Source organism: Neopsephotus bourkii, unplaced genomic scaffold, assembly GCF_033783945.1.
Source record: "Neopsephotus bourkii isolate Nb327-2 ecotype Australia unplaced genomic scaffold, CSIRO-AGI_Nbou_v1 NB_1765, whole genome shotgun sequence".
Taxonomy (NCBI): Eukaryota; Metazoa; Chordata; class Aves; order Psittaciformes; family Psittacidae; genus Neopsephotus; species Neopsephotus bourkii.
The window spans coordinates 1,198,234-2,351,666 of NW_026902239.1; the positions used below are offsets into that span (position 1 = coordinate 1,198,234).

At 40.9% G+C, this 1,153,433-nt stretch overlaps 20 protein-coding genes and 1 long non-coding RNA gene across 49 annotated transcripts; 9 read left to right on the top strand and 12 right to left on the bottom strand.

Annotated features, from left to right (window-relative positions):
* Positions 1–11,537: 11,537 nt before the first annotated feature.
* TMEM181 (transmembrane protein 181) lies at positions 11,538–45,957 on the top strand. Of its 3 annotated transcripts, none has more exons than XM_061378244.1 (17): positions 11,538–11,757; positions 24,589–24,692; positions 29,542–29,597; positions 30,466–30,556; positions 31,137–31,255; positions 32,337–32,453; positions 34,423–34,503; positions 35,461–35,560; positions 36,345–36,475; positions 37,063–37,154; positions 38,217–38,274; positions 38,948–39,050; positions 39,148–39,199; positions 39,824–39,906; positions 40,896–40,985; positions 42,575–42,641; positions 43,572–45,957. In XM_061378244.1, the coding sequence occupies exons 1-17, from the start codon at positions 11,627–11,629 to the stop codon at positions 43,648–43,650; spliced, it is 1,554 nt and encodes a 517-aa protein (XP_061234228.1). In that variant the 5' UTR covers positions 11,538–11,626; the 3' UTR covers positions 43,651–45,957. The 3 variants fall into 3 exon arrangements, with proteins under 3 accessions (XP_061234228.1, XP_061234229.1, XP_061234230.1); XM_061378245.1 differs by lacking the exon at positions 11,538–11,757 and adding an exon at positions 19,684–19,862; XM_061378246.1 differs by lacking the exon at positions 11,538–11,757 and adding an exon at positions 20,708–20,847.
* On the bottom strand, positions 27,519–291,695 carry ZC2HC1B (zinc finger C2HC-type containing 1B; the record flags this gene model as incomplete). The annotated part of the gene is given in 7 exon segments (XM_061378453.1): positions 27,519–27,534; positions 284,526–284,604; positions 285,431–285,580; positions 286,299–286,420; positions 288,291–288,429; positions 289,398–289,517; positions 291,564–291,695. Coding segments are annotated over 6 exon segments (681 nt in total), but the record flags the coding sequence as incomplete, so codon positions are not given.
* Positions 49,251–54,294, bottom strand: DYNLT1 (dynein light chain Tctex-type 1). Its single transcript, XM_061378176.1, has 5 exons — positions 54,137–54,294; positions 51,346–51,387; positions 50,219–50,342; positions 49,950–50,027; positions 49,251–49,671 (listed from the first exon to the last, which is right to left on the bottom strand). Exons 1-5 carry the CDS (start codon positions 54,161–54,163, stop codon positions 49,601–49,603), a joined length of 342 nt encoding a protein of 113 aa, XP_061234160.1. The 5' UTR covers positions 54,164–54,294; the 3' UTR covers positions 49,251–49,600.
* On the top strand, positions 56,619–90,210 carry SYTL3 (synaptotagmin like 3). 4 transcript variants are annotated; one of them, XM_061378238.1, is made up of 16 exons: positions 56,619–56,765; positions 60,583–60,739; positions 62,178–62,393; positions 63,999–64,063; positions 67,089–67,140; positions 68,466–68,532; positions 69,522–69,594; positions 72,972–73,093; positions 76,992–77,135; positions 79,870–80,039; positions 81,607–81,709; positions 85,229–85,399; positions 85,610–85,709; positions 86,870–86,978; positions 87,889–88,094; positions 89,234–90,210. In XM_061378238.1, the coding sequence occupies exons 2-16, from the start codon at positions 60,630–60,632 to the stop codon at positions 89,359–89,361; spliced, it is 1,836 nt and encodes a 611-aa protein (XP_061234222.1). In that variant the 5' UTR covers positions 56,619–56,765; positions 60,583–60,629; the 3' UTR covers positions 89,362–90,210. The 4 variants fall into 4 exon arrangements, with proteins under 4 accessions (XP_061234222.1, XP_061234221.1, XP_061234223.1 ...); XM_061378237.1 differs by lacking the exon at positions 56,619–56,765 and having other exon boundaries at positions 60,563–60,739; XM_061378240.1 differs by lacking the exon at positions 56,619–56,765 and having other exon boundaries at positions 60,679–60,739; positions 62,178–62,296.
* EZR (ezrin) lies at positions 90,191–125,865 on the bottom strand. 2 transcript variants are annotated; one of them, XM_061378241.1, is made up of 13 exons: positions 125,698–125,865; positions 108,103–108,186; positions 103,585–103,680; positions 102,485–102,759; positions 101,612–101,695; positions 100,841–100,987; positions 98,453–98,549; positions 95,312–95,475; positions 94,354–94,484; positions 93,521–93,681; positions 93,134–93,226; positions 91,966–92,217; positions 90,191–91,626 (listed from the first exon to the last, which is right to left on the bottom strand). In XM_061378241.1, exons 1-13 carry the CDS (start codon positions 125,707–125,709, stop codon positions 91,462–91,464), a joined length of 1,761 nt encoding a protein of 586 aa, XP_061234225.1. In that variant the 5' UTR covers positions 125,710–125,865; the 3' UTR covers positions 90,191–91,461. The 2 variants fall into 2 exon arrangements, with proteins under 2 accessions (XP_061234225.1, XP_061234227.1); XM_061378243.1 differs by lacking the exon at positions 108,103–108,186.
* TAGAP (T cell activation RhoGTPase activating protein) lies at positions 162,947–207,322 on the top strand. The gene is made up of 12 exons (XM_061378117.1): positions 162,947–163,039; positions 169,721–169,809; positions 199,598–199,639; positions 200,064–200,148; positions 200,253–200,306; positions 200,925–200,991; positions 202,423–202,595; positions 203,325–203,486; positions 203,955–204,064; positions 204,776–204,971; positions 205,489–205,603; positions 205,805–207,322. The coding sequence occupies exons 1-12, from the start codon at positions 162,962–162,964 to the stop codon at positions 206,974–206,976; spliced, it is 2,343 nt and encodes a 780-aa protein (XP_061234101.1). The 5' UTR covers positions 162,947–162,961; the 3' UTR covers positions 206,977–207,322.
* On the top strand, positions 217,594–227,744 carry RSPH3 (radial spoke head 3). Its single transcript, XM_061378247.1, has 8 exons — positions 217,594–217,753; positions 218,033–218,120; positions 219,279–219,420; positions 220,003–220,145; positions 220,697–220,900; positions 221,923–222,085; positions 223,139–223,225; positions 225,430–227,744. Exons 1-8 carry the CDS (start codon positions 217,611–217,613, stop codon positions 225,693–225,695), a joined length of 1,236 nt encoding a protein of 411 aa, XP_061234231.1. The 5' UTR covers positions 217,594–217,610; the 3' UTR covers positions 225,696–227,744.
* PLAGL1 (PLAG1 like zinc finger 1) lies at positions 231,265–278,104 on the top strand. Of its 6 annotated transcripts, none has more exons than XM_061378444.1 (8): positions 231,268–231,364; positions 250,604–250,646; positions 266,905–267,060; positions 268,149–268,261; positions 270,539–270,688; positions 274,149–274,268; positions 275,776–276,266; positions 276,648–278,104. In XM_061378444.1, exons 2-8 carry the CDS (start codon positions 250,628–250,630, stop codon positions 277,912–277,914), a joined length of 2,316 nt encoding a protein of 771 aa, XP_061234428.1. In that variant the 5' UTR covers positions 231,268–231,364; positions 250,604–250,627; the 3' UTR covers positions 277,915–278,104. The 6 variants fall into 6 exon arrangements, with proteins under 6 accessions (XP_061234433.1, XP_061234428.1, XP_061234427.1 ...); XM_061378443.1 differs by having other exon boundaries at positions 231,277–231,392; XM_061378445.1 differs by lacking the exon at positions 268,149–268,261 and adding an exon at positions 253,600–253,775 and having other exon boundaries at positions 231,278–231,392.
* A 2,458-nt stretch (positions 291,696–294,153) lies between the features above and the next one.
* LTV1 (LTV1 ribosome biogenesis factor) lies at positions 294,154–303,122 on the bottom strand. The gene is made up of 11 exons (XM_061378108.1): positions 302,994–303,122; positions 301,659–301,790; positions 300,988–301,176; positions 299,861–299,948; positions 298,810–298,930; positions 298,064–298,307; positions 297,431–297,558; positions 296,388–296,527; positions 296,136–296,188; positions 295,222–295,422; positions 294,154–294,652 (listed from the first exon to the last, which is right to left on the bottom strand). Exons 1-11 carry the CDS (start codon positions 302,994–302,996, stop codon positions 294,539–294,541), a joined length of 1,413 nt encoding a protein of 470 aa, XP_061234092.1. The 5' UTR covers positions 302,997–303,122; the 3' UTR covers positions 294,154–294,538.
* A 4,288-nt stretch (positions 303,123–307,410) lies between these two features.
* On the bottom strand, positions 307,411–444,811 carry PHACTR2 (phosphatase and actin regulator 2). 5 transcript variants are annotated; one of them, XM_061378318.1, is made up of 12 exons: positions 444,522–444,811; positions 359,104–359,271; positions 350,216–350,296; positions 346,803–346,961; positions 336,691–336,927; positions 332,455–332,992; positions 330,991–331,184; positions 329,053–329,209; positions 326,325–326,380; positions 320,067–320,128; positions 316,589–319,045; positions 307,411–313,443 (listed from the first exon to the last, which is right to left on the bottom strand). In XM_061378318.1, exons 1-11 carry the CDS (start codon positions 444,664–444,666, stop codon positions 318,800–318,802), a joined length of 2,043 nt encoding a protein of 680 aa, XP_061234302.1. In that variant the 5' UTR covers positions 444,667–444,811; the 3' UTR covers positions 307,411–313,443; positions 316,589–318,799. The 5 variants fall into 5 exon arrangements, with proteins under 5 accessions (XP_061234302.1, XP_061234305.1, XP_061234304.1 ...); XM_061378321.1 differs by lacking the exon at positions 444,522–444,811 and adding an exon at positions 415,335–415,959; XM_061378320.1 differs by lacking the exon at positions 444,522–444,811 and adding an exon at positions 386,959–387,167.
* A 136-nt stretch (positions 444,812–444,947) lies between these two features.
* Positions 444,948–677,822, top strand: FUCA2 (alpha-L-fucosidase 2). Of its 4 annotated transcripts, none has more exons than XM_061378326.1 (7): positions 444,948–445,069; positions 451,204–451,391; positions 452,980–453,319; positions 453,919–454,129; positions 455,480–455,670; positions 456,639–456,747; positions 458,177–460,156. In XM_061378326.1, the coding sequence occupies exons 2-7, from the start codon at positions 451,247–451,249 to the stop codon at positions 458,315–458,317; spliced, it is 1,137 nt and encodes a 378-aa protein (XP_061234310.1). In that variant the 5' UTR covers positions 444,948–445,069; positions 451,204–451,246; the 3' UTR covers positions 458,318–460,156. The 4 variants fall into 4 exon arrangements, with proteins under 4 accessions (XP_061234310.1, XP_061234309.1, XP_061234307.1 ...); XM_061378323.1 differs by lacking the exon at positions 444,948–445,069 and adding an exon at positions 447,976–448,381; XM_061378324.1 differs by lacking the exon at positions 444,948–445,069 and adding an exon at positions 448,491–448,730.
* PEX3 (peroxisomal biogenesis factor 3) lies at positions 460,013–480,601 on the bottom strand. The gene is made up of 12 exons (XM_061378328.1): positions 480,471–480,601; positions 472,267–472,398; positions 470,219–470,300; positions 467,226–467,269; positions 465,931–466,055; positions 464,432–464,498; positions 464,277–464,331; positions 463,859–464,015; positions 462,667–462,737; positions 461,766–461,888; positions 460,530–460,626; positions 460,013–460,153 (listed from the first exon to the last, which is right to left on the bottom strand). The coding sequence occupies exons 1-12, from the start codon at positions 480,541–480,543 to the stop codon at positions 460,070–460,072; spliced, it is 1,110 nt and encodes a 369-aa protein (XP_061234312.1). The 5' UTR covers positions 480,544–480,601; the 3' UTR covers positions 460,013–460,069.
* ADAT2 (adenosine deaminase tRNA specific 2) lies at positions 480,527–490,439 on the top strand. Its single transcript, XM_061378330.1, has 6 exons — positions 480,527–480,731; positions 480,910–481,014; positions 487,198–487,348; positions 487,908–488,014; positions 489,617–489,689; positions 489,818–490,439. Exons 1-6 carry the CDS (start codon positions 480,672–480,674, stop codon positions 489,856–489,858), a joined length of 537 nt encoding a protein of 178 aa, XP_061234314.1. The 5' UTR covers positions 480,527–480,671; the 3' UTR covers positions 489,859–490,439.
* On the bottom strand, positions 518,896–645,381 carry AIG1 (androgen induced 1). Its single transcript, XM_061378329.1, has 6 exons — positions 645,088–645,381; positions 607,396–607,551; positions 597,469–597,570; positions 532,393–532,508; positions 522,691–522,854; positions 518,896–519,564 (listed from the first exon to the last, which is right to left on the bottom strand). The coding sequence occupies exons 1-6, from the start codon at positions 645,226–645,228 to the stop codon at positions 519,527–519,529; spliced, it is 717 nt and encodes a 238-aa protein (XP_061234313.1). The 5' UTR covers positions 645,229–645,381; the 3' UTR covers positions 518,896–519,526.
* Positions 670,841–718,229, bottom strand: LOC133225726 (basic proline-rich protein-like). The gene is made up of 6 exons (XM_061378454.1): positions 718,124–718,229; positions 673,560–673,760; positions 672,775–673,453; positions 672,192–672,699; positions 671,652–671,942; positions 670,841–671,578 (listed from the first exon to the last, which is right to left on the bottom strand). The coding sequence occupies exons 1-6, from the start codon at positions 718,227–718,229 to the stop codon at positions 670,841–670,843; spliced, it is 2,523 nt and encodes an 840-aa protein (XP_061234438.1).
* Positions 707,766–812,710, top strand: HIVEP2 (HIVEP zinc finger 2). 5 transcript variants are annotated; one of them, XM_061378314.1, is made up of 11 exons: positions 707,766–707,872; positions 735,457–735,522; positions 759,996–760,093; positions 765,279–765,347; positions 787,068–787,112; positions 788,420–794,032; positions 794,781–794,935; positions 799,294–799,469; positions 802,024–802,125; positions 802,663–803,573; positions 810,209–812,710. In XM_061378314.1, exons 6-11 carry the CDS (start codon positions 788,630–788,632, stop codon positions 811,025–811,027), a joined length of 7,566 nt encoding a protein of 2,521 aa, XP_061234298.1. In that variant the 5' UTR covers positions 707,766–707,872; positions 735,457–735,522; positions 759,996–760,093; positions 765,279–765,347; positions 787,068–787,112; positions 788,420–788,629; the 3' UTR covers positions 811,028–812,710. The 5 variants fall into 5 exon arrangements, with proteins under 5 accessions (XP_061234298.1, XP_061234296.1, XP_061234297.1 ...); XM_061378312.1 differs by lacking the exon at positions 765,279–765,347; XM_061378313.1 differs by lacking the exons at positions 707,766–707,872; positions 765,279–765,347 and having other exon boundaries at positions 735,494–735,518.
* An 87,619-nt stretch (positions 812,711–900,329) lies between these two features.
* Positions 900,330–1,008,554, bottom strand: ADGRG6 (adhesion G protein-coupled receptor G6). The gene is made up of 25 exons (XM_061378406.1): positions 1,008,399–1,008,554; positions 1,002,402–1,002,502; positions 967,209–967,550; positions 961,617–962,237; positions 955,670–955,738; positions 952,526–952,609; positions 946,066–946,151; positions 944,744–944,796; positions 944,609–944,662; positions 934,995–935,137; positions 934,180–934,294; positions 932,103–932,164; positions 929,866–930,073; positions 929,222–929,387; positions 925,793–925,933; positions 921,958–922,074; positions 920,922–920,967; positions 919,064–919,170; positions 916,184–916,311; positions 914,879–915,147; positions 913,280–913,391; positions 912,301–912,584; positions 908,528–908,629; positions 906,726–906,878; positions 900,330–903,258 (listed from the first exon to the last, which is right to left on the bottom strand). Coding segments are annotated over exons 1-25 (3,744 nt in total). The 5' UTR covers positions 1,008,401–1,008,554; the 3' UTR covers positions 900,330–903,079.
* A 1,861-nt stretch (positions 1,008,555–1,010,415) lies between these two features.
* Positions 1,010,416–1,016,097, bottom strand: LOC133225702 (uncharacterized). The gene is made up of 3 exons (XR_009729243.1): positions 1,014,965–1,016,097; positions 1,013,060–1,013,195; positions 1,010,416–1,010,674 (listed from the first exon to the last, which is right to left on the bottom strand). It is a non-coding gene; the product is annotated as an uncharacterized LOC133225702 (long non-coding RNA).
* A 29,384-nt stretch (positions 1,016,098–1,045,481) lies between these two features.
* Positions 1,045,482–1,082,260, bottom strand: VTA1 (vesicle trafficking 1). 6 transcript variants are annotated; one of them, XM_061378300.1, is made up of 9 exons: positions 1,082,036–1,082,260; positions 1,068,454–1,068,548; positions 1,065,203–1,065,330; positions 1,064,578–1,064,653; positions 1,062,057–1,062,168; positions 1,055,273–1,055,449; positions 1,053,114–1,053,194; positions 1,046,361–1,046,436; positions 1,045,946–1,046,081 (listed from the first exon to the last, which is right to left on the bottom strand). In XM_061378300.1, the coding sequence occupies exons 1-8, from the start codon at positions 1,082,142–1,082,144 to the stop codon at positions 1,046,402–1,046,404; spliced, it is 813 nt and encodes a 270-aa protein (XP_061234284.1). In that variant the 5' UTR covers positions 1,082,145–1,082,260; the 3' UTR covers positions 1,045,946–1,046,081; positions 1,046,361–1,046,401. The 6 variants fall into 6 exon arrangements, with proteins under 6 accessions (XP_061234280.1, XP_061234279.1, XP_061234282.1 ...); XM_061378296.1 differs by lacking the exon at positions 1,046,361–1,046,436 and having other exon boundaries at positions 1,045,482–1,046,081; positions 1,055,273–1,055,446; positions 1,082,036–1,082,258; XM_061378295.1 differs by lacking the exon at positions 1,046,361–1,046,436 and having other exon boundaries at positions 1,045,482–1,046,081; positions 1,082,036–1,082,258.
* A 4,022-nt stretch (positions 1,082,261–1,086,282) lies between these two features.
* On the bottom strand, positions 1,086,283–1,088,592 carry GJE1 (gap junction protein epsilon 1). Its single transcript, XM_061378456.1, is given in 5 exon segments — positions 1,086,283–1,086,875; positions 1,086,878–1,087,063; positions 1,087,439–1,087,490; positions 1,087,492–1,087,619; positions 1,088,443–1,088,592. Coding segments are annotated over 5 exon segments (744 nt in total). The 3' UTR covers positions 1,086,283–1,086,647.
* Positions 1,088,593–1,095,187: 6,595 nt separating this feature from the next.
* Positions 1,095,188–1,110,633, top strand: NMBR (neuromedin B receptor). 2 transcript variants are annotated; one of them, XM_061378484.1, is made up of 3 exons: positions 1,095,188–1,095,932; positions 1,106,731–1,107,079; positions 1,109,477–1,110,633. In XM_061378484.1, the coding sequence occupies exons 1-3, from the start codon at positions 1,095,517–1,095,519 to the stop codon at positions 1,109,876–1,109,878; spliced, it is 1,167 nt and encodes a 388-aa protein (XP_061234468.1). In that variant the 5' UTR covers positions 1,095,188–1,095,516; the 3' UTR covers positions 1,109,879–1,110,633. The 2 variants fall into 2 exon arrangements, with proteins under 2 accessions (XP_061234468.1, XP_061234469.1); XM_061378485.1 differs by lacking the exon at positions 1,095,188–1,095,932 and adding an exon at positions 1,101,450–1,101,504.
* The last annotated feature ends 42,800 nt before the right edge of the window (positions 1,110,634–1,153,433 follow it).

The window sequence follows — 1,153,433 nt, forward strand, 5'->3', positions numbered from 1 at the left end:
CATTTGATCAAAGGGAAACTTATTCATCTGGGGGAATGTTTTGCTTTGTTACATCTCCTGGTATTTTTATCCTTTCCAGCTGTTCCATATTGTCTTCCATTTCTCACTTCCCCATGGATCAGGAGGAAAGTTAGATTTGGACTGAAGTGAGTAACATTTCTTTGTTCTCCTCCTCTCTCATTGTACTATGTGGTGATTGTCCTCTCTTAAAACAAGAGTATCTTTGTTCCCTTTGTTGCACAGTTTTGGTGAGATTAATTTATTCCTTTTCCCTTCATAGCCCTTTAGAACTTTTGTACTTTTTTGTAATCTGAAAGGATGTTTATTTTAGAGAAGAGGCTATATGGGGTGGTTATAGCAAAGGGAAGATACTAAAGATGATTTAAACATCAGTGTCTTCTAATTGCCTCATGTGGAGGCAACCAAATGCAGTCTCATCTTCAGAAGTCACATAACTGATCTGACTTCTAAGTGACTTCTCTCTCTCATTTTATGATACTTTCTAGTGAGGGAAGCAACCTTGTTTTGATCTGATCTATGAACATACCTGAAGATTAGCTAGTATAGTCTGAGGTAGCAAACATTAATTTTCACAAGCTTTATTTGTATAAACCAGGATTCCAGTATTGTGCATAAATCCACTGCTAGTATTCCTATTTATATGATACTAATCATATTATCTGCAGTTCAGATATTACACGGGCTTTTGCAGATCTGTATTGTGTCTGATCAACAGAACATATCAGAGAGTGTGAAACAAAGAGTGGACATCTTCCCAAAAATGTATAATCTGCACTGGAAGTTCTGCACTGGAACTTCAGAAATTCCAGATGCTGATGAAGTGTCCCCTCAGGCCATAAATTTAGAGAGCATCACTGGGAGAGCTGCCAGAATCCACAATTAGGTTCCACTTCTGGAGATCATGGAAAACTCCAGTAGAGAGTAAAATGCCACAGACTGGGTATCATCGGAAGTACTGCAGAATGTGCATGATGGAAAAGCTTTCCAAAGAGCAAGGCAGTAGCAATCAAGAAAGGGGAAGCATCTGAGAAGTCAGTGAAGCTGCTGGGGGTTTTGTGGGGGGGTTCTGAGGGGCAGGGGGGAGGATCAGCAGCATAGGAGACAGAATGTACCCTGCTTCAGAAGAAGTAAGGACAAAAAACCTTACGAGCTGGTGCATAAGTCACTTGCATTCAGATATATCAATGGAAAATCTACAGTGATGGTCATCATTGCCGTCACTGCTTCAAAGATAGTGGTCTTTTTTTTTTTTTATTTGGTGGAAATGTTTACTATATGAATATTAAATGTGAAGAGAATCAAAATAAAATGGTAGATGGTGAGAATGATGACCTAACTTTTAAACATTCTGACATGGAAAATGTTGCATACTAATAGCAATTTACATCCTCAGAGCAATTCACATGCATTAGGAAAACATCTTTATTTATCCAAAAGCAAACAACCTCATAGCAAGATTGCTTGCATCTCTGAAGTTATAAGCATGCCAATGAAGAAAAGATCCAAAATGTGTCCTAAGGTGGAGGCCGAGTCAGAAAGATCAAAACATGGAATTCATGAAATTAAAGCAATATTTATCATGTTCTCAAAGTTCATTGTTGTTGCATTAATCTGCTATGTGTAGATTACTGACTGCAAGAGACAAAGTTCAGAACAATTTCATCAAAACAACAGATGTTCAAATGGGTTTGAGTAGAGTTTTACAGGCAACTGATGACGTCATGTGCCTTTAAATTGGATCGTTATGTTCTGTTGGAAGAATCGTAGTGTAGCAGGCAATTGAGAAGTAATCAGCTGAAGAGATTGAAAGAACAGGATGTACAATTATATTTGTTCTCAAAATAGTCATTAGAGTGTAATTATATGAATGAGTTGGTAATCCTGCAAAACTACTGACAGCCCTGATTTAAGTGATTAATTTCAAGGTAACTCGTGAAGACCTGTAAGTACCTATGGCTTTAAAATGTCTGGTGGCTGATGAAGCTTGCTTTGAAAGTTTGAGGGCATGAGATAAATGCAGTCAGTGCTAACAAGGCAGCTGCTGGCTGGCTGTTAACTGCTTGGCCAGTTTCCTCTCTGATGATGTGGATAACCTACTGACGTATGTAGAGTTAGGTAAGAAGCATATAATGATATCAGGAGAAATTGTTTTAGACGTGATTCACCTTCATAGAAACATTATGACTAGATGTCCAAGTAGAAACATAAAATATTTTCAAGTACCAGCAGAAAGAATGGAGTTGGTAAATGCTTAGGAAAGAATGTTGAAGGAATTTCTTGGGAAAAACATTAGCTGTTGTGCCACACAGACAAAGGAGTTCCTGTGTATTACCCAGGCACTGGTGGCATTGGATGCGTTACAAGTGTGACTCCTGCTGAGATCGTCATTGTCTCTGTTACCACAGAATGAATTTAATCCAAAGAATGAACAGTGTTAATTAGCACTGTCATCACCAGGTCATTTGCACTATCCAAATGATTCAGAAGCTAACAAGATGTATGTAATGTTGGATATTTCTAAAAGATGGCAAAAAAGGCATTGAGGGATGCAACAGAGGATGCACAGTACGTATTCATTTCAAGAACAGTACTGTGTAGCAACAGGGAAGGGGGTTTTTTGTCCCATCAGCAGCTCAGGCCTCATCAGATTTGTGGCAGAAGAGAGTAAATTTATGTGATAAATTCTCCACGTCATGAATGAGTCCCTGGGCTAATCAGTGACTTGAAAAAAACTCAGACTTCCTAAATTCTCTTACGAAAAGCTGATGGACTTGCTTGCATGCAGTCTGTGTCTCTAGTGATGGGTACAAATCAGCCACAATTGCCCCTGAAGACCTGACTATCCTTGTGTTTAGTCCTGGCTGCAGCAATTTTGTATCAGATGATTGGAACGCAAGCCTGGAGAAGATTTACAGGCATCCATGAAGTCAAATGCTTCCATAAGGCTGATGTTAATGGAGCTGAAACAAACCTGTGTGTCTTTTGTGATGTTACCACTGGTAGGTAAGGGAAAGTTGGGAGATAGAAAACTCATGCAGGTGTAGCTCCAAGTACTGGTGATTTCATCAGATGTCACATCAGTGACATGAAATCCTGTGATGGGCAATACTCAGTGTCAGGAAGTTTCTTCTATTAGCCTTTCTTCCAGAATGAATGAAGAAAGTCCCAGCTGTCTGGGCAGGTGCTGTGTTGGTTTGCGCTGTGGACAGTTAGGCTGGAATTTGCAGTGCAAACATCTTTTGCTCGGTCCTGCAAGCTGTGGCTGAATAATTGACACCCAGAAGAATCTTTGACACCACGTGGACATTTGAATCATCACAACTACAGCTGCCTTTCGCATTTATTATCAGGTGTTTCCTCCACAGTCATTGCACATGTCCAAATCAGTAATGCTTTTGCTTGAACAAAGAGCTGGAAACTGCAACTCTCTACCTACCAAAAATTAAAGATGAAGAGAAATACTGGGTAAAATCATTTCACTGAAGATTTGTAAGACATGGAGGTGAATTATTTTGTTTGGAATAAAATCTTACAGGTGTTTTATAGTAGATGAGCGTGTTAAGGGACAATATTTTGTGCTTTTAAACAATGAATGTGTATTTTTTTGTATTAATAATCAAATTTTGACTGATAAAATATGTAGAGCTTAAATGTTACAGTGCAAAAATATGTCACCAACAGGCAGGGCACCGCTTTTAGAAGCTTAATCATCACTTCGAAGCTACTAAAGGCTTTAGGATCTGAACAAAGTCCAGCAACACTAGTGTCATCAAAAAAGCATTATTAAGCTTTGCTTCTTCAAATGACACCAGCAGCTGAATTTTCTGACCTTGGTTCATTGATTCCATGAACGGAGTGCTACTCCCAGGAGCTTTACACACAGCAAGCTCACCAAGTTAACTGGATTTTCCTCCCAGGAGGTTCCCGACAAAAGACTTTTCTAACACAGTGACAGAGATGCTCTATAACAAATTATCTGTGCCTGACTCAGAGCGATTGAATAAGGTACTGTTTCAGCTCCTCAGTGTTGCATTCTAATAGCTTCCCTTTTATCACACTGTTCTTTACTTCCCTTGATGTATTCATCAAGCCAATTAAAAGGGAAAAAAACCCAACAAAGCCCCAACTTGAACACAACACTACACACACAGCACAGCACACCAGCAAGCCTCAAAGGGTATTGCTCAGTGATGATAACAGTGTGGTGGGGTTGCAAGGGCTTTTCATAACACTGCATCAAAAATGAAGAGGGAGCATCCACAAAGCAAACATCAGTTTCTGAGGTGCACCTGCAGTAGGAAGAGGAAAGCAGGACAGCTCACCCTATTTCATCATGTCTGCAGGAATTCACTGAGAGGGGGACATTCCTATGCAGCAGGTGATGAATGAACATACAGGCTGCAGCTGTAGGGACCAAATATGATATTTGGAAAACCAAAGGAGATCAGGGAACTTCAAACTGCAGCAGCATCTTTTGGTATATCACAAAAATAAAGGAAATGTGAAACACAGATTCTTGCTGCAACAGAAACCACCCAGGATTGCAAAGCATTTGAGCAGACTAGCAGGAGGAATATTCACTGTAGTTCCCCGAGGAATCAGACAGCACACCCACAGGCAGCTAGGAGAGGTATCTTGAATCATCGAAGAACTGAAGTCTTGAGAGCAATGCAGAGATGTGAGAAAGCAAGCTGTGTTCTGTCCAATTCCTCATAGTACAGATGCAATGAATGGTACCCAGGAGGTGGATTTAGTTTAATCTGACTGATCCCAAGAGCTGTAACTTTAATAATTCTTAGCTCTCTGTTGTGGACAGCAATAACTGGATGGAACCCTATTATAGCTTGAAACTTACTGTACAGCCCGAAAATAAAATGCTTCTAAAGAAATTCATTTCTCCCACAAGAAGGCAACAGGTAGAGAGAGGCATTAGGCACTGTGTCGAGATGCCAAGCTCCAGAGCCAGTTCTGCAATTTTAGCTGCAAAGAAAAACATCTCTCTTCAAAGTACATGAGCTACAAAGTACATGAACTAACTTTAAGAAGAAATGTGGGAGTCTACTAGCTGTACTTTGCCACCTTGAGCAATGCAAGATGGTATCACATACTACTTACTGCTGGAGAACATATTGCTGGAGTTGAGCACACTCAACACCTTCCTTCCTTTTCTGCTAAAATAGATGGGTGAATCAAAGTGCAAAATTAAATGTGCTGCCAAACTTGTTCCTCAGACAGTGCAGTTGATGCCTTACAGTAATAACCAGAATTGACCTGTGCCAGTTCACCTTGTTTCACTCTTTTTTCTAAAGGCTGAGGCTTGGCTAGTTTGTCACCAGAGTGGCATAGAGCAGGCTGAAGGGAACGCCAGCCAACTGCTGTGTGTTTCTATGGAGTTTTATAGAGCCTGAGAAATTTCAGGAGCCTCAGAAAATGCTTAGCTAACAATACTGGAAGAAAAAGAGGAGGTAGCAGGCCAGCCATGCTGACCCCAGCAGCAGGCAAAGTGATAAAAAGGATGATATAGGGGTCAGTTAAAAACTAATATAAGGATGTAAACCATGAGAAAGTTTTTATGAAGAAGAAAAAAGAACTCTTACCCCACTGTGTCTTTTGATACCATTATTTGACATTATTACCTCAATTTGTGGACAAAAATCCATTCACAGGGCATTTGATATTTTGATATATTTGATTTTGATATATATTTGATTTGATATATGTTTGATTTTGGTGTATTTTGATATTTGACATTTTGATATATTGATATTTGAAATACTGCCTGGCTTCCAATAAAGAAATTAGCAATAAGTAGTGTGAATGAGGATCGCTTCAAATAGATTATGAATGAACCTAAGATCTCACAAAGTAGCCTGCAGTATGGATTTGTCACTGAGTGGAGTGTTTCTAAGAGGATTTTGCAGAGAGGGGTACTAGATCTGACAGTAAATGGGACTCTAAAGCAAAGGCACGACTGTGGTTGATCAAATCTGGATATGGCACAAAGCTGCCAGAAAAGCAAATAGCAGTAAGGACAAGGCAGTGACACACAGCAAGACAGTTGCAGACAAAATGCATTTTTAATACAGGCAAATGCAAAGTTACACATTTAGGAGCAAGGAATGTGGACAGAACCTTCAAAATCTGTAATCTGGCTCTGAAAACTGCAGGTCTGATTTGGAGGCACAGGTCGGAGCAGATAAGCAACTCAATGTGCTGTGTTAGAGATCTTCTTGCAAAAAGAGCTAGTACAATCGTCAGATTGGTAAGTAGCACAGTGGAAGTAAGTGATTTCACTTGATAAAATACCGGGTCTGCCTCTGCTGTCCAAACTTGTAAACTATCTTGGAAGAAGGGACAGTGTTGAAGTTCAAAACCTGAAGAAAATGCCCCACAGCAAGAGATTTGTCTGTTTAGCTTATTTCAGAAAGCAGCATAATTAAGTAATTCTCACTATGTTAAATTTAACTGAACTAAAAATTCTGGTATCAAAAGGTACTTTAATTTAGCAGGAAAAGACACAACAAGCAGTAATGACGGGGGGCTGAAGAAAATTACTAAAAGAAGCAGGACACATGTAATGATGAAAATTATTAACACTGGAACAAGCTCAAAGAAGTGGATTCTCCATCTTGTGAAGAGCTTCAATCAAGACTGCTTTAGTTAAATGCATCTGGATAGATGAAGAGGTAAATGTGTGAAACATGCAATGACCAAGGGCAAATTTGCTCTGGAGGTCAGTATTTGCCAAGGTCTTGGTTCATGATTTAGCCAGACATATGCTCAGGCTCACAAGCTTAGAAATACGCCCAAATCCTGCAAATCAGCTGTAGTCCTAAACGGCTAGAGCAGGAGACACACTTGTTGGTTTGTGCAAGCAAGAGCTAATTCACTCTAGTGGGCTGCAAACACATGCTGCAAAACCTGTACAATTTATGTTTTTCTATTACTTTGGAAAAAAATGTCACAAGCTGTTTGTAACTGAGTAGTCAGCTTTGTGGTTCAGACCAGAAATGACAGGCTGGAGAAAGGAGATTCCCAAGCATAGAATAAGTCCCTGCTTATACTGCATGTTTCTAGTTAGACCTAGCAGTACCCAAAAGTTCATACTATTAATTTATGTGTGTCTGTGCATGCAGGCAATAAACTGCTTCTAAAAGGAGAGGTTTTCCAAAATGTCTGGTGCTTTTTACTATTTCCATGTTAGTCTTAATTGCTTCCCTTTCTGTACATCTGTATAGAAAACAGTTTAGAAACAGAAGTATTATAAATGATGGGAAGGTATAAGGAAGTCTTCTACCTGAATAATGACATGCTGTCTGGGATGCAGAATAATGGCACAGCATATGACGGGGTGCAGTGCCTCCTGTGCAGGGATGAGGGTTTCCTCTTTGCTACCCTTGAAACCACCTCACAAGAGATTCTTCTTAAATTTTGCTCAAAAGAGTTTATAAATCTGATTTTATTTTCTTGTCCTCACATCTCTTCAAAGCAGGATCAATTCCAGGAAGATTCATCTCCAAGAATACAAAGAGAGAGCACTGAGGCTTTCTCGCTGTTGCTGTGAGGGTCAGGACTGCATCTGCAGCCAGCTGTGTCGAGCTTTATTCCTCCCAGTGATGACAAGAGCAGCTGTGGCTCCAAAGCCCCTGTCAGCTCAGAGATGGTTTGTTATGGATGATCTGTCAGGAGATGTCCCAGCTGATGTCCCTGTGTCACCACTTCAAATAAATGAGAAGCCTTGCTTTACAGTGAGTGCCATGCTCCCGCTGAGCTTCCCCATCTTTCCAGCCCCATCATGCTGCTGTGGTCCCCTGCATGCACAGGAACCGCTATGTGGCAACAGTTGTCATCACGTAACTGGTTGGTTGTGACAAAACAGCTTTCTGACAGGAGGAGACAGTCAAGCTATGCTGGCTTGGGGTAAGGCAAGGGTTCCTATCTTCCAAAATCAAGGCAGCAGTGATGTGAAGAGGACAGGGTGGACTAGAGGCCTGAGGTTCCTGTGGGGCTCAGCACAGTTTCTATTCATGAGATTCAGAAGTAATCAGTGACAGCTCCTGCATATGGTGAGACTCAGAAGCATATTTGCAGCTGTATAACAGCAGCACAGACTCTCTTGTCTTGTGAGAGTCGGTCTGGATATGTGCTGGTTTATGTGCCATCTGATAGGCCAGGCTCTAACTCCATCCAGAAGGGGAAAAAAAGGCAATTGCTCTTTCCAGGCAGCAGCTGCCACTACTGTCTTTCTCCAGCTCAAAACAGGTTTGAAGAAGAAAGCATTTGTCAAGCAGCTGGACTTCTGCTTGTTTGTGTGTTTGTTCCTTTGATGAAAAAAGGGGGACTTGAGTTGGCAGCATTTATTCTCTTAACTTCTCAGCACCAGCTACGGTTGCATAGAGTGATAATCCTGGTGCTTTTAAGTGGATTGCCAAGCTTTGTATTTAGCTATGATCCCAATTTACTATGTGTGGCTGACGCTGCAAAAGGCTAACTATACACAGGGGGAGGGGGAAGAATCAGGAAGAATTACATAGGGGACTTCTGTTAGGCATCACACTCAAACTCTGTCCTTGTGATGTGATACGAGTGCATTGAACAGATGTTGAGTTTGATTGTGTCTTAGTTTTAGACTCCTGGGGCTTTTCTCCCCCTTGTGAAGTCCAGAAACACTTGGGAGAATTCACTGGGGGATAAACTGAGTTCCAGATGCTTAAATGCTAACTGAGGTTTATGGGCCTGTCGATATTAGATTGGTTTGTTCATCAATGTAGTCAGATGCTGTCTCTCTTTTACTGAGTTGTGGAAAACAGGAAAACAAGGTTGACACAGAAGGTGCTGGGCTTTGATAGGTGAGTGAAGGTGCCCTGGAATTAATGAGGCAAGTCGTACGCTAGTGCAGAGTCCCACTGCAGGTGAGTTGCTGGTTACACTTGCACCTTGTTTGCAAAGCTGTCTACGAAGCCTTGTCTTCCCTTTGCTTTTACTAAAGCTGTGCTTCCTGCAGAACCAAATGCTTTTCTGTGCCAGCCCAATCTGTGCTGTGACTGCTCTGGACAGGAAAGAAGGACAGCCAGTAAAAGTGGAAGTGTGATCTGTTGGCATCTGCAGGGCTGTGGGTGAGTGAACACCTAATTGAAACTTTCCATTCTTTGGGTTTTGACAAGAGAAAATAGATCGTCAGTTTTAACAGGAATGCCTATTTAACATTAGAAGTCTATTTTACTATTTTTCTCATTTAATAAAAAAAAAATAAATCCTGAAAATTCTTTAAAGAAAGTGTTTGGATGGAAGCTAAGTGTTTTTAACTTTTAAAATGTTACCTAGAATTAGTACTATGTACCAAGGACAGCACTTCTAACAACAGCAAAAAAAGCAGCAGGCCAGACTTGTAACTACAGTGTCATTTTCTCAAAGTCATTTCTGGTGGCTGGGCTTCACAGACCACCAATATCTTTAGTCCTTGGGTGTTTCCTTGGCTGCAGGAGGCATGGCCAGGGCAGCTCTGCATGCTTTCAGTGCCTAATCATTGCCCAGGCAGAGGAGGCTGTGCACTGAAAATGTCTGATTTGCATGCTGGTACATGCATACAGCTCTCTGTGTTGCTTGTTTTAGCAACATGTTAGAGTGTTTTGGAGACTCAAAATGAATTCTTGACCTCAGAGTATCTGAGTGTTTAATCTGTACCACAGCGGAAATATGCAATCAGCTTGCTTCTTCACACAAACTTCACTATTCACAACCCTTGTAATTTTAATCCTGTAATGTCTGGTAATTGTTAGTTGAAACAGTGTCTATTTTGCTGAGGTTTTTTAAAAGCTGAAGTTGGTGGGTTAATATATGGCCAGAGCTAACACCTTCTCTGTGCGAGTAATCTGCAGGCCTGATTATCAGCCTTCCATAGTGAGTGTGATTTCCTCCCATGGCACTCAGGGTGTGGGGGACAGGCAGTCTGAAGCTGGTCTGGATAATGTTCAGCACAACATGGGGGAAACCAGACTGCATCTCTGGAATGGTGATGCTTTGGGCCCTCAAGCAAACCCTGTTTTGGTTTTGCGGTTTGGTTGCTTAGTTGGTTTAGGGTTTTTTGTTGCTGTTGTTGTTTGGTTGATTTAATAGATGCAGTAGAGGTCACTTAGTTGTAATTAAATGGTAGTAAGTTTTTAATCACTGAGCCTATTTTTTATTCTTTTGCTGTATAACTGCGTAACTCCCAGCAGTGAATGCTTTTTTACTCATCTCAAGTCTCAGCTGTTTTATTTTCTCCTTTTGGTAAATATTTAAAGATCCGATTTATAATTCCTGCCTCTGAGCCTGAGAGCTGGAAGCAGCATATTCATCACACATAACAAAGAATTTTAATTCTTGCTTTGAGGGAGCCATGGGTAAGTCTCAGTCACAAATGAAACATTTACCATGAAATAAACACTTCCAGGAAGACCCTCCATGACTGCATGAGCCACAGGTACTGTGGCAAGTAGGGTCATAGCTGATGAGTTGTACAGTACAGTCACAGAAGTGTGAGAGGCCGAGCCTGTCCCCAGGTTTCAAAGCATCTGCTCAGAAGCTGCTTGAGCTCTGCCCTGATGTTGGCTGAGCCCTTTTCTTCTCTTTGGAGGCTGCCCTGAACAACAGTCCCGTGGTTGGTAGGAACCTTCTCTTATCCAGCCTAAATGTGCATGTGGCTTTTATCCTGCTGCTGCCTCTTCCCAGGCTTGGAAATATTCAGAATTAGGGAAGAGAAAGTCTCAGTCAGAGGTGTCCCTTCTTCTGTCTCTGCCCCACCAGGATCAGCCTCTTGTCACCACCTATTGGTGCCATACTGAAGGTGCCATACTGAAGTGAAAGTGCATGTTCCAGCCTTGGTATGTGATAAAATTCAGACTAGGTGGCAAGGCTGGGGAGTAACCCAGCCAACTTCCTGGACACCAGTGGGGAAGATATTTACATGGGAGGGGCAGAATAGGAGACTTCTATGTTTATGTTCTCTAGAAACAATTATGACATCTCAATAGTAAAATATTCTCATATTTTATACAGGCACTATCATTTCCATTAATTCATGGGAATTACTAAGGTTTGAATTGACAGAATAATTTAAAACAGGGTTTCAATGTGAATTTGTTCATGAAGAAGAGCTTAACACACAACTGAAGCTGGCATGACACTGTGCAAATCGGCTGGAGCTCAGCAGGAGCCAGTCTGAAAATCCAGACAGCTTTATTCCTGACGTGGGAGCACTTACGGCGTTATGACCACAAGAAGCAGATTGAGCGCAGGATGCCTTTTACGCATATGTGAGGCCTTCCTTGGCAGTGCACGCCGGCCCCATTTGGTTGGGTAAAACAGACTGTAACAACCGGGACGCCGGTATTAAGCACTGCTGGAACGTTCAGCCCACCCCCGCTCCCCGCCCGCGGTGGGTGGGGTGGCGGCACTTCCGCCCCTGTCCGTGGTGCTGAAGCGGCTCCCGCCGCCCCGGCCAGGGCCCGCCCCTAGCTGCCGCCGCGGTTCGTGTGCCGCCCCCGTCCCGCGGCCGCGCAGCGCCGGTGGGCTGCGGCGGGGCGCCATGGCAGCGCGGGGGCCCTGAGGCGGCGGCAGGGCCGGCATGGAGGCGGATTTCGCCGCCTTCGGGAGCCCGCTGTGCGGCGAGGTCAAGCGCTTCTGCCGGCGGGTGCGGGAGACCTACCGCGAGATCAAGGAGGACCTCACCCCCTACAAAGATGACCGTTACTACCGGTACGGGCGCGGTTCTCCGCCGGGGGCCCGGGGCCCTGTCCGCCCGCCGGGGCTCCAACCGGCTTCGTGCGGGGTGGGCTCAGCGGCGCTCGGCTGGGCCTCCGGACAGGAGCGGGGCCGCCTCGGGGGGAAGGCGGGGACCAGCACAGGGAGATCTGTGGCCGGGCTTCATGCGAGGACCCCCGCCGTGCACTCGGGAGCAGCCGCCTCGGCCCAGGGGCCCTCCCCAGGCAGGCGGCGCAGCGGGCGACCGGGCCCCGCAGTATCGGGCGGGCGGCAGCGGGCGCGGCGCCGCTGGTGGCGCGCTCTGCTCGGCTCGGCTCTGGGGGGAACGTGGTCCGGCAGGGCCCTGGGCAGAAAGCCTCACACCTTTGGGCTGCACCTACCCTCACGTACTGATATCCGTGTGTAGGTGATAAAAGCAGTTCTAGTCTGCATCCACCCGTGCTGCGCCTTTTCCGCCGTCATATCAAGCGAGGGGAATGTGGTCTAGGGTGGCCTTGAAGCAATTCTGGAATAGGTACAAAACTGGCTGGGGAATCAGAGCAGCTGGCAAAGGTTGAGGTCCAAATGGACAAATGCACTGGGCAGGCTTCACCCATCTTTCCTCCACGCCTGGCCCTGTCCTGTGTTTCCATGAATGACCAGTGATGGCTGAGGAGTATTAATGTGAGATGACTCAAGGCTAGGAGAGACTCCAAAGGCGTTGGAGGACTGGGATGTAAATTAAAAGAATTTTTGGATTGGAGGAAGGGTCTGAAAAAGGAGAATGAAAATCACGAGAAACAATGCCATGAACTGCACAGAGAATGAAAGCTGTTCAGCCACACATGGGTGTGTGTAAGAAAGGTGGTAGGAATTATAGTGCTTTATATACACATACATACACCTATACGTATACATAACTCTTTTAGGAGAGCCACAAGGATGATCATAAGCCTGGAGCTCCTCTCCTATGAAGACAGATTGAAAGAGTTGAGCTGGTTCAGCTGGGAGAAGAGGAAGCTCCGGGAAGACCTTATAGGAGCCTTCCAGTCCCTAAAAGAGGGCCTACAAGAAAGCTGGAGAGGGACATTTTACAAGGACATATAGTGACTGACAGAACAAGAGATGATGGGTTTAAGCTGACAGAAAGAAATTTAGAGTAGATACAAGGAAGAAATTCTTTGTCATGAGGGTGGTGAGGCACTGGAATAGGTTGCCCAGAGAAACATGGATGAAGTTGTAGCTGCCCCATCCGTGGCAGTGTTCAAGGCTAGGGTGGATGGGGCTTGGAGCAACCTCGTCTAATGGAAGGTGTCCAGAACTTCCTTGGGCAACCTGTTCCAGTGCCTCACTACCTTCACTGTGAAGAATTTCTTCCTAATATCTAATCTAAATTGTCTCACTGTTCACAATAGCAAAGACCATAGAGTGTTTGTGTTTGGAGACACTGCCTGCCAGCTGGTCAAAGTTGAACACAACCACGGCCCTTCCTATCAAGACAGTGGCTCCTTGTCACTGAGCCTTAGAGGTGTGAGAAGCCATGGGAGGTGATAAGGAGTGATGGCAATGTACCTGTGTGCATCTGGCAGCGTGATAGTGAATACTGCACTAGAACATTCAGGAGGGGAGACATAAGCCTTGAATTAACAAATCAGATGTCCCAGGAGAGGCATTTCTTCAGCTTTATTTCCAGACGAAACTTGAGCTCTCCAAGGGAAATTGTTATTAACTCAGTTTTATGACTTAAAGTGTGTACAGAGGGACTTTCTGTATTGAAAAGAGAAGATGCTACTCCACCGAATCAAATGAGCTTGTAGAGTAGTGCTAAATTGCCCTCTCTTCAGTGAGAGTATCCTCAAGAGAGATCAGCTGCAGAATGAAACAGAGTGATATTTGGCTTTTGGCAAGAAGATGAGACTCTGTGACTTAGAAGTCATGCTGGTATTTCTCTGCATTGCAAAGATCTTGACCCAAGTGACCTGGCTTAAAGTAAGTTTACTGTTAACTGTCACTGCATACCTGCTGTTCTGGTGTTTCTCATCAGTGTTATGGATGGATGTAGCAATGGCACTTGCTTTTTAGATTCCTGGTAAGAAGGAGGGTTTCTCGATCCTACCGTGTATTCTTCTCACAGCCAACTCTCACTGGTGGGCAGCATAATTAAATACTTCATCCTCTTCTCTCTCTATTTTATTCAGTATGTTTGCTCAACTTATAGATGAGCACATTTATGGATGTAATGGAGATTTTTACTGGAATTTTGGAACTTTGACCAAGGAAATGCTGTGTGGCTTGTCTTTACTTCAAGGAGGTTCTCTAAAATAATCAGGTTACTAAAAACAAAGAGTATCTTATATCAGACTAACAAAATAAAGAGATGGTAAAACCATATAAAAAGTGTGTGAGGCCATCAGCCACTCCAGTCTCCCCTCCTGCTGTCTGAGCAAAGCCATTGGGCCACCAGCTGGTGGTTGCCAATACCTCTTTGGAAATGGAGCAGTCTAGTCCATTAAGTGGTAGAGAAGGAGAGGGCTGGGGTGAGAGCTTACAAGTAATCAATATTTTCTAGAAAAAAATCAAAATTGGCTGCTGCAGCCTCACTCCTGATTCCTGTATGGACATCCTTCTCTTGAGTGCCAACAGGGAAGCTCAAAACTGGAAAGCCATGGAGCACAGCTGATAACAGAAATGGAAAACCTATAAGCAGTCCCCTTTGTGACTGGCAGGGAAACCTTTTCTTGACTGGGGGTGCTCGTTGTAGGCTCTGTGGGTATGTGGTCATCCTCAGCAACAGGATTTGGTGCAAGAGGATGACCTATCTCAGAGATGGCTGATGAAGCTGTTGCCCAAGTAACTGTCCTGTTGCTGCAGGGATGGCTGAGTCGTTTCTGATTCAGCTCAGAGGCTGTCCCAGTTTACTGACATCTTTTGGCGATGTTTTCCTTTAAAGCACGGTGCTCTTGAACATGTGGTTCAGCTGCTGTCTATGAGCAGCCCATTCTTCGGGCAGGGGCAACAATTGATGGTGGCAGGTTCTTCAGCCACCCCAGGCTACACTGTCCTCACTCCACACAACCCCAGGGCACTCATCCACACTAAAGAAATGAAGGGATGTCCATGTCAGTGAGTTTGTTCTGCCCAACAGCCCAGAACAGTCTCTATATTGTGCCTCTTGGGGTATTTCTCCAAGAGCAAGTGCTTATTTACCCAGCCATCTAGGAGAGATGTGAGAGCAGAGTTAGCCATGGCTCAGCACAGTGATCAATGCCATCTGTCTGGGTTAATAGTTCCCTTAGGGGGACATGGCACCTCATGGTAAACTTGTAACAGAGACTGTGTATTTACAGACTGATGAGTGCAGTATTAATAACCTCACTGGTAACCACAATACAAGATTGGTCTGGACTTAGCACACCTAATATTAGTCTGTGGTACATGACGAGATGTTTGGTGCAGTAGATAAGCTCAGAGAAGAAGGGAAAAGTGTTACACTCTCCCATCAGGGCTATCACAAAGTGTATCATATTTATTACAGCACCTTCAGTATTGCTCCAAGTAAGCCACTTGAATGAGCAGTTTGTTGGCTGGTATCTCTCCCTCTCACTCTAATGTATTCCTTTCCCCACTAGCATGCCTCCTGGCCAAGAGGGCAGGGCAGGGAATGCTGATGGAGATCTCCGTTACTGCACTGGGCAATTTGAAGTAAACTATTGGTATGAAAAGAGTTTAATATCGATGTTTCTAAAATAGATACATTTTTATCTATTCTGTGTGTTGTCAGTGAGGTATACAAAGCTTACCAGAACACACCAGGCCTCCCAGTCAGAGTTTCATAACCCTATCCGCTAGCTAACATCAAAGAGTTCAGCATGCTGAAAGCATTTCTGTAGGAAAGCAAGCAATTAAACCTGATAGAGAGGAGGGAACAGGAGGTTGGCCAAACAACGGGTTGTGGCCTGACAACAGGGTTGTGTAACTGTAAGTAACAACCTGGTATTCTTGAAAAATCAGTTTCTAGGTTAATGAACACATCCCACTGGCCAATCAGCTTATATAGGGAAGCACAGTGTTGATGCTGAATTTAGTAATAATGCCCAGAGATTAAGATAAAAGAGCTACAATCCGCCCTGCTTTAAATAAGGGATACATTTTAAACTCCTATCACACAACAATATGACATTTTGTACATCAAAAAGAAAAGACTATATACTGGATATCATGAAACATGTTAATTTAACTCACAGTTCTAATTAATGCTTGATGTTCCTTATATGGATAACAGAAGAGATAAGTATGGGTGATACCAATGTTCTTATTTCCTCAGCATCTTCTATTAGTGTTTCCAGTTCATTAAGACACAGCTACTTTTCAAAACATTTGGGAAAAGTTCATTCACAGTGGTTTTGCTCCTTTGGCAAGAAGAGAATAGCAGATCATTTGACTCAGCAGTAAAGAGAAGCCGTTTGTTTTTCCTTAGAGAAACTAGTGTTCACATGCTTCAGAGAAGAACACTTGAAGCTTGCAGAGAGGACTGCTGTGATAAGGACACGCTTTGTCCCACCTTCTTAAAATCTTTCCCAGGTGCTCAAAGTGCAAGTCTGTGAGAAGCCAAGGGGTCAGCACGACCTTGCTGGAGAACTGCAGTCAAATTTCCTGAAGGCTCATGCCACTTCCAGCCTGGACCCAGGTGGGATCTTCAGTGGCTGCCTCATGCCACATCTAGTATCCTTCCCTTGTTTTCCCAGGGCTCCCCGATGGGTCTGGCAACTGGGGGAGGAACCTAAATGACTCCAGTGTGAAGTACACAATGAGGGTGAGAGGGTGTGAAGCAGCAGGTGGAGGAGACGAACACCTCAGCTCCATGACTGCTATAAGTTGGCTCTGCAGCTAGAAGAATTCATCCCAACCTTCTTTCCCTAGCCATACATTTTTTGCTTGCTTGTCTGCCCACAAATATTTCTGTAGCTGCACAGGGACGGAGCAACCAATCCAGCAGAATGCCTTTTTTTTTTTCTCCTGAGTGACTTTTAACTCGGGTAATTTCCATTATTTAGTTCACCATTCTACTGCACAAATATTCATGCTGGCAAAACCCAAAGAGCTGCCAAGTGGCTGCATTTCACCTTTTGTCACTAAAGCTGTAGGTATGAGCCAAAAAATGTATAAACTGGTCATGAAAGTATAGCGTTGATGCTAAGGTGACTAGTGTAAATAGAATCCCAGCTGAGCTAGCATTCAGCCTGCTTTTTCACAGATCAGTCTGCTTCTTCTTGCAGGCCTCCTTCTCTATACACTGTTTGGGTTTCTACACTGGATGAGGCAGTATTTCACCCCTGTGCCACTTCTTGCAAATAGGAAGGCAGAGTGAGACTCTGATTGACTCTGTGTTTGTGGAAGGAGTGGGGTTTCACAGTACCTTCCTTCAGAGTATTTAGTTTGCAAACTCAATGGCACTCTTTTCACAAAACGTGGAGGGTGCAGAATCTGTGTTTACAATGTATTCACAAGCCTTTGAAAGTTGGTAGAAGGCAAAGAGAGACGCGTTCCCATCTGTGTCGCTAATTGAAGTGAGCTGGATTTCAGGCTTTTTCAAGCACGTTTACAGGCTGGAGAGGGTCCAGAGAAGGGCCACAAGATGATCCAGGGACTGGGAAACCTGCTGTATGAGGAGAGGCTGAGAGAACTAGGTTTGCTCAGCCTTCAGAAGAGAATGCTCAGGGGAGACTTTATTTCCAGGGAAGACCTTATCACCATATTCCAGTACTTAGAGGGTGGGTACAAAGAAGATGGAGACTCCCTTTTTTACAAGGAGTCATATGGAAAATGCAAGGGGTAATGGGCACGAGTTACTCCTGGGGAGATTCCTACTGGACAAAAGACGAATTTTTTTCACAATGAGAACAGTTAGCCATTGGAATAATCTCCCCAGGGAAGTGGTGGATTCCCCAACACTGAACACTTGTAAGATTCAGCTGGACAGGGTGCTTTTGACAAGACTAGGTCTCTCTGTGCTTCAATTTCCTACCTATGCAATGAGAATGTATTTTTGTTTTGAGGAGAATAATGTCATTCACCTTAGTGGGACACCTGAATGCCAGAGCCATCATCCAGATAGCTCAGACGTGTGCACAGAAATGGCAGCAGCATGCAGCTGTACTTCGTAGAACACTGGAAATGGTCACAGATACTGTAAGCACCATTCTGTTGTTTTCTGGCGAGGGAGAACTTGTTGGAGAAGCCTGAAGTGTGCTGAAAGCTACACAATGCATATCATAGTCACCTGTGACTTAATGACCTCAACTTGTGAATTGCAGTGCTGTCTTGTTCTGAGCAAATGCAGTTTGTTGTGTTGCTCTGACTACTGAAAGCTTTATTTTCTGCCCTACAGCAGTGATTCTTGTTGATTTAAAATTTGTAAATTACTTTCTTACATCACTTCATATTATGCTTTTCTCAAGACAACCTTTTTATGAGATTACTAAGTAATCATCAGTGCTATAAATCACAGATCTAACTGATGGGATAAACACCATTATCAATGACTGAATTAATTCCCAGCATGTTTCTTTTAGCTTCAGGGGTGTTACACAAGAGACATACTTCATCCCACCGATCACCAGGGATTATATGAATTACCCGTAGGGCAACTGAATGAAATGAGTAATATTATTAATGTGAAGTACCTTTTAAAAGTAATTGCACTAAAACTGCCTTACCATCTAAGTAAGCTTTTAATGGAAGTATTCGATTGTTGAAGAGCTGAATTTTCAAATTACATGTTGACTGATCTATCTAAATATTTCTGAGGTCACACTGAGATGGCTCCACCTTACGTATACGACAAACACCAAAGCCAGGAGGTCACTCCGGATTTTATCCTCAACTAGGCACCAGGTATCCCCACACGTTTAAATAACTAAAATGCTGACTTTCTATAAGAGCTATCAAAAATTAATACAAAATGTAACTGTGCAAGCCCCTAGAACTGCCTGGTTTTCACCATCGCTCCCCAGTGGATAGGTTGACAATCTTTGCTGCTCAGTCTCGGGATGTTTAATAGGAAAGCAGGACAAACTTCATCTCAGCATTTGTGCAACAGTGAAGTGGTGTGAGGTATGATCTGGGGATGTTTATTAAATAGCGTGTTTGAAGTAATAGCTTACTCCTAGCATTTCATGTCCAGTGCTTGTGAGCTGGCCGGGTTCTCTGTGAGCATGATGCATTAGTTGCCTCTTGAATACCACTAAGCTGCATGCAGGTGACTGCAGTGATGGCATTTTCAGCCCATGTAAAGTCATTGCCTTTTCCCATCAGGCTGGGGGAAAAAAATGAACCGTTTACAAGCCAGGCAGCTGTCTCCAATGGGCACTGAACACGCATGTTGGGTGTGGGTAAGTCACATCGGTCCTTATGCCTGAAAGGGATTGAATTTTATAACCCTTTCCCCCCCCCCCCCCCTCCTTTTTTGTTTAAATGAATTCAACAGCTCTTCTCTGTCTTACGTATTTTCTAAGCGTAAATGTCCCTTTGACGAATGTGGTTGCTGCTACTACAATACAAGCTGGGAAAAGGCCCTGGTATGTGTAAATCACAGCTGTCCCCCCAACATAACGAGGTGTTCAGCGGCCAAGGACGAGCCACACTTTCGCACCCCAGGCCTGGTCACTGAGGTGGCGCTTCAAAGCACCGAAGCTCAGCGCCGGGGCCAGCTGCTTCCAGAAGCAGCTCGCTCTCCCTCCGGCGGCAGCTGGGGGCTGCCTGGGCGGGCCGGGGGCCCGCGACCGCGCCCCTTGCCCGCCCCGGCTGTGGGAACGCGGCGGTTTGCCGCTCAGGCCGCAGGCCAGGCCCTGGCCACCGGGGCGCGACCCGCAGAACGCGGCCCGTGTCCCCTCCGGCTCGCCGTAGCGCCGCCGCCAACAGTGTCGCCCTTCGGCCTCGCGGCGAAGGAGTGGCGGGTGTTATCGTGACGTCTCCCGGGTCGCGTGGCGGGCGGGTGACGCACGCGGAAGCCGCCGCGAGGCACCGCTCACGATCGTGCCACGGCAGCGGCGGCAGGTCCCGGGCGAGGGCGGGGGGCGGAGGTGCCGCCCCCTCCGCGCATGCGGCGCCGGGATGGAGCCGTGAGTGGCGGGGAGGAGGAGAAGGAGGAGCGGGAGCGGGGTGGTCGCGTGTGCCGGGCCGGGAGGGGGTTCGCGCTCCCCCCTCGCGCTGGCGGCCGGAGTAGCCGTTGAACGGCCGGCGGGGCGCGTGCCCACGCCTGAGCGGGGCTGCCGGCGGTCCGCGGTGTTGGGGGGGGGGGGGCGCCCACACCGAGCCGAGGCTGCCGGGACGGGATGTGCTGCTTGGCTTGGGTCCGCGTCCGCGGCGGGAAGAAGAAATGCCTTGCGCTGTCTGGGCGCAGTGATTTAAGCTTCTCTATGAAGAGGTGAATCCCGTCCTTCAGTTTATACACGTTAATTCCTATTGAGGAAATAAGGTCACCGGGGGTTAAATCAGTGTGTCTGAGGCTGCGGTTCGGCAGTCAGAAAACCCGAGAGGGACTGTCCACTTCACTTAGGATAACGCTGTGCTTTTTTTCTCTTCTGCGGTGCATAGCCCGGTCTCTTATCTCCACTCTCATATTAGATCTGTTAAGGAAAAGCAAAACTTGTTTTCCCGGATATGTCTTCGCTTGGACAGAGCCACAGTCATGACTAATTCAGTCTTCAATGAGTACAACAAACAGGACATGTAAAAAAGAAAAGCCAAACCCACCCCATGCACACAAGCTGTTTAGCATAGTCACGGTTAGCTGTCAGTCATCCTATAAAAGTGCTATGTAGTATGTTAATTGTATGCATCCTTTTATAGAGTCATGTGCCTCCTCATTAGTTATTAACCACTGTGGACTGCATCTGCACAAAATTCAAGGTCTCCTGAGGGACAACAAAGCAAGCAGTGTCTTTAAGAAGGTGTGATGTGTACAGACAGACCCAGTACTGTGGTTGTAGGTAACATCTGTAATAATTCAAATCAGACTGGTTTTGATGGTTTTATTTGGGAGCGAGCCTAAAATAGAAAAGAGTGTTTGGAGGCAGTATGACAGAGAAGCTGCTCTGTGTAAAAGTAAGTTATTTCTGATTTTAGTATGAACTCTGTGCTACCTACTGTTTAATCCCAATTTTGTCACAGCTTTCCCATCTGTAAAGTGGGAGTCTGAAGTGAAAACTGCCGTATAAGAGACTGTTTTTCTTGATGGTCTTTACTCTGGTTAAGGCTGTGTTGTGCAGGCATGAGAGGCTATTTGAAATGAGGAATAGCCTAAGAAATATTTTGCTTACCCATTTGAGCCAAAGCTTTACTCATAGAGCAAGAGTTAACTTACCTCTCCATTTCGTGTGTGAACGGCTACTGGAAGACTGCAGTTGTTATGACAGTGCATTTCCATAGTTCATTCTAGCACAGGTTGCGTTAGTGCGGTTGAGCCTTTACTGACTACTATTTGAGATGTCTAAGTATAATGTTTTTCTGTTTGTAGCTCAGTGCTTTCTGCTCCTTTGCAGTTAGTTTCAAACATATCCAGTTTAATTATAGACTGTTTAATTCGTGTCTGAGCTACGATAAAACTCAGTGCAGGTGGAGGAAGCTGCCTGAAAATTCTGTAGGCGCTTGGATGACCACTCCTGAGCTTTGGACTGCCTTGGCCAGGCCAAATAAAGCATCTTCTGTTGATGAAGCAAAGCACAGTTCTTTACTCATTTGAGCAGGTGCTTCCAGAGTGAGTAGCCTTCTTCATTTTTCCTGTAAATGCCTTTCAAACATTATATTCTTTGTTAGGCCTCTCAGGTGTCAGAAAGCTGTTAGTGGGGATCATCAACTTGCACTTACATAGATTAATAAACTTTATATAGTCTCTTTCCAAAAGGCAGGTGTTCGACAATAGAATGTACAGGAAGATAATGTAATCTGCTTGCTTTGTCAGCTGGTGATAGGTTGATAAGAGACACTTAAACCACACAAAAAAATTCTGTTACTGTAGCAAGGAGCAATCACCCGATGGGAATGCTGTTGTTTGTTGTCATGATAAATGCAGTTAAGATTTGGCTGAGTTCTTACATTTGCTTTTACAAAAAGTGTCCATGTTGTCTTACTGACCTGTAAAGTAGCACAAACCATCAGTGGCTTAAATGAGGCTGCAGGAGTTTCTCTTCAGAAAAAGGGAAAACACAATGTTTTCTGGTCTCTTGTCTTTGTTAAGTGCCAGTATGACTGTTCTTAGGTGGGTGTGCACCTACCCAATTTGACTTTTAGGTGTTGCACTGCCTGGAGAGGAGTTGGAATAAAGAATGAGGCAACCTCTGGAATGTGTTTCTTGGAAAGCTTGCGAGCACATCTGTGCTCTGGCATATGAGTAATGGAAGGTGATAATTACCAAAGGCTGTAAAACTGTGAGTGTTGGCTGGGTGGCAAACTCTGGTAACTTTTCTGTAAGGACTTTGGAGGTGAAGCTGCTTTTCATGTTCACATTACGCATTTTGAAATATCTGTAAAAATTTGGAATTAGGAATCTTATCAAAAGAACTAGGAGTATGTGTAGGAAGTCAGAAGTGTCCTGCATCAGGCTGTAGCTGCCCTGATGTAAGGTGTTACAAACAGCACAAGCATATGTGATACTTTTCTGCATGTATCTGATACTCTTCAAGTCCTCAGCAGTTCTCAACCCATGGACTTTCCCATCCAGACCTGGTTCTGTATATTGAAAGTGATTCTCAGTGCTGTCTCACAAAGCATTTGGTATGCACTTGGACCCTTACAGTTAATTTAGGCATACCGGCATTTATGTACCATTTTTGTATATGAAGGATTTTCTTGTTAAGATTAGTGTTTTGGTCTCTCAAGATACATCTTGATGCATAATATCAATAGGCAGACAGGGAATACCAGATCCTCCGGGTAACTGAAAGAGCCCTTGGAACAAACACGAAAATGTACCTTAGTTAGTTTAGTACTAGTACAGATGTAATAGCTTTAAAGAAGTTTAAATGCATGAAGGCTGAGATTTTAAGATGTTGATTTAAGGAAAATACTGTAGTTATATCCCTGGTAATATATATCCCTGTCAAATATGTATCCCTGGTAAAATATATCCCTGTACAGACAAGTTCTGGTTTGAAATGCCTCTATTAATTGGCATTTTTCAAAATCAACTTTAAATAGTGTATTTAGTGTCTGTGAGAATTCTGTGTGATGGTCTCTGTGACAGAGATCTGATCTGTCCCTGTTTATGACTGTGTTAATTTAATGTACAATTTACCTTTTTTTTGCCTACATAATCAACTGTTAGGACTTCATAGGCTGCTGTGTTTTTGCTGTGCCTAACAGCATGTGGCAAAGCAAGTTACACTCTGCAGGTGCTATGGCTGGAATCCTGTACAGCCAGTTTGTTCAAACTTGTAACATTTACAGTTACTTGCTTGTAGTTCTCATTACTTCTGTTGAGGTTTCCTCCCTTCCTGGTCTCCTTCAGGACCTAAATTAAGCTTTATGTCTTTCAATCTTTATAGTAAAGGAATAATGTAATTATTTTTGTAGTGCTTCCTTTGGAGAGAATGCAGTGGTTCTTAGAAAACAAAAGGTATTAATAAATCTTTTTTACTGGTTTAAAGTGAATGGTTTGCCTTGCTTTTAAGGGCTGCCAGACATGCACGCTTGCGGTACCTGGTCCCAGAATTCAGGCTGGGCTTATGGAAAGGATTCCACCACCTTTTCTGCATTTCTTCGTAGTGTGGTTCATCAGGAAGAGCACTATTCAGCTAGTGAAAATAAATTTTATTCCAAGCTGAAAGGGAGCACTGTCATTAAAGTCTTACGCTTTCATTTCTTTCCATGATGGTGCTCATACAACTTTATCAGAAGACAGCCCCACCTCCAATCCTATAGCTTTCCCATATAAACTGTACAGCTTTCTGTGATCATGCCTACCGGAACAGCAGCACAAATTGGCTCTACAGTGGCTCAGTTACACAGTGTAACTAAAAAAGAAATGTTGGCTGTATTTTGAAACATGGGGGTTTGTCATTTTTCGAACTACGCATTTAAGAAAAAGGGAGATAGAGGAGGGATACATTATGTAGGATCACGTCTTTGATCAACTTTCCTTTAAGCTAACAGAACAGAACAATGCAGTTGGTCCTTTCCATACTTTGTTTGTCTTTAACTTAAGGATAACCACCAAACAGCTGTGGAAGAGATGTCATTGCTTTTATGTATATTTGTATTTAAGTGTCTAATAATGAACTTAAGTTCAGGTTTCTATTTTCCAAGCTTTGGTAGCCTTCAGGCAGGAATGCAGGATCTGAGCATCTAGCAGATTTACTGTGTGTTAGGGGTGACCCTTCAGGGAGGAAGTGTAGCTCTAGATATAGGGTGCAGAAAGCTCATCAAGACCCTGTGCAGGTAACTGAGTTGTTAAGTGATGTCAGTCCCCTTAGGTTAAGCTGTCATTGCAGGAGACATAGTATTTGAGATGTTTAACTTACTAATGTATGAACTAAAACCACTTTTTCTTGCTCTAGAAATGCTTTTTCAAGCTCAAGTCCTAGGACAGTAGAAAATCTTGGCATAAAAAGAGTGGGCAAAATTCATACATTTTGGGGCATGACGCCCATGCATGTGTATACATATGTCTGATAATTCCTAGCAGTTACCCTTGCTCTATAAAACAGCCTTACTTTTTTTTTTCCCCCCTCAGTGTTACCTCAGAGTTTGGTTTAATTTTCTGTGTGAGGAATGGATGGGGCCAGTTCTCTCCCTCCTTTTAAAAGTATGACTGACAACTAATACATTGCTTTCTTTTGCTTCCTGTAGGCTGGCACCTATGCGATTATATACACTGTCCAAACGGCACTTTGTTCTGGTCTTTGTAGTATTCTTTGTTTGTTTTGGTCTGACAGTCTTCATAGGAATAGCAGGTAAGGATGTTGTATTTTTGTAAGATTACAGTTCTTGTATGCTTTGTCTAAACCTGTTAGTATTTACAGATGTATTTAAATGCTAATGAGCTTACTGCCCCTGGGGTGTCTGAGGGAGCATTATTTTTCACAGGGAGGGGGAAGTGTTTCTTCCATCTCATTTTCTCATAGGAGTACTACCTACACAGATTTGGTGTTTGCAGCTGCCTTGCAGGGAAGAGTCAGTAAAGTAAAACAAAACCAGCCTTATTGTAATGTATTTTTTCAACAGAAGTTTCTTCTGTGTATTTCAGTCTGCAAAATGGTGGTGCTAATAGCTAGTTCCCCCCCCCCGTGGAGGAAATTGATAACTGTTTGTAAAGCCTTCCAAATGCTTGGGTGGTAAATGCCACAGAAATACAAAACACTTTAGTAATGTAAAAAATACGTATTTCTGTTGTCAAACCAGAGCTTCGGTCTCTAGTTACAGAGACCTTTGTGGGAGTCATGAGGCAATCTGTAGGCTAAGCACTTAGTGCCTGGATACTTGTCCTGGGAGATCAGAGATCATTCAGTGCAAGTCTGGTCGATAGAGACGCAGAGTGTCATTAAACAGATGGAAAGCGTGGGAGCCCTCTGTATTTCATGCCAGAGAGCTTCTCCAGGTCTAAAATGTACTTGCAGAAGAAGTCAGCATGCTGTCCATGCTATATTAGTAAGCTAATACTCTGCTGTCAGGGGAGCTTTTTTCAGCACAGAAGTTAGGGAGAGGGGGAGGATTTGTACTCAATAAGCAACCTGCCCCCATATAAGAATTATAAGGATGTTACCACCTCCCCCCGCTTTACTGCTATTTTCACGTCACCCAGCAGGTTCTCCTGTGCCACTGTCTGATACCTCTTGACCTGCCTGTAAGGTTGTCTCTACCACTGCCCTGTTCTTCACCTCCTTCTGAATGAGGCAGGCTGCCCAGGGACTCATCTGTTTCTGCCTGCCTTGGAAAGGGGGGTTAATTGGAGGCAGCTGTTTGGGCTTTTTGTGCCCATCTGTGCCTTATAGGCAGTACATTCTTCATAATAGCATTAAATAATGAAATTTGTTTATGTTTGATTTATTGTAGCAAACTAAGTTCCAAACAGACTTCCAGTTCATAAAGGTTAAACTGAAATATTCCTGTGATTTTCCTAAGGATACTTGCTGAAGGGCGTTATTTGGCCACTAAAATCCCATATAAACACATTTGCAAAGATTCATTTTATATGAATGATAAAGGGAAAAAAAATCCCTGGAATAACTTGATTTAGTGTCATTTTGCTATTTGGCTTAAAAAGTGAACCATATTTGTACTTGTGTATTTATACTGCTCAGTTGCAAGAAATGAAAGCAAGTTGTTTTGCGTAAGACTAGGCAAAAAGCAGTGCTCCTGGAAGAGAAAACTAAACATTTAATTCTTAATCGGTAGGAGAACCTGAAAGAGAGCTATGTTAGTGTGTTGCATTGTGTCTGCGTGCAGCTTGATCTGATGATGTGGTTACCCTTTGGTTCAGGGGACTTGACTGCTGTAAGCAGCTCATATATACCCTGCTGCTAGGGTGCCAGGATTCACCTACAGTCCCCTTTCAGGAATGGATTTAGGATTTTTGTCCTTGTAAGACTGGTTTGCTGGATAGTTTTGTTGACAGAGCATGAACACAGTTCATTATTATAGCTTAATTATTTTTAAAGTAATGCTCTTTACCTTGGGAGAAGACTCACTGAATACTTACAGTGATGTTTTTTGAGGCTTTCATTGACAGGTCCTTGTTGCCTGTGAACAGAGGGGCACTAACAACAGAGTCCTCCCTCATTAAAGTGTGCAGTCTGAGCAAAACTCACCAAACCCCCTTACATAAGTGAAAATGTGGGAGATGCATCCATATTTACTGTGCCACTTGACTATGCAATTGCCCATACTCAACATCTCTTATCTGCAGTTTCATAAGCCGAGCAGAAGTCTTGGTTTTCATCTGAGAAGACAATTTAAGGTAGCTGTTGTTTTTCAGTTCTTGTAACACAAGGCAGATGCAGACTTGTTGTTTTCCTTTTTTTTTCCTCCAAGTTACACTTTTCTTTCCCTTTTCCCAATAGGTCTGTGTCAGTTTTGGGGTAAGACAAGTGCAAGGAAAATCCAAGGTGCAGAGCTCATTTTCTGTACCTGTGTAGTTCTTCTGTTCACCACCTCAGTGTGGTTCTTTGCTTTCAGATGTCATTCTGTTAACTGAGCAAGACTAAAAGAAAAACAATAACAGTATAATTAAATCACCATATTTTAATAATATGACCACAGCATTGTTTTGATGTGTTGGTTGCTAGAAGAGTAGAACCTCATAATTTATTTTGTTATGGTTGCTGCTCTTAAAAACTGGGACTGTGATCTCTTTCCCCCAGTACTGGCTCATGCCTTCTGGTAAAACCCCCCAACTTCTAAAAAGGGCTCATTCTGTTGGGTTTGTTAAGGCTTAATTACTGAAATACAATGAGTCATCAACTATGAGCACTTACTGGATTTCAGCTGTACTGTTCAAAACAAAAATGCCATCCAAAAATTTGCCCTCTTTATATGTACTCGAGAACTGAAAAGTTCAGTGATGTGAAGCTGACTTTGTAGTGAGTGGCTGTTAGTGAAGCTGAACTGTAATTCTAATACAACATTTTGAGTGTGATGGGTGAAATTCTTCAGTTTTCCATTTATAGTTTGTAAGGTTGTTAATACTGTAGTCAAGTGGTTGTAGAAGCCCAACCAATGCTGCATGTTTAGAGCTGTCATGACAGCTAACCTGAAATACTTCTTGCACAGAATGATCCCATGTTGCTCGTTTGTAAACTTCCTTCTTTTCCACAGTTTCTCTGTAGAAACTTTGAAGTTCACATTTTTTGTGAAAAATTGCTTTTCTTTATATTATTTTTTAATACTTAAGTTTGTGGCTGAAACAGCCTGTTTTGAGAATTAATAAATTACATTAAATTGCCAGACCAAATATGTAAGGGGAGAGACCATTTAGGCAGAGAAATTGTACTGTGGCTGGGAAGCCTCTAGAGTGACCCAAATGCACACGCATACATCCTGCCTGTGTCTCTACATGCTATACATCTCTTCCCTGTCTGTTCACACCCCGGTATATAGATGCAGACCTTTTCCTACTCTTCCATTTAATTTTTCTGGTTTAGACCTTTCATATATATATACACAGGCATGCATGAATACTCTTGTGTATGTACATACACACATGCATTCCTCTTCTCCCCAGTATCTTGTGTTCTTGCATACCTAGGGCAGCTAAGGGGAAACCATACTGCTGTCTGCAACAACCTTATCATAGGGTACTCAGAAGATATGGCTAGGCTGTTCTCAGTGGTGCATGATAATAGGGTGAGAGGCAACAGACAAGCTGGAGCACAAGAAATTCCAGCAAGATATTAGGAATTTTTTTTCTACCATAAAAGTGGTTAAATCCTTCTTTACTGTGAGAGTGGTGAGGTACTGGAATGGGTTGCCCAAGCAAGTTGTGAATGCTCCATCCCTGGCAGTGTTCAAGGCCAGATTGGGCCGAGCCTTTGCTGACATGGTTTAGTGTGAGGTGTCCCTGCCCATGGCAGGGGGTTTGAAACTAGGTGATCTTAATGTCGTTTGCAACCCTAACTGTTCTATGATTCTATACTGGAACAGGTTACCCAGGGAGGCTGTGGGAGTCTCTGTCCTTGCAGATGTTCAAGATTTGATAGCAGCCTGATCAATATGGTCTAATTAGGCAAAATGGTGGACTAGATAGCCTCTGAAGGTCTCTTCTAACATAAATTATTGTTTTATTGCTTCCCATTTATTGCATACAGAACTAGAGGTAGGGTGTGAGTGGATGGATGCTGTTGATGAGTACTTGTGTGTTGTCTGTATGCAAAATGATTGAAGGAATGGTTGCATAAAAAGTCTGGCAGCAAGCTGAACCATCTACTATAATTGGACATGAAACTCTATTGAGTAAACAGATTGTCTGTTTTAGCAGGAATTGTTTATAGAACTTTTCTGCAATTCTGTTTATTTATGCAACTATATACATTATATATTACAGCCTCAGATTTCTATAGGAAAGGGGGGGGCCAGTCTGAGTAGACTGAGAACTGTTCCCAACCAAACACATGGGTATATTGGCTTGTACAGACTAATGCAATGAAAACCAAACACTAGGCAGGAAGTACTGTTACTGTGATTGGACACATAATTGTGGTACTCATACATAAATTCACCCAAATGCTGTGAGAAGCGTTTGCCATGGTACCCAAGCCTTGAGTGCAATGCATTATGGATACAATGCTCTATGTAGATCAGGTAACAGCAGTAGTTTAGCTGTAGAAACTTTATAGTGCAGTTAAATATGCTGGTTTCTCAGGTGGGTTTTGCAGCCCTTGTTGAGCTTCAAGGTGCTGTAACAACAGTGTTAGCTAGCTTAGCTAACTTAGCTACCTTTTTCTGTAACTGAATACTTTCATAACTGCAGTATACAGCTTAGCTTGGCAAAATTACTGTGTGGGTTGTTGTAGCAGTTTAGAGTACACATGCCGGGCTTCTGACATGGAGCTCTTGATTTATAATTTACTTCCTATTTAAACATGATTAGAAATCCTATGGCAGAGAAGCTTAAAGAAACATTCAGGCCAATTTTATTAATGATACTGAAATGTCTTAAGTGATTTATTTCTCCATCAGCTTAAATACCTGAAAAGTGGGATACTATTTACCTGCTTTGCATGGAGATGTTTTTGAAGTCATGTATTTACGTCAGTAATATGAATACTTCAGTATTGTTTTCTGTCTTCTTTCTTATGTGTTGTGTAGGCCCTAATGTAATCGAAACTTCTGTAGCAAGAACTGATTTAAATAACAGCCTAAAGGTAAGAGTTAATAAATAACGTTGGATTACAGGAATGGCTTTATTTGATGTCAGTAATGTTGAACATTTCCCCCATCCCCCAATTATTGTAAGTATTTAATTTTTTACTGGGAAACCTTCACATTTGTTTTCTTGAAAGCTCTCGTAGTTGGGTTCTCACTTCTTGCATTTTTATTTCTGTCTAGCTCTGTACTGTCAACCTAGTATCTGAAGGAATTTTGGTGAAAGTGCTAAGAAGGTTTTGTTGCTTTGTTTTGAGGGATTTTAAAGTAATTTTTCTTTAGATACACTGGAACATTATTTTTTTGTTGTCTATGAGCCACCTGTATGTGCTTGGCTTGATATCACATTATGGGTGGATTTTCTTTTAAGTGCATTTTTATATCAAATAAGAGAAGTCATTCCTGCTTGTGGGTTTGATCTGGTAATGATATCTTCTGTGCTTTTGAAATTCATATGCGATTTTTAGAAAATGTAGTGGAAAACACCTGTTGTTTTTCACAATTATAACAGGCCTAAAACTGAGGGGTCACAAATCTGACTTTTGACGGAAAATGCTAGAAATGACTTTTTATTTTCAGGCTAAGTCTCAGGATTTTGTTTTTCATATCTGAACTTTTTTTGCCTATTGCTGCTGCTTGTATGTGCTTTCCTTACACGTATGATGTGCAAAATACATGTGCTATTTAAGCTACTTCTCTGTAAGACTTTTATTTGAGCTGCTTATTGGACTGTCCACAGAACAGCACATATTATATCTATTCCCAAATACAGTGTCACAAACATAATGAACATGTCTTTGCTCATTGTGACTACAGATATATAACAGAATAATGGATGGTGCTAACCAGGTGGGTTTTTTTTTACAGCTGAAGCCATTTAATTTAAGTTCACCACCACTGTCTACTTACAACCAGCAGCTGTGGCTAACCTGCATAGTTGAGTTGGATCAGCCTGATGGTGAGAATCTTACCAATTCTCAGAAAACTGCTATAGTAACCCTGTATATTGTATCTTCAATTTCATCTGTCACATAAGTGATCCTGTTGCTTTCTGGTATGGTTGGTGGGTTTTTCCTCTGATACATTTTCTTCCCCCTGCCCCAGTAAAGACATGGACAGCACTGATCTTGGGAACTGGAAGCAACAGGTATATGGGATAAGTTGTTTGTTATTTATGTGAAAGCAATAGTATCTAGAAAATCTGTGTCTCTCTTCTTTAATTTTGGAGGGAATTAGATGTGTAGATTGTAATGATACTAATTTTTTCTATAAAGGTTCCCTGTAAATATGTGAGAAATACTGTATTAGTCATTGTTAGTCTGTCAAGATTCAGTACAGAGCATTTGTGGCATACTGTCTAAGTATATAAAGAAAAAAGTTTTGTGGGTTTTTATTAATATACTGGATCTCTAGTAAAGTATAACTTAATAACTTTGAGTAATCTTTGGATATCAATATGTGTTTTAAACTGTATTTGGAACTCTGAATTTTCATTTCTGCATGTAGCAATAGCTTAATGTTTTCTCTTTTAATTACAGTATCCCTCAAAAAGAATGTTACTATGACAGTCAAAGTACTTGGAGTGGTGAAGGATGGAAGCACACCCTATGTTAATAATCAGGTTCACAATCGGACAAGATTACTCAGTTGTTCGCAAGTATGTGCCTTTTTAAACAAAGCCTATGCAGTACATTTTCTTTAAATCTGTTTGTGTGCATGTTACATTACATTGCAAATGAGAAAAATACATCTGTTAAGCTTGTCTCAGGAACGACTCTAGAGTATGTTCCTATTTATAATTGCAACCTAGCTAGTAATTCTGACCAAGATACCTACCCATCCATCTTCTTATGTTTACTTCTATGACTCGTGTCTGTTACCCCTTGAAGATGCCTCTTATTAAAGTAGCTCCCTAAGCAGTGAGCCCTGCTTAGTCACTTAAGCAGATTTAGCAGTGCTGAAGAAAGGGATATTGTAGAAAATTGGATAAAGGGCTCCAGAGGAAAGAAAAATTCTCCTCTAATACCTAGCATAGAGTCTGGTTTAAATCAGCTGGTGTCCGCGTTCTAAAAAAGCTAGATTTCTTGCCACCTGTGAAGAAATGTTTAAGGTTTTGAGTTTCTAGTTTCATTTTCACTGAAATTTTTAAGCTCAGACATCCAAAATGGCTTCTCCTGGTGCAAGTCCTTTAAGGAGGAGCATAGCTGAATTTTTTTGTGATAAGCATATAGAGTAAATAAAATATTTTGTTTTTATATGTGTATACACATATATGCAAAAGCTGCAGAAACTGATGAATAGAGTTCCTTTAGATTTAATTACACACAGCCAAGAGAGAAATATGCTTGAGTTTTCTCCTTCCTCGTGATAACTTCTAGAAATGAGTTACTACAAGATAGCCTCATTTCACAATCCAGTGACTTAGAGCTTGACTGACAGTTATCCTTCCCAGTACTGCAAGCAGCTGCTGTCACCAGCTTAAGTGAAAAGCTAGCCTTGTTTATCAGTTCAACCTTTGATCCTGCTGACTGACTATATCAGTTCGTTCTGCTTTGGTACCTTTCAAGAAGTTTGCTATTGTGTGTCTAGTTTGAGTCTTCTGATGAAGATTGTCAAGGCATGTAATAAATATTATCGATATCTGACTGTTTAGAAACAAATTCTCAACCTATACTTATAGTGCATATTCTGGAATAAATTGAATTTTTTTACATACTATTCTATGTATGCATTCACAGAAATGCAGTGAAATCATTGTTGCTCACCTTGGCTACCTGAACTACACTCAGTACAACATATTTGTTAGCTTTGAAGATCTAAACAAGTTAACGTACATCCAGAATATTACTTTCACAGTAAGTATAAAGCTTTATATTAGCAGAAGAAAACTCTTTAATTACTAATGCCATGGAAGTCTGCTTTAATTAAAGGCCCTCAGTGATACGGTTTAGTGGAGGACTTGGCAGTCCTGGGGTAATGGTTGGACTTGATAATCTTAAAGGTCTTTTCCATCCTAGTTGATTCTATGATTCTATAACAAAAAGTTATCTCATTTTTCAAGATAAACATAAAGATCCATCACAATTAATATTCAATGGCTGAACTGTTACAGTGTTTGCAGTTAATAAGGGTCTAGACCAATTTTTTTATAAGGAAAGATTTTTCTTCCAGAACTGTTAATGCTGTTTTCTGGAGGAGATAAATTTAGTCTGATTCCTGGGGGATATTTTTAACATTAGGCAAGCTAGACTAGAACATCCAGTTTTCTGCATTTGCTTATAAGGATGTTGGCTCTCTAAATCACAGTATCTTTTTCAGCCTCTCCTGGAGGTGCATTTGAATTAGCAACATTTTCCAGCCTTTACAAAAGTGTGGGCTAGAAATATTTAACAAACCCAAAGATACATGAAGAGTTATCTGGGTTTTTTTTTGGCTGTGCTTATGAGGAAGAGAAAAATGTTTATGTAGCTAAAATAAGCAGGCTATTAAAATAATTCACTAAAATAATCCCTAGTGAAATAACTGGTTCAGTAGCGCTGAAGATTGCTTTTAAAACAGTTACCTCATCCGTGTGTGCTGGCTAGCTTCAGAAAGAAGTTTAGAAACATTTATATTGGGAGACAGTGGAATTAAACACAATTTATAATGCAGGTTATTATGGTATAATCTACCTGTATGCAACATTTGGTATGTCAGAGCAAAGCAAAGTGTTTTTCATATACTAAATGAACTTCCTGAATAATAGTATCTGTAATATTTCCAGCACATAAAGCACATTATTAAAAATAAGCTCTAAGGAGAAACGAACCAAACTCACAAACCCTTTGCTTAATTGCAGATTTCAAACAGGACAAAGTGTACGGTTTATTACCTTGCTTTGCAGGCCGTCTCTAAGGCAGACTTGTGCACAACCCCCAAAAAACAAACCCAAAGCTCTGCTTTCCTGCAGCAACTAAAATTGTCAGTTTATTTCATTCTTATAATGGTTCATGGTGAGCTCAGTTGAAACCATAGTTCGCCTTCTGCATAATGGATTCTGTACCTGTAATTTTCAGTCTACATCTGTGATTTAAAAAGACAGAGATTGACAGATATAATACATTGAAAGGCAGAGCTTATTGTTTAGATGGGCAGAGCCTATGTTGTACCCAGTTTACATTTCAAAAATGGCTTCAAAAGAGAAGTGTGCCTGGTATGAGATAAATTATCAACAGAGCAGAGTTTATGCAAACTGACATGTTATAATTAGTGTTTGTGCCCTTCCAATGATTAGAGGAGAAGGAGCTTTTCCTCTTTAGCCTATGAAAAAAGTTTATTTCTGGTTGGGTCATTTATTCTTCCATTACTTGATTTTCTTTTTTCCCTTTCTGAATTAAGAGAATAATCTTTAAGAAAACAAGCCTATTACAGAAAGTGTGCCTGTACCTTATCAACCTCTTCATCATCCATTTATGCATCTGACCTTGGTAATAAGGAAGAACGTACTGGATTTACTCAATTATTGGCATTCAGACTTCTAATGGAAGCGTAATTGAAATCAATGAACAATACCCTTTTTGTCCTGAAAAGTACTTTAACGTGTGACAGCACACTTTGTTATGAAGTGGTAGGGTAAAAGAGAAGCAAGGATATTAGCTGCTTAGTTATCTTTTCATCAGGTGGTCCTGTGGTATGAATTTGTCTTCCTATGGTGATATGGTGGAACTTGGTTATACCTGTCAATTTTGAAAAGCCAGGAACTTTTCAGTATCTGCAGAATGCTAATTATTGATGTTGTATGTACTGTCAAAACAGTGTTCATTGGGCTGTTCTGTTTTCTTGTAGTGGAAGACCTACAATCCAACTTTTTCACAAGTGGAAATATGGTTCCGATTTGTCTTTGTAGTTCTTACTTTCATGGTCACGGTAAGATTCTATTTCAGTTTTTCTGGAGTATATTATGTAGGCAGCTGATAACACTGCTTTGTAGTACTGTGTTTAGTAACTTAACCCCAGGCAGCAGACTTGAGATACCACTGAATGGGTGTAAAAATGTTTCTTCAATATGTACATAGTTGCTGCTTTATGTTTTTACAAGTGGTATTGAACGGACGTTAAGAAAATAGGATAAATGGGAAAACTTGTTTTTTCTAAACTCTGATTTTGAATTTAACAGAATTTTGCTTAAACAAAGGAAACTGTGATTAGATGCTAAAAAAAAATACTGTTTTGCAGTGCAGGCAGGCCCAGAGCTTGGGCTTTCTGTCTCTGAAAATGAGGAAAACTCAGCTGAATATAACCTTGTTCCAACTTTAAAGTTGTAACTGCCTTGAGTGTGAGGATAGGCCACATTACCTCCAGAGGTCCCTTGCAACCTAGATTATGCTATGATTTAGATTATCTCTCCCCTTCAACCTGGCTTGGCACTGGAAAAGAAGCATTTGTGGAAAAAAAACTACAAACCCATAACGTCTAAAGTGCAGAATTTTTGGAGTAGGGACACTGAAGCAATGAAAACTTACATCACATTTTCCTCACATAGATGTCCCTCAGCAGGTAATTGTGGATGTGATGTGGAATCTTTTTCTTTTAAAAAGTGAGTAAGTGGAAATTGTTGGTACTGTGTGACCAGTAATCAGGCAACTTTTTTTCACACACTGTTGCTTTGCACAGTACTAGCTGATTTCCTTCTCAGTTTGCTTGAAAGATTGAGTAATTTGCATTGGGTAAGCCACCAAACTTGAAGCAGAAGAGATGTAGTTTCTGGTTTACAGTGTTGTCAGTGGCAAAGTGAAGTAGCTTTTGCAATGTGCTGTGTTCTCTCTTTACTCTCATTAAACCACTAAGGCTGTATTCCTTCCTTACACATTTGTTGTTTTATAGTGTCTGTTTGCACATTCCCTGCGGAAATTCTCCATGAGAGACTGGGGTATTGAACAGAAATGGATGTCCATCCTCCTTCCCCTCCTGCTACTTTACAATGGTACTTGTAGCCTGGATTTTTTTAGAAAAGCTCCTTTTTTTTTAACAAAGGAAAATAAAAATAAAAAAAGAGTGCATGAGAGAGAGGGGGAAGATAAAATGAAAATTGGCCTTGAACTTACAAGCGGGTCTTTATAATGCTTCAGAAAACTAATTAAAAACCAACCAACCAACCAAAACCCTAAGCTTTAAGTATATCAAATTCAAGGGCATAATGAGTAGGTGGATTTCATTCTTTTCAGTTATGTGAGTGTCAGCTTTACCTGTGTAAAGCTCCAGCTGAAGTAGGTGGCTGCAACCATTCTGAACCTTTCATACAGCAACATGTAAATGCAGTTTCTGTGTTTGCTAAGTCTTACTTCTTCATTTTTCAGATACTTGCACTATAGTTAAAAATGGAGGCTACTTTTAGTCCAGTAACTACATCAAACTCTGGCATTCTCTTGCAGTACCAAAATAACATTTGCCTCTCAGTCTTTCTGTGATAATTTTTTAGCTCATCACCAAAAGTAATTTAGTAGAAAGTCTAATAAAACCTGAAATCTTCTAGATATGTTGGGACCATTTCAGGTTATTTCTACAGCACAGAGGATTGCTGCTGGAGGCACCATTTTCTGTGTCAATTTCTTCAAGACACAGCAAATTTCAGTTTAATTTACTGGTATAATTTGAAAGATCTAGGGGGTTTTGTTCCTCTGAAGTACATTCTGCTTTACTTTTCATAATGGAAAGACTGTGCTTTTTCCCCTCGTTTAACTTTCTGTTTTGCCCTTATTTTGTTACAGATCCATTTTTCCCCCTTTCTTTTCTGGTGAACAGCTGGTTTCCCGGGATGCTGGATGATCTATTCCAGTCACTGTTTCTGTGTGCATTGTTACTGTTCTGGCTTTGCGTCTATCATGGTATAAGAGTACAGGTAAGAGACTTATTGAGAAGACAGTACTTGTTTTATCAGTTCTCTCAAAAGGTGATAAAAATGAAACCAGATTTTTAGAAAGGAGACATTTATTTGATTCTTAAAGTACACTGTGACACATGAGGCTTTGGAGTTAAAAGGATTTGTGGTGAAGTCAGCTTGTGGGGCTACCATGTCTAAATGAGATAGATAGTATAGTCTACTGTTGCAAGACAGTCTTCAGAATTATGATGCCATTATGCTTTGTTCTTGCTGGAAGGGTTTTATTGTTGTATGTGATGGTTGATTGTTTAGTTTAAACCACTTTACTGCATAAGATAAATATGAATTTTGGAGCATATTCCCATATTGCAGTTTCAGTGCAATACATGGGACCTTATAAACAGGATGCTCCAAATTTGCAGCATCTTATTTTCACAAATGATGACAATTTTATGTCTTCTGTAATCACCTGTGCAGGTGAAACAAGTCTCTTAAACTAGTTTGTGTTGAATGAAACAAAGATGATAGTTACTTTATCCTGTCAAGAATGAACGTAATCTCAAATGTGGGTTCACTCCCTCACCAGAGTGCTGTTTTCTCAACAGGGGGAAAGGAAGTGCTTAACTTTCTATCTGCCCAAATTCTTTATTGTTGGACTACTGTGGCTGGCCTCTGTTACATTGGGAATATGGCAAACGTAAGTAATTTAAACTTTAGTGCAAAAGGAATGAGCTGAAAGTGTTCAAGAATGAGAAGATTGTTTGGAATTAGTATCTGTTCCTTAATGCTACAATTGTGATGTAGGAATGGTGTCCAAATTCTTACATCTTTATTTTGCAAATTGTGACTGGTTTGAAAACAGTATTTCCCATTGACAATCTAGTAGTACCTAATTTTATACATCAGTGTGAGATCTAGAAATTGCTACTTTGACGTTATGTTATGACCCCCCTACAGTACTGCCTCTAGTGCTATGTCTGAATTAGCTTTTAGTGTTTGAAGGAACAGTTTCTCTGTAGTTAACATACACAGTTTGACCAAACTTACTCAACCACTAAACCTGCACAATTGCTATTGAGGCTGCTTAGTCAGGCTATGCTACTGCTCCTCAAAACTCAGTTCTTGTGTTTGGTTTAGTGTTTCTTGTTACCCAATTTGTTAACAATATGTTAACGTACAGGTATTATTATTCCCCAGCCAGAAAACTTTCTCAGTTTTGGTACATTTGTAAGTTCTAAACCTCTTTAGTCTCCAGTGTTTGCCTCTTGTGTCTCAGAGGAAAGATACCTTCTAACGTTTTCCATGCAGCTGTACGTTATTGAAAACAGTGCAGTTGTAGCAATGCTCGTGCTAGTGACCTATCATTAGAATTGCTGTAAGGGAAGGGCTTATACCACAGTTATTTCTTAAGTATAATTCATATCACCAGGCTAAAAATTAAACACTAAATCCTGAAGACTTGTAGGAATTTGCAAGGTTATACATTGTCTAAAAAGTAAGTGGGGAGATTAGACATGCTTACACCTGAAATCTTCCATATTCCTTCAAAACTGGGCGTGGGAAGGAGGATGTTATTGTCATGACTCTATTGGAATCAGTGGCATTGCACCCATTTCTACAGTCAAACCCCTTAGTTATAAACTCTGTATAGTAACTTTAACCCTTTCCTTTGTTAGTGGGTTTCTTGGTCAGTATAACTTTTTGACCTTGTCTTTTGTTAATAGTGTAAGTATCACTTTCTCATTTTGAATCTCTCTAGTGTTAATGAAGTACATGATCCTACATATCAATACAGAGTTGACACAGGTAATTTCCAGGTAAGTCAGAAATGTTTTGTTCCTATTAACTTGTCAGGTGGAGTTAAGCAGTGTAAAGAGGTATGGTTTGTCCTTCTATTAAAATCTGTAACACAGTTGAGAAAATAGCAAATGATGGTCAGATGGTGTTATACTGACTAGGATACTTCCAGTTTTGCTTTAGATAGTGCTTAGGCCATATGGAGCTCCATCCCAGTGAAAAGAGTAAATTGTCTTGCAAATCTGGAGACTCAACACCACAAGTTTAGTGCAGGCTCATGACTGTTGTGATTTAAAGACATTTTTTAAGCCTCTTATTAAGTCCATTTTGTACATCTTTGCTCCTGCCAAGATCCTCTCTCCTAGTAAATTTCAGACTTTTGTGTTGTAAAGGAAGATCTGATTTATATGGGTCGTTGTACTGTTCTCAGGAGCTGTGCTTTTAGAAACTCATTGAGATTCAGCTCACTGTGAACTCCGTGAACAAAGTGATGACTTCTATTAAACATCCTTTCTTTACATTCCCCGAAAACCTGCCTCAGTGTATAGCTATCCTTATTTTAATTTGTAAGCCTACTTCCCCTGAATAAACAGACCATTGTAAGTTGTGCTTTGGTAAATAATGATTACTGTTGGGGGAAGAAGGAATAGGTCATGTCTTGTTAAATAACAAAAACTAGCACTCTTCTTACAGGGAATGAAAATCTTCTTCCTTGTCGTGGCAACCACATACGTTCTCTACCTTCTGTTCCTGATAGTGAGGGCATGCTCAGAACTTCGTAACATGCCTTATGTTGGTAAGGAGTGTTTCTTTTGATCCTTCCCCAGACAGACTTGTTTGTCTTGGGTGGAGGTGTAAATTCACTAATAACAACTTTTCTCAATCTTTTTCAGATCTCAGGTTAAAATTCTTGACTGCATTAACCTTTGTAGTGCTTGTCATTAGGTAAGGCTTTTCAGAGTATATTTCTCAGTACGGTAACCTTTATTACCCCTTTTTTTTAGGGCTTTGAATGCATTTTCTTGATAAAATTGTCAGTGAAACTGGGGAATGTCTTTTGATCTGATTGTTACGGCAAGCATTTCTCAGTTTTTTAATGCTTCTTGACCCTTTTAGAGCTAACTTTACATTATCTCTATTACCACTGCAAGATTTAGAGGTTCACTTAGCAGAGATGTTTTCTGTACTGCTGAGTGGTCTGCAGTGCACCCTTCATCTCTTTTGGAGCTCTCCTGAGTTTCACTTAGTCAAAGCAGGAGTTTAGAATTGGTTACTTAGATTATTGTTAAGCAGTTTGTTCAAATTTCTGTTGATTCTTGGATTGTCTGTAGCAGATGAAATCTGAGGGAAATAGACCATGGGGATTTTTTTCTCCACTTTACTCAATTAACTGCTGACTTCTAATCACAAAAGAATCATTCTTAATTTCGAACTATGAAAGCAAATGTGTCTTAAAATAAACAGCATATTAACATAATTATTTTCTCATATACTCTTCCATCAAGCTACTATTTCAGCTTTGCAGTTTAAAGGCACAATACAGCTGTATGCTTTAACTTTTTTCCACAGCATTGTTATACTGTACCTGCGCTTTGGAGCACAAGTTCTACAGGACAACTTTGTTGCTGAGCTGTCAACTCATTACCAGAATTATATCCTTGTGTTGTGATACTGCTCAAGTAGGAATATTAATCTCTTTTCATGTAGAATGTACTTTAAAATGATGTACCTAAGGACAGAGATCTTTGACTTTTAGATGAGCTTTTGAAGTTCAGTTCATTTTGATCAAGGTTTCATGTCAGCATTTTGTAATGGCTCTTTGTAAAGATTATGAGTTGAGACAGTTTCAGTCTAATTTGTTTATATCACATAAATCAGAACTGCATTTAATACTCTTGAAAGGAATGCAAGCCTAGATATGCAAGCATTCAAATAATTTTAACAAGTTATTGCAACGCATTTGGCTGTATTTGCTGTATGAATTTAGCTTGCTCTACACCTGTCAGTTGGCATGGGGCGTACCAAAGTATTTGAGAAATTAACAGTTTAGAAGTCATTGAAAATGCATTTGTGTATTGGTCCCAGTCTACCTATGGAAGAGGTCATGGCAGAGAACTGTGACTTGAGAGAGACTGTTTCTGATGTCTGTTGGCAGGAGGATTACAAATTGTATTTCTGGACCTGAACCATGAGGTGCCGGTTCATTCCACTCTAAAATTGCCTGTGTAACTGCAAGTGCCCTTACTGATAAGCATAGATATGTGATGGGAGCTAGTATAAAACAGTATGTAAAACCTTTAGCATTTTCCCAAAACTGAAGGAAAGAAGCCTTCTTGCTCAGCTTTCATAAGGCACCTAAGGCAGAATTATATGCTGCACCTCTCAAGAGTAGACCTCACCTCAGCAAAAGTTGCTTGTGTTAAAGCTTTCTTTTCAAGTGGGAGCTTTACCTTGAAATGGCTTGCATGCATTAGTGGTCATTGAATTTAAAATATGCAGGTTTGTTTAGCCATTCTTGTGCTCAAACTTTATTAAGGTAAACTTCCTTTCCATTGAGCCAGCTTATGTACGTTTTGGGTCTTGTTTCTAAAGTTAGTATGTATATGGAGCTATATTGAGCAATATCCTTGACACTTAATACCAGCAGAATTCTTATCTTTTTATGGTTTATTGAATTTTTATCTCTACACATTAGCCTTCGTGTATTCCCCCTCAAAGAATGCACTGTATGGTAAGTGTAAGCAATTGTCTGGCGAGCTTAGATGATGAGCTGGCATATTAGCAGATACTGTGTAACGCCTTCATATTTTGGTTGTCGTGTTACTATTTGAATTTGCAAAGTTTGAATACTGTTTGAATTTGAAAAGTTAACTGAAGCAGAAATTAATTTGCTCAGGAGCAGTGCAGCATTGGAAATATGACGGAACACATAAAATGCATGCAACTGATTAGCTAACCTTGAATTCTTATGCACTTAGATCAAGCTCATAGTCAATATGATGTTTGCATGTGATGCACCAGCTTCTGCACGGACTCACAGACAATCTTTAAGGAGTAACAATAATTCATTTATACTTTGTTCTAAGAAAGGTTAACATATGGGCATGCTGACAAACTGGATTCTGAAACAGGTAACATGATGTTGGAAAAGGAGGGGTGAAGCTGATCTCCAACATGGGAGGAATTTTGGGGAACACAGTTGGGCTGCACAGGGCCCACCAAATTAGTGGCACTTTTATTATTATTCCTATGTAGAGGATGTAATCTGCCTCACATGGTGCTTATAAAACACCATCCGTTTCTAACTGAGAAAGATATATACGGTAAATACTTGTACCGAGTCACTCTTCACTTTAAACATTGAGTTTAAAATACATGACCATAGAGCAACCCAGGTTGGAAGGGACCTGGAGAGATCATCTGGTGCAAACTTTCGTGGGAAAGGCAGCCTAGATGAGATTATCACCCTGCCCAAGAACATCCTGTGTGCTGACAGGTATGCAGGGGGAAGGCTGCAGTGGAGCTGGTCCTTTCTCTGAACATTTTAGAGTTGATATAGGTAGAACTGTTATGGAAATGCTGATTTCACATTAAGAAGACGAGAAATGTCTGGGTGAGAATAAAGTCAAACTTGCTGTTGGATCACAAGAAAGACTAGTTTATAGACGGCAGAAGGTAGTTCCAGGAAAAAGATGTTTATGGCAAGTTGCTGGATTGAATTTTATTTGCATATAATTATGCACGGCAGCTAAACAGCACAGATTATGCAAGAAATAAAGGCCTTAGAGGGAATTGTCATAAATAACCGATGGAAAGTTACGTGTTTCCTTTCATCTCACCATAAAGGTACAAGTCCTTCTTTTACCTATTACAAGGGTGAAGAATAACTAGCTAATCATTGACTTGCATACAAGGGCTTACAGCCTTGGTCTACTGTATTTGTAGCTTAGAAATAACCAAGAAGTCAAAGAAGTCTGTGCTTTTCAATAATGATTAATAATAATTAAATCTGACTTAATTACTCTTATCAGCAGGTTGAAACAGTATGACATAGGAACCTGCACAAGTGAGGAAATCCACTTGTACCACATGGAGAATATCTATCTAAAAATGAGATTGTTACATTATCTCTTAAGAATACCATGATGTTGTGGATGAAGGGTGAAGGATTTAACGGAGAGAATTCCTGTTTGGGTATAGTTTTATTGAATTGTAGTCATGACTGCCTTGGGAATTGTCAAATCTGTTGCTACAGCACTGAGTTAGAAGTACAGCCACATTTATGTATTTAATTTATTAACTCTTATTTATATTTTCCAGAATCACAGTTGAAAGACAATCCCGCTTTTTCTATGCTGAATGATTCAGATGATGATGTGATTTATGGGTAAGATTATAAAATACCTATGGAGAGTTACTTTAGGTGTGTTATTTTTGTAATGTTCTTTTCCATGTTCATTAAATAGGTGAAGAATTTGTAGGTTGTTAGTGAAAGTATTCTGAACAGAGTCAGTCTTATTCTGAAATAGAAATGCAACGAGAGTGCATGTTGTCTTGTCTTTTTTCGGTTTCTAAAAGGGATTGCTGTGACACTGATACAAACAGGTAAGAAAGCACCTGTAGGCTGCTGGTAGGTCATGGGGTGAAAGCACCAAGAGCTGTGAAAGGAAAAGGCTTCCTCTGAAACCAGGAAGGAAGTCGGGTGGATCTGACACAGGGGCAGCTCCTGTATAAATATTTCATGGAAGGAGAAGGGCTCTTCTGAAGTCCATCACTGACTGCAGTAATAATAATCAAATCTAACAAAAAAGTCCCAGACTTGTGTGAGTTTCTGTAATAGGAGAATTATAGTAGTACTTAAAACCCATCCCTGTCAGGTGTGTCTGTGTTGGACACTGAACAAATGCGTTAGCTGCCCTTGATACTTTCACCTTTTACTAAAGACACTGACTGAAGTGGCCAGAACAGTGAGGATGGGATTAACACTGGGAACTGAGCAAATTTGTGCTAGACTAGCTATATGTTTGTCTGAGCTAGCTTGCTTTTGTTTAGATTGATGAGTAGTGGTAGTATCAGCTTGATTCTGTGTGGATCCTTATGAAAAGTGGCTTGTAGTTGCTGGAATAACTTCTATTATGCATCATCCTCTAAGGAAAAGTCATATATATTGTTCATACTTCCAGCAGGGAAGGAAGATACCAGATTCTTACCCTAATAACAATTTAATGCTTCAGTGTGGTTTATAATTTTCCTGTTTACTTTGGACTTCCCATCTAAACACTGTGTTCAGAAGTTTTCACAAGTATCTCTTTCACAGGAGTGACTATGAAGAAATGCCGCTTCAGAACGGCCAAGCTATTAGAGCCAAGTATAAAGAGGAGTCGGACAGTGATTGATTCTGAGGTAGACAGACTTGTTCAGCTGAAATTAAACTAATTTTGAAGTTTTCCTAGATGGACGACTTCTTAGCTTCCTTGCAGTCTGCTGTCAATGTGAACAGTGACTCCCAGGAAGAACATCCTGCTTCTGTTTCTGTTTACAAAGTTTAAACTGAAGAAAAGAATGCTTGAAAGGGTTGTGGTGAAAACTTCAGAAATCAAGAGTTTTACCTGTCTTACAAAATGCCTCATAGCAGGATGCCTGTGGACTAGTCTTTAAGTCTATTTCCATTCAGAAGTATCACTGATTATATCCTGATTTTAAAATTGCTTCCTTGCTGCTTAGTTTTTTGGGTTGGTTTGGTTTGAGGGTTATGTACAGCATACTGTCATTGCTCTGCTGCATTTGTGTTGGCTCCTTTGTGTATTGTCCATGTTATGTGACTCGTTTTGCTTCCGATTGCCTACCTTAGTTTTTTGAGCTGGAGGCGGGGAATGAAGTGTCTTAGGGCTTTCTCTCTTTTGTTGTTTTTGTTGTTGTTGTTTGATGCAAGAAAACACAAGCTTTCCATTCTTCAAAGTGATACAGACTTAAGACCATTTTTGTAATTCATTGAAATGAGTTTACCAGACTTATAAGTGCTAGGTATGTGCAAATAGTCAAGTTCGAGTGAGCCAAATAGCCTCAGTGATGCAAAACTATTTGCCTAATGTATGTTTTATATCATGTTTTACTGCCACAACAGAAGTGTCTGGTTTGGGTTTTGTTTTGCTTTTCTAACCAGCCTGTTCAAATGGAGCTACTTAGACAGCAACAAATCCCAGAAGGAAGCCAGTACTCCTCTTTCTGGTATTTTTGTATGCTGGGGGTGATTGTTACAGAGAATACAGTATGAAAGCTTCATAGCGAATTTACAAATTCTAAACATTTCATTTTTAGAGGCTTTTTCTACATCAGGATTTTTCCTTAAGATGTATTAGTAGATAGTTAACCTACATCCCAGGAACAGTCGTGGTTGCTTATGTATTGAATGTGCATCAGAGTTGGCTTTTGAGCACGTTCTGTGTAGTTCAACTTCTCTGTCATGCAACAGTCACCACCTATACTGGCCAGAACTTTTACTAGCATGTTTTGAGATTATCTGTATTGCAGTCTGTCCTGGAACAAAGTTAGATGGGAATTAAGTATTCCTAGTACAATGCTGCTTCTGTTTGAAAGTTGGTTTTCTCCTACACCATTGTTCGGTTCATTAAGTGGATGCTGTTTGTCTCTCAATACTTTTGTTTTCAGGTACTTGAGTACAGGTATCTTTCTTTTCCATGAATTTGTAACTGTGATTTACTCTTGTAAAATTTCTCCACCCCGCTGCTGTAGAAGACTCTAAAGCACCGTAAGGTGTTCAACAAAAAATGGTGCTGGCTTACACTAGGAAATTGTGCTCCTCACTGAAGTAGTTAAACAGGAGATTGAAGTCCTATTAGACTTTCTGGATTAGACTGGGGAAAAATAAGGTTTGTTCTGCTTTGATGCAACAACTGTTGTAGACCATTCCTACTGCAGGAACCTCCTGGCAGCTGTTCAGGATCGTGAAGGGGAGACTTCACAGGACAGTTCCAAGCAGTTTGCTTAGAAAGGACCAAAGGACCTGCCTCATATGGTTGCACCCTTGCTGTCATAGAATAGTTCACATTAAATTGGTGCTCTGCTAAAGGTAATTGTAGTAAGATACTGCGTGTGTGTGAGAGAGAACTCTAAAATAGAGCTGTGAAATATTTTGAGGGTATTTGAAATTTAAGACCAGGGATCACTTAAGTGTTAGAAGCCAAAGTACTATTGTACGGTTAAAGCAAGGAAACTGCTGGGGAGGAAGGGAAGGGTTTTCCCTTTGATTTCTTAATGGTGTCAGTTTAGTAGAAGAATGTATAGGAAAACACTAAAGAAGTGTTTGAGTTAGTGGTGTTTTGTTTCTCCAGTGATCATAGGAAGCTGTACCCTCAGTGCTTCCTCTTAGGCTTGTTTTTTAACAAGTATGGGAGATGATCTTTGTATCCTAAAATCAGAGGGCCCATTCTTACTTACTGTTCCCCAGCCACCTCTCCTGAGACTCACCGCTGTTTAGATGTGCAGAGTCAGACTTGGAAGCCACCTCAGCATCCCACATATACCCTAAGTCCTTTTGACTTCCGTTTGGAGTGAGTACAGGAAGTGGGTCTTCAAACACTGATATTTACATGATCCTTACATATTCCATCTGTTTGGCTCAGATATTTCTTAATTCTGTTCTAAATTGTTCTGAACAGATAAAACATTTGATTTGACCAATGTGCAAGTGTATTCCTGTTTCTTATCGCAGTCTGCACTGATGGTTACAGTTAACCCTGAAATACAGTGTCAAGCGCTGGGATTTCATTCACTAAAGAAGCTATTTTTAATCTAACTTTTGAGATGATGATTTTTTCCTAAGATGTTCTCCATTTCACTTGCTGTGTTGTTTGCATTAACTTTTCTGCATCACTACATTCGAAGTGGAAATGAAAAAGTTGAGAATGGGAAATGATAAGAATCTCACTATGAAAATAGTGAGAAAATCGTTTCCTTGTTAGTTTTTAGAGATTATATTTAAGCAATGTTTGCCATGCAAAATATCCTTGGGAAATTGCTAGCGTGTAGCTGTAAGCTTGGTTGAATGAAGTACTGTCACAGCAAATTCAATATACAGTAAAGGCAAAAGTTGTGAAGCAAGCGAGGAAATAGTTTTGCCAGTAAGAAATCTCAGTTTCACCCTTCTTATTTTCACAACTAGAAAGCAGAGACAGCATTTGAGGAATATTACAACAGGGACTGTAAACAGCTTGGGAATAGATGGCATAAATTCACCTCTAAGTATTGTAACTTAAGGGTGAAACAAAAGACATCTGGCTAAGAAACTAGCCTGGTTGTCCTTTCATTACTGTTGAAGTAATTATTTCCATCAGTAGTGGGGCTGTATAAAATGAGACAGCACATGGTGTTCATCCTCTGAAGGAGGTGCTGTCTCTTAAGTAACTGCAAGCCTTCCATGAACACAGTGGCAAGAAGGATGTTTCAGACACCAGTAACCATTGAGTGCAAGCCATTTGTGGCATACATTTTCAGTAGCATTTGCTTTAAAAATTGCTGGTGTTGGGTGGTAAACTTCCCCAGACCTGGCAAAGAGGTGTAACCCCAGTGAGAAGCAGGGACTGCAGCAGGGCCCATGGCACTCATGCTGGGGAGGCCCAGCTACGGAAAGCTTCTGTCTGTTGTCTTTCTCCCAGCCAAAGACAACTTGGTATCTACATCCACCCAGCTCTTCCCTGGTTCCTTTTGCTAATGCCAGTAATAACAACCTTTGCATTACTGTAAGACTTTTGAGAAGTTTGTAAATATGTAAAATGAAAATATGGAAAAATTGTGTACCAAAATGGTATCAAAATGTGTAAGATAAATGCTCTGTTTAATGAGAAGCTGTAATTAAATGCTGCTTTGAGACAGTGTGCATGAGGACACGTGTTGAATATCCTGTGTATCTAGAAGATGTGTTAATGACAGCAAATTATCCATTTATGTTGGAATACTTCATGCTAATACGGAATATGAAGGAAAAAATAATACTTTAAGCAAAAGTTGGATATTGAGTTTCTTGGACAACTTCATGTGCATAATCATTGTTAAATATGTTCATAATAAAGTTTTATATCTTTATATTGTAGCTTAGTTCTATTTTCCTTCTAGCACCATTTTCATAACTTACATCTATCTAGTATTTGCAGTTTACATGTATCTTCTTATGCGTATTTAAACTTGGTTAATTGCATAAGGATGAGATTCAGGAGGCTGTGGCAGTACAGATTAACCAGTATCTACCTCTGGAGTAAAACTTAATGTTACTGGGTTTTTTCCTCCCATGCAGCTCTTACACTGATAAGCATCACAAACATTTTTGTCTGTGCTTTAGCACCTTCATAAACCAACAAACAAACAGCACAAATTAAAAAAAATAAAAAATGTCAAGGGCTTTGCTATTATTGGAATGAGCAAAGGACAAGGAATGTCTGAATAGCTTGGCCAAGAAGTGAAGTGTTTCTAGAAGTAAATAGTGACTCAAAGTGCACAAAACTATTTCTTCTAAATGTAAACAAGCAGCTAAGGAGGTGCTTCACTACCAGCCGCCTTCTGGAATGCTGATGGAAAGGAGATAACCATCCAGATCAAATACAAATGTCCTTAGCAATTCAGAGATTAAAGATCTATTCTTTTTATAACAAGTTTCTCTCTCACCCTGATGACTAGTTTCAGGCACTTTATTCAATCTTTGTTTTAGTATTTTCTTTTTACAGGTGTTGTATCATTTCTGACACTGAATGCTCAGCATTAAGTTTCTTGTCAAACTAGCTCTAAAGCTCTCTAAGACAGAAATGCAGTATATATACACTCTATAGCTCCATCACACTCCTTAGGACATATGCTGGAATAAAGTGACCTGTCATAAATGAGACACATCCACAGGTTTGTTTTGAAACTTGTACACTAACAGAAACATGTCAGCCTTTAAACTGTATTCAGAGTCTTGACGGTACAAAGTCCAAACCTGCTGACAGCAGAAATGGGTAGGAAGAGTCAAAGCCTTGCCCAGCATGGAGTGGGGGCAGTTCTGCAGTCTGTTTGGTTACACTGAGCAGTCAGCAGAGAGAAACCCCTGCAGCCAGCACAAAAGCAAACCCTCTGCTGGCGCTGGAGTTTCCAGCATTGCATCTTTCCAGATCATGGAAACACACTGCATCAGCAGTGATCTCATTGCAAATGGCATCAGCCAAGAACCAGATTCTGAAAATGTGTGTCAGGGCTTCCTAAACATAAGCAAATGCAGGTCACTCACACTGCCTCCAGCCTGGAATCCTCTTCCCCTGCTGGCTTTGTGAGTAATTCTTTCAACTTCACCAGCACCGAGCTACTGCTCCCAGCAGCAGCACAGCAGTTCATAGGGGTAGTCTGAAATTTACAGCATGCTCCCATTTCTTCAATTAGCTGACAAAAACTTACCCAAGCATACGCAGAAAACAAGTCTTACATGTTCCTCCTCTACAGCTTTACTCTAGAAGGCAGGAGACTTTACTCACATGTTATTTAGTCATGTCCCCCTGAGGCTGGTTTTTCCCTTTTTGGAAAGGTTCATGCTTTACCAGCTATCAGAGCTCATCACACACCATCACCAAAACCAACACAGAGGATAACAGGGAAGTTAAAGACCTACTCAACACACATAACTGGTTGTGGGAGTGAATGGTTACCCATGTACAGCTTGCTGAGCACTCCTAGAATGTGAAAACCTTAGCTGCCCTTTTTTGCTGAAGATAGTTATTTCTGTTATCATTCCATGCCTTCAAAACCATACAATCAGATTAAAGAGGTACCAGAAATGCAGACAAGTTACTTTCTAATAAACATCATCTGATTTTCTTGCAATTTTGCAGTGACTTGGGCACAACTATGGAAGTGCTTTGCATTCTGGTATGTACCTCAGCTACTTTAATGAGAATGAGAAGATTTGGAACTTTTTAAATATCAAGGGTTAAGTGTAAATGAATCACACCAATGGTTATGAATTTCAATAATTTAATGCTAACCAAAAGTACAAAGTATGAAAATCAGTGTCTCATTTAGATTGGTCTTAAAAAAGAAATCTAGAGAAAGTGTGCACCGCAGCAGATTTCAGTATTAGCACCTTGAAGAGAAGTTCTTGAAGTGTTAAGACAGTGTGGCAACACTGCTACAATACTAAGAACAAACATAAACCATGTAACAGCATGTTTTCACGCTTCTACGTTTGAAAAAAAGTTACTAAAAAAGTACATTAAAACCAGAAGTTGTTCAGTGTATTCACAGTTTGAGTAGAAGTGGACTTAGGTGCTGAAGTAGAAAAGAGAAGGGTGAATGATTCCAAGGCAATCAGATTGCAAGTCCAAAGGCACTGACAATACAGTACACAGTCTTATTCTCCCATCTCACAGTGCAGGTCCCTACAAATACAAAAAAGGGTTTCAGAGACAGAAGAGTGTAACAGCGATTACATGCACACCCTTATGTGCAGGTTTGTAATTTACATCTAGAACCTTAAGCATGAAGCTTTCACAACAGCTAAACAGTTCATATGTAGCCAAGCTGGCACCACAACCACACAGAAAACACACCAATGTATTTGCTATTACTCCAGAACTGCAGCACTTGGGAAAACACAAAAGTATATTGCCTAGGCTTAAGGGGATGAGCTGAAAAGTCCAACAGCTGTGTTTCTTACCATCACTGGAGTTGTCCCAGAAGCAAGAGCTTGCTGTATGTAGCCCAGCACCATTCTTTTGCATAATCACACAGGTCACTGTTAGTAGAGAAGCTTTTATTAATCTATCACTGACATCAATTAACAGTTCATTTTTGCTTAGCACAGCACATACACACATGCTTATGAGTAGTTTACAGACACGGTACTTGCCAATATCTTCCCCCACCCCCACCCATCAGTGCACTTGTCTATACCAGCTTTAACAACAAAGAGAAAACTGAGCTCACCAATATACTTGAAAGGCTTCCCCAGCTTAGTGAGTTGGCTCAGCGTTTGCTCCACCACACTGGTTGTCCACTGGTTCACCTTGCTGTGCTGGTAGGTATTGCCACCTATTGCACTTTCTATGGCCTATTGGCAACAAGTACGCACAATAAGCTTCACAAGGCACCCATCAGCCTGCTCCCCATAGCCACAGAAAAATTCCTAAATCCTGCTTGTCCATACTGATCATTGGAAGTGTTTTCAATTATTACAGAAATTTAACCCCAGCTCATTCGTACATATTCCTCTATGAAAATGATATTCAGATTTGTCAGCAGAACCACTTTTGGGAAACAAAACCCCAAATTGAAACAAAAGACCCATGTGATTGCTGGTTACTAAGAGAGCAGTAGCCTTCAGCCAAATAGACCATTTTGCTTACGAGGACAGTTTCCCCTTTAAGATACAGGTAAGAACATTAAAGCTGCATGGTTTCACTGACATATTTTTTCCTCACATAAATTGTTTTAAAAAAAAATAGCCACAAAATCATTTCAGAATCAGAAGAGACACAAGCATGCACTGAAGCATGTGCATTCAATTTACAGAGTGACCAAAACGGCTGTTTTGCAATGAGAGAAAGACTGCACTAGTTCAGTCTACAAGAGGAATTCTGGACATAAGAACCCCACCCCAAATCCCTCTGGAAATTTGCTAGACAGGAAATTCATGTTTCTTAGAAACGAGAACAGTTTAACATCCCAAACAGACAAGAACTCATTCTGGAGTAAAAGCAACTCAAACACACAGTTACATGCACATACAGACAGCCTAGAAAAAGCCCTGGATGTTACTGAAACATAAAATCTATTTCTATGGGGTTTAACCTACAAAATTCTAATAAGGATACACTGCAATGGGAGAAAAGCATATGAAATTAATTATCTTCTGGATTTACAATGTATATCACAACTAAAGTCAGGTATCCCACTTAACATATGTACACTGGTTAAATCAGCAATTATACTTTGAGAGCAACCTAGCTAGAAATCTATCACATCTCAGTTATCACATTTTCTTGAATACCTTTTAGCACACAGCATATGATATACTCTACTTTCACACCAACAAAATTAAAGTGTTAATTTACCTCTTTAATGATGGCACTGACTTCATCGACAACAAAGGAAGTCTACAAAAAAAAAAAAGGATTTTAAATAATCAGTGGATGCATTTCTCTGATCTGAGAGTTCAAGCTTTGTTACAAATATGCACAAGAAGCTTTACTTATGCTTGTCAATTTCTTGCAAGTCAGGAGATTGGAATCTTCCTTTATTTGCCCACATGTCCCTTGGCCCCCTGAACCCAGGCAACATTCTTAGCGAACTAATGAAAAGTAACAGATGAACTAGTATTAGCTGGCCCTTAGAGGCAAAGTTCTCAAACTTTCACTTGGTAATATTTTGGAACAACATATACAGTACTTCTGTAAATGTATATCTGCATATTACAACAAGCATTAATGTTCACAGTTTGCAGCAGGGTTGCAGAAGTAAGCTCAGTGTGCAGGCACAGCTTAAACTAAACCAAGATCTCCAGGGCACCGATGCAGACAAAACATTAATTGACAACTTAAGGAGAAACTCCCATGACAATCTCAGCTGGGGATACAAAGAAAAGTTCCTTGGAAACAAAAGGGGAAATCCAGTTTGATGCCCTTCCCACCACCTCAGCCTTCTCCCAGACTCTGGGGAGCAGAGATTAAGCACAGAGAAGGCCCCAACATTTTACTAATCTTAAAACTACACTTGTATGGTTAGTATGTTTTCCTGGTTGAGTGCCTCAGCTATTGCTGCCTCCCATGTAAGGCAGTTAAAACAAGCGGGACCCCACACGGCATGGCAGCAAGCCATGCACGTTGGTTTTACTGCTGGTACCTCACCTCATAAACTAGAAGAAATGAATCAGACAAAAGAAATGCACATAACAAATTAATTAACTTCAGAAGACTGAATAAGGATTTCAAAATGAACTTCATGGAGTATATATTGTCTGAGTTTTCACTGGCAGGCCTGTCAGCTTTTCCAGCTGGCAAATACAAGTAACAGCGTAACTCAGGTGAGCAGGCAGGATGTAGTTACACCTGCTCAGAATGTCAAGATCCTATTGATAAACCTTTGGCCAAAAGGTTTCAGAACAGTCTGGCTGGCTTCAGTGACATCTACAAAGATGTGAATAGCTGAGTGCTCTCTGAGAGACGAAACAGCGGGATACACGCAAACAATGCCTTTTCTCTACTTGGAGGCACCAACCTGCCCGCACACATCAACATCTGTAAAAGCTTTTATGTGCTATGGCAAACTGGCTTTTATTTTCATCTTCTTGACTTTGATTTCATTTTAATATGCCTCATTTGTTTTCATGGTACTAAATTTTACAGGTGCTTACGTTTTAAAGAGCATGAATATATTTAAACAAAAAAGAGCACCAATTATCAAAATACTCCTTCTCTAGAGCATAAATTAAGAATATGGATGCCAAACATGCTGGCAGACATGCAACATGCTGTCAGGCAAGATGATAAACTACATATAGCTTTTTTCTTTGTTAAGTCAAGAACTCTGCTCAGAAACGCCTTTGAGTGAGCACAAACAAGGTTCACCAAAGCAAACTGAATTAAATTCAACCCAGTTTCAAATTCTCAAAGGTATTTTGAGGACTAATTTGTACTGAAACAAGTGGGAAAGAGCCATACAGAGATTTAAGAATTTGGTTCTAGAGTTGCTGTTACTTCTTGACCGTCTTTCTTTTTGGGGATCACAGTGAATATAGGTTTAGATGCATGACAAAATAGAACACAAAGTTCTGATATCCAACTTTGTGATTTATGTGCTATAACTGAGCTGATATAAGCACTTTCTGTATTAAATCAGCAGCTTATTCTTTACCTGCTTACCCATCTGGCACAAGGAGATTAGATGTGATGTTTCCAGTACCTTGTTTAATCAGGGCGTTCCCAGGCAACAAATGCAAATGGCAAAGCAGCCTTGGTTTATAATCACCCTGAAGATATTTTTGGAAACAGCTCTAAGAATGATGTTCAATGTGTTAAAGAAAAAAAAAAACCCAAACCTGTAACTGTATAACACAGGCCAGACCCAGCAACGACAACAAGGCTTTCAGAACAGCACAAGTCTGATCCACCTTCACACTGCTTTGCTATTGTCTAACCAAGTCACAGCGCAGCTGTTTAAGAACAATGCAGCAAATTGTCACAGCTCACAAAAAACTGTCCCTCTGCAAAAGCACCACTTGCTGGGCAGTCACTTATTGCGATACAGACCCTTGATTTACCCGACTCTTCATCTTCGTTAATGGGGTACAATGTCTCATTAGTGAACCTGTAACATACGGCCTACCTGGCTGAACTCTTCTTTCCTCACAAAATTAGCTTATTCGAGTCTTTCACTGATGTAACCCGTAAACCTTCTACCACAGCATACTGCCTCACCCCGCTGGGGGGGGCCAGAGGCCATGACACCCCCCGACCGTTTTCTCTAAGCGATTTGCAGCGGCAGCTTTCAGGGGAGAGGCAGGCGTGGGGAGAGGCCAGCGGAGTCAGCCAACTCCCGAAACACAGGCAACGGGCTGACCCATCGGTTACCGGACGTACTCCCGGGAGGAGGAACAAAGACTGGGCCTGTCGCAAGCCGCTACGCGGGATGCGCTGCGCACAGACTCCGCCAGCGCCACACCGGCAGAGGGCAACAAGGGACCGGGGCGATGAGCGGTAGAAGAGGCGGGCGGGTTCCCAGCGGCCCCGGGTTCACCCAAGGGGTGTGGTTCGGGCAGACAGGTACCACCTGAGACCCTCCGCCAGCACTGAAAGGAGAAGCCGGGGCAGCCCCAAGCTGCCCTCCCGCTGCCCCCAGCCCCGTTACCTCCTCCCCCGGCTGGAACTCGTCCATCTTCCCGGTGAAGCCCCTCACGCCGCAACCGACACCACCCCCTCACCGCTGCACTCCACGCGCCAGCCGCTACTCGCACAGCGCCTGCGCCTCCCACCGGCTCCGCCGCACCGGGGCGCTTGTGCAGTGCGCCTGCGCGCACTCTTCCCCCCACCCCGACTCGCAGCCGCTCCTTTACGTCTCGGGCGCGTAGCAGCGGGAGGCTCCGTAGGCTCTGCCTGTCCAGCCCCCGCCAAGATGGCGCGGGTTGCATAGCGACAGCGCGGCGGTGTCAGACGGCTCAAAGCCTGAGAAGGGGAGAAGCTGTTTGTCACGGATAGATAGCTTTGCATACAGATAGACAGCTCGCCGTTTGTGTTCTGCAGGCGTGCCTGCGAAGAGAGAGATCCAAGAGGTCCTTCCCTGGAAAGGAGGATCTGCATCTTGTTTCTGGAAACAGAGCTTGAAAAGAAGACCTGAGTATGTCATGTGTGCACAGGAACAATTAAAAAACTAAAACCAAACAAAACAACCCTAAACAAAACAAAACCCCACAAACAAACAAACAAACACATGGAAAGACACGAATACCTGAATTCTTACACCTGGATGTTAATGAAATTAAAGGGCACACTTTTCACAGTTTTTTCACAGGTTTTGTGTTACGCAGTGTTAACAGGTTGTCTCAGTGTCTGATGACACCGACCTCAGAGAGCTGCTCTAGGCAGTGGGAGATGCTGTTCAGGCTCGGAGTACCATAGATGAACTGGAAATATAGCCTGGATGAAGGGAAAAATAACAGGGAGCAAGTGCAAGGTGTGTACTGAGGCAGGCATAACCAGCTCTATAAATGCAGACAGGGCAGGACTGGCTCATTCAGTAGCTGTTCCATAGACCAGGGAGTAAGGGGGTGCGAGAGGTACAATTTACCTAAGTTCATCCTATGATGTGGTTAAAAAAGTGAAGATGCCACACTGTGACGTGTAAATGGATGTATAGCTTACAGGACATGGGAAGCAGCATTTCCATTGGACTCTCTGTAGCAAGGCCTTGCAAGGAATGCTGTGTGCAGAATTAGTCTGAGGGGGTTAAAGCCTCAGGGCCTGAGTGCCGACAGGCGTGAGCTGCCCTGACCAGCTCCAGCTGTGGTCTCCACCCATGGGCCCTCCGCTTCAGGCCTGTCTCTTCAGCGAACCTCTGCTATACGTTTTGCGCTTGTCTCCACTCCTGCGTCAGACCCTGCTTTTCCTGAAGCAGAAGAGCCAGTCCCGTTGCCTTGGGAATGTGTAGGGGCACCCTGCGGGCAGCACCCACTGCTGGATGTGGTGGGATTGTGGCTGGCTGCTCAGCCTACCCTCAACTCATCTCTGAGCCTGTGCTTGCTGCTCCTGCCAGCCTGAACGCAGAGACGGAAGGTGAGGCTATGGGAAGGCTGAACAAGTGGAGCTTGTTTAGGGATGTTCTTAGCAGTTTTCCATGCCTAGGGATGAGAAGGAAAAGCACAATGAGGTGGAAGTGTGGTGATTAAGGCTGTGGTTAAATACTGGGGGAAAGCTGGTGGTAAGGCTGATGTCTTTCAAACTGGATATGTGATACTACGCATCTGTTGCTGCGGGTAGTTACAGTTCTCAGGTTATTTCTGAGCTTTCATTTAATTAAAGTTTTACCTGAAATGAAGGCCCAAATCATCCAAATATTCTTTGTTGAACGTAACTGTGCTCTACTAACAGTTACTTTGGCAATACAGCTGTAGAAGGTAATTAGACTTGACATACACAGGTGGAAATGTCTGAACCTATTTAACTAAGAAGGGCTGCTGTATTGTACATACAGTTTATCTGGTAGAGCCAGGAGTGAGACAGGAGATTGACTTCCAAGAAGAGCAGATTTTGAAATAACTTGGATGTAATTTTGAACTTTATCACTCCCATTTGGTTCTGTAATAGATTGAACTGGGATAACTAATTCAAATAATATTATCATTTTTAATCATTATCTGAGATCAGATTTCTAGTTATGAGGTTTGGTTTTGGTTTTTTTTTTTTCACAGATGCATTAAAAAAATTCTTTTAAACTTTTTCAAATTAATTGCTTTGTCATTCAAACCTGAAAACCATTTTGTTTCCAGGAAAAGACTGTTCATGATACAAGCAGAGTTTTTTGTGTGAGTCCTGGGGCCAATGAGATTAGTAAGATTTTCACATGCATAGTGCCAGAGAAAGAAATGATGTAGAACTCAAAGCCACTTCTCTTCCTGTGTGTGGCTTGAAGGCTGAGCATAGTTAGATGGTATCAATCAGCTTTTGTAGTCTTTTGTGCTCACTCTCTTTTTAATGTTAGAAAAAGGAGTAACTTTTCCTGATTGCTTCTTGCTGGTAACAAAACCAGACACCTGGGGAAAACTGCTGCAATATTAGAGATCTTTGTTGAGTGTATTTGCTTTTAGCTATTCTGAGGGTGCTCCTCTCTACATGAGTCAGTCTAATTTTGGTGTCCAAAGGAAGGAAAGGGGGTGGAGAACAGCCACCATTTTATTTTTTCTTCTTTAAGGAAAGATAAGTAGAGTGCTACTCATCTCTTAAAAGCAGTTTACTTCCACCTGTCTTTGATGGCTGCTGAAAAGGTAAGGGCATTGGTTTAATCTATTCTACATGACATTGCACAGGGGAATGCATTTTTACTTACTGGGATGTTGGTTTTTTTTAAACTGCAAAGAGTTCATGGGAAGACCATGACTGGAGCTTAAGTGTTTGTGTTGGGTTTGGGTTTTGTTTTTTTTTTTTTTTTGTGTGTTTGTTTGTTTGTTACTTTAAGTGCTGGCATGGGATGTTATTAAAATCACAAGACATAACTTTGGTAAAATATTATCAAAGAACTTTCAAGTAATTTGCATGTGTGCATGCAAGGATGTGAAAATTAAACTGCTGCAGCCAGGTAGTGCAAAGTAGCGCTTGTAATTTTCTTAACTAAGAATAAATGTATGTGATTGGCCTCTACAGAACAGAAAATAGACACAAATTACAGTAGGTTTTGTGATCATTTTTATCTATATCCTTAATCTGTGTCCTAGCTACCGATGTGCTGATACCTCCATCTTCTGGGTTAATGGATGTAAGTAGTCCAGTTATCTCAAGTCAATGAAGGCCATGAACTTAGAAGATCATCTTATTTATACTTATTTAATTGTAATTATTTTGCTAATGCTTAAGTATCTGAATGGAGATCAATAATACATTACATGCAAAATTACTTTGAGAAAAAGCTTGCTAAGTCGGGCATTTCTAAGTTCAAAAACTTAAACTACCCTTTGCAAACTTAAACTTGTCTAAGGCAGACCTTTTGATTGATGTTCAGTTATATAGCTGCATACTGTTTTAGCCTAATAGAAAAAAACATGTCCTTCTGCGGTTGCACTGTGTGTGTGCATCTCTCTCTCTCTTAAGGTGTCACCACACTGGTTGTCCCGTCTCCTTTACAATGGCTTTCAGACTTTGCATGATATTTTTAAAAAGCTACTGATCCATCTGCAAGGTGCCTGGCGCTGTTTTACTTTAAATACGTAACTTAAAATAACGTTTGAATAAAATATTTCATCTGAGCTTTGTGGGAGAAGTGTCATTGTATTTACTACAGAGGTTGCTGCTGCTTTTGGTTTCATGGTTTCAGCTTTGAGGTTAGCTGACTATGTAAAACAGCTTAGCTAGCTGGGTTCAGTGCGTAGATGTGAAGGGAGGGCATCTGTGAGGGTTTTTAATATTATTTTTTCCTGCCAAGGAGGATCATTGCTGAAAACACTTGTAGCAAGTGACCAACTGGTTTTAATGATGGTGCTTGCAGTACTACTGATGGGCTGCAGTAGAATGCCCTTCTGAAGAATTGTGCCCTGGCTAGGGCAGAAGCTGTATCTCCAGGGGGGAGTAGCTGTGTGCAGGGCAGAGTGGAAACAAGGGGGAGGCTCCAAGCTGTTCCTTTCCTCACACCATTTAAATTTGAGCAAGCTTGAATAGCTGAAAGAATAATAATATAAAAAATGTGCATCTCTAAATAAGATTCTATATGCCCTCAATATTTTTTATACAGTAAGATGTTATCTGAAACCCACTTCCCAAAATAGCCATGAAATGTGGAAAACTTTGTATTCTTTTATGAAGAAGAGACATGGTCCTCTTATAAAGCATTTGAAGGAGATATAAGAAGTATTCTGTGCTTACTTAACTGCAGAAGTTGCTCTTAGTAACTGTTTTACTGTGGCACGTTCTTAGTAACTTTGCAAAACATACATATATTTTCTTCAAAATCATTAGAGGGCTTTTATGGGAGCCACCTAATAATGACTATCACAAATTTGCTAGCTTGTACTGATGCTTCCGCAGGGTGTTTTGATGATGGTGTAGATATTCTAGCCTTTGGAAATTGTAGGAGTTCATAGAAAATGTATCTTGCCCTGTAATAAGTGTTTTGGTATCCTTCGTGCGGAGGTCACTGAGTTTGTGCTGACTGCTCTTTTAGGTTGTATTGACCTAGATTGAATGGAAGGCTCAAAACATGCTCATCAATCCTGGGAGGTATTTTTGAGATAAAAGATGAAAGCAGGTAAAGGACACAGGGGCCTTTGAAAATTACACATACTGCTTTAAGAAGTTGCTCAGGATTTTTAGCTTTCAACTGAGTAATTTCCTGTTAAACTGCAGTTAGTAAGGAAATAAAATATGATTCTGCCTATCTCTGTCTCTTTTGCTTGCACAGGAAGACAATCTTTTTTTTTTTTTCTTTGTTGACACTGCGTCTGTGAAACGCGTCGTTCTTTATAAATAGAAATTGTCACCTGCTTTTTTTTTCTTTTCTATTTTGTGGGAAATTAAATAGCTTGATTGGGGTAAGCTGTAAAGTAATTCCCAGCACTGACACAAACACATTGTCACTATATATCTGAAGTTTTGGTGCAGGCTGGGGGTTTTCCTTTGGTTTTTTGTTTGTTTGTTTGTTTGTGGTTTTTTAACTTAAAACTCGCAGTATTTTAACATAATGATCCAGGAATGCAGATAGTTGGTCAGATTCTCAGCTAAGGTCCATCACTGAAGCATCAGTAACTGCTTTGGGAAAGTGTTTCCCTTGCTTTCCTAGTCCGTAGACCTTCTGCCTAGAGCTTGACTGCATGTATTTCATACAGATTAAGTTTGAAACACCCAGTTTTTATGTATAAATCTTTAATATTTGCTGTACCGTGTTTTTGAATGCTCTTCCATGTCTTGTTATAGACACCGGACAGTAGTATTACAACTGAATAGGGGTGTGTAAGCTGAATTAGACTGAGTAATCATTTTCTTGCCCTACTTTGCTGTAAAATACATTAAAATTATTTCCTATTCTTTTGGAAGTTTTATGAAAGTGAAGATCACAGTATATATCCAAAATACAGTTGTGATTCTGTTTTAATTTTATACTTCTCGTTTATCTGTGCATCAACATCATCAGTTTGGAGCCAGAATTGTTAGTGTACTGAGCTGGAAATAGTATATATCTGAAGTCTTCAGTGTTTGTGTGTATTAAGAAAGATAAACATTTTTGGGTATTAAACTGTTTATTTAGACTTAACAGACTGAGGTTACTGGTAGGAGAGACCCTTAAAGGGTTTCTTTTGCTTTTTCCTATTAAACTTGATGTTTTATCTTTTCAGTAAGATGAGATTAGAAAGGGGCGTTTTGTCTCAACCAGCATGGCTTTTCCAGTTACGCAACCTGTAAACCTGTGTTCAAAACTAATTTAAGCTTCTTTATTGGTTGTTTTATATTTACTGAATAAAAAATGTGAAGGCTTATGTCTGAGTGTAAAGGGACAAATACAGTAAGACTGTCTGCAGAACAGGACTGTCTCAAAGCCTCTCCTGTATCAGAGTTAAGTGCGTAAAAGGTCTAAGTATAGCGAAGTGTGGTCTTCACATACTACCTAAAATGTCCTGAAGAGGTGAAAAGAGTGATAGCATGTTTGGGTTCTTTTGGTTTGTTTGTTTGTTTGTAGTTTTTTTTTCCTCCTGTAGGTCTGGAAATGCCAAACCTGCAAGACCAAATAAAAAAATCCTTCCATTCCTTTACACCATCTCTTGGTGAATTGTCCCTCCTTCTGGTGACATTTAAAGCCCAATCCTGAGCCTTGCTGCAAGCTCTCATCTCTTTTGGAACCACTCTCAGCCACAAAAGAGAAAAAGAAAACAAGAACTTACTTTGTGTGAAACAGACAAGCTGCTGTGACCTTGCTAATTGTTTACGTTCCCTGGGTAGCAGAAACACTTAAATGATGACTTGTGTGAAGACAGACATGGTTGTTTTTCTCTTCAGGGGTATGATACAGTGAACCATATCACCGAAAATGTTAACAGTGCAGGCACTTATAAACACTCAGACCACTCTGACTACTCTATAAAGTAGTATCCATCCTTCCAGGTGCTGTAGAACCATAGGACAGGAGTCTACAAAAGGAGTTGGGGAAAATGGCCTGTGAATTCAATCTAAACTTCCTTAAGCAACAGGAACGAGAAGCTGTTCTAGAAGTCCTGTACCGTGATCAGATGGTGAGAGAAACAGAGGAGAAAAGAATAAGGTATCTGATGTTCCCTTATTCCTGGATTTCTAGTTTTTGTTGGGTTTTTTTGGCTTGAGGGTTTTTTTTGTTTTGTTTTTGTTTTTTTTTCCTAAAAGGCACTCCTCTGCTGTCATCCCAAATGTATTCCTTTGTATGACTTGCTAGCTAATGCGTTTTTATTCTTTGGGAATACTAAGGGTTATTCCGAGCCTCTTACATTTACCATAATATACACTATTCTTCAGTAAAGATGAACAAATACTGTTCAGTGAATAATCTACTTAGAGAACTTATAGCCTTCAGAGAAAAACTAAAGGCAGCAACTGAACTTTCTATGAAAGCTAGCAGTGAAAATTTGTAAGTAGGTTATGGCTTTATGGCATTCTCATCATGTTCCTGTGCGTGCCTATATAGTCCTGATAACACAGAACATCTTCAGCTCTTTGGCTGCTTTATTTAACTGACATTGTGCCAAGACTGGAATTAAGAATCACTGGATACCTGCTCATTTTGCTGAATCCATCACTGCACTACGCTGTCTTGGAGATTGCTACTAGTGTCAATAGGTGTCATTGGTTAGGAAAAGGATGCTATTTGGTTATTTTGCACTGTGCAGATATCTTGGTTGTGAAGGCTAAGGGATAAATCCTCCAGCATTTAATTTGCTTTACTTGAGGGCTACAGCAAGGATTTCCTTGCAGCTTGTCTACTTTCTCACACTGCATCCTTGTGTAAAACAGGGTATTTGTGTTGCAAAGAGATTTTTAGTCTCTTAAGTGTAGAATCTTAAACTTTGCTTATAGCAAATGTTGATGTAAGTATTAGTGGACATTTGAAATGATTATGAAAAGTAAGTAAAGGGTTATAAAGAAAGTTGGAATTGGTCAGAAAATATCTTTCACCTGGTGATGATTTGTTAACTCTTTGCTAACAGTTAAGAATTTAGATCTTGGTTACTGGTATATGTAATGAAAGCAAAGTCAATGAAAGGGAGAGGCTTTGATACTTTGGTCTGATGTGGTTTTTAGTTAACTTTTAGATAGTGTATTTGTTATGAATATTTTTACTTGATAGAAGATTTTATTCTTGGATAACAATGGTAAAAAGAATCATCTAATGACAGGGAGCACTGTTCAGTCTCAGTTTTTGTATGTGAATACATAATCAGTTGCATACACAATTTCAATACCCTGCCCTGAGCATGCACAACTGACCTGAACAAAATCCCATTTGCACTAGACTATTACTTTATGCACAGTTGTGGTTGCATACAAAGTCACAATGTAGAATGCTGTGTGTAGATGCCTTCAGTAAGTGCTCAATTGAAGTCTTGGAGGCATATCTCCCACTGGTAATGATATTGCACAACCAGGCTATTAGATTGCAATTTACATGGGGGTTTTGGTCTATTTAATTTTGTAATCTTTTTGTTTGCCTTTCTTACCTGGGGGATTAGGAAACTGAAACTACAGTTGCAACAGCTTCGGTGGAAAGGGGCAAGAAATGCCAGCCATGAATACCAGGAGAGGTCTTGTGCTCGATGTCAGAAATTGCTTGGATTACTGACGAACAGAGGTGCAGTATGCAATGGGTGCAGTCATCGAGTGTGCTCTGAATGCCGTGTCTGCCTGAATCCCTGCCTTTGGAAATGCACTGTTTGTTATGCTCATGGGTAAGAAGTATTATTGGTTTGGATAAGTGCTGGTTTACACTGTTTACCTAGTGGATACATGGCTGGTTTATGTTTCTGTTGCTTTAAATAATTAATGAAACCAAGCCTCTGGTGGAATGAAAATGTTGGATGGAATCCTGGTAGCAGTGAAGTTGATGGGAATTTTGTGTTATACTTCATATAGTCAGGATTTTGCAAATGTTCTTGTATTTTGCAAAAAATGAATCCTCGGGGTAGGCCAGAAGTAGTACGACAAAGATGGTAACAGCAAAGCACAGGAACAGTTGTTAGCTTCTGAACAGCAGATAGATCTCCTTCCCCGACTCAATACTGAGCCAGTAGATCATAGCAAGTTGCTGAAGGGGTAACTAGTACGGTATACACAGGTAGTGATTTTTATTTTTTTTAATTTAATATTCCGCATTACTACTTACAAAGGTATATTTTAAATGCCTAAAATGCTTTAAAATCAAGCCACTGAAAGAGCAAACACCATCCTACCTGTAGTTTGTCTATCTTAACATAGAGTAAGGTTAGGTATAAAGTGGCAGACCCAGGGATTTTGTGACTGGATTTTGGATATTGCTGTAGCTCTCATGTTTAGAGGTTTTGCTTTCTTAAGGAGGCAAGCCCTGTGTAAATCTGTCTGCATGTTGTTGCCAATTTGAAGCAATTTTGTCAGGGAATGGTAATAAAGATGTGATTTTCATAGAAAAAATGAACTACTGGGTAGAGAAAAAGTTTAGTGGTACCTTCACTGATGAAATTTTTGCAGTGGGACTTCATCCTATAATAAGTGTCAGAAAATCCACAAGGAACAGAGACACTATATATGCCCTAAAAATTAGTAAGACATTTAGATGAGAATTTTGACCCTGAAAACTCCAGAGAATCCTTTCTTCAGTTAAAATTCTTTTTGTCTCTTTAATAATGGATTAATTCAGATTGCAGACTTCATCTAAGTCTGTTGGAGACGAAATGCAAGAGTCAAATCTGCTGCAGATTGGCTTTTGACAGAGCTATTTGGTCTGATATCATTTTATACTTGTTAATCATAGCTTTCCTGGTCCTCATGTCTGTGTATGACATTGGCAGCATTGATGTCGGTTTCCACAAAATGGAGAAAGATAGACCAGGAAGCCGTCGCACCATCAGGGTTGTGGAGCTTAATGCGCCTTGGTAGCCATCCAAAGTTCTGCTTGAGAGCACATCCTCCATTGTTGACTTTCCCTGCTCTTCAGACTAGACTGCAACTGTAAGCAGTCAGCACACCAGGCAGCGCAAGAACCTGGGCTCTGTTGTAACTTGCTTGTATAGACTAGAGTGGATCCAAGACTCCTGGCTTCAAAGTAACGCCTAGAGCAGTATGCATTGCTTTCCATGGGCAGTCCTACATAGGAAAAAGTGGGAGGAGGGGAAGGAGAGGAGGAACCCTTTGTTGGCGGACCCACAGCAAAATTGATCAACGGAGTGAGCAGTCATAAAATCTTAGCTTTGTGGTAGGATTAAAAAAGAAAAATTGTTGGATTGTTAAATAGCTACCAAACATATGAATAAATGCACTTTGGAAGATGTTGATTCAAATGCCTTTTGTTTGCTTTTCAGAGATGTGAAAGTAAAGGCTGGCGAATGGTTTTTTGAGGAACGAGCAAAGAAATATCCAGGTGAAGGTAATCACTGACCATGTCATGTGTAGTCCTCATCTTGATGAAACATTGAATGTAGTTTGCCACTGTATTTAATGTTTCTTCCACTTGGTGAGAGATTTGTCAGAAATTACCATGCAGTGCGTCTGTCTATGCACTAGATAAAGCACAAATACAAATTAGCAGAATGCATTTAAAAGTATCATTTATTTGGTATGACTAATAGGAATAAGAAAATTGTTGGCCATATCAATTTAAGTTAATGAGCGTCTAAGACTTCTGAGAAATACAATGACATGAAAAAAATACAGAAATGTTAAAATACGTGTGCAGGAAGGAAATGATCTTGCATCCATTGTTTGTCACAGTTAAAACTCCAGTTGTTTTCACTGAGACAGTTGTAAAGCTTGAAGTGGTGACAGAATGGAATAAAGAAAAACATGCATAGCTATAAATCATAGAATCGTAGAATAGTTAGGGTGGGAAAGGACCTTAAGATCAGGTAGTTCCAAACCCCCTGCCATGGGCAGGGACACCTCACACTAAACCATGCCACCCAAGGCTCTGTCCAACCTGGCCTTGAACACTGCTAGGGATGGACCTTTCACAACTTCCTTGGGCAACCCGTTCCAGTGCCTCATCACCCTTACAGTAAAGAACTTCTTTATATCCAATCTAAACTTCCCCTGTTTTCATTTTAACCCATTACCCTTATGCTATTACTACAGTGCCTGATGAAGAGTCCTTCCCCAGCATCCTTAGAGGCCCCCTTCAGATACTGGAAGGCTGCTATGAGGTCTCCATGCAGCCTTCTCTTCTCCAGGCTGAACAGCCCCAACTTTCTCAGGCTATCTTCATACGGGAGGTGCTCCAGTCCCCTGATCATTCTCGTGGCCCTCCTCTGGACTTGTTCCAACAGATCCATGTCCTTTTTATGTTGAGAACAGCAGAACTGTACACACTACTCCAAGTGAGGTCTCACAACTGTTCCTTTACTTTCAGCCAGCTGTGCCACTGCCTTGTGTTCAGTCTTTTCGGTGCAATTACAAATACAAAGCTCTAAAAGAAATTACAGAGGATGTGGATGGGTTGCTCTATGGGGAATGTGTTTTGCCAGCCAGTGGGTTGTTGGTCTTCGGTTTCACCTACAATGACTAGTGAGGTGGAGAGGATTTCCTTCCTTCTTCCCCTCAGATAGGCACCTATTTCACTTTGTGCTAGACTGTAGCTAAGTGTTGAAGTTTTACTTCCAGTATCTGCATATAGATACCTATATATAAATATATCTATATTTTGTCCAGTATCTGCACATATAGATTAAAGAGTGGCTGGTAGATAGGAAGGCACTGAAACGTCTCTTGGAAAACTTGAATAGGAAGAAGTTTATAAATGGAGGAATGTAGTCAGGAAAATTTTGGGTAGTAGGTATTCACAAAAGACAATAGGTAGCATATTAAGAAACTGAACTACAGTTCCTTCAACAATTCATTTAAAATTTGAAAGATTTCATGGAATTCAATACTAGTTAACATGATTTCTGATTTTTAAAATGTTAGTTTTAACAGTCTCTTATTGGAAAATGCTGAGTTGCTCTCAGAAACAGAACCTGATACTGCAAGGTACTGACTGTCCCTCTTTCCAGTAAAATGAGTGAGTTATCACCTTGCATTATCAAAACTTTGTGGGTGCTTGAAGCATTTTGCTTAGTTAGTTGAATAGTAATACTGTTGAAGTCACAAAAATCTAAGGACATGCGGAAGATAAGCTTCCAGGGAGAAATATGTTTTGTTTAGTTCCTTTGATTAGACCAACTAATATAATTAAAGGTATTAAAACCATCAAACTTTGAAACAGCAGCCGTTGTAATTATGTGTCCTTCAAGCCTGGAGAGACAGTGCCCTCTTTCGGTTTGAAAATATAACACAAGTGGAATAGTCACTGGAAAAGAAGTTTAACTGAAAAAATACATGTTACGGTAAAGTTTTTCTCATGTAAAAAATTATATCAGTATACTTTTTATTAATTTTGTGTAGCTTCTACCTAAAGAATAAAAATACTTTCATCAAAGTGATTGCCTTTCCTGAATAATGAATTAAAAATCCAAGAAATCTAACTTAATTCTGCAATAAATCATGATATCAAATATTACTTATTAATAACAGAGCATTAAGTCTGGAGCTCTGATTGAAGTTTGGAACATCAATAAGTTGATGTAAGTTGAAGTAAGCAATATGTTATGATTAATGTCTTCACCAATGCACGGATCGCATGTTGTTTTCTATTGTATTAAGAATGAATAGCGATTAAAGCCACCCCAGATATTTTCAGTTGGCCATTTGTTGCACGCATTTAGCTCTTCTTCCGGTTTTGCAGTCACTCAGGAGCTACATTTATATGAGTCTTCATTGTTTCTGCCTGATGGAGTGCTTGCTCCCTTTGTGTTCACCTGAGGAATGTGACATGGTTGCTATTTCCCCACAGGGGTTGGCCTTCACAAAGAGTTGTGAGCTAGTCATGTGTTTTCATGATTGTTCAAGGTCTCTGTTGGGGAAAGTGAAAATAATTTTTTGTAGAGATGCAGGAGATTACCATGTGCCTACTCTTGTACACGTTTTCAAGCTTTCCATAGTGTTTGAGTGTTATGGTTGAAGTGTCTTTTGGTGCAGTAGGCACTACCTGCCTCCTGGACCTCAGGAGGCTGAGAGCACTCTAACGTGTAGGAATGGGCCTGTTAGCACCTGTACGTCAGCTGAGGCTGTCCTCAGCATTTGTGAAGAGCTGGTCTGAACATGTCGCCTGTGAAAGGTGAGGGTGAAATTGTGATGCCGTTTGTGATACAGGAGAAACTTGCATGTTGCTTGGCATGTATGCTGGTATGTCAGGCGAGGCGTAATTTTTTACTCCTGACTTGCATGTGCATGAGCTCCTGTAGATACATGCCAGCTCCTGAAAGGCACTGATTTTAAAAAAGTATCATATAGATGTAGTAACTTCTGCTGTTGCTAAGTGACCTCTGTGTGGGTTTTTAGTCTGTTTTTCTCCTTTGCAGGCAGACACGAAACAGTTGGTGCGAAGCTCTTGAAATCTTATCAGAAACTGAGGTAAGACTCATAAAAGGACAAATGGTCCTAGGACACTGAGAATTTGTATAGGTGATATATTGTATGTTACAAACTAACCAACAGTTTGTTTTTATCATGAAAAACAGATTTCAATACTTTTGGCATACAAATAAAAATCATAGAAAAATGATACTTTTATCTGTCAGCAATACGTAAGAAGGGAGTAAGTATGTTTAGAGTAATATGTATCTTATTTAGTTGAAGGGACATGTTGTTTTTGTCATATCTGCTTAAATTTTTACATAGCTGCTTACACCATTAGCATTCAAATTTACACACTATGAGCAGAGATTAAAATTATTTATGAGGTATAATAGCAACAGCATCATTTTTTACTCAATGGGAGATACTGATAACTTTAGAATAAATAGTAGACAAGTAGCTCTCTGTTCAGTAAAATGCATCTTACTGAACAAAGTTTAAAACAAGTAACAAATCCAGTTTACACTGAATAAATACTTTGACTAGAGGCCTAAGCATAACCATATGTAAGTTATTACTAGTGATATATAATGAAATAAGTCTACTTAAACAATATTGCATAAAAGAAACCCTCTTCCTTAAAAAGAAGTTAAATAAGATACAAAGAGATGGCCTCAGTTTTATGGTAATTAACCGGTGAGGCATAGCTGCATGAGACAGAATCTTGTAGGTAGCTAGATGTGATCCTAACTAGGACTGCATAGGACTTGCTTTTATCTAGGTGTGGTGAAAGGCAAACGGCAAACAAGAAAGAAGTTCACTAGCTGCCTTTAGGGTCTGTGATTGTGCTGTGGTAGCAGAATCAGTAAGATGACAGTCAGTTTTTTCACTGGCTGAAGCTATTTACAGCAATTGAAATGTCTGGAATGCTGTAAAAGGGGCTTTAATAGCTTTGGGCCCAGGCAAGGAGGCATCCTTTTAGTATGCTAAATAAAGATGACTGTTTTCTGAAAACATCTCTGAAACAGGGATGGGGCGTGTTACACAGAAATTGTGTTTTAACACTCAGGACACAGATTGTGATAACGTCAACCATGTAGAAGTCTAGAAAGCCTGTCCTAAATCAGGTCTTCCTGATTGTTTTAACTCAGTAATTCTGCCTAGAGCAGCCCAAGATTAAAAAGTCAGAAAGGTAGTCATAATTGTTACAAACAAGCAGTCATCAACCTGTGATGCAACTGTTAAAGACACAGGATCTCAACTCAGATCTTTAAATTGCAGGAAAGGCAGATAGTAAAGATACTGTGCATGAATATGATTAATTTATCCATCTATTAGTATAATGTATTAATTGTTGCACTGTTTATTTCTTAAATTTCTAGTAAAATTTCTGTTATACCTCCAACTCCACCTCCTTTCACCGAATCCACAGCAGGAAGTAACGTGATGGTAAATGTATGTATCTGCAAAATATACATATATATCCACCTGTCAAGGTGCCATTCATGTGAACAGGCCAGCCACAGAAATGCAGGAAATAGCAAATACTGCAGCATGATATTGCAATATAAATGCTGCCTGATGTTCCTTTGTAAGATTTGTTTATTTTTTTTTTTACATGCTGTATTGGTAGTAGGAGAGAGAGGTCAGAGGCTGTCATGAGGGAAGTTTTCAGTGAGTTTTCAGTTTTGAGGGAAGTGATTAACCACATTACTTGGCACTGGGATACTGCGCCTGGTTTTTGGTGCCTCATTGCAGGAAGGCTGTAGCTCCTGAGCTTACCTCTATCCTGAAGAATCTCATGATCCTATGGTGATATTCAGTAGTTATTTATAAAGCTATCATTCCATGTGTTACTTTCATTACTGGTGAAACACAGTAAATTTAATGGTTGCCTTTGCATTACAATTTCTAATGGACAAACTAGTAGGACATGGCTCAGAACTCATAGAAATCACACTGAATTACTATTTCAGTTAATTTTGGACTGGGTCCTCAGGCCCTGGTTTGAAGCCCATTGCAAATCTGTAAACATTCTAATATGTGCTTACCTGGAGCTTGATGAAAGTTCTGATTCAGAGGCACAGGAACATCTGTAATAGATAGGACTTTCCTACTTAGTATTAAATACATTACAACAAACTGGTGATGTAAATAGTTGTATGTAAGAAATTGCTGTGTAATCTGCCTACAGAGGAGTTCCACTTCTACATCAGAGTATGGAACTGAAAAGATTATTTTCCATCTTCATACGTTAGAATGACAGTCTTCAACCATGTTAACATATGTCCTCAGATGTATTTGTCTACAGAAGTGAGCAAAGGGCTGCAGCCTTACCATCTGGTTGGTATATGGTCTGTAGATAAGTGATCATGGAAATTTTAAAACATCAAATATTTTGTGGTTTCTCACTTTTGGCATCCATCTCCCATTTGTAGGAACTCGGTCAGTCTAAAAGTTTTAACAAATCTGTGGAAAACTTGTTTCTGTCTCTCACAACACATATAAAAAGTAAGTAACTTCCATTGCTTTATTGTTCTAGGGTAACATAGTGAAATGTTTTTTGGTCCAAACTGTTGCCAAAAAAAATAGTTATTAAAAAAGGGTATTGAGAAGTGGCTGAAATGACTAATGCCAAGACTGAGCCAACCTGTAAAATAATACAGCAAGTATAGCTCTCCTTTAGTGTTTTGCTAATTGTTTAACAAGCTGATGATACTAACCCAGAATGCCTTATGCAGATGTGAAAAGACTGTATAATGTCATTTTTCAGTTTACTGGGTGTTCAGATGCAGCATTTTTAATTCACATTAGTACAGTGTAATAACCACTTTCTATTATAGTTATATTCATATTGTATCTTTGACTTGAACCCCAACTGACCCTGTCAAAGAATCTATCATGTAATGGAAGTAGAGTTTAATATTTTCATTCATTGGCAGTTTTCAAGAGGGCTTCATTCCTCTTTCTCAGTCTGTCTAGTTGTGTGCTTTTGTCCAGTTCATACTTTTAAGACCCAGCCAGTCCTAACAACTCTTCTTTCATTCTAATACTTCTCATTCCTTCCATTCACTTATGCTACCTGCTATTCTTGAGGGTACAGACCGGGTATGCACCTCTGAGGCTAACTACAGCCAGCCTCTGTGAAGAACAAAGGCATCAGTGACCAAAGGAAAACAACTTCTGAGCCTTATGAAGATTACAGGGGCTTGCAGATTTGCATATATTTGAACAAACCTTACTGTTTTCTTACAAACTTAATCTTACACAACCCCAAATGTGGGATTAGACCTGAATAAATTTGGCTTTAGCACCTTTCAGCCTTTGCCTCTAACTCTTGTCCTAGCTTTTGGTTGGTCTTTCCTCTGACTTTTTCCACCCATCCTAAAGGCCTGGTCTTTAACTAAACAAATTCAATGTTGTCCATGTGAACACATATTAAAGCTATGCAGAGACTCAAGGGCTGCCTCTTCTGAACAGAAGCGTAGTGTAGGGTGGCATAGGATGTTTCACTGCTGGAAGCAGATAGCTGAGGTAGCACAGAATTGGATAAAAAGTAATTAATTCTGAATTCTGTTAGTCTAAAGCCAAGTCATTCCCCACAGTTACTGGTGAAGACTGTCAGGACTGCAGCAAGCTAATTTAATAGTTCACTGCTGCCAAAAGAAAGGTCCTGCTTCCCCTGCCCCCCTATCTAGCTTCCCTGCTTCTGGTTGTATGCAGCCATCACTTAAATTAGCATCAGTGTTTCTGGACCCTTCTGGAAACTGATTTAGTTAATTAAAACAGGAGAACATTAGCCCAGACAAAGCATGTAGGTGCTTTTCTGCTGGTTTATTGAGTTGAATAGGTTCAGGGTAGGTTATATATGTTGGAGCTTGCTGGGCTACATGGCCAGGGGCTGAGTATGGAAGAGCAGTGGTTGCAGAGGTAAAAATGGCAGCAAGTTGTTAGCTCAGTTCAGCTGTATGTGGAACCCCACCCAGGTGCTATCATCCTCTTAAGGTAGAACCTTTTAATTTGTAAGGAAATAACTGGCTGTTGCAATCACTGAAGTCAATAATTAAATCTATAGAAAGTTTTACAGAGGGAAAGGCTAGGGGCTTCTTGGCTTAAGAAAACAGCTCTTTCGGACAGTGTGGCCTCTTAATGCAACCTGGTAATGTGCTGAGAAACACTTTTGGTCACAAGTGTATGAAGTTAGTACTCTACCTTATCTAGATAAAAAATGTCGTAGTTTGAAGAGGTATTTAATACATCCAGCTCTTGTGTATTCCAGTAAATAAACCTGGAGACCTTCATTATGCCTCTGATTCTGGAGGCTAAGTATGTGCACGTCTGAGAGCAGCATGAACAAAGGACTATCACGTGCAGCACAATGCTGCCTTGTACAGTCTGCTCTCTATGCTGTTACCTCCTGTTCCAGGATGGTTTGGCAGCAACAGGAGGTTATAATCCAGTGGCTGCCATTTGGAGAATATAAAACGAGGTGCTGGTTCTAGTTTTATTTGCAGTGCAAAATCACCCTTGGCACTAGAGATGGTGTCCGTGTTACTGATATTTGGGTAGAGAAGCTGAAGTAGGAATAGATATGAAAGCTGAACAATCTTTTTTTTCTTTGTTTTTTTTTCCACAGTAACCTGTTCTTCAACCTCCTCATTCTAGCAGAGTGTGAGGCAAGCTTGTGTTTCTGCTTCTCCTGCTGGTCAAGCTACTCAGATTGTATCTACTCCATTAGATCTCTCACTCCAGTTCTTTTTATGATCTCTGATTTCAGTGTGTATTTTAAAAACCTGGTTTCGTTTACAGTCAGAAATGACTTAATTGAGCCTGCCTGTATATGTCATGTGATGCCTTAATAGGGTGCATAGAGTACAGTAAACAGCTGAGGACTGATTGCTGCTAAGAACAAAACTAATTCAAAGTGGCTTTAAGAATCACACTTAAGAGTGCATTTTTATTTTTTTTTTTTAATACTGTAATGACCTGTTGTCTATTGTCTGAGGCTCCTCCACAGAGGCTCATGTTGTGAGAGAAATATTTATTTCTTCGCTATGAATTAAACATATGATAGCTATTTAATGTACATCTTGTAAGTTATTAATTCATCATGAGGGACTGTCTGAGGCTTGCAATACAAAGTGTCTGCTGCTAAGCCTGCTAGTTTTCAACTTCAGATGCAGCTGAGTGCTGCTCTCCTCTTTATGTGAAGTTCTGACTGTACCCTGAGGAGTACGAAGCAAAACGTACTGCACTAAATGTCTAACTGTCCTTTAGATTTATTTGACAATAAACTAGATGTTACTGAAGTGCTTATTCAATAAGCTAAGTATGGACATAAACTTATCCATATGAGTAATGTTATTGAAGTCATTGAGGGCTACTCATGTTCTTAAAATTATATGTGATTTGGTACCTGAGTGTGTAATGGCTCTCCTTTCATCTGTATTTCTGATACATTTTTAAATACTTTCCAATATGCTCTGCTTTCTAATTTCCATTGTCATGTTGCTTTATGTTGGTAGTGATCTTGCTTTTACTCTGAACCAAACCAAACTGCTTTGCAAATGAAACCATATGAAGAGACTGTAGTAGCTACTTCTGCATGGAAACTGTATTTGATAGCATACAACAATTCCTTGCAGTAGCTACAATTATAGGAAGCAAGGAGTATAATCTCCAGTTGAAACAGCAGGAAAGATTTAGGTGGAAAAAATATCATTATACAAAATGGGACAAGCACTTGCTTTCCCATCTGTTTTTTACTCTTAGGAGATCAATACTAAAACTGCAGGATGAAAGTTTGAAAGCTACAGAATTAGCCTATAAATCTACAGGGTTGGTTGCAATGTTTGTTATAGTGACTCCCCTTTTCATTTTCACTTCAGAAATCTCGAAGTCCCAGAATGATATGGCTGACAGATGTCTCCTAACCACAGATCATGGGCAGAGTTTAAGAAGGAATCAAAGAAGGAGCCAGTCTGACACTGCCATCAACATTACAAGCAGGGTACCTGTTATTATTACACAGTCTCTAACTGTAAGGGCTGTTTCAGGAATGGAATATATTTGTAAGAATAATGACTTACACATTGGAATTTTACATTCATTATACGAGCAGGGCTCAGCTGTTGTTCACTGACCATGGCCAGAACTCTGATTCTTCACAAGGTTTTTGACTAAGTCTGAGCACTTGATCTCAGCCCACAACTGAAAGGTCAGACTGAGATTTTTACAAAGACTCTCACACAGGGAGAGAGTGGGTCATTTCACTCCCAGTTGCTCACAGTCTCTCCTGAAGCTGATGGGTGTCTGCTCTGTGTGATTGTTGGACTGCTGGGAGGTGCTCTGTCTTTTGTCCTCTTCCTGCCCCTCTTTGCTGCTGCCAAGCTATGACCATCCAAAACCCATCCTGACAATTCCTGAGCCCTTTTTAATTTGGCAAGGAGAAAATGTTGCCTGCTGTTAGTTGTTGGGCAATTCTCCTTTTCCTTTTGCTTTGGTTACAGTCTCTAGCTGTCAGTGTTTTCTTGAGAAGTTTGAGAAAAGTCCAGTCATCTGTTTTTCCACAAATCGTGCAGGGCTGAAGATGGTGTCACATATCTGCTTTAAAGTTACACTGAAGATTTTGTGTTGTGCACTTCTACCTCTCAGGTGACCAAATTTTGGCCATACTCAATTATCTACATAGTGGGTACTTGCTGAATTGCCTTTTCATCTGAATGAGGTAAATGTGGTCTACTAAGTGCCTGGATTAGATGCTGAGAAAAGCTTTTGCTTTGGGCCAGACCTCGTGGTAAATACTCCTCACAGCTCCCTTCATGCACACTTTTCATTTTCCTCTGAGGTGTTAGGTGTTGATAAATGGAAGAGACAGGATGCCGGACCGCATGGACTGGTGGTTTGAATTGGCCCAACAAAGGTCTGTGAACTCTCTGAAATTAGTTCTGGTATTTTTGTATGCAATTATATTGTAAACAAAACTGGCAACAGTTGTTAAGTACTGGAGTGCTGCTTTCATTGTGGCAAACCACATTTCATTGTGGCTTTATTCCGCTGGCAGAGCACCATTTTTTTTTTAATGCAGCAAGAAACATTGCAGTTGGAAATAATATGGACTTAAACTATGTTGCATTGCATGCTGATCACACGCAGCCTGTCATGTTGATGAATATGGATTCTTCGTCATGAATTGGATTCATGACACGTCATGAACTGGATTTGTCATGAATTGGATTCAATATGAATTCTCTGTCATGAAGATGAATATGGATTCTTTGGCTTGATAAATGTACTAGTAGGAAATTACAGATTATTTGTGTGGCTTTTTTAATTGCTTAAAGACTTGGTACTCAATTTATGTCCACCTTTGTGTTACAGAATTTGAAAGATAGATTTCAATGGGCTTTGTGTGTCAGAGCACTATTTCTCTGAGTCATGGAGCTTTTGTCTCATTCAAACCAGTTAGACTATATTTATGCTAGAGTTTTAGTTTTACTAGAATTAATGTTGATCTTTTTTTCTTGTAAATGCCATCTTTTTCATTTAGAGATTTGGGTTTTTTAATATTAAGGAAATTTTACTCAGCTCTCCCTGCACTTATCTGATGGCTTTTTTATCTTTACTGTGATTTTAAAAATGAGTTTTAATTTCTGTCAATGGCAGTATTGCATTATTCTTCCATTTATTTTTTTCTTTTCCATCTTTGCTCCCCTTCAGTAAGGGTAGCTGTTTACACCGTTACTAAAACCATGACTTCAGTTCAGAGACAGGACCTGGTTTAAATTACACTTGCAAAACAACTACCCACATTTATAACAAAATACAATGTATAAATCTTACTTGCAATGATTTCCACAGCAGAAAGAATTCTCATTTTTAGCGAATGTATCAAAACAGCGGGGTGGTTTTGCCTAGAAAGTGTTTTTCTCCAGGAATGGCTGGGAAGTAATAGCTGTAACTCTGCTATTTTGAACGTGCAGAGTATAAGACTGGGGCCACTTCAATCTCAAAAGCATTACCTGTTTCTTAAAGAAGTTTCCCAAACATATTATCTGTTCAGAGCTTGATTCTTTCATTAAACTTGAAAGAGGTTATATTTAACTTCAGTAATAGTGAAGAAACAATCCCACAGCAAGAACTAGCAGCCAGTGTAAAATCTGGATTTAGGAAGTTAACTGAATAGTGTTTTCTAAGCCTCTCTCCTCCAGAATCTCCAAGCTCACTAAAGGAACAGCCTCACTGGGGAAACAAGCAGATGTCTGGAAGCTTTGGAAGCTGTGTTGTGTCAGTAGCTGTGGGTTACCTCTCCTGTGACAGTGGATGCATGCTGCTTCAGATGTTAGAGCTGGGCTAGGGGAGAGTCTTGCTTGTGTGACCTGCTAGTTTAGTGTTGTTATGTTGCCTTGTCAATTACTTGTGTTCTGTTTAACACAATAGAGAAGTCTTTTCTGATCTAAGTAGAAGCTAAAATTAGGTGTGTAGTAGGTTGTTTTGGTTAGCAAGTGAGATTCGTGGTGTTTCAGGTTTTATAAAGCAGAAGAGAATTTCTCTACTGAGAAATATGATGGTTTGGAGGTATTTGGGGATTTATGAGACTCTATTCTGAATGTGGTTTCTGTTCGTTTCCTTTTCACAAGAGAATTTAATGAATTCTTACATGTATTCTTAAAGTAGAGCAGTTACTACCCATAACAATTTCTGTATATAATAACAGACTAGTGGTTTGGATTTAGCACATCCTGTGGTTTAGGGTTGTTGTGTTTTTTTTGGGGGTGGGGTGGGTGTTGTGTTGTTTTGTTTGGTTGGTTTTTTTTCCCCAGAAGTAATGTCAATATATCATCTCCTGTTATCCTCATTCTTTAGTGCTTTCTGCTGATTGCATGGGACTGATTCCCAGGTTTCTTAAATATATGTAGTTTCTTCTATGCAGATACGTTGCAGTCCTTTTTGTTGATTCAATTACACCATGTTTTTTCTAGTCTTTCAGGTAATCCCTGTTATACATTATTTTTAAGAAATTATTTTATTAGCTCCTAACCATGTAAAGCTTCTTACCTCACTCTTTTCCTACCCATTGAGCTATGAATGTACTTTTCATAGTTTGTTTTATCCAGGGGTGGTGGTGTCCCAGAATGAGCTAAAATGTATTTTCAGCTTATTTCTAGCCTTATGTATTAGTCTTTCAGCACTTCATTATAGTAACTGTTGTTACTTGTAACAGAGGTGGCTGAAGTTAAATCTCAAGGAGTTTAGCTACTATATATGTTAATTTTTCACAAATTGTCAGGGTATTATTCATGGAAAAATTGGAAAAGTGGATGGACTTGGTCAAAGCAAAGTCAAGAACACCTCAGAAATGTAAACTTCATCTATAATCAAAGTTAAATAAGAACTTGGGAATCTGTTTCTGTTTCCAAGTCTCTTTCATTCTTGCATAGGCAGACATGGGCCTGTCATGCATATTGCAAAATACTATTTTGAGTTTCCTGGAGGCAAGGTTTTGTTGGTTTGGTTGTTTTTTTTTCTTTCACAAAATTACTGGTTTGTTAAAGGCCTTTTATTACTATGTTGCTACTTCTGGTCTGTTATTAGTAGACTGTTAGTAATTGCTGCAGTACTGATCCTTAGATTAGGTTGTGTTATGTTTGGAAAATTATGAATATACTGCTAGCTGGGATGGGGAGAGTTGCAAATCAAACTAATAATTCAGTGGAGTTACTAAATTGTCTTTGAAACCGTGCCAGCTGTGTGACATTGATCAGAGTGAATTGCAGCAAGTTACTGAATTTTCTTCTGATAAGGTAGCATTCCTGAAGTAATCAGGGCATTTTTCTTAAAACAAACAAACAAAACTACCACACACCCCCTCCTTCTCCCCTCCCAATTACTTGCTGGATTTCTTACAGATTAAAAGTACACCCAGTCTTCAGCAGCTCATTACTGGGGCCCAAAATGACACTGAAATTCTGACCAAAAGGAATTGCAAGGAGGAAGAAGGCATAATAACCAGTCCTACAAGTGATGCAGTTTTCTGTGATGGCAAAAAACATGTAAGTTAACAGGTGGAAGCACAGAAGCCCAACAGAACAGGTGTCTAATGGGAACAGATATAAAAGCAAAGATCTTGTGCAAAATGTTGGTGTATTTTGGGTTACATTACAAAATGAAGGAAGACTTTTACTTGAGTTTGTGTCTGATGAAAGACTAACTGCCTTTGGCACAGTCTCCAGAGTAACACTGAACTTTCTGAAGCATAAGTCCAATCAAATTCATAATGGATAACTGATGGATATATCCATTAATAATGAATAATTGGTAGATCGGCTTCCTCTGACTTTGCAAATGCAACTAACATTCTTCCCATTTTACAGGGTTGGAATTGTGAACACTATTCTTTCTAGCTGAATAATAGGTTTTCTCTTAAAACTTTATTTAGTCGAAGGGGCTTGTTATTCTGTAAGAGCTGTGGTAAAGGAAATGTCAGTGGAAATTCAAAAGTCAGAATGTCAATGAATGAAGAGGAAACTGACACTGATGGAAGCCAGGGGAGCAGTTCATAGGTTTAGGGGATGGCAGTGAATCATCCTCTGATAGATGGCATTCTGAATACTGCAAATGAGAGAGAAGGAAGCCAGTTATAAATGAGTTCAGCATATGCTTTAAACTCTCTGTAATTGACTGTGGAAAGTAATTTCTATGTATTAATGATGAGGTTAAGCAGGGTGAAGTCTCCAAAGAGTCCATGACTGATGTAAAGAAGGAAATGAAAATGACTTTTAGGGAATCAAAATTAAAGTAGCCTACTTACTCTATGCTCACACTTGTGAGTATAAACACTCACAAGGGCCTTGGTGCATGCTCATAGTTTACTGCACTGTGGAGTCAAGTTGTTAAGGTGACAAATGGGTAAGTTTTGAATGACAGTTGTGATTCTAATGACAACCATTTGAGCTGGGCTATAGAGAGCCCAGGCTTAAAACCAAAATACTTTCTACTATCTTATAAGGGGAAAGGTCAAGTTCCATTAAACTTCCCTTTATGGGTGTTGGATATTGATGACTACTCCATGAAAATGTATCTTCCAAAACATCAGATGAAATTGCTTTCAGTCATGCCAGCAGAAGTGCAATACATGAAGTAATTTAATCCCTCTTTACTGAACCAAAAGGATGAATGATTTCTGCATTGAATGTATGTGACTCCTGATCAGATGGAGACATATATAGTGATATTCGGTCCAAACATCATTAATCAGAACACACATCCAGCCTTTCTAAATAAATAAGAGATTCTGTGGAATAAATATTGGGGACTTTGCAAAACTTTTTTTTAGGACATATAAACTAAGACAAAAATCTGTTTGCATTCCTTTATCATGAAGGATTTTGGTGGAAAGTAAGCATTTTCTCTTCAGATGAATAAAAAAGTGAGTGAAAAAACAGAGCTGAGCAAAGCTGTAAGGGAGATTGATTACACTGATGTGCATCTCGTGGAGGGAGCAAGATTACATACAAGAAGCATCAGGTCCAAACAGTCTGAACACTTGTGACTTCCTCAATAAGCACTGAGTGCTCTGACCCTTCTTTTGTCAAGTTTATATGTTACTTAGATCTTATAAGATAGATAAGCTATCTAGATAGGTAGCTGCTTTAAACTGATTAGGCTGTTGGTGTAAATTTTACAAAGAATATTTGGCAAGCTGCACGAAGGAGGAAGAGCTTCTGCATGGGAGAGAGATACGATCTTCTAAACACTACTCTGCGCTTTTAGCTGCTGGGTTGTGCAATGTAGGGCTTGTTGGTTAACCAGTCCTGTGCGGGCTGGTGTTTATTTTCAGAGGGAGGAGTGATCTAACACGTATCTTGGAAATCTAGGGCAGTGTTGCTCTGAGATTAATCACAACAACAATTATGTCCTTGTGACATATGCTATGCAAAAGGTTTCTAGGGCTAACTTTAAAGAATATAATTATAAATGAATAGAGACCAAACAATTTTGATAAATTTGATAATATGTTATGTTGAAATCTAGATAGCATCATGAAGTTACATGTCTGTGCTGGGCCACGGAAAGGATTAGTCTCTTCCTTCCACAGATGCAAATGCTGTTTATGGATGGACAGCATCCAAACCTTTGCCCCATAGGTGAAAGTAGGTAAAAGGAGAGCAGAGTGGCTGAGGTGAGATAGGGAATAACTTCTTTATGCAGCAACATACAAAAACTGGATATCTCTGTATTTTAATTTTTCCTGAACTGTCTGCTGCAGTATGGAGTATGTCACTTTTATATGGAATTGGGGCATATTATAGAAAATTTACTGGATTTGCAAGGCCACTTTTGTTTCCTTTAATACATGATAGAACCTAACATCTCAGCAGTGTATCTTACTATGAGTTACGTATTAAAAGCAGTCTAGTTCAATGTTTTGTATGTTCTTGTATTTCAGAGGCTTTTTTTTTTTCCCCACTCTCTTCCTTTCAGACACTTATCCCATTTTTCTCCTGGTAAGCCACATAGCAGTTTTATTTGGAGACAATTTCTAGATCTAGATATTATCTAAGAAAGCATTTTCTTAGCCTGGGGAGCTTACAGAGGGGAAAAGGCAATAATAATTTTCAGGGTTGTTGTGGAAGCAATAGGATATCTTCTACAGATTACCTTAAATCTTCTTAATTTGTAGTAGCTCTACAGTCATGTCTGTAAAGATACTGACCTTTGAGGAAAATGCATGTCTTGTCCTGTTTGATCTGAAGCTATTTTCTCCAAACATTTGTCTTTTCTTAGGGGAGTTTGTATAGTCTTAACAGCACTTGCACTGAGTCTGGAAATTTTGGCAAAGCTAATGTCATGGGAGAAATAGAGTTTGCCATGAGATATATCTTCAAAGCTTGCATCTTAGAAATTTGTATCAAGAGATGCAAGAACTTGGCTTATGGAGAAGAGAAGTGTAACCCGTAAGTATTTCGTAGAGAAGCAGAAAAAAACCAGGAAAATATTCTGGGTTTAAGATATTTCTGCCTGTTGTGACTGATATAGCATGGTATGCTATATTTATACTTTCAGAACATTCAACATATATACCAGTCCATTTTACATATACATACTGGAAGTCACCTTCACCCAGAAGGCACATGGTTTTTGTGCACCTTACAGAAGGTGTTGATAAAGACGAGCTTGGTGATTAAAGGAGTCTTTCTGGAACAGCAGCTCGTGACATGGCAATTTGGGAGCACATCAGAAGTGGCTCAAGGTTCTTTGAGTCCTCTGGTAACTAAGCCAGGAAGTCTGAAAGGCAGTGTGGGAAGTGCTATGTAATGAACATTACGCTCTCTGTTGGTATGTATTTATATACTTCTGTTGGTTTCCAAGCCAACCAGAAAAGTACAGTCAGTGTATTTGCTTAAGACACTTGCCAGAAAGCAGACTTTTAGCTGATTTTTAAAACCTACTGAATTATTTAGCTTGTTGACTGGACTGGCTACCTTTTAATTACATTGGTCTGGGGTGGTAGAGCAAGGGGCTAAAACTTCTAGTATCTGGGTATTTTAAGAAGTTATTGCCTATGGATAAGTTTGGAAGAAATAGGAAAGATGCGTAAGCTCTGCACTGACAAAATGAGGTACAGCTGATCTTACTTTTGAATAAGTTAATCAAGAGGCTGTTTAAAAATTGGTTTTAATCATAATATCTGAAAAGTATACAAGCATAGTTAAAAAATACTTGGTATTATGTCAACAATCGCTCCTTTCCTGCCAAACTGTGAGCAGGCGCTCTCTGTTGCTAATACTCTTTAGTTTTGAAGCACTAACACAACTCAAGCCCACTAAACTCTCATTAAGGCGAATATTTACTGTTCACATGACCTACACATAAGAAAATTCGGATAGGAATCATTGGACGCTTGATTCAACTTCCAGACATTTTTTACTGGGTTTCCTTGAATCAATGTTAAGGCAATTTTCAGCACTCTAAGACAATCTCCCACTTTCACTATAGTGGCTATTTTAACAGGTAGCATTTGTAAAAGCTATAAATTATTATGTATTATTTGTATGATTATACCTTTGTTTTTTGCTGCATGGTACTTGATGTTGTAAAAATGAGATGTTTTCTTCACGAGCAAGCAGCAATGATCCTAAAGTTAATTGTGCTAATGTTTTTTTCTTGAGCACATAATATGCTGTTTATTTTCATCACAAAACCATCACTACAGCTGACAAGGTGACTACCTTTGTGGCTATTTTATGAGAGGCCAAGAGTATGAAAGCAGAAGATTCCTATTCAGATATTGATTCTTTCACAATTAGAATTGAAACATATTCGCTGAATGGTATACAGGCATCTTTATAGTCTCTGTTTTTACTGAGAAAGGATATAGATCACAGTTTGCCATTTTATTGCTTGGAAAACCATAGTCAGGAAATTTGTTCAAGAATTAAGGAAAATACGATTTTTCTCCTTTGTTTGCTTCTCACCAACCCTTTTCTCTGGTTACCTTCCATATGTCCTTCTCCCTACAAGGTATGTTAAGGTTTATTTACTTCCTGATAAATCTCCTCGGAGTAAGCGGAAGACAACTGTCAAAAAGAGAACAGTGGATCCAGAATTTGATGAGACTTTGAAGGTACTGTTTGCAATTTTGTGCTGCTAAGTGTGCTTTCCCAGGGTAATGTTTATTTTTGTAATGTACAGTCCTGCAAGTTCAGAATTGTCCTAATGGGGTGAATCTAAAAGTCACTGGCAACGGTAATTGAAAAAAATTATGGTTTTCAGTCCAAAGACAAGAAAATGCTTTTGGAGTTACAATAGTAAATTGCAAATCGTGAGAAGAGTCTGCCTTTGTCCATGAAAGCGTTACTAATGAATTCCATGTTGTTCTGAGTTACCTTGTGGGAAAGCAAAGTGTCTTCCATAGATGCTTTCTTTTCTTTTTGTACATTTGGGAACTGGGTGCATTGCAGAGCAGCATGCATTTTACATGAGTATCCCTTTCAATCAATACCCTTTGTCAGTGCCACTGGGAGTGTGTCTCTGCAGTTAGCTGAATGCTAACTGAATTCCACCAGCTCTAAAACAGTGTCTGATTCCTTCTCCCTTTGCAACCGATGCCAAGCCATCTCTTTGTAGTTCTAATTGCAAACATTAAGAATCCCACCAGATAACGGTAGTTGTGCTTATAATACTTTAATGCCTTGCAGTATTACTTCTTGTGTCCTTGTGTGTAGAAAATAGAAGCCATTATTTTTGCTTTATAGACACTTAATGAAATGTGAAGCTGAAGCTGAGTACTGCCACCTGGAAGAAGTTCATAGAATCATAGAATAGTTAGGGTTGGAAAGGACCTTACGATCATCAAGTTTCAAACCCCCTGCCATGGGCAGGGACACCTCACACTAAACCATCTCACCCAAGGCTCAGTGTTCATCCCTGGCCTTGAACACTGCCAGGGATGGAGCATTCACAACTTCCCTGGGCAACCCATTGCAGAGCCTTACCACTGTTACAGTAGAGAACTTCTTCTTTATATCCAATCTAAACTTCCCCTGTTTACATTTTAACCCATTACCCCTTGTCCTATCACTACAGTCCCTAGTAAAGAGTCCATCCCCAGCATCCTTGTAGGCCCCCTTCAGACACTGGAAGGCTGCCATGAGGTCTCCACGCAGCCTTCTCTTCTCCAGGCTGAACAGCCCCAACTTTCTCAGCCTATCTTCATACAAGAGGTGCTCCAGTCCCCTGATCATCCTTGCAGTCCTCCTCTGGACTTGTTCAAACAGTTCCATGTCCTTTTTATGTTAAGGACACCAGAACTGCACACAATACTCCAAGTGAGGTCTCACAAGAACAGAGTAGAGGGGCAGGAGCACCTCCTTCGACCTGCTGGTCACACTGCTCTTGATGCCGCCCAGGATGCAGTTGGCTTTCTGGGCTGCAAGCGCACACTGCCGGCTCATGTTCATTTTCTCATCGACCAGCACCCCCAAGTCCTTCTCCACAGGGCTGCTCTGAATCTCTCCTCTGCCCAGCCTGTAGCTGTGCCTGGGATTCCTCTGACCCAGGTGTAGGACCTTGCACTTGGCATGGTTAAACTTCATGAGGTTGGCATCAGCCCACCTCACAAGCGTGTCAAGGTCCCTCTGGATGGCATTCCTTCCCTCCAGCGTATCAACTGAACCACACAGCTTGGTGTCATTGCCAAACTTGCTGAGGGCGCACTCAATCCCACTGTCCATGTCACCAACAAAGATGTTGAACAAGACCGGTCCCAGCACACATCCCTGAGGGACACCACTCATTACTGGTCTCCAGCCGGACATTGAGCCATTGACCACAACTCTTTGTGTGCGGCCATCCAGCCAGTTCTTTATCCACTGAGTGGTCCATCCATCAAATTGATGTCTCTCCAATTTAGAGACAAGGATGTCGTGTGGGACAGTGTCGAACGCTTTACACAAGTCCAGGTAGATGACATCAACTGCTCTACCCCTGTCCATCAGTTCTGTAGCCCCATCATAGAAGGCCACCAAATTGGTCAGACAGTATTTCCCTTAGTGAAGCCATGCTGGCTGTCACCAAGCACCTTGTTGTTTTTCATGTGCCTTAGCATGCCTTCCAGGAGAATCTGCTCCAAGATTTTGCCAGGCACAGAGGTGAGACTGACTGGTCTGTAATTCCCTGGGTCATCCATTTTCCCCTTCTTGAAAATGGGGGTTATATTTCCCTTTTTCCAGTCATCAGGAGCTTCACCTGACTGCCATGATTTTTCAAATATGATGGACAGTTGGATTAGTTTTGTTGTTCCCAGTTCCAGTTTTGTACTCAGATCACTACAAACCATTTTTTTTGTGTGTGTTAATGAGCTGCAGTAGTACGTAAGATGATGACTTCTTCAGTAATGTGTTGTCTTGGAAAAGACAAGAAACAAAGTTAATGGAGAGAAAAACTTGTATTGTTGGTCCTTGAACTACACAAAAGCTTCGGTGTTACTTCCATCTTTTGAGGTTTATGAGCAAGAATTTTTAGTGAGTAAAACAGGCAATATGTTTGAAAAGACCATTGTAAAATTCTGTAGGAACAACAAAAAATTTAAGTAATGTACATAACTCTTATATAACCTGAAGTCTGTATATACAGTTTAAGCTGGGAGAAAAAAGATCCTGAAGTTGGAATAACTGGTCCTAATTTTATAGTCCCTTTTCTATGCCAGATCATGAAGAACTGAAAAGGGGAAAGTGAGAGCCATGCCTGAACTGACTCTAAGAACACTAAACATAGTTTTGTTAGAAATCTTTTGAATTAGTTTAATTATTAATTTATCCAGAGTAGTGGAATGGTCAGAAGACCACAGTGCTAGTGCAGGTAAACTACATTATGACACCAAGATCCAACTTGGTGAGATTCAGCTGCAAATTAAGGTGCCTACGTCTGGGTAGCTTCATGTGTGAAAGGTGTGTAAGTACTCTTGAGGATCACTGGAGCCCAGGGTGATTAGCTCCACAGCTTACACCCAGCCTGTGATTCAGCAGCCTAAGTGCGGGTAGTGATGTCCTTGCCTCCAGCTTCCAGCCCAGGTGGATGTAGGTTCCTTCTAGGCTGGGTGTCACCTTTGCCAGTCTTATGTAGGTATGTTAGATACCCAACAGTCTCAACAGGCTCTAACTATGTTTTGGGAGCAGATCAGGGCTGTAATTAGTGATCAGCTGAATTACTTCTTTCTTCTTACTGACTGCATTGAGTAGATGTCCACTCATCAGAATGGAAGTTGAGCACCCTTGTTAGGCGTCTTAGTTTTGAACTGGCCTCCAGAGTAGCCTAATTTTGCTTGGAGTGTATAACAGAGAGAGGGAGAGAAGGGAAAAAAAACAAACCAAAAACCCCACCAGCAAAAATGGGCAAGAATTATTTCAAGTTCTGAATTAATAACCCGAATCTTTAGCAAGGCAGGTCAAGTTATTCCTGGAATGTTATTTCATATTTGGATGAGTGTTATTTAGCATTTAAATAGTGGAGTAATATGCAGATTGCAAAGCGCATTCAGACAGCATGGTTCTGTCTGTATCCAGGTACCTTCAGCCATGCTGTGGCTGGCCTAGTTATGGGCATGGGCATGCATTCACCCTCTAAATAATATTTATCTTTCCAGTACAAGATTGAATACTCCCAGCTGGGAAGTCGGCAGCTTCAGATCTCTGTGTGGCATGCAGGAGCACTCAAATACAGGGTGTTTTTGGGGGAAGTGGTGATTCCACTGGCAGCATGGGATTTTCAAGAGGACTCAATGCAGTTGTTCAGCTGGTACCAGCTCAAGCCAAAGGTGATTCTTAGTTTTTGTGCTTAGTTATATCTTAAAACCAAGATGTACTGAAAGTTATGAAAAATATCACCCTTCTGAGATCATTGGAGGGAAAAATGCTGTCAGTCCAGCCCCTTAAGAAGTACATGTTGCAAACATAAACAAACTGTAAGAAGGATGCGGAATAGAATGGTTGCAGTAATGCAAATTTCTGTGTGTTCCTTTCTTCAGCTTGAAAAGCCTGAACATGGTTTTACCGAGTACAGTGGTGAACTCCTTGTGTCTGCAAGACTGTCAGCACCAGCTCAGTATAAAAATTTCCAGTTTGAAGGTATAAAATATTTCAGCATACATCACTATGTATGCTGAATCCCTTGGCTAGAAAAGAATTGATATCAATGAGGAACTAGCAATGTGTCCATGTAATCTGCCTGTATGGGGTTTAGAACAGCTGCTGCAAATAGTGGTTTGTGGTGTATTATAGTTCAAATTAATTAAGATCCAAACATTTGCCAACTTCATCTTTTTTTGTTCTTTTTAATGCCAACAAAAGCTGCACATTATAGTGGTAGCAGCATGATGCAGCCAGCTGTTTGGGAAGCTTGTGCCAGTCATAGTTGCTGATAGGCCTTGTTCTGGAGGTGGTGCAGTTTTAATGCCCAAGGTGGAGACTGCCAATTTGGGGAAAAGGTGGAAAAGAAATGGTTGCAAGGGTACCAACCGTCACCCTTAGCTTCCTCCAGTGGTTTCATTTAAGAGAGATTGTTTCACTTAGAAGGTGTTAGGTTCAAAATGTACAGTCAGGATTCAGTTTTTGGAAATGAAAGACTTGTAAGATACATTCAGTATTGCTGGTGGAGTAAAAGAAACACCTTGGGAGAACGGATAGGACAACCTCATTGGAAAATTGCCTCCCTAGATCATAGTGAGATATACAGAGGTTCAGAGCTCTACTAACTCTCAAGTGTCAGGACCGCAGCATAAGGTAGAGGCCACTATGAAGATCTGATTAGCTGTTAGGCTACTTTTGTTTCCTTTTCTTTTCCAAATGACCTAAAAGTTACCAACTTTCTTTCATTTTTCTTCCCTGTGCATTCCTGTGTATTGGGTCTCTATAGCTAGAGCTGTCACAGAGGAGCGGAATCAAACTGTACTTGGCTGTTTCTCCTGCTTCTGGCTTTGTTTCAGAGAAACACTCCTGTAGGTACTGCCCTGTATTTACTTTATACAAATACATCAGAAAGCTCGGTATTTGGAACAGGAATCACAAAGCAACCTGCTACTCTTTGCTTGCCTTTTTGGGGAGTGTGTGACTCGTACCCTGTACAAACAGGTTAAAGTCTTTCAAATGATCCAAATGATCCTGTATTAGCACTGTGAGTCCTTATCTCAGTAGTACCACTTAGGCATTTTCCTACTTACTGATAGAAACATCTTAAGCTTTCAGCTGAACTAACTGGTTATTTCATGTGATAAATGCTCTTGTTGCAGGAAGAAAAGACCAAGGCGTTCCCAGCTGCCAGCTTCAGGTTGTGATAACTGAGGCCAAGAACTTGCCTGTGCTGAGAGCTTCTGGAATGCTGAACCCATTTGTTATAGGGTATGTATGAGACCTAACACTTCAAACAGAAAATGTCATACACGTTCTGTGTGAATGTATGTGTTAACATGTTTTCAGTAGGAGACTGCCCCCTGAAAGTGGCATTGCCCACATTCTTAGACAGTCCTTGTAATGGTGGCAGGGGTACCTGCACAACAGCAGCATTCAGCAGTGCAGTGATGGGTCCCACTGGCTCTTTGGATCCTGAATGGAACTTCAGCAGTGACTTGTCATTAAAATTCAAAGGTCGCTAGTTTAAGTACCTGGTTTTAGGTATTGGGGCGGGGGGGGGGGGGTTTGGGAGGTTGGGGTAGCACCAGTCAGAGGATATTTTAATTCTTGTTTTTCATGTGTGCCTTTGCAGAATTAAATATATCTTTGGGTACATTTAAAAGGAAACCTTTATCCTCTTCATTTTAAACATTTTAAAAGAAGAGGGACTGAATTTTTCTTCAGTGTGCTGAGTAACTTGTACGTGGGGTCATTTTACTTTCTTACTGTCCAGCACCAGATGCCATTGGAAATATGACACTGGGGTACATTTCCACCATCACGTAAAGCCATTTCATTGTTTGTGGCACAGATCTTCAGTGAAATGGGCTAGAAATTTATCTATTGAAAAGCAGGTTTGGGGCAGAATTGGGTAACAGAACAGGCAGTAAAGATTTCTTCAGCAGTCAGTGACAGCAAAAGACAGACTAGAAGAGCCTACTTGCACTCACACTGAAGGCAGACAGGAAAAGGAACAAGTCCCAGAATAAACACATTGGGACCATGTTCTACCTTGTACTTAGGCTGAACTTATGTGCTATTTAAAGCAAACCAAAGGGCCCTGGTTGATCATTGCAAATGTTCTGTTTTCTGGTTGAGAAATCAGTAACCTTGCTAAACTCTCATTGTTCTGGGGAAGTTGTCTTATCCTTCCAGACCAACCAGAGGTAAAGCAGAAGTCTCCTGTCCGGAGGAAAGAAGCCTGTCCCCAGTGGAATCACTTGTTTGTCTTTGATGGTGTGACCCCAGCTCAGCTGCAACAGTCATGTCTACACTTGACTGTCTGGGACCAGTCAACTTCCAGCTCAAGCGATCAATTCCTAGGAGGAGCTATAATTGGTGCAAGTAGGTTCTTTATCATGAAAAATTGAAGGCAGTTTGGGAAAAGTTCATTTACTTTACATTCTAAATAATACTTACACTGTGCTATTTATCACCCACTGCTGTGTGCCTTGGGCTTTGATCCTGTAAGAAACACTGCATGTGCTTTAGTTCAGGTCTTTGCAAAAGTTCAAGGTTGTCAGTGGGAATTTTCAGGAAAGCCATTTGTTAACATGGGAAGTTACAGGACTGAAGCCTGGCTATGCTAAGGCAGGCATTGAAAAGCTGGGTGGAGTTGACTCATCTAGAGCTCCATTAATTTTTGAAGACCGGTTCTTTGAGCTGTTTCCTATGCATTGGTTAATTTTCAATACTATTTAATAAAAAAGAAGCACAAGAACTAATGACCTACTAGACTCCAACCTTCCCTATGTGTGTGCTTATTAGTTTACATCCACAAAACTATCCAGCCACTCAGAGATACAGACAGTGAAACTTGCTCAGAAGGGGCTATTGCACATCTGAGTTTTGGGCTCTGTTCTAGTGTATGTGCAAGTGAGAAAGCCTGCTCTCAAGGCTGAGAAATTTTGGAGAAGCCCTCTGCTCACTGAATAGGCCCCATTTCACTTTTAATTGAAGGCTGCCACTTGAAGGCTGCCCCATGGAGTCTGTCTTCCCAGAGAGTTCTGAGATGAAAGGTTCAAAAAGATTGCTCAGACACTGTGTTATGGTATGAACACACACTTTAGGGGAGTATTATCACTAATAACTCAGTGCTGTGCAAGCTGCCTTGTGAGCTTGATTGTCCTACCCAGCATCTTTCTGCCAGAGCAGGAGCTACCTGCTCCTGAGTGAGGATGACTATTCAAGCTTAGTAATGCATTAAAGTGACTGGAAATGAACAGCAGCATGCAACCTAGTGCCATGCTGCCATTATTAATACACATGCTTGCTCCTTTGCTTTTAGTCATATCACTAGAAACTTTTTCTAGTAAGTGATTCTGGTTTAACAGGATTTAAGTAATGTTTCAAAATATAACTACAATTTATTGCAATTAATGCCTTAGGAGCTATAGAACAGCTAAACAGGTTCATTGTTGTCCAGTCAGTTGGGTAAGACCAAGTGAAAAGTAACTGTGTCCTTCCCTTTTGCTTTGTTGCAGTGGAATGGTTTGGCTCTACAGCCCTTTCTCAGTCAGTGCTCCAATGGCAGGAAGTACTGTGCAGACCAAACACGTGGATGGACTTTACACTTGTACTGCATTCAAACAAGGAAAACTTTAAATCATAAGAGAACTACACAACAGCTTTCCCCATGTTGTGAAGCTTTCAATTCAAGTAGCATGTACCTTTCAGGTCTGGGGAAAGGTACACTGCAAACATACCTAGTCCAGCATTTGTGGAACATAGAGTTATACATTTGAAAGTGTGTGAGGCTTTATTGCTCCAAAGGTTAAGGCTTTGTTATCTATGTGTCTATCTGAAGTATAAGGTTTCTCTGGGAGTGACAAACTCAGAAATGCATTGTGGTGACAAGGCAACAGTAGCCAGATGAGATGCAGCTTTCTAGTTCTGGGCCTAGAACTGTCATTCTTTAATCACAGATAGGAATACATCTTAGAGAAAAATAACTGTTACCTTAAAGTTACCTGCCTTCACTCTCATCTTGATGTTTTATATGTTGAAGGAATTGTCCTGCACTCCTCAGCAGGAGTGAGGGACAACAGTTACTAGAATAGTGTGGTTAAACTAAGTTCCTTGTTCTTATCACCTGTAAGACAGTATTAACAAGATCCATATGGCACACAGAACAGGAGTTTAGCTAGGGTTATAATTTATTCATGTAAGCTTAAGGCCCAGCTGCTGTGTAAGTTCACTGTGCCTGTGAACTGTAGTGTTAACAGTCAGCAGAAACTTTATGTATACAACTGTAACAAGTGCTGCTGTTACATACCTCAGGCCATTACACATAGTACTCTCCTTTCTTCCTGCCCAGGTAATGTGGCTTTTAAGGAGTTAAGAATTAAAGACACAAGGAGTTGTATGCTAAGCTCAGGAACTAGATGAAAATGCATGCCTGATACAAAATATGCCCCACACAAGAACCACTTGACTCCGAGTCCTTTGTTACTTTGCAGATCTTTTATTTAATGTTTGCTGCTGCAAATAAAAAACCACACACAATTTAACTCAAGTATAAAGCAGCAGAGATGGTGTAAATGGAAGAGAAGAGCTGACAACATACTGTATCTCACTTTCTAACAGATTTTCAAGGAAAGGGGGAACCTAGGAGGGGAAGGAATGGTCACAGAAATGCTCTCTACTAGAGAGAATACAACTGTGATATAAACAAGCAGTCCCTTCATCTTTGGAGTCTGAAACTTTAAATCAAACATTTAAAAAAAATTAGAAAATTTGTTAGAAAAATAGGTGCAGTAAAATTGTATCTGTTGGATCATGAGTACATAGTAAGTTTTCATTAAGTAAAAAAGTGATCTTTACAAATAATGCTTTGTAGCAAATAATCAGTTAATGCACTGTATTAGACTAAGCATTGTTTAGGCATTTTTACAGATGCAAGTCTTATTTAATCTGAAAAGTAACAAAATATACAGAGCAAAACTATTTCCCTTTAAGCTACTGCAATCCACATATTGCATGGTTTTAATATATATATATAAATACTACACTATGACTGATCAGTAATGAAGCTGGAATGCAAACACAGGAGTGTATTAGATTCCAACAGCATATTTGCCTAGGTGTTACACAAGGAGGGTATCAGTGTCCCTGTGCCATCACTGCAGAGTTTCTCCAGTTGAGAGCAGCAACCAGAAGAAGCCTAATTTCTACACAGAGAGGTTCTGAGGTGGTGTCAGTTCTTCTGTGTGCATGGGGTAGGGAACAGGCTGTGGGCATCAAGACCAAGGATAAAAAACTAGGGTATATAAACACACATGCACACATACATACAGGGCTTGCAAATTCTGAGTTCTACAACCTGTCTTTGCAACTGTTGGACTTTACACTGTAACTAATAATACAGAAACATATGGCACAAAATTTGCCCACAGTCACTTAGTTTTAGACCAACCTGAATCCAGCACCTGCTTGCTTAAAGAAAGATGTGACCTAAGGCCTTTTGGCACTAAGCAAAGGCGTGAGCAAGTTACCAGGATCAGTGGTACCATGAGTTTTTAACTATACCAAATTTAATAGGAGGTACAAAATAAAAGTGAGATTCAAACACCCTGGGGTTTTTAAAGAACACTTGTTACATCTCATACAGTGACCCCTCCTCAGGGGAAAAAAAAACAACAAACCCCCAAAACAAGAATACAGCATTAAGATCTGCCTTCCCCACAGTCCTTCCTTCTTGTTACAAACATCATTACATTGCTTCAAACTCATCAATTCTCTGCTTGGTGTTGCCTTGCCGGATCTGTCGCAGTGTCTTGTACTTGTCACGTCCCTGTCGCATGTTCTCTGAGTGGATAATATCATTGTGGGTCCTCTTGTTTTCATCTCTAGCCTGGGCCAGCTCATCTGTCAGCGCCTGCAATATCAAGGACAACAGATACAGATTATACATGTGAAGCTTTCAGCTGGTGACAGCAGTGCTCTTTGGTGAGAGTTGACAGTTGTTAGATGACTAGACAGAGTGATCTAACAATGATGGAGATACAACGCATGCTTTCCATAAACGCTATGGATAATGTGAATAAGTAATCTCAAAGCCTGAGCAATGACAGTAACCGTTGTAGATCTTGCATTTAATTCCAGCTGCCTACAGGAACTGTAAATGAAGAGAAACTATTGTGCTTTGTGTGCTTAACCAAGCAGTTAAGTGGTCTATTTTCCAGGAACAATTGTTTCAATTACTCCACTGCCTTACCCTCAGCTGCCTCTGCACACGCTCATTCTTCTCTGCTTCAGTAATGCGCTTCTCCTCGTTGCGGTCATTCCGGATCCCCTCACTGGAGAACTCCGCACTGAAGGCAGAGTACTCAGATCCCTCATCTTGCAAGTTATCATGGACATGGTAGTTAACAGGCTCGTAGACAGGTGGTGGGGGTGGAGGTGGAGCAGTCATCACCAGCTGTAGCTCCTCCTTTGTCTTTACCAGATCCTCCTGAGCTTCCTTGGCCTTTGGGCAGAGAGTGAAAAATAGTTTTAAATGCATTTGTTGCTTTACACCAGCTTAATGAACACTTTAACACTTGTCTCCCCTCTTTTTTCAAGCTACTATGAAAAGCAAGAAGAGGAAGTTAAATCTCTGCAGTTGACACACTGTTGTGTTAAGCAAAACATTTTTGCTAGTGGTACTATCATCCACTGTGTAATTGTGTAATGTACAGGGGATCTGAACAAAGGATCTTCCAACACAACACACTGTAGGAAAAACAATTCTGCAGGCATCTACAGTTATCTTTATCCTGCACTCCATTTGAAGAGCTGCAGGCTGTAGATATGGGTTTCACAGAGCAAGAACTCTGGTTCCATGGTTGGCATTTTAATGCAGTTGCATACTGGGCAGTCAGATTCCATGCCGCTTCAGAGGTTCTGCACTCCTGTGCAGTCTGCAGCACCTGCCAAAGGGCACTGGGAGAACCAGGCATGCTGAGCCTGGCATGGGTTGGGGTTGGTGCATCCAATTATTAAACTCTCCCAACCCAGGTGCAGGAAGCCACTGCCAACAGCACACAGTCCTCGGGACCAGTACCTGCAGTGTGGCATCTTCTCTTGATTGATGTGATATTTTCAGACATTGCATCATGGATTAAATACCTCATTAATACAATGTACCACTTCCCCCCCCCATGTCTCCAAGACTATAATTCACTTTTAGATTTCATACAGGCTTCAATTCTGAATTTTGACTGAGGGCTTGTTGAAAGAAAGGTGTTTTACAGACATATTGCACATTCCTCATAAGTCTGCCCTTTGCTGTTGGCCTACAGATGTTTGTCTACGCGTTTAGAGAAGTCCTATCAGGCTAAGCACTGTGGTATGCTCTGCTCAAGTGCAGAGCTCCAGAGCAATTTCGTAAAGCTGATACTCACTCTGATTTGCCACTCTTCAACCTCGCTCTCTTTACGTCTCCTTGCCTCCTCAAGAAGTGCAATCCTGGCTGTATACTCTGCAAGCTCTGTAGCCTGTTGAATAATAAAACTGGAATTACAAGGACTCTTCAAAAAAACAGAACACAGAGCAAACAAACACTATTGACTGAGAAAAGATCCAAGTGTGACACTCCAGTGTAATAAAGACTGAATAAGAATTTAAGACTTAAAAAGCAGACTGCTCATAACAGAAACCAATGCCACAATGATGTTATCACAGGGTCTACTACTTCACCATGGTTTTTCTCTGGAAAGAAAGGCTTTACCTTACTCAAAGGGCATATTAACACACCTGTATCTCTTATCCTCAAAATGACTGGGTCTTACCAGCTGTTCCTGGCTCTTTATCTGGTCCATATTCTGTCTCTCCAGCTCTTCTTTGGCCTGCAGAGCAGCCAGACGGTCAGCTTCCAGACGTTCTGCTTCTGCCTGTGCGCGTCTCCTTTCCTCCTCCAGCTGAATGGCTCTTTGGATCTGATCTGAGAGCTCTGGAACAAGATGAATCAATGTGGTTACTGCATAAGCCTGGTCAAAGTGAAGGGACTACAAGCAGTCTCCTAGGTAACTGCAGAAGTCACGACAAGCACTTCACTCCTGCTTGCAGTACCCCTTCACTGTGCACCTCAAAGTAATTATTTGTGTAACACATTAAGTAACTGAACTCTGAAGTAGTCAGCTGCACACGATTCAATTTTCTGCAAGATATCTGCACTGAAGCCTGCAGCACCGACATGATTCTGGTGTCCTTAATTGCAAGGACCAGATGTTGCTGTCTCGAACTGAACTGAAACAGAAGCTTCCTTTTCATGGGAAAGGCTTCTTTCCAAAAGTACTTTTTCTGTTAGGAGTTAAGTAAAAAGTACTTGAGAGCTGAACGCTCACTGCCTGCTGGAAGACGCCAAACTACTTAAACTCTCTTGGCAACAGGGGGAAATAAAGTTAGTGCCCTTCAGTTCCCAAATACAATTGGCAGATTTTATGCTACTTTCATACTTTGGCTGGTATCAGTATGTGAATGTATGTATTTATCCCCATAGACAGGTATCAGTAAGCCTTGCCAAGAGATCCCAGTGTCACCAAGGTTTAGGCTAGGTGTAGGCAGTGACCCATATAACCCTCCTATGGAGCACAATACATATGGTCTGGTACAAGTACTTTACCTTTCTCTGCTTTCTGAGTCTTCACCTCATATTCTTGTAGCCTCACCAGGAGCTCCTCCTTTTCTCTCAACATTTGCTCTTTCTCCCTCTCAATTGTCTCCCTTTTCTTCTTTTCGTTTTCTAGTTGTTGCCTGTTAGAAAGAGATTTCATGCTTGAAACTCACTTTCAGACCTAAGGTACAGCCAGACAAGAATGCAGGCTGGGCATTTCTCCAGGCAGCTCAGTGGGAAGCAACTGCCACAAAACGAGAGCCAGAAGGCAGAAATAGATATAGCTTGTTCCTTCATCACTTCAGAATTTTTGCTCAGTTCTGGATACTCCACTTCATAAAAACATTTCTATTTTAGTTGCCTGCCACAGAAATTTAGAACACCAAATAGCTACTACATGCAGAGAGAGAAAATCTGGACTTGGCACTGCAAGTCTGGACTGGGTACTGCAAATCTACTTGGTACAGCAGAGATTTAACTTTGTTACTTCTGGTGTAAGGGAAGCCAAGAAGGCATAAGAACAAGAGCATTGAGGGAATGATACCAAATAAGCCATAAATACAGGAGAAAAGCATCATGATTTCTTGAACCCTAAGCAACCTGCAGCAAGTAGTGGTAGTCCAACAGAATCGCTAATCCTTTTTCTGTGCTTGTAACAGGTCCCTCAGTGCCCTCTTTCCTATTCACAGCGTACCTGCATGCACCCTTGAAGACTTCTTCCTTACTCCCAACCATCCCTTGGTCCAACACATAAATCAGATCCTAACACTCAGGAGGATCCAGAAGGAGCTCTCTCTGAGTGTGCACCACCACACAAGAGCCCACTGTGCCTTTACTTGTGTGTTTCCTTGCAAAAGCCATGCTGCTGCTAGCTGCCCTGCAGGTACAGCTGCCTGCCAACCCCTGCTGTGGCACCGGTGGCATTCATCCCTGCCACCCCATTTCTGCTGATTGTATTTAAGCTCACCTTTCCAATTGTTTCTGGTGCTTCTCCTCCCGGGCCTGGGCTTTCATCTGTTGCACCTCAATGGTGTCGGGCTTTCTGCGCCGCATATACAGTTCATGGTTGCCCATGCAAAGCTGCAGGATCCTCTTGTTAATTCTCAGACGAGGGGCATAGAACACAAAGTCCTAGAAAAGAGACCTGACAGTCAGTTTTCCAAGCGTGCTTTCTCCCAGCATCTTGCCACTAACTTCACTGTAATCAAGACACATACGCAAGCCACTTAAATATAGCAGTAGAGACTGACAGTCTCATCTGAAGTTAAAACAACTGTTATTTAGATTCTTCAGTTAAAGTCTACATAGAATTGACAAGTTACCATTCTAAAAAAGGTATCTGTTACAGAAAATTAACAATTTCCATTTAAAGGAGTTGTTGTGGAGATTGTCACAGAAGATTCTGGGTTGGCAGGTAACCATCTGGGCAACTACTCATACATCTCTAGTACTGAGTAATTAGTTTTTCAGTTTGCAAGGTTTTGTGACCAGAAGATAAAACATCAAACTAAAAATGCATTACAGACTGTTAAAGTAACTGTAGAATTTCCTGATCTGTTTAAAGCAATATTCAAGGCACCATCTGTGGGGTTTTGGGTGTCTTTTTCAGAGAAAGAGAAGAAACACCTTCCAGTGTCATTCCTTCCTCTCCAAGGCATTTCCTAGTTAAGCAGACCTATGCTGTTACTGGAACATCAAATGGCAGCTATTTTCTTGGAACCAGCAAACATAAGGATTATTTTGAATACTGGGTTACAGGCAGTGACAACACACAAGATATTCCAAAATTTCTGGTTGGTTCAGCAAAAAGAAACAGCCCAAATTCGTTATCTGTGTTCTAACCAGGCTTTTATAAAAACTACACACCAGACGATCTCCTGGGAGTCAATCTGAGAAAGGCATGCAGAGGGCCAAGGTCATCACCTGCCTGATGGTTTTTCCCGAGTCCACAGCCACACATTTACAACACAGTCTCAACTTACACAGTGAATAAACTCTGCACCTTTGTGCTTGTTCTCAAGTACTGTGAGGACGGCGATATGGGCAGTAGGCAAGCTGCCACATTACCACCAGCACCCATTCCTCAGAATCACTCTCCCATGGATTGCCTTGCTGCTAGCAAGAGGTGGAAATGAGAAGAGGCATAGCAGGGTGTCAATTCTGCGTGGCAGCAGCGATCATGTTTTAAAATGCCTGAGCTCAGAAGCACAAGTTGTGGCTGTGTTTTCTCCTTGCCCATGGCAGGCAAATTGGAACTAGATGATCTTTAAGGTCCCTTCCAATAAAACTGTAGAATCCTAGAACAGTTTTATCTCTGGAAAAACTAGAAGTTATATGAGAAGCAATGAAAAGCTCTTCACGTACTATTAAGATGACCATGAATATGCTGACAATGACTTGTTTCCTTTAATGCGTTTTTCCAGTTCACACACTGATGCAGAAGAGGCAGTCAGCACAGTGTGTTGTGTCCCACCCCCCAAAAATCCTGCCAGAACCATTCTGAGCTGTACCAGTCTGACACTGCTGTACCTGTAAGCTATTCATTCAACCTCCTGACAAGTCATTTTGAAAACAGTTTGTGTACCTTGTGATGAGCCTGTGTAACCTTATCTAGGTGTTCCTGCTCCGCCAGGGGGATCGGACTAGATGATCTTTTGAGGTCCCTTCCAATCTCTAACATACTGTGATACTGTGAACACATTCTACCCTGAGGCAAGGTTCACTTCTGTGGAGGTAAATGCTGAGGGCACAGGCAGTGGCTGCGTTTATCATTTAAGGCCATAACCAAGGGACAAAACATTGATATAACACAGAAGAATCCCCACCTCCTTTCCTCATCCCCAGTCTCCCGCAGTCGCACATAACTTAGCTTGATATTGTAATGATAACGTGCTGAAGATGTTGAAGCGTGTGGGCAGGCAGGCCTAAAAATTCAAAAGTTTATTCTAGGCAAGATGCCACAGGACTCTACCCATTACATTAGAGTCCATTTAAACACCGACATGTGGAATCCTCCAAGTTAAAGGGAGCTTCCAACCCACACCTTGGGTGGACTGAGCATTTTGTTGTAGTTACACTACTTGCATTTCTCAAAGGAGACACAAGCATATGAAAAGACCCACACAACTTCCCGAGTACTCAGAATTACTGTCCAGAAAAATTCTTCTTTCAGGCATAGCTTTAACTCAGCTTCAGAGGGAAATGGGCAATTGAGGCAGAGGCAGGAAACAGAATGGAGGTTTTCAATGTTAACACCTTTCTGTATCAGCTTCTTGCAAGTCTCTAATTTTAAACTGAGTCAGATTTACTGTTGGGGAGTGGATGCAAAGCTGTGATCCATAAACAGGAGGTGAATACTTTATAATGTGTACAACACACCCAAGAGGCTCTTCTATTGAGGAAGGCATGCCTGACAGACCAGCTTCTTATCTCTCTGGAGTTCTGTTGGCTTTCACTAGCAGTGTCACAGAAAGAAGCTCCTCTCCTTCAAATGCCAGGTTATCTGCAGGAAAGCCCTGCAGCACACTGTGCATGAGTACCCTTTAAACTACTGGGAGGACCTTTTTCTGTTAAACAAATTCATAAGCCATCACCTTTTGACAAAGCCAAACAGCTTATTACTTCTCAGGGGTGTACTCACCCACCAAGGCCAAGTACTGCGGTGGGGGAAGAGAAGAGGAGGCCTTTCTCAACTATTCCAAGTGTTTCACAAGACTGACAGAATGAGATCCACCTATACCAGTTATTCCACTTTATGTTCCTAACAGGTCAAAGTAAGTCCTAATTCTTTACTACAGCAACTCTCAAACACATCAGTAAGTACTGAAAAGCAACATTCACAGGGAGCTACATTTCAGTTCTTCCACAGAAAGCATATACTGCCATTTACCCTACTGTTCAGGGTCAGTGATCACCATGGTCCTCAACTGGCTTTTACTCTTTCAGTAGTGTGAAAGTGAGCAATGATCAGACAGCTCCAAGTACTAACACTCATTTTGCACCTACAATATCTGCAGCTTTATCCTCTCCAAAGACTACTTTATTTTGAGATGAAACAGCATTAGCTGCTCGTATGCAGTATCCAGGAATCCAGTCTAGATATACTTACTGGTGCTTTCTTGTCAATAGGCTTTATAACAAACTTCTTGTCATTGAAAGAGATGTTTCTGATTTCACTCCAAGGGAACCCAATCTTTGGAGTCAGTCTGGAAAGAAAATAAATATTTTTAAAGGATGCTGCAAGGAACTCTGGCATATGAAAAAGTATTAAGCTACTTGCGAGGTCAGATGTTCCTAAGCCACTCCAGTACTGCACCCTTATGTATCCGCCCAGCTCTGCAGCAAGTTCTAATATTACAAAGACTTGCATCTTTGACTGTAACCAATTCCTTTAATTCCCCCCAACAAAATATTTCCATGTTTAATATCACATTATTCTTTTATTCTTCTTTTATCAAGGGAAGAAATATTCTCTAAAGACAGCAGTTAACAATTAAGAATTGTGTCTCACACAAATGGTAATACCAACCCCTCCAATCTAATAATATCTAATGGTAACATCTAACCCCTCCAATATACATGTCAGACACACTTAAGTGCTGACATTTATTTCACATAAATGAAGACACAAGTATTTAATGTTTAGCACTTGGGGAAACATCTGTCACCACAGAGAGCCACTCAAACCCTGTAAGAAACCTTCCTATGGAGCTCATTGGTACAGGGAAACATGACAGTTTTGGGGGAATCTGACTCACTGTCACAGAGATGGAAGGCTACTACATAGCAGGATTTCCCTGGAGCCAAGCATTTTTGTTTAAATTGGACATCAAGAATAAAATACACCCTCTTCAGAATTTACCATTACTCAGCCTTTAACTCAACTGCGAGATTACACAACTCTGTGTGTGTGTGTGTGTATAACATTAAGAACTGCAAAGAAAATGATTTGATAGACTTAAGATTAATTACTCCAGTCTCTGTCATATTAGCTTAAGGGTTTCGACCCTAGATAATACAGCATGATGGACAACTAAAATGATTCACTTCTATTAATGTAAGTTTTATTGCAGGTTCTCCTCTTTAATGCAGAAAAAGTTTGAAGATGCCTAGAAGCAGGGCACTGACATACCCTGCAGTACAGAGGCTCATACACATATAGCATGGTCTCATGGTTGAGCTTCAACAATGAAATCTTTGTGTTTTCACCTTTGCCCCAGTCCCCAAGTTTTGCATGTATAAACCAGAGGCGAAGTACACATTGCTATTTTTCTAGTCCCCATATCTGCCCAAAAGACTTAATTACATAGCAGCAAGAGTTATAGCAGAAACAAGCAGTTTATTCCAGGATGGTATTTGTTTTGCAAACACTCTTGATAGCTCTTTGCAGTCAATGGCTACACTCTGTCTGCTTCTGCAGCTCGAAAAACCTGTTTGTGTGACCGTGGTTACATAGCAAGACTAGTCATTCAAGACTGAAGCATTACATGAGCGAAACTACTTTTCTTTCAAGTGACACTCCTTGTTTTCTGGGTGACAGCACGTATTAGCATTGCAGAAAAGATTGCATTTCTCTCTGCAGTCTTTAACAAAAGTTCCAGAGAGTTCCAATTAATATTTGGGTTGGATTCAAAGCTTTTTGGAAGCAAAGATATAGAATGGGTGAAATCCCTTCTGTATTACAATGATAGTCTGTTACAGCTTAGTGACATGAAACTAAGACCTGGAACATATGGGGCAGGGGGAAGCCACCTAGACAGCAATGCTTTGTCTAAAAACAGCCTAATTTTTACACCCTTTCAATCCTTCAGTTCTGGAGTATTAGAAGAGACTAACAGGCTTAGACACAGCTATTCTCACCTTCCTTTTATGTTTATTTATAGATGTGCTCTATCATTTCCTACCTACTACCCAATTAGCAATGGCTCTGCCTTTACCAGAAGGACTGATTAAAACTACCCATGCCTCAGCAAGACCTCATTTCATTCCTTGTTCACAGTAACTATAGGTTAACTCCTCCCTGGGCCCTGGGTGTTATCCAGCTTTGGTTTCATGTTCACCCCATAATCTTTTTCAAAACCAGGCAGTTGTACACACATCTGTTATTAACTTCAGTGTAGGAATGGCCTTGGATGTCCAAACACTCTGCAGATATGTTAGCCTATCTGGGTTCTCGTACCCAGTGCTGGCATGCCTGGTAACCTGACTCAAGGAAACACTTGGTAACCTCCTTGGTTCAGGGTTCAGCGTTCAGCTCTACAACTGTGCGTGATTTGCCAGATGGCACTGTACAGCTAATGTCTCTGTAGCAAGTCAGGCAAGTCATGAAAACAGAAATGATGTGAAAGCTCATTTCCTAGCACAGCTTCACCTCCTGATCCAAAATTGGAACATGAGCAAGTTCTAGACCTTGCCTTGATGCTGTAAATCAGAAATGTCCCTGGGCTCCCACACCAACCCTTGCTCCGGAAGATCAGAAATGAAACAAAAGCCTCACTTGTCATCCTTTTCATAGATGTTGAGACCCAAGGCATCAACTCCCAGCCAAAGCTCAGTTCCTTTTTTATTCTTTATTTCAAAGTAGTTGATTCCATACATCTCAAGGTCTTGAGCAATCTTGAGGTATTCCAGCATGGCATTCTCTCTGGTTGAGATAGGAAGGAGGGCACATGTTAGCTTCTCATTTAGCTGACTATCTCAAAAACCACAAAGCTGTCAGAAGAAGCTTTTCTTAAACCCACACATCAAACACAGGGGTTAAAACTAACATTCACCATTTGGGATTCCCTTCAGAAATTAATGCTATTACACCTATGAACACAAACAGTGCTCCATCTACCAAGCCATAGTATTTCCAGGCAGGAAATTCACAACACCCATCTCTCTCAGCATTCATCCTTGCCTCAAGGTACAGTCAGTGGGAAAGGTACAGAATCTTAACCTTCCCCATCTGCCAAAGCAAAAGCTTCAGTGAACATTAAGTTAGACTTACACCTTTTCTTATTTTCCAACTCAAAGTCATCAGTGATACACTGTACCTAGGTTCAGGATCTTCATGAAGCCATCCAAGACACTGTTCTCAGCACCAGTGCAAATATCCTACTGAGTTTCACCATGTGGTTCAATGCTGGACTAGAAGATATACACCAAGAGTTCCCAGACAGGCAACTCCTACAGTCTATTTCAAAAGCTGGGTGTAGAACTGCAAGCTTAAGGTAACCAACCAGCAACAAAGAGACCAGTCTAAGGACCAATACAAAACACTTACTTGAGCATGCCACCATGTTCAGCATGCCACACCTGGATCCGTTCTTCCCACTGCTCTCTGGAGAGCTTATGCTGGTCCATCACCCTAAACAAGCAAATAGATATTGGGAATATTACACTTTATGTTCTGCAGTATCCATTAATGCTGATCTTTGCTACAGACTTACTGAAAAATCAGTCCCACCCATGAAGCCTTCCTGAAACCAAGAGGAAGACACTACTCAGCCCAAAGATGTACTCTGTGAAGCAGAGCAATTCAGAATGAACAAAACCCCTTCACAAAACCTTTCTGGTCACTGACAAGAGACGCAAGCAGAATGCTGCCAAAAGAATAACATATACACTGTAGACACCAGAGGGTTAAAGCAAAGCAAAAGTTGGTGTTGTTCCTAGAATTAGACACTGCTGCATCAGGAAGTGCAAACAGGAGTCTTTTGTCTGGTAGCATACATTTATCCTTGTGGGGATGGACTACATAGCCCTAAGACATACTTCCCAGGTACAAGATTTTTAGGACTGTGCATCAGAATTAAGTCCATGCAACTCAGCCTTCTCCAGAAATGACCGGTTCTTGACTGAACGCTTCTCTTATTGAAGAGAACAAATTCATACTGTCAGTTACCAGCATGGCAGCAATGTTTAGGAAAGAAAAGCTGAATTTGAAAGTAATACTTCCTCTGCCTAAGCAACCCAAGGAGAAACCACAAAAGCCACACTCTAGTATGACACAGAAATAAAAGAAGGTAACCCCCCAAATGCATACAGTTCAATAAAAATGGCATGCTTTCAATGGAACTCTCTATTTAACTAGAGTGCAAATTATTGACTTCAAAAATACAGAAGAAAGGGAGACTGCATCAACCAACTCCTTCACCTCTGGGGTATGAGACGCTCTGAATTGAGGTATCCAGGCTTGTGTACATCTTTGTTGTAATCTCCAAATTTGGCCTGCACAGCATATGAGCCAAGAAGAACTGCTGTTTCAGGAGGACAGTAGATCTCATCGCTGAGGATCCCTTCCTTCACCTGCAGGAAGAAGAGCTTCTGTGTGATGTCTTGGATCAGCTCTTCAGACACATCCTCTGGGAAGAACTTGGCACGGAATTTGAACTGGAGGGGATTCTCCTTTCTGATTTCTTGAGCAGAAACCTGAGGACAGAGGTGACACCACAACTGAGCAGGGTTGCAAACAATAGAGTACATTCCTTTTACACAGAAAAAAGCATTCGGGGCATTTTCCTAAGAGGAGAGGGACTGGCAACTCATTACTTCAATTCCTTAATTCTGGCTGTTTACTGGTATGAGAGTACAGGGGAGATGCATTATGTTTTCCAGCTAAGCCAGTAAAATTCCATTTGCACAGCAAACCTTAGTGACTAGAGAATGAGTTACCATGCTATGTCAGATGGGCAAACCCATCCAGTATTGTATGCATTTGACAGAGAACAGCTCCCTGTCATTGAACAGGAACTCCAGTGACTGCCCAGTTAAGAACAATAGTTCATACCCTGAGAAGAAATGCAAGCCTACAAACAAGAGCACATCAGAGGCACCAGTGCTCTGTTACAACTGCTCAGCTTTGGAGTGACCTCTCTTTCACCATAACAACTGATCCTGCATAAGCAGAGACCGAAACCATTCACCAGCCCAGGTGTTCCTCCAGTCACAGCAAGAATAGCTGCTTCAATCAACCAAAGTATAATATCAAGCTGCTGCTGTGTATCTGACAAGTGCAGAAACTATAAAAAGTTTCTGCAATTCACACAGAGAAAAAGGGTAAACTTCCACCATGTCACACCTCACCCAAACAGTTCCCATGGAGGTCACACCACAACCTCTAAAAGCAATCCTGGAGTTATGAGAATTAAGGAACAATTGACAACAGGTACAAGGTTTATAAAGTTGCAGCCAATAACACATCAGGAATCATAAAAGTGTTAACCTTTGTTCAGCAATTAGCCCAAGGTCTGTTACCTTTTTATCAAGCTTCAGCCAAGTCTGGAATCCTTTGTTGTCCACATACTGAAGACCAAAGTACCACACTTCTCTCAAGCCTATGGTTTTAACCACCTGCAACACAAGGGAAAGAAAAAAGGAAAAAATCAATTATTGTAGGCAACAGAGCACCCAAGCTGCAGGTATGCTCAACTCTTGCACAGCCTGCGGGTGCAGACAACAGCCTAATCCTACTCATCTGGCATCTCATCTCTTAATTTCATCTCATTGACAATGACACACAGCTGCAGTAGATGACAGTAATGGCACAGGCCAAGCTACTTGTCCCACACAGTTCCTAGGAGAAGATGATTCTGGGGAAACTGGGAGAAATGAATGGGACAAGTGACAGGCCACCAACTGCTAGACTGGTACACCAGCAGCATCTGAAGCTTCTGCCCCAGAAGATCTACTGTTATCTTCTCAAAACTGTATTTGGTGAAGCAGACAAGTTAGTTCTTTCACCAAAGCTTATGGTGAGATAGCCTGTAACGATGTTAGTAGTAACTACAACTAGGTAGCAGTACTCAACTGATCTTGTCTTGCCAGTCACCAAAGACTATTTGGCTGTAGGAAGCAACTACGGGATGGTTCACACAGCTCCTGCAGTGAGCTCCCTGTGCAGGTCTGAGAATTAAAACAAGCTGCAAGTAGTCACAGCCAAGGGAATTCTTTTTTAAAATTCACACAACTGGTTTTTGAGGACACAAACATAGGAATGGCTCAACACCAGGCCAGATTTAGTTTCACACAGTGTTAGTCCTAACCAGATGAAATCCCTGGGTACACCATCCGTTGACTGGATGGCACACTTACTAGTGAAAACAGTCCTGTTTTGGAGACATTCCTTTTTTTTAGTGGAGATGGCCTAACAAGTTCCTGACTTCCTCCTGCTCTTGGACTGCTTGTTCTTACAGCCCAGGAGTTTGCTGTCAGCTCTGCCTCACTGTCCCCATGTACAGTATTGCTGGGCACTCCATCTGGAGAGCAGACTTGAGAGAAAAGATGATTTCAGGACACTTCATTACGTTTCCCCTATATTTTCCAGAAGTCTGTATCTGGAAGCCAGAAGCTTCCTGTGATTGATAAAAGAGATGGGGAGAAAGGCACCATTCTGATTAGCACTGAGACTTACTGTTTGTATGACATTGTCCGATAACAGGCAATCTATGAAGTTTAGCGACAGGAGCAGACCAAGAAGATCACACAGTAGTATGAAAAATGTCACTAAGCAAATACAATGTTTTAAGGATACAGAAACCAGTGCCTAGTTGAGGAAACAGGACAGCTTCATAGCAACACACTGTGGGCTCTATTTAGTAGGGTACAGTTCACACATTCTACTTCAGCAGGGCCAGACATATCTAACTAGAGTTTATGTTAAGAAAATGAAAATCAAGCAAACCCTACAGCCACCCAAACAAAAGCTCCCAAGCCCCTCAAAGATCTAGGGTCTGAAAAGCACTTCAGCCCTTACTGGACTAGAATTCCCCTCCCCTCTTCCCCCCAAGCAGCTCGTTTCCCCACAGAACAGGCAAGTTTATGACAGCTACATGTATTTTTAGAAGGGTCAGAGCTGGGCTTTACTGAACCCAGCAGAAGAGCAGGGGTACTTCCTGTTGCACAAAAAAGTGCAGCAACTTTGTTAAAATAGAGCTGCATAAATCAAGCAGTTATCAGGCCATTCCCTCTGAATGTCTCTTACAACAGAAAAAGTACACTTCTTCTACAAATCAAGTTAGAAAACTTGCAGAAGTTGTAGGCCCTCAAGTTCTTCCCAAACCCGAAAGACAAGGAAGGAGAATGTATTAAGCTGAACATCAGTATCTGGCCATTTTGAGTTCCAATGCAAAGAACAATGTCATGAACATTTTCACCTATATTCTAGGAAGCGGTCTGGAAACCTCCTCTGCAGCAAACCAAGGACGAACTAAGAACCAAGGCACAGTCAAGATGGGAGTCAACTTTATCCCCCCAGCCCCAAAATGCACAAAGCAGCAAATCTTATGCCTTCCCATTCCAGCCAGGAATGTATTCACTCCCAGACACCACCAGTGGCACACTCTCCTCCACTGGAGCATCTTTCCCTCTTGGCCAGCTGCAGAGCCCACAGCTGTGTAGGGTCTCAGGACACCTCAGATCATTGCAGCATAAACTCCACACAGGTCTGGCTTGAGCAGAGGTGAACTCTGTAGTTACAGCTTTCCACTCTTTCTCCCCTTCCATAAAAGTGAGCTATAACTCACCTTACGTGCAGGATACACCTATATGACAGCAAAGCCTAAAGCTCAAGGGCACTGCCAGAGCAGCCTTGCTGGCTGACAGCTCGAGCCAAGAAATCATCTTGTGGTTTTTAAAAATAGCCTGCTTCTTCAACGCCCTTTTCCTCTCAGGGTGGGTCAAGCTGGGCCACTCCCCATACCTGTGAAAACCTGTTGCCTCCACAGGCTTTATCTCAGTGTAAACTCCATCCAAGATAAGGGCCTAGTAAAAGGCTTGCACAGCAGAAGTGAAGAGGGGATGTCAGAACAGTTGCAGCTAAACATACAGTCTTGACCTTCCCCTGTTTTGCTCTGCACTTCTACCTCAGTCTTCTCTTGATATGCAGAAGTACACCATAACAAGGTATGGACTATGGATAAGAACTTTCAATCAGAGGCTTTAAACCCAATCTATGGGATGCAAGGAGCAGATCTTCATGAGGTGACAATCTATCCCAATAGCAGTAATAAATGCTGCAACAAGCAGACCCCAGAAATACAGAACTATCTAGACAGCAAGCTGCAAGTATCTTGGAACCAAAGCATCCCCACCTTTTTCCACGTTCTCAAGATCTTGTGCTTCATCTTTGGAGGTCAAGAAAGAAGTCTCTCTTCTGCCAGAGAGATGACCCAACTCTTAATAGCTGTAAACATTAGTGACTATATGGGAGGGGGGAAGTCATTGTCATAAAGGACATAGGATGCAATTACACTGTCTGATCTAAGGTATTGCTTTTAAAAACCTGGCTTTTAGTAATTTGGATTTTTGCACTCTCAGAGATAAAACCACAGTTGCCTGGTTTGGGTTAACATGGAAGGGGCTGGCAGAGGAAGTTACCCTGATACAAGGGTGATCAGCAGTGAATGGAAAGTCAAACACAAAGGCTGGTTCCATGCAAATGCACATTTCATATGCACTTCACCAAATTTCCAATGAATACTTTATCCCATATCATTAATAATCCAAAGAAATAAAAGTTAGATTTAATGCCAGACACAGTCTGTAGTACTTTATTTTGTACTGTGAAGTTCTGCAGCAATTATAGATTTCCTCCTTTCACTCCCTCCAAGGACCCACTAAATGTTTTTCCTTTGTTTGTTGGGGGTTTGGGCTTTTGTGTTTGGTTTCTGTTTCTTTGTTTGTTGTCTGTTTTTGACAAGCACTTCTCAGTGCAGAGTTATCATAAAGCATGGCAAGTTGTAGGTAGCTCACTGAAAGAAGAAACAGTACCAACAAAAACTCAGAAGGAACGGACGTTTTTAGCCAGTTCTGCCTACCTGAGTTAAAGCTCAGCAATCCCTTGCTACCAAGGCTAGCAGGAGATGAGAGGAGAAGCACAAACGAACTGCTGCAACATTTCATAACCAGCTCAATATGTGTAACTGAAGTCTGCATAGATCTGTTCTTGGTTTGGTTTTCAGGGTTCCAGCAGTAATAGCTAGAAGCAAACTTTTTATTTTTTAAATTCCAGAACAGTAAATTTTTCTACTGAAATCTCAGCCTTGCTTCGGTTTAAGAGCAAGCTATCCAAGAAAAGAGTAACAGTTTTACAGAGTACTCTGTTTATTTTAGTTGTCTTTATTTGACCTTTGTAGGTCCATCTCCAAACAGAACTGTATATTGTTAATACAGCAGCAGGAAGAATAGCAGTATGGGAGGAGAGTCTTGGCTAGCCCTCCACTTCCTTGCGAACCCCTGGGAGCAGGCTGGACAAGTCTTTGCTCAATCCTGCTGCACAGAGGCTTTTTACAAGGCATGCTGCTATAGCTGCTGCACAGTGATCACAAACTCTACTGGTTTTCTAGTATTCTGGCAAACACCTGTGGCATGTGGCTACCTCCAACCCAGCTTCTGATGGGTCTGTCAGCCCTCTGAAGACCTGATTCTGGGACAACATTTCAACTTCAGAATTCAGTTAAGTTCCAAGCTGTATTTCACAGCAAGAGGCGACCTTTTACATGCTACCTGTGCTGCATAGACATTTTAGATCCCTTACGACACTTTACCATCTAACACTGCTAGGGAGATAGGTTTCACTGGAACATAACATACCTGCAAGGATTTTTGCTTTTTTTCTTTTATTGTGATGAAATTTAGAGCTCTTAGCTCAGACCAGGGCCCTTGGATTAGGAGACAGAAGAAAGAAAGGTAGGTTTGGAATCCAGTCTTAAGAAAACACTATAGTCTGAAATGTACTCCAAGCTTAAACAAGAGCCCATACCAAACCTCACTGACCTGGTCAAACAGCTGCTTTCCTGTAGTGTTTGGCTGGATGGCAAACTCCAGCTCTGCATCCATAGTAACAACTCGAACATTGATCTAAGGAGAAAAACAAAAAGCATTGTTTAAGACTTACTGAAAGCTATTTCTTGGTGTTAACAAAGTACTTTGTGTACAGTACAGTCTCCATGCTTCGATGCACTACCGTAACCTCTTTAGTATACACACTTAAGCCCCAATTAGATTTGTGTTACCACACCTGCACACTTATTTGGGGGACTGACTCTGCTGTGTTATCCAGATTGCTCTGCAGGTTTTCCCACTCAAAACAGAATTTGATTGAGCTTCTAGTTAAATGAGAGGGAATTTCTGACTTGACCATTTCCAGGCCTAAACCCCCTTGGAATAATGGCTCCTGCAAGCACACAACAGTTGCCTACAGGCAATCCCCTTGGCTTACAAAAGGCCCTAATGACTAAATTAAATTTAAGACTTATAATTTAACTTCCATTTGTATTAGAGCTGGCATTAATCTGAGGTTTTAAGGGCAAAAGGCTTCAGATTTTTCTTAGGAAGCAATCAGCATTAACCTGATACATGTTGATTCTTTCCCCTCATAAAAAAAGTCTACACATCACATAAAACCAGCAGTTACAGGTACTGAATGACGCTACAGGGCAAGAGTTCATAAAGCTATTGCTGTTAGTGAAGCAACAACACAACCAGATTTACTGCAATGGCAGAAGTAGACTGCAAGACAGAGATTACTAGTGTATGCAGAAGGCATGAGTGTTTAATGACTAGAAAAAGTCCATTAGCAGTTAATCAGGAGGCAGGAGCAGCAACTAAGCTTGCACGGAACAGCATAAAGACCAGAAAAATGGCAAATCGGGGCAGGATTACCTCCAACTGTTCTTGACTACAGGAGACTATACTGCTTGCAATGTATCTCAAAAAAACAACCCCAAAACAAACACAAAACCCCACTCTAGGACAATCGTGTAATAGAGTTTACTAGCAAGTCAGATTGGTGGCTTGGTATTTTGAAGGAAAGAGAAGAAAAAGCGGGCATGTAAACATAATGCCAGATAACAGGAAAGCCAATTTCTCAACATTTTAGAAATGCAATGTTACAGAACAGCCCAGGAGAGCCTGCTACAGCTGCAGCACTGATGCCCAGTGCGGGGCATCATTTGAAGAAATGAGAGGAACAGGTAGAAGAGAAACAGAATCATTCATTACAAAGCCCTGACACTGCAGCAGTTTCCAGCCACTTAAGTATATTTAAACTCTAGGATAAATGTCAGGTTAAATCAATGTTACATTTAACACAGAACTGCGAACAAAACAAGTTGCCTCTGCTAGTTTTAGTCAAACAGAAAATTTTGCATCTGTTTTCAGTGAGACATGAAGGCATCAAGTGTCTTTCAGCCTTTACTGAATTGTTTCTTTCTCCTGCTCTCTCCCAGATGATGCTCCTATAGAAAGATGACAGAAGGCAGTTTCCAAGACATGGAACCCCAGAACTGAACCAGAGAAGACAGCTACGTGGGTGCCTTGTCACTTTCAATCTGTATTTATAAAGCAGTGTCCTTTAAATTAGCATTAAAAAAAAAAAAAATCCTCTAAAAGCAGGAAGAAAGAACAAGCAATAAAGGTTTTCTAAGAACTCCTTTTCCCAACTGTAGCATTTAAGATCCATGCTTCATTATTCCTCTGCCTTAAGAACCAAAGGTTTCCCAAACAGTGTTTGCAGTGTAGGAAGGGAGGAGAAGTTCAGATACCAAATTCTCAGGAACAGCAAGGCTGCAATTTGAAAATGTGACCTTAAAAAACTCCTGTTGCTTAATCCCTCTCAAAAACAAATCCCTAATCATATTCTAATCCCTTTCTACCCCCTTTGAGAAAACATGCTTGTAATCTACAGTTTTGTTTTGTACAAGTTATTTGTACTCTGCACTGAAACTCCACAGTGGATATAAAATAAGTATCACTTTACAAACCGAACAACTTGAGGGGATGTGCTTCCCATTCCTTACCAGAAAGCCTGCAGGATGTTGGCCAAGCACAGAATTCCAGCTGATGAACCTTTTACTCTGTGTCTCCTTAGCAGATATTTATTAGTAAGAAAAGGTAAACTCCCTAGTCTAGGGGAATACCTTGCACTACTCTAACCCCAAAAGACCCTTCTGGATGCACTCTCCTTCTTAAAGGATAGGCTAGTTAGTGAGCTATTTAGTGCTAAAGCCATCTACCTCCTACATCTTTTAAGAATTATTTTAGCATTAAGACCAAAAATTGAAGTAATCAGCTTTCCACTTCAATCATTTAAAGCCATAAACATGCAGGAACATGACTACTTGGTTATCCAAAAAGCTTTCAAGGACACTTGGGGCATGTGGTATAGGTTAATTTCTGTGTTCTCAAAGGGCTGAACAACCAGCAGGATCAAGAGGAATTCCCTGGTGTGCCCTTACAGAAGCTGGTAGCCACATGACAGTCAGAGCAAGGAGAGACAGGGCCTCAAGCAGTTGTCACTTCAATGGGTTGATGACTGCCTGGGAAAATCCTTTGAGTCTCCTTCCTGACATATTAAGTCCTCTTGCTTCTCATCTCCAAACCTTTGCCTTGATTTACAGAAGAACAGCTTTAACAGTGTTTCTGAACAGATGTCCTACAACCACTCCACATAAGCTTTTAACAAGAGAAGCTGGTAATGAAGCAGACAACCAGAGCTTAAGCCACCTCAAACCCTGATTTAGACAGTCTGGAGAAACCCTCATATGTCTGTTAGGCTGACACACAACCAGTTTGGCATTCAGCTCAGACCACATAAAACTCTCCATGGAGCCAGGATAATTAAATCAAAACCCAAGGTGCTAACCAATTCAAGATACTGTTGTGGCGGAAAACAAGGAACTCTTATTTCTGTCAGCAACAAAAAGAACAAGACACAGTTAAGATGACTTTCACAAGTGAAGCCCTGCTTACCCTGCGCAGTAGGCAGGGCAGGTCGTAGCAGTACCCCAGGACAAAACTGAAGTCATAACCAAAAAGAAATCAGTTTTTTATTGTTTCAGAGCACAGGTGCGTGGAAAGGGAGCAAAGCACATGGCTGTTTTACATGAAATAAGGAATTTCAAATGCACATAGCATGCTAGAAATCCTAGACAATAAGACGTAACTTCCTTCTCAATAAGTAAATCTCATGACACGTTCATTATACTTTCATGTCCAAGACTAACATACTTGAAATGAATGACAAATAGGGCCTTAGAAGGTTATTAAGGAAACATTACAGAACACAAGTTTTTCCTCTTTCCCTGTCCTAGGTTGCATAAATTTGCTAACAAATTTGATCCAGAGGGGAACAACCACTCCACTGAAAAGGCAACGCCATTTGCATTTAAAGGAAAAAAGCTTCATGAATCATAAAAGACAACAGAAACACTAGAACTTACTATAACAATTCCACACTTCAAACTGTTCAGGGTGGACTGTAACACGTTACATACATTTCCCACTAGGACAAGAGAGTGGAAGTAAGATGAAAGTTGAAACTGCAGTGAACTTCAGAATACAGTTTAAGTAATTGTAACACTATGGAATGTTCTTGTATTAGAAGTTATAGTAGTTAGAATGGGATCTTCCTTGCCTTAGCAATGTCCTTGAGTCACGCATTTGTTCTTACTTTCTGGTTGGTTTTTTTTTTATCATTGTTAAAAATCACATCTGTTTTAATGTTAAGTCAGTAGACCAACCTGTGGGGCACTGCAACCTTTCAGAAACCATACACCATACAGTACCTAACTTAGAAATTTCAAATTGGAAAAACATTCAGAAGAACATTCTCTCTTAAGGAAGGAACACACTGCCAACTAGCCGAGTGGCAACATCTTCCCTGTGTAAGATCCAGCACCTAGGTAGGAGCCCAAGATGACACTGCCTCTTCAACCCCTTCCTCTCATACATGCCCAGTTTCCAGGTGCGTTGGGCACTATGCATGCACAGGTAGACTCTTTCTTCCCCCCTTAAGTTTGATTCCTGAGCCATATTCTGTTGGTCCAGAATTTGCCTCTAGCTGCAGGCAACACGGTATCTTTGAAGTTATCTTGATACTACATCTCCACTGCAAACACTCCATCTTACACTGTAGGGGAAAAGGAAGGCAGAACAGAAAAAAAAAAACAACCCATAGCCCTCACACATAGTAAGCCATCATGGATATTCTTTACCCTGATACATGAAATTCAATGCTTCTTAAGTTCACTTAATTCACTATAATAAAATGGTTCAGTGAAACCATGAAGTTGTGCAAGTCATTTAAAATACCACACAATTTATTTCCAGTGAATGTGTAAGATAAAGGGCAGTAAATACCAACTTTTACCCATACACACAAGATAAACCAGTATTTAATGTGTTGCATATCATCATATTATGCAGCTCTAAATGCCTCAGACAATGCTCAGGAATGTTTTCTTCCTCTTTTCAAGGAAGGATAAAGACCAGAGCCTCTTTAATAGCAGGTTTACAAGTGCAAATATTAGAGAAGTGTCTTTCTAAGTGGTAGCAATTAGCAGTATCATGGTGGAGAAACCTAGACAGGAATGCCTTCTTTCTTCAGTCACTGGACCTCTGGAAATACCAGGCAAATAGCTAGTACACATAAGCAAATCAACTGCATTTTGAAGTGCTGCACCTGCACAGCATGTACTGCGAAAACCAGCATGCAGGCCTGTTAAGGCTTCTTGCACATACGTGAACTGACCATATAGGGGACCATATAGAACATGGACATGCTTGTGCTGGAGGACTATGGCGGTCTTAATAACAAATACAAGAAAGTGGTGCTATTAATATTCTTAAGAAAACAGTAGGATTAAGCTTGTACTTGTAACAAACAACAGACAAGCTTTTTGCCCCGATTTGCAATGTACCTACATGGACAAAATAATTTCATTTCAGTCTTAGCAACCAGACCTGTTCATAGATGTGTGCACTGAGTCTGGTAATAGGAAAAGTGATTTCATGTAGCAGCATCAGAAGGACCCTGAAAATGCTCTTTATTCTTCCACCTTCCATACATTAATGCTCTTGGGTTCCAGACCCAACAATAAAGGAAGATATTGTGCTAACTGATGGAGTACCTGTAATCACAGCTCCTGCAAACTCTTCTGGGAAAACTTTCAACTTCAATTAGGAAAAAAAAAAAAAAGAAAAGAAAAGAAAAAAAAAAACACTACAAAACCCCAAAAACCTCTAGGGGCTCCAGAGCTCAGAGGTGACCTGCTCACAGCTTCAGTGTCTGCATTTCTCTATCCTCCACAAGTTATTTCAGTCAACAGCTAATAGTCAGACTGCATAGAGGGCAATTCTGGGAGGGTCAGCAGAGCGAATAACCCAAACAATTGGAGAGGTATTAGTTCAATGTATTATGTTATTCTTTAGCACTTATCAATGTGTCAAGAACATATCACTTTGAGCCAATTCTCTTTCTTCTCCAACAGAATAACCTGCCTGATGTATTGAACTTCACCTGTTAACGTATTTGATGGGATCCCATATGACAGACTAGGCATACAACAAATCTGAGCCATGTGAAATGACAACTGAATGACAAGTTGCACAACTAAATTATCCATAGCTTCTGTCAAAGCAAGAGACAGTGTCATGAATATCAAGCAAATGATTTACTGCTGCAGGACTGCCAAAGCATGATTTCCTTCCCAATTAAGCTCAGCACTGTCACCTTGCTGAAACTACTGCAGGGACATGTATTCTGACCTTTCCATGGCAGACCAGGTTCTTGAAAGGGGGATGGATGAGAGTGTGCTGGGGTGGAGGGAGTAAGAAAATGCAGTTAAGTGTTGTCACAAGTCCCTGGAAGATGGAGTGCATTTACAGGTTCACAAACAGCACCTAGTCAAGAACAAAACAGAAACTTCAGGACAGGGATGGACCTCAAAGGTCTTGGTACAGTTGCAGGTGTTATAGTTGGAGTTGTGAGAATGGACAAGAGGCAGACAAAGAACAAACTACGGGCTTGCAAACAATGGGCTACACACAGCAGGACTGTAGACAAGCATATAGTCTATTATAATGCCCAGAAAAGCACCACATTTCCTGGTGTGATGATATTGCATAGAAGAAAAAATTACATTCTTGAGTGTATTTGTCACCGGATGCAGGTCAGAAGGCAACTATTCTGTCTTGTTTGCCTGAAGACTCACCAGTTGGAATGCTGTCACCCAAATTTGAATGTTTCTTTTGGAAGGGAGCAAGTTAATCAAGGGGAGTTTGCAATTATCTGCAGGTCAGGTGGGTTTGGGTTGGTTAAGCATTTCAGGGCTTTTTTGGCTGGTGCTTTGTTTTGGTTTTGAGTGTTCTTCCTTCTCTTCAGGCAGAGGGGCTGGTTCACTAGCATAGTGCTGATGTTTTCCAAACAGGAGAGGAGTTGTCTGTAACATGGTGTACTTATAGAGAAGACAGAACTTTTAAACCCAGAATGAGGGGAAAAAAAAACCCAAAACCAAACAACCCCACCCAAAAACCCTCTTATTTTGCAGGCTAGGTAACAGGAAAAGAATCAGTAATTGCTGCAGTGGTAAGATACTGGGATACTATATAGGCATTACATTTTTCCAATTTAAAGGATCTCCAAGAATCTAAAATGAAAAGGCAAATGGCAAACCTCCAAATTCCAATTACTCTTCTGTGAGGAGAACATGATTCCTAAGGGAGCCTGAAAGAGACGCACAACACCTCACCAAAGCAAGCCTTTAACACATTCCTCTCCTGCTCCCATGCCAGGATACTTTCTGAACTACCTGCCCAACACCTAGCATTTCAGAGGGCAATGACAGGACAGCGAAAGAGTCCCAAGCGTTCCCTTCCACACTACAGAGCACACAGTTTGCTAACAAGGATGAAAGCAGCTTCATCAGCTCACAAAACACAAATAGGGACATTGGCATCCACTTGACTGACAAGGCAAGCTCATTTCTCCCATTTAACTGACCCAGTTTCTCAGCATACCATGTTAAATCAAGAAGACCTGACTGAGAATCAAAGGACACGCTCCATTTCAAATCTCATTGTGTTAAACATTGCTTCCTCTTTGCAAATAAATGGGAGCATTAAGTCACGTTCCACTGGAATTCCTGCAAGTCTATGAAGTAGAGTTAGGTACTGCTGTATCTGCAGCAGGTACAACTGGAGCTAAGTAGGCTGGTCTTTGTTTCTTAGAACCTTGCTCACCTTCCTGGAGAGGAGGAAATACCACTGAGGGTAAATATCATTTATACAATAATCTAGAAGCTAGTGGTTAGTTTAATATTGCCCAGCACAGTTGTTAGTCTTAACTGCTAGTCAGTAAGTACAATGTTAGTAATGCTAATACTGACTACTAGTGCTTAAACGCTAATACAAGCAACAGCTTGTACAACTGTATTTTTAATAGTAATCCTCAGTATTTATGGAGCAGTAACTATATCAGCTATACTTACCTGAAATTTCTTAAGCTTACTAAAGGCAGTAAGAACCCAAATATTTGCTGCTCTCATGTAAAGTGAAAGCACCTTGCAACAAATTACATAAAATAAGTTCTTCTACAGAGAAAAAGTACTTTGAGTAGAAGCCAAAACCAATTTTGAAGTGAAATCTGAAAGCTACACTCTTTTGGATGAATGAAAGGGGGCAGGACAGGCAGCAGGGCTCACATGGGCAGGAAAACCCTGAACACCCAGATACAGGGAGTCATCCAGAAATTCCAGTTTTAGCAGGTTGAATCTTTAGGACAAACCTCCCTCTCCCTGCCAGCATACACGAACAGATCACAAGAAAGCCAGCCTACTGAATTTGGTTTTGCAGCCAGGTCACTTGACTCTTCTTCGTGAGACAACATGAAGTCTGCCTTATAATTAAACATGAAGATAATCCTAGACTGTAAATTCAAGCCTTTTTAGTTTAGATAGGCATGTAATTTAGATGGCATCTTCTGCACATCTCAGTTTCCTTAACTGAAGCCTGGTATATCTTCTGTCAGCATATAATAAATGCATAGCAGGCATCTGCATGTAAAACTGAGAAGCACCCATGGCTGTAATTCAGTTCTTTATCTTCGGTCAAGCAATAATGTTCTGCATGCCAGAAGATCATGAAGATTTCATGCAGGTGTGGCAAGCACACGTGATGCTGCACCTCTGACAGCCCTGGTTCCCAAATGCCTCAGTCTCAGTCAGACTTCCAAGATCCTCCACCCCTGGTCAGCTCTGTACAGTTAACATGAGTTGCTCAGTAAAACCTAGGAAGTATACTTCCCAGAGAAAAATATTTCTCCCCCCACCAAAGTTCCCCCCCAGCTCTCTCCTAAGAAGCCAACTGCATCAGTCTGTTTCAAGTTAGAAATAACTGGGCGGAGAGGGAGAGACAGAGGTCTTTCCAAAATTTTAAAATTCACATCTTTTTAACATATAAAGTTACCTTGGGACAGGCCTATGTTCTGGCAAGACATAAACCAATGCAGTTTAAGACTGAAAGGCCCCAGGATACTGCCCTTAAACAAAGCTCAGTACACTCAGGGAGTTCAGATGTTTCTCATGCAAAACATCTGCCCTCACTTTCCAAGAGGGACTTAGGAATAGTTTACTCTGAACACAGACAACGTCAGGAAGCAGCAGGAGGGTGTGTGGTGTTCTGTTGAAGTACATTAACATTGACTTTAAAGACTCTCTGATGCTGTATAATACTCTATTAGCATTGAGGGAATATCTGTATACAAGCAGCAGTAAGTTCTTTAAAGAAGGAACACGGCACACAGTAGAAGCCAGTGACAGCAGGCTCAGCACAATACTGCTGCTTAGGTGAGCCATTTGTCTTCAACAGATGGATGTTAGGATACATTTAGGAACACAGACTGCAGAAACGAAGGTCTTTTGCAGCTGCAGGATAAACACAGAGGGAAGGTATGGGCTACTGGATCAAAGTCCTTCACATGTAGACTTTTATCATGACAGCTGCTGCATCTAATTGAGCATAATGAAGTTGTGAAACTAAGGCTTTACACATGAACTTTAAAGAACCCACAACTAGTTCTCAAATAAGCTTTATCTCAAGAAGTCACCAGAGCGCAGAACAAATTAGATAATCTTTTGGGGTCTTCCATCAGAAACATCAGCATGGGGCCAAGTGTAGATAATAAAGAAGTTTAATATCTCAACTTTTATTATAATTTCAGAGTCTTCTCAATAATTTAACATCTCCAATATTTATGCAAGTCAGCTAAATATGAGCCTTCTGCAATCCTCACAAGGGAAAAGAAAAAATTAGCATCTTATAGGCTTTATCCAGAACACAAACACCATTTCATACCTCTGCTTGGCTTTCTCATTTGGAAACAGACACACACCAATTCACATAAAGGGCAGGGCCTGAAGGCATGAATAACCTAAATAAAAGCTGTAACAGCCTCAGAGCTTCCCCTGAATCCAAGTACCAATGCTGCTGCCTTTTATTCCAATGCTTATGCAGAGGAACAGGTTGTGGAGACCAATGTGCATGGAAAACCCAGAGGCATTTCAAAGAGTCAAAAGGCTAACAAATGCTCGCCTAGAGACCAGGCAACAACACAGCCTGTCAGTACACAGCTCTTCACACTTTCAATAGACCCTGCATGAACAGCACTCGTGCAAGGTACAATGACTGTTGCTCTGAGGTGGAAGAAAACCACATTATACTGGAGCAGGGTGAGCTGTCTGAACACAAGGAGAGTCTATGATTTACTCTTTCATAGGACTATGCCCAGAGGATTTAAGGGGACCAGGAACTACTGTTGGAGAAATGTTCTCAACAACTCTGCTCCTCCCAGATGGAGACATTACAGAATACAAAGCAGTATTTTCATAGATGTGAACAGGAAAGAGCTCAAGGATGTTAAAGAAAATGGAATAATTTCCATTCAAGGATCAAGTTCCTAAGCTAGTTAAGAACTTCTCAGTTTGGAAGAAAATTAACTGAGGCTAGGACATAAGAGCATACAGATTCATCAGTTACATGAATAGGGTGGAAAAGGGGACACATGCTCATTGCTCTACCAACAGAGTAACTACAGGGCATCACCACTGAACAAGAAAAAAAGGTTTTCAAGTAGTGCTCTAGCAAGGAGTTTTGTAGATAACTTTACAAACAACCTGAAGGTTATCTAGGACAGCCTTTCTTAAAGCATACTGTGGACATTAAGAGTTCACATGGTTTCAAGGGGAAACTGGACAAGTTCTCAGAAATCCACTTAGTAACTCATTATATAGGAACTTCCAATACCTCAGCAGCTCAGAGGAAAGCAATGGTGCGTATCTCTGAAATACTCTTCGACAGGCCAACACCAGAGGTGTACTATTAGGCTACAAGGGCTTTCCACCTGACCTACAAGGACAGACATGTTCTTGTAGAAAGAAGTCAAAATGCAGAAGGAACATGAACTCCATTTACTTAAGGATAAATGGCCTTGTGTAACTTGTTACACTACTCAGTAATGATGTATGTTCATTCTGCATTCGAGATATGAATCCATTTGTCAGAGGGATTTACTGATTCAATATCCCACCCTTGTGTTTTACATGTCCATAATCAGTCTCTTTCATTTTACCTCACGGACTTTGGTGAAATGTATCACATGGCATTTGTGAACTTTATAAGTGTGATGATATGGTGTGATCACCTCTGATAGCTTAATAACCCATTCTACGTCCAATACACTACAGTGCTTACACTTCCCAGTAAGGTACTTCAAATGGTATGCAACAAGCACTATTTGCTCCCAGATAAAGGTAGGTAGGTCAGTGCAAGTCCTGGAATGTCACCTAAGCACAAAGATATTGTTCTTGAGAAGTTATAGATTGTACAGGAAAAGCGATTGGAAGGATCAGCAAAATATTCCTTCCTGACCCCTAAAATAGCTTGAGGGCTTCCGAGACTAAACTTTTCATAGGCTCTTCACTATGAATGCCTGATGGCAACCAAATATGCACCAGTGGCTCCCAAAGCATACCCAGAGCACCGTGGGGGCAGAAAACATGCCAATTTTTAACATGGAAAGCTACCCTCTCTCACACTGACATCACTGAGTATCAATTATGCAAATCCACCCACCAATTCACACCACATACTTTGTGCACCTGGAGCTTTCTGTAACCACTTACCTCTACAAAAAGTGAAGCAAGCTAAACTTTCACAACTGAAGTGAATTCAGCTTAGATGTTAAAGAATTACTTTAGCTCCCACAAAGAACTCTGAAGTCCAGATCCTATAGCATAGACTCTGAAGTCCTCTACTGGGCTACACAGGCTAAATTCAGGCACACCAGTACAAATGTGAGATTCTTAAATCTCTACTTCTTCAGGTAGCAGGCAGTCCATGAATCTCCTCTGTGCATCTGCAGAATGGTGATCTGGAAGAACCAAGCAGCTCTAGACCCATTTCACAAGCCTACTCAAGATTCATCAACTGGGTTTCCATGCATTTTCAAACTCAGAGGAGCCTTTCTCACCCTTATCTCACACTGGGTCTAGAACAACCACAGCAAACAGTGATGTCTTCATGCAAAATCAAGAGATGATAACAGGGATGTCTCTGAGTTTTACACAATAGCTACAGCACTTGCTCCTGAAAGTGGGATGGAGAAGTAAGTGCACAATAACCCTCTCCCAAAAAGGGCAATTCCATACTCCCTTCTCAAAGCTGCAGGCAGCCACAGACCATATGCAGGAGTACAAGCACCTCTTACACTGAGCCTATATAGCAGGTAGCCAAATACAAGTCCTTAGTCATCAAGCAACAGTTTCTGTTGCTTACTCAATTAGAAGATGAGAGTCCCACATGTTAATTCTTAGACTAAGGATTTTTACTTTGACAGCTGATAGTATCAGGTGCTCATCAGTCACAGCTGAGCATGTGGCTGCTACTCATGCTCTCTCAAAGGTGACAGCAGATGCAGAGAAGGCAGGTGACTTTTTCCCCACTATGAAATAGGAACTAGAAAAAGAAACAAAATCTGGATTTGAATGGATGAACAATATGGAGCTATTCAATATACGGTTAGCTGTTACACTGAGCTATGCCTTGTTTCTAGCCTCACATAGTAATAATTTTCTCCCTTTCCTAAGGGAAAGGATCCCAATTCACTGCTTAGTAAAACCACAGATTTCAGTTGCTTCTGCAAAAAGCTGTACTTCTCAGCTCACAGGCTAAATGCTATCTAATTCTGAAAACAGGCTTCAGAGCAGTCACACAAGACAGCTAAAATACATTACTTAACACAATATGCAGTGTGGTCCAGTGATCTTAGGCAGCACTGCCTTCCTTCAAGGTCAACTGAGTGATTATGGGATTTACAGTGCACATAAAGCTCTTTGGACACAGAGTGCCAAGCAAGAACACCACCAATGCCTGAATCTTCAGTGGTCATCAAGAAGTCTTACTCTCAAAAAAGTCCTGACGTACCACAGCTTTTTTCATGCCAGAGGAAGACGTGGGCAGAGAGAGGGGGAGGAACAGGAAGGCTTATCTCCCCCCTTAAGAAGGCTAAGAAATTCTTTAAGTAGTGACTAACATAACAGTTAACACCCTTGACTTCTCTGCAGCAGCTAACATCCCAGAACAAATAGCCCTCAGAAACGCTTACTCAGCTCGTGTAGTAAATCAGGATTTTGCAAAATTGTGAGCTCAGTCTCTTATAACTTCAGTCATCTGTGAAATACTCTTTACACTTATTAATAGAATCCTCCACCTTCCTTTTGCAGCTGTGTGGGAGTTATCACATTTGGCAAATGAAGCTTCCTGACAGTCCCATTTTGCACCAGAGTATATTCCTCCTGGTATCAAGTACACTGCATTGGGTACTTACTTACAAGGAAAGGGTAAGATTTTATTCCTGACTAAATCTATAGCTACCCATAAGCTAAGAGTATTTTAATTAATTATGAGCACTTAAGGATAAAAAAAAAGATACTAAAAAAAGATATTTCAGTTCACTTACAGCAATCTGCTATGAAGAACTTGGGAATAAAACTGCTATGTGTAGTTAGAAGATACACAGTCACAAATAAATTAGGAAGATCTGGGCACAATTATTAGTATTATTTTTTTGTATCTAGAATAAATTCCTACCACAACACTTGCATCTCTGGCCTGGCTTATGAGAAATTTGCCAAATTTTAATGATAGAATCTGTTCACAGACAGCTAAAAGTCTGGCTGAAGACTTGCATGCTGTCTCCAACTGTTTGTTTTTTTTTCCAGCGTTCATGTATATTCAACATCAAACAGGTATGGAGGACTTGTCTAACCATGCAATGCCTAGCACACACCCCACAGGGCGGGGAAAAACCTTTTGAGTCATCAGTTCTAGTTCCCCACTCCTACAAGCAGGAGCATTAAATTGTGTCCTTGTCAAACTTTATCTTAAGGGATGATAACTCTTGGAACAGCTCAATAAAAAAGCCACAAGAACAGGGATAAAAAAAATAATTTAAAATTGCCTACCCATAAAAAAACTTGCCACACACACTTAACTGCTCTAATGTTTAGAATTCTCTTAAGCCACAAGTTCTGCTTAAAGCAGCTCTTCCTCTTCTTTGGCATTTAAACTCCTCATATTTTATACAGGTGAAGGAAGAGCTAGCTTGTTTAATTCTACCAGGCTGAACTTGCCAAGCACTCTTATCATGAGGTGGCTTTCTGCCTCTAGTCATCCAAAAACCCATCTCTAGGGTCTGCTTTGACTTTCTCTCTCCTGGACACAGATGATAAGTATGCAAAGCAAGATCTCAATAGCACCTTCTGTTAATGCTTTCCATTCAAGAAACCCTATGCATTGCAGATAACATGGACAAGAGAGTCATACTACCACCATCCATATCCTCCTATCATATATAGTGAGGGACCTTCTTTCCCCTACCCCTCTAAGTTTAACTACTACAATGGGACCTTATTACCATCAATCCTCCAATCCCTTTATATGGTGGCCCTCCATATCAATAATACCCCCCCAATCAACAGCATGGCATTAGCAGATTTCATGAGCATGCTTTGCGTCCCGACCACAAGCCATTAATAAAAGTATTAAAAAAATAATAAATGGTGCTTCTGGATATTATCCACGTGTATGTTCTCTTTCGCACCAGACTGCATTTACTGCTGTCCTCTCTACAGAGTTTTACACACATGCACCTAAGTACTAGAAGTTCTTGTGTGACACTACACCACTCTACTGAAAAGCTGACTTCATTTATCATGAAACTTTAAGATTTTTCTTCTAGAGAAAACAAAAAAAACAACCCCAAACCTCAACCAAAAAAACCCCCACCTTCACTAATGTAGCAGAATGCAGCTAGGTGAGATCAAATGAACAGGCCTATAGACTAGAGATCATGTTTCCTTCTCTTTCAGTAAGTACTGTTCATTAGCCCACAGCCATGCTGTTGTAGACACAATTTATAAGATTGGCTTGTTTTGCAGAAGGATATAATTCTGCTGGAACACCATCCATTCAATGAGTCAAACAGAAATAAGCTAGTAACATGCATCTATGAAAATTGCAGACAACACAGACACTCCAGTAATGAAGAGATGCCAGGCTAAGTTTATTCACTGTTTCACTTCTTCCCAGGTAACGCAGCAAGATTTGGACAAGATGACATCTCTTGCATTTCCTTATGTAGCAATTCACCAGCTGTAAAGCCCAAGGAACCTCTGTACAGACTAGATAGAAATTATGTATCTGAACTGTTGGTGAGCTCCCTCCCAGCCACAACCCCTCCACAAACTGGGTACCAGTTACATACTTGTATCTTACTTCAGAGACATCTCATTATTTTGTAACTGTTACATGTGGTAGAATGCCTGCATGAAATTATAGATTAACACTTGTCTATATTAACAAATGTATTTATTTCACGATTATTTTCTGGACTGTTATTAAAATTCGAGCATTGTAAACATGCATCAGATCCAACTAATTGTGATTAAATGCTGCCACAGAATCTGCAATACTGCTGACTTCCTATACTTCACTTTGGTATACAATTAGAACAAAATCACTAACTTTCCAGTGCTAATACACTTACTACCTGTTTACTGTGAAAGAACGAATTACAAACATTATCTATAAGCTTTGTGCACTCATGCACAGTTTTTGTTAAAAGTTTCATATAAAGGTTTAACTTAGTAGTTTGGGGGCTGGGGGAGAGCTGCCAAAATACTGCTGTCATCTTAATCTTCACTTGTAAAGAACGGATGACCGATGTGTCAAACTTAACCCACAGCAGCATGAAGACTGCCAAGGAACATCATATTTACTTATGCCATGCAGACAAGACACATGCAAACAAGCATAGGCAATAAATATTTAGTACCCATGTCAAATACTCATCAGAAGCTAAAACTGCTTCACTGAGTTCATGCCATCATTCCTCACACATGCCAAAGGCTGTTGTTTTATTTGTCCTGAGCACAGTTCTGCCTCTGGAGCAACAGCTTTACATCCTCTCCCCCTGCTCTCTACAAACTGACAGGAATCCTATTTAGCTGTATTAAGACCAAATGAGCTGGGCTGGGAAGGATCCAAATCCAGTCTCAGTCGGATGCAGTGTGCTTTATTAAAATAACCTGTGCAAAACTCCTTTCTGTATAAAGTGAGGTAGCAACTAGCCCTATGCAACAGTAAATTTAAAAAAAAAAAAAAAAAAGATGCTTATATTGTACAAACTATTGACACAGTCTGGTCCATGAATCCCAGCTAGTAGGTCATGTCTCACAAACCATTATCAAGTACACCTGTCCTTCCCCAACAGAAGGTGGTTTACACCACCAACCTTGGCTATTCATCCAAGAAATAAACAAAAATCACCATCTAAGAGAGAATATGAACATAGCCATGTCAGGTAAAAGGATGAACACAGCCGTTTGTTTTCCACAAGGTGAAAGAGCTTCTCCATACCTATCCATGGCTTCCAGTGAGACTTACGCCTAAACCAGGATTTCAGATTATTCTGACCAGGGTATTTCAACAAAGCACTCCACAATTAGCAAATGGATAATAAGGCAGAGAAAGACTATTCACACACAACCTTTTATATCCATGCTTTGTAAACCATTTGCTCCTCCAGCTGCAGAAGGGTCCCTTCTCTATGTATTTTTATATGCAGTAATAAATCACCTCCTACTAATGAAATGCACCTTAAGACTGAACAGTTCTTAAAATGATTGAGCATTCTTTTTTTTTTTTCCTTATATTTGCAGTAGGCTTACAGAAACTGCAATGTTAACCCAAGCACTCCTTCTGCGAGGGGGGGGTGTGGGAGGGGGGTGTAAGTTAACTATAATGTTATGGTGGTAAAACATCAATTGCTTATTACCCTTCAGATAAGCTTGTTAACTCTTATTTCACAAGGTGTAGCTAATACTTACTCAAGTCCTTAACTGCACTGCATTTTAAGAAATATTGACTCTATCGAAAATAGATGGCAACAACAACCTGTTCTGATTACGCTCTTCGGAGTTCAAAAGTGGGTCTGCTCCAATGACGGCTCAGAGCTTTGTATCAGGCAGTTGGTTGCCCAAGGGAATTATCGTTTCTAACCGACAGAGGAGCATCAGACTTTAAAACAAAACAAGTAAAAAGCCTCACTAGATGATCGGGAAGGGGGGGGGGGGGGGAAGAAGGGAGTGGTGTGTGTCAAGAAAAAGGAGGGAAGGACAGCCGAGTTTTTAAATTAGAAAAAAAAAAAAGAAACAACCAAAACCCCAACCAAAACACCCCCATACACAAACAGAAGAAACGGGGTTTTGATAACAGCTGGTAAAGAGCACTGGGGAGAACTGCATTAACAGTCCCTATATTTAGCTTTTAGATCACAAAGCAAGGAGGGGGAAAAAAAGTTTCTCCTGCGTTTACAGACACATAAATGTTTCCTGTACATAAATACACGGTCCATGCAAATAGTAAATGGAAGTCAGATTAGTTTTGCCATCTCTCCCATAAGTGGGAGTGTGTTAGAAGCAATTCTTTCAGGAGTTGCTCGGGAGGTGTGTATGCTCCCATCATGGAGTACTTCAGAAGCCGGAGCCATCCACCGCTCCCCCTCTCCAGCACTGCTCCCCACGTTCCTTCCCGCTCTCCCCGCGGGGCGCTGGGACGGGAAGGGAAGGGGAGGCGCGGCGCGCCAGCCCACCCGAGGCGCCGCTGTCCCGCCAGCAGCCTGGCGCCCGCCCGTTACAGCTCGGCGCCTTAAGCGAGCCGCTCCAACTGCTCCTCCCGCCCAAAGCTTGGCTGGGTCTGGAGCGACCGGGTAAGGCGCGGGGGGTGCTCGCAGCTCCCTCCTCGTACCGCGGAGAACTTCTGCGAGCCTAAAAGCCCCGTCCCAGTACCGGGAGCTCGGGGACTTAGACTCAGTCCGTCTCAGTGGAAGCGGCAGGACCCCGGCGAAAGCGCGATGCCGCAGCCCCAGATGACAGCTCCGCCAGGCGCCCAGGCTCGGGCAGCCCCTAAACGGCCCCGCAGAGTGCGTGCGTGCCTGCTTGCCTCCCTCCCTTCCTTCGCCCGTGCCCCGCTTACCGGCTTCGGCATTTTGAAGGCTGCTGGTGCTTCTACTCCTGAGCCAAAAGTTCATGCAGCGGCTGCCTCGCCGCAGCCGAGTGCCCCGTGAGGAGGAGAGGAGTGAGGAAGGAGCCGCTCTGGGCCACAGCGGCAGCACAACCCACGAGTGCGGCGCCAGCCGCCCGGCGGCGGTTAAGTACGCAGGTGGGGCCGTGGCGGTGACTCAACGCCGCCGGCCATTACCCGCCGCTCCCCCTGGCGCTTTCCGAGCGCGGCACCGGCCTCGCCCAGCCAGCAGACACCCCCCGGCGGCCTCGCCTCGATGTCCCCAAGGCGCAGGGGGAACCCGCATTCCGGAGTGCTCAGTCTCTGCAGAGCGAGAGGCGGGCGCCCGCGGACTGTAGGCAACAGGTGTCGGAGGGCGGCGCCGGGCCGGTAACCTCCAGGCACAGCTGAGCGGCGGCGGAGCTGTCCGTCTTCCGTCGTCTCCTCCCTGCGCCCTCCACAGCACGACCCTCACCCGTAGTGCTAAGCCCCGCCACCTGCACACCGCAACATGGCCGCCTAAGCGGGAGTCGCCGCCACGCCCGCACCTGCCGCAGCTGGGGCCCAGAGGGCCGGCCCGCCTGGGCGCGGTGGAGTCGGCGTTTTCCAGTCCTGCAGAGGGCACGGGGACGAGAGGGGTATGAGGGAGGGCTGCGATGTGCGGGCTCACCGGCGGCCCTGCCTCCAAGAACGGGGCACGAGTTACTGCTTCATGCGATGGTGGGCATTGGCGCTTCTTGGGTTTTATTGCTAGTCTGTAACAGTCGCTGTCTCCTGAGGTGCAAAGTCGGGAGATAGGGCTACTTAGCAAAAAGCAGGATTGTGCTGTATATTAAAGCACGTTTTCAGCCATTGGAGCAAGAGAAAAATGTTTGAAATTCTGTGAAAAGAGTATACTTCAGTTGACCCTGATCCTTCATCAAGACAAAAAAAGGTCACTCAGACTAACAATTTATAGGCACACAGAGATGACAAAGTCTCTGTCTCTGCCCCTTGTTCCTTCTTCCTCCTCCTCCATGAATGCACTCCCGCAGATGAAGTGCCTGCCAGCTCTGCAGGAGCTGCTGGCCTCCCACATCTCCTCGCCTGGCTGGTCGCAAGAGCACATTGTATTTACATAGTCATGGGCAACGGCCCGTAGGGGACGGCTCTTCTGCTGTGCCGGCAATGGCATCCAGTCGAGCTGTGAAATTAAGTAAATCACACAGCCTGGACCCGAGCTGCTGCCTGCGACATCCCCACTTGAAGCGGCGTCTGGCTGTTTGGTCAGAAAAGGCAGAGGATGAGTTTAGAGAGGCACAGGACAAAGCAGTTAACAACCCACTCAATGGAAAATATATAGGGCAGGAGAGAGCCTGGGAATGTTCGAGTAATGGTCACAAAAAGGACATTCCTAACAAATATAGGTCCTGTATTGGAGGAGATCCAAATGGTGTCTTCCCTCACAGCGTCTACTTGGCAGCCATTGGTAGTGCCCCATTGAAATAAAAGAATCATTACTGTGTCAGGTCTGTGAGACAAAGAGGAGGGCGGCAGTGACAGGGGCTCAGAGAATTCACAGTTGTATTCCTTTCCTGTTGCATGATCCTCAGGGATTAGGGGAGGCTTTACTATCAAAACAGAGGCATGGGGGTGGCAGCTTGCAACAGCAGGTGAGACGAAATAGTCTGAGCTGAACAGCTTCCAAGAAAAGGGCTGTGGGATCAAACATCTTTGGGAAACAGATTTGGCCTCCATTTTCAGATGAAACAATTCCACTAAGATTTACTTGGGCCCAGTTAATTTAACAAAATATGATTCGTGAAAAGACTTTCCATGCTCTTCTCTTAAGCAAGAAGTTTATGCTGGGATTCATGCCTTGTCCAGTAGGATGGTGCTGGAGGCAGACCAGACCGAACTATTGTGGTGTTTTCAGTAGGCTGCCAAGCACAAACAACAACTGTTCCAGGTAAGGAGTGCTGTAAGAACCCAGCTTTTGCAGCTCTCACTCAGAACCCTAGTTTGTAGGGTGGGGTTTTTTTGTTTGGTTTTTTTTTTTTGGGGGGGGGGGTGTCGGGGGGTGTGGAAAAGGATAGAGAGATTTTCATTCTTAGTCTTAAAATCCAGATTTTGGCTGTGATTAGGGGAAAAAAAACCAACACACCAAAAACCAGCCAGAACAAGTATGTGTGTCTGCATAACCTAGAAACAGGGTATTGTGCAGATTGAATAGGAAGACCATTTCCATCCTGGGAGATTTCTGTTCCCCAAATCCTTTCCTGTCCATAGCTCGACATGGGCTCAGAGACCATCACCCTGGGGATCCATGCTGGAGCAATTCCATGCCAAAGCGATACCTCAATCATAATTTCTTCAGTGTCTTGGATCAGTCAGGTGGTTTTTTCCATGTTATTTATATATTTAAGCTTAAACCCCTGATTTTGTTTTATTTTTTTACACTTACCATTTGCTGCTTCCTAACTATACAGACCTAGAGCCAAAAGGAATTTAGATGACTAATAATTAAGTGTGGCAACATACAATCTTTAGGTTCCTGTTTGCCACGGCACATAGCCTTGGTGTGCCATGCTCCCACAATCACCTGCAATGCATGGGGAAAGGTAGATACCTCAGTGGTATCCATAACTTTCAGCTTACTCAGCACCGCTCCACCCAAACCCAACCACCATGAACATACTCAGCTTACACAGGAAGAATTGTCTTCTGTGGAAGGAACCAGAACAACTGCCAGCTTGGAGTACACATTAGAGAGCCTTTGCCTCCTGGTTGGGATTTTGCCTTCTGCTAGGGGTGTTTCCAAACCCTCTTGCCTGCAGAGCATGGTGCCTTACTAAACTCTCAGCTAGGTGGGGTAGCAAGGTGTCTTTTTGACAGTACCAAACTCTCTTCTATAGCTGGATCTCTGAGCTCCTTCCTTTATATTTCTCTCCTCACCTCCCCCCAAAGGATGGGAAGGTATATGTCAGCCGTTTCTTCCCTTTTATGCAGAAGCTTACTCACACTTTGCAGATGCCAACCAATCTGGCTCCCCTTTCCTCCAGAGGTGGGGTGAAACCCCTTAGTTCTCTGGTTTTCCTGGGAGTGTCCTGACAGTCAGCATATTGAATTTTTGGAGCCTGGGCACCATGTAAAATACCGATGAGCATCGCCTGAGAATGTTTACAAACTTAATCCCTTTTAGAGTCTGGGTGAGGAAATATTGGAGGAAGCATGACATGGATGCAAAGCCCTCATCAAGACAGCCTGGGGCAGAAATACAAATATGAAAAAAGCAGATGCAAATGTAGAAGGTGGGGAAATTGAAAGACCTATGGAACTTGGTAACTTTAGGCATTACTGAAGCAAGAGAGCTTTTATAGCCACCCTAACTACAGTATCTTCAGTCAGACCTCACAATTAAGCATAAGACCTAAATCAAAATGAAGCCTTTAAGTTACAGGATTAAGATCTGCTCTGATCCAGCACTCATTCTTAATTTGCTTTATTAAGAGGATAACATTACTAACAATTTACAGGAATTACTAAGGCAGAGGAGGTGATGAAAGGATCTCAATTGCTCAGCAGGTCAGTAGCAGAACCCAGTTTCTGTTTTCTTCTCTCTAACAGTTCCTGTACCTTACTGACCCCTGACCAAACTGTTTCATCCTCCTCAAGCCTGCCTTTCCTGTTTCAGAGAGAAGACCCATTTAATTTTCCTGTTCTACTTTAATAACATTGCAACTTTATGTAAAACATTTATGAATTCCAAGTCCTATAGTTATAAAGTGTTTTTTGCTTAACAGGCTTGGTGTCAGCCAATTTTTAGTTAACAGAAAACTTCCTAAGACAGACTATCCTGGAACTGGGAAACATGGAATCTTGTGCCATAAAAACGTCATGTAAAATCAATAGTCTCAACTAGAGACAGACCTGAACTCCCTGTTTCTCCATATAGAAAGCTTCATCCAGGTTTGACAAGACATAGCTGGAAGAGTTTTGCAGCATCTTTGCTGGTTTGTTTGCAGTTTTACTCTGGGGCTACTTTCCAGTTTACTAAGTGGGAAGTAGTAGCCAACTCTGTCTTCTCAATAACTGACAGACTCTGCATTTGATATAGCAACTAAAAGAAAGGACTTTCAGTATAGTAGTTAAAAGATGCCATGTTCTTAGCTGTGCTGTATAGATTTAATGAGATTTGCCCTCATCTAGGACAGTCAAGAGGGGGATTTTCTTTGTCAATTGGAAGAGCTGTAGGAGGAAAAACAACCATATGGTGTATTGACAATAGCTTCTTTTTCATTGTGCATGACTAAATAGGCAGCTTGTTCCCCATTACAGTTTCTGAAATTTTGGCATTATAATTCCTGAAATGTCAGACTCCAGGAAGCGTGGCCAAGGACCTGAGCAGTTCTAGTTCTGTCTGCACTGAGAACTGCTTCCCCACTGCCCACACTGAGCTTATTGAAAACCCAATGAATTCAGGTCACAGTGGACCAGCATCTATTGACAAAGCACTGTTGACATTCTCTGGGTTTCTTTTGAAGGGAATATATGAGGTAAAAGAGTGCAAAGCTTGTGCCTCATTTTTGGTTGTTCCTAAATGAGAAGCTGCTGCCAAGTTCAGTTAATGTTTTTTTTCCAGTAAGCGTGAGTTCCCACAAGTTGGTTAGGTTTTTTTGTGTAACAGATTGTTAGGTGGGTTCAGGCCTGGAAATAAACCTCATTAAATGATCCAATGGCTACATGCTAGACAACCTTTATCTTTGCATTCATTTTATTTTCCAGCTGCACCCCCAAGTATTTGTTGAGATTACCTGACCCTCCGATTGATCATCATGGAGACCTATAGGGACATACTAGGTTATGAAGAAATTTATATATATAATGAAGTTTATGAAGGATTATTTTTAAATGTGGTAAGAAGTGAAAAGATGCAGACAAGAGTCCAGGCTTTTATCTGGTTTGTTCTTACTTTCCATCAAAGGGGAGAAAAAAATAAGCAGATTATGAACATCTTCTCCTCAGCAAAGATTCTGAACAGTCCCAAGGCCAGTTTGCTTTCAGTTCCCATGACAGCTGTCTTAGTAACAACTCCAATAACACATTCTTCACTCCTCTTCCACAGGAGACTTCCACAGGAAGTAATGCAAAGTGTGCAATAAAAATCTTCTGAAACAAAACGTAACTTGGTATTTACATTTTGAGTACACTGAGACTGAGAAATTATTCACAATAGATGGGGAGGACAAGACATAGCAATAGGCAAAATACAGATAAATACTACTTAAAGTAAAGGCAGGTTTAAACATGCATGTAATCGGGAAAGGAAAATGTATGGTAATCATCTCTGTAACTGAAATCCACAATGAATTATTGATCTTACCAACAAAAATAAACAAATAGAAAAAGCATGGAGTTTTCTGAATCTACTGAATGAGAACAATCATGTTACAAAGCACTGCTTAAAAATGCATAAAACAACAAATGCAGTTTGTGACATACTGAATTTGTGGAGATAATACCACGTGTAAATCCAGCCATGTTTGTCCAAGACACAAAGCAAATGGAAAGTACGGGCAACGCAGCTTTTACATCTCAAAATGAAATACTGATTTTAACGTGTATGAAAGGAAGGGTGTTCCCCTGGTTAAGTAATCTCTATTCCACCTTGATATCTTCCTTTGTGCTTTTTTATTTGGAATCTGATTAAAAGCAGAGCTGAGTGCCATGTACTACAAATACCCCCTGCACATCTGAACTCTTTCTATGGGGACCGGCTCTTTCAGTTTTGTTTTTGTTTGTTGGTTTGTTGTTTTTTTTTTTAACATCAAACTAGAGATGTAAAGAGACATTTTTGACAGAAACAGCAGGTCAGATAATGTTAGCTAACTTACCTTGTGCTAAATCAAGCCCAGATGTGTATTTAGAGCAGGTGTGAGTAGTAAGGAAGGTGGTGGCAAAATAAATGCTCACTGGTTGATAGAGAGAAAAATAATTCATCCGTCTATGTACAGGAGGTTTTTTACTCCAAGTTGTTTTATAATTATATATACTGCTGACATGTGTATTGTTCTCACTGTGGCTGTAAGAGTTCAAAAATATAAATAATTAGCCATTTCAACTAAGAATGCCAAAATTCAGAATTTCAGGGATAAGAGTGCAGAGTTCAATGCACAATTAATGGAGATACAGTACACTTTCTTTTCCTGTGATATGATGCTGACTCACACCTTTTAAGATCAGAAGGACCATGTTGTTTGACTTTCAGCACAAACTAAGCTGCTGAGTTTCACCTGGCAATTCTCAAATCAAGCCTGTAACTTTAGAAAAGCCTTATACCCCGGTCTCAAGACTGAATGACAGTGATTCTACCTCCTGCCCAGTTCTCTCCACAGCCAAGTGTTCTTTCAGTACAAGCTGTGTCACTTGCGTTGACTGGCAGTTGTATCTCTCATTTTAAAGGTCTTTTCCAACCTAGTTAATTCTGTGATTCAGTTTCAGAAGATGCATTATCTGTAATGCAATTTGCAGTTACATAGTCATGATAAAACATGGCTCTTGCCTTGGCTAGGTCAGTAATATAAGCTGTGCAGTTTGGAGCTAGTTATCAAATGGCCATTTTCTCCTATTTTTCCGTAATTGACACAGGAAGAATTTCTGGATGCAGAGGTTACCAGGTAAAGTTCAGAAGGTCCAAATACCCCTTTAGCCTATTTTTATGCTCAGGACTGTTTCTTTCAGATTATCTTCCCATATTTAGCCTAGCTTCATTTAAGTGCTTTATGCAACAAGGTCTCTCCCCCTTTGAACATTAGAAATCAGATTTATTTTGTAGTGTAAGGCTAGTTATCCTTAAAAACAGCATTCAATAGCAAGAGAATCAGAACATATGTAATATTGGTGGCTGCTGTTTATTACTGGTCTGTATATGAGCTTTCCTGCTCTGCATCACTTTCTTCTGCTGTAGACAAGAACATTTCCAATCACCATTAGGAGCTGAAGTTATTTCTGCCCTGCTCAGGCTCCAGCTGCCCAACAGCAGTGCACACTGCATAGGAAACTCCCAGTGCTAGATTAGGAAAGAATATACAATGGAGACTTCTCTTACAGATAAGTGAGGGTAATTTTGACCTTAGTATGTCATGAGTAAGACACTGAGCTGGAGTCTGAAGTACAAGAATCCACCTATCTCTTGGGAAATCCTCTGTTTGCCCTGTGATAACACAATTATGCTGAAAACAGGCGGGAACTGATAAAGACGTAAGACCAAGTACAAGGCAGGTATAAGCAGGGTGACATTGCTAAACAAAGCAGAACACTGCCCACTTTCACCAGACCTGAATTTTAACTCTGATATTTTGCAAGGGCTTACATGGAACTGTACCTCTATTAAAGATTCATTCATGAGAAAAGCTATTTGGGTTTCATAGCAAACAGCTCGTACACAATTTACAAATGGCTACATATATCCTTAATTAGTTTTCAACAACCCTGCTAAACACTGAGAGCAAACTAAATCCATTTTATGTCAAGGCTGCAAATACACAGTCACTTTATCTAATCAGCCCCAGCAGCCTTAAAGCCAGTAACTCAGAAACAAAGAGGCTACCAAACCAAGTAAGTTCTGTGAGGCCTCCCTGGAGAAGAAGGGGATCAAGTTGATTACTGCTCACCTGTCACACTGAGGCATGCAGGCAACTTGAAACAAAGGGAGTTTTCAGTGCTTCCCAGTGACACACCTAGTTTGTGAAGTAATTACCTCTGACGCATGACACAAAAGATAAACACCAAGTTTTGTAGCATGTTGGCTAGCAACTCCTCAAAACACTCTGGAAAATATCATTATGCTAGCATTAAAATTGCAGGTGAATTTCACCTGTTTGCAGCAGGTAACTCATGACCTAGGTACTAATTGAGCACCACTTCAGCCTTCAAAATAGAGCTGAAGTACTGCCTCACATATAACCAGGATTTCAAACAGATTTGATTTGCTCCTAGGCAAAACAGGGCTCAGCTCACTGCTTTACTTACTTATCTTTTGAAGATAGCATGATGAATTATTTGGTCTCTTTTAATAAAAGACAAATGTAAGATGAGGAGAAAAAATCTATAACATGTAACCTTATGATCACTCTGTGCCATAGGTTCATCTGCATGACCTCTCAATGATTGTTAGCAATGCCTTTGGAGCTGGGTTTCTTAGTCCACTGATCTGGTTTGACCTTCAAGTGCTTACAGTGTGGGAGGAGAAGGGTGAGGTGCTGCTGGACTCCAGAAGCAGGGTGTTGTGTCCCTTCACCTGGTATCAGTTGAGGGTGAGGATCTGTGTGACTCCAGAGCTAGTGGTTCATGAGCTAATTGCTCAGTATGTTTAATTATCCTGGAGTGGTAAAAAGCATTGTTGTTGCAGCAACCAGACATGAAGTAGTTTCTGTATCCAAGAAGACTGTTTTCCCCAACTACATCATTTGGCCTTGAGAACTTCGCTTTGGTTTAGCACAAATATATATCCATTAGAGACTTTCATAGGCTTGCCTTGGATTATCTCCAAAGCCAGACCCAGCTCAATCCTAGATCTGAGAGAGACCAGGAGCAGGAGGGTGGGAAATACCTTGTAGACATGAGTGAAGGATATTGTCACTAAGATGTGCTACACTGTTATGTGTGGCATTTTGCTATAAGAAAGTGGGTTTCCTGTGTTGTTCTCGCTGGCTGTGGTCTGCCTGACAGGGCAGATGTAGAATGAGGTGCCAGGATGTCAGGTACGGCCTTATTTTGCAGAGTTCAGTTTCAGGTGAAGTGCTGTAAGCACTTGGCATGTTGTTACAATAAGGGCTTCATAGTAGGCCATACCAGGTAACATGGCCTGTTTTTGACTCAGCTTGCTGAAGCGAGCCACCCCAGGAATGGCCTCACTTCAGAGTATCCCAGTGCTCTGAGCCTAGGACCATGAGTGGCTTCTTGCTGACCGTCTGTGGAGAAACTGGTCATTAAGGGTGGTTTGCAAAAGCCTGCAAGAAGGGCTCAGACCACTCCAGGCCAAGCCTGTGGGGCAGTTCCCTGTCCTGCCATCCATGGCTGCTCTTCCAGGCAGGACAGCAACGCCAAGTGGGAAAACAGTCCTGGCCACTGGCCTAGCTTCCCTTCACCTGCCTGACACCATGAGGCAGGAAAATGCCAGAAGGGCCTTGGAGACGACAACAAAATAGGGTGTGCATATGCAGCTGATTCACGGGGTGGAGTAACAGCTGGACATTGTAAAGAAAGCCACTGGTCTCACAGGTGAGGACCACCAACAGAGCAGACGTGCCTGTAAGGGTTCAGGGGCATCCTGGAGAGTTGCACCTAAGGTGCTCCCAGAAAGCAATGTGGACAGCACTAATGAAAGCCCTTCAACTGCACTATTTATCTTTGGATCTGAGAGAAACCAGGAGCACAAGGCCTGGAAACAATGGGCGCAACTGTTTCTAGCAACACAAAATTTTTTCCAGTTGTGTTCAAAGCAGTGGGAACTCTAGTGATCCCTTTAGGAGGCTGTCCCATAAGTGAGCAGTGTCACAGCAAGGAACAGTTTTCTAATGTATTATCTCCCCTAAGATCTAAATGTGCTCCTTCCCTGCATTGCTGTCAATACCCTCCACCCCTGTCACCTGAAATAACTGCTCACTCATCACCTTAGTGGGTTTAGTCCTGCTGTACAAATCAGGGAGATAAGAAACAATATTCTTTAGATAACAGCACAATCTTGCATAAAGTTCTTTCTTGTCTCAGAGTTCAGTCTGCACCCTTATTTTTTAAAAAAGGGGTGTAAAAAAACCCCCTCTTTACAGGAATTACATTAAAATGCAGCATGCAGTATCATTAGTGCACAGTGCTAAGGACTTTTGAAATACTGGTGTTGTTGCAAGTAAGATCATGGCCACCATTTTCCCCAAAGTTGCCAATGTGTAGTATTTGAAATGATCTCTTTTTCCTGTGTTTCAAGCAGCAATTAAGTATTGTGTTTCAAATGCCACCACACAGCAATAGTGAGTAAATAATGGCTTAAATAAGAAGTAAGAAAAAGATTTGTTTGCTTTTGCAGGTGTTAAATTTCAGCAGGACAATCTAACTCAAACAAAGCCCTAAACAAAAGTTTCTGGAATTCCTGACAACCTGAGTTTCATGTTAGACAAGCAGATAATCAAAATGATCTCTCCTGGCTCTAAAATCTCTAACCACTGATTTTTACCGTGGCTGTAAAATTCTGAGATTGCGTTTTTTAACTTGAGGATGTAACACTTTTGTTTAAATTTTTAGTGCATGGGGAAAACAATTGCAACAACTACACATGGTTAAATGCTTATTTTGGAAATTAGTATCCTTAAAAAAAGAAAACTCAATCCAAACCCAAAAAAACGACCCAGTCAAATGCACTGACAAGAGCACTGCAGGATTGAAATGTGAATTTAAGTTATTTTCTTGTTCTTCCCATAACCTGGTTATGCTTCCCTTTAGAAGAAATGCAGTGATATGTACCCAGATGGATTCAAACTCACATTCCGTAAGCAAACTCAGGACATTAGCAGAAAGGTAATTGAATAATTTTTGGACTCGGTAATTAATTGTGGAACACATTTACAGGAAACTGAGCTGCAGTGGAACCCTACTTGGAGAGAAGAGAAAGCAAGCTACAAATTTCAATGTGAATGAGTGATGCTTGTGAGTCCATTCCCACAGGACTCAAGCTTGCGATCCTAACCCAGTGTCAAAGCCCTTCAGAGTCAAGACCAGGTCTGTAACCGAGAGATTTAGTGGAGAAAATTCCATAAATTCACTAGGACAGGCTCCCATTGTAATTCTTAATTGGTTACTTTAGATTACTCTCTCAGCCAACCCCTGTTAATGTGAAATGATAACCTTGAACTGTGTTCATGGTTTAAGTATTATCGAAAGACTGCACATAATGTACAGGGACAAAGTCAGAAATTCTTGCACCTGTGTGAGGTCAGAATCAGGCTGATTCTGTCAGCTTGATCACAGAATCACAGTAATCTAGCTGTTTATGGGCCTTATCAAACATGAGATTGTTTGTGTGTGCTAGTCTGGGAATAGAGTTTTCCAGCCTGATTCTGCTACTTTTAGCCATGGTGCTATTACCTGATTTCTTATGCAATCTTATTTAAACACCAGTAAAGGTGGAAGAGGTGAGTTCTGTGTTCTCTAGGAAACTTAAAATGACATGAATGGTGCAAATCAGTGGTTCAGCAATTATAAACATTTGAGGTAATTCAGGGAAGTTGAACCAGTCTTGGTCAGTACAGTTGCCATTAATTTTCCACTCAAGCAAGTGCCTATGCGTGTTCTTTGTCCGGGAAAGAAAGAGATGAGAAATTATTTAAAATAACAAATTCCTTTTAATGTGATTTTTAACGTAATGCCTTTCAGCTTTCTGGGGTTTTTGTGTTTTTTTTTTCCTCCAATATATTTTGTAATATTATACACATTCTATATATATATATACGTGTGTTCTGTGTACACATTAATTACATCTGGCTTTGATATGCACAGCTTCCTCTCCTTTGAGAAGATTAGTGGTGCTACTGTTTGGTGGCACTGCTCAAGTGAGGAAGGTCAGCCAGATTTGGTTCACATCACACAAGGATAGAGAGGGTAAACATGAACCTGCTCCTTGAATTATTGAAGTATCTCCTTTACTTCTCCTTCTAGGATTATTATCTATACAGGATTTCCAATTTAGATCTATGCTCCTCTGCACCCTGTGCTGCTTCCTAGAGCTCACTCATCAATTCCTTTTGCATCTTCCAACCTAAAGCTGCTTTTTCAATAGTTGTTTACCCAATGCCTGCTCTGTTTCCTTTCACAGCCTGTCATTGGTGCCCTTCAAGCCACTGCATGGTTTAGCTCCTCTCAACTCTCCCCATTCCTCCTCACCCCCCCCCCCCCTCATTCCTCCCCCCAGCCTGGAGCTGGGGAGGCAGCTGCACCAAAGGTCTTGGTTGTCCCACAGGCAAAGAAGGAGAGGAGAGCACAATGGAGTGAGGAGTCGAGTGATCCCTGTTGTTCAAAGTATGGAAGTAAGGTGTGGCTCATCCTGAATTTGCCTGAAGCCCTCTCTCATCAAAGGACAGCTGTCAACTATGAAGGAAGTTTGTCAGGTAAGGGTTACTTGGAATTGCTCATCCAAGTCCTACAAAAAAGGCCAGGCTTCATGGGATTAAGAGTTTTGTTCTGTGCAATATGGTTAATAAAAAACCTGCCCGTAGGCAGGGTGAGCTGGCTCCTGGTGTTCTGGGCTGGGAACAGACTGCTGTGGGACGCACCAGGACCTTCACTGGAGCACATGTACAGGGCAGTACATGTAGGACAGAGAGGGCCTGCTACAGCAGCCAGTAAACATTAGACTATCCTAACAGCATAACAAATGAGTTTTACTATTGACACTATTTTATTATGACACTCCATGTAATTTTTTCGTTAGTTATTAATATTCAGTTAATAGGGCAGTGAGCAGAATGTACCCACAGGTCTATCCACAAAGGAAGTAATTTACTGCCTGACTTACAACAGTGCTGTGTAAATACTTGGGTTGCATTAAATACTGCATTTCTATGGGAGTAGTGGCACATTCGGGTGAGCAAACACAACACTGTGGGGAAAACCAAGCACTTTGGGTCCAGCCCCAGGCCACACTGCTACCAGCCCATGACAGTGTAAAAGTAAATCAATGCTCTTAAAGAAATAAATGAGGAACTAAAAATGATCCCAACATACTCTTTAAAATTCAATGTTTCTGCTATTTCCACAGGACTTCTGATTCATGCAGCTTGAATGCAGCACTGGAGAGGCCCTGGCCTTACTCCAAAACTCTGATGGATTTCAGCAGGTCAGCCCACGATGGGCGCCTGAAACCAAAAGGGTAAGAAAGAAAGCCCAGGAGATGTCATTACTTTCCATCATCATAGCGATTTCTTATAAATGCCTTACAATACTCTCCAAAAACTACATGTATATGTGTTTAATTCTACAACCCTTGTATTGTCCTGCTTAAACTGCTTCTGTATGAGAGGCAGATTTTCCTCTATTCTTGTTCCCCAAATCACAGAGCAGGTTTCAAATGGCATTATTCAGCTGTTTCTCACAGTGCAGTTTCACTGCAGAACAGCAAACGAACTGACCCAGAGGGGCACAGGATCTGCAAGTCCCTCCTCAGATTTGCAGCGTTTCCTTGCCTTAAAGTATGTATTGGAACTCTTTGTTGGGACCCATATATCTCACTGTGAGGCTACTGACTTGGAACCAGCATCCTCCAGAATTTAGTAATATTATGATACTTATTTAACCCTGTGCATATACTTTGGTCTTGCTGAACTGGTGCCTGGAATAAAGCCTGGGTCCAGCAGGCATTCCTGCATACATTCAAGGATAATAGGTGACTAATCAGTTTGAGGAGCGCTGATGCCCAACTTCTAGTGACTGTGATCTTCAGTAAAACTTTCACTAGTAACATTTCTAGAATCATTTCAGTGTGGTGTATGTACACTGTAAGTCACTGGCATACATACTGCCCTGTTTTCTCGCAGACACAGGAGCTTCGAATTTTTACTCTCCACCCTCCCACATTCCGGTGCAATTCCTTTCCTTAATGAGCATGCACACAAAGTGACTTCTGTGTTCCCTTCTGCAGAATTGTGCACTGTTTCCCTGAACTCTGGAGCTCACATTTTCATGCTAAGAGGTGCAATTATTTTTCTGTGCAGCAACATCTGCAAGAAGACTGGCTTTGCAAACATTTTCAGCCTCTCAGTAGGTTGACAAGAATTTGGTCAGACTGGTGAGAAATCTTTTGCATGTAGAAAATTCACTTTACTTAAGCCACCCTTTACATTACTTTTTTAAGAGCAAAGGCAGACCCTAGTGCTCCATCTGCATTACAAATTATTAATAAAGCAGATAGAACCTGATTTTATGCAATTGATCAAGAATAAATCTTAACAACTGCAACCTAAAATTAGCACCTTTCATGACTGTAACATCATTCCCAATCTTCCCTCAATTACATGCTGTTCCTTAATGGTTACAGTTCATTCTTTGTCAATCTGGTGGCTCAGAAAACTGAGCCATGCATTACACTGGAGACCAAGGCACTGGCAAGGCAGAAAGTGGATCTATGTTAATTCTTGAACACTACTCACAGATCAATTTTCCCCCACAATACATGAAATTCAGTGAGTGCAAAACTTCACCGACACTCTTTGATGACGCCTTTGATTTGTGGTGGTGGCAAAACTGCTCATCCCAGTAACCTACAATTATGACATTTAAGTGATAAAACCCACACAACTCAACATCTCCGCTAACAATGGAGTTTCACTATTTTAAAGTTGGGAAATTACTTGCCTTTTACTTGTACACTGGTTCTGATTTAGTTCCCAGTTAAGTCCAGTGACAGCCTGGCGAATCTTTCGGTTTGCTTCAGTGATATGGGATAAGCCCAGCAGTCAAGGATTATTCTCCAAATATTAGCAGAAGTGCTCCACTTATCAGGCAGTTGATATTGTTAGCTCAAAGACAGTAAAATCTTCGCATCCAAATATCAGCTTTTGTGAGATCTTAGTTGACAGATGGATTTATAAATCAATACTACAATATTTAATTTCTTCTTAAACTTTAATTAATGGAAGCATTTGGGAAAGTGTGGGTCTTTCCAAAACAACTCCTTGAGAAACCATACTGAAATTATGTTGCCTGTTCATGAACTTTAATGTCAGTGAACCTTGACTTTCCAATCATTATAAACTGTCTTAAATTAAGACTATTATAAAACTATTATAAGACTATTATAAAATCTATATTTGGATAAATCAACCCAAGACATACAACACGGAGCTAACAGAGTTAACCACGTCTGAGGCGACCAACACTAGAATTGGAAACTTTACTTTCGGCTTTCTCCTAAACTTCTTCCCCAGTGAAGACAATTTAGCAGTGGGCTTTATAAAAAAATTATGCAATGAAGGCATGCCCCAAATACACTGAAATTCTTCAAACGACTCTCATAGGCTTCAGTGGATTCATAATCATGCTCTGAATGTAAGAGTCAGATTTCCCAATTTTGTTTTCTAGATAGAACCAACTGTGATGGAAGTGCCTAGCTCTGAGAAACATGTAAAGTTTTATAGTATGCTGTTGTAAATGGCTGATAGTGGTACAGGTGTGACAGACTGGGAACCCTCATAGGATAGAATATGGTAATTCCCCAGTGAACTGCCTTCTGGAAGATTTTCTTTTAATGAATTAACAGGCAGCAAGTGCTTGGAGGATTGTATTTGTCTTTCAACACTGCTTCATATGTAAATACAAATAAGGCAAGATAAACCTCTAAATATATGTATAAAAGATGGATTGCTCTTTAGAGATTACAAAGCATTGCAGCATAATCTTTAAACAATTTGATACTTTTAAGAATAATTTTTAAGCCATAACACAAATAGGTTCTGAAGTCCTACAACAGAAGTTGAATAGGAACAGCTTCTGCAAAGTTTATTTATTGTAGTCCACTTGCCAAAAACATGGTCTAAACCAGGAAATGGTGTGAACTAAACCAGCCAAAGTCCAACTACTTAATATTTTACTATAGCTGTTAGCAGTCGAGACTGTAAAAAGTCCCTCTTCCCCATCTGTGTGCTTAGCATGTGATAGGCCTACCACCTGGCAGACACTGTCCAGGATTCTTTTGGCTCTGGCTCCAGATTAGCACAGATCTTGCCTGCGCTTGCAAATTCCTGTGGGAGACAAAGGGCTTACACAGAAGAGCATTCCAGGGCCACACTGATATGCTGTTGCATTTCCAACCTGTCTGACTGCACTGGATGCAGAACACTGGGGATTTTCCAGAATATCCATCTCCATGTGGCTTGACTTCTGCATCCTCCCAAATGCTACATCCAAGAACTCCAGGGATGATGATTCCTGCAACACTTAAGGGAGGCAATTAGCACTGCTTTTTCAGTCTCATGCTACATTTGCCAAGTTAATACTTGCACTTTTCTTGAAGTGCTGTCTTAGTTGAACAGTTTGATGAACTGAAGAAACTTCCACACCCAGGTAAGAATGCCAGGTAACTGTATCTTGACACCACTTACTGTTGAGCTCTTTGACTACATGAAATGGCAATCTAGTCTTTCACCTTTACGAGTAGAACTTTCTGACCTTAACCTCACGTGCACACAGATATACCAGCAGACCTAGTGGAGACATGAGGGACTGCAGCTGCTAAAAGCATACAAACCAAGCATGATCACAAACTTCCTCTAAATAGAGCACGAAGTCACACATGGCTTGTATGGGCCAGGTGTTCTGGAGGCTGGTTTTGAGTGGCACTAAATCCTGATAACGTATTTAGCCCATTTATTGAGCATTCACAGAGTGCTTGTGCTATATACAAAAAATAAATCTGCAGTGACCTGATCCATCATTAGCCATCCTGTCATGGAGGGGTGGGGACGTGAGGATGCTCCTATGTAGAGCCCGAAATCAGCAAAGCTGAATTGTCTGTACATCTAGAGATGGATACAACCTGGCTGCCTCCTGCAGCCTCATTTGACCAGTATCAGGGGTATGCAAAGGTAACATTGCACCTATTCATGGCTGGACTAACATCTAACCCTAAGGCAGCAGTGGCTACACCCCTTCTCTCACGTTTGTGCCTAAGCCCAGCTGTCCCTGTGGGTCCTTCATCCCTTTGCTTCTGCAAGGACACTGGAAACACCATTCCAGGATGTTCTTGCCCTCTGCAAGCAGGTCTAAGGATGAAACCCCAGACCCCTCACAATTCCACCCCGGACTCTGCTGCCCTCTCCAGCCTGCCCTAGGAGTCTTCGGCCTGTCTCCGGGGGGGAGCCCGTCGCCATTTTGAGCAAGGAGCTGAACACCCCAGAAGTGGCAGGGGGCCTCGGAACAGTGACGACCCACGTCTCCCCCACCTCTAGTAGGGGCGGGAGCCACAGACTTCCTCCCCAACCTGGTGAGGCTGCGATTGAGAGATCCCCACCGCCTAGAATTGCTCCACAAGCAGCCCCGTCGCGGTACCCCGCCATGCTGACAGCACTACCTCCCCCGACGGCGCCGCGCCCTCAGCCGCCACCCAGCGCAGAGGAGAGCGGTGGGACTTTGCCCTGGGAGAGCCGATGTCGTCACACGGCCACGGCCAACGAGCGAGCGCGATTAAAATAGCGCACTATAAATAGCAGCCCGCGGGCTGGGGTTGGTGCCACCTGGCGCAGGTGCGGTGGAGGAGCAGCAGCAGCAGGCAGTGTCCCCCCCCACCCCCCTTGGGCTCCCTGCTACCGCTGCCATCCCGCGCACCATCCCGGTTGGGGCGGCAACCCGCGCTCCGCGGAGCCGGCTGGGCGCCACCGGGGCGGCCGGTGGTGGACGTGGGGCGCGTCCCCCTCCCGCGTGTGAAGCCCCAGGACAAGGGTGCGACGCCCTCGGGGCCTGGTCTCGTTGCTTCATCTCCCCTCAAGGACTTGGTGACTCTTTCTGCTGGTTTCAGTGCATTCTTCCTTTAAGGGTGCTCTCCTCCTCTCCCCAAGGTAGTTGAGGGTAGCCAGTGCTATGCCATCATGAAAAAAAACACCATTCCTGGCAGTAATGTCTTGTACATGCTTTTAAAATAGCATCTGTTTAAGGTCTGAGACTGCTGCCAGTGACGGAAGTGGAGTGATAAAGCTTGTCATGTTGGCTTATTTCTATTTCTCCTTCATTGCTCTGAACCATGCTGCAAAAGAAATTTGTTTCAGAGGTATTCTAGAGCCAGACCCTTTGTGGATAGATCCTGTTGGAAAGATACAGCCCTGCCCTGATGGAGCTTACAGCTCAGGCCTCCTGATCCTACACAGATGTGCACAGTGAATACAAGCTCATACCCACAAATGGAGAAGCATAAGGTGAGGTTTTCTTTTTGTCCACTTTCCCTCTGGAAAAGATGGGGACGCATTTTATGGCGGTGAGTTGAGGAGAACTGTGTTAAAACAAACTTGACTCATAATGAAAGCAAATAGCCTTCTATTTGAAGATTTTTGCTGTATTTTTCAATGTACGGTCAGGAAAATGTTAAAAATAAGCAGACTCCCTGACTATACTCAAGACTGCAAGTGCTAGGAGTGCAGTAGGTCACTTAGAAGATGCGTTCCTACTTGCTTCACCTCTTCTGGGTTTGTGGAAATGCTTGTAGCACACCTGGTGTCAGTCTGCACTGTGCAGTTGTGTTACACATGTTCTAACCTTACTGATTGCATTGTACTGCATTGCTGCTCTCATATCAGATAAGGTATCTGCTGTAAGATCACCAGGGTTTGTTTGGTTGTTTTTGCTGGGTTGGTTTTTATTTGTTAGTTTTTGTTGGGTGGTTTGGTTTTGCCCTCCCCTTTTTTTGTGAAACATTGGCAAGATAATAAAGAATACACATTTGCTATTTGGGAAGATATCATGCAGTGTATTTTACATAATTATGTGTATATACTTTCATCCAGATGAATAAATATGAAGTTTTTTATTTAGTTTTTTACAAAGTTGCCACTGGAATGCTTAACATAGCAGCTGAGGGGAAGAGGGATCATCAAATGGAATTAAGAGGTGGTAGGTTCAAAAGAAGGTACCTCAACATGGAACAATTAAATCTTGGAAGTCATTGCATTGTTGAAGATGCCAGAAGTTCAAAAAGCAATTAGGCACCATCATGGAGGAAAAATCTGTGCAGAGATGTTCAACACAAACACCTCTGATATAGGAACTCTTTGAGGTGCAAATCCGCATCCTGTGGAAGCCTTTTGGACAGCAGCCTCCCTTCTCTTCACACTATCATTAGGTGGTTCCTGTTGGCTGCTCCAGGAGATACAGTTCTGGACTAGACAAGAAATGCTGCCATTCTGACACACTATGGTAATCCTGTGTTTATCATTTCATTCAATGTGTTTGGATTTTGTCTCCTAATCTTTAATAAATCATAAACAGCAATTCTTGCAATGAACTTTTGTGACACATAAATTATATTTCCTTATCTTGTGTACATCTCTGCTCTTTCTTGCCTGTTACTTTGGCTGAGGGATGAGAGGTTGCTTTGCTATGTGTTTGTATAATGCCACATTACCAAGCTGAGTACTGGGTTGTGCATGTATTTCCTACATAATTATTTGTTATAAATACATATTAATAACCTGTATTTCTGAAGATGGTCACAGGCCAAAAGGTTTGCTGCTCATATAAGTACCCTAAGTAAGGATCCGTGGGGCTCCAGTCCTCATTTGCTGGCAGAGTTAACCAGATGGGCCATTTGAGAAAGTAATTAAAATACCAGCAATACCTGCCTAAAGAGTTACAAATTCCACGCTCCTCCAAGGGCTGGTATTTATTATCTAGGAGCACAGGACCAGACCTTGTGAACCTGCTGACGCTGAAGGGTGAGACCAAGGGTGAGACATCAGCAGAGCACAACAGGCATAGGCCCCACCTCTGCTGTCACTGCCTGTGGACCCATAGTGAGTCCATGCGCACCAGCGGTGTTCTCCAGCCTTAGTCCGTGTGTGGCAGTGCCTGCAGCAGGGAGGATGGGGTGTTTCCAAAGAGGCATAGAGGGCCTTGTGAGGGACTGAGCAGGCACCCACTGAGGTCTGTGTGCTTACAGCAGGCTCGGATGTTGGAAATGGGGTCAGCTGGGCTTGGTCTTTGGATTTTTCCTTGCTAGCAGGGAAATAGAGTTGGCTTGCATGACACAGGTAGCTCCTGTTCCAGCCTTGCTGCCGGAAGGGAACGGATTGATGCATACCTTTTCCATTCAAGTCAGTTGTCCATATTCATGTTTTCTTTCCAAAGATAAGCCTAATTGTAGTGCTCAGGAATGGAAGTGATGCAAGATCATAGGGGAACAGGAGTGTGATCATCCGATTTTATTGAACAATATTCAGCACAGGTCTTCAGAAAAAGCCCTAATTCCTTTCCTGCCAAGGCTGCAGAACCACTATATACTCTAATGCTCATTTTAAACTTAATGGAAACACAATGTATAAGTCTTAGGGCAATACCGTTTTCTTACGGGGAAGTGAAAAGAGAAAGGGCATGGGATTCTCATGAGGAGTATCCATGCCACATGGATAGGATTTTATCAGTGTACAGCTCTTGGCTTGGATGCACACCCTCCCATGTATACAAGGATCCAGATCAGGATGGATGTGGGTAACCCAGCAAAAGCCAAATGGTAAACCTGTTGTTCTTCCTGTTTATCTCACCTGTGTACCTGTGTTGCTATGCTAATTTTGGAGAAGATCAGTGAGAGATTGTAATAGACACAGGCTGAGAGACAGCACATTCTTACAGAGATTGATGATGGAAGCCAGTCTTGTATGCCATTGCCATTTGTGTTGCCAATAACCATGCAGCTTATGGCTTTAGCAGCTCCTCAGAGGTAACAGTTTCACAGGGACCAGTAGTTCTTCAACAGCTCCTTAAAAAGGCAACTGCACCTCACTCTTGGATGCTTTGCGTAGTGCTTTTCTCCACCAGTGGGTTAGCATATAGTGTAAATAGACAATAAAACTGAATTTATTCTTTAGTCATAGGGCATAGTCCTGGAGGGAATGGGGTAGGTCACTGAGCTTAGTCCCACAGGACTGGCAGTGGGGATCAGGCTTCAGTCTAGAAAGGGCTGCAGAACAGGTATTCTACCCACCCCACATTCAACCTGTTTATATCACGTTGGCTACACGTTGCATAGCTGCCTTCTGTTCTTCCTGTTACTTGTAACAAACCTCAGACTTAGTAGATGTCCAAAAGTCACAGGTATGAGGTCCCACAGGAACAGAGGAGAGGGCAGGGCGGCTGGCACTGTGACCCTGCTGTTGAAGTGGTTTTCAGTCTCAAGTCCCCCAGTGCTGTGACACTCAGCTCATGCAGAGGCCATAGAGGAACAAGGAAAATCTCTCCCAACTACTCCGAGTTTAAGCTCATGAACAAGGCCTGATGTGGGTACCCCTTTAGTTTTCCTTCATCCCATCCCATCTGTTCCCACAGGTGCTGCTGCAGCCCTGTGCCTCTTGTCTGTGTGGCTGGGCAGCTCCTGCAGGCAAGATGTAGGGTGGAGGTGTGTTCCCATGGAGCAGTTCATCAGCTCAACTTCTGTGGGAATCCCAGGTCATCAGTGGCTGGGAATGGACAGGAGATCTCGTGGCTCAATGGCATTTGGAGGGCAGTAATGTATTTTTGGCGTGGAGCAGTACCTGGGAGTCTTTGGAAGAGGAGAACTTTTGTAAATTGCTTTTTATTTGGTGTGTCAAGACACTGTTGGAGGGAAATTGCAATTTATTTCAAAATTCCGAAAACCACAATTTTTAAGTAGTTTGTTGGAAATAGTTTGGGTGTGCCTACCAAAATAATATACTGAGTCAATGTTTATTGTACATAGTCAAAATTACTGGGTTTTGTACTAGTGTAGATTCCAGTATTTGTGAACTGATAGTTAGCGATAAGATTTTTTAAATGAGTAGATTTTTGTACCTGCCTGGAGCAGAAAAACACATTTCTCAGTTATTTCAGTCATGATCACTCAGCATCACACCTAATCTCAGTGGAAGAGACAAGCTTTGGGGAAACCCACAGCTAATGTCACTGCCAGCCTGCTGTATCTCTGCCTGCAACCCTCTGCCACAAACCCACCACTGTCCCCAGCAACCCCATGTAGTGATGTGGTCCCCGGTGGCTCCCATGGCAAGTCCATCCTTGGTGCTGCATGAAGCAGGGACCCATGAGATTTTCCATAAACACCTGTGCAGTGTCCAGTGGGCGTGAGGGCTGCTCTGGCAAATCCTAAGGATTGTGGGATTGGCTTTGGCACATTGGTAAAATGCCCTTCAGAAGCAGTGTGTGCATCAGGAAGGTCTGAGTCATTGAGGAGTACCCATCAGGGGTGACCAGCAGCGAATCCTTCATCAGGGCAAGCGTGGTTCCCAAGCTGGAGCATTCTCACAGTAAGCAGTGCATTGTGCAGGCACAGATGCTGCCAGGCAACTGCCGGCACTGTCTCTGTGAAGAAGTACATTGGCAGAGATGGCTATCCAGCTCCATAGAGAGCATGGGCCCATGGGGAGTGGGTAAACCCATGCTGGAGCTCTCTTCCCTGCTTTTGGCCATATGAGGATTTTGGCAGGCAGTTTACACGAGCATGAAGGTTGTTTGCCCTGAAGTAACCTCACTTCTCCAGCCCCAAGACATTCACTTGCTACACAGCAAAGACCCAGAGACCAGCTGTAACTCTGTCAGGTACACAACTCTTCCACCACTCGTTACCAAACAGCTCCCTCTCTGTACATCACTTTGTCTCTCCTGCACGTTTCTAGTGCTGCTTTGTGCCAATAGGAGGAAATGCAGCAGAACCTGCCCAACAACAGGTCTGTCTAATAGCAAGATGCCCTCTCTGGGTCAGTGCAGTGCAGTTTTTATTGGCATAGGAGCAAGACAGGCTTCTAAGTAATTTCTGTTGCTATTCATATCTTTAAGCTAGAGTGAATTTAAACAATTCCTATTCAGCCAAAAGAATGTGACTGCGAGGCTGACTGCAGAGGCCATGCACAGTGATGTTCTTCCACCATCAAAGGCGCATTATAATATTTTTCTTTTAAACTTGAGTACACCTTATCCATGTGAAATATTTTTTGTCAAATAAGCATTCCTGGAGCCTATACTGATGTTATTATTAAATACTGTATTTAGGTGGCATGGAAGCAAGTTTATTGTTTCTTTTACCAAACTCAACCATTAGCTATTGATAAAAGAACACAGCGGCATATTTTAGAGCAAAAAGAATTTGTTACCCTATTCTAATACATTTTGCAAATTTATTGTAGGATAATTTTTACAGTGTAGTATTATTTTCATGCCACATTTGTTTTCTGAAATGCAGACTACTAAGTAGGATTTTATTTATAAATTCTAATGAAGTAAAATGGCACTCTTATATGAATGATGCTGCAGTAGTAATGTCTAAACCTAAGTTCTCGCATAACTTTCCATCAGTACCCTCTACCCAAATTATAGCAGGTGGAGGGTGAAATCCCAAGCAGCATTAGCTAAAACACCTTAGGCTGACCTTGTAGTCTCTTGACTAAACAAACAAACTCTTCACATTCTACTTAAGAAAAAAACAAAACCAAACCCAACCCCCAAAGTTGTTACAGAGTCAGGACAAAGATAAGACCAGAAGATATTTGGTCATATCTTTGTAGATATGACCAAACCTGCTTTCTTTTCCATAGTTGTGCATTGTTCACATCACTTCAGGTAAGTGTCAGGATGGGGACTTTCTGAACAGTACTTTTAATGTTATGTGAAAAGCAGACCTTATCTGTGAGTTTTGGAATTTCTCTGTAACATATTCTTCACCTTTCAGAACCCAATATTCCTGAATTATTGCAATGGATGCAATTAGTTATTTTTTTTTTTCTGACAGCAATTTAAGAATAAAAATAATGTGACTGTTTAAATACAGCAATTCAAGACTCTGTAACTAAATTTTCCAGCTAATAAAGCACAGAGCAGAAATGGCAGAGATGAAAATCTTCCAATTGACCACTTTCCCCTTGGATAATTTCCAAAACAAATATTCAAATCAGCATTTGGTTCCTTGAGTCTTTTCACAAATATCCACAGCAATCCTCTTAGTGATGCTAAATCTCTTGTAAAGATATGACAGGACATACAGTAATGAGTAATCCCTAAAACTGACATATAATATTCCACTAAAGCAGCTAAAACATTTACAGTTCTCACAAGCCACACCTTAAGGTCCTTTTTATTTATTGTAATCCAGATAAAGTAAGCCATAATAAGACTCATTTATGTTAAGTCATGATAGGAGTCTCCATCCCTGTGGAAACAAAACCATTGTGAAATCTTAGTCCCATTGACTTCAATACCTAAACCAAATTTTCACTGCCAACCTTTGACTCCCGTCTTGTATGTCACCAGAAGGAACCGAGCAGTTGTTCTCAAATACAGCCAGGTGTGGTGAGCATGGATAATTTTCATTTTGGACAGACAACATGTATTTGATACTTTCAGGAGTGAATGATAATGAAAAAATAGCACAGTATATTGAATTACTGTGACTTAAAAAACAGAGTTGACAGAGGAATATTCCATCCTTAGAAAATGTCCATGGTCATAGCCTAGTTTTGACCTGAAACCATCTGACTACAGATGCTCAGTTTAACCCATTCAAATCTGCTGATCCTCAAACCCCTGTGTGGATTTGTTGGTGGTTACATCTCATTACTTCTGGATTTCAGCTGCCTACAGAGAGATGTCAATATCTGACACCTTCCAAGGGAGCTTTTCCATATAAGCAATAGCTGCCCTTGTTATCAGTGGATATCCTAATCTAGGATGAAAGGAAGGCAGGGTCTGCCTTTGAAGCCACTCATACAACTGGTACAGTAAAAAGTGTAGACGTCCCCTTACAGAGGATGAAATGTGAAGCAGGTCCTTGTCTCTTCAGGACTGGGACTGGGATCTGGCTTGCTGGGTTAGCACTTGTGGCAGATAATGTTCTCAACTGCAAGAGCTTCAGCAGCAGCAGCCTTTGCTCCATTGCTTGCTGAGATGCCCCTGTCAAACTCTGTCAGGGAAGAAGAGGCAAATGGGATGATAGCTTTCCTGTTAGTCATTTCCCAGCACCCTGCCGCCCTACAGGCCTACTCTGGCTGGGTCTGTCCCCTCTACCTGCCCTAGGCAAGGGGATGAGAGTGGATGCTGGTATCCCCTCTGCATCAGCCACATCAAGGCCCATAGTTGTCTCTAAAGGATGAGCCTAATCCTCTCTTTCCCACTGCAACCATTTTGATATAAGTCAGAAGATAGACTTTTATCCCCATTTCAGTTTTTGGGTTTTTGATTTTTTGACCTGAAGCTATGGAGAGCATGTTTTTTGTTACCTTGCCAGGTTGTATCAATAGGCCTTACACTGGTGTACCATCTGGTCCCTAAACCTATCTCAATCCAACCTAGGGAGATCCTGGCCAGAATATTACACAACTCAAAATGCATGATAAGCAGGAACAATGCTAGGAAGGGCTTTACACTGAATAAGCTCCGCATGACAAATGCTAAATTAATGCCTGCAACGTCAATCACCCATGGCCACGGTGCAAACAGTGGACAATAGGTGGGTGTGCAAGCCTGCCTTTGAGGGAAAACTAAAGCACAGGTGAATGCGCTCTGCTTTAGTGTTATCAGTGACATCTGGTGGTAATAGGCAGTAAAGTCAGTTTAAATCTTTTTAAAGGCTATGTATCAGTTTTAAATGGCTAATCCAAATGGAAGTATTTTGCAAAGCTGTATTTCCCAAAACGTATTTCTTTCTAACAAAACTAGATAAAGAACATGCGCCATGTCAGGAGCAAGAGCTAACCAGGAGACTGCCTGTACACTGCATGGTATTTTTGGATGGTGGAAAATGCTGGAACCAAGAAAGCCCCCAAAGTATATAGTGTGCCTGAAAAGCAGCTGATAAACACCTGTCCTTTATTAGTCTTAGCTACATATAGACTTTGTAAGTTTTCCAAACCTGATAGACCTTCTAAGTAAATTATCATGGCAATAATTCATCTCCCGGTTTGAAATACTTGCTTCACAGCTTGTCTTTCAGTACTGGAAGTGAGTTTCTCTCTTCAGACAGGCCTGTTCTGCTCTTCAGAAGTCCTACCTTCTCCTCTCTGTGTCGCCTGTCCTGCTTTTCCAGGCGCTGTACTTCAGCAAGCTCTGCATTGCGCAGCTCTGCATAGGCACGCTGATGTGCCCACAGCTGGGCCAGCTCTTCCTCCTCTATGACTTCCAGCAAAGCTTGCTCAACCTTTTTCCCAATCAGCACTTCCAGGATTGGCTTGACTTCAACGTCAAAGTCAAACAGCTGAGAATGGGAGTCAGGGAAACAGAGAGAAATGTCCCTTGATCACAATCACTCTTAACAACTTTGCAAGGAGAAAAGGAGGATGAACAAAGCCCCTGTGCTGAAGGCAGAGCTGAGAAATGGTGGTGGGGGGGGGGGGGGGGGGGGGTGTGTGCAGTATCAGGTAAGGCAAGAAACATGAATGCAGCTGGGGGCTAAGTGGGCTGGAGTGAGACACCACACACCCTACCACAGCCTCTGTGGGGCTGCAGGGAGAAACAGAGCACTTGCCTGGACCCTATCTCTGCTCACCTCTGTGTTCCCAACCCCTTCTCAGGCTGGACACTATTTCTATAGGGGAAAGCATTTCTTACTGGAAAGCAGCAGAACCAGTGCACATGGAGAAACACCTTCCTTAATTTTGCACTTAACCTGACAGCATGCAGTGGTGACAGTTGTGTTTTAATACCTTCTGTGAAAAAAGCTCCTTTCTGGTTTCACTCCAGTTTTGCATCAGAAACTTGTCTCATACAGAAGACATGTTTTGACAGTGCTTGGGGACTGTACAACTCCTTTTCCTACTTGCACAGCCACATGTCCTCCTCTTTTTTCTTAGGTGAAGAGCAGAGAGAGATGTTGGTCCAGAAAAGCATCTTCCTGACTGTATGTGCACCTCTTCTGAATGCAGCTCTAGAGAGCAGGGCTTCATTGTGTTTTTTAAGCCTGACAGTTCAGTAAGGCAACTGTTATCCAGCAAATGAACAGTAAAACAACTTTAGTGAAGCCAGAAACAAAACTCAGACCCCAGCTTCAGACTGTGCATGCTCTGATGCTATGTTCTCTGTAATGTCTGCTGCTCTTCTTGGAAACGTTTCCTGAAATGACATTTCAGTAAACAGACTGCTGAAGCCAGCATCTAGACCTTTAAGTTTCAGCTCACCTTGAAGAACAAACAGTTCTTGGAGGAGTTAGCTTTGATAAGGCAAGTTCAAAAAAGGACACAGATAGCATATCAGCTGTGCTGAAAATGTCTTTGTTTTCTTAGCCTGTTCCTCCTGAAAAGCAGTGGCAAAACAGAGACTTCTGAATCTGTTAGGTTAGGGGGAAGATGCTCTGTTTTGAGCCCTGCCAGAAAGATCCTCGAGGTATCAGCACACCTGTAACAGAATGTGCTTGGGCAGATGTTTAGCATCAGGATTTAATTTTGCTTTGTGAATACTGTCATTTTGAACTGGAAAGTGTTTCTGTAGAAAAGCACTGCAACAACCTATTGAACTGTCTGTGGCTCTGTGTTCCCACAGATGTATTCCCATATCAAATTAAAGACTCTGGCTCAGCAGCCGCAGTTTGTGACATCCCCCATCCATTCTCATACCTATGTGCTCCAGTGACTCAAGTGAGGCACACACAGGCAAGGCAGTGTCCTCCCCAAATATTTCTGAGCAGTTGTTTGTGAGGAACTCTACCAGCACTGTCACCTGCACACCGATGGAACAACTGATCTGCCCCAGTACAAACAAAACACCATCAGCCACAGCTTTGGCCTCTCTATCCAGAGGGCCCATGGGTATCAATGCCCACTGGTGCCCCTTTGCCCTCTGTGTGCAAAGAATGCAGGAGCTGCACTATGATGTAGGGAGCTGTGGAGAGAGTGCTTCTATTGCTCAGGGAGGTGAAACGAGGGGCTGCCTTGCCCATCACATTGCAGGCACCTGAGGTAAGGGCACTCCCAGTATGCAGGGGTGCTCTTTTGTTCAGCTTTTGCAGCGGCAGTGGGATCCCTCTGGATGATCTGAGCTGCGTGGAAGGGGGTGGCTGGGTGGTGAGTCAACACACCTTGTCATTCATCTCCTTCTGCACTTCCAGGGGGATCGCATTGTCTGTCTCTGGGCTCAGCATATTTGGGCCCACGCAAATGGCCAGATTGCTGGAGTCCATCCTGCTGGTCTCAGCGTTTTGGCTGATGTGGTGGAGCAGAGAGAGCAAGTGCTTGAGCAAGGCCAGGTTTGGCCTCGGAAGCTTTTCAGCCACCCTGCATGGACAGAAATAAAACGTGACGTTAATTCATGGTGCAGCGGCCACTGCTTCTTCATTTGAGCAAGTTTCAATTAAACTGAGACAGATGACACTTCCTCCAGGAAGAGGCATGTGTGTGCTTTTGTCACTGCTTAGCAGAAGTATCATCCAGAAATCCCCAGCAGCAGCTGAGCGTGTGGTTGAATTACAAGGTCTTGATGGAAAGGCAAGCACTACAGCAGTCCATGTCCTTGAGTAGATGGGATGACATCAGGAGATGTCACTGCAGGCTTCCCAAAGGCATGTGAAAGCCTGCGGTTGTGCTGTGCAGCTTTCAAAGCATTCCCAGCCGGCCCCCACATCTGCTCCTTCTGAAGAGCAAAACGTGGTGGCAGTCTGCATGTGCCTGACCTCAGCCCCAGCAGATGTGCAGGCTCCCTGTCACAGCCTGTCCCACAGCACTGTGACTGTGTTAGTGGCACACTGCAGCCTCTCTCCTCTTCCTACACCAGCCATTTCATAGAGCATGCACCATCAGGGTCTACCCTGGACACAATGGAGTGTGAGGAGGAAGGCAGGAAAAGAGGTTCCCTGGGAGAGTAACAAAGGACTTGCAATCATGACTAAAGCAAGGCTGTTGGAGCTAGTGCCAGGTGATCCCAGAAAACAGGAATATACAGTGGGATGAAGATTTCCTCTCTGAAAGGGATGCCACCTCTAAGCCCAATTGCAGAAGTGATTCAGGCTCTGCAGATGCTTTACAAAAAGAGACTGTGATTATTTGAACCATCATCCCCAGAGCTGAGGAGACAAAGAAATGAAATGGGTGGTTGGGTGTGGGTCTGGGCATCTGGAGGGGCTGCTGCTTCCCAGGGCACTTGGGCTGGCATGTTACAGCCATCGGCACACAGGTGTGCAGAGCCAGGGCTTGGGTGCTGCTGGATGCCTGGCTGCTGCAGAAGTGTCAACAGTTGGGGGTTTTGAGTGGTTGAAGGAAAATGCAGCCCTGGATGTGTCACCTGGGAGGAAGCAGTTTTGACTTAGTGTTTGATAAGAAGCCATCCACACATGTGGGTTTGATAAGAAACCTTCCAGCTCTCCACAGGGCTTCTGCTGGTGACCTCCCCCACAGTTTGGCTCTGCACCCACCGGGGCACAGGGGAGTTTCCGGGGGTGGCCCCATCTCAGAGCCACAACAGCATCTCCTGATTGCGTGTGGATGCAAGGGGGAGCGCAGAGGAGACAGAGGGAGACCCTAGAGGGTGGGACAGCCCATAGCAATGTGGCTGCACAAGCGCATAGAGACGCTCATCAGCTATTGCACACCGACAGCTATAGCGACACCCAGCTGGACTGCCCCCTCTGCTAAACCACAGAGGTGTCACCCTTTTGAAAAATCTACTCACGTTTGTGGGACGAGGAGCCAACACTCAGGGTCACCTGCACTGTCTGTACTAAGACTACAGACCCAGAATGGGTTGAGTTGGAAGGGACCCTTAAAGATCACCTAGTACAATGCCCCTGACATGTCCCCACTAAGATCCTGGTGTCTGGTCTTTCTAACTGCAGTTGCTGAGTATTTCTACGCCATCTATCAGCCCTGGGCCAAACTCTTATCAAAAAGTTCAGCAGAGGTGTTTCAGCCTGTCCTTTGAGCGAGATTTGAGGAAAAATATGTCCCTGCCTATAACCAACCACCTCTGCAGATACCCCAGTACTAACCCTAGCCACCTCCTTGCCAGAAGTTGGTGGTTTAGCTTTGCAGCACCACCATGAGATGCCTCAGCTAGGAGGTGGGAGAAATTGTTCAGCACAGCTCCAGCACACTTTGTGAGAGGGAAGCAAAGGCTTTAGCACACTGACAGGCAGGATGCTGGACTTGTGCTCTGTGTTTTGTGGTTCTCATGAAAATCTTCCTGCAGTTTTCAGGGGTTAAAAGGAAGTGGCAGAATCAAACTGCTGAAAACAGAAGTTATTCTCTGGAGCAGATCTTCCAAAAAGTCTGTATCCCATGCGGGCTCCGAAAAAACTGGAGAAATTTTCAGAAGAGCTTAAGTTTCTGGCTGCTTTGAAAAGATGTCCAGGGACATTGTCCATGTGGAAAACTCCAGTCCCATATCTCATGGAAATGACAGGAAGCCCCCTTTTTGTTACTGCTTCCCATCTGAAAGTGAATGCACGGAAACCCAAATGGCAAGTAGAGCAGGGTGTATGAAACCAAATTAAATGCTCAACAGTCACCTGGAGAATGCATGCGCTGCTTCGAAAATCGCGGATTACTGTGGGCTCATTAGCAAACCCTGTGTAGGGAGCAGCCTTTTCTGCTTGCACACTGCATTACACTCATTTAGTCTGCGGTCCCAGAGCTGCTGCTGGTGATTCATCTCCTCCAGCACCTCTGGCTGCTTTCCCAGGAGCAGAGCTCCCGGCACAGACCCCGACACCGCTCCTATCTCAGTCCATGCTAAGTAGCTCCTGCATAAGGCACTAACATATTCTCCTCATGGAGACCTGGAGGGAGTGCTCAGCAAGCATTCAGCTATGCATTATGCTATGTACTTGTAGCAATGTTTCCAGAAGGAATGCATTCCTGCTCTCTCACTGCTTGGGATCTACCAGCAATTCTTCTGGTGCTCTTTGGCCTACAGGGACAAATACTGCCTCATCCCATGTCACCTGATGCCTGTTTCCCTCCAGACCATGGGCTCTTTTGCAAGCAGGTCTTGCCAGTTAGGGCTTGGGACAAGAAAAGAGTGCAGACTTGCCTCTTTTCCAAAGTATACCCTTCAGTATTCGGCTTCTGATCAGTTGTGACACATCCTGGCATATGCAGATTCACAGCATTTGCAGTGCCTGACTACACCCAGCATCTCAGGGTATGATCCATAACATACCCCCATCTTGTTAGCTGACAGGAACAGAAATGTCCATCTGGGGATGACGTGAGCTCCAGGCTTGGAAATAAACCCCAGGAGAGTCCCTCAGGAACAAGCAGTGGCTGAGCAAACCAACCCGGGCTCAGATTTCCTCACCCATACTGCACTCTGCTGGCCACCAGCACTGCAGGCAGCATCTCTCCAGGGTGCAAGGCGTTCATGTGGCCCAATACAGTCAGCTGCTCTCTGTTGCTGAATCTCTTCCCAGGTGGAAACCCACTGGGCTGCACAGGCACACCCTGACACACATACACATGGATTAAGGACACTTCTTCACTGTGGGGTCCCTGCCAAGGACTCAGCGGATCATACTTCCCAGACCACTGATCTGACCATGGAGCTTCACACACCAAACAGCATATGAACGAGAGCCTGCACATCTCTTTGATGAAAGCTCAGGGGAAGTAGGATTATGGTGTTTTTCTTCCCAAGACACCATTACGCATGCTGAGGTCCTACTTCCCACAGAGTGGCTGGACATCTGCCTGCTGATGGGAAGCAGGGAATTAATTCCTCTTTTTTCTCTGCTTGCATCACAGCTTTTGTTTTTCTTATTAAACTGTTGCTATATGGACCTATGAGGGCTTTTTTTTCATCTTATTTTCTCCCTCTGTCCTGCTGAGGAAGGGGAGTGAGAAAGCATCTGGGTGGGAGTCTTGTAGCTGTCCAGGGTTAGCCCACCAGTCCTTTTTATTGCTGCCCAATGTGGGACACGAGATAACAACAGTTTTGATCTGGGCATACTATAGCTGTGGTAGCTGATAATTGGCAGGCTTCTGTGTGGGTCACAGGGCTCGCTTGATTTACGGTGTGACAGACCCTAGGGCTCATCAGTGCCTGCTTTCAGCTCCTGTCTTTGCTGCATCACTTATCTCTGTGTTTAGCTGTGCCTGGGAATGCTCTGATAAAAGCAGCAGCCATGCACTTGGCCCTGGCATGGGCACCGATCCTCTGCCGGGAGGGCTCTCCTGAGGAAAGGTGAGGGATTGCACCTCCCTCTTTCCCCCTGGGACTAATGTTGCCACCTTTATTGCACAGGCTTCAGAGGTCCTCACACATCCTAATCTAAGCTGCTTGATTCATGTCATCATTTCTTTGTCATGTGCATAGAAACTGGTTTTGGTCTGGTGTTAAGAAGAAACTGTTGGTGATATGACAAGGGAAGGGGTGAGAAGCAGAAATCCTCTTGGCACCACAACTACATGTGCAGTGCTGGGTGTTCAAAGGAAGCACCTCTACACATTGAACAACATTCATTATGTACAGAAAGTGCGTAGCACTGATCACGCAACAGGTTTGCATGGGGAACTCAAACCACCTTGGAATCCTGGAAGAGACAATGGACTGGCCAGAAGGCAGATATTGTGGAGCATTGCCCAAAGGGGTGACTCCTGCCCAAGAAGCACCACCGTATGAGTTATCAGAAAGTGAAAGGCAATGTGCTTTGTTTACCAACGAATCCCTTGTGTCACAAGAAACCGTTGGAAGTGGAAAGCTGCTTTGTGGAGTCCTACAGGACAAGCTCTTGAAGCTGTTTCAAGAGAAGGCAAGTCAAGTCTGTTTGCAGAAGTGAAAGCTATCCAGCTGGTCCTTGAGACTGCTGACAGAGAAAAGTGGCCAGTACTCTGTCTCTATACTGGCTCTTGAGTGGTGGCAAATACCCTGTGGGGCTAGTTACAGCAACAGGAGACTCAACTGGCAACACAGATGTAAACCTATACCGATTGCTGCATTGTGGCAACATTCCTGCCACTGTTATGAAGGTATGTCATGTAGAGGCTCACAAACCCAAGAACTGTGCACTGAAGAACATCAAAACAATGAGCAGGTAGACAGGTTGCCAGAATTGAAGTGTCTCATGCGGGCCTGGACTGGGAGCATATGAGTGAGCTACTTATATCTCAATGGGCTCATGAACACTAGGACATCTGGGGAGAGATGCAGCATACAGGTAGGCTTGTGATCAAAGGGTGGACCTGAATATTAAAGCCGTCAAACAGGTCACCCATGAATGTGAAACATGCTGTAATCAAGACAGCCATATAAATAAAGTATCCTTGGAACAGGGGAAGGTAGCTGGGTTGTTGCTAGAGTGAGGCCTGGCAGATACAGCTACTATTCCTTCTAGATAGGACCACCTGCTGAGGCAAGTGCTGTGACATGCTCACCACTACCAGACAGTTGGAAATACACCATGTAACCCATATCACTGCCTGAAACAGCATTTGGGCCATCAAAGGCAAGCTCTGTGGTGACATGGTATCCCAGAAAGAATTGAGTCAGTGAACGTGGCTTATTTCCAATATAAGACTCACAGACTCTTGGGTCAAGAAACATGGCATTGATGGGGTGTATCAAATTCCCTATCACCTACAAGCCTGTGGAAAGGCTGCTGAGAAAATTGAGTGCTGGGGCATGAAAACACTGGGATATAAATTTAGCAGAGGATTTACTGACTTGGGCATTGCTGCCCAAGCACTGCCGCTGCATACTGTGGGAGGAGATAAGGGAAGTGGCTAGGAAGGGCCGTTGTGGGTTGCTCTTCCCTTGGGAAAAAGGCAAACCCACTCAAAGAATTGTCTTCTCTCAAGGATCCAGGTGTATTTGGTGGGTAATGTGGAAGGATGGGGAGATAGCTAGTGTGTATTTCAAGGGGATTTAATCTTGGGAGGAAAATAATCTGTGAATTGAATTGTATGTAAGTGATGTAGCAGGAACCACCTGAGCTGATGGAGTAGACTGGACTGCCTACTTCACCAAGAACCACGTGAGTGCAGTGATGACCCAACACAAACTGATCTCGGCACCCCAAAATTCCACATGCTGCTTCTCCTGTCCTGTGTAATGGTCTTGACACATGGGGCCTGAGTCCTTCACTGTTCTTATGGATTTTTGGCGGGGGGGTATGGAATGGGAGAATAATGCCTCTCTATATGTCAAGGAACAGGGTATAGTGGTTAATGTTGAATGTAAAGACGGTTCGAGTATGTAGTAGAAGTGCTGGTAAGAGGAGAGTTCAGGAATAACAAGCAAATAGAATGGGGTGGTCAGAGGATACCTAGAGGTCGTAGATAACCTGGGACCTGAGTGTGACACAAATGACATAGAATTAGAGATGAAGATTGGGCTGGGTCTGGCTGGGTTGAAGTTACAAAGTTAACTTTCTCCATCACAGCCTGTATGGTGCTGAGCTCTGCATCTGGGGCTAGAACAGTGTTGATCACACACCATGGCTGAACACTGCCTGCACGGGGTCAAGACTTTCTTTCTCTCTTCCCTGCACTCCCCAGACCAAATAAGCTGGGAATGGGCAAGAGGTTGTGTGGGGACATGGCCAGGCCAGCTGATCCCAACTGGCTGAAGGGATATTCCATACCACATGACATTGTGCTCAACATACAAAGCTCAGGGAAAGAAGGAGGAAGGGAGGCACATTTGTGCTTGTGGCGTTTGTCTTCCCATGCAGATATTCTGCACGCTGAGGCCCTGCTTCTCACAGAGTGGCTGGACATCTGCCTGTGGATGGGAAGTAAGGAGTGAATTCCTCTTTTCTCTTTTGTTTGCACACACAGCTTTTGTTTTTTTAATTGAGCTGTCTTTAACTTGACCCATGACAGGTTTTTTATCTCATTTGCAACCTCTGCCCTGCTGAGGAGAGGGAGTGAAAAAGCATCTGGGTGGGTGTCTGTCAGCTGGACAAGGTTAACCCATCACACTCATGTGCACATACATACTTACAGGCTCTGTGTGTATGCTGATATACCTGAACATACATATGCTCTTCTCTGAGCTAATTCACTTAGTAGCAGCAGGCAAAGAAGACCGACTCAGCTTTTCAGATAGTGAAAATATATTTGAAATAAACTTCAGATTGGAGAATTGCTATCAATTCCTTGAACTAAATATTTATTATTAAAATTAATAAGAATTCCTTGAACTTAACTCTTATTCCTATCCTTCTTATTCTTATTATCCTTATTCCTACTATCCTTATTCAATTATTATGGTATTGCATAGGGCTTCTGGAGGATGGGCAGGGGAAGAGTGAGCAGCACTGACTGGATGTCAGTGAGATGCTGTCCCTGCCCCAAGGAAAATCCAGGTGCCAGTGCAGGTCCTGCACTGTTCAGGTGGTCCAAGCAGTGCCATTAGGGACACATGAGGTGCAACTGTCAACAGAAGTGATGGTAGCAGAGCCTGGATCTCAGTATGTACAAGACGTGGCAGATGGAGTGCAAAAGCAAACGGGCTGGCTACCAGCAGGCACTTCAGCAATGAAGTATCACAGGAGCTCGCGGCTCCTCTCTGATTTGACTGGGCGATGTTCCAGAGTGTGTCTTCACCTTTTTTTTTGCCCCTTAAGTATCTGCAAATGAACGCCTGCTAAGCTCTTGGATAAGATAAGTGTCTCTTTAACTTCTCAGTCTTTTACGAATTTCAAATTGCAACTTTTATTATCCTAATTGGTGACTGCCTGTTTTAATTAGGCATCACAGTTAATCTGACACTGCTGACACATATTGAGGCTCTGTGCAGAGCAAAATATGGGTTTTTTTTTAGCATAAGCACCAAAAGAAATATGAATTGTAAGAAATAAGACGACCACGTTTGTCATTCTGATTTTCATCTTCTTTCTTTCACTGTAATCCTCAGTTACAGCCTTCCAAAATCCTCCAATATTGTACACGCAGGTAGGTCCTGGCCAGGATATTGTGTGAGCTGAGGAAAAAATTCTTCCCTTTGCAGTGATTTCTGATTTATACAACAAAAGGCAGAGAGCAGCGGTCTGTCTCGCTTCTCTGAAGGTCTCACGCCATCATTTTATCTGCCCAACTTGAGCCAATATCAAATAACAAACAAATTCCTAAACGTAGAAATCAATCACTCCCGATGATGCTGCCTGGGAACATGCGATTTCCAGAAAAGCTGGCCCCCGTTCATGTCCTGGAGGGCTTAACTGAGCTTTCACAACAGTTGCACTGATGATGCCAAACCTCGTGTAAGTTCCCTGTTGATTTTTGCAGGCTGCCAGAGGGTGTCACGGGGGGAACCCAGCCCCTTGGAAAGAAGTTTCATTAATATTTTACACAGAGAAGTGCTCAGCAGTAAAGCTGAAAAAAACACAAGAGGAAATAAACCCAAACAAACCAAACCCTCCCCGAACTCCCTCTGGATCCCACAGAGCTGGGAAAAGGAGGGTGATACTGGCAGGCCTGAAGTCTTATTTGCAGCTGTACACAAGCAAGGGCAGAGCTGCTGCGACCAGATGCAACTTCTGCAGGAGTCTGTATCTACCTGCTCTGTCAAACGGTCTAAGTGGACTTGAAAGGTGCAGTATTATGCTGGGGTTTGTTTCCTAAGGAGTGAATAGTGAACAGTCAGAGAATGATAACTCATTCCTCCCCCTCCTCAAGGACAAACTGGAGCTCTTATTAACCAGCCCACATTTGACAAGACACTTGCTGTTCTCATGGGAAACAGCAGTTCCTATGCTTTTTCCTAGCAAAAATGCCATGATCTGGACTGCAAGAGGTAATGTCTCAACTGAACGCAATTCATCATTACATGGAACAAATCCTTCAACTTTATCTCTAACTGCCAAGCAGCACAGCTCAGTGAAAGCAGGTCACTTGTAAATACAGTAGTTAAGTGCAGGCAAGTCTGTAGAAGAATGAACCTGCTTCAGACTGATGAAACTCCCCTGCACTTGGGTCACTTTGGTATCAATAAGAACATTGAGTGTGATGGGTATTAAGACAATCCCAGTTGGTTAAGAGCCCTGTGTAATTCTTACAGGAGTTAAAGAGGTGATTCCCCAAACCTGTGCTCAGGAGGATGCTGAGGATGTGTTTTTCAGAACTGGACATTTGCAGGGGTGATGAATGCATTATAGAGTCATTACCTCTGGGGCAGTGGTGTCACAAACCCCTGTCCCTAATGTCCCTTGGCCTCATCCCCCTCATTCCTGATGACATCCCCCATCCCTGATGGACTCAAATTTGGGCTGTAACTTCTCCATCACCAGTGCTCGTTATTTCTGACACCCTGTGGTGTCACATCCATACCTGCCACAGTAATAATCCTGGGGAGGGTTGAGGGAGGGGGATAGGCTGCGCCACCAATAAGTAAGAAGCCGTGAAGGGGTTTCTCTTTGTAAGTCACTCTTCATTTCTCCCTACCCTATCGATCAGTGCCTCCCCTTCCGCGGCGGCTCTGCCAGCGGATAGCTCGGCATCCCGGTCCCCCCCCCGGGTTTTGGTGCCAGGAGGGGGAAAGACTCCTCCCTCCCTCGGCGGGGAGGAGGGGGAATTGCAGCGGGGTCTCCCTCCGCTCAGTCGCTCCGGCTCCGCGCCCGAGGAGGACCCGCGCGATGCCGGGGCCGCGGGCAGGCTGCCCGGCGCGGCGGGGCAGCGGTGGCGGCAGCGGGGGGATCCCCGCGGCCGAGGAGGTGAGTGCAGAGCGGCGGAGCGAGAGAGGGGCGCGGGGGTGAAGGGTGATGCTGGCGGGTGCTGGGGGGTCTGAGTCGTTGAGCCTGGGCTTAGATTTGGTCCAAAGCAAAGCCCAAGGCTTCTCTTGCCTAAGTCTGTGCATCCTCTTCCCCGGGACACTGGATCTGTCCCCTTCTCCTGGGGTCGGCCGGTTCCCGCTCCGAGCGGCGGACCGTAGGGCACTAGTTATCCTGAGGAAGGGGCCACGGGAATCGGGGGCTACCAGGGCCGGATTGTCAGGGGTCAGGCAAACGCGCAGCCCCCGCCTCTTGCCAGAGACAGTATTTGAAGATGCTGCTTCACGATAGCACTGCGGGGTCAAACTGCTCAGGCGCCGCTTTAGGGCAGCAGAGTCCTGGGAAACAGAGCAAACAGAACTCAACCCTCAGCCACGAGTAAGTGGGTATTGGTTGAAATGAAACCGGAGCGATTTTTTGGCTGTATCTGTCTGAGGGAAAGAGTTAAAGAGGGCTTTTTGTTGTCCTCGTTGTTCTCGTTATGGAGAGGTTTACCATCATTGCAAGGGACATGTTTCCCATTAGTGCAGGCTGTGAACTCTGTCCCGCAGCACCTGGTTAGTCTGGTGTGAACCCAGGACCAAAGCTTGGTCCCGGGGGGAGTCTCAGCTGCAGCGATCGCTCCTGTCAGCAGGGAGAGGAGCCCCGGCCACCAGCCCATCGACTGCGGGGCCAGAAGGGACCGTTACATCATTCAGTCTGACCTCAGACAGCAGCGAGGTGCTGGCTGCGGAACAAAAAGATAATTGCTGGGACTGAATCTCTGCACCGAAACGCGGCATTTCCTTAGCTCTTCAGCTCTGACAGACTGCCTTCCACAGAACATGAGATTATTGGCAGGTTCTCACTGCGTTAATCACTTACACAGAGATGCATGGATTTACACATAGCAGCTTCAGAGCTTCCAAATATAAAGCCTAGAAGTGTATTTTACATACCAACTGATCTGGTTTTCCATTGTTCCTCCTGCTGTTTAGAACTAGGACTGATAGCAGAAACTGAGTCTCTTTTCCAGTCAGAAAGAGCATACGGGGGTGTGTGTGTGTAAGAAATAGTTAAGAGGAAAAAATCCTCAAGTAACAGTTACATTCTGTTCGAAGTTGTTAAAATAATCAAAATTACAGATAAGCATTTTTTTCCTCTCCATCCCATTTCTTTCTTTTTAACTTCTCTTTGTTTCTCTATTTCTGGTGAGAAAGCAGGAAGAAACACAAAGGAAAGAGTAGGTGACTATTTTTCAGGAAAGTCGGGATGCTGCCTGCCCAGAGAGCAATTTTCACTTAACTTTTTTCAAAGGTAACCCCTCAGTATACATTGAAACAATGCTATTTTCTTTGGACACAGCACAGCCCCAGCACTCGCTCCCATAGCATGAGGCTGGATCTTTCCTTCTGCACTTTGGTGTTCAGTCTTGTCTTCTCTTCTAGTTTCATGGAACTGGCCCCCACTGTTTTACTTATTCCCAGTATGTTTTCAGACTAGCAGTGGTCTCCAAAACCAGAAGACAGTACTGACTAAAGCTCCTTAACTTACATCCTGCTTTCTCTTATATTAACTGTGCATAAATCCAGTGCAATGGCACGGGAATGGAGTATCACAGGAGCGCAGTGATATACTGGGACATGATCCCAAGAGACATCCCCAGCCCCATGCATCATCCATCAGTCCAGTGCACCATCTGCTACAAACCAGTGGGTCCTCCTGGGAGCTTGAGAAATCCATGTTTACTGTGAATAGTCATGGATATCCAGCTTGTACGGTGTGGGAAGAAAAGGGATGACAGTGTTTGTGGTTAATGAAGTCCAGTGCAAAGCTGCGTGCCACAGTAATTTATTACCTTGGAGAGCAGGAGCACGGTGCCAGACAAATAACCGGCCCCAGGGGAGGGCAGGACATCGGGAAGGCAGGACCAGGAGGGGAAGAGGAGGAACCTCCCAGTGCCATCGCTGCTGGGGACAGCAGCAGTGCCCAGCAGAGTTTGGGGGGGGGATTTGTCACAGCTGGCTCTTAGAGAGCCTGCAGCAGGGCCCCTGCGGGGGCTCTTAATCACACTGATTGCACAATCAATAAGGACAATCTCACCAGTCCCCATAACCAGGCTGTTGGCTTTTAAACCTCTTCAGATAAACATCTGTTTCTTGCTGCGCTGTTAGAAGTTCAGAGCAACTGTGCTATCTCCAGCGTTGCCAGTAGAACAAAGGAGCTTTGGGAAAGGTTTTAATATAGACCAGCTCAAGGCAAATTCCAGTCTGGCTTATTCCATATAGTCCTGGAGCCACTCCTTGGACTGGCTAGCTTAAATTAAGACTGCTGCTCCTTATTTCTGAGGAACTGCTCTCTGCCCACACTGATTCAAGCAAAAGCAGACACCTTCCTCTTCCATGTATTTGTAAGTTCTTTCCCAGCCCACCTGACTGACCCAAACCAACCCCTCACCCTTGGGAAGTACCTACAGGGCAGCTCTTGTGGGTACTGCTGGGGGCAGCAGAGCAGCAGGGCACAGGGCAGGTCCCAGCGGGTACAAAGGTGCCCTGGTCTATGGGGGACAAAGGGGTGAGGCAAAGGTCATTTAAAGGACTCATTTCCCCCTCAGGAACCCTTTTTCCTCCTGTTTTTGGTGGTCTGATGTGCCAGGCTGGTCACAACTGCCCCTTCCTGACCTCCTCTGCAGGTGCAGATGCATGATGTGGCCAGGGAAAGTCCCAGGGAATTTTGGTGTGTCCCCTGGGAAAATCTGGTCAAAGGAAGGCAGCTTTACCTGCCAGCGCTCCTCCTGGAAACCCCGTGGGCTCCCTTTTCTGCTTCTGCTTCTGGTGTCTCATGGGATTTGGTTTAAGAGATCACTTAATGTGAGCCATGTGAAATTTCTGTGCTCCTACGAGTGATGGATTCTTTAAGGAGGAGAAGGAAGGACATGGGTTTGCCATTTCCACAGTGGTTGGCTCCCAGTGTCATGGGGGGGGGGGGGGGGGGGGGCCGGGGGTGTGTGAAAAGGCTCTTAGTTCATCTTTCAGGATCGTAGGAGTAGGTTTGGTAGATGTGGGAGCATTTCTGAAAGTCCCAAAGAAACAAAAGTCTAAGGCTTTAGAAATGGGTTTAATTTTCAGCTAGTGCTGCTCCTTGCATGCTGAAGAATCTGGCCACCCAAAAGTCTCTCCAGATAGCAAATCACATCCCTTCATTTCTGAAGGAGGTGACACTTTGAAAGGCTTTCCAAATGAGCAAACCCAAGAGACATGTTTGCACCTATAAACCAGCAGCATGTGGTTAGCCTCTCTGAGGAAGAATGACTGAGCTCTGGATTTTCAGGTTTTTGGTGGAATGCTTTGAGTTAATAAAGGAGTTTTGACTTCTCTGCCAGTTTCACAAAGCAAATCATTTGGTGCCGGGGTTGTTCAGCACTCTCGGTACCCTCTATCCCACCACAACGTGCGGAGAAGGACAGTTTTTAGGCTCTCTCTTGTTTTCCTGGGTAAGGTTGAGTCTTCAGGTAGTTCTCCTTGTGGGTGCCTGGGATGGAGCCTTTATGTGGTGCATGCCAACGGTTTCATTAAGCAAGTGGATCTGAGTAAAGACACCTGAAATCCTGCCATCTGCAGATGCCTTCCTTGTGTTGTCTGCTGCGTGTCTTGGAATGAGAGCAGGTTACAGGCTAGAGTAAGAAGGGCTAGAGTTTAACTTGTGGCAGATACTGCAATATATATAGATAATAGATAATGCGATGAAAAAAGAAAAGATTTCTGTTAAATGGAGGAAACCCCCTGAAGAGAGAAAGTATGATGTAATTGGTAGTCGATACATAAATAACATAAATGGGTTCAAGTTCTCCAGCTCTTGGAGCACAGAGCAAAGTTAATTTGGCTTCTCTGTACCTGCTGCAGTCTTTCAGCAAAAATCATATGTAGTTTTTTCCACCAAAGTACCAGCAACACTTGGGAATAAAGGTTTTCTTCATGATAACACGTTTGGTTCAATACATCAAAAGAAAATGACCGTCCTCCCCATGTCAGTTAAAGCCCAAACACAAAATCTGAGAGGTCTAAGTCTGTCCAGGTCCAGGTTTTGCACAATCAACCTGATATTGGCTTTGTCCACCTGTCCTGGCTCTTTACGGGATTTCCAAAGAGGACAGGGAGGTTTTACAGGGTGGGGAGGGGATGGTGTTTCCAGTAAAGATGCCCAGTATCCGTGAAGAAGCACAAAGGCTTCCCAGATGTCTTAGCAGTCCCAGAGGGCCAGTGGGGTCAGCCCATGGAGCTCTTGCTCTGATAAGGACTCAGGCCAGAGGGAAAAAAAAATACAGACTTTGTGGGAACTTTTGTGCAAACTCTTCTAACAAGGCATTAATTTAACTTCTAAAGCCATAAAAACTGACTGTGCTTTCCATGTGGAAATAGCCAGTTCCAAGACCCTGGACTCTGGTCAAGAAATTTATTGCTTTTACCTGAAACACGTTGCATGCGCCAGATTCATTCTCCACAACCCAGTACCTCCCGCTTCCCAGATTCAGTCCTTTGCTACTGAATCTTGATAGGCAACCTCCCACCCCATCCAGACAGAATTTGTTTTCAATTCACCATGAGGAGGATCACCTAGAAGCCTAAGGAAGGGAATAATTTGGAAGGACTTCTCACCAGTCTCAGCTGGCAGCCAGCACGCTCCTACAGGTGACAAGCACCAGAGCTGGGTGAATCGAGGAAGATCTGCACCCCATCTCCACTGCTTGGCCTGGGGCCCTGCTTCCACTTTGCAAGGAGGCAGAGAACTACCACTGACTGTCCCTCACCAGAGCTGGGTCTGCTAGAGCACATAGCCCTGCTGCAAAGCATGGCGGGTCCTGCAGAACCCATCACAGATTCCCACCCCACAGGGGTGACACTTGGGTTTGTGCCTCAGCCTCTCAGGAGACCCCCCCAGCGTCACAGCCCAGAGCGGGTCTTACCCTCCCTCGCATTTGGAGCGAGAGGGAGAACATCAGGTCTGATATTTTCACTGGTCCCAAAATGTGTACTTTTGTACATACATAACTTGAAAAACATTGCTCATTTAAACTTTGCTGTATATAGTTGAAATTTTGGCAGCTCTAGAATAACAGGAATAACAGTAACAGAAATAATTTGCTTTACACTGGTTCAGAGGAACAAACCTGTCCTTCCCCACAGTGCAGTGCTTTTTCTTTGCCCTCCTGGTGACACACTGATCCAGACACCCTGAGCATCGTGCTGCCACCAGCCGTAACCCACATCCCCACCCCTGGCGGCAGTCAGAAGGATGCTTTTCCCTGAGCATCCCCCATCTCCCCTGCGTACAGCATGCCTCTGGCTGGCTCTAGGTGGTTCAGAAGTGGTTCCTGGCTGACCTCTCCTTGCCGCTTGCTGGCAGACGTTGTGCCAGATTAGGAAAGTGGTGTCTGCCCTCCCACGTGCAGCTTGTTTGGGAGTCTGCTCTGAACAGTGGGTTTAAATGGAGGCGGAATGACAGACAACGCTGACAGCTCTATAAGGTGATACAGCAGAGCTCATGATATGAGGAAGTAAGCTGGGGAGAAAGCAGACCTGTGCCTGGGTCAGGATTCATCCTCACTTTCCCTGCAGTGTGCAGCTGTCACTCTATCACCAGTCTGGTGATTTACCCTGGTACTGCAAACCAGCAATGGGCACACCATGCCCTGGAACATACCATACTTTAAATTGGAGCTGGAGGGCAACCCCCAAGCTGGAGTCCTGGTGGGTTCAAGCATGAGGACAGCACCCTGCAGCATCTGAGGAGAATCATCTTTCCCAAAAACACTTTTAACTCCCCGTGCTCTGCAGTTCTGCCAGGACAGCAACATGGGCTTTGTCATGTACTGACCTTTGTTGAGCAGCTGGCTTCAGAAGAGCTTCTGGTAATAAGAGTCAATGTTTATCAAAGAAAAGTCCTGCTGCCTGATATCAGACACATGTGCATAATAAGCAATGTCAGTGTTAATTTCTCTGGCTTCCAGTTGTGTATTTTAAGGTATTTGTCAAAGCCAGCAAAAAGGGCCATAGTAGTGCAAGCTTGGGGATAACCATTGTATTCACAAACCAGCTCCTCTGCAGGTATGAAGCAGCATCACCTACTCCTGCCATGCAAGCTCTCAAATGCAGAGGCCACAGGAGTAAAAATATACCAGTGTTGAACTGGCAAAAACCACTTACAAACCATCATCAAATATCCCAGTGTCACCTGTTTCACTGTTCCTGGCAGAAAGGGGGTTTCTAGTATCTCCCCGCAGTGCTGCTGCAGCTGACCATGTGTACCAGCACCTTTCCCTGCAGTGAGAGTGAGGTGGCTTCTGCTGCCGCTTTACTTTTCTCTGCTGATGACAACCAGAAGCATTGCCCATCTCCTCTGGCAAACTGCATTTGCTTTGGGTTGCACAGAGTGGGGCACCATAGGGATGGTCTCATCCAGCTCAACTACCCATCACCCTTCACAGGGTTGATCCTGCTACCCTCCACCACTTTCTTGGGCAATGCCTGATCACCTTCTCTGTGGAGATTTTTTTCCTAATATCCAAACTAAACCTCCCCCAGAGGGAGCTTTGTGGGAACTTTGCTGGATGATGGAAACTGATAACAAACTCATTCTCATTTTCAGCCCCTCAAGACTGTTCCTTCCCGGCGGTGTTCAGCACCATCACTCTTATTCAGCAAAGGTTTGAGCAAGCCGTGGCTGCCTTCCCCCAGGTAGGTACCTCGTGCTCCACATGCAGAGTGTATGCACAGATGTTTAACGCCCAGGAGCAAGGTGATATACCTTAGCTTGCCTATGCATATATCCTGCGGTGCTGCCCTCCCACCAGGTCTGTGTGAGCCTGCAGGAGCTCAGCCTCTTCCTCCCATCTCTCCCACAACATGACAAGGGCTGCCAGTGCTGGCTCCTTGTTCAATGTTAGTTTCTGCCTATGCTGTTGAGAAGCCTCCACTGGCAGTTTTCCCTGCAGAGCATTCTGATTCTTTGCTTTCCAGCTGCTTTTCTTTCTTCTGGGTAGCAAAGCCTTTAAAACAGGCAGAAGCTGGCTGTGATAGCATTTATTGCCTTATTTTGCTATAGGTCACAGCTTGCCTAGCCAAACCAATGGTAAATTTCTGATGATGTTAGTGTCAGTGCTTCCTTCCTTCATTAAACTGATTTCCAATAAGCAGAGGAATGCTATCATTTGAACTGCAGCTACTTCACTGCTGACTCCCCTTCTACTCTCTCATAAACTCAGTCAAATGGCACTGCCGACAGAGCATGGTGGTGTTACAAATAGGCTGCTTATGTGTTAAAAAAAGCTTGCAGAATTAAGACAGGAAGGGCAGCAGTATCTTGGGTCTTCAGGTAGAAAAGTCTGAATCCTTGACCATTCCTTGCTTCAGGAATGGGGAAAGTTGTGCTGTACAAGCACTTGCAGTTAATTATTCTTCGTTCCATGTTTCTTCAGAGGGAGCACATATTTTGCATTCATTTCTTGACATGAACATCAGGAGCTGTCAGACTGTGAGAAAGGCTGAGTTTAACACTTTTCCTTTCGCTGGAAACATTCCTGATTGAAGTCTGTGTAGCAGCTCTGTGTGACACCTCCTGGCTTGCCATACGGCTTCATCTCAGAGCCCAGAATCATCCTGCAGCCTTTGAGGGGGAAGGGTGTGTGGCTGGTGGAACTCAAATACTGAACCAGTGCCAGGACTCACCGCTCTGTTTTCCTTGATGCCACAATCTACTGGGTGTTACAAGCCCTACAAACTCCAGGAGCCTGCAGGGAAAAGGAGCTGTTGATGACTCTATAGGAAGGAGACAGCAGCATCCCTGTGTTGGCTGGTGATGGGTGATCAGCTGAAGGGGCAGTTGTGCCCCCTTTAACCTTGCGTCCCTGCCTCCTCCAGCCTCTTGCTTTGGCTTTTAGTTCTCTGTCTGTGAGAGCAGACCCAGCTGGGCAGGAAAGTGGTCCCAGTGCCTCAGCCCCTCTTCATGCACAATATGGGCCCTCCCTCTTGTTTCTGCAGGAGTCAGCATTTACCAAGAGCACAGAGCTGTGATCCACACTGTTGCTGGTGCCATCAGCTAATTTGCAGGTGGTGCCAACAGTTAATTTGCCTGTGGCCTGTGTGTATAGAGGATGGAGGTGTGCTCTGGCAGTCTCCCCTATTTCCTACCCATCCAGGCAAGGCCAGTTTAGTATCTGAGCAGGGCAAGCAAATGTCAGGTGCGAGCACTGGGCTGCCCCTGGAAAGGGAGGGAGAGGGCAAGCAGCAGCACCAGGAGAAATAGCCCCTGGGCCCTGGGTTTGTCTGTGCTCCAGGAGTGGAGCTCCTGGGGCAGGCCAGTGCAGGAGCTGCCACTCCTCCAAGCAGCGGTCCAGGTGTATCTGCTGCCTCCCTTTGCCCCAGACCTTGCCTCATGGCTGTCCAAGCAGCATCGCTCTCCAGGCAGTGTGGGCAGGAGAGCTGTGATGGTTTTCACTCTCCCAGCAGCTCACCCCTGTGTGACTGCCTGCTTTGCCTATCCCTTGAGCTGGTGCTAATCCTGCTGAATAGCCTGGGCAGAGCCTCAGCTGCTCCATCAGCACCTGCCTCACCGCACTAATGGCCACAAAGGCCTTGAGTCAGCCCATCTCCCAAAAGGAAGTATCATTTCCACTGAATACATTAGAGTCAATGAACACACAACAGCTCTGAGGTACAAAAGAGGTTCATGTGAAAGTCAGGTTAAACTCAGCTTCCTTTGTGCTGCAAACACAGCTCATCCCCAGGACCTCCCAGCCCTTTGCCCAAGCCACTGGTGGCTTCACTGTGATATAAAGCAATAGAGAAGGCCCACAAATCCCTACAGGAAAAGCCTTTTTCTTGTCTGTGATCAGCATAGGTTAATCAGCCTTTAAATGAAAAATGTATTCATTATTCTGGAAACCACTGACATCTTGTGCAGTGCTCCAGACTTGCTGCCTGCAGACACGGCTGGAGCATCTGAACCTGCAGAAGCATAGAATCTACTACATAGAATCACAGAAATGTTAGGGTTGGAAGGGACTTTTGGAGATCATCCAGTCCAACCCCCATGCCAAGGCAGGGCCACCTACAGCAGGTTACACAGGAACATGTCCAGGTGGGTTTTGAATGTCTCCAGAGAGGGGAACTCCACAACCCCCCTGGGCAGCCTGTTCCAGTGGCCTGCACCCTCAAAGTAAAGAAGTTCTTCCTTATGTTGAGGTGAAATTTCTTGTGTTCTAGTTTATGGCCATTCCTCCTCATCCTGCCACTGGGCACTACTGAAAAGAGTCTGGCACCATCCTTTTGATACCTGCCTTTGAGATATTTATATGCATTAATGAGATCCCCTCTCAGTCTTTTCTAGACTAAACAGGCCCAGCTCCAGCAATCTTTCCTCAAAAGATGCTCCAAACCCCTAATCATCCTTGTGGATCTCACTTAATAGCAGAAAAATTGTCATAAGTTGGAATTGTCACAAGGAACTCACCTTCATAAAGCTGTCACCTTTCAGGATTCAGAACAGTCACAGATATAATATACCCTGAATTTTTCTGTGCTGATAATAAGCCATACAAATACCACAGAGCATTTACTAGAGCATTATCTTTCATAGTCACCGTACAGTGAGGATGGATTTCAACTGGAGGTGAAAGCCTTTGTGGTCTGATTGCCAAACCCATGAACCATGTAGTCCTGATTCTTCTCGGTGTAAACGGTGATTTTCCTTTTTCCCTAGAGAGGTTACAAACTACCTGACTGTGCTGATGTAGGTGATTGTAGTAACTGAAGTCATCTCCAGAAAACTGATGAGTTCATTCATCTTGCAGATTCAGCTACCTAGAAACTAATTTCCTCCAGCTCTCAAACCAATTCCTGGTTGCAGTGGTGTGCAGGACACGCTTAATCAACTAGTTCAGATCCAGACTTTGACTGCAGAGTTAGCTTGTGAGATGAAGTCACTATAGCGTCTTGTTTCTGGATCTACTGAGCAATTATCAGTAGCATTAGGAAAAGGTAACGTAAGCAGACTCCTATGCTTACTTTGTGGTTATGAACCAACGCACCAATCAGAAATCCTTTGGGTTTGTTGGAAAACTAGCAATGACAAACTTCAAGACATAAATAGGACAAACCTTTTGGTTTAAAACATGTCCTCCATAGCAAACCAAGATCCTGAAGAAACATATTACTTGGGATGTTGTCTAGACATCCTGACAACTGATGCTTATTTTTGTACCAGGTGTCTTCTTTGTATCTTTTGTACCTCTGAGACTGAGTTTGCATGTTGCTCATTGGGTGCTAACTCCATTGGCCACTCATGGCAGGGAAGACATTAAACAATATGCATCCTCTTCAAACATTGATGGAGACAGGATTCCTACCCCAAAGGTTTTCCACTCGGTTTTCCAGTGAGGTCATTTTGGAGAGCTCAGTGGACCCAGACCACTTGCCACGACAGCAGATGCAATTGCAGAAGATGAGCAGAGCAGTGTACTGAAGATGACACTCAACTGGGCTCACGAGAGTGAGGCAAATCTAATCTGCAGCTTTTATCGTGACATGGGGAAAGTAATTTAATTAACCACTGTCTTGATTTCCAGCCTGATAGTGAAGCTAGCACTGCATTTCCTTACAGAATCACTGGTTCTGGGGGCTTCTTCACACTGATAGAACAAGGAGTGGGGGAGCTTGGGCTCTGTGTTCTTTTCTGTGTTGTCCTGGCTCCTTCCCCTGCCCATGCAGCCAGGTCCAAGCAGGGAGGCACAGTATGTACCGAACTCTCCTACAGAGATGCTGGATCCCATCCAAACACTGAAGATCTGATTCCTGTCATCATGCAACCACATTCAGTTGCCTTCTTTTTCCTCCAGTGGCGTGACAGACCTGCCTTGCCAAGCTGAGAAAGCTCAGGGAAATGTCTGCAGAGATGCAGAGGGGGTGAATCATGCAGAGTCTGGGGGCTGACAGCAGAGACCCACTTGTGGAAGGCTGTGGTTAAAGGAGGTAGGAGGGTGTCTCGCTGGCCACAGCACTGAATTGGGCAGGTGTAGATGAGTCAAGTGAAGCTTGCGGCAAAACAACCTCTCTGAGGGTGAAATCAGTGAAGTTGTGGGTAACGTTAAGGAGTTTTATGGGTCAGCTTAAAGCTTCGATTTCCTTTCTGTACCCTCCTACTACTTCTTGACATTCATGCTGCTCCTGCCCTTCACTTTTCTTTCACTTCTGTTCTTCCATTTTTCATCCTTTGTGTGCTCATGTTAGTTGAATGCTTTAGCTCCCTTGTTTAACCAGCTGATGATAGCACTGTGAGTTTCCTCTGACAGACTGACTGATGAGAAAATAATGAGTAAAAATATAACATTATCATAGCACCAGCTGTGTGGAAGCAGAGTGGGCAGGGTACTGCTCTTCAGGGGAAGAGCGAGCATCCACCCCCTGCTCTGGGGTGATGACCTGGATCATCTCCAGCATGACACTCAGCCTCTCTGCACCACAAGTCCCCATCTGTAACATGAGGTTAATAATGCTGCCTTTCCTCGTGGGGATGTGGCGAGGAAAGGAATAGTTAACAACTCAGCACAGTAATGGGGCTGATCCATTTGGAGGTAGATATAAGGCAATCAGGAACTGCAGAGACCTGGGGCAAACCCAAAAGATGAGTTTTTTTAGGGTAGGACTTGTCGCTTTATTAACTGTTAACATAACAGGACTCTGATCCATGCAGGACCTCTCTTTTTTTTTATAATACAAGTAACAAGTGAAAGTACTTCATATTCATTGAGAACACTTGAGAAAGAGTTCTGTGAAAACAGGCTATTTATAAGCACACAAGTAACATATTCAGCTTTGCATGCAGATTAGTGCAAAACTGGTCATAGAAACTGTTCTGATGAGAAACTCAAGAGTTTGGCTGATATTATAGAAGGTGCCTGTTTTCTTTGTAGTTGTTAGGTTTTTCTTGAAGAAAAACCCAAAACTAAAAATATCACCCAAACTAAAGAGCTTCTCAGTGGGAAAACCTTGTCACAGTTGTTGATAGAGACCTTAAAGCTTTCATTCTACCTGTTTCATAGCTTTCATGTGAGCTCTAGAAGCTTGGGCTGCATGACTCCCCTTCTTACTTTTAATAAATTACAGGCCCATAGAAGTTGCAATCCAACTTTATTCAATGAACACCAAACCCAGGGTTTTCACATCAGGAAAGCTAAGCATGATTTGAAACAATATCGCCCTCCCAATGACTGATGTTAACACACATGCGTGGCTCCAAGACCAGTCTCTGGGGTCTGTGATTGCATTAATTTGATGGAGTGAAATGGGAGCTAAGGCATCTCCTGTATAAAGGTCAGCCCACAGCAGGCTGGCCTCCAGAGCCACACTGCTGGCATGGCAAGAAGTGTCCAGACTGCAGTGGACTAGCCCATCAAGGTATACATGCAGCTTTGAGATGACTGGAGGGACTTCAGGTGTTATTGCCTTGTTCCTCCTTATTGCTGTTCCCTGTCTGGAAGTTACAGCCAGCAGAAAAGGCTAGTGGGTTGAATCTCACAGCTCGGGTACCAACTCTGCTACTTCTGTATTACGGTGCTGAGTGGTGGGGTTTGAAGTAAGCTGGAAATATCCCCGCGGAGAAAATATGGGAGCACTTGCTTGCTCTGTTTTACTTGCAGATCAGTGGGAGCAGGATGCTCATCAGTTGGCCAGTGACAAGCAGCATCCAGCAGCAGCTGCTGCCCTCCCAGAAACTGAACTGTACAGTTTCTTCATACAGGGCAGAGTTTGTGCTTCCACCAACACACCTTGCTTAAAGCAGTAAAACTTACGTTTTCAAGCCATTCAGTTATACCAGCTAAACAGCTGACAATTTCATTTCTAAATGAAACTCCTAGGCAAGTCAGAAAAGGTTTTTGTTGACCTTTCTGCATACACACAGTTATTCCCACCTATGTGATGCAAGAAATGTGCGGGGGCAAGTGCAATGTTGCTACTGGACTCATCTAGGACTTAGCTGAGTCCAGCAGTACTGCAGACATCTGGACAAAATTTATCCAGAAACAGCCAGCATTCCTTGGCACTCACAGGATGCTTTCAGGATACAGGGTTCTGCATGCTATGGAAAAATGTACCTAGAAAGGAGAGCTTATAGAAGGCCTTAGAGGGATGGGGCCTTCAGCACTGTGTCCCTGTCAAAAGACAGGTCTGAGAAGAGACAGCCTCGAACTGAGAGATGCACTGACGAAAATCGGGAGCATTGCACTGCCGGGTCTCTCTGAAGGCTAATTAACACCCATGACAGATTACATCCTGTCTGCTGGTGGAAAGGAAACACGCTGTGGGCGTCCCACGGCTGACATTCATGCCTGGCATTTTCCCCATGCTGCCACAGCGAGGTGGGCAGCACAGCCGGCAGTGTGCTGGCGCATAAACTACTGACACCCGACTGGGATGGGGGGTAAGGAGAAGCAGCTTTGCTGTGATGGGGGTTACAGGCTGACTGGGGGTACTCGCTGCTACCTACTTGATGCCTACCCCTAGTTAACTGCTGTCCCTTCTGCCTCAGCAGTTTTGTGCATGGCATTTGCTGCTGCACTTGGCAATCTTGGAAAGGCACATACACATACAGGCCATTAATGCACAGGAGAACCTGTGCTCCTGAGCCTGCCAGGAGCTCTGGTAACCCTGGCCATTGCTGGTGATGCCTCCAGAGCCTCCAGTCAGGACTTCCCCATGTGCAGCAGCATGAGGCAACTTACAGAGCTCTCCTGCCACTAGAGCAGGACTTGCTGGGGCATCAGCTCTGCTGGCAAATGGAGTGCTTTTGCAGACTTTCCTCATCACTAGCACAGGATCAAGCTTCTCAGAAGGTGTTCAGGTGTTCCCAGCTCAGTTCTGCCCAGGGCCAACCAGCCCTTGCCAGCAGCTCCTCGGCACTATCTGGAAGAGGGCATAAGCTGGCTGTCCCCAGCAGGTGGCTTGGACAAGGTCTCCTTGCTTGGCAGGGTGATAGCCTTGAACAATACAGACATGGGCTGCCCTGCACTAGGTCATGCCAGAGCCAAGCCATGCAATGTGCCAGCGTTGTCGCAGCCTGTGCTTGATGTCTCCCCAGTCATTGCACGAGGAAGGACCATTCTCTGCTGTAGGTCAAGGGCATGGGCAGGACCTGGCCACACTGCCAGTGCATCCATAGTCTCTTTAACTGCCTTCCCCACACAGCAACCCTACCTTCCCCCAATTTGTTTCATAGGTCACACCTGGGTGCAAGATTCCCTGGTGCTATCAGAGCATTTCGGAACAGCACTGCTTACCTCCTCTAGCTGGGGTGCCCTGTGCAGCATCTCAGCCCTTGAGAGGGTTTCACAGGATGCACAGGACAACCCCGGCTTCACCATGGATGCTGAACACTCGCCTTGGCTGCCGACAGTGCTCTCCCCAGTGATGATAAATTGCAGGGCTGAGCTAAGCCAAGCAACACGCACCCTCTCCCAACTCAGGTGCGACTGAAGCAGTGTCTGTTCCCTGGGAAAGAGCCTTTGGTGCTCACTGAAGCTGGGAATGCTGGGCAGGGTGAGATGGCTCCGGGTTTGTTTGGAAATCAGCTTCAACCCATGCCATGGTGTCAGCCTGTATGGGCTGTTTCAGCCACTGTCATGAATGGAGCCAGAGGGTTTCCACTCACCTGCTGCCTGTGCTCTCACATTTGCCAGGCTTTTAAGCCTAGACACACAGTTATCCAGTGCCTCTTCTCCCAGGCAATCTGCCAGCCAGGCCCAGGAGTAATTAGCAGCCAGGTTCAGCAGAGAAATGGTGCCTGCACCACATGGCTGTGAGTGACCCAGAAGGGCTCTGTCCTTAAGAAAACCAAGACTGAAATGTGTAAATACACTCAGCTCTTACTGCTTCAGACTCCTACTGCTTCTACTCTGCCTTCCATCCACACATCACCTCCCACAAATGGCACGTTCTACATCAGTCTCCACAAAACCAGTTAATACTAGTTAAATGTCAACCAAAGCAGCAGAGCTTTTGAATTCTGCAGCAGCCTGGAGCTCCCTGGTACCCTGCAGCCAGCACAGCACGCAGGGGCTCTGGAGGAAGCAGCGCATACCGTACGTGTGGGTGCGCTCCTTTTGCTGCACAGGAAGAGGGCATTACTGGAGTATCACTCCTGCTTCTCATTCCACACGTGATGCTGTCAGCTGCTTTGCGGAGGAAAAGGCATGAGCCAAGTCGTGAGTGACTGGGAACAAGCAGATGACGTAGGAGAACCTTCATTCACTTTGAAGGTGTGCTTCACACCGTATTGCTCTGACTCTGCTCGCTTTGAGGTCCCTGAAGACTTGAGCGTCATGGGAATCAGCTGTAAATGTGGTACAAAATCCATCTGCACTTCATTCCCCTCCATGAGAGAGGGCAGACTGGAAGGCACAAAATCTCAGCCCAGTTCACTGGAGCCATGGACAGACCTTCAGTTTCCAGAAACAAATGTCCTTACTGCCCTTCTAGGGCAAGTGCAAGCATGTATAGGCCGCCCAAGCCAATGGAGGAGCCTGGTGTACTGCAAAGAGGCCTGCATATTTGGGTTTTATATGGAAACACAACTTCCCAGCTGCTGGACCTGTTGCATCCTCAAACACCAACCTCGTCTCCTTTCTTGTCCCAGGCAGCAGTCACATCCCACTGTCCATTGCCAGGAAGCTAAGTAGATAGCCCAGATAGATTACTAAAAGGAAGATTAGGATATGACTCATTTTATGTGTGTGGATTCATTCATGGAGGGGAAACAGCTGCCACAGGGGGCTCTTGAAAGTAGGAGAAATAAGCATTAGGAGAAGTTATATCTGTACAAGCTGGGAAAAATCAGATGCGCAAATAACCACACTGTTAATAAGCCATTGTGAAAGTTAGAGCTGCACTGAAAAAAACATCAAGTTAACTAGTGGTCACTCTGCTGAGATCTTCAGGAGAAAGGAAGAGCCTTCTGAGAGGATGTGTGCATTAACTAAAGCAGAAGTATTCTAGTCAGACACACATTGCTGGCTGGGCTCACTCCGAGACTAACCAGACAAAATTCCAGTGTGGACATGCAGCCAGACTAGATGATTCTGTGGACTCATGTCCACATGACTAGCCATGACACCGGTTTTCCTAAGGAAAAAAAGAGAAACACCTCTCTTCTGCTTGACATTCCCTCATCCTGCAGTCCTCACCTGAGCACAGTTTCCATCAGCCTCTTCAAAGTGCTGTTCACACAATCCTGCAAAGCCAAGGCCAGATCCCACTCTTGGCCCTTCTCCTAGCTCAGACCATGACTCTGACGTGCCACCATGTCCTTGCAAAAATAAGGGCCTAATTGCAAGATGGCAAAAGAATAAGCATCTAAAGAGATCAAACACATCCAGAGGCATCTAAAGAGACAAGTCCTTGCTTTCTTGGGCAAGCAGCAATATTTAACTATAGCCAGCCACACTTTGCTCTCCCCTGCAGTTGTAAGGTTGACCCTGCGGTGGGCCTGGATTGCAGAGTCCCAGCAATAAGCATCCATCTCCCTTTGGCTAACAGCAACAACCCTACTTCTACACAAGAAAATGTGCACACTCGTTATTTCTCATAAATATCAAGTTAAGTGGATTTTCTTCTAATACTTCTATTATTTTTCATATAATATCTCTAAAAATAATGCCTGAAACCCCCTACCTGAAGCGGCTCTTGAAAAATAACAAAAACCCCCAAGAAACTCTCCAGTCAGTTATAAACAGATGACGGGAAAATCCTGCACTTGACTAACTGTAGCACTGTGGCCAGGCCTTGTCTTGGGGATTTCTCAAAGTTCAACTTCTGCATGAGTGAGTGAAGGGCCAAACCAAAAGTGAAAATCAGGCTCTGCATGGAGCCCTGCTGAGCCAACCACAGGTGAGATGGGTAAATCTGCAACTCCCCTTTTCCTTCCAAACCAAACAAACCAAACAGGTCGTTTTGGTTCTGGCTTGAAGAAGAAATTTGAAAGGAGCTCGATTTCTTAAGAACAGCTGCACAAAACCCTATTTTTAGCAGGCTGCTGGGGACTTTCTTGCTGAAAGTCAAAGAAATACAAGTTGGCTCGCATTTTAAATAGTGGGTTTTCAGCTGAGGTAACTGCTGTTTTCAGTGAAAGCATTTTATATTCAATTAAACTTTTCATGATGTGGAAGAAATTTCCAAAACAGTTTCAATCTTCCCTTAATTTTGCAAAGAGACAAATCTAACCTGGTTTTCCTCAGTACATGTGGCTCATCATGGACCAGTCAATCGAGTGCAGCTGCCCCATCAGCACCTGCTCGCTAATTCAGACCTGCAAATGGGCATGTCCCTGTCCCCATCCTCACCGCAGGGAAATCCACCTGTATCCTACACTCAGAGAGCCTCCTCACGGCATACCTCTGCAGGCTGTTATGCTTAGGTTATAGCAATATTTCCCAGGAAAGTGACAGCAGGTTCTTAGTTTGAAAAGGATTACCAGATCCCTTCAGACTGGTAACCACCTTATTGCACAGACCCCAGGTACCTGCTGTGGTACAGGCTGTGACCTGCTTAGGCAGAAACCTGGTCCCTGTTTCAGTTGTGGTGCCCTGATTTGGTTGAGCTCTAGTCACTACACTGTAATAAGATTAGTAATAATGATGCTAATGGCTAGATCAACAACTTCAGAATCAATCAAGCGTGCCCACCCTCAGACCCCAAACACAGCCTCTGTCTATGTAACATACTGACACAGTAATCTTTCCTTATCAGAACAGCTGACTGACTGTTTATCTAGCATTTAAGCATTTATCACTGGTTTTCAAATCAACCATCTGACATTTCCTGATTTATACATGCAAGGCGCAAGCTTTCACTTCAGGAGAGTGACTTACAGCCTACTCTCACATGGAGGGTCACTGGCATCCACTGCTTTTCCACGCTGGCATTCAGCCACTGGCAGCTCCTCCTCCAGCTCCCACTTTCCTAGTTGAACTCTCCATTTGGACCCTGGTAACACAGTCTGTGGTTCAGATGCTATCTAATGAGCAGGTCCTTCAAAACAAATGGGGGTGAGAGAGCAAGCAGCTCTGTTTGTTTTAAAGAAACTTTGAAATGTAATAACTCAGGAGGATACTGATGGCAGAAAGGGAATTTCCCTGGACAGGCTCGGTCTGAGGGGTGCTCCTGGCAGAGCTAATGGGGAAGGGAACTCCATGGCACAGACAAAGTTAGGTCCAACCTTTAAATACATTTCATCTACTCCATAGATCAAAAATGTTTCTGTAGACTCTTTGCTGGGCGAAGTGTTCATTTCAGAGTCCCAGGTATTGCTTTTCGTAAGCTTCACAGCTAGAGGAAAATGAAGGAGGCTATGTACCCTGACGGGAGCGATGCTTTTTGAGTCCTTTATCCTCACAAAATTGCATCAGGAATCTTGCACACTGTATAGGCCATTATTCAGAAAACGCTGCCACTCTGAACATGTGCCAGCTGGATGCGTTGCAATTCATCCTGTGATAAGAGCCTGGGTAGCGACTTGCAGCAGTGCTTTTGCCCAGGGGACCAGGACAGCTCTATTGTAGCAACAGAAGGAAAGGTTTTCTGAACCCTAGCAGACACAAAGTGGGTTCTAAAGTATGATGTTGCCCAGCATCTGATGTGTTTGGTTTTCAGTTGGGTTTCGGGATTGTTTTTTTCCCCTGCAACTGTCCTGCATGCATGCACCTAAACTCTGTGTGGCTCATACATGTAGTAAGAATGTCTGCATCCTTCTCCTGCATCCTGTCCAGGTTAACTGTGCCATGTACTTGGAAATGCACCCCAAATCAGACTAATTTTCCTTTTCCTGGCGGCACTGGAGGAAGGGACTTTGATTGTGCTCCAGGGCCTTAAGGCTTTGATTTTTTTTCTTAGGAAGATCTTCTCCTCAGGTAAAATTATCAGCCTAAACTCTAAATCCTTGAGGGGCAAAAAAAATACCAGCTTTTCTGAAAGAGTCTCTGCCATAGTCTTAAACTGCAGACACCCCTGGACAGCCGTTCTCTTCACACAAGCAAAGTATTCAGCCTGCACACTGGTCAGCCAGCGCACTGCACTTTGTTGGCTTTTCACAATCCTCCTACATTCAGACAAGTTGGTGCTTCTTCATAAACCCCTTACTTCTTATATTACTCAGGGGGGAACTTAATTTATCGGTCTGAAGGTCTGGGAAACAACAGAGGCTACACCTCCTGATTCAGCCTCAACTGCAATATTTGTTTTAACAATGGACGAAGTGCATCTTGTGTTTCCCATCAATGCTACTCATTTCTGCTGAGAAGTGACTGATCAGAGAGAGCTGACTGAAAAAGAACACAAAGATCTGCATGCATTCCTATCTAATTTCTTCTCACAGTCAGCTCAGATGTAGTTTTTAATTTCCATTGTTTGGGGTAATGAAAAAAGTTTCAGTTATTGAATTAGATCAGAAAATCCCCTCTATGATACCCATGGCAGAATTCTTAGAACCAATTTGCAAGGTCACTTTTGCGATACTGTGATACAGGCTTAGGCTTTTATTTCTGCTGAGAAACACCAGGAAGAACAACAGTCTTTCCCGGTTCTTTGGGGTTCTTCATTTGCTTTGGGGTTTCTTTTCCTGGTAGGCCTACTGGCAGTTGTAAATTTTTTCCTTGATTTTTTTGGCCTGTTCTTGGGTGACAGAGGAAGGAGAATGGAACTCAGCTGATACATAAAGAGAAGAAAGGCTGAGTCTTTAATGGGAATGTTTTCATCTACTTCCTTTAGCAGACAACATTAAAAAGTATAATTTTCAGGAGCCTTCAAGGAAAAAATAAAGAGTAATTAAACCCAGAATTTTGAATGTAAGCTCATTCAAGCATTTTTCACCCTGCCCATGTTGCGTGAAAAGATTAAGGCAATAATGGAATGCATTAATTCACTTTGTTAGTCATTCTTTAACATGGCTCTGTGCTGATAAAGGTCTCTTTGGGTATGACTGAGAACAGAGTGATGCAAAAAGAATAGGCTCTGGCAGAGAGGAAGGCTCTTCTCTATTCAAGGACAGGAAGCTCATCCTGCTGCCAGGACTCAATGCAAAAGGGCACCATATGTGTCACAGCTTGCATGGATTAGAGAGACATTTGCTATTGATTCTATTTTGGAGGGTAGAAGATGCCCCAGAATAATGCTGCTGGTCCTTACCAGTAATGTCTCCTTTGAACACTGTGCTCTTCTGCCCATGGGGACACAGGCTGATGTACTGTTAAAATTGAAATGTTGCCGGTGTATTATCATTCCTGCTTTTGTTTTGGCAAACAGTTTCTAATGAAACAGAACCTAAATCAGCCTTCTCCTATACTCTTTTGTCAAGAATAAGTACAATTAATAAACCAGGGACTTGGAAGAAAAAGCTCCTTATAAAGGTATGAGAATTGCACCTGATTCTGAAGCAAGTAACATAATTGGCCACCAGAGATAGAAACCTGAATTAAGTGGCTTTTGAGCCTGGTTCAGCCTGCCAATTCCTACATTCCTATGTTTTATGTATAATGGTTGTCCACAGTGATATGGCTTAAGATGAAAATTCAGCTGTGTTCATACTTCCGTGGGCTGCTGAGTATTTGGATACGGAGGTTAGCTGTGGTCACCTATAGGGGCTTCCCACCACCATGCGTCTTCACAGAAATCAGTTTCAATTGCAACTATAAGCAGAAGCGTCCAAGTAGTGTAAGAAAGAACGTTCCCCAGATTGTTTCTAAAATTGGGAAGTAAAAGAAAGCTGGCAAGACCTCTAGAACTAATACAAACGGTAGACTCATTCACAAGGTACGCCACTCTTGTGGAGTGCTTCTGCCACCCAGATGTTTGGGCTTCCCCATCCTTGAGTATATTTTGAATATAATGTAAAGGGACTACGCTTGGCTGTTCAGAGAACCACAAACCCCCAGGATCACCCCACACACCACAAAAGCCTTCAGGGTATTTAATCATGTTACTTGGTGATCTGCTCTGTAGACACCTCAACGCAATCATCATAGAGAAAAAAAGGCAGGGTAGTCCTCTTAAATGGATACTATCTGGCTCAGAACTATTATGGACATGAATTACAAATGCAAATCTGTCCTGCATTTCCGTATTCTTTTTTTTTTCTAACTAAAAATGACAGAACTAAAAATGACAGAATATTGTAGGCACACAAATATTGCCTGTCTGTGTAGATGGATGTCACTACATGTAGCTATGCATTTAGTGGGATGGATCCTGTTGGCTTTCCTTTTACACAATGCATTTTCTTATGGAGACAAAAAATAATGATGCTCAGATAGCTCAGAGACTCTGCTAAGACTCCACAATATTCGAGTTTTCTTGTTCATATTAGAATAAAAATAGCATGTGGTCACCCACTCCAAAAGCAGAATCCTGCTTTATCACCATCAGCTCAGAGCAGCGGCATGGAGGTCGTCTGTTGTAGTTTCTCGGGGACCCAAGAGAAGAGATTTTGCCTCAGTTTGGGCTGGCTGCATGTTAGTTGATGAGGCATGAATGTGACCACTGTAGGCTTTTCTCTGTGCTACCAGATAATCTGAATACCCACCTCTGGCTTTTTCAGATATGCTGTGGTTTGTAATCAGTAAGTAGTCAGTCAGCTGCTGTGAGGATGACACAAGCAATGGTCAGCTCAGCACTGGGAGAAGACTCAGTAGGGCAATAATGACCAACATTGTAAATGGAGCACTCTGGTCATGGGAATGAGCAACTCATCAAATTTTTCACACAGCAAAAGGCACGTAGTTGCTTTCAAAAGAGTAACACAAGCCAAGCTAAATCACTTGAGTGGCAGCAAGATGAAGAGCTCATTTAAAGGGAACCAAGCGTATCTGAGGTGCAAAAAACTTTCACAATTGCACAACAGGCCACTAGACACCGAGACAAGACACAAAGCAGATGCCACAGATCATATGATGCTGTTGGTCACATGAACCAGGTTGCAAAGAAAATCTCTGATGTGCCTTTTAGACAGTTACTCAGCAGATCAGCCGGTATGGACCTTGCGGAAGGTTATCTATCTTCCCCATTTTGTAGTGGTAAGCCCTTGTTCTCAAGAGCCCTTGGCACTGTTAAAGAAAGAGATGGGCAAAGGCCCTCAGTCTCTGTGAGGTAACAGTGGGAAAACTTTTACCTTTCCATACTGTAGCGTAGATTGTTTCAAGTCTAAAAATGATTCTACTTGGTCAGAATCCTTTAAGGGGACAGATTAGAGGGACTGGCTTTTGCCTCCTCGGTTGCTTAGTTCAGCACAAGGAAGCAGACCCCACTTCTGGTTTATCAGCCTCCCACATGCTAACAAAACCTGACAGTTTCTGAGGAGGAGGGTGTGAAGAAATGTCACCAGCAATTGCTTTCTGAATGCACTGGTGGGCTGGAATGTCCTCTTACTGGCACCAATATTATACATCTTTCACAGCAGCCTCTTGCTGACGTGCAATCATGGCTGCAGATCTGCCTCTGCTCTCATTTGGTTTTTGCCTTTCTCTTTCTGCTTGGTCAAACTGGAAGCATAAACCCATCTGCTCTCTGGGCCTGGGAACAGTTTGTACTCACCGTGCCCTGAGCAAAGCAGGGGAGAACCCAGCTTAAAGCATCCTCAGTGGCATGAAGGAAGCCTAAAGCAGATATTACGGAACCCTCAGGAAAAATCAGACGTGGGAATCCCAGGCTTCTTTTGCATGAGGGTAGTACAGGCCCATGTTGCTGAAGGGAACCTAGGTGAGTATATGAGAGAGACCTCACAGCATAAAAGAGCAGAGAACAGTCTAAGAGCAGAGTGCTACTACTGTTAAGTGAGCAGTATAGTTGGAAGGAAAATGGTGGTTGTTTCCTAAGAGCTGCACAAGGAGAATGTCTGTCTTTATCAGGAACTGAAAGCACATTTCTATAAATAAGAGCAAGAAGTATTTATTCCATCTTAGTTTAATACTTCATCAGGGAAATAGTCTCCCACCAGTTTTCCTCCTTGAAGGAAGCATGCTACTTACTATTCAGGTCTCAGCTTTTGACTGCATCGTCTTTGGGTGAAAGCTGCTATTTTGTGCTGTTTGAAAAGTACCTTGAGCAATAAGTGTTCGTTCTGTGCTCCGTCAGTGAACCCTTAGTGTTGCACACACAAAACTAATTATAACCATCATCCCAAAAAATGAAGGTATGTTTGTCTCATGTTCCTGTGGTGTCAGTGTTGGGATACCAACGCTAGTGTAAATGGCAGGATGGAGGGTAAAACCAGAAAGATGCTATAGGTGAGAAACCATGGCAGTGCCAGTCAGCATGTCTTCACAGCAGTGAGTGTTGGTGGTTTCTGCCCTACTCTGGGCCTCCATTCCCAAGGCTCTGCCCCAGTGAAATGACTTTCCCAGAGATGGTTCCCGTGGTTGCCCTAAGACAAACTAGAAGTGAGTCCCTGCCTCTGCTGCCTGCAGGTGGGGCACACCTTCCTCCTGAACCACAGGCTGGGTCTTGGTGAGCTGTGGGTTGTGTGGAGCAAGAAGGCAGCATTCAGGTGTGAAGAAGAGCAGGAGGTGTTCATCTTCAGATGCAGTAGCTGTCTTATCCCTGCCTGGACCACCAGCTTCTCTGTTGCCACTTTCTGGTGAATTGGTGACATTTCACACCGCTGTGCTGGGTTGTGTGGCATAACATTCATCCACCATCCTATCTGGGATACCTCAGGCTTGTGTGAGAGAGTGGGAAGTGAAGGCACCACTTTGTTTTTAGACTGTGACCACATTACTTTGAATTGATCTTCTCCCCCTTGAAAACAGGGAATGCAGTAAGTGTGCAGCACCACAACAGTGAGGCTGGTTTGCAGGAGGGATACGGGACGAGCTGGGTGAGAAACTCTTCACCCATCCCATGAAAAGTTTCTGAGTCTTACAATTTTTCAGAATAAAATTCTATTCAGACTGCACAAAACTCCCATTTCCAAGGGTATTTTTCTAAGAAACAGAAAGGGAAGATGAAAAGGCTGCACTGAATAAACAGAAGTGGAAAAGTCAGGCTAGACACACTTGTGCCAGACACAGACTTACCCATACTGAGCCACTTTCCTGTCATTGGTTGAAAAACAGTAAAATGAAAGTTAAATTCAGTGGGTGAATTTTAATTGCAACATCATTCTCTGTGATGAATATGTTTATGAATATGTTGAGCCTTTAAGAAATACATCTCCATAAACCGCAGAAGTAACTTCCCTTCCACCCCTCTTGCAAAACATATTCCAGGAAATCATGAGGGAAATAATAAGTCTAGTGAGGAATCCATTTCCAGGAAGAAAACCTCAGGCTGGATGGGCCAAAGATAAGAAAAACTGAAGATTGTGGAGGTGAAATATAATCACAGAAAGGTGTGTGGTAGCCGCATATATCAACGCAGAAATAAAAATGTATTGAAAAACATGGGTTATGATGAGATGTATTAAAAAAAACTGAAATAAGGAAGGTAAGAATATTATTTACATTAATCTGAAGTCAAATCCTTATGCATTCCTTTCAAATCCAGAATGAGACAAGGATCTTATTAAAAACATCTACATAGTTATACGACCAGAGGCATTATGAGAGCACATAGAGTGAAGGCAGCTAACACAGATTTGCCCATCAAGTGGACACTTCTCAGTCACTTCACAGTTTGACTCAGCAACCAAGATCACTTTCTTTCTTCAACATAATTTCCAAGAGAGAAACCAGAGTCGCCTTTATTGCTTTGTTGTGCAGGCACATGCATCCTTTCACTTCAAACTTTGTGGTCTATGAGCCTGAGTTTGAAAGTTGGTGCTTCCAAGCTCCTGGCAAGTAGAATCAACTATGTTTATAAATCTGAGTGGAAGAAAACTGACAACGCAGCTTAAGCCAAGTCCAGCGAGATGAACATAACTGGACATCATTCCCACTAACATGATGGATTCGTGTTCCACTTCTGTTTGGGATAAAAGTGTCCACAAAGAGGAGGAAACAAGGAACAGTAAGAGTTAATAAAGACAGCCTACAGACATGGTTCAGGAGACCCTTTTTTTTCCTGTCCTTCTTGTTCAGAGCAAGAATGATGCACAGCTTCTTCAGGCGGCTCTACAGAAATCCTGCAGATCCATTCCAGCCTGTCTGCCCTCTTGACAGTCTCTACTGTGACTTTGATCTCCCTCCCAGAAGAAGAGCAAATGGAACACCAGATGTAAACAGCTGAGCAGTTGTAGGACAGGTTCTTTCTGCTTGTCACTTTTCCTGGGGTTTCTGACCTCAATGCTACCATGGCTCTCAAGTATGGACACTGCCCTAACTGGGGGTGATCAGAGCTGCTTGCTCCTCACTGAACACTTTCTTTCATCTACCCAACTTCTGTATATCATTATGTGTAACTTCCAGTAGTATCTGCTTTTCTTACTCTACCCCACCATCAGATCATGGTCTGAAAAGAGAAAATGAGAGAAAAGAGAATAATACCATATCTGCACAAGAATTAAATAATTCTTTCTCTCTGCTAATGATTACTGGGTATGTATCTTGAAGTCCTTTCCAAACCTCACCATTCTATGTTTCTATGATTCTATGATTCTGTGTTTGTCTCCTTGAAGATGTCAGCCAAATGTCCTTGCCATAAGCCCTCCCACTTGAACACTTTGTCATTGTAAGGGTTGAATCAAAAAACAATGTGGTGGCTTGCACCAAGTGAGTGCTGCTATCTCAAAGCTCACGATGCATGTTTGCATCTGAGGAGTCAGTCAGCTCCTCACCTAGCATCTCAGTCAACTGCTGCCTCCCTGTCTTGTGGGAGCAGAAGGAGTATGTGCCAGTACAGATGGAAGCTGTTCAACTGACTAAACCATCTCTCTCCTCCCTGAACTGTTGCAGTTGATTTGACAGCTGTCAGATGTTCTCAGCACGGTGGCTGCTGTTGTTGCTGGATTTGTACTGATGGGAAATTTCCCTTAAATGTTCCTGTATCTACTTGTCATTCAGACAAGCCAACAAAGTGTTCCCAAGGCAATCCAAGGCAACCTTGGGAAGGTCTTTGACTATGTTTGGTACTTTCTACATCCCCAAAAGGCGAGTGGGGTTTAAGAAAATAATGTGAAGATATTTGTATCACTCTGTAGCTTTCCATATGCTGAACAGCAAAGACAGTGTGGTTTGTTGGTCTCTCAAATTAAAGGTTTTCAGGTACATAGATGAAGGCTCACAATCAATTCCCCCTTAAACATCTTTAGTCCCCTTCTTCAGAGAGCTACAGTCATCATGCACATTGAAGATCTGTTACTTGATGTTAGGTTGAAACACAACCAGTCCTGGAGGTGTTGAGAGAAGTGTGACTGTACATGCATTGTCCTGTAGGACAACGGGTTAGTAGGGTCATGTTAGCCCAGTGACAACAGGGGAGTCTGTAGAATTAATCAGCTATGACATGTGCAAGTGCTGTTGTCCATAACCAGCCAATACAGTAGGATGGTGTCTTAGTTTTCTCTACACTTTCATTATCGTTTAATACTTTATGGGCAGATTCAAGCACCTTCTGAATTCCTGCAAGACCTTAGCAGGATTCGTATTTGACATTTTGCATTATAACACTACTTATTAAAAGAAATGGTACTTTCCTTGTTTTCTTGTGGTCATGCATATCACTTTTAATGCATCGAGTTTGCGGAGAAGGAACAGCTTCTGTCCATGCACATGATTATTAACCTGTCAGAGGTTATACAGTTAGTCCTGTTAAAAGTTTATACAGTGTGACAGCATGGTGGAGATGTGTTAAAGGATCTCAGTGATCCAGGGCCCACTTACAGTAGAGAAAATTACACTAAAGGAAACATCTGTCTTGCTTTGGCCCCATAAATTAGTCCAAGGCAGAGCTCATTCAGAGCAGAGTTTCACTAGGGACACAATGAAAACTCTTCCTTTGTAAGATTTTGACTGGTAGTAGATCTTTGACTTGTACCCATTTTTTTCAGAGATGAGTCATTGACTGAAATTTGATTTAAGCACCATTTGGAGCAACTTATCCCTGAATCCCAGTTTTGCAGCATTCCGATATTTCTGTGACAACTCAAAAATCTAGATGCTGATCCCATCCTTTTTCTCTCTATGTCCCAAGACATGGTATTCCAGGCAACCCCCATGACATTAAATCCACCCTCTCTAATTAAAAATCAGATGCAGTCATGTTTTTACCTTCTGTTTTCTGTAAAAGCAATTTTGGGAATGCTAAATAGAGTCTATAACCTTTATACCTCCTTTCAGTGGTACTGAAAATAAAAGGGACCACAATGAAAAGCACTGCCCCAGGTTAGTTTTACTTCAGCCATGCTCCGTGCACAGCTAGCATGAAGAAGAGCAAACTGAAGGGAGTTACATCTCACACTGCAAAAGCCTGTCTGCCCTCTCCCTGATACTGCTGTCACCTAAAATTTGACAAGGCAGTTATGTTCCCAACTCCTGTTTAAAATGGGGGTGTGTAGATGATTAAAAAGGAAATAGGTCCCTAAGTATCTTTCAGTATCTGATCCTTGACTCCAGTTCCTCACCAGAGCCCTCAGTGGTAAGTCCCCAGCACCACATTGCCCACAGCCTCCAATGCCAGCTCCAACCTCCTAACACAGAGACAGTGCAGAAGTCACGGCAAAGGAGATAAAACCCCACAAGTGGGCAAATGTTGTTTCCATTCCCTCTTCTAAGGAACAGAGGCCAGAGTGGTACCTTGACTGTGTAAAGTGGAGCTGTCATACATGTGTATCATTGTGAAAGAACCTGTGGTTTCTAATGGAAATCCTTCATTTTAAGGACAGAAACTTTTTACTAAAAGTGATAGAGTATTTAATGTCAGCAGGCTTTTAGAGGTATTCTCTCATAAAGGCACGATCTTACACCAAAAGCCTGGGATTTGTTCCAAGTTTTGTTGTCACTTATCCCTGTTTAATTTCAAACACCACCTAAGTCAGAATGGTGGTGTTTTACACATGGGCCCGAGGTGCACGGAGAGCCAGGCTGCAGGGCCTTTTCAGTTATACCTGCACGGATACAGAAACCACCACACAAACCACTGTGAGGGAAGGCATTTTTGGTGGGAAAATTCATTCTCCAAAACAAATGCTAACTTACACATCAAGAAAAGAGAACCAACAGAAACTGCATCTTGAGGAAGTAAAATTGTGATCTGTTAAGCAATAATAAAGAAGAAAAAAAAGAGAAGGAAGAGAAAAAAACAACCACAGTGACTGACCATGATTTCCTTTTAGAGGATTACCTCTGTGTAAGCAATTCAGCAACTACTTTCAAGTTGGGGAAAGTTTGGTTGGTTTGTTGCTTTTTTGTTTTGTTTTATTGTTTTTTTTTTTTTAATCAGTACAACATAATTCATCATTAAGAAATGAAACTGCAAAATACAGGTGTCTTTTTTTTCCCCTTAGTTTTATTAAAATCACTTTATCTACATAGAATACTGGCCAAACCCCGACCAAAATTCTCCAAGCTAAGCAAGGCAAAAATCAGTGGTTGGCCAAAGAAAGGATGCTGTTCCTATTTGTTACTGGATGCTTCCCGCACTGTTAACTTCACACTCCAGAGCAGCAGCTAAGGACTTGTCTATGCTCTCTGCTGAAAAGTGATAAACTGAATCAAGTGCTTTGGTTCACTGGACATCTCAGTGTTCACACAGACGGTGTTGCACTGGTGCAAAGGGATGCTGTCTGGCTTGTTGTTAGGATATAGAACAAGAACCACTAATTTCCCAAATGCCTCTAGGAAATTCACTGGTTTGGGGAACAGTTGCTTGCTTGCCTGTTGTGACTGAAGACTGAAATTAATGTTGAGACTAGAAGTTAGTGGGGGCAATAGAAAAGTAAAAAACACCTTGGGAGGGGGGAGGAGAAATGCAATTACATAAGCCTTGCCTGTGAGACTAGGAGCCCAAGATTAAAAGCATACAAAAGATAAAATCCAGTTAAACCTGGTAAAGATTCTGCATGGTTAAAGAATCTGGCAAAGGACAGCAAAAATTAGAGGTCAATGAATATTGTGTGTGAGAAGTTAGACACCAGTGCCTTAGAGGGGGTAACTGTGGGTTAGGGGTTTCTGAGGAGCCACCACTGAGGGCCCTCACCCCTCTAGAGAATTAGAACCTTTTTGTTAAGGGGTCTTTCAAACTTTCTTGCTAAGGAGGCTAAGAACCTTCTTAGGATCTTGAAGGTACACTGCAGGTGCAGTGACTGCACTGCCATGTGACCCTTCCCAAGCTCACGCTGAAAGAAGTAGTTATCCCACTTTCTGTCTGATGTTTAAAGCATAACATCTGCTGTGACTGTGCTGGAGTCCCCATATTAGATCCCTTTTTTGAGGTCAGGCAAAGGGAGGGGGATTCATGGTCAGAAACAGTTTTATTACAGAATCTAGATAAAATAGATAGCTCAGTTACCATATTGAATGGCTATTTCATTGTGATATTGTCATATTTCCTCCTGGCAATAACTTACATGCTTAAAATAAGTGAGAAATTGATCTGGCCAGAAAGTGACTGTTGCATTTCTATATGGTAAGTAGAACTGCAAAGACCTCGAGGGACACAAGTAATGCCCAGAAAACAACATATTAGCCTCACAGATGATGCACTTAAAACATATTTATTTGTCAAAGACTTACTACGAAGATTAAAATTAAGGTCTTCTTTTTGTTATATGGCACAGGAGACAATAGAGGCTACGAACTCTTTACGGGGTTCTCCTGTATGTACCACTTTTTACCAAAAGAGATCATAGCATCTTGTGCAGTGACCTTTTATTTTTGGCATTTTATTCATGACAAACTGAGGCAGAAAGAAGGCAAGCTACCTTTCAGGTGTGGCATGGAAAATCAAAGAGCAAAACAAAGTATACCCTGGAGTTCACACACAAACCCCTGACACAAAGACGAAAATTCCCTAATAGGAGATTACAGTGTGCTGTAGGTTTGATGAGTAAGCCTGTTCAATTGTTAAAGTAACAACTTTTTCCATGATTATGATGTTCATTAGGATTTTTCCTTTAAGGTCAGTACGTGAATATTATCTGCATTGTTTATTCATGTCAGTCTCACAGTTGTGACAGGTTTACGTTGCAGCACACTCGTCCAAAGAAAACTGCGGGAATGCTTAGTTCTGGAACTAAACAGAAATGGTGCGGGGCGGAGGGACAATCACTGTGACAGAACACAGGCCTCTCAAACTCCTCTTCTAGCACATCTGGCTCTCCTAAAATAGCACAGAAAGGAGTCAATTACAGTAATACATTGTATTTCAGTGCCTGAGCTTAGCAAATGTTTTTGCTGAGTATAGCACAGGAGGTGATTAACTTAGAGCTATAATAATTCCAGCGGGTTATGTTTGAAAGATACACTCTGGGGATCTGTGTATAATGCAGTAAGAACAAGCACTTTGCCTTGTTACTTACCAAATGGAAGTAGTACCAGCATCTTACGTTTGGCATAACTTACTTACAGGATAACTAGTGTTCACTTCTACTCCCTTAATACTAAATTCAATTAAGTTACACAAGGACAGGATCAGTTCACAGTGTTGCACAAGCAATACTAAGACTCTTTGTAGTAATATGGTCTTTGTTTTACACAACTGTTACAGCAGTTCCTGTACATCTTTTTGCTTAGCAATTTTATATTTTACAGTGCCTTAGACCACACACAGTGACTGCTTTCAGAGAGGAAAATCCCAAAGGAACACACTCACCCGATAAATGGGAGAAAAGGTGTAGCTCAAACAAAGCACAAGTAAAGCTTTAAGAGGAAGGGGGAAGAGAAAACAAAATCTTCTTTCCAGGCTTCAGCCACCACTGAGCGGGGAAACGGACATGGTAGCATGCAGGTACCTTCTCTGCGTACTCCTTACTGTCCTCTCTGTGCAATGACTGCAGATCTGAAAGCAAAGGCAGGGTTCAGAGCAGGCACACACAAGTGGAATAAGCAAATGCAGCCAGAACAGAACCTGGTCTGCTTGGCAGCACCAGTAATTAATGGCCAACTTCACAGGAACACAGGCCGGAACAGAACAGCCTGGCCTTCAAGCCGAGCTGTCTCCAACAATTAGCTGATATAGCTGAACTCAATCTCAAAACCATTATTTCTTCTCCCCAACCCACTCTCGCTAGCAAGTGATCCCAGCTCCTGTTTGCTCTGGAGAGTGGGAATTCACCTTTTATTCCTGGCCTGGAAAAGTCACTGTGCTTTTGGAAACGTGGAGGCAAGGACCTGGCTGTCCTGGTTCCAGGGGGGGGATAGCTGTCAGGGCACCCTAGTTATGCCAGTCAGTGTTGGTGCCCGAGGCCAGCTTGTCCTGCTCCACAGCAACACTATCCACATGTCCCCACAGCAGCAGCAACAACAGTCATGCTTGCCCAGAAACCTCATGGTTCCCTGAGGCAGGAGGCAGAACTCATGCCATAAGAAGCATTTGCTTTCTCAACTCCTCATACGGTAGTCACGCTTTAAAACAGGACAGCAATACAAACGTGTTTATATAAAACACTAACACAGCAGCTGTTGCTAGTAGCAACAATATGGCAATCACTGGCTAATATGGAGATGTTTGTTTCAAATTTATCATCTTGATTTTGATGGGTTGCCAGAACTTCAGAGAAGAACATTTTATTTTGCTGTGTTTGGATGTGCATGCACAAGGACAGGGCATGACAGCAAATAACTCTCCCAAAAGTACAGGGTCAGATTTGCGCAGGGGATTTTAATTGCAGCCAGCAGAGTTGTGCTTGGAAGTATCTGCTTTGACTGACACTCCTTTTGCCTTGAGGATGGAGTAGAGGTGTGTGGTCATAAATGGTCCAATTCATGGTTAATTTAGTGGTGATGAGGATCTGGTTATGGGTTCTATTTATTACGAAGCAGGTACAACACAGGAGTGACAAACTCACAAGGGCATCACTATGATGAAGAGTTTTAGGATATTCCCATCATGGCACTGGGGCTTGGAGGAGGCCAACTGGAAGTGAACAATGGGGAAATTCCAGCTACTCCTGGCTGTTCCTCCTGGGCGTCTGTGGTGACAGCTGTGTTCAAAGCCATGGACACTTTCTATGCCTGGAGCAGCTCCTGTTCTACCAGGGAAATCATATGGTCTTGCCACTCCTGATCCTGGCTTTCTTTTCTAGTTTTTGTATCAATGGGGAACATACAAAACAAACCCCAAAATTACGCTTGGCCTAAGTTTTCTTGGTATTATTTCAGACTGGCTCCTAAGCCATAGGCAGTCTGCAGATCACCTTTTGTGTGAAAGTGAGATGACTTACGCCTGAAAAAGTAAATTAGGATTCAGTGAATCCAGGTTATCTCTGGTTTCCACTGATTCTCACTTTGAGATCTGAGATCATTCTGAACCTGAGATTCAAAGCAAAACAGAAGGTGCAAAACGAGAAGAAATACAAGCCTACATCAACCAAAAGCAGAAAGGAAGCATTAATCCTGAAAAACAAAGTCAGGATTCACACCTTCGTAGATTCAGTAAGACTTTTAGTAAAAAATGCATTCTGTCCCTGAGAACTTGGCAGAAAAGCACCATCTCAGTTCCTGATTTGTGAATGGAGAACATAAAGAAGCAAAATAAGTGACAAACCTGCTAGAGTAACAAAAAAAGTGAGTAGCATCTCACTTTTCAATATTATTTGAGTACCTCCAACCAGAAATCTTGCAAAGAATAGAATTCAGACTTAATTATACACATTCTCTATTATCTTGCTGTTTATTGTAAGCAAGCAAAGATTTAAATCTGCATCAGTTGGAAATGATGGGCAACTTCAATTCCCCAGTGGCCACATCAGAGAACCCAAGGAAGGAGTGATTCCCAAGCACCACCAACCTGAAACATCAACCTGAATTCAAACCAGCACAGACCCTTTGGGAAAATGGCCTATATGCACCTGCCCTCCACAGCTAAATAACTACCCGTTAGAACCAATCACTGGATGATGGGTAAAGAATTTCAGAGCTGCCAACTGAGCGTTGGGGGGGCACCCATGAAAGAATAAAGAAACCGTCCTGCACATGCAACCCAAAGGCTGTTATGGAAAGGGCAGAGATTACACTTTGGGCTGTACTTATGGTATTATTTTTTATTTGTAGCTTTTTCCCTATGTAACCCAGCATGTAGAAAGTCGGTGCAGTTTAACTGGCACTGCAATCTAACCTGGATATCTATTTAAGGATAGAAATTGGCTGAACAGAGCTGTGAAAAACTGCTTGGATTTTGCTTTCCAAAGGCAGGGTTAGCACGACCTGATTAAAACTGCAGGAGTTCAGCCCCAGCTGGGTTGATGGATCTCGCTCTAAACTGTTACAAGTAGGAGGTACGGAGTGGCTTGATGAAAATTCAGGCAACCCTCTTTTCGGTGACCATACCCTGAACTGTGCCTATGCAATCCACACCACCTCTGGAGAGTAGTAAAAAATCAGAGCCACCTTCAGTAGCCATGTAGAAATGTAATCTGTCCCCAGCAACCACCCTGTTCTTTGAATCCATGGGCAGATTGTGCAGAGCTCTCCTTTCCAGAAAGACCCCCACAACCCACCCAAACAACACAACAACTCTCTGACTTTGGCAGAACTGCTGTCCTTATTTTCATAAACACCCCTATTGTCCCCCAGGGAGAATGCAGTTGTGCCAGTGAAGACAAAACTGGAACACAGCCTCTTTTCCACACAGAGAGGTACTGATAAAGGCTCCTCCTGTACTATATAAGCTCAAGAGTCCCAGCTCCAGGCATGTCCTGCTGTCCCCTCCTCACAGCTACACTCCTGCTGTGTCCTTGCTGGTACTACAACAGGGTGAAGGACGGTTTCAGGATTCATTCACAAGCTCACTCATTTCTAAGAGCTATCATGTCAAACACTTGTAGTAGAAATAAAAAGTGAGCTGTGGCTGGGATTTTCCCATTTGTGGTTTGGTAAGGAGAGAAGAAAACAGATGCTTTCCAGCCACAGCAGATTTGTTCATTTGTTCTTCTGCTTACTATCAGCTCCCAGTTCCTTTCTCCTCCCAAGTCATGCTGCCCCTTCATTGGTAAGGTCTGGAGTCCTTCACTGAGCCACAGCATAAGAGGAGAGAGGAGAAAAATAGGAGAAACTGCCTAGCTTACTGTCAGTCACACAAAGGGGGAAATAACCATCTGGTCTGTGTTGGCAGCAAGCACTGTACAAGCCCTCATTCCAAAAACTGGCTGGGTAAACCACTTGGGATTGGACATGAAAGCAGCCATGGACTCAGAGGCTATGGCTCTTGGACTTCCCTGCTCCTGCCTTCCCTCCAGTGAATCACTTCAGCAGAACTGAGGGAAACAACCTGATGTACGGGAGGCGAAGAGCTCAAGTTGTTTTCCATATGGGCAGACAGGCATATAACATACCTTCCACACACAGTGACCATTGTATTTCCAGAACTGTTAATGGATGGGAACTAATTAAATAGAGATACAGCGGTGTGAGTGCCAACAGATAGCCTGGTGATGTGCTATCAATACACCACCCATTACTGTATCTTTTCCTCCAGGGAAATTGAAAGCATTATGCCCTGTGTACAGCTGTGCCCTATCTGTAATCTAAGCTTCTGGCCTGGCTAATCACCACCCATTAAACTCCCATTTTCTCCATGAGTCACACATTTTCCATATCAAACCCCATGTCTTAATCATGAAACATACTGAGCTCAGAAATATGTCCGTGTATGTTGCTGGAAGTGAAGGCAAGGCAGAACTGAGCTGCATAGGTCTCTGAGATACTCTCTGAGATATGTTTAGATACACATTTGACAGACCTACTGAACAGTATGCCACTTTGTCCCAGGAATCCTGCTGGAACTATCAGCAGGGGTGCTGCAGCTGCCAGGGAGCCTCAGAACAAATTCTCAGGAGAATTGTGCATCTGCCCATGGAATTTACTAAAGGAATTACAGATATCATGGGACTGCTAACTAACAAAAAAACAGATACAGCAGTGAGCAGAAGATCAGTAGTAAATATACAGGGCTGCAGAGCAATTACAAGTTTCAGCCCCAAACAAGTCTATAGACTTCAGAAGCATAGAAATGATAGGTCTCAAGAAGACTTCAAAGGTCTTCTACAGCATCTCTGCCCCAGCAAAGCAGGGCAGCTCTCCTTTTGCCCTTCTGGACAAAAGTGAATTCAGCACCTTGGATTTCTGCCAGAGTCAAGCTGAGACCACCCATCAGTTTCGCATGACAACCCAGGGCCAATACTACATGAGCCAGGTCTGATGTGGTTAAGCAAAAAAATGACTTTCAGGATGAATTCAGCAGCGGATGTAGACGTAATGTACATCTACAAAGAGCTGTGCTATGACACAGCCATGTCTCCTGCACCTGTGAAATGGAGGATCCACTGTGGGAAGCACCAGACAGACCACAGTTTTACAAGTCTGTTTTCCACCTAAATCCACCACTGAAGTATTCCAAACCTTTGATGCTCAGCCTTAGCTCCTTTTTTTCACTGAAGACTGGTACTCAGAATACTGGGTTGTGATTTGCTTCTGTCAGTGAATCAGTAGAACTAATATCATGCATTTAACATCAAACATTGATGAATTTTTGTAATGGACTGCTGGAGTACTGTTGCCCTTATGCTCCTGATGTGCCCAGGTTGGGGGGAAGTCAGCAACAGACCCTGAAGAGGTACAGGGAGACCAGAGATAGAGTTTTCCTGATTTTTTGATCTCTTCAGTAAAACTAAATTTTATTACTTGGACACATAATTTTTACTAAGAAATATTTTAAGCAAGACTTTTATTACATATTGTCATGCATTACTAAATAATTACATATTACTTCTATAGAAGTTCAATGCTTAAGATTTGCAAGAACTAGTTGGCAATGGCAAAGTGTGTGTCTGCATCTGCTTGCAGACAGTAAACTGTTCCCATTAGCTTTAAAAAAAAAAATAAGTACAGAAACATTTCCCTGAAATCTGGCTATTGCACTCCCCCATGTTTTTAACTATTCCTAGTGTAACTTCATCTTGTGATGCATCTTTAAACTGCAAAGCCTAAGATCTCTGAGCAGGCAAAGGACAGGCTGTACCCACTGCCCTTTAATGGTAAGAAGCTGCCCACACTGCAGCCCCCTCTACAAGTCCCACCTCATGCTGATGATGCTAGATGGAACCTTTACCTGGCAAGTGTCTCATCTTTTCCATCCATAACAGCTAGGAGGGTGCTTTTTTAATTATTTTTATTCTTTTAGGAAAAAAAAACACCCAACTCCCCTAAAAGGAAAGAGGAAGCCAGAAATTTCGTAGCTCCTCAGTCCTGCCCCATGATGCTTCTTCCTGTCTGTGAATTTCCACCTACCCCCTTCTGCATATATAAGACAGCACACGTGGGGTAGAACTGTTTAGTTGCCTGCCTCCGTGCAAAGGATTAGTAGCAGTGGGGAGTGATGCTGTTTCTCCTTTCCTCTGCAGCTCACGGGAGGTGAAGGAGCTCTGGCTGGACTCGCTCCTTGGGTAAGTAGTGCCTGGGATGAAATCTGCGGTGTTGCAGTTAAAGTCAGTGGGGTGCTCCAGACACAGCTGTACAGAGATGTACAAAAATACAGAGGGGAGAGGTGCGCCCACTGCTAAGTGCAGCTCGTGGGCAGTGCTGACTGACTCGCTGAGCCTTGTGTTTGCAGATTAACAACCACGTGTAGCTGTCAGCACTTGCTCATTTTTTGTATGGATCAGAAAAGGAAAGCTGCTTCTTTTCTGTTTTAATCAAGAGCCAGATAGGGCAGCTGGGCTGACTGCACTCCACAGAAGGGCTTTGTGACTGACTTGTGTGGGGTATCTTGCTGGTTCAGGATCTAAATACTAGACTGCAGGGAAGAAAGACAAGATGGGTGCAGTTTTACAAAGCTCTTTCTCTGTCTGTTCCCTGTTCAATAAACAGGCAAACAAAAGGACCAAAGGAAAGCAGAGTGTCCAGAGCTCCCCCGTTCAAACTCCTAATGAAAGTGTTAAGCAGCTGTAATACTGTGAGTGTCTTTATTGTTCAGCTCTGTCAACACAATGATTTTGAAAAGCTCTGATTTCTAAACTGTAGCAATTACTCACCTGGTGGCTTTTCTTTCTTGCCTAGTCAAAGACACTAAATACTGGGAACATGGAGAATCTGATTGAGCACCAGTCAGAGGTAAGCAGCCGCTACATTTCCCCCTCCCTGCTCCTTCTTGGGTACACATGTGGAATATCTTAGCAAAGTGGCGGTGTCCCCTGTAGGAGCTGCTGCCTGCCTACCATTATCCACGAGTGGGCAGAGCCCTACAAAGGCAAACCATGCAACACTACAAAAGGAGCTGGGAATGGCTGTGAGGAGCCAGCTCATTCCCTGGGGTCCCAAGGAGCTTTGCTGAGGAATCTGGCAGGCTCCAAAGCCATTAGGGCTCCCTGGAGGAGTTCAGGAGGTATTCTCCAGTGCCAGGGGAGTACATGGAAGAGCAGGCTGTGCCCTGCTGTGGCTTCTCTGGAACTAAAGAACACCTGAAAGAGCTTGAGGTTGTGACCTGCCAGGAAGGTCTAGGATGGCTGGCTGAAAGGTTTACCACAAACCCCTCTCTTGGGCAGTGAGGCAGTGTCACTCCTGGACCAGGGTACCTCTTCAGCCTCGGGGTGTACATGCCCTTTACCTCAGGGTGTTGGGCATGATCTGGTTAGTCCTGGAGCCTCCCACAGGTTTCTGAGGAGCTGCAGCAGCTCACAGGTGGCTTTCATTGCTGGTGGCAGCTCTGTAACCACAACTTGATTATTGCAGGCTGATACCAAGAAATGCCCCCCACTGGTCCCAGCAGATACTGAAGATGGACTTTGCCACTCAGCTGGTAAGTTTTAAAGACAAACTGAGAAGCTTCTACAAGCTTCTACCTACAAGCTTCTTCAAAACAACCCAAACCTGCCCACTTCACCTCCCTGAGAGCAATCCACAGCCCTCAGCGCCATACAGCACCTTTAGCCCTGGAGTGCCAACTCACTTGCAAATGGCTTCTTTCCCATATGCTCAGTGGTAGAGGTGACAGTGCTGAGTGCCGGAGGTCTTGTATCCCTATTCCCTGGTCCTCAGAACCCTGTTTCTTTATGTTCTCTGGCATCGGTGGGAAGTAAACATGCTCCTTTCTCACTTGAGCATCGCCACTGAGGTGTGGCTCTTAAGGAAGTACCAAGTACTGCTATCAGTGGTTGTACACCAGAGCAAATAAATCCCCTTGGCAGGAGCAACAGCACTTGATTTTTCTTGCCCACCGATAAACAACCCAGAGGAGAACATTGGCAGAGCAGGGTCAGATTTGGAGTAGACCCATCATATCAGATTGTTTTTCAGGAGTATCAAAAGCAAACATTTTACATGACACTATAATATTAGATGACATTCTCATAGCTTTTAACCCCTCCCTACCAAGGACTTTGCTAAGCCACAAATATTTGTCCTGAGAACTTATCTGCATAAAAGACAACTTCACTTTGGAGTAGAAAGGCAAGTCCTTTATAGGAAATTTGCAGAAATTTCCTTTAAGCTTCCTAGAAAGCTTTAGAAAGCTTTCTAGCAAAAGAAGCCTCCTTTTCTCAGTGTTTCTGAAAGGAGAAAAAAGGCACATCCCATCTCAATGCAACTGTCATCTCCAGATTCCTAGGATGCCCTCCTCTTTAAGATGCAGATGCTAAACTGATGCTAAGAGATTTCTTCCATTGTCTGATTGACAGGGAACAAGCACTAGCAGGACCATTATCATCAGAGCTGGCAAAGCTGGAGCCATGTGTTTTTATTTGAGCCTGTAAAAGAGGCTGAAAAGCAGGAGCCCTTAGTTCCACTCTTGACCTAAGGCTGAGGCACAATCAGACTGTGTAGTGAGATATGTCCTTGTGAGCTGCCCAAGTGACATATCTGCCTTAGATATTTATCACAGAAACCACTGCAATATCAGAAATCTCTGTAAATGCTGTATTTCTGTGCCTTGTATGTTCCCACTCTCTAAGAAGAAATGGTGACTAGAATGTAAAAGAAAACACCCCAAACAGGAAAGGTGGTGTCCTTAGAGGGATGGTCACAGTTTCACAGTTTAGGCAGTTGTTTCCTTAGTAACCACTTAGTTGTCTTTCAGTTTCTCCCAGTTCAGTTTGAGTTGTTTTAACATACATCTCTCCACTGCACACAGATGAAATAACATACACATGAAATAACATACACAACCACATAGTGCTCTCTGTTTTGTTTAGGGTTTTTTAAATTTATTTTTTTGCTTTCTTTTTGCTTGCAGCAGATGGAACAAAGAAAAGAAAGAAGGTGATACCACAATCATTTACTCTGAAGCGAAGCTCTGCCAATGGGAATTCCCTAGGGCAGTTAGACTCAGATGCCAAAATTGCTCTGTTTGGCCAGCCTCTGGCAATTATCTGTGGGGAAGACGACACACTGCCCCAGCCCATCCAGGTAAGCAACAGTGGTGATACAGTCATGATACCCTGGCTAACAGTGTGAGGCAGGTCCCTGGTACTTGCACAGCAGCACCCAGGAGACGAGTGATTTTGGTGTTTCCCCTCCATACACACTTCTGATAAATTCAGGGCCCATCCCAGATGTAGAAAGGGTCAGGTGTGTAGGTTTTGTCCAGCTCACCCAACTTCCACAGGAAGTAACTTTGAGTGGGAACAACCCAGGACCAGGAATACGAGTTCTGTTCCTTAGTATAAACATCTGTGATCCTACAGAAGTCATTTCAGCACCACAAACTTCCAAGGATTTCAGTATTTCCCTTAAAAAAGTGTTCAGCTGTGAATACCTAAACATATATTCTGGATAAAAACACTCTTGTGATTTTACTCCCACAGATTTGGCTTTTCCAATAGATAGGCTTATGTCTCTTCTAAGCAATATTTTCTTGGCTTTGGAGGGAAAGGATTTGAAGTAATACTTAAGACATCCCTTATTTGCTTCTGGAAAGAAGTAGGGATGCCTCCAATGAAATTAGTGGAATTCATCAGTCAAAAACCAGGGTGGGTTGGGGGAAAATCAGGTTATTACTCATGTAATCTACTTGGAAAAAGAACTAGATAATGACCAAATCAGAGCACAGTGTATTTCTGTTTCTAAGGAAATGTTCAGATACTAAAGGACCTTTTCTCAGTAAGTGTTCTTCCATTCCTGTCTTTTTCCCTGCAGGACCTCTTTGCTATATTGTATAGGAAAGGACCTTCCACTGAAGGGATATTCAGGAAAGCTGCCAATGAGAAAGCACGAAAGGAGCTAAAGGAGGACCTAAACAAAGGCATGAATGTTGATTTGAAAAGCAGATCTGTGCACCTGCTGGCAGTAGTCTTGAAGGTGAGCTCCTCTGACATTGGGAAGACATTGTTAATCTTCACAGGCCCACTGCAGTGCCAGACCTGACCTATGTGGGACTCCAAGCTAAAGCCAGAGCAAAGGCAGACTAAGTGTTTCAGGGCTGAAAAAGTTTGGCATTTGCTTTTTCCACCTGATTTTTCAGTCCCATTTGTTGTGCTGTGGATTCCCATGACCACAGGAAACTCACTTTGTCCTCCTCAGCATCCTCCCAGGGAGGAATACTGAGATTATGTATGGGTGAACAAAAAGAAGCTAAGACCTGGGTCCTTTTGTTACCCCAAGGTGCAAGTGCACCTGGCATGTATTTGTGTATTGCACTGCACTGCCAGTGATGATGGTCTGATAGCTGAAGCCAGCCTGCCTCCTAGTGAGCTCACATCGCAGTGATGCTCCCTCTGTGCTCAGGGGTAGTGTCCACAGCCTCAGCTAAATCTCTTGCCCTTGCAGGACTTCCTCCGAAATATTCCCTCCAAACTGCTGTCAGCCAACCTCTACGAGAAGTGGATGCAAGCTCTGGAGAAGCCAAGCAAGCAGGAAAAAATTGAAGAATTGAAAGAGTAAGTTCTGCAACCAGGAAGTTTTGCAACAAGTCCCAGTGTGATGGAGAGGCTGATAGGGGCCAATGATATCTCTCAAAAATGAGAGTCTCATTTAAAAGCATGTTATTTATATCATCTTGCTATTGCTCCACAGGGTTTGGTTTAGAGGGTTATAGCAACAGCACTCCTGAAGTTATTTGAGGTTGTCCTGTGAAAACACTACTTTAGGAAGAGGAGAGAGGCTGCAGTGTGCCACTAACACAGTCACAGTGCTGTGGGACAGGCTGTGACAGGGAGCCTGCACATCTGCTGGGGCTGAGGTCAGGCACATGCAGACCGCCACCACGTTTTGCCCTTCAGAAGGAGCAGATGTGGAGGCTGGCTGGGAATGCTTTGAAAGCTGCACAGCACAACCGCAGGCTTTCACATGCCTTTGGGAAGCCTGCAGTGACATCTCCTGATGTCATCCCATCTACTCAAGGACATGGACTGCTGTAGTGTTTGCCTTTCCATCAACACCTTGTAATTCAAGGTCTTATAATTAACCACACGCTCAGCTGCTGCTGGGGATTTCTGGATGATACTTCTGCTAAGCAGTGACAAAAGCACACACATGCCTCTTCCTGGAGGAAGTGTCATCTGTCTCAGTTTAATTGAAACTTGCTCAAATGAAGAAGCAGTGGCCGCTGCACCATGAATTAACGTCACGTTTTATTTCTGTCCATGCAGGGTGGCTGAAAAGCTTCCGAGGCCAAACCTGGCCTTGCTCAAGCACTTGCTCTCTCTGCTCCACCACATCAGCCAAAACGCTGAGACCAGCAGGATGGACTCCAGCAATCTGGCCATTTGCGTGGGCCCAAATATGCTGAGCCCAGAGACAGACAATACGATCCCCCTGGAAGTGCAGAAGGAGATGAATGACAAGGTGTGTTGACTCACCACCCAGCCACCCCCTTCCAGGCAGCTCAGATCATCCAGAGGGATCCCACTGCCACTGCAAAAGCTGAACAAAAGAGCACCCCTGCATACTGGGAGTGCCCTTACCTCAGGTGCCTGCAATGTGATGGGCAAGGCAGCCCCTTGTTTCACCTCCCTGAGCAAAATAAGCACTTTCTCCACAGCTCCCTACATCATAGTGCAGCTCCTGCATTCTTTGCACAGAGAGGGTAAAGGGGCACCAGTGGGCATTGATACCCATGGGCCCCCTGGAAGCCAGGCCAAAGCTGTGGCTGATGGTGTTTTGTCTGTATTGGGGCAGATCAGTTTGTCTGCAGCATCAGACCTTGTCTTCCTGACAAGAACTCTCTGACTTTAAGCTAGAATTTTGGCAGAAGCCACCGTGCTCTGTGCTTCCCTTCGTACATGCAGGCAGGGGCAGGAAAGACTGTTCAATATGTTTTCCGCCCTTCTGACTGAAATAAACTGTTTTTTTTTGTATGCAGGTGACAGCATTGGTGGAGTTCCTCATAAATAACTGCTCAGAAATATTTGGGAAGGACATTACCTTGCCTGTGTGTTCCTCAATTGAGTCACTGGAGCACACAGACAGCTCCACAGGTATGAGAATGGATGGGGGATGTCACAGACTGGGACTGCTGGGCTAAGTTCTTTAATTTGATATGGGAATACATCTGTGGAAACACAATTGTAGAGGGCTTAAGACATTGTTCCAGTGCTCTTCTACAGGAACTCTTTCCATATAATTCCCTTTCATCCTCACATGATCAGTGGAAACTAACAGGTCCTCTTTCCCTACAGAATACCTTTGTGCTGCTCATCAGAATGACTCTGCCTATGATAGCCCAGATCCAGAAGCTGAATGCAGCCCTAGTACCTCTCAGGTGGAGCATCCCAAAGGGAGGAGCACTAGTGTGAGCAGAAGATGCCCAACCTCTGGCTCTTCACTGACTAATTTCAGAGATGACATCAGCATGATGGACAGGAGGTACTCGGAGCCAGACCTGTCCTTCCAGAACCGCCTTGAAGGCAGGATAAGGAATCGGAAGCTAAACAAAAGTGAGGACAATTTTCCAGTTCGGCAGAAACAGCTAGGTTTGGAGGCACTGGAGAAACGGCTTGCAATCTTACCTTCACAATTATCAACTGACTCTCTACCTAAAACATCCTCCAGTTGCTCCCTGGAGAGCTCTGATGGCTCAGTCTTCACCAGCTCCCCCGTAGTTTCACCCTCTAGTCCCAAAAAAAACTTTTTAAATAGGCCCCAGTCCTTTTCCACAAAGGCCACTGAAGACTGCAGTGTGCCTAGCAGAGAGATCAAAAAGCACTCCATGTCATTCTCTTTTGCAAACCGCAGGAAAACACTCATCAAAACCCAGAGCTGGGGGCCTGGAAAAAACATGTTTTTTCAGAGAGACAGTTTCACAAAGAAAGAAGAACAGTTCTCCTGCAGGGTTGTCCAGGAGAACATCCCTGATGATAACAAACCATTGCCTGTGGAGCATCATCCAAGGCCCCGTTTCAAGTCAGTTGATGAAGTGTTCAGAGAGGTAGACCAGAGGAATCCTGGAAGACCACCCTCTTATGAAGAAGCTATTAAAAACTGCCTGGACACTAAGGTTGCCTCTCACAGTCTTACAGTTCAAACTATGAGATTAAAAATGTCAAACCAGGACACTTTGCTGCCTCATCCAAGCAGCAGCTGTGCACAAGACGCAACATGTATGGCTTTAAGGGATCTACCTATTGGCAGAGTTTCTGCAGTGAAGAATTCTGATGTGGAAACCGAAACCCTCAGTGTCACTGTTGGAATAAACTCCCGTGTGAGTTTACCTGTGACCCCGGGAGTCTACCGATTGAGAGCCATGTCTGAATCCTATCAAAAGAACAAACTGGAGTATGTGGCTCGGAGGTGCAGCCAGCCAGCTTTTGAGGTAGAACAGATCCAGTATGCTAAGGAATCCTATGTTTAAAAAGCCTATCCCTTCTCTTTGTACTGTACAAAGTAAATACTGTTAAAATTGACATTCTTTTTAAAGTTTACTTTCAAGAGACCAAGCATAAGTGAGCTCTGCATGAACTTTTTTTTTCCTTGAGGCTCTCTTGAAGTGTCTGTCAGCTTGACATTCTTCCACCACAAGAGGTGGTGGTGGGGAAGACCTGTGTATTATGTAAAAATGTAAGTGAATATGTTGTACATAACCTGTTGTGTGGAAAAGCTAGTTATTTGTTGATAAAGTGTTGTATTTGTATCCCTGAAAGGACAATTAAAAGGTTGGCAGGTCCAAAACCTGCCCCACGATCCTTTTCTTTTTTGTATGGTCACAGACTCCATGCCATTTGTCATGTATGTGTCAGGCTGATGCAATCCTTTGCTGGTTACCTGCTCAGGAAGTGGGCTTCTGCATTAAAAAGTGGGCTTCTGCATGAAGAACTGGGGAAGAGCTGCTCTACCATTAAGGTCACTTCAGCACTCTTCCGTAAATCCCCTGTACTTGCTGCAATCCCCAATTCCTGCTTGCTGGTGATGAGAATGGTCTGATCACTAAGCAGCATTAGCATTGTATACCAAGCCTGGGTTTAGAGGGTCATTATGAGGATGTATCAAGTAAGCCTCATGTGGCCTGAGATGTGTTTAGTCTATGTAAACTGGACAGGCTAAGCTGGAAGAAAGAAGGAGTACCTTCAGGGTTGGTTTTATAAGGGGCAAATTCCCCAAACAACAAAAACTCCTGTAAAGAAACATTCTGAATTCCAGCTTTAAATAGTTAAAGCTACAGCTTAGAAAAAAAAATAAAATAAATTGGTAGTGTCCTTATAACCTTGTAAAATTGACTGGAAGTGCAATGTGTTTTTACATGTAGGAACTTGTTTTGGCTAGCACTTAGCTGTCCTTTTATGGCTCAGCATAGCCTTGAACCAGGAGCAGGGAGACTTTTGTTTTTCTCCTATGTAACATCACTACAATAAAACGTTTCTATGCATGAATGCTAAAATGTCCATTGTCTGTCTTTAACACATCCAGGCCTTACATGTACTGTACCTGCTTTTATAGTATTCTGCAGGTACTGCAGGTCTGCTTGAATGACATGGCATATGTAAGTAGCAGGAAGGAGAGTAATTGGTCAGCACCTGGCCTGACAGGAGAAATTATGTGAGAAGGACCATACTGATAAGCTGCAACTAGAGAAAATGCCACCTCACTCATGTCCTTAAGCAGTGGCATTCTGCTTCCAAGCATGCTGAATGAGTGGGCACTGCTGCTAGGTGCAAAAGGAATTTTTCATTTTCTAGAATCTGAAGCTCCTGAGTCACAGAATCACAGAGTAGGCAATGCTTGAGATCCTCCCATCCTACCCCCCTGCTCAAGCAGGTTGCCCAGCATCATACCTAGATGGCTTTTGAGTATTTCAACAGATGGAGACTCTGCAACATCTCTGGGCAGGCAGTTCCCATATTTGACCACGTGCACAGTAAAAAAGTGTCTCCTTGCATTCAGATGGAATTCCATGTGTTTTAATTTGTGTCCGTTACCTCTTGTCCTGTGTTGAGTGGGAATGATAGCTTTCGTTTATAAAGAACACAAGCATCTTGCCCTGATGGGAGAACAAGTGCGAAGAGAATCCACATGCAGAAGCCACAGATAAACATGAACTTCACAGATAAACACAGATAAACATGAACTTCAGAATGTACTCAAACAATAACACAGCTATTTCTTTGGTAAGTGACTCATTCTTTTTTGAGTGTGACAAGGCTATGGATCCCAAGAGGAGAAACTGTTTGTTTCCTGTCCTGTAACTACAACAGAAAACCTAGGCAGAATAAGCATGGTCACTTCATCAGAGACGAGGAAAGCCTCTAAGTCTAAGGTGTCCTAAGGTAGAAATAACAGTAATACTCATAAAGCTTACCTGTACTCTAAATATTCAATATAGATGAGCCTAAATCTTCCCACTCTGTATAAGAAAGCCTATTTGGAACTTCTTGTAAGGCATTTCAACAGATGGAGAAAAAGGAAGAGAGATGATCTCTACACATTTTTGAGAAACAAGGGGTGAGGTAAAGGAGTGAACAAAAGAGTGGCCAGTCTCACTAACCTTGCTCTTGCATTTCTTTAAGTCAGGGAAACACCAAGATTAACCAAAATCTGAAGGTAAATGGACCCCAAAAGAGATTTACTCCCTCATTGAGAGATGAATGTTGTTCTTCTCTATCTTGCCTGTTTAGTCATCATTATTTTCATGTCATGTTCCTCCACAGAAGTGATTTTTTTTCTATATAAGCTCTTGCAAGATCCCAAAAGACCAGAATAACACAGAAAGCAGAGAACTTTCCGTTAGCACTTACTTATCTGCCTTCAGCCCAGGAAACAGTTTTATCATGTTACTAGCCCACCCTAATACACTGAAAGATCTAGCCCAGCTCTCCTGACACCTCTTCTTTACTGCTGTATCTAAAAACTGAATTATCTGAGTGCCTTTGTCAAAGCTGCCTTTGACTCCTTAGCCAGAAGGATCAAATACCTGTTTACTGCTGTGTCAGTTGGAGACTGATTTTGACACAAGAGTTGAATGATGACAGTAAGCCTCCCATTCTCCACAGGTTACTCCATCATCAGTACTGCATTGCTTGCTTCACACATCCAATTTTCTAAATAGATTTGATGAACACACTCCAAACACATAAGGCATATAGGACTGGAAGAGGGAAACAGAAGTATTAAAGCAGAAAATCTGAGTCATTGCCTTGTGAGGCAATGCTGGAATTCAAGGTATTGGTGCAGCCTGAACTCAGTTCCTTGTGCTTACATCCTGCTGTTGTTTTCAATCACATGATGCACTCTGTTCTTCCCCACAGGATGCACCTGTTCTGTGGAAGAACCAAGGTTGTGCAGCAAAGGAGAAAATTTTAAGTCTGGCATTCCCCAGCATGCTTGGCTAGCAGAGCACCCAGGGTTGGACATATGTCTGTGACTGGTTTTCTGGGATTTGAAAGAGCCGACAGATGAACAAAGGAGTTCTTCATGAAGCAACACGCTCCTCTCTTTCCTTCCCCATGTTGTGCACCAGGGATTTGCAAACTCTTGTTCTCTGCTACTTGAATTATGACAGTAACTTACGGCAAGAGTACACTGTCATGAACTCTATGGTCAAATATTAGTGAAGGCTGAGAGAAACACCATACCTCCATGTTTCACAGACATTCAATCTGGAGCCCAGGTGCAGACTGCAGACAGAGTTAGTTATCTATAGGTTTAGTTATTTCTATCTATATATAGATATAGATATTTAAATCTCAGATTTAGTTATGTATATGCAAGCATTTATGCAAGCCTGTGTCTCATTTTGTGCACAGTCTGCACTTGAATATCTCTCTGGACTCTTGGGACTAAGTTGAGCACAGGTGGAACACAGTTGTCTGAAAGTAGGTGTCTGCAGTCATTTGGGCACCTTAGAGTACCTTCAGGAATTTTCTATGACATCAAAAGTGGATGCAGATCCAGATACTTAGGCAACTGAATCCTTCCTTAAAATCTTCTCTGACTGTGATGGGAACTTAGTGTTTCACCTCACAGGTGAAATAAACTAAACAGATGCTACATTTAGATACCATGAATATAGGGCTCTGTAACCTAGGGCTGACACTTCTCCTGACAGTAAGACTTGGGATTTTAGGCTCCACCTAAGCCTTCAAGGGGAGCATTCTTCAGCAGGTATAGGCCCTCCTGCTTGCCTCCCTTCAGAGCTTGGGGCCTTATGCTCCACCCCACCACAGAAATCTCTGACTCAGACCTCCCTCTTCTTTACTCCTGACTCCTCATCTCTGCCTCATTTTTACTGCCTCCCCATTCCCAGCTGCATTCCTCACCTCATCCAGTTATTTACCTTTCAATTGAACAAAGCCCAGTCTATCCCAGTGGATTTGTTGTCAAAGTACCAATTTAATTTCTGTCCTCTCTATCCTTAGACACACTTTTCTCAGACAGTTTGTTTTCCAGTTTTTCTACATTTTCCCCTTGTATCTGCATTGGTTGTTATTCCAATAAGCCCCACCAATATCCATCTAGTTTCAGTCCCCAAAACATACCTCCCTTGTTTTAGTCTCTGCACATGCAGAGAATCAGAGAGTGACACATCTTGGCAAGCTAGAAGAGAAAATGTGTAATTCATAAAGTCCAGTGTTGACCTCAATTCACAGCTGTAACCATGGAAAGCCTCTAGGATGAAAATTCCACGGACAGAGGTCCTTGACTTCATGGGATTTCAGCAAGGAGTCTGAATATCTCTTGTGTGGAATTATGGGCTGTCGGTTACATTGAAAGGATTTTGATACGGAGCTAGGATAAATAACAAGTCAAAATAAGCCATTTTTTCCTCGTGCCTCACCAAAGCAATTCACCAGCTGTGATGTTAGGGATATTCTTGGTAAATCGCTCACCTTCTCTGGGAAAAGGCATCGTCAAGTACACAGGGCTTTTTCTGCCTCTACAAGCAAGCTCTTGGGGAAGCAGCTTTCTCACCTGTCTGACCTCCTCTCCAAGCTGTTATCTGAAGGGTGGCTCTTTCTAAGAACTGTGAAAATTAAAGAGATTGTGAATCCTCCATGCCTGAGGAAGAACAACTGCTGACCACTTAACAATGACGCACAAGAGAACTGTTACTACCATGGTCACTTTCTGTAACATCTGCTGCAACAGCCCAGCAAAGCTCCTCGTTGGACATAGTCACAGAACAGAAATGCTTCTCTATGTAAAATTTTTCTTCTGTATTTTCCTCCCATGATTGTTACCTGTACACCCCAGACACAAGGTGCAACACTGAGATCACTGATACAAACCTGTGGCAAAAATATTAATGGAAGGAATACCATAATATACCACAGTATAAAGGAAACTTTATACTAACTAGTAGGGTGGAGTGTTTGTTACTGCCCACACTTTGTACTTGGCATTTATTCTCTACAACACTGACACTTGGCTTTCTTTCAAGTGCACTTGGCTCTTCAGAGTTTCTTTTACTTCATTTAGTTTGATGAAAGAGGATTTGCAATCTCCTTTGGACATTATGTAAATGCAGGACAAGACTGCATGCCCTGCATTGACAAACATCACTTGGGGTTCAACAGAATCCTGCAATCCTACATTCCTGTTCAATGTAAATCATGCCTGCGATAATGGGTGCATAAGCCATTCCACCTGCCTACTAAGACATGTTCAAGACAGCAGGCCTCCTACTCCACTGCTCTGTGGGCTCAGGGGGCACTGAGAGCTGTGTGAAGCAGGCATGCTCTCTGCATGGTAAATATGCCCTGTCTCAGATGGAAAGCAGCATAGAATCTTAGTCATCACATTAAGTCTGAAACTAAGGCATAAAGCTAACCAAGTTCACTTTGAAGCTGGTTTGATTAGCTGTCCAATACAGAAAGCATTTCATGTCCATAACTGGTCACAACCAGCTGCAAAATTCAGGTGATTAAAACATGCTGCTACCCTGCTAGCATTAGCCAGATAACAGTTACTGTGGCTATTGTGTGTCTCCACAAGGACAATTTCTGATTACAGGAAAAGGAAATTCACCTCGGTTAGGCACTCTGGTTACATTTTTCTCTGAATTTTGTGAGCAGTCAGTCCTTATCACTTGTGTCATCAGAACAGAGTGAAAACTTCAGAGGAACTTCTGAAGGCTAAAAATTCAGAAGAGGAATTAACTTTTAAAGTATAAAGTCTGACAATAATAGAGAGACAAATCCATGGGAAAAGGGCAGCCACTGTTGGAAATGATACAAACCTCATACAGACAGCTGACTCTCATATATATAGCCAACAGGAAGTTGCTGTGGATGTTGGATGAACAACTGTTTTTTCTGCCTCTCTGTTACTCAGAAATTCTAATTCATTTTTGTTAATAGAACATACAACTTTTATTGTTTTAAATTAGTCTTTTCTATTTGCTGTGATAAATATACCAATTTAAAACTCCATTCTGAGTAAACCACTTCCAGATTCTTAGTCATCTTCTGCAAGGGGAGAGTGCATAAGTCGGAACAAGTAGTTCACAAATCTCAAAAATGGTTGACTCCATTGAGCTCTGCTTCCTCCCTGGGTAATAATACGAAAAGGTTTCTATGACGGTTTTCACACTTTCTAAACAGAACATGCTCTTTAGCCAACCAGCTATTTACAGAACTGATCCAACGGCTGCTTTAAACCCTTCCTTCCTACAACCCACAAACCTCACACCAACTTCCTTAACAGATTCTACAGTCCACATTCAAACCCTGCACCTTCAGTATTACATAGGCCAAAACTATAAAACTGTATTTTTAAAAGATCTTAAGGCCAAACCCAAACAGATTCCCAGGCAGATGATCAGAGAAGATGCTCTTATGGAAAAGAGTAGAGATTTGTCTGCTTTTCCATATACTTACTGTGCACTCTTGGGCTATGCAGTTCAACCTCATAATATGTAGGGCATAGCCCCCCTGTTTCCTCCATGCACTAAGGAAAAGGTTTCCTTATTCACCTCTTCTCCCTAGGTGTGAATTCTGTCTCTCCATCACTTTGCACAGCTTTGCTTACAACTCACCAACCAGTTTTCTTTAGCACAACTGGTCATGAGGTGAGAAAGTAACAAGTGTCATTCAAGAACTTCCACAGACTGCTGTACTCCAAGGAGCACACAATGTTACATGATATGATGTGCAGATGCACACCCATCCCATGAGCTACAGACACCAAAAGACACGGTATTTGAGAAGTCTTTCGGTATGTGAAAGAGCAGAGCAGTCACTAGTTCTCTCCATAGCTGATCAGGGAGGATGGTCTGGAGGTAGAGACTGGAGACTTGTAGTTAGGTTATTCAGTATCCGGGTCTGCTTTTTCGCCCAGTGCAGTTCTTGGACTGTGCAGTTTAATTCCAGTAAAACACAGATACTGCTCTGCCTACCGGAGAAGTGATAAGAAGCAATTTACTTCAGGACAGACAAACACTGAAGCTGCAGTGACGGGGCAACAGAAGCAGATGAGTCTTCTTCCTTACTCTGCAAGTTTCGTGCAGTTGCACAACTGCCGTCAACACAAGGGAGAGCTTCTTGGTGCAAAAGGAAGGCACTCGGAGAGTCCTGTTCAAGGAAGGGAGAGGTAAGAAGGGGCTGGAGAAGGATTAGCAGCACACAGTCTGTGCTTAAATAAGAAGGTCACCAAACAACTGATTTTCCAGTTAACAGTTAAATTAATGATAGTTTAAGTGTGCACTGCGCCACCCTCTAAGGTGCTTTCTCATCTGTCCATTCTTTCCAGACCCTGGCTAGGGCAAGCCCTGAGAGGCAGCTTGTCATACTGAAAAACAGAGCTTGTGAGGGACACGGAGGGAAGAGAACATAGGGAAAACGGTGCTAGGAGTCAGAGGTGAAGTGAAAGAGGGAAGCAAGATTGTTAATTTTGGCTGGAAAACGTCAAAAATCAGATTTTATTATTCACTAGTGTTGGACAAGTGAAGGCCCTCAGAACTGGACTTTCCTAGTCCTGCCCAACCCCACAAGCTCAGGATGGGCGTCAAGAGGAAGCTGTGCTGCTACAGAGAAAAGGAAGATTAATAATATTGGTTTGCAGACATAGAATCATATAATAGTTAGGGTTGGAAAGGACCTTATGATCATCAAGTTCCAACCCCCCTGCCATGGGCAGGGACGCCTCACTCTAAACCATATTACCCAAGGCCTCGTCCAACCTGGCCTTGAACACTGCCAGGGATGGAGCATTCACAACCTCCTTGGGCAACCTATTCCAGTGCCTCACCACCCTAACAGGAAAGTCTCCACGCAGCCTTCTCTTCTCCAGGCTGAACAGTCCCAACTTTCTCAGCCGATCTTCATATGGGAGGTGCTCCAGTCCCCTGATCATTCTTGTGGCCCTCCTCTGGACTTGTTCCAACAGATCCATGTCCTTTTTATGTTGAGCACACCAGAACTGCACACAGTACTCCAAGTGAGGTCTCACAAGAGCAGAATAAAGGGGCAGGATCACCTCCTTTGACCTGCTGGTCACACTCCTTTTGATGCAGCCCAGGACATGGTTGGCTTTCTGGGTGATAGGATCTGCTTTTTTTTTTTTTTCACAATTATATATCAAGATTAACAACCCTTCTTAAAAAAAAATATTTATGCCACTATAGGGACTCAAGTTTAGCTCAGGTATTTATTTTTCTTCTATGCCTCTCATATGTCAAAACTCCCAGACTGACACCTATCTTTTAAAATCAAGGCATTGATGAAGAGTACCATGATGCCTTCTGGGATTTTCAAGGCTATCCCAACCATCTCCATCCCTGGGGATTTTCAAAACCTGGCAGGAGGAGGCCCTGACCAATATGGTCTATATTTGAATTTGTCCCTGCTTAGGCAAGGGGGTTGCACTATAGACCTCCCAAGACCCTTTCAGCCTAGATTGCTCTATGATTCTGTGTGTCTGCTTGAAGGCAAAGGCATTCTGGCCTCAGGCAGAGTTACTGCCAAGACTGGGAACTCCATCCCTTTATCTGCAGGCCCAGAGGGAAAAGAACAGCAGCTTAAAGTTCTCAGGACCATGGAGAACCAACTTTAACTCAAATTTTAGGTAACGACACAGTATTAAATTAGGGAAGCATTCCTTTAAATTTAAAAGCAGCCGTAGTCCTCTCCAGACAGAAGGCAATCCTCTGGGAAGGCAATATGCTCCTTCATGTCCTTACTTGATAATTAAGCAGTCTGCCTCCAAAGGAGGCTCTGTCAACCTCCTTCCTTACTTAATTACGCAATACTGCAGAAAGTTAAGAGAGTGGAAACTGGACATAGCTAGCCTGCTCAGCATCACATTATGCAATGCACTGTGGTACAAGGTCTCCCATGCTAGCAACGTCAAAGTTAGAGCCCCAGGAATACACAGTCTCAGCATTGTAGAAACCTTTATATTGTATTTCAAGGTGTCATGCAGTAGTTACAGAATGCATCCCAAGCAGCAAGCCATAAGGCATGGTGCAATGCCAGAAGATTCTCATGAAAACAAAACAAAAAAATAGTCAGTTTGTGGCCCCAAGGCACAAACAGATCTACAGCAAACCTGGAAGGAGACAAAGCCCTTGCTCTGCAGCTTTCAAGTCAGCTGAAGGCAGTCCAGGCCTTTCTTAGCTGCCATAGGGGAGATGGGCTGATTCATTCCTCACTTCCCAGTACATACTGTGCATCTGGGTGGGATGGGGAGGAGAATCAAAAGAATACAAACCCCACAGGTTGAGACAATAACAGTCCAATAACTAAAGTATAACATAAAACTACTACTACTGCTAATGATAAGGGAAATAACAACAGGACAGAATATGAAACTGAAAGGGGGAAAAGGAAAAGAAAACAATAAACACAAGTGATGCACAATGCAATTGCTCACCACCTGCCAACTGATACCCAGCCCGACCTGAGCAGTGATCTTGGCCTTCTGGACTCCCCCCAGTTTATATCCTGGGCATGACATGCTGTGATATGGAATATCCCTTTGGCTAGTTTGGGTCAGATGTCCCGTTACTGCTTCCTCCCGGCTTCCTATGGCCCTCCTCACTGACAAAGCATGAGACTGAAAAGTCCTTGATCAGGGTAAGCGCTACTGAGCAGCAACTAAAACATCAGTGTGTTATCAGCATTGTTCTAAGACTAAAGGCAAAACACAGCTCTGCACCAGCTACTAGGAAGCAGAAAAATAACTGCTACAGCTGAAACCAGAACACCTGGGAATTATGTTTGAACCAAAGATTTCACAAGGGGCATGGGTTATTCTATGTATTTGGTCTTGCCAAAGTAATCAAGGCATATCACTACCTACATAGGTTAAAAAAAGAGCTGTCACTGTATTAGTAACCCTTATTTACTTTCATGTTTCTCTTAACAGAACTTTTCCACAGAATCTGAAAACGCATTCTCATGATTTGTCACGACAGGGAGTGCAGCTCACGATGGAGGGGATGGTGTACTTGAGAGCCCACCTCACACTCCTACCTCCCATCGTATGACACCTTTACAGCATCCAAAGCTGCTGCTTGGATGGAAAACCAGAATTAGGAGCGCACTTGTTGGCGCTGCTTTTCTGGACACCGGCACTTACACCACTGCACGCCATCCAAAAGGTTTTTGCGGTGCTCCAGCCAATTTTTGATCGCCAGTGGCCGTACAGATCGGGTTAAGGCACTGTCAGTTTAAACGGGAGCCTTCCAGTCCCTGGGTAGCCCGCGCAGGGGCGGAAGAAGGACACTGACACCTCGCGGTTATACTCCTTCATTACCTCAACGCAGGAGGAGCCCCCAGCACAACCAAGCGGAAGCCCCTTAGCAGCTAAAGCGCTTGTTTTCCGCTAAGCAGCCCGGTGCCTCTGGAGCAGTCATGTCCTCCTGGAGCCTCCCTCACCTTCAGCGTTCCCCTGGCAGGAAAACCTGCCTGAACAACAGCACCAACGGTCGCCAGCCACTGCCACAGAAGCCTTGCGCATGCGCAGAGCCCTAGCCCCGCCCGCCCTCACGTTGCCGTGGAGACGTGTGCCGCGGTGCGAGCGGCTGTTGCGGGTGTGAGCAGCCAAGCGCCCTGGATGCCCCGGCCGACCCCCGCCATGCCGCGCCCCCGGGACCCGGAGGTGGCGGCGGTCCCTGCCGTCCTCTACAGCTGCTGCAGCCTCCCGCGCACCCTGCCCGCCCGCCCCAAGTACCGACCGCCGCTGGACGCCGCTGAGTCGTGAGTGTCTGGCGGGTTGAGCCGTTCAGCCCCGCCGCCTCCGCTCCCCGAACGGGTTCCGCTGCACCCTCCTGCCCTCCACGCCCTTACCCCAGTGCCTTCGCCGCCCTTCCCGGGGGAACGGAGTCCCCGCCGCCCTGCCTACAGGTCCTACTTCCCGTAACTTTGAAGAGGACTTGCACGGGTCTGGCCTTTCAGAGTCCTCCCGGCACCTTGTGTGAGGTATTAGCGTATCTGTTACAGCTCTGTAAGTACGACTGCCTGTGCTTTATGTTGCAGACGAAAGGAGCCTGTTCGTTACACCAACCTCATGTACGACCCGAGAGTGGTGCGCGGCAACACTTACGCCCTTGAAGTCATACCTGTGGTAGGTGTTTTTTGACGGGTCATGTTACAGCTTTGTTGAAAAGTAATAGGTAGGGCAGGAGAGCTCTTTCTCATTAGTAATTTTAACTACTGAGCTCGTGATTTTACTTAAAATACTTCACACAGCCACAGGCTCTCCAGTTAATCTAGTATGTGACTGCTTTCAGCTTTTCTTAAAGCACTTAGTTTCACATTAACTTCTGTAGTTCTGATTTTTTTCCCCACATTAAGTACCTGATTATTTCCTTCCCTCCCCCTTCCCCCCCCCCCCCGCCCCCCCCCTTAGTATAATGATCCTAGGCACAGGTCAGTGCTGTATATTCTGTTATCATATGTAAGGTGTCATCAATGATAATAGCAGCTCTTGGGAAATTAAGTCTTGGGGTAGTGTTTGGCTTATTCTACTATAGAAGCAAATGGTCCAGCTGTATGCAAAAGCTGCTTGTATGGATGTAAAAGTATTTTATTTCTCTTGATTCTGTAGCAAATGTTTTAGTGATACTTTCTTTTTGGAGGATATTTCTACATAGTTGATTGTATAAGAATTGCAGTCTGCATTTTTAAAGGCTACTTTGTGGAAATAACTGTGGTTTTCAATAGCTGTTTCTTAGAGTGAATTTCACATATAGTCTGATACGAAGTTTGAAACTGATGTTCATTTCAATTCATAAATGGACTACAGAATTGGAAGTTAGTATGGTTTTCTCTTACTTCATCAGCAATGAAGAACCTGTAATTTTTGTCTAGCAAACAGAACTGTTTATAATATGATAACTGAAGTCCGTTTGACTTTCTTAAAGCTTTACCTAGAAACTCTCACTTGTCAGAAAGAACATGATATTTTAATATACTTTATCCCACAAACCAAAGTTGTGTGTGTAATATCCATTTCCAAATAACAACTAATTGATCTTAGTGTAAGATGCTATCAGCATGTGTTTAGGCAGCTAGCATAACTTCTTAGTTTCATGCCCTACAGTCTTCAAGGTAACTAAAAATTCAGGGTCAAGACCCAGAAAAGTCAATCTGAAATGCTAGATTTGTAGCATTAAAATCAAACAACCACTTTATTTTTTGTGTAGAGAGAAATTAGTATCATTTTAGAGAACAAAGTGTATTCTATTTTGTGAGGTTTTTTATCTTCTTCATCCCTGCTCAGATTACCCCACCCACTCCCTTTGAGATTCAAAGGCGGAAAGAAGCATGGAAAAGAGCACTGGCTAGAAAGCGTGCAAAAGAGGAAATGCGACCAAAAACACCTGAGCCTGTGGAAGGTAGAGAGCATGTTCAGGTGCAAACAGGTAAAAGGCTGACTTTATTTCTTTTTTCTAATTAATCTGAAAACAAAAACTTGCTGTTCTATATTCACTTACTAAATTCATGATACAGTTGGTAGAATCACAGAGGGTTAAGGTTAGAATTGTAGAATAATAGAATTGGAGTTTCTCTACTAATTTCTACTATAGCCCCTTATAACACCCTTATTTGACTGATCTATGTTTTCATAGAATCACTAGTGATGCCAGTGAGGTCATGGCCCTTCAGGTGTGTGAATGCCTCTAACTCTTCTTGCATGGCATAGAGACACTTCAGTTGTGCCCCTGATGAAGGTGGCTTATTAGCTGAAGTGACTGGAAATACTTTGGGCTGCTCTTCAGGTGCTACCTTACTGACCTGTGACCCTAAGCTCTGGGTATCTCCTACTGTCAAGAGTTTAAGTTGAGGTGTCTTTTTGTCTTCTTCTTTTTTTTTTTTTTTAACTTCATAAGAGTCATTTTATTGCACTGTTTGGATATAAGTCACACTGTAGAGTCATCAAAAATAGTTGAGAGTTAAAATAAAAGGAATCCAACTTTCAGCGTTCATTGTACTTTTGTTTCTAGAACTGTATTTGGAAGAGATTAGTGACCGGGTAATAGAGGTTGATGTAGAGTGTCAAACAGATGCATTTTTGGACAGACCACCCAGTCCATTCTTCATACCAGCCAAAACAGGAAAAGATGTGGCCACGCAATTATCAGGAGAGGTATGGAGCAAAGTCAGGTCTGTAAGTACTGTCAAAACACATCTTCCATACAAAACATACTTCTGCTGCAAATTAGGGCAGAAACAGAAAGGAACTTATCCTCACAGATCATGCCAAAACCCAACAAACCTCTCCAAAGTCTGCTATGAGGTTAAGTGCAAAATTAAGGAAGATATTTCTCCATGTGCACTGTTTCTGCTGCTTTCAGATAAGAGCTAGAGTTGAGAAATACTCTCCCCTATAGAACGTGTCCAGCCCAAGAAAGGCTTAACACAGGAAACAGCTCCAGGCAAGTGCTCTGCTTCTCCTTGCAGCCCCACAGAGGCTGTGGTAGGGTGTGTGGTGTCTCACTCCAGCCCACTTAGCCCCCAGCTGCATTCATGCTTCTTGCCTTACCTGACACTGCACACCCCCCACACACCCCCCCGCCATTTTTCAGCCCTGCCTTCAGCACAGGGGCTTTGTTCATCCTCCTTTTCTCCTTGCAAAGTTGTTAAGAGTGATTGTGATCAAGGGACATTTATCTCTGTTTCCCTGACTCCCATCCTCAGCTGTTTGACTTTGACGTTGAAGTCAAGCCAATCCTGGAAGTGCTGATTGGGAAAACGGTTGAGCAAGCTTTGCTGGAAGTCATGGAGGAGGAAGAGCTGGCCCAGCTATGGGCACATCAGCGTGCCTATGCAGAGCTGCGCAATGCAGAGCTTGCTGAAGTACAGCGCCTGGAAGAGCAGGACAGGCGATACAGAGAGGAGAAGGTAGGACTTCTGAAGAGCAGAACAGGCCTGTCTGAATGCTTGTCAGAAGAGAGAAACCCACTTTCAGTACTGAAAGACAAGCTGTGAAGTAAGCTGGTTGTGCCCCAAAGGGTACTGTCAAGTCTGATATTCCTCAAAGCATTCTGGTGCCATACCTGCACTCTGCCATTTGCTCTCATGCACCAGCACCATGCTATTGTGTTTATTTGGAGCAGCCATGCTCCAGTGACTCAGGCCTCTGATTGAGAGGCCAAATCCAACAGCATTTTTCTCTGTACCTGGTGCAGCTGTTACTCACATCTTTTCATTATAATAACTGCTAAATGTCAGAGTGCTTGAAAGTAAGAGAGACGCCTTCTAATCCTTCACACCCAACACATGCACTACTAAATGTGAGCACATACCTGTCAAGATCTCGAAGTGTTAAGCTGTATTAGTATTATCCAGTAAGTAGGAATTCAGGAATAATAATAAATAATAAGAAACACAAAAGGCAAGTCTTCCTTACTATTCATTAGCCTTGTATAATTGCTTTTTTTAATGCTTTCCTGGACCAATTTGAGTTTAATCTTGTATCAAATAGGTTATAATATTGGAAGATGAAAAGTTAAGGAAATCTTGACCCAATTTCATCTCCTTTCAAGGCCAACGATCAGTTTGATCTGCAATAGTAAAGCAAAGAGTCATGAGTTTAATGGATACTACGATATCGGAGAAGGGCTTAATTTCTCCAGCTGCAAGGCCCTTATTTTACAAACTTCTCAAAATCAGAAAAGATACACCAAAGGAACATGTTTCCCTCTAGTCCCTGTGGATTATAGTACTCCAGAAATTAAGTATAAGTTTGCTTTCAAGCACTCTTTCATATGAGGCCTCAAATACCAGGTAGCGACCATAAGTATCTGTATTTTTGATTATCTTTGTTATTTATGACTCTCACACAGTGATCATTCTTCAGTGTCTAGATCAAAGGAGTAACAGCTAAAGGCCTGAAAATTTTACACACAATATTGCCTTGACAGGAACGTCGCAGACGCCAGCACATGCAAATGCTGAAGAAACAGAAAGAGACTGCAGAGAAAATTGCAGCTCAGGCATTCGCTAAGCATTACTTGGCTGATCTTATTCCCTCGGTCTTCAACAGTCTTCGTGAGGGTGGATTTTTTTATGACCCTGTAGAAAGGGGTTTGTATATTTTATTTTATTTTTCACATGTGAACTAAGTAACGTAAGGGTCAAAACCACCATGAAACATAGCTTATTGTCCTATATTTAGAATAATGTCATAAGACTTTATTTACATTTGTGGTTGAATGGATAGTTTCCAAATTCATATTTTTTAACACAAACATTATTGGTCTTCTGTACAATAGTGAAGAATAAGCAGGAGCTGACAGTGTGATAATGAATGGGACTGCTGTTGAACTGGAGACAAATAGTGGGTGGTTAGGATTGGTAGAGCAGAGAGATCCAAACTGAACTGAAAGTGTTTTGATAGGACAGGCAAAGCAAGCTGCATGTCACTGAATCTTTTTTTAATAATTATCAGGGCAAGGGAGAAGTTAGTTAGAATTAGGCCCTGAAAATAATTTTGGAATTGTAAATCAGTGACTCCCAAGCTTTTAGAATCAGCAGTATTTCTTGTGGGTTACCTTGCTGCACTTCACTTCCACAGGCCCTGCAGAGACCACAGCTTGGTAATGGTTACACTCCCTCCAGTGAGTCATGGGGTAAACACAGAAACCAAGTGTATTTTGCAAACAGGGCAGGCTTAGGGACCATGGTGTACAAAGAGCATGATTTGAGAAATACATGGGTAAACAAGAGCTCCTTAAGTCAGAGGGAACAAATGCTTTCAGCAGATCAGAAGCCAGACGTCTTTGGATAGAAAGGCAGGAAATGTTATTCTCCTGACTTGTTCAGGGTAGTTATTTTCATCTCACTAGAGCATTACTGTGTATCTCATCTGTGCTTGCCCTTCAAGGGTGCCAGACCTCTTTAAAAATCACTATAGCTCAGAGGACTCTGCTCTGGGTGCATAACAACGTGTAAGAGAGGCAGGAAATAAGAAACCAAACACCACCTGAGAGATTTCTTCTAGCTCTTGCAAAGCAAGTGTCTTTTGGCAAGGATGTTAATCCCTTGGTCATAGCAAATGAAAAACAGTCCCAAGATCATGTTGCTCATCTTTGATTACAAGACTTTTTTTTTTTCTTTCTTCCTGCTAAATTCTTGTAGATATTGAGACAGAATTCCTTCCATGGCTGATGACAGAAGTAGAAGCAGAACTGGAGGGGAAAGTTCTGGCAAGGATAATGCTTGACTGTAAGTTACTAAATCCTGGAATGCAATCTAGGCTACTTAACTTTCTTGATTGTTCTGACTGGGGAAAAACAAATATTATGTTTACAAGGTCATGGTTGGTTAATGTAGGAGGTGTCATTTTAGCAAGTACCCATGGCTTTTTATGTCGTGGTTGGTTGTTGGGTTTTTGATGTTGGAAACCTACTACTACATACATCTATCCAAATCTTTGTTCGTGAAGTCAAGCCATGATGATGATGATGACATACATCTAAGTAATTGATTCTCAGATTAAATAATAGAAGTGTCAGTCATTCTGCAGTCCTCTCTACTGTCTTTACACTGTTTGAGATATGTTGATACTGGAAGATGCAGTACATTTGGAGGGAGCAGAATGGTTAGAGAACACCAATTCTTCACTATAGAATTGTTATCTCTCATATGTTACTGCTATCCTGTTCTTTGTAGCATGTCAGATTGTGCCAGTGAGAACAGAAAAGCCCATCTTGTCTACAGCCATGTATATACCATGAAAGTCTCTTAACTTGTTTGTGTAAGCTCCCTGGGCTGTAGAGTAATATGTTCATCCTGTGTGAAAGGAGGATAATTGTAGGCTATGGTTGAAAGAAGTCAGGGGACCAGCACTTTTCATCAAAACAAGGGCTTATTTCCTCAACAGTCAATAATGATGTCCTTGCTTTTGACATAGATTAAAATATCATCCATCTTTCGGACTTGCTCAAGCTTAGTATTCAGATTCTTTTATTAGTCGGTCTTCAGAGGCTGCAGCTGAAACACCTGAATAATCTAAACTCTGCCTTATGCATCATTATGATGAACACGTGTTCACCATGGTGGTCCTAAATCAAACCACTTTTGATACTTGAATTGAATCATCATCCCGATAGTTTTCTTCAATCTGTGATTTTGGTGTTTTTTTTTCCTTTGGGTCATTTTCTGTTGTTACGGTATAATTTGGATTAGTACAGCTGGTCTGTTAGGTATTTTATCCTATGATGTAAATGCTGGTATGTACCCTTAAGGATCACTTCTTTATGTAGCTTTTCAGTGGAAAGGGAATTTTCTCTTGTTTTAAGTAGAAGTATTGTACGTAATTACCAAATAAACATCCCAAGAAGAATGTTGCTGCAGGATGCACTAATCTATCATACCCCTGTTAAATCTTTCTCTTTAATTTTTAACCAGATATCATGGTCCTGCACCAGTTCTAAGATACAAAGCACCTGGAGCAGGCTAATAAGTAATATCAGCCATCCCTGTTCTGCTATTTATCCTCTGTATTTCCTGGCTTATAGCCATTGTTGAGTAAACATCACCTCTGCAAAAGGAATCGTAAATTGCATTCTTCAAGTTCATAAAGGGAGACACAACCCCAGCTGAGAGAGTTAATGGCTTATTTGCCCCTTACGCAGAAGCATAGGAAAAGTCTCTAAGGATCCATTTTTAACCCAATTGAATGAAGAAACGACTTTGCTACTTAAAGGATTTATTTTGTCACTGTTCAGTAAAAGAGCTATGAACTACAAAGGAAGCACCCTCAGTGGAAGGCAGCTATGTTGTTTGTCATCTTAGAGGTGACTATTCCTCCTTTTACTTGTCAAAGTCAACCCATGATTCAACAGTGAAGCTCTTTAATTATTTGTCCTATTTTCTGTGTTAAACCTCTCTTCTTTCACTGTTTGCCTCTATATTTTTATAGTCAAAATTATAGATATCAAAGTAAGTGCTGATTTTGTTTTGTTGTTGTACCCATTGAGAGAGGTATGATGTTTAGAGAAATTTACAAAGCCTTGGCAACAAAACCAATAAAGAATAGGTGGTTTACAGCTGCTTTTCAGAAAATCTTTCAATGACTCGCATAGTTCCAGTAATTCCCACTGCCAAAAGCATCATGCTGTGTACAACCTGGCCAGTCCTTGTTCCTGGCAGTCTGACATGTTTGGAAGAGAGGAACAACTATGAGGAAATGAACAAAACAATCCAGGTGAACCCTTTGAAATCACCACTCTCAGTGTAAACCACTCATTTGGCTGCAACTAGGCTACAGTAGCAGGGATGGTTGTTCTAATTCAAGTGTTCTTTCATTTTTAGTGTTATTTCATTTTTTCCCCTGTTTAAGAAGTTATAGGTCAGTAATATATAAAATAATCTCAAATTAAGTTTCCCCCCCCCTCCATGTTTGTTGGTGTCTTTTTCTGTTTCAGCCTTGGTTCGTACAGTTGTTGAAAACCGCTTAGAAGCATTTAGCCATAAACCTCCATCTGATCAGCCCCAAGCACCTGCTGAAGATCCTCAGCCACCAAAAGAGCCTCAGCCACCAGAAGAGCCCAAGCCAACATATGCAGAACCCCAGATACCTGGTGAGACAAATGCTACTGACCAATCAGTCACAGAGAAAGAGGAGACTGACCAACCTGTTACTGGGCAACAGTCTTACCAACATACGTCTTTCCAGTTAGAATTGGAATAAGTAAGCACAGAGGATTTGGAAACTGAGTAACAAGCAGTCAAGTCATCAACTAAAAGGAGATTAATATCTTAAAAGAAATGAATTCTTATTGATTTACAGGTATTGTGCCTTAGCCATGCTCAAGGATGAACCTAAGCAACAGTAGAGGATTAAAGTAAGTTTACCGTAGGCTGATACTGCTGATTTCAGACTGTGAGAATCAACAGAGAGATTCCTATGCAATAAATGTCAGTGACATTCTATCCCGTTCTACACAATGCAATCCATAAAAAAACTGGGACATTTACAGTTGAAAAGTAATGCTGTCCCACACCCTGTGCCAGAAGATCATGAGAAGGACATAGAAAGCATCCTAGTTACCTTTGCAAATGCTTTGATAACATTGTCAGAACACAGTTTCCATACTTACCCTGTTTTGAAAAGTAGTTACTACAGCACTTTAGTTTCTTTTCACTCACGTTAGTATCTCTTTTCCTGACAAACTTGGATGGGAATCTCAGCAGCCAATAGAGCAAAAGCTGCTGTTCCTGAAGCTCTTTAGGTTCAGAGTTGTCTACCACTAGGAGTTTCTGCCAGTGCAAAATCCTCCTGTTTCCTGACTCCCAGAGCATTCATGAGGGGCTGGAGCCACACACGCAGTTTTCTTTGTAATCATTATTTCCTGCTGGTTTAGTGCAATGATATCATACATGACTGACAGAACGCACCTGCACTGCCATGTGTACCTGTCTGTTCATAAGCCAGCTCCTCAAGTGGGGCATTTTCTCTCATAAAAGTACAGCTATGCTTCACTGCAGCAACACCGTTTCCTTGATAGCTGTGGCTGTGGTGAAAGTCCTCCCTTGCCCAGACTGCTTTGTGCTACCTCCTCTCTGCAGGTTAGAGATGTGTGCTAACCCAGCAGGCCACATTCCAGCCTGAGAGTGGAATGTCAGGCATGACACCTGGAGAGGATGTAAACCTGCTCCACATCTCACACTCTCAAAAGGGATGCCTAGACTTTTCACTGGATCACTTATACATGTGGTTTCAACGGCAGACCCTGCTTTCCCTCCATCCTGGGCTAGAACATCCACTGATAACAAGGGCAGCTATTGCTTATGTGAAAAGGTTCCACCGGAAGGTGTCAGGTATTGACCTCTCTCTGTAGGCAGCTGAAAAATAGAAGTAATGAAATGTAAGCATGAACAAATACTCAGGGGTTTGATGTGATATGAATATGTTAAAACTAAACGTCTGGAGTTGCACAGTACAGGTTGTAGATTGACGCACCCAAGGATGCTTTTCAAAATTGGAATATTCCTGTGTAAACTCTTCCTCTGTTTGCCAAGTTGATAGTATTTCAACAGTTTTTTTTCCATTTATGATTGATTCCTCAAAGCATCCAGCAAAATGTATTATGTGTATGGCATTAAGGTAGCTGGTGCTCACTACATCTATCTGTAAGTTTCTAAGAATTTATTTTTATGCACATGACTAGAGCTGAAGGCTTGAAATGAAACTGGTTTAGGCATTGCAGTCAGTGGGAAGTTTACCTCAGTTTAAGTGGGACACAAATTTTGCATTGCTTTTTTTCCCCATGATGATGGAGCCTCCTGTCATGACTTCATATAAATTAGGTAATTGACATCAGGCTAATTTTATCTAAAGAATCTCATGGCATGATTATGACAGTTGTAAATGTTATGGCTCATTTTTGGAACACTGTATGGCAGGTTTAAGGATTCCTCATTGCTGAATGATTTTTTGGTCATGTATTAACAGGAGATTAACCTAGAGGACTGCTGTGGATCATTCCTGAAAAGATAGAAACAAATGCCTACTTGAGTATTTGGGTTTGGAATGTTCCAAGAGGAACCTGGAATATTTTCATTTTTGTCACTCCTGCTTTGTGCTTTATTGCTGGAAAATTTACTTTAAGTGTTGAATTATTTTATTTAAACAGGTTGTGACACTAACATGTATTCATAAATTATCATAGAAAATAATTAATTGTATGCCCTGCATTTTTACTTCAATAGAATGAATACATACAACTCGAGCATTGGGTATTGTGGTAGAGCTGCTGTAACAAGTTTTGTTTTTATGCGGCCATATGGCTATGAAGCTGCACTAGCAGTTTTCCATCAATGGACCTGTACTTGAAGTCAGCCCTCCATGAAGGCAGGTTAGCAGGGAAGGGGACCCCTCGCATCCTGCCAGTCACTGGAGAAGTGGAAAACCTTGAGCAACAGTAAGGAGGGGAAGAGATATTTGGGGTAATGGTGTAGCTGTTCGCTGTTTGGAGTGATGCCAGCAGACAGGCAGGGTGTGCGGCACAGGGCAGGGTGGCTGGGGGACCCACCCCAGTGAACTCTAGTGTGAGCACCACATCTGTCACACCACTCCCCCACAGGGACCCTTCCCGACGCCTTCCTCTCCTTCCTACCCGTTCTCTGGTCAGTGTCCCCGGCAGCAGGTGAGGTGGACAGCTCTGCACCCACGGTTGCCCGGCGGGTCCTGCCGGTGCGTGCAACGCGAAGCGCAGAGGCGGCCGAGGGAGACGGCACTGCAGGCACTAGAGGGCAGGACAGCCCACTGCAGAAACGTAGAAAGACGCTGAAGTCACCTATTGCACATTGCACGCCCTGCACTAGTGACACTCGCCTGGACTGCCCTCCTCTGCTAAGCCACAAAGCCTTTCGCACAGACTAGTCGTACTTTTAACATGAGGAGCCAACACTTAGGGTCACCCAACACTGTGCACAGTAAGATCTAGAATCGCAGAATGATTTGGGTTGGAATGGACCATGAAGATCACGTAGTTCCAACCACCCTGACATGGGCAGGGGCAGTTTCCATGCTCAAAGCTCCATTCTGCCTGGCCTTGAACACTTCCAGGGATGGGACATACACAACCTCTCTAAGCATTGTGGGTTTCAGCTCTTTCTAACTGCAGTTGCTGAGCTTTTCACTCCCTGTCTCATCCCTGGGCAAAACCACTTCAAAAAGTTCAGTAGAGGTGTTTCAGCCTGTCCTTTGAATGAGACTGGAGGAAAAATGCATTTCCCTGCTATATTCAACTGTCTTTGCAGATGATAACCAACTTGTAACACAGCTGTGTGCTGGACCTAGCATGTAGGCTTCTGGGTGCTTTCTCCCAGACCCATCAGAAAGCAGACACAAAGTTCATTTTGCCATTGAACTGTGTCGGAAGGACCACCTGTAGCAGGGATGAGTGGAGCCTGTATATTCTAGTCAGGCCAGGCTGGGTACCTGTCAGCAAAGGCCTCAAACTGCAGCAGGTGTGCACAGTGAGGCTTCTTATCTTTGTGTGCTTTATCCAAAGCAGCTGGTTATAACAAGACTATAGATCTCTATCGATTTCTCTGCAAAAAGCCAGAGCATTACTCCAACAAAGCTCAGCAGCTTAGCTCCATATTTACTTCAATACCCACTTGAGAAATGGGAAAGACACTGGGACTTACTGCCTGGCCTGATTTAGCTTGGGAATCCTTTTGATATTGGTGCACCAGACTAAACTCTCTGCATTTCTCCATTGCACACTGTCAGAGTGGGAGCATTCTGGTGAGTGTAAAATTCATGGCTGGTTTCCTGCTGTCAGAAATCATGGGTTTTGAAGAGCTGCAGAGAGAATGAATAAAAAGAATACACCTATGAAAGTGCTTCCTTGTATGCACATGTTAAAAATCAACCTCACCTTACCCATCTTTAATGGCTAAGGCCTTGGGGGCCCACAGATGCTGTATTTAACAGCAGCAGTGTACAGCAACAGTCCCATGGTGTTCATGAAGGCATGGAGATTCCTGTCCTGCCTTCCTGCAGGAGACATCTTTAGAGCAGTGTGATGGTATCTATCCTAGCAAAATACAGGAAATATTTCTATGTGTTTTCTCACTGCCATGGTGTCCTTACTGGTACAAACCAGAAGCTGGATGTGACATAGGGTGCATTTCAGCAGCATAGCAGTATCACTGTAGTTATAAACTGCCTTTGGTTGCCTCAATCCTCCTCAGCCCCACCACGGATATTTGGTGCTCTCAAATTGCCCAAGCCTTAGCTCATAACATACAATAACGTTAGCATGCGCATACTGCCACTGGCAGTTTAGGTTAATAAATTTGACAGTGAACTGTATCAGCCGCAGCAGTGGCATATCCCATGCTGCTGACTGCTGTGGGGTTCATGATTTCTGGCAAAAAGTCTGGCAGAGAGATGGCTGGTGCCATAGGGCTTGAAACTGCCCCAGAAAGGTTACTCTTACCTGCCAGAATCCTAGCTGGATCTGGTGGCCACTGCTGAGACCACATGTACTGCTAAAAGAGACCTAACGGTGGAGCTTGACTTAATGGGTAGGTGATTTAATCATGCTTGGGCAATTTAAATTATACCTACTTTAAACAGAGCTTTTGTATTTTTTTTTTAAGATGATCATGTTGAAAAGTTCTCACAGGCATGTTGCAGAGTACATCTAGATTATTTCAGGCCAACCATCACCATTTCAATTAATGGTAATTAATCGATCAAACACATTTGTTTCAAACAGAGTCGACATAACACTCAACTTACAGACAGTTCCCAAAGCCACCCCACACTGTGATCACTGGAAGGTCTAAGTAGGATGGAAGAGGTCCCTAGATCCCTGGTCATCTGGTCCAACCTTCTCTAAAAGCAGGGCCCTATATTAGGTGGGTCTTTGACTGGCTTCGGTGTAGTGCTGCTGAAAAAGGAGCAGGGGGCTGGTGTCCCGCCAGCTGAACAGACACGTCCCTTGCAGCTGTGAAGGCAAACTGTGCCCCAGGCTGTGTCAGCAGGAGCAGAACCAACAGATCACAGGAGGCCATAATGCCACCCTGCCACTTGCTGGTCCACCTGAAGGATGGAGCCCAGCTGTGGTCTTTCTGAGTTCAGAAGAGGCACTGGAAAATTTGAGAGGTCCCATGGAGGTCCTTGGAAATGGTTAACTGAGGAGAAAATGCCACAGGGAGCAAGACTGGACTAGCTGGGTGCATTCAACCTGGGAAAAGGAGGCTCAGCTGGATCTCATCGTGGTTTTCCAGCACTGAACTGGCGGTCACGGGGAGCATCTCCACAAGGATGACATGTGTCAGGACAAGAGCCACATGCTGACACATCAGCTGGGCTGCTCTCCCTTCCTGCACCCCTTGCCCTGCCAGAGTGCAAGTCTGCAGTAAAGACCCACAGTCAGGAAGTAAAATCAGTGTGTGTAAAGGAAATGCTTAATGCCGTGAGATGCCTTCTTGGAAGTAATTTACTACCACCAGTGCAGGTGAGGGAGCTGTGCAGATCCTTGCGAGTACGACGACGTACGGCCACAGCAGCAGCGGCGGCGGCGGTCGGAAAGCCGCAGGCCGGGGTGCTCACACTTCTCTTGTAACAAGTTTCCCGATAGCGCCGTTACCGAGCAAACCCTCGGGCTCCGGTGGCACGGCCTCCGGGCTCCTCCCGGCACAGCTCGCCTCTCCGCGGGGCGGGAAGCAGACACCGCCCTGCCACCAGCCGGCCCCGCGGCCCGGCCCTCCTCAGCTCCGCCCGCTGCCGCCCCGGGGCTGGGCACCGCCGCGGGGACGGGAGGAGCTGCCGCCGCCGTTGCGCTCCCCGGCCCGGCGCTGGGGGAGCGGGCGGTGCCTGAGGAGCTGGGCCATGAGGTGAGCGGGGCCGCGCCGGGGGCGGCAGGTGAGCGGGGCAGGCGGCCGGGGCTGGGCCGGGTCTTTTCGCCTCCCCACAGCCGTGTCGGGCCGCCCCGGGCCGGTCGGCCGTTGCGGCGGGGCGCTGAGGGGCGGAGGCTGGGGAGGGGGGGGGCGCCCGCTGTCGCAGGGAAGCGAATTGCGCCACATGTGTCCGCCTTCAGGAGGAGACTTGTGTTTGTTTATTTATTACTTTACACTTGTACCTAACAACTTTTCCCGAGCCCCAGCAGCTGCGCGGGCTCTCCGTTGTCCGGCCGCTGAGCCTCGCACCACAGCCCGGGACGGGCTGACGGCCTCGGGCCCGGCCCAGCCCCTCTTGCCTCCGGGAGCAAAAGGGCCTCAGGAGTGGGAACATCTCGGTTCGTGCCTCTCTGCAGCCTTTCGGCACTCACGGGCTGTGGCAGCTGCCCGTGCCCTGGTGCCCATTACGTGGTAGCACTCCGGGTCATGCCCCTCGGGGTTTCGTCCCACTGTGTACCGCCGCTCATGGACGGGTCTCGATGCCTGCCTCAAAATTCATCCAACAGAGGCAGTCGCAGCACCCTGTAAATCAGTTGTTCATCCTTCAGCAGGGTGACAGCTTATTGCTGTCAAGCCTGGAGTTGTCGCTGACTTCTGCAGGAGACGTCTTTTTTTTTTTTTTTTGGTGGGGCAGAGGGATTTACCATATTATATAATTTATTGTTTCTTAGTAGATAATGTTAAATTTAAACTTAGAGGTGTTGTGTCCCCTCACCCCCTTAAAATTCTGTGTCTCATGGCCAAATGACAGTTTGTTTTTCTAGAATGGTGAATTCAGGACAGCCAGACTTCTCTGAGGGTTGTTCCTTTCCCTGTGTGACTTGAGCATAACAAGTATGTGCCTCCTTGCAAAGGAGGGCCAATAAGGATAACTACTTTTGTAGAACATTTAAAGTAGTTGATGAAGGTCACAAAGTAGCAGCTGTCTTTAAAATGTGATTTGAATGTAACCTTCCCACCTCAGCTGATATTTTTAATTTATAAAGGCTTATATAGGATGGAATCCAAGCTATGGTTGTGCATACGTGATGTATCTACATACATATTCGTGATGAAGGTCACCTTGATGAGGAGGGTCTGCATGAAAAAAATATAAATAATGTATGAATAAATATAAATACACATTCCTCTTCCAAGAAGTGGTAGGAGAGGATGTGCTTGACATTATTGCCAGAAGATTAGCAAATCCAGCTCTGACAGAATGAGGAAGGAAGAGATTCCCAGTCTGAGCATTCACATCTCTCGGTATTGCAGTTAAATTAACATCAACACTGCAACCTGATCCTTGGTTGTCCCAGTGCTTAGCAGAAAATCTGTCTGTTTAAGTCAGAGATGTAATCTCATGCAGCAGCATAAAGTGTCAAGCAGTCCCATCCTGACTTGGCAACTTCTGCAAGATGAGAGTCTCTGCGGTACTCCACTGACCCCTCCTGCATAGCAACTTTGTTGTGCTCTCACCATTTTCTGAGGGGAAGCAAAGATGCTGTCATTGGGAATTTCACTTCACTGTTCCTTCCCATCCCAGTTGTTGTTTTGGAGAAGCAGCACATGGAGCACTGCTCCACTTCTGCGCAAGGAGAGCAGTCGTACTGTGCAACACAAAGGGGGGTTGTGTTGGGCAGGTGACCCTGAGTGGATCATGGGTAGTTCCGCTGAACAGAAGTATGGCTACAGTGACAGGATCAGTGACAAATTGCATGATTATTGCTTGATACTGTGTGTGTTTGCTGCTGTGGTGCCATTGGATGTGTACTATGTTTTCCACTATTAGTATGCACTTACTTGCCCTGGATTGTCAGTCAAAGCAGTCAAAATCTCGTTTGCAAGCCTAATGGTAGCTGCTATAGATCCTGGACCGGTATAACTGCTTAATAGGCTGATCGCCACGTGTTGAATTGTTGAGTGCTCTCAAGGTGACATTTAAACAGGACCTGATCGTTCTGATCATGCAGGTGCTGCAAATCGATAATAGGATTATTTGTGTAAGAGGCAAAAGATGGGATGAGTGGGCTAAAAATAAGATCAGAAAGATTGTACCAGTTTCTTTGGTCCTGCGCATCAGACTGAGAACTGTAGTGGGAGAGTTCAATGCAAGAAAGCATGGAAACACAAGAAAGTAAATAATTATTTCTTAAAGGTAGAAGGGCCTATTGAATCATGTGATTAGCCCTCCAGGTTTAACTAGGTTGAAGCCTCAGATTGGCATCTTCAAGTTGATTTAAAATTGCTTAGCATTTAAGATAAAAATGAAAAGTTAAACAATTTTGAGCGCATTGCTTGTAGGTAGACTTTCTTTTAACCTGGACACTTGTTTTGCAGTCGTTTTGCAGACATGTAAACTAGCAGGTCACAGATTAACGCTGTCTAACTAAAGACAATGACTTCTATTTCCTTTCAATTCCATAATCTGCTCTGCAACAAGAATGTCCTTGTTGTGAAGCTCTGTGAGCACACACATGTCTGCTCTCCCTGCCTGCCTTTCTGCCAGGAATCAGTGGAAAGAAAACAGCGTAAGGTAATTATCCCCATGACTTCTGAGACACATTTATTCTACAATGTGTTGCATGGGCTAGGACCTGAACCGCTGTCCCTTTTCCCTCAAACCTCTTCTTGGTTGATGATTAAAACCCCAAAACATCAATCCTCATCCTGCCCATAAGTGAATATACACACACTGTACTTAAGACAGTCTATGCTGGTGTTTGATGTAAGTTTAATATGTGGATACAAGTTTTAATTTTTTTGAGCACTTGACATTACACCCACCTTTACAAACCTAAATAGCCCTCTTCAATCTGAGCAATGTGGCTTACAAGCTGTTTGCAGACCAGAGCGTATTTAAAGTACACATTGCCAACTACTTCCCTACTGGCTCCACTGAGTTTTTATTTTAAGATGTTCCTGCTTTCAAAGATAAGCATGAAGCAAATGAGACTGCTCCAAACACCAAGGGAACAGCAGTCACACACTTCTACTTAAGCACGTGCCACCATACACCCAGCCACTTCATTTAATTGTTATTAAACCCAGAAGAACCTGTTTGTTCTTTCCTTGCGTGTATGGAAAGAAGTAGGAAATCTCTTTAAATGATGCCAAGGATACTGCTATTTTATGATAACTAGCAGGAAATAACAAGAGTTAGGACAGAAAGAAGGTCAGTCTGCTTGAATTCTGTATGGGAAAATCTTGAAAGTGGCTCATACGATTTATGAGCAGTCCAGACACTGTCCTGAGGATAGTCAAATAAGTATTTTTTTCCCTAGCTTTGCTTTTTTAATGTCTTACCTCTTTCTTCCATGCGTTCTTCTGAATATGGGCTGTTTGGAATTTGCTGTGAAAGAGTGTTTTGGGTTCCAGATGTCTCTGACGTGATGATCTAAAAGTGTCAATTCTTTCCAGTGGTCTTTGTCAGTATGATTTTCATATTTTTTATTATTTTTTTTTTTACTGACTTTCCTGCCTGCACCGATTGAGCTTCTGTAAGATGGTGAGTTGCAGTGCTAAATAAGGATCAAGAATGCCTTTGTAAACTAATTCTGTCTTGGAGGACAGAGTAGATCTGCTTTTATCTCTCTCCTTCCTGCACCTAGGACACTATTTTACGAGAAGCTGTTTCACAAGCAACTTGAAATAGCAAATTTTAAACTTTCCAAATAGCATTAACTATTCATAATTCCAAGTTAAAATGAGGAAACAACAGAGGCTGTGTTATAAGGCATTGATTCATAGTTCTTATGAGTTGGAGAGACAATCACACTGATCACCTTCCAGTGTTTGCTCGCATTTTGCTTTCATGATTTTTCAAATGACATCCCTGAACACATTGACACCGTGTGTCTGCTTGCTTAAACCCCTGAAAAAACTGCAGTGGAAATAAAATGCAAAAAAAAATTATGGTGAGTTGTAAAAGGGTTTACAGTTAGCTCTGTCATGCTGGTTTGGTAACTCAATATCCTTGTCATTTTTTCCTATGGAGCGCCTCAAGTTTCAAGTATGGAAAGATTTGGCTTTTTGAGTTGCTAATAAATCCTTCAAGACACTAGCCAAATATAAATGGACACTCTACTTCTTGTCTGTATCAGGGAAGAGCCTGAAAAAATAGCTGTGCAGAAGAACTGCGTGCATTTCATCTTAACTTAGGTGCTGTTCTGGTAGCTTGAGCAGACAAAAACAGGGCGCGGCACTTGGTGAAAGTCTTGTACCATGGCACAAGTTACAAAGTTGGTGTAGATGTGCTTTACTCTTCTTCAGGGCATGTAACAGAATTGCGCAAAGGAAAATAATAGAGTATAGCTATTTAACCTGTGCTAGCATGCATGATAGAATGCAAATGTAGTGCAGTGAGCAATGTTACGCTTTGCTCCTCCACTTGGTCTCTTGTTTCCAGGTTCCTGTTGCTATGAATGTTGTTGAGGGACTCTTGAGGATAAGCAGGAATATCTTCTGCAAGAGTGACGTGTATCTGTCAGAGAGAACCGCAGCAGCAAAAGTCCCACTTGCTCTTTTGGCCATAAACTATCACAGCATTTTTGTTGGTTTACTTCAGCTAGAATATTATTTCAATCACTACAGCTGTATAATGTGATCAACAACATTGATTTGTCCTGTTAAGAGAAATAAGTAACATTAGAATCAGTACGGCTTTGTTGAGATGACAATTAAAAGTGCTGCAAGGCTGAGCAATAAACAAATGTTTTATAACGCATTGAAGTTCTGTTTTGCCAGTGCCTTGACAAGATTGATTCCCAAAGAAGATACCCAGTAGCTATTCATTACATTGTCCGGCAATAATAAACAGTGGAAGGACCAGTAAAGCACATGTTAAATACAGAGCTGAGCTAATTCAAAGTTTGTTTTATCCCTAAAGAGCTGGATGCACCTTCTTTGTCAGGTGTAATTATTTCCTGTCATACACACAGATGCGGTGTGCAGAGAACCAAGGGGAGTATTAATGGAAGGGAAGGAGCAATGCTGAACAATGATCTGGAAAGAGGTGGTAAGTGAAAGGCAAAAGAAAGATACTGGCATACCAGAAAGTATTAGATAAAGGAATGAATTTATTAGAAATATAACTGAAGTTGGACTAAGGAAATTGAAGAAAAGAGAAAGTCTTAGATAGACGAACAGTACAAAAACTCCAGATATTTGTTTTTGTCAACAAAAGAAGTTCTATTTTAATTCAGTTTTCATTTTGTCTTAGCAACCAGCTCAGCCTTCTGTGCAGAGAGGCAACCTTTCTGATGCTTTAGACAGCGAAGAGCCTCTACATGTGTGGTGTGATTTCTGGCTTCTGATTTTTTTCTCGTATCTTGGTGAGAGTCATTGCTCACCTGCATCACTGAGTAAGTAAAGGCATTAAACTCTTTTCAAGTGTTTAAGACAAGCTAAGAAAAAAGTAACATAATCCTTCTCTGCTTCAACTGCATGTAGATATCTCAGCAGTCACCCATTTTAATTAAACAAGTGACTTAATGCCACTCACAGTGAAACAGCAGCAGGTGATTTCCCTGCTGAAATTGGGTGATTTACCTGTTGAAACACTACCTTTTTGTATTCTCAGGGCTCATCCAAGAAAAGACAGGGACTGCTGGCCAGAATTAATCCAAATGCACTGTGATAAATCTACTCCTCTCTCTTTCAGTGGAAAAGAAACTAGCCCATGAGGTATCCCCAGGTGGATGCATTATTTGCTTCTTGTAAACCTGGCAGCCAAATAGCCCTCCTTCATTCTGATGGTGCCAGACACTGGAATGAGATTGCTCAGTTCTTGGTCCTCGGTGGTAGTGGCAACAAAAATAAGAAAAATTGTGTTGGGTGAGAATTTCCACAGCTGAGGGGCAAGCTGTTACATCCCAAATGAAGGGGGATGAAGCCATCGATTTCAGTGAAGTACAGAACAGCCTGTAGCACTGATTCATTGCAAATCCAGTGAAACTGATCCGTTTTCTGCAGAATGATCTGGTTTCAGTTAACTCAGTGTATTTAGACAAAAATAAGTTTACTAGAAATACTTTGACTTGTTCATGACTCACGTGTTTTTACAAACCTAACACTCCTTTCCCCCCCAAACAAGTAAATAAGCAGACAAAGCGAGCACATGTTTACTCTAAAATCTGTGATCTTGAAATTCTGTAATTCTGAAAAGTATTCTTGGCTTTCCCTTCTGCAAACCTATTGGGGGCTGTCTGTGGAAAGTTTCTTATTGCTGTGAAGACACTTACAGTGTCCTGGTTTGGAAACCTGTTGCTTTGGATTTTTACTTTTGCTTAGAACAAAAGATTGCAGAGGCATTTTAGGTCTTTTGGAGGTTGCAGATGGATCATAATGATATTCTTATCACTGGTCATGCCCAGCAAGGCTTCTGGACCTTATTACTTCTCGCATAACAGCTGCCACTGACAAGAATAATTTTCACGCTTGGAAATCATCTTTACTTGACCTGTGCACATTTACATGCTGTTCTTCTCTCTAAAATACTCTTAGTGTGAGTGATAGATGGAATCGTGTCCCTTTTTAATGCATGAAGTTGCCATACAGATTTTTCACTGAATCCGGTATGTGGAGGTTTTTTGCTAATAAAAATGCATCCTAGTTTTCAGGCATTTACTGAATAAAAGGAAGAGAGGTTGCTCTGATCAAAACAGAGATTGACAAAGAAGAAAACAAGACAAGGATAAATGGGAGAGTAAATTGGTTTTCCCTCTGTTTCTTATTCTAAAAGAAAAGACTAAGTGATTTTTTTTCCCTGTAAGTCATTCGTATAGTTCCAGTGATTTGTCAACATTGAAGCCATAATCTCTGAACATTTCAGTCTCAGCACCCATATAGGCAAATACTTAACGAATGTCTGTTCCCCTAGCAAAGATGAAATGCTGAGTTAAGAGTGTATAAGGGGATGTTAGAAGTCCTCAAAAGGAGTTAGTTGAGAATGAGTTGTGGGTCTCAGTCCTGTAAAAAAAAATTGTCGCATTATTGCTATGTTTTTCATACCACTTTTATCAGTATTAAAAATAACAGTATTTTAATTTTAAAATAAGATATTGCAAAAATTAGTATAGACTTATTAAACTAATGGAAACTAGAGTATAAAGATAAGGTTATTTTAAATATTTTGTACGAAATCAGTAAAATGGTTCACAAAACACTTGAAGACAATGTAGAATTAATTACTTTCAATCTGTAAAAATATTATCAGGATTTACTACTTTAAAATGTGTTTTTTTCCTTGTGAACTTCACTACTTTTTTAGACTATGAAAGTCTCCGAATTGTCTTTACAGTCAGTGATTTGCACTGATTACTTTATTAATAATCTAATTTAGAAAAACCCATAGGTTATAATTTTAAAAATTAAATTCCAGACTGGTAGCAAAAATTAGCACACAGCTACTTAGGTGCTACGGTTGCTGTCATGCTTATAATATATTTGGGTCCCAGAATCTTAAATTGTGATTTTAATTTCATTTCTTCTGACAAGATGTTCTTCAGAAATTGAAGCTTACAGGACGACTTAAAGCAGGAGAATATGACCTTTGCTTTCAGTTTGTCCCAGCAGAGCTCTGGCTCTTGAACCATACTGATTCTCCCAGTGTGAACCTGGTTAGCAAGTCATCAGTGATCATTTATTAGAAATCTGTTGGATTTCTTTATTGTTGTAGTAGATGTTGGAGGCTAGAATGTCATGGTGCAAAAAGTAAAATACACTTCAGCAGTTTGTTGACTGAAACCATCCAAGTATTGGATAGTGGACACTTCTAGATAACCTTAAGTTCTTCTACTTGAAGACCTCACATCCCACATAAACATCAAAGCATATGTTTGTGTTGGTTTTATTAATTACTAAAATGACCTTCTGGTAACTTGGGATGCAAATGTCAAATATCTGAGTTGTTTGGGGTTATTTTTCATTAACTCACTGAATGGATGTTTCAGATGTCAAAGTTGAAGAGGTCATGCAACTGGATAAAGGAATAAGGACAAATGACCTCCTGGTGAACTTTTAATAAAAGGTTAGAGATCACAGGATTTTTTTCTACATTATTGTAAGAAGCTTTTCTATATCAGGATAACTTTTAAATGAAGAATTTGTGTCTTTGCCTCTGTTACTAGAGCCCTTGAAGAGGTTAGAGAGATTCCAAGGCTGTCTCTGAAAAATAGCATACATGGCATACAGAAAACTGTCTGTAACAAAAATGCTAAATCGCTGAAATACAAAGTATATTTTATATCTGCCTGCACTTCGCATTCATTAAGCCATGGTGTGCCAGATTGCAAGTTCCTAATTTAATTTAATGGGAGTTAGTGGTCACTTATTTTTAAGTAGGTTTTTTCATTTTGTCGTTTTTCTTTTAGTGTGGCTGAACTCTTCCTTTACTGTTTTCTATAGGGCTCTTCAGCACTGGCCTTGTTATTCCAGCTTCATAATTACTTTCATATTCCCCTACACTGAAAAAACAAGCTTATGTAGAGAATAGCCAGTCTCCTTTAATTTATTCAAGTTTCCATTTTGCTGGGGAAAAGGTTAGAACTGCATTACTGTGATGGATGAAAATTTAAACAAGCACAAACACTCTGCGTGTATTGCCATGTTTTTTAGTGTCTTTACTGAGTAACATGCAAGAAATGACACAGGATCCCAGGAGTGTTTGTATATCATACAATTACGGAGAAGGCTTCCAATCCAGACCTCAGAAAGGCAGGATTCCAGGTACGACTATTGTGTTAGAAGTCAGTGTGGGAGAACAAGAGGTTCAACTGCGCTCTAGTTGACAGTGGGGAGCAACTTTTTCTCTCTCCTTTATCTGAGAAACAGGTTACTGTGCTGAATATGAATGGTGATTCATTGTGTTGATTCTTTGTTATATCTACATTTATTCAAAAATAACCTGTGAGTCACAACTTACAGATTTTTGGAATCATCATATGGCTTCATAATCAACTAAGGAAACAGCTAAGTAATATTGGGGAACATATGTAGCTTTCATTAATCAAGCCTATATTCAGTATTTGGGGGATTTGCATATTTTTAGAGTTGTGCACCCATAGGCGTTCCAAGCACTACTATGAAAATATAACCCCTGAAAATAACATATCCTTTAAGAGAAGGCAGTAAGAAGTTACTCCTCAAGTTACAGTTTAATTCCAACAGAATTTGTTCCTGAAGATTCAATGTGATGGCTCTGGTTTTGTAAATTAGCTTTAATAACTGCCCCTTTCATCTCTGCCATATGAAGTGATAGATTGTGTTTTTTCAGTCCAGCCAGTCACACTCCCATGTGTGAACTGGAGTGAAAGGGCATGGGTGGTTTTGCTGCTGAATGTGCTGTTGGCAAATCCAGCTGCTGTTGGCAGAAAAACTGAGTGTGCAGGTTGCAGCAAACAGATTGAGGGATGTGACAGGCAGCTGTTACCCAGTACAAGGCTTGTGGAGTTCAATTGAACAAATCGGGTACTGTTGTCTCTCTGCCTCAAGTATTAAGTTCCTAGTGAAATCTCTTTGCTTATGCTTTAGTTGAGTTTTGAGGATGTATTAGTATTATCATTGCCTTCATATGGCTCAAGCAATTCTCTGAGGCCTTTAGGAGTGGACAGAGGAGATAAGCATGTTTACTAGCCATGACGCTGTTACCAAACAGTGGGGCATATTATGGAAGAGCATTAATTATGCTTTGATGCATCATTTATGTACAGAGACATCCAGCTTTTATGAAGCACTTGAAGAGACAAAGCTGCTAAACCTGTTGAAATTGCCATTCAGATCACATGTTTCTTGTAAAATGCCTGTAAAAATACCAGTATTCTCAACCTGAAAGTCTTACAGGTAAAACTTTCTCAGTTTTACAAGTTTCTGAATGGTCATTTCACAGCATTGAAATTTAAAGCTGCTAAAGAGCCAGAGCAAGGCTCTGGAAGTGAAATTTGAATAATTTGAATATTAATGTTTACATAATCTAGCAGCAACATTACAGACTGCGTTACATTATTGCAATAGTGCCATAGGACACATCTGGATGATGTTGTAGGTAAGTGCAAAGCTTGTGATATCTGAGGTTGGGAAGTTTAGATTACCGTAAGCTAAGCAAGATGTGTAAGGTAAGGTGTTGGCTTCCAGATGACAAGTCTGTTTTTATGATTTCCTGAAATTCACTGACACTGCTGAAGTACTGGCTAAATATATAACCCCCCTCTCTGCTCTCAGGAGCAGCTGTTGCACCGTGTGGGAACTCGTCAGTCTGTCTGTCTCTGCTGTGGGTTTCACTCACTGTGTTTGGAAAGCTGGCTGCTGCTAATGCATTTTATTTGCAGCAAGCTTATGAGAGAGTTTTCAAGCCAAGGTTTTCGTAAAACCTTTTGTGAAGCTGCAGGAGACTTGTTGACTCTTTGGGGAAGGCTGCCTGAGGAGGGTGCAAGGAAGGGAGAGGAAATCTCCCTGCCAGAGAGGACCAGCAGTGCCCTTCCTGAAATGAGTGTTGGGATGCAGTCATGAAGTGATGAAAAGAGTTTAGCCAAGGTATTGAGGGAGAACAGAAAAAGTACTTTTTCACGTGACCTTGTACAAGTGGGTTCCGTGTTTGTTTTGTGCTGCGGTTCAGTCCTGCGTTGCTGCAAGTAGACCAGAGTCCTCTTCACAGGCTCATTGAAATGGAAATGGTTTTGCCTCCTGCTGTGGAATGCAAATTATTTTAGGAATGTTCCTGGGTCTTGAGGCTTTTTAAAACTCACACTTTCAAGGCCCTTTTTTTTTTTTTTTTTTTTTGTTAGCTTATTTTAAATAATTCTCATAATAAAACAAGGATCCAGAAAGAGGATTGGTGCCTTGATCCTGACCCAGCAAAATATGAAGTGTAGGTTTGCCTTCATTTGTACAAATAGCTCCCTGCAAGTCGGTGATGGAAAGACATGGGAAATGTAAAAATGCTTTGTTGGATCACAGTCAAATGCTGAGTGCTTTGCAGAGCCGAACAACAAGAGCAGCCCTCAGTTAGGCAGGCTGGCATGAGATGCTATTTGGTATCATTCCCTTGGCATTTGTCTCTCTTTTGTTACTACCTCTTTTTAAAAATACTATTTAATGGCATCTCATCTGTTACCAGGGCATTGACACAGGCAGAGTTGTACTTGATGCCTTGTCTGCTGTGGGTCTTTTTCTGACTGAAGTAGATCAACTGATAACAAGGCTAAGAAAATTATGATGAGAGACTGACATATTTCAGAACAAGAAAAACTAGCTTAGAAACAAGGAGTGGGATTTGTTGGTCTTTGTGTTTCAGTTATCAGGACATGGGATATAAAATACTTACTTTTAATGACTAATGGGGTTTTGCTTTAAACTGAAAATAGACTTGGATAGATTAGGTGCATATGTGGGCCATATTTATGATGGTACATGTTGAGGTGATTGTAACCAGGTTAGAATATTGATCTTTTGATTCAGGGAATGGTAAGGCAGAACTTCTTTATGTAGTCAGATTTAACACTCAGTATAGCTTTGGCAAAATGATAGCAAATTGATACAAAAATTATCAAAATCAATATGATATCTTATTACCTGACCTCTTGGAAGTCACTGGAAACTGACAGTGCTCTTGGTTGCTTGTGTAATCTCTAGAGTTGTGTATATAGTTATAAAGTTTCCTTCAGGGACAGGACTAGATTATACATTTGTATAATATTTTTGTGTGTGTATACACACACACTAGCATGAAGGTATACAAAATATTCTTAGTAAACACATTACAGAAAACAATCTTGAGTGCATGACTTTTATCCACCCACAGTCTGCCTTATGATTCTATGCACTGTTCTTTTACATCTGCATAGTCCTTCGTAAAAGAGATGTTGCATATATAACTTTGGAGTTTCATTATCTTTCACATTGACTAGTAGGACTTACATTTGAAGAACTTCTGCAATATCAGTGAGCCAGGGACTGGATCAGGAATACAAGTGGTTGTATTGTTCTGCTCAAGTTGTTGTACTGCTTAATGAAGGGAAACCTGCAGAATCCTGTACATGCAGAAAAACATGATGGCAAAACAGTTATTCTGCTGTTTAATTCTAAACTAATTCCATTATTTGAAAAAAATATGTAATTTTGTAAAACTACAAGTATATTCTGTTTTCACTGATAAATTATAAAGTGATTTATAATTTCATGTGTTCTCCAGTGAGGGATTCTACATGTGGTAGATAGAAAATGCATGGAATTTTGCTGTTGGACATGTTTGATGACTTGTACTTAGCATGTACCAAATCCTGGTTGTGAATGTACATTTGGGACTAACACAAACTTCATTAAAATCTTTATAGATTTCCCTGAATGGAGATTTTGGCACTGTAAGTTCATTTTTCCCTGTTTGTACTCTGTTAATCATAGAATTGTTTCTGTATCATTATGGTTTTCCTTCCTGTTCATGAATTCAGGAGAAGAGAAACTATGTCAGCAGAAATGCCGTTAGCCCAGCATGAGCACTAGCAGAAGCTAAAAGAGAACAAGGAAGGACACTAGTACAATGCTAATGCCATGTGATAGATATGTTGTCTCCTGAAGGTATGTTTTCTTCTGATAGGTGCAACCTGAGGCATAAGGTATACTGAAAGTTAAACCTCAGAAACCGATTTCTATAATGGGTGAAGAGAGTCCTTGCTGATTTAATCTCAGTGTAAGTAGGTTAAGTGTGGTTTTCCTGTCACATCTTTATTTGTGTATTTTAAAGACATCTGCAAGCATATTACTTACCATGGATATCTTGAAAAATTGGTTTTGTTTGCATTTTATCTTTACTTTAAAATGTGATAAAAGGTACTTGGATAACAATATCATCCCCGTGGGCCTGTTGTGAATCTATAAATGTGTTGTTCTGGATGTTTTCCTGAGTATCTGAAGTATAGCAGCATCCCCTTGTCAGCTGCACGAGTAAGGTGGACAGATGACTTCACAGCATCAGGAGAATAATCTTTCAATAACTGGGTAACTGATGCATCTCTTTGCATGCAGCATGAAACTGCACTGTGTAATGTCAGATGATTAGAAAGAGTATGTCTGTGCTGAGTTATCATTGGGTTTTGACATTGTTTTTGTGAGGAAAGCGGTGTAAGGAATTTTTTAGTAACCTCTGAGTGGTTGGAGAGGGGCAGGTGCTGGCTGGTTCAGAACAGTTGTGTTTCCACTCACAGTGGATACATAATGTAGAAGCTATGACCCAGGTCTTTATCTCTGTATAGCACAGGTCTCTTGCGGACAGCATGTTCTCTTGTCAGATCCAGATGGCACCATGATGCGAGGATAAGGTTATCACCCACAGTGTTAGTGTGGCAGTAGGAAAGCTTTTCCTGGTGCTGCCACTAATGCCACGTCAGTGTCTGCTTTTCCCTTGGCTTTCTGGGGCATGAATGCCAGGGAAGGGTAACATACTTCTCTGGAAGAGAGTCAGGTCAGTGGAAGTACTGTGTCACATGAGCCCATGTGAGAATGCTGGGGTGTTAATGCAGGAGGGCTGTCTTGAACAGCTAGTTGTAGTCTTAAGTTGCAAACGTTGCAAAGTTCTCTCACAGAACAGTTTCCTGACCTCTCTTGGCATGAAGTTTGTCATCTCTGGTGAAGACCAGCTTTGGGGCCGGTGAAGCAAGTGCTGATTGCTAAAACCATTATTCTCCTGGACATCTGTGGTGACCTGCAGTAGATACAGGACTTTGGGTGAGAACTGCATTCAGAAACCTTAGGCAGGTGTCATCTATTTTCCAGATAAGGAAGAATAGAAAACTGAGCCTTTGCTGCCCCTCTTGCTGCCTCTCAATGTGAACCACTGGTAAACAAGGTAGCTATGAAGGCTGTTGTTAGCATCCATGCTGGATGTCTCATGTGCACCATGAACAGCTGCAGTGGCCCCATGTGCTCTGATTTCCCTTGCTATGCATTTCCTTATGAAGTCACCTTTCCCCAGGCGCAGCAGTGACCCCAGTCCTCATGTAGGTCCTCCTTATGGACCATGCCTGGAAACTATCTGGTTTCATTACCCCCATGTCCTCTGCATCAGAACAGAAGGGGTAACAGGCATTGCCTTTTCCATCCCAGGGCAATCTCACCACCATAATGTGTACCTATCCCAAGTCTTATGTGCCCAAAGTTTGCCCACCACAGCCACTTCTAAAATACAGAATGCATAGTCTGTGAATTTGCAGCAGTGGTGGAACAGCTGAGAAAAACAAAACCTAAAATCCTGGCTCCTACACAAATGTACTCTGCAACATGTCCTTCTCGACAGGCAGTGCAGAAGCCATCCTCACTTCCTCTAACCAGCACATAACCACTTTTCACCATCACAAGACATTAAATTTTTCATCATCCAGTGTGCTTGTAATCACTGCTTTGCTATCTAGCCTGTTAACTATCTGTTACACTTGACCTGTCAAGTCCTTTTCAACCTAAATGCATAAGCTAATTTCCTGATACCTGAAAGCCTGTAAAGAACCTCATGTTTTCAGGGCTGCAATTTTCATGTATGGAAAACATTCTCTGCTGTGCTCCTTGTCTTTTTCTGGCCACTCATTGATGAGAAAGGACAGTATTTAAGAGCAGCCACAAACAACCTCTTTTGGTTGAGTGGCAGTACAGCAAATTTGTCCAATATACCTGCAACACTTCATATAAAGGTCAATGTGGTACATCAGTGTGGTTTACAAGGAGCAAAACCACAGAAGGCTGACCACTGGGACTGTTAAACTGAGGCCAGCACGGCCACTGGCTAACCACCTAAGTTTAGATTGAGAAGTGACTGATGTGGTCAGAAAGCACCAGGCACTATGCCTGGCCAGCACAGTATAAGTGTCTGCCATGACTCTGCTTGTGTTGGAGCCCCCTTGGTTGGGGGGCAGTACACTGCAGGAGGTGCCCTCATGTACCAGAGGGCTGACCTTGAAGCAGGAGAGAGGTTTATAGTGGTGGTTTTCTGCAGCAAGGAGGACAGGCAGTTCTTGGACCGTGTTGAGGGCAACAACAGGGCAAAACTGGTACAGCTTATGAGGGACCATATAGTTCTGCATACACTCCCTTGCCTCTCAAATACACCTCACTGTGCTTATCCCTACACTGTCAGAGATAGAATCCTGACTGGCTGCTAGCAGAGGAGCAGTTGCTTGTGTTGGTGTACGTGCTGCTCTGCTTTCTGCGAGTGACTTGTGTTGCAATGACTGGGATGCACTTGCAGAGGTGTTCCCTCTTAGCCTGTAAACTCTATGGCCTCCACAAGGGCTGGACTTGGGCACTATAGGGTTGCTGCTGCTAATGCTGCTTCCTCAGAGGCCTGTGGAGAAAAACTTTGGTGATTTATGATCATTCTTTTCATAGTGCCCAGATTCTCTGGCCAAATCTTCAACAGTCTTGTACCTTTGACCACGTCCTAGGGTGACTGTTAGGAGTAAAGGTCTGTACAAGGTGACCTACCAGTACTGGTAAATGCCTTTAATACTGTGAGGGGCAGCAGGTAGATGGCAATGTCACAGTCCTATTCTTCCTGGCTCCAGACCATGGGAGGAGGCAGCCCTGTCAATATGGACAAAAGGGATGGGAGGAAAGCCAACCTGTGCACTTTTCTGCTGTGTTTCTTATAGCTGTTTCTAAGTGATAAAGGAATGGATAACCTCCTTATGCTTCTGATTAGTCTTTTGATTGCAGTGGAGGGTTCTCATAGGTTTTTGTGTTGCTCTGGAACATGCTGCCCTTCATCTGAGTCCCTCTAATGTCATTCTGACCTGTCACAGTCTCTGTCAAGAGGAATGGTCTTCTACCCCAGCTAGCAAATGTGCTCTTTCTTCTCTACCACCAACATGACACCACAGAACAATTCAGCCAGACCTTAACTGGGGTGTTCACTGACCACAGCATCACTGCAATATGGCTGGGTGGCAGATGTGTGGGGGACAGAGAGAGGGTGGCCTGAGGTTGGACCTTCTCATGACAGGAGACTCGTGCAGACCATATGTGTGAGGATGAAGGTGTACTGCTGACTCAGACAATATGGAAGGGGAGAGCTTCTTCTGTTGTAGTGTTTTACCAGGTAATTTCCCTGCAGATCAAATGCCAGCACGATTAAATAATTTTGCCTAGTAATTCAGTGGGGGGATGAAATCTTTATTAGCTGATGGCACAGCTTTGACAGTGACAATGTGTAGCCTGCTGTATCTGAGGATGACAAAGGTTGGCATGTGTACAGTCACATATGGATGCCATTAAAGTTCAGTTCCCTCTGCAAGGCCTGAATTCTTAGAAATCAACACCACAGACAAGTGCCTCACTCTCAGCCAGAATGGAGTGAAACTGCAGTGTGGTTTTTTGCAGGAAGAATTTTCTGGCTGATGGAAATCAGGCTGAGACACTTGTTTAGAAAGCATGCTGTCGTTATGGCTGCTTTCACCTGGAAAGAGGACTCACTGATGTCCTTTTAGCGTGTGGGCCCCTTTACTGCTTTCTTACATCTACACACAGTCCAAGTCAGAGAAAAAAAGCCAGTTTATAAGCTCTACATTCACTGGAGGCAGCTGTTTTGGCAAAGGACAGAGGTTACAGAAGAGAAGTTGGTATGCTGGCACTTGTATTTTGTGCTTCATCTTCAGTCCTCTTGATCTCAGACAAAAATGATGTACCAGCAGCCTGCCTATTCTATGCTTGTAAGAACAGACAAATTGCAGTACTGTAGGGCTTGATTAATTTGCTGAAACAAAAGTGTTGAGTGCTGTTTGAGATGCCCTGGGTAGCCCTGCCTGGCTTCTAGCTCCTAGTACAGGAGGGACTCTTTTTTCCTGTGTAACCAATATTGCAGCTATCAATCTCAAGTGAGTGCTTCAAATGTGCTAGGGCACCTCAAAAGACACAGGATGCTTGTGCATGGATAATTGACACATCTTTCTTTGTAGTGTCTTCCCTACTGAAGGTCGCTGATGAGCTGCTCCCAATCAGTTTTATCCTTCTGATGTTAGAGAATGTGTGCAGCCCAAAGGTGGGAGGAATCTTTATGGTTTTCTGTTGAAAATCTCTGCAATGAAGTCTACAGTATACCTGTCAACTACCCCTCACCACCCACCACTGCAAATCACTCTTTGAAATGCAAAGCTTGTACTTGTCTTCTGTTTGGTGAAGGCAGCATAGGCTTGAAAGACATTTTTAAGCGTGTGAGAAGGAAAGATCAGGCAGCTGTTTATATTTTGACATCAGAACTCTTCCAAATTCCAGAGTGCAGAGCATCTGTAACGTATATTTTCTTTGCATATTGTCTTTTATGCTAGGATTGACAATTTAAATCCTTGGGGATTTGATCATGTTGTGATGAGACAGATGGTAAGATAGAAAGTCAGATGTCTTGGGTTTGGAATTGGGTCTGTGAGTACTTAAATGAGGATATGGAAGATTATAAATTGTTAACTTGCTAATGTAATCAGCCTGCTTGTTATGTTGCCCAGTAATGATGATCTATATGTACATCTTTGTTGAGTAAATGCTGAGGGGAATGCTCAGCATGGCTGCTTTTGTATGCAGAGACAAACTCAAGCTAAAATGGCAACCTAAGAGGTGCTTACGATGGATCACTAGAAGTTTTTATCTTGGTCTTCTCAAACTTGAAAATGGCACTACAGTGTGCTTTTAGATTTCAGCAGATAGCTGGATCTCAGCTTTCTCATCCTGCATATGGACAACCTGCCAGAGTCACAGATTCTATGTGTCCATTCCCCCCCCACCCTGAGACAGTAGACGGTGGAGTCAGTTCAGTCTCACACACCTGAAGGTCTTGCAGTGAGGGACCCAGAACTGAACACAGTACTTGATGTGTGGCCTCACCAGTGCTGAGTACAGGGAATGATCACTGCCCTGGCCCTTCTGGCCACACTATTGCTGATACAGGGCAGGATGCTGTTGGCCTTCTTGGCTGCCTGGACACAAGCTGACTCATGTTCAGCAGTGGTCAGCCGGCACCCTTAGGTCCTTTTCCATGAGGAGCTTTCCAGTCACTCTTCCCCAAGCCTGTGGCATTGTATGGGATTGTTGTGGCCCAAAGGCAGGACCTGGCACTGAGCATTGTTGAGCCTCATACAACTCACCCTGTATCATATATATATACACCTTCAAACACAGCACAATGTTTTCAGGATTTGTACAAGACATAACAAAATGACATAGAATCATAGGAATCATAGGATAGTTAGGGTTGGAAAGGACCTTAAGATCATCAAGTTCCAACCCCCCTGCCATGGGCAGGGACACCTCACACTAAACCAGGTCACTCAAGGCTCTGGCCAGCCTGGCCTTGAACACCACCAGGGTTGGAGCATTCACAACTTCCCTGGGCAACTCATTCCAGTGCCTCACCACCCTAACAGTAAAGAACTTCTTCCTTATATCCAATCTAAACTTCCCCTGTTTAAGTTTTAACCCATTACCCCTTGTCCTGTCACTACAGTCCTTAATGAAGAGTCCCTCCCCAGCATCCCTATAGCCCCCCTTGATTCATACTGTTATTTGCATGCCCCCTTGTTACTTTGTGCCTTATTATTTCTATTGCTCCAAGTAGCCTTATCCCCACGCATCAGGATCCAACTGTGTTGGAGACTGCTCAAACAGCTACAGAAAACTCACTCTGCTACCTTGTGCTTATGGTAAAATTCCAGTCAAAAACCAGCAGATGAATGGGAAGGCAAGAAGATGAACAGCGTTCAGCAGAAAGCTAGAAGTCATCACAAGTCTTTTCAAGACAGCAAATAAAATGTCTTGTCCTATACCTAGTTAATATTCTCTTTGACTTTGCAAGGGTGAGGACTCTTAAGTTGAATACCAGAAACAGCAGGCATAAACACAGAATAGCATGCAATAGGGTAAAATAGATGTCACCTGAAAATTGTTTTAATAATTAATGAAGATGTGGGATACAGTGAACTGCTCTTAATTAAAATGCATTCATTAAAATTGTCAGTTCACATGGTTTGTGGAATCATTAGGAATACTAAAAATAGATGGATTTACTCTTTCCCTCTACAAACAGAAATTTTTCCTTCTTAGATTTGCCTAGATATGTTCCGCTCATTTCCTAAAGAACCAAGAAACTATGCATATGATAACTAGCATGAGGTTTAAGCATGAATAGTGCTAGTTCAGACCACTGATCATTCTTTTTTCATTTATTTTATGTAGGTTTCCTTTGCCTGATCTGTAAACATGTCCACAGACCTGCTATGTAAGTACATTTCCGTTATCCCACAGTGATTTTTTTGTACCATATGTTTTTATCAGATCCCCAGATGTGCTCATGATTGATGTCTTTTAAGTATAAAGTCTGCATTTTTTCTGAGACATCTGTGGAACAATATTGCCATTATAATCAACGGGATTATTCTTGGAGTAAACCATGACTTAATATGAGTAAAATTGTAAAAATCTGGCCTATGTATAAGAACAGACTGGTTCATTGAGACTTAAAATTACAATTCTATCTAAAATGTTTTATCTATCTTTGGCACAAATACCATCCCAGATTACTACTGCGTGATGTGCTTGGGTTTTTTTAATCACTTTATGAATTTAACTCTGATGTTTCCAATGCATCTTTATCCGAGTCACATCCAAATCTCATGCCTCATCGCTATTATTCATCCTTCTTTTTCTACAATAAAGAATATACAAGTGGCATATCCTGATGCTTTCCTGTCATAACTACCACAAAACTCTGCTGCTCAGGTCTCCCCAATACTTGTACTCTCTTGCTCCAGCTTAAGTGATCTGCAGCATTAAGCACATTTTCTATGCTTATTGATCTGATCTACACGCTTTCTTTTGGAGGCCCTCCAGTGCGTCAGCTGCCATTTTTTATCATGGCCTCTGAGGGTGGCCCAGCATGCACACTGCAGTGTAAGACAGGGAAATTTCAGAAACCCACTTTATCAATCTCCAGTATTTCCTCAGAGGAACAAAGAAAACATTTTTTTTGGCTCAATAACTGTAATCATTTAATAAATATAAAACCATCAGTGGCTTGCTTGGCAGATAGCAGCTGTCTGTGAAGGTAATATTTTCAAGATCGAGTTATTTGCAAAAGTGCAATTTTTTTGAGCTTTATCTGCTAACTGGCAATTTTGAGGCATGCTTGAGTACCATTTAGATGCAGGAAGAACTCTAAAATGAGGATTGTAATATACCTGACTGTATCATATACCACAGGCAAAACTGCTATCAGGAGTGAAATGTTAAAGGAGAGAGGGCAGGGTGACTGCACAGTAGTCAGGGTCGAAATCACTTAAGACTCCTTAACTTTACTCAGATGTGTAAGCTGGTTTACTGTTTAAGCTGTTTTATGCCCTGGCAGTTTCATTTTTCTCTTCTCAGCTCAGCCTCAGCACCTCTCTCATTTTCCTAATGACCAGTGGGTTAGAGACGTTGTCACCTGAGTAGAGGTTGAAGGAGATTTGTGTGTTCAGCCTGGGGAAGAGGAGGTTTAAGGGGTCTTCCCATACAGAAATAATAGTTTATAATAGAAATAATATGGGGATGGAGGTAGAAGTACTTTTCCCAGTCATGCCCATCGCAGGACAAGGGGTGATGTCAACAGGTTCCTTCACGGGAGATGCTGCTGGCTGTAAGGGGCATTTTCACTGTGGGATTGAATAAACATTGGAATAGGCTGCCCAGAGAAGTGGTGGAATTTCACACTGTAGAAATATTTGAGAGATGGCTTGGCAGGGCCCTGGGTAACACTAATCTAAGGGCCAGCTCTCAACGAGAGGCTGGTGTAGATGATCTCCACAGGTCTCTTGTAGCGTGGATAATTTTGTGGTTCTGTGTTCCCTTGTGTCCTCAGCTATCTTCTGTGCAGTGACCTGTCATTCCTGCCACCTGTCCTTGGTCATCTTGGTATTGTACTGCTTGTGCTGCAACAGGTCCTGTGATACTCGGTCATACTAGAGGGGTAGACATTTGTCTTCTCACTTGGAGATGTGCAAATAACATCGAGGCTGTAGCAGTGCTGGTGGAACCTTCTGGGTTCCAGCTGGTGGGAGAACACTAAAGAATAACATGGCAGATCTGTACACATGTGAAATGATTCTAGATCTTTATGTCTGTTTTTATATAAATAAATAGCACAGAGCCAGCCCATGAGCTCAGTACTGGCCTATGCAAACAAGCAACACCAGGGTGTGTTTTGGGGATAACATCTACCAGACTCTGTTCCAGGTAAGGAATTTGAATGTAACCAGACTGTTTGTGGGGGGAAAGGGAAGAAGATGAGTGTTTAGACACATGGAGGTGATGCCAAATGGTCTCAGCATCAGGGAACAGTTTCGGGCTCTTACTGTTTAGAAGTAGACATGTAGCCTAACCATGCAGTCCCTAAGGCTGACCACAGCGTCATCTTTCACTAATGCTTGGTTCAATACAATGTCAAATTCTAGGATTAAAAATCTTGTTCCAGGTCACATTAATGAAGACTAGATATATAATTAAAAAGAAAAAAATCTAATCAAACCAGAACAAACCCTTTTAGATTCCTAGGAAAAGAACACTGCAGTCTGGGGCAAACTGCACAAAGAAAATGTCATGGCTTCACAATACAAGGGCTGCTGCAATTAGGCCTTAAACTCCAGCATCTAAGTCTTCAAGCCTGTGGAAACAAAACGAAAAAGCCAACATCCCGGTGAAGTTTCAGCACAATGAATTTGAGGTAGCGAGTGTTTCTCTGTTTTAGATGGAGAAGCTAAGTAGGGAGAGAAGTTTATAAAATATTTGGCAGCTACTGAGGCTCGGCTGGTCGGGGAAGCAGTGGACTTCCCTTGGAGCTTGTTTTTCTCTTTATCCTTGGATGAACTAGCGTGCAGTATATTATGCTGCCTGAATGTAGGGGTTTGTCACGGTTAGCGCCGGGGGCTGTCCCGGGAATGTAGGAAGGCGACGAGCATGAATGGAGCACGCGGTGGTCGGTGGGGTTTGAGCCCGCTTTTCGGGAAACCTGTTGCTGCTCCTCTTGGCCTGGCCTGCCAAAGCCATGCAGGAAAGGAGGTGGGTCTTTGATCTCTTTGTTGTAGCTGCTCCCTGGGAATTTGCTGAAATCAATGCCCTGTTTTCCTGAAGAAATGAATGGCTATGCCTAACTAGCTTTGTGAAGCGCTGGGGAATTCACCGCTTCTGTTTATTGACAGCTGAAAAGGAGCACATGGTGCTGAATGGGTCCGCCTGGGGAAACAAAACAGAGTGGAGTTAGACTTAGTTGAACATAGGGGCATTTGGAAAAGTCTGCTGAAGGAGGATGGCACGTCTCCTGCCACCTTGCGCTAGCAGAGCCTGAGTTTTTACTGAAAATGCCATTTTGAATAAGGTAAGGATTGTTTCAATTTCCCATATGTAGTGTGATTGTGAAATGTTTGCATTTCTGTTCTTGAGTGCAAAACCAAGATGTTTGAATGTATTCTGTCATGGGAAACACCTAAGTGACTATTGTGCAGTTTCCAGGCTCAGTCTGTGTTGATTAGTACTTTATCTAATGGTGATTAATCAATCTGAAAATTAATAATTTGGTATTTGGGTCTTGCATTAAGGTTTTGAACATCAGTCATTTGTGTAGGCTGTTATATTAAATTTTTTGTCTTTGAGAATCAGCCAAATTGCATCAGATGATTTCCTGACTGATACAAATTGCTGTGTTAGGACTTACACACAAGGCAGTGACTAACAAGCGGGCCTGTCCGGCAGAAAATCAGGAATCTAAAATCCCTTGAAATGTAAGGATGTATTTCCAAACCTCTGTTTCTATAGACAGATGCGAGGCAAGAGATAGACTTGCTGTTATGCTTGCTGATTTAAGATGTACAGACTTTTGTAAAGACAGCAAAGAATAGCAAGAGGAGGATGATAATGAAGAAACAGTGTTTTCTGCGTGTGAGTTCAGAACAGTTTATCAGCCCAAAGGAATTTGGTATGTAATTCATATGTAAATTTTCTACTGAAAACAGGAGAACAAATCACCAGAGTTTCTATATTAGTTTCTCTGGTGACTGAAGAAAAATATTTCTGAGCTCACACAGCTATTTTCAGGTGTGGTCCACTTATGACTGCAGGAAAAAAGTTAAGTAATGTCATTCCTTCCTACGTCAGTTTAAGGGCAAGCTCTGAACACAGTAATTTCCATTGTGCTGCCTTATTCTTACACGGCAGCAGGAACTTCTGAGCTTGTGTTGCAAACCTGATGGAAAGTGTCTGTGCATGCATACAGTTGTTTGAAAACTACTGAGTAGTCCTCTAATTTCAGGGCAAGGGCTTGGGAAGTTTCATGTTTTATCAGAGTAGTTTGTGTTCCTCAGTCTGGCATTTTTTCTTTGAGTGACTTTGAGCTAGTAATTGTACTAGTTTTGTTTCATTCTGTGCTTCTCTGCAGCAGATAGCTTATCTGTTTTTCTTGGAAGTATTTGGGCTCTATATGCAAACATGTTTTGTGTGATCCTAAAAATGAAAGTATATTGCTTAACTGTAGAGAGTCAATATTTTTGCTTCTGCCTTCTGCCTTTAAGTTTCCAAGATTTTCAGAAGGAAAAGCAGAAAAACCAAATGCATTTATGGTTTTGACAAAGACATAAAAACACTGAACTCAAGCAGGCTGCTATTGGTGTTTGTGGGCTCTGTTGCAATTATTGTTATCCAAATGTGTTAGGAGTAGGTTTTGACCTCACTTAAATGTATTTATATGTGACAGACATTGGAAGGTGCTAAAATTTAAAACTAATATACAGTTAACATCTAAGTTAGAAAGGAGATACATTTGTAGGTCATTAGAGCATTAATTTAGATGTCTTACGAAAATGTTGACGGGTAAGGGCTATTGAGTAGTCAAAATGGCATAAATAGAAAAGAATTGCAGTTGTGGAAAACTCAGTTGATCAGAGTGTTTTTAGTTAGTATAATGGAGAAGAAAGTAGATGATTCATGTGTGACACAGAAGGTGGCATTTGTTCTCCCTTACTTGGGCGATAAGGCAGGACAGAGGGTGTTATATTTAACTCCTGTGGAAGGAAGTACATGGGGGTGTTTTGGCAGGACAGTTTTCTCTTTGCCTTTTCTAAAATGAAGGATCTTTATAAAACATGAATATCAGTGTGACCTATTGGCATTGTTGAAGTGGGTGGAGATTATAATTGATTTCCAATCAGTGGAGTAAGATATACCAAAGTGGGATGCGTGATCATACACAGCTCTAAGTAAATATGCATATTAAGTGACCAGGGTTATACAAATACATAACTGAGGAATGGTACATTTCTTCTGAGGTGATGCATTTGCCATCTGTTGATCTCATTTTTCGAGCTAGAGAAATATGAAAATGGGAAGAAATTCTTTTCAATTTTGCTTTGCAAAGTTGCTTCTTAGATTCTAATGACAGAGACCACTGTTGATTTTATTTTTGTGACTTTTAGAAACAGTTTAAAGAAACTACAAGTTAATCAGAAACATAAAAGAAGTGTCTTTGGACACTTAATCTCAAACTGAGATTCTCAATAGGAAAATAAATAGGGCTTTATGGGCATACATTATAATCTGTGTTTAGAGTGCTTAATCTGCAGAAAAGAGCTGCATTTTTTTTCTAAACCCACAGATTTTTCTAACTTTCAGATGTAATTTTCCAATAACAGTCTATAATCACATATTTTGTCATTCTCTGTTTTAGAGAACTAGACTCAAGGCTGTCCTTACACCTCAGAAGAATGGTTATTGTAAGGGAAATGTAGTATACTGCTGCCTAATTTATACTGCCAGTTTTATTGCCCTTTTTTAATCAGTCTGTTAAAGAAGCTCAGGTGGACATAATTTGTTTTGTACAGTATCAGTCAAGACAGATAATTGTCTTATAGTTCCCATTTAAAGTCTTTAGAGTGGGAAAAAGTGCATGTTAGATCACAGGAAAAAGAGGAGTAAATGGAAATACAGATGAAGGTTGCATGTATGAGTGTATTTTTCACAAAGACAAACTTCTGCGTCTGTTTAGCAGCAGAGCTTTCCAATGCCTGTGGTTTTGATTTTAAAAAAGAAACCAGTTTATGCCCTAAAAGAGGAGAATAATTTAACAGGATCATAAAGGTTAGGATGGGAGTCTCCTACCCATTTTGTTTCCAGAGAAGCTGGGAATTAAGCATCCTTTTCATGTTGGAAATCAGGAAAGTAATAACAGAAGCTGTTGGCTGTGTCCTCTGTTATGAAGGTGATGCATATTAAGAACTAAAGCTGTTCTGCTAAGCTGTTAATGACCCTTCATTTACAAAAATTCAATGCTTTTAAAAGAAGACTCCTACATTTCAGTATTTTTAATATGTGCTTTAGGTTTCATTAGTCAAAAAAAAAAAACCCTACACCAAAACCCAACTTTTTTTTTCCTCTTGGGTTAACTGGAATACCCGTAGGAGGTTTGGATGGTTCACTGAGAAAGCTAACTGATTTTCCAGTTTTATTCAGATTTAGTTTCCACTGAATGTAATATGAATGTTCTTTCAGGGTAGGCCCTCCAAAATCTCAGCCCCTGCCAGTCCTAATTTCCATAATACTCACTTCTCCACACAGATTTATTTCTTTCATAATATGGCTACTTACACATAAGTAGAGCTGAGTATATGGACTTCTTCCTGCAGAAGCAAGTCCCACGTTTTTTACACTGTCCTTTTATTCCCAGTAGCTGTAGCTTGCTTAATTTAGTTACAGCTGCCTCTAAGTACCTCAAGTTCTTCAGCCACAGGATGAGTACAACATCTCTTCGCTCTTGTTGTGCCAGACTTCCTCATTGCCATATCTGACAGTAAACTAGTATTTCCTTCTCCAGAGTTTGTCTACCTGCCTGGTTCTTTCTACCAGTAAGCAGCTGGAAATATATTCCAGCCACTAGCATCTTTGCTGGGAAGGTTCTTGCACATCCATGTTGGAAGTTGTGTCCCAAGTGGAAGAGCATGTAACTAAGGAGAGAGGTGGCTTTGTCACTGAACCTTCCACCAGTCTTCTCCACATGACATCTGGGCTTGGTGGCCAGTAACAACCAAGTTCACTGAAAGAGAGACCCAGTCTAAGGTTCCCTTTTAAGGGAAGGTTGCAAGAGTTGGAAATATTTCAATTAATACGAAGTGTTAGTCATTGCAATTGCTGCACTATCAGAATTGAAACTGTGGTGTTGACCTGTCATGAATAAAATTGTCGACTTTATTAATGCACTTGATATGGTGTGTGTGGCTGCGTGCGTGTGTATTTATAAATACATACATTTAGCAAGTCATATGTGCTTGGTTTTTTTCTGCTAGAACAAAGATGGAAGATTCTGGTGTCTGTTAAATCGCAACAGTAACTTTAAGATATCCACTAAACAAATCAACTGGCCTGCCAGAAACCTCACAAAAAAGTGCACGAAGACCAGTTAAAGCTACTTTTGCTGTGGGAGGTAAAACGTGCAGTGGGAGATGTAGATTAGGAGGTGCGACATGTGGCCCAGAATCCACAGCGTGCTTATGAACAGTTTGAATATGACTCTGTTGATGGCTGTCTGTATTTCTGTGGACAGGGGGATTTTAGTTTTGCTGTCCGCAGAATGAAAACAAGGTAGTTTGAACAGTGCTAGTGAAGACCTAAAGTAAGAAGGTGTCACAGGCAAGGAGCTACAGCCTTGCACCAGGACCAGCTGCTGGGGGAAATGAGCAGTGTAACAGAAAGGCTTGGCTCTCAGTAAGCTTTTTGCTGGGCATTTTGTAGGACCAGGCTATGCTGACTGAGGATGTTTCTCCTAAAAAATAGTAGTTGTTTCTGTGAATTTGCTGTTAACCTCCTTTGCGGTTTCTGGATTTTATTTTGTATGACTTCATGCCAAGCCAGTTGAGGGAGAGAAGGAATTAAAAAAATGCTGAAAAATCAAACTGCATTTTTCAATTTGATTGCTTGAAATGTATTCAGCTTTCATCAATGAGAGAAGTTGCTTTCTTCACACTGATTAGAAGCTGTTACATGTAAACTGTGGGAAGTGACTTCACATAAACTATGTTCATTTTGCGTATGGCTTCTGATAGCAACCAAATCCCATGTGGTGTACCAGAAACGTGACATGTACATTTTAGTCCCAAGAATAACCAGAAAAAGATTATTCTTGAAATTAGCTTTCAATTAAGCAGTCCGTGCTTTGATCTCAATTAATTTCTAATGAATGAACCTACCAAGAATAAACACCTATGTACTTTCCTTGCTGTTTGGTTTGTTGTTTGGTTTTGTTTTATTTTTATTTCTTTTAGTTTGCAGGAAAATCTCAGAAGTTCCTGCCTTTTCAAGTATTCAAACAGTGAAGGTAACTTTGTTTTTCCTCCTAGCTGTGAAATTTGTTAAGATAACATCAGTGTATCACAGGTATCCTGCTGCACAGGCCTGTGGGAGCCTGCTGAAGCTGCTGTGTGCAGTCACACTGCTGGATTTCACAGCCTGGCCGTGCTCCTTGAGGCTTGTCTAACTGTTCTGCTCCCAAGATTTGCTAGACACTAAGGAGCACATTAGAAAGCCTCATTGGGATTGGTGGGAGGGTGGCTTTTTATGGGAAGCTGGTTAAATTCCTTCTGGCTATGCTTGTGCTATTATTTCATAGTCCAGGCAAAAAACTTACCGTTCACAGATGCGCCTTACTGTCATCAACTTCTCCCTGTTAGGAACTAGTAATGAATCCTAATTGTTGCTATCGTATATATGTTTGTATAACAAATAGAGTTCTGAAGATTGTACATACTGGAACTGGGGTCTGCCAAGAAAATACATACGTGCTTTGCATTAGATTTCTTTACAGTTAGGTAACTGCTGAGCCTCCCTTCCAGAGGCATCCTTCCATAAGAGCAGACCCTGTGCTAAACAGGATCATACTGCTATGTGGCAGGAGCAGGTACCTTGACTGTGTACCTTGACCTTGAGCAGTTCTCCCACTGCTGAAGACCCAAGGATGTACCCTCCCTCTAAATCTTCTTTCCTCTTGGGAACAAAGGCAGGGGCGCATGAAGGCGAGGTGAAGGAAGGTGTCACTGCAGAGCAGCATCTGAGTCAAGGTACGTAAGGGCTGTGCTTGCCTGCAGTGCTGGGTCCCAGTTTTAGGGAATTAGATTGACCTGCTGGTCTGACTGAACGTACAGGGTGGTAGTAAGGCATGTTTGATGTTTTATTTATCTGTTTTTGTCTCCAAATACAGTAACTTAATTTTTAAAGTTTTACATTTCAGTAGAGTGAGATCATGTTCATGAATATGTTAAGAATGATTGCTGGAATGTTTGCAAACCACCTACTGTTCTTCTCCCTGGGGAGTGTGGGCCCCAAACAAGGCATAGGTGATTACTCACAGGGTGCTGCGCACCCCTACGCATGACCAGGACTCCTCTTCCCTCTGTTAGGGACTCTGGTCCACTTGCCTGCAAGCCAAAGGATGGCAGTTGGCAGCACAAGGCTGCAGCACGGTGTCCCACAGTGCTGGTGACACCAGGCAGAGACTGAGAGGCTTCAGGATCTCTGTGTGTCAAAGATGTGGGAACTCGCCACTTAAATGTGTCGAAAGTTTCCCTCTCAATTGCTTAAGAATAAATCTGGTTTCCATTCCCCTCCCCCCCTTTTTTTTTTCAAACCCTTTTTGGTTTGGGGGTGTGTGTGTTATTTTGGGTGTGGAAGATATAATACATGCTTCCCAAATAATATGCTATGTGGTACATGAAAGTGCAAGTTTCCATTCATTGCTCATGTGAGCAGTTAATGACTGCAAAGTCAGCCTTGAGTGTGGTTTCCTGATCCTGAGCAGTTGTAACTCTGCTAATACAAGGTTTTGTTATATGAGATAGGAGAGACATGAAAAGAAGATGTTCATCTATTTTTGTATTGGACCAGGGATCATTGATTACAGTTAAAAAGTGAAGATCAGTTAGTAGAAAATTGAGCATGACAAAATATCAGAAGTTAATGAGATTTGAATACAATTACTCGGAAGTCTGCTAATTATAACAAGTTCTGGTTTGCTATAATATGAATAGGATGAATTATTAATCAGTCAAGAGCTTCAGCCTCTTTGTAAATGCACTTTGCACATCAAACTTGGGACACGTAAGGCTTTTAATAAACATTTTTTACAGAGGAAATGTGGCAGTGGCCCACAATAATGGGAAAATAACTTGGGATTAAGTGTTTGCTAATTGAGTACTTCGAATTTTTTGCCAAATAAATTATATTGTCGAACAAGGTTTTCAAGCAGAAGTGCTACAGAGCAAATCACAGGGCAGGGAAACCTCATGTATCTTTGTGTAAGAAGAACAGAGGCTGGTGTAGTGCACATGCAGTATGTTTTAGATAGAAAATATCCACAAGGTATTTTTGCAGCATTCCTCTAAATGAAAGTTGAACAAAGCTAACGGAACAGTACAGTTTTACTCTGGGATAAATAACTCTTGTTTTCTATGCAAATCTTATGATTGTAATTAGGGTAGGATTTGAACTGCTGTGTACACCAATCTTTGTTCTCACTGTGCATGGGATCTAATTCCAGTGCTTCAAAACAGCACAGCAAATGTTGAGTGCTGCTCAGCCAACAGTCATTTCTTGTGGGGCATCTTTCCTTGAAGTGGATGTTTTAAAAGGAATGATTTAACTCTGCCTTCACAGGGCACATAAACTGTACTGTAAGCATGTTGTTGGCCACTGAAGTGTTCAGGTGTTGTAAGTCTTGCTTGAAAGTAGTGGTTGGGGAAAAAGCAGGACTACCTGACAGGCATCTAATTTTTAGCACTGGGTTTTAAAAAGTGGTGTTCTGCCACGGATTGGTTGAGGAGCTGGTGGTATGTTCGAGCTATCATGACAGTGATTGCAGTTCCTAGTATGGCTATGTATAGCTCCTGTTATCTCTGCAGCTGGACTTTGTTTAACCGCAGCCTATGGCTCCTTGCCCACACAAACGAGCTGTCCTCAGCGCTAGGCTTGTGCCTGTGGGGTGGCACTGTACTCCAACCGTGCTGCTGTTTTGGAAACGTGACTTTGCTAGCTGTACTCAAGTCCAGCCTGCCCAAGCTGCTGCACAAGCTTGGCTAATGCTGGCCACGGGAGCTTGTCCCCATGCAGTGTGGCTGGCTCCAGAGCCAGCTGGAGGAGGCGGCAAGCTGTAGTCTGCAGCAAAGGAGAGCTGTCACCGAGACCTAGACCTGGACTGGGGGGAAGTGCCAGCATAGTGAGAACGGTACAGGTGAGCCACACTCACAGCTCATTCTTGTCCCTGGGAATGCTGATGACTGTTTTGGTCAGCCCATGTGGTGGGAGTGCATCCTGCAGGCAGCAGGGTGTAATTTTTCCGGTGACCCAAACTGCAGGGGAAAAGTACGACTGCCAGCCATGCCTCCCTTGTGGCTGGGCAGAAGTAGGAGCAGATGCATTCAGGTGCAGGGGTACCAGGCTGGGGATATACAGGACATGAGGACATGCAGGGCATGAGAAGGGGTAACAAGCTGGGACATACAGGAGGTGTACCCTTCTGTTAGTCTGTTTGCAGGGCATGAGCACCTTGTCCATGCAATAACGTGGTGGTTGCACACCTGCAACCTGGTCAGAGTCTGGACCTGCACCTGTGCTGGGCTCTTCTGTATGTGTGCCTCCCCAGTGCTGTGGTGGAATTTGGCAATTTAAGAATCTTACCAGCTACAAGATCTGCTAACTTGTGTAGTTTTATCTGCAGATAGATAAAAAAGCATTATTTAGAACTTTTTCAGAATCACTGCAAAGACGGAGAAGGTACAAAGAAATACCCTCTAGGGGACAATATAGCACTGCTGCTTTAAAGATATAGTAAATGACACAATCTGTTTTTTAAGTTTGTAACTCCTGTGAATCTCATTTATTTCTTTTTGTTGCCTGCTTACACAGCAAAGCAGAGGAATAAGGGCAGTTTTAGTTTTTCTTTCATGCTTGCACATTATCAAGTATTCCTGTAAACATGATACTGGATCCATTAATTTTGCTTGTGTAAATGCAATTTAGGGAAGCAAGGAATCTGTAAAAGCATCCACAAAAGGAGAAAAAAACCTTCTTCACAGGTGATTTTTCTAACCAAGTGTATTTAATTCCTAGTGCTAATACAACCGAGTATGTGTTGTTTCCATAGCTGGATGCTCCATATGCCAAAACAGGTTAGAGTGTGCTCTGAGGCTGTTGTTGAAAAAATGACATTTTGCTTAAGCAGCCAAGTTAAAAGGGGACATAAAATCTGTGTGAGCTTTGCAAACCAGTGCCATGGTGCAGCTATGATAATGCATACTTCCTTCACCAATGACATCTGTAGTTTAGCATTCAAATACAAAGGATCGTGTCTTGGTCTGTAATTGCCTCTGAGGAAGAATGTGAACTTGACAGTTTTCTGTTAGTTCAGGGGGAAGAAAATACAAAGACCCCCACTCCCCAGGGTAGTCCCTGAAGTTATCCTTTAGGATAACTGTCTTGTGCTTCTGTTACACCTGGCAATTTTTAGTGTGCAGTAAATTCAGAGTCAGGGATATTAACATGCTGGTGTGGGGATAGAAATGCTGTGTAGTGACTGTAATTCTGGTGTGCCTGTTAAATAGCTAAATCATTTAGTTATCTTCACATCACATGTAATGGAATATAGAAAATCCCAGAACAAGCCTTCAGCAGCTCTGGATAGTTCAAGGTGCCACACAGTGATGCAGATCAGAATCCCAAGCTGGACTAGCAAATTGTTTAAAAAAACACTTCCAGCATTTTTCCTTCAGTGCTAGTTGATGGCTTCCTGAGGCCGGTTAAGTGTGCCATCTGGAGAGTCATCTCTGTAGCCACTAAGCTCAGTGGCATGCTCAGCACCATTTAGACGTAAAGCAATCCCTAATTAATGGAGGAGCTCCTCCCAAGCATCTAAACCTCACGAATCGTTTCAGACCTTACGTCTTGGCTCCGGAGGTACAAGGTGGGTTAGCTGGTGGGGCATGAGTGCCTAATTTGGAGGCCAGTTCAAGGGAGACCCTTTTCTCCTGCTTTCCCTTTCCAGCCTTTCAGTGAGCTTCCCACCCCAGGGTGGCTGGGAGGTTTGCTCAGGAGCTCAGTAATGATGAATCACAGAGGCATGGCATGGATTGATAAGGTCGTGTACTTTCCGATTAGATACATCCTCTCTCGAACAGCGGTTCTTTGTCTCCGTTTTACTTTTGGTAATGTTTTTCAGCAGTTTGCATACAACAACTCTCCAAGCAGGAGCTGTTTGATTTGAGACAAAGTTGCTATTATTCTAGGTAAGCTCAGGAAGCCTTCATAATTTTGTTGCCATCAAAAGACATAGATTGATGAGAATTTATTTAAAAGTCAGTTAAGTTAGAGCACCAATAAAGTTTTTTTCTTTTCTTGCAGTCTCACTGTAAAGGACTTTCAGGTACATAAACCAGTGTATAACAAGGAAAATTTGCCTTGCAGCTGTATCATTTATTTTTTGTGCATTGTAAGTGATGGCTGTAGAGTGCTATGTTCTTTATCTATAGCACCAGCAAAACCCCATGCACTGCAGCTGTTCATAGTGCAGGTGTGCAGTCTGGGAGCCATGGCAAAAGAAAACTATTACATGGTTCCCAAATTGGAAACTGTGGACTGCTGCAGTGCCTGCAGCCAGCCCAACATGCAAGTCTTCCTGCTCATTTAGAGTTGATGGAGAGCCCAGAGCATTCAGTATGAACACTTCAGGTTTACCGGGGGAGATTCTGGACGAGGCTCTTGAGGCATGTAATTTAGTCAAGTGCCTATTTGTGTTTACAAACTGAAGCCTTTTTGAGGTACCCTGAATACGGCATTTGTGGTGCAACTGTCCTTTCTCAAAGACCATCTCCAGTGTCTCTCTAGTCAGTATCGCATGAGCCCTTATGCTTCTCTTGACCTCTCTTTAGCTACAAGCTACAAGCTAAAGAGAAGGCTCACCTCTCCTGCTGCAGTCTCTGCTAGTGTACCATGGCTCCCTTGGACTCTCTTGGGCTGTTCTGGCTTCCCTCCTCTGCAGTTTATTGTTGCTTACTGAATAGGCTTGCTCAGCAGAGTTTTTAGAAGTAAAACAAAATGAGGTAGTCATGGATGACCAATATCAGCTGTTCCTTTTAATTCAGTTCTGAAGTGTTGTTGGCTCGCTGGCTTGGTTTCTACTGTCTATAAAAAGGTTTTGTGCAAGAAGTCCCCTTTTTCCCATCGCCCTGTGTGACACTAGTGCCAGGATGACCTTCTGCTGGAGAGTCTCATTGCTCAGTTGTGTTGCTGCTCTGTATGAGTTTCCCTGGCAACCACTTTGAGCTACGCTGAACCAAAAATACCTCACTGTGCTGGGGCAAAGTCACTTTGCAGACATGTATTTCTCATTAATGACTTCTCTGGATGGTTTGTGTGTTCAGCCTGCAGATGTCATTATTGCAAATCAATGACTGGGAGATGCGGCATGCCCCTTCTGCTTACTTCCACAGGCAGCATAGTCTATGAGAAGACTGCCCTTGCGTGATTGTCAACTGAGTTGTCACTGTAACACTCATCATACTCATTTTTCATAGTACAATGAGGTTCTTGTCTTCTATTGAGTATGGTATGTGAAGGCTCACAAAGTTACAGTGGTCTTTCTTGGACTCCTTGTATCTCTGTAAATTACCTTGGTTATTACTTGCAACTTTACCCTTCTCATTTCTGTATAAATGTATGCACCTCGATTTATAGGTGTGTGTGCTGCAAGCTCCAGCTTTGCTGCCATTCTGGTCTACAAAAGCATGGCTTGCCACACTTCCAAATAAATGTGTATAAATCTTTGAAGGTCAGAGGACTGGAGGAAAGCAAATGTCACTCCTGTCTTCAAAAAGGGCAAGAAGGAGGACCCGGGTAACTATAGACCGGTTAGCCTCACCTCCGTTCCTGGGAAAGTGATGGAACACCTTGTCCTTGGTGCCATCTTAAGGCATATCAAGGATAAGAGGGTTATGAGGGGCAGTCAACATGGCTTCAACATGGGGAAGTCGTGCTTGACCAATCTCGTAGCCTTTTATGAGGAAATAACACGGTGGATGGATGATGGTAGAGCGGTGGATGTGGTCTACCTTGACTTCAGCAAAGCGTTTGACACGGTCTCCCACAGCATCCTCGCAGCCAAATTAAGGAAGTGTGGTCTGGATGATCGGGTAGCGAGGTGGACTGTGAACTGGCTGAAGGAGAGAAGCCAGAGAGATGTAGTCTATGGGGCGGAGTCTAGTTGGAGGCCTGTATCTAGTGGAGTGCCTCAAGGGTCGGTACTGGGACCAGTATTATTTAATATATTCATCAACGATTTAGATGAGGGAATTGAGTGTACTATCAGCAAGTTTGCTGATGACACTAAGCTGGGGTGGCGGCGCCAGAAGGCTGTGCTGCCATCCAGAGAGACCTGGACAGGCTGGAGAGTTGGGCGGGGAATAACTTGATGAAATATAACAAGGGAAAGTGTAGAGTCCTGCATCTGGGCAGGAACAACCCCAGGTTCCAGTATAGGCTGGGGAACGACCTGTTAGAGAGCAGTGTAGGGGAGAGGGACCTGGGGGTCCTGGTGGACGACAGGGTGACCATGAGCCGACACTGTGCCCTTGTGGCCAAGAAGGCCAATGGCATCCTGGGTTGTATTAGAAGGGGGGTGGTTAGTAGGTCGAGAGAGGTCCTCCTTCCCCTCTACTCTGCCCTGGTGAGACCTCATCTGGAATATTGTGTCCAGTTCTGGGCCCCTCAGTTTAAAAAGGACAGGGACCTGCTGGAGAGAGTCCAGCGCAGGGCAACTAAGATGATTAAGGGAGTGGAGCATCTCCCTTATGAGGAAAGACTGAGGGAGCTGGGTCTCTATAGTTTGGAGAAGAGGAGATTGAGGGGTGACCTTATTAGTGTATATAAATATATAAAGGGGGAGTGTCACGAGGATGGAGCCAGGCTCTTCTCAGTGGCAAACAATGAAAGGACAAGGGGTAATGGATACAAATTGGAGCACAAGAGGTTCCACTTAAACCTGAGAAGAAACTTCTTCTCAGTGAGGGTGACGGAACACTGGAATAGGCTGCCCAGGGAGGTTGTGGAATCTCCTTCTTTGGAGACATTCAAAACCCGCCTGGACACTTCCTGTGTAACCTTATCTAGGTGTTCCTGCTCCGGCAGGGGGATTGGACTAGATGATCTTTTGAGGTCCCTTCCAATCTCTAACATACTGTGATACTGTGATACTGTGACCCACCAATTTGCACAGAAGAGAATGCACAAACTGGAGGTGTTATTTCAAAGTGTCCTTGTTCAGTTTTGGATTGCAGATAGTCTTTTCACTACCTAAGGTAGAACACTGGTGTGAAGAAAAGCTTTGGTAATACCAGATTTGTTCTCAAGCTGACAGAATTAGAAAAGGCTATATTGGAGAGCAGTATGTCATTTTTATTAACAGGCTAACTTTTCTGGATTTATAGGGTGTGAGGATTGTGGTAAAAGCCTTATAGGAGAATGCAAACTCCACGGACCACTCATCAAGGCTAAAGACAGGGTTATTCCTAGCCGAGCCCGTCTCACCCTACCTCATTACCTCACTTTGCGAGTGTTGGAGCTGCGAGCTGGAAACCAGCAGAGTAAGTATTTTAGCTCTTTTTCCCACATTTGAGAAAGAGGAGGCAAAAGAACTAACACTGGCTTTTTTCATTAGTAACTCAAGTCATAATCACTGGGTATTAACATTATGAAGACTACTTTATTTTCAGCTGAGGAAAGCTAAAGCTCACATTCAGCTACTGTTTGTTTTTTTATGACTGACTTCTAGTAACTTCAGTGCACTGATGAAGACTGATGGTAGGACATTAGCCAGACCTGGTGTGACATTTAGCTGTGAGCAGTTATCTCTGTCAGTCAATACAAGTTTAATGAATGTTGAATTTGTGTCTAATAATAGCATGTACTATTACATTATCTTTTTTTTTTCTTTTCCCTAAGCATGCAAAACAGGAAAGAGTATTCGATAAGATGTCAGAAACAAAATGGTAAATAGCATCCCTCATCCACCCCCTGCAAACTCAAAACAACACAGGAGGTTAATTTACCTTTTGCACCATCTTCAGTTCATATTCTAGAACGACTGTTGTTTCCTTCAGAGGGCAGGGCAATTTGAATGCCCACACTTGAAGATGGGAACAACATCTTTAGTGTGCAAATTTTCCAAAGCTATTTTATGTAAAATTAGCCCTTCCTAGATTGCGTTTCAGAAAGAGAGTAACAAGATGTGTACTGTGTCACACCATTGGTATTAGGCAGCAGAATAACTGGAATGATTAACACAACTAACGTGTTTTATAAATTCTCTTCACTCACAGTGGGAGAGAACAACCTCAAATTATGTCAACAAACAGAGTACTATGATAACATCAGCTTTTAGATTGAAAAGTATCAACACATTCATGTTGCATACTCAATTTAATATCCTGCCATGATTTTAGGTGCTTTTGTATTCAGTGTAATGCCCATTTTAAAAAAGCTTTGTGCATATTTAAATCCTTTTTTATATTCTTTCCATTAGAATTACTTACCTGGGTTATTTGTCTAGAAGAAGAACCCATGTGTTCTGCACTATTGTGTTTTATCTCCATTTTCACAACTGTCAATATACAAGAAATAATTTGTTATCTATATGTTAACATTAGACTTATTTTTTTTTTTTCATTCATAGTCCTTGGAGTATTTGCAAAGAAAGTAATACAGAAGAGAACACAGTTTGGTCCTTATGTTGGTCAACTGTCTACAAAACTGACCTGCTATGATGACAGCAGGCTAGTCCTGCAGGTAAAAACCCAGTGACTTACTATAAAGTATGTTTCTTTAACAATTCATATTCATGTATTTTAACCATTTCATATTCATGTCATTTAACCATTCAATTTGCTGTCTGATTTAGCGAATGAATTTTACTCCTGATCTGTATGTATGAATGCAAATCATGTTGTTGGACAGCACAGCATAATCTGAAGTATCAAAATGTTATTTTATATTGTGTTTTCTAGAAGTTTGCATTCCTGCTTTCTAGTTTTGCCACTTTCAGAGTGATTTATCTCTCAGTCTGACAGCTCTTGATAATTCACAGAGCATGGCTACTGAAAGTATCCAAGGATAGTACTGTCTACCCAGATAAAAAAACAGGATTTACGCTTAACACCATACCACTGGGAGAGATAACCTTATTCGCTGAGTTAGCAATAGTGACACAAATATGTGCTAAGACACCTGTTTAATAGGGAGGAACAGTGCAGAGATGGGGAACACTTTTTAATGATGTGATTATATATAAACACCGTGCACTAACTCTGTTTACTTAGGTTGTTATTTGGGCTGGTATCACCCCTTGTGGCATGTGCAGATACTGATCATCTCATCTGGACTGTGGCACTGTTGTTTGTGCTTTATCCAGCACAAACCATGGTCTCTCAGGATCAATCTAGCTTAGACACATCTACATGCACATGCTTTCCCACATGAATTCCTTGGGAGTGATACTTGATTGTAATCCTCTAGACCCATCTTTGCGTTTTGCTGCATGGGATCATGCCTGGGCACACCTCTCTGTCATACAGCAAATCTGTGGTCAAGCCACAGCTCCCATCAGGACTGCATTTTGAATCAGGCCTTCTCACCCCTCAGGAGATGGGGACAAGCAGCGTCTGTCCTGTGACATGCTTTATGCCTTCATTTGAGCTGTCTCCAGAGGCTTGGGACTGGAAAACACTGTGTTGTGGAGGAAGGCATAGATACAGATACTTCCGTAGCTGCATTTGAGAGCAGAAGTAATTAGCTTCAGTAATTGCTGTAAACTTCATTTGCTTATGGAAGTGACATGAATGGTCTTCCAGGAAAGTAACACTATCCTTCTGTGGAATTTTCATGGCTTGTTGACGCCAGAGAAGATTTGTTCTTCTCCATAAATAAATCTCTTCTTTTTATGAGACACTTTAATTCTTATGTGGAATTAAACGTACTTCTGTAACAAGCAGAAACTAGTGCTTCTCTTTCTGCAGCAAACGTACTTCTCTAACCAGCTTGCAAGCATGGATGAGCTAAGCACCCAGTTCCTTCCTCTTCACCAAGCCATTGTAAGCCACACCCTATTCTCTATCAGTCAGCTGCATTTGCTTAAAAGCATACAGTGATAAGCGTAGTTCTGGCTGATGAATGGACTGTTTCTTCAGAAGAGTCCAGTTTTCCTATATGACATCAGTGGCTGCCTTGATTCTCCCTAGCAGCATTTTGAGTATGTGACCAGACTTGTCCAACAGCAGATGTCTTCATCAGACACATGATGAAATTTGATAAAATAGTTCCCAGAAGCAGTGGAAATACAGCAGGGTTTTTTGCAATTAATTCTCAGTTACATGATTGGTAGAAAGATAAGTGCTGTGCTGACATCTATTGTGCAGCTTCAGCTGTCCATGTTTAAGACTATATTGCAGAAAAGCAATTGCCTTGTATGAGGTTGGGAGCATTTGTCTTGGAGATGCAATGTCTTGGAAAGGAGTCTCAAAGAATGAAGTAAAGGAAAAAGATCTTTCTGACACAATTGTTCATTTGTATTTACTTTTACATTGTTAAGGGGAAAAAGAGAAGACTGTTAAAATCCCATTATATTGTATGTTACCTCTTTGGACTTACTACACAAGTTATATAATTGTTCCACTCAAAATGTAGCATGAATACAGCATTGAAGTTTGAGATTATCAAGTACTCAGGAAGTACATTAGGGCATAAAGCTTATCTTTCTACCTGCCTGCACTTAGTTCTTATAATATTATCTTTATATAACACAAAAATGATGAAATATAAACTGGAAATACAAAAGCGTACAGTTACTTTAGTAGTTGGGTGCTCAGCAGGTATTCATTCTTCACTTTCCTTTGCACTCGGTATTCTTTAAGAGTGATCTACTTCAAAACAACCACAATTTCAAAGGACGTATGACCAAGACAGAGTAAATAACTGATAACCGTGATTCTGATTTAAAGAAAGCTATGTGCCTCTGTACAGGGCTTTGTTTTATCATGTTCCTTCTCCTGTCCTCTTCCTTTGTTTCAGGTATTGAAAGATGGAGGGAAGTATTTTCTGGACACTCCCAATGAAGACTGTGGAAACTGGATGATGTTTGTCCGGCTAGCCCGGAACCAAGAAGAACAGACCCTTGTGGCTTATCAGCACTGTGGAGAAGTCTACTTCACAACTGTTAAGGTAATTAAACCCACATTGTTTCATCCGTCACCCAAATGGAAATTTATAAGCAAAGTTTCTGAAAGACTAACACTTTTACAGATGAAAGATTGATTGTGTTCTGCTAAATAGATCTTTATTATATACCACCTTTTACATCACTTAATCTGTAAGAAAGCAAGCAGCATATGGCATTTTCCAGTAAAAGGTGGTGTGTACTTGCTGTTGTGGGTAGTGAATAAAGCAAGCAGAGGGAAACAGAAATATCATTTGTGATGGCAGTGTTTAAACATGAATGTTGGAACTTCTTCAGTTCCAGATATGTACATAGTGAGATTATTTAGCATTGTTACATTCAACAGTGCTTCATCCTGGAAAGAACAAACACATTCCTTTCCTTTATTACATTTTTGGATACAAATTCCAAGCACATTACCAGGTGCTCAGGCACCGGTGCTGAGTAGAATCTGTAGGTGCTGTTTTCTGTGCTGATTAAAGCTCTGAAAACTTAACTGCAGAACTTACTGCAGTGTTGCTGGGAAATGATCAGTTTGTGATAGAGATTCTGAACTGTGCCTTTGAGGATACAGAACAAAGTACTCTATATTTTTAAAAGACAGTGGAACATTAAGTCTTGTGTTTTGTTTTGGCCACTTTCTCAGGCAGGGTTTGTTTTAATCAGAACTTACTGTTTCATACCCTTAGGAAAATGAAGTCTGTATGTTGAACATTTGTTTTCCTTTTTAATTTTTAAGTTAATTCTTGTACATCACTGTGAGCAACATTAAAAAAAATGGTCAAAAGGAGTTATAAATCCACCATTTCAATTTAATTTCCAAGATTGACATGTATTTCTGTGACTGTCCCACAGAAATGTATTTACTTTTGTTCCTCTGTTTTTGTTTTCCACCTGCATGGTGAGAAAAATATTTACCACACAGTGATGATGTGAAAATAAGTTAATAGTGATAACATTTCATGCCTTCGAAGTCCTTTATAACAGTATGAAGTATAGTTGCTTTTGGAGTCATATTAAAATAATTACTGTTTTAAAAGAAAATCAACGTAAACCAGTATATGCTAATCTGAAACATTGTTTAGGCTGCGCAGTCCATACCATTCACGATTTCAATTTGATTTTAAATGTATGCTATACTTGTAGAACTGACAGGATTAATAATACTGTATTTGGAAAGCATGAACAAATGTTTTTCTAAGCAGTTGTAGTTACGAACTGGTAACGTACAGTTTCCAGTATAATTTAAATACTATTGATCCAGCTCTCTGCTGACTTAAGCAGAACTCCGCTCATTGGCATTAATGGAGAGTTGCTTCCTGACATGAAGAGTATCTTAGGATGAAGAATATGTCTTGGAACCTTTACTATGCTGTGTATCATAGGGAATGACTTGTGGTTTATTTCTGCTAAGTCTCAGTGTCCTTCAGGCATCATGCAGATTTTGTCCTGGTCAGTGAAAGTGACAGCCTTTTGTTACACGTAGGCACACCCTGCTGGTCATAGCATGAGCCTGCCTTAGGGTTGGTTATGAAGGTGTTTTCTCAAAATACTTTGAATAAAGTCTGTTAAATTGGCAGCAAAAGGATTGGCTCCTCTCCCCACTGTTCTACAAAGAGATGGGATTTCGGTGATGTGAAACTGCAGCTACAAAAGCATGCATGCAAGTGGCATGCTAACAGCACCATTACCATACTTGCTGAAATAATGACTGCAGTCCCTAGAAATAAGTACTTCTTTAAAGTAAAGAAGTAAAAATAATCTGCAGTTCTTGGTCTAATCACAGGAAGGTTTCACGTGGGCACTGCCATCACTTTCTCTTACTGTCACAGGTGACAGGGTAAATGACAACTTGTTGTGGATTCAGATACTGGTATTTAATCTCAGTTTTACTGAGATCAGAGCTTTTAGCTTATGCTGATGCACTTGCTCTCCCTCCAGGCCACATTGACTGTGTCTCAGCTTCTCACAGGGGAGTTCACTGCTTGTCCAGGAGTGTCAGGTCATGACAGTATCATGCTGTACAGCTGTTTGCGGGTACCAGTCTCAGGGGTCACCGGCCAAGGTCCTGGGGCACCTCCAGGCGCATTTGACTCTATGGAGCTCCCCCAGGCTTGGTTTCCTCCATCTGAACAGACTATATGCAGGAGTGGAATGGATGATCAGCCTCCTAGTTGGCGGTGGCCCTGCCTCTTGTCTTTTATTGAGTAGAAAATTCAGCACATACCATTTCTGTTTAGGCCAGGTATTAATCAAAACAACACAACCAACCCATACTGGTTGTAGTTGGCAAGCAGGCTTGTGCTTGGGAGTTCAAAGTTCAGTTTTTGATATTATACACACAATTACCTGTCATTTGTCAGCATTCACAATCTAAGTTGTCTTTCACCTACCACACTTATCCAACACCAGTGGTATAAAATAAGTGCATTTTAAGATGTCCTATTTGGCATGTGGAGTAAGACTCAGCTGCTCTCCTTCCATGTTAGTTTGTTCTTTTCAGTGGCACAAGTTTAGCTTAGTTAAAATAAAACTAGAAGTACAGTGCAGATTGGCTCTACCTCTGTTGCAATGTTGGGTTTTATTATAGATTGAGAAAATAGGGTACAGAGCCGGGGTGTCATATAAATCATGACCCCAAAGTTCGTTCTCTCTTTTGCTTTTAAATAACTAATAGATCTTTAGTCAGTGAGTGCAATCATCCCTCTCTTTTTCTATTTGCTGTATTATTGACTGAAAGTATTTGTCAGAGGAGGTCATAGTCCAGTCCAAGGAAAGATTTGGGCAGGCATAACTGAATGAGACTGCAGATTATGGGCTCCCATAGTCCTGTGTGTGAAGGCTTTAGTGAAAAGAGGGCAGAGGTACAGTAAAGCACATGCATACTGAGCCTGACACATTAGAGCTAGTGCATGGATACATGCAAATTTCACTTGGAGGTCACATATTGATCAGCACTGCATCCGTGCTCAGTGAGTGCAACATAACCCAAAGGCATCCAAGCTGTTGTGCATTCATGATGCATTTTTTCCTTTGCCTGTACCTGTAGTTAAGCGTTATGTCCAGTAGGCCTTGAGATAACAAGGAATAGGCATAGGATATCGTTTGGAAAGGTTGCTGGATGGGTGGACATCACAGACAAATACATTTCCAACCTAGTTGATTCTGTGATCTCACTGAGCAAAGGTCATGAGGGCTGAGGCACCGCTCCTGCTACTCTCCCTCACAGTCTGTACATACACATTTCCGCTTTTAGAAACTGTGAAAGTGACAAGCCCTAGGGGATAGTAATGCTCAAAAAGTGCTTAAATCTTGAAACTAAGTTACCAAAAATTTAAAGAGATTCAAAGAATGAAACTTGGGTAAGGACAAAAATTCCCACACTCCCACCCCTCCAATCTTGTGTATTATTTGATGTAGGAAAACAGACACAAGTAAACATGTGCCATTTTCTTCCATTCTCAGGCAATTGAACCACACACGGAATTGAAAGTATGGTATGCTGCCGATTATGCCAAATTTATGGAAGCTTCTGCAGTCTTCATTAAAGAAGAATCTGATGTCTGTCCTTTGCCTCCAGTAGCAGTAAGTACCCATAATCTGCATATAAACCATCACCAGACATAGTAAATTATGATTTATTTACATGCTGTCTCTGTTTATGTAACTCATGTAATGCTAAGGTAGACCACAAAGCCAAGAGCAATTTTAACCAAACAGCTACTCAGAGAAAGGCTACCCTTCCTGTGTTTGTTATCCAATGGAGCCATTAGATATAGCCACAAGTAAGTGGGATGTGTTGGAAAGACTAATTTGTAGATAACCAAGCTGTCCAGCCTCAGACTTTTTTCATCAGGTCGCCTTTGTTATGCTTTGTCCAGATGGTCAGCTGATGCACTGATTATTTCAGTCTTTCCTGTGCCTTAACTTTTCTAATCCTAATACCTTCCCCTCCTATGACAATAGGAATCCTTAAACTGATACGAAAAAATTGTTATGTGTTGAAAATGTGGCCATGAAGATGGACACCTAAGCTAGAAGGAAACGTTAAACAGGAAGTACAAATGAGCCAGGAATTCAGAGGTGCCACAGGAAGGGAAGTAATCCCATTGCTGCTTTCATGTATGAGGCCCAGAAAGAAGGTGTAGGAGGGCCACAGCATCAGACATGGGTAAGGGAGGCAGGCTCAATCTGTAATTATAGGCAGAGTGGACATAGACTCACCATGCTCTCCAGAGCAAGATAGCTCAAAAGCAAGGGAAAATAAATATGGGTTATGAGAAGGTTATGTAAAACATAGAGACAGCTAAGAAAGTACATGGTCATGTATTAACTTGAAGTATATTTCGTTGGTGACTGGGTGTTTTTTTGTAATTGTTTTTCTGTGGAATTTTTAGAATGTCAATATTTAAAGTGAATTTAGCTGAATCCAGTGTAACTTATTTTCCACGGAAATAGGACTTTCAAATAATGCACTGTTTTGCAAAAAAAAAATAACGCCTCTAAGTCAGGATAGGCTTGAGATGCACAAACCAAAGGTGTTTCTTGTTGAATTTAAGGAGGTCTGATGCCAAATGTGAGGAAGTCTGGCCTGGCGACATTGCCCGTTGCTGTCTAGTAAACCATGGAGTCAGCCCAAAACATAGGGAAATCCTGTATGGCTAAACTACATTTGTGTGGAGAACCCCACCTAATTCACATATGGTCACAATAGCAGATAAATTGAGTCAGTCTAAGCATAAAGTACAATTTGCAACTGCTTTTATGAATAATTCTGTAAAAGAAACAAATGTAGGGACTCTGAAATTCAGTAGGCACAGAAAAACAAAGGTCAAGGACTCAGAATTGTTACAGTAAACACTAAACAAAAACATGGAAATCCTTATTTAGCCAACCACATTTTTTTTCCTTTGAGTTTGTAGACTCCTAGAGAGAATCCATTTCCAGTCGAAAAACTGTGTGGTAGTATATTGAAGTAAGTATCGCCAAGGACAACAACAAGTCTTGGCAAAGCCCAGAAGAAGATGGGAAGTGAGAATGACCTTTCCTTAGAATGGCTAATAAGAAAGATCTGTTTCTGTTCTCATTGCAGAAAGAGCCCGCAGACCCTTGGATATGTTCCAGCTGTGGAGGCACTTTCGCAACTTTTGCTTTGTTGGAATCTCACCAGTGCATCCATAAAGACCGAGTCCTTACCACCAGGATCAGACCACCAAATAAACTGGGACCCATAAAAGCAAAAAGCAAACTCAAAGGGAAACTAAGAGGAGCTGCATTAGGCAAAAGCATTGCTCAGTGCTTTGGGACCATTTCCTCTGCTGCGAAGCTTAGCTGTGCCAGCTCAGGAAGCCCTTGTGATGCCCTTGTGAGGCTTATACCTAAATGGAGAAATGGCCGGTCTTCACTCTTGAAGGGAAGAGAAGTGAAGCAGCCAGCCAGTTACCCTTGCCGACTCTGTGGGAAGATATTCGATTCCATTAACAAGCGCAGAGTCCACACTTACGTGCACAAAGCAGAGCGCCCCTACAAGTGTTCGCAGTACGGATGCACAAAAGCCTTCATTTCCAGATATAAACTGCTCAGGTATAGCTCTAAAGGCACTCCATTTCTGGTGGGGGTGTGAGGAAAAAAACCAAGGACATCTCTTTAATTTGGGGTGTCCTAGTGAGAGTTAATCCCTGAGTTCCAGTTTTTATTATTCCTGGTTTGGTAGAATTAGAGAAAACTGAGTAGCAATTGCAGCGGCTACTCAGTAAGATTACGTTGAGCAGTTTTAACCTGCTCTGCTTTAATGCCTTCCTTCTCACCCCAAAAATGTTAGGCTATTACTAATAATCTGAGAACTTGTGAAAATGCCTTTCTTCAGGAGTGACAAGTTTTTCAAGTCTTATAGCTGCCAGAGTAAAGGTACTGGAGTAAATGTAAATGCAGATAACTTTTGGTTTCTATTTTTTTTTGTCTTAGGCACTCAGCCATTCATTCTCCACAGAAGTCTCACCAGTGTGGCTACTGTGAAAAGACCTTTCACAGGAAAGACCATCTAAAGAATCACCTTCAGACTCATGACCCTAACAAGATGGCCTTCAAGTGTGAAGAGTGTGGCAAGAAGTACAACACCAAGCTAGGCTATAAGAGACACTTGGCTCTTCATGCAGCCACCAGTGGGGACCTTACCTGTAGAGTATGTGCCCAGGAGTTTGGTGGTACTGAAGTTTTGCTGGAACACCTTAAAAGCCATGCAGGGAGACCAACCGGCAATACAAAAGAGAAGAAACATAAGTGTGACCACTGTGAGCGTCACTTCTATACCCGTAAAGATGTGCGGCGTCACATGGTAGTTCATACAGGCTGCAAAGACTTTCTGTGCCAGTTTTGTGCCCAGAGGTTTGGGCGGAAAGACCACTTGACTCGCCATACTAGGAAGACCCATCCACAAGAGCTGCTGAAGAGCAGGTTGCAGAATGGAGACTCAGTGGGTCTCCTTGACCAGCTTTTTCCACTAAGACTGAAACAAGATGCCAGCATACTATCCCCTTTTCCTGAAAATGTCTCTGTGCAAAATGGGCTTTTGAATAGTTCACAGTCAGAGGAATACATTCTTCATTCCCAGCCAAGCTTACCAACTGCCCTTCCTCTTGACCCTTCTCCTCACTTGCAAAGGATGGGCTGTGCAGACAGCCTTCCAGCTGTCCATACCACACCATGCTCAACAGCCATTCCTACCAACCTGAACCTGCATCAGCCTAATAAATACGACCTTAGTTCTACCTCATTTGCAGCAGGATCCCTCAAAAATCTACCGATAAAAGTGGATGTTAAAGGTTATAATGTGCATCTTCCTGAGGACCTGCCATTAACAGAACCTCAGTCTCTCCACAAAATCATTCTGGAAGAAGCTTCCTCAGGGCCTGTAGGGGATACTAACAAGTACCCAGTGCACAAGGAGACAGAGGCAGCAGCTGAAACTATGAGCCTGCCTTTCATGGATCTCACTCATGTGATGGGTTTCTGGCAGCTCCCACCAGGTGACAACCAGAACACCACTGGGGACATCACAATGGCATTTGGTCCAGAGGAGCCGTTACACAGGCTGAATGGCCTTGGCCAACAGCAAGGTCTTCAGCTAGCAACTGGCGGGATGGCCATAAACCAGCTGCATCATCTTCCCCGCTCCTTTCCATCCACTACAAATTCTGTAACATTGCCTCATTTTCATCATGCCTTCAAATAACTATCACCATGGTTTGAAGGGGTTTTTTTCCTTCTTTTTTTTAAGACTCTGCTTCTTACTTAAGGCTGTTAGGATGGGGTGGTTCTGGTTTTGTTTTGAACAAAAACTTACCCAAAATGTTTTCAAAGCGTATTATGAACATGGCTGGTAGTCAAATTCAGGATGTTAATAAACAAGAAGTTCTATTTTTCATACTACTATTAGTTTTTTAGCGTATTATGATAGTAGTAGAGCTAACCTATTTCCCTCAACACCCTCTATATTTTTGTTTCTTACCTTTTACACAAACAGCTGAATAAATATCTTCAATGATAGCAAGGCATTGTAACAGGCACAATAAACCTATGGCTGCTGCGGTAGGATAAGTAGGGTTAGGGTGAATGGGAAGAAGGGGGAAATCACAGAAAAATAATGAGCCATAAATCACAGCATATTTATACACATGGCAAATGGAACAACCGATTTATCAGCATCTCATAGATTTCTGTTAAGCATTTAATTATTGAACTTGATGAATCTTTAATTCAAATCAGAATCGTCCCAAGAATAAATCTTACCCTCTTGTTCCCCTTTTTTTAAAATGAAGGAGATCACTTTTGTGATTATGCTTGACTAGGTTTTGTTTTCTGAAGTGCACTTCAGCTGTGTGCATCATCTGTATTTTTTCCTAGGGTTGGAAATAACTACCACTTCTGCATGACTGGGTAGCAGCCAATGTTTTATGTGCAGTTGTCAGAATCGGAAGAGAATTTTCTCAAAAGTTAGAGCAAAACATTAATTTTCACTAAGAGCAGAACCTGGCAAGATATCAGATACTGTTCTTTCTCTCTCTTGTAAATCACTGAAGCATATGCTTAAATTGAAGCATCTGTTATCCCACTGGGTCAACAGTTTGATTTAACGCTCAATAATAAATAATGCTTCCTACCTAAGGGGCCTGTATTCACCTTTTGTTGATAAAAATGGCCTTTTTTAGTCCAGGAAGTGACTATTAATCATAGCCATCTGAAATGTGGATTTCTTCATGGGGGGGAGCCTGTGCCCAAGCAGGATCTCTGTGGGGCCAGGGGCAGGTCCACACAGAAGGGTTGTGGTGGTGAGCTGACACTGGGTCCTGTTTGAAACCAGGTTATGAACCTGCCTCACAAGTGTCGCCTGAAATTAGTAAGCATAATAATAGTTGAGGCCAGTTTAATCACAGGGAGTTTGCTCAGTAACACTGGGACAGCCAGAGTTGGGCTTCCAGCCTTTGTTTCTTCCAGCTTTGTTTCCTGGGGTGAATTGTCCATGTAGATTTCCAGTTTACAGTGTGTTGGTGTGACAGTCCTATCACCTGATGCATGAACTAGCAAAAGCTGCAAAAGCCATATCTGGCAGTAGATGACATTAAAAACAAACAACAACAAAACCAACACAACTCCACAACCCAACCACATTCTTCTCGGTCGCCTTTCTTGCTTAACCCATTATTATAAATAATATAAAATTAATCCTGGTTTTAGTGGATAATGCAGTTACTAAATGGATTCTGTTGCAACTAAAACAGACAGACTGTCTGAATCGGAGTAAATTCTCAAACCCCAAGAGCTACTCCTCCATTAAATAAAGAAAGAGTTAATAGTACCTAATGGCCATCACAAATACAGCCGCAAAGCATGTTCTCTTCTCCCCCATTAATCACAAGAATATTTCCAGACAGCTTCAAATCAAAAATGCTTCTTAAAGAATTGCTGTTAATGAACTACAGTGGCATTGTATGTGAACTACAATGATCTGAATATTGTTAAAATGTTATCAGTACTTGGATTAAGGAAATGTTGTATTACTGCAGTTCATGTGAGAGTGTGTTCTTCGGAGATGCTGCTGAGCGGTACTTTCTGTTATGAAAACTCCTGGCATAAGGCAAGCCAAAAGGAATTGTAAAAATCATTCGTGTAATGACAACAGCAGGAGGCAGAGCAGGTGCTGCACAGTCATGCCCAGTTAGCAGTGATTTAAATTACAAATTCCAGAATAGAGGGAAAAGGTTGCAAATGAAGTTAAATGCACAGTCTACAGCCAGGCTTGTATTTTCATCAGGACTTGGAAAGTTGTGTGTATATTCCTTTAATTCATTGTTTTCCTTGTTCGTGCAAATTGAATTCACTTGGCTTCATCTAAGCTTATGTACTTGTAAAAAAACCCACCAGATAACAAACACAACAAAAAACCCCACAAGTTCTGTAGCACTGCTTGATCATATACTGTTAATAGACATTCTGTCATTTTGGTTTGCACTTCTGTAAGAGGTGTAACTAATTACAGAAATATTTGTCGTTGAATTGAAACATGATGTTAAAATGAAAACGTTATGCAAATACTGAGCTAGACTGGAGCCCACATTCTTTCAACTGCTTGACTGCAGCCGGGTGCCTGAGCTCTGAGCTGCTAAGGGAGGTACTGCTGCCTGGTGTGTTGGTGAGAGATGCTTATCGTATGTAACTACAGGTTAACAAGTCCCATTCAAATAAGAAGAAAATAACCACTTCGATATTAAAATGCTTAAGAAGCACCTGATGGTGCCTATAGCTACACAGATCCAAACCTTAAATGTGTAACAGTACGGCTTTATCCCTTCAGTCCATTCAAATCTCTTTTTCCAGTTCTTGACATCATAAATGCAGATGAAGCTGATGATGTCTCATCACAAAGGAAGGGAAGTTATTTCAAAAGTTATGTTTGCAGGAAAATGGTTTTGTTTCAAAATTCTCACAACTCGGGAGATCCCCCAAGTCATCTAATACTTCAAAGTAGGGCTGGACTTCCCTGTAGCTTTTGTCAGGGGGACTTCTGTGAGCATTTCTGGGAGGCCAGCAGTAGCTGAGGCTCAAGAATGCTTTTTTTTTCCTAAGCAAACCAATACTTTGGGCTCAGGAGACCTTCCTGTTGTGCACCTGAATATCTCACTGGTCAAAGAACAAGTTTGCTTTTGGTGGCGGTAGGATCATAGGCCTGCCTGTGCTAAAGGAGAGGTGAGGAGACAGCAGCAAGTCTCCCTGGACTCACCTGAGGTGTCCAAGAGGGTGCGATGGTGGCAGGCAGGAATGCCTTCAGGCAGTGACAGTGGAGAAGGTAGCAAGAGCTGCAGGACATCTGTCTGGTGGCACTGCCTTTGGCTCACGCAGGGCTGCAACAGCACCAGTGAGGTGAGAGGCAGCCAGAGGCGTGGTGGAGGAAGAAGGCAGCGCAACCAGTGGCCGGTCCTCCCTCCTCTCTGGCACATCCCTCCTCTGAGTGGGAGAGGAGGATGCAAGGGCAGAGAGAAGCATGGGGAACATAGGATGGACCATAGATTAGCAGCTAAGAGACAGAACAGAAAGATCTGACTCAGACCTTGACAGAGATAAAAATACTCTTGTATCTGAACTCTGCTTGAAAAATCTGTAGAAGTGGAGCAACCTGTGCTGGTTAACAAATTACTATAATTAAATGATACCATAAAAGAGCAAAACTAATAAACATTTGTTCTCATACAAAAAAAACCTAATCTTTTTGTATATATAAAAGAAAAAGGAGCCATGTAAACTTGCAGAAATAAGGAGCTAAAATTATAGTACATAGAACAAAAGACTCTGCAGCCTCTATGTAAACAGAAGTATTGCTAGTGTTCAGTTCCCACCCCCTATCAGAAGCAACGCTCCTTTCTCTTTCCTTCAGTTTTATTTACCAACTATTGCTGTTGGGAGTCTCCCTTTTCTTAACCAGTGACTTGCTGTTAGTTCCAGAGTTTTTCACAGACAGTCTGACATAGGAGGGCATGTTCTTTGTATTAATGATCGGTTCATTTCCTCCTAACTGAATTTTTAAAGTACTGTCTTTCAACACCCCATTTCTGCCTCTATATTTTCTGTCAGATACTGGAAAATGAGCTGTGAAGTCCAACACTAATAGACACAGACAGAAAATAATGGGAGAACAACAAGAACTACAGTAAAACTTGCTCTAACTTTTCAGGATTAATTTAATTGGTCGTAAAAGACAGCGATTATGGTAACATTGCCCAGGAGAGTTTGTTGGGTTTTTTCTTCTTCTTCCTGTTTTGAATAAAAGGCTAAGCACTGCTTTAATGTATTTGGGCTACTTTAGTGCCTGCTGTTTCTAACAAGTCTAGCTCTAGGAGTTAAACTTGCTTGTCATCCTTTATCTGATCACTATTTGCTAGAGTCTGAGTAGAGTTTAATGAAACTCTGTAAAGTCTGATATTTATTATTGCTGTGTCCAACTACTTCTCATCTTCATTTACTTTGTAAACATTTAATAGGCAAGAAAATTCCTTATGCATTTTAATTGAAAGCCTTATTGGAAATTGTTGGGCTAAAAGAAACCCAACCTGTTGGAACACTGAGAGTTTATCAAGGTGATCCAAGACTGTTACGGGATCAGGTGGCCAAAAAATAAGAAGGGATCTGCCTCCACAACATTTCTGCCTTATCAATCAAGTTCTGAAAGTAATTAAAGTTTTTAATGCAAAACCGAGATTTGGTTTTAGTGTGAACTTGACGTGCTTTGAAGCTGATGCACAGCATACATGGCCATTTATCACTTACCAATCACTATCATTGATTGTTTACTGGAAGATTCTATTAAATACATTCATGAAATTAAAAAACATTCATTTGTTTTGTTCAATATATCAAAGTAAAGCATTTGGGGGAAAAAATTAATCACATGATACCGGATCTCCCTACATTTTCTTAAAACCATTGGAGACGCCACTGGCAATATCCCTCCCCTTTGTAGGCAATCAGTTAATTACACTTCAGCAACTGATACAGATAATCTCACGACTTTAAAAAGGACAGCATAAGAAGCTTTGTGCCTGGGGGGGAAGAGGGAGAGAAGACAGTGAACTTCAGTTTGCTGATTTTATTTAACGTGGTAGCTGTAGCACTTCAGGTGGAAGAGGTGCTGGAAGACTTAGGTGCTTAAGGTCTTCTATAATGCATCAGAGGAAAACTTTAACACAGCCTTGCTGATCAGCCACTCTATCTTCTGTTGTGCATTTGCAGTCTGAAAGCAGCAACAAGCCATATACTTGTTACTTGTATAGAAACTGCTGGTATAATTTACTCCACATTATCTAAGAAGATCAAACCGTAATCCTTGGGAAGGTTTATGGATGGAGCAGCTCATCCTGGAAACTACTTCCAGGCACATTAAGAATGAGAACATTTATTTGCACCACTTGAAGCCAGTTTCTCTCACTTGCTTTCTCAGCTGAAAAGCACTCTTGGGTAGCACTAGAACTGATCTCTCACTTGCCCAGAGTGCTCTGTAAAAGCACCTGGCAACACTCAAGTTTTACAGAAGATGCAGTTGCCAACAGCTCAGCACCTACAAGCCCACACAGGCCAGTTACTTCCACAGTTCCCAGGGACATAAAGAACTCTGTCCTGTGTTTTGGATGCTAGTGTGGGGTGTCTCTGCTGGGGACCTGCTGGAAGCACTGGCTGTCCTAAGCCTCTAAACTGGCTGCAAAAACAATTCCAGCAATTCCTGGACTCACCAGTGTCCATAGGGAAAGAGGTGTCTCCTCTCCAAGCCTGTCAAGCCCCCAGTTTCAGAGTTCAGTGGCTAAATCTTGAGAGCAGTGATGGCATCAATAAATCCCTATTGGTCTGCAAGACTTCACATGATAACCATAAAAGTTACTACACTGTTAACACAGTCACAAGTAATCAGGGGAGTGGGGAACACCAGATGAGAGCACTGGGTACTGTCAATAGTTTTTGCTGTAGCTGGCAAAGTCAGGGAGGTCAGTAGTGTCAACGGTGGACTGTGGACTTAACGCTCCCATGCCCATTGCAATCCTCCCAACAGCCACTGAGCATCTGCAATCAAGGCAGAAAAACTCCACATAAAAGGACCCTGCAAAGACTATGAGTCTCTGCAGCAGACTGTTTGTACATGTTAGTATTCATCTCACCATCTAAGTAAGCACTTTTATAAGCTCATCTCTCCTGCTCAAGATGTGTTGCCAGCTACAGGGAACACCTTGGCTATGTTCCCTCCCAGTATCTCATATTCTGCAGTCATATGCATCTCACAGGGGTGCAAGATGCTGATCATCTGAGCCACCCCCTTGCACAAAAGCACCACAATCCCCTTATGCAAGGGCTGGAAGCTTTTTTTTGCTGCTCGGACATGGCTCTGCATGGCCCAAGACGGGAAAAACACTTGAACTGCATGGTCTGAAGAGCAGAAGCACCAAACACCATAGTCTGGGAAAGTAAACGTTACAGAGAAGAAAGAACCTCCACACCATCATCCTGACATACTGAAATGGATGCTGGCATCTTCCTCACTTGGAAGCACATGGTGAGAGCATGAGATGGGCTACCGAGGTTTGCATTACCAATATTCTCAGCAGCCTATACTGGGGACATGAGGAGCTCTGCAAGTTTTCAGTGCAGTTGATTGATTCAGTTAATGCAAAGAAGTTCATACTGCAAACACAAGTATATCAACAAGCATATCAAGTATGATATCAACAAGATATTGTACATACACAGAAGCACACAAGGTCCTTTTATGTTATAAAGTTGAAATAATAAAAATAAATAATTTCTTACCCAAATGCTCCTGAAGACTTTTGTCCAGTTGATGCACCCAAAGATTTTCTGGGTTTCTGTACTATTCCTGAAGAGGTCTCTGCAGATCATTGTTAAAACAAAACATCATAACCCACATAAATTCAACATGAAACCCAGAAATGTAGGGATCAAAGATACTGATACAAAGAGCAGTATGTGTTATCATTTGTAGATTATACTGCAAATAACCATTAAAATAACATTGTAAAACATCTTCTAAACATAGACTGAGTACAGGTCATGATTACCAGTAGCAATGGGTGCTAACAAACACATTATATAGTATTCTGCTTAGAGGGAACTGTTTTAGGGATGTAGCAATGTTAATTTTAAGGCTGAATCAACAAGGGGAAATTCATATAGAACAAACAATATAAAAGTTTGATGCTTCATCTAAATAGACTTAAGATACAGAAGACTGAATGAATCTTAAAATTGAAGATTAAGGGTTATGAAGTCCTTTATGGGACAGAAGAAACCTCACACCCAGACTGCATATTTTAGTTCCATATAGACAATTCTGTTTGAGGAGCTATAACTGAAAAGGCTAAGAAGTGCCTCCTGAGTACCTGCATGCAAACCTCTGTTGTTTGCACTCAGCAGAATAGATGAGGATGATGACTGGTCAAGCCATTTAACATCAACAACATCAACTTGGAAATTTTTGACCTTTCTCATTTCTGACAAGTGTTGTACAGAAATGAGGTTACGATTTCATATCCTGGGCTTGAGAAAAAGAAACAAAAACCAACCAAACAAACCCCAAACCAACCAAAATAAAGAAATACATACATAAAAAATAGATCAATTTTTTTATTCTATCAGAGAACTGGATTCCAAAGCCCAGGATATGCTCTAAAAATGCCAACCCCTAACTCCAATACATCAGAGTTTCTTATGAGAAAAACATAGACATAGCTAAATGAACTCCTACCTGGCCTAGGTTTGTCTGTACTGGCACCTTCTTGTGCTCTCTTCTGAAGCGGTAATGCAGCAGCTGCTGGGGGTTTGCTCTGAGTCACCGGTTGCTTGCCCTGGGGAAAGAAGATCCACAGTCCACACTGAACTCCCGCAAGAGCCTGGTGAAAACTCCAAACTGCTGCTGAAGCAGTGCCAGGAAGAAACGGGGAAAAAGGTGCACCCCCTCTCACTTGGAAGCTTTTTTCCTGCCCAACATATGTAAAAGAGTAGTAAGATTTTCAAGCACATTAAAGAGAATCAGTACCCTCCTAAAGGAACTGCTTACATTAGTTTGAGGGTTTTTGTATAAATTAGGTGCTCACTTCAAGAGACTGCTGATGAGCTCCACTTTGCTGATCCCCAAAGGGGCTTAGCCCTTTGGCCTTGTGTCTAGCCACCAGGGAATAAAGCATCTATACATCTGCAGGGAACAGCAAACCTGCCAACAGCAGGGAGCCCTAATGAGCAGGAAGAGCTTTCTCTATGTATTGCAAAAGCTGACAGGTTCCTGCTTCCCTACAGCTGTTTCCCTGGAATCCATTCATGGAACAGTCTGAAGAAACTGGTGACCAACTTTCTTGTACTACCATAGTCTATCATTTTTTGTATAACTGGAGAGAAGAGACTTCAGTTTGGGGAAACCCTAGGCTGATATTCACCATGTACCTTGTCTTAAGAGTTTACCAACTTCCCTGGAGCCTGAACTTTTATAATATAGGTCTTTACTCACCCTAAGCTACAGTTTAGCAAATTTGCCTCCAGGACAAGGCAAGTGTGACTGTGTTTGCTTACCACTGGTCTAGTGGTCTTTGCAGCAAAGGCACGGCGGATGGCTTGTTCTTCGCAGAACTCCATGTGCCTCTCTGCTGCAGCTTCATTAAATCTTCGTCAGCAGTGTGGACACTGAATATAATCTGGCCATAAGAAAGGAACAACTTGAGTCAGTTTATACACTACAGGAGAAGGACTGCCTTGCTTTACTGGAGCACTCAAGATGCAGTTCAGAACCTTGCACCATCAGCAGATGACTGTGGTGAGCTCCCATCAGCTCCCAAAGTACAAACTTAGGAGAACTACAAAAACCTCCTCTTGAAAAGCACTTGGGATCCTAAAATACATGCTTACGGTATTGAACCAGCAAACAGTATTTGCTTTCAAAAATAAATCCCTGGGGACTGATACAAGCAGATTTTATTATCTTTGTCCTATTCCCACCCCCAATGTCACAATTAACAAGTCTGCAGAAAAAGCATTATTCAGAAGTTCCTGGAGCAGTCAAACCCAATGATTTTAAGACTTTTGGAGACTGGTCATCAAGATTTCTCTTTTGCAAAGCACTGCTGAAGAAGTTGTGCCCCACCAGCAGAGCCACACCCAAGAGCCAGGTTCCTGGGTGTGAAGCAGCACTGTGAAGAGCACACAGCAGTGCTTTTTACAGAGTCAGGTTTGAGTGTTACAGTTCTGATTCTAGTAAAAGCTATTCAGTGACATTTATCGCTGGTGCAGTCCTACCTGTTTCAATGAACAGTCAATGTTCAGGGTCAAGACAGTCACATTCAGCCCTTTCACCCCCCTCTCCATTCTCAGATCTCTCCCCCCTGACCAATACTGACCAGTACAGAACAGCCCAAGTGTCATTATCCTAATATTACAGATACAGTATCTTTACCAATTGCTTCTCTCAGTAAGATCCCAGAAAAGGTGGCCCAAGCAGCCACTGAAAGCCAGCTCCAGACCAGCAGCATGGGCAAAATGGTTCTGAATGCAGGGGAGAAGATGAGACAGAGCAGATGCTTTCTGGGTCTGTCAGGGGGACCTGGCACTTTAGGGGAGATCAGGGAGCTTTAGGCTCTATCAGGAGGAGGAGTAGAAGGAAGGGGAATACCTCTCTCTCCTCCCCATTATCCATGGGTCCTGTAGTACAGGGTGTAGTACAGGATATACAGGATATACATCCTCACTAGGCCCCTCAGCAACATGTCTTTCCTAAAAAGCAGTTCTCCAGTTCCTTTCTCCACAGCCACCACTGTTCTTGCACAGCTCAGTTTCCTCCAAGAGGGAGAAGGAAAGGGAGGAGTTAGACAAGAAATGACAGGAGTCATTAAGGAGTTCACCAGTGGAAGTTCAGAGAGGAGCTTGACCCCAATCAAGGAAGGAAGAGGTGTCCAGCTGCTTATACTGCATTGCTGCCATGTACTAGTGGAGAAAGGCTGGAATCACAGCAGCTGGTTTTGCTATCAGTCAATAATTCCTGCTCTGGAAGTAAGCTCAGAGAGCCCCCCCTTCCTTTCCTGCCCTCCACCTTCCTAATGCAGGCAGGACTCCACTAGGACCCTTTCCAAGACTGCTCCCACATTTCATAAATCACATCTCATGAGAAGTATTGGCTGTATGTGCTTCTTTTTGGATCCGTAACTTCTACCATGGTGAGCTCTGTGCCGAGACCACACCTGATATTAGTAGTAAACCAGACCCGTCTTTTTCTAAATGACTTCCCTTGTCTGCACAGCTGGGTGGGGAAGGGGATGGTAGAAAAACCACCACATGGGAGTGGGGAAGCCTGTGGGCACTACAGTTGTTCTGGATGGTGAGGGGTGAGCTTTCTCCTCCTCCCCATCACCTCTGCATTGCATTCCTACTCAATTTAAGCCAAGAAATGAAACTAACGTTCACATTGTGTTGTGCCAGGGGGTGCCAAGTGAAGCCCAGCAGTGGATAATAAGAGATCACCGCTTTACCAACTATCAGTACAGGAATGGCAATAAGATAAAGTAGACCACAAACCTGGGTTGATGCTTGGTGGGGGAGGAGGTGGAAGAGGGCTGCCCTCCTTCAGAGCTTTTGTGACCTGCTTGGCTGATCGAATAGCATTAATAAAATCCTCATGGTGCTGCCTCCAATTAGATTTCTTCTCTGGCTGTTTCTGTAATGGGAATAAAGGAAGGCACAAACTATATTTCCCCATTGCAAGGGACAAAGAAATATCTTAGGGTGAGGGTTTTTCCTTTCTGAGGGAAAGGAAAATATTACAGAAAAAGAAATTTACATTTTAAAAGCCGAATTAACCCTTTGCTGTCTACTGACAGCACCTGAAGATGGGTAAAAGAACAATGCACTCAAACAAAACACCGAGGTTGCAGCAGACCAAAAGGTGCTTAAGAGGGACCAGAATTGACACTATCACCCACACCTTCCCTTCTCCTCTGCTTGACAGATTCTTCTTCTTGCTTTAAACCTCTGTGCACTTCTGTTTCTTTCCATAACTGATTTTAAAGGACATTTGATGTCAGCCTGCATGGATACCAAATCGGCAGCAATTTGACATCTCTGGGTAAAATCACACGCATGCATATCCATATGTATTTCCCTCCTCCCCAGCAATGCATGAAAAGAACCTTGTTCCAGTAACAGCTTAAGCTTTTTGCCCTCCAGTTTTGTAAATAAGTTAAATTTAAATACATTTTTAAACCCTTGAGTTCAATAGCAATGAATCTCCATAGCTCCATCTGCAGATCCGGGCTACTGGCAGCTCTCAGGTACAGCCTGGGGCATTAATGCACCAACCACACTGGATCACTCTATTTCAGATTTAAGAGCAAGCTGACAGAGACTCACATAGTCTTTAAAATACGTGCACAAGCATTTCCTGGTCGAGCAGAGACACTTAACGTGCCCAGAGTAGTCACAACACCTACTGGTTTGGCTTCTGAAGGGGGAAATATCCTCAAACACTAGCGGCACAGGGAGGGGGAGGAAAGAATTTGGCACCAAGTCAAGCACATATGTGAGACTCATCCACAACATCCAGGCTTTGTCCTCAGAGGAAACAATAGCATTACTGATGAAAGACTTCATCTGAAGATAACACACAAGCTTCAATTTCAATTATACCTTTTGTGGGTGCTGCTTCCTAATGGTCATGATTTCTGTTCCCTGCAGTCTCTGCTTCATAGAGCTGAAGGGCTTGCGCTTCTTGTTGAAGACTTTCCTGCATATTGGATCATGTCTCAGCTGCGATGCAAAGCAAGAAAGTCATTTATAGGTTGAAGTCACTCTTTGTTAGCAATGCTTCCTTACTCAGGCTTTAAAATCACTGCTCTTCAGCAGCAGGAGCTGAAGCAGTATTTATTTCAGGTTCAGTTTAACTCCTAAAGGATTTCAGCAAAACTTTGAAGAGCTGTCCAAGTACAGCTGCAGTTCCACACAAATAAGGAATAGAAGCCATTTCCAGTTCTGCTCAGGGACATGCTGGAGGCCAGCACAAATAATGACTTGCAGAGAAGAATAGACTGGGGCTGTGAACAGGAACAGTCCTGTTGGGCTCCCCCTGCTCCCCAACACACTTGGTTTTCTTTCCTTCTTGGTTAAAGGGAAAACAGGCTGATCCTGCTCAAGAGGCCTATATTTACATTATTAGTTCTTTGAATTTATGAAAGTATTCTAGACCAGGGAAAAACAGCAGCACTGTTCATTCTGTTACCTCCACTGAAACAGTGACAGCCCCAGGGTGCAGGGAAGCAGCTGCTTACCAGCACACATAAGGCAACAGCTCAGGAGAACTAGGGTAACACCTGCAGCTGCGAGCACAGGGGAAGGTTAGGTAGGTAGATACTGGGTGCTCAATCTGTGGAAGAGCCACACCTCATGGCAAAGAGGTTTTAAGGTTCAGAAGTGTCTCAGATTTTAGCATCAACCTCACTCTTTTGCAGCAGGACGGGCAACCCCCTTTGTGAGGAACACAGTGAAAGCAAGGACCAATCTACCTCTTTCTCTTTTGTACTGTGGATCACACCTACTTGAGACCACCTGCAGCTGCTAAATTAAAGACTCCTTTCTTATCTTCCTTTGCTTACTCCCTTTTCCAGTTCTCAGTTACTCTACTCAATCTTTTCATTAATTTCTCTATGCCATCCACTCTTCCTCTAAGAGGTAAGCAGCTGCTTGCATTTTGGTTACAGCTCAGCTGGGCCAAACCCACCTCATTTCACTACAGCACACACTTCTAAATTCCCATTTCCCTTCGAATCTTTCTACTCATGTGCTTTGGGTCCTTATCTTCTGATTCTAGATATTTTTGATGGCAAGCCTGAGGATTCCTCTGCAGGACCAAGAGGGCAGCAGACACCTGCCAAGCAGGTACTGAGGACCACGTCAGTCCTGCATCACCAAGGCACAGAGAGGCATTACAGGATTTGTATCATGCTAGTCACAGTAACAAGACACTTCCTGTCTCCCTCAAAACATAGACAGCTGTCTGCTCAAATGGTTTTGTTAGAGCAAACCAGCATGTTCTTCATGTATCTGATCACAGATACCAAACACGGAACTACTAACACAGGGTATCTCCCCCTTCATCTCAGCACTCATAATCACTCAGCTTCCACCGTACTTTTCTTGTCTGTTTTTTGGTTTTTCACTGAATCGGACTTTAGTTCTGTCGTGGGGCTGATCTGATCTACCACAGAGCCACAGGATCAGTAATGCAAACTGAGGAGGGGAGGGGTGCATGCAGAGCCCACCCCTTGCAGAAAAACCCTGCTGTTGGGTTGTGCCAGGCAAACTGTGCAGCCACCCATTTAGTTCGTAATCCAGGGATCAGGGAGGTCAGGGGGAATCTTTTCATTCACTTCAGAAGGCTTTGGAACAGAGCCTGGTGCCCGCATTATGCTCTCAAAAGGACTACTTATCAGATGGTTTATTAGTCTGTTTTTCCCAGGAAGCCTGAAATAACAAGTTCTGCCTAGAAACCTGGAGACCAAAGGAAGCTTCAGGTTAGGAATTTATGTCTCACCAAGAGATAATGTAATTTTAAACACAATCTGTAGTAATCACCTGGTTTTGGGCAGGCAGGTAAATGAAGATTTGTGCGCGCTCAGTAATTCTCTAATCAAGCTCACTTAATTCATTTAATCATTTATCAGATCATTTGCTCTTTCAACATGCGTTTAACCCATTTCTCTACTAGCCGCCACCTCCTCCTTGCCCAGTGCTCACCACCCTTCAGCTGAACTCATCAACATTCCTCATTAACAGTCCCATTAAAAAAAATTAAATTACCAGAACATCTTGTGCAAAATGTCTTCCACAGATTCTGCAAGGAGCCAGATCTTGACTTCGGGCAAATGCGTGAAACGCAAACCATGCAAGAGTCTCAGTTACATAGTACAAGATTGCTTGACTACAGCGGAGTCAGCATTTGCCCTGAGCCCTTGCTGCAACAGTATTTCACTGTCAGAAAGGAACATGCCCGGTCATCTGCCAGGGCTCCCTTTCACAGTGTTACCTGATTTACCTTGTTCCTACGATGCACAAGCTCACCTTCACTACAATGGACAGCTTTTTGTTTTCCACATGACTGCTCAGTTATGTCCTTTCACAATGACATCATGATTGGATAAGATGATGGAAGAGTAGTTCATTGCTGCATGAATTCAGGGGGGGGCAGGCTGCTGGAAAGCTAAAGCAGGCGACTTGCACCTCTATTTATCCCAGTTCATCAGGAGCCAGCAATACCCAGCAATGGCTTGGGGTAAACTGTCGCTATTCCAGAAAGCTGTAGTTGTCACATTAAATGTGATGCACTCCTCATTCTTAAGACAGAAGTTTCCATAACATGCCAGCCAGCCAGCATTCCAAGATTATCTTACTTTGTAGATGTCAAATTTGTGGGGATTTTTTTTTTAATCAGTCTTTTTTTTTTTGGAAAAAAAGAATTAAAAGGTTTTTAAGTTACACAGAAAGTAGATTCAAAGCCTTTCTGACTCCAATGGCAGTCACATATTCTCATTTCAGAGCAAGGACATGACTTGTATTAAAACAAAACCAGCTTTCAGGAAAACTTCAATAACTAAGATCCCTTTTCACAAGGTGTGCAACCTACAGAGAGAAAAACTTCAAATACAAGTGTTCCTTACCTGCTCTTGCTGAGACAAAAGAAACCTTGTCTTACTGATCAGATGTGTGACTGCTTTTGTTTCTTTTTCCTTCAGATTTTACTATATTCCAAGGCACAGAGTTAAGGTTACTATACTGTTTCATTGATGACAAGCTGTCCTGGGTTCAGCAGTAGCAGTCATTTTTCTCCTTGGCAGCTGGTGCAGTGCTATATTTTGACTTTCGGGCTGGGAACAGAGCTGGTAACACCGATGTTTTGGTTTGGCCAAGGACTTTCTGAGTCTCATGCTCTGCCAGGGAGGAGGGAAGCCGGGAGGAAGCAGAGACAGGACACCTGACCCAAACTGACCAAAGAGGTATTCCATACCACCGCACGTCATGCCCAGGATATAACTGGAGTTACCTGGAAGGGCTAGCTCACTGCGGGGTTGGAGGAGGTATCAGCCAGTGCTTGGTCGGGCTGGTGGAGAAGAGTTATCGGTCACCTGGTGATGAGGTGTTGTATTCTCTTCCCTTGTTATTTCCTTTATCATTACTATTGTTGGTGGTAGCAGTAGTGATTTGTGTTATACCTTAGTTACTAAACTGTTCTTATCTCAACCCGTGGGAGCTGCATTCTTTTGATTCTCCTCTCCATCCCTCCAGGAGTAGGGGAGGGCAAGAAGCTGGGGAGTGAACGAGCTGTCTGGCTGGGTTTAGACCACGACACAAGCATAGAGAAACAAAGCAATTCTATAAACTTTTTGACGCTTACTCTCTTTAAATGTCTTCCCACTTTTGTTCCCTAGCAACATATTTCTGTGTCTGTGCTTAGTCTGGAATATCATCTTCAAGTGTCTTCCTCTGCCTCCCCCAGCCTTTATTCTGTTCTCATCCCCTCAAGGATTTGGCTGATACAGCTTGTTTTATTTTTTTTTTAAAAAGGGAATTTAGGCATGAGCACAGTTATCAGGGAATAAGCAATGAGAAGTCAGGGAAAAGGATAATTCACCACAGATTAGTTACTTTAGACATGTAGCAGAGCAGATGAGTTAAGGACTGGTAAAGAACATGTGCACTGTCTTTAATTTAAAGGCTCTCCCTTTCTGTAAGTCACAGAATCACATGCCACCCAAAACACTAAGCAGCATCTGATACTCACTTGCTCCATTTCCATTTAACTACTTACCTGGTATTTGACTCATCTCAATAGAATGGTTTCTCAGGTGTCCTCTTCTGTGTTGCTGTCAGGAGCCATGAGTACTAGCTGGTGTCTTCCTTACTCAAGAGCTTGCTATTCTAAGTTAACACACATCAGCATTACGTAATTAACAATTATGACACAGGCAGACCCTCTTTAAACCTGTGAAGCACATGAAAACTAGTGCAGGTACTGGCTAAATGAAAACTTGTTCTAATCTTACAGGTGATTCTTACTGATTTGGTTAACAGTCTCTTTGACAACTTTAGAAAATGCTTAATCTAGATGTGAAAACTCCACTGACACTTCAATTTCCTGAGCAGTGATCAAGAGATTTTTAAATAGAATCACAGAATCATAGAATAGTTAGGGTTGGAAAGGGCCTTAAGATCATCTAGTTCCAACTCCCCTGCCATGTCTGTTTATTCCCTTCACTAAAATCATGTTACTTTATCAGTATATTATAAAAGCCTTCTTCCAATAAAAACAAGTACTTTGAACTGTTTCTGTACATTAAAAGGCCTCATCAGTCCTTCTGCTGCATTTAAGTATAAGGGAGAGAAGAAACACAGATGCTTTGTAAACTGAGATAATTTAATAGAAGAATTTAACCAGATAGATCAGTAAGATTCTGATTTGTTGAATACATATACAAATATGTATATAAAACTTTGTCCAGTGATAGTGTGTAAAAATATACACTTTTTATAATTTTAATATCTTTCTATTGTAATGAAACTGCAAAAGTTGCCAGGTCACTCACGACAGAATAGACATCACTAATAGATGGTTTTATGCGTAACTGCATTTCAGAAAGAATAACAAGTTACTGGTTCTTGTTACAGTAGGATGTGAATAAACCCCTTGGAGCATGACTGGCAAAGCTACGAGTTAGCAGCTCCCTTCTCAATACAAATGAAAAGTTGAGGTTGTTTCCAAAGCAAGTTCCTCAGTTTCATCAAGATAGCTTCAGTCCTTGAACGTTCTGTTTCAGATTGAGCAACTCTTTCTCTTGCCTCGTTTTCTCCAATTTGAAGGCTAGCTTGTTGGCTTTCTTTTCCATCCTGCGTTCCTGTGCGTATCAATAATTACAGATTTAGAAAACAGCCATGACATGCAAGAGGAAACCATTCTAATTAACAGTTCCAGATCATGAAAACAGCAGCAATCTGGACAATAATATTATTTATGGCACTAATTATTAGCAGTGAAATCGTGTACCACGAAGATTACCATCTTTAATCAGCTGAAGCTTCTGATATGCTGGCAATTTCTGTTCCTAAATAAAACAACTAGTATCTCACTGCGGCAAATTAAGATTTCCCACATTTCTTTCAGAGCTTTTTTTACATCACAACTGTTTCCTTTGCCTCCCTAGAAAATTAAACGTAAGGGCTCCTTCCAGTGCTATAGTGGCCACAATTACATATGTAACAGTCCCAAAATTAGGATGACAAAATTATGATGTTAACTTTCTTTCCAGTGGATTTTTTAAAGAAGCAGTAACCAGTCTCTTGAGACCAGCAAGTCTTTCCCATTGATTTCCAGACACAAGAACAAGTGAGCTTTAAAAAAGTTTGTGAGACAGAATTCAGATAATGTAACACGTTTTTGCAGGTTCTTATTTAAAACAAAGCATACCTTTCGCTCCTCTTTTATTGCCTGTTTTCTAGCTCTGCGATCCTCTTTGCTCTCGTCTTTGGAACGGGGCTGTGTTGATGCTCTTGGCAGGTCGCTGCCATTAATCATTTGCATGCGTTCCATCTGCTTAGCAGTAAGACTTTTCTGAGGCAAAATGTGTAGAGGAATTCCAGTCTTCTGAGAAATTTTTATGGGTTTGGGCTAAAATAGAGAGCAGATTACGTATGAATGGCCCCCAGCTCCGTCTGCAAGGAGTGCACACCACACTGCCTTATCAGTATAAAAACATTAGATTCAGATTTAACGTAATAAACATGGAAGTTTCCTCACACAATTTTCTTCCCTCAGAAAAACACACATTAATCCCTAAGAAAGAAATCAACCTGTGAAGAGAATTTGGCCTCCCAGAATAAGCAAAAAAATATAATCTTCCTTTTATTTAAATATTACTAAAAGGCACTTAACATTCCTTTAGAAACTTCCACAGAAAAGGTTTCCTTTCACAATTTCGAATATCAAGCTATGTTCCAATGATAGGAAATGTCTAGAAGACCAAAAGAACTAGAAGAAATTGTTTCAAAGTGTATTTTCAAGAAAAAAAACCCAAGCAATGTGTGCTTGTGAGACACAGATCACACAAGGGCATATCACAGATAACAAGAAGGTAAATTCCGCACTCTGCATTTCTGTCCTGCTATTACAGAAACTTTGAACTTAAGCTACTTTCCTTTTACTAACAGAAAAAATGTACCCAAACTCTTCTTCAGTACAGAAGTACTATCAAAGTTAGCACCCTCCCAACCCTCTTTTCTACTCCTTCTTTTAAAAACAGATATCCATTGAGAAAACAATCATTTTGGTCTCAAGTTTTTCCATGCCAGGGTATTACTCAAGAATAAGTTTGATGATCTTACCTTTGATGGCTCCTTAATAAGTGTTGGGTGATTATATAAGTTTGAGTATGTACCTAGGTCACAAAAAGAAATAGTAGTGAAGGCTTGCAAACAGACTTTAGGTAGATTTATTATTAATTGTATTACTACTTAGTCCTTGAAAATTCACAAGCATTAACTATTTTACCTAAAGCACTGTCAGAAAAGTTCTGAGATCACGTATCGTTTACTTTGAAATCCTAGGAAGACACAAGAGAACACCAAAATACTTACTCAAAATGGATTCGCAATCCCATTTTTCTTTTGGTTCCTCAACAACTACAGTTACTATTTCTTCCTTTTCTTCTTCACTTTCCTCATTCATAGGAGAGTCTAAATCTTCACAAGGTTCAAGAGTATCCAATTTCACGCAACTTTAAAGTCCAAAGAACAAAAAAACTAAGGTTTATCTTTTATTGAAAATGTGTAATTATGTAAACCTAGTGTCCACTCAGTAAAACCCCAAACTAAAGAAAGATATTCCCAATGGAACTTGCAGCAATGTTAAGTTCCCTTAACTAAGCATCCACAAAATACACTAAAACATTAGTTCAAGAGATAAGAGTCAAGAAAAGTATTATGGGATTTTGTACGTAACAGAAAATATTTGTGACTGGAGGACAGGAAGAGAAGAGGATATACTTTTTAGTCTGTAAGCAAGGCAGCTCTGTAGAAGAATATGTACTCTGCTACTAACCAGTCATCTTTCACTACAAGGGACACACTACTGTATCTTTCAATCAGGAAACGCAAAACTAACGTGAGAACACTTAGTCATTTAACTTTGGGATATTATCACCTGCTTTAAGACAAAGTGAATATACTATGGAAATGTAGTCTTACATGGTCACAGGGCTGCTTTATAAGCACTAATTTCTGCAGTGCTACAACAGCAATAATAGTCACTTGCGAGTTCATTATCATGAAACTAGGTATACAATGGAATCAGCTGCACACCAGCAGGACAGAATATACTTTGCTAGAACAGCAAAAACAAAGGTAAAGGTGTAGGGAGAAAGGTAAGTTACACTAAAAAGGGAAAGGAAGAAAGTCTCTAAGTATTACTTGCACTAACCTCAATGCACTTATACAATCATCTCACAAGTTAAGACTGACATTCAGTGACAAAAAAACCTGAATAATATTTATACATAGCTGCTTTTACTGTGGGATGTAATCTTTGAGTACAAGAAACAGTATACCCAAAGTTTCAATACAAACACAGGATAACTTAAATGAAACTACTTATATGAAGCAGTACTTCTGGGGACACATACTTTTTTGCTTTCTCTTTGTAGTAATCATTCAGGACTTCCTGCAACCGAGCATTGTCTGTGTTAATATAGCCTTCTAACTCCACATTATCCAAGGCTCCAATTTCATCTTCATCAAATTGTTCAAAAAACTAAAATAAAGAAGTGGGTATCTGTAATTAGATCACATTTGTTATGCAACTTCTTGATAGCCTAAAGAAGATCTATACATTTCTTTCTACTGGCCCCTTTTTCGCCTCCCCTCTCATTTGCTGAACAACTGCCAAACACACCTGCAGTAGGATTTCTTCCTTACTGTCAGTATTCTTCTGGCACAGGAGTCACAAAGTTATCCTTTACAGTATATAGATCACCTTCTAGAAAATGTTTCTTATTCTGATGCATTATTTCAATCTGCACGCTAAAAAACCTGTCACTGCTCATGACAAAAGGTACATCATATTTCCAATGACATCATTTCATGAAGCTATAATTGACATGGAGAAGAGAAAGGGTGAAAGAACTGAGTCTTTCCCAGGCATTTGCACAGGCATACAGGACACCACCTTGTGTGCATTTTGACTGAGATGAATCAAAAGACTAAAGAAGCATTTTAGCACCCTTATGTTTAACAATTACTTTCCTGAGCTGCCTCACCTTCTCAAATCTGTCATCCAGCAGGGTTAACTGCTCATTCCTTCTCATTACTGAAGATGTCATAGAATAATCTGTGAAACGACTCCTGGTTTCTTCTTGCATAAAAAGAAATTCTTTCATCCGTCCATTAACCCCATCATCTGACAAAGGCTCTTCTGAATCACGGTCATTACTGCAAGTATCCTTTTCATCACTATCATCCTCCACATCTTCCCACTCATCTTCATGCTCAGCATCTGATTCCCTGAACAGAAGTTTAAAACAGTTTTAGAGTAATACATGGATGTTTCCATAGCTCTGACCAACACTGGGTTATCTGAAACAATTGAGCAATAATAAATTTAAATCTTGAAAGGGAAAGATAAAACTACCTTCAAGCCAGTAAAAGAAAAACGAGTTTAGCATAACTATGTTGCCAAAGCCAGCATACTAATTTTGTCTGAAAGCTAAAACATTTCCAATGACTTCAATTCAAGAATCCTACTACTCCATACATTGCATCTGGAAACAAATACATATAAACCATACGCACAAAGTAACAAATGAAATCTTATCTTGGATAACACATGAAAATTTGATTTTTTAAGCTACCACCTACATAAGACAAGGTAATACCTTTCCCTTTAACATACGTAAGCATTCAATTTGAAACCTTAAACCATTCTTGCTTCCTACAAGAACATAAAATAACAAATAGCATCATTCTTATTTACATATGACAAACAGTTCTACAAAGCTGTATCTACCCCTTCTGTGGGTCATTTGCTTGTAGAACAAAATCATCTTCCAGGATATTTTCTGGATTTTCAAAGTCAAAATCATCATCAAGAGCTGCAACAATATCAGGGTCAAAATCTAGCCGTGGTCCTAGAAAGTTAAAAAACAAACAAACCACCACTTAAATATGTAAGTTTCTCTGACAATACGAAGCTATTTTCCTGGATAATAATCAATCCAGCTAGACTTTTAATTTCCACTAAGGAAAGATTCAACTTAAGTATCACAAGATTCCTCAATAACATTTGTAGACCTGATACAAGCCAGGGCAAGTCACCAGCCTCTTGTCAATTTTCTTCATCCAGAAATGAAAATTCTCCAGAGGTCTTGCACTTCCATAAATGGACTCTAATACATTTTACTTAGAATACTGTAGAAGCAAAACTATCTAAGTTAAAGTACTGTACAATCAACTGCCAAGCCTAGCTCCCAGCCCTTTAAATTCCCTACATTACAAAAGGTCAGAAAGTTTCTCTACTGCAATTAACAGCAGTGTCTTTAGCATTCTTCTGTTAGGACAGAAACCCACCACAATTACCTTCTGTTATGAAGAATTAAGATAGCTGTACAACAAATGTTCAGTGCAAACACGGATACGTAGCAAAAGTGTACTTAAAGCCTGTAACACTGAAACAATACTAATGAAGGAAAGAAAACACCACTCAGCCTATGAAAAGAAGGGAATTTTTGAGAATGAAAATCCAGTTCAGCCTTTGATTCAAACAGATGCATTAACAAATCAAGTCTGAGCTACAGCTCTCCCGTTATTATTTTGTATTTACTACACAAGAGCTCAAGGATTCTGCACCCCCTGACATCCCCAGCAAAGCTAAAAATCTATTATTAGTGAATCACAGACAGAAGTCTCAAACTGAAACACAGGTCTCTTACAGATCATTATTTATGTCTGCTATCAAGCCTGTTCTAAACCAAAACTAATATGACACTGTAATTGAAGCTATCATTCCATCTAGTACCTAGATGGCAACCCAAGTTACTGAAAGGTAAAAGATTTGATACCTGAAACAGGAGCAGCTTTATTTAACAAGCCCACATCTTCTTCAAACTCTGTGGCAAATACTGAGGAAGGTAACTTAATAGATGGTGCCTTAGAAAAAGAAACAAACCCCAATATTACAATATACTTGTTCTCAGTTTCTCATTTGAGTTCACATTCATGAAAACATGCAGATAATCACATGACCAAAAGAAACTCTGTGAGCATTTCTTCAGTGTTAAGACAAGCCCTACTTTATTGGTGGCAAGTTTTCAAAGTTATGCAATGAAAGCCAGGTAAACTGTTGGCAACATTCATTCTCATGTCAATATTCTCCAGGTAAAGATACAGTATTTTTGCATTTCTCAAGCTTTTTAGAGAATGGCTCTACAGCACAATTAAATCTGTAAAACTTTTTGGTTTGGAGAACACTTAACACATATTTGAAATTACCCTTTTATTGAAAGTCTTCATAGAATGGTTTGGGTTGGAAAAGACCTTAAGTTCCAAACCCCCTGCCATAGGCAGAGACGCCTCACACTAGACCGTATCGCCCAAGGCTCTTTCAGTCTGGCCTTGAACACTGCCAGGAATGGAGCACTTACCACTTCTCTGGGCAACTCATTACCCCACCAATCTCACAGAAAAGAACTTCATTATATCTAACCTGTACTTCCCCTCTTCAGGTTTAAACCCATTGTCCCTTGTCCTATCACTACAGTCCCTGATGAAGAGTCACCAAGGAACTGAAGTTTGTTTTTACTCCCTCAGGGTTCTGTCACATTCACTTTAAAAACACAGTGCACTGGTAACAGAATCTGGTTTATTTGTAACTCCCAGTGCATTCAAGATTTCTAAAAATCATAAAAACAAATGCCAACCCCAGGAAAATGCATGACTTGTTCAAACAAATAAGCCATCTCTTTCAAGGAAAGCTTGGAATGGGTACATGGTGTTTTAACACTGTGCTAGCAAAAACTGTGGCTCATCAACTTTTATTTTCACTTGTAGGAAAATCTTACTGTAGGTCAAAAGGGTCCTTATATATAAATAGTGATCACAGTCACTATATGAATATGGTTAATGTGTCTACAGAATGCTAAACTCCAACAAACAGGCTAAAATTATTATCAGCAAAAATACTGCTTACTGGAACTCGCTGAATTTCATCTTCTATGCGCCCCTCACTTGTGACAACAATTCTGCTTTGCTGCCCACGAACAGAAGGGACAAGCTCAGAGGGACCAGAGGCTTCTTTTAGATGCTGAAGATAGTCATAGTCATCATCGAAGAAGACTCCATACTTCCGTTGCTCTTCCCTCCTCCGCTCATCATGCCCCTTGGGATTGTAGAAAGAAATACATGGAGTTACTCAAGTCCATTTAAAACTCACTAGCAAAAACAAAAGCAATTCATCTATTGAGAATAACTGAATTATAGAGTCCTGTAGTCCTCTCTCCACTCATTACCCTAACTCACAGCGTACTTGAACATTGTAACCTATCTGTTCAGTGTTCAGGTGCTGTGTGAACATAGCCTTAAACTTTTTCCATAAGCAGCATAACAGACCCTGCCTCTTCAGGGCAGGTGAGGCAATTTTTGTTGTTTTTTTTAATACATTTCTAATGCCAGTTGAGGTAAGCCAGCAGGTCATAACTCACAACTATCATATTCCCCACAACATCCTCTTCCTTTTAATAAGCTGGACTAAAAACTACCTTCTCTCAGACTACGTTCTGAATTGTGCAATTTCATACCCACTTTTCCCTCCTGCAGCACTTCTTATCTGAATCAACCTCCATATTAAAAGTGAGTATTTACTTTCTGTGTAGGCAGTAGAACTCTCTGGGGTGCAGTATCATCAGCAGCAAGTGGATCCCTCTGACTTCTGTGCACTAAATGAAATGTTACCGCTTTCTTCTTCTCTATGAAGGGTTTCTTCTTCTTGTGAGGCTGAAAAAGGACATTTGATGAATCATTACAAAAAAATGAAATTAAACGCACCTAAAAAAGAATTTTATTCTGCCTGGAGCATGCTACTCAATTCGTTTTAAGGAAATATCAGCATATTTAGAGGCAAAAAGCAAAAAAAGACTAGCAGTAGGCTTAAGTCTTCTCACCACCTTCACAACAGCCATTTCATATACTCTAATACTATATTCAGCTGCAAAATAGCAATACATTGGTACAATAAATATTTGGTTGTAGCATATACACCTTAACATATAACACTAGAAAGGAATTTTTAAATAAGTACTTTCTGAACACTGGGTCAAATCTGAAACAAACTTCACCCAAGCAAGGTAGGAAACTGAGCTTAGGAAATTCATCTGGACACACCTAGCTTTCTGAAATTTAGACATCTGTTCCTACACCAGTAATTCACTACCAATCATGAAAGCTGCACCACTACACACACAAACATAGCTCTAATAACAAAAACGTATCTACATTATGGACAAACACAAATCTTGAGCCTTCTAACTGGGTGAAAGCCTCTTCTGCAAGTCAGCACATCTGACCTGGGGAAACACTTTAATCGAAGTGTCCAGCTTTACTTACATACCAAAACATGTTAACAGATACACGCACCTGGCAAACTCCTTTATGGATCTAGCCTATCTTCTTTACCTGGCAACATTAAGTATAAAACACGACACACTATGTCATATCAAAGCTAAGAGTATCTGAACTGCAGACATACGTTTGGAGTTAAAACCCCCAAACTGCACTTCAAGACGTTATGCTCTCAGCAGCCAAAAAGGAAACATAGTACTTTTCTGGAAGCAGGGCACTTGCTACCCTCACAAACCTGCCGGTGGCTGATGGCACAACAAAAAGTGCTTGAGACACAGGGAACCTAACCCCACTCACGGCCCCTAACATGCCCACCACCTGGGCTGCTCTCAGGGAAGCAGGCTGCCCCTTCTCTTCCCCGCCGCAGGCCCGGAGTTACCGGAGCGGATGCCGGAGCCCGAGGAGGCTCCTGGAGAGCTCAGCAAGCAAAGCGGCCAACGGACCGTTTACCCCTTCACACCGCGCTACGGGAACGGCCGAGTTCAACCCAAACGCTGGGAGAGAACGGATGGGGACGACAGTCAGCGAGGCGCTCGCGGCCGCCCAGTTGCCTGTCCCCACCCTCCTTCTCCTCCTCACCATGGCGCCAGAGCAGGCCGGGCAGCCAACGCTGCCCACTGGCAAGAAGAACCGCTAGCGCCCAGCACCCTGATCCTTCTCGCTCTCACGCGGGCCAGCCGTCACCACCGCCGAGTTGCGGTCTCCATCTTGGGATAAACCAGTGACCAACGGGAAGGGGGGGAAATGGTGATAGGCTGCCAGGTCGAGCAGGGCCTTTTGTTACCCAGTAATAAAACAATGAGGATTTCCTCAAATTGAAGTAGTACTTTAATAAAAAAGAAGCTCCGTGAACTCAATCACGGTAATTTCTCCAACCCTCTAGAGGCATATTTTCTCACTCCCCCAAAAAACTGGTGGAGAATGGTACCGCCCTCAGTGGGCCTTATAGGCAGCACGCTTTGCAGTGGACCGAAGGGCTATGCGCGTGCGCAGAGGCAGAGCTGTCACTCGCGGGGCTGGAGGCGGGGTTTAGGGATTGGCGTCACCTCAGCTGCGCCGCGCAGTGCGCGGAGGTGCGGCTGCTGCTGCTGCGGCAGGAGGGCGCGCTGCGCTCTGAGGCGGTGCGGAGCGGAGCGGTTCCATAGGCTCCACAGGAACGGGAAGTTCCCAGCTGGACCTAGAGGAGCAGGGGCTTGTAGCGGCGCGGTTGCCTTGCGGTGCAAGCGAAGGAGGCGAGAGAAGGTTATGTGACAGACGTTAGTCACGTCACTCCACCAAGCGCTCAGGCGCGGCTATAAAACACAATAAAGTTCTATAGAGAAACCGTGTGAGACAGGAGGCGCAGCACAGCAGTGCTGGCCTCTTCAACTAGCTGGGCCACAGGGCACACACACCTTCGCCGTTTGGCTATGCACAAGCTCACATCCAAGCCGAGTTTGAAAGCTTACGTGTAAATAATACGTATTCACATCAACCGTGTTTTGCCATATGTAAGTTCTTAATTCTTGTGCTGTGACACTGTAGCTGTATAAATTACACATATGCCATGCAAGCATGCATAGTCACAAACACACAGGTGCATACATACAAGCTCCCTGCTAAGGAAAGCAGGCTTAGTATTTTAGGAGTAGGACGTGAAACTGTTTTGTTGCATTTCAAAAAGCAAGTGTAAAACACAGAGGGAGCAGCTTCTTCCGTGTGCATTTAGGCAATTAAATCTGTGACAACTATGGAAAGGCTGTTCCTGAAAATTAAGATAGAATTATCCACATTTGATGTGTGTATACGTAAACAGCTATATGTATATGTATACCATAAAATACTAGCTTTAATCATGTTTGCGTGGATTTCATTGTTTTTCAGTAGATGTCACTAAAGCTCCAAAAAAGCCTAGATTTTCAGTCTTCTGTGTGAAATCTCACATCTTTACAATCCAGTTTCATCACATCACTTATGGAAATGACTTCTGTACTCAGAGTAATTAAACCACCTCTGCATAGATTTGTATAAAGGTTAGACCTTCCTTTCCTCTTGCTTCCTGACAGTACAAGGTGAGGTCCTTGTCATCCTGTCACGCACCTTGAAGGTTGTAGTGGTACTGGAAGGTTAGCAACCCTTTGACTGCATGCTGTGAATGGGGTTTTCAGGACTGCCCCTGACAGGAGCAGCAGGGACAGGTAGAATAGGAGATCTAGCTTTTCATAAAGTAGCTGAGAGCAGAATTGCCCAACTGTTAAAGATACATTTATCTGTAGGGAAACCGATTAGATTACTACTCACTGCTTCCAGGTTCCTGAGGTAGCTCTGACACCCATAAAAGTGCCAAGTACTTGTATGTAGATGTGGTAACAGGATTATAACTGGCAATCGCCTAAACGTGATCACCCCCTAACAGTGGCAGTACTGTCATTCCTTGTACACCAAATCTGGTCTAGGAGCATCATACCTGTCTGGAAGTGGGAAAAAGATTGTTTACTCTCAGCTCTGTTGTTAATTGTCTGTTTCATATGTGTAAGCTGAATTTGCTTCTTCAGTTTTTTAAGTCTCAAGGTTTTCTGTCTTGCTTTAATTCATACTCTGCACCTTGTATTTCCTGTTTAGATTCTAAGTGTTTAGCAAGAAGGATCTATACTATATGTTCACACTGTGATTAAAACAACAGGCTCCCTTGTCACAGAAGACTGATAGTGTATGCCAACAGTAATACACCTGGAGATTAGTTTTAAAATAGAGGGATTAACGATAATAAGCATCATATTAATGGTTGAACCCAATGATCTTAAAGGTCTTTTCGAACCAATGACTCTATTGCCTCCTTTGTTAACAGCTAAGGGATGTCATCATCTTTTTCCAACTCATTTACAACATATAAAAATATTGAAATTTAGTATCACATGTATGTGAAATGTGTATGAGAGAATGTCTCAGATGGAGAATTCACTTAAGCTTTTGTTTTCATCTAAGCCTTACAAGGCCATCCATCCCACTGTACTCTTTCATTGTGTTCTCTGCTGAGACACTCTTCAGTTTAAACTCAGTGAAGAGCATCTACAGAGACTGAGGGGAAAAGTGTTCGGGTTGCTAACCCCTTTAGTGCTTATGGTCAATAATGAAGAAGAATGGTCAATATTGGAATGGTCTCAGTGTCGAGGCAGCCACTTGAAAAATAATATTCTTGGAAGCATGCTGTTGCCTTAATGTAATCAACAGCTTGCCTTCCATGTGAGGAAATTTATGCTAATAATTTTCTCTTAGTTCTTGCAAAGCAGAAGTTATTGCAAAGTAATTAAAAAGCAAAAGTTATCGTCAGTCACTTTGCAATATGAAAAGGCTGGCAGACATACAGCAGACTAGGTTGAACACTCAGCCGTGAAACATCAGTTTTGTCCGTGTGCAGTAAGTGTAATTCTTGTGCAAATCTGCTGTCGATGAAACCTAAAGTAGTGAAAACCACTTCTTGCTAATAAAAAATAAAATTAGGAACTGGGAGCATGAATTAGGTCTCTGAAGCACTGAGCAGGAATACTATATTTTTAAAATAACTATCACCTCATTGAACATACCTCTGCATGAATATACCACCCACAAGAGAGCTACCAGATGTACTTTAAGGACTCTCAAAATTGAAAGAAGTTTCAGGAGACTTCCTTCATCTCATTTCCATGCAGAGAGACTTGTAATTTGGTCTCTGGAGGCCTTTTTCCAGTAAGTAACAGCTGTCTGAAGTTAACTCTGTTGTACACACCCATGTTTTTGCTAGAGATTCGAGAACAAAATGTTTTCTGTAAAGGTTTTCTGAACGATTTTATTGAGGTAACTTTCTTCATTTTATATGTATATCCATTCATATAGACCTATAATTCAAAGAGCCAAACGCTTGTCTAAGGCACTTGTACCTGTGCACAGCAGAGTATCCTACAGTACTGTACAACTCGGCAACAAACATCTTGTTAAACTAAACCACCATAAACCAAGCATAATACGTGTACTGTATAAAAAAGATAATACATATTCTATTTTTCAGATTACAATATTGGAATATATTTGAGTCTGTATATATATATATAATTATACGCTACAGTACAGATAAAACATCAAGAAGCAGCTATAATTGATTTGTAAGAACTCCAGTTACTTATATTCACAGATATCAATACACCTGTGTAAAATGCAGTATCAGATCAGCCACTTCTGTATAGTCACCGTATTCAATCACACTAAGTCAAGCTGCCAAAATACAATTAAACGCATTCACTTTATAATTGTTACAGAAAATACACACTGCATAAGCCTCTCCACAGACTCACATCTCCACAGCCTCAGATGTTTTGAAAGTCATTAAACACGTGGAAAGTACATTTTAAAATGTCAGTATTTCTAAGCTGATAATGTTTCAGACACATTTTTATAGTTACCAGTAACTATACAGTATGATGGACAAGTGGGGAACCAAGTCTGGAATTTTGTTTGCCTCATTTTACTTGTAAATAGGAACATGTAGTGAAATTCAAGCAAGTTACATTCAGCATAATTTGTTTCTCTTTTCTAGCAAATTAGTAGAAACAATGAAGTCTAAGAACTGTCCCAGTGCCTATTTATAAGTGACACTGTCCATTATGTGCTGCAAAACTTTAATTGCAGGAAATTCAAGTGAAAATTTAATTTCAGGGGACTGTGGCCTGCTTATAGTATATTCAGCACCTAAGAACCTTTTGGCTTTATTGGGCCCTAGAAAGACCCTGCTGGAGCCTAACCACCTGCACTGGTGTGGGTGGGTTATCAGTCCTTCCTGGAGTCATCTCTCAGTGGTGTCCTTGCAGACTTGATTGAAAGAGGCACATGTGCAAGGATTGCTACTACTGAGTACTACCTTCCCCGGTGTATTGCAGCTCTGCCAGAGACATACACGTTCTTGAATGCCCAGTGTTTAAGGTACACTTGGGTCTACAATGTGTGACATACTAATACTACTGTAATTTACTGTTTGAGCAATTCCTCTGTAAAATGCTGGGAAGGGATGCAAACTTACTAGCTCTTGAGTGTACAGCAATATAGTCTGCAATGTTCTTGCACCTATCCTAGATTTTCATTTAGGTGCAAATAGAATTCAATTTCTCTTTCAGGGAGGGATTAAAAAAAAAATAAATTTTGATGAGCTATTTGAACATTTAAATGCAATTTTTTATTAGGAAGAAATTCTTTACTGTGTGCAAGGCCAGGTTAGATGGGGCTTTGGGCAACCTGGTCTAGCGGAAGGTGTTCCTGCTGATAGCAGGAGGGTTGGAACAAGCTGATCTTTAAGATCACTTTCATCCCAAACCATTATGTGATTCTATGAATCAGCATGTGCCATCTCCACACCCTTCCCACCCCTGCTCATACAATTTGATGCCCATTCAAACAAGCCCTTAATATCTTTCTGTTCCAAATCACACCAGCTAAAATAATTGTCCAAAACACAGTATTTGTTTAATTCCAAAATTTATACAAGTTTACAAATCAATATACCACCACACAAAGTAGTGAAAGGAAAATATGTTCAGCAACATTTTACTATATTATAACAAGGTTCAAATATGGTTAAATTTGACATAGTATTGCAAGACTTTATATTTTTAATATAAAGATTTAATGATTGAACAAGGAGATACAGAGAATACCATTACTTTCTTTGTTCTTACCCAATGCAATATTTAGCTGCTAGAAAATAATGAAATAGTGGTGAAATGCTGTATCTAGTTCATATGAGCTCTATTTTCATTAAAATCCTTAAACAAAATGGGAACACTGACAAAGTGTAACAAGATCTTATTAATCATTAAAGTTAATAAATAGAAACCTGTCAAAATGTAACAGTGAAATATGTTATTTTTATTCAATTTCTCCCTTTCTCTATATAGATACACTTTCATAATTTTTTTCCAGGTGTCTTAAAAAGAAGCTTTAAGCTACTCTGGGGAATTTACTTTTCTTTGATTCTCAAAATGTTTTAACATCAACCTAATACAAACCTTCAGAATTGCTTTTTTGTTCATCAAAACCTAGGTCCCAGCAGTGATCATTGCTCCGAGAGCGCAATTCATTGTACAGTAAGAATTAAGATAGTAACAATAATGGAGCTAAATGTGGAGCTCCTAAAGGCAGGAAGTAAGTTTATTCTGTGCTTCACCCTCAGTATGTCTTTATTTTAGTTTATAGCAGTGGCACAGGTCTTAACTCCTAGAGATATGAATAAAAATAGATGACATGAAAGCATTGAAAGACACAGTTCTGGCATACCTAACAATTTCGTGCAAATGTAGTCTTTTAGCATAGTTTCCTTTATCATTAAAGCATTAACAGCATTAAGATACAGGCTCATATTCTAGTCCCTACTTAGGATGCCAGCAGTGCTCAGACAGACCTGTCCTAATGATGCAGTTTGCCAGGTACCCAGATAACAGTGTGGCTCTCACCACCCTGGCTCCAACCTACTGCTAGCTGCAGCTGATGAGGGGGTTTCAGTTGATTCCCAGGCCGCCAGACTAGATAAGACATTTTTAGCCCTTGCTGGCTGGATCTTCCTCCCATTTTATGATATAAAATTGTGGCTCAGACTGTATTTATACTCAGGTTAGTGGCAGCTATTTTGAAACAATTTCTCTGATGTCTGTGTCACAGACATGGATTGAAGCATCTCCACTGGAAACAATGTGCTAATCTCACCTGGAAGGAGGGGACAAATTTCTGTAATTTCAGAGATATTTTCATCCCTTCCTTTCACAATTTTCATTTGGTTTTCTATGAAAAAAGAAGAAAAGTGTTCATCTGATACAGTTTTTACATGTCAGCACCGAGGTTGTGGTGCTTCTCGAAGCACTAGCTGTCCAGTGTGGACAAAGCAGTAGCTGGTGCTGCCCTGGGCCACACCACATCAGAAATCGGTAAAGTCCACCACAGCAAGGGGCATGCACAATGTAGGCAAATGTTAAACCCTACAAGCAAATATACTCTTGTAGACCTACAAATGTCTGTGAATACTTTCAGTGATTTTGAAGAGACACTGCTGCTGGTCCTACCTTTATCCAAATCACCAGCTGAAATGCTATTTAGCTTAAATAATCATTAGCATTTAAATAATTTTTTTTTGTACTTGTTGAATCAACACATATATTACAATTGGAAGGAATTCTGATAGATTATTTTTCATTTTAAACAACTAAATTCAGTTATAAGAACTGATTTATATTGCCTGAAAGAAGAGAGAGATGAGAGACGTTCTAGAACCATTTCAATTTATTATGTGAAGAAGAAATGAGGATTTGTAAGCATCCACTTTTCTGCACTCACAGCAACATGTTGTCATGTGTGATCCTACCAACAAAAATCTCATGTGTGAGGTCATTTCAGCACCACTACTTCAAGCTAGTAATTTTCTCTTTGTGTGGATGTAGACATCTGAGCTCATTATCTGACTCTGTGGAACACAGGTATGCGTGTAAGGTTTGTCGTATGTTGTGGATGACATTTAAATGATTTGTCCAACTTGATAAAAATTGACACAGTGATCCCTTTAGACAACTGGGCTGTACTACACATTGCATGGAAATTGTTATTTTTTAATTTGCCTTTTTAACATCTCTTTATTTTTATCCTCAAGGATTACTTACTCAGGAGTTTCTCAGGACTTGTCCTGATTTTTCCCTTCTAACAGGCATGCAGCACCACAGACAGGTACATGGCATTATTTCCAACAGGCTGTTGTAGCAGCTTCAAGACATTCAAAATCATGAATACAGAGGACTGGGAGATACAGCAGAAACCGACTTTAGGCAGCTCAGTAAGGTAAAGCAAACTCGCTTTACTGCACATAGTAACGTACCAAAATCTTGTTATTTTTTATTGCATGGATTACTTTCTACAGCTGTTGTTTTTCTGACAGTTGATACTTAGAATATAAAAATAGTATATACAATTCTATGTCTGTGTGTGGGTACAGTACACAATAGATATCATTCTAATTCTGCAAGTATACTACGTTTTTACATAAGTTCCAATGCAGAAAACTTTTTGTCCAGTTACTTAAATTTGGCGAAGTAGTTTGCTGACTTGTGGGCCAAATAATGCATCTGATTATTTGTCATCAAAATAATAAGAGATTACATTAGAAACTAAAGATTAGAAACTAAACCAGCATCTCTAGCCAGGCTAGTATTCTGCCTCTAGCAATGGCTTGTAGTGAATACTTTAATAAAAACCCAGACCCTGAAGGAAGATAGGGAAAGCCTTAGTAATAGCTCACCTATGTATATCTTCATGTCTTATGGCAAAACACAGCTTGAGGAAGTCTGAGCCAGAAGCTGTATTCTCATCTTTGCGGTTTAACTGTTAAAACACAGAGAAGGTGGCATGTCTTTCCCATCCATGCTCCAGGCCTACAATAGAGGAATGTCTTCTTGCAAAGTCAATTCATTCACTCCATTCTAAGAATTTAGCAAGTTTTGGTTTGCTTGTGTAACCTGTATGTACTCTGGCATGTCAGTGGAGCTACTGTATAAAGTTTATATAGTCTGACCTTACTTGTCCAAGTTATTCTGCCTGTGCAACAGCTATCCTTCTGCCTTTAGCATCGTGGCTGCTTTCAAATGCTTCAAAGTGATTAAGGCAACACTGAGGTCTATTTAATTCCTCCACTTGTTTCCTTTGAAGTGAAATGCCGTGGTTTATACTTCAAAGTCAACACAATAGACCTTTATAGGATTTTGGACACACATTTCTAAATTTGGCAACAACAACAACAAAGTTTAAGCAGGAGAAATGTTTATTCTGTGCTAGTGTTGAGTTTTTAAGTTTACTCTTCAAATCCTAAAACTAAAAATTAGGATTCTACCAGAATTGCTGACAAACCTTCACTCTAGTGGCCTGATCATTCCTGTATGATTTAGTGCCAAAGAATACATTTCACTGCTTCCTTGATGTCAAAGTGGTGTTTCTATATTTATAAAATTATGGGATCCACAGAAACTAAACTGTTTTCTGCAAATGGAATCCTAATGGCTTTTATTGATTCCTTTAAAAAAGGGAAAGTGGTGCTTCCTTTTCTTTGCTACAAGCACGTATATGTTTATTTTATTTGGTTATTGATATTTTGGGGTCTGAACATCACCAGATTTTTACTCAAATGTATGCAATCCTAAGAGTCATATAAATCCAGCTTTTTAAAAAAGAAAAGTTTGTCAATCTCTAAAAATAATAGAGTGACAGCTATTGGAAAGTACTATCCTGTTACTATAAGTGCTCTTTACTAAAACAATCCACCCCATTTATACAAACCTGGTCGTTTTGTAATATCAGTAAAGGGGGAGATCTAATTTTAGCCACCAACTTCCATTCCTGCCTTTAAGCTGACATCTGAAACAACCATCTTCAACTTTATAAACTGAAAACATTCCACAAGAATCTACTGCAGGTTCTGAGGTAAAAATCACATCTACACAGACCTTTTATTGCCTGAAAAAGAAATACATACACTTCATAATTAAAAACTAAAAGGGCACATAAAAGACAAAAATAATTTGTAATATGTACACACATTAGAAAGGATAAATAGGAAATATATTGTAATACTGCATTAAATGTATGCATAAGTGAATTCCAGACCCCCCCCAAAATGTTGTGTACATTAATTCAAAGGATAAATAAGTGCTGATATAAGACAGAGAATTTCTTAGTGTAAACAATGCCACAGGCTTTTTAATAGGCCTTTGGGCCAACTTAGAGAAACCATGTATTGCCTTTCACACTTCATACCACTTCATTTTAATAGTACTGTATTCACATGTACAATTTCAAGACAGTATAAAAAATTATGACTCTAAGAAGCATTCTTCACACTCAACAAAACAGGCTGCAGACACTCTAAGGATTTTCCATTCACTTTTACAGGACCACTGGCTGAAGACATATTTATTCATCTGGGAGTTCTTCCTCAAAGCAGTGCAAGAGTCCTTGAATGTAAAAAGTCCCATTAGTCATCACTGCTCAAGCCTACTAGTAAAAACTTTTGTGCCTAATTTAAATCCTGATTTTGAATTCACTCTAGCATGATGTCAAAGTTGTCTCTACTGCCTGCCATGGGTGAGAAAGATGATGATCCCTCTGGTTTGAATAGCAAGTGACAGACAGTAAGGAGTGTTTCTAAACATGAAGCATTTCATTGCATTCATAGTGTCATGTTATTTGTCCTTCAAATCCTGTTTATGTATTTCTGAGGATCAGGAGTATGTCAACATTAAAACCCCCAAAATATATAACTTGTTCTGTATGAATGTTCAGTGTATTTTCTTGAAGCATGCTCATTGGGATTTTAAAAAAGACAGCTGTGTTCTACTAGGACTAATTTCTGGCAACTGCATTTACTGGCACCAGAGAAGATTACAGTTCTTCACTAAAGTACTGCTGACGTGAGGACTTGTGGCTTGCTGTCTTCCTAAGACAGGCTGCGGCCACTAGAAAAAATACATGCACAGTTGCTCACACTCTCAGTTTCTTTTAAAAAATAGTTTCTCCCACTGGCCAAGTGCGTTGTTGAGCAGTCCCATCTGTTCCACTCTTGTCTGTGGACCAACAAGTGAAGTCTCTCTTCTCCCACGCTCTCAGTCCTTTTCACACTCAGTTACCCTCATTCACAACCCTATGAAGTCTAATGAGTTCCTGGTGACAGGCTCTCAAGCGATTGTCTTCAGCACTTCCTGACTTGTGGAGCTCCGATGAAGAAGTCCACCGACTCATCTGTGTGAGATAGCCACAGAACCATGGTCTGTCTTAACACTGACAAACACTTCATGTGGGTTCTCCTCCTAGACAAAGCATTTGTCCATTGATAAAGATGAGGGCCACATCCTTCATTAACCTCAGGGTAAGCTGTAGCACACACTCATACTCGGTCAAATTCCAGTGCAATCTCAGGTCTTCAGGACTTAATGATTTCCCCAAAGAAAATTGTTGCATGAAACAGAGGATGTGGTCAAACAGTTATGGACGATGAAACCTGAAACGATAAATCATTAAGAAACTTAGAATTACATTACAATGACAGTGATCCTCATCCTGCTCTGACAGCTGTTTACTTTCGTTGCCTGAATAGAATTATTCCTGATTTTCCTGGTCTGTGTGGGATCAGTCAGCCCTATTATCCCCCACTGTCTCTACTAGAAAACCAAGCAGGGCTACACTGTATCTCAAGCACGGGTGTCCATCTATTTGTCCATACCCTTAACCTGCTACTGTGGTCCCTGGCACAGTTTTGCTTGCATCAGCCAGTACTCTTCAGATACCGCTTGGGCATGGCTGATATTAGCAGACAGACTGTGTATAGAGGGGCATTGCCCTGTTTTGGCGTGGGAGGAAGAGGTTAACTATATGAATTTAAGCTCTGCCAAGCCTGCTGGCCTCAGAGCAAGAGAACAGCTTCCTGGCTGTTTTGTTTGCCAGTACAGATTTAGCTGCAATCGCACCAACTATTTGGACACTGTCGGTAAATTTAAGCCACAAAGCTTAAATTTCTTGGTTTTAATCCTTCTGCAAAATGAGGCTAAAAAAAAATCTGGATTTTTTTAAGCAAGCAGCAGATTTTTCAGCACTGCAGATGCTTTCGTCCTATTAACAGCAGCCAACTGTGACACAAGAAGGCCCAAAGACTGTTTTTTATACTTTTAGGTAGGGCATGTACATCACTCCAGATTGTCTGTATGATGGATAGAGAGGTGGGTTGCTCCAAAGGGTGATACCAACCTTTTCTATAATAAGTTAGCAACCTACAGTAATAGAAACTCTAACTCTGCATAAATGTCATGAATCCAGGCAAAAAGGTAAGAAGGACACCAATATCACATGCTCAACATGTCTATCACCAGATTTCTAAATGCCTGTTTAAAAGGCTTAAAAAAAATCTATGTATCTATCTATCTATCTATCTATCTATCTATCTATCTATCCATCCATGAAGTAGTAAAAGATGCAGCAGCTTTAAAAAAAAGCATAGGTAATAATGCACCTAATACAGTAGATTTATTTAAGTTTTTGTTTGACACGTTTTCTCTTCAGTTCCAGAGAAGAGAAAGGCAAACAAGTCACACATTCACCCTGTAATGTGGCACAGTACAATACACGGATGTCTTTCTCAAATAAAGGAGGTGTACACAAGAGCTGACATTCACAAAGATGCAGCTCATCTACTAAGTGAGGGCACAGTGCACTGCAAAAAGGACACCAGGTTTTTGGATTTGTGTAGAACAATGATATATTGGACTATATATAGCATTTCCATTAGAAGCACTTTACAGACATCTGCTAATATCCTCTTCCCAAACATTTATTTATTTCTCTATTTTTAGGAACTCAGTTTCTTGGATCCTGTTATTAAATAACAGAAAGAATTAGTCCAAATTACTAGGTAGAAAAACAGTTCAACTGACAGTCATTACAATAAGTGATGAAAAATGAAAACCAGGGTTTTTCCTTTCCCAAGCTTAATAGCAAATTTTAACAATACAAAGATATTGTAAATACTGACTATAATATTAAAAACCTTGCACTGAACATGTGATAAGAAACTATATGCTATAAGCTATTTTTGTTTAATATGTTGCTTCCTTGTTGTCTCATTCTGTCGCAGAACTACACAAATAAGAGTTTGTTAACCAGCCAGTTAACCAGCTGCCAACACAAGTGCCTTTTGGTTTGTATTCTCTCAGTGATCTCCTGAAAAAATTAAAAGATGAACAATTCATTCTCTAGCTTGAAGCTTTTGTCTATGGGTTTCTTAAAACGAATCAGTTTTGTTGTATCAATGCAAATGCAGTGGTGAACTACATTAATTTTTAATGAGAAGTCCCAGAGGAAATGGGATCTCTTTTTATTTTCAAAAGTGCAATTGAGTTTAAACATCTGCATCTAATTCTGCCCTTAAGTGGCTTTTCTGGTGCTGTTCTGCTGACTTCTGTGCAGTGGCTCCACAACATGACCACTGAAAATCCAAGAAAAAAGGAGCGTGGAGAGGGAGCAGAGAGAGCCCGATTTCCCTCAGGTCCCTATAGAATTATTGCCTGTATTTATCACAATTTGGCTATTTTTTATTCCATTTTCCAAGACCCTCCTCAAAACAAATCATTAACTTCTTAATTGGTTTTTTCCCTTCACTGGACCCCTGAGATTTTTGGTTCACCTTTAAGAGTCAAATTGTAACCAGTCTCAACTGTTTTCAGTTCTCCTGAAGAAATACCCAGTTCTTTTTGTATGACTCATGCCTATCTGTACTTATGCTTCTGTGTTGCAGTGCAACTCAAAAAATGTAACAACATAAGCAGGAGGTCACGCTCCATCTCTCTCAGCGCACGGCCAGGTTTCTGTTCCTGCTCATTTTCCTTCTCTCCCTCAGGACAAGCATTTTTTTAAAGTGACATTTTTACATATTCTAAAGAAGATATACTACGTACTGGCTGAAGAGGAAAAGATATCAGAAGCCAAATGAAGATATACATATCCATGTCTGAAGACATTTCCTAATGGTCAGAATGCAACACTGGATTGAAACCATGCCTCCCAGTTCATCTCCTGGCTTAGGGTTGCTGTTTGTGAAACTGGTTTGATTTTTTGAAAATTAATTTTCCTGTGTTATATCTACACTTGAGAGACTTTACAGTAGTATTAAAAACAAAAATAATCATGTTTGGTGAGAAAAAACCCAGTGAAGTTATGAAATCAAGCAATGAACTACGCGATGGCAGAAATCACCAAACACATCTCCCACTGTGAATTTTCCTTGTGACACTCTTTCACTTTCATGAGCAAGGGAGTACTACCAGAGAAGAACAGCCCTTACTTCATGCTTGAGGACTGTTAACTGAAGAAATGCTGAGTCCTCTCAAAGGATTGTTTTTTAGATTTCCCAAATGATCTTTTTCAACGAAGTAACTCATCCGTTGCAGTCACCTTCACTGCTGTATCAGTTTAGATTCTGAGATGGCACCAGCAACAACGGGAATCCCAATAGAACCAGTGATGGGATTCAGGTGGGATTCAAGGGGACTAAGGTAGGAATCTACACAAGTCATGACACAACTGCAAAGGACTTGCAGAAAGGCAGAGGGTCACTGTCATCTCCCCAGTTTATGCAAGAAGAGGGATTTACCTACCTGGTAAATTGCCGACTTTCCTCATGTACTTCCATTTCTGTGCTTTTAAATTCATTCAGTTCTTTCCGTATGGCTGCCTAATAAGCAATAATGATACATGCAACCGTAAGAAATATGAATCTTAAGGAAAGTAAAGCTTCTAAAAGGAACCTGTCCCTAGTCTTGCAGGTTCCCTTACAGTTCTCATTTTCCTGTCCCCCTTACTGTAACCAGCATGTTTCTGATCCTCAACATGAATGACTTTTTTCAATTACAGTTATATGGAGCAGTAATACACTATAAATAAACTCAATGTCAACAAAGAAACACCAAGTCTACCGCAATGGGTGAATCAACCTCCTGCTGAAATGTGGCACTTGCTACAGACAAAAGTGGGCACAGGACTGGATTACCTGGACAACCAACCGCTGAGTATGCAGCCAGATGGGATCCAGGCACAGCCACTGGTGAGTCTCACTGCCTGCACAGGCACTGTACACACAGCAGGGGCCTCCTATCTCCCCGCTGAAGAAAGGACTTCAGGAATGCAAGATGAGCAGCATTTCTTTAAGTGAAATTAGTCACTTGTCTTGATTAGCTTTATGCAAAATTATGTGAAATATTTGGACATTTCAGGCTTGCATTTTCAGTTGGCAGATTTTAATGAAGTAGAAATCCAGCACACTTTATAAATGCCTTGTTTTTTATGTTAACAAAGTGATAAGCAGCTTACTTCATCAAGAGTTGAATATAATTTCTCAAATACTCTAATATATACTACAAGGGCTTCTGTTTCTATGCCGTAAGTTTTCTTACCTTCACTGTGGAATGAAACACAGTTTATCTTTACTCACTCTTTTCTTTCACCATTTTAAAGAAAAGCAGTATCATTTCATTAATCCCTAAAGAAATCTCATCTGGTGTGCATGCCTTTCAGCGCAGAACAGGCAAGCAGCATGATAAAATTACAGCATCACCAGACTGCGGTCTCATAAATGAGAAACTTCATTTTGAGGAAGGGATGGTTCTGTTTAGCCACAACAGGATGCTTATATGAGACTGCTGTAATAGCTAGGAAAGAAACAGTTATTTCTGAGCACCAAGTGAGCAGCAAAGACACCAGAGCTCCAGCTCCCTAACATAGTTACAGTACAGTTTTCTGCTCCCACTGGAATTAGAAAAATGACTTCCCTGGGAAAAAGGGCAAGGGACTTTCCTGGCAACCTGAGGTCCACATTTCCGCTCAGGCCAACAAACATGGAGCTCACAGAACCAGCCTTGGGCACTTGCTCATTACAAAATGAATTAAGATTAAAAGCTCTTACCCTGAAGTAGGTAGGAAACACCACTGTTTCTTCTAGTGCAGTTGACCCTGATTAAACCTAGGTAAACCTGAGTGCTCCAACCTCCCACAGAGACTTCACAAGGACTTGAGAGTGCTCAGCACCTCCCAGAGCCCGCATCTACAAACAATTCTGGGTACATTTTTAAGGTCTCCACCTTGACTTCATATGAGATTCTCCTTTGATTGTCAGACGAGCTGGCATTAATACTAAAATACAAGCCGAAATAAAATCACTGCTTCACAGTGTATAGCTAAAAGATAGTGGGTTCTTGCACTTATCAGTTCTCATGCCAAGCACATCTCTTAAGATTTCTGTAAAAGCTGGTTCAGACCCAATGCTAAAAGATCCAGCATTTTTTGATACATATATCCTAGACCTTTCCTTTTATGAAGTGGTATAGGAGGGAAATGGAAGAGTATTTTATGATACTCTTTGACTGATCTGGTTTTTGAAAGAGAATCACAGAATCATTTGTCTCATCCTTTGTAGTTAGGCAGAGGAACTATTAACTGCAACATGTTGAAGGCAGATTTCCCAAGGTATGCTGCATGCACATGGTGAGTTCCCATACTTCTAGTTGTGGCCAAGAACTCTTAGGAGGATGGAGCAGCTTCTTCCTTTTTTCACTTCAATGAGTTGCAAAAATAACTCTCAGTGGCAGTGACACAGGCTTCTGCCTTCCGAAACCTTGCCTGAATCCCACAGGTAGTGTTCATCTTTGCTAACAGTGTGTACCTGTCTTAGCAAGGCTTTAAAAATACAGGAAATACTGGCCTGAACTGCCATAATGGAGTTGGCAAATACACTCTTAATAAGCACCTGAGCGGGTTTTCTTAGGTGCAAGCAATAGATGCACAGTAGTACCATGACAATCTCACTGCTTCTATCACATGTCACTCATGATGCCAGCATTGAGAGGATGTAAACCACAGGAAAGCCCCCCAGAAGTGACATATGCAAGAGTTTTCTTATAATCTAAGAGTTTGTCCCTTGCCTTGTCTGCGGGAGTTAACCTAGCCCAAGGCTTGTCAGCACGACGGTCGTAATCCGGAGAATCCGTGACCTCCACATACTCATTAAATCGAAGGATTCTTCTTGCTTGAAGTTCAGCCACTGTAGGCCTCAGGCTGAGCTGTAAGCAGGAGGCAGAAAATAGTACTTTTAATAAGAAGAAATAAAACAAAAGAAGAGGGTATGATGTAATCTCAAGAGAATTTTAGTGGTATTTCTAAATAGGGTCACTTTCAGGTAGCTATAAAAAGGCATCACCCTGGGAGCACTACATGGGAATGGGGAAGCAGCACAACCTAATTTCTTCCATTATAAAAATAGTCTTTGTTGGGCAGGTCACAAAGAATCATGACAGTTATCCCTGGAATATTAATTGTGACTTTGCAACTGTCACACCATTTACCCCAACAGGCAGTAGTCCGTTTGCATTAATGATTACACAGTCTGCCATGTTCAACTATAATACTGAAAATAAGCAGGATTTGGAGGTGCCTGCCTAACTAAAAAAAATTGGTTTCAGTATCTGGGGTCATTTATGATGCCAAATTGTTGCAGTCACCTCAAAACAATATTCACTTTAATTAACTAAAGATGATATTATTAAAGAAACTGTATTTTTTCAGAGAAGAGCAGACTAGGAATACAAATGAAAACTCCCCCATCCTGTCCCAGAACAAACTCGAAGTCAGGGGCAGCAGATCCATCCCTAACTGCTTTGTTTCCAGGACAGAGAGTGCAATCCCACCTGCAGTGGTCAAGGCAGTTAGAAGAATGGTGAAGGAATTTCTTAGGGCACACATTGCTTTGCTGCCTTCTCTGCTGCTTGAGGGAAGAGTGGATCTACAGGTACACCTGGCCTCTAACATGACAGCAGTGGCCATGCTCACCGAGCAAATATGTGTAATTTCTCTCCCCTGCTGACACAGACAAATATTAAGCATGGCCAGACTCCATATGCTTTTCCAGCAGTTATGGGAAACTGGCCAGGATGGAGTTTTCCCCACGGTGGACTGGGCTTGTACTGATTTTTAAACAGATTTCTAGACTGGGGGCATAAACTGATGGACATTTGCAGCAATGTATATACATCAATTCTTAGAATAATTGTACACAAATATACAATACAAAAAACACATCATCACCTTTCTACTGAGTTTACGTTTTATTTCTCTTTTGGCTTCCTGCTCCTCTTCTTCATTTTTCTCTGTTTTCAGAAGAGATAAGAAGGAGTGAATATTTAAGTATTAGAACTGCACATACTGTGTTTTTCTTGGTTGAAAGCTTCATGACTTAAATCCTAGCCCATGTTTCCTCATATTTCTGGGTGATCCTGCCTGCATTGTCTGCTTTTTAGGTTTTGTGTGCTCTCATTTCTTTTCCCTATCCTCATTTCCCCTGATTCTTTAGACATCTCAAGTCACCACTGTGGGTCAGGAACACAGCAGAGGAAGCGTCTGTCATTTTCTATGTAACAGCAAAGTAGGACCCTGAAAGAGCTGCCTAATGTTTCAATTACTTGTCCTAACATTAAAATCACTGTTGTTTTTACTTCTGACATGCCTCCTTTAGACTTTAGAGTCTAATTACTCATAAGGCTCAAGAAAAAAGTTTGTTCTGAGTAGCTGAATCAGCTGAGTGTCCTCTACTGCTACAGGATGCAACGAGTCAGTGACAATTGGTTTCACCATCATTTGTTAGTGCAAATTGGTTTTGTTACTTTAAGTTTTTTTTCTGGTTTTATAATGTGGGGGTGTGATTCAGCACTCAAGCCCTCTTGATTAGGGGCCACTAGCTAGACCAAATGAACAAGCACAGCAGGAAATGGTATATGCATTTTTTAATGTATTTGGGCATGAGACTGAAATATGCTTTCAACAGATTTCTGTGCTAACCGAACTTGATGTCTTGAGTGAAAAGCACACTTACAAAGGCATGCTCATATGGACTCAGCGTTTTTAATGTACATTTTGAAGAATATTATTTGCCCTTTCAGCCCACCTCTGAGAGTTATATGCAATGTTAACTTTGTTGTGGCTGAAATATCCTATCTAGAGATACCTGTAAAATTCTGATCCGGTTTTATTCACGGTTGGGGGTTACGGATTTCACATTATAGTTCAAGGCTAACTATAAATGTAAAGGAATTAATTTGTCTGTTGTATAGATAAAAAGGCAGTTTTAAATCCTGTAGTCCCATCTGCCCTGTCTGCTATGGCAAGCCTGCTGTGTTAGTATGGACAACCTGGCCACAGAGGAGTTTCTGTATCATGACTGACACACTGGAAGCAACACTACGACAGGACACCTCATGGTATTTGAAGATTTCCTTTGCTAACTCAAAGGCTCTCATGCAGGAAGAATGCAAAGGAAAGGGGAAGAGAAAAAAATGACAGAAAAAGAAAACGAAGAAAGTTGCAGCAGGAAAAAGGTGATGGCAGCCAAAAGACCTGCTCTGTGAGGAGTGTCCAACACTATACTATCCCCAGGTTTCCAACAGCAAGATGCAATTGCGCAGGCTTGCTGCCAGGATTGGGTTGGATTTCATGCTGATGGTGATTTTACTGAGATACTGAAATGTGGATGTAGTTTATGGTTTGTTAATAGCTTTTCTCATAAATGGTGAAGATAAGGATGGTCTGTTTCCACGCAGGAGCTGTAAACTGACAGAAAATGAAGAATGAAGAGTTAAAGATTAATCTACATTTTAATCTTTTTTAATTAATATACTTATCAATAAAAAAGTTGGGTGTATTTAAGGATTTATAACTTTAAATAAGAAATCTTTTTATAGCAACTTTGCCTAACAAAATCAAAAGCTCTCTAGCTATTTTAGGTCAGGTAAACCGTCTGTAGGCTTCTGTTTAAACCTACTGTGTTTGCAATCAATAGACATAGTAACTGAGGTAATTAAATAAAATCTATTAATCTGGGGTCCCATTTACCTAAGAATCATTTGGCATAAAAAATTTTGTCCCCTTATGAACTGAATAGCTTAGGTCCTACCTCACAAATTCTCCAGTAGCAGACACAGCAGAAAAAAAATGCAGCTGGATGTACACATCACTGTACTGCCTTTTCTTAATTTAGTTTGTAAAATACATTCTGCATTATTCACATCTTGACATTTCATTGCTATCTAAACTACCGTGTCTCCTAAGATACAGTAATAAGACAGTGTAAGAAATAGTGGCTCACACTGCTTAATTCATACCTTAAGGAAAAACTGCCAACAGCACAGCCACCTGAAATTGTTGGGGGAGGATAAAATAACTCAAAAAATTTGATGTGGACATTTAGGAAGGTTGAAGGTTAGCTGCCTATCTCAAGCTGTAAAGCTACCTCACAGTGGGTAGCAGATGACTGCATGAAAGGATGGCTGGACACAAGGAACCACCTAGAAATGGGTGATGAGCAAGGCCATCATCTTAGCTGCTGGGCAGAGGAGCCAGGCAGGTCCTGGAGAAGGCTGTCGGGAGAGCTGGAAGCCCACCTTTTGGAGGGCAACTCCAACAGGGGGCACCAAGAGCTTCCTTCACTCCCAGGTGAAGCAGGAGGCAATCAAACGTGGGGAACAGTCCTCTGTATGAGAGGTCAGGAAGCAGGAAGGGCACTACACACCCAAGTTGCTTCACTTCTAGGAATAAACTCAAGAGCTAAAGGAAAAAGACTGACGTCTGGTGGCTGCTGCTAATATAATGAATCTGCTGGTCAGCGAGTGGCCCTCCATCTGTGGCACTGACTCATACTAAAGCACCTCCTTCCCATCTCCAGCCTGCTGGGCAGTGTTGCTGCTTTAAGCTTGGTGCTATGAAAACATTGTTCATAGGATATAAATTCCTATCAACAGTAAAACCTATAGTGTATTTTTCTTCTCTTAAGATAGAAGTTTTGAAAGTTACCATAGTGAGTTAAGAAGATGTGTGGTGCAAAAAAGGACGGGTCTAGTGCTCCTGCTTCCTTCAGGTGTTGTGGAAAATTCCAGCTGGAGGGCCAAGTTTTGGGTGCAGGTACAAACTGACTCACTTGCCCAAACAGGAACACATTAATGCATAGGAACACACTCTGGCTGCTTTCCACCTTAAAACAGATCTAATCTGTGCGATATGGGGTAAGAAAATATAAACACAATGTTCCCAGCTGCAAGTCCCCTCCTCAGATGTCCTGCTGCTGCTGTACTGGCAAAAGACCAGCACAGCAAGCGCCCGTGCTTGCAGGAGTCCACAGTTAGATCCCAGCAAAACTATGGTTTTCCTCCTTCCCTGCCTGCAGCTCCTAGGAGGTCAAACTGGGATTGAACTCCTAACTGAAGCAATTCTGTTTAGCATCACTTAGCAAGCCAAACAAGCAGCTTCCCTGACATCTATACATTAGAGCTCCTGCAATTTTTGCCATATTAAATCTGGCCACCACCTGTTCTGTGGGATATTTGTTTTGTAACAGAAGGGGAAAAGAGAAGAGAGAATTGTTCTGCCTGAGGACTGCTCCATTCTTGACCACAAAGTACTCCCGCAGCGTAAAACCGAACTTTCCACTGTGTTCCTATGGGATTAGCTATGTTTAGACTTCTCTGTAGGCTTGCAGGGAAAGGGAAAAAGACAAACAAAGTGCTTGCCTCTTGCAGCAGTCTGGAACACACAAAGTGGTTTCTCTTTCCTCATTTTACAAGCAAAGATAACCATTAATATTCCTTAATGAGCTAACCCCTGTTTTCTACAAAGCCAGTACTGGCAGGCATGCAGGTGCACAGCACAAGAAGCTCACTGTCCCTTACAAATACAGGAAAAAATACAGTTATCTTAATCCAAAATTCCTGGAAGAATAAAAAGGTTCTTTGCCATAATGGAACACTATAAATACTACTGGCTCAAAGCCAGTACACAAGAAACTTGTCTTTATTAAAAACACAGGGCTTTATCTATTCCTTCAAGTTCACTCCTGAGTTACCGGAACTTTGTTTTAGTGTGGGAAGACTCAGAAGTCTGAGTAGTTTTATCCAAATTGTTTTTATAGATATCTGCCTGCATGTCGTATGATCGTACTCAGTCACAGGATTTTCAGTAACTGGTTTATCTGGAAACATTGTCTAAACAAAACTTCTCTCAAGACAGATTTTCTCACTAACTGGAAATACGGAAAAAGAAAAAAAATACTGACATCTGAACTTCTTAAAAGATTTGGGTTGGACTTAATCTTGAAGTAAACCTTTGCACCTTTACCATTGAATGTAATCTTAAAGTCTGAGAAATATTACTCAAAATACTACTTTCAAATATTACTTTTCCTCGGCTGCAGTTTACATACGCGCAATAATATAACCCTTTCTCCCCATCTACTGCTTAAAAATAGGAGGAAGGAAGCTTTATGAAAGAAATTCCAACATGTTCACCAAAGCTGCCTGCAACAAAGACATTTAAGAGATGTAAACATTTTCAAATGATCCACAGGAAGGGAATGTAATAATTTTGATAAATAATACAACTGCCCTGGAGCTGAGAGAGAACTTGCACCCTTAAGGGGCTCTGAGTCAGACTCACCACGAACCCAGGCTTGCTTTAGTTTCCTTTGCTTTTACAGATCACTATCAACTCAGAATATTTTATATCTCTGTGATGAACAAAAGGCAGTTCTGGACTCTCTATGTGCTTGCCAATGACTGTGACTGCTTGTGATTTATAACCTTTATTGTTTGCTCTCCCTTGCCTCTTTAAGACAGCCCCCTGGCAGCAGCAGGGGAGGATGGTGGGAGGCATTGAGTGCAAAGCCTGGTATGCTGCCAAAAACTTAAAGTAAACAAGCTGAAACAGGAGAAGAAATCCATTAACTGCTTTCAGGTCTTAAGCTACTTATTGCAAAAGCAATGGATGGAATAAACAGTGGCAAAAATGATTAAACACATCGCAGGTTCACTGCTAGATCAGTTATCCTGAGATGAGCAAAATAGAGAGGGGAGTAAGGAAGCCCAGCTGGTGCTCCCAGCTCAGTGTCCATATCCTGGCTCACCAAACATGTTTTGGAATTACTTTTCTCACACAGTCCAGCACAAGTGGATATAAAAAAAAAAAAAAGGTTTATATTTTATCTTTATTTATCTATACAATCTATAGGTTCAGAAATTATAGTCTTAAAGTCTATTCACATTATGTGATGGACAGGAGTCCCCTGACCCCACTCCTGTGCACCACAATGCATGAGCTGTAGCTTCCCTTTTCAGTAAGATGTGGTACTATTTGGCTTTTGAGAGCTTGGACAACAGCACTAGGATTTTATGAGCATGGATGGCTGTCTAAAAGCCAATAACTGCTATGTCTCTTTGATTTGCTGGCCTAAGCTGGTAACAGAGTGATCAGTCCATGGATTTTGTTAGGTTAACAGCCCATTTTCTTTCCTTCCATTAGCAATGCTGTGCACCAGGGTTGCACGGATGAGCTCTCAACTTTTCTGAATAATTGTTGGAAATAACGGCATTATATCTGCTCTTTCATCAAGTGTGGGAAGTTCTTATACCTTTAGAAGAGGTTTTTGATTTCTTGCTATGTGTGAAAGACTTGCATGTGCATTTTCTTCATTCATTTCTTCTACTTAGACATAAAGTGCTAAGCTACCCTTGCAGAACAAACACAAGGCTAGATGGAGCTGAGCACGGCAACTGTGCATAAAGGAAGACAAAAAAACCCCTCCTGTTCCGAAATGTCTGTCAGGCTAAGAACAAAACCAACATAAGTAAATGGAGAATAAGTATAGGGGGTAAACATCCATCGCACTTCACCCCTCTGCCCCTGACTGTTTGAATTGTTCAATCCTTCACCAGAGATATTATGGAAGTATTTAATCAACGGGCAGGTATTACAGAATCACAGGATCAACCAGGTTGGAAAAGACCTTTAAGATTCAGTGAGAATATCTCATGCAGGTTTCAGTACAGAAGACATTTATGTCAGAAGTGGATATGAAGGCTAGCATGCTGATGTAGTTGTCATATACCTATTCAGTTTCCGCTGAACACTTCGCCTTTCCTCTTTCTACTCCTCCTTCCAACCTCTGCCCTTATTTCCCACCTCCCACCTCCTACTGATATTCCCTACTCCTCCTCATAAAAAGTAGGCAGAAGTTTAACCAGCCTAGAACTACTTCTAGAGGGTATCTAAGTCATTCCTGGTGTTTGGAGCAGCTTCAAGAAGTGGGATTGTGAGAAGCAAAATCTGGCATACTGAGTACACAGTTTTCACAGCTACCATTACAGGCTAGTATATAAATCTAGTATTGACACATTATTTTCTAGAACATAATTTCTCTCCAGTTATGGATCTAAGACTGGAGCAACAATGACAGGCTTCCATCTGAATCCAACATATGCTCACTTTGTAAGTAAATACTAGATGAAACCTGAATAAAATACTTACGCTTCAGGATATTCCTTTGCTCAAGCTCTTCAGTTGTAGGCCTCTGGCTAAGTCTCCTGTGAGAACAAAGTAAATGACTGATTTAAAACCAGATCCAAATAATACATGATGATTTGTAATACAGCTTAAAAGGTGTTTCTCATACAGCCAGGCTATTCTTTGCCAGCAGAGGCGTTCAACAAATCAGGTAATTTCCAGATGGTTAAAATAACTGTGCATGTAACCACAGTACTGCATGGCCATTTGGTTTAATATATGTACTGCTACCACTCAAACACTGAAATAACTGATGCCTGCATAATATTAAAGAAATTGTATCAGCAGATTTAACTTCCTCATTTACAATTTTATGAAAGAAATTCATAAACCTTTTTTGTTCCCAGGCACCCTCATTATAAGATATGCAATTAATTGCTAGGTTATTCTCAGATATCTTGAACTAAAATCCTATTCATTAAAAAACCCCACAAAAGCTGTGCATTACTCACTCTTTTCTACGTACAAGTGGGAGCTTTAATCGAACCTTAACTTTATTCAGTTACCTACAAATAACAACTGCCATTAAAAAAAAGTACTAATTTTCTGGTTTAAACAGTGGAGAACACGTTTGCTGCTGTGTCTGTGTTGCCTACCAGACAAGTTCACTCGGTTCACTTGAGAAAAGCAGCAGGAAAATACTCAGCAGTAAAATCTGTTAAAATATTACTATGTTAAAGATAGCTGCCTCTCTGTTCAGCAAACCTCACACAGTTCACTATGAATCATCTTCAGCTTCAAACCATGCTTGGACTTTCAGGTTTGGTGGGGAAGACTGGCAGGTTTACCATGGGTGACCAGCCCCTGCTGTAGTAAGCCCCAGGCAGGACCTGACCTGACTCTACCCAGCTGTGGGAATCAGTTTTCCATCAGACCTCAATGTTGCCATATGCTGACTGCCACTGCAGGAATTTTTAAGGAACTGGCATCAGACTTGGTTGTGATTTCAGGCATGGACATCATCTCCTGCCACCTCAGCTTCCTGGCAGAACCACCAGTGTCCCTGCACAAGAAGTTCAGGGCAGGAATCAGCAGTTCAAGCCTCTGAGCGACACTGACAAGCAGGATGTGATCATCAGAGCTGGGATTCAGTCAGGAAAGCAGAGATAACAACCACACCACTTTATTAGCAGAAGAAAAATGACCCTTGGGCTCTACACAATAGATGTGTCACTGTCATGGCTAAGGGATGAAAGAAACGACACAGCCCATCATCATAGAGCAACTCAGCTCATCTTCTAAGCGCTGATGCAAGGCTGCGGTACTCCGTACCAGAGCAGTACTGGCTGGACCACCCGGTATCTGGAAATCTCCAATAAACACAGGACATCCTGCAAATCTATCTGGACATTTCTGAGCACATGAGAAACAAGGACAGGTCTGGGAAAATCCAGACATTTTGTAGTCTATTTTCAGAGATCATGAAAGCCAAAATTAACATTTCTAAGGATTAAAAAAAAAAAAAAAGCTTGTAAAAATGCAAGTGAAAATTAATCTCTTTTAATGCAATGTTCTCAAGTCCAGAAAGAGAAAATTAAACAGCATGAGAAAGACATTCCTCAGAGGTGGGCACATGTCCTGGGTTTAGCAGTAGCAGTCATTTTTCTCTTTCTTGGTAGCTGGTGCAGTGCTGTGTTTTGACTTTCAGCTGGGAACAGAGCTGAAAACAATGATGTTTTGGTTTGGCCAAGGACTTTGTGAGCCTCATGCTCTGACAGGGAGCAGGGAAGCTGGGAGGAAGCAGAGACAGGACACCTGACCCAAACTGACCAAAGAGGTATTCCATACCACAGCACATCATGCCCAGGAGGTAACTGAGAGTTACCCGGAAGGGCTGGCTCACTGCGGGGTTGGAGGAGGTATCGGTTGGTGCTTGGTCGGGCTGGGGGGGTGAGTTATTGGTCGGCTGGTGCTGAGGTGTTGTATTCTCTTCCCTTGTTATTTCCTTTATCATTACTATTATTGGTGGCAGCAGTAGTGATTTGTGTTATACCTTAGTTACTAAACTGTTCTTATCTCAACCCGTGGGAGTTGCATTCTTTCTGATTCTCCTCTCCGTCCCTCCAGGAGTAGGGGGAGGGCAAGAAGGGGGGGGGGGAGGGGGTGAACAAGCTGTCTTGGCTGAGGTTAAACCACAACAGCGCAGTAAACAAAGTCTGCCTCCTTCCATTTCTTTTGCTGGAACCAGCACATGAATAATGAGAGAGTTAGAGAATAGGAGGAGGATGGGGAGGGCATGAATGAACATGCACAGGCATGCTCTGTGTGTCAGGAACTACTGCTCTGACCAAGACAGGTATATATAATCTCTAACATACTGTGATATAAGTCCAAGTCTTTGCTAACCTATTTGAGAAAAAAGTTGAGCTGTGGCACTGACTGCTATGGAGTCACTCTTATTCTCTTCCTCTTTATTTTTTTATTTTTAAACCAAACAACCCAACCTCCCCTAACCCTAACCCTAACTCCAACCCCAAGCCCCCCTAAAGCTTTCAGATTTGTTTCCTGCAGGACAAAAATGCATTACTGACATTTTAAAGTTTTGTGAGAAATAAAACTGCTGTTTTCCAGACAGTTGTACCACAAAGATCCTGCACTGCATATTGGGCTGCATTTAAACTTGAACCCAGGGTTTTCGATTCTCTTCCCCCATCTCGGCCCAATGAAATCGCATTTACCCTGCAACTGATACCTCACTAGCTTCGTTCCAATCTGATGTCTGATTTCCTGCCTCTCCTCTTCAGATGTCCTCTGCAAGATGTTTTTGTCTTCTAATTCTTTCTTAGATGGTCTGTTGCCAAGTTTGATAGCAAGAGTATCCCTTCGACGAATTTTACTTGCCAAAGAGCCTGAGGAAAGGAGGAGAAGGGTAGATTCAGTTCATTCATACTTAGGTTACAGACACAAACTCTGAGTAAGAACTTGAATACCTTCCCAAAGCAGCCATGTTCCCACATGCAGAAGAATTTTAATTAACATCAAAAGAGAAGTAGTTTTAGCTCAGTTCACAACAATAAAAAGCTGAAGGGCCTGGATGAAAGAGCTACCAGCCACATTGATAGGGGAGTTTCACAAACATCACTTGTCATCTGTGAGTGACAGGATAAAAATGACAAATTTATACTTAAGTGCCATTGAAATATGATACATTACAGGTTGGTTTATTTATCCACTTAGTATATTTAGCAAGCTGCTGCTCTTTTTCTTCAGCCTTAGTGGTTTAGCCTCGTTCTTTCATAATTTCCCTCATTCTCTCCATTTTTTTTTCAATCTAATGCCACTTATTTCTTCCATAGTGCTTTCAGACTTTAACTGATTTGTAAATTAAAACAAAAATACAGTTTAGAAAAGTGCTCTGAGTGCTTGTACAGTGACCTAGACAGGAACCCCCAGGCACTGAAGCAATCTGTTTGTCCATTAAACAGATATAGTAGAGACAAGGGTCATGCAATTTTGTTAGCCATAGCCACAGCCAGATGTGGAAGGAAGAGTATTTTTCGTGGCCTTTAGTCCTTCCCTTGTATCTTGGTATTTTGACTGAGGGGGCTACCTACGCCCTAGGCTGGCAGATATTCACCTCATCATAACACAGTTTGGTAACACCACAAACTCCCAGCTCACTTCTCGTAAGACATGTGCTGCTGTCTGAATACATGATTTTTTGGTTGCTACCACTTTGGATGGTATTCAAACCAAATGCAGAACTGCAGAAACTTCATCCTCTTGATCTATCTGGCACATCAGCTTCTGCTGCACCAGTGGCCAAGGAAAAAACACAAACGTTCATTTTCCCTCATCCCCCTTTGGTACACAGCACTTCAGCTTCAGGCAAAGGTGCAGCCATCGGGTGAGCAGGATCAGGGAACTGATCCTATTGAAAATCAGCTCAACGACAGCCACCACTGCAAAAAATAAACATTTTTGCTGGCCTAAGGGAAGAATGAACAGCTGGGAGCAGGGATTAGGCAGAAGGTAGGCAGGACAACCCCCTTCAGCAGCAGCAAGGACATCTGTCAAATTAGGGTGATAATATAGTCATGACTCCAGATGAAATTTCAAAGCTGTAAAATTAGATGTAATCCACTGCGATCTCCTCTGCCTGTTAAGGTGCTCCAATGCTTAAAACATCCTGATCAAAGAGGAACAAATTACTTTGAGACAGTGAAGCTGCTGACTCATGGGCTTCCTCTACTGTCTACCAAAGACTGTTACTCCCACAAGACACTCTGGGATATCTATTGCAGTGCTCGTGTCACTAGCTGAAGGTCACACTGGTTGTTTTAAGGGCAGAGGTTCATGACATGGGCAAGACAAATCAGTGGCTTTCTGATGTCCTAAAGCGTGGGCCTTTTTTCACCCTCATGTTCTTCTGAGCCTGTTCCTCCTATCTCTACTTCTATCCTTGCAATGCTTGATCTGCTCTCATCATTGCATAGGTCCCAGGTGGTTTCTGATCACAGCTGTTAGGCAGAAGTGGGACACCCATTTCTCCATAGTGGCAAAAGAATGAATCATCTAAACCCACCCCATGCAGCCATACCTCTCTTTACTTCACACTAAAATGGGTCAGGCATGCTCACGTAATGCAATGGGGAAAAGGTAACCTGCAACTTCTTGGTGGGATGCTTACTTTCAGCACTTGCATTATCATCATCATCATCATCATCTGTGTACAGTATTGGCCCATCAGAGTCTGAGTCGCTGCTGTGGCTCTCTCTGCTGCTTTCACTCTCAGGAGGAGCAGCAGTGTCAGAAGCCTCCTCCACCAGTTCAGAGTGTGCCTGGTCAGGTGCCTCCCCTTCCTGGTCTTCCTTGGGAGCTAAGCTGTCAATTCATAAGCAGACACGGTGTCACATTAACGCAAGCAGCACAGAACACAAATGGGAGACAGACTGTATAAGCAAGTACGAACATAAAAGTTCTGTTATTCAGATTAACTTCCCTCTTTCTAAAAAAGTTACATATATAAAACATATATAAAGAATGCAGATATATACATGTATGCGTATGTATGTATGTATGTATGTTACAAAAAAAGTTGCAAATGATCTGGAATGTTGTGCTGCAAAGCCTGTACAAAATAAAATCCTAATTCTATTTTATTGCTTGTATGATGTGACCAACAGTGTATAAAGTTTACTAAGAAGATAAAAACAGCGCATGAAGCTGGGGGTGAGAGAAGCAAGCCATAGAGCAGATGGGAATGTAAAGCTTCCTGTTCTGGAAGTGTATCTCTATTTATTTTAAATGCAGTTTTACTGCTGTTGAGTCCAAAATATTCATGCCCGTCACTGATGAACATTGAAAACAGCAGCAGAGCACCATTTGCCTTAGAAAAACCTTCATGTAAAGGAAGAGCAGAGTAAGGGGAGAAGCAGTGCAGTATCATAATGCTGACACAGATGTACTAGCAGGAATTTAAAGGAGTCTCTAGGCCACTGACATCTAGACTAAACCCTCTTGGGTTGTTATGAAAGTTCCTGTGGCAGGGAAATGACAGATTAATAAGCCAGTTTAATTTGCTGCCAACTATTTCTTTTAAAAAATGTAATTATGACCTTTCTCTTGACTAGATTTTATAGTATCTGAGACCCAGACAAGCTACTAGGCAGTGACAGACCAAACACCTACTAAGCAAGGCCTGAAACTGTCATTTTCAAGTGTGCAAGTAAATTCAGCTATTGAATTGAGAGCTTTAGCAGTGAGATACTTAACAATATCCACAAAAAAAAACCAAACCAAAACAAAAAAACCCTTGTAACTCAGCAGTATTTCTTGTTTGCCTTTATGAGAGAGAAATAAAAGTGTTATCAGCTACTGGCTGAACTGCTGAACACAGCGGTCTCATTAAGCCACACGATGTAGGAGGCAGGTTATGAGCAATGACCTTCTTGGGAAAAATGAGGTACAGCAGGTGACTGGCTCAAAGGCACTCTCAAGGAACAAAATGTGCTGGAATGCAACACCAACCATTACCAGTCAGCAGAAGAAACAGAAGAGATCCCCATGTGCCTGCAGCATCCCTTACTTGAAGGGATGTGGCTTCCTTGGCTGTGGGTCTTACCATTCACCCATGACAGCCATACCACCTTACCTCTTCGTGTCTCCTCCACCAGCATCTGGACCACTGTCTAGGGCTTGGCTCTCGTCTGTGCCATGCTCAATTTGGAGAGGAGGCTTAGCATCTGATCCAGGGACAGCTGGCCCTGCTGCACAGCCATCTGACACATCTTGGGCATCTGAAGAGACAGTGAGCTGACCTGATCCAGCAGGAAAAGGAGGTGGAAGCGGAGGTGGAGGAGGGGCAGAGGTGGGAGGAGGGGGCACAACAAGCTTGCTCTCTTGGTTTGCATCCTCTGTTTCTGAAATCCGCATGGAAGGTTGCTCAGGTTCAAGTTTTTTTGCCTTTACTTCCAAACTGTTGGCTGTGGCACCTGAGGGGGAAGAAGCAGCTCCATCTGGCGCTGTTCGTGGGGCTGAATGTTTCCCAGTTTTTTTCTTGCCCCTGGGAGTCCCTGATGTGCTTGATTTGCTGGAAGTCTCCTTAGAGGCCTTGGGATGAGATGATGTGGATGGAGATGGTGATGAAGAGGACTTGGAGACTAGCGTTTTTTTCACATGAGAGGAACCAGCTAAAAGAAGAAAAGAAAAACCCTTTTACACTCTCATAACTACTTGAATTTTGCTCCATTCCTTCTGCATGTATTGACATACTGGTATTTAAAAAATGAAAAATATTACACTTGATACTTCTACAATCCAATTATATGCTTGAGACAAGTAAATGCTGCTGTTCAGGTTTCACCTTTAAGATGGGAAAAACTGAAACCATGCTAGAATCAAAGTCTCAGGCAAGAACAGTGGAAAGGTTCAACCTTACAAATGGGTGATTCTAGCATTCTGCATTGGCCCATTAAAACTTGCCTGGGTAAAAAGAATCCACTGTTTATTCCCAATGTGTTTAGTGCCCTATTTAAGAAGAAAAACCCTGCTACTAGAGGTTAGATTAAATTGTGTGACCTTTCCTATTATGTGAATTTTCATCTGAGCACTAGGAGAACACCATGATTTTCCTTATGCTTTTTAGTGAACACCTCAGGACCATTACAGATATAAATTACTTTTCACAGTAAGTGAAAGTGGTGTACTCCTAGTTAATGGCAAGCAGCATAGGGACAGCAAACCAAGATGTACTTTCAAGTCCAGCTGGGCCTGTTCATAAAACAAGAGGCAGAAACAACTGATCTCACTCAGCAGAAATGCTCTCCAGAAGGGAGAAGGCACTGAAGGCCTCTTGCATATACTAGGAGTTTTAATCTTACCAGTGACCAACGGAGGTAGCCTTGAAAACGTAGCGAAACAAGGTTTTGACACTAGCTGTACAAGCTAGTCCTGAGATGCTGCTGTTTAATCCTATGACACTTACCATATTGAAGCGTTTATGCACAATGCCTAAGTTTGAAAGATATTTCATGTAGCCTGCATGCCCATATGCATTCCAGCCACATTTCTGATTGCTGTGTTGATGCACCCATCATCTGGACTGAGAGCTTCAAACTTCTGACTTTCATTTAAAAAGCAATAAAAATGACAACCATCTTATGATCCAGTCCTTTTCATCAAAATGCATCCAACTCAAACACGTCTGCTGTAGTAAAAATGCATTATCCTCCAGAGAACGAATGAAAGCATTATAAAGCTACACAGCAGCCTTGCGGCTAAGCTTATTGAGTCAAACAGAAAGCTGTAACAAAAATCTCCTGAAAGGCCTACTTCACTTATAAGCATTTAAATGAAAACAAAACCCCAGCAGATTAGGACAGGCCCAAAATACAGATACTGGCCATAATAAGCTCACGATATAAAAATAGCTTTCACAGTGAGAGTGTTCTCAGTCTCAAAGATGGAAAACAATTCAAAAGACACATTATACTGTCCTCTTCTGTGGCTGAGTGTTATGATTTATAAACAGAGTGCTGTGAGGCTTTCAGTACATCTGGAAAAATCCACAGAAACTTCAGGCAAATCACTGGCCCTCTTTGTGCTGCAAGGTCATTGTAAAGGGCACTGTACCGAATCCACTGATACTGCACTAAGCATCCACATCAAGTACAAATCACTGACTTAATTTACCAGCAAAACAAAAGGAAGCAAAGAAATGGTATAGGCAGCAGTTCCTAACTGCAGTGGAAATAGAGAGTGGCTCCAATCTGCATATTATTTAGCAGAAACCTCACTGAGTAAGTGTATGGTAGTAAGAAAGGGCTCTGGTTCTCATCCAGCAAAGCACTTCAACACAGGTTGGAAGTTCAGCAGAACCAGTTACATGCTTATACTTAAGAAGTCCAGCATAATACAGATATACAGCCACATTATAATTATTGCTGGGAAAATGTCAAAAGATGTTTCCATTGAAAAAAAAAAAAAGCCTTAAATTATTCTCAGAACCTTTCTGGACCTCCAATCAAGATACAGAAATTGGAATAATTTCTCCCAAGAAAAATCCTCCTGCATTTTTTTGCAGGTCAAAAGTGCTATTGCTAATGTTGCTTTTGACTGGGCTGGCTGACAATTTTCTGTCATGCCTCTTTGTTGGGGGAAGATTTGAATTTTGATTAAATGAAAAATTTCACGGCTGTTATTTGCCTTTTGGCACATGTCCACGCTTGTGTTTAAGTCCCCTTCTCCCAGTTCCACTACTTCAGTTTGAAAACCTGCTTTGGTACCCTCAGGAGAGCTACGGCTCAGTTGTTACTTGTATTCCTTTTCTCCTTCACAGGATGGATCACTGGCTGCATCATGCATTCACTTTCACAGGAAACCAACAAACCTCTTGTACTAATGGTGCTCCCAGTCAGCTGTACTTACAAAGTATTGCCTCAATTCAGATGATCACAATGTACTTTTAATGTTGGAAGAAATTACCATAAGAACAGGTACCTTTTTTTTTAGGGATACATGGATGTATTTTACACCACTGTGGTCTCAAGCACTGCATGATGTTTCACAGCAAGACTACTGGAAGACAAATCTGGAATATTAATGTATTTGAACTTAAGAACTTGGATACCTGAGTTTGTTACCAGCCACTGGTCTGAACATTTCTTAATGCAACTGGCTGTTTTATTTCTGCTGCTATAAGGTTCTTTTACCTAAGAAAAACTGAATTTTCAGCTGCATGTGAAATACACACAGCAAATTCTGGGTTTTCAAAATGTTTATGCTTCTGGTCATCTGATGCAGTAGGGACAGTTAATACCAAGTTAATGGACACTTTATGGCAGAGTTATTATTGTAACTCTAGCAGTCTTGCAATGTTTTCAAACAGTCCTCTTCTGTATGCTTCGAATACAAAATGTGCCAAAATGTACAAGCTACAAAAGGGTATACTTGGGAAGAAAACTGGAGGGACTGAAGAGCTTTCAAAGACTTACCGAGGATTGAAATTGCAAGGCTTATATAAGTTTATCAGTGCATACATACAGCCCATTCATCACAATACAGCTTGTGTTCAAATTACATTTGGAGGTTTTAATTCTGGTCATTATCTAAATTATGGCTATTCAAACTCAAAATCAGTACCTTAAAAACAGCTACTTACAATCTTTAATCTAGTATCACTGCTGAATTTTGGTTTAAAAATATAGGGATAAACACATCTGCTATGTGCCTGATGATTGACATCTTCCATTTCCAGGGCACATTTAGAATCACACCAAGGCAGCAACCATCTCAGGGAAGCCTGGCTATTTCTAATGGTTACAATTCTTTTAATTGTTTTGCTTGTTTTTGTTTGGTTTGGTGTTGTTGCTTTGTTTTGTTGGGGTTTTTTTTCAAGTAAAACAGCTGGTCCTCAACAGTCTTCAAAGATGTCTTCACAGTTCTATCTTTTACCTCTCTGAGATCTTATAATCTTGTCAAATTAACTGCAATAGTAGGTATCTCCAGCAGAAAGTTACAGCAATGCCATAGCAATTTTACTTTGGGACACCTCATATGTTTCGTTTCAGAAGTCACCTTTTTTCCTGCTGATTCTTCAGCAGTTCTTTGGGTTATTTTGTTGCCAGCATTCACACACAAACTGGGAATTCAATATTGTCTCTGGTGTGCTTGGTGTTGTGCACACATTCTTTAAACAGCAAAGTGATCTGTCCGGGGTGTTTGCAGACAGCAGAACCAGAGCTCGACAGGAAGCTGAGCAGGAAAAACATCCATGGCATGCTCTTTACTAACGCTGCTATGTACAAAGGCAGAGTTTATTGTCAGACCAAGCCAAGCACCCCCATGCACATGCACCCACCAGAACTGGCACTGCCTGTGCAGTACTCACCAGTGTCTCGATTTGCACCGTGACTTGTTGGCTTGGGTGGTGGGAGAGGAGGCTGCTTAGCAGGAGCCTTTCCCTTTTTTTTAGCATGAGGTGCTTCGTTACTCTTATGGCTGGTGGTGGTGGAAGCAGCAATAGTGTTTTTTGGTGGTAGCGGAGCTTTTTTGGATTTAGGCTTAGGCTTGGGTAGTGGTGGAGCATGGGATGCCGGTATTTCTGGGCAGTGATCAGTAGTGCTCTCTATGGATAAGAAAGTGAACAGAAGCCAACACATATAACGCCACATACATTCAACAACAAGCCTGACAATGATGACTACTTTTTGCTGCTTGAGCTCTTGGGAATCAGGAGAGACTTCATCTTCAGCCTCTTACTGAAGTATTATCCCAGAAAAAATTACCATCCATCTCAGTTGAAGTCCTCCTCATGGAAGATTTTTGCCTGGCACTTCTCTCAGTCTCATCTACTCTAGACCTGCAAGGATCATTCCTAGTGTTCAGTATGCCCAACTAGACTACTGGCTGAAAACTAAACAAGGGAAATGACATTTCCTCTTCTAACGAATTCCCTCAGCTTCTTTCCAGCCCTCTGAGAACAAAAGGCTATAAAACTCAGATTCACATGAACCTGAATGTGAACAGGACCATTCTCTCAGCCATGGGTTCAAATATGGCTATGCAGCTGAAACTTTCCTCTGAAGCAACCCACACTCCTAAGCTGCAAGCTGCTTACTCACTGCAACTTTATTTTGGGTATCTTCCCCAGGGTATTTCTACCCTTCACAAAGAGATGAAGCTAAATCAAATAGCATATCATTTGCCATGGGAACGCTCTCCTATCCTGCAAGCTCTTTGTGTACTGTTACAAGACTGCACTTTCAACAGTCATTTCCTTAGTCAATAGGAATTTGGACTGTATATATAGTGTCATGCAATAGAAATGGCTCTGTAGAGTGAAAGAGGCAGCACTGAGGACCCAATGTCCACAGTGTGCATTTCAGGAGACGGCTTTGGACTAGCTTCAGGCTAGTGCTCTAGATTGCATGCCCAGTAGTGTTGGGAACACAAGTTCCTGAACACAAGTTTTGGCTTAGTTTCATCCAAAAGAAACCTGGCTTGTGTGTTCTGCACACCAAAGAAGGGTAAGTGGGAAAGTGCCATGGAAATTAACTTCAAAACTGCAAGCCTAATGCCAACTGTACTGTTAATGTAGGTGAGCCATTTATAGTCAACATAAAATTTTGCAACATAATCACTATGGTTGTAAGACTAGCTGTTCCTAGATAGGAACAGCTGAAGTTCCCAGATGGGAATCTTTATCTATTCACCTACACCAACTTTGCCCTTTTGGCCTCAAGATAGCCTTCCCAAACCTTCCAGAAAAAGAGTATCATAAAAGCAAGAGCATACCACCAGAATCATATTGGCTTTATTTTCATGTTACTATAAACTACAGGGGTTGGGGAAGAAAGGAGGCAAGCAAACATTGCAAGGACTTCTATCAGTCGCTTATCACTCAAGAGAAAACCAATTCATTCCTTGCAGTATATTCTTACTACAGCCTCACAGTTCCACATATTAAATGTCCATTCCTCATGCTCCTCCTTCCCATGTAAAAGATTCCCAAGAGATAAGCAGCACCTTTTCATTCTAAGATTAGTAGATGAAAAACAAATAACGTGTTTGACAACAGAGACATTCTTCATCTCAGAAACAAAGCCTTTTCAGCCTCTGGCTTAAGGCTTGTTAACATGGACCTAATGTGTTACCTGCAGTTATTAAAAGCAGCATGCACGCATTATATCTCTTAATGAACTGAAGGAATTAACACCAGCAGTCCAGTGGCTTCGTCCTTCAATTCCAGCCCATTACAGACTAATAAGGTTTCGCTATTATTTTGCAAAAAACAATGCATAGCAACGTTTTACAGCTTTCAAACAGATTCTTTTGAGCAGATTCTTGTACTGCCTTTTTATTTTACAGAGAAAGAACTCCAAACCAGATACAGACTTTGGAAAAGAAAGAAACATACATATTTGTTACATGTTGCTCCCCTCTTTTATAGCAAAATGCACCTCTTTGTGAATTTCTACCTACCTTCATTCAAAGTTGAAAAACTGATGTAATTCTGAAAAAGCAGGACATTTAAAAATTTTAACTCCATTTATAACACACATGTCAAAATAAGATTTTATATTTTAAAGATCTTGAAGGCCACAATGATCAGAAAGAATTTCAAGTCTAAAAGATTTTTTTATGTACCTTATAGGTCCAACAGGCTAAAATTTTATTTACTAAAAAGAAAAAAAAATTAAAACTTGTGTACTACCATTACAGTGTTTTGTTTTCAGTCACATTAGCAGAGAAAATACTAAAAAAGAGAATGATAACCTAGTAAAAAGAAATACATCAATCACCGTATTCTAAAGTAAAACAGTGCAATTATTTAGAATCTCAATCAATCTACATTAAAGTACATAACTGATTAAATAATGTATATTAGAATTTATCTTCTGATTCAGGAAAAAAGTACAAAATATAGGGCTAAAGCTTCACTTGGTTGCAAATAAATATATCTTAGTGAAAATCAACTAATAATTTTTACATTTTCTTTAGAGAAAGAACAAAAAACTATAAATGAAAACAAAAAATTAAATGGTTCATTCACATCAAAACTCTTGCTTGTAGACTTCAGTTATGATTAAAACTGGCAATTTATATAACATTGATTTTAAATGAAATACTATGCCATCACTGTGATCATTTTTCTCTAGGATCACTCTTTCCAAGCTGTTATGTACATCACACTGTACTGGCAGACCCTTTGTGCTCAGCAGCATCCTATCTGCTCAGACACTTACAGCACTCACTGAGTCTTGACTGCCCCTTCATTATGTACATGCCCTTTCCTTGGCCTTGACCAATGAATCCGCTTTTTGCACACAGCCATGAGGAAGGCTATAGTGAAGATGATTACCTTTGACCACATCATCCCTCTTGTCATCCTGTTAGCTTTGTTGTTTTTATCTTTGTTAGCTTCCTCTTTTTTATCTGATCAGATACAAACTTGACTGCTCCCAGTGTTTGTCTGATCTTGCTCAAACTATTGTTTTTTATTTACTCTTGGGATATGCATTTCCAGTTCTTACCTGAACATTATACCAAAGAAGCAAGGTTTTGAAGCAGATGTTTTTCATTACTATTCTTCTGCTGCCTCTCAGGCTTTGTGAACAGTCACTATCCTCCCTCAAGTTCCCCTTTGCTGTTATGCTAAAGCTGTCCATTTTTAGGCTGCTGGCATTGTGCTTGTTATCCTGGTCTGGGTTCCCTCTTCTTTTTCAGTGCCTAGCCACAGTATCCTCTCTTTCAGTGCAAGTACGTTGAAGCTTTTTGAGGGTTTTCTGCATTTTTGTAAGATGTTACAATAAATCCCTGGTATATACAAAAGTACTGTAGCAATACAAACAACCAATAATGGCAACGGTGGCTTGATCTTGAACAGGACAGGGATGGTCTGATGTCTGTAAATGGCTCCAGATAGAATTATGTTGTAATTGTACCTCCCTAACATGATTCTGCTTGAATATGGACCCTTGGTCTTCATGCCTGTTCTTTCTTTTGCATTTTTTGCCAAAACAAGGAGGCATCTGAGTCAGTTCAGACCCATCTGTTTGCTCAAGCCAATCTCCCAGGTAACCTCAGCACCAGCTGCAATGTATTCATATTACTGCTGTTTTTCCTAATGTAGACATCTGTTCATCACAATCTGACCTTCTAACTAAAGGTCTCAAAAGACCACCAGATAGGAGTATTTTTTGTTCACTGCTGCCCTGATCAAGACATTTGCTGTAAAAACAATCTGTCTATAAATTACTCTTTAAATAGAAAAGCAAAGCAAATATTAATATCTCATTAAGCATTTGATTCAATATGTTTATGTTTAGAATATATTTTCCAAAGGTCAGATTTTCAAGAAAGCTCATTTTGAGATGATATTTTCTTGTTTCCAGAAACTGTGACTGGGGCCAGACTCAAAGCCATGTTCTCATGTAAACACCTAAATGATGGTCAGGGTTACAAAGTACTCAGTATACAACAGCTCTCGTGGGGATTCGTGAAGCCTCAAAGACTTTCGGCAAGATGCCAATGTGCCATATGCACTGGAAAATCAGATTACTTATTTTGGATGCTAAATGTGGGACTTTTTACAAACTCTGGACCAAATGGACCTATGAAAATCCCGGCCATTGTTGCAGAAGCCATACATGACTGGGTTGTATAATGCAATTTTTTTTTCTTCACCTTTGTAAACTTCTAAGGAACCAAAGGTCAAAGCTTTTCCACCCCAGGACTTTGTCATACAGTGCTGATATTTTTGTTTCTACAGCTAGAGCAGTGACATGAAGCTAGCTCATGGAAAACCAGTAATGCTGTAGCACAAGCATATAATCTACATCAAATGCAAAGCATCCTTCTCCTGGAAGAGGAGCACAATTGAGTGGAGTAACACTGTGCAAAATGGAAGTTGCAAATAATGTATGATTTGTTGTCTTTTGCAGGATAACTTCCTGCAAAATAAAACTCACTGAGAGTTTTCAGAATCATGAGTTTCCTTTCTGGCGTGCAGAGAGAGCTGTGTTTAGATTAATCAAAACCCAGGAAGCTGCCATTCAGGAATATGGGACACAGGGCAACACAAGGTGTCTTTTGTCTCTTTTTTGGACTCACTGACTGTGCTGATGCAGGTGGTCAACTCATACAAATCCTTTCATAAACTTAGATTCAGCCAGCTCCATTTTTGTTCCTGCTATGCTACTAAAATTCTGTTCAAGAAAAGACCCATTCTAATTGTTAGAAAGCTTCCTTTAATTTCTAGTCTAAATGTATTTCAAGGCACTGTTTATTCCTTTCTACTTGTGCCAGCATTGTCCTTCAACCATGTTCTCTCCTGGCTATATACCAACTGTTACATTCATCAAACACACTCAGGCTCTCTCAGGCTCCGTTTTGCTAGGCTGAACAAGAACAGCTGTCTCATGATGCTTTTTGCAGCTCTTTTCAGTTTTGAATTAATCTTTCTTAGAGATGGATGAGCAGATCTGTATGTCTGCAGACTTCCAGATCTTACTCTGTGATTTCAGCAGCACCATGTCCAAGAGGCTATGTAACAGAGACAGCATAGAAAACAGGAGAGAGGAGCAAAGGACAGGTGTAACATCTGACCTAAAGCAACCACGTTCAGATATTTTGCATTGGTTCCAAGATAAAAAAGGAAAGAAAAACAACCAACAAACCAAACATTGACTGTAATTTTATATTAGTAACTGTCCAACTTTTGTGTAAAAATAAGCTGTTAAATTAAGACAGAATACTAAAACATCTTTACTGTCAGCTGCACACTTTCACCATCTTTTGGCCTATGTAAGACTTGAAAAGTCAAAGGCATGTAGGCTTCTACGTTCCCTTACACTTTCTGTATAGATATGCTCAAACAATTAAATGGTTAGTTCATTAAAATCATGTCTACCGCCTTCTTTCTGGAGCCACATTAAGGATATCTTTCCTATAAAAAAGAAATAAAGTAGTAGCAGTTTTACAAATCAGTGGCTTTCCTCTGGCACTCAACTTCTGTGGGTGAAAGCCCGTGCCTCTCATGTCACCCTACTGGCATGAGCCAGCCTGGCTGACTTAGTGGACAGGCTCTGCCCAACTACATTTATCTAGCATAGCTTTCCTTTTAAGAAGATTTGGATTCAGCCTCATTTACATAGTTCAGGTGATGAATTGAAGATATACTATTCTTAGAAGAATCGGTTCTAGCCAGCAAATAACTCAGCTGGTGTGAGAGATTCTTTGGGAGTCAGGCAAAAAAAAGAACAACATAACCAAAAAACCTTTTATGTATGGTGCTCATATCAATAATCTACAGAGCTCAGGAGTGTAGGAGGCCAGCTAGGCATGCAAGAGGGAAGAAAGTCTGCCTTGTCTCTCACAGTGAGTGGTCCGCAGCATTAGTTTTCTGAGGGAAAGCAGGCCCTTGGCTGAGATCCTGGAAGATGAGGGTTACTATCTTAAATTCATCAGGTTTTGTTCCACTTTGGGGGAATAAAGTGAAGATTTCTGAGAAAATGAACCTAGAAAAATTGACTTTGGAGAACGTTCCTTGGTAGACAAACTAAAGCGCTGGTCAGCAACAATGCATGCTTGTAAGCCCAGAGCTTGTCTTTTTTTGACACCCACGAGAAAAAGAAAAGATTAAAGCTAATGTCAGACTTAAGGGAGAGCAAACCAAGAGGAAAGAACCCAATGAACTAAGACCTAGAAATTTTGCCAGCTCTGATATTAGATTTATCTTGTGGGGAAAAAAAATTATGCAGATTTGTCCCATGAATTCATTTGTAAACAGGTCTACAAACTGTTTCCTTCACAGAAGGACAAAAGAAAAGCTGAGAGGATCAGTCTGCTATCAGTGCCATGGGAATATTTCAGAAGCTTAGGCTTTGTATCACCCAAAACACCCACAACAGAGCTCTGGCTTCCTGCATTGCAATTGTTTATCAAACACACCTGACTGATAGCATGCAAAAAGAAACTTCTTGCTGCTTTTTTCCGGCAGTCTCATGCTAACGGTTACTGAGCCTTTCACTTCCTCAAGCCCAAGCTAACAACGAAATGTGAAAGTGTCTACCAGTATCATGAAAACATTTACCTTGCTATGATATAAATGAGCAAGACCTAAGTTTACAAACATAACTCAGATACAACCTCATGGTTCTGTGTTACGTCTCTGTGCCAGAGACATTCTGGGAGGATGAAAGCAGAAAAGCAGCCCTGACACAGCACTGGGAGGTTTTACAATGTGCAGCATGCCTGCCATATGAGTATGCTCTGCCCCTATACCTAGGGAGGCAAACAGTGACAATTTTGACACCTATTCCACTGATGTGGCTTTTAGTCTTCCTCAACAGTGCTGAATGGGGCAGAAAGCAGAGGCTCCCTGGATCCCCTTTGCAATGCTCATACCACTCCTGGAACCTGAAGCATTGGTTAGGCTTAGGCTTCTGCAAGCATTGGTTAGGCTTAGGCTTCTGCAGGCAAGTGCCAGAGGTCAAGAGCCCTGGCATGATGGTAAAGTTCAGGCTGCTGCCCAGGCAACCAGGGTGTACTTTGACATGTTGCCTGTCTACCTCCTGCTCTGTATCCCTTCCAGGGTGCTCACAGAGAATGGGTACAGTTCAGCTGTTTATTTTCTGCAAAAGATGCTAGGGACTTTCCTTAGTCAAAACAAAAGAATTCAGAATTCAACTCAGTACAAACATAACGTGAATAAATGGGCCAGGAAAAGTATTTCTCTGAGTCCGTATCTGCAAAGCTTTATCCCATCTATTACCTGGTTTATGTAAAACTGTCACCAGCTTCTTATTATCCTGCCATAAAGGAGATCTCTCTTTAAACACCCTGCCTGGATGACTGACATCATTACTGCAAACAGTAACAGTTCCACTATTAAATTGGCAAAAGGCATTTTTTTTTTCACCAAGCACAAAAGGCACCTGTGAACTGAACAGGCAGCAGATGGGGGTACACAGTTTATGGAGCTGCCTGGCAGCACAGGGAACAGATTTCAGGGGTCGTCTTCTTTGCCCACTTCTGCTTAACTCACTTTTACATTGTGTGGCTGAGCCCTCTCTCTGCCCTGTTGATACTGTATTTCCATGGCTTATCCTTAAACAACTTTTTTCATGTAAATTCTTCTAAGTCCCAACACATTATGCACTCTACCACGCATTGTGCTCCCATATGATCACAATGTGCCTATATCACTTGTTCTTTTTAAGTTTCCAGCTCCAGTAGGCATCACCATATTCATATGAGAAGGCCGTTTTCAAGACCTGCTGAACAAGGGAGCAAGTAAATACCACCATCATTGCAGAAAAGCAGTTTATAATAACTTCAGAACTTTCAGGAGCTGAGATGCATTTTTTGGAATATTTTGATTCAGCCAGAGTTGGAACTCTGTGCTACTACATGGCAGGAATTAATCCTATGTGACAAACATGGAAAGTGTATGTAACTTCCTTCAAGATTTACCCATAAGAATTCATGACTCTAAAAAGCCTAACATCAACCTTCCTGAAGATGAACTCCTTGCATCCATTACTCCTGGGATACTGTCCAGCTAGTATTCACTGCACCTATCTCAGTTCTCACGACAGAGGGCTGTGATCTGAAGCACCAGCATGTTTCATCGTCTGAGCAGAAGACAGTGTTTTCAGAATAGTTTCAGAAACATTCAGAATGACTGAAGTGTATTCACAGTGACTATCCAGTCAGTTGTACTGGATTTGCACTGTGTAACATTGCTGCTGATGTGTGGAACTGATCCTTAACACCTTTTTTGGGGCAAATATTCCTCTGCAATAAATCTGTTTTCCTTTTCAGGGCAATTCAAGATTTTTACATGTAGAAGAACTTCATGTTTAGATATAAAAAGAAAGTATACTTAAAGTACTTTGCATTTCTATATGGTCAGATTGGCATTATATGAAGCCTAGAACACCAAGTTTACTCTTTTTTGTTCTCCTTCCTCCATATATACTTAATTTTCTGAGAAGGACTGGAGTGATAGCTGCATATTCTTCTGTACTGGGTCTACTCCTGAACAGAAATCTTCTCTAATTTCTCCCTGTAAGGTCAACCCAACATACAGGAAGTGCAGGGTGCAATAATGTGTTTGAAATAGATATTGAGCCTTTCCTGCTTCAGTGGAGTTCTACATTCTGCAAAGTCAGCCAGAGGGGATTTCAACAGAGTTAGAAATGTGTATTTCTAAAAAAAAATCTGTACCTTAGGAAAACTTCCAAGACTTGACAGTTCCAAAGGCTGTATTTAGGGATGCATAAAATAATAAGTGGTCTGATCTAACACCAAAGTTAACCTGAACCATTTTAAAGGTGTTTTCCATGGCTTTTATAATTCTTTTCCCCTGACCCAAGACACATCTGGTTCTAGTTGGCACCAAAAGATAGACATATTTAAATGTCATGAAAAAAGGCTAATCTTGTATTATTGTCTTGCTGAGAGACAGGAAGTACTAGAAATCTCACTAAAAAGGCTGCTCTCCTTGGAAATCCAGCTACTTTTTACATGGTCAAGTGATTTACATAGCTCAGAGAAGAATTCAAATTTTTGTGTTAGCTGAACTGACCTTCTCAACCTCCAGAGGCTCATTCATCACTAGGTAGAGGTTACTAGAAGGCATTGGAAAGGCTGCTCAGTCTTACAGCCAGCCATGGAGTTCTTGATCGCTTGTGTCCTTGCTCTTTTGGAAAATCCAATAAATGGAATAGTATTTAAGAAAACTTTTTGACAGGGAAAAGAAGCAGTGCATTACTTAAGATGCTACAGAAAGAAAACTGGTCCAAATCTTGCCATTCTGCGTTAATCTTTACTTTTACCTTATTCAGTCAAACTCTTGTTTCCAAGGTAGATTTGAGTAGAGGTAATTACATTAATATGAACTCTGGGACTGCTGAATATTTAGCAGTATTACTGCAATTCATCTACAGAAAACCCTATAATCATAAGGCATATTTTCCATAAATGTGGTAGTGATATTGCCCTTTTCATATTTCTGCAGACTGGATAGCAAGTGCTTAAGATCTAATGAAAACCAATAGCAATGAGTTGCTGCAGCTACTTTTAAAATGATACATGGTTTTTAAGCGGCTTTAACACTTGAACATTCAACCCATGAGCCACTTCTACAATGATACTACAAGGTGATGCATATGCACTTAGTGTCTCCTTTCACAAAAGGAAAACCTGAAAACAAAGCTTGCCATGGCCACAAGGAAAGGCTCACATTGAATTTAGAAATCAAACATCATTGCACACATTTTCATGCTCTGACCGTGCTTCTCTTTATGTCCTTACTACATCCACAGTAAAAGGCATGCCTACCAGTGAAGAAATAGTGATGTTTCACAAGTCTTACCTTTTCAGTAGGTTCTGCTGGCTTCTTTATGGCAGAACAGAACTCAAAGCATGTATTAGAAGACTGTGTTAATACTTTAAGTATGTAAAAAATACTTTGTGAAGAATGTGTTTGCTTACCTTTTTGATCCTCTTTTTTCCCTTCCAATGCCGATGCTTTCTCTGATGAAATACCATTATCTCCACTGGCTTTTAGCACATTTTCTTCCTGTATGGTTTCTTCACCAATGGCTATGGTGTGTCCATTTGAAGTTTCAAAATTTACTGTTACATCACCATCTGAAATGAGGATTAAAAAGCTGTTGCCTAGTTTAACTGCTTCCTTAGCACCTATTAACAACCCACAGCATCCCTGTGCTTTCAAGTTTCCATGGAAGCAAAGCAGAAAGACTTACTCAGATGTGAAACATCCAGGCGGCAGATCTGATCTGAAAAGTAACTCTGTAAAGGAACTCTATAGGCTTCCACATCCTCTAGGTGCATACCTCTGCAGTAGTGGGCCTGGAAGTGCATGTAGGTTTTCAGGTCCAGCTTTGCATCTGTACACATTAATGTCCCGTTCTCTTCCTCCCTGCACCTTGATTTACCCAGCAAAGAAATGTGTGCATGGACCACAATGGAGCTGCAATGTGTTCCAATATGCCCCAAATACAGACAATTAGGGGGCAGAATTGCATGACTACTGTGGTGCATCCCAGCAGGTAAATCAGTCAGGAATTCAGACAGAAGTTCTCAGAATACATGTGCTCAGTTAATGAATTCAAGAATCAAGGTGAAGTCTTCCTGCATCCCATATCACACACCATTATTACATTCTGCATTAAATTCTTTCCCAGCTCTGATGACATTTTACTCACCCAGACTACCTCAAATACAAAGTTCTTTTTAAAATCTGAAAAAAACCTTCTTTCCCTTTTTATTTTTCTCTATATTTCTGAAAAATGCCACAGACTGTTGCCGGTTCACAGCTTGGTTTTGTCCCATATTTAATGCTTCCTGTTCTCTTTGCTGTGATTTTCTTCTCTGGTCATTTCTAAGGCTTGCTATCCTTGGTTGCTCTCGCCCCACCTGCAGTTAACCCAGATGACTGCTTTACTTCTGCAGAATTCTATTGCTGACCATGCAAAAATTATGCAAATTGACTGGGCATCTCTTCTGGTTCCTCCCACTGGTTCTGCATTAATTGTGGTAAATCCACTCTCTTCTTCTTCTCCTCTTCCTTGCTGTGTGCTATCAGACCTGGATGTTTGGCATTTCTCTGGTTTCAATACAACTACACAGCCTCTCTTTTACCACCTCAGGTGCTCCATGGGTTAAACTGATGGCTTCATTCTCACCCATACACTGACTTCAACTTGAATTGTAGAAACTAAGTTCTGCCTTCTTAACTTTGTCTCTTTCACTCTAAGCTGACAGTTGCACAAAGCTTCCTTCTTACCTTACCATAACATTCAATTTCTTTAGCTTCTCTCTTCCAAATGTTCATAAATCCATTATTTCCTTTCTGCTTCTGCCTATGGCACTTATTTCTGTCATGGTTCTGCAAACACCTCCTGCTACCAAAGTGGCACTTGCCATTTTCCACTTGATTGTTCTTCATCAGCATGAAACACTGTCACTTCTTCTTATTTCTCACATTTCAAAACTCCATGTAATTTCTTCATTTAGCTTTTCTCTCCAGTCATTCCTTCTAACTGCCTTCGCACTGCTCAACAACCATCTTTCTGTATCTCCAGTTTTAGCATCTTCAAACCAATTCTATATTCTTTCAAAATGAGCCTTAAAAAAATTGTAATTTTCATGAGACATAGAGTACAGCATGATGAAGGCAACACCGACTGGATCGAAGGCCTTCTTAAGATGGGAGGAAGGAGAGAAAATTGTTCATCTTTATGTCCTTTTCTCACTTTGTTCAACCTCCATAAGGGACCAAATTCCATTTTAAGAATGGAATAGAGGGTCAAGGACACTGATGACCAAAGCATACATACTTTTAGCACAAATTGTATTATTTATGTTCAGATTGTAACCATCCTGAAGTGTTAGCGCATTTCATTAATTATCCCAGCAGTCCAAACACAATTTACAACCCCCAATGGAAAAAGTGAGGCAGCTCCCCAGTAAAGCAGACAGTAAAACATAACAAATTCACAGATGGGCAAACTGAAGTATGGAGAAACTACACATCTTGTTTTAAGACAAAGACAGTGGCAGAGACAAATTTAGAAGCCAGTTATGCTGAATGTCATAGTCTGGTAATTAGCAAAACACTGCAAAGACAAGCGATGTCACGTGTCAACAAACAAGCCCTTTACTTCTAAATATCAATGTGTATGATATGAAGCATACACACTGATTCTTTCAGGATTCTTCTGCTCAGGAAGAGTAACACAATTTCTAGGAGAAAAATAATTCTGGGGATCATGGAATTCTTATACTCTTTCATAAAATGATAAATGGCTTAATTTCAAGCTACAGAAAGTTATTTTACTCACTTTTTAATTTGATCTTACAGAAGATCATAGAATCACAGAATGGTTTGGGCTGGAAAGGACCTTAAGATCATCTAGTTCCAACCCCCCTGCCATAAGCAGGGACGCTTCACACTAGACTCTGTCTCTCAAGGCTCTGTCCAGCCTGGCCTTGAACACTGCCGGGGATGAAGCATTCACAGCTACTTTGGGCAACCCATTCCAGTGCCTAACCACCCTTACAGTAAAGAACTTCTTCCTTATATCTAACCTAAACTTCCCCTGTTTAAGTTTGAATCCATTACCCCTTGTCCTATTGCTGTAGTCCCTGATGAAAAGTCCTTTGCTGGCATCCTTGTAGACCCCCTTCAGATATTGGAAGGCTGCTATGAGGTCTCCACACAAGATCAAGAATATTAGAAAGAATACCATTAGAAATATAAACAGACGTAGCACAGAGGTATTAACTATGGCTTACTCGTGTTTTTCAAAACACAAATTCTGGTTAATATCAGTTATTCAACCTTACAGCATTTTGAAACAAATGACATCTTCCCCACAGTTTTATGTCTGTGCCATTTGTGAATGTGGTCTGTGTGATAGTGGTAGGTTCTATATGACCCCAGCACTGGTACTTTTTGATATCTGAAACGGATGCTATTGATTTGCTTGGGGTCCCAAAGCCTCTAATTTTTCAGCTAATATTTTTGACATTATACTTGAGTTGCTTTAGGCAGCAGACCTTGACTCAAAAAACATGTTAATCACTACCTCCAAAATATTCTGTTAAACAGTAAGTAGAAACCACAAAGGTCACATTATTTACAGGGAGCACCAAAATAGTTAAGGGCATGACCAGAAGTCATGTGATATACCTATGGCAGGAGTTACAGAACACAGATCTCAACTCCAACTTCAGTTCTTTGTCAACTGGCCCAAATATCCTCTCACACTCATCTTTGTCTCTGCATACCTATTTACACTACATTGAAACAATGCAATAGTGGTTTTATTATCCATGTTTAGCACTTAGTAGCTAAATTCTAGTTAACATGTTATCACCTTGCTCTGGCATTTCCTTCAGCACTCCCCTTCTTATCAGCTCCTCTCTGCTTTGTCTTGTCGAAATCTTCCTTTCCAACACTAAAGAAAAAGCACAGTTAAGAATAGATTTATTCTCATACTGCCAATGCCTGTGAAATAGGTACAAAAATACTTTTATTGTATGGTAACCTTGAGAAATCTCATTCCCTGTGATTCTGTAGAAGTAGTCTGGCTTTTCATGAATGCTCTTTGAAAGTATTGTTCCACACGTTCAGGCACAGAAGGTGAGGATTTATATGATCCAGTATCTTCAGCTGAGCAAGACTCTGTGAGGGTTCTTTTCCAGTCAATGGAAAAAGGTACTTCCTAGAATGAAACTGAACTCACCCTAGTGCAGGAATTTAACATGTAAAAGCATCTCTTTCCCATGGACTGGATTGACTAGCTTAGCTGGAGATACCTCCTTCTGCTTTGTAGATGTTTTGAGTTGGGAGAAAGACAAATCCTGATCAGAGGAAGCAACTCACGGAGTAGCCTTTGTGCAGCAAACTGTTTTAAAGGGAAAAAACCCCCAAACCAACCAAACCTGAAACAGAGGCTAGAAAGCTGTGTTCTAAAAGGAAATAACATCCAGGCTGGTTGGCTTTCATGGAAAAAAATACAGCATCCTGGTTTTAGTTTAAAAAAAACCTCAACATACATCAGAAAATTAAAAAAAAAAAAAAAAAAGGACAAAAAAAGATTCTGTCATGAAGCATTTTAATTATTACGGTTATTTCCCATGGAAAAATGCTCAATAGTTTTATAAGAAAAAGCGTTTACAGATGGCAAAACGTAATATGAACCCACTGCACCCCACCCCTAAACCAACACCAATTTGCTCAGTGATCTGGGAAGCTACCGTAATGATCCGTGAAACAATGGTGCATGGACCATAAAATGTGAGCATCATTGACTGTTAGGAAAGATTGACCTCTCACCCTGGTTTTGTTTACACACAGTCATCAAAACCCGAGTGATGTTTGGAGCATACGGCAAAGCTTCAGCTGGCTATACTTCACCCTACTAATTCTATGGGATAGGATTATTTATGTCATCAGATAATTCAAACAGTCTCTAGAGCCAGTCTAACTGTTGCATGCAGATTAAATACTGCAACAACTACTGTCAATCTCACTTGTACCAGCCCAGTTGGAAGGAACACCCATACAGTGAAGTGGTGGCTCCTGTGAAGTCACAGAGAGAGGCAGTTTGGCTCTTTTGAGAAAGTTACTCTCCATGCGCAGCAAAACATCTTTCCCTGCAGCAACTCAAAACCAGGCTGGCTGACCTCAGATGCTTGATGACAGCACTGCTCATGGCTTTTTACTTCCCCTCTCCACAATGGAAGGGGACAGTTGATCAGAGAATGAAGCAGATTCTGTGCACCTCAAATTTACAGCACTGAATTTATGTCTCACACTGCAAAGTGAGGGGATTCAGCAACTGCATCAATAGGATGCATTTCCCTGCCAAAATAGCACCTGCTCCAGGCAGCAGAACTGAGGGCAGCAACCATCTTGACTGGTCCAGATCAAACTACCTGTGCCTAAGAGATCAAGAGCTCATGAATGAAAACAGTACTGGCTCAAGAACATGTAAGTTGGCATTGGTCAGTGTTTGTATACTCAAGTACTTTGTGGGATCTGTCTGTTAAAGATCAAACCTTCACGCCCTTCAAATCACATCTGACAATATAAAGGAGCCCATGAGTGTGGCTGCAGACTCTCAGTACAAGCCAGACACCTTGGGGAGGAGTGTGGTAGCCTAAACACAGATCAGGTTAGACTGGGTCCCAATCTTAAATGATTCAGGAGTTCTTCCAGTTTTTCTCCATTGTTTTTTAAGGTATATGCTTTGTAACTGTGTGTCACACATTGCCATGACAAATAAAACACAAGAGCATGCCCTGTTCTTGCAAAGGGTTTTAAATATAGATGAACATTCAGTCCAACAAAGACTGCTTTAAAAGAGATGAGGGGCCATGAAGTCAGAGGACTATGTGGGCAGGCACAGATGGAGGGTCTTAATCTTTCTGGAAAGGTGTATTTTCCAGCAGAGTGAAATCTCTTCTGACATAGACCCCAGCGATGAACTCTTTGTGCACATACTTTATATCCCTTTTGTTGTTTGAAATACAAGTATTATTTCAGGTTTACAAATATTATTTACTTCCTACTATTCTTCCTTCCTCTTCCTTTCCCCATCTCTTTTCCTGGGGACAGTGAACTGAGATGGTCTCTCATATATTTATTTGTAGGACTTACTCCAATACCACTTGAAAATGACGATGACCTTTACATGAAGTTCAAGAACACTGAATGAGACCCCACATCAGTGTCTCTCTAGTTTTCAGGATGATATATTTTTTCAGTTCTACAATACTGAATGAATTATCATAGAAAATGTCAACTGGCATTAAAAGACATTAACTCCTTACATTTTTATTGGAAGAACCTTAAAGTATTTTATCAACATTGCATAGGTTTTGTAATATCCCTTAGACATAACTATTGCCATTTCACAGATTAGAAATTTATGACCAGATAAGAAGCTTAAGACCAAATCCTTCATCATCCAAAATGCTAGCCATGAGTGGAGTTTTATTTAAACTGATTAAGCTCAGTTAATTCAGCTTGAAAAGATAAGTTATTTAAATTACTATTTGGCCCATGGAAAGAACATTAGAAATCATGCTAGTATCACTATGAGTGCCTTCATAATTTTATTTCCTACAAAGAAAAAGGAAGAATTTTAATTTAAATCAAAGTGTCCATAAGTATGTCTCCTTGAATAGAATGAGTAGCCTGTCTACTTATGAACCTACACTGCGTGCTATTTAGCCAGGGTGGACTCATCATTATAATTTATTGCTTATTACAGACTTTAGACTATACAAGACATTTAAACAGACAAGTATGTTGATTATCACAGCCCAATTGCACTGAGCTCCAGAAGACTCAAAAAGTCCCATGTAAAAATCCTTCCCCTACTGCAGTCAAAAGCAGGTGTAACTGTCAGAAATCAGGTGCATCTGTAACACTGTATGCAGCCCTCATTTACTTGCATAAATCTTACTCACCCAAAGGATCCCACAAACATTTGCATTTTTAGCCCAATACAAATAACAGTTACACTAATCATAAGTCACCTCAAAAAGCCATTTCCATCCCTCTCTCCCTACCCCCATAAACATTAAGCAGTCTTAAAACTCATTCCCTGATTCAAAGAATGCTCTGCGATTCTGGACATTCTCCAGTCTTTAGTTTTGCTCTTCCAAAAGAAGCTTGAGAAATTGGATTTTTAATTTTTCTCTGACCTAGGAAGAGCTAAAATTGCCTTCTGCTCCCTGTCTGTATATACTCTTGCTGTAGAGCTTTGAAGTTGCAACCACTTCGTGCCAAGACACAAACTGCTGCTTTCTTTTCCTTCACAGGAAAACATTGCAGAGGGGATAAACCCTTGAGATGATGCCATTTACTGTTTGTTTTTACTTAATTTTGAAAGCCCTCTAGGCAGAAAGTATACAACCATGCCCACAGAACAGATTTTCTGAGATACAGCATGGAAAATATGTTGCTAAAGGAAAAAATTCCAACCATCATTCCCACATTGGGAACAGATACTTCCACATTTAGTCCCCCATATTTTTTTTGATGTCTGTGATAGTTGCTGTTTCTGAATGTCTTTCAGTTGCTACCATAAGGGACTCACGTGAGATCTTGTGAAAGCACTGCATGGTACATACCCTGGCAAGGCTGGAGCAAGAAGCTATTTCAAAAAGCCTACTGAAAACTCAGAGAAAGCAGTAAAGAGTTCTTTCCAATAGCCTGCATTCTGTGTTAGAATAAACTTTTTCTTCAGCTGAACACAGATTTATCAAGTTGTAGCCCTGTTAAGGGAATAGGCAATAAATACGCTGATCATTCTACTGTCTCCCATGGTCTCAGCCCTGGAAATGGGCTTCCTGCATGTAAGATGCACGCACGCACACATACATACACACAGACCTCCCATTCTGTAATGTAAATAAATCTCTGATCGTGCAGTCTGAGGAGGAGGATTTTCTGTAGGATTTTTATTTTCTATGGACTTTTTCCCATTTCTTTCTCAAGTTAGATAAGCAAGTTTCTTCTTCTGTGTCAATTATCACTCAACAAGGGTCAACTTGAGAAGTAAATGCACCCTCTCAGTGTCTGTTGGGTCCTGAGTCTGTTTCTTCAAGAAATATAGGGATAACTATTGTTTTTAATTCCCCTCCCCAAAACTACTATCTGAGGCAGGATGAATGCAACTGAAACTACTTTTCATTTCAAATTCCAGCCTCACATGAAGCACATATACAAACGTAAGTAATTCTATACCTTACATACGTAGAGCTTAAAAGCAAGTAAGTATCTCATTACAGCTCTAGGCCTTCCTGACAGTAAAATAGTCCTCAACCATTTAAAGATATACTTTCACTGCAAGCTAACCTGATTTGTGCTGAAAACTTACAGCTCATTCATGGTGCAGCTGAGGCCAGCACCCTGTCTGTTTCTGGGATTTCTGGAAACACAACCCTTACCTTAATGCTGTAGAACAGTACAATTTATAACTATTATCCTCTATAAGGAAATATGTGGGGAATTAATCTGCATTTCTAGCCAAGACAGAGGAGAAACTACAGGAGGGCACTTGAGGTCAACACAAACTACTCTGGATCACTCTTATGAGCACTACCAGTACTTACACTGGGTAACTACCTTCAATGAAAGTTTTGTAAAGGCCACAGCAGGCTGCTGGCAGAGGTTGGAAAGTACAACCAGGCTTGGGAGAAAATGTGTCTTGTATGTAGATAGGAAGGTAAATATCAGTAACACTTAAGCAAGACTATAAACTATATGTGCCTTAAAGAGATACTCCAAATCCTCACTCTGTGGAGATAAGTTAATACTTGCATACATTCTTCTTTGTCAACATAAAAGCTCTGGAAACTGGTCTTGTGCCACTTTCACATTTCCAACTGCCTGAATGTGCAGGTCACAACTTAGAGAGTCAGAAGGGGCAAAACTCTCACATGAAATTAAAACTAATATGATACGATAATAATTTGGGAACCTTTCATTTATTTTTAGAACTCATCCTGTCCAGATTTACTTTCTTTTCGTCTCCCCAGCTTAGAAAGCCAGTCTTGCTGTTTCTGAGGTTAAAGTCAAGATTTGCAGGTATTACAAAAATCCTAGTTTCAATTTAAGAAAAGAAGCACTGAAAATTGCAATGGTCAATGGTTGACAAAATGCATGTAAACTGGGACATACAAATACAAGCTGATATGCTGAACGCACAAGATGATACCAAAGTTTTGAAAATCTGAAATGAATTCCCTGCATTGTTATGTTTTTATAATACCACCTAAATAAATAAGATTTTACAGTGTAGCAGGATAGATAAGCAGGACATTATTAAAACCAGAGGAGATGTAGTCCTTTAGAGAAAGAAAAAAAAATTAATCTACTGAATAATGGGAAAATATCAGAAGTCCCCAAATCTCCTATAAAATATCTTAAGGTCTGTTCACCAAGACATGCACTAAATTTTGCATAGTTAGTCGTCACAAATCATTCAGGCACTGAAAGACTGTAGTTTATATAAGAGTTGTTTTGTGTTTTATTAGCTATTTTGTATTATGTTATTAAATATAATTGCAGTCCTTAATGTATAAAAGCTCGATATGTACTACATTGATGGCTATCTAGCAGGATGCTAGCTAAACAATGAAGTAAAAAATTAAAGGTTTTTCAGGATAATTTAAGTCTATATAGATGGTAGTTTTAGATACACAAGATACATGAAGCAATTAGGGAATCAATTACATTAGTTGCTTTTTTGCCACAAAGGACTATTAAATATACAGTCTTGTGACTGGACTTAGAGCAGAGATTTCAGTTAGTCATCTAAGTGTTACATCCTCCTACATTGAACTTTTGCCCTTAGCTTTAGCATTTACAGAGGTATTTCATTGTGCAGATAATTAACTTCCACTTTTCAATACATAATTATAAATAAACATATATTCAATTGACCAAAAGAGCTCCCACTTATATGATCTATGGACTCTTAACTATCTTTCAGCATTGACTCTGTTCTTCTGCTAATTTGCAGTGGAAATTCTCCTCACTTACATGTATTTCTGTTTGCACACTGTCGCTCCCCATTTTCAAGAAAACACTGATCACAGAACTAAAGCTTTGACTTTGAAAAACAGACAAGGAGGTCTATATTACTCTTTTAGTTCCCAGACTTGGAATGCACTGCTGCAAAACCACAGCTGAAATGAAAAAAAAAAAACCCAGGTTGTCTAAATTTTAAGAAGTCATCCAAAAGAGTGGGTCTGTTTTTCCTCTCTGCTTCAGCATGCTTTATTTATAGTAATCACATTTGATAGTAATTACCAAGCGGTAACCTTCACAGGACAGTTAAAACTACTTCTTCAGTTTTGCTGGATTTGTTTTTAGCTGGATCAGGTGTGTGATCTGTTCATCTGTTCACTGGTGCCAGTCCAGAGGCAGTGGAGGCAGACAGATAGAGCTGAGAGAACTGGGAAGACAAATTACCACTTGAAAACTAGTTTTGAGGTAGGGAAGATGGATGCTGATTCCCAGTAATGACCTCTTTCTTAAGAGTAATAAATACACTGGGAGCACACAGGGCAAAATCAGATTCAAAACGTAAAACATTACACATACTCTGCTGTAATGTGATTAGCACCTTAGTGCTGATGGTCTAGGCATATGAATGCGGCAAGGTTCAGGGAGAGAACAACCTTCACTACTAACTAGTGTGGCTGTAGAGCATCTGAAAAAGATACTTTGTGAGTCAAAGTTTGTTTATTTGTATCTATAGCATAGTTTTAAAGCTGAATTTTAATTACAATTCTGAGATTAGTTTCTGTTTTCTGTCCATTACAGCTACTGCTGGGCACTTCCGTTTTTCAGGTGCTCACCTTGAAATAATTTCAACTGTCCTGAGTAAGTCAGTGCAATGGGAACCATGGGTTCTCCACACCCCTGAAAGGACTTGAGGGACCACACCATCATAAACAAGAGAATCAAATTAAGTACACACAAGTAGCTAAAGAGGCACTTTTGGAAACGTTGCCCTCATTTTCTTTGTTTCGTAAAAGAAATACAAACACATGATTTGCTTTGGTATTACAAGAACTGATGTGTCATGCTTGTAAGACTAGATTGAGTCCCTCTAAAGCCAGTACCGTGTAAGAAATACTGTACTTAATATGAATTTACCAGACATTCACTTGTAAAACAACTCTGCCAAATGACACATGCATTATTATTTAATAGCATAACAATTTAACATATGCTAATATGTTGTGACAGTTTGAGGAATCTCTCCATACACAGCATATGAATGGTGATTATTCTGAAGGATTTGGTGCCTATAAAATCACATACCTGTCCAACAGCAGCTGCAGAACATCCAGGAGTCATTAACTAGAAATAACTTTGCTCTAGCGATATGATAAAAGTACTGGGGAAGCTGAAGGAAACTGAAAGCAACGAAGGAAATGTCAGACTCAGGGAATTTCTTTGATTGCAGCAGTGGAAGAAGTTGTGGGGGTTTTCTTGCAGGGTATGTGGGAAAATTTTAAAAACAAGAAAGAAGAGACAGACAGGAGGATCTGAAGACCCCAGAAAGGCTGTCCAAGACTTCAGCTGGTATCTGGAGTGATGAAGACACCAGAGAAGATGTTTTCTTTTTGCTTTTTTGTGTAAAGAAAATATAGTTTAGAAGTTAACTTGTAAAACCAGAATGTTCCTTGCAGTAATTGCCAGAGGCTGGTACGGTGTTAAAATGGCAAGCAGTGTACTCCTAACAGTTCAGGAGACACTGCTGATGAGACCTTAGGAGACTAGTATTGGTTTTATTGCCTAGAGCCATGGAAGACAGCGGACAGAGGGCTTGCACCGTGGTAATGAATCTGAAGAGCTCATAGATGCTCACTGGACTCTGAGTTGACTCAAGTTTACAACAGCACAGCATCAAGTGTCTGAATCCCAAAACAGAAATTTGAGATTTTTTTGAGAAAGCTTGGACAGAGCTGTGACACACAAAGACACACACACATATATGCAGGGTAGTGTTCAGTTTCCTAAACTTGGGTGTCTACAGCCACTTGAGATGCCCCACAGTTTTGGAAATGTCTGTACAGAAATGGCAAATATGACACAGAGCCTTCTGGGGAGCAGCCCAGAGCACCTCAGGTGGCACCTGGCAATTGTGTTCAGCTAACTGAATCCCAGCCCTCACATATTCCTCTTTTTCAGAAGGAATGTAATTCAATCACAGCATTTTATTTCAGACCATTCTTCAAGCCTTGCCAGGTGGGGGCAGAACAGCTTGTATGAAGGCAGTGGTGACAAAGCTGATCCTCGTTCTTCTGCTGGGCACGGCTACGTCTGCTTCTCTACCTCCAAGACAGACCAAACTTCTGTCCCCATGAAGGCAAGGTTTGTTTCATAATGCAAGCCATTGACTATTAGGGGGACATTTCCAACATATCTGAGAATATGTAATATACAGCCTAGTGTGTTTCTTGGTTAAAAAACAAAGTACTATCAACATCGAAAGAATATCACATATAATGTAGAGCAAACAAACTGCATATTTTTGGTGATAAGCTCAGAAAAGAAGCTGAACAAAATTAAGTTTTTAACTTGCTAAGGATCAGACTGTTTTTCTCTATGTCAAATACTGTGCCTAAACGATCCCTGCCATCTAAAAAGCACCAAGAGCTTTTCAAATATTACTCTGTAAAGCCATCACCATGTTTCCTATTCTTTTCCACCAGAAGGCCACAGACATACCTGCTGAAGTTTCTCTGAATTTGTCACTAGTCTTCTTCTTCCGCCATTTCCAAGGTTTAAAGATTTTGCCAATGGTGGAGAGTTTGCCCTTCCTCTTGAAAGGGGGAGTTTGGGATCCTGGGGCCGGTCCACCCGAGTTAGCGATTGAAGCTTTATCCAAACCATCAACTGTATAAACAAGAAAAGTAAAGGTAACTGGAGGATGGAAAACAAAATGGTACCTGACAGCTAAACTCTTCCACTATCAGATTGCAGCAGGCTGTGTTTGGATCCATGTGATTTCTGTTCCAGTTGGCAGCCAAGGGCCATTTGATTGCAGCATATGGTCAGAAGCCAGCCTGCACCCCAGCTAGCCCTGGCCTCCACTGCTGCTCAGCACCTCAACTGCAGCAAGCCAGAATTTGCTTCTCATAATGTATATCTGGCAAGTCTGCATAGCACTGTGGTTTTCCACTGCTACTGGAGAATTTCTTTGAACATATATTTGGGTGACTTTTTCCCTGCCTTTGACAAAACTGAATAGCTGTCACCTTATAGAAAACAAAACTCTTGCAGTGTAAAAAATAAATGATTTCTTTTGAATGAAACAAATCCTTTCTTGAATGAACTCTAAAGATAGTTGTTCTGGAAGTGGAATGGAAATAGGTCTCTTTGATATCCCTGGTAATCAGTCATTCACAGCATAGCCTGCCGTGAGTCAGGTTTCTTATTAACAAAACATATCTAACAATAAGCTTTTGAGCTATAGCCAAAATTTAACGGAGGATTACTTTTCTGCAAAAACATACTGGGTGATATGAAAGACAATATTTATCATTAATGGCTGTAACAATTGAGTTTTGTGAACCAAATTAAGACTCATTCCACAACATGCTGCAGCATACAGTTAGTTTCGTGGACATTTCCCTGAGAAGTCCACTACTATTTATTTCTATTTTAGAACAGGTTTCTTAGAGCCTTCCATTCATGGACCTGCAAACACTTCAAATACTCTTATTTTTATTCACGTGAGCAGCTTCACTGCAGTAACTGCTGTTAACTTACGTACATAAAATTAATCACAGGCTTAAATGTTTGCGGCATACGGACTCTGTAATTGCTTTCATTCATCTAAACATTCTAATTATAACCAATTCAGAACAGAGTTGATGCCACTCTGAACAGTAATAACGATAATCATAGATCATTAAATCAAAAAGTGCTATTCAAAGGAAACATCACTGTCCCCATTTTACAGATGGAAGATATGAGGCACAGAATTGTTAAGTGCTTAATTTCATGTTTGCCAAATGGCTTCCTGAATCCTGGTCCTGTGTCCTAGTTGCTAAAAAGATACATATTCAGGCACATAACATCATTGTACAATCTTACTATTCTGTTTCTTGTACAAATGGCATTTAATGAGTCCTATATTTGTCCTAGACTTTAGATTGATACAGGATGCTAAGAAAAAAATATCTTTCCTGTGAGAAAGCTGATGTAATGCAAACTGAGTCCAAGAAACTTTGCTTCCAATGTTTTGAAATAAAGTACTGGGGAAAAAGATCCATTGTATACCTTTATTCAAGTCTGTGGAGTTAAAATCAGAGATAAATTTGTATGAAAATGATAGCATTTAAATCAATAAATCTCAGTTATACCATAAAATGTAACAAATTCTGCACTGTCAGACAGAAGGACCAGAGATATGGAAAACTTCCCCATGACAAATTACTGTTGTTCAGATGGATTGAAATTTAAAGCATTTATTTGAGTGATTGCCTTGGGTATTTTCTGATCTGTAACATGAAGATGGAAGAAAGTCATGTAAAAGGATTTGAAATGTAAAATCCAAGATTATCGCAAGGGCTCAGGTATGTCTAACCCTTAAGAGAGTACTAAACCCCGTCTTCCTCACTTGTGCACCCTAGAGAACAAGGCACTCTTCAGGGAGGTATACTCTGAGACTCCCTTAAAACCAGCTGCCATCCTACACACCCTGAGAAGCCAGGTGAGAGGTGGGGATGAGAAGACCACCAAAGGCAGCAAGCAACTCCACAGAAAGAGAGGGGTATGGGACAGCAGAAGGACCCTGGCAGGGGTGCCTTGCCTGGAATTAGGGACTGCGCTTTTGTTTAGGCTTACAGACACTGCTTATGGAGGGCAATTCCCTATGGAATACAGATGCCTCTGCTGAAAATAATGTATCTAAGGAAGTACATTTACTTGAAGAGTAGTTACAAAGGAAGAGAACTAAACTTCTCTTGGCAATTCCAACTTACATAAGAAGGGACAAGGGCCACAACTTATGGCTGGAAAATGTCCACTGAGTTGTAAGGAAAACGCTTCCAGGAGATGGGTGGTGCAGCAGTGGAGGTCTTGGGAGGTTTTGGAGGCTCAGTCAGGCAAGCCAGGGCTGACCTCACCTAATGCTGGTAATAGCCCTACTCTGAGTGAGGGACTGGACCAAGTGACCCCCCAAGGTCTCAATCAAGATTTCCATGGTCCTAAGGGATGTGGAAAGACACAGTTGCTCTGTGAAATCAGCGTTAGTAAACCCAAGGAATCAGAAGTGAAGTGCTGAAGAAAGGACATGAGGATCTGTTGGCTGAAGAGTTTTGTCCTGGGACAGGAGCCAAGCATTATCTCACTGGCAGAGGCAGTCCATCAGCTCATTAGAGCGAAAGGCTACCCGCCCTTTGGAGGCAGCGGGACAAAACCCATGTTCTTGTCTCCAAACAGTTTAGAAAGGCTGGGTTATTGATGTGAAGAGCCTGCACCCTGGTGATAGACAGCATGATCTTTATGACTACTAGAACATAGATCTTTTCAAATCCGCCCGGGGTCATGGAGTCCAGCCTCTTGCAGGCAACCACTTCCACAAAAGCCGCATCTATATTTTTTCCTCCTGTGCCTACCAGCAGGAATGGAGGATTATAGCTCCAATAGCTCCCCACAGAGAAACAGGGAGTTGCATCAGTCCGTGCTCTGCCCTCTGCTGAAAATATTTAACTCTGAAATAATGACATTCATCCTAGCTAAAGAAATCTGACTGCTTCAGATGAGCTAATATATGAAAAAGGACCCATTTAGTGATGAACAATTCTGTTCAGGAAGACTGCCACTTCTGAAAACAGGATTCAATAATAACTCCTTCCAACAGTAAAAGATGAGGAATTGATTTACCAAATGAGTTCAATAAGTCCTCATAATTGAAAATTTACTAATCCACTGGCCTTATACCAGTTCCTTCATTTGAAAAAAGGACTCAAATATTGATCTGGAAAGGAGCAATAAGCACAGCCAAACATCACAGACTTTAGAAATAATCTAAGATAGAATAACATTTCTAGGAAAAAAAGACTTATTTATATTCAAAAGCAATCATAAGATAACACATTTTACCAATTAATAAACTGCCTAGAAAAAACAAAAACAAAAAACAAAACCCCAAAACCAAACCAAATACAAGTTCAGCAATGACGTTCCTGAGCATTTATGGAAAGATCTTTTCCAAAGCTATTACCCCTCATCTCTGAAACACTCAGCAGCAAATTGATTATTTGCTTTATAGGTCAAGTATTACCTAAAAATAAAGCAGTATATTTTTCACCTCAGAGAGCTTGTGTACCTTCTATTAATCATTATGAACATTATACATACTCACTGAAATTAAAAGAAACATCTTAGATTTCCAAGATTAGAGGAGCTTGGTCATTTGTGTTACTCTTTTCTTTGTTACAATGTCATGAAGTCCTGCCTTCTTCTGACCATCTTCAAAAGCCAGTGAATCACTTAACTGCCTTCAATAAACATCAGATTTGACATTAAGACTTTAAACTACACTACCTGCATAGTTTATGATAATACATTCCAGTCCTTTGCGCTAGGTGTAGATTTTACATCTGAAGGATATAAGATGTACAAGGATAAAAAGTATATGAGCCGTGCATGTTGATGTCACACAAAGAGGAGATTTTGTTGTAGACCAACAGCAACTCTGAGACACCGCGAAGCCAAATCGTGTTGGCACAGGCCATGAACTAGATGAAGGATACAAAAAGGACAGCCGCTCTTTAAGCCTATGGGCAGCCAATAACTTTGCAAAAGCAAATTACAACAAAACAACTTACCTAAAGTCCCATATAAATTCCTCTGAATTAAACAGCTGTGATTCTCTGGTTCTAGACCTTTTGTTATAAAATGCAGTAAGACTATTTTTAAAAGTTCAGACTTAGAGAAAGTTCATGATCAGAAAAAGACAGCTGCCCTAAGTTGTTCTGTTTTTTACTTGTGTATCTTTTTACTCTTGGCAGTGAAACTGGAAAGCCAGTAGAAGAACCTAACCTCATGAGTGAATGCTAGGAGTAATACAAGATATATGGGAAAAAAAAAAAACCTAACCAAACACTACACCATGATGTCCTTATGCTATTCTTCTTCTAGTAAAACTACATTTTAATAGTTGATAGATTAAAATTCCTGGTTTGCAGTTTACTACAAGTAATTTGAGTCACTGACGAAATAATAAAGGTCAAACCTGAGTAATTAAGTAGCTAGCTACAGTAGGAGTAAATTAAAAACATATTTTTGGTAGAAGAATCCTTTACTGCATCTGAATACTTTTAAACTTCCTCATCACAACAGTCCACATGTACATTTAGTCCCAGTGAGAAAGATTTTATTGGATAGACTTTGTTGTAATCTAGTACGGAATGTCTTATAAAATTGCTGTTTAGTAATTGTTATCTAAAGGGTATTTTAAGTAGACTTTTGTGCTGTGTGGCCAACAGTAACACATGATATGAACAACATGAATCACTTTAATTTAATCTTACAGACACTCCACACTAATAACAAATACACCGGGATCAATACTAATAAGCAAAGTTTAATTACTTTATTCTTGTCACAAATAATCTTCAGATCCTGGAGTAAAAAGCACTTAGGGCTACATCCAATAAAAGAAATAAAGCAGAATTTAGGTGTGTTTGTCAAAAGTTGTGCTATTGGGAGCCTGAAAAACTCTGATTAAATGCTCCTTGGCTTTGAAAGTAGAGATGCTATAACCCACAGCATCAATACCGTCTGAAATCTCTTCATCTCTGTATGTAAAGCAGCATTCATACTGGAATTTCACAGCAGAATAACTTTGGTGATGAAGGCAACCTTGGAAATTTCTTCTCCTCACTTGCATCTGCTCATTCCTGACCCACAAAAAATATGCCATTCCTTCAGCTGCAAAAATACAACTGTTCATTGCGCTTCATCGTAAGTAGATCCCTTAATTGTCCAGACCAAAAATGCCCTCCACCCTCTTTCCTTTCTAAAAGGTTATTTTTAATCTTGGACATTTCAGTGAATTAGTCTTCAGCACGATCCTACAAACACTTGAAGTGTCAAAGCTGGGTGAGGAGTGGGCTGTGGCACAGGGCAGGAGCCAGTGTCTGGGCTGGGCAGGAACCTAAATCAGCTTCACAGCTACAACCAGGATACCAGGACACTCCAGCTATGAACCTGACAGCTCAACATAGTCTGGCACATACCATGTGCCTGAACCTCGATGAGTCTACCAAATAGACATGCTTTTGCCTACAGCATTCAAAGGGTAGGTGGAAGTCTTGGGTTCCTTTCCCCTCCTGAATACAGTGTTGAAGCATGTTATCCTTCACTTCCTGAAAAAACCCATCCCAATTAGGAGCAGGAGTCAATGTCCTCTGCAGAAAGCAGTTCTGGGGCCATTCAGCCATGAGCAAGAGAGAACAGCAGGGGAAATGTGAAGTTGTACTGGGGTAGCTAAGTTTGCACATTCACAAAGATATGGGAATTCATACACATCATGGGTGATGTAATGAGTATGGGTCTTCTGCAAGAAAAAGTCACTGTACTTCAGATGAGAATGTACAATATCACTTGAATCTTTCTGATACAAAAAAAAAGCATTACAGGATTGCAATGCTATTAGGCCTTCTGAATGAGAAGTTGGAAGTGATTTTTTCTTTACTCTGTCTATTCACCTCCCCAGCACTGTTCTGCACAACTGTTCTAATCTTGCTGGAGATCTGGAATGTTAAGGGATTCTTTCTCACATCAGAGCTGTTAAGAACAAGATGGTACCGGCAAAGTGGCAAATTCTCTTCTTTCCCCACCCCTCTGGGTGCTGAATCTTGCATGTTGCAATTCCTTCTCCCACCCACTTCCCTAGAGGACTAGCCACCTGCAGGTCTGCTCTGGATCCTGGTTATATAGCAAGGCACAGAGTAGCCAGGTGAAGGAAAGGTTTGTCTCCTTCCTCTCCTCCTCTGGGCAACATGATCAAGAGGGGAAAAGGCACAGACCCAAGCACTCCACCAATATCCAGGTAGTAAGGTACTACTGACACCTAATGCTGTTACTAGTATTAGATATCTTGCCATATTACCATGTTATCACTACATCACCCTTAAACTGTGTGAGGATAACCTTTTTATTGGAATACAGGTGAGCCAGGGTCTCATCTAACCATGAATGAATTTAGAAATGCAACAGAAGACGCAATGGCCTCATTGTCACAAATGGGGATAAAAGCTACCTCATGCGTGGATTTGGGTCTGAACGATTTCTGTGCTTATTAACTACTGGTTAGCCAGCACAGATATTTTTTTCCCCTTCTCACTGCAACCAGCAGCCCTGCAAGGATGTGCTGTAAAAGTAATCTTGGTTTATTGAGACCTCAGAACCTCTTCTGACAATGTTATGATTTTCTGTACAGTCTAGCCAAAGGTCACAGAGCTGGGAGCCATGGTTTTTATGCCAGCAAAATCAACATGTTTATGCAGCTGCATATTATCCCCATTTAGTGACAGGAACAATAAGTCATTGACTTGCTGCAGAGTATGGTAAGCTGCTTATTCCTGGGGCTTACGGAAAAATTCAAGACGCTGCATGGTAAAATGTTTGACAAGGCCATTAAAAATCAGAAGTCATTCTGACACTATCAGTGTCATTTTCAATACATATCTCAAATTCTGTAATGCTATATCTATTTTTCCTGACCAGAACCAGATGGAAAGATGGGTAATTTTTCTTTCTCCCTTTTTATTTTCTGCTTGGAAGGGGGAAAAAAGTAATTAATCCCTAGCGGATAAATGGACAAACAGGAGAGCTATAATCTACCTTTGAGCTGCACAATGAATTGGCATCTGAATGCCTTTGCCTTGCCATACATCTGGAGTTTAACTCTGGGGAAACTCTGTGAAGACCTAATTGACTTGATTGTGTTTTAATTAAATGAAAGGAAAAAGCTGAAGTTCAAATGTAGGCGGCTGAATGGTAGTTTCCATATGGAACACCCAATACTGCAAAATGTTAATTGGACCTCCTGCTGGCGAGGAGCTAAACAAGATGGGTAGCGGCTACTTCAGAGGGATGCTGGCTGCTGCCCTGAAACAGCCGGAGGGGATCCTCCGGGGATAACCACGGCAGGAATGGATACAACTGCCTGAATGCCTCCAGGTTTCTACAAGGATATATGCACAAATGCCTTTTCAGTTGCTGGAGTCAAGCTCACATGCATTTATTTCACATGCCTCCCACATTCCAGTTCTCACTCTCTTACCTGTACACCTGGGATTAATTTGCTCACAGCCCGGAAGAGTTGCTCAGCTACCTGCCTCTTAGGTAGGAAGCTGTGCAAGACGCTGGTCCCCAGAAAGCAAGGGGACCTTACCCTGGCTTCTTACTTGCTACCTTACACAGGGTGCAGTAAACAGAAGTGTTAACTTTAGGGGCTGAGACATGCTTGCTGCTTCACTGGGGTAAAGCACAAAGGACCTCTTTGCTTTAGTTACCTTAAGTGTTGTTCTGTGTTTTTTTTCTGGCCACTATAACCACACCAACTTAAGTGCTCTTGGTTGCTTTGTCAAGTTACAGGTTATAACATTATCATATTAGTTACTGCAAAATGTCTCTTGCTAATGCAACCCAAATGCCAGATGACGCACTTGTAATGTGCAGCTTCAGAGTTACTTCACAGTATGGTTTTCACTCCCATTGGGTTAATTCTAAGAAAAAAAAAAAAAAAAAAAGAGAAAAGCACAAAGTTTTAGGGCACTCTGTAGAGAGACTAGAAATACCACAAGCAATATAGATAGACAGGGCTACCCAGGCTAACTACATTAAACTTCTCACACAGGAACCTTGTGCAGACAAGCAGAGCTCTTGTCTGCTACATCTACCCTGGCGTGTGAGCTGGGGGGATTGTGCAGTGCATTAAACACTGCAGTTACACCTCTGCAATCACACCACCTCTCTTCTGATCTGTTTCTGTATTAAAACATACAAAAGATGTTCTTCAGGTCTGAATAAAAATAAGGACCTGGCCTTATGCTTGCAATATGCCCACAAGCCTGTGTTTGCAAATTAATTATTTACATTTTGGCATCAAGCAGTCCTTATTAAAACACCTGCATGATTTCTTCCTCCTCTTCAGTTAAATGTTTACTTCCATTCTTTTGGCTTCCTACAAAACGAGTAAGTGAACACTTAGCAAGCCGCATTGAAAGTGATCTGGGCGAAACTCTTCTTGCTACCTCCTCTCTGACCTGAACACAGCTGGCTCTGACCAGAAGGACGCAGGTTGCTTGCTCTTTTTTCTCAATTCCAATACTTTAGCAGAAAGCAGCAAATGGAAAACTTCCAGAGAGTTACATTTTCCAGATACATGAAACATCAGGTCAAAGGTCAAATTCTGGATCCAAGCAACTTCTCCACAAAAACTAGGGAAAAAAATAATCCAGACATTGTAACAGAGATGTAGGAGGATAGAAAACCCAACAACTAAAAGTGCTGTATATAAAAGAGAAAATGAACCACTCTGAAGAGCTGAGAATTGAAAATTCATGATTCTTGTGTCAGAATATTGAGGAATAAATCTCCTTGGAATACAATGGTATAGATTTCTATTTATAGTTAAAAACCTTTCTGGATAATTTTGTAATTCCACCTAGAAGTAAGCTGCATGTACTCATCTTGTTAAACTCTCTACTGATATTTTTAAAAAGTCACATTCTGAAAACCAGAACCGCAGGACAGGAAATCTGTCCTTACTGACTGCTCTTGGCTTAGCCTTAATAGAGGGAAGGAAAAATAAATACAATAAGTTTACAACAAATATTTTTTGCTACAGGCAAGTGGCAAAACTTCCCAGCAGATACTGGCTAAAACTGTGAAAATTAACTGAAGTGAGCACATGGATCCTCTCCTGTATTGTAATGAACATGAATTAAAAGAAAACGTTTCTGTCATAACTAATAGGTATTAATACTGATGTCGAGATGAAACTGAATGAGGTGTATTAACAGGGAAGGCTAACCAGCAAAGTAACTCTCCATCTGCCCCAAATGGGCTAGGAACCCTGGGATGTCCTGTCCTAGCAGCAGCAGCAAGCACCCACTGAGGCACAGATAGGTGAGGGACGGTCCCCAGCCTTGGCTCATCCCAACAGGAGAGCCAGGGTGATATGTCCCAACCCATGCAGTCCCAGAAACTTGACAGGATAAGAAACACAGTCCACAGAAATTTGGGGAAAACTGAAGGACACAAGGTGAACGCAAACCTTGTCATTTTAGGAGCCCATTTGCCTTCAGAGAGGGAACTAGCACACCCTCAGATGGCCACCTACTTGCTATCTGAGTCAAAAACCTAGCTAAACAGCCAAAGTTACTATGGGCTCTATCTAGCTACTCTCCTCTCCATACTGTGCCACGACCATTTGTGAGGCTGCACTTGATCACTGCAGTGAGCCAGAAGAAAAACAACATTTTGTCTAGGCTTTTAAAACTGAGGTAGTTCCTACCACTGATGCAGGAGATTCAGGCTCCTATGTCAGTGGTTTTGCTGACCAGGCTGAGCTGGGTGGCATGCCATGGAGTTGAGGCAGGAAAAGAAAAAGAGGGGATGGAAGAGAAAATTGGGAAGATACAGAGAATTTCTGCCATGAAGTCAGCGCCTGAGCTTGCTGCCAGTAGATGTGAGAGCTGAACCTCACAGCAGCATGTCCCAAGCCCCTCACTTCAACCCCATTCACCACGCTAGCAGCATGGGAGCTAGCTAACACCACTAGCTATTTTCCTCTACCACACAATGAGCAACCTGGTCTAGTGGGAGATGTCAATGACAGCAGCAGGGGGGATGGAATTAGATGATCCTAAAGGTCTCTTCCGACCCAAATCATTGTATGATTCTATGACAGAAATGAGGAAGGACACATCTCTCCACATCCTACCCCATCCTATCCCCATTCCATCCCACCACAACTCATTCCAGACCACACAGCACACTTGCTAAATACAATTCTGTATGAACATTACACATACGCTTTTCCCTGTAGTATTACTATCTTTCACAATTGAAGTGTTTATACATCTAAGAGCAGGTTTAGTTTTGAGGGCTTCCATCCCAACGCTTACTTGTACTTAAGTACTATAACAAGGAGCTCTTGATCTACAAGTATCAGAACATTTACACAAAAGAACCTTTAGGAGCAATTTGATCAGTCGTGTAATTAAATCCCCTGTTACAGGACAGTCTGGAGCTTGTGCTGCCTTTTAAAAGTGACATTTTACTTTATACTGGCACCACTTCAACACCTTTTTTCTAATACAGGAAACAGCATATTGCACTGGATCAAATGTGTGTAAGTCAAACCTGAAGCAAACAGTTTCTGTTTGCAGCCCTGCTGGCCTCAGAACCCCACTGGGGAGGTCAAAGACACTTTTAAATCCAACCAGCAAATTTCTGAGTGTTGCTGTCATCGCGAATGTTTGTACAAGCCATTAGATCTTCAGTTTTTGTAGAGAAAACCACATGGATTTTTAAGTTCAGTTTTTAGCTGCCTTTAAAATGTTTGTCTTTGTTGCTAGATACCGGCTTGGATAAACAATAATAATAAAACTCCAACATGCTCAGAAGAAACTATTAATGACTGAACACAGCTCCTCCTCTCAGTCAAAATGCCAACTTCAAAACCACAGCTTGTAAAAATTGTTCATATCACTCTGTACCTACAATATCACAACTCTGAATGCCGCCTAACTCATCTTCTCTGCTATGAGGAAATGGGAGTTGCCAAGCTGCAGCTGACTTTTATTCCGCATCATGTTTCATTACTCGCTCCATCCCCAGCCGCACGGCCAACAGTTGTTTTATTCCCTGTATCTTGCTCTTTATTAAGGCCAGGGTGGGGAAAATCAGGCACAAGCTGACATATTTGTCAGCCCAGCTGCTCTTTCTTTGCCAATTTAAACTTGGATACTTAGAGGCATGTTTGTGTAAAAGAACAGGTCTGTGGGCAATTTGTGATGGGATTCAGGTATACTCTAAAAACCAGTGTGTTCCCTTTCTTACACAATGAAGAAATAGTAATTCCATCAGGCAAGCTGGTGGCAATGTAAATCACTACAGCAAACCCCAGTGGAATTACAGGACTATCTTCACGCAGATTTGAAGGCTGTATTCACACACATTTTAGATCACATTTTTTCTGTAGAATCAGTGTTTACAGAAGTGAGGCACAGATAGTCAAAAAGCTTTGGTTGGAACAAATTGCAAACAAGAAAGCTGCTCCCCTTTGTCTCATTGCACTGGGATGACATGCTGGGAGACTGCTCTGTTTGCAACATGGAGGTGGGGCTGGAAACCAAGATCCTACTTCCCTGTGGAAGAACCAGCAGAGCTCTCCTTTTAGGGCCAGCCACTAGCCCAGGACTAACCAAAACATGAAGACCTCCTCAGAGAGAAAAGGGGTAAAGAAAAGGGTGAGGAGACATCTCCTTGTAAGAGAAGACACTGAGAATACATTCTTCTTCTCTTAGGGGAAAACAACTGCTCTGCAAGAGCATCATCAACATGGCAGATACATAATTGATACCCTCCTTTCCACTTGCTTGTTTCATGCTGTAGTTGAGGTCCCCACTTCTCCTCTGTTCACTGTTAATAATGGATGACTGTATTATTGCAGTGCTTAAGTGGGCTGGTCATAGATCAGGACAAGATCTTTGTGACAAGAGCTGTACAAACAAAAACCATAAAGACTGTTCTTGCTCCAGCTCTAAGTATAAAACGAAAGAGAACAGTTTGAACAACAAATTTCTTATTTTTCATTGCCACCTGCTCAGCTGTTGCATTTTTAAGACTTCTTTTTAGTACCCCAAAGTCCGTATGATTTTGTTTGTAGCATACCCTTTTCTCACACCTCTCATTCAGACATCCCATCATAAAATATATTCTTGTCACCTGCAGGCTAAAAGAAAATGCCAACTTGAACTTCTATGTGCCACTTGAAACTGAATTGTTTCAGCTGGAGCTGGATGTGCATTCCTTGAACTGGAAAGCAACTACCCACAGAAGAAATACCACACCCCATCTTCTACATTCCCAATGCATTTTAATGCAATACTATCACAGAGCCTAACAACATTCATTCAGTACTTAGCTTCAACACACATTGTTAATTACAGTTTCAAATTGTGCCAGAGGTGATGCCTGATTGCCTGATGAGGAGATCTGAGCCCAGCCAGCTACGTCAGGAGGCACTACTGCAGTATGGTGTCTGGGAACACATTTCCTTTCCTTTTCCTACTGATCCAGGTGCAGTTGGGAGTTAGCAGTCCTTGTAGCCTAATGAGAAATTTTAAGTCTTCCAACCACCACTAAGATGTACTAAAGCTTCTCCTGCATCAGATAGTATACTGATTTACTTTGTACAAAACCCAATAGAGATAGCAAGAATAATTTAGCTTTCTTTACCCAGACTGATGCTGACAGAGGCCACTCCTGCTGTATGGAATGACACACTTCACTGTATTTTGTATTTTCATAAAGACTGTCTTTTAAGCCAACCAGTTTTCAGTAAGACTTTTTTTTTTTTATTATCCCTTATGGGTGCAGGGGTAAACCAGGTTACACGGCCCTTGAGTAACCAACAGCCAGAATACAAATGAAAACATGAAAACTGTTCACTTTAAAAATCGAACGAAATTGAAGTCATTCTTGCAACTATAAGGATTTCATTCATGCTATATTTACTTGGATTCTGTGGTATTTTTGTGAGTGCCATGACCATGCTCATACAGATGAGCTGAACACAAAAGCTTTCGGAATTAGCCCTATGCTTAGAAGTGCCATAGTAAAACCTTGATGAAAAAAGGTGGTGTAAAAAGCCTCAATATAACTGGTAAGCCCTGCGACTATTGCTAGCAACTCCAAGCAGCATTGGAAATTCAAAATCCTCCAAGTAAGTATGTACAACACCAGGGTTCACCAAATTCATCTTTAGCTTTATTTAAGCTGAGTAAAGTTTTCTTTTTTAAACCACTACCAAATGTTTTCCTAGAGAGGGAACATTATGTGATGGAGCACTTGCCTGTTCCCAGCGGTTCCTGAGAAAGTGAGCCATCCCTTAGGAAAGCCCACAGGAATACTTCAGAAACTCCTGCTGGTGTTTTCTGCCTGTCCCGACATTTCTCCTGCTCTCACCCTGGGCTTACTGTAAATCACTCAGCAGCTGATGTACCCAACAAGGGAGAGTAAAGGCTAATCATCTGCTCATTTAATAATAAATTGATACATGGATAGAGTCTCCCACAAAGGAGTGAGCAAACACTGTTTCCACTGACTGTGTTCCCATAAGGGTTTTCTCTGAACCTTTGCCCAGAAGCAGCCCATCCCAGCAGCCAGGGCTCACTTAGGTCCCTGCTTTTCCCACTCAGCGGCCTCCAAAACAACATCATTGCAGGGACCAAACGAGGTAAAGGAAAGCAGAGAGCCCATGAATGGATGTTCATGTCCCCATTCTGGTGTGTTCAGGTGGAACGCTGTAACCCTGGGCTGGCAACCAGGAGTTGAACCTAGCCTCCAAGCACACCTACAAGGCACAACATCGTCCCAGCCAGCCCCCAGTGCCCCTCCAACTGCGTGATTTGAAGCCCCTTCAACTCCAACCTTGACTGAAGGAGCAGAGTGCTCTCCTGTGATCCACAGCAATTTACCTCCCTCAGAAAACACCTCCTGAAAAATTCTCTTTGCCATGCTGAGCAAAGCTGCTGCGCAATTCCCTCTCCAGGGAAACACACTTTGTGTGTAAGAGCAAGTTTTGAAACAGAAAGAGGTTAACAATTATTCATTAAAAGAGTGCTTTCAAGCAGCTTACAAACAAATGACAGCAGCTTTCCTGAGCTTAGGGGAGGGGTTGTGACATTTTGGAAATTAAAAGAAGTGATAAAGGGCTCAGTCACTTCCTTGCCTCAAAAAGGGTTTATAATTTCCCCTAAACTTCCCTCCCATTCCTGACAGCATTCAAGTACTCAGCACACATATTCAACGTTTTAAACCCTATGCTCCCTTTTTCTCCTAGCTGAATCCTGAGCTCTGGGAGGGAGTGCCAATTTTCACCGCAGAAGGGACCCAAAAAGGTATCACAACATCACATCACACAGCTCCCGTCCTGGGCAAGCATTGCCCACACGTGGCAGCCGCTGAACTGATGGCAGCCCTATGTAGTGGACCTGTTATTTCCATTACACACAGAAGGTGCATAAGAACATCACCAGCTAGTCATACTGGACCCATCACATGCAGTGCTCACACAAGGTTTTTCAGAGAAAAACCTGAAACCATGATAAAAACATGTAGAAGCCACATAATTAAAATTGAACATTTCTGTATTTGGTAGGAGGCTTTCTGTATATCAATACAAATGTATAATACAAGGAATGTACACAAGTACAACAGCACAGCCTGACTCCAGTTAGAAAAATTTACTAGGAAAGCATCATGAACTAGAAAAGCATCACTGAATATTTTCTTGTTCCAGAAGGAATAAAATTAAGTTAAAATCAATCATTAACTGGCTTTTTTATTGTTTAATTCCCCTATAAGATCAAGAATAATATACGAAACTTGAACAGCAGAGGTACGCATGATGTAACTAACTCAAAGGTCTTTTGGCAAACCTTATGACATTTCGTGCATTTATGAACAGTGGTGAATGGGAACCAGGACTATAAGAATTTTCACTTAAACCAAAACTCAGAAGCTTCAGGTTTGTCAACTGACATATGCCCATAACACCAGGGCCCGTAGGAACAGGGACATTTTAAAGGCTACCCTATAGGATTCGGACAGGCATAAGCATGAGGAGGAGAAGCCCAGTTGAGCACCCAGCCAATGATCCACTGTAAGACAGCCCCCACCAGAGTGGCTCAGTGACACCGGAGCAGCCTGTTGGAGGGTAGAGTGCATGGATTTTTGTCAGGTCGCAGGGAAAATACTATCCTATTTCAGGTAACACCACCTCTGAAGAGGATGAGGAACCTTCATATGTCATGTCAAAGCTTCCAATCCAAACAGCCTCCTTCCTACCAAGCCCCATCACCAACACTGCCTTCCCACTCCAGTCATCCCCAATGTTAACTTTAAACTTCTGTTTTCTGATCCATTTAGGAATCAAAGGTTTGAGTGGAAAAGAATAATGCATTACTACAGTACATACATTTTCTTTATTTAAATGTACAGTGGCAGAATACTGTCCTTGCTGTGCTTTAGTCAAGCTGTTGAAGAGAATGCAGTCAATTTTATATGGTCAAAGTACTTCTTTGGGGTGTACCTGGATGTTGTTTTTATAAGTACAAAACTACTATGCCAGTAGGAATAGGTGAGTAATCAGTGACAACAGTGGAAGGACAGTAACTAAAATCATTACTGTAGGTTTTTATGCAAGGAAAAGACTGAATTGTAAAGAAATACACAGAGCAAGACAAAATAAATCCTTTAGATTTGCAAGTTTTCCCCACATTGGCATGCAAGTGAGCGCCTAAACCAGAAAGAATGGGCTCCCTGCTGGTATGTTTTTTTTATGAGATGAAACTGCCTGGTATTTATTTGTTTTTAAGAAATGGCTAATTTAATCAGCAGTGCTGCATCTGTTCTTCCTCCCTTCTCCCCTCACTCTTACATGGAATTTACATCATAGAGTAAAAAATTAAACTGAAAGAAAGAAACCTCTATCCCCATATATACAGAGGGAGTACCAATACTGGGGGTGGGGTGTGGTATAAAAAACAACTGGTCTGTGCCACCAGACACCTCCGTGCTCACTGGTGCTCAGTTCTGCCCCAAAACATACCCTCAAAGAAAAAACAGGTTGCCAAATGTGCTAAAGAGTAGCATTCCTATCCAGGAACTGTCAGGATGCAATGATGTTATCTGCTAAACCACAGGCACTTGTCTCCTCACAAAGCTAAAGGATGAGTTAGGTGCAGCAGCGGGTTAGCTCACTGTCTCCAGCTCTATTCCTCCACCATGGTGAGCTTGCTTAATGAAGGACTCACTTTTTATATATAGATATATTTTTTTTGTTCATCTCCTCTTCTGGGGATGTTTCTTGCTGTGTTTTTCTTCTGTGGTTGAGAAAACCCTGAATGCACTGTAGGCTGAGCAACACGGACAGATGTTTTCTCTACAAACATCCCGTAAGAACAGCTGGTTGAAAGGTACAAATACAAAAGTCCATGGCCTGACGCTGTTCATTTGTGCTCACTTATTTCCTTGGTCTGTGGCTTTCAGGTCTGCAGCAAGGTGAGGGGGTCATAATACTAAATTATCACACAAGACTGCTCTCAGGACTGACCAGTGCTCACGGAATTGCTCAGAGCTGGGAGACATGAACTCCTCCTGATCATGTCAGGGTGATAAGCCTTTAGTTTTACACGCTGACAGATTTTGCACTGAAGCAGCTGAGAAAGGCTTGCATGTTAGCAGGGCTGAGCTGCAGGAAAGGGGTAACTTCTGCCTAAGGGCAGGAAGACATCAGTGTATGCATCTTCAGTCACTACACCCCTTTCCAAACTGATGATCGATCTATGCATTATACATAGTATGCAGTGCTATACACCAAATTTTGTGTCCAGCTTCTGCTAACTATAGAAACCTGCAAAGTCACAAACCCTTGCTTAATGGTTTAAAAATGTATTGAAAATAATGCTTAGCTTTTGGATACTTTGTAATGGCCTAGCTCTGTATTCTCAAGGGTTTTTTCATCTATCATAGATGACAGCTAGAAAGGTACATTCTTTTTTCCTCTTCTCCTTTCAAAAAGACACGCTCCTAGAGATACAACACTGACATTAAATACTTTTCTCTTCAACACGTCTTTTATTCTGCATTTCAAACTAAGCTAGAGAGCATCCAGGTGCGCTACATGCTTTAGAAGCAAACTGTTTGTCTTACTGGGTCTGGCTGAAATATGCTCTCCCCCTCTTCTCCCCTGCCTCCAGTAGTGATGGGAAAATCAAACCAGCAGGAGGAACAGTGCTGAGGGAAGTCAAGAGAGAGGTGTTGCTGCATGTGTCCAAGATACTTGTATTTTTCAGGTCCCTGTGAATTCCCCATAACTTTCCAACAAAAACTTTCTTCCTCTCTTCAGAACTATGTTCTCTCTTTAACGCAACACAGTTACATGATGGTATTATCCAACAAAAGGGTCTAAAAGCCGAGCATCATAGTCACGTAGCTTCTGCAATGCTTTATAGTTAACATCTCTCTCCATTTCCTGCTGGATCATGTTCTGCTACTCTCTGACTTAGTCTTCCAACTACAGACCATTTTTCATTTCTGTTTGGTCCTGGTCCAGCTCCTGACAAGCTGGCTTTATCCACAGTCTTAGTTGTCCATTTTATTGTTCACTCCCTTGCACATACAGGCTCTTTCATGTCCCACCGTGAGGCCTTATGTATTTCTTCCATGCTCCAGTTCCACGAGTCAAAAGCAGCAATATTCAAGTAAGAAACAACAGCAGCATTTTCTTCCCAAGAAATCAAATCTGATGTCTTCTTTTAAGAGTCACTAGCTTTCTAAAGCTTTTCATTTCAAGAATTCAAGCACAGGAACCACTCTGCAGTTAGTGCAATTGTTTTGAACCATGTACAGATTTTTAATATGAATTACTTTTTCTTCTTTTTATCAATCAGTTGAACAATGCATCAAAAGAGGTGAACCACACATGGGGGTATAATGTGTACAGAAAACCACTACACCCTTCTCTGTATCAACATAAAAGAGGCCAGATTAGCAGTGCACTAGAACACTGCTTCACATTTCCAGAACAAGAGTATTCCTAGCACCCATGCCAAAACCAACACTTCCTTCCCCTCAGAAATGCAATAAATCTATAAAACTCCAAGAACAAACCAGTAATCTTCAGACACATTGAATGAATTTACAGAAAAGGAAATGCGCAGCCAGTTCTGAATTATTATCAATGAAATAAATTATCACACATTATATATGTATAATTTAAACACGTCCAATTTCTTGGCAATGAACTGTTTGGGGTTTTTTTTCCTCCTCGTAACACAGCTAGTATCTAAAAATCACTTCCAACTAGCTTACAACAACTTTAAGTGGTAGCGTGACTAAGACTACTTGACTGTATCCCACTGAGTCTGTGTTTCATAAGAACGCAATGGAAGTGTCATTTCTTTGTTAATTCATCCAGGATCAAGGAGGGGAGGGCTGGGAGAAGAGGGGGAAAAAAAGCCCAAGTTTTCAGTCTGGGTGACTTTATAATGCTTGTTATGGCATAAATGCTGCAAGTAAGTGGATCTCTGCTGGTTATAAGCAAGGAAAGCAACTGTGAGAAACCAGTCTGTCTCTCACTATGCGTGGTCACACCAGGTTTTTAACTGAAGATGCTGCTGCTTTGAACTTCACTGGTTTGGTGCCTGAGCATTACAAATCTCTGTGCATCCCTCAGATAGTAGATCTCCAAGCCACGCTGAGGCTTATCAGGGCCTCATGGGCAAACGCTTATTAGGAGTATCTCCAGCATGTCACTCTCAACACTACCAGCAGAAACTGATGAGGGGCATGGACAGACATAACCTGTCACATAACAGCATTGTGACTCTTCCATCAACTGCTGTGCCTTTTGGCATTCGTGCAACAACACACACTGACTCAGACTGCATCACCAGGGGTTGCAATCTGCTGAGGATACAGGCACCAACACTAGCGCACAGTGCTGGTTCCCAGCTCCTGGTTTGAGAGGGAGAATCACTGGTCCACCGTATTGCAGCAGACTGAGCTGAAGTGCAAGCCCAGCTTCCATTGCTGTGTTTTGTCTCTTCAACATGCCATCCTACTCAGTGCCAGGCTGCCCTTCTCTCAAGTTTCCTGGGTATTGCAGCCCAATTTCACTCATGACAAGTGCTATTTTACTTAGTTCAGTTGGCTATCAAACAGAAGCTGGGATCCAAATTGTTTTCTGTTGCCTACCATACAGCCATTCAAGCAGAAGGCAAGGAGAAGAGTCCTGCCATCTTCAGCAGAAAAGGTCAAGCAAAATGACAGTAATTTTAGTGTGCAAAGCTCTGTGTTGCAAACCTCAGAAATACAGTCAGGAGTGGCAAATTCCCAGTCTGCCTCTAAATCTTGTCAGCAGTAATTTAAGCTGAAAACACAGATTATACGATTGCAGTGAAAACATCAAGTTTCATGGCCTAGCACAGCTATTGTGTAAATTACCTAATTAGCTTAAATAAATAAACATTAGAGATTGTCCATACTTTTCATTAATTATTTCTAGACTGTAAACTATGTGACTTGTTCAAACACAGCAGTGATAGCCCAGGCTTAAAAGCTCAACTAGCAGCTAAGGTCTCTTTTACTGGGCTTTTTTAAGGCTTTTACTGGGCAACACATTAAAACATTCAGATCCAGAAAACACAAAAAGGCTTAAATAATACTGAAAGGAGGATGGTCCACCCACATGACCAGGCTTTGCTGATGGTTTGGGCAGCTGGTCAGAGTGAAGATGTCTTGCAACACTAATATGAAAACCCCCTACATTCTGAGGGGTGAGGGATGCAGGCTCATCTTTGGGAACAGAACTGGTTTTACTCACACACTCAAACGTTAGGACAGCTGTATCACAGTCTAACTCTGCTCAGCAAACACCACTCTAATTCATAAGAAACCAAGGCAGGAATCAGAGAAGAAGGCAACATACCCCTTGCTGTTTACATCTTATTATACAAAACTTCATTTTCACAAAACTATCATTGACACGGGATTCCGTATTAATACTCATATTTGCCAAGTAACAAAGTGTTACCACAGTTCTACAGTATTATATAGAAAAGTGTTAATCAATGTATACTTAGTCAAACCTTTGTCAATACAAAACTGTCAGCAAGTCATTATCTTCCCATTTTTTTCTCAGTTTACTTGCATGCAACCTGACAGCATACCCAAACATACAATGATGGAGCAACCTAGATACTCATTTCTTCCTAGCTTTTTCGCACCCCCCCACCCCCCTTAACACTGATCATCACAGCTGTTCAATGCAGTGAGGTAACATAAAGGTAAATAAGACTTTAACTTTTGACAGAGACCTTATTTCCAAGAGCCTGAAAACCAAGTCAGGAAGAGAAAAAAATCATTCCTATGCAGTGATCTTGATAAAACCTGCAAGAAACTCAAGTCTTAAATCAAATTTCCTAATAATGAGTCTCCACATAATGAGCAAAAGTAATTGCTTTGTCTGTGCAGATTGTTAGTGCAAACCACTCTGTGGACTGCAAATAGGCAAGGTTAAATTGATCCACATATTGTAATAATTAAATCCAGAGCAAAAAAGGGAAAAAAACAAAAAGACCCCAAACAAACAAAACCAAAGCCAGAAGAGAGGACATCCCCACAATTCTGGTCGGAAACAGTGAGAAAACAGTCCATTTTCACTCCCTACATCACCTCTATGTTCACAGTGACCTTCCTACCTAGGTCCTACTGAACCATTTCTATCTTACAGCACTGCAGAAAACAGCAGACTCTGGAGCCCCACCATAATTTTACATTTGCCAAAAAAATACACTTGACAGCCTAGGGGTTGTAGAGTTCACATAAGGGAGGATATAAATTACTCAGATTCGTTCTTTGCCTTCGATTTTGTTTTGGGAACATAAAATCCTAGAAGAACCCTCACTGTCTGCCTACCTCCCCTGCTGATGGTTTGTACTCGTATTTCCTTTCTCTTCCTTCTTCAGTTTTGCACATATTTTTAACTTCAAAATCTTTGTGTGGCTTGAAACCAGACCTGACCGAGGGCCTCTCAGCAGCATGGGCAAAACTGAATTCCGTCTACCCAGGGACACAGACTATACTGAACGGCCTCCTTCCTTGACGACATATGCCTATGCCCTGGCTGCTGTCTCCAGAAGCTGGCCTCGCTCTCTGGGATCTGCTGCATGCAAAACAGACCAGAGCCTCCACTGCCTGTTAGTAGAGACATTTTACGGTTACCAGCAAACTACCTCCTCTCTTTTTCCCTATGCCTCTGCCCTGCCCAGACCTACTTGAATGAAAATCCTTTCCTATCAGAAAAAGAACAGGATCAGGAATCCTCTTATGTCAACTAGAGAACGCAATGAATGAACACTTCTTAAAGTTCTCCATATGGAACTGAACAGCAGCTGGTTGGGGTATTTCTGTGGGTCAGAAACATTTTCCTAGCCATTGTTAAAATTTAAATACAATGGGCACAAATAAATTCTCTAAGCAGACTGTTTGCTGAAGTATTTTTTAAAAACCCACCAGTGACAGACCCCAGGCATTAAGTGCACTCTAGCTTTTTTATTCATCATCATTATTATGATGAAAACTTTGCCCAGGGAAGCTGTGAATGCTCCATCCCTGGTATTGTTCAAGGCCAGGTTGGACAGAGCCTTGGGTGACATGGTTTAGTGTGAGGTGTCCCTGCCCATGGCAGGGGGGTTGGAACTGGATGATGTTAAGGTCCTTTCCAACCCTAACTATTCTATGAGTCTATGATTATATTTTAAGACAATAAACCAAGGTGAAAAATAAATCCAAACACAGCACTGATTCAAAAGCATTTTTAAGCAATGTTATTGTTTCATTTTTTTAAATCTCAAAAAGCATCAGTGTCCAAAATGAATTAAGAGGCAACTTTAAGTAGGTAAAAATACATGAAGAATGATAGAAATGTCCAAGTCTCTTCTGCTTTTAAAAAGCAGGACTGTGATACAGCTCACTTATGTGGACTTGGGAGCTCTTTGGTTTCCTCCTTTGTCTTAGGTGCTGTCCTACCTCCTTGCACTCAGTTTTCCCAGTTAAATTAAGAAATACTATTAAAAAAATGAAAATTGTTTTGAAATCTGTATCAGAAAACACCACCTAAGGACAAGGCAGTATTACCCAGGAGCAATAAGAAAGCCAAAGAAGAGGATCTAGGAAGGAAGGACAGCTGATCCAAGAGGTGGCTGAGATCCAATGGAGAGGAATCAGTTGTCAGTGGGGCTTAGCATAGGGGGCTCAGGAAGAAACAAGGTCTCCTGTCAGCCTTTAATCTGGGGGAAGTATTGGGGTGGTCATCTGAGAAGATAACCCTACACAAACCCAGCCAGCCCATGGGGCTCTGCACCCTGCCCACACTGACCTCCTGAGAGCCAGCTCTCCTCCTCCTCATGGCAGATGAGGAAGCTGATGATTAACACTGCAAACAGGTGATTAGTGACACCAAACATCAGTGTGCAAGGGCATCTCAGCCAGCAGGTCTGACATGAAAGGTCACATACCCTGGCAGCTAAATTAGGGGAATCCCTGCTCACTCTTGAAGCAGCCTCAGCCCTAGAAGAGGTGAGATACTGAACCAAGACCTGTTGAGCCTTTATTGTCACACACAAATGTTCCTGTGGTTCACATGCGGTTCCTGTGGTGTGGCTGGTCCTCCATATCCTCACAAGATCACTGCTATCAGCCACCATCCTTAGCCAAGGCTCAGACTGCAACCTCCTCTGTAGTGAGTTACTGCTGCAGCTGAGGAGCTCAGTCTCGACCAACCAACAGCAACCGTTATGGCAGCAGGGGCACAGTTTTACTCTGGCAGATCACAAACGACACAGCAGCACCCATGGACAATGTAAGCATGTTATATTTAAAAGTGTGTACTACTTTTCCTCTGTAAATAGTGATTCATCCCATATGCCCACACTTGGACCCCCACCAACAGCTGTCTGGATCACTGTTTTGGGTGTCAAGATCTACACTTTCAGTGCTATTAGTTTTGATATCTCAGCTCAAGATAAATAAGGACCAAGTTTTTAAAGAGCTCTTGTATTTCCCACTAGTAGCAGGTAAATTTGTGACTACCCATTCTATCTGAAAACATGGGCTTTTTATGCCTTTGACTAGGTTTCCAAAATATCCACCCAATCAGCCAAAAGTCTGAAGCAAGTTGCCTACTTAACCAAATGATGGAGCTGTCACAATTGTAGCCCCATCTCACAACACTGGTAGGATGAGGAAAGAGTTTCCCATGTCAAAAATTCACAAAACGTGAAAAGTTTTGGATGTAAATTTAGCAGCAACTGAAACAGAACTCCCTTTGCATTGTACTTACAACTCTTCCATAACATACAAAAGCATAAGGGGGGGGGGGGGGGGGGGAGAGAAATAAGATTCTCAATGCAGTATCACAAGGGTTCAACCTCAAAGGCCCTAACCAATTTAACCCTTGGGAAAAAATCAGAAAGATTAAGGTTTCTGCCCAGAATGTCCTTTGTGGCTGTGGACAAGTCATTCAGCATTTCACATCAAATGGGACTTGACATTTCAACTCAGTATCCTTGCTCTCCACTCTTTCAAGTGCACCAATAAGCTGAAATGACCAGCTAACAGGTGTGTTGTGAGTAGCTTACACCTATAAATGCTTTGAGATGACCTTCTGTAAAGTGCAATGATGTCAAAGTTCTTCCACTTTTGAAAGGAAGAAAAGCTGGAGGAGAAAAATCAAATTCATTTTTAAACTCATTAAGAATTATAACTGTAAGGGCTTGTCTGCACATTCAGATTTGTAGCGCACTGAGTCAGGAAAAGAATTTAAGTCTGTGGTTGAGTATCTCCACATCCAGCTCTTCAGAACAGAAGTGCTTGCTCCAGAAGGCTCACATGTAGCTACTACGAAAGAGCACTACCGGAATAACTTCTCTTCCTAGACACTCCTGAAACTGTTGTACTGACAAACAATTAGTTTGTCTGACAACACCTGGAGCTGCTCCAAACAAATACAGTTTTTCTTTTAATTTCAGGATTACTCAAGTTGCCCAAGGTTGCTCAGTTAGGGCAATCACAACTCCTTTGCACAGACACAGGTGACGCTGCTGTTCCCTTGTCAATGAACAGGAAATCCCATAGAGCCGAGAGAGATGAAAAAGAGCAGTCTGAGAAACATACTCACTTCTGACCTATGAGAATCATTTCACCAAGTGCCAAGGTCAACAAACAACAGGATCCTACCAGCGACTGCTTTCATCTCATGGGGGGAGCTTGGTGGGAAATGGTTTTCCTGTGCTGTCCAAGTACATTTTCACATCCTTAAAAAACTCTGGGTCTGTAATAGGATGAAACACAAGCCTGACAATTTGTGCTCTGTGTTTCTGTAAAATGTATATGACATGAGGAACTCCCCCTACCCCACCCCAGTGAAAACAGGCCCCTGGAGTATGTACTTGGCACTGCAGGTCAGCACAGGGCTCTGACTCCAGGCTTCAACTGCTGAGCGCTCTGACCATCGGGGCAAGAGGTTCCTGAGAGACTTCCCCTTTGCAGCTTGTCCTTCCCTACCAGATACCCTCTGCTGCACTCCACAGACTCCATGCTGAACTGCCTGACCTCTTCCTAGGAACATTGGTCAGTCTGTTTTTACTGCAAGTTTCATTCCTGACAAGGCATTGCTATTCAAGAAACAACAAGAATCTTTTTCCACCTAACTTTTAAAAGTTATCTTTCCAATACACTGATCATGCTTCCACTTGAGGACTCGGCTTTCCCAGTACTGTGGCTGGTACTGAACTACCCAAGAACAAATCCAAAAGGACTGAAAAAAGTGCACAACTCTGCTGCCCTTTGATAAGCAATATATCAGAAAGCAGAAGTGATAGCCTTTGCACACAATGGCTGATAACCCCCCAAAAGCACTGAACTCCAGTCAATGAATGAGAGAGCATGTTAATCAAGTCTTGCCAGGCATGGGAAAATCACAGAAGAGGAAGGAAGATGAATAAGGGCAGCATGAACTCCTCCTTTTCCACATATCTATACTCTCTATACTGTTTTCCCAAGCTTCTCTCATGATCACTGTTCACATTTGCTAACCATGACAAATAACAAGCAGCTTTAGAAAATTAGCTAAGTGACTGAAAAGCTGGAAGAGAAAAGAAGCAAAGTATTGCCTGGTGGGTGTCCACAGCAACTAAGATGTGCTTTGCCCCTTATGTATGGCTCATGGTTATGGGAGATGATTAAAGCTCTGATCCTCCTGTCCAAAATACTTCAACACCCCCTCACCCGCAGCTGATGGCAAACTCTAATGCAACAGCATTGCTACTAAAGAAAGTTCCAATGGGGCATGAAAATCCAATTCTTTCTCTCTTTATAGGCACTCTAATCCACCTGGTATGTGTACATTTGTCCAGTGGAGAAGGACTTGGAGTTTTTATGGTTAGACCTCAGTCTTGCACTTAACCCAATGGGGAAGTGTCATTAGGGCCTTGGTCCGTTTCAGTACTCCGGTACATACTTCCCTTCGCAAGAGTAAAATTTCTTGAAGTCTTAAAGCCAGCAGGACATTGGCTGGGGTTCATACTGAGTATTGTATTATCCCTTATTTCAGGTTCCTGCATCAAACAGTGCTCACCTTATCAGCCCACCCAAAGGCCCTGTGATTTACTACGTGATGCTATCCCCATGCACAGCCAACAGTCTGTAGCAGCACAGCAAGGATCAGAGGGCAGGATCTGAGCCCGCACAGGCTGGCATGGCTGGGGGAAAACCAAGGGATCAAACAGGCAACTAACTTCTCACAGCTGCTTTTGTGTGGCTCACTGGGGATCTGAATGCACTATTGATTCCTTAGCACTAAAACAGATTTGTAGCCCCTGCATGTGCAAGACAGGGATCTCCTTCAACTCTAATCTCTAGCAGCTGTCAAAGACTTAAATGGCTTGTAGTTGGCTGGCATGCCAAAATCAATGAAGATTTTAGGCCTACTTGCCTAAGGGGAAACCCATCTGAACTGTAACTAATGGAAGTCATTCTCCTGCCCTGATAAGAGCTAGACCCTAACCCCAAACTTTATAGTGTATTAAGCCTTCAGACCATACCGGCACAGCAGACTAGAGAAAGCAAATTACTGCCCCCCCAAGAATCCATACCACCCAGAAACCTACCTGCCCTGTCGCTTCTTGTTAAGGATACGCTCCCTCAACAATTTCAACAGGGCTGTATGTGTAGTGGGACTGTTCTTCTGTGAAGCCTCCTGGAGGCACTACCAGTGTCTCATCACAAGTACAGTGCTCCTACAATGGTGATAACTACAATTACTTTGCAATATTGAGGCAACATCACCATAACTTACGTTTTCAGATAAAAGTCCCTTATTGCTCCTGATTAAGAACATTGATTTCAGTTGGGAAAGAATTCAAGGGTGACTTTTTTCTTTCAGGTGAAACTAGAAATCCTGTGCAATAATTGTCCATTAGCATTCTAACAAGGGAACACAGACACCACAGCTATGGTTAGTCAAGATATGTGTGTATCCCCCCCCGCCTTCCCCCTTCCCAGGCAAATCTCCTCACAATGGAGTTTGCACATAAGAGTTTGGATACATTTTTGTACAGGAAGTTTAACAAAGACTTTTAACCAGTCCATCTGTTTCCCTACATCTGTTTCCCGACGCCTACCTTGACATAATTCCAATGCTGGTTGAAACCTTCAACAGGATGGTGAAATTTACTGGGAATGGTCAAATTTCTCTTATGCGATGTTTGGCAGGAGAAGAAATCATGCAAGATTTTGACTGGGGTGGATGACTGGGAAGTTGCTCTGCTGGCAACATAATGGAGCTTCTCTGAAAATATTGTTACTAAAACTATTCTTTGAAACACCAGTGAAAAAAAAAAAGAGGGGAAACCAAAAGTTGGTTGTGCTGTCTCCTATTTGACAAAACATTTTCCCATTAACAGCAACAACAAGCCAATTAACAACGTTCAGCCTTCAGAATTAAAATCTACAACAGGATTTGCTTATTTTTTTAATGGGTGCAAAGGAAACAGGCAGTGAGGAAAAACATGCATGCAGTGACATTTTCACAGGAAACTTCAAACCTCGCTGGAGTTAATTTAGATTCTACATCCTATCATTGTGGGAAGAGACCCGCTCTGTTTTTCAGTAACTAAAACACACCGGGTTACCCTAACATGCCTCCAAACTGCATTCCAAGTAGTTCATACTATCTTCAAAACGCTGTAAACAGCTCGGGATGCTTTACTGGGGGGGAAGTTCCACTCACACGCTATTTATTTATTTTCAATAGTGTGCTTACACACAGAACGTCCTGGAGCCAAAAGCAACCAGATGGGCGGGTTACTAGCCGCGCTGCCGGGCGAGGTGCCAGAGCTCCTTTCCTTCCCCCTCTTTTTACCCTCGATCAGTACTTACTTATTTATTAAAGGGGAAAAGAAGCCCCAGGCCCCCCGGCGAGCTGGGGGCACCGCGGAGCCCCTCGAGCTGCCGAGCCGGGAGGGCAGCGCAGGAACCGGCCGCGTCTCCCCCGGCACCGTCCCCACGGCGGCCCGAGGGAGGGAACAGGCGGGCGGCGACCGCAGCGCGCCTGGGAGCCCAGGCACAATAACCCGGCCCGGGGCTGCGAGCTGCCCCTACGGCTGCCCCACCGCCACCGGATGCCCCCCGTCCTCGCCTTCCCGAGCCCCGGAGGAGCCCAGCTGCGCTGTCCCGCCCTCCGGAGCCCCCGGTACTCACCGCCGGCCGGCTCGGGCAGCGTGGAGACCGAGGTCTGGCCCATGGCTTAGCCGGGGGGCGCTCACACCGCCCGCCGGGCGCGCAGCCTCCGCCGTGGCTGTCCCCGAGGGGCCATGGCACTTTCCGCTGGGGCCACACTCCCGGCCGCGCAGCCCGCCGGCTGGCGGGGGCCGGGCACGGGCCGGCGGCTGCCTGTCATACCGCCGCGCTGCCGGGCCGCCGCTCCGAGTGGGGCCACGGCACCAAAGCCGCGCCCCTCATGCCGCCTTCTCGCCCCGCCCCGCCCCGCCCTGCCCTGCCCTGACCCGCCCTGACCCGCCCGGCAGCAGGGGTCTGTGCTGTGCTGCTCTCCTCTCCTCTCCTCCCCACATTGTGTCCTGCCCGGGTTTCTGCTGCGGGACGGGCCGTGCAAGTCCTTAATGAGCAAGAAAATAAAAACTAACAAGAAAACCCTCTCTTAACTATACGGAAATTGGAAAAGTCGGTGCTTAACCTGCAAGTCCCCGCTTAACCCTGCCCTTCTCCGAAGCCCAAAACGTTAGTCCAGGTATCACATTCTTTCCAGCCCTTCTCATCCCCTTGGAAGGTAGAGGAAAAACCTGTGGCAGCTGTAGGCAATGATCCCATCGAAGGCTCTTCTCTGGGAGCAGTTTTCAGGGCTTTGCTACTGTCGCAACTGGAAAGGGAACGCCCGGGCCAGGCAGCCCGAGGGGCCAGTACCAGCCCTTCTTCGCTGTGATAGAGGTCTGAGGAAGAGTCCGACCCTCGCCTTCCTCACAGGTGCATGCTCTTGTTTCTTTTGAAAGAAAGAAGATAACCTAAGACAGTAGAACCCAGGCAGCACTCTGCCATAACAAGTGACAAGAAGGGACATAATAAATTGGATAATCTGATGGTGGAGATAAGGCGAAATAGAGATTATGCATAGCACAAGTGCAAAAGGAACAAAGATTTAATTTTTTTTTTGCTGGGGTTTTTAAATGCATAACTGAGATCTAAGGACTGATACAGACTTAATGTTGGAGCAGATAACAGTGGTGAAAAAAAAACCCACCCCAAACCCCACAAATAACCAACAAAAGCTCAAGTGTCAAATAGCTATCACCGTGTGGTATCTAGAAACAAGCTGAGAGATGCATATGCATCACAGGAAGACACTGAAGGCTCATCTAAAGAACATGATGCCCATCCCTGGAAGTGTTTAAGGCCAGGTTGATTGGGGCTTTGGGCAACCTGGTCTAGTAGAAGATGTCTCTGCAGGGGGTTGGAACTATGTGATCATTAAGGTCCCTTCAAACACACACCTTTCTATGATCCTATGATTTGTTAGCAAGGCATATGGTGAAGTAACTATGGTTTTGACTAGTGTGTAAATCCTAGAGGGGTTAGCTGAAGAGATTTCTGACCCACTGATCCTTGTATGTGTTGGTCCTGTGGTGACATCTGAAGAGATGGATAATTGTATTAGTGTGAGGCGGACACTCAGGAAGCAAAAAGGAGTGCCACAAGTGCAGTCTAGGTGGCCTGGCATCCATTACAGACAGAAGAGATGTAGTCAACAACTAATAGATGGTGAATAGAGAGCACCATAACTAATGCTAATCTTCATGGGTTTTATATAAAACAGGTCTTTGTAAACAGGCCTTTTTTTCCCTTGTTTTATATGATCACACATCAAATTGCCAGAGGTACAGGCTTGAGCATAACAGACTTATGGTAGGTATTTGATTTAGTAAGAGAGCAAAAGTGAGGACAACACAAAGTTAAAAAAGCACAAGCAGATGAAGATCTAAATGAAAAGCAGACCAACTGTCCAAGTAGCACTAACATTTAATGAGGGCGTTTCTGTTGAGGAGCTGCAGGGAGGCTCTTCAGTGTTTTCATCAGCAATCTAGAGCAGTATTATTTCAAACAGCTTTAAAAGACTAAATAAATCACCACCAGCAGCAATTTTAGATGGAGTAAATATTACCAGAGTAATAATGAGGACAAGGCAGCCGCAGAGTTATATGGATTATTTAATGAACTCAGCTCTTTTAAACAAGTAAGTTTAATAGGGTCAAAAGAACTGAAAAAAAAAGCACAGACAAGTGAGCGGGGTGAATAACAGAAGCACCAGGGGGAGCTGAGGCAAAGGTAGATGGTCTACCCAAGAAAAGGCTTTCAGACAGGTGGCATGTTGGACAACTGATTTCTGTCACTTATTTCGCAGGAGAGCTTTTTTGCATCCATTCCCCACATTCATTTTTCTTAGCTTGAAAATTATTTTTGAAAGGTTTGTTTTGAGCAACTCAAGTCACCACTTCGGAATCCCTTGTAAACAGGAACATAAAAGTGTTCCTGTCTGCCTCCAGTGAATCTCATTAATTTTATCAAAGGAATTTGTGTTCCCTTGCTACATAAAAGCCAAGTTTACAACACAAGAGTACATATCTGTCTGCAATGATTCCTGTGAAGTTATAAACCCCTCAAGGTCGATTTGTAAGCTGATAAAATGGGCATAGCTATCACATCCTCCAGTGTAGTTGAATGAGTTGCCAATTTCTTTTGGTTTGGTTGCTGTGTTTGTTTGGGGTTTTTAATTCCTAAGTTAACTGACTTAGTGGTGACTCCCTTTCATGTTTTCTCTGCAGCCACCTCATTTTTAAGGGTCCTGTCTTCATACCGCAGCAATGCTTAGTGGTATGTTGCAGAGTTAATTAGATATGGTTTCTGCTGTAGAAAGCAGGGAACGGCAGTTTTAGTAGGGAGCATAAATGTCAATTTATAGCACTAACAGATTACAGGCATTGTGCTGTATAGAATAAGAAAATGAAGTTTCTGCTTCTAAAAGTTTACCCGAAAGAGCAGCTTGTAAACAAGTTATAATTTATTTGAATTAGAAAATTTAAAGGTCTTATTAAGGGGATTTTTATTAATGACAGACAAGATACTGGGAGCGCCCAACACTATCATAATAGATTCTTTATTCAGTTTTGTAAAATGGGCAAAAATGAGAATTCCCTGAAGAGAGAATATGAATTGAATACGTAAAATAGTATTGGTCAATACAACAGTTATGTCTCTTCCAGCTTTATTTCTGGCCTTAAGATGCAAAGGGTCAATGTACACATCTCAGACTACTCACAGTCACTAATGATCCTTAAATTAGAAAAATAAAAAAGCACTTTTCTGCTTAGATCCTGCTATTTAAGCCATCTGATTAAAGAATTCAGCTTATGAATCACCAGTGAAATGTAATGAACCCTGAATCCTCAACAGGGTACAAGAAGGCATCTACCAAAATGTGACCTATGAGAGAAACTGGACTGTGGAAAGCAAACACATATTACATTTCTTGTATGTAGAGCTATATTTATGTAACTGCCTTCACACAGGAGGGATTCTAGCATCCTACTGACATTCCAATACAAGCACTCACACAAAATACAGTTAGTATTTGGTTATGACATGAGCAAACACAAGCAAGAACCTAAGTAATTTTTTTAGTCATGGGTCACGCTAAGGTTTGTATTTGTACAATGTACATTGAATTTGTACCTTCCTGTAGAGAACTTGCATTTACATAGAGGAAGACTTTGGGGAGGGTGACAACAAAATCAGTTTGTTTGCTTAAGACCAGAACATCAGCTGTGGTTGCCCTAATTCTGTGTTCTGGGAAATGCAGTTCTTAAACAGGCGTTGTCTAAATAAAATCACAGGCTGTATTAATGAAGTATACTGGCATTGTATTGGGAATGTAGGCCATTTCGTTTTAATAACCAGGGACTACTATAATAACCCTAGATTATTCTCTCATTTGAAATACTTAAAAACATTTTTATGCATCCTTTTTTACTTTTAATGTCTTAGTGATGCCAAGTTCTCGCCAGTGTCCTCTCCCATTTCCAATGCACTAGTACCAAAAAAAGAGTTTGAAATCTTCAAAAAAGAGCTGCTACCTTTGCAAGTGATCATCACAAGTCTTTCTCCCTCAAAAAACCCCACTGTACATACTGTCTACACAGTAGAATGAAAGGGATTCTATGCAGAATAACTGAGAAGAGCTTCTGTAGTTCAGTCTCTGAATTTGGAAGCTAGGGGTTTAAAGCTTTGGGCTAGAGGAGTTAGCATACATATAAGGGCTATTATGATTAAAACATATAACAGACATTTCTTGGATGAGTTTTGCTTCTTCAGATGAAGACTGCACTGGGAGACAGGTAGTGGTGTCCCTACCAATAGAAAGTCTAAGGGCCTCAGGTGATCTCAATTTCTGTTTCAATGTCTGTTCTTATTTATTCTTACCAGCTCTTTGCCATCGTAGGTAGGAAAGGAGAAGAGCTGGGCAAGTTTATTTCTGGTGATTTGGCACAAACAGGGTTTCTTTCTGCTCACAAACTATCTGCAAATAGCTTGTGCACTTGAAAAACTTGTTTGCTGCTCTAAATTATTCACCACAACGGTTTGTAAGCGAATTTCGCTTGGACAATGGGAAGCCGGTAAACAATTCCTGGCAACAGCAGTTCAGGCTGGCTAATATGAGTGTGTTATGAGCCCTCAGCCACAGGCCTCTATTTGTGCTCTCTGACTCAGGAGTGCTATCTGTACCTAGAGGAAACTTTCACAATAGCTGCATCAATATGATTTTAAATAGTTAGCAATGAATGCTTATAGGTTACACTAATGTAGTTTTATTACCTGATCTGTGACTTTTGTTGTATCTTTCAACTCAACAGTACTCTTGCCTGTACTAAATAACTGCTTGGCGAGCTGTTCTACAGACTCGAACATTGCAAGCATGTTGAAAAATCTCCATTTCATTTTAATAACAGTTTGCAGTTTCTTGTGGTACTGCATGCCCTGAGCTTTTAAAGTAATTTAGATAATGTGTGTGGTTGAAAGGCAGAAAATAGAAGGAAAACAGTCACAACACAAACATTTCGGGAGTCATGAAGAGCGGATCCACGCGTCTCCTGCACGCACTCCTCAGATTCAAAAACTGCCCTGCTCCCCTACTGCAATTTCTTCTTATATTTCAATTTCTACATGCTTCAACTCCACCCCAGCTCTGTTCCACAATATCTTTTGAGTATTTTATTTCCCTAATCTCCCTTAAAGGCAAATTCTAAAGCTTTCTATCCGTCTGAGTTCCTTGACTTTTCTCCATCCTCTGGTTGTTGCTCATGTTTGTTTACATCACTTGCAAAGATCTGGAGTCAGTTCCCTTGCTTTTCTTTAGCAAGCCTGGCCTATGCAGGAGCCTTCTTTTTCTCACAGATTGAGTATTTCACTAATTATTTGGGGTATTATTTTCATATCTGCTTTTTAAAAGTTATTGGCTGCCTGAAGACTTCTGATGTAATCCAGGTCTTGGAGAACTTGTTGTGCAAGGTTATGAAAGGTGAGCAGAAAGACTCAGACACTGAATAATCAGACCCTTCTGACACTAACAGTGTTGGGCTTTTTTAATTTGACTTTTACTGAAAATTTACATGCTGTAAGAAATGTGTGTTCTTCAGGGCAAGGATCTTCTTTAAAGAAGTGCTAAGCACTGTGCAGTTAATGCTGGAAAAAGCTATCTTCTGTCCTTGTTTAAAGCACCAATGAGAACTGACATATTGGATCACTTTGTGTCCCTGAACCCTAGACCAGATATCCCTGAAAAAAGCTGAAGAAGCCCCAGTAAATGGCATGACATATTACCAGAAGTCCTCACCCTAATACTTAAGTTTAAATGCAACAGCCCTGGTTTATATTTTAAACTTCACATTTTCAGAAACTCTCTATATGTTTATGATTGTTAATAACAAGAACTCTTGATATTAATGTTGTTCATATATGATCATTTCCTTTGTGCTTCATAGTGATTCCTTGAACCCAGAACCTCCTTTTGCGTTGTTTCCCCATGCAGCGGCAGCGCTGTGACAATACAGGTCAGCATTTCCTTTCCAGTCAGAAAACAACCATAAGAAGTTTTTGAACCAAGAGTGTGTTTGTCACCAGATATCACTCTTGTCCAGGGTTCCAGATTTATGATGAAAGACAAAAAGGACTACATTAAAAATTATAAATAGCATTCTGCCTGTCCTAGTTCAAGCCACTGGGGAAGAAGAAAGCAATGACGTAAAAAAGAGTGTAGAGTTCCTCAAGAGTCGAGTTTCTGCCAGGTTTTCAAAGGCTTTAGTCACTGCAAGTTCCTATCAGTAGTTACAACAGAGCAGATAGGCCCCTTTACTAATACAAGTTGGCATGTCCCCAGCAGAGAAAATGAGGCAATGCAGCTGAAGGCAGCTGGAAGATACCACCTTGCCTCCTCCACATCTTCTCTCAAGGCTTGTTGCACCTTTCATTGCATTCAGCATAGCAGTGGTCACACAACCAGAGCTCCCTAATTCATTGTTTCAAGGAAAGGCTAATACCAGCTGGACCAGCTCCCCTTAGGCTTTTTTTCTGTCTCCTGTCTGGGCTTAATGGCAGCCTCTGGGTGCCTCCAGGCTGCTGCTGCTGCAATAAAGCCCAATTATCCAGGAGAACTCTGTGCTCTCCAGCCTGTCCAGCAGTGCCTTCTCACTTCAGAGAAGTCAGCCATGACACTAGTCCAGCTGCACTAACCATTTTCCTTAGGAAAACACAGCTTTCTGCTCCTCAGGGCTGTGTGGTGGTTGCTGGCTGTGGCTTTCCCTCTACGGCTCCAAGCTCCTTAATGAATCACTGCTTTTTGGCAGCAAAGCAAAATAAACACATCATTTTGGTTGCCTTTGCCAAATGTACGTATACTTGGAGCAGGTTTTGAATGATAGAAAGCAAAAGGTTTAATGAAATGTGCAGGCTGTGTAGCTAAAAGTTGCAAAAAAGCCAGAAAATGTGAATCTGGAGGCCACAACAATACTGTTACCCAACAGTCATTCACATCTTTTATATTTTCTAGAACACATGGAGGGGAACAACCAGTAGGGTATCAGCTACAGCTCTCACCAGGAAAAAGCAGTAATGGGAAGCAGCATAGGGCTGCAGGATCACTTGTCAGCATGATGGTTAGATGTCTACTTCTTTCTTTCCTCTTCTGTTTAATTGATTCAGTGTAGCTACACATAGCACAGCAGAGTTTTACACTGATGCTTCCTAGCCTCTGCAAAGGTGAAAAAAAAAGACATCAAAATATTTGGCAGGCGTACTAAATGAAGTTTCTCAACTGCTCGAGCCAGTCTTGTGTGTGCATACCCTGTCGTGCACTTTAGCCCTTTCAAAGTGCCCGAGCCTGTCTGTGGCTTCAGTACATCCATTTGCTCTTGCTTACTTGAGTGAGAATTGAGAAAAAGTTTTGAGAGTGTTTGGCACAACTGTTTGTCTCATTCCTCTCCATTCAATCAGATTTTAGAATGAATTTAAATGTATTGCTGGGCTATAATTAACTCTGAAGGGCAGAAGACCACAGGGGACTGCCTCATTCCTCTTTCAATGGGTAGTTGAAAAGACATTTCCTTAAACAATATCCTGGATGTCGGCAAAGCTTGAAACCTCGACCTGTGCCTGATTAACTGCCAAAAATCAGAATAATCTCCGCCTCTGGCAAATCAAAGTCATTCCCTATAAAGCTGGTTTACTACAGAAATCTCTAGATCATAATACAAGTTTCAGCCTTCAGTTTCGTTTCCCCCTATGTTTCTACTACTATGAAAATGTGGACCTTTTTTTTTTTTTTCCCTACTGGGAAAATGCATTTTTTCCACTCTCCCATGACTCAAAAACATCTGAAAGACTGTTCCCCCAAGCTTATGAAAAAGGGTGAGGGGCTAAGTTCACCTTTTGGCAAAGACACGGGATGGAAATTTTTGACTCAAAAGAGGATTTTCAAAATAAAACCAAACATAAGAAGCATTTGAAAACAAGGGGTTATAATGGAAACTATTTTCATAGCCAGCTCTAAAGTAAGCACTGCTGTTCCAGAGACACATGGTACTGATGCAAACATTGGTTTGAGGCCAAAACCCCTAGCATGCTAGTGGAATCCGGAAGCACTGCAATATTAAATACACCTCAAAATATATGTCAGACATCTCCCTGTGTCTGTTCCACTTACTCTGCACAGCACGACACTATACACTATTCATCAGTGTCTGCAGAGTAATGGAATAAGGGGTCAGCATCAGATACGCTCTCTTTTCTTTTGGTTGGGCTCTTTCCTGTACCATGTTCCATGAATGGTCTTCTGCAAGAAGCTTATTATTCCCATTTTGCAAATACTGAGCTAATAACCACTTTCCGTCTGCAGCACTTATACAGCATCTATTATTACAGCATGTGAGCACCCCTCAGTGGTTCTAGGGAAGTGCTATTATCCCCAAGGCAGGACTTCCACATTTCACCTGGGAGGGTAGGTGCTACAAAAGGCACGAGGGCATGCTGCTCAGCTGCACTCTTCGTTGGCAGACTTTTCCTGCTATCTTCAGTCTGCTTCTTCCAGCTGCTCCAAGGCAGGCAGTTTTCTATCATGGAAATTTTTTTGGTATTTTTAACACCTACCATAAGGAGAGCTATGCCTGTGATCATGGACTGCATCTTTGCCAGCTCATTAGGAAAGCCCACAGCCAGTTAAGTGTCCTAATCAAGGGCATAAAACGCATATCCTGCTTTTTGTACAGCTTGGCTTTTCTGTAGATTTGTAGCTTTTGCTTGCTGTTCTTACCTGCAAAAAAATGCAAACACCAGCTGAAAATATCCCCACAAATGGCACTGGTGTATCATCCCCCTCTGCCACCTGAATTCTCCAGGGGTTTAATGGGGGAGCAATGTCACCTCCCTGCCGACTCTGTCAGGGTCTGTCTGTCTGCATATATGCATGAACACTAGCAGAACTCTGACTTAGGATGCTTCTCCTCTGCCAAGCCTGATGCCAGCTCCCTGCAGGGCTCAGGAACTGCAGGTAGAAACTACCATACTTGAGCATTACCACACAAGCCCATTTCTCTCCGGAGAGCAGACTGGAACCTATAGCTTGGTGCTTCCAAGATCGTGTGTGGCTACACCTACCTGCTGACCCTGGAAAGGACCTGGGCTCAGTCAGGAATGAGGGAGGTTTTGAAGCTTTTGAATGAGCCACCATCTTTCATTCTCACTGTAACTTTTTTCTTAATAGATCTTACATACCATTCTTTTATAAAGGCATCCTTGATGTTGGGAAACATAACATCCCTGTTTAACTCCCATATAACTGAGCGCATTGCTGTGAATGAGGAGGGTTATAAAGGGTCAGGTTCTGCACCCTCGCCAGCATGCCGTAGGGGAATTCTGATCTAGTAACCTGCTAACGTGTCCCCAGAGAAGGCTGCTTTTAATGAGGGAGAAAGCCCGACGAGCTTTGAGTTCCTACCATGCACCCGGCATTTGGTTTCTACATGGCAATTGTTTCAATTAAGTGTCAACCTGTGGGTCTCATTCTGCTATTTAAATCCTCATGCATCACTTGTTCCCTTGCTGGTGGCCAGGGGAACCAGCATCCTTTACCTGGGGGGCTTTTGGTGCTGATCCGTATCATGTTTAGCTCAGGTTCATTCAGTTGCAAAACCCACTTAAGGAAACTAAAGCAATGATATGAACTAAAGCTGGAATGCCATATGGTTCTTGTGAAGACTTTTACCAAGACTAAACATCAATATTACACTTTTTTCTAACTACCTGCTTAATACAGCAGATCATTAATGCAGTACATTTAGTTAGTTAAAACGAGCACATTTTATTCAATTAAAATTCAGCAACATTAAATCCAGATGTGCTACAGGGAGAAAAAATGCAGAGACTTTTAAAGCTAATGTAAATGTAATATTATTGTTTTCAGCTACAATCCAATTAAATTGGGCTGACAGCTTTCACAGAAAAGCCCAGGAAAATAACTCATTGCAAAGAAAATCCATTTAAAAGAAAAGTACTTCAGATATTTTCATGGTTCTGTGACTCACTGAATTACATTCCTGTATAGAAGCCACAAAGCTGATGTGGGAGAGCCAGTAACAAGACCTTTACTGGTACATTACTTACTGGGAGACAAAGGACTTGACTTAATTTTACAGTGGGTTTTGGTAGTATTTGAGTACAGAAAAAAATAAGCAACCCAAGATGACCATTGCCGATGGAAAGGTATACACACTTCCAAAAACATGGCCTGCCCAGGGAGCCCTGACTGTCTCCTCACAGTCCTTGGCATCACCAGGAGCCAGGATGAAATGCCCCTGGGTCAGTGCAAAGCATAGCACTGGGCCATGCAGGAGTGCCTTCATGGCACTCCAAATAGCATCTGCTGGTGTCTTTGGCTGCAAGGCAGATTCCTTTCATTATGGGGTATGATTCACAAAATCCAGCTTGGCATTATGCTTTAGTATTTTCTGTAAGGTCACTTAGAATAGTGCTATTGTATGTCTACTCTTTTATATGGGTCTGAATCATGGGTCATCTACCATCATCACCTGCGACTCCTGGAACGCTTTCATCAGCGCTGCCTCGTACAATTCTAAACATCCATTGGACTGACTATGTGTCTAATGTCACTGTCCTCGAACAGGCAGGGGTCACCAGCATCGAGGCCACATTGCTGAAACTGCACTGCGCTGGGCAGGGCACGCTCTAGGATGAAGGATCACCGCCTCCCCAAGATCGGTTTTACGGTGAACTTGCCACGGTAGCCGCAAGAGAGGTGCCCCAAAGAAGAGATACAAGGACTCCCTGAAACAATACCTTAGCCTTGGCCATATTGACTACCATCAGTGGTCCACCTTGGCCTCCAATTGGGAGACTTGGAGGCACACCATACATAATGCCGCTGACTCCTTTGAGAGTCACGAAGAACTAGTCTCGAGGAGAAAAGACAACGCAGGAAGAATCGTGTCCCACCTGTTCCACCCAAGGAGACCTCTGCTGTGCTTTTTGTAGCCGGATTTGCCTATCCCACATTGGCCTTCTTAGTCACAGCGCGCTTGTAGTAAGCGTGGGTAAATGCCCTTCCCAAATCTTCGTTCGCGAAGTCAAGCCATGATATCTGGTATAGGACTTTCCTATCACTGGACTGCAAATACAAATACTGTCTGCCTTTGCTGGTAGTTCTTAGTGATGCTCAGAAGAGAAAAAAAAGATACCCTACATAAATCTACACCCACTCCATTTCTCTTTTTAAACAGTTAACCCTTTCCTGAGGGGAAAGCTCAGGAGAGCTGAGACAGTTCCTTAAATGTTAGCTGTGTACCACAGTAAATAGTTGTTTTCTTCCAAAACAGTAAGCAAAAGTCTATATAAAGTCTCGCCTACATACATGATGTACCAGGAGGGGGGGGTGGTCCTAAGCATTCTCAAGCACAGATCCCACTCACTTCAACTCCTAAAATACAACACAAGATGTCAGAGTCTTCATTTTCCCATGAACTGCACAGTAAATATGAACTGCAACCTTGAGTCACATATGGTGATGAAACCCAGTGCCTGTAAATTTATGAATGTAGCTGGCAGTCGTCAGTACATTATGTGGAGGTCAGGTTGCCGGTCCCTGCTTTGTTTATTCCTCTCACTTAATGATCCATTGCTGGAGACATACTGAAAACTTTCAGAATGTTTTACAATGTATTTATGCAACTGAGAAGTGTGTCCTGGGCTTTCCATTCCCATTATCCTGACACACTGAACATAAATCAGAGGTCGCTATGCAGATTTAGCATTTGGGGAAAGAACAGAGCATCTTTTTTTTTTCCTAATGGATATAGATGGAATAATTGTTCCTTTCTAAAGTGCCCCTGAAGAGAGATCACCTTTTGGCTAAGGGACAAAACAGGGCCACCTTCATTTTGCACAGTTGAATTCCACAGCAGCCAAATGTCTCAGCATGGAATATTGCACCCAGATCTAGGAAGACTTCCATGTGATTCAAGAAAAAGTGTGGCTAAAATCATGTTATGTTGCCAGGGTCAGATCCCTGCAGTTCAATTTTTTCGAAGGTAAGGAGACCTTACCCTTGCTCAGAACTCTACCAAGTCCTGGCCTCACAAGGGAGGTCATGTCTATGGAAAAGGGCTGGATCAGTTTAAATAAAACCATTTATAAATTGAATGCATTTAGACTCATGCGTATTCTTTATGTTGTAAAAAGGTACAAGATTTCTTGTGTGGCCAGCAACACTGAAAACTTTCTTGGTGCACAGATGTTTGTGTTAAAACATCCTGTTGATCCTAACGAAATTTTTAGAAGTCTGAATGGAAGTTCCAGCAGAGACCTCTCATGCAGTTCAAATCCATGGACTGGAAGAGGTACAGAAAGCAGGACACACTGAAGAGATCTATTTACCAGTCTAATAGAAAGAAAATGAAATACCTTAATCTTAAGGTATTCCGCTATTAAGCTAGTAGGTGAAAAATTATGGGGCAGGCAGCCTGTACAAACTTGGCATTTCCTTAACATATGATAAATATTAGGTGATTTTATAAATAATTTTCCCTATCAGGTTGACTAAGCTAATTAAGATAAGTGGATCCACAATTCATGCAAGGCATATTTTGTTTCTGTAAATTGTCTAGTAAGACTGGTTAACTAACGGACCATAACACCTTTAAGGATTCATACCCTTTCTGATGTAATTTTAGGCTTGTCTATCTGTTAATTTTTACACGGAATATAATTTGTCTGACTGGAAGGGCCTTTCTGACTGCAAACCCTTCCAAGTGCCATGACATTATGTACGTTCCAGGTTAATGCTCACTAAAAGCTGAGCAGGTCTAAAGGACAGAAGAAAACCCAGAATATGAGAAAGAAGTGTGACATTCTCCACAGACAGAACATTTATGTGCACACGTCATTAGTCTGCTGCTAATAGCCTGGTACTGAACTGACAGAATGAGTTGTCATTCAGCTCCTCTCTGGTGCTGTTCCACTGAAGTCACTAAAAAGTATTTCACTGACAACCAATTTTATGCATAATATATTTGGACCTGCTGGTGCAGTAAAAAACCATAATACTTCAGCATGTATGCAGGTATGTGGCCATTGCAGGAGCTCCAGGTCTCCCTGTTCTTCCTGGCAAGGTACTTCATCAGCATTTGTATTGGCTCACATACCACACAAGGCCTCCGGCTGTGTACGTTTCACATACACAAAAAATCCTATCACTGCTATAATTGCAATCAAGCCTTTATGAAAGTTCTACCACTAACATCAGACTGTACCTTTTAAAAAAGAAGCTTATAACTGCAAAACCAAAAAAAATATCAGAAAAGTAAGCATCATGTGTCTGCAGGTATAAAATCCATTTCTTCCAGGAAGTTGCCGAGTCTTGAGGATGACAGCAAAATTCATGTCAAAATTCAAAGACGTGCACTTGGTCTTACTCAATTCACCACCTTCTATGTTTTTGACTGGCCCTTGAAAAGCTGGCACATTTCATTACATTAGAATTCAATCTAAAATACCTGAAAATGTGTTCATGGCTCACTGGTTATTAGGATAACCTGCAGGAAACAACATCACACTAGGGCATTGTTTGTGAATGTGAGGAAAAGGTTACAATAATAGCCTGAGCTCAGACCTGACTTCTTGACTTCCATTCCCTTTGCTATGAAGAAAGCACATGTTTTGTGTGGTAGCTATTTCCTTTATGGTCAAAGTCTTTTCTGCCATTTGTTGCAGCCCAGGAAAGAACAAGGTGTAGGAAGAGAACATTTATCCTGAAAACACTGAGTAGCTGGAACAGTATGCTTGATAGGAAGTGACCAGATATGGTGTAAAGCAGATCTCAGGTTCTTTATCACTGGAACATTTGGGTACCTCACATTACCCAGCAAACAGATCTGCTACAGGCATAATCTGGGAGGTAACAGGATAACTGTGTGAAAAATTATTCCTTTTTACAGAAACGTGATTGGATCCACAAATGTTGAGTTCCACAGTCCTCAGCCTACTCCTCCATTGCTGCCTAACAACACAGGCCCCAGAATTACCCATGCATTGAAGCTTTCATCCTTGGTAACTAAACACCTACCCAGGGGTACCACCACAGCTGTCTGCATCATAGCAATGTCCTGCTAGCCCTTACACTTGGATAAATGGTGTCCAGTCCCTTTTAAAGACTCCTGGAGAGCAGCCTGAAGACTGACTTTTTGAAGAGTCTGTGCTTTTTGAAGTGATACTGGGCTGTCAGAAGAATGCATGTTTGGGGATAAAAGCTTCCTTTTTCTCCCCAGGGTCTCCATTTTCAAGAGATGACCTTTGACAGCACTGTGCTGGGTAGTAAGGTACCCTGACATTTGTGTTACAGGGGCTGTCGTTCCAGACCAGATCTCACACAAAACTGGCATTGAGATGGGGGGGAACCCTTTCTGTCTCCATGCAGTAGCTTGGGTAGGAGGCAGAACAGTTTGGGGGGTCTTGACTCAATCCCCTTTTCTGCCTGAAGGGATTAATTCTCCCTTCTCTGACCTTCCAATGGCCAAAACCACCATATCTGTTTGCTGGTATAGTAGAAGTGTTTGGGGACTTTTGTCCTTGCCAGCTGGGGCAAACTCTGGTGATGCTTTTGCACGAAGTATAAAGCAGGGTCAGCACCTCTCTATAGCACAGTGGCATGGGGCTGAGCTCTTGTTTTTAGTCTTCCTTCCAAAAAAAAAAAGTGCTTCAGCATTAGTAAATTCTGAGTAGGAGAGGTGAGTGCCCTAATCAGTAGGCTGCATTATCCTACACTTACTCTATTTAAGGCCTAATGAACTGCTTATTATTTTAGGCACTGTGGAGCTTGCAGACCCTGGCTGTGTGCTCAGGAAACAACATTAACTCTCACCACGACCCATTCTCCTTGCCTCCAGCTCTTTTGTCCCAGAGAGCCTCTCCTGGCAGTGGATGCCCTGTGGTGTTGAATTCTTAGGTGCCACCCAAAGAAAGACATCATAAACTGAAGAAGGACAGGGCTTAAAGGTTCTTCTTGAGGGCTTTTGTTTTTGTTGTTTTTTGGGGGTTTTTTTATTTGGGGATTTGTTTGTTTTTTTTTAATTAAATTTAAGAAAACTATCTCTCACTGGAGAGCAGAAGAGAAAACCACATTGCCTGCCTAAAGCAATGGCAATAAGTGTTGCCTTGCAGCACGAAGAGCAGCACCAGTAATTTTTCTCCCAAAAAGCTGTATTCAGCCCATGAACCCTTGCAGGTTTTCTAACCACCATCTTCACTGCAGCCCTGTGTGGGGCAGTTCCAGGTTCCACTGCACCATCAGGCTGACAGTGACCTGGAGGAATGAGGATGGTGCCTGCTTTCAGAGACGACACTAAAATGGAAGTGGAGATAAATGACTTAATTGGTTCTGGCTCACCCCCACCAGCCTTGCTTGCTAGTACTTGCCACATAAAAGAAACATGAGATAATGCATTGTACAGGAGCCCTGGCCAGCGCTGACTCTGTGAGGATGAGAAAGAACTGAGCATCTTTCATTTATCTACATGTGCAGTGAATGCACAGTGTAACATGCATTATTTCAACGAGCCTTTCTCCTGCTGAGAAGGCAGGGTAGCCAAGGCTTGCATGTGTCACCATTGCCATACCATAGTGTTTGACAGGCAGCAATTAAGGCAGATGCAGCCAGCTCCAGTGGAAACAGAGGCTTTATTAAAACTGGAAGGAGGAATTCTGAGTGTTGATTAGTAAACATCCTGCTGGAGGCTAACACCTGGGGCCCCTCATTTCCAGCCTTTCTAGAAATCCTTCTGCTTTAAGTTGTGCAATATTGTTTTTCCCTGGTGGTAGCCAATAGTTACCTTCATTTTTGTAATCTGAAATATATTCAGAATTACCCATTACCAATATCTTAATGTAATATATATACACACACACATAAAATATGCATACATTACAGTTCCCAACAATGTGTCTCTACAGATAGATCTTGGTGATATTGAGTCGTAAGTGGGAAAGAAGAGGTCCAAACTAGTATTTTCCAGTAAGAAACATTGAGACAGCCTTCTTTGTGGGATTATCATAGTCAGAAAGCTGCCAGGGGATTTTGGAGTGAGGTGCAAAGGAGGTTCAGAATATTAAGAAATGTGCTTTCATTAGTCTTTCGCAGTGACTCGGATTGCTTAGCTACAAGGCTTTCCTGAATCCTCTCCAGATTTTCATGATTCAAGGAAGACGAAGGACACCAATGATTACCTCACATCCCAGGAGCAGTCACTCTAGTGCTCAAACCAGAGTAAAACAACATCATTCAGTGCTGCAAATGCATTTAAAGAGCGCATTAGCTCTCTGCGACTGAACTCAACAGCTGAACATGTGCTTCCAGCATAATGCTATTAGTATGCAAGTATCTTTCAAAATCACTGCTTCTCAACACTAAACCTCCTAATCTGTAACTATGACCTAATTAATTTTTCCCCTGATTATATGGCTTTTCAGTTTTCCATACTGAACACATTGGTTTCCTGTCTAAAAATAGTTTTGTATTTTCTTGCTAGTCAGTGCTGGTAGCACCATGCAGTCTGCAGCGAAGAGCCAGTTCTTGCTGGGTACCTCCTGAATCACACCTGGTGGGTGACAATAACTCCCAGAATACACTTGTATTTTGAAGCCTGGCATTTAGGCGTGGAATAACCCATTTAATACATAACATATTGGGTTTGCATCAGTTTAGGTTCTACACCACAGAACCAAGCCAAACATCTTCTAATGCAGCAAGACATATGTACGAAACAATTCCCTCAAACCTGTTTTTCCTCCAACCCATGTTAATTGGAATTATTTGTATTCAATCTCTCTATTCTTTCTCGCTCAGTCCCTATATCATCTGTTCCCTATTTTTGCCTGGGACTGATGTCAGATTCACCAGCTAATCATTACCAGCCTACCTCATTTGCTCCCTTTAAAAACTGTTACAACACAGAGTAATAATAATTTCTTACAAAGCATGCAGTTCCATCACAAGGGAGACCAAGAGAGGACATGGTGTGCCCTACCAGGCTATTCTCAGAAGAAGAATTGAATCTGAGCCTGCATAGCTCACTGCCTTCCCAGCCCACAAACAGAAGGCCAGAAAGCTCTGTCCACAACGTCTCTGAGATACAAACCAAATGACAGCTCTGTGCCTTTGTGTGGCCAACTGCCTGCAGCTCTTTCATAGCACTCTCCTGGCCACTATTATACAGTGACACATCTTGCAACAGGCTGGGACCTCCCTAACTCCATATCCTACTTACATCCCTCTTATACATACAGGAAAGGTCCACGTAGCCCAGCACTCGATCTCCAACAGTGTCTCTAAGCACTGCAGACTTCCCACAGGCTTTGTGCTGTGGCTGAATATCACCCGCACAGGTCAATCCCCCGTGTGCCAGAGACTGCATTGTTTCGCTTGGGAAACATTTTTGTTCCCATGTGATTGTAATGTCTCCTGAACTGCACAAAGAATGTGATGCAGCCATCCATAAATATTATGAGAAGACAGCTTGTTCTATAAATGAACACATAACAGAATTTGATCTAATGTAACGTTCACTGAAACGGGAAGAAAAAATTGGGAGCAAAGTGGAAGTGTTGTTATGCTTTCTAAGGATGGTAAAAATCTCGGACTAGTCAACTTTGACACAGGAAAATCTGAAATAACTCATGTTATTTCATCTGTGGGAAGTCCTTTTATGCCAGTTGTAAAGAATGTCCAGTTTCCAACATTCAGGTCTAGCCATCAGGACCAGGATTGGCAAGGAGGGAAATCATGAGGCACATGAAAACCTCATTTACTTTTTCTCTCAGCTGAGAAGCAGCCCAGTTTGACACAGGTAACTCTTCTCTTACCATTCTGTTTGTGTTTCTAGAAACCAAAATGCTGTTAAGATTTCACCCACTTCTCCTTCCAAACGTACCGAGGCAGCCAAGGGAGGACCCATGGTGGAAGAAGCTTAAACCAACAACGCATATGCTGTCTTACCAGTGCTAAAACTGAACTCAGAAGTCTCAGTCAAACACTGTATTTGAGAACAGCAACCTACTATCATGGCATCACTTGCAGAACTGGAGCTCTGGTGCACAGTACAGAGCACAACTAGGGGAAGTGCAGAAAATAAGTACTCCAAATTCCTCTGCAAAGGAAAGCTTTATGGTTGCCAAGCTACTAATGTCAAAACACTTGTTTTCCTTTTTCATTCTGCCCATAATACACTGGCTGTGAGAATGGGCAGAAGGTAAAAAAAAAAAAAACAAAAAGAAAACCCAAAAAAACAACAGAAAAAAAACCCACATATCAAAACACGTATCAGCTGTCTTTCAAAATGGTGGCAACGCACTTCTCCTTTAGCAGGCTGATCTATTACTTGAGGTGGCACTTACTGGTCTGGGTAAAAGCCTTAATGGCAGAGCAGTGGAAAAGAAGATCACAGGCAAGGGCAGCAGTGTCACAAAAGTGTGGCTAAATGCCGATCATAGGAATAATGTTAACTTCTGCCTTGACCTTGTTCACCTCGAGGATAGTCCTCTGAAATCTCCCCTTATGAGGAAAGACTGAGGGAGCTGGGTCTCTATAGTTTGGAGAAGAGGAGATTAAGGGGTGACCTTATTAGTGTATATAAATATATAAAGGGGGAGTGTCACGAGATGGAGCCAGGCTCTTCTCAGTGGCAAACAATGAAAGGACAAAATGGTACAAATGGAGCACAGATTCCACTTAAACCTGAGAAGAAACTTCTTCCAGTGAGGGTGACGGAACACTGGAACAGGCTGCCCAGGAGGTTGTGGAATCTCCTTCTTGAGATTCAAAACCGCTGGACACGTTCCTGTGTAACCTTATCTGTGTTCCTGCTCCGGCAGGGGATTGAATATCTTGAGGTCCCTTCCAATCTCTAACATACTGTGATACTGTGATACTGTGAAATGGCTGCACAACCTATCTGCATCTGGAAGAGGTGCATAAACTGTAACACTTGGGAGCCATCTGCTCTATAAGACAAAAAAAGGAGGCATTTGCCCTCAAGTTTCAGATTTGTATAAAAAAACAAATCTAGTTGTGATTGCAACCTTGTGATTGAGTCTTTGGTGTCCCAGAATTAGCAAGCCATTGCATCAGGTAGACAACAGTTAACAGCATGCTGCTCTGTCATAATGGGCAATGGGACTGCAGGGGAAGCAGACTTTGCTGATGCATGCACAGCTTACTAATGTGGTAGAAACTACACTCAGAAAAGTGCTCTTAAGCAGTAACCATACAAACTACTCCCTCACTCAAGCAGTATATTATTAGATTCTTCACCTGCAATGCAGAAGAAAGAGTGAGGCAGGCTACCACCTGAGAGAGGAAGGGGACACCACCACCACCATTATTCTTATTCCTCCTAAGAGAAGGGAACACTTCTGGGTGGGAATATAGAAATAAAACTGGCTGTTCTTCCTCCCTCAGCATTTCAAAATAAGACTCTAAAGGGTGCTGAGCAGTAAGTCTACTTTGCCAATATTACACCTTCTCACTCTACTTTGCAGACAAGTTTCCTGAACTACAGTATTAGAGAATATACACAACACTTAGGGAACTTACGAGTTTGCAAAGGTTACAGAAACTTGTGTGAAAATGAAGAGCTATGTGTACAGCTACTCCATCTCCTCTAGTACTGAGGTTGAGGAATCAACATCCAGATCTAAAATAATGAGCATTAATAGATGTTACATTAGTTTGAACTGTAGGAAAATAAAATAATACAATGTAATGATCATCACCTCTAGATGTTGCTGATGTTGAGAAGTAAATTGTTAACTGAGGGTTCTCAAAATCTTGCTCAAGACTTCATCACAGTTAATTTGGCCACAGAACTTCCCACATGTAGGTAAGAAAGTATTTTCCCCTACTACGTAGACTATGTAACCTTGGAAATTGCCAGTATACCCTCACATGGCACTATGCAACCTTCTTCTGCTTCTAAAAAGACAGGCAATTCATCAGCATGGATGGCACCTCCAAAACCATGGGCATGGTTGAGCTTTGAGGCCTGTTTGCGTCAATTAACACTACAGTGTTTGAAGATCTTCCAGCTAGAACTACAAAAGTTGTGTCCTGAGCTGGATGCCCTGCCAACTTAGGACACTGCATCACATCTACCTTGAGCAGCTAACCAGTCTGGATGCAGCCACCAGTACATATTTGACTATGCTGTTTACTGGTTGAGATTAATATCTGCTGGGCGAAAGGTACCGCACCACACAAATATACTCAGAGCTAGCTCAAGGACCTCTGCACAACGCTGGTTAGATGGAGCTGACGTGGCCTTTGTGGGATGCTGAAAGACAAAAACAAACAAAAAAATCCATAGCTAAGTTTTGTAGGAAAAGTGGGGAAGGTGGACTCTACCATTGCTTCCTGTTCCCTTTTTTAACCCCAACGTCACCATTGCTCCTAACTCACTAATTCATATGATGCTTTTATGCCTCCTGAACCCACACATGCCAAAGTAAACAGCCACTATGACCTCACGTGGGCACCACTCAAAGCCTTAAGTAAGCTGTGGTGTAGGAAATGCATGTTTATGCCTTACAGAAGACATATATTACAATCACAGTGCTAAGGGATACAAACTAGGGAATTTAAGAGTTACATTTGGCAGCCTGCCTTTACTGTGCTCTAGTTACTTCTTAATATCCCAATTTAAGGGCAGTCTATTGGCCCCAATTTTAAATTGTCTGGCATTTATAAGTTTGTGTCACAGAAGTAGTGTTAAACAGTTTTCAAATTCTTTAATGAAAACTGCTGATTGTGTATTGCCTGACAAAGCAGGATGTCTCCATTAGAATAATAATTTATTGTAAATACAGTAGTATTAAGGCTGGCTATTCTGGGTATTAAAAATGCATGGAAAAAATCCATTAAAAAGTGTTATGAGAGCTGTCACAATTTGTCAGTTTAATATCTTTGTCATTTGCATTTCTTTTCAAAATGCCAAGAGCGATTAAACCTTATCCCACCACTAGAAGTTGCCAAATTTCACTTGAAATTAAAACACAATAATGCGTCATGTTAGTTATTTTAACAATATTAAATAACAAAAAAAGAAACAGAAGAGAGAAAAAAAAGGAGGCTTACATAACAACAGCAGCTACAAACTAAGCAGCTAAAATACATAGGCTGTTTCTGTGATGCTTGCACACACACGAATTCCATAGGCTTTGTACATTAACAAACCATTTCCCTGTCAGTAAGGACATAGCAAAGCATTGCTGGACTATGATCCAATGTCAATAAGCAGCTCCCAGCAACATGCATTTTCTGCTGGTTTGAGATCACCATATTTTCAGTTCATCTCTCCACATGGTTTCCATGCAAGCTTCCATCATGAAATACTCCTTGATTTTTGGACCAGTGCAAGTCCCAGTGAGAAAGACAGAAGGGACTTGTGAGTCAGCAGGAGCAGGAGCTAGGATGAATCGATCACAACTTTGTTTCCTGTGGAAATACCAGCTGCTGTCATACTTGTGCTTGAATTGCACTGTGCAAGCCTCTCCCAGCAACGGTCAAGCCATGGATGAAAAATTGTTTCTGGGATTGTCTCCTACTGTGCCTGCCACTCTATAGACACAGGATTGCCTGATTGTCATGAAATATCCTGTAGCCATTCAGAAATGTATTTAATAGGATTTTAACATAGAATGAGTTGTGAAAGAAGTAGACACAGTAATTTTTGATAGCTACATTGCAAGAAAGGTGGTGATGAGCAAACTAAGATTAAGCAAATATTTATCCCTGGCCACTTTAGCTTCTCCTGGGCCTTTTGTTTTATTTGAAAACTGAATGTTACTGGGGACCAAATTCTGCACTCACATTTGTTATTTGAGCTGTATGTTCCCGGCAACTCAATATCCCACTGCTGACAAATCTGGGTCCAGTTGCCCCTGGGAGGAAAACAGCGAACCATAGGCATCCCTACTTCTGTTCCTTGCAAGAAGTCCTATTGCTAGTACACTGCCCCCACGAGGTGCTAGGAAAGGATGCTTTTGCACCAGTACCAGAAGAAGCCACGTTATCTTCTGTCCCTCAGTATCTCCAGAAATAGTGGCAGTTTTATTCAAACAAATGTAGCTACTATTTCATTCTGGCATCTCCAGCAGCAAATGGAATACCCCTTCTAGTGCTGAGCAGTGCCCAGGGCCAAGCAGACATGGCTCCTTGGGTGTGGGATAACAAATCTGGATGACCCATCTCCTCCAATACCTGTCTCTCCACACAGCACTTGGGGAGCTTGCTTTGGCCCTGGGTCCCCCATGCTCACCTGAGGGCTGGGGCTCATGTGAAAGAAGGAGCAATTAGAGAGCAACTCAGCTGCTTTATCCAGGATTTACTTCTGTCTTCTGGGAGAAGGTTGCTAGGTGTTCTTATAGTCCTAAATTACTTATATTTTCCAATTATACTGTAGGAAGAATTCTCATAAACATTTTATGTGAAATTATGAAAAATGATTTAACAGTGAAACATAGAGGGAAAGAAAAAAAAAAGAAAAAAAAAAAAGGAGCATTTGGTAAAATTCCATCCAGTCTACTTTTAGAGCCCAAAGCAATACCCACGCAAGTCACCCCATAATTAAGCAACAAATCTCCTAAAAGACCCACAGTTAAGAGACAATGAACTATGATTAAAGAACAGCAGACTGGATCCTTATTATCAGCCACCTGCTCTTTGATCATATGATCTTGGTTTCCCCCTTGCAGCTCACTTCCAGCCCCCTCAGTTTGGGGTGTCTGAAGCCCCCAGAGCACAGCCTGCTTTTCTCAGAGTAATTTGTGCTGGTGTCTCTCTTAACACAACTTTTCCTCCTCCAGACTGCTCCCTCATGCTGTCAACATCATTATCTCTGGCAGCTATGGTCTGGCCCTTGCTAGAAGAGTACAGGGAAGTGATACCTATCAAATTTGGACTACTGCTTCCGCACACAGCTCTTGCTTCTTCACCATAGGTGGCAGTGATGATTCAGAGCACAGAACAGGGGTCAGAGGGCAGTTTGCCAAAAAAAACCCACAACCTGCAGACGTAAACATAAGACACGTACTCAGCACCTGATGGTCAGCTGCTTGCTAGAAAACAGAACCACAGCTTATCAGAAAATAAGGTCTGTATTATACTGTCTCGCCAAACTAGCTGGAATTCATGGTGCTTCTTTATAAGAAGTACTATAGGAACTGGAATTGTTGCTTAAAATATCATGTGTATGTCAATGCAGTGCAAACACAGCGTTTCTAGCTAAAGAGAGTCATTTGAAGTCAGGTGAGTGGGCCATCTCTACATTAGAAGATGCTCAATCAATTTAGTCCTACAGTATATTTGGTTACTTCTAGTGCAAGCTCCTGTAGAGATATTCTGGGCTATGTGTATAGAGACTTGAAAATAACATTGGAAGCAGCAGCTTTGCATGGAAGTTTACTCCTCACAGAAATTTTTTCCAAGATCATGGCTTTATAAGCACACTGTTCCAGCTTCTGGGTAAAGGGGCATAAGCCATGAGTATTATTCTAAAATTACAACAAGAAGAAATTCAATTTTCTAGCAGTGACCTGTGATACACTAGAGCATCTGCTTCAACTGAGTCCACAAATGCAAATAGGAGACAAATAAAGATACACAATGTAGTATAAAAATACAAAGCAATAATCAACTCTTTATCACCAATGTGCAAAGTGTTTTGCTGTCTTTAGAACAGGACACATGAACCCAATAAAAGTCGATGTGGCACTGATAGCCCCATTTTCTGAGGACAAGGGGTGAACACATACATAAGAGTGGGATGGAGTGAAAGGAGATGCTGTTATTCTTTCCAAAAGCATCTTCACACTGTTGGGGAGAACATGGGCTAAATACCATCAAATTTCAAAACAGAAGCAGCCAGCAGGACATGCCTGATTTTGCTGCTGGAGCTTGCAGTTGTCATTGCATCTCAAGGACTGACAAACCCACAGTTACACTGTCACTGTTTCCATTGCAAGAGGTTTTGCTTCAATAGGTTTCCAAATTGATAGGGACAATTCAGCCAAGCTTAAGCCTTACATGGCCAAAGGATTTCACAGCTCTTTATGAGCAACAAGTGAACCTTACAACACACCCAGTTTTTTATCCAGCCTAAACCCGCACACAGATCTGCTGGGCCACACTGGATATTTGGGAACACAGTGAGCTGATGAGAAAACCAGGACCATAATCTGAAGCCCACCTCCCAGCTTGCTCTTCTACATACCTGAATGTTTTTTTCCCGTACATTATGAAACAAAGAACCCTCTTTGCCTTAAACTCAGGTAAGAGACTACAAAGTATCTGTAAGGTCAAATCCTTAACCAGCATTTAATCCCAACAGTCTCATATTTAAAGGATGCTAAATAAGTCCTACTGACTTAATGAAAGACAAAAATGACCAGTTACTTCAAAAGCAAGGGAATTACCATAAACAAACAGTTTCCTGTGTCTCTTACCCTTCCTGCGACACATGATATCACACAGAAGAAGGCTAAATTGACACTTGCTGTTCACCCTGTCCCACAGCATTTCAGGCCTCAAGTTAAATAGTCTTATTTCAATGGAAAGTTCTACGTTTCACTGCTGTTCAAATACGAAGTTTGATGTGCTACTGGATATTCCTCAGAGATAGGATATTCAATACGTGAGACGTCCAGCTGCTTTAAAACAGATTATTTACTGGAAGGCATAGCCTGCAGCCACAGCTGTAGAGCGTACACAATTCAGGGTAACAATTAACCACAGCTAGCTTCATTACTGCTAAACTAATATTCCAAGTGCAAAGAAGTCATATAAATCCCCAAGAAACATGAAACAAGGCCTCACATTTTTGTTCAGCACTAGTACAGCATGCATTATGCAGCACATCATTATGGTGCCATTCACCCTGATGAGATCCTTTCCCCCAGCTTTTGGCACCTTGTGTTAGCATGAATGAATGTGTGAGACATGCCCACTTTAAGGTGAGATGCATGTCCAGACAGGATATGGCTGACTATCAGATCTGGGGGAAGTGATGATACTGACCTCACTCCTTCTTACAGGAAATCCCACCCCTAAAAAGCATCACTTGGGATCACGTCCGTTTCCGCAGCTTCTATCTTCTTGCTACCGCAACTTTCTTGCTACTTTTATATTCACCTTTTTTTCCCCATGAGTTATTTCCAGCCCTTGGTTTTTTTTAAATGAGTTTTATTACCTCATTGCTATCACCAGGCTTGATGTCTCTGGCCCAGAGCAGACATGTGCATCAAAGCTAGAGCCCAGGACCTGCCAGTGGGTGCAGGCAGGGGGCTGCTGGCTGCCCTCCCCTGCCCATGGCGGCAGGCAGTCTTGCAGCTGAATACCTGCAGCCAACCAGTCACAAACAGCTGATGCCAAAATAGGCAGAAAAAAATACAACTAGAACTGTCCTGATGTGCCATACACAGATGGATTAATATTTCATTGTTATTCCAGGAAAGGCTTTTAAAAGAACACACAAGACAATGATTATCTGGAGCTGTCTCAGTACACTGATTAAAAATATAAGCAATCTGACATTGAAAGGAAAGGGCTTTTTAATGAGAACATTGTTTCTTAAAACCACAAAATAGCACAGACCAAAAGAGCTAAAAGGTGCACATAGGTGACCTATTAGCCACACTGATCTCTTTAATAACAGTTTTGGCCAGTAAAGGATTTTAATGATGGCACAGAAGATGGGTGATGAATTACAGAGATATTTCTGTTATGCAGAACAGAAGATGGAGTTTTGCCCAACACTTATCCATGGTCTGACTTTGAAAATCTCTTTGGCAGCTTGATGGATTTAATAACAAAGGCCTGATTCACTGACATTGATAACTAAATTTGTTATTTCTAACACTCAGTGACTGGAACTCACAGCTTTGCATTCTGCAGTTCTGTAGTGCCAGAAATAACATCTCTTTAGGAAGAATTCAGGCAGGTATCCAGTTTATATGCATTAGCATGTTTGCATTTCAATTGGTGAACTGCTGAAGAACAAATGAATTAGGCAGTTTGTTTCATGGTTGCTAATATCCTGCTCCTGTCTGTTTGATCTTGTAAGTGCCCAGGTCACACCAGGTGGGTTTTCAAAGGTGCATTTGCATCCCTGTAGAAGTCAGAGGGCACAGGCCAGATCTATAGAGGTATTCAGCTGCAGAGTCCCCATGTTGGCACCTGACTCCATTTGGTTGCAATTAGGGATCAAGAGCCCTAAAAATACCTCTGGAGACTCAGCTGTGTTTACCCAGCTCCCTGTAGGCTCTTTGGAAACGGATGTATTCCCTATGCTGCTCAAAGCGTGGAAGTGGCTGAACTCTTAGAAGAGCTGCTGGGAGCAGGGAGCGTGTCCATGCCATGTGTGGGGCTCAAGCTTGCTGGGGGTTTGGAGTAAGCTGGCCACAGGTTGCAAGAAGCTCACTGGTAATCACAGAAAAAGCTGGAGACTGGTCTTACCCTCTGCCATGATGTCCTCACTAAGGCTTAATTCCATCTGTTGTGGAGTTGGTTGTTTTTCTTACAACTAGATTTTAATTCTCCTGCCAAAAAGGATTATTTTAACTAATTCTAACTGTATAAGATTGTTTTCTAAAAAATACAAAGTATCAGTCACTGTTTTGCATTAAAAAATAACTAAATACCTGAAGTTATTCAGCTAAACAGTGTTAGAAGAGGCTTGAGAGTAGTTGGTGAAGTTGTGCAGAGAGCAAAGCCTTACTTATTTTAACTTCCAAATTTTGCATATAGCAACTAAACTGAATCTTCCTAAGGAAAAGAAAAAATTATATATATATATATACACACACATAGGAAGGTCTGTTTCTATGGTTTTCAGATACTAGCTTATACCCCTTCACACACCATACCCCCCCTGCCCCAAAACTGGCCTTTAAGATAAATGTGACTCATTCCAGAACAGATTCTTTTAGGTGGATTAAAGTGATAGCTCTGTCAAGACTTCAATGGTATTAGTTGTTGATGCTGAGAAGTGTAAAAACCTGGACGAATTAGCAGTTCTGCCTGCCAGGGTGTATCTTGCCCACAGACATTCTGTGCTGGAGAACAGGAATCCTTCCCCTTCGATCAGAAAATTCTGCCTCGTCATGGAATATTGAACACAAGTCATTATCATTTATTATATTAAGGCTTCTTAAAAGCTAGCCAAAGCACCAAATGCAAAGAGTATTCCTAATCTTATTTCTTTCACAAAAAAATAGCCTTCTACTAGGACCATATCAGTTTTGAAGTCCTTAGGTTCTGGCAGTGTAATTTTCCATGATGCAAACATTTTAATTTCTGGAAAAACTTTTCTTGTTTCTTTGTCTTGGACTTTACAGAAATAAAAGCAACAAGATCTTTAATCTGTCTGTCACAGAAGTCAACAGCTATACTCTTAGGGTGAAACACACCTGGATAACTTAGCAGACACAAGCAAGAGTTTTGCTATTATTATTATTAAAACAAAACAAAACACCCACAACTCCCCTCCTGCCCAAATAAGCCACATATACAGTATCATTGCTGAAATCTACTGCAAAACAGAATGTTTAACACATGGTAGAGGTGATCATCACTTTTAAGGTCAATGTTAGACAAATCAGATGATCTGAACAGGTTTCAAAGGGCACTGAATCTATTGCAGATTCTGTGTCCGAATATGTATTGCACTAGTACCAATAAATCAGTGAGACACTGACGTGTTCAAGTTTTATAGCTGTCAAAGCAACATGCAAAATATCCATCCCAAAAACCTCTCTTTTTGCTCTGCTCAGTGATACAAGGTAATGCAAAAGCGAAATGTAAATAATACATTTCACCACCGATGCACCTCCTTAGAAACCATGAAGTGCATTATTTGGCATGAAAATGCATGATCTAAAGTTGGAACATCAAAGCAAATAATAAAAAGTGCAAATATATTCAATGTTTTATGTACTAAATATAAAAGAGAGCAAGGCATTATATGGAGAAAATAGAAACAGCTTTAAATAAGGGAGGTGAGATATGAATTACCTACTTTTTGTTAGCTTTATTAGTTACCTATCCACACCTATTGCAATCCTTGAAGATATTTTCCTACCAAAGTACACTCATTTTCCCTTCCTATCACATTTCCTGCATAAAGCTTCTGAAATAACACTGAAAACCTTAAAAAGCCAGAACCTGCATTACGGTTTAGGTTCACATTTCCAGTAAACACACTTAAACAAGAAAAAAAACCCAGCAGACTGCTAATGGGTTAACAACATAAGCGTGCCACATTTTACACATAGAAATTTGCTTTAATAAAGGACATTGAAAAGGAAGAAGCCACAAAGGCTAAAGAAACACATCTCCTGCAGCAAGTGAGACAGAATACAAACGAACCCGTAGCTCCACTAAGAATGAAGATCTGTTTTATTTCACTTACCAGCATTATCCATTTTCCCCCCTCGGTATTCAAAAAAAGCAGAGCTCCCCAGAAAAGCAGCCGGTACAGTCACAGTCTGTGTCTCAGTCTCACTCTCACTAATGAAGCTGGCTGCCCTTCTCCTGGTTATTAGACCTTGCTGGCAGCCAGAGCATACTTCATGCACTGACTGCAGTAGACATCACCAGCAAATTTATATCTCCAAGGATGACAAACAGCCATTAGCTCCATTATAGGCTGATTAAGGTTGTGCAAGCCTATCAAGTAGATATTTAAATCCCCCAGGGTTTTACGTCTTTGGGGGAAAACAAAAGAACTCCAAGCTTAGAATATTGAATATACGTTTCTGAAAAGTAAAAGTAGTGCTGATAAGAAAAGCTTTAATGGGTAGGAAGGCAAAACTTTAAATAAAAAAGGGATCTATTACAGAGCGAAGGACTGTGATTTATCAGTGACACAACAGCAGAAGTTTGAAGGAGAAAATAAAAAGGGAGGAATCTATGGCTGAGAAAGTGTTAGGTTAGACTGCAATTTGCAACCATTAGTTCTGGCTGTGCTTTAAATCCTACAAGTTCTGCACCTGATGTTCCCTATGGTTTGTGAGAAACGAAGTAGATGTGCTTATCTACAAATGCATGACAATATATTAATTGCCTGGAGACATTCATTATTATACCATTCACAGCTGAATGTAAGAAATGGGTGAAAAGTAACTACAGGGCTTAACTTCTTTTAAAGGCAAAGTTAAAACATGGCTGCTGGAGGGATTAGACTCTACAAAATCTGAATGACATGCTGAAATGAGCAGGTATTACACCTGCATTTTCCATACCACCTGAGTCTGTGATGCACAGGCTTTTCTGCCATAGAAATATACAAACAAACCCAGTATAGGCTCCTATACTGTATAGTATAGGCTTTCCTACAGTTTCTCTTGACAAATGAATAAAATGAAATAAAATATGTTATTTTCAAATAAGAAAATCTCTCCCCTCGCAGCAATAGGTGAACAGCAGCAGAACATGGAGTACACCAGGAAATTTGGGTTCCATCCCCCGTTTTGGCACTGGTTTGATCTGCAACCCTAAACCAGGCATGTTGTGCCATAATGTTTGCCCAGTGGTGAAAGGGAGACCATTACACATACTCCATTTGGTGAAAGCAATGTCACAAAGTATGACACTACATAAATGCCACATAGTATCTTCAAGTATTTTTCCCTGTTTTTAAATATTCATTCAGCTACTCCAATCTTCTTCATTGCAATGGAAAAAATACAGATTTTTCTGTCTGTATTATATTGACATGAACACCCCCCAGCCTCAGAGCATCGTGTTAGCAACAAATTACATTTTCTATTTAATACCCCTTCACTACCCCCTATCATCTTATTTGCCCTTCTAAAATATTAAATAAAAAAGGCAGTTGCAGCACTGATCTATTTACACTGATTAAGAAGTGAGAATCAATGGCTGAGAGCTAAAGTCATCAGCAAGAATGGAGAATATCTAGGGCATACTGGATGTATCCTGTATTTCGAGAAAGGAAGCGCTTGGAGGGCTAAGGAAAGACTAAAGACTAGAAATCTGTCACACTTCGTATTAAGCTTCTATTTATAAGTGGCTTATAAAGAGCTTAAAAAAATAGAAGTTATGAGCATGTTGCATCAGTACATGTTACAGATATAGTGCATGTTACAGATAGCTACAGCTACACCAATACAATGGGTTAAAAAAGACCAGTAAGTTTATTCACCTGCTAGGTTCTGTATCAGTTAATGACAATTGATTAATGTGCCAATTTAGGTAATTGGGTAACGTGCACCAGATGAAATATAGTTGCATAGGAGCACTAAACTGGGGACCATGACCTGGCTACCTGATAGATGTGACCAGCTTAACTCCTCTGTGGAGGTAGCTGCCTGGAGAGTGCCGGGCTTCTGGAGAAAAGGAGAGAAATTGATGACTCTTGGTGGGTCTTCAAAGTCCAACAGGGCCTGAAGAGAGCTAGGGGGATGTACTGCAGCACCAGCAGTCTGCCTGGGAGAGAAGAGCAGAGGGCTGTGCCTTTGTGCCAGGATACTATTACTTAACTATGGAGTCAATCAGGGGAAAAGCAAGCTGCCATCATAAAAGGAAGTTATTCCCTGGTTTGGTAATGGGGCTCTGCAGAGCTGCAAAATGTATATGCATCTGACTGAACCCAAACAGCCTTAAGGTATGGTGACAAAACCCCTGCAGGGCAGAAGGGCACATGCATATCTTAAATTCTAGCAAGTATGCAAATGTGTTGTGCTGGTTAATGCTAAGGCAGATTGGTTTTAAATCCAATTTGGTTTGAGTTTCATGAGGGAAGCTATGCACTTGAGCAGCCTCCAGGCAACAGTGCAGCTATAGGAAAGCAGTACTAACCTTTGTGGCTGGCGATACAGGTGGACAGCCTGTGCCAAGGAACTCAAGTGAAAATACAAAGCCGCACCTATTTAGACCTCCAGAAAAAAAACACTCCAGAGGGTGTCTATTTCTGTGTGGCAGACAGGTCTTAGTGTGTGCACCATGGCTGAACATCAACTGCAGGCATATGGGCTTCCTGGTAGACTTCAAGGTGCTGGTTCCCCAACCATGCGGATGAGAAGACCTATGTCAGAATATCACAGCTCCCTTCCTGCCCACATGTACAAGTTTCCTTCCAAAGAAGCCCTGGAAGATGGTAATGTGTACCCAGGTCGCATCCTGACATGCAATTCTGATACAGTCACAGCCTCAAGTCAGCTGAGGATCAGAATTGTAAGCTGGTAACTAGAGGATGGGAAATCCCAATCACGACAACATGATATGCATTGAGTTTGATGTTTCATCAGGGCTGTGTGACAGAGAACTGTTTATTAATGCCTGAAAGCTACCTATAAATGGAAACTTCATATGATGTATGACCTAAATTTCTTCTGTTTGAACAGAAATTATCTCACCAGGAATCTTCAAAAAAAAAGAAAACTTTAAAAATATGTGATTTCTTTTTCTCATGGGTAATTAGATTATTGCATAAAAGTTAACAAATGTGTATGATCAGTGCCATTATTACATGATTAAAGCAATGTCTCCCTGCACAGGCACATGGGCAAAAGAAAGATACAGATATTAGATGGGGTTGACAACAGTTATTTGAAAGTTAAATATACGTATGTTCCAGGCACAAACCTATTTAATTTGTCAGTAATGAGAAACGCCATCACAATCCATAGTTAGAATCATAGAATAGTTAGGGTTGGAAAGAACCTTAAGATCATCAAGTTCCACCCTCCCTGCCATGGGCAGGGACACCTCACACTAAACCATATCACCCAAGGCCTCGTCCAACCTGGCCTTGAATGCTGCCAGGGATGGAGCATTCACAACCTCCCTGGGCAACCTATTCCAGTGCCTCACCACCCCAACAAGAAAGAATTTCCTCCTTATATCCAATCTAAATCTAGTTGCATGACAACATAATGCCTCAGTCTGTTTAAGGACAATTATGTGTAAGAACTGAGAAGACTGGTCTTCACAGATCCAAAACTGTCTTTTCCCTTTCCGAAAATCTCATACTCCATGAACCTGCATCCCAGTTTTCTTCAGCTGTCATGTGGTACTGGCTCACAGTTCATTTCGGTCATAGGCACTTAAGACCTGGGTTCAATTCCTTGTTCATTAAGACTTCCTGAACAATTTTGTGCAAGCTCCTCCAACATCTGATCTCCTATGGGAACTGCTTGTACCATGCTCACTCCCCACACCTCAGCTGTGTGAGGATAAACACACTGAAGGTTGCGCGAGACCCCAGTGTTAGAGTGTAAGGACCTGATGAAGCAGCTAACTCAGACAATCAGTGCCATCTCCTAGAAAAGCTAGCATTATCAGGTACTTTAGAAGCACTGCTAATGACACAGAACCCTAATGATCCTGTTCTTCAATGTACCAGATGCACACAGCCAGTAATGACTTATCACTCTGGGAAAACTGATGAGTATTCACAGAGGCACAGCAATTTGCCCAGGTAAGAAGCAAATGGAGAAAAAAGGTAAACAGAGACCTCCTCACCCAACCATCGAAAATACTTTGAGTTGACAAACCCCCAGAATCGATGTGCAGCTTCAGCTGTGGTGTTTCCAATCATGACAAAGACGCTTAAGAACTCATTTAGAAAATGTGAAAACTGGCTCAGCTCAGTGCAGATTTGTCACTGCAAGGATCTGACTCCATAAGATGCCATTTTGGGCAAAATGTTTCACTTCCCTTTCACTGTGTCTGTTTCTTCCCACACAAAATCCATCATGCAGGTGTCTCTGGGAGAAGCTGTACTTGTTTTTAGATGCTGTGGGTTTGTATAGCCAACGCCAACACTCTAAATACACAGCTTCATGCAATTCTTCTAAGTATCCACCATGGCAAAGACTGTGTTGAGTACATGAGATCTGTGGCCTTCCAAAAGATTTTCCTTCTGTGAAGAACACTTCTCTCCACCAGTGGTGGGAAGTTTACAGGGAGGGAGGAAAGACACTCTGAAAACATGGGAATGGTGGCAGAATATCTGGGCTCTGTTACTGACAAATCCCCATTTTCCCGTTTATTAACAAGGAGTGCCACTTTCTGTAAAAGGATGCTTTATAAACCACACCAAAATGGTGAGATGTGATTAGTCACATCTCTATAAATACAAAGTTGCCAGATGCACATTCTTCAGGGTTTACGCATATGAAAACCATCTCTTCTCTGGCACATGCTTGAAAATTGTTAGGCAAAGGGAAAGCCTCTTGAGGAAGTGCTGAACTGTATGCATGGAATAGGTTTCCCTGTGTTAGAGCTGAGGGTTTGGCATATGGCAGGATCGACCTCCAGCAGAAGCCTTCCCTAAACCTCAGCAACAACTCCAAGCATCATCAGGAGAAGGTTTTGCCAAATGTCTTTTCCCTGCCTCACAGAGGCAGAAGAATTTGAAAGCAGGACAGTAACAAGGATGCTCTTTTCCTGGGAAAAAGCTACACTTCAACCTCGAAATATTGTTAATACACTGCTGTTAGTGCTGAGGATGCTTTATTTTGCAATAGGAGGCTTTTGTTCCCCAGGAAGAATTTATCCTTGAACAGCCTGGCCAGATGCAGTGGTTCTGACTCTTTCCACCTTGCAAGGAGTGAAGCAACACCACTGAAGTCAGCGGATTTGAGCTGATACAAAACAAGAAGAGAGTGGGATCTAGACAGCAACTTGTGGTTGCTGTAGGTGGGGAGTTTCACAGCACAGATGGATTTTCAGAGGGAGCAGGAAGGGGCTGAGCATGTGTTGAGTACAGTGCAGAGAGAGTGGCAGGGCTGAGGGAGAGGAGGCACAGAGGCAGTGGGAGAGGAAAGCAGGGACGTGGGGAGAGGTCAAGAAAGAAGTTTCAGCGTACCATGAAGAGGGGCACTCAGCAGGAGATAAAAGCATGGACAAGAAAAAAACCTCTAAAAGCTTGATTGTTGAAATAAACTCTAACTTGTTTCTGAATCCCGGCTTTCAGTGAACTCCTACCTGGAAAGAGGCATGTTATGTGTTCAGTTTGAAACATCTGGAAAAATAAACACAAGTTTTTCCCCTTTAGTTTTTCCCTCTGATCCCACTGTGGAGTCAGGCAGCTTTGTCCATGCCTGACTGCCCACCTAGCCCTGGAAATGTTTAAAGGATTTCTTGGGGTTGGATGTGCTTGAATGATTTATACCCTGCCCTGAGATGACCAAAATTAAATATGTATTAAATATCTGCTAGTGTCACCATATGCACAACTGCACAGCTGGCAATGGGATCCTCAGAAACAAGACGTCTAATGGCTTTAAGCATTTTTACTGCTATTTATACCAGCTCAGAACTATTGACAGGCTGGCTGCCTTCAGAGTACAATTAAATCTACTCAGAGTCAGGTCTAATTGACATGTTGGTAAAAACACTGCAAGTCTCAGACTCATCTGTGGTCTCTCCTCCCTCTTCGACAGCCATTGTTTCTTTATCACTCCCCCTTCTTCCCTTGTCCTCCCTTCTCAGGGGCAAACATACACATACAAACTGGGCTGTGGTTAGTCCTCTGTATTCTTCTCTTACTGGAAGCCAGACTCTCAGAGCTCATCGTGTGCCAGCTTGCTCAGACCCAAGTGGGGCTGCAACAGAGGGGAGGTTTATAGATCTGAAACTGTTAGTCTTCCACTGCACTGTCAAGTATTTACTCTCAGAAACAAAATGTGCCCTTCTGTTTGTTTTTTACAGGCTCCCAAAATTGGAAATTTAAAAAAAAACCCAACCAAAAAACCCCCAAACAATAACAAAGAAAAAAAACCAAAAGAAAATGCCTACTAAATGGATTAAGGCTATGATTTGGGAAAGTGCAGAAGAGACGTTTTCCTCTTTGTCACAGATAACTGGCTAAATGTTCTTTTGTGAGAAAGGCTACAAGACCTGGACAGCCATTTACAATCCCTGGTGTGGGTGTTCATGCATTAATAGAACATATTGCTCACATAAGTGAATCCTGTCAAGCAAACTGAAATAAACTCTTTCCTTTTCTCTTCAAATATCACAAACAAGTGCATTGAAATGAGTTGCTATTCCTATGGAAACAGAGATGAGCTCCAACCAAAACCTTACCTCAGAGCATGGCCTTTGTTATCCAGAGTGTGAGGCTAAATCAGGCATAGAAAATAAGGCAAATCAGTTAAAAATAAGACTTTGAGTGTAATTGTAAGGTAGCACAGTAATTTGATATTATACAGTAATAAAAAAGGAATAGAAAATTTGTATCTATATATACATTGTGAAATAAAATCCTAGATTTAAACCCCATTTTATGGGCTGCACACATCCCACACCTGAGCTAGACAATTGTAAAGCCTGTTTATAAAATGTTCTGGCTTTGAAAATCTATGAACATCTTTGAATGTTCTGAAACCATCATGATATTTGGCTAGATGCAGTATTTGTATTTGGACAGATTTCCTATAAAGAGGCCAAACTGAAGCTCTGGGTACAAGGACAGCCAGTTTTGTCTCTGGATCAGGCATACTGTGGCTGGTGCAGCTACACCTCACTCTCAGTATTTGACTCATTGAGAACGGCTAATATGAACAAAGATGATTCAGCCTTCTGTTGCAATGTAAAAAGTGAACACACATTTTAAGTCATAAAGGACACGGCACCACGAAAAACAAAAGGCCTTTTTGTCTATCAGAGAAAGTTACAAAAAGAAACAATGGTTGAAAACGAAGAATAGGCATTTTCAAGCAAAAGCCAAGTACCTATTGCCACAGCAAGTGTGATTAAGCTACCAAGGCTATCAGTGGATTTTCTGTCTCTGGAGGTCATCACATCAGGACTGGATGTCTTTCTGGATGACAGCAATCAAACGTAAGTTACTGAGCTCAACAAAAGGGTGAATGAGCGTAATTTAAGAGCTTGCATTGCACAAATCAGACCTAATATCTCCTCTGGCATTAGTGTTATGAAACTATGTAAAAAGACCAGTCTTCATTGTCCTTGATGAAGTGAAGTACTAGGCTTTTATCATGCCTTAATGACTGCATATAATAGATTGACCAAAGGTTTTGCCTTGCTTCTTATCTTGGGACCTTATTTTTACCTTCTGCCCACCACTTTTCCTCTTGTGTGATCTGCAGCTTTCTTGTAATCTTATGTGCAGTGAATAGAGAGGGAATTTAACTTCACTGAGAGGCATAAATGTAGTTCTTTTTCTGTTTTCCCTTAACATCTGCAAACAGATAATTCAGTGAAGGAAAACATGGAGAAACAATCTCAGTCTGAGAATCTGAGGTGATACGCCATTCACGGGGAAGCTAAGAGCAAAAATTCCACCTCAGTGGGGCCAGGACTTCATATCTGGACATAAAATGTGGTCAGACCTGTGTTAAGGATAGAAGGGTTTCTGGGTACATCAGCTCATTTAAAGTAGGATGAATAAAAATACACAAAGAAAGACTTAAGCAATGTAATAAAATAGTGTATTCAAGATATTTGTCAGCATCAAACCTCTTAATTCACCTGCAGAGGTATGGCAACCCTGAAGGGTAATTTGTAACCTGAACAGCCATGACCATGCAAAAGAATGGGAATGAAGAAAAGTCCATATGAAAGTCCTCCCACCATCCATTGGAGCAGTGTTCAAGGCCAGGCTGGACGAAGCCTCGGGTGAGATGGTTTAGTGTGAGGTGTCCCTGCCCATGGCAGGGGGGGTGGAACTTGATGATCTGAAGGTCCTTTCCAACCCTAACTATTCTATGATTCAGCTTAACCCTCTCTTCCAGTTAAAGTAAAATTCAGGCAAGTGAGAGCTGGATAATTATCACTTAAATGTCAAATGCCACCCTTAAGAAAATGATCAAATAAATACTGAGAAAGAAAAAGAAGTCTTTGCAATTCTGAAAGCTGATAAACCGATGCTAGTGTGAAGTCATGTGCTGCACATGATGCTCTGTACATTTAACCAGACAAACTTGACTGCCTCTTTAGAAGTTAGTGTTTTGTAACTTGATTCATGAGACAGAAATCTGGGCAGACTTACATTAGAACCAACCAGAGGAGACACTTGACAAGATCCACTGAACAGATGCATAATTTCAGCTTGTTACTTTACTGTCTCTTCTCCTAAGGTCATTCTACTTATCACATAGATCTCACTGCTAACCTGTGTACTGCATGGTACACATAAAAAAAGTAATTTACATCAGCCAGAAGAGGCCATTGATTAAAGAAGCACAGTTAGGTGCTGCCAGATATTTCATAATATTTGAAAAGGGGAATGCTTGAGAACCTAACTAAAGTAAAGAATACTGCTTCAGTGTGTTCTCCCAAGCAAGTTTTAAAAATATCTATCTATCTATCTATCTATCTATCTATCTATCTATCTATCTATCTTTTATACATAAATTTATTCTCTATATTACTGTACTGATACTGCATTCTCATTTAATTGCAACTTCTATTCCACATAGAAGGGATTTATTTTACCCACATATAGTCCAAGTTGTAGTACCCGTATGAGCTATTGGTATTTGTATGAGGTCTGATGGAATTGTGTCTCATCTCTTTAAGCTCAGGGTTACTATTACTTCAGCCCCTGAGTTTCCGTGGAGTTGCAAGGATTACTTTCCTCCTTCATGGGCAGGAGCACTAGCTGAATAGGCTGTGTAACAAGGAAGCATAGCCAGCATGCCTAAATAGAATCCATCTATGTTGTGCCAGCAAAGACCCCTAAACTAAAACATTCATTTTTTTCCCTGTGTCTACTTCACCTGCTGTTTCCTGACTCAAAGTGAGACATTTATGAATGATAACTTCCTCTGTGTGATCAACCTGCTCAAGAGATCCAGCTAGACTAGAATCATAGCTCCAGGTGCTGCTAGTACAAGGCGCTTTATACTTGCACCTTGCACAGAGGATATTCCCTTTTAATGACTAATAGTCAAAGATTGACTTTACTTCTCAAGGGCAGAAAAGTATGGTGAATTGATCATCTGTTGGTGCATGCATAATGTAACTCAGTACCGCTGTCAGTTACATGGCTATGTGTTCACTTTGACTTCTTAACTCTTGTCCTTAAGTGCTTTAGGTACTACACACAGGATCACTTTATTCGGTAAAGCCTTATGATTTTTCAAACCCAGCAACAAAACAGGTGCTCAGATGCACCTCAAAGGTAATTAAAGGACAGGTATATGTCAATTCTTTTAAAAATACATATTTGCCCTGGGAGACGGTGGTTAACAGCACTGGGTATTTTTATTGTGATGTGATAGTGAATATGTTTGCCGGAACTTACTGCAAAATATGTGTGAAAAACAGAGCTAAACTGATACCAGCAAAGCATATCAGATAAACTGGCAAGCAGGGATGTGTCATAGGCAGGTGCTGGGAAAATATACATTAGAGAGAGGGGTTTTTTTTGCTGAATGAACAGACAAGGTAAATATTTTCCAGCTCAGGATGCACCTGTATCACCATAGGCTGTACTTTCATTAGACCACAGCTGGCCAGTAGAGCAGAAAGAAAATGAACCCCCAGAGTCATTTCAGGTAAGAATGCTGATAATTCAGTAGCCCACACTTTTTATTCTGAGCCAAATTCCAACATGCTCCACTCCAGCATGGAACCAGAGGGTAAACTACTGCTAAGACAACACAAGAGGGTGTATTGCACTGCTGAGGGGTGTATTATGGTGAACTCATGAGTAACATGTTCCAATTGCTTGGATCCTTTGCCCAGAAGCATGTATGCCTGGGGAAGAAGGGCAGAAAAACCAGAGAATTTGACTGAGAAGACAACAGTGAAGCCACAGAAACTCTGGAAAAACACACCAAGAAAAACCTAAGGACCAAATGCCAGCTGAAAAAGACTGAGCTGCAAGCAATGAAATAATGCCCTCTTGTTTGACTCCTGCTCTCTTCAGATAAACAGAACTTGGTGTGCAAACAGATGAAAAAATCAAAGACATTCCTGTTTCTATTATCAGTTTCTCCTCCTTAGTGAAACAGCATATAAAACTGTGTAAAAGTTCAAAAGGGGGCCAAATACATGACAAGTTGGTTTGTGTTATTTCTTTCCTTCCTTAGCTATTATCCAAAATACCCTGCTTATTGTAATATGCCTTTCACCTGGGTATCCATTCTCAGGGTGTCATGCAAGGCAGTTTAGTCCCTTTTGTGGCAAACAAGTCAGCACTGTTTTCCTGGGGCGGTAATCAGACGTAAGAAGAACTCCAAAGCCACATTTGTACGACATTGTTCCTTTTCTTTTCCCTTTACAATAGCACCCACTTGCAGTTGCAGTGCCATTTTGGTGTGCAATCTAGGATGCTGTAATTAGCTTCTGAACACAGGTCTTTATATTAAAGCATCAACAAAGGTGTAGGAGGGGAAATGATGTATCCTGCTTCATTTATTTCTAAAAATAACGAAATTTCATCAGGAACATGCTGCTTGAATATGCCCAGAAAGCATATTTAAAAAGGTAGGGAAAGCTGCCCTCTTCAGAGCAGAGAAAAAACTCATTAAAGCTGCTACAAAAGGCAGCTAGGTATTTTAGGGCTATGTTGCCTTTTTCTTTCTATTGCAGGGTGGTGACAAGTATAAGCTCCTTTGCTTCAGTGAGGAACAGAATATTCTAGAAGGACCTCAACAAAAATATATTTGAAATATTCTTTTTAGCTGCTTTATTAATAGTGTTTGAATTATTAAAATGTAAAGAATTTGAAATATCTATTTTACTGCCGAGCTTTTTCTCTTGTCACTGTAGTCAGCCTGGACAATGGTATCACAATGAAGATTTTTTTCCTCTTTGATTTCCCATTTTCCATCTTGGTATCGAAGCACAGGCATACTGTCCTTTGATAACTCCCTTTCTCTAATTTGCCTTCAGTTTAGCAATGTGGGTAAATGATACAGTCATTCACAGCCTTTACTTTCCAAACCTTCTGCTTTCTACTTGCCCTCTCACGCTGCAGCCTCCAAATCTGACAATCCCCCAAACCCCCATCATTTTGGTGAAAACATTAAATGCTAAGTTTCTCTGTGGTAACTTCAGTGTTTCTCCAAAGCATTTTTTCAAACATCTTCATTTTAAATTCTGACAAAACCTAAGCATTGGGCATAAACTACTTGACAGTGATTAACTTCTTAAGTGCCTTGGAATGTTACCTGAATTTCCATAGTGCTTTCTTTATGTGCCACAGTTATATGAAAACCAGACCAAACGAGGAGTATGCCAATTGACAGAAAATGTATCACCTCTTTGCTTGAATCTGTGAAGACTTTTGAGTCCCAGTGCTGTCCTCTCAAGCACTCACAACCTTTCTGGCTTTGTAATAGTTGCAGATTTTGCAAGAGTATTCTGTAATCACACATTCAAATCAAAACTGAAGTATTGAGTAGAACTGGGCCAAGGACTGCCCCCTGCAAGATCCTGCTTGTGATGCCCTTTTAAGCTACAGAAAACTACTGATAAATATTTTTGAGAGCGATTTATCAAACTGTTGTACGCCCACTTCATGGAGATTACATCTAGGCTGTATTTCCTCAGCTTAGGTCTAAAACACAGTCCCAAGGAACAGTCTTAAAACATTTTTGATGTCAAGATACATAAAATCAAGATACACCTAGTATTTTATTTCACTCGGCAGCCCTCCAAAAGTAGAAAATCAAATGGATTTGCCACACATTTTCTCTCATTTAGTTATTGACTGAGTTGTTTACTTACCAAGTATTCAACCTAACTCAGTCTGAACCTTCCTGGGATGAATTTTAGTGTAGCTGGTCTCCACCTTTTGTTATAAAACACCACGCTGAGACCAGGACACTGTCAAGCAACAGCGATTTGCAAAACACCCTCCCAAAGGTTATCTACCAGTGTAGGTATCCCGGGCCCAGGCAGCAAGCTCAGCCCCTCTGCCATGCAGCGGGATGCTCTGCTGCAGCATGGCCATGGCTTGCTCTGGGAAGCCTGACATGGAAACAATAACACAGACCCAGGTAATTAACCTTCCTGTTTGGCTTTCAGGCGTGGAGGCCCCTGAAAGAGGAGAGGAGACAGCACAGTAGACCCACTCATCAACTCTGGCCGAGCCACCTCCACTCCTGCCAGCTGATCCTGGGAAAAGGACCTCCAAACAAAGAGTTGTGCTGCTATACCCAAAGGAAAACGCTTCTTCCAAACGTGGCATGGACAATCCAGGCCAGGGCAGCTGCTTAGCTGAGTGAAGGCTGTCAGGGATGGTGGAACCCTACAAACTAAGCACAAGTACCCATAGGGTGGGCCCAGCAAATACAGGGGAAGAAAACAACACAAGTGAAATGGTTATTATAAACACAAATGAAAATCAGTTAAGGAGGTATATGATCTCAAGCTGCTGTTATGTGGTTTACAAGATAACACGGCAGAGCTGAAGTTGATCTACAAAGAAGATTGTGCTGGCCCCACAAGTTTCAAGGGGCCCGTATAAAACAAAGGAACAATCCTATCCATGTCTATCCATGTGAGAAACTGCAGCCCAGTTGTTCTCTGCAGTTATACAAGTTCCTATAACATTTTAGTAACTTAACAGTTTTAGTGTCTTTATATTAATTTTGCCATGCTTCTTGTGGAAAAACAGGTAATGTTTAAAGATAAGCAAAATCACATCAATTTTTTAACTAGACCAGTCCACAAAGAGACTCTTCTACTACAGATTTAACAAGCACAGTATTTATTTTACAGAAGTGCAATAGGCAAACTTAATGTGCTTCATCAGAACTTTCATATTCTCTGCTATACATCTCCCACAGGTGTTTATGTCCAAATCAAAGACTAAATCACTGTGGAAGCATGCTGAACAGTCAGCCTAAAAAGAAACCTTCAGATACTATGTTGTCCTAAGACTGCAACAAGCAGGGAAATAGGCCACCTTACTGATTGCATCTTTAGGTCAACGTTGTATCTGAACCCCAAATTAACCAGAGCATAATTTTCAAATTGGTAAAAGAAACCCAAACCAAAACAAGAACAGCTATGCTTTTCATCCTGACGTAAGGACATTACCAACTACGTATCTCAAGACCTGGATGGAACTGCACCATGCCTCCTCTCCCAGAGTCCAGGATGCAAAGATTTTTATCACCCAGCTCCAGCAACACAGCCTGCCCCAAAGCTTTCAGAAAGCCCTCAGCAGTCCACTGGTGCTGGAACACACCAAGCGTTCCTTGTGGAGTATGGGGCTTGGGCCCCTTATTCCTGCAGATGCTGCAATGGCTGCTTGGGTCCGCTGGATGAGTATGATTGCTAGAGGCTTGTAGTCAGCTGGGACCTATTTAATAAGTGCCCTTTTCTTTCCTTTTTTAGTTTTTTTCACCTCCCTCACCTGTTAACTTCATCTGCACGTATATGTAGAAGGTGGCCAGAAGTTAGAGATGTAACTTTCTGGACTTCTGATTTTGTTCATAGTACTTTAATGCTATAGTTTAATAAGACATGGAATACATTCTATAAAACAACACAGTCATTTTTTCACTGAGTCACTTTTTATGATTGTTTCAGGCAGTATTGAATAAATAATTGAGAAATGTTTTGATGATTTAGCAAGAGTGTTCTTTTCATGCTTAATTTGGAGGATATGTCATCGGAAAATCATTTTAGCTTACTTTTAGTCATATATCCAGGGTCTATACTTGTATTAATTTATATAGAAAAAAATTCTGTTGCACACATACTAGCATACAAGAACACTTTGATGCTATCTTTGATACTTATCAATTGTATACAAACCACTTAACACTACTGGAGTGTTTTTCATGAAATACAGTCTGAAGGCAAAAATCCAACCTGGTTCTAATTAACGGTAACTTCTCTATAATGAATCAATGTTCAGGTGTGCAACAGGCTGCCAACAAGGAATAAGGGCTTCCATTAGTTGCCAAACAACACTGACAACAGATCTTGCTCAGCTGCTCCTCAGCAATTTGTTTGACAGATCAATGGAAAACCTGCAAGCCCTGACCGAAGTACAGCAGAATCAATATTACAAGGAGATTCAATTTCACCAGCATAACCGATAATGCCAAGCTCGCAGCATCACCTTGGCTGAGGGAAGAGCAATGGCTGATAGTAATATTTTGTGTTGTTTAAATATGAATTTTAAGGATTAAAAAAAGGGGGGGGAGGGGCTTCAACAAATTTAATACCCTGTCATTCCATCCCATCCCACTCCAGCTTTGTGCTTTTAAAGACAGCTGAGTTAGCATTTAAAGACACCAGAAGTAACATAACCATGCTGTGACCTGATCTGGGAAGAAGCAGAAATCAAGTGAAAGCAGCTGAGGACAATCTACCAATTCTGCTGCAGGAGGGCTGCTTACTCCTTATAAACAAGCCTACATTTCAAATCCTCTTGTCTGCGGGGTGTGATTCAGGTAGAAATCTGGTGTCAGAGACGGTGTTTGCTGATCAGCATAACAATCGCCCCATCTAGTGTATCAGTCTCACACGGCAGCGTCTTCCTGAGACAACCTCTCACCCAACAACTTTTTGCAATGGCAGCCAGCTGGGGCAGTGAAGCATCAAAACAAAGCCATAGCGGTGATAGGTAACGGGAGGTAAACCAACTCGGTCAGAAGACCAAGGGGACAGGGGGAACATATGGTATAAAGTGTATAAGGCGTACAGCTCGGTTCAGCTAAAGCTGGTTTAGTGGTGACAATGCCAGATGCTGCAGGAACTGTAAGGATGCTCATAGCTTTGAAGTCCTACCAAAAGTAACTAAAGTAAGTGGTAACAAAACAGGAGCTACAAGGATGTTAACCCTACTTTATGCTTGGGCAAAATATCCCATTTTGACTGTATACTGATAAACCTAAGAGTGTTCACGAAAGCCGAACAGCCTAACTTTTCCAGCTTTTTGCCATTTCCCTCCTCCTGCGGCAGGAAGGCTACCAAAGCTGTTGGGCAGGAAATATCAGAGACTCATAGAATAGTTAGGGTTGGAAAGGACCTTAAGATCATCAAGTTCCAACACCCCTGCCATGGGCAGGGACACCTCACACTAAACCATGTCATCCAAGGTTCTGTCCAACCTGGCCTTGAACACCGCCAGGGATGGAGCATTCACAACTTCCCTGGGCAACCCATTCCAGTGCCTCACCACCCTGACAGTAAAGAAATAAAACAATACAAGCCCCATTATACTCACGGCATTCAAGTTCTGGGCCAGCCAGAAAATGGTGAAAAGTCTTAATATGCCTTGAAAAATCCCATAAAATTCTGCAAAACGTGAAATCCACAAGACATAGGACACAGATGCATGCATTCAATTTAAATGACTCTCAGGAAGACAATGCTAATACTTCCCAGGCTTATAAATACACTTTCATTAGTTAGATTGCATGAGGGTTGATAAAAGTGATCTAATTTTCTCCTTAAAGAAACTTCAAGTTTCTTCAAGAAACATGAACTTCTGATTTTAACATCCACTGGAAAGCTTCTAAAGGTTTGAGGGACAGATGAGTGTGAGTGATTTAGTGTCACACACAATGAGTCTGTAACCTCTGTGACTCTAAAAGAAAAGCAAGAAAAACAATTTTTCCCTGAGTGACATCTTCTAAAATACAGAAGGGCAAAACAAAGTTCCATTACCTTATACATTCATCATGAGGGAGACTTTCTTCAAGAAATTACCATAATGGAAATAAATGGTTTAAAGCCACAAACCTACTAATCTGCCATTTTCTGTTGTGAAATCTGTGGTTTTAGGCTCCTTCACAGACCTGCTAGAAAATCCCAACAATTGTTCTCATCTCTATGCCAGGGCAGAACTGGAAATGGTAATGGTCCAGTGTGTCAGTTCTGCTGGCCACCAGAGGCAGATGGGCTCCTACAGTAAATGATGCTAGACAGAGACCATCCTTACTTTTCCCACTCTTGGTGAGCACTGCAGTGCACAGATCTGGAGAATAAAGATTTTCCACTGAACAGGAGTCAGGGAGCTGAGCCAGAAGGTAGTTTGCTGGAGATAAAGTGCAAGAGGCTGAGCAGAATCAGCACATTTCCTAGCTAAAAGAATCATCTGCTCTGTTTGTGGACATAATGATGGGACTAACAAAAAGACTAAATAACAAGCAGCCCAGGCAGAGGTCTCATCTCATGAGGAGACCCCCTCCTATGGGGCTAGGAGCTAGGCTGCCTGGAGACCCCCATGACATCAAGTACACCTTATAGGTCTTTCACAGGAAAAAGTACAAAATTGCTGTAGATTCTTTCTACTTGATCCTTGTTTAATTTCCTTTGAAAAACATATCACATTTATTTTGATCATTGTTGAGCCTGGGCAATCACAAAACATGTTAATTCACCTCATGCCTGCTTACACCAGGATTTTCTTAAGAGGCTAGAACTCAAAAAACCCCTCAAGCCTGATCCCAAAGAGACCAGACTTGGCCTTCCAAAGTAGCGTGATACTGAACTTTAGGTCCCCTCATGTTTGTGAAGTGTTGTGAAGAGGCCTTTATGGGATAAAAACTGCAGTCATGTATTTCAGCCTGAAACAAAGCCCTTTGAATTCAGTAGCACCACTGCCAGTCACAACTGAACCAACGTCATGAATGAAGCCTCCAGAAACATGAGGATGACACAGAAAGCATTTTATAACTTCATTTTCAATTAAAAAAAACCAAAAACAAACAAACAAACAAACAAAAAACCCAAGCCAATAAACCAGTAGATTTTTCTGTCTCTTTCTCCTAATTTCTGAATGCCTGGGCATGGCAGGATGGTGTTTTCAGTAGTTTTTAACACCAAAGAAGCCCAGCAGCTGTTGGAAAAATAACCATATATATATATATATATTTTATATATATATACACAGCATCACACCCAAGAACAGTGAATCAACAAGAATCAATGCCTATGGACAGGGCATACCTGACATGCTTTTATTCCTTACATATCATGAATTCTCAACAGAACAGCCCATATTGCAATTCTACATATAAAAATATGCACCCCTGCTAAAAACTGCCTGCAGTTCTGTGGCAGAATATTTTGATTCCCACTATCCACATGACCCAGCTGATATTCAGTGCTGTTACAGAAATTCCCAGGCTCAGAACTATCCACTTACGGACACACATCCCTTAGAGCAGCACAGAGGGACCACATTCCATTAGAAGACAAGCAAGGAATTTTGGCTCCCTGAACCAGATCAGCAGGAATCTTCAGCATCGGAGTGAAACCCACAGACATCTGGCATCTAAGAAATGCCACTGAACCTGGCTTCTGAATTTTCCTCATAACTATTACACTGGCTGAATCAGTTTCACAGTCATCCCAAATTGCCTCAAAACATGAATGCCACTCTTATAACAACTGTTTCTAAAAGATTATGCTCCCATTAACAAACGGAGATTAGGACTAATGAAAAGTGCACATATTTTGATTGCTTTTATTGACATGTAAAAGGATTAGAAGCAGAAATCATTTTCATTCTAAATCCCTGGTCCTCCTTCAAAATGTGAACAATTTGAAGCATCTAATCCTGAGCCTGAGATGAATATTGATATTTACAGAGCTCGTTCTGTATTTTTCCCCTCTATCCCATTATTATGATAATCAATGTTTGTATAGAAAGATTTTGGATCAAATCCCATTTACTTCATACATGATATTCATGAAGTTTAATTTTCTGGGATTTGTTTCCTCTATGGAGTATATATAACTGAGACAAATTTACTGGGGTAGAAGTATGGAGTTCTAAAAAGTATTAGGATTCACTTCACTAATTAGTGCCTTAATTAAAATCCCTTTGATAGCATTTCTTAAAAAATAGCAATTGGCTTTGGAGGCAGACAAAACTTGTTTATAAGATGCACTTCTCACTGTCAAGACCCCATAGCCTATAATTCATTAAGTATCCTAAACACTCACCTAAGCTCATCTAAATATATATTTATCTTAATCCTAGGGTAAAAGTGCATGTAACACAACTCTTCTTCAAAATACCAAGGGAGAATTTCCTTCAGTTTTACCCTTTCGTTTCATTATTATCATCAGTTATTTCTTTGCTGCTTAGGAGAATTCCTTCCCATCTCTTTCCATTCCCCCTGCTTTTAAAAGAGGTGGAGAGTACATCCTGCCGCAGATGGGGGGACATAGATGTGGCTCTTCTGTCCAGACAGAAAACAAGATCCATCTTCATCTCCTTAGCCCAGCGTGTCTGGGGCACTTGGATGGCTTGTTTGCTCAGTCCTATGTCCCCCACTGTCATTCCTGATTCGGCCTAAACACAGAGCAATAAAAACATCACTGCAAAAGACCCTACTCATTGCCACTGCAAATGAGTTTCTTTTCACATACTTTTTAGTGAGTTTCCAGTTCTGGTTTTAAGTGTTTCCAGCAGGGTAGCTTTCACTGCTCCTCCTGGGAGACTATTCCTCAGCCCAATAAATCTCACTCCCAAGAAACCTCTTTCACTCATGCCCCTTCCTATGCTCACAGCACTTTTTCAATCTTGGCCTAAAATGAGTGGAACAAATATCTTTTTCCCCACAGAGTTTACACAATAATGCAATAAAGTTGCAAAAGCTGCTTGCTTCCATCAAGTTACTTTCACTCACCAGGAATTTATGTGCCACCAACTTGTGTGTTGCTTGCAATAAATAATTTCTAATTTTAAGTAATTACAACAATTCCACTGAAATGCGAAACCATTTAAAACAGACAATATTATTACAAACTTCATAGAAGACGTAAGAAAAGTATAGAAAATCTTTACTTAGCCTGCTGACAAAAAGGCTAAATCTGATGGGCCTTTCTCCACCTGAATTAAGCAAACCAGTTACAGCACTCACTATCAGTCAGTGATGTTTCCTTTCTCTTTTTACAAGACTGGCAACTGCATTATTTTAGACATTGTAAAATCAGTGCTTTTGCTTGCATTTTACTTAACCCAGCTTTAATGAAGTGTCATTTCAAAGCAACGCCTGACTTACTATTGTTTAATAATTACTTGGCAATTCTGAGATAGTGTGCCACCTTCCCTCATCCAACAATGGTCAAACCCGTGACCAATGCAGGCACTGAATGAAAGGCTTTGTTTGAACCCATGAAAGCTGCAAGAAACTTTCTTCCAGGATGTGGTGACGATCAGGAATGCTCTTTGACACAGCCAAAAAGAGGGCAGCAAGCACGCTGCAAAGCTCCCAGCTCTCTTCAAAGTCTTTCACCCATGTAGCTGAAAGAAAGCCATTCATTTTGCTGTTTCCCTCCAGGTCTGACAGGCCCTGCACTGCAAGGGTGTAGCTTTCAGGTGTTGTTTCTGATAGACCACGAAATGCACAAGCTGTAGTACAATGTGCTTCTGCACCATGTGCCCAGTGATAAATGGCTGTACCACAGAATGAAGTGGGTGCTGTTGGCTTGAGACCCAAATCACTTTTTTTTTGTGCTTGTGAGAATAAATTCATTTATACATTTGCTGTTTCGCCATATGATGATCCCTTTAGACAAATCCCAAGTTGACTACATAAATAAGAGAAAGCTCTGCAAATCACTGCATCAATCTTTTGGAAACCTTTCCCCCAAAATGATTTTTGCTACTTTCAGATCAAAAGCCATTGTTTATCTCAGCTTCCAAAGAATAAGGAAAAATTCATAGCAGATGTGTCTCCAAAGACTTAAATAGCTGTATAGTAGCATATTTTTTGGATTTGCTATTCACAAAAATAAACATGGTGTGAAACATTGCCATTCAGCTTTGTTTGCAGCAAGGCATAACAGGAAGACAGCAGTATCTTAAATGTTTAGGGCTCAAAAATCAAATCGCTGGAAGAAAGATGCTGTGCTCCTGAGGAGCTGTAACCCTCCCTCTCAGCCCCCTCCTAAGAACACAGAGTCGAGAGTGTGCTCATTAAAACACAGACAGACGTGCCTATAGGCTACATAACAAAACCAGCGTGCCATGCTTCATCCTTGGGTCTAGAGCAGTTCACATCATGACTTGGGGTGTCCGCTGATCCCTCATGGATTACACTTGTTCTGGCTGTGTAAGTAAAACAATCTATTTCAAATCCAAACCTTCTGAGCTTGCCAAAACAGTTTTCAATCAGGAAAAAAAAATAAAATCTAATCAGAACTATGTCTTGTAGACTCCACCTTTCCATCCTGTGCTTTGGTACTACTCTTTTTTTTTTCAAATGAAAAGTTAACAGTTTCGTTGGTGGTTTATAAACTGCTAACATTAACTGTCAGCCCTGGCACTGAGCAGAAGAGGAACTGAAGAAAACAGTAGCAAGGGGATGACTGCTAATTATCCTTTCACTCATGAAGTTTAAATATAGCTGCCTGTGTTTGAACACAAAGAAGGCCTGCAATTAGGACACATTCAACTGCAAATGCATCACAACCCCTTCTTTACTTGTGCTTGTGAATGATACAAAACAATACCTCAACAACAGTTCTACTTAATGCCTGTAATTTTCTAGAGTACTGTGTATATTAGTCACAGATATATCCTAAAAGTTGCCATTCTCCCCTCAAAACCAGAAAAAGCAAACATACATGCTCTGGAGGCATGGCGCTCTTTAGAGTCTGGTTCTATGAACTACTGAACATTCTTATTATTTCAAGAAGGCATTAGAGCCTTTAAAGAATTTGATACCTCATGACTTAGCCTTACAAAGTCAAGTATCAGTGGTTACACTTGCCCTGCATAGGTGGATGGGTTCCCTTTTCTGTGCCAAGTTGATTCTCACACTTCGCTGCCTTCACTCCTGTTTCTGCTCCTTAAACTAGAAGGAAAAAAACCCTCCTATATCAAATTTTCATGTGATGAAAAACTGTTAAACCTTCAGACTAATTTTCTGAAGTGACAGATTACCACTTTCAAATTTTGTCATATTTCTCCTAAAAATGCAGAAATGTGCCTGAAAATGTTTTTTTTCTACAAAAATGTTGATTTTCACAAAACTTTATTTCATCAGGATACATTTGTATTCAAAGAGACCTCAGCTAACTTAACTTTAAATAACGTAAGGATCATGCCAGAGTTCAGCCCTTTCCTGATCCTTACCACCATGCCAAGCTTTATCTTAGAAAGGCTCTGAAGCATTTCTCCATTTATAATAGTCAGCAACCCTTTCATTGTTTCTGGGGTTGTTGATTTTTTTTTTTTAGAGTTTTTAGGAGATTTCTTTTCCCTTCCCAATGAAGTCCTAAAACTGAATGAACCTCTGCTCAGCCTGCGCAAGTTCTGACCTTTATCTCCCCGTGACAATCAGAAAAGTCAGGAAAAAACCTTAATGTTTCCAGGTTCATAGTCCATTCACACCTTAGTGCATCAGACTTGAGAGAGCATGATGGAACCAAACACACACACAGCCAGACCTAAAGAGAGGATCATCACAAGTCATATGTAGGCTATGAAAACAATATAAATTAGATTTGTTGAAAGCTGTGGAGAATACAAAAAAGAAGCTAGTAAGGAAGAGAGGACTGAAAGGGTGGGAGAAGGTGAAAGTGGGAAAAGATGAGTGCCTTATATTTCCAGTATAGTTTGGATAGGAACAACTCAGTAAAGGTGCCAAAACTGAGCTCCTGACTGATGCATGCAGCTAACAGATACAGTATGTGGTACTGGGCAACGGGGCAAATTAGCCAAGTGGGAGCCAACAATCTGTGTGTGAGACTGAAGTCTTGTCTGAACTTGAAGGCAAAGAAGAAGTAGCTGCTCCACTGTCCACTCTCCCCAGATAAGTTTTTCTTCTGGATACTGCTAATTGTGAAAATGTTAAAAAACGTAGGTGGAGCTATAAATTACCAACTTAATTAAAAATAACTATTAAACGATACATTTTCTGGAAAAAAAATTAAACATCTAATAAAAAATATGATCATTATTTCAAAGAAGCTATTTACACACAGTATTTTAGCATGTGAAGAGTCACCATGTTGCTCTCTCCAGTGGAACACTTCCTCTTCCACATTTCCCTCCTGGCCCCCCAGGCCCTGCATTTCTCTGGATAGGGTCAAGTGGTATTAACAACAACATGAGAAATGGGAAGGGCAATGAAGAAATATAAAAGAAGCATGAGAGACAAGAGAGTGTAGAAGAGTGTCTTACCAGTACAGCATGCAGTAGTTTAAGCTGCAGTTTAGCTCCACTTTGTTATGGAATCCTCTGCCTAAGGGCTGTGGTAAGTGTAGTGGCTTTGAGGCTTCAGGCTGTATTAAAGTAGTGCCAATGCTTCTGAGCCCACAGTACTAAATACTTTATACTGATGAAATTTACTAATATTTCACTGCTTCAGCCTTTCAAGTATCAAAAATCCTAACAATGCCAAAGGCATTTGTAGGATTTATAAAACACAATACCTTAAAAGGCAGATTTTGCATCAAAACTGCATGATGGTGAACAAGTTTTCTCAGCTCACCACCAAGGGAAGTGTTGACTGCCTGTGAATTCTGCTAGTATTTAAAGGAAGATGCAGGGCTTTCCACATGAATGAAAAGCAACAGCATCCCTTGTTGTGGTGGGTTTTAAGACTGACAGTTTCAAAGATAAATGAAAAGTGATTGAACTCAGAACACTAAAGACAGGATTTTCTTATAGATATTTGTCCTTTTTACCATTTGGTTACTTATGCTAAAGTGTATTAAATCAGAAATACTGAAAACTCAGCAGCAAGATTAATACTGGTATTCCTGAAAAGTGGAATCCTACAGGATTTCTGGCACTGGAAAGATTCTGACTTCAGAAAGCAAAGTAAAAAAAAAAAGTTAATTTTTCACCAATCTTTAAAAAAACTTGTCAGCTATCTCCAGCCCTTTGACCTTAACTAGCACCTACTTTGGCAAGAAATAACAGTAAAAAGAGCAGGAGGATGGGCAGGAGGAGAAAGATAAATGATTTATGCTAACAAAGGATTTGACTGATGAAACATTTGAGTTTGAAAACCAAACCAAATGCTTCTTTGGAACAAGTATTTGCATTTAGTTAGAGAAAGAGTAAACTCTTCTTCAGCTACTCTTTAGATCACTTCTTCAGGACTCTTATTTGGCACATGGTCTGATGGCTACTTGCTAGAAGCTACACACCTGCAGGAAGTACTAAATGCCAAAGGGCCTTGAGAAACTAAAACACACACACAAGCAAAATGTTGGATAGATCCCACAGTCAGCTACTGATTGGTTCCTGCAAAATAGGCATTAAATCCTACACTGCAAATGTTTGCAGTCCCATTTCTGCTTAGCCAACCATGAAGATTATTACCACATTCAGAAAACACTTTTTTTTTTTCTTTAAGCCTGAGCCCAAGTCTGAATATCTGATTGTAAAGTTGGTGTCCCAGAAACTGGGTCATGTGCAACTGACATATAGCATGCATGGTTTGTATTTTTAACTCATAGTGTTCCCAGCATTCCCCCTTAAGCAGCTAATACCAAGAACCTACCCCAGTTATTCCGTGAAGATTTGGTGTAAAATAGTATCTTTTAGACAAGTATAAACAGCAGATTCATACTGTGCATGCAGGGTGGTATAAGCTAATACTAGAAATGGCTTGCTGTATTCTGACACACATTTCTTCCCTGCACATTTAACCTTATAAACTAATCCAATTTTCAGGACTTAAACTTTCTCAATGTATGCAGTACAAAATGTTACAAGATACCTAGATTTTCCCTTGGCATCCTTCTGAAAAATAGAAATTACATATAAAGATGAACAGAATGGGATTTAACATTGTTGGACAATGGTCCAGATTACTACAAAGAAGTGGATACTTCAGCTCTATGAGAATATTTCAAATTGCATATGATTATACTTGCTGCCCTTTCCTGATAGTTGAAATGTTAAAATTGATGGGAAAAAAATTTAATGTGCACCTAGTGACAGGATGCACTCTCACTTAGAAATGACAGAATCACGTTGAGTCTGGTTTCTAAATCCCCGAAGAATCATTATTTAACTCTGACTGTAGTTTTCTACCCCAACTTATCTGCCCTGGGCTTCTTGCAAAATTCTGTCCTTCAATTTATGTTGTAAACAAGTCTTGCTTCACACAGTGGAGAATGATGTTTTCCCATAGCTCCCATATTTTCTTATTATGTACCAAACCCAGGTACTTTAGTTACGAGTGTTCCTTTATATCATGAGGTTGTTCCCTCCTCACCCCATCTAATGAGTGAAAACATCACCTTCCTAACTGTCCTCCCAAAACACATCTGATGTCTTCTTCACAAACACTGGACTCGACTCCCATAGACCTTGGTAGGAGTCTTGCTTGGTGTATATGGAAATTAGATACAAGAAGTTGGAATACAGCCATTTTGGGAAATATAACTACAAGTGCAGAGGGAAATACAGGTAAACCTTAACAGCTACCTGCCCACGCACACAAAATTTACCTTTTTCCCTATATTCCATGCCCCTAGATAATCATCAATATCTAAAGTAAGAGTATTCTGGGTTTCGCTCTTCCTAGATTCTCAGATACCTTTAGCTGTCAAAAACATTTCCATTGCATCTACCATAAAATTTGTTCATTAAGAAGAGAATCTGATATTTGATAAGTTTTCAAAGTGGAATATTCTAATATTGAAAAGCTCAAATAAGTCCAAAAATCATAAATTTTCTTTCCATCCAGTGTCAGCCACCCTGATGCTCTGATCACTACATGAAAACTTCCCCAATTCTTCACTTAACTGGAGGATATTAAGTGATCTTTTCACCCACTCTATTCTGGAGTCAGCAGCAGATGGCATTATAGCTGTAACTCATGATCATTTTGAATAAATGAATCTGCAAAGGACCAGTCTGCTAGCCCAAAATTCCTAAATAATCCTGAGATGTACAAGTTTTGAGGCAGGACTGTAGCTTACACTCCACCTTTCATTCTCTGCCTGCAACACAGCATCTGAGTTATAGCCTGAGGTATCTATGCACTGCTGCCAGAATTCTCAGGTAGTTTTTTGTTGGTGGGTAGTTGTTTGTTTTTTTTCATCTGTCATTAGAAAGACACCAAAAAAAGTATGAAAGGAATGGAACCCTCTCTACCTACAAGGTGCACTTCCCAGCAGTGGAATGAATCTGAAACTTCTTGCTAAAGAGCAAGATTTCAAGAGGAACTGCAACAGTATGACAGTGTCAGTCTCAAAGTGGAGAAATGGGTGGGTTTTTGACTTCTGCTGTGAGCAGTGAAGTTCCCATTTCATCAAGATGTAGCTCACCACAAACCTCATCACCTTCGGAACAAAATGCAAGTCTGCATAACAAAAACCACAACACTAAAAGGAGAGCAAATTGCACACTATGTGGACAGGCACATAAAGAGCAGGCAGCACAGTAGCTGAGGTTGCTACCTGAGGGCTATCGTGAAGAGAACTGCCATCATCACTTCACAACCAGAGCATGAAGGTGGTTGATATGAAAGAGCAACTGCTTTTACCCTGCACTCCAGGGCTCACTGCTCACACAGAGAGCTGCCCTTAGCCCCATAGCCACCAAATCTACATTTTGGAGAAGTTCTGGGAAAGCATTTGAACAAGGTCTATGTTTCAAATGTAGTTTGGTCCCCATCTATGCTGGGCAAGTCAAGAAACTTGGCTAACTTGATCCACATTTATGGTGAGTTTAAGTGTAATCACTAAGCATGGAAGGCTACTTAAATGTATGGAATTCAATAAGCTTTCTTCAAGTGTTGCTCTGAAATTTTAGGAGACTATGCTTTTCTTCACCAGTCTCCTTGAGATGCTCTGTCAAACTAGCCAGTTGTTAGGTGGGGCATACCATGATGCTGAAGTGATGCACAGGCTATGCTGACACAGATGCTCTGAACTTCACTGACATTACACTTTTTCGGGGTCTAAATCAAATGTCTAGACTATGCTACTCTTATTCATGGTGAGGATCACTTTATCCATCACAGGGTCTTACCAGAAGTAAAAAAGAGTTGGAAGGTAAAGGCCTGATACAGGTGACAGGTGAGGTGAAAGCCCAGAGGGGGAAATTAAGTAATCTCCCACCACCAACCCTAAAAGAAAAGGCCAGCTTTAAGAAGAAGAAAATTATTATATTTCCCTCATAAACTGGACCACAGCTGATGAAGTGAGATCCTGTGAAGTGATACCAGGAAGCTCCTTCTTTCAGCATATGATAATAGCAGAGGAAGGAGTGGGGGTAAGAAAGCAGCATAAACATGGGAACTACACAACCAGCTTCACTATACTATCAAAATACGTACAATACCAATCTAGAATAATAAACAGATGCATTTTATGAGCCACTGCCAAAGCTGCTTTTAGGAAAGCAATTGTATTTCCCTTAGCTAGAAGGGCCTCTACAGATATCTCCTCTTAACAGATCCTGCATTGACAGTGGTGGATCAGGAGGTGGTAAAATAAATGACAGGGCTAGATGTCTATAGGGGTACCAACCCATCACTGATGGAGTGAGAGGAGACATTATTGTCTTCTCAGCACAACTGGCAAAAGGATCTAAAAGATGAAGACAAATTTGCAACAGAAACTGCAACTTGAGACTTCAACAGTTGTAAGTTGAATCACTCAAGGAAGAGGCAGCAAGCAAACATTTTGCAGGTCATTTAAAATGCAAATTGTTCTCTTCTAAATGGAGCAGCTGGAGCACAGGTAACATCTGATGTAAATGAGTGACCTACTTTAATCAAATGGTACAGCTAGAGAAAGAGGTAGAAGCAACAAAAACCAATAAGGTTCATATTCTCTAAGAGCTTCACATTTCTGTCCCTATTATAGTTGTTATTCAGGTTAGTAGGGGAATGGAAAGCAGGTTGTTTTAATGGCATCTCAGTATAAAAACAACTACCACATTAAAAATTAAACAGCTTTGCATCTTTAATGCATATTTTCCTTTTTAAAGAGGGAATCAACAGCTGTGTGGCAGCATATAAGTTTTTTTGTTGTCCCCAGTGAGCAGCTGGAAAAAAATACAGGAAGTAGCAATAGAGAAAATACAGAATGAAAAAAAAAGATGTTGAAAAAATAAAAACCAGAGAAAGCAATTCTTGTCACTTGCTGGCAGGAAGCACATCCTCAAAATTAAAAGAAAAAATCAAGTAGGGCAACCTGGGGGACTAAACTTTGTGTGTAAGGAGCTACAAACAACACATCTTTGAAAACATTATCATTTTACCTCCACTGGATTTGCCAGTCTCTTGTAATAAACCCACCTCATTGTTAGCAGTCTTCATAGTTAAGCCAACAACATAGTTAAGCCAACAACAAACAGTCTAACATGCACATAGTCTCTTGTCAGCTTCTGTGGTGATCCCTGTGCATCCTGGTTAAGGCATCCTGTGTACAAATCAAGGCGTAGGGCATTGTTCATGCAGCACTCTTCCAGATAGTACTGGAATACACCTTACACCTAAAAGTAGTCCTTTCTGATTTGGGCAAACCACTGTAACCTCCTCCCTCCTCCCTGTCCCAAATGTTCTTCAACATAACTTTTAAGTAGAGACAGTGAAAGATAGAGGAGAAAATTATGTAGAAAATCACACGCAGAGTTGTTTTTACTTGCAGCCTCTGGCCCCAGAAGTTGAATTTATTTCCTCCTACGGGAACTGAGCAAGTTTTCACTCCCGCTCTCCTCTGCCCTCATTGGGCAGTCAGCTGTGTATTTGAGCTTCCCCAAGCAAATGGTCTGCTTCATCTTAACACTCCCTGAGGAACAAGCAAGAGGACATCATGATCCATTATATACCTGACTGCACACTGGGCTGTCCTACTTCTGCTGGCACAGGGGAGGTCCTTCAGTGCACATTGGAGCTTCCCTGATGCTGTTTTGGGTCATGGGTATCTCTGCATAGTAGAGTGTATGAGTGCATTCAAAATATTTGCATTGCCAGGATGTTTGCTTTAGTCAATAGAATAAAGTTTATTTGCAACTGGGCAAGCACTCATTTTCAAAATGTGCTCAGGAGTATGAAGACCAGAATTTCATTTTCTTAATACCCAAACTCAGGAAACACCCTGAGTGGCCCAACTGGGTGTGTATCTATTTGACTTTGACGACTTTCAAATATCTGCACTGTAAACTAGGACCCTCATTTCCTCTCACGTTACACAGCAAAGCTATTCTGAATGCTGCAGAAAGCATACACTGCTCTAAAGAATAGGCTTCCACCCCCAAATCACCCCATGTTCATTTGCAGTGGTTACCTCCTGATGGAGGATGGTGAGATACTGACTCACATTTTTTTGCCTCACCCTAAGGAGCTGTAAGTGCATGAAGTGAAATTCTAACACACAACTGAAGTGTAATGTGTGAAGCAGCAGGACAAGGGGTTTTGATGTCCCCACAATATACCCTGATGCGTTCCTGCGGTGTTCTGCCCTTGCATTCAGAGATGCTTTGGGGAAAGGGTGGGTACCCACCACTGCACTGGAGTTCTTTTGAAACTGAGAACACAGGTATGAAAACCAGGAATTTCATGAATATCATCTCGAGGGGTATATCAAACACCATGTAAACCAGGGATCGACATTTTGGTCACCGAGAGAGCCAGTCCTACGTCTGGGAGGGGAGAGGGAAGAGTGTGGAGGAGGATGTCTTTTCCCAAATTCCCCGGTTCAGCTCGGCTCCGGGGGGCTCGGACACAAGGACCCTCTGTTCCCTCCCCCTTACCTGAGCCACCCACGTTGGACCGCAGCTGGCGGGTTCTCCGGGAGGAGGAGAAGGAGGAGATGTCGCTTTGGGAGCGGCCGCGGGGACCAGGCAAGGACCAGACGGGCAGCGGTGCTCCCCCGGTGCTCCCCGGCCTCTCAGCCATCGCCGTCGGGGAGCCGAGAGGGGCAGGGAAGAGAAAAGAGGAGGGAAATAAGCGGCGAGGGAGGGGAAAGGAAAAGTTTGAAGAGGAAGAGCCGCCCCTCGTCTCCGACCGCCCCGCCGGAGCGGGGCCGCCCCGCCGGGACCATAACGGGGGTTTGGGGTCTGTAGGAGCTTAAATGTTGTGTTTGTACAGGGACAAAGCAAAGGTGTCTTCATGCTTCCCTCTCCACTCATTTCCAACTCTCGGAAAACAAAAGCATCAGTTAATAAAAGAGCCGAGCAACTGACACCACCACTTCTGGTTTGTGTAACAGGGTGCCCTCCCTCCTCCTTCCCCGGCCAGTCCCCTCCAAACCGGGAGGTTGCACAAGGCAGCGCTCCCCTGCAGCGGAGCAGGGAGGAAAGTGAGTCAAATCTCCTGACTCCCCCTCCCTTTCGTCTTTGTAGGTTTGGGGTGCAGGCAAGAGGCTGTTCACAATCAGGTTTACGACCGTGTGACTCAAGGTTTTGGGAGGGAAGTATATCTCCTGGCTTTCAGATCAGAAGCAGGAGTCACACCAACTTCAGCAAAAGCAAAGTCAAGAGCTGTAGTTTCATTTTCTGGTGTTGCATTACAGATACACTTTTACAACACGATTCGTTTTGACTGCAAAATATTTTATATTTTGCCTTGAATAAAATCCTTCCTGTCCTGAAGCCACTGGCACCATGGCATAGACAGACAACTCTTCATCCTGTATTGTAATGCCTCCAGTGCCACATTATACAGCTATCAAATATGAAGGTCGTATTCAGGCTGTATCAAAACATTTTAGCAACTACCACTCTTCAGCTCTGAATCAAATCCTATCGAGTTTGAAACTTGTCCATGTGAAATGCAGCTTCTGATCTCTGCTTCCACCCAAGCAGCTGAGCACCCGCCTTTCATTTCCAAGCCTTGTGCAGCTCCCCAGGCACAGTGGTTTTCCAGTCTTTCCAGGAGTGATACAGCTCCATCACCCTATGCCTTTGCCCAAGCAACTGATCTAGTATACGAGTCTCATATGTCAGCCATTAGTCAGGGCAAAAGATCTTTTCTGCTTAGCATCTCCCATGGAATTGCCTTCATTATTTCCATCTCCAGCCTGCTCCTTCTCCAGCTGCAGTTTTCCCAGTGGGGCTGTGCAGGGAGAGTGAGAGGCAGGGGCTTTTTGTGATGCACAGCAGTGTGCTCCATGCTTACTGCCTTTTTGGCTAGGGTCTGGTGGCTCCAGCATCATGCAGGTGGGCAGCGCATCCAGGTTTCCTGCAGTCGCAGACACTGGTCTTGTGTTATTCACAAAATCCTACAGTGGTACTATTTTTATTGTTTACCCTTTGCAGCTCACATCATTACAGATGTGGCTGTGCACTGAGGAACTTTTCCCTTGCTGAAGATTTCAGTAGCTGTGCCTGTGTGGGCTGGTGACATTTTCTGAACCTGCTTATGCCTTAACCAGGAGTGTCACTCATGACTGCTACTTACTGAGGTGGTTTCTACTTCTTTTCTTCTTATTATTAATTTATTAATAATTATCTATATTTCATTAATAATTAATCACAATCCATTATAATTTAGATATTATTGATTTATTAATATAATTTATGAATATTTAATATTTTTAATTTAAAATATGTGATCAAGCTCATTATTGAAATACACAGCTCCTGCTCTAAATCTCACCAAGGTCGATGGCAGGTCACTGATATGAGGGGTAAGACCCAAAGCCCACTGACTTTCTTTTACATCATTCTTCATTCAAAGCATTTTGAGCCACAGAGCCAAAGTTGTAACTTTGGTGTGCTGTACAGAATGAGCTTCAGAGTCTACTTCAAAACTCCCACACAAAGGTGCAGCTTCAGAGTCTGCTATCCTTTGGCACGATCAAAAAGAGAAGGAGAACATGAAGAAATCCAAAGATAAACTAGAAAAGATACCATAGTGAGAGGTCAAAAACGTTTAAGGATCCCTTTTGTGAAGCAAAGTGACATGTAAAGGGGAGAAGGTAAAAGAAGACAGAAAGAAAGTAGGTCACCACTAAATGTAAAAGACATTTGAAGAGGCTCCTATTGTGATATCAAAGTGCTTTTGTAAATCAGTCATGTGAACAGTCAGTCAGAAAGAATGATATCCTGGAAGTCACAATGGTCTTTATCAGCCTCTAACTTAATACAGTCATCAATGAATATAAATGAAAACATTTAAAAGATATGTAGTGCCTCTTCTCAGAGCCCTTCAATATTTTTGGATGAAATGTAGCAACTGTGGTTAATGGCTCTGGAAACTGGAGTTCTGTTTCCACAGAACAGCAGTAAAGTGTACACTTTCCCAGGTGGGCAGAGATTAGTTCAGTTGCCTGCTCATTCATTTTTAACAGTTCTGATGAGTTTGCCAAAGAAATTTCCATTTGTGGTGATGTTTTTGGAAAGTTAGTATTTGCTGATTAAGTCAAATTATTTCACATAGGCCATGCCATGACTGCATCCAGGATCTGATGCAAAAATATACAATTTGGGCATCAGGAAAGAGTGGAGAAGCATCAGCCTGGGGAAAAAAAAAATGTTGGAAGATGCATCTTTTAAAATATGTGCCTGCCACCCATGATCACAGCACAGATGTCAAGTGCCATCTACTGAATGGAGGCAGCTTCCACTCTGGCTTCCTTGGCAAGCTTTGGGGCACCTCTCTGCCCTGGAAGCCACTACGTACAAGTGATCTGGAAGGAGCTACAGAGCAAGGAGTGTCACACTGTCCTTCCCGGGAAAGGGAAGTGGAAAGGGAAGGGAAGCTGAGCCTGTGGTTGGAAGCAGGAAGAAAGAGCAAACGGAGCAGGCCACCTAGGCCATCTCTGGAGCAGGCCCTGGCTGCAGATGAGACTCAGGCTCTGGATGGGGCAGCAGATCCAGCAGACCCTGGCAGGCAGCCCTGAAGGAGACAGCCAGTGCTCCCGGGACAAGCAGAACAGAAACAGGCCATGCCGGGCTGAGCCTGCAGCCATGGGCCGGAGGAGGCTGGAGAAGCACTGTGGGGTGCTGGCTAAGGCAGAACTCAGTTACTTTGTTTCCTTAAAATCCCTAAAATCCAGGTGACAACTTGTGATCGAGCACAGAGATAACACGGCACCGACAGGGATGCGGTCTCCAAAGGCTGGCGCGCTTGCCCATGCAGAGGAGGCGAAGGCCGCGGCGCTGCTGTCTTAGCTGGGGAAGGCGGGGATGAGCCTTAGCGCGGCCAGGGCCGGAGCCGGAGCTCTTCACCTGAGGGTCCTATGGACAGGCTACGTTTTGGCCGGAGGGCGGCGGGCTCCGGCGGAACGGGCGGTGGGGCGGGGAGAGCTAGAGCCCGCCCCACGCCCCGGCCCGCCTTATGCCCTAGCCCGCGAGTACCGGTCTACAGTGCGTGGTCGAGCAGCTGCGGGATCTCTGCTCTAAGGAGCTGCTTCCTCTTAACCCGCCGCCGCCATGCCGGGCTCACCCGGCCGCGCTTCGCCGCCGTTGCTGCTGCTGGGGTTGCTGCTGGGCCTGCCCGGGCTGCTGCCGGCGCAGCCGCCGGATGGTGACGGGCGGCCTCGCTATGAGCCCACCTGGGGCTCGCTGGACACCCGGGCATTGCCCGCCTGGTTTGACGAGGCGAAGTTTGGCGTCTTCATCCACTGGGGCGTGTTCTCGGTGCCCAGCTTCGGCAGCGAGTGGTTCTGGTGAGCTCCCCGGCCCCTGGCTTGCCCAGCCCGTGGGCCTCCCCTGCGGTGGCACCCACAGGCCCCGGCGTCCTTGGCGCTGCCGCCGAGGGGCGGCTGGGAGGGTCGCACGGAGGTACAGCTAGTGTGCCTGGGTCTTGCTAGCGATCTGAGGAGTCTGCTTGGAAAACTGCTCTTTGGACAGGCAGGGTTTGACTTTGTGTCCCCCCCTTAAAGCGATGGTTAGGTTTAAGGCCCCTCTGCAAGCTGGCCCTGGAGCTGAGGTGTGTGGGAAGAGGTTTATTTCCACCTGAGGCCACGGACTTTTATGGCGCCGTTTAGGAAGGAAGCAGAGTTTGATGTGCTTCTGGTGTGTCTCACCGTGCCTGCCCTGTCCTGAAACTCTTGAATACGTTGGCTTGCAGAGCTGAAAAATGTGTTTTCCACAGCGTTGTGAAAGAGGCGGTTGGTTGAGCGGCAGGAGGCCTCTCCAGGGCTGTGGTGAAGGGGCTCTCCCCAGGCGCTGTGGGGTCAGGCACTGGGGAACTCCAGCCCTGGAGAAGCCTTGCACAGCTCCTGCTGGATCGCTGGGGCACTGCACTGTCTGGGAAGCGCAGCAGTGCATCGCTCCCCCCGTCGCTGCCTTTGCTTGGCTAACTGCCTGCAGTTTTCTTGTGCACATTCTCTGCTCTTGGTGGGTTTCTCCTGTTCTGTTATTAAAGGGTACTTTCCACTTAAAAGAGCCTAAAGCGCTGATCCTTCAAATAATGTAGATTCAAAGGCTGAATGAAACCTTTGGTTTGTGTGTGTTCACTGGTTCAGGCCCCTTGGCTGTCAGCATTCTTTTTGCTGCCTTCTTTTCACGCTCTACCAAATACTTCCTGTATGACTTCAAGTGAGTCACATTACTATTTACAATATGAAGGTAACAGCAGCTATGTGGCAGAGCTGTAGTAAACCTTAAATACAATATTTGTAAACAAGCTAACATCAGTATAAACAAAATGCTGTTCTCTGACAATGTTTGCTCTGCTCTTCTCAGAGTTATGTTCAAGAGTTTCAGTGGTTTTTTAACGTGGACTCCACTTTCTAATACATTACTTTCCCAGTGGGGATGGGGAGAAGCTAACTTTGGGCTCAAGCAGCATGTGCAGTCAGATGATGAGGTCCTGTGTTAGCAGCTTTGGACGGTAACACTTAACATCACCCAGCCCATCACCCTTCCCTTGTGGCTGTTCAGCCTTGGTCAGGGTGTTTCTAGAATCTTAGCGTGTCAAAGTGGAAGTGCCCATGTTAGCCAACAGTGTGACAAAGGGAAAGAAGCGAGGATGTTACCTGTTTCTTTATGCAATTACATGCTTCAAAATCAGAGTGGGGTGGGGTTTTTATCCAGATTCTTTCAATGAAGAAGGCTGTCTCAGCTCTTTCTTCTAGATATTTTTTTTCCCCCCTTTTGCCTATCAGAAGTTGTGCTTGTTTATGCTGAATTCTGTTTGAGAAGGTTACTGCAATAGCCATTAAGTTAGTGTCGTCTTGCAGAACTGAGGTCAGAGTCCACCTCTGGACTCCAGGACAGGACAAGGAAACATGCTTCAAATATTGAGATTCTGGCCTGGTTTATTGATTTGCTTTCAATTTGTTTTCATTTATGTCTAAATTTGCCAACAGGATTTTTGCTGTTGACTTCATTCATAGAAAGGTGAATGCTTTCAGACCCTTTTCTACATAAGCATTAGAAGTCACAGCATATGGTGATGTTAAAAGGCCTCCAGCAATAAGGCTGATTATGCAGTAAGGACTGTTGTGTGCTGTTTCTGGAGTTCTCTTTCATTGCTAGGTAGTGGATGATGGTGCAGGTTGAAAATAAATAGTGCTCTGTTGGTAACTTGTGATATCTGCACATGAGGAGGGTGAGAGGCCACTCTCGGACCACAGCGCCAAGCTCCAAGCCTTGCTGTGGACTAGACCAGTGGGAATAGTGACAACACTGATCACTGCCACAGGGAAGTACAGGATAGAAACTGTCTCTGTCTTTGCTTGGTGGAATGCAAAAATGCATCATAAGCTTATTTTTCCTTGTAGTTCCTAAATCTGTGTGCACTGGTAGGCAGGTAGGTGTGTGCTTGCATGTTAAAGCCTGTGACAGATGCGCCCTTGTAAGTGTGTGTGGTTATTGCAAAGGCAGGTTGCTGTGGGAAGACATGCTTTCTTGTATGGTGTCTTTGCTTCAGCCTCATGTGTGCAGCAGCTGCAGCACACTGCAGGCACAGCTCTCTTGCTCTGGGACTGTGGGTAGCTGCTCACACAACAGGTCACTCCGCTGCATTTGGTGTAGAGAACTGTGGACTGGCAAAGAGGTTAAGCTGCTGGCCTGCATGTTTGTGGGCTGCAGTGTGTGGGGCAGAGCAGAGATGCCTGGTGTGAGACTTGAGGAGGGTGAGAGGTGTTAGTCCAGAAAAAGTGCATTCTTTGTGCCACCTGAGCTGCTTACATGGACTGTCAACCTGTGCCCTCTGGTATGGTTTTGGGATTTGGGTACTGAGCCATTTTGCCAAAGTGTAGCTGCTGTGTTGCATTGCCCAAAATGAAATTCTGGGACTTTTGTAAAGTGGAGTGCTTGAAAGATGTACAGCATGGCCAGAGAGGACAGAGAAAAGGAAATCTTTGCTAATTACTACTGTTCTGAAGCAGTTTTGTCTTACTGACGCTGTCATATACTGACACTGTCGTATACTGCCATTGCATGTGCCTCTAAGTGTGAACTCAAATAGGAGCTGATGATTTTAGTTATTTTCTTTGTTTAAAAATATACCAGCAGACATGTGTTGCTCTATGTTTTGTAGGTGGTACTGGAAGAAGGAAAAGAGAGCGCCCTATGTGAAATTTATGGAGGCAAATTACCCACCTGGGTTCAGTTATGAAGATTTTGGGCCACTGTTTACAGCAGAATTCTTTGATCCCCACCAGTGGGCAGATATTTTGAAGGCTTCAGGTGCAAAATATGTTGTCTTAACTTCAAAACATCATGAAGGTAAGTGGAAGGTCTGTGAATGGTGCATTTCTGTCAACAGTGGAAAAATCCAGGTGACTTTCCTACTAAGAGAGATAAAGCTTACCTGCCCCAACCCAGCCAAGGAGGAAATGAACCACCCAAGAAATGTGCTTGTGTTTTCCTGGCTCTTTCTTACACAAAAGCTATGGCCATGAAGCTTGCATAGGAGGCAAAATAGGTTGTGCCATTGTTCTCTAGCCATAGGTAAGACAGCCTGAAGCAGTGGGGGCAGCTGAGCTTCCTGCAGTAGTTTATTTTTTTTATTGTGAAATTTATTGCTTGAGGAACAAAATAAGTGAATTCTGCACCTTTAACATATGGAGAGCCACTCTGTGCAGGCAGTTAATGAGCTCCATAGGTTTCTCCAAGGAATTTAGGAGTATATTCCAGGGGTCAGCTTCAGAGTTAGAAGGGAATAGCTCTTCCAGATGCAGTGCATAGAAGCCAAAGCTTTGAACTAGGTCTGTAACTTTACAGGTGTGCTTGATTTTTATTTTTTTCCCCCCTTTTTTTTTTGGCACTGCAATTGTAAGATGCTTTGCAGGGTGAAGAAAAAGAAAGTGGTTGTAAGGAAATATGGTAGCAAGGAAAGTACAAAATACGAAGATGCAGTACGAAAGTACATGGAGTGAATGTTGTTGGTCTTTGGGGAGATGTGGGTTCAGGACTGGTAACTTGGCAATTTTCATCTCTGCTGACACACATAAAATCTGGATGATTCCCATGGTGTAATTGCCAGTGACTTCAAAATAACTGTGTTTCATTTAGTCTGTTCTGTAGGCTGGGACATGAATTTTGAGCTTGTTTTGTCTCGTAGATACATGTATCCAGTTCACAAAAATAGTACAAGATTTATTAGACAATGAGTATAAGGCAGTTTGAAGGTGAGAGTGGAGCTCCTCTGCCAGTGGTTGAAGTCTGCAGTGCAGGAGTACTTGCACTTGTGTTGGATTGCTGGATGTCTGAAATGTAAGATCCCTGCTGATACTTTAAAACCAGTTTCAGGAGTTTATTTACATGCACTGAGGAGCTGATTGAGCTGTTGTAAGTGTCCAGACAAATAAGAAGTGAACATTCGCATAAGATGTAAACAGAAGGGAGGACGATAGTCTTTGAATCCAAATGGTAGCTTGTGCCTTCTGCAGCTGAGAAAGCCTTTTATATTTCAGTTGTTGAATGTGTGTTCACAGTTTGTATTAGTACATTCAGTGAAAATGTAGATGCCTTGAAAATTGCTGTATTTTTTGCTAATTTAATCAGAATATATGAATGGAGTGAATAATTAAGGAGAAGGAATAATTAACCTAAGTAGTACAGAACTGGAAAATATAAATATACATGTATGCATAATAAAAAAAAGCATAAACATATTTGGCATGGTGTTCTGGCTACTATCGCCATGCATAAACAGATTGTAGGCATACTTTATAGCATGATAACAATATTATATATGATTTTAATTGTATTTATTTTTTGCAACACGCTTGTAAACTATGTTTCAGGAAGAGGAACTGTAACTTCCCCTCTTCTGCTTCCCTTTCTTATCCTTCAATTTTTCTGTTTTCAGGCTTTACTTTATGGGGGTCCAAATATTCTTGGAACTGGAATGCTGTTGATGTGGGACCAAAACGAGATCTTGTGGCTGAACTAGCAACATCTGTTAGAAACAGGACTGACTTGCATTTTGGGTTATACCATTCCCTGTTCGAATGGTTTAATCCTCTCTTCCTTGAGGATGCTGCCAATGCCTTTATGACAAGAAGGTTTCCAACTAGTAAATCATTACCAGAACTCTATGAAATTGTGACAAAGTACCAACCAGAAATAATTTGGTCTGATGGGAATGGAAATGCACCAGATACTTATTGGAACAGTACTGGTTTCTTGGCCTGGCTGTATAATGACAGGTACATAATGATGCTGGCTTAGCTCTTCATCTCAAATTCTGTTCTGTGTGTTGTCTCATTTTTTTCTGTATATTTTGTGGAACCTGTTACCTCTACTTGCAAGGCTTAACTAAATACTAATTTTCCTGAAATACAGAATCCCAGTCTTCCCTAGAGCTGTCAAAGCTTGCTTTAGAAGACAACTTTTTCATATTCGGCAAATCAATCAGTTAAGATGGTGTTGGCTATTCTACCTAATCATGTTCTTCCCTAAGTCTGCTGCACAGACAAACAGGAGAGCAAGTTAATTTGAGAAAATGGGTACCTTGTTGTCATCGCAGACTGAACATCTGGTAGTGGATGTGAAGTGCACGCTGGTTTCTGGCAGACCTTTGTGAAAGTCTGGAGCATATTTCCCTAGGAAATGCCGGTCTGGACCTTTTACTAGCAAAGGATGAGAATAGGATTCCTGAAATAGCACTTACTCTGACTGTAGTAAATTAATCAGTACAGAAGTAATCCTAAATGTTAGTTTCTGTGAGGGGTGTGAGTGGAAATGGACTATACTGGCTGTGACTACATTTTATAGTATAAAAATCATAACATTTTTCTGTTTCCAGTCCAGTTCGGGACACAGTTGTGACCAATGACCGCTGGGGGGTTGGCAGCATCTGTACACATGGTGGCTTCTACACTTGCAGTGACCGGTATAACCCTGGCCACCTCCTGCCTCACAAGTGGGAGAACTGCATGACCATTGACAGCAAGTCATGGGGGTACAGGAGGAACGCACAGCTTGGAGATTACCTCGCAATTGAGGACTTGGTGAAGGTACAGTAAGACAAAGATGTTGCCTGCAACTTCTGATTCTGCCACCTGATTATTATGTTATTCTATATAGCATCTCTGTTATATCTATTTTATTAAAATATTATTTTAATTGAATAATGAATCAATGAAATAATAAACAATTCTGTTCTTTTCCAGCCTAGCACTGGCAGGATGGAATATCCATGTAATTCTTATTAATTTCATAGAAATGACCAAGAGAAACATGAGTTAGTAAAAATTCAGTAAGTTTCTTAGAAGCTGTTTCCCTCATGAGTAAGGACTGATCAGGATAGTTTCATAATTACCTTTTCTACCAGGTTTTTCCTGTAACTGCACTTCCAAGTTGATAAGAAGCAAACAGTTACAGCTTCACAGCCACTATTTAAGAACTCCTGATTGAAGGTTACATCTTTTTCCGCCTTCTAGCTAGAAACAGTTTTTGACTTTTAATAGCCTTTTTACCTCATGGCAAGAAACTTTCCATTCATCCCACTTCATTTAAAGGAAAAAAAAACCCAATGCTTTTGTTACAGATACAGAGGTAGACATTAACAGATGCAGAGAACTGGTGTTAATGGAACATTGATTCCCTTTGCTAATCTAAAGAATTAAAAAAAGATTTGAAGCTTAGGAGAACCGAGTGACAGGAAGACTGATCAATTTTTCAGATAAATGCATTTAATTGCAAAGTTCAGGTGGCAAGGGGAAGGTTGTTATTGTTGCTTAATATAAATCTCTTACTAGTACTGTTGCAAAAGATAATTTCAAATAGAAGTAACCTCTTCTCAGAGGCAGGAGGTATAAATTCATTCAGTAGCTTATCTCCAGCTGTCTGTGCATCTCAGTCCGTGATCTCTGGAGGGCAGTGTGGATGTGAACACAAATACTTACAGACTTTAGAAGGCCTCCTCATGTTTTACAGATGTCTCTGTAAAACAGGAAGAGCATCAGAGGAATAAAAAGGAAGTTGCTCCGCTTAGCTTCAGTAAAACTGAAGTGGCATCTATTAGTTTTATTCTTCTCTCATGTAGAGAAATCATCTGTCCCTTCTATCGGTAAAACCCTAGAAGTTGAAATGATTCTAATGTAGATTCAGATGGACATACTGGTGCAAAAATGTATTTTGGTCTGTTTTCTGCCATAAAAATTGCCAGCAGAGCTTTGTTTCATAGGAGCTTAAATTTTGTATTGGCTGTTGGGATGACCCCAAAAGTCTAAACACACAATAGTAACATAACTCATTCAGTTCATCATTCTGAAGCAGTATGGCAGACTTTGGCAAGTACTTCAGATGTATGATTTTATTAACTATGGCCATATGCTCTGTGTATGTGCTTAAAAACATTTCAGCAACTTGTAGAAACAGTGTCTTGTGGAGGTAACCTCCTGATGAATATTGGGCCCACTCATGATGGTCGCATCGCTGTTGTATTTGAGGAGCGCCTGAGGCAGATGGGTGCCTGGCTGAAAGTCAATGGAGAAGCCATCTATGGAACAAAACCATGGAGAGCACAGAATGACACATCCACCCCAGGAGTGTGGTAAGGTGACTGAATCAAAATCAGCTCCTCCATTGACAGTGTATGTGACCCTTTGAAATTCTTAACGATGACGTGGTTCTACAGAAATCACCACCATATGTGTGTGTGAAGAAATTAACCCTTTTGTCGGTTTAAGTGACTGCACATAAAAGTGTGTATAGAATTGTAGGTGGGCAATGGGTGTCAGAGACCGTAGGTTTAGGATGATGCTGAGGCTGAGGGGAAGGTTGCAGATGTTTCCTTTAGTGCTCTTGGGGTTCTTAGTGTAGCTGGCAATGGAATAAAAAAAAATCTGGAAATATAAAACTGCTATGAAGTCTTTATCTGCACAAAGGTGATGTCACTCTTTAGAGAGAAAGAAACTAGAAACCAGTCTAGCATATCCTGCATTACTTTTTAAGGTAAAAATGCATGGAAAGAGAACTGCAGTTGTTTGGTCACTAAATTCAGCCAGTGTCTGGACTCTCCTCTGCCTTTGTGCCTCACAACTGCTGCATGTAATACCTTAACAATCCATCAGGGTTTTGGTCTGACTCTCTTCTCCACTTCAGTGGATCTTTTTACTGCAGTTACTAGTAAGATTTGGATATCTGGCTTTAGCCTCCAAGAGCAATAAAACATTGTTAACTAAAGGAAGGAAAGAGGGAGTACCTCCCTCCTCTATGGCCGAGCAGCAGTGAGATATTATGTGCTTCAGTTACAGACGTTTACCTCTTAACTCATTTAATAGTCTCTATTACGTCTAGTTTGTTGGAACATGCTTTCAAGGATCAGTACTCTATCAAAGGCTATAAATTGCCTGAAAAGACAGGTAGGGGTGTGTGTGTGTGTGGGTGTGTATGTGTAAAAATGTAATTAACACTAAATCTTCAAATCCATTTTTCCATTCCTGAAAGCACTCTATGCATCACTTCAGAAAATTTACAAGGCAAAACTGACGTGCACTTCTATTCCCCATTTCCAACCAGGTACACTTTCAGCCCTAAAGAGGGGAAAGTCAATGCCATTTTCCTTGACTGGCCGGTCTCTGGGAGTCTGGTACTTGGTGAGCCACAAGCCAAGCTCGGAGAAACACAGGTAAAAGACAACACACCTCACTCTTCCCCTTTAGAACAGCAAGGCTTTTAACACTGCAAGAAATGAACATGCTGTGAAGGAAAACACCTCTAGGATTTGTTGTGTTCCATCGTGTTTCTTTTAGTTTCTGGCCTCTTTGGAAATGCATAGCTCAGGACAGTGTACATTGGAAGGGACGCAGCAAATGTTTGTTTTCATTCTGGGACCTCTTTGTCATAGTCCTCCCAGTGGGATGTTTTTTCTTCCAACAAACTGAATTGTTGGTGAGGTATGTTTTACCTTTCTAAGGAGCCAAGTACTAGGGGAAAACAAGTGTGCTGCCCCTTCTGTTTCCTGTAGCCTCTATCTCAGCATGACCTTTCTTTATAAATAGTCATCCTCTTGATTTTGGTGAGACACTAAGTGCTGTAATCGTGCAAGTCAAAGCCTTGCACAAAAGGAAAGTGCACAAAGATTTTCAATGCCCAGGGAGGCTAAACAGTAGAGCAGCGCAACCCTAGATGTGTGTCTTACAGCAAGCAGTGGTCAGAAGTTGAGGACATGATGCCACATCTACATTATCAGCAGTGTAACCCAGTGGAAGCAAATTTATAGAGCAAAACGGTGCTCAGGGCTTACTATCAACACTGTGCATCTAAGGTATGGATTATCTTTGGCTTAGCTCTGTTTTCATGCATTGGATGTCCACTAGCTGCTGAAATTAATGCATTACAGGTGTTTCTGGACTGCCTCTAGTTAAGCCAAGACAACTCTGTGCCAGGGAAGACAGAGTAATTTCAGAAGTGTTGTAGATGAATCTTGAATAGGCATCAAGAGTGTATGTGCACAGGAGGGTAAGGATGTTCCTCAGCAATAGACTGGTCTTCAGCTACTCCACTGTTTTCAGCATGTCAGCAGCTGGTGTGTCTCACCCTGTTTGTGTGGTTGCTGTAGAGGGGTTCTCCAGGTCTGCTTTGTTTGTGACACTTGGCTGCACTCTGTAAGGAACTGGTGCTCATTCAAGACTACAAGTTCCACTATGGAAAATAGGTGATCGAAAGGTGTGTACTGTGGCACCTAGATCCCCGCTTAGACCAAAATCCCATCCCAGACTTCTGAAAAGTGTTTATGTACCTTCTTTACAGCCCCAAGTATGTCTCGAGACCCACCAGCAATACCTTTATTGCTTGTAGTAAATTATTGATTGTAATTACTTTGCAACTAATTTTCAGTTACCTTTAATAATTATCATTCATTTGGTTGGTAAGTGGCACTTAAGGATAGTGGCTAGTAAGGTAGCTATGGAGCAGCACTGCACCAGCTACTAAGGAGAAAAATGCCTGCTACTGCTGAACCCAGGACAACCAACATTTGTCAATACTGCAATGATTTGAGAATCACATGCATTGAGAAGGCACTGTTCTAATCACAGTGTATATTTCTGTCTCAGGTGAAGCTGGTTGGCTATGAGGAACTGCTGAAATGGATTGCCCTGGGAGAAAAAGGAATCATTGTAGCTCTACCTCAGTTAACTCCCAAGCAATTGCCATGTCAGTGGGGCTGGACGTTACAGCTGACTGCCATAAGCTGAGCTATATGCTGCTGGAGTTTTGGGCAGCAGGGAATGATGTTTTGCTCATTTTCTCGTAATTGGTTTCTCTTGATTGACTGCAACAGTCCAATGATTTCACTTCTTCATGAAAAGTGGCCTGTTGTTAAAGGATGGAATGAACCTCTTGAAATCTAGAGCTAGGTTGAAGCTCTACCTACAATTTGTTTCTTTGAACTTGTGTGAAAACCAAGGATTGACCTTGACCTCTCCACTTGATTTCTTGCCAAGTTATGGGAAAGGGGGAAGGAAATAAGGGAAACCAGGCACTGGCTTTTTAAAGCCATGAGAAAGAGCAAAGCTAGTTCAAGCTAACATTCAAATCTCAGTTGCTCAGTCATCTACCTTTTTCAGTGCAAGAAGTCTTAACTTCCACAAAACCATACAGTAAACACTGTTTTAGAGAAAAGAATAAACTTTTTCCAGTTGTGTACAACCAGTGGTAGTTGCAGTGGTGCAGGGTGGTGCATCTGCATTACTCTGAAGTAATTCTATCCATTACTGAGATACAAGCAAAGCAGGAGGGGGTTTGGCTGTTTTATACAATATTACATGGTTAAAGCTGACTGTTTACACTAATTGTTTTTAACCAGTTACCAGAGTGGCTCCTGTGGACAATAAGCCAAAACATGTACTCCAATGACAAGCTTTTTTATACATGAGAAATAATCAGGAGTTGCCAGGGAGCCTCAGTGTTGTCCAGAGACATCATTTTAAGCAGAGGGTAAATAGCATCTGACTTACAAAATCCCAAGCTCATCGTGGGTCAGGATTTGCAGGGACAGAGCTGCAGCATGCAGTTTGCAAAGAGGGGGAGGTACAGGACAACAAAAAGCATGAATTGTTTCAGTATAGATAGTCAAGGTTTATTTTTCCTGAGTAATGTTAATAAGTGCAAAATGATTACTGTATAATTTATGCTCATTTTTACAGGATTTTAAGTGAAGGGCCAGTGGAGGCTATTGCCCTTCCTCCTGGTAATGTGAATACACACACAAATTTTACATTAAAATATTTTATTACAATACAGACAATTAGGCTCAAAATTAATAATACAAATTAAGATAAAATATTTACAAGTTAATGTGTACAGTGTAGCTGTTTAAACAGCATAAACAAGAGGACTTCTAGAAATCCACATTCCTTTAGTATTAAGTAACAGCGAGAGCAGTTTGCTCCTTGCCACCACCACCCCCGCCCCCCAAGCTTGTTCAAGAAGAATATGCATCAGTTGGCAAAGGCTTTCTGCAGAATGACTCTTTGGAATAATGTTTGTAAAGTTAAGCAAAGAAAGTTTTCCTTTATGAAAATAAATATGTGGGAGAAGAAGAAAGCAGACTGACTTCATTTTGCTACTCTGTGCTACTCACAGGTCATTATCATTAGTTTTCTCCAGGACATAGGCACCTCACACAACAAAATGGGGTCGTTAAAAAGTGACTTGTAACACTGCCACCTGATGCCCTTCAGAGGCAATAATCAATTATGGAAGAGTTTGAGCACTTCAAAAATAGAAAAGTCTTTACATGTAACAATTCCTTCAACAAGAGTATTTTTAATGGGTGATTGAAACTGACACTATTAGAGCAAACAGGGGCTTACTCCCACTTTTTTCAGCATGTTCTTTCTCCTGGTCTGCCACTCCTACACTGTTACAAAATTAACCCGAGTCTCATCAGTAGTCACAAGGGATTTATTATATATACATACAATCTCTCCCTATGAATGTGCAGTTCATTTCTCTAGCTGCTGTGGGGTACTAAAAGCTTCATAAACATTAGCAGCAAAATCTTTCACTTGTTCCATCATCAACAGGTCCTGGAAGAAAGTTAAAGAATAAATCTTCTTAAACACATCCAGCACTATTCTGGTTTTGCTGCAGTACATAATCCATTATGAGAAAAGCACCTGGCACTCCCACATAGGCCTAACTCAAATTTCTTACTTCAGCAAGGTTTATGAGCAAAACTACAAGCAGAAGCAAGAGACCTTTTTGTGCTCCTGCACAGGTTAGCAGAGGGAAGAGGTTCCAGAAAAATACCGTATTTTTGGAAGATACAAATTTGCAAAAGGTTACGCCAATTGTTTCTACTTTATTTTAAAGCCACTGAAACAATATGAAGCATGCTGTGAAAAAGAAATACACAGTGTTCAGTTCCTGACTTTTACTTGAGATTTTAAATAAGGTTCTTACCTGAACAAAGTGACTGGGTGTTTCACTGCATACTGAATGGATCTGTCCATTGATTATTGGAATTATCTTGGCTAAAGGAAGACTGACACTGGAAAGACTAGACAAGAACAAAAATATTGACCTAGATCTGCTCTGACGTTAGTAAAGCCACTAAAATAGGATCATTATAATCCTAATTACTACTTCAAAAGTAACAGCTGAAAAGCTGCAAAGTAAACCGTACAGATGAAGGTTTCCTTCTCTTATTAAGCCATTCATTTAATACAGAGAAATACCAGAACGAATTTCAGTTGGTGTTCCTGTTACACATAGTTTCACACATGCTTCTCATGCAACAGAAGCATGGGTTAGCCAGAGTCTTTACATGTTTATGTATGTAAACAGATGTGCTGATCTACAATCTCATGCTGTTTCAAGCTCTAAACCAGGCTTAGGATAGACAACTAAAGCCTTTGGAATACTTTAAGTGATGTAAATAGTAGATGTTAAAATAAAACCATTACTCTGAGAGCCATCAGTTATTACAATAAACATAAAACTAATTATTATTCAAGGTTCTAACATTTTAGAAACCAAATTTCAATGATTTGAACTCCGCTTTTGGATTCTGAACACTTACTGCACTGTAACTTATATTCAGAATAAAAGCTCTTTTTAAGCAGTCTTCTAGTAAGGAGGCACAAGATCCTGAATGTTAACATCTTTCTTCCAGCACACCAGTGAATAACCTAAAGCTCCACAGATGCATTAGGCTACAAGTATTTGGAGAGTCATGGTAATAGCACTGTCCTTGAGAACTGCAGAACTAGCAGCCAGAGACTGGGGCATAGAGCTTCTCTGCTCCAGGCAGGGGAACATCACCTTCCTCAGTGCCTCAGAGGAGAGGTACTGCAGTACAGCTTTGAGCAGTCACCATCAGTGAGGTAAATCCTCCTTAGCTACAAAGGCAGTTTGCCTGCACAGTGCTCAGGAGAAAAGGGAAAGGTAGAGATCTTCTGTTTCCTACTTTTAGATCTGCAGGTAATGGTGGGAAAGACACCTTACATAAATTCTAGGAAGAAATACCCCTAGCTGTCTACTTGACCAAAGTGAGGAGACTGCATTTATTCTTGATGAGCATAGAATCAGAATTGTTTCTAACATGGGAACTTCAAGTAGGCAGGAAAATCACTGAGCCTTTTTTGGAACTCACCGTGAACCCAAAGCAAGTGAACCACACCAAAAGAAAACACTTACCTATTTACAGAGCTGCTCTGAGAGAGGTCCTGTTCAGTAGGTCTAAAAAACTCTGCCATATTGTCCATCAATCGACTGAATCCTCTGTTTAAACACGTGCTCAAAACTGTACTGAAGTCTGGACTGGAAAGAAAATAATAAAAAATAAAAAGTCTGATTCCTGGGATTTTTTTTTTTTTAACTAAAAACCCTGGTAGTGTTCAGTGCTACAGACATCCCTGTCCCTCCCACATGGGAAGATGCACGACCCAGACAGAAGGCCACCAGCACAGCCACCTCAAGACAGACCAGCTCCCCAGCAGACCAATCAACAACCAAAGCTCCACCGTAAGATTGTTAAGCCCTAGATAAATCTAAAGCATTTCTCTCTCTTACTGAGTGACAGCATAAGAAGGACTTACCGCATCCTTACATGCCCCAGACCTCTAGCAGCTAAATTGTAAGTTTGGCATTTGACTCAATTCCCTCCTATTCCATGTTCCTTACACAAGCCTCACTTCAGCAGCACTCCAGTGAAAGGATGCACACACTCACTTAGAGCCATGCATCAAACAAATTCTGTTAAGCCCGAACTGATGTTAATTTTATCAAAGCAGTAAATCCAATAAAATGACCCTCAATTCACGCTGCTTTAGTAGAAGAGAAGTACTGCTCTGTTCCTGCATGACTACAGGAAAGGCAAGGAAGAGGTAAGGGGGGAGAACATCCTGGTCATCCCGTTAAGGCGGGATTATTTCTAATAAATTTGGAAAATCCCAGCCTACAATTAGTGAATACAAAAACAATGCAGCAAAGTGGTCACATTTCACAAGTGAGAGTTGACAGGTTCTCATATGAAAGTAATCTTACATAAACAATAGCGAGGAGGAGTTTAATATGAATACAGGATATTGCTCTATACCTTTCTAGCATATCTCTAGTTTCATTAAGCAATTTAATTGTAGCAATGTCTCTTTCTGTGAGTCCACAGGCCTAAAAAAAGCAAAGACAGACACTGTTTAGTAAGACATCCATTGGTAACTGTAAGAATAAGAGTAGAAGCAGAAGAGTTTTGTACTGGGGAATTAAGTCAAGATGTGCAAGTCAAATCTATTGAAAAGATTTACTGTCATGAATCAGTTTATGATTTATGTTCTGATTTTCATTTTACGTGGTCACTGCAGGGTTTTTCACCTTAAAAATAGTATTAGCAGGAAATACCAGACTAATTGAGCAAAGTATTTTTTCTACTTCTGACCTCCAAAACTGAAATAAACCCTGCATATCAGCTTCAGTTAAAGGTATCAAAAGTTAAAGCATGGTGAGGCACTGGAATAGGTTGCCCAAGGAAGTTGTGAATGCTCCATCCCTGGCAGTGTTCAAGGCCAGGTTGGACAGAACCTTGGGTGACATGGTCTAGTGTGAGATGTCCCTGCCCATGGCAGGGGGGTTGGAACTAAATGATCTTAAGGTCCTTTCCAATCCTAACTATGATTCTATGATAAGTGCATGTATTCACAAGAAGCCTAAGTTTCTTCTTTGTATTAGCGTAATACCATGTTAAGAATGAGTTTTTCCAACTTGTGGTGTGGATAGAGACAAACACCTTCAGAAAAATTAGCAAATCACTTTAACCTTACCACTGCAATTAGATACACCTTTCTCTTGACTCCTGCTCATTTTCCAGCCCAAAGCACTAAAGTATTCCAGCACACCATCACCTCCCTGTACACTGGCCAAGATGCTACAGCTGTCCCTCATCTTTGCTGGTATGTAAGTGCCAGCTAAAGCAATTTAGCTTAGGGCTGAGTTAAGCTGCACTGTGTTACAGAGCACATCCCAGGCTAAATGAAGTAACTGGGCTGAGTTTCTGAGCTCAAAGATGACATTGCAACGTTGACACTTGTTTTCAATCACATCTGAGAAAAGTACAACTTTGCCTCACTTAAAGAGATAATGACACTTGATTTATGCAGGAAGAAGCATCGCATGCCAGTTATTGAAGATACAGGTGCTGTGGTACAACTGGAGGGCCATTATGCACCCTTCCTCCTCAGAACAAACAAGCAATGCAGACGGAAAAAAACGTAGCTGAAAGAAACTGAAACAGGTACCTGTGTAGCCAAGGGGTTTTCTTCATCTGGCATCAGATAATGACATAAGGGAGAGTAAGGTGCAGTCTGATCTGAATCTTTATGTTCTACTATATTCCTGATATCTTTAAGTTTCTGTTCCAGCTCCAAAAGAGATAGGGTGTGCTTAAGAGAAACACTGGAAAGGAAGAAGATGACTTTAACTGCAAAATTAATAATGATGCTTTTCCTCCTCCTGACAACGTGCTCACAATTAACAGGATCCCAGTCTGCTATATTGGTTTGCCCCAGCAGATGTAGCCTGCTGTAATAAAAACATTGTTTTGGAAACAGTCAATAAACCTTCCTTGTTTTAAAATTCTAATAAAACTTGTTGTTTTGGTAACAGTCATTCACAATAAAACTTACAAGCTAACCAGAGAGAAATACAAACTCTTACCTTCCAAAAACTTTGTGCACAGCTTGCTTAACAATAGTTATCAACTCAGTCAGTCCTAAAAGGAGGACAGTGTCAGAATTATTCTAATGATCTGCTCAAGTCCAGAAAAGCAGTGGAATTTTTTAAGTGTAGCTAGCTTATAATAAGCACCATACCATCTCCTAAAAGGTGCTGAATACTTGATAAATATTGCTGCTGAACTTCAGGGGGAGCCAGCGGTGTCTGTGGAGGGGAAAAAAACAAGTCTGTGACATGTCAACAGAAGAAAGCAATGCAAAAATAACTTCAAACTGGTTATAACCAAATTCCTCCCTCTTTACAGTCCCTTGCAGCAGGTGGATTCCCCCATTCTCAAGCAACTCTCTAGCATCTGCCTCTCTTCCTGCCATCAACCCATGAATCTTTTAAGTCCTTTGGCAATCTCTTCAGTACTATATGGATCTTCCATCTTCAGTGGCACAGAAAAATCTTTCACTTTTAGTTCATACATAGGAGAGTCTCTTTAAAAACTGCATTACAGGTGAAATTAGACCCTTAATCACGCCAAAAATTAAACCTAGCGGAACTGGATATTTATGTCTAGCCCTAACAAAGGCTTTTCTGATGTAAGTTTTCCGGAACTGAGACAGGATGATGCCAGTTTGCTCCAGAGGAATGCCTCAAGGGTTGGCCACATCAACCCATTTATCTATTGGAAAAATAACTGAAAGAAAACATGTTTCTAGTCCAAACTCATCTTGCCCTTTCAGCAAGGGCATTTTCAGGTTTTGCAAAGGGAAGCACAACCTCCATCAACCCTGACGAAAGCTTTTCTCAGACCTGCCTTGCCAAGGGAAGCACAACCTCCATCAACCCTGACGAAAGCTTTTCTCAGACCTGCCTTGCCATGCTGTTCTTTGACTCTCAGAAGGAGCTATCATAGGAGGGCAGATGCAAATTAATCAAAGTTTGTATCCACTATTTTTAGACAGGCTGTCCAACGATTTGAAGATCTTACTCTCTATAAGGGGTATTTGCTTACTGTGGGATTCACCTACTTTTATTGAGCAGTGAGAGTTACAGAACATAAACAAAGCCCAAGTCTTCTACCTTGCTTGGCCCCACCAACAGACGTTGGGATGGCCTTTGGGAGTTACAAAACAGACATAGATGGCCTTTGGGAGTTACAAACAAAATGCCAAAATGTCAAAGACAACCTTTTTCTTCTACAGGAAGATCTGACTTGGGGAATTAATGTATGTGCTAGGAAGACCTAAGCACTTGGATACATTAGCATGAGTGATCCATGCATATATACTTACATACATGCACATGGATCATTCACACACTATGACTGTTTCACACAAAAATAAAGCAAAGAAGTTATTTTATATTGGTGTTTAGGTACGAACTGACCTTCTTTTTTTAAGCAATACAAATGCAGACAAAAGTACTCTTCAATATTGCTAGCATTTTGTTAAGCAGTAGTATCACCAAATCATCCAAATCTAGAGGCGATTAAAATCAGTATAGCTTACTTTCAGTAATACTTCCACATCTCCCACTCCTACAAGAACTCTTGGTTTCATTCTAATACTCCTGAGCTACGCTCTTTTTAATCTTTCACTTCTAAGAAAGTAGATGTTCTACTTTTGAAACAAAACAAGAAACTTACTGTGCCATTTTTGCAGAGTGCAGCATTATCTAGGTAGATGTAACCGCCAATAATATTTAACTGGACTCTCAAAAGAACTACAAGCATACAGGTACTATATACAGCTACAATGCTTCTTGTGAAACCTGGAAAAGAGCCAACAAAACAACTTGAGTCAAAGAATGAACGGTAAGCCAAGGAGGGAGAACACTCTCCGAGTCTCAAGTAGTGCTGGTGACTTTTAAGTACAGTCACATCACATTTCACTCACTGATTGTCACAACACATCTTTTTACAACACACACCCAAGATGACCATGAGTTTAACACTTGCTGGAGCTACATCTAAAGTGTCCCATTTAAAGTCCTGTATTAACATCATTTTTCACATTTCAAGGTGCTCCAGAAGGAAAATGGATATGCTGTGAAATCATCTTTCTTCATTAGGCCAGTAAGTACACGCCATATGTTAGCCCTCATCATAGAACTGAGACACAGAAGGAATAACAGCAGCTTGGGAAGAAAGCTACCTAAGGCAGGAGCAGCTAGTATCTATAGAGAGAAAATTAAAATGAACATCAGCTACCACACACTAGGCAACAGATGACGTGTGGAAAAAGTGACATGAATAAATATGGATGAGTGCTGAAGAGCACAGAAAGACAGGAGACGGATTAAAAGTAGGATCTGTAAAAGTGGTGTGAAAAGGGGAAACAAAACAAAGCAGACAAAACCAGGGCGGTGGCAGGGATAACAAATGGTACCAAGGAATCAAAACCAGTAAAAAAAGGTCAGTAGTATTTCACTGCAAAATTATATGACCTCGCTATTTTTCATTCCCTTCCACTGCTATTTCTTCTTCCCTTCCAAGATGAACTAAGGTGTCCATAACCATTGTGATGGTGGTTCTCTTCAACAGGCCTGAAAAGGAAGCTGCTGGCCATGTAAAGGCTGGCCAACATTCTGATCAATGCTTTCTGTTAGGTTCAACAGAGAACTTTCTGAAAAGCCAGGTTGATTTTTCTGTGATGGCACAGAAAGATCTCACAAAGTTGCCTTGATTAAGGTAACACGAAGGCCAATAAAACTCTTCACCTTCATCTCTGGGCTTCTAAGTCCCCTCAGGACTATGGAAAATTCCTTCATGAGGAGGTTGTTTTTTTTTTGGAGGGGGAAGGTTTGCCAGGTAGTATGTTACACTATCTTCGTATCTATTGAAACAACAACCCAGTGTAAAGTCTGCTTTTTAAAGGGTGTGAAAGACATTGTAAATTTATGCTAAATATTATGAACATAGAATCTTTCATTTCCACTTACTTATTATCTTTAAATCCTCCCATATTTCTAACTTGTTTGCTGGCCTGTAGGAAAAATAAATGGGAATATTAAACATTTAAAAGTATATTTTCCTGGAAAATAAATAAGTATGTTAAATGAAATAGCAGTGCTTTAAGGCAAGCTCATTTAGCTACCGCAGTTATTCAGATCAGATTCATGTCTACACTGATTTGCCTCATTCAAGAAAGCAGTATATAAACCATACAATATGAAGTCACAGGAAAGAGATACAAATTTTAATCAATAAATGTAGTATTTAGTCAAGTCATTTATACACTTACATTATCAATTTTGAGTTAAACTATGCTAAGTGGTCACAAAAAGCCCACTGACAGTACACAGTGGTCCTTTCTGAGGCTTTCATCCCCCTGTACGTTTAGACCTCAGTTCAGCAGGGCTTCCTGTATCTACCTGTGCACAAGTGCACGGTCAGAATTTCTATTTCCTACCTTCTTGCAAGATTTATCATTGCCTGATGCAGTTTTAAAGTTCAGATTTGATCAAACCAAAGTGATCATGATCATCTGTGGAAAAGAAGTCTTGTGCCATCCACACAAGCACAAGTTGATCTTCTCATGTTGAGGCAGGTTTACTTCTTTTATCTGACCGATTCTGACAATTTTATACATTCTGCAGTCAAAAGAGCAGGACTGTAGATTGCACAGATACACCTGAACTGCCTAAGGTACACTGCAGATCTAGAACTACAATCCAGAGGTAAGGTTAGCAATATAGCTGCACTAGCAGAGATAAGACTAACCATGCAAAAGGCTTCATCAGACATTCTTGCCTGTTAAGCACTGTCAGAAAAGAACAGCTACTCTACATTTGCCATGGAAGAAACATTGTGAAAGTCAGAGAAACATTTGGTAATGTCTTAGGATCAGAATTAACACTTAAACATTTAGGGCAGGTAGTTCAGAAACCCACACTTTATAGTAACCTAGTTTATAAAAAAATAATATCCTTCTCACGAGGAATAGTTTCTTTAAAGGCACAACTTGTGCTCTTTGGCAATAGTTTGACCATTGTATCACTTACATAAACAGTGACATTTTAAGCTCACTGCTATCAAGTAATGCAATTGAACTGATATGATGAACTATTAAGTCTGCAACTTCAAAAAGCAGAGAGACAGATTAATGGAAAGATAGCTGGAAGAGATACATGGATCCATGGCACATACAAAAACAGTTCACACTTCTCTTTTTGCAAGCTAAATCAACAGTTTTAAAAGCTATTCTAAAGCAAAACAAAGACTGTTAAAAAATATAGTAATATGTCTATAAATAAAGCACGTAACAGGACTCAACAGGACTCAAACATTTATTACGAGTGGCAAGTTTTCCACACCAACTGAAGAGAGAAAGAAAAGCCAGTACATCAGCATCAGCCAACTACATTTGCACCTATCATGTCAAAACTTCTAGAGCTCATGCTCATGGTTTCTCCTCACAGCTTAAAGCATCATCCAGGTAAGACTCTGCAAGTATTACCAGTGGGAACAGCTTTTTCCAATATTCATATTCTGCAATTTACTAAGACTCAGCTACTCAACTTTAATTTCACAATTGTTAATTTGGAAAACCATTACCAGCTATGGTAGCAAAAAGCAATGCAAACAAAAACCCAGAGGTTTAGAATATGCTGAATTAGGTGCAAGGCCTCAGCAGGAGATACTTCACCTCATCTCATTCAATCACACTGCTTTGAAAAGAGGAGGACAGGCAGAGCCAGGACATCTATGCCCTTGTGTGCCACTCCTGCTTCCAGAGTTTCCCTGGAAGACTGAAGACTTCAGCCTGCTTACACCCCTACCCTATCATCAGCCGCCCCAGATTACTGAAACAACATAAAATGTTTTAAAATGTAAGGAAGCAAAGAAACTTTAAGTTAGCTTACCTAAGCCATAACACAACCTGTAACACAGATCCATAATATGCTAAGGCATAATATAGATAATTTTAGAAAGAGGAATCTTCAGGGACATTGAGAAAGGTAAATCTCCACATCTACTATTTTGTGGATTCAACAGCAAGGGCTCTAAAAGGTCTTTTGTTTGGAGTAAATACTATTCAATTACAGTTGCAAATTCTCAGATAATCTATTATAAAAGCATCTTTCTGGCTGTAATTCCCACTTTAATCAACACATTCTATTGCCTTGTTGTGAGGTTTTTTTTACTGAAACAAGACAATGCCTATATAGGTAATCTATTAAATGCTGGACAGCTGAAGTTACAGCTATGTAAGCAAGCTAGTGGGAAGCAAACCAGAGGCAGTCTACACTGAGTCAGAAACCTTATGTTAACTGCCTACATAACACTTTTATTCTGTGACAAATGCCAAGTGGCTTACTCTACTTTTAAGGTATACTATGATGCACTTCATGATTTTAAAAATATGCTATTTATTTCTGCAGCCACAAGGAAACCAGAGGTGTTTTCTGACCAGGAAGCACTCTGCTTAATGTCTGACATGTCCCTGTTTGTTCTACTTCAAAAAAAAGGAAAAAAATACATTACTTCTCATAGCTTATATGCATTTGCAATTTCACCCTGGATACTTTCCATTACTACTCATGTCTGACCTTGATGAGATTACATAAACATTTTTACAAACACAGCATCAACACCTTAGTCAAGATACTCTGGCCTGCTTAAGAGAGAGCTACATACTTTTACCTGCCTATCTTATAAGCACTTCAACAAAACCCGTGGCTCTTAATGCAGCATCTTAAAGTAAGCATTATTTCTTGTCATGTCTCGAAGATGCCAGCCGTGTCTATCAAAATACATTCAATATGACAAAATATTTATGCAGTGATTTCAAAATACTTCAAGACCAGTGAGTCAATGGGACACAGAACCAAAATCTTGCAAGCTCCCTACATTATAAATAACTTGAGAAAACCCAAAAATATCTTGTGCTCAAAACAAGTGATCTTTAACAGAATTAACAAAACAGTCTTACCTATTTTTAAGAAGAGATGTGAGACTCTCAGAATTTAATTGATGCATTAAGGCATCCCTCAGTGTCGGAAGCATTGACAGCACTGTTATTAAAAAAAAACAAAAAAACAAACAACACAAAACAAAACTGTCAACATCAAAATAATCATCATAAACCTATCCCCAGCTCTCATTCAATAGACGCTCTAATGTAAACGCCATTGCTCAACAGGCAAAGCTTGGAGGACAAGCAAAATATGAAACCCTGGGAATCCTCTGAAGTGCAGTTACCTGTGTGCCTCTGATGAGCTGGGGCACAATGCTGCCCTTACGCTGCTATATGTCTTTGTTGGCTCTAGCTCAGATATGAGTTCACATCCTGCATATACAAGCCTTCAACACCCCTCAAGAAAATCTGGTGAAAATCTATACTGTCGCATTTCTCCAGATGAGAAGATCTGAGGTTTGAGTTTTTTCCAACAAGAGAAGCACAGAAAGGTATGTATTAAACAGAAGAAAGCTGGTAGAAAATAAATCCTTACTTTCAGAATATTCAATGTCCGACCTGCTGTTAAATGATGGGAATAGGAAATGAAAAACAAGCATGCACAGAACAAAATAAACACTAAGAGCAAAGTATGAAAAATCTTGACAAGAACGCATGGTCCCAGACAGAAGGTACTTCGTACAAAAAAGAGCAAACAAAAACTTAGCTCTTGCAGTAAAATTAAAAATGGAAAAGATTAACCTGAAACACCAATCGGTCAGGGTAAACAAGGTGCACAGAAAGCATTTGCAGCCACCCAAGAAGCCATTACAAATTTCAACAGGAAAAGAAAATGCTGCCCAGATTGTATTATGGAAATAGTTTTGAATGGCGTATACTTAAAAAAATGACAAGGATTTTGTTAAACTCTGCTCCACCATCTCCTCTGCAAAAAATCCGAAGACCACTAATAGGTAATATAAATACTGTCATATTGTAACATATGTATTGTTGTAATATAAATACTGCCACTTTTTGCTCCCCAGCTAGTCAGATAACTTTTAACTGTTAAAATGTAGGGAACTAATGGGCTGACATGCTTCCTATTTGTAAATCAAAACATACCCACCAAGCTCTCTGTGTGTAGCTTATTAACAACATGCTATAATGAATAAAATAAACCTGCTGTAAATTCAGTACTGTTTGAATCTGGGTGCTGTGTCACACCTCAATAGCACACACACTTTAGGGAAATACACAAAGGTCCTGAACTGACGAAAAGTTGTAACCTGCATGTATAGCTGTATGCATTATAGATGACTCCTAGGGTTCAGTATGGCCCCTACAAATCCCTTCAATCCTCTGTTCAGGTTGTTTGCATTATGCAAAACTGCTCTATCTATGCACTTGTTGCGGTTTAAGCCCAGCTGGTAACTCAGAACCACGCAGCTGCTCAATCACTCCCCGCTCCTTCCTCCCCCTGCTCCCAGAAGGACGGGGAGTAGAATCGAAAGAATGTAACTCCCACGGGTTGAGATAAGAACAGCCCAGTAACTAAGGTATAACACAAATCACTGCTGCTACCACCAATAATAGTAATGGTAAGGGAAATAATAAGGGAAGAGAATACAACTATTCACCACCTGCTGACCGATACACAGCCCAATATGAGCAGTGCTGGGCAGTTACCTTCCGAGTAACTGCCCCCAGTTTATATAGCGGGCATGATGTACCTGGTATGGAATATCTCTTTGGCTAGTTTGGGTCAGGTGTCCTGTCTCTGCTTCCTCCCGGCTTCCCTCCTCCCTGGCAGAGTGTGAGACTCACAAAGTCCTTAGACAGAGTAAACATTCTGACCAGCAACTAAAAACATCAGTGTTATCAGTGCTGTTCCCAGGCTGAAAATCAAAACCACAGTGCTGCTCTAGCTACTAAGAGAGAGAAAAATGACTGCTACTGCTGAACCCAGGTCAGCACTAGTATTTGAGATTTTGAATTCACCTACAATTCTTATTCTTCTTCCATCCTGTCATTATGTACTACAAATCCCCAAATCAAGAACAGCAGCTATTTCCTTATCTTACCTGTCATATTGCACGTCCTCTGATTACTTTCAAAATGGTACTGCCTTCGTGCTTGGGCAATGTATTCAGCTGCCTCCCGCTCCTGGATTTCTCTGATTTTCTTCTGCCCATATTTTCCCAGTAAATAGACGCCTGCAGAGAGATTTTCATATAATAAACTGCTTTAAAACTGTCAGGAAGGCCCCGTCAGCCCCTTTGTTTCATTTCAAACAATAAGGGTGCATAGCGTTTTTTGGGGGATATGTGGTCTCCGAGTATTTTAGTACCAATTGCCACAGTAATATTCAGAAATAATGTTTTCAAAATTAATTGCCAAAGGTAATGACTTGAATCAGTATAAGAAACTCTGCTGAGAAGAAATATCTTGCCTTTCAAAGTAGGCACTCTTTGTACTCCTGCAACATGAACAAGTACTGAAGCAAATATTGGGAAAAGTGTAGGATAACAGAGAACAGAGAAATAAACTGTAATGGCTAGAGATCTGGAGAGGGGTGAAAATTTTACATTTTTCTTTTTAGATATCTTTCTAAAATTAGCAGAAGTTGAGATAAAACTCAAGTCTTAAAAAAAAAAAAAAATCACAAAAGAAAAATGCTAGAGACCAACACTTTCTTCATTTGGCCTTGAATCTTCTGTAGGAAGAACCTTGGTTTCAGTGTCCCTCTTACTTCTTACGATGCCTGGTGCCTACTCTCCAACTCCACTATCCTACCCTTACTCCCTCACCACCCTTACTATGAATCTCCATTTCCAGAAAGACCCATGAAAAGGTTCTGCTCTGTATTTCCTCCTCTCAACATGCTTCCCTTTGAAGTTTCCAACTGCTCTTCCCACACCACCACAGGTTCGAGAACTCTCCAGGCTGCCCACAGCCCTTTCCTCGTCTCTGTCCTGCTTGCTTAGCCATTGCTCTAGATACCATTATATATTCTAGACCTACCCTCAGTATTTTTGCCCACGGCCAGCAGCTTTACATTAATTTCTCCTCTTCCACCTGGGGCTTCTTATGACACCTCCTGCATATCAACTTCATTTGCTGCCTCCTGTAGACACTGGTAGCAGCAGTTTCCTATTTAGGTGCAAAACAAGCTCTTTCCTTGTTCTCTCATGAAAGAATTCTGGTGGGTGGGGGTCGATGAGGAGTTAGAAGGAACACCCAAGCAGAAAATGCTATTGTACAAATTGACCATCTTATAGAATCATAGAATAGTTAGGGTTGTAAAGGACCTTAAGATCATCAAGTTCCAACCCCCCTGCCATGGGCAGGGACACCTCACTCTAAACCATATTACCCAAGGCCTCGTCCAACCTGGCCTTGAACACTGCCAGGGATGGAGCATTCACAACCTCCCTGGGCAACCTATTCCAGTGCCTCACCACCCTAACAGGAAAGAATTTCCTCCTTATATCCAATCTAAACTTCCCCTGTTTAAGTTTTAACCCATTACCCCTTGTCCTACCACTACAGTCCCTAATGAAGAGTCCATCCCCAGCATCCTTACAGGCCCCCTTCAGATACTGGAAGGCTGCCATGAGGTCTCTGTGCAGCCTTCTCTTCTCCAGGCCGAACAGCCCCAACTTTCTCAGCCGATCTTCATATGGGAGGTGCCCCAGTCCCCTGATCATTCTCGTGGCCCTCCTCTGGACTTGTTCTAACAGGTCCATGTCCTTTTTCTGCCTACTGGGGAGCAATCTCCTAAGGAGTGAAACTCCTGCACAGAGCGAAAGCTCTGACGCTGTCAATAATGGGGCACCAAAGAAATCTGGGTATCAAAGTAAGTATTTTTTTCCACCAAACACTTTCAAAAGTTGTAAACACAGAGGCACAAAGTTTTCTTCAAAGCTCAATTTTTGCATTTCAAAGTTAATATCCAAGTGAGGCATTGAAGAGTTGCTGAATGCTGGAAGTTTTAAAACTGATTTTAAAAGCCCAAATCACCAAAACAGTAACAACAACAAAACCCCAAACCAAACTCCCCAATATTTTTAACTCACTTACATTGTTAGGTCATTACAACCTTTCAGTATATTTTCCAAAACTATCATCGAGATTTCAAAAGGCTTGTCAATTTTGTGCAATATTTATTGCAAAAAAAGAACCAACCTCCAGCTATTCACACCACCATTATGTTTCCTAATAGGCAACTGCAAACCAGATCAGTCTGGAACAACCACAGGCACTTACATTTATTTCCCAAAAGTCCTGTAAACGCCTTCAGGCTAACCATTTGCCATGTGGAAGACTCATCTCGTTAGATACAGACTTTATTATCAGGGCTCCATATACAAAAAATGAAATTCAATTACTAAATTATTAACCAGAATGAGACTTAATAGGTAACAGTTAGATCACTTTTACCTAAAAAATTATCAATTCCTGCCAAGAATATCTATTTAGAAAACAACTGCCAAGTTGCTGATTTTTTTTCCCCAACAACATTTTTAGTACTAGCAAATCGTTTTGAACACAAGATTTTCCCAATCATTTTATCCCACCACATTTTTCACATTACATTTACACATAGTCACTTCTCCAAATTACTATTTTTGCTTATTCCTCCTCCAAACCACCCCCCTCCCCCCCACCCCTCAGTAAATAATTCCTTTAACTCCAGTTTTGTGGCAGAAAGGCCATGAATATACACAGGACGTAGGCAGACATGCAAACAATTCAAGAAGAATCATGTGCATGCCCTTGAGTGATATGCTGGAGCAGCAGCTTTAAGACTGAGACAGCTAATTGCTTAATACTTGATTCTTAATGCTGTGCAACTGCTCTGTACCAAAACCTGCTGTGTCTTGTGAGGGTCCAAAGTAATAGTCATCCAGAAAAATCACTTGTCTAAAATGATGCAATACCAGCCACCAGTAGTATTATTTCTCCCCCCCGAAACAAACCATAACTTTGGCCCATCACTAATAGATGTTATGTATTTCAGTATCATCCTCATCTTTGGGAATGCAATACATTAGAAGTTAACCAAGGTCAAAGTTACATCATCCACACTGCTTCAGCAAAACCAGTGACTGGATGTCAGGAGCAGATCTCTGCTACTGAGTGGGTTGTGCGTGCCTCTGAGCTGCCTGGAGGATACAGCACCTCACTTGGGAAATTCAAGTCTCACTTGGGATAATGAACTTCTGCCCACTACCACTCCTGCCTGAATGCAGCAGCAGAGACTCTTCAAGTCTGTCTTATGGGTATTTCAAGGAGCTGCCCGCTCAGAAGTTGATCTGCATGTGTGTTCACATTTTACTTTAGAGCAACCATGTGTATCAATATAGATACATGTGGCATTTATTCACAAGACCTGAATATAACAGAGACACTTTAATGAGTCCAGGCTGAATGTATCACATGAAAACACCACCACTTGGAAGTAGGACCAGAGAAAAATCACATTTCAAGAACTGCCATAATGTCAAGTCAGATAATGTAGCCATAAGAACCTAATGTGACACTTTGAAAGACTGTTGTTACAAACAAGAAAAGCAGACACCACCATTTTACAACAGCTAATATAACCCAATTTTACCTCTCAGTATAGAATAGGAGGTCTGCAAAACGTGGCAGCAGCATTTTATTCCTATCTACTTAAGTAAACTATTGTTTAGATGGAACTTCATACTGTACCTTGCATATGTTCCACACAAAACCAGGAATTAAGAAAATTCAGCAATAATGAAACTTCCCCAAAGATAATTTCTATGTAAACTTTTTTCTGCCTTCATCAAAATGTGAACTACGCAAACAGCTATAGCACCAGCACTTCTGATTCAGAGGGTTCAGAAACAGATGAGTGGTACGAACTAGGATTATATCACTTGAGGCCATCTACCTGATGCCTCAGGTAGAGGAACCTCAGTAAGGATCTCAAACTACAATTCATACTGCTTTAAAACTGATCTACAGAGTGAAAGTATTTACATTTGCACTGGCTGGCTGTGGCTAAATAGTACCTAGTACAGGGCTACATTGTGGATCTGTGCTGGAAACAGTGTGGATAACACAAGGATATTTTCATCAAGGCCTTTTCTGATTTATTTTATTTTTTAATTATTAAACTGTTTTTATCTCAACCCCTGAGTTTTCTCACTTTTACCCTCCCAATTCTCTCCCCCCATCCCACTGGGGGGAGTGCAAGTGAGCAACTGTCTCGTGCTTCAGTACTGGCTGGGCTTAATCCACAGCACTGTCCTATACCACCAAGATCTCCTGGGGTCTACAACACCTATATTCTGTGGAAGACACGCTGACTCACCTGTTAACAGTGAACTGAGTTAAGTAGGTTCTAATTTGTCTCAGTAGGACTCTTTGCCTGTAGCATTGTATAGTCTCTTCCCATCATAAGAAGGACATGTACGTGTTGGAATGTGTCCAGAGGAGGCCACAAAGATGCTCCAATGGCTGGAGCACTTCTCTGGAGACAGGCTGAGGGAGTTGTGCTTGCTCAGCCTGGAGAAGAAAAGGCTCAGGGGAGGCCTTATACCAGCCTTCCCATACCTAAAGGGGCTTACAAGAAACCACAGACAGACTTCTTACAAGGGCATCTTTGAGGTTCCTACCAACCCAAACCCTTCTATGATTCTATGATCTAAATGTAAGCAATGGAAGTAGCTCAGAAAACCTGCAAGCTCTTACACATTCATGCCAGTGGCCTCAAACAGGTACGGTATTTCTCACATAATTTATGGCTTAAGCTTTCCTCAACCCTTGTCTTTCTTCACAGGTGGAATGGAGAGATGAGCAGAAGGGTGGGACAGGTAACTAGGAGGCATCAAGTTTCCAGGAAAGCTCTTTACAACCCCATGTGACCTTCACCCTCACTGTCATACTTCCCTCACAAAATTAAGGGAAAAAAACAGCTTTAAGAACCTTATTATGCTGAAATTGCACTGACACACAGAAGCCTACATCCTTACAGAACATCAACAACTCCCTAAATTGTGTTTTCTCCTTATGCACAAGAAGCAAGCTGTGCGTCAAGTGGCATACAACTGTCCCATTAAGAAGGCACTGCAGCCTTAATCTCTTGGCACCACTGAGTCCCACCAAAACCTATGTAACATCCCTGCACTCACTCACAAACCAATACAACTTTTTCTGCTAAGCAGTCAGACTTCTGAACTGAAACATTCTTTATGCAAGCCAAAGGTTGCAAGAGGTAACATTGAGCAATCATTAATACACCTCTGGTATCAGAGCCATACACTGCAGACACACCCTGAACTTGCTCTTCTACTGCAGCAAGAGAATTTCAATAGTGAATAATTTTGTAATGTCCACTGAAATCCACCTTGAACATGAGACAGAAACCACTTTATAGTAAACTTACGAACCCAACAAGAACAAGTGAACATAACACGTCATGCAAGCTCGCTCTCTCTGCTTCAAATACTTCTAGTGGGTTTGATCCCAGAACACTAGATTTTGCTTGCTTGAAGAGATTTAAGTCTTTAAAGTATGCAATTTACTTCATATTGCTAAAAGAACAGACTTCTGAAGAAAGGGCTTGTCAGGGTCTCTTCTAAGTGGAACTCTTCTCAACTCCACTCCTTGGTTAAGGGAAAATTATAACTATTTCAGTTGATTTTCCCTCAATTTGAGCTCTTATTTTATGAGGTTTGTATTTGCATAAACAGAAAAACCTGTTGCAGTGCTGGGATTAACAGAAATTACACTGAGAGCCACTGCTAATGCACAAGGAATCCATCTTAGTAAACAGAGGAAAGGCTACCAACCAACTCAGTTTGGTACAACAACTCTTCAGTGGCACAACACTGTATCAGTAAGAATGTAGAGACTCCTCTGTAGCAATGCATCATTAAATATTCACATTAATCTCTGACCATGTGCCAGTTAAAGACTTAAAATCATTAAACTCTGATGTCCCATTTTCCTTGTTACATCCTCCTTCCCAGAAAATGCAGCTACAGCTCTTAAAAAAAAACAAAACCAAAAAACAACCAACCAAACAACAAACCACCAAATACCAGAGAGATGTAGGTTCCAGTCTCTGGCATTAAACCAACAGATTAGGATGCTTTTCTTAAATCATTCAGACACTTCCAATTATTCTACCTTCATATGAAAGCAACAATGTGCAGTTGCATTTTACCTTTCAACGTTAGGCAGGGTTTTTGGAGGAGTTCTGATTTATCGGTGGTGGCATTACAATAGCTCCTGGAGTTATTTTAAGGTCCAGCCCATAACTTATACGTAGATGGCCAAAGCAGTCATGATTCAGCTGCTGAACAACTGTAATGCAATGCTCTGCAACAAATCCCTCCATCTCCCAGGGCGCCTTAAAATACCATGGTGCAAGTCTCAGCTGGGGGCAGCTAATGGTGTTCCCCTGATTTACTACAGACTCTCAACTACAAAAAAGCAATTCTCTACCGAGTCCTTAAATACCACATGGCTCAAGGAAACACATACTTGATCCATGATGCAAGCAGCAGCAGTAGAGTTCAGTATTTTCAGCCAGAAGCTGAAATGCTTGTTAGGTGGGGAGCATCTTGGGGTTTTTCTTTGGATGGGTCATATTTTAAATGACTTATCTTATTTCCCGATTACTTTTAAGTGTACTTCATCCACTCAGTAGCATTTTAGTGACAGTGACACTGAACTGTACATAAATACCTCCAATTATAAGGTAAAAGCTGCAAATTCAGTTGTATCAGGCTGGCAGCAGGCTGTTTATACACGATGAATTTAGGATTTGAGTGTAGGACTATGAAGAGCCACAAGCTCCCCTAAATCTGTCTTCTCACCTGGATACTGATCCATGTTTACTAGGTGAAACTGGGACAGCTGATGTTTCTGCTACTCCCATTTGTCCTCCTCGTAGCTGAAGGGATGGGGGAACAGCCTGCAGGTCAGAGCTTGGTATATTAAGTAAATCTGTTTACTTAAATGGTGGGCTGTAAGTGTGGTGGCTTAAAAACTGGTAATCATTAAATTCTGATGTACCTGCAGTCTCAGAAAACCCGCAAGTGATGGGGGATGAATTGGAGAAGCAGACTGACAAGTGTTTCAGCAATCATCACCCAACATGTTATTGTGCATTAACTGGCCCTCTTTGGAGAAATGCAGAAGGAATTAATGCTGAAAGGATGCAGAGGACACCGCCACCAAGGCAAGTCAGAAATATACACCATCACAGAGGCCTCACCTGAATAAGAGACAAAATATACTGCGAAACCCTTGTAGCTCTCGGAACATTTAACTACTCAGGCAAGCTGCAGCAGGTATAAACAAATGCAAACTTTCCTTAGCAACTCTAATGTTTAATTCTGTGTCATTTGCATAAGATGTAAGTACACCTGATGATTGAGCTTGCAAAGACATGGCTGTACCTTCTGGGGAGTATCTGATATCCAGCTGCAGATATGCTCTTATTATTAAACACAGAGATAGACCCGAGATGTTCCTTTAAATCCAATTCCAACTAAAAATAACCCTAAAATAACTCCAGGGAAAGGAGAAGCTTACCAGACTACAACCACCCTACAGATTAGACAAGAGTCATAAGGGAGAAAGTACAACGTGAATAATTAATGTAAATCCTCTCCAGTAAAGTTTAGTGTCTGCGGTTGGTTTACACCTGACAATTCACCTCAATGCACAAGCAACTTTATGAAAGTACAGGCTTTTAGCCACCACCCTAGAAATAATAACACAAGCGGCACCCACGCTTTGTGCAGTCAAACGCTGCTTCAACCCAACACAAACACCCGCGGCAGAAAGACGCAGCCGGCTCGAATCCCTGTGGTTTAGGGCTTAAGGTTCGACCTACCGATTTTCGCCCCTGCCCGTGAGTAAAACCCCTCCAGCCCCTGGGCTTCCCCAGAGCCGGTCGGTGGGCGGCTCGGTGTCACCAGCGAGGCGAGGGCCGCTCCACCCCGCGGCGGAGCTCCCTGCGCAACACCCCGCAGGGCCGGACACACGGGGACGAGGCCGGTCGGACCCGCTGCACCGCCGGTTCGGTCACGCCTACGGCCGGCACCAGACCCCTCCCGGGGCAGACCGGCTTCCTAACAGAAGGGCTCGGCGGCCGACCACCGCCTCCGAGGCGGCCTCCCCAGCGGGAACTGGGAGCGGCTCAGCCACAAGCGGAGAGGCCCCGCGGCACCAAGGCCGGTTCCGCTCCGGCCCCTACCATGGCCCCCGCCGCCCCTCGGCTCGGCTGCCGAGCACTCACCGCCAAGGAAGGTGCCGAGGACGAGACATTTTTTCTTGTGCCGCTTGAGGAAACTCCAGAGGGACCTGAGCATCCTTCGTGCCCGGCCCGGCCGCCCCTCGCCTCCCCACGTCGACGGAAGGGGCGGTGACAGCGGCCCCGCCCGAGGTGCCTCGCCGCCCGGCCCCCCGGAAACACCGCCCGCGACCAGCCGGTGCCGGCATGGCGGCTGCGGAGGACGAGGCGGTGATTTTGGCCTGGATGGACCAGGCCCTCGATGTGGTCAGTGCGGCCGTGAGGGGTGCGGGGGGAGGTGTCGGAGGAGGCCTGGCGGGAGCCCCGGTACGGCCGGGCCGAGCGGTCCCTTACGGCAGCGCGTAGGGGGCGGGAGGACAGGGGCTTGCTCGTTAGAGCTTGGTACGGTGACGCTGTTGCTTGTGTCTCTGTGTGTGTCCCGCAGGCTAAAGAGGCGCTGGAGAAGGGGGAGGTTCCCGTCGGGTGCCTCGTGGTTCACCACGGCGAGGTCGTGGGGAGGGGCAGGAACGAGGTCAACGAGACCAAGAACGTGAGTTGGCGCGAGAGGGGTTCCCGGCACCTGAGCCGTACCCCGAGGGCACCGCGGCTTTGCGGCTTCCCCGCCTTGCGGTCTGCACCCCGGTACGGGGACAGCGGGGGGGGCGGTGTGTGTGTGCGTGTGTGTGTGTGTTGTCGGGGAGCTGTCATCCCCGTGACCAGGGGGTGCCGGCGGTAATGGGGCAGAGAGCGATTTAAAGCCCACCTCATATTGCAGGACTTGTCCTGAACATCGTTCCTTAGATGGCTAGAAAATACCTAATTCCCAGTTTTGAACTTGTTATTTGTCCATTTATGTCTCCTTAGATCAGCATCACCCGTTATTTCACATAGCTTGGATGTATTTAAATTTTGAGCACATACTCCCTTTTGGCTTTTATTTTTCCGTATTTTCCCCAAGCTGCCTGTTTAATCTCCTCCCAGAAGAAAGGTTTTCCTTCTTTGTTCCTGCTAATAATTATTGTATACATCCATTCCAGCTTTGATTCATGTTTCTTGAATTCACTTAACCAGAACTGTATACTTTATTCCAGATGGACTTTCTCTTGTGCCTTGTTTGATAATGTTTTCCATTCTTCCTGGAAGTAAGTTCACACATCTTTTCTGGAGCTTCCTTAGTCTTTTATGCTGGCTTGTTATTCTTCATTTGTTGTTTTAATTTATTTTTTATTTTAGTTTATTTTTAGTTTATTTTAATTTTATCCCATGTATAAGGCCATCCAGCTCTTGAGTGCCAGTCTCACCCTGTCTCTTGTGATATCTTTCATTAGATGAAAGACACGACATTGTTGGCTGTTTTCTGTGGGTGTTTCTCCAGTTAATGCCAATGTCACAAGTGAAGAGATTTGAACAAAGTGATCTTTGAGCATCTTTGCTAGTTAGTTCCCTCTGGACAAGTGTTTCCCCTTTCCATGCAACTTACTTTCTTTATTTTCCCACCCTGCATGTCTCATGCTATGCTGTTTTCCCCAGACTGACACTAATTTCTTGTGTTGGCTGCGCCAGATATGTTGTAAAAGTCCAGAGAGGTGAGACTGACAAATGTTTTTTCTAGGCAAGAGAAACACCAAGGAAAGTTACGAGGTTAATTTAGTGTCAACTGTTTTATGCAAATCCACATTAATTTTCCTTTTATAGACTAGACCTTATAACACTACCTCCAAAATTTGTCATGTTGCCTGTTTCATTGTTGAGACTGTTCTGGATCTGTAGATGCCAGGGTTGTACGTCCTTCCTGTTCTCATTATGGTGACTCTACATGCTCTGCCAGGTTTCAGTCATGTGACACTCTCCCTTGATGTATTAAAAGCATTGCTGTGAGACTGGCACCCTCATGCAGGAGTTCTTCAGTATTTTTCTGATGGAGATGATCTATAAACTTGGGGTTTTGCAGCTCATCCCTCTTCTGTGCCCTATACAATTTCATAAAGTCCTAGTTCTGTATCTCATATGCTGTATTTTGTGCTTTCATGCTCTTATTTTGTCTTTTGAGCACAATCTCCATGTCATTTTTATTGAAAAGGGAAAATATTCATTTTGTTTTGGAGTAGTATTTGTATTTGAGCCTCATCTCAAGGTCACTGTAGTAGTTCTAACTCCTTTTTTCAAGTTACATCTCAAGTTATTTTTACTTTATGTGTAATTTGTTTTGCAAGGATGATGTTTGGTTCCTTTAGCCTTTGCAAGCCTGAAAAAATTAGCTTTATGATATACTGGCTTTTCTCACTCCTTGAAAACTTTTTCCCCACTTTTAAAAAATGATCATATATCCATTTAGATCTGCAGTCCTTCCCTACAGTCCTGCTTTTGCTTGGGAATCAACTTGCCAGTAAGGCTTTGTGTCAGATACATTCCTCCTTCTCATTAAGTAAGTCCCTGCACCTTCTAACTGACTGGAGTTAAGAGCAGGTAGTGTCTTTATGTGCTCTTTCATTCTATTCCTAAACTGCTTTTTTTGGCAAAAAGATTTAGTTGCTTTTTTTTAAGTCTGTCTCTGGTCACCCTGCATACCTGGTTTCTGCCCTGCATGTCCATAGCAGAACACATTAATGCCAGAGATACCGCCTCTTACTCTGGAATTCATTTGCAAAATTATTGATCATCATCACGTTCTTACAGAAAAACATTGCTGTTGGAAGGAGGGAAGCATGGCTGTGTCATCAGCAATTCAAAATAGGCATGCCATTACTTGTATTTATTGGGCAACAGTGCAGTAAATGTCTGTGTAAGACATTGGTTTTCAAAGGCCTGGCAGTACATTCACAAGCTTGTGCCAAAACTGTATTCCCGCTGGCAGCTCGCACATTCACTTGTTCACAGTCTTTCCTTGGACCAACCTAATCATTTTCTTCCTTAAAACACGTGACCCTTTGCAACTAGAACCCTTTTTCTGGGTTTATTCCCATGTGTGATACAGTCACTCACTTCCCACTAAAATGGTATCTGTCTTAGGTCCTTTGTTGATACATGCGGACCTCTCCTTTGTTATCTCATGTTGGGTCATTATATAACATGGCTTTGTCCAGGTCATCTTGCAAGTACAGAACATAAAAATAAAAAATGAAGTATTGTTTGCATTCATAAATTGCCAATGAAGAATAATACAGAACTTCGAGCTTTGGCCCCTGTTACTCTTACATGTTAAATCTGGTCTGAGTTAGAAGGTAAGCTGTTCAGGGCATTGATAACACCTTTATTTTTCTCCAAAACATTTGCCACAGTTTGGGGCACTATTTCAAGTCTTTGTTAAGGCTTTTTCCCCACTGACATCAGCTTCAGAGGATTTTTCCTTGGACCACCATTTGCCACGCTCTCATAATTCTCTTTTCCCTTGCTAATCTTACCTTTTGTGTTTTCTTGGCTTTAAAATGGTGTACAAGATTGGCAAAGTAAAAAAAAAAAAACCAGCAGGGGTTTATAGAAGCTTATGAATCGAGTCAGTGACTCAAAATGAAAATCATCTTTTTTTTTATATATGTTATTTTACACACAGCATGTTGATACAAATACTATCTAGTGATAGTTCTACGCAAAATAAAATCTTAAGACAGACCTAGAAGGTCAGGTTTTCCCCATATCTTGCCTTTAAGAGGGACCTTTAGCAGATGCTTAAGGAAGGACCTCAAGAAATGAGAGCAGAGGGTATCTTCCCCTTGTGTATCCTTTCCACCTGTGAAAGTGAATAGGTTAGAGACTTTCAGAGCCCAAGAGTGTATCTGGATGTTTGCTTCTGATAGCTGTCTGTGCACATATCCTCCATGAGTTTGTCTAAACCTTTTCTGAACTCATTTATGGTTTTGGCTTCCATAGCATCCTGTGGCAATGAGTTCCACAATTTAATTATGTGCTTTGTGAAAGAGTACTTCCTTTTGTTTGTTTTAAATCTGCTGCCTGATAATTTCATTGGGTGCCCACTTGTTATGAGAAATAATAAATCACAATTTACTCTTTGCTTTTCCACGTCTTTCTTGCTTTTTATAACTCTCTACTATAGTCATCGTAACTTGGAAAATTAATAACTGTATCTGGTGAGTTAAGAGGCATAGTCTAGCTAGTGTTTGTACAGAGACTGTTCTGTAACTTGGATAATCCTTTCTCACACTGTGGTGAGTTTGTCCTGGTTTTCCCATGTCTTCGTGAGGTGAGATGACCAAACTGGTATGTATTACTTAAGATGTGGACGCACTGGGATCTAGTAATACTCTGTATTAGCGTAGTCTCTTTTCGCATAGCTGTCTTCTATTGCCACAGAAGCCGGTATGACTTCGAGCAGCTGCCTGGCTTTTCTCAACTTGTACTCCTAGGATCAGCAGAGGCCTAAAAGCTGCTCAGTGTACTAGCTAAAAGCAGTGCCATAGGTTAGAGACATGTTTTACTCTGGTAATGAAGGCTTATTGTATATATGCTTTCAATCCATGCTCAGGAGTCGAAAAGCCAGTATGGTATTCATGTCTCTTCTGATCTGAGGGGCACAAAAATAGAGTAGCCACAACATACACTTTTGAGTTACAGTAGCTGTAGTGATTCTGAGGCATCTTTCTGCTGGAGCATGCACTGTGACTTCAGCTGGTGTGATCTCATTTATTCAACTAGGCAACCTTCATGGCAAGATTGCACTGGTAGGTCTGGAGGAATCATGCCTGCATTCTGATTCAGATCCACGTTGTTATTCTGAGTAGGTTCATTACTATATTAATTCAGATCACAAGTGCACTCATGGAATAAATGTCTGCTTAGCATGCCTTTTTTTCATGCCTCAGAGTTGGCAAACTGTCTTCCTTTCAGATGAACCTATACTGAAAAGATGCACTCCAGCTTCTGCTGGGAATATACCGTCCATGAGACTACAGCGGAGCCTAGGCAGTGTGAGCACCCCTGATTTGATGTTGAGTCCTCAGCACTGTTTTGGTTTACAGATACACTCCCCTTGTACCACACTATCTGCTAATGTAGGCATAGGCAACATAGATCTCTGTAGGAGTTTAGAAACATTATAAACAGTATTAAACTTACCACAAAGTCACTTAGATGAGTCCTTTGCCATATATTGTGGAGCATCTCACAGTTATCACCACAGATCTTCAAAGTGCTGAAACATTAACCCAAGGTCAGGTATTGAGATGAAGTTAGCCTAAGGTCACATAAAGACATATGTAGCAGAGATACAAGCATAATTTGGATTGATTCTTAGTCTAATGCCTGTGTCAAAAACTTTTTTTTTTTTCTAGAACAGATTAAAAAGAAGGAAAATACTAACAACCTGAATTCACATAACCATCAGGCTTCGTAACTGGAGAGTTCTTAGCACTTTGTGGTACTTTTGCTATGACATTTGATTAGTAAAACATGCTGCTGCAAACATTTCAGAGTGATACGGAGACGTTACTGGTTTTGTCTCTCTGCAATTAAAGTCAACACTTCCTGCTCCCTCTCTTTCTCCTTCCAGTACCTAAAGGGGGGCTACATCAAAGCTGGGGCGGGACTTTTTACAAGGACGTGTAGTAATAGGACAAGGGGCAGTGGCTTTAAACTGAAAGAGGGTAAATCTACATTAGATATTAGGATATTAGATATACATTAGATATTAGGAAGAAATTATTTACTATGAGGGTGGTGAGACACTGGAACAGGTTGCCCAGTGAAGCTGTGCATGTCCCATACCTGGAAGTCTTGAAGGCCAGGTTGGATGGGGCTTTGAGCAACCTGGTCTACTGGACTTGTGGCAGGTGGGTTGGAACTAGATGATCTTTAATGTCCCTTCCAAACCAAACCATTCTATAATTCTATATTTCTGTTCAGATTTTTGTGCCATGCCTATTCCTGTGACCTCTGAGATACTTAAAATTCAGTTGTCTTGGATTAAAAAAAGATAAATCAATATTCTTATGTCTTTTTGCAACCAGGCATATGCTGCAATCCCTGCCTATTACTTGATGGACCTATTGCATATGTATGTGTTCCCAGGCAGGATTAAACCTGATGCAAACTGAAAATGCTGTGTCTACACAGTAGGCCAAGCAGTTCCAGAAACATACGGACATTATTGCATATTCACAGTGTGTTCATTCCCTGCAGGCACAGCAGCACTGTCAGAGGCAAGAAAAAGTACCAGCTAGGAGCAGTTTCTTAATATTTCCAGAGAATGTATCTAGCCTGTGTTCTTGCTTTTGGAAGCACAGTGGATTGGATCGGTTGTTCTAGCAGGCTTTATGTGTCCCTTAAGCCTCAAATAGAGCTTTCATGTCTTGTCTTGCTACGCTGGCGTGACAGAGAGAGGAGAACTTCTGAGCAGACTCCTCTGTGTAGGAATAGGTAGAAATAAAAACTGGTTTGCACTTGTTCATCTTGTGTGTGCTGCATGTGAGATTGAGGTTTAATATGTTCTTTCTTGGGCTGAATATTTCTTTTGCAGTTTGGGCCGGATGAAATCTCTTCAGTAACTTGAGCCAGCAAAGAGGTGTACTAAAAAGAGACTTCTCAAGAAAGCATGACATTATTTTCACTTAAGTGAAAATAATTGCATTATTAATAGATTAGGTGTTGGGCCATTGTGCCTTTGACTTGAAAGAATAATTTTATGACACTGCATTTTTTGTTATTTGTATTTCTACAAGCGAGAAGCTTAAAGCTCTCAATCAAAGCACGCCTTAAGAAAATGTTTATTTTTATATCCTAGGCTACTCGACATGCAGAATTGGTGGCAATTGATCAGGTCCTGGACTGGTGCAAGCAACAAAACAGAGATTATACAGAAGTGTTTGCAAACTCGGTAATGTACGTAACAGTAGAGCCTTGTATCATGTGCGCAGCTGCCCTGCGCTTGATGAGTATCCTTTCATGTTTATTCATGCTGGCAAACTGTGTGTCAAAATGTCACTGTTTTGGTCATGTGCCCACAGAGAAGGGCTTGACACTGTAAGGCAAAGCCAACAGGGATACCATCTTACTGCTTCTGAGTCTGCACCCACCTCCATTTACTGCATGGCAAATAGTGAGAGACCCAAGGATGAAAGAGGAATGGTGCAATTATGGTGAACAACGGTTTCTCTTAGGGATGTAAAAATCAACTTTAGAGATACCTGTTATTCCGTAAAACGAGTTAACCTCGTTCAGTATTCAGCTTTAACACTCAGTAAATCGTGTCTTATGCTTCTGCTGTGGCATTCATGCTTCTCCTTTCTGAGAAAAGCTGGATGTACATCTTCAGCAATACATCTTACATTATTCAGATGTAGTCTCTGATTTTATGAGGGAGGAATTGTAGTGCAAACTAATTTAGTTTGAAAAGTACAAGCACATGTTAGTGGAATTTAATGACTACTTAAATGAGGCTACTGTACTTCCTGCTTGCTTTTCCTTTAACTTAATACCTTAACTCATTCACATAAATTCCACGGGTCATATATGGCTGTCGAAATGAGCGATTTGGAGGCTGTGGCTCAGTTTTGAGCATCTCGTCTGATGATATGGTGGACTCAGGAGAACCATTTGAAGTAAGCTCTAAAATGTTTTTGTTTTTCTGCTAGTGTATTGTGCCTAGCTTTGTCACCATGCTTTGAGATGTTATGCAGCAGTTTAAGAGGACTCAGATCAAAGTCAAGTAAACTTGACTTAACAAGAAAAAAACATAAACAAGCTTAAGTCCTTAAAGAAAAGACTGCCTGACGACAGTCTTAAAATATTTGAAAGGGTGCATCAAAGAGGAAAAGGAAGAATTATACTTGTGGAAAAAGGTAAGGAATAAATATATCTAAAAGATGTGTAAAACAGTGAGTGTATGCATCAGGAAGAGATGAGGGAAAAATTAAACTGCAGTAACAGCACCTTACTAGGTTACTGGGTTTTAGCTGAACCACTGAAAATTATTGTATCTTTGCTCCCTGTCTGTCTATGTATGAGGTTAAACTTACTTCATATAATTCAAATCCCCAAATAAATACAGACTGCAGAAGTAGCAGAAGTGATTTAGTTTAGGTGTTGGGAATTTCCTGAACAGTAAGGATACTGACGGGCTGGAACAGAGTGTCTGGGGAGAATGAGGCATCTCTGTCATTCAGGAAACGCTGGACAAGCATTTAGTGGAAGTATAGTGTATGTAAATCTACATGCATGACAGCATTATACTAGTATACCTATACATATAGAGTATTTATAGCATTACATTGATTACATTACATACCACAGTAGATGATCCTGCCTTGTACAAGGACACTGATTAGGGTTATTAGGGTTCTTTTCCACACTTAAGCTTTCTGATTTAATGAATGTGAAAAAGAGGTAATATATTTCATCACTCTAAATAAGCACTGAAGTCTGAAGGCTCAGAAGGAATTTTAGTCAGGAAGATGATACTGTTTGGCAGCCCTGTGTAAACATATTAAGCATCTTTCAGGATGTTTGTGAGAGCAGCATCTGAATTAATTTGTACAGTCAGTACTGGAAGAGTGTTCATGTGCTAACATTGGCATGTGGTATTTAGGTTTTTTATATGTTCAGACGAAAGAAATTAGAAGATTCTTGCTATTACAAATCCTTCCTTTGTTTCGTTAGGCAGCTGCAGTGGGATATATAGGGGTAATTAATTGTTTTCTAGTGTGGGTGGAGATTCATTTAGTGTTAGTGACATTTAAATGCTTTGTCATTAATGTTCATGGTCTGGAAAAATATCTTGGAAGGACTAAAAACGTCTGAGAGGTGACTGTTAGGAATAAAGAATAGGTGTGTGGACCAATGTTTTCTGATTCCTACCTACAATACCCGCTTGTATGTCTTACATTTCCAAGTGCTTGAAGAGTATATGAAGTATGCTGAAAATACCATTTTAATAAGAAAGAAGTTTAAGATTGCATAAAATTTTTATGTAAGTTACTAAGAAAGTTTGCTTTGCTTACCTTTAAGTTATTAGGGAAATAATTTACTAAGCCTCAACATAGTATTTTTCATAGGTATTAGGTGTTCAACCTGAAGAAGAGATTTTCTGACCCCTAAATAGACAGTACAGTTGTTTACAATTATTCTGTACTTAAGGCATTACGGTGAAGCATGGAATGTGTTATTCCCAGATGTGCTCATGAACATCATTCTAATTTGAACAGTGCGTTTCTGGCTATCGTGCCAAAGAAGCAGTGGAATTGTTACAAGCTTTCTACAGGCAAGAAAATCCCAATGGTAGGTTTCACATTAATGGACCCATCCTGATCCCAACTTAATTCAAAAGAATGCTAGCACTGGTATTACTATAATTCACTTCTGATGTTCCCCCCCCCCCACCCCCTCTTTCTGTTTCTTCTTGGCAGCACCAAAATCCAAAGTACGGAAGAAGAACAGTCGTAATTAGCCCTACACCGGTGTGAGACAGAAACTTACCAAAAAATGATATGTGGAGGTTTCTTCAGTGTCCTTCTCTTTTAAAACATACAATTAAATTATGTATAATGTTCTGTACAGAGTTTTTACTAATAGGGTATTTACTACCTGTTTCTGCAATTCTACATATGTGGTTTCTTTTATTGTGACCAAACAGATGAATAAGTGGCTGTTTCTAGACAGAGGAAAATTTATTGTTTAAGTTCACTTGTTTACAGCCGGATGTATTTTTTCATAGCACTGGTTGGCTCTGTCATTTCCATGCACTTTGCTTGGCCATGCAGTAATTTATAATCCAGAAGAGGGCCTTACAGTTCCACTAATGAATTAAGAATACAAGCTCAGTTCAATCTTGATTGCATACCTCTTAGTGGATACTTCTCTTAAGCAACAAACTGTTAGTAGTTTTTTTGGCTGATTTCAGACATTTGAGAAGTGCCCTAACTTTTTTTAAATGTGAAAAAGAGTGGTTCAAATTTTATGACTATAACAACTGAATACAATGAAACCTTTTAAATATTTAAATAAATACTTTCAAAAGTGTTTTAAGAAGAGCATTAAAAGCAATATTTTGTTACCATTACTCCTAATAGCTTAGAATTTGTATTTTGTGTATTTATTTATTGTTTACAAGGTGACATGGGAAAGAAGCATTTTTACCATAATAGCTATTTTCAGAGTTTAGAAGTTGTATTTATTAAGCCATTTAGCTGACGTTTGTGACCTGTCCTATTCTCCTGACCGTTACTTATAGTGCTCTTTGAGTCTTTTCCATAAGCGAAAGAAGTTACGACTTCTTGTGGGCTATTTGTAGATTTCATCAGCTTTGGAGCTACCAGGGCTCATGAACCAAACAATTGATCTGGAAAAGCTGTTGAGGAAAAGACTATTTAATGACTGTGATGGCTTTATCGGAATGAAGTGGTCAAACCACATTAGGGTATTTGGCTCATGATACAAGACAGCTATTTATCTATACAGATACATACATTCAGTCCTCAACTGGACCATAATTTTCTTATACCTTGAAGAAATCAGTGAAGTCCAAATCAAAGGAAGATGTCAGACTTCTGGTTTGTTACTGACATCAGTGGCAGTAAGAGTTGGAGCCTACATACTGTTTTGGACCAGGACCTAAATCTCTCAGCATTTGTTCTTCTGCAGGTGGGTTAAGAACACTTTCCTTCCCCAGTGCCTTCTTTGAAAGAAAAATGTTAGCATTTAGATAGTGTGGCAGTAGGAGCCAAGTAAGTAAGAATCCAATTCTGCAACCCTCAGACGTGGAACAGGAGTCAGCAGTAACCTGTCAGTTAAAAACATCCAATTCCCTTTCAAAGGCAAAAGAAACTGAAGAGGGTGACAAAAATAAAAATTGCTCTTAAGAGTGATCAAGGGAAGACGTGCATCTTAGAGAAAGAGCATGAAAGAGGAATAACATAGCAAGCTAAAAACTATGGTACTACAGAAAAGTTATAAAAGATGTTTCTTTTTGCTATTCAGTGCAATGTGTGAGAAAAAAAAACCTAGTCTACGATTAAGAGGCACATTTGGACGTGCGCACGGTTTAGGTTTGGGGGTTGTTTTCCCTGGAATTTAATATTTAGCTCTGGGAACAAACTGCTAAAAGATTACACTGAAAGCAAAAATGTAGCCCGTTCTTAAAATCCTATTACTTAGGTGAGTAAGAACCCATGCAGACACACAGGTATTCTTTTAAAAGAAATTAACTTATATTTGAAGATGGGCCGCTCATTGGAGCCATGGCATAGCGTGACATCTGGACGACTCTTGATCCAGCCTCCTCCTCTCCCCACCTACCCAGCAGTGCTATCCTCCCTCCCTGCAAACAGCCAGGCTCCCATCACAGCAGCAGCAGCTCTGGCAGCAGGAGCCTGCCTTCACCACTGCCCTCAGAGGCGTGCCTGGGACAGTTGTCCCTGCCAGATGTGCTGCAGCTCTTCCTAACCATGAGTTTGCCAGGGTCATTTAGAGTTGAATTCACCAAGTTGAGCTCTTACCAAGAAATTACAGATACCCTGGACAGAAGGCTCTAGGTTCAGGTACAGAGAAACATCTTCATAGCTAAGCTCAACACAAGGACTGGAAGAAAGCAGGAGCCAGGTCTCAGGCTTTGGCTCTAGCCCTGAAAAAGCATCAGGAAAAACTATTTTAATTGTTACTGCTACCTGGAAAACTCAGAGCAGCAGCTTATAAATGATGCTATTCATTTTCACAGTGCTTTTACTTATTTTTATCTATTTGTGTCTAGGTTACTAGCAGGCCTCGAGAGCAGCAGTAAATACATTCAGCTGGTTAAACCAGCTTAAGTGCTTCACACCACCATTTTCCCCTTGCTGCTTGATAAATAAATACATAGGCTTCAGTGTTACATTTACCTTGGAGTGTATTTTTGCCAGTTCATCACAGGTAAACATGATTTTTATTTCAGCCTTTCGTTTGCTTGTCAATGATCCTGACATCAGAATATATTGAACCAGCTAGGAGGGCGGGGAAGCAAAACAACACAGCTTTGTCTCTGCTAAACCAATTACAATTGACAATTCAAGGCTATAATAAATATGTCTTGTGACTTGCACACTAGAGGAGAGTCTGAATTTAAATTATAGCTTTGCGTTTTGAAATGCTCACTGATCCATTCCATTCCCATTAAGAGCAGCTTCCGCTCTGCAAAATTAAGTGATATCTTTACGTGACAGTGTAATTAATTTATTTTTCGATATGCACATTTATGGCGTTTCTCCATTAAGCTTTTGAAATGTCTGTAGGTCCTATGCATTAATGTAAATGCGCCATGGCCCCTAATTACCTTTGGCAGGCTTAGGGCACTGATAAAAAGATTATACTTTTAAAAACTGAAGTCTTGAAACTTCCCCAGTGCTTGGCAGGAAATCTGTTTCTGTGTTTTATTTGGAGCAGGGCTCGGGAGCCTGCAGCCAGCAGCTCCGGTGTAGGCTGGGACTGCTACATTTTAGCAGAAAATACATTTGACGCTAAACGAGCGAAGGGGAGAGGGAGACAATTAGTGCGAGAGTACTAGAAGCAGGTTTTTGTTTGTTTTGCCTTGTGGCTGCCAGTATATTCTCTTATCATTAAAGTGCATCTAGAAATGGGGTATTTTCTATGAAATCATTTTGCAAAGCATGGATCTTTGTCTTTTTAAGGGGCTGCCCCGAAGTGAGTTTATCTTCCTTTTTCACAATAGCTCTGCACTAGCCAAGAATGCCGGATTCTCCCCTTGCCTCCTCCGCCTCCTTCCTTTCTAAAAATGAATTTTCAGGGAAATGTGGAATTCAGAGAAGTTTGAAGGAGAGCAGATGGCCAACAATGATCCAATAGGATGTAAAACTTCAGTTAGGTAGTCACTTGGCAGGCAAGTACAAGTGAGCCCATGATGTTTCCATAGCGATGTTTTCACACAGTGCCTTCCTTTTGTCTTCAAAAAATAAAGTGATCACAAAAAAAAAGAAGGGGTGGAAGGGAGGAAAACTGGGGGGAATGGAGTATAAAATGAAGGGATCTCTAGACCTGAACATTTAGTGTGGTGTAATTAACTTTGCCCTTCCCGGGACAGAAACTTGGGCTTATTGCTGCTTTCTGGCTGAAGAGCAATGCACTGACCTCAGGTACAGTCCTGCCTACCAGCTTCAGCTTCTGTGATCCTTGTGGGAGCTACTGGATAAAGCAGGGACAGCTTCTGAAATGAAGACATGACTTGGATGGTAGCGCTCTTGGAGGGGCAATTGCTCCGGCACCGATTTTCATGGTGTCAGGATTTCACATTTCCATCTAGGAGGTTTGCCATGGCGCTTCTCTGACCTTCAGAGCTTTACATGCACGGAGACAGCATGTTAAAATTGACACTTCCCATGACTTCAATTCCTACTTTCTCTTTAGAAGTCAGAGTTAGCCATTACAGTCATGTTAATTTGTGAGGCTATACACAACTGATACTATTATCTGTACAGCCGCAACATACAAGAGAAAAGATTTGTAGGGAGAGGCCATGTTTTTTATTAAGACAAAAGTTGGTTGGGTTAAAAACAGGCAAGTTTTTTAAAAAAACAGCCATAGGGACACTGAGTTCAAAAGCTTACCAGCTTTTTCCACACCTAAGGAAAGCAAAACAACAATAAACACTTGTTTGTATATGTCATCTCCCTGCAACCCTTGCTTTTGTTAAAACAGATCTGGACAAATTTGACTGTTAGCTGGTCTGGGCAGGAAAAGAGGTTGTGGGAGGCTGGACTTTGTGGTTAACTCTACTCCTAACTCCCCAGCAGACCCTTCCACTGCCTCTGCACAGAGATCTATGAGGACCCAATGCAATTTTCCCTTCCCAAAAGCCTCCCAGCAAGGTGCCGAATGCACCAGCTCCTTTACTGAGCCCTTCACCCTTGAGCAGGGAGACTCTCCCAAGGAAAGGCAGCTCCCAAGCGGGGATGCTGTGGGATAGAGGGGAAGAGTAGTTCATATTACCTGTGGCTTATGAATCCCAGCATGAACTCCCCTGAACGCCATGGTACAAGCAAATGAAGTCAGTTTAGCCTGGGAACAAAGTTTTCTAATTGCCCTTCTGTGCTCTGGCCTCACTTGTACCCTCAGAGCTCCCCAGCAAGGAAACCCGCTGCTTGTGTAGTGGCCAGCCTGTTGTTGCCAAGTCTCCTGGTGCTGGAGACAGCAAATGCTTTCTTTTTTTAATAAATACATCTCTTCTTACCCTCTGCAACTTTCCCAGTCATGCTGTGCAGCACTTGTACTGAAAGAATAATTCAAAACCATACCTGTCTAGCACACTTTTCACTATTTAAATGTGTTTATCCCATCAGGGAGCTCCACTGGAATGCTCGAGCTGCCAGTGACAGTGGGGAGGGCTGAAAGCTTTCAGCCATGGTTGCAACAAAACCTTACTTACAACACAAGACACTTCATAGCATTTCCATCACAGGGATCATCTGGCAACATCACTGTGCGCAGCTGCAGCTCAGGGAGGTTTAACCTGTGGATTTACGTACAGATTTACAGAGTCCTTGCAGTGCTGCTGTGCTGCAGAGGGCAGTGAGGGAACAGCACTGAAGTGGGTTGAAGCTGGGCAAAGTGGAGTGGCTCAGACTCTTTCCCATCTTTACCTTAACCCTGTGCCTTTGTTGTTTCCCCAGTGCTCACTCACTTCAAGGTGGTGTCTGAAATCTTACTCAGTTTGTTCCTGCAAAGCACGGGAGAATCAAGGCAGGGGAGTCTTTATACTCTGCAGCAGAGCTACAGAGCACTCCCATTTAGAGTCACATGCCTGCGCATTTTGGATTTCAGACCAGCATCAGGCAGCGCTATTCAGCAGCCATCAGCACTTGCCTGTGTGCTGAAGCTGTAGTTACAAACCTAACCCCAAAGCGTTTCTGTGTCTGGTCCAGTGCTGATCTTGACATGGCCGTGCTGAGGAACATGCCTCCCTATTGATCTCACCCAGCTTTTTTTCATGTTGCACCCTCTTCTATCTACTACTGCCCCCCAAAACCAGCCAGCTGTGCTGTGTAGCCAAGGCGCTGCAGTGGAGGGGAGCTTCTGCCCTCCTACCTTTCTGCTGCTCCAGCTAGAATAGCACCAGCTACCAAGAAGGAATAACCCACAAGGAGTCTAATGAAACAGCAATCTGGCATTACGATGTGTATATAGTTGCCATTTGTTAAACTGACAGATGACATTTGGAACATGAAGCCCCTATTCATTTTTTAAAGCTAAATACTCTCTTGGAATAAAGTCTTTGCCATTAGTGTTAAAGCTGATTTCCAGCCCAGACAAGGCCAGCTGTGCCTTTACACATTTCTGGGCACAAGGTCAGATTCTTAGAAGCTGTAAGATTTATTTTGGTGGGTTGTTTTTTTTTTTTTTGCAATGAACTGGACAATTCATGAACAATAAACAGTCACTTGCCTCCCAGCTTACCTTGGACTCTATGTATTTTTCCCTGCTACTTTTCCGTGTAAAATGCTTTATACAAGAGAAAACCAGAGAGTTTTAATAATCAGGTTTTAATCAATTTGAATTTCATCATTTGCTACCTAGTCCCAGCTGTCTACATTTTATCTACAATAAAAAGGTGCTAAAGGGAAGCTCCAAACACCTTCAACAATAGTTTAAAATGTGTTCATGAGCAACAAAGACTCACTTTCCTAGAAACAAGTACTTCAGACGCTGTATTTTAGGAACTGTTAAGTGTGTGAAGGGACTCGACTCATCCAACTCAAAAGCACAGAAATCATGGTAAAGACACGATATTCCTTTACACCTTCAAATTGCTGTCAACACTTTCAATAGCATACTTATGATAACTTCCATTTCCAGCTCCAGAAATACTCAGAAGAAATAGGTGCCCAAACATTATCAAAGTTATGCTCTTAGACAAGTACTTGGCTGTTACCTCATATGCTTCTTTATCAGTTTTATTGATAAAGGTTCAGAGAACTCATCTGACTGCTGTTTATTGAATGTCTTTTCAAAGTAACTCCATTTTAACACTAGGATGTCATTCCACCACTGCTATGCTGCCACTTCAGCATATTTTTGCACATAAAAGAACAAAAATTAAGCCTTCCAATATGCAGAAAAGTTGATAATAGATGGCTACTATTGACTGAAGGGAGGGAAGCACCTTCCTTGAGTGTATGCCAGGCACAAGTGTGTAAAAGCATACTTTTCTCTCACATCCTAAACCAAGGTTGGCAAAAGGTAAAGTCTCTTGACAGATGCTTTCATCAGTAGCTAAGGCGAGAGATGCTGAGAGCATGGCCAGCAACAACCTTGTCACTCTACATCAGATGTGCCAGGAGTCACAGCCACACAGGAGCCACAGGAGGAACAAGAGCCTACAGAATCTTTGAGTCACAGCACAGGGACGCTTGCCTTCTTTAAGTAAAAAGAATCTTAAATGATTTACATATGAATTGCTTCTAATGAGGACACACATCTCAGTTTTCCAGCAGACTTTCAACAAGGCCAAAATTAAGGATACAATTACATAGCAGAATACTAGACTGAGATCTTCATGGCTTTTGTGTCAACAGTGAAGTCAGCCACTGCTGGTGGGTGGGAAGCAGCTCTTTAGGGATGTTGAGCTGGTTGATTTTCTGATTACTTCAGAGAATTTTAAAAATAGCAAATGATAATAACAGGCCTAAAGACTCTGTAACAGCTTTCTGATTAATGTGAGCCTCAAGATATAGCCGAGTTCTCGTCCATAAGGTAAGCTGTTCAGACTTTTTCTCAATGCTATTTTAACCTGTCTTCTGAGTCACATTAGTCAAAAGAATTGGCCTGTAATTTAATTATTGCAAATGGTGCATCAGTGAGTTATTTCCTAGGAAAGAGAGTTAAGAAAACCCAACAGTGCAATTAATGCTGAAATGGAACCCTTTCGCTCTGGCCTTTTGAAGATTTTTCCATATGACAGGAGCCAAGTGAGACTGAAAGAGTTCAGAAAATTCTATTAGAAAGCCATCTTCACCCAGAGCTTTCCCAGAGACCAGAGGTTTTATTACTCCTTTTTATTTCTTCCTCTGCTTTTGGACTACCCAACTGTTCCCTAATTTCCTGCAGAACTGTAGGTATTTCCAATTTACTGTAGAGACCTTGAGCCTGTTCAGCTGTGCAAATGGCTCAGATTAGTTAAAACATTTTAGAATGCAAAAGAGATGTCCTTAAGGGCCACAGGGTTTCTAGCTTGTACAACATATGACCATGCACAGGAATCACATAACAACTCTGTGCTTGCTTTTTTTCCTGAGCTGCACTGCCAGCAGTTCCCAGACATTTCCTCATAGCTCCCAGTTTCTGGTTTTCCACCAGTTTGCAAGCAAAGGATTCTCCACTTTTGTTGCCCATAGAAAATGTAAGTATGATGCACTTCTGCATCTGAGTCCCATTAAACAAGACACCCTCGCTATATTGCTTCTTCATAACCACACAGCTTGATCATTTAGAACAGTAACATTTAGGACCTGAGCAGATTAATCAACACACTCAGCAGCATAAAGAGTTCTTGTTGGAATTCATGGACACTCCCAAACTGAGGCAAGAAGCCTGGGAAGGTTTTTAAGCCCTGTTATGTCTGAAAGCACTATGCTCTTCACCTTATGGTAAGTTCTGTGATCCACCCCTCCAGCCTTCCCTCTATACTGTCATCTTTCAACTCCACTGAATGTCTTGGGGGCACTTTGGGGCACCCGCCCTCTACAGATGAAAAGCAGCCCCTGCTGCACCTGCTAATGGGCTGAAATAGTCTGCCCATGCCTGACTCATCCAAAACGTTTTTGACACACATTAAGATGGTGAATGTGACTGGACTTTTCCCTTCAGAGTTCTCATGAACATAGCTTGTGGCCATTCAAGGTGGGTGTCATCAGCTGTACAGACAGCACACAAAGTTTGAATTTGTGAATGAAGAGCCCTTTTACAGGCATTGAGCTATACTGTGTGCAAGGACTCTGCCACTTAGCAACTCAGCTGAACTAGGCTACCATTGCCTTGTCACTTTCTAAGCAGTGCCTTCTAGGGATAGTATTTTGTAAAATATCCAAGTGCTATTTTAATTTGGTCCTTCAGTGTGCTTATCTTCTGCTGACAAAGAGATCAGAAATAGAGGGGAACAGGAAAAAAAGGGCACAGAAAGAAAAAAAATCCAAATAAACATGAAAGATCTGGCAAGTCAGAGCAACGCAAATGAAAAATGCTAATACACAACAACATTAAAGGCCTGATCCTATGAAATGTGTAGGGCACATACAGGAGTCCATTTTACTTACAAGGAAAGAAAACAGTCCTATTTCCCATACATTTATCTTCTAACTTCCTTTTGCTAAAAACATGTTTGTTAAATTAATTTCGTTGGGAAAAGGAAAGAGAAATGGGTGTGGTGGAGCTGGAGGAAAAAGAAATAATTAAAAAAGACCTATGCACCCACAGAACATAGTGGAGACCAATTTTCTGCTTTTCAGCTGTTTCTGGAGGCTGAAGGAGAACGAATGGACTGAACTGGGTTCTATCCTCCGTAGCAGGTTGCACCAGAACATCTGCACCCTTTGTCCTTCAAGGTAGACAGCAAGACTCAAGGGGATGTACTTATAAACGAGCCACACAGTCTACATATGTCAGGATGTTTTACTTGATTTTTAATACACGTGGTATCTGGGGAGACTCCAAATCTGGCATGCCAAAGCCTGGGATTGGACTGGATGCAATCTTTCTGCTGTGGGAGAGCTATTTCTACTAGACTCTGCTCTCCACCACTTCTAGAAACCATGAACCGATGCTTGTGCTGGCAAGTGGCTTCACTACTCCAGGTAGACTCATAGTGTGACACCCCACCAGCTATAAAAATTCTGTCTACCCTTCCCTCATTCCCTAGAATTCCTGCTGGCTCAATGTACCTATATCCCACTGGATTCAGACTGTATTTATGTGGCTGCACATCGCTGCTCCCTGCAGTGAGTGTACAGCAACCAAGCTGGGCTTTGATGATTTCACTGTGCTTGTTCTGCCCAGTGCACACAAGCTCACAGCCTCAAAGGCTGTGTCCATCACAGGATCCGTATGTTAGTACATCACACATGTGTTTAGTTTTAAGAGCAATTCAGACATGTGCTTGACTGATAGAGAAAACACACCTTTTGTTCCCAGGGTATGTATTTTCAGTGTGTCCTAACTGGGCACAGTTTTCAGATCCTGTGTCTGTTCCTGAGATGCAGCATAACAAGCGAAGGCAGATGATCCGGTTCTCAGCATCTTTGCCTAGAGAGACATAAATCACATCATAGGTATTATTTCTTCACATGTTGTGTCATTTGCCAAACAATTAAGTGTGTGCTGCTGAAGGATTTATAAGTGAACCAAGGCTACAGAACATAATGCAACTTCACAGCAAGAGATGACAATGCAGTTCTTTAACACTGTAATATTACATTTCATGTAAAACCAGCTGATGCAAAATCAATTCCATATTAAATTGTGTTTTCCCTTTCAGTCCTTTTAAACTTAGAAAAAAGTGGAAAAGGTACCAACAGCCCATAAATAATCTCTAAATAATGTGTTACAGATGGATGACAAGTGGCATTCTCACAACCCCATATTTATATTAAAAAATCTCACATGTGTACATTATAGAGACTATCAATTACAACAGCTGAAAGTAGAACAAATGTGATGAATGCACATCTACTTTACTATCCATTACATCTCTTCTTTGTGAGAAAATGATATTTATTCCAAGCTATATATCTTATAAAGTTAATACAAACAATATGCTTTAGCTACATCAACACCTAAATACCTACATCCTAGACATGCTCAATTACATACAAGTATTATAAATGATTCACAAATAATAAATCACTAGTTTTAGGCATTTGTGGAGTTCTATTTATCATACTTTGGCAGATAAATTGATTCATCCTTGCAAAACTGCACTTGTTTCAACAAATGCGATTCTGGGGTGTGATTTTGGACAGTATCTTCCTAATCCAGGACAGCTTGACATTAAGACTGCTGGAACCCAGAGCAGGTCAAAAAGCAGCCAGCTAGTTCAAAGGTTTTCACTTGTGGCTCTTTCTCTGATAATTACTTGAGGGGCAGAGGATGCTGGTCCCCTCCTGCAGCGGTATCATGAAAAGCCTGTCTCTGAGGCCAGCACTGGCTCCAGCAGCCATTGCTTGAGAGGACCAAACAAACCACCCTTCCCTCCTGGCAGAGCATGTTGCTCCCCTGGTCTATGGAAAATGCTTGGCTGTTGCTAGCATGGCAATTACACTGCAGGAAAATCTGCTTCCAAATAATTTAGTCTTTATTTACTCAGAAAAAAACCCAACAAACCATTAAATAAGCTTAAATGTGAAGGCTAATGAGATACTGGCATGGGAGTTGTTTTACAGTAATAAAATACTTCACATGTTTCTAAGGACACAACATCATGCACAGGTCCACAGAGAGTCCTTCAGAGTGAGATTCCCCGAGGACCTTGCACCCATACACATAATTTGGTAGCAGGAAAGCTGCAGCTACATCAGCCTGTTTCAACAGGCTAAGAAGGCAGGGTACAGACTAGTTGAAAGGGCTTGGCATACCGGGAGCAAGCAAGCAGAGAAACAACCAAGTGCCTTTTCTTTCTACGTTAACTTTACATGCAAAGTTTTTATAATGGTTTTTAAACCTCAAGTTGAAACCACTCCATTGTCCAGCTCTACATGAACTAGATAAGTAGTAGGACCAAGCTGCCTTCTTATATTTATGCAATGTTTCTCATTTGGTTGCTTTTTAAATTAATATATTCATATATAAATAAGATAAATTAGGATATGCCTTACTGTACAACTGGGGAACAGATCAGACTCCTGGTAACACAGAGACTTTTCCTATTCATCATTATAACACCTAGGAAAGGAACAATGCAATACAGAGCTCAAGGTTTCACATCTTGCCTCTGCCACTAACCCACACAGACAGGGTGAAAGCTGCTCAATACCTCCATTTGTTCCTCTAAATGACAGTGTGCTTGGCAATACATCAGCTGGAGGGGTTGAGGCTAACTCTTATAAACCAGTTTTGATTCCTTCCATCATGTCTCTCATTAAGTGTAAATTGCCTCCAGGGAAAGGCAGCTGATTAAACAGATTCCTCTGCGACATAATGAATTTACACAACCCCTCTAGTTTTGCTGGGTATGTTCGGGGAAAAATATCTTCAGCCACTGAGGGCAAAGTCCACTGAGAGGAAGAATCACTCTATTTCCTATGCCTCGGGGCCTGACAAACCTTCCCCACCCATCTCAGGGGCCTGAAAAGAGATCCCTGCTGCGTGCTGGGGAGGGAAGAGAAGGACAGGGACACAGCTATCCATCCATCCACCCATGGCACCAACACATCAGCCCACTGCGCCCATGCCAAAGCGTGCAGGTCACAGCCTCCTTGCTTTCCTTGGCAGTGCAGTCTAGTCCAGCCAGCTTCCCCACAGCAAAGCTCTCCAAGGCAAATTGTGCACAGAGAAGTACTGCCTCTCGGCACAGGAAAGATGTAGGAGGCTTTTTCCAGCGTTCAGTCCCTGTTTTTAATGTGACTCAGCTCTGCAGAGTCCATAAGGATGACACGGGTTGTGCTTTATTAGCAGTTAGGTTAATGTTTGGAAATAAAAAGACTGATGGTTTTATCTGTTTCATCATTTGGTGCTGCCAAGAGCGACCATAAGCACAGCCCAATGGTGCATGAAGAGAGTACAGCCAGACATTCGTTTCCCACCACTAAAATCCAAACATTAGCATACAAGTAGTGTAGCAGGCTGGCAGGGGCAGGCAGCCAGGATTGCAACTATTGGAGTGACTCAACAATCATAATTTTCTTCATGGAGATTTTCAACCTCCCTGCAATGGAAGGAAGTAGGGTGGATGAGATGGGCTAATTTCAAAGTCTGGCAGTTCATTTGTGTTTGCCCAGCTTTCCTATGCCCTCAGCTGAACTGGGACAGAGTTAAGGACTAAAAGACTAATTTTTCCTCTATATTATTTCATTTGTTTGTGTGAGTCCCCCCTCTCTTTTTTCTTAAACCTCCTCTTCTCAGGTACATTCTTCAAGCAAAGAGTAGCTGCAATGCAGATTCACCACATGTAACCAGGTGATACTCATGACCTGCCATACGCAGCCAGCAGCAGCTATAGCAATTTATCACTGAAAAGCAATCGGATGGCTGGATCACACGGTCAGCTGGCACCCAGACAAGACTGGATGTGGCAGATGCCATCAGCGCAAAGAGCAGAGTAAGAGACAACAGGAGCCAACAGATACAAGGGCATTGTCTTAACAGACCATAGCTATCTCAGGTAGTGCTTATCACCATTTATCACTGAGTAAATGCAGCCATTGGATTCACTGGTCCTTTGAAACATATGTAGAGCAGAGTCTGGCCAATTTTGGCTGAGTTACACAAACCACTTGTCCTTTAGTACACAAAGTCAAAGGGGAGAGAAGCCACTGAAACAATCACAGTGGAGTTGCACTCCAAGCAAAGCTTCCTTGGACATGCAAACACACACCCTACCCACTTCTGGGAAGGTGCATGCCTGGGTATGTAACAGTCCAGCTGGCCCAACAATTCCAAAGTGTAAGCATTGCACTGTCGTAAGACCACTGCAGAGCTTACAACCAGTCACATAAAGTGCATTGTGCAAAAGCTTCTTAGCAGTCACACAAGTGGGCTATCATGTAGGGGCCTGGCTAGTCACATCTAATTCATAAAATCATAGAATGGTTAGGGTTGGAAAGGACCTTAAGATCACCCAGTTCCAACGGCTTGCCATGGATAGGGATGCCTCACACTAGACCATGTTGCCCAAGAATCTGTCCAACCTGGCCTTGAATACTGCCAGGGACAGAGCATTTACCACTTCCTTGGGCAACCCATTCCAGTGCCTCACTGCCCTAGGTTTTTTCTAAGGAAGAAGGAAATAACCTTTTTCTTGTACCTAACCTGAACTTTGCCTACTTAAGTTTAAACCCACTGCCTTTCTTCTATTTGTATTCTTTTGATATATGCTCTTTCCAATTAAAAGGACACCAGCAGCAGCCCATGTTCTCAATCACCTTCTCATGTCTGTGGTATTTCAGAAAGAAGATGATGTAAGGAGCTACCTATGGCTTTAACATGTCAGCTCAACACTTTAAACCCTTTTTCCTCTGCCAGAGCTATGCTGTTTGCTAGCACAAAAATAAGCTGAGCCTGAGCTCTACCTACTCTCCCTGCCTTTCCTCATATATTTAGGAAAATAGCTAGAGCACAACTCCCACACACTGTACAAGATCCAGACTCACGCAGCCCTAAAAGAGCCTTTTTCCTGCCCCAAGTCTATGCTAGAACTAGTCAAAATTAAACACTTGCAAGATTATAACCTCTCTGGGGGGCAGGAAATGGAGTGGGGGGAGGAAATACAAAACAAACCTGAACACACCTAACACACATTGCCACTTCCATAGCTAACAACACCCCACAATGCAAAGCTAAAAGATAAAATTGAAAAAATCTTACCACCATCTCTTTAACCCCCGGCTCAAGGCCACCTCTACTTCACAACTACGTAGTTCCCCTCCAGCTTCACATTTGCAGCTTTGCCATCCTAATGAGAAACCTTTGCCAGCTGGATCTAGCTCTGAAAGCAATCTCTGTAATGAGGACAGGCACCTGGGGACCTACCTGCCTGGCTCAGGAGGAGAATTTCGTTTGTTTTTCCAATCCCCCGTACTGCATACCCTCCTTTGAGGCTGTGATAAGGGAATGCCAGACCACCTGGCAACAAGAGCAGATGAAGAGGGAGGGGACTGATGAAGAGCTGAGATGTGGGTGGCAGCCAGGGTGGGAGGAAAGGGTTAGAATCATAGAATTGTTTAAAAGGCTGGAAAAGATCTTTAAGATCATCAGGTCCAACCATTGACTTAATATGATCAACTCCACTACTGAACCATGTCCTGAAGTGCCACACCTACATGGCTTTTAGATGCCTTTGGGGATGGTGACTCCACCACTTCCCTGAGCAGCCTGTTTCAGTTCTGGTGAAGAATTTTTTCCTAATATCCAGTCTAAACCTCCCCTGGTGCAGCTTGAGGCCATTTCCTCTTGTCCCATCGCTTGTTACTTGGGAGATGAGAGTGACCCCTAGCTCACTACAACCTCCTCTCAGGCAGTTGTAGAGAACAGTAAGGTCCCCCCTGAGCCTCCTTTTCTCCAGGCTAAATGACTCCAGTTTCCTCAGCTGCTCCTCACAGGGCTTGTGCTCTAGGCCCTTCAGCAGCTTTGCTCCTTCCTTGCCTGTCCCTTCTGATCAGAGCTCTTGGGTATGAGCTCCCACCTTTGATACCAGGCCTGAGAAGAAGGTGTAGGGTGCTGGTGTCTGGCAAAACTGTCTTTTTGTTTTATAGCTTTGTTTCTTTATTATACTTCCCCCCCCCCCCCCCTTATTTCATCTGCTGTGTTTCAGTCACAGCTAGCTAGGAAGGGGAGGCTTCACTTTCTCATGAAGTTACTGTTCAGTCAGAGCCCAACTTTAAAAATACATTTGCTAAATATGCACTATTCACTCTTGTCCTCAGCAGTTTGATTGGCAGAAATAAGAGCCGCAAAAGCGGATCTTGTCAGTCATTCTCAAGCCTTCCTTTATATGGAAACAATCACCTGCTATTTCAACCATATTTTTAAAGGGGCACAGTGCACTTAATAGGATGCACACACCTGCAATCGCAACCTCTTCATTTTCTAGTGAAATATTATTTGTGGGGATTGCAGATGTGCACAGGCAGGATAACAGATCCTTCCAGGTGGCACTTGAAACCCATCCTGGCTATTTCCTAACATTTTTTGTAAATACACTGCATATATGTGTACATCTGCATCTACTTTCCATCACGCAGACACCCACTAGTGCAGCTCTGAGCATGTGTCTCACAAAATCCAAAGGATGAGCATATGCTCATATGCTCACATGCAGGAGATGCACTGCACTGTAATGCATCTTGTGGCTGTGGGAAGCGGAAGGCAAGGGTGTTTGCTCTGGAACAGGTCACACTGGCTCTCTTGCACAAGGTGGGCCCAGTATGGAGGAGATTCTGCTATTTTGTATTTTTAGATTCAGCTTTTTCTTTTAGGGTCACAGCAGAGGACTGCTATGACACATGGCCATCACTTGCATGTTGTGGGCACAGACTGTATGTCATGCATACCCACTAATTGCAGATGTATCTTTCAAAAGCAGTGAGTGCCCATGGCACTGGCTGTACCCTAAGAGACATGGAGACACTCAGCAAACTTAAAAGAAGCCTGATCACAAATTATGGTCACAAATTATGTTTGGGGAATGGTTCCACAACAAGTGAAACATTTAGTTTTCATTAAGAGCCCTCCTAAGAATTGAACAGGAATTATTCTGTGGTAAATTTTGCTACAGCATTTCTGGGACAGGATGTCCAGAGAACAAGCGTTCTTCATCTTATCACCAGAACGTCTCAAATCTGACCTAAAATACAAATTTGGTGCCAGGTGTAGTACTGTGTTTGTGGTCTGTTGCAAATGTCAGCCAGTAAGGGAATGTGTTGGGTTACGGCACACAAGTAAGAAGCACAGAGCTAAGTTCAGCTGCATTTGCCTTTGCTGGGAAAGGAAATAATTATCCTATTTGTTTTTCTTTCAAGATGGGAATAGCAAATGTTTTCTCACCTCGCTGAGGGGAAAAAAATCACACCCAATATGGTTAAGGTGCATCCCTTTTTACTGAGCAGCATGACAACCTTGCAATTTGAACAGGGCTGGGTTTTTTTCTGGCTCTTACCTTCTGGGTTTTTTGCTGCCTTTTCTTTTTTTCTCCTTTAAAGTGGTGTATCCTTGAGAGGTGCCTCATGCATGAACATCTTGGGTTGTTTCCTACAAAATGGCAGAGCTCATAAACAAAAGGAACGAGTAGAGCAGAAGTGAAGCTCATTTTCAAACATGCCTTTAGAGGAGCTGATTTTACTGCAATCTGGAGACAAATACTGGACCATAGAGAAGAAAAACTCAACCCAAATCTTAAAACAAGCCCTGCTGTTCTGTCACCAGTAGCAGGCATATTGGTCCTTCCTAGGGGCCTGATGTGCTATCACCAAGGGTGCTGCTTTTATGGGAAACATGCTGCAGCTGAGATCCCCTTTTCCAAAGCTCAGATACACCTTCTGGAAAGCCAGAGGCCAGATGAGCATTTCGATGTTTGTGTGCCACAACCAAAGGCAGGGCTTTGGTAGAAGCACAGGAGCAAAGCAGATGTGTGGATTTGGAATGCCCCCAGCACTGCTGCTTTTTGATCCACTGCACCTTTTTGGGGACCCTCCTTCATTTTTCAGCCACTGGATGCTATGGCACAGATTTCTTGACATGCAGTGTGGCTCGCTCTGACCAAAGGCCTTGTGAGAGGGAAGCCTTTGGGCACAGCTCATCCATGAGTTCCCCCACCTCCCTCAGCTCCAGTGACAGCAACCTGTGTCCCTGCATTACTCCTTGGATTCAGTTCCCTTGCATAAGGTGATCCTCAAAGTGAACATTAGAAAGCGTTTTCTGGGCCAAGGTTTTTTCCCCAGCAGGCTTCAGAAAGGCCTGTTTGCTTCTCTCAGGGCTGGTGTTGCCTCCATTCAGCCTCTGCAGCTGAGCGCTGTCCGCAGCATAAGCCACCAGTCACTGCCCTGGCTGCATTGCACTCTGACTGTGGTACTTTGATCAATCAAAGCAAATCAAGGGCAGGTCAAATTGAGGCACCATGTGGATTTCCTTGTCCAGCTCATGTCTTACCCCTAATCACACACAGGACAAACTCCTCCTCAGCCTGCAGTTACTTTCTTAGCAGTTTTTGCTCTGCCCACGGTGATGCTGGTGACAGGGGAGGAAATCCAGCTCTGTATGAAGAGATGCACAGAAAAGATCTGCATTGCACTTAAGTCCCAAACCTTGTGGTACAGCTGTGCTTTCTCCCTGGAGGTTGGGAGGGGAGCATGGCTTAGCTGGAGGCAGTAGGGGCTGCAGCCTGCAGGTTCAATGTACTGCCCAAGCTGCTGTACCAGGCACGCAGTAGGTGAGTTAAGGACATACTTGCAGCCTTAATTCTTGGTTTCCTAGGTTTTGTCAGTTTAAGCCAGATTCCTAATGTTATTTTAATGCAGTTGTTTTGTGTGTGAATAATATGCTTTCTATGCCAAACCACAAGCTCTGGAACTAGTATCTCATAAAAATGCCTAGAGTCCAAAGCTAATAGCTGTTACTCAGCTGGTCGAGTAATGCCTAAAAAGTTACAGATTAACGCTATTCCCCAGGGGAAGGTAAAATTAAACTCGACTTCTGGTGGGGCTGGGTGTTATTTCTCGCAGTGTCTGAGCCTGGGCTGGGGGACACAGCTCACTGCACATCTTTGGTGCTCTGTGGCAAGGCTTAGCATTGTGAATACATGCAGAGTGCTGCGTGGGCTCTACATGGCATCCCAGCAGGCAGATGTTGGGGGGTGTGAGAGATTTCCATCAGTTTTCCCCTAAAAAAGCCCCTGCCCTCCCAGCAACACTCCATCCAACAATCCTAGGGTCATAGAATAGTCTGGGTTGGAAGGGACCTTCAAAGGTCATCAAGTCTAACCCTGCTACGATGAGCAGGGGCTCCTTCAGCTATATCGGGTTGCTCAGAAACTAATCCAGCCTAGCCTTGAATGTCTCCAGGGACTCATCCTCACCCAGCCCTGCTGCTATGGGCAGTGATGCAGGGGATGCTGAAAAGGCTGGGGGGTCATGGACAGGACAGGCAGTTACTTGCTCCTCAGGCCATCAGTGTTTGTGAGTGGCATCTGGGGTGAGATCAGGTGCTGTGTCCACCAGCCTGGCATGGTGAGCAGGAGCCAGTGCTGGAACCAGCAACAAGGCAGATGCCCCTTCCCCTCCCAGAGGGTTTGGATGGGACATCAGTGAGCTGCAGGGAGCAGAGATGGGAGCAGAGGGGACTGGCAACAGGGGTGAAGCTGTCACTTGGTGCTTGAAATTGAGCCACAGGATGTCAGTGCAGCCTGTGTGAATGCCATGCTTGCTGAAAGAAATTACTGTCTCCTCTCAAGAGCACACAGGAAGATCTCTTTCCCAGAACACCTTCTTATTTAGGAAACTCACATCACAGCAACAAGGCAGAATGCTTATTTGGGAATAAGAAAATGAGATGTGGCCCTGAGTCAAGGTTTGCATGTAGGCACCATGGCAGAAAGTTTGACAACGCAGCAGAGGCAGCTGCTGGCTCAGTAATGAACACAGAGCTGGATGGGCTGGAGGCTCAGACAGCTGGTGTTTGCTGCGTGCATCCTCCGATACTGGCTGTGGAGTTGTAAGGTATCTGTTATTTTCCTCTTACAACACAAAGGGATTAGCTAGATCATCTTCTGCAGAGGTGAGAAAGAAATGTGTCATGAAGACTGTTTATTTTGTCCTAATTGGATTCACACCCTCTTTCTGAATAAACCTCATTTTACTCTAGCTCTTGTGGTTTTTCACAGCCGTGAATGCTGAGCTCTTCCAGGGATGGGCAAGTGAGTCTCAGCTTCTGTGGGGAAAGTGAAGGGGTTGCGCTGCAGTTACTCGGGGCAGATAGCCTGCAAGCAGTGTGACCCAGGAAGCTCTCATGGTCATGTCCCAGATGATGCTCCATGGTCACAGACGGTTTTTGGCAGCACGAGGTAAAAGCCACTCTTTGATCAGGGAAATCTAGGCTTTTCAGTCTTTCTGGACATGACATCCACACCTGCTTTGAGTAAGCTGCAGCACAACATTGAGACCCAAAGGCATGGCGATGCTGCCCATCAGAAAGCAGCGTATGCCAGTCCCCCTTCAGCAGGATGAGCTCTGCGGTATGCTAAAATTGTCAGCAAATTTTCTGCTGCAGTTCCATCATCTTTTCTAGCTGGTGTGGAACACTGTATGAAAGTTATATTTGTCTGCTGTTTTTCTTGGATCACTCACTCAGAAACATGGAAAGTACCTGCAGCAGGGGTGGCCTCTTGAGTTGTCCTTTACATCTCTGAAAACAAAAGGAGCTCAGGTGGAAAAGAAAGAAGAGCAAGCGTGGTTCAAGAATCCTAGGTCTGGGTGTTTGCAAAGTGATAAATATCCTCTCTGTGTTAATCCTACTAAACAAGTAAATGCTTTTCACTCCCATGTCCTTTGTACTGTGAAAACTTTTGATGTCTCTGTACTGGCCACTGTGATTTGAAGCTCTGCCTCCTGAGTTAGATGGGTATCAAACACCTCAGACCAGCTGGACTGAGCAATGCTTTCTTGATGAGCACAGCGGAAACCAGACACCAAATAAATGAGATTTTGGGGGAGTCTAAATTATGCCTGCATATGCATTACAGAGTTAAGCCCTAAATTTGAAATTCTTCCCTTTATTTCTTGTTCCTACAAAGAACAAATGAATGGTACAACAGGAGAGCACATTTCTCCAGAGATCACTTGCTAATGCAGTTTCCAAAGATCTCCTGTATTTGGGGATGACTCTTCACCTACACCAACCTGTCACTTGCCTGAGAGAGTTGTGTAGGTCTCACTGAAATTTGTGCACACACATTAAACTTGACATAAAATTTCTCTTTTATTGCTCTTTTGGTCACGTTTCTCCCCACGACAGATTGTTATATTTCCTGTTGGCTTTGTTATGACTGGACACTGAAGCATCAAATAAATCCATACGCTGTGTACATTCTCTGTTTGAAGTGGGTATTGGAGGGATTTGGTACATAGATTGCCATAATTTTCAATGCTATCTTTCCCCTTGCTCATTTCATTTTGCAGAACTCATTTGCTTTAGTTCTGTTAAAGCTCATGGTAGGTGCTAAATAAACATTTCAAACTATAAAAAAAGTTACTGGCCAACTGTGAAGTGGTAAAATCACACATGTGAGCAGAACATCCAGTTCTGCAGGGCAACCTTCAGATTCCCCTCTTTCTCTTCCTGCGTTGTCTCATTTGCAGCACATCAGATGAGGTTTTGACATTCCCCTCCCTGCACAGTTCCACAGAGCAGTATCCATCCTAACCTCCCAAAAACAGCCAGAAAAAGAAAAGCCCAAAATAACAACTGTGTGATCAAACTAATTTGAAGGAACTTTTTCTCATTTAGACAATAGTTTATTTTTCCTTATCCTAATTTCTGGAGTGCCAGAGCCATCTTAGAAAATTTCCCCTCAGTATTTATCCTGAATCAAATGTAGGATTTTCCTAGCAGGGAATATTCCAGTCTACAAAATGAAAGTAAAAGGAAAATAATTGAAATCAGACCCTGCTACTAGAAAATATGACACAACCTGGACAACAGAAAACACCATAATACAGGAATCACTGCATCTACTGAAGATTGCTACCTCTGCAATGGAGCTGCCAGTTGCTCTGGTTCCACAAAGCAGTGCTAATACAGATTTTTAAAGCAGGAAGCAAACAGAATATTATTTCTGAGGGAAATCAATGCAATGGTACAATTAGGAGAGTTGGCATTAAAAGCATCACTTTGCCATCACAGTACCCGTGCAGCACACTGAGAAAGGCTTGATAGTACAAGCAAGGACAGGACAGGCTCTAAAGGGTTACCCAGTGGGTGGGGAGAACCAACAGGCTTCCAGTCCCTTTTTTGCTGTCCTTCCAGAGGGAAATGTAAGTAAAGGGAACAGGCTCCTCCTCTGCAGATTGACAGCAAAGATTTATGGATTGCTTGATTCAGAACTTTATAACTTTTGGAAATGCAGAATGACCCATCTGTCTTTTGCCTTTTTAGCAAGCTGGAAATTGAAGGACACTGCATAAACTGAGGGAAAACCTCAGCAGTCTTCAGCACAAAATTCAGTTAAATCTCTGCCTTCAGCAGCTTCCAAATCACAGAAACCTTGGGAATACAGGAGGACTAGGGCACGAGGCCTTAAGAAGCCAGAGCAGAAATCAATGTTGTTTCCTTTCAAGAGAAACTATAAATAGTATTTATCATCTCCAAGGAGGCAAGTTCATAAGTGAGCCTGCCTGACTGTGGACTGGCTTCTTTGTCAACTTAGTATTCAGGAGAGGGAAGAATTGCCATAGCAACATTCCCAACTTCTGACATGTATCATGCAGATCATGTAGTCAAGGCAGCGCAGCACCCTCACACATGTGCTCTGTGAACTTTTGCATTCCTGACAATATTAAAGACAGAACTATGTCTCATGATTGACACACTTGCCTGTGTGTCTTTATGATGCCTTAAAAAAAAATATGGAAATGCTTCCCTTCCCCCATCCTCCTCCTTTGAACTGTTTTCTCTTCTCCATCCCACTGAAATGATGAGAACAGCTCATGCCCCAGATCTGCAGATATATGTTCCTGACAGTAGTCCTACGCTATGCAAATGTGTAAATTGCAAAATGTAGAGGGTTTAAAAAAATTAAGTCTATCCAGCAGAGCCCATATTCCGAGTTAAAGCACTCAAAGGAACCAGAAATCTGCCAGGTACATGCATAATTAATGTTCTATTAAACAAAGCCTTACATCTTTTTGTCTATTGTTATTGCCTTTTTTTTTTTTTTTTGCTTTGGGTGAGTCTGAAATCTCCAGACACACACACACACACCAGCCAGACCTATGGCATATGCCAATATATGTATTGCCCTGTGAGGGAGCTTAGTTCACAAGCAAAGCAGAATACACGTTTGCAGCCAAAGCCTGCCTAACCCCTGGGATGGTTTGGGCTATGTGAACTTCCTGGTGAAGGACAAGCACCACACGTTACACAGGGCTAAGCTGTGGGCCAGTACAAACAGGATGCTGCAACAGTGTGCAGTAAAATCTCCTCTGTAACCCTGACAGCAGTGGCAGCCAGGTACTTGACTTTACAAGTGCTCTCAATTTAATCACAGGTCACTCAGTAGGCCTCCTTCTAAGCTTACTGTCTATCCAATATTGTGGCTCCCTTCCAAAACCCTCTAACACCAGAAACAGTTGGAATATAATTATACAACTCTCTATATATGCCTCTAACTATGCCTATCCTACTAGTGGTTCTGACATTAGAGGCATCACAATATACTGTCTCATGCCTACATTTTTTTTCCTCAGACCTGGGATTTTATGTGATGCCCTTGGCAGGATGCTGATGACAGCATGTCTACATAAAGCTTGGCCTCAGAAGCTTTCTCCAAGGAATGGGCTGAAAATTCTGTGTAACTCTATGGCCTCAGCAGAGGGAGACCAAAACCCACTTTGACTGAGCGCTTCTCTCTGGACTGGAGATGCACTTAGCTGTGGGCTACACCTAAGCGGGGTGGTTCTTGTAACGAGGTTTGTTTTTTTCCCATGGTCTTCTTTCTTACACAGCTCCCCAGAGCTGCCTCAGGATCACTCACTGCAAAGCGTTCCTGTTGGATGGCAGAAACTCCCACTGTCTGTGCCAAAGGAGCTCCTTTGTATAATGGTCTACTGGAAGCAAGTCACCTTCAGATGGTGCCAGCTTTTCATCTTTCCCCCTCACTCCCCATTCCTCTCCATACTGCCCAATTATGCTTCAGTCAGCATTGCTTAATGGTTCAGCTGGGATTACTTCTCCAACGAGCTCCTGAGTTTCACCCAGATTTGAGAGCCCTTCCTGCTCATTCCAAGAAATATACATTCAAGAAATTCCTTCTTTTTAACTTGTCCCATGGAGACTCTTGTCCAGACTACATTCAGGTAGTTGAGGTCCTCCATTACCATAAATTTTGCTGCCTAAGTATTCTGTGCTTAATTGCCTCTTCCTACTCTATGACTAGTAACACCCCTGTTCTGTTAAGGCACCTCTAGAGAAAATGGTTTGCAGCTTAATACCAGCAAATGAGGAAGAGGGATGACCTCCCCCTCTTTTATCCCATTACATCTGTCAGGTGTAAACTTAAGAAGCCAAATTGGGAGCCATTATTACATAAGAATAATTTATTTTATTTTACATAGTACCTAAGCTAAAATGATTCTACATATAAAGCTATCCAGGCACTCTTCTGTTTGTAAAATCAGACATCCAGGAATGCAGTACTACAGAGCACTGCAGCCACAGATCATCCCTATTGCTATAGGCAGGATGGCCAGCAACTGACCAGCCTTACTCCCAGGAGAAAAGTGGGAGCATAAGGAGATGCCACAGTGTTTGGAGTTACAGTGGAATTACATATCAAGAATGATGCCTTTCACAGTGCCTGGTTTCTTTCCATGTTAGGCAAATAACTGCCATTTAACATCTGGCTGTTGTTACTTGTTTCTACAGGAGATCATATGTGTATGTAGATCTGTGTGCATGCGTGTCTTTAACTTTCATGTACACAATATTCATACAGTGTGGACTATCTGCATATTAAAAAAAGCATAGAGATATTATGACCTAGTACTGACTGTACCATAGCAATCTATATTTAGAATGCACACTGTGGAGATACTTCTCCAGCCTAATGGTAGATGTTTACTTTTTAATACACAAGCTATATATAAAATGCTGAACTTGGACACCATGAGTAGCTACAATACAAATTACATGAAAAATGCTATTTTACTTCTGTCTTGTTTTACACAGCTCTAAGGAGCAGCAGTACCTCCTCTGGTGGGCCACGAAGTCTGTGGCCTGCCTTTCAAACTTCCGTACTGGCATTTATTGTTCTGAGGTTCAAATCCCTTTACAGCTGTGGTCTGAACAAGTAAAGGGCACTTAAGGGATTAAGACTACAACTTGCTCTTCTGGGTTACATTAAAATCCATTGATTTCCATCTGCTACTTGAACAAAACAGAGTGCATTTTTGATAAAAATAAAATTGCTTATTTTGGAGAAAATACATTAAATGTATTTTATGGTCTGTAAATTGGACAGTTCTGTTTTTCTTAGACTTACTTAATAATACAAGTACAAGGAAGACACTATGCTCAAAAGACCTATTTTCACCCTAAGCACAAAAAGCTCTTTCATTTTGTCATCAGAAGAACTACAGAAAGCATCCCACTTGCAAGTGCACTTGCCCCTCATTCAGCAAAGCCCCTGCCCTGAAAAGCATGTATGCCTGTGCTTGGAGCTCTGCATATGCTCAAGCAGTGCTCTTAAACAGATAATCTCTTTACTTTCCAGGCTAAATAGGATGGTCCAAATGTATAAGAAAACTCCCCATTTTCTTTCCTTCCCTGCAACACCTGTGACCCCACCTTAAGTGGCTGGCTACAGCAGCACATGGAGCTCTGAACCACATGAGCAGAGCAGAGCTGCTGGAATATGCTAGGAGAAATGACCTCTTTGACTACCATGCACTATGGTTCAATTAAGAGCTTTCTTTTTCTGCTGCAAATGGAAAATACCTGTCACCAGCATTTGCCCCTCTTCACATGAAACACAGGAGCATTAAAAGACAGGATTAGTAGCATAACTTCTCCAAGGATGCATTCAGAGGCGACCTCACCTACACATCTACTGCTTGCTCCATTACTTCCAGGGCAGGAACACCAGACCTACCTCAGTGATGCTAACCTCAGGTTGATGGTCTCTTCAGAACTCTTCAGAACTGTACTTTAACTCAAGTTTTAGATTATAAATCCTTTCCATGTTCAGTCCAATGGCATCCGAGTCTTCAAAGGCTACCAAAGGGTGTTTCAGAGCAGACTGACTAATCTTTACAGAAAAACTGAAGAACAAATTGTGGTTAGGATTTGGAATACACTTTGAATAGCAAATTCAGTAGGAAAAATGAACTAAGAAATGTATGCCTTATATACTGTCATTACAAACTGCCACGAGAACCTGCAGAATGGTTACCCATTTTTCAGTCTACTCACAGTGTCCAAGCAGCTTTGATATGAACTGGTGGTAATTTAGCTAATATTACTCATGCAGGCAGAGAAGCAAAGAATCAGCTTAAAATTGGGGAAAATATTTGTAATTTTTCCTTTAAAATAAGGCAACTGTTGCTACAGAGAGACAGCAAACTATGGTTTTCTCACACACAAACTGAATCACAGACTAAATTAATTTTGTTTTGAAATTGTGGCAAAATTTTGCAGATTATGGCAATGTTTTTATAACACAGTATTATGGGAACTGTGCATATATGTTCTAGGGTAGCTAAATGCATAAAGCCAGGATAAGCTTTTTACAGCCAAACGGGATACAGTTCTACTGAAATTTATGGCAACTCTGTGGCTAGACTTTCTAACTAGCCTTAAAAAAAAGCCCAAACTTTTTTGTGTTCTACAATAAGTCAAGATTACAAAGCCAGGCATTCAAGACTGAGGTAATGTCAGAATTAAGGCTGTCTGTTCAACCTTAATCTGGCCCCTTGTAAGCATGAATTATGATATTGCCTTTAATTAGATGATCACACATTTTTTCCTATGCCTCACTCATAACTCATGATGGATGCTGCTCACTGAATGATGAAACTGTATTTTGTTTTTTCCTTGTGGTTCAAGGTGTGGCAGCCTGCCTTATTTACTGCATGCTATATTCTTCTCCAACAACCAAACTAATGGTTCCTTCACAGAGTTTTCTACGTGGTTTATTGTTACAGCTACAACATACTCAAACAAACATTACTGATTCCATTTCATTGCAGTCCTCAAGGGAAAGGCTAGAGTTTTTTCATTTAGTTTATCCACCGACAACCAATCTTCATTGCTCAGTTTCACCAAAGCTTTGCTTCCTTCATCTTTGGTTTAGGCAGCTTTATCTGCAGCAGCTTTGTGGGGGTATTGACAAAACATGGAAACCAAAGACGGGATCCCTATTCTGGTGTGTGTGTTGGGTAGTCAGGACTGGAGGTGGTCAACAGATTAGGGATGGGCCACCAGACGGATTATTCCCAAAGTTGATAAACAATTTTGAGAATTATCTGTGCACTCAGGGAAGTGAAGGCATATTTTTCCTAAAATTTGGACAAAATCCAAGAGATTTTCCCCATAAATTCAGAAGTGTTGCTATCTTGCATCAATGCGATCCTTCTTTCAAAGACCCATCTCCACAGCAAGAGAAAGTAAAGTTTTCCAGACATGACTTTTTTTCCATAGACTTGCACTTGAAAATAGATGACTTGTTTTGTCAAAAAGTTTTCCACCAAAAAAAATAGTTTCCCCAAGAGAAATACCTTTCAGGGACAATTTCAGCCATGGTGGTTGAAATTTGGCAAGCTTACAAGTGACTTTTACTTTAGTCATCATTCATCCATCATCTTTCTTAAGACTGATGGATTGTGTAATTCTAAAGGGAATGAACACAGTCTAGAAGAGCACACTCTGGGTAACAGGCCCCTAAGTTATTTATATCATAGTTCATACATCATAGGCTGAATTTAATGCTCTAAAATGTTTTTTTACTTCAAGTATGATGATTCAAAGCTCATAGGAGGTGGAGAGCTTTCTGAGATATGAGAAGACAAATTGAGTTCAAATCATCTTGGAATACTATAAATTTCCTCAGACCAATGAAACCCACCACATTTTGTGTCACATATATTGCCTTTGGCTAACACTGCCAACCTCAAGGGCTTAATGAAGATCTAAGCTTGGCAGTCCATTATCTTTGAGGTGCTTAATATTCACAGGTTCACAGATATCAGAGCGCCCCTATGGTGTACTTCTGAAAGGAAGTCTTCTTTCACTTGGACACCTACCTAAGGATTCAGCCATGCAATTTTGATCACTCACACTCCTGTTCTCTTTATATTCTTACTACATTTCCAAAATCACCTAAAATTACATTGTATTAGAAGAAAAACTTATCTTGAGCAGGTGCAAAACTTGCTGAGAAAGAGGAATCTTTCCATCAACAGCCAGTTTTTGAGGCCTCAGACATCCAGTGGTGCAATAAATACAGCAGAGATGTTCAGAGTGTGCTCTAGCAGAATGTGTACAGCTGTGCAGCATTCTGGCATTTCTTACTTTTATTTAACACATTCTTTCCATCAGAATGAATTCCTGAATTCAGTGAAGGAAACAATCCCTGTGAAATAAAAAAAAAATTGCAAAAATGTCCTAGACTTTACAGCAGAGCATGAGTTATGTAAGTTCTTCATATGACAAGCAAGTCAACAAGGTCTGTGCTTTGGGTTTCTCACCCTAAGCTGCAGTTGATAATCTGCCACAATGGAATGTCTGCCATTGCTGATGATGATGTTGGGAAGTACAAACAGATTCTTTTACACATTCATTGTCCACCAGTACTTTCATGTGCTACCACAGCTTTCAGAAGCAGTGACTTTAAGCAGTTCCTAGGTCACTAAACGTAACTGATTCCACTTTTTCTTTCCTTACTGAGTTTTGAAAGCCTGTTGCAAATAAAAGATGTGTTACCACCTCCAGTATCAACCAACTATCACAATGAAGCCCTAGTTATCTGTGGCTAAAACAACCATGTTTCAGAATTACTGTGCATATGTGACACACAGCTCAGGTCCAGCAGAAAGTAATATCCCTAACACAAAGCCCCATGGCTACAGCTAATTTGCTTCCAAATTCTGCTACTCTCGTGCGTCCTCTGCTCTCCCTCTGTGGGATGATCAGAGGACCTCCTTCTTCTCTGTCCGGCTTAAGGTTATTTCCATTAACTCTGTAGCAACTTGCCTAGCTTTGAAATCTTTGCAACTCTTGATCAACAGGTTAAAAGTTACAGAGAGGACATACAATCATAAAGGCAGTATCATTTCAGAAGACTTATTTTTTAAAGAAATCAATCAAAAAGAACATCGTTGTATCCTGTGATAGCGTACACATAAATACATTTAACAAATTACTGTGGAGGCATGTCATGAGTTGTGTAAGACTAGTTTCCTCAAGAACTGCTCTGGAGCAGAAACATGCTGCTGGAGCAAACCGGCAGAATCTGGTTAAGTCATTAAAACTCTGCAGAAATCCCTTTAATAAAAATCACACACTAACATTAACCACCTTTGAAGTGCACGTGTTAAAATAAATACACCTAGATACACTAATGAATGAATGTGATGAGAATACCAAGACATTTGGATCTTAAAGTTACTTTTTTAAAAATAATTTCTGGATGAAAATTATTCCATTCACTTGATTTTAACTCTAGACAATCTTTCTGCCTACTAGAGTTCCTTCTTGATTGCTGGATAGTTAAACAGAATTATGTCAACTATTAAACTATGGCTATTGTTTTGCACCTGAATTCCTCAAATAGGCATATGTTTAAACATTTGCTTACACACCTTCCTGAAGCAAGGCTTAAATGCTGCCTCTGGTACAACACTAATGGCTCAGCCCATCTACTGTGAATTTACAGCTTGAAAACACAGGATCAGGTCTTGAACTGGGAAAATAAGAAAAAAAACCCCTCATGTAGAAATACTATCATCTATAGTGGACACTGGAAAACCTGAAAATATATCATTCAAATGACACCAATCTATCCAGAATTTCAAGAATCAGCATGAAGAAACAGAAATGCTGGGATAATCTGATCTTTATTTAGGCCTATTTAAGAAAAGCTACATCATATTCAGATAGTCTAACACTGCAAATAAGATTTTAATGGACTCAAAAAATTAACATCACTGATTTAAGGCAGCTGTTACATAGTGTTACATTAATATTTCTATCAGATTGAACTCTTCTTTGGATACATTCATGCAATTAATTTCTACCGTATTTTTACATTGTATTTTGAAATACATATTGTTTTGTTTCCCCACATTAGAACTATCTGGTTAAGCTTTTCTCAAGAAATACAGACAGATTCATTGTTCTTCTTGCTTGAACTGAAAAGATTTAATGATTTCATGATTTAATGACTTATTTGATGCAAGGAATGCACATGAGTGCTATGGAGATAAATATACATCTTATATGTGCATGTCACATGCAAGAATGGAGAAATAGGAATGATGTTGAAACATTATTATTGTTCTTAGCTAAAATCATTTTCTCTCCATATAAAACCCCCAAATATCCTTGTACTGAGCAGACTGCCTATTAAACTTCCTCCTTTCCAAAAGACTCCTCTCCATGCCAACCTCTGTTGGTGATGAGAAATCTTCTGTGAAGCCATAAACAATGCTCCATGTTGCCTCTATTTTTCAGTCCAACTTTGGCTTTTCTTTTCCTTCTTCAACACCTGAAAACATACGGAGAACAGCTTTTAAAAACTCTCAATTAATAAAAAAGAAGAGTTTACTTGCAGAGGTTCTTCTAATGCATTAACCTTTCTTCTGCCTTTATTGCACTTGTTTCTCGCCTACTTGCTCACATGTGTTACCACACCTGCTGTGAACAAAAAGAGCATCTGCACACCTGATGGCAGTGGTTGTCCAGTAATGAACTGCTCAATCCTCCCTCCTGCCAGACCATTTTCAAATCACCCTAACCCCCTGATGCAGGCTCAGACTTTGACCGTTGCAGGGGCTGGGAATAGTTAGTTCCCTCACCTTCCCTGCTTACTTACAAGCAAACTAGATACATTATCTGAAGCGGAGTGGCTGACTTTCTTTGAGAGCAAGTTTTTAAAACTGTGTTTCAAAATTCAGCAGCTTTAAGACCCCTCCATTTCAACACTGGATATTTAAATATTTGCAAGTACATCTCCCTTTTTGGAGAGTACAGGAATAAAGAATCGATTACTTGGTAAGAGTTCCTCTCTTCCTGCAATAGCCATGTAGAATTAGGAGGGCTGAGTTGAGTGTACAGCTCCTTAATGAGCATATCTTTGCTGCAGGACTTGCCTCTTTCCTATGCTGAGCTAAGTCTGGGCTGGGCAGCAGATGGTGTTTTTTCTGGCAACGAAAAGATTCAGCTATTTCACATGCCTGTTCCTGGACAATAAATTACTACTGGTATCTGACAGAAGTATTGTTCTTCTCACTAAGCCCTCTCTGCCAGACATCTCAAATACAAACATTTCTTTTGGAGGTTTTCAGGCCTGATGCATGCTAGAAAAGAAAGAGTTATGGGTACTGAAGGCAGAAGAGCAGCTACATTTGAGAATGAGGAAAATCCAGCAACAACTAAGATCACCTGCTAATGCAATATATCCATAGATGCCAGATACACCAAAAGTCACTTTTAAACCAGTTATTAATTCCCATATGGGAAACAATAAGACCCATCTGCAGCTAGAAACCACAACTGCAGAGCTGCCTTGCTGAAAGAAGAAACATGGAAACAAATGGGTCTGACACTGCCAGCAGTCCAAGTACAATGGTCCTGGGTATTGCTGGCAAACCAGTGTAATGGATGAGCCACAGCTGAAGGTTTAACAACCAAAACAAGAGGCTGGGTCTAAAAGATTACAGTGGGTTTACAAGGCTGCTCCAGAGCCAATCTTGAGCCTTCTGCTTTCTGCTGGAAGGAACTTTTCCAATAGGTTTCAATGAGCCACTTTATCTGCCTTTTAAAAGCAGCCTCTTTCCTTTCTTCTGAAGCACTCTACTGCAGATGCATCAAATAGATGAGCAGGAAAGCAGATACCCTCAAAACTGTAGACAGACACTGGCTTGTACAAAGGGCAAATTTTTCTTTTCCTGCCATGTTTGTGGTTTAACTTGGAAAAACTAACTGCAAATCATTTTGTCAGTAGTGAGGTTTTATTTAATGCATCTCCAGAGGAAAAGGAAAAAACTCCAAACCCCAAACAACTCACTCTCGCCCCAGAAATCTCATGGCAGGCTGCTTTGATTTGCAAGCTTACTGCTCAAAAGCCCCTTTTAAATGTATGATTTTCAAATAATATTTTCCCAAGTCTTGCATAGCGACAGTCTGGCATTATTTTACATCTCTGCTGCTTGTGGTGTGCCTGCTGCATGCTTCGGGTTAGGTTTACACAAAGCGTTTCAAGCACAGCAAAGCAGCAGGTGACTCCTGGCATTTTCTGGTTTGCAAGTGCTTGAGCTATGGAGGACTTTGGATCAATATACTTCAACAAAATCAAGGAAATCATGGAGAAGATGATAAGGTGGCCATGGTGAATCTTGGGAGAGCTTGGAAGAATGACCTGATGGACAACAGCTTCTCTTGGGTGGAGCGCCACAAGAACCAGGGATTTCATTATGCATGGAGATCTCCCAACATTTCTTATTCGTGGACTTGGTAAGAACATGTGACTCCTTCCCACATTATTGTTCTTCATACAGGACTTACGTCAAGTGAAATCAGTATTCCTTGTGGCTGCCATTTTTTAGAAACTTCTTTCCTGAATTAACTGAAGTATGTTAAATGGATGTGAATGTGACATCAAACTAAGGACTGGAACCATGCTTGAATGCTGCGCCAATGGCTGCTGGTTCTAGAGCGAAAATTAAGATACTTCACAAGTCTTTACGTAAAACAACATACTTAAAGTAAACACTCAACCACCATCTAACGTTAAGTTCTACCTGGTACTGGAGGACTTCTTAAAAAAGTTACCTGCACAATAAACTACCATATGAATTTATGGTGTATTAATCAGTGCACACTAAGTTTTCCAAAAGGGGATACAGGCTGTTCATATGGTCCCAACATGTTACAGGCCAAACAATGTAGTGACAGAATTCCTACAGAGCACAGATTTCACTCCAGTTGTGATCTATGACTGTGACAATGCTGAATGTTGTTTGCTTATTTTAGGCAATTTGATAAATGAAAAACATCTTTCATAGATTAAAGAAACCTCCTTCTAATCCTGTGTTTGTCTTATTTTCCCTTTTCCTCTTCTCAGCAATGGGTTGCCTAAGCAGGGTAGATAATATAGTCTGCACAGTTATGTTTACCCTGCACAAAGGTGATCATTCGTTCTTATTCTACTGACATGAACCTATTCATTTTACTTCAGTAAATTCATAAGCAGAATACACCTTATACCTGAAAATACTAAACCAATGTATTTTTATTTCAAAGTTTAAGCTTACTGTTAACAGCATTCCCACAGAATACCACTTTATTCTAGCTGCACCTAATGGGTTCATCATCTAATAAGTGGGTTGTAAACCAGGTGGGTTCCAAACCTCTCAGATAACTGCCATCAGCTCTTTAATTAGTATTGGAAGTTAAATAAAAGAATACATATTCATAGCTCACCAGGCTTCCCAGCAGCTATTCCATTCATCCATCTGCTTTTAAGAGCAAGCAAGCAAGCAAGATGTTTCAGTGCAACTTCTGCCATTCCCCTTTGTTTTAGCCAGCTTAAAACCTTCTCGACTTCCAGGGGAGCATCCAGCAAGCCCCGATGGTGTATTTCATGAGTTAGTATTTCTAATACAATACTCACATTTTTGGGTATCCCAGATGTAGTTGTTCAAGACCTCTCCCACCAGGTAGAACATGTTAATTATTACAGTAACGGCTGCAAAAAATACTACTTTGACACCTGGACTGAGGTGTTCAAGAAGCGGGTACACCCACACTCCTGTGACGTGGTGAATCCAGCACACCCTGAAACAAAATGAAAATAACAAGTACTGACTCTTACAGACCTGTTTTTCAGAACTAGCTTGGGCTATAGGCTTGGCTAGTGCAACCTGAAAAGCAATTATCTGAAAGAACTGCAAGTCTGAACTGAACTGGAGCACCTGGATGACATCCACCAGGAACAGACATCACGAACTATGAAACCATGACTGATTTCCCACATTCTTACTGCTTTCTTTTAAATTTTGCACGAGCACATGGTCAACTTTCATATTCTGATGCAGGCAGGTATTTCCTTGGTGCATTTGTATTTATGAGGAACACACACCCCTGTTTCCTGGGGCAGTATGGAAACTGCAGCACCCTCTGTTCCAAGCAGGTTCTTTATCCAAAGAGCATTCAGTGCACTCTAGGCTCTCCCACACAACCCAACTCTGCTTTCTGCAGCATTCTTCTTTCATTTTGTACACATTTGTGTTTCTGTGTCTTCTCCTTGCTACACCTGGCAAGTGCATCAGAGTTTTGGGGTTTGCCAGAAACATGGTTCAGCTTCTCTTTCAGAGAATGCCTCCAGCACCTGTGTTTTAGGTTGCTTCTCCTTTTCTTTCAGTTATCTGGTATCATTTGGGATCTAATAATTTTTTCTCTAGGTATGATAAACATAAAAAAAAAACAAACAAAAAAGAAATCACCTCATCAGTGAAAAAATGCTGCTCAGCTCCACACTCACTACACAGTAAAGGCAAAGCAATGATAGTGGTTTCCTGATGGCATAGAGATTTTCAGCAATCAGCTACAGGGCAGACTGCTGGTACACTAACCAAAGAGACGGTGTCAGCTTTACTGCAGTGCAGCCTGAAGAAGAGCTCTGGGTATGTGGTTTCTCTGCGTATGACTGCAGTGGACACCTGTACCCTTTGAAGGGATGGCTTTCGTGTTGAGACCTTTTTGTGTTTGATATGTGGCGAGTGGTTGTGAAGTAAGAGGGAGCAGGGAGAGTCCATACGTTCCAGTAGGTGGAAGCTAAGAAAGGCAAATGCTGCCAAACAACTGAGCAAACATCACGGAGGATAACCGGGAAAAGTGCTTAGTGGAGACAGCTGGGCCCATGAGCTGCTGGGCTCTCTTCAGGAATGTAAATCTCTTCCTTTCTGACCTGGCAGTTTGAGAGAGAAGCTCACAGTGAAGCACAGGTAGAGAAGACTTAGCAGCTGCACAGATTATTACTGATAGGGATTTCCATGTCCATAAGATTTGCTTCACTTGATAACAGTTCTATTTGTTTAAGGAAGACTTTTCATCATTAGATCAACAGTCACAGGCTCCTGAGGGCAGAGACACAGAATTCCACCCAAATTGTTACCATAAATACCTGTCACACAGAGAAAATAGAATCCCTGTTTAACAATTCTCCATTGCTCTGGAAATGTACATGGTTGTCATAGCTTCCCTCCTCCTTAGGAAAGCTTTTATTGCAGCCAGTGTCCAAAGTTGGACACTTCATGTAGGAATCTACATGTGTCAGTAAATTAATCTACATGATCTAAATACAGATTAAAACACTTCCTCCAAATGAGTTCACATATGGAAAATAATCTCTGTATTTTACAGTTATTTTCCACATTCTTCTATGCCAGAATTAACCTGACAAGATAAAAGTATCTGAAAAAATAAAGGGTTTTTGCATAACCCATGCTAATGGGATATCACATTCCTCTTGATCAAAGAAAAAGGTGGGACAGCTAGGTAGAAGGCAACGGGATGTCCTCTACTCCCAGGCTGGCTTAGCAAGGAGCACCTATTATTGCCTAATGTTTTTCAGTTTTGTTTCATGATCATTCTGTGAAAAGCAAGCTCCAAGAAAAAAGCTTGAAGAAAAAACAGGTCTTCTTTTTCACTTATTTTCCCTGGTGTGATGAAAAGTGTCCAGCCCTATAAAACACCTTTACAGAGGGACTTTTTTTAAGGAACCTTCTAAACTGCACCTATATAGCCACCTTCATGAACCAAGCAGGAGTTGCATTTACTAGAATGCATTTACGCTGGAAAAAGGAAATATTTTCTAAATCCACCCAATGAGTCACTGATGAGCTTGAATGTCAGTCATCTCTGGTTAGTTCAGAGTCTTTGATCTGCTCTCTGTTGCCCACCCAGCACAGGAGCTCATTCATTGCTGGGTGATATTGCTCAAGCGGTCACTGTAGCTGTTGTACGCCTGTCCCTGGTGCTGCCACACCATAGGAACTCATGCTTTGAGAACAAGAGGTACTGAGTGCCACTCAGGAGACAACAGTCACAAACTCACCTGATCAGCCACCCTGATCTTTCTTAAAATGGGCTTTACCACATCGCTCGCTACATTGGGATGGAGTAATATTACCCTTTCTTTTCCACTGAGCAGTGACACACTGACTATTCCTGTATTGTCTTTACCACAAATGGGAGCAGCTAAGGGATGACTGCTGCCATGGAAACCTCACCTGATGGCCTTTCTTAGTGGGCTTGTTCCTGCTTCAATACAAGCTATCATCTTGAGGCTGCACAATAGAGGGCTGATCAACCGTAGGCATAAAGCTTCCTCACAATATTGCCAATTACTGATGTTAATGAATGCCTTCAACACTGCAATTCTAGTAGTCATTATTTCTGTCCAACCTCATTATTAAATAAGCACAAGAGAGCATGAATTAAGATTTACTTAGGAGTGCTAATCTAGATCCAATTTAAGATCCTGTTATTGAACAGGTATAAAAAATGGGTCGCTCAGATAAAAATAAATGGAGGAGGAAAACTTTAAGCTAAAACTGGACCGTCTACTTTTGAGAAGGTAAAATTAATTCGAACCTCCCTGTGGTTTGGTACCATGGCAGCCCATGTAGATGATATAGCCATGTGTTTTCAAAGATGAATGTGTTAGAGGTCACTGAGCTCATTTAGCCATTTGTTAGAACTGATAAAAAAAGTAGGAACGAAAATATTCACACATTGTATTCAGATTAAAATGTGTGTGAAAAGAAGTGGTGATTTCAGAAGTTTTCAACCAGTTGGTGTAGAAATCAGAAAAAGCTATTTGAAAACACACAATATTGCTTCTTTTTAACAAGTCTGTCAAAAATTTGGCTTTGTAAAGTTTGACTTTGTTTTTCACTTCTAGAATACAGTAGATGTTGTGTATCTCTCCTATAAAAGTAATCAGGAGGAAGTGAAAACTATGCAGAGAAGATACAAGTACATTTATTCTTTGGCTATACATCTGTTGATGAAGAAAAGTAACTACAGAAAGTTACTGGAACCCTGTGGTTTATGTGTGCTCTACCTTTCACTTTGAGTAATGAAGCTGTTACAACAGCATGTGTACAACTTAGTCCTCGTAGAAGCAAGCTCAATATGTGCGCATAATGGTGGATAACCATGACACCCAAAAGATTTTGCAACAGGAGATGCTGCAGAAAATGGCTGCTCCTTCATGATGGCTGCTCCCAACTGCAAGACTGAATATACTTGCACAGGCATCACAGCATTGATGTTGCGGTCTGAACTCTGAGAGTCTCCCCCCATTTCCTGCTCAAGTTGAGTCCTTCAACGAAGTCCACAGCCGAACAGCAATCAGTAGTATGTGTTCTGGAAACAAACTATAAAATGAGGGCTGTGTAACTTTTCAAGAGCAGTGAATGAGAGGACACAGAATAATAGCGTATGTCATAAAATGTGAAGAGCTCCCAGTGCTCGTCCTTATAACAGAAGAGCACTTCAACAGAACTCAAACAAAAAATACATATCTGATAATGGAAATACCTTTCTGAATGATACCTAATCAACCTCTGGAATGCTGTATCCTATCTTTCAGCAATACATCTCTGAAATCAGGATAGTCAAAAAAGTTTTCAAGTATACAAGTTTGGAAGTCTACTTAGTCCACTACTCTGTGCCATATAATGTAACTCTAGCACGCTTCTGAAGTCAGGAGACTGTACAAGCATGTGTACAAGAATGCGTACAGTCATGCTTAAGTGCAAAGAGTACAGGATATATAAACAATCAAGACTGAAGGATCCAAACATCTACTTTTTGACATAGGTTTTGACGAAAATTTCCCTTGCAGGCTGGTTATTCCAAAATGGCCTGCTAAATCTTCTGAAGAATTTGACATTAGCTGTAGTTAGAGCCTGGATATGACTACTCTATGGATATGACCTCTATGACAGTTCCTTTCCGGTTACTTCTTGCAGCAGCAAATCCTTTCCCACATTTTCTGTGCTGTTTCCAGTAACTAGTAGAAGGCCAACCCCTCAGTCACAAACAAATCCTAAGCCATTTCACACTGTGTGGCTACTCCTTAGCAAACAACAGAACATGGGCATTTTCTATGCATTTACAAGATCTTTCCTAGCATCTCTTCCTTTTCTGCAGAAAGTGAGAACTTTACCCAGAACTATTCAACTGTGGAATGTCTCCCAGAGGAGGTGACTGGCTTACAATAGCTGAGTCATTCAAAACTTCGATGAACAAATCATTTGTGTTCACAGAGCAGGGATCAACCCTGTGCCTTCAGAGGCAGGAGCACAATGACCCGTACTAAATCTGTTCTACTTTTGGTTTCTTACACTGACTGATGTGAGGCACATTTTCATAAATCCTTCTGATTTTCTTTTTCCTTCCCACCTCCCCAGAAACCCCAGGGGACAGCTTGTTCTGCAGCCAATCAGAATTATTAAGATCTCAGCCTCATTAAGATGCTGGGCTTTTTATTATATCAGCCAACCAGGCCTAAATCACCTACACCAGGAATGTGCATCATTTAGAAATTTTAAAAAGATTAGTTCAATAAATAGTCATCAGTTAGGAAATAACAGCAATCATCGCTTCTTGTTCCAGTTTCTTATGCCGGATGCTTCACTGATCTGTGTGGTCCTGAACAATACATGGGTTGTAGAACTGTGCTCCTAGCATGGAGTGGCTTATGCAGTCAGACTAAGATGACTCCTGGAAAACTGCAGCTGCAAACAATGTCACATGCAAAACATACTCAGCATGATATGGTGCTGGCATCCTCTGGGATGAACAAAGCTTAGCGAAATCTGTGTTTATATGCAGGTAGCCAGAATGACAGAAACTCGGAAGATTTGCTGCAAGGTGTTGTCATCCTTGGAATTCATCTATTCTGATAAACAGTACTTCATTTTAAATATAGTAATGGTTGCTATGCCTTCTTGAGCTATATTTTAAGCAGCTGCACAAGTAAGTGAGAATATATTATACATGCATGTCATCTGTGATTGTACTGTTGCTTTGACTCAAACATTTGTGGATGTGGAGGTGGAGGGGAGCCAGAATGTATCAGTCCATAATGCCTATGTCAGACCTAACAGGCTGAGGATCCATGCAGCCTTCTCTTGCCGAAAGCACTTCTGTGCTCACATCCTCCTTCTGGGTCAGGTACAGGGGATGCTAATCCTCTTCTGGCCTATTTCTGCTGCTTCTACTTCTTCCTACTCTTTCCTGTTCTCAGTAGCTCTGGCTCTGGCTCCTTCCTCCTCCTCTGCATTGTCTCATCTGTCACTCACATCTCCCATCAGCCTGTCTGTCTCTTTCCTCCCAGCTTTTCCCACTTGCATGATGTCAGCTTTCAAGCTGCACATTTCCTTACCCATTTCTCTTTTAATCCATGGTTCTATTTAACCTCTTTTGCCTGCCCCAAGGACTTCTCACTTGTTTTTTCCCCAGCCACCAATCCCTGTGATCTTTATTGAACGTCTGTTCCCAATGCTTGCTTCCAAAAGCTTCATGACTTCCTCCCCATGCACATACAGACCCTCAGCACACGCAGGCACAGCCTCAATGTGTCTCTCCTGCTCCATCGGCACCAGCAACCTCAGAAATCCTTCTGGTTTCTCAGTCCTGCCCCTCTTTATTGATAAGTCTGTCAATTCCCACCAAGCTTCACACTGTAACTCTTCTCAGTGTCGAGGTTTGTCCTAGCAGTCTGCACCCTTATCCCTTTGCCAGTGCTTGCTCTTTCTGATCTTCCTCTCCTTCTATGGAGAATCACTAGTGGAAATCTACAGCAAGGCCGACAGCATCGATCTCAAGTTAATTCCAAATTCTCAGTGTACATTCCTTTCTTAAACTTGTGCAAGAAGAATTCAGCGAATTACCCCATCTAGATGCTCTCCCTTGGCTAATCTACAGAACTCTCCTGAAGTCGTTTCAGGAGAAACTTATTTTCAAATGAAAGTTTAAAGGTACCTGAGCTCTTTAAATAGATTTATTGAAGAAGGAAAGAATGAATCAAGTCCAAGCTTGGCACATGTGAAGGCAGCTCCTTGTGGATTTGAGATAGCAACAAGAGAGCAGATCAAGTCTTTTGCTCCCAAACACGTAGCCCAGCTATGTGTTTGGGAGAAAAACATGATTAGCACAGTGGAGTCAGGTTCTTAGGGTCTGTTTTTTTGGCATCCTCAAGCACTCAAAAGCAGAGGGAACAAGAAAACCAGTTTAAATAAACGTATTTGTCTCAGTTTATTTTAGGGACATATTAGGCTTTGATATTAGTTACCATGAGGTCATTCTTATTACAAGGAGCAATGCATTTCTGGTTCTTTTCTGTTCCTTGACAACGAACCCCATACACCCATTGGCAGTATTTTCTGGTAGTACTGGCAAGCTCTTGGGTTTTCTTAGCACTGCCTAGATGTAAAAATTCAATACAAATTGTGACCTTTTCAAGCCATGCTAAATAAAGCCAATTGGCCATTCCTGTCTTATCCCATGGCCTGGATCCTGAAAGTCCATGTATGGTGTGCAACAGGCAATGCAAGTTTGGGAATGCTCCACTGGGCACAGTTCCTTAAATGCAAGGGAGAGCTCCCCCCTATAGGGAGCGCATGAGCTAAGTGTGCCTACTCAGATGAGGATGTTTCTCAGATAGTATGCCTCTGAAAAATACTCAGGGGATATGAAGTTATTTAGCTACATTCTTCCAACTTCAGTGATTCTGTTCAGAACTGTTTGCCTCTTTTTTCATTTATCTAATATATATAATACAAGCTTGCTATTCCACCATCTCTTTCATACATGAAAGGTTCAGGCACATATGAAATAAAACAGAAAGTCCCCTCTGCTTGGAACTGAAAAAAATGTATTAAAAGAAGCAAACTTAACAGTATGTTCCTGTGCGCTCCTTTACAGTACAAAGTGCGGCATGATACACAAATCATATAGCATGGTAACAAGGTTTCAGCTGAGGGTGGGGAGAGAGTTCAAAATTCAAGGGCAAAATAGAGAATATATGATTAGCAGCTGCTTACAGTTTATACTGAGAGAGTTGCAGTGAAAGCACTTATGCTGAGGGAAAAAAATGACGTAGGGAGAATGACAAATCTCAAGTGGCAGATCTGTAACTTCTAGGTAAAAAAAACATAACCCAAGAACTAAGCCCCAGCAGGGGACCCATGGACAACCAAAAGTACAAAGGGAGGAAGTTCCGTCAGGCTGCATGTAATTAGGTCATTTGCAGGTGTAGTCTCATTTTAATGCAACGTGCATGGAGGGTCTAAAGGCTACACGAACAAGGGCAGCAAATCTGAACTAAGTAAAAGGTCTCTACCTCCATGTTGTCACTTAGCAGTAGGAAGATAGTGAACCTGAGCTGTGAAAAGTAGGGGATGAAAGATCTCTCACTTTTCATACTTTCTGGTAGATTTTCCTAATCTGTGAATGTGAGATACATTGTATTGTTACCATTGAGCCAAGATTTGGCTTGCAGCCTCAAACAAATCATGGATAGAGGCTTCAATAACACCTGCTGGCCGAAGACATGCACATCTTACAGATGATGGCACAGCATAGCTTGTGTCTGCCTCTAGTCTTCCCCAGACACCTTCTTTCATAAGAGTAGAAGGAGAAATGAGCTGCAAGTGCAGAATGTAGCGAGATGACCTTTAGGCTGAGTAAGCAGTTGTCTCAAACCAGTTTCAGAGAAATCACAACTTGGAAGGCGAGTCACTTGAGTGTAGCCTTATCCATTTTGGAAATCATGTATGTGTAGCCAAAAGCAATAAACAGCAAAAGCAAACGGAGATGATCATAGGCTGTTAACTGACTATTTGCTTAGTAGTTTTCTTAATGCAGAATCTTCTTCCCCTGCTTTACTTGTCCTACAATTTCCTTTTACCTTGTAGCTGTGGGATGTTGGGATGTAGATGCACTGTAGTAGGCAGGATCAAGTCATATGAATGTCACACTGATACTGTAACAGATTCTTGAAAGATTTTAAGACACTTCAGTTTTATTTCACTTCCAGAATTGGATCATTTCCATTTTCTATTCCTACTGAGTACTACTGCATGTGTTTACTCACATAATTCTGAGAAAACAGGAGCTGCCATAGGAGGTCAGATCACAGGTATAGTAACTCTGCCAACCCGTCTCTAAGCACCCTTCAGAGGAAGGCTGGGAAATAGTTAGGCATTATTATGTATGGGTTAAAAAAAACATAACAAATTTCTCCTAAAGGAATCACTAAGTGCCTTTTTGCATGAGGTTGTCCTTATCCTACAATTACAAATATTTCTGTTATTTAAGAAGCATGTGTATGTTTATAAAAGCAAATGGCAGAGTGTGACTGTTGTCCTGGGAGACAATATCCTACTGCAGCTGTGTTACTAGCATTTTATGATCACTCAGTATGTAAGGATGCGTGTGAAGAATGGCCTCTCTTTCGGGGGACCACTGAAACAGTATGACAGTACTGCCTTGAGCCTGTGTTCCTCTCTCTAGTTTCATCTCACTTGAGAGGTGGAAAAGCAAGTATTATCCTCGATTTTGGAAAATATCCTCTTAGCTGAGGGAAGGGAAGAGAGGGTCATAAAATGTTTGCAGGAAGGGTAAAGGATAGATGGTATGAAAGGAGTATTGTAAATAAAACAGAAGTTTAGTGAAAAATACAATGCTAGAATGACCAAAGTAAATTAACGCTGTCATGCAAATCAGGTGCTTAAATAAGAACTGCCCAAAGACTTAATTTAATGTTGTGTAAGAAAGGTTATTTCTGTTTTAGTTTAATTTTTCGCAAACATTTGCATTTTTTAAAACAAACTTCAGAGTGTTTGGATTACTGGCTTATTCTGTAATTAATTTTACAGAAAGAATTTATGAACTAGTAAAGAAAAAAGATGGTGTTCTACCTTTTCTGTTGCCACTTAAATACTGATGCAGGAAATCATTTGACTATTCTCAATTTTATTTGATAGAACAAAAATCCTAAGCAATAAAACTAAGGTCCAAGAAAAACATTTAGCTTGAAAAAAAGGTTGAAAAATGTACCCTTGGAAAGACTACTGCTTACATGGGATTGTTCAACAAATTCCTGTTGTGTGAGGTTTGGCATATACTTTCTAAAAATATAAGCATCTGGGGAAACCAGACAAAGCCGAGGTCTTGGACCAAACCAGGCATGCAGCGTGAATCTGTTAGAGATTATATCCATAATGAAATATGTGCCCAAATTTAGCAGTATAAACCCCCCAATACAATATGAAAACACAGCATGTACAGCCCTTACCATAAAATATAGCCAACAGCAAAGGTGCACACTGCCGCCAGTCCACAGCTCCTGCTGGGATACTGATGATGTGTTGTTCTCATCTCGATTAATACAAAGGGCAAAACTGTTGTATGCTGAAAAACACAAAACAACGGGGGAAAAGCAGGTGATACAAATGATTCTCACTGCATTTCCATGCTAGTTCTACAATAAGAAACTTAATCACAAAAACCTGAAGTCAATTTCTTGATGGTTAAAAAACCAAGGTAAAATGACTCCACAAAGTCGATCAATAACCCAAACAATATTGTCCCTATAATGTCCAATTGTTCAAAACAGCAGCAGAAATCAGTGAGCAGAATGTGCTTTTTCTTTTGTCCAGGAATCCAAGGCAGACAGTGAGTAAAAAGGGGATACGGCATGAGGGGACATAGGGGTGCCAGTCAGCCTTGCAGTCTGCAGATCCTTGTCACATCACCTCAGTTATTTTGACCATTCAAGAATGTGTCGCATCTGATTTTCAGAGACTCTAAGCACAAACAATACCAAATGAATGAATATAAATGGAGGTATATAATGTTTCTGAGAATGAGGTTTAAATGTATCTCAGTCTGGGGACTTGAAAACAGGGGATGCGTTTTCAAATGATAGCCTCAATACCTCTGTTCCTCCATCTGTAAGACAGGAGCAATTATCTTCCTCAGAAAGGTGCTGTGAATCTTAATTTGTTAGTTGTTGTGTAAAATGGTTTTAGATTCCCAAATGAAACATATGAAAGCCAAAGCTGTAAAAACCATTTTCAGCCACTTGTCTTTATTTAGCTGTGAAACTCCTTATTTTGTCATTTTCCCATACACATTTCGTATACTGCCCCTTCTGAGAAGGTCTGTTCATCCAATTAATGTCAGCAGCATGAAAAATTGCATCTAGCCTGCCCCCAACACTCCATGTCTAGATTTCAGAGTGCTGGCAGGCATGAAAATATACATAGGGAAGAACAAATGTGCCAGGAAATAAACCCCACCATTTCTGAATACACAGCTCATCTAGGACCAACATTATTGGTGACTGAAGAAACATACGATGCCTTGCAACCACAGGGCCAAATTACTGCTGATGTCCGAAGGGAATTACTTCAGTTGAAAGCTTGGTTCTGGGGCTCGGTATGCCGGTGACTGAACTCTCCTGCCCAGTCCACAGGGATGTCTGCAGGTATACTACCACAGGGGCAGCCTAAGCACTAAACCAGGTTCAATCCTTCCCCAAGCACTTGATTACCAAATGGAAAAGAAGCGTTATGGATTATGCTGGCCATGTTCTGCCATCAGGTGTGCACATGTAGTTCTGGGGGGAGCTGGAGGGCTGGATTTGTAAGTTTGTAATAATTAATGCTGTAAATCACACTGATTTTCATCAACACAAAGGCAGAACAGGCATGGAGTAGAAATATTCTTGCGTGGATTATCAGGTTCAAATGAGAGGAAACAGAGTGGGGTCGCAGCCTTTAACAACTGCAGAGAAGGAAGAAGTGCTTGAATGGGAAATGATAAGATAATGGAAATGCCCTGTCTCAGAGATGTAACATAATTTGAATTGGGTAACTGCTCTGATTTTCAAGGCATTAGTAATTAATGACTAGCATTTGGCAAATGTCAGGTGGATAATACAGCAGTTAGGGGAGCTTTCAATTTCTTCATCTTTTAACAACTTGTTCCGCCCCATTCCTTTAAACAGTATAAATCAGCATCAAGGGAATGCAAAGATGTTTTACATGTGGTCTGTGATAGAGCTGCCCACTATTAGATGAGAGGTCTATAAACTGTGTAAGACTTTCAGAGTCCATTAACAGGGCCTGACAGCAAAGCAAGCCCTGGAGATTCACATGTACGACTTGCATCTGTATGGAAAAGGTCTTCAGACAGAGATCAGTACCCCACTCTGCGCAGTCCCCAAAACAGGGTAGCTGGAGGCTGTGCAAATATCTTCTGCCCTGCCTCCATAACCTCTTCAGAGAAAAAGACAGAAGGCAACAAAGCCTATTAACTCCAACCCTTACCCTTGATATTCCTTGCATGACACATTCTTGTGATTCACTTAGTCTTAACAGGGCACTATATGGATAACGGTTACAGAGCTTGTGAGCTGTTTCTCAATTGAAATCTTTACTGCTTTAGATACTGGTTGTTGATGCACTCTACATTGATGATAACAACAGCTTGCCAATTAAGAAGTAGTTAAAATAATTTCATCAATCAGACCTTAATCTAGGTGCTTTTCTACTTTCCCTCCTTCCAGTTCCTGTGGTTATATAATAAAATAGGTCATTATTTCCCTAAATTCTCACTTCTACTCTTTTCTAAAGGTAAAGGGGGGGAAGAGAGGATAATGAGATGTATCACTAAACAGTTTGTGTACAAAATCTTGTTAAAAGCGCAGTGCAGTTAAAAGTGCAGGGAGAAAATCAGAGATCTTAGATCTTTAATCTAAGTCTGTTATAGCAAATGTCCTATGTAATGTACCTTCAAACACTGCAATTTTACATATCCAGAGTATGAACTTTGGTTTAAAATGCTGTAGTGAAACTGCCACTCTAAAAAGCTGTTTCAGTGCTCTACCCAAACTACAACCAAGATAAAATTTGCCTTTCCTACATTTCAGCCCCTCCAAGCCCTGTAATTTAAAAAACATGAAATTCTGTATGCAAGGATACCTTCCGTCAAACAGTGCCGATTAAAACTCTGGAGCTATAAATACTAAATTGGATCAGACTGGCACCTGGACTGAAGCCTAGTTAAGGTGAGCAGGGGTCAAACGTGAGTGGGATCCATCAGTGCTAGGAAAGCTGCAGGAGGCCAGAAATTTCACTCACGTTTTTGCTACCTGATTTCCGAATAAACTTGGGCCAAAGCAAATCTTAAGCTTAGAGAGAAAATACCACTGATGCTTCCTTGACTTGTTTGTTGAAGATCACGCTGTGCCAATCAAAGATGCCTGACTGGTATCGCTGGGACTGATCCCTTCTACTTACTGAAGGGCTAAAGGACAGCACATTTCTCACCTTGTTTGTCAAAGCACTTGGCAGTGCTTCCCACGGTCCCACAACCCACAATTGGGGAAGAAATATGGCTTGCCAAATTTCAGCTGCTGCTAACAATGCATTAAAACAGAAACCAGATCAACATAAAGAGCCCGGATGGATTTGCAGAAAGGTTATCATATGGAGAATTTGATCCAGGAAACACTACAGAGACTGACTTCAAAGCAGCAACCTCTGAGTGAAGCTGAATTAGCACACACTGCAAAAAGCCACCCTAAGAGCTGCAGGTGGATTAATTCCTATAACAATTGCCACTGCTTCCTGAGAGAAACTCTGCTCCTTACTCACTCTTTAAAAGGATGGTATTAAAATGCATACCCCTATGGTATATATGTGTCTAATGATATTTGGGACTGGTAAATCACATTACAAATAGGCAGCACATCTGTAGTGCTGGCTTGAGAAACTGAGCTTTGATGGAGGACTTTGCTACCCCATTTTAGGTGTGTGCTACAACAGTTAGTTGGAAAAAAAGATTTTATGCAAATCAGGTACAGTAAGTTCTGTAATAATCTTTAGGCAAATTAAGTGCTCATTCTTGAAAGACTGATTATATATTTTATCTTCCAACAAGTAAGTGCTGCTTTTTTTAACACTGTTTTCATTAATACCTCACTTCCCCTTTTCTCCTCCTTAGTTTTAAAGGGAATGTTAAAGCATTTCAAAAGGTGCTAAATTGACAGCTTTGTGTATTGCTATTTTCTGTCCTTAGCACAAACACAGCAGTGCTATCTTCCCAAGCCACCCAGTCTTGATCTGCAAATACTGTCCAGAACTACCTTTACAACAAGGAGTTCAGTCCAAAAAAGCATTTGCTTTCTCTGATGCCTGGTCAGCCAGCAGAAGTACTACATGGATCGTGAAACCATGTGGGGATCATGTAAATTGTAATTATAATTCACTCCAATGAACAGAAGACTGCGACTTGGTACTCAATTTGATCAGACTAAAAACTACAAGGTAGAGGACATTTTAGTTCAATATAAACACCAAGGACCTCTATTGAGAAGGCTTCAGTGTGCCGTTCAGCCCACGCTCTTCAGAGTCATTGAAAGCCCATTGACAAGAAAGGAAAACTTGCAGCTTTCATGTCACCAGCATTTTAGCCGGTGGACTGGAAGCCTCCTGGAAGTGCTGCCATTCTCTGCAACAAGGAGGCTGCAGATGGATTTTCATCCACAGAACCTGTGCAGCCAGGGAGCTGGAGGCCTCATCCCTTACTCAAAGCAGTGTCCACACCAGAGCCTCTGCTCTGGCATGAGCAGCTGCCCCACCATCTGCTGGGGAAACTGCCCTGCAGCACACTGCCACTGTGCCTTAGACGTACACTGATATGAATCTGATGGAGGTGCCTTCTTTGCACCCTGCTGCATGAACTGTTGTGCAAACTGCTGCATGTGCTGGCTGCCTCTGCTTTCCTTCTAACATTCCTCTACAGAATCTAATTCACATCAGAAGGATGTTACCCTTCACTGTTTTTTTCTGAACTCACGACCAGGGTACATGTTGTTAAACAGTTGCTGCATGTCAGAATGAGCAAAGCAATCTGTCTGCATCTCCTTTTACATTTCAGGTAAGAAGCACCTTGAGATTAAAGGCTTTACGGAACAACCAGCAAAATGACCATTCCTTTTAATTTAGAAGTACTACCAGTGTATTCACCTTGGAAACTAACACTACTAATAGGCCTAAAAATCCCTACAGCTGTAGGCAGGGCCATTTGTAGAGTAAAAGCAGTAATACAGCTGCATTTTCTGCATGTTCCTAGAAAAACACAGAGAACGAGATCAGAAACTAGTAAACCAAGGAGCACCATTATAATTTACTCGTTGAGGAACTTCTGGGAAAGGAACAGCTGGCAAGAGAGTGTTTATGTGTCATCTGAAGGATGATACCTTCCACCAAGGCAGCCTAATCCATAAAGAGAGCAGCAGGATATCAGAGCTGGGTGCATAATAAATTGGAATCCTTGAGTGAGTCTGAGCCCTTCTGAGACTCAAAGTGCTGGTAGCACTTTTCCTCTTACAAATGAGAAATTATGACTATTAACTGAGACATGCTGCTGCACAGGATGCACTCCAAGGCAGCCACAGACGGCTCATTAATTGTTACTGTAGGTTGGAAGGAGGAAGAAGTATTGTATGAGCTAAACAAAGACCAATACCCTGTAACACCACAAAATACACAAGAGCCAGAGATAACCATTTTCAATCAATAGAAGACTGCAATGTTCTCTGAAAAGAAAATTAACACTTCTTCTTTAATGTCACCCCTCTTTTCTGTAGATAAATACAGTGGACATGGCATATCTGACTTAAAAGGAACTCTATCACTTTCTCCACACATACCTAATTGTTGACGAATTTGTTCTCGTTGTTTCTGATGCATGAAGTACATACTACATATCGAAATAGCAGTGTCAATCTGCTCTCACCCCTGTGACTGTACTAATGTCAGGGAGGTTATATATAGGTGTTTATCTATAGAATTTCCACAGTGCCAATCACTGAAGCACTTCAGCACCTCAGGAGCATTGCTAAACATACCCTCACAGCAGCCCTGATCTGTAGTGGCAGGATATCCTATCCACATTTTAGAGGAGGGCAAGATGGAGATGGAATGCCTCACTTGAGGTCACATAGGGTACCGCTATGGAGGAATGGAGAATCACATTGTATTCCTCAGTTTCATTTCTGGGTGTCAGCCTGAGATGAGCAAGCACCAAATTCGTAGTAATAACAAAATTCTGGTATGAAATCCTACCTCCTCATTCAAGTTTATAGCTCTGAGACATCTTGGCCCTTTCAACAGCATTCAGCTTTTACCTTGACTGACCCTCTGTCCTGATTCCCCTCTGCTTTGGGAGGCTTCTTCACTTGCCTCCCTCTGAGCTGTCTCTCTCCCATCTGAGTTCCTGCTGCTTCAAGCTGCTTCCTTGTAACTCCCATCCTACCAGCCCAAGTGATGGCTCTGTGCTCTCCTGGCCCTGATTCAGCAGCTCCCAGGGTGACATATCCCTGCTTCCGTGTTGGCCTCTTTCAATCACCACAGGTCTTCCCCTCACATCCATCAGGACATTTGGCAGGCACAGACAATGCCTTAACTTGACACATCAAAATCTTGGTCACTCAGACTTGAAACAAGACCATAGCAGGGATGGGCCCAGCCGGGATGGGACATATCTGGAATATCGGAATTGTGCAAAACCAGGGTTGCATTGCAAGTGGAACAGTATTGCTACATGTTTAATTTTCTTTAACTTTCAATTTTTTCTTAACTTCAATATAAATGCTTTTACTGCATGCCATATATCCAGATATCATTAAATACATGCCAAGTCCAATGTCACATAAGTCACCTCTCTTCTTTTGCTGGGATCCCTTAACTAGGCTTTCTCTTCTTTCCATGCTGTGCCCAAAGTCCCCAGTCAGCTCCTGACAATGTGCACTGCACTATTGTTAGGAGGCTTTGAAAATACAAGAGACTCCAACAAAGCTCAGGTTCTGTGTACTCAGCACAGCTGACCAAACCCTGTGGACCCCAATTTTACTTTCAACCTCAAGCCCTTATTTTTGCCACAAAATCCTTAGAAAAAACTCACTGCTAACAATGTGAAACACAGATGCATGTACACCCTGTCCAAGGATCATTCATTAATCACTATGTTACACTTTTTCTACATTTTTCATTCAGCTATTTGCTTCTTACCAGTTAGAAACCACTTGCCCTAGAATTTCTTAATTTGCAGAAAGGTTTATCTAGGCAAAGAAATACGTTCTTGGATCTTATAATTATCCTTAAAATCAATGTTTATACACACGCACCTACATGTATCACCAAGATTTCATTTGCACAAATGAATGCTAATGGTTTATGCAGGTCATGCTGAAAAAGTGCTAATAAAGTCATTGAGCCTCACGGATTCCTAGCACAAAATATCTCTAAAGAAAGCTTGCAGATGTATTTTAGCAATGTTTTAGAACAATTTTACTCATATGGAAAATAGTATTCCTCTCCTTGAAAAGTCATCTCCTTCCATATCGTTAATCCATATCTCAAAAGGAGAAAAAAATTTACACCAATATGTTTTCTAAATCTCTTTAACTGACTTGAAAAATTTATCTGTACATAATGTGTGCCATGTTAAATTCTAGTATCTGGCAATTTCCCAGGGCTAGCACTAAGGCTTTTGCAGAAGGATATTTTTGGATTCATGATAGCCAAAGTATCCTCTTTCTAACCCGAAGACATTGGATTCTGAATCTGTCACTGGTCCAGGACTGAATATTGCTTGTCCTGGCCTTTGCGCCAGTATAATTTGGGGAAAGAAATTCCACATTTGGGAAAATAAAAAACCCACTATTTGGCAGTTTCCTTTTCAAATGGTGGCTCTTTGATGCTATTTGGAAATTTAAAATCTTGGAAGTGGTTACTGAGGAGATGGATTTATTGGGTGTTGTGCAGGTGAAGTAGCCAAAGGTCAAACTTTAATCTATCACATGATGACTGCAACTATCTGCAACTTGATACAAACAATTTATCTCACAGATGTTGTAATTATCATTATTTATTTATTTACGTTATACAAGCAAACTCCTTTAATAAATAAGTCTAGAGGATGTAACTCTTAAGCTTTTTTGTTCTCATATTACAGAAAGCAGTAGCAGACTAACATGAGCACAGTTGCCTTACTGCACCCAGTGATCTGCCTGTAACCAGTTTTGCCTGAGGTACATTGCCTTGTGCCTTCTAAACAGTAGGCACTTCACTGCAAGGCAGAGGTGTATGAGGGAAGAACTTCTCAAGCAACAGTGCACATGCCCCTGGTCAAAGCAGAGTCTAGAGGCACCACAGTATTAGTAAGACCAGCAGTGACGTGCTTTCAGTGGGACCTGTTTGTGAAGGGGCAGACAGGGCAGCAGGTACGGCTGGAAAACTTGTTGAGGGGTAAAATCAGTTTGCTCAGGAAGGCAGGAGAAGAAAGACAAAGCAGCCTTGCTTGTGTGTCTCCTAAAGCTGCTTCTACTCTGCAAAGAAGGCATGTAAGCAAACAAGCCTGGGGAACATCCTGAACTGAGGTCTTCTGTCATGAAAACACAGACATTCCCTACTTGCTTTCCCCACTGTATGACACACTTTATTTAGGAGAATCATTCTGCTTCAAATACAATTAGTTCTAAATGCTCTTGTTCATGTTAAAACAATTGGTATTTTGATTGATAGTAAATGCCTACACACCATAGTAAAGGCAGCAATGTCGGACACAAACACATTACAAAATCTATAACCTGACCCTTTAAAGTCTGACTTGAACCATCAGATTTGACTTAAGAGGCTAGTTACAATAGTGCTTCATGCAAAAAGCATTAGGTTAATGCTGGATTAGGCAAAGTTGCCAAACACACCCCATCATAATTAATCAAGAATATTTCAAAACCAGATCACCTCCAAGAGGTTATTGATTTCCTGTCACGACACGTTTTCCTCATGAGGTGCTACAACGCTATGTATCTGAGATGTGCTGGCGTGTATTTTTCAGTGACTAAGCCCTGATCTATCTTCCTGGATTCCTGCCACTGGTGCACGGACATCTGCAACTACTCATGTTTGACAGTCTCATGCATGAGCTATGTGGCTTCCAACTTGGATGGGATTAGTAAAGGAGACTTTCTGAATACTTCAAATGTAATTGAAAGCAGATAAATACAAGGGTCTCAAGAGGGTGGCATACTTTTTACAAATGGAATCACATTAAATCACGCATATATATGCTTAAACTGAGAAAGATCTCAGTGTTAACCAGTACAGTATGCAAGAAAGTGTTTGCCCTTGTTCTTAAATATGTATGAATCCTGATAACGTTACCTCTTCCTAAAATCTAAATATACTGCATGGCTAAAGTGTGGTTTAGACAAGTGTGGAAAGGTACACATTTGGAGAGTAGAGCTGGGGAAAAGGAAGATATTCAGAGACTGTCAGGTGTTTTGCCTTTCACCCATGCTTGAACTATGACATTCATGTCTTCTGTGAACCATCTCTGCCAAGTGATGAGAGCTGAAGACAAAATATACATCATGTAACTCTAGATTATGCTGTTACAGTGTCAAATGTCAAAAAATAAGAAATTGTGTTTTCTTTTAGAGCAAAATTCAATGACATCCCTTACATAGAACACATTTCTATTTACCCGTTTTTCTTGGTAAATGTGGACATTGATCACTGACATCGTAATCCATAAATGTATTTCTGTACATATTTACTGAATACTGTAAAAGAGAGGATGTCAATAAAACTGACATTAACACTGCTTGCAGTGCTGTACATTTCCTTACTTTTTTTAAGACTATGAACTCTGCAAACATATGTAATCTTGCTTTAATGCAGATAACGCAGAGCTTGATAAATTTTTTAATGGGAAATGGCCTGCTATTTCCTGCTGTCAAATACCTGTTTGAGAATTGCAGTGATTGATAGGCAATATATGAGCAACACAAGAGGACTGCGATACTGAACATATGTGGTAGCAAAGGGCTTCAAGAAGATCAGATTGCAGTGGAGCTGTGATACCCATACTATCAAAGCTATGGGCTTCTCTGGTTTGTCTTGCAGAGCCTGGCCTGATTTTTCATGTTCAGCTTAACTTTGATTTGCCTGTCACTACTTCTCTCACTAACAGCCAGGCTGATTTCAGTGAACTACCAGTGACCTACACGGTTCTTCTATTTTGGACGTGAAACAGGAAGAAGAGCTGTAGATGAGATACGATTCTTCACACCACATGGTAGCATTTTTCATAGCAAGAAGGGGAGCAGAACTGTCACATGTGTAAGGTCAGTGGTTCCTGGCAGAGCAGTAGGTGAGTGGGAGGGTTGCAGTGGGATGAGGTCTGATGTCTCCTACTCTGGAGAACCCTGGAGGAAGGAGGGCTTCTTACTCTGCCTGGTTTCACAGTTTATCTCATGGAATAAAGTCCTTGAGGACTTCTGCTCCAGCCTCACAGCAACAGAAATCAGCTGAGATCTTAAGTATTTAATGTGAAGTACCCCTTGGTCTCCTTCTCAGGACCCTGATAAATGTGGTCTGAGAAGTTAATCAGTTTGGTGATACTCGTGTCATAATACATTTTCCTGGTACTAGAAAATACCTGTATTCCCCTATTGTCACAGGGATTCAAGACAGAACTTTCTTTGCAGCATCTGCTCACAAAGTTGTACAATCAGTCATCTGTAAAGTTTTGCCAGCTGGTCTGATAACTTCTGTGCTGGGGGTGGATGTCAGCATTGAGACTGAGGTCACCTACACATTCAAGTGGTTCATGACACCTTCTTGAAACACAAGAAACATCTTTTTTAACTGTGAGGGTGATTGAACACTGAAAGTAGTTGCCCAGAAAGGCTGTGGGGTCTCCAGCCTTGGTGATATTCAAAATCTGACTGGACGCTGTCCTAGGCCACTGGCTCTAGCTGACCCTGCTTGAACAGGGGAATTGGACAAGACAATCTCCACAGTTGCCTTCTCACCTCAGCAACTCTATGATTCAATGACCCTATGTCCCTAATATCCTGGCTGTTATGGTCATTGGCCTTTACATACAATCTTGTCAGCCCTCAGTAACACTTCTTCCATCTCCCTGCCCTGGCCAAACCTGGTTCTGTAAAAAGTTGCTGCATTTTGTACTTGGTCTTTAATACTATCCCCTTGGTTCTCTGGGGTGAAAGCAGAAAACGAAAACTGAACCACCCTGACCTACATTATTCCCACACTGTGCACTTCAGAAGTCTCTCTTGATCTCTGAGTATTTTCTAATTAGTCCTGTAACTGTCACCATTTGTAGCTGAGGGACAGATAGATGACAGGAAGGCCCCAGTTCTACATGTGGTTTCCTCAATGTTAATGATCACATTGTGTGTGAACATGTGTTTGAGGTGGAAGATTATGGGAATGCCTTTCAGATGAGAATGGATCGGCCAGTCACTATTTTGCACATTTCCTAATGTTAGATGTAACATTGTTCTGTTGCAGCTAAAACACTTGGAGTCACTACAAGTGCAAGAATTGCAGAGTAAACCTTTACAAACAAGCAAGATCACAATGTATGTATCACTGAAGAGGAGTAACAGTGATCCTGAGCTGCCTGAGACTATCTGATTGACAGAGGCCTTATACTGCAGAATGGCAGCTGTTGGAAAGGGGAAAATGCACATTTAATTAAGAGCAGTCCAACTCCACAGTAGTGGTATTTTCCCCTGGGAGGGAGCAGTAAGGATAACCTCACTGCTAAGGGAAAGACCAGAGAATCATCCCAAGCACACACAGCTGGAGTGCAGGTGTGGAAGCCAGCATGGTGGGCACAGGAAGCTAGGCAAGAGAAGGAAATCTCTTGAGCAGAGATTTTAGATTTGGGTCTGCACCAAGTCAGGACAATGATATGGTGGAGAAAAGCAAGGACAGCCTGGTAGAGGACTGAGTTAAGAGCATTGCAAAGGCATGCCAGAAAGAAAAGGGACTTGTGTAATACTGCTGGTTTATTCATCGCAGGCTTCCCAGGGTAATTTTTTTTTCCCACCAATAGGGTTGTCTTTCCTGCAAGCCCCCAGAACCACCACTAGGCAAGCAGTTAGGCACTGCTGCTTAGGGGCACTCACGTATAATTCACTTCTGCAAATTTCTACGTGGGATCTTGTGCCACTGTTATTTTCAGCAAGAACAGCTAAGTGACTGAACCCAGCCCACTTGATTGGCAGCAGTGCTGGGCAGAAAGGGTACATAACGCACATCCACACCAGGCTCTGTGCTTAGCACTTTTGTTTCTCCTCTGCTGCTGCTGCTGCTGTGGTACATCTTTAGTGGTTTGCTAAACCTTGCATTGGCATTTCTGCAGAATGTACCTATCAGTACACTGGTATTAGTGTTTTAACACTTGACCTATTAGCCCACCTTGTTGAGCAGTCTTCTTTAGTTCTATAATCAACTTCTTAATGCTCCCTACTATAGAGCAAAATCAAAACATAAAGAAAAGCCTGTTGCACTGATGAAATGTCCAAGAGCCCTGGAAATACTATAAAAAGACTTGACACTATACTATGGTCCTTAGACAAATCCTAAACTTTAAGCAGCTCTCCATTCTCCAGTGCATGATACTGCCTTCTCATCTCAGGAATATCACTTACCATTTTGCCATTTCACTAAAAAAAAAAAACAAAAAAAAAAACCACAAAAAAACAAACCACCCCCCCCCCCCCCCCCAAAACGGCAGCAAAACAAACCAAAACCCCAGACTTCTTAGCAAACTGGGACAAAGAGTACATGAAGAGATGCTTGGTAACCCAGAGCCACTACGGGATGAGCAGGAATTGCCCCAATGTAAGTCCTTGATGGTGGTATGAACATTAGCCTTATTAATAATTAAAATAACTTCCTATTGTCAGTATGCTTTATGAACACTTCAGTTAACCCCTATAAAATTTCTGTGAGACAGTGGAGAAAAAAATAAAGCATTTTGTCAGCAAAGAAAGAAACAGCATCTTGTCTAACCCAAGGCGATAGGCAGTCACTGATGGATTTTGCATTGGAATGTGGGTGTTGGTGATGCTTTTGGTGCGCAGCCTACATCACCACACCGGTCCCCTGTCAGGAGGTCAAAGTCAGAACAGTTCTGGTAGAAAGTCCACGGCTACTTATGGGCTTAAATGTACTGACCTCATACATTCATGGCAGCAAGAGAAGAAAATTATGTGGATAAAATCCAACAGTTTAGGCTCCCAATCAAAGCAGATTATTTCAAACCTTTATATTAAATGTGAAGCCACCTCCCTCTCTAAATGTCAATGTAGACATGCTAGAGAGAACGCAAAAAGGCCAGAGGAATACTTGGACTGTTGCCTGTGAACTTTATTCTTGTTCTGACCCCTCTCTGCTGGTGAAAGCAGAGAACAACTGGGAGCTTAAAACTAATGGACTTCAGCTTCACAGCAACTTTAGACAGGGTTCATGAATTTGAGCTCAGGCTTAGCAACATGCATCCCAGTGACTCATACAGTTGATATGCAAGGGGCATGCCTTTGGCTAGGCATATATTGAGAAACAGAAAGGATGCAGGAGTAGCTTTGGGAGCCAGGAACATCACAATGGTATTTGGGAAGGAGACTCTCTACAGTTTCCAATCTCCTCTTCCCAGGAAATGTTGACAATACCTTTAGGAAAACATACAAGCCTGAAGAAGCTAACAGAAACTGCATTTTGGTGTCCTCCTCCAGTATGCCTTCGGATGGGATCAAGGGGCTGAAATGACTCTAGCCACATTAGTGGATGACCTCACGGTGGCTATGTACATACTACAAACCTCCATGCCACAACTGCTGTCTAAACAAATACTCCATCTCTCCCACACAACAGCTGGGAACCTAGCAAACACCAACCAGCCTCTAGCACTCCTGTAAGGCAGGAAAGCACTGCCAGTGTTTTAAAAAGAGAACTGAGCTATCAAAACTGTAAATCTGCACACAGTACATAAGCAGCAGCATTTAGAACTGCACCTGGATCCTTCAGGAAACCTGCTCTACTGATCCTTCTCTTCTGGTAGCTGAGACACAAGCTTCTTCCCCGAGGCAGAAGGTTCTTCCTCCGTGCCAGGAGGAAAGGGCATGAGGGCACCCACCTGAGCTCTACTTCACAGCCTGGTGATGGTGACTGGGAGGCATAATGCTGCAACCACTCCCTTCACCTGAGAGGGACTGAAGGACCTCTCCGACGTACTTGGCGAGTATACTTTACAGATGATGGACTGTTTTAGCCAAGAATTGGAGAGGCATTCTCACTGTGCTTCTGGGATAGGTCAACAGCTCCTCTACACAGTAAATCCTTGTCTGAGAGTTGAGAATTGCAGACATTGCATTAAATCAATTATTTACTGCTGCTTTTGTGGGGAGAGGATAAATACAAAAATCTTTTTTTTTTTTTTTGAGAAATTAAAGTAATATGGATTTATTTAGGCTTTCTTTTTTAATCTTTAAAGAAACCCACACTTCTAGTGTTTCCCCTTAAAATAAAAACTAATTGAAGTATTTATTTGATTCCACCCGAAAAGCCATTTTTCTTTAAAAAGTAGTCCGAATCTAGTATGTGGCAAGCTCTGGTGGTAACGTTATTGACCAGTGATGTTGAAAACATGTCCTAATGACTACCAGTATTCCTTTGTGGAGAAGAGATGCACCTAGTGAGACTGATATATATGTGAAACAGGAGAAAATACTTGGAAGATCTTGCTAAAACTGATTTTTCATCAAGGATATTAGCACTCTATTTGTCAAAGCATTTAGAAAGCTCCTTAATTCTACTGGACTCATTGCTAATGTGCTGCCTATACTGGGGCAGTAATAATTTCCCATTTAATAGGAAGCCACATTCTTTCATTTTGTGTGAGGATCTGCAAATGGCAGTCCATTCATTTATCAGTTCCAGATGTATTTAATAGTCTTTCAAACTGAAAGTGGGAAAACAAAAATCAGATTAATTGTAATACAGCAACAGTCTTCAGCACATTATGCCATGATTTAAACCCTCTAAGGACTCCTAAATCACTTCAACTACCATTTTGGCGCCTTGTTTGTATGGAGAGCAGGGAAACCTCCAGTCCTGACTTTATTCAGGATAAGCCACCACCACCTGAAGGGCTCCTTTTCTTATTTTTCATCTGCCTTTTCTCTACAAAATCTCTCTTTTCCTTTCTGCTTCCAGCCTCACATTGCCTGGATGCTACTCTGCTTCTCTATTTGGGCTGCACAGACTGAAGATGGATGTTAACAAGGGCTTAATCAGTGCATGTCCTGTCTGGCTTTTGGTAGGGAAGAAATTCCCTGTCCTGTTCTGTCTTCCTTCTTCATGCTCTGTTCCAGTACCAGACACAAGAGGAGCTACCACTTCATTCATTACCATAGGAAAAATTGGGCTTCCCAGAGACAGTGCAGCTGTGAAGCCCTCCAAGGTGGACAGATCATGAAAGCTGGAGAAAAAGCATTCTTGGTTAAGGATACTCAAGTTTAAAATGTGGAGTGGCAGAAAAGTAAATGAAGCACATCATCTGTGTTTTTAACACTATGAAAGGCAGTATTTTCTCAGTCTTCCAAGGACAGGATAAAAAGAAAAAGGAAGCAGTGGCAGAAACCAAACCAACCAACCACTCAGGGAACATAAAGGGCAAGGCAAAGAGCAGAAACCACTTAGAGACAATGCACTGCACATCACAAATGCAGTGCATTGCAGTTAATATGGCAGAAATATGCAGTTAATATGGCATTGCAGTTAATACAGCAGCTCTTGCAATTAATATGGCAGAAACTATTTTTGCTCCCTGCTAGCTTCTCAGTGAGAGATGGGCACCTTACCTTGTATCTCAAGCGGGTGTATGTGAGGCAAAAGCATATAGACAGACATAACAGAACAGATGGAGAACATATGAGTCAAAATGAGCTCTGTAAACAGACGTTACAGAAGAGGATAGGTGGAAGAAGATTTTTTTATTAAGTGCCCTTAGCATTTCCTTAGGAGCCTATTCCTTTAGCATAAGAAAACAGTACTTCTTGTAAAGAACTGAAAAATATTTGTTATACTGATTGCTTTGGGAGAGATGTTAAGTTTTGGGAACCTGATAAGATGAAAGCTCTCCACTGCTAATGATATTTGCGTAGGATGTAACTTATCCTGAAGGCTGACACAGGCTGACTACGTAACACACAAGCTGTATATTTCAAAGAAAAGATATACAGCTTTCCAGCATTTTCTCATGTCTGTTTCAACTCTTCGTTCTTTTTAATCTCTTTTTAAGAAAGAATGAAAGATGAGGAAAGTCTGTGGATCACAGAATCATAGAATAGTTAGGGTTGGAAAGGACCTTAAGATCATCGAGTTCGAACCCCCTGCCATGGGCAGGGACACCTCACACTAAACCTTTTTTTCTTTTTTTTTTTTTAATTTGCAGAAATGAAAAGGAGAAATCATGGGCAGAAGGATAAAATGGGAGGAAAAGACCCCACAATTGTAAAAATCCAAACCACTGAAGTTTATGTTTTGATGAAAAAAACAGATTTAGACAGCAATTATGAAAATGAAGGTTCTAGGTAAAGACAGCAGCTCATTTTCTGTTGGAATAGCTTTTAATTATTCTATTCAGCTTTTGGTACTTTCCACCTATAAAGTGCCTGTCAGTACAAAATTTTAAAACTCATCATGTTACATAATGCACTTTAATGATGCACCTTAGAAATGGACTTTAATAACTTCCATACAGAAATACATTAGTGTATCTTGCACACATAAAACTCCTACCATTTTAAACCTAAGATAGCAGCAATCTTAAAACGTCATGCACCTCCAAAATAGCAGATGTTGTTGATTTCACTGTAAGCATGTATTTAAGAGAGCTACACGGATCTTCTTAAGATCCTGATGATGTAGATTGGTTTCTTGAGGTGCAACATCTCTTTGTAACATTTTTAGAAATAAAAGAGCTGTTAAGTTTTTGTTAAAGCCTATGTTCAAGCACACAGTAAATACACGTGCTTCCTGGAAGGTCGATTATTCTCAAGGTCTTCACTCAAAGATGAGGTTCTCTAAGATTTACTCACCTTTCCCTCCTTTCTCTTCATCATGTGTGAATTCTGACATTTTTTTGCTCAAATGATTAGTTAACTCGAAGGCAGTGTTGCTATATTTTACCTACCTAAGGAATGGCCAGCAAGGAAAGCTTTATTTCCCTCAAAGCCATGTTGCTGCAATATTGTATTGCATTTGATACAGTCAAATAACTCTTACAGTCCACATACAAATGGAAATGATGCTGTCTCTTCTCAAATAATCTTTTTCACAATGGCTGGATTATCTAAACCCACTTAGATAACCTTGGTACAGTTTAGATATACAACAGAATTCAGCACAGTAAGTGTTTTTTGCCAAATGTTATTTTTTAACACTTCCTCCTATGAATCCTAAACCAATTTTTGTTATTCATCTCACTAACCATTCATGGATGAATGGCAATTGCTGAATGTCTTAGAAACAACACCTTGAAAATGTCATTCAAATCAATTTTTCAACAGCATGAGAGGCTAGGAGGTAATTCACACTTCTTTTATAATAATATTCTATAAGAGGTACTGTAGTCATCTGCTTTCCCGCCAACCCCTCCAAAAGCAGAAGATTATAAATTCACTCTGATTTAGCACAGCCAAATGTACCAGGCGGAGAAAAACACTGCAGACAGAATACGCTACCAAGACTGGTAAATTATGAGAAAAGCCACCTCCATTGTTGCCCCCAAACTAACCTGTGCCTCACAGCTCAGCAAAAGCATGGGAGAAGAATTCTGCAAGCCAAATCCAGAAAATGTCTTTCCTTCTGTAAAGGGCCAGCAGCGTCCAAGCCCAGCATCTTCAACACTTCTTTTTAATATGAGGAGCTCAGAACACTGCTTTGGCCTCCTAAGTATTAGCTACTGATTAATACCAGTATAGTCTTCCTGAAGGGGTGTACATACCTTAAGGATTTGCTGAAACTCTCCTGATCCTCAGATGTCAAGACAGCATTATTCCAGCATTTTCTCATTTTCAACTCTGCTATGATTCTAAAAGTAGCAGCAACTCAAGCCCCATGGCTGAGACAAGGAACTAGAGACCCTATGGCTAAAAGGCTGTTTCATCTTTTCAAGCAGCAAACGGTGAATAAGGAGGTACCAGATAAGAGGTTCATACCACAAGATCCGTCCTGCATCTGACACTTTAGATCAGTTGCTGCCTGACACCTTGTCCCCAGAGCACCCTAAAACAAAGCAACAGCAGATTTGAACCATGGCTGAGGAATGTTCGAAGCAACAAAACTCAAAACTAAATCTTTTCAAAGACTGCCTGTGTAACTGAAACTGTATGTAAAAAAGCACCAGCACTGCTATTGCTAAGCTAATATCTATGGAGTGTTCTACATACACAGGCTAAGACAGGCCAAAGAAATAAAAAAAAGAGGGGGAAATATTGCCTCTTTTCTCTAATCAGACATGCAGACCAGGCATCTTCCTGTAAGTCAGCTCCTTTCAGGCAAAACCTCTGATAAATCTTACAGCTAAGGGCAAATTCACTTTTTAGCATAACATTTGAACCTGAGCTCATTGCTTCTGGTGACTTCACATGAAGGATGCTGGCACCACACAGTCAAGGACACTGTAGCTCAAACTCCTCTCAAGGTGGATGCTGCATAATCTCTCTCATTTGATGTAGAGAACTGAAGGCACTTGCTGTAAGCCTCAGCCTGACAGGGCTGCTGGAAAGGGTGCAAACTGCTGTACACAGGGCCTTCTCCAACTTTCCTGGTCAGAACAGTTTAACACTGTCAGCCTGATCAGCGCCTCATGTAGGCAAAGATTTATCTTCCCTTCCATCACACCTGGGAGGAACAAAGATGACTTGAAGGCCAAAAAAAAAAAACCCAACCTTTTTCAATCTTTCTGGTTTTCAGCATGTTCTAGACAATTCACACGGTCTTCATCATGCGGCTGAGGAGCTCATCTCATGCTCACCTGAAGATACCCTATTCCCCATAGCTCATGTGTGAGCACTCTGTGCTCACATGTTCTCCCATGTGCTGGAAGACATACCCAGAGAGAGAAGAGGAGCTTCTATGGTGCCTAGTTTCTGGGCTGCGGCAGGGCCACACAGGTCCTTCTGGTAAACCAGGGGAGCTTCAGAGACTGCCCAGCTGGACAGTAAAGTCATGATATCTCAAGAGTACTTTTTAAAGTGAATTGCTCATGTTGTTTATAGGTTTGGACCTCACCATTTTTAAAGCAGTTGAAGATTTAACCTCCCCATGGTGCTCCCTAGCAGCATTGCAGCAGCTATTGAGCTGCTTGCATGTTGTCTGCCTGTCCCATTGGAGAGTATTTCCTGTTAAAAGAACTTTTGGCACGGCTGCTTCATTTTGCACAGGGAGCAGAAAGTCGATGCACAGATTAGCAATCAATTTTCTAAGAAGTACCCCACAAATCAGGCCTCCTCTCTCGGCTTGCCTTCACATTTCTGCTGGAGCCTCTATAATTAATTTAAACACATACAAGCACTTCTCCTCCTCTCCTTTTTGATGCGAGCTGTTCCAACAGTCTGTGCAGCGAAGCTGCAGCAATTTCAAAGGCTTCCGCTCCCTGTGCAGAAGGGAGCAGCTGCAGGAATAGCTCTTTGAAGAGGAAATGGCACCCAATGGGACTGGCAGGCGGCTCTGAGCTGAGCTCAAACAGCCCCCAGAGTCCTTGGGAGCATCTGAGGACATCAAAAGAGGAAAGATCGAGGCTCGGAGAAGCCTGAGGAATTAATTTAAAAGACTTCCCCCTCCCCCCTGAAGCTTTCTCCTATGCAAGCAGCAGGGTCTGAGAGGAAGAGTCTTCCTCACGTTTGGCTCAGATGATCCTACTCACACTGAAAGGCTGGAAGTAAGGGCTGAACATGAGGGTGGCTGCATTCCTGGTTTATTTATTAAACTGTAAGTGTATAAATATGTATACAAACACAAACATATCTATAAAAATTTTGTATTCCTGTGCATTATTAAAAAGCTACTATATGCCTATTAATATAAATAACCATACTACCATATTTCAAAGTGACTATAAACCACTCATCAGGCTTCATGCATGTTTAACTGGTTAACTGATGGACTCACTGATGTGATTCATCTCAATGAAACGGTCCTCTTTTATGATGATTGCAAATATATTCCTGTTAGTGCAGGGCATGCTTTCCTACTATTCTATTTAAGTGATTTATAGCAAATCCAATAGACTAAATAAATAAATAAACAAATGTTTATTTCATCTATATGAAATCGTGCACTGGTACCTATGGACCCTTTCTGTCCCCAAAGTGCGTAACACCACTGACTTAGAGCTGAACTTTGTCACTGATGGAAATTTCTAGTGCTGATTTAACAGGCTTCAGACCTAATGGGAATATATCCAGTGAAGCCCGTGCTGCTCTTGCAGGACTACCCCAGCTGAGGGGCAGTTCAAACAGCAGTCAGTTTTCAGTAGCAGGACCACAACAACAGCATGAGACTAAATGCATGTTCTTTTCTGCATGCTTCCCTAATTACTTACATATAAATAGATGCCATTTTACTACACTCTGCTACCATGTGTAACCAACATGTTGTCTAGAAAAAGAACTGACAACACATCCTGCAAATGCTGCTTCTTTGTCACATTGCACTTATTTATATACCCCTGGCATCAAACTTCTCTATCTTTGTCCTCTTAACTGGTGAATTCTGCCTTTCCCCATCAACTTTGTATCACTCTTCTCACTTTTAAATGTTGCTTTTGGACAAATTTAAGTTCATAGCCATACAAGCCTGGGTTAAACTGTGCACAGACCTACTGTGCGTACCTATTTATGCCTCACTTCTGCACATCCACGGGCAGAGATGTGGAGAGCCCCTTTTTTTTGAGGCCATGCTGAGTCTGGCAGCACAACCCTGCACCCTGGCAGGAACTGCCCTCAAACAATTTTGCTCTATTAACGGTTTTGCTCTGCTATTAACATTATGACTCATTGCTCTGATATCACCCAAGAAATTATGATAAAGCACTGCATTGTGGCTATTTTCTTATATATTGCAATGAACTGAATAATGAACTTTATTAAAAACACTTCACCTTTCCTAAGCATATAGGCTACTTAACTGAGTTACCACACAATGTGGAAAATAATATAGGGAGCTAAGATGAGATCAGGTGAATAATTCTCATTTGCATTTTTCTTTAGAGCAAGGTTTGCTGATACTGCTTGACACCTCACATCTTAATTGCATTTTTGAGTTCTGATAGGGTTACTTGTTAAGAGACAAAAACTCCACAGCCAGTTGTTTATACTTCTGACAGCAAAATTAAAATGCAGAGCGGGAAATAAACTGAAATGGTCTCTACTTGAATAGAATATAAACATTCTGCTTAATTAGGTCACTAAGCATATGCTTGTTTACTTGGATATTTTCTCTCTGGCAGTTCATTTCTGGGTAACACAACCACCTCACTGAGATAGTGGAATTCCCATGGCAGATAACATGAAGTTGGTAATTCTGGGGTCGTGATTATTAGCACTATTTCAAGTACCTCAGAATGAAGAAAGCTAGAGTGCGAGAGCAGTACATGACTTGCATGTCAGGTTGGTATCTACCAAAAGACAGAGCCATTACATACAAGGAGCTCTTACAGCATTCTGAATTTCTGCCTGTCCCTGATTTACCTTAGTTGATTGCAATGCAGAGGAGGGTGTAGAAACTAGTGAGGCCTATTCCATACATATGGAAAATCTTCCCATGTTGCAAACCAAGAGGCACAAGCAATATTGCCGCCTACATTCACCTCAATCACTGTATAATCTTTTTTTGAAGGGCTGGGGGAGAGAAGCTTGAAAGTCTTGAGTTGTTCCCCGAAAGCTGAGTGAATTCGAAAATAATTATAGCTTTTAAAGAATTCAGTGCAGTTGATCTGAAAAGAAATGGCACCAGCAGCTTGGAGTGCCGGTCTATGTTCAGTGACCCCTTCCCTAAAGCTGCCTAGAAGCAAACTGAGTTCCTGGTTTTATTTCAGCTGACTACTATCAGTCCACTGTGCCCGGAAGGCATGAAAGCCACCTCTCAGTTTCTCACTCTTGGCACATGGGGCCTAGAAATCTCTGTATCAGTAGTGCACATGCTATCTAAAGCACAGCCTTTATTCTAAGAGCTGAAGAAGGCTGGTTACTAGGAAAAGATGAAAAGGCACACTTTTCTGCTGTGATTCACAGATATTTGCAAATGCTGAGGCTGAGGAAGGAAATGCTGAATCCTGGGATTTACAGGAATACCCACAGTCCTAGATACCCTGGAAAACCTAAGCCTGACCCCCCTTCTGCCTTTCACCATGTTGTCAAGTCTGTCCACAGGCTTCAATCCTCACCTCCTTTTTGGCTCTCTGTCAGAGACTCCCCTCTCTGTTGCCTTTTCTTCCTTGCATGTTCCCAGATCCCCTGATCAGCCTTTTCCTGCCCCAACAACTCACAGGGGACTCTAGATCTATCCCTTAACAATCTCTATGCTGCATCCTTATCCACTCACTTCCATGCAGTTGTTCCTTTCTTCTCCCCCACACTCACTGGATACCATCAAGAAAAGGTTAAGAGCACAGAACCAGGTTTGTAACAACTCAAAAGCAATAGATTGTCATGTGTCCACCTCTAAAAGTTTTAGATTTTGGATCCTATGCTTAAGTTTGGCTTTCCCAAGGAACATGGGACCAACACTCTGGCATGTCTCAGTGCCACAAAGGCATGAAATGACTTGAGTCCTGCCTGGGAAGAGATGCCTCTTGCACAAGGTTCACAAGGAAATCATCCATATGTTGGTATTCCACTTGTCATAGGCAACAAAGCTGATTGCCTGCTTACACATCACATCAGTTTAACCTGCTGATTGTTGCAATAAAGTTGAAAATAACTTTTTAGAAAAGTATGCTGTTTTAAAATTCTGTAGATGCATTTGATTTCTGCTACTCTGAGATGCTACAAGAAAAAATGTGAAGGTAAAAAGGGAGAGCAAATGGACCATTAACTCAAGAATAGCATTGGTCACCTTGCAAAGAACACAAAACCATGTTGCTTAATACAAGATCTTGAGCTAAATCACTGAAAGGCATACTTGCACAGACACATACGCTACTTGCAGTTCCTGTACAAGAACAGAAATCCCCAGCAATCTGGAGAGCAATATCACCAAAAGCCACAGCTGCCTTTCCTTCTCAGTCCTTTTGAGGACTGGGTGCAATTCAGTCCTCACTGAGGCTGGGCTGGGGTGCCATTACCTCTACAGGACCAATGGAACCAGTTGCCCACTTCTAACAAGCCTGCACAGAGTCTGGGGCAACTAAAGACTTCAGAAGCTTGCAGGTTAGCCAAACCTCTATAGCTTGAAAATAAAAGACACAACCCTATACAACACTATCTCTTTGCCCAAATTCAGCCTCTTGGTCTAAGGATAAAGGTGTTGGAATGCTTCTGATGTCAGAAGATATGGTTTCTGATGATCCGGTCTTTATACATGGCTGATGTATGGTTCCAAAGTTACCTCCTGAAAAATTCAGATAGGAAGGTTAACTCCTCACATGGAAAAATGCAGGCTACAGTTTTTATCATGATTAAGTTAGAAGTAATGGAAATTGTTTGGCAAACTTAACTACAAGTGTTTTTCCACACAAAGTCTATCTTTATAAAAAAACAAACTGCATTTTTCTTGCTTTGATTTTGCCCTTATCTCATTTTCTTCTACATCCATCTATGCTCTTTTTTTTGGTTTGTTTCAAGAGCACAGGCTGCTTGGAACACATATCTGGCCTTTTTTTGCCTTCAGAGGTCCAAGCACACTTCTGGTGGTGCATAAAAGAATTCAACGGTTTCCATTTCTATTCGCATTATAGGGCCAAGCTGCAACTGAGACTTAAAAAAGACCTTCTGAGATGGCCACAGCACAGACAAGTCAGCACAGGCACTGTGGAGACAGCAGATTGCTACTGTAGACCCTCCTTTTATGGGCCTCTGTGGAAAGCAGAATGGGGCTTTCAGAAAACTATCTCCGGTGTTCTCCCTGCTCCCAGTTCCAGGACACGGAGCTTTAAGGACAGGCGTGTTTTTCACAAATAGCCAGTGTATGACTCCGCTATCAGTCTCACATCATCTCCTGGGATGAGTTCTTCTGATTTCTCAATAGAGATTACTTGCACCTGGATGGGAATGATAGCGTGTTGGCAGAGACACAGAGCAGACAGAGGAGAGGGGAGAAACCTTGCCAGCCTTTGTATGTGCAACTGCTGAGTCAGTTCAACAGCCTCAGATATCCCCACCCCCATAAACACAGGTGCAGATGGCCATATAAAAGTAATCTTAATTTGGCTGTTGCCCAAATTCCACATTCTTCTTGGCTCCACTGGACCCGTTTTCCCACATTACCTCATCCCCCATGCCCTCACGGCGGACAGCCAGGCAGGCAACATGCAGCTGATTCCCCAAACATCCAGGAGTTGTTGTGGAAGTGGGAAGGAGATGGGAGTTGGATATGGGAGAAAGGAAGAGAGAACTGACACGCCTGGGTCTGGGCCTCTGACCCCAGACTTCCCCCACAACCACTGAAGTCCGGGAGCCAGATCCTCAGAGCTACCAGGCTGCTTTTGTGTCATTCTGCTCTTGCAGTAATGCTCAGGCTGCAGGAGATCCCTCCATGTGAAGGATTCTGCTGATGTAAAGCTGCTTTGCAGAACCCAACAGTCCCCCCTCTGTCCCCATCTAGGACAGGATTAGAGGATACTTGGTGGTATCAGGATGCCCTTGTGGGAGGCTCAAGTTGCTGCAAGCCAGCCTCAGCTGCTGATGGAACCAGCCAGTCCCCTGTCCCTCTCCATACTTGGCTCCAGTAGCTGACGACTGAGATGCAGTGACGTCAACAACTTCCGTGCCAGCTTGAGGACTTAGGGCTAATTCCCGCACCCATGTTACAGTCAATTAATACTGAGTATAGCTACAGCAAATGAAGCTCACAGACATACTGAAACACAATCACTGAAGATTAAGTAAGAGAAGTTTAACCTATGCAACCCTTAAAAATACTCTTGACCACTGTGCAAAGTTTTCCTACAGTGACTGTTTCACTCTAAGAAGAGTAAATCATAGATTCATAAAATGGTTTGGGTTGGAACAAACCTTGAAAGATCATCTACTTCCAGCCCCCCACCATGGGGCAAGGACACCTTCCACTAGACCAGGTTGTTAACTTCAACGAATCAATCAGCAAGTGCACACATTGACCATTTGCCAGGGAGACTAATGAAGACAAAGCCAGTGGCAATGAAACATGGAAATGACGCCTGACCAAAGGTTGCTTCCATGCCGTGTTTCAGTTTCTAAAATGAAGCCACTCTGCATGCACAGCTGACAAACTCTGTAACTTGCCTGATTTGCTTTTGAGAGACTCTCACTTTTTTCCCTCATCAGTGATTTTTCAAAGGAAAGCGGGAAAAAGAAAACTGGTTGGTTTTGATTACCAGAGACAAAGCCTGGAGTACTTCAGATAGGAGAAGTTTCAGGAGTACACAAGCAGTTTGAAAGAGGAAAGCAGACTAGAAACCATGATACTTCACTGGAGGGACCACTGCTTCAGCTGCTATGCTTCGTAAAGGAAAATCAAAATCTGTATGTGTATCATATTTCATGACGCATATCTAAGAACCACCCATTCTCTCATGTTTAGCATATCCCATGTGTTAGGGCAAAAAATAAAAGCCTGAGCAGTAGGCACAAGAATGACAACACCATCGGGAGCCTCCTGCTGTTAGAGGCTATATCGAGGGGAACTTTGACTGTCAGCTTGGCTGAGCTTCAAATTTGCCCTAAATATGGTGCAACTGGCTGAGAAGAGCTGGGACAACAGGGTGGGAAAGCTTGCCGCTGGAGAACTGTCAACATAAGTGGGTGACTACCTTCCTCTTTGCTGGGCTTTCACACAGCCTGATTACAAAGGGAACATTAATAAATACTACCAAGTGTACAGCGTATGCCAAGCTCAAGCAAGGTTGCTAATGCAGGGCAGAGGCTGCAGCCCCGCAGACTGGGGTAGAGGCATGGAGGAGCACAGATGTATCTGCACAGGCACTGTGCAACTTCTGGTGTAAAGGAAGACATGAACTTCAGGAGGAATCCCGTTTTTAACAAGTTGCTAAGAGGCACTCTGTGCCTATTTAAATCTGAATTGTGTAAGCAGTGGAATCAAAGGGAAGAGTGAGGAAGGTTAGGACTGCCCATTACATTTCCTGGATTGGCTGGGAAAGAATCTTATTTTGCATCTGAATACACTGCAGGAAGCATTCTTGATGCTGTGCCTACACTTCAGCCTCCTTCAGGGCTATGACCATATGTCAGAGAACTTCTTCCCATGGTAGCCATGAAGTTGCCTCACAATCTTTGCTGGATCCTAGGGAGAAGTACTGAATGGGAAGCTTTATTCTTTTTGTCAAGTTGGATCATGGTCACTGCAACTTGCCATGATTGCAAACTGCATCCAGACATCCTACTGAGGTCCTCTTGCACATGAGCTCTGGGCTAGGCTTTAGGTTGAAATCATGCTGTGAACCTGGGAGAAGGGAGGTGTGTGGGAAGGAAGAAATGAGAACAGTAGGGGAGGACACTGCAAGTGGCAACAGCAGGATGGAGAAATGGAGATTCACAAGAAACTTGTCCTCACCAGAAACGCAGAACAGAAAATCACTGGCATGATACCCTATACAAAATAGAGCTACACAAAATACTGCTAGCAGATTTGGAGGTGTGCATGATCAGAGTACTGAGGAAAAAGAAACATCCTGAATCTGAATCACTATCTGTTCCTGAAACAGCTAATTAATTTTTGGTTGTAAAAGTTGGAAGAGATCGCTGATATTTGAACATGTTTCAGCAGGATTGGAAACAAGTAAGGAAAAACTCAGCTTACACGTATGAGAAAGCCATGTTTGGGACGATTTGTTTTTATCAGAATTTTTTTAGATTGAGCATTTCTAAAAATCCAAATACAGATTTGTGGCTCCATATGCACAGTAAGTAGAACATTTGGTTGCACTGTGGTCATCTCAGTGGTATTAACCTGCAGCCTCATGATTCATTATTTATAACATCACTCTCTTTGTGAAGTAGTAGGTCATAATCATCATAAACCCCAGATTTTATGTCAGTACTAAAATGTTGATAAGTCTATAAGAATGAAAAAGCAGGTGAAATTAAGTCACCCAAATAGACAGTATAATTAGATTCCTTGGGAATACACAACAGGACAAGCAGATCATGTCAACAAGAATTTCGGCTCTAGTACGCTGAAGTATGAACAGATGCTCGTGCCATGCAACAGCTTGGCCACGTAAACAATTACCGTAACCTTTGGTGGACCTGTAAACAGCAAAGTAATTCAAGAAGTGAACAGCACTACTGATCTCAGCTAGCAAAATTCAGCCCTGCTCCCACTTCTACAAATTGCAGCAGTCCAAACTTTCATTAGACTGCAAGACTGTGGGGCAAGGATCATCCTCTACCGTGTGCTTTATACAGTGCCAAGCATGAGTGGGTGGAAGACTCTAGCTGCCACACAATATAAATAATTGCAATTCATCTTTCTGATGCCTCACTATCAGTTTGATTACCTGGGTCTGTAATGGCTTCCATGGGCTGTCAGCAACCTTACTTCCTCAAGCTGTTCATATTGGTGAAATAAAACCCAAAACCAACAACACATGTGCCTCACAAGAGGACGGGTTTGAGGCAGAACACCAAACAGCCTTTCCTCTTTGTGCCAGTGAATGCAAGTTTGCCTGAGCTGCTCTTCAGGTGATGAGGAAGCGTGGGAATCCAGACTCTGTATCTGCAGCCAAAAGCAGCTTATCTGTAGTTCAGGTGAGAGTTACGTTTGGGGGGAAACATATGCCCCCAAAGTTGGCTACCTCATTCTCATCTCTGCAAGGTGCCCTTGCTCCACTCTAAACCAAGTCCTTGGCTCACTTGCTAGTGCAGCAATTTTGGGGAAGCAGATATTTGTTTCATCCTGTCCACATTCTCATCAAGATCCAGACTCTTACTGTCTGGGACCCTAACTGCCTGGGACATTTGGAATAAACAACAACAGTGCTCTGTGACTCCAGCCATACTCATCTATCATGTTTTTATAATGACCCACACTACCTTTTGTTTCTCTGTAAGCCCTTGTCACAACTTGATCAACCCCACTACCTATTTATATCTGTCCTCTCTTTATCTAGGTTTAGGCATCGTGCTGCACCAGACTAGAATTCAGCAATTTTCAGCTTGTTCAGGGCCATGGTCTTTTCAGATTTTATTTTTTTTAGGCTAGAGTTTAGCCATGTGGTTTTTCAGCATGTCCCCTGGCAGCTGTTATTCCCAAGAGCTGATGATTGCGCTGACAGCAGCATCCTTAATCTAAGAATACTGTTCTTTTCAGTGCAAAGAACAAATTGGTGAGGAAAAAGTAAAAATACCAAAAAGTAAGATTTTTCAAAGAGTCTCCATGCCTGCCTGTTCTCCCCAGGTGCTAGCAAACTACCTACCTATCTCTGCAAGTCTAAGTTTTGAAACAGTTTCTTTCAATAACTCATCTGATTTCACTGACCAAGTCCTCCACACAAAAACAAGAGTTCCTTCTAATTCCTATATCCTTTCAGTGCATGCTTTTCTCTTCATCCCTTCCTGGCATTGTTCTTTAAACATGCTTATGAAAAGTATTTGTGGAAATACCACACCTCTCTTCGGCCTTCACCATTTCCATTCTCATCCCCTCAAGACCCATGACCAAGCCCCTCATGATGATTGAGGCAACTTCTAAAGTGTACAAATAACCAAAGAAAAAGACACCTTTTCAAGTACACTACAGAATTAAATCTTGTAACCCACAGCAGTTAGAAGAACAGTACTGAACTAATTATACAGTTATGATCTGTTTCAAATGTCTTCTTCCAATGCAAGTAATCTCTCACTGGTGAAGTTCAGCCAGTCACAGTACAAACCGCATCTCCAAACACCTGCTAAATATTGACAACGTGAGGTAGACAGGTTATATCATGCACTCATGGAGAGTAAACACCATAAATCTCCTTCGTGTAGCCAGTGAGAAGCAATTCCCTGTCAGCAGACACAAAAGAGCAGATATGGAGGAGCAGGTATGAACCTGCTAAGATACAAAAGAATGAACTGTTAGCAAATTTTAAAGGTTAAGTTCCCATACGCTTATTTGATCAATTGTATACTAGTTGCTGTATGCGGCAAGAATATGTATCAAAGCATAATATACTAAGCCATTGTACACGTATCCAAATATAATACAGCAAGCTATTGAATATGTATCTAATTATACTACAGCAACTATTGTAGAGGTATCCAAATATTATACAGCGAGCTATTGTATATGTAGCTGTAGTTGCTGTGTGCTACAAGAATATGTATTCAATTATAATACAGCAAGTTATTGTAAGCAGATGCAGAGAACAGGATAAAAAGGACAGATGCTTTGTAATAAACGGCTTTTGTCTTATCACATTGATCTTTGACCGAGTCCGTAATTTTTCTGCGGCATGAAAATGAACCTTTCTCTATCTGTGTCGCAGTAGCCTCTGAAGGCTGTAAATATCTCCAGAATGGCCATTACAATGTTGGTCATGCATGTTGTGCTTGAAGAACAGTGACATTTCATCATCTGCCTACTAGAGATGCTGAATCAATGGAGAAGATTTCTACAGTTTTCCAAGGGCACACAAGGCCAGCAATGCATGTTGCTACAACATCTGCTAAAGCTTTTCCACTGACCACTCAATTATTAGTAATTTTCCCATATGCTTATAATGGACTTTTCCTGACACCTCTGTCAGATGTACCTCTGCAAGCCACCTAGATATGCTGCAGAACCTCTGTTCAAATAACTTTAGGTTAGCAAACACACACATTGGCTTTTTGCTTTCCTAGGTTTGCAACAATGTTGATACCACTTTTATGCTTCTCCCTGTCAGAAAAGAGAAAAAAAGCCAAATGACAGCATTTTAGGTCATATGCAGCCAAGCAAAGGTCACCTTGAATCAGACCTGATCATAGCTGCCACTTTGCTCTACTGTCTCCTGAAAGATCCATTTTCTAAGTTAGTAAGCATAGGACAGACTTTTACAAAGCACTCAGAGTTCACCTACCACTTCCACGTTAGGGAAATCCTTACGAGCCTAAGATTCACCCATGTTTTAAAAGGTGACTTTGAAATCAGAGGATCACACATGTGGGAAGGGACTTCTGAAGATCATCTAGTCCAAACTTGCTGGTCAGACAAGGTTTAACTAGAGCAGGTTGCACAGGGTTGCACAAACTCCAGCTGCACTTTGAATATCAGTAAGGATGGAGACTCTCCAGGTAGCTTGATCCGGGTGACTGTTCAGTCACCTTTTCAGTCAAAAAGGTTTTTTCTTATGTAACCTTAGCTCAGTATGCCATTGGAATATTTTTTACTCTCCTCTTTGAGGAATCTGAGAAGTTGCCTACATGTTTGGGCAAACTTCCTGCAGGGAGGGTGGGCTCCCTGCCATCCATCCATCAAACTTAAGTTTTTAAGATACGAATTTACAGTGTAAGTTGTTAGCATTGAAAAGGGATGCTTATTGTTGCATCTACTAGCGCAAAGACAGCAGAAATTACACAGACATCATGGAGTCAACCTTAAAGAGAGTCCATCTGAGAGCAGTCACAATTTTTTCCCTGTTTGCCAGTTTCCTGTTTCCACTGCTGATGAAGTTTGAGGGTGGAAGAAGATTTATATAAGATACTGATGATGCCATCTGTCTCTGAGGTTCATGAGCAGGATGAAAACAATGCTGTTAACTTTATTCTTGGTACCTAATGTTTGGTCTATGCTCTGCACATCAGAAGAGGAAACAGGTCTTTCAAATGGGAATTATCCACCAGAGTCAGCCAGCAATGTCACTGGGATTTTTCACCAGCCTGTCCATCACATCTCCACCCTCCTTCTCTAAGGTTATTTTTTCAGCATGCTTACTAATAGCAGGCTTGGACAAGTAATCTTCCACATCGTAGCTGGCATTTTCTTCATCAACTATGTTAACTTCAGGGACTTGTTGCTCCATTTTACAATAGGTAGCAATGCATTATTGGTCCCAGTTATGTTTCAAGTTAAAAGCAACCCAAACACAAAAGCTGGGAAAGAAATTCTCTGAAGTTTGAAAGCAAAACTCCCAGGTACATATAGGATCATTGCTAAAGAACCAGCCAACGTGATCTATACACCGGTAGGGTTGTTCGGTTGAAGTTGTATCACTTGTGCTCCTGTACCCTAAAAAATACCTAATTATGAAACAACCATAGAAAATGATGGGCTGGCATGACCATAACTAACTTCCAAGCAGTAATTAAGGTAATGCTACAAGATAGGCCATGGCCAGGGAGGGAATGATGGGGTTTACTCTGGAAAATTGAGAAGTGGATGTGCTAGATCAGCTATCCAGCACAGCAAAAATAAGACGGCTTCCAAAGTTAGTACAAAGTGTAATGGATATAATAGGTTATGGGCTGCAAAGGTTGGAAACATCTGGGCTAAGACAGAATTCTCTTCTCTGAAATTCTATATTAAAATAAGAAAAAAACGTCAGCTGAAGTCAGCCTTGTCTGTACCACAAAATTATTGTCTATTAATATGTATAAAATAACTTGATGTGAAAAGATTAGGGCAGACAAAACCTACATTTAAAGGACCTTGATGCTAACTAGAACAACTGATGATGATATGAAGTTAAGGATGACAGTGCTACTTGCCATGTCAAATTTAGCTCATGTAAGCTAACATGATAGTTAAAGGATGTTCAAGTATAGCTTCCAGATGGAAAAGGGAAAGAAGTCAGAAAAAATCTTGCTTAAGATGATTTCTGGTAACTTTCTTACTGGAGGGACATAATCAGCCAGTCAAGGCTTTGGCAAAAAGGGAACGTAGTCTCTTCCAGGAATTTTATCCCACCAAAGCAATCTATTTCTACATGTATGAACAGAACAGATGACAGATACTGTGACAGAATAAATATAAATACAGAAAGATACCCCACATTTCTACCACTTTTAAAAAATTCTGAAAAACTCAACTGATAAATGGGCATTACTGAACTAAAGCACAACTCGCCAGTTTCGCAGTCCAAGCAGCAGGAGTTCCTGACTTTATGTGCTCTTTCATTGTTCACTCTTGCTTTTTTGCTAAGATTATGTTCCATACTGCTTTTCAAGTACAGATTCCAGAAAATTTCTAACTGCAAAAGATACATTTATAATGTGTCTCAGTAAAGCCAAAATACTGTATATGAAAACAATTAGCACAAAGATATTAATGTCTGAGGTACAAAACTTCAGAATTAAAACTAGTTGATCAAAAGATAAATGCTTTCATTATGAACAATTATATTTGTCTTGAGTCTTTAGGTGGAATTTATTAGATTACTCCAGCAATTGACATATGATAGTATGATTGTCAAACATATTATAAGTTAAAATATGCATACCAGAAACAGTCTCACTTCCATAAAAGACAGAACTCACTCTATGAGCAGGACAAAGTGGTTTTTAAGCACTTCAAGCACTAGAAATGGGTATTAGGTAATTTCTGTATTTGAGTATGGGTATTAATTTCTTTCAGATCACAGTTTTCCACTGATAAATGCCACTACTGTACCACCACCCTCATTACAAAGTAGGATTATAAGGGGAGGACAAGACTTTTGAAGGAGAGGAAAATAGAAATACTGTATTGAAACATTATGATGCCCGATCTTCTCTCATCAGGCTGAGAGACGTGTTTCAAGGCTGCCCATGTCATGGCCAAGTAGCTATAGAGAAGGTGAGAGTAAGGCTGCTGTACTGAGTTTGAAGGTGATAGTAAGGGCTCAGTTCTCACTCAACCACTAGTCAGCATAACACAGAGCAAAAGCTGGTGTGCAAACATACAAACCCTTCCCTTTGGCAACACCTGGTCATAACTAGAGCCGCTAGTGTTGGCCTCCCAAAATGGAACGTAGACTAAGAGATGTAGCTACACAGATACTCTACTAAACCCTCTGCATAGATGGTTTATGTTGGCAGAAGGTTCCTTGACCAAAATACCCTGCAATGACAAAAATACTTTTGTAGTATAACCACATCCGCTTCAGAATAGAAAGGAAGTGACATCGGGCAACCTAAACCAACACTGCCACAGCAGCAAAAGTTTCAGAGAGAAAGCTTTCACGTATGTCAGCTACCACAGATTCTGTCACATTTCTTCTAAATCAGTCTCAGACATAAACTGATGCTAGGGGCTGGCAAATGGTGGCTGTAGTGGAGAAAAGGTCTTTGTTATCATCTGCCATAAGATACTTCCTTGCTATGCAAGAACTGCTCCAACAGCTTTGTCCACCTTCAGCTTCTCCCAGTATTTGGCCACTACAGCTGAAAACATGAGATCAAGCTAGAGAATGCACAATCTCTTCTCTCTTTTTTCTCAACAAGTATTAGCTGGGGGCAGTGGCGAAAGAACAAAGGAACTATAAAAAAACACAGTAGTAACAGTAGCATTTTCTTAAAACCCTTCAGGAAAAAAGGCAAAGAGCAGTGATTTTACACCCTTTTTCCAGTTCCTTTTCCACACATCCCATCCCCAAATGCAGTATACAGCAAAACAATGAAACTTGTGAGCTACGGTTTCCCTCCCCTTGCCACACAGCCCACCTGGAAGTCCTGCACCTTGTTGAAGTGCACTGGGCCCAGGGAGGCAAAGTCAAGTCCTTAACCATCACTAGTGGTGTTGGGACATTATGAAGGCAATTGCTTGAGAGCACTGCATAGGCATGTAAGCAATTTTATTTTTTCTTTCAGAAGATACAGAACCGGCATATTATGATCTTCCCCTGTAGAACACTAAAACCCATTTTTTGTCTTTCCTAGATTCTTACGCATTTTCAAGATCCACTAATGCAGTTTGCTTCAGGAAACACTGAAAATGTGACCTTTATATCAATTACCAAGAGAAACTGACAGTAACATAAAGGTTTTTTGTTCTTGTTGGGTTTTGGTAATTCCTCTGGATGTTTTTGTTTTCACACACAATAGGAAGGAAATAACGTGTTTCCATAACTGGCCAGTTTCTATCACATCAGCATACATTTTTGAAGCCTGGATAAAAAGAGAGTGACCAAATGTTTAAATAACTTTCCTGCTTCTCTTTGGAAAAATTCCAGGTATTTTTCTGGGACATCCCCTTCTCACCTCACATTCCCACCTATCCCCCTGATTTGCTGTTATTTGTAAAGAGTTGGCAGAGGCTTGGCCACAGATCTTCCATTAATATTATGAAACAAGCAGATGTGGGCAAACTTTTTTGTGCAGTTCTCTGAATATCTTAAGCTTTGATAAATCAGAATGTCAAAACAAAAGCAGTAATAATGTGGTTGACACAACTGGAATGGTTCAGTTGTTTAAGCTTTATCTGATTCCATGCTTCCTGAATATGGATAGTTTGGTTTCTGGGATAATAGCAATTTGGATAGTTATTTCATTATTTCATCTCAACTGGGTTTTTGAGGAAATGTTAGTTGATTTGTGGGTATGCTGTTCCTATTTACCAATGAAATACTATATTCAGAGCAGTTCAGACTTTTCCCCATTTGTTTCATATAAAAAATAATATTGATTCAGCTTCATCTCTGGAGGACTTACAATTGACAAAATCCTTCCTAGAGTTGCTTTATTTTCCTTTTTTTGTTCATGCTTCCAGTTTGTCAGCAACTGAATCAATAATTAACTGGGACTCTCATGTTTTCTGTAACGTAAATAGAACACTTAAAATAACAACCCTGAAAAGCCCTATTTTCCTTAGGTTACACAGCATCTCAAAAAAAGGAGGCAGCTGAAAACTACTATACAATTGATTTCAGTGTTGTGAGTTCCAAGAGTCAGCTGCAGGACATCCGCATCTGTTTTTCAGAGGCCCAAGAATCAGCAATTTTCACAGGTTTTCTAAACAAGTGTATGACAGTCCTCTAGCTTTTGCACTGCCTAGGAAAATTGCAGGTTACCCCTAGCCTTAGAAATACCTCTGATCTGGATTGGTGAGGACCAATCAAAGAATCTGCTTTCTTAGGGACTCACAAAAGATGACGACAGGAACACCGACAAGTCAATCCAGAATGCAAATTCATGTGGACTGCTTTAGCAAAGACAAAGGTATAATCTATTAATTAAACAAAAATCCTCACTCATGTCCCCTCCCTCTAAGCCTTTGTAGCTATTATAGCTACGTTGAAAACAAAGAATCTGACAGAAATACTGGCCGCAGCATGCTGCACTCAAGTATGTGGCGAGGTGTGATCTTGTTTTTCGAGATACGCTGTGCTATTTGGTCAAAACCCAGAGAGGTACCACTGTCAAAAAGACAACGAAATAGAATACTGAGACGGCTCTTTTGCAAAGTATCACAGGAAGACAACATAAAAGCAGAAAAAAATTTATTATTAGGCTTTCAGTTTTGTCCCTATTTGCTTTTCTGTGCTGAAGACAATTCACTACATTTTTCCCCCCATCAAAAAAAGAGGGGTGAAATACTGCTAAACCCATGTTTTCTAGATTAAGAGATGAACAGCACAGCATACCACACTTCACCAACTCCAGTGTGGTTCTAACAGTTTAATAATCCTTTCCCCAGGGGAAACTAACACAGAAAAAGTACCAAAATGGAAACAACGCTCTGATCCAGCTTGGGTTACTGATTTTACTGCTCATTTCGAACAGAGGACATCAGTTTAGGGAAACCACCTCTTTATGAAGTAGCTGTTTAATAACTGGAAAAACACGTTCCCTGCTGGAACTGCCTGTACAAATATACACTTAATACTTTAGTATCTGCAATATGATGTCCTCACTACTGGGGACCTGGCTGCCCTCTCCCCTCCCATCTCGAAAGAAGCAGCTTTGCAGCCCAGCAATTTGATGAAGCTCTTTCTCATGACATTCTGGAAAATGATTCAACTAATGGCTTGGTGGGCAGGTCCAATTTTTTGCCTCATTGTCTGTGTTCTGACTCCAACTCTGTATAATATTTTGGAGAAAGTTTGCCTTTTCTGCACTATGCCGAGTAAATATTTTGTCAGTTGTTAAGGATGAGCTACAGAGTAAGACCCAGCAACGTATCCAAATTCAGCAGCACGACTTGGAACTGTGTTAGAACTTTTTCCAGACTGTGATTTGTAATGCAGTTCAGAAGCCAGCAGAAAACCAGCCACTTGAGCTAGTACATAAAGGCTGAATGAACCCTTTTCAGAGCAGCAAAAATGTTTTTCCCCACAGCTGAAAAAAAAAATATTAAAAAATCATTAAGACCAGCAGAAAGGGCTAGGTTACAAAGGGAAAAGTTTACATCCTGCTCCATGGTGTGGCGTGTTCCCCAGTGAAGAGCAGTTATCTGTGCTGCACCAGAGACAAGAACCTCACCTGGATGAGGCAAAAGGGCCAATGCTAACGCAAGGCTGTGACACCAAACTGCCCATGTCAGAGACACATCCACATGACCTGCTGAGGAGGGGCGAGCAAAGAAAATGCAGAAGCTACCCTCCATCCTGTCTCCACAGTGAAGCTGTAGAGAAGGAGGCACAAATGAAGACTAAATAAAGAGTTGTTTCAAGAACATAATTATTTGATCTCTGCTGCAGCCACGCAATTACTAGAAGTGACGATCACTAAAACTGAATTCCAATACTTAAGCTAGAAAAGCATTGAGCCTATAAATTACTAAATAAAGAGAATGAAAAGAGAACCCAACTATGTGGTTAAACATAGGTGTACAGCAACATAATGGTAACCACTTTTCTGTACTTTTTATGTTATGTCTAACATAAAATCTCTACTGTAATAACCTGTGGAAAAAAGAAATGGACAGACCCATATACCTAGTGCTTTTGTTTGGGCCACTAAAGAAATAAAAAAAAAGCACCTTCCTTTCCAATAAAAAGTCCTCCATATAATTTTGCTTGAAGTTGTATTAAAATAATTGGCATCTTGGGGCAGTATGGCAGAAAGATTCTGTCTCCTTTTTAACTATTATGATTGGGGCTGAAAAATGTTTTTTACAGTCTGCACGGCAAGGTACAGACCCCGTGAATTGCTGAAAAGAATGCAAAGGATGAAAATGGCCACAGGGAAAGCAGAAACAGAGCAGGAAGACAGAAACTAAAAATTATATTGGTGTCCTTAGTGGAAGGTATTCCTGAGGAAATTTCTGTCACTATCCCAGCTACACAATAGTAATGAAAATGACAAGCAGTAATAAAACTGGCAAAAGTTTAATCCTACTCACTTCCTTTTCCTTCCATTTCCTTCTCCATCTCTTTTTCTCCTTTTTCTCTTTCCCTCCTGTCCTTCCCCTACTTCTCCTTTTTTGATGCCTTTTTTTGAGGTACAGAATCTACATGGGAGATAAAAGTAGGTTTTTCTAGCAGAGAAGAGAGTACTACTTTTTCAACAAGCAAAACTTTGTGGCCAGCCTTTACAATCAAGCCTGGCTAATGGTTCTAGTCCCTGACTGACCTCTGCTACTCCTGGCATGCTCAAAGCAAAGAAAGTCCTTGAAGGAAGGCCATACCAAAAAGATAGAAGGCCAGAAGGATTCAATTTTTGTTGCAGCTACACCTTGCTATTTGCAGCATCATCCAAAATGTCTCTCTGAATCATCAGGCAACGAACTGAGGAATAAACTGATAAAATGTACAAATTTCAATTTGTAAGAAGAGCAATTCTTGACAAAATCTACAATTTGCGCTATGAAAACCACTTTCAGTTTTTTTTATTTTGCACATTCATAAGCTTACCATCTTGCTCTCCCTTTCAGCTTCAAGGACATCATGTCAGACAAACATAAGCACAGGCTTCTTCTGTACACCAATGTGTCATATGTACTGGTTTATCCCAGAAGTCCTTTATGTGCCACCCTACCATCCCATATGATTTCAGGACCTTCCTGACACACTCTTAGGCCAATGCCTTACTCCATAAGACTACTTAACTTCTCCCCATCTGCAGGGTTGGACACATGCCCTCTGCTCAGCTCTTCCCTTTGACAGCCGGAGCTCTGGCTGCCCTATCCCTGCTATTTCACAGCCCTCTCCTCCTCCTTCCCCTTGGCTGTGTCTTCCTATGCTCTTCTCCTCTACTCTTGTTTCTTTCCCTCTGGAGAACTGCTCATCTATCAGTCTTTTCTCATTCATCAGAAGTGAAGCAGAAGTGACACAACCAGCTGAAGAAGCCACAGGCAACATGTATGTTTATGTCCTGACTTTCTCCTGTACCCAGTGTATCAGCACGTGCCTATGACTGGGGATCTCCAGCATGGCTAAAGGGCAGCCTGCTGAGCAGAACACTTCAAAGACTGGTCAGGCATGGAGATGCATGACGTGCAGGTCTGCAAGCACTGGTCAAAAGAACTGCTGGAGGAATACAAAATTTCTGAGGCAAGTCTACAGAAGAACATTTGGGTGCCTCATGACACATGCTGGTTTCTGAATGGCCTTTTAGTCACCTTTCAGAAGCATTTGAAATAACAGATAAAAAGAAAACTAGTAAGATTCTGACCAGACATTCCTTTTTTTTTCTCTCAATATTCTTTTCTGGCTCTGCTTTGCATTCTGCTGCTACTAACCAGAGACTAGAAAGTCAATACAGACTGAAAGATCCACCCAAGCCCCACGGTGCTTCAGCTTGGGACACTTTCTGAATCCCACTGGATTCCTGGATAGGGACACATCTTGGAAAATGCTAACTCAATTAATTCCTGCATGATGAAAAAAAAATAAATGAGGTGGAACAAAGATCTCAGGCTGCTCTTTTAAGGACTGCTGAAGCAGGTGTGAAAAGAAGCTCTTTTAAGATGATGATTTCCTCATGTAAGCAAACACAACAGAGATGGGGCAAGGCATTAAACCTGCAGATTCCTTTCAAGATCTGGTTCTATTTTCAACCTATATTTACATCTACTGTCAATGTAACTTTGCCCACTTAGGGAGGTCCACTCCCTGCCATGAGGCCATTTACCTTCTCTCAGCTGGTGGAATTCAGGACCGTCACGCAATGGCACATATTATTTTAAATACATAATTGACCAAATCCAGGTGGCCTTTATCAGATGCTATTTTCATTCACTGCCTTCTCATGCAAATGCCAATGTTGCTTCCTGGATGTAAAGACAGTTTGCCTGAGGAAAAAATGGAAAAGGATCTCATTTCCACCAACGTTGTACTCACTGGAAAACTCTACTGGTGCCTCAAATGACCACAAGAGGTGTGGCAATTTTGCAAATACTTCTTAAATTTTAATTATTTGTTAGTCTTGAGGAACCATATTAACTCATATACCATCACAGAGGAAGGGACGTAACACAAAAAACTGCCATTGCCTCTTCTTGTTATGCAGACAATAGCTTGGTGAGATTACAGGTGCATATCTTTCAGCATTTCAACATCCAAAGTCCTTTCCTTTTGTGTCAAAATTGTCACATCAAGAAGAAACATCACTGAGCCCCTAAGCCATTTATGCACGTGTTTCTAATTATTTTCTTTCAGTCTGTTATCCCAAATTAGAAATACATTAGTATAAGAACACAAGTTTTCTCTGTCATGGTTTAGATTTTTATCTTTCTGCTGGATCAAGAAATGAAGTCATAAGAACGTACTTATATATGTTAAAAATTATAGCCCTTACATGTTTTAGGGTTTTTTTCAGATAAAGCTAGTACTTATGCTTAAAAACTAAGTACAGTCCAAATAAGTCATTGTTTCAACAAAAAATAGAAGGTGTTGCTTTCCTTAGTAGTCTGTCTCCATAAGGTGTTCCGTATGCTTACCAACTGTAAAACTTGACTGAGGTTAAGTGAATGAAGGGATAGAATCAGCGACTAAGTGAGGAGCTAGCAGTTAACAGAATCAGGAAATGAGGTACAAGCCAACACAGGATTAACTACACAGACCCAATCCTTCCATCTACTCTTTTGGCACCTGGCCTAGAGGAATGTACAGTGCCTGTATACTCCCTGCCTACATCCCGTTTCAACTGTGTGCATGCACTGCTTATCCTTTGCTTCTGCCACATTTCTGAAAACACATCATAGACATCAATTTTTTCAGTGTTGTGGTTTAGCCCAGCTGGTAACTCAGAACGCAGCTGCTCAATCAATCCCCCCTGCCTTCCTCTCCCTGCTCCAGGAAGGATGGGGAGGAGAATCGAAAGAATGTAAGGGTTGAGATAAGAACAGTCCAGTAACTAAGGTATAACACAAACCACTGCTGCTACCACCAATAATAGTAATGATAAGGGAAATAACAAGGGAAAAGAATACAACTGCTCACCACCCGCTGACTGACACCCGGTCGCAGTGATCTAACCCTTCCAGGTAGCTGCCCCCAGTTTACATACTGGGCATGACGTGCTGTGGTATGGAATATCTCTTAGGTTAGTTTGGGTCAGGTGTCCTGTCTCTGCTTCCTCCCGGCTTCCCCTTCTCCCTGGCAGAGCATGAGACTCAAGAAAGTCCTTGATTGGAATAATCATTACTTAGCAACAATTAAAACCATCCATGTTATCAGTGCTGCTCCCAGGCTGAAAGTCAAAAACACAGCACTGGACCAGCTACTAAGGAGAAAAATGACTGCTACTGCTGAACCCAGGACATTCAGCATGTGCCATGTTCAAGTCACTTGCTTAGAATAAATACATCATTCTGGCTGCATTTTGAAATTCAGACTGCAGTACTTACTTTTTTTAAGCCCAGTGACTGAAAGCAAATTTCTGCAATTTTGTTTACTGCCACAAAGAAATTCACACCGCATCTTGACAGCACAGAAGATGACATATGATGAGAAAAGAGCTTAATAAGGCAGGCAAATATCAAAGAGCAATTCAATGCAACTTGAGAAAAACATTTTAAAATTTTGCTTAGAAAAGTTTAATTACATGTATTTTTAAATCTGTGAAAGTTCTTCTCAAAAAACAAACCACTGGATAATTCCTCACTGCACTGAAAGGAATGGCCTAACTTGATGTCAAAGGGGTAAGATTTCATTGCATGTACCAAAAAAAGAAGCTACATCAGATAATAAAATTGTAATATGTTGCCCAGGGAGGTTGTGAATGCTCCATCCTTGGCGGTGCTCAAGGCCAGGTTGGACAAAGCCTTGGGTGACATGGTTTAGTGTGAGGTGTCCCTACCCATGGCAGGGGCGTTGGAACTTGATGATCTTAAGGTCCTTTCCAACCCTAACTATTCTATGATTCTACGATTCTATGTTTTGCAGGGTTGGCAGCGTTCACATGCATGAGAAGCATAAAGACACAATATTAATTCAGTACCTTTCAGAGACAAGAACCAAATTTGTGCACCTTTCCAAGCTTTTCCTTGTTATGTCCATTATCTGGCATTTTGAAGGACATATACTTGGCCCTGCTTAGGAAGAGATCTAACTTGACCTTTATTTCCAGAACAATGCAAGAGAGCTAATGAGGCTTTCCTAATTTCACACAAAAGGAAGACAATACAGAAGATGTCTTTATTTAATTTTTTGCGCATTTATACTATGTGAAAAGAAGTTAAGCAGTAAAAAAGGGATGCTAGAAGCAACTGGAGAAAAGATTCCTCTAGGACAGCTCCATGAAGACGGCTGTATGACTATTCTGAACATAATGTGCTCCGAAATAGAGGTGCATCTCACAGCACAACTGGAACTTCCCATCATGCTAAGCCCAGTATGTAGCCCGTGTAAATCACTAATTCAGGGAACAGAAATCACAAGTTTTTTCAGCATATGGTATGGAAAAGATGCAGGAGAGCCTCAGGAAGCACCATTTGTCTGCATGCCCCCAGATTTAGAGAAGACTGAAGTTATCAATGACTTCTTTGCCTCACTCTTCCCTGGCAAATGCTCTGACCGCACTACCCAAGTCTTGGAAGGCAGACACAGGGACTGTGAGAATGAAGACTTTGGGCCCACTGTAGGAGAGGATCAGGGTCGAGATCATCTTAAGAACCTGAACGTGCACAAGTCCATGGGTCCTGATGAAATCCATCTGTGGGTCCTGAAGGAGCTGGCAAATGAAGCTGCTAAGCCGCTGGCCATCGTATCTGAGAAATCATGGCAGTCAGGTGAAGTTCCTGACGACTGGAAAAAGGGAAATATAACCCCCATTTTCAAGAAGGGGAAAATGGATGACCCGGGCAATTACAGACCAGTCAGCCTCACCTCTGTGCCTGGCAAAATCTTGGAGCAGATTCTCCTGGAGGGCATGCTACGGCACATGAAAAACAACAAGGTGCTTGGTGACAGCCAGCATGGCTTCACTAAAGGGAAATCCTGCCTGACCAATTTGGTGGCCTTCTATGATGGGGCTACAGAACTGCTGGATAGGGGCAAAGCAGCTGATGTCATCTACCTGGACTTGGGCAAAGCATGACACTGTCCCACAAGACATCCTTGTCTCTGAATTGGAGAGACATCAATTTGATGGATGGACCACTCTGTGGATAAAGAACTGGCTGGATGGCCGCACACAAAGAGTTGTGGTCAATGGCTCAATGTCCAGCTGGAGACCAGTAACGAGCGGTGTCCTCAGGGATCGGTGTTGGGACTGGTCTTGTTCAACAACTTTGTCGCTGACATGGACAGTGGGATTGAGTGCGCCCTCAGCAAGTTTGTCGATGACACCAAGCTGTGTGGTTTGGTTGATACGCTGGAGGGAAGGAATGGCATCCAGAGGGACCTTGACACACTTGTGAGGTGGGCTGATGCCAACCTCATGAAGTTTAACCATGACAAGTGCAAGGTCCTACACCTGGGTCAGAGCAATCCCAGACACAGCTACAGGCTGGGCAGAGAAGAGATTCAGAGCAGCCCTGTGGAGAAGGACTTGGGGGTGCTGGTCGATAAGAAAATGAACATGAGCCGGCTTCAGTGTGTGCTCTCAGCCCAGAAAGCCTTTTTCCTTTTAGAGTATAATTCATTATTGTTTCCAAAATTATCTTCCACAGACTACTGCAACAACAATCACAAGTCCATGCTGATCAGAATAGCGTCTCAATGGTTGATCTAATCTCACTGAGACAAAGGGAGGCTCATAAAAAGTTTAAAATCTAAACAGTACAACCAGTGCCAAGTTTCGCTTGACTCACACTGTATGGAACCTGAGGCCCAAGGAGCCTGTGTTCTTGTCTGCCAGAGGCCCATGCTCTCAAGTTCAAACACATTTTATATTTGCCAGCAATATTTCCAGTAATCACCAAGTTTTCCTAACGAAGACATTTAGTAACTTATATGACATCATATACTACATTTAACTTTCTCTTTAAAAATATATCAAGAAATATATTGTAAAATATAAGTTCTTTATAAACAAAATGTAATCAGTATGCTTGTGTGCACCCAGATGTCTATGCTTGTGAAAGATTCTGAAAACTAAAGGCTCTAATTCATGTTTTCTGAAAGGCACTAGATTCTACAAGGTCAGACCAGGAACTTTCAAATAAAGAAACAGCCATGAATGCACAGAAGGAACACACATCTGTTATGCTGCAGTTCATACTGCAATCCAAAAGCAACACAAGGAAAGGCATGCAAACAACAATTTTGGTGGTTCTGGCAGGATTTTAGATAATCAGGAAATTTTTGGTTAAGAGCAAACTAGAAAAAAAGACCTGTGAGAACTCAGCATATTCCAGCTCTATCCCCTCTGGCTGCACTGCTCTGAAAAGGATGCTAAAGAAAAAGGCAGAAACCTCTGACATCTCCAATTCTCCTTCTACAGGGAAGCAGAGAATCTGTTATTCTTCCTGTTCCAGTTCAGAGACTGTGCCAGTGTACACCGGTGTTCTAAGACAGAATAGGGTCGTACCAGAGGCCAGAAAATCCCTTTCCATAGGTTGTCCTATGGAAAGCAGAACTGTGGGCTGAAGGCAAGAGGAAGTGGTCTCGGGTGGCAGCTTGTGGTTTGGGATGGAATCCAGGCTGCTGAGTGTCTGCAGTGCCCCAGAGCAAAGACCACAGTATGGGCAGGGCATGGCTTCACTCAATCTCATCTAGAAGGAATCCTGGAAAACATAATCCCAGGATCTGCTGAGATTTGCACATCTCCATAGAAAGGCATAGCTGGAAGGTGTGCAAGATAGAAGCAGCCTCCTTTCTAATAGCTGAGGAAAGTCTGAAAGAAACTAGAGATGATGCTAATTTCTCCTATAAGCAGGAAAAAACCCTTCATGTTTGACTTTCAATGTCAAAGCAGAGGAGGCAGCCAGCAACTTAACCACAGCAACACCTGGGATAGTTTTAAACTCCGTGAACTGGGTTTTGTTTTAAACTTACTAGAAGTGTTTTTAGTTGCTTGTTTGTTTAGACTTCACCACTAGAGCTCTGGGGAGAAAACTCTCTTCAGAGAGAAGCTGTATTGTTTGTTTGTAAAATTACTTGATAGGCAAAGCCTGCAGGGAAGAAAGGAAGATTGGACTGTATTGTGCCGGAAAAGCAAACAAGTGGTAATGGATACAAAGGTTAATGCAAAGTCAGTGAGGAAACTAATCAGGTTATTGAACACCCTCAGCTACCCACTCACCCCTTCATCCAACTATAATGGCATAGCTGCACCTTAGCTCAGAGTACATCCTCAAAAGGGATGGGAATCACATACAGCAAACCAGCGTGAGATACTACATATGGGAACACATGCAAACTCTGTGTAACCCTGGACATGTGTACCTATTCATGTTAATGCTAGCCTGCAACACTCATACACTGCAGATCAACTGACTTCAGGACAGGAGAGTCCCTGCCATTTGACATACATTGAGCAGGCCACAGAATTTTACTCTGCAATTGAAGGAAACCATACTTTTCAAACATGTGTGCGTCACTGAGCCCAATGTGGTAAGGTTGCTCTGCAGAGCATTGTGCAGGTAGAAAACTTAGCCATTTTCCAACGTGTCTTTATAGATGAATTTTTTCATGCTAGCTCCTGAAAAACTTATAAGCAGCTAAATTAACTTCTCAGTGCGGCTTAAATTTAGGCAATATTTCAGACTCCTTCATTTCTGAAAGTGACTCCCCAGCCTTCTTTTCCCCAGTCTTGGATTTAACGAACTCTATCCTAAATTCCAGGTCACACCTGGTAAACAAATTTACTGTGACTGGCTTATAGAACATCAGCCCTTCTGTACTTCCTTGTTATCTTCAGGAATTACTTTGAAACTGCAAGATGCTGTAAGAAGTGTTTATGTAAATAAAACAGTAAAAGGCTGCCAAGAAATTCTACAGTATGCTACCAAAATAAAACCTTGAGATACTTCATATAACCCACACAACCCCAAAGCTGAGGCTGAGAAAGTATCACAGTTAAAATTGTCACAATTCTTTCAGAATTAATTTCTGACAGAAAACAGTTTGGGTACAATTGAAATTTTGTCATTTTTGATTTGGCAAAAATTTTCCATGCTCATAAACAATCTAGAAGGTCCATCAGGCTACTTTACCACAGTTGCACTGGGGGTGTTCTGCCTTGTTCCAGCAGCTCTCCAGAACAATGTAGCCTTGGGGGAATTTTAGTTCTCAAGCACCAGATGGACCAGTTCACAGCTGGTGCCTGAGCTTCTGGCTAGACCACACCTCTCATAACACATTTTTTTCCTCCTTTCAAACTGACCACTCTGGAGAAACACAAGTGAAGCACCTGATTCAGAGAAAACCACAGGAAGATGCAGTTCAGGTTTGAACTAACTCAGAATTAATTATTTTGTGACTTCCAGATTTTAAATGTTTGAAATACATGTAACAGTAAGATATATTGCTATAAAATAATGACACCCTACTCCCCCCCCCCAAAAAAAAAACAAACAACCCAAGCCCAAACTGAAACACCCTAACCCTGCCCCGGAAACATTACTCCTTTTTTTTTTGTTTGTTTCTGTTAATGATATAGAGATTAAATACAATCTATGGATATACTAAAAAATGGTGAATAATGGCTATGCAGATTGCTGCATGTTTATATAGTGGTGAGTTTGGGTCTGTCAGATGTGAGACCTTGGAAAGCCCTACCTGTGCTGCATTTCTGAGTATATCCAATAAATCTTTGGTAAGCTCTATCATTCAATCCAAGTAAGAGAGAAACAGCAACTGGCCTATTTGAGGGTGAACAGGAAAAAAGGGATAATAACTAATGCAAACTTCCAGTCAGGTAAACTAAGCTGCAGAATTTGCTGCCCTTCTGGGGGGACACCTTTTTTGAATGCAAGAAAAATAAGGGACTGAGAGCACTCTGAAATGAGTTTAAGGCCAGGGAACTATATGCAGACATAAAGTGGCATTAACAAGTGACAAACTGACATCTGTCTCTAACAGCACCTTAAGTGGTTGAAGCGTTACAGCTAGTCAGCTAGGTCAACTGTGTGTGAACAGGATAAAATATATGGCATATTTTCTCTGTCAGGCTTTGCTGCTAAAATAAACAGCACTCTACTCCATGATGGGTAGGTAGTGACCATCTCACCTTGTGTGCTTGATGATTTGCTAGGGATGATCAAAAAGACCTTTGAGGGCACGCTGGACCCATGGATCTGCATAGTTCACAGCATGATGACAGCCCAGGTACCCCCATTAAAACAATACTGGAACAGGGGCAAGAAGAGCCACTACTGCTACTGAGAGACTGCAGAGGATCTCCTGAGATGAGACTTTCAGGGGTCTTAACCTCATCGGTTTATCTAAAAGGGGACGCTCACAAGATCTCTGCTCATGTAGTAAGCAGTGATAAAAAGCAAGCAATAAGGGGCTCTTTAACATAGTGGAAAGCATAACAAGCTGAGGTTATTCAATTAAGAAATTTGGAAAGGAATTAGCAGTTACAATGCATGATGACAGGAGCAAGCTGCTAAAGAAAACAGAAGATGTTTATCTCTTCAGATCATGACCAAATGCCTCTTTGGAAGATAAACTTCAGCAAAACAAAAACTACTGGGCTCAGTACAGGTGCAAGCAAAATGTTATGGCCTTTGTTATGCAGGAGGTCAGATAAAATGATCTAATATTCTTTTCAGACGTTAAATGCCATCTGGGTTTGCCTGCATAGTGTTTTGCCAGTAGGTGAGAACTCACCCTGTTTCTGAGTCTAGATGAATCCATGCCAGCAGTGAACCAGGAGCTGTGTAGCTGTGGTTAGGACAGTGCACAGTCCAACCCAATAACCTGCTCCTGGCTTGGAGCTGGCTGATGCCTGGCCAGCTCGTAACACAGAATAAAGTTGCATCTGTCTGCAAAATACCTTACAGACACACCTACCCCTACCCAGAAAGCCAGCCACCCTAGCACATTTTTGAAGATAAGGACACAGGAGGCATGTCTGTGCCACGTCCTGGAACACAGTGCAGGGATTTCCGACAGCACCCACAGTGCTCACGGTGGAGGCAGCGACAGCACAGCCACCTCAAAAGAGCCTGGCCGAGGGGTAAGGCCTGTCCCTGGGGACCCAGTGCTGGCTAACTCAGCCATACTGCCTTCAGGACCTTCAAGTTAGCATCTTGATGCAAGAGCTGTTACCACACAGTGCCAAGTGGTACTGTGTGCCAGGACTCAGCTGGGCATGGCAACTACCGCTCCAGCATGGCAGATGGGGATAAGGTCCTCTTGCTGTATGTGGTACTTTGAGGCAAACTGTATTACGGATTCTTGACTTCTGTATCAAGAATAAGGGCTCATGATGTGCTCACTGGTCATGGCTGAAGCCTAAATGCTCCAGAAGGACAACCTGCATTCCCTTCCATCAAACCCTCAACAGCTGCTTGGGAATCTGCCTCTTTTTCTCAGCATAAACTGAACCAAAGGAATTCCAACTGCAAAAGGAGAGATGTGGTCGCACTGTTTTTTGTACTTGACATCTAAGAGTAGAATAATGAACAAGGCGATAAGAATGTGCACTGGTCATGCAAAGAAGGACAAATAAAGTGCATGGCTTGCCTTTATAGAAAGCAGAGTGAGTAATGCACTAAACCCCTTAATTTCCCAACACAGAGCTCTACACTGACAAGAAAAGTACAGCTTTAGCAATGAAGACACAATGTGGTCCTGAAGGATATTCTCCAAAAGGACTCATTCCACAGGACTGAATTAATGCTCTGAAGAAGTACTGACGTAAAAGCACAAACCAAAAGTGAAATTCAAATGTTTACTCCACTTGTGACAATCTGACCCAAAATGGTAGGTGCTGGGGAGGAATTAATGTGGGAGAAAGGATTACCACTTCTCCAGGAACACAAATATAAAAGAACACTTCTGAAAGTATCTTTGGATTCCTAAGAAGCAGAAGAAAGTTTACAATACACACAGAACTCAATAAAAATAAGAAAGACCAAGATCTAAACAATAAGTATAAGCTAACCATTCAAGCAAAAAATCTTTTATAGAAGGCTGCACTTACTGAGACCCAGTGTCTTCCAAGAATGGCTGACAATTTCCCTTCCCCCCATTTTTACGGCATCAGATCCTCAGTTACAGGGCTAGTTGATAATCTCATCTTTTATCCAATAAAAAAGGATTTCCTTTAAGATCCAAGACCTTAAAACTGAGGCCCTAAGGATTAAAGTTCCAAGACAAAATTTCAAAACATATTTCTGAGCCTCTGCTCTTTTTAATCCTGACCATTCATATGTTAATGCTTGTAGGCTTACCCAGCGACACTTGGTGAAGAGCTCAAAAATACTGACACCAATGAAGGATGCTCAGGGTTTATCTATATATTTCAAGGAGATTATGTAAAGAAACAATAAGAAGGGCTGGTGCATGAGTAGTACTAGCACACATGACTTATTCCACAGGATAGCTCTGAAAGCATCCTGTGTCATTAGCTTCTGTGGGTGGACAGTTCCTTGAAAGAAGAATGCCTGGCTGAATGAGCAGAATTAGGAAAGAGGCACTTGGGGTGGGATTTAAGCCACGTTGCAGCACTGCACGTAAACTATACAACATGGTAAACATTTAAAAAAGGCATGTTAGTTGCAAACCAGAAACGTTTAGGATGATAACAATGCCCTTAAGTTGTTCTGTAATCACAGGACCTTGGAAGTTGAAAGCTCTCCTTCTCTCTCTATTGTGCATCATTAAGATTCTCACAAGCACACCACTTCAGTTGCTGTGCTAGGAACGAAAACAGGATGGATATTAGACATTGGAAACTCTCCATTTGACTTTACCACAAGGGTATTTTTCTTTTTTTCCCATGGATCATAAGAAGGGCAGACGGGCATTCCCTTGAGGCAAACAGAGATGTTTTCAGAACATCATGCAACAGGAATACTCCCTGACAACATGTCTATAATAATATGTTCTAAGTACAACTTTCTGTACTGCACCTTAGGCTATTTGGTGGTGGACATATTTTGATGCCCATTCATTTTCCCTGAACTTCTGCAGGGCTGAGCACAACTAAAACCCAGCCTTTTGAAAGCAGGACATCCCATTTAGCCACACAGATGTTCCCAACAAGTAAACAGGTCCGTAAATTTTATGAAAAAGGATCTCTGTATCATCATTACCCAGTTTCTCAATCAGCAAGGTGGAAAAGGTTATGATGAAAGAAATGCACTTAGTCACAGAGTATCTGGCGAGCAGACAGATTCCAACCCACTCCTTGCCCCAGCATCCAGTTTCCTTACAGAGACTCTATGTGGCCAGAGCTTGATAAAGATGTGAAAAATGAGACAGGCCAAATGTCATCCAAGGTCCCCCTGTGGGTACACTTGCAAAAGAAAGGAAAGAAGATTCCAAGTTTGCTTCACTCAACACACAGCTAATGTATATGTCACCCTAGGTTGCATATCCCCAAGCACCAACAACAGGTAAACATTGATCCTTGTCTCCAGGTGTGTGCTAGGCAGCTCAGCTTGGCTCTCCCTGGGTACCTCCCCAGCTCCTTCCCTGCATGTTTAGAACATCAGGTTTCGCAAATGCCCTGCCATGAACATAGGAAGAGGAAGATTGTTGACTCTCTCATGCCCTCAGAGCAGCAGCCTTCTTGCATCTCCATCAATCCCAGCTGCACTAGCTCTCCTCACTGAGAAAAGTAGTTTTTCTGTGCTGCTGATGGCCCTTTCTATTTCACATCTGGAGACTGTTAACCGTTCCCCACGTGGTCCTAGTTTTAGCAGCAAAACACTCCAACAAATTCTAGTAAAACTGATTTATTTGTATTAACTGGACACTGGATACCCAGATAATACTGCAAGGGGACTTCATTCTCCCTTCCTCTTCCCATTGACATTTCACCTCGACCTATCCTCTGAAATAAATACTAGGGAAACCTCATGTTTTAGTGGTTGGCAGTTCAGAACTGAAAAGGTCAAAAGCTGAAAATTATTTAAGCATGTCATCTCTTCTGTTTAGGACAGCTTAAGTACATATGAGCTGCACAAGTCCTAGCTAAAACTTGAACTTGGTGCTGTGAGGCTGCAACTTCCCCTCGGATACCAACAGCTTATGGCAACCTCTGTTTTTGCAAACTCGTAATTTGCTGCTAGGGAAAGAATTGTATTAGCAGAAACTGAAACACATTGCTTCAAATCTTTGAGGGACAAAACACTGCAGGAGGGAAAAGGATACATATATGTATATATATTTTTGCAACTGCATAAAAGAAGAAACCGAAGGGGAGTGCTGAGTAGAGCTGGCAAAATTGTTTTAAGTTGCTAACATGGAGGAAAAATCACTCAAGTCTTGGATAGTAAAATTTACTAACTTCCCAGAAGGCGGCCAGTTATGAATTTACTAAAGCTTTATTTGGTGCAAAACCACTTCTGTGGAAATATCTTTGTTTAACATTCAAACTACTCCTTAGGTGAAAGCAAGACAGGTAAGTGCTCCTCAAAGGAAAACTAGAAGTAACTAAAGAAACCAACATATTAATTAAAAAATCACCACTAGCAGGGATTAATAATGGCAAAATGCTTTCCACTCTATTCAAGCAGGAAAAACCTTCTCCCATGAGATCACAAAGGTGCTTAAGTCCTGTGGCAAAGAAATAATCTTTTGCACTGAGTGTGAGAATGAGAGATGATGGTTTATATCAGTCAAATACTTGTACTGTTATTTTACTTTCTAGTTTCATATAGTTTTGGGCCCATCACTGCAAATTTACCAGCTACCAGAACTTTTTGCTACATCACTGTGTTGCATGGGATGGCAGAAGTTATAAAGAACACCAAAGCTGCAGCCTGAGTCTTGCTGCTACTGGTTACTATGTCAGAGGAGTGTGCTCTCACTCAGACTCTGCCGGGGAGTGTATTTCATTTCTGGATTTATGTTGTGGATAGAGGTGGTGTAGTGCAGGACACAGAAAGGCTGGCTTGTATCTAATTTATGGATGGGTGTACGTAGGCATGAAGTGTTAAGAGAATGGTGCAGAACACACGAGGCTCCAGCCGTGCTGTGGTGCAGTGAACTTAAACATTATTTCTGCCCCAAGCAAGGCCTGGCTCTTGGGGAAAGGGTTTACTGCCCAGCATTCATCATCAGGAAAATGAAAGAGAACAGGTTTTATTTTCTGCTATAAATCATGCACAGCACCAAAACACTCTGCTGCAGCCAGAAGGAAACTAAGTTTGCTGCGACCTCTGACAAAGAAGGACCTTTTTTTTGAACTGAGACAAGTTGTAGCTTTGAGATAATGGAATCAAATACTATTTTTAAAGAGCTTTGTATACTATCCCCACTTAAGAAAAGGATGGAAAGATGTGAAAATCAAGAGATATGGATAGAGTCTTGTAGGGTAAGAAATATTTTTGAAGATCTTGCAAACATTGCAACTGAGCCTTCCAGCTTGTAGGCCGATGTAGGAAAGTTGATGCAAGAGCTCTGGCAGGGAGAGACCACCTGCCAAAATCCTACTAACTGGTAGTAAAGGCAGCCTAAGAAACTTGCCTCTGAAAGGAAAAATAAGCTTGAGACCTCAGAGTGACTTCTTCAGGAACACAACTTCTTCTGAAGAGAGTAGCAGATCTGTGTGTATGGATAGATATAGGCTAATGCCTATAAGTAGCTCCAAGTTGTCACTGCTACAGCAGTAACAGAAGCCAGACTGTGGTAACAGCCGGCTTCGCTATAGAAATTTTTATCTTAATACCATATTCCTTCTTGCTGTGGAAGACACACTGAAAACAGGTTTGGATAGTATACTAAAACTCTACCATGCATTCAGCTAGGTTTCATGAGGTTACATGAGTACTTTTAAAATTTCACTTTAGAAATTTGGTTCAATCTCTATGCAGTACCTATAAAATTCATAGATTTCAATGTTTACATAAACATGCCCAAGAACATGATCTTTAAATATGATTTTTATATTTAGTCCAGTCAGTTTTCTCTATAACAACAACAGCAGTAAGGGACCTTATACTAAGAGTTCAGATAAATTTGCCAGAGTAAAGAAGCAAATATCGTTTATTCCTTTTGCTGCTGTAATTTAAATGGAGATAAGTGATTTTATTCCTACAGAATGAATGCCACATCTCTCAATTACAAAAAGAATACTTAATGACGAGAACACTAGATTCCCAAGTATATCATATCTGCATTGAGGGCACCGAGTTAGACAAAAGTACAGGGAAAGGAGTAAACTCTTAGCACTTTTCTACCCTTCTGATACCATTGGATTGCTGAGCCTTGCATTTCCTGCAAGAGTAAATGAGAATAATTTGCTGTTCTAACATGTACTGACAGGAACTGCCTGGTCTGTGTCACCTGTGAGGAGACCAAGCATGGGCTAGTTCTATTTAAATCTTGTGTAGCTATAACACTGTCAGGGGCTTTTTAATGCCAAGGAATTTTACATATTCCTATTTAGATTTTTAAACTGCAGTCACAAGAGTGTTCAGACTCACCCAGCAATGTATGGGTGGGATTTCCCATGTACAAACCAATTCGATAGAACAGGCTTTCAGGTTTACCGCAAAATGTTCTTCCTCACACGGTAAAACCTACCAAGAGGCTGTACAGTATTATATTACAGGGTAATGATATTTCCAGGAAAAAAAAAAAGGAATTACACATGAAACAGGCAATGAAAGTATGCAGGTATCCATGGCTACTGTTGTGAACTAAATAACATTTTTTATACAGCTGTGAATATTTGTGTTATTGCCAGTTAAGCTCCAGAGTTCAGATTTGAGACAGAGCTGGTAAACACTGAATTCTTGCCTGAAGAAAGGTACTTCCCAAAGTGTATGCAGGCCTCTACATCGTGCCACTGCACATTCTGGTGTAATTTTTTGTCTAGTAAACACACAGTCAAAATAAACAAAGTATAACTCCTCATGGTCACTACTTTACTTTCAGCAACGCACTTTTGCATGAGCTGTTTTCTCTCTTAAGGGTATTTTTATTTCCTCTTGTCATATACCTGCAATTGTAACTTTTGACATAGCTTTTGAAATCACTTTGGCTCCATGAAAGAGAATTTTTAAAGTTCTTTAAAAAATTTGCACGCAAAACTCTCAGCTTCCCTTGACTCTCATTAGTGGTAACATCCCCCTCTTAGGTCCCAACAGCATTCCTGGTCAACAAAATTAAGAACAATTCCAAATGAGAGGGACCTTTTCTCCTTTGACATCTTTTCAATTTCCAAGTTCATACCTCTTAGATCATCCTTCTGTTTACATGTCAGAGTCTCTGTTCTCAAATCAATCATCATCAGAGAAGGATTGGAAACCTAAGGGATTTTCCTCCTTACGGAGAAAAGGTACGCCCAAAAACAAATTATTTGGAGTAAGTTGACAGTAGTTGCTATACTAAAGGAAAACATAAACACAAAAGCAGTTAGTGAGATGAACCTATGCTTCCAGCAACATAAACAAAATGAAAATAATGAAACGCCTATTGTAACTAAGTGAAGCAGGACTTAGAGCAACATCTCTCTATTAAAAAATTGAGCAGAGCATGAGTTTGAAACTCAAGTGAGTGCCTGTTCATTCACTGTGGATTTGTCTTCTTTCCTGGTTTGGAGAGAGAGGATCGTTTCTTAATAAGAGCACCAGCTAATGAAGCAAACACAGATTCATTTTGCTGTTCAATCTTTAACAAACTGCCTGTAGCTTCAGGCAAACCACAAATTCCATGTTTTAGTTTCTACTCTGTAACACAGGGAAAATAACAACTCTCTTCTGCCAGTCTTTACCTGTGCAATTCGTATAGGCTAAAAAGAAATTGGAGGACTAAATGCTTTGCATCCGTATCAACAGTGCTTGGCTTAAGTAAAATTATAGGAGATGGTCTTTAAAACAGTACTGGTACCAATATCATTATTAACATATAAATAGTAGCATATATTTTTATACCTTACTCTCTATATATGTATTTTTGCATACACTACACATAATACAAAGTATTATATATATGCATACACTATACGTATTACAAAATCTGTAATATGTATGCTAATCCCACCAAACTGCTGTCATGGAGAATAAAACTGTGGGACTCACAGGAACATAGTGCTCAGGCAGACAGCTGTGAGGTCTAAAGATCCAGAAATGCTGGGGATATTAGAGGCAATGAGTGTACAAAGCAGTGCATTCTTCTGACTTCTGCATAGACAAAAACATTGGAAAATCAGTCTGCAAAGAGTGATGTTGCACAGTGGTCACAAGAAACCAAGTGAAGACAAATTCCTACATGTTGGTCTAGAATAAATGAAGGGTCCCGTTTTCAATATACACCGTGTGCTTCAAACTTCCCTTTTCAAGCTTTTTCTCAGTGATGTACGGTACACACAATTATCACCTCCATGTTCTATAGCACTCTCCAGCTGACTACTATTATCACCTCTTTATTTCAGTATTTTGTTTCCTCTACTTTGCTCAGTCTTCTCCTCCTTAACAACCTCTAAGGCTATCCCTTTTTCTCTTAGCTTCTGACACATTCATTTCTTTCTCCTTCAAATTCCTTCTTCTTTTTCATCTTTCATTCCACTGCTTCAGGAGCAAAGATCAAAATGCCATACACCTTAAGTCTCAGATCTAAGAATACATATATTCACCTCTTAAAATGACTTGCAGATACATGCATTTTTAAGCAACTTGCAGCCAACACAATTTTGTTTCTTAATGGAAACATCATTAAATCTCTGTATTGGTAAAAAGACATTTTTGATGGATGTTTTCTTTATAGCAAATGATACCATTTCCCATTTCTGCACTTTTAAAAGTGCCTTAAAATACGAAGTTCAGTAAACTGATGTACATATTTCATTTCCCCCATAAATAGTTCATAAAACAATTTCTACATTACATACTGTATTTGCAAAAGAAGCCACAAAAATGTGCATGGCAATGACTCAGCAAGCTGGAACCCTACATATAGGGTTTAGAGAAAGCTGGTAAAGCTTGAAGTAACAGAACAAAAAGCTAAACATCCCATGATGCAAATAAAATTGCTTCCTGTTGGAAACAAACCTAAGGATGTAATTTGAATATTATTGCCATTTTTTATAGAGAAGAATTTCCTTTTTAAGTATACTTGAACTTTCTATAGCATGCACCATGTCTGCCTAGAGTATTTTATGAGATACTAGGAGCACTACATTTGGTATATAACCATAAGTAATGTTATTATATTTGAGGCAGAGGTCACTTCTGCAGAAAAATGGACAGCAACATCAACTCTGTTACTGCATTTGCATCCATGAACCTCAAAGTAATTTGCAAAATGCAATTCACCTCTTCATTTCAACTGAAGGAATGGGAACTGAGGCACATGAAAGGGAAATGCCTCTCAGCAGGAGGGAAGGACCCAGCACGGAGAAAAGCAGAGTGTCGGCACATGCAGTCTGGTTTGGCACGGTAGCTGCCCTGCGTGTGACACTTCATAACCAGAATCTGGCACAGTGCTATGAACCCAGTAACAGCGAGCACTGTGTTTCTAACTATCATTCCAAAGCCCCACAAAATGCAGACATTAGCTAATTAAGACTTATAAAAAATTATTTCAAACACTTCATAATTTCTTTCAAGACTAGGAATAAAATGGAAATTTAAAAACAGAGTTTAAACAGCACTTCAAATCCGCAGTGTTACTTGTTCTGAAGAGAAAGCTTTCTGCGAAGAGTTAAAGGGTACCAGATAATACTGCAACAAAGACGCAAGAGCATACACTGGCCACTGGTCTGCCTTTTGCTGTTTTGAGACACCTTCATGCCCTGTGCTATTTCTCCATAGTTGGAGATTTTTCCTGTTCAGGTAACTGTGGTGCCAGAGGGAGGAAAAGTGTCACCTTAGTCGTTCTTATGGTCTCTGAGAGAAAGAGACATCCCTGAAAGGTGATGGCTTTTCCTGAGTAGGGCACCAGCCTGGGCCTTTGGTGTTTCTGGTAAATGTCCAAAGGTAAAAGGGCTGATTGTAGACCTGCATGACTAATGGCAGTGGCTTACACATCTGTCAAAAACATCATTCATGCTGCATCTTGAATTTGAGTCTCTTGTGTTTAAGGAGTTGCTAAAAATGTACACTGGTTTTACTTATTTTTATCTATGTGGGAAAATAAAAATATGGGGATTGAACTGAATGGCAGGGCTGACATCAGGTTATGTTTAAGCTCACAGTCCACCTTGAGCAAAAGTAATTCCCAAGGTTGTCCCCAGATCCTTGATTTCCATCAATCAGCATGTATAAAGCATTAGTGTTGTGGCACTACTTCAACATATTAATCATCTGAATATGAAATGATTTCTGCAGAAATTATATTTGTTTCCAAATGCAAAAGACATGTAAGAAGACACCAACTGACACAGAAAAAAGTTACTTTTAAAAAGTGGTAATTCGTTACAAAAACAATGTCAAAATATTTCCCTGTATTAGTGTTCCTGTAGCAATAACGATCTCAGGATACAGGGAGAACTAATATTTTTTATGCCATCAACTTCAAGGGCTGGAAAAAGCATATAAGCTTTTGGGCTCAGACTCCCTTCACCAGGTCTGCTGATTCTTCTGGTATTGTGTCCATGTGAAATAACCCACTTTCCAACAATGATAAATAGGTAAAAATCTGGTCACTGAGTTAGTGCATATGCCTTCAATTGAAGGAAAAGCTGTCTGCCAAGCTTCAACCAAGTAGATCATAGGTCTGTGAAAAAAAGAATCTAAAAGGATGGAATCCAGTTGCTATAGCAGCAAATTAAACAAATAAATGAGATACCATGGAATGCTACAAAATATTTGTGGTCTGATTAAGTCATATTTGCCACATGTGTGAATACTAACAGCACAGTTTAGTAAAGTGGGTACAATATAGTACAATCCCACTTTTATTGTATGTACAGTCTAATTTTATCTGAGTGCTAATGAGTGGTAACCAGCGTGCCCAAAGGTACATAACACTGCATTTTACTGTAATCATAGGGCATAGTCTCTTCAATAGATAAAGATAGAAAATAAATGCTGTAACTTCAAAGACATCTTTTCATCATTCCCTGTCTTTGCATGGCCTGCTAAAGAGACAAAGGATTTTGTAGTGATCACCTCTAGGATGACTTGCATATGGGGTGCTTTAAAGTACACATCCTGTAGCTGGCACCTGACATATTAAACCTTCTTCAATATAAGCAATCCTCTCCCTTGTACATGATTTTTTTTCCAGTGAAATGTTCTTTTTTCTTCATAAAAGACACCGTTTTAATATACTCATCATTAATCATAATGATATATCACTTACTGATTGATTCTACTATCTGCCTGTGTGCTCTAGAAAAAAAAAAAGATCAGGAAAAATCGCAAGACTGTTATGTCAAAGGATAAAACAAATGTCTAATTTAACTGACAGATGAGGAGGCCACATAGATTTTTATCAAAAATGTGTTATTAGCAATTATTAATGTTGTTTGCACTGGTTTTAAAGTGGAACATTCATTTACATTTATAAGCTGCAAACCATGTATCTGATAAATCGTGCAGTAGCACCACAGAAATGTACCAGCTTAAGTAGTACAAAAGAAATGTGCATGACCCCAGCAGTGACTACAGTGAGCAGTATAAGCTGCACAGAAAGTTAATGTTAAAACAGGCATTCCTAATACTTTCAGAAATATGGGAATGAACCAAGTATGTTTCCATCCCATACTGCTGCTGGTTTAACAGACGTAGCAATCCAGGGCCAAACACTGCTTCTAGGAAAACACAGCTCAGTATGTATTATGCACCCAGAGAAAGGCAGATATTCTAAAGGCCCCCCTTGTATGTCCCTTTGGAGGTTTCCTTTGACCATTTGTTTCGCGCCCACCATAATCACTTTACCAGACATTTGTACTTCAGCTGAAAATCTGACTTTGAGCTTTTTTTTATCAGTATTACTACTACTACCATAATTATTACTTCCTAAGTTACACTTAACTTTGCCTGTTAAAGCAGGGTGGTTTGAAATACAGACAGTGCACCTCCTTAACTCTGGTGCTTCAAATACGTAATCTTCCAGCACCCTTACCAAGCAGCACATCCATTCGAATATACAATGCAACTCACACTTCAAAGCTGATATGAAAAAATAAGGTATACTCTGAACAGGCTTGTTTTAAACTGAAGGACTGGCTTTGAGGGTCAGTCAGTCAAGATAATGTACAGCATTGTCAGCTAAAAATAATGAGATGCAAAGACACCAATGTCATTCCACAGATACGACATAGACACAATTTGCATGAACACAGGCCTCATACTGTTGCATGGTTGCAGGTGATTTTAATCCTAAGCATTTTACAAGGATTTTAAGCTCCTGGCATGACATTGTGCAAATTTTACTTTATGTACCCTGTAAACCTACATCCAACATCAAGAGAAGCGATTTTCCTCCTCTCACAGCAGCATCAGTAAGCCATCTCCTTGCCCTCAAACCTGCTAATTAATGGATTTCAGAGACATCTTCCCAAGGAACCGATGGAATATATGGTAAGAAAACGTACTCTTCACTTCCTCTTTCTCACTTTTCCTTACCGCATTACTTCCCCTTTCCTCATCCTTCTCCTCCTCCAGGTCCTCTTTAGCATTTTGAGTCTTTTCCAGCTTGTCTACATTATTCTGTGGTGCTTTTTTTCATTCACTTCATCTGTTTTGCTTTGGTTTGCTTTGTTTTTTTCATTTCTTTTTTTTTTGGTAGGAGTTGGACCAGCATCAACTGACTTTTCGGTTCCTCCCTTTCCTCTTGGCCGTCTTTTCCTCTCATCCAACTATCTTTCCCTAACCCTCCTTTTAGTGCTCTCTGACTCTTTCCCATTCTCCCCTCCTTTGGTGGTTACTCCCGCAGTTTGGTGTTGACAGTACACGCTCTCATCCTCTGTGCTAACGGACTGAGTTACGTGACCCTGTCAACAGAAGAAGGCAAAACGTCATAACAAGATCTCATCTGGGGATTTCAGTTCTTGGAATTTTCACTTGCAATGCTCACATTTAGAATAGGGCTTGCCTGTTTAGCTGTTACTAAGTACTCAAAGATATTTTAGAAAAGGTCCCTCATTACTAGACATTGGGATCGCCTGTACCACGAGAAGCTTGAGTGTGTTTTTTCTCCACATTACTGGAAATAGCAAACAATCAGGAACATTCAGACCTGTATTAAGTTAGAAAGCTGTCTTCACCTTACCTCTGGCAGATGTGTAACATGGTTAAGGCAAGCTTCCTACTACACAAAAATTGCAGTAGTAACTGCGCTGTTACTGTATTAGGCAAAGGAGTCTTCCTAATGCTCCCAAAGGATGCCACTCAGGTAATTTGGTCTTCTTTGTCTAGCAGCCTCTCTCAATTTTCAGTGCTACGCTATCACAGGTTTTGACACACTACCGATTTCCAAGCCCTTCACATAAGTAACAGAAAATCTTCTAAGCTGCTGCTGTTTTTCTCCCCAGAGTGGAGGCATAATTGTTACTACTGTATTCACGCTCCCATGATGGAACGGGCAGATAATGAGGAGAGGTACCAGACGGAGCCATGTAACTGCAGCATGCACATGCAATAAGTGTACAAATACAAGAACAATATTTTCATAGGTTTTGTAAATATTCTAAGCCCCCAGGCAGCCAGCTTCAATTGCCATTCTCTCCATCAAACAGATGTTTAAATAATAGCCATCTAGGAGTGGATATTCTGTACAAAGTTAAATTACAAATTTTCCCTGATTTTTATCAGAAAACTTTTCAAGTTATGTGACAAGTGGGAACTCCTTCCTGCAGCACTGAAGATTTTATTTACCCTTAGCATACAAAAATATTATAGATAAATTAAGAAGAGCCCATTAGCTGGAATATCCTTGAAAACCTTAAATTTGATTTAGAAACAAATCACAGAGAAGGCTATGTAGTTCTAGACATAAGCACGAAGAATTACCAAGGTACAGTACATTGTACAAAAATAGCCCATACATAGGATGTTGCTGTATTAGGAAAGTATCCACAAGAAATATAATGCACTGTTTCAAATGAGTCACTTCTGTAAAGGATTTTAGGGCAACATGCTAGATGGAAACACTTTGCTGAAAGAAGGGATATCTCCTTGTTTGTACATCAGAGCGAGTACTGTGCAGCAACTGACCCAACTAATGATGGAGAGACAGGTTGGTCAAAAAACTCACCATTTTTGGACCATCCAATCTTTATATGTCAGGTTACTAGGAATTTTGATCTTTACAGGGATTTTCTATTTTTCTGTTTGTTGAATCATCAAGGAAAAATGCTTTCCACCAGAAAAACAAAGAAATAAACAAGCCAAGGCCACTGGACCCAAGACAAGCCTGCCCCGAAGAACAAAAATTGGAGAGATGACCAGAGGGACTCCATACCACTCTCGGGTGAGCCGAGCTTTTCAACTGACACGCCAGCAGTAAGAAAAGCAAGTAAACTTATGAAGTACATAGAGATGTATCACTTGGGCAGGCTCCTTCCTCTCCGTAACTTGTCTTCGCCTCCTATTTGTCCCAGTTTTTATGCATTCTCTTGAATACAAGGACAGAGTGTATGTCTTTCTAGGAATGATCTTGTTTCCCAAAAGCAGCATAAAAAGAATAAAGTACAAAACTGGAAGTGTTCATATAGATTGTAGCGGCACAGAACCCTTACAATGACTGATTTTCCAACTCTACATAGGCAGAGAGTATTCCCCTTCCTCCTTTTCTGGCCTCTCCTCTGCAGTTTTCATATGAAGACAATGCCTTGTTTCTGACCTCCAAAGCCATTACACTCCTCAGAAAGTAATTTCTATCTCTGTATTTTACTTTCCTTGCCACAAACAAAAGATGATTAACGTTTTTAAAACAAATTTGGGACAGCATCTGTGAAAAACAAAGGAGGACTCTTAATGAAATGGTATGCTAACTTAGACAGATACTGCATGCAGTCTTGCTATGTAACCTGACTCAAAATAGCAATGCTCAATCTTAAATTAATTCAGTCTACAGATCTGTTTATGTGGGCATCAGTTAGAGTAGGGACAACCTCTAGTTTTATAGTCTGTGTTAATATTGAAGAGAATATAACTTCTGGAAACACATGTAATCAATGCATTATCCTGTCCAGTCCCAACACAGAAAGGTACATTGAATGATCTGATAAAAATCCTGTTACTATGACACACTAGTTTTAAACACTAAAGTGTAGCCTTTAATTAAAAAATCCTAATACTGATAGAGATCAGAAAGACAGCCATCAGAATATGGGGAAGAGTATTTTCCATGTATAATATGCCTGTGGAATGAAAAGTTGATATGGATCCAAAGTGCAGGCCAGTATGAAGAATATAAACAACATCTCTGATAGAAGAGTTCAGTAATTTGGCAATTAAAATTGTAGCCAGCAAAGATTAATTCATCTGCACAACTAATAAATACAGGAAGTGCACTTGACACTTCAGAAACAGACCAAGGCTGAGACACATTTCTATTCTTCAACAGCCCTCTTTAGACAGGTAGTTATTTCTACTGACAGAAGCTTAACCTCAACTACTCAGATGTGCACCTTCATACAATATACAGAGATGAAATCCTTGCCCTACTGAAACTGAGAGCAACCCTGCCATTGATTTCCCCAAATCATCTCTCAAGCCATAGTGATACTACTGGTTATGAATGAATCAACTGACTGAGATGATGAAATATGTCAATTTTATGGCACAGTACAACTTTATTAGTGATGCCTTTCACAGGTGTATGAATCTGTATGTAAGAGGTACCACCTGGTACCACAAGGCACCACATAGTACACAGATTTTTCTGTAGACAGAAATTGTATCTTCAACTATAATGAGGGGTGGGTGTGTGTGTATATGTAAATAAAAATACATTTCTTGACACTATATGCAATTTTATGCAAATAGTTTGTAGCTTTTATCTTTGTGCACAATTAGGAGCCGCTCTGTTTCTACAAAACTTCATAAGCCATATTAAAACTGAATCAGTAATGGGATTGCACAGCTCTGAGGTTTATTTCTCTTACATTTTCCATTTGTAGAGGGGATTTTTTTTTTTTATAACTAGGAATTTTTAGGTGTTGAAAAAGTGTTGCTGGGAAAGAATGGTATCTCTGCGTATTGACAACACATTACTATGCATTCAAGAAACAGGGTTTTTTAACTATAGACGACATCATAACTGCAGAAAAGGTACGGAAAAGGGTGAGAAGAAAATGGGGAATGAGAACTGATTATTATAAGCTAACAAAGCAGCAGACACTGCTGTCCAAACCACTTCTGCTTGGGCTAAGGCACTGAACTGCACCAGCCCTTCAAACAACTTCTTCATATGGCGTTCAAGACAGTCATCTTGAAGTGCTTCTGAAGTATGAATATTCTCAAATATTTTGACACATGCCCATATTACTGATGGAAATACGATTGGTATTATTACAACTATATTTCATGAGTTTACATTCCTTTTCTACATGTGGATTTTGCAGGCTGATGTTGACAGTTGAGCAAGTTGTTACAGCTGGTCATAATACATCTGTCAGGAACTTTTTAAAATATGACTTTTTAGTTAAAGGAGGGAATCTTTTTACTGTGGAAAATGTACAGTTTAAGTTTTTCACTTTTCTGTGGTTATTTTGGTGATAAATACATTTTTAGGGAAACTGTTGTGAAAACAACCAGACAAAGAGCTCCCAGGTGAAGTAACACTTGAGCTCATACCTCTAGGAGCTGAACCAGGCACCGCAGGGGAAGCTCACAGAGAAGAGGGATTCATCAGCAGTGCTGTAGTAGCAAAAGGACCCATCTCTCTCTGACAGATTTCACTCTGACAAAGGTAATGAATCTCTTGTGTGAGTTTTATTTTACCAGGTTAGGCTCCAGCACAGCCACCCTTGCATTCTGAGAAATTATCACTGAATGGGCACAGCTGCTGTCAAAATGTGCAAGGAAAATGGGAATAAATGCTTATTTCAGTAGAAAACAGTAATTAGAGCTCCGGTCCTTTCTAGAACTGTATTCCCAGTGGTCCCACCCTTTCACCAAGGGGGCCTCTATCATATTCTCTAAGATCTGCCAAATCAAAATTGCAACTCAGATGCTAGCATTCTCAGGGTAGTTTAAGAACCCCTTCATATTATGATAGGTAATGCATCAGAATTAATAAGCATGAAAACTGGTAAGGACAAAGCGATAGCTAAAACATCAGAAAGAATTAGACTGAAAGGTGCTGAAAAGCCCAACAGCCATAAACTTCCTCTGTGTGACTGAGGTAAAAGAACACTTGGATAAATGAAGACTGACACAGCAAACAGTTCCTTTACAAAAGACTTTAAAAAATGCCTCCTACAATATTTCAAGTTGAAAAAAAAGGTCTAAGATGCTTGCACACAATTCATTTCAGCAAACTCTATTATGTCAAAAAAATCTCAAACAAAAGCCCTCTTCAGATATTTCAGTAAGTATGCATTTCTACAGAGCAACCTGAGCTTGAATTGCCTTTCAGTTACGGCACAGAGGAGACTTCCCAGACACACAGGGCTGTTTGTTGTCAACTGCATCACAGTGTACGTTCCTGAAAGATGTTCGAGGTTAAGCACTTTCAGTATGTGGAATGTCACCTGAAGAAATGTCATCAGAGCTGGCACTGATGTGGTGTGGGGTAAAAATCAATGTATGCATGGCTTGGCAGTGTTTGCAAGTGTTCAGTTTGTAACTTCAAAACTCAAGGGAGGACAGTCTGAACAAACACAGCAGGAGTCGTCAGGCCTTTTCCTCAGCTCCACACACACATAATATCATGCTGCTCCTTTCAAAACATTGTAAACCAGTACAGTATCTAGCAGAAGCTGATACTCCTCTTGTCAGTAGTAACCCTCATTCTGCTGCTTTAACACACAGTTTAGGGGATAAACAAATAGTAATGCCATCTGCCCCACCCCACAGAAGACCAATTTACCGAGCCCAGCAGCAGTGGACAAATCTTGATCTGCTGTGGTACTCACACCCTGAAGGATGAGCCCTGCTGTCATCTACTGATGAACAGCAGTGTCAAATGGTTCACCTTGCCTTGATGTGGAAAACAAAGTAATAATGAAACATTCTTCACATATGCAACTACAGAAGCAAATATGATGCTTTTCAGCTCCAAATGCTACATAACAACAGTAAAGTGCTTGATGGCAAAGTGTGGCCTTCCTTCCCTTAATATCTAAACATATAGTTGAAGAGGAAGAATGTTCGACTTGCCATACCAGAGAGGGATAAAAAGGTCAGATTTCTTCTCAAGAAACTACTTTTACGATTACCAACTCAGCAATTTTGAAACTTTGTGTTGATGCACATAGTACCGTATTATTAACAATACTCAGATACAGGTTCTGCTACACAAGTTTGGTGTGCTTGAGAAATGAGTAATTTAATTGTTCTTCTAAAAACATACAAGTCCAAAAAGCATAGTGAGATTTTCTGAATAAGCATTTTAACCAAAATGTTTTCATTACAAATTCCACTTCAGTAGAATGTTAAAGAAAGAACCATTCAATTAAGTATTTCTGCCATTTTAGAACAAGATTTGTCAAAGTAGGGATTTCTGTTCTGTGGAAGAGTCTCTTTTGATTAAATTTCTTCAGGACCAGGGTGACATTGCTCTGAAAAAAAGTACTTTATCACAGAAATCAGCCGATCCCCACAGCCTGAGATGTAGGATACACCTGCTCCTAACAGGGATTCACATATGACTCAAGGAGTCAAGGAAGAAAAGTTATTACTTGCAAACAGTGTTCCTTAATCACTTCTGAGGGGATCAGCTGTAACTGTAAGCAGGGTCATGCACTGGGAAATCAGTGTCTTACACTTTTGTTAATGCAAGGAAGCGTTTGTATTACTTTACTCACCATTCCATGATTTAGCCATGCTGGTATAAAATTATCGAGCAGCTTTGGGTAAACCAGTTCCCTGTCATAGATATAGATGCTCCAAAACATCGTCACAACGAACTAAGAAGAAAAAACAAGACAAAGACATTTTAAAATACATGCTTCTGAACAACTAGCATACGTTTTAATAATATTTTAACAAAATTTTAGATAGCAAAATGGGGAATTTATCAAATGAGTGGTTGGACGAAGCCTTGGGTGACATGGTTTAGTGTGAGATGTCCCTGCCCATGGCCGGGGGGGGTTGGAACTAGATGATCTTAAGGTCTTTTCCAACCCTAACTATTCTATGATTCTATGATCTATGGACAGACACAAACATTATAGTTCTTTGACTAAATCCTGCTTTAATCAACAGTGTGAATCTGGATTATTCTTTGCATTGACTGGAGATTTAGTTTTTCTTCTTTTTTTCCTTTTTTTTTTTTTTTTGGTCTTTCAGCCTGGAAAAAAAATCTCATTTTTGGACTTACAAGCCTATGGCCAAATTACAACTGAATACTATACTTTAGTAGCAGATGTGGCACATATATAATACTTCACCACTAACAGGACAAAAACCAAATGGAAAATCAGGTAGAATATCACTTGGAATTCACAGAACATATAAATATGAAACATTAATCTCTGAAGCCTATAAACTCATCTTTGTACTTTTTCATGTGAGACATCAAAACAGCACTGCTTAAAACCAAAAGCTTTAACCCTTTAACTACTCTGCACATGAGTCACAGACTGGGATCCACAGAAAAGAGGTCTAGCATCCTGCTCATTTGTCAGTATGAAATTTGGCTTGGTTCTTGTCAGAGACTATTTACCAGGAGTCCAGAGAAAGATCATTATTTCTTCTAGACTGAGGACAGGACAGACGACCCAGATAAAGTTTGCACTAGGCTAAATTTTTGCCAAAGAGTGCACAAATTCTTTAGAGACCATGATATCTGAAAAGCAAAGGCAACATATAACCCCCCAAATTTACAGAAATAACAGTTTTAGCTTACTTTAGCTGGGGAAAGAACAAAGTAAGCAATCTTCTAATTAAAACACAATTGCTTTTTTACCTTGAGTTTGAGTCACAGTTTTCTAGTAATAAAAGGCTTATTATTTAGAGCAGTAATACCCAATATCTGGGCCAGAAGCTTTTCAATGACCATTTTCAGGGGATTTTTACACAGCAGCGACAGGTCCAAGATTAAAGATTGAGACACAACAGATAGAACTTTCACTGAGATCAGCAGGGAAGTATTCAGTTACACCCAAACTGATGTGACCCATGATTTTATGGCTAATTTGGGGGGTCAGTAAAAGAAAGTGCAAGAAATACAGTGTGCACATAGCAAGGTTAGCAAATTACTACTGTGTGTGATAGTGTAGGCATAAGTTGTTTCATATGCTTCTGATTGGAAAGTTAAAACTGAGGTTGCAGTTTATCAATGGCACCTTGTTCTAACCACAGACATGCAAGCTTTGGCCAGCCAGTTATGTGAATGACCTGAACTAGTACACTGTTCCCTCAGTGTGCATATTGTACATAGTTTCTTGGTTTCCAACACACTTGTCCATCTGCTGTCATAGCTACTGATGCCCGCTCAGAATAAGCTTGGACTATTTGACTAGAGCACAGAGGCCAGGAGGAAGAAACAAATGAGTTATGATGGACAGCCTGAAAAACATTGCAAGTGTGAAGTACCCTACAAGAAGTCTTGCTGCTGGGCCAGTCTTGGCAATGGCACAGCACAGCTCTTTATGCACCTGCTGACACATAAGTGCCAAGATATGAATAGCTGAACAGCAGGGAAAATGGAAGCAAAGTATCCTCTTCTCTATAGGCTTCCTAGAAGTCATGTATTATCACAGTGGGTCTCTGAGAACCTGCTAAGACCAACTGGGACATAAAAACATTCTCAGGTGCACAAAGAGCAAGGCTAATAGTGCTTTATTCCAAGGAAGTCTTACAGCAAGAAAAATCACCCAGGATTAGGTTGAACCTTATCACACTGAATACAACAGACCTGGCATGTTTTGATCTTTGATTTTTGTGTGAAGCAGAATAAAACAATAGACTTCGCCAAGAAGGTAAAGATAAGAAAAGAGGAGATGTGCCATCTGTCCCTTAACCAAAGTCAGCCAATGGATGGAACAGGATCAGCCTAGCTGGTTGCAACCATCTGGAGCTACAGACGGCAAATGCTGCTTAGCAAAGCACTATCACAAGGCAGACATAAGGTAAAGGAAGTGCGCAAAACCCAAGGTGTTACAGAACTAACCTATCCCAGAGGACAGCCGACATGAGACTGACGCAACACCCTGGGGAAGATTCCTTCACATGTCTGAATGGTTTACCTTAACTTCCCTTTCAATTAGTTCATTTACATAAAATGAACTAGAAAGATTAACTATTGCACTATGAACTAAAACAAACTATGAAAATGAGCTATCTAGATAAAAAGGAACTATTACAAGGACTTGCTGCTTAGCTACCTTGGCTGCTTCCAAATTTGTTTAGATTGATTAATGAGCAACTGTTGTTCTGGTACTTTTAAATCACCTCTGCTATGCTTACATTTGGTACAGGTAGACTTGCATTTGGGCTGGGCTTTGCCAAGACTATACATGGTCATGAAGTACAAGACCATGATACAACTGAGCTGCTTCTTTACACTGCCTCTGTAAGGCTTAGTCAGAATTTCAGCTCTTATGCTCATGCTGCCTTCCTTGTGGCATAATTCATCACTATTGTGGAGACAGTCATGGTACTACCATCACATACCAGGCTGAATAGGCTGTTCATATGCAGCAGACATATTTCTCTGAGAGCCACTTTTATTTTCATTTGTTCCCAAGGCAAAATGGCACAAACGTCACCCTTCCTCCTTAGACAAACTTGATACCTGGAATTCAAGGAATTAAATAGGCACCTGCAATTGATTTCACAGGAGCCTCCTAAGAGTTCCAGCTTTCCAAAGACAGTGATTACTTAGTTAAGGATAAGGTTAAGCAACATATGAAAGAACAGACATGTCCCTCACTTGCTACTTATCCTATCTATGGTCATTGCAGACCAAAGGGAACCTCAAATTTGCAAGCAGAACTTGGAAACTGCTTGTAAATACAGAGCAACCCACTCGTCACAGGCCTCTAAAGTATAGCTAAACAACTATATAGCAGTAGGGAAAAAAATAAGGCTGAAAACTCCCTTGTTTTCCCAGTAAAGGAGATATTCCTTGAAGTTTTGTCCTCTGTCTCTGAAGCTTCAGAGGATATGAGAAAAGCATATGGTGTTGCAAAGGGAAAAAATTTAAAGGACAAGGTGGAAAATGGTTGGTGATTTGAAAGGGAAAACAAGTGACTTTATTGAAACACCACAAATGGAAGCAAAGAGAAACTGAGGAAGGCCAGTGAAAAGAATGCATACTTTGCTGTTTCACATAAGCCCAACCAAGAAATGTTACGCAAATGAAGAATGAACCCAGTGGAACTTTATTTTCCTGCATTATGTGTTTTTGGTTTTGGCTGAGCTGCACAGTTCAGTTCACTTATTTCCTGGATGGCCTCATGACAAAGGGAAAAAACCCCAAACAACCCACTGACCTTGACAAAATTACTTCTATGTACAGTTAAAGGTAGGCTTTCTGGCTAGCTCCCAAGACATTTAAGGTTAACCGCAAGTATAAATATATTGTTTGTGAGCATCTTTGAGGGTTGAAGGCATTACATATAGAAGCAAACTGTTATTAAAGGCAGACCACAGTAGGCACAACTGGCACGGTTCTGGCTTTAGGTGGGATCTAATGCTAGCATTGCATCACACCAAATGAATTTGAATAGGGCCAATGAAGGAAATCACAAAGGGTAAGAACTGAAAATCAGGGCAACTCCCCTTGGAGAACAGAACTCAGGAGGCAATTGCACCACTGCTCAACAGCCACCACAGCACCACAGATGTGTGCAAAATCTAGAACAGTGATTTTGACATCATTGAATCAGTTATGGAAATAACCCCTTTCCTCTCTCTTCCTGATATTGGCTTTTCTCTGTATAGCTCTGGAAATTTTCTATACAGTGCCTTCCATATACCCTGATATGGTCCAGGAGCACTTTTCGAGCGAGATATTGTAGAATCATAGAATAGTTAGGGTTGGAAAGGACCTTAAGATCATCAAGTTCCAACCCCTCTGCCATGGGCAGGGACACCTCACACTAAACCATGTCACCCAAGGCTCTGTCCAACCTGGCCTTGAACACCGCCAGGGATGAAGCATTCACAACTTCCCTGCCAACCCATTCCAGTGCCTCACCACCCTCACAGTAAAGAATTTCTTCCTTATATCTAATCTAAACTTCCCCTGTTTAAGTTTGAGCCTGTCACCCCTTGTCCTACCACTACAGTCCCTAATGAAGAGTCCCTCTCCAGCATCCTTGTAGGCCCCCTTCAGATACCGGAAGGCTGATCATTACTATCCATTAGTAATTATAAAGAAGAAGGTACACCTATTTGGAGGCCTTGCCTGAGCAGAACAAAGTGAACTTGAAAATATGCTTTTAAACTGCCAGAGGGGAGATTCAGATTGGACATTAGGAAAAAAATCTTCTCTGAGGTTGGTGAGGCCCTGGCACGGTTTGCCCAGAGAAGTTGTGGCTGCTCCATCCCTGGCAGTGTTCAAGGCCAGGCTGGATGGGGCTTGGAGCAATCTCGTCTAGTGGAAGGTGTTCCTGCCTGTGGCAGGGGACACTGGATGATCTTTAAGGTCGCTTCCAACCCAAACTGTTCTATGATTCTACAATTCTATAAAAGTATTTTGTAGTCTGGTCGAATAATGAGGAATGTAGGAGATTGCAGCAAATGCCTATGCCTATTTTCTTTGGAATGAGATCCTCCAACAGCATTATTGATGATCTGCAGAAGAGGGGTGTCGTGGTTTAAACCCAGCCAGACAGCTCATTCACTCACTCCCCCCCCCCAGGAGCTCACTCACTCCTCCGCACTGGGAGCTCAGTGGTGGTGAGGGATAGAGACAGGCCCTGTGGGGACCCTGGATGGTCCTGCTGCTGGGAACATGGCGTTCTTCATGCTGAGACTCTTAATCTCAGGGTCATGGCTTTGAGCTCGCACGTTGGGCAAAACCTCCCAAAGTATAAAGGTGGTGACCACACTGGGAATGTAAGCCAGATCAGTTTCATGATCAATGATTCTATTGTATTACAAGTCATTACCATAAAGTACAATGAGACAAGAACTTTAGCCCAAGTCCCACACTTGAAAAACACTAACACAGCAAATACTGGCTCTAAGTAAGGCATGATATACGGAAACTGTGAGATCAAGAGGAACAAATTTGAGAGCCAATAAATCAGCACTGTGACGAGTGACTATTAATCCAGACAGATCTGTCGGTATCTCAACCCTTCGTGCCCCACGTTGGGCGCCAAAAAGAACTGTCGTGGTTTAAACCCAGCCAGACAGCTTGTTCACTCACTCCCCCACCTTTTCCTCCCTCTTTCTTTCCTTCCCCCCCCCCCCTTTCCCCGCTCCCGGACGGATGTGGCGAAGAATCGAAAGAATGCAACTCCCATGGGTTGAGACAAGAACAGTCCAGCAACCAATGTACAACACAAATCACCACCACTACTGACAGCAATGATAAGAGAAAATAACAAGGGAAGAGAATATGATACCACCCGCCAAAAAACGAGTCCGACTCAGAAGACCTCGTGTCCTTCCGGGTAACTCCCAGTCACCTCCCAGGCATGACGTGCTGTGGTATGGAATACCTCTTTGGCTAGCTTGGGTCAGGTGTCCTGTCTCTGCTTCCTCCCAGCTTCCCCTCCTCCCTGGCAGAGCATGAGACTCACAAAGTCCTTGGTCAGGGTAAACATTACTTAGCAACAACTAAAAATGTCAGTGTTATCAGCACTGTTCCCAGGCTAAAAGTCAAAACACAATGCTGCACCAGCTACCAAGAAGGAGAAAAATTGACTGCTACTGCTGAACTCAGGACAAGGGTGATCAACTTTTCTTTTGATTGTACCAGTACAAAGAAATGGGAGATAAGAAAACATGCCTGGCTTTCTCTCTCTTGTATCATGGGTTTTTAAAAAGATAAAAGTATAATATAAAGAATATGAGATAATTCTAGCCCATTCAGACTCAGACCCCAACAGGGCTATTAGAGCTATATGCTATAAAATACCAGCAGCAGAGTTTGTGATTTTCTATGCAGCAATCCCTCTCCTAATATGTAACAATATAAATTTTCTTTCTTCTTCCCATTTCTATTAAACACAGTCTTAAACAACTAGAAATGCCTGTTTTATCTCTTCTTCCTCTTGTTTGGTACAAATTACAAGAAACATATTGCTAAAACCATACACAGTTTACACAAAACACTAATTAACCACAGAAACTTGGCAACTTCATCATCTATGTCAAACAAAGAAAAAAGCAGGCATAGTCTAAACCGCTGGTGTAGTCTCTGACTTTTAAGTGTCTCACATTTCTCTAGCAATGTAAATTATTCCCAGTGTGAAACTCCTTTACACTGATAAATGGGAAAAGTGCAGCCCCAGTATAGATGGGAACTGGCAATGAATTTCTAAAATGTCTGTGCAAGCATTTTTCTTCAGTGGATGATTCCTGATCTCTCAGGCATTTGAACAGCACTACAGGCCTTATAATAATCCAAAAAGAAAAACAAGGGGTTGGAAGTGTTGCCCACATTCTTTCCGTGGAATAACACTTTACTGCACAGAAAATTGTTCTATTGATTTCTAATTTCATTCTCTTAAGAGTCATATTAAAAAAAGCAACAATAGGTAAACAGTAGTCAATATGTCCTTCAAAGAGGTTCATGTTTATTTCTTTATGCCCCTGAACAGTGTGGAAAGTTGGCAATTTGGCTTTATCTGAGCACCCTAAAGATACAGAACACTGACGAGATGTGAGTTGCTGCAAAGATTTTGCAAGATGTGATTTGTTGCAAAGCCACCCAAGGAGACTGTTTGCACTTGGGCTGGTTCTTTACCCTCCTTTAGAAGGTGGGAAGAGGTTGGTGGTCAGACTTCCCAGGTGGCTTATATGTAGTATTTTTTTAGGAAGTGCTAAAAATGAAATACTTTATTTTGTTACCTGTTTTTTTTTTTTCACACATCATTGTTTGACTTGGGTGTGGAAACCCCTTTTCTCATCTGTTTTTCAGAACAAATCATCTCAAGGGCTTCAGTAAGCAGGAAATACAGAAAAAATTGTGTTGACTTGCTCCTGAGAAACTACTGTTAGTGGGCTTTAAAACGTTCCCCTAGTATTTTCATTATTCCCTAAACATGCCCTGTGTAAAACACTGAGCACTAAAAATAATTTAGACGTTAAGGTAACTGACAGGCACTTAAGCATGGCCACTGCTATTACATTAGAATCCCAACAAGGATTTTATTCACATCTGTCTACTTTTTTGGTGTGAAGGTTCCCTTGTGTCGCTACTGGGAACCACTGAAAAGCTCCATGGAGAGCTAGGTGAGTGAGTCTCAGAAAGAAAGTCTGCATTTGAACTTCTTTTGTTCTTTCTTTTTTTTTTTTTGGAGCAAGGAAGCTGTTGACAGAATATGGGAAATGAAGGAACTTTAACTTTGTCTGCAGACACTCCGGTGTTTAATAACTTCCTTCTAACAAGCACCTCCGGCATACAAAAATTTCACTGGGTATTTTCTTACACGTAAACAGCTCTTTAGAGAATAAAGCCAGCCTTAGACATACTACTTTCGGGCCACGAACTGGACAAGGCTCTGGCAAGTGGCAGCTGTGGTGAAGTGGGCGCTGCTGGAGAGGATCAGCTTTCAGGAAGGAGCTGAGACCAGTGTTAAGTTACAATGTGGTGCTGTTTGTCACCCAGTAGCCAGGAGAAGAAACAGTGAAAACAACCTTTTCAGGCTTTCTTTGTCAGAAGTGAAGCAATACGTAGCAATCAATTGCTCCCCCTCACCACCACTTGAAAGGTTAACTTTGGAAATTGAAAGCATCTGTCCAATGACTATGGCCACTTTTTGGTTTGCCTGGGGCTTTTTTGTTTAAGGCAGAAACGTTTCTGTATGAAACCCTTAGGAAAGTAGCTAGCTCCAGGTATGTAACATGTGTCTTGGGAACTGCTAACTTGTAGAAGCTGCAACAGTACATCTAGCGCAGGCAATGGGTATCTGGGATCGCTTGCTTACTGGTAGCAAGGGACACAGCACCTCAAAGAAATGCCTAGAGTTGCCAAGACAAAGTGAAGCCAAAATTCTCCAAGATCTTGAAAAGTTTTAAGGCTGGGAACACTGCAGGGATGGAGGAGCACAGAGCCAACAGTATGAAGCTGTAATAGTGGTAGGAGAGAATCCCTGAATCCTGAGTGGCATGAAAGAGCCAAGGAGGATGTGCTCTGATGTATGTGAACACTTACATTTCTAAATTAAAAAAAGCACTTAAAATCTTTAAATAAAGACTAATAACGTGACGTTGTTCTTCTTTACTTCTCCTATTAACACAGTAGGAAAAGTGTCTGCTGCCAATCACAACTATTTTTAATTCCCAATCTTCCTTAAAATACAAATGTAACATACAAATCTCTGGACCCATAAAATACTTACCTGCAAGCCTGTTTATGCACAGGTATTTTAAAAACTATCAGTTGATCCAGTTTCTTCTATCACAGCTGGAGAACTGCAGTCTGTTACCACAACATGAACTGTGGCAACTCCAAAGAGGCCAGGCCAGCTAGTATAGCTAGGGAAGGCCACCAGCTGGGGTTTTATGAAAGAAATACCTTCACATACGCTTTGCATTTTCTAACTGTGCAAAAACATTCTGCATTTCTTCACATATTATGAAATCCCATGTAAATGGCAAAATCGCATTTTAATGAAGCATCTCTGAATATATCAAATTATAAATGGTAGATCAATGTGTTAACTGCTGTTAATTGACAGTAAGTAATTAGCTTTTGTGAAACAGTTCAACTTCAGAGACCTCACAGATTCCCAGGATTTTTTTTTTTTAATGAAAAAAAAAAAACCCTGCTTCTAGTGAATTTATTTTGAGCTACAATTTCCGGAATTGAAGGCTGATCCTGAATTACAATAAAAGCAATACTTTAATGAAAGGTTCACACTTTTTCTAATGTAACCTAAACTCAGAACTAGACTGACACAGATCACACTTTCATGTAAAAATCCATGAAATTCTGGATTTTCAGCTGCTTTCAGAGTGTGGTATGAGACACGTAAAGACACTCAGCACCTTTTGCTATTGAAAGCAATGTGCAGTGTCCCAGTAGAGCAGGATCTGATCCAAAGAACAGTTTCCTTTTGAAACAGACATGTAAAAATTTCTATACCTCTGTGTGATCTTTTATATGACTGACAAACCTCTTTTTTTTTTTCCTACTCCATTTCTTCTGTCAGCACTGAATGCCACATGGGATTCAGAAGGCGCAACCTGGACTTTTGCTTCCCTTCTTGCCCATGAAAAAATGGCTTACAGCCCGAACTCTGATAGGTCATTAAGATATGAAACATGCCACAGTTAGCACACTATTCCCAATGACAAACACATGGTGCGGAAGAAGTCAAATTCATATTCAAGATGCTGCTGATACAATCTACATTTGAAATTACTCATACAATCAAGTTCCTACTGCAAAGTACATTTCTTTTAATGAACCAAAAATTATTTCAGCAATACCAGTGCTCCCTTTCACCTGTGAAAAACGAGAGTAGTAAAATCACCTCTACCATTTTTCTCTATCTGCACAGCCTTTTGCGTAGAGGTCAAAAAGCCTTTCACCCAGAAAACAGTCAGTAAATAACACTACTCACCCAGTTTGTAAAGACATGTCAGATTAATACCCTACTTACCACTCCAACAGGGAAAGCTAGAACAGCCATCATCCAGTCACGGAGAGAAATGAGCTTTTTCAGCTGCCTCTCTTGTTCCTGACTGTCATTTCCTTTAGTCAGAAGACTGGACAGGTCTGTCAAGACGCATATCCCAAAGAAGACTGCCTGGATAACCTGCAAGGAAGGGGAACACACTCTTGAGCACACAGACCAGTCCCTCGGCAGAGAGCAGACTGAACACAGGCAGGTGTAAAGCGTACTTGCCACAGAATTGACGTGGGAATGGATAAACATCAGTCCCTTAAATATGAGTAGAGTTTGTTCACATAAAAGACAGTTGTGCTTCTAGACTGAAAGCCCTGCATACATCTTGTTCCTGATTTATGGGGAGAATAAACAGAAGTTCCAGAGGTGGGACTTCCAGACATGTGCCACCCACCCGCTGGGGACTGAACTTCAGCGGTCCCTTCCTCCTTCACTCCACACAAGTCAGCCCCAAAGCCACAGCATTTGCCTCTGAGGCAGAAAAAAATGATGAATGCTCCCTGTAAAAAGAAAGGAGATTAAAAAGACGAGCAGTTCTTTCCCTCCCACCAGGAGGTCTTCCCTGGAGACCTTGCCTGCCCCAAACACTCTATGTCCTTCATCAGGTGATGAAGGTGCCTGAAACTTCCTGAGTGATGCCCTGGGCTTTGCAAATCTGTCACTACTTCATCTCAGGTAGCAAACGACAGAACGAGCAAGCTGCAGGAGTTATTTTTGTGATGGCAGGTTGGCATTTACCTACCTTTTCCTTTTTTTTGCACTTATTTGTGCAGTATTGTAAGATTACCTGTTACATTAAGATGGTAGTTTAATCACCTGAACCCACTGATTTGGTGCCAACTTGACTTGATCTTGGTTTGATCACTGCATTTTCCTCCCTTAATTAGCTTAGTAAAATTGCAGCACATTAGCTCAGGAATGCTCTTGCCTGCGGACCTGCACATCCTTTCTAGTACAGTTCAGAGGAAGTGCATGCAGCTTGTTTACTCCCCAAGCTGGAAGCTCAGGTCACAAACCCACACACATCAGGTAAACTCAGGTAAAAACAAAACATGGGCTTGGCTCCCAAACTGCACAGTGATTCATCAAAAACCATAAACATATGCTTAAAATATATACTACTTGTTCCTCAGAGTAAGCATGGACTACTAGCTTAGAAGCCTTATTTGTACATCTAAGTATTGCTCTGACTAGGAGTCTCTGACTAATCAGCAGACCACCCATAAGAAGCCAGATTTTGCAAAATGCATTTTACTATGTGCACACACCTTTGCACAATTTAGACTATAACAAGCCATGTAAAGAAAACCCCGCTTTAGGCTAGGGGACACTGGTTGGGAGGAAGGGAGAGGCAGGAGAAAAGGAAGGCAGGCAGGAAATAAGGAAAAATCAAGCAGATGTTGGCTACTGGAAAGAAATGCAGAGATGTGTAATGGCTGGATGGATTAAACCACATTGCCTTCCTCAACAATCCTTACATGACCCAAATTTTTGTAAATTCTGGCTGTAAAACTGTGAACAACAGGCATTCAAATGGCCCCTGGATCTGCTTGCAATTCTGCTGCCATTGCTCTCCCCTCTCCAGACTGTAGCTACATATCCTTTGCTTGATAAATAGATGAAGCAACATTATAAAACATTCCCTGAAGCCATGAAATGTGGCATACTAGTGCTAGAGCTGTATATTGTGCTAGAAAAGGATATTAGAAAAAGTGCTTCAAATGACTGCCTGAAAAATTTACCATCTTCTGCAAAATTTCTGAAAAACTTATATGGAAGTTTTATAGAGCTACATAATCATAAGAACTCTTAATGCACTTTGTCATATGCGTTTGAAATAAGCACTTAGTAGAAAAAAATGGTCCCATACTCAGCCTTGTTTTCCACCAAACTGATGGCCTATTTGGAGAGAAGGAATAGGGAAACTAATCATGCATTAGCTTGACTTGAGAGGAGATACGATACCATCTACTATTCACTCAAGAATGTGAATGCCAAAGAAGGAAAATATTTAAGACAGGACTGGAAAAAAAGTATACCTAAAAGTAATGAGATCAATCTGGGTGTCAAAAAGTTTAGGCAGAGTACCAGGAAATATTTCCTAACAGTGAGCTCTGTCAGACCATAAAATAGTTTCTCAGAGGAAGTGGTGGAAGCCTCATGGCTTGAGTCACTCAAACCAATATTGGATAAAACACTCAATAATGTACTGCAGGGAACAGTATTACGCTGTCAGGGCTTGGACAAGTGACTAATGGATTGTTTGCAGCTCTAACTACGATTCCCTGAAATGGTCCCTCTCCAAAGAAACACAGATTCAAACAATTACACACCCACTTTCTAAGGGAATTGAGATGGTACATCCACTAATCAATCACAAACCTAACAGCTTCTCTCCTGATTATCCTGTTATGAACACACCATTTCAAGGGAAAATACAATGGTATCATTGGCAATAGCTGAAAACTCCTAAAGGGAAAGAAAGTACTCAAAGATTTCAGAGAGTAGGTATAAAGTAAAGTATTCTACAAACAGATTAACAAATAAAAATCCATATAGGAATATTACACATTTATTGAGAACATTCAGAGCCAATGAAAAAATATCATACAGTGTTCAGGGGGGGAACATCTCCAGCTTATTCATGCAAATAATGTACATACATTAGTTCTAACACTTCCTTTTCTTCCTAGTGCAAGAAAACTCTTCTGACAGCAGCATTTAGGATTAGACTGAGGACCTCCAGAGCTGCATGAGTCTCTAGCATAAACTTAAGAGCCAGAGTCATAATGATTTATGTCCTTTGTGGGTCTGGCATAGGAAAAGTGCAGCATGCAGCTACTGGTGGTTTATGGTATGAAATTAATTTCTGAAGTCCATGCTTCTCAGGGTGAATGCTGCCTAACAGATGCGAAAAGTTCACAGCAAGGGAGTAGAAACTCCCTCTAAACAATATTCTCCAAAGTGCCCTGGTGTTACCTCAGATTAGAATCACATTTTTAAAACAAGGACCTTCTTTTGAAAATCTGCAGGTGGTTAATCTGTAAGTGAAACATCCCTGAGATGTTAAACAGTTAACTTAAAACAGTTTTCCCCTTGGAAATGTAAGCAATAACAGCACTTCAGAGGAAATGCCTTCTAATTTTGCCTCTAACTACGGTTTGAAGGAAAACAGTGATTTAGAAGATGACAAATACAGATTTCACAGAAAACAGCCATACCTTCCTTACAGATATAGCAGCGATAGAGTACGCAAAACCAAGAAAATACTGGAAACAGGTATAAAATACTAACTTACTGCTGACCCCCTTTTCTCCATGGAAGCCTAGAGAGGCTGCTGCTACTATAGTTGATACTACAGTACCCATCAGCTGTGATAACGTAATGGCAAGTAATGAAAATGGCTATCCACAGGTACTTTTGTAACACAAAATTCTGAGCAGAAAAAATACTTAAGTTGCTGCAGGAGAAAACAGCTATGAACAGAAGACGAATCCAAACAGCCCAGAAACCTTCTCAAATGATGAGATCTATTGAGATTACATGTCAGAAAAGATTGCTCCTTATGAGCAAACAGAATAAAGTAAACTAATTGCACATACCTGTCCCCTACAAGAAAATAAAGACTTGCTTCAGTAGAACAGGTTTTCCACAAGGTGCAGGATAGCAGCTAATGACCTCTTGTACTCCCCATTTAATTTCTTAGAGAGAAAATATATTTCCTTGTAAACCTTTCTTCAGGGCACAGAGACTCCCTTCTCCCCATGCCATGGGGCTCCACAATGCACACAAAATCTCTGAACAACTGAAGTCAAAGAAAATTCTGCCACTGTTCTTACCAAGGCAGAAAATTCCCACTAAATTCACTGAATCTAACATTCACCTGCTTGTGGACTCCTCTTTCAAGCTTCCTCTCCTAATCTTAAGTATTCCTCAAAGCTCAGGGCAGAACTGGAAAAGTCTGTGCAAGCACTAGTATTATTCAGGGGTATTTTTTTCCTCTATAAACCTTTGAAAATGAAGAACTGACTGTCCTCAAGTGATCATTTTCAAGATTAAGAGCACTCACAGATTGTTTCAAGTACCCCTCTGTGAAATAAGGCATCTGAGGAGCCTGGCAAGTAGACAGCACTGCCAGGATAAAACAAGGAAGTAACACTCATGAAATTAACAAGAAATAACAAAGAACATGGAAAATTAAGTAACTTCTACACATTCCAAAATGCCATGTTTGCACATGAAGTGCTTTCGCGTGGCTGTGTGTGTGCAGGCACACATGTATTAGGTACCTGTACCTCACCAGGTAAACTTCCACTGTGTAAAGGCAAGACTGCACTTAAGCGAGAGACATGGGAGTCTCTTAGGAAGACTAATTCGCAGTAGGGTGTCAGGAAGTCCTGTCTGACTCCTGGGGACTGGGAAGCAGCAGGGGGCAGCCAGGGCCCATCCCACCCCAGCCAGAAGCAGGGCAGCCAGGGGAACTGGGGCACCAGCCCACAGGTGAAGGCCAGACATAACTTGACTCATCAAAGCAACAATCATGGCTAAGATAACCCATGGCTTTCCATAGGAAGATGGAAACTGAGCTCCCCTAGCATGCAAAATCAAACTGCTGAGAGTTGCAATTTCTCATGTATTTCAGGTTTTACAGTCTACCATGTACAGAATGTGGTCTGATTTTCCTTTTCAAACAACAGGAATATGATTTACAACCTCAGAGTATCTGTTACTACTCCTTGCACCTTGTGTGACTTTAGCTTTCATTCCTCCAGCCTCTAGACATTATTATTTGACACAGAAACATACTATGCTTCAGCAATAAAGATGACTGTATTTTAAAAAACTGAGGTAATTTAAGTAGGATTTTTACCTCTTTACCCACTGTAAACACAACTTTGGACTGTTTTGGGACCATGTCTGGTTTGGGTTGCAGTGTAGCAAGCTGTATGCAAGCACATGTGGGCAGCCTGCATCATGTAACAACAGCTCAGTTATCTATAGTTGCAATATACAGAGCAAGTCCAAGGTTAAGTGGAGAATAAAAGGTATTTTTGATAGAAAATGCACTGTGTTTACAGAATGAAGCCATGGGCTGCAGCTATTTATTAAATGTTACTTTTCTTGACTGCATGGAGCTACTGATTCTTCTTGCATTACTCACAGGTACACTGCTTTATTCTTGTTGCTTCTCCCCTCACTGTATCTTAGTTATAATAGCAAGCGCAAGCTGGACAACATGCAGTCAACTGCTAAATCTTTGTATCAGAGAAGCCACTGAATTCAGAGAAGCTACTGACTTCAGATAAAGAAAAGGCAAATAAATATTTGTGTCTACAGACAAATGACAGACATAAGGAAACAGAAGCAAGAAGCATTAAGTACTGAAGTACAAGCTGGTGTAACATGTCTAATCACCAAATCTACAATTAACTGTAAGTGCAAACACCATGAAACAATACAGTCTGCTACACAGAACTGTTACTTCTCTGCAAGGAATAGAGAAGACTTGTATTTTAAAGCCCAGAGGTAAAAGAGCAGTATCATGCCAGCAGATTCATTGACAGACGTTCAGTTGGGCTTGCAGTCAGACCTCGTATCACATATTCTTCCACACAGGCTGCAGTGCCATGTCTGGTTTACTTTTTGTTTGCTGAAGCAGGATTTAACAACATCATAGGCCACTTCAACACGGAAAAGGAACACAGCCTCTGCCCATCAAAAGCTAGTAGCCTGAGAAACCAAGTATCATAGAATCATAGAATGGTTAGGGTTGGAAAGGACCTTAAGATCATCAAGTTCCAACCCCCCTGCCATGGGCTGGGACACCTCGCTCTAAACCATATCACCCAAGGCCTCGTCCAACCTGGACTTGAACACTACCAGGGATGAAGCATTCACAACCTCCTTAGGCAACCTATTCCAGTGCCTCACCACCCTAACAGGAAAGAATTTCCTCCTTATATCCAATCTAAACTTCCCCTGTTTAAGTTTTAACCCATTACCCCTTGTCCTATCACTACAGTCCTAATGAAGTACAGAACATACAGTAGGAAAGTAAGGGACAAAGGAATGAAAACAGAATAAACCAAAGGAACACTTAATGGAAATGACATCTATTTTACTTTGAGTGTTTTTTGGTTAGCAATCTTGAAATATATATTTAGCCTATTCCTCCTATCTCTTTCACTTAAACAAATTAGAACTTAAACTCCACTAGTAAAACATGACACTTATTTCTGTCAGAAGAGCCATTAGAAATGCAGTAAGCGCATAGATGGCCAGTATGCGCTGTAAGTGCATACGGCCACCTTATAAATATCTAGCACTGCCCTCATCCAAAACAATGACTCATGTCTCCCTTTACATCCTTCAGTGGGGAGAAGACTCCTCTAACCAGGATGTTGCACATGAAGACTAGTCCTTATGAGGAAATCTAACTTCATTTTCATGGTTTAGTCATATGACATGAATCAGCTTATAAAACATGCTTAATCCCTTACCATATGATCTAAGTTCAGGGACTCCTTTAAATACCACAGAATCACAGAACTGTTAGGGTTGGAAGGGACCTCTGGAGATCATCTAGTCCTTTCAGCATCTATTACAATTCACAATTTTCAGCACATGAAATAATAATACCCCCTCCGATAAATAATACAACCATACTGGTTGTACCTTGTCCTTTCTTTATCCATCTTTCCTCCACTTAACCCAGGAAAAACCCTACTGTTTTACACTTAATGGAGAGGTTAAGCCTCAGCACATGCTGTCTTAACGTGATTCTTGACTGTCTGGTAATGGCTTTTAAAAATGTGCAGCACAGTTCTTGGAAAGGCAATGTGGCTGCGCTAACATAGTTTTAAATGCAGTTTTCTTAATATTTTTAGTACTTCCATAACAACAAATATTTCTTACTACAGCAAGCTAAGCTGAAATTTAGAAAGCTTATCAACAGTGTTGTAATATTTAAAAGCAAAAAAAGGGCATATTTGGTTCTTTTAACATGGGTGAATACCAACAAAAATACTGCTGTAGTGGACAACAATTCAAAAATTCATTTTAAAGTGCTACCGTATCTCAGCTGCGCTGCATGGATAGTATTTCCAACATGATCTCAGCACGACAGAGTGCATGCCATCTGGCTCAGAAGTGCTAAAAGTGTGGAAGCCACTACCACGTATTAAATGAAGAGATGGAGTGGACAAACGCAGAATATATAAAGCAATATGGACCAAAATTTGGCCAGATGCTGAGAAAGTAAAATTTTCTCAAATCTTTCATGTTCTTTTTAGCTGTGTCTCCAACACCATGTCAATCCAGTCTTCCTTCTTCCTCTAAAAGCTACAGATATTTTCTGGATACTTTTGAGCTATAGATGAACGGATACCTTAATTTGATCTCAGCTAATACACTCAAAGAAGCACTAAGCTCATTGTTGCAGTATTTAAGAAATTATTATTCTATTTTCATCTTTTGGATTTGAAATTGCTTTGATTAAACTCATTTTCTAATAATCCCATCTTCTTCCTTACTCTCTTGCATTGTGTATAAAAAAGCTACCACTTTCTGCTTCCTGCTTATAAGACAATGTAATTTCATTAAATTTATATAATCCATTCAGCAAACATGTATAATATAGTGTATTCAGAATAGATTATGATTTTATTAGGTTATACCTTTTATGTTTTTCTTTGCTGATGCTTAATCTTATTAGGATTATACACTCTGCAGAAGGTTATGTCATTATTTGGATTAAACGCTAATTTTACACATTTTACCATGATTGGTATGCTCCATAGGGCAGTGGCCTTGCAGTCAACCAGGCAGGAATGGCAGCTCTCTAGACAATGTTTGAGATAGCTAGCTAAGAAGTTAAGACTTGTTCTGCAGCTGTCTGTGCTAAACTGAGCTTTAGGATAGGGTTTCCAACGTTGGAAAAGTCCCTAGCACTTTGGAAGTTAATTAGCTCCAAATGAGACTACATTTTATTAAGTACAGAACTTTCTCCAAAAAAAGGCTTCCTTCAAACTTCAGAAACTTCCGCATTGCACCTTTTTCATTTTTAGAAATACAGTCTGAAAACCACTAGAGGGAAGCAATTCTGCCATCACATTTGAAAACAAAACTACATACAATTTTTTCAAAGTCAGAGTGCCTGGTTTTGCTTTTTGTTTCTTTCCTTTTCAATGAATAAGGTAATAGCTGTTCTCTAAACTCATGAATTTAGAAAAGGCCATGACAGATGTCTCTCAGCAATATGGTGACAGAGCTGGAAATTCAAAGAAGAAAGGCACTACAATCTTCTGAGACACACAGCAGCCTCAGTGCTGCCCTACCATGGCTGTGCAAAATAAAATGTTTTAATCCATTTCCCAAGCACAGTGAAAGCAGTAATGAATGACTCCTCACACCAGTCCAGCAAGACAGGCTATTAAGTGATATTATTGCTCTCTACAACTACCTGAAAGAAGGACGGAGGAAGGAGGTGGTTGGTCTCTTCTCTCAAGTAACATGATAGGACAAGAGGTAATGGCCTCAAGCTGCACCAGGGGAGGATTAATTGGCTATTAAGAAAAAAAATTTCACTGAAAGAGTGGTCAGGCATTGGAATAGGCTGCCCATGACAGTGGTGGAATCACTGTCCCCGGAAGTGCTCAAAAACTGTGTAGATGAGGCCCCCAGTGACATGGTTTAGTGGTGATCTTGGCAGTCCTGGGGTAAAGATTGGACTTCATGATCTTAAAGATCTTTTCTCACTCAGTTGATTCTATGATTCTGTAATTGTCTCAGTTGGGCAATTCTCCCTCTCCCCAGGGAAGGTAAGAGAAGAAAACAGTGAGAGCTTTATCCCATCTCTTCAGCTATCCAACCTACCAAAAACACACAAAGCAAGTAATCTGCAAACCCACACAGTGAAAATTAGCTCAAGTCTCCAATCAGGCTTATCTTCAGCTTTTGCTTAAAACAACTTTTCTTCCTCAGCTCACTGCGGCAGCAGCTGGAGGATAATTTATGAGGGCCAGGTAAAGTATTCTCGTAATTACTAAGATAAGGATGTTCTGTAATTAGACCACAGCAAAGGATGCTGCTATTCAAGCTTGAAAAAAAAGAGAGGGCATAATTTTGTACATTAATTATAAAGCACGTGGTTCAATGAAAGCTGATCTAACATGTTGTACTGTCCTCAAAACAAGATTAGTCTTTACACAACATTTCAAGCAAGGCACTGTGTGTTACACTTGCAGTCATGAGGGAAAGGAAAAAAAAAAGTTCTCATTATCTTACATCTCTAAAGAAAACATGGGAAAAACTCTGATAGAAGCTAACTGCATTTAAATTACATAATACAAGGGTGACTGAGAATTCACTAGGTGTGTGGTATTTCAACCCCAGATGATAACACTTCCCTGCTTTCACTGTCTTCCTCATGAATAAACCTAAAAGGAAATGAAGGATTTGTATCCCGACTGTAGCTGGTTAAAGCAAGGCATGGAGAAACAAGCTGTCTGAGGTTGGAAAGCAAGGCAGCGAGGGACAAACTCAAATGCCCTGAGCTGTAGACATTCTCTAGGCATAAGATCTGGTTGTTTCCCACACACATCTGCACTCACTCTAACCATGACAGCCATTTCTATTGCTTACTAGCACTCCCAGCTTTTTCAAAGAAATAGCACAGATCTTTCCATTCCCTCCAGATGCAGCTATACTACTAGTAGCATAAATCCAAAGGCTTTTCCTCTTATACAGCTCATACTGATCATAGTTGCCACAGACCTTATTTGTTTTACTGTGTCTAAGTTTTCTAATGGTTGGATACTGTCACTCTGACTAGCTGATCTATTCGTGCCAATCAACTTCAGTTACCATGGTCTCAAATATGGTAGCTTTGGAGAGCTTGTCTATTATGCCATTTACAACTTCACTTAGTGAAGTTACACCTTAGTTCGTAACAGCAAATACTGATTTTGATCAACACTAGCATTGAATAAATATTTTTAGTTTTCCATCTCTTTTTTTGCCTTGTATAAGTTCAATGAGCTGCAATTTCACTGTGCCACACACTTGGCTTCCCAGCATCCCTGTAGGACAGAGCGCTGGGTGGACCAAGCACAGTCGTACCATCTGCTGCCTGGAGACTGTCTTTGGAGAGAGAGGCTTGAAAAAGAAATGGCATGGAGCCCTGTCTTGCATTATGTGCTCATGAAGGCAAACAAAGCTCAAACCTCTCTCACTCTTTCTTACTCTAACCAACATTTAACCTTTTGTTAAGTTTCCAAACTAATCTTTCAGACATTTCTGTTTACTGTATTTCTGTTTTGTTCACTACTTTTCATTTCACTTGCAAAAGGAAGAAAGAGATTAACTGTAACAAAGGTTAAATTTACATCCTCTTACATATTATGGGAAGCCACTTTACGACATCTACGTGGCATCACACCAGGTTCCAAACCCATCAGATTTAGATGCTTTCCATTAGGCCATTGCACACTGGCTGGCAAACAGTAAATATATTTATTTCACCAGTAAACACCACAAGTTCAATAATAACCTGTCCTTTCTTCTCAAGAGACAAGAGGCTTGAACAAAATCTGTTGTAGAAGTTAACAAAGTAGCGGATGACACCTGAAAAGAGACCTTTGCCAAAGAGTGGTACCAGTGACCAGTACTGATGATGGTGAGCATGCTGGTTTGGATTCTCCATGGCAGGAAAAGCATTCTGCAAGAGTAGCTTGTAGATGTGGCAGCCCAACCACCCCTTCCTAAAATAAAAGCATCTGTGCCTATCAAGGGACATAGCCTACTGGTCAGCTGGGCAGATCATACCAGGAGATGCCCAAGTATCAACTGTCCTCTGCTAAACATGTGGACAGGCTGGAGAGGCTCCAAAGAAGGGCCACAAAGATGATTAAAGGACTGGGAAACCTGGAATATGAGGAAAGGCTGAGAGAAACAGGTTTGTTTGGCCTAGAGAAAAGAAGGCTCAGGAGACCATGTTCCAGCATTTAAAGGGAGACAGACTCCCTTTTTACACAGTGTCACATGGAAAAGACAAGGCAAGGGTACACAGAAAAGACAAAGAGGCAATGGGTACATGTTATTCCTGAGAAGATTCCAACTAGACAAAAAAAAAAATTACAAAATCGCAATGAGATCATTCAGCCATTGGAATACTCTCCCCAGGGAAGTGCTGAGTTCCCCAACATTGGACACTGTTAAGATTCAGCTGGACAGGGTGATGGGATATTGAGTGTAGGTCATGCTTGCCTAGAACGGTTGGACCAAATGATTGCTGAGGTCCCTTCCAACCTGGTGTTCTGTGATTCTATGAAACCTTAGTGCTCCAACCCTACTGCCTCCGTGCACCGGGCGGGTGTGCACACGTGCACTCTGAACTAGCCCTGTGGCTGTACTGGTAAGGCAGCTGGGGACAAGGGCTGTGCCCCTGCACATACTCTGCATGCTGAGTCACCCCAGGAACTCCCAGGGCAGTCCCGGGAACTCCCCAGTCAGTTTCTGTGGAGATAATTTACTGATAGCTACGGGAACCCGCCCCAGGCAGTACCAGCTCTGCCAGAGCAGTCCCAGGGATCGATGGAAAAACTCCCCAGGCAGTCCCAGTCCCTGTTAACAGTAATAATCGACTGTGCTACCAGGACTGGGGATGCGGAGAGCTCCCAGCGGTCCTGGGAGCAACCCAAGCGTGTCCTGCTTTGCATGCATGAAATGCGAACTGATAGACACTATTTGGATATGTTCATCATAGGATATGTTAATTTTCTGCACATTCAGTTGAGACAATTTTAACTAGAAGCTTGTGCACACACTGAGTGTTGACGTGGGACTGCAGTTCAGCTGGATGTTAAGAATTCACCAAACCACAGTTGGGGAAGTCTCATCCAAACCAGCTGAAAATGCTGTTACAAGGACATTTGCAACGGAGACTCCTATCACCACTTGGGCAGAGACTGGCCATACTGACAGAACAGTGACAACAGTAACAGAGAACTGTTAACCTCATGCAGAACATCCAAATACATCTGTTTCTTTAGCTAACACTTGAGCCAGTGTGTGTATAACATGGACAGATCAGTCTCTTAAGAAAACTGAGAACCTACCACCATGTAAGTTGGGACAATGAAATCATATACAGATTTAAAACATAAGCCCAGAGTATAAGGGCACTGGTTCAAATAAATGTGTCTTGACACCACCGTCAGATTTTATGTAAGGTACTCCTAATTCTGACTCACAGAATATGTACTCTTTTCCCAAAATACTTAACAAATAAATTGATTTCGGTATTCTGCCCTGTTCCTCTCAACACAAAGATGCTGGCTACACAGATACTGTTCATAAATGTTGATGGTATCTGGGCCATGCCCACTTACTTATGATCTAGCTGTAATCCACTGCAGCTCTAGGCACAGACACCACTGCAACAGAACAAGGACCTTTCCTGTCCAGGTTATCTGTAACCATGCAACATGAACTCTCACACCAGAGTCCCAGAGCAGAGCTGATGAACAGCTTTGTCAGCCTGCCTGTACTGAGACATTCAGTTCTGACTAACAGTGAGACCAGGTCATGTTCAGCCTCTAGGGTTGTATCAGCCAGGAATCCCGTCTCAGAAACCTGTTAACAAATTTTATGTGACACAGCCTGAGCAGGGATCTGGACCCCTCCACCCCCTTATCATGAGAGCAAGGCCTAGTACTGGATGTAGAGCTGAGATGAGTCCCACCTGGATGCTGCTCTATATTACTGGCCATGCCAAAGTGTAGGACGTCCACCTGTTAAGTTGAGCTAGCATAGGGGAGAGCCCACAGATGTCTTTGGAGGCTTACATCAAGGTTCCAATCTTTTGCTTAGATTTCACAGGCAAAACTATCTGCTAAAATACTTTATCTGGAGCAAGAAATAGGAACCAGAAGCCAGGACTACCTCCCACTGTCCCATCCTTCTCCATACAACATGCAAGCTGGACAGCTGCTCTTCTAAGTACAGGTCTTTGTGGACGCTGTCTTCCATTCTGCTTTTAAAATAATTCTTTTTCTTGGCAGAAAACCAATATATTTTTCAGGTATCACTGCAGAGCTCAGATATATCACATTTCTTCATGTATTACTGCAACTTCAAGAAAGGCACATGACAGAGGTGTTTTCAGGTTCCACTTGAATCAATCAGTTTACCTTGTTCTACCCAGTCCACTGAAGGGAGGAAGCACGTGTGAGCTCTAGGCATAGCCAAAGCTCTGTATTATGCTGTTGTCAAGACCTGACCATTTGACTCCTTCATTTCTATTTATAGACACAGTTAGGTATTACAAGAGTCAGACTATTTAACCATGAAGACTGTCAAGTAGGTAATGTATTGTGTCTCACTGAATTACAAACTGCCTGAGTGCTTAGCCTTTAGACTGAAAGGTCCACTCCATCACAGCTCCAGCAACATCTTCAATGTACTTCAAAATTTTCGAAAACCAGACAACTGTGAAATGTCTATATGGACCATACAAATTATATTTGCTAAATTTTCTATTGGTTAACTGTACGTAGTTAATAGATCTGATGCCAATTTAGGAAGAGTAATGCTTTACTGGAAAATGTAACCGATATTCATTTTAACTGCTCAGCAATGATCTCTCATGGTATCCACATGGATGTATGCTCAGAGTGGTATCAACTTACTCTACTGGAAGTAGTTCTCTTGTAAATTGTTCTCCTTATGTATTGCTGTGGTTTAAGCCCAGCTGGTAACTCAGAACCACACAGCCGCTCACTCACCCCCCTCCTTCCCCTCTCCTCCAGGCAGGAGGGGGAGGAGAATCAAAAGAATTCGTAAACCCAGGACATGTATTCAGGGTGCACATGTGCATCCACAGGATGATCAAAATTAGTACTGCATTTCAAAAAACCGAGTATGTAGTGTAGTAGCAGCTATAGCACAGTTACTCTTTTCATAAGGACCACGACACTTTATTTCACTCAGTGAAGGCAATGCTCATATCTGCTTCCAAAATATCTGAGTTAGAAAACTAATAGCATTTAAATGCACTAATACTGGTTAATAAACTGATTAAAAAAACTGTAATAAAACCTATACCAAGTATGGCAAATCTAATATGGGTACAAAAACATCCTCTTTTGAGAGGAGAACACTGAAACAAAACAATAACCTAGAAAATGAACATTGACTCCAAGTTAAAATACCACAGCGTGCTTTCCTATGAAATTGTATTAGCTAATCATTTGGAGGAAAATACAAATTAAATACTGCTTTCATTTCAAAATGCTTGGCATTCAATCATTAACCTGCACACATGCACTAAGTAAAAGCACATTCTGTTTCCCTAGGAAGAGATTTCTTTTAAAGAGTCAGGGTTTATCCAGCTGTGGGTGTGGTCAAAACATATGCTTCATTTAAAAGCAAAATATATTATCTCAATACAACAGTACTATCAGTAATATAAAATTACAACTTCAGGAATTTCATGTCTGTAGCGAAAACATTTGTGTCAATGCCACGATAAGGACAGCACATCACTGCATAGTCAATTTGAAAAGTAAATGCAAAAAACTGACAGCAGAAATGGTCATATTTTAATCAAGCATTTACCAACCTTGTATACTAGAAGGTAAACCATCATATCCCTTCTGTATTGTCTTTAGCTTAGGAAAATTAATCAATCTGCATATGGCACTATTACTACATCATTATAACAGCATCTCTACGGACATTTTCCTACCCTTATTTTGGTTTTTGCCGTTCCTACTTCCTAAGTTTTCAGACAGAAGATGGAGAGAGTATTAGAGGGCCTCTTGCCTCCCTAAGCAATTACTCAAGAAATCAGAGAACAGATCTGAAAGGATCTCACATACTTCATTCTGGGTTTGCCTTCACTTTAAAGCACCTAGACAGTTTGCATTTATTTTGTTGCTAGATGCAAAGACAGCCAGCTTCAGATAGGGACTTCTTCTTTGGCATTAGCAGATCTTTACCAACTTTTGGAGAAATATAAAACTAGTAAGGGATCACAGAGATGATCTTTCTTATCCATCTCTTGTTTTTATGATTCTAAATATCACACAGAAAGGGTAGTCTACATGGAACTGTCATAAGTCAAAACTTGGCAATATAAATTGATTGTATACAGTAATACTTATATCAAGCTGTAATTCTTTTTAAGCAAACAGAAAATCATAAAGCAGAGACCAACTGACTGCTGGCTGTATTTAATAAAATCCAGCTCTGTCTGTCCTAAAGACAATACAGTGTGCTACACAGTTTATAATGTCTTTATTCTTCTTAATAAGAATGTTTTGTCAATCACTAATAAAATAGATTTTCCTTACAACACAGTTATTCGGATCAAAGAGAGGAATAGGATTCACAACTGAGATGTTCCCTATCAGTGGCTATTTCATAAGAAGGCAGAGAGGTACATCTGTTAACTTCAGTGTCACATAATAGTACAGGAAGAGCAACCAAGAGCAAAGCAGGCAAATCCACATCAATTTGCTTCTTTGTAATTCAAACCAGGCTTTAAATTCAGCTTGAAAAAAATGCAGGAAATGCTACTGTAGTTGGACAAAACAAAAAGAAAAGTAAATTTTTTGTGGCCAGGTACACTGTAATCAGACTGCTACATTCTGCAAGACTTCCCATTTTCAGATGAAGCCCCTGCTGAAGAAAACTGTAGAGAAATAAGGCCTAAGGCATTGGTGCTATGTGAGCATCACAAAAGCATCACACTGAATGCATCACAGCTAGTCAACTACAGGCAGAAAAAAGGACGCGGTTGTATTCTGGAATGTAAGCAGGCTTGTAAGGCCCAAAACCAAGCAACAAAATGGCAAACATTTCCTCTAAAGAAATAAAATCACGTATTTTTTACTATACTTCTTACGTTTTATTACATTAGAAAATAGTGAATAAAATGGCACATTATTTTATTTCATTTCTGATAATTATCATGACTGGTGACAGGCTGAAATATGCTAAAATTTCTCCAAGCAGAATTTTTAACAGTTTTATCTAAAAAAGATTTAGCGTTTCTTTTCACCATGCCCTACAAATTTTTAGAGATAGTACATATTATTCTCCCACACCTCATTGTTATTCGTAGGTGGGGAGGAGGAGAACCAGCTTTCCCACTTTTCAACTCACAGTTGGCTTCTCTGTGAATTGATTTCTCTTCATTCTGTGTGAATGAAATAGTTATTGAACTAAACTAATGAATAACAGGAAGAAATACTTTCTCTGCATATGCAGGGACTAGTGTTGTCCAAAATCACCAATTAATACCAAAGCAAACTCAGACTCTGCAGCTTAACCATTCCCTTTGGTAAGTCTGTGCTGCGGCTCTTCTTAAAAACTTCGCAACACTCCAGCTAAATGTAACAAGAATTACTGAAAAACCTGCATGTGTAGTCCATGCTGATAAAAGAAGCCAAAATTGGGATACCTAAACTGGGATACATGACAAAATATGATATCGGGATACATGACAGATAATGACTGTGTTGTATTATCACAGATTCAGCAAATAGGATTACCACCAGTGAGATCTTTTAGAGACAGTGTGATTGAGCAGTTCCACAATACAACAGAGATGAATGCGTAATTGTCTAGAGTATTAACATGCCAAAGAGGTTTTAAACCTATTAGTCAGGACTCAGGTGGACAAAGTCCCAGGAAACCTGGACCAGTGTTGAGCATGATGTGGGAAAGGGGCTGGACTAGATGACCTCCTGGCTTACTTTACAACTTGAGTGATTACACCAAGTTTGGGGCTTCCCATAATGGAAAATGTTTAGTCTTGTCAAGGACTGTGACATCTCTTGTCTGCAAAATACAGGTATCTCTGGAACGACTCCAGCTGATCACAAAATCTTAAACACTTCTGAAGTGTTCTTACAATTTACTGAAGGACTTTTCTTATATGTTTAAGCTTCACATGAGGGTACTAGTGCACAGACACTCCAGCAATAGTACTTGCTCTTGTACGAGTGCCTTCCTGCTGCTAAGACTTCAAACATGTTACTCAATTTCTGGGGAAAAAAAGGAGTCAGGGGACAGAAGTCCCTGATTTGAAGAATTTTTTAACTTAAATTTGCATAATAGACTAATATGTACTCTGTAGCAACTGGTTGCTATTTCATTTGTTCATATAGAAACAACCCTCTACCCAAATTTTCTCATCCACCTAAAACTGGAGATCATTCTGCGATAGCAGCATCTGCAAAGATTAGCTAGGCAAGGCCCCCCAGTTAGAATAAAGATAAGCTATTTGTGCACATTTAGGCATGTACCTGTTACTGACAGGAAGAGTGAAGAAAAAGTAGCTGGCTATTTCATTGCCATTTGCTGCCTAAACATGTCAGGAAGTTCTTACATACACACTTACACACCAGTACAGCCTTTTAAAGCTGCTGTTTAATTTTTCAAATGTAATCACAGATTGATCCCCCACCTCAAAATCTATATCCATGAAACCAGAAGACACTGAAACCACATGTAATTTTACAGATCACTGTTTCCCAATCATATAAAGAAATCTGACTCATATCCTGTGTCCAATTTTCAGTTCACATTAAAGTGATACTATGCATTCTTTGGTGAGGTCCTCATCATGGTATTTTTTTCCTGGATCTTTCCAAGTCTTGGTGTCAAGCAAACAAACCAATTCAGCTTTTAACCAAGATGCACAATGTTGATAAAAAAATGTCACTTAACTATCTGTAAGGCGAGCTGCATGTGAAATGAAGCACTAATGTATTTTGTTGAAAAGGCTTATTAAAGTTTTGTAGGTAGCATTTCCTGTGGCTAATGGTACATCATTGATGAGCTTAACAACTGCAGGAATGTTTTAAGGACCTGAATTTCCATAGGCTGTTGTTGACATCTCTGTGCTATGTTCACATGACAGTAACAAACTAGGATGATAACAGTTTATTTTCACTTTGTGAAGTCTTTGGTCAAAATGTAAGAGCAAGATGCTGATACAGTTGCACAGTTATTTTCTCTGTTTCTGTAAAGGCTGGAAGCAAAGCTTCAGTTTTTCTTGGAATATTGGAGTCTTCCACGTTAACACATTCAAAAATTGGATAGCCTCAAAAGCACTCTACTGTTCCTCACCATCGCTTCTTTATACTAGAAAAAGAACCCTGTATCTTAATGCCTGTTTATGGTACCATAATCCTATCTATTGTGGTCTGCAGAGATACATTCAGCTAGGAGAGGACAAGGAGGCTATGTTAGGAGGGATTGTTGCTACCTACCCCCTTACAATAAATACTGCCATACATATCTTACACATACTCCATAAAAAAGATTCAGCCATTCTCATTGCATGCCATTATTTTTCCTCCTTTGTTTTGCTCCGTGTTATCATCTTGGTGGGATCTCACAAATATGCAATGTTCTTTGAGCTTTCTACTTGTGCTGGTTTTGGCTGAGGTAGAGTTAATTTTCTTCAAGGCAGCTAGTAAAAGATTTGTGCTAAGAACAGTGTTGATAATACAGGGATGTTTTAGTTATTGCTGGGCAGTGCTTGCACGGAGTGAAGGCCCTTTCTGCTTCTCACCCCACCCAACCAGCGAGGAGGCTGGGGAAGCTGAGAGACGATGCAGCTGGGACAACTGACCCCAACTGATCAAAGGGGCATTCCACATCATACAATGTCATGCTCTGTATATACAGCTGGGGGAAGAAGAAAAGGGGACACTTGGCATGATGGTGTCTGTCTTCCCATGTAACTGTCACCCTTTTGGAACACTGCTTTCCTTGGGATGGCTGAACACCTGCCTGCCAGTGCAAAGTAGTCAATGAGTTCCTTACTTGTTTGCACGTGCAGCTTTTTACCTGTTAAACTGTCTTAACCTCAAGCCAAGCATTTTCTCTTTTATCGTTTTAATTCTCTCTCCCATCCCATCAGGGGAGAAGTGAGCAAGTGGCTGCCTGGTGCTTAATTGCCAGCTGGGGTTAAAGCACACCACCACTCCACCAATGCTGAGAGCTACCTAACTATACCCACAGCAAAGATTTGGAAAGAATCTCACTTCTTCTAATCATATGTGGCATGAAATGAATATGTAAAGCCTATATGAACTAATTCCAGGTAAGTCACCCTGAAGATCCATAACCAAGTCTTATATCCACTGTCAGGTAAAATTTGTCTGCTGTTTTGTTTTCTTTTGTTTTACTTTTTCCTTGATGTTCAGAACATTTGATAAATACATGGATGTTAGCTTTGTATCCTACATTTAAATGAAAAATATCCTCTAGTGCAAGTAATCAAAATTGTATTACCAGTTCATCTGAAGAAACAGAAGAAAAATTCCAGCTAGTAAGTATTACAGATAAGTCTGTACAACCTTTTAACATTTACAGCAAGGACTTCAAAATAAACTGAAAAGGAAATCTGCTAGAATTTATAGCACAAGTTACAAAGCACTGGAAAATCGTATTTTATTATACCTCATGACATCATTGAACGAAGCAATAACAGCTGATTTTATTGTCACATTTTATAGATAAACTGAAGCCCACAGAGTTTACTGACTCTCCTGTGATGACATGTTAAAGCTCGGGACATTCTGGAACAGGAAGGCAATCCAAACTTTTCTGAACAAGACTCACTAAATAATCCTTTCACCCTTGATAGAAGACAGTTGGCAGAAATTCTTCAAGATTTGAATTCCTTCCTCCATTACAGAGATCTTTGAAAGGTCACACTTATATATAGAAGTACACATTTTGAAATAAACACAACTTGCATCTTCCTCTTGCTAATAAAGCCATGCCCATATGATAACTTGCAGATCCTGGCAACGAGCGGAAAAGTTGCACTACAAATTTAAAAGTCATCTCCATGCTTCTGCTTGTCTAACAGATTAAACGTGCATTTCTAATTGGCATCCGTCCTCATGAAGAAAGCTTTCATTCAGCCTTAGTCTAATTTTCTATGAGTTGAACCTTCAATCTCAACTACATCTACATACAAAATGAAGATGCTAGCAATATAAAATGATAATGACGTGCATCCATATTACTAAGATGCAAACGGCAACACAGGAGGCAAGCTAGAGGCCTTAAAACTGGATGAAGAATGCACAGAAGCTTAAGCACTATCAAAGCTAAATCCTCATTTCGAAGAGTAGGACAACAATAAAACTAGCATAATTTTCAAAGTAAAACTGTCAAAAGCAAATTTGGACTATGATTAATCAAGAATACAAACACCTAAAATTCTTTTGCTGCCATGATTGTTTACTACTAATTAAGCAGAAAATTTTTTTCACACTCCATTTGCAGCAACATTTTCTGTTTGAAGTGTTGTAAAGCTGCTGTGTTTGTCCTACACAGAAACAAACACTTGTAAATTTCCCTTTTTGATGGTTCTACACTTTGATCAATTCAATTCCTTTTATGACTTTGAGAAAACCGGCATTTAGAGATACATTCAATTTCCTGAGAACTGGCCACATGAAACATTTGATGACCACTAACTTTGGCTCTTTGCATTTTGTTGTCCTGTGTCACAGTTGAGGCAAGATAAAAATAAACCTGCAGAGAAGACAGATTAAGGATGAGTATCATATTGCTTCCTTTTGTTGCTGTGGCTCTTTATAAAGTATTTGGACATACTTGGTGAATGGAAAAGGTCTGAAGCATGGTTTGTGCATAGACCTGCCAGAAAACAAAAGAGGGAAGGATGTTTATAATGGAAGTAGATCGGACTGCTGTAAGCTTAAAGCTCAAATCAGAAATCACTCAGGATGTAGATTTTCAAATGATAAAAAAGTTGGAAGTCATTGCCATAAAATTACAGATGAAAATGGCAGCTACTCTCAAAATTAGGTGTGTCTGGAAGCTATCTACTACATTTAACTGGCATTCTGCGGAAGCAGATACACAACCTTATCTGAGTGTAAAGAGGAAAGGTAGCCTTCTACTGCTGGGTCCGATGCAGGATGAACTAAGCAGCAGCACAGAGTCAAACAGCAGACACCAAAACTGACTCCCTGACTCTACAAGTTTGTTATTAAGGTTCACTCATGCCTTTTTGCTATTCTTCTAAAAAATGACTGTATCTTCAGAGCTTCTCTTTAGACCAGTTTTCTTTAATTAAGTCAAAGACCTTTTTAGACTCGATTGATACTAGGAAATTACTCAGAAAAGATTAATGTCATGCTCTTGGATGGGAATGTGAAAAACGTGCTCATAACAAAACATGTTTGGAAAACATTCTTGTAAGAAAAAGAGTAAGCCATAAACCCTTATTGTCCCCAAAGAAAAGTGTTAATTAATGAGATTACTGAAAACCATAAATATAAATCTAAAGAAATATAAAACCCCAAAGAGGTCCTGAATTAATCAGACACAAGTTCCACTTTACCACATGAATACAATACTTTTTGTTCATTAGGGACTGTAGTGACAGGACAAGGGGTAATGGGTTAAAACTTAAACAGAGGAAGTTTAGATACGATATAAGGAAGAAATTCTTTCCTGTTAGGGTGGTGAGACACTGGAATGGGTTGCCCAGGGAGGCTGTAAATGCTCCATCCCTGGCAGTGTTCAAGACCAGGTTGGACGAAGCCTTGGGTGGCATGGTTTAGTGTGAGGTGTCCCTGCCTATGGCAAAGGGGTTGGAACTAGATGATCTTAAGGTCCTTTCCAACCCTAACTATTCTATGATTCTGTATCCCATGTTGTTCTTACCTTTATATTTAGTCATAAGTACATATACATACTCTCTCATGCACCTCACTGGGCTGGAGTTGGCACTGACCTTTTTTCCTGAAGGAAGGTGATGCACCCTGCAGCTATGATTGCTGGATATCCTCATAGACTGCCCTGGCTCAGGGACTACAGCCTGCCTTTACGAGGGAGAGAAAGACTCACAGCCCAACCCCTGCGCAAAGGCCGGTGCCCAGAAACCCATAGGCAGAGTTTGGCTGGGAGGCCTCACTGATCTGCCCATTACTGGCCCCATCTCCCCTGGAAAGAAGAAGGTAAGCTGCAAAAGCACCTCAGGCCAAGATGTGTCTGTGGGCCATCCCTCAAACATTGCTGCCCAACAGCAACAACAGAAGCAACAAAACAGGGACCCAAGAGACTTCAGGAAGGCTGCCTGAACAACGAGCTCCTCTCCAAAGCATGCACACAGCCGCTTCAGCCCAGCTTTCAAGAAGGATCCTTCAAGCAGAAGAGTTCAGCTTAGGAAAACAGGGCCTTGATCTATGAAGGTCCAGGACTGTCGAAGCATACTTCCTTGCAATCTCCTTCATAGCAACTCACTGATTCTTTATGAACTTTCAAACAAATAATGAGTACTGGAGAAAAAGCTGTCCAGCAGAGTGAAGCAATAATACACAGACACAAAACGCATTCCTCATTTCTCTCCCCATTCAACTCCGCAGCTACATGAAGAGTGTAGCACAGTAAACAAGCCTCCTCCTCCTCAACACACTTCAAGTCATTCTTCCCACACACAGCTGCCACTATCATGCATATTTCAAAGCCTCCATCTGGGCTTGACAACTGTACCTTCCTTTTTTCCAGCCAACAGAAATACACTTCCTACTCAAACAGGCACGGATGATACCGCACTGTTTATTTCAGAAAAAAAGCTGTTCCACAAGTAGGTCATGTGGGTGGAAGGCCCCATGCTAACCTACATGTTCACTGTGGAGGTTAGAGCTACCCTACATTCCTTTTTCTCTTTCCATCTAGAATGAGGATTCATGGTGCTTGCCCAGACTGCTGAATGCCCCATACTGATGAATGCCTCATACTTCTGGATAAACACCTACTCCTCACACAGGGATTAACTTCACAGTATACATCCAGCAGGTTCAACATTTCCCAGATTCTTCACTTATGCTACATGTGCTACACAGTGCAGGTACACCTCCTTCTGTTCAGAAATATGGCAATAACCCCCACAGCTGTTGAAAACTGAGGTTATCCTGAACTCAGCATACACAGGGGCCAGTCTGAGGCCTCCTCATTTTCTTCTGAAGGTCAACTCTCCCTGTTGCAGCTATCCCTCTTGATGCTCTGCTGCAGTAACCACCCATTCTGCACCCACAACAGCAGCCTACATTCTACCATTTAAATAGCTCTGTCTCTTCCTTCCTCCCTCCCTCATCAGCAGCCTGGACTCAATTCACTCTTCCTGTATCATCAAATACACCATCCTACACCCATCATGCTAACAAGCACTGTCTCCCCCCATCTCTTGCTCTACAGCAGCTTGACAGGCACAGGCTGAGGACAGCATCTGCTGCAACACTGGGAAGAGCTGAGGCCAAGCTAGGCTTAGGGCTCTTATCTTGGAGAGCAGTAGAAGGTGGGGCCAAAACAGGAGCCAATTGCTCCTGCTTCAGCAAGGGGGGTAGAATGTGCCTTCATTCACACCCAACAGCAATGTCCACACAATTCCCATCACTTTGCAGATAGCAGTCACAGCAGGTGAGTCACTGGGTGAGATGAGACAGACTGGAAGTGATGTTTGATTATCTGGACAATGCTGCTTCAATAGCCAGTCTCAACTCCTGCCCCATGCCACACTGCAAAAAACTCCCAAAAGCTGAATTAGAGTAATGTATGGGCAGCCTCCGTCTCACAAACCATCTCCTGGATCACCAGAGATTAACAATGTTTTAACATACAGGTTACACAACTAAGAGAATTCCTTTAAGACTTTAGTGATTATATATGTCCAGCCAGCTTCAGTGTCTTGCATGCTGGGCTGGCATTTGGTTTGAATCACGCCCCTCTGCAGAGATGTTGTGAGGCTTAGTTAGTTAATATTTCCTAAGTCCTTTGAAATCTTGTAATAAAAGATCTCAAAATGCAATGGTACCACAAAGCAATTTTACTCTTAGTATGATACTTGCTATCAGGATTTATTAATTTTGTCCTAAAGGGAAATCGGAAGATCTCCACCTACATGTTCATTGATTCTTTCTTGGAAGATGGGAAACGAAGGAGATGTTACAGAAATAAGTATCCACAAAGAGAACGGGCAAGAATGGCTATTTATAATAGGCAGTCTTCAGCTGTTTATTCTATTTACCTATGCCTTCTTTTGGGAAGACCACCAAGGAAGAAACCTCCAAACTCCAGTCTAAAGATCTTTCTGCCTACTCATTCATTTTAGGTTATATGGACAGAGATGTGGCCTAGATCTTCCACCACTTTGCAGCTACTACCTGTCTTCCTACTTTAACAGCATTTCCAACAAACTGAGATATGGCCTCAATTTTCCTTAAGCTGATCATACAGGTTTTAATTTTTTTCTCTGATATTTGTCATAGTGCTTTGGAGGTCACCCAGGCATTTTATGCAGACCCCTGGTACACTTAAATCATTTCAGTGGCTTCCTGAAGTAAATCAGGAGACATTATATTAATAAAAGATGCACTGCTCCATGTCTGATTCATAATGCTGAATCCCCGTCTACCTGGTTTTAAAAGAGTCCTTTAAAAAGGTCAGTTTACTCTATGGAATTCTAAGTATCAAGAATATGTCTTCTCTGACACAAGATATATACATTTGAGACTAGCACCCTGAAAGGTACAAAAGACACTGAAGTGATTCAGAATGGGAACTCACAGCTGTCTGCACCACAATCTAGCCAAAGAGACCTTGTCTGAAAACACACCACTGAGACACAGGCACACCACACAAATAAGCATCTCAGGCTTACCTCCATCACTGCACTTCTTTGTCTGGCAAACACTGTTTAGTAACATTCATTGAGCACAAGACCAATGGCAGGCGAAATACCATAACTAAGAGGAAAAGACTGGCCAAAAATAGACTTTGCTTGTACCATATTATTAATATTTGGTTAGTTCTTCAAAATACTTATTAATTCCTGCCATCAGCATGTATGTAATAAAAATAAATAAATAAAAGATATATTAACCACTTGTTTTCTGGATCTGACATGACATCGCCTCCTGGCTTTCACTTTTGTATTTCAAATTCAAGTTTGTTTTCACTATCTCACACAGCACAGCTACGATTCCCATGAAATAAGTATGAGTAAGTCACAACTTTCAGTATTATGTTGCTCTTGTGACACTGCTCTTGCCCTTGCTAAAGGAAAATAAAACAAGCTTTCAATTAATACAGCTGGCAAAATATTTCTGAATAGCAATTTCTCACCGCAACAGCTGATTACTTTGTAATGTAATTTTGCCAAGTATCTTAATGAAGACAATCAAATGTTTTGTTTTCACTCGGTCAGTCCAACTGCACTGAAACCACGAATTTGAAATGCTTTCTCTAAATTTTTTATTTTTTTTCCCCCACAAGCAACTCTGAGATTGATTTTTTCATCCCATCTGCAACAAGTTCGTAATTTCTAAATATACAGTAACAGCAGAAGATGCATTGAAAAAAAAAAAGCCCACAACCTCCCCCCCCCCAAAAAAAACCCCACAAACAACCAAACAACAAAAAAACAAATAAACCCTTCAATACTTTAGGGTCTTATTTTGCAGGGTGCTGAAAACTTTCATAATTCTACATTTCCACATTCTACTTCACATGTAGTATGTTGTGGATGCTGTGTGTCACCCAGAAAAGGAAGTCTGACCTCAACTCCTGTGCAAACTAAGCAGAATGAATATGGATAACACCCAGCCAATACCTTCCCATTAGCTGCCAGATATTAATGCCGAAATACCTCTGTGGGTCAAGACCTTTGCAAGAGCCACAGGCCTTATGTGACATTTTATCACAAGGCAGTTGTGAGCATTGGTTCCAACAACATGCCACACAGATCAAACCCCTGTAGAAAGTGGCATTGAGACTAAAGCACTGCCATCAGAACACTGCACCTAGCCTGCTGCCCTCCCCTATGCTGGGGGAAGGCTAACAAGGGGAAGGCTATAGACCCTAGATGGGTTGTACGTTGAGCATTCCTTGTTCCAGTCACCACTTGATTATTTGGCTGACCTATCTTAAAAGACATTCTTGAATGTAATCAACCTCGTCGAGTCACAATTTTATTTGTAGTGACTTACATTTTAGCAACCTGATTTTACAATTCTGTTTCTGTGTGTGTGTACTGGGCATATGTCCAGCCCTAATACTAGCTGGACATGGGCGAACAGAGCCATGGCAGGCTCATCTCTCTGACAACCCCTAGCAAGAATGAACATGGTTCCATGTAGTTCTGAGGAGAAAGTTAACACTGTGAAATGCAGATCTCTCTCTTCCCCTACTTCTATATTGCAACCGGTGTATCTGTATGCACTCCCAATCCATGCACACAAATACGCAGTACTTATGTACGTTCACATGAAAAAAAAACCAACCAGAAAGGTGCTCCTATTAATCATGGTAACAGCCAATAAGTTCAGCAGTGTTTATTTTTGTTCATCTCACTGAATGCAGTAGATTTCAAACCTCACGATGACTGCTATGAGAGATGGTTTTTAACTCAGAAATACAAAATACAACTTTCAGCATCTCATTTAAAATACATAAAATATAAAACCAACAAAAGATTTGAAATGTCTGAATAAATGCTGATTAATAATTCCATATATTATTTTGATTTTTCAACTTCAACATCAATTTCTATCACGGAACTGCTTCCGGGTTGGAAAAATTTATCATAAAAATTTGAATGGCAGACTACCAACAGGTGACAAGATTTTAAGACCATAATAAACATCAGGATCATGATCCATTACGCTTAACACTTATGGGAGGTTTCTTTCATGTAATCAGGATGCTTAAAAACTTGTTGTAAAACAGAAAGGAAATCTAAGAGTCTTATGTAACAACATTATTTCATGGTGGCTTATTTAAGGCAATCACCACACCAGAATCAATCTCTTCTGACGGAAGATGACTGATTCTTCATTGTTCTGGGTCTACACAAGGTGCTTTAGAAAGAGAACGACACTAAGTAGGCCTGGTATTTGGGAAGGACAGGGTGAGGAAGACAATATAGGACAATGACTGCACTGGGAAAAAAGACAATATGAGTGAATAGTGGGAAAAGAGTATAAGGAGTAATGTAGGGGCAAGAAAAGCAGCACTAGACAGGAAAACAGGCTTCTGGAAGAGGACTGGGTGTGCAACTGGGATACAGAGCTCCAAGATCAAGGAGACTATGCTGGGTAAGAAGGGATTAGAAGGAAGAGGTATCACACATGTGGGCTCCTGTAGGGGAAAAAGAGTAGAAAATGTAGTTGATAGCTAACAGCAACCTGTAACTGAGGAGCCTGAGTGGGTACGCAAATGGATCAGGACAAAGCAGGAACACTTTCATGCCCAAAGCCAGTAGCAGATGCACAGAATCATCCCTTGCACACCCTCAAATACATTAGCATTTCGCTTACATTATGCTGCAGGTTAAAGAAGTTCAGACCTTACTGGCTCAAATCCCCAAAGTAACAAGAGGTCACTCCACCCTCTTCTAAAAAACATCTCATAATTTTAACACAGCCTCATAATTAATAGGGAAAAAAACAGCCTTGAATTAATTTGGCAATATTATTTTAGTAGCTTCTGCCCCAAAGGATGACAGAATGAAAACAAAACAGCCTGAAATGCCATATGACTTCATAGTATAGAATATAATCTCTGGAAATTCAGAGGTGGTTAGCTTCTGAAATTATACTGACATTAAGTCAAGGAAGTTTGATTCTAATTTTCTGAATCATATGTTAGAATTAGAAGCATCACTAGCTTCTTAATAAATACAGGAATATCCCTGTCTAGCCAGTGTAGGTCATGAGACAGCTGACCCAAAAGCTGTCTACTCTCTCTTGTTAGCTTTGACACTCAAAAACTTAACAGTGTCTGGTACCTCAAACCACTGTAATATTCTATCTATCTATAGTTCATTAATTGGTCACTTCAATTAACTTCGGTAGTAAAAGGCCAATTTACTCTTAAATGTGCACAGCGTTCGGAGACTATAGAACAGCGTAGCTTTTATGAACAGTTTGGTATTTTCAAATTATACACAGCATAATAAATAACTGTCACTGTCAAGCATGAACACAAAGATGCATGCTTGGAGGTGCACCTCCAAACACCCCAAATCCCTTTCAGCCTCCTGAGCATCCAGTTTAACTGTGCAATGCTGTGCAACAGGCCCACAGCAGATGCTTCCTTCATGACTCATGCATTCTCAGGACTCACTTCCTAGGACCTACAGGAATGCACATAATTGTGTGTAATGCACATAGAGATTCACAGTTCTTGGAACACAGCTATAACAAGTAAACTCGGGTCAAGGAAGTTGTCACAGCATGAAGTTTCAATTTGTTTGCAAGCTTAAGTGAACAGCAAATGAGGACCTCTGCATCTGTCAGTGCATATGGCTTCTAACTAAGGACAAAGTTTTGTAAGCACTCTCCAATGACAAACGTGGTAAGCCAAACAAGTTCTGTGCAGGGAAGTGGTGCCATGCCACAAGTGTTTAGCGGTTCTGTGTGGGGAAACTGAGTGGGTGGAAGAATGAGGGAGAGCACAGGGAAGGGGAGGAAGTCTGAGGGAGCTAACACATGCTAGTTTAGCCCAGAAACACCAGCCACTTTGTATCTCCACCCTTGTGTTCCCTCACTGTGACCTCATTACCCAGCATTCAAATATCTTAATACCAGTTTGTCACAACAAAAGGCTGATGAGCATGGTGCACTCTCTCACCTACTCACCCCATGTACAAAGTGATGTCATCTATTGGATCTTCCTTTTCCACGTTCTCTACTTGCTTGCTTTACAAAGCTAAGCCTGTGTAAGCACTGGCCGTGAACAACCTGCATCTTCTCTAGGGTCAGGCATACTGCTGCAGTGCCTCAGGAGCACAGAGATGCTACTCTGAACATCAGCTGTATGAAATGCTTCCACCATTAAGCCACAAGCCTGCGAAGCATCTCAGAGAAAACATCCCTTTTGCATTCATGCATTTTATTAATTTATATAGCAGCATTTAAAGTCAGCAGTTTCTTTTTCTTCCTTTTGCATCTGATCAAGAACATTAGGAACATATGCCACCTGTGCTCTGCATGTTGAACTCCCACTCCTACTGAATTCTAATAATATTAGCAATAATAATAAATAACAATTTGTTATTTATGTGCTGCGAGAAGCAGAAGGCTTAAAGATAAAATATATGCAAATAGAGGAATAATAAAATAATAATAAAAAAATAATAACCCTCGGGTACACAAAGACCCAGGCTTAAAAAAATGAAAATACAGACAGCACATCCCAAAACAAAAAATGAGCCAATCAATTCCTAACAGTAAAACTGAAATTCTCTAAGTCACTGCACAACCAACCTAAACAGACTGAAGTGTCTAGCAGCATTTGTAGAGGTAAGATTCACCTTCTGAAACTGTTTTGCTTAATTCATTGCAAAAAACCCACCACCCTCTGTGCAATTATTAGCAAAGGATTTGACATTCTGCTTCTCTGCACATTCTATTGTGATTTACCTTTCCCAGGACACCTAATATTCCTCTAGTAAAAACCCAGTGGAATTAGCTTTGCTTTAAGCTATACTGTAGGGAATCCTCAAGCACTTTATAAAAAATAACCCTAGAGACAACCGTGGCAAAAATACCTGACCCATGTCAGTTGTACAGAGAACCCAGTGAAAATTAATATACAACTGCACCCTTTGGCAAGTATTTGTTTGGAAATTGTACTGTAAACAGGATGCCTGTACGGGCAGTGGCAAGACAAGGTGTTCAGGGAATGAAACTAGAGGCATTCAAATCTTGATTTCAAGACTGAGGGAAAAATCGCATGGACTTAATTAAGCTGCCAGAAAGAGCCTTCATACAAATAAAATCAGGCTCTGATTTTCTCCCAGCATTGCACACAACATACTACAAAATATCCCAACAAGCAACACCAACAATATGTCATGAGAGTATAAAATATCCTGAGATAACTGGCAAAATGCTGATGAAAAGCCTCTAAATGCTTAATCACAGTTCTAACTAGGGATGGACTTGTTTTTAAGTCTTACTAAAACATGCTTATAAATTTACTTTAGTTTCTTCCTCTCTGAAAAGGCTAGAAGTTTTATTTCAGCTTCCAACTGATTCTGGTTTTCCTCCACACTTTAGTTAACTTTTGCATCCACTAAAGTTAAACACAGTTTTTTCAGTGGTAGCAAACGTAATGATGTTGAGTTAAAAACATCTTGCATCATACACAGTAAGTGCAATAGAAAAAATGCCATAAGGCTTTCCACACTAATAACAAATTCAGAGCTTTGGAAAATATGCTATGGGGAAAATGTAGTTATTCAAATAAATTCAGGCAGGTAAGGCAAAATTTGAAAAAGCTTTAATTAGAAGGAAACAAGCTTCTTATTCACCCATTCAAAGAGTTAACAAGGGGCTTTTCTACCACTTTGGTCTTCAAAATAAGCCAAGGCATTGCCAATTTTGTTTCTGCCTCATATGTTATATATATATAGGGGCCTACAAGGATGCTAGGGAGGGACTCTTCATTACAGTGATAGGACAAGGGCCAATGGGTTCAAACTTAAACAGAGGAAGTTAAGACTGGATATAAGGAAGAAGCTCTTTACTGTGAGGGTGGTGAGGCACTGGAATGGGTTGCCAAGGAAGCTGTGAATGCTCCATCCCTGGCAGTGTTCAAGGCCAAATTGGACAGAGTCTTGGGTGACACAGTCTAGTGTGAGGTGTCCCTGCCCATGGCAGGGGGTTGGAACTTGATGATCTAAAGGTCCTTTCCAGTCCTAGCTATTCTATGATTCTATATAACCTGAACATGCAAGGTCAGAAGAGCAGGCCTTAGATTTAGATACTTAAAAGAAAAAAACCTACACTGAGAGGAAACTGATGTTTATCTAAAATGTGTATTGTGAGCAATAACATCACTTTTGTTTCAAATACAGAAATGTCCAATGTGAACTTATTATACACCAGTATTTGTTTCACTGTTGAATTATGCAGAAAACATCCAAACCTGCCGCTGGTGTTGGTCTTTTTAACATTTACTGACAAGAGCTGCATTAGCAATTATGCTAATGCCAAGGAATTCCCCACCCATGCTGAGCTCCTCCCAACATCAGTCTGTATTAAAGTAGCACGATTAGAAAAAAGTGTTCTAAATACTGCATCAGGATAGGCAGGCTCTGACAATTCCAATTGTTAGATATGGAAAGTTGCAGCACAGAAAAAATTGCATGTAATGGAAAGAATCAGATTTTTTTTTCCCCTATTGTTTTGTTCAGGTAAATACACACTTGGCATAATTCCTAGTGATGAATCTACACTATAGCATGTTTAAGACACTGCAGAATTGCCTATTTTTTCAACTTTATTAAATTTTATTGTGGTTTTACTTTGTTCAAATCTGCAAACTGACTTCTGTGGAATGTCAGGGTTTTTCATAAAGGGTTTTATTTTTATTTACAGCTTTAAACAACTTCATATTTTGCTGTACAGTAGCATACTGGCATATTTGACATTTCCATCACACCGATAATAAAATATTTTTATCACGTGAATGTTTTCCCATTTTCAGATAGGAATGTTCAAGTTCCTCAGGGGTCAGGGGGTTCAGCCTAAGGACAAAACAAGCATCTACCCACATGGATTTCTACCCTACAAGTCTTTGTACATCCTCGGTTTAATGTAACTGCAAAGATTCAAGTGAAATTTTATTTGTATTAAAATTTAATTTAAAACACTAAGTTTGTAATTTTCTGTATTATTTAAGAATACCATTTGATAAGTTGTATATATCTTTATGACAACTTAAAATGGTCGATCTTGCAAGATTAATTTCTTACATAAGCTTACATGGCCTCATTAAGATAATACAACTCTACTTATATGGTCAAAAATACATTGATTTGTTATATACTTATATTCATAACAAATCAGGCAGCGTAGAACCCCAACTTTTGAATTCATCATAGAACTACATGTGTTGTCCTTGTTTAAACTAATGGTTTAAAATAATTAACCATTTTGTCATATAGAGGCATGTAAGTTTACCTGAGTTATCCTTACCATTACAATAAAATCGTGAAGAAAATAATTCAACTATAATACAACATAAACGGGATTTTTTCTCAAAGGGGAACAGAAAGACTACTAAACCAACTTGTTGAAGTGGCCATCATCTGAAACTGTTAGCAAAACTCTACTAACTTTACACTGGCTTAAAACACAGCACTGTTACCTATTACTTACATACTCCAAGTTATAAAATAATATTACCAACATCAGTTAAATCTATCATCATAGTAAGTGATCCCCATTTGTCCTCTCTTCCACTCTCCTTCTTTCCCTTGCCAACCCTACTGCCAACACAAATATTTCAAGACAGCTATAACTTTCCTGAGAATTCCCCAATTAAATGTTCAGCATATTCAAGTCCAATTGTAAAATAAAGAATGCTAATGCAATGTGAAAATGGAACCCTTCAATGTAGTGCTCAAATTCCACTGAATTTGTAAGAGTGCTACCAAAAGCAAATGGAAAACATTGGGTCTATGAAAAAGAAACAGTGATACTATTACATTTTTAGTACTACATTGATGGCACTATACAATTGTTTCTCTGACTTGTTTACAGCCTAAGAGGCAAAAAGAAAGCTCTATAACACACACTTATTAAAAGGCTCCCTTACATACAATGTCGCTTTTTCTCTCAAATACATTAAGCACCATTAAGAAACCTCACCTTGTTATTCCTCAAAGAGAAGTCCCTTTCCTTCTCTGTAAACTGATAAACAGTCAATTGACTGTATTCGCTGTTATAGTACAAACACTGAGATATTTAGACATGGTGATGAATTACTACTGGAAATAATACATAATATTTTACAATTCTATAATCTTTCACCCAGAAGTCATAAAACACTTGAATGCCAGGCAACTTTACAGGTGATGAAAGACAACAGCAGAAGGTGAAATTCATTTTTCTAAATGAAATCCTGGAAAAGAGTCATAGTTATATTCAGCACGGCATGGAACATGTTTTCACTTTTGTACTGTGTTGGTAAGTTTAACGTATGCAGTACTGGCCAATGGCAGTTTATCCTTAATTTTGAATCTCCTAGTGTCTGACATTTTTTGGTCATTTTATTTCCCATCAGCATGACTAAATCCAAACTGGGCACAAATCACCTACAATCTTCAGCCATGTTTTGCTAAGATGCTATCCTTTTCTGTTGTCTAGTAACCGTATCTCACATAATAACTGATTAAATACTCTAAATATGTAAATGACAAATTAGCAATTCTAGTTTCCAAGTCCTATTGTCAACATGCCCCTCTGAAATTTTCCAAAGACAAGATATAAACTAAGTTCTGATGACTCATTTAAACCTAATGAAACTAAATCTAAAAGCATTTTCTGCTAAACAAATACAACATGTACTGGCAAAAAATGTGCTGGGAACAGCGTTTATACCTGCTTTTTGTAGAACTCAATCTGCCAGACAACATATAAAAGTACACACACAGACATCACTTTCAAGAGAATAATAAAAGTGTAAGGCCAGAGAGATTTATACATGAGCAAAATCAACTCCTCTCTAAATTTGGCTGCCCTGAGTCAAGTCATATTAATACCCACAATCACATTTTGTTATTCAAAATAGGACCATTAAACATAATCATAAAACATTACACTCGAGACTGCCTCCAAACATCTATCCTTGTTTTCTGTCTTTGTAACTACCCTGTTCAGCCTACCAGAGAGACTTTAAGACTAAACAAACAAACAAACAAACAGTGTTTTGTTAATGGATGTGTATGTATGTGCAATAGCATCTCGGCTTACTCTAGCTTCTTTGAGGAGTCAGGTTTTCACAGAAACTGCACAATGAAAACTAGAAGCTATTTAGACCAGCACACCCCTTATTAATGAAATACTTATTTTAACTTCAAGATGCTTTTCTGTCAATTATCACAACCAACCAACCACAGAAAGCAGAACCAGTCTTCTTAGGACACCCACTCTCTGCTATATTCCAGAATGCAAATTCTACGTATTTTTGCCTCTTCTCAAAACAACAGAGAGCCAAAAGAAACTGAGGAACAAAACTTAACCCCTGTAACAGAAAAAAACGTGCCATTTTAGACAAGTTGGTGCAACAGATCCCTCAGCACAGGTGTATTTATCTATAAAGGCAGGTGTGTGATTGCAGTGATATGCAGGATGACCTTGTTATCTTTAATTCAAGTACCAGCATCTTTAATTCAGCTACTTCTAGTACTTACAGAACTGAACAAAGAGTGGTACAAGTAGGGAAAAAATTTGAGAGACTTACATAGCTGACAAACTTGTTGCAAAGAATCAATTTGTACTGGCACCATTTTCACCCTAATTTGACTTTCAACTCTGAGGCTCAACAATGAATTTATGGGGTGTGGTGCAGGAAAGTGCAGTCTTGCAGCAGCCCACTACTAAAGCGGGAAATAGTGAATATGAGTCTACCAAAGGCAGCTATACACAAAATTTTAGGTACATCTCTCAAAATATCCCATCTGAATCCATGCCTTTGCCATTTTCACAACAGCTTACCTTTGGGGCTTGGTTTGTGTTGTGAGGATAAAGGAAATAAACACGTCATAGTTTTGAACTAGCCTGAATGTTCAGTACGATGATTTGATCTGCTGGGCTCACTGACTGACCCTGGCAGCAACTCTTCACCTCTTTTCCCCTCAAGTTCCCCACTCTATAAATGATCAAAAGGATACTGCCCTCTTTTCTGGTGTTCTGGAATCCACAGGTACTAGGCAGATATTTTTACCATGTTTCAAGTAACTTTGGAAAGTATCTACCACTTCTGCATACCAGGCAGAAAGTCTGAAATGGAGAAATGACTCTTAGTAGCAACAATAAGGAGCATTACCAGTGTAATGGCAAAACATACTGCCAGTACCTTACTTCATAAACCGGAAGAATCTTCCACTGACATGGGTATTTTAGGGAATGTTGTAATACATTCACAACTGGAAAAAAAAAGTCAGTCATCGTAGTGACTGCAGTTAAAAGAAGTCATCAGTTGTGCTTGTATTCTTTCTTAATTCAAGGACAGGAGAGATTAAGCATGAATACTGACATCCAAGAAAGCCTTACTTAGGTATGAACATTCAAAATATTATGGATGGACAGGGCTGTTACAGTCTGTAGATCAGTATTACACAACTTCCTCACCATACTCAACTTTCTATAAACAGTGTGAGGGATGCGAATCTAATGTTCAGATTAATGCATACCTTTAGAATACTTTACTGTCTTATGTTTTAGAGTCCAAACAACTGGTTTTTCATAATTCAATTCAACATTGTATCACCTGCAGGTAAATCATCTCACACAGCACCTCTGCAAAGCCAGCTACCTGTGATACTGAAAAGCAATGTCCCTTCAAAATGGACAGAAGAAAAAAAAAAATCCAAGTAAGTTTTCAGATTCATAAACTCACTTTTCTCAAGAACTGGGATCAGGCTTTGGAAATAGAATTTCTACGTGCTTTTGTGATGTCAAAGATGAAAATTCTGCTTATGGAGGTACAATCTGTAGCAAGAACACCCGTCTGCCAAGACTCTGGCATTGACAATATTTTGTCTAGACAGCTTTTGAATGTGACTGACACAGGAGCACGGCACATGGCTGAGGAAACTGAAACTTATGGAAGAGCTTTTGAAGACTTTGTCAACAAAGAGTATTTCAGAAATGTGCCTATCACCCTTCAACCATGCCTCCTGGTATCACCCTCAGGAGCCTAACAGCTTTTGGTTCTCCAAGTCTCCCATTTGTCCCAGGAGGCAGAAAGACAGACTTGCTTAGATAAGATGCTACAAGCGCCATTTGGGCGTAAGTAAATATTGTCAACAAGCTGAGAGGTCTATGTGCTGACCAGTCACTGAGACAGTAAGGAACTGCTAACCTTTTCTCAACTACTGGACTTGACTATGAGAAACATGTGACAACTATTAGCTAAAGGACAGAAACGACTAGCTGCAGTCGATAACTCTTCCAGACATTTCAGAAAGCACTACGTATTCACCCTGACCTTTTGGACCATGATAGAGGTAGCCTGAACCATGTGTATGCTTTGCTGGGAAAGTCCACATGAACTTGCCACAGACAGCAAGCTGTAAATTTTTGGAAATGATAAATATCATGTACTGTCAAATGTTATTTTCACTGTATGACAGCCATAGTTCAGTTAATCCTCAAGCAACTGTCAGGGCTAGGATAACAGAGAAAAAAAGTGAAGGGAACTCAAAGACAAGATCATTGACTTTTAGCTGTATTTGGTTCACTTCCAATTCAACTGCCACTAAAGTCAACAGCTTCCCCTGAACTGACTGGGACTTGACACTAACTTCTTTCAATTAATGTTACTAACAGTACTGCTCAGCAGCCCAATTTAGATTCTAGTTTGCCTCCCACAAAGACATCAGGCCATAAGATGCCCTTTCACAAACTGCATTAAAAACACTAGTTATGGCTGTGGAACATCAGAGATCCAGCAATTTTTTGGCACCCAACACAAAAATCATACCAGCTAAATGCAGAATATGGTAAGTTCTCCTCAAATAAAATACGGACCTCAGTGAACCTTAGCTTAACCCCGATACAGAAATTTGCATGCTTGACCTGCCAGGTTAATAGTGACTGGGTTTCATCTCCAAACTCAACCTATTGACTGGATATTAAGTCCGCAAGCAACAGCAGCAAAACTTATGAATCTGCAATGAGGTTCTGAGAGAGGTTTTATCACTGAGAAGTGCTGAAATGCTGTCATTTTGGGACTTCTTCTGTAACCCTATAGGAACTGAAAGATTTCTCACCTATTTACACTGTCGACTAAAAGAAAACCTGGTTTGATCAAGGTACAAGGTCAAAGTTGGCTATCATATTGCTGAATCAGAAACCAAGTTTCTCCTCCCATCTCCTGTCTTCCTCCCGCCCCCTCTCGTCCCACCTGCACTACGGGATCACTGTTGTGTAGGCAGCAAAGCCAAGAAGCTGCAGGCAAAACCAGGCCCTGGCCAGCGCCTGGTGTTTTCCAATAGGCCAGCATGCTCCTGATTGTTCCAGATCTAGATCCTTATGAAAAGTGAAATGAAACATGTTTTGTTTCGAAGCTCAGTTATGGATCTGCAACCTAAACTAGCTGGGGCCGGCATGCTGAGCTGCCCAACACTTTTTGTCTCACACACTTGCACCTGCCACGGATGGATTCCTTAGAAGGGCTGATGGGAGCGAGGCATGTTTGCTATTTTGACGGCACACGGGAGCCAAATGCTACGACCAGCAGGTCCTGGTGTTTACTGTCAGCCACTGAAAAAGGCATGAGCACTGAGGTGACGGCGTTTGGCTCACCTTACCCACGGCCGCTCACAGGCAGCAGCCGCCCCTCGGCTTTGTCCGTGTCTTTCTCCGTTCAAACCACCCGGCTCCGCTGCCGCGGCGTCACGGCCGGCCCTGGAGTCACAACATGTCGCCGTCCCCGCTTTAAGGTCACCTCATGGCGCTGCCGTCGAGCAGGGCCGCGGCTGGGGCCCGCGATACGCCCGGCCCGCTCCCGCGCGGCGCCGCGGTCTCTCAACGGGCAGCCTGAGTGAGGGGGCAGGGCCACGGGCGCCGGGACCGGGGGGACACTTACCAGGTCTATGAAGGTCAGAAATTTCCAGCTGCCTCCATAGGTCTGATGCGCGGGCATGTCAATGGCCTTGTAATTGCACAGGATGGAGCAATAGGACAGGAGGATGGCGGCGCGCAGCACCTGGCAGGGGACCAGCGCCATGTTGCACGCTGCGGCGGGGCGGCCTCAGCGCCTGGCTGCGAGCCAGAGTGGGGTGCACTTCGGCGTGTGTGCGCCTGTGAGCGCCGGTGTGTGCGCGACCGCGCGGGCGGGACTCCGGGCACCCCCGCGCCGCGTTTGGCCCCGGACGGGGCGGGGCGGACGGGCCGCGCCGTGCGGCGGCGGGTGGCAGCGGCGCGGGGCAGGCGGGGTTGGCTGCGCGGCGGGCGGCGGCGGTGCCGGCGGCAGCGTGACTGGCGGGCTCGGCGCGCTCCCAAGCCGCAGGTCCGCGGCCGGGTTAGACGGGAGGAGGCCGTGTCGTTCCCCAGGGAGCGGAGGGGCATGCTTCGCAGCTCCCATCGCCCTCAGCTCCTGCGGCCGTAGTGCCCCGCGGGCTAGCAGGTGCGGGACCGGGGACTGCGGCTGTGCCTGAGGGTCCCGCGTCCCTCAGACGCGCTGTCTCCGGGAAACACGAGGGTGAGCGCGGGCAGTAGGTTACTCGCAGAACCTTGTTCCCTTCGTTTTCACGCAAAAAACCACAACGCACCAGCAGTGACGGGTTTCAGCCGGTGTATGGTGGAAGCCTGTGAACCGGCCTCCGCTACGGCCCCTCTGTAGAGCCAGCCCGCCAGCCCGTCCTACTGGGGGTAACGCGGGAGTAGATGACGGGTGAGGTACAGGGCACTCAGCTCCCCACGCCACCAGCTGACCGCGCCAGAGCCAATGAGCTGCGCACTGGCTGCGAGCGGCGGCTGTTGGAGCAGGTGTCACTACCCCGCGGGGTCGTGTGGGGCGGCCGAGGCGAACCGAGGCCATGGCCGTACCCTTAACTGCGCGCTGTCCGTACGGCTACCCCACTGCGGAGAGAGCGTTTGTCCTTTCACCTATTTCTGAGGTACAGTCACGTCCTCGGTGTTCCCTTTCGTCATAGGATTGCTAGAAGTGCGCTTTGCAATACCTGCAACCTCTGTAAGAAGGGGGCCACGTTATCCTTGGATTAAAGTGTTGGGTGGAGTATCAACACTGTGAGGAATGACCATTTCAGTCAGCAGGGGGTTGGTCACCAAAAGGATCTTAAGGCTAGGAGCAACTGGGGTGGGGGTTCGTGCTTGGACTTCCACACCCTGAAAAGGAAAGGGTCTCAAAGTGCTCGGCTGCAGGGTAAATATTAAGTTGCTCCATCATCTGGAAAAGTTAGTTTAAAGGGAAAAGAAAAATTAAACACAAGCAGTGATGTCTGGGCTGGGACAGACAAACCACTTCTATAAACACCATCTCCCATACGTCTGCCTTTTGACATAAATATTTGAACTATAAGGTGCTTCATCATAGTTAAGCTACTGGAAGCCAAAAAGAATCTGACTGCAACACATGCCCTGCTTTAATTCCATCACATGGAGTCAAAACCTCTTCACCTGGTATCTACTGTGCTCAAGTTCTGCAAAAATAAAGGGCTTTTAAGAGAACATGTACTAGCAGCTATCCTAGATGAAATTAGCATGGCATAAGTTACCTGCTTATGAAGAGGAATAGTATGTGAGGCATGGACAAAGAACCCTCTAGAAGCATGAATTTCCTACTGGATCCTTCAGGTTATTTTACCTGTCAGTTCACAGCCCCAGCAAGCACATGGGGCAATCAGACCCCTGTGTTGTTTGTGGCACATTTAAATTAATACTTATGTTATCTATGTGTCTATCTATTTACATTAGATAATTACGAAGAAATTCTTCATGTGAGGATGGCGAGGCACTGGAACAGGTTGCTCAGAGTTGTGTATCCCTAGCAGTGTTCAAGGCCAGGCTGGATGGGGCTTCGAGCAACCTAGTCTTGTGGAAGGTGTCCCTCTGCCCGTGGCAGGTGGGTTGAAACTAAGTGATCATTAAGGTTCTCTCCAACCCAAACCATTCTGTGATTCTAAGTCTTACAGGTTAAAAGGGTTTGATCTCATTGAAGTCTTAAGGTGCAGTGTAAGAGATATGTGAGTGAAACGCAATGGCCTGCAATACAGTGAGAGACCAGCCTAACAACATTAACAGTATGACCAAATGCAAGTGGATCTGTAAAGCAGTACAGTTGCTGCTGAGAACCTGATGAGTGTATGGCATGTATTGCAGGAGATTTCAAATTGGAATAGTTCTTCGCTGTACTTATGGATTGAATATTCATTAGTAACTGGTGTGCCACTAATGAATATGACATCTTCTGGCACTTCTTCTGTTTTGGTTTTATTCAAAAGGAGTGCAGCTTGCTTTCTGAAAGTGTGTCAAATTATAAACCAGAGCACAGTATCAGTCCAGATGATCAGGAGGTTTACTTCCAAAATACACTTGTCGTCTGCACCTTAGTGCTACTGTAGAGGCAGCCTTAGTGTGCAAGTCTTGCTGGACTTGAGCTTTGTAAGCTCCCAAAGGCAAGTTACTCTGTGCAGAGCTCATCAGCACAACAGACTACATACCCATGCATGCCTTTGTATCTTGTGATCAGCCTCTGACAGAAAGAATTTGGGGCTAAGCCTTAGGGAGTGTTGCCTACTTTTTTAACTGCACCTCCTCCTATGATGTACAGGAGCTCGCTCCTTGGGTCACCTCTATGTCAGTAATAAGGCACTACAGACATTAACACTGAATATAACGATAACCACCATTCTGTTTGCCTTTTAGTCACATGTATTTAAACATCTTTCAGGGTTACGGTATCCTCAAAACTTTCAAAAAAGTGAAACACTACCCAGGCTTTTTGGAGATCCATTTGAACTTTTCATTTCTACTCTCAACTCCTCCATAGAAATCTCAGCAAAGCTCACAGAAAATCTTAAGCTCGTACAAAAGAAATACTTTCACTCAGCCTTGTAAGCCAAGGTGAAATCTAAATGAAGCAGAATGTATAAACAGTCTTGTTCCCTGTTCTTTTTCCTTTCAGTCAAGACAATCTCAAGGCAGGCTAACTAACATGCCAGGCTCAGCCAAGCTGCTTCTTGGTCAAAGACTCTTCTTTGTTACACATTTCTAGACCTTTGAAAGGAAACGTAACTCCTTTGTGGGTGGGTACTTTGTGTCCTTTCTAAAGAAGTATCTGTTGAATCTCTGCACAGTATTATAATAAGGGCTAATTAGATTGTAGGCTGCCATTAGCCTTTATATGCTACTGTGGACTTTGTACTCCCTGTCTATTGAGAGACAAGCAGCAAAGTCTTTTGTGACTGGTTGAAATGGGTTTGCAGAGGATTTTATTTTCCTTTGAATTGTTCTTTTTTTTTAATAAAGTAAAAATGAGATTTACAAATCTGTCCTTTATAATGCTATATGAATGCGATTCTGGTAGTTAAGAATGTTTTTTGGTGCTTAGTAAAATGTTTACATTTTGGGGTTTTGATTGAATGCATAAATCATAGTAAGGTAGACAATAAACATGTAAAACATGTAAAACCAGATCCTGATTTTTAAATATTTGTATGTACATTGTAAAAAACCTCAACTCAATTTCCATTAGTTGCATACTGTAAATCTGTTTGATAGTGAGAGTTTGACACAGGTCATACTTGTCATTCAGTAGAGATGAGCAATGGCTTTAGACAGAAGAGTCCAAAGCACTGGTATGTCTGGGATGGGAGACATTAATAAGTGCTACTGGAGCTAGGGGAAAGCAAGATTCCTAAAAGCCTGTGAGAGAACCAAGTGGAAAAAAAGGAAGTAAAATGTGGCCTTTCCATTCGTTTTTTGATATAAAACGAGTTGCGTGATGTTTTTGCTACTTGGCATCTTAGCAGAATAGAGTGTAACATCTTGGAGTCTGAGTTTTAGTCGTTTCTATGCAGGCTAACAGACGAGAATACTTAAGAGTTTTGTGACGTTGTTTTTAACTTTTGGTTTGTTTTTCTTTTTTCTTTTTTAAAGGAATAACATTTGAATTTCTTAACAGCATTGTATCTTGTGAATATCAAAGATATTGGTGAATACTGGTGAGTGATCTTTGAGAGATGTTTTGAGACTTGTGAGGTGCCTTTTCTTAAGCAATTGCTTTAAATGCAGATGAATTCTTTACAAGGAATTATGTCACAGGCAGTTGCCTCCAAAGCAATAATAATAAGCATAATAATGCATGCTTGAACTCATAGGAAATGGTAATACTGCCTCATCACAATGCATTCATGGTGGTGCAACTGATACTTCAATTTCTAGTATCTGAGGCAAAGTGTACATACTGTGCCAAGGTAAATGTACTTGGATATGTGGGAGTGCGATTCCCACATAAGCAGACATGGAAAATTAAGCTTTCTTGCAATGAACGTAAGTGAAATTATTGAAACATTGCAAGTTAAAAATCAACAGGAAGTTACTGAAGAAAAGCTAGCCTGTGCCTAAGAAGAGTTTTTAGAAATGTTCTCAGTTAATATGTATTTACTTAATATACAGCTCTTCAGTTGGATGAACTATCACTAGGGTAGTAAATGGCCACACGTATCAGAAGAGGATTCAACTCAAAATCTTTGGCAAAGACTTAGCTGCTTAACTGGACCCATTGTTAATACTACTAGTAAAGTTTAGGCAAGATTTTATTTCTCCATTTACATTGACAACATACAAATGATAAAAATTGAAGGATTGAGAAAAATAAGGTAATAATTTACAACGAGGATTTTATATCTTAATTTCATATGCTTTCTGCTGATTACATTGGTCAGTGTTAGGCCAAGAAGGGAAGGTAGTTAACAGGACTCTGAGGTGCAGAAGAGCAGTACTGACTGGGAGTATTCTAGCTATTCACAGATGATGTGGCCCTCTGTAAGCCAGAACAAGCATTCTTCTGCTGTAGCATGAAGTCTCTCAGAGGGGTATAGCCTTTGGGAAAGGGTTTAGGTATGTGCAGTGCACAATTATTCATTACTTGCTGCCCCGTTTTAAGAGCTTACCCCTTACACTGCATCTACCTATTATAAAATTCTTGAGCAGGCTGGATATGCAGTATTGTTTAGGATTATCAGTGAGCAGTAAAAAAGCAGAACTGCTTGCCATGGGGAAATCTGAGTCAGCTTCTTATTCATTAAAAATGTGCAAAAGAAGACAAACAAAATTTTCACAAATGATTGTAAAGCCGGACAATTTAACCTTGTATCTAAGTGTGTACTGAGTGTCTGAGGGTCTCTTAGACCCTCTTGATAGATGACAGTCCTGACATAACAGTTGTAACCATGTGTCTTCAAAACACATGAAGTTCCATCTAAACAAAAGAGAACACTGTTTGCTGCCAGGATGGTTAAACATGGGAACAAGTTGCCCAGACAGTCTGTGGACTCTGCATCTGTGGAGATATTCAAACCACATCTAGCCACAGCCCTGGGCAGCCTGCTATAGCCAACCCCACTTGAGCAGGGGAATTCAGTTAGGTGATCTCAAGAGGTCCCTTCCAGCCTCAACAATTCTATGATGCTGTAGTGTAAAGGGAGGTTCATACCTGACTAATGTATAACTGGCCAAGTCTGCCTCAGCTTTCTAGGTTACCTTGTTAAAATCAGCTCTCTGGTGGATTAAATCTTCTAAATGCATCACCATGCTACCTCCTCTGAACACCTGGGCAAAAGGGTTACAGGTGGGATGAGAAACACGGAATAGGAATGATGTAGGTGCTCCAAACCACTTTCATAGCATTGCTTGCATAAAAGAGTTATGTAATCGCTAATTGGTGTTGGAGACTTAATATGTGCATTTTATGAACTGAACTTGAACAAATCTCTACCCCTAAATCACCAATCAGAAGTAGCATTATTTGTCTGCACCCTATCTCTGCCAAATTCTCATCCATAAAACTGGGCTAGTATAACTTCCTGTCTTGTTTCCTGATTGAAAGTTCATCTCAGCAAGTACTATTTCTTTACTTATTTTAAAACTGTAAGTATGTAATTATATTTCACCCAGTTACATCATGGACTTCTGAGGAAAACTGAAATACTAAAAAATATTTTCTTAAACAACAGATTCTTTTCTGTGACAACTAACTCTAATAGACAGCCCTGGAAAACACAGTAAACATGAAGTATCTTCTGTTGTGAATGGGTGAATAATTTTCTGGTTCTGCTGTCGTAAGTTTTAACTATTCAAGGGTGAGCAGTAATATGCATCTAGTACAACAGCGAGAATACAGAGTGTGTTTCATTCAGCAGCAGAGAGACAGCATTGGCTATCAAGGACAATAGTAACTAAATACCCATCTCAAAGATTTGGCATAGCCGGGTTTTTTTAACTAGTTTGGCTTTGATGACTTTGCAGAAGCTTATATTGTGTTTGGGCTGCCAAGCAAACCTGGAGGTGCCTACCGTCATCTGCTAGCCCCCTGCAGGAGATGCTTATCATTGCCAACTCCTCCTCTCTTGGTAGGAGTGACTCTCAGCAGAACGCCACGCTTCTGACTTTTTACTATCTGCCAGACAATACAGCAGTAACCAGGCTCTCTGTCACCAGCTGGAAGCTGTTGTTCTATCTAATTTTTCATTCTAGTGCTCATCCTCCAAATGTCTTTTACATCACTTGTAGAAACTGCCATTTTCAGTATGTGTCTTTCCCTTTGATACAATTTCTCTGGGCTAACAATGGCAGGGGGTCTCTTCCGTGCTGTGATGATATTGCAGTACAGATGGATGCATAGAATGGCTTTCCTGGATACTGATGCCTTCTGTATCTTTTTTTTTTCTTTTTTTTTATTTATTTTGATTTTGGTTTTGTTTTGTTTGTTTCTTTTGTTTTTTCCTTCACCTATCAAAAATATTTGGTCAAAGATGATTCATGTTCTGGAAAAGTAGTACATCGACAAGAAATCTTCGGAGTATCCTTTTCTTCCTTGCCTTCTCCCTTTTTAGTTCAGTACATGGCTATGCTCATGAATTAAATCGCTTCTTCACTCATTTACACTCTACCTGCCTCCTTTGAAATCTTGTTCTTAGACACACAAAGCCACTGTGGATGTAGTAGATAGAAAACTATTCCTGTAATTTCGTCACTCATTAATCTGCCGTACGTCTGTATTTCCATGTCTAAAAGCCTCTTTTAAAATAATCTTGGAAAAAGAAAAATCCACAATAAGAACCTGAAAATGTAAGTGAAATGGGAGACAAACACACATATTGATGTGGTACAAAAACTGTATTGCAGATTTGGATTAGGGAAACAACCATGAATAACTGTCTCTATTGTTTGTTCAGCTTTGTATATTTTTATAGGCTGATGATCATTCAAGATTAATTACAGAGAATAGAATGATGACATGCTTTAAAGGAGAAAAGTAAGGGGGAAGCAGGAGATCCAGATCAACCTTCAGAAAGAAACCAGCTGTACAGTATTGCATATTTTAGCTCTTAGATAAATCAGCCCAAATGCATATGTGAATAAATGAAGACACTGAAATTACTTTGGAATTTCTCACAAGCACCTTTTTTTTTGTATTAGGATTATTGCTACCCACTTTCAAAAACAAAAATTAATGTCAAAATATTTTGAGATAGCTACATCATGGGAATTTCTCTACAAGTGACTGAAATAGCCATAATCCTCGCTTTCCTGAATGACAGCACTGTTGCACAATATACATAACCACGGCAGATCACACACTGGAATAATCGGTGTTTGCAAAGTAAAACTTGCACTTAACATCCTTAGGACAAGTTTGGCTGCCACGGTTCCTGCCCCTGGATCTCAAATTAACTGCATGGACTAAGAGCAAGCCACCTTGCTACTGCTTCCTTTATAGAAGGACACAGCTGTATACACTTCAGAGATACATCGTGAAGAGACAGCACTTTAAGTAGATGTGAAGCAGGATTAGAACAATTCTTAGCAGTATGATTACTAGCTAATAAAGTGCAACTCAATAAACCAGAAGACGAGGTTGAATTCGGATGATTTTGCTGGAAGTAAATCTCAGAGACTGTCAATGTGATAATCAGGATACCTTTGAAAGCCTTTTGGTGCCTTTTTGGGGTGTATTAGCTGGTGAATATGACTATTGCTAGGGATAATTGAAAATGCACAAGGCTTCAATTTTTTTTTGCCAAAATGTGCATGTGAACGGGGGTGGAAGAAATCCTGTTGATGAACATTTTGCAGAAAATAGAGCCTATTTTCAAGCATCTTCAAGTCTTGCATGTACTTATGCATCCACTGACCTAGCAGGTTTATCATTTATGAGCAGCCCGGATGGCACACTGGGATTCAGAACCTGATCTACATCCTTGGAAGATTCCATTTAATTTTGGCTGGGTTAGATTAATCGCAAAACTGACCTCTCTCTTTAAGTTTTCTGAACCTAAGCAGTCCGAGGTTTAAGAGGTTTATTTTGGTGTTACTTGTTCGTTGTTGGCGTCCTAATATAATAGATGTCCAGAGTAAATGGTATCATGAATGTTTCCAGCATTCCACTGGAGAAAGGAATTTTTTAAATTTCAGGCATTCCTGATGTAAGACGAGGAAATTTGGTTTCCCCCACCCCCCCGTCACTGAAAATGAATCCAAGTGTGTATTATCCTGGTAAGGGATTCACTTTGGGACAACAACTTGATGATGATAGAACTGAAGAGATATAATGGGTTTAGGTGGAAGAAGCCCACAGATCTCTTTCAGGGCCAACTTGCCTAGTTAAAACCTTACCAGTTGCAATATAATGACGTGTCTCTTGGAAATTACTGGTCTGCAGTGAGGATAGGGTGAATGAAGTTGCAGGCGAATGCAAACTACTAACATTAAGGATTGGTATAAATTTTAAATGGTTACCTAAGTCTCTATAAACTGAATGATCTTAATATAGAAGTCAGCTTTTAAAAATATTTAATACACTGGGAACATTTAAGTATTACCTCATTTCCACTTATTTGAAATAGCTTTTCTATCCCTCACAAATAAAGTAGCATGCCTAAATAACCCTGTGCTACTTTTATTAGAATTAGTCTATAAACCATTCCCTGATTCAACTAACCCATCTAAATTTGTGTCCAGTTTTAACTGAGACCCTTCAGTGGGTCTCAAGTGACAATTTGACCCTTCTTCTGAATTTAATGATGCAGCTGCCACTGATAATGATACATGATCAAGCCTGTGCTCGTGTAACTTATTTATTCAAGGCCAGTGTTCTGGCATCATTAAAACATTAAAAACAATGCATAGCACATAGTTTCTGTGCCACCAGTGGAACACAATACATTTTGAGTAACATCATTCTTCTCTCAGTGCGAGCAGATATTCATGGTTTTCATTAATGTGCCAGTAAGTTGAAAAGGAAAAGAAATAAATGAGCCGATTATTAAAGGAAAACAAAAGCAGCTCAGAATGAAAGTGTGCATGCAAATGAAAGTATGTGATAGTGGCAGGAAGTGATTGCATCCTAAGTCCTCTGCCTTTTTTCCAGGTTTTGCATTATGCTCTGAAGTCTAAAATTATAGCGATGGATCAAATGATTTTCATAAAACCAAAACAAACCCCAGTGTTATTAGGTTGAGCAAATGTGCCATGTGGAGTTGGTTACCATTTGCTAATTTTCAATTCATTTATTAAGATCAGCTCTCATTTTTTAATTTTCAGTAATCAGTGTTACTCTGTTATGAAAGCACCTCTGCAGTCTAGACAGTACATACTCATTTATGTGATAAATAATGGATAAACACTGAGTGTGCCATTAGCCGTTAATGCAGTAGATTGATTCCCTGAAGCACATACTCTCCATCCTTGTTTTAGCACTTATGCCACCTGTCTCTTGCACTTACTGTAGGGTGCTTCAATAATGAGAATGGGGTTCCCTGATCATTCTTAATTTAGCTCATTTTTATCATCTCCTAAGTAGGTTGGCATTGCTATGACAGATGTGCAAATCAAAAGGTGCCTCACTACTACCTTTTTATGATTGCTTTCACTACTCTATCCAATGGTTTTAGCACAATACAGATTGTGGATAATCAGACAGAGTATGTAGACCTATCTTCTTCCTACAGATTCCCATTTTAACATAACACCACTGCTTTGGCCAAGTGGCTGGGACAAAGACAAGTTATTTCAAGTCTCTGTTCCCATTTCCTTCAGCTGGAGGAACAGGGATTCAAATTGAGCTAAATGAAACAGACAAATTAGATATCAGTAAGTACCCAGGGCAGGCTGGCATTCCACCAAAATTTTGAAGGAACTCAAATGTGGAATTGCAGAACTGCTGGCCAAGTTGTCTCACAAATCTATAGGAACAGGCACTATGCCAGACTGCCAGTGAAACTTCCACCTACAGAAAGGGTTCTGAAAGAGACTTGGGTAACTACAGGACAATAAATTACTCCGTTCCTGATTAGAAAGTAGAGTATATCTAAGATACCTGATCCTACGGATAAACATTACCTGTTTGGAAGAAGTCAGCATGGCTTCTGAAAAAGGCCATCTCAATAACCTGCTGAAGTGCTTTCAGGGCAGGCAATAAGCACATAGATAAAGGACATACAGGCGACTTAATGGTTTTTATTTTCAAAAGATCATTGGCGTTATTCCCCACAACTGGTTATTACTAAAGGTAATTTTCCATGGGGATGGAGGAGATGTTCTTTTGTGGACTGGAAGCTGGTGAAAGGTTTGGACAAGTGAAAGAGATTGATATTCACTACTAAGAGTGAGCTCAGTTACCAGGGTTAAGCATTTTAAACAGTTTTATTCAGCACCTTCATCAGTGACATGGAGTAGGATGTATGAAGTAAATTCTCCAAGATTTCTCTTGGGGCAATGAAATACAAAGCTTATAATAAGGAACACCAGAAACAACATCCAAAGTTGTTTTGAGCAGGCAAGCAGGTGCTGTGCTAGCTTCAGTGCACATTCAATGGAAAAATAATTATGAATATGTTTACTGCATAACACAGTACTGTGTCTCAGTGTTGTCAATGCACAGTGGTTGACTTATGTGAGTATTGTTATTCTAGATGCTTTGTGTGTTTCTGACCCGTGGCAATGTGTTAGATATGGCACAGTGATTGATCAGGGCAAGAATATCCATGACAGATGCATAATTACTCATATATATGTAGAAATTAGTGATTTTAATGCAGTTCATTATGTACTGATTGATGGTATTTACATGCAAATTTGTTATAAGAACATGTATATGGTTTAGTGAAATAAAATTCTTCCATTGTGGATTCTAGCAGCCTAACTGGGTGATGTTCTTAAGATGCTTCTTACTTGTGATAGCCCATTGCATTTCATCTACTTTTGGGTATTACAATACTCAAGTCCTGCTGTCCTCTTTTGCACGGTTCCCCCAGTTCCTAGTGTTTAAAGTGAGAGGTCTATGGCTGAAAGAGAATGATGAATTACCATCTAACTGTTATACTGTATGGAAATATGCTAAAAACTTAAACCGGTAAAACCTTTCTATTTGATCTGAAATGTTATAGTGTAGGAAAGATGGGTAGAGAGGAAGTAGAGGAAAGGATGCAAGCAACTAAATGATGTACTCTTTTCCTCATAAATAATCCCAGGGTTAAAGCAATCACAAAGTCTATGAGAAAGTTTGGTTTAGTTTTTCCCAGTAGCGGAACAGACTAGAATCGGCAATTCATGCTTCTTTCTCTCTCCAACATGATAGAGGATATGTTTGGGTGGGCAAAGACTCTTTTAATTATTTTTGGTGACTGTATGTTTTGTATAAGTAATAAATTACTGTTTATTTTGATTAGTGTTCAGCTTTCATCTCTGAAGCAGGACTGAGGGCTTACTGTGGCTGCAGCAGAAAATTCAACTACCATATAGTTTAGCCATTAAGGCTAAGCTGAATCTTTTCTCCGTTTCATTTATGTATACCTAGGACTTTTTAGCCTTGTAGTTAGGCTGCTCTCCCAGGCAAAGGTCTGAACTTGCTTGTATCTTGGGTAAACATTTTAACCCTTATCAACTAAAAAAAGGGGAAAGAATGTAGGGAAAACCTCCATTATTCCAGTTCTGTGAATACAATCCTCCCTACTTCCCCAAAGCACCTTGCATTCAAAAGTATTCCAAGCATTTGAAAAAATGTTTTCAAATAATTTAAAAATCATTAAAAACACATTTTCCTGAATTCAGTATTCTTTTTTTACTTGCTTAATTCTACACAGGCACAGCTTGCTCATTTTTCCCGTGGAAGGGCACATGTGATTTTCCTGATTATAGCAGAGAAAACAGCCTTTAAAAAATAGCTCTACTGAGAACACAGTACAAACTCACTTGTGTCTTAGTATGAAACCAGGGCAGTACAGCAGAGCCAAGAACAATGCAGATTGTTCAGGAAATCTCCAGCACTTATAGCTGTAGTCAAAAGGAGCTAAGCTTTTGAACCAATTAGGTTAGTGTAAATATATAAGTGAAATACAGGGAACCAGTCTGAAACATCTCGAGTTCAATATACCCTAAGACAGTTCTTCCAGATACAGTTCCTCACAGGGAAAATTGCTACTAGAAGGTATTAATTCAGGAAGAATTACTGCTGCTTCTTCCAAGCCCATTTGTATTTTCTATGGACACAACTGGAAATTATGCTTTGTGAAGGGCTTTTAGTCAGAAACTGACTCTTCTTCTTCACTTCTCCTCTCCCCCACCCCCTAGCATTTGCATTTTGCAGAACTATCAGTGTAAGAATATTAGATTTTAAAACTGGAATTTATGAGGAAGATTTCAAAGTGGCAGCCCTGGAACGAAACCAAACACTGGGATGAATGTTGTTACTGAAAATTAGACTACTATTGCTGGCCAGAAGAACATAATTAACCAGTAGTACCAGTACGTTCCCAGTGTGTATGGTTAAAGCTTGACTGGCAGTGCTTAAACAAAAGTTCAGAAAGTAATTTAAAACTTTGCTAAAGCCGTGTAGATACAAGGAAACTACCTTTATCTGCTGACATGTCACATTACTTTTTTATGCAAAATAAAGGCTGCCTGGGTTGAAGATGTAGGTCACGTTAGTCACATTGGTCACTTGCATTAAACCATGCAAGCAAAGATTTGGGTTCCCATTAATAATGTTTTCCTTGGTTAAAAGGAGTCCCTCACACGTCTGGTGGGACTGATACTTGACACTATCTCCTCCCTTGGTTACATAAACGTCCCTGTTCAGAGGAGGTTTCCCTTCCTGTGAAAATATAGACTGAACTAATCGGATAATATGCTCCGTGAGGTCATCAAGAGCAAAATCTCTGCCTGTTCAGATGAGCCAGAAGGTTTCTGCTCTGGTTACAGCAGTTCTCCTGCAAGAGATGTTTTCCCTCCAGCAGGTCAGGCCCAAAACCAGATGGGTTGGTCTGCCCCAGCTTACGCTCCTATTGCTTGGCAGTGGTCCTGCATGGCTGAGTCTGCAAGCATGGCTGGAACCAGCCCTTACAGCACGTGGTGCTCTGCCTGCCAGGGGATAACAAATGGACATAGATCATAAAGCATATTTTTAATAATTTAATTCAGTTGATCACTGAATGTGCTTTTTGCTTTAAAAGAGGATTAAAATGTAAAGTACTAAATGAAGTAGGCATGTCTGTGTCTCTGTAGATGCACAAACTGATTTGACTGTAGTAAAAGCATAGCCAAAAAAATGGGAATGTAAGTCCATTCAGTTTAACCAACAAAACTATTTCCTCGAAGAACTGTCAGAAAAGGATTCACTTTTATTTAATCTACTCATTTTGTGGGAGAAAGCTACCCCTCTTATCCTCAAAGTAGATTTATTTACCCATGCATAAGGGGAAAAAGTGAGCCTGAGAGATGACCTGAGATGTGAAATTCGGTAGCTTTTGGTTCCGTTAGACTTCTTCCTTCTTGAATTTCAAAGACTTTTAAGCAACTGAGTCATGCTACATAGGAAAATTACACAAAACAATCTGATTTTCAGAAGAACAATTGTTACGGCTGAACCTTGGAAAAAGTGTTGAGAAGCCAGCTTAAAGTGCTAGGCGTATCTTGTTGTTAGACTTGTAACACTGAGCTAAGTTCAGCTGTGATAGTCTATTTTTCTTGGCAGGTTTTCAGCAGAGCAAAGTTATTTCAGGCTGAACAACAGCAACAACTATTCATGTCCTTCAAACAACACATCCCATGTATCTTTACTGTCAACTAATCCAATTCATGTATATAAGTTATTGCCCTGTCAGTTTATTGGAAAAGACACGGTCAAATATCCTCCTACTTCAGGGGAAAATCACAACAGCCCTAAGCAAAAAACTTGTGCTGAGTACCAAGATGTGGCTGATACCAGAAAAATGAGAGCACTTGGCAAATGAAAGTGGCACAGTCCCTTCCTCCCTATGCCAGCCCATTGGTGCTGCAACTTAGTTTATCCCAGTGGACTCCTGATATCCTGGGGCCTTGGGTATTTGTTCTGGTTCCTTGTCTCTAATGAAGTAAGATACTGGACTGAGACTGGGGTCCAGTTAAACTTGATTCTTTACTTAAAAGTGAGTCTAACACTAATGCCCTAGGAAGATCACTGGAAAATAATTACATGTATCTACATCTATGTGTGAGGCAATTGCTGGCAATAACAACAATTTTTTGACATCTAAGTTATAATAAATAGAATCAAGTTCTTGATTCCATTTGCTGTCCTACATATAAACCCCATCAAAACATTTGTGGTGGAAATACACCAAAAAGGTAGACACAGCATACACTCTGTAAGAAAGGTCACAGAAAGCACCAGGGAGGCCTGCTCCTCCTCATTTTCTTACCTGTCAGCACAAAGTGAAGTAATAACCTTTTAGCTTCAGCTTCCCATCTGTAGAAAAGGCCTGTTTTCTTGCTTACATGGAAGGCTTGGGAAAATAATCATTTTAGGGGCTATCACGCTACAGTGACAGTAGCCACAGAAAAGAAGTCCTAGAGTTTACTTTTAACTGAATCCCACATTTTACCATACATTGCATATATGTATATATGCACACACAATATTTGGCATATATAGCATTTAGAAGAAGTAGCAGGCTTTTTAAATAGTCAGTTAACTGATAAAAAAAAAATCTGTGTCCTTAGAAAGATAAAAATGCATGTCTCTGTTAAATAGGTAATAAAACTACTTTTCTTCTTAAAATTCTCCTTAGTATATCCCTGACTTCATTCTGCCCCTTCTGAATTTCTAAAGTCTGTTTTGAGGAACAGTCTGAATCTGAGTCTGTCATAACACACTATGGGCACTGTGACTAGCACACCCATGTTCAGTCAGCGCTAGCAGGGTTCTGACTTTGTGGTAACAACGACAACATGATAATTTTGTCATATGGAATATCCATTTAGCATCCTATATTTTTTCAGTTATTTTGTGTTTGGTCTTAATTGCTGTTTCCTTTAACCTAAGTCCTGTAAAATCTGAAGGCAAAAATATGAGATGGTTTAGTGGTGGTCTTGGCAGTCCTTGAGGTAATGGTTGGACTTGTTGATCTTAAAGATCTTTTCCAGCCTAGTTGATTTGATGATTCTATGTAGTTAAGTTTCACAGCGATCAAGAATTATCTGACTGATGGAACTGTGATACATTAGAAACTATCTTGTAGCCCCTAAAGAGAAAAGAAACATTGACCTCAGAAACTATGAAAACATTCTGTTCTCCCATTAAACGTTTAGCTGTTTTGTACACTATAAAAGTCAGTTTATCAGAGTTGTAATTAACAGTATAGCACATGAAAAGTCAGATTAATGTATAGCAATACCAAATGTGTTCCATCAAGAAGTTCAGTCATTCATGTATACAGTTTTAGTCGGTTTATTACTAATGTGATTGGATACTCAATATAGTTATAATGGATTTAATTTGGTAATAATAAAGTATTGCTTATACTAATGGGGCTGTCCAGATTAATAGCTTTTAAATGGTTAGTGCTGTTTTGTTGTCTCTTCCTGACTAATGAGCTAGTCCTTATATGCACTGTATATTGAGTGATGTAGACCAACAACTTAAGCAGCATCATTCCAGTGGTATCACTATGAAACATCTGAATGGTTTTTTTTCTTTCTATGTTAAAAAGTGAAGTTGATGTTTAAGAAGTGCTCTCAGTGTTTAGCGTGTGCAACAGAAACTGCTAAATAGCTGCAAGAACACTAGGAAATTTATACTGTTTGAGTGCCTCACCACTCCTCACTCAAACCATCTGTCAGGCGCTTCTTCAGGAAACAACAAAAATCCACAATTTTTAGAAATGTTTGCTCTGAAAATGCAAATTAATATTTTTTTTTTAATTTATTTCCAGTCACGTAGATGGATCTGTTTCTTACACCATGTCTGTGTGCAGATATGGTGCTTATTTAACTACTTCAGAAGAAGTTTGGGAAGGTTTAGGCAGCCCGTCCAAGATAAGTTTGAAGGAGAAGGACTGGAGTGGCTGAGGACACACAGAGTGTCGTTTGACAACTGTCTTCAGCTTGCGTCCAGCTCAGTTGCAGGTGCTGAAAAAGCAAGTTTTGCCCTTGCCTCTCCTGCTCACTCATGTCCTCCAGCCCCCATTGCAGTTCATTGCTGGTGCCGCTGACAGTGCAGCTTGCACAAGTACAAGTAATGCCAGCAGAGGAGAGGTGGTGGAACAACAGGGCTAGGGACATGGGGAAGGAGAAGCTTCTCTCTCTCAGTGACTTATATAACTTTAAGCAGCTTGTGAAACTTCACTGCAAAGCCCCAGCTTAGCAACCTGCTCAAATACATTCCTAACTTGAAGCACAGAAACTGGTGGTAAGAAAATACTGAAGCATATGTTTTTAACTTAAAAGATATTATTAAGTGCTTCCTGAATTGACATTACTTCCTTAGTATTTCTTCTCTTCCCATCCAGCATAAATTTATTTTTTCACTCCCTACCAATATGTACTTCACTTCCCTCATGGATATTGCCAGCTGTCCCTTGACTTTCTGATTGTACATTTTTCATACCCGTAGGCTTCCCCTGTCTTAATGTGCAATACAGGTACAGATCATGGTTTTAGCCCTTTGCTTGTTAGCCTGTTGTTTGGCAGTGAACATGTTTTCTGGCAGGGTTTTGACTTGTGCCAAACAGCAGTCTGTCAGATGAACCTGGGCACGGCCTGGGGAATAGCATGGGCTCAGGGCTGTTCCTGCCAGGTAGTGTGTGTGCATGCTGCTGCTCTGCTTTGGGAGGGCAGTAAAGATGCAAGACATTAAAGATGTAAGTCCTCAAGAACAGAGAACGGGCTGTAGCCAGCTTCATTGACTAGCATAGGTATAGCTTTGTTATCTGCCATGTTGTATGAATCTGGTTGAAATGTAGTAAGAGCCAAATTAAAAAGTCCAAATATCTTGGATTCAGACTTCCATACACCAGCCTATTCTGGCATCAGAAACTATGGTGTGAAGGAAAAATCTGCTTCTGTACCATTTCTAGTTGCTGCACTGTCTCCTGTGGACTTGGAGAGGCAGTAGTGTCCAGCCACATGAAAAAAAACACTAATTCTCGAAAAGAAAACTGTGGACATGCTTAATAATAATCACTGGAGATGGGCAAGTGTTTTATTAGTGTACTGATTTGGACCAAATCATGCTTCTCCTCCTAGAGTTGTGTAAGAAATGTCGCTGTCTATGAGAAATGATACAGGGCACAGGCCTGTAATGTCTGTGATGCTTAAGCATTTGTTTAAGCCCAAGAGAACATCACTGAAATCACTAGGTTTATTCCTGCACTTAACTGTAAGTATACCTTTACATGCCAGCTTGACCTTCAGACTTGACTGTACTATACTGACTCTATGCAATTTTATCCAGCTCCCACTGAAGTAAGAATCATTGTGCAGTAATTAGTGGGTCTTAAGTGATATTAAATATTCCATTAGAGCAATGCTGTTACCATTACAGTTTACAATTTTAACATTTAAAGGCTATCATTAAAATATGTAGCTTTATAACATACTTTTTTCATTTATGTAGCAGATTGTTGCTTTCTGGCAACTGGTCATGTATTAATTTTTCAGATATATGTTTCCAGGTTATGACTAATGACTGACATACCTTTCTTATCTCTTTATTACAGACAAATGGTATATGGATTCTTCAATGCAAAACATATGCTTACCACCAGATTGGGCTGACAATGGTTCAAAAATATTAGAAGTTCAAAAAATCAGTTAATACAAAGATTGCTGTCTGGGCATTCACATTTATAAACCTGTGGTATTCAGAAAATAGAGTTTATATTGATCTTTTAGCTATTAGAATTGGTTACATCATGACAAATCAGTATCCTGATGGAGATCTTTTAATGCATTTCTGTTTTCAAAGCAGAAAATATAACAGGCTCTGCAGTGTCTCCTTCATTATGTTTTTCAGAATGTTTTTCTTTATTATGAAGAAGAAAAACAGTTCAAGGATGAACCAAAATTTTCATTACATGATATTTCATATAATCTTTGAAACTGAAAATCATGAAAAAGCCCAAAAGTAGTCACACATTTGTAGAAAGAAAGGCTAATTGTGATTTAAAAACATAAATTGGTAGGAAGATAAGAGCTGCCACTACTGCAGCCAGATGAAAGCTCCATGTAATTTATTGTCCTCACACGGTGGCCAGTTACATCACTTAGGGAAAGAATTTTCCCTTTTTGCCTCCTATATTTTTCCATGATACACCCACCTCTGCCAGTCAGTGAGTGGTTTAGGGACTGACCCCCTGATCATCTGCATGCATATGGGCTGTTGTTTTAATAGCCAATAATGGACTATCTCACAGCTAATGAGGTGAATCTTATTTTGAAGACGTTTATACTCTGACATCCCATTCCTCAGTGGCAGGTTCATGCATTAACCATGTGCTGTGTCAAGAATTGGTTCTTTTCGCTTGTTTTAAATCTGATAAAACTGGTAGTTTTCTTGGAATAAGGGAGGGAAAGAGGGACAGCACCTTCTTGTTTTTTAGATTTTAAGACCATCAAAGTGAGTGTTCACTTCTGGCTCACCCTCTCATCATGACTACTACTTTAATAGATACTACCAAAGGGTGGCCACCTTCCATAATCCACAAAATCCTTCCTGCACCTCAGAGCCATGGCAGCTGGAATGTGTGCCTTGGGAGCTGCAGAGCAGGGAGACTGAGGAGCTGTTCGCAGCTAGGCAAAGCCTGCTCCAAAAGGGCTGCCACTGTGGCAGCTATTGCCGGCTTGTGCTCTGCCTGCCTGAGGATTTAGCCAGTTGAGTGGTTTGGTATTGCCTGTTTATCCCTTTCATTTGTGAATAACTCCCAATAATTTCTCTGTTGTCTCAAACACTGCTGAACACTGAGCTGATAGTTTTGCAGAACTACCCTCAATGACTTCCAGACCTGCTCGTGCATGGTGATAGCCAGTATAGAGCCCATGACTGTGATGGTGAGTCTAGAGCTCTCTCCCTGTTTTGTGCTTGCTGTCTCCCGCATACGTGAAACCTTGAATTGTACAGTTTCAGATATTACAGGGATTTTATTGTACTGAATGACCGTATGACTGCAACAAAACTGGCAGAAGCAGTTAAAATTTGTATTATACACATTTTCAAAACGTAAATACATCAAGATTGGGTTTTTTTTAAACCATATTATTTTATTTCTTTATTTTCCAGCTGAAGTTTTGCTGAAATTCTTCATGAGAAGTTTTAAGAACAATATTTCTTGGGAAAAAAAAACCAAGTCCAATACAGAAGACTTATATCATCCGCTAATTTCAGTGAATCACAATTTTAGATGTTTTGATTATCTACTGTAATGTATGAGCATGTACATGAGCATTAATTTAAATCACTGGCTCCAAAGTGAAAGGCTCTGCTAAGCCTCAAAACACAAAGTTTTTCGGTTACCCAGGCTTGTTAAAACATTTATTTATGACCCACTGTTACAACAGTTGAAACAACATTGAAATCTGTTTCAACTTTTTTGATAGCAAAAATGTTGCATTACTACACATGAATAACTCAGTGGCATGAGATACAGGTAACTAAAGGACACTCTCTAGGTGTGTCAAACAAGTTAAGACAACAACCGCATAAAGTTTCCTTTGAGCTCATTCAGCCAAATGATTAACTGAACAAAGTGCACTGTCAAAGGTAACCACTGTCTGGCAGTAAAGGAAGTTGTTCACTCATTTGGTGGCAAACCTTAGCTAATACATAAACTGCAAACACTGTCTGTGTCAGTATTGCCACCACATCCATGTGATCTGCTGATTACCCCCAAATCTAGTCTTTTTTTACAGTTAGAGAAATAAATGTTGATATTTGTCCCACTTTTGGCAAAAGGGGTGATTAGGGTAAGTTACAGTCACCCCTACATTACCCTACCTTTGATAATGTAGGGGTGGCACTTGCTTTCAGAAAGAGGATTTATTTTTATCTCAAATGACACTGCATTTGCTCATGTCTGTCTTCATGACCTTCCAATTGCTGCATTTATGAACTTTCATAAATCAAGACTGATTTATAATTCAAATCAGTAGCTTGAACACCTGGAAAGTTCAGGAATCGGAAAGAACTTAGGAAGTCTAAGATGTATAGAAAATGGCTGAGGGCCTTCAATAGGTGGCACACTTCCCTCTGAATCGGCTGTGAAGGAAGGTAGTTTGCAGGATGCTCCGGGTGCTGGACTATGGGAAGATTCCCAAGATGCAAAACCAGGAGGGCAAGCAATGTGGTTAGGAAGGTTCCCATGACATGTGACAAAAGGGTGAAGGAGATAGGATAACATGCTCAAATTCTAGCTAGCTGTAACTTAGTTAATGTCATTTTTTCCTTATCCAAAGTGTCCTGTGCCATTTTGAGATGCCAGGACATTCTCCTTTACTCTGTTTGCAAGTGGTCACTACTCACTATTCACTTCTAGGAGTGGTCTGCCCGTCTATCTCTCCCCAGCCCATACATGAAATTCTCTGGACATGAAGTACTCGAAGTTTCTTTGAATTAGAAGATGATGCAAAATTGAAAGTTGTCTGTTTGAGAAGAATGCTAAATGAAAGGCTATCAGGTCTAACGAGAATATAAATAGGTAAGCTTATAGAAAATTGAGTTGCTTAATTGTTCAGGTTATATATAACTCAGAAGTTGCTAAATCACGCCATGTCTTTGGCAGGCTCTTACTTCAGCTGTTCCTAGAAAAATTGGGGCAAGGTGGGGGAGAGAACCAAGTATGGTATATAAAAATACAGATGAGCTATTACTTTTTATTTGAAGAGAAATAACCAGTGTCTGATAACATGGCACACTTGTTAGCAAAGCAAAACAGTTTTAAAAAATGCCCCAAAGTAAGGGTCTTTCAAAAACTTAATAGGGTTGAGATAGTAAAAAGAATGATCAAAGAGAACCTGGCTATAGCACTTACAGGGTTCATTAATCTCACATGAGAAGTGCACAGGATCACTTGGCTGAGCTTCTGGTCAGCATTGTAGATTTTCCTATTTAGGTGGCTAACTAGCTGTGAAAAAAAACACTGGAAATGAGTAAAAATAGTACAATTTTATTTAAAAATATTTTCCCAGAATTCATGGGCTTTCAAAAATGTTCCCATGAAAGGGCATAATTTCAGAAAATTCTGCCTTTTCCATTTTTCTACCCCTTCCAAGGTCAAGTGATGACATGTTATTATCAAGCTGTTGATACACACAGCATGTTAGTTCTGGTTAGTTCTGTGTCTGGAAATACTTTATGTGGAGAAAATCACTTTTTTTAATTCCCCCCCCGGAAAAGCTCAATATAGCAGAAAAAACATTTTTCCTTCAGGAAATAGAGCCATTTGTTCCTTACCAGGCAAACAGTACTCCCCTTCCTTTGGGCCCTCTGCCAGAGTTATTTACACACAGGCTTGCTCAAGCTAACCACCTTGGCTTCAGGCTCCTTTGCACCACTTGATATTGTATGAGCTTGAATCTGTTGTGGATAAAGAAGTGCTTCACTGTGACTTCTTTGTGTTCTGTGAGGGACTCATGAGCACACTCCCCTATGAGGAAAGACTGCCTTTGTTTACGTAGAAGAGTAGACAAACAAGATACAGCAGCCTGGATACAAGGAACGCATAGGGAGAGGTGTTGGGAGGCTGAACCGGCAATGTCTTTTTTCTCATAAGGTAAGACAGCACTTGAGCAGAATGAAGGCAATGTGTACAAATGGGAAAGTGGGATGCTGTGGCTGCAAATGCATTTTATGGTATTAAATGATAAATTATATGGGAAACTCATAGCTGCTAGTTATCTTTGAGAAGACGAGCTTGGGATTGTCAGTAGAAGGTATCTCTCAAAATAAAAATCCCCTCAGTTACCCAAATTAATACTGCTCTACAAACTAATTTTGTACTGTGTTTGGCATCCAAAGCAAAGCGGAAGACAAATGCAGCCATTCTGGGGCTTTCACCAAGTTTTCTGATCTAGCTTGGTCTCCCTCCTCACCCTTCTTCCCAGCCCCAGAGCTGCTGGGGGTGCCCCTCAGGCTCTCTGGGAGTCCTTGAGAAGGGGCTGGTGTCAGGGACCCTTACCCTTGCTGGCTGTTTGTTGCCACAGAATCCAGCTAAAGGCCCTTCTCTCACTCATGTGGAGAGAAAGAACAGGTCCTCCAAAGGGGAGGAGGACAGAGGAGGAAGTATACCCTTCCTTCAGCACTGGAAACCACCTTTGAGTGTCTTGCAGCTTTACTAGTAAGTGCAAGGAGCACTGAGTGTAACTGGGGAGTTAGAAAAAGCAGTGGTGGGGACAGAAGGTGCAAGGGCAGCAAGAGACATTTACGGTCCAGGCAGCTGGAAAAAGAAGTGAAGGAAAGTGGAAGGAAGCTCCTACACAAATTAGCACAATGTGTTTTAAACAACATTGATAGGAAACTATTAATATTTGTTTATTTATGAGGAAAGCCATTCTCAGATTGTTTGCTGTAGATTTTCTTACTTAACTAAACCTTAAGGAAGAGGATACTAAACAGCAAAATAACACTGCTGATTTTGATCTGCACTGCTGCCCTCTGCTCTGATACTTTGAGAAAATTGGATACATTTAGTCTATTTTGCCTTACACTACTCACACTGAAAGTAAAAGATCGTATCAATCCCTTTATACGAAAGAACTTTTTCTTTTGGTGCAGCTCTATCTGCAACAACTTTGTGAAGAAATAGTAAAGAGCTGATGGGTACAGGTTTAGGGACGAAGTAAATCTTCACAAGAAAGAAAAGGTGAATTCTTTAAATTTTTTTTTTATGAATAGTTATTTGACTATTTTTATGTTTAACTCTTTTATGAATAGTTATTTAACATTTCAACTCAACTGTACTATTATAGAAAAACTATGTAATGCTTTCTGTTATCTACTTTGGGGAGCGGCACAGCTTACAAAACCAATGGATTCTGTATGTTCTAAGATCAAGTTTTCAGAATAATTTATAGTGTTTAATAAACTGTGAACATAATTGAATATTATCATTCTGCGCTGTGCTTGCTACTAGTGGCAGCTGTGATGGCTAAGGTGCTTTCCAAGCAGCAAGAATGACTTCTTTTCCAATGAATCTGCAAAATCTGTACTTAAATAACAGCTGTAAATATTGCATCTGAGATTTAAATCTTAGTTTAGTTAGAGTGATAAATTTATTAAACTCTGGATGTAAATGAGTCACAGAATGGTTTAGGTTGGAAGGGACCTTAAAAAAATCCCAGCTGCATCCCCTCTGCAGGACAGTCCTCCCACCTCATGCTCCCCATGGGAAGGAAAGGAGGATTGGCTGGGGATGAAGATAAGTCTGCACTCAGTTACACCCATTCTCCACAGCAGTGCACAAAGCAGGACGAGACTGAAGGAACCACGCAAAGACCTCCTGGCCTCTTTGGCTGGGGGGGGCTACTCCAAGCTAAGGACACTTGTGGCTTCAAGTTGTGTCTGTGCCAAAGCCTGCCCTGGGGTTTTAGCCAAACAAATTACATACAACAGTGAGGGTCCCTGAGCACGTGTGTAGCTTCAGTCTCTGCCCTGGGAATATGAAGGTGCACAAGAGCTGTAACTCTAGTATGTACCTTGTGGAGCCACAGTGCAGGAAATGGCTGTGGCTCAGATGCTGCAATACTAAGATAATGTGGGAAAGGACACAAAGTAAAACTTTCCGAGATAACCGACATAATTGAAAAAAAAAAACCAACCAACCCAAACCAACCCTTATTTTGAGAAGCATTATGGAAAAAACACTTTTTACTTTGCTTTGAGAATAAATGTCAGTAAATATTTTCTTTAAAATTATTTAGAATATTGAACCTTCTTGCAGTAGCTTTTGTCAGCTGGTCTCTGTGACAATAAAAATGAACTTCTTAAGTCCTGTGAAAGGCAGGAGAGAAGAAGAACATGCAGCAAGGAGTCAAAGGTGCTGAGCAGAATCCTGCAGCTTCCCAGAGGGAAGGTACTGACAGCCATCATTTGGGGCAGAGGTAAACACAGTTGCTGTGGAATGTGGCAGGATGGGAAATCCTCAGTTCAAAACAAATCCTAAGCACTCCTGTCTCCCACTGACTTACTCTGACATAACATCAAATAAAGATCACAAGCCTAAGGTCAATATGTTTACTCAAACAGAATAATTCCAGTCAAACAATACTCAATGTCAGCAATGACAGTATCACTTGCGCTGAAAATCAGGAAAACAAAGACAGGCATGCTTACAAACTTAACAAGGAGGAACCAACTGTCAGCTGTGGTTCAGTCCTCTTAGTATTGAACAAGCTAGCAGGAGCAAGCCTTTCATGTGACAGGAATTACATTGTCCTAAAATTGCAATCATGCCAGATGCTTGTGCCTGCATCACTTGAGGCACGTCCCAAGAATCCCTGAGACTCCTGCACTGCCTGGGCTGAGCGCAGTGGAGCCTGTGAGCCTGAGGCAGGGGCCACCAAAGCCAGCAGGGGCCATGGGCCACGCTAGGACGACAGGCTATTTATCCATAGATTCTATGTCCTGTATTACGGACCTCAAGCACAGAATTGTTACTAGTCCCTAACAGCTGCAAGAGTTCTCAGCCACTAAAATTATGAAATACTGCTTTTATTTGCCATGGCATCTGCTGTAAGAACTACAGCTTTCAGGATTTATGCGTACACTCTTTCCCTTTCATCCATGAGGCTATTTTATTTTCACGATGTGAACCAAATAATCTCAGGTGCTGGTATGACTTCCGATGTCACAGTGAGAGTTGGCATCACATCGAATCAACTCACGGTAGCCCTCGAGTGCGATTGAGTGGCTTTCTCAAAAGACTATTCTGCTCTGGAAATTAAAGGCAGACCCGCTTTCGCAAACGCAGCACTCCCCTGTGCCCAGCGAGACCGGAGCCCGGGCACGTACCCCTGCGCTGCCCGGGCTTCCCCGCTGCGGAAACACAGCAGCTGTTCCCCGCGGCTTTACGCAACTCGCAGCCGCTGCCAGCGGGGCGTGCGGGGCCGCGGGACTTGCCCCGACTCCGGGTTCAGCCGCGGTCGGTCAGCCGGTTGCCGGGCTGCCAGCCGCGAGGGAGCTGTGGGACGCTCCCAGGAAGCGCACGCCCCGCCCCGCCCCGCCAGGAGGGTATTCCCCCTGCGGCGCCCCGGCCCTGCCCCGCCCCGCCCCGGGGCCTGCGGGGGGTGGTGGCTGCTGCGGGAGACCGGCCCCGCCACCGGCCCCGGCCCCGCCCCGTCGCCTCACGTTACGGGCGCTCATTGGCTGCAGGCGGCCCCGTGAGCGGCGGCGGCGAGGGGAAGCGGGGCCGCGGGCCCCGGGCCGGCGTGAAGCCGCCGTGAGGTGGTAGTGGTGGCTGCCGCGGCGGCGGCCGCGGTGGCGGCAGCGGTGGTGGCAGCGGTGGTAGCAGTCCGTATCCCCGCCGGCACTGTCGTGTCGCTGTCACGGGCCGCGCTGGCATTGAGAGGCTGTTAAAATAAATGCGTGTGTGTGCGGCAGAGTCCGGCGCGGGCGGGCACGGCTCTCTGCCCTCTGCGGACCAGTTGCATGGGCCGTGTCCTAAGGGGTGAGGGAGGGTCGGGTGCCCGCCTGCGCAGCGGGCAGAATTTTGCCCAGTTTCGGGGGCGCCGGCGGCAGGCGGGTCGTGAAGCCAGCACCGGGACTCCCGATGCGGTATTGTTCTCCCTGACAGATAGCGCGATCCCGGGCAGGCGGGAGCGGGGCGCGGAGGAACGAGGAAGCGCAAGGGAGGGGAGCGGGCAGGAGGATCCCGCGTCCTCCTCCTCCTCGCAGGAGGGGGGAGGAAATTCTCCGGCCGGGAGGACGCGCGGCAAGTCGGGACCGGCTCTCCTGGGAGTTCCCTCGGCGGGGAGGGGGAGGGGGAGCGGCGATCTCCGCCGGCGGGGAGAGGCCGCGGCTTCGCCCTCCGAAGCCCTGCCTCCTTCCTCCCCTCCCCGGCTGCACGGCTCACCTCGCCCCTCGCCGCCTCACACACACACACACACACGCACACACGCACACACACACACACACACGCACACACACGCGCACACACGCACACACACGCGGGCGGGCGCTGCCGGTCGCGCCCCGCTCGCTGGCTCGCTCCCCCGCCGGCGCGCGGGGGGACCCGGTGACGTCACGGGCGGCGCGCTCCCCGCGCTCGCTGCGCGCTCGCCTCCCCGTAAGTTGTGTTCTGGGAAGTGGTGCCAGGAATAGCCCGGCAAGATCTGCCCGCAGCGCCAGCGCTCCCCCCGCCCCGGGCAGGGCGGGCTGCGGCTCCCGGGCCGCCGCCTCTCCCCCGAGTGCAACACCAGCCCTCCGCCGCTGCCAGGGCGATGGTGGTGATCCTGCCCAAAGAGAGGGAGCGGAATGACCTGCCTGCAGACAAATGCGTGAAGCGGACGTCCCTCGGCCGCTGGAATATCACTGTCTGTCCTTACATATAAAGAAGCACCGCGAGCCACCTCACTCCTCCAGGCAAGCCCTTAGCAAAGGAGCGACGGGAGCGCCCGGCGGGATCTGCAGCGGCAGCAAGGGCACCGGGAGGGCTTCCCTCCTTCCCCGCGGTGACTCTCCAGGTGAGCAGCAGCGGCTACTGCGGGCAACCCGCTCCTCCCCGCCTGCCGCTCGTCCCCTGTCACTGGCACCAGCTGACAGCCGCGCCGAGCCGCCTGCGGGTGCACGCCGACGGCGGGCCTGGGTGCGGGGAGCCGCGGGGTCGGCGTTCGGGCCGCGGCAGAGAGGGCGGTTGCCAAGCCGGGGGGGTCCGACGCCGGCGCTCCGAGTGCCACTCGAGCAGCGACCGGGAGCAGCTGCCGCCGGGCTCCCCCGGCCGCGGGGCTGAGGGGGTAAATGGAGGGCAGGCGGCGGGAGGCGCGGGGGAGGGCGCCGGCAGAGGAAGCCGGCGGGGCTGTAAAACCGCCGGACCGGTAAGTCACCTCTGTGGCGGCGGCTTGGGGCGCTGGCAGCCACCGGCACCGGCCCCGGGGCACCACGGCCGGCGGCCCTTCTCCCGGCCCGGCGCCCCGCTGAGCTGGCGCGGGAGGGGGCCGAGGTCCGGCCTTTGTCGGTGTCACGCCGTTAGGAAATGCGGGGAATACCCAGCTTGTGAGCGTATGCAGATGAGGAGCAGGCTGCCTTGCGTAATCCCCTCCTGTGGCGGGGAACAGGCTTGGTCACCACCGGGGACAAGCGCCCGCTTGGGGGGCCAGCCCGGCGGGGCTCTCTCCGCGGCCTCCGGCGCCCTCCGGGGATGCTGAGGGGGTGCCCTGCAGGGGGGAGCCCGGGGCCACCCGGCGCGGCGGCAGGCAGCGCGCCGGGGGCAGCGGGGTACGCGGTGGGGTGGCTCCGGCTGCCATCACGTCGCCGGGAGGTGCGGCGAGAGGCCGGCGGGCACAGGGGGTGTGCGTCTGTGCTGGGAGCCCCACCGCCGCGCCGGGGTGCGCGTGAGTGTGTGTGTGTGCGCGCTGCGCCGCGGTGACTGTTCCCTGAAGTGGGTGGGACGTTGGCCCGTTCCGGGAATGTTCCATGACGTATAAACGCCACAGGAAGGGGGTTAACGAGGGGCTCGGCCGGGGCAGCCGCCGGGGCCGGGGCCCCCCCCCTGCTTCCCTACCTCCTTCCCCCGGCCCGCCCGCCGGCGGGGCTGTCGCGGGGGCAGCGGCGGGTGGGGGCCGGCGGCGCGGGGGCTGCCGGGCGCACGGTCCCTTATGTAACGCGGGGTACGTGTGCGGCCGGCGGTGATTATGTAAGCGGCACGTCCGCGCCTGTCGCATAGGATACCTCACGCCGGCACCGCGGCGGGAGGCGCGCAGGGACGGGGCTGCGTCGCGTTGTCCCCGCCGCTGGGGGCAAGCGGCTAGGCGAGGGGAGGGGAAATGAAATGAAAGGAAAGGAAAGCCCCGGGTGATGCCCCGCAGTTCGCGCCGGCCTCCCTCCCTCCCTGCCGGGCGGTACGGCATTACCCGCTGTGTAAGGGAGGGCATGTCTGCGCGCCAGGTGCTGCCCCGGGAGCCCCGACCCGCGAGGGGAGGGGCAGGCAGCGGGAGGCCCCGCCGCCTCAGTACGGCTGGCCCGGAGTCTCGTCCGGCCGCCGGCTAGCACGGCTTGTCTCTGTGGGCAGGCGGCCGGGGCTCGCCCCGGGACAACGATAAAAGTCCTTCGAGCTTAATTTCCCAGAAAAAAAGGTTATCTCTTTTTCTTATTAGTTGGCAGTGGTGGTCAAATGTTGTTTATTTTCAGGTTTGGGTTTTTCTGTTTTTTTCCCTTCACCTTTATATGGTAATTGCAGAAATTAAACTTTTCATCAAATATTAAAAGGTTTTTTAATGACACGAATTAATAAATGCCCTTTTAAATTAAGCTAATAGAAGTACTAATGAGTTTCAGCATAAATACTCAGCCAAACAATTTCCCTTCTCTCATTTTAAGATGAAGTCAACATCAGTGTAAAACCTGCCTGGTTTTGTATATTATGAAATACTATAGAAACCATTTTATGCCTACTTAGTCAAGGGTGTTACTTTGGTTTTTTTTTGTTCCTTTTTTTTGTTCTTCTAATTAATCTGTACTGTCAATTACTACCGAAGAAGTAGATGAGGTGGTCAGGGTGGCAAAAGCAACCCATTAATGGATGGGTTTGTGTTACTGTGCCATGGAGCTGTGCGTACAGCCGATGCCTTCTGTTCTGTGTCTGTGCAGCTCCCAGCACAAGGGGGCTCCGGTCATCGATAGGAGTTCTGGGGACACCGGGTAATTGCGGTAATTACCAAATTAAAAGAAATACTGGTGTAACGGTACAAATTCAGTGGGCCCAGTTTTTAAATCCTGTTGTTGTGAATTACCACAGACCACGAGAGGAGTTTGATCCTCAGGTTATGAGGACGTGGTGCGGAATCCTCAGTATTTTGATAGTGAAAATGATATACAGACGTGCTAAAGAAGTGCATCTGTTTTTAAAGATAGGAGGATCTCTGCCTGTTAGGTTTGCAGCATGTGGACATACTTAGATAAATGCAAAATAACCTCTGGGTTATTTTTATTTACAGTTAAGTGTTAAATCTTTCCTTAGGCTTCCCATCAGGAGATACTTCTGAAACTTCAGGTATGGATTATCTGAAACTTTCTTCATTACTTTTTTGCTTTGCCTCATTAAAAAAAATAGTAAAATGTCAGTGTTGCAGCTGAAGCTGTGCGGGTTTTTTCTGGGTGATTTTAATGAAATCGCTACTGTCATCTGTAAATGCATTTAAGGTTATTCTGGCTTTCAGCTGTGCAGGCAGTAGTGGTATGGTAAGGGTGTCATTATTTCTGTTGATAGAACAATCCAATTTTTTTCTGCTTTATAGGCTATTGTGTTGGCATTATTTTCCAGTGGCTGTTGGGCATAGGAGTTACATACATCCTGACATGGCATGATGAAACATCACTACTACGGATAGCAATAAAATTGAGCAGCACTTGTTCCAAAAAAGCACAGAGGACTTTTAATTGTGTATCTAAGTCCAATTGTGCGGCAACAGTGCAGAATGCTTCTTTACAAAGGCAGATTTTTAGATTCTCAAGTGACTAGATTGCCTCATATGTGTGATCTGTTTTGTTTACAAACCTTCTTGTTACTATGAAGACAAAACAGAGAGCCATATGAATTCATGTGGTCCTTGCTGAATAATGGTACATGTGTCTGCTTGAGTGTTTGGCAGTATATCTTTTGTTTAGTTTATGTGGTGGCACCCTACAAGGCCATTCTTTTTTGACTTTTAACTATTTCTAATACCCTTGGCTGGACTTGGTTATATGAGTAAACTTATGACGGTGGTCCACATGTTTGTAACCAAAGCTGGAAATTTTTAAAGCAGGATATTAATTGTTGAGCCTTTTGCCAAACTTCTTTGCTTATTCATTTGTTTAGGCTCTTTTTAGAAGAATTAAGGTGAGTTGTGTTTAAATGAAAGTGAAAGTAGTGAGTACCATTTTGCATGTTCCTCATAATTTTGGAATCATCAGCAGGGAAAGTTACTGCTACTACTTTTGAGATTTAACTGTATTGGGTAAGGTAATGGGAATACAGGAGCTGTGTAGCTGGCAGAAATAATTGACAGTTTATGAGTGAAATAATGCAATATTTACCCGTCACAGAAAAGAAAAAATGCTTGCTATTGAACAGTATTACTGTAGATTATATAAGTCACATAACCGTGACTTGTATTATGAAATATGGCAAGCTGTCTCTCAAATTGGAGTATGGTGGGGCTTTGTAAAAAACTGTGGTCAGTTATACTAATAGTTGTTCATCCAGCTCTGTAAGTAAAGCTCAGCAAGTGTTGCTTCCATGTAGTTCTCACTTGATTCTGTGAAAGAATTCCAGGTAAATTGCCAGACCTAACTACTAACTTTCCCTGCCTTCTTAGGTCCTAACATAAATCAGGCCCAGCAAAAGTTGGTTGTTCATGTCAATGGACTTCATGCAGGGTGAAGAGAGGAAGATATTTACCCATCTTACCTCAGTCATTGAGAAGTAGTGAACCTGAGAGTGCGCGATTTTAAATTATTGGTCCTCCTAGCAGGAGGAATACATAATTATCATTAGATCTGATGGGGAAAGTCGTCAGCAAGTGTTAAATTACTAATACTCTTGGGAGCTCCACAGAAGTGTTAAAGCAGAGGCTGCATACCTTTGCTATTTGAAAAAGGTCTGATAAGTTATGAGGAAACTGGTTTAAAAATTCTTTTATTTAAAGACGCAGGTTATATTTTTCTTTACAGATTTCTTAAACAGCGTCTCTGCAATAGTATGTTACAGATTAAAATAAGTGTTTTGGTAGTTACTTGGTTTTCTTCTCTGATTAAACTGTGCTTTTTTGTTCCTTCAGTAGAAGGAACTATTTAGCAGTTCCTGAAGAAGTGAAGAAACAGCAAGGGGAAGCATAAGCTAGATGGAAAAGGATAACAGTATTTTTCACAGGTTTCAATCAGTAATTTTGGATGCTAAGTAACACAGAATTACCACAGAAGAATGAACATTTCAAGCCGGCTGTGCCATTTTAATGGGAAATAACTGCTTTGTACAGTTTTGTTTCTCTTTTTGGGGCTTAAACATTTTTTCATCAGACTTTGCAACAACTGTTGTGTTTCAGCAGGAAATACTAAAAAGGAATTCATCGGGGCATATTTTTCATTCTCAAGTAAAATTAGGACTTCAAAAGGGGCTTTTCTGTGATAGCCTGAGAGAAAAATTCATTGTAAATAGAAGTATTAAAAGTTTTTCCATGATAACCGATCAGTGAGCACCTACATGGATCTTAAATCATCAGTGAATTTAAAAAATACATTAATCCCTGGAAACGTCAGGTATTTTTTTTTTCTTTAACTGAAATAGCAAGTGGCAGGCACCAGTATTTTAGCATTTTGAACATCTGTTCATAAATTAAACAACTGGCTTTACCCTAGCCACTCATTTTTAATAGGTTATCCCCAGTAAGATTTGTCCCCAGAAGTCTCTCCCCCAAAGCTATGAGCATGGAAAAGGTGTGAGAGGGTATGAGTAGAGGAAACAATCTGATGCAGTGTTTCCAAATCCCCAGTGTGAAACAATCAGAAGAAATACATGTATCATATGCAATTTTGTCTGTCAGATTAAAAGTCTCTTGACCTTTATTAATAAAACTTTTTTGTGATTGATTTCTTGCTGTCATTAATGTAGTCTAAACAGAAGTGTTTCTCCTTGCTCTGAAGAAGTTTTGTGGATTCTGGGTACTTGTTTTAATTTTACAGTGCATTTTGTGCATCTGCAGAATGGTCACTCAGAATCGTATGTCAGGGTAATAGCAGTGGAGTGTGGACCACAGCTGTTCATGGTCACAACATTGCTTGTATTTCTGTATTTCCTTGGTCTGCCCTGGGCATGCCTCTTTTACTGTTTCTTGAAACTGAGTATTGCTTTTTACTTTTTCATAGATTTATATATGAGTAAGCAAAAACATAGATGTGGGGTTTTTTTTTCTGCTTTCTCTGGTTAGGCATCTCAGGGTGCACCTGCCAAAAATATGCCACTTTGGTGGTAGTATTCTTAAAGTAATACAGTGTACTGATGTGAATGTAATTATCTGATGTAAATCCCCCTGGTACATGGTTCTGCTGATAGGACAATTTTGTGTAGTGGTTATATGATTTTTTTTTTTTTTTCTGAGTTTCTGTGTGGAAATTCTACTTCTGTCAGTGTACACTTGGTCTCAATAAAAAGTTCTTTCTAAAAATGACACAAACTGTAAGTGATGTAATAATGTAGTTGGCAATGGGTTTATGGCCGCTTCGTGCGCGCATGGGTTTGTTTTGTTACACCTCAGTTTGTGTTTAGCAGTAAATCATTTCATTGTGGTTTTTTTTTCTTGTGATTGACAGTTCTGTCAGAGTCTGAAAAATGCAACTCTAATGTACAAGGAAATTCATCCTGCACAAAAACCATTGTAAAGAATCTCTGTTCTTAAGAATGGAAGTTGACTTAATTGCATCACTTGTAATAAACTGCTACAGCTAAAATCTCTGATTTATGTAAGCTGCTAAGGGGTGGGGGAAGGATGTACAGCATTTTTGGAAAGGTATGCTTTAATTGCTGTTGTGCCATACAGGGGGAACTCAAGGTGTGATTGCTACAGAAAGTTTCAGTTTTAGACAGCCATTTATTGGAAATTCCATACAAAGGAAAGCAGTTAGATAATTTCCATTTATAGTTCAGTTTAATAGGAAAGTGAAAACTGGAGGAGCCAAAGGAAAAGGAAATTATGGTGTCAGGTGGCTTAAAAGTAATGCAGTAAAGTAGGGTTTGACGCTCTTCATAAGAAAATGCTAATTAAAAAATAAAGGATCATACTCTCCCACCCTCCCAATTGTTTTCTATAATGTATAGTGAAGTTTAGACTTTTTTGGCTCTGAAGGCTAGTATTGCTGCTGGCCTGACCACCTTAACTTAATCTTCCCCGCCTTCCCAAACCCTAAGAGCGTGCCTGGAGTTTTCCTCCACTGGGCTTTGTGGTGGACTGCTGGTGCTTGGTTGCACCCCTTACCAAGTGATTTATGAGTATAGAATAATACTGGATGTTTTCTAATATGCAATTTAAAAAGCTGAGAGAAATTTCTAATTATGCATTGTAGAAAGTGATATTATCTCAGAGAATTTAGTAGAGCAAATGCTTAATTTTGTTGAAATAGTATTATTTAATGAACATTTTCCCCATAGAGTAATATCTGTGCTTAGGCTGAACGGAGCTTTATGTTTAAGAAAGTCTAACAGGGCAGGATCAAGCTTATCAGAATTGGTTTTATTAGTCAGTGGGGTTTTCTTTCATGTTGGGGTTTCTTTTGGTTTGTTTAAATAAGACATAGACCAATCCATTTATGTATTTTGTATTTGTGGTTTGCATTAAACCAAAACACGTGTAGGGTGTCAAGAATGATAATAACTGGGTTACCCTTCATTGACAACAAGATGTGATGCTATTTAGTTAGAGCAAAACCCATTTAATTTAAACCAAAGTCAGTATTCAACAGGGGCTAAGTTGCTGGCATCTATTAACAGCCTTTATTGCTCAGTATAGTTCATTCTGAGCATAGACTGTTCGCAAAAGTCCTAAAAGTATGTGGTATTTCATGTCCCTTGGCTTTCAAAGGCAGCTAAAATAAATAGTTCACTTAGCTTGAAAATATGTCTCTATTTGCTCTAACTGCTGTCAATTTATGTGGGTTTTGAAAGTGTTTTTTTATTTCTGTACAAGTGTAAGCAATGAAAGAGATGCTCTAGAGACTATTATAGGCTTCTGGTTAACTGACATCTGTGTGTGCTGACAGTCCTATAACACCTGTGAATACTGATTCATATTGAGAGTCAAATTTATAAAACTATTTTGCTAATGTTGTAGAAATCAAGTACAGTTCATGGTTTTCTGTAGCAATATAGGTAGACTAGTTTTTACTTTTTCCCATTTAAAACCAGTTACGGTTATGAACGTAGTTTCTGAAGCTGCTTACGAAAGTTTTTCTTCCCTTGCGTTTGTCTGAGATAAAATGGTTCTTTAGTGGAAAAGGTATTTATTTTTGGCTAGACTTTCATAGGCTCATACAATGAAATTCCCTATCCTATTTAGGTCAGTAAAACTTTCTACACTTTGGTAAAGGTAGAATTTAACTGTGAACTTTGAGACCATGAAGTTGGACCTCTTGATGCCGTGTAACATGATAGTCTGCTCTGGTCACCAGGAGAGATCGTGATCCTAGGTTCTTAAAGAGAGTTGGCTTTAAAATCTCTGCAAAGCTAAGTGAATTATAATTTCTTCCAACATTCTTAGTAAAATTGTGTCAAACAGAACTTGCAGCCTGTTCCATTATTTTGTTTGGTCCTACAACAGTAGCAAAATTCCTCCAAAAGTTAGTGCATATTTTCACATTGCAGCTTTGCTAGAATCCTTGTTTTCTTAAGACTTAAATAATGGATAAGCTACATGTATCTAATTTTGTAAGCTACAGTTGAATTTCAATACAGAATTAGCAAAATGTTACTAATACACCTGAAGAAATCTGTGGTAAGTGTAAGAGTAGGAGTCATTTATATAATATGCTTGAGTAGGAAACAGTGTTAGTGATGTTAGCAGGATCACAAACTCACAGAAAGGTGTTTGTTACAGAGCTACAGTAATGCCAAGTACAATGTTGCTACCTCTGCAGTAGGTTGGTATGGTGGCAAAATGTTGGGATGGAGAGAGCAATACAGTTGGTCTAGTTAAACTATCTGTCATGTTTAATGTATGACAGTCATATCTTTTTCAGTTTTTAATCTCTTGATTTACTTAATTACTAATTAAAAAATACACAAATCTTACTCATCTTTCACCTTATTTATCATAGAGGTAATGTCAAGTATTTGTGAAAAACTTTGGAATCAACCATGGATTAGTAAAACTGCCACATAATTTGGAGTAATTAGTGGGGCATTTTTGAATCATCTGTGTTTTTGTAAAGAAGTAAGGCTGTAAGTTATATCTGGATCTACTATGTAGATCAGTTCCAGTACGATTCAGTTCCAGAACCTAGTATGAAGGTTCCCCTAGCACCTTTATTTGTTCTGATTTGTTATTGACAGGATGGCAGGTCTGTGAAGTGTTGGGAGACAAAAGGATGAGATACAGTTCCTTCATTTTCTCTGCTTTGTTTTTAGCTCAGCTTACTATTAGTTTTAAACTGTTATCACGTAGCTGTGCAATGATTCCATTAAATTAGTGATCTCTTTGTGGACAAAAATTCATCACTCTATATGTTGCTTTTATGAACAGGTGTAGCAGAGAGGAGAAAGTTATAGACAAGGAGATGGAAACATATCAGATCCCCCAAACCTTCTTTTTTTTGGGGCAAGGACAAGGCACATGTATACAGCACTTTGGAAATGCTTGTTTTGCTTCATGGTTGTACAGGTGCACAGTTGATAAACCTGAAACTTTCGTGATGTCAGATTGGCCCAGACACATTCAGTTGTAAAACATAAGTGTACAGGAAGAAGATCCTCTGCCTTAGTTTTGGTCTGTGTCCTCTGTATGATGCTTTATAGCAGTGTGTCTGGGGTCTTGCTTGTTCTTCTGTAGTAATGGCAAAGTAGCTTTCAGTAGATACACTGTGACATTCCTTTCCTTGCTCCCCGGATCACTCCCTACATGGCAGGAAAGACACATGGGATGATGGAGTTCCTTTATGCATGCCTCTCCAAGGCTTCAGTGCAGTGTATTTTTCACAAATTGATTGATTATGAGAGAAACCTCGTAAGTTTCTTTCTCTCTCACAGCCCTAGTAATGAAAGAAGAAAATGAAGATGCTAAGCACACGTTTTTGGATGTGTGCTGATTGAGAATGAGGCCCAGAGAGGAAGATAAGTAGGCTGGGGAGGGAGGGTTCTAATTAAACTGTCAGTGGATCGTAGTTGCCTATAAGCAGTTATTTTTTATCAGAGCAAGTTTCCTTTTAACAATAAGAACTCAACCTAAAGAATTTTAGTACTTATTTAGCCTTTCAAATCCCTGTTCACTCGCAAGTTGTACAAGCGCATCTTGAGTAACTAAGATCCTAGAGAAGGCAACATCTTGGATACACTAGCATCCTCTAACTTCCATTGTTTGATATCTCCACTGCTCATTTACACACAGGTTACAGTGCCGCCTTATCTTGCTCACTGCTTGCAGGTATTTCTCTTTACGTTTTGCTTATGCACTGTTTTGATTTAATTTAGTTGCTGTGTCATTTGATCCTGGTCAATAGATCAACCCACTTAACTACGAAGCAGAGGAATAAGTGAAACCAATTTTAACTAACTCATTCTCAGTCAAGTGGGTTGTCTGGCAAGCCAAGAGTGTAATAAATAGATTTTGTGGCTATTTACAGACTCAAACACTAGAAAATAGCTGTATTTCCCAGTGTCATTACATAATTCAGTGTTGCATCCAGATGATGAGATTATACCTGTGTTTTTATTTTAGCCAAAAATGTCTTTTTTTGCCCCTGCTATGAGGTTTCCCATAAAAATAAACATTACACCAGAAATCTGAGAGTTGCTACACTGAATGAAGAAAAACTTCAGTATGCATGTATATGTATATGCATATATGCTATACATTTATGTGATCATAGTTTCTGCATCCAGTCATGTTCTGTCTCATTCACAGTACCATATACCTGGAATAACTTAATAAGAGGTCATGGTTGCAGGTTTGTCACTTGTTTGTCACTGAGAGGAAGGTTTGTCCTAGATTCAGTGTAGGTATAACTTGTTACTTATGTTAAATAAATAAGTTCATTTGCATTAGTTATGTGTGAGTATTGGCATTTATTTCACAAGTGTGTATATAGGTATCTATGACCACGTGGTCTTTCTAAAGCATTATTCACTGTTCCTGGTACATCGCTGATGCATTGATGCTAACAGTCAGTAATTGAGCATGGCCAATTTTATTGCCTGTGACTGATGGAGCTAAGGTCATATCTTGTTGGACTCTGAAGATGTTTGTCCTCTTAAGTTGAAGCACTTTGACTTCCTTTTGTATCCTTTTGTTCCTGAAGGGCATAATCGTATCACTCTTGCTTTAGTCAGTAAGCTAGAGGATTGTTTCTGAGGCCCTGTCATTGGTGGTGCATGATAGTCAGCTTGTACGTGGTGCTCATGACCCCTCACTCCTCTGTTAGGACACCCATTTCAGCACCATGGCTGAACTAGTGGTGCCAGGTCTCATAGCTGTGGGAACATGACCAAAGTCAATCCATGAACAGATTACCTGTGTAAATAGATTATGTAAAGAAAAGATAGCATAAAAAAACCCCACTTGCATCATGCCAACACTTGTTATCTTGTTGCTTGACCTTCACTTTCTCTGGTGGCAAGCCCAAAACCATCTTGCCCTCATCTCACAGTTTTCTAATCAGTGCCCCACAGCTGAGATGACACAAAACTGTGCTCGGCATAGCTTGTGTTACTGTGTGAACTGCCTTGTCTCTTGTGAATAAAATGAAAACTCTGTCATTTTGGATCAAATCCTGACTTCAATAAAAGTGCAGAACAGGAAGTTGTTACTGATTTTATTATTTTCTTTTCCTTGAGGCCAGGATTTTGCCATCAGCTGTAGGTAGGACTTGTACTGCTGAAATAGTGTTCCTTGTGACTGTCTCAGCCTATAAATGGAAACCTTCAGTCTGCTCTGAATGTCTGCTCTTCTGTTGGATATAGTAACACTAGGTGAGAATATTGGAAGAACTGTCTACATGGAAACAGCCTCTGGATACTTCAGGCAGAGGAGACATAAAACAAACGGCACTTTCAACAGAAATGATAGTTACATTGCCAGATGGTAGAAGGTAATTTGGAAAGAAAAGATGTATTATCTACCCCCAAGGTGCTTTCATTGTGATTTGAATATAAAATGTGTGAAGTCTTACGTACAACTGTTGGAACTGACAGTGGCTTAGAGCTGTGGTTTTAGCTTATATTTTTTTTGTAGTTATAACCCATTTGAGAAAGAAACTTGCTGGGTTCCTGAGGGCATCATAGTTCTAGCAGAATTTGTGAGCTTGGAGCCTTGACTGTACTTTATCTGTCCTGTATGCTTGTTTCCCAGTGAAATTCCATTGTCTGGGTTTAGAACTGCTTATTAAGATGTGAGAAACTTCCATGCCATTTCAGCTTGTGCACCATGTAATTTATATGTATTTATATTTTCATACATACAGTTTTAGTGAGGTCTGATACCTTCTTGTTTAAGGGGGCATAATTTCAGTCCAGTATAAAAAGATACAAGAGAACAGTATTTACGATAGGTCTTCAAGGTTCTAGTATGGTGCTTCATTTTGATGTAACCTCCCTCTCCTGTGTGTGTAGTCCTTCGTCTGAAGACCAGTTGCAATGAACTGAATTAGCTTATCACTCATAGCTGGGTTTCTCTTTGCACTTCCCCATTTCTAGATGTAACTTTGATAGAATCTTGCACCTGATGGGTTGATTAGAGGGGAGATGAGCTAATTTCTTTTCTTTAATGCTACAAACAAAATAAAGGAAGATGAAAAACCCAGATCAACCAAAGCTTATGATATAATTTTAGAATGTGTAACCTTGGGCAAAAAGGGCCATTTGTTGGAGTAATTCTTGAGTAACCTAATCATTTGATAAGGATCCTTGCCTGTTTAAGTTGTTGTTGGTTGTTGGAAACATTCCATTTCTAAATTTGTGCCTTACTGCATACCCTGAGGTATGTGTACAACCCGCTGTAATTTCACAGTTTATTATTTTATTAATGAGAGCTATGATAATGTGTTGGCTCATGAATTCCCTCCAGTCCAGGTATGGTCTCCTAATTGCCTAGGGTTCTGCAATTCCAACATTTGTTCTGGGGATGGTGACCTGGAGCGAAAGCAAAGCCTTTACAAGCAGGGTTGAAAGAACTTAGACCTTGCCCCAACACCTGTAGTTCGTGTGATACTGCAACCAAAGGCTGGAAGTGTAGGGTATCTTTTTAACACACAGCTAATGAATAATAATGGAAGCAGCAGAAGTAAATTCTTACTACTTAATCCTGAGACTTTGCCAGCTGGAAGGAGAGGGACATGCACCTTAATTGGCCTTCCTAACCGTAACAGAGCACCCCTTAGTACTTCTTTGATCTGGGTCTCTCCTGCTTGTCTCTTTGCCTGAGTGGCTGGAAGGCTTGCACTTCATCTGCTGGAAGGCACACAACAGTGAGCAAGCATCTGGCATGCAACAGCAGCTCCTATTTTTAATGAGCCTCAGGGGCAGCAGGCATACTAGGGTGCCTGTTCCCATGTTCCAGAAACTATTTCTGTGTGCAGATACCAGATGCGTAGTACAAGAACAGGGAGCAGCATCAGGAGGTGTGGTCTGTGGAGGAGTTGGGGAAATCCAGTTTATTGCGTCTGTAACTCTGGAGACAAAAGTTTCCTGTAAAAAACAATGTGAAAACACCACAACCTCAGACAGCTAGCACTTGTATCTCAGCGCTTCCCAGCATTACTGGTACATGTAAACCTCTGTCCCTGGGTTTGCAAGGTCCGGGGAACTCTCTGAGGACTTTGTGGGCAGCCTGGGTGCCCCTAGCCCATGGGACATGAGATGGTGAGTTCCCACTGAGCACATTGGGGGCTGCCTCCTTACTGTGGTGGCTGGTGTGGTTTTCCACGGCTGCTGAAACTGCTCATTACAGCATTTGGCTCCTCTACAAGGCCTTTTCATAGCTGTAGCCCCTGTGGCTTGCTGCAGCATGATTTTCTGGTGGAACAGATGGGATATTACGTAGAAAGTTACTGTATTTTTGTATCACTGGTTTTTATTTATTTATTTCACTGTCTTTTTTAAGTGGGTTTAGAGCATAAGTACAAAACTTGGAATTGGTATTAGATTTGCCTTTGATATATTAAACTTTGTGCACTTGTGCAGTATTTTACACTGATTAGTGTGCGCTTTCTGAAGTTCTAGTGAACAGGTTTTCATCATTTGGATTGAATTTAGTTCAAAACACTGTAAGGGAAAGAAAGCCTATGAAAGTTATCTGAAAGAAAAAGTAAATGTCTTCTTAAACAATTTTGTACTCACTGAATTGCAGTTTTGTTTTCAAGTCAGTAGAAGTGTTTTCTGTATTTTAATCTTTGCTTTTTTTTAATTGATATCATCTGGTTAATTTGAGTGAAAATGCTATTCCCATTAGAAAAATATTTACTCTAAATATTATTGTTGCCTAGGATCGTGTTGAATTCATAAGATACAGAAGCAGTCAAGTTGATTTAATATTTTTAACATTTTTATAGTGTTTTCTCATTGTTTCCATGAAAGCAATTTCAATAAATATTTTAGCAGTTGCTTTTGGTTTCTTGAAATTAGGTTACCTATTGTTGAAAACTGCAGGTTCTTAAGAATGGTTTTCAGATCTGGTTTGTCTTGATTAGACATTTGAAATAAAGTATAAATACTCAAGCAAGCCCCAAAATAAGGGTTTGCTTTTTCTTCCACTTGGCTTCCAGGACTTTATATGTTTTCTCTAAAGAACCTCTCTTAAGTCGTTGCTTACAAGAGATAGTTATAGGGTTTTGGTACCACTTAGCCAGATGACTTTCATATGTTAACTTTCATTTTTATGTGTATGTGCATTTTATAATATATGCATACATATATATTATTTTATATATATAAGCTTGCGTATAAGAATGTATGTATGTACATGTGTACACACATATACACTCTTCACATTGTACCCTTATGGACACTCACACACACCTGCAGTGTATGGGATGATCCTATTTGAAATTTAACATTTACGTTTTTCTCCTAAATCCAATCCTTACGACATAATCACAGTAGTGTTTTTCTCTTTGCAACACAGTGTTTTTTCAGCAGCTTCTGAATGGGAAGTTGTGCATCCCTATGTCTGGAGAGCCCCTGAGGTACGTGAGGGGAAGGACCAGTGCTGGTGGCAGGGTCCTTCTGGGGCAGGAGAGCACGGCATGGGGCACACAAGTGCAGTAGATAAGAAGACAGATGATGTGGGGTACTTCAGGAATTTCTGATTGCTGCCACTTCACTGGTGGTTGGGTTATGTCCTTTCCAGTGATGGGCACATACTGCCATATTTAGGCTGGGTGCCAGGTTCCCAGTGAAAACCAAGCCCCCCACTTCTGTTTTCTGCCATGTATACTCTGAAGATAAACAATTACCTGCTATCTCATTGTTCGGCAGCTTGGACCTTGTCATCTTCAGTTGCCTTGTTTTCCTCAGAACAGTGTCACAGGATGTTTTAATTATCTGTTTATAGGATTGCTTGAGGGAATTCCTTTAGTGATGAGACAGTTCAAGAAAAAAAATCAGGATAATGGGTTTTCCACTTGCACTTCTCAAACATCTCTTCAAATGGAAGTGAAAGAATTGTAAAAACGTGGTACATAGTTTAAATTGCCAAGTGATATGATATAGTGGCTTTGTGCTAAGTATAACGCAGATGGGTTGTAAAGGGTGAAAAGCTTAACTTGTTTTGTGGGAATCTGTAAAGGTGCTAAATATTTTGTAGGTAGCCAGCTTTAAGAGTTCTTTTCCATATGTATTTAGGATAGCCAACTTCTGTTCTGGAGCGAAAAAGTACGTGTCTTCATCAGCAGACCAACAGTACTGACAGGCCAGTTTACAATTTGCATCTGTCCCTTTGCTTTAAATTTCAAACTTTAAATGAATAAAGATCCAGCTCTTAAAAATATTAGGGTCATATTTGGATACAAAGTATACTGCAGGGAATGCGTGGCACCTTCTCACCTCAAACTGTGGTAGAGATGGTTTAATATTATTCTTCAACTAACGGAACAGTAAGACAACGAGTCTCAGGACATAGATGGTTGAGTGAAAACACTGTTGTTCCATATTATATTCTCTGTTTTTTAACAGACACTATATTGCAGCAGGCAGCAATATATGTACGAAAAATGCCTATTGTGATACCATGTGCCAGTGCTGAGTGGTTACACAGTGTGGCCACGCGCTGCGGTTGTGCCGTGCGACAATTGTCTCAGCACAGTCAAAAGTACAAATTGTGGGTGCATTTTTTTCATTGTCAGATATTGGACTAAAAATAGTTCACCATGCTTACCCTGAGTGAGTGTAGTGCTTTATGGTCAGATTTCAGGAAATTGAATGGCTGTCGTACATGTTGTTGAGGATGCTGTGCACAGTGGAAGCATGCTTAAAGTACTTTGAATGTTTTGTCCCCTTTCTCGTTCTCTCAGGAGAACATCACTGCTTCCACCTGTTGCTGTATATGGTTTGGACTGGATTTTGATTTAAAAATGCACCTGCATTTTTAAGGGTGAGATTCTGATATTGAACTAATTCAGACTGTCTTTGCTAAAGTTAATGCTTCTTTGATCTGATGCAGAATTAAAATCAGAGTTTCTTCCTAAGACTGTGTGTTGTGTACTATAAGTCATTTCCATCACCAAAGACTCATTTGTCTGCTTTTTTATATTGAGAAAAGTCCCAATGACTAGTGCTAGGCTGACAACCTTCAGGATTAAGTCTTCACGCTGATGTCAGAACAAGCACCATTAGAGGTTTATTCATGCTTAACTGGGCAGTGGATCTTCAAGATAAGCTGTCTTTGAAAAATTTAAGGAAAGGGTAGAAAATAACCAAACCAGCTCATATCCTTGTAGAAGAATATGTTTTGAAAAATATCCAGAATCTATTTATAAACAATTAAAAATACTATATTTGCTTTGTGTTTTTTTTTTAATATAGTAAAATGAACAGTTTTGGTAAGCCAGTAGCATTGCATATCTCCCACAAAAGATATGATTTATTATGACTCCATGAGGCAGACTGGTGGTTCCCTAGTTTCAGCTCTAATACTCAAAATTACCAGGGCTGAAAGGCTGGCTTCAGTTCTTGGTGTGACCACAGGGTGGTTATTGCAGAAACACAATAACGATGCTCTTCTTCAGCTAGTGATGGTAGAATCAGAATCCAGAAGAGCATTTTCCACTCATTTTCACTGAGGTTCATTAAATTAAGTGCCTCTATTGGAAAATCATCTTCTATCAAGTGGAGCAGTGCTCCCTAATCTATCTTGTTCAGCCTACAGAGGAAAAGTCTAGAGTCCTGGACGCTAGAGGTTGTCGTGGGACATGCTTATTGTGGAATAACTGTATTTATCACTGTATTTCGCAATGTTGTTCAGCAACTAACAAAAATGGGTCTAGAACGTGTCTCATGATGAGTGGGAGTGTTCTATAAGCCTCTGCCCCAGGGGAGGATCTGCTATAACCAAATGGTTTCCTATGGGTGGTTATTTGGACAGCTCTTTAAAGCTTCTAGTGGTGGAGACTCTGAAACCTCCCAGGTGGTCCCATTTGGATTCTTAACGATGCTTTCCATAAAAAAAGTCTGTCTAATGTTTAACTTAGGCAGGTAGTAATGGTGGGTAGGACTGCAATCCAGGTTCTTCCTATGCTTTCCAGGTAAGTATACCAAAGGTTTACTTAGGGTCAGATGGACAGTCTGTAAGACTATCAGTTACCAGATGCTGAACTCCCGCGCATGCCACTAACCAATTCCTGTGCTTTCATCCCTTTGCTTAAGTTTGTAGCCCTTATCTGCTTCAGAAAGACAGAGGTGAAATTGAAAAGAAGCATCTGTATTTGCTTCGCTGGGTTGTCAGCCATATCTGACAAGGGAATCCTGTAGTTTTACACTGTAGTTGTGCCCCAGATGCATTCACAAAACATGGGATCAAAAAATATGTAAGGCTTGATTTCCAGATGTTTGCAGAAGTATGGGCTGTAGTGAGAGCTTAGTGCATTTCTGTATTGTAGTAATACTCTTATACAAGCTGAACGAGAAAAACAAGAGCAGCACAGCTCCAGAGCAAATATTGTTTCTAGTCACATACAATACTTTGCAGCTGAGCCTGGTAACACGCTGCTTAGCTGTTTTGCTATGCAAGTGCAGAGAATGCTGTTAGCAATAAAGCCACTGCTGGTTTCTCCTCCAGAACCTCCCTCCTTGCAGTGCATTGGAAATGACTGAACTTTGGCCCTCAATCTGCTGACACCCTGAGGGAGTGTAAATGTAATGACGTCTTTGCTTGTTTCAGCTGCACAACAGGAAACGCTCATGGCCTCCCCTTCTTCCTGCTCTGAGAAAGTGCTGCCTTTTTTTTTCCTCTTCCCCTCCCTTCCCCTGCAGTCAAGCGGGCTGAGACCTAGTTTCAGGTCTGGGCTCGGCAGGCAGCTGGTGCTCGCTCAAGGCCCCCACTGCTGCTGCTCCTTGCCGGGGCAGCCAATCGCCTCCCTATTGCTCTGCTGTGGTGGTGATGCCAGAAATACGAGCAGTTTAGTTATATGTTTTATTTTTCCCTTTCCCCCTGGAGAAGTGCCTGAGAAGAGAATACAGTTATGTGGCAATGGCTTGCTCCACGGAGCATGTCACTGGATACTGGCTCAGCTCCAAAGACCAGGATGGTCAGGTGATGATTTGCCTTGGGGAGACCACATCACTTGCATAATATAGAGGACATGCTGTCAGGTGGGCCTTCAGGGATGCCGGCATGTGGTCCCGATAGTGCTGAATAATGCTGGATATACAGGGCCTGAACAGATTTCCTTGCTGGAATACAGAGGCGTGCTTCTGTTTAACCCTCTCCGGCTGCTGCTTTTACACTTCATAACCAAAACAGGGACATGAGTAAGAATGGTTGCTTGAGAAACACAAGCATTTTGCAGCTAACTCTGGGAGGAGGATTTTGTCTCATCAAAGTCACCCAAAACAGTAAAGCAGCACAGTGTTCTTGTGAGTGAAATGAATTAATTCAAGCTTCAACTGTTAATTCTCTAATGGTTGGGGGGTGGGTTGCTCTTTAAAAACATCAAGCTCATATGCACAAGGGAGTTTGCATATTGTGGCGTGAGAAGAAGCATGCAGTAGTCTAGAGTACAGGAGCCTGAATTTGGAAGATTTAATTAATTTTGAACGTAAACAGTGCTGGTGCGGTGCTTATTCATTTGTTTAATGTTGCATGGGCGTATTATTTGATGAGCAGCTTTTGTCTGCGTCGGCAATAAGCAAATTCTGGATTTAGCTCATTGATCTATCACACTACCTAGCTAAATAAGTGTTGTTTTTAACAAGCTGGAGTTAGTTGCGTAACACGAATCATGCCTGGTGAGATGCTTGCAATCAGGGAGAGGCAAGGTAGGCAAAGAAATAACAGCACCCAGGCTTTTGGGGAATAGGATATGACTGGGTTTTGAAATTAAATACTGCATGATGGTACTCTCAGCTGTACAGACAAGGTCCAGGTATTCATCATGAAGATGTGGTTTGAAACAGCCTTGGGATGGGAATGTTTAGCAGACAGAAGGGAGAATTTGCTCAGGCATGTGCAGTCCTTGGAAGGTTTTATATATGTGCATGCCAAATGCACCTCCCACCACCTCCCCACCATTGTTTTTCCTCTGAAAAACCACTATAGAGTAATAAATGGGGAAAGTCTCTTAATTTGAACTGCTTTCACATGTAAAAGAAAATAATCTGATGGGCTGTGATTGCCCCTATAAAATGTTGTATAAATCTCTTTTCTGCTTTTTAATACGCCCCCATAGGGTCACTAGCAATATATACAACACAACAGTCCTCTGTCTCAAGAGATTTTATAACCAGTTTATGGAAAGGGGAAGTGAATGATTGTATGAATGCATTAGAATAAAAGCAATTGATTTTAAGTTAAATCTTCCTATAATAATCTTTCCTTGACAATTTTCTCTGCTGTTATTCAGTTTTGATCTTCAAAGTCATGCTGAGCTGCTAAGCCTGGGATGACTTTTTGCTTCAGTAGCATGGATACAAATATTAAACAATAATGTTAGGAAAAGAAGTCATGAAAATAACATGTCTTTAGGAAAGGTGTGGGAATAATGACCTTTTAGGAAAGGAATAATTTAGTGCTCCTGAATTCCCCTTCAAACTGTCCTGCTCCCTCAGATTTTCACCAAAAAAGAATCTGTATTTTTTCTTCCTTTCATCCAGAAATGAAATAGCTGTAAACTGTGGCATAGGGTTGTTGACTACTGTATTCTGAGATTTTATTGTTGCTAAAAACAAATACTCAAAACCGAGTCCTGATATTTGTGGTCTTATCTTGTAGACTGCCATATGTGCATACGTACACAGTGGCTGATTATGCTTTGGGACAGATAGCAGCTGAGATGCTATAATGAGAAACAGTTACATCTGTAAACCACTTCTGTAGCTAGCACTCTTGTTGATAATCTCAGCACAGAGAGGAGGAGATGAACAAGCACAGATGGAAACGTGTCCTTTCTCACACAGGAAAGTATTTTCTCACATATTCAGGTCATGGCCAAGGGATGTCTAAAAGGCACTATAAGGAAGTGGACCGTGTTGCTCTCATTACATCCTTATTTTCCAAACAAATGCAGGATTTCTCGTGCACTGTCAGTACAACATCCGTGAGAAGGAACTTACAAGAAATTTTATGAAAACTTACAAGAAATGTTAGTCTTCAGGAGAATTTTCATTTATTGTGCTGAATTGACTTAGTTTTGTGTAGTCATATGTTAGTGTTGCAGCAGCAGAAGCGTAGAGCTGGGGATCTGAGTAGTGGCACATAAGGACACCAAGATGTTGTAGGTGAAGAAAGACCTTTTCCTGAATCTGCCTGATGATAACCAAATATAAAGTTCATCAAATGCTTTCTGTTTGTACCGACTCCAGTATTCTTTACTTTTGCCCCTGTAGTGGGTTTTGGCTAACTGACAGTTAAGTCCTTTCTGCAACTCCATGATTTTCTTAATGCAGGCAAATACTATGTAAGGGCATCACTGAAATTTCTGTGCATGCTATCAGTAGTAGCATGGGCACAATTTTCCTATGTGATTAATTAGGATGCTTTGAGTGTCCTTCACTTGAATTGCCCTTACTCTTTTGGCTGAGAGGTCCTCATAGTTCTGTTAAGCTCCAAGTCTTCTAAGGCCAGGAGGCTATCAGGGAGCACCATGGGGCCTGTGAAAGTTTTCAGCGCACATTTTGGTGGAGGATGGCTGCAGGGGCTGTTGTGGTGGCTGGGTCATATTGTCTGGTGAGAGCCTGTGCCTGAGGCCTTGGCTGAGGGGGGAACAGGGGTGAGCTGAGGGCTGCCGGGCTGTGAGCTGTGGCTGTGTGGGTACAAGGCAGGAGCAAGAGCAGATGGGTGCTGCTGGGCTCAGCACCCATAATGAGTGAGGGCTGTTCACCATCTGCCATGGGAGGTGTGGGCTGGCCTTGATTTCGGGTGGAATTTCTGTTGAAATCAGTGTGATTGGAGAGAGCAGTGTAGGGTGAGGATGTGGCTGCCAGGTGAAAGTAAGTGCTGCAAGTGGCACTGATGCATGTGCAGCGAGGGGGTGTACAGTGTGTGTGCAGGCAGTGGCTCGCTCAGGGATAAACTCTCACATCCTAAGGTCCTTATATAGATCTTCAGAGGTTAATAGTCCCAGTCACAAGGCTCTGCAGAGAGGGTTTTCTTGCCCTGCAAGTTGTTCTACGTACTTGTTCCATTTTTCTTGCTTTTGTTAAAAGGCCAAGTATCTTGTCCATTCGAACCCTTAAGTGTCTTCCCATATTGCAGCAAAACTTGAAGCAGTTACTAACGCACGTTCACCACCTTTTCCTGTTGAAAAAGGTGAAATTTAATTTACACCAATTAACAACGTGAGACGCTCAGCATGAAAGTGCCTAGGTGCAAATGGCAATTAAATAAGTAAAGGAAAGAAAAAATGTGCTGCACATCACATTTTTCATATTCAACGTTCTGTTTGTATTTCATTACCAGTCCATCTGCAAGAGCACTGTCGTAGCAGACTGAAGCATTTTTTCAAGAACACCCCCAAATGTACAGTTAGATTGATAAAAACAAAAGTTTTAGTCTGAATAGATTAAGACAGGAGAGTTTTAATGAAATGTCCTCATTACTGGAGGCTTACTTTCTCTTAACTCTGATTATACTCCGTGCTTTGGTATGATTTCTGAATGTGCAAAGGCCATGCTTTCTTCAGGCTGCATTGCTCAAACACACACATTTTGTAGCTTCCCCAAAGCTGTGTGTGGAATCAGCCCCTAGGAACTACTGAAATCTGCATAACGTAGCCTGAGTGGGTACGTGCCTTTAGCTCCTTGTCACACAAATGGATTTGAGGACGTTGCATGGTTCCTGTAGTTGTGCTTGTTGCAGTCCTGCTACCCCACAGCCTGTCCCATGTGAACATGCTGCTGCTTAGGGAGAGACAGAACACCGGTCACGATGGCTCTGCTGTATGTGGGGATGAGAAGCAAAAGTTTTTATGCAGTCGTAGACAAGGCTGGCTATGGGGGTGTGTTGAATGCACCATCAATCTTACCAAGGTGAGTTGAAGACCATGGTGGTGTTGCCACAGTGCATGTTTTTTTGGGAGCATCAATACAAAACACTTCCATATTGTGGAGAGCTCGTATCACCAACCAGAAATCAGTGTGCTGTCTTTACCTCAGCTGAACCTTTCCACACATGTGAGATGTTTGTAGCGAAACCTTGCTTTGTGCATGGAATTTGTTTTTCGAAGTGCAGCATGAAAGATTTGGTTTATCTGCATAGAGCATGCTTGTTTGAGCAGTTGCTTTCCACAGTGCAGTGCTTGTAGATTAAAATCCTTTCTGTTGTGGTTGTGCCAGTTCAGTTCCTTCAGCAGTGAGGCTGTTCTGCTGGTGTATTGCAGTAAGGTGCCTGGGTGCATTAATGAGAGAAAAGTTTTTTTCATTCTGCTGATGTGTCATTTTTGTAGATTTGAAATGGAATGATGACTTTTTATAACCGCTTTTTAAAGATACCCTGAAGACTAGAATGACAGTCCCTGCTTCAGTGTATGTTTTATTTCACCTGTAAAACCGCTTTTAATGCTTGAGTTTACACTTGGAAATCAAATGCTTTGCAATGAAACTAGAAATGACAGTGTTGTATGCATGGAATATCCCTTCTATGGTGGTATGTTTTACTGTCTGTGACGTGCGATCACACAAGCTCAAGGGTACACAGCTGACTGGATGTATTTACTGTAACGTTCTACCTAAGGAAATACGGTCTAGTGACGAGCAGGCTAGGCGAGGACTTAAAACCCATAGGTTCAGTTCCTGGTTCTGCTACACAGTTCCTGAGTTTGGGGTATAAATCACAATACCTTACGCTGAATGTTTTTCATATTATTCATTAATAACAACTCCAATTATTCATTAGTATGAGTTAGGCACAAAAATGCCATTGTTGTGCTGTGTTCTGTTTATGTCAATTCCACTTCCTTATGTTATGGAGATGTACTGTAGACAGATGCTGTATTCTGCTATCGATCCATAGGGAGACAGTAGATGTTTCGTGCTAAAACTGACCACAGGATTTGAACCTTGTCTTTTGTTTGTTTGTGTGTCTGTTTTTAAGTGACCATTCTCAGAGCAATCAATAGTTGCGCTACTTATTATGAGCACCTTTGCTCATAGTATTTATGCTATTAAAGGTCATACAAATCATCACAGAGGTCAGGCTACATGCTGCTTTGGACTACAGTTCTGTCTACTTAAGAGAGGAAATAGCCCAACTAAGATACAGTCAGCAGCTAAGGCATTAGAGAAGAGCAGCATGCACAGACTTGCATCCAGATGTTAAATGCTGTGCTTAGAAGAAAGGGTCTTTTTTTCCTCCCAAACAAATTGGTAAAGTTCAAGGTGGAAATTTGTGATTTAAGACATTTTGTTGTGGTGGGTGTTAGAGTGACTAGCACTTGCTCTAACTCCACTTCTGCAGAGTGGAGAGAAGAGATGCTTCTATTGAGTGGGTGCAATGCAGAACCAGCCAGTTTTACTCTGGCTTCGTTAAACTTTGTCAAGTTTGCATTTGAAGTATCTGGAAAATTCGAAGGGTAACTGCCTGAGCAAAATCTTGCTTAAGATAGCTATTGGGAAGACTACAAAATGTTTTGGGGTCTACGGGACACACCAGTGCTTCCTAAAACAGCATAGTGCCATCAGGGACACCCTCAGACTCATCTGCACTAAACCTTTGGGAGGCATGAATCGGCTTGGTTCCATGGGCAGCTTGGATATGTTCAAGTCCCCTGATTTATGCCAGGTGGTGTCTGTCCCTCTGCATCTGGTGACAGCACAGTTGCTCTGGTTTCCCTTTTAATACAGGATATTGCGACTGAGCTCTGTAAATGTCTGGAAGAAGGGGAGGCAGTGGGGGGACTTTTGAGGAGACCTGCAAATGGGGCTGGTCTTACACTGTACCCATAACCTTCACCATGTCCACTTGTTAGCAAAACACTCTTGTCATTAGTGGACGTTTCGTAGGAACTGTTAGTCTTTGTTGCGATGGGCACAGAGCTCATAGTCTTTCAAAACCATACTGTGGTTCCCAGATCACGATGGTCAAGGCTTGGGCCTCACCAGCAACAGCAGGCAAACCAGGAGTGGCCTTGGCTTCTCTCTCGCACAGGTTTTTTTTTCCTCAGTTTGGTAGTTTAAGATTTAAACAGGAAGAATTTAAGTAATTAAAGGGATTAAACTTACGCTTTTGATACTGCTTGTATTGTTTTCCTTTGTGTTGTCAGTGATGCTTCTGGTGTACTTGGGAGGATGTCCTGTGTGTTCACAGTCCTTTCTGCTTCTCTTGTCCTTTGTTGCTTGGAAGCCTCCTACACGCAGCTAGGCTCATCTTGGGCAGTTTGGTGAGTGCATTGCTGAGCATGTGAAGAAAATGCTACGTCAGGTGGAAAACTTAATGCACAGTGAGAAGCGAAGCCCATGAATATCTGCCTCGTGTATCTGGTGCTTGATTAGCAAAACCACCAAGTAAAACTTTATCTTCAGGCAGATTGCAAAGACATAGTGACATCACTGGGTCCTACACATGCTCCTGAAGTAACATATATGCTTATGTTGGGGGATTGGAACTAGGTGATCTTGAGGTCCTTTCCAACCCTAATCATTTTATGTTTCTATATACTTTGTGAATAGAAATGGCTTATTGAGCTAGTGTGGTGAATTTTGGGACTCCTGCTGTTCTACTTACAGTATTTTTGCAGGAGAGTTTAAGGCTGTAGAATGATACCAACTGGATCCACAGAACAGTCTGCTCCTGTTCCCATGAACTCCAAATTATTTTCCTTCTCACATGCAAAGTTGTACCAAGAGCTGTGTTTAAAACCCATCTGTTGTCCATATTATATCAATTGGAAGGAAAATTTTAGACTTCTAAAATATTCTGGTTACGTGTTCTATCCTGCTGTCATCTGTCTTTCAACTACAGGCCATTTCTTGTAGTTGCACTTACTTCTAGCTGTTCAAATCTTTTCCCTCCCACCAGCAGATGAAACTCTGAGTTTCCTAAATTGCAAAAGTGGAAGCAGAATGCTATGAACTGGTAGGGAAAAGAAATGACCACTTTTGATAATATAAAATAAATAAATTGATATAGTAGTTTTTTCATACCAGGTGTGGGGAAAAAGTAGTAAATCACTTTCAAAGTTGTTTAGTTGTATTTTTCATTACACAGTATGTTTGAAGTGTCATTAGTATCTGCATGTTTTTAATATAATTTGTGACACAAGTATGTGATGTGTAACAAAATACAGCAATTAAAAAATATTTTTACAGCAAAATAAGATTATTATTCCAGTGCTGCTGGTTATAACTCACCTGATAATGATCACACTCTTCTGTGTTGCAGTGGCAGCAGCATGAGCATATTTCTTGGCGGATGCACTGCTTTTCCACAGGGCAGTACTGAAGTTCATCTCTCTTGTTTGTTTTAGTTTTGTTACATTTTAGTAAAGCAGCCAGTTGTGAAGAACCAGAGACAATACTGTATCATTTCAGGTTTACACGGTTTTCGTTGCAATTGCAATGAGTACTCGAGGGGGGTGTATATTTATGTCTGTTACAGGTTTGTGGCTTTTCTCCCACTGTTTTCAAAGCAGCAGCTTCTCATTGAGGGCTTCAGGATTTCTGAAACACTGCACTGGAAAACTCCGTGGGAGACTCAGGTGATGGGAGCTTTGTAACATTCTCCCGGTGAGATACAGATCACAAACTCAAACTGTCCATCTCATGATGTTAGGTAGCCAGGCCAAAGACCTCTGTTCATGAGCAACTCAGTGCTGACACCTGTTTCTGTTCCTCGTGAAACTCCAATAAGGATCCTTGCTCAGTATAAGAGCAGCATCTGTCAGCAGTTGGCCAGTCTTGTTCAGTTGTTCCCCAGTATGAAGATCACAAAAACCTTCACCATGTGTGGTGCTAAATAGCTCATTTCACCAGGACTTCTGTTTCCACTACCTACACCCTAGACTTTTATCCCAGTTTCTCTTCCAACAATTTAGTATTTCCAAAGTTTCATTAAAATCTTGGAAACGGAAGGTCCTTGGTGTGGGAGCATTTGGCAGGAGCCATTCCTTAACAGATTAGTGTGTGGCTCAGGAGAATCCCGTTGATGTCCATTCGAATTCCCAGTCTTACAGGGATCTCTGACATGGAAGGTTTCTCCCCATAGAAAGATCTTGAGGACAAGATTTGGGCTAGGGATAATCCCACAGAGGACGACTGACAAATTTCATACTTCAGCGAGGGAATAACTAGCTCCTGAATTTAAATGCTTGGGTCAGAGGGCAGCACTGGTTTTTTCTATTTGTCAGGATGTTAAATAAGAGTAGTTCCATTTTAGACGAGGTGGTAAGACCCTTTTTGTGTTGCAGGAATGTTGCAGGAAGGTCTCTGGTTAAAGCATTGGTGGAACCAGTGGATAAAAATGACTTAAGGCAGACCACTTAAAGGAAGATATAATTAATTAACACATCTGTGGAGTTCTGGTACAATACTATGTTGTCCAGTATTTACCTGGTACTTTAAAAGAAGCATAGAGATGTCACAGACTTTTCTCTTGCAGATTTCAGTCTTGAACATTTGTGTGTGGAGAACTGTAAATCAGTTAACATCTCCACAACTCTTTCTTGGTGATACATATTTCTATTAAACGAGCTGTATGTGCTGCTTATTAATTTGTCCACTGAAAGTGAAGGAAGTCCCCTCTGGAAGTATGCACAGGTTACTGGTTTTAGATGTATAATGAGTGCTGGGTCTAGGATGAGTAGGCAACAAACCGATGTCTGCAGTAGTAGATTTTTGTGGCAGTCATATGAGACTGAGAAGAAACTGCATAGTGTACGTCCAGTATGGGGACATGGAAGCAGGCAGGGGCGGGCCATGGGGAGGGCTGGGCACTTGTTCTGAAGCAGCTGTATGCTGAGCAGCAAATCTCAGCTCCAGAAACAGCTTTAGCAGGGTTGTCTCACAGTCAGTGCTTTTGTATATCTGGACTTACTGTCATTCAAATTCTGGTCAAATATGGAAGAGTGGTGGGACAGGAGGTTCAAGAGGCATTGCTGTGAGGCAGTGGTACATGTGTGTATTTGGGAACTTTCCCACTTCCCTGGTTTTCTGCTCCTTCAGTGCTGCACCCAACAGAAGCACTGGAAAATGCCTCCAAGTTTTCAACACTCAGTAAAATCATGGACCCCAGCTTCCTGTAAAGTGCCTGTCTTTTGGATGTAGTCCCTGGCTATGTTTGTGCTGTTGGGTAACAGGAGGCAAAGATCTGGCCCCTGAACTGATGGCCAGGTCACACTGGCCAGGTCATATCTGTGCTGCTGAGATAGCCCTCTTGACAGCAGGCTTGTCTGTCAAGACAAGGTGTCTGGAGTGGGTCAAGAACATGCAGAAGACAAGCTAATTGAGCAGTGTGCTGTGGTGCTGAAACTTGCTTCCTTTTCCACTTTTATTTAGGATCTGGGTTCACCTGTAGTTGTGAATTTCAGCTTTCAGCAGTTTTGCTTCTCTGTACATCTGTTTCACCTGCAGATTCTGTGCTGTCTTAGGAATCAGCATGGAAGGTTTTTCTCTTAATGTGGACACTGACCATCTCTAGTCTGTTTCAGCACAAGTTGAAATTGGAATGAACTTCTGGCAACTGAGTGCTTTTGAGATTGCTACCTCTTTGTTAAATGTCTTGAGAGAAATTATTAGGGGAAGACAGACAGACAGAGGCGTGACATTTCACACACTGGGGACTGCAGGTTTTTTTACATAGGAAACAAGGATACAAAAGAGGTCTTGGGAGGAAGACAGAATGTGCTCCTTTGAGAATGCTTTCCAGATAGGAAGCTGTGTGAAAATAGTAAAATGATGGTACTGTGTGACATAAGTCATTTTTTTTTTATTGTTTTGGTGACTATTATTTTCCCAGTAGTAATGTCTGAAGGCTTTGGTGAAGATGCAGGCTTCTCTATGTGTTCAGACACGTTGAATTTACAAGGTATGTATCTCATAGATGAGGAGAGGAAAGAAACATTATCATGAGGATCAGGGACAAAGACAGATTGTGAGATGCCCTCCATGGTGCAGTATGAAATCTGTGTCAGCTAAAAGCTCAGTCTGTTTCTCAAGTCCTGTGAGTCGGTAGCACCATACACTGCTAGCAGCACAGAGGTCAATCTAGCAATGCTGTGTGAGCCTTAACTCCATGATAAACTTTCAGCGAACCTTTTTCCAGTGAAGCTTTTGACATATTTAAAGTTTATTGCATGTACCTTTGTGTTGCAGTTCAGGCCTAAATTTGTTTTATTCTGAAGTTTTAAGATCCCATCTGACAAAAAGCACATTGATCTTTGGAAAGTTATGGAATAATGTCAGATGCTGCTATTTAAAAAAAAAATGTTGCTGCCTTGCAAAAGTGAATTTCTTGTTTCTTTGTCTAGTAACGTATTCAGAGCACTTGAAAGGAAGTTTTGGAATAAGGAGATTTCTGCCCTGGGGGAGTAGTATCCTGTGCTTTCGTTAGGTCATGTCAGGCCATTGTTTTGCTTTTCTTATCATGAAGATCTTGTGTCTTTATTCGTGCTCAGCTGTGGACTTGAGTTTCCTGGAGGAGAGTAAAATAATTAAGAATTAATACTACAAAATCATATGTTCTCTGTTTGTAGCTATGTTTGTTTAGTTGAAGGCCATTCTTATCTGTAGTTCCATATAGTAATAGGTGGTGTAGATACACACCAGTAGTAAGTAGCATCTTGCACCTCTGGTTCTCAGTATAGCTGAAAAGAAGTATGATTATTCTTTGTAAGTAGGAAAAAACAGACTGAGAGATTCAAGGTCACTCATCAAATGGCTGGTAAAACTCGGGTCTTGATCGCTGCTGCTTTTCATCCCTAACTGCTAGCTGATGTTCTCAATGGCTTTGTCTCAATGGCTAGTGTATGGGAAATTGGCAGGGTATGGGAAAGGGCATGTTTAATTTACAGTTCTAAATACCTCTACTGAGGAAGACAGTGAGGTGCAGAGGGTGGTTTATCAGTAGAAGTTGTCATTAAAGTAGGGTGATTAATGTGGTGCCAGAGAAGGGCATGTGGTGCGTTCGTGCTCTTAAAATCTGTGAACTGCTTCAAAATGTCATGCAGCCTAAATGCAGTCTTGGTGAGGGGAGTCATGGGAGGAAGAGTGGCATTGCTAACCGAGATTGAGAGTTTATATGGCTATGTGGTTGTGTCATGTGATGGAGGAACACCTCCCTAATGACTAGGTAAATGATGGCTAAAGCATCTCTGTCTTGACTGGTAAATCTAGCTTGTTTCTGGTGTGGCAGAGCTGAGATGTTTGTTAATATAAATGATGTGATCAGTAGCTTTCCTAGTCACAGCCTGGGATGCATGTGCCTGCTTTGCAAATGAGAGAATTTGTGTCTGGCAGTGATGGTGAGATGCCTCTCCTGAGAACTAAATTTGCTAAATAGAAGGAGGCATGAGAAGGTGAGGCTTGTTAAGTCTCGTATGCATGGGACTTGCACTTTGAAAGGGGTTACTCCATTTCCTCCAAGTCTTCCTCAGGGAAACAATTTGGATTTCCTAAGCCTGTTACCATTGATTCTTCAGTTGTCACTATCTGCCTCTAGATTGTGACTGTAGTTTCTATCTACCTTATTTCCTGTCAGCTACTGCCACTCTGCTTGCAGGGTGCTCTGTGATGCATGCCATGTAGAGAAGGCAGCAGAAGTCTTGGTAGGTGCTGGTAGCAAAGGAGGGGTGTCATGGGTGAGCCTATGAAATGTGCAATGTTTACAGCCCACCAGCTTAGCACAGAAACTGCTTCCTGTACAGAACTTGTTTCTCCAACTAAGGACCAGCATGCTCCCTTACAAACAAAGATAAATAGATTTCACCTAGAGTATTTCAGTTTTTCCAGGAGACAGATCTGACTGAGAGAAACTGGATAAAAACTCCTGGCAGAGGTTATGGTGAGGCTCTCTTCTTCACAAACCAGAAAGTGATGAAGCTGCACAGCCAATGAATAAATGTGCAGAATCTGAAACTCACACTTCTGGCTCATCTATCACATACCATCCTTTTATAGTGCGAGATGAAATCATAGTCATAGAATCGTAGAATGGTTTGAGTTGAAAGGGACCTTAAGATCATCTTAAGAGCAGCCTTCTCTTCTCCAGGCTGAACAGCCCCAACTCTCTCAGCCTGTCTTCATACAGGAGGTGCTCCAGTCCCCTGATCATCCTCGTGGCCCTCCTCTGGACTTGTTCCAACAGATTCATGTCCTTTTTATGTTGAGGACACCAGAACTGCACACAATGCTCCAAGTGAGGTCTCACGAGAGCAGAATAAAGGGCCAGGATCGCCTCCTTCGACCTGCTGGTCACGCTCCTTTTGATGCAGCCCAGGATACGGTTGGCTTTCTGGGCTGCAAGCTCACACTGCAGCCGGCTCATGTTCATTTTCTCATCGACCAGCACCCCCAAGTCCTTCCCCGCAGGGCTGCTCTGAATCTCTTCTCTACCCAACCTGTAGCCGTGCCTGGGACAGGTGTAGGACCTTGCACCTGGCATGGTTGAACTTCATGAGGTTGGCATTGGCCCACCTTACAAGCATATCCAGGTCCCTCTGAATGTCCAGCACCAACTTTAAGCTGCCCTCGTCAGATGTGCCGTTGCTGTGTGTCTCAGTGCATAGACGTAATCTCATCCTGAAAAACAGGATTTCACCTTCCACTTACCCTTCTGGAGACAGCTTGTGAGAGCAACATGGTACCACAGACTAATCCTGCTTAATGTCATCTGATTGAATTCATTTTTGAATATAGTACTAAGCCAATTTAATTCTGTCTCTCAGAGCCTGCAGGGACAGTTGTGACTCTTGGATGGGTTTCTGTCTGATTAGTGATCAAATCTCTCTGTGCTTTTTTAGACCTACTCTCCAGCTTTCTTTTTTGCTTGTCTCTCACCTGTACTTGGGATGTTAGGGAGCAGAATTTTTTATTTGCATGCTTTCATAGCCGCAGTGTCTATTCTTACGTATGACAACATATGCCGTTTAGTGCCTTTTGTTCTCTGAAATGAAAGTTTCATTCCTGCATCAGAAATAGCAGTCCATGTTACTGTGAAATACTCTTGGGTTTAGAACTTGATTTTGGAGGTTGTTTCTCAAAAGTGTTAATCTTCAGAGGGACAGGTATGTGAGTGACCTAGCTTTGAGCTCAAACACCCGCCTCTGGATGATCATTCACATCACAGTCCAAGTGCAACAGCCTCCAGTAATGTTTACTGTCTGTCACTCTCACTGTATTTTGTGATCACTAAATCCATGAAAATGAAGGGCAGAATTAAAAAAGGGATAAAATTAGTCAGGAAAAAGAGAAAGGTCAAAGCAGGTTGTGGTGTGGAAAAGAACAATGCACTTGATTAACTAGTACTGGTGGGGTGTGTCATGTCAGAGAGAATCCAGTGAGTAGTTTTTGGTTTGAGATGCCCTCTGTGCAGGTTATCAAAGACAATCAAAGAAAAAAATACTGTTTTCCTGGGGATTTTAGTGCTTTATTTTCCCTACAGCTCTGGCACGTTCCTCAGTCCTGTGCGGCTTTGTGCCAGGGAGTGCCTGTGCTCTGCTGTTTCTAAATTCCCTGTTGCTGTCAGACGGGAGATCGGTGTGCATCGCTGTGGAACTCCCTACTGCAGCTTGCTCCCTGTTTGCAGTTGTGGGTTTTTTTCTCTCGTTCTCTTCCCGCTTCCCCTCCCACTTGTTGATGGCTTATCTGTGTTCAGACATAAGAAGAACGGAATTGCTGTTATCAGCAATGTAATTCCTGGTTACTGAGAAACTACTGCTGGTGTTCCTTCCAGAGTATTGCTGGAGTGCATGGGGAGAAGTGGTTAGAGAAGAAACTTGTCATTGTGCTTGTTTTGTATTTTTCCTTAATTCCTTAAATTTATTGAGAGCAAAGGAGAGGAAAGTTTTTCTTGATCATTAATCACATTTTTTCTTTCAATTAAAATATATTTTTCTGAGAGTTTATTCACAGCTATATTTTTTTTTAATTAGAAGCTGTAGTTTGTTTTGTAATTCATAATAAAATATGTATCTAGGGAGTTTTTGAGGCTTAATACTTAGCCCTGATTTTAGTAAACAATTCAGTGCCAGTATACAATCAATCTGAGTACTTGGTTTAGATACTTTGTCCATTTTGTAAGTCCTTATTAATTTTTCAAATGAGAAAATAGTGTTTATTGAAGAATTGCCAAAATCCTGGTAAGTCCTAGAGCACAGCAGTGGTTTTATAGGCACATGTTTGCAAGGCCTCTTCAGCCCTGTTGTGACTATGCTGTGTACATTAATATGGATATTTATAATGCAGAATATTGCATATTTGCCTATTCAGTGTTGTACTTTGTTGTCAGAAAGGACTTCTTTGGGGTATGAGAGTAACTTATCTGTAGATTAGTATGTATAAATGCAGTTTTAAGGTTGTCTTAAGACCAGTAGGCACATTTTTGAGAAGTGATAGCACACCTACATGTAAGCAAGCTGGCAGCAAAAATTACGTTTCTGCTTCCATTATTTTTTCTAACTGTGCCTAATTTTTGCATTTCCTTATAATATGGCTTGTGAAAATGAAGGTCTTAATCGATGGCACTGGAGATTACCACTAACCACAGACAATAAACAGTTTTGAAAAGAGCTGTGTGTCTGTTCTTGCAGTTCTCTCTTTCTGTAGCGACTACATTGATTTGTATGGTTTAGTTCCCAGTCTTTCTCCCACCAAGATTTTAAGTGCTGGATCCCTAGTGTATTCCTGTCAACACTAGCTATTTCCGTAATTGCCAGAATCATGTATGTAAATACCTCCGATACTGTTTCCATTTTCAGATTTCACCACACCTTCCATGCTTCTGCTTCACCTTGAAAGACTTTGCCTTTGCCTTAAAGAGGCTCTTCTAGAACTTGCAATTTCTAAGTGTATTTTGGAGGCTTTGGTGTTTCCTTCTCACCGAAGGAAAGGCTCTAGGAAGTCTCTGCCAGAAAGATATCTGTGACAGAGCTTGAAAACTGTCAGGCTCACATGTAGTGCAGTCGACTCTTAATAGCTGCCTCTTAGTCCCTCCTGCTCCATCAGAAGTGTTTTCTTTTGAGCAGTTTTGGCTTTCTCCCACATGGGCTCCGAGATCCCTCCATCTCAACTGTGAGCATGACTTGTGGCCTTGAAAATCTCCTTTGGACCAGTCAAGAAAGACTCAGTGAAGGAATATGAGCAAAAGGGATCAAATGGAGAATTAAAACTCATTTCCAACAGGGTACAGAGCAGCAGGAAGCCAGCGGTAGCTGGTGATGGCTACCAAACTGAATTAGGTTTGAACTGATTCACAAGAAATGGAGGGCTGTTTCACTTGGTTCCATGTGTCCCGATATATTTCAGTTCACAATGTAGCTACTTTGTGATCATTCTTTTTGATTTAGGACTTCTGGCATAGAGAGTTTATTTTCCAAGAGTACTGTTAAGAGGGAGCAAGAAAAATGTGAAGGAAAAATGTTTAAATAAATTATTCACCTGAAAAGTTCCGGTAGTTTTTTAGGAAGTAAATGAACCGATGCAAGGTAAATGATTAGATGTACTCATTAGGGACACATTGAATAAATAACTCCAAAGAAATCTGCAACCAGAAAAAGAATGAGTTGCACGTCTTGCTGTATTTTCCTGTTGAAGACAGCTGGATATATTTAGCAGCATCCTTTTTTAGGGAGTTTGCTGCAAATTATTTTTCTGTGAGGGAAGATTCTCTTTAAGCCTTCAACAGGTTGAGAAAGAATTGTAGGTAAAGCAGAGTTATTAGGAAGCAAATTTAAGCAGTTCAATAGAATGGATCTAGCTAACACTCAGAAAAATGTCTGTTTTAGGGAAATGACTTTATAACATTAAGCCTGGATGCGAAAAATTAGGGATATATGTTCTTTAAAAATTCTAAGTGTATTTTGCAAGTTAAAGCTGTCCGCCAAATCCAGGTAACACTGTCTCATTCTTTCATCCTGTGCATCTGGGAATGCAGGTACCTGCTCATCTTTTGGCATTTCGGAAAGCGAGGGCCTGGTGAGCCCTCTTCATGTGCTTTCTGGCAAAACTCCCCAGGCGGGTTTGTGCTTTGAAGCCCTTGTCAGGTCAAAAGTGCTTCCAGTTTGGTGGTGGTTCAGCCACCCTGCAAGCTCCCACAGCCAGTCAGTTCAGCTCGTGCTGGGTCCCCTGCCTGTCCAGGGCTGCAGCCCTGCCAGCGTGCATTTGTTTGGTCCTCCTGATGTCATCCAACGTGTGCACCTAGTTACTGGTAGCCCCAGGCTGGATTTACATGCATCAGATCTCCGTGAGTTTCCCACTGAGCCTTTCATAGCTTGAGCAGTCAGAGGGCACTGTGAGTGGAGAGGAAAGAGCCACTGCTGGGGTTACAGAGTGGAGGCAGGTGAGTGAATGAGATGGTGCCTCAGCCTCAGCCAGTCTGTTGCAGCTGGGAAGCATGGGAATCTCCCCAGCCCCAGCACAGAGCTAGAGGAGCTGCCTGCCTGCCTGCCTGCTGGGAAGAATGGCACTCTCCCCAGTGAAGGGGAGTGATGCTGAAATCCTGCTGATAGATCGGTGCCTTCATGCGCTATTAGCAGTCACTGCTTCACCGTCTTGCTTACTGTTGCTGGATGCTGTGGCCCAGCAACTGACCTCAGCCTGCCATTTAAGTATGTGCATACTGAAATACATATGTCCACTACTCTGCTGACTGTGTTTGCCAGCTTGTATTTATACTGTTTCAGAGCAGGCAAACATCAGGTATTACATATTAGCATCATGCTTACGGGAAGTGCACCCTTTACTCGTAATTTTTGGGTTTTTTGTTTTTTGTTTTTTTGATCAGGGAGTATGTTCTTTACATACTTAATATAAATCTTTACATGGTTTTACACTTGTTGAAGACCAAGTAGAGAGCACAGACTTTATCTGATGGCAACTTCTCATCGCCATGGGTGTGTCTGTACGTGTGTGTCTGGGTATATTTATGAGTATCCTGTAAGTCATATTATTTACATTTTCAAAATAAAGAGAACCCAATTAATCTGCCTTTTGTATCAATAACTGCATGTTGTTGCTTTATCCACACCCTCATGCATCACTGATGAGTCAATACAATTAACAAGTGAGAGTTTCTTAATTCTTGTTTCAAACACTTATTTACAGGGATATGTCATTCAAATGGGTTTTCTTTGTTTAATGCTGTAGACTTTTAGGTTGCTTGAACCTGTGTTTGTTCCAATCAGTTGTGATTTTACTACTTGTTTTAGTAAGAAAAATCTTCTTCAGCTCTTAAATTGGAAAGTTTGCTTGTTTGCTACCATGTGTCTTGCCATTGGAGACAATGCTGCCAGTACAAGCTCATTTTTCGTATCTGCACTGGCTGCCTACGGCATATATCAAAACTAGCTGTCATTGCTTTGATAGCATGCCTGAAATTTGGTCTGGGGCAGTGGGCCTTTTGTTTAGCTATAGCAGGATGTTTTTTACTTGCCATCATGAACAGCAAAACGTTTTCTGTAAGCCTGAGAAAGGCAGAGACCTGTTAATGCAGAGAAGGAATATGTGAAAACACACAAATATATTAACAGAGCTTGATGTAAACCTCTGAACATGATGAACTTACTATCTGGATTTGTTATGCTTGCAGGTGGGCCCCTCTTCTGATATGTGATCTACAGCGAGCTAACTCTGAATCGTACGATGACAATGTTATCACTGCCACATCTCTGGGAACCAGTTATTCATAAGTATACGGTATGTGAATGTCTGCATCTTACATTAACCATTGCTTGTTGGAACAACGCAGAAACAATAATGTGAAGGTGCTAAAAATCATTGAAGTAAATGTTAAGCCACATGTACAATCAGTTACACCGAGCTGTTCCAGCAGATGCTTATCTATTAGGCCTGGTCTGTATGCAGAATAGTGAGCTGTTTTAACTTGAAAATGTATTTATTCACAGACACTGGTAGAAACATTCTGCCAATATCTCCTTTGGATGAAGTTATTCTGGTACAGTGGTGATATGTAGATATTCAGACTGTTATTCTTTTCCTCAAGCAGGAGGGGGTGGTAACAGTAGCATGAAGGTTCTGTACTTTGACTGTATTGCTGCACATAAAGCAGTACTATTTTTGCATTTAGAAAAGGTCTTTAATTGCTTTTCTCCTTCATTCCATTTTCAGTTTCTGGTCAATCTAAATTAGATTAATTTCACACACCAGTGAATCCCTAAAGAAGTGTAAATTAACTCCATTTTACCAAACTCAGCCAGATGATGGCAGTTATTTCCTTGATGCTTAGCTTTACATCACCCACCATCTTTGACCAAGATTTCAATAGGAATTAAATCCATATATTGAGTCTTTTTTCTTCATCCTGAATAAGGAATTGGAGACTGAAACCTAGATGTAGTGAAGGGAGGTTATTTAATTTCTGGGCTACGAGGCCAGAAATGTACGATCACTGTAGTTGGCATGTTTTTCTCTTCTACTGTTCTGACTTGAAACTGTTAGCACACGTAGGTCCTGTAAAACCATGAGCAAACTGGTTTTATGAGAGTGGTTACATCATTGTTTTATGTTCTGAAGCAGTCCACAGCATACCACATAACTGTTAGCATGGAGCATCTTCATCTTATTTGTAGCCCCATTGCAGCTCCCACTGAAGCTGATGGAAAAATGTTTCTTCTTGCTGATGGCAGTTGAATTGCACTGCATGTAACACCTGAGACTTATGTTTAAGTAGGGTTCGCTGCATGGAATTTTTTCTTACTGATCAACCACTTTGTAGACAGTAAGTGTTGCAGATACAAGTGTAAAACAGAATTACAAGGAAATGGATTACTCAGATAAGCTAGAAGAGGATTCAATTATTGAAAATGCTTGTCTAGCTTCAGAAGTTATAAAGTGATGAGGAGACATGAGTGTTTACTCCAAACATATGTATCTGTTTAATGTGCTGTATTTATATATGTATTTGGAAGACAATATTTGTTGTAAATGATTTGCTCCTACATCAGTGTTGTGAGAGTTGGGAAAGGAAGATGAAAGTCTTACAGTGAGCAGAAAGGGAAAGGTCGCGCTTCAGTGATCAATTCAGTGTGTTTTGGGAGGGTAGTTCCCAACTCAGGTAACTTGTGTGCTAAATGGTGAGGAGTTTTCCAAATCTGGCTCTTGTCTGGATCAGTACGAAGAGAAGCTCCTGCAGGCTATATCTCCCACTGAAGTGAGCAAGCATTCATCCTGCTTTGCTGGACTGGCCTGTGCAGCCACCCTCAGTAACTGCTGCTGGCCAAATACCATTAACATTACCTTTTGCAGACTTCTCTGCATTTGTTCCAATGTCTCCTCTATCTGTGTCTAAGCACCTTTTCATGAAGGCTGTACAAATAATAATAACCTCTGTTGCTCGTGTTCTTCTGAGTGGATGAATTTTTGAACATTCAGAATTGGTTTTGATATACGTTTTTGTAAGTAAGTTGGTTTGGTGTGTGTGAGCACTGGTAATGGAAAGCTGGTTTGAAGAGAATGAGTTTTGTGTTCAGCAGGGGCAGAGGTCTGGAAAGGACCCAGCAGGCCAGCTGGTCTGCCTTCCTGCCACCGCAGCTATCTCGTCACAAAAAGCATGACTGCGTCTTGGTTGACATTTTTGCTTTTTGATGGAATGTGGCTTTTCACCGGTGGAGGGGACCTGTCAGAGAGCCAAGCGCAGGTGGCAGGGAGAGGCGGTTGGTTGAGTGGTGACCCCTTGCAGCTCTCTGTGTTCCCTGGGCACAAAGAGCAACCTGCCATCTCGCTGCCGTGCTTTTAATGAGCTGTAGAGCAAGGGATAGTGTGTCTCACACTTTGTGAGGCTTCTTCTGATACACATTAATAACCTTCATGGATTTGCCATCTACCCAAATCAAAATGAAATTTCCTTTGACTCCTGAACGTAGGAGTGAGAGGAAAGCAAAGGTTTTTGTGTTTGTTTTTCCTTTTGGGTGTTATTTTAGTTTTCCTCTTTTGCCAGTTCTCATACAGCATTACAAACATTTCAGGAAACTAATCTGCAGGAGCACAGCTCATAAAGGCTCATCCTGCCGGAGGACGAGGCTCTATTTATTACCAAAAAGCTTCAGAGGCAGTCGCAGCTGAAAAGATTATACACTTGCACAGGAAATTAAATTTGATGTAATAAGGTGAAAGAATGACAAAATGGAAAGGGCATATATAATATATTTGTGATTATTAAGTGGTAGAAAAGTGAAAACTTGAGAGCCAATAAAGTGCTTGTACTTTGGATATGGATACAAAATTCCCAACAGTTAAAAATTTGGCTGTCCACTTTCCTCTGCCCTCTCTCGGTGCTGTTATCTCAGTGGGGAAAATCATTAACATCTTGTAAAATCATGTGAACTTTTGAGCATGTGAGATTATAAAATGTTTAAAACAAGTTTCAGAGCAGTCCTATGGAGTCCAGTTAGGTTGCATTCTTCAGCAGAAGGTGCATACGTGACACCAGACTGGGAATGAGAAGCAAGAGCTTCCTTCTTTGCTTTATCCTTCCACATGGGTGTGCAGTGCTGACAGAGGAGGAGGCCTTCCTACCCCATCTGCCTGCACTCCTCTCCGAAACACAGTGTGGTGCTTGCACTGGACGTGGTGGATGAAGTGCCATCCCTGCCCTAGCCACCAGCCTCTGGTGGCAGGTGCGGTCAGGCTGGGGACACACTGGGGGCCAGTGAGGTGACACACATTCTGAAGAGATCTCTTTTGTTCCGAGGTCCTTGCAGCTTGTCTGAGGTGCAAGGAGATGATGTGTCCTCTCTTCTTTTCCAACTCAGGGTCAGCATAGGCACTGTGATGAGCCGGGCTTTCTCCCAGCCAGGTGCTTCATGGCAAAATGTAGGTTTTCTTTCAAAGAGGACAGTAATAACTTGCAGCGTTTTAATAATTTTTCCTATAAAATATTGTTACCTGCAGTTGGAAAGAATAAGCAGGACTCTGGCAGATTTAACTTTATTAACCATCATAAATCCTTTCCCTTTTGACTGTAATCAGTCCCTGGAGTCCTTTTAATGCTCTTGACATTGCACTAGCTTTTCATCACAGCACAATATACATTTTCCTGTAACTAGAAAACTGATGGTGGGAGCCTTACGTAAACCTGAGGTAATGGATGCAGCAATGGGGATGTGCAACTGTCAGAGGGAGGAGGAGAGGGAGCTGATTCTGCCAGCACAGCTTTTCCTTCTGTGGAGGGCAGGGGAGGGGACTTGAAGGCGCAGGCGGCTGTAGGGTCTAGCATGCACCCGCTAGTGCCTGGGGACAGGGACCAGCTGTTTTGCTTTGGTCCAGACAGAGAGACAGCAGTGCTTTTCTGTCTTCTGCTGGTGAGTGGGGGGATGCCGGGGGGCAAGCCCTGTCTCAGAAAGCCCGTCTGTGAGCAGCCCTCAATCCATGTCCCCAGGACAGTGAGCTGCCAGACCTCACTGGCAACCAACAGGCTGACCCAGCCATTGGGAGCTGCTGGCCAGGAGGAGGTTGCCTGTGGCTTAGGGACCAGGCAGACCTGCTCGGATGGAGGTGCTGGGTGAATGGATCTTTTCTGTGACAGGAACAGCGCTAAAAGGAAGGAGTGTTACCAGGTGGTCGAGGGGCAGGCACCTAAGCAACAAATGCCGCCTTCATAAAGTAACTACCTCGGTTATTGCTTTTCTGTCCAGCCTGCACACAAAATCCTCCGGAAAGCGAGAGGGGAATTCCCTGGTTGGTAGTCTGTCTGTCTCTCTGCTGTCCAGGAATTCATGGGATGGAAAAGGCATCCCAAGAATCTGCCCCCATGTGCAGGGAAGCTAAATTCCCTCTTGTTTTTCCGTATACACAAGTCAGCAAGTTTCTTCAGCAAATGCTTTAATTTTAAGCTTAATACTATGCAAATATTTAACTTTGGACAAAAAGCCTCAAGCTGGCTTCAGACCACAGACTGGCTTCCAGCTGTTCCTGCAGGTACAGATCCAATGTTTACATACACGAATGAGTATTTGTTTATTTATTATGGTAATCTTTTTATAATGAACCTGGATATTTGTGTACCCTGGTATTGCTTTGAACATAAAAATCTCTGTATTTGCAATGTGTGTACAGCCATTTTCAGAAGCTTTGGCAAAAAACTCAGACCTGCTGGAAATAATCACCGTGGGCTGCATTTTTAGGTGACGGAGTTCTACTGACTAATTTTCTCTGTAACTGAAGTGTCCGGAGCTGTGCTCACCATCGAAAGCCCATCAGCCTAGGTTATGTAAAAGAGGTATGGAAAGATCCGGTGCCTGCTACAGGAGCTTTACACTGTAATTTGTTTGTTTGGATGAATGGGTATAAAATCATATTCAGAAGGAGTGTCAAGAGCGTTAGTGATAAAGATTGTAACTAGGTTTCAAAAATCAGCTGAAGTGCTATCTTGATATATAATACTTTGCTGTATCACCATATATTTCATATATGTGTGTGTTCTCCAGCCCTCATCTCAGCTGCTGCATGCCTGCAAGCAGCCACTTTTTAAAAAGGGAAAGTCCATAGTCTCTTGGACCTTCTATAGTGTCTTCAGTATGTGAGCTATTGACTTCATGAAGACGAGAATAGCTATGTCAAATGTGTTCCATTTGCATGTGGCAAGATGGAAAAAGCGAACTCTGTGTGAAGATGAGCAGACAAGAAAGACACCAAATGCCTTAAAATACTAAAGGAGTTAATGCTATGCAGTGATTTTGCTTCTGTTATAGGAAGTGTAAGAACAGTATGCTTCCTGGCGTACATCTCCATCTAAACTGCAAAGGTTTCAATTCCATGGCAACACGAAGAGCCCAATTGTGCTGAAGGTGTATGTATTAATGCATTCAGAGTGAGGGGTTGGGAGTGAGCTGGGAAAAGATATAACATGCCAAACGTTTCCCATTTATGTATTTATATACAAAGTAAAGCCTTTGTTCATAGAAAATCAGAACCGATGTGAATACACCTCTGCACCCCCCTAATTCTTCCTGACTCTTTTTTACATGGGTTTTTCTCAGGCAAAAAGCAAATGAAGAGGTTGGGTTTGGATGGTTTTTTATTTTTTATTCTATTTTATAGGACTGTGAGTGCAGCAGCACTTGAATGTTGCAAGAGGAATGCTGTTAATTCCTGAGACTGTTGTATATATCCCTGGAGAGAATGACTGGAGGGGGAGTATTTTTTCCGAGATGTACTGCTTAACAGAGCAGAGAGAAGCAGAGTTTGAGGGGTTTGATTATTATTGTTTTCCTTGATCTTTTTGATCTGCCTTCTTTCTGCCTTTCTCAAAATCCACCTCAAGTTTCCCCCACCTCTCATGGCTGAGGAGCAGGAAACAAGACTGAGCTCTGTTTCCTGACATCCAAAGAAATATAAAAGTACAAGGAAACAGTGTATTTTGTTTTGCCAGCCGACTCGGATTCTCAGACCTGCACTGGGAAGGCACCTGCTCCCAGGCAGGTCAGGAGTCACCCCCTAGGCAATTGGCCAGGGAATAACCAAGAGCTGATCATTATATGAATTTTTTGGCTGTGTGAATGCAGGATGGGAGATGGTGACAAATGTATTTTGCTCTGGGTGAAGAACTGCCTAAGGTGAAGTTCAGTGTCAATGCTGGTTCTGCCAGCTGTGCTGATGGGGAGATGAATTGGAGGTTTCCAAAGTTTAAAGTCAGACTGGGCAGTGGGTGAACCTCCAGATGTTGGTATTTCTGAGGCTAACAGCAGTGCTAATCTGGTATGGTAAAGCTGACAGAAGCTGGCAAGTTGAGCTGGATTTACAGCTGCTCTGCATTGCTGGAACAGGCAAAGGAGCCAGAGCATATCAGTGGATCTGGCCTATAGATTTCAGCAAGGTTTCTCTGTTTAACTGGGAGAGAATATAGCTCTGCAGTTGGAAGTTGGTCAACTGCTCTCTTGCTGTGCCAGAAGGAATAAAATCCGTCTCTCTCTCTTATCTGCATCCTTTTTTTCTTTTTTTGACTAGCAACAGGATTTTTTTTTTTTTTTCCCCTTGAAAACAGGACTTGCTTTCATTGAAGTGGGAATCCTAACTTTGAGATTCTAGTTGGGGGAGATTTGTCCTTGTTCAGGAGACCAGTGCAACATGGGTAAATCTTTTCTAAGGAAATAAATGGAATTGAAATGATTAAATGACCCTGTCTTGGTATTATACAAAGGGGTGGGTTTCACCCTCAGGGCAGCAGAACTGCAAAGAAAAAAGGTGTCATTTTTAATCAGCCACTTTCTGAGGGTGAGCAGCACTGGTAAGCCTGAGCCACTTGCTAATGCTGCATTTGATGCTCTCCCAAATTTGTTGTCATTGTGGCTTCTAGTTTCTGCACCTCCCCCAGAACAAAAAAACAGACATAGCTCATTAAATACTAGCATATGCTTCCCAAATCATGTGGCACCTTCATTTTCCTGACTTTTGACAAAGGGACTGTGCATACAACCCTGAATGAAGTGTAGTACGGGGAGATGAAGGATTCCTCTGTAGGTGTTCCGACCTGGCATAACCCTCCAAACAGGAGAGCTGCTCTTTGCCAGCACCTTCCCAGTGGAGCACCTCATTCAGCTTGGCAGGAAGGATGAAGAGAAAGCACAAAGAGGAGCATCAAAGAAAGGAGGAGGAGAGAAATCAAGGACAGGAAGAGTGAGGAAACAGAGCAAAGGCAGAAGGGCGAGCAGAGAAACAACAGGGGGCTGGGAAGAGCACAACACAGGAAAGAGATGATGCTCTGGTCCCTGTGAGGGAAAAGTTGTTTTTAGATTAGTGTAGACCAAAAAAAAAAAAAAAGGAAGGCCAGAGAATTAAAATACATGAAGTGGGAAAGGAGGGTATCACAGTGATGGGGGGGGGGGGGGCAGGGGGGGATGCTATTGACATGAACAGAAAAATACAGAAAGCGCACAGATTAATTTCATACACTGGTCCATATGATTTTGAATAGTAGCTGCCAAGTTTATAGCATCAAAAGCTTGTGACTTTCTCCATGTGGAGATTTTGAGGGCCAGTGGGGAGCAGTTGGGGTGCATTGTGCGGCTGCTGCAGGTACCAGAGTGGGTGGTTGGAGGCAGAGATTTTCTGTGTGCTTTGACTGGAAGCCTAAAGCCGGTATGAATATACCTGAGGAAAACTGCTCATCCTGCATTTGAAGACTGGCAGTCAGGAAGATGTGTCTGGCTCTCTCCAAGGGTATCTGAGGAAGGCCTGTTGCAATTCCAGTGGGAATAAGGGCTCCCTCTAGATCGCTCTTCTTCCGCTTGTTCAAGCTATCTAGGCTACCAGAAATAAACAGCTGAATGGAGTTCTGGCTGTGAAAAGAAGCTTTTGAATGAATGGTACATCAAATAATGAAAGTCTTCTTTCCGCCTCCTCTCCACCTACCTTGTTCCTAAACATTAACATTGCATGTCACTTGAGCTAAGTTCAGTGTCAGACTCACCAGATACTGCTGAAAAATACACCCCTCTTTTGTGGCAAGCTGGAGATGATGAGAGGCTTGTGGTGTTTTTCCTTTTCAATCTCTGCTTTGCTGGGAGCAGCTGCTAAGGCTGCGTGAAGCTGCCTCCTTCCCACTCTCCTAAACTTCACTCCTAAAAATGCTTCTTCCTCAATGGCTTTGCCACTTCTCTGAAGGTGGCATGGCTTGGCCTACTTCGGTCAGTCATTTGTGAGGGAATGTTTTCTCAGACTGTGGTGACTTCATCATGACAGGAGGCTGAAGAAGATTGCTGTGGAACAAGTCGTGGGCACTGCTAGCTGATGCCATTTGTGCCATTTGGAAATCATTACTTAAGCATGAAAGAGAAGAAAAGGATCAGGAACGATGAGATTTAAGCCCTGCCCGAAGCCCCAAACCTCCAAATGATTTCTGGCATTTCTGCTTCTTGTTTTCGAAACATTTGAGCTGTACTTGTGGTAGATTTTTAAACTTTATTCCAAAATTGTATGGGTGAGAAATACCCTTTCTCTAAAATAGGTTGCTTTGTGGGAAGTGGCACCAGCATGTGTTCTCCCTGGACTTCTCACCCACCTCCTTCATGTCACTGCCAGCACTCCCTAGGTTGCCGTGCAACACCTGAGGGCTGAGTGTGGGACATTGCTCTGGCTTTCCTCCTCAGAGCCAGCTACCAGTTTTCTCTAGATTTGTGACAATGTAATCAAGGAAATATAGTGAAATTTGTTGTCTAAGAGGGAAGATACAAATGTGTGCAGAGGTGGAGAAATGTGCATTCCAATAGTGGAGAAGAAGAATGGTTCTCATGGTCATGTCTGTGGTATGTGGTAGTGGTATATGCAGTATGTGGTAGTATTTATGATAAAGGTGAATGCTTTTATGGTAAAAACATGGGGATCTGAGCTTACCTAATAATAATTTTTCCTCCTATAAAGAAAACAAGCGGCGAAGTGGCACAAGAAGGAAATGGCGAAAACAAACCTTTTGACAGTGAGCAGAGTCTCACTGCCATTGGTGGAGTAAGTAGGGACGCTCATTTATTGCACTAATGTTATGCAGAGATGTGCTGATACTTGCTTATTTTGATTAGCACTGAGAAACAGAAGCAAAAAATTGAACGTGGCTTTGGGATGCTGTAGTACAAGGCTGAATCACCTGAAATTGAAGCCCATTCGAGGTCGAAATATGATGCGTGATGTTTGTCTAACCCCAGATTTCTCAACCTGTATCTGAATTTCTCAGCTGTTAGAAAAAAATCACCCTTTTCACAGAGGTTTTTTTCTCTTCCCTTGCCTTGGTGTCCAGTCCAGCAATGAGGAATCAGATTTAACCCTCAGTGTTTGTTTCAGGCCCTGTGAGTTCTTTTGCGGCAGTAAAACAATTATATTTGATAGACGCACTAGTTGTTTGCTAATTTGTTTGTAATCAGTTTTCCAAGAGGTTGCTTTGATGTGGGAGGAACTGAATTCTTTGGGTGCAAATGCTTGTTGCTGACTCTCTTCTTAGTCATTAAGAGGTGTTTTTCACATTAAGGTGCCTTTACTTTAAAGGGAAAATGTCAAGCATCTTCTGATACCAGACGTACGAAATGTGTGGTTGCCAAAACAGAAACTGTTTGCTAAGGAGCAGCATGTGAGGGAAGGAACAGCTAAGACCAGCCCAAGCCTTTGCTGGCCTACCAGGGAGAGGCCAAACAGCCCCCTGTCTCCTCTGGCTGCACTGCTGCTTGCAGCCCGGAGGACCTGAGACCCCATGGGTGCTGGTTGCTGCTACTGACCTACATCCCTGCTGATATGCCTCTATGCTGAAGATGTCACCATTCTTTTTAAAAGAAAACAGAAGAAAAGTAGAAAAGAAGTGTCTTCTTTTTTTTTTTTTTGAATTCCCTTGCCATCTTTTTATATTTTCCCACTGCAGCTCTTTTAAGGCTTTGTATAGATTAGTTTTGGAAACTGGGGAACCAGGAGGAGGGATGAAATTTGGGGGAGTTAACTGCAGTAGAAGTAGAAAGCTCTTTCCCTCAGTGTGCTCTTTCATCCCTCTCCTTTCTTCTCATGACCTCCGTGGTCTGATCCCCATTTCATTGCTTGTTCCAGGGCAAACCATAGGCATTGCTCTTTGTGCCCAGTGGGTGATCTCTTCCCGCACGGAAGCATGCCAGTTTTGCAGGCTGTACTCACTGCTTCTTCCCTACAGTGGACATAGTTTCTCTTCTGCTTTTCTGGGTCAGCCACTTGGCCAAGAAGTGGTAGGTGGTCAAGCAGAGTTTTGAGAGCTGTGACATACTGGTAGCACTTCAGAGGTTAAGTGCCTTACGGTAAGTTGTATGCAGAGAAGAATGCATTTCCTCTTATTTTCTCAGTGGGGCAGCCCCATCAAGGTAGTTGGCTCTTTCTTGAAACGTTGGCATGGTTTTGCATCAGAAAATGTTGCATGCAAAGTTACCAAACTTTGCAAAAAAACACGATTTTTTTTAGAAGACTGGAAGACAATGGCTGAAGACTGACCTAGCGGTGAGACTTGGAGCTCATCTTTTGACTCTGGGACATAGGGTAGGTCTTGGTGAGCCTGGATCCTCAAACCGTCTGAGCTCTTCTGCACGGAGATGGTCATTTTGCATCATGCATTTTGAATGCAAAAATATAAGGAGAAATTTTCTGTGAAGGAGCACCCAAAAAGCTGTTTTTTTTTCTGTGTAGGTTTTCTAAAATCACCAGTGCATAGAAAGACATTGACCATGCAGTAGGTCAGGCTGCCCTTTTGATAACTGAGGCAGTGTTCGGATAATTGAGATTCCTGTCATTGCCTGTGAAAATTTGCTGATGTTTACACTTCTGTCAAGCACTGAAGTCACACCATCATATTTATTGTGGGATCTTGCAATGGATTTTAAAATAGATCAATATCAGAGCACACAGTGAGAATTTTCCTCATTTTTTCTATGGCTATGAAAATGCCTAAATTGCAGTATAGTGCAGTAAATGTTAAACATTAAAAGCTGGTTTTGTGTGTACTGATAAGAGTAGATTGGTAGAGCACGAAGTAACTTGATTTTGGTTGGTAAAGGTGATAGGAGTATGGTGGAAGTCAAAGCAGAGGAGGATTATAGACTCAAAGCATCTTTGAATGGGTTTGGGTCAGCAACATAACAAGAAGCAATAAACCTAACTTAAAAAAAACCCCATGAGGCAGATGATTCTGTACAAGAAGCTCCACAACTGATGGAAGAAGTCAGCCAAATATAGAGGGAATGAAATCAAGAGAACATGAAGTACTGTCTTGAAACTACCATGCTATGGCAGAGATCAATTAAAATGTGCAGAGTGGTTATGCAAAATGTTCACTGTAGGGAAGTCGCTGTTTCCCATAGATTCTAGGAAGGAGTGCTGGCACACTGCCGGCAGGGATTTATTTTCACCCGGCCCTGGTGCTTGTGGCTGGCACTCAATGAAATCTTCCAGGGTAAATTATTTATTTAATTAAGAATGGCCACAGTTGCACCGAGAGACTGGCAGCACAGCAGCAGGAAATCTGTTAGGGATTAAGTCTCACTTCTTGCAGATAGCCTGCTTATGTATACTATAAATAACCAAAATCATAGACAAGTGTATGTTGGCATTTTTTTTAATCTTATCAACAGCAGTTCATAATACTGAATGCAGTGTATGTATTGGTGTGTGGTGTAGTCCTTTTACTTTCTTAATTAACTAGCCCATAGGCTTGTGCAGCAAGCTAAGACATCAGATTGTTGCTATCTGAACTTCCGAACTTTTCAGTTCAGAGAAGGAAAGAAAAGTTCAGTTCAGGAAAGGAGATGTCAGTAAGAGAAGAGTCAAATTTACAAGTGCGTAAGCATGAACAACCCAAAAACTTTCATTTCAGTAGGCATTCCATAAAAGTGAAGAGAGAAATCCCCCTCTTCTGCCAACTAGGCAACATAATGCTTTCTTCTTAGTTTAACATATTCCAGAGATAACAGTTATAGCTGTTGGTTTGAGGGAGTCCCAGGAAGATAGGAATTTGAGTATAACTAATGAATCTGTCATTCCAGGAGAAATCCCTGGAGTGTCTCTACCACATTCCATGTTGTTCTAAGTATTGCTTTTTTTTCTTTCTTTTTTTTTTTTTTTAAGGTGAGGCAGTGTGATTTAGTAATTGTGCTTTTATCAATAAATCAGATTTTGAAAAATTCAGTCTGAGCTTGACCCTTGCTTTCTTTCCGTGATTGTTAAGTATTAAGAAAAAGTCTTGCAAGAGGAAAAGGAAAGCACTTGGGGATTTATGCTGTGTAGTTTGGCGTTAAGGAAGAACATTGGCAAAGGTTTTGAAATATACCAGAAATGTGCAGCTTTTAAACATTGGACTTTCGGGTTTTTGAACTGCTGAATAAGCAAATCATCACAGAGCTAAATTCACCTGCCGGGGGCAAGTTCCCCTTTCGGTGGGGGCCAGCAGGCAGGCTGCCAGCAGCTAAGGTGGGGCTCTCTCCTTTGCATGGGGTGGTTTTGACCTTCCGTGCTCCTCCACCTGCATTTCCTCTTCAGTCCTGCTGGCTGTCTGATGGTCCTTGCTGAAGCTGTTGGCAGCAATGTCTGAAACACCCCTCCACTTTGACAGGTTGGCTTTTCTGCCTCCAGTGCTGCCAAAACTTGGAATGAATGGACGGCTGGGGTTTGAGGAAGGGTTTCCCACTCTCCTGGCTCTGGCTTCATGTGCTGGAGGGGCTGCTCTTGCTACCTGTCCTCTGCAGCCATCTGCCTGAGCCCATGCTAGGCTTGTTTGGCAGCTTGCTTGGGCTGGCTGAGGGTTTCTGATGGGTTAGCACCTTAGACTGGTTCCTCATGGACACAAACTCTAGAGCTGGCTCCTAAGTGTGGTACACCACACCTGAGCTTGGAGGACGTGGTCCTTGAATACTGATAAGCTTTCTTGGGCACCTCTTCCCTCCAGGTCTTTATCCCATGGTACTCTACAAAGCACATCCCTGAAGAGGCCCAAGTCTGCTCTCCTGAAGTCCAGGGTAGCGAGTTTGCTGTGTGCACTCCTCACTGCCTTAAGGACCTTGAACTCCACCATTTCATGGTCACTGCAGCCAAGGCTGCCCTCAAGCATTACATTCTCCACCAGCCCCTCCCTGTTGGTGAAGACAGGGTCCAGCATAGCCCCTCTCCTCATTGGTTCCTCTATTGCTTGGAGAAGGAAGTTACCATCAGTGCATTCCAGGAACCTCCTAGATTTCTTGTGCCTTGCTGTGTTGTCTCTCCAACAGATACTGGGGGGTGGTTGAAGTTTCCTATGAGGCTACACCTATCTGTATATAGAGGGCCTCATCCACTAGGTCTTCTTGGTTCAGTGGCCTGTAGCAGACCACTATAATGTCGCCTGTCTCTGCCCTTTTTTTAATCCTGACTCATAGGCTCTCAGTCAAATCCTCATCCAACCCCACGCAGAGCTCTGCACATGCCAGCTGATAGCTGACATAGTGATACCCCCTCCTTGTCTCCCCTGCCTGTCCTTCCTGAAGGGCCTATATACTTTGATTCCAGCACTCCATTCACAGGAGCTGTCCCACCATGTCTCCATGTTGCCAATAAGACATAGCCATGCAGGTGTGCACACATCTCTAATTTCTCTTTTTTATTCCACATGCTAAGTGTGTTTGCATAGAGGCATTTCAGTTGGGTCCTTGATGAAGCTGGATTACTTAGGAAAGATGTTGAACAGTATCAGTCCCGATATGGACCTCTGGGGGGTGGGGGGGGGTCACTTGATAATGATCTGCATTTGGACATGAGCTGTTGACTGCAACTCTCTTGATATGGCCATCCAGCCAATTCCTTATCTATTGAATAGTCCATCTCTCAAATCCCTATCTCTGCAATGTAGAGAGACAGTGATGTCATGTGAGGTTGTGTTAAAGACCTTATAGAAATCAAGGTAGATGACATCATTTTTCCTTGTCCACCAATGCAGTAAGTGTAGAATAATACATGTAATAAACCTGTCATGTTTTGATAGTTAACTTTATTTGATCCCTTCAAGTCAAGTGGCATACACAGGATGTAAACAGACTGCTGAGATTACTATTATTCTAAAAATACTTTTAAAAAATTTTGGTAAAAAGCATATATCAAAAGTATTTTTGATTAATATATTGGAATAGGAATGTATGTTTTCCTCAATTTACACTTACTCAGCTGTAAGTGAGCTAGTTATTTAACAGACTCAAACTGGTAAAGTGAAACGAAGAACTCTCAGATCCTTTTGCTGCAGCTGTGGAAGAGGCTATTGCTATCAAATGCTAATCTCTTATTTCAGGAAGTTGTTTTTTACATTAAATAACTAAAACACAAGCATAACTCCCACCACTAGCACCCTTTGTTACTCATCTTAGATTCTTTCAGGGGTGTTTGCATGCAAAAGGAAGTAGCAGGTTCCTGCTTCCAAACAGAAAAAAATCATCATGTAGTCTTAGAAGCCTCTTCTAATATTTTAATTTTACTTTTCAGTTATAATCAATATTACCTGTTTTGCCATTGCTGGCACTGGGAGAAAAGCCCTAAGAGGTTGATGTGCAGGCAGAATGAGAATAGCATGACTATTTTTATGTTTCTGACATCAGTGTCCTGGTTTATCTAACGTTGTATGACACAGCGACTAAATGTTCCATACTATTCCATCCTCAGCGAGCCACATACCTTTTTCTAATATTGCCCCTTGTTTCCAAAGTTGTAGAAACTTTAAAAATATAATTTGCTAATTTGGGGTGTTCTCTTACTGTCTGGAAAACCAATAGTCTCTTTACTTTCCATAAACAATATTCCTACACTACAGTAGTGTATATTCCTGACTAGATATCTTGAGTCAGTAAGAGATAATTTATCAACTTCCTACTTCAAATATGGCATTTTAAAAACTATCATGAAGCTTTGTTATGACAGGACATATCTGCACTCTTTTATACTTATTTAGATGGGTATATTTAGTTACCGTCAAGATTCCTGTTCTGTCCTGTTTTCATTATATTTACCGTTTTCAGTCTATTTTCTGTTTTGAAAAGCAATACATTTGCACTGGGAACAGTAGAGGCTGCTCCTCCTAGCAGATCCTCATTTTTCCACATCTCTTTTTACTCAGTATTTTGCCATCTTCATGGCCCATCTGTCACATTCCCACATCTGTACCTATTCTGTACAAGGGTTTGCTGGGTTCCTTTATGTTTCAAGAAAACAGGCTTTGGAAAAGTCTGTTTCCTTCCAGAAGCAGTTGCCCAAACCAGCCTTGTGCTAGGGCTCTTGTATGAGAACTGACAGAACTGACAGCTGCTTGGAAGGAAAAAAAAAGAAAAAGAAAGAGGAAAAGTGAACTATGCCAAAAATTTCACTTTCCACATGGAGTAAAATGCCTGTTTTACGTGAACTATTCCTTTTGACTATTCCTTGTTCAACCAGCCCCTTGGTCTTTTAATAATGTAGAGATTTGGACTGCATCCCCTTAATGAGTACTGACTAAGCCTGTTGTGTCCTTTCCCAGGCAGCATGTGTGAAGGTAGAGTTAGCTAAATGTTCTAGTAAGGTGCTAGAGAAAGGGAGCCCCAGGTCCCTTCCAAATGCCTGGTCACTGTGATTAACCCTTTCTCTGTTTCAACAGGCAACTGGTATATGGGAATTTAACTTCCCAAGTGTTTGAGGAGTTACTGCTTTGCAACTGCTGTTCAGACACAGAAATAAGAGAGTGTATTCTGCAGCTTTCCTTTTCCCAGTCAAGGTAAAAACAGACCTTTTGAGAATTACAAATGCAGCCCTCAAATTTAGTCAGTGTCACAGTGTTTACGTTGAGCTTCAGATCATGGTCTCCCTTATATGTTTACTTTGATTAATGGTTGATAGTGTGCTATGGACCTCTCTGTGGCTTTGACTAAATGCACAGAGACATCCAGCTCCAGCCAGCCTGTGCTTCCTGCAGCTGGGCAAGGAGGAAGAGAACAGAGCTTTAACCCTGCTTTCCACACGTTCTCCCCACCTCTCATGTCCTTGGAGTGGCCAGCGCCCACCGGTGTGACTCAGAGCAGGCGCACCTGCTGGTGGAGTTGCCAAAGAGCTGTCCTGGCAACTTCATGTTGCTCCTCCCTTGGTGCTGGGGTCACCAGAGGCACAGTGTCTCCTGGGGTGGCTCTTCATCAGCAGGGATTTCCCTGTAGACGGGGGGATCTTCTGCTTGAACACCAATTCATTGGCCTCACCTCTCACACTAGAGGCAGTGTTCAGGGTATGCGTTAGCATCTCTGACTCATGGCTTTTACACATTTGAAGATGCAGCAGTGGTCCAGGCATGTCCCTGGTGTGGTGATGGGGCTGTGTGTCTCAGTCATTCCCAATACAGCCTTTGTGGAGAGGGGCTGCAGGGAGAGGGGACAGGAGCACAGTGGGTGGAGTAGGAATGTCAGAGTGAAAGAAGCAAGCTCATTCCACTCAGGCTTCCGTGATGGCAAAAGGGCGGTCCCAGGCTGCAAGTTGTGAAACTGTCTGATCCATCACTGACTAATGTTACATGAATTTCAGAATGTGTGGCAAAACATAATATATGGCTTATAAGCGGTTTAAAGGTGGTTGCAAGGCGTCCCTGCCCATGGCAGGGGGGTTGGAACTTGATGATCTTAAGGTCCTTTGCAACCCTAACTATTCTATGATTCTGTGGGGTGAGGGGGATTATGATACTTCTGAATAGGTGAGGGGCTTTGTGTATTGCATGTATTTTCCCATGGAATTTGCAAACTTGCTACAAAGTATATTTAGGCACTTCCCAGGTTCTTGGTGATGTGGTATTGCCCACATTTACACCTCTCCTGTTTTTCATGGCACTTGTGTTATTCTAAGAGGTCCTACAGTTGAGAGCACATGGGGATTGGAATGTTTTGACTCCCACATCTTCTGTAGGAAGCAAATTGTTTTATTCCAGGGCGTTGCGTTGAGTAGGCACCAGTGAAAGATCCAGGAATGGAGGAAGAAGAAAAGAGAGGCTAGTGCCAGGTGTCTGCAGCAAATTGGTTGGGATAATCAGCTAGAGGGCACCAATGAATGTTTCTTCTTCAGGCTGTTAAATTAGGCCATGTGGACTGCCAGCATATGTAGATGCATGAGAGAAATGTGAGGGCTTTGCAAAAGCAGTTCTTCTAAAAATAATTTTGGTGTTATTTTTGATAATGTTATCACAGATGAAGAAAATGAGGTAGATATTTGTAGTCTGGGACATTTCTTTCTCCTGCTTTACAGGGTAAACACTATAAATCCTTGAGTGTTTGTTTGGCTAGGTAATGCTTTCCAAAAGTATGTCAATGAAGTAGGCATCGGAATCACAAAATACTTTCCTATATTTAGATTTTAAATATGCACTAGAAAGTCATTAACTTTTAGACTCCTAAGCACCAAAATTGCTTCAGAAAAGGGGATTGGAGGTTAAACTCAGTTAATTAAAAAACCCTAAGATTTTAGTATTACCAAAGATGCACAGTCAGTGTTTCGCCGTCAGCAGTTTTAGTTGTCGCACTTACAGCCTACTAAGTCTGGTTGCTGGGAGGGCATGCAAAGGCTCCTGAAACTGTTGAAGGGGGCAGTGTAGTGAGTTTACTGGCTCACTGGTTAATTTAGGGGATTTTGGTTTAAGCTTCATATGAATGCCAAAAAAAAACCAATCCAGTTGCACAGAATCATGGAGCAGTTTAGGCTAGAAAGTGTTTCCGTGGGTCATCTTTCTAGCCTCTGCTTGAAGCAGGTATATGGTACATAGTTTTGCATGTCATTGATAACTTGCTTTTACATAGTTTTGATTTATGTGAGAAAGATTAACTATTCAGGTCTTTTTTTTAGTAGTGAAGAGGCAATTGCCAAAGAGGGGTAAAAATGAAGCCAGAATTATTTTGCAAAGAAGTTTATCCAGACAGCGTTGAAGCATCACTGAAATATCCCGCACCGTTTCACATACATTTATAAGTTTTTTTAAGAGCATACATTTCTCTTGGGTGGCACAAAGGACTCAGTTTAAACATTTGTGAATCAATTTTAAATTGTTCCTTTCATTGCTGGCTAATAATCAGAAGGAATTGGTAAATAGTAAAAGCAAAGGCTATACAGCGTTTTATATAGCCAGTGGTTCTGTTTAGACTTAATCCCTATAATGCAGTATTAAAATTTACAAAACAGCTTGTAATTGCAGTAGCTTATTTAAACCAGCTATTTGTGGTTATGTCTGCTGAGGAACTTAAACTTCAACGTTCCCTAGCCATCTAATAGCAGCAAATTGACTGCGGGTCTCTTGTAAGAATATCTAAATGTAGGCTGTTGAATAATCCCTTTGGGGGCCCTGTAACTATTTTTGTGCCTGGATATGCGTCATCAGTGGGTATTTTCTCTGGTGACTAGCTTACATCAGTAGGTCTCCTACCATACACTCTATCAGTGAGTGACTTATGATTGATGGGAGTCACGGCTGCTGTTTAGCTTTTATCTGTGACCTCAAATAATGGACAACAGGAATTTCCAGGCTGTTAAATTCCTTGAATGACTGAAGGCACGGGATGTTTCTGCTGATAAATGCAGGTAGTACAGAGATACTCAGTGTTCATCGGGGGCTGAGGCGGGGAGGAAGGAGAGGGGGGTTCCTCGGCTGCAAGGCGGTGAATCCGGCTCCGACGTGTAGCCGTGCGGCACGCTTCCCAGCGTCTGGAGAAGCAGCTGCGCCGGAGCAATGCCGAGCGACCGTGATGCTCTGATGAACTCTCCCGAGCTCTCCAGCCATACGTGTCTGCCGGTGGCAGTGGCATTTCAGTGTGTTCAAGTGGCTGATCTGTAAGGTAGTTTGTCAGTCTGCGTTGTCCCAGGGAGGCGCAGTTTGCAGCTCCGTGGAGGGAAGTGCTGTGGCATTTTCAGCTGCAGCCTGGTTGGTTTTTTAACCCTTTTTGTTACTGCCGATAGGCAGTGAGCGGATCTGATGGGGTGCTTAACCCAGGTGCTATCTGGACTAAATCTGAAAGTGCAGTAGGTTGCGCGGTTTTAAGGTTAAGTCGGCCTGCCACAGTGACCCACTGAGCATGTGGTCATAGTTCATTGCCTGGTGTTCAGTACTTTGTAGTATGAAAATAAGTACTGCAGATACTAAGGTATCCCCTCTTTCTCCTTTAACTGTGTCTTTCTCTCAGAAGCTGGCATGCAAAATGGGGCTGCAAGACAGCTACAATATTTTTGTGAGTGCAACCTGTGATGAGCCCTGCAGTGAGGCACTTTGTCATTTCTTGGTCTTTCCCCCCTATTCTTTCTATCTCTCCTGGGCTCAGTTGCTTTGATACATCTGTGATAGGAAACAGGTCAGCTCTCTCGTGAACTCAAGCTTAAAAAGTCTCTTAAGCCCTTCTGGCAATGAGGGAGTGAAAATGACATGGATGCTCTCAGTGTGATTGATGATCAAAAAAAGTCCTTAATGCTGTTTATTGTGCGGCATTGTTTGGCTGAGGGAGGATAGCAGCTGGATCCAAATTCCTCCTCACCACTTCTTCCTGTTGGCAGGTGGCCCTCCGCATGGGCTGGGCTTGCAAACTCTCAAGCGGGTCTTACTTACATGAGTGCCTGCTATTGTTTTTCACTCAGGTGACAGCAGACTGGGTTTTGTGCAAGATTTTGAGACTTGAAAACTTTCAGAGGGAGAACAGGAGCTTCGTTTTAACTTGCCCGTGTTTCTCCTCCTCCGCACGTACTAGCCCAGAGGTTGTAGTTAATGAATGAAACCAGGCTTCCTGCAGGAGGCAGTTAACCCATCTCTGTGCGTTTGTTGACACAGTGCTTACATAAAGCTGCCTTCAGTAGCAATGCATGTGCTGTCATCGTGCGGATGCTCTCGCTCTGAGCAATACAGGTTATGTATACCTTTACAATCCTTGCAGACAGGTGCCTGGTACAACATGTGCGCTGGGTCTGAAGCAAGTTTCCACATCTGCTGGCTAGTTGAGTGCTGGTTAAGGATTGCGTTCAATAGAAATAGTCGGAAGAGAAGTGGCAATTAAAAATAGGCTTGGAATATCAAGGGAGAGGAGGGAATGAAAAGGTTTTTGTTGAGCTGTGGTTTACAAGTATACTCTGGCTTTGCCTCTATATTTTTTAGTTTTCAGTCACTTCAGTAAGACTTTGCAATTCATGACAAACTGGTTATATAATACAAAATCTATAAAAAGGTAAGCACAAAAAGCTTTATGAATCTAGAATAATCTGCATTAAAATTCGGTGAGTTTTTCAGGCTACCGTGCTTACAAAATGTTAAACGTGCTGACTGGCTAATGGTGCTGTATGTATTACTTGCCATAGGTGTCTAGGAATCATTATGCCCATTTTGGCTAACATTGACCTCATTTGCCCCCCATTTTAAGGGGATTGTATTTCAGAGTAGTGATAGTATTTTAGGGTAGCTTTCATTTACTGTTTTTGTGTGAGAGCACAGCATCACCAGCCTTCCAGAAAGACTATGTCAGGCTTTCAGAACATTTCAGAAAGGGTTGTCATTTGCTAGGAAAAAGTGTTGGCAAGTTGTCTGCTATTTCCTGATGCTTGGCACTGGGGCTGTCTGTGAGGGCGAGGGATAAAGTCCAAACTGACATGTGGCAGTGTGTGTAGGTACCTCCCTGTGTGCTGTGACAGAGGTGTCATGCTGGGGACAAACTAATTTAGATGCTGACCCGGCAGTGAAGTCACGCCAGGTGGATGCCTGGGTCCATGTGCCTGTGCTCTATTCACTTCAGTGTCTGAGTGCAGGCACCAAGTTCTGCTTGCACAGTTTGCATTGAGGAATGATGACCGCTGTGGCTAAAGCCTTGTTTTTCCGGAAGAGCCTTCGCCTGTTTGGTGGCCAACTTTAAAATCTTGTCTGTCGCCCTGGACAACAGCTAACCAGGTATTTCATCTTGAAAGTTAAAATAATAAGATGCCGTGAGCAAGAGATGCTGCACATTCCCTGTAAGTCAAAGCATCTGCTGATGCATCTTGTAATAACTACACCAGCAAACCTCTCCCTCCTCCAGCGAAGTGTGTTGGTGTTTCAGTGTGCTACTAGTTCCCAGTGGGCATAGGACTGTAATTACCATGCTTGGGAGGCGGAAACGGAGACTGAATCTGACATGGGAATATCAGGGGCTTCATTCTGAAATTTTTTTAAAGATTAAGTACAGTTTATTTCTCTCCTGCCTGTTACAGCTATTAGTGTGTGCTCTGTACGGCTGCTGTAGCATCAGGTATTTGTTGAGGGTCACAACAATGTTATTGGTATTTAATAGTTTTGTATCATTTTGTCAAAGTACTCTCAGTGCTTAAATACTCTTGAAAAGAAAGAGGTGGCCTGGGATGGGAAGAGCAGCAAAGGTAATGCATAGCTCACCCTGCTCATGGACATCCCTTCTGAGAGCACCATTTTGTTTGAAGAGTGACTGTATGGAGCAGCCAGTGCTGCTCAGCCATTAACAAAATCGTTAATGCAACTAGAGATATATTGCTACTGGGATCTGTCTAAAAGTTGTAAAAGTATTCTGAAATGTGAGGCAAAGGAGTGATTTCAGTACTTCAGGCCATATGGTATCTTTTCATTGTGTTAGTTCAAAATCATCGTATTATAGTCCTAAATAGCTGACCCATAAGATCCCATTGAAAATATTGTGCCAGTTCCTAGATACTAAGAAACTCCAATTTTGGTCAGATTGAGTGAGGAACGGCTTGGATAGTTTCATTGGTTTGTTTTGTGTTTTGTTTCTCCAGGTATTTTGAAGGAAATATGGGTTAGCCATTGACTCATTTAAACATTATTTTGCTGCAAGGAAGAATAAGGAGTTACTCCTAAGTGTTGTTGATGTTTGTGAGTGGAGGAATCAAAAGCAAAGAGGAAGAACAGCAATGCACTGAAATGGCAATTAGGGATATGGTTTACTGGTGTGCTTGGCAGTTTTAGGTTAACAGTTGGACGCAATGATCTTTAAGGTCCTTTCCGACTTGATTGATTTTATGGCTCTATGATTCTATGAAATAGTAGGAGGAAAGTACAGCATGAAAGAAGTTGGAAAAGTGAAAAAAAAGATACTGGTATTTCATTTTTGTTGTATTTAATTTTTTAAAATCCAATTGATAAGATAAATGTAGAGCCTTCTACCCTTTTGATGCTAGTGTGTGCAATAATGTGCATGAATGGGGTCAGATAACACTTCAGCTCATCCTGCACACTCTGGGCCTGATGACCTTGGTCCTGAAACCTTTGCTCATCAGCTCAGCCATTCCTGTAAACAGCCGGTGACTTTCATGAGGCTGTTGGGGGTCCAGGACCAGGCTGTCAGTAAGTGAATAGATTTGTAAATGTTACCCTGGCATGGAGCTAGTTTGAAAGGAGTCCACCCATTTGTTTGCACATGGGGAAGAAGAGAGAAGGAGTATATTGCAGGTAGAGCCGCTGTACTTTGGCAGATAGGAAGGAACCTCCTTTATGTCAGGAGCCTGGCACCAGCTCCTGTGCACTGTGGCAAAGTCTTTTCTTTGTCTCCTGTTTTGTTTCCAGTGTATACACAGTGAGGTAATTCCTGTAGGGATTTTTGCTCTTGGCAGTTTTTCTCTTCAGTGCCACAAAGTGAGCATTTTTCCTGCAGGACCTCAAACAGCTCAACAAGTGGTGTGCTGCCAGTGACTCAGTGCAGACTCCCTGTCCATCTGCTTGCAGCCACGAGCGCTCCCTACCAGCCTCCTATTTTCAGATACAAAGCTGTATGTGAATCCTGATAGGAGAGGGTAAGGGACAGGGTTATCCTGGGTAAGGATTCCATGAAAGAGGTCTTGTACCCCAAGGAGATAGTGAGGGAAGAAGCTGACTTCCAACTGAGGTTAAAACTTTCCGGAGTCAAGATTCTGGCCCTTCACAGGGTGTTCGGGTTGACTCGGAAACTTTGTGTAAAGGAGGTTAGAAAGAAATGCCACAGGCTGGTATCCCCGGGAGCCTCGATAATGTCAGGACACCTGACAGTATAGCAGTACTTTAAAAATATCACTGCCATGAAGGATTTACATGATAGTGCAATAGCTAATAACATGAGTGCAGTACAAGGCACCAACTCAAGATTGCTGAGTTTGCCAAGCGTCTGTAGTTTCATGTCGTGACTTTGTCCCTCTTCAGGCAGGCCTTTCGCGTTGAAGAGTTTTTCCAGGAACTCATCCAGCCTTTCTTTTTCCCAAGCAGAATTGCCAGTTGCTACCCTGCTGGTTAGAAATAATAGCAACTAAGTTGAAAAATTTGATTTCTTACCAGGTAGTCATTTTGATTTCACAAACTTATTCCAACATTCTCGAGGATGGACTCTGCCACTTTCCTTCTTACACACTTTTTTATACTTGGAGGCAGTGAAGTGAATGTACTTTTGGGGATTGCTTTGCATGCTGCCTATGATTGTTTTTATTCAGGGATAGAGGAGATATAAAGTCATTCTGTGAGGTTCTGACATCTGCTGTCCCTTGCATGAGAGCTAGCATGTCAATCTGCAGTGTGAAACTCCTTCCCTCCCCCTCCAGGGAATTGCATTTACATATAAAAGGGCCAGCAGAAATCCTAATCTGAAAGTCTGTAATTTGGGAATGAGAAAGAAATGGGGTTATGACAACTAGGAGACACAAAACTCTTTAAACCCCCTTTCCCTAATTGGCAGGGAGAGGTAATAGTAACCGAATTTTCTTAATGTAACCAAATCATTGAGCATCACATTGAATAAAGAGAAGAGAAACCTTTGAGATTGCTTTGCGAATACATCTCCATCCTCCATAAGGCTCAGGGCCATTTGCTGATGAAATACAGCATGTCATTAAATGTGAATGGTGGTGATTTTTCACCCTTTGACTCTTGACCAGGAGCTCAGGTCTCATTCCACCATAAAGCTGCTGCTTACAAAGGAAGCAAGGTTGCAAGTCAGAAGGTCAGTTGCTCTTTTTAGTTTAGCATTTTCTGCCTTGTTTGCTATTAAATTAGATATCATGGTGTTGAAAGCATCAAAGCCAAGATCACTGAGAAGGGAATAGCAGTCTCAAAGAGGTGTAAAGGAGTAAAACAGTGCAAATGAGCAAAAGGACTATGAGGTTAACTGCCAGGAAGAAAAAGCCCTGTTACAGTGGAGGTCTGTTCTCCTGATGGAAACCAGAAGAGCTGATGAGTTTGAATGACTCAAGAGTGACCTGGGAAAAACACTGTAGAATACACTACATAGATTTTTCTTATTTGGGTATGAGATGATCTAATAGACTTTGGCCATTTCCTTTTTAATCTAATTTCTGGGATTCTATGATCACTTTTTTAAAAGGTCATTTTTTTGCCTGAAATCTTCCTGAAAGTTTTCGGCGCAATTTAGCATAAAGGGAGGCATTTTGCAGAAATCCAACCTGGTGGTATTTTGAGGACACTAAACATATTTTTCATGGCTATATCTTGCCCTTACCCCATTGTAAAATCCCCAGAATACTTGAGAGTTTTGCATTAAAATTGTATGTTATTTATATCCAGGTACTCTCCAGAGGCCCAAGTCGTGTCAGAGTAGCCAGAGAAGCCAGCTCTTCAAAGCTACAGTTTGGCTTCACAGGAAATAATAATCAAGCCTACCATACTGTAACTAAAATATTCAGACACATGAATCTTTTTCTTGACTTCCTATAAAAATGTCATTTGTAGCTTTATTTTGTTTGTTCTGGTTTGACTATAATATAAACAAGAGTTTATTAAAGCATTAGCTCTAAGTTGCAGTTCTTTCTTGAGAATGCAAAGGCTTACAAAAAATATTATTGAGACTGCAGGGCAAAACCATGTATTAAAAGAAAAATGAATAATGGGTGTGTTTTCATATGGATTTTTTAAAAAGTACAGCTTGTAGTTGAACTAAGTGTACTATTTCTTCCACTGCAGCCAGGAAGCCCTCATAGACTTTTGACAGTGCCGCCAAAAAATTAATGCTTCAGTTGTTTAAAAGATACCAAAAGCTTGTTTGACAATTGTAATCTCTTCCAGGAATTCCCTTTCCCATTTTCCCTCCCTATAAAAACTGATAACAAGATGCTTATATGGCAGAAACAGAAAGTCAGAGGTATGTTACAAAGCATTGTGCATTCCTTCCAGCCTCACGAGATGAGGCACGACATCTCCACAGCAGGCTAGGAAATGTGAGCACTTCACTGTGTAAGCAGCGTTTGCTTCAAGGATTAGCTGTGTGCCAAGACAGTGCAGATTTAAATGTTTCCTGAGCCAGTTATGAGTTTTTACATAACATGGCAGCCAACAGGAGAGCTGTTGGAGATGGCTGGGTAGGAATTTGAAGCAGTGACCAAGGAAAGAAAAAAAGAAAGAAAGTAGAGAAATACGCTGCATATGCCAACATCAGTTGACACAGCAGAACTGAAGGCAGGGATAAGCAGGACCAGCCAGGCTTCTCTTGAATTTCTCTCCTCACTTTTACATGCAACAAGATGTCACGAACTGAAGTGAGGCGCAGCTTGAACTTTTGTTCTGAAGTGTATCAAAAAGGCACTACTGAAACGTGAACTTAAAGGTCAGAGTAGTTCCCTTTTCTGTAACAAATTCTCAGGACAGTTGTTAATACTACTCTGTCTTGTAAGACTGGTCTTTAATAGTATTCACTGATAAGTAATACGAAATATATAGTAGTACTGTGGCTGTGGTGATGAGCGGTTTGTTCTTCTCTAATGATAGAAAGGAGATCTTATGTTAGGAAGAGTGAGATAATTACAGAGGTTGCCAGTAAAAAAGCCACTGTGGTTGCAGAGGGTGCCCTTGTGTTCAGCAAATGCCAATTAGAGAAATGTCACTTTATGTGTACGATGGGGACAAACAGTTGTACAATTATGTGCTGTGTCAGAGGGGCAAGTTACTTTTGCCTCATAGCCATTATTTTAAAGCAAAAACAACTATTAGGCACACAAATATCAGGCATTGCAGAAGGTGAAAAGTAAAATAATGACTTTGAAAATGCAGGCTAAAGAGAAAAAAAAAACAGTCAATGTGACAAGCCTTGGTGTTCCAGGATGTAATTTTTACCCTGTCTGCACTATATGGTTTAGAGACATCATCTTTATATAATGGAGAAGTGAACACTTCCTTCTGCCACTAAAATAAAGTTAATATACTGTTATGTTGTTCTGATGCTTGGAAATGGGAAGGGAAGAAACATTTCTTTCAGTTACCTTTTTTGATACTCAAGTGTTTTTAATCCATGAGCCTCTGTAAATGAGTTTGTGTACTTCCTTCCGTTGTACTAGCAAGATCTGGTACCACCAGTACACCCTGCTCTCAGTTCTTACGTGGCTCTGACTTTAGTACATAGATTAAAGGGAAGTTCTGCAAGTGACTTGGTGCAGGACATGGCCTTGGGTGTTTATTACTTGCACCTGTTTGTAGGTGTTCTACTTGGTATTTTATTTTGCATGTTTTGCCTGAAACTTTGTTAGACTCAAGTCTAAAGAGGCAGAAGGCTCTGTAGATGCTGTGGCCATCTCGGATATGTACAGGATAGGTGTGCTATATGTGGATTTGTGAGTTTTGCCCTGAGGCTGTCAGGTTTGCCTTCCTTTATGATGTGGTTGCCATCTGTGCTTTTGCTGGCTTTGTTCCGGGTCATAAGAAAGAGCACACTTCAGCAGAGCTTATGTTACCGTCAGTGGCCTGAACCTTTGTGCTCACTTGACCTCATACCTCTAGGAAGCTCAGCTGGCAAATGTAGCACAGACCTTTGTGGCAACACGCTCTGGGGTGCGTGGGTTGCCGGGTAGGTTGGCCTGCTTCCATATATGCCGAGGTATTTTCACTGACATGCTCTTTTCACAGGTTTGAAATGGCTGCGGCTTTAAAGTACCAGCTTTCCCTAAAGAGGAAGCACTGCGCTCGCCCAGGGACCTGCGCGAACCCGGTGTCTGCTGGGGCAGGACGGGGTGGCAGAAGTTAAATGTAGAGCGTTAGTTTGAAAAATCTTGTGAGGTCACCATCCTTTTAAATTGGTTTACACAGATGGCTGTCTGGTTTGTTGCTTTGTCCTTGCTTAATAGTAACTGTTTATGGAAAAACGAATTGCTGTGCAGAAGGAGGTCCAAAAGCTCATGCTGTTGTTTCCCTTGCTGAAGATCTTCATGTTATTATGGGCATGCAAAGATTTGGCCTGAAACCGAGATTAATTATGAAGCACACAGTGAATAATTAACTGTTTGACTTGTTCCTAAGCTGTGTAGTCACCGGGTTAGAAATGATTTCCCAAACTGCAGGAGATAAGAGAAGGCTATTCCTGGTTTCACAATGTCTGTATTGTTGGGGCTTTGTGCTGTGTGTACTCTGACATCAGCTGATACCTATGCAAGCCAGGTCCAGCTTCTCATCCAAACCACTTCCTGGGGTTTTCTTGGGTAATGGCAGTGATTCAGAAAACACCGCAGTGTCTCAGGAAGCTGTTTCTTATGTGTTGCGCCCAGACTGTGTGACCGGAAAGAGATGAGATTGTTAAGAAAGTTTTGATCTTAAAAATACCCACTTTTTTTTGTTTGTTCTGCATTCACATATTTAGATGTGCATTGCTTGGCTTGTGTCCTACTGACCTGTTCATAGGCTCGATGTATGTATTGTGTAAGATACAGGAACACGATGTGAGGCCCGAGCCTGAGGCCAGCCTCCAGGTAGAGATGCTGATTTTGCATCCACAATTGTTCCTACATGACAAAAAAAAAACCCCAAGAAATAGATTTTTATTTTTTTTAAGGAAATAAAATCTAAATCATGGTACTCTGCACTTTTGCAGGACTGTCTACTTAAGAAGCTGAGAGTGAGGTAGAAACTTTGATGAAGCCTCTGTTCTGTGAGGTGGGTATGCGTTTTTATTACTATTTTGAAAAAGCATAGAAAATCAAAACCATTTGCCCCGTGTCCAGATTCAGAGCTACTTAAGAGCCATGAATCGTGTCCAGAAGTTTTCTGCCACAGCACGTGTTCTGATCAATATGTACAAATACCCTCCTCAGGAAGGAAGTGATGAGTTTTTGCATTCTGTTAGCATTTGAAGTGGGTCTTTTAATTTTTGATTTCTGATGACTGGAGTAAGTAAATCTGAGATACTTTTCCTCCACTGTCCTGCTCTTGTTGCATTGTAGGGAGAGATAAAAATCCGTGATAGAGAGTCAGTGGAACTCCAACGTGTCCGCCAAAACGTGTCCAGGCCAAACATGATCTGGGGTTCAGAAGGGTTCAGTGTGTTTCTTGTGAGACCCCGCTTGGAGTACTGTGTGCAGTTCTAGTGTCCTCAACATAAGAAGGACCAGAGGAGGGCCATGAGGATGATCAGGGGATTGAAGCACTTCCCGTATGAAGACAGGATGAGAAAGTTGGGGCTGTTCAGCCTGGAGAAGAGAAGGCTGCGTGGAGACCTCATAGCAGCCTTCCAGTATCTGAAGAGGGGCTACAGGGATGCCGGGGATGGACTCTTCATTAGGGACTGTAGTGATAGGACAAGGGGTAATGGGTTAAAACTTCAACAGGGGAAGTTCGGGTTAGATATAAGGAAGAAGTTCTTTACTGTGATGAAGGAAAGGTGATGATGGTGGTGAAGCACTGGAGCAGGTTGCCCAAAGGAGTGGTAAAAGCTTCATCCCTGGCAATGTTCAAGGTCAGGTTGGATGCTGCTTTGAGCAACCTGGTCTAGTGGAAGATGTTCTCCTCATGGTAGGGGTGTTGAAACTAGATGATCTTAAGGTCCTTTTCAATCCAAACCATTCTATGATTCTGTGATTCTATTACTTATTTATTTTAGCATTTTGTCATGGTCAGATGCACCAGAAGTCTTTTAATAAATCCCCTTCCACGCTGAGACTTGCAGCTCAGGTCTGCAGACCCGTGAGGGCTGGATAATTTGAATAAGTCTGAGAAGTGAAACTGAACATTCATAGGTGCAGTGACTACAGGCAGCAAAACTAGTGAATCCTTCTCATTTTGATAGCTTTTGTCATTATGAGATCTTGTCAGCTGCACTTGCCCTCTGCATGAGCAACTCAGATGTGGACCCTCAGAGCTTCTGTGCACTGGGCTGGTCACCCACCACTGCTTCTGGGGCACTTGTTTTGTCAGTGGCCTGGAGAAACTCACTCCTGGGTTCTTGGTTATTTGCACCAGTTTCCCTTTTAGCTTTGGGAGGTAAACTCTGTGAGTGAGCTTCTGCCTCCTGCTTCATGACGTCAGGATCGTGGACTTGCTGTGGCAAGGAGTAAGTCAGGGTTGGAAGGTGTCTCTTTAAGGATTTGGGCTTTTCTTTAAACTGGTGTTTGCCTTTAAAAGCCTTTTTTGAATAAGTTACTCTTGACAGTAAGTACCAGAATAGATATTGATAAAATATGAATTTATGCATGCCAGCATTTATCTCTTTTGTGTCTATTCACAAATACATTCTGAAAACTGACTCTAGCTCCATATGGCTCCCAATCTCTTCCCTCCCCCGGCTGTCAGCTTCTCCTTACCTGGATGAATAAAAGGGAGCAGAATGCTGGCCCAGGTGGGTGTACCAGAAAAGTTATATTCCAAATGTTTTTCTCTGGGACATTGCTGTGGCTCTCAAGTGCCTCTCCTTTCACGTGGAAAACACATTAGGGATACAATGCATTTTGGTGTCAATCTTAACTTCACACTGTGAAAAAGGAATGAAAATACTCAGAGGGTGAGTGCAGATTGCACCTATGTGCAGATTTACTTTCTGGCTGACAGGCTGTGCAAAAGTTTTTGTTGCTTTAGCAGCTTTTCAGTACACACTATAGCTATTCATTAAAATAACTTACTTTGATTTTTTTAATGTCAAGCACTGGAACAGGATGCCCAGGAAAGTGGTTGAGTCACCACCCCTGGCGGTATTCGAAAGAAGTGTAGATATGGCACTTAGGGGCATGGTTAGTGATGGATTTTGAAGTGCTGGGTTAATGGTTGGACTTTATGACCTTAAGGGTCTTTTCCAACCTAAAAGATTCTATGATTAATCTGAAATTCAGACTTCGTTGAATTAGACACAACAGGCCTGCTTGGAATTGGGCTGTTAGAAAGTTGAGATACCTTCACCCCAAAACCTTCCATTTTCTGAACAAGAACACCATTTGTTTTGCTCAGTTCTGAAGCATTTAAGTTCAAAGCCTATGGTGAGATTGGTAATACATCATTTGATTGAAATCATGCACATCCATTGCTGTAGAGTAAAACACGGTAAGATCTTTGGGAGGAAATCACACATTTTTTCTGCCTTAATACACCCAGAGGAAGGTGCAGGTTTCCCATGTCGCTGCAAGGTGCGTGGTGGGGCGGCACAGCTTTGCTGCCTCACTCCCTGCACTGCACTGCTGGTAAACCCACCCCCATCACTTCAGCGCTCTGATGTGAACAGATTTCTCAGAGTCTCCAAATTGGGAAAGTTAATGAGCCAGTATTAGGTTGTTGCCATAAATCAATGATTCCATTATTACACCATCACCTCTGATTGTGGGGCCATGTGGGTGGGCAGCTGTGTGGTTATCTTCTGTTGCTGATGCTCTAGTCAGCTGGTAAGGGAGCTGAAATGGTAACAGATGATTTGGAGGTTTCTTTAAGGAAACCTTTGATTCCTTTCTGCTGTTGGCTTGAGAATCATAGAACGGTTAGAGTTGGAAAGGACCTTAAGATCTCTAGTTCTAACCCCCCTGCCATGGGCAAGGACACCTTCCACTAGACAGGTTGATCAAGGCCCTGTCCACCCTGCCCTTGAACACTGTCAGGGATGTAACTTTCACAGCTTTCCAGGAATGGGCAGCCTGTGCCAGTGTCTCATCACTCTCACAGTAAACAATTTATTCCTTATATCTAGCCTAAATCTCCCCTGTTGAAGTTTGAACTCATTGCCTCTTGTTCTATCACTACAGTCCCTGAAGAAGAGTCCCTCTCCAGCATCCTCGTAGGCCCCCTTCATATAGTGGAAGGCTGCTATGAGAAACCAAACATGAGGCCACAGCTTTATGCTTAATGCTGAAGCATTAAGATCTATTGTGAAATTCAGAGCAGTTAGGTCAAGTTTTAAAGATACCTAAGGAGCTAAACAGAGAGAGAAACAGCTAAGGAGGAATAGAAGACCAAACTGGTCAGAAGAACATGTAAGTGGCAGAAGGTTCTGAAATACTTTACCTTTACAAGGGACAAAGCCTTGACAACTGTTATACAGTAACATGTCTTACTTCAGAACATTTGAAATGTTACTTCAGTTTTATTTTGTATAAAGATACTTTGATGGCATGAAGGCATTTCAACTCATCATCTAGCAAGACATATGTCTTGTTAAATGATAATTTGCTGGGTAGCACAACAATACTGTTAAGCTGTTAGTATTAACATAGCTTGCTATACCACAGGGCCTATGACTTTTATTAAACTTCTTTTAAACCAGGGACAATATTCCTGTGGTTTTTTTTATGGCACTTATCACTTCTATCAAGTCTATATGGTTTTCTTTCAGGAAATTCTTTCAGTATGAAAAGTTGGGACGAGTTACACATTTTTACATTTTTCACCAATTCTTAGTATGCAGTTTCATTTTTCAGAATGGTGACATGTTCCTTCTTTTATTGTCTATGAACCCCATAAATCCCTATAATTGCATATTTATGACTGCATAGGATTTCAGCACAGATAGGCTGACTTTTCATTTTTGTGAGAATGTTTACAATTGAACAGTCTCAGGAATAAAACTGCAGCTTTTTTACATGTATGTTTTGCGAATATAGAAGTTGCACACACTCCGAGCCGTGAACCAAAAGCTTCAGATTTAGCCAGCAGAGAGGAAGGAATTTGTCTGCTCTACAGCAAAAGGAAGTATTTGCTGTGTTATTGTAGTACATGGCCTTTTGCCATCGTTGATAAAGTATTTAAGGGTTGTGCACCCAAAGTCTGCTGCCCTCTTGACCCATCATCCATCACCGGCTCTAGATGAGGTAGATGAGACGCAGCTCCATAGGACAGCCATTGTTTCAGCCCTGCACAGCTCCTCTGAGAACGGAAGCTGCAGACAAAGCAGCTCCCTGTGATTCACAGTGCTGCTCAGTGTCCTGGTGTTTTCCCTTTTACCTATACCTTTTCTGGCCCAGCTCTGTGCTGGCTGAGGTGGAGAGATGCTTGAGGAAGCAGAGGAATTGATTCGTTCATCTGTGAATGAGACGAGCATCTGGGATTTTTTTTTACTGTGTTAAAAAGGAAAATCAGAGACGGTTACCACAGCACTGTGCCTTGGCAGTATATTTAAATTTATTTCCCTTTTGAGTATTCAACACTTGATAGATGATGCTTAAAACACTGAATTGCCCTTCGTTTTTCTAGTGCACTGTGAATTGCCCAGTCTTTTTCCCCTTTCTGAAAGCAGTTGTGGTTACAGAGATGCCAGCATCCCCAGTAAGTATGCTAAGAATGTACAGTTATACTTTATACTGCTAAATTAACAGACAGGAATAGTCACACCAAAACAGATTCAGCTCCCAGATGGGAAAGTGTCTTCTCTAGCCCAAATTTTAATGACTTCTTTACACGAGAAAGTTTCACCAATATAGCATACAGTGTGATTTAAAACAAATGCTGTCTTCTGTCTTAAGTTGGTGACAGGTAACTTGTAGAAAATAGTAGTGGTTTCTTTGTTTTTAATAAACAGCTATGGTTTTGGAAATGTCTGGGCATGGAGGTAGGTTAAGTCTCCTCTTAGTATCTTCAACTCTTTAAATTTAAATAGATTATTTAATTTATCAATTGTACTTCTCTGAGCACTGGTTTTAAGTGAAAACCAGGGTCTGATTCTTACTTGGTTTATTATATATGCTGTTCTCTTAGCTGTGTGAATTTAGTTATAATTTAAATTCCTGTAAGTGACAGCGGAGTAAGTCCTAGATGCCTTAACAAGAATATGAGAAGAGCTAACTTCGCTTGTTGCAGTATGTGGTGCTGATGGCATGAAGTATTCTTTGACAGTCATTTCTGTCTCCCAACTAGGAAGGGTCTGCTCACGAAATGATGAAATCCATGGCCTTTGATGACTTGCCTGTGCCAGCTGGAATACCGTGGGAGGTTTCAGCCCCCTGCAGATTTTAACAATGGCGGTGTTATGATGCAATGAGGCAGTTTTACAATCTGTTTAAAAGAAGGGAAATGGTCTTGCACTTTTTGTGAGCACTTTACCTAAGAGATGCTGAAGTCTGGCTTCTCCTCAGAACCTCTTTAGGTCTCTGTTTTGAAGCCGAGTGAGATACGCAAGTGCTATAAGGAACATTCATATAGAAGTACACAGTTCTCTGTAGTTGTACCAGACACTGTAAATACCCTATGTCCCAGTCGTTGCAGGTGCTCAGACACTGCAGAGATACTTTAGATGGGATTATTTTGTGCTGTTGTCCAGTTCACAGTATTTCTAGTTTTCAGTGCACTGTACTACTCTATTCCTGTTTATAAATCTTTTAAGTGTGCACATTAAAAAAGTAATTAAGTTGTCATTATAATTTATAGCATGCCTGAAGTCAATCACCTAATTAAACGGAAAAAGCAGAGAGCTAGTAGGTTCGTAAGCATTTATTAAGTACTACAGTATTAATTATGCAGGACTTTTGAACCAAGCAAAAGAAGAAAGAATGGAAACACCAATCTAAAAAGACTTTCCATTGCTGCCCTTCTCAATTTAATAATGTGACACACCCCGCCCCTAGTTGCCAGGACAGTACTAATACTTTCTTTTTGTTAATTTTTAATGAAATTATGATGAAGGTTTTTTAATGACAATCACTTGCAACATTTTCCTGTAATGTTTTTGAAAGAATAGTATGTCTCCATGCATGGGTCTATAAATACATGAGTAGAATTGGAAGATCCATTTCGTTACGGTTTGAGGTGGATTGTGTAGAAACAGACTCCTGGTCATCACTCCTCAGGGTCTCAGGCAGGGAGCAGAGCCTATGCTGGTCCTAGAAAAAGGGCCCGGGGGGGGGGGGGCAGTGGAAGGCGGCGCTGTGCCAAAAAGAGTAGGCTCTGATCGGCAGTGGAAGGGTGGTGGGGATGGGTAGGGACACACCGTGGTCCTGAAGTTTGCTCTTTCTTTGCAACCTTTTCCCCACCTCTAGTCTCTTGCAAAAGGTGGAGGGTGCGAGCTGCTAGCTGTCTCTGCAGGGACCACGATCAGGAGGAGGCTCTGCAAGGTGGCAGGTTGTGGTTTGGAGACTAAGAAATGGAAATACATTGATATTAGTGAGCTTGTGAAACAAGGCGCTCTTACTGTGTTTCGCTTATATTTTGCTGCATCAGATGAACTGCCTCAATACAAAAAGGTGATGAAGATGGAGCAGAAGTCTTAAATTTAGCATTTTTTTTTCTTAGATCTTAAAATATGTAAAACAGTGGTAACACACTGAAATAGACTTACCTGCATTGTGTCTTGTTTTGGGGGTTTTCATCTCAGGCTCAGTGGAGTTTACATGTGGATGTTAGACACTGACACATCTCTTTTTGATAGCAGAGGAGTCTGATCCTACAGTCCAGGCTTCAAGCTCTGGTTATACTGCAGTAGCCGAAGGGCTTTAGGGAAGAGGGCAAGTCAGTAGGCAGTCAGCTGCCAGGAGCATCTCAGATGTCTCTGGTCTTGCACTGATCCATCAGCCTGTAGCAAGCAGGGCCTTTTGGTGCTTGGGGGATGCAAACACAGCCAGTAAGCAAACAGCTGTAATAAAGCAGGTTGAAGACCAGTAAGGGTTTTGAACAGAATACAGGTTATACTTTGCAACTCAGTTAGATGTTGATGGTAAGGGCTAAATTGAAATCCTGGGAAATGAATGCCTTTGCTTTTTTGCTACAAGAACTTGCAGCAACAAAAGCCTCTCCCCCAGTTCACCAGAGGGGAGGCCTTTAAAAGACCTTTAGAACAGAGGCCTTAAAAAACCAAAAGATGGCCAAAAAACCTTTTGTATGAATGGACAGGAAGATGTTAGAGACTTACCTGCTTGTACTATCATTATCAAATTGATGTGTCATGTTTGGAATCTTACTGCACAAGTATCAGTTTATCTTGCAGTATACCAAATAGGAATTCATTTGGCAATACGTAATTGCAACACAAGGGCAGCATCTGAAAATCAGACCTGACTTATCTGAAAACTGGAGAACCAGTTCGATAGCTCTTTTTCTGTAAGAAATTGAGATTGTGTGATTGGAATATAAATCCCTGCTGAAGGCCATTTCTTTCACGGCCTTTAATAGGCTGCTCTGAATTGACAGCAAAAGCAACAAAAAGGAAAAGCTAGAGCGAGCAATGAAGAGAAATTACGGTGTATACATTTTTCATTTATACAGCAACCATGTATTCTATTTGGCCATGAGCACTGCAGTGTTATGTACCATCTTCTTTCATTGAAGGATGCAGAGGATTGTACGCTAAGGCCTGATCCAGCATTTCAGATTGCAGCAGCCTTTCTCCTTGTCCCATGCACCCGCTGAGACATGAGCTCGCATGCCTTGCTGCAGGGAGACCTGCGGTTACCATGCTTAATCTGTTTATTACTGTAATTACTGTTTCAAAAAGATATAATTGGGATCCCCTTTACAACAAAGACAGTGTTTTACCTTATATGGAGCAAATCACATTATTGACAGCTCTTCATCCCAGAACTCATAATAAGCCTATAATGAGCACAGTCATTATGCTTCAGGTTAGCACTGCAGCAGCATTATATAAGGAATGTAACTTGACAGTTGTCTGGGGGAAAAAATAACATGATATATGCATATATAAAAAAGGTGGTGGCCTCACCAAGGTCTCAGATGACATAATACTGGTTGGGTTATACAATCATTTTATGGTCAATAAGGCTGTCTTCTGAGCTGCATATTGGAGAATGTAATGCTTGTCTGTTTGTATCGGACTTTACTGCTATCTCTTTAATGTAAAAAGTGCTTGTGCCATGCTATTGTTGGCCATGTTTTCAGCTTCTCAAACTGGCCATAGGCAGAGACAGTCCCGTCAGCAGTTTTCTCTCTTTGTTCAAACAGCGAAAAACTAGAAAACCCAAACCTTCCTTGTCTTGATTCTGAAAACAAGTTGGATGAGTACTATATTGCAGCTATTTGAAGCAACTGTGGAGCAAGCTGTTTGGATACTCCCTGCTAATTTTTTTGTCAAAAAAGAGAAAAATACATCTCCTCTTCATGTGTGAGACCCTTTTATTTACCAGTTTCTTTAGGCGTGTATTTTCATTGGGAAATTGACTTGTTTTATGTTACAGGAAAATAATTGATTCAAAGTCCCAGATTCTACTTCAGGCAAATAATTGATTTCAAGTCTCAGATTCTACTTCAGTGCATATGCATTATGGTACAATGGTACATCAGGTGAATATTGTACTTTAAATCCATGACTGTGTAAATATTTGTGAGTCCTCAGGTATTGAAACTGGTGCAGGTGTTCTGTCATGGATGGGGAGCTTGACCACCCAAGTCTGCCCTTCTGGGTTGCTCAGAAATCACTCAGAGGGGTCTGCGTTAGGCACTGGTAGAGTTTGCATGGGTGGGTGTTTGGCAGAACATGCCCTGCATGCTTAGTGTGTGACTCCAGGCAGCTCAGCCAAAGACTTTATAAGCGTGAACGGGCCACCAGCTTCTCCTGTGCTCCTGGACCTCCTCTGTGTTGGGAGCACAGAGGTGTCACATTGATAAGTATCAGGTGAAGGGTAATCAGAATATATGGTGCCCTTGCCATGACTGCCGCCCAACCAGACTATCAGAAGCAGCTTTTAAGTTCCTACTACTAGAACTTAGTGTAGCCTTGGCAGCCTTCAGGTGCTTTATGTAAATGCTCAGGTAATCTTGGAGCTGATGTGGCTTTGCTCCTAGCAGTACCTAATGGAGGTGGCATACTTTTATATGAGGAGGTAACACTCCTTGTTCAAGTTCAGGAAGAAGCTCCCTGGAATTACAGAGCACATCCTGAAGAAAAGCAGTATTAAATTACAGTTATCTCACTAATGGGCATATTGATCTTGTATGTGTGATTTCTCAAGGTGTTTCTTGGGATACCAGTGTTAAATTTGAAAGAACAAATGCCACTATAAGGAAGAGAGATGCACGATGACTATTTATAACTTCAGGCCTCATAAAATAGATTCCTAACTAGCCTTGCTGCAAATATGTCAAATCCTCCTCAGCCCACAGAATCAAAGAGCCAAAAGGTAACCTCAATTCACAGGACTCTTCAGGAAGATGGAAAAACCCAAAGTCAAGATAAAAGATTCGAGACAAGAAATCTAGATACACTGAGTCTGGAGAAAGTGAGAGCTTTAGCTTCACATATATGCAAAACGGCTTTAAAGAACAGGGAAAGGTATTTTCACATCTTACTAAAGAGCAAAGGGGTAAAAATACTGTGGCTAAGCTGCAGCAGGGAATACTTTGCTGTACCGTTCAGTGTTGGAAAGGAGTTACTACTGTGCAACATTTAGGTCAGTAGAGCAAACTGCCATGGGAGGGTGCGGTGTCAGTTATGGCTAGGCGAGGTAAGTGTCAATTAAAGATGATCTAGGATGACCCATTTAGAGGTGCCTTCCAATCCAAATGTTCCTGTGATTTTTGTTCTTTTCAGGTACAAAACTTGTCAGACTGACTTGTTCTTCCAGTTAGTATGTGAATTATTACAGCCCCAATGACAAAAAGTCCTCTGTGCTAAGAACAGCATGTAAGCTAGAAATATTACTGATATTGTTTTGCATATTATAGCAGATGTAAAATGCCAAATAATTATTACATAAACTCAAGAGTGTGCATTTATGAATAATCTCTTGAAATCTATGTTAAAATAAAAATATCTTACTTAAACTAGGATTAAAACATTTTTTCTTCCTTAGAATAAAAGTTGGTGCTTTTTTTCCATAGAAATGTCTCTGTATTTTCAAGATGGGAAATGCATTACATTTTAGAGAATAATATTACACAATAGGTGAGATACACTGTGGTGTCCCCATGACCACATGAACTACATCTCTCCTCCTACAGATGTTCATTAGAGTGCTAGTTCCAAGGGAAGGGTTTAGAGGTCCTACAGATCAGTAGGCCCATGTGTGTATGTACGTCTGTGCATACTTTTAGGTAATGGTGTGATAGTCTTACTCAGTAGTTACTATAGTCAGCAGAATTTTTAATTGTTCCCAGGGCACAGAAGATGTGTTTTCTCTATTTCAGGTTATGATTTTTTTTCTTGGCACTGTATCGTTCAAAAGTATACCCTATTGTTAAGTAATTAAAATCAGTGCTTGGGGAAAGACTCACTTTTAGTAACAGAAGAAGCATAATGTATAGCTGTAGTCATAGCTATGTATAGTCACTTTCCCATAGCAGGGAAAATCATTTCTCTTTGGGCTGAATCCAAGTTCCATTGTCTTTTACGATACTTGGATCAAACTTTCTAATCGTATTGCTGTGATGATCTGCAAACACACTGGGGACTTTATTGCTTATTGCCAGGACTGGTCGTAATGAAATGATACAAAAACCACTGGAATGTAGGCGCTGAAACAGAGATCTGCAGTTCAAGTTAAGGATTTCTTTGACTTGTCAGAATGAAAGAAAAGGAGTAGCCCCAGCAAAAATAATTCTGACTCTGTTTACTTATGCTGTTTAAATCCCATTTGAAACTACTGTAGGATCGGTGTATTAGTAAGCAGTCCTTAGAGAAGGGGTGAGAAGTGCTTTACCATGTCCTAAGGGTAGATCAGGTATAGTGAGCCCACCTGGAGCCTGTTCCTGGAGTCTCCTACTTCTGTTTGTCTCCTGAAAAGTAGTCTGATAGAAAAATAGCTTGTCTTCTTTGAGTGCTTGCTCTTTTATCATTTAAGTGGTTTCTGGTGATTACAAAGGTTCTGGAACAATGTGATAACACTTTGGAATATAATTGACTGAATTTTAATACATCAGTTGTAAGTTCCTGAATCTGAATCAGTGGTATTCATCTCTGGGAACACTCAAGTGGGAATTTGAACAACTCTTTGGAGATGCAGAATTCAGTAGAGGTCTTTTTTTGTCCTTTTTTTTCTCTAACTTATCACTTAGTCTTTAATTGTGTCTGATTTTCTGAATGATCACTGTTGTTTGCTGTGCTTTTTATTCATCACAAGAAGCCGTTAACTTGATTTCTTACGTTTCTTAGCAGTGGCATTATGTTTTCCTGGCAGAAACATTTTTGCTACCTAGCATGTTGACTGTGTTAACTGAAAGTGGTTTTAGGTCCCATGCACTTTTTTGGCTCCTTTCCTAGGGCAGTTTTTCCTCAGTTGGACTTTCTACATTCAGTGTGGCCTCTCACCATTTTCCTGTTTTTATTAATTTTGAGCAGAAGCCCTAACCCAGTATCAAACCTTGAGGTTTTAAGGGGACAAGTCTTGGGACCTTGCAGTCCTTAGTCTTTTTCTTGCAGCTGTATTAAATCTCTGGCTGAATGTAGCTGGAAGCATGGGCGGGTTGAACCAAGTCTTTCTGTTTGTCTGGTTCCTGAGGCAACCGGGCCCTGAGCATACACCACTTTAATAAGAAGCACCCTCAGGAGCCAGGTTTAGCTAACCCCTGCCAGTCTCTTTAAGTCAGCCATAAGTCCTCTTTCTGTCATTTAGTGATAGGGTATCCATCTGAGCTGGCACCTGATTTTTGGACACAGGCATGAATAAATTCAGTGGAGGCTCTGCTCACCTTCATTGCCATTTGTGTTTGAAAGGTCAGTAATTTTATTCTTTAAAAATATATTGCTTTTAGTGACCTTTCTGGGGATAGTAAATAAAGGTAATTTAGAGAGGGATCACTTTAGTACACTGTAATGGAATCTGTTTTATTCTGAGTCTGTTTTCTTGACCATCACAAAAGGGTATCAGGGTGGTACTTGGCCCACAACAACATTCACAAGTCCTGAAAATTTAGGATAAAACCTGTATATCTGCCCCAAAGTAACGAGTTTACTGTCAAGTAGTGCATCATGGATAATTGTTACTTAAGGCCTTTAAGTTCAGTGGGGTTGCTGGTTAGCTTATTTCTTCAGCTAGTACTGTAGTGCTACAGAAATTTAAGCTTCTAATTTTGCCTTTTCAATAACCATTTATGCTGCAAGAGCTCAGTTACTGGATAGGTGCTGATTTTGCAAGGGGCTGCAAAGTTGAAGATAACACTTTGCCGATGGGTCACTGTTGCTTGCTAGCTAGAAATGGCTACTCCATCATTCTACCTGTGAAAGAGCTGTGGAAGTGCTCTGTTTCTTAATCTGGGTAAAGCCATCTGGGTTGGCTTTGGTTGAAGGTCAGTGGTGGGGTCACATTGACTGAGGTAGGAAACACAAGCCTCCAGCCAGCAGGAGCACCTTCAGCTTCCAGAGCTAGAGGAGGAAGAGAGCTCTGTCACATGGCGTAGCCAGCAGCAGTTTTCTTTTAACTGAGGCACGCTGAAGTAGATCGAATATCTACAAGTTTCTGTATCGTGTATTTTCCCCACATGATGCTGTGAAGAACTGGTTGAAATGCATATGCAAAAGTCTATCAGAACCTGGTTTTTAACTGTATTCACAGGAGCTTTCCACTGTCCTCCAAAACCTACCCTTTTATCTGAGATTATTCTCCAGGCTGTTGATTACATTTTTCAGAGCTGCAGTGTTCTCGGTGGTGATTACGTCAGGACTATCAGTTGTTATTTCCAGGTCCTCAATTTTCTTTTCAGCCTCCTGCCGTTTTAATCCCAAACCTTCAAGCTTCCTGTCCATGGAAACCTGGAGTAGGTCCAACCTTCTAGAAGTATGTACTACATGCCTTGTAAAGAAGTTAGATAATGCTGGGTGGCCAAGTACCACAGCTCTAGATGCTGCCAATCCAAAGGCAGGTAAGCCCTATTAACAGGCTGGAAGCCATATATGAATATTCTGCCAGATCCCTCACTGATCTTAATTTCCTCAAGGGCATGTTAAAGTCACTACCTGTTATCTTATGAAAATCACAGACAACAGTGTTAAAATTTTAGATCATTTAGGTGATTGTGACCAGTAGGTCATACCATATAGTGCACCTGGGAAACATCTTTTCATATAGCTCCTGAAAGCTCATCCACAAATTCCTTTTAAAATGCATCTTAAATAAGCTGTGGTTTTCATCATCTTAGTGAATTTGGTTGTTTTCTTAAAGCTGCCCACCTAGTCCCAGGCACTTGATTTGGCATTATTTTTCCCATGTCACTGCACATCATGGATCTCTCTGCACCAGGCCCATTGTCTGTTTCCTCCTTCCCACAGCCCTTGGAAGGGCACCGAGCCTGGGCTGAGTCTCATTGCTGTGGGCAGGGCCGGGTGGCTGAGCTTCCTCCCCCAGAACAGTGGTGGAGTAGCAACTGGAGTCAGTGGTAGGCATGCTGAGGACTTATTTTGCTTGTGGAAATACCGTAACCTGTCCACTCAGGGCACGTGTAGTGTGATTTTTTTATCTCTGCATTTCTGCAGAAGTGAATGAGAAGGTAAGATGCCCATGTGTGGCAGAAGCCAGTATTGAAATCTGTGCAAAGGACTTCTCACTTGAGTCAAAGGAAGAAAATGCCTATTTTACAGATTTTTGCTGTTATATCTGTCTTGGCCAAAGGCGTAAAAAGGCTTGATCCTTGACCTGATCCCAGACTGACACAAAAGCTCTCATGGTAAATATACTTAGGACAAACCTTTGCTTTTACTGAGACACTTTTTGCTTGCTTTGCTTGCTGGAAGAGACACTTAAGGAAAAATCTGTGCCAGCATATAGCACGATTTTGCTGGTATGAATGAAGGCTGTGCTGGGAACACACTGTCAGTACAGTTTGCTAGGACAGCTGCACCAGCAGAGCTATCGTATTCTGGATATAGCCTTGTCTTCTGTTCCAGTTTGTCATGCATGATTTATCTTTCTGTCACCTCTTTCGGTCCCTAGGTACCTCTCAATGTAAAAAGAAATTAAAGCACAATACAGATGAGTCTGCTCTGTATTGGAGTCTTGACCTTTAATATATCAGCTTTTCATACTGCAACTTTCCCAGCAAGTGGGCTGTCCTACAAGAACTGAGGTTGCTTTAGTTTACAAAAGCGGTCCCACCTCAGCCGTGCTTCAGTTTTATTTGCTTCCACCTACAAACTCTCAAGCTGCCTGAAATGCCTTTGAGAGGAGATAAGGTTTTCAGATTGCCTGGGAGATCACAGCCATGAACTCCAGCCATCCAATGAGGAAAAAAATTATCATCAAAAATCAGAGGAAACAGCCTGGCAACCCAAGTGTCAAAGGAATTGCTTAATGTTTTGTCCTGTTGTACCAGTTTACTTTTTATCAGACTTTAGGGTTTGGGTTTTTCCCCTTGGTGCTCTCATTGCATTTTCCTTCCTTTATTAAAGAAAGCATTTGCATCTTGCTCTGTGCTTTTGTGCAGCATTCCCCCTAAGCAGACCGGTGTGTCGCTCCAATGGCAGGTTTGCAGTCAGACTCCTTAGATCAATAAACCATCTTAGCTGTTGTGTATACCAGATTAGAATTTTAAAAATACGCAGTCGCACTTAAAATGCCACAGAAGCCAAAACCTGATGTAAATTTCGAGAGGCATCCGAGGAATTGCTCTATGTTTCAGTCATACAGCTTTGCCAGCATTACCTCTCGAACAGGTCACCATTTGATCGGGTTTCATGTCATGTTTTTCGTGGGTTTTTTCTGCAACAATTGAAGGTGTGTTGGGTTGTGGTTTTTTTTCCCAAGAGGCAGACAACTGTGTCCTTAAAGAAACAAAACAACTGTGTCAACAGATGGGAGAGAAAAGGCTGTGTCTGAAACAGTGCTAGGAATAAACTGTGTTAAAAATAGGTAGTCTTGCCACAACTGTTTCTTTGGCCAATGTGGAAATCTTTCTTTCCCATACTAGCGTGTTATACTAAAGCCCTGGTAGAAAATTGCCAATTTATTCTGTAAAAGCATTGCTAGAACAGTAACTACCCTTTTCCTGCCTAGTTGTAGCAGTCATGCTAATAAAGGAGAAAGGCTAAGGAACCCGTGCTGCTATGGGAGAGTTCTGAACAATTCCTGCCACTGACCCTGGCTAGCAGCAACTAAAACACAGCTTTCTTACACCTGTGGATATAGATTCTAGTGGTGTGACTCCCCTCTTCACCCTCAACAGTACTAGGACAGCTAGGACATCAGAGGGTGTCAGAGTTTTGCCCTTTCTTACAAGTGTTGTTTTACTCCCAGATATGGAGAGAAATAATTCCCCTGTCCCACAAACCTGTCTGGGGAGACCCGAACCCACAGCAGTTTGGATTGCAAATTGGGTTTTTTTGAAAGGAAATTCTTGCCCTTTCCAGAATAGGAAAGCAGACCAAACTGTGCTTAAACGTGCTTGTTACTAGCAGAATTACAGCTGCAGTTTAGACATTGCATTTCTGCTTTCCATCTGTTGTCTCACTTATTTTTGCTGTCTGTCTCCTTGCTTTCAATTGTCTCTTCTGTGTCTCAGTTTATCCAATTTTCAGGGCTGGCCAGCCATTTCAGCATTATCACTGTCCTAATGGCAGTAAGGAGAGCAGAGAAGCTCTTTGCTAAATGACTTTTATTTTCCCCAACAAAGCTTCTGTGCTTTGTTTGGTTGGTTTCTGTTTGTGCTTGGTGCTCCATGTTGTGTCATCTGGGAAGAGAGGAGATGTTTGCATAATGTGTATTTTGCTAGAGTTGTTTAATTTCTACAAACATTTATACTCTTACAGCTCGCAGTGCCTTTGGGGCAGGGACAGATTGTTATCTCAAACTGAGAACAAATCAGGGGGTTGACCCCACTCTGGCCATCTCAGCAGTCTGGAAGAGCTGGAGAACAGGTAGAGTCTGGCCCCCAGCGCTCTCCTCCCCACGTGCCCCCCTCAGCCTTCAGCCTGGGGGGACCCATTTGGGAGGAAGCAGCCTCAGGCAGCTGAGCATAATTTAGGGCAGCCCCGTGGGGTTTGTAATTGATTCCTGATCTCTGAGATGAAATGCAAAGGTAGATAAGGCTCCTTCACCTGGGGAGAAAGGCAGAGGTAGGTGAGTGGTGCAACCTTTTGCTCAGCATAATTCCCAGTGGCTGGTTACAGCCCTGCTGTTTGCAGTGAGCTTTACTTTTCCCACTTGTCTGCAGTCAAGGAATGCTCTGGGGATTCGTGCTTGCCTGGCAGTTGTCTCTTGCTTGGTAAAAGACTAAAGAAAGTTTAAAGGAAAATAAAAAGATTCAGGTGACTTTAGAGGCTGCCCGGTTACTTCAGCGCATCAAGGAAAGAGCAACATTCCTTAGCAAAGCAGTGTGTTCATTATCCCTACTCTTTCCTCATGCCCACAGGAAGGAAATGGAAACAGAGGAGTCGAAATACCCATAATTTCCCACTCTTTCCAGGGGTCGAGAAATCTCCCAGTTCTGTGGAAAGGCTCAGAGAGACTCATCAGCAGTTTTGGGTGTATGGGATTTCCTATCAGAGCTCCTTACCTCATGTTTTCTGTACTACCTCTTTCCACTTCTGTGGTCCATACAGACATACATACATGGGTAGTATGTGGATGTCTCTGTCCACTCCAAGTGTATATCCCATGCCTTTTTTAATTTATTTTTTTGGTGTAACCAGTCTATGGATGAGTTAAAAATACCAATAGTTAACGTGCATAAGTGACAGTATGATTAACGACTGAATTCTATCTTCTTCCAGCATGATGAGCTCTAAAGGAAATCAAGGGAAGTTTTGTGCAACATCCTCAATCTGTGAAAAACCCGTATTCAGAAAGATGTGTGTTCCCTATTTGCTTCTGACTTGAGCATATGCTTTGCTTTGCTGAATTGGCTTTACTGAGGAGAGATAGAATTAAGCATATGCTTAAATGACTTGCTTAGCTGTGGCTGAGGCTGCATAATTTGTCTGCTGGAGCTTTCCCATTGAATCCAGTGAGAGCAGACTCAGGCTGTGGAGGCAGAGGTGATGCACTTGTAATTGGCAGGATATGCCAATTAAAAATTATTCCCTTTGTAATGTCAGTTGAAGTTTTGCTTTCTCATTACCATCAGTTTCAAATTATGGTTGTGAATTGCGGTCAAGTCAGTATGATTTCATGGGATCAGTACAGCGAAGTAATTTTGCTTCAGCTGTAGGAATATATAGCTAAAAGCTCTCCTGTAGCTGTATCCAGGTTGTTTGCATTGCCTCGTTTTTCAGACTGTTTTGTTCTTGTATTTGACTCCAAAATCATTCGAAAACATTCGCTGGCAGCATTTAATGGCATATATTTAGACCATTAAATAAACCAGACATTTGTGATGCACCACTAATTTATTAGTAATTTGTTTAACTCCACTCCTCCGCACATGCAAGAGAATAAAATAGAAGGTATTAAAATAAAAGTGATTTTTAAACTATCTTCCTATTTATGACCATTTGGGGTTATTTTCTTTAACATGCGAGCTCGTTTTGTTTTTGTGGGAGTCAGTGGTGATTGCAGAAGGTGAAAAATTACGAACAAAACTAAGAAGTTCGAGTTAGCTGCGGAGCCAAAAGTGTGATTCAGGAGCTGAAAATATCTCTGCGCTTCATGCATCAAACTCAAACACTGTGTTTGGGCAACGCCCCCTGGATTAGAAGTGCAGTTTGAGGTCATTCCTCCTCCAGCCTGCCATGTATGGATAGGACCCACACTCATGATACTGACTTACTGAGCACACACTAAGAGCAGAGTGACATCAGTGCAGGGGGATCTTGCCTCACTTGAGGAGGACCAGAGACTCCACTGCTGCCTTTCTCTTGTCTCTCTTTAGATGTGGAGGACCAGTGTGGAGGTGCTGGAAAGGAAGACACTATAAACAGTCCTTTTCTAGGTGTGGCAATAGCAAGGGATAGTGAGGTAGGACACTTAACTCTTTGTAAAGGAGTCACACATCACCCAGCAGACGAGCTAACAAAGTGTGTGACCAGAGGTGTTTTGGTGGTCCGTCCAGCTTTTTAAGACAAACAGCTGCCAGTGATGGCACTTCGATGTGCCTGCCGACCTGAAACGATGGTAGTGTATCCCATGCTGTACAAGCTCTTTCTTCAACCAGGAACGTAGTGCCAAGAAACTGATCTCAGCTTGTCTGACGCAAATCCAGAGTGCCTTGAATAAAGTCTGTGGTTTAACTTAACACCAGTGTCACTGAAATCTTAGTTTTGTGTTATAAAGAGCATTGTCTTAGATTTTTCAGGTAACAACCGAAACTCTATAAACAGACCTCAAGTCCTTAGGTTTTTGTTCCCAGGCATCACACTTCCCTTCTGGTGTCCTGCACATCTGACTAGTTGCCAGCTCCTCAGGAGCCAGTTAGCTTTCTTCTACCACAGAGAGTGACCAGTGCTGCTGCCATGATCTGCCATGAGCTTGGACTTGTGATGGTTTTTCCAGGGAGATGTAGATAATTCTGACAGCTCAAGTGAATGTCATAGGCTTGTAGGACATCTGCCGCATTGCAGCCTGTCTGCTTGGCATCTGTGAGTGACTCTGCCTCAGTTTCTTCACTGTGCACCTGGCTGTTCTGGTTTTTCGCAGTGCACAGCAGGGTAGTCATTCAAAGAGGGAAGGAAAGCCAAGGCACTTGGTGTAGGAGTTTCCTCATGGTGATTTTGCTGGATCGCATAGAGCATAAGCTTTACCTGGAATCTTATCTTGGGTTTGGCAGAGACCTGATGTTTTTGCCTTCTCTGCCCACTCTCAGGGGATGGCCAGATGTTCTCTCATCTTCCTGCCAGCTGCCTGCACAATCAGCCCTCTTCTGGCAACTGCAGGGTAGGCAAATGAGTTGAGCAACGTGTGTATACAGACACTGTGTCAATTGTCAGCCTGACCATTGTCTAAAAGCATCAGACCTGGTTAGTGAGGGCACTGAGCTCAGTTGGCAGTGTCTAAACTGCTATTTGCAGTGAGGTTATGGCCCTATACTTAGGGGGATGTACTCTTGCTTATTTAGCTCCTGGCTGAAGTGAAAATAAAGTAACCCAAAATCATAGTTCCAGTGGTGGCAGCAAAATAAGCTCTGGTGCAGAGTGGGCTCTGGGAATAGACGATATAATGTAGGGAGGATCCAAAGAAGAAATTATGTACTTGATTTTAATGAAGTGAATCACATATGTGTAAAGTAAAAACAAAGATCATAGGTGATGTTCCAAGAGTCATTTGGCATGACACATCTTTTACGTAAATTTTGTTATGATTGCTAACTTTCTGCAGAGCTTGAGACAGTAAAACCAGCTCTACTGACACACATGTGTTAGTAAATAGGGCTGTTTTTATTCATATTGTGTGTATGCATAGGCACATATGCATATATACATACATATATTTTTGTATATATATACACATGCATATATGCATATTAATTCACAGTTGTATAAATTTCAGCAAGTTAAAATTTTACAAAGATATCTTGGTGCTCGTTACTTCCAGATCTGTGATATGGTGTTAGGCTGAAGGATACCAAAATGAAAAAAAGCTGCCAATAAACAAAACTTAAATGGGCTCTCATGCTCCTATTGAGAAAAATGTGGAAAACAACAAAAGTATAAAAGCTGGAAGCATAAATTAGGCTTTAGATGTCTTTCTGTTCTAGTAATGAAGACAAAAATGTTTACAGCATAGAGACATTTGATTAAAAAAAATAAATTACGTCCCTTTAGCTTTGGAGGTAGTTCAAGATTTAATCCATTCATTTCATCAAACTGCTTGTAGGAAAACATTTCTGCAGTATTGAGAGCTGCCAGAATTACCTGGAATTAAGAGGGCAAAGGTAGAGACACTGTAAGTATTTTAATTCCTCTATTCACAGATGATTTGTGTGAACACATTAAGAACACTGGTAAAGTAATGGGAATAATTTTTTTCCACTTTTTCCAAATTCAATTGCATATGGTATGATTGCATTTGATCAGGACACAAATGTCATTTCTCAGATGATTGTGTTCTGCCATTGATCATATAAAGTCAATTTAAAGTATGACATTAATTTTACCTTTCTCAGGTAGGAAGACATTTTTGCTTCTGGTCTTAGCTGCTATAGCTATCAAATTGTGTGTATAATAAATTGTGCTTTGTTTAGAAAGTGATAACTGTGAAATATTGCCCATTCAGAGCAGAAGTACTGAGATTGAGATTGATGCCTTGAGTTTAATGCATCATAGCTGCAATCAAGCAAATTTTAGACTTCTTACTTCTCCTATTACAGACTATAATTCACAGAGTTCTCCAGGCTTCCTGTGTTTGGAAGGGGGAAAGGGGGCAAAGAGCATTAGAAATCCACACAGACTGCATTCACTGTCTCTAAATACTAGAGTACAGAAGCTTGCATGGTTAATCCATTGTATTTAGTAAGAAAACATTGATAAAGGGGGATTTGAACCCATGGAGAAGTGGGAGATTGCATGTAGCCTCACTGCTTTGAGTTACCAGTCATAAATTCAAGCCCTTGGGTGGTATGCTACAGAAGTGTGCACATTTTTCTGCTTGTATTCCCTAGCTCTTCTTTGGTACTAATTATCCTATACAGTCCTGGATCCTGGCTGTAATTTGAATAGCACCTGGGTTTCTCATAGACCTGGTCAAACTGAGGCTTCAGGTAAATTCCCAGACCATGGTAAGGTTCAGTCTGTGCTGGAATGCTACCTGTTATAAGCCAGTTAAGTAGTTACCAGTAAAACAAATATCCAGCTGCTTTCCTTAAACTTTAGTTTCTGATTAAAATATGCATGAGATTTCTGATGTTTTTTACCTTGTACAGGGCATAGGAATTTCCCTCTCCCTCCCCTACTCCCAACTGACGCTATTACAGTGTCGATGTAACAGGTATATAAGAAGTAACATAAAACAAAGTCCTTCTTGTTGATCCATGAAATGAATTAATCTTTATGGTCAGATAGTGCCAATGCCTATTGCTACACTTCTGTTTCACCACTGAAGGTGTAGTTTTACGGTTATGAAATGATTATGGGAGTTGCCAAGGGAGAAGCTAGCAGTCTTTCAAAAGCAGATGGTGTAAGAGTCATTATCAGAGCACTTCTGCCTATGTGTTTCCAGGTCCCATGTAATAGGCTAATCCCTGAGTGTCTGAGATACAAAGTTCAGATTGAATAAAACCTCTTCCAAGCAGTAAGGCATGCCATGCTTCTCATACTCTCATTTCCCTTCTGATGTGCTTGTTTAATCTTAGACTGCACGGCTGGCAAAGAAGTGCAGCAGATGTGTAGAGTCATGACCAGATATGACCAAATACTAGCAAATGCTCAGCAGTGATGGTGGCACCGCATTCTGTCGCTGGTGGGCAGTTGCTGAAGGCACACTTGTTTCCTTTTGCTGCCAAAGAACCAAGGATTGCACAAATTTTTACTAACACGGTGATAAAAGCAAATTAAGAGTTCCTGGGTTTAGTATCACTGCAATGCCTCTGGGAGCTCTAACTGGCAGTAAAATCCTGTTTGATGACACATGCAGTATTTGGGGTTGTTAGAGACTCTGTAGCTTGGCTGTTCCCCCAGACCACGTCCTGTTTGCTAGCACCAGTGTTGCTGTAAGATGGTAGGTTAGTAAGGAGATGCAGTAGTAGTGCCTGGACAGAATCATAGAACTGCTCTGGATAGTTTTTGCCTAAGTGTGAGTAGAGGTTAAGTAACTCCTTAAAGACTCAGAAATTGATCCAGTCTTCACTGAAATCAGGGAGAGTCTTTCACACTTGGATCAGATGCTAAGGAATGCTTTGAGAAACACTGGAAGACAGTGAGGCTACCAAAGTGAGAGGGAAGACGCTGGCTTCCATCAGTTGAGAGCTAAAAAAGAAAATTAGGGAAAATGGAATATAATGATCCTCATGGATTTTAGTTTAAATACTCTTTATGTAGCTGGAGCAGCAGCAGTGTGATTTTGTTTCCTAAATGACATCTCTCACTTAAGGCTTTATTCTTTTCATGAACGCCCCCTCTGCTCCTGCCAGAGTGCTATAGAGAGGATTTACTGTAAATGGAAATAAAGACCCTTGTCTTTGGGTTGAGGATCAGATAAACCGATTCACAATGCATGTTAATTAAAAAAGACTGAGTGCAAGTGTAGCCAACATCACTAAAGTCAGTCCTGTGGAGGCACCTGCTGACTTGCTTGAGGTCTGAAAGGTGACCATGCCACACCAGGGAGAGGATGCTACAGTCCAGAGCACCTCTAGCTACTACAGGTGGATGGGATAGTAAGGACTCCTGACTTCTCTTTTGCTATTGCTTTTGCTTTGCTCTTTGGAACTTTTCTCAGGCCAGTTGTAGAAGTAGTGAGTGAAATACTGGTCCTTCTAAAAACAGAATTTTGCCCTTGAGTCTAGCCATGCCAAGGTTTCACCCAGAGATGAAAACCGTATTGGGCCCTGTCTGCTCAAAGGTTCAAATGTGGTTCCTGGCTCCACATCCAGCTCATTTCCTAGAAAGCCGTATATTTGTGTGACAAAGTGTCGGGGTTTGGAGCCAGAGCATATGTTATTTTATATACTCAGATGCCTGTATAGACCACTGTTGACATTGCCGGTCAGTAACACATTATCATTTGCTATTTGGTTTTGTTGCTGATAGCAAACATTACAGGAAAAAAAAACCCAAACCTGTAAGCATATGCTTTTTCCTGCTAACTGGTTCCAGGTGTACTTCATCCTTCAGCTTTTGGCACCCTGTTTCCAGCAGCTCACATCTGCAGCCTGCTAGCAGTGGAAGTGCTGTGCGTTGCCCACCCCTCAGTGGACAGGCTTTGCCCTGTGCGTGGGGCAATATGGGGAGCAATTGCAGTTGCTGGAACTAGAGGGAGGTTTGCTGTTGGCTTCAGTGCCAATGGTTTGGCTGTGAGCACGGATCTGCAAATCTAGCATGCTACATTTGAGATTTTCCTGTCCTCTGGCATGCTCCTCTGCCGTGACACTTGTAAGCCCTTGAGAAGCAGGTACCTTCTCCTGCTGCAGTGACCTGACTGCCAGGGCTCAGCATCTTGGCCACGGCAAAGAGCAAGAGAAGGAGCAACATGAGCTAGACTTCTTGCTGGGACCTTGCACTCCCCTGGGATGCTGCACATCAGCCCCGAGATGCCCTCACATTGGCCATCCATGTCATGTCATCTGGGGTGGCATCTCACATGTGAACATTCAGGTACACAGGCAAACCTGAAAGAAAGCCTGGGCAAAATGCGTACTGTGGTTTTCTGTGTGTTCACACCTGTCTTCAATGGAATCAGAATAGCCAGAGCCTGCGAGTATGTGGTCGCTAGAAGACCACTGAAGGTTTGTTGTCTTGGTATTAATGAGGTGGGCATTTCAGTCAGCTCTATTATGTGCAATGTAGATAGGAGTTTCCAGTTCCTGGTGCATTGTCTCTGTGCCCTGATTAAGGGTAGTCTCCATGTATTCCAGAACCCTGCTCTTGCAGGTGCAAATATGGCAGCCTGCAGCTGTCTAACACATCTAACAAACACATTAATGAACACATTTCCTGGTGTTCTGGGCCTCAGACACACCTATGTGTATCTTCTCCTTCATACATGCCTACAGAAGGTCTTCCGTATATATAAAATGCCTTTTTGTGGTCTTTCTCAGAGTATCGTCACATGTAAGAAGAGGTTTAAGGCATATGAGTGATTTTCACAGTGTACACTAATAACTTATTTCCTAAAACAGACTTGCATCATATGGAAAGGGAATTTTTAGAGGTGATCTCACTTTTAAAGCACAGTGCTAGACAGAAAAGCAGAATGGAAGACAATTGCACTGCTCTGATCCAGTAACGAAAGTATTTGCATTTAATTAAAAAAAGAGGTGCTCTTAAGTTCTGATTTGGATATGATGTTTTCAAAATAAGGCAGAACACCTGGAACTGCAAGCCCTAAGGGTAAGTAGACTACAAAGCCACTTCCACATGCTTTGTGTGTTTACACTGCTTGTTATATACATCATGTTTGGAAATACATCATTGTATGTACCTTTTGGTCTTGTATGTCTATTGTTTTCACCGCAGAATATATTAGTTGATGTGTATTCTAGCCCACAGCAAACCACAGGAAACCATGGGACGGCTGATGGTAGCTGATGCCACATTGCTCTGGGGGAAAAAGACCTGACTAGTATGAAGGACTGTGACTGAATTTCTGAGGTTCTTATACGTATGGATGTAGCCAATGCCATAATGTCAATTAGGATATAAAATCAAACAGCAAACTGAATTGATCACAATCCTGAAAAAATCTTTTCTATTTGTTTTTCAAATAGGTGGAGGAGAGACTCAACAGCCATATTTGCTGGAGCAGTGAACCAGATTGCCTTGACTGGAACCATTACTCACTTGCACCTTTGACGGCAGCAGTCAGGTAGGAGAGCAAAGAAAGAGTGGGGTTGAGGGAGTGAGCCAGAGTGAATAATTTTCCACTTTCAGAAGGGTTAGCGTGGAAGTCACTATTATTTAAATACTGATTACATGTGCTTTTGTTGCAACGGAAGTCAGCTCTTGTTGAAATTAGAAGCATTTCTTTTCTGGGACAGGGTATGTTTTTATTCACTTGAAGGTGCTGTCTTTGCTTTGCTTTGCCTCTTTCCCTTCTCTCTGCAGTTCTTACATCAAGCATTCAGGGAACATACTTGTTGAGCCAAAGAAACAGAAAAATGTACTTGTAAAAATACAAGAAGAAACGGTGGATGGGGTTTTGATATCTGAAATGTTTTATTGGGTTTTTTTTGTTTTATTTGTAGATTGTCCTGAAGTGTAAGTTGGTGCTTTCTCTTGACTGTCTTGCCATTTCAAGTGCAGCATTAACAGTACTATTCAAAGTTCATTTACTCCTCTGGGTCTTAAACATTTTGGGCACATAGAAACTGCAGTTATGAAGGTGCTGACATTGTAGTATAATAACACCCGAGCTACCTTAAAGTTAGTGGATCCCCAGCAGCAGTCTTACTATGGCATCAAGTAGGTAGTTCAGAAGCCAGTTTATCTTGTCAAGAAAAGGTCTGTTTTGATCTCCTCCTTGCAGCTCCATGTTTATTTGGAGTGGTGATCACAGGTTGGACAGGTTTCACATTGATGTTGTCTCAAAAACTGTGCCTGCATGCAGGACAGTTTGTTTTATTGCAGTAGGAGACCTGAGGCACTGAGAATCTCCTCTAATCTTCTCTGTACGGGAATTATTAGCCCTCAGAATTTAATGAGACTTGCTTGAAATAGCAACAAGAAAAAGTTTAATCCTTGTCATTGGCCTTCTATTTTTATTTTTTTTTTTAATTATCAAATATTTATCTGCAACCATAGCATCTGGGCATATAAGGAACACATTGGAGATTCCCATTTGGTACCATGATCACAGGAGAAGGTGTTCAAAGTAAATGTAGAACATATTTTGAGATAAACCGCCCAGATTTTTCAGGACTGTGTAAATGGTGTTGGGCCTCTGTTTCATTCTATATATGAAGGAAAGAATGAAGAGGGTTAAACTGAGATGGGCTGTCCCCTGAGCCTTGTCTCAAACCTGGAACTGATCCCAGATATTCTGCAGTCCAGGGTGGTTGCTATATGGGGTATCTCTTCTTACAGATTCCTCTCCAAGTCCTTGCAATGGAATCTGTCTATCTGCATGGCAGTCTTTCCCTTATGTAGTGTCTAAGAGCTAACAAAGATCTTTCCACACAGCCTGGGATCAGAGATGGGTGGGTGAGAGGGGTGCAAACTGACGGCTGTCAGCAGGGGTGTTACCAACAAACGTGTCAGCAAAAACAGAAGGCATCATCCCTGCCAGAGGTCCTGTGGAATTTATGTTGAAAGTTCAGCAGGAAAACAAACTGTCCTCATGCACCCCTGAGCTCTGTTGCCAGTTTGGGAAGCATTAACAGCGTGTGAAATTTATAAGCAGGAGTAATGGAATACTTACTCCTGCAGTACGGAAACCTAGCCACGTCCTGACTCACCAGGCAGGATTTAAGTGGAAAACTGAGAACTTTGGTACACAAGAGCACGGCGGCCATCCTCTCGAATGGGTTTTTAGCATGAATTTTTCAGGTTTCATTAGCGTGTAACTTAATAGTACTTCTGTGCATTGGGCCCATCTTCCTGTGGCTCTCTCGTACGCTGAGAGCTCTCCCTGGTAATGTGTCAGCCATGTAATGGCATGCTTTACTTTTTTGTTTGGGAACAAGTCAGTTTTAGAATAGATGCTCTCAATTAAAGTAGTTCAGACCAAAGTTATTGTACCTATGATAATATGTACTGCTACCTTGTGTACTAAGGATATTAAGGCAAGCGCTTAATACTGATAGGGTAGTAAATACACAGTGTGAGCTAATAAAAGGCTCCCATTAAGAAACTGAACCCTATTACTCCCTACTTTACAGGTGAAAGCTCTCAGCCTGATTCCACCACTAGATATGCAGTGGTAGGAAGGCACATTTTCTCTGAAGACCAGGGCATGCAGTGCTGCCAAACCAGCAGTCCTAGGCACCCCTGCAGGGAATGATTCTTGCAGCAGAGTGAGATTGCACAAGCTGTGGTGTGGAGGACTAGCTGCCTTATTTTGACTGAGAATCCTTTGAAGATACTGGTCCCAACTCTCTACTGCCTGAAACCTTTTGCTATTTATACGTGGGTAAAGTGAATGCTGAGCAAGCATAAAATGCCACTACCTTAATGCTAAAGGAGCTGTTATCCACTTTACCCAAATATAAATGACTGTCCAAAGGGTGAAGAAAGTTCAAGGTCTCTCTTTTTGTTACAACGTTGCCCGCAGATACTGCGTCTCGTTGCTGGCAGTGTGAACAGGAGGCGGCTGTATTCGCGGCTGTTTAAACTCAAGATGTGGAAACTCAGGGGGAAGCAAGAGCACTCATTTTTTGACCCGCTATTAGTCAGAGAGAGGAAAAACATGTTTCTTCTTCACATCCAAGAGGTGGCCGGGCAGGGTGGTGGGACAACGGATTCATTTGCTACCCTGACGGCCTGGGGGCGGGAGGAAAGACGCTTGAAAACATCCGGAGGCGGCAGAAATGGGGGCTGCGACTCCGATGCTCCGAGTCTCCTTCCCACCCCCCGGGCATGAATCGCCGCCGACCCTGCGCTGCTGCTGCCGCGGCCCCGCCGCTCCACTGCCCGGCTGCGGGGAGGAGTGCGCGCTTCTGCGGGTGCGCGCCCGGGGTCTGCCGGCTGCGGAGAGCCGTGCGGTGCGCGCCGCCGCGGGTGCGCGCCTGCTGGGCTGCCGTTGGCGGGGGGAACGACGGAGGCGCTGGTAGCCGGGGGGTGCTGTCTGCCGCAGCTGCGGGCTGGCGGCCCTTGTCCCCTCGGGCAGCAGCGGAACCCCACACCCCCAAAACCCCAGTCAGGACTTGGTTAATGAAACCTAACAACGTAGCTTCGGTTTTCCGCTGTACACAGTCTGTGCCTGGTGCGTGCCCTGCGCGGCCACAGCCACACAGGCAGTGTGATAGCTGGCAGCACATTGACGTGCCGTGTGTTGGAAGGACACGGCCCTTGAAATTCTCTGGCACCACAAGCTGCCGCTTTCAAACTAGCACAGAGACAGATGAGGATAATGTGAAGGGGAAACTCAGCGTTGCGTGTTGTAAAATTGGATCTTAAAAACCCTGGACACTTTTGGCAGTATTTCATGTCTTGTAAATAGAACCCATATATATTTATGCATATTTTAAGCAGAATATAGTGTACTGCAATTTCTGCTATCTAAGCAAGTATCTTGGTAGAGTAATTTAAAAATGTGTCTTTTTTTTCTTTCTTGAGCCAGCACTGCACCAGGTAAATAGCACTGTGATCCATGCTGGGTGTGCTGGCTGCATGTCTGTACACCTCCTGCAGGCCCTAAGGGCATGCAGGAGCTGCCGTGGGACAGAGTGAGGCCCTCAGCAGCTGGCTCTGAGCAGAGCTGTGTGTGGATTGTGTGTTGCAGTGCGCATAATGGGACCCATTTAAAAAGCAAGAAATGCAAATCATTTTGAATCACAGAATGGTTTAGTTCAGAATTGACTTAGATAATTTAGTTTCAACCCAGTACCATGGGCAGGGACCAATAAACACCTATGTAAATCTCTGTTTATGTGATTCTGTCATTTCTTCAAGTAATTTATCTTTTGTTAGGGGTAAGAGGTCATAACAGTATTAACACTGAATAACACTCAATGGATTAATTTTACATAACTTCCAACACATGTATGTATCTCTTCACATGTGTATTTACCTCTGAAAATAACCTAAGCCTAAGATTCAAGGCTTACAGCTTCAATGAAGACATCTTCCTTGAAGAAGAGTGAACAAGTGCAGTTTCAAATCTGACAGTGCCATATATGCAGAAATACTGTAATATGCCATGCTGTAAGAAGGAAATGTTGTGATGTTATGAGGGTGGTGAGGCACTGGCACAGGTTGCCCAGAGAAACTGTGGTTGCCCCGTCCCTGGAAGTGTTCAAGGCCAGGTCAGACGGCTTTGAGCAACCTGGTCTAGTGGAAGGTGTCTCTGCCCATGGAACCAGACGATCTTTGAGTTCCCTTCCAACCCAAACCATTCTGTGATCCTATGATTCTGTGTTGGTCTTTAAAAGTAATCCTGTGAGCCTTGCTTTTTGTTGCTGTGTTCTTACCACAAATCTAAAGAATCTACATTTTGAAAAATTGCGTAATACCCAGTAAGTACCCTATGCAAATCCATGTGAGCAGAGCCTTGTGCTCACGGACGCTTTGCTAAACAGTTCTGAGACTGCAAAGGCTCAGCCAGCTGGGAATCTCAGATCCACGCTAGCAGTTATCTCCAGATGGCTGCACTCTTACTTTGTACCAAGCCTTCTAGCATCTCAGTGTTCGCATGTTTGGAATGATGATGTGTACTGTTCCACTTGGTTTTTGCCAGAAAATGTACAGGGCATTGTATGAGAAGATTTGACACATGGTATAGCTCTAAGGAGAGGTGAGAGGGAGAGTGTGTGTGTGGGGGGGGAGTAAGAAAAAGAGAAAGAAAAAGAATAGGACAGGAAAGGAAAGAAATAAAAAAATACAGCAACAAAAGTGTCAGAGTAATGAATTCAGTCTGACTGGCAAATACAATTTGACTACAAGTTGTGAATTTCATTGAATTTGATCCAAGAAAGACACAGCTGAGCAATATGCAGGAAGCAGTCTTTTCCTAGAAGTATGCAGCTCCAAACCGTACAAATTCTTCCACCGGTCGTAAAATGTCTGTGCACCACTGAACCTGTGTAATCAGATACTTTTGAGGAGAAAGCAATATATTGAGACAGTCAACTGAAGAGTAACAAAAGCCATCACTGAGTGCAGCATTTTGAAAGAAGAAAACCTATGTAATTTGAAGTTGGCCAATGAAGCCCTAGTGATAAGGACAGTTAATCATTTCTGGTGCAGCTGTTTCCTGACATTTCTGCAAAATGTTGTGGAAAATTAATGAAGGTTGGTTCAGTAATGGTTTCAGGCTTGACTAGTGGAAAATATGACAGTATTTCCATCGTCAATTAAGAACAAGCAAGGCTCCTCTTTTTTTTTTTTTTCCGTAGGGGAAGTGGTATGCACTTTGTACTGCACAGGAAACTGTAGACTTGAGAGCAGCTGTGTGATAGAAACAGGTATGCAGAGAATACGGAGAAGAGCCTGGGCCCTCTTCTCTTATCACGTGTGTTTCAGTGTAGTAGAACTATCTCCGTTAATATACTAGAAAAAACTATAGCTTGTGCAGTATTCCTTTGAGTGTCCAACTCTGAAAATAAATGCCCTTCTTGTCAGTTCAATAGCAAAGCTTGTATCAGTGAGGGTTTCACTGCGATTGTCTTTTATTACTATGATGTCCCAAAAGAATAACTCCTTTAGGAGGGTTTTAAAACTGATTTCTGAAGTTCACATTGCTTGCAGTTCTATCTCGGTGTGTATGATTTTCACAGCTGTGCAGCACACCATGGTGAGCACATGTGGTTGCTGCGCTCCCTGGGCACAGAGCAGCAGTGTCTCTGCTATATAACTGGCTGGCCACCATGTGACGGAGGTTGACAGGAACTTGTTGGCCTTGTGCATGTGTGCAAGCTCTCTATCATATGTGTGACTGTAGTGTTGCAGATAGCCATCAAGCATGCGGTTTAGAAACACGAGCATGGCTAGGGGGTACTTTCCCATCGCAGGTCAGCATAGTTGAAGGTCACTATAGCAGCTGAGCAGTGGCCTTTGTCCACTCCTTCAGCTCATAGCCTGCAGCACCTGGCAGGTGGCCAGCTGCCGACAGCCTTCTCAATGGCACCTTGGGGCTCCCGCTCCTGCCACAGCTCTGCTGTGCTTGAGCTCCTCCAGTTCAGCACGGCTTGGGGAATGCTGGGTCCACTATTCTGTTAGATAGGCTGTATGGGACAGAAGGTGGGCAGGAAAGAGGTAACTGGTACTCTTGGGAATAGGTTGTGAAGACGAGTCCTGTACTGTCAGTAGAATTAACTTGTTTACTCACAGGCATCTACATTTTATTTTGTGTTTAAAATGCATTAGGGTAAAAATACAGGGCTGGTATAGAAATATTGTAAGTCATTGCAATCTTTAGGTGAATGGTGTTCACCTTAGCATTGCAATGTTTAGGTGCTCAGTACCTTTCTGTACTGTGGGGGGTTCTACAAACCTGCCTAATTTAGTAGCTTTTTTGTTTATCTGACTTTCTGAGATGCTTTGAGTCCTGCCAGAAATACAATTTGTAGCCTGTTTACTCAGTATGATGATTCATGCTAAAGTGGTTGATAAAATATACATTATAATGAATGGTTTACACTTTCCTAATATCATTCTGTAAGGGAGATGCTTGCTCAGTGCTCCCCCTGCAAATTTTAAGACCCTTAGCAAGCTCACTAGAAATGTTTGTCTTACTCTCTGTAATATTAGCTGTGAAGTGTGTAGTTCTTATTGATGGATTTAAGCCAGTGTAAAGCAGTAACAGTGGAGCTACATCCATGATTTGTGACCATTCACATAAAAGTCAGCTCCATGTTCTCTCTTCCTGGTGTAGGTCTTCTATGAGGAGTTTAAGACTCTCTCAAGCCTGCAGTCCCTAAAGACGTAAACCTGTTGCTGATGTGAGTGACAGCTTTACCAGTATCAGAGCATTAGGGACAGCTCATATATAAGAGCTGTAATTAATCTTGATTTGGGACATTAAAAGATTAATCCTTCAAGCATCCCATCTGTAACCACATGCGTATTGACGCTGCAGGCAATACACTGTCGTGCCTGCAATGGGACAGCTTGTGTGCTGCAGAGTATGCATGGGAGTGAGGGAAAGATGAGGGCTCTGCTTTTGCTGTTTATCTGATGTGGGAAATCCGAGGCTTCTGGCACAGACATGAGCTGCTTTTAAACTTCTCAGCATGAGGGCTGTGCCTACAGCTGCTTAGGAATTTCCCATAAAAGCAATTTGTCAATTGAAAATGGAATTTCCACAAGAACAAGTTTTCCACTGGAAAATCTCCATATTGCTATTTTTATTTTTTTGGTTTTGTTTTCCCATGGAAATCTCTGAATGAAATACTTCCCTTTAAACCACCTTACTCCATGAAGATCTTTGATAAGCTGGACTGAGCTAAAACGCTTTCAGTTGCCATTAAGTTGCATATGCCTGTTATGCAGATTGCATTCACCTCATAGTGAATGGCAGTACAAAGACTTCATGCTGAAGAAGTTCTTGTGGGCAGGTCACCTTGACAGTTCTCCATGTTTCACACTGTATTGCGATCACCCGTGTGAAAAAGTCTACTAACTACTGAAAAGACAATGTCATAGTGAAACAAATTCTAAAACGGAGGCCCCAAACCCTGGGAAACCAGAGGAGAGTTGGCCATTTGTGATCTATATCTTTGCTGTTCAAACCCAGTTTCCCAAGTTTTCGCGTATTTTTGACTGTTTAATTTAAAACGCCTGTGGGGGCTGTAAAACTTTTGGATTCTGTGTGAGATTAATGGGGAATAAAAAGTAAGTACATTTAAGTGATCGTAAAATTGGCTAAGGTGACACGATCAAAGTGAAGGACTCCCACACATGTCTTGCTTTATTGCCTGCCCTAACAGTCCCTATTGTAAATATATTGTAAATATAACAGACAGCTGGGACATTACTGTAGGTGCCTGGACACTTGGTGCTGAGCATATGGGAAGGGAGAGGAAAGATGCTGACACCAAAGTGTTCGTTGTGTCACACAGTGACCTCTTATGGATGAATGTTAAAAAAGAATGAATGCACATAGCACTTTTACTTTTTAAAGTAACAGTTTGAATAGTTCACCAAGTTTTGTAATAGGTGCTGTGTTCTCCTTATGGTACCATTATCTGCAGACTTTTATGAATATTTTTCTTTGCCTTGCTGCCCCTCAGTGGTTTTTCATCCTCTTCTTATTTAGACATAAGGCTACTTAAATGAGGCAGTTCTACTTAAAGGACTAAACCTTTGTCTATATTGCATGGTGACCAGTTGGGAGATTTGGTGGTGGTGGCCGGTGGCATGCAGAGAGGGCTATTCTTTTTTTCCTGTGCAGCTTCAAATAAGCCAGTCTCTGTTTCCCTCTTGCTTGGACTGAATGCTAGAGCTTACCGAAGATACATTGGATATACTCATAAATGTCCCTGAGGGAAACATCCCCCAGAAGGAAATGGACTGTACTAGAAAGCACACTGGATGACAGCCACTGCCCTGGAGGAAACTCACTGTCTACATGAGGCTGATGGTGCAGATTTTTTCACCTTGTGCACACAGGAAGGAGCATGGCAGATGTCTGACTTTCCTTCAGGCAGCCTCCTCTGTGCTTCTCAGAAAGGCCCGGGAGTTGTGGTTAAATATTACAGTCTAACCTTTTACTTGCTCACAGATTGAACAGGAGCTAAGTAACTTTAAACCGTTAGCTCCATTTTAAGTATCTCTTCCACAGGACGAAGGGCAGTAGACTCTCAGTCCTATCTTCCAAATGAATAACTCAGTTAACATCCCAGGCTACCCTTATCTACAGCAGAGCATAGTGCTAGTGTGTCTAGTGAAATAGATAAGTACAAAGGTCCTCCTCTGTCCCTTGTTCTGCCCCTCTCATGGGATTCCTTCTGTTTCCTCTCTTAATTCTGTCACTGGTTTGATTTGTCCATCATAGCTATCACTGGGCACTGTGAATCACATTTCTGAATGCTGACTGCTAGATCTGAACCTTCTTGCTTCTGGGAGGATGGGAGAGACAGCTTGTGAAGAAGTTGTGTGATTGTGAAGTCAGGAGGGCTTTTTGAAAGCTGGTTTAGTCATTAGCCCTGCCAGCATCCCTATTCTCAGCAGAGGGTGCTGGGAGCCCTCCTTTCCCTGAATCTTTCAGCTTCCTCATTGCTCAGCTGCCCCAGTGGTGCTGAGGACAAAGGTGACAGATCTGAATTGGAAGAAGAGATGCACATAAGGACTGATCATTTATTCTTTATATAAATATGTCAAAATTGCCCTAGGAGATGCCAAAATAACTCACTTAAATTCAACTGAACACCAAATAGGCTTTCCATGCTAAGAGCAAAGACTTAATTTTACCTGAAAAGCTGAACACAGTTTCAAAGATAAAACAATGTGACATCTCCATTTCCACCTGTGTGTACTGTCCTTTGGGGCTAAAAAATAAAGCCCACCTCACTTTTAATCCCCTATACTAAAAGAAAAGGTGTTCTTCACTTATAATTGAAACAAGAGTGTTCATTCACCTGTCAGAATTTAAAGACTTAAGTGAAGGAGGATCATAGCAACTATTCAGACCATTTGGCAAAACCCACATTGGTAACAATCAGTTGCTTTGCAAAAGCTACAAGTGGCCTCAGTTCTAAATTTAAGATAGGCAGAAATTGTTCTGTTTAGTGAGTCCTAAAATTATCCAGCACAGAAATACTTTGGGGAAGTGTAAAAATGAATTCTCAAATTTTCAAAAGGCAGCTTAAAGGGGAAGGAATGCTGATGTGGAAGTATTAGATAAATGCCATCTCAGTAACAATTTTACCGAATGTCGGGACGAGTCATACACTTTATGTCCTTGTTATAAGATTCTTGGAGAAAATACTCCCACTCAGATAGAAAGGCACTGTAAACAGCTCTCCTGCTGCTAGAGTTGATGTACTTTTGAGGATGCAGTGACTCTTAGAAGGAGCGGAGCGCATTGTGCAATAACGTGACCTTATGTTGCATAGACACTTCCAGTTTTGGAATGTGAAATGTCTGAAACTGGGAGTGGGTGGACAAGAGGTGGAGCCAGCCAGGAGCCGGGGTGGCTGTGTTTCTGAGAAACTTTCTTCTGCTGGTGAGTACTGCTAATTTGCCAAGCATATGGCTAAAGCCCTGAATAGACCAGAGTGGAACCACTAAACAATATCAGGTCGCTAACGGATGTGGAGGTATAGGGTGATATTTTGGAAGTTCAACCTGTAAGCCTTAGTTGAAAACAAGGCTGAATTCTTTCAGACCCAAAACCACAGCCTCCCCAAATGCGTCAGAGGCTCTTGATGCTACAGCAAGGTCAGTTTCCCTCCCCCCCCCCTCCCCCCCCACCTGTGAGTCAGGACAACTATTAAAGGAAGCTTTTATTGGAAGTTGTCAATAGACAGGTAGACAACATGCAGATGTGGAGGACACACTGGGAAACAGTTTGGATCCTGTGCCTGTATAGATGGTCACCAACAGGGGGAAGACCCATTTTTCTGGAGAGCAGAGGGGTACTGAGGAAAGAGTAGTATTTGAGCAAGAGGTAGGTTTGCCTGATTTCACCTTCTCTCTAATTATAACTAGGATTCAGAGTCCACTCAAGCTGGTGTTGTATCCATTTCTCAGGGGGACAAAGGCTAAGTCTCTCGTGGGCTAGATGCCCTCGGTGCTTGTCCACAGTTCCTTATGTATCTGCTTTTGCTGAAAATCACAGAAAAATAATCTTAGAGCAGCTCAGTTCACCATGGAGAGAAAAAGAAACCCAAGGAGGAAACAGAAAATACTGGATGGGTGATAATTTCAGCAGTGTGATCTTCATTTTCAGGCAATGCAGGCACTTTTTGAAATAGAAACTTTCTGTGGGGTAGTTAGGCACTTACTCTTTCCTTTGCTATAAATCCAGATCTGCTCATGGGTGGATCAACACCACTGGGACTTAAAAATATCAGTGAACCATTTATGTCAGTGTTCCATTTGTAATAGTGCTCCTTTAACTTTTTCCTTGTTGTTTGTTATTGCTGCTGTTACCTGGACTGCTCTAGCAGAGTATTAGTGTAGATGAAATTCCTGTAACAAGCAACATTTTAACAACTGGGACCTGTGGTTTTAGCTGTGCTGTTCTAATGCTGGCAGACGCTCTATGCTTTTGAGTGCACTGTTACTGCTACAGGAGAAAAAATACCTTGTAGCAGATTTGTGATTAAAAAGATACTTCTAGAACTAATTTACAGTGTCAGTACTTTTATTGTTTCGCTCTGAGATTGCTAGCAAAAGGAAAGAGATGCTAGAAACCGACCATAGTTACTTAATTCATGACCTGTCGGAAAAGAAGGTTTTGGTTTCCAATCCTGCTGAGCACCTTAGGTGAAAAGCAGGACATGGTCCTGGCTATGCAAAAAGCTGACCTACCCAAGCTCTCAGCTCGCTGAGGGCACAGCATGTGAGTGTGGAGTTTTCCACTATATTAAAGGCATAAATATCCTTTCCATTTCGGTGGTGGAATATTTCCATTAACTTTCCCACAAGCTGACTCAAAGTGCATAAGAAGGTGGGGAAAATGTTACTCTTCTTTGCACCTTTAATTTTCATATCAATGTTAATATTTAAATTTGAATACGTGGGTGGCGCATTTCATAAGCACACTCAGCAGCACTGTTCATGGAGATGTAAGTATGCTTTTCTCTAAAAAATGAAAAACAACTGGATGCACTTGTCGTGTTGCTCTGACTGCCAAGCATTCATGAGCAGTCAGACAAATGGACCTCTTTATGCATATATGTTTAAGCCCATATGTGGATATATTCACATAAGGAGTCTGAGTTGGAGAAAGTAAGCTGCTCGTGATAGACTTGCTGAGGCAGGTATCTGCCTGAAATTAGATTTATATTTTCCATCCACAAAGCATTCGTTCTAAAGATGGTTGCAAAGGAAAAAGAAACAGAAATACATGTTCTTAAAGCATAAAGCAAGGCAATGGTTTTATCCAAGCTGTATGATGAGCGAAGGAGGGGGTGAACAGACAGTCTTGAGCACAGCAATGTGGGCTCCCAGAAGGTACAGAACTGTAGCTGGGGACTACTGCAACAGACAAAGGTAGTTCCTGGACATCTCAGCAGGGCTAGCTGCCGCGTTGCCCTTTGGTGTGATTCAGCAAATCATTTCCCCATTGAACAAGATGCTTCCTCTGCCATCTGCCTGGTTGCCTGTCATCCAGACTCGCTGTGAGCAGCCAGCAGGAAGTGTGGCTGCCTTTCACCTCTGCTGGCCTTTTTTGGCCTTCCTCTGCCCTTTGCCCTTTCTGGTGAGGTCCTGTTGCAGTTAGGCTGCAGGATAGCACATAGCTGCCAGCATCTTCCAGATGTCATGTGAAACTGCAATTCTGTTCACATCAGTTCTGTTCTTGCTATTTTATTTTTTTTTACTAAGGAGGTTTACACAGAATATAAAAGTCCAAATTGTATCTTAAGATTATATTTGACATCCTTGAACAGATCAAGGAGAAATATAAAGTGTTACCCTGAAGAAAGCTATGAAAAAAATACCAGGCTGATAGCTTCTTTGCTTTGAAGTTTTGCTGATCAGAAATCAGAGGCTGAATTTTGGATCAAACATCCATAGCGGTTTTGCAATAACATACTTCCAGCTTGTGAAGATGCAAACAGCAGCTCCTCCAGCTCACTCTAATGAGCCAGCAGCTCTTTGTTGGTGCTCACAGGGCAATTAGGCTCTGCTAGAACAGCGGTGTTTGTTACACACTCGCATCCGAGCGATGGGGGTTATTTTACTCAGGCAGACCTCACTGATCCACAATTAAAATGGCATTTTCATCTCAAATGTAGAGGTTGAGAAAAAGCTTTTGAAGATCTTAGTTGCTCTGATGATGAACTTGGTAGAGGAACAAAATCGAACAAGGGTCTTCTGTTGTGGCAGTTGGGTCATGACAAAGACCGTGGGCTACTTCATTATAGCTAACATGTAGGTGGCCTTACTCATGTTTTAAGATCCAAGAGAGGAGCTGTGACTTTACTGACACCTTGGAGGGGAACAGAGTCAGTCCTTTGCAAAAGCAAGGTCACATCAGCTGTGCCATGTGCAATACACGCTGAGAGCCCTTTCCTCTCAGCTGCTTTGAAGTTACAGGCTCCCTCTTTCTGGCAGGAGCAGAACTGAGTGATGAGGTCACCCCGGGTTCGGGCAACTTAAAATCTGTCTGTAATTTTTTGCACCCGTTTGATTATGGTATTTATAGCTTATTTCCACCGGTGCTTTCTCTTCAGATTAATAGTTACCAGCAGCCTTCCTTGCTGGTAATGGTTCAGCTCTGAGGGAAACACTGGGTGTAATATGGAGGGTGGTTAGGGTGAGATCAGCTCTTGAAACCCGAGTTAGGTTAATAATGAAACCTGAGTTTTGTTAATAATACATTGTAATTATTACTGCTGGCAGGGCAGGTATCTCGTATTTCTCATCTTTTAGCTTGAGGATCCTAGTTACAGTGATCTGTTCGACTTCTCAGCCATTCCGCCCCCTTGGGACACTGCAAAAGTGTCCCAACTCCTCCAGGTTTCCATTTGTGCTTTCCTGGGTAGAGGAGTGCCTCTGCAGATGTTGGTGCATTACACAAGCTGGGAGGCAGAGAGGCCGAGAGGAGGATACATGATCAACAGTGGAATGTTAATAATACAACACACCTAATTGGACCTGCCCTTTCTCACAGCAGCGAGGACATATGTCAGTGCATAGCAGGCGCCAGGCCAGTGGCAGCCTGCTCCCACCTCCCACAGGTCTTCACAAGAATAAAAATTGCTTTATGAGCTGAGCAACTTGCCTACTGTAATTGCCAATAAAACATTAATCCTCACCTTTCGTGGTCTGCACCTATTGCTCGCACCTTGGAGATGCCATTCCAAGCTGGAGAAGTGACATAAACCATCCTGTGTGTTACATGTTGGTGACGGGGAGGGGAGCGCATGCCAGTGAAAGCAGTGCTGCACAGGGAAAGGAGGGAGGGGCCTGGACAGGAAAAGCGACCTGCAGCAGGATGTAGGGAGATGTGAGATAGCACAGCCCCTTTTTACTTAATGCCGCATCTTTTTACTGCCTCACATGGCTCCTGTTGCAGTCTCCCCTGCTATCATCCCTTGCTGGTGCCCCCTGCTTCTGTTTGTTTGCCTGTGGTGGGGTGTCCCTACGCAGGGAACAAAGTCAGCAGTGCTGTCACCAACTGTAAACTTCCATTGTGTGAAAAGTGACATTGTGGCAGTGCTGTCCCACCTGAGGTGCAGGCTGCCTGTGTGTCTCGTCTCCCACCCCACTTGAGCTGCGTGCTGGTGGAGGCACAAGTTAGGGATGGGCTTGCATTTGGGACAATAATTTCCCAACACCTACAGTTTAAACACTGGCTGATGAGGTAATGGCATTAAGCTGCTCCAGGGAGGTTTACACTGGATATTAGGAAAAAAATCTTCACCAAAAGGCTAGTCAGGCATTGGAAAGGTTGCCCAAGGAAATGGTGGAATCACTGTCCCTGGAAGTGTTCAAGAACCATGTAGACAAGGCCCTTAGTGATATGGTTTAGTGGTGGACTTGGCAGTCCTGGGGTAATGGTTGGACTTGATGATCATGAAGGTCTTTTCCAACTTAGTTGATTCTGTGATTCTATGGAGAAAGTCCATAGCAGGAACTTAATGAAGAGAGCTACTATACTATTATGTTTTATTTCTGCTCATTTTAATTGAAGAAGTCTGCTCATTGCAGGGCGTTTGAACTAGATGACCTTTGAGGGTCCCTTCCAATGCAAACTGTTCTATGTTTATGTTTATTAACCAAAGATTGTATGGTTATCTTACCTCTATTGTGACCAAATGTTGTATGTGACACAGAAAATAAAGGTTTTTGTACTCTCGAACTCCCAATGGCTTTGTACTAGTCCAGCAGATCCTTATCATGGCTCAGGCAGCAGAGAGGTCAAAGCAAAGGCAGTGCTGGAGGCCGCAGGGAAGGAGGGAGGTGGCGCTGAACAGGGCTGGCTGAATGTGGTCACACAGCCCCTTGCACTGCTCTGCCATGATCTGTGACTGCCCCTTCGTGCCCCATCTCTCGCCTGTGCCAACCCACCATGGAGTGCATCTGACTGAAAAGTTACTGTTTGCTTCCCTCCGTTTACTCTTGGATCAACCCATTCCTTGGTTTAAATTGCATTTGTGCACGGGTGAAGCTTTCTCTTGTGGGGGCACTGAAAGCCTAAGGCCAAAGGCCCATGTAGGTGTAGGGGGCTGAGGTGACCCCTTGGCTGTTGCAGGCCCTCTGGGACAGTGCCTCCAGCCCATGGGGAGCTGGAGGGGCAGCCACCAGGCTCTGAAGTTGAATAATATACTACTGGTACTTGAACAGAATTTCTGGGTGATGGGTGTGGGCTGAGGTTCTGATCGATATGCTCTTAGCCTTATAGCTCAAGAATGCCATGGTGGTTGAGGGAATATGATACTGTCTCATTAACTTTATGTAAAGATACTGCCAGAGTATGGTCTTCAGTATTTAAACCTATTAATAATTATTTTGACTTCCATATTTCCTCTAATATAATAACATTTACTCTTCATTTCAGAAGAAAATTAAATTGTCTGAAGAATAGTAATCATCAGCTGATTTGTCTTGAATCACAATGTCTATCTATTCTAGTAAAAAATCAGTGACTATTAAATTTGCTGCTAAGGCATAGGATGAAAAGGCAAAATTATGATGCTGAACAAGAAATGGTTGCATCAATGGGAATTAACCAGAACATATCGAGAAAAGAGCATACTCTCAATTTCCCACTGGATTTAATGTTACAAATATAATCTTATTAACTTAAATTACTTTTTTTTAAATTTTAAAATGAGAAGAAAATAAAATTGTAATGTCAGAGTGATCATTTTAATTGAATCATGCATGTGAAGTTGGCAGTTTCTTACAGTGGCCATTTTTCTTCTTGTAAATGAGAGTAAAAGTCTGGTATAAATCTAGGCGTTTTTGTTTAGCCCCAGCCCCAGAACGATTGATGTGAGGTATATGGAGCCACATAGGAAGGCTGCATAATAATGAACAAACCCCTCATTTAACCATCAGCCAAAGGAGTAATGATATTAAATAGAAAAACCATAATTGTGGAAAAGACCATTTCCTTGCACAGCTCATGGGGAGCACTAGAAAGTTGGAATGTGTATTACTTCCAGTAGTAATAGTGCAGTTATGTACTTTAAACAGTTGCAGACGTCCTTAAGATCCTTGCGACCTGGCTTGCCTTCTCATTTTATTTAGGGAGAGTGAAAGAGAGGTTGCTGAGCATCTCTGAACATCTATGCTGAGCACAGCTGTGGCTCATCCTGTTGCAATTAAACCTGTGAAAGTTGCAGGACTCCTGACATAGTTGAGCAGAGGGCTCAAAGTGTGCTCAGCACCATGAGCAAGGCTGGCAAGTGCCAGTGACACAAGCCCTCCCGTTCCTGAGTGGGAGGCACCCCTTGGCTGCAGCCAAAGAGGAGCGGAGAGATAGCACATGGTGTCTGAGCACTGAGCGCGGTGAGTGTCCACTCACTGTGGTGACACACACAGAGTGCATTCATTAATTCCTCTAAGTACCGGTACTTGGGAATCAGAAATTCAAATGTGTGGTTGGAAGCATTTCTCAATACTGCTGATAAGATACTAAATTGTATCACTTGGCCAGACTGTTATTTATACTCATGCCACTTTATTAGGCAGCATAGAAGTGCCTTAAATGGGACTAAATGATATTCACACCCTTCCTAAAAATCTCGTTTGTGCTGGTAAAGTGACTTGAACTGGCTTCAGAATAGGTGACACTTGCAGGACAGGGCTGTAAAACTGCAACTGCATCTTATGAGTTACATTTGCGCTGCTTGTCTGCTATGTGTGTGGCATACATAGTTGTGTGCGCGAGTTGCAGTTGCACATGTCTGCTTCTGGTGGGGCACAGTCTTCTCTTGAGGTCAGTGCTGGCTCAGGCAGCAGAGCTGGCACAGGACTTGTCCCCTTCAGCTGTGAGGGTCTCATTTCAGGTCCCTGGAGAAATTTGCTTTCTGTCTGAGAAGCAGCTCTGTTTTTTCCTCTGAATCTGTTACCTAGTCTGATGGTTGTATTAGCATGTCTTACTAGCAAATTCTCATCTATTTGTTCCGTGATACCAGGGTGCAAAAGCCATGTGGAAGATCTACCTGGTCTTTTCACATTTAATCTTTTCATGCTATCAGTGAAAAAGGAATAATTTCAAAATCTGAATTTTCCCCTGTTCTCAAGTTTCTCAAGTTATGTTTAGAAACAGGAAGCTGTTTTGCATAAAGGTAAGATTGTGTTTTTGACAAGAAAAGTCGGTGTTAGACCAGCTAAATATACCCACACAGTAATACTCAGCAGATAGTCCTGGCTATTTTTAGGCTTTATTTTTGCATCTCTTTATTTATTTATTTTGTTTTTAGTGACACCTCCTCTGTACCTTCAGCTCATAGTGAGGCACCACTTCCTGCGCCGGTATGAAACTTGCAATTACAGGAGGAGTCAGTCTTGTCAGGTGTCATTTACCAGGCATTGCAGAGGGCTGGTTTCAGGAAAGGAAGAGCAAGGCTTAATAAAAAGAGAGAGAGGGAGAAGCATTCTCTTAATAATTTGCCCTTTGCAACAACAGAACCTTATCTGATCACCCACACTCATCTGGCTGCTGACGCTGTACTTGCTTCATTAGTATGAGCTATTTTTACACCTTTTGTGTCTTTTGAGGAACTGAGTGGGCCTGCTGGCATGTAGTGATTCACCAGCTCCAGCGGAACAGGGTGTCCTCCAATCCTGCAAGGGGGAGAGGAAGAGAGACATAGGGAGAAGAGTTCAACTGAATAAGCAAGTTGATTGTCTTAGGTGATCTGAGAGCTTAAAACATTGCACTTTAGTCTGAAGAAAAATAGTCTGCATGCTTTTGGTTTGCCATGCAGTTTTTCAGATTGTTAGCAGCTGTCCCAAGGAACATTTAGTACTTAATAAGTGTAGCTTAGCAAACATAAAGCTGTATATGCTTGTGTGTGTACTCTGTTCATTTCCCTGCGTGTAAAGGGGATGTGGGCATTTGGGAGTTAAACTCTGTAAAGGTCCTTTCCAACACAAGCCATTCTATGATTATATGTTGGTGATGCTTTCTTTTGTTTGTAGTGTAGAAGCATCGTTGGTGTTACCACAAGCACCCAAAGGACTTTAGGGCCAGATTGTTAGCTGATTTCACTTCCACTTGTAATAACAGAAAGACAACCAAATTTGGTGGAATCTGCCAAGCATGAGGAAGGAGATCCCTGTATGAAGCTGTCTGGAGTTTATTCTAGAGCTGAGCATCTGTTGCTTTCACTTTCAATAGATCGTCAGCCCTGAAAATGCCCTCTTAGAGCCTGCTGAGCTCTTGTCTGGTGTGTGAAATTAGGATTTTTGCTGTTCTTACTTTGGCTTTTCCTGGGTAGGAGTGATTTGCCATCCAGTTGTGTCACTTATGGAGTACAGGATAGTGGTTGCATGTTGCAGGTTTCCTTGGAGTAGTTTCCAAAGTTGGTATGATGTTGTATTACGTATATATGAAGCTTTCATACATATATGAAAAGGTGCTGTTTGTATTAGGAATGTCCTCTAATACTCTACTCTGGTCTAATCTTGTCTGATATAAAGTCATCGTGAAACCTGAGCAGTTTCTTTCCAAAGAAATGTTATGTGTTTTATTGTGTTGTGCTTATTGAGAATCTGTAACTGAGCTGTCAGTTCGGCCTGTAGGTCAAATATCAACACAGACCTGTGGAATAACAGGTTGTATGTGCAGATTCAGGCATTTTGGTAGACCTTAATCTTTTCAGAGGTGTTAGCTCAGGAGAGTGATGCTCTTGTTAATAAACACAGTTGAATTGTGTTTTGTAGAAAGAAACCTAACTGCAAAGAGTGGAATTTCATGTGTACCTATAAAATGCAACAGAAAGTATATGCATATTTTACTGACTTTTTAAGGATGTGTTCTGTCTTAATTGAATGTTTTGCATACTGACTTCCAATGCTTCGTGCAATAAAAGCAAGGAAGTTATACCCAGCGTTATTTTAAAGGGCTTTTTTTATTCTTTTTTTATTCTTTTTTTTTTTTTTTTTCCCAGGCATCCTGGCAGTTGTAAAGAAATCAGTGTCCTTAAATGTGCAGTCACAGTAATGTATCTTATATTACCACTGTAGTGGTGAGAATCACAGAATAGTTGGGTTGGAAGGGACCTTAAAGATTATCTAGTTCCAACCCCCCACCATGGACAGGGACACCTTCCAGTAGACTAGGTTGCTCAAAGCTCCATCCAACCTGGCCATGAATACTTCCAGGGATGGGGCATCTTTAGACAATACTAAATATCTTTAAGCAATACTAAGCGACCAGATTTGCTACAACAAAGTGACTATATTGAGTCACTAGTGAAAATGAAATATTTGGGCTTTGCAGAGTTGGACTGTTGTGACATCTGTGCAAAATACAGGATTTGGGTCTTACTACCTGTCCTGGGTTCAACTTAAACCATGACACTACCTAATCTCAGTTTGGCTTTAACAAAGTGTTCAGATTGTATTGTAATAAAACTGCTGTGAATGCCCATTCTACTTTGGGTGCAAAAAAAAATCAGGAAAAAATATGTCAAGAACACGCTACTGATGTTTAGCATACCTCTGTTTTTGTTTCGACATGTGGTGACCACAGGCCTTAGTAAACAATCACAGGTTTTAAAATAAGCTTGTATAATAATAGGTGTCAGTGAAAAACAAACACAAGCTCAGATACTATAAATGTTTTCCTATGTAATTCTTCCAGGGGTGAGGGCATTTGTTAGAGACAGTGCATTTGCTCATTCAAGAGTTTGAAAGACACAGATATTTTCATGTGGCATGCAAGTGGCTTCTTCTGACATGGTGTGAAAGGAGGCATAGCTGTTCTCAAAATCTGCCATGGTTGCATAATTAGGTTTGTGTAACTTCTAAACTAGAACAGCCTCACTTCCCAGAAAATTCAGCCATATTTTCACCCTAAGATGAAAATGCTAGGCAAAGCCCTGGTATTTGTCCAAAATTTCCATTTGGCAACAGGATAATAACTATTTTGCACCTAAAAATGATGCAATGTTTACACAAAATTTAATAACTTTTTTTCCTGGGGAAACCTGGGGGAAAGGTGTATGTCTTAGCAGGTACTTACCAGCATAGGTTTGTTCTTCCCAGAGGCTGCCTAAGGTTGCAGTTCTTGTGTGAAAACGAAGAGGCATTTCAGCCTTTGTGTATAATTTCAGTTAGAAAAGTTGTTATATCTGACAACTGTAGCAGTTTGAACTCTACAGCGATGCTGTTCCTACCCTTCTTACTGTAGATGATGTTTTATAAATCTAGAAATTACTGCAAACTGTGTCTACATGGGTGTCTTGCTCTTTGCATACACTTTATCTTTCACAAGTGATGCTTAATTCATAGTTTAATTAATTGTCCTTTATAAGGTGAGAAATTTCCCTTTCTGATTAACACATTTCTTTGTGTTGAATTGAGAAAAAATTCTTTAATCTCAGTAATTTTCACCACTTCTTGCAAACGCAAAACTTTCATTGCAGTCCCAATGGCATCATACAGCATCATTGATTAGTGTCTGAGCCTTTGCTTGCCACATATTTTAGATATTTAGCTTTTGGGGGGGCTACATAATGCCCATTCGTTTACATTACAATAGTTTGGGACCATCAGCAGGGCCAAAAGCTCCTTTTCTTTTCTACGCGTAAGGTGTGAAAAAAATAATCATAGAAATAGTGATTAGAAACTATTTCCCACTTGTATATTTTTATGGAGTTGAGTTTCTGCTGATGAAAAGAGCAGCCCAAGAGTTAAGAGCTCATTTGTATCAGCACTGCTTTGGATGCTACTATACATTGTTAATGGGTATTTAGTTAATACTGTTTACTTATTACTTAACTCACCCTTGGGAGGAACTCATTCTTCTGCAGGTTAGGACAAATGGGATTAGGCATCATATAAACCTAACTTCAGCCATCAAAATAGTGTTTAAAGAGGGCCTTAATGGTGGGCATCTGTTTCTCACTGTTCTCTGCAAGGGAGATGCTCTCTCCCTTTTAAGTCACTGTGTACTATGATTCAAGAGAAACTGAGGAGGGGGTAAAATGACTGTGAAATCTTTGTTGCCTTCTGAAATTTTAATAACAGTGAAAGTGCTGTCTGTCAGATCTGCCATTGCTCTGCCATCACATTTTAAGGTCCACTTGGGAAATGATATATTGGTATTTTAGTCACCCATTTTCATTTTTTTAACTTGCTCCCCAGGGAAATAAAAAGCAGTGTGAGATTAGCAGTGTACATAGTTGTCTTGTTTAGTTTCATATCTGAATAATCTCAGTCTTTTACTTTCGTATAGAGATAAATTCAGGATGTCGCACTGGAAGCGGTCTGTCAAAAGAGCTAGATTTTGTATTATCTGGCATGCTTAAGCACCTCTGACAAGCTCTTACGTTCAATTCAAGGAGTAGAACTGTGATTTGTTTGCAAGCTTCTACCTTTAAAGGAGGGAGTGTTTAAGATTAATTTGGTTCCTGTGTAGCTTTTTGTCTCTTTCTTTTTTTGTCTCTCTTTTTTATATATATACATATATAGAGTCATCCTGTGGAAATAAGTGTGTTTAGGTGTTTAGTTGGACTTTGGCAACGTGAAAGCTTTTTTTGTACATTCTTTCCATCTGGTAGTAGTGTGTACATTGCGTATGATGCTGAGATAGGAAATAGTGATGTACTGTAAGTGAGCAATCCTTGTCATTATAGTGAAAAGGTCAGTGTTAAGGTATTTCTGCTGTAGGCTTCTTCAATAACTTCTTAAAATACATTCAACTTGAATTTAAGTTTTTTGGGTGGTGCTATTTTTCTATAGAGACTGGCAGTTTAAAATTACATTTGAGATACTTAGCAAAAACTGAGTGTTTTGCTGCAGCTGTGCTCTAAGCATTCATGATGCAAACCAGCATCGTTTAAAGAAAATCACCTTTGTTTTCTTACTAATCTGTAATTGAACATATATTGCAATATATGTTACAAGTTTCTCAGACCTCTTAGAGGTGTTGGATTATTTTATTTTCACCTTGTAGCAAATAACCTCAGATATTTAGTATGCAGGATTCAAGAGCCTAAACCTAAGTGATGCCTGATTTTGTTGATTCCTATGAGGAATAAATCTGGAATTATTTTCTTGGATTTGCAACTCATTGCTTCAGATTCATACCAGCGAAGTGTAGAGCAGAATTTAGCTCTTGCTTTTACTTGCTGTTGGAATAATTTGTCTCCTTTTAGTTGCTCTGAATCAAGCCTCATATCAGTTCAGAGCTCCCTGAAGTCAAATGAGAAACTCTTCAAACAATTCTGATTTTCCTGTAAGGTCACCACAGGGGTGGTGTGTACCTGACCTCAGAGGAAAGGAGGGTCTTGTTCTCCACATCATGTATCCATTGACATTTATATGAAATGTCTGAGGAAAGTAGAAGTTCCTACAGTTAAGGTAAATGGCAGAGTACAACTGATATGATTCTTTGTTTTTTAAGTTGGCTTCAGCATGTTTTTAAGCAAACAGGTTCCAGTTATTTTGTTCAACTTACTCAGATAGTGGTCTCAGATAATAGTTTGAATTAACTGAATGAACAAGATTTAAGGTGAGTTTGGTAAAGCCTTAAAATGAATTAAGTAATCAATACTACTACCGCTAACTAAAATGCACTGTTATATGCCATCTCTCAGTGGCTGAGATTCTAGAATAGTTCTCAAGGGGTAATGGGTTCAAACTTAAACAGGGAGATATAGGTTAGATATAAGGAGGAAATTTACTGTGAGAGTGGTGCAGCACTGGAACAAGTTGCCCATGGAAGCTGTGGGTGCTCCATCCCCATCAGTGTTCAAGGCCAGGTTGAATGGGTCTTTGAGCAACTTGGTCTAGTGGAAGGTGTCCCTGCCCATGGCAGGGGGGTGGGAAGTAGATGATCTTAAGGTCCTTTCCAACCCTAACCATTCTGTGATCCTATGAATATGAGAATATTGAATAAATATGAGCCAGATTTGGTGCAACCTCTAAAATAATAATTACATAAATCAGGATGCCAGGTTTTATGCCACTTCTAGTTTTATGTGCACAGATTCTGTCCTTTGAAACCTGCAACTACCAGGGATACAAATGTGCATTCATAAAAACCTTAGAGTAAAGCCTGAAGTCGGTATTCGGTCACAGTAAGCTCGCAGTCTATCCTTGATGCGTCTGTGACTGGATCCTCTCAGTCAGTCCCCTCGGTTCCTGGCTTGTGGGGGAATCCGTGTGAGCACAAGTGTTTACCCAGCATAGCAGTGGAGAACAGATCCTGCCCTGTAGCTTCTTTTCAAGGAAGCTTAGTAGAGTTTGTTTGATCATTTAATAGTAAATTCACAGGGTGCTGTGTGTACTTGTGGAGCAGTATTTGGTTTTGTATTGAATAGCACTTTTAAATCACATTTTTAAAATTACATTGTAGTGATTAGTGCAGCTGCCCAAATTTAAAAAACATGTGTTACTCTAAATGTTTCAGAGTATTTTCAAAACTGTAATTCTCTGACTGGTTTTGGAGACTGTCATATATTCAGTAAAGCACTGAAACCCAGAGGGTAGCTAGAACATCTGGGGTGGGATTAAATGAACAAATTAATGTCTTCAAATGTGCAGAGTTAACAACAGCAATTGCAATATAGAAAGCAGTAAATTAAATTAAATATACCTAATGTGTTTTAAAAGGGCTGCCTTCTTGGAATTGCATGTGTAAAAGGATGTCTTACAACTCCTGCCAAACTGCACAAAATCACAGGCATCCTTGCATTCCCCAGGAATTCAAGACTGCCAAGTGCCAGTGGTTGACATAGGAATTTACAGTCATTCCTAGAGGTGTTCAAATAGACAGGTAGAAGGCCAGCTACAAAACCACAGTCAAATGGGACCCCTAGCCAGGGGCTGCTGGAAATGCAGAGAATCTCTCTGGTCAAGAACAGGAAGCCTTTTTTACAAAGCTGGTAAATTTAAAAGGTGTTTCTTCTGCCTTATTGTTTTAGTAAGTACAGTTCAAAGACCACAAGTGCGGTGTTAAGCAGTATAAAAAAGCTTTCAATTGGTTGAGTAAGATGCCAAAACTTATATACCCCAAGGACTGAATTTCTTCTGTCATGTTGGTATATAACATTCTCAGTCCAGGAATGAATATATAACCTTGAAAAGAAGGATGAACAAATGCTTACCTCCCTTCATGCCTGTTACATCCTTCAGTTCAGAGACGCACACTGAATACTGGTTGAGTGGCCGTCTTCAGGCTTAGCCCACCTATGGCTTTGCCTAGGTAGAAGAAGCTGTAAATCTGTGTTCTATTAGAATTCTCAGTTTTTTGTTTGGTTTGTTGTTTATTGTTTTTTTTTTTTTTTTTCCACTGGGATGTCAACACCAAATAGCTCTTTGGGGAATATCATTAGTGGGGCAGAGGGAAATGTGGGATAGAACAAGAAGCCAGAGGTGTGCTGTCTTTCTTCCCAAAAGGCCAAGGCAATTTTCTTCTCAGTGGCAGGTGGGGAAGAGCTCAGAGGTGGCCTTTTTGTTGTAAGGCTGCTTGGTTGCTGGGCTTATCCCAGACATAAACTAGACTTGCCTAATAAGGGTCTTGGCAGAGGTCTGAGCATGAGTGTAAGGATTTCATAGGGGCCACTGCAGCTTGTCTGTGCTAACACTTGCCCTATAGAATACAAATTCTTCAGGGGCCAGTTACTGTGGGTTTAGGATGGCTTTGTGCTGGCAGAGATGGACAGAAAAGATTTAAAACAGGGCTGGATCTGACCCTTAGTCCTTATGCTAGAGTCAATATTTATTCTGTATGGTGCACTCAGGATTTAGCCTGGAAGACATAAGCTTCCAATTTGTTCACTTGCAAGAGTTGTAATATGAGCTACAAATTGAGAAGCAGTAAAAGTTGTATTTTGCCAAATTTTATTTTAAAGCTTTTGACTGTAACCATTTTAATGGTCTGAAAAAAAAGGGAGGGAAAAAAAGAAAAAAAGGAAGGAATAATCTTGAAGCAGTCAACCAGATATACGGCCCCTGAATGCAGCTCACAAAGGCACCTTAGGAAAAAGAGCAACAAGATAATGCTCCTTTCTAGAAGGTTTTAAAAGCCTTGATTTAGTAGGTGCATTTGACATAAATACAGCTCCTGGTTTCCTAGTAATCTTACATTCAAGGTTTTCACAGAAGTAAAATGTCCTGGTTTAAAGCAGGCAGATAGTGCAGTTAGTGTGGCTGGGGGAGCTGGCTCCTGGACCACATTCCTACTGGGAAACCTGGCTTTGGCCCTCAGCCAGGCAGGACTTTGCACCTCCTGTCAAACGATGTGCTCAATGCAGCTCCCATCTGGCTTCTGATCCGTGTAGGTGGGCTCCTCTTCGTCACTCCACCGGAGCTGAACCTTGCCAAAGTTATTAAACAAAACAGGCATTTTTATCATCCTTACTTCCTTAGTTTTAAATATATAGTACTTGAAATATAGGGCATTTCTGTGTGTTGAATAGTATAGGTTTGATGGAGAGCAATATGCAAAACTATATATATGGTGTTTTCTAAAGGAGAAACATTAATTGGTGGAAAATGGAAGTCTGTTGTTGGCTTAAGTTAGGCTGTGGATGCAGGTAGATGATATAGAGGCTTGACTGGAAAAAACAGACAGAATGCACATTAACTTTGCAGTGTCTTAGATTTCTCCAGGTAGGCCAAACTACCGTTGGCGGGGGAAATGGGGTGGGAAGAGAGAGAGAAACCAAGAGCTGTCTTTGACAGGATGGATGGCAGCTCAAACCAAACCAGAAATGATTATGTTGGTTCTGGAAAGGGATTTATTTTCCCCAGGGGAGTGACTCTGACCAAACCTAAGCCACCAGTAATCCCTGTAATTAGTCTATACGTGTTTCATAGTGTAGGTTGAAAAATTATATAGAATGTTCTGCAAATAGCAGGACACAAAATGGCTTGAACTCTGTAATGGATGTCTCTGTCCAGAACAGAAAACTGTTGGAAGTATATTAGCATCATCTTTTGCTCACAAAAAACACGGTGCTGTTACATTTCCATGACTGGCAGATTTCTTCCCTAAAGATACTGTCAGTAGAGGGTGTATGGAACAGAAAGGATACCCCCGTCTTCTAGAAGTTTCTTCTTTTCCACTTGCAAAGTTGTCTAATAAGGAGAAAAGTATTTTTCTTTGAAGACGGCCAATTCATGCTCTCCCGGTAAGGAATATTCCCTCTCTTCCTTGCTTCTGCTTCTCAAGCTACACATTTTCCTTTACATGCTTTGCATTATTATTGACATTGATGATGTTCTTGCTCCCTATTTTCTGTGCCAGTCTTTTCAGTGATACTGAGATTAGCCTGTGGTCTGGTGATGGTCAGACAAGTGGCAAATTGTGGCAGTCATGGAAATCTTTGGTCTGTAAGCTTTTTCTTCGAGAAGGCAGCCATACATTCTTGAGTAGTATCCCTGGTGTTAACTGATTTAGAAATCTACTTGCATTTTACTACATTTCTTTGTACCTTAGTGGTGACACCCTGTCCAAGATTTTGTTCTGGTCCCTGAAACATTTAATGAGAGGCCCAGAGTTTAAAAGCATTAGCTGGAGAGAGGCATTGAACAGGCGTTTACCAATGGGATTCACGAATAATCCAGACTTAACAAAGGCATAGGAGTGAAGAGGGACATCAGCAGCTCTCTTTTTACTGATTCAGGAAGGTGAGACTGCATTAATTTAGATTTGCAGTTATTCTTCCACATGCTAGAAACCTAAGTAAGTTCTTTGGAAAGACTTATGCTCATATTCTTCAAAATGTGGTTGCTCAAAACTATTAAGACACAACATAAATTTTTTCCAGTGATGGATAAGTGAAATTTTCAGGTCTCTAGTGTAAAGAATAGAAAACTTCAGCATCTATACTTAATATCAAGAATTTCTTATGACTCCTTTTTTTTTTTTTTTTTTCCTACAGGAAGTTTGAAGACAGTCATGCCTATTAGATCCTTAGAAGATGCAGGTAATTGCTTTATTCTAAAAAAAAAAAAAACCCAACCCAAACAACACCAAAACATACATTCCCATTATCTGTATGTTTTCCTGCACTTTGCTAATGTTTCGTGAAGCCAAATTCAGTTTTCCTGTTATAGGAATGAAAAGTATTCCAATATCTCTAACACTGCTTTTTTTTTTTTATCCTTTTTCTTGCTATTTTAATATCATGACAGGCTTTATAATTCTCACTGTTTCATCCAGAAAATTTCATGTGTTTGGATAATATGAAAGCAGGAAGCCTACATTATTCTTCAAATTCAAACGCCGTACTTTTCTGTGAAAATCATACCTTTGGGCTTTTCTTCTTTATAATAGAGCTGTGGAAATCTATTGCATTTAAATGTAGAAAGTGCATGCGTAGCTGGATGGAAATGTTTCGACATTGAAATCATAAATGCTAAATTCACATACAGTCATAGCTCATTTCTCTAATACATGTTTTACCTCTAGCAAGACATTCTCACTAAGATTTAATTAGTGATTGGAAGATGGAGGTGTGGAAAGGTACCAATGGTGCTGTATTTGGAAAGCTTATTTGATACCTCTTCAGAGTGTTTAAAATTAGTTTAAAAGGGTGATAAACACCTTCGTGTAAAAACACTTAGATGATCTAAGGTAAAAAGTGCCTCACTTTAGCCATCTTATAAATTTGGTATATACTCCAAGGTAGTTGTCTAGGATTTCTGCCTAGCTGACAGTGAGAAACAGGCAGCTCCATTGTGGAGGTCGCTGTGCATAAACATCCCCTGTGTTTGAAGCACCCATCATAATATGAAAAGATTCCTCTGGAAGTACTGATCACTCTCCTCTGACTTCAGAGGAGGGCCTGGTGACTAAAGTGCATGTCTGAACCCTAGGTGAGTAATAACTGAATAAGGTAATTCTCACCCGTGGTGTTAGGACTCTGTTCTCAGCTGTGATTTGCTGTAAGAGCTGTGAAAGCAGGTGGTGGACTTTCTGAGAATTAAGCCCTTAAACTATCCCTAGAAAGCATTCCCAAGCTACTCTTTAATTTGGAAAGTGTAGATCTCTGTTTTCTATTCCTAGGGCTTTTATTGAATAGTGATTATGCTTGTGTGCAATCTCTGGAGCCAGACTTCACTGTGTCTGCTCACAAAAGGGAGTTTTGTGAAATGTAGTTACCTTTGCTCAAGTCCCTCAGTACTTTTCGTGTAAGGCTCAGTAGAAGAGCAACTGACTGCATCAATGTTATTTAGCATGGCTGTATTAATTGGTGTGTGGGGTTTTTTTGTTTTTGATTTTTCCATACAGATAGCTGTGTCAAAATGGAGGAGATGAAGAGAGCTTTGCTCTAGTAGATCACAAATATTTCTGGGTCATTCTGCATCTCAGTATTTAATAACAATGGAAAATGTTCAAATGCTATAACAAGTCTTTGCAAATATATAAAAAATGTTTAGGAAAGTTCCTGCCATGAACAGAACTGTATAATACTCACATTAGTGTACAGACACAAATCTAATGCCTATAGACTACTGCGTGGAAAGTTCCAAAGAGAAAGAAAAGTCTGTGAATTTGCAACAGCCCTGGAAAAATGGCAGCAACAAAACTTTAAAAAGCACAGCTTTGGACACACTCCATGTGTCTGCACAGCTTTCAAGTGAACTAGCACTTAAGACCTTGTGTAACAAAATGGACTCTGGGGACACAGCTATAGGGCAAAAAGCTACCTCAAGGTCTGGAGAAACTGCTAAAGTACCAAGTAGATGGAGGCAAGAACATTCAGCTGTTATTAAAATGAGCACTTTTGGCAATCAAGAAGTACAGAGGCAACCACAAATAGATCACGAGCAAATAGGAAACACAGCATCAGCACAACTTTTTGGTTCTGGGAAATTGGTATCATCAAATGAAGCTGCACAGCAAGTCACAGAGAAGCAATACCCACAGCATCGTCCAAGTCCTTACTCATGTCAACATTCACTTTCTTTCCCACAGCATTCATTGCCACAAGGCTTCTTGCACAACATAAAGCCACATCAGAGCTTGGAAGGCCCTCCGTGGCAGTATCCTAGCCACTTGCAATCAGTTGCCTCAGAGGACTTGTTTCCTTTTCATGTGCATAGCCATAGCGGAGGTTTCTCCAGGAAGAAGATTTCAAGTTTGAACCCTGCATACAGCCAGTATTCACAGAAATCTTTAGAACAATCAGAAGATGCTCACAAAAAGGAAAACAAACCCAAAAAGCCTGGCAAGTACATTTGTCCTTACTGTAATCGGGCCTGTGCCAAACCTAGTGTACTTAAAAAGCATATTAGGTCTCATACTGGGGAGCGACCGTACCCTTGTGTTCCTTGTGGTTTCTCCTTCAAGACGAAGAGCAACCTTTACAAGCACAGGAAGTCACATGCCCATGCAATCAAGGCAGGATTGGTACCTTTCACAGAGTCAGCAGTCTCTAAATTGGACCTAGATGCCAGTTACATTGATGTGGAGGCTGAAATACATTCAGATGGTGAGCAGAGTACGGATACTGATGAAGAGACCCCACTGCTAATGGAAGGGTCTGACAAACTGAGCCCTGTCCCACAGCTCCCCCTGGACATCGGTAGCAGGAGCAGTTTTCACTCCTCCATGGAAGAGTCCTTGGTGGGGCCAATGAAAGTGCCCATTTTGATTATCCCTAAAAGTGGAATTCAGTTACCCAGTGAGAGCTCACCATATATTGGCTCTGATATGTTGCAAAACCCATCCTTAAGTACCAAGTCTGATGACTCTCATACAGTTAAACAGCGACTTGCACTAAGACTGTCAGAGAAAAAAGGGCAAGATTCTGAGCAGTCGTTAAACCTCCTGAGCCCACACAGTAAAGGAAGCACTGATTCTGGTTATTTTTCCCGCTCAGAAAGTGCTGAGCAGCAAATTAGCCCACCAAATACTAATGCAAAGTCTTATGAAGAGATCATCTTTGGGAAGTTCTATAGGATTAATCAAAGGACAGCACTAACAGTAGCCACAACAAATCAGGAACACAGTTTAATGGGTAGAAAGGGGAAAGCAGAGCCATTACCTCTCTTAAATAACAGGTTAGATATCAAGATGCTGGAAGAACATATTACTCAGCTGACTCCAAATAAAGAAGAACTCATTGACTCTGGTAATTTGAGCACTATTAAGTCTACACAAGTTTATCCAGGTGGCAATACAGAATCTAGACAATCCCAGACCACCACATCATCCACCAAAAATGAATCCAGTTTGTACCAAGTCAGTCAGCAGGGCGACATGCCTGTCCTTCTCGAGCCCCCAGCAGATTCCTCTCCTCTTATTAGAAGTAACTCCATGCCAACCTCTTCTGCAAACAACCTAAGTATTCCCCCATCTCTGAGAGGAAGCCATTCATTTGATGAGAAGATGACTGGCTCAGATGATGTATTTTATCCCGAGACAGTGGGAATATCCCACCAAAGGATGTTGAGAAGGCAGGCTGCCTTTGAATTGCCCTCTGTGCAGGAGGGACACTCAGATTCAGACTATCATGGAAGACCAGGGAAAAATATCATTATTGCTTCCAGTAGACAAGCAACAGGTGACAAAGGACCATTCTTAAAAGAGAAGACCTTTTATGACTATGATGCCAGTGGAAAGCACTACAGAAAGTGGGAAGAATTTGAAGCTCAGAAGCAGAGCTACAGGGACTCACCATCCTTAGGAGGGATGAGCAAGGTGGGAGAGTACTTTGTTGATCCATTCGGACAATCCCAGGCAGTGCCATCCATGCTTGGAACAACTTTTGAAAACAGAAAGCGCAGGAAAGAAGAGAGTGTTGGAGATGAGGAAGACAGCCCCATGCTTTGCAGCAGTGCTACTGGAACCACTGGGGGAATTCAGCCTTTGGACTTAGATCCCAAATCACAAATTCAGGAAGTGCCAAGGAGTGGGTTTGCCCTTCAAGGTCTGGACAATGCTGCCCATTGCCATGCTGAGCGTTTTGAAATCTGCAGGCCTTACTTGCAGTCTGGAAGCCCGGCTGCTTCTCTGGAAGACTCACCTTTAACTGCAGAGCAAGAAAAGACTGCAGAATCACTGGCCAGAAAGCCCCCTGGAAATGTCATTTCTGTCATTCAGCACACGAATTCGTTGAGCAGGCCAAACTCATTTGAAAGGTCTGAATCTACAGAAATCATTGCATGCCAGCAGGAAAAGATCTATTCACCATCTGAAACATGTGAAAGTGAGATTTGTGAGTCCCCAATGAGCCCAGACCGAGCTCCACAAACAGAAACTGCTGACACCAGTAAGCCGTCTCCATCCCAGCAGCCTCAGCCATATCATATGCAACCTAGGCTGGTTCGCCAGCACAATATCCAGGTACCTGAAATTCGTGTCACAGAAGAGCCAGATAAGCCTGAGAAAGATAAAGAAGTGCAGAATAAAGAGCAAGAGAGACCCACTGAAGAATTCCAGTGGCCTCAGAGAAGTGAAACCCTTTCTCAACTTCCAGCCGAAAAGCTACCACCCAAAAAGAAGCGTTTACGACTGGCTGACATGGAGCACTCCTCTGGAGAATCCAGCTTTGAGTCCACAGGTACAAGCCTCTCTCGCAGCCCTAGCCAAGAAAGTAATTTGTCCCACAGTTCAAGTTTCTCAATGTCCTTTGAAAGAGAAGAGAACATGAAGCTCATCACACCTTTCAAACAAGATGAGTTTGGAAAACAGTCTGAGTTTTTAACAGTTCCAGCCGGTGCTTACTCACTTTCCGTCCCTGGGCATCACCATCAGAGGGAAATGAGACGCTGCTCATCTGAACAGATGCCCTGTCCTCATGCTGCTGAAATCCCAGAGATCCGAAGTAAATCATTTGATTATGGGAACCTGTCTCATGCCTCTTCAGCTGGGACACCCACTACGGCACTCTCTCCATCCCGAGAAAGGAAGAAATGCTTCTTGGTTCGCCAGGCTTCCTTCAGTGGTTTTCCAGAGATCTCCCAGACTGATCAGAGCACAGAACAAAGTATAAAGCAGGAGCAGATGGAACATGCACAGGCTGGTCTTCGCTCCTCCCAGCTTGCCTGGCATCACTCTCCTTCCTCTGTACTTCAGCCCATTCAGGTAGATGACTCTGGAAAACAGGCTATTGGCTCCTGTGCTCAACTTAGTAACAGCTCATCACACTTTGCCCAGCAACAGGCTCTTCTTGCAGACAGCTCAGAAATGTTAAGGACTTCCTTGATGCAACAAGCACCTTATATTCCTAGCAAACATCCATCAGAGCAGCAGCAGCTATTTGCACATCAGGAAAAAGTCCCATTTGCCCCTATTCATAGCACCTTGTTTCAGTTCTCCTATCCGGCTGTCTGCATGGTTCACTTACCACCATCTCAGCAGCCTGTCTTGTGGCAGTCATGCACAGAACCTCTACACTTCCAGCATCATTTTGTACAACAGTTGCAGAAATCTTATGTCAAACAGCCTTTCCAAACAGATGCTTCTCCAAGTTATCACCTGGAACATGCGCCAGAGTATATTAGCAAGAAACCAGCTGATTATGTGCATGCTAAAGAGCAAGCATACCAGCATTACTCAGGAACATCTGGGCAGTATTCAAAAAATACTCTTGCTAAGTACCAGTCAGACCATAGCATTAAACCAACAGATACCTCCTCTGAGCAGCATCTTCAGACAGATTTTGACTCCCCAAGTGATGGATCTGTACAGTCTTTGCCAGGAACAGTTGTTCCTGTCAGAATTCAAACCCATGTGCCATCTTATGGTAGTGTCATGTACACAAGCATTTCCCAGATCCTTGGACAGAGTAGCAGTCCTGCAATTGTAATTTGTAAAGTTGATGAGACTGTTTCTCAAAGAACATTGGCAACTAATGCAACCATGCAAGGAATTGGATTTAACATAGCTCAAATGTTGGGTCAGCATGGAGGGCTAGAAAAGTATCCTTTGTGGAAAGTGCCACAGACGTTACCACTTGGACTGGAGCCGCGAATTCCCCTGTGTTTGCCTTCCAGTTCAGACATGGCTTCTACCCTGGGAGGAGGCAAACGAATGCTTTCACCTGCCAGCAGCTTGGATCTCTTCATGGAAACCAAGCAGCAGAAACGAGTCAAAGAAGAAAAAATGTATGGGCAGATAGTTGAGGAACTAAGCGCAGTTGAGTTAACTAACTCAGATATAAAGAAAGATTTCCCAAGAGTGCAGAAGCCTCAGCTAGTACGGCAGAGCTGTGCTACCGAGCCAAAAGAAAGTCTGCCATCCATGTCATCCTCATCATCACTGTCATCCTCATCATCTCAAGACTTCCCACCTGTCAGTATGCCAGCAGCTGATGCTTTCCCACCGAGCAGGGAGAAACTTTCCAGTTTTGATTCCACGTCACCAGGGCAGAAGTCCAGTGGCCCTTCGGAAGGGAGAGACTCACCAGAAGAACTGGATGTGGACGAGACAGCTTCAGATATGAGCATGAGTCCACAGAGGTCTTCATTACCACCAGGAGAAATTCAGCCAGAAGACCAGCTGAAACATCAAAAATTGCCTCTTGGGATGTTAGTCCAGGTGTCATCCAATGGCAGTGGGAAAGTCACAGGCTCAACCATTCTCCTGACAGACGTAGCAGATTTTCAGCAGATCCTTCAGTTCCCAAGCCTGCGCACTACTACTACTGTGAGCTGGTGTTTCTTAAACTATACGAAGCCCAATTACGTACAGCAACCAACCCTCAAATCTTCAGTTTATGCTTCATGGTGTATAAGTTCATGTAACCCAAACCCATCTGGGCTAAGTACAAAGACTACTTTAGCACTTTTAAGGTCCAAGCAAAAAACCACCACGGAAATCTACACTCTGGCTGCTATGCATAGACCTGGAGCTGGTAAACTGACATCATCAAGTGCATGGAAGCAGTTTGCTCAGGTAAATAAGAGGTTTTAATAAAATTAAATTTGCTTATCTTTAGTTGAGAAAATATTAGTAAACTATGAAATGTAAGCTAGTGATTTTAAAAAAAAAAAAGATTCCCCATTGGGAAATGGGACATTGACATCTTCCCATGACAGCTTTTGAGCTTAAATTTACCCTTCTGCAAGCTCTGCCACTTCTGCTGTCTTTCTCTCCATTTTCAATGTCAGATGTAAAAAGTGAGGCTTTTAAAGTCCTCCCTTCATGTGTGCCAGAGCCTGGTTAATTATCTCCTTTTATTTTGTCCTTTGTTTTTGCAATGTCCTGATTTAAACAATATCAGGCACAAACAGTCATTTGCATTCGTAGTTAAAGATAAAGTTAAAAAATAGGGATCTTCAGTTCCATTTAATGTCTTTTACATACTTACTCTTCCTCACGAACTAAGCATTAGATAATGGTGCCAGGGAAAATTCTGTAATAGCAATAAATTACTTTCTAAGGTTTTTCCATCTCTATTTTCCAAGATTATTTTTTTTTTCTGAGGAAAGATATGGTGCTGTCTTTTCTTTCAAGACTTGTAAAAATTTGTTCATGCTGCCCCTTATCTTATTCTTAGTTAAATTAAATGGGGCAAAATAATTCATCTTGTAGAGTTCCATCAAAATGAGAGTTTGGCTTTTACCTGGAATGTTACTTGAAATGAAGTGTTCGTTTATTGTGTGCTCCAGCAGTAACACCCTTCCTTGACTTTGTTCTACAGATGAAACACGAGCCATTCTTCTTGTTTGGCAGCAAGCTTGAAAAGAAAGTAGTGGGGAATATTATAAAAGAAAGAGTAAAAGGAGACATTCACGGAGATAAAGACATTACATCCAAACAAACTGAGCCGATACGAATTAAAATCTTTGAAGGAGGGTAAGAAAATACAACTGGAAATTTCAAGCTCAGCCTGTCATTTTAAAGAGATTTGAAAATTAATATGAATGAGTTCCGATGTGAACAGTCTCCTGTATTCCTGCCATGTCCTGTAGCTCCCAAATCTCTTCTTTTTGTGTATATGTCAGTCTTAAAATATTAACTGCAGGGTACCTGTATACTTACTCTTGGCTCTACTTTGCTATTAGGACAGTTATATATTCTGTCTGTGTGAGAGCACTCACTGAGAATTGTTACTTTCGTTCCTTAGGTCAAAAAGAAATGGACAAACAGTTAACATTTTGATGTTTTCTATACCATTTCTTTGCATTTAATGGCTTCAGTGAGGTTATCTTTCCATTTTGAGATTCTGTGTACTTCCACGCATTTGAATGGGTTAGCTAGGCATGCTTACTCTTACTCTTGTAATTTTTTATTATTTACTGAAATTAGATTTTGGAGATAAAATGTAAGATGACAATGAAATCTATGCCTAATCCATAGATCTGTCATGTATGGTTGATAAAACTGTTTAATTTTACCATGGCTGTCTGTCACTCAAGTGATAACAGGAACAAATAACAGAGAGGGAAAAAGGAGACCCGAAAGCCCATTAACATTGTTTGGAGGCTTGTGAAGCTCGTTATAAAAAGCAACTGAAATGGACATTGTTTGCCTCAGCAGTATAGTCTAAAATGGAAGCTACTGTCTAATTTCTTTTACAGAATTCTGACACGATGCAATTAATATGCCAGTTGTTAGTAGTGAATAGTTAGGTGGCTGAGCAAGAGATGTTTTTCTGTCTTACCAAACTCAGATGGTCTCATAGCACTGTTTTACTGAGGTAACTAAACAGGTCGGGATGGAGAAGTGATAAATCTGTACATACATTTCCTTATCCTGTCAGGTTTTACCCTTAAAAAATCTCAGTTGTCTTTCATTAACATCATGTGTTTTAGTTTCATTTGAATAGTCTCCACTAAGTTAACATTGGCATTTCTCTGTAGTCTGCAACACTGAAGGAGTATAGCCTACATTTCACCTGAAAGACTGAAAATGTTATTTTGGAGATTGTTGTAGGTATGCTGACCCAGACACCCTGATGCTGGCTGTTCTCTGTAGTTGTACATTGTCCCAATACCCAAGCCAGTAGTCTGGCTACACAAGAGTGAAACTAACTTTACAAGAAGTTTAAAGAGCTGCTGCTTCAACTCACACCCACTTTGGAGTATAAAATTTGCCTGTGTCCCACTATGTATCATTTCTGAATTTGGATCACCCAGCTGAAGATAGTCTGCACTATGTAAGCTGAGTGATGAGAGGTCAGAAGAGTAAAAGTGTGTTAAGAAAAGCAACTTAAAGGAGGATTCAGATCCATGTGAGCTGCTACAGATCAGTCTATAAAATGCATTTACCATCTAATACCTTCTTTAAGGAACTTTGTATGTTACTTACACCACCTCTGGTTTCCCTGTACACTGATAAGGTCTATGAAACTGTGTAAAGTCATATAATTTACATCTCACCTAGATATGCCTTCTAGTAAATACATGGCTATGTTTAGATACCCTTTTGAGTAAAACAAAACATAAGAAACCTTGAAGTACAGATTAATTTTGAGGGGAGTGGGACACGGGCACACACATGATCTGTGCAGTAGACTGGGACTTAATCAGTAGGAGCATATGACTTGCAAAGTGAGTGAAATGATGTAGTATTAATCATAGAATCACAGAACAGTTTGGGTTGGAAGGGACCTTCAAAAGTTATCTAGTCCAACCCCCTTGCAATGAGCAGGGACATTATGGGTCCACTCTTTCCTTATACATCATAATTTTATTGTACATTTTATAGGAACTATTTGTGGAAGGGTAGAATCATTCTTTTCATTAGTTTGGCTATTTTTAAAAATGATTTAATAATATTCTTTAGATATTATAACTATGTCTTTCATTGTTTTCTGTCCTGACCTTTGAATTTGTCTTCCTCTTTAGGTTTTTGTTTATTACTTCTAACAGATAGTTTTTTCCGTGCTTGTTTGCTCTTGGCTGTTAAGAACTGTTCTGTTCTCCTCTATTCTGCTCTAGTCTCACCAAGCTCATCTTCGTATCATCTCAGCATGCACTGAAATAGTGCTCTGAACTGTGCAGCAAATGTCTGTCATCTTTGTTTCATGTTTTCTCCTCTGGACAGACAAGCGTGCATGGTGATACCTTGTTTCAGCAGAGTGTTTTCATTTTGTTTTTTGTTTGACTTGGGGAGTGGATTTACTTAAGCTTTTTGACTGCTTTCATTTTGTAAGCACGAAGAAGGCAGTTCAGAACCATAGTTGAGAAAGACTTGCGGTTGGTGGGGAACCCTGTCCACCATGCAGGGAAATGCAGCTGTGCAGCTGCCTTGTGCCAGAGGAGTGGAGAGCTCATATGGCAGATGGGCAGAAAGCAAATAGATGTTGCTGGGGATGAGTGAAAGGCTGAAGGAACAAAATGAATGGGGTTGAGGCTAAAAGCGTAGATGTCACAGCACAGCACCACCTCACTGCACCAAAACCTGTTGTGCCCATCCCAGCAAAATCAGACTGTAAGGAGAGATGACAAGAAGATAAAACGGCAGTCTTTCAAATAATATTGGGCATTTTGGGAGAAAGCTTGGACATAGCTGATGAAGCAGGGGATAGAGAAGTGACTAGGAGTTATTAGCACGTACATATGAAGGAGAACTTGGGAAATGGGGCAGACAGAAAAGCAGAATCACAGAAATGCTAAACAAAAAATCGTGCTAGAGAGATGGCTAGATATTAAATGACAGTGCCAGTTTTGCCCAATGAGGGAAAAGGGAAAGGGCCATCTTTATTGGAAAGGAGATGGAAAAAAAATTTATTTAGGCACCCATATTTTAAAAAGGAGTGGATGTGTTTAGATGTTTTCCAACTTGTTTGGAAATGGCCTTTAAGATCATTAAATCCGACCTTTAACCCAAGACCGCCAAGTCCACCACTAAACAATGTCACTGAGGAATTCATCTAAACGTTTTTTGAACACTTCCAGGGATGGTGATTCTGGTTACTTCCCTGGGAAGCCTGTTCTAATACCTGATCACCCTTGTTTAATAGATAACAAGATGGACATAAGAACAGCAGTGTTTTATGTATTTCTAAGATACTAGTTCCAGTATTTATATTGCCATTGATACAGCTGAATATGTGGAAGAATTGTTCATTTAAGAAAAGCACACTTGAAAAAAGTTTCAGCTCTGTAACGCAAAAATTTCCACTTGCTTCTTGTAGAGTTATCATCACATTAACAGAATCTTTCACACAGTCCCTTATTTATTTAAAGCACTGACAGTCCCAACGGTATCTTGTGGGCTGCACATCAACAGGGTGACTGAAAGTACTTTGTGCTTCTTAGGTAGAGGGCAATGGAGGACAGAGGGCAGAAAAAATGTTATTTCTCAGTTCTTGCAATTTCTGGATTTTATTTAGGGTGAGTGAGGATGAAATCCTCCCCCTAGGGAATGCCTTGTGCTCTTCAAACCTCAGAACAGCTCCCCTGGGCCCTTTTAGATTTCATTATTAACAATTTATCATGGTAGTAAAGGCAATGTACACCTTTAAATAGATTTCCGTATCTTATTTATTATCTAACTACACACTATGTAATCAGGAAAAATAGCATGGATCGCTTAAGCCTGTGCTAAGAAAATTTCTTTTAACAGCTTTCTGCAAAGTATGCAGTTTGGAAGTTTCCCATTTTATTTCTGAAGCAGCACATACCTGAGTGAACTCAGCTTGGTGTCCCTTAGGGGGGGATCCATCTTTGGGAACTTCAGGCATCTGTAGTGTAAATGCATATGTCTTTGCTAGACATCTGCATTCCCTTTATGCTTAATGGGGAGAAACGGGAATTTCCAGGATGTGATTTATCTGATCCCAAGGGATAAATACACTAAAATAGTTAAATGGACCGTGACGCAAAACACTGTTTTCAGTGGTGGTAGATGCCTGCATTGTACAAGACTACAGTTGACTGAAATAAATCCAACCTGCAGACCTGTATTTGGAATGGTGCTGTGTCTGTAGGAGTAATAGCTAATCTGTTTTCTGACAAGGTGTTTATACTATTCTTATAATCTAACTCTTCGGTCTCATTTTGTTAAAACACACTGGGACCAGTGCATTCCCTGAAAGGCAAATACTTTTTGAGTTCCAGACTGAAAGTTCAGTAGATCCTAGGGACTTCTGCAAATTTGTTTTGATTAGATGGATACAGGATCAGGATCAGATGCATAGAGGTGATGTTTATGCATGTATGTGACCTGGAGTCTCTGTGATTTAAGTGCTTGCTCCTTTCCAACAGGTATAAATCAAATGAGGATTATGTCTATGTCAGAGGTCGTGGCCGAGGAAAGTACATTTGTGAAGAATGTGGAATTCGTTGCAAAAAGCCAAGCATGCTCAAGAAACATATCCGCACTCATACTGATGTCCGGCCTTATGTATGCAAGTTGTGCAATTTTGCCTTCAAAACTAAAGGTACTTGACCCTTTCTGCTGAACTCCTGCCACTTCCCAAACAGATCTTGAGCTGTTTTGCCATCTGGGCTCCAAGCACCCTTTGCAATCAAGGAGAGAATTTTCCTCAGAACAAAATTATTGAGTTTATGTATACAGGACTTCATCAGAGAGGTTCTTCGCTTCTGTTTAATTGATTCAGGGATTTTGGATAGCTTCATTGGGAGCTATAGGCTCTTGACTGGTCCATATGTCTGCAGAGAAAATGTAGTAGCATAAGAACCACTCTTATAAATAATACTTTCTGCCAAAAATGTTACATGGTGCAAATTTTGATTGCAGCAACACTTAAATGCTACCAGGATAATACTCTTATTATGACATAATGTAGAATCAGAGCATCAGCTGCTGAGGAAAACATGCCTTCACGGGCTTTACAGTGGGTCAGTTTCAAGTTTATAAATAATGTATGTCTCCCAGATGGGCCACTCCATCCACTGTGGCATTAATTATGAATAGAGATCTGATAGCTTGTGTTCACATGTATTTATCAGCACAGAAAAAAGCTTCCATTTATCATGCTGAGGCCACAGATAATTATATTCTTTGGAATCTGGATATGTGTTGCAACTATCTCCTCAAGAGAAAAAAAATATCTTTTATTTTGGTAGCATTTCTTTGTAGCACAGCCCAAATGAGCCTTCAGTTCTCAGTTTCTTCACTTCCCTTTGGTAGACAAGGGAAATGGATTCTGGTCCCAGTGCGATGAACTTACTTGAAGAGGGAGAGAGGAAACTGAAGGAAATTTCTCCCAAGATCCCAGCGCAGCTTCATGGCTGTTTTGAGGATTGAGAATTCTAATAGTTTCCATGACTCCAGCACTTCTTCCTCTGCCGAAGATGGGAATAGCTGATGGATGGTAGTAGACCCATCAACCTAATTTAAGATAAGAACTTTCATGGGGGTGTAGAGACAAAGACAAGGAGCTGCTCGTTTGTAGTCCCAATAGACCATTTGGTGAGCTGTTCTTGGATCATTGTTTACATTTGACATTGCTGGAGGAATGGGTCTTGAGGAGGGACTTGAAGGAGGATTGTGGTTTTGCAGCTGTGTTCAGAGAGGGCATTCCAGGCAGAAGAGATGGCATGGAAGGAAATGTGAAATTGCTTGCTGAGGCTGTCATTTCTGGCAGAGAAGAAGAAACAGGGAGGAGGTGGTGTGCTATTGCACAAGAAAGGCATGAGTAGGAAGAGACTAAGCCTTCAAAGTGCAAGAATTGTTTAACTGATGGATTACTGCTCATGAGCAGTTGTCAGCCTCGTAACTATTGTTGCTATTTTGCTAAGACCTTCAGAGGTACTTAGGTTTTCAGTGTACACCTTGAGCACTTAGCCATGCAGAGGCACCCGTGGCCAAGTTAGACTTTCCATGCAGTGCAAAGGGACAATAAAAAACTCCTGTTGGGAAGAGAATTAATTTGAACTAGCTGAGACTGAAAGTCAGAGAAGAGCTTGGCTTGTGAGCTTCTAAGCACACCTCCACTGTCCAACAGAGTGGTGCAGTGGTCCTGCCCCCAGGTCACACGTGCCACATGCAGCATGTGGGGATGCTGGCTGGTGTCCTGAAAGCTGCATAGGAACATTCACAGAGTGCTTTCCTTGAGCTAAGAAGCACCATGTCTTGGTAATGGGTTGGGTTTGCTTTTGCCACACTTTCCCTATTGGTGTTGCAAATGTGCCCAAAGTGGCTTATCGATTAGAGCTGTATTCTTATATCTCCAGGTTGTGCTCAATATTCTTTGCCATGAAATGTCTCCTGGGGCCAGTCTCAATCCAGTTTTCTTGCTTGTGAAAAAACAGACCAAGACAGGCACTCCAGAAAGTCAATAGTCTAGTGTTAGATTGCTCCCTCAGGGGAACGGGAGATCTGATTTCAAATCCCAGCTGTGTCTGGTTCAGATTCATACTCCAAAGCAGGGAGCTGAACCTGGATTTCCTGCATCCCAGGTGAATGCAGTAAGGACAGCTCCTCCAAGTTCAGAGATTGCAGCTAGATGGTAAACTTACAAAAGAAGGTCTCCCATAAATGTCTTTTTTTGTGGGGTACTTTTCCTTCAAAGTGTTTTGAACATACTTAACATTTGGAGCCTACATATGAAGTAAATGGGAGAGCCTTCAGCTTGAAAGTACCTGTGTGAGCCCTGAATGGCTGGTGTGGACTGGATTTACTTTGATGCCCAGACAATCTGTATATATCACCAACACTGAGGGCAGGGATAGATAACATCAAAATGAGAGTTTTTTAGCTTGCTGGGGTGCCTAAATGTCATGTGGAAAATATGACAGATGCCTGTGTACCTCTCAGGCCCTGAGTTTGACTTTTTTTTTTATGTAAAAGCCCACTCTCATTAAAACAGGCTGCGAGGGCAATGGGCTGGGTGAGTCAGCCCTGTCTGTTGGTTTTTTTTCTTAAACTAAAAACCATCTGCAGCATAACGAAGTTAAGATACACCAAAACCTGACTTGGAGAGTGATCTTTGCTGTTGTCCATTAATTAAATTAATCTCTGACCCATAGGAAATCTGACAAAACATATGAAGTCTAAAGCACATATGAAAAAATGCCTGGAGCTTGGAGTATCAATGACATCCGTAGATGATGCTGAAACTGAAGAAGCAGGTATGTCAGAATGATTTCATTTTAGTTGGAATGGCCTCTGGAGTATGCAAATAACTCACTGCACTTTAGCACAGTGGATGGCATGGGAAAATATATTAAGAGAATTTGGGGTATTTTTTAATTAAGAGGCATATTTTTAATAAACAGGAAGTGTAAAAAATAAATCCAATCCATGTGTCTGAATTCCATTTTTTATTAAGATACATGAGGAGGAGCTGGAAATAAAAGTATGATCTGTCATCTTCCATCTCATACGAAGTTCCTAATATTTTTGATTTAGATGTGAGAGATGGGAACTTCTAGTGAAGTTGCAAGATGGGATAGGGTGAATTTACTTTTTATACTTCAAGTATAGATTGTAAAGTTATTACTATGAAAAAATATGGCTTGAGACTATGAAGAATGGCATTATGCAGCCATCCCAGATGAAAAGCATCTAGCGATGACAGTGGGTGTGCTGGGTGGGAAATGAATGTGGTGGAAGGTGTAAGAGATGGGGTATGTGCTCACCATTTTGACTTGCTGTGGCTGTTTCAGAAAATATGGAGGACATGCAGCAGGAGGCAGAGAAGAGTAGCAACCTAGCAGGCCTGTCAGCAGAACACCAGTTTTCTGATGCAGAGGAGTCAGATGGTGAGGATGGTGATGACAATGATGATGATGATGAAGATGAGGATGATTTTGATGATACTCAGGGAGACTCAACACCAAAAACCAGATCAAGAAGCACCAGCCCGCAGCCCCCTCGGTTCTCCTCCCTGTCAGTGAACTCAGCTGGGGCATCACAGGGGGCTTCCCCCGAGGGCTCCCTTCCTGTGGGACACTCCTCCCTCATCAGTTACTTGGTCACCTTACCTAGCATTCAGGTTACTCAGCTTATAACACCAAGCGACTCCTGTGAAGACTCACAGATGACAGAGTATCAGAGGTTTTTCCAGAGTAAGAGTACCGATTCAGAGCCCGATAAAGACAGGTTGGACATACCCAGCTGCATGGATGAGGATTATGTGGTTTCATTAGACCCTAGTTCATCTCCAAGGGACCTCTCACCTTCCAGTCAACAGTCATCACCCGGCTACGATTCTTCACCCTATAGAGATAACTCACCAAAGAGGTATTTAATGCCAAAAGGGGATTTGTCACCCAGAAGGCATCTGTCACCCCGAAGAGATGTTTCACCCATGAGGCACCTTTCCCCACGGAAGGAGGCTGTGCTGAGGAGAGAGTTATCACCAAGGCGGGACGTGTCACCAAGACGTCACTTGTCACCAAGGAGACCAATGTCACCAGGGAAAGATGCATCTGTTCGAAGAGATCTATCTCCTAGGCGAGAGAGGAGATACATGGCCTCTGTTAGAGCAGCGTCTCCACGGAGGGGCTTATACCATAATCCAGCATTGTCCATGGGTCAATATTTACAGTCCGAATCTTTTCCAGTGGGGCATTCAGTAAGTATGAAAGAATATTTTCACTCCTGTTGTCAGAAACAGTACACTTTGCTAACTTGTGCACAGTATTTTCAGCTTTTTAGAAGAAGAAGGCATAAGCTTTGAGCCCTGGCGGGATGTCCTGTAACAAATACAACAAATTTGGAATAGACAGGGACCATGTCAGGCTGTTGATTCAGTTAGATGCTATAGAGTCTAAGTGTTAAATCTTCACTTGGTTCAAAGCTGAGTAGCTCCATTACCTTCAAAGAAGTTAGGCTGGCTTACCTTAATTGCCCCATTTTTATTATATTTATTATATATAGTATTATATTATTTTTAAGTGGTCCAGGAAGATATGGCATTTGGGGCTTGTTTCTTCACTGTAAAACCTTTTACTTCTCAGACTGTCAGATGGGATCGAGCCCAGATCAGGGCTTAAGGCGCTGATGCTGCAGTGTAGTGCCCATTACTGAATATTGTTTAATGGAATAAAAATCTAAAATAAATGGAACCTCTGGGAAAACAGGGTGCCCACTGAAGTCAGGATCTGGAGTTTAAAGGATACTGTTGAGTAAGGATACAGGAGCAGGCAGCTGTCTGCCCTGCAGAAAGTGCTATCACAAACTGTCCCTGTTTTGGCAGGGACAAAACCATCTGGGTGGAAAGGGAGATATGCAAAACCTGCACAGCTGCTGTCTGTGCTGTTCCGTTTTGGTAAATCAGCTCTCTGAAATTGCCGTCTTGGCACTTTTGACTGGTCCTAGCATTCACAAAATGCTCTCTCCACAAATAGATTTGGTCTTTAGAGTTAAGGAGTGGTCTCACTATATATTATTTAGTTATTTATTTAGTATGTTCCCCTCACCATGCTTGATGTTGCTGCTGCTCTCTCACTGCCAGCCTCATCACCCCATAGGTGTGGGTTTAACCCAGGCAAGCTATATGAGGCTCACACTGCCTCAGGGCTCCTGCCTCTCTGCTCTCCTCCTGGCAGGGCTCTCTCATCCCTGCTTCCCCATTGACAGTCTTCTTGGCTCTTTGTGCAGTCTTTGTGGTGCTTCTCAGACACAAGATGCCACCACCCTGGAATATCCGGAAGTGGCTTCCAGCTTTTCAGGGGGAAGAGGGAAAGCTGCAATGTGAGCAGCCGTATGTGTAGATAGTCTCCCACATCTTGGACATGGGCCCACGGCCTAGTGAGTTGTTGGAGAGAGTAGCAGAGAGGAGTGACTGACTAAGTGGCCCTTGAGGAAGGGCATGCTGAAACCCTGCCACACTCTCATAGGGATGATCACTGTGTAACAGAGAGGATACAAATCCTGCCAGCAGTTCTACCAACAGAGTAAGGAAGTACAACAGAGGATAAAGAGCCACCACTTTGACAGTCATGATGTCTTAGTATCAAATGGAAGGGATTATGTGAGATGCTACAGCTGACATTGTGCAGGGACTCCCAGTCCCTAATGTCCACATGACACATTTCCATTGGTATCCTGTAGTAGAGATTTTGGATGTGTCATGATGCTGGCAAAAGGGTATGTAACAGTCACCCTTGGCCATCTGACAATTCTTGCTGTAATGTTTGCCTTGTGTGTTATACACACCTTCCAGCAAGGCGTTTAACACATTGTAAGGACTCTTTTAGCACCCTTAGCTCCTTCTGTGGAAAGTCCACCATGCCAGATGGGCTTTTAACGCTTGTTTTTGAGGTTGGATCAGCCATGTGGCAGTGAAAAACTCAATGTAAAAATCATTTGTCGTACAGTAAGTGTTGGTAACTCAGTGGCATGTTGAGTATTCTGAAAGAGAATTCCAGACCTCGGTACAGCCACCTGAATATAGACATCACTGTAGGTGGAGCCCAGGCAAATTTTAATGAGGAAATGACAAGTAAGGATGATTGCCCATCTTAACAAATGACTGCAAAGAAGGAAATACTGATTCCTCACCTCTTGATGCTTTTCTAGAAGACATACTTTAGCCGAACAGTAGTTGAGTTTAGGTGAAACACAAGTTATTATACACAGTGTGTGGGAAGACAAATAACACTTGAGCTTGCTATAAATGAAAGCTGTCAGAGAAGAAAAAAGGAATAAAGGCTGTTTTTCACTTTAAGAGAAGTGAAATCCAGCAAATCAGAACATGATTAGCAATTGTATCAGTGATGCACGGGCCAGCTTAAAGTCATGCTTCCTCTTTCAGAGCTGTATTGGGTTCCCAGTCCTTGCAGGAATGAAAGTGCTTTTGTGCTTCTGGTGCCTGCCGTTCCCAGAAGAGGCCAGTTTTCTTTCTTCTCCACTGAAATCGATGTGTTTGTTCTAGTTACTTCGTCCAGTGCTGTAGCTCCCCTTCATTCCCAAGGAGGTTGTGAATGCTCCATCCCTGGCAGTGTTCAAGGCCAGGTTGGACCAGGCCTTGGGTGATGCAGTTTAGAGCGAGGTGTCCCTGCCCATGGCAGGGGGGTTGGAACTGGATGATCTCAAGGTCCTTTCCAACCCTAACTATTCTATGATTCATGTTGTTTCCCCTTGAATGTTCATGAGTTTTGGTGGTCTTGTGCAAAGAGCTTGTAAAGTGCTCCAGCATTGAAGGTACCACATAGGAAGCAGTTGAAATAATTTCTTCAGGAAGTGGAAGAGAACATGGGGAAAGTAGCTGGTTTTGTTGGTTGTACAAAAATACAGAAAAACATACCTCTTTGGCAGTTAGTATCAGGATGCACTTTTGCAACAAGATACTCTCTGCAAAGTAGCCTAAGGCTCTGGTTGATGCTGGTGCACATTTGGCTTTGACAAGTTAAATTGGCATCTTTAAAGGCAGATCCCCACTGCTGTCCAGATACATTCATGATCTTCTCGTCTGTCAATGCTAGAGGTTTCTTGCCTTTCTGAGGAGGCTGGTGCCATTATTGAAGGGCTCTGATTCTTCTCGCCAGTCATTTTATGGCAGTCCTGAGCAAAGAAGAGATGAGAAGCCTGCTTTTGAATGCTGCACCATGAATGCCTGTTACCATTTTAGTTTAGATCAGGCAATGTCTCTTGTCACATTTGTGGTGCTTTGACCCACATTGTAGACCAGTCTTGGAGTAAGTGACCTGGATTATTTTCAGCCGAAATTAAATGGAAAAATGTGCTCCAGGAATGCAGCAGGTGCACTTAAATTTAAAGTAGGTATTCAAGTGAGTGAGAAGAGACCATGTCAGGTTAGTCCAAAGCAACCTTCCTCTCCAACCCCACATGTATGTTGTTAACGTGGGATCAGCACCCACAGTTCTACTCTGTTCCTGTTTGTCTTCATTCCTAGTGCACCCCGCTACTTCTCAGCATGGACCAGAGCTTTTGCCTGTTCTTCCAGTCCCAGAGCTAGACAAAATGAGTCTTTCAATATATCTTGCTGTGAGCAGTCCAAACTTGTCTGTAGGATGTAGCTTCTAGGAAGTAGTGCATTTTAGCTTGTGTTGCTGTTACACCTCTCATTTGTTTTGAAGTCTGAAATATTCAGGAGAGATGAAGGCCACCTCTATATCCACTTGAAAGTCGATAGTACTTAAGGTCCTTTGATCATCCCAGACATAAGGATATTAAATCCCTTCCCAAGCACTCAATAGTTTATCACCTTCAGCGTTCCTGTACAGAGAGCCAGTGTAAAAATATTAAAGTCCAGGTGAACTGTAAATAGCCCACTGGTGTATGTGGGCTGTGGTGGTGCATTCTTAGGACTGAAGACTGAGCTGATCCTGAAGCTGAAGTCCACACATATTTATAGTCATTACGTCAGTAATATGCTGTATTATTGAATATAAGAATAGAGTTCAATAGTTTCTGGTTTTTAACCTTTAAAGGCCTCAATTACATTATGATGTGGTAATCAAAGAGATTGTTTTCCACTCGCCATCTTTTTGTAGGCTGTGGGCTGGGACTGCCGGGAGCACATCTGTGAAGTGTGCTTGGCTTTGAAAAGCAATCTTCCTCTTAATCCCCTGTGGCCTGTTTTGGGTCATGTACCAGATACAGGGTAAACCTACCTCATCACTGGGACCTTTGAAGCTGGATATGTCTTTGCTCAGGGGTGTGATGTGGCAGTCTGGCGTTATGACCAGGTCAGAGAGTTTAGTGGAAAGCTGCTGAAGAATATAGTTGGTTGGGAAACTGTATGTCACCTGGAGTTGGAGGGAAATAGGCTAAATTGCAGCAAATGCGAATGCATAGGAAACAAGCTGTATTCCCATCGCCTGACAGAGTAACTTGTCTCACTGCACTGCACTCAACCCCTTCTGACTGCACTGCAACCCAAGATCCTGTGACTTTTTGTACTGTGCTCAGTTGTGGGATCTAATCCTCACCCTGTCAACAGAATAAAATCTTTGGATTTTCAGGATGTTCATTAAAAGTAGGCAACTCCTCTAATACTCAGTCTTTCTCCATGAATATGTATATGTGTGTCTGTTTGTAGGTATAAAAGTGATAGCTATTGGTAAAGGAAATAAAAACAGGGCAAGAGGTATGAACAGTTATTATTGCCTGTAACCATTTATACTGGCCATTTCCAAACTCATCTGCCAGAGCTAGAGAAAGATAATCCGATATGTCCTTATCCAGGCTTGGAAGGCATCCAGTGGGCATGCACACACTGTCACTGTCTATGTGAAAATTAGGCATATGAGGCATATTGGATGATACTGCTGATCTTGAAGTATGTAGCAGTTTCTATCATATTAGCCACCTATATCCAACAAGGACAGACTGTTTTCCTGTTCCCTTTTGAAACTGTGGCAGGGTACAACATGAAGTCAGTGTCTTCATCAGTTACAGATTTCTGTGTGACTAAGTTTGTTCTTTGATGAGTTTTGCTCTCCTTTTTTTTTTTGGTTGCTTTTGCTCTATTTCCCTTAGCCCAATTTCACATCAGATGCAATAGTGATAAATGTCATGGCTTAGGAAACAGCTGAGAGGACAGTATGAAAGAAACAGCTTGACAGACAAAAGATAGGGAAGAAAAAAGGAGGCAAGCAGCTGTGCAGAGGTGAGGTTAGTGATAGGAAGGACTGACAGGGTAGGTGAACTATGTCTTGTGGCTTGGCAACTGCAGTTTATTCTGTAAATTTTTCCCCATTCAGCTGTATGTGCTGTCACTGTGCTTTCTTATGACAGTCTCTCTTTTATGAGACTCAAGTGTCTCACTCTCTGAATAGGACAATTCCCAACATAGATTAGCCTCTGAATAATAGCATCTCTTAAATTTGCGTCTGATGATTATGGGTCACCCTTCCTGTCTCAGCTTTGATTTATATCAAACCAGCCAAAGCATCTGAGCACAGTGAGATTGAGCCCCTGGGTAGCACAGAAACTGAATCTTTAATTGCCCCTTAAACCAGTTTCCCAGGATGGGGTCAAGAGGTTGCTTAATGCCTGGAGAACTAGGATTTCCCAGCAGTAAAGTGCTGCCACTTAAACGCATTGGCATTTGGCAGTGCAGTCCTCAGGCTGCCACACCACGTCTGTGGTAGCAATGCAGCTGTGGGGCGATTGATAGGTGTCTGGACAATTTGCAGAGCAGAGATAAGCATTTTCATTCATTTAATTTCCTATGGGAGTCCCTGAGAGTTATGTGGCCAAATCCCACACATAATTTTGAAGAAGTCATCCTGCACTTCTGTCATCGTTATTTCTCTGGTCAGCAATAAATGATTCTTATTCATCGGATGGAAAACAAATTTTAAAAGTGAAGAATGAAAAAAAAGAGAAACCCAAAAGCCCAGGGCACATTTAACACTGGGTAGAGATGGAGCTATTTGTTCTTCCAAGGCAGGAACTAATGGGAAGGCACTGAGAATGTCAATATTGTGAGAATGGTTTTTATTAGCCATCACAAAGTCCCTCATTCTTCTCAATCCCATTAAATGAGTGGTGAATCTCCCTGCCACAGAACCATCATTTTCACTCACAGCTTATGTCTGTGCTTTTGTTATTATTTATTGTTTACATTACAGATAGGCCAGAATGGCGCTCCATTGTCACAATGGCATTGTCATAATTGGTCCTGAATTCCCATGGAAATGCCCGTCCCCTTTCATCAAGGATTGGGTAAAGCTTGTGGGAAGCAAGTGCCTTCTCTGAGGCTGCAGAACAGGGTCTTTAGCAGGCAGAAAGTACATACCTGCAGTCAGATTTTTCTCATGCTGCTCAGCAGCAGTGGTGAGCAGGGCATGTTTGGATGTGTCTGCAACACAGGTATCGATACCAGCACAGTTTGCACAGTCCTCTAAAAGAGAGGGCCAGGTGGATCTCCTGGCCAAATTTCTCCTGGGGAATGAAACTCTATCTACCCCAAATTCTCTCTACAGTTTCAGTTGAATATAATGCTATTCGCGTCCTGACCTAAATTGATGCATTGTATTGCTGAACACTTAACTAGCTGCTGCCTTTCACCTCAGAGGTATGAGCCCTGTGGGGCTGAGCTAAGCAAAACCACCTCTGTGTTTTGGATAAGCAATTAGTGGAGTTTTCCAAATGCTTTGGGATCTATCTGGATGAAAGGTGCTGCATGAATGGGAGGCTGTGTTAGACAGGAAGGCAGATAGGTGGTTTGGCAGCCGGACAGGAATTTTGCTAGTAGCAGTGCTGACGTTTCTTTTGTTTTTTTTCTGGTTACAGAGAAGGGGGTTGTCTCAGGGGCCTTACTTCAATGTATATGGAGAAAAAGGAGGCATGGAGCACCGCAGGTCTAGCCAGTTCCCCGAAGATCCGAGTGACTACGTCTTCAGTCATCTTCCACTACACTCCCAGCAACAGATCCGAGCACCCATCCCCATGATGCCTATCGGTGGTATCCAGATGGTCCATTCAGTACCAGTGGCCCTTTCAAGTTTACATTCTCCGTCCACTCTGGCCCTGCAGAGGGAGGGCTCTGAGGATAAGCAAAGAGGAACTGCAGAAATCCTTACAAAAGAGTCGTATAGTATTTCTAAGCACCATGAGAAACGTACCTCTCCGCACAGCTTGCACCTCACCGCTCCCTCCAGCGCGCCCTCCTCTTCACTGCTGTTGCTGGCGCAAAGCACGTCAGAGGACAGTGTTGTAGCTACCGAGAGGGAGCAGGAGGAGAACATACAGACATGTACAAAAGCCATAGCCTCTCTGCGAATCGCCACAGAAGAAGCCGTTCTGCATGGGGCGGAGCAGCTGCAGAGGCCTTCTGAGCCTCACCAGAAACCCTTAGAAAGTGCACATTTTAGCATTAAACACTTTAGTGGATCTGAGCCAGGCCAGCCCTGTGCCTCAGCCACCCATCCTGACTTGCACGGTGGTGAACAGGACAGTTTTGGTACATCACAGACTGCGTTAGCGCATCCCACCTTCTACAGCAAGAGCTTTGTGGACGTCCGGCAGTTGGGCTTTCACAGCAGGAGCGACCCCCCCTCAAGCACACAGGAAAGAAAAGAGCTGTCATCAGAGAAGAGCAAGCTGCATTGATCTGAGATGCATGGAGACTTTCACCCGTACATTTACCCCACTTCCTTCTTATTTTTTTTTTTTCTAGAGATAGAAGTATTCAACTTTACAGCATGCCTGTTCTAAGTTACAGTAGTTTGCTATTATATATACTTTTGTTATATCAAAAGAATTAGATAAAATAACAAGTCATCATGAGCCTGACCAAAACTAAATTTGAAATTCTTACTGGGTCTGGTACTTTTAAATTGTACAGATGTTTGTGCCTTTTCTTTACTTTGCTTATATTCTTATAAGCATTTTTTTAGCAGTAATTTGTACATATTTTAGAATTTGTGTATCTGCTTTGTAATAAATGTAATTTCTTTCCTTTTTTGGACACTTGGATCTAAATGATGTAAAGCAAAACAGCATCAATATATGTGAGGTTGCACTAAAACATATTTTTATATGATTAAAACTGAACAGCTTTTATGTACAGCTCTGATTCTGTAATACTAATATTTATTTACTTTGTTTCATAAATTGTAAATTTTTTTCTTAATGTTGTGGATTGCTTTTCTATGTGAAGCATGGGATTTACTGTTGCGTAATTAGAACAAAATGTATATTGTAAAACAAGATATTTAAACTAGAGTATCTTATCTTATTCTGCACTTATGCATTAGTTAAAAAAAAAAAAAGATAAAGGATGTATCAGTCAGTTCTTAACTCTTGTAATTTTTTTTTGTCTCGTTTGCCGGATTGACTATAACTTAAGTGCTGATTGTGATTTTAAACTGATAGTACCGTAAAGCATTAAAGTAAAACAATGTGCTATTGTGAGTTTTTTCAAAGCTTTATAAAACAGTTATAAATATATTAAAAGTATTTGGTCTTATGTGAACATGGTGATCTATATATTCCTTTAAAAAGCTATGGGAAAACATTCCACCCCATGTAAATATGTGCATCACTGGTGCTGTTTGTGTAACTCACCAGGACAGGCGAGGTTTGCTGTGCTGCCAGGCACGGGGCCAGGGCACTGCTGGCTGCCAGGAAGGAGAGTCCAGCAGCAGGATGGCAAGGCCCGTATGGCCACATGGGGCTGGGCGAGGAGCCGGCCCGCTGGCTGGACAAGCGGCATCCCGCCAAGCCCCAGCAGTCCCCTGCTCACCATGGCTGACTGTGGGGAGTAGCTGTCATTCAGAGCTGCCCTGAAGTGTCAGAGAGGGGTTGGAGTGCGGAGAAAAGGTATTTTCTTGCATTTGAACACCACAGCTGGTCACTCCCTACAGCAGTACCTGAGTCAGCTTCAAGGGAGGCTCCCATCCTATCCCACTGGTAGAGGACCATGGCCCCGTTGGTGAGGCAGAGAGCTCCACCACCCTGTCTCTTGAAGGAGTGGGATTCACGGGCAAGAAAGTTGGAGTCTTCCAGAGAAGGGTGTCCATCTGGATTGGTCTTGCTCCAGGGGAAAGTCAGGAGGAGCCCAGGCTTGTGTTTGAACACGTGGTGAGTTACCACTACCACCAGCAGCATGCGTGCGTGCACACACGCACGCACTCAGACACACACACACACGGAGATGAAAGAAATCAACGACCTGGATTATATTTTGTGCTATTTAGTGGATTATAAATCTGTGAAACCAAGTTTGTATATTGACTTACAATACATTTAAGGAGTGTTCTTTAAAAAGAAATAAATATACAGTTACATGCATGAGGTGTCTAGTCTTCATGTGTTCTTTGAGTTTTCCAAGTTTATTGACCTTCCAGTATATTGTAAGAGCCTTTTTATTCCCAAATGTTGCTTTCCTGCACAAGAAGTGCCCTTAAGAATGTGGGCAGGAGCAAAAAAATGTGGATCCTATTTTGTCCTCCTCAGATATTTCAAACTAAACCAGTTTATTTCTTCAATAATACCATGTGGGGGCAGAACCACAGCTGGTATGTTGTCGTAATACTAGCATGATGGCATATGACTAGTGTAAAACCATAGTGGACAGTGACTGCTTCTAACCATTAAAAGGTTAGTTTCTCATACCCATTGCGGTGTTCCTGCCTTTATTTCAGATCATTATGGTAACTTTGCCAAGACAAGTGTATGACAGAGAACTGGCTCATCTCAGGCTGGGGAGAGGAGAAGCAGTATATGTAGTTGGAGGTCAGCTGCTTGTTGGATCATGCATCCATAAAAAAAAGGAGAAGTCAATTATAAATTTTAAATAAATAGGCCTTATATGGTAAAAGCTTGTCTCTTCTCCTTGGCTGCCTGGCTGTATTGAGGACAAAATGCTCTGCACAATGATCAGCTAATCAGGTAATCACAGATATTTTATTAAATGGGAATCAAGCAACCCCTGATGGTAAATGCTCTATTAACATTGCTTTTATAAGCAACCCCCTTACAATGGGAGTTATCTTTGGCTTGTCTGATTATTTTAATTAATTTGCAGCTGCAATTTACCATCCACCTTTTCAGCCTTAGGGCACTATTCTTTTTTTTAATAATCATTGAGCAAGTATCACTGAAATTGCATGTGATACTTTTGGGTTACAATGGAGCAACCCTAAAGAGGTTCCAGGTACTTCACTTACAAACATAATTGTATTTTCTTAATGAGTCCATGCTTATACAATGCTGTGAAAAAAGCATACCCTCATACAAGGCCTAGTCATCAATAATGACCACTTTTCATGCTTTGGGAAGGGTGTGGAGGAGGAAGGCAAACACAACTCACAAAATCTTCCCAGGCATGAGCAGTTTCTGGACCCAACATAGGAGCTACAGCAACCAGGACTGGGGAGGGGAGGTGGGCAGATAATTTCCTGACCTCTCTGCCTGCTCTTCCCAGTGCAGCCTCTTCAGAGCCATCAGCTGTAGTGGCGGCATGAGGCTGTGTTCGTGCTGAGCTGACACTCTTATGTACCCCAAGCCTATGGGCTTGGGCTAAGGGCTGTGGGAATGCAGCTGCACGGCTCCTGGATGGGGGCTGTTGTTCTCTGAGGGTGATGGGGAGGGGGTTCTTCCAAAATATGTGGTGCAGTGGGTGCACATAGGTCTGATGGGATCAAGAAGAGTTAACTCGGGTCTCTGATGTAAAAGTAATGCGTTTTTAAAAGGGATGAAAGGAAGAGATTTAACAGGGCGCTCTAGAAAACTGCAGCATCAAATGAGAGTTTTTATATGCAGTGTGCTATAGAATTTCTAAGTCAGGAATATAATTACCTATTATATTGTTCAAGGAGGTTATAATTTTCTATGAAGATCCATATGTCTTTTCTGTAAAGCACAAGGGAAATACAGATGCTCTGGCAAGCTCTCTTATTCCCTTCTCACAGAATACTGTCACCAGAGTCACTTCAGGATTTATTTGCGTCAGCAAAACAGCAAACATATTGGTCTCCTATAACTGCCTGCACAATCCTCTTACGAAGCTTTAGATTCTGACTCAGGGTAGTAACTCCTTCGCATGTTAAATACCTTTATGTGGACTTCCCTGCTGCAGGACACATAGCCAGCAGTGGATAAGAAATGGCATCAATAAAGGACATCATTACTATAACAGACCCAAACAGAGTCAAGTGACTTAAATACAAAACTTTCAGCCCAAGAGTTCTGCAGTGAGCTCCTGTTTAGCCCCAGTGGCACCTTAGAATTACAAGATGCCTTCTTGTGTTGAGGCCATCTCCTGCTTTCGGGCATGATCTGAACTTCTCTCCTTGTCACTGCTTCTTGCCTTTTCCCCTCCCAACCTGACCTGGACACCAGAAACTATGTATTTCTTAGCCTAGATCCATAAAGGGACCTACCCTGCTGAGTGAGTCTTTGAAAATACCTGACATGTGATGAAATGTGCCTCCCTGTTGAATTATAATTCTGGCAAGTGCTGTCACCACCTCTAACAGATTAGCCTAATGACTTAGTCTCCCTCCCTGGTTATCTAATGAAACCTCCTACACCTGTGTTAAAACTGGCTAGATTAACATCTCCAGGCTTCTAAGAGGGGGCCTAAGTACACCATGAGGAGCAGAAGAGTCTTTTCTTTCCTACTGAAGTTCTACTACTGTGAAGCAAAAAAACCCCTCAAGATGCACTGGGCCATCAAGATTGTAGCCTATTGTTCCCAAGAACAAAAGCTGTTTGGATGTGCCCTGCTCAGTAGGAAGAGAGCCACCTGGAAGGACAGTGAGCAGAGTGGTGTGACGGAGACTTTGAGGGACAAGGACTGAGCTTAAGCACTGTCCTGCCTTTGACAGCTTGGGGAGCAAGGTTTCAAACATGCTTCCTACGTAGCATCCAGCTCCTTTCTGAGCTGGCTAACTCTCCCATGTTGAAGGAGGGGGGGCCAGGTGACAAGATTGACAGTTATGGGTTTCAGAGTGAGGACCAAGACCCAAAAGTTAGGTGCTGCAGTGCCTGAATACATTATTGGGTTTTGCTCTAAATAGCTCAGGGAGAACAAGCCTTATTGATTTATTCCATAGCACAGTAGAACAAGTCAATGGGAGTTATCTTTTTAAGTCATTTAGCCACCCCTGAAAATCCCAATCAATGTTCTCTAAAGAATGTCCTTAAAGTAAATCCAGGATATTCAATGCAAAACCTGCACAGCACATCATATATTTTAAGTCTGGCCTCTGTTTCCTTTTCTTTTTGAAGTTAAATTGCCTGCATGAGAAAAATCATCAGTCTGTATACTAATTGAGTTTATTACTACAATGATGTCCCTGTGCCCTTTTCTCATACAAAGGTTACGTGCACTAAACACAGACCTGAACATCTGCTAACTGTAGACACAGTTTTAGATGAAAGTGCTGGATATTTTGACTTGTTCTGCAATTATTCTTGGGGACTTTGCATATGCTACATCTGTCACGTGTGTCTGTGCTATCTTTAATATATTCCTTCTTTTAAATGGATTTGGTACTACCAATAGCACCCGGAGTGTGGGAAACAGATTTCACTGTGAAACACTTGGCTTTTGCCCCTGTGTGATGCCTACATGAGCTATAATAAGCTGATTTCTTGTTTGTACATAAGTCTTTTCCAAATGGTGGTGCTTGGTGAGGAAAACTCTTTTTAAGGACTTTCTTTGTGAGTATAGAGGTAACCTGTACATACGGTTCATACGTGTAGAGAACTTTATTGGGAATGTGACTGAGAAATATCTCTGTCCACAAGATAAGCTTGATCTGGACCACTGTGGAGGTAGGGCTGGATTAAACTCTTCCGTGGGAACAGGCCCCTGCAAGACCATGAACCACTGGCATCTCCCTAAATGATGAACTGGCATTCAGGTACTGCTGGCTCTCCATTCTGTCAAGTGGCAGCACACGGTGCCTTCCCTGAAGCTTTAAGAAACACAAGGGCCTCCTACTGCTCTGTGCATTGCTGTATATTGTAAAATATACAAGCAAGCTTTGCACCCAATGCAACCAAGCCAGCTCCAGTGGTGCCAGTGCACCTCTGCTGTAGAGCAGCCAAGGGCCTCCGGGAGCCTAACACCTCTGAGGTCTGTTCAAGCATACAAATAGCCAGCAAGATCTTGGCTGTTTACAGGCTGGACTGCAGGCTGGTGGGAGCAGTGGTAGAAGAAAACAACAGGTTTTTTGAAAACCAGTAAGAATTTCTGCTCTAGTGAGTTTCCCTGCTTTTCTGCATTGTATGAATATTGATTCTGAAGCTGACATGACGAGGGGAGCTTGATTAGCAGCAGGCTTAATCAAAACCAAAACAATATTAGCACATAAACTGCCTTTTCGCGTTCTTTCCTCATGAGTGACATCTCTTAACTGACAGGAGTATTGCTAAGCAAAGCAGCCAGGATGAATATGCATGGTGGTGCACAGCCCCATGAATGCCCAGCAAGGTGGAGAAAACCAGTGGAGGCAGATCCGGCTCTGTACTGGAGAACAGCATTTCCTTTCCCTCTCCCCTGCCAGGATGTAAGAGGCTGACACCATGCCATAGAAACTAATGGAGTTTCCACATTCACTGTAACAGCAGGAGATGCAGTCTCTGAAGGCTTGTTTCCATGAGGTGATGAGAAATCTCGCTGTTAAAGTTGCAGAGATGTCAGAGTACTTGGCATTTTGCCTTTTCAACTTCTTTCATTCCCATCTGCTCCTAGAGAAGCGAAGGTCTTTGCCTGGTTCAGCTGCACTCTGCTGGTGCAGGGGGGCTATGGGGGGGGGCAGGTCCAGGCCATAGAAGGAGCTGATCCCTGAATATTCTCAGTGCTGGTGTAAATGCCCTGAATCCTCTAGGCATATTAGCACTAGCCCTCTAAACAGTGTCATTGTGTATTCTGCAAGGCAAATGAAGGCTTGGGAGAGGACCTGTGTGCTTAATTTTCCTCAATAGATGTGCACTTGTAATCTCCAAAGGGTTACTTAGGAAGAGTGACTATTTGAAAAGCCAGCCTTTCTGAAGAGCTGGACTCTTGGGCTGAGGCACTCAGATGAAGTGGTCAGGAGTTTCTGAAAGTGCTGAGCACTTGTTCTCACTAGAAACTGCTGGATTCTGGGCACATTGTGAAAACCTGGCCCTTAAAAACTTCTTAATGGCTAACTTAATGACGCCTGGCACTTCACTTCCATTTGTTGTTTCTTTCTTGCCTCCGCAACATCCATATTTAGCCAGAAAGATAGAAGGAAAAAAGCAAACGAATGAAACAATAAGCAAACATTTATGGCTGAAATAGCCTCTTCCTTTTTACTGCCAGGAAAAATGAAAATGATAAAGCGGAGGTTTTGACCAGTTTTGTGACAAAGTTTTTCCTCTCTGTTTCATATTTCTTGATGTCATTTTAACTCATGGGTCTGGCACAGAGAGGCATATTGGACTCATCTTAAACTTTTCAGGAGTTTTCTTTGGATGCTCAGTACAGAGGGGGGCTTTTAACTTTGGGGAAAACAAAAGGCACGGTGTACTGCAGGGAGCATTCTTTCTCTGGCAGAAGATGAGCTAAATAGTCTAATAGCTTTTTCCATCTGTACTTCCTCTGGCCCTACTGTGACCAGGAGGGATTCATATCCAGCTGATCTCTCAGGGTGGGGGGTGATTGGGTGACATTATAAGCTGAGCCCTGCTGCCTGCTACATCAATTAACACAGGCAGCAGGAAGAAGCTCAGGGGGATAACACCCCTGTGGTGTTACCCCTGCTCTGCGGGGTCCCGTGAAACATTTTTGCTGGCTCTCTGCAGAACTGGATCTTTGCCAGGCTGTGAGAGCAAAGGATCAGCCACTGTCTAGAGCACTGCCCTGTGCTAACCCGCTGGATTTCCATGCAGAAATCCAAGTGAGAGTTAATGCTGCTTTACCCAGCCTAAGCCTTGGCTGGGCTTGCTCTCTGCTGCTGTGCAGCCATGTGTAGCCTTGGCCATTGCCAGGAAAGACACTCATGGTGTAGCACTGGCTGGGAGGATCAGGGTCTCAGCCTGGTGGGACAGGGTAGAGGGGCTGGGGTGGGCTCCATTCCTGGGGGATGCACTGCTCAAGGCTGCTCTGACCAGTCAGTGTCCCACAAGTTCCCAAAAAGTACTTGGAAATTCTGTGTCCTGGAGCTTGCAAAGTTTCCTGGCTCCTGCAGTCTGATTTTCCAGGAAAGGGGACAAGCTAAACCCTCCAGTGGTTCAGTTTGCTGTTTTCTTAAAGTATTCAAAATAATGCCAACAGTGTCAAACATTACCCCTCCCCGGGGGAATAGGGGACAGGAGCCAAAAATGTGTTGTCACAATGCTCATTACCTGAGCATTTAATTAAATTAAAAAGGCAGTGAAGAAGAAAGTGTCTGACTGATTTAAATAGGAAGGATAGAGTCTCTTCTCCCCTCCCAGCTTTGGCCTGGTAGTTTCAGAAACACCAGTAGCGACGATGTTTTAGTCATCTGTATTCTGTGGGCTTTAATGGGATGCCAGCTCCCGATTTTGTACAAAGCTTTCTTGATAGACTGCCTATTTCAGCAGAAATGACTGTTGTCAGCTTGGTGTTTGAGGTGTTAAAATCACCAGTGTCATAAGGTGGGTCGACCCTGGCTAGACACGAGGTGCTCACCAAATCTGCTCTACCACTCACCTCCTCAAATGGATAGCAGATAGCTCTTTAGAGCAGCTCCTGGGTCAAGATAAGGACAGGGAGATACCAGTCACCAGCTATCATCATGAGCAAAACAGACCTGAGTTGGGGAAAATAGTTTAATTTATTACCAACCAAGTCCGAGTAGAATAGTGAGAAACCAAATCTTAAAAACACTTTGACCCACCCCTCTCTTCTTCCCAGGCTTAACGTTACTCTTGAATTCTCTGTCAAAGGGAATTCTCCACAAACTTCTCCAACATGGGTATTTCCCACAGGCTGCAGTTCTCCATGAGCTGCTCCGGTGTGGGTCCCTTCCATGGGTGCAGTCCTTCAGGAACAGACTGCCCCAGTGTGGGTCCCTTCCATGGGTGCAGCCCTTCAGGAACAGACTGCTCCAGTGTGGGTCCCTTCCATGGGTGCAGCCCTTCAGGAACAGACTGCTCCAGTGTGGGTCCCTTCCATGGGTGAAGTCCTTCAGGAACAGACTGCTCCAGTGTGGCTCCCCTCCATGGGTGCAGTCCTTCAGGAACAGACTGCTCCAGTGTGGGTCCCCTCCATGGGTGCAGTCCTTCAGGAACAGACTGCTCCAGTGTGGGTCCCTTCCATGGGTGCAGTCCTTCAGGAACAGACTGCTCCAGGGCAGATCCCCCTCAGGGTCACCAGTCCTGCAGCAAACCTGCTCCAGTGTGGGCTTCTCTTTCCATGGGTCCAGAGGTCCTGCTAAGAGCCTGCTCCAGCCCGGGCTTCACACAGGGTCACAGCCTCCTGCAGGCGCCCCAGTGCTCTGGTGTGGGGTCCTCCACAGGCTGCAGGTGGAGATCTGCTCCAGCATGGACCTCCATGGGCTGGAGGAGCACAGCCTGCCTCAGCATGGGCTGCACCACGGGCTGTAGGGGAATCTCTGCTCTGGTGCCTGGAGCACCTCCTCCTCTCCTTCCTCATTGACCTTGGTGTCTGCAAGGCTGTTGCTCTCACATATTCTCAGTCTTTGGCTGCAGACTTTTTTCCCCTTTCTTAACTATTGTTATCCCAGAGGTGCTACCACCACTGATATTGAGATCGGCCTTGGCCAGCAGTGGGTCTGTCTTGGAACTGGCTGACATTACCTTCATTGGACCCACAGGAAACTTCCAGCAGCTTCTCACAGAAGTCAGTCCTCCATCCCCCTGCTACCAGAACTTTGCCAGGCAAGCCCAATATATGTCACAATATTCTAAATAGGTGATGCAAAATGTGATCCAAGCAGAAGATCTCAGAGGGTGTAAAGTTTCCCCAGAATTTACCATCATTCAAATGCCACAGGACCTGCAATGAAATGAAGGCTGAGGCAGGAGGACAGGAAACCTTTCTGTATTATAACAAATAAAATGCTACAATGGAGTTTGAAGGTGCAAATCAGGCTATAACAAAACATGAGTGTGCAGGCTTTCAACACCAAAATGACTTACTGGCTGCTAATTAAATCTCACTGCAAATGGGATTTCATTTTTATTTTTTGATGGAAAAAGTGGTTTTATTACATTTACTTGGCTGGCAGCCAGGAATTCAGCTCAATGCGAATCAGGCAAAGTTAAAGGCCTTCTGCAGCAACATATGGCTTGTTTGGGAAGTATGAGTCATAAATGGAACCAGATGCAAAAAGAAAAAGAAAAAGCCACAAAAAAAAAAATGGGTATAAGAAGGTAGTGAGTGTCCTCAGGCTGATGCCAGCATTGGTATTTCAGATGTTTCTACCTCATTGTGAAAAATTTACATGTGTGTATTAGTAAACATCTTTTTTCAGCCATGGACTGTCTGCTTCAAAGCCCTTCAATGGCATAGGTCCACTCAGTCTGCTCATATAGCTAGCTTATACCTTACACAATCTATTTTCTTGTTTCACAAGCAACTGGCAACAGGTTCCCACTGCTGCCTGTTTCTCTCCTGGTTTCTGTATATGTTTCTTAACATATACAGGGTTGGCCTTTAGTTTGTTCTCCAAATCCTGCATAAACACAGGCTAGTAGAGCTATGCCTTTGCTTAAGAAGAAACCTTATGGATGCTTCATAACTGCTCCCTGCACGTATCTCTAAGGAGGGTGTGCATGCATATGCCTGTATACACACAAGCCAACCCAAGTGCCAAGAAAATGGCAACTGATGTGGGAAGGGGACCCACCAGAGTCTGTCTTCTGCCAAGAGTTTCAACTGCTTGTAGAGAAGCAACCACATAAAGAGCTGCATGCTTGTGCACTTACTGCTTTGTTGTGCACCCTCAGCATAGGTGTGCTTTTAGCCTTTCAGTTTCTAGGAGTTGTACTTCCGAGCTCTAGATACCATTTCCTTTTGCCAGTCTTTGTGTCCTTATTTCACACTGCTCCTGTAGCTGTTCTCCTGACTTCTCCAGCCCTTCACTCCCTGTTTATCACACAGAATGTCAAGAACTTTGTCAGAATTTAAGTAAGTTCTTCCCTCCTACTACAGGCAAGACAGATCCACTGGCATTCCCTGCTGGGCAAAACCTAACCAGCCTTGGTCTGAAAGGAAATAATGGCTTACACACTCAAGTCCTGTAGAGGAAAATGCTCATGTACACTTGAACAGTGACATGCCCCACTCAGTGCAAGCACTGCAGGCACAAACACCAGTTGATAATGTAGGCTATAAATCAATCTCCTTCCCCAGGTGGTAGACACCAGATGGTGAGCAAACAGTGAACACCACACTCTAACACAGTCCCCTGCGTCACATATCCTCCCAGTCCTGGCTCTCCTGGCATCCTATTGCAAAGGCTCCTCCAGCATGGGCCTGGGATGTCTGCAGAGTCCAGGGCTGTTATGCAGCTCAGCTCTGCCCTACCTCTTAAGAGATGGAGCCCTGTTTGGTGGTGAGTAAGGTTCTTGATGAACATCTGCTTTACGCTGTGCCATCTTCCAGCAGCATGTACAGGAGCTGCCCAGAGCCTCATTCATGTCCTCCACCTGGAAAAATCAGTGTTTAAAACACAGCTCAAACCACTGCTCTTTTCTTGGCAGGCTTTTTTACACTTAGTAGAAGGTTCTTGTGTGAACTAAGTGGTTACTGATCCCACAGCGTCTCACCTTTTTTGGTCTGCAAAGCTTAGTAAGTCACTTTCTTCTTGTAGTGGAAGTGCATTTGGAATCAGTGTATGTGGCTACAGCTTGCCCAAAATGTTCAGGCACAGTTGTGTCAGCTCCAGCCTCTCTCACTGCATCTTAAACTACTGCCCAGCTTACTCTGACATATGAGCAGGCTGGCTGAGCTGAAGAAGGGGAACCATGTCAACTCATAACTCAGATGTATGCTTACTCCCTCACTATCTTAGTGAAAAGTTGAACTACAGGAAGACATTATCTCTCAGTGTTTGCATTGTAGCATACGTGCAACCCTTTGAGCTTCAGGAATTCAGGCTACATATCTGAGTTGGAAATGCTATTTCTTTCTTTTGCACCTTGTTTCTGGTAGACAAGATTGTCAGCAATTTAGAAAGTGATAACAGGGACTGAAGCTAAGGAGAGAGCTGCTGTTAAGGCTATTGCTTTATACCCACAGAAATCCTCTGGGAATGCAGACAGAAGCTCAGGAGGCTGAATGGCTTCTGGGATGAACAAGAGTTTTTCACCTTGGTGGGGAATCCAGAACTCAGCTAGATGATGATCAGGTTGTGTGAACTGAATGAATAAGAAGTTATACCTGTGCTAAAACCAACCCTGTAACACAATGCTACTTAAAAGCAGTTAGATTTTGCAATTCTTGCTCATGCTGATGACATCAATGGGATTACTTAAATGAGCTGGTGTTTATTAACATGAGCAAGGGCTGTGCTATGTAGCGTTAAATGCACCCCCCGGTTGGGCTGGTGGCTGGGGAGTTCATGTTCATGACTAATGTTTGGTGCTTGCTAAGAAAATCTGGGAGTGCCAGCAAAGGAGCTTCCAGTTGCTGGGGGGAAAGACTTTACTTTCTGTGCATTAATTGTACTTGCCTTGCTTGTTGGGAAAGAAAAACTGAGCTCTCCAGCATACCCTCCAAAGGCTGCCCTCAGGAAGAGCTGTGGGAGGCTTCCTATGCAAATGCTGCTAAGAAGAAAAGACCAAGAGGGTGGAAAAACTGTGTCTCTGTACCAAACTCCCACAGAGAGAAATTTCAGGGAGTTGGTCTTGCAAGGCTGGAGGTATGTGCTTAAATTTACACGCCCGGAGAGGCCTCATCGACTGAATATATCCGAAATCATTGTATGGTCTGTGCCTTAACTTGTATGCTCTTTCAGTCACAGATTTTGTCTGCCTCTTTGGCCAAGATTCTGTTTCAGACAGTGCATCCTTCCAAGCACAACACTTGTGGCAGCGTAATGGGTAACCCTGTTTCTATAGAACAGGAAACCCAGCAGCTGTTTCCATGCTCCTGGGTTAGATAACCCTCTAGCATATGCTGGAGGCCAAATTTCCTGGCAGAGTGCATGTCCTGGCCCTGGGAGAGAAGTGAACCTGTCCCAAGTATATGGGGAGGCCTTGGGAGCACTCCACTCCTGTGCAGCACTCCAGAGTGTCTCATCTCTGCTGGTGTAGGTCTTATAACAGAGCTATCACAATTTAATTCAACAGGACTTGGCTTTCAATTCTGCATGATTTTGATGAGCAGCTGTGTGAAAAAAGCTGCCTGGAGCTGAGTTTTGCTTTGACTTTCTGAGTTTTCCAGGTGTATTAAGAGCAAACAAAATCAGATCTGTACTTTCGTGGACCAAATATGTCTGTCCTTAGACTATATACAGCTTCAACAACCCATGCACAGTTGTATTTAAAAATCTATTTGTTTCCACCTCACCAAGTATAGTACTGTGATGATCGATGCTGTCAACCCTCGGTGCTGCAAACTCATTGAAACTTGGAAACTTAGGTTTTTCAAATACTTCCATGTTGTCCCAGTGGTACAGTTTTTCATGGTTGCCCTGCATCAGAAGCCTAGTGACGGTTTACTGACAGTAAGGTACAAGGTACAACTGCAAGCTCTGGAGTGTTTGCACCCATCAACACGGAAATCTGGAGGCCATTCAGGGAGGCCTTGGAGCATCGAGCCCCAGGCTACAAAACCCCCAGGACACAAACCCCCAGGCCAGAGGAAGCCTCTGAAGAAAGGGCAAAGCTCAATTTCCCAAGAGTCAGGGACAGAATGCTCTTTTTAAAGTGCAAACTGATAACCAAAAGAGGAGGAGATGACAACAAACAAAATAGCAAACCCCACCTGGAAGTGGTGGAAGCATCTCTTCTTGTACCAGGCTATAATTTCTTATTACGTGATCTTTTTATGATGCTCCCTTTCAGATATGAGTCCCTCACAGGAGCAAAGAAATTACAGCAGGTCTATGTGTGAGATCAATTTCAATTATTTAAACATGTGAAGAGATATTCTGACAAAGTACTATACATAGGGAGCTGGTTGCTGCTAAGAAGGGAGCCAGGTAAAATGTTTAAACCTGACTTCTAACTTGCAGTGAATTGCTTTTTGGAAACTTTGTTTTACTGAACTTCCCTGATAGACAGAAAAGTCAGCTGCTCAAAAACAAACATCCAAGACTTTGTTTAGAATATCTCATTTAAGACTGTAACAAGGGAAAGAATTCAAATTTCAAGTGTAAAATGAGATATGTGGAACAGGAGTAAACTAGAAAATACTGTATTTATTTTTCTGCATGCTGAATGAGATGATGCATCAATTTAAATCAATATCCTAAGGCATCAGGGTCAGGGGTAACAGATATAAGTTGTTGCTCTTTTATTAAGTGCTTCTTGATATCATAGGAGCATAGGTTGCTTCCATGCTGCTGAACATTTATTTTGCCAAATTATTCTCTGCATTGTACTTGTGGCACATTAATATCTATTCACTCTAGTGACCCAAGTGAGGTACATTAGGCCGAACATACAAGAGAATAAATACTGTAATATTTTGTTTAAGCTGGAGGCAGCTGTTGTCTATGGCAGATCTGATGATCTGGGGACTCTAAGAAGAATTCTTGGGTTATGGATCCTGTATATTTGCGTGATATGGAAAACTGTAATACTCCATTTTATCAGAAAGCTGATCTTTGTGTTGCTACTGCCTTTCACCTTCTGACTCTAACGCTCCAAAGAAGACCTGGTACAGGGCTCACAATGTTAATTAGTGATACCATTGCAATGTACTCATTCTGAGCAATAAGCTGTCTCCTGTCGAGTCAAACTGGTTAATCACTGCACAACTTAGTTTGGCAATGCTAACACCTGGCAAGGTACTGTCGTCATCAGATGGATGAATCAGAAACTTATCTGACAGAGAATGGATAATGTACCGTCTTGAATCATTTTAAACCTTGATTAGCTTGTACAGCTGAGAAACAGCCTGCAGGAGGAAATCCTTAAGACAGGGAAATCCCAGCACTGTTGTATGCACTTGAATTGCCAAGGACATCCAAGGGGGTGAATGAGCCAAGGGTCCATGGACAGCAGCTCTTCAGTGAAGATTTTGTCCTTGGAATTCAATTAAAACTCAAAGAAAAAACAACAAACCAAACTACCCCCCCCCCCCCCCCCCCCCCCGCCAAACCACAGATAAATAACACCTCGGACAAAATTACTCATTTTTGCACATTTGGTTACATACTGCATTTGTGTTCTTGAAACACAAAAAGGTTTGGTTCTTCCCTAAAACTGTGGTAAAGTGAAATTCTGGGAGGTCTGTCTGGGTCTCATTCCTCAGGAAGCAGTACTGTATGGAGGACCTGCTCCTCAGGAGCTTGTTTACTGACCCCTAAAACAGGTAGGGTGTCTGGAATCTTGATCACCACCAAAGGCTCAAGACACACAAAGATTTTGTGTTGCAGATGACTCAATCTCTTGTGTGTCTGACAAAGTGAACAAGGCCAGATGTTGAAACAGCCTCAAACATGGTAAGACTGATGTGTTGGCTAGATATACTCAACTTGAAACAATTATGAGAAGTTACTGGTCTCCTCTGGGGAGTGAGATTCTTGTCATCCTAGGAAATCCTCTTCCAAGGGACTAGGTCTCCTATAATCCTTGCAGCCTTCAGAGAGAAACAGGGAACACATGCACGAGCACAGGAGAGAGAAGACACCTTTGGTTTTGCACGGATTTGCAGGATAAACAGACTTGGGACAACTGTTAGGTATTGAGCTAGATTTTGCCTTTCAGAGCAAAGGCAGTGAGAAGAGGGTGAGAGGAGGTGCCAGGGGTATGTGCAATACACTGATGAATACCTGCAGTAGCCCAGTGGAAGTGGAAGGAACCCCTGGTCAGATGCAAGCCTGTCATTGCAAGCTTGGCAATGGTAACTTTCTGCTAAGTAAACATGAGGGAACGGAGAATGTAAAACTGGGAAATGCTATTTTTGAAGACTTTAAAAAAGCATTGCATTTGCTTGGTAAACCCATGGAAATTGCCAATGGTATAGAAACTTGAAGCAAGTGGATTGATTGGGTGCAGTGAGGAAAAATGTCATGGAAGGACTTCTGTAAGGTTGAAGCTCTTTACAAAAGAACATCCCAAAAGGACAGTGAAAGCCACTCAGCCGCTTGAGGGAATTGTACCCTAATACAGTGGGCAAAGAAGGAAGACATGAGACACTCTAACATGAGAATGAGAATTTGATGATTGATATGCGGTAATATCTGAGAATTGCACAGGAATGTGGATGCTGTCTCACACATGATATGACTGCAGTGAGAAGGGTCATGCAGAGCAATGCTAGAAAACAAGGGACCCAAAATAAGCTTTGTATTAGTCTCTGGTGCAGAATGTCACATGGAGCTGTGCAACTGTTCAGATCTGGGGAAGTTATGGAAATTTGGAAAATGGGTTTCTGAAGTCTGAACAATAACTTCTGGATAGATGGGACAATGGATTTCCTTGCTGTTGAGTTATGTCGCTAAGTGCCAGAAAAGATGACTTTTACATGAACACATCAAGCAAATAGTTTCTAGGCAAATGGTTTGGTGTGGTGAAGTGACCCTGCCTCAGAAAGCAGAACACATAATAAATTGTGTATTACAAGTGTTCCAGCAAAGAATGGAAAAAGAATAGGAAAAAAGCATCCATCAGATGAGTCTGGTTTTGAAGTCCTGGCTTACAGATGAATTTTTAATTTTACCTATCAGACTTCTCACAGGTTATGAATTCTTTTGTACAATATTTCTGATGCACACAGACATTTTGCTTACTTTATAAAAGAGAGCTATGACAACACCAAAGGAAAAAGTGCGCCAGTAGATTTCATAAATGGTCATTTATAAGAAAACTGCAAAGTTCAAAAAGATTAAAATGTCTCACTTCAAAATACAAAGTGGCCTAACATCACCCTGTCCTTCACGTTCCCTCAGCATCCTGATTAAAAAATCCTCAACAACTACAAAATCCATGTAGCCACCTGATGATTTCCCATCCAATAAAGAACTGTATAAAATGCAAGCAGGATAAAGAGCACTGGCACAGGAGAGGTGATGTTTGTGTTACAGAAAAGGATCTGTGTTAAGACAAGAGCAGCCTTTGTGCAGCTGTATCTCATGGGATCATCAATAGATCATGGGTTTGCTTTGGTTTGGTTTGGTTTTGATGTGTAAGCCTTTGCTTGAGGCAGAAGTAGACAATCAATATTTGCTGTCAGCAGCCAACTACTTTACAAAATGGTTGGAAGATTCTCCAGGAAGGAGCCAAGAGACTCTGAGAGTAATAAAATTCTTGACCATATCTGATAAAGTCATCTACAGAGATGGTCTTTAACCTACAGTTATTCAGTGAGTTCATGAGGGATTGGCAATCCACCCACCACAGCATCCCGTGGGATGGGGGAAGAGTTCATTGGGGTTTGGCAGTCCTTCACAGTAAAGCACTGTGCCTCTGGGTTTGGGCATATCCCGCTTCTCATTAGTTACAAAGCTCTCCTGATTGTTTCCTCCCCATTAAGGGAATAGGTCTTTGGACCTTCTTTGTAAATAAAACAGTAAATGCCCAAGAAACATTTGACTTACATCAGCCAGCTGTCCTGCTGGCCCAAACTGCTAACTGCTTAGGTCAAAGCAAGGCCTGGGTTGGTAGCAGGCAGGTTGACTTGCTAAAACCTGTTTAACAAGTGTGCTACTGAAAATAAAGCATTTCCTTGAGTGCATCTCCTTGAGCTGCCTTCCCTAAGAAAAGATTTTCCCCAGCCACATAAATACCCCTTGAAATAAAAGTGTGAGGTGTTCCCAGGTCGACAGTGTAGCCTACTGGCCATTTCACTCTAATTAGCTTATTGAGTCTACAGCAGTGTTCAGTCTTCAGCAGGAACCAAATCAGGTCTTTGCAGACATGCTTGGATTATATACATGTTTTTACCAGCAGAGTCATAATACCCACTGAGGGTGGCTTAAATACGTTTGACTTGTGGCAGATCCCATATATCTTCACAGAGAATTTACAGTTACTATAGCAAAAGAAGTCATTTAAGCTGCCTTAGTTATTTCTTGGAATTTCCTTTGATATATTCATGGCTGGAGGATTTGCAATTCAGAGTTTTGGCAGCTTGTCAACAGTTGCGTTGTTGAAGGCAGAGATGCATTCCACAACCTTTAAATAGGCTGGGATCGTCTTGTTGGATGGGTTTCTAACATCTGACCAAATTCCTTATGCCTATAGTTAACTTAAGAAAAAATTCTTGCAATTATTTCCACTTTCTAGGCTCTACTTTTATTTTTTCAGTTTTCTTACAGCTTGGATGAAAAAAAGAGTTATTTTATCTTAGAACTGATTTGAATACAGGAATATATGAGACAGGTTGTAGAAAGAATAAAAATATATAAACCAAATAAAATTAATTACTCTCTGACATAATCGTTCATTATCTCTTGTTGTGTCTAAGGCTCAGCACACCTTCTCTAGGTAAAATACTGTCTTCCTTTTAATCCATTGACAGTGTATTTATACACTTGCATAACCATAAAAATTAACATGAAACACAATGTTATTTTCAATGGAAATGGTTGAATTCCTGAAATTTGGCTCAGGTTAAATGTAATTGTTCATCCCCACCAGAAAATATACCCCCAAACTATTTCAGCGGTGCTTATATTTATAACTCTCCCCCTGTCCTTTAACCTAGGATTTCATTATGTTGCTTACCATTAATTGTATGAATATAAATATGTTTTGGATCCTTTGCTTGCTTCTTGGAGTCTAACTTTACCTTAATTTATTTTTGGAAGAAAAAAAACCCAAACCAACAAACACTAGTAAGAATATTTAGAGAGATCCTAGCTCTGTACTTGGGAATGATGAAGAACTTGGTCAAGACAGCACCCTAAATCTCTCAGAACCCCTTGCAAAAGCATGTGTTTCTGAACTAGGAGGGCCCTGACCCAGCCAAGCACTTAACTATGTATTTAACTTTAAGCACCTGCTTTAAGGGCACTCTAAACTAGCTTCTCACTGAGCTACAGGGTGCAGGATGGAGCTAAGGGAGTAGTGGCACGACTTTTTGAGTCAAGAGAGTTTAATGCACCATGGTAGTGGAGGAGGAGAAATGTGGGAGGAATCTGAACTGATTTCAACTTATCAGCCTCAAAGAAGTGAGGAATGAAGTCTGAAAATGCACTGCTCATTTCCCCTTCTAAAGAAAGACAGAGCAGCCAATTGCTCGAGTGTTTGCCTTGCCTGCTGAGAGTATGCTCTGCTCCTGCCTTAGCTAGCCCCATCTCCTCTCTTCCTGTGTTGACCACAGACATAGGTGGTCCTCTTTATTCATAATATATTGTCTTTCCAATAATTTAGCTGTTTATTAAAGGGTATACTTTTCCCTGGGTAAACACACAGGAATTGAAAGAGGGAGACAACCTTTGGCCTTGAAAACATATGCAGGCAAAATAGGCAGTTGGTATCACTGGAAATCACCCTGTAATTACAACCTGAGACACTTGTTATGATTGGGCTTTGGCTTGCAGGAGCTAGCATAACCCCTCAGGCTGAAAGATAAAGGTCTGCTGACGTTAAATGAGGGTTGCAAATTAATGTAATGAATGAGTTTTAATAATAACCCTTTGGAGGTGGCTCAGTGTTGTTAGGAATAAATCCTGAGGAGGATTTGCTGTACAGGCCTGAAGGACTGGGGCAGACACTGCCAGGGAAAATAAGTGGGAGCAAGGGTGAACTGGGTTTTTCAGAAGATCCCCTTATTCTCTGTGTGGCTTCTGTCAGTCTTTTCACTACTCATAGCCTTAAAAAGGTGAGAACTTCCTAATTTTACCCCCAGAAGATGTGAGCCCAGTGACTGTAGCTGGTGTGATGTTGTTAGGTCAGGCCTTATTACGACAGATTTCTGAATCCTGAGGCTGGTCGTATCTCATCTTTTCAACAGCCAAGGATAAAGCTGTGATGGTCAGCCACTGTGACTGTGTTTCATGGCCAAATCGTCTTTAAGGGTCTTCTTCAGAAGGGGTGTCTTCTTATGCTCAAATCACAGGGAAAATGGTGAGAGAAACCAAAGAAAACAGAAACAGAAAACAGTAAAGAGGGAAGACCATGCGAGGCAGAAAATAGTTTTTTCCAAGTGTGCTTTGGGCCAATTTAAATTATTTGGCACCTGGCTGAAATTTAAGTGTACCCGAGGCAATCCACACAAGAAATGGCTGGATGCCTTCCTCTGCAACACAAGTACAGTGTTTGTGGCTGCAGTAATGGGGGAAGGAAAAGCATAGCCCAGACTGAAGTAGTGGATGGAAAAACCCTCAGACAACCTCACTGCAATGATTAGTATCTTGAGTCATTGCCTTTGAGTGAGGTGAGAGTTTCCTCAGTATATCGTGGAGTTAGATGAGCTCCTTTAATGAGGTTAGATACCAGAGGCATTGCTCAGTACCACGGAGTTCCCTGGGGTAAAACAAATAAATATATCTTTTCACCTCTGAGAGTTAAGGTCCAACTGCGGATCATCAGTGTTAAAACAGTAGTCTCTGAGAGCTACTAAAGCCACCCTACCTACAGCAGCTGTGTGGCTGCTCCACTCTAGACCCTTTCCTGCCCCTCAGGGTCTGTCACTGCAGAGAGGTCCCTGTCCTGCCTGTGGGAGGCTGTCCCCGCACCAGCTGCCAGGGAGCCAGCGGCGGTGCCTGGGCAATGAGGTTTCAGTGGCTGCCCATCCAGCCAAGGCACAGGCGGTAACGCTAATGCAATGTGAAACCTCCTCCAGACAGCAGGGCGGGCGGGCAGAGGGGAATGAGGACACAGGCAAACAACACAGGAAAAAAGGAGAGAAAACAGGCAGTCTCCTTTATCTGCTTTCAACAGACATTTGTTACACAACGTGTGTGTTTCTGCTGCTTTATATATCACGCATTAAGCTTTCCAGATTCCTGTGCGCACCGGTCAGGACAGGGCATTGAGGCAAAATATGCATCTGGTGTGCTTGAGGAGTTGAATTCGCCGAAGGAAAGGTGAAGATCTGACCTGTGTGAACCTCACCATTGTTGATCTCTGTCCCATGGCTAATGTAAAAACCCCAAATCTGGCTGTTCAGTTTGGAAGCCATTTGTGCCTGCATTGAGTCGTAGTGGGCCTTGTGAGTTACAACATCAGAGGCATGGTGGGTTGCTCTGAATAACACAATCAGAGCTAAGAAAGCAGAGCTGTTGCCTTTGCCGTTAAACCTGCTGAGCACCCTCAGCTGCCAACTAGGCAAACAGGTTGTCCTCAACTTCAGGTGGCCAGTGCTGAGGGCGCAAATTACCTCTACGTGTCATTTGTGAAGCTGCTTCACTGTAAATCTGTTATCTTTTTTAAATATTTAACAAAAGCAATGGAGGAGGGAAAGACCAGAGACCTCACTTTGCATAGAGTGACCAGACAGTCGTCCCTGAGGTTGGGTTTGCTTTTCATTTTTGACTCTAATTCTGTCCCAAGAATTTATAGCTCTCAGTAACTTTCCCTAATAGTTTAGAGTTAATTTAGGAGTTGAGAATCTCTTCATTACCACCTTTTCCTTTTCAAAAGTGCCAGAATGGCTTTTGCACAAAAAGGAATATTAATAGACTGAGAGCTGTTGTAGTGATAATAAAACCAAAGAGCTGAGATCCAAATTTAGGTTTGGACATTTTGTGAGCACAGGGTGAAGCGTTTAGTTTCAGGGTCCTTGCTAGCTGTAAAGCTCAGGTGAAGTTCAAAGCTACAGCAAAGAAGTTTTTGACAACACGAGGGGAAGTCGGTGCTGGGATAGCAAACGTGGAGGCAACTCAACTTCCAGTGGAAACATCCATGAGCTATTTCAGCTTTTCTTTGGTGAAGTGAACACTTCTCTGGTCCCTTTAATGCGTTTATCACCCCTACTACCTTTGAAGATAATAGCTATGAATGCCTCCTTTGTTATAAGATGCATGCTGCCCTGTGTGTGTGGGAGGTGGGTGTTACGATAGGCATCATACAGCAGTATTCTGGTATTTTAATAAATGAGCTTCTGCTGGAGGTGACATTACTTGAGTGTTAAACCAGGCATATCTGTCTCTTTAGTAAGATACAGGGTATTTTGTGGGGGTGTGATGTAATTTTCTTTGAATAATTGAATTAAGTAATTATGAGTTATATAAAAGTATAAGGTTCCAATTGCCCATAGTATCTGTGCACCATTCACAGAACTTGATGCAATATTTTCTTCTGATTAAATGAACATTTTATTCTGAATATGCCAAACAACCTTCCTTTCTCCCTTTTCATAGTTCCCTAAGAACTACTTCTGTAACACCCATGAGATGTGAAGAACAACCAGAGACCTCCTACAGGGAACAATCTGCCACCAGAAGAGCTGTGCATTTAACTGATTTTTTTGGCTCAGATGCCAACTCACACCCTCATTCCAAGGGAAAAAAAACCAACCCACTTAAAATAATAATAAAAAAAAAATGGTACAGCAAAATCTCAGAACATCTAATATCTTCAAAAGATTTTGATTTGGGTCCTTGCAGACCAAATATATAAATGCTAGATTCACAAAAGGTGGGAGGACATATTACCCAGTAGCCTGGAGCATGCATCAAGCCTTAGGAGAACCAGTTTAGTTTCCATCTCTGAAGAAATCTGAGAGCATGTGCCATGCAGGGCAACGTTTTTACTAACCAGATCCAAGCTGGTTGAACCTATTCAAGGCTTGGAGCATCACTCCCTGGTCTCTATTGATGAGACACCCACTCCATGTGCATCATTTTACATTTACTGCAACATGCTCTAGAAGCCAGACATCCACTTCCCAGACATGTGAATCATTTTCACATTTGTTTTCTGCTTCAGTGCTTGTTAAAAGTATTTTATTCCAAGTAGACTGGCTTCAAATGTATCTAAGGAGACCCAGCTAAGCTTAGAGTAATCCCGTTTGAGCCTTTAGGCACCCATGTGCCTCAGGCAGGTCCTTGCAGGCCCTAGTCTCAAAACTGCTGAAAGCAAGATTGAGAGTGATGTCCAAGGGACTGGAGCACTCGCCTAGGAAATGCAGGAACACAGTGGTGTGTGCATGGCTGAAGCATGACACCCTTGTACTATCTAAGGCTTCAATCACACAGAGTAACTGTGGGGTGTAATTTTGACAACACAGAGAATCTAGACAAAACAGTCCATGGTGATGGACTGAGGTGGAATATGTGTCTGAGGTGGGAGCTAGGGTGCCACTGCACTTTTTTCATTCCTGCTGTTTCTTCCAAAGGCTTACTCTAGATTAAGCAAAGATGGCTACTTTTGTCTGGTGGCTGTTCAGGTGAACTTTGGGAAACCAAACAAAACCAGTGTTCAGATTCATCGAGAAAAGCGAAAAATTGCCAGGGATTAGCAAGTTGATGATGGGAAGCCCCACGCTCCTCTGTCTTCTGCTCTGCAGATGTGTAGAATAAGTGCAGTAAGCATGAAGTACAAGTTTACAGTATCAAGCTGTATATCAATTAATATTTACTGCTCCCTGGACTGTAGAAATAGAGAAAATTAAGCTTTAACTAGGTCATTTTGCTTCACCCTCGAATTCTGTTTTTGACATTCTTTTCATTTTGCTGCTCTTTGTCTAAAAGCACTGAATTCTTCCAAGATCCTCTGGAAATTTCCAAGACGTAGAGCTTTTCTTTGGGCTTCAGTGATCCCACTTGTGGCAATGTTTAGATTTTTATTTCAGTTGCACCTCTGAGTCACAGAAGCACATTGCTTCCTTCCTTTCTCCCCCCCATCCCCTTTTTCTTTTTTTTTAAGAATATAATCAAAATGTTTCAATCCTCCTGCCCTAAAAGTGCTTTTGCAATCTTAATACCTGGAATCTTAAAAATTAATGGAACTGGTTCAGTGTTTCTGTTGGGAAGCTTATATTCCTTGGTTTTGTTTACGATTTTAAAGTAAGAAGCTTCTTATTTGCAATGCTGTTTGCTTGTGGCTTTGTCTTTTGGCAATGTATTTTAAAATCATAATGTCCCTGGTTCTGACTGTCCAAGAACAGTGCGATTTCATGCCTTCAGATGGCTCTACTGAAACCAAATGTCATTCAGCTGCCTTATACAGTCAGTGAAATGTAGAATAAACCAGCCAGTAGCCTGAGGAAGTACCCCTTTCTGGGTGGCTTTGTGTTCCTTGGCAATTTTATATGCCTGCATACATTATCCTTGTAAGTGTGATCTGATGTGTAGGTGGTCCCTATTTCTGACACATTACATTTATCTGCATCTCTGGAGCAGCTTAAAAAGTCAAGCTGTTTTTACAGTCAGAATATTACCATGAATATGATGTATTCTGGGGACTGCATTCTGCATCTTGAGCATTCAGTTAATCAGAGCTGCAACTCCAGCTGGCCGTATTTTGCCAGTGAAATGAAATAGAGCTATATAGGGAGAACACGTGAAGGCATGCAGTAAATTTTTATGAGCCTGAGGATGGAATGACCACATTGCTCAAGACTCACTAGCAGGGAGCTATGAAGGGCTTAACTAAATAAGCAGCAATTAAAACATTATAGTGTTTCACATTGTCATGTGCTTGTTTGTACCCTATGTGTAATTTTTAGCTCTTGTTTACACCTGCACCGGTGAAACTGAGGACAGCATGCGTTGCCGTAAGGTCAAGGCATGAATTCATTTAGTTTGTTCCCAGGTCTTGAAGCTTCTTGGAGTTTTTTTCATGCTGTTCTGAAACACAGGGCAGTAGGCAGCCAGGAGACAGCTAAGCGGTGGTACTGCTTTCCTCCTTTCGTACTGCACCGTGGGCTCCCATCTGCCAAATGCTGACAGTGCTGTAGTCTATAGCTCCTCAAAAGAAGTCTTTTCCTCCAGAAAGTATCCTTCTGTAGATACCATGGAAACTGAAGTGCACTAGCCGTGCTTAAAGCTATATAACAAGCAATGAAATACAGGCGTTTGTAATGGCCATAGAGTATATTCACTGGACATCACTTTGAACCAAAACTAGGGTTGAACACACTCTTCGTGCCTGACTTCCTCCTTCCTTGGCTTCAGTCTGCTTTCAGTTTTCTTTTAGTGTTTTCTTTTTCTACTTCTGGTACAGGTGGTCTCTCTGGTTCTCCTTTTACCCTGGCGAGGGCCATGGAGGTTTGGGCCAGTAAGGAAAAGGTGCCAGCTCAGTACAGTAAGGAGGAATGGGAAGGAAAATCACCTCAGTAAAGACAAGAGAGCAGAAAGTAGGACAAGACAGAGTTAAATAGCTGGGATTGCAGGATCAGATTTAAAAATACAGTAAATTTTCTTAAGACATCTCTTCTCCTGAACCTCCAGCTGACAAAACCTGAATGACTCAGTTCCATTCACATGATGAGAAAATCTTCCACTTTGAAAAGTTAGGCCTTTGCCATTAATGCTAAATATCTCCCTCCCTGTTTCTGGCCTTAACACGTTCACCGGTGTAACCCTGCAGTCCCGCAAGATGTTACCTCAGAGATAAGCCTGTCCCCAGGGAATCATAGAAAACAGGGATGGAAAGCACTTTAAGAGATAATCTAACCCCTGATGTTTCCCCAGGCAGAGGAAGGCAGATTACATGTATGGGGGGGGTGGGGTGGGGTGTTGGGTGGGTGGGTGGGTGCATCGGCAGGGTTCATTTTCTGGAAAGCTGTTAAGTAGCATGTTGGGAGCATGGTGAGGTAATCGGAATGGTGTTACATGCATTGCATACGTTTCCAAGTACTGGAAACCTCCAGGTAGAAATGAGGTGCTTTGTGGTGACAGTGAACAGGCAGTAATAAGAGGTAATGACTATGCTTTCATCCAAATGGTTTAGGGCCAGATGGGCATCCTGACTTGACTGAGATGATTTTCATTACACATGTGTATCTGCTGTGGTGTAGGGGTAAGGACTAGGAGGGCTGTAGCAGCACACATGCTGTGCTGTTAGTGCAATCGCAGTATTGAGCAATGATAGTAATGATGGATCTAGCTTGGTTGCTTTGTAGGGTTAATATCTTACAGTAATCAGCTTAGTAGTTGAGCAAGGTAAGAAGCAAGTTTACCTCTTCAAGAAGTCTGACTATTTCAGACATCAAAAGTGGTGTGATTCTGAGGAGCTAAAAGTGCTTCGAGACACAGGCTTCCAAGCTCCTACTCTGTGAATTGTGTGAGTTCAAAGATGCCAGTGTTTTTATTCACATGTATGAATGCAGAACAATGGGGAAATGAAGACAGCTAATGGGAAACCTGAGACTTACTGGGGTAAGATACAGAGTTGGAGTGTGTATCTGGCTGCTGAAAGTCAATGTTGGAAAATCAAGAGGAAAAATCACCAAGCACAGACAAGCTCATCACTCAGCTGGAATGGAAAAGTCACAAGGGAACCCCTCGAAGAAAAACTTCAACATTTATGCTAATAAAATTCTGCCAGGTAATTAAATTAAAAAATAAATATTTCTACAGAACACAAGCAAAGGAGATTTTAAGACACGCAACAGCAGCATCGATCGCCATCACGCGGTGGTGGGGGTGGCAAAATTTAGTCCTTCCATGCCACCTAGTGTAGGAAGCTACGCAGCTCTCCTGCTCCTGACAGCGAAACTGGGAGCTGCACATCCTGCGAGACTGGACTGTGCAAGCAGGGGTGATTAAGCAGGAAATCAAGTGAGGGTTTGAAGCCTGCCTCTCTATGAGCCATCTCACCAGTGCAGATAAAATCCTGCCTTCAGCACCATGGCAGTAGGTGACCCTTGCTGCTGGCTGTGTTTGCAGTGTGCCATATGGAAAGGTTTTAGGGAGAACCACGTGGCCTATGTTTTCTATATACTTTAGCTGAAAAAAAAAAAAAAAGATGAAGTTATCTAACTTGCAATTGTGAACACAGAGGGAAAAAAATATAGGATGGGATGTTTGCATACTGACACTTAGTAACATGGCTTGAATCTTCATTTCTAGGAACTAAAACTGAACCTTGGATAAATGGCTGTAGAGTTTGGTTGGTTGGTTGTCTGGGGTTTCTTTTGACAGGATAGAAGAAATTTCTGGTTTGTGTCCAATTTGTGTAAGGAGAAAAAAAATATCTATGGTTCCATTATTAGTTGCTCCAGAATACATCAATGGATAGGAAGGACCCAAAATTGGGGTGTGCTGATAAACATATTAATAAGCATAAATAAGCTGCGGCTGAGTCATTAGGAACACTTTTTGCTAGGGGCAGTTACTGCTATGACTAGCTAAACCAAGGACTCTTGACCTTACTTTGAAACATTTGGTGCTAGTTTCTCTTTGACACAGAAGACCAGATTAGGTGGGAGAGAATTCTGACAGCCTTTCATACTCCAGGAAAATCTATACCATCTCATTAGACTTGTTCAAAACTGCTTCTTAACAGATTGCAATGTCAGTCCAGGATGTCACCAATCCCAGAATAACCAGATAGCTATATATATTTCACCCAGAACATCCATGGACAAGGGCACCTGCACACTGTCAAATCGTCCTATGCATAAGATGTGAATGTGTTTATAAGCAACTTTTGAGAACCATAATTGCTAGCCTTGATACATAAAGAATAAATGATCTCAGCAAAATTAAATAAGAAAAGGTGGTTACCCTGAATCCTATGTTGAAGAGTCTGCATCAAACACAGGAAGATGTAATTCATGTTTCTTTTCTGACTTAATAATATCCCACTTTTTCCCTCTGCTTTCTTAATTTTCTTCTACCACTTTGTTTATTCCTTCTAGAAATCTGTTGTTTGAGTCATCCAGCTGCTGTCCTGCTGGGGCTGGTAGACAGCATTGCCTCCAAACAGAGACAATTCGCTCTTGTATAAAGCTTGCAAGCAGATCTGTGCCCTTCTTTCACCCTGCCTGCTGATAGATGCCTTCACCTGTGTACAGGCTTCTGTGCTCCTGCATGCCTTGATTCTGATGCAGGTAAGGTTTTATGTGGTGTGTAAACAAGGAAATCCCTAGAAGCAAAAGCGAACTTCAAAAGTTTGGCTTGCAGGACGGCAAAAGGATGACGTGTAACTACAGCACTAATAAAGGCCGTATGTGTGCGTTGTGTGCTGAGAAATGGGTGAAACACAACACAGGGGAGGAAGAGATGGAATGTCATCATATGCTTTCCATTTGCACCCACGTAAAAAAAAAAAAACGATAGTGTTTCTACTCTTTCCAAGGCAATGTGATGTATGTGTCTGGTTCCATTATTAAAAAGAGATTAAAATGATTTAAAATATGTTTCAGTATTTGAAAAAAAAATAAAAATAAAGTGGATTTTGGCCATTTTGAGTCATCAGCCAAACTCTTGGCCTTCCCGTTTTTTCCTTTGCTTGGAGTTCCCAGCTATCTGTAGTTAAGAGAACCCCCAAACATGACTGATATTTAAATATTTAAACTCCTCCTTTTTCAGCATTTTTCTAGTCTAATTATTGATTCCACAATGTTTAGTATCCAGGAAGCAAACCCAAGTTCCTGAAATGAAAACCACCTTCCAAAAGCCAGGCTTTTAAAAGATGAGTCACTGGCTGGCACTTGAGCATTTTTTGGCACTTAGCTTAAAAGTAAGAGGTTTTGAGGAGAATTTCTGCCCATAAGAAAGTGCTTCTCATAGAGCCTGTCAACTTTCAGGGAAGAGTGTAACAAAATCACAGTGTCCTGGGTGAAAGTAGGGGCACTCTTATGTTTGGTGTTTAACTCCTTCCTGAACAGTGTAATTTCTCAAAGCCCATCCTGTATTTCTGTAAGGCCAGAAAGACATGACTGGAACAATATAGCCCAAAGGTCTATATTTCTCCTACTCTGGGAATGTGTCTTTTACCTCCTGGTAGCTTTTGGGCTCTACCAGAACTTTGGTTTGCTTGGGGGGCTGCAGAGTCCAGAGTCTCTGCTTCCTCACTAGCTCCTGTTCCCTGTTCCTCAGTCCTTCAGGATTGCTGCTCCTGAAGAAAATACCAGATTGCTGGAAGACATTTCATTACTAATTCACCTGGGACTTGCTCTCCCTCTTTGTCCCATTAAGCAAGACCTGAAGCAAAGAAAGAGAGGGTAACCATCTGACTGTGTCAGCTAAAGTGCTCTTAACGTCTGTCTGTAGACGAAAATCTTTTCCTTACTGTTTTCAGCATCTTCCTCATGAAAACTCTAGTCCAGTTTCAGGAAGCTCTGCTAGTTCTGATCAATAAAGATTAACATAAAATAGAGGGGGAACAGAAGAGGCAGTAGCTGGCTTATATACATGCCTCTCTGTACGGAACAATCCCAACAAAAATGGGTTTGCTTTCAACATGGTGCATAGTATCTAATACTCCTTGGAGAGGAAAGACCTATTGGTGCATAGGGTACCCATAGCAGAGAAGGCAGTGCAGCAAATTCCTGTGTCTCTTGCCAGGCCCAGGAAGAGAGCACCTGCTGAAAGAAGGCTTATGCTCCATGACTCTGATTTCCACCTCATTATCCAGGGGTAAATGGGGAGTAATTCCAGTGAATCAAGAGAATAAAGGTTGATAATCCAGGTGGTTTTTTATATTCTTATACTTTTCATCATGTTACTCTGAACTTGCAACTTCCCATCTTCAGCTAATCAGGCTTGTCTCTCCACAGTAGTCTGCAGTGGCTAAGCATTACTGGATTTGTTTCAGGCTTAATAATTAAATCTATAAAGCCTCTGTTGCACTGTTTGTGGAAGATGATGATGAACTCCTACAATTTCTGTTCTAGGTACCTCCTTGATAAACCACAAGCTGGTGAGGACTGGGGCTATGTATGTGCCTAGATAGTCGGATACATAAAACCACATTGCAGGAGACAGGTTGGTAGAGTTCCCCTAGACTCAGGCAATGTTTTTCAAGCAGAAAGTATAACCAGAAAGTATAACTAGACAAAATGGAATGGCTGTGGGTAGTAGTATCACCTGCTTTCTCTTCACTAGCTCCTAACCTGTCAAAATGTGCTCATTCCCAATGCCAAGTAAAATCACAATGAAAATGAGTGAAGTTACAAGATTCGGGGGAAGAAAAATTCTGTATACCTGCTCATTACAGGCTTCTGAAATTCAAGCAAATGCTTTGAAAACTGCATATGCAGAGAGCAGGTCTGAGACTCTCAGTGCATGTGGCTGATCACACTGCAGAGAGCAGGGGGAAAGGACTTGCCTGTAGTTGAGCAAAGGAACTGGACTTTCCTTGTGAAGGCGGCTTCCCACTGCACTGTGCCAAGGAGGGTGGGACACAAAACCCTGAGTGTTGGCCCTTTGCCCCTGTATTCCCCTGCTGTGGTCAGCCTGGGCAGTAGGACAGGAGGGAGCTGTGTGATTTAAGTCAAGAGGAAAGGAGCAGATAAGGACACAGAGAGTAATGAAATGAGTAGTTGGAGTCAGGGGAAGTGGGAAGCTGACCTAAGAAGGGAGGAATGTCATCGGGGATGTCAGGGTGGGGACATGTGAACTTGGCAAAGAAACTGAGAAGGGAAGCCAGGAAGGGAGGGTGTAGAAATGCCGAGATTAGATGGGGACCAGAGAGAAAGTCTTATTCTGGGGCTGGGCTTGTCTCGGGTTTGGGAAGAGGACTGGGTCCAGAAACCCAGCAAGTGGACTGTGTCACTGGTCACAGAAGGGGTCAGGAAACAGAATGCAGGAGGAAAAAGTTGAAGGGCATTGGGCTGAAGGGGTTGTGCTGGGATAGAAAAGAGACAGAAGAGCATGCATGCGCCCAGGCACACTTCAGCCCCCAGAGCTGGAATGGGACCCGAGAGGACTGTGTGCTGACGCCACTGCTGTCTGCAAATACCTTTCAGATCTGTTCTTTATGGCAAGACAAAAGACTGTGCTTTCAGCTTCATTCATGTTTGAGAATTTGACTGAATTGTAGTAGGATAACTTTGTGAGGTAGGATGAAAAGTGAAGTCAGGAAGGTGAGCCACGATATATACACCTAAACAAATCCTGGGGGGGTGGGGTGGTGGGGCTGAGGGGGGCTGTTTCTGCTTTGTCATGATGTATTTTTAAATTAGAATTATATTTTAAGGCTGGAGAATTTGTCATCTATTCTTTATTGCCATATAATCAATCCATTAGTAGTCAGGTGGAAGCATATATATCTCCTCAGTTCCTAGTCAATTTGTAGAAAGAAGAGAGTTTAGGTAGAGGAATGGTCTTGCCACAATTAACATTGATAGTAAGAAGTTTGCATCTATTGGCAAATTGAAAACCATTTTGCTACAGAACTCTTTATACACTTTTTCAAATACTCCTGATGTAGTTTCAGTGCAGTCAAAAAAATAAGCTTGGGCCAATTAGATATTTCCATTCAGTTTTATTTCAGGAATGCAATTAAGTGCAGTCTTTGGGTGAGATAAGAAGGATAGCACTTTTAGTTTGAGTTATTGTTAGATTTTTTTTTTTTTATTCATCTTGGTATTAGTGTAAATTCTGCATTGTAAGTAAGTGTGACCAGTGTTGCTCAGTGTTACCCTGCTGAGGTTGGACTGGTGCATTGAGCCTTCCTTGCAGTTATGTGATAGATAAAAGGAAAAAGGTGTCTCTTAAAACTAGACAGATGAGCACTCCACTTCTCTCACTTAGAGTGATGCCCCTGAGTTGCTCCATTTCCTGCGATGTGGGAAGAGGAAGGTACATCTGTTCCATGCAATGAAATAACCTGTGGTTATTTCAGCTGGTTTCAGAACTGGAAGCAACGTAGGTGTGCCTGCACTGTGCTAACACAACTGTATTGGTTGGTAGGACTCCAATGAGACCTTTAGTACTGCACTTTAGTACTGTGCACTTCTACTGGTTTACCTGGAAATTCCTTCAGTATTTGTAACATTGCCCAGTGCAGAGAAATGGAAAATATGATGAGATCGGTTAATTGAATCTACATCGAAATGCAAGCACATGAGGGGAACCAGCATGGTCAACCCCTGGTGAGAGAACACAGGATACTGATATGCTCACTCCTTTCTGAGAGTCCATTACAGGTAGTGTTCGGAATATAACCTGATTATTTTTCTTTTTCATTCTTTTCTTTTTTTTTTTTTTTTAAATACAATGCGATATTGCTAAAAGCTATTTAATGAAAATAAAATCTTTTCCAGAACAGCATCAATAGCTCAGATTTCCTTTCTGCTCTTCATATTTTTACCACATGTGTTAATAGTGCAGTTTTTGAGGTCCTTATCCAGCAAAGTACTTGAGCAGGTGCTTAATTTTAAGCATATGCTTAAACGTTTTTCTCTCTTTAACCCTTATTCTTGGCTTCCACCAAGTTTGCTGAAAAGGGTGATAAATGTATGGAAGTTTCTGTGATGTAGAAAGCTGTCTATTAGTAACTCCAGAGAAACCACCAAGTGATTCCACATGGACCACCAAACCATCTTCAGAGTCTAATGATTTTCATTTGCAATGTCAGTCTGGGGTAGACTCAAGATGAAAAGTTATGTAATATTTTTCCAGCTCCCCGAGCTATTCAATCCTCCCTCCGTCATTTGTTTAATACATTCCTCATATGTTACTCTGGTCTCCTGACACCCAGCCTGTTCCTGGGAACAGCTGAATTCTCATATGAAGGGAAGCACATTTCCATATGTTTTTAGTATTTCAAAAGTGTTATTTTATTTAATATATTTAAAAGATTTAAGCCCCCACCCTTCCACTTTCCCCCCTATCGACATGCTTTTAGCAGGTGGCCCAAGAGACCATAGAGAAGAAACAAGAACTACAATAGCAGAGGAAAGCATGCCTTTCAAGGTGACATGCAGTCAAGAAATACATGAGAAATAAAGAACTTAGTCTCCTCTCAGTTTTATTTAGACCTCTTCACCTCTCTGTCTCTTTTCAAAACTACTTTTACTGTTCTAGTTTTAAGAGCTAATAAAATATACAGAACCTGACTCCTCTTGCATCAATTTTAGATTGTTAATGTCAGGATTATATTACTCCATTAGCTACAGGACTCCATTAAAATGTCAGCACCACATGAACAAGGAGGTCCATGCTATCTGAAAAATTCTGTACCACCAGTAGTTTGGGAATCTTTCAACTTACAGATTATAGGTATCTCTTTAACACAGAACTGTTAGTCATATATGAAACTGAAATGGGAACAGGAGACAATGGATGAAATTCTTCAATTACATGGAGAGAATGTGAAAAGAGAAGAAGGTGAACTCCTGAAGGCAGTTTGTGTTCTTAGTCATGCCCATCTAACTTGCTGAAGGCTCTAAAATTGCAGAGGACAAAGATGCCAGTTACCCTATGGAGCTCTAATATAGTGAAATACTGGCACAGATAAAGGCAGATGAAGTTTCCCCTTGGCTTTCAAGTGAGAGGATTTTATGCAAAGTGAAGATGCTATAGGGTGCAATGCTCATGTCTCGTCTGAAGAGTAATGTTTTTGCCCATCCCCATCAGGTGAAAGTACTACAGAGTAGTAACTGGCTTGTAGATCCGTGGAAGAGCAGTGCTTGCTCAGCAGCCTCAGTGTTTCATGGCTATGAAGCTTCATAGTATGGGAGACAGTGAAATAATCCAACATGCATCACAGAGAACAAAAGTATCAGACAGCATTGAAATAAATGATCTTTTCAATAGGAAAAGCATTAAATCATGTGGTGTTCACTAACTTATGCTTTTTGGGATTTCAGCATTCTGCATATCCAGGGATATGCATCAGTGTGATAACCCCCAGCATCTATAGTTTCAAAAAAGAGTAGGGAACTCCACAAATTAGAGAAAACATGACAGGGCCAGAGCTCTGCTTTGCATCTTTCCTCCCCTTCTTATCTATGTTACAAGCGTTTTCTATTAACTCTTCTCCCTTATACTACACAGTGCCAGAACCTGAATGAGTCACTGCTAGAGAAGAGCTTTTTGGATGGCAAAGGCAAAGAAGCAGCGTTACTAATGGTTTCAAAACAATAGGGAATACTTCAATGTCCTAAAAAGGAAGCACTAAACTTTTGCTGTGCTAGGCTGTCACTGGCTTACTGTCAACTCATTAGACAGCATCCCATGACAAAGGAATGTATTTGAAAATACATTTGGGACTGGTTTGCAAGCATCAGAATGTTTATGCTCATTTGAGATTTCCCCTTCTTTGTATTGGGTTATTGTGCTAAGAGTATATGTAATTAAGATTGTTGATTACCCCTGGCCAGAAAACAGCAGTTTCTTTTGGTGAGTATTTCTGAGGTTTTGAAATTTGGTTTTAATCCAGATGTGGTGGAATGAAAATGGGAATTTCAGTCTTTTAGCAGTAACAAACAAAGAAGAATCGTGAGAGAGAAAACAGTCAAAAGATGAACCTGGCATTACCCTGGCATATGGGAAAACAACAGCTGTCTAAGTAAGGTGAGAACCTTAGAAAGAACACTTCTGTCTCTTTTGCATTCTTCTGTGATAGGCTATAGGAAAGCTTTTTTATTAACAAAACATTTTAGGTTTGGCAAGATGGCAATTCTGGAAGTAATTAAAAAAAAAAGGCAAAAAATATTTAGATTAGCTTCACCGAGGATCCAAAACCCAGCTGTACTTGAAGAGATTAGACCTTGAGACACAGAAATTGAAGAGATCCGCAAACCCTGATCTTACTTTCCCTTGAGAGGAAGCTGCCTTGAGATTGTGTCGATTTAACAGAATACAGCTTCATGGGAAAGTGTTAGTGGTACCTGCGTTTTACTCTTGTAAACATGAACAATGTCCCAAGATGACAAATGCCTGCAATGACAAATGTGATGCTGGTGTCTACATATGTCCTGGCTTCAGCAGTAGCAGTCACTATTCTCCTCAGTAGCTGGTGCAGCGCTGTGTTTTGACCTCCAGCCTGGAAACAACACTAATAACACCATGTTTGTAGTTGTTGCTTAGTCATGTTTACTCTGACCAAGGACTTTCTGAGTCTCATGCCCTGCCAGGAAGGAGGGGAAGCTGGGAGGAAGCAGAGACAGGACACCTGACCCAAACTGACCAAAGAGGTATTCCATACCACAGCACGCCATTCCCAGTATATAAACTGGGGGCAGTTACCCAGAAGGTCTAGATCACTGCTTGTGTTGGGCTGGATATCGGTCGGTGAGTGGTGAGTGGTTGTATTCTCTTCCCTTGTTCTTTCCCTTGTCATTATTATTGGTGGTAGCAGCAGTGGTTTGTGTTATACATTAGTTACTGGACTGTTCTTATCTCAACCCATGGGAGTTACATTCTTTTGATTCTCCTCCCCATCCCTCCAGGAGTGGGGACAGGGAAGAAGGGGGGAAGTGAGCTAGCAGCTGCGTGGTTCTGGGTTGCCGGCTGGGCTTAAACCATGACAACATAACATCCCACATTACCAAATTGGTATTTTTTTTTCTCTGAACAATCATGTGGTTTTAAGAAAAGCCATAGGCTCATTGTAGCCAATAGCTATTACAGAAAGTTTTGTATGCTGCAGAACAAAAGGGAAGCAGGTCAAATAGAAAAACATACTATGAAGGTTCAGTATCAGGTCCTGCTTTCCCTTTTCAGCTGAGATTTCCAATACTGTGGCCACACCTAATATTTATACATTCTGGCCAAAAGTTGAGAATGTTATAATTCAAAAATTTCAGTTGACATTTGGAATAAATTACTAAGAAAGAAAATTGAAGCAAGGAGCATAAATAAGCTTAAGATCACATAGGTTTATTTCTGAAGAAAAGATGAGATGAGGGATGTGGTAAAACATAAGAAAATTTAATAGAAATTTAAGTGAAAGAAGGGTAGGAGTACCAAGATGGCTGGCTTTTTTTGAGGGTTTAAAACTGTTTCATGCTTTAATCACAATCTAGAAACAACTTAGGCCTCATTCAAGAGCATAAATGCATTCCCTACATGGTTTAATTATAGAAAACCTGTAGTATTGCACCATATCCTCTAGCTACAAGCAGATGCAGTATCAATACCAGGGCAGAAAGATATTGTATCTGTAGAAAAAAAACAACCTATTTGAGAATTTTAAGAAACATTTCAGGTACAGTGATCTGAAAGTGGCCAAAACAGTGGGCCCGATCTCACATCGTTTACATCCTTCACATGTGTTACATCCTCAGAATCTTTGGAATCCTTTGCAACCTGACCCTGGACTGAAACAGTGGGGCTGGTGCTAGGTTGGGTCTGGAAGCTGTTGCACTAGCACAGCACTACACCATCAGTGGGGGCCCAGGGCTTGATGCCAGAAGTACCCTGCTATGGTTTTTTTTGTGGACTCTCAGTTGGCAACAATTCAGGACTCTGTGAACTGCATATTATTGTACTGTGTAGACTTGAATAGTCCTACAGGACTTTGTCTGCTGGTTTAATTTAAAGCAAAAGTTGGATTGCCAATGCATCCCAGAGGTGCAACTTTTAGTGTCTTCTGGCATTCATTTCTGGTCCTGGAAGACAAAAGTATTTCTGGCCCCAGTTATAGACAACAGTATTAAAAATTGGCCGTGCTGAGTACAAGGAGACTTGGATGTTGAAACAGGCTTTTGGAAAAGCCTCTTCATGCTTGTATATATACGTAGGGGTTTCTAGGGCAGGAAAAGACCAGAAGGGTATTCCTGCAGCTCTCATCTTCAGGCTTCTCATGCCTGAGGCACGTAAGAAGGAGGTGGTGGCTGTCACCACAGTTCTGTGGTGCTTGGGAGAGAGAGGTTGTTGCAGATGAGGATATGCCTCACCAACAGAGGTTGCCAAAGCTTCTTTCTTTCCCAAGCTAGCTGCACATCTGGAAAGGTCTAACAACAGTGTAAAGACACTGCCTCCTTCCTTCTCCTTGAGTCTGAGTGACACTTAGAGAAGTATGTCATGTCACTGCTACATTAGATTATTTTATAAGCATATATCATTTATTAATAATTTTGTTGCCTTTTTTTCCCCTCAGAGCTTCAAAAGTCATAATAGCTGTAAGAGAGCTTTTAACTTCTATAACCTCTGTGTTGCTACCATCACAAATCACTTCTATACAAAAGCTTCTTAATTTGAGCAGGATGGCATTTTTAATTCAAATTAGTGGGCTCACAAGGGAATATTAGTTGTAGTTTATTAGCTCAGTTCCCTAGCTGCTAATCCAATATCTCTGCAAGGCAAGCCATTCGCTGTGTGTAGTACAGATGTTATTTCACAATGTTTTCTCACTCCAGCCAGGCTAGCCCAAAGACATTAAACTACAAGGCAAGCGGTTTGATTCTGCAACGAAGATATGGTCGTTGCAATAGAGGCAACAGCATATAGTTGTAAATGAAAAGCTTGTGATGTTACCTTCTGTGTAAAGAACTGAAACAAAATTATCCTTTCACATACAGGAAATGCTTAAGCGATGGCCATCTCCAAAGGTTTGAGATACTTTGACTGAATCACTTCTGAATCATCTATTTATGGTTTTATATGTCTGTGTTTAAAAATTTCTTCAACACCAGATCAAGATACCTGTGGTTTTGTTGCCTCCCAAATGCATGTGCACTAATAGTAGTCCCACTGGGGACCCACTTGCCTTCCAGCTCTTTGGTGCAACTAGAGAGCAGATGTAGACTGTCCTGTCTTTAAATTACTATTTTAAGGTGCAGCATAGTAAATGAATCTGTTATTAAGTCCTTCATTACATTAATGTATATCCTGGACACTCAGTTTAATGACCAACATATTGTAATGGGCTTCCCTGTATTAATAAAATACCTTGCTACACCCAAAAGCCTGGATAGACAACTACAAGCAACTGAATTACTGCAGGTCTGAACTTTTATCTCATACTGTCTAAAGTATTTGCTATTTTTGGTCTCTACCAGCTCCCTGTAATGAAGGACAAACAAAAGCAGTACATGTCCATCTAGTTTTGATAGCAAGTTTGAAAGATGGAAATCTTGTAGTAGTGTAATACGTTATGGCATCTGAGTTCTTTTACTCTAGCACTGACAGATGATGGGAGTGACGTAAGTAACAGATTTCACCAGTCACGGTTCTTAAAGACTAAGGGCCTGTTTGTGTCACAAAATTCAGATGAGCAAGCTGATCTGTGAATTTTCTAGCACCTGGGTCTCCCTTCATTAATCCCTTTAGAAGGCAAGTATGCAACTTCCAGCTTAATGTTACTGAAGTCCACATCTGGATAGCCTAAACTCTACCAGCAGGCTTGCCTGCTGCTTCCTACTGACTGGCACCCTCTTTGGTACTTGCAAAGTTTCTTTGAAACATACCTCCGTGGTTCTTGGCCTTGTCCACAGACTGGAGATATGTAATTAGGTAGTATTTAATTATCCTGGGATGAGTTTGAAAGCAGTGACACTGGGAAGGAGTACAGAGTATTTATTGCAGTGTAAATTCCCCTTAGTTCACTCTCCTGTATTTAGGTATCATTTTCTGTCCTGAACTTTAAAGACACAGGCTTGAAAACAAGGGTAAATGTCCCCAGTAGAAAGCAAAAAGAACGACCTGTTGACTGATAGCCGTCTGAAGCCTGAAATAATAGGTGACATTCTGGCCTCCCTGACACAGCATGTGTTTTTGCTTAGGTTGGAGAATTGGGATTTCACCTGTCCTCTTCAAGTTGCTTCTGGTCAATGTAAGAGCTCTCAGTTCAAGTTCTGTTCTGGAGAAATGAACAATATTGTGGTTTATATATGGAAAATTAAGTGAGTTCACGAACCTAATGAGTTCCCCATATTTCTCATCAAGGAAGTTTTTCCCAGTTACATGCTTTAGCTAAGCATTATAAAAATACTTGGAATGGAGCATGGTTTCAATATAGGTAGGTATGCAAAGATCAAGTTAAACTAGTTTTTCATTAAAGCATGTAACGTGGTGGAGAGAAGGCATTGCTGGGCCAGAAGGCTATCAACTGACTAGTACGATGTGTGCTGTTAAGATGGACAAGTCCTGTGTCCACCTACTGAGGAAAATAGTGTTGTTTTCTTCGAAGAAAATTTGTGTTTAAATATAAAGATTTCATAACAATGCATTGGACAGAGTCCTATCACCATGAGTGGATCTACAATGAGTCTGCAAAGATGTGTCACCAGCCAATATACTTGCATCAAAGCCAATCCTGTGAGCATTAGTACCAGGGTCTCAGCCGTGTGTGGGGCTCATCTCCTAGCCCAGCTCTGCTGCGCACAGGTGGCAACTTGGCACTCACATTCCAGAATTGCTACAAGAAAGTGCTTTGAATGTTTATTATCTCAACACCAAGGGAAACATCACTCCCTTCATAAAGTCGTTCTGTCTGTGTCATTCCTGCTTCCGATCAGTTTAACACATTCTGCAGATGAACCTTCTTGCAGTCATATCATACCTTGGTCACAGATTGCCACTGCTGAGCAGTGACGACATGAATTTCCCTTTCACCTCTTTTTAATAAGACCATTCACAGCTCAAGAAACCTGACAGAGGATATTTACATATAACTGTTGCAAAAGTAACTATTTCCAAGCCTACCAACAGGTAGACTTCATAATCTGAAGCATGAGAGAACGTCAGCTCACACTTTTCCATGCAAGTTGCATGTGAAAAAGGAAGAAGCACACGAACTCTACAGAGTTTCAAAGATTTTAATTTTCCCTAGTATTAATTATTGAGAAATAAAGGCTATGTTATTTTCTTTGCTATCCGATTCCTGAATACCTGAGCACTGAAGATGAGATAGATCCAGAGTGCTGCCCAGATTGGGTTAAATGAGCCTTAAGACAAGTACCTAGAAGCTGATTCAAGGAATACAATTCCAGCCAGCTTTTCAGAAACACCAAGATGTTTAACAGATGTATAATCTTTCAGAGTTAAGTTCTTCTGAGCTGAAGTTTGATACCGGTATATCTGAGGTTGATATATGTCTTCTGTGACTGTGAAACTCTGGCTCATATGCATTTCTCTGGAAAAAGTCAGTTATGGGCACTAGAAAATCAAGCCCTTGATCACTGGCTGCTCCTCCTGGAGTAGTCATGGGGACAAGGCATCACCTCCATGCTGATTGAGAAGTACATGACGAGCTCATTTCAGAGGCATTTGGATGCCAAATGGTGTTTTCTAAAAGATCTTTTGATCTGTAAGTGCCTAAAAGTAGCTTAAAAGTCTTATCCCCTGTGACTATAGAATTATATTAGAGAATATAAATTCGGTGTTTGAATGACTCAAGTTAGATGTTTTAAACATCCCTTCTAGATGAGTTTTCCATGTTGAACTTTATTTCAGATAATTGCAGGTATAGACAGAAATGTGGGAGCTGATCCTAAGAAGAAGGAAAAGATTTGAGTATGGGAAAGTATTTTAAACTTAAAGGACCTGACTATAGGATTTCAAAGGTCTTTGGAGAAAGTCCTGGATCAGGATTTTCATTTCTCTGGGTTAATCTGAAAGGACAAATGAATCTTTTTACAAGAGGATTCTGTAACAAACCATTTTAAGTAGAGAAGATTTTTGTTGAATTGCCTGCTACTTTTGACTTAATTTTCCAGATACTGCAGCCATGCTACATAACTGGAAGCAATTATTAGAAAGGTACAGAAGATAAATCTGGCAAGTTTTCTCTGCAGATGTCAGAACTGTTCTTACGTTAATTGTTTGAATAGAGAGTGGGAGTTCTGTGTCTTTTGGAAGCACTGCGGTTCCCCCAGCCTCAGTGGAAAGCAAGGTCAGAAAACAGCAACTGTCTTTTCTCCTTGCCTTGCAATCTTTTCCTGCACTGATTTGGGAATTTGAACACTGTTCCCTGGCTGCATTTGTAAATCTATCCTAAAGTAAGGCATTTACATCTGAGGTTTTTCCCAATGAATCATTTCACTAACTCTACTCAAAATTCTCAACTAGCTCTGTGTGCGAAAAGCTTTAAAGTATTTTCACTGGTGGGGGAAGAAGAAAACGTGCTCTGTGTGTCTGCTGAAAAATGTTAAAGCTGATCATTGGGTATGGAGTTCAGCTAAGCTCCTTTCTAAAATCTGCCGGATATCAGATAGCAAGACTCAGACCTTATTCTAGTAAAGCTTCACAGTGGTGGACTTCAGCTGTTTGAATGCAGCACAAATGCCATTTTCTGCTTTAAGGTTTATCTCTGTGTCCCTGTGAAGCTGATTTAGGGGAATAAGAAGTGAAGAAATATAGGAATTTATCTGGACTTATCAAGATATGCAGGATTTCTTGTATCTAAAATGAACTATCCTGAGTGTGTTACCTGTTTTCTATCAAGTCCTTCATGCTGTAACATTATAATCAAATGCTCACAATAAAGAGTAATCAGCTGCCAATGACAAATAGCATCAAAACCAAAAGGTTTCCTTTCTTCATGAAACATTTTGAAATCATATGTGATCTTGTTACTGGCAAGTGTAACAAAATGCTTGGGTAAGAACGGCTGATATAATTTGTGAGATCTGTATGACTGAGATTTTTCTGCAGACAAGCTTTGACCTTAGAAAGCTGCAGAATGTCTTCTTCTTTGCTGGCTGCTCACCACCACAGAGACTGAGGAAGTATTTTTAATCTCAGGCCCACCTGCAGTCTCTAGTGGGTTGTTTAAAGCCATTGCTTGAGCTCTGACTCTTGTGTGGGCTTTGGGAGCAGTGTACTCCACTGCAAGCCACAGGGTGTGATTGGTCTCCAGCCTGGCACATTCGGAAGTTTCAAGATCTCCTCCACCCCTTCTGTTCCTTTCTGCCCCAGCAAAGTGGTGGAGAGAAGATTTCCATGCAAGGACCTGGGATCCTGACAGGGCAGAGTTAGGGACACCCCTACTGGCTCCCCCACCCTGAGCAGAACTGCTCTGGTTTCACTGCTAGTGGTACCCCCATGGTCCTCAAATATGCCTGTAAAACTCATTCCTCAGCAGTGGAGCAGTTCTGAATCCATGTGTACTTTTTTTAAACATTTCTCCAGTCGATGAAGACAGATTGCTCCATAGTGTCTTTGTTTCCGCTCCCTACACATATCTCCTGTAGATATAACATATGCTCATAAAACCAGCTGGAAGTGGGACACGTAAACAGCAGTCACTCAGCAGTGACTGCTCATGCCAGCTTCAGTGGAACAGTGTGTGAGGATTAAATTTGTATTCTCCTACTTCCCTACAGAAAATAACTTTTTGCTCTTGGCTCAGGTTCCTTAGCTTGTGCAAAAAGTCAGAGAAGCCACACCAGTTCGCACTAGCTAAAGGTCTTTACCTACCTCTGAATCCTTAAATATCTCTTCTTCCTGGGGAGAAGGAGATGGAGGGAAAGAAAGAGCACTTGGCTGTATCGAGTGAGATCCTGTTCTGGGCTGGTGAGAATGCCAACATAGAGTGTTAGCGGTTATGTTACTTTTCCTACCACAGGTGTTAATCTTGGCATTGGAGAGAGCTAGCAGAGCATAATGAGTCCCGGGCTCCTGCAATGCAATGACGTTGAATTGTCTGTTTACTTAGGTTGACAAATGACAAACTGGCAAAAGGTTTTAGTAACAGGCTTTCATTGATCCATAAAAGAGCTCTAGCAAGGAAGGAAGAAGAAAAGACCTCTCCACTAATCTTCTTTCCCCAGTTCCATCCATCCAACCACTCACCTCTAGAAAGGTCTCTCCTGTGGGTTATTAAACTAGCTTTTGATCTGACAAGAGCTCTCTTGCTATGATTGCATAAGACTTTGCCCACAACAATGAATTGAGCTGATTTTAAAGCTTGCTTAAAAGCCACCAAGGACTTGCCACTGTCCGTCACTACTTACCTGGTTTGGATTGGACACTGATTTTTAATGAGAAATCATCTATCATTGTCCTTCTTTAGAGAAATAAATACCATGCACATGCCTTACTGTAGCACAGACATACTAGCTTGCTTCCACGTCCAGTTACTTATAGCACAAGTGCAAGAAATCTTTTCCTCAGCATCCTGAACCTGCCTGCTAACACACAGAAAAGGCAAAAAGTAACTTCCTTTTTGGAACATGGATACTTCAATTACCGTATGTAATTTGGATCACTTAATTGTGCAAACTGGCCCTGTGAAGGAAAATAACACTTTGAGTCAAGTTCACAGAGACTTTCTGCAAAAACAAATAAAATAAGCTCATGTTGGTCACCTTTGGGCAGGTTTCTGGCAATTGACAGAAGTAATGAGGTGAACAGCACACTTAATGTAGGCATGTTATTTAAACACTTAGCATCAAGGACCAGGGATTCATTACCTTTGTGTACTGCACACAGCATGTTGGGACACTGATGAATAGAGACCTTTGAATTTTAGCACATTTGTTTTATTTTTTTTATATCTGAGTATGGCAATACAAGTGTGCATATAAGGCTGTGTAAAGTCGGTTATATTCACTGAGATTTAGCTTTTAGATTGGGTAGACTTCTTGTACCCTGATCTGCCCTTTTACACAGCTTGATGTAAAAATTGCTGAAGCTGGGTTAGACATTAGCTGGAAGACCTGGACTCATCTAGTGGCTGCTTTTAAGTTTCTGCAATACTTTTTAGGACATGAAAAGCATTTGAAGAAAATTAAATTTCTGATGGAAACATTCAATCCCTTTGGATATCCTAACTGTAAAGAAACAGGGAAAAAAACGTTATGTCCTTTTTAAACCAAAAGTTATTAATTCAAACAATAATAATAGATTTTATCTCTGCTTGAAGTAGTATTGGTTTCAGTCAGCCAGCCAAGCTGTACCAGTTCAGGTCAGAAATATCAAAATGAAGATGACTTCAGATCTTCAAAATATAACTTCTTTAGAGTACGGGGTTTTCCTACTTCCAACAAAAGCCAGTCTTTAAATCTATTCTTCCTCCTTAGCTGGTTAATGTATCTACTATAAAGTAATTCTAAATTTTATTTCTTTTCCTAGGTTTTCTGCAGACTTGCTATGTCTTTCATTAGATTTTCACTCTTATTGACAGATGAGAGCAAAGAGGTTATGCAGAATTTTGCTTGTTTTTTCTTTGGAAGACAATGTGATAGTTTTTGTTGGTGTTGAACAAATTCTTTACCTTCTGTCATAAAGAGTTCACTGACAGCAGGACTAATGTGAGGGCTTTATGCTTTGCCATTGGTAATATGAATATATTTGCCAGTTCTGTGGCAACCATCGTGTGTCCATAAAATGCACAGCATTTGTGGATTCAGTGCAGCCAAGATTTTCTTGGTTTATTTCTTTCTTCCACTGTTTGGGTGCCTTATTCACTTCACAAGCTATTTGTGCTTGCAGAAGCACAAGTTGTTCTCCCTCACCATACTGAAGGTACTTTATATTTTTATTTACTGCATCTTTTCAGAGGTGGTTCTGTAGACTCTAACTATAAACCTGGATGTTACAGAGTGTATCTGTGAATCTTTCAGTGAATCAGTGAATTAAAAGCTTTCAATCAGTGCAAGGAAGATTTCTTCATCTTTTTGATCAGCTTTCTGCATACGGAGTTGATTTTTTATTTCATGTATCAGAAAATAAGAAGCCCAGTCTCAAGAAAAGCTATTCAGACTAGTCTGCCTCGAAGAACAAGAGTGGATTAATCTCAGAGCAGGTTCAACAATTTTTTGACTGTCTTGTATTGGATGATGGGGGACAGATTACATGGAAATGGGTGTCAGAATCATTTGATTTTCATGTGCTCTTACAGTTCAATGGCAGTTGTGTCTTATCTGGGGACAAACCTGGAATCAAAGCCTTCTAAATGAATGCCCCAACACGTCATAAAATGGATGCAACACGGATTGTTCACAAATAACTCATCCTGCAGAGTTTAAACACAGACAGTAAGGTCCAGTTTAGCAGCCGGGAACCCCACTCCATAGTATAATTGCATGCAGAAAATACTGAAACTATTCTTTATAAAGAGAGATTGTCATTTACAAGAAGACAAAATAATGACATCAAGATTTTAGCATACATTTCTGTGGGAACCAAAGAAATGTGATCCCTAGAAAATGGATGGCAAACTGTACTTCATGGGGTAATGTTCCAGGGACTGGCCTAGCATAAAACCAGACAGTCCCCAGGCTTGAGGGAGAAATTTGCACTGCACTTTCTGCCCCTTGCCCCTGCCTCCACCCACCCTATACCTGTAGTCTCTGCCAAAGGATATCAGTTGCTCTTTTTTAGCTCATTCACTTTCATTTATGATCTGAAAACACTCTTCCAGCCTGGAGCAGATGCAGAAACTTAGATCAACAGCTGTGGGGTTTTGTGCTTCAAAAGGAATTGGCATTGGTGCAATGAGTCTGTTTGATACTTGCTTGTCCCTTGAAAATCACCTAGCTTTTTTATCTAAATGAAACTGTATGATCCTTGGGAACTGTGAAGTGAACACCTTGAAAGTGGTTTTCTATTCAACATCGTATAGAAAAAGACAGGAGAACTGAATGGGAGAGAACCAAAATTCAGAGTGACAAGGGGCAGATGCATTCATTGCCAGTGTCAAATGAGCATACATTCAATGAGTTGATCTTACTTAAAATACATCTTATTCTGAAAAGGTCTAAAACTCTTTGTGACTCACCTGGATGAGAGTCTCTAATATAGTTCCAGTGCTGGTTCTGGTCTACGTGTTCTCTAGAAACTTCTGTTGCTTTTACTTTACTATGTGAATTCTTTTAATGGTGCCTATGCTTCTGTAGTAATTTCCCTCACCTGGGAAAATGTCTCAGCTAATGCTAAGTGTGCAATCTGGTTTAACAGCTGAATTACAATATTGTCTCTCGCTCCCTTAAGATCTCTCAAATACACATCTGGATGTTTTTTTAGCAGCCTGCTCACTCATCCCACAGTTCCTTAGAAAGGAAAACACTACACAACATCTATTTTTCAACAGGTAAGTGGAAACATAACAAGCTGCCCCCAGTCACACTTTAGGATGATGTAGAAGGGAGCATAGCTCCCAACACCCCCCACCCCCCCAAAAGAGCAGAGCCCACCTCCCAGCAAAGGGGGAAGAGTAATGTTTACCTCAATCCTTAGATGAATGTGTATGGAAGCTGTCATGCCATTACTGTGCAGGATGATTCATCCAAACTTTCAACTGCTGCAAATGAATTCTGAGTTTTACAGCTAATTCCACTTACTCCTTAGTTTATCATCGCTTTTGCTCTTCAGGCCTTTTCTTCATCATTTTACATAGGCATCAATTACCATCTTAGCTCTCTGTTCAAGCAGGTCTTTTGAATGAATGTTGCCAACTTTCCCATGGTGCCTAGTGTATTTATGAAATGTGGTAGAAGACAAGTCCAGCAGAGAGAAGGAATGAGACACTACAAATTAAATGATAGAAAGATGCTGCCAAGCTTAGTTTTGAATACATCCCAAGGCACAATATGCAAAAGAATTAGTTCAGGTACCAGCAGCCCAGACAGCAATGTTTTGTGTGGGTTGGCTTTTGGACTGTGTGCCACTACTATAGGTGAGTACTGTAACAAATTAGGGAACCATTTTCTGCCAGAAAAGTGTGAAGTCTAAGGACATGCATTGACTTCTTCAGACATTAGATTTCTTTTTGTTATGTCTTTCCATACATTTTATGTGTGTGTGAGTACATGTGCAGGTGCTCCATGAATATAATGCTAGGCTTTGAGGGCAAAATATATGCTGATGTTAAACCATACAGTGGGACTGGAGACCCTATATAAAGGAAATAGAAGAAGGTAAGGAGTTTAGTGGATTGAAAGTACAAAGCTGGGAACTCAGTTAAAATGGTAGAAGAGAGGACGAATTAAAGTGAATCAGTTAGGAACAAAATACTAAATATTATAGTTTTTGTTGTTCCTATCATAATATGTATGGTGCAAAAACATGCAGGAAGGGCATCTGAAGCTCCTTGTTGCCATTGAAGAAGGAAGGTGTGGCACTGAAGGAGAGCCACAGACAGTGTCCCAGCTGTGGCTGTTGTACTGCAGTTGGGATGCACATGCTCCCCTTGCAAGGGAAGCAGCTTGTGGTCAAGGTACAGTTTCCAGGCCCTTACACCCACTGTCCTTGTAATGCCCAAATATGCCTAACAGGACATGGAGCAAACTGAAAAATGCTTTTTATGCACTGAGCATAAACTGCTGTATGTGCCTCTTCCCCTGGCTTTCTCTGTGCTGGCATCCAGAGGCACTTACGACTGGAGCATGTGGCTACAGAGCTGTGCTGTGGGACAGTGCTCAAGACATCTCCTGGGAAAAGGAACTGGGCCTGATTACCATCAGATGGCCTCTGAGAGAGCTGGTGCTTTAAATGAATTTATTCATAGTTAAATACTGCACATGAGTTACTCAAGAGAACTTGTTTGTTAAGAGGCAGGTGGTGACTAATCATCTCTTAGCCCACCTTTACCACATTCAGGAGTTGTCAGAAAGCTGACAAGTAGAAAAACCTTTTAGTAACTCTTTATTATAACAAACTGACATAGGAGGCACCGACCCCCACTGCTGTTGGATCAAAATGGGAAAAATAGAGCTTCCAAGTTCCTTTTTCTTGTCCTTGGAGCTTCATTACTTAGGTAATGGCAAAAATATGTTCCTCACATGGTGAAACTAATATATGTATAATTCTCCTTCCCCACACAGAAATTAATCATAACTTCCAAATTCAGAACTTAACATTTTTTTAACTCTTCCTTGCTGTTGCAGCTGAGGTTAGAGAGTCTTCCTTCATGGTCCCATGAAGTGCCTTATGCACTGCCTGTCAACTGAACATGTAAACTAAAATCCAATATTAGAAGGTCAAACTGCAAGCATAGAGGACTAAGGGTCAGCATATTCTTTAGCCTGGAGCAGATGCAGAGGTGCCCTATACTCCATACTGCCAGGCAACGAGTAGAGCAACTCTGAGCTTGCTGGGATATAGTCTTGGGGGGGGAGGGAGTGGGGTGGAGTGTGTGTGTGTGTGGTGGTGACACAGCCATTTTCTTCATCCTTGAGCTGAGGAGAGGACAAAAGCAGAATAAAGATGCTTTTATACATATTCTGCTGGGATTGGGACTAGTGGTAGCTTGGGTGAACACAGAGAACCATCTTAAAATACAGCAGATGCTGCTTTTAAGCCTAAAAAAATACAATTCGCAGTACAATGAGGAAAAATATCCTGCAGCTGGAACAGAGAACACTGTAGGGTTGAAAGGAAGCTAGGTATTCTTTGAGATGGCAGATGTACTACCAAATATTTATTTCTTTTAAATATTTTCATAAGTCTTTAAAGCAAAGTAGTGGCTTCTATTGTTTCCTTTGGCAGCTTATTCTAGCCATGAGCTTCTCCGTGTAATGAAATTCCACCTACAGTAAATCTTCTGACTGCCTGGCTGTTCCTGAGGTTTAACTCTTCTAAGTCTCTCTCTCTGCTCATCTGCCTGCCCTGCATCAATTTAGTTCCAACACAGTTACGAGATTGACATACAGTTCTGTCCTAGATGTCCTGGGATGTCAGCTGGGTGATCTACGTGCTAGCCCTATTTCCTATGATTCTCTTATTTATCCACCTAATTTGATCCTGGAAATCTCACTTTTTGTTCCTGCCTAAAAACTCATTATTTGGATCTGGAGAATCACTCTTTGTGAATTCAGTGTATTTGTCACAGATAGAATCTGTATAGTTGGAGCCCTGGATGACACCAAACACGGTTGCTGGCCTACCGTCCTGATCAGTGATCTTCAGGCTGGGCTGAGATGGCTGTGTGCTTTCATTGAATGGGAGGACAGCACTGTGGTGTGCCCATGTGTATGGAAAACCTTTATCACAACCGAGAAAAGGCACAAGGACCCAGACCAGGCTGTTGTCCTTTCCAGGGTGGCTCCTCTGACTTCCTCGCTGTCAGCTGATGCCTGGTGACTTATTCTGCAGGTCATCCACAAGTTCTGAGCAGTCATGGCGTATTTCATGTTAATTATATATTTGGAGCTGTAGCTACAATAACCCCAACCTGTGCTCTAACTGTTCCTCCTTGACGGCACCAAACCAGGCAAGAAGCAACTCTTTGACCTGATGTGTCTGCCCAACCAACACAGAGCAGTCAGAGCCAAACACTACTAGAGAGTTGATGAGTCCAGTAAAAACATGACCAACTGATAGATGCAGGAAGCCAAAAGAACTTCCCTAACTGCTTTGGTCAAATAGCAACCAGGCAGCAGCAGATCAACACCAGAGATCTTCCTTTTAGGACTCCTGGCTGCCAGCTTCATGAGAAGCAGGGGATTTTCCTGTGCATCTTACAGTACATCTTTCCACACTGCAGGTTTTTCTGACTTTAGAATGTTTATTATCTATTTCAGATATTGTTATCATTTCTGGGGATAAAAAATGCTAATCTATTGAGAAAGAAGGGCACACAGCCTCAAGACAGTGCCACTGTGCTAAAAATGCTGGCATTTTCTGTGGAACACTGGGTCCGTGTCTGCTCCAGACAGAAACGGCCCCAAAGGTTAAAAATAGTGACCCTGAGGTCACCAGCTGCAATCATCTGACTCTCGTATGCCTGTATGCCTTGCAGGCATTTTACCTTTGTGAAATCAAACATAATTCCAAGCAGACAAATTCAGTTAAAATAGTTGGCTTGCCTGAGTAAAGCCTATGGGAACATATCAAAGAGCTTCTAATTTTGTACATAATATGTTAGAGTACATCTGATTACTGGTTTGTTTCCTCTTAAAGTGCTGTGTTTTAATGATCACTTTTACACCATATTCTGAATGTGACTTCAGTAGGCCAAGCAACAGGCTGAACCTCTTCTGTTTTGCCCTGACTTCAGGGAAAAAAAGAAAAAGAATGAAGTAAAATAGTTTTTCAGGAGCGACTGTCATGTTGCAGATTTCAGAGTATTTCCTCTTCTTACATACAGAATGGCTTTCTTAATTATTTCACACTATTTCATGGTAAATACTGTCTTGATATTTAGTTAGCAGCTTCACACTTCAGCCAAGAGAGAGCTGAAATCCACATTAAATAAACTGAAAGGTGGAAGATGAAATCAGTGCAAAACTGCAGTCACTCACTCGGTGTCCATACTGAAGACAGAAATGGGAAACAAGATGGAGCTTAAGGAGAACATTTTATCATATGGACAGAGTATTTTGGGGGGCATAGTGTTTCCATCTATTCATTCGTAACTTGCTTCTCTCAAGCTGCTGAGCTCATGTTAACCAACATCCTTCTTCATTCAAACTGCTCTTCAGAATTCCTCCACTCAGTTGCCATTGACTAAAACAGTTAAAAGGGAGCTACTCTGTTGGACCAAAAAGGTGTGTGCGGGTTCTGCCATTTATGCCAAAGCTTCAGTTTGTATCTGTAAGTAGTGGAAGGCTCTTATTTCACTGGGAGGTGGATGCTTAGATGCTTTTGTGAATTTATTGGGAAATTATGTAAGCTTACTACTTTTTTTTTCCTTTATGCTTTCCTTTGATGATCCATTTAATTCAGAGAGTAAACATGTTTTGGAAGGAAGCAACCTTGGTGTTTAAGCATTCTGACTCCTTAATACATGAATAGTTGCCATAAATAAATTATTAGCCCAGGTCACTTTATATGGTACTGCCTTGCTGACTGGCTGAAAAGGGGGAGGCTAGAAATGACAGAGAAGAGGGTGTATGCATAATTTTTCTTTCCTGCAATAGACTAGGAAACAGACAACAACTTATTTATATTGACGGGATCTGAATACTGTCTTATTTTATGTGTACAAGAAATTCTTCTGTATGATATCCTAGTCTTTCCCTTAGGAGCTGTGAACATTACGCAATCATTGAACAAGTGTCTACGCACTGTGTTAGATTTTCGGAACTTGCAAGGAGGAATGTGTCACCTGTCAGAAAGATGTCACTTTGGCTGACTGCTGAGTGCTTTGAAACAGGCTCTACTCCACTTTGCGCATATTCACTGTGAAATAGTTTAACAGAATGAAGGGGTTTATTTCCGTTGACAAAACTTCTCAAGTAAATGAAAAAAAGAAAACTAAAAAATTCTTTCCAGTACATTCATTAAACTGCAAATAAATTAGGGTTATTCAGATGAGACTTGAGCTGTATCTACTTGTGATCATCTAGCACTGTGTACCCAGGTACTAAATCTGTCATAGCTGATTTAGTTATGGGATGGTATGGGTCTACCCTACTGCAGAGTAAATCAGTCCTAAAGGGCTTCTTCCTACTGAGTTTACTTTCTGTCTAATGTTTCAGTTTGCATGGTATTCATGCAATTTTTTTATGCCAGAACTATGCACTCTCTGTTGTAAATATAATTGTTTTACTGCCTTCCCCCCCTCTTCTCTTTTAATTCAAACGACTGGTTTTATTGTGGTTCTAAATAACTAGTGCTCCATAGTGCATATTAGCTTTCCAGATCATGATCAATTGGAAAATTCTTTCTCCATTTTACAGGCAGAAAAATGAAGCACAGAAGAGGGGAACTGAGTTGCATGCTCCGGATCTGTGTTTGTGTGTCTCCATCCTGTTCTTGAATTCGTGCCATCACTGAGTTGAAGCCATGGGTGACAACATATTTATTTTCATGAAAGCTGGAAAAAAAGAGCTATTACACCAAAGTGTTGAGCAGTTTTGGAACCCTGCTGACATGGAAACCTATCTAAGTTTGGGAGATGGATGAGTTTCTGTCGGGATCCGTTGTTGGAGTCGCGGGAGACAAGCCTCATGCTCTCATGGTCAGCAAGTCTCGTTTATTGATTGCAATACATCGATATTTATAGGTCATACAATCAAGTACATATCTATGCGAAGTTACACAATACACAAGCTTATTGGCTCAAACTTTGGTGGTCGTTAGCAGCTGTTGCCACATCAGCAAGTAGCCGTTAACGATGCGCTATTTCAGCAGGATATGTATCCTGTTTCTTTGTTTCTTGAGTAACCGTTATCTGCAAGGCCGTTGTGCCCTGAGGCCTAGAGCTCAGCTAGTTGCACGGTATCATGGCCTTTGCTACTTAGCCATTCTGCTGTTAGGCTCTCAACACTTCCCCCGCTTTCTTTAGTTGCTAACATAGCGACTTTGCGATCAAAAGCATTTGTTATCATTTTTTGCAAGCATTGCATAATACATGGTAAAAGCAAAATTGCTAAATATTATGACTACAATCAAAACAATTTTTTCTATTAGAGTAATAAGCCAGTTTACTTAATTGTGTGAGAGCTTGAGCAGATGCTACGCCAGGAGCAAAAATGCTAGCTAAGATAACCTCAGGGGGGTCCCAAAGTGTAACAATATACAAATAATCTTAAGCCAAGCAGGATGCGTTTCTTGCAAGCAAACAAAACAATACCGCGGCAAAGCAAATCTTTCACATAGATAATGAAGTTCCCATGTTAGACGCGTTTCCGCTTCTTCCTCTGTAGTATATGACAAGCAGACTCCAAAGCGTCTCTCAACTGGTTCCAGCAGTGGTCGCAGCACGGTCTGTAGGCGGTGTTGTCGCCTCTTTTCCGGAGTGTTCATTCAAATGGGCTGCACGGGTCCACCTAGCTGGAATCCACTTGGGACCAGGTCATATCCGAGGCTGCCACCTGTTGCAGGGACGAGGGTGTTGCAGGTTGGGCGGCTATTTGTGTCTTGGCGCGGCTCATCCTCGCGCTGCCCGGGGAGTTTCCCTGGTTCTGCCGTCTGCGGCATGCATTGGTATTGTGAGTAGATGATTGGCACGGTCCACACCAGGAACCTGACATTCGCGACGAATGTGGCCCATTTTTCCACATCGAAAGCATTTCATTCGGGTGGTTGGGGCTGCAGGACGAGTCTGCGCGACTGCCGCCTGGAGGGGTGCAAGGGCTGCCAAAACTTGGCTTTGTACTTTAGATTGGGCGTTAAGACCTTCACCAATTTTGTTAAGGGCTTCTACTACAAAAATTTGACTGCCTGAGGGGAGAGTGTTTGCTTTATCTAAAAGGTCTTGAATTACCCTATTGCCAGGAGCGGTAGCAATAAGTGAGCGGGTGATCTGATTACCATTCTGTATAATGCACTGTTTCAGGAGGGCATCTTGCATATGCTCTGCAACGCCCGCTTTGGAGAGAGCCTGCATTAGTTTATCAACAAATGACCCAAGGGGTTCCTCTCGTCCTTGTTTAATATTCATATACATAGGGGGTCCCCCAGGCTCCCAGACTTTTTCCATTGCCCTTCTCGCCACCCGCATGACTTCTCGTAGTTTTTCTCCTCCCATTAATGCCTGTTGTTCTGCTCTAGCTTGGGCACCCGTACCTAATAGCTCATCTACCGTGATGCCCTGTAGGGGGTCTCCCTGTATTCTGGGAAAGGCTACCGAGGCGGCTGCCTCCTCCCCCCACCGCGTATCAAAGGTAAGTTTTTGGTGGGGGGTGTAAATCAAACGAGCAATGCCTCTGATATCTGCAGGCAGAAGGACCATAGAGTTGAATAAATAATCAAGCATTTGTTTGACCGGCTCACTAGTCACCCCGAATTGAGCGACTGTAGCACGGAGTTGTGCCAATAATTTCCAATCAATCTGTATAATCTCTGCCCGCTGCCCGCCGCCACGCTGTGGGTGGAAAATTACCGGGAAAGCCATGGGCGACGGGATTTGCTCCCGTGCCGCCTCCGCCAACGTCATGTCCCCGTTTTCAACCCCGTGGCGCGCCAGAGCAGCCCAAGCCTCCCTCCTCTCTCTAGCCATAGCCTCCGCGAGATCTGAAAAGGCCCCGGGGAACGGCTCCGTGGCTTCCGAGGACGAGGGAGGGGGGGGTTGAGGTTTTTCGGGCGGACCCGGTGAGGCGGTAGGGGCAGGAGGGGGAGGGGGAATTTCTACCATAGAAACGACAGGCGGGTTAGGTGCAGAGGGGTCATATTGCCGATTGTGGTCCTGTGCTAGCCGAGCGCTTTCGGCAGCACGTTTTTCTGCCTGCACCATCAAGAGCTCATTGTGTATTAAGCGCCATAGTTTAGAAAATTTTTTAGCCGTTTTATCATCATCTAGAGTAAGTTCCCAAAGCTTATCGCCGTATTGGCGCCATTCAGAAAGCTGATGAATAGAGTGAGGGTCGGCAAAGATGCCAAGGGAATGGGCATGAGAAAGAAGGGCGGGAAGGTCTTTATCAAAATCTAAGCCTTTAAGCCCCCGACGACGGAGGAAGGCAGTGAAAAGGTCATACGCCGCTTGCCTGTCCATAAATACCGGTACCGTTGCAACCTCCAGGCGTCGGCAGCGCGTAGCGGCAGAGGCAGCCGATGCAGCCCTCCGGGCCAAAGCAGGAGACGAGCAGTCTGCCGATGCAGCACTCCCGTTCTGCAGAAGCCGTCAGTCAAGACCCGCACCCAACGCAACTCCGGGAGGGTCCCTGTTCGGGCGCCAGTTGGTCCCTGTTCGGGCGCCATTTGTCGGGATCCGTTGTTGGAGTCGCGGGAGACAAGACTCATGCTGTCATGGTCAGCAAGTCTCGTTTATTGATTGCAATACATCGATATTTATAGGTCATACAATCAAGTACATATCTATGCGAAGTTACACAATACACAAGCTTATTGGCTCAAACTTTGGTGGTCGTTAGCTGTTGCCACATCAGCAAGTAGCCGTTAACGATGCGCTATTTCAGCAGGATATGTATCCTGTTTCTTTGTTTCTTGAGTAACCGTTATCTGCAAGGCCGTTGTGCCCTGAGGCCTAGAGCTCAGCTAGTTGCACGGTATCATGGCCTTTGCTACTTAGCCATTCTGCTGTTAGGCTCTCAACAAGTTTTCCTTTGGGAATCCCTGTCACCATTAACTCTTGATGACACACAAACAGCTAATTCCAAACAAAACATTAAGGGTTAAAAATATGTAGAGCAAAAAATAACATTAATATGTAAAACTGTTTATCTTTCCCCTTACCTAACCACAGTCTTTTCTTGTAAACATTTATAAATGCCACTCTGTCCTGCTCCTACTGGGTGCTGTCACTTTACATCCCTCTGAGATGGTTTGGCAGCAGTCAGGTACAGTGCCCTGCCTTGGCTTAGTACCCTCCTCTAGTCTTACAAGTAGCCTGGGAGAAGCATCGGATTGTGGAACTCTCTCTCAGGACCAGTTGCTGGTCAGATGGGAGATTATATGGAGATTATTGTGTTTAGTTCATAATTTAAAAAAAGTTGTAAATGAAAAGCCATGTGGTGCTGGGAAATCATGCCTGGATCCCTGTATTAAAGTAAAGGCACTTGCCCAGCTGTACTGCTGACCTAGCTGTTACATCTAAATTTCCAAATGTGGACCCCATAGAGACAATTTACTTCATGATTTCATCTAGAGTGATGAGCTGGGGTGCAAAGATGTAGCTAGATTCTGTGAGCTTGTACTGTTACCTCTGTCAAGCACACATGCCGTGCAGGTGCCCGTAATGGTCATTCATTAGGGGTCTCTGCACTTTGTCCTTTTGCATGGTGTACATATTTATTAAATACTCATCAATGTATTTAAGGAAAGGCTGAGAGATGACCTGAAAAACATTATGGTTATTTGCAGGAAGACTATATATGTCAACTGTAGGTGCTCTCAGTGTTTTGTTAAACATACATAGCAGTGTGATGAGAGATTGTGTAAACAAGGTTTAGACCCAGGAGAGAGCTCTGAAAACAAACAGTTAGTCTTGAAATAGAATATGTGTCTCATCAGTGGAGATAATTAGACGTTTGGACCGTTTAGCAAGGCAGGTGATAAATTACTATCTATATATTATAATAATCACTTAAATATTTTTTATTTTAGGAAGACAGCTCAGTCCAGCAATGGGAAAGCCTTTTACAACCTGGATATGCTGGGGTCAGATGATCACCGTAACATCAGCTGTCATTTGTAGTATGAAGAAACCCCCAGAAAATTAACCTTGTGCAGTTCAATTGCCTTATTGATTGCCTCCAAAGTCCATAACTCATAAAGTATATATTGCAAGTGTTGCTCTGGACTTATGGATTGTCAATAACTGAAACTGAGCAAGCTCAGCATAGATATATGAATGTGTATATATATTATATATATTTATATATGTTTATATCTGTACTTGTTTACAACACATTATAAAAGGGAACTAATCTCATCTGCTTATATGAAGAAGTACTGAAGTACCAGACACACAAATCTTCCTAACTGTGTTTGTCTGGCAAATTTTAAAAGCAGACACATAAAAGTGCAAAATACATAAATCATCTCTGACAAGTCCAAAGAAAGACTGCTAATTTTTTTTTTTTAAATACTTTACAAGCTCAAAGGTCATGCAAAGGTTATGTTAAGCCAGTTAACATAAGTGCCCAAGCATCATGGGAGTCTCGTTCATAAATGTATGTGACCCAGAAAAAACCTTTGATCAAATAAACATGCTAGCTGAAAGAAATGCATTGTTGTTTAATGCAATACAAATTAAAGAAGAAGTATTTTAGCTAACTATACCTTTTCTGGCCTAAATCAGTGAATCACTAAACTCTACAAAGCTTGGGAAGAGTAAACTAGTTTTTACCCTATATGGAACAGGTTATGGTTCAATAAAGTTTCCTTAGTGCTCCCTCCAGCACTCCTGTTGGGTTTATTTTCCAGCCACATTCCCTTAGTAAGCTTTTTCATCTATATTTACTGCATTTTGCTCAGTAACAAAGTCCCTGATGATATTCATACCAGATAACGTGGTTAGTTCTGTTGCATTGCAGAGGTTTTGCATTTGCAGTGTATATTTATCTTTCCCCTGCACAGGGAAGATGCAGTAATGACCAAATCAGTCAATACTCACTGCTGCCTTATGGACTTTGCTGTCTTTATGCATTACATGAGCAGTCTTTTGCTGAATTGACTTCTGTGAATTTTATTGTTGTACCAGAATCACCAGAAAATCTTGAGGCATATGGAACTGTACCTTGAGCCCTCAAACTTTGAAGCTGTCGTTTTTTTCTGACCTTAATATTTCTTATTTCCTGTATAATAGAAGGAAATGTAACTTCAAAAATTCTGTCGAAAATCAGCAAGACATTTCTGCTTTATCCTCTGCCCAGAATTTGCAATCTGATCATCACCCAGAATATACACATTAAAAAAGTAAAAACATACTAAGCCCAGGATTGCTCCATTTGAAAGATGAGAAAAATGCCAGAAGCACAATAGCTGATGTTTTAAACCTCTCTCTGGACTGTAGCATCTATTTCACTGAATCACACACAGACAGTCCAATGAAAAAAAGTGTGTTTATGCTGGCAGGAATCCTGGTCATTGTCAAGGGAAATGCTGTCTTCAAAAAAGTGATGTTTTAGATGAAAGTTCCCAAAAGAATGCCTCTCAGTTTTGACATTGCTATGGATTCAGAAATGAAGTCATTAAAAAAAACAGCTCAGGTATCACAAAGACTCATACTGTAATTCCAGGTATTTTAGTACTCCATAAGGATTCTTGCCTCGTGCTGAATTGTACTCAGCTTTTCGTTCTGAGACAAGAGCAGTGTTTCCTGCAGAAGTTAAAGGCGCAAGATTTTTTGAGAAGACGTAGAGTACGGACCAGCAAAGGATACGAGATTCAAGCTCTTTCTTCACCCCATTCCCTGTTTCCCATGATTTTGAAGGAACTTTCTGGAAGGACACATGCATAATACTCTGTGGGGCATTACAGGGCATCTCAGGAGAAATGTTTCTTATAGCTAGGCAGCTGAGGATTTTTTTTTCCTTCCAGTCCCACACATTAAAAAAGTGCATTGCACGAAAAATATAAAAAAGTAAACGGTTGGATATAGGTGATAGAAGGGCTGGACAGGAAGAAAGGAAATCAGTGGGATACCTGGATGTCAGCATGATGACGTCCAAAGGCCCATCTGGTAGCTATACAGAGGAGAGAAAGGGGATGCTTGGTAATCAGGGATAAAGTTATATATATGTAATATATGTATAATTGAGCTATACTCAGAGAGTAGGAAGGAAGCTCTTAGTGGGGATAGGGAACACAGAAAAATCAATTAAAAGTGGGGAGAGACTTGCCTATCAGGAAAAGGTTTAGCAGAGCAGTGTTTGTGATGCAGAATCTCTTTGCTGTCAGAGAAGAGGAGGAAGAAAACAGCAAAAAAACCTTACCTTATTCCTGCTGGTTTTTTTTGTTTGTTTGTTTGTTTGTTTAATTTATTTTGGTATGTGGTACATAAATCAGTTAAGCCATGGCCATGTACCTACGGTAACAGTACAACTCTCAGACACAGGGGCCATTACACTTTCATCACTGCTTTTCCCAAACCTGTCTTCCCCTGCGATGGTTGCTAGGTGGGAGACCAGCTGGATTGCCCCTTTTTCTGCCATCACCAGAGGCTTGGTGCTCCAGCAAGATGAAGGAATGTCTGATCTCATAAGTATCAGACTGACCCTGGAATCATTAGTCATGCTGAAATACATCTCACTTCACTGGTAGCATCTTCTCATCAGCAGGGTACAAAACAACATAGGACAGATGCTTACGATGTGGATTACTGCAGTGTACTAGTACCACTGACAGACTCTTGTAGCCAAGTATCTCAGGATTTATTTCCAGAACTTTTAAATGTATATTTTATACCAACTTCTCTAATTCATCATTCAATCTCTCCGGTTGCACATAATGTTAGAAAAAGAGAAATACAAGTCTCCAGGATATAGTAAGAAAGCAATGTTAGGGATTCCTCCTGAAAAATGACCTTGCCTGTTATGAAACTGAACTGCAACAAGTTAGCCACTAAGCTTTAATCTCAGTAATAAATGGCTTTCATGACTTGGACTTAATCCATGATAAAGTTAATTTACTGGTGGCATACATTGGTACCTTACCATTCAAATGTTTTGGGGTTTTTTTTAAGGCTTGATGAAGCTCCAGTTGGTCAAACAAATGGGAAAAGTATTCTATTAATGGCTTAATACAATAAGAGACTAAAATTTTCTCATATGTATTTTATCTTTATATGAGGAAACATGGAAAATATTCTCTCTGGGGAAAATGCAATCCCATAGCTGTTAGGTCTTCAAGACTTTATTCTTCCCCCTTTCTATTATTTTAAACTATTTAGCTGATATTTTGGGAAGTCTAAGATGATCCTGCCTGTATAATATCCTAGTGCACTAGCAAAGTCCCATTACAGAGACTGGGTGTCTCTGCTTCTATTTCACAGAAAAGGCAGCTCTGTTTGAAAGCTACACAGTTGTTAAAAATAGGTGTCTTGCATTTCTTTTTGAAAGCCTTTTCCTTGCTGTCTGAAAATTTCTGCCTGATTTCAATTTGTATCACCTTTGAAAATGGGCTATCTCACTATGCAATGCTTCAGCTTTGTACTTGTTTTGCAGACTTATTAGCACATCCTAACAAGACAGTATGGTATTTGATGGTGGAATAGGAGGAAAATGAAGTTGTTGAAGCAATTAAGTAAAGAGTTTGAAAACACTTTCTTTGTTTTTCCTTTTGATCCATCTCCTCTGTATTTTATACCCAAATCACCTTTCTCCTTAATTTGGCCATTTTCTCATTTCCTGATCAGTTTCATCCATTGCCACAGCACATAGTTTTGATCCAGGTCGGGCACTGGCACACATCTGTGTTTCTGTTACATAAAATGATGCATGTTGTACGTTGCCTTGGGGATGTTTTCACCAGTTTCAGGCTACTTGCAAAGGTACAAATGATGCTCGGTCTGAAGTGAGAGCTTATATACCAAAGTACCAAGGTGAATAACCAGACTGTTTTGGCAAATGAGTTCATAACATATCCAATTTTGATGACATGTAGCCATAGTGGTTTTGATCTGCTATTTCAAACCAGGATCTCTTTTATGATCGAACCACTGCTACTGCAGAAAACAGATGTAATAATTTATTTATTTAAATATGTAGTTATTTATTTATTTATCCCTGCCTTCTAAATACTCTTTAACTTTTTTCCTTCAGGTTTTCAGATATCCAGGGTCTTTTCAGATGAAGACACATCTGCTTGTGGCTTCAACACTGGAAAAGGGTTCTTTCACTTGAAGTAGTTACAGAAAAAGGAAAGAAAGAAGCATTTATATATTTCTAGCTTAAAGAAAGAAGCATTTATATATTTCTAGTTTATTTGACATGGATTATTTTCCTCCAGTTTTCTATTTAAAAGTAGATTCAGAAGTAGCAGAAATCTCAGAGAAGGGTTGTCTTTGTGAAATTTCCAATGGATTTTCATCTTTTTCAAAACCCAAAATATGCAAAAAGATTGGATAATCTTTCAGATGTTTGGATGGTTGCTTGAATCAAATCCAACCCCCAAACCTTTCAAGGCTTCTTTGCTGCAAATACATATTGACATGCAGACAGCCAAATGCCACAGAAATATGCTCTGGTAAGGATGTTATTGAATTATGCTACCAGAAGAGAGCTGAAACAGAGAGCCAAAGTAATTATAATGAGGATGAAATTTATATTCTGTTTTGTAATCAAACTTACTGTACAACCAAAGGCTATTCCTTCATTCTAGTGTCAACCCCTCCTAGTACTAAACTTCTACTCTTCCATATTTTAGAAAAACAACAAGGTTCAGAGCTCTTGATTATTAATAGCTTCAAAACCCTCATTATTGCTTCTGTAGGACTCTCATTTCTTTTCCACTGACCTGTATGTATTCCTTTCTCCTCTCCAGGGTTTCTCCTGAAAAAGCCCAGGGTGTTAGGGCTGAGCAGTGTAATTCTTGGACAACTCCCTCCAGACATGCTTTCTATTCTCCAGCCCCAGAGCACATATTGCTCTGTCTGGACATGGTACCCCTTCATTTATTCTTGGACATAAACTTTGTAAGTCAAAGCCAGATTTGTGGACTCAGATTCTCCTTTAACCATAAAATCATGTCACAAGGTTAGACTTGTCTGGCTAGTTGAGTTTTGGAGGTGGAATAATCTCAAATGGAAAAGGAGGAAAGTTTAATGTAAGAGATAACATTAACATTCTATTAACAAATCCCACACCACTCAAAACACACCCACAGGGTGTGACAAGACATCTTGTTAATTTTTTTTACCTGCTCTGGTCAAAACATATTTTAAGAGATAGCATCAAAGAAAATGTAGAACTTCCAAGTTCAAGCACATTCATTCTGTCATTGGAAGGGTTCCTTAATGCCTGATGTTTTCCAAACCATCCTCTGCCATGCCAAGTGGTTAAGAAGTATTGCTTCCTGAATTCCAAAATAAACTATTCATCACCTTAAAAGAAAAATGTGGGATTTTATCTGAAAATGAATTTTGACAAAAGAGAGGGATATTCTGCCCTTTCCTAGCCAGACCTGTGTACTTAGGGGACTCTTTGTGAGCCGTTCAGTTAGTGTCTTTCATAAAACTGTTTCCAGGATACTCTTTTTACTTTATGTGATCAGAGTCTGCCTGAAAGAGTATGGCAGAAAGTGGAAGAGAATAAAACTGTCTGTTCATCTCACACTGGAGAACTCATGTAAAGATGCAGTGCATTTCCTATTGCACAGAACTTCAGAAATCCACATTGTTATGGTGATCAGAGTAACAAACTGAGATGCCATATATTTTCTACATCCTCTGAATAAATAGTTCTGTGAGGTTTTCTGGAGTTTTTTTTCTTCTTTTTTTTTTTTTGCAAAAGTATCCTTAGGAGATTTTCTGGGGAAGGTTTAATCTGAATTAAAGATGAGATGAACTACTCAAAATCATAGAGAAGTAAAGTCCACAAGACCAGATTCCTAATATTTTGTCCTGAATACCAGCTCATTAAAGGGTTCATCCGTTATACATTCCTACAACACATATGCCCAATTTTTTTCTGCTCCCATCTCTTTCAGGAAGGGTATGGAGAAGCCACTTTGATAATTGGTAATTATCAATACAGTGAAGTAAGCTTCCAGAATACCATGAGGTTTCTGTGCTTTGAATAAGCCACAATTCTTTAAGTGAAATGAAAAAACTCTAAAATTATACACTGAGAAATCAATAATTTTTTTTTCAGTTTACTCGAAAAATCATTTTGCAAAAGGGTCTTCATTTTTTAAATTCCGTAACCACAGCTGAAACACATAAACTGAAAAGAAGTGCTATAAAGACATAAATCTTCCTAGAAATCATAGGTTTGTCATGCCATTATTGCTGCTCCTTGGCAAACCATGCAGTCATTTTCCATTCATTTAGAATTCAGTCAAGTAGGATCAATTCAGGCTTTGCTTGTCTGTATCCTGTGATGTAATGCCATCTAATGAAGCTGCAAAGTATAAAATCTGACTTCAGCCAGCAAGACCATTATAATGTTCTTTCTTCTGTTTTGACCTATAAGTAAGATTGTAGGGCAATGAGTGCTGCCTGTAGCTAGCACTTGTGGCAACATGTTGAGTACAAATAAGGATGATGGGTCTGTTGCTATGAATCATCTATTATCTAAGCAAATAATCTTTTTTTTTCATATGAGAAAACTTCATTAAAGAAACATTAAGATGCAAAGTCAAGCATGCAACATTTAGGAAGTGGTAGAACTGAGATGGACCATTCAGCTTCAGTTCAGTTCCCCTAAGATCTGCCATGCTCCAGTTACGTTAGAAGGTAGTCATATGTTTAGATACGATTTTTCCATGAATGTGTTCAGCAGTGATGACTTAGTAAGTAGCTAAGTTTGTTCTGCCTCTGTTGTAGCATATGCGTAGCTCGTGAAGGCACAGTTTGAATGATACATTGCCTGGTAGATCTTCTGCTAGGCTTCCTTGAGAAAATTAGTGCTCCAGAAAGATTGGTCAGTCCTCTCTCTTGCCATATATGCACACAGTCACACGTATATAGGTAAGTATATTTGTAAGAGTCCTAAAAAGGGTGTTGTGATCATCACATCTTTGTAAGGCCTATGCAAGACAGAGGGACTAGTCTCCCTGTGCGGTTCACATAAGTTGGGAAGCCTTGGGAAAAGGGGCCTCTTGGAAGTGCAGCATGCTTAGTTCCCTTCAGGCTGCCTCCCGCATAGTGCAGTTAGTGAGCAAATTTGGGCAGGTTTCCAGAGGAATGTCTGATGTCGTCTTTACATATTTGGTGTTATGGCAAGAAGGTGCTCAGAAACACTAGACTGCAGAGTGTGACTGAGGATAAGCTTTATCAAAAAAATGGAAAACATAAATAAAATGAGTGTGCCTTCAAAGTGTGATACATGCATCAAATGTTCCTTGTGACAACCCAGGGGAATAGAACAGGTGGAAACGATTACCTCTGCATTGCAAATAGAGAAATCAAAGCCTGGACTGAAGAAATCTGCCAAAAATTGGACAAAGATCCAAAGCCAAGTGGGAATCAGTAGTTTCCATCTCTCATCTCTGTGCTTATTCTTCTTAACCGTACTGCTCTTCATTATCTACGTATTGCACTGTATTTTTCCGCACCAGTGCGCAGCTTTGATGGAGAGTTTGAGAGAGGCATTTTGCAGTCAGCTGGGTCAGCCAGGCACAAATATTTGCCTTGCAAGTATGTGGCATTTTCTTGCCCCATTCAGTTCAGCAATGTCAGAGCATCTGCCCAGCGACCTGCTGTATTGTGTGACAGGCCTAAATGCTGTGTTAGCACTGTTGGTTTTCTGCAGTTCTGTTTACCAGTGAACTTTAACTTAACTGACTGGATATACAAAGAAATTGAAAAACTTAATAAAAATTAACAAAAGTGAAAGAATATTGTTACATAAGTATTTCCCCTTGACATAAAAAAGAGGCAACAACCACCTCAGATCAACCCAAGTAATCCAAATATTACTTCCAGGGGAAAATCCCAAGTGAAGGGCATAACCTCCATTGCATTTGATAGAATTCTACCACTAGCATCTACCTTTATGCAAGGAATCTGTTGGAAAGATTTTCTGGAGTACGGGAAAGGGAATGGTGGCAGGTGAACAAGACAAATTGCTTGAGAACAGTTTGTTTTGTTCCAGCTCAAAACTCATTACTCACCACAGTGACTGCTCAAGATCCACTTTAACTGCTCATTGCATAAATTCTTGTCATGTTGAGTTATTTGATGATCTAGGTTGCCAGTCTATCTTACAACAGATAATGCAATAGAAAATACATTTCTATTTTCCTTTCCCTGATTCAACACTGCACATTTGCAAGACTGAAGAATCACCTGTTACTTACATTTCATTTGGCTTTGACAGACGTTATAACCCAGACCTGTTTTCTAAGCATCTTTGGGTCTGCATTATGTTTTCTCAGGGCAATTTCCACTTCCTTTTGGTTTTTTTTTACAGTGCTCAGTGAGAGACATCCCTCATAAATAATCTCATGGAAATGACTCAGGAGATTAGATTGCTAAACAGTTTTTCATGCACATTCTCCTCCTGGAATAAATAACTTAAACCACAAAATTATCTTACTGAAGCACCTTGCCAGGAGACTGAGATGGCTTCTCCTATCATTAACATTTTTTAAAGTCTGCAGTAAATCCAGTAAAGTCAGAAAAGGTACTTTTCAGTGAATATAGAGAGAATCAGATTCAATGAATGCAAGATTTAGACCGTCACAGAAACCCAGCTACAAGATATAATCTCTTTTTGTTCTTTTTTTTATTTGTTTTTAATTTTTTTTTTTTTTTTTTTTCAGCAAGGTCATCTGCAAATCTACTGCTGGGAGGGGAAGGGTTTAAATTATACAGGCTGTTGTTGATTGAAAAGAGACTTTCCAGAAGTATATGCTTTGCATCAAACTCTAAGGAGCCCCTTTGCTCTCCTTAAAAGGCTCACTTAGCAGGTCTTGCCTGAAAAAAAAAGCAAGCTGGCAATTTCTTAGCTGGGAATTTACACTCTGAAGTTGCACAATGAGTTCTGGTTGCCAGAGGTACTCTTTGGTAGAGAACATCCAGAGGGTTCAACAAGGGGAAGTTCCCAGCAGCCAGGTTTCCATTGGCAATAGCAGTTTTTTTTGGGAAACCTGTGCCCAGTTCTTTTCGTATTCTTTTCCAGTGGGCTGGCTCAAATAGAAAGTTGTTTGGAGGGAAATTGCAGTTGTTAATGGTTGTTAAACATTATTATATCACCTTATATGTTCCATATGGTTTCTGGAACTGGGTCATTTGATTCCGCTGTTGCTGACTAAACAATAATTTTGGTATCACTCTTTACCAGCCTCTTAATTTCTGAGGAGAAAAGAGAGAGATGATGATTCATTATTTTGTGTTAGAATTTTCCTGACAAAAATTCAAATCAATTCCTCCAAATCAGCTTTGATCTCTTTCTAGTGGCAGTCACTGAAAAAAACCCCAAGCCCCATTGAATCACATGCCATTACTTACAAATACATTTTCCTCAAGCCACATACCAGAAGTCGTATCTCAGATCATGATGTACCAGACTAAGAGTGTGGACAGGTAAAGATCTACTGTCATATTTTGTAAGTTTGAAGGGATTGACGAAGTATGTTCTGTGTCTTTAGGCCTGATTCTTTTCTTTATTTCTGCTAAATCATTCCTCTAGAAAGAAATTTACTCTAGAGACCTTTGTCTTATTGACAGCCATTACTTTAAATAGTTGGTCAAAAAGATGGTTTTTTTTTCTTAAATGTGGGTGTCCAGCTAGCAGGAAAGTCTGTGGGCTTCCAGATACCTGTCTCCATAGCAGAGTGCTTGGGGGCCTTGGAATTGCTGGCTGTCATCTGCCACAGGCCCTAGAAAGTCACTTTTATTTCCCATCAGGTCCAGTTGTAGAGGACCTGCATAATACAGATGACTTTCAGCAGTGTCTTGCTAGAAGGAGATCTTTAAAAGTGAGGTCAAATAAATGTTCTGGGCACAAACAATACAACAACTGCTTTTCATATTGGTAAATTGATCCCTGTAGTAAAGTGTCTGTTTAAAGTGATAATAACTAAAACTGTTCCAAACAGATAAAAATCAATTTTCACTATGTGTGAGCTTGCCAAGCAGAAAAGGTCCAACACTTTATTATTTGGCAAGTTTTGATCCAATTTTTAAATCTATGCACAGCCTTTTTAGCAGAGTGTGCATTTTCCTTTTTTTTTTTTAACATACTTAAGTAACCATAAAACCAAAACTGTTTGAAACTGTAGCATTGATTCCAAAATGTGTTAGGCATCAGTTCAAGAACTTAGAAAAAAATTAGTTACAACTTGCTCCCCATTTTTGCAATCAATTTGCAAATCAGCTATTTGGCTCTGATTCGGACAGAGAGATTGTGTATTGCTTATTCTATTAACTTTGACAAGTGTTTTTCAAGCAGTTGGAAATTTTCAAGTGGAAAGAAATATATGAAAGTATTACAATGTGAAAGTACGATACAAAAGCAAATATTTATTGATAGCATTTTCCTATTTAAATAATTCGACACAGCCCCTCTCCCCCTACAGAATTAAATTATTGTAGGCTTCTAATTCCTGAGTCTGCTATTTTTCACTTGAAAGTAATCTCAGCTCTGATGACCCTTACGCTACTCTTAAAAGCTGATTCAAACTCCTTTGCAGTCAGTGGAAAGACATCAAATGCTTTCCCCAACTCTGGATCAGTCACTGAAAGCTTTTACTTGGAGAAATATTGAATGCCAAATTCCTTCTCTTGTACCTTGGAGCTTTTCTGTCAGTAGGACATTTTCAGAGTAAACTTTTATTACTTTTCATCAGTTTCTGAAATCTATCATGGCATCTACTATAAAGCAGCATTGGTGGTAGTACTGAAAGAAACATAAGCTCAAAAGATTAAGCAGAAAGTTTCTGTATGTTCCTTGAATTAGTTTAAGGATTAATTAAGTACAGATTTCTGAGATTTTTGCTTGAGTACTAGACCTACTGAATCAGCCGTATTCTGTGGCAAACATCATTTTTAGAAACAAACCTCCCTTGTTTTCATTATCGAGTTAATGTTAATTAATCAGTAGAATATGAAGGACATGGATAACGCAGCCAAAATACCCTCAATTGCCAGATAAAATTCCATGAGTCAGTGGAGGAATTCTATGTATAGTGGTAGTGCGTATGACCACTAATAATTTAAACAGCCAATATTCTTAAAATAGAAGATTTCCTTATAAAAATGGGCATGGAGTCCAATGTTTATTAATTCTTAAGACATTTATGGTCAATATTGGCATAAACCAAGCCAAATTATGATATGATGTTTTGTGACATCCTGATTCCTCACAATCAGTTAAGACTGTGACTCAGAAACAAATGTTTCCATGAAACCTTAAGTCCGGCATCAAGGAATTCCAGAGGTAAATAAACTAATCATACATGCAAATTTAGTACATGAATGGGAGCCAAATTCCTTTGATTTGGAATTACTGTTTAATACAATGCCTGAAACTGAGAAGACCATTCTAAATCAGAGACATTTTCAGTCTTGAACAGAATTTCTAGGATTTTCTATTGAAAAAAAGGTCCTGTAACTTCATTATCAAAATATGTTTCATTACTTAAAACATGAAAACATTGAATTTTATAAAAACATCATCAAATAAACCTCAAATTGTTTTTATAAATAGTTCTGATTTCTCATTATGCACTGCTTAGAATGTAACTTACGGCTCTCTGAAGTGGCCCAGATTCTTTAGGCCTAACTAACATCCAAACAGTTTAAACCTCAGTTTCAGAGGAAAGGACACAGAGCAAAACCTGTCTTCCTGGAAGGACTGACAGTGCAGCCTGAGCTGGGGTTCCTGAGCTGGCAGCAGTGCAGAAGGCGAAGGGCAGCAGAGGGACACTGACTTTTCCATAGTAAGACTGTGTTTAAGGACCGTGCACATGGTCTAAGGAAGATGTTGAAACCACTGGGAAAATCTGAGGTGGGGATTCACTGTTCTCCCCCTTGGGGTATGCATCTCTTGGGTATCCCACATTTCCAGCTACCCATTTCCACTCCACTGGAGTAGGAATGCTGCAGGTTAAGAGCACTCCAGGTAAAGATATAAATGTGCCCTTCATCCTTTCATCCTTTCACATTTTCTACTTCCAACATCAGGGCCTGTCCCATTCATGTCACCTTTCATACTCTGGGGAGGCAAAGGACTGTTTCTCTCTGTAGCTAAGATAGTAGCATTTTTAGATATATTTTGTCACTTTTGTTTTTACAATCATTTCCTGTAAGAAGGAAAAATATTACAAGAAAATATTCCAAGAAAATATTGCAAGAAAAATTATACACCGACATTTCTATCAATCACCTATCATTATAATGATGATTAGAGTTGTAGAATGAAACATCTCCAGTAGGAAGCATTTTGGTGGCTTTCAGGGATGTGCTCCTCATGCTCTGCAGTTTTTCCCATATGTTTGTGCACTGTGCTTAATGGTGTTTTGAACAATGAAGAATAGTGCAGCAGAATAATAATGCTAATTCCTCTCACAGAGCAACCTCACATTAATTTTAAAAGAAACTTTAGTCATTTAGGGACTGCAGGGTTAGGCTAACAATATTTAATGAGCTTTGTTCCAATGTCTATTCTGATATCATTAGCAATTCTGGTTCACAGATGAAGATGCAAATAAATAGAAGAGAATTATTTTCCAGAGCCATTAAAAATTGTAGGCAATGAACAAAAAATATAGCTGTGGGAAAATAAGGTGATTATTTATCAAAGTACATTTTAACAGCTTCTCTCCGCTTTCATGTTACTGCTAATGGGCATGAAGTTATACAAATAACTTACAAATGTCTCTTTGAAAGTGGTTTCATTTCATTTCAGGAATACATTGTTTACCAAATATTTTCCTCATTTTAAGGCAGTATCTGGGGTTAATGTACTGCTCTTCATTGTGATATAGTGATCACCCCTGGTTAGGATTAAAAATATACTGTAAGTAATTTCAGTTCATTGGAAAACAAGCATTACAGAAGATATTCTGCAATAATGTAAGTATTGTATTAAGTGTATGAAATCAGCATCCAATACCTTTGTGGACATTTTGAGGGGTGGGTAATTACCTTTCATCTATAGAAGCATGAACAATGTGCAAGGAATTCTCCCTGTGTTCTCATAAAGCAAGTGACCCTGACATTTTTGTGTGGCATGCAGAAGGAATTAATCAAATTTTACAACTCAGCCAGGATATGCGAGTGATGAATAAATATCTGCTGTGGCAGTGGTGGTATAACATCATTGCCAGTGACAGCTTGCGTCATGGAAACAAAAATATGAATAGGAACAGCAATTTCTCTTCTTACTTTCAGATGGCATCAAAGGTCCATGGGAAATTTGTTTTCATTAATGCATTCTTCACTGATGGCAGAAGGAAAAACATTTTTAGTCTGGAAAAAACAAATCAACCTTTTTTCGTCTGAAGTAGTGATTTTCTGTATTTTTTTAATATAAAACTACTTCAACATATGCTTTGCATTCTTATGTAGTAGAGACTTCAAAATCATTACATCAGATTTCCTCATGTTTTTGTTACAGTACTGCCACAGAAGCACAGATTATTGAAATGGCAGAACTGTACTGAAACGCAGGTTACAGCTGAGTGCCTGCAGGTTTCCTTCAGCTATCGACGATCACTGTGTCGATCTCCTCTTGGTCAAAACACATGAGAAGTGACAGTACTCCCTGTATAACAGATGCAAATGGCCTTGAAAAGACAAAAAATTTTAGATGTCTCAGTGTGGGTAGGACAGTTCAGTTGTGCTTCATGTCCTCTCTTTTCTTCAGAGGCAACTGAAATAAATAGATTTTTACTTGACTCTAGTGTTTTCCTGTACAAAGATGGAGGCATTATATTCCTGATTTGTCCTTGTTAAAGTCTTTTACATTAATTTTTTTATTAACTCTAAAAACACATTACAGAAGAATGCAGTAAGGTTTAGGATCCTGAGTCCCACAGCAGGATTTGATTTTCAAATCAGCTAGATGCTATTTTACATTTTATCTTAAGCCTTTTTTCCCTCCTCCAACTGATTACTTCTCTTTCATGTGCAATGGATAACAGTAATACAACAAACATGACTCCTTCCTGTGTAGTTTGCTCATTTTCTGCAAGTTGTGTCCCTCGGTGTTAAAAAATTCTCTTCAGAGATGGAGGTTTTTTATGGCATAAGCTGAACATACAGTAAGCATATCTATAGCCCTATTCTGAATTGTTAGGCAGTAAGGAGAAAGACTATCATGAGACTTAGTTATAATTATTGCCATTTTGGAGAAAGAGAAGGGCTTATGCAAGTGTTTAAATTGATCATGCAATTACTTTTAACGTTAAAGGTTTTTTTTTATTCCTATTATCCTCTTGCAAATATTTGTTGGAAACCGGTAGTTTCATTTCACTCCAATAAGCACCAGATTCCTTTGGGGAAAAGACTGGCTCTAGGCAGATGCTCTGTTTAGCCAACTTCTTTTCTTTGGAGGGAAAAGAAAAGATGTCAATGTAAAACACAAGTCTGTGATTGATGAGATGTTTTAGGGCAGCAGGGAATATTTCCAATTTTAATTTGTTATACCCCTTATGATGAAGAAACTAAGGAGATCCTGAAAGCTTATTTAACTTGCTTAAACTTACTTATTTATTGGCCTCCTAAAGCCCAGATTTTGCCAAGAATGAAATAAAATAGTAATAATAAAAAAATTTCTTCTGTTGAGTTAGGGATTTTTTTTTTTTTATTTTAACTCAGTTTTTGGAACGCATTATTTGCATTGGTACCCAGCTGTGCCAGCCTGGCATTATGAATAGGATTAAAGTGTAGTAATGAGTTCTTGAATACAGTGCATTTTTTAATTTGACCAGTCGGTCTAGCACAAAGCTGACAATTCCTGTGGGCAATGTCAACTGTGAGACCAAGAGCACAGTGCCAGTGACCAGCATCTGGTCTGTTTTCTTAGAAAATCAATCTTGATTTTCTAAGAATAACTGAGCACTGTAAGCGATGGGTATTGATTATTTCAGGGAGTGGCTTTCTCCTATTAGACTTGTTTCCTTGCCATAAATAAGAAGACACTCATCAGGAAAAGGGATTTGAATCTTGAACTATCTCACAGTAAGTCTCTGTCACTCATGTCAGTTCAGCTCTATATACATAAATTAAGTCATATAAGAAACAAATTTTCCTTTAGAACTTACATGGATAAAATGGAAAAAATCCTGCTATTTTTATGTCATCACCATATTTTTTCTCATCTAGACAAACCAGTGAAGTCTTCCTAAGAAGACCTTCCCAATACTGCATAAGCTGCCTCCTTTTCCAAACATTAAACTGATTTACTTGATCCTGCCTTAGGAACATATTATTTTTAGGAGTTTTGCCCGTTTGGTTTGCAAAACAAATACAACTATAAAATTAATGTGTTTTGCCTGCTTTTGTGTATTTAAGACCTCATTCAAAATGAAATCTTTTGGAAGGATCAAAAAAATATTTCTCCACTGTATTTCCTGTCTGGGTTTTATTTTCACAAAGTTCTCTTTTTAATGGTGTAATAATTCTTATGATACAATAGCTTTCATTTGAAAGAAGGGAAAAAAAAAGCTTTTTTTGCTCTGCACATCTAGTACAAGCTCTTAATTTTACCTTTCTAATTTTTAACTCCTTTGTAGATCTGTAAGGTTTCTTCTGCATTAGGAAACAGTGTCATAAGAGGGCACATAAATGGTAATACCTTGGCTTATTGCAGTTATAAGAAGGAAAACTGATGAGAAGGAGCCATGTTACCAGGCAGCACCATTGACAGGTAGAGCTCTTAGCATGTATTGTAGCTCTTTCAGCACTGTGGCCAAACTGTGTTTCAGCTGCTAAGCCAGTGCTCCGAACACAGTTTCTCTGAAAATGAGCAACATTCAGCTTGAGCCCTAACGTACGAAAGAACATGGATTGTCTAAGTCTGAAAATCCTCCTTGTGTGAGACATGACAGGTCACACTCTACTTCCAGTCAAGTCTGGATCATTGCATTTGACTTCCAGCTTATTGCCCATAGTCTGTCTGACTAAGAGGAGAATAATTTCCTCATCACCACATGTGGTATCAATGGCAATTTGATTTCCTGTTCCACCAGCATTGCCTTGCACTCCCAAATTAGAAAGTAACTGTTTATATTTTAGTGTCTCCTGTAATACAGAGTTCCACCCTTCTTTTACAGAGGTGTGTTCAGCAATTATCTCAGCAAATTGCAAGAGTGCTGTCTGAAGGTGTGGATTCTGTAAGCCCCCTTGATAAATATGGAGCTTTCCCTAGACACTTCTCTGCAGCCAAATATTTAAATATTTGAATAAATATTTAATGACTTGATGGTTTTTGTCTTCACTGCTGTGAATTTTCCATTACACGCCAGAGGGGTCTAACAGAAGAGCCAAATGGCTTGAATCACAATAACCATGTAGCCAGTAAATGGCAAGCTGTATGTTTTGATTGTCAAAGACATTAAGGAATATACCAGCTGTGAATTACTTCTTCTCCCTGAGTAAGGGGGTTTGAAGGACAATTAGATAAAAAGCCAGATAATCTTGGGCTAGGAATGATAAGGAAGTTGGAGAAAGTACTGAAAAGACCTGAGAAAAGTCCAGAATGAGCTACCTTATGTTTTTTGAAAATATGCATAGTTATCATCTATAGTTAAGCTACAGACTGGTCTATGCACCTTTGAAGAAGAGAGAAGGGATGAATCTGAATGAGGACAAAGACTCAGGAAAACCTACATCTATTTTTCTGGCATACCCAATATTAAATTTTCTGAATGTGTGTATGTGGGGGAAAGCTGTGAATTAGCACTGTTAGCAAACTATGGAAAATCTTAGTCAAAAGATGGAGGTTAGAGATGGAAATATCTTGCTAAAGCAACTAATTCAGAGTTATCACTCCAGGAGGGGTTCCTCGTGATATTTTATAGTGACTTATCTAGCCTCACTTAAATTCTTATCTACGAGGTTATTACTTTCTCTTGCTGTTTAGGAGTCATGATAATGGAAAGTGGAAACCCAGGCTTAACTGTTAAGAAGTGTGGTTCAACTCCAGCAGAATGCATGGTTCAACTCCAGCAGAATTCTTGGTTCAGAATGCATGGTTCAACTCCAGCAGAATGCTTCCTCATCCTTTCATCCATTTAAAATTAGGGTTTTTTTCACCACTCCTCAAATGTTATCATGATTTCTTGCACCTTAGGTACTCCATAGAGCACGCTTAGGGTTTTGGTTTTGCTTTTTTTTTTTTTTTTCTTTCTGATTAGCGGTTATAGAACAAAATTCCTTTAGTACAAAAATAGCTGTGGGGTACCTAAGGGGCAGTACCAGTTACAGACCTTCATGGATGCAGACTTTATTGAAGTTACAGTTCACACTTTGGCTGGAGCTACAGCATGTATAGATTATACATGGATTTTCAGGTGTTTAATGTCAAATGACTAGCACTGTCCCGTGTACTTTGTAGACCCAAAATAAAAGTGATGAGTAGAGGAGGAGATTAAACTATTACTCTCCTGATGCTGAGGTGCTGGACACTCAAGAGAATTCTGGCCAGACACAGCGAGGGAACCAGAGGTGGACTGCCCCTGTGCACCTCTCATATCCAGCTGCTGGCTGGGTGATGCCATCTGTGTATTGAGGCACAGCCTGAAGGAAGGGAGGATCCCACAAAAAACCATGATTCATTTTCCTTTTGCTGGCAAGAGAGTGCATTGCCTTACACACAAACCATGAAGAAGACTTTGCTAAAACAAACCACACCCCACACCCCCCCCATATATATATATATCTCAGGTCAGGCTACCATGTAAACCATAACAGAATTTCTGACAGTATTTATATTTCAGGCTTTAAGGTGAAGTAGGACAAATTTTACAGATTGCCAGGACTATATGATGCTGGTGCCACAAGTTCTGAAGAAACCCAAACATAAAATTGTTGAACTGTGACCTGTGGCAATAGCACATGGTTTAAACCTTTAGCACTACCAAAGGAATAAAAGCTGACAAAGGTTACTTCAGTCACTGAAAACATGGTCCTGGATAACATGGATCAGTAGGTCTAGTTTTTCATTCTGGGAAATCAGTAAAAACCGTAATAGAGCAGAATAAACAGATACTGGATAATGCATTACAGGAAGGAACAGGCAATATGGATGTTATCAAAGGCTCACAGAGCTGTTAGAATACTTTGTAAGTAATATATGTAGGCCCATGTAGCACATATGGACTTTCTACAAGTCTTCAGCAAGATCATTCACCAGAGGTCTTAACCTCCTCCCTGAAAACTCTTAAACCTCCTCCCTTGAAGAAAGAAGACCCTTTGGGTTACGTAACTGATAAGAGATAAAGGATGAAAACTTTTAACAATGAAATGAGGTTACTAAAGTAGCCCCATGAAGGATGCATTACTGCAGGCTGTACTGTTAAATAAACCCATACTTGATTTGTGAGGAGAAAAGAGGGGTGATGAAGTCTGAAGGTGATTTGGGATACTCAGCTGGAAAGACAATAATAAGAATCTGGAGTGTGCTATCACAATATTAGGTGTCAGGGGAATAAAATGGTAAATGAAACATAATGTAAAGTACTGCAGAGGGGGTAAAAATGACAAATCTAGTCAATGGGCTCAAAATTAGTTACCAGAAATCACTTCAGACATGGCTTGTTTTTTATACTTCCTGAAGTGCCTGCAGATAGTGTCTGCTGTCCAGAAGGAATACTAAGCTGGATGAATTTTCAGTTATGTGGCATTTTGTTGTAGTCAAATATTTTGATTGAAAAATCGGGAAGAGATGCAGACTTTTCAGAACAGTAATACTGACAGAAGACAGACTTACAGGACATTATAAATTGTGTCATTCTCACCATGCAATCAAAAAAGCAGAGGAAAATTGGATAACATTGCAAAGGTAAAAGGATTCAGGAATATAAGCATGTGTACATATTTGAATGATTCTGGTTTAGGCGTCAAATGGTGTTTAATACTAGCCTGGTTAAATATAACATGGATGATAGTATTCTATTCGTGTAAATTTTAACCCTTTTTCTTATTTTTTTTTCTCCCAGTATTCCTAAGTTTCCTGTACAGGTGCTGGATCACACTTGAATTTTTTATATTCCCCTGTTTTTTAAGAAGTTCCTTTCTGTGCCATTTTCAGAAGGATCAGGGTTCTCTGGAGGATGAAAGTGAAGATCAGCATTATTGGTACCTTATTCAGGGCCTTTCAGTCTGATGCTGTCAAGCTGTCATACACCAAAAAAACCCTGGCAATGACTTTTTTGCACCAGCACTGATAATGGAAGGAGCAGGGATGCAGGAGGGATTGGCCTCTTGAGGTCTGTGTCCTCACTCAGGGCTGGCCTCTAGAAATGTCCTAGCTGTCTCTTTTCTTTGCTGCAGCTCATGCACAGTGCTGGATGGGCAGGTGGCATCAAGGAGTGGTACACACCCTCAGAGACAGAAAATGCTTAGTTTTCCCAAGAGCACCCTCTGTATATGAAGAGTCACAGTGGAACAGATACCGTTTACTGTGCTCTGCCCTTTTGGCTAGGTAGTACTACCAAGTGAGAGTCATCTTTCCTCCTGTTTCTTGATTTTTACTTCTCCTGCTTGCTCTTTCCCTTTGTCATCAGTTCAATAGTGGAATGTTCTGTACATGTTTGAAAGGCATTATCTTGTGTAAATCATAAGCTCAAGGGTTGCAAGCGCTTTGCAGTCTTTGTGTAGCAGAGAGTGAAACCTGGTCTACTGCTGCAGCAGCAGAACCTCTGGAAAGGGAGGAAAAATAAATCAGAAAATTGTTTCTGTCTGGTGAAGCAGAAAAAAAATAATCTATGGAAAGAATTTCCCTTCATAAACTGTAGATTGCAATTGTAGTTTATTGAGCCCAGAACAAAGATTTGATATCTATTTCCTTTCTATTACAGCTCGTGAACACACAACTGGAATTTGCTTTTTAGAAAAGAATAAAAGGAGAATAAAAATTAAATAAAAAGTAGAGTGAGCCCGCCCATAAACCAGTATTGGGGTCTTTAAATTTCTATTGTAATTGGAATTTTTAAACCTCTGTAGAATCATTACTGTGCTGAAATATCTGAAATAAGATATTTACAACATAAAATTTAAACAAAAATAAACACCAGAGCTATAGGGTAGGAAGTTAACAAATTGAAGCATTCAGTTTAAAAAGGATTATGGCTAACATAAAATAGGCCTTTCACTTTTCACTGCTCTGCTACTTTGGCAATTATGCATTGAGAAAATTGTGGCTATAAAATGCTATGAGCAAATTCAAGTTATAGAATAAATGATGAGAAAATGAACTGCGAGGAGTCCTTAGGCTTGCTCCTGTCCCAGCAATGATGATACAGGGAAGAAAACCAGAACAAGCTCCTTAAAGCTGAGTGACAGGGACACAGAAATATGTGTTTCTTGGTTTACCTTCAGTTCTTTCACTCTGGGGTCTAGGCCATTTTTTCTCAAAGAAGAAGGAATAGCTCTGGTTTCCAGTGAGAAAATAGTGCACAGAGCTCACAATGCTAGCTGAAGGCCAGTAGGTCCACACAGGTAAATACCAAAGGGACTCCAGCTTTCCCAGGCTGGAGTCCAGCCTTTTTCCTTCCTCCTTGCCCTCCTGAGTGACCCAGAGAAGCAAAGGAGGAAGAGAAGTAAGACAACTAAAACCAAGGCAGACCTATCAAAAAGGTAGAAACAAGTATGTTGGGACTCCTATAACTGTGTTGGTTGCCCCTTGTGGGTGCTTATCAGGTCACTGGAGCCCATGGGGCTAATTCTGACCTAACTTCATGTGATATGGCACTGATGCTACCTTGCAAATAGTTGTGATGTGTTGCAAGATCAGAGTGATACCCTAACTTAACTGTTTAAGCTTTGAAAATTCACTAAAGATACTTATGAACACTAAGAGAAAACCTGTTGCAGTGACAAACTTTATAGCCTTTAGCTACATCATTTATGCTTTGAAGCACAGGGTTTCATTTGTCCCAGGGCAAAAACATTGCTTTGTAAGCATTCATATTTTAGAATCACAGAATAGTTAGGGTTGAAAAGGACCTTAAGATCACCAAGTTCCAACCCCCCTGCCATGGGCAGGGACACCTCGCTCTAAACCATATTACCCAAGGCTTCGTCCAACCTGGTCTTGAACAGTGCCAGGGATGAAGCATTCACAACCTCCCTGGGCAACCCATTCCAGTGCCTCACCACCCTAACAGGAAAGAATTTCCTCCTTATGTCCAATCTAAACTTCCCCTGTTTAAGTTTTAATTCTTTAGAATTTATTACAGGGCTGTGAAAGAAGCAGCATGTGAGATAAATGGAGTGACAGAAAATACATGGAAAGAACCTGTGATTATTAACCTAAACAATTCAGCATAAATTGTAGTTCCACCAGTGTGACTATGCTGATTTATGCTAACTGAAGCTGGGGTGGTTTGCTTGCATGTCTTGCTTGCATTTAAAAAGTAAAATATTAATTTCTAATCCTCATGTTTGCAGAGAAGTGCTTGAAAACATAAGTGTAGCTAATTGTTTGAAGAAGCATAAGTAATGCTTTACGCTTATAAAATAAGCATAATGTAATTATAAGACAACTTTATGGTATTATTATTTAATCTTGTGGTTTTGAAAAAAAAACCCTATGTTTTGCAGACTATTTTGAGAATTTGATAGGAGCTTTGTATAATGGTAGTTTCCTCTGTGTTTTTGAGTATCATTCAAATACTGCCAAAAGATAGCAAACACTACTTAAGGTAAGAAATCTTTAGCATAAAAATTAGGCAAGCTTGATGGTAGCAGATGCAGTGAATGTTGTAAATGAATTACTCTTTGCTCGTTTGGAGAAATTGATTGATTGCATCCTGTACAAAGACTCCAGAAATTTTTGAAATTTTGAAATGGGAAATATCTTTTTTCAGAATTTCACACCCAAAATGGTTGAAACCTCCTTTGACTGAATGACCACAAAGAAAAGAATTGAAATCCACAATAACATTGGAATTGATTCCAAACTTTTAATTCTTTTCAGGAGGATTTTTTTTTGACCAATTTAACATTGTAGAATGTGCTGGTTTGGTCATAGTAGAGACTGGATTCTCTGTTCATCAGCCAGATACAGAACAAGAAGCAGCAAGTGCACTCTACCAAAACCTTTCTTACTTCTATGGCTTGCTTTTAGTGGTGATCTGCCAATGTTCACTGAGTTATTGGATTTGCTGCTGTGTGTGTGCCTTTTTACTAGGGATGTGGGTTTTTTTCTGGGCAATTATTTTCTCATAATTTTCAAAGGATGCAAACATGGGAAAAAGTGAAAATTGGAGGAATGAAGAGCTCAGATGGGAGGTGGGGAGCACAAGAGCTTTGTGGTGCACCTCAGCGTGATTGTACTGTGTTTGCACATGGTGTTCTTGGGGGCATAAGTCAGGAGAGGGGTAAGACTAAACCTCTTCTGACACTTCCATGCCTGTCTTCTTCACCCTCTACTTGGCATGCCAGAAAGTCCCAGATACCATGCAAATACTCTGTGAAATTACAAAGATTGTTGCAAACGAGCAAAACATCTAGATTTCTCTACCTAAAATTCTTTAAGAATAGTCAAAACTCACACAGAGATAGCTGTAGGTCCCTTCTATGTGCAGTCGGGTACTCTGTAACTGGGAGAGTGCAGCTACAAGTGATCAGGCATTTCTGTTGCAGCTCTTTATTATTCAGTCCCTCCACATGGATTTGGTTTTTCCATCTTCTTTCTTTTTTTCTGGAGGACATCCCAATTTCACTGAGCCCAACATCTATCCAACAACAGGTAGCATACAGGGGGATGACTTGCCTCTCTCAACACCAAACTATTTAGGCCTCAATGAATGGCTTAAAAGCTAAATGGTATTTTGGGGGTGACAAGCTTGAAGAATTGCTCACAAGTCAGGCTGCCACAGGAGGCACGTGGCCCCCCCCAGACCTCAGTGCTGTGGGAAAGTGGAATGAAGGCAGAGGTTTTGCAGGTGTAATGGGTGTTAAGTTTTGCCTGTACAACAGGTAGCTGAGTCATTCTGTAGATACTAGGCGAGACAAAGTTCATGCATGGAAAGAGCCATATGAAACCCTACAAAATAGATAAGATCACTCAGAATGCTGCCCAAGAGAGTGGTAGGATGTAGAGGCAGCTCTTTGAATGACTACTATAGCCATTCTTGCCCTCTCAAAGTACAGTAAAAGTATCTTTAACTCAGCTATACAGCATAGCCTGCAATGTCCTCTGTTGCTGGACCTCTGCACTGGGTGAGTTCAGAAAAAACGTATGCGGGTGCCCGGAGTTATTAGATCTTCTGCTGGAAATTCTCATTTCAGTGGATTTTCCCTGTATTAAGCAGGAAAAATCCTGGAAGTTCTCACTAAATGAGAAAAATATGTCGCCTTTGGCTCTGCTTGCAGTCAGGTGGCACTGTTCAGGCAGAGGGGCTCCTCTGAACACACTGAAGTGCAGGTCTGAATCCAATGTGGAATGAAAAGTGATTTCTGACAAAAAATAAAACTTAATTTTGACCACTATTTCCCATACTGGTTTTCTTTTTGAAAGCATAAATAAATAAAACATCGGTCAGTGTCTGCAGGTTTTTTGAATATACCATTTTTGTTTTAAAAATGAAAAAAGATGCTGAAGAATTAAAAACATCTAATTTGTAAACATATCCCAGTAACAATATTGGAAACTTTTCCAACATTTTCTCTTACTTCTCTTGAATGTCTTTGTTGCGTTATAGCTTATGCATCAATTTATCTGCACCTTTACCTGAATTTGAAGCCAGTAATACCAGACTGAAGTGTAAACTTTGGCAAGTGGCATATTTCATAGGAACACCTTCAGTCGTGAGTGTGGGCGTCTCCAGTGTCACTTGTGAATCTTAGTGACATCTGCCTTTCCCTGTTCTCCCTCTGCTGTAATTTTTTTGTGAACTGTTCTGTACAGAAGTTGGGCTGGGAATATTGAGCCAAGTTTGTGCAGCAGCACTTTTCACAGAGAGGAAACAGCTCAATGAAAGGTAAATGAAAGAAGTGTAAATGCTCCATCCCTGGCAGTGTTCAAGGCCAGGTGGGACAGAACCTTGGGCAACATGGTGTAGTGTGAGACGTCCCTGCCCATGGCAGGGGTTTGGAACTAGAAGATGTTAAGGTCCTTTGCAACCCAAACCAGTTTGTGATTCTATGATTCTAAAACTTCCATTTATACATTTCTGACACTGCTGTGGCTACAGAAGCATAACAAGCCCAGGCACAGCTGCAGCAGCAGACAGCAGCATGGCTTCTGGCACCAGAGGTTTCCACATGGCTTATCATGACATGCTCTGCATTTGCTTAACACTGATGATTGCTCTACATTTCTAGATGGGATACTCTCTAATTGTTCAGATCTCTGGGCCTTATTTCACTTATTTTTATTCATCTGCCCATCCCTGAGCCCTCCCTACCCACCCAAAACCCTGGGGCTGTGTGGTGGGACGGTATTGCTGTGGCTCTGCTGCCTTCCCACATGTGTCTCTGTGCCCACAGCTGCACCTGCCACGGGGCTGCTGGCTAAGAATAGTGCCCCATTAGCTGGAGATATCTCTAAAGTGCTGCCGGAGGAAAACAGATAGCAAACAGCTCAACACTGCTGAGGGTCACAGAGGAAGCTCAGGGCTGAGATAAAGTGCCAGCGGGGCTCTTTGAAAGCACTATCTCCTTTCTGCCCATGGGTTACCTCCCAGCGTCGGTGTGCTCCGAGTGCCAAAGGGCTCACCAGGAGATCCACGGTGAGTTTGAGGACAAGATGACAGCTGGGTTAATGAACTCAAAACCTGATCTTCGCCTGGGGCTGCTGTCAGGAGGAAGGGCTTGTTTCAGTGGCATAGTGACTGTAGGATGAAAAGGGCCAGGAAGAAGTGGGAAAGGTGAGATGGTGTCTTGCTCAGTAATAAAGTTTCCTGCTGGGGGAAATGCTTCTCATCCTGTGATGCTCTAGAAAGACTCCCACTGAGCAGAGCAAACAGGGCTTAGAGGACTCGGGATTTATTAGTGCTCTATTGCCCTTGTAAAGCTTTGATGCCTGTCCCGTGTTGGGACAGGCTCTTTCAGATTTCCAGTGAGGATGAATGTGGTATCCACATGTTGGGTTACAGGCTGAATGCTTGATCCTCTTCTCCCTCATTTTCTGCTTTCCATGGGAAGGGTGGCTCAGATGTGTGCCCTTGCAGGTCCTTTCTTTGGGGGTCAGGCAAGTGCCCAAGCTGAGCAGTAAACACGAATTCCACCACTGGACCCCTCATTGTAGATCTGGTGCTCTTCCAGCAGAGTGATTCAGAGGGTTGTTCACCTGGTGCACAGTGTACAGGATCCACCCACCACACATCCTGGGGCCAGTCTTGTGGACCAGACTCAGGATGGCTTTTGCTTCAGAGTTTCATGTCTGCAGGAGACAAACAACAGTTTCAGGCTGCCCTTTTCCTTGATTTATAGCTTTGGCTCATTCCCGAGTCCTAATGATAAGTTTGCTTTTGGTTTAAGCTATTTGACAGTTTCTTACAATTGATAGATTTATCAGGCCAAGTGGAGACAATCAATTTACATTTCAATAAGTATGTTTGCAAAAGTTTTTTGTCCTACCGGACACAGAAGTGCAAGACGTGCTGCTATTCATTCACTCTCATGCACTAACTGACCAGCTGCAATTCCCTTTTCCTTACTCAGGACTTTGAAATCTGTTCTCATCTAAAACTCCACTGCTAAAAATCTGTGATCAGCAAAGGACAACGGGTAATGGTTTTAAATGACAAGGGGGGATATTCAGGCTGAATGCAAGGGAGAAATTTTTTTACAGTGAGGGTGGTAAAACACTGGGACAGGCTGCCCAGAGAGGGGGTGGATGTGCTACCCCTGGACACATTCAAGGTGAGGCTGGATGCGGTTCTGGGCAGCCTGATCTAGTTGAAGATGTACCTGCCCATGGCAGGGGTGATGGACTAGATGAATTTTGAAGGTCCCTTCTAATCCAAACTATTCTATGATTCCTTCTACTGACAGAAGTATGGTAAGTCTGGTATGATAGGGTATTTATTTCCTTTTCTTTTTTTTAACTTAATAAATATTTTAATTAATTAATATTTTTAAACACTACATATGTGTTATCCAATGGTCTCGTAAGTGGATGTTCCTGCTTTTTAAAAATGGTAGTTTTATTTACATATAGAAATAATTCATCTATAAAGACTTCAAATCTAATTGTCCCATTCATCCACTCTGAAATGATTTATTCTTATGACTAAAATCATTGCAAAGACAAGCGATCATTTATATTTTTTATATAGCTAGTTACACTGTTTCACAGACACAACAAGATGACATCAGTAGCACATTGCACTCGATAAATCAGTGTATTCAGGCTTGGGCACATGGTTTTGTTACAGCAATTCAGTGTGCATCAGCTGAGTGAGGATTGGCAGCAGCTAGCTCAATTCTTAGTTTGTGCAAGTGTAAGGTAAAACACCTTAGGGAGAAAAAGAGGTGGATGAAGAACCTTCTCCTTGGTGGTTCCAGTGTCTCAGGAGGATTGGGCAAACTTTTAAAATGTCAGTAACTTGATTGTATGTTTGAGCCCCAAAGTTTATGGAAAGGGAAGATGAGTGCTTGAGAGAAGATGCCAAACTTTGCGGATGTGAGAGGACAGCCAAGGAGACCATCAGCCACATGACTTTAAGCTTCTGCTTCCTCTGCAGTGAGAATATACGTCACATAGCTACCTGAATATAAAAGCTATTGCTGTGCACCTAAATGGTCCTGATAAAATGGAAAAGTGAATAATACACAGGTGTTTGTGCATTTGTGTTAGAATATGTGAGCAATGCCTGGAGAAACACCACTGCACTAATGTTCCATTGAAAAGACTTCCACAGTAGAAAACCAAAAAAATATAGAGGGATGATATGTACAGTACTAGGTTCAGGTTGAGCCCTCAATCTGGAGAGAGAAAGAAGGGCTCTTTTCAGCCTGAGTGAAGCTGATGCTCGTCATCCTCCTTCAGTAGTGTGCCTTAATGAAAAAATCGCAGGTGTATTGCAAAAGAGTTAGAGAAAACTGGTCCTATTTTAGCTGATACGAAGAAAACTGTTTCTGTGAGAGCTTCCTGTCTTACGTGCGGGTGTTGGGTCAGTGGACCTTACATCCCAAACTGGAGAAGTGAAGTTGCGTGCAACAAACAACCTCTATTTTCTGAACCCAGGCACTTAGTCATCAGTAATTTAGAATGGGTAAGTGAGCCAAAACACTTCATAAAGCAGCATTTTTTTTTTGTTCCTCAGCTATTGCATCTGCTGCTTTTCCACAACCACCTTAATATTAAAATGCTCCTCTTGGAATTGTGCCAGCCATGGGAGAAACAAGCTGGTTGAAAGTAGCCACATGCCAATCACAGTCATAGGGCTGCTCTACACACATTGAAATATCTAGCTTACTGGAATAAGCCACCGCAGCACTATCATCAGGCAGCCAAAACCTCATGATTTGTATGCGCCAAGACAATTCAAGGTTTGTGTGCATAGAAACCCTGCTAGGCAGAGACTGAGATCTGAGGAGGAAGCACTCTCTGCCAAAGGGAGGAATTTTTTTCGTGTGTCATGAAAAATAACAAAAATTGAGCTATTCAATTAGATGCCTCAATATGGGACTGGGTTGATCTATTTACTTGCTAATATCCTGGAAAACTATATGTTAGTTTCTGTATGGACTTTGGGGCAATTGCAGCTAGTGTTTTGCTTTTAGGATGGATTGTGTACGCAGCAGTTTAGAAAAAAAAAAGAAGAGAAGAAACACATGGCCTGTTTTTCAGACATGGCTGGGATATGTTTGTGCCTCCACATGTGGTATCAACATGTGTTGTTACTTACATCCTTCTTATCCCACTGCCTGCTGAGTACCTGCTGAAATGGCTGCTTAAACAGGGAGCACTGCAGCATGCTGCCTCTGTGCCTGCATGCTTGAGTGTTTGAGACGTTAATTCTTGACATCCCTGGCAAATGTCAACACTTTCAGTCAAACTTCTTCATGTTAACATTATCTCTGAAGCTTCTTTCTCGCACTCTGTTTTCAGCCTCACCAAAAGAAAACACTGAACTATCTTTTGCATCTTCAGAATGGATGGGTTTCTTTTAAGTGGGAAAAAAAAAGCCTGTCAATTTTAGACGGCAAGAGTCAAAGGACATGCAGGCTGCCACACTCAAGGCAGCTCACACAAGGCAACTGCGTTAATTTAGCAGAAAGATTAAGGAGTAAAACAAATACCTAAAGCTCTTGCACAAAATAGACCCAGTGCATAAAGACACCAGTCAGAAGCCCTGATTTCTACTGTAAATAGCCTGCACAAGCCTACTTTGGATGTTAATCTGAGTAACATAACAATGAAAAAGGAAAATGGAGCCAGAGAGTTTCTCAGAAGGGTGTCTAGTTCTTCCCTTTATTTAAAGCAAACTTACCTATGTCAAAAATCAACCCTGAGTTACCCATGCCTAGCCCAGAGGTTTGCAACCACCTCTAAAAGGGACCAGGGCTCAGAGACTGTGGTGGCAATGGTGTCTGCAACTGTTCCTCCAGCCCATGCCTTGCCTGCACATGGCAGGGTGCTGCTGCCTGACTGCACCACACTGCTGTGCCAGTGCCAGGCTGCTTGAGGGCTGTGAGCCACTGCTCTTGTAGCCATCTCTTCTTTACAAGGCTTCAGTAAGTGAAGGGATGGGGGCTGCTGCTGCAGTGGGGGGATGCTGGTGAGTAGAGTGATTAATGGTAGTATGGAAGTGTAATGGGTGTGGGGTCCTCATTTAGGTGGGTGAAACTGTTTGGTGCATGAAAGAGTTGTTATGGGCAAAATGTTTAGAGCTGAGAAATTAGAAGGAGAAGATAAGCTGTGGATACAGGGTACTGATACGAGTTTATTGTGGGAGCACCTTCCTCCTCATGCAGTGTACTCTGTTAACAAAAATAGTTGCATGAAATTAAGGAGGCTCACAGGGCAGGAGGTTGCCTCTATGTCATCTGATACTGCTGTCAGTGTTGATGTTGAGGCCCATGAGTGGGTTTAGGTTCAGTCTGTTCTTAGACACCTCCAGTGACAGAGGGTTGCTTCTGTCCTGAAAGTCTTCTGGTACTTCACTAGGACGTATCTTTCACCTATGCCTTGTTCAGGAGGCAATTAATAGACTATCCTTACACTAGTCTCCAACTAATGTCCAGTCTGATTGCGGTGAGGAGGTCTCTTTGCTTGAATGTAGAAAACATCCTGTATAGCATCTGGTAGGATAAAATATGGCCAGAGAATGGCTTATTTGCTGAAACAGAGCACAAATCAATTTGGGTGAAAACAGGCAAAGTGAAAAAGACCTTTCTTTGAGAGTCATTAAAAGTCAATGAGAATGAAAAAGCAGGATGTGTTAAAATCAGATGGCTGTTACCCAGCAACAGTATCTGACAGCCACACTCCCAGGGACATGCTGCTTCTGACTGTGCTGATCTTTTTCAGGTTGATCTTTTGTGCAAATGAAATGTACATTCTTCTTGTCTCTCATTTCTGCCCAGCCACCTCTGAAGTACCATGTCAGAGGCACTTCACTGTGCTTCTAGCTGAACCTGGCACAAAGATCAGATGGTATGCAGTCTGAGGCTTGAACAAGTTCACCTTTCCTTTGAAAACCCATTGAAGTACTTTCTTGGTGCAATTCTTAGAGCGCAATCCTTAGAGTCATCTACTAGGAACTGGCAGGCTTGACCCAGCTTCTCTTCCATCTAATGTAGCTAAAATGAATATATATTTCTCATCCCTGGTAAGAGCTGCCACCTAACCAGATCAGGGCAGGGGCTGGTTTGGACGATTGTTTTAAGGCCCAGTCTGCCTAAATACATCCTACTAACCTGCAAGAAGCATTAGCCTGACTGCTTCAGATCTTCCTCCACAGTTACCACCATCTCTAGGCTATACCAAAGAAACAGTGAAGAAGCCATCCATAGGTCAAAGTCCAGCTAGGCTGATGGAGCTGCATTACCTTGAGCTGCCCTCCCAGCAGAGATCAGTCTGGGCTCATCACACACCAAGTTGTTGCAAACATACAAAACTCCTCTGAGAGCTCTTCGAATTGCAGTCTGCATGGGAAACCACAGTATTTCAGCCCCTTTCCTCCAGTATCCCTGCAAAGCTTGTAAGGGCTGTTTTCCTATGCTCGCTCTCCTTTCTTGAGCACCCTCACTGTCCTAAACTGTCGATTGCATCTCTGGGATGTATGTAGTGGTGCCAGCATCTGCATAATGCTCAGCTCAAACTGTGCCTTGGGTAATTCTAGAAAATGATCATGTCTGAGCAATGAGACATTTGCAGCTAGACTGAAAGGCATGCTGGCATGTCTGCATTCCTGGGAAGTCAGTGTTGTTTGTAGGGAGCACAGAAAACCAGAGGGGCTCTTACCTTGTTCAGAACCATCTTGTGTAAGTTCACTGAGAGACGAAGTGCCAGTAACATAGCTGTGCTGTGACTCTGGACTTGTGCAAAACCAGCACCCCAAGTGTTTTGGACAAGTGATGGTGTCATGATGTCTGTCATACTAGTCTTGTGTCCTGCTCCAGGTCCTGACTGCTCCTGGGCCTCCCTTCCCAGTGCTCCTTCCCACAGACACAGCAGACACATCTATGAGTTCTTTCCAAAAAAAGCAGGTGAGGCTAAAGCAGGTCAGGTCCTTTGCGGCATTCCTCAGCATCTGCCCCAGATCACCCGTCTCCTAGTATCTTGGTGCCAGCTTGGTGCTGGTGCAGGTGTGGGGTGAAAGGGACATGCCAATAAGACTCCTGGGACAAGCACAGATGTTGGGGATTCAAACAGCTTCAGATTTTTTCCCCTGAAGATCTTACCAGAATTGCAGACAAGACAATTTAATTTTGACATGGTGCCATTTTCCAGTGGAGCAGCTTTCTGTTCAGTCCTGCCCTGAAACAGAGCAGCACTGGGGGCAGCTGTACAGCCAAGCTGAGCTGTTCTGCACCTTGCTTGAGGTCACCTGGTAATAGGGGAAAGGAGCAGAGGACCCAGCTGACAGAAGATCCTGTCCCTATGCAGTGGAGGGAAAAAACGGTAGGGAGGTATGGACCTATGTGCCAGTGTCAATAGAGGGCTGCTGTTTTGTTTTCCCTCCCTGGACACTTATGCATACAGTGAATTTCTGAGTCACAGGATGGCAGCCCAGCAGATCGACTCATTTGCCCAGTACTGGAATAAGCTAGTGTGCAAGCCTGAAATGGTGAGCTGGCTCTGTTTGCTCAGCTGACAGCAGTGCAGCAGTTTTCTAATTCCATTGCATCCCTTAGAGCAAAAAAAGGAGGAAATATAGCAATCAGTAAGAGAAAATACAGAAACTCTGTATTGCTCTTTCCACTAAATATGCCCAAATGCAGGCAGACAGCTCTCTCCCCTTATTTCCCCAAGCGCAGAGTGTTCGCTTTATCTGGTGATGTAACAGCTTGCTAAATAATAGACAAACCTGATATGAACTCTCCTACTTATCTCTGTGCTGTGGGAGAATGTGGAAGAATCTTGGTTCATTTTTCGCTTGATTTTAACATCTTTACAACGAGCAATATGCCACTGCCCTCTACTGGAAAAGCAGGAGCAGTCGTGCCAGGCAAGTTGGGAAAGAAAACCAGGGTAGCATTTTGTAAATGCGTAATATCATTGCATTTACTGCACTTGGAACTGCAGCACTGCAAAATGCAGGATGACGGGGACAGTGGGATACCTGTGCCCTTTGGGCAGAGCAGGATACACTCCCCTACTACAGCCCTCTTCCGTTGCTTCGGTCAGCTCCCAGGACAGGAAAAGCCTGGCAGTGAAAGGAAAAATCAGACCAGAGTTATCAGCATTTGTTCTATCTCATACACTTCAGAGAGGAGAATGGAATACTGTTGGGATTTTTGAGAACTCTTCTATCTAAAGCTGTTTTTTGAGAACTCTTATGAAAATAGTCTGGATACAGAACACCCAGTCTTGGCTATTTTGTACATGCTAAAGGTCCAAGCTGGCATATATTTTATAAGGTAGGTCATTCAATACACCTCGAGAAAACCATGTCATTCACATAGCTGTCAGATGCCTTTTGTTACATATCACCACAATGTGCTCCCCTCATAAGTACTAAGTCTGAGCTTAATCTTAGACCAATAGCAGCATTGGTTTCGAGCAAGCAGATGTATCTGAGGCAGGCCTATCTTTCCAGAAAAGGTTTCCATAAGATTTATTTAGCTATTTCTGGTTTGGTGCTTGAACCTCATCAGACTGGTTTCTTATCATGAGGGGCATTAGATTCTTCCTAAACTCACAGATAGCATTGTTAGGTCAGTCTCCAAGCACGGAAATACTGGAGTTGCTGCCTTGAAGAACCATAGCAGATCTTCAGCTTAAAGCTGGAGGGTCAAAAATTTTAATTTGTTTTAATTGACAGTGCACAAATAGCCATACTGGTGTGTTTCACCTACTCCAATGGTCTGCTTATATCACTGGTCAGGGTAACATATCCTGGGGAAGGGTTGAGAACTCATGTAGAAAGTGTAAGAAGATGCAGCGCAGGCCTTGACAACTATCCTTTCCCTTTCAGTCTTCCTTTATTTCTCTTCTCCTTACCCTTTCCCTAGCACTGCAGCAAATGATTGTCCTGAGGATGGGAGTGCCAAAATGGGGTCAGGAGATCTGAAAATTAAATGGACTGACTGACCAAAGACCAGCTAAGCAGTGAATGCAAAAGCCTCCTTAGCATAGAAGCAGCTGGAGCACTGGGCATGAAACGGCTGTTCCACAACATGGTTTGCATCATTGCTTTCCCTGACATTAACTTCTAAGCCCTCTGCCTAATTTGCTGACCCATATATAGTTTTAGGTCTTTATATATAGTAAGTGCATAACAACTTTTTTTATAATGGCTCCATGAATGACACACTGTTGCCCTGTAACTCAGTAGCTGTCCCTGTGGTTACATAGATGTGTCTGATTATAGATCAGGCTTTCAAAAGTAATAAAATGAAGTGGCATTTTATGTAACTCAATGGGTTACAGTAGGAAGCTGTTAAAAGTAGAGGATTAAAATAAATTGTTCTTGATATTTTAAAAGTGATGAAACGAGGAGAAATATAAATCCACCCCCAAACACTGCAAATCACTCCTTACAAGTTTGGCATCTGCCAAGATCCTTCTTGGGAAAAAACCTGGCTCCTTCCCTCAGAGGGTCCTCCCACACTGTTCAAAGCATAAAGCTCAAGGGTAATGTTCACTGTCCACAGACACATGGACAGATCATTCACAGGCACACTCACCGTCCTCATTAACAAATGCCACGTATCACATGGGGTTTTTTTTGATTGCTTTCTAAAAAGTATTACTGCTAAGTCTTCATATTCTGTGCACTTTCTCTGATGAGACTCAAATATAGGGGTGTAGAGCTGATACAGCCAGTTCAGCCAGTTTCTGTGTTCTTTAAAGGTAAACATTTGAAGCTAGGCCATTACTGTTTTAAATATAATGTTTATACATTAGTGTGCATTAATCAAATGATTAGCTGATTATAATATTTCAGCAGTGGTCAGTCAAAGTATGATTACAAGTTGAATCAAGTTACTGATAATGAGAGACTATAGTCAGCTGGAAAGAAACACATGAACAGAAATAACTCCAGAATTTTAGATTATTCATTTGTGTTACCTCTAGAAGATCATCCCAGCATATTGTCTGTTGCCTTGATTTTCCTTTCATTTCTATGATACGGCTGTTGCCATAAATAAATGAACTTGCATAACTTTCAGATCATTCACTGGATGTGGCACTGAGTAAATCATAAAAGGAAAAATCATATTCTGCAAAATGCATTCCTCTGATGAGATGGAGTAAGTCTTGCACATTTATTTCCAACATTTTGGCTAGGCATGTACCTGTCTCACATACTTAATAAACACAAAATTATTTTCCAGAATTCCACTGAATGATTTTTGCCATTAAACACAAAAAGGAAAAAAAAACAACAAAAAAAAAAAACCCCAACCATTCACTATTAAAAGACTTTAATTACTTGGAACACTAACATCAAGAATGTTTACTTGAAAATATTTCTTTCCACTTTAGTCCATCTTCAAACCTGTTACACTATATTCCACTGACTAGTATTACAAATTACACTGATATGTTTCCTCACACTTATAAAAGATAGAACTACAGTAAATTGTTTCACAAGGTGTTTGGAAAAACATATATAAGAAATTATTCTTTCCCTCTTCTTCTATGATGAAGCAGAAGCTCAGTTTTAACGTACAAGAACAGTCATTATAGAGCTAAATATATTTGACATATTTAACCTCACAAATAAATAAATATATACAGGGGAGGTTACATCATGTCAACTACAAAGTGGAATATTACATTGTAGAACTGAGAGCATTCAAGAGCATCTAACTGACACAGTTTAAGATTACTACATGGTAGTAAAAAAAAAAAGAAAAAATCTTAATTCAGCAAAAATATAGGTAGCTATACATTAAACTAATAGGTTACAGCTCAGCTTCAGTCAGGATACGGTGTTTGCTTTTTATTTATATTTTACTAATCTGTTACATTTTACTGATTCCTCATTTTTCAGGAATGTTTGGTTATCCTTTTCTTCACTTCTGAACACCTTAATCAGGTAGAAATCTCACAGTAAGCTGCTATGTGAACACTATTATCTACAGTAGGTAAGCAAGTAGGATGATAAATATAAGTAAATGCTTGTACATAATCTCTCCCTAAATCATTTCCCTTACTAAAGATGATCTGACAACTCTCATCTCTGTTAATAATTAGATTTTAAGTTAATCAATCAGGTTGACTTTCATTCATACCACCATGTAAGTATTTGCAGTTATGAGACTGAGGTCATTATGGTCCATGTAGTGACTGCAGTCTTTCTGGACAGAATACCATCAGGGCATCCTCCTTCCACCACAGTTTGCAGCCAGGGAAAATACAACATTTGTGCGGTCACAGCATTAAATGATCTCTGCACATGATCAAAGCATTAAGTGATCTCATGCAAAGAGCAAAGAGAGGCACAAATCCACATCCCTAATCACGGAACACCCACCTGCTTGGCAACTGAAAAATCTCAGCACAACTTTCTGCTCCCTTCTGAATACTATAAATAAATACCTGGCTAAAAATATTTTGGTTAAAAAAAGAAAAGCCTTTTCAAAAAAGAAAATTTCCATGAGGAAACGTTCGCCTCTGAAAACAGTATTTAAAAATACCTTTGCTGTTTTGGCCTATTCCTACAGCAGCATGGGCAGTTACAATTGTTATAAAACCTGTCATGGGGCAAGACATGCTTCATGAGGAGAGATGCACTTCTGGCAGTCATGGCCACATGCTAATGTGTCACACATTTATAGAGATTAGAACAAGTAAGCATTTTATGTTCTTGTCTGTTCTCTGCACACATACAACTCAATGTCGCTGACATAGTATAGCTATGTGAAATTCCCCAGTGTTGCCTAAATGCTGTTTATACTCTGTGCCTCAACAACCTCAATCAAGTCAAACAACAGAGGGGCAGGAGAGCAATACTGATACTGATAACATTATGTGCCCGGAAAGATGTTATTTATTTATTACTGGTAAACGTATTCCAGGTTATTCTAATGTTGCAATGCCATCTGATGGAGGTGTCTACACATATAGCAATCTGAAGTACAGAGACTGACAAATGAACCCATGGGTTTACAAAGTTTCCATCTCGCATTTAAATTCTTAAGTTTTAGCACCGTTCATTTTTCTCAGACTGTGGTACACATTGTGGTTTCCTGTCATATTTACTGTGTGCATCATAAAAACGTCTGGAGAGAGTCCTACATACATATTTATACATCTACATATAGCTGCGTGTCTTCTATTTTGTTTAGTGAAAAAGAATATTAAACATAGAACTGACTGGAGATGCCCTGTTTTATACATACCAATCAATAAATGTTGAAACATGACTTTGTGTAAACTTTGGATTTACCTCTGTATTTGTTGTGCACAGATGCAAATGATACATATGACTGTGTTTCCATATATATCAATGGGCTTAAAATCTGCAAAAATTACTAATGACCTCCATGCCTTTCTCAGCCAGCACATTTATGTAATAAGTGTGTTTCTTTGTACATGGATATAAAATAGCCTGAATTTACAGCCCATACTCTTTTGGTAAGCAAGATTTACATGATTAGGTCTATTTAGTGAAAAATGGTTTAAAAGAACCCTTTAACACTGGTGGTAGGGGTTTTCACTTACGAATAAAGAACAGACAGCACTAGACAGTCAAGAAGCAAGAATCTAACAAGTGTCATAGGGAAAAATACGTATTTTTCAACAGAAAAAGACCATCAGTAAACTGTTCAATAAGAGCTTTTCTGTACTGCACGTCATGTCTGGTATTTTCACCAGGAGTTAAGACTCACTTCTCTCTGGACTATATAATTTAGAGATAGGCTTGTGGCTCTTCAGTCTTAAGAAATATTTACACAGGATTACAATTAACTGTCCAGGCATCATGCTGGCTGGAGCACATTTAAAAACAGCTCAATACCATAGTGGAAAAATTGCCTTTTTCCACAACAGTAAAAAGGTAGAGAAATCAGTCCTTGAGTGGGAGCTGTTAGCAGGAGAATATTATGAACTGGGAAAAAATAACTAAACAGGTCACATTTTATGACATCCAATACTGACAGTTTGAAAAAGACTTTCTGTCTTCCTTCAGTTTAAAAAATTCGGAAGCCCAGTTAGAACTTTGTGCTGTGACTGAATGTGTCGGACATTATGATATTTTTATAGAAGTTGTCGGAGTGAGGATTACAGTATCCCTTGACCTTGTCAATAACCTGGTGGACAGGGATAATTGATGTCTGTTCTTCATCCTCTTGGGCAAATTTTGAAGATGGCTTGTCAAGATAAACATTCTCTAGAAAGGGGAAAAAGCAACAACAACAAGTTAGGGCTTCTGAAGCAAACTCATGGTTTAACAGGTTTAACAGTGTCACTCCATTTGCCACTACTGGCATTATCTAAATACATTAATTTACTGTTGATGCTTTGAATCTTACAAACTAAAAACATTTTGATGTTTTTAGCACTGGAATAGGGGTTACCTCCTTAACATCTGGTAAATCACATCTCCACACAATAAAGTAGGGGAAAATGACAATAAAATGTCTTAATTATTTCAGTAGCTGAGGTTTTAGGGTAGCACAGAAATAATGTACTCTGTGAAAAATATAGCAGAAAATGACTTGCATCTTAAAGCAGACAGCCAGACTGAAACTGGCCTAAACTATGACTTGCCTAGCATCCCTTCGTTTTTTCCATAATATAGCGAGTACTAAACAACTGTGGGGACAAAAAGATGCAGAAAACTGGCACCCCCTCACATTTCAGGTGCTATCAGCCAAGGGTGGAGCTGAAGAGAAAGAGGAGCAAGGCATTTCCCAGCCGGGCTGGCGAAGTGCTTCTGCAGCTAACCGTATTGCTGTTCGGAGAACGGTCAGTAGGTAGAGCTCATGTAGTGAGCAATGAGACGAGAGAGCCAGTATCTCATTTTCTCAAGTACAAAGTGCCAATGAGCTTTCTTATCTCTTCCACCGCAGTGAATAAAGCTGGAATTAATTTTCTTAACCCAGGCAAGTTTTGCACCATTGCAAGCCAACAGTAAGATGGAGTATCCTGTGAAGCAATGTTTTCTACAAGTGACATTTTTGATGGCTGTTTACAAGACTAGTGAAATCACCTTCAAAAATTCCTTGCTAAAGGATAATTTGAGAATTTGGCCTACTACTTAAACTATGATTTCATACAAAAAAATCTTAGAGAAATAAATTAAAGAAAAGTAAATGGAAAAGTAACCCACCCCTGCAGAAGTCATGATATCAAGCCATAAAAAGCGTTGCAAAGGAGAAATGGATTGCAGAGAGAGAAATCAACACGATTTTACTTGTGACAAAAGAAACAGGCATGTTCAGGCATATTGGGATGGTTTTTTTCAAAGCACGCAATAATATCCATGAATTGCAGCAAATAACTCCATGTCCAACAGCAACCTGTAGAGTACTGTGTGCCTTTCAGATATATTCATTTACTAGCCAATGCTACTACATTTTGAAGTTTTTCTACATATTTAATCTTATTACAAAGTTAGTTCTCAGTCTTTAGGGAAAGTGTTTGAAATTCCTTGCAAATATGTACACTTTTTCTCACAAGGCATCATTACGTTGTTAAATACCAGCTATTTCCTCATGAAATTTGCATGCACAAGAATTACATAAGGCCTTTGAAACCACTGGGAGGCTCTTATTTATTTTTTTTTAGCTCAATGGGCTTTGCACTTAAGTACAGGGTTAAAATCCTGTATCACTGAAGTAATTGGTAGTTATGCCACCAAATTAGCTGCAGAAATAATCTTAACTTCTACTTCACAGAAGTGTCATCTGCTACTATCTACAAGTTTGTATCAGGCCCCTAGACAGCTGGCCACAAGATGCTGAAGTGATTTTTTTCCTTTACCCAGTGGGGTCCACCCAATATTCGTGTTCCAATCGGTGCATTCTGCATTCAACCAGCAGTTCGTAGCATGGCTTTCAGGTCATTCAGAGTTACCTTGGGTAACTCTTCATAGTTTGTCATTCAGAGTTACCTTGGGTGCGACTAGATATGAAAAGCCATAGCTAGAAGACTAATTCCATAATGGCCATAGACCAAATAGAAATACAGTATCTTGAAATTCCTGTAACAACTTTAAAAAAATATGAAAACATTTTCTAGGACTCAATCAGATTGGTTTTGCTTTTTATTGTATGCTTTGTGTATGGGTGTTTCAACTCAGTCTCTTTTCCACAGATTACTGTACACAGCATTAATGTAAGGACATGGTCAATTTTCTAAAAAGGTATCTTCCAAATGCTTTATGCCCCATGCAGAGTGCAGACACCCAGACTCTGAAGCTCACTTATCCTTTGATTCAGCATCAATGGTGCAAGATGTAATAGTGAGAAACAAGCAGCATTTCTGATTAGCAAAGTCCTTTGTGTCAATGAGGTCATCATGCAAGAGACATCCCTCCACCCTGCTGTTTGACCCATGCATTCAATAAAAGCAATTTTCATTTTACCTGTAATGCTCCACCACTGATGAGGAAAGGGCTTTAGAAGACATTATCTATACCACAAACACATGAATGCTTGTGTCAATTACAGACAGCACATTATAACCATATTAACAAGAGTTGCCAAGACATGTAGTTATTATATTGTTTGCAATTTAGCTAAGACATCAAACAACTTTAGCTGTATTAAAAATCAGAATCTGAATGTTATTTTCTATTACTTTAACATGTGAGAAGATATGTCATCATATAAAAACCTAACCTTAGCAAAAATTCCTTTGGATTATCACAAAAAAAAAGTGTATTTTCAGAAGTCAAAGCAAAATGTATTAGAATATTAAAAGCAGAGAGAAAACTGTGGTATTCCCTTAACGTCCAATAAACCATCACATTACACACTATGATTACATTACCAACGACAGTCCCTTTTACTTGTCTATGGGATTAAGCTCACCACTTCTGAAGAAAGCACAAGCATGTTCCTAAATGCAAGTTTCTTTTAACCTACTCACTTTTTATCTGGAACTGTTTTATTGTTTTGCTCCAGCATTAAGTCTCTTTAATTGTCAGACTGATAAAAAGCCCTGAGTCCAGCAAAACATGCAAGCATATTTTTATCATTAAACCCAATACTAAGGGTCTAAATGTTTATCTGCTATGAGTACAAATGGGAATTCTCTGTCTGCAGAAGAGAGGTTGCTCTGTAGTGGACAATGCTCTCCTCCTCTACTATTAAATTATGAGCAGCATTGTGATCAGTGAATATTATAGATGCTGTCTGTGCAGAACTGCTGACAGAAGTGTGCCTTCATAGGAGAGAATACTGAAGACAGCTTGCGTAGGGCAGTTGTGTGTGTGGCCCATTAAACCTGAGGTGGCAGCAAGGACAGGTACCCTGGTGAGGCAAGCCCCAGATGTGTGCTCCAGCACGGCTACAAACAACAGTCCTGAAAGCAAGCTCAGGTACACTGGGGTATTCCTAAGATACTGGTCATTTTTACTGTATTCAAAGCAAATGTTCTTCAGGTACAATCTCAATAATTGAGAAAGACATACACTCTTAAAACACTTGATGCATAGCCCCTCATGCTAATGGATGCACTGAATATCGGTTACTGAGAAAATAATAGTAAGATTCTTATTAAACAGTAACATATATTTTAAAAATACTAAACCTATACAAATGGATGAAATTTTCTCACATTAATCTTTGAGTAGGAATGCCTATTTTGCCTTTAACATGAAACAACATATTCACTGAGGCAAGAACTCACCTGTATGGCTGTTTCGTTTGCAATATGTATTCATTGTAGATTTTGATTTGGATGTTAAGTAGGTTGAATTGGAGCCAATGGAACTAGAGGATAGGGATTTCCCAAGATTATCAGAACTCTTCTTTATAATATTGGTGGCTGTTTTGCTCCAATCTAAAAATGATTGAACATTTTTACATAAATAATTACCATAGGTACTAAATGCCTAATTTATCCAATTGTGAACATTTCAAATATCAGGTACATTTCCTAATGTTGCTTCTTACACACAGCCTGTCCTTTTCCTATTAGGTATCCTCTTTTGTGCTTAAGAAATACAAATCAAGACAAAAATTTTATCTTAAATCATTGCCGAAGGGTATAGGTTACTATTTCTCTGATCTAGCTGTGGCAGTGTTTCAAGGCTTTAGCTTGTTTGTTTCTTTGCCTTATCATAGCATGCCCTGAAGTATATTTCAACTGGATAGGTATGCAAATTCACATTTGGCTATGTTTCAATATTCTGCCTGAAAACTATGTCAGATTCATGCAGAATAAAACCAGCCAATGGGGTTGGACTGGTTAGCGCTAAGCATAATGGCTGCACACCACTGAAGTACTCAAATCATACCCACAACAGCAGCATAAAAATCTGGAAATAATGTGATCTATCTGTGTTTTCCAGTTCAGGAGTTACAGCATGAACCACATGGAAACTGAACAGATGAAATTATATGGATGCCTGATCAGAAAGAATATGCTTTTCCTAATTTGTATTAATTCTTTAAAATCATGAATCAGATTTTCTTACTACAAAGTGAAAGCAGAAATGCTTTATAGTGTACAATGGCAATGTATTCCCTAACCAAAACAGAGCAAGACAAAGCAGAAGTTGTCATGGCAAAAAGGTTACTTAAAAACTTGAAACAAACCTTGGATGCCAAGGGAGAAAGGACACAAGGATATTTGGAGCACTGTTATTATCTAGGATATACCAGCTCACCTTACTAGGCAATGAGCTTATGCCACCTTACATCAACTGTAGATTTCAATCCTCGTCATTAAGCAAGAACCATATGAGCAAAAAGTCATATGGTTCCATCAGACAGCCAAACAAGATCCAGTTCCTAAACATGGGAGTCTAATGCTGAGACTGTCAAAGGTACAAGAGACTATAAATGCAGTGTCCCAAGTGGTGTACTTTTAAGTATCCAAACCAACTGCTCTCCTTGCTCTCTGAGATTTGCAGATGAACTTCAATCATGGAACCTCATTTGGCTTCTGCTAAAGGAATTTTCTATGGGTTTGAGTCTTCAGTGGTCTCCCTGAATTATATGGTGAAGTACAGAACAGTTTGAACAGGCAAAGATAAAAACAAAAGAAGTCAGAGTGTATCTATCTGCTTTTTAATAATCGCTCCTAGATCAACCTCACAGTCCACACAATTCAGCGAACATACTGTAAGGGAGGAGACAAGTGACAAGATTGGCTTTTGAATGACAGAGTTTGAATCTCTGGAACTTCCTTTTTTTTTTTTTTTCCCCGATCCAAAAGGCTATTTTGAAACCATGCTTATAGCACAAAATTCACCAGCTGCTTCAGTGGAAAACTGACAGAGAGGGCTTGAGCATTTTTATGAAGTGGTACATGAAAAGTCCCTTGGCAATTGTTAGTACTGAAGTGAAATGACAGGCTATGATTAATCTATATTTCCACATCTCTGGCTTACATTGTGTTATATTAAAAATAACATAGCAAGCTGTTCAACTGGACTTTTATAACTACTGCAGCACCTAAGGAGGGGAGCTATGAATTGCTTTTACCTGAATTGTCTGCCAGTCGGAATCTGCCACAACAAAGATGTCTCCTCCATTGCTTCTGCACGTTTTCTTTCATTGCACAATGGAATACAAATATAAACAAACCTGTGACAAAGCAAATAAACAGCAAAGGAAGCATATAATTATAAATAAACAGATTAACGAACGTCTGCTAAAACAAAGACTATGAACTGTGAGTGAAGGAAAATAATTTTAAAGTTTTGTTACTATCATCTATGCCTCCTTTAGGATGTATGGAAATTAATTACAGTTTTTCCAACCTCTATCTGCCATGTCAGTGTCTGGAGAGAGGAAGGGAAATCTAAAGAGAGAGAATAGGACCCCTTTTATTGACATTATTGATTTAGATCCAGCTCAGTGTGGATCTTCTAATGTTTTTGGCTGAAAGGGAAATAACTAAAAGGTTTTGTCTTTGAACCAAATGAGTATTTTGCACCAAACAGGACTGCTAGAGCCAGATTGCAAAGTAAATACAGGCACTATTATATTAGCAAGGAGATAATTTTATCTTCTCCTGTTCCATATGTATAGAACTCTGCATTGTATTCCTTTACAACCTTTACAAGTTTCTTTACATTCCTTTACAAGCCTTGTAATTGGCACTAAAGAATGCCCTGGAAAAGAGCACTTTGATTTATGTATCTCATGTATGTACTTGAAATTATGAAAATGGTAAGAATATGTTTACAAGTACTAATTAGGTGTCCAGATACTTCTTAAGAAAATTTCCTGGATTGTGCATGCAATTGCAATAAATGTGTTTAAGAATGTTTTTGTAGTTTATTTTTTGCATACAATTGTATAATCTTTATTTTCAAGACAAAAGGTAAGCATGTACCATCTGATAAACGAGGTCTTAACTGGACATATGATACGGTTTCATCAGATATTTTGGAGCTAAATATAGAAGTTGGAAGTCTCATATGCTCCTGGCTCTTTCCAGGTAAGCACTAGTTGTGGAATCTTCCATCGTTCTCTGTTTTGGCCTGTTCTTGTTTTACTCTTATTCTCTGGGAGAGAGCTAGCCTAAGGCTGAACACCTGATGGCAAAATGTCACTGCCAAATCCCTCATGATTACATCTTAAACATGAATAAATACTACTTAATGTGGGCAAATGTGGTTAAGTACCATCCCCTAAAAAAGTCCCTTTGTGATCATCATGAATAGTTCTGTATACTAATGCCTACTGTGTTTCAGCTGGTAGAGCACAATGGCAGGGTATAGCTTGGAAAAAGGTGCTCTGGAGCATAAAATTATCCTCTTTCCTCCAAAGCACTAAGGTCTAATTTTGCATGAATGCATGTCATTGAACTGGACTTCTATTTGCTTACAGCCATCACGCCAGGCTGAGAGCACTGAGATCTTAGGTAAATAAATACTTTAGGTAAGAGTTGTGTCATGGAAAACTTTTTGCAAAGTTTTTCAAGAGCTGATAGGGAAAACCAAAACAAAACAAAGCAGCACAATTTAGGAAAGGCAAACATACCTTAATGCATCCCATACACAATCTCTGCTGCACTACAGTTTTTCTGTTCAGTGAAATATTTCTTTGTGTGATTTAAGCACACAGTAATCCCAATGCAATCATTAGCAGCTCTTACAGGCTTAGAGATAAGCAGTTGTCTGTGGCCCAAATTACCTCTTAGTACTTCTGCACAGCTACAAACTTACTAAATTGATGCTTAATTAAGTTGTAGTGAATGTCTGGACCATTCTGAATGGTTAAAAAAAGAAAATGTGTATGCCTATAGTAATACAAAACAAATGTACTGCATTTGTACTTTGCCTTTGCCCTGTCTGGACTTGGTCTCTGGATTTTTTTTTCTCTGTATTTCATTATTCATTAAGTTTACAATGTGCTTTAGTAGCACAGTTTTGGTTTTGCTTCCCAGAGCCAAATCAGTTAGGCTTGGCTCGGACTTGAAAGTATTTGGCTTGCCCAGGCATATATAAAATAATGAGCAGCCAAAAAAAGATGTTCCCATTTTTTTTTACTTTGAGCATCAAAGAGAGAAAAATCATTTCCAATGTAGATGAAATAGCAAAGTACACTAACACCAGTAGTTGCTGCAATTTACTTTTTCACTGAAGGTGCACAGCAAACTTGATAGAGGCTGCTGGTATAGCTTAAAACACTCATACAGGTTTCAAAAACTTGAGAGAGAATAAACATATTTACTGAGGTCTTCAAAAAAGCTCATTCTAATACTGATGAAAGACTTGTCAGACTTTGCCCATCTTTCTGGTGCTAAGAAATGCTTCCTGATACAAATCCTGATTTTTCCTTTGCTCCATTCCATCCCCTTACTGCTACATGTGCACTGAACCAGATATATGTGATTTTAAATATCCTCTTCCTTAGTTTTGCCTAGCTTTTTCTAACACAGCAGTAAGCATTTTGAGATGTAGGACTGTTATCTTTATATGACATGCCTGAACATATACTATGCCATCATTGCTACCAAAATCTGTGAAAAGCTCCTCACTCTTGCTTTTGCTTTTACTCCTCAGCTTTTTCAGTTTCATCTCCTGGCTTAACTGCCTTCCAAATGTTCATTTTCCATTGAACAGTATTATTACCCCACAGAGACTTAAGCAGTGGTGGTCAACCTTGTGTACACTCTGCACATACAAGCCTAATTGATTGCACTGGAAATTCTGGTTACAGAGGACTTGTTCAATTTGGTCCTTGGCATGCTTTTCAGAGTTTCAATCTTTTTTCATGTTCTTCCCATACTTCTAATCTCCCTAGGCCCTTCTAAATTTCTAACAGGGACACACTGCAGCAAATACTTCACTATGCTGCCAGGGGAGTATCAGAATCTGTTCTTTGAAAAACAAGTCTTCAGTAAGAACACCACATCCAAACAACTTTCGCAATTTTGCCAAAGTATTTTAGGTTGAAACCGAACCATACCAAAACCCACATTATTCTCTTTCTACAAATGCTCAATAAATCTTTTAGCACAGTAAATATACCTCAGATGTAAGACATATAATCTACACAGCATCACAATAAGTACTTTTTTACATAAAGGGAAGATATTTTGCTGACCCTGGGAAAATTTATTTCTTATCTCAGTATTTGTGTGGCATAAGACGTGCTCTTCCAACGACATTGAAGGACAATGCAAATTTCAGCTCTGAGCTGAAAATCTTTTAAATGTCATCTATACAATTCTGTAGTTTATGGCTGTTTGGTTACAGTTTCCAGCATTTTCAAAAAGATGAACTACATTGGAAAGGTAAATATCCAAAACTTCACTAAGGCAAGCAAAAAAAAGCTTACTATAACAGTCACTGGATTTTCCTTAAAGAGCTAAAGGATATCCCGTATCTCTGTGCTACCTATCCACATTGGAACAGGACTAAATTTTGTCTTATGAGCTTCTCATGCCTAAATAAAATAGTTACGAGCTTTACAGATTCCCTTCAGGAATAAATTAAGTAAAGAGGTTTCCTATATTTATTATAATCAGTGAAAGGAAATGCTGAAGGTCATACAGCATCTATCTCAGCACTGATGGCTGAAGACTGTCAGCTAGGAATAGCATTATATATTATACAGTGCATTTTATGGAAAAGACCTTGAAGTGCTAATTACTTTAACTAAGACATTCAAGCCATATGTAGTTGGTATCATTATTCCACATAAAGGGAAACTAATGACAGTTTAGTATCGAGGGAAAAACTAGAGTGCTTGGATCTGTGTTTCCTAGTTAAATCACTAGACATAATATGTCCCAGGCTTACCTTGCAGTGAATTGAAAATTGAGAAGAGGTACAGGAAAGGAAGAGTTAAGGGACCCCAGGCAAAAAAGGCAAAGCCCCATGTCATGCCCAAGAGGAAGGTCAGGCTGACTACGCTACGGAGGTTCCTCAGGATCTCTTCCTTCAGGCTCCGATTAGTTCTTTTCCCATTCCTCCCACAGATCTGCACCATCACCACAATAAACATGGCAACATTCATCAGAAACATGATTCCAAAGTATCCAGCACAAGTCACATAAAAGACAACTTCATTCTTGATCCAGCAGCTGTAAAAAAATACAAAAATATGATCACTTTTAGATAACACAAACTATACTCGAACTATTTATATGCCTACAAGGAATATCCATCTATCTCTGATATCACTGACGCTGAGCTATACTTTAACGTGAAACCTTTGTCTATTTTCTGTTTGTAGAGAGGATCAAGTTTAGTGACACTTTAAATGACCATAGCCCATAGTACTATCATGTCAGAAGTCTAAGGGTTGAACTGCATTTTTGTTGAAGCTAAAAAGAAAATCTGGCCTCAGATACGAGTTGTGGGGACTGCAATGTCATCATGGAAAGCTTAGCCTCAGTATGTGTAACTTTCGCACTTTCATCTGTGTGAAGCATAGGATACTTTAGAAACAGAATGCGAAAACTTGGATTTTCAGTGCCAAGATCCCAAGTTTCTGTCACTTGAGTGAAAGGAGAACTCACATCTCTGCAGAATAAGCAGGATGTAGGCATTTGGCAGCTGGCCATGTGAGAGACCTAGCTTGATCCTCTAATAGCAAATTGCCAGAATATTTAGCATGATACAATAATAAAAATACAAAATAACAGCTTTGCCAGGCAAGGAACTTTTCCAAAGCATCTGACCAATGCTATTCTTTCATACTTTTCTTTCACACATTCAGTGCAATTTATTTCATACTTTAAACGCTAAATGGTAGGAGATTAAAAGAAATACTCACAAGTCATCTCCTTGTCCATTAGCATCTTTGCCATATAACTGTTTGCCATATACATGACTTGCATTTGTATTAGCACTTGCAAAAACAATTGCTATCACCAGAGCTGGCAAACCTGTAACACAAGAAAACAAGCAGCTTGCTTTCAAATCTCCTAAAACTTCAAAATCACCATGCAAAGCCAAATTACTGATATCTCCACCCTTATTGCTTTAATACAGAATATCCTGAGGTAGTTCTGTCAGAAAACTGCACAGAGAAGTAGAAGGAAACAAATTTTCAAACAATATTTCAAATAGTAATCAAAGAAATTAATGGGTATTAACTGAATAAGCCTTATAACATCCTGTAAGGTAAAAAATGCTATTTTAGTACTCAATATGGAAACTAAAGTAAAATAATCTCCATTAGTTACCAAATCTGAAATTGCATGCAGGCTGTTATAGTCAGAAGAAAGTCAACAAACTATTGTAAAAATGAGATCTAATGGAGGGAGGATATTGGAATTTTTTTTGGGGATCTTTTTTCATTGATGCTAATGTCACTTTATTACTCTGGAGAATTGGGGAATATGAACTTGAACCTGTAGTTTCTCCACTGCTTCTTGCAGCTGTAAATGTGTGTTATGTGTGTGCATTATTTCTTAAGGTAAAGGGAATATTTTTGTAAAATAGACAGCTATATAGAAGAGAACTCTGTGCAGAATGGTACAGCTCACACAAAAGAAATGCACATTTCCTGACATGCTTTATTTACATGTCTTATCCTTGCTATGACAAAACAGATTCAAAGGGGAAGAGGTTAATTTGCTTTTCCGACCACTCAGTCCTTGTCCTCTGCTGAGGCTGCCAAAGAGGATGCTAGTTGCCAATGGAAAGACATCAATTATCAGCTGGACTGAGGTCAATGCTCTAGCCATGAGGTTAATGGTTTTGTATTGTGTTGTATTATTTCAAACACAATATGTGCATTCAGGCAGAAGGCACAGATTCCTGATACAGAAAAAAAAAAAAAAGAAGAATAAAAGCCTTGCTGCCTAAGCCTTGCAGTTATTTTTTAATACTACATTTTCCATTTCAGTTCTGCTGTATACACTGCTTAGGGCAGGCAGGATCTCTCTGTGGTTTAAACACTGTGCTGAAGCTCAGGAAGTTTTGTTTGCTTCTGATTCTGCCATAGTCTTGTACTTGTTGGGAAGAAACTTTAAGTTGGATTGAAAGCTTTTTGAAAGTCAATGCAAAAATCCCCATAGGCTCTATAGTAACTACAAGAGTTTCTGAATTCACTGTGTGCCACGGTTCTCCATATTTGATATGACACTAATGTTTCCCCTCTCCCATTCTGGCCTCCCTGAAAAGTTCGTTTGGTCTCCACACTCCTCCTTGGGCTGTGAGCTGCTCTGGACAGGGTTCCACTTATGGTGTATTTGCACAGAATTAATATAGAGGAATTCCTCAACAGAGTGGGTTTACTGCACTCAGGTACCACCACATAGAAAATGTCACACAAATTTTGATTCTGCTCTGCATTTGTGATATACAGTTTTTATATAGCATCATTTCAAAATCTATGCTATGCAAATATTGCCACTACTGAACTCACCCCAGCCAATGATGCAAAACTTCAGTATGTATCGCCGTATATACGTGTTAAACACTTTCACCAGAGCAATGTACATGTGAACAGCTTCCAGTCCCATCCATGTAAAGGTGGCCAGAAGAAAAAAGTGCAGAAGTGCAGCTACAGCTATGCAGAGGCCATCTATGTCAAAGGATGCGATCCAACCATCAAGTAAGAAGATCAGGTTAAGAAAGAGCAGGGCTGTGCTCAAGTTCATAAGGATTTTGGATGGGTAATCTCTTCGCAACTTCCTAATGAGAGAAATACAGGTGCATATGATTAATCGGCTTTAATCACCCAAGCTGCTTACTGGGATTTGCTGCTATCTGTAAGCTTTTATGGCAATAAGGCATAGAGATGTGTACTTCTGTGTGGTATCTCTGCAGGCTTCTGCTGTATGTGATGTGGGTTAGCTACTTCTTCTTTAGGTCCTTAATAAGCTAATTAACTGCTACAATATTTTAACAACCAATTTATTATTAAACCCCCTTCAAATTAAATATAACACAATGTGTTTTGTACTTTAAATGAAAACTGAAGAAAATTAGAACACTTTCAAAATACAGCTGACCAGAAGCTCATCTGGTAATTTTCTACGTAAGTCTTTGTTTAACTTTTGGAATATATAGTTCAGTGAATAATCTTTCCTGTTTGTTTGGGGTTTGGGATTTTTTGTTTGTTTGTTTGCTTAATAGGATTTTAGGAATATTGAAGATCAAGTCAGTTTTTGTTTTTAACTAATACACATTGAAATGTATGAAATGATGGCCAAGCCAACAAATTCTGCCATGTTGGAACAGAATGCTATACCATAGGTAATGCCATCGGAATGCAATCATTGGAGATATTCAGAACTCAGAAACTCCTTTTCCTCCCCTAGCAACCTATCGTTCTTTAGGAGCTACTCTGTCCTGTTTTGTTACAGGCAGAATGGTTCCTTTGTGTTGACATGACTTCATTTTCTCTTTTTACCATTCACAGTACTGTATCACTTCAAAACTTTTGGATTCCCTCGAGTCACTTTCACATTTCAGCAGGACTGCTATTGAAATTGTTGTAACATTTCACAATTTATATTAATTTATTTCTCTTTCCACACAACATTGTGACCATGATTTTGGAGGTTTTTTAAAATTTTATATATATATATATATGTATATGTATGTATATATAAAAATAAATTTCCTTTCCTAGACAAATAAACCACACTAACCATACAAGTAATTTATTTTACTCATCACATTCAGATACCTCCTTTGTGATCTTTTTCACAGAAGTAATACTTACTCAAATGCAATATATGTCAGAAGAGTTGCAGCTGAAAATATAGCAGATATTCCACAGCCTATGTAAGTGATAAAGGTGAGGACCTTGGTATTCTGTGGGTCTAGTTGTGTAACGGTTCTCTGAAGATCCTATGTGAGAGAGGAGGAAGAGGTATCAGTTACAGCAAACACCTTTTCCATGTGCACAACACTCTTGGTAATTAGTCAAGTAAAATTCCAAAGCATTTTGGCAACACTACTGTAACCCTGACATGAGAGTTCATGTTTGCTGAATATACTTAGTCTATAGTCGTTACACCTCTCACTTCCTTCCCATAGCCCTTCAAAACATTGTGTTTTAAGTATTATAACTGCTGGGATCAGCAGACAGACAGAGTCTGATACTGATCCTTATAATTCAGTACCAGGAACTGAAATATCCTTCTCTGAGAAAATCTCCCCTTTTCAAAATTTTTAGTTCCATTGCTTACAATCAACACTCTTTAAGAAGATGCAAGATTTAAGAGAATATAATTTAAAAGTATTCATGTGCAACATTCTGGGAAAGTTTCTGACATCACTTCTCATTATTAAAAGTTCCTGATCATCTATGGGCGAAACCGAGGGCAAGATACTCCTTTTCGGTTTTATGGTCTGTTTTGACATGCAAACTATATTCATAAATAGAATTGGTCAGAAAAAAAAGTGACAAAGACAACATTAAAAAAAAATAAAATTGGAAATGAAGCAGGAACATCCTGAGGATTATTTTTTTTCCAGTTTTCTGTCCAGCTGTAATTGCCACATAGTACTGTCTGAGCACATATGGCAGTGTTATTTCCTATTTTAAGGACAAGGAAAAATGAGAATGTTTGGATCTATATCACTGTGGAGTAAATGTGAGCAAATACTAATACATAATGGTGTTTATTTTACAGTAGCTTTCCCTAGCAAAACTATCTAGCAAAAAGAATAAAATGCTCCAAAGATTGCATTCTTTATAGGAAAAGGAAGAAGCAGGTTTCTCACACCTTGTCCCACCCTTGTATGACAGTTTGTATATACAAGAAGAGTGTTATTTGAAAACAATTTAATATCTAAATTAAAGTCAGAAAAGATTATTAAAATGGAAAAGCAACTAGAAGGCTCAAAACTGTGTAAAAATTTACTGGAACACAGCCCAGATTCATAGAACTTCTGCCTTATTTCAAAGTGCCACAAAAGCATTCGAAGAAGAGAAGGAACTCATTGACTATACCCTACAGAAAGCCCTTTTTTCTGTCTTCGAGGATGAAAAGTGAAACAAGACTACAATTTAGCCTGCAAAAAGACAAAAAGCATGTGGCTTTTTCATATGTACATCTGAGCCTGACGTGAAGAGAGCAGCTCTATTAAGAAGGATCTGGAAAGCCAAAGCTGAAAAAATCAGTGCACGGGGCTCTCTTGTTCAGTTACTTCAAGTCCCATGTGTCACTGAAACAGGTTAAATTAAAACCAGAATACTTCCAGTAGGAGCACTGTTGTGATCAAGAGCAGACATCTTTTCTGTAGGTATGCTTTACAGGCCAAAGAATGCTCATTTTAGATGGAAAGAAATGTTCCAGCCCACTATTGAGCATAAAAAAAATCTACACATGTTAACACAAGGTAACAGTATTCCATCTTTTTAATGTTGAGATTTTCTTCCTCTCAAAAAGACTTCATGTGCAAATTGCTGGAGACACCTGAATGACAGAAGAATTAGGCTACTGTGGTTGAAGTGCTCTGTATGGTTCCCTCTTTCATCTTCCTTATAGGCTATGCCTTACCTATTTCAGCCACACTGTCTGGAGATTTTGCTTAAGGCTCTGAAAGAGTATGAGTTACACATATTATACGAGCCCTCAGTGAGCAGTCTTTTTCCAGGAAAAGGCTTGTACTGCAAGGCATCCCTAAAGCTGATTAAAGCCATTTATAAGAAAACAGCAAATAGAGTTTTACACATTTCATGAAAGAAGGCATTGCTCTATACTTTTTGGCAGTAGAAGAATATAAATCTTGTCAGATTTGCAACCTAAATTTGTGAGGGATAATTTAGCTTCTTGTATCTCAGGATGAAAGGGAATTATTGTTCTCCCTTGACTTTTCATCCTTATTAGCCATTTTACTGACCTTAGGACTTTTTTTCCCCGTGACTCTTTTCCCTGACAATGTGAGTCTCTCTTTTATTGTTCTGAAAACAGCACCTGAACTTTTTCTCCTACTTTTGCAAACAACTTTCCCACTTCCCTGATTTTGACATTTCAAATCTACCTAGAAATCATTCGCTTCCCTCTTGCTACACCCTCTTGTTACATGTGACAGCTGCATGTCATTTTTGTCAGATTAGATTGTTAAGAGAAACAACAGGGACCCTTATGACTCATTAAGGTAATTTTTTTCTGTTTCACTAGTGGAAGTGTTTGTATTGGGCCTTGACTTCACAGTGTATGACTTTCTTTTTCACTGAGCCTTGTCCCAGCTTTGAAGGATGGTATAACATGCTCTCTCTATTTTGGTATTGCTCAGAAGTCTCAACACCAGGTCTTTCATGGCACAGTATTTTTAAAATATAGAATACTCTTATGGGCACAGTTTATTTTTTATTTTTAAATATTTCGCCACTTGTAAAGAACGTAATAATAAAAATAATGTTAATCGTAACAACAGCAACAACAACATACTTTTGTTGCTAACTTTATTCATTACCTCATTCCTGAGTCCTTACCACTAGCTATTTTGTTATGAAAAAATAACTTTATGACAATAATGGGGAAAATGATGTATAAACCAAATAAGAAAAATATGAGTGTTCTTGACCCAAGACAAAAACTGCATTGCAGTTCCTAGAAAAGGTAACTTAGTGAATAGTGAGTTTGCCTACCATTAGGACCCCAAAATGTGTAAGGTGATTGCATAAGCAAACTGTCTCATTTTCATTGGATTCTGTGTCCACCTGGCAGCCCTCAGGGTTCCAGCCACCACTTCCACCTGTGGAAATCAAAGAGGAGAAACTGTACTTTCTCACAGACTCATGTCATTCTCTCTTCTAATACATTCCTCATTTCATCTTGTGCAAATGCTTTCTCAAATTGTATAAGTGAACATAAAAAACAATCAGGAAAGAAGCAAGTGTCAAATCTCCTAGTTTCTGCAGAGAATCACACCAGATGAGTGTCCCAGTAACAGACCACCGAGCCGAAGCAATAGTTGAAGATCTAAAAGGTAGGAAGCTTTTTTGATTAACGAGAGATGAATGATTTTGTGGATCACTCATTAAAACACAGCTTAGTTTTACCCAACAGGTCTTAGAACTCCTTTTTACCACACTGACATGATATTTGCACCTACCTCCCTCCTACTTATATATCCCCAGGCACATGAAAGCATTTATTGCCTGGAGCAGAGGGTCCCACCCTTCCTCTCTGCAGCACAAGGTCAGAGTGGATAATCCCAATAATCCGTTGTGGCCTTCAGAAAAAACATGAAATAAACAGTCCCCTACCCACCCCATCTGAAAAGGCCATTCTGATAAATAAGTAGAAATATTGTATTTTTAAAAATAGAAGGGTAAAAGGTAAAATTTGTATTTCCAATTACTTCTCCTTTCATTTTCTCCTGCTAAAACATGAACAAATTTTGTGAAATAGTTCATATTCTCTGAACTCTTAGGACATTTTTGCACAGCTTTAGGCAAAATTCAGCAAATTACCTGACTGGCCCTATAACTTTACCCCAAATTTAGGACAGAATCTCTCAAAAGACTGCGATGATGGTCCAAAACCACTTAAAAGTCTCCCCCATTCAGGCAGCCACTAGAAAAACTTTTCTCCCTGTGTGTTTCTCCTTCTTAAGTTTAGTTTCCAAACCAGATTATTCTCACCCACCCCTCTCAGCCCCCCCTCATTTTTATCCTTCTGCATTTTCTTCAGTTCTTCTGTCAAATTTCACGATTTCAAGGACAAGTTTGGATGGTGAATTTTATTTCTTGCAACACTCTCTGTACTAAATCTCTCCCCTGGGAATCCTGCTGGTAAGGACAGTTATTTCTTTGCTTTATTTGTTTCACTGTAAGGAAGAGAAATATCTCAGTAGTGATCTCTAAAGTAGAAGGATCTGGAAATTCATCCCAGAGAATGACTTTGTTTTTGCAAAGAATGAAGAACCTGAGTGTAACATCACACATGGGTTAGACAGTAGCAATGAAGAATGGGCTAAAATGCTGTTTTGTTAATGTCTCCATATGAGACCTCATCATGCTGGACTGCCATCCATTTACAAGGCAGATGAAGTTTGTGTAATGCAGTTCCTAACCTTCTATGGAAGAAAAACGAGCTTAAGATTTGTAACAGGCACAATCTCACAATTAAATAACACAACATACAGAAAGTGATCAATTAAAAATATGGCTAAGAACCATTCATTTGTCTGAGTAGCATTACTTTTTTCAATTAACGCATACAGACAGATCAGTGAGAAACTATCAGATACAGAAAAGTAAAAAAACTTAATTTACAAATTTAAAATGTTAAATAAATTAACATTAAAAATTTTCTAAAAGTATATTTAAACTCTGCTGTTGCAAGCAACTGTACTACGCAGAAGAAAAAATACAATCTAAAGATTTCATTGAATTCTGCAAGGACTGATTAAGAAGCAAAATGGCCAAGACTGTGACCAATTTTAAAACTTAGACACTTTTATTCCCCACATAAAAGAAAATACAGAAATTTTAAACTTACCATTTTTGTTCATATCCCAGAAGACGCAGGTAGGCTTAGGATCTTCCTAAGAACATGGGCAAAAGTAGGATTTGTATACATCTTCAGACAAGTCTTATCAACATATACATTTACAGCAGAAGTTTTACTACATATCTTTTCATTAAATGAGCAGAAGACTAAATATCATTTGGATTCTTGAAATTTTGCCTGCTGGCAATTTCAAACTTACTCTGCTAGAAAGACACAACTGCCCAGATTATAAAATCTAGAGCACTGTTCCTTCGAACTGTTCCTTTTCCACATCCTCAGAATAATGAAGTTTTATTTTCTCACTACAGTTATCCATGAATATGATGTCTTTACAGACTCTAAATACTTTTTACCATTCACTTCCTTATGACTTTTCAGTGAATCCTCTATGTAACTGGCCTAGAAAACATGCAAAAGCCTGCTGAATTTAAGGGGAGGTTGTTTTGCCTGACAAAATATTAATTATAGTGAAACGCAAGATTAATCCAAGTTAATCAAACTGAAAATTACAAACCAGGCTCTCACTATATAAACAGTTTTCTTAGGTACTGCATTTTAACATCTTAACATTCTTTCTGAACTTCTACAGTGCTGTCTCTTTTGGAGTAGCTATTGACAACATGCAGAACAGAGTGAAGCTCACATATTTTTTAACTGAAAGAATGTAGCCAAAGGTTGCATTTGACCTGTATTTCCCTAAATTAATTGTAGTCATCTTTTAACAGCATGGTTCTGTCCATTCTTCCTTTGATGAAAACCACATAACAACAAAATAAAGCAGGGAACTATTAACAAAGCAATTCATACTTGATCAAACAATTTAAGTCATTCTAAAGTCGCAGTGTAATAAATCATATTCCTGGTCACTGTTTGTGAATTTGGTCATGAACAGAGGTGCTGCCTACAGTTAATGGCACAGAAATTGCCTTTGAGTGGCAAAAATCCATCCAAATGAATCAGGCTATATGCTTTGCCTATACATAATTTGCATTCTTGTTCTGCTGAATGATGAGTCTTGTTTTACCTGAGTTTTAGTATGCTTAATTGTAACCTTCACATAATCCTGAAGATCCTGAATGGTTATGTTTCCAATACTGCATGCCACCACAAAACTGGTCAAATCAGCAGGATTTTCTGCATCCTTTGAAAGATTCAGAGAAAGATAATAAAAGCTTACATAGCAGGTAACATAAAAGCCAGAGTACACAATTTCATTTTTACAGAGTGATAGAGTAAGTAAGTTGTCAGCATTTCTGCACTTTTGATCATGCAGTATAAGAACACTATGTTTATAAAATCAAATTATGGGTTTCCCTCATGGAAGTTTCCCTATTTTCCATATAGTCACAAACATATATAGGCACAATTATTCTGGAGAGGTAGAAGGCTTAAATTCCCCTTTTAATCATTACGCCTGATGCCAAAAAAATTATGATTCAAACAATGCAGCAGATAACAACCCACGATATGATTAGCTCATTTCCCTAAACACGAATGAACTAGCTTTCTTATCTTATTTGTCAACACAATCCTTTTTAGTAGGTGCAAAGTTTTTGAAGCATAAAATATTTTCTGTGTATTGTTGCTAAATAATCCTCCATCTTAGAATGAATGACTAAGAAGTAGTAAACAAATTCAAAACAATGTTATACACTGTAGGAGAGAGTAATATCTATAATGTCTTATTTGATGGGATTTTAAATAAAAGGCTGATGCTGTCAATAAGCAATACCATTTCTAACCTGCAGTGAAAAAGTACCAGGTTCAGAATTTTCTTAAAGATAAGTTTTCCTTGAAAACTGATGTTTTACTAAAATGGAAGTGCTTTGGAAATCCTATATTCTTTTGATGAGCTTCCACTGAAACCTCATAATTACATTCCTGGTTGGCCTTATGGGAAGGCGAGAAGCTTGGTTACTGCCTGTGGCAGATATTAGGTCAAATAATCTATTGCCACTCACTTTACCTCCAAAAACCTGGGCTGCCAAACTCCTAAACCCCCTGATTCCTTCAGTCTAGGGGTTTTGTTAGCCTCACAAGATGTCAGATATCAGCTCAGTACTGGGCTCCTGATACCCACCAGTCGTGAGACACAGAATAGCTTCAGTTATTAAGTGCACACTATCCTGAGAAGAGTATTTTCCTTCTTAAGAACTGTATCCAGGAGTTTTCAAACATAGTATTTCAGATTATACTGGAGCTTTGTAACACAGTTTCCTAAAAACTGAAAAATTGCAAAGAAATGAAAATGCAGTTTTCTGGACAGTTCTTGAGCTTTCAAAAAAGAGAAAACCTCTTGGCTACCACCTAAATTTCAATATTTGTCAATTCTATGGAAGCCTTTGCACAGGTTTTGATGGTTTTTAATGTATTCTATCTCTAGCAGGTAAAAAGTAGAAATTAGTATCAGTTGGTCTCTTTATAATATATTCTTACTTGTCCTTACAAAGGAATAGAAATAAGGTTTACATTAAAGTAGAATACAGATAACTGATTATTTAGCTATAAGGCTGTGCTCAGCTAAATTAGGGGTAAGCTTTCATCTAGTAAAATACATAGAGGTACAAAGTAAAGCAATGCTGAGGCTAGTGTCAATGACATAAACCTGGTCTAGTTTAGGCAATCAAAGCAATTCACGTATTTATCATATTTGTACATTATTTTCATGGCCTCAGAACTCATGAGGATGATCCTTTCAACTAACTTTGCACATGCAAAAAAAAGATGTCTAGAAATGAAGTAGCCATTCCAGTGTTTCTTAACATAGTCAAAGATAGGAAATTGGTATGTCCAGAGCATAACACATCTTACCTATTCTTTCTAAATATCTAGGTTGAATATGGGTTCCCTAAAAATATGTGTCCATTGTAAGAGGCTTTAAAGTATCCTGTCCAGTCTCCAGCTGCTACTGCAGAAGGTCTCACATCTCTTACAGATTTATTGGCACATCTGTCAGCCAGTAAGTAGTACCTTTTACCTTGGGGTGTTGCAAATTGCACCCCTTTTTCTGATGCCTAGTCCTGCAGCAGGATGAGATGTGTCACATCTCAACATTGTTAATTCTTTTCCACCAAGTGGCTTTGAAAGAAATTTACAGACAACAGTTCAGGCACAGATATATACACTGAACACACCTATGTTTGGTGAAATGCATCCGACCCTGAATATCTTACATCAGCTTTTCATATAGACTTACAAGTAATGTAACAATCATATTTTTATGCATGACAAGATAAAACTTACTGTTATTTTCTCAGTTGCAATAAAAAAAACCAAACAACCCTCCAGTGCTTTAAAGCATGCTGTTTCACTGTTATATTGAATGCTTATAAGAAACACAGCCAATAGCATTGGGATTTTTACTTGCAACTGTAATAAATATTTATGAAATACTTTTATACTAATGGATAAAGTTATTGGGTTTGAGATGGCATGTACAATTTTATTATTCTATGTAGGTCAATTTATTTTTAGGCTGTATTTTTAGCCTTTAATTACTTTTAATTTACTTTTTAGACTTACCAAAATGAGGTTTTTACACATTTTTAATAAATTACGTTGAACATGTCAGCCATGAATAGTTTGAAAAACACACCAAAAAAAAGAAGGCATTTAGATGCAAATTTATATGGTTTTTGCTTTCCAGTGATTAAATATCCCTTAGAAAGAAGTTCAAACCATTAAAGGACAAATTCTGACTTTATATGGTTTTATGCCATTATGAGAAGCCTACATCTGTAGTCTTCTGGGTTTTTTAAATTAAATATATCCATCCTGTTTTTATCAACAGTGGTTTAAAATGAATATTGTTTTAAATAGTTAATACTTAGGGGTGTATTTCAGAAGGCAACTGAGGGTCAAGAGTATTTTCTTGCCCAGATTATCTTAAGAATCTGGATACACTGCCAATAAAAACGATAATATAGGGACAATACAATACTAGAGTTCTGCGGATGCACAGGAACCAAAGTTCACTTGAAATACTAATGGGAAAACAAACTCAAGCCTTCTGAGACTCAGTCAACAGTTAACTATGAAACAATGTTTCCTTCTTAATTAACTTTTTTTTTTTCAAAATATGTATTTTTTTGATTGTTTTTCCAAGCTGTGAACTCTTCCTAATTTTTTTCACATCTGCTATGCAGGAACTATTTATAATTAACATGTGTTGGGACCCAAAGGAGAAAAAAAGTGAAATGTACCTGAGTTCCCTTGGCTTTCAGGTACAAGTACTGTTACCCCATATTAAAATACGGTGTGCTTATGAGAGCACATATGTGGAAAGACTAATAGTATGTATAGAAGCATGTTCTTTGGCTGATGACCATCATCTCAGAGTTTCCAACTGAATATAAGTATTCAGGTGGATATTAGGGCCAAACAACTGTTTTAAGAAAAAGAGAAAGAAAGAGCACTTGGCAGTGTTAAATGCCAAATTCCCTTCCGATAGAAAAGAATCTGGCTCCACTGAGCATTAACAACTTATATTAATCCATTTTAACAAAAATTATGCTGTTTAAAAGGCCTTGCCACTTTACTCTGAGTCTAATCAGTTGGGATACAGTTTTCCATAGATTACCCTGAGAAAAAGTTTATTTCACGTGACAGGAATTTGAAATCAATTTGCAGTCAATCAAACTACAGTCAAAAGACTTTAAAGTTGACTTTAATTAAACTTCAGCAATGTGACTACCTCATCATCATGAACATAACACTGTCTCTAGTGCCTACATCTGCTATCACCTTCTCATTCCTGTAACTCATGAAATACTGTGAAATGATTACACTATAAGAAAATTTCAGCAGCTGGCTTTGACTCACCCTAACTGAAATTCACACACAAACACATTAAAGTTTACCTGAAAAAGACCATTTTTATTGAAGAAAGTAAACTGAGCCCTGGATATAACTTCAAACTCATCTTGACTTAAATTCTTCAGTAAACTTGGTGGCAGAACAACAGAAGCAATGGCATTTGTCTGATCTTTGTCAAAATCAATCTGTTAAATAAAAAGAACAGAAGAACATGTTCAAACAAAAATGAAGCCATCCATTGTCCACAAATGGGTTCACATCCTTACACAGATATCTAAACATGCGGCTAGAAGTTACCAAACTAATATGACCTGTACCTATGAAAGAACTGATGCAATAGATAAATAAAGGCCTGGGAGGTCTTCCCATTCTTTCAGCATGAGATCAGCTTTCTACAAAAACGTATTAGATAAAACCAACAAACAGAAAATCTCCTCCACTGCTATAATGATGATCTGGAAGTAATGAGATGGCAATAGTAGCAGTCAATAATTTTCAGTAACCTTCAAGATGCTTCTCCTCATACCAAACAATACTGAGAAAAGAAAAATAAGTTCTGAATCCTTCTTTCTTGAGTTGCATCATTTGATCTCCACATCTTAATTTTCTTATGAGCTTTTCTTGTTTCTCTATTACAGAAAGGAGATCTTACAATAATGATTAGCATCATCTCTCTGTGTTTGTCATGCTGTGTAGCACAAAAAGAAAAGACACCTTCTGACATCAATATAAGCTTAATCTATACTTGCAAAATGTCAGGCAGCTGAAAGCCCTCTATGGTATAGGGATATAACAAGTGACCAGGAAAAGAATGAACTTGCATTTCATCAGCTACCAATAAACAATTCTATAACTGCATTCTCTTCCTTCATGGCATTCCACCTTATCCATCAAAAGGGGGGCAAGCCATCTCACAGTGGCTCTAATAGAAAAACTGATTAAAAATTTTACTGTGATATAAGGAAACTCACAATCCTGAGTTCTCCAGAGGCAACTTGATCACGTATTTATGCTTCTCATGATCAGTCACAGGATTCTTACAGCACCATTAGCTAATAGAAAGTTAAAAGCCATAGGCCAGGTTTATTTAAGTTGCAAATTTTCACAGTTTTACTGTGAATAACAGGCACCCTTGGAAATTAGTAAGAAATGGCTCACAGATATCTCCTGACATGGCTAGAAGCAGTTGAATAAATGATTTAGAAAGGATAATGGTGCCACATTAAACAGAAAGTCTGCGTGTGATGAAGTTGTCCGTTAGATACAGTCTGCAAATAGAATGGAAGAAGCTTCTATAAAGAAGTATGGATATATTACAGGAACAATTTAATAATATGAATCACCAAAAGCTAGCTTAGTCAAAGGTTTGTCAAGAAACATAAAAGCACAGGGGACTGAAATAGAATCTTTCCAAATCGCCATGGACACTTTCTGCTTAATATCTACTATTAAAAAAAAAAAAAATAAAAAAATCTGGAAACATTCTGATATACAGCTAGAAGAGTTTAATACTCCCTGATTAGCCTGGGATAGGTCATCACATCACTGGTGAAAAACCTGGGCTTTCACAAGGGAATCTCTCTCCAGCAGGGATAACAAGTATCTTTCTGACAGACATGGAAAATCTAAATGGTGACCCAGCTGCTGCAGACTTTTCTGTTAGGAAGGATGCTAAGAATTCTCAATCAATCATCTGCTGAAAATGTGAAAGTCTTAAAACAAACTCATGCTCCAATAGGAACATTATAAATAATTTGACGGAGTTTGAATTCCATGATTATTTAGTGCTGTAATAAATGATTCCAGGGCAAGAAAATTCCTGGATGTCCTCAAGCCACAGATGGTAATTCTTATTATACATGCAAATATCCCAAACCTGGCTTCAGAATTTTTCCTTTCCTCTTTCCATAAATACAGGATAAAACCTGGAGGAGAAGCATTCCTTTGATAATAATCAAAGAACAATCAGCTATTTAGCTTCATGAATAACAGAGCTAAACAACAGTAGATTTACAATCATTAAAGATTTCTAATAAAAGTGATTCAAAGAAATTTTACCCAAAATTTATATAAACATAAATATGAGAAAACTTGATTACATTACATCCATTTGTATCTATTCAAATCAGCGTTTGAGTTTTGATCCAAAGTTTATATACATAGCACGTAAAAGAAATGCACTTTATAATGCTACTACTACTTTTTCTGGCACTTTTATTACTGTTTTTGACTTTTACAGTACATAGTACTTTATAAAATGATCAGACATGTTCAGTTTGTACTTTATAAAATGATCAGACATATGTAACGTTTGTTGTCTTACCAATTTGCAGCAGGAATTTTGTTTTGTTCTGTAAGTTTATACTCCAGTGATTAGTCTGTTTTTATAATGGCATAATAGCATGTTTTGTTTTAATTCAGCTTTGGTTCCTCTTTAAATTCCTCTTTATTTCCTCTACCAAGTGATGGCTGATTTTTTACTTTTTCTGTTTAATCCTTTTTGTGTTTTTCTCAAGTAAGGCTCACCGCATTCTAATAGTTAGATTCCCAGGAAACTGAGATTACATTACCTCTGTCATAGACTTCTCATATAACTGCAAGAAAAAGACACTGCACTACATTTAAAAAAGCATTTAGGTGCCGTAAGATGCAAGCAGGCATATAGTAGAATTTTAAAAGTTTCAGCACCTTATTGCTACTGATTTCAAAACAATCTGGAAAATTCCAATGGGTGTTCATGTGCTTCTCAAACGCTATTTCATAGCTTTTAGATGTCTAGGCTTTTATATTTGTGAAAAAAAAGAAAAGAAGAAAAAGTATTTTTGTGATGACAAATATTGTAACTACAGCAGCCTGTCTAGATACTCTAGCACTTGAGACCATTCTGCGTTTTGTGTGATAAGTAGTTTTTTTCTTCATTTTTTCATGTCTAGGCTGGTCAAGCTCCACATGAATGTCTTGAACCACCTCAGACATCGCCAATGGAACAACCTATGTGTGGACAACTGGATCAGCCTTACATCCCTATTAGCAGTAGGTTTTTAAACTCTACTGGAATATTGAAGACCTATTTTATCTGCAGAAATCTACATGTAAATACCTACAGTTAGACATCTCAGTCTAAAGCTGAAATGCATCAATGGAGTTGTCTGTTAGTGTACAATGGATGATACAGCAGACTGTTAGAGACTATTTTCCCTTTTCATTATTAGAACGTAAATAGAACATAAAAAGGATATAGTCTGTCCTGGATCTGTAAGGAAAATACTTTTTATCCATATGGAGCATGTGACTTTATCTGGGTTTCCTGTCACTCAAAGAAATACTACATTAATTCGTTTGGATGATTACAAGAAAGAGGAAATAAAAAGAAGGGGAGAATTGGGAATTGTAAGTGGTTTTATAGAAAGCACGGTAAAGACACCTGAACAACAGGCACATTTCATGTTCCAGTATAACTGCTTGTTCCATACCTGGAAATCAGATGCATTATTCTGTGGACTGACACTGAAAGAACCACCTCTGAATGAAGTAGAGTTTATAGAAGACACTCCAAGTGCAAGGTTTCGTGTTGAAATACTCATGGATGGTCCAGCGAACTGGATCTTTAAAGCCAAGGCATCAATAGTTTTTAGAGCTCTAAAACCAGAAATAAATTTATTATAAAAACTGAAAACAGGAAAAAACTCTATTTACACTCCACATTTAAGATGATCCTTTTACTATTGACTACGTTTCTATCACCCATCTGTGTATTCACAAGGAGACACTCAGGCTGTAGATTTAGGCATCTCTGTTGAAAACAAAAGGTCTGATTAAGAAAAACTGACTGACTACATATCACTGGCCCTGAAATAACTTTCCAACAATACTTAGATCTATCCTGTGTCATGTATCAGAAGAATTCCATCACAACACTTGATCTTCATCTTTGTCATGCACATTCATTTTAGTACAAGAAAAAATATTTGTATATCTAATTTGGAAAAATATTTTTGATCGAAATCACAAAAGTTTCATTTTTGTACTGTAGTTGTTCACCTATAAGTAGAAGGGAGAATCCTTCCAACCTTGCAGGTTGCTCTAAAAACCTTGACTTAAATGCAGAAATACTTACTCTGAAGATGATGCTGCCAGTACACTGTCTGAACTGGTTAGAATATTGGAAAAAATTGTCACCACGGTAGAACCCAGAGATTCATCAATTTCTTCATCGTTCACAATTTTTTTGAGCTTCTGCACAACGTCATTTACTTTGTCTGAGGTTAGCTGCTGCCCTTCACCGGTGAGATTCAGAAGCTGATTGGCTATATCAGCTGCATTTTCTGTAAGTGCGTGGGTAAAATGAAGTAAAAAGAGAAGATAATGTATATCAGTCCTGAAATATTCAGAAATACACATTTTTATCCTCATTGTTGAAAGCTACAGCATGTTCTGTGGTACTTGAAATGAACATAAGACTTTATAATTTTAACAAAATTATAATTTTGTGAAAAACTATATAGAACTTGCTGTCCTCATTGGGGCTGTGTCTTTCTTGCCTTAATTTGATTTGAGTTTGCAAATTAGAGCTATTATTGAAATGGCTGATTGAAAGGAAAAAAAGGGAAGTAAGGAATAAAAAGCGTATTTTCTCTTTTTTTTCTCCTTATGCTATCTTTTTTTTTTTTTTTTCCCCACTGGAAAAAACAGTTTCACTTTGAAATGAAACAAATGCATCCAAAGTTACTATTACTGACAAAGTATTAACTCTTCTAAGCTTGAGGGAGAAAGTCTGACCACATTGCAAGTGTTTCAGTTCCTTCAGAAGGTTGTGCTTATACTGGGCTGGCAAGCACAACACACAAGCGTGTTTCTTGACAAAAATCTTCCTGGTAAGGGAAGTCTGACAGTTTATCCAGTGGCAAAATATCAGAGTAAATCACGTGTTAAACCATAAATTTGATGCCACCTGGATAGAAAACTAATGTAAACACTAAATTTTAAAATATAAAAATATTTGAGATTTATTGGAATTTGCAAGTAAGATTTTGAAAGAAGATCGGGCTTCTTTAGTTTGCAGCTGGATGTGGTTTTTTTAATGTTGCGCTTTATAATATAGCTTTTGCTACCTTTACTGTAGAATTTTCATTTTACATGAAATAATGGTCTCCTATATGTCCTGGGTTCAGCAGTAGCAGTCATTTTTCTCCTTCTTGGTAGCTGGTGCAGTGCTATATTTTGACTTTCATCCTGGGAACAGAGCTGATAACAATGATGTTTTGGTTTGGCCAAGGACTTTGTGAGCCTCATGCTCTGCCAGGGAGGAGGGGAAGCCGGGAGGAAGCAGAGACAGGACACCTGACCCAAACTGACCAAAGAGGTATTCCATACCACAGCACGTCATGCCCAGGAGGTAACTGGAGTTACCTGGAAGGGCTAGCTCACTGGGGGGTTGGAGGAGGTATCGGCCAGTGCTTGGTCAGGCTGGGGGGGACGAGTTATCGGTTGGCTGGTGCTGAGGTGTTGTATTCTCTTCCCTTGTTATTTCCTTTATCATTATTATTATTGGTGGTAGCAGCAGTGATTTGTGTTATACCTTAGTTACTAAACTGTTCTTATCTCAACCCGTGGGAGTTGCATTCTTTCTGATTCTCCTCTCCATCCCTCCAGGAGTAGGGGGAGGGCAAGAAGGGGGGGGGGAGAGTGAACAAGCTGTCTGGCTGGGGTTAAACCACGACACTATAGTCTGACTGCAAGTACTCAAACAAGTTAGGCAGCCAGGCTCCCTAGGACCCCTCTATCAGTGAGGGTGCTTCTTCAAGAAAACAAATTAGAACAGGAACTTAGTGTAGGTGCTCTGAATTCTTTAGGCGAGTTCCATTCTCCTCACTAGCTCTGGCACTAAAAATGGGGGCCATAAAATTGTTATCCATTGTTTTATTATTCCTTTAAGGCTAGAATGACACCAAGGCGTATTTTGCAAAGTGAGAAAAAATCTGAAAAGTTCTGATTGTAAACCCAGTGAAGAGAGTGGGAGTCTTTCCACTGGCACCTACAGGCACTGGCAACATTTAAAATTTATCTGAATCTGAATATTAAGCTACCAACTGCTTCAATTCTTGCTGAATTACCTTCAGAGTCTGATTTATTTCATTAATTGGTACCCAGAGCTTTTCATGGATGGGCTGAATTCAACTTGGTGTACTTCCCCAGAATTTAAATATTTTACATTTGCACTGACTTTTTAGAAAGATTTTAAGCAACGCAACATAAAGGAATATATTCTTCCTTAATGTAACTTCATTACAGCAAGCAGTAACCAAGGTCTACAAAACTATTCCTTTAGGCAAAGAACATTATCAATATACACACCTGTGCAATTTCTAAGATCAGGCTGGCCCCAGTATGAGGTATAATTCTGCAGACCCAAATAGCTAGAGGAAAAATGACAAAATTCACATGAAATACAATAGTATGCGTTATATACATTTTTCATAATTCTTCTATAGGTGTCACAGTGGTCAACTCTTCTCAATTCACAACTGTCCTAGCAACACGGCCCCTAAGTAAAATTAAATATATATGCTTGCCAATGCAAATATGTGAACAATTAAGTGACAGTGCTGAGATAAACCCTTGTTCTTTTGGACAAATTCCCAGCTGATGCTATACTGATTTGATAAACTGCATTAGTAGAAATCCTGGCCTTGCATTTCAGGAAAGACCGAAATGTTGACAAAATCTACTGTGCCCTTATTATGACTTCATCAGATGCTGTTTCCATAATTTCCATCTGATACAAATGGCTGTGATCAAGCCAATAGCAAGCTGCGAGAAGAACAAGGACAGGAGCTATGTGGAGATATAAATTTATGCCACCCATGAAAACTGGGGCAAGTCACCGTCAGATCCAGGTCCCAGGTGAGGGTCACATTATAAACAGTTTTTTTAAAATGCTTTTTTAAAAAAAGCCTTACCATAGCAAAATACCCAGATATGGCTCTGAAATTAACCACGCTTTTTCCTCAGTTTTCTTTAAACACAGTCATCATAGCAAGGCAAAGGCAGAATGGAGAATAAGAAAAATGTATCCTTTCATTCGGCACATGACAGAATAAAGTTATTCCTCTATTATAACAGCACACTAGCTGGTAACCTTCCACTGTGGGAAGTACAGGATTAGAAGAAGGCCTTAGAAGAGCTTCCTCTTCTCTCAAAACACATCCCACCTGTACTCCACATTAGCAAAACCTAGTGGATGCAGAGGCAAGGAAAGCATAGCACAGTGCAGAACACATACTTTTTTCTTCTCATGAGAAGTGCTGTACATGGACAATCAAAGGTATTGTGCAGACTACACATGAACAATAAAGATAAGCAATATGGGCAGCAAAGGCCAGAAGCCTTAATTTTTAATGATTCTGAGGTTCTGACATAAAAACAATTTGACTTCTGCACTACTCACTCTACAACAAAAGTTGGTCAATCAGAATCCAGCAGTTCTTGTATAAGATTAAGAGGCTGAGGAAGTGAGTTAGTTACATATAATGCTGGTTGCTTTCCTGTTTGGCACAGATGCTCAAAGCTGATTCATATTCATGTTGCCATATTGTTTTCAAAAAGTAAAAGATCTGGTCTTCTCAGAACATGTTCCAGATGTAATGCGGACAGACAATACTACTGTATTACATGTAATGGTGATCATCCTAAATACTGAAGAAATTAAATAATACATCATAGCCATGTTCAAGGCACTGAAAGGAGATCAAAGCCATATTGTTTTGGTAATATATCAAAGGAAGTAATAATACTACCATTTTACAAATGTGAAATAGCGATACAGTATCTAAATCCTTATTACGTGCTCAGAAAGAAAGCCAACAGTAGGGAAAATTTATGCTAAACCATGTGTTTATAAAAACACAAGTTTAAATCTTTAAGCATAAGATTATCCCCAACTTCAATCGTGACTAACTACTGGCAAAATGCTTGTTTCACAGAATTTCTTGTACTTTCTCTTAATGACATGAGAGGATCTGAATTAAACTAATTACACCACTCATCATCAAATTTTGTTGAAATTTCTTATACAAGTCAGATAGTAGTAGTTCAGAGGTAGCAAATACGAATCTTTGGTTTCAGTAACATAAACATCAAGGCTAGAAGAGAGCAGTTTAATTCTGTATAAAGGTGCTATTTTTATAGTCACTTTGAACATGTATTACTTCTGGGCCTGAATTGCCCTACAGAAGTAGTAGATGAGCCTTTTTTTTTTCTTATCAGTGAAGTACATACTCTTACTGTACACACATAATCTCTCACAGCATAGAAATCATCTTCCTGAAATACAATACCAGCCAGCGACAGCCATTATGCAGGATGCAGTTTAACTATATAACCAGAAAGTTGCATTTGAAGCTCTCAGCTTCTTAGATATTTGAAAACCTACCAGGTTCTTGATGCAGTCTGAACAGAGCTCCCATGGCATAATGTGAAGTTGGTAACAGTTGGTCTGGTATCTGGCCAAAAGTAGTTTGGAGGGTTTTCTTCTGCTAAACATTTTTCTGTAACAATAAAAGTGTATCAGTGTTAATGGTAAATTTCTTCATCTAATCATCTTCCACTTCTTCCTCATCTTATCACCCAGTCTACAGCGCAAAGCTGTCTTTACATTAAATACTTGGTTGCTGTCTACAGAGTAGTGGCAATGGAGGGGGCCACAACAGGGGACAATATATAGTGCTGGTTCAATCCTTGAGACACAGGATTGAACATGCATGCTGCGCATTCCACATGCATCCACCAGCCCCCACCTCCTCCCTCTCAAAGGAAGGGCAATCTCTGCAAGAAGCTGAATGGCAAAAGATGAGAGCTACAAGGAAATTGATTAAGGACAGCAACTGGCAGGAGCACAAACAATGGGGTGGAGGAGTGGGCATGAGGGGCCTTGGAGGTCCAAAATGTCTCATTAAAGCTCTGGCTGTAAATCACACTTCTTACAAAAGGTGCTGTCAGGAACTGTCCCAACCTCCTTGAACCAGACAGCAAAACACTGACTAAAGCAATCTGGACAACTGTGTTTGTGTTAAAAGAGGTATCTTGAGCACAGCTCTCTGAGATTAGTGGAACAATGAGGCTTACAGGAAAAATTTAGAATTTGAAACAGCCATACCGCTTGGCAACGTGAGATTAGTATAGCACAGAAAATGCTTACTTATGGAGAAGCAAACAAAATCTGTTGTAACAAAGCCAAAAACTACCTACCCACTGGATCAACATCCACAGTATGAATCTTATATCCTCCTTCCATGGTCCCATTATTACTTATGAGCTTCTGTCGGATGTCTTCCTCTTCTAAATTGATGTTGTTGGTAGAATTATAAACCAGAAGAGCCAAAACCCCAAAACTGCAAGGAAAATTATAAGTGTTTTAGTCAGAACAGCAGAGGCCAAATGTGTGGAAATAAAAATATCTGAGAAATTCTGGTTTTCCTAGTATGGAACAATTATCACCAAGACAGTGTTGCTCATTATCTGTAAATTGCTTTTTTTTTGTATATATAAGGCCATGAAAAAAAGTACATTTAGGAAATTTCATCCTCGAGTTACCATTAAAGAAGCACCTTATCAAAGGAGCTAAGAAATGTTCTCAGAAGATTTAGATTCTTTTAAAAGATAAAAGCATAAAGCTGTGAGTTCTAAATGGGCCTTAATTAAATTTAAAAATCTGGTTGCTGATGGCTGAGGACCTTAAAAGCTGATTCATCCCACCTTACAAAACTTGGGAAAAGTCATCCAAGAGGGTCTGTCTCTTAACTGACTGCAGAAGACTGGAAGATTAACAAAGAACAGATGTCTACATTTTGATGTACTGAAAAACACCCCAACACAATTCTGAAACTTTTAGTCCTAATTAGGGAAGTCTAGTTACTCAGATGAGTAATTCAAGTTTGAGCAGCAGTAGCTGTTTTGTACTGTAGCCCACTGCTACTTTCTTGGGCATAAGAAGTAGTTAAAAGTGCCCAAGTCTCTTTCCTGTGAGAGAAATAAAACAGTCCCCACCCTTGTCCAAAAACATAGCTTTTCTGGAAGGGAAATAATGAACAGAAAAAAGTTCTCACAGGACACAGGAAAGAAGCTCAGAGTAGAAAGCTCCTAAAAAATTACCTCCTGGTACACAGAAAACACATGTTGGAGAAGAGAATGTCGGTACCCAAGAGCATTGCTTGGCTCTGGCTAGTAGAAGGTGACGCCACTGAAGCATGGAACATTGGCTCTTCATGTTAGCCAAAATGCAGAGAAAAGGAAAAAGCAAGCCTCCTTTGGGTTGTCTTCATCATAGCCTTGCCCTTGGATACCCAGCAGTCTGAATGAAGACAGACCTTTGCAGTGTGTGAGGAGTTCCTGGCAGCCTAGGAAGTGGCAGCACTGGCAGCACTCATAGAGTGAGCAGGGCACACATCAAACAGAGCTGCTTTCACTGGCAGCACCCAGTGCAAGAAAGCAGCTGTGAGCTAAAGGATCTTCAAGTCTACTTGAAGACTAGAAGAAAAATCCTGGGTGTTGTATGTAGGAGGGCTGGTACGGTTTTCAGTCACCCCTTCCTAGACAGACCAGGGCTTCATTTCCAAAAATCTTTCAGAAGGATATCCCCATGATAAGAGCTCAGAGTTGCACTTTCCAGAGGCACCTAGTCTGTTACAGTATAAAACTACAGCTTACTGCACAGATGTTGCTCTTAGATGGCAGATTGAACTCTCTTTCTCTCAGACATAATTCTAAAAACAGAATACCTCCAATACTTTTGAAGCGCTCTCGTTAGTGTAATGACATTAAAAGAGCTGGCATTAGAGCAACCTCTCAGTCTAGGAAAAAAACTACAAATGAAAAGCAAAGCCCAAACCTCATAAGGAAACCCTGAATGTTAACTAAATACTCCACACATTTTACTGTTGCAGATGTAAAGTAAATAAAATATACACAGTCCTTGGTTGGAGCCTTTTTTTTTTTTTTTTTCTAGGTTTGGGTTTGTTGTTTTTTTGTGGGTTTTTTTTTTTTTTTGGTTGTTGTTTATTGCACACCAGTACACTTTCCTATTTTCTTGCCATATCCACTGTTTTACTGGTAACATTTTGCTGGAGAAGTGAAAAAGCGACAACCTGCTGGCGTGGCTGGTTGCTTCCCAGTGGATGTATTTTAGCAGAGAAATTACAGGTATCCCTGGCTAGGCCACTCCTACCCTGCTTCCAGAGATAGTGAGTTCCTCCTAACACTCTTTTGGCCTCTGGGGAGTGTTCAGTATATGGCAGTAGGCTCAGTAGGATGGATATACACCCTTGCAGGCTTTTGTTATATACCTCGCTTATATTATGTGGCACAAGTTTATTACGGCATTTATTTTTAGCAGAAGCATGGAAATTGCCTATGGGATTGCCAGTTCCTTCAGCCCTCCAGCACTTCAGCCCCAGTCTCCTGGCACTTAACCATCTTTCCTAAAAGATTCTGGCTTCACTCATCTATTCCCTTTACTTCAGAAGAGGAAAACTTAATGTACTGATGCCACTCCCTACCTCAGCACTTTGGCTGCAAAACAAAAGTCATCAGTCACTGCTACTGCTATGCTGCCTATTGCAGGATTCCCAGCTCACCAAAATGATTATTTAGTACTGTACCGTAACTGTGCAGAGGGATAACAGCAACAAAACAGAATGGATAATGATAGATGAAGTAGAACCGGTTACAGTTATCTTGAACAATTATAGAGAAGGGTATTGATTATGAAGCACTGATAAAAATAATCTTTAAACCACTTTGATATTTGTGTTCTGAGAAACTCTGAGAGCACAAGTCATGTATACTCTGTAATAAGAGCCTCTTCCATATTATGATGAAAGCAGTTTCTATAAACTTTTCAGAATAACTCATGCTAGCTTCCCAAAGTAAGTAAGTACCTTGTAACTTGACAACTGGCGCAATATGAAGCTGAGCGCTACGTTCCACTTTTGTCACACTCAGATCCCAGGAAGAAAACATTTTAATGGTGAAGACCAAAAATTCTTGCTTTGGGAAACAGTAGGCCTACATGCAAATAAATGGCAACACTGCTACACTTTGACGGTTATCACTGGCTTTAACACACACAACCTTACATCTTTTTTTGTGTGCCATATAAAAGAAGAGAGATTCTCAATGCAGTAACCAGATACAAGTTGTGCATCACCAACAGCAACCTGTACTGCTAGTACTACTGCAGTCAGTATAAAAAACTGGACTGTGGTGTAGGTAAACACCATGGGGATAAGTATTTGTGCTTCTCTTCTCTTTCACTGAGCAAGGAAACAGGGGAAGACTGGTGTCTATCCCACTTTTTCCTGGTCTGTTGAGCTAAGCTGGCTCACAGAGAGGAGTTTATAGAGCTGCATCCTCATCAAAAACACAGAAGGAGGTGGTGGGAGCCTATGCTGCCATGGCACGTACCACAAAGCCGGCTTTCTTCTCCGGCAGCGTGACTCAGAGCTATTCCAGGACTGTGTGCCTACACACAGGCAGTGGTCTCACTGCTACGCAATGCAAGAAGCCTGAAGGAAGGATTAACAAACCATGTGAACCGTGCAGCACAGACTCCCTCATACCTGAAGATATGTGTTTGATAACTAGCAATGCATATTTCCCCACGCATTTCAGTTGTACTAAACAGGCTGGACTAATACTGAATTATTGTGGTTGCCAAACTGTTTAACAAATCACTATTTATTTCCTTTGTAGTTAATGTTACTTGATTTAAATAATATAAAGAATCATTTTAAAAGCACCTAAGTACTCAGGGAGTCTATACTTCCATGAAAAGTCACTGGGAATTTCATTCCTAAGTACCTTGGCATATTCAAAAAAGTTTCAAGATGTCAGAATCATATTCTTTACCAATGTTGCAGTTATGCTGGCTTTGAAGAAGCAGAGATGGGTAGCTGTAACTCAAAACTGTCAGCACAGGTAGGCCATCTAGTCACCTGTGAGCACTACTAACTTCTTCCCATTAAATGGACAAAGAGCGAGCTGATTATTGCTTAAGCCAATCATGAAGATTTACTATAAACAACAGACAAAATATTAGAAAACACACAGAATGAGACAGAATGAAATGTGAAAATAGAGGGAAATTAAAAGTATTCCACAATAGCATCTAAGTTGTGGATCAACTTTTACTTGAGTTGATTTTGACTGTGATACCATTAAAATGATCAGAATAGAGAGAAAAAAAAAAAAAGACTGGCCATAAAAAACACATTCAAAATTATGACAGGGATGAAGCTGTTCCTTTCTCAGCAGAAGGTTTTATTACAGAAAAAATAAAAAAAATCACAGACATGAGGACACAAAACCAAAATCTGCAGCTTCTTTTTAGACTACTAAAAATAAAAGAATTCAAAGCCTTTCTCTTAAGTCAGGGGCACTGTATCCGAATAGAGCTGTAAGCAGCAGGGTCATACCTCTATGCCTGTCCTTTTGACTTTGGGCCTTACTCCTCCTTACAGATCTGGTGTGGGAATAAAAAAAACTAAGGCTTTTAAACAGAAACCACTTATAGTACATGATGATTTGGTATGAAGACTGTTAGTAGAGAATGTAGCAGAAGGGGCTGGAATCCTTCACATTTCAACATCTTGTTTTCACTGAAATGTTTTTGGTTGTGCTTGAACTATGTTCCAAAGATACAAAGAAAAACCCCATTCCCTAACACAGTACTTCCCTAAAAATGGCATCTAACAATGTCAGCCCTACACTAAAGCCAGTTAAAAGTCACTGGAAAGACAATGAAAGTCACTGGAAGTTGGAAGAAAAGGGGGTAGCTTCAGCAGAACACTAAGAAGCGATCATCCCTCAGTCATTTGGGAGGAATTCCCAGATTTCTCCATCTGTAATGAAGGCTTTATTTATAGGTCATGGACACAAGATGCCACTGTGGAGAAACCTGTGGATTTATGCTTGGCTCTTTGTTGCTCAGTTTTTCAAGCAGAAATGTTACACATAATGTACACATTATGTGGCATGTTAAAATGCTGCTCAGCACTGGTCAAGGCTGTTCTTTTCTGACTTCAGTAACACTGAAGTTGAATTCGCAGGGAGCAGAGGTGTGCCAGGTCCATGTTGTTCCTAAAACCTCACCAGCAGAAACCAGGAAAATTTTAAAAATAGAAATAGGCATCACAGATGTGTTCGTTTATAACAATAAAGTGACTATTATTTCATAAAAAATAATCTTAAGTAACCTACAAAGAATGCAAAAGGCAGATACTTTACTTGGTAAAGATACATAGGACTATAAAAGTAAAATTATGCTGCTCTGATGTTGCTAGCTCCTGTCTAAAACTATTACGCAATTTAATTAGCTTAAGTTTTATCCAAGTGCATTAAAATTTCCTTTAAGCAACACAAGACCCAAGAACACAGCATGCAGGAGCTTCAGTCTGCCTCACTGACACTGGTGGCACAACTCCCATGGACCTCAAAAAAGGGCTAGGCATGCCTATGGGCAGCTCTGATTTCCTGCTTTCTTCTCTATTCTCATTCCTAAGAGAAGGGATTTCTGTTTAAATTTAGTGGTCTTTACACAAATGGTCACCACTGTGGTTTTTAATTTGGATGAGTTGCTTAGCAGTACTAACATTAATGTTTTCCACAGTAGAAGAAATTGGACACGGGAAATAGGCCAAAATTATGACAACCAAGTAGTGGATGTTGGAGCAAGCATAATCTTCTTTATATATTAAGCAGAGAAAAGGTTCTAAATTAATTGGGACCTGAATTCTCAAGATTACTAGCAAAATTAAAGAAGAAATAAGAGGCAGTGGAGTGGAGTTGTTTTATAAAGACCAATTCTGGAGGCAGCCCTATAGAGCCATTTGACAAGACCTAGGATCAGTAGGACCCTTCTGAGAAAAAGCAGCAACAGGAGTCACACAAGATTCTGAAAAAGCTTCAGAGTCATAAAAGGCAAAGAATTAATGAAAGAAACAAACACATTTATCATTTATCTACATCAAATTCACAATTATTTGTTCAAAATAATGGGGTACCATTCTGAAACTTAATTTTGAACAGCTGCCCTCTCATTAAGAGATGGCAACAGTATGACCAGAGTCAAAAAATAAACACAGACATGAAGTCAAGTAAAACTGTGATAACATGCTATTAAGGTAGTTAATAATCTACTGAAGTATTAGCTTGATATATTGCTCTCATACAGATATCTCACAGTATTAAAGGTGCTGATAATAATATGCATTTTGGACTTGGCACTCTATCTCTCATCACCATGTACATAAACTCGTAACAATCACAGTGTACTTTGGATTTCTGCAGCTCATAGAACACAACAATGAAAGATTAAGAATCCAGTTCCATAGTTTTGTTTTGTTTTGCTCTTCTCTAGAATACAGTACAGTTTAAAATATTTATTTGGAAAACACCTATTTTTAACATGCCAAAAAAAAGTCAGCTTCCTACCTCCTACTTCCAGCTTCTATTTCTTCTTTACATTATGCTAACAATTCTTGCTCTTTCACTTGCAAGAAGACTAAGTGGAGAGAGCGACAGCAGAAGTGCCTTGATAAGGTAGCAGTGTGGTAAATAAGGTTGAAGCAAAGAAAAATGCATAGGAAGTATTGGGAAAGTTCTGGGGGGGGGGGGGTTGTATTTGTTTTGTTTGTAGTTTTGTTTTGGTTTTTAACTGCTGTATAAAATACTAATCTAAAAGGTAAGGAAAAAAGATGCAATCTGAATAGTAAGAATATGACTTGATCTAAAGAGAGAGAAAACTTCTGAAAGAGCAATTTGAAGAATTATAATAGTGCCTTAGAAATGAAAAAGGTTATGATCCTGGGGGAAATTCAGAAAAGAGAGATAAGGTTTTGTGAGTTACAGTAGGATTATTACATTCACTTCTGTAAAGGTAGTTAAGGCCATGATACTTATGGGTTAGGTCTTTAAACTGTGGAGTGGAATCCTGTTCAGGTGAACATAAAGGGAATAAGAAGTAGTTAAAGCTAAGAGAGGTAGTGGAATGGCTCGAACTACAACAGACTCATTCTTGCCTATCCAAAATGGAGAAACAAGAAAGCTGGAGAGGGACTTTTTACAAGGGCATGTGGGGATAGAACAAGGGGAAATGGTTTTAAACTGAAAAAGAATATATTTAGAAGATATTAGGAAAAAAATCTTCATTATGAGGCGCTGGCACAGGTTGCCCAGAGAAGTTGTGGCTGCCCCATCCCTGGAAGTGTTCAGTGCTAGGTTGGATGGGGCTTTGAGAAACCTGGTCTGCGGGAAGATGTCCCTCCCCTGTCATGGGGGTTGGAACTAGATGGACTTAAGGTCTTTTCCAACCCAAACCATTCTATAATTCCATGAAATAAGAAAATCTTCAGACAACTATTCACTGAAATAATTTATATGAATGTTTAATTACAGAACCTGCACGAAATCCTGCTGTAAGTAAGTTATATACAAGATCTCAGCCTTAACATTTCAGTGGATCACCTGAGTAGTGAGAAAGTAACATTACTTCCATCAGGGATTAAAAATTTCCAACCTTTAACCTGTTAATTTTTTAAACCCCCAAATGTTACTCTGGTATCCTGTAGGATTTCCTTAGAATCCTACCCAGGACAAAACCAAGAAAGTGGAAAACCTAACAAAGTATCTTGAAAACAATGATTGGATAATAGTTAAAAAAACCCAGTTTGTTTTCTGGATCTTCAGAAATTCAATAGATTTCTTCCTTGCAAAATCTAGAAATAGATTCAAGAACCTAAAATAACTGGAAACCTGGTGACTCAACCCAGGAACACTGAAGACTACTGGTAAGCTGATCCTTATTTTTTTTTTTCATAAGGGAAGCAATATATAATGATAGACATATACTTAGAAGACCTGAAGCTGGGAGAATACCAGCTTTTCTCAAACATTTCTCCTGTAAGAGGTAAATGATGCATGAAAATACATGTCAGACATGAAAAATACATGAGAAAACAGCAAAAAATCCAGTGTATATATATTTGTAAATATGCACATGTTCTTATACAATGCATAAAAGGTTTAATTTTTTAGTCATGTATCATGCAGCTCAGTTGCTAGGTTGGGCAGAATTTTGACTTCTCTTTTAATACTTTTCTAAGTAAACATGCCCAGCATAACAAGCCTGGTTATTTGAAGAACAGTAATATTTTGCATGACGTGATCAGCATTTATACTAAATTTTTCAGAACTGTAAGAAAATACCAGTTGGTCTTGACACAAAGTGAACGAGCCCCTGAGAAGTTTTTCATTAGACCTCCCCTGAAAAGCCTTATGACATACTACAAATGTGTAATTACATTGCTTCTGAAATTACATATGATAAGCAAAGTAAATAGGAATGAGGGTACTTCCTCATAACTATCTAGAAGTAATTTAGTGCTGTATTCACTGTCTGTCACAAAGGGAGGGAAAGGGAATTACCAGAATTACTAGAATAATTTCTCCCCCTTCATCTCTTTTCTTTTTTTCTTTTTTTTTTTTTTTTTTTTTAAATAGACCAGGAATAAGAAACAAAATCCAGAAGACAGGACTGTGGGAAGGTGAGACAAGAAGAAATCAGGTATGCAGTCTAGGGGAATACATGCTGACAGGCTGAGCTGCTAGCCTCATAAAAGATGCAGGAATAAAGATGGGGGAAGTTTTATATTCCTCAGCAGTCTTGGATTGTTGGTAAGACCTGAGGCATGGTCTCCACTTAAAAGGTTCTGCTGGCATAACCATATCAATTAGAAGTGGGAAAAAAAGTCCAAGCCACATCACTACACCTTAATGCAAATGTAGGTCAAGCAGCAAAACAGCCCATTTAGAGACTGGGTTTACACTATACCAGCTAAATGGTTTTGCCAATAAAATCTGCCTTTCTGCTGTGGGTGTGTGGGAAGGAGATAGTAACTTTTACAAATCTTTTTGCGTGTAGCTAAACTCTAGAAAACTGGAAGCGTCAGTAGCTACTCCCTGCTGGTAAATTGGGAATACTTGGCTACCTCTGAAATGAAAAAGCCCAGCTGTTACTATGGCAGTTTTCGAGAGTCAGAAGTCCTTTCCCGTGAGATTTTTGCCTACTACTGCAAACAGATACATCCCATACCCACTTGTTGCCCCTTCCTCACAAGACTAATAATTCTGTTTTGGTTTCCTTTCCTTACTTTGGTTCCAAGATTCACTCCCTCCCCACATATCTCTCAGAAATCAGACTGCTGCTTTCAAAGAAATCCCCCAAGGCCCAATTTTCAGGGGGTGTGACCCATCTGACTTTCTTTGGCTGCCTTTGAGGCTGTCCCAACTCAAGTGCCTCTGGGCCCAGCAAAAGTCAGGAAATGAGAGCATATGGTAAATAGTTTAACTCACACTTGTTTGACTTTCAATTGGAGCATGATTTTTCAGTGTTTTGCATCTAGTAAGATGTCCGTTAACTCAAAAGACTCTGGTTCAAGAGAAAAAATGCAGTGACGGTGGATAGATAGCAGTGCACCAACGCTTGTTGCTAAAGCAAGCTGGGTGTGCCGTACCCCATATATATGATATGTCTATTCGGTTTTGTGACAGGTGAAACCTGAGCCCTGAAAAGGTGATCTGTTAAGGTTTAAAGCTCAGTAGGTTCAAACCAAAACAAACACGATAACCAGTATTAGGTTTTTGAACACATCCAGAGCACACGGCTCATCAGCAGGCATACATATACACACTGGCAGCATATGCCAAATAATAGACAATGAATCCAGCAACAGACAACAAACCCCGTTGTAAAGCCACTTGTATAGCAGCCGTTGCCTCTATCAAGAAAATGTCTTTAAAAATGTTACCTTTTAATACTTCTTTTTTCCCTTGTTCCCTCTTTTATGGAGCCAGGGTGGATGCTATGAAATAAATGAATATTAATTAGGGTGGGCTAGTTCTCAAAAGGAACATAGCATAAACTTCTTTCCCCTATCATTTACCTGATATTGACCACATACACAGTGTAATTCCAGTTCTGGAAAGTACGGTTTAGCTGAAAAACAGAAATACATTGATCAGGTAAATAATGAGATGTCCATAGGACACTGTTGATTAAGAGAGAGTTAGAAATTCACCCTTCTCCCCCCTGAGAAATCCCCTTCATTTTTTCAAAGAAAAGAGAACACTCTCCCATTTCAGTGAGGTGATTGTTGTATTAGATGCATAACTGGCAGTGAGAGATGTGGGCTTTTTTACTGACAGAAGGAAATCTTCTTAAGGTCCCAACATGCTGAATGTGCATGGGATGCTGAACTTTTCCTTTTTTCCCGTTCTTTCTCATCTTAAATTCCCAGAAACAGCCTTTTAATAATCTTTTTTTTCAGATCTTTGTACTATATTTTCTGAGTGGGCAATGGGTCCTCAGTTTTCCCACTGGGAGAAACTTCTGTATACTCTGGTAGGGCCAAGTGACACCTTTACAGATTTTCTGGCTCAGGCACCTATGTACTTTTGCTTGGTTACTGCTGTCAAGAGACTTGCACCTGGCTGTATTTCTGGCTTGTAGACGACTATTGGTTTCTTTAGCTTCTGAAAGCTGAAAGTCTATAGCTTTATTAAAAGAAACATAAAGAATAATTGCCATATATTATATCATATTTTCATGTTAAGTAGTTGGTATAAAGACTACTTACAGACTGAGTGCCATTATGTGAACTGTCGAAAAGGACAGAGAATAACTGTACTCAGACAGAAGGCACTTTCAGAGGCAAGAACTTCAAAAATCCTCCACCCAGAGAGCCCAGAAAGAAGCTTGTTTGATAAATGGGCTGAAAAAACAGGGCTCCAACAGAAACCCCAACAACTGAAGTAGAGAATATTAGTGTAAATTGCAAAATTATATTGCCTCACACAAATGAACATTGTCTTTTTTTATTATTTCTATTACTATAACTTCAAAACCATGTTAGTATTTTTTGGAGAAAAATTTTGCTCTCTATAATGATGTTGGAACTTAAACATCTACCTCTTTCAGTGGGCAATTCTGATCTCTCCATGCTTTCCAAAAGTTCAACTACCATCTACATTTCTTAAGAAGATGGCTAGTATAATGGAGACATTTCAAAATTTTATCTATAATGCTTAATAGCCCTAGTTAGACCTGAATTCATTACCATGTAAATCAATAATAGAAAGATTTTCAGAGAACACAAATTAAGAATTTAGTTAGTAGCCTCCCCCCCCCTTTATTTTTTTTCTGATTGGTAACATCAACGGGGCAGATTCATATATGTAATCACAGAGGAAAAAAAACGTAACTTACCCATTCTGCAACCACATCATGTACTTTCAACGTAGCATCAGAGTTGGAACTAAAGACAACTATAGATATCCTGTAGAATAGCCCACCTGTTAATTAGAAAATCATTATAATGTTAGAAACTGAGCAAATTTCCCTTTTTAATAATGAGACTTTAGTTCCATGATGATTATAAAGATTGGGCTGAAACCAACATACAAGGACACCTCAAACTCCAGCTGGCATTATAAAATTTTGGAGTGAATAAGCCCTGTGGGCTTGGGCTCATTCCCATTAGACCTGTCGAATTAGACAGGAATTTCCCCCTCCCCCCCCCCCATATTTTTAGAGACACGAGTGATATGAAAACTCACAAATGCATGTATAAATAGTATTTTGCATATGCCTTTAATATGGTATGCAAAAGATGATGAGAGCGTAATGAATTTAAGAAATTATCATAATTACGGTAGTCTGCAACACGATAAATTTTGCTCCCAGTCGTATTGTTATAATCCAGAATTCAACCACTGCAGATTACGCTTAAAGAGAGCAGATAAGGCTCATCAATTGAAAATCACAAGACACCTGACAGCGTAATTAGGTGGGAGAAGGAATACCCCATTCTTGTTTTCACAGTGCAGTCGTTGCTCTCAGGCCTAGTGATGGCCAGATGGTAGAAGAACTCACATTAGCTTTAGAAAACTGGCAACTGAACAAATCATCTTTCAGTCACAAAATGTGTAATACTTGGCTTGGGGCAATTTCATATTCAGTAAAATGGTTTTGAAATGGCACAGGGTAAATATAAATTCCCTTTAAGCTCAGGAGTTGGTAAGCAGCATTGGAAGATTACACGTCTAATAAGTAACATCAAATCATGCTATATTCTCTGTTAAAAGCTTATACTTTTCATAAGTCAAATTAAGTCCTTGAAAGTAGAAAATTGGACTTTGGGCAAGTTGAAAACACTTGCAAGATTTGGATCTCATTTATATGCATATATCTCTGTATATACATATATTCAATTTTATATGTATAATGTAACTTTCATATGTGCTATACCAATACACACATACAGAAAGTGTGCATTATATATTTCATATATAGTCATATATATAATTATAAACTTATTTATATAATCATGTATATGGAAAAATCGCCTTAATATAGGAATATGCAAAGTATGTCTAAAATCAGATATAGTAACTATAAACTAGTCAACATCCTCAAGATCTTCACCAGATGGTTACCCAAAGCATGTTTTAATGAGGTGAAGAAAGAACAAGAAAAAGAACTAATCTACATTTTGAAAAACTCTCAGGAGACTGCAGTGGCAGATAGTGAAAAATCAAAATGATTTCTCACTCTCCAAATTAAACAGTGGAAATCCCATCCCAAAATAGTGAATGAAAAAAATATTTTTATGGGCAGAAAATTGATGAAAAGTAGCCAAAGATAATTTGAAAAAAGAACCTGGAAAAACAATTTTCCCACACCCACCATTAACTTCAGAATTACAATGATCAATGAAATTCCAGGTTTGGTTTGTTGTTTGTTTTTTGTTCTGTTAGGCAAACTAAAGATGTTTTTTGAAAGTTGGATCCTTAAAAATACATGAATACTGTTAGCTAAAAACAATCATACAATCTCAATAAAATGGCATAAAAATATTAAATATATGGCAACCTAATATACTATCCTCACAGTCTCATGACAGCTGTTTTAGAGATGCATACAAAAATTAGAAATCAAATGTTAATGGCATTTACTATCACTAAGATGTTACAAATTCCCTTCTACTGTAATTAAACTACTGTTGCAAAATCATTTCATATGCTAAATGCATCTATACCTAAAGGATGAAAGCCAGCTACTTCTACCAACTGAATATCTAACAGATAAAATAATCAGGATTTTTTCTACAGCTAACTTAATGGCATGACATACTGTAGTTGACCTCAGGTTGACACAGGCAGCCCAACTCAGTGATGGAGTAACACAAACAAGGCAAAAAGACTGCAGGAGAGCTAGTAAGTTGATTCAGTGGTGGATAAGGAGTGGTATTTTGGCTTGTCCCAGAGGGTATATTGTCCAGGGAATGAACATGTGCTGAAACTGGTGACTGATGGTACATTACAGAAGAAACTGGCATTTGGGATGGCATGAAAGAGTGATGGATTGCTGATGCAGGTGTCATCAGAGTGCCCTGAAAGATAGTCTCTTTTTGCTGAATAGCAACTCCACTGTATGAAGACGGCAAAGGTATTGCATCATTCATTACTGCAGATCTTGATGCCTCCAAAATAGAAGAGAGATTTGCAAAACGTCCATAATCAGCATTTTCAAAATCCAAGACATGAGTACTAAAAGTATTCAGAGAAGGCGTTCCTTCTCTGGGCTTGCCGAAGGATCCATACACCTCCCCTTCTGAATCCCATTCAGAAAGCTTCAATCTATTTGTTGATGTCAGAACAGAATTCCTTATGTCTTCATTATCACCAATGATTTCTTGTTCCACTGCCCATAGAGAGTATCTCAGACTGTCCCCTTGATTTTCAATGGAGTTTTGTCCTAAAACAGTTAGATGATTTCTCGGTATTACAGTTGTTGGCAAGCTTAACTCTGCTATGTCCCACTGAGTGACCAGGCTTGGAGAAATTGTATCAAGATGGTTCTGAAAACTTTGTGATAGTGGAGGCTTGGAGTAACTGTTAGGAGGTACACTGACTCTGAATTCTGAGTCTGAATGAAGAAGGTGCCTTAATTCCAAAGACCAAGTCACTGGAAGGAAGTCAAAACTCATCAAAGTGATGTTTTTTAAAAGAATATCTGCATCTATTTGAACTTTACTTCTTGCTTTATCAATAGTATTTGCTACAGCATCATTTTCTGAATGACTTTGAGGCTGCAGTGATTCATGTGCTCTTGTATGGTTTACCAAACTCTTAACAGGTGTATTTATCAAGAAAGGAGCTTGGCTATACCTTGAAGATTGGGTTCCTGAATGCATTGGAAGGACAGAAACAAGCTGCTGCCTATTGTTTAGGAAGGTCATGCTGGTTTGATCACTTACTAGGTCAGTTCTAATTTGCATGTGCAAACTATCAAATATAATTAATTTCTCTGTGGAGTTTTCAAGTACCTTATCAAAGGGACTTAAGGGACTTACCTGTACCTCTACAGAGGGTTGATTGAAAGGTGCTTCCAAGGAGGGCAAAGGAAAATCAAAATAAAATTCACTGTTGGAAGACATGGCTATGTTTGCAAAGTTCATTGTTGAGTACAACTGCGATATTGTCCTGCCATTACTTTCTGAAATTCTCTTTGAGAGGCCTGGAATAAATAAACTAAAGATTTGTGTTTCCAAAGCTGATCTATGACTAGAGAAGTTCATTTCTTCAGCCCTGTGACCTAATAACCTAATGGCAGATGTTTGTTCAGAGATACTGTCAGATTTAGTAGGTGAACTAATGGATGGCAATCTTTCTGTTGGGGAAGAAAGCAGTTTATTAAATAAGAGCCACCAGTTTTCTGATGGCTCCCCAGAAAACACTTGAGATTCTTCTTTCAAATAGTAGGAAACAGTCCAGAAACTTGCTGTTAAAGAAGGAGAAATATCTAGATATTTTGTTGGAAAATCCAAGTAACCTGAGCCCCCAGAGCTGCCAACTCTATTCCTGTTCTCTGCTTCTAATATGGAAAAAGACGACTTCTCATTACTACCATAAAATGCATCCAAATTGTTCTCCACTATTCCATACCTGAAGATGTCACTTGGCTTTTGAAAATATACTGTATGTTTTAAATAATGAGACCAGTAATTGCTATTAAAAATAAACATGCTGTCAGTTTCCATATATGTGTCAGTCAACAATTGTTGATAAATAGGCAGGCTTGTTACAACATCCTTAAATGCTGAACTTGTCCAGCCTGCTCCTAGCAGAAGTGCTGAGGATGGTGGTAGTTCTCTACTGTGTCCTAGGAATGAATTTGTCAGTTGGACATCAGGCATAAATTTTGTGTATGTTGTTTTCCTGTTTTGAAAAAAAATGCTTGGGTTTGCATGTGGAGTCACCATAGAATTTAAATTTGTAATGCCTCCTAAGTGATGTTCCTTAATGTGTGTAGATTTTCTAAACTCAAATTCACTATTTGCTTCTAGTGCAGAAAAAGTTTCCCTATCAGCATTGCCTTCTATCATTTCCAGGTGAAAGTTTTCAGGTGAGGAGTCTAACAAATCTAGCTTACTTTTTTGGAATGATGGTTTCTGCTCTGCAGCTGATATAGACGATAAGCTAGGAAAAGAATGTCTGTCTTGAATGTCAGAGGTGATATAATGATGAAATAAGGTCTCATTCCACCAAATCACAGGATCCAAGATGTTGCTTATATGCTTGAAATCGGTTGTGCTGCTGTTGGAGGATGAAATCCACAGAGTTTCTTTTTTGTGTTCATAAGCAGTGCTGCTGCTGCTAACAGGAGAGCGGAACACTGAATCAGAGTCAGAATGACCCAGCCCATCTGCCAAAGTCTGTGATAGCTCTGCATTAGGACTTCTGCTTTGATGAAGAGGAATTGCTGCATTCACAGAAGGCTCTGTAACAGCATCTGGTGCATCAGAAGTGCCATGAAATGAACTTCTAGAATAATTCAAAAGATTTTCATTTGGTAACTGATTCATCGCAGTATTATCTAGGTTGATTTTTTCTGTAAAAGCAGCCATGGTACCATTGCCTGTGTCCTCAGAAGTGGCTGATGTGGACATAGTTAGAAGAAAAAAGTTGTAGATAGTTTTTCTCTCTGGATTCTCATCTGCCGAGTTTTTACTGAAATGGAGAGGCCTTCGTTTCACTGGCCAAATAATCGGGGTTGAGATAATTCCTATGGTTTTTACCCCTTCTATCTTAGACTCTTGGTGCCTCTGTGGTCGTATATGGGAGGATTCAGGTGAATTTCTCTTCATTCTGAAGATAACTGTAGCAGGAAGTCTGAATTCCTGCAGGTCTGTGTGTAGTAAGCCACATAGTTAAAGGATTAAAGAAAATATATGCAACTTAACTGTTTGTTCTTGGCTGTCTGCTCTTGGTCTAAAAATCAACTTACCAAGACTGAAAAATTACTCCAGCCAGCTGAGTGAAAGTTTGATTTGCTTCTACTGTAAACAAATATGGGTTATTTTTCTTAGTCTTTCTACTTTCTCTTAGGAGTTTCAAAGCCAAAGAAAGGATTTAATTGTCCAGTTTTTATTAAGAAGGCTTTTAACATTAAGAAGGCTTTCCCTCTGTAGTTACAAAAATCAGTTAAATGCTTACAGCGAACATAGAGTGAATGGCTCCACAAAAGAAAAATGCGCTATTTAGAAGAAATTTTCAATATCTGCTTCTTATTTCTACAGTTTAATAAGTCTGGACAGGCTGAATGCAGATAAATTCTTTCACATTGTCTACTGTACTGCCTGATTGCCAATGCACAACAAATGATCTGCCAAGAGCAAAATTTCTCCAGGAATTTTAAAACCTACAGTAACAACTGATGCAGTTGGGGATAAAACTCAAACCAAACCAAACCAAACCAAAAAGAAAAAAAACAACCCAGCCCAAAATGGAAACAACCCCCCCCCCCCCCCCCCCCATATTCTAATTTATTTCTGTGGAGCACACTGAAAAAAAAAAGTCTTAAAAAATAATAAAATCTTTAAGCCTCAGATAAAAATTGCAGAAATCTACCTCTGTGTTGTTAATAATGTTTAGCAACTATCTTTAACAAACTAATAAATATTTTAGCTGTGCCTCACAAAATGATGCTCAGTCTCTAGGAGACAGTGATATCATAGAATTCAAGAAAACCTCAAAAGAAATCCCAGCTTTTTTCCTGTGCTAATAATAGGTTCATTTACTACCTTATTTTTTCCCTTAATATTTCTAAATGAAAAGTAAATGATATCTGATACTGTCAACATTTTCCCTAGTAAAGTCTAATCCAGCTCTTCTTGAAGTCAGTGGAAAGATTCCTGTTGACTCAGTGGAAGTGGCTTTGCTCCATAGGAATGAGTCCATTTGGCTCCTGCGACTGACTAGTGAGGAACAGACAATCTCAGCATACTACCACCCTGGCTCCACAAGCAGGAGCTACACAATGACCCATAATCCGTAGCCCTAAAACATTTCAATAGCATGGTTCTTTCCAGACTCTCTTTAAAAATCCCTCTCCCTTCCCTCATTCTTTGCATGGGTAAATACAATGGGTGACACATACAAGTGTCAGGTAAACATGATACAAATACACACAGAGTTTGTTTCTGTTCTCATTTACACCATTCTTACACGGTTCAGTGAAGTTACTCCTGATTTATTTCAGCGTAAATGAGATCAAAACTGAGGCATGACCCTTGACATTATGATACTATGAAAAACACACCTTAAAATACAATAATTTTGCTCTAGACACAGTACAAGGAAAAATGTAACACAGGATTTCTTACCATTGTTTGGCTTATCGTTTCTATTAGTATCAGGCATGTTAGTGGTGACAGTGGGTGGTGTAGGAGTAGTAGCATTTACAGTAGCTGGTAATAAAGATGAGAGAGAGGTGAACTTGAATGAAATATGAATGTTAATACGGTAAGACAAAATGGGAACAACGCATGACAATGTAAAATGAAAACATCTACATACAATGCCATATTTTAAAATAAATGCTTTTTTCTTTTTTTTTTTTTCCTGCAGAAAGTGATAAATTGATATGAACTGAGGTCCCAGTCCTGCAATCTTAACTTTCACTGACTTCAGTGGGAGTTTTGCAAGTGTAAGATTTGCAAGATCAGTCCTGCTGCTTTCATAAACTCAAAATCCTCTTAAAAGAGCTTCAGATCCAAACAGCTGTGCAAAGACCAGAAAACAGATCTAAGATGCATGAACACAGAGTATTTCTTGTGATAAGGGTAACTGTCCCTGCTCAAGGCCTGAAGACAACAAACAAATTTGAAACTAAAACACCCAAGTAAGGATCCAATTACCACCATTGAACTCCTTCACTAAAGAGAACTGAAATCACATTTGGTATAATTGAAATGGACTATATATTTTGAAAGCTTCATGTAGGATCTTCGCTATTATTCCCACTGACACTAACAGGAACCACCCCACACAACCCTGGGAAACATTTCCCAGGAGAACCAGCTAGAACACTTCTCAAAATCAAACTGCAAATTTCCCTCTGGTAGTGGCCTGGGAAGACAAACATGCTAAAGGAATTCAAAGATCACACCACTACATTTTCAAGTAACAGTTTGGAAAATAATTTCATTTTTTCTAGAAACTCCCAGGGAATGCAAATCCACTCACTGACAGATATATTTTTCCCTGAAAACTCTTTTTAAAATCTGATGGTTAGTGCAGTGTAATCTCAGCGTTACACTGCTTTTGCAGATTTGGACCAAGAACCAACCTGAAAAGGTTAAAATTGTATTTTAGGCAAGAGATTCTGATTTTTTGTGTGGTTGTTTTAGCTAACCTTTTGAGTCTGAAAGTCATAAACTCAGGTCTCAGCTTAGGGAGCAGGTTCTTGCTCAGGTTTCAGTGAAACAAGAAGCTTAGGGCAAGAGAAGGAAGAGTTGGACACTTCAGTAAACAGGTTCTAACTGGGAATGTGAATATATAAAGTGACACCCTATAATATAAAAAAACCTCTTCTTCCATGAAACTTCAAGGCTATATTGTCTGAGAAACGAGTTATAAGTGTTCTTCCTGACTGTACCTTCCAGCCAACACCATTAAAGGAGGTATGTTCCAATGAATGAAAATATTTGCTAAGCATAATGGAGAAAATGGCTCTTTCATCAGACTGTAGCTGACACAATCTGGCATCCGCAAACTTTGTTACTGGTGCAATTGCACAACGCACAACAAACAAACAAAAAAGGAATCCAAACTGGCCTCTCGGTTTAAAATAAGTATGCACTGCTGACAGAAATAGACAGACATTTTTTTACAATTTTCATTATTATGACAATAACGATGATGGTGATGACGATGGTAAATCTCATCTGTCACTTCCAAAGTGACAAACACAGAACACCAGTGACACTTTAGCAAATGCTTTCCAGAAGAAAAAGAAGAGTATTACCTTAGTGAAAGGACTCAGTCTTTATTGAAGATGTGATGGTCTAAGAAGTTAAGAGAGGCAAGTTTGAAAAGTAGCATCTTTTACTAGAGGCAACATCTTCTACTAAACAAGTTAATAAAGCTGAAAAAAAGGATGAGGCTTTTAGAAAAGCAGGCTTGCTTCGCTGAAAGTGTGCCCATTTCTGCAGTCATATTGGCTGACCTAATGTCCTTTCACACCATCCCATTCTGATAGAGGAAAATGCTCTAAACTCTTCCAGGAGAATACAAGAAGTTCTTTATATGGTGGCTATATTACCTTTTACGTATAAAAAGACCAATATTGATAATTGTTGCTGTCACATTTACCTAAGGTACTCAGGTAGCATTATTTAGTTCATACTGTGCTTTGTTAATGTGACACCTGAAAATTACTGTTTGAAATCTGATTATGGACATTACTGCATTTCACTTTCCCTGTGGAGACTAGTACAACATGCTCCAAGAATATGACAAATTTACCTTAGGAAAATCTGGGAGTACACTAAAGACTAACACAGATCTCTTACTGACTTCCTAAGGAGAGTACATCTTTTGTATTGTTAAGCTCAAACTGATTTACTTCTAAATGTCAGTTTGAAAGACTCCTGAGACTTCCTCCTCTCCTTTTATATTTTATTCTCTGCTATAGCCTTCCTTCACCATTCAGCTTGAAAAGGATTAGAGAGCTAGACATTATTTTTGGTGCAGCTGCTGCTGTGACTGAAGTTTAACATAGCACGACACCTCATTAGCAGGTCTGTGTTCATGAAGGTATCGTGGAAATAAGCTGATGTTGGTCATGTTGAGCGTTTTTATACAATTTTCACCCCCAAGCACAGCAGAAGGAATTAACTGTCTCTGCATGTTCAACGATTCACCTGGCATGGAAATCTCCAGACTTCACTTATTCTTTGCATTCAACTGAGCTGGCCTTAAAACCACATAATATATTCTTATATGTGAGATTTTTACACACTAAGCACTGTATAAAGTGTTTCATGAACAAACAGCTGCTGGAATTTGCAGTTTGATGTTAAATTTTCACCTGCTAATCTCAAAAGTACTTAGCCTCAAAATATTTATTGGAAAAAAATGAATAGTCAGACCCTTTACTTACATCTGCTTATTTTTTTTTTTGTTTAACCCTAACTTCTTACCCTAGTAAGTACTTTACTATCAAAATGTGCAGGAGGAAAAGAGATGGAGAAAGAAAAGAAAGCAGTCAATTAATTCAGTTTTGATATAATGGTGACTATCTGGAATATGTATTATCAACAGAGTGATCACATTTTTTCTACATATTGTACATACAGGACGCCCACACACTTGATGAGACCAAAGAATTCCTTTCCTTGCTATTATTTATTGCAGTTCACTCTTTTAGAAATATTAATAAAAAAGAAAAGGAATAAAAGAAAAACAACCAAGGAAAATAAAGATTTCACAAAGATGAAACTGTGAAAATAACCTGAGCTTCTTACCTTGGCAAAGGCTTCCCAGGTTTGCACAACTGGTTGGTTCAATTGTAGAAGAGGGTATTAGGTATGAGCCTTTAGGAAAAGGAAGCAAAATAGTTAGAAAGGTTTGGCTACTGGGCATAAAACTATTATGTCTCAAAATACATTACACTTCGCAGTGACACGGTCCTCTTCCTAATTTCTCACAGTGGCAAAACTGATACTGCCATTTGCCTGCAAGATTTATGTGTTTGCATTTTCTGTTGCAGCTGAGGGATCCATGAAAACCCATTGATTTGCAAGTTACAGTGACTTACGTATCCTCCCCTGGTTTTCCTAGTTTTCGCTAAATAACATAACATTTGCCCAAGGAGGTTGTGAATGCTCCAACCCTGGCAGTGTTCAAGGCCAGGTTGGACGAGGCCTTGGGTGATATGGTTTAGAGCGAGGTGTCCCTGCCCATGGCAGCGGGGTTGGAACTTGATGATCTTAGGGTCCTTTCCAACCCTAACTATTCTATGATTCTATGATTAAATGAATGCAGCCTGTGTGTACTTTGTGAAATGGCTTTAAGCAGAGGGGTCAGTATGGCCACAGGATTTATGCAATCCCAATGAGTAATAATACATGCCTCAGAGAAGCAACCATGCTCTGCTGCTGTAGCACAGGTTACCCACCACCCACCTATGAGTAATTTGCCTGTGACAGACACCAACCAGATAAAAGGTGATTAAACTTGTTCTTCTGCCCAGGGTGTGGTTGTGATTAATATTCTGGTATGCAGGATTTATATGCAGATAATGTTACAAGTCTGTATCTACACTGAATTATTCATAACATGTACACACTTTGATGATCTGAAGACAAAAACAGGGCATATAAGAACGGCTACAAAAAAAAAAAAAGAACTGGTGAAACCGCATTAATTTTTGTATCCCAGCAGTTCAGCTGCAGATAGAGCAGCTTTTGCACATTGCACTGAAAATAATAGGACCATAGAGGATGGCATAATATGAACCTGCTGGGAGAGTTTGCCCTTTTGGCTTTTGCTTTACCACTTCAAGTTTATATGGGCTCAATGAGCTTCTCTCATGAAACATTGTATCCTTCCATAAAATTAAAGAGCCACCACCCACCAGCTCGTAAAGATAGCTAGTAAAGTATTTCCTGTGATGCAAGAGCAGATAAAGCATGCGGCCCCAACACAGAAATCATGTCAGGCCACAGATACCATTACATGTAGGGCAGAATTAAAAACATGTGATACTCAACAAATACAAAAGCTTAGGCTTTTTTGGTTTTGGGGGTTTTTTGTGGGTTTTTGTTTTAATGAATTAAGACATTCAGACAAAGTCATTTCCTTGGTACACTTCCCATGCACTCCAGGAAGGATGCTCTAAGTAGGTGCAGTACCTCCTGTGTGAGAATTCTTTTTTCTCCAAAAAGTATATTTGCTAGTATTAAACAGTCAAGATTAAAACCTCCTGTAACTTATCTCGTTTTGGTTCTGTATAATAGAAAAATCACCTGAAAGTTGGCTTGGAAAATCTGTGGACCTCTGTATTTTCTTCAGTGGGTAGTTAAAAACTATTTTACTTAGTGAAACTGAAAAAAAATACAATCCAACTTTGCAAAATACTTAAGTCAGAGGACTGTTGTATCAGTTCTGCATTGCATGGTTTTGGTAGCTGGGGGTCTACAGAGGTGGCTTCTGTAAGAAGCTGCTAGAAGCTCCCCTGTGTCTGGTAGAGCCAATGCCATCCAGCTACAAGACATACCCATCGCTGGCCAAGGCCAAGCCCATCAGTGACAGTGGCAGCACCTCTGAGATAGCATAGTTAAGAAGGGGGGAAAAATAACTGCACAACTGCAGCCAGAAAGAGGAGTGATAACACGTGAGAGCAACAGCTCTGCAGACACCAAGGTCAGCACAGAAGGAGGGGAGGAAGTGCTTCAGGCGATGGAGCAGAGATTCCCGTGCAGCCCATGGTGCAGACCTCGGTGGCTGTCCCCCTGAAGCCTATGGAGGTTCACAGTGGAGAAGATATCCACCTGCCCATGATGGTAACTGCTGAGTGATCTCTCCCTGTTCTTATCTTGACCCATGAGCCTTTTGTTATATTTTCTCTCTCCTGTCCAGATAAGGAGGGGAGTGACAGAGCAGCTCTGGTGGGCACCTGTCTACAAACAGCATTAGCCCACCACAACTGTATACTTTAAAGAGAAATGTTTTCAGTAAATGTATTTCTGAAGCCAAGTAGCATGGTCAGTAATTTGAACAGAAGGTATGGACTTGTATTACGGAAACTTTGTCTAATATAGCTCACTCTAAATGTCTGAAACTCAAATCTGTATCTGCTTGTCATGCTATACTTTCTTTATAGTCAGCAGAGAGGAACTCCTTCAGCAACAAACTTCTGACTTCAGTGAAACATCTTCTCCAGTATGAGATGCACTGACCTTTGGAACAGTCTTTTTCTCTCCATTATTTATTAACAGCACTGACAACAATTAGCTCAGCCAGAAACATCATTCAGCTGCCTAAGGAGGACAGATAGAACCCTGAATTAAATTTGAGAGCAAAATTAAGAATTCCTCTGGCTTTGAGGAGTGAAGGACTCCTGTGATGTGCACATGAAGCAAGTGCAATTGCAGGCATGGTCAGACATGGGGCCACATTACCATTAACTGAGTAGATCATATCCTGCTATAGATGTAGTCAGTGCAGGCCCCAAAATTAGTATCAGAAGTTGATTAAATGCTCCTCAGTTTGCCTGCACTGAGCTCTGAACTGTTGGGAGGACACTGCTATCGTTACTTAGGCTACTTGTTTTAAAAGTAGTCTGGTTACCCAGGCTGTGTACATATACCTTTAAATGCAAGCTGTCTGAAGGTACGGCAATAAAAACAGAATTCCATCAGGTCTTACAGAAACACCCCACCATGATTGCACAGCTGTGAAAACATTAGTCTAAGGAATAAAGTAGGAGAAGGTAAAACTAAGAAAAGATTATCTGGAACAATTTGCCAGTGTTTTTATGCTCCGTAAATCTACTAGTAAAATCTTTGTTTGAAAAAAACATGAAAATAATACCCCTTGAAAAATGTAAGCACTGTTCAGGCACAGATATGTTGAGATCATTGCTAAATGCGTGGCTTGGGTTTTTTTAAGCTACATGCTACTTCCTGGGGAAGCACTGGAGCTGTGCAGAAACCTCTTTTCTGTCTAAGTCCTTCCATTGCTGGTAAATGAAGCCTAATCAGTTAGATTCATCCCCTACTGTCAGTGGTTTATTCATGGGTGATAGCCTGACTCATCCACTCTCCTGTTGAAGGCTGGTTTTACAATGACTGCTTTTATTCAAGAAGATGAAGGGAAGAAAATTCTAACAATTCCATCTCTGAGATTAGTAACCATGTTTGAAATGGCACTGCACTCAGTATTTTCTTTTACAAAATCTCTGGGCCAGGAAAGACTGTATCACAGAGGGTGATTTAGCATCTTCAAAAGAAAGACTGACTAATTAGTTAGTTTTCTCACAGGCCTACAGAAGTAACACTGCTTACATATAAATATATTTGAAATGGCTTGTATAGACACCTGAGCCCAACCTATGAATACTAATGCACATTTTCTAAACTAATAACCTGCTGTAAGGAACCACTGAACAATGACATCCCATGGAATAAAACTGTGGAACGAAAATAAATGTACTGTTTCTATGAACACAGCTGTGGTATCACATCTGTGTCACAGAACTGTACAGATTCTAACAGAAAGAAGGGCAAAGACCCATACTCCAGTCAAAACTAAATATGACCACATTTACATAGGTCTTTATAAGCTGTTTAGTGAAAGGGTTGTGGTGGTCTTCATGTATAATGGTGTAAGAGGAGTAAGAATGTCTGGGAAGTTATTCTCAGTCAGATCTGGAAAAGCAGCTTTGTTTGCTTGTGTTATTTTTTTTGTCCAGAAGGCCTTCACCAGTCATGGTCACTGTTTAGATCCAGCTTTTCTTTGTTCTGGTAGAGGGGTGAAGACACCTAGTTGCTTGTGTTTTCATAAAGGTGTTGCTTAAATTTTTTTAACAGAGGCATGCTGAGAACTGTCCCAATGAGTCTAACTGTGAAGGAGTACCTCACACTGGTTTGAGTGAACTAAAGCAAACAAGGTGTTTTCTTAGCCACCTTAATCCCTCATGAGCTGTTAGATACAGAAACTAGCACGCTTTAATGATACCAGCTTCTGTTTCAAGCTAAGGATTCTCAAAGCGCTGACAGGTACTCTGTCAGGAGATGCTTACACTGACACTATCTAAACTATGTTTAACGAGGAGTAAGGTGTCACAGGGACAAGAAGGCAAAACTGGAGAGGACATTAGATATGAAAAGACCCTACATGGTTCAGAAAGAACCAATATTTGTAAATGTTTAGTTTGACTTTTCTGAGCGTTTTTTGTTTGGTTGGTTGCTTTTTTTTTTAATAAATGCCAGGAATGCATCTCAAACTCTGATAAGAGCTGATTTTCACAAGCATACATGTGTGTATAGGCTACTGCTGCCAAGATTTTATAATTATCTAAATATCTCTAAAGTTGTTACTAAGCAAAAAAGAAGAAAAAACACTGGTCCATATTGACGAAGATTTTTCAGTTTTTGATATTCCAGTAGAAAATTGTCAATCACCTGTAATAACTATACATATGTAAGAATTATACCTGGACAATTATGATACTCATAGAATGGTTAGGGTTGGAGAGGACCTTAAGATCATCTAGTTCCAACCCCCCTGCCATGGGCAGGAACACCTCACACTAAACCATGTCACCCAAGGCTCTGTCCAAGCTGGCCTTGAGCACTGCTAATGATGGAGCATTTACCACTTCTTTGGGCAACCTGTTCTAGTACCTCACCATCCTCACATTTAAGAATTTCTTCCTGTTACCTAATCTAAGCTTTCCTTGTTTGACTTGGAACCCATTGCCTCTTGTCCTATCACTATATGAGGTCCCCAGGCTGAACAGCCCCAACTCTCTCAGCTTGTCTTCATACAGGAAGTGCTCCAGCCCCCTGATCCTCTCTGTGGCCCTCTGGACTTGCTCCAACAGCTCCATGTCCTTCTTATGTTGAGGACACCAGAACTGCACACAGTAGTCCAAGTGAGGTCTCATGAGAGCAGAGTAAAGGCGCAGGATCACCCTGCTGGTGATGCAGCCCAGGATATGGCTGGTGTATCTGAGCATCTGAGGCATGAAATGAAAAGAGGTTGAACAATGTACTGAAATTTATCTTCCGGAGTAATCTACAGGAAGAAAGTCCTTCAGTGATTACCAGTTAAAAGAAGGACTGATAATATGTCACCAGGAAGATAGAACACAATGATTTTGATCTAAAACTCTTCCTGTCTGCCTTGTCTAATTTAATCTTTTCTCATACTCTTCTGTCTCATATGGATTGTTGTGTTGTCACTGTTTTTGCTGGCTCTGTACACACAGCACAAGGCTCCTTCTGGCTAACCAAGCCAGAAGCAAGTGCTCCTTCTGGCTAACCAAGGGGCCAAGAGGCAGGCACAAAACCATTTCCTAAATGGTTAGTGAACACACATTTTTTTTCTCCAGATATCACTGTAATCTTACTTAAGGCTAGCACGTACTTGACTGTTATCCCCATTTCATATGAGTAGAAGACCAGGAAACAAATTGTTCAGAAAAAACTTTGATATGCAGATCATTTCAAGCGCATATCAATATACTCAGGGGACTTGCTCTTTTCCTTTAGGGAATCAAATTTACACCCTTTCAAAGCATCTGCATATGGCAAGAGTTGCGCTGAAGTCTAATAAAGGTAAGAGCTAGCTGTATTTCTTTCACAGGAACTCTTATTTTTTTCCATGCTGGTATATGGTATGTTCAGCACAATGCACAAGTGTGGGGGGAAAATAAGCAAAAATGATTTGGCAAGGCATACTCACCACAACTCAAATTGTTTTCTGCTTTCAGTGCTGAAGTTGGAATACTCCAGAATTCATTTTCCCAGTCTACAATGTTTCCTTTCACATCACAGCTGAGGTTGGCCAGTGTTTGTGCATTCATGGTGAAATTCCAGAGGCGGAAGTTGTAAATGTCCCCATTTAGAGAGCTCACTTCATTGCTGTTAGAGCCCAGCACCAGTCTGCCGTTTCCAGGGATAACTTTGCCAAAGATACCTGGACAGTACACTATATGATAGGTGCTTTTGGCATATATACCTATGCTGCCTGAGAAGCTATCCCCTACGACACAGAGCTGTTGAAAAGTTCCCGTGAAAAACTCTGCATTTCGGGGCAATGCATTCTCAAGGACGCACTGCGTGCCTGAGATGGACAGAAAATGGCCTTTTGTGGTCTTCCCAAAGCTGAAGAATTCTTTTGACAATGCATCGGTGTAGGAGAAAACCTTCCAGTCATCATTGTCATCATTGCTGCCCTTGGTTGCTTCGAAGCACAGTGTAAACTGGCTGAGCTCTGGCACTGAGACAGTCTCTGCCACAGACACAGCATCAACATCAGGAACCTGGGGAATGATGACTTTCTGATTCCTCAGAGACACAGCAACTAGAACCAAGAGCAGATAAATAAATAAAAAAAAAAATAATAAATCATCATATAGAAATAAAGGCAGACTGGCAGCAGAGGCTAAAGTTACATTCATTACATCAAACATTCATCAGGTGTTTTTATCCCTGTAATATACCAAGAGCACCTACAAAGAGGAATTTGGCTTGGGAGTGCACTCAAGTGAAAATGTACAGTTTCTTTTTAGAGCAATATTAGGACATATTACCCACTAACTTCTAACTCTGCCTCAGCTCACTTTATAAAAATTACTACTCATTTGTCTAGTAAGGATGAATTAGGCAATGGAATAAATAAGTTACTTGAAAAACACAGTATGACTTCCTTTTAAGTTATTTTAACTTGTCTGCATGACTGCATTACACCAGTGAAGTTCATATCTTGCTTCTTTTAAATACTGCCACAGAAGAAAGCCCCCATTAAATTCCTTGGCAAACTGAAGCTTTTTGTTCTTGAATCCAGCTAAAGGGTTTCTGCAATGCATTAGGCATCTTCTCAGCAGCCTTCTGGTCAAATACTGAAACCATGAATATTTACATCCAAGCTGTTCACCATTTGCTAATATTTGTGTCATCAGTTCTGGATTTTGCACAAGTATCTAGAAATGGCTTAGTCCTCCTGCAAATATGCACTGCAGTAAGGGTATTTAGGCATGCACAGAATTACTTTGTCTCCAATTATGATTAAGTATTCTCATCTGCACTGGCAAAAAGGCAGTCACCAAATGTGAAAATCAGTGTCACACGACATATGCTTTTTCTCCATGAGGATATTAGTGACAATTCTGTTCACTGTACCTTGGAGAACATTATTTTTCAAAATTGTCAATATTCTCAGTCTTACTGGCATGTGTATGGCAGCAAAATTCTTCTAGTAAATTTTTCCGCAAAAATAAGTTTCAGGTTTTCAGAAATGCAAAGGCATCGAGGTCAGCAAGAGCAGACTGCAGCAGCCTTTGGTTTCATTTGTGGTTCTGCAGTTTTGTGACAGATGACATCTCCAGCAAATACCTGCTACCTCTTTTACATATTTTCACAGTCTATATGCTGGAAGTGAAACTGGTTTTTGCTATACCCGAAACAGTAACTGTCACAGCAATTAACCCCTAGTCTCTTCTGGGATTTTTAAGAGATGCCACCACACATACATTAATTACAGTTCCCTTCTCAGAATTAAATAAAAGCCTTTCAATATGGGAGAGTGAGACATGTAAAGAAAGGGTGACTGTCGCGTCACACTCAGGAAAAGAGACAGATACATGGGATATAAGGATTCTGCATAGTCTGTGGTATTGCAGTTTCCCTTTGACAGCAGCTTGCAAAGTCTCTTGAGCTCCAAACTGCCATATTCGAATATACACAAGGACATAATTTGACAAATATATAGTAAAATAACATTGTGCATTATCTGCCAACCCAGCAAATGGAGAATGGGAGGGAAGAGAGAAAAATACTGGCCTCTATAATGATTGGATTTACTTCATAATTTTTTTTTCGTTCCTAAGGGCAAAAGTATGTTATAACAATTTTATAGATAGAAAATGCATTCAACTCTCCATTGAAAACAGGGGCTTTTTTTTTTTTCACAGGTTTATTATACTGTAAGCTTCTTTACATAACATGGGAAGTGTTCCAGAAGAAGTATAAGGATTCTAGACTTAAAAAAGAAGAAAGAAACCTCATTCATATGAATGCTGTCCTGCTTGTGTTAGGATGGTAATCAGAGTTATGAACCACCTGGTCACATTTAAACAGTATAGAAAGAGAAATAAACAGGGAAGACATTGCCCCAGCACTGAACAGGTCTACCCAACTTCACTGTACTTATGCTGGCACCTTCCCTGTAGAGTGAAAGAAGAAAACTAACAACTGTTTTGTCCCTGTGGAGAAAACAGAATCGTGCTATCACCATATAGCAGAGATCTCCTTCCTGATTACAGTTGCACAGCCAAGTCATACTGGTGAATTTCAGATGCCTGTATTGGAGAAGCTGGCTATTCTCCAAGGAAGAATATACATATATATTCTTAGTATATTCATTCAAGTGTTTAGACTACTTTCAGAATGATGTTAAATTGTTCCTATTAGGAAGATAGCTAACTTACAATGAACAGGGGTATTTTTGGACACACTGCTATTTACTTGTGAAGAGCGTACAAAAACCTTGGCAGCCCAAAAGCAGCAGAATTGACCAGCAACAGGCAGCTCACTGTTCTGAGATCCACATCTGCTCTTATGGGATCACTGGGACAACACGAATCCTGCCTCTGCTTTTTAGTGCCCCCAGCTTACGTGCAGCTCACTGTCTCACATCTCCTATGCCCCTTTACATAAGCAAGCCAGGAGTCCCTAGAAAGTATTTTACAATCCCTTGCAGGGAAAACTGCTTTCCTGACAATTGGTGAGCTTTTCACCATGGTTCAGTGCTTAAGGGGTGGCTTCTGCTGTTCCTAACTTCACCACTTTCATCTGCCCTTTCACTGATGCTGGAAGAAACGCACTACCTTTAATGAGATCTGCAAGTGTCTACGTATCAAATACCTGCTCGAGAATTTTTTGTTACTATTTCACTGAACTGTGTTTTTAATCTGGGCTACTTCAGTACTACTCAACTCTATGCTAATTTCACATAACATTGTCTCAAGCATTTCTAACAGGAAGGAAGCTAACACAGATCTGTTGGTTAGCCTTCCTCTCATTTAAGTGACTGAGTTTTACTCACCAGTTAACTTATGCAGTTAGTATTACTAGAAAATTATTTAACATGCCAGCTATTCAGCTGCTGTAAACTGACAGAGCCATCCTAAGACTAGCAAAGCTGCATTCATTTACTGCAGCTAAGGATATGGCCCATCCATCTACTTTTGGTGTGTTGCAGAAGGTGACAACCAGAAAATGCAGCATTTGTGTGGGTGGCCAACTTGTTATGAATAACAGGACATGCCCTGTGAAACTCAGTTTGAAACTGCTCTTACATAAAACCAAGCAGTCACGCAAAAGCTGTTCTATTCTCTGATAATTCCCTCCCAAAACTCATTCTCTTATTTTGTCTTTCCCTTTTTTTTTGTGTACATATATTAGGATGTACCATTAATCTCTTTCTAAATGCCATTTCCAGTTAGAAAATTTCTGTGTGTCTTTGAACATCCCTTTTAATTGCATTACTTTGTTAAACTCAAAACTGAACTATTTAATTTCATTATTTACATATGACTACTTCCAAGAAATAAAATATGAATATAACCCTGTTCCTCTTGCTCTAGGATAAATTAATGAGTTTGCTCAAGGACCACGTTTGCAGTAGTAACAATGGTGTCAGCTTGACAAAGGAGTTTTGCAGCTCCATTGGGAACCTGAAGTTAGGGGGTGTGCAATTTCTCCAGTGGCTTTGAGAACTCTTTGCAAGGACAAGAGAGTGTAGCTCTAACACTATAGCATGCAGATGCATCATAATGTGTGTGTGTGTGTGTGTATGGATGTCTTATGTTGTCTATATGCTTTTATAACTTAAAGGAAAGCAGTACATTATCATCCTTTACGAAGCTCCTTTTCTGCATGCATTGCCAGGTTAAATGTTGCAGTGATCTTTGCCTGCAAATGGTTCCCTGCTATGTCTGTGGACCTTTTCTCTCCTCACTGAACATATTTGAGGGCAACATTGCATCTTTCAATTCCAATTGTGAGTCATCTCATCCCTTATTGTCATACTTAAACATGAAAAGATTAAGGAGGAAAAAGGAAATTAATCAGTTTGCATAATCTCACTGCTCCTAGAATTACTACTACATTCATTTCTTCAGCATAAAAAATGACAGTAAAAGTAAAAAGAAGTATTTTTAGCTCATATGGTATGACATTTTTTTTTTCCAGAATTACACAAAAATTTTGCTGGCAAATCAGGAGTACTATTTTCTTATGACTCCTGGGGGCTACTATCTTAATTTTGTTAAAATATATATGTAATAAATATTAAAAAATATTCTGAGGAAGATATACTTGTGACTGAAGAGATAACTGCAAACCTCCTTTCTCTGTCTTTCTACAGCAGCCAGCCAACCAACAGAAGTGTGATATAATAATATAAATGCTCAATGCAATACTAGTATTTAGTCTAAGGTGTGTGACTTCAAAAGAAAACCTGAAAGCAGGCAACTGTAAACTATAACCCTGAAGTGGAATGAATGGTCAGTAGCATATGGGCCCTGTGATCCTAATGTCCTGTTACCTCACTGCCCTTTACCGTCATGTAAGAACCACTAATTAATGCTTTAAACAACAAAACAAACACCAATCATATGCTGCTTGTACCTATATACTATATGAAAATAAGAGTAAGTGTCCTTTTCTGCAGTTGTTAAGCTTTTTAAAAAGTAAGCATTGCCACATATTTAAGGAAGGGAAAGAAAGGTCAAGGAACTGGAATGAAAGGTAGCCATCCTGCAATGCCAGTTCATCCCTGGGAGTTTGTTCTAGAGGCTAGAAGAACTCCTGAGAAATCCTTTGGCACAGCTCCTCCCCTCTGTTGGGTATTTCGCTGGGCCAGAGGCCTGTGCTGGCCTTATTTCTTGCTCAGCTAAGTTCCCTTTCGTGCTCTTGTTCAGTTTTCTATGTCCATCTGCAGGTATGCTGACCTGAAGGAGAAGTGTCTTGCTTCCAAACCCTCCAGCATAAATTTGCAGGGAAAGGCACAGCTAGGCCTAAAGTTTTTGCATGTGAAGAATTTTTTCTAACACATCTGATGTTTTGTTCCAGAATAAAATAATTTATTTTCCCCCAAAGAAAAATAAATTCAATAAGAAAAAAATAGAACTCTCTAGCTTTACCCTGAAGCCTCCCCATCCTTTCTCTTCTTATGAAAGACTCAATTCACTGAGGAAGTGTCATTCTAATCCTTGTAAGACATTTCCTTCTAACATCTAAAAGAGGAATGAAATGCTCTCGGTTTACTTACTTCGTACATAGCTGGCATTAAAACCTTTCTTTTGAATACTGAAGTCACTTTTAAATGACACAATCATTTCATTTCCGGTAGAGTTATAGGATAATCCTTTGGCAGTGATGCCACAAAGGTTCATTGGGCTTTCTCCATTGTCTAATGTTAGTGAATCATAAATGCAGCCTGGAGCTTCTTCGATGTCAAAATCAATAAATGTTAGCTGTATGATGAATCCATGAGGTGCTCGGATGATCCACTTGCATGCTTGGCTGTTAGGATAATCACTGGGGTAGCATGGAGAAGTGAAAACTCCAGATGGGTCAGTTAGCACAATCCTACAGTCATAGCATCCATATGCTGGCAAGAAAAACAGAGAAAGGTTCACATCAGGAAGAGAGATAACAGGAAAGTATCATCAACACAATAATTAAATGTAGATCTATAAAGAAAAACATAAACAGAGATCGAAGGAAGAAAGGCAGAAAAAAGTCCTGGTTTCTAGTGGGCAAAATGCTGGAAGCAAAATAAGATTTTATATCAGAAAAACTACACAACATAAATATAAATTATAATGCTAAATATCTATTTGTGCACACAATATGAATCTGCTATGTGTATTGACAAAGGTGAAGCAAAAGCAAGATTTTTTTAATTCAGAAGGGCAAACAAATTCTTAAACTGCAACTTCTACAGAGATGACTGGTGTCATTTACCACTTTTAGCTACTGGTCTGATGCTGACTAGGGGCCATTCCAGCAGCTCTGTGCCATGCTATTGTTTCCAGTGGAATGTCCCTGGAATGCAGCAGCACAGAGACTGCCTGAAGAGTGGCAGAAGCAACAGCTCTGCAGAGCTCACAAAGGTTAGTCATCAGCATTCGCAGAAAATGCTCTCCACATCACCCAGAAGGGTAGCTGGCTTTTGAATCCACAGCAAATTACTGCACTCCCGCACTCTTCCCATGCTGACTCAGCTCCATTGACATATTTGTGGCAGTCAGGCTCTAAGAAATTCTTCTCCTATTCCTCATACTCTTTTGCCCACCTGCTGTGCTTATTTACAACATAAGCCCGGTTAGTCGCTGTGGTTGTGTCTATTGATTGCTCATTTATCATATATTTACTTAGTGTATTATATGATACAATTACTGTGAACTGCCTGCTGCTAAAAGCTGCAACAGTTTGCCAAATCAGCACTGAACAAACTGGGTAGGACCAGAATATCACCGACAACCAAAGAAACTTAACTGGCACGCTCATGCTGAATTACTCTGCAAACATTTCACTAGGCCATACGCCTTCATCAAATATCACAAGTATGAAAAAATAGGACAATATGAGCAGGCATTATCAGCTGCAGAAGCAAAAAGCAACTAAAAATTTGTCAAGTGTAAACTACATACACAGCAGCTATAAAATAGGAATTAATACAACAAACTTCTCCAAAGAACCCTTGAGGTTTCTATCCACTGCTTGGATCCTGATATCATTCAGTCACATTCAAATGGTATTTGGCCTAAGCAAAGGGACCCTAACTCTGTGAAGCTGCACAGCAAAACTAGAAGCAGCTTACATCTGCAGGGAGAACTGCAAGCTGTATTTTACAGAGGTTTTGTAATTTTAATTTGAAAATCACAAATTCATATGGCCCCAAAGAGGTAAGAGCAATTAACTGGGCTCTCAGAGCTGGCTACACTAGAAAAGACCAGAGGGATTCTTACTTGTTCAGATCAGAAAAAAAAATGACTGTCTGAAATATTTGCAGGTAACTTGGTAAGAAGTGGGGCTCATGACACTGGAAAATGATCATGCAGTAGAAACAGGAGCCTGTCCACTCCTAATTTCTCTGCAGATCTTTACAGTCAGAGGACTATGCTCACCTGCCCTAGAACCCTGCTGTTCCATTTATTAACCAAAGAGGGAACATTTATTTATTGGTATGGTGACTATAAATCCACAGTTGTGCAAACAGCTTCATCCAGTAGATTTTGCACAAATAACTATCAATTTTCAGAGAACCACCCTAGACTGAGAGGAGGAGGAATAAGAAAAGCATGCCACAGCGGTCTTCTAGTCCAGGGCAAGTGAACCTCTACAGGGCAGAGCAGCTGTAAGATGGCTCTTGCTAGAGCTGCCTCCAGATGGAAGGCTCAGAATTCACACTCCTGCCTGTATTTTTGCTAGGATAAGGGCTACAAGGGCTGAGGATTTGGCAGTATGCCGCACCCACTCTCCTACTCATTCCTGCCAGAGAAATAAATGACACAGGGCTATCTAGGCAGCTGAGAGTATTCCCCGTGTACCCAGATGGACCTGAAGCCAGGGACTAAGCTGTGAAGTGGTGTAAATACAAATACGAGCATAAGTGTTAATGTGCACTCATTCAGCCTTGGACCCCTAAAGTAAATCTTAAGGGCATTATAAAACACTGCTGAACCAGAAAAGCTATGCTACTTGTCAGTAAAAGTGTATCTCTCAAACTGGCAGAATATTACATTCAACCTGAGACTGGAAATGTCAAATCTGATCATCAGAAAGAACACAGACATTCTTAAGAGAAGCCTGCCTTTATTAATTCCATTGATCACCATCAGCCAAAGTAGGACTCAGCTTTTCCTTTTATCTCTCATGAGTATTTACCACTGATGCTAAGCTGTATAAAATCCCCAATCAGTACATGTAATAAAATACTTTTTCCCTGCTGTCACTGTAAATGCTAAAACATAAAGGTTATTTAAGCTATTGGGGTTTTTTAGTCATTTAGTCTTTCACTAGCGTATTATTATTATATCCATATTGTTTTGTTGCTTTTACAGAACTAACACAAAAAAACAGGCCCTAAATTTAGATAGGAAAAATAAGTGCTCAAAATTTTACATACACAGAAGAAACAGATTTGGTGAGCAAAATAGTTTACTTTTTTGAAGTGCGTTGGCTTCATTTTGGCATAGTACCTATTATGTCCATGACTGCAATTTGAAGGAGAAATAGCCTGTTTTCATGCAAATGTCCACAGTAGTAAGTAGAAAGAAAACAAACAACAAAACTATATATAAACAGAATGGTTTTGAATGGAACCTTTTGCACAGCTTCTCGTGAGACAGTTATTTTTCTATAAACACCACCTATTTTACTCATTAAAGAGAAAAAATTGCTGTGGCAACTTTAGGCTGTCAGCCAAAGCTGACAAATATTTTGCAATCCCATTGCCCCAGCCCAGTTCTGAACTGTGGATACTGAATACTTATTGCAATACACACCACAAACATATCCACAAGCAATCTAAGATATTTTATTGATTTTAATGGAAACAAATATAGGTATGATTTCCTTGGTCAGGAACGCCACATACACAGAATCTGCCTATCAATTATTTTCTGATCACCCTAAACCACAGGAAATTCACTCTTTAAATATATTTTATCCAGAAAAGCCTTCATCTTTTCCCTCCATCTTTTCTTCATCAAACCAAAATGAGCACCCTCCTCATACAGTGAAATCAAGGACTTTCAGCACTTTCTAAATTGAAAGTTTAACTAGGTAATTAATTTTTCTCCATCATGAGAATAACCTGAGTATGGTTTTCATTTCATAATCACTATTTAATTTTGTTCCTGCAGGAATCATACTTCCTATAATAATTTTTTACTAAAAAAGTAAAATTAATAAGTTCCTCTGGAGTACATTACAGCTTTTACCAAAGTTTTCTAAACAATTCACAAATGTTAATTGACTTCAGAAGAGGAACTGACAGCAGGGGAAATGTTTTTTTCCCTCCTGTTATACCCACTTTATAAAGATAACACTGGGCATGGACATAATGGGCAAAAATGGCAAAAGTTTCCATGGATTTTTGGTTCTAATCTAAGAAATGAGAGTACTGATTTTCCTTAACTACTTAGTATTTGTGCGGGGTTTTATATGTCCAACGCACACTATCAGTGACCTTAAACTGCAGCTGGAAGAGCAGTCTGCCAATCTGGCCCACTGTAGAAAATCCAAAAAGGAGTACTTAGTGGCCAGTGGAAAATTTTGGTCAAAGCAATCTGGCCATCTTTAATAGAAACTTATCGCTAAAAGTGGGGATAGAATCCCATTCTCATGGTTGCCAGTTTTCCTAACCATGAGACCATTCTCTGTCTTCTAGGAGTCTTCTACCTATTTTACATATATACCTTTGAATGTCTGTGAAGAGGAAAGTACCCTGTATTGGTCTTCCCGACACCATGCTGAATCATTTGCAGACTGTCCTAAAAATAAGGGGCTAAGAGACATGGTACATGACTCATTAGAGATTGCATGAAACAAATAGACCTGTGCATGCACTGTGTGCATAAACCTCATATTCTATAGAATAAAATTAACTGCTAAGCTTGTCCCATCTACTGATTTTGTCTCTTGTGCATCAGCACAGAATTCCACCATTTGAACTCCTGAAGACACCTGTTGGTACTGAGATACACAATTTGAAAGTGACTTTCAAGAGCCATTTGTGGGAAGCTGAAGCCGTCATCAGACCCAGAGCTACAATGCTGAGCTGTGGATTTGGGAAGGAAACATTCTGTATATAACCTCATCCCATACATTTGTACTTCTCTTTTTCTGATTTCTTCTTACATGACTAACACATTCCAGCACTTGCCTCCAAATTCTGTGCTAATATTCATACTTTCCTCTAGCTCCTAACATTTCTCTACTTCTCTCGTTGTCATCATTTCCCCCAAAAACCTCATCTTTTGCCCTCTTATACTCTGCACTTCTTTCTCAGGCATGAGTTTTTACTTTTTCTCCGCCTGCTTTCATTTCTGCACTTACCCAACCTTGGAGAAATGCTGGACAACAAATTTTGCTTGGCCAAGAATTTTTTAAAAGAGCAAATGCATTCTATCTTGGGACAGTGCTTGTTTCAGCCCTAAAGACTTGAAATTTGTTAAGGTTAGAATCAAAACAAAACAAGATTACTGGGGAAAAATGTCTGTGTTTGAAATCTGTGCATTGTCCAGTTTGCTTTCACACTAAGTTACACCTTGAACTGCATTTTTCTTTTTCCAGCTGTGGCATGCAGCTGCCCTTCTGTACAGCATTTTCCACCTTACAGAAGTGTAAATGACTACATATGCGTAGGCAGCAGCACAGGATACCAATGATAGTCAGTGCTGGTTCAATTAACACTACTGGTATGTTTTTAAAGTCCACTAGAAGGCTCTCATAAAAGTAAGACAGAATGGTGCTGGATTTCATTTTAGCATGAAAATTAATTTTATTTCCCCTGTAGAGGACATAACTTTCATATGAAAATATTCTGAAATAAATCTATGCAGTTTTGGGATTGAATTTTCAGAAACCAAACAAAACAGTTTATGTTAACTCTAGTCTTATTCAAGTGAACAATCAAATTTCTTCTGCCTGACAAAATTAGGCCAATCCTAATCCACAGAAAATCTTAGCTACAATATGTGGCACTTTAGACATAAAAAAGCAGTACAGAATTAATTATAATTTGCTTTCATGTAGACATCTGCAAATCTTTAAGCACTTTACATACATTCTTAAAAGTAGCACAAGAATGGTCATTTTGAACTAAGTAAGAGAGAAGCATGGGGAAGTGACATGACACAGGCACTTGCAAGCACGTGGCAAAGCCCAAAATAGAAGTTAAAGCTTACAATCATTTACTGTAACAGCATGAAAAAATGTCTCTTTTGATGAAATTCAGGCAGAAAAAAGTCTTGCTTTATAATAGGGAATTAATTGTTGGAAGTTTTTTCCATTTCAAGAATGCCATAACAGAGATATAGCCAAACATTAGGTTAAATGTATTTATGACTCCAAATAGATGGGTGAATGAGGTCAGCAATGGGCACACCTGCAGGCAAGGAAGAGGAAGGGCCAAACCACCAAGGTGTGGGTGGGCTGGAATGGCTACAGAACAAACAAACCCATGTTATTCCAACGAGACACAAACACTAAACTCAGAACAGCTATCACATGCCAAAGGCTTCAACAGTAGCATATCTTCACTCTTAAAAAAACATTTCAGATGTAAAGGCAATCTGTAGATCTGCAAAAATACCTATATGCAAAATGTCAATATAGTAAGAGCAAAGAAGTGTCACATCACTCACTCTGGACATAAAGTAATGCTCTGCTTGCTCACTTAAAAGTTAGCTGAAAGGTAAGACCTATACAAATTTTTATGCAAAATATTAAGCATAGCACTCTTCTGGAGCCCCTGCACGGCAAATCATGTTGTCTGCTTTCTGCGCAACCCACAATTTGATTGAGTTCTGTTTGAGGAAATGCAAATGAGGATGTGTGGCAGGTTTATTTTTGCTTCTTTTCCAAACTGTAGAAGCTGTTTGACATCCCCAAAAGGTCCTTATTTTGCTACGGTACGCTGGCCCTGATAAAAATTACTATAAGCAACACATAATTTCATGTTAGTATGCATTGTAATTGTCAAATTAAACAGACAATCCTAATTCTAACTATTTAAAACATCCGAATTTAAACAAAGAGAAAAAAAATAAAAAGAAAAAAAGGACAAAAGCAACAGAAAAGGATTATCTCTTCAATAAATAGAAGGGAGGACTCTCATCCTGACTTGCATAAAAATTTGTCCCTTCACATATGATGTTACAGGGCTGAGGTCTACTGTTCGGAAACATGATTTGATTGTGTATAAATGTAAAGATCCCCTGATTTGCAATGATAATATAGTACCATTTCTACTTCAGCATTTCTACAGTGTGCACAACTCAAAATTCACAAAAATCTTGAGCAAAATCTAAAATCTCACAGTTACGGTTTGGATTTAAGCATGGACTTGAAATTCAGCAACTGCTTAAAGTCCTTTCCAGCACAATGATGCCTTTGAGTCCTGTATTTGAAGCTTTAAAGTCCAGTCTTCATCCCTGCAGCCCCCTCAAGGCAGAATGGGAGGGCATGACTCTACTGCCATATGAAAACAACAGTGGAGGCACTGCACAGACCCAAATAATGTGGGAGGCTGTACTATCCTCTCTAGTTCTGATCATTTTCTTCCCATTTTAAGGTAAGGATTAATAACTGGACCCACATAAACAAACACACATTCAGGGAGAGAGAGCTACCCTCAGACACAGAGGTTGCATATGAAAAGATGATTACCAAACGATTAAATAATTAGAATGAACCATTTTATACCCAGCCTGATGTCCACAGCAACCATACTCTTCCTTCCTTTACCTGCCAACCGAGCATATTCTAGATTCCCAAGCTGATGACTGAAATTGGAGGGAGTGAGAGGTTCATCTTGTATATCCAAAAAATTATCATTCCAGAAAAAGTTCCTTTCAGTCTTTGAATTTAATTCCTAAGTTACCTTCTGCCTAAACACCAGGAAAGGCAAGGTTTAATTCTAATCAAGTTATGAACTTTTTAAAAATATCACCATGTAAAATACTTTTATTCCCTGCCTTCTCACTTAAAAATAGGGGCATTGTTCCTTTGGGTAAGGTTAAAAGCTTTCCCATCAGCCATAGTCAGTAGGGTGTTATATTAACTTACAGCTCTGTGAAGGCCATCAGTAGCATGCTTTCGTGCTGGAGAACTCATGTGTGGAGATACACATTCCTGCTAACCTTTGCGGGGGTTTAAATTTCTCAAACACTGAACAGTTAAACTGCTGGTCATTAAATCCCCTGCAGTGTAGTGTATGTCATCCAAAATGAAACCCAGTTCAATTTAAATAATTCTAAAACATTCCTAAAATGCCTACTTATATTAATACATGTAGAATATATAGAATCCCCAACAGGATAAACATTACCAGTTTTTATGTGGAACCACCTGCATAAACTCATCAGCAATATAGCAGCATAATTAAAAATATAAATCTTATAAGCTTTATATGAGCAAAACTTCACACTGTCCTACTTAAAGCTGCGACATATAATCAGTTACATTTTGCACAGCATGAATATAATAGAGATGTAATTAGGAAGAATCTTTCATCTCTGTTATACTTAGTTTGCAAATGTGACTTTTTTATTGATTCGTAAGAAAACACTATTTTAAGCACCACTAAAAACTCACTCTAGACTTTTATTCTGCATCATTCCCATTGCATCATCTGCATAGTACTCCTTGTACCCAGCAAGAATTTAAAGCCTCCATATTCCTGACTTGAAATAGCACATAACCCTGGCAGGGCCTTTTATAATTCAATGAAAGACAAGATTGTGCTCTCACAAAATAATTCAACAATTGGGTTTTGGCCACTGAAGCCAGGAGACAAAGACAGTACTATGTCTTGGCCAGTCATATCAGTTTGTCTCACATCATCATTTGCTGATGCATTATTTCCTGCAGCATACACTTTAAATGGCGGAACCAGTTGGTGCACCTAAGAAAAATGAGATGGTAGAAAAAAGTCTTCTCACAGGCTATTACGCAGACATACATGAAAGTATAACTGTTGCCTGTGAAGTCACTTCCTGCCTCCTGCTTTCTGTTGCTCTAACCCTGATTGCTTATTAATGGAATTAGACCTGGCTATTTTCTCTCTTTTGGAAAACAAGAACAAGAAACTTAATGAAATTATATGTAGCAAACTGAAAACTGATAAAAGACAGTATTTTCTCTTATGTTACATCAGCTTGCGGAACTCTGACCCTAAAAGTATCAGAGCAAGGAACATAAAATTCAGAAAGCAAACACATTTTTCCAAGTATCTAATGAGACCTCTGAATCCCTCCAGATATGTAATAGTTGATAAGAAGAGACATACCTGTAAAGAGTTGTAAACCTTCTGGCTTATGCTTGAAACTAAGCTCAACAACTGATCAGGAACAGTATTAATAGTTATACCTTGATGGTGGGCATGATCCCAGGCTCTAGGACGTGACCTGGACAACTGCAGAGAGAGGCTGACCCTGGGACTGCTCAAGCCAGCCCAGCCACCTCTTCTACAAACACTTCCCAGGCATGGCTCAGCAGCCAGCACAGGTCAGTGACCATTCCCCACATGCAACCTGAATACAGCTACCCTAGTTTTTATAACCATGTGCATTTGGGACACGGCATGAGCTGGCCTCTGAAGCAGAGCACAGCCTTGCAGAGCACAGCCTCCTTGCAGAGCACATCTCATTTACTGGAACAGAGATGGCCAGTGTCTGGGTGGGAAAGTAAAAGTAGCCATGCAAGGCAGAGCATGAGGCCCTACCTTATTTATCTTATGTAGAAGCCAATAGAGCAGGTCTTGCTAGTTTTGGTGGTTCAAACACTACGCGTAAATCTAGGAGAAACAGGTGGTAGTACATCCTGTTTCTAACATGATAATCAAAATTATCTTTCAGGATACGCTTGAGGCCAGTAACAGTAATAATGTACCAAAAAAATCAGGAAGAGCAAAGCTTAATTTTCAAATCAGGTTAAGATTAGAAAAGCAGAAGTGAGAATAGTAAATTACTGACTCAGGAAGCATTTGCAATGAAAGCAGGCAGCAGCCAGCTACTACTAAACCCAGCAGCAGACTTCACTAAAACCAAGACAGCAGAAGCTGATCTGCACTTCCTCATGATAAAAGTGTGTTAACATGGTCTTACACCTTGAGAGATTTTGTTGCTTATTTTCTCACAAATAAATACCTAAACCACAGCATGATTCTTAATCCTTTTCATAAGGGACATAGAGGGACTAGAACTTTACACTGATTTAGGGTGTACTATTCATACGCAGTCTGTTGAGACTTTGGACAGGACATTTCAGGGAACTGATCTCTTGACTTCTCAAGACCAGCACCCTAATCAGCCCTCTGAGTCATCCAAGTGTTGACATTATCACCATCTGTTACATACCAGATCTCCACAATGTTATGATAGCCCTGAAAAGATCAGAATTGATGCTCTTCACTCTCTCAGATTGGGATGCTAGCACAGTACAAAGACCACTAGAAATTCAGTGTTTCCAGATGCTCCATAACGCCACTAGGCCCCATTTTTATCCTGGAATTCAGTAGGTATTTATTTCTGTTATCATTGCCACTAAAAGCTCTGGCCCCTCTTGATCATTCTAGCACAAATATCCTACCTCCTGACAGCAACCAACTTTATCACAGCAGTGGCTCCACAGGTTTTGATTGATCTGGGAAATTGAGGGAACCAGCTACAATAGAAGAAAATATATTCAGAGCCAGGGTGGGGGCCCTGCACTGCCTGTTTCCCCTTAGTTGTTTGGTTTTGTGCCAATGAAAATGGAAGTGGAAACAAACATACTGACTGGGTAAATCTGCCCTGACCCATATGAGTGGAGTTCACACTGTAGACAAAGTTATGGATTTCCCCCAGAGGGAGGGGGTAATGTGAAAATCCTGTGTTACACCCATTGTAACTTAAGAATATTTTCATTGGCATTCCTGTGATAATCTTATAAAAATAACAGAATTGACTCGCTAGCTTTGGCCTGAGTTGGACTTTTTTTTCCATAAAGTAGCAGAAGTTTGGGACAAAGAGTGGTATTGACAGTTCAGTTTAGATATGCTTGATAAAAAAGTATTAACTAGTAAGTATATAGGCTAGTACAATAAGCACATAAGCTAAAATACATGCCCATGAAGAGAAGATTATATAGGGTGGGAACAGGTGAGTTTTTTGCGAGAGTGCTGCATTTAACGCAATGGTTTCAAACTGAGATCTATGTACCACACTCCATCACAAATCATGCTGAGACTTACAAGAGTAACAGTCATAAAGAATATTGGTTTTTTTCCACTCCAACAAGAAGTTCTGGCTACTGGCTCCTAGCTGTTCATTGTTAAAAAAGGACCACATTTTTAGCTGGAGTAAATCCATGAGCGCAGTTAGCTTCAACAGACCTATACCAGGCTGCACAAGCTGAGGAGCTCATTGGTTAAATAATTTCTTGGGTACCATTTGTGCAAGCATTTGTCATGCTTGCCTGGGAAGCTGTTCAAAAAATGAGTGGGAAAACATCTAACAATCTTTTAGTGAGGAGTGGTTTGTAGGAACTGGAGATCCCACCAAACTAGAACGTTATTTTAACCGGTATCACAAGTCATGTTTTCAGTAAAACTCAGTCACATAGATACATACAAGAAATACATTTCTTCTATATATTGGACACAGACTAAAGAAATTATCAGGATTAAATTTCTGGGTAACAAATAGATCAGAAGTTATTTCTCAATAGTTTCCATTGCTGAGAACAGAATAATGCTGTATGTGATATGGCAATTGTATCTCTTGTGAGGGTGAAGAAGTATACACATTTTTGACATTTAGTGTTACTCTGACAACTCGATGCTTTTTACTTAATATTTTCAAACAAGGCATTCATTATGGCTTTAGAAGAATTTCAGTGATACAGCACCTAAAACTGTTTTCTTATCCTGGTGTTTCTATCAAATGTAAAGATGGAAGGGAATGACATATCTAGCTCAAACCAGTAATTCTTTCACTGCTGTATTAACATTTCCGCCCCTGGGTTGTTGGTGTATTCTTTCCTTTACATAACAGCAGAAAAGAAAATGTTATGAACACAGATGGCAAAGTCTGTATTAAGCTGTCAAGTGTCTCCTTACTACTTCCATTAAGCTTATAATGACTGATCTTTGTTTGACTACACCTGAACCTTTCATTTTTGTCAGTCTAGGCTATGTGATTTATTTTTCTAACCTCGATCCAGTTCTCTCATCACTCTAGCCACTGAACTCCCACTGCAATCAATCAAGAAGTCTCCCTACACATTCCAGTATTTTTTCCAACTCTATCAGCTTTTTCTACTAGTTCCATAGAGAAAAATATTCCACGGTGAATGGACTTCAAAGTTAGGAATTTGATTCTGATGAAACCACATGTATTTAATTCCTTGAAGATGTACAGTGTGTGCCCTACTTTTTACATCTTGCTTCTTTACTGAAAGCAAGAAAACATATTTACAATGATCAAATCAGAAATAAATAACTGACCTGTGTCTGCTTTGTCAACTATGACTGCTTAACACATACAACCTGGAAATAACCTCTTTTTAGCAAGGAAACGAGAATAGTTTTAACTAAGCTTGGCTTGGAGACCTCTGTTAGGTTTCAACATGCTTTATGTCTTGTTTTTATTATTTGTTTTCTCTACCTCTTAATGAACAGATTTCTAGATATTGATGTGATTTTTTGTAAGCTAAAAAAGCTAAAAAAAGCTAAACTGGTCTCTGTGTTCAAAACGCGCATAGCATGTAATTGTGCAATACTGGACAGCTTCAAATCTCAGACTCCAGGAGAAATCAGTTCTTCACTGAAAGAGGAATTCTGATAGTAGACTTAAAGCTTCTTGTTTCCCCAAATGTAAATCAGCAAGTTATTCAGCTTATTGTAAGAACAAGAATGCTTTCTCAGTCTTAACAGAACTTGCTTCTTGTGAAGGAAGTTCATTTTTTTGCCATGGTTTTGCAGTCATCGACATTATTTGGAAACAACATCTAAAGCACTTGCCACTTAATGGAAACTTCAGAGTTTTACAATTGACTTGCTCTGTAATTACTGAAACCAAACCAAGCCAATCAACCAAAGGAAACCTCTTTCATGAATCTGTTATTTACATATAAAGCAGACAGGAAAAAGGTATTTTGTTAGCTCTGGAGACACAGTTTAAGGGGTTTTAAAAGATTAGGAAGTATAATGACAGGTGCACAGTGTTCCTTGAAATGAGACGGGAAGTGAGTATGAGACAGAACTTTATGGCATCATCCTTCTATAAAACTAAATGGACAAACTGTTCTCTCTTAATAATAACTATACACTAACATTTATAACCAAGTATTGTACCTTTACTTGACCTTTAACACATTGTACTGTGTTAATTGCCTGAACTATTCAATTAATGACAGCCAAGCTCCAGATTGCTCCCATATTCCTTCTGTCTGAGGCTATTTTTTTAAAATACCTCCCTGAAATATGAAACTCTGCAGGTCTTTTTTGTGTTCTACAAAGCTTTGAAGTTCCAGAAAGCCAACATGTATCACCATCATGGCCTAGATAGGTGTATTCTTTGCTGGGTAAAACGATGGCTAGATGGCAGAGCCCAAAGAATGTTGGTAAATAGTGTCACATCAAGCTGGCGACCAGTCACTAGTGTTGTCTCTCAGGGCTTGGTATTAGGGCCAGTGTTGTTTAATATCTTTACTGATGATCTGGATGAGGGGATTGAGCACACCCTCAGTAAGTTTGCAGATGACATCAAGTTGACTGGGGGTGTTGATCTGTTTAAGGGTAAGAAGGCTCTACAGAGGGATCTGGGCAGGCTGGATCAATGGGCTGTGGCCAATTGCATGAGGTTCAACAAGGTAGAGTGCCAGGTCCTGCACTTGGGCCACAACAACCCCATGCAGAGCTACAAGCTTGGGGAAGAGTGGCTGAAAAGCTGCTTGGTGGAAAAGGACCTGGGTGTGTTGACTGACGGCCACTGAACATAAGCAGCTTGTGCCCAGGCAGCCAAGAAGGCCAACAGCATCCTGGCCTGTATCAGAAACAGCATAGCAAGCAGGACTAGGGCAGTGACTGTACCCCTGTCCTTGGCACTGGTGAGGCCACACCTTGAATACTGCAGTCAGTTCTGGGTACCTCACTACAGGAGAGACATTGATTTGCTGGAACAGGTCCAGAGAAGGGCAACAAAGCTGGTGAAGAGTGTGGAAGAACAAGTCTCATGAGGAGCAGCTGAGGGAACTCAGGTTGTTTAGTCTGGAGAAGAGAAGGCTCAGGGGGACCATATCGCTCCCTACAACTACTGGAAAAGAGGATGAAGAGGTGGCTGATCTCTTCTCCAAAGTAACAAGTGATAGGACAACAGGAAACAGGCTCATTTTGCCGAAGGGGAGGTTTAGACTGAAAGCATATCATAGAATATTTCTGGAGGGAAAGAAAAACATCAGTGCAAGGCCTGATGTGGGCAATACGTTACCTTCATTTAACTAGCGTCAGGAAAGGTAAGAAGTGGCCTAAAAACAGAGAGCTAACTGTTAGCGAGTCCTAGCTGTAACACAGAGCTGTAACAGGAAAGCTACAGCCATAGAAAATAAGGAAAGGCACACCATTACACCACTTTGCTTGCTAAATGATCATATTGTTGCACTTGCACAACAGTGGAACAGAAAAAGGCAGACAAAGCCTGGTGAAAAAACACTGAGAGCTGTATCGATGATCAGGGGGCTGGAGTACCTCTCCCATGAAGACAGGCTGAAAGAGCTGGGCTTGTTCAGTCTGGAGAAGAGAAGGCTCAGGGGAGACCTTACAGCAGCCTTCCAGTACCTAAAGGGGGCCTGCAAGGAATCTGAAGAGGGGCTTTTTACAAGGGCGTGTAAAAGTAGGACAAAGGGGAATGGCTTTTAACTGAAAGAGGGTAGATTTGAATTAGGAAGAAATTCTTCCCTGTCAGGATGGTGAGACACTGAAACAGGTTGCCCAGGGAAGTAGTGGCTGCCTCCTCCCTGGAAGTGTTCAAGGCCAGGCTAGATGGGGCTTGGAGCAACTTGGTCTAATGGAAGGTGCTCCTGCAGGGGCATTGGAACTAGATGATCTTTAAGGTCCTTTCCAACCCAAACCATTCTATGATTCTATGGCATCTGACTCTCTATTTCTCCTAATAGTAGCTCCTTCTGACTCTGACATACTGCATCTTAAGAACAAGGATATTACAAAACATCCATCAGACCACTCTCTGGGTAGGCATTAGGAAGAGGCATATTAATGCTGCAGTGTATAGGTTGGAATCCGCCACAAAGACCTGCTAAAACACAGCTCAGCATGCTTAACAAGTTCGTAATGCCATGCCACAGTGAGATTTCTTTAGTGGGCATATTTCTCCCATGCAAACAAGAAAATAATAAGTCATGAATGAGTTCTTAGCAGCTCTGCAGAAATTAGTCCCAAAGCATGGCTGTAGGAGAACTGAGCTGGACAGGCTGTGAGAGCACTGAGGAACAAGAAGACAGGAGAGAGTCCAAAACCACTATTAGGAAGCACACAGTAAAGAGGAGAGAGTCTATGTAAACAGGAAATAAAGGAAGTCTTGAATTTCACCCTGACCACAGTGTTTAATTGCCATGGACAAGAAAAATTAAACAATTCCCTTCACACTACCTATGTGCATAACTAAGTAGTTATTGTATTCTGCGTGCTGTCATGTTGACCTAAATCACCTTGCTACAGTCCTGTGACAGCATTCCTTCTTCAACACAAGTCAGTGACTAAACCTAGAACTATGGCTCCTGTGGAAGGAATGGCAGAATTTTTAGATGCATCATCTGAGTTTTATTTTGATTTATGACAGATCCACGTTGTTAAGACTAGGTCTTTGGTTAAGAGGTCAGTCAACAAAACTTTGTGACTTAATGTTTTCTTTCTTCTAGATTTTTTTATTGAGGACTCTCAGCTAGTAGTTTAACTAAGATACAGTATTTTATAAAGAGCTCCTTACTGTAAGTATTCCTTCTTATTCTAACTACTCCAGTTGACCCTAGTGCCAAGGTCTGCAAAACAGCTGCTGCCCAAGAGTTAAAGAATTACTGTACCTACTTTCATAAGAGAGAAGCTCTTCCAGACCTCCTATTTCTTCTGAAATCAAATCAATTGAATCTATTTTATTAGCTGTATGGCTGGCACAAGCACCAGTCATTGCAAGTTTTCCAGTGAAAGTACCGACTAGTTTGTGCAAACCAACAGGGTAGTCTTCAGTATGGTCCAGAGCAGCTTCAGCATAGATCTCCCTCAGTGTGCACAGAAAAGTCGAGAAATCTTTTAATACCTGGAGGTATTAAATCTAATATGAACCTAATACCTGGACAGCTGATCCAGGCATGTTAATTTGGTGTAGCAAAGAAATAACTGGAAGATTAAAACATAATAGCTGTCAACTGGACCCCCTTCGAAATAAGCAGCACAGGAATAACTAGACAAGAAAACTTATTTCCAAAATAGGAAAAAATAAAAAAATCTTCAAAAAAATGTTCTGCAAAATATATCAAATAAGTCACTTCAAGTGAATCAAAACATTTCATTGGTATTGCTTATAAAAGTTTAAGGAAACTTTTTAAGTATTGAAGTAAATTCAAAACAATTATTTAAAACTTTGCTTTGAATTTTCAAAGCGGTATTTTTTCTTCCATCATCAAAACATTTCTGCTAGATTTTCATCCTGTCACTTTTCTTTAAAATTTAGACTTTTCAGTTTCAACAAAAACAATTTATTTGGAGAAAAACAAGAAAGCAGTCTGATTTAATAACACCTCCATTCCTCATCCAAACAGCTTTCAAGGAATGCTAATATTTTCTTTCCTCTTTGTAGTTTTAAGTGCTATTGTGAAGTAAACTGCAGTGAGACAGAGTGCTGGAGATCCATCTGTAGTTTGAAAAGCCTTCAGGTGTGCTAGACAGCTCTCCTGTGACTCTCATGACTGCAGGGGTTTCTCCATCCAGGCAGTTCCCATCCCCTCCTATATTCAAGTCTCAAGACTACTCAGCCAGAACAGCCAAAACAGGCTCGGACAGCATACAGCTAACAGCAATTATAGAATTTTATAGCATGTGATAACTGAGTCATTATGATCAGGCTGCAACAACTAGATGACGGAAAATTCTTATATAATAGCTCAGATGGCAACTGGTTGCATATATTCTTCAGTTGTCTCTAGATCAGTTAGGAAACTGGCAGAGCACTGCTTCATGGTCTGTCTATGACACCATTGGGCAAAATGCTATCCTTCCAGATGAGAGAGGCCTACAGTGCTGAAAAGACCCACTCAAGTACCCACGTGTACCTATGCACTATTATATAAACAAAATTTCATATAATCCTGATCTAAATGGCCATGAAACTGGGACCACATGTCTTGGTTTCTGCTGGGATAGAGTTAATTTTCTTCCTAGTAGCTGGTGCAGTACTGTGCTTTGTCTTTAGTCTGAGAACAATGCTGATAACACACTGTGCTTACACTAAATCAAGAACTTTTCAGTTTCCCATGCTTTACATGTGAGGAGGTAAGCAAGAAGTCAGGAGGGAGCAGAGACAAGACAGCTCTCCCAAACTAGCCAAAGGGGTATCCCATACCACAGCACGTCATGCTCAGCATATAAACTGTGGGGAGTTGTATAAAAACTGCCAATCACTGCTTGGGGATGAGCTGGCCATCAGTGAGCGGGTGGTGAGCAATTGCATTGTACATCACTTGTTTTTCTTGGGTTTTATTCTCACTCTTGCCTTTTCACTACTATTAATTACTATTACTATGTTTTACTTGATTTCAATATTAAACTGTTCTTATCTCAACCCACAGCTTTTACCTTTTTCCGATTCTCCTTCCCATCCCATCCTGGGAGTACAAGGAGTGAGGGAGTGGCTGCATGTTACTTAGTTACCTGCTGGGGTTAAACCATGACACCACATCTTCCACTACTGAATCACATGCTGCACTACATGGTAGTAATAGTGTCAGGCTAAACACTTTCTGGGCTCATCTGATAAATCTGCTTCCAGCCTGAAGTCTAAAATAAAACAAAGTGTCAGCAGCAACTTTAAGCACTTTTTAATTACGGAAATGGCAGGGGGCTGTTTGTAAGTGATCAAGCAATTCCTAGGTTCATCCCAGGTATGACTTATGAACATTTGCCAGATTGACTTCTTTCATTGATGACTAGACAGACAATTACACCTTTGATTCTCAAATGTCTTGTCTGTTCACAAGGCGCTACCTCTGAGACTGACTCTACCAATAAAACAAATGCAAAATGGTAACACAAATCTGAGTACCATAGCCTAAACCAGCTGATATCAACTTTCCAAATAGGACAAATCAACAAAAATAAACATGACCATGCTTACAGTCACATCTTCTCAGTAAAGTAAGAATGATCTGATTTTGCCTGTCTGTGGAGAAAGGGCTGTGATGAAGCAATTCCAGCAAAGTGTAAGGACAGAGCAGGTTATGTGATACAGATGTGATGAAGAGTTCTCAGGAGAGGTCTGGAAAGCCAAACTTGCAGCAACTACTGCTTTTATCAATATGAGATGTCACTGCTGCTACTTGCACAGGTGATCCCACCTCCTCCAGCATAAGCCACACATTCACATCCCTTCCTCAACAGTAGTAAGGTTACCTTGGGCTGTATGTAGCAGGATTACAGCTGTTCTGTTACCTATAGCAGATTTCCACTTAAAGCAACTACTGTGCCCAACATCAGGGTGGGATGAGGCTTTGAGCAACCTGGTCTGGTGGAAGGTGTCCTTGACCATGCCAGGAGGGTTGGAACTAGATGATCCTTAAGGTCCCTTCCAATCTAAACCATTCTATGATTCTATGAACTCTCTGCTCTGCCTGAAGCTGATCCTCCTCTCAGAACTGTGTCTCCAAGACCAAACAAAGGTCTGGTTTCATTTTGATAGTCAAAGCAGGAGCTTTAATGGGAAATCACCTTGTTCTGGTTTTAATCCATGACTCTTAGCACAGATACAATGTGAAATGCATTATTTCATGGCAAATGACAGTTACAATAAGAAAATAGTGGTTCCAGTGTAGAAATTTCTTAACCTCAAGAAGTTGAAGTGATGGTAAACATTGTAGAAAACCAAGATATGTGGAAAACAGGTATATTAGAAATATATTACAGTAATTAGGAGTAACTGATTTTCCTCCTATTTGGCACTTAATGTGGCAAATATAACTTTAGAATAAAAATATGGGGAAAACATTCTAGGCCAGGCATAAAGAGACATACTTCTACTAAATTCTTGCCCATGAGCCTACATTGCACACCAGCAACATCATTAATTTTAAAAGAATACTAAGAAGTTCTAGCTGCGAAGCATGCCCTATATATATATATATATATATATACACACACCTATAATTTTGTAAAGTGGAATGTAGGAAAAGCTACTGTTCCAGTTGTAATGCTGACAGTCTGAAGGGATTTAAAAGCGATAGCTTAACTACATTAATTACAGTACATTAAGTTATTTGGGTATTCTCATTAACACTATTTTCTCTTATACTTAAATTTTCTTTAAACCAATTTTGTTATTCCCTGCAAATACAAACCTTGCTATTTCATTTACAAGTTACAAGCCTTCCTGTTCTGAGAAAACAATTACGTTCCAGGAAGTAATAGTATCAGAAGTTTCTTGGCATTTGGGATTATTAAAAAAACAAAACTAGAACAACAGTGCTTATCTTCCGCTTAGAACTGACTTCTGCGTGGCCTTTCAAACAGAAAGGTCTAAAAACCTCTGATGTCAACTAGATGATCTCTGAACTGCTTACCAATAAGAATGAATCTATTGTATTTATGTGACCATATCTGAGTTGATATGAGGATATGCAGAAGTGCTCCATCCTTTCAGGGAAAGGTACTACTGTTAGTGCCATGACTACCACATTTGCACTGTGCAGAGTAACAGGTTTGTCTCTACACTTGTGAGACAGAACATATCCCATATATGGTGAATTGCAGACTATCTTGGGTCCTTCTGCATTTTAGTTTATTCCTGTATCTTCTTCATTCCAGAAGAAAGCAGAAATTAATGCTTGCTTTCTCCGGTTATGGTTCTTTTCTCCCCTTCACACTCTGAAGGAGAATTATATGAAAACCAGATGTTGGTTCCTTTCTCAAGATAGTCAAACTGTGGTCTAGCTATTTACTGCAACTGAAAAGGTTCTTATGCTAATGTTCAGGGTTGTGAGCTGCAAGAGAGGCTCTAGGACAAAATTATGATGAGGAACCACCACTCAAGTGAGCTGCTCAAACCTTTCATTACATTTTAATAAAGTACTAGAAGTACCACTCAGTCTTTTCGACTGCTTGTCAACATGATCAAACACATCCTATTATTTTCTAGCCTATTTTTGCAAGATGAAGTCTTAGTCTAGAGCTCTTGGAACAGCAGTGTAATTACAAGTCATACATCCTGATGATTTGCTAATAATGTTAGCACCTGTAAAGGCTGCCAGTTGCTGGCAGTCAGGTAAAACTGGTTTACTCCAGTTTTATTTTTCTCACTGAGCAGACTACTGCCATGGCTACCACAAGAGACCTGTGGTATAAGAAATGCTAGAATTAGTGGACACCTGGATAAATAAAATCTATTTGGGAGAGTCAACATGCTTTCTGTAAAGCGACATTTTGTCTTACAAACCTCTTGGAGTTCTCTGCAGGGTTCAGTCATGCTGTGTGGGTAAATGTGACCCACTTGACACAGTTCACTTGGATATCCAGAAAGTTTCTGGCAAAGACTTCTGCCAAAGGCTTTAAAGGAAACTAAGCAGCCATTACTTAATGAGGAAGGTTCTGGCAGGGATAAATAACTGACTAAGAGGCAGGGCATAGGAGTAAAAGTGAAGCTATAAAAATGCAAGAAAGTCACCAGCAGAGTTTCACAAGGGTCTTTGCTGGGATCCACATTATGTACCATATTCAGAAAGTACCTGAAAAAGCAGTAGAAGAATATAGACAAAGTTTGCTGATGGTAGAAAGCTACTCCAGATAGTAGATACGTGGAAAGCAAATTCTACAGAACTGAGAAGTGAGTCTCTTATTGGACAGACTGAATAAGCAAAAATAAATAAATAAAAGACAAAATTCAATGTATGTAACTGACAGTGCCCTGAGTGCACTGAAAGACTTTAATTGGCTTTCAGTTCTTGCTGGGCATATGCTGTATATGTAGCTGTCTCTGGCCTTGCCTCTGGCTGCTCCTGACTCCACTTCCTGGATGGTCCCTGGACCTGGTTCATTGCCTTGCCCTGTCTGCTACACTGGCTCTGATGTGGTGGCACTGCACCTGGTCAGTGAGAGCCCTGTCTGCACTAGGACTGCCCCAGCTCCCATATTCTTCTCCATCAGAGGCCGCCCAACTCCTGCTGCTCCCAGCTAGCTGACAGCCCAGGGGATGCACAGGTGTCGAAGCCTGGGCTTAAATTAAACCTCTGAGCCACAGGCAGAGGATGTCTGGGTGGGGGTCTTGGGTTGAGATGGTCAGGGCAAGAGAAGGAGTAATCAAGTACTCTTCAAATTGGGAAAGAGATGATGTAATAGAGATCTGAAAAAGGTCTACAAAATGTCCATGGTGACAAGAAAAATAGGGAGGGGGGGTATCTGCTCACTGTCATGGTAGCCCCTTGTTACAGAAGCCAGGTTCAAACTAAGGAGAACACGGTGGTTCTTCATACAGCAGGAAGTGGATATGTGGCACTCCCTGCCTGAGGACAACTGTGGATGTGGGAGTTCAAAGGGACAGTGGGCAACTAGTTGGCAGAAATCCATTGCAGACTACTAAACAGGCAAGCCACACCAGCCTCAGTGAGATTTTCATTCCCAAAATGGAAACAGCTGAAGTCTGGGAGAGTTTTGAGGGAAGAATCGTGTACGTAGGCTTTAACTCTTTTATTCCAGGTGCCCATCTATGAACACTGGGCTTCTTGGACCCCTGGCTTAAACCAGTAACAGACGTACTACTGTTCCAAGAGAAGATGGGCATCAGATCTTGTCCGCAGTTACAGGAAAATTTAATTACTTCATGATTTGTAATCTGAAAACAGCCACAGTTATTAAACATTTGTTAAATTCTGGAAGACTCATTTGTCCTACCACTACCTACATGTCTGGAGGGTAAGAAAAACAACTTTAGCTCTAAAGGAAATCCTTTTTCAAATCTGATGTTTTAAGGATTACAATCCCTGTTCTTTTTGAGGATGTTGGCACCAGAGGCGCTAAGGAAACAGGGGGGTGCTTGGCACTGCATGCCAGTTGCAGCCTTTCATCTAGCAGAAGATCTTCACATCAAAGATATCCTACCCTTGACTAAATATATTTATTTATTTACTTATTTTATTTATTGCTGAAGAAGTGGGCCTCTTTCCACAAAGCTCTGGGCACTCTGCCATTACTTCAGATACACAGAAAGATTCATGCATTTCCGAGAACCCAACTTCCTAGCAAAATGCCACCTTCATTCAAACCTCAGTCTACAGAGGACCTACTTATCCAAACTCCAACATTCCCCAGATGCTCATCCAGAAACTAACACTGCAGAAGTACAAGCCTTAACACCTCTTCATTAGATAGGTATTTTCTTTTCTGTCTTTTGCTAAGTGAAACACTGAATCCTCTGTTGCAAACAAAAAGTGTTTTATTTTCTTTTTCCAGCAGGATGACACAAATCAATCATCAAAAAGCTAAAAATTACAGTGCCATAAAAAAACCAAATGAACAAAAAACCCAAACAAACAAACTGAAAACAAAAAGAAACCCAAAACCACAACACAAAACCAAACCCAAACAAACAAAAAAAACCAAACCCAAACCCCCTGTGCACAGTACCTGGAAAGAATATTGTAGAAGGTAAAGAAAGGAAATATTTCAAATGCATAAAACCAAATCCTTGAAGTTATGGATGGAAAAAATAATTGAAGGGAATCTCCGTCCCCAACCCCCTTTCGATCTTACACGTGAGAGTAGCACATAGGAAGCATTTTCTGCTCTGCAAATGGGTTAAATTAAAATTCTAGACAAGCATCTCTAATTATATCGTTATCCGCATATACACTCACATTCTAACAATATGAAACTCTCCCAGAAGCATGCAGACACCATTAGGATTGAACAATCAAGGATTACTGAAGTTAGGAAATACCAGAGTTAACCTTCCTTTGACTTTTGTGCACAGATAATTGAAAAAAATTACATAATCACACACTACCGCTTCTGTAGGACCTCATTCAGTGCACAGGAAGGACAAATTCCATGAAATAAGCAACTTTTTCATATCCTCCTTTACCTCCGTTCTTCGATGTATGACCCTCAGCCTTGCAGGAATTCCAGTCCTCTCCTGAGACAGAATCAAATCACTGATTTCCTTGTGAGCTCTCCTGTGCTGTTCATTAGTGTAATATCTGAACATTTTCCCAACAGTTATTAATTAAGAACTTATAATGACTGTGAGAGAAGAAGTATTCTTAAATTAATTTTATAGAAGAGTAGTTGGGGAATATCCTTTGGGATAGTAGTTGGGAAGAACCCTTTGACATTGTGTCTAATTTCAGATATGCAAGAGCTAACTTGCTCATAATTTGCAGCATTATGTTGAGGTTAATATAGTAAAACACCGTTCCTATTTACTTCAACTGCCATTACACATGCAAATAACTCTGTAGCTTTAAATTAGGCATAGAAAATGAGACACATTCAAGACAGCCACGAAATTCATTTGCTCAGCCATCCCTAGCAGACAAGAGTCAGAGACATACTGTGTCATAATTAGAAAACATAAATTACATGGACACGGCAATATCCACAGATAATTGGGAGCCTGGGTATTCACTCAAACCTCTCACATTGCTGCTGATAAACAGGTGCTCACAACAAAAAACGTTATTTATTCAAGTCTCACACGTATCTGTTTTTCCATGACCAAAGCAGCCCATACTCAGGATCAAAATTTACTTAAAGTGTGGACAAAGGTTCTGTGCTATTGGGCTAGACTTATAAATCTGTCAGCATTCACAGGCACTACACGAGACCCACCTGCACAATCCAAATATATACAGTAATATGTTTCCATATGTATATTTGCCTGTAAACTGTTGTAAAAGTTTAGATAAACATTTTCCTGTATTAAAGTTTAATTTGTGTCATAAAAATATAATGTTTTATAGGCATTTTAATCATTTTTATCACACAATTTATATTAAATGTACTTTAAAAGTAGAACCAAAGAACAAGTGAAGTCACTATTTATGGCAGTACACAAGCACAGGGTAATGGCTGATCCAACATCCAGACAATATATCTCTAGTGAGATACGATGATGCTAACTAATATCAGTTTACTTATGAAAGATCATGCTACATGGAGTATAAAATACCATCATTATTCCTATTTGACATTTATATTGTAACCTTAAGGGAACAACTTTCATGGAGTTGCATTATAACTTTAAAAACATAGCAGGTGAATTGTTAATCTTACTGTAAAACTCAGTATGTGTTTTACATAACCCCAAGAAAGGCCAATATGGGAACATATTCACCAGATCAGTGTTTAGACGGAGCATATGGTCTTCAGCGTTTTGCATAACCAATGACAAATATAGTCCAACAATGGGATCTAATAGTGCTGATTATCTCTTTGCCTTTCAGGAAACGAGTTCTTCAATGTAGACTATCTTGGCCATACAAAGCCTACTTGCATAGTATTTGATCATCATGATATATGTCATCATTGATAATTATATATATACTTCTAAGTTTACATTCCAACACTGTAGGTTTTATGAGGAACGATATAAAAGGACAAATGGGGACTATTTATGAGAACTATTGTGAGGGAGAATATAAAAGAAATGGACTACAAACATGAAGACTATTAAATTATGACAAATTATAAAGAACAAATTACAAGTACCACAGAAGAGCTGCTTGGCAAGGGGGGGAAAAGTTTCCTCTAATTTTCACTAACCACTATTAAGTAATTTATGTCTGTGACTCATGCATGTTTTGTGACCAGATTCTGGCTTAAGACATTTTGAGGTTTCTTTGGTTGGTTGTTTTTTTTAAAAGATGCAAGTTTACATTCCATTCTACTGCCATTCCTTACAATGAATTCTGCAAAGAAAAGCTAATAGAAATCTGATGTGAAACACCACAATTTACTGAAAGGGTTTTTTTGGGTTTTTTGTTTGTTTGGTTGGTTGGTTGGTTGGTTTTGCTTGTGTTTTGGGTTTTTGTTTTGTTTTCTTTTGTAGTTTGGCTTGATCCTTGCTAGTAAATATTTCTTCAGATTTTCACATATTTCAAGTGAATAAACACAGTAGCTGATTAAGATAAGAAGCATTGCAGACCTCACCCTAAAGATTAAACCTCTGGCCAGGCTGAGCTGTCTTCTCACTAGAAACACACACACTACGGTAAAATATAAGGAAAGCTCAACAAATCTTTCATGCCCCTATAATTAAAAGCAAGCCATTTAAAGAATTAAAAAAAAAGCTTTGCTCTCTATGTTATGATTAAAGATCAGGCAGATTATGAGTGATGGGTAGGTAGGTAGAAGCAAAAGGGGATGTCTGGATTCTTATGTTTCAACTGGCTCTGCCAGTTGTTGAACAGTCCCCAACCAGATGCACTAAACCTAGCTGAAAAAATGGAGATACAGCAAAAATGCTGTCTTCTCCTCAGCTTAGCTTTTGGGAGTGCTGAGAATGCTCATTTCCCACAGAGTCTCTGGGAATACAAAGTGCTCTGAACTCCTCAAAGTGTATCACATCCTACATAAAGCATGAAGAGTGCTGGAAGAAAATGTCTTTCAATATCTGTTGTTCCAGGAGAGTTTGTGCATTTGAGGTTATTTTTGCTAGAGCTCAAGTCAGTTCTTAAGTACCAAGTCAGAATTCCCATGACATGGGGATTACACAGACAAAAAGCAGAATACGAAACCCTCTTCCATTTCAAGAATTACTGGGTGAGATCACGGTAATCTGCTAACAAAACCCACAAGTTACAACATATAATTGCTGCCAAGTGTACACAGCAACTCTTCTTTCATTCTTTAAGTCCTTTTCCTTTCTGAACACTGAACCGCATTGCTGCAGCACCATGCAAGTTAAATCTCTTGAACGCATGGGGCAGAACTTTGGCTTCTTCTGACATCAGAACATTGTTTGGCCAAGCCATCAACTTCCAAAGAGTTTCTATATGGGGAGGGATTTTCTGAAGTGTTCAACAGTGATGTCTCTAAACTGTTATTTAAAGGGGCATTAACACTTGCATTGACTTTGCTGGGACTCAGCAAAATCAACATTATGCAATAGAGCTGAAATGAAGGAACCACCAGATTAAATACAACTGAACATTTACTCAAGAGCTTCCTTATGTCCTATTCCAAAAGGTGTGCAAACTATTTCAAGGTTAAAGCAGCTCAGTCTCAATTTCAGAATTTCTAAGCATAAAAAAGCAAATAGTATGCTTGCTACGAATTAATTTTATTATTTTTTCAATCATGTTATTAGTAACAGCTATTCTTCTTTACTTTCTTGAAAAAATATATTTTATTTCAGAAAATTAATTCCTTCTAGAAATAAGAAAATATGATGAAATTTTAAAATCAACATAATTTTCTCTTTCAGATTCACAATATTTATTATTTTAGAAAACTGATTGAGATGATAAAACAAGATAAATGTTTTGAAAACAATAGCTTTAAGGACTGGACTCTTCTCAGCTACATTTCTGGCATCTGATACATTCCATTGCTATAATGTGCTATTCAGAAAAGATTTATGTAGCCAAGCCCAAGAAAATAGGTGATTTTTTTTCCTAAAATCTTGAGTTCAGTTGTTGATTATATAATTGCCAGTCACTAAATTCTGATATGCTATAAACAATGCAGAACAATTTCAGATACTTTCATTGAGGGTAACAGTCAAAAGGATCAGTAACTACAGCAGTTGCCTAAAAGTGAATACTTGTATCGTGTAAATCAATGCTGCTGACAGCAGGGGGGTAGAAAACCACCCAAAACTAAAGACAATTGACTAAGCCAAACACATATTATTTGTAGATAACTTCCAAGTTACTAGCATTTGGCAAGGGTTTTAGAACCCATTCATTGGGTATTACCCACATGTGAAAAATACGCACAGATTTTATTAGAGGGAGGGAGTGTATATAGAGATGTTTGCTTTGTTAACCCTCAGAACTATCCCCCGATTGCCATGTGCCAGCAGAAGGAGAAATCTATCATCATACCAGTGCTACTTCTATCATCTTGACTTTCACTGAGACCATTCTGAGAACACAGAAGGGTTAAATGCAATTCACTCGTAAAATAATCACTCAACAGAAGAGTAATTTCCCATATGCAGAGACAGAGAGAAGGAAGCCCTGACTGATGGCATTGCTGGTATACAATATCTTTTGACAGTTCCAACAATAAGTTTTTAGCAGAAGCACACCCGATTAGAAAGAAGATCAAAATACTGGACATCAAGGAAACAATATACTGCCAAAATCTGACAGTTCAAAGAAAAAAGCCTACATTTTATAAACTAGTCACATAATACACAGTAACCAGAACAGCTGTTGCCCACAGCACATTTGATGTACCAGGCTTACCCATGCAGGGGAAGTGGCTCATTGCTTTTACTGCTACGCTTCCTTTCAAAAGTTTCACCAGTCATTTATTTTTTTATGAAACGCACAACTTGTAACTCATTGTATGAATGATGCCTCTGTTCAACAGCACCGTTTCATCCTTATATTTTTGTGTGGACATTACAGATATGACTTCTTGAAATTTAAAAAATCTTTAAACCAAAGTTAATATCCAAGAGCAATTGGACACCATTTGGGCGGGTTTTTTTTGGTCAAAACAATGGATAGCTGGATACCCACATCCACCACAAAATCTCTCAGTTATTTTACATTTCAGTACAAAAGACACATTATTGATGTTCCGCTGTGTATTTTTAATGACTCAGCAGAGAGGATGATTTCAGGATTCTCTGTATGCTTCTACTTTCTGAAAAGCGAACTATGATACATCACTAACATACTCTGGAACTGGAAAACACTTAGACAAAGAATTACAAGAAAAAATAGTAAAAGATTTAAAATTTAAACCCTGTAAATCCAAGACAATGAGAAACATTTTTCCTCACTCCTCACACCAAAAGAACAAAAACCAGGGGATGAAGTCACTTGTACAAATGCCTCTGTGATAACTGCTACCATGAGGCCTTTTTCTCTGCCTAAAAAGCAAGCGCTGAACAAAAAAATGCCTTCAGCTTCATAGTATGGATTTGTCACTGCACAGCTCATAATTAAAAGAGCTATGAGAAACCAGAGCACACATCTGAACAAAACAAACTCTGTTCAAGATAGCGAGTTGCAGTTTTCTGTCTGACACCCATTAAGAAGCATAATCATGAGGGGAAAAAGCTGGAATTGGAAAAACTCTGACTGCACTGTAGCTTTTAAAAAATTAGGCTAGCTGTGTGACGATCTTTTCATGGAGATCCCCTGTGTTCTTCAACAGCTAACTCTCACAGCTATTTAGCTGTGAAAAAAGCAGCTGTTTTACAGTGTATTGGAAGACAATTGGACTACTTTGGCTATATCCAGAGGAAAATTGTTTCAAGAATGGGAACGAACTTTCTGTCACTCTTTAAATTGAGCAAAATATTTTCCAACACACAATTTTTCAGTTTATAAAAACTTTCAGAAACTGAGCTGTTTGAAAATATGACATGCTTACACTTCTATAGGATATAAGTATCTTACAACCTACTCGATATAGCTGCAGTTTTGCTGTATTAAGCAATCTGAGTTCCCACTGTGGTGGCGTCTCTTGTAAAAAGTGACTATTTGCTACACTGGAGTTTGGACAAACCAGTAAATAACTGACAATACCTTCAGAAATTACTGAAGGGGAAATTCCCAGAATGGGAATTGGCAAGCATGTTTGGGGGCTGAAATCTTGAGGACAATTAACAAAATTGTTTCCAACTAACAAATTGAAAACAGTCAACATACTGCTCCAGCTGCTGTTGTCCCAGACAATAGGGTAAAAACTACAACATGAAAGATGAGAGAAAAGGAGTTCAAATTCATAGTGCTACCAAAAAAATATGACTGGAGCTGGGCTCAGAGAGAAAAGTGGTTTCATCCTTCAAGATAAGGTCAATAAATGAATTAGCATGAATGATACCTGGAGGCCAGACTACATAAACAGAACTCTAATATGAATTATGCACTTAATTTTCTTGCACTGCAGCAAGAGTTAGAGCTTAGATTGTCATTTACAGGAACTGAGCAGACCATCAAGCAATGAAACCAGACAAAACAAGAGGTGCTTCTGGAAGCCCTCCCTTCCCTTGATATGAGTGCGTGTATTACGGCAGGAAAAGTAGTTTTGGGTCAATGTATCACAGCAAGGGATGCACTTCTGTGATGTAGCTTAACACTGTTACACTAATATTTTAGTTAACTCTGTAGAAAATCTTTATGGTCTACAGTTGAAGTACCTTACTTTCCTACCATGAGAGGAAGTTTTTCTTTTCCATGATGGGAGGAAGAAATTCTGCATCTGTATGGGTGAATTATTTAATCAGAGGTATCGGTATACACAATCTTAACAAGGAATGTAATTTTCTGTGTGGGTCTTCCTATTTCTTAGTTTCTTTCCAAATTGCACCTAAATTCATTCACTTTTTTTTTTCTAGGTTCTTGAAAAATGTCTTGTCCATACATAGATATACTTGCCCATACATTATCTGAGGTATCTCTGTGCCGTGGTTGTAATAAAATGTAAGTTCTAACATTTCATTTATCAGTGATAACAGAGGCCTTGATCTAGTGAACCTTACATGTTGCACCTTGTGCAAATCACTTAAGCAATCCCATTAAGTACACAAATCCAGTATTTTAGCAAACCAATCATGGGCATAATAATATGCATCTAAAACCTGCAAGACCAGCCCTTTTGATTGAGAAATTCCGACTTGACATTGGTAGTAACTCACTTCTAAAATGTTCACTTGTATATGAAATAAATAATTTTATTATTCTGTATTAATTGTAGTACTTACTAAAGTGCATGTCACATTATTGCTAGACTTATATGTAAGGAACTCCTACCTGGAAAACTTCTGTTAAGACCTGCACTTTATGATGCAACATTTCTTGCATTATTAATCCACAAGACAAAAAAAGTTACATTTTCAAAGAAAGACTTCTGTCTTTTAATGAGACAAAGCACGTTGTGTTTTAAAATGTTCATTCACTTTATTGAGACAACTGACAAATACCATAAAGAATCATTTCTTTTACATAACCTCTATCAGAGGCAGTCTTTTGTAAAGCACAGTCCAGCTGGCCACAAGTCATTCTACTGCTGAATCTGTCACTGAGCTAGATACTTTTACTATCTGTTGTCATAGACAATACTGACAAACTAAAAAATTGCCATTTGACAATGTTTTTAATTTTTAACAGTGAACAGAAAAAATTAGGTAAGAATATGTTATAAACAGATTCTAAAGCCTAAACGTCATTAAGATAGGCCCTTCAGTGAAAGGTAAATTCTTTCTTTAAAGGTATATTATTTGAAGAGAATTATATTATTTAGCCTGTCTTCTAATAAAGGAGTGCAGAGGACCTGTAAAATGAGGTCGTAGTCAGTCTGAATTTCTGTGATGTTCGACCATAGTCCATTTGGGTTTGGCTACAAGTACATATCAGAGGAGAGAAAAAAATCACTGTATTTTTAAGGCAATATTGTTATGGTTAATGCAATGAGGTCCAAACACTTTAGGGAAAAGAATTATCAGCACCATCAAAAAATTATAGCTAAAAAAGTAAACAGAGGTAATGAGAGGCACCTTCCTGTGAAATTCATTCCAACAGCGATTTACTTTTACATTAACAAACTGTCAACTAAGGGAAATACAAGAAAGCCAGCTAGTAACTTTTCCTTCACAAGATTTATATGAACAGAAATTCTAAACATGCGCCTCAAGCCCGCAGAAAATTAGATATTCAACAGAACATAAAGGGTTGATGATTTGCTTTTCTTAAGCTACATTAAAATATAAAATTAGACTGACAGAGAAAAGGGAAAGAATAAAAGTACCTTTCCACTATTGACTAAATATCCAGACTCTTTCTGACTAATCTCTCAATTACACATGATGTACACATGCCTGTGTAAGGAAAGAGACTGCCAGACTGAGTATGTTTAAGGTTTGTTGAATTTTTCCATAACTTCCCGAAGCATGAATTTCCATGCCCCAGTCAGGGACAGCACTGTCAGTCAGTTTTACTCTACTCAGCAATATATGTGTGCCTGTTCCCACCATGGCAATAACACAGGAGAAGTTTCATAAAGCATCGGTAATAATGTTACAAAATCATTCTCCGCCTTCCCACCATATGTGAGGATTGTGCTGACTGACTGGATGAATGTCTTGGCACTTTGGTTCCTACTGTGCACATGGTAAGAGAAAGGAAGATAAGGGAATGTTCTGACAGCCATTTTATCATTCACGCAGTGATAGGATCTTTGGCCCTTGTCTGGGGTAGGCAGTTTCAGATCTGTGGTGAAAATACACATTTCCTGACTTGGGCAGTTCCAGATAAAACTGGATTCATTTTCACAGAGGACAACGTGACTAACTCTTGTGGCTAGTGCTGGTGGCATGAGCAATACTTCTCACCATACTCTGTTCCCATCTCTTATTAGGCTCCTGAGCCTGCAGAGTCACTCTGAAACTCTCCCATAAACAAAGGAGGACTTTAATTCCTCCTTTATCTACGCAGGCCCAATTAAGGAGCATGGCAGACAGAGATGACCCTGTATTGTGGCCCAGTATCAGCCATGTGGGTAAAGGACCTGTTTTCAGATTTATTCTTTTTTCTCACCTCATTTTTTCTTGACAAATTAAAACCAGCACAGATTTTGAATCACCACTAAATTAAATGAAATCAACATTTCAGTGACTGGTATAGAATTGACACTTACTCTTAAGTGAGCTCCTGAGGATTGATTAAAGCTTTTTGAGGACATGGAACCATAACTACAGACACCAATGCACTTTACTGATTGATGAACAAAAGGATAAATGCTCACTCTGACATAAGCTAGTTGCAGTAATCCCATGATAACAGCTGCAGGGGAAGCAATGCAGAAGTAGTGTAAGAAAAATTGTAGGTGTACCTATGGCTTTATTTAACATTTTCCACATCCTGAATAAAACTAAATATAGTTGCATGGTAGCCAAAATTTAAAGCAGCTACTGACTCTTACACAATCATGTACCTACTGAGGACAGAACAAGGTAAAAACTCTTATGAGGATATTGCGGTCTCCTCTAAATGTGCAGTGTTCAAAACACTGGAAGCCCAGTACTGACAAGACCTTTTAAAACTAGATTGGAAAGTAACTATGTAAACTGGAATCTGCTTTTAAGGTCACTGAATATACTCCAGTTCTGCTCCTGGGTTACCATAGAGAGCACAGACCAAAATCATCTTACTTCCTTCTGTCTGCCCTCATTAGTTATCTTTTCCAGAACTCTGTTCACTCTTCGTTCTTTTTTTGACTCTCTGGAACCAACAAAATGTATGTACAAATTGAAAGTTGGGAATGCCTGAATCTCAGATAAAAGAGGATTTAACTAATTCTGTTTAAAATGCCACCATTCTAACATCTCAGCCTCTATACAATCCTTTCACTGGAAGGTAGGCAAGCTGTTTACAAGGGAAGCAAGACAAGCAGTCATCATTATAGGCAGGGAAACTGAGGCACAGCCAAATGACTAACTCCAGACCTTCAGGGATGTCTACCCTAGACAGGAATGGAAACCTGTCAAGTTGCTTACTGGGCTGCTCTGTAACTTCACCTCATGTTACAACACATGACCTGGAGCCAGTATGTGAAAACAGTTACGACTGCTGAGATTTTAACTAAAGTATGTGTCACACTTTCATAATTTATTATTTACATTTATATTTTTTTCCTGTCCTTCTATTTCGAGTGTCAGAGTCCATCTGTTGATTTTTCTGAGGTACCACACCTATATTTTGGGACTACGCTCCACTGCTGCACCTCCTTGTCAGTACCTTACTCATCATTTTGTGGCTAAACATCCTTTTCACAGACCATCCTGCTCCTGTTCTAAGTATTTTGCTGTGTAATCCTTCTCCTAAGCTTTGTTTCTGAAAGGAGGCCAAGTCCCGTAATTCTTCTCAGGTTAAACTATAAAATTATTACTTTTCCGTTTTTTCCATGTCACAGCATGACTGATATTTTTATCCGTATGAATTGCCCCTTAAATAATCCATAACACCTGTACCTGATCATCTAAATCCCTCACTTGTATCTAACCTCCTCTAGGCAAAGATTAATAACCCCCAATAGCTTTCTAAGTTTACAGATTCCTAAATTTATAGCTTTCTAGCGAGGCTGGATGAATATCAGGTTTTATGATATTTCTACAGTAATTTCAGTAAAACTTAAGATGCCAGAGAGATTATGGATACTGCATGAATCCACAGCCAAAGTGACCAATACCTCTTAAGAACACAAAATAATGCAGGAGCAGCAGTGCTTCCCACCTTGTCTGCCTTTTCTATTTTAAAAATAAAATTAAAAAAAAATAAAAAAGAAGAAAACCCGCTGAAGCAACAAAAAGCCAAACAGATGAAAAGACTCCATTTTGCAGCATAACCTATACTTTTACACCAATATAAAAAGAAACATGAGCCCTGAGGATCTACAGGCAAGTACTACCAAATGACAGGTTGCTGTAAAGGTTAATGTCTCATTTTCATTTCAGCCTAGTATTAACAGAAGACTATCTACGATCTCTCTCACTGTTGAACAGTAAACATTTGCCTATTGAACCTGGGGTTTTGCAGTGTACCTTATTTATCTACTCATCATTAACACAGATAGGGAAATGTCTTTTCCATTTATTGAAAGTTTTGAAGATTTCAAATCTTTCCCAGCCAAAGTAACAAAGAAAAACCCCCAGGGGCACACACTTGAGATGCAGAAGACTCAAGTTCAGGTCTCTGCCCTGATTTCCACCAGAGACCTGTTTTCGAGTCTCCTACATGCCAAGCCAGCACCTTAAGAAAGAGCACAGACAATAACTGTAATAGAGCAGACCAAATTAACAAGATCACTTTGGCTGCTTTTACCAACCCAACGGCACCAACCCCTTTACTGTTGAAGTAGCTACCCAGGGGCATATATGATTTTGCAGAAGTGTATATTGGAGTTTGGCAAAAGGCTTTTGACCCGTCTACTTGTTCAGTACCAGCACAGGCAGCAACGGTATGCTGTGGTTAGCTGAATTCACTTGTAGTTGACTTTCTCTGTACTCACAGCATACTGACTAGGACCTTCTGGCTCATGGAACTTATTCTTGCTGTGTCACCTGCACTTTTGTTAACTAAACTTTTATCAAAAGGAATTAGCAAAGACTAATAGTCTTTGGGTCTTAATGTTCTAGTTTAGTGTTCTAGTCACCTGATAACAGCCCACAGCAGCTGCAAATTAGAGCAGATTTTGCTGATTTTTTACTTTGTGTTGAGGATAGCAGCTGCATCACCAAGGATCACTTATTGCCCAGGAACACAGGGACACAAAGGCCATCAGCCAGCACAGCAACGGGTGGGAGTTAGGCCCTAAGTACATTTCTGGCTACACAATTTAATGGAAATGGAAAACACCTATTAAAGTGACATGAAGCTGGAAACTGCTACTGCACAGCTACTGCATTGTTTTTTCTCTAAATAACAAGTTCAAGCTTAAAAAAAACCCAACACTGCACTTTTTATTTAAAGCAAAAACAACATCAAAGATGCTAGAAACTCTTTCTATATATAAACCATGCTTTTTTTCCAACAGCAAGTCTGTAACAGCAAAACTTCCCATCTGATATGGAATTAGCTGAGCACTACAAGCTGCTCCAAAATTTTCATATGCTCCAGAATAAACTCCAGATTTTTTTTTTTTTTTTTCCAGTAAAGCAGCTGGAGCTCTTAAAATATTTTGCACTCTAGTGGTTAGGAAAAGACATTTAGTAAATGAAATCTCTCATTCATATGTTTAAAGAAAACAGTCAGAATGTGTTACATTACTCTGTACTCAAGTATCACTACAGACCAAGATCACGCTAAGTTTAAAAATGACTGTTCTTTACAGCGCACAATTCCCTTATGTACTAGTGCTTGCTGAGGAATTTGAATCTATTATTTGAATCATAAAAGAATTGAAAAATAATAAGCACACTACAGTTATTTTACAGGTCTGAACTAGAGTGGAGAGGTACTGAATACATCATCTATAAGCACAAACAATACTGTGTAAAATGAAAGAACTTGCAATATTCCAATAACTGGAAGAAATTCAAAAGAAAAGTAGGTATTAATGAGGTAAATGCAAATAGACAGGAAAAATGAAGGAATTCAGAGAACAAAGTGAAAGAAAACAAAATCAAAGCCAATTAACAGTAAATTAAAAAAATAAAAAGAAAATTCAGCAGTAGCAGAAAATACGATCAAAATGTTAAGTTGTACATAATTCAGCCATAGGTAAGCATAATCCTTAGTCATCAAAACTCTGGTTCTAGGTCATTTATTAAAACAAGAGGATGATTTGCTGACTTACCTGCTTGCTGCATATATAAGATACATGTGGTAAACAAGCAGAGACAGTGCTGCAGCTTCCATTTCCAGTGATAGCACCACATTTCACTTACATGAGACATCCTGTGGTAAAAAAAAGGAGCAAGACTTTAGAAGCTTTACAAGAAGCCAAGAAAATGAGAAAAGACCATTGTTAGTCAAATTAGTAACTAGTAGAAATAAAGTAGCACTTGAAAATAATGGATGGCCCTAGTGTTGCTGAGAGGCAGAAGTCCCTATGCCTGCTTAAAAGGGTCAGAAATGATGCTGTCGTTCTTAGCAGACAGCAAAGTGGAAGACTGGTCAGCACTAGGCTTCTAAGCAGATTGGTGTGGGAGTTATTTCAGTAAAAGAAACAAGGAGCCGATATGGTGACAGCCAGAAAGAGTTAAGGTGTAGGTTTCTTTCGGGGAGATTGCAAAGTTTTACTCTATCTACTTATATAACTTGCATACACATTTATGTGGTTTAAACAGATATATAACACATATGCATTTGTTATTAACTATATAAAGAAGGTAGGTGAAAATCTGCCTCTGCCCTTTACTCACCTTTCCATATCTTTCAGTGCTAATATTTTGATAGCTACATTTTCTGCTGACATTTTAAATGAAAGTCCTGAAACTTCCCTTGAATAAATCTATGGGCTTATCTGTGCTGCCAGTGAAGTCAGGGCCATCTTTATTATTTAATAAAACAAATACAATTATATAAAAAATATTATCAGTTCTAGCTTGAACTTAAAAGTTTCCTTTGTCTTGAAGCATACAGGACATTTAATGGCAAAACCAAAATATTTCCTCCATACTGGGTAGAAGAGGAAGCAAGAAAGACTTCATAAATTTGTTCAGACTTTTAAACATGTATCCAAAATGAATCGTGATCCATTACATTCCTGTCTCCTTTTACTTAACAAGTTAACAACAAGCAAAAGTAAGCAACAAGTAATGAAACACAACATGCATTATTTTGACCAACTCATTCCCCTCTTATTTGATGATAACTGGCTTTTGTTCAGTAAGATACTATCTACTTATGCTGGGAGAAAATCTCTAACAGAATGAATTCCCAAAATATTTAATAAGTCTACTCCCAGCAACAGTATATAAGGAAGTATATAAGGAAGAATGACAAATGAACAGTCACAAAGAAACACCGGTGAACACAAATGTGTTCCAAGCTAGTGCATTTAAATAGGGGAAAAAACAGTATTTGGAATGGCTGCCAGTATGATTTATCGGGACAGAAATATGAAAGAGGCAAGTGAAGGGAAGTACAGAGTTCATACTCAGTGGCAAGAAAAAATCATCTTTTTGACGTTGGTAAAGTAGTCTTTCTCTGCTCCACAGGACATTCATTGCTGTGAACCCACCAGTGAAACCTGGGGCAAATGTAAATCCTTTCCCAGTATTAGCTTCTTTTACTTCCCAAAGTGGAGTTCTGTAATGTAGACAAGCCAAACTCAATGCAGCAAGATAAACCATTGTAAAGGAACAACTAATGTTTCACGTCTGAAAGAGTAGTTCACTCCTGTGGCTAGAGGCCAATGGGCCCAGGTAAATGGCACTTCAACAGACTGCTGCGATCAGTTAGATTTCCCTTCAGTGGAGTGTTACATGGAACAAGTATCTGATTACAAAAGAAGTCCAATTCTTTATTGGTAGTTGTATCAAGTTAGGAATCTGAAGCTGATTTATTTTTCTGAGATACTGTAAAGTCAAGCTTAACAAGTGTTGAAGACAACCACAGAAAACACTTGGGTCTGAAATACAAGAATCTCTTTGATGAAGCCAGACACACAAAATAACCAGATTATCAAACAATAGAATTATTGTCCTTCAAGTTAATGACCCAAAAAATCCCTATTAAAACGTCAGACAGCAGAATACTGAGTTTTGGGAACAGTTGCTAGTCAACTTATATAACTCATAAATCCACAATACCATAGAAGTTATTCAGAAAATAGACTTTAAACAGGAGTCTGTATGAAAACACATACAGCATGCACGTAGACTCAAAGAGTGATGAAATGGAAATGTTGAGGATAGCAGCATGACAGCTGAGATAGATACAGAGGAATATTGCTGTTTCTACAGAAGAAAGAGTTTGAAGTTACTGATGAGATACATGCCAGACTGGTGCATGTTCTGTCAAAGTAAACCTGTAGAAGTGGTTGCATCACTGTTTTCTGTTTGTTGCTTACTTTTGAGCAGGCACAGTTAAAGTCACCAGACTAGGAAACAGTCACAAACATTTATTAATTCAGATGAAATCTCTGTTGGTTTTCATCATATCAATACATTTTCTGTGTGCTACACAGCAGTCAGCAATTTTGATGTCTGTGAACTGCTGAAGTTTTTCTCATTAAATAGCTGGAGAATCCAAGATAACTTCTGAGATGCTCAAGAAAAAAAATAACATGACAAGTACCTGTTGCCTAGGTCTGGAGTGAGTTTGCCCAGTCACATTGCCTTTAGTGCCTTACTTAAAGAATCTGAGATTCTGTATTACTCTGAGTGTGCTATTTAATTTGCCAATTTCTATTTGTTAATGTTTACTTGAATTGCGGTAATGCTTACAAGCCAGTACTTCATGGTGTTAGCTGACATTCTGTTTCCTCTTCTTTGCAAGAGGAAGCACAAGAAAATAACAGTACAAGAACAGAAAGACTTCAAGAACATGGATAATCAGCAACAGCACAGAGCATAAATAAGTGCATATCACAAGGCAGAAAGGAGTAACTTTAAAGATTTTTAAACCTAGGAAAAGGCTAGGTCATTATACAATTACTACAAAAAAACACATAATTCTCTACCAAATAAATAAATACATAAAAAATAGCAAGCCTGCCTTCTCCACCTACATTCTCCACATATAGAATGATTTTCTGTACACCACATCATCTCAGCTCACAAGACAGCGATGTTTATCAAACTCCAACAAGAACGCCCACAGAAGCAGCACACTACCAAAACACTCCAGGCATCATGACTTAGACCTGTTTCTTTTGGAGAGGACTTTTGAAGATCTGTGTCACAAAGCATAACCGCTAGCTGAATGCTAAAAACGAGAGACAAAATCAGTTATTTCCATGTACTTGAGATCTTGCATAGGCAAGAAGCCAAGATTCAGAAACCTGACTGCTCAGAGCCTTACACCGTGATGTGTGTAACACTCCTGTTCACACAAGACATTGTCAGCAATGGAAGGCATCTAACACATTGCCAACAAAAAGGCTTCTTCCATAACAAAATCCATCCCCGGTATTTTTCTAATGGCATCCCAATTGGCAGACATTTGTGAAAATAAGCCAGAGCAACTGGTAAATACTTCCCAGGCATTAAAAAAAACCCCAACTTACTTGCAGATATTATTCACCTGTTAATACTCATTATATTTATTTTAAGGTTCATTTTCTTGATCATTAATGTCAACTGACATCTAGAACAGAATCCAAACAGCATATGAATAATTCAACAGAAAAACTGGCAAACAGTCCTGAGCTAATTTATAACTTATCAAAGGATGATATGGTCCCCTGCTATAACAGTACTGACTTGATGGTTCAAGAGACCCTTTTGGTCCTGTGTTCCTATTTTAAATACTATTAAAAGGATGTGTTCTGTGTTTTAATATTCATCAGTAGCGCAGAGAATAAGCATCAGCACAGCGATGTACTAAACCACACCAAGAGTAAACAAACAAGTCCCTATCAAAGATCACAGAACACACAAGGTTTATTTCAGTCTTGCTGAATGCTATTCATAGTGGGTTTTCTTCTGTATTTTATTTCAATTTAAATGAGAAAGCCCTGTTCTGTTCCCAGATGGTAAGATGCTAGTGGTTCTGAACAGATCATTGTAGATTGTCAAACAAAGAACCAAAACAACATTTTACCCAACATATCCGGGGACTATTAAGACACCTACAGTAGGAGTACATCCATTTCACTTGGATATAGTCTCACAACAGCAATCTCACATAACACTTTTTTTTTTTTTTTAAGTAGAAAAATTAGAATGGGACCTTCTGTGGGGTCTCATAGAAGAGCTACTAATTTTTCTATGGACTTGCATTATTCCATGCACTCTGGTTACCAATTCAACACAGTTCACTTCACTGCTACTTTCATTTCCTATAACACAGGGAGACAATGAGCTTATTCACAATTCATTCCAGAAGAGCAAAATAGACATGTAATTTATCTAAACCATAAATGGATGGTAACTTGACGTAGTTCGAGATTAAAATTAGTTATGAGTCCTGCTATGTCTAACTACTAAGCCTTTTATTCTACATGCCAGCAGCCAGTTAACACCATCACTTCTTAGGGAGCATACAGCTCTGCAAGAATATATACGCAGAATGTGAATAATCCTGGAGCATTTCATTTGTATACTGTATGGTCTCAAAACATGAAACAAATATTTGAATACACCATCTTCCTTGATCAAAGCTTCAGCAAAGTTCCCTGGAGCAGGATGTGAATTCTGTCTCAGGCAGGGTGACATGGCTTGCTTTGGTCTTCAACATGTCTAAAACTATTAAGGAAAAACGTTGCTAACACTTTAAAGTTAAAAGTAAGATAACATCAATTTATTTGTTTTTCCTCACATTAGTTATAAACAAAAATATTTTAAGCTTAAATCACTGTAAAGGGAACTACAACAAGATTATTACAACTCACAGTCTAGTTCCTGCAGGTTAACAGAGGAGTCGATTTTAACTTTGAAAACCTTGCTTGAAATTGTAGCACACGAATGTCTTGAAAGATTCATTACACAGGGCCACTTAAAACTTTCATTTTGTTATGCATTACTTGTTCCTAATTATTCTTACATTCAACCCTTAAAACACCCTCATGCTTACGGAAACTGATGAAAAAAAATAAACCACTGCTTTTTTAATTTTAACAGTGCCAGCTGTATCAGATCCATCTTAGCCTCTTGGCTTTCCTTTCAGAATGAACTTTTTCCCAGTTGCAGACAACTAAGCCGCTGGATGCCTGCAACTCCGTAGCACTGCAGCACTAGGTCTTTAGGAACTCCTCATTTCTGCCTCTGCTGCACCCTGCGCTGCCAGAAAACCCTGCCCTCTTCCCCTTGCAGTGATTCCGTCGGATCCAGCCACAGGTCCCATTCTCTCACCTGGCTGTGAACGCACCGGCCAAAACGCCTAATCCCAAACTTTAGTGCCTTGCCTTCGACAAGAACCTGTCAGTTAAGGGTGAAACATACCGGGGAAGATGCCCAGAGGCCACAGGAGTGGCCTGCCCGGGGCCAGACTGCGTGCGGGCCCACAGACAGACGAGCCACCGACCCGGCCCTCGCACCCCGACGACGGCGGAGCTCCGGGCTGCCTCCTCCTCTTCACAGTGCTCTCGAAGGGGAGCGGCGGGGCCGGGGAGGTTTCATGGAGGTCGCCCGTCCCTCCCGCTCTCTTTCTCCCTACTGCTGCTGGCACCGCACCTGGAGGGCTGGGAACGCCGCCTGTGCTGGATCGGGCTCCTCGACGTGAGCACCCACGGTCCCGAGCCGGGACGCCGGAGCTGGGCGAGAGCCGGGACACCAGCGTTCTCAGCGGGCGGCGAGCGGGGACAAGGGTTTCCCTACTTGCCTTCAAGCGCGGGGAAGCTCGTAAGAGAGGTGCTAAAAACGGGACTACAGTGGTTTGAGAAAGGCAGCCGCCATCCGGGAGCCGGTGGGCAGCCGCTGGCGGAGCCGGAGCCCGGACGGGACAAAGCCGTGCCTGCCGTGCCCTCAGAGCTCCCGACGTGAAACTCTCTCGTTTCCCCATTCCTTCAGCCCTACCTATCTGCATGCTCAACCTTGACATTACTCATCAGCTACTACGGAGGTACAAGGAGGGAGAAAGGGGAAGCCCTGCCTCTATCCAGCTGAAGTTTCCCACTCCACGAAAGAGCCCGCTCGCCGAGGGGGTGACCAGCACTCCCGGAGCGCAGGGAAGAGATGAAACTTACATGGTGACATTACGGGGCGGCTCCTCCCGGCCTCAGCAACCATCCTCCTCCTCCTCCTCCTCCTTCTTCTTCTCCCGCGCCGCCGCTCGCGGGCTCCTCGCGAATGTCATCGCCAGTTGCCCACCGCGCCCGCCCCCCGCACGGCACTGCTCCGCTCCTCCTCCTCCTCCCGCCGCCGCGGTGCCCGCCCTGGGACCTGCCTCTCTTGGCACAAGGCGGGGGAACTTCGGTGCCTCCCGCGGAGGGTTGGGACCGCCCCGTCCGCGCCCGCCGGTCCCCGGGCCCGCCGCGCCTGGGGCTCAGGTGCCGGCGGCTCCGGAGGGTCCCGGGCTCTCCTCCCAGGACCAGCTCCACGGGAGCGGCGCGCCGCTCTGGGAGGGAGGTGGCTACCGGGACCGCACGCCATTCGCAACGCCCCGGCCCACTGGTAAGGGGCTAACTCGGGGGTGCACGGCCCCCAAGCAGATTTACACCCCACTGGGAGACCCCGGCCCAAAGCACAGGGGCCACCTCTGAGGAGATCCCATGGCAGGGATCCCATGACCCTCGGTGGTCACAGCTTCCTGGGCACGAAGCTCCTCGCAACACCCCAGGGGCAGCAGGTCCCTGGGGCACACACCCTGCGCACCCGCCACACTGCAGGCAGCAGAGGTGAGGGCACACAGCCCTGTGTGCCTCCAAGAGACAAACCACTCGTTTCCCACAGTTTCTGATACAGACCCCAAGGCACTTAAAGGTATCAGTTTTCCCTGATGCACACAAGGCACACTTGGAATAGAAGCCAGGTGGAGGTGATGCACCTCTGACCCACTTTCTGAAGCGCACAGGGCTGTACGGTGCTCACATACACAGTTCCAGCCCACACTTCATGCCTGCATAGCAATTTGGAGGGTGGTAGTTTGCACCATTTGCTAATGATCCTGAGTTGCTTTTTTCAATTAAAATCTGTAGAGTGTGGTACTAGAATGATAGAAAGGGAGATACAGCACAACACAAGGTCACAAAAGAAGTCCAAAATTTTCATGGTACTCCTTGGATCTGAGCTGGAACGATTGGGAAGGATGGGGGAAGAGAAGGCTTGACATAGGGAATTATACAATGACTTTATCAGCATGCAATGGCAGTTAAAAGCAAACAAGAGTTCTTATTAAAAATAAAAAGAAACAAACCACTAAATCTTTCATGAACTTTATACTCATTCTGGTCAGTTTTCATTTTCAGTCTAAGAACAGTGAGCTGTAGGTTCTCTTTCACTGTAACTTCCTGGCACTGAACCCAGGCACAGGAGCCACTGGGGCTGTGTTCACCAGAGCTTTGAGTGGCCAGCTTCAAGCTGCAACCCAAAGGCAGGAAGGATGACTTTGTACACAGGTTGGCTTTTCCTCCATGTTAACAGCTCTGTATCCTGAGCAGGTATTGCACCCCTTTCCACCCTGCTTATGGGTCTGGGGTCACACAGGAAAGGCCCAAGGGACTGCCAGAGGCATGGGGAAGGGTAAAACACCAGGTTTGCCCCAAGACCTGTAGTCAACTGCCCCGAGGCTTTCTGCAGCAGCCTCTTGGATAAAGTCTGTGTAGATCAACTTTATACAGCATTTCCAATGAGTCCGATGTATCAATGCACGTCAGACTTACTCTACTAGGTACAGTCAGTTTGTGCTTGAGCAATAAACAAGTTATCACCACCTGGGTTTATTGTAGACACATAGATTGCAGTTATCTCGCATGCACAGCATGTTTGTGCATCTAGAATGCATTGGCACACTATATATGTGCAGATGAATTGAAGATTAAGCTCAGTATCTCCTGGGCATATTGGGCCCACTGTGTATGTGTGTGATGTACACAGAAAGTCAAGAGCATCTGAAAGAGGTCAGTCTGCTGTTCATGCAGACATTCTTGATTGATATGTGTGTAATGCATCTCTGCTGACTATGTTGGAAACTTGCATCTTCCTTCCTTACTTGGAAGGTAGAGGTGACTGCAAAAAAAAAAAAAAAAAAAAAGAAAAAGAGGAGAAAGAAAGGAAAAAAAGAAGTCATGGAAGTTTCTGTTTTGTGATTAATTCTCCTGTTCTGAATTTGCTGTCATATACTTTCTCAATCATCAGTCTGCTTTCTCCTTCACAGCAGGAGTGCTGCTGCTCCTTGATTCTCAAGAAAAACACTCCCTGTGTTGTCCAGTAGGAATAATGTGCAGTGCAGATTTTCTGGATAATGAAGTAGCATGTTGCTGGAGGCTGTCTCAGGGCTGCAGAGTAGGGAAGAGCAGCCTAACTGCTCATGAGAAAATGCCCATCATTATCTGACAGCAGTTTGCTGTGCCACATCTGCCTTTAATAAACAGTGAAACAACTTTGCATGGGGTTGTCGAGGGGGACTACTTTTCTGGCTGCTGCTTAGCAAAAGTGAGAGTTTGTATAAATTACAGTGATTTTAAGGTGTCCGTCCAGAAAGACTGCAGGCTACCTTACAAAACCTCACTCAGGTTAACATTGCAGGCCATGATTTGAGTAAGAGGAAAAAAGTTCCCAAAGTCTGGGAAACAGAGCTATAATCAACCAGTGAGAGGTTCTTTATGTGGACATCTAGTGAGCGATACCAACAGAAGGATGAGAGGATCTTTTCATTTTTTTAATTACTGTGTCTGTAATGCCAATGTTGCTTTGCACTTCTTTTTATTATACTACAAGCAATGGTGTCTGAATGTTGTTAGGTAGAGGGGTAGCATATTCTAGGAATATTCCAGAGTGTTTCATGAATATTCTGAGATGATTAGTGAAATATTTTTATGAGTTTTGTAGGCCCTTATTTTTATGGCTTTGTTTATATAATGTTTTAAACTTATGGGTTAGGTCAGTTTCTTCATGTTTTGAAACGTTGCACAACCTCCTGAAATATTTTATAAGAATGCTGAAGAATGTTTCATGAATTGATAACATGAACTATCATATTTTATGTCTGGATAATTCATACATGATTTTTCTTGGAACTTTTGTTCTGAAACTTTCCTCCTTATTATAACAATTTCATTGAGGAAAACCTGTGTTTATTTTCCAAAGCAGTGCAAATGATGAAACTGCATTGCCTGTAATAGTGCAAAAGAGAAAACGCTTGATGCACAACAATAAAAAGGAAGCTTAAAATAAATAGTGCAGTGCTATAAACTTGTGAAGAAAATCAAGATCAGATGCCTTCTCAAAAAGTCCAAGGAAAAAAAAAAGTTGGCTTTGCAGTCTACCACCATTCCTGGCTTTCTGCCTGGTTGTTTTCCTATCTTGCAGAAAACTTGATAGATACCACCAGCTGAGTCTGCAAGTTCAAAGGTGAGCTCCCAGAAGCTGGTTTTGAGGATCAAAGTCTGGGCGTTGATCTAAAAGGTGAAGTAGCAGCATTGATATGAACTGCTGCTCTCAATTCTTGTAATTCAAGATTACTTTAGGCTGTTGAGATAGAGCAGGCGAGGAGTCTGTTTCACTATGCTTTTTCTTATAGCAATCTTTATAGTCCTGCAGCTCTTCCTTTTTGAGGGTCTTCTTATAAAGTCTTAGCACCCAGACTTCAGCCCCAGTCAGCTTTGTTTGCCCCATTCTGGATCACAGCAGAAGTCATTTCTCACAGTCCAGAGGACAATCTGCCTGAACTTCCTGGCTTTTCAACTAACTCTGCCAGGAAGTCCCTAAACAACTCCTCTTTCCTTACTTTTTCCTTATTTGAGAGATTCAAAGCCTTACTTTTCTGTTTTTAGGTGTAGATGAGGTGAGAACTGGATCAGGAAAATCTTTTTCTTTGTTCAGTTCTTTTTTTCTCTGGAGACGTGTTTTCCCTTCAGGTTTGAGATGCCATCCAGACAGTACTGGTTCCCATTAGTAATAGACTGAAGAGGCAGCAAGTCAGTTTTCACTGTGGTCCTTAATGCAGTGTTTTCATGTACAACCTTGGCAGGGATGGCTGAATGCTGGGTGAGTGAATGTTTCTTTGAGGCTGCTGATCCACTAGATAGAGGGAAATGGCATGCAGTTTCTATGTCTGATCAAATATATCGAGCAAGCATGGGGTCCCAGACACCTGGGAGGCAAGGGCATTGGAAGGACCGTATTGACTAAAGTTAGTAATTGGGGATCCACCTATGAACGATTGCACTGACTTATATGTTCTTGAATTTATTGTTTTGTCTCCTGAAAACAAGCATGAAGTGAGTTGTAACTCTAATACATTTCTACAACGTATGTGCAGAAGTTCAGGAGCTAACCCACCTTGATGTTTGCCTCATTGGTGCTTTCTCTGTGTGCTTTCATGTGCATAAATCTTAGGTTATGAAATATTTCCTGTCAGGGAGGTTACCAACAGCTAAAATGCTGTGCTTTGAGCCAGATGAAACGTCTTTGATGAAGTGCTGACAGCATTTCATATACAGTGCCTGCACACACTGCTCTTCATAAGAAAAGCAGACTGGGCAGAAAGCTAATTTGGATGGTTCTCACAAAACATTTCAAGTTTTTAATCACTGTAATTTTTTTGAGCCCATTCCAACTCCTTACTCTCTTGATCAAGCATTCCAGGGGTCCTAAACCTTAGCCTGCTGGAGCACACTGCCACTCAGCATTCTTGCACACATTTCTGATCTCTGGGGTTGGGAGGATGCTGGAGGTCCTTGCTTACCATCTCTAAAGGCTTCCTGAACTTTGATTTCTCTCAAGGGGAAGAGGAACCTCAGAACTTTTTCCCAGCTTCAGATGAATGGAGCTGGGAGCAGTGCTCATATTACATGGTGATGCATTCTCTTGCCATAAAGAACCTGCAGGATGATGTTAATATCAGCAGGCTGATCTAAGCTAGTGTCTGGTATTTGAACAGGAAGATAAACCTGGTAAGCAAGAGCTTGTAAAATCAGAGGATATGCAGTGAGAGCTAATCATTCTTGGTGTGATATGAAGAATGGGGAAGAACCACAGTATACAGAAGGTCACAGGTGGTGAAAATAGAGACTTCATCAGAGTTCATTCATTTCTGCAAAGTATACTTTGAACTCATTAGATACCAACCAACAGGGTAGAACACATTGAACTATCCAATTGTCTTGTCTAAAAATATGTCTTTGTGACTGGAAGTCATTTCAATGCTAAGTTCAACACCAGCTAAACTCCCCCACCTTCTCAAAACACTGACTATGAAATCAGAGTTATTTAAAGAAGGTACGCTGATAGGGCCTTCCCAAGGTTTCAGTTGAGTAGGCTGTAGTTTCAGGTATCAGTTACCTGATTCATCTCTCATTCTGGATTCTTGATTGTTTTCAGTCATGGACTAACCAGTTTGGAGGAGTCAAAAAAACAGTCATTCTTCACCTATTTTTAGAACCAAATTTTTCCTATAATACAATTTCTGGGCAGGATTTCTCACTTCCGTTTTCTGTCCAGATGTTAAAGATTTGGAACAACTGGAAGAAAAGCTGACCTCATGGTATTTCCATCAGGTTCCACTAGTGGAACAACTGGAAACCTCATGAGGAAAGCCCTTCTCTGTCGAAGTGTTCAGACTAGTTTCGCAGACTCAAGAGCTTAGGAAACTTCGGATAAGTTTTGAGTAAGCATCAAAATATTTGGATGCTTATCAGAACTGGAACCAAAGTGAATATTATGAAGTTCATTCATCATTCTTTGTAAAAACCACACAAGTGGTAACAAAATCACAGGATCACACAGAAGTGGAAATCATTGCACATTAATCATAATCAATTAGCTTTTTCACATGCAATCAAAAAATAATACACTTCAGCAGAATGGAAACTAGATGCTAAAAACAAGTGCAACATTCAGTCAAAGAAGTGTTGAAGGACCAGAGCTGCAGGTGTAGGGTGAAAGCAGTAAATGTACTGATGTATAAACCCTTTCTGGCTTTAAAGAGAGTGAAAGAAAAAAAAATGAGAGTGCCATGCTTCAGGTTAACTAGCTATCAGCTGCTCTTCTAAGACTTTTCACTGTATTCAGGCTGAAACCACAGGAGTTACACAGTGGTGTTTTAAGCCAGCACTGTATTCTTTTGAAAGTATGAGGAAAAGTTATTGCAATTCTACTTTCCATTAAAATATGCAAAAAAGAACATTGGTTCAAAGCTATGTAAAGATTTGACCTGCTTTTTTAGGTTAAATTCCATTTCCTATGCATATGCGTTATTATAAATTATGCAGGCCTATACTCTGTTCCACAAGACAAGCAAGAAATACAACAGGTTCTTGAGCCTGAAGCACATAATGGAGTGATACAGGTAACATCTAGTCTGGCAGCCTTCAGCTCCCCAAACCAAATGATTAGGAATGCTTTGAAAACTGGACTAAATAGGACAGACTGTGATGTGAATTCACAGTGACTATTAAACTCATGCTTCAGACTATAAGGCCCCAGCCAGTACAAGAACAGTTAATTAAAATTTAAAAAGTGCTTTCCATTAAAAAGTGATCTGAGAAAAAAATCCAAAACCTGAACTTTTCAAAGTACCTTTTAAATTACCCTCACCATAATATCTAAATGCTTCATATCATAGCACCCTTCAGTGAATACGTGGACTTACCCTTATTTTCCAAGTAGGGAACTTACAGACAGAGACATTATGGACAAAATTACAAGAAGTGCCCACATGCTCAGTGTCCAGCCTGGAATTGTTAGGATACTATTTTCCTTTGTGATTTTTGAGTTATATTTATAACACTTCTCTGTTTTTAAGATGTATTCCTGTTGAGCTCAGGTTTCCTCATTGTAAAAACCAATAAGGAAGCTGAAATACAGGAGTTAGTGATAATTTTTTTTTTTTTTAATATAAAAAGATCTGTGGCAGCAGTAGGAACCAGTTCTTCACAGCTTCCTGAAAATATTTTTTATTTGCCTTCAGCTCCTTCCCCATGTGTTTTTCCCCCTTTATCACTGGTTGTAGGCATTGCTCACACTGAAGCAGCATCTCAAATTGTACAACTAATCCTGATTCTTGCAGGAATATATTTAGACTTCCAGCAGTGAATAGGGTTAGGACCTTGAGGAGAGTGTGGTGAGAAATGAAAGCTTATGTCACAATACATATTGTTATATGGCTACTTTCTACCCATGTCCAGCTCAGTGAGCTCCTTTTGCAACTGGATCATCTAACAGCAGAACCTCCAGTTAAGCTGCCATATTTTACTCTAGCTTGACCAGACACTGAAACAGCATCCTTGTTAGGATCTGCAACTAAAAAAGAAACACCTTACACTTTCTTTTTAACTCAAAGAAATACCACCAGCTGAGCCAAAATGAGCTTGGAATCACTAGATTAATGTGTATTTGCCTCACCTAAACCTGGACTTTTCCAAAAGATGATTTAGGAATACACACCTCTGCAGACCTCCTGGCTGATTCTTCTTTGTATCTTCTCTTTTGCTTTCATGGGCAGAATATAATAAATAAATAAATAAATAAATAAAGCCATGAAAAACCAAAAGCAGAGGCAGAGCCCCATTAAGAGAATGATACTGGAACAGGAATAACTTTTTGTGATTGTGGATGATTAGGAGAGGTATCAGTGGTGACTTTCCACAGACCAGCTGCAGAACAAGGGAAAGCAGTCAGCAGTGAAGAAACAGACACCAAAGCTTTATAGACAGCTTTAATTCAGAATTGTAATAGAAGACCTAGTTCACCATCTGAACATGCTTAATTCAGTGTGAAAGCTCGGCTAGATGCATATGCTTTCATTTTTTTTTTAATTTCTTTATTTATTTTTAAACACTGATGTGACTTTCATCATAGAAGCAAGACTGCATATACTTGTACTGCAACATGAATGTGCAGCCCCATGCATTTCCCAATAGAGAGCACTAACTGAGACTATGTAGGATGTGATCATAACTTGTCATAGTCCAAGTCACACTTTTTTTTTTTTTAATCTTTTAGGTTCTTTATGAAAGTTTATGCATTTTCTGCATAAGCCATTCTAAAACATCCTCAGGAACTGAAATCACTTAATTCTTTGGTGTTACTTCTATAAGGCATGTGTTGGACTCTTTTATCTATGTTTATTCCTTAATTTGAGAGAGAGTGCATTAGAAAAACAGTTGAGGTCATATATCTTCATGATGACTAAATATGACCTGGAAAATTTTGTGGAGAAGAGGAAAGAAACAGGGAATGTCTACTTACCTAACTTGAAATCAGGGCTTGACAAGTCACAGAAAACTATGCAAGGAGAAGAGAAAATATTTTCCATTTAACCCTATGTGAAACTTTGGCGTTTCATTCTTAGTATTATAAATTTTTTCCTACCCTCCTTTCCTCCCTGCCCTGCTTCCCCTCCTATCCCTGTCACTTCTTCCCTCACATCCCCCCTTCCAAATATTTGATGCTAAAGATTCTAAATTCAGTGTTATTCAACTTAACTCCATATTAATACCTACTTAAATGAGAAATCATTAAACAGCTTTTAAAGTATTTAAAAAAATCTGTATTTTGCATTTATTTTGAAAAATAGTGAGATTAATGTATGTTTGCAGAAAAATAAACCCAAACCAGGAACTCCAAGCTTTTCTTACCTTCATATAGTCATTTCCCTGAATTGTATTAAAATTTTCAAAACTTCATAAAAAGAACAACCCGTATTACAGAACAAAGTCAGTCAAAACCTCTATGTTAAACACAAAAAGAAAAAATAAAATTAAAAAAGAAAGAAACCACCCAAACCTACCTCTATTTTTTTTTCTTTCATTATTTTTGAACATTTTCCATTTATGTTTGGGAAATATGGACCAGTCCTACCCTCAGTAGAGGTATCTCCTGTACTCTTTTGTTAGGACATGGAGACTGTGTATTTTACTTCCCTAAGCATTACATTCTAAGTGGATATACAGAAAAATACTGCCCACTGCAGCCCTGACTGCCAGGAGGAATTCAAGTGCATATATAGCTGGCAGCATAATTCCCCTCTTACCACAGCCCTCTCCCCAGGACTGTGGTTAAAAAGGCACAGGACAGCAGTTCCCAGTGAAACGTCTGCAGCAAGACCCTGTAGCTTACCCACAGCAAATTCCAGCCAGTGAGAAAAAAATCACCCATGACTTACTGAAACAAGGAGCAAGCTTTGCCTGTGAACCAGGATACGGGAGGACAGATCCCACAGCACAGGAATTGTAGCTGCTCCTGTGTTCCTATGGCTAGCTTCATATTTCAGCCTTAAAGTCTAGCTAATCACAAGAGCTGCTACTACTTAGATGCTTGAAGTGTTATAGTATAGCATATATTAGGGATACAGTGCTCCTAAGGTAAAAAAAAAATAATCAAAATCTACTCCTATTAGCCATGTTAATTACTGACCATTTATGTACACTCTTAATCTGTGAAATCTATTACAACAAAGAGTGACAGAAAGAAACCATTTCAAATAATATAAATACAGATACAAGTATAATACTCAAGATTCCCAAAGTTTAACAATGTTTGGATATCATTCCCATTTAACTTTCATATTTTGCTGTTTTAAATTAATTTCATCAGAAATGAGCAATTATGAAATTCAGAGGGTTAAAGAACAAAGTCCAAATAAATCCCTTATAAGAAAACATCTGAACTTAGTTTAATGATTATTTTTTGATAATCCACAAAGATTAATTAAAAATATACAGTAATTCCTTTGAAGTTCACCATTTTCATTATGATGTTGAAACGTCTTCCTGCAGCTAAACTTTGTCTAATCTATCCTGAACATACTTATTTATTTTTTCAAATAGAAAAGGAAATTTAGACAGTTGAATGTTAGTGCTGCTTATTAATTTCACAATGTTAATATTGTTAGTAATTTATTAAACTGGAAGTATTTGAGGGACCAGTTCAAGTTACTGACTCAGCAGCTCAAATATGTCCCTAAAGCAATGATCTAACACACAGGTTCTTTCATGTCCTAAGTTACTGGAGTCCAGTTCTCAATGACATGGTTTTACCATCATCACATCATAACTCTAAACATATGCTTGGGAATCTTTATTTGAAGTCTCAGTGGAGAAATCAATGGAGCTGCAGTGAATGCCGACCTCTCACTTACTGTAGGTATATTCCATTCAAGTTATGGACAAGACATATTAGCTGAATGACTTGGGAAGGCACAATGTCTACCCCAAACTCCTCCTATGAGAAAGTAACCTGCAGCACTAGAGTCCCATTTAAAGTATATTGCAAGAAATATGAACCTATTAGTAGAGGTATTTTCTGTATCATTAAATGATCCTACTATAAAGGGCTGCATTTATATATTCAGAGTGGGTGTTCCTATGGGTACTGCCCTTTCTCTCTTCTTGCAAAACATGCTTCCTCCCCATCTTGTCTCTGCCCTTATTGCCTCATGTTTGTTTTTTTTTGAAGGACGATGAAATAAGAAACAGCACCATGTCCAAAGACCACAACAATGGCTTCCTAGTCATCTTTCTGCCCCACAGGCATGCAGCACTCCTCCTCCACCTTCTCCTTACTCAATAATAGGCAACTGGAGTTTCACACATCATCTCAGCATGTAAGGGACAGGTAAAAAAAGGAGTGCAAAACCCTAACCACTACTGAGGAAGAAGGATGAGTATATGAGGCAGAAGACAGACATCAGTGGGGTGATTAAGGAGAGAGAAAATCTCAGTAGTTGGGAATTTTAGAAGGAAGATGCTGGGAAAATTGTAGAAGTGGTGGAAAAAGTCTGGATAGATAAGCCAAAGAGGTGTTGAAGAGGTAGAGACAGGACCACGTAATAAAGAGAAATGTAAATACTGCTACAGAGTGAAAAATGGCAAGAGACGTCATTATAGTGAGAAGAGGAAGGAACGGAAGAAGGTATAAGAAGATACACAAGGAAAACTTTGAAAATATTAAATAAGCATTACATTTATTAAAATTAAAATTATTAGATCAAAAGAAATGGGTGTGGAAAAGATGATGCTAAATCAGACTTGGAGTTCATACACTGCAAGCAAGTATTTTTGTAAACATTTTAACAATTTAACTGGAAATACACTTTTCAGAGCACTGTTTTGAGGTGCCACACCTATGTGAGTACGTGTGTGTAATGTCCACCATACTAAATAAGGATGAACAATCGAAATCATCAAACCCCATGAATTTACAATCATTACATTCTTCTTCGATTTCCATTCCTTTTTTTATGAACTTGAATGCAGACATCCATTAAGGTAATGAGGAAAATGGAACTGAGTTTGCTCTAGTCCACCTGGAATGACTCCCAATACTGCTTGGTTCAATAGTCAGTAAGATTTAAATTTGAATTTTCCAGATTTAAATCTGAATTTTCTTAGCTTCAGAAATCTTCAAATTCCTACTGAAGTCAGTAAGAACAGCATCTATTAAGTTGCTCTCCAACTTTTGTCCCTTTATCTTATATCAGAAGAACTTCCTCTACATTAAAAACAATATCTGGACAAAACCTAACCTTTTTCCTGAGTTATAATGATTAAATTACACTGCATTATTGACATTAACATTTCAAAAGACAAGAAGAATCATTATGTTGTCTCTAGTGATGGTTATTAATGACATAGTCTTTAGAAGCAGTTGTACAGTTCTTAATTTCTTTACTCTCAATAGAGAAGAAAAAAGTAATTTATCTGTTGTTTTTCTGGCAGCTGTTACTAACTAAGCTTCTTTAAATCCATCTAAAAGAGTATAATAGTAATTTAAGACATCATCAACTTAGCTGTAGTGCTGGATCTCAGGACAGGTTTATGATTTCAACTAGTACTTAAACTGCAATCAGCAGTGGAAATAATTTGAAACTGCTCTGCTTACACAAGAAAAGCCGATTCCTCCTGAGGTCAAGGGAAAGGTTCCCACTGACTTCAACAGGCTCTGGATTAAGCTGTGAGTAAGGACCTGCATGGGCTAACTACTGGTGACAGAATCTGGGGCTCTGCCAGATAAACACAGAAAGAGAAACAGGGAATTTCAGAATGCTTCGTTCCTGGAAGAGATGTGACTTTCTAGCCTTTGTTTTCTAGCTCTAATTATTCCCCATCCAAAAAAAAAAAAAGGGAGGAAAGAAACAGGAGAAAAGACTGCACTTTTCTTTTGCTCTCAAATCTTCAATAGAATGTGAGTCCATTCATGAGATACGAATGTGTTTTAAATAGTCTTTACTAACAGTGATGGCAAACAAAATGCAGGAAGGTATGATCTAGGAAAACAGTCAATGGTGTTGGAACCCATGGGCAATTCAAGGTTTTAAGTTAAATATCAGAATGTACATTAGAGAATTCCATTCCCTGTTAGCATGTATTTCATACTTGTTTGAAAATAGCCCGGCGATTGATTCTGGGATAACTTCTTTGATACAACACATACATTACCCCTTTATTTTAACAAATTTGGGACTATTAAGAGCCAACGAATATCCCTTTTATTTACCTCTTTCTACTGAGATTATAGTAGGACATCCTTCTAAAAGCTGATTTTTGTGTGGGGACATAACATAAATTCCCATTTATATTGAGCAGCATTTCTCTTAATTTTTCATTGGCTTTCATATTTGTAAATTAGTTAAGTGCTAAATGCCTTCTGAATTACACTAGATTTAAAAATTATTACAAAGGAAAACACCTTGACAATAAATAATTTATATACTAGACTAGAATTAAATACATTGATTTATTTTCATAAGATGGACATATATTAAAAGATGGACATATATTAAAGGCACTGCAAGTGCTTAAACATTGTATTCCTTAGATCATCAATGGATTAATCATTATTTCTGGCTTCAAGCACTTTCTGCTCAAGCAGACATGCAGACAGAAGCAACAAATGGGAGCACTGTACTAAGTTCACTGTGGCACACTGGTGTTTTTAAGATATAACAAATAGATGTTTTACCAGAAAACCAGGTTTGAACAAATGCTGGTGTAGGGAAGCCAGTTCATAAAGACTGTGAACTTCCAGCACAGAGGAAAGCATTTGTCGTAGTCTGAGCCAGAAAGCACATTTATCTTTCCCAGTGTCAGGAGTGCAAATACATGCAATTTACACATTATTGTTTAAACTTCTGGAAAAAAAAATGTGGCCCTTGAGGCTTTTTTCTTCAGAAAATACAAAGTTAAGCTTTCCACTAACTTTTTTTTTTTTTTTTTTTTTTTTTTTTTTTAAATGGGAATTGCATAAAAGCAGTTGGGAAGCACAATTAAAAAAATCCCTTGACTGTAACTCATTCACCACACCCTGAAGCCCAAACTTAGCAGGAAAACAGCTAGGGTTGCCTCACCATGGCATGCCTTAAAAAGTCACCTTGATAATTAGACTGCTAAATCATACAGCCAAATTCAGTGCAGTTTTAGTTAATGATGCAAATGTTGTTTCAGGCAAGTTGGATGCAATACTTCATATCCTACTTTTGTTAGCTGATGAAACAGGTATAAGAATAAGCCTTGTTGAGATTGTAGGTCCTCTTATTTGGGTCTCTTTTAGTATGGAAAAGGTTTTTCCTGTAAATGCACTGTAGTTCAAAATGCCTGAGGTTTTATTTTGCCTTGAGGTAACAGTTTCTTGGCAACCCACCATGTCTTTTTTACTTGCTTTGTAAAAGAAACAGCAGGGCAGTGTGAGCAGTTAGTACAAAAGACTACCTCTTTAGAGAAAATGTTGTGTGTCATCGTCAAAATATATTCATATATATCCTATATGCTTACACACACATATATAGATGTTGATTAATAACAATTAATTTATTATCTGCATGGGGACTGAAAGAAACTGAGAACTTGTAGATGCATGCTGAAAAAGAAAGCCCTCTTCAGAAAATAACACGGAAAACCAATTTGCTTGCTAATATGTGTATTGCTCAAGTAAAATATTACATTAATAAAGGGGGCTAAGAACCCACTTGTGTCTCTATATATGAAAATATATTCTAATTTATTATTTTGGAACTATCTTATGCTAGAATTACTTGTTTAAATTACTGATGCAAGAAAACAAGTCTTGCAGGGCCCAGTGATTACAATCCCCAAGACAACAGTTAAGATTCAGAATCCAAATGAGAGTAACATTGTAACCAAAAATTGACGTTTCTTTATCTGAAGGTTTATCCATGTATTTCTGCTTGTATTTCAAGCTGCTTAAACCATGGCAAATGCAATCTTTTAGTCATTCATCTCACAGCCATGATGCACTAAGCTTTCAAAATCGCCTTCTGCTTTTAAGGATGCTGAACTGGCTCTCCATGGTGTTGATACCCTAACACTGGAAAACAGCCACCTGGGAAAACTTTTGGTACCTAGAGTATAGTCTTCCCTCCAAACCACATACTGTCTTCCACTTCACAAAAGTCTCTTCCTCTCCTGACCCTCACTGTGCTGTGAAGACCCCAGCCCTACAGCCTCCACATCCCAGTTAACAGCACTGTTCCCTAAGGTGCTCAGAGCAATACAAGAGGACACCAACCTTGAATACTCTTTCCAGTCTGTTTTCCTCCCTGTTGTACTCATAAAGCAAATAAGGTCCTGTGCTGTTACTTTTTCAGACCACAGCTTTTTACCTACATCTCTTTTTCTTCACATTCCCTCAATCCCAGCCTGCCTGCCATCTTCAGACTCTGGAATTAGACCTGTTAAGAGACAGACAAGCTGGAACCAGAAAGATGAAAGAAAGGTAACTAAGCAGAATTTAACTAATTTGTGGGCTGTTCTTAGAGAAGACTGAATTAACCTCTGTAGAAGTAGGGAAGATGTCTGAGCCATTATGGAAATATTCATGGATGTAAAACTGAAAATAGCTCTGGGGCTATTCTCAACAGAAACACAGAAGAAAACCAAATAAGCTAACACCAAGAGAAAAGTTTTGTGCCATTAAAATATAAATTTTCCCATAATGTTAATGGTTATTTGGTCTGTGGAAGCAGTGTGGATTTTGTAATTCATTTTATAATTGATAACTGAGACTACAGAGTGAGATTCACTGAGCAGATAAAAATGAAGCTATCTAGAAGACAGGTGTACAATCCAACATAGACACCTATCCTATCTCATTCATTAGGAAAAACAGATGTAGAAGAGCCATGCCATGTCTTTTGGACACTTATAATCACATGTAAAATCTTGGTTGCTGAAGCAAGCCAAGGAGTGAAGACAATCAGCTTACTGTGGGTGCCTAAAGAACTTGACAATTGTCAAATGAGATTAATCCCATACTTCGCTGAGTATTCATCATGCTCTCCTTCCTATCTCAACAACTCTTCAGAATCATCCAATCAAGTACAATATATTCTTCTGTAACTCACAGGCCTATTAATTATGATATTTCATATTACTTCTCTATAGAAGGGGTACAGTATGTTCAAAATCATGATGGATAATGTATTGAGTATAACTGGCATGATGTGGGGACAAATGGCATCAGGTGGGCAAAACACCATACTGGCTCTGAAATCTGTGTGGGTAACCTATTGCACACCACTGCGCAGGAGCACCCATCACCTGTGCTCAGACATTTAAGAGCAGTAGCTGCTAGGGGCAGGAGGAACAGAGGAAGAAAGTGGACATTGCCTAGGCTGTGTCTGGATACGCACTCTTGGAAGGAGGTGCTCCGCAATGAAGGCATTGTGGCTTTGAGCAACTATGAGAGACTCATGCCATGGCACACGGACACCCCAGACAGACTGCAGCCTATGAATGACACACACTGCTGTAGAGGTTAAGGAGAAAAAAGAGAAGAGCAGTAGAGGAAAAACAGTAAGCAATGAGTGTCAGAAAGTAACCATTATCCACCAGTGCCAGTCGCAAAGCAGTGTCCTGTGCAAAGGTACTGAGAGAGTCCCAGTGTAATAGGTGATGACTATGAGGGGAGTTGAGACAAGGAAGAGTGGAGGACTCAATTGTGTGGAAGACAACTTCCTTCTGCAAGTAATAGAGGAGCTGACAAGGAGAGGTGCCATGCTTGACCTCGTGCTCACCAACAGGGAAGGGCTCGTTGGAAATGTGATGCTCCAGGGCAGTCTTGGATGCAGTGATCATGAGACGGTCAAGTTCGAGATCCTCAGGACAGCAAGAAGAGCATTCAGCAAGCTCACTGCCCCTGACTTCAAGAGAGCAGACTTTGGCCTCTTCAGGAACCTGCTTAGTAAGATTCCATGAGATATAGACCTAGAGGGCAGGGGGGCCCAACACTGTTGGTTGATATTCAAGTATCACCTACTACAAGCTCAGGAGTATTACATTTCAACTAGAAGGAAAGTGCAGCAGGAGGGCCAGGAGACCTCCTTGGATGGATAAGGAGCTCCTGAGGAAAATTCGAAGGAAAAAAGAGGCTTATAAAAGGTGGAAGCCAGGACAGGCGGCCTGGGAAGAGTACAGGGATGTTGTCTGGGAAGCTAGGGACCAGTTTAGGAAAGCTAAGCCCCAGTTAGAATTAAATTTGGCTAGGGATGTTAAAGATAACAGGAAGGGATTCTGTCGGTACATAGCGAATAAAAGACAGAGTAGGGACAACATAGGCCCCCCCCTGGAAGCTATCAGGAGAACTAGCTACCCTGGATTTGGAGAAGGCTGAGGTTCTGAATGACTTCTTTGCCTCGATTTTCACTGGCAAAGGCTCTGACCACACCACCCAGGTCTTGGAAGGCAGATGCAGAGACTGTGAGAATGAAGACCTTGGGCCCACTGTAGGAGAGGATCTGGTTTGAGACCATCTTAAAAACCTGAACATACACAAATCCATGGGACCTGATGAAATCCATCCACGGGCCCTGAAGCCGCTGGTCATCATATTTGAGAAATCATGGCAGTCAGGTGAAGATCCCAATGACTGGAAAAGGGAAACATAACCCCATTTTCAAGAAGGGGAAAATGGATGACCCAGGGAACTACAGACCAGTCAGTCTCACCTCTGTGCCTGGCAAAATCTTGGAGCAGATTCTCCTGGAAGGCATGCTAAGGCACATGAAAAACAAGGTGCTTGGTGACAGCCAGCATGGCTTCACCAAGGGGAAATCCTGCCTGACCAATTTGGTGGCCTTCTATGAGGGGGCTACAGAACTGATGGACAGGAGTAGAGCAGTTGATATCATCTACCTGGATTTGTGCAAAGCGTTCAACACTGTCCCACACGACATTCTTGTCTCTAAATTGGAGAGACATCAATTTGATGGATGGACCACTTGGTGGATAAAGAACTGGCTGGATGGCCCCACACAAAGAGTTGTGGTCAGTGGCTCAATGTCCAGCTGGAGACCAGTTACGAGTGGTGTCCCTCAGGGATCGGTGTTGGGACCGGTCTTGTTTAACATCTTTGTCAGTGACATGGATGGTGGGATTGAGTGTGCCCTCAGTAAATTTGCCAATGACACCAAGCTGTGTGGTTCGGTTGATACGCTGGAGGGAAGGAATGCCATCCAGAGGGCACGCTTGTGAGGTGGGCTGATGCCAACCTCATGAAGTTTAACCATGCCAAGTGCAAGGTTCTACACCTGGGTCGGAGCAATCCCAAACACAACTACAGGCTGGGCAGAGAAGAGATTCAGAGCAGCCCTGTGGAGAAGGACTTGGGTGTGTTGGTTGATGAGAAAATGAACATGAGCCGGCTTCAGTGTGCGCTTGCAGCCCAGAAAGCCAACCGTATACTGGGCTACATCAAAAGGAGCGTGACCAGCAGGTCGAAGGAGGTGATCCTGCCCCTCTACTCTGCTCTCGTGAGACCTCACCTGGAGTATTGTGTGCAGTTCTGGTATCCTCAGCATAAAAAGGACATGGAACTGTTGGAACAAGTCCAGAGGAGGGCCACGAGGATGATCAGGGGACTGGAGCACCTCCCATATGAAGACAGGCTGAGAAAGTTGGAGCTGTTCAGCCTGGAGAAGAAAAGGCTGCGTGGAGACCTCATAGGAGCCTTCCAGTATCTGAAGGGAGCTATAAGGATGCTGGGGAGGGACTCTTCATTAGGGACTATAGTGATAGGACAAGGGGTAATGGGTTAAAACTTAAACAGGGGAAGTTTAGATTGGATATAAGGAAGAAATTCTTTCCTGTTAGGGTGGTGAGGCACTGGAATGGGTTGCCCAGGGAGGTTGTGAATGCTCCATCCCTGGCAGTGTTCAAGGTCAGGTTAGACAGAGCCTTGGGTAACACAGTTTAGTGGGAGGTGTCGTAGGGGGGTTGGAACTAGAAGACCTTAAGGTCCTTTCCAACCCTAACTATTCTATGATTCTATGGCTGATATTTGATTGAAGCTGTGCCTAGGAAAAGGGGTGGAAAGGTGTTCTATTGTGTATGTTTTCTTTTTCTAAATCAATTATTGGAAGTTTGTTAATTGGCAATAAATAAAATTATATTGACACAGTTTTCTCTGCGACAGTTTTGGAGTCCCTTTCTGGTATTTATAAGCCATTGTAAATAATTTATTCTCTGTTACCCTAGCTCTCCCTCTACTATTACTGTGTTATGGCAGGCTGTAGCTACTTCTCACATGCAAGAATGTTCCTCCTTATTTCAAAGTAAGTCTAAGTGTTTTTCAAAAAGCTTTGGGTACTACTGTGACCTTAACTAACACTATTAAATAGAAATTCCAGGTGGGGCTAACTCACTGTTGATTTTGTTAACTGTGTGATTGTCATTGATAAATATGTTCAGTTTCCCTGCAAACTGAGACTTATTTTCATGAAAAGCCAATTACATTTACATATATTTATATATAAATAAACAGATTCCTATTATGCAGTAGGCAATATCATGTTTACTGGCTATTTCTGAAAATAACAGGAAGCCTTTTTAACTGTTATGGCACTTTTTAAAAGATGGTGAGATGTGAAAGGAATAAAGTCATTACTACAGAACTTGATATAACTCTTTGCACACCCAGTTATAATCTTTCAGATACGTTTTTTGCAAGCACTTAGTTTAGATTTAATCTAATCAGAGTGACTGTAAAAAATGATTCACAAGTTTTAGGTGTACACCGTTATTACATAATACACAACCATACTGAGAAAAATGCAGAGTACAATGTTGTGCAGCTACAAGGGAAGACTGAGGTAAACTCCAATGGTTTGTTCCTGATGTCACAGAGTTCCTTTAACTCCACAAGAAGATATTCTAAAATAATTTACCATTTTGCATGTCAGCTTAGTTGATAGTCAAACGACTGTCAGTATTTCTTCAGGTGACCCTTTCAGTAGTTGAGGGTGGTTTATGCTGTATGCACAGAAATAAAGTGAGTACGCTTTCCTCAAATGGCTGTCAAATGAGTGAAAGGAAACCTTTCTGTAATGGCTGCAATGAACATTAATAATATTTGTTAGTTTGTCATCCACTTCTACTCTTTCTAGTAAAATTTTCTAGTAAAGAAAAGAGAATAGACCACAATTAATTCAATCACAGCAGCAATAGATGGAAACAGACTACATACAGCTGCTGTATTTCCTTTCTCTGAAAGTGATACCAGCATCTAAATAAAGAAAATTTGAAGAAGAGAAGGAATCCGGCTTACATTTTTGGAAAGTGTAATAATAAGCCAACAATATATTTATGAAGACAATTAATAACACATTCATCTCAATGGCTTTGGCAGTCATCATTTGGTCTCAGTTTCCTACTACACAGTGTCAGAGCTCAAGGTATAAATGCTCTTTCCATCTGCACAATCTCCCTTCTTGTCTGCCCTCCTAATGCTTATTGCTTATGATGAACAAAGTCTCAGCCTTCAGTAAAGTTATTCCTTAAAAGAAGTAACGTGCAGTCCAGACTGGGCTCTTCTGACTTCTTCCCCCCACCTGCTCCATACTGCTCCTGAGAATCTGAGTGGTTTTCTGAATTGTCCTCTCATGATCATACCCGATTGTTTTAGCCTTAGCACAGCACCAGCTCATTAGTTGCCAAGCAAGATCCTATTCCATCTTCCATGGTATTTCATCCACCTCCCTGGCTAACATCTGCTGCTGTGCTGTCATCATGCAAGGGCTGTGAGAGGGCTTACCTCTTAAGCGTACCTCTCCTTCTGATACTGAATCTGAGTACCTCCTTCAGTTGGAAGTGATATCACTTATCTTTCTTTCTGAAAAGTGCCTTTTTAACACATTGTTTGTGGGTTTTTAATTGCATGTGGTAATCCTGCCACTTCTACTGAAAGCTCTGTGAGGCCCTTAATATTTTGGACTCTATGATGGAATCTCAAGACAGATGGAACTTCTGCTGTGGATCTGCGTGCACCTCTTCCTGTGAGTATACCGAACACCCCAACAAGACCTACCTATACTGGCATACTCAAAACACAAACTAGATGCAGATGACTCTAAAGAGAGGTCTTTAGATCTGCTAGATAATTCAGACAAAAATCAAAGCATTTCAAAAGAGGGTTAATTAAAGAGGTAAAGAACACTCACTAATAAATAAATAAATAAATTAAAAAAAAAAAGGATATAGGTCTTTTCTGCACAGAGAGATTGTTGCATTTCATCAACTGAGACAACTGGTGCAATCATACCCTAGCACTGACCTGATAATATGAGGTAATTTACATCCATCTGCAGGGAAGATTGAACTATGATAGGAAAAAAGCATACTGTTGCTCCCAAAAGGCATTGTATTGATGTAACTCCTTACATAGCTCTGCCAAAACAGAAATCATACAGATCCAGCCCTAAGGTGTCACTGAAAGCTATTACCAAATACTATCTAAATTACCCAAATCACTTACAGAATTACCAGGTTTGATGTAGCACATATTCAATAGAAAATGGAGCCAGGACAACAGAGACACACTGTTCCTTCCACTATTACAGTCTGGGAAACTGTATATAAAATGAAGATACTGAAAGAGAAAGCTTTGCTATTGTCTGTCATTAACAAGGCTATAATTGTTACAGCCCTCAGCACCAAGATTTTATTAAACAGATACAAGCAGGCAGTCCCACAACAGGAAAAGACTTAAGGAGCAGCCTAGAGTCAGTTTTAAGGAAGGACTTATTTTTCATGCTTGGTCTACTAATTCCAGTTATTGTTTATAAATCTTTCATGTCAGAGTACTGCTATTAATGAAAGCATTTATGTTTACTGCCTTTATTAATATCCTCTGAAAACTGACACATTTATCTTCTCTAGCACTAATAATTATAATACTAATATATTAGTTACAAAGAGCAAGCTGCAGTCAGGAAAAGACAGTTAAATTCAACTTTAGTTCAAAGGACAGCAAATAAAGGCTTAGTTGCAAAACTGTGCAACTAAGAAAATCAGGCTCCACTGGAAAGTAAAGCACGTCTTTAAAGAGCCTTAACCTAAGTACAGCTGAGAACGATGACACTGAGCAGAAATGTAGGCACTTCCTTCAATTTTTTTTATCTGTTTATTTTTTTTAACATCTATCTTCCTTACTTCTTAAGGCAACAGTGAAATTAAAATTGCAATTCATCTTTTCTCCCTTAAAAAGACCTTTAAAATCTTTTGCACTAGAATCAATTACATACTACACCTAACAGGTATTCGGGTACATGCTGAAGACTGGAAACAGCTTCAGCAAAGTTTCCAGAATCTTAACTGCTTGACAGCGAACATAATATTACCTGGAACTGAAAATTAGAAATGTACTTTAGGATACATTTCTCTAATCTAGAGATTAGAAATGTATCTCTAGGATAAAGTTAACTTTGGTGGATAACCTTTTCTACCTGCATGTAGAGATGCAAACCAGAAGTCAGTGAGGGAAACATAATGCAGTTTGTCATGGGAATATGTTGCATCAATTTTGCTATAATGGCTCACATGGCTTTAGTGAATTTGTGTGTAATTTTGACTGCATTGTGCTTAAAAACTGCATTTAGCTGTACTGTATCTATAAAATAAGGAAATTACATTATTATAATTACTGCTTTAGCACAAGTTTTGCACTGTTATTGAAGTATGAAAGTCTCTTCTTTCCTCAAGACACAGTTCTTTTAAAAGTATGTTATCTGAAGTGCAGGCAATTAATGTGAAAACTTTATTTTAATAGTACCTAAAAATAAAAAGGAAACACTTTTTCCATTTCTGTTACAGGGATATTCTACTTAAGTTTAGCTGATGCCAAATCTTTCCCTATGTCTGATTTGTAAGTAGCAGTTTTCATGTTCCCTTTGAAAGACCAAAAACATACGAGCAAATAAAACTGGATTTAGTATGGCTTCAAAGATGTTTCAGTGCACATCAGCTTCAAAATTGAACAATTATTGTATAGTGTGGAAGGATGGTTGCATGACAGAGGAAGACCTGCACTCCTTGGAGTGAGCAACCCAGTCTTTAGGGTGTAAGGGAAAAGGCCAGGGCCTAGCCCTGGCTCTTGACCTTTCTTGAACGCCTTTAGCTGAGAACAGTAAACAACTCTTGAGGAAGTGCCCCGGGGACTTTCCAGAAGTGCATCTTGCTTGAGCAATGTAAGCAATCCTGTGGACAGCTTGCCATCGCCAATCAGATGAGAGACCGTGGCGTGTGACAGCGGGCGATCACCAGTCAGAAGAGAGACCGTGGCGCGTGACAGCGGGCGATCACCAGTCAGAAGAGAGACCGTGGTGTGTGACAGCGGGCGATCACCAGTCAGAAGAGAGACCGTGGTGTGTGACAGCGGGCGATCACCAGTCAGAAGAGAGACCGTGGTGTGTGACAGCAGGCGATCACCAATCAGAAGAGAGACCGTGGCGCGTACAGTATAGCAGTAAAAAGATCTTCAAAGGCATTTTGAGCTGAGGGTAAAAAATAGAGCATGATCAGAGACTAAAGTTTCTGCACTAGTATAAAATGCAGATTTAATGCATTAGAAATACTAGTCCTAAAGTATAGCTTGTTCCCAGTAAAGGATATCACCAAAATGCTTAATAGGGGTAATTGAAGACACTGTTACTTCATCATTCAAGGGAACCTAACAGTCTAATTTCATGATTTAAGCATAACCTGACCACTTCAACAGTAAAATACTGAAACCAGTATTTTAATAAACCCAGGTCCAGAAAGCACCATAAACCACTTGTAACCATCCACAGCACTGATGGCAGCAAAGCAGCCCAACCCAGGCTTCAGTTGCTATGCTAGCACTCCTATCCTCAGTCCAGGAGGGTTAACCAACAACACTGAAATTCAAGCTGCCACGATTTTACTGTTTGCAGTATTTAAGACAATTTAGACATGGCTACTTTTGCTGCAATAATGCTCCACACTTGAAGTTAAATAAAAATGTGACCTTGATTTGCACATGGAAATAAAGAGCTCCCTCTTGTCTTTATCAGTTGGTCTAAATATTCGGGATTTCAACAGCGTGGGGAATGGGAAATTGATATTTACACTACCCAACTTTAAGCACTTAACGTACTTCCTTCCCCCTCCCGGTCTCCAGTGTCTGCCAGGTTTACATTTGCTGCAGCTATAGCACCTTTGTCCCCTCTGGGAACAAAACACCAGAAATGGCATATGGCCTCAAGCTTTCTGATAAGCAGCAAGGAAACAGGATTTAAATTCACATGACAGGTACTCAGCTAATCATTTTTCATAAATGATAGCATTATTAAATTAGATATTAAGCAGGGAAAATGTGTTTGTGTGTAGAAACAGAACCATTCATCTACTTCAAGTCATCTACAGAGAAATACTTTAAGGATCAGATTCTCATGTACTTAGTTGATTTTTTTTTTCTCCACACAATTATGCAAGCTTATGATGTCAGACAACATCATCAGCAGTTCTGGTCAAATAACTGAAGACAGATGCCAGAGAATACTACTTGGTTTTCAAATATGCAAATAATTTATCTATAGAAATCTATCCGTGTCTTCAAAACAATCATTGAGCTGAGGAATTATTAATATCAAATTAAGAGGCTGCCTTTGGAATGGACAATGTTGGATTAGAAGACACTAGAGTCTAAAAATATATTACTTTCTCCAAACTTCCTACAGTTACAACTGTACTTCTTGTAGACCACACATACCTGAAGCTTCCTTACCTTGTTCTGAGAACAGCAGGTAAACTGCTGCTTGAAGCAACTCTCCACCTGGGCTGATAGGTAAACTGAACTGGAATCTGTCTGGTATTTTGAAAACAGAGAAGCTTTCAATAGTACATATCAATGAAATGTAATGGTTATGGGCATTTTAGAAAAGGATATGATGATTCTAAAGTTTTATTCTGTATCATATTGTCATACACAAAATTATTAACTCTGCCCACTTGAGTATAAGAAGAGATGGAAATAGGAACAGTGTCAAACCCAAAACTTTAATTCTTGATTGGTGACAGTGTGCCATAAATTCCATTTAGTTCCATACTAAATTACTGCATTAGCACACTCGGGATCAAAGGTCCTGCATTTACACAAAATACATATTAAAACATAAATGTTGAAGCAGAACTACAGGGAAAAAAAAAGCAGAAAAGCACTGGCGGATGGAACTGATACAGAGAAGGCAGATTAGACCATTTACTGGAGTAATCTATCACAGTGCTGATGCCACCAGCTCCAACCAGACAACTAAAATGGGCACGGTCACTGCCCCATTAAAGCCATACGTCTGGTTAAACACACGAGAGAACGGTCTGAGTAGTATCACAGAATCATAGAATAGTTAGGGTTTGAAAGGACCTTAAGAGCATCAAGTTCCAACCCCCCTGCCATGGGCAGGGACACCTTGCTCTAAACCATATTACCCAATGCCTCATCCAACTTGGCCTTGAACACCACTCTGCTCCAACCACAACCCCTCATATACCTGCACCAGCGCTCCTCCAGCAAACATGGAATTCCAAGGAATTCTAAGGAAACATAGCTCTAAAAACCAGAATTTGTGCTGAAAACACTGCCTGCGGAGCACATTCTCATTGTGCGTTTCAGGATTGTTTTTTTAAAAACTTACAAATAGCTTTTAGACTGCCAGCTGCCTTTGCAGAAAAGCAGAGATAGCAGTTGGGGATGTCAGAACCTCTCCAACACCTACATTCCTAGATATTGCTAGATATTCTAGTACATATTAGATGTATTTCTAAGATATATTAGAAATATTTATCATGAATACATTTTATGATTAATAAATTGTATCATTTGAAATAAGAAGCATTTGACTGCTGAAGCTTTTATGATTTTGGTTCCCTCAATAGTAACTTTTCCTAGATGTTTATTGCTTCTAGACAACATGCTTAATAGATGAAGGGCCACTAGTTGAATGGACTCATAAGAATTTACTAGCAAAGCTAAATAAAAATTAAAATTCTAAATGGAGTTTAGAAATAGAAATCCATCACTGAAAGCAAAGTCTAGGTTTGATTTTGGTACGTTTTTGTTTGTTGTTTTTTCCCCTTTGGTGCTAGTCCCATGTTAGGATTATTCATAAAGTAATCAAAGATAAATATAAACATGCACAGCTCTTCCTTTAGAAGTTCATATCCATATTATGACAGTAGGAGAGTCAAAGCTCTGCCTGATCATTTTTCCATGGTTCCTAGTTTTGCCAAGGATGCAGTAGACAATAATTATTGACTCCAAATAGGCAACAGTAGGAAGTCTAACAGTCTGTAAAGAGATAGCTATTGCTTTGTTGTTTAATTAACACTGGATATACTTCAACACATAAATACACTTCCATTTTAAAAAGAAGAATGGTGCTTTGTGAAACACTGGCATGCTTACGTCCTGTTTATTTTGCAATGCATGGTACTGTGGTCAGAAGTACTGTTCTTGAATACCCATCAGGGCAGCATCAGACACAAAATTAATACATACTCAAATCTTACTTTGTTTTCAAAATGGCACTCCTATTTGAAAGAAATTAGTCAGAACCAAAGGGAAAATAAAACAGCACAGCTGTTGAATAGATGAAACCCCATCTAGAAAATTGGCAGCAGTTACGCAGGGTAATGACAGCTAGTCATGAAACAGGGATTCTGTTTGACATGGTGGCTTGCTTTGAACTCTCCCTCCTTGGTTCATCTGGGTTTGTACCCTAAGATTTTGTAATCCAAGAATCTTCCAAAGGACAAAGTAAAACTTGATCAAAATGGAGTGTGCACTGCAAAATACTGACTCATGCCTAGTCATGTTTCCCTGGATTATTATTTTGGCAGATTTTTACTTGGCAAAAGTCAAGTTTCACATCCAATACTGTAATTAGAGAAAATAAACAAAGATGTATCCCATTAAGATATAATACACTATTATAATGGAAAGAACAACTGAAAAAGCACTATTTGGAATAAGACTATATGCAAAAATATCATACGAAGTGATGTAATTTTCTCCTTCCATTTTACAAATCACTTATCTGGTATAAGATGCACAAGTAAAATATTGTAAGGAGAAAAACAAAAAAAAAAAATCCCCTTTGGTTAGTGTGCTGATATCTAGGAGCTGGCAAGACACAGAAATAAGTGAGTCCCCGCCATCCAGAGCTAAGCTTCTTTGCACATGAAAGCAGATCTAGAACAAAAATAAGTTGTGGAAACCCGTATGCTGGCAAAAAAAGCATAAGGTAATTCTATAGCATGCCAACAAGGTCATGGCACGGGCAGAAAACTGCACTCTCCAGGTGTGCCCAGATCTAGGTAGCCAGACAGTAATTACAAATTCCATTCCCAAGCAAGTATCAGAAGTGGCAAAGATTGTGCAGGTAGAAAACAACATATCTGAATAAATGTGACAGAGAAAAATCTCCATAATGTATACATCTTTTTATACCACAGATACCAGACCCTCATAACACAAAGCAAATGGACAAAATCACAATAGCCATTGGTGACATTTAGGCTGTATAAACTTTGAACCGGTGTTAAAAAACTTCAGAAGCAGTTTAGTAGCTAAAATCTTCAGAACAAATTAAGCCCTAAAGATCTGATTATCTGGACTATTTTTCTGCTTTAATTATCTTTGTTTTCACTTAGGGCAACCTAGATGTAAGTTTTCTTGCAACCTCAATTTATTACTTTCCTTCTTTCTCTGGAAGTTTCCCCTCACTTTACACACTCTACAATCATGTCGCCAAAGAGTATCTGTCCCTTCTCCAAGAACCTGCCATTCCTGTAGCAATTATATGGATCCATGAAATCACACTTGCACCAATGTGGAAAATACAATGCATATGTATAAGCATGCTCCAACTCATCCGCATAAACAAAGCAAGCCATTCACTTCATAGAATCATAGAATAGTTAGGGTTGGAAAGGACCTTAAAATCATCTAGTTCCAACCCCCTGCCATGGGCAGGGACACCTCACACTAGATTTCAGCAACATTCATCTTGTCAGCAAGTCACATAATTTTTACAACACAACTTTGAGGAAAGAAAAGCTACTGACAAGTCTGAGGTACCTGCCATTATCGTTGCCACACTGCAGAGGTACAACTCGCGCTTCTTTGAAACTGTTTATGTGATTTGTTCATGACTCATGGCAACTCCAAGAACCAGCAAGCTGGCTAAATGTGTGAAACAGTAATTGAAAGCAGTCAGAAAGAGGTGAACAGCATGAAAAGAGTACTTTTTCTTGCACACATTCATATTGCAAAATCTCCACTGCAGAGAATTCAACATACTTATTGAAGGTTCTGATTCTGCTCCCAGGAAAGTGCTAATTTCATCATTTTAGTTAAAGATCATTGACTCGAGATTTCTCCTCCTAGAAAACTTGCTATCCAGACACTAAATTACATATTACAGAATCAGACATTACTAAGATGGAAACCAATGTTCACACACTGAATTTTATTAGCTCTATTTTCATGTAGAATCTGACCAGGTAATTTTTCTTCTCTCCCTCCCTATTTTGATGACACTGATCAAAATTTGTTCTGCCAGGGAAAGGAACTACTGAAGAAATCTATTTGCATTCAACAAAGCTGAATGCTTACAACAGATGCCAGGATTTAGTGTGATCATGAAGCATTATGGCTTGTTTGTGAATGCAGTAACACAAGTTATGAAGCTCCATTTCGTATCAAGTGTAGCATTTAATGAAATACCAGCTAAAAACAGATGTGCTATGCAATCTTTTAAAGCTACCCTTCCCAAATCTGGAGTATGTTTAAATGTCTATGAGGCAAAATACAAATTAGCATCAACGCTTCCCATTTACTTTGTCTCTAATTTTAAGTACAACAGTAGTTAGTTGAGAACTTCACTTAGTAAAATCTCTGGATAGAAGATGCCTGTACAAATCTCTCACACTTCAGACAATCAAATGAATCTAGAGTAATCCACTAACAAAAATTACTTGAAGGATGAGTAAATTTTGCTGGGGAAGTTTCCTCTTCCATGTCTAGACTCTCTGAAATTTGAGACTTCAAATACATAAAACCTCTGGCTTCAATTATATTTTTCCAGAGACTAATACTAATTGCCATTAAAAACTTTGATTTCTTTTACACTCACAAGAATGTGTTAATCTTATTATGGTGTCCCCATAGATCAGAAATAGATATTTACAGTACTGGATGAAGAAATTAGCACACATGTCCCCCAAACCTCCCAATGCAGTAAAGATGTAGACAGTTCATCTTCAACATTTGTTTTATTTCAGAGTCTGGGTTGTTTTTTCCTATCTTCCATTCACTTCCATGTGGAAATTTTTGTGTGAGATGTGCTTTCCAAATACAGTCCTTCTACTGGGCATTGCTCAGAGCATATCTGGAAAGAAGGATAAATATGAATTTCTATCCTAAATTTTCTATTACTTTATATTTTGCATGTGCATTAACTTTGTAAGTTACATTGCATCTTCATCAACAGTATCTGCTATGGTCATTTTCGTGATGAAAAGGTATCTTAACAATTTGTATGAAAAAGGTTAGTTAAATAAAACTAATTCCGTCTAAGATGTATTTTGTCAAAGTTCCTAGGCATTTCAGTGTAATGTCAAGCATTTTGAACTTAATCACCTAGTAAGTGCCAGTCAGCAAGACCTTTGTTTTGGAGAGATGATGGATGAACCTAAAAAGATGTAGACGGATTCAACATCCACCACTTGCTTGCCAAAACCTCGAGAAATTACCTTAAATCAAAGTCTTAATGGACAAAGAATTTCAGAAAAATGGGTGGTAATCTCACGTCCTCTCTGGAGTGCCCTACAAAGAGAAAGCCTCTTCAGTCTCTAAAAACATTGTCTGGAAAAAAAGGTTCCCACCCTGTGTTTTCCATTTCCTTTTTCTAAAGGCTTGAATGTGAAAGAACTTTTAAGTTGGGAGGCCTAAACAGATGTTTTCTCTTGGGAGCTCTCAAGTCCTTATATTTTGCATAGCTGAGGACTAAAAAATACAAGGAAGTTGACTGAAGATCAAGAAATTTCTAGATAGAAGACTAACAGAGCACTAGGCATTGACAGAAAATGTTTGTAGCCAGTAATCTTATTTTTAATCTAACACTGGAGCTGTGTGAACCAAGGAAAAAAAGAAGTGATGATGAATTGTGACAGAAGAATTAGAACTGATAGAACTGTAGAACTAGGGCTGATTTCAGTAACCTTGACAGGCATTTCCACCTTCAGAAACTGAAGAACCTGCAGGTGCTAGAACGCAGTAGCAGGGTGTTGAGCCTACTTCAACATGCTTAGGTTCAGAGAGCTTAGTGATTTGAGCAAATACACATGGGTCTGTAAACCAGACATATTTAGGCAGAAACATCCAGAGATTACTTCACAGAAAACTGAGTGAACAGTACCAACAAACATTACAGAGTTACTATGAGGAGTGGCTGTATGAAGAAACTTTCACATTTAATGCTGTTTGTATCTCACTTGAGCTTCAACAGGGTTGACTGCTAAGTACTCCAAGAAGCCTGTGGGAGAAATATGTCATCTAAAGCTCTGTGGTTAAAGGAAGAAAGCTCAACAGTGCTCACAATGCTCTCTTCGAAGGACAGCTCAATGTTCTAATTTAGGTAGGTGGCTGAGAGTGAACAGAACTCCTTTTTCAGGACCACCTTCAGTATACATGGCAGAGCCTGTACTGTGGCGCCTGATCATGCTCCTGCATGTGTTGCTGAGAATAAAAAATTCTTAGCTGTGTTTAGACATATCTGCACCATAAAATACATTGACAGAGCCTTCAAAGGCGTACTGTCCTTTTCTGCATGTCTAGTGCAATTACGTTAGATAAGAGTTATCATTATTATTTTGTATAAAGTGCAAATAAAAACTTCAGCATTTCCCAACAGAAAACATAAACTGAAAAAAGACTTCCATCTAAAAATCTGTCAGTATAACTATTATGAGATTAGAACCTCCACAATGGAGAAATAGCAGCATACCACACTTGGATCCATTAAACCACTGCCATTGTTCTAGCTATATTTTACTGAACAACAAGGAAAGCTTTCTACCCAAACACAGCAAGCACTTACGTCCATGAGCACTCTTATTCCCTCAATAGGACCATTCACATGGATGAAGTTACTCAGGCAATTAAGTGTAGGATAAAGGCCCGATGTGTGTAAAGTTTCTATTATCAGAGGGCTGTTGAGCCTAAGTGCATGCAGAGTACCTGCATGCCTGTTTTACAAATACAGATTTAATATCTACACTGAATAAAGTATTTTTCCCAAGACTTCTCCAATACACTTTACTACCTGCAGCACAAAAGAAATATTTGCTGTTTTTTACAACATCTTACAAGCGTTTCAGTACGGCTAGTTCCTGCAAAGCTGCAATCACACCATGAGATAACAGCTTCTACTTTGAGCAGTGCCTGTCTTGGTAATATGCTATACGTCTAGAGCTTTGATAAGCTTTTCATATTGCAAGTTTAAAAGTGTCTGTATTCAGAAACATGCAAACTGTATCTAGATAGTCCTCCACAGTCACAAGTAGACACACACTAGCTATTGATTTCATACAGTGCACAAAAATCTCTTAGTTCTGCCCCACACTCACTATTATTCACAGAATACTTACTACGCATAACAAACACTAGACCTAATAAAGACAAAATGCCGTGTCACTAGGAAAAATCTAGTCATCACAATGTCTCAGGTCCTGCCATACCTTTATTTACAAGTAACATTTCCAGGTATTTTGGGAAATGTACCATTACTCAAAAGCTGGCAGAAGCCAGAAAAACCTTCCCAAAAGCTCACTGACAAACTGAAAATATAACTCCAGAATCACTTCAATCTTGCAATCCAATACATAAAATTTATCAAGAGGTCTTAAAACAAATGTTTTTTTCCCTAATGCTTCAAGAAAGCCATCTGTAACTAGACCTTTTTTTTCAATAGGTAAGATTTTCATTACCTCAGTAGCCCTTCTTTGCATCTTACACGTATGTATCTTTGATCAACGAGAATCAAACCCAGTACTGACAGTGTACTTACCCTCTGTACTGAATCTCACCCAATGCATCCTAAATTCACATTAACCCACTGAACTAGGTGAGGCTGATAATTATTTCAGCTTCCAGAATCCTAATTTTCATTAAAAAAATTCTCCTGATAGAACCCAAGTGAATGACTTTATAATTTGTGCTTTTAGTTTCACTCTAGTCCTTCAGTCAAAGTCATGGAATTTTTCCCAGTTCTCTGCAGTATTTGCAATACCTTCATCTGATGCACAAATCACATATGACTCAGATGGTGACTGTCACCTAAATCTCTGATACATGAAACACAATTTCTCTATAGGCTGATCTCACTCCATTTCCATCCCAAAAATAATTTAGAACTTACTGCAATATCTTTTTCCTCCAGCTTTAATCCATCATTAAATTCTCATGTTAATCTATTTCCACCAAAGTATTTTAGAGCCTTATTGTCAAGCATTATTTTTTCTAGGTAAATTAAATTCACTGCATTCACTTTCTAAAACTGAAGTCTCACAAACCACCCAGGGTGAGGGGCATAACAAAAGGCCTTAGAGAAAACATACTATATGGTATTATGTCTATCTCTGAACTTCAAGTCTTTTGTTCACAATCTGAAGTAAGCTTTTGCTTAATCTTGTTGTTAAACTAACAGGTTTGAAGTTGATGACAGATTTCTTCCTCTCCTCCCCCCCCCCCCCAATTGCTTTATTTGTTGTTCTGATGTAAAACACTAACTCTGAACTTATAAACTCAACAGTTTTAAGATATGAATTAGATACTACTGTGTACAAACTGCTTTTCATTATTTAAATCTAGTGTCTCTGTATTGCAGATGTTCTCAACCCTGACCATTATGTGTTAAATTTTCCTATCTTTTTTTTTTTAAAATACTTATTATTATACATCTTCTCATCACATATTAATGCCTTCTCTACCTCTCTAAAAACTATTTATTTTGGGAACAAAAAAATCAACCCTTGTCTTGATTACAAAAATCCTGACTCTTTAAGGTGTGTTGAACCTAACCTCATTTTAGAGACGGGTTAATTGAGGCAAGGAAAAACTGAGTTTCACTAACTGCTTAGCTGGAGGTCTCCAAACTTCTAGATATTTTTGTTGGTTTCCATCTGGGAATATGTCTCTGAGTTTATTTCCACAAATTCTTCTTTAAATATTGTAGTCATACTGCTGTCAGAGCCCCTGAACTTAGTAGGGAACTATAATCACTACATTTTTCTCCACAGCACATACACCAGGTAAAGCACAGACCTGTTAATCTCAAATTACCCAAGAATGCCTAAGCATGTGGGCTATCACTCATGCTTAGCATTGTATTCCACAACAACAACCTTCTCTCCAGCTACAGACACAGCAGAGATTAAATACAGACAATGAAAAAGGGGAGGTAAATCAGAACAAGAAGGAAAGCACAAAATGAGGAGAAAGCACTTTAAGCACAAACATGAATCTCTCTAGTTCTCTGCAGATATCATGCAATTACCTATGCAGTCTCCTAAATCTTCCAAAAAATATAACATTTTTAATGAATACAAAGGTTCCAAGGATGACAGGACTGGTACTCTCCATTTTCAGATGCTTTCTACTTGTATTTTTTTCTTTCCTTTAAGCTAGACTCTTCCAACTTTCTTTTGCGCTGTAACTCCCATTTCCCCCAGTCTGCAGCAAAGAAGTGTTTGAGGTTTTTTTGTTGTCTTCCTGCAATCTTATGCCTTAAGGTTAAGCTTTTTTCTCAACTCTTTCAAAGTTCTGGATAAATCGGCCAACAACTCTAATCTGAGTTAACCAGTCACTGCCCTGCTCCCATTCCATGTGGGTATTTTACTTTCTTCTGCAATCATTTCGTACCTCCTTACCATTCTGTGGAGAATGCGATTTCTCCCCTGGCATATGTTTCCACTCTTTGTTTGGTTTCAATGTTCTTATTTACCATGTTCCTATTCTGAGATCATTGAGGGCATTACATTCTGTAGGCATATATTACGTAGCAAAGAATCTCTAAGATCTGACTGTTCCAATACTCCTAAGCACCAAAAAGAGCTCTGCTGACAACATAATAGTCTTTTCTTGCTGACAGTGAAATATCTAAGGTAAATTCATGTTTTCTCTAGCTCTCTTGTTGCTACAGCTGTGCACTAAAAGTTGGTGAAGCAGTAAGAAAAAAGGACTGCTTCTTTTCCCAACAAACTTGGTTAACAGTCCAGCACCTAAAACAGGTACTCTGAGGTGACTGTGAGGAAGTTCCTGTAAGTATCAGGATGCACAAGTGGTTTAGAAACTTGGAATCAAAATTTCAGTTCTCCCAATCTAGATATCCAGGCTCAGGCTCTAATTCTATAAACCACATACAACACAGGACATTTTAAAAGAAAGCAATAATTGTACTTTATAAGCAAGGACACTTTCCAATCTCAATCAGGAATTATCATGAAGACTTTACAATAACAGAAACTATCTTTGATCTTTCGTACAACTAACTTCCTCTCAGCCTGTGTTCTCATTCTTTTCGTAACTAGCTCCTATTTTACTGTTGACATGAAAAAGGAGAAAATCAAAGATCATTCATTTGGAATAAAAGCTAACTTTTGGCACTATACTAGTACTTTAAAAATTTAGCATTAGGAACAACATTTGTCAACAGTAACTATTTATTTTTATCTGACATTTTACCAATACTTGTAAACAAGGCACTACTTATGTTTTTTGGAAGGCATTCTTACAGCCCACCATTGATTTACATGCATTATATTAAAAATGCACAGACGTGTCTGCCCACACACCACCCCCTAATTCTACTTCAGATAGTAAGTTTCTCTGATGTTAATTTCTCATATTATGTAGCTTCAAATACTACAATTACAATCACATTCTGTAATATGGTCATATTTAACTCTATACTTCTGAAACTTCATTTACAAAGGACATCATTAAAAATTCCATAAAATGACTGCAACAATTTGAAAAGAACACTTCTAGTATTAGTAAATCCAATTACTGCACATTTGAAAAATATCTCCACCAGTTCATAAACTATGACCAGCTTCTGCAACACACTTTTCGAAGACTTTTGCAGGAATTCTAAAGTATAAAATGGAACTTTCCCTGCAGAGAGGTAAAAATACAAAGAACTGCCAAATATTAAGTAATACCAAAAGCCTTTTAAGTAACAAACATTGAACAGAATTTTAGCTTAACTAAAATTTTAGCTCGCGTAAGTAGCAAAACAGAATGTAGAATATCTGACAGAAAACACTTCTTTCTCCTTTCTTAAGCAAAACTGAGAAGATTGAAAACAAACAATCCAAATGAGAAAAACCAACAAGGATGTAGGTGGCAATCATAGTGAAGAAGAGTTGTTGACTGTAGCACGCAACAAAAACTGCACTCTCATTTAATACTGTACTTGTACATGTTGGGAGCTGGTTTAAGAGGAGCTACGGGTTGATACTTCATCACTCAGAGCGGCTGTAAAATGAATCAGTCAACACTTAAAAGCTCACACCATATTTAACAATGGGGCCATAAATTCCAGTGCCTACCACAAATTCTAATCTGGAAAAATTACAGGCTATCTACATACATTTTCCTGACATTCCCAAATATGTACACACTTTTTCAACTGTTCCGCAACACTGGTTTGTACTTTTGAGCTACTTGATGCACTGAAAGCTGTTCCAGAGGCTATATTTACTGGAATGGAAACATTTTGCTATAACTTACTTAAGACATCAGTTTTATCAGGATGATAGATACTCAATCTGTTGCATCAAATGTTAGCAGCTTAGAAATATGGCTTCAAGCATGGTTTGATGGTCTGTTACAAAAATTCTTAATTAAAAAGTAAATGCTCAGAGCGAAATAATTTTATGCAAAATTACAGTCAATATGCTAATTCAGGTACAGTGGTCTGAAGGTCAGTATTAGAATATGTTTTATATGCTTAATATTCCAGAATTTGTGAGAATTTTATATGCTAGATCTTCAAAACACTTAATTTATATGTAGAAAAAATGTCCTGACAGCTTTTCTGACAAATTCTAAACCTTCTGTGTTAGCATTTTCACTTATTATCACACTTATTTTAATTTTTTTCCAGGCAAGACGAGGTTATGCATTTGTAAATTATGACTCAAAAAATTGCTTTTCGCTTTTTCATTCTTACTGCTTTTTCACTGATGATACCCTCGTTTCCTAGAGGAATCTAGAGGTTCAACACAGTGATGGCAACAGACAATCTTTTAGACGCTTTAAGAAATACGTAAACATTTGTTTGCAACTTTCCTAGTTACGTACTTCTATTTCATTTGATCACCAGTAAAATATTAATTTTAATTGAAAAGCCTCAAATAATACAGTATACCATAGCTTGCTTATTTTTCCATGTAATACAAAAGCTTCAACATTCTTTTAATTAATATAATTCTTTTATAAATAGAAAAACTGACTTTCCTCTTCAAGTGGTGGGGACTGAAGCTGCTATTAGGAAATACTGGTATGATTCCCCAAATGAAAGCAACTTCTGACTTTTTCTTATAGCAATGATATATATATATATTTCTACATGGATCAATGTTCTGTATGCTTATTTCACCTGAAAAGTAGCTCTTCCAATCACAGTGTAACAGCACAATACCTGGAATAATTTACAGTAATTCAGTTTGATACTAAAGTATCTTGCATGAAGCACCATACAAAACACAGGCTTATTGCCCACGTTTGTACAATATTATTGTCAAAAAAGTTTCAGACTGATTTGCTCTAAATTTCCCCAATTAAAATCCAACCCAAATCACTGTCCAGATTAGCATGCTGTCCCATGTCAGAAACCAACACAAACAATACCAGACATTTTCTATTAAAGATCAGTCAACGAAAAAGCTTCAGTATACATTTACAAATTTCATACTACTCTTTTCAAACCTGCTGTCAAAACCTCTACACTCTTAAGAAGATACAACCAGCTAAACTTTGATGTATGCTTATGTTTGATTTTTTCCTCATCTTTTTACTTTGACTATCAGACTTTAGTCACTGCAAAATAGTGCAGTTACAAATACATGGATTTGATCCAGCAGCTTTGAAAGAAAGATCAGATAATATGTCATTAAATTATTACATAAATCAGACATGCACTATGGTGTACCCAATTATTATGTCACAGCATTTAAAAGACTACTTATTCTTTCTTTTAAACAGCATGGATGGATTTTTAACAATCAAGAGCTCTATAATTGCAAGGGTAGACCTCAGAAGGACTCCAAATTTGGTTTTCAAGATATTTTAATTAAATCCCAAGTCCAAAAAGTCTCCAGAACAAAGCAGACAGGAAGAATATTAGCCGGAAATAAGAAGCTCTATGACACTAACACCAGAGATGAACTTATACTGCTTTAATGGCTGAAAAACATGCCTTTATTTTAGCTTCTTAAAAGATGGAACAGCCACAAAGTAAATCTCCCTAAAAGTTCAGGTGGTTTAGAATCTCTGCCTCCAGTTTCAGGATCATCTCTGATAAATATTAGTACTTTTTCTTAATTACCCATACATATACAAAATTTTAAGTGTTCACACAAAAGGAGCAAGAACCAATAATAAGAATACATGTAGCAATCCCAAGAGTTGTGGGGATTCGGTTTGGAACACCATCATAATAACTCTCTCTGAAGTATCAAAAGATGTTTTTACCATCATGTTTTTAAATGAAATACAAATGTCCTCATTCTCCCTCAGCTTTGACTATGTCTTAGATAATACCCAAATAACATATGTATAGCAAAAAGTCCTTCCCACATGCTCTCATTTCCAGAGGAAAACACTAATCTAACCTACCATTTTAAAGCTATTACACTTATTAAATAATTGTTTGAAATAATAAAATCAGAGTAAGAACTTTAATAAAACATTCTCATCCTCAAGTTTTTTTACATTTTCAGCTTTTTCCCATTCCAATAATCTAGATATTGCAAGATTAATTCTAACTCTTGAGCAGTGTTCACAGTACTTTCTTTAGCATTTTGCTTACGTCAAGCCACTGCATTCGTATATTTCTAGCTCCACAGTTTGTAAAATGAAAACAGAGTTACCTACTGCACCATTAATTGCTAACCTGACACTGAAACAGTAATTTCACTGTCATGGTGATGGGACTAAGAACTTCTGTATAACTCCACTCCCCTAACAGGTACAGTAATAAGCTGTTAGTTCTTTAGGCAAAAGCCATGAATCTGTTGGATAAAGGCTTCATTCTTTGCCAGTAATCAGTAACTTCAGGGCCTTCTGTAGATTCTGTACAGCAGTGCTCACATCTTCGTATTGCAAAGCACTGCCAGCATATTTGCAATATTTTTGAGCTCTGGCAAAGTCCTCTGGAGTCAAATGGACTTCCCCTGCAAAAACATAAGTATTACAAAGTTACTATGAAGGAAATCTGATAGAGGCTTCCTTTCCATAATTTCTGTGTTTTACTTATATGTGGGGTAACATGAAAACCAGTAATATTTGTGGTAATATTACAAAGACCAAGCTATGATGTTTCTTCTGTTCACTTTTCTTTCCATTCATGTAATGCTTTACTTCTTTGCTGCTGGCATTTTGAAAAATGTAAGAGGATCTTTCTACACACTGGTATTTATATGACCCAGTGCCTTTCAAAAGTAAGTCAATACCTTTGAGAAAGATCTGCTCTTCATCTAAGAAAAGGAGAGCTTTATAACAACAAGTTAGTTGTAATCAATCTTGTACCTGGCAAGAAACAAGGACAGTGGGTTTTGTGCTTACAGTATAATTACTTTGCTGTCTTCTTCAGGAATAATACAGTTAGAAACTGTTCCTTCTGAAATGGAATAACTATTCAAAATGCTGAAACATTTCTCACTTGTTTCTGGTTTTATACATTTTATATTTCTGTTTATCAAGTAATATTTATGTTTTCAATTTCATTATGTAAGATGAACAAAACCAAAATTTATCTCATTAAATATGCCAATTTTTGTAATACCAGAGAACACTACCAAAAAACCTCTCGTAGTACAAAACAATTAACTGTTATTTATTACTCAGAATATTTTCTTGACCTATGTTAAAACATTGAGAATTCTGTACTGCTCAGACACATGCACTCAGTCTTTTAGAAAACATACTGGGGACTTATGCCTTAACTGGCAGAAGATTTAATATGCAAACAGCATCACTGATGTGTGCATAAAGTAAAGCACAGTTATGTTACTGTCTCTCTTTCCACGCACAAATTCACTGGGAGTTTCAAGGCTAATCCCATGGCACTCCAATAACCTACAGATAGATTATAAAACCTTTACTTATGTTCTTTCAGAACAACTTATCTTATAAAAGACTGGGTTTTACGGACATAAATCATTAATGCAATACTAGAGAAATATGTACTTATTTAATATTTTTCCCACATACCATTTTATAAGCAATGAACAGATTTCACAGATTAAGAAAAAACGCATTTAAAAAGCACCACAGATTTTATATGAAAATTGGCTGAACAAAGATTTAGCTAAGTACAGCTTCCTAATTTTAAGCAAGAACATGAATATACTTAAATCCATGTTTTTTATGTCACAATTTCAGTTAGCTGGATTCCTTTCTTCCAAAATAAAACTGTTGTTAGCAATACTGTGCGAACGTTTACTAAAAAAATCTCAGTTCTTATCAGAAAACGTCTATTATATTTGCTTTTCCTTTTTCCAATCTTATTATTTAAGAAAAGCTTTTGAACAAACAAAAAAAGAAAACCTAGACTACTTAGCTGGTTTTCAAAACAACCCTACCTTGGTAAATAGCAGAAGGGTTAGTGCTCTTAAAATTAATAGTATCAATTTTTAAAAGATACTCTACAATTCTACTTAATCCCCTTCAATAAATAAATATGAGCACAAAACTACTGTTGAGTATTGAGGCTCATGACAACTTGGTGGTCTCATTATCACTGCAATGTATATTAATTTACTACTGAATAAGTGAAGCCACATTAATTCCCTTAAAATACATACACATATGAGCAAACAGATGTGAAGGAGTGCATAAACACAAGCACACACTTAGGTTATTTTTTGACATAAAGGCACAGACTAAAAGCAGCTGGGGTCAATCTGCAACCACGTTACTGAACATCTTTAAGAAATTAAAACGACCAAGTTCCCCTCAAAGTGGCTTTATGCTATGATGCCAAAAGAAACTACAAAATCATTCTTTAAAAATTGGCCAAGGCATCAGCTCAGTATTCAACTAATTTATTGGAAGGAAGCCTAAATTCACCAGTCTAATCTTATTTTTGCAGTATGAGCTCTATTAATGTTTTCCTGGCATAAAGCCTTATTTGTTATGAAATCTACTTCAGATGCTATTATGACATAACTTGAGGGGAAAAAAGTTAACAACTTAACAATTTTAAATTTATAAACCAGAATTTACACAATAAGGGTGTTGATCTTTTGATGTGCTCAGCAGTGGCCTCAGGTCCTACTGAAGTCAGCACCTCACAATGGACAAGCAGAACAGAAATAGCTCTGTGTTAAGTTTACAAAACTATGTGAAACTTAACTATATTGTCTATACTTACATCGAAGTTATAACCACATTAAATTAGTAACTGGCTTCAATTTACATATTCTATATTCTAAGGGTTAAGCAGCTTTGGAGAAAAGCAAAGCAGCTTTGCAGATAAGGACCAGGGGGTGCTGGTAGACACAGATTTGTTCATGAGCAAATCATCTGCCCTTGCAGCAAAGAAGGGTAAAGGGCATTAAGAGGAGTGTTGCCAGCAGGTGGAGGGAGGTGATCAGCACTGGTGATGCCAAACCTGGAAAACTGTGTCCAATTCTGGGTTCCTCAGTACAAGAGAGACTGACATCCTGGAGATAGTCCCATGAAGGCCACAAAGATGATTAAGGGACTGGAGCACCTCTCATATGAGCAGAGGCTGAGAGAGCTGGGACTGTTCAGCCTGAAGAAAAGGCTTAGGGAGAACTCTTCAATGTAAAGAAATACCTGAAGGGAGGGTGCATAAAGAACAGCTCCACGCTCTTTTTAGTGGTGTTCAGTGACAAGACCAGAGGTGGTAGGAACAAACTGAAACACAGCAGGGTCCTGTCTGAACACAAGGAATGAACTTTTTTTACTGTGAGGGTAACCAAGCATTGGCACAGAGGGGTTGTGGAGTCTCCATCCTTGGAGAGATTCAAAAGACAGCTTTTGTATTAACAGTGACACACTTCCTTCCATGCTGCAAATTAAACCATGGGGAGAGCGCAGGCGCAGGGGGAGACACAAAGGACATGGCCCTGAGCAACCCATTTTACAGGACCCCCGAGTTGAGCAGAAGGGTTGGACCAGGGGACCTTCCAAACTCAACCATCCTGTGATTCTGAACTCTAAAAAAGCTCAACAATACAGGTGGAAAAAGTACACTGTATTTACCCTGAAACAAATCTGCTTTTGTGTTAATCAGAAATTACTAGCACTGCAGTTATATTTATTACTGAAACGTGACAGACACATGTAATATATAAACAACAAGCATCATTCTTTAAGAGGAAAAGAAAGTGAAAATCAAAAGGCAATTTCACTAGAGATGGTGAAAATCATGTGGGGAAAAAAAAAGTAGGTTTGGAATGCAAATAGTGTGTATTTTACATGAAGTATCTGCTTCACCCCGGTATCCTTTTCTATCTACAAGAAGTTTTCTCTTTTTATGAAGTTGCTCAAATACAAAGGACTGGATTTAGCAAAATTTTAATAATGCAACCAGATGCATTATGTGACAGTGATGGCAAAGGTAACGGAAATTATTTTTGAAACAACATGCTCTTTTTTCCCATTATAGCACTTAAGATATTTGAAATAGAAATCCTCAAAGACTTTTTTCATTAAGAGCATGAAAACACATAAAATGCCAATTATTATTTCTACTTCGTGTGTAAAAAAATCAAACATAATTATATATATACCTAGAATGGACAAATGGTTTCTCTATGCTATGTCATCTGTAGAAGTGGGCATACAGTAATGTAAGACAACTTCATAAAAACTGTGTGTAGCACAACCATAAATGCATTTAGTGTTAGTAAAATCTAGAGGTAATAAATTTCTAAAGCAAACTACACCACAGAAGTGTGCACACACATTGTACAAAGTCACTGTGCAGCTCTACCTTCTGTTGTCAGAGATGTTAACCAATGCTTCAGTGCATAAGCTCTGACACTTTCAAGAGTCAATGTTAAAGTTCAAAACCTGTTCCACAGGACAGGACAATTATTGAAGGACTCATGCTGACTAGAATCAAAGGAATATTGCTATTCTAGCTTAATTTTCTTTTGATAAAATATTCCACTCTTCTCCACCAAAAGCTTCTCTCCCATAATATCATTAATCAAATTGCTTTTCCTATGTTATGGTATGGAAATAAAATATGTAATTTATTTTAAAAATATACATTTGATAGTACTACCAGAAAGAGCTTTGCAGGAACATGCGGAATATCCTTTTTGGCTATGCCTACGCTAGTACATTCAACAGTGCCAGGGAACGTGTCTCAGCACTCAAAGTTGACTGCCTACACCTTCAAACTGCTGGAACAGCTACCAGTATGGTTTTGGCCTGTGCAAACTAGCACTTTCCCAAACAATTCCTGGGCATGACTTGTGGTCAGAGCAGGCTAGAGACCATTCAATATTGGCAGCCTTCACAAACTACCTTGTTTAGAAGGTTTAAAAGTTTAATAGTATGGATGTGAGTGGTTTTGTGCCAGCTGTTCTCAAGTGTTTTTACAGGCATGTGTAATTTATTAGTATAGACACAGACATAGTGTCCAAACTGTGGAGCAATTCTACTTTGCACTGTGCTAGCTTTATGTAACTATCAGAGAGAAAAAAACTTATCCCTTCTTCCTACCCAAAGGAAACTTCAGTTCCATGGGAATGGTGCATACCAAAGTCTACCCTCAATATGCAGCAGCCAGGATCTAGCCTGAACGTATCTACTGTAACTCAGGAACTGAGAAGGGCTTCTCATCCCACAGTTTAATACATCTGTTGTGAGATACAGGCATTTCTAAATCTACTTACAGGTCAGGGAACAAAGCTACTATCAACAGAATACTGTTGGCATTTAAAGGACTCCTTGGCAGCACAACAAGTATGACAACTGCTGTTGCTCTTACATGTATAGCTGAAACATGGATGCTTTGGGTGATGACAGGACAGTGACAGGCAAGGACAAACACTTTCCATTGATCTCAAGCTTAATTCTATGCGTCCAAAGAAAACTGTTACATGTATCTCTGCTGACATATCCCTTATGTCTTCCCAAACGCCTCCATAACTGACAGTATATTTTCTAAGCTTTCAAAACTGAGGATCTGTATGAGCTCTATCACCTCTTCAGGTGCACTTTTGCAAAACTTCCTTGTAAGAATCATAGATTCATAAGAATCACAGAATCGCAGAATGGTCTGGGTCAGAAGGGACCTTAAAGATCATCTAGCTCCAAACCTCCTGCCATAGACAGGGACACCTTCCACTAGACCAGGCTGCTCAAAGCCCCATCCCGCCTGGCCTTGAACACTGCCACGGATGGGGCACTTTAAGCTGTTACAAGATCCAAACTTGTAGTGATGCAACAGATGTGCAGAAGAAGGCAGTCATGAAAATTCTCAGGTCAAATTAGAGGTTCATCACTGTGCTTAGCAATGGTCTTAAGCTCTTATTTTCATGACAGTAGTTACTACAAATTCACAAAAACAGGGTATCTTAATTCACTCAATTTCTTTTTATTTATATTTATGTACTTATTAAAGCAGGTAAGTGGCCAGAAGGAGCAATGCACTGATACTATCCACCTACTGAATGAAGAACTTCTAACACTTAAAGAATTAAAGTTTAAATCAAAATGATGATAATTTTGACAACTAGAATTAAGACACTGAAACCAAGGAACACTAACAACTACAATTTTCAGAGTAGTTACCAAAAATCTATTAAAATTACTGTCTAGCAGATCATGACAAGATGGTTAAATATGAAAGCTTTGTTGACAAACAACACAAAACTTGCTTTCCAACTAGCAGTTACTACGGTAAAGCTTAAGTAAAGCCTTCAGCCGGTTTTGTTGAGGAGCTACCAAAACCCCCACAACTTCCCTCAAAACTCAAAAAAAATCACCAAATTTAAATGGCTCAGCTACAGGTCTGAGGTACTGTTTTCAACACAACGAGCTAACTGTCATATGAGACATTACAGTAATATGCCACACAAACAGTAGGATGTGCCTTTAGTTCAAGAGAATACTAATGATTAATGTGTCTCTATTAGAGGTAATTTTATGACTTTTATTTTTAAGACATGTTCTACAAAAACAGCTTCTTAATATATTAAAACAGACATCCTTAAGCATTCTTATGATGGCACTCTGAAAACAAGCTAAATACTGAATTTCTGTTATAGTATTTCACTGTATCAAAATCTTGTATTTTTCATAGACTCCTCATCAACATAATAAACTGAAATATCCAACTAAATATTTGTCAACTATGACATATAAGAATATAATGATCTAAACTCAGTAGTCATAACAGTTAATATTTGACTGTATTTAGTTCTGGAACTTAAAACCTCTACATATATTACCAGCTTTACCAGGTGAGGAAAAACTGTAGGGCAGAATGTGAACAGATTAGGATCCAGGACGATTTCAACTTTGTTTTCGTGCACCACTCTTTGATAGGCCATGGCTTCTCTAAGGTTAGCATTTATGTGTGTACTTCAAAGCATGATATATATAAGCAGACATAAAACACATGCAATATAGCTTATTAGTGATTTTAACATCAAAGACAGTTGTCATGCTAGAAGATCAAAGGCTTGATTAAATGGTATGTCAAAATGGCATCACTAGTAGTACCTTCTTAATTATTTCATTTAGTACAGGTATTACTTATAATCAACACGTGCATGTAACAATTATGCTGCAAGAAAAAACCTCACTGGAATGTTGTGATTATTTAATGAACTTAAAAAATAACTTACTGACCCCGAAAAAGAAATTCTAAGTAAAGGGAACATGTATTAAAAAAAATATAATTTAGCAATGCCATCAGGAATATAGGCTTTGTTAAGTATATGGGAACCTCACTTGACAAGCAACAATGTAAATAAAGCCTAATACAGTGCTAGCTCTTTGGTTTGAAAATGTCAGACAGGCAACAGTAATCATACACTGTAGCAAAGCTTTCATAAACTATTAAACTCTGAGTAACATGGTATTTAGATGAGGTTGATCCTAGTAACGTTCAGGTAACAACGACATTATTTCTCAAACTTTTTCCTTTAGCACATGGGAGACCCACAGGACACAGCACACTGCTTGTACAGACAATACAGGTGTCATCACCTTACCTGCAGACTGAGCACTGCAAAGGGAAGGATCGACTAGTGGAATATTCTGAGGAGAAGGCTGAATGGTGTTACTTGTCACTTCTGCAAATCAATATAAAAAAAATGGTCTTGGGTTATTTTTATTTATAGACTTTAAAAGTAAGCAGGCATAATACGAAAACAGAAAATGTAAACCTAATTACTCAATGGTTTTTAAATTAAGCAACTAGTAGCCTCCCAATCCTGAAAATTCATAGAATCATACAATGGTTTGGGTTAGAAGGGACCTTAAAGATAATCTAGTTCCAATCCCCTGCTACGGGCAGGGATACCTTCCACTCTTAAAGCTGCTTAAAGCTCCATCCAACCTGGCCTTGAATGCTTCCAGGGATGGGGCAGCCACAACTTCTCTGGGCAACCTGTGCCAGTGCCTCACCAGACTCCCAAGAAAGATTTTTCTACCCTAAATCTACCCTTTTCAGCTTAAAATCATTCTCCCTTTCCTGTCCCTACCTACTCTTCTAAAGCATAAATTTTAAAACCTCAGTTCAGACTATGTTTTATAAATTAATACAGAAGTATTTGTAGGCTGATTTTATCAGTACAGTTTTTCACAGAAATTTAATTAAAGAAACAGGAAAAGCCTAGTCCAAAAGATACTTGTTACCCTAGAGTAGTGAGGAAAACCTGCTAGATAAGAGTAGGAGTAAGCTTTTATATTTGAACTTTAAATTCTGCCTTTAAATATCAGATCCTCCATTATTTTAAAGTATGATGCCTGCCATCTCATACTTAAAACTGTCTCCTTCCTAATTCCTTCAAAAACAATTGGTAAGAGTCAAAAAGCTAGCCATATGTAAAAGGGAAATGGTGATGCTAGAATAAGAAACAGCACTTTACGTTGGGAAGCATTCCTGTATTTGCATTCACATTTCAGATACTCTCGTTTGTGCTGATCCAAACCTACATTTCTGCAGTATGTTCAGAACAAACACGACTAATATCATTTCTTTCTACAATATATGCTTTGTGGGAAAATGGTTTAGCCACATTATCTGATAGAGTTAAAACTATGCAATGTAAAGAATTCATATATTCCAATAAGGTATCGATTCCATAATTTTCAGATGTGGTAAAAACAAATAGCTAAACATTCACCTAGGCTGACTGTAAAAAACAACACTCTCCCACCTCCCAGACCCAAACAACCCTAGCTATCTGAAGGATTTCCCTTTGATAAAGCTGAAAAGAAAGGGCACGTTGAACTTTTTGTAGGGTGAAGCATTTTTAAAATGAGAAAGTAAAAGAAGGGGCTGTGTTGCAAAAACATCTCATATTTCCTATAATATAAAAATGTATCTGAAAAATTAAATGATCATCAGGACTGAAATCAAGAGCTTTTAATGTTTTTAGTCTTATGAAACATCATTACAAAAAGGTAACATGAGGTGAAAAAATTATATTCACAAACAATTTAATACAACTTTTTCCTGTTTTGTGTTTTTGTTTGTTATGTTTTTTTTTTGTTTTTTTTTAATACAGCAACTTGGGAGGAACCTTGGATTTTTAAGGACTTTGTTTTGGTCCAAAAAATGACACAGAATAGGAAGGACAAGGAGCCAGTATGTTTAACAACAGGGATAAAATTTCCATTAATTATATTTTTTGAGGTCAAACACACTGAAACACTTCCTTGGGAAAAAGAGCATTAACCAAAAAGTATGAATGGTGCATCAGGCAGGTACCATTAGAGCGTTGCTGTAACAGTTTCAACATTAGTTGGATACATTCCCACAAAGAACAGCAGTTTATCTGCACAGGGAAAGCTAAATATGAAACAAAGTAATATAATTTCATCTATCAAGTGAAAGACTCAAATACTGCTTTACAGTATAGATGTTGCAATGCATTATTCTACAGAAGAAAAAAAGTTCTGTCTGCAAGATCACTCATTCGTTCAGTTCATGTAACTCTTCTGCCAAAGTGCTCCAAAATATGAATTAAATATTTAAAAAAACAGAAAAGCATAAAAAAATATTCCCAATGGCATTTTTAGAATGTTAATTTATAAAGTTGCCTCTGTCATAGAACAAAAATTATTTTACTTAATATGTAATGGAAAGAGGGCTAGAATTTGCCTCAGTAATGGCATGGATTTTTGGGGTGTGATTTAGACATACCTGTGTTATGAGGTACTTCAGCTGGAGTGTTGGCTGGTGCATGGGCACCTGGTGGTATATGTATGCCAGTGTAATTACTAGTTGCTTTGTTGTTACCTTCATATGTAGATGACGATGTTGGTTGAGTTGTTCCACTATTGAGAGAAGATGACTCTGCTTCTTCCCTTTCAACATCTGCTAAGATGACACAAAACAGGAATTACTACAACTCTTCTATACAAACACTTACAAATTTAGGCTTCTTTCTGAAGCCTCCTTTCAATTTTTTTTTAGTAGAAAAACTGCTATCGCAATGTTACATAAAACATTTATCAACCAAAACCACCTACAGTTGATTTGACAAAGTAAAAAAGCAACATACCATAGGATAAACATCTCGGAACTCACATACTTTCAAAGCTCTCTTCTGTTTAAATTGAAGGATCATTTCATTACTGGTCTGAGTATGCAATCTGTCTCTTTAGTACAATCCCTTATACTTCCATGTACTGTATCCACAGTAGTTGAACAAGATACTACAAATATGCTGTAAATTATACTTTAATATATACATGAACCAGAATATGGAAAACTGCATTTGCCTTACAAACTCTTTGTAAAAAGAAAGACAGTGCCAATCCTTCCAGTCCATATCAATTAAACAAACCACAAAGAAATAACAAAAAAGGGAACTTTGGGAAAGTAATACTGAACAAGAAAACTAAATGCAGCTTAGCCAAGTCATAACTGTAGCTAACAGTTAGAGTACATAATGCATTATAAGAATAATGAAGTTCACAATATCCCATAGAGTGTGCAAAGAACACTCCCATAGAGTGTGCAAATAGGTGTTATTTTTCTATCACTGTAGTTACATTCTTAAGGTTCTGCTCTAGGTAATTCAATGTAATTTTGAAGACTAATTGTCCAATTTTAGTATGCTAACAATCAAGTTAATTTAGAATACAGTTCATTTCTGCTCCTCAATTTGAATTTATCTCAGTTTTTAAAAGTTACTTTTCTTTGACTATGTAAGTATCCATCTATGTCAATATCAGGTGAAACAAACAGTTTTGGGAATGGCTTTGTTAACATCCAGCTCTTGAAAGGAAGCAAAATGAATAACGGAGCACAAAACTTCTATTGTGTCTAAATCTGACAAAATGTTTATGAAATCCACACTGATCTTCAACTATACAAGATGATGTGCTATGCAAACACCTCTACTACTTAATAACAAAACAGCTTACTATCAACAATATTACTAATATAAATTTATTGGGGGTTTTTTTTTGTTTGTTTTTTTTTTTTTATATTAAAGTTTTTCTTTGTAAGGCCCTATTCCTCCCAGCAGTAATTAAGGTACTGCCTTTACAAAAAACACCTTTTAATTCCTAGTTGTATTTACTACAATAAAAGGCTATAATGCAGAGTAAAATCAACAGTATTGTAATTAGGACATATATACTGGACTTTAGTAAATGCATAGTTAAAGATTATATTTTTGTTGTATATTGCAAAGCTGTATTAATTCACTTTCATTCGGAACATCTACGTACTAATACACAAATCCCTCAAATCCACAGTCTAATACCAAGAATCTTTATTTAAAAGTATTAAAAAGCAAAGAAACTTAGAAGCAAAATTCTGCCAGGCATTCAAGCACTGCTAGCAAAATTTAATATAAAAATACAAAACATAATTGGTTTTGTATGTTACTGTTGTGAATGCTACTTTGACTTGCTGCAACCAATAATTCAGGCTGCAGTTTTATGAAGCCATCTCTGACATATGCAAACAAACATATGGCAGATTTCTGTAAGGCAAAGGATAGCTTAAGGTGCCAGGTTTTTCCTTTGCAATATCATGTGGCTAACATGCATGGAAGTAAAACTGAATGTGTTAAAACTGGCAAGAAAAGAGTGAGATTCAAGAGTAAACACAGGATATGCTTCCTTTTAAATAACAGCGTAATGATAATAATAAGCCACTGTTTGAAGGCTGTACTTTTAAGTGGTTTTGGTGCTAACTAAAAAAAATTTTTCAGAAAATAAAATTTAGTTTAGCAAAAACCCAGACAACATTCGTGCTGCCTGAAAGCTGCCCAAGCTTACTTGTAACACTGTTATCAATTATTTATATCTTCATCAAACCGTAGCCAAAAAGGTTGGATTTTCCACGTTGGGCATCTGCCTGAAGCTACTATGTAGAAAAAGCTGTTCTAAAAATTATTAAAACTGTTTTTGAGAATGAAGGAGTGGAAGAAGCCATGCTTTCATTGTACTAATGATCTCAACTAAGAGAAATTACCTACAAATTCATGCCCAGACTTAAACCATTAATGCATTTACTTATTTACACTGCCTCCTGCAGCTTCCTGTTGCCCTTCTCTGGCTCTTCAGTCCCATTCTGATTTCCCTCTCTCTGCACCAGGACTTCATACCCTGTATCTGAAAACTCTTCCCCCATACTTCTGTCTGTCTTGCACTACCTCCCAATCTCGTCTTTCAAGACATTTTCAGCTCCAAATGTTCTCACTACATAGAGTTCATGGTCTCAAGCCACTCCTGTATAAGTGCAATGCTGTACGCAACACTGGCGTGGAAGATATGAACTCAAATGGTTAAAGCTTGGCAATGTCATAAACAAAAAAACCCAACCAAAAAAAGTGTTGTAAGTGCTGACCACCCTTAATAACAGTGCTTGTAAGAGGCAAATTCACAGAAGGGTGATATACTTTTTAATCAGACATATGCATCAAAAGACCAAGCTCAACTGTTTGATTTGCTCATTATGCAATTGGTAAATGTTAGGCTGTATTAAACATAAAAGTAGCTTTGTTTAAATTAACTTTTCTTGGGTGTTTAAAGTGCTCAAATGTCATCAAAGCATTGTAAGTATTCTTTCTGCAAAGTAAATATTTAAAATATTCTTTATCAAAGATTAAAGTACCAGAATAATTTTGAGATATGTGCCTGCAGTATTTGTGAAGAGTTTTTTAACAGTAGTGCTAAATAGAAGTATTTCAGGCTGCTGGAAAAGAACACAGGTCAACAGACTGGTTTTCAGTTCTGTGGTTAGAACATCCACTACATTCTTGAAAAAAACAGTTTTTTTACAGGGAATGGGAATGAACACTAGAAAAATTAGGAGAACTGATTTCTCATAAAGCAGCAATAACCTAGAATTTACAGTTCCTTGCAATTTTCCTAAGGATGCTGAATACTAGGCTGTGAAACAGTGACATAATTGTTTCACATTCAGTTTCAGCTCCAGCTGAGTTTCTTGTCTTGGAACCTCATCAGCCTTTGTGCTTGGATTCCAGCATAATGAATCCATGCACTCTTCAGATTTTCCTCAGAGCTGCAATATACCCAGACTATCTGTTTCTTTGGGTTTAAATTTTTTAAAATTTATTTATTGAAGGCAAGACTTCATGGAATAAAGCCGATACCTCTGGCCCCACAACCAACTGTCCAAATAGACTTTCATATAAATAAGAGGATTCTCAAAGCTTAATGGCATTTTCTTGTCTAGTGTAAGGAAGCACTGATTATGCCTTAAACTGAGCAGGGCAGAGCACTGAATTTAAAACCAGAGCCCTCCAATTCTCTGAACAACTATTTCTAAGGAGTCCAGAGAATTATAAAAGTAATTGACTAATTTTAATTTAAAAATATTCTTTCTCATTCTTCTGAATTGCTTCATTTTAGCTTGAGATGTTCTTAAAAGATTTACAACTTAAAGTTTTATTGAAACACTACTTAAAAAAAAAATACACATACATATACACGTATCTTTTTCCACAAGGTGGAGTAATGGACTAAAAAAAATCCACCAATCTTTCACACACTGTTCTTTCTACTAGGTGGGACTATAAAGGTTTCCTAGAATTCTGTAATATAAATTTAAGATATGTATGCTATATTGCAATGTAAATGGTGACATTTAACATATTTTACTACGGCTATACCATAACCATTTAGGAACTTATTAATATTTGAAATCACCTTTTTTTTCTTTTCCATTAGTATAAAGTCTTGTTCAATGACCCAGGGCTACTGCTAAGTGAACTTTATGTGTACTCTAGAACTTGTACTCCAACTGCATTAATAAATCAAGCATGTAATTTTAAGGTTTCCATCCTGACAAAAGCTTCCATAAATTCAACAGCAGAGCTGCATAAAGCATGCCTATGTTACTGTAAAAACATCTCCAAGAGTTACAGTATGGTTTTCAAGAATCACAAAGAAAATAACACTTTGGAAAAAAACGGTAATTTGTCAAGCTACAGTGACTGAATTTCACACTGTTTAAACAGACTTTTTCCACTTGCAAGGGGAGGAAGAAAATGAGCAAGCAGAAAGGAATGGGGAAGGTCCAGTCATACATTTGAACAATGCTGCTTTTCTTCTCATGATGCACAAAGACAGAACTGATACATTTTTTTACTGATTCTTCTAATAAAAATAATTTGCATAAAATTTTTGTCTTGGTTGTGTAAAGCATTACGGAAACCTACCCTAAAGAGTTAATTTCCAAAAATAAGTGTGGAAGCCACTCATTTAGTTCTTTGGAAAACAGAAGTGTTGTTTCTTACTACATGAAATACAATTAAAAAAAAAGATATTGCCAAATTACAGATATTGCAGGCTCCTTATCAACAAGGATGTTTAAATTTTGGATCACTCAGCATTTGTGTCCCTTTCAAACTGCATGAAGGCACAACTTCGTAATGAAAACAGTCTTCAACAATTCATGCTACTGCTTGTAATGACCTGCAATGAATAGTAAGGATTTGAGTGAAGTCTGAATGCCACTTTTCCTCCTATAACAGTTTCTTTTGCAGCCTTGAACAAGTCAGTTACCTTTACCTCCACATGTGGCAATGTTTGCAGGTGGAGTCACATCGTTAATCTCTCTTGCTACAGGTGGACCAGCCCTTAAGAAAATTGCCTTGAAAGAGATTGTATGTTGAAGAAGAAACTAGTTTGCCAATGCTTCACTTCATAAAACTCTACAAGGTGGCTCTGTAAGTTAGATACAAGCCACACTCTACAAGTTAGATTTCTCTCTTCTGCACTGCAGATTTGTTTACTGATCCTTTTTATTTGAAAAAAATGTATTGTTATAAAAAATACGTATTATTAAATTCAAGCTTGAGTAAAGATATAAGCAAGCATCAACTTAAGTGATACTTAAATGATGGCTTGACAATTCAAGCCATTCAAGCTCAGAGGAAAATTTCAAATCATTTAATGTTCTTAGTTGTTTCATTAGGTATGTGAAGAATTACATGTAAAGGTAATTGTCTTTGTGTTGGTCTGTTTCAATTCGAGTAAGGAAAGCATCCATTCCAAAGACATCTTATTTCTGTAAAAGATTCACATGTAAAATTTTTAGTTTAAGCTTCTGCACTGACTACAGAAGAAAATGAAGAGAGACCTTATTTATGAAACTGATTACTATGAAAAGAAACTAGTGAAATGCAAAAGAAATGAAACATAAAGCATTAAGCACAGAAAAACTTCATACAACAGAAAAGTAAATGGGTGAAAATATTTTGAAAGTTAATTTAACAATTACATACCATTTTGATTTTGATATATTTCAGAAATTAGTATTTTTTCATACATTTTGTTTTTATCAATAACTGAAAAGCATGATCAGTTTATATAAAAACAATCATATTGTTACCTGTTTTAGTCATCAGTTTAACAAAAAAAGTTTTGCATGTGATTTCATTTGACTTTACAAAAATTTGACATATCTGAAGTCTGTGGTTCTACACATTGGAAGGAGAGTAAAATTTGTAAGGGTTAGAAATAATATGGTAGATCTAGATTTATCATTTTTAGTAAAAAGACACATAATGAAAGAAGAGAACAGAGCTTTCTCAAAATAGGTTAGGATGTGATCTATGTGCTCTTGTAAGAGAGAGTCTACTTAGTATGTGTTCTGTTAATTCATGGAGAGGGTAGCTTGGGTCTGCTCACAGTGGTGGTGTCTGTTTTTTGAAAGCACTAAATGTGAAAGGTATGGATGCCCCTAAAGTTTTTTACTGAAGAGCTAAGACTTTTACAGTAGCAGCAAAATTAAGACAGGTCTGAGCACATTAAATTAGAAGACAGTAGAAGTCACAATTTGGAAGGCTTAAAAACACTTGGTAAGTGGCTGTCCTTGGAAATTACCATGTTTTATTTAACAGTTAAGGATGTAACTTCAAGGAATCCTGCATAAGAAGGTCAGGTAGCCAGACAAGCAATAACTAAAAACATGAGGAAAAGGGGGATGAGTGAGAAACCAGCAAGAGATCCAATCTAAAAGGAGCAGGCCATAAACCTATTCTGAAAACCACATTTATATAGTGAGACAACCCCTTCCTAACCATGAGGTGTTTGCTTTGAATTGAATTAATCTACAATCAATCAATTTTCAACTCCTATTTAACTTCTGAGAAAGGATAAACTGGTACAGGGATTGTAACTGTGCAAGAACATTTAAAAGAAGGACTGTGGGTAGCATTAAAGAAATGCACAGTTCTGGCCCAAAGGTGGCAATGACTTCTTACAGTAGCTGTATTCAAAATAATAATCTCCACTACTGAGGTACAAAAAAAAAAAACCAACAAAAAAAAACCAAAATGTAAATCAAGCAGTAATGTCCAATAAAAATAACAGCAAGAGAGGCATAAAGAAAAAGCAGAATGCTTCCTGTAGAGTGCTCCCTAAAGAACTGAGCATACCAGTGCTTCAGTCTTGGCCCAGCTATCAACTTTTTTTAAAAAGAAAAGCAAAACACATACCAAAGCTCTCTCCTTCCATTCCAATAGGCCCCGGCTGAGGAGTCTCTCCATTCTTCAAGCAGTTATGAATGTATGCTGCCTTCCACCTAGCATACTTCCTGTGCTGGGCGTTCTGGGGAAAGGAAAAAGGACAGCCATTTTAATCACTCACTTCTGCAAATTAATGCATTCGTAACAGAAATACAAGTAGGTTTTCCACCCTGAGATTATAAAACTAAACTGCTTTCTCTGCTATCATTTGACACCCCTTTAAAGATAAACATGTGTGAAATAAATCGGTGAATTAAAAAAAAAAAATATAAAAAGAACAGCTCTCTCAGCATGCAACTAAAATGCAGAGATATTTAATGAGTGCAGCACATCAGAAAAAGGAAATAAATTACACCAGGACCATCTAGTGTGCAAGGTGGAGAACTGTGTTGTAATTACTGATATGAAATAATAAGGAAAACTTCCTATCTCCATAAACTTACATGATTATTACCTTTAGATTTAAATATCTGAAACTTAAAATGCTACTCCTGCTGACTAGTAATACAGTCTAATTACATTATCTTAGATTTTAAAAATGTATCCAAAAGCATGAATACACAAAAGCTGCAGCAGTTGCAGATTAATGTGGTGTGTGTGATATTATAGGACATGAAATATTTTGATTTAATATCTTCAAAACATGGCTAAAAATCAGATGGACTTCAGCAATACATAAACTACTACACAGAGCAAGAGGTACGATAATAACAGCTTTAAATAAACTGTTAATGTCACATATAATAGTTCAGTTATTAGAAAAAATATTAATACCTGTAAAAATTGATTATATATTGATGGTCAATATAATTTTTTGCCAATTCATCTTCTGAAATGGCACTGCATTTGCTGCATATTGACACTTTAAAATTGGAAAAAATGTGGTAATAACTTTAGTACTTGAAGAAAATAAACATGATTTTTCGCTATTTTCAGCTTATGGGAAAAATTATGGAGGAAAAGCATTTTTCACCTGGGTTTTCATAAATTCTTTTCACAAAACATGAGTGATTGAAATAAATGCCAAGAGTCTCAACTATTTTGAGATTTTCCATTTCTTTTTTAAAAATATACTTTACTGTTCTCGGGTACAACCTTAATATGTCAAAACATGAAATGAAGATTGGTCACCTTATATCTCCTGGGACTGTTAGAATAGTATCCAGGAAGAGTTCTCAACTGTTACAAGAAATCTTAAACTGATTATGCAAATCAAATACTTTGTCAAAAGTTGTAACAGACATAACCAATTCTGCCAGTTACAAGATAATACATTTCAAGGAACAAGGCTGAATATAAACAGAGATGAGACATGTGGAAGGATGAGTAGAGTAACTTGGCCAAGTGAACAGCGCAGGCTGGTAGCATGTTTCACATCAACTTCATCACCTGTGAGGTACTGGTGAACTGAAATTTCCACTTAACACCCAAGCATGTAAGAAGAAAAATATTTGTAGATTACCTGTGTAGATTCAGGCACTGTAAGACATAATCAGCACTTAATATGATCAGCACTTGCTGATTTTGTCTTAGATTGTTTACTGTCATTGCTGTATCTTGTTTATTTTTTCCAGGTATTTCAACCTTCTTTTAATGAGAAGCAGTAGCTTTCTCTATTTTTTTTTTTTGCTGTTATTTACTGACTATATTATGATATTTTCAAATTGAGCTTCTCAGTTAATTTAGCAAGGAAACCTCACTTTCAACTTTCAGAACAAGCAGTACTTTATTAAAAGTATGTGCTCCTCTCTATTGGAGATTAATTCTTCTATTCGGCATGAATAACAGAGAGCAGTTAACCACACATCTAACAGAAAATTTTGGTTTAAAATAGACCAAGAGATTATTCTGGTGAGCTTAATAAAAGTGTTTCAATTCTAGAATATTTGTTTGAGTGAAAGATTACCTACCATGAAGAACACTGGGTTAGTTACTTTAGTAGATTATTTTTTTTTCAATTAAAACATTCATGTCTCAATGGCCAGGTAGTAAGGCATTATTTTATGAAGTAAATCCACATTCTTCAACCTTAACATATCACATTTTAAAAGCAGTGTTTATTTCAATGGCAAAAGTATCTATTCTAACTAAAACTGTACGTGATTCCACTTCAGTTATTAGTTCTAAAGCTCTTGCTTGAGGGAGAAAAAAGGTGGAAAAAGCTAGGAACCTTTCATCATTTTTCCCTATAATAATTTCTACTTGCTCAATGTAATATATGCATCCCATCGTAAACATCACAATTTGAATTTCTAACTGACACCTAAGTCATGAAGCATCTTCCAACAGATAATGGTGTCTAACATTTCACACGTAATTTCTTCAAAATAGCACAATTACAATGACTAACATGTATCTGACAATATAATTAGAAATTATATTCTTTGAAGTTTATATTCACAAATGATAAAAACAACTTTACAGAACGAACCATGTAATTTGCCCGTTAGGAAACACAATCAGATAATACATTGATATCCCCAACACTTACCTCTTCAGAGAGCTCCCCAAATACTGTTAGAACATCTATCAGGAGACTTGCAGTATAAAAGGACTTTATCATGTTTCTGGAAAAATTAAAACATTTCACTAACTTGGTAATGTCAGTCTCTCAGGATGACATTTTTAGAAGTTGTATTTTAGAACATACCAGCTTATTTCAATCCAGACATCACTAATTTTACTCTTTTATTCTGATGTTACAGAACTTACATCACAATGTTTAAATTTAGCAATGTATTGACTAGTCTCCTGGCTGCTGTAGTAACTCCTGTAAATCAAACCACATAATGCATCATCAAAACTACTTTAATATCAGAGGACAGGAGAAACATTCTATGATTCTATAACATGCTTGATGTTAAGCTCCCTGTTAGCCTGGGTTTTTTAAAGGCTTGCCAGTAGGTGAGCAACTGCTTACAGAAGACAAGAAGGAGGATGCTAGTTAAAGTATGAAGTTAGAGACATACCAGTAGTAACAAATTTAGTTTTCCGAAAGATACAAATTAATGCATTATAGCCCAATTCTTGTTTTGAGTGAAATTAAAGAGTGTGGATATTCAAATTTCCTGACCAGTATCTTAATTCAGATAACAAAAACAAAGATTTTCACCTACTTATGAAATTGCCCAGCTCTGTCTTCATTGTCTGCGTACAAAAACATTTTCAAGGCATAATTCTCCACATGAGCAGAACCAACAATGTCCTGAGTAATTGCTTCATTATCACCAAATTGCTTTTTCATCTTAAGAACATTGAAAAAAAAAAAAAAGTTACGTTATTAGATCCTAGCAATTCTGCAATAGAGTTCAAGCAGAAGAAGCTGCCAATTTAGACAAAGGTAAGTACAGTTTGAAAAAGAAAAAGCATACACTTCAATTACTTATTTTAGTTCTGAGTACTTTAAAAAATTCCAAACACCAAAAAAAACCCCACCAAAAAAAAACCAACAAAACAAAACAACAGAAAATACTCCAAACCAAAACTCAAACCTTTAAAATAAACATAATTACAATATTGTGAAGGAATAGCTACAGATATTTTTGCCTTTATTATAAAAAAAACCAACCCAAGCACTCTGAAGCCTGTATCAGGATTCCACACAGTTCAACTGATACAGTAATGCATGCTTTATAAACGTACTGCAGGTTAGGGTGATCATCTGTCTTCCCTCTTGTAAGGCATTTCACTGCAGTTCATTATATTTTTCTAAGTCTGAGCCCTACCTTGAGCAGACTAGTGACCTACAGATTTACCAGAATTTTCAGTGTAAGCAGTGCACTGTAATTCAAAGACCTCTTTTCAAAGACATTAGAGTACAAGGATCCTCAGGTTTCCCAATAAAAGTCAGTAAAGCAAATAACCCTGTAACACAACAGGTGGATTTACAGCTTCTGAATAGGCCTACTGTTTCTGTATAAGGAAATCTCAGGTTATCCTTACAGAATAAAAACAGGAACTCTGCATGATACTAACCTGCAGCCTTTATTTTGCTGAAAGATTTAAACACAATCTCTGAATGGCAGTTCTTTCTCACTGTGCATGTGAAGAATACTTAATCTTGCAGGCTGCATTTCCATATTTTTTAGATTGCTGCCAACTTTTTAATACACAGAATGTTGCCAGAAAAGTTACTTAATTTTAGTAGTGAAATAGAAACTTTCCAAATACAACTTCAAATTTGAAGAGTTTTGTCAAACTCATGCTCCACCTATTTTTCAAAAAATATGTTTTACAAAGTGTAATTGTCTTTCTTGCGAGTGTACCACTATTTGTAAGTTGCAAGATATATAACTGAAATGAAGCACTAAATTAAACTGAGTAAGAAGATTATTTTTATGTGTGTATATATACGTTTCACCAGCCTATATATATACCTTACACTTAGAAAATAACTTAATACTAATCTTGATCTGATGTTCAATGGACATGATTTCAAATGCTCAAATGAGTGTTACATATACTTCTAAAAACACTGGTGTTAACAAAGTTGTTTACTTTTGAAATTACCCTTTACAATCTATGCATCAGTACAGCAATGCTGAGTTTTTAAATGAAGATTCATAATTTGAACCTAAAAATCAAGCACATTTGCTTTAGCTTTACTACAAACATTTAAATGAAATAGTTATCTACTGGAAAAGCAAAACAACACAATTATACATACAAGTATTTCTTACAGAGACATACATTTGGGACACAAAATCACTCTCATCTATTTGGAACACAAAATCACTCTCATCTATTTGGAACATTATGAGGTTTCTTGCAAAGAACACATCTGGTAACTTCCAAATATATCTGCACTGTTTTATTCCTTCCTACAATGAAGTTTAGTATTGTTTGTAAACTTCCCTCTAAACATCTAAATCAACAGCGGCAACACAAAGAAATCTGCGAGACACATTTTGGGCAGACCTACAGCATACCTTTGTGCCCCTGTTGGTTATGGGCAGACTAAAAATGGCTGGTTTTCCTGCAGATGTTCAACCTGTCAGTATACCCAAGCTTCCTAGCTCCCAAAATGCTGTATTACATCTGCTTAGAAGTGCTTTCTCCATCCTTCAACCACTTGGATACATAGAAGGAACCTCAGTACCTAAGCATCAGTTGTCACACAGCCAATTTTACCAGCAACTGAAAGGTGAAACCATAGGGTTTTGCTACTTTTCTAGCATTTCAAAATTTGAAACAAGGAGAACATTGCAGATGGACCAGTTGCAGAAGTACCACAAAGAATAAAATAGATTTTAACAATCCTAAGGAAATGAAGAGCAAAATCTTCTGGAGTTTTAATTTCACCTCTCTTCACCTTTGAACATGAAAATCAGATTCATTAAAGATGTTAAAAATTGATGAAATAACACAACACAGAGTCACTGTACACTGGATTTTCCGTTACTCTGATTTTCAAATCATAGTTAAAACATAGCAAGAAGTACAAGTTATGAAAAAAAAAAACAAACGGTTCACATTTTGGGGTGTTTTTCCAAAGAACCAAAGGCTATTGCACCAGTTTCACACAAACTCTTCAGGCATTGCTCTAGCTAGATTTTTGATGGAATCTTAATACTGAATACAAAAAGAACTGCTGCTTCATTTTTCAATGTTACTTTCTGCTTCCAAAGGAGCACTTAAAACCTTCAACGCTATTGAAAACTACAGTATGTGAACATAAACAGCTCCTGTGACTTACACTAACCACCTGTACAATGCCTTTACTTTTCTTTAACTCAGTTCTGTTTCAGGTTGTTTGCTTTTAATACTATCAAGTCCACTCAAAAGAGCATGACATGGCTCTCTCTTACCCACCCAGATAAGACTGTGCTTACAAAAATGCATAGTATAAGGTCCCCAGTCTCTAACAGAGGATATGTATCTTTAAAAGTATCTTTATCTTTTAGAAATGTTAAGAAAAACCCCAACCAACAAACCAAAAACCCAAACAAAACCAAAAACCCAAACCCCACTCCTTGTGTAGAACAGTTCAGGCCAAAAAATTTTAAAAGCACCCAAAGACTAGGCTAGCCTGAAGTCTTCTAGAATACTGGTATTTATTTTGTGATGAATTATTTCCCGTGAGAATATGTATGAATATCATAATTTATGTTAACTATACAAAATCTTATGGCAAATGTCTGCTATATAAAAATCTGTTATGTTTGTGCATGCCTACGTACACATAAACATGCATATAGTTTTATTTCCTTTCAGTCTTTCTGCCAATTTATTATACACAGAAAGTCTGCACAGAGAATAGTTGCATAAATGACTGATGACAGAGAACAGATAGAATTCGCAGAAGCTTAGATAAAAGTGAAAGTAACATTAAGAACCATTTTAGAGGAAAGCAATAAATTGTACTTACAGCTTCCAACTGGTCCATAAGTTTGGATAAAAATTTACGGCATTCTGGGGTTTTACTATCAATCTTCATCCCTGTTTGCATTGCATACAAACGACCTTTAAAGGAGAGAAAACACACAAAAATCCGTAAGTGATTATCTAAGGCAAAACCCATAGGCAAACAAAGAGACGCCTCCCCCAACAAATCTGAAAGACAAAATCATCTTGCATTTTAACTACATACTACTGCACTACTAGCGAGCAATGACAGCGAAATCTAGATATATTCAGTCTTGCAGAGATACTAAGATATTTTTTCCAAGATTCATGCTTTATTATTTTTCTTAATGAGTATTCCTGCTGATTTTAAATTGATGCTTGCATCACTATTATTCAATATTAAGTGCTTTCATAAATAATCACCACCCTTGTTTGCAACTCTCAAATGGGAACTTCAAGTCAATTTTTATCCCTAATTATACATGAATAATTTTTGAATTACTTACATACATGCATAGTGTATGAATACATCTCAAAAATGGAACTCCATGTAGCAAGAACCAGTCAGCTGTAAACTCCACTTAATAAATGGAGCTAAGCATCTATTATCTCATTTATATGTATACATAGCATCAAAACACACAAGACACAAACTGGATCTTTAAATCAGACAAGACAGATTTTACTAAACTTTCCTAGCAAATAAAGTTGCCTTTTACATGATCTTGAAAATTAATGATTAACAATTATTAGTAACTTCTAATTAAAGTTACCTTTTTACTACCAAAAATCTATGAATTTTAGATAGGCACATGGCAGAATTTTATATGTTTCAGAAAATAGTAGGTAAAATCAAACAATTATTTACTAGGATTAAGACACAGAGAAAGGAAATGGAACAAAAGCACTCAGTAACCAAATACAGGACATTTTTCACAAGAAAGCCATTTTACTAACTCTCACTCCTGACCCTTGAGGGAGTCCTACAAAACAGTTACAAATGCAGACCTTAAGAATGGTAAGATGCAACTCTACCAAATACTATCATGGGGTGGTTATCAGGGCATATCAGTGTCCTTCTCCCTGAAGGATACAGAGGTCTGCAAGTGATTCTTACTTGCTTTACAGCTTTAGCATTTCTTTCCTTACAAGCCTCAATTCATACACTAGAGATAGTATTTTCCCTTCAAATTATCTCACTAAACAAGAATATATAATACAGTTGCTTTCAAACTGCTCTTATGCTGATGTCTGCTGCAGAAGGCGGCATTATATGCTCACAAGCTGCCCTTTCAATCTATTATCAGTTTGTCTAATAAAATTAAATCGCTTGATACAAAACTTAACCTAGGTTCTGCTGGTGAGTGTGGTAACTCATTTCTCTGGATTTTAAAATTAGTATTTCATGTCCCATATATGTTGATTATTCAAAACAGACAAAGTGTACATTCCTTATTTGAGAGTGCAAAGCTGACAAATTTTTGAATGTTAAAACTGTTGGGTTGCCCAATCATTTAAATACTCCCTAAAATAATAAAAAACGTACTTGTCCCCTTCAACGCTTCTCTGCTTCCACATTTACAATTTACAAAACAACCTAGCACCTTTATATTCAAGTTTTCAGTAAAGAACAACCAAGCAAAAGTCAACTCTCAGTGAAACTTCAGGAATGATAAAAGATAGGGCCAACTACAACAAGGTACCATGACAGATGAAAGACAACAATTTTATCAAGAAAATGCTATGTAGATTCTATGCTATGTAGGTTTCATGAAGTGACAGCACTAATATTAAGCTAACTACTGATATGTACTCTTAAGCCCACCTTATTTATCTTCAGGATGATGACACGTTAATATTAAAAATTATGAAATCAGCACATGTGAAGTTTAAAATACATTTCAAAGAAGTCCAAACACAGAAAGATAAAGATTTGTGTCTAAGGCACTCTAATTTAAGTCTACTGTCAATTAAAATACCATCATCATATGATGAGGCGTCAATGCTTATAGTCTTAAACTGATTTTTAAGTTCATACTTCATTGTAACTTCCCTGAACGCATTTCATGGTATGATATAATCATGTAAAACTTATGAATTAACATAATGGATGCTAGGCCTATGGGCCATCTAGATCAGTTACTTCTTTTGACAGATGCAAATATCAGATATTTTTTAGAGGAAAGTAAATCAATTTTAGACTGTTGTGAGTTAGAATGATAAATTCAGAATACCCTTGGTCATTACTGGATATAGATTTACTTGCTGAAGTATGCATCTTCATATCTCTTCCACAATTAATTTAAATAAAGAGAACCCTGTTTCCATATAAACAGAAATCTTTCAAACATTTAATTGTGAAAAAACCTGCTTATTTATAACTTATTCTTCTGTTACTCTGGTTTTGGGGTTATTTTTGGTGGTTGTTTTTTGGTTTGTTGTTTTTTTACATTCATTTCAAATATATCAATTTAAATAGTGAAAGCAAAATAAGTTTTTTCCACAATAATATCCAAAGGGGTGTATTTACAGAACTGTTACGTCTGTATGCTTTGTAGGCAGCCCTACAATGCCAGTCCTTTCCCCTCTAAGGATTTCAGACTGACTCAGGTTTAGTGGTAGACTTGGCAGTCCTGGGGTACAGGTTGGACTTGATGATCTTAACGGTCTTTTCCAACCTGTTGCTTCTTTGAGTCTATGACCCCTTCAGACACTCCAAAGAACATTAGCACTTTCCTGCTAACAAAGGACTCTGAGATCAAGGTGCTAAAGTCATCCAAGATCAAAGGGCTAGTATCCAAAGCATTAACAAATTGTCAAGAAAACAGGTGCTCTAGCATCAGCAGTTTACAGATACTAGGAGAGACATCCTACAGAACAAATACTAATGTCACCTGAGCTAAGAGTAAATGTGTTCCACCAGTCAGAACTATTACATCTCTCTGCCACACAGTTGACTATATGAGACAGTTACCACCAAACGGATTTTTATTAACGTCTATATAAATTGGGTAGTGAGATCTTGCAGGAAATGTCCTAACTAGTAAAGGTCAAAGCACACTTAAGTTACCCTAAAAAGACAGTCTACTGCAATCTTTAAGAACTTTCAAAAGTTCAGAATTTTTGCACACTGACTTCCTCACATTCAGTAGTGTGTGAAAGGAGTGCTACATAACAAAACCTCATGAGGCAATTGTTGAGGTAAGGCATAAGCTCTTCCTTCATTCTCAAATAGGTGGTGATTAAGAAAGAATACAATGTTTGTGAAAACTACCACTGACAAAGCATCAACACCTAGTAGCCTTCAGTAATGAAAGAGGATCTGACTCAAATGCCATTGATAGAACCACCTGATTATAATGAAATACAAGGAAACCCACAGGTCATAAAATGCAAACCATATCCTACCAGTCAAAATCTCTTGCAATGTCAGTTTCAATTGATGAACTGACAACAGAGAAGTATACTTCACAGAGTTTGAAAATCACCAGTGATAAACAAGGTTATGTATGTTTAAGTAAACTTATTTACTCAGTGCTGCTGTAGACAAAAATGGGGCTTGGGGTTGAAACCCTCTATCGACAATCATTAAACTTATCAAGTAGACAGCAAGTGAAATGGTTGATCTGAAATAACTAGGGATTTATTTGGAAAAAATAGTACAGGAAGAGGCAGAAATAATTTGGTATTGGCCTCTACAGACACTACTGAAATAAAAATAATTTTTTTAATGTTTTGAAATTTTGCTTTTGGAATTATCTGCATGAAGAGAAATACGTGAGTCTAAAAGCAGTACGTAATCCCTTGCCTTATTACAGACAACAGGAAAAAGTGTCTACTAACTAGTTCTACTCTTTGCATTTTTGTGTATTATTATTACGTCTTATTCCTAAGGCAAAGAATCTTCATTATTTCCAAACACAAGTCTTTCCATGACTGCATATTTTGTCATCCTTCTCTTTGATTCTGAAATGTCCCAAGCGTTCTACATGAAAGCTATCCATAAAACCATGTTCGCTTGTGTTGGTTTTCGTACTACTAACTTTGCTAATTAAGGTGCCAGAAGTCTCTTATGTATCTTTGGTCTTTGTGTGCAGTTTATCCCACAAATATTACTATCATGTATCCTTACTGTAAGATATGCTTTGATCCAATGAAGAAAATGTATTATATCCTTTTCCTGTCTAACCTGCAGTAAATGGAATACTCACTTCATTCCTGAATTTTCAGTAGCATTCAGCAAAACATAGTTTTCCTGCATTATTATCACAAGTGAAATTTTAAACTGGCAGCTAAAGGTCAAAGAACTGTTCTCCATGTTTATGTTGACAGGCAATCTCAGCAGCAAAGAACACATAAGCAAGAGGCTAAAAGTTTGCCACCTACAACCAACATTTTTGCTGAGAAAGCTGAATATAACGTGAGTTCAATTTTCCCCCTCCCCCATACCTGAAAGAAAACTGAGTAATTATTTTCATTCCTTCAAATACAGCTGTTCTGGTTTCTGTAATATTGCAAAAGCAGTGGAATGTATTATTACTGTGCTTGTTAAGCCACAAAAACTGCTTTAATGTGAGTGGTTCAATTTCTAATAACTAGGAGTTAATCTCCTGAATGGTATGGACACCACAGAAAGAAATCCTCTTAGCATTCTGTATTACAATTGTGTTATTTCACCTTTTAAAAATACTGTGCTTGAGATGCCATTTTACATCAAAATTATTTCAGAGTTTTCTCTTCTGAAATTCTCTCTATATACCAAAAAATGTTTAAAGTGCATGTCTGTAATGACCACAGTAATATATTGCAAACAACTAGACTTACAGGACCTATTTGCCTGGTAACTTCCAATGAAACATCTCCTCTGTGAAAAGCCAAGCTGCTGAAAATTGTGATATAGAGAGACAAATAAAACTATACATTGCAGCTTCAAATATTTACAAGTTTTTAAAGCCTAAATGAAGTACTAAAAATGTAGATGATCTTGGAAATAAGTGACCTGTAATTCTCATCTGTTTTCACTATTTGTGATGAAGATCTGGAATACCTGGAAACAAACAAATGCATGTAATTACTGTTTCTTTTTCAGCTTGTTCTATGCACTTGGCTTCCTAACAGACACAAATAGTATATTTTGCCCCCTTTATCCAAGTCAAGTAGCAAAACATTTTTGTAGCTGACAGCAGTAGTATATGCATAAAGTACTAAGGAGGTAAAGGAGGCTGCAAGAGTTAATGTCAAAATATTAATTATTAAGTAGATCTAAAGTCACTTGTAATCTTTTCTGCACAAAGACAGAACTGTTTTGCCAATTATTAACTACAAGAGGGTTTGCTCTCAGTTTGCAGGCACGACATTTATATTCAAATTCATAAAGACTTGGCAAGTAATCATTCCCAGAAAAATGTTTTGCCAAGATAACTACAAAATTTACGTCTTGAGTTTTTACCCTTAATCACTCTTCAGCAAATACTAAGTGTGGGTGTGCTGGATGGAATTATACAGTGAGCTTTACAGAAACTTCTCTGCTTTTATTTGTCACGTAATACCATGTTATTTTTCCTTTGCTAATACACAGCACAATTTCAGAGCGAGAATTTTGTCTTTAGTATGTGCCAGGCATTCATTCCTAATACACAGTAAGTTATTCCAGAATTATGTTTGGATAACAACTGAAACTCCCCTCACTCCCATTTCAAACTAACTCTCTGCCAAGTAAAAATACTGGAGAACAAAAGTTCCAGCCAGCAAGCCTGCACAATAGCCTGATTCTATCTTCTAAATTCTGCCCTACTATCCATTTTAATTTTTCCTCATCTAACAGGATCAAAAGATTACAGTTCTTTTTGCCCACACATATTTAGTTCTCTGGTATAGAGAAAAAAAATTAGGAACTGGAAGATTTCTGGCACTGATAGTAACAGATTACACTAAACAGTACCAAAACCACTGCCACAAGCCTCAGCCATATTTTGATTTTGATTAAGGGATGAAAGCTTTTTCAGGCCATAATTTATTACTCATTCATATTCTACACCTTCTTCTTCCCTTTGTCAAACCAATGACAGAAAAATGTTTGTTAACTGCTTGGCACAGAAAGACAGTACAAATATGGGAAGCAAGGGACAAGAAAACATTAAACTGGATTGCACTCAACTACTGCAAACATTTCATATAAAAATGGTATATTCTTGTTTTCATTAACATTATCACACTTCATTCATGTAATTTCTGCATGAAGATCATAAATATATGTTACTTCTACATGGCTAAATCCAAATTGTCTGAATTCAAAGACTTTAAAAAATAGATTTAACAGCATTGTCAAACCAACTCTGAAGGGCCTTATACCTCCTGTTCATAATAAGATGATGAAGGAAACTGGCAAAAGGCAAGGTATTAGGCTGGCAGCATCAAGTCAAAATCTGAAACATTCCAGAGAAAACAAATTACTTTTAAATATTTATTTTCAAGTAACATTAGCTTACAGAAAAACTGAAAAAAAAAAAAAAAAAGTCTGAGGCAAAATTGGAGGGAAGAAGACTAAATAGAAATTTAATTAAGAAACTCATAATAACAACAACAAAAAAGTAGTATCATGACTCTTCACCTCCAATTATTTTATATTATTCTAAATCCTACAGAGGAAAATGGATTGATAGCGATATATTTCAAGGTTACCTTACATGCTAGACAAACTTGTCAAGTCAAAACTGTCTCAAGTAAAATGTCTCTTACTTAAAATGACTGGAAGTTATAGTACATTACATTAGCATTTGCTATTATTTGAAGAACAGCAACTTGTAAACAAATAGGTGAAACAATCTGCAGTTACAAAGAAGATTTATTATTAAGGTTAGATGGCAAAACAACTAATCCAATAGTATCTATATGAATTCTAGGAAATGATGGCATATTCCATGCAGCCATTCTTCAATGTGCATTTTGGCCCTGTAAAATTTGATTAAGAGATCTGTATGTGGAATTCACAGGTTTCCATGTTTTTCAACAATATTTAAGCTTATTTATTTAGTTTAAGTTTATTTACACTAAAGTTTTCAAGGCTTGTCTCTAGAGTCTAATAAAGAAAATGAAATATTTCTAACTGAACTAGAAAACAAACCACACCTTAGCTGTATGATTCCATAATAACTGAGATCTCAAGAAGGCAAACGGGGAGAAGGAAGCTACTCTAGATTAGCTATGGTCAAGTCCTGTGGATAAACCAGCTTGCAGTGATTAGAGCACAAATCTGAAGTATGACTGTGGCACACTCTCCAGTTTAAACTGGAAGAAACCTATTTCATACTCTTAAAAGTCCTCTGAGAGCTGAACCAAAGTACTCTAGATGGGCATAACCATGAGATCAGTTTCCCAAGTGCACCCCTGACCTTAACTGTTAACAGCATCCACGGCTGTATTAGGAGAATCACTGCCAGCACGTTGAGGGAAGTGATTTTTCCCTTTTACTCAGCACTGGTGTGACACATGTGAAGTACTGGCTCCAGTTCTGGGCATCTAGTATGAGACACTGGAAGGGCCACCAAGCTGATGAAGGGCTACCAACATCTGTCATACCAAGACAGGCAGAGAACTGGGACTGCTTAGTCTTGAAAAGGCTCAGAGTGTCTTATCAATGTGAATAAACACCTGATGTGGGCAGGATGTCAGAGGAGCACAAAACCAAAGCCAGACCCTTCCTGGTGTCACCTGGTGACTGGACAAGAGGAAATGGGCACAAAATTAAATTCAGGAAACTGCATTTAAGCATAAGAAAAATCTACTGTGAGGATAACCACACACTGGAAAAGGCTGGAGAAGCTGTGGAGTCTCTATCTTTGGGGATATTAAAAAACTGCCTGGACACAGTCCTAACTAACATGTGCTAGTGATCATGCTTAAGAGTAGGGGATTGGACCAGGTGATGTACCAAGTTCCCTTCAGTCTCAACAATTTTCTGATTCTGCAAATTAGAATCCTGATATTGATGCACTCCTTCTTTAGAAACAACAGCAAACCTGAGGCAGGAAAAGGACAATTCTGAATTCTACTTCAGAAATTCAAGTTGAATAAAGATCCACCAAAAAAAAAAAAGTGAATTCTATGGTAGAAAAATGCATATTATTGTATTAACTGTGTACAGTTGAACTTCAGGAGTTTCATACATACCTCAGAAATTATTTATACAAATATACATACCTCAGAAATAAAGTTTCAGTCTCTGGAGCACACCTGTTCTATTTTATCTTCTCATTCCTCCCTCTGTCAGATTTTTTTTACATATTACCTATGTGATCAAAGCAAGTGCCAAAAGTACTACACAATAGTTAACATAATTTTAAATTTTTGCTTCTACCCACGGTCTGCTTTGAGAACTGTGCAGTTTATATATTTATCACTGTTATTCCAATCACCTCTTACTGTTTTTCTGTCTCTGCAAGCAAACCAGTTTTCCCACTTATAAATCTTTGACACAAATCAGAGCAAACAAGCTAAGACTGAAGACAGAAAAAAAAAATAAAATAGAAGGCACAGGGGGGGAAAAATATTGAGAAATATTTTTAGTTTATACTCACATCACAATCTAAGCAGCTCTTACTGTACATTATGAAATGGATGTCTACTTCTTAAATATTTAACCAATTAACTTATCCTGAGTAAAGAACAGATTAAATCTATTCTTCAGTATGTAATCTGTAATAATAGGCTTTAAATCATTTGTAGTATTAGTAGCGCATGGAACAGTCTTCTGCCACCAGCAATACAAGAAGATGGAAAAATGTATTTCTAGAAATGGATATAAAACTAGTACAGAAAAAAAAATAAACTGGAAAGCTCAGGAATCTGATCTTACTAGGTAAGAAATAAGAACATTATTTCATGCATTTCAAATTCCACAATGTCCCAGTTAAATGAAGTCAGTAAGTATGTGCAGAATCTCTGAAGTGAAATACAGCAAACACCAGTTACTGTTATTTCCATCAATAATTGCAAGAATTGCAAGAATTTCCATCAATAATTGCAGATTACTCGTTCAAAAATGTAACAAGACACAACCAAAAGTTCAATGAATTAAAAGCTCAATAAAAATATCTGTCTGTTATTAGTCCTCCTTTGAGGAAGGATAAATACAAAATTAACAGTATTGCAGTTGTAAAAATACACAGTAATGGTTCCCCCCCCCCCCGCCCCCGAGTTCCAAGTCAGGCCATGAACTTTGTTTTTCATCTCTTTTTTCCCTAATAAATTAAAAAAAAAAAAAAAAGTCTTATAATTGGTATGCAAGTGAGCAGCTTATTTCATAGATGTCTTGACTAAAGTTGAAAGTAAACAGCCAGTCACATTTAACAGATGGGTTTTTCCAAAAGCTGAATGACTTCTGATTGATGAGGATGTCAACTAGTTGTGGGGGTGGGAAAAAAAAAAAGTCTTTTCCTTTTATTTTCTGCTTAATCCCACAAAACCAGAAGTGTCAACACCACAGTAAGAGTCTTCAGAAGGATTTCTCTGGTCATTTTCTATATCAAGAATTTGAGAATTGTACATTTTCCACACTTTTTCTAAACAGATCAAGTCTACTGTTCTCATATGAATGTTTTCTGATGTTTAGTAGACTGTAAAGCAAAAACCATCACAGCACTGCTTTTCAGAAGTTACTGGAATCACAGTTTTTCATGTTGCGTTCACTGAATATCCAAACATTGTATGTTAGGATGTTAGGTATGACTGAACATGAATGCTTTTTTGGCAACTCTGGCATTCTTGCAATACTTCTGAATTAGAACATCAATGGCCACTAAGTACAGATAAACTACTAATCATCTTTGAAAAGAGCTTAACACTACTGAAAGGCTGAAGAAATAGCTATTAAGGAAAATCTTGATTTAAATGCTAAACCGGAAGTTTCCAGAAGACACAGCTACCTCTCAAACCCTGCAATTTTTTGAAAAAAATAACTTCTGAGTCAAACTGCCTATGACACAGTTACACATATAATTTCTTTAGTTATTACACACGCCAGATATTTTTTTTAATCAAAGCCTGCCTCCTTGTGTTCACAGGATAGCATCTCAAAACAGTCAAACAGTTAAGACTCATGTAAGCTTTTAACCATAATAAAGTTACTTTATTGGCCAGGAACTGCTTATTTTCATTTTGCTAGGCCATCAACATAGCAGCCTTTATTGGTATTCCCTTGTATCTATTGAATGAGCTGACTTTTACTGAGCCTGAAATGGTTACATACTTACTGACAATGACTAACAAAATAACATGAAACATGAGGAAAAGAAGCATATGGGGAGGTATGTATTCTAAAAGAAGATGGTAGGTTACCAGAGCGCTGAACATGTAATAAAGTATTTAATCTCTTTAAAAGGAGAATTATCTTGTGAGATCAAATCTTGTACAACTTAAAAAAAATAAAACTTTGTTTCTTCAGTTCTCTACAGTTTACGTTCTAACCAACTAAATTTATGGTACTTACTGTTAGGAATAAATATGTATTTTATTTCTTCAATTAATTATGTCCATCTACTAACAGCAGTTAGGTCAAACAAAATATAAAGCTACTGAACATATGCTGCTTTGAATTTGAAAGCTAAAAATGGAGTTCAGCATAAAGGCTTTGTAAGGAATACACATAGCTACCTGTGATAAAACCATTTTTTTAATTTTTGCAGTATTTTTAGCAAGCACCACAACTATAAGTGTCTGTGATGTGTTACGGTGCACAAGAGCACCACTGTTGCCCTTTATCTTTCATCTGGAAAATTATGTGGCAGTTGAAAAAATACAAATCATCCATGCTGTAGCTATCCACACTGTATAAAACAGAAATTAATGTTAACCAAATTACACTTTCTTTAAATCAACATATGCCAGCAATATCAAAAAAGCAGGAGTCCTATCTTTGCCCCAGGCCACTGTGTCTTGTTCCTTGTCTTTTTCTGTGTGGGGCACAGCTATGTAAGTGGTAATGAATTGACCTGGTTGACAAATAGCCTATTGTTGGTTTTCATCATACAGTTAGATCAATGCTTGCTTCTGAAGCACATGAGAGTTGGAAATGAGAGGCCTGAGAAGGACTATATTATCTTCTATAGGTGGCAGTGCTGGTTTATACTAATTTAATGCTTCAAATAAAGTACACAAAAAAAACAGAAAAAAAAAAGATTTAATATTGTGTATGCAAATAAAATGTGTAACTGCTATTCAAATTCCCATCCTTGAGAGCACGCTTCTAGCACAAATGGATGCTGAAGAGAGACAAAAATATTAATATGAGCATTAAGCAGCTCCTCCTCAGAACTGTGTTGTTAAGCTATAGAAAGTAGTGTTTTACACTGCAAACACAACTTACCAGAGTTCACTTGCTGCTGATACTCAAATTAGTTTGCATCACAGCTCTTATTCTTAGAAATATACAGATGAAATTGATCTAAAATGAACATAAATCAAAACTTAGGAAACATATACCCATACTGAAACTACTGCGCCATGGAAACATTAATATTATGACCAAAGCTGCTTTTTTTTTAGGAATAGACCACTTCTGGCAATATTCCATAGCTATAAACACCTTCCTCTTCTCTGTGCAAACAGCCTTGTGATAGAACACACACTGTCCTATCACACGACCTTTCACCGCAGGGTCCCCTCAGCTGGCTCCTGTGTCACACCACCCCTGTCGGTCCCAAGACATGGAGGCTGGTGGAGCAGCCCCAGCACAGAACAAACACCACACCTGGCGTGTTCCAGCACACATCAAGCTTTCTTTACAGTACTTTTTCCACACAACAAAACTTTTTCCACACACTACTTTTTCCACACAGACCAAATTTATAGAGCTCCTCTGAAACGTTTCAAAGGTTCAGCAAAGAGATATTCACTTTTTTTTTCAGCAAAACATCTGATGAGAAATGTTGTTTTATCTTCACATAAAATGTGTTGCTTTCAAAACCTAAAAATATTATTCTCCTTTGTGTATTTAAAAGAACAAAGAATCCAAAGCAAGATCTGACTTGAAAAAGAGGTGTCACTGCTTTTTCCTTTATCTATGATGTATTGAGAAACGTCTCTAGAACATAGTCTTCATTAAACTCAGTAATGAATCAGATGTGAAGTACTCAAACTAAAAAGATATGCAGATTTTCAGGCTCCTTAGGAGAGACCATGCACAGAACTTTACACAAAATAATAATTATTCAACACTGTTTATTTTTCTGTACACTAAGTTTCAGAACAGAAAAGACATTAAGATAAATAGAGATCAGGCACAAAAACATTTGTTTTAAAATTAAAATAGACTTGTATTTTGTTGCCTACACTAAATACTAACATTTTTATTGTATACCCAGGCAGGGTGTTACATCTGATTAAAAACACCCCAAAGAAATAAAACCAAAAACCCCTAGGGCAACTTGATTAGCAGGTGCTTCTTGCCACACAAAGTGTGATTTGTCCCGTGTTTCTCCTGTAAAAAAAGAGCGAGTACTATTAAGAACATCCAGTGTTCTAGTGTGTGTCTGTCTCGCTTCTCTGGTGGCACTTCACATTAGGACAGTATTCCTGCCTAACACATCAACATTAAAAATATCCTTCTGACACTGAGCTGACAGTTGGGGTTTTTTTTCAGTTTTTCTGAAGCCTGAATTCCATGAGTTCATGCTTCTAAAGTTAAGACTGCCTTACAGATTGAACTAGCACTTCTACCTCTATTTATCCAACTCTTTTTGAAGACAATCTATTGCCAAGTAAGCCCACCAAATGACCTCCTTAGATCTCAATAAAGAGAAAATAACAAACATTTCTGGTGAGCTCCTAGTCTTACATTTTTTCCAAGTGTTGTGATTAACTGCTACATAAATCTAAGACTACTAAGAACACACCTGCATTTCTTAATTTGGTGGGGAAAGCCTTTTACAAAGGCTTACAAAACCACCCCAATTACCATTAGCTTAGAAACCATGTTAGCTTGACAAATCTACATACTGATTTTGAAGAGTTACTGTAAGATTCTGCTGTGCTCCCTTCCATGAAACAAAAAACAACAAAAAAAGCACCACCTACTCTTCCCCTGAAGAAGTGACAAAGTCCCACAGAAAATAAAGTAAGCACTAGTAAAAGAATTAAAGGTGCTCAAACCCAAATTGCCAACTGAGACATAGGCCAGAAAGGTCTTTCCAGGCCAAAAAATCTGAAAAGAATGTTCTTAAGTCTATCCTAACAGAGACAGAAGACTTGTGCATACAACTATGTACTCAGGCTGCTGGCATACCCTCAAAGACTGCCAAGAGGCTTAACTGTAAAAACAGAGAATACATGAAAAGCGAGCTCGGGCTAGCAGCTGAAGCGGCAGACGGTGAACGCCCCGCACCGCCCTGAGAGGTGGGGCTTCTCCCCCTACTCTCTTCTGCGTACATCCCACGGGCTCTCTGCGGAACCCAGCGAGACAGAGGGACAGACGGAAAAGGACCGGGGGTAGAGGGGTGAGGGTGGCGGCGGTCTGCACCCAGACGCGGCACACGCCGGGATGCTAGGGGCCGGGCCGGGCCCAGTTAAACTCGGGGTCGGAGGGGCGGCGCTGCGGCCGCCTCACTCACAGTAATACGCCACCACCGGCTCGCGCTTGTCCAGCTCCTGCGCGGTTCGCAGATGGTGCTGGATGCTCTTGAACTGCGGCGGCAGCGGGGGGAGCGCCGTGGCCGCCATCACGCGGGTGGGCGGGCGACGCGCAGCAGCAACAACGGAGAGACAGATAGCAGTCAGCGGCTCTCACTCCAGGGGCTGGCGCCGACCACTTCCGCTTCCGGCACGGGACGACGGAGCGCGTGCGCGGGGCGGGAGGGCGGCTGCCTGTGACGATGAAGCCGGCAAGAGCGCCCCCTGTTGGTTGGAAGGGCGCGGGAGGCGGATCACTGCAGCTGGGTAGTTCCGGGCGAGCAGGCGTCAGGCCGCACGGGTGTACTGCCTCAAGCGCGGCGCCTTAGTGTTTGAAACATGTCCCGCTGGTGTCGCGCCTAGGGGCCTGGCGACCTCGGGGAGGCCTCGGTTTCCCACCCTGGGGAACAACACCCTGGCCCAGCTCTCCAGAGCCGAGCGTGATGCCCTCCCCAGCCCTTTTCCCTTCTTTTACCATGTCAGCCCAAACATTTGTGCAGGCCTTATCCACGGAGGTAGACCTGCAAGTAAGATCCCATTTCACGTTGAAAAACCTTCCTCTTGGGCTACCCCATTGGTCCAGGAGGGCCTTGGTGCTGAGCCGCAGCTCCTCTCCTGGGCTTCTGGCCATCATCTGGCAGCTGCTTGCTGGAGAAGCCTTATTCTACCATGGCTTGGCTAGCAGCAATTCGCTGGGCTGGGCTGTGTCCCAGCAGCTGTCAGAAAGGCCACCAACCCTGGAAAGTATATCTCACAGGATCACCACTTCCCACGTAACTTTTTCTTGGAGGAACCTCCAAGGATTTGCCGGAGTTGTTTTTTTTTTGCTAAGAGCAGATAAGAATAGCAGAAGAAATGGAAACTTTTAAAGCAAAATGGTTTCAAATGGATCTTAAAAATTGTAATATAAATTATTTTAGTGCCTGCTATTTTATCAATCTGACAACATAGCTAATTTTTTTTTGATGTGTTTTAAATGGCCTTGTTGCCAAACTTCTGGTCTCAAAATGGCTGTCTGCAAGGGAACATTAATGCTCCAGGGCGTAAAGAAATACGCATGTTAGAGGGAGGCACTGTGTAGGAGGTATGCCTATATTGTCTCAGTGTTATCATGGGAGAGTGCTGAAAAGAGAATTGGGGAGGGAAATGATGGCTGAACAGAAGAAAGAAAACCAAAAAGGGAACAGGAGTGGTTATAGCACTGGGAGGTTGAGGTGATATAGGAGAAGTTGGCTGTCCCAGAGTAACTACACATTTGATGCAAAGGCAATTGCATCACTGACTGGGTGTATTTAGCTTGTTTCATTGAAGATGGTGGAGGGAACAATTACCTCTTCTTTAAGTGGGAGCTGAAATGAGCATATCTGGCTAGAGACAAAACTGATTACAAATGCATGAGCTGAGAATTCCTTTGAGTGCTGTCTGTGAAAATGAGGTGGCTGGAGTATGGTGGAAAACAATGAAGAAGTCAGAGAAGCACTTACAATGTGACCCTGATGTAAGTAACAAAAGGACTTCCTACTGTGTTGTGGGAGACAGGACTTTGTGTTCACTGTGTAAAGAAATAGAATTAAATCAAAGACTCCCCAGGTGTATTGTATAATTCCTTTCACGATAATAAAAAGAAGCCTTCAGGATCATCCCAAAGATTTGCTAAGCATTTGAGCTAAAATCAGTGCAATGCTTAGGAACACGTGCAGGCATGTTATAAATCTCAGAGGGCGTAAGAGTGGAAGGAAGATGATAGTAAATGAGGATAAAAGTGGTGGAAGTTTGGAAGACTGGGGGAAAGAAAAGTTTAGAGGCTCTTGAGATTACAGTGAGTGCCAGGAAAACAAATGGCAAATACAGGAAAGGGAAGTCTTGACAGCCATGGGGAAGTGGTTTCTTTATGTGGGCATAAATCTCCATTAACGTGTTCCAGAAACTACTGATAGAATCAGTCACAGAAAAGCATTTGCACACAAAAGGCAATAATAATGCACATTCTGGTTTTAAATGTAAAACTGAAACTGAGGAATTTGACAGTTTTAATTTCACAGGATATTCAAGAAAAAATCTACATTGTGTCTCACTTGGAAAAAAATGTACTCATGTTTTAATATATTCCAGATTTTGACCACCAACGGAGAGAGTATGGTGGTGGGTCATCCAGCTCCTAGAGCCTCCCCAGATAGTCCTGTGCCAGTCGTGGCTCTGCAAGGCTCTTGATGCTGACAGGGAAGTACCCTGAGGTACTAAGGGTTCTGGACTTCTCTGACCTTTCCAAAGGGTTTTGGAATCTATAGAACAACAAGCAATGGAAATATTAAGCGCCAGGGAAAATACTGACAAGGTTGTAATGAAGTTACTTTATTATTTTACAAGCATCTGATGAAGTGTGATTTGAGTACAGTTGGTCATGACTATACCTAGCACATGGAAGTAAATTATTCTTTCTAGTAGTTGTATATATTTTGTATTTTATTTATAAATAAAAATGTGTTTTAGCTGAGTTTTCAAGTTTAAATTGCAAAGAATAATTCCAGATGGATACCGGTGTACAGAACAAAGAATTAAACATGTATTGACCAAAGAACACAGCATATTATGTAAACAAGAAGTTACCACAGTGATTCTTACTCAATTTGTAGTGCTTGCAGGTATCATAACTAGTTTAGTATTGTACAAATCTGTGTTGACTTGACATGCATTTAAAACAACATCTAATTTGTTTCCATATGGGAAAAATAACATAATGCTTTAGTATAACAAATGTATTGAAATTTATAATTTTGTTCTTGATCAGCATATTAAAAAAATCACGCATCTAGTTGTAATGCACTTTGAATCAGATGGCCCACAATCAATCAAGTCCAAGACACCTAAATCATGCAATTGTGTAACAAGGACTACTTCTGTGGGTTTATGAGTATTACATGGCTGTTGTAACCCAGCCTTGTTTGGGGCTGTTTAACTAACAGTAGAGCTGACAGATTTTGTAGTAATTTTTTTTCCAGAATTTCACAAATATTCCGGAAAGGACACAAACACTGTGACCAGGCTGTCAACTTCTGCTTTCATACTGAATGTTTTCACATAAGTTAAGCTTAATTCAAGAAGCAAAGATGTTCTTCCCTTCAGTGTTACAGGCGTCAAACTGTGTCCAATTCCTTTTGGACAATTCCTTTTTACTTTGCTGGTTCCTGGGTCGCTGTTAAATAGTGATGAGCCTGAGTCCCCTGTTTCAACTGAGATTCAGAACAGAAGTTGTTCAATTTAGTAGCCATATAAAACATTTAAGCCACACCACCATAGAAAATTATGAAAAAGCAAGAGGAAGAAACCTCCAATTTATTTTTTTCCATAAATTGAGGGTGTTTGGAGATGGAAAATAGCTAGTTGTTATGATTGCTATTTGTGCATATTTTATACAGGAAACTACCTCCTCCACTTCTGAAATACTTTTTTTTTTTTTTCCATTACCTCACATCAGCACAGGGAATGAAATCACTTCTAAGTTTAATATGTCTGTTAGTCCTTAAGAAGAAAGTGTTGCACACAAAAACATCTGATACATATATAAAGTTCAAGACCTAACCTATCCAGATGCACTTATTGCATGGAATAATTCTCATATGCAGACTTATTTTTAACTGCTATTCTACCAGCTTTAGTCAGAGCAATAGAAAGTTAGATGTGACACACAGACCAAAAAATTCTGTTGGCCCAATTCTGCAGTCACACACAAGCAAAACTTACTGAAGTTGAGGCTTGACTGGACCCAAAAAAGGCTTTTCTCTGAGATTTTCTTTTGATGCTTCTAAGCCTCTTATGCAAAACTAAGTTATAAAGCCCTTTTACTCCTTCAAATGTGATCATACAAAACTGGCAGAAGTCTTCTGCATCAGAAGCTAAAACATAAGGCAGGTAAGGCATTCCAGTCAGAACAAAGAATACCATGCTAGTCTTTCACTTTTAATAGGAGATTCACATCTAGGAGGTGACACTAGCTAGACTGCCACAGAGTAAGCTGATATTGATAAATATGTTGTCACCACAGCTTGGGCAGGAGTCTCTGCCTTGGGGTCTGAGATGCAGGTTGCACCAGTGGCACTGCTTGGGAAAATGTTTGGATGCTTTCTGCTACTAAGTTTATCCACAGTTACTGCTTAGTTCTCTAGCCATAAGAACATGTGAGAAATTGAAAATAGTTTTACCTGGAGGGTCAATAACATGATTAACTCCAATTGCACGTGTTTCAGAAAGCTGTGACTAGAAAAACGCTTATAAATAACCTCCTCTTCATACACAGACACCCCTCTGGGGTCAAACTATTAAATGTGGCAGGTCATGAAAACATGTTACTCTCATCTTTTTGACTTTGGTTTGACGTGGAAACAAAGTTGATTTTCATAATGTGGTAGTTTTTAGATGAGGATAAGTGTCAGATAACTACTCAAGCAGTAATAATGACTAGGGTTCTCTTCTGCAACACTGCATAGAAGACAGGAGATGGTTTTTGTTATAAAACTGCAGGTGAACAAGTTGGTAAATGACTGGGAGTGATTGACATCAGAGAGTTCTTGACAAACCTAGCCTTTTACATGAGATCTTAAAAATTTTGGCAACAAAAACCACTGTAATCACAGTAAATGTGTACATTGCAATAAGAAAAATGGTCTTTGCAAAGTGTTTTGGTCCCCCATACTGAGTAATGTTGAACTTTTTTTCAAGTGCTCCCACATTATGCAGGTAGATTGCATTCTCTTTGAAACCAAAGAGCTGAATTTGAAGCCAAAGCCACAGACAGCTTCAAGGATAATCCTTGAGAAAGCACAGAAGATACAAAAACCAGTGTAGAATGACTTTTGGTAGATATCTTCCTGTTTGATGGTCTTGCATGCAGCATGAAGGTGAAAAGCGGCTCCAGGTACCAGTACAATCATCAGTTCTTACACCCTGAATACCTAAAATATGGCAGAAAAGTAGTTGCCAGATCATATGCAACTGCATCAGGACAGCTAAAATGTGCACGTTAGAACATTTTGCAACTCTGTTTTTAATATATGTCATAAGTATAAATGGATGACAATAAATGTAAAAATCAGTCCTATCTTTTAATTTGAAAATTTCAGTTGTTTTCTGAAACGCGAGGATTGTTGCTATGAAGGGTAGACAGCACAGCTCCCTATTTAGTCACAGATGAAAGTTTATTAGAAGAAAAATGAAAAAGCTAAGTGATAATTAATTAACCCAGTCAGTTACTACTTCATTAATGTAACAATTATGTTTAATTTTTGCAGTTTATTTTCTTAACATTGGATTTCTAGAATAAAAAAAAAAAAGAAAAAAAAGAAGAGGATTATCTCAAGAGTTATAGGCCTGAGCTAGTAACCTAAAAGATTAACCTGTCTTGTCTCGGTTACAGCTGAAATGCAAGGCCTCATTTCCATGAACAGCAAAGCCCCAAATGCCAAGGAGTAACATATAAACTGAACCAAAGAAAAGAGTGTGGAATTGGCCAATTACCATTGGTGGCCTGAACTGAAAATCACAGGGTTATTCAACATGAAAACAAAACTGAACAATGTTATTGTTGGAGGCCTACTTGCTCTTTTTCATTAACCAAAATGTTTATTTTATTCTACCTGTTTTAATAGGAGTTTGCCTCTGAAGGCTGCAGTAGTTTTCTAAACAAAATAATGGCTTAGAACACTATCATTGCTATTAATTTTTGATAAATATTTATTTGACTGGCACTTACAGTTGATTTGTTTCACTGTCTCTGTATTCTGCTGTTGCAGAATGCACCAGACAGAGCTGGATGCCTTGACCAAAAGTCCATTTGTTTTGCTGTTGTATTCATTTATTGATTTATTTATTGTCAGACAATGGCAGTGCCATTATCAAATCTAATGATACTTATTCTTGCAAATTAACTTTTGACTTCCCTGAACGGGCATTTCTAGCACCCAGGAAGGGTGCTTTTTTTTTCTTTCAGTGGGCCTTGTATCAGAAACATTGCAGGAAGGCATCAGCCTACTCACAACCCCCTCCATCCTGTGCTTTGGGTCATGTCACCTGGCCCTAAGGCAGGGAGCCGGCACAGCAGAAGTGGGGCCTGCCAGTGCTGGAGGCTTGTATAGAATCATAGAATCAACAAGATTGGGAAAAGACCTTTAAGGTCATCAAGTCCAACCATTACCCCAGAACTGCCAAAAGCGCCACCAAACCAAGCCACCAAGGGTCCCATCCACAAGGGTAATCCCCAGCCAGCACCTCCATCAGTGCTGGCCACCACTGCCATGCCATTGCCGGGTTCTCCTTTGCCCCTGACCTGCTGCCTTACACCAGCCTTTCACCCCACTTTGGGGTACCCACTGTACAGCACATCACCCCAGCCTGGTTCCCTGCTGTCTCTTTCCCACTCCTGGTCCCAGTTCCAGAGAGCTGGGGCTCCACCAACCAGGGCATAGCGCCAGCTTCCTGTCCTGCTGACAGGTTCAATTTTCACCATCTACAGTTTAATAATTTATTTTAACTAAGTCACATAAAGAGTAAGTATGCAACCAAACTCGGAAGCTGTAAGTCCAAGATTCTGAATTCAAAGAAACAGCAGCAATAGAATTAAATAATATTAACCACTCTGGTACTGCTACAAATAACTTAATGGCAATGATTGCTATTAATAACTTGCCAGAATACTCCATATGCACAGTTGAAAGAAGAGCTACACATGCAAGCTCATGCATGTGCCTGATGATCCGGCTGGTAAACACCCACAGGAAAGTTGTGCTCCAACATGTTCATTGGAACCTAGTGGTTGGAACTCATAAGACACTCTTCCTTATAACTGCAGTGTGACTTCAAGCTGGTGTAACAAGTATTGCCTCCTCTGTGATGTATGCTCATAGGCATGGTGTCCTGGGTTTAGCAGTAGCAGTCAAACATGGGAAGAAGGGAAGAGATGGGAATTGAGGTTCATTTTATGTGTTGATTTAGCTGCTGTGGCTCTAAAAGGTACCACAGTGATTGTATTGCTGGCATGGTTAGAATAACTGTTGTTACACATTGGAACACCCTTTGTAAGGGAGCCTTACATCTAAGGGGATGCTGCATCTGCTGAAGCAGCTAGATTATAAAGAAGGCGGAAAGTGCTTCAGTAAGTGTCTGTTATTTAGTACAGCTCACTTTTCAGGTAGTTGATTAATGTCTATTTATTTCCTGGAGTACTGCAAAAGGTGCTGTGTTAGTAGCACTGAGGCTGGGTTTCTAAACTTTTTTTGATGCGATTTCTCCACTGCTTAGAGAAAATGCTGAGGTTTGTATGTATTGAATGAACTAAAAGCAGTAATATCTCAGTCATACGTGTTCTGCAAGAAAATGCTGTCATTCTCAGGATGTGTGACTAACCTTCACAAAAATGCAATAATTGTGATCACAGTGAATTGTTTTCATTCTTGTCATAATACATATGGAGCTTAGGTATCATCCAGAAGCAATTTTTAATGCTCCTACAATACTATGAAACTACTAAATTAGCTCAGTATGCTTGACAGATATTTAGTAGCAGTAATATATGAATAATTTAATTCTTCTAAAATGTGAATTGCTATTGAAAACCTACCATTGAATGTACTTCAGTAATACTTGCATTTGTATTTCCTGTGGTCTCTTTAAGCAGAAATGTTTAAAAAGGCAATATTGTGAAAACTGAATAACTCCTAGTTTCTAACCTGAGATAGGTATTTTAGTGCTATTTATTATGCTTGGTATAGTATAGATTATTTTCACATTAATTGATGAACATGTACCTACAATAATCAGTAGGTTGGTCAGGAAGCCTTTGATTTTACTATAGATAGAAACAGTAATTATGAACACACTCTAGATAAAAAAGCTGCACTATACAAATGCTACTATATGTTTTTATTGTTAGGCGGGGATAATATAATTACTTAGCTGACAGGATTATCTAATCTAAATCAAATAATTCACTGTATGACCTCAGTAACATTATGGAAACTTTAATTTCTGTCCTGTGGTAAAAATGCTAAAATAAGAGTTAGCGGGCAATGCTCTGCTTTAGTTCTGGGAATGCATGAGGAATACAGATGCATTGAAATAAGAAATGAATTCTGGTGACGTTGTCAGATAAACCCAGTACGAACCCCATGGGTGTCTGCGCTCAAACCCTGAATGTGATGAATGGGCCCACAATAAAACTGTGGGTTTCTTTGAAGTGGCTCAATATAGGTCATGTGAGCTGAAGCACAAGAATCCCATTATCTTTGCACTAGAAGGAACAAATAGCACTGTTTTTCTTTTGTCATATGTGTTCGATAATGTGCTTCATGGCACCACATAAGGGGATAACTTGAGATGGGAACAGAGTAAGCTGGCATTGTGCAGTCCTTTTGAATGCAGCCTGCTGAGGCAACTCAGGCTGTTCCTTGGGACTTTTTTGACTGCTTTGAATCTGCAGAAGCAGCTGTCTGATAGTTGTCTGACATGGACAAATGGGATGGAACTGTTGATATCACACTTATTTCAAAGTGAGTCCTAAACCTGGCTTTCGCTCAAAATTGTAAGTCATCAGTGTGCTCATTAAACTTTTAGTGAGTTGAAGCCCTACTATATAATCAGAGCTAAACAAATTTAAACTAAATGCATGCATAAGGATGCAGTTGTGCTTTGAGGGATGAACTGAATGTCTAATGTTATGCACCCAGTTCATTGCTTTATTAATGTGGTTAAATATAATGGCACCAGTTATTCTTGGGTCATGAAAAAACGGCACCATGAAAATGGCACAGAATGAAATGGCAGGAAAAATAAACTGGTATCAGCAAGATAAGTTTTTGTCTGCCCAAAGAGACCTTGCAGAGAGCAGCCTTTTCTGCCAGCTTTCCAGATTTGCCTGGAAGCACCTGAATTTCCATTTTGGTTTGCAGAATTCCCCATGCTGAAACTTAGGCCCATTGGAGGCCGCCACACAGTAGTCTCCAGTGCAATTTGGACCTGAAGTGGGGGTTGTCTCACCTTCAGCTAAGGTGGGAGGCTTAGGAGGCAGATAACTTCCTCAGGTCCTTCTGCCTGCCTTCTGGCTTAGGTTTAGCATGAAGAGTAGTGAGCAGGATGCAAAGCCTGGAAGTTGGGAACCTGGGCTTGTTGCACAAGAATATGTGCTCAGCCATGGCACTCAGTCTGGGGAGATGTGTATCATACATAAAGCTTCTTCCTGACTTTTTATTTCTTTATTGATGCAAAATCTGTTTCATCTAAAAAGCGTATTTTGAAAAATTATGAAATAGGCATGATGAATCACTCTAGCATTCTTTTGTACAGTCACCATGTCCAGTCACTCAGACTTAACAAAGAGGAATTTCCATACAGGTGTTTATTGCAGATTTTCCAGGCCCAGGAAATCATAAACTACTGCTTGCAGCCCAGTGCTCCAAAGACAGAGTACTGCTGTCAGGCACAGCTGAGATCTGACCACAGAGTGTAGCTACCTCTTCTGTTCCCTGGAGCCTTGAGGTGGAAAGGACTGCAAGGCAAACATCTGACATATTTTTTTTTTATTAGCTGCTTCTTAGAGCTCATCCAGGTACAGCCATAATTAACTTTCAGTGTTATTTTACTAGAAAAGAGTCAGAGTTTTGATGTTGAGATATCTAACCTGGGAGCTTAAGGTCTGGCCTTAGAGATACGTCCTTAGAAGCTGAACATTTTCCTCCTTGTAGGCTCCACAATATGGAGTGTTTTATACCCACGTAGAGAGCCCTTGTCTCCAGACCCTCCTTTCTCCAATTCTGCCTACTTTTCTCAGCTGCTTCTTGGACCCACTTTCAGCCACCCACATACTAGCAGCAGCAAACCTTATTACATGTTCTGAAACCTGGTGATGGGGCAGTGATATGTTTCTGTACTTTGTCCTTTTAATTGAGCCCCTGACACAAGAAGCTGAAAGGTAGTGGAAGTCTCTTCCAAAAAAACCCAACAAAACAACTCTCTACAAAATTAAGGAAATTTGGATTCAAGTAACAAGAAAGAAGACATGACTTACTTTAGGTTATTGTACATTTGACTGTCTGGGAAAAGTCACTGCTGCAATGTATATCCACTTTTTCCAGCTGTATCTGCTGGTTTAATGCATGATACTACACAAATTTCTCTAAGGTTTGGTTCCTGATGCTCAAATACTATTTGCTCCTTGTCTGTTGCTTTATTTCTTTTTAAATCATGACTGATGAACAGGTCTTTAAAAATGATCACTACCAAGGTTGCATTTGAACACAGTTCTCATTTAGTTTGCAAGCACTCATGTATAATTAAAGACTACTTATTATAGGTAGTTTTTGTGGCGGATATGCTTTTCTTTTCATGGGACTACACCAAGTTTGTTGTGATGTGCAAATCTGCACCTAGCCCTGGAGTTACCAAGCACCTTGAGCTGAACACACACATGAAAGAAGCCTTTCTCCCTTTTCAGAAGCAGTTCTCGGTAGAGGGCGTTTGTGAGATGCATGAAGTTCCTCATTTCTGCACGTACTGATTTTGCATCCCTGCGTCTGGGAATTACTGATGAAGCAGATTTGCTTCCCATGTTTCCAGGTTGTTGCAGTGCCTGGACTGTGGTGTTGCACTCACAGATATGCTCTATCTGTGCGGGCTGATTTCAGCCTGTGCATAGTTTCTTTCCCACTGCCAATAGTTACCCATGATACTCTTCATTGCTTGTGTGCCAAGTACTATGTCACAGCTGGAGGGTGTGATTGTGTCTAGACTGTAATCTGAAATAACATCCAAAGAAATGGCTGGATTCTTTTGTTTGAAAAGAGAATGATGAACAGTTTGTACATGGGACTCTGAATTCCAGCTGGTTTGTCTCGTGTTCTATGGATCTTTCCCTCTCCTTTTTGCCTCTGCAGGAAATTATATTCATGCTGTTTAAGTATGTTCCCTTGTCTTTACACAGACATCTGTTGAATGGCATTAGAAGCATAATCTAACTTTCTGTTTCCTTTGAGCTGGAGAAACTCACAGTCTCCAGAGCTTATTTCCTTGCTGATCAGAGTTTTGAAAATAGGAAGTAGATAAAATCAAGTACTAGTAAAAATCAGAAACATAAATTCCCACTGAATATGTTCCTAATTCCTCAACCTTAGGAATTCCATCTTGTGGACTAAAGGACAAGTGAAACTGACTAGTATAGAGAAATTCTCCTGGAGGGCAGCAGTAGGAGCAGTGGTGATGTGCAAAAAAAAAAAAAGCCAGGGGTCTCACCTATCTCCATGCAAACTGCAAGAAGTTTATGCCAGTGGAAGCTTTTACAGTGTTCTTTTGTTGATATTCATGCAAAAAGACTCAGCTTCCTTTTGTCCCAGATAAATCAATATTAAAGGCATTCTGACTTTAAAGTATTCTCCCAATGAAAATCGTATCGATTGTTCACATATAAACCCATTTTCAAATAAATTCGTGAAAGGATCATACCCTGGAGCCACAGCATTAAAGACATATATTGGATCCAAACAATGGGAACCAAAAAGACTGCCTTGGACTGTTTGCAGAAAGATGAATATTGATGGTCTTGGAAAGGTACTCAGCAAAGTTGAGAGTCCCATCAATTTAGATAAATATCCAAGACGGCAACAAGGCAACCTTGGAGGGAGTGTAGTTGGATTTAACAGTGGAGAGGAAACTTGATTAGTAACAAGAACCACTTCCAGAGGCAATTCCCATCAGCCACCTTGTGGTAAATCTCTATCCTGATTGTTTCTGAGGACTAGCATTGGCTGGGGTTTCTAATAAACTCACCAGCATTATATGAATCAGTAATTTACACAACTTTAACACATTTATATATTCAGAGAAGTGAGAAGAGTCACAAAGATTGATCAATAGGTACAGAGAGGTGTAACTTTTAAGAAGCTATAGTATTTCCTGTTTGATAGTAAAAGGTTATATAAGATAAATTGCTGATGTCTTAAATTTAATGCCTACACTGGACAGCATGTCATGGACAGGCTACTTCTTACTGCACGTGACATACTTTGTTTCTGGCATTTCAGTGGTCAGATTCTTTCTCCCACTTCAGCAAGTCCTTGGCATTCATTTGCTTTCTCCATACATCTGTCATAAGTCTGTAGGGCCTCAAGAGAGCTGTTTTAGTAATAAGAACAAGCAAATTCACTGCAAGCTCATCTATCTTCCACTTGGAGAAGAGGGAGGGAAATAACTTCAATCTGGTAGGTCTGCTTCTCTTTCAGAGTAATTGCAGTGCTTCCTACATTCATGGCTTCTGCTGGAAACAGGGAGCTGTTTGGAAAGCCTGTATGTGCAGACACTAGAAAGTAAAAGATACTACCTCAGTGAAAAGCAAGAAACACTAGGGACAAATGCTGCATTTCATAGAGGCAGACTGTTTATTTTCCACTGTATTACACTGTTTGCAAAATAAGTTATAAATAAAACACATCAACTGTCCCCATTTCTGTAGTCAAGACTCATGTGAAACGCAGTTTATCAAATCAATCCATCAAAATTTAGAGGCAGCCAATGTCTTTGAGTAGGTTCTATTCAGAACCCACAGCTGGATGACAGGAATAAAATCTCTTCATCTCACTCCCTCACTCTGCACTTCAAACCGCGGTGGTTTCACCTGGGTCAGATGCTGGAAGACAGATATCCCGGAGGCGATCCCACCTTCGTCCGACGTGGCGGACAGCTCTCACGTGTGCCAAACAGTGCCTCTCGGGGGACTGCTTGCAGACGGAAGCGGCGAGATGAGAGCTCCCTCCCGACCGCACCACGCTCAGGGCTGGGATCCTGCGAGGTGCCGGCAGCGGCGCCGAGATCCGCCTCTCGCCTCCGCGCAAGATCCGCCTCGGCGCTGGGGGCGAGGGGACAAGCGGTTGCTGGAGGAGAGGCGGGGCGGCTCCTCCCAGCGCCAGGTATAAATCCGAGCTGCGGAGTAAGCGGGCTGGGTCTGCGCCTCGCCCCCTGCTCCGGCTCCGCAGCCAGCAGCCGCGGGGAGAGCAGCACCGGCGCCGCTGGACAGCGCCGGCCCTGCCCCCTTTCCGCTTGGGTCGGCCACTCTCCGCTCCTGTCCGCTCCTGTCCGCTCCGGCTCCTGTCCGCGTGGCGGTGGCTGCCTCTGAGGTGCAGGATCGCGCCCTCCTGCTCACCCGGGAGAGGGCTCCTCCGAAGAGCTGAAGGAGAGCGGTGCGGGAATTTTAACCCTCGCTCTTCGCCGGCGGACAGTGCTGCCTTCCTATGCATTTGTGAGGGAGAAAACTCCGCAGAGGAATAGGGGGAGGAAGAAAGGCAGGCGGGAAGGGGGGGAAAGTTGGTTGACTTGCAGAGAGGTGAAGGTTTCCCGTGGCTCCCACTGCACTTTGCACTGGAGACCTCTCAGTCTGCCTGAAGGTTGGAGAATGGAGACAGAGCTGCTGCCTGAGCTCCCAGCGATGCCCCTCGGGGGCAATGGGAGCCCGCAGATGGTGCCAGACACAGCCCTGCAGTCCCAAGGCAGGGGCACAGCCATGTTTATAGTCCGCTGTGTGATCCCTTCACTTTACCTGCTCATCATCACCATGGGCTTGCTGGGCAACGTCACCCTCATGAAGATCTTCATCTCCAGCAGCGCCATGAGGAGTGTGCCCAACATTTTCATCTCCAGCCTTGCTGCTGGTGATCTGCTGCTGCTAGTGACCTGTGTGCCCGTGGATGCATCCCGGTATTTCTCTGAGGAGTGGCTCTTTGGGGAGGTGGGCTGCAAGCTCATCCCTGCCATCCAGCTCACCTCTGTTGGTGTCTCTGTCTTCACCCTCACCGCGCTCAGTGCTGACAGGTAGGAAAGCTAGGCTGCCCCTTGGCTCTGCAGCTTGGGCTAAAGCTAGCTGCAGCTGGCATGAGAGGTAAAGAACCCCTCTGGTAAAGTATCCCTGGTTTGCAATTCCCTCATTCCAACTTGTGAGGTGCCCGTGCTTCTCCTTCCATCACTGACTGATGGCAGGTCTGGTACTAACTTAACTTTAAGGGCTTCTGAAAATGGATGATGCAGGTGGGCCTCCAACTTTCAGGGTTGAAGCGGCAAAAGCTGAGCTAGTTCTGTGTTCTGCATCTCTGGGACAGGCCTGTAATAGACCATGCACTGAAATCTTACTCATTAGAGGAAGGTTTTAGATCTAAGTGTGACCCAGGCCAAGCCACAGTGATATGTCAACAGGCAGTAAGCATCTTAAACCAAGTTAAGCACAGAGGTATTTTTAATCTAATTTTTTTCTTTTTCTGACAAGTGTGTGTGTGTGTGTGAGTGTGTGAGTGCGTGCATGTTTGTGCCCTAGTAGAAGAACAGGTTACCAGAAGTCACTGCCTGAACTAGTTCAGCCTCTGAGAATTCAGAAACACCAAACTGTTCTATTTTAATTGTCGGTCTTAAACTTTTGATCAAGCTGTTCTTATTGGCTTCTTCTGAACTTCTAGAAAAGGAAAAAAAAAAAAAAAAAGAAAAGCAGAAAACCACTGAAAACAAATTAGAAAGTAACACTTCAATTTCCACTGCTTGTCAGAATAGGAAGAAACAGAGTTGGACCCCAAGTTTTTCCTCCCAATTATTATAAATGTGTGCTTAAGGGTTTTATAGCAACTGGGTGCCTGTTGGACTATGCTTCAGGTTCTAAAATACAAAATCTTGCAGTGTAATTGGCAGCCTTAAATTAAATGAAATTGTCTTTCTTCCTTTATTCAAGCATTTATTAGTTTTTTTAGCCATAAATGAAAATATTTGATTCCTTCTCCATAGCAATTAACCCATTTTCTTTTGTTGTATTTTAAGACAAACAATGGATTACATTGGTGCATGATGAGGGATTGAATTTAGTAATGTATCTTCACACAGTAACTTTTCTTTAAAGTTTCTAATCCTTTTATAAATAGAGAATTACTTTTTTAATTAATATTTTTTAAGCTAATTCAGTAAAATTGTTTGCTTCCACCTGAGGGTAGTGTGCAATGGCCATCAGTTTCAGTGTTATTTGAGTCAGGACCTAAAAAACTTATGTATAAGGACCTGGTAACTTATGAAAGAGGATTATATTTTTGAAAAAGAGCTTGCAAAACGTACCTTAAAGTGAACACACGTAACTCTTTGATTGCCTCAGTTTAAAAGTATGGCAATACCTGCCCTTGGAGAGCAGAGCAAACCTTGCTGTTTTCTTTCTGCTCTCTTGCCACTGTTTAAAAATATGATTGTGGTATCTTATTTGAAGAGGACATCGTCTCTCTACTGAAATATAATGTGAGACAATGCTAGTGGTTTAATGTTTAAAGATTCATGTATTTACTTTGTATATAGCTTTGGAGCATTCATTGTTTATATATAGCTTTGGAGCATTCATTGTTTGCTTTTTCCATATGATTTTATATACTTAGTATCAATAAAGATCCAAGAAGTAGTAAAGCTAAATCTGTTTAAACTGAATGCATTTAGAATTACACATCCTAGAAAACAGCTACAGATTGTGTACTGTGACCATATAAGCTCATAATGAACACTTCCTTCAGGATTTTGGAGTTCACAGTATATAAAAATATCAGAAATTGTTATACTAAGAATTTAACAATTCTGTTTCTTTAATCTCTGCAGTTACTTTTCAGTTACTGAGAATAAAACACATTTTCTTTTTAGTCAGAACCACTGACTTCAGAGACTAATGTCTAGACTTCTGGAGGTTCAAGTAACCTCTGAGTGAAGCTGGCTGAACTCTCAATGAAGTTTGGGTTGGACTTAGGTCTACGTTTTTGTGCAACACTTGTGTTGAACTAAAGGGGAGGCACTGGTGTTGCAGGGTTTTTTTGCCACACTGATTTGTAGCCAGGTACAAACATGTGTCATCTTGACTAGTTTTGTCAAGTGAAAACTGGCAGATTGGGAGTGGTGGTGGTATTCTGCACCTAAGAGGTGCTGCGGCAGTGAGGTCTGTCTGGGGGCAGTGTTTTCTCCAGGTAAGTAAATCTAGCGTAGGATGTTTGCAGTTTGGAAGCAGTGATACTATTAAAAAGGCTCCACTGTATATATTTGGTCTGGTATACAGTGTCTTCCCAGTGACCCCTTCTTTCTATGATAATGCTCAAAGTGCATATTAATGTATAATCATTAGAGCTTTTCTTGTTTCTTGCTCCCTATTACCACAGGACTGTATAGTTCTCCAGACATTGATTACATTAAGGAAAAGGTTTATTAATATTTAGAATTCTTTACCTGTGTGAATTAGGATAAGGGAAGTTGTCTTGTTTTCCTTTTATTCTTTATGTGGGAATTCTGCATGGCAAATTATGTGATACATTTAACAGCAATGACTACAGAAGCAGTAAACTGAACAATAGTTAACTACAAACTGAAGCTATAAGGAAGAAAAAGTAGTATTCATTGCATGCATATCTTTTCTAAAGTTGCCTTATTTCATACGGCTTTTTGTTACAGAAGTCCCTCTTGGCATCAACAGTGCTTTCAGTGTGACAAATGTGCCACTTCTATCCAGAAGCTTCATTATATAGTACTGACCTATTTGGGGTTTGGTTTGTTGGGGTTTCTTTTGTGTGCACAAACTTGATACGTAATTTGTAACAGTACTTCCCAGACTTCCCTAGAGCATACTTGCAGATTGAAATTGGCAACATACAGCAGATCTGCCCAAGGTTGCCCATCCTTATCCCAGGAATAGCAGTTGGTGCCATCAAACAGCCCTTCCCACTCCTTAACCTCCTGTTGGTCTGGCTGCCAGGTGTGGGCAGTGGTGCCCTGCTGCAGCTCCACACATTTTGGGGCAGAGGGGACTGGGATAGCAGCAGCAGTGGTGGGAATGGTGGCAGCAGAGTTGGTGCAGTGGTGGCACTGGTGGTACAGTGTGCTGCACACGTCTCCCCTGGGACGCAGAAGGCAGCACAGGAGCAGTACTGCAGGATCAGACGTCCTGTCTCATTGCCTCACAGGAGATGTGCAGGGGCAGCACCCCTGCCGCTCATGGCCACTGCTTCTATTGATTTGTATTTATTGCAGAGAAACCAGAACATTCTAGAATCCTTAATATGTCTCTGGTTAAAAAAAAAAAAAAAAATAGAAGAATAAAACAGAGGGTGAGGTACAGAAAGACAAAATCTAATAATTACAGTGGATGACGAAAGAAGGAAAGGGGCTGAGGGACAAAAATGCACAAACCAAGAAAATAATAGGAAGTAGAAGCTGGTGCAGGACATCTCCAATAGCACTCAGCACATCCTGAAAGTGCCTGCAGAGCTGGTGAATGATGGCCAGGGGTGAGCTTCTAGAGGTGTGGTGGGACAAGGAATTAAAAATGGGTCACCTGTCAAGCTTGCATCTCCAAGGACCATGGACTGCAGTTTTGGCCAGGGCTAATGAATGTTGATGGGTAAGTCTCAGGGCTTGGTGTGGTCTTGAATAAGAAGGGTAAAAATAGGTGAGAGAAATGTTGCCAGAGGGGCTGCAGCATGGCACGCATAAAGAAAAGGTGTGCCAGTGTCTCCCTGCAAAAATGACACATCAGGGGTGAACCTGACTTGAGCCATCCCATGGACTTGCTTGCTGCTCCAGGGAGTGCTTTTCCACTTTACATTATACAGTTAGCTCAGAATGCAAGCTGGGCCCATGTGGCTCTTTACCCTCAAGGTGAGATCTTGCCATTCAGTGCCTGGGGAGGAACCTAGGGTAAAGAAGTGGAGTGCAAGTACAGAAAGGTGAATCCAAGAGCTTTTCAGAGCTAGAGGTCTGGATGATGCATAAACTTTGTGGTGGAGAGGTGGCTGGAAAAGCTCAGGGGGCAGTGGGTTAAGAGTGAGTGCTACAGTGTGCACCTCTGGGCATCACTGCATTAGTGTGTATGATGATGAAAAGTGACTGTACCCACAAAGTGCCAAAAGACCTGGGGTGAACAGATTTTGAAGGAATAAATGGCAGTCTTTTAGAACAGCTTTAGTTTTGTCTTATGTAGTCTTGCTCTTTGGCTGTCATTTATGCCTAATATTTTCTGTGATCTGTAAAAAGAAATATTAATTATGCTACTTTTTCTACATTGAACTTTCTTTCTAATGAAGGGTTTAAATATCTTGGCTCAAATACAGTCCTGCTGCATGCTAATGCAGACAGTTAAGCTGAACTTGTCCTATGCAATTCAAATAACATCTTTTTTCTAGTCTTTCTATAAAGTGTTAGAGAAAGTCACCTTTGATGAGATAAATACTTGAATACCCAGATAACGGAGGTATTGTTCATAAGTGCTGTGACTCCTTTCCTGTATCTTAGCAACAAAGGAGTTGGAAAATTTAAATTAATACTCAAATAACTAAAGACAGTGCCTAAGATGCTTAAAATGTGTTATATAGATGTGCGTAGCTAAACAATCTATTACTTTTTTTGTTTGTTTTATTTGCTTTAAATTTGGAAGGTTGCAATCTGTTGAAAAGTGAAAAAAGTCTCAAAAACCTTTTGTGCAAGTTTAATATCTGTGTGCTGACTTCTGACTACAACTGGTATCAAAATAAACCTACTTTGGTGTGCGCATTGAAGAGAAGTGGGGTTTGGAATTAACTTCACACAACTTGTCAGATGTCAGAGAAAATAACCAAGATATAAACAATCCATAAGTACCTTAGTGCAATTGCATCTGCCACATATAGATTTGTGTATTTCCAGCTTTGTGAAAGCATATATACATAAAAATTTGTGGTATGTGTATGAATATCAGAGGAATGGATTATTCTGCTATGTTGTCATTCTATCTTTTATGATTGTATTTTGTCCTTCATATGACTATCCCAAATATTTTTTCATTTTTTTTCCAACTATGTTTCACAGTATATTTTTTTTTTAATATAGTGTCATGTTTGGGCTTTGGCTCAAAGTTTGTTTGATTGTATTTTAAGGATTACTGTATTAACTTTTTCCTCTGTGATTTTTTAATGTTACTTTTTTTTTTTTTTTTTCTTTTTTTACTGTGGTGTGAACTTGTTTTTTCCATCTTTGGTGATTTCAATGCAAACTAAGAACAGAAGTTGAAAATGAAATTGAACTGGAAACAAATTTAAAAGTGCCAGACTGGAGCCTTCTAGATTATGATACTGGAGGAAATAAATGAAGTTGCAGCTTTTCTGAATTTTGAAACTAGAGATTAGGGGTCTAGATTCTCAAATAGTAAAATCTAAGCCTTTTCCAGATACATTAATAGAAGTTTGCTTATTTCATTCTTCCTTGCTTGTAACAGTTCTAAAGATCATTTAATGTTCTCCTAAATAGTTATTCTCCTAAATAGTTATTAGCTCTCCTAAATAGTCCATGGCATGGACTATTACTCAATTCATCAAGGAAATGGGAAGAGCTGTTTTGTAACAGCAACAATTTTGTAAAGGTAAATGCACTGAACATATTTTATGATCAGAATTTCTGCTTGCAGACTCTTTAGTTTCTGTAACTGATTTTTTATTGACTTTATGCTCCAGCAGTGAGGGTTTTATGAGATCTTCTCCAGTCAAGTATGTATGGATATCATTCCTGGGAGACATGCAGTAAGCACATGGTGGATATGCAGACAAGCAGATATTGAATTATCAAACTTAAATATAAACCTACTGGGAATACTGTCTTATATGAACTTCTCTGAATAAAAGCCAGTGAAACAATTTACCGTTACTTCTCTCAGGAGAAGAATTAAACAAATTACTGATGGTACTTTTAACTAGTATAATTATATGCAATGGCCTTAGAGAAGTAGAACTAAAAAGCCAGACTTCAGGCAGTGAGCTACTATTGCAAGATCTGCATGACCTTGTAAGGAATGTAGTCAGCTATTGTGAAGGGAATGGCTACAGACAGAATTAGCAAGAGAAATAAAAATTAAAAGAAAAGAGAAAATTCTCTTACAAAACACTGGGTGGACAGGACAGGTAACCCAACCCACCCCGGGAAACTTATGTTTTGATTCTTTTTGGGGTGAGGAAATCATCATGCAAAACACTAAATCAGACTTTGTTGAAGCATTATTGATAGTTTTTGCCTCAACAGAGCATGTTTCTACAAAGTGGAAAACTTTTTCCACTTAGAAAAATCTTAGGATTTTCCCCCTGAGAAACACAGAACATATGCAATTGACATTCATTTAAATTGTGTTTAGACATGGTCTGTTAGTCTTAATTTCAAATCTGTTAATTATATTCACCTATCAGACCTCTGAGATGCTTGTTTTTGGAGAATGTAATTTTCTGCCCTGAAGAGGTAAGCACAGAACAAAAATGTTTGGACTAGCTGTAAAATAAATAAGAAATCTACTTTAAAGTGTAAGAATTTATAAGAACAATGTATAATAAACGTGAATCTCAGACTGTGTGTTGTGAAAAAAGTTCCCACAATGAAATGATTCCACATTGTTCTCAGCTAGATATATTTTTCTCCTCTTAATGGTTCAGCCAGAGTTAAGTCAACACAATTGCCCAGACAATTTCAGGAAAAAAGATTGGTCCCATCCAAAATTTCATTCTACTCCATAGGAGTAGGCTATAACTGGACATGATATTAGTATTTTTAACAAATACTGACCATACAGTCATGTTTCCTTTTCAGATTTATTTATATCCTTTTATATAGTTAAGCTAAATGCTGTCTTTTTGTGTTTAAAATCATCATGCAATGGCACAATAAAATGCTAACATATAAATGGTTATGAAAAATGAGTCTAGTTTGCAGGAAATGCATTACTATGGCACAGCAATGTCGTTTACAACAAAACCTTTGTAATAAGACAAAAGGATACCACCCCCCCCCGTCCCCCCCACCCCCAGTTGCAGGATTAAAATGCAAATTAAATTGGAGTAGTATGGATTTTCCCAGCTTGGATTAGGTCTGTGATTAATTTATGACACTTCATTACTTTATTACTTTATTTATTTATTTATTTGCATTGTGGTGGCACATAAAAAAATAGGTGACAAATTAAGGTCTTGTTTGTGGTAGGTGGTATATGAGCTAGAGCAAGAAGAAGGTCTTTGACATGAAGGATTTTAGACAACAGAAGATGCAGAAACAAAAGGGCAAGGAGATATTGAGGCAATTCTGATTAGAATGGTAGGCTGTGTTCATAGTCTGATGTCTGCCTAAGTATTGTCTACTTGTTTTGGTTTTTCTTTCTAATTTGTTTCTGAAGGTCCTCACAACAGAGTACTCTAGAAAAAGAGATAACACTGCAATGGAGGGACAGTTTAGCATCAGTCATGGAGCAGTGTCTTTTGAAGTCAAATGTGTGGGAGGGGAATAGCATTGTGGAGGCAGCAGAGACTTAATTCTATGTAGGTAAACTATACTGGAATTTAGAAGGTGGCAACATAACTCTAGAGGAGGAGGATATTCTTTTCTTTTCATCAGGTATTTTTTGGGTTGTGGATAAGGGAGAAGATAGCTTTATAATTAAAACATGCTATACAAACAAAAATAATCTGCAAAATGGACAAGTTTATGCTTATGTCTGTTGGCAGAAACCACATTTTCAGAGAAAAGAAACTTATAAAAGTATTTCCTGAGTTGGAGTGCCTTTGTCAGAAGTGATAATGATAGAGGATGTAGGAAGACAGAATTTACATGAAGGCTTTTAATTAAAACCAAATGCTTATTTATAATTAATTCCTGAACTTCTTGGCATGCTTTAATTTCCTTTTCTCATCAGTGAACAAAAAGATGGATTTTTCCTGCTAATTTGACTAAATAATTTGCACCCTTATTCTAATTTATCAGGTTGCTTTATCGATAGAAAATAAGCAGCTTGTAATTTGAATGGTTGATGGTATGTTTTAGCCTTACAGTGGTTTTATACAAAGGAAAAGGCTGGGTGGTCTTTTTGGGAGTACTCCTAATTTCACTCATTTTACATCTGATTTTACCTGTAACCTATCTCTTTCTACTCTGCATCTTTTCAGAGGTGTAAACAAGATGATAGACTTATAAAGCACTTACTACCTTTTCCTTTCTGTTGACACTGAGTGCTGTGAAGGGCTGAGCCCTAGGAAGAAGAGTGCCGCCTTGTAGTCATATGAAATAGAAAGTAGAATTTTTATAGGATTAAAGAATTTTTTTGAGCTGAACCCAGATGTTTTTGAAAAAGGACACTCCGCTCCAATGCCTTTTAACTTGGAGTCAGTTGTAGCTCAGGGGAAAGCATGCTAGTTGCTGAAACAGCAATATTTGCCAATGCACAAATATGTCCCACATCTTCTGCTAATGTAAAGGCTTCTGAAAAGGTCTTCCAGTTAGATATTAAGGAGACCAAGTACTGCTAAAACAATTAATTGTGACATGGTCATTGTCTTGGGTTCTAGGGCTGTGGTCAAAATGGTTTGAAGCACTGAAATGGGAAAACAGAGGAAAAACGTCTGTAGTACAAAACATTATTTTATCCAATGTCCTCCACCCATGAAGTCCCCAAACCTACTCTCCCGAACAATTTTGAAGAAATGAGCAGATGTAAGGACTTGACGTCACCTCAGTTGAATGAAATGAAATAGGAGGTCTGTCCTTATGTAATGAAATCAAGGAAGACAGCAATAGGAAGCAAATTATTGAATAATAAGGTCACAGATTGTGCTGGGGAACATTTATGCTTTTTGCAGAAGCTTCTATCCTTCCTACGGCAGCATAAAGGATTTCCTTACACCTTGGTGTCCAGGGAGTTTCTCATTGTGTCTTAGAAGAAATGGCAAATGTAAATTAATAGAGACAGTTTACTGAGCTTTTTCACTCCACGATATGGGTGAAGACACAGTAAAAGTCCTCTCTCTGAATTTAGAGATGATATGGACATAAATAGCCGTTATTATTAATTATTTAGTGGTAAGGCAATTCATCCCAGTCCTGAGAAAGAGGGCTCCAAAGCACATATTGACTTAAATGTTCTCTGAAGAAAAAGTGTCCTAGGGTACCAAGACAGTGCTCTACTCCAGACATTTTCATGTCATCTGCTCAAGGTGTTGAGGAACTATGAAGTAACTGTCAGGACATGCAAATCAGCCATGAGGAGTATTTGGCATTTCTCAGCATTCTCTAGAGAAACTATGTTATATTTAGCCCTAACCTAAACCTTGGTATTTAGATACCTGTTCATACACATATTTATATTTGTGTATGCATTTGTATGTATTTACATGCATGGATAAGGAGTCTTATCACCAAGTAAAGACATCTATGTTACAGTTCTCACTCTAAGCTCACTGTATAAGAAAAATAAACACCTCAGAGCATGATTTAATACAGCTAAAATGTGAATCACTCTTTGAAAGTACATCTCCACTGACTAGAAAGTCCTTAAGAATAAAGTTGCATACCTGGAGTATAAAACTGTACTGACTCTCTTCTTCCTCTTAAATTTTTCTTTAGGTATTAAAGAAAAATGATTTTTCTGTTATTCAAAAATTCTGTAATTTCAGGGAAAAAAAAACCAGCCATCCCAAATCAAATCAAAACTAAAACCAGAAAATTCAAGAAGCCAAATAAAGTAACCTTCCAAATCACCACATCTTAGACATGGAAATGTTTTGTTTAATGTCAAGCTTTTAATAAAAAAATTAAAACATAATGTAATTACATTAAAAAATAAATTAAAAATAGAAGCAAAACATTAAGGTATCCTTGAAATATTTTTCTCAATGTGTATTCAGGTTTTTAATACTGACCTTTTCTTGTGGGAAGTTTCACTTTGTATCACTTTCTGCAACAATTTTTATTTTTTTTTTTTTTTTTTTAATAGAAGGATTCCTGACCAGAGTCTATTTGTTTGTTTTAGTTTGCTGGAGTGTGATGTTTCCATTCTCTGCAATTTTCATTTTCATTTTAATGGTTATGAAATTATCAGTTCTGCGAAGATTTATATGTAATCATATGAGATAGTTTCCCAAAATGCAGTATAAAGCAGCAGCTTTCAGCTACTGATGGGGTACTGTTTGCCTTATTTAAAAGTTTAATAATTCTGCATAGGCTGTTGGGAGTCATTCCTGCCTGACTTTATGAAGATGTGTATATTCCAGACATTACAGTTGGGACAGTATATATGTATGTAGAAAGGTGCTGGGGTGGTAAAGCAAGAACCACCACAGCAGCAGTTGTTGCTGATCTGGCAGCGGGTGGCCAATGCTGATTGTTGCCCTGTGCTCCCAGAGGGACTGGTGCACTTTGCAAGTGGGAAAGCCATTCTGGTAGGCACGGGGAGTCCTTGGTTGCGGCACCTGAAGGAGGAAGCAAACTCTAGTTTTCATGTGCTAGTATGAGTGCGAAGTATGGAGGTGGGGGGGGGGAAATGGCGAAAGAAAGAATTTAAGTCCTGACTGCTTCAGTACTTTCACCAGGCTGCCGCAGAATGGACACAGACAGCTACAGGTTGTACACAGGGCTCCATTTACCACCTCTGATGTGTACATATATAGTTGAAGCTAGAGATTTAGAGAATGCAAATTAAAGAAAGATTACAAAGTGCTTGACGTTTCAAATAAGAACAAAATATGGCATTATTTTAATCAAAGGTATGCAGTGGCCTTATGCATCACATGTTGAACTTAAAAAGATACCTTTTAATTTGCATTTGTATTTTGATGAATTTCAGGTACAAAGCAATCGTAAATCCCATGGACATCCAGACCTCCAGTGCAGTGCTATGGACCTGTCTTAAAGCCATTGCAATCTGGGTAATTTCCATGCTTCTAGCGGTTCCTGAAGCAGTGTTCTCTGAACTGGCCCACATCAACGACACGGATAATGTCACTTTCACAGCATGCATACCATACCCCATGACGAACGACATGCATCCGAAGATCCATTCTGTGCTGATATTCCTTGTGTATTTCCTTATCCCTCTTGCTGTTATTAGTATCTACTACTGTCATATTGCAAAGAGTTTAATAAAAAGTGCTCACAACATCCCTGGAGAATACAGTGAGCATTGCAAAAGGCAGGTAAGCAATTTGTTTTCTACATCCCAGTGAAAGACTTGTGTAGAGTATACACTTACAAATGAAGGTACAATGAGGGTCTATGATATCCAAATTGTTGGATTTCATAGAGGATCAGTTCAGTTTCCATGTGCATGAACTAAGCCAAGGATTACCTGAAAAATCTCATTTTGCAATTACTCAGTATTAAGCCCAGTATGTAAATGAATGTAAAAAAGGGAAAGTATAAATTCACTGCTGTCAATGGATATTCCTAACAAGAAGTGGGATTGCTATATGTGCTTATATGTGTTGTTACTGTAACCATTACTTATGTTATTACTGAGAAACAACGTTTTTGTAGTTAATGCTAGTGGCTTCACCTGTCTCTATAGGCAGGATTTTGGGAAGAAATCTTGCATGAACTTTTGGAGAATTATCCCTTCTTGCTTGAAAATGAAACAACTGATATAGGTTAAACTTTTCTTAGGAGATCTAAGGTTCTTCTCAGACCAAGGAGTGCTGGAAATATGAGCACAGGGCATGAACTGATTCTTTTTTGTGTTTTCTCAGTATATCTTTCTTGGATGCAATCCTAAACTTGCACTTTTCTAATGCTCTTTCTATTCTAGATGCTATAAAACTTTCAGTATAGGTTCTGTATACCTTTGAGACAAAGCATTTTAAAATGCTGGGCAAAGCCAGTTTCCCTGTAAGGCGCAGGAGGCAATAAGATAGCAACAGGCTGTTCATTAGAAGAAACATTTGTATATATACAAACAACAGCTTTTGCAGTGAAAGTGCCTTTACAAAAGCATTAGTATTGATAGAGAAAGATGCTTATGCCCATTAAAACATTTTGGAAGGGTTTTCTCTGACAAAATTTTAGAAAATACTTTAATACTTACTGAAATCACCTTGCATATATAACATGTACATATTCTTTTAAAAAGAAAGACCACATTCCCTCATGTCCTTTTTGCTTGACATTTCATTTCTCCTCTAATCTGTTTCTCATCAAAAAGGCATATCTATTAGCATTTCATGTATTATTTTATTTTCCTGTGAAATATAGAGAGCCTTTTGGCTGAACCCTCAGGTTGAAAATAATATATAATTCATATCACATTTCTGGACCCACATGTATTTTCAAAGCAGGAACATAGCTTTTCATTCTACTTCGGTTTTTTCTTTTTGTTAATCTATGAGGCTCAGAATGATAGAAAGTTCTGGTGTACTTACATATTTCCCAGCAAGAAGCAATAAATTTAGACTATTGGTATCAACTCAAGTTTCTTTAGGCCATAGCACAAAAGCATAATATTCACACAATACCTCTGCATCTTTTAGTCTGCCTTTGCAATCTGTCTGAGTGCAAATCCTATCAAATTTGAATGTTAGAGTTTTCCCATCTTTTGTGAATTTCCCACTTGTTTTGTTTTAGGTAGAGCCAAGAAAACAACTTACATATTTATTTCACAGATTTTGAAACCTCTTAGAATAAATTTATTTTGTGGTTGTGGGTTTTTTTTTTTAGTTTTTTGTGAGTTTTTTTTCCTCAGAAATTGGGAAAGCCATAAATCCTCCCTGCCTTTGCAAAACTTGGGTACCTGACATACATAAGCAATATTTTGGGAGGAATATATAGAAAGTTTCTGCCTCCCTTTGATGCTTTGTACCTGTCCAGTTTCTCACCTTCTCTCAGTTTGGAACCTTTGTGTAGGCTCATTTCCTGTCAGCTTTTCAGCCACTCTCAATGTCTACGTTGTTATCCATTATAGCTTAGGTACAGTTTAAGGTACATTTTTTTCATGTCACTATTGAAGATTCACTGAATCTTTCACCTTACCCTGGAATTAAGATGCTTCAGACTGTGCAATGCAGTTTCTGTGGTTTGCCTAGGAGAGATGTGAAAGGTGAGGAATTTCTGACAAAATAAAGGGATGTAAGTACCATTGTATAGCTAACAGCCGAGCAATGTCTCCGCATTTCACTCACAATGTCCCTAGATTTCAAAGGCAGTGGTTTCTAAATAACTTTCTAAGTAAAGCTGAGTTTCAAGCCAGTCACTGAGGTCTCATCAGAAGAGGTTATGTTTCATGACATCCTTTGCTGTGTGCTTTCAGGCTAAAAGCCAGTGTTTACTTGGGTCATGAATCATTCATGCTGTGTATATCATACAGGAAGAGGAAGCTTATGTTACTGCAAACAGCCAGGATTTTTCACTGAAAGTAAACTGAGAGTGAGAAAAGTAAGTAAATGAGAGAAAAAGTAATTCAGCCTCTAAAGGAAGCATTTTTACTGGCCTTACTTGGAATACTTGTTAAAGCTAATATAAAGAAAAATGCTACATGTTTTAATTCTGTTATGTGGAGTAGTTCTATTTGTTGTTGTTCATTTAGGTTCTCTTCATCTTTTCAGATGGAAACTCGGAAACGTCTGGCAAAAATTGTCTTAGTTTTTGTTGGCTTCTTTGCTATCTGCTGGTTTCCTAACCATGTTCTATACATGTACCGATCCTTCAATTACAGTGAGATTGATCCATCGACAGGACACATGGTCGTTACCTTAGTGGCCCGAGTACTAAGCTTCTGCAACTCTTGTGTCAACCCATTTGCACTGTATTTTCTCAGTGAGAGTTTTAGAAGACATTTCAACAACCAGCTTTGCTGCAGGAGGAAAGCTCAGCAAGAGAGATCTGCCAGCTACTTGCACAACTCTTCTGCTATTCAAATGACTTCCCTGAAAAGCAATATCAGGAACACGGTGACTAGCATGACACAACTGAATGGGCACAACTTGAAACAAGAAATGTCATTATGATTTAATAGGCATGATTTTTGGCTGTGGAAGTTTTGAACTTTTTCTTTGCAGTTTGTATCTCATTTTTGGCTCTTATGCTTAGACTGAGATGTCACGAAAAAGGATCTGCTAAAATCTTTTGAATTGGAGGTTATTCACTTCTAGTCTTACTTTTAGATAGAAGTGAAGAGTTTGTTTTATTGAGAAAACAAAACTGACGGGCTGCATATTGTACTTTAAAGGAGATGCTGATGTATGTTTAACATATAAAAAATACATCAATGGTGTGAGTATTAGTGTAGCTGATCTAACATCACTTCAAAAAGTGTAGATTTTTTTGATCTAAAAAATATGTATTTTTAACTGAATATTGATCCAGGTTTATGTGTTACTTAGGTTTTGCATGATTCTAGCTGTGTGGTGTGTACAAGCATTGTTCATTAAGACTGGTAGGCATTTTGGACCCAATTAAAGAGCCATCGCAATGCATAGATTCTAGTTTCAGAAAAAAAAAAAAGAAGTCAAGTATCATGTTCCACATTTTTACCTTATCTGAATCTCCCTGTTTTTTTTCACTTTGGCAGACATACATGATGAGTACTTACTTTTAGGGGGTTCTGTTTGCTGTTGAGGTCAGAAGTTTATCTACTAAAATTAACTGCTTTTCATGATTAACATCTCAAAACAAAAAATGTTGTGTTCAATATGCAGGTTTTCTAGAACTCAGTGTCTGAAAATTCATTTCTCTGATGTGTATCTCTGTGACATAATTGGTTCAGAGTTTCTACATGCTTTATATTCGCTACTACTAATTGATCTTGCTGATATCATTACACAGCTAAGAAGGAGTAAGTGTAAAGGGATGGCTGAACATTAAAGAGGTAAGATTCAGAGTGGCTTTTTCAGAGAGGGTCTGTGGCAAGACAGAGCAGTGTTAGAGTGCAGAATGGAGATTACGTGCCAGACAAAACCAAACTGAAGGATGTCCTGCAGGAACAAACCTAACATGCTCTGATCATTAATGATCATCCAGCTCACGTAATCAGACAAATTCTAGTCTGAAATAACTCCCAAGCTATGAAACATGGGGAGCTAGCATTGTCTGCTAAGTACCAGCTGTTTGCTGTCTAGATCTATTCTTCTTACAGTTTAGGAGCCTAAACAAAGCCCAAGTACTGTTGAAAATCTCAGTTTTAAAAGACACTTTTTCTTTTCCTTGAAGGTCCTTGTGCATAAATACTCAATGCACTTCTGAAAATCCTAGCTAGGTTGCCTAAACATATTTTCAGATTTTTTTGAGGGTCATCCCAGTGCTATGGCCCGTGGATAAGTCTTTGTCGGTGTTCCCAGGAAGTCATTTTCAGGGTACCTGATCAGTGCAGAGCTGGGATTAAAACATCAGGGAATGGTGGGTGAGGCTGTAGTTGCCAGTGACTATCCTGTCCAGAATTAATTTGCTGTGGGGGATTACAGTTCTGTCTTTTCATTCACATTCCTCTGCTGGAGGTACCTTATGCAAGGTTTCCACAGCTGCCCTTCAGACCACAAGAAAGCAAGCAGTTCAGGTCTAAAACATCTCTTTTTTTTTTTTTAATCAGTTTTTGTGTCCACACAGACGGTTAAATAGACAAAACGACTGAAACTTGTTGCTGCAAAAACTCATGTAAGGCTACCTATATTAAAGTTTCTAATCTGTCTCAGGGCTGCACCAGCTTTTGCTGAAAGAACTAATGGGGACAGAGCAAATCCCCCCATATACAGCACAATGCTGTCAGACTAATAACTATTCCCCAAGCCAGGTGAGGAGTTAGGTGGGGTAAGGATCTGTTTTGGGTGTGAGCTCCAGAGAGGAGAAGCTCACAATATCTCTCTTAGAAGGGGAAGTAATGGCAGACAGCGACACCTTGTAGAAGCAGGGTTTTTTTTTTATGGCCAGTTCATGAGCCAAATGTCATTTTAAATAGCTTTTTCTTTCAAATTAGGTGGAAGAGCTCCAGCACAGATCTTTCGCTGTCACAACACTGTAGCCTGTACTTCTGCAGTGAATTCTCCAAGGTGAATAGTAGAAAGTACAATAGAAATATTGATTGGATTTTGAAAAAAGTCTTGTAATTTCAAAAACTGATGTGCTAATACTGCAGAAGTTTATAGTTCCCTTTGTCGATATTAATGCACTTGCTGTTGCTTAGTTCTATTCGTAACCTTTGAACCAGCTGAAGTTCAACATTTCTTTTGCAATTCCCCTACCATCAAGGTTATTTATACCCTTACCCCGGTTTTTAAGGCTACAAAAAGGTATACTGATGTAATCTGCAAATTATTTTAGCTAGTTGCCTGAAGAAAATCCCTAACTATTACCACTCAACAGGGAAAGTAAGAGATTGAAGGTCTGCATGTCAACTAGCATGGTCTGGTTGGTGAGACCTACAGTATGTAATGTAGTTAAAGTTGTGTGCAGCATTCAAATGAGAAAACTTGTGAAGACCGGTGTAGACCAGCTCCAAACCACATGCCCTAGATGACTTCAGTGGCCCTATGGCTCCTTGGAAAACTTTATGCAAAGCAGCAGATTGGCATGAACTTGTAAATCTATCTGTAACAGTTTAGGAAATTGTTATCTATAACTTCCTAACACTGCTTCATCCTCCTTTTTTCTCCATTTCAGCTTTTCTCTTTCTCCATGCCTCAGTTCCATATGAACCCACGTGTTCTCAGAACTCCTGTTTAATTTTATGCCACTAATTCTTCCTGGCTGCCAGCCAGAGTTTTGGATTCCTCCCTTCTGATCAGTCTTGAATCATTTTAATCACGGATATTTTACACCCACAAAACACAAAAGCTTATCCTCCTTTCTGAACTCTTGATGGTGATCATTGACTGTGATCAAATTTCTCTTTTATTTCTGCTTTTTTTTTTTCCTGGTTCACTGCTTCTCATTTTGTTTTCCAGTTTCTCTACACAACATAACATTTCATATGACTTCTAAATCCATTGTGCTTTTTATTTCCTGAAGGCATTTGTCTGATGTAGAAATTACCAGACGTTACAGGTACCCTACTGGAAAAATAAGAATCTAATGTATAGTAGATTTGATGCTTGTGTTGGATTCAGACTCTTCACTCAGGGCCTTAAGTTGCTATGCGATATGGACAGCATGAGTCTGCCTTCTGGCAGAACTGCAGGATACAGCCTGTTATTTTTGTTGTGTGGGAAAGGTATTCCCAGATAGACTAGAACTCCTTATTATTAGGGAATCAGCACAATTTTTGTTCATTATTTCCCAGCCTTATACTCAAAGCCTGTTTTGAGTAAGTATTGTACACGCTTTCTCTAAATTCTTGTATCATGGTGTGAGGGAATTACTTAATCTGTCTGGAGCTAGTTAACCTGGAGCATTACTAGATGCATTGCTAACCCAATAAGCACATTTTACTGTGCTTTTGTGCACGTTGTATATAAGTGCAACTGTATATATGATGCTATTTCCAGACAACACTTCTTGCTAACAATTCAAAAAAATATTGTAGAATGCAGCATTTTCTTCTAGCAGTAGTCAAAGCAACAAAGGAAACCTGTAAATGAGATCATGTCAGCTTTTCAGGTACTACATTGAGGGTTATGCCAGAACAAAGTTGTTAAAATACCGTTTTATTCTTTTCTGGTAAGAAAACATTATTTCAGAAGCACCAGATCTTTTCTGTCCTCCTCTCTCGAGTTTTGAGTTGGTTTCTTTAAAAAATATTTTCACAATTATTGAGAAAGCTGCCAGAGTCTTTAAAAAATGAGAGAACAGAGTTTCTCTGTTTCCCCTATGTGAGACTTTTCCCCGAGACTAGAGCTAGTACAAAATATGTCTGATAGCATCTTCTCACCTCATGCTAAATCCTAAAAGTATGGTTGAATTCTCAAGAGACCTGGGGTACTTCATTTAGTATTACATTGTGAAGTGATAGATGTCTTCCACAAAGCCACTTTGGTTATAGTATATAACAATGTCTTTACTTTTCACAGCATACCTGTCCCATAGATTTTTTTTGACTTAGTCAAAACAGATTCATGGAAATAGAAGCAAACGAAGAGTCAGTTTGGGAGTAGAAAAGAAAAATGCTTTCTCATAATTTAAATGGACTGATACTAAGTTGAAAATTCACAGTGTTGATTTCAAGTACCTTTTCTTTCTTCACTTATTTCTAAAATGATATTCTGACAATAGTCAGCCTTTCACTAATATCACAACTCAGTGTCACAGAATCACTGGATGCCTTTGAAAATCCTCCATATGTTTATACTATTTGTAATGAACGGGGCTTTACATGGATGCTACTGGCTTCTTCCATCTTTCTGGTCCCATGATGGGTCTTCTTATTCTCCTGCTTAGAGAAAGGCCCCATCTACTGTGTCAGAAGTGGACACAGGAGGAGGAAGAATAAAACCAAGGATAGACCAAAAAAATACATCTTCAAATGGTCTTTGCTGCCTCAAAGAGTGCCAGCATGACTGCATTTTGGGAAACACAGTCTGAAAAAACACAAAAGTTTTAATAAGTTAGAGATCCCTTGGGATGTGGATGGAGAGAAAAACATTTGGAAACATACAGCTCAAGAGCTGTATATTCCAAACACTTAGAAAGTTTTATATTTCAAGAAATATACAACAAAAGTAGAATTAAGTACAATTCACAAGTACATTCAGACACTTCTGGGATTGGTCCTGATCCAGTGGAGTGAAAAGGGAAGTCTGGCTGAAGAATTTGACTCATGCTTTACATAACAGCACATTTTGCAGCTGCCAAGCTGGCAGGTCAGTGCCAAAAGTATATTGCTTAGCCAGAACTGCTTTTGATTTCTGTTTTGATTTAGGCAATTGTCTAATTCAGTTTTGACAAGGTGCCTTCATTTCTAATTGTTTCTGACTTGTTTCTGTCTTCCTGTTCTACGGCTGTTTTGGTGACTAGCAAGAATACAAAAGAATTCTGTTTGATTTCAATGAATATCTGTTAATGACTTTTAAGCCAGTAGGAAGATGGCAATATAGTGGGGACTTTTTTTTTTCTTTCCTTTTTCTCTTAGGGGCTATATTTGAGGTTGTTTGATGTATGAGGTAAATTCAAGAATCTTGGATTTTGTATTACAAGATGATATGCTTGGTAAATTTCTATAGCATTGATTTGGAACAGAAAAGGTGTAATATGTAGCTATAAACTAATCTGGTGAGGTGGTTTTGATCTGTCAGGATCTGTTACTTCATTCTTTAAACAAGGGGGATTATTTGTGTATCAGAAGCTCTGTGTCATTACTAGCTCAATGCACCTTGTAGTGCAAGTTTGATTCAGAAAAGACACTTCTGTTGAGCAGACACAAGAAGATATTAATGCTGTATCTCTCCCAAGAGGCATGGCACTGTAGCTTAGCTGCTTTAAATACTCTGTGACTCTGAGCTGCTCCATGAACCAGTCTATATTACTGCTGCCCCATGCTGTAGCATATCTTTGCTGACATTTGTGATTTTGCAAGACCTTGCACTGTAATGTCTATAGCAGACAGCCCCTCCAGCATTTGCACCATGTAGTACTTAACTGCTTGGTACATAAAAACCTTCTCATTTCATTCATCTCATCATCTTCTCATTTCACGCCCAAGGCGTATAGCAGCCAGCTTCTATATGGCCAGCTTCTAAAGGAGAGGAAAAGGAAGGCAAGGCAGGAAAAAGATGAATGGCAGGTGTTTCATCTGTATCCTATGCCCGTTTGTCCCCTCCCTACATGCATAATGGGAAACCAGCTCCACCACAGCTTTGGAAAGCTAGTTGTGCTTGACGTAGTTGACTGTGGTCCATCTGAACTACTAACACAAATATATATTTTAGGTATAAAACTGGGTGCATGAGAGCCCATTGTGTTTTCTCTTTGTGCATGTGACTCACTTTTCTCACTGGAAATCCCAGGCCTACATGAAACCTGTAAGCACACCCCAAGATTTGTCTCTTGTTGCTGAAACTCTTTGCAGCACCTGGGCTGGATAGCTAGCTATTGCTTAAGTGCTGCGACTGGTTTTTGGAGCACCCCTATTCCCAGTGGCACATACTATGTCTTGGCCTCTCTGCAGCACTCTACAGAGCTGTGCACAGCCATTTGCCAAGGCTGAGCTGGGGAGTGCATTCCGGCCTGCATTTTAAGAGGTGTGAGTCTGCAGTTATACTTAGAGCTAAGGGTAGGTGATCTCAAGACAATGAAATAAAATCAATATAATCTAAAAGCACTGCCAGTTCTAAAATGACAAAGTGCCCTTACCTTCAAGCATCCCAGTGTCTGAAACTAAATGCTGCCAAGCCCCATTACCCCGAGTCCAAGAGCAGAGTTACCTAATTTCAGTAACAGTGAACACATTTCAGAAAAGCACAGTATATCTTTGGGGGGGCCTGTGAGTCTACAGCAGCTTCTCTGATCTGATACTATAGCTGTGAACAGCAGGGGAAGTATCCATAGCAGAGAATGCAGTAATGGCAAATGTCATAGCCTTTACTGTGCACTGGCCTCAGTTAAATGCTTCTCCAATGTCTAGATGTTGTTTGCTTCCATTTTTTCTCTAGGCAAAGACAGATGTATTTGTCATGTTTCATCATTACCACTTTCCTACAGATTCAGCAAAGAAAACCCACAGACTGTAGCAGTACTCCACTCAGTGATGGAAGGACATTGTTCTAAACCACCTTTGTGTATGTATACAGGAGCTATATGGGCTCCTGTGCCTCAGTTTAACATTTTATCTGTGGTTGTTCTAATAACCTGGCTCAGCTGCTGTGCCTGAGCACTGATAAAGAAGGAAAATCTAAAATCACTAATGTCTCTCACTTGTCTTTTGAGTGAGACATCATTGAGGTGGTTGTTACTTCTAGGACCACAAACTCTTCCACTCCCAAGGAACATCTTTTTATGCATTGCATGGGGAAGGAGCTAAAGATAACAAGGGTCACTGTAAATCCAGCATTTCTTAATTTGGAGATCTTTATTACATAAATAATGACCTTTTACTATGATTTTCTTGAATGTTCTGTGTGATGTTTAAGTGTGATGTTTAAGATGTTTAAGCAAGAGTATTTTAGTGGGTTTAGCTTTTATTGAGACAGTGGCTGGGTCATTGTGACAGCTTGTATCACAAGAAGTCAGTCTGCATTTTCCAGCATACTGGCTGATGCTAACCAAGTTGCTGAAAGCCCTGTCCAGCCTGGCCTTGAACAGTTCCAGGGGTAGGGCATCCACAACTTCTCTGGGCAACCGGTACCAGTGCTTCACCACCTTCACAGTAAATAACTTCTTTTTTATGTCTAATCTAAATCTATTCTCTTTCAGTTTAAACCCATCCCCCCTTGTCCTATCACTACATGCCCTTGTTAAAAGTCCCTCTCCAATAAAGATGTATTTCCAAATAGTATTATTAAAACCTGAGCAGATGCAAATTCATGGATCATCTGGTTTTGCCCACAAATGCAATAGAGAACAGAGAGAGTTAGTGCAGAGGAGACGAGAGGGTCTTTTCATACACTATGTATGGGAGGGCCATCATGCTGATGATCACACGCTGCAAGATTCCCCAGTGGACAAATACCTGCTCAGAAGTTACCTAACTCCTTTTCAAAGACATAAATATTTTTATGATGATTGTATAATGACAGCAGCAGCCTGAATTGTGTAAAAAAAAAAAAAAGAAGGCACACTGCTATAGAGTTTTCTACCTTTCAGCAGTGTGTAATCAAGCACTGAATGCCGCAGAGTAATGATCATTTGTGTGGGAGGTCATAGAGTCCCACATCCTCTGTAGGAACCCCTGTTAGCTTTCTTTGACAGCGCTTGGATTATGGATGCAAGTGTGATCTGAGAAGTTACACGGTGATGTTGTGTATCAGCATTCAGTGACTTTTAGCTGCCAACATGCAGAAATGCTGGCAATTCCCATGGCATTGTCAGATCTGCAATTAGACTGTGTGTTTGAAGAAAATAGATATAATAAAAGAATCTTTAAGCCTCTTGTATGTAAGAAAATGAAAGCAAGTAGAAGCAGCTTTCCATTACAAAAAAGTATTCTACTTCTTAACAAAACACTCGTTTCATGCACTAACTTAATATCTTACTGTCATTTGGCTAGCCTGCAAAAGCTGATCATCATGCTCATCATAGAGAAAATTGTTTTTTAAAATGTAGGTTGCAATTTAACAGAAACCATTTTTTAAAATACAAAATGATCTCGGGAGAATATAGCTTAAGCTTAACAAGATAGCCTAAGTCCACATCAAATTTATCTTGTAGAAAATGCTAATCATGTAAATAACTAATTACCATTTAATCATTAACAGTTCCTGTTAGACATTAAAACATAAGCAATTGCAGCTATTTCTGACTTGAAATTTGACTAAAAATTGTTTAGAGCTTGAGTCAAGAAGGGCTGTTTCTTCAGACCAACTGTTTCTTCACTGTTTTTTATCCTGGTGTTTCTCCATTGTCTCGTACCTTGTGTTGTCCCTTATATAGAGAAAGCATGAAGGTGCTTTCTGCTCTAAGTTCTGGTCATATAATTAACTAGTAATGTTAGACACAAGCCCTCTAAAAGTGTTAGGAATTCCCTTAGGAAAAAAAAAAAAGGGGGTAAGAAAACAGTCTGTCAGAGTATCTCTGGGTGTTTGTTTGTTTAAACAAAAAATCTTTCATGCTATGGATGAACATATAGCTTGGAGGTGTTTGTTAGACTTCTGGAATAACTAGAAATGAGTTTCAGAAACATTATTTTGGGCTCACATTGTTGTAATAGGGTACAAAATAGGAAACTGTTTTCTAGGAAGTGTTTTCTGTACTAAAGAATTAAGATGATACTGATGTGTCTAAAAGATTCACTTACTTTCTTCTTTACCTTTCCAATAGAAACTTTAAAGTAATGAAATTTAATGTGAATTTCTGCATGTTTACTCTTGGCATTGTAAAGCCATATTACATACATAGTAAAATAGAGATTCTTATATGACTTTATTTAATTTTTTTCTCAAGTATATACAAAGCAGTCATACAATTCTTATTGATATTAATAGGAAATGCATAGGAATATAGAGATGACAATAAGGTAGTTTTTCAAAGTGCTTGTGGATTATAAATCACACCGTTTGGGACCATTATAAATCACACCATATGTGATTCAAGGTATTCATTGCACTACCTCAGCAGTTACATCAATTTTAGTATAATTGGGTTCTAATTAAATTTTTCTTTTGGAGAAAGGTTTCCAGTCTTAAATCTTAAGAGCTTTATTTTTCAAGCTGAGAACATGTTGGCAAGTGTTCGTTGCAATAAGCCTGTTACAAATCCATTTATTCATCTCATTTAGCCTCTATAATTCCCACAGAAGCACAAAGAACTAAAAAGAACAACTGAAGACCAAACTCAGGTGTCCTGAGTGACAATTTTCACTAGGATTGTCCGGAAAATAGAAGTTATTTTTGAGAAATGAAATGATAAAAAAAAAAAATCAACAATTTTTTCTTGAAAATGTCACATTTTATGTGAAAAAGGTAATTTAAATCTATTAAGAAAAATAACTGTCCTGTTTGAATTTAAACAAAAAGCAGACAAAAAATCAGATTTTATACTTAATGCCAGGATTTTTTTTTTTTTTTTTTTTTTTTTGAGAAGCAAAAAACCCCAAACTGTCCATTTCAGACTCTCTGGAATTAGTTTTAAGCTTAGGGAAATGTTTGACAGTCCCCACGTGAATGAATAAGTGCAAAGGGTTAGGTATTAAAGAATCTGCTCTGTGTACAGAGAATTTTTATTAGAGAGTCCCCTTTATAGTTGACTAAAATACATATGAATCTTATTTCAAATGAAAGGTTCATGATATGAAAAATCACAACATAGTAATTTGACTGAAAGGCAGAAAGTAAAAATGATCATTCCATCAGACTGTAAGGTGAAAATAAAGGTATTTTCTGGCAAAGCCTTATATCAGACACTGCTCATGTGAAGCCATGGCACATCAGAAACCTTCAGTGTGTTCCCAGACCTTGCACAAGAGCAGAACCAAGAGAATTTTTTTATAAAAGCAGTTTTTCTTTTCATTGAAGCAAAAATGTACGCAGCAGATAGTCCTTGAGTACACTCTTGAGTCATATCAAATAGCTTAAAATATTTCCTTTTTTGTAAATGGGCTTACATTGATCCTGTTGGAATAATATCTGTGCACAATGCTCATAAAGAATAGGAGAAAATATGAAGTTTGTGACTTAAATTCTCCTATGCTTCAAACATATGGCAAATAAAGTGTGACAAACGAGCAAAATATATTATGGATGATGTAAACAGTGGGAGAATGATGATTTTGCAGTGAATCTGTTTTGCACTTTCTTTGCTAAAAGGCAAATAAGTTTACAAAGATATAAAACCCTTAGAAGCTGTAGATACATAGCAGAGAACCAGAATTCACATAGCTGATAATGCTCAGTAAATACTCTTGTAGGTTTTCTGCCGGACAGTCAAAAATTAGCGTACTCTGGCTTCTGTACATAGTCATCTGGTCAGGTTTCTTTCCATGCAGCTCAGGAGACATTTGATTTTCTAGACTGTGTGTGCTCACAGCTGGCTCATGTTAAGCTTCTCATCAACCATCACCCCTCAGTGCTGCTCCTCATGGCTGTTCTCAATCCATTCTCCACCCAGCCTGTATTTGTGCTTCCATTGCTCTGGCCTACATACAGGAACTTGAATTTGGCCTTATTGAACTTCATAAGGTTTGCACTGATCCACCTCTCAAGTGTGTCAAGGTCCCTTCCCTCCAGTGTGCAGACCACACCATGCAGTTTGATGTCATTGGCAAACTTGCTGAGGGTGCACTCAGTCCCACTGTCCGTGTGGCTGACAAAGATGTTAAACACTGCCAGACTGGTGTAGTCTTTTTCTGGCTGTGATCTGTTTTAAGATAAGTGGCCCTCTGTTTCATTTCCTTTTCTTTCACTGGCATATCTATTTATCCTGTAAATAGGTGTATATGCAGTACCTTTGAAGGTGCCTGCTCTTTATAGGTGTTTGAATCATTAGCATAATGAAACCAATATTAATCAAAGTGTATTGCTATCTATTTCGCAAGTCTGGGTGCAATGTTAGACAAATATTTTTATTACATTCTACTCAGAACATCTACTTTATAACTCAGTCTTCTCTGTAAATGCTGTTACATAAAATGCTTGCTTTTTGTATATCCTGTGACTATCAATGATTCAGGACAATTACACAGTCAGGTTTGAGAGCCTGAATTTTCCTGGTCTTATGGTTTATTTCTTAAAGAACTTTTAATAAACTCAGACTTACTGTCTCCTGTATTGAGCAGACAAATGTATCATTAATTTATATAGACATTACTTTTATTTTCTTGTATAAATATTTGCCTCTTTTTCCTTTTCCCTATCTCAGCATAATAAATACAGTCTCGCTTAGAACAAAAATGTTGGTCTGAACTGTGCATCTTTGTTCTCGTTTGAAATTATTTTTGATAAAACTGACAAAATTATGTTTCCTGAATCCTCATTCTCTCTCTCTCTGAAATGGTTTAATCCAGTTGTTAAAAAGGGTAAGGAACAGTATGCATAAAGGTGGTTACTGTGTGAAAACGAAGGGGAAAAATCAGAAGCCTGATCACAAATTTGCATATATTAGCCTTAGTCTAATAATATGCCTCTCCTTAATGACAATATTCATAACCTAGAACACAACAATAAATAATTTGTCCCAGGTGGACCCCGCATTTCCGAAAACCGTCAGCAGTTGTTTGGTTCCCAGACCTCATGCTCATTCAGGTGTCGGCATATCTAATATATATATATCATATATAATGACTGCCAAGAAGAGAGGATTAGTACATACTGAGGTAGCTTTCCTAATTAAGGCTTTTCTCTCCAAGGGTGTGAATTTCACATTTTGGTAGTAAGCAAGAGTGGATTTGTTGACACAGCTGAAAGGAATTCGAAGTTACTTAATCCACTAATGGCTGGCCCCTCAAACACTTGCCAGTTCATTTCCCCCAAGTACTATTTCCTAATATGTAACCTCATACTTTTTTTTCTTCAGAAGTTTACTACATAATACTTTTAAGTAGAGATGTTAGTTTGTAATAGTCCTTGCAGGTATTCTGGCTCTGAAGAAAATGTAATTTGGTTTGGTGCACAATTTCCAAAGGATTCATATGCATGGAACTGACCAAATAGGTATCCAAATATGTATTTCTCTCAAATTATATATCCTCTAGCTATTTACTTCAAGTCAACTTTTTTGTTATGCTGATGATGTTTCATTTGAGTAAATAATGAGAGCAAACTGGAGGGGAAGGAGAGGGATAAAGTGATTAATTTGGTCAACAGCATTACCTAAAGTAGAGCAGGTGTTAGACTAGCTGTGGAGAGTAGGAAGATGCCAAGAGGCTGTCATTCAGTACCGGGGATGTGAGAGGACACAGAGGAAAGGCTGTGATAGGAAGATGAGACCAAGCAGTGACTCAGGATCAGTTAGCTTGGAGATAAGGTACGTCAGGATGAAGAGGCAGCAGGGAACTGGGAGGCAGGGAGCTCGGTGAGGGGAAGCTGAAGCTACTCAGTATGTGTGTCAGTAGGTTGCTGTCACATACCTTTTGGCCATGTTGAAAGCTATTATAACTTCAGGGCAGACAGCTGTACTAAGAGATGACGGCCCAGTGACAAAACTGCAGCACCCGTGGGATTTCTTCTGGCAGCTGCTGTAACAGCTTGATTTGTTTTCAATTTACTCTCTATTGTTTTTCATGAAAAGGTCTAGCTGTGAAGGGAGGAGGAAGGTTGCTTATTTTTAGGTGGTGTTGCCTGGTTCCTGCAACACTCTCTGGTGGCTTTCTCTCCTGAAAGCAACCGAGTAATGCCATGAAATAGAATCTTCTGTGTGCCTGGATGGATAAGGCAAGCAGCCTGCAGTTAGAAAGTAGCTCCTGGAAAGAGTGAGGGGATCTTTTATAGCAGAGCACAGAAACATAAAAGTCAAAGACAAATAGAGACCAGAGGGAAACAATTGAAGTTGCTGAAGTTGTTTATCTTGTCCTTTAAGGAAACAGTGGGATGGGAGGAAACCTGCAGATTGTGCTCAAATCTTAAGGTAATTAAGAATGTTTATTCTAGCATGGGGGATTTTGACTTCTCTCAATCTCATAAAAATAATATGTGGATAAAAAATGATCCAACAAGTTACTTCACACTAGCTATTGTATTTATTTCTTTGTCCACTGTGGTGGACAATTATTTGGGGCCTAAGGCAAAACATCCAGTTGTTGATGATGGCCACTGAAAAGCACTAGACAACATTGGTGTAATGTGAATAGTTCTTACCAGGATATCTGCTCAGGGTATGTGCTTTGTTTCTTATCATTCTCTACCGCAGTCTGCTAACTCATTTGACAGCTGTAAGACTGCTTTTCCTTCATTAGGTTTAGTTGCTCTATTTCAGATGCCATGCTGTAAAAAAAAACCTATTTCAGGGCCCAAGGAAGCAGGAACTCCAACAGGAGTATTTAGCAGTTTTTCCTCAGTGAATTGCTTGCAAATGATGATAGAAAGATGAGCAAACTCATTTTCAGTAATGTGGTAAGAAAGAGATAAATTAATGGATATGCAATTAGAGAAAAGAGGGGATGATTATAAATGGAATATATTTCATTTAGATTTGAATATGTAGATCCACTTTGATGAGTTACCAAAATATATTGCCTTTTCAGCACAATATTAGTTCTTAATAATATTAAAGGCATTTGATTTCTTTGACTGGAAAGAAAGCCAATCCTAATCACACTGTAAATACTCGTCTAATCCCTTTGTTTTAATATTCCACATACGAGTGCAACATTATGTCTAGTCATTTATATGCATTACTAGCAGCACAGTCTTCTAGAAGGTATGCTATTATATTCTATGAATGCTCAAAAGCGGGTGCTGCGATCACTTTCTGAATCACCTTATTCACATGGCCACCATGTGTCTTTTGAAAGATTGTGAGCATCTATTACTACAATTATTGTAGCCAAGAGTGAGCAGAAAAAAGGAAAAGAGGTAAAAAAAAGCGAAAAATGATAGAGAATAAAATACTGAAAGGAAAACAAAATATGTTTTAAAAATATGTTTTATCTGTTCATCATAACTCCTTCACAAGTGATAGGCATGCATTATTTTATGGGAATTCAGACTTAAGGTTAAATCACAAGGAAAAGTGGTTTGCTTAAATACATTTAATGAACTTTGCTAACTTCTGGAATTATTTGTGTTGTCATGAAATCTCAAATGCAGAGTTTTTCCCAGGCTGAATTAATACAGTTGATCTCTTGGGGTGAAAGGAGAGATGTACAGGAGAAGCCTGAAATAACATGAATTGAAAAGAACTTTAAAGCCCTGCTCACTCAGTTCTCTATAACATCAAGTTTAACCATTGATATTTGGTCTCTGATAAAAAGGAATGAAGTCTATCTTGAAATAAAAGGATAATTCCAGTCATTGTAATCCCATAATCTGCTTTGTCAATGAATACTCTTTACCTGGTATTCAGTACACTGGCATTACTGAGCTTTCCTTCTGATGTTTATCCTGACTATTTCTTCTGTATATTAAGAGGGCAGTAACTTATTTTCTCCTCTGAAGTAACTAGAATAGCTGGTTCCTGTTCTAAAGTGGTGATTTCCATGACCTTTTTCAGAATTGTCTCTCATTCCTTTTTTTCTCTAATAAAGCATTAAGTCAGAAAAGTGTCACAAAACCCACTCTCTGATCCCTTTGTCACCCCTTAGGAAATTACTGTTAGCCTTCTGAGTTATATTCATTAAAGTCTTCCCTTAAACTCATCTTCTATCTTGTTGAATTTAATTGAGAAAAAGAAGGCTGTTCAGAGGAAATAAAAAAAATAAAAATAAAAATCTTGTCATGATATAGTCTGATTTTCATTCTGGAAGATCCCAAAGTGGTTTTCATATTGATTTCTGAGAAGTCACTCTTATGAGTAGCTGAGTTACTGCTAAACACAGTCTAAGCCATTTAACATTTTGGATGCCATGGGAGGTGTCACCCTGTGCTGCTGCTTCATGCAGGTCTCTCAGAGGAGATACACCTTTGCAAACTAAAAAAAACTTTAAACTGGAAACACTTTACTGCTCTGACAAAGGGATGTCCTGTTACACGTCTTTCCATTCCCCATGTCTTCTTTCACTGTGTTTACAGATACATCCTGTAAAACCTTATATCCCCTTGTACAGATCTGCTGCTGGCTATTTGCACAATGACTACAAGATCATGATATGTGATTCTAAGGAGCTACATGTTCAGGAGAAAAGATTATTGAGGCACAGGAAGTTATCTGAATTAATCATTATTTCCTGTCTCTTGGACAGGAAAAGGGAAGACATCATGGATTTAATATGCATTTGCCTTCTCACACTAAACCTAAACACCATCTGTGAGGATCCAAACTAACTGCACAAAGAAATGCTGCATCCCATGATGTTCATAACCTGGGCTACATAGTTTTCAGTTGCTTCCATGATAGCACACTTCTCATGCCCCTCAGATGAGGTGGCAGAGGAAGGTCTCTGTGTTTGTATGTAAATTATATTAAAATAAATTATAAATATTCCTGCCTGCTTACCATTGGAAAGAGTGAAAATGATTTGCCATGTTTTTAAAGATTAATGGATTATCTTCTCTTGCTCTCAAGTTTTGTTATCTTTTAAAAAGCAAGCTTTGCTCAAATGACCATGGTATATGAAGACAGAACAAATAATTTGGATTCTTTCTTCTCTGCTCTTACATCCTATGACTTCCTGACACACTTATACTAGAATATGGCAGGGACACCAAAGAAAATAGAACTACCCATAACTTTCCTTACTCAAATAGATTAATTGTTTGAATTGTCTCTATAATGAAAACAACTATGTTTTTTATCTCACTAGGAATCAGTACCTCCAGCAGCAAAATCCATTCTAATATTTTTTAGAGAATATGTTTCTGTGGGGTTTGAGGACCTGATCAAGTGGAGTTTCTTACAATACCGTGAATAATACCTAATGCCAACTCTGACTGCAAATCTGAATGCTGGATTACACTTAATTACATTAATTAGTGCAGTTCTATTACTGTCTCCACTAAAGACAAAATCTTGACTTATCTGCTTGAATAATAGCTGGCTGTGATCAGGCACCTGACTGAGCTTTTGAAGAAGAATGCCTTTTTACATGAAACTAAAGCGAATATTTGCTCTTTATGCTTCTGTAAAGTTCAGCTCATGAACATGTGCTCTCTGATTTGCTGTCTGAGCAGAGGATTGATCTTAGGCACAAACACACTAACAATGCTTTCTAATATTGTAGGCCTTGCAGGTTGTATGAGCCTAGGTCTTGCATCAAAAATTAATTTAAATGCCTTACATGGCTGATTTAGTTATTGGTTTTTCTCATTTTGAATTTGAATATAGCACCATCTTCTGATGGTTACGCCTGGAATAAAAAGCAGCTTCACTAACTACAAGGCAGATAGTATAATGAATGGTTTTAAACATTCTTAACATTTGAGAATGCACTGTTAAGTCCCAAATTATGGTTAGGTTTGTTTCTTTTTTTCCATGTTGTTAAAAAGTACGGTTTTATAATACAGCTTTCCTTTTCTGGAGATGTGTGGCATTCTGCCTACTCTCTTCTGCATGGTGACCTGTAAGAAGTAACTTTTCTTTCCCCATCTGACACAAACTGCAGCTCTGCATGCTAGCATTATGGCATGTTAGCACCAGTAACAGTGCTAACATTTTACCTTGTGACTACCTGGTCCTTGCTTCACAAGTCCCAGGACAGGAAGGATCTGGGAAGAGGGATATCCTGGAAGTGTGCTCCTGTCATCTCAAACCCCATGTTTCATTAAGGCAGGGAATTTAATCTCTTCCTTTCTGCTTTGAAAAGCAAAATAAATCGATTATTTCATGTTTTCTTCCTCCTGATGTTAAGCCTCACACTTTTAGATGCAACTGCAGTATGTGCTAGTGCATTTGTGGGATTAAAGTGAGAACGGAAAAGGTATGGCTTGAAATCTGTAGCTGTATAAATGTGCCTCATTTATGGGGCCAGTATTCTTGGCTAACACAGTAGTGGAGCTGTGTATGCATCAAACATACTAACAGGTTTTTTTCCCTACAATATTTTTGACAAATACAATTCTTCCTCTGAAAGTAACTTATTACAAACTAAGCCTAGTATTTGCTAGAGTGCAGGTGTATTGATTTGCACAGTCAAAATATGATTAAACATTAAAAAGTGAATGCAACTCCTTAGAGTGTGTCAGTCAATTCTTATACTTCCATGTTTGAATATCTACACATCTATAGCTGCCTCCTGTATTAGATGGCATAAAAAGGAGAAGCTGTCCTTTTATTCAGTATGTACACATAACCACAGTTATTTCTTATTTATCACTAGGTTCCCATATGCTGTAAAAGAATAAATAATAAAGTGAAAAAAGAACCACAGGATCATTACTACAAGTAAATAATGGTACATCCATTGATTAACTGGAATGAAGCCATAACACTGTGAGGCTCAGCCGTGGTCCAGCTCAAAGACAGAGGTTTAATCCCATTTGTATCTCTACCATTACCGGAATTATTAGCATGTCACACTGACATTTGCCACAGTTTTGTGTCTGTGTACTATATTGCCTTAAGTTATGCTAGCAACAGCACTCCAATCTGTGTGGCTCTATGTACTGGTTTTGGCTGGGGTAGAGTTAATTTTATTCACAGTAGCCTGGATGGGGCTATGTTTTGGATTTGTGCTGGAAATAGTGTTGATAATACAGGGATATTTCTGTTATTGCTGAGCAGTGCTTAAAAGTCAAAGCCTTTTCTGAGAGTGTAAAAGGAGCTGGGAGGGGCACAGCCAGGACAGCTGACCCCAACTGACCAAATGGGTATTCCATATATCATCTGGTATCATGCTCAGCTAGGGGAAGAAGAAGAAAAACATTTGGAGTGATGGCATTTTTTTTTCCAAGTAACCCTTGCATATGATGGAGGCCTGCTGTCCTGGGGATGGCTGAACAACTGCCTGCTGAAAGAAAGTGGGGAACTCCTTGTTCTGCTTTACTTCTGCACGCAGCTTTGGCTTTACCTATTAAACTCTCTGTATCTCAACCCATGATTTTTCTCACTTTTACTCTTCTAATTCTCTCCCCTATCTCACTGTGGAGGTGTGAGCACATGGCTGTTCCAGGCTTAGCTGCTGCCTGGGGTTAAACTATGACACCATATAAACAGAAAACCCAGAGTGTCCCATGGGCCTTAGTTCCAAATTTGGTCATCTCTGTGTCTGCTGAGAGGAGGAAAAAGTGGTATGTCCTCAGCATATATAGATAACTTTGCATCCTTGCCTAGATCCTGGGTGTGAGCATCATTGAAACACTTGGTGTGCAACCTTTTCATTATAGGCTGACGCATTTCTCTGTAACAAAGTCATACCCCTGTATTTTCAATAGTGCTGTATTTTCAATTGCTTTTTGCAATTACAGGACCAGTTCAATTTTTTTTTTTTTCCTGTAAATGTAATCAGTTCAGGAGTTCTAGGCATTTTGCAAGTGTTATTCCCTAACTATAAATTAAGCACTTTAGTTATATCAGATTACATCAGTATTAAGTACATCCGTAACACAAAATGTTGACTTACAAAATCAGTATTGAAACAGTAGTCTATTTTTGGTTTTTGCTCAATTTTGGGGTGACAACCTAAACTATTTGAAGGTTTTGATGTTTGTCTGATCTTTTTCTAATAGTGAACTATGAAATAAAATGAGTTATAAAATTTCTGTGTTTCATTGCACATAGTCCAATACTTCAGGTCTTCTTGTTTTTGTCTGTAAAGAAATATAAGAGAAAATTAAGTTTCAGTTGTTATTTTTATTGACTCTTCATTATAAACTAATAAGTAGTGTCCTGAGTTTTGTTTTATTTTTCTTGTTGTTGTTAACTTGATGAAATAACCACTGTTGCATTTCAACACAGCATTTTGATAAAGAATAGTGTTTGTTCTAAGAATAACTGCATGTATTTTTTTGCTATTATCACTTCATATAAGGCCATAATTCTCTGCTATTTTAAGGCAATTTTCTCAGCAAGAAACTGAAATGTCACAAAGAATAACCTCCTGGTGAGCAGAAGCAAATGACAGATTTCTCTCAGCAAAATGCAAATTATTTTCATGGGGTTTTGCTCAGCATAACAAAGGGAAGCATAGTAAGCATATACATTTGAAAGCTGTAATTGACTGAGAGGGCTGGGACAAAATTAAACAGCAAAATCACCAATGTTCAGAGTCTGTAAGCAAAGATGTGATGATTCTTCCAGTTTTATGTTTGGATTCAAAGTTCCTACAAGTTTAGGGATAAAGGTCACAGATAAGTAAATTTGAAATCTCTGGATTGCATTTCTACTGATATACCAAATTTTAGTAACTGGAATGGTGCCTTGCGAAATGCAATGCTTTGTGCAGTGTATAGGATGTTTGGTGATGATGTTGCCAGTTCCTGGAGGTTCAATGGATTAGAAGGATCATCTACTGTGCTGGCTGTTATTGCTTATGTCACACTGACCAACAATCTCTTGATCTTCTGTAGACAGCCTGTCATGACACCAGCGTCAAATGCTGTTTTAATCCTGAAGACCAGACATTATTTTGCTTAGTGAATCACAGTATTATTGGGAATAATAACAGAAAAAATCAGGCTGGATTAAGTCGATAAAGAAGTGGAAAGGGGGAATCTATTTCTGTATATCTCCTACAATATTTTTCCATGTCCTTTCCTTTCGTTCTCCAAAACTCTCAACATGGTTTTCTAACAGTAAGCTTGCATAGAGAAGGATTTATCTTAGAAGGATAAGGAAGCTCTAGGGAGATAATACTTATAAAAAAGCTTTTATATCTGAACTGCCAATAGCACTTGTCTGTTCAAGTGATAAATTCATAAAGCATACTGGAGGATAGTGGGCAAGGTCCATTCAAAAACTACTGCAGTATCTGAAACTATCTGGAGAGTGGTAATAAACTCCACTGTTCCAAAATTCTGCTTCAAAATGTAGTAAAATGTAATGTTAGAACTAAAAACTAAACACTAAACAGATGGACAGTCAGAAGACACTGTAGCTGACATCAGGATCTTGCTTATAACACTGGAATTCTGTGACTGTGGCTTACTAATCAAAATACTTGCAACGCAGAGTTAGCCTTTATACCCTCAGACAATGCTTTTAGCCTTGGTAACTCTGTTTCTAACATTTGAGGTGTGTTTTACAAGCAAAAGTGCAACACTGTAAGATTATTATTTTCAAAACAACAGCCTAAGGTTAGAAAATAATCCTAGACAAATAAATGTTACTTCATGTAGAAGATTACCTAATTCTTTTAGTTACTGAAGGTTTTGTACAAGGAGAATGGCAGTCATTTTGTAATGGGTAAGTCTCAGCAGATGGGAGCACCCAGGGATAGCTGGCATGTTTGTGTAGTTGTGATAAAGCCTCCTGATTAATTTAACATTTTCAGAAGCAGCAGATACCAGGGAATGCTAATGCTCAGCATGCATGAGAGCATGCTCGCAGCGCAAATGGAGACCAAGGCAGAGAGCCCCTAATAACTTTGGGCGCATGTTCACACAGCGCTGCAGAAATGCCTTGCAAATGTAGCAGGACAGATCCTTCCATGGTCAGGAGGTGCTGTTTCTAGGCAGGGCACGTTAGCTTAAAGGCAGTCTTTGGTAAACACAGCTTCCAGGATCAGCTTTGGTGGACTGAATAATGGTAGCAACAGTCTTAGTGGTCAGTTGGCATGAAAGCCTTCTGGAAAATTTTACCTCAGCAGAGTGCTGTACTGAAGCATTATTTTCAGTAATACACCACCTACAATCTTGATAATTACACTGAAATTTCCCTCATAAATGCCCACATTAAATGTATTGTTTATGACACAGCTTTTACATAAGAACACCTTGTCTTTCTCACATGCAGTGTAATATGTATGTTTTTCCTTTTTAGATCAATACCAATACTATTTTGTAAGCTAATTTTTCTTGCTGGCCTAATTTTTCCTCCCTGTTTATGTGTGACAGAGCCAATCCCAAACTGTTTGAAGTCAGCAGAAGGACTACTACAGACTTCAAAGGAACCTGAATGGGTTTTCAAGAACATTTCAGAATGACTCTTCTGCTGTTCTGAAGGATTGGCTAACAAAAGGGATGTGAAGTGTAAGCACAGACAGTACCAGGCTCTGTCATACCCCATAGGAAAACAGATTTTTCAAGAAGAGCAGCTCCTTTGTGCAGATTACTTTTCATGTTTGGGGAGATATGTTTGAGATGGTATTGAGTAGTTTAAGAAGACATAAACTTTTTTTCTTGTGCCTGCTGATGAGGCAAGAATAGTTTATACAATTAAAACTACACTGGTAGAAAAGACTAGACATCATGTTTGTAACACATCTTTGCACTGAACATGTATCCTGAATTAAATCTGCATTGATTTGATTTCAGCAAATCTGCTAATGTTAATATGACTATTCCAGAGTCCCACACTTCCCTCCATTCAGCCTGACTGATTTTAAAGCAGACATTATACTTTCACTGTAACCCTGACTCATTTGGTAAGCCAAGCCGGTTTAGTCATGATGTCTTAAACAATGTGAAACGTTTACTAAGCAGAGGTTCTGATTTCAACATCTGGAATGGAAGGAATCATTGCCAAACCAAATTCACTTTAAAAGAAAAAATAAATAAAAAATACCACGAAATATGTCTACTTATGTCTGTTTGCTTTATGTTTTGCTAGAGTATCCAGATGTACCAGCTGGGTGTTTAGTTTTTTTTTTTTTTTTCTGTGCAAAGGAAAATATTCTATCAGCCTGCTCTGCAAAACACATCTAGATTAATCCTTCCTGCAAGGCTAAAATTCATGAACTCAGTGGCTTTGTCTGATTGTCAACCAAACCAGCTAATTGTATCCACATTTTTCTCTGCTGGTTGTTTTATAAATTATGACTGATATAAATAGCTTTGCACTTTTTGCATTGCAACTGGCTAGTCACTTCCAATTTATCCTGTTTTATGCAGCAGAATGCATTACTTCTTAAATTTACAAATGGTTGATGAATCAAGATCCCATTAAATCTGTGTGCATACTGGTTTCCTGTTTCATTCTTGTCATGCTTCCATCTCATGATAAAGGCACAGGCACTGCTGTGGGAATGTGAGTTGCAATCCAATTGCAGATACTGAAGATAAGTAAAACCTTTATCCACTCAGGATAAACTCCCCTCTTTTAAGCATGCACAGGAACTTGGATAGCTTAGGCCAAGTTAGTGGTTATTTATGTTGTGAACAGAATTTGAATCTAAATGATGCATACAGAAGCACAACAATTTGCTTGAGCGATTAGCCTGAGGCTAATGTGCTTCCCTGGCTGGCGATGTGACTCTGTGCGCTCTGTGTTTTAAATAATATTATCCATATAATTAATATAGATTGAGGAGATGTTCAGAATTATAATGAATATGGTAACTCTTGAGCTAAACAGATAATTGTATCAGGAGGAAAGTATTAGCGAAATTGTGTTGGGTTTTGGCAGGCACTAGCATTGGATAACTATATTCAGCTTCATTTGTTCCCAGTTGATACAGGCAATCCAGTCTCCGGAGATAACCAGATGTATATAGTACACTCTGTCACCTGGTTCACCATCTTTTCATATGTTGTATTCTCTCTATGGCAACAAGATGCTACTGGTAGAAATTTGGCATAGACTTGGGATTGAAGCATATATTCATCTATCTGAACACACAGAAAGCTTTTGAATTATTGCAATACATTAAAAGATCTTTTTTATTTTTTCCCTTGCTTTATGTAAATTTTACTAAATCAAAGGCATCTGAAGCCAAAGCATTAAGGCCAAAGCAGAAGCTCATTATTCTGGATTCAGCTATCATAATTTTAGCCTCTTGGAAACAGTTAAAATCACTGTAAGTGATTTTAATTTGAAACCTTTTGATGCCGATAGTCTGCCTCTTGTTTTGGTCTTGGCAGTTTCAAAGTGCGCACCAGTTTATTCCTTGCTTATGTGCCAAGTAAAGATTATCACCAGTGATAATGTTAATTAAAATTATTTTTTTAAATTAAAATGATTCTTTAAAACTGTGCCAAAAATGTTCCTCATTTGGCAAAGAGAATGTGTATCCATGTTATGAAAACATAAAGGTCTCTCCCAGAGAATTATACAATTCCCTCAAAACAGGGATTCTATACAGAGGCAAGTCTTTTCCAAAGTCTTTGATCAACATTTCATAGATGCCCAAGCGAAAATGAAAACCAAGAGGGCAAATGCTATAAATGCAGGACACATATATATATATATACACACACACACACACACGTTTCCTGAGTCTCTCGCCCCCATCCTGTAGTACATTATAGCATATTATTTATTTGTGGCTTGTTCTAGATCATGTAATATAATCAAAATTATATGCATATGTGTCTATGAACATGAGTATATTTGTGTATATGTGTACACTTTATGTATAAAAATATAATATGTATAATATATACATATATAAATGTACCTGTATATAGTATTATGAGCAAAGCACAAGGCCCTGAATATTTTTAAGATTTCCTGAATTTATCAACTGTTTCCTTCTTACTTTTGTTATTTCCTAACTTTATTCAGAATCACCTATGAAACTACTTTTTCTACCAAACCTAGTGAAAATCTCATTAGTGCCACTATGGGCCGTCTGCATGTACTTGTGCATATCAGAAAACATGGGCTTCAAAAAAAAAATTTGTGTTCTATTTGCCTTAATCATTTCCTGTTTCTACTTTCACCCCTTGTTTGCTAAAGTAAAGGGTAGCTTTCACGGTGCTAATTTTCCTATAAGCACTTTTACGTTTTCACTTGTAATGACTCACATCTTTGCTCATAGTGTGAGATGAAGTGTCCTACAACTTCTTAATTCCAGGGAATTACTTTCTTTCTTTTTGTGGATTCATAACACCAGTAGTGCTTAACTAAAAAGTATAGAGAAAATGACTGAAAATCAAAACAAAATTAAAAGAATTTTTCATTTGGTGTATGCAAAGAGTCATTCATCCTTGGAAGTTTTTAATAGCGACTGTCTATTATAGACACTAAACATGAGCCCCCATTGTGGCTTCCTCTGTTTTTATCAGGATTCTATCAGAGTGATGCATATTTGCTTTTTGTAAGAGAAACAATATGAACTCTACTTTTCCTTGAAGAGTCTTCATCTTATTAAAGTTATGCAATGAGAAAACAGACAGTTTTCATTTTTTCCTACTCAAGAGATATTAGGAGTTATCATTCAGAACACTAAGTACAACCTTATTAAGCTTCTTTCCCAATTAAAATTACTTCATCAAGTTATCACACCTTTCTATTCTGACATCTCTCACTTTTATCTTCTGACTGTAGCATTGCAGATAAGGAAAAGTTGTGATTTAAACAACTGTGTAGACAGGACTCCTCTCTTTCAGGAAAGTAATACAGGACTTTTATTGAGTGTTAATGCTACTGAACAAATTGTGTCTTTGAGATTTGAATTATGTGCTTTCAGGTAATCTATGTGATCCAAGTAGTAACTGGTTCAATTTTGCTTTTTAAATGTAAAGCGCCCGTGTATAAATTAATGATCACAAGTTACAATTCGGTAGTTAGGAATTTTCTGCAAGATGAATGTGAAGATATAGATTGATAATTTAATTTTTATATTCCATTTCATTACACAGATATTATACAAACTAACCAAACAGTTTTATCAGAATAATTTTTCAAATTTATAGAACAAAATGCTTTTATTTGTTCCATACTGGTCATGAGAATCTCTTCTACATCACAAACTTGGAAGTCTTGCAAATTATACTTACCTTTCTTATATGAATAACATTTGTTGAAAAATTGTATCGCTTTTCTGTTTACAGTAACCATATAGTCAATGTAAAGAAGTAGACGTAAATCTGCACAGAATATACATTTATAAAATTTTGTAAGGCTGTTGTATATGTCTTCAGATTTTACCTGCATGCTCAGATGACATGAAAGGTCAAGTTTTCTTTATATAGAACAATATTTAATAAGTTACGGTTAGAATTTTTTATGAGCTGTCATCGTGCATAGCATGTTCAAGTGCACATCTGGAACTTCACGTCTGATATTCAGCTAAAATTTTATAGGACACAAATGATTAAAAGGAAATTCTTGGATTGACCACAGCTCTTCAGCAATTCCAGGCATCATGGGCACAGCTTAACTACATAGTTTAAGTGAGTTTGCATGGTCAAAAGATCATAATGGAGCATTTGTAAATAGAATGTAATCTTTAGGGAGTCTGTGTCTATTAAAAATACATGAACCTTAATAAAAATGTTGGAGTACTGAGTTCAGACACACTCACCAAGATACTTTTTTTTTTTGCAGTCTTTACAAACATACTTAGCAATAAAAGAGGGAGAAAAAAAAAGTTCCTAAAAAAGTCAGTTGTGTAATAGAGATCATACCTGCATAGGACTGAAAACTACTTTGTTTCCAAAATGTACTTTTTCAGATTTAAGAATGAAAAGCCTAAACGTGATGAATTTAAAACAAAAGACAGGAATGGGGTTGAACATTGTGATTCACGTTCTCAATCCTAGAAAAATATTTTATTGAAACCACCAGAGAGATCAGAAGATTTGTAACACTCATATTTCTATTTACGCATTTTATGTCCCTAAACCTGAACACATTTGGATCAAAACCTAGCTCTGGTCCCTTTCAGCAGCTTGTGGCAGGTGTGGTCCATGACACTAACTCCACTTTGACTTCTCTTCTGGGTGGCACTGACTCATTGAACAAGAAAGCTGGGGAATTAAAACCACTGTATCTATTTGGTGGTTAGTTATCAGAACCATAGAACAGTTTGTGTTGGAAGGAACCTTAAAAATCATCTAGTTCCAAATCTTCATATTGTCACTTGGTCTTAAATCATGACATGATTTAAGAAAACATGAAAACTTTCTACTTATTTTAGTGACCTTTGAATCAAACCCCAAGAGTTCTGGCCTTGAATTTGATTAACTACCACTGTTTCAGAGCTTTTTCAGCAAACAAAGCCAAACCCCCAAACACAGTGGAAAATCCCAGTAAGGTTCTCCTTTAGGAAATGAAATTTATGTGTAGTCTAGCAGTTTGACTAACTGCTCTATGACTCATGGAATGACATGCATTATAAGTTTATAAAATTAAACTTGTAGCAAAGAAGCCAAATGGGGAATTTAATTAGTAAACCTAACAGTTGTAATCCCTACATATTGCTCTGTTTGAGCAAAGGATTTGTTTCATCTTTCCATGATAGTATTATGCTAAATAGAATTATTAACTTAAAGAACCCCCAAAGTATCTCATTGACTTCCAGTGGCTTTCATGACTGATGATGTTCTAATGTCCTGAGTTAGTAGTTATAAAAAAAGTGCAAAAACCTAGAAACTTTTTGCGTTTGCATAAGTAAAAACCTTTAGTAGCTCAAGTATTCTACAGGAAAGCACTAATGCTTTATGAAGATGACAAGGCAGCTGCCTGGACTGATTGGTGGTCTAGCTTAAAATCCACAATATTATTTAGGAAAGATTATGTGGTCCTATTATAAACTTCTTGTAGTATTACATCCGCATTGGGATAAAGTATTCCAGACAGGGTGAATTTAGGGGCAACACACTTTGAAGGTGAGGCCTCAGTGTAATTACAGTATAAGGGATAGAAGATATCGCTTACATGCCAGCCAAGCAGAAAATCATCATCTGTATATTCTTTATTTCTATGTTCTTGGTTCCTGTTTACCAGAAATGTTTTCAATTTTTGTTTTTAAAAGAAAATCTTCAGAAAAATTCAGTATTAAGTTAGTCTATGGTTTGCAATTAAGGAGAAAAACTTCAACCCCTCCATTTCTTTTCTTGCATACACATTGCAATCACATCAGATCCTTACTTCATGTCAAAACAGTAGGGGAAATGGAGCAGAAGAGACTCATCATGTGTTGCTTGTCAAGCAGGAAGAGTAGGAGTTTCTACAATCTATATGAATTATCTGTCATTTTGCTCTTACCAGGAAATTAATTTGCAACACTTTTTAAAATTTTTAGTGTCCGTCAAAATAATTTAACATTCAGAAGTACTGAATTACAATGAAATAGAAAAAGCAACCCTACTTGTCCTATCCCCTTATGCACTAGCTGCAGTCCTTTCTCTGACAGCCCTAGCAAAAAGGAAAAATACTGATTTCAGCTGATACTGGGTGCTTAGTTCTTGATTATAAGTCTTGGAAGATCTTTTGTCAGTTTTCCAGTGCCGCTAAGCAATTAAAATCTGAAACCTGAACAAATTGTCTGCCTTGAACCTCTGTCCCACTGACCTTAGTCTCTGTCTATTATACTGTGTCATCCATTTGTTGTGACCGTAAAAATCAAAGCTGCAAATTTTAGGACATGTTTTTCATGGGTTCTGCAGAGCATTCTTGGAGGTCCCTTTGGGCATTAAATCAGTCACTGCTTGGCTCAACTGCTTCCAGTGCTGAGATTTTGTATTGCTTGGCAACAGTTAGACACGAAAATCTCATTACTAATTGTGTGACTTTGCCCTGGAGTGGGAGCTGCTTGCAGGCTGCAGGAGATTAAAGGGCCACATATAGCTGTCTTACACCATATCACACAGCTACCCTAAATCAAATCTGCTTTATTGAGTGACTGTTAATGGGAAAAAGGAGTGCTTCATTCAAAACTATCACTTGATGTGTTACCAATGTGAATACAGCTGTAGCAGTCTATACTGGCCCATGCTCCTCAGAGTGTATTTTTCTCTACATGAAATTTTGACTTTCACCCCCCCAAAATACTGCTTTACTCTACATTATCACAAGCATGTTTTATTCATGGTTAATAATGTCCCAGATAATATAATATAGTGTATCCTTAATTTGCTACTTAATGCAAATAGCAAAGCTACCATAAAGAAGTATGCATAATTTTATGCAAAAAGCATGTTAGTTGTTTATTCTTAGTATCTAGATGAAAAGCTGTTACTACGATGTATCTTTTAGGTTAAATATTTCTATACATTTCAGAGCCACTTAGCTGTATAAAAAAAGAGCAAGGAAATATATTTGCTAAATTTACCTCAGTCACAAAGTTTTTTCTTAAAATGGTTTCTTTCAGACCATGGAGAGAATTTGTACTGTTTAGTACTTCAAGAAGAGAGAATGTTGTCTAGAAATTTTTTGTCCCTTTGTGGTTTTCATTTGTAAACCTATTGTGTATCTTGAAAACATTGCTCTGGTTCTACAGGAAATTATTAATTTCCTCTGCCTGTTTCCATTTTTCATATGCTTGGTCTGTGATTTTCAGGCTCTGTTGCTTCCTTTTAGTTGCTCTACCATTTACAGGAGAGAGAGGGAAAAAGCTGACTCTTTTTACTATATTCTTTCTTCCATTATCTCTGCTGTATTACATTAATACAACTCCCATATCACTTGTTTCAGGCTATTTTTCTCAGAATTTGGTTGATAAGAATTTTAAGAGGGTCTTTTCAATTTTTTCTTAAACCAGTTGGTTGGTTATTTGTTGTTTTTTTTAACAGTGTAATAATTTTACTAGTGAAGTATCATATTTAAAACCCAGGAAGTAATCTTCAGATGTATTTTCTAATGAAAGTATTAGACAGGGCAATATCCTCTGGGGAAAGCTGCAACGTTGCCCCACAGTTGCATCTTACTACCAGTATTGTTTCAAAAGAATGGAAGGGGGAGGGATAGTTTAGTGTATTTCCACTTACCATTCCCAGTTACTCTTCCAAAGATGCCCTGGAGTGAATATTCAAAAATGTGATGGGATGGGGAATAAATTAAATCAGGAATCCTGATGGAAGGTACCAATATGCAGAGTGATGGGTGACACCAAGCAGACATAGGCAGGTTTTATGCCAGGCTTCTGCTTTCATTTTAAAAGTGTACACATGGGAAAACATGTCAAGCAGTCAAGGTGGAGGTTGGAGTATATGATTTCAGTTCAAACATGTCAACAGTATTTGTCAATAATGACAATCCTATGTAACTGTGAGTATGACTAAAGAACTGGCTGGGGGGCCGTACACAAAGAGTTGTGGTCAATGTCCCAGTGTTCGGCTGGAGACCAGTAACAAGTGGCGTCCCTCAAGGATCGGTGTTGGGACCGGTCTTGTTTAACATCTTCGTCGCTGACATGGACATTGGGATTGAGTGTGCCCTCAGCAAGTTTGCCGATGACAGCAAGCTGTGTGGTTCGGTTGATACGCTGGAGGAAAGGAATGCCATCCAGAGGGACCTTGACACGCTTGTGAGGTGGGCTGATGCCAACCTCATGAAGTTTAACCATGCCAAGTGCAAGGTCCTACACCTGGGTCGGAGCAATCCCAGGCACAGCTATAGGCTGGGCAGAGAAGAGATTCAGAGCAGCCCTGCGGAGAAGGACTTGGGGGTGTTGGTCGATGAGAAAATGAACATGAGCCAGCAGTGTGCGCTTGCAGCCCAGAAAGCCAACCGTATCATCAAAGGAGGTGATCCTGCCCCTTTATCCTGCTTTCGTGAGACCTCACTTGGAGTATTGTGTACAGTTCTGGTGTCCTTAACATAAAAAGGACATGGATCTGTTGGAACAAGTCCAGAGGAGGGCCACGAGAATGATCAGGGGACTGGAGCACCTCCCGTATGAAGACAGGCTGAGAAAGTTGGAGCTGTTCAGCCTGGAGAAGAGAAGGCCTCATAGCAGTCTTCAAGTATCTGAAGGGGGCATATAGGGATGCTGGGAGTGGACTCCTCATTAGGGCCTGTAGTGGTAAGACTAGGAGTAATGGGTTAAGACTTAAACAGGGGAAGCTTAGATTGGATATAAGGAGGAAATTCTTTCCTGTTAGGGTGTTGAGGCTCTGGAATAAGTTGCCCAAGCAGGTTGTGAATGCTCCATCCCTGGCAGTGTTCAAGGCTAGGTTGGACGAGTCCTTGGGTAATATGGTTTAGTGTGAGGTGTCCCTGCCCATGGCAGGGGGTTGGAACTTGATGATCTTAAGGTCCTTTCCAACCCTAACTATTCTATGATTCTATGTATATTGTTCTGTATACCAGTTAGTTTTGTGAACTAGAATTCTTTATGGAGAAAGCTTCTTAAGAAGCAGAAAAAAGAAATTACCTTTACTGAATGTGACTGATATGGCGAATGTTTCACTTTGTATCTATTAGCAGAGAAAAAAATTTGACTACAGTTGAGAAGTTTGCTTTGCTGGGCGTTGCAAGGTTGGAGGCATATAAGGGATATTGACTCAAAGGAGCTGCCTCTGGAAGATCCCCATCCCAAGGAAAACTGAGAATCAGTTGTAGTTTCAGAGAAATATGGAAGGACATTTCAATATAGCTAATTAGAGAAAGTGTGTTAACACTGACCTCATGTAGAGGAGTAGAGAAAGAATAAATGTGTAACATTTGCAAACATTACACTCTAAAATTTTCAGGAAAAAAAAACCAAAACCAACCAACCAAACAAAAAACCCAAACTCCAAAGCTGTTCCAACTCTACTTTCAAGGGTCAGAAATCCGAAATGAAAAGCAGTTCTTGCAAGTTTTCTTACTGCATTGAGTGATATGTGACTCTGAGGCATGGGTAATATCAGAGATGTGGATCCTAATAAGCGTGTATATTGAGGTCCACCCACACAAAGAGCTTGTCACAACTTTCTGAATGTTTCTCTTCTGGTCCTGTCAGCACGCAGCCAGCCAACTATATATTTAAAGATGTCCAGTGCTGAGATTGTTTCTTAACATGCCTGGATGGTCTGGCCAGGGACATTTATATCCACCAAAGACATCATAAAGTTTACTGGGAATGATGAAAAATGGGTAGCTACAGGAAATAATCAGTAATGTATTGTAGACTATCAGAAGATAGCGCAGAGGGTCCAAGCTAGCCAAAAAATAATCCTTCAGGATGTCCTGGGTTCAGCAGTAGCAGTCATTTTTTCTCCTTCTGAGTAGCTGGTGCAGTGCTGTGTTTTTGACTTTCAGCCTGGGAACAGTGCTGCTGACACCGATGTTTTTAGTTACTGCTCAAATGTTTAGATTGACCAAGGACTTTGTGAGTCTCATGCTCTGCCAGGGAGGAGGGGAAGCCGGGAGGAAGCAGAGACAGGACACCTGACCCACACTAGCCAAAGAACCCAGGACACAGGAAAAGCAGGTATTTACTTCACGTAATGCCTCTTTGAAACATTTCTTAGTCTGGGGGTGGGGACGGACGGATGACATGTAGGGAGGTGAAAAGAGGAAGTTGTATGTTTGGTTGGTTGATTTTAATACTTCCCTTACTTTACCATTTTCTCTTTGTAATGGGCCTGAGGGAATGTCTGCATACTATAGATCTGGTTTTTTTTCTTTTCCAGCAGGACATGTTGCTCAGGTATGAGATGAGGACAAAGGTCCTCATCTGTAGCGATAGTAACTTACCTTGTAAAGAAAGGTCAAGGCTGGTTTGTAATAAAAAGTTTAAATTATTGCAGTTACCCATACCATCACAGCTATGTCTCTTTCCTTTAAGACAATCTCTTGGAGAAAAAATAAAGGGTAGGCTTGGATGGAAGTTAGATGACAAAGTGAAAAAAACAAGTCAGGAGGTTTCAGTTTACAACTAATTAAAGTCTTACAAGAACAAAGCTGAGTCGCCTTGGTATTTCCTAAAACATTTCCAGAACTGTCTTCAGACTGATCAAACCTATTTGTGTGATTGCTTTTTTTTTCTAGCATGTCCCCTGTGAGCTCTTGTTACACTGGCACCAGAGAAATGCAAGTATCAGGAGTGAGTACTTCCATCTTCTTGTACCAAGAATGAAAATTTCCTACCCTGTCTTGTATATGTGGAGCTGGAAGATGCAGTAAGATTACAGATCTCCCTGTCTTCTTATCAATATTCACTCTTCTATTGTGCAACTTGTACTAATATTAATAAGTGTTTATTAGGAACAATCAAGATTTGTAGTATGTATAAGTAGTCATTAAACCCACTATGTTTTCTAAATCTGTTTGCAACACACATTTATCTTGGCTTCCTTGCAATTGCTATGAAATAGAGTTTCAGATTATTATTTACCTGCTGTGTTACAATTAACATGTTCCTAATAGCTTCAAAATGGAAAACTAAAGCTGCACATCTGAGCCTAATTAACAGTTCATGTTGCACATTACAGGAACTGATACTTGTTACTTTTGGCAGAGTTAAGAGCCAATAGAATAGCATGTGTAATGGTCATATTAAGGTGCCAACATTAAAAAAAAAGTAATTAGTAAAACATGGATGTAATTTGATTTCTGGATACTGCTATCTGAGGAAGAGAGAGAATGTTATGTTATGTTTGGCAGACCGATGCAAATGAGAGAAAATGAGCTTGTGTTCCTCACAGTGCAAATTCAAAACCAGTAGAAATCTGATTCATTTTCATCATCATTATTTAGTGTAAAGATCACACAGAAGGTATATCAAAGGAGCCTGAAAATTCTATCATTTTGATATCTGCAGCTGTAATTTCTCGTAGTCTCTCATCATTTGCTTATGTCCTCTGCATAGAGTCATTTGGCAAGTGACTTCCAGTCAACATTGTCAGTCAGGCATGAAAATACTGATTCTTGCTTCTCTCAGGACTTTCTTAAATGGTTAATTAATATCACTTAAGATAATCTGAATCTCTGTCTGGGCACAGTCAGCCTTGTTCTAATTAAATAGGAGCCTTGGAAGATCATTTGTCTTGAAATTTATTCTGAAAAGTGAATTCTGCATTTCTTTTCAAAAATAGGTGTTCCTGCCACAAGCAGAAATACTTCCTGGACTTCCTCTGGTTCTATGGTTCTCCTCATAAATCTGCCTGTTCCTGATGTTGGTAATAACCTTCAGAACTGCTCTTTCTATTCTTCCTCTTGCATGTATTTTTCAATTTTTTTTTTCTTTAATTTCATACAATCCATCCTTGAATTCTGGTCTCTGCCTGATTCATTGACTTATGTGTGTGTGGGGGGAGGGCTAGCTAGCATTTTCTTTTTTACCTTACCACACATTTTTTTCCTGTCCTTCTTACAAGAAATGTTGTTTCTTATTTAATTAGATATAGGCTCACTGCTCCTAGGGAGAGGTTCTGGTGAACTTCAGTGATGTTCTCTTGTTCCTAAAGATAGACAATAAAAGCGCTAAAGAATGATTGATTAGATGGTTTAAGTATCAGTAATATGAAGGAGTTTTTAGTGTTTATAACTGGAATATGTTCATGGTAGGAACTACCCCAGGCACTGTGTGAGTGCTGGAACAAGAGCCTTTTAGAACTGAAATGATTATAGGGGAGTTCTACTAAAGCAAGAATGTGGCAACTTACGTTGATACTTGAAAAGAGGAAAATCAAGTATACAAGAAGCAGTAAAGCATGAAAGAGTAACAAACAGCAGGAAAACAAACTGGAAAAAGTGCTAAACTTCATGAGAGTAATAAAAAACTAGATAATAGAATTAGTTACATGATTTGTTCCATGGGGATTAAAAAAAAGCCTATTAATAAAATACAGCTGCAATGCTTCTAATTTTATTTTATAAAACAAGACATTAAAGTGATCCAAAATATTGCTGCAAAATATGGTAACTGGATACTGTGGGACTTGCAAAATAACAAATGTGCATATCACTGAAGGCAACAGATGATTTATATGTATTAGTCAATGAGTTTATATTGTATAGCAACTAGAAGATTTCTAATTGCCAGTGGAGTCAACCTTCATTTTGGAATAGAGAAGCCACCAGATTTTTCAGTTACGTGCCCAGAAAACTCCAGGTTTGTCACTTAGCACATATTTAGATCTTGGTCTCAAGTCTAGACTCCCTAGTCATTCACGCATTTACAGATAAGCAATGGTCCGGCACAAACATAAGTGAGATTTTTTTTCTGCAGATATACGTGAGCTCAGTTTGCCACAAACCAGCTGTCTGGCACTCATGCCTACATGAGCTCAGTGTGAACATTTTAATTGTGACCTACAGCCATGTCATCAGCGTGAAAAACAGGATACTTGAGGAAGGAGGTCCACTCCTGCCCTGATAGCCTCTTTCCCTCTAGAGTTGTTTTGACCTTCAGCTGTTGTTCCAGACTCTCTGTCTCGTACACTTGCCCCTCTCAATCCATCTATCCTTCCATTTTTGCAGCTCAACAAATCCATAAACCCACATGGTTTATCTCTGACATACCATGCAGATTACTGCACTGACCTGACCATTCATCATGCTTACTGTTTAGAGCCCTAAGAGCTCTATCCCCTGAGCCAAAAGCACAATTCTGATGTTTTTATTGGGTTGAGTCTCCAATCCTCATAGATCCAAGCGATTCGTGGATTGTGGTTGTTAGCAGCTTTCAGTACAGTACCATTTGTAGAAAAGTTTCCTTTCTCTCACTTTTTTTCCAAAAAGCCAGCTAGTTAGGATTTCTACCAAAAAAAAAAAAAAAAAAAAGAAAGAAAAAACCCAACAAACAAACAGCCAAAAAACAACAAAACAAACAACGAAACCCAAATCAAAACAACTCCCCCTGAAAACAGTTTGAACACCCATTGTTTCTTAATTTGTAAGCCTACTTAGACTGGCAAAAAGGATTACAATAACACATTCTAGTTCAAATAGCTCCTAGAGAAAACTGGAGCTATTCCAAACCTCCTGGGCTTTACTGGCACACACATCACTTCTGTCTGACAGCTTCCACTAACTTGTTTTTAATTCTCCCACAACTGTTATGATAAACTGTAAAGACTGAATTCTGGGTTACACTTGCAAAACTTTTTAGTAGAACTACTTTATCAAAAAATAGAGATTTAGTAGCAGTGGCAATTTCTCTCTATAATCAACAGGTTTTATCCTCTACCAAAACAACTATGACAACTCATGAAATGACTACTAACCAGTAACAGCAATAAAGGAAAGATGATATGTCAGTAGCTTTAAGATGCCATTAAACAGGTCTGATTTGGTACTGGACATGAAAACATAGAAGCAACAGAGAGTGGAGGGAATGCCTTGTAGTTCAGTTGTAAATGGCACAGACATACGATCTGACCCAGTCATTGCAGATATATACCAAGGAGGTGACCTCTGGAGAAGTGCATCTCCAGCCATCTCCAGTGTGAATGTCCCAGTGGGAGACTACAGAGACACTGCTCTGCCTTTCTCTCCCTGCATAGATTCAGACCAGCACAGTAAGGTGCTTTTTTTACTGCCATTTGTTGCCATTTACTGCCTATGCACTTAGCGTGGTCTGTTTGAAAGGCTTTTGTGATTTCTCCCCTTACATTAATTCACTTCTCAGCAGTGTTTTCTATCTTGGTGACTGATCTCACGATCTCTTCAAGTCTGTTGCTTTGTTGTAATCTTATGTTGCACAAGAAATATGCAGTGTTTTTGAAGTGTGAGAAGTAAAATCTGCTGTTTCCTCTTTTTCAGGAGTAACGGCCTCCTGTTTTCAGGGTGCTTTTTCTAACTGTCCCAAACTGGTTTCAAAAAATCCATGACATGAGACATTCCCACTGCTTATGAATCACACTGTTATAACATACAGCTGCTTCACAGAGAAAGACAAGTTATTCTCTGTGTGAAAGAAAGGGCATACTGTAGCACTGTCAGAGAATAGCCTGAGGAGCCAGACTATTCCAGTGTTATGCCAAGGTGACCCAGACTTCTCTTCACACCTTTCCAAAGTTAAAGGCACACTTCCACTGCTAGTGAGAGGGGAGGATATAGGAGACAATCTGTATTTATGAAAAGGTAAAAAAAGGCCTCTGTTTTTCTTATTTTTCCCCAATTTCTTTATCATTACATTGCTGAATTTCCCCCCTGAGTTCTTTCTCTGGGTGAACCCTTTCAGTTTCAGAGGCCTCTTAATAGTACATGTTATGCCTGTTATCCAGATAAAGGAATATACTGCTTGCTCCTTCTCACCTCACAATTTAAAAGCAGCTGGAAGATAACTGTAAAACTCATTATTCTTTGCCTTTCAGTATATAGATTAAATTATCAGTGTACTTTTTTTCCACAATGGAATTAACTGAGGAGATCTCTTTTACAAGATGACTATTTATGGCTGCAAAATTATCCGTATCCTGTCACTTTTATAATGACAGAAAATATCGCTTTCTGATCATCTTTTGGAGGTTTTTTTGGCAATTCAGTATGCCTGAGTTAGTTCCATAACTTGCAACAATATACATTGTGACTTCATAGGTAAAACTGCCTTTTAGAAAAAAATAATCCTTGTACAATGGACAGCAGATCCATGAACTTTGCTAGGATCCACCTTACATGTGTGTGTGCTTTGTCTGGCTTTGCCTCCAGAAAGGAGTCGAATTGTATGTTGTCGTTCCTAATTCTGAATGACAGTAATGCACGTATAATATAGGTCCCTGTTCTGACTGACTGAACACAATTGTCATAATAATTGCCTTAGATGGCAAAGATCATAGTCAATGCATTTTCTGACGTTATAATTCTTTTTCAGACCGTATAATGCTACTGAAGTCTTTGGTAGCTGAAAGTCCTGAAGAAACAAAAAAACTGAGATGATACAATTACAGACTGTGCCCTAATACACACAAGGGATAAATTAAGATTGCATAGACCATCTTAAAGTTTTGTGAGATATTGTTAGGTAAGATTAAATTTCTGTGCTAATTCTAGGAAAAGATGGTTTGAAAACTGTCTTTGGATTGTGAGTTCAGAGAGAGCTAAAGTTGACCAACATCTTTAGAAATTGAGCTTTTCAGTCTCTAAGTATATATGATAGAATTAGAAAATTTGGGCCCATATATCTGTTTAAGAATCAGGATTCTTGATTCCTGGTTTGCTACTTCAATTTAAATAGCTTTATGCTTCCTGCCTCTCTCTTGCTTCCTGTACAACATATTTTTAGGACAGAAGTACATGGTGCACCCCTATGTCATAAAGCAGTCCACACCTAAAGATGGAGCAAGAGCTGAGATGTATAACTTTCAGAGCTGCAGACACGTCTGGAAAAGCAAAAAGGTCTTTCTGGAAGTGAGAAGAACAGTAATTATGAACATGGTGTGGCATGAAATGCATCATGGTGACCATCATAGAATCACAGAATCATATAATCGCAGAATACCAGGTTGAAAGGGAACTCAATATTTCTTGGTAATGCATGACCTAGACTAGATGTTCCATCTCCCTGCCCATCTGAATCTTATAAGTGTCCAGTGTTGGGAAATCTACCAGTTCCTTGGGGAGATTATTCCAATGGCTGATTGTTCTAATTGTGAAACATTTTCTTCTTGTGTCCAGCTGGAATCCCTGAGAGTAACTTGTACCAGGAAGATAGATATACTTGTATTGGGTAGAAAATATCTAAGGCAGTACATTTGTATCTCTTCCCTTCTTGTGTACCATGGTTCAGCAGTATGCAGACTTGGATATTTCAGTCTAGAGGCTATGTAGTTGCAGATTCATGATAACAGGATAGCAGGTACTACACAAATATATTTAAACTGATTCCAGACCAGAGATAGTTTAGTTATTACTAAGGCGGATATCTGCACACCAGCATCCCCGTTTATTTGGTGAGTGGAAAGGATCAGATTGGTTGTCCACGTCTGTATTATTTTAAGATGAGCCAAAGTTTTTGCTGTTTTCCTAATTGATTATTTAAATCTCTGAAAGAATGTATTTAATAATTCTATATTAATGAACAATAATCCTAAATGAATACTACAGAACTGTTTATTCTCATGTTGATTGCCTTCCATAAAATGGACTTGGCTAGATTTTAGACAGAATGATTTTCATTGAACATGTGTCATCATGATGATACAATCTTCCTTTAATCTTTTCATTAACACAGATACAATTGCTGATAGTGCATTTATTTTCATTTTATTGCAAGTGATGCAATTTGACCAAACAGCTAACTTTTGTAATTTTAAATGAATTGGATTGTTCTGCAGCTAGCTGGCTGGGTTCATTTTAAATAGATTTTAAGGCAACTTCACTTTCATATAACAATTTACATCAAATACCAACTGCAAATAAATACGTAGTACATCATCTCATTCCCAACAAGTTTTCTGTTTGGCCACTATCCAAATAAGAAGTTTCAGTTCCAGTTCTGCTTAAAAATTGTCAACCGCCTCTGATAAGTGTCTGCCTCATAGCTGAGAATATAATCCTTTGTCCTAGTACAGAAAATGACATCTGATTTGGTTTTGACTAACACAAGCACAGCCAGAATATTTGCTGATGTCAAGAAGGAGACTTTAAAATTTTAAAAGGCACAATAATGCAAATCTTACTGCAGTTTCTCACAGTGCTGAAACTAGTGATCTCTGAGCACCTCCCTTTCAGCATTGAAGGTTTTTAAGGCACAGTTCTACAGCAATGCAGCTCTATGGTTTTCTAGATTTGTGCTTGTGCTTCCATGTCTTCTGTGCTGCTTTCCTGATTGCTCTGGGTCAATGTCCCTGGGTTCAGCAGCAGCAGTCATTTTTCTCCTTCTTAGTAGCGGTGCAGCTTTGTGTTTTTGACTTTCAGCCTGGGAGCAGTGCTGATAACACCAATGTTTTTAGTTGCTGCTAAGTCATGTTTACTCTGACCAAGGACTTTGTGGGTCTCATGCTCTGACAGGGAGGAGGGGAAGCCAGGAGGAAGCAGAGACAGGACACCTGACCCAAACTGACCAAAGAGATATTCCATACCACAGCACGTCATGCTCAGTATATAAACTGGGGGCAGTAACCCGGAAGGGCTATACCACTGCTTGGTTAAGGCCTGGTATCGGTCTGCGAGTGGTGAGCGGTTGTATTCTCTGTGCTTGTTATTTCCCTTATCATTATTTTTATTGGTGGTAGCAGTAGTGATTTGTGTTATACCTTAGTTACTGGACTGCTCTTGTCTCAGTCCACGGGGGTTACATTCCTTCGATTCTCCTCGCCACCCCTCCAGGAGAAGGTGAAGAAGAAGGGGGGGCAGTGCTGCAAGTGAGCAGCTGCGTGGTTCTGGGTTGTCGGCTGGGCTTAAACCATGACAGTCAGTTGTGCCAGAGTGTGCATATTTCTATGATTGTGGAGTGCATATTTCAAAGCTGCTAAAACCATGTGGAAATATTTTATGATGGGATGTAGGGGACTAGAAGTTTTAAAAGTACTGAAACAGTGGGGTTTATCCGTAGAAATAATGCACAACCAGGACTTCCAGCACATCAATCTATGTTCTAATCTATTCAGGAAACTTGTTCCACAGTCATAGCTGCTTTATTTCCAGTACTTTCCATTTCCTGGGTTTTGTAAGCTACATTGCCAAAAACATTAAAATCTAATCTGAAATAAAATGCTATGAGTGAATGACAAAAAATGGGAAAAGGAACTTAACACAAATGGCTTTGTTGAGCTTTGACTAAACTGAGGTATTTCAGACTCCTTGAAAGCCTGTTCTTCATCATATTTAGAACTATGTGAATGAGAACACTAATAATTTAAAAATACTTAAAATTTTATTTTGATTTTTTTGTATCTGTAAAGGAATGGAAATATGTATTATCTAAAAATAACTTGAATGTCTGTTTATATTGCATTGCTTATGTTACATGGCTAATGAACTTCTGTTACTTCATACTTGGAGCACTTCTATATCATCTCAAAATGAACAGAGATGCTGAGATTAAAAAGCTGGAGAGAAACAATCTTCAAAGTTTTTGATGTTAAAGAACATACCAGTACAGGAGTTCTGAAGTTCTGTGTAAAGTATCACACAGTATGTTAGAGATTGGAAGGGACCTCAAAAGATCATCTAGTCCAATCCCCCTGCCGGAGCAGGAACACCTAGATAAGGTTGCACATGAACGTGTCCAGGCGGGTCTTGAATGCCTCCAGAGAAGGAGACTCCACAACCTCCCTGGGCAGCCTGTTCCAGTGTTCTGTCAGCCTCACTGAGAAGAAGTTTCTTCTTAAGTTTAAGTGGAACCTCTTGTGTTCCAGTTTGTACCCATAAATCCTGTAAATCCTGTTTTCTTATTTGTAAGAATCTGAATACCTGAAAGTGAGCCAATGTATTCCCGTTGCTTATTTTGAGGAAGTATGTGAATGGACGTTGCATATTGTATTCTACTTCTCAATAACTTTCTGAAGCACTAGTGGAGTGTAGATTTTGATTAAGAGTATCTGTAAAAATATGTTAGCCTGTCCCTTGTATTATTTTTTTTGGGGCGAGGGTGAATGTATTTCTCAGTTTCAGTCATAGAACATAATAAATGAACATTGGATTGTTTGTGCTCCAAAACACAGAAAATTGCTGTGATTTCAAGTGTGTTGAACTGCATCTTGCTTAGCTTAACTGGTAATGATGGTAATTTGTTTGTCCTGAAGTATATTTCATAATACTATACAATCAGCAATGATGTCTATCTGATGTTTTAACCTATGTGAAGATACCATTGATCTAACTCACTCCCAGCTAATGTTAATTCATCAGCATTTTTCACCTGTGAACTGCTAGAATTCAAGTTGTAACACTGCAAGTGTTGCTACCTAAAAATAAAGAGCTTCTTTGTTTCCATATTGCATGTAGTAGAAGAATACTGATTATTAAATGAAGTACCCTGAAAAAAAACCCACCCCTTAATACCAGATCAGAAACAAGAGTGGAAGCACTAAAAATCATCATCACTGTAAAGCGGTGGAAACAAGAAAATGAAGTTAAAGAATTTGGCACCCAGAGCCTATTGAAATTCAGTGGGAACTGGGCTTCTCAGACTCAGCTAGAGTTTGGGGCCAGATTTCAAACAAATTTTACTTATTAAAGGCAGATGTGCATATAAGCATGCTCAGACACATGGTGGATGCCTAGCACAGTGACATCTCCACATCAGTGAATACTTTGATATAAAAATACTAAATATCTTGACGTAGTCACATGCTTCTATAGCTGGAGCCAAGTAATACCAAAAGTGGATAAAGTGTTTGAAACTCTCTACTACATTTTCTTTGTTGACTGTTGATTACTTATATTTCTGGTCATTTAATTGAACTTTATAGTTCATTTATTCTTAGGAGATAAAATACTTGATAGTATATTGTGATCCTGAAACTAGTGTAGTAATCATCAACAATCTTACCTATCCCAATTGTTCTCAAGAACATTTCACATGAATTAAAGTGAAAATCTTTCTTCACAACAGTTCCATGAATTTAATTAATCTTTCTTTATTAATAGTAACAATTAAAAAAAGTATTTCCAATCCATTACTGATTAAGTAAAAGACTGTCTTTTAAAGCTTTTATGCTGCTTGGTTTTTTTTAATCTTCACACAAGTAATTTCAGAGAACATTAATAGCAGAAATGTTTTTCAATTAAAGTTTCTCCAGGGGAGGTTTAGATTGGATATTGGTAAAAATTTCTTAACTGAAAGGGCTGTCAAGCATTGGAACAGGCTGGCCAGGGAAATGGTTGAGGCATCATCCCTGGAGGTATTTAAAAGATGTGTAGCTGTGTCACATAGGGACATGGTTTACTGGTGGACTTTACAGCGCTGGGTTTACTGTTGGACTTGATGAACCTAAACAATTCTATGATTCTATAATTCTAAACTAGTTCTTGTAGAGACCAAAAGACTCAGTGATTTTTACAATCCAGTAATGTCAGCTACACTTGAAAGTTATCCTTTTTCTAAGGCTTGAAATAAAACAATAGACACATTTGTAGGTTGTATGTATACAAACAATATACAACAGTATAAGTAGTATGAAGACCTTACAAGAAAAAGAAAATAAAACCCTGAAACAGGAACTTTGTATAGTAAAGCAAAGATTAATTTACCAACTTCTCCTATTCCTAGCTGAAAAGAAAGCAGAGAGATAGTGAATTAAAAATCCTATCAATCATGGAGGGAAAATGGGGACTGGGGACTGCTTGGAAGAACAGGCTTAGAGCTGGCCCCTCTCAGGTCCAAGTCACCCTCAGACCAACCAACCTGATATTTGGATTCTACTGAAAAGGCAGGAAGGAGCTTGAAAATATTGAAGTGTTTTCTGCTACTTGAAACAGAAGAGAGAAAAAGAGATGCAAAATCCCAAAGAACTGTAGTAATCCCAGTTTGAAGACCCCCAGTTAAAGCAGTTTGCATAATGTAGTTTCCAGACTCCACAATTCTCAGTAACACTTTCACAATCTTTCTGACTCATAAATTCATTTACTTCTTTTCTGTATTAGTCAAAAATTTCACTTGGCTCCCAATAAATGCAGTAAAAAACAGTGATCATGGTAAAAAAATTACTTAATAACACCCCTGCCTCTTCCAGGAGGCTGTCAAATGGCTCCTTACCACATGAATCCCACTGTGGCAGTAGCTGACTAATTAAAATTCTCTGCAGCTCTTTCATTGAAAGTGGAGCGTATTTATCGTAAGATAATATATACTCTATTTAAATGCATTGTCTCACTCTGCTGTTCACTAAATGCTGCATCTGTTTGATGCCTACAGTGCTATATATAATCGCTAGCAGTCTCATGATGCCTAACAGGCACATTCAGTTACTCCTGACCTGCACATTTTTCTTGGAAAGTACTAGAAGTATATTTCATTCTTGTAGCTACAGCTAGCAATTGTGTTCTGGTACATAACTTCTCATTTTGAGAGAACAGTGTGGAGGCTACCTTGGCAGATGGAGTTTTGCACAAAGTATCCTGGGCAATTGTTCAGATCTCAGGAAAATGTTTATGATGCTTCTATTACAAGAGCTTCTTGCTGCAAAGAAAATGAGAAGAGTGTAGCAAACAGATCCACGCTAGTATTAATGCAAAATTTTTGAAAAAGCATACACTGTGATTTGCCCATAAGTATGAGCACGGGTCTGTGGGAAATTGTGCCTCTATTTAACATATAATGCCTTCCAGTGATGGAACTATTGATTATTATCACTCTCTGCATTTAATCTGTCCAGTTATGAATGAATGAAGCATCTGGGAGTGGAACTTACTTAAACAATTTATTGTTTTGAAGTCTACTGTCAGAGTAAGACCACTAACATCATTCAAGACATCTAAGACAGGGCTCTTTAATCACCAGCTCCCCATAAAATGTAACAGCTCCAAAACTTCAATGCTCCATAGAGCTTTTTCTTACAAAATACGTATTTAAACTAAGCATGCTTCATTGTTTGTCTACAGACCTTGCAGCAGATTGTTAAATTTCCTTTAGCATATCCATTCTGTTGTAAAGATAGGCATTATTTGTGTACTGTTCTCTTTCCCCACCCCTTGTGCCATTAATTATGGCAGTAAAGTAGTCAATTACTTTAGATTGAAAGATTTGTTTACAGTCCAGACCCCTGGCAGTATGATTTCACTCAGCTTTAAGTTTATCTCTCTGCTAACTTTTTTAAAACT

Coding starts and splice junctions, on each gene's coding strand:
- TMEM181 (XM_061378244.1), top strand. CDS start 11,627: ATGGAGGCGGATTTCGCCGCCTTCGGGAGCCCGCTGTGCGGCGAGGTC. Junction 39,200..39,823: donor TTTGTAGTGCTTGTCATTAG/GTAAGGCTTTTC, acceptor TTTTTTCCACAG/CATTGTTATACTGTACCTGC. Junction 42,642..43,571: donor GATGATGATGTGATTTATGG/GTAAGATTATAA, acceptor TCTCTTTCACAG/GAGTGACTATGAAGAAATGC.
- DYNLT1 (XM_061378176.1), bottom strand. CDS start 54,163: ATGGACGAGTTCCAGCCGGGGGAGGAG. Junction 50,028..50,218: donor GAAGCCTTTCAAGTATATTG/GTGAGCTCAGTT, acceptor CTCTACTAACAG/TGACCTGTGTGATTATGCAA. Junction 49,672..49,949: donor CTGGGACAACTCCAGTGATG/GTAAGAAACACA, acceptor TTGTATTTGTAG/GGACCTGCACTGTGAGATGG.
- SYTL3 (XM_061378238.1), top strand. CDS start 60,630: ATGGCCTGTGAATTCAATCTAAACTTCCTTAAGCAACAGGAACGAGAA. Junction 73,094..76,991: donor CCATCAACATTACAAGCAGG/GTACCTGTTATT, acceptor GATTTCTTACAG/ATTAAAAGTACACCCAGTCT. Junction 88,095..89,233: donor AGGAGCTATAATTGGTGCAA/GTAGGTTCTTTA, acceptor GCTTTGTTGCAG/TGGAATGGTTTGGCTCTACA.
- EZR (XM_061378241.1), bottom strand. Junction 103,681..108,102: donor GAAAGCAGCTGTTTGACCAG/GTCAGTGAGGTT, acceptor CTTGTGTTGCAG/GTGGTTAAAACCATAGGCTT. Junction 93,227..93,520: donor TAAAGAGCCAGGAACAGCTG/GTAAGACCCAGT, acceptor ATTATTCAACAG/GCTACAGAGCTTGCAGAGTA.
- TAGAP (XM_061378117.1), top strand. CDS start 162,962: ATGCCGGGGCCGCGGGCAGGCTGCCCGGCGCGGCGGGGCAGCGGTGGC. Junction 204,972..205,488: donor AGAAGGAGATGAATGACAAG/GTGTGTTGACTC, acceptor TTTTGTATGCAG/GTGACAGCATTGGTGGAGTT. Junction 205,604..205,804: donor GCACACAGACAGCTCCACAG/GTATGAGAATGG, acceptor CTTTCCCTACAG/AATACCTTTGTGCTGCTCAT.
- RSPH3 (XM_061378247.1), top strand. CDS start 217,611: ATGCCCCGGCCGACCCCCGCCATGCCGCGCCCCCGGGACCCGGAGGTG. Junction 222,086..223,138: donor TTATGACCCTGTAGAAAGGG/GTTTGTATATTT, acceptor AAATTCTTGTAG/ATATTGAGACAGAATTCCTT. Junction 223,226..225,429: donor GGCAAGGATAATGCTTGACT/GTAAGTTACTAA, acceptor TTTCTGTTTCAG/CCTTGGTTCGTACAGTTGTT.
- PLAGL1 (XM_061378444.1), top strand. Junction 267,061..268,148: donor GCGAGCTGGAAACCAGCAGA/GTAAGTATTTTA, acceptor TTTCATTCATAG/TCCTTGGAGTATTTGCAAAG. Junction 268,262..270,538: donor ACAGCAGGCTAGTCCTGCAG/GTAAAAACCCAG, acceptor CCTTTGTTTCAG/GTATTGAAAGATGGAGGGAA.
- LTV1 (XM_061378108.1), bottom strand. Junction 298,931..299,860: donor TAAAGCTGCTCCTGTTTCAG/GTATCAAATCTT, acceptor TTAACTTTCTAG/GACCACGGCTAGATTTTGAC. Junction 296,528..297,430: donor TACAAAGAGAAAGCAAAAAA/GTATGTGTCCCC, acceptor TGGACTTTAAAG/TTGCGTGAAATTGGATACTC.
- PHACTR2 (XM_061378318.1), bottom strand. CDS start 444,666: ATGGCTGAGAGGCCGGGGAGCACCGGGGGAGCACCGCTGCCCGTCTGG. Junction 359,272..444,521: donor GTCCAACGTGGGTGGCTCAG/GTAAGGGGGAGG, acceptor TTGTTTATACAG/TTGATGGTTTGGATAAAGCT. Junction 346,962..350,215: donor GAAGGAAATGCCAGAGCAAG/GTGATAACATGT, acceptor TCCTCATTTCAG/ATGGTGATGTAACAGTAAAT.
- FUCA2 (XM_061378323.1), top strand. CDS start 448,146: ATGCCGGGCTCACCCGGCCGCGCTTCGCCGCCGTTGCTGCTGCTGGGG. Junction 453,320..453,918: donor GCCTGGCTGTATAATGACAG/GTACATAATGAT, acceptor TTCTGTTTCCAG/TCCAGTTCGGGACACAGTTG. Junction 455,671..456,638: donor ACATCCACCCCAGGAGTGTG/GTAAGGTGACTG, acceptor ATTTCCAACCAG/GTACACTTTCAGCCCTAAAG.
- PEX3 (XM_061378328.1), bottom strand. CDS start 480,543: ATGCTCAGGTCCCTCTGGAGTTTCCTCAAGCGGCACAAGAAAAAATGT. Junction 462,738..463,858: donor AAAACCCCTTGGCTACACAG/GTACCTGTTTCA, acceptor TGCTTTTTTTAG/GCCTGTGGACTCACAGAAAG. Junction 460,154..460,529: donor CACCCAGTCACTTTGTTCAG/GTAAGAACCTTA, acceptor ACTTTCTTCCAG/GACCTGTTGATGATGGAACA.
- ADAT2 (XM_061378330.1), top strand. CDS start 480,672: ATGGCGGCTGCGGAGGACGAGGCGGTGATTTTGGCCTGGATGGACCAG. Junction 480,732..480,909: donor TGGACCAGGCCCTCGATGTG/GTCAGTGCGGCC, acceptor TGTGTCCCGCAG/GCTAAAGAGGCGCTGGAGAA. Junction 487,349..487,907: donor AGCTGCCCTGCGCTTGATGA/GTATCCTTTCAT, acceptor ACTCATTCACAT/AAATTCCACGGGTCATATAT.
- AIG1 (XM_061378329.1), bottom strand. CDS start 645,228: ATGGCGCTGGTCCCCTGCCAGGTGCTGCGCGCCGCCATCCTCCTGTCC. Junction 607,552..645,087: donor TTCTGACCTTCATAGACCTG/GTAAGTGTCCCC, acceptor CCTTCCTTGCAG/GTTATCCAGGCAGTCTTCTT. Junction 522,855..532,392: donor GCTGTTGGCTATATTTTATG/GTAAGGGCTGTA, acceptor ATTTTGTTTCAG/GGTGTGCTGGATTCACCACG.
- LOC133225726 (XM_061378454.1), bottom strand. CDS start 718,229: ATGACCATCTCCGTGCAGAAGAGCTCAGACGGTTTGAGGATCCAGGCT. Junction 672,700..672,774: donor GCGGGCGCTTGTCCCCGGTG/GTGACCAAGCCT, acceptor TACGCTCACAAG/CTGGGTATTCCCCGCATTTC. Junction 671,943..672,191: donor GGAGGAGCGGGTTGCCCGCA/GTAGCCGCTGCT, acceptor CTCTTTGGGCAG/GATCACCACCATCGCCCTGG.
- HIVEP2 (XM_061378314.1), top strand. CDS start 788,630: ATGCCTATAGACTACTGCGTGGAAAGTTCCAAAGAGAAAGAAAAGTCT. Junction 794,936..799,293: donor ATTAAAATCTTTGAAGGAGG/GTAAGAAAATAC, acceptor CCTTTCCAACAG/GTATAAATCAAATGAGGATT. Junction 799,470..802,023: donor TTTTGCCTTCAAAACTAAAG/GTACTTGACCCT, acceptor TCTGACCCATAG/GAAATCTGACAAAACATATG.
- ADGRG6 (XM_061378406.1), bottom strand. Junction 944,663..944,743: donor GTGTATGTGGTCAATATCAG/GTAAATGATAGG, acceptor TTTATTTCATAG/CATCCACCCTGGCTCCATAA. Junction 919,171..920,921: donor CTGGGATATGAACAAAAATG/GTAAGTTTAAAA, acceptor TGATTTCCACAG/GTGGAAGTGGTGGCTGGAAC.
- VTA1 (XM_061378295.1), bottom strand. CDS start 1,082,144: ATGGCGGCCACGGCGCTCCCCCCGCTGCCGCCGCAGTTCAAGAGCATC. Junction 1,065,331..1,068,453: donor TTATGGACCAGTTGGAAGCT/GTAAGTACAATT, acceptor AATGTTCTTAAG/ATGAAAAAGCAATTTGGTGA. Junction 1,046,082..1,053,113: donor TTGCAGTGCTCAGTCTGCAG/GTAAGGTGATGA, acceptor ATGTTTTTGCAG/GGGAAGTCCATTTGACTCCA.
- NMBR (XM_061378484.1), top strand. CDS start 1,095,517: ATGGAGACAGAGCTGCTGCCTGAGCTCCCAGCGATGCCCCTCGGGGGC. Junction 1,095,933..1,106,730: donor ACCGCGCTCAGTGCTGACAG/GTAGGAAAGCTA, acceptor GATGAATTTCAG/GTACAAAGCAATCGTAAATC. Junction 1,107,080..1,109,476: donor GTGAGCATTGCAAAAGGCAG/GTAAGCAATTTG, acceptor TCATCTTTTCAG/ATGGAAACTCGGAAACGTCT.